The sequence below is a fragment of the Hemiscyllium ocellatum genome, chromosome 18, assembly GCF_020745735.1.
Source record: "Hemiscyllium ocellatum isolate sHemOce1 chromosome 18, sHemOce1.pat.X.cur, whole genome shotgun sequence".
Taxonomy (NCBI): Eukaryota; Metazoa; Chordata; class Chondrichthyes; order Orectolobiformes; family Hemiscylliidae; genus Hemiscyllium; species Hemiscyllium ocellatum.
Window position 1 is genome coordinate 30,482,784 of NC_083418.1, and position 1,126,755 is coordinate 31,609,538.

The 1,126,755-nt window shown below is 41.0% G+C and overlaps 15 protein-coding genes across 24 annotated transcripts; 6 read left to right on the forward strand and 9 right to left on the reverse strand.

Moving 5' to 3' along the window:
* Nucleotides 1-5,397: 5,397 nt before the first annotated feature.
* On the reverse strand, nucleotides 5,398-34,532 carry LOC132824170 (tryptophan 5-hydroxylase 1). 2 transcript variants are annotated; one of them, XM_060838448.1, is made up of 12 exons: nucleotides 34,246-34,532; nucleotides 25,691-25,837; nucleotides 19,978-20,161; nucleotides 19,511-19,540; nucleotides 17,041-17,138; nucleotides 15,772-15,839; nucleotides 13,302-13,498; nucleotides 11,866-12,001; nucleotides 10,573-10,699; nucleotides 10,374-10,469; nucleotides 8,871-9,004; nucleotides 5,398-7,752 (listed from the first exon to the last, which is right to left on the reverse strand). In XM_060838448.1, the coding sequence occupies exons 1-12, from the start codon at nucleotides 34,333-34,335 to the stop codon at nucleotides 7,578-7,580; spliced, it is 1,482 nt and encodes a 493-aa protein (XP_060694431.1). In that variant the 5' UTR covers nucleotides 34,336-34,532; the 3' UTR covers nucleotides 5,398-7,577. The 2 variants fall into 2 exon arrangements, with proteins under 2 accessions (XP_060694431.1, XP_060694433.1); XM_060838450.1 differs by lacking the exon at nucleotides 19,511-19,540.
* Nucleotides 34,533-144,044: 109,512 nt separating this feature from the next.
* On the reverse strand, nucleotides 144,045-171,077 carry saal1 (serum amyloid A-like 1). Of its 2 annotated transcripts, none has more exons than XM_060838814.1 (13): nucleotides 170,906-171,077; nucleotides 169,835-169,987; nucleotides 169,190-169,303; nucleotides 168,436-168,519; nucleotides 165,258-165,337; nucleotides 162,451-162,510; nucleotides 161,416-161,531; nucleotides 157,186-157,363; nucleotides 154,142-154,224; nucleotides 151,887-152,075; nucleotides 150,647-150,870; nucleotides 149,650-149,742; nucleotides 144,045-147,321 (listed from the first exon to the last, which is right to left on the reverse strand). In XM_060838814.1, the coding sequence occupies exons 1-13, from the start codon at nucleotides 170,948-170,950 to the stop codon at nucleotides 147,235-147,237; spliced, it is 1,506 nt and encodes a 501-aa protein (XP_060694797.1). In that variant the 5' UTR covers nucleotides 170,951-171,077; the 3' UTR covers nucleotides 144,045-147,234. The 2 variants fall into 2 exon arrangements, with proteins under 2 accessions (XP_060694797.1, XP_060694798.1); XM_060838815.1 differs by having other exon boundaries at nucleotides 169,835-169,990.
* A 15,398-nt stretch (nucleotides 171,078-186,475) lies between these two features.
* On the reverse strand, nucleotides 186,476-246,707 carry hps5 (HPS5 biogenesis of lysosomal organelles complex 2 subunit 2). Of its 2 annotated transcripts, XM_060838816.1 has the most exons (23): nucleotides 246,619-246,707; nucleotides 236,823-237,031; nucleotides 234,793-234,903; nucleotides 232,867-232,931; nucleotides 229,307-229,499; nucleotides 226,398-226,528; nucleotides 222,963-223,178; nucleotides 218,335-218,406; nucleotides 218,151-218,239; nucleotides 216,033-216,211; nucleotides 215,233-215,391; nucleotides 213,622-213,769; nucleotides 213,178-213,301; nucleotides 209,537-209,665; nucleotides 207,499-207,570; nucleotides 205,631-206,454; nucleotides 204,110-204,230; nucleotides 196,831-196,986; nucleotides 196,017-196,136; nucleotides 192,450-192,563; nucleotides 190,324-190,430; nucleotides 188,696-188,978; nucleotides 186,476-186,973 (listed from the first exon to the last, which is right to left on the reverse strand). In XM_060838816.1, the coding sequence occupies exons 2-23, from the start codon at nucleotides 236,925-236,927 to the stop codon at nucleotides 186,913-186,915; spliced, it is 3,579 nt and encodes a 1,192-aa protein (XP_060694799.1). In that variant the 5' UTR covers nucleotides 236,928-237,031; nucleotides 246,619-246,707; the 3' UTR covers nucleotides 186,476-186,912. The 2 variants fall into 2 exon arrangements, with proteins under 2 accessions (XP_060694799.1, XP_060694800.1); XM_060838817.1 differs by lacking the exon at nucleotides 196,831-196,986.
* A 4,651-nt stretch (nucleotides 246,708-251,358) lies between these two features.
* Nucleotides 251,359-317,776, reverse strand: gtf2h1 (general transcription factor IIH, polypeptide 1). Its single transcript, XM_060838451.1, has 16 exons — nucleotides 317,624-317,776; nucleotides 310,133-310,207; nucleotides 308,091-308,267; nucleotides 304,573-304,774; nucleotides 300,880-301,042; nucleotides 299,256-299,349; nucleotides 298,986-299,135; nucleotides 290,303-290,382; nucleotides 286,258-286,376; nucleotides 283,902-283,989; nucleotides 278,544-278,632; nucleotides 271,072-271,189; nucleotides 260,464-260,554; nucleotides 259,295-259,410; nucleotides 254,471-254,563; nucleotides 251,359-251,926 (listed from the first exon to the last, which is right to left on the reverse strand). Exons 3-16 carry the CDS (start codon nucleotides 308,242-308,244, stop codon nucleotides 251,840-251,842), a joined length of 1,644 nt encoding a protein of 547 aa, XP_060694434.1. The 5' UTR covers nucleotides 308,245-308,267; nucleotides 310,133-310,207; nucleotides 317,624-317,776; the 3' UTR covers nucleotides 251,359-251,839.
* Nucleotides 317,777-342,172: 24,396 nt separating this feature from the next.
* Nucleotides 342,173-356,982, forward strand: LOC132824394 (L-lactate dehydrogenase A chain). The gene is made up of 8 exons (XM_060838818.1): nucleotides 342,173-342,243; nucleotides 348,717-348,853; nucleotides 351,268-351,385; nucleotides 351,895-352,068; nucleotides 353,812-353,985; nucleotides 355,266-355,383; nucleotides 356,274-356,397; nucleotides 356,564-356,982. Exons 2-8 carry the CDS (start codon nucleotides 348,725-348,727, stop codon nucleotides 356,726-356,728), a joined length of 1,002 nt encoding a protein of 333 aa, XP_060694801.1. The 5' UTR covers nucleotides 342,173-342,243; nucleotides 348,717-348,724; the 3' UTR covers nucleotides 356,729-356,982.
* Nucleotides 356,983-357,515: 533 nt separating this feature from the next.
* tsg101a (tumor susceptibility 101a) lies at nucleotides 357,516-410,660 on the reverse strand. Of its 3 annotated transcripts, none has more exons than XM_060838454.1 (10): nucleotides 410,584-410,660; nucleotides 409,331-409,415; nucleotides 398,364-398,429; nucleotides 397,564-397,727; nucleotides 396,004-396,130; nucleotides 380,971-381,034; nucleotides 374,607-374,710; nucleotides 362,973-363,175; nucleotides 362,144-362,383; nucleotides 357,516-357,755 (listed from the first exon to the last, which is right to left on the reverse strand). In XM_060838454.1, exons 3-10 carry the CDS (start codon nucleotides 398,398-398,400, stop codon nucleotides 357,666-357,668), a joined length of 1,029 nt encoding a protein of 342 aa, XP_060694437.1. In that variant the 5' UTR covers nucleotides 398,401-398,429; nucleotides 409,331-409,415; nucleotides 410,584-410,660; the 3' UTR covers nucleotides 357,516-357,665. The 3 variants fall into 3 exon arrangements, with proteins under 3 accessions (XP_060694437.1, XP_060694435.1, XP_060694436.1); XM_060838452.1 differs by having other exon boundaries at nucleotides 410,513-410,653; XM_060838453.1 differs by lacking the exon at nucleotides 410,584-410,660 and adding an exon at nucleotides 410,484-410,571.
* A 1,917-nt stretch (nucleotides 410,661-412,577) lies between these two features.
* Nucleotides 412,578-439,152, reverse strand: uevld (UEV and lactate/malate dehyrogenase domains). Its single transcript, XM_060838819.1, has 12 exons — nucleotides 438,873-439,152; nucleotides 438,631-438,715; nucleotides 433,499-433,564; nucleotides 429,401-429,564; nucleotides 428,586-428,721; nucleotides 425,945-426,063; nucleotides 421,757-421,862; nucleotides 420,955-421,125; nucleotides 420,362-420,532; nucleotides 419,101-419,194; nucleotides 415,540-415,663; nucleotides 412,578-413,827 (listed from the first exon to the last, which is right to left on the reverse strand). Exons 1-12 carry the CDS (start codon nucleotides 438,912-438,914, stop codon nucleotides 413,663-413,665), a joined length of 1,443 nt encoding a protein of 480 aa, XP_060694802.1. The 5' UTR covers nucleotides 438,915-439,152; the 3' UTR covers nucleotides 412,578-413,662.
* Nucleotides 439,153-440,619: 1,467 nt separating this feature from the next.
* Nucleotides 440,620-834,326, reverse strand: LOC132824173 (sodium/hydrogen exchanger 10-like). Its single transcript, XM_060838455.1, has 25 exons — nucleotides 834,258-834,326; nucleotides 811,165-811,330; nucleotides 804,423-804,539; nucleotides 777,771-777,932; nucleotides 773,086-773,185; nucleotides 765,404-765,547; nucleotides 759,030-759,201; nucleotides 742,212-742,293; nucleotides 733,571-733,752; nucleotides 729,249-729,389; nucleotides 728,980-729,074; nucleotides 715,301-715,420; nucleotides 711,597-711,792; nucleotides 699,530-699,709; nucleotides 693,335-693,484; nucleotides 663,716-663,767; nucleotides 599,573-599,721; nucleotides 589,933-590,058; nucleotides 581,213-581,311; nucleotides 516,200-516,391; nucleotides 504,426-504,563; nucleotides 490,205-490,393; nucleotides 467,218-467,329; nucleotides 456,124-456,182; nucleotides 440,620-440,767 (listed from the first exon to the last, which is right to left on the reverse strand). The coding sequence occupies exons 1-25, from the start codon at nucleotides 834,324-834,326 to the stop codon at nucleotides 440,645-440,647; spliced, it is 3,315 nt and encodes a 1,104-aa protein (XP_060694438.1). The 3' UTR covers nucleotides 440,620-440,644.
* A 21,074-nt stretch (nucleotides 834,327-855,400) lies between these two features.
* LOC132824544 (galanin peptides-like) lies at nucleotides 855,401-868,672 on the forward strand. The gene is made up of 5 exons (XM_060839177.1): nucleotides 855,401-855,481; nucleotides 858,024-858,078; nucleotides 861,496-861,582; nucleotides 861,981-862,058; nucleotides 868,614-868,672. Exons 1-5 carry the CDS (start codon nucleotides 855,401-855,403, stop codon nucleotides 868,670-868,672), a joined length of 360 nt encoding a protein of 119 aa, XP_060695160.1.
* Nucleotides 868,673-874,400: 5,728 nt separating this feature from the next.
* Nucleotides 874,401-882,081, forward strand: LOC132824545 (cytochrome c oxidase subunit 6A1, mitochondrial-like). Its single transcript, XM_060839179.1, has 3 exons — nucleotides 874,401-874,485; nucleotides 878,639-878,772; nucleotides 882,001-882,081. Exons 1-3 carry the CDS (start codon nucleotides 874,401-874,403, stop codon nucleotides 882,079-882,081), a joined length of 300 nt encoding a protein of 99 aa, XP_060695162.1.
* A 24,428-nt stretch (nucleotides 882,082-906,509) lies between these two features.
* ddb1 (damage-specific DNA binding protein 1) lies at nucleotides 906,510-993,786 on the reverse strand. Of its 2 annotated transcripts, XM_060838821.1 has the most exons (28): nucleotides 993,689-993,786; nucleotides 984,821-984,969; nucleotides 977,328-977,444; nucleotides 975,848-976,069; nucleotides 971,856-971,970; nucleotides 969,298-969,395; nucleotides 966,469-966,627; nucleotides 965,847-965,930; nucleotides 964,801-964,917; nucleotides 963,695-963,797; nucleotides 962,490-962,565; nucleotides 959,891-959,999; nucleotides 957,367-957,545; nucleotides 954,484-954,647; nucleotides 953,455-953,562; nucleotides 950,747-950,954; nucleotides 950,504-950,599; nucleotides 944,445-944,556; nucleotides 940,973-941,096; nucleotides 937,184-937,348; nucleotides 936,464-936,558; nucleotides 935,175-935,345; nucleotides 931,504-931,613; nucleotides 928,531-928,700; nucleotides 921,706-921,808; nucleotides 917,784-917,907; nucleotides 917,582-917,630; nucleotides 908,647-908,709 (listed from the first exon to the last, which is right to left on the reverse strand). In XM_060838821.1, the coding sequence occupies exons 1-28, from the start codon at nucleotides 993,747-993,749 to the stop codon at nucleotides 908,705-908,707; spliced, it is 3,393 nt and encodes a 1,130-aa protein (XP_060694804.1). In that variant the 5' UTR covers nucleotides 993,750-993,786; the 3' UTR covers nucleotides 908,647-908,704. The 2 variants fall into 2 exon arrangements, with proteins under 2 accessions (XP_060694803.1, XP_060694804.1); XM_060838820.1 differs by lacking the exon at nucleotides 917,582-917,630 and having other exon boundaries at nucleotides 906,510-908,709.
* A 9,889-nt stretch (nucleotides 993,787-1,003,675) lies between these two features.
* Nucleotides 1,003,676-1,020,785, reverse strand: LOC132824397 (lysosomal membrane ascorbate-dependent ferrireductase CYB561A3-like). 3 transcript variants are annotated; one of them, XM_060838823.1, is made up of 7 exons: nucleotides 1,020,714-1,020,762; nucleotides 1,020,564-1,020,633; nucleotides 1,017,903-1,018,096; nucleotides 1,013,804-1,014,012; nucleotides 1,008,626-1,008,780; nucleotides 1,007,463-1,007,634; nucleotides 1,003,676-1,005,985 (listed from the first exon to the last, which is right to left on the reverse strand). In XM_060838823.1, the coding sequence occupies exons 3-7, from the start codon at nucleotides 1,018,087-1,018,089 to the stop codon at nucleotides 1,005,965-1,005,967; spliced, it is 744 nt and encodes a 247-aa protein (XP_060694806.1). In that variant the 5' UTR covers nucleotides 1,018,090-1,018,096; nucleotides 1,020,564-1,020,633; nucleotides 1,020,714-1,020,762; the 3' UTR covers nucleotides 1,003,676-1,005,964. The 3 variants fall into 3 exon arrangements, with proteins under 3 accessions (XP_060694806.1, XP_060694807.1, XP_060694805.1); XM_060838824.1 differs by lacking the exon at nucleotides 1,020,564-1,020,633 and having other exon boundaries at nucleotides 1,020,714-1,020,785; XM_060838822.1 differs by having other exon boundaries at nucleotides 1,020,564-1,020,781.
* A 22,632-nt stretch (nucleotides 1,020,786-1,043,417) lies between these two features.
* armc7 (armadillo repeat containing 7) lies at nucleotides 1,043,418-1,059,905 on the forward strand. Of its 2 annotated transcripts, XM_060838456.1 has the most exons (5): nucleotides 1,043,418-1,043,508; nucleotides 1,048,415-1,048,519; nucleotides 1,054,594-1,054,710; nucleotides 1,055,097-1,055,240; nucleotides 1,056,823-1,059,905. In XM_060838456.1, the coding sequence occupies exons 3-5, from the start codon at nucleotides 1,054,614-1,054,616 to the stop codon at nucleotides 1,057,158-1,057,160; spliced, it is 579 nt and encodes a 192-aa protein (XP_060694439.1). In that variant the 5' UTR covers nucleotides 1,043,418-1,043,508; nucleotides 1,048,415-1,048,519; nucleotides 1,054,594-1,054,613; the 3' UTR covers nucleotides 1,057,161-1,059,905. The 2 variants fall into 2 exon arrangements, with proteins under 2 accessions (XP_060694439.1, XP_060694440.1); XM_060838457.1 differs by lacking the exons at nucleotides 1,043,418-1,043,508; nucleotides 1,048,415-1,048,519 and adding an exon at nucleotides 1,052,339-1,052,373.
* Nucleotides 1,059,906-1,068,195: 8,290 nt separating this feature from the next.
* tmem138 (transmembrane protein 138) lies at nucleotides 1,068,196-1,089,695 on the forward strand. Its single transcript, XM_060838458.1, has 5 exons — nucleotides 1,068,196-1,068,322; nucleotides 1,073,214-1,073,416; nucleotides 1,081,224-1,081,395; nucleotides 1,083,891-1,083,966; nucleotides 1,087,798-1,089,695. The coding sequence occupies exons 2-5, from the start codon at nucleotides 1,073,289-1,073,291 to the stop codon at nucleotides 1,087,908-1,087,910; spliced, it is 489 nt and encodes a 162-aa protein (XP_060694441.1). The 5' UTR covers nucleotides 1,068,196-1,068,322; nucleotides 1,073,214-1,073,288; the 3' UTR covers nucleotides 1,087,911-1,089,695.
* A 7,603-nt stretch (nucleotides 1,089,696-1,097,298) lies between these two features.
* LOC132824177 (transmembrane protein 216-like) lies at nucleotides 1,097,299-1,119,516 on the forward strand. Its single transcript, XM_060838459.1, has 6 exons — nucleotides 1,097,299-1,097,329; nucleotides 1,099,240-1,099,256; nucleotides 1,099,668-1,099,761; nucleotides 1,104,835-1,104,927; nucleotides 1,117,409-1,117,610; nucleotides 1,119,368-1,119,516. The coding sequence occupies exons 1-6, from the start codon at nucleotides 1,097,320-1,097,322 to the stop codon at nucleotides 1,119,384-1,119,386; spliced, it is 435 nt and encodes a 144-aa protein (XP_060694442.1). The 5' UTR covers nucleotides 1,097,299-1,097,319; the 3' UTR covers nucleotides 1,119,387-1,119,516.
* The last annotated feature ends 7,239 nt before the right edge of the window (nucleotides 1,119,517-1,126,755 follow it).

Here is a 1,126,755-nt window from a genome sequence, read left to right on the forward strand (position 1 = left end):
GACACGTTCTAGTGCCAGTATGTCCTTCCTGAGGTGTGGGGACCAAAACTGGACACAGTACTCCAAATGGGGCCTAACCAGAGCTTTATAAAGTCTCAGTAGCACATCTCTGCTTCTATATTCCAACTCTCTTGAGATAAGAGACAACATTGCATTCGCTTTCTTAATCATGGACTCAACCACATGTTTACCTTTAGAGAATCCTCGACTAGCACTCCCAGATCCCTTTGTACTTTGGCTTTACTAATTTTCTCACCATTTAGAAAGTAGTCTATGCTTTTATTCTTTTTGCCAAAGTGCAAGACCTCATACTTGCTCACGTTAAATTCCATCAGCCATTTCCTGGACCACTCTCCCAAACTGTCTAGATCCTTCTGTAGCCTCCCCACTTCCTCAGTATTACCTGCCTGTCCACCTAACTTCGTATCGTCTGCAAACTTCACTAGAATGCCCCCAGTCCCCTCATCCAAATCATTAATATATAATGCGAATAGCTGTGGCCCCAACACTGAACCCTGCGGGACACCGCTCGTCACCGGCTGCCATTCTGAAAAAGAACCTTTTATCCCAACTCTCTGCCTTCTGTTAGACAGCCAATCCTCAATCCATCCCAGCAGCTCACCTCGAACACCATGGGCCCTCACCTTGCTCAGCAGCCTCCCGTGTGGCAGCTTATCAAAGGCCTTTTGAAAGTCTAGATAGACCACATCCACTGGGTTTCCCTGTTCTAACCTACTTGGCACCTCTTCAAAGAATTCCAACAGGTTTGTCAGGCATGACCTCCCCTTACTAAATCCATGTTGACTTGTTCTAATCAGACTCTGCTCTTCCAAGAATTTAGAAACCTCCTCCTTAATGATGGATTCTAGAATTTTACCAACAACTGAGGTTAAGCTAATTGGCCTATAATTTTCCATCTTTTGTCTTGATCCTTTCTTGAACAAGGGGGTTACAACAGCCATCTTCCAATCATCCGGGATCTTTCCTGACTCCAGTGACTCTTGAAAGATCTCAACCAATGCCTCCGCTATTTCCTCAGCCACCTCTCTCAGAACTCTAGGGTGTATCCCATCGGGGCCAGGAGATTCAACAATTTTAAGACTTTTTAACTCTTCTAGCACCATCTCTTTCGTAATGGCAACCATACTCAACTCAGCCCCGTGACTCTCTTTAATTTTTGGGATATTACTCATGTCTTCCACTGTGAAAACTGACGCAAAGTACTTGTTAAGTTCTCCTGCTATTTCCTTATCTCCCATCACTAGGCTTCCTGCATCAGTTTGAAGTGGCCCAATGTCTTCTTTTGCCTGTCGTTTGTTTCTTATGTACTGAAAGAAACTTTCAGTATCATTTCTAATATTACTGGCTAGCTTATTTGATCCTCTCATTTCTTATTACATTCTTTGTTATCCTCTGTTTGTTTTTGTATCCTTCCCAATCTTCTGACTTCCCACTGTTCTTAGCCACTTTATAGGATCTCTCTTTTTCTTTAATACATTTCCTGACTTCCTTTGTCAGCCATGGTTGTCTAATCCCTCCCCGGATAATCTTTCTTTTCTTGGGGATGAACCTCTGTATAGTGTCCTCAATTATACCCACAAACTCCTGCCATTTTTGCTCTACTGTCTTCCCCGCTAGCCTCTGCTTCCAGTCTATTTTTGTCAGTTCCTCTCTCATGCCCTCATAATTACCTTTATTTAACTGTAACACCATTACATCTGATTTTGCCTTCTCTCTTTCAAACTCCAAACTGAACTCTACCATATTATGATCGCTACTTCCTCAGGGTTCCCTTACTTTAAGATCTTTTATAGAGTCTGGTTCGTTGCAAAGCACTAGGTCCAAAATAGCCTGCTCCCTTGTGGGCTCCATGACAAGCTGTTCCAAAAAGCCATCCTGTAAACATTCCATGAATTCCCTTTCTTTGGATCCACTAGCAACATTATTTACCCAGTCCACCTGCATATTGAAGTCTCCCATGATCAATGTGACCTTGCCTTTCTGACATGCCTTCTCTATTTCCCGGTACATGTTGCGTCCCTGGTCCTGACCACTGTTAGGAGGTCTATACACAACTCCAATTATGGTTTTTTGCCTTTGTGGTTCCTCAATTCCACCCACACAGACTCCACATCATCCAACGCTATGTCATTCAATGCCATAGATTTAATTTTGTTCTTAACTAACAAGGCAACCCCACCCCCTCTGCCCACCTCCCTGTCTTTTCGATAAGTTGAAAAACCATGGAGGTTTAACTGCCAGTCCTGACCCCCCTGTAACCAAGTCTCTGTGATGCCTACCACATCATAATCATTCACTATTATCTGTGCCATTAGTTTATCTGCTTTGTTATGAATGCTACGAGCATTCAAGTAAAGTGCCTTAATGCTAACTTCCTTATCATTAGAGATGTTGGAAGTCATATGATGTCCTAAGTTATCCTTGCTTTTTTTCTGCATTCTCAGTCTGCCTCAATTTTAAATCCGCCTGGACACATGCTATCCTGCTGCTTATCTTTCCATTTAACGCCATACTCCTGTCGCTTTCACTTTCCCTTCCCCCCAACTCAGAAGTTTAAAGTCCTACTGACCACCCTGTTTATCCTCTTCGTTAGAACATTGGTACCTGATCGGTTCAGGTGGAGACCGTCCCAACGGTACAGATCTCCCCTGTTCCAAAACTGATGCCAATGCCCCATGAAGTGGAATCCCTCTTTCCCACACCAATCCCTTAGCCACGTGTTTACTTGCCTAATTTTCTTGTCCCTATGCCAATTAGCACGTGGCTCGGGCAGTAATCCGGAGATTATGACCCTTGAGGACCTGTGCTTCAATTTCCTGCCTAGTGCTTCGTAATCCCCAAACAGGTCCTCCACCCTAGCTTTGCCTATGTTGTTAGTACCAACGTGGACCACAACAACTGGATCCTCCCCCTCCCACTCCAATATCCTTTCAAGCCGGTCGGAGATGTCCCGCACCCTGGCACTGGGCAGGCAACACACCATGCAAGACTCCCAATCCAGCTTACAAAGGATACTATCTGTCCCCCTAGTTATAGAATCCCCTATAACCACTACTTGTCTATTAGCTCCCCCCTCTCGAATGGCCTTCTGCACCATGGTGCCTTGGTCAGTTGGCTCATCCTGTCCAGAGCCCTTTTCCTCATCCGAACAGGGAGCAAGAATCTCGTACCTGTTGGACAAGGTCAAGGGCTGAGGCTCCTCCACTCCTGAACTCAGGTTCCCCTTACCTGCCTCACTTACAGTCACACTCTGATGTGCCTGATCACTAGCTGAACGTGAATTACTTAATCTCCCAGGTGTGATTGCCTCCTAAAACAAAGCGTCCAGGTAACTCTCCCCCTCCCAGATGTGCCGCAGTGTTTAAAGCTCAGATTCCAGATCATTAACTCTGATCCGGAGTTCTTCCAGCAACCGACACTTGCTGCAGATGTGGTCACTGCCGTACACAATGGGATCAGCTAGCTCCCACATCATACAGCTACAGGGATCAGTGCTGGGATCACAGCTTTTTACAATATATATTAATGATATAGAAGATGGTATTAGTAATAACATTAGCAAATTTGCTGATGATACTAAGCTGGGTGGCAGGGTGAAATGTGAGGAGGATGTTAGGAGATTACAGGGTGACTTGGACAGGTTAGGTGAGTGGTCAGATGCATGGCAGATGCAGTTTAATGTGGATAAATGTATGGTTATCCACTTTAGTGGCAAGAACAGGAAGGCAGATTACTACCTAAATGGAATCAATTTAGGTAAAGGAGCAGTGCAAAGAGATCTGGGTGTTCTTGTACACCAGTCAATGAAGGTAAGCATGCAGGTACAGCAGGTAGTGAAGAAGGCTAATAGCATGCTGTCCTTCATAACAAGAGGGATTGAGTATAGAAGCAAAGATGTTCTTCTGCAGCTGTACAAGGCCCTGGTGAGACCTCACCTGGAATATTGTGTGCAGTTCTGGTCTCCAAATTTGAGGAAAGACATTCTGGCTATTGAGGGAGTGCAGCATAGGTACACAAGGTCAATTCCTGGAATGGCGGGACTACCTTACGCTGAAAGACTGGAGCAACTGGGCTTGTATACCCTTGAGTTTAGAAGACTGAGAGGGGATCTGATTGAGACATATAAGATTACTAAAGGATTGGACACTCTGGAGGCAGGAAACATGTTTCCGCTGATGGGTGAGTGCTGAACCAGAGGACACAGCTTAAAAATACGGGGTAGACCATTTAGGACAGAGATGAGGAGAAACTTCTTCACCCAGAGAGTGGTGGCTGTGTGGAATGCTCTGCCCCAGAGGGCAGTGGAGGCCTAGTCTCTGGATTCATTTAAGAAAGAGTTGGATAGAGCTCTCAAGAATAGTGGAATCAAGGGTTATGGTGATAAAGCAGGAACAGGATACTGATTAAGGATGATCAGCCATGATCATATTGAATGATGGTGCAGGCTCGAAGGGCAGAATGGCCTACTCCTGCACCTATTTTCTATTGCTTATTGTCCCTCAGGTAATTTGCAAAGAGTGTTTTGTTTTAACAGAGCTATTCTTGTCACTGAGGCCCCTCTTGTTTATTATATTATATATTTGAGTAAAAGTAAAGATACCATATTCTTACCATACCACAGGACTGAGAGAGAGAGAGAGAGACCAGTGGTGTTGATTTAACCTGAGTGTCATCATATCTCAGGCAACTGGAGAGGTTGAGATGAAGAATCCTTCATGGTAACTTTAGTCAGTGACAGAATTGAATCCACAATTTCCACGTACATTGAAAACCAGCCATCTGGTCAATTGAGCTAAACCAACCCCCACCACTTGCCATGAAGGTAAATATGCCAGAGTCCTACCAAACCATAGGGATGGTAATTAGAGAGATGACCAGTGGTGGTTTAACCTGAGTGTCACCACGCCTCAGGCAAACGGAATGGTTGAGAAGGAAAGTCATTCATGATAACATCAGCCATCACTCTGGCCATCCAGCCAACTGAGCTCACCAACCTCCTGTAGCTGGATGATGTATTGAATTTGTGGATGATACGGTGATATGCTGAAGTACTGTCCTTAATACATATCAAATGGAAGATTAAGGTATAACGATTCAGCCATAATTATTCAAAAAAGTTGTGTTTATCAAACAGAATTTTGGTTGTACCATGTACATGTGACCACTCCTGAGAAGTGGAAACAAAACTCCATTGCACTACCATTGAGAGTTAGGCTCAGTCATTGCACACAACAATCTTATTGAGTAAATCTGTCCTTTATTAGTGAAACACAAGCGCATTGGGCAAATAATTTGGCACAAGGACAAGCACATGTAAAATCTAGAGTTACCATCTAGAATTAGATCCAGCAAGCATTTTAAAATTGAAAACTGTGTCTACATGAGATGAAACATAATTTGTCCTTGTTAGGCTATTAATATCTATTACACATAAACTGAAAGTACAGTCTCTTCCTGCACAATCCCAGTTTCATTTTAATACATACACATTTAATCCCAAATTCTATGCATAGTACTAGATTAAAGTAGCAGGACTCATTAGAAACCCTCTTCCCTTCCATCTGGATCTTAATTCAAAAGCACTTTCACATTGTGAATGTTAACCAAGTTGGGGTTCAATGTTGTACTCGTTTTTGCTGTTCAATTACAATTATCTCAGCTTCCATCCAGCTACCAAATGGACTTGCTTAGAACTGAACACTTACTCCAATATTGCTTTTTCACTGTTCCACCCCCAAGACAGGAACTGAAAGCTTGGTTACTTTAAAACAATGATTTTCTGAGCAAAAAGCATTACTGGTGACTGTGAATGCATGTACAAACACAACAATCAATATGCAAATACTACAGCTGACAGTCAGGGAATATGAAAATCATTCACACAACAACTTCCAAATCTTCAGAGTGACAACTATTGCAAGACAGTGGGATTTCAGCGAACATTCTACTCTAGTCAGCAACTGCCAACATTAACCTGCAAAACTGAGTGGGCATGCAGAGGGTACACCATTGTCCCAGAGGCATAACAGTCATGCATGATCATTATACCAGCTAATGAAGCCAGATACTGGATTATATTCTGCACCTTCAACCATCATCAGATAATACTCCAATTGTAAACTATTGCAAGATTAAATCCTTCAGAATATATGAAGCCTGCCACCAATGCTCTAATATTCCAAGTTTCAGAGCCCAGTGTATCCCCACTGGATACTTCATGTGACATCTTAGAGATTCTAACCTAGATATTCTGCTCCATTGGTTCCCTGTTTGACCACTCCCAACAATGTAATTGGGTGTAATCTATACCTTCCCCATCATTTCACACAAATGACAGGAATTTATCATCTGAGATTTCCTCAATTGTTCTTAGCAGCTCCTGAAGACACCAATGCCTGCTTGTTCCTGAGTGACTGCCAAGGAATGGAAACCCTGTGCATTCCAATAGGATAGATCATTACACCAAATAAATAACCCACCAATGGCCTGGAAGCTGAATTAAACCCTTCACCCCCAAAAACTGTCCTGACAGGAACTTGTGGAGGTCAGAATTTTCACTCTGTTGTTGATATTTCTGATTCAGCAAAAATGGGAAATCCAAATTTCTCTCTCTTCTGGCTGATTATCTCAAATAAAAACTTTCACAGAGGAATCCCTTCTGGATCGTCTTCATGAATTTATATTTCTGCTCTCTGGCAGTACCAGCCCAACTTATTTTAAAGAAAAGTCAGGATCTAAATCATCCAAACCTTGTAATAGTTAATTTATTTCAATGAAGACTACCTGTCAGTGCAGCAGGCTCCAATATTGGACTAAACCTCAATTGATTTTTAATTTCGAATTCATTTTCTTGGAGCTGCGGGTATGCTGGTTTTTCTTCTGACAGGCAGTGCATATCCATTTACTCTATTTATTTCTATTCATGGAACTTTCAATGAGCAATGCTCCTCAGGAATTCTGTCATGTTCACAAAGGAGACAATTTATTCACATTTTTTTAAAATCGCAGCCAATGAATAAATGAAGAATGTGGTATTTTTATTTTGTAAAAGGCTCTCTCCAATGGTCCTGCAGGTCCAACAATGTGAATAATGGAAACTGTTGAATGCGTATTTGAGAATTGTAACTGCCTACTCTGAACCTTGCGAGGAAATGGAGAATTGCCTGACAGAACACAGAACTACAATACTGAAATAATCAATGGAACATGTTGAGAACACTCAGACACTCTGGCAATACCTATGCAGAGAGGAACAGAGCACATGTTTTAATATGACGGCCTGGATGCCTGATTCAGTTTTGATATTTCGTAATGATAAGAACTTGAACAAGGATTGGTGTTTACATGAATGGGATGCTTGTTTTCCAAATACAGATTACTTCAAAACCAGGGCATTCTGATACAGTCTGTTTTTTTTAAGATGCTATCACAAGCTGTAATTTTGCAGGTTAATGGTTAGTTAATTGGTCAAGGTATTATCTAATCATGCCTTAAGAATAACAACCAGGTATGAGCTTGCAACAGGGGTAAGGGATCGAGGCAGCGACAGGGTAGGGTTAGATGCCAAATTGCTTGTTGATCCTGCTGAGGGCATCTGAAACAATATCAAGCTCCTGTCGAAGTTCCCTCACAACGTTTGTGATGCTCTTGGTGTCCTTCAGAACGTCCACAGTCTGTGTGTATGGATTGTACCTCACACCGAATGGGCGCTTGATGGTCTTTGCAAATTCCCTTCAAAAACAGAATTGATAAAATTCGGGTTGAAAAGGTTTCTGTATCAACATACCAAAATAGAGTTTCTTAAGCTAAACTGATCAAAAGATCCCAGGATCTAAGCCTGGTCTGTGTTAAGCCAGCTGGTCTCATTAGTGGGAACAATTTGGCTTCAGTGGCATTGGATGAAAAAAGAAAAGCAGCCTGGGGTTGCCACTCCTTCTTACTCTCCATTAACTTGCTCTCCTAAGTGTACTGAATGAGTTATGTCAAACAGTTACGTTGTGGTCCATTGGCTGGTTAAAAGAGCCTGCGTGTTTTGATCGAAAAGGCTGAAATATGAAAGGTGACCACTTGTGCAAGGTACCAAAGGGCTTATAAGAGTCAGTGTCTTCTGGAAAAGTGGATAGGAAAAAAAAAGGAGCATGTTCTTAGCCTACAATTTGTTGCCACATGTGTATTTACCAGGACAAGTAACTGAATTGGAATCAGGTTGATTTTCACTTCTATCATTAGAGAAAAGTTTGAAATTATAAAGGGTTTCTCAGCCCCAAGCTGATCAGTTAAATCAAACAGCAATCGTTCTTGGGCCTTCTTGATAAGCAGGGTTCAACTGGGTGTCTCTTCAATGGAACTCTTCACTTAATGTTAGTCTCATTACTTTTCAAATAGCTTATATAGATTCATTGCACTTATCAGATAGTCTAATTCTACAAGATAGTGAGCTAAATAGATGTCTAAATGTTTTCCTGAGAAGAGTGGAGTTAATTACCTGTCTTTTTTTGTAATCTGTAGCCAAAGTAAGGTACATAAGAGCTGGAGAAGACATAACTTGACATTTTTCAGGATCTATTGTCAACATATGATGGAAATTAAAGTTCCTTTTGCTCCACTTGACATTTTTTTGTTGTCGATTTTGCAGAATCATTCAAGTTTATAATTAAGATGCCAATTAGTTGTCAATTAATGTTGAATAAGATGAATGTTGCTAGGATCCAGTTTGACAACTACCCCAACTCATTTCACAGGTAACATATTTTTACCATAATAGCTTAAAGTGGATTTAAATTCAGATCATGGCATTGAAAGTTCAGTGTTTAATTCACTATCTTCCTCATACCAGCACTTCTGCTTACCTCATCTTCTCTTTGGCATCTTCAAAACTTTCTGAAACAAAGTAGACATCTTGGAATGTAGTGATGAGACACTCCTGCTTGCAAGTGACTTTTGGATCGAAAGGCTTCACTTTGGAATTTCCTGAGAGTGAGTACTACAAAATTCACAAAGAGCAGATTAGTGTTCCTCAAAAGTAAGAAGTGCAGTTGCTGTCTTGCCACTTAGTCGAAACAAACAAATGCAAATGAAACAACGTGACAGAAGTTGCAAGGAATAGGAGAGATTCAGAGTTAATACCAAACCTATAACTTGTTGCTGTCTGTGGATGTTAAGAGAGGAGAATTGGGAGAAGATATAGAGTTTCAGAATTTGTGGACCTGGCAACAAATACTTTGCAGTAGAATCTGGTGCAATGAGTATCAAAGTCAATTCAGTGAAGAGGATGGATTAACCTGGAGGATGTTTATTTGGATTTTAGAATGAACAAGAGAAGAGCAATGCCCACTGGCACTGTGATAAAATAAAAAAAATGGTCAAGTTACAATGGTGAAAGTGAGGTTGGAGATGAGGAGAAAGTTACAATGACAGTTTCTTCAATCTTTGGATAATTTCAAGTGTAGCACTGCACAAAGGAAAGCAGTAACAATAGAATGGGTAATCCCTTGGGTGAATTTTACAGACCCATCTGGCTATGTGTATAATGAAGCACTGCTACCAACCACCAATCCCCCATATCACAGGAGGTGCAGTTATCCTATGCACCCTTAAACCTATTGAGGCCCTTAAGTGGCCAATTAAGCACTTCATTCCTCCTCTGCTGTTACAACACAGATTGCTGGGGAAGGCAGAAAGGAGGCGAACAGCCCAACAGACTTCATTGCTTGGACTAATGATGAGCAAGACATAAATATTTCTTCAGGGGGTTACTAGAGACAAAGCAGAAGCACCTATGAGCAGGATTGTAACCGCAGTCTCCATCCCTGATCTCCAAAATCCTCCACATCATCCACACAATCCACCACTCCCTGACAAGGATCTCCTATCTCTACCCAATTTAAATACCTGGATTTTTACTGAGTCCAGGAGTCACAGCTATTCTTCTCAGAACTCCTCTTGGACTTGGCAATGGGTGCTACAGTGCACTGGCTCTGCTGGGGTGACAAAGCAACTGCACCATTCAGGTTGCCTGGCAGCTCTCAGAATGGGAATTCCTACTTAGTGAAGTCTGAAGTCATAAAGGCCGTCCCCAGCGTATTATCACTGTGGATTAGAGTAGTGCTGGAAAAGCACAGTAGTTCAGGCAGCATCCGAGAAGCAGGAAAATCAACCTTTTTGGGCAAAAGCCCTTCATCAGGAATTACCTTTTATCACTGTGGGGAAGACAAATTTCAAGTTGGCAAGGTGTCAACCAACCTTTTGACTGGAGAAACTGACAAATATGTCCCTCTTGTAACATTCACCTCACCTCATTGAAATGTTAATTATATGAAATCACTGTACTGTCCATACAGGGTGACACTAACCTTCAGTTCACTGACAGAAGACAGCAGACCAGCTCCATAGACTCTGAGTTGGCCATCTTGCTTACACAAACCAAATTCCACAGTAAAAAAGTAGCACTGTAAAATTAATCAACAGTGAACAGTCATAAACAAAGCACAATCAACAGCTCATATCATATCGTTGTAGTTTCCAAATGAATCACAATTTACTGTAGCTTACTGTGGCTAGTTTCTGAACTGCTTCATCAGAAGCTCCCAGAGAAGCCAAGCCAATCTCCTGGGAAAACTGAGCAAAACTCGGTTCAGCCAGAAGAGGAACGTGTCCCATCAGCTCATGGCATGTGTCACTGAAAAAGAAGCACAAGAGAAAGGAATTGCTATAAATTATTGTGGTAGGTCTATTTGACATTTCACAAGCATATGAGCTGAAGAAATAGCAGGAGACCATTCATCATTTTGATGGTGCACTGTAATTTAATATGATAATATCTGATCTACTATTTAACTGTCCCTTCCTGTAGGATCCACATCTTCCTCAACAACTAAAACTAATCCATTTCATTTTGAAAAAACTTAACAGCTGAACATCCACTATGTTTTGGAATGCAGAATTTCAAGGATTCACAAGCATTTGTGTGAAGAAATTTTCTCCCATCTTAAAATTCGATTGCTGTCTTTTATGATGAGACTGTGTCCCTTCATTCTAGATTCCCAATCAGGACGTATAGGTAGATGTATCAAGCACTGAGGATGTCACCTAGACAGGGGATGAAACATCTGCAACACAAATTCCCAGCTCGGCGAACAGAACCAGAACAACGAGCACCCGAGCTACAAATCTTCTCCCAAACTTTGATCATTTAAAATAAAATGGAACAAAACCAACTGGCTCCAGTTCTATCCTTCATGAACTTTAAGGGCGGCACGGTGGCTCAGTGATTAGCACTGCAGCCTCACAACATCAGGGTCCCAGGTTCGATTCCAGCCTCGGGCAACTGTCTGTGTGGTTTTTGCACATTCTCCCTGTGCCTGCCTGGGTTTCCTCCGGGTGCTCCAGTTTCCTCCCACAGTCCAAAGGTGTGCAGGCCAGGTGAATTGGCAATGCTAAATTGTCCATAGCGTTATTTGCATTAGTCAGAGGGAAATGGGTCTGGGTGGGTTACTCTTCGGAGGGTCGGTGTGGACTGGTTGGGCTGAAGGGCTTGTTTCCACACTGTAGGGAATCTAATCTAATCTAAAAAAACTATCTTCTCGAATAGAAGACTCACATAATTTTATAAGCCATTCTTCCTGGGCTTCCATTGCACATTGGTAATGGAAAGCAGAGACACTTGTTATTCTGATGCCTTCATCAGAAAAGTATCTGAGTATTAGGATTGATCCAGAAATCTTATTAGAGATGCTAACATTCTGTTTACTTTCAGCAGTTCAATTATTACAAATGTACTGGAAGTAGCTCTAATAGCTCTGATTACTTAGTCTCACACCCAGCCACTGCCAATAAAAGACTCACGGTTCAGGGGTGTAGAGGGGATCTGAGCTGTGTCTCACATACTGAGTACAGTGGAACACCCGAAATGCCAGACCAGCCAGGAAATCTCGGGGAGACAGATAACCAGCTACTGGTCGTATAGTGAACCCAGTCCTTTCTGAAAGATAAGAGACAGGTGTTATCATGGTAATAGTAATAATAAAATCTATAACTTGAGCAATTAAATAAGTTACATGAGTAAAAAATATCATAGTTTTATTCCACATTGATAGATAATTTGGTAATAAAGAAAATAAAGCCTCATTATGCATTCTTGGCTCAAAACAAAGATTTCTGTTAATCTAGCTGCAACTAAGCCACAGAAATTGCTTGATTACAGCTCTTCCCCTGTAATCTTGTGTTTATTGCACAATTTTTATTTACATAAGATAAGTAAAATCCACTTCCACCACCACCGATGCTCAGTGTTTAGAATATACAAATGTGTTACAGAAATTTGTAAAGATGCAAAGACAGTACTTTCCAAACCCAAGACAACTTCCATCTAAAAGGTCGAGGGCACCAGATTTATGGAAACACCACCACCTACAAGCTCCCCTCCAAGTCACACACCAGCCTGACTTGGAAATAGATCACTGTTTCTTCACTGTCATTGGTCAAAATTGTGTTTTCCCTTCCCTAAGGGCATTGCAGGTCTATCTACAGCACATAGGCTCTAGCGGTTGAAAAATGCAGCTCACCAAGGGCAACTGGGGATGGAAAATAAATCTGACCAGCCAGCAATGCCCACAACCCACAAATGAATAAAGAAAAGTGCTTGTAATTTCTGTCATTGCAACATAAAGGTCTAAATGATAGATATGTTAATACAGCCTTATAAAAGTAAGTTTCTTTTAAGAAAGTAAAAAGTTATGAATGAATGACTATCAATTTCCAGATGTTCCATGCATGCTATTGTTACTATTGGATTCATTGGTTCTATACAGGTGAATGAACATTAAAAAAACCATACACTGGCATGAACAGCGTAAGGGGCCATTGGGGATGGGTACAAGGGAATACTTTGGAATTGAGGGTATACAGAGCATTGGGAGTGAGTGAATGTGCATGGCTTGGTATCCTAGGTCTGAGGGGCACTGGTTGGGGAGGAGGGGTGGTGGGGGTGGGTGAGACAGAGGACCATAACTTGGGAAGTGAACATGGTGACTATAAAAGTTTAGTTCATAAATGTCATAGCATCTAAATCTCAGATGGTGTTGTATGAGTTACCAAACCACAGAGAACGTGATTTACAGCACACAACATTAGAAAAGTATAAAATACAGCATTTAGAGGGCAATACTGTGTCCTCTTGTGATTATAATGCACTGTTCTTACAAATCATTTAATGGCTCTACAATTTTCTTACCAAAAAGTAGACTGGGATAAATAATTTTCCCATGGTTGCTGTGACTCACCTTTTAGGAACCTGGATACATCCTCCAACTGCGGAATATTATCCTCCCTATAGCCACAATACTTTGTCAGCAGAGGCAAGTTCTTCAAATATTCTCTGCAGGCATGGGTTGGATACAGCTTGGTCAGCTCTCGAAAAACTGTGCCCCAAGTCTTCACTTCTTCCTCTGTGAATTCCACCCGTGGAATAGGCTCACCACTGCAGAGACAGGTCATGGTCAATCAAGGACAGTCTAGCTCCTTGGCAGGCAACAGTTACAAACCATCTGAATCCATCGCAACACCTAGTGTCCGACTGCAACTATTTCATTAATATGTACCCAAAATGGTTGTACTCCAATTACCAGATATTTAGGAAAAGCTTTGCAATTTATACTTGTAATGTCAGTGTAAAATATTTCCTAGGTCAGGTACAGCATTGCTGAAGCATTTTCTGTTTTTTCTCAACTTTAAATGCAGCATCTGTGATCACTAATGGTAGGTCAAATGAATACCAACTAATGGAAAATTAGGAATAGATCAAACTTGATTCCTACTATTCCAAATTTATTCTGTGAGAAATTTTTCTATCCAATAGTTGAAAACAGAGTTTTAAATTATTAAAATAGTAAGTCTGTCATAGAGTCATAGCACTGTACAGCAATGGAAACAGACCCTTCAGCCCAACTCATCCATGCTGACCAGATATCCTAAATTAATCTAGTCTCACTTGCCAGCATTTGGCCCATACACCTCTAGCACCAATTAATCTGCATGTCCATCCACACCATCCAATTTGGAACTATGTAGCAAAGCTGGCTCAAACTCCTGGAATTCCTTCCCTAAGGGTCTACATGGATTGTAGCACATGGATTGTAATGGTTCAAGAAGGCAGCTCAACACCACCTTCTCAAGGACAAATATGGACAGTCAACAATGCCCACTTGCCATGATAGAACAAAGAAAGATGCTTGTAGTTTCTGCTATTGCTTCACTGTCAATCAAAATCCTCAAACAGCATTCTAGGTGTGGTTTCACCATGTGAACAGTTGCAGCTCAAGACAGCACTGCACCATCATCTTCTCAAGGGAAGGTGGAGATGGAAAACAAATGCTATCCCAGCCCTTTTAACTCACATCTGAAATAAGTCCCAAGGCCGCTATCGCATCGACAAGTCACCCTTTATTTACACATGGAGAGTCCTTGACACTGTTCCAGCTTCCTCAGGGCCAGCTCTCAGAGCCAGCAGAACCTTTGACACTCCTATTTATATCTGTCAGCCAAGGCTCCCTGACTGGACCAGATTAATAGCCCCAGTCTAGGAACTCATATTCTAGAGGTTCACCTTGCTGACCATGTTGTAACCACTACAACATCCTGTGAGCAAATTTTTTAAAACTCAACTTGTAGCCAGCTCAGCCCAACAATTACTCCTTTTTTTTCAACATGCTGTTACAATTCCAAAACAACCAGTGTCAAATTTGCTTTTACACGTTCCCCCTTTTGTCCAGTCTTGGACCCAATTTCCAAAGGTAAATTCCAAGACACAGACAGGATTAAGTGCATTGGCCTTTGATCTCTGCTGCATTGGTGGGTTTCAATCCAGCATAGACAGATTAGATGAAAGCTCCCCTTCTCCTGTTGTCTGTCAGGTATCTATATAAATTAGTCTGTCTTGTCTCAATCCAGTTCGTAAATGGATACAAGCCAGAATTAGATTTTGCACTAAATATTTAATTTTAGTCAGGAAGCCTCAGAATGATCAACTTGGAAAATGGGAATCTGTCATACTATTGTTCTGAGACCTTAACAGTAGAATAGGTAGGAGGGATTTTACTGTGTCTAAAAAACATAATTCCTAACATTATGGAACAATGCAAAGGAGTTTAAGCTTTTGCTTGATGCTATGTGGGATGTGGAACTGCTTGAGACTGATCCAAAATCAGTGAAATGATAAATGATCCAATGCTCAGCCTCAACATTTATATTGATAATTACAAAATTCAATATGAGAAAAAAGATTTAAAATTATTTCTGGTTGAGTCTGTCACACAATGTGAGTTGTCTAAAACCCACTGCAAACACTCCAACAGTTGTCTATTATCCTGATTCAAAATTCTGGAACTCTCTCCTTAAATGGTACTGTGGATGAACTTATGTGAGATGGATTGCAGTGGTCCAAGATGGCAGCTCACTACCACCTTCTCAACAGTAATGAGGATGTACAGTGGATGCTGGTCCAGCCAGTGATGTCCACATCCTATGAGTGAATAAAAAGATTCCCACCTCTGCCAATTGCCACAGTTCCCTCAACTTGCCCCAACTTGACCTGCATTAGCTTCAGCAGATGACAGAGTAACAGTGCAAAATGCAACACTGCCAGACACTAAATTGTAAGTCAGCATTTTGATATAGTAATATCAAATAATTTCACTATGAATGGGTGAAAAAGGGAGATGGTATAAATTTCAAGACCGCTGTCAACACACTTACTGTTTGTAGGCCATGGCCAGATCTGCAAAGTATTTTCTCCGTTTTCGGTAGACATTGTCTTTGAATCCCTGTCAATATCAAGGCAAACAGATAAGAAACCAGTCAGTTAGTGTCGGAGTCATTGCGAAACTTAGTTAAGAAAGTAATTGTGAAAGAGACTTTAAATAGTAATAACAGTATCAAAATGCACCTCAATGAACCTAGGAGGTAAAAAAAAAATCAGGCACAGTACCAAACCCTTCAGACCCAGAAGGTCTCACATTCAGTCACTAGCCTGTTCTGAATTAGCCAGTGTTATTCCAGGCAGTAGGGTTATTACTATTAGTCCCAGTACCCCAGCCCAGTCTCAGTCTCCATCTAACAGCAGCACCCACAACCATTCATCCGTCTCAAATGGAAACTTGGTCCCTAGTCAAGAGGAATTGGTTCAAGTAATCCACATACTAACACTGATATAGCTCAAGTGTGGAGGATGCAATTTTAATTCTGTGTAAATGGATAGTTTTTGAATGAGTTAGAATCTCGTGTGAAAAGTGGATTGCAGGAGATCTAGCCAGGAACGGTCACAGTCCCGAAGAGGAGAGAAAACAAGAGCAAAAAGAATCAGAAGCACAGCAAAAGAAATAGCAACTCTCAGTTCAGTTCATCGTCTAAATTGTGCTACAGAATATCATGGCATGACCAGCTCCTGACACTGGAAGCATGCAACTTGTGGTAATAAATACAAGAAAAAGATCACTTAGGAGAGATTTGGGGCTATTCCACAACTGTGAGGGAAAATCGGTAAGTGAAATGTTCCCAGTTCACTATAAGATGGTTCACAACACTGTCAATTTTGTGTTTTTATTTCCCCCTGAGGTTTATTAGGTGCAGTGGTGGAAATTCTATTATTTAATTATTATTTTGTGGTCATAGGTGCCTGCTGCTGACACCATCCAAAATACAGCATTCTATTTCCAACACTGACATTACTGACCATAGATATTCACGCTAAATTTCAAAGTTAGCAGGGAGTAGCTTTCAACTGCAGCATGGCAGACTGGGGAAAGGTGGGCTTATGCCCACAGTATGCCATTACACTTTTACCTGAAAGTCAGTGGTGTTTCTGTAGGTACAGAAGCGATAACATTGACCCACAGATAACAGATCTCAAGTAAAGAATGACATGAACATCATCATGATGATATTTTAAGAAAAATCTGCAAACAAAGCTGACAGGAATAACTAGAAGAAGGAAGTGAGAGTGGAGTGCACCAAAGAATTTCATACCGGATGATCTGCATCCAGGTCTGAGCCATACATTAGCACCCGGTTCGCACATTTGTCCAGATCAGAAATCTTCTTTGGAAACCAAGGAGTTTCCATTTCTGTAAAGACAGACAAATAACTAAACTACACACAGAACCATATCACCAGGAGCAAATAAATAAGATGAGCAAACAGCACCCTCCCATCATTTGCACATTTCACCAAGAGGAGCTACATTTGCACCAAGAAACAAAACGTTTAGAAAATGGATGAGAATTGTAGAACTCTTCAGGATACAGCAATGAAGACTGGAGAAAAGGTTAGAGAATCTTATTCTGTCATGGAATGACAGACAAATAGAACACGCTGTACAGAGAATATCAATTGGAAACAGGCTTGCATTTCGATGTATAAGCACAAAGATTTCAACGTGGACAGTGTCAACAACTGTGTCTGTCAGATCAAACTCAAATCCAATAATATACGACACCAACTTGCAGATCGTTTCAGAGAACATCTCTGGAACACCCGCATCAACCAACCCCACCCCCTCGTGGGTGAACATTTCAATTCTCCTCCCACTCCACCAAGGACATGCAGGTCCTGGACCTCCTCCATCACCAAGCCCTAACCACCAGACACCTAGAGGAAGAATGCCTCATCTTCCACCTCGGGATTCTGCAACCACACGGGATTAATGTGATTTCACCAGTTTCCTCATTTCCCCTCCCCCCACCTTTTTCCAGTCCTAAGCCTCCAACTCAGTACCGCCCTCTTGACCTGTCCATCATCTTTCCCATCTATCCATTCCACCCTCCTCTCCCCCACCTTCGTCTACCTATTGCATTCTCAGCAACCTTCCCCCTCAGCCCCACTCCCCTCCCATTTACCTGTCAGCACCCCGGCCCACAAGCCTCATTCCTGATGAAGGGCTTATGCCCAAAACATCGAGTCTCCTGATCTTTGGATGCTGCCTGACCTGCAGTGCTTTTCCAGCACCACACTCTTGACTGATCTGCAGCATTTGCAATCCTCACTTTCTACTAATACATCACGTATATCTGAAGTCTACCTCAGAGTCTTAAATATAATTTTCCATGTATTTTGAGATGAACAAATTTTCAATTAATATCACACATCTGTATCGAAATATTAATATGTTCAGAAATTATATCCAAAGAGCAATACTGAGCTTATGTTCTATTCTTAGGTTGAAAAACAAAGTTATTATCAAGAGATAATGCTCTATATTTATATAGGAACAATTATTTATAACAGAAATACTCTACATTCTGAAGATGAGGGCACAGTTATTACAATGAAATAATATTCAATATTTATGACAGAAAGAGGGAACACAGGTGGATAATATTCCATTTTGTATTGAGAAGCAAACATATCATAGACGGGTGACATTCAATATTCATTGAGAGAGAGAGCAAAAGAGAGGACAACATATATTATCATTGATAATATTTCATAATTACAGATAATATCCTATTATTATAGAGGGTAAAAAAGCTTGTTATCTTGGATAATGCATATCTTTAATGAGAAGGATGCTTATTAGAGCTGAATAATGTGCCATGCATATAAAGAGAAATGGACATATGATAGATAAGTAATATTCACATGTGTAAAAACCATAACACACAAGTTATAAAGGAGTAATATCCTCATGCATAAAGAGGAAAACACAGTTATAAATGAGTAATATGTTATTAAAGGAAGGCACATTATTTTTCAGTAATGCAGATTGTTGTAATGTATTTTTTATTATTCTTTTGTACAAATTCCCCACATTTGTCATTCTTATTTACACATTCCTCCTTAATATAATTGAATCTTTTCATCTTCCTGTATAAGCAGTTTTGTTTACAATTCCCCTATTGGGTTATAATTTCTATTGGTACATTTACCTTGTAACAATTATATTCTCTATTCATGGATTTCATCATTGTATTTGTTGTGTTTATTTAAACATTCATTTGTGTTCTTTTAATTATATTTTTGCATGGAAAAGCTATGTTATATTCATCTATTTCCCTACAAGACTTACAATTTCTATTTGTATGTTTCCCAGATTATGAATCATTTATTTTTATACATTTAGTTACACCACAAAATGTCTATTATCTTTACAATTTCTATTTGTGACATTATTCAATTTATAATTTCTATTCAGACATTTTACACATTATAATTACAAAAACAAATTATGAATTAAATTAATAAAATGAGAAAACTGAAGTATACCACCATTTGTGCTTCTTATCACTGTTCCTCTATTGTCTTACCCATTATAATATTGACTACATGCAATCATTTCTTAGTTTATATTATTGCATATTTTTTGATAATATGTTTTAGACTCCAGAATGCCTTATATGATCACTTTCTGTACTCATTAACTTTTCGAATACACTGTGACATTTATTTGAACAGATAGATAGTATTTTGGAACAAAAATGGAATGTCCAACTATACATACCATCAGCATTAAGGGAATAAATTTGTACATCTGTGTGATAAACAAAATAATGATTTTAACTATTTTAATTTATTGACATCCCTCAAAGTATAAGCTTTATTCATGGAATTCTATTCTACGGATGACATATTATCTTATTCAGAGTTTATGATTGTATTTCTTTGTGCAAACAACTCAAGAGACACATTAGGGATAATTAGACAATAACACAAATGCACAAGAAGCATTATCACAAAGTGGCACACCCATAGGTTGACACTGACATATTCATTTGCTCAGCAAGCGTGATCCAGCTGCAGCAACAAATTACATGCTCAAGCTGTCATACACTGACATACCAACAGTACAATGACACACATGCAGCTATGCCCATTGCTAATGGTGCATCTTCGTATATCAGGCCCATTGCAAAGCAGACACCATTTCAGCATGACACTCTGACGGTGATGCATTGACATGTTTCTTACCACCACCATGTGCATAGGAGTTGTCAGGTGGATTCAGGGTGACCACATTAACATGACTTTTCAAAATTTGGATGATTTCATTGAGTTGTTCCCGGTTACTGTCACAATCCAAGAAAATCTCAAACTCAGAATTCCTTCGCTTAGATTTTCTAGACTCGATGTGAACTAGATTCACATGTTTTTCCTGGAGAGTCAATACAAGCAATATAGAAAATTGTAATGTTCAAATGCAAATTATTGAAAAATATACAACAGGACATTAATTGTTTAGAATGCTTTCTTTTATCTCAAACATGGGCAAAAATACATGCTACACTCAACCAGCCTCAACCCAGAATCCAAAACAAAACATCTGTCAAGTACAATTCTGTGATTGGGCAGCATTCAATGAATAAGCCAGAGTATGTTATATTAACAACCAATTTAAGATCATAATGAGCTTGTAACATTGCTTATTTATCAATTACTTTGATACGCAGGAATCTGCCTTTGAAAACAAAAGTTACATGTTCAAGCTTTGCACTGTTTTCAATTACCCATGAATGGGAGCCTAGTATTATCCATTGCTTTCTCCATGGCAATGCCTCTGCCAGAGTGGACTTGCAAACCAATCAGCACCCTTTTCCCGGTCGTAAAAATCATTGAAATCATTGGAAATTGAGCATCATAATATTTGTCCTGTTCTATGTGAGATTAAAAGCTTCTGCAATATATATCTTTTTGCTCTTTGACGTTCTGTACTACACTGTAACTGGAAATATAAAATATTTCATTAACTTTAACTGTGAAATAATTCATAAAACAATCTCAAGTCAGTTAAAGTGCAATTGAAGAAAGCAGATGTGATTACAAGTAAACACAAATATGGTGCTTGCCTAACGTATCCCTGTGCAAAGGTTTGGTTTGGAGTTGGGATCTACCCAGGGCACCAGTAAAGCCCTGAAACTGGGACAATAGCCCAAACACTGTCCCTAACAGAGAAGATCCATACAGAACTGTCCAACAGAAACAGAGATCATTAGGCTGAGAGTTCAGCCCGCCTAAATCAACTGCTGCAGCCACAAATAGGTGAATTACTGGGATTAAATCCATTCAGACTTGACAGTGAAACAACACTGGATTGCAAGCCCTAAGTGACTACACTGGCTATACTAAAGCAGGCTGAGTTACTTCTATTTCACTGCTTTGCAAAATCTTACCCTGTTCTTAAATAACTTTAGTATACCCAGCAGCAAAAGCACTATTTCTTAGTTTAAAGCTTTTAGAGAAATGAAGTACTCAGCAGGTCTGGGCAGAGGAGATAAACTAGACTTAACATTTCAGATTGATAATCTTTCATCCAAACTGGATTGCTTTCTCCTGCTGTACGGGTCCAATAATTTATATCCTTAATTCAGGTTGCATTAGTACATTGCCTGTGCTATTTGTTAATTGTTCACTAAGTGCTCTTAAAACGTTCTAAAGCCAATCAAGATAAATTCGTGAACTTTTGTTTGGGGTGAAATAAGTAGGAAGATTAGGTTAATGACTAATACTGAGGAGATTTAGAGAAAGTGCTAAGGAGTTCAACACATCCATTAATTAACCTGGTTTAAACAGGCAGTCCTTTCATGACTCATCCAGACTTTACAGGTGACAAGTCAATAACTTAATTTATTTAGTGTGTAATTTACTTGAATAATTCAATTGTTTAAAAAGAAACATATTTATAGTGATTGTAACAAGGGCATCCAGTGGACCTCAGAATATGAATTTCCTGATTGGACCAGATTAACAACCCCAATCAGGGAGCCCTGGCTAACAGATAAGAACAGTTCACTCAGAGTTGGCTCTGAAAGAGCTGGATCATTGTCAAGTACTATACATGCATAAATAAAGGGTGACTTGTGACAGGATACCAGACTGTGTGGAGTTATGTCAGTGGCAACAAGAGAGGAAAAAATGCTCCTGAAGAAATTCACCGACATCAGTCAGCTTTGAGTTGGGGTAAGCATTTTTGGCATCATGCCGTTATTTGGGATGTTTGGCTCATTCGATCCTGCTATTGAATACGGGGCCCAGTATGTGAAAAGTATGTGTTATTTGTAACAGGCACATGACAGTGGGGCAGATGAAAAGCAATGAGTAGCTCACCTGACAGCTTGTGGACCTGCAGCCTTTTTGATTATTATGAGCTTAACATCTCCTGAGGCACCAGGTACTAATATCTTTCAAGAGTTAATGGATTTAGTTAAGGAATATTATGACACCAAGTCTCCTCTAATTCAGAGATGCTATTGGTTTTACTCAGCAAATTGAAAACCAGGGGAATCTATATTGGGATTTTTTATGAGGTTAAGATGACTGGCAGAGGCATGTGACTTTGGTTTAACCTTTCATGAGATGCTGAGAGACTGTTTGCTATGTGAAATTAATGAAGTAACCATGAAAAAGCATCTATTGCTGAAGCCCAGTTGGACTTCCAATAGGCACTACAACTGGATTTTCCATTAGAAAATGTGGTAAGTGGAGCGTATGAGTTGGAGGGTACTCTGATGGAAGTGAACACCCTCACTATTCTGACTGACGCAACCAGGAAAGTGCATACCCTGGTAAGCCCACCTACAGCTGGTTTGGAACAGTTAAGTTGCTTAGCGACATCCAAAGCAAAACCAATCAAAATAAATGTCTGGTTAAATGATTACCATTTCTAATGCAGGGTGAAATTGACACTGCTCTATCAGTGATTGCAGAACTAGTCTTTAACAAAATTTGCTCTGGACTCCAACCCTTAAGTTTGCGTGAGACCTTGGATAGACCTAGAACTTATAATAGGAACTCCAACCATTTAAAAGGTACAACCTTGGTTCCAGACTCCATATGAGAAGCAGCAGGTTCAGTTATCACTGTTTGTAGTAAAAGACTCAGGCCCAAGCTTGATGGGGCGAAATTGATTGAGGAAGATTCACCTTGATTAGTTCAACATTTTTTGATTAGAAAATGGCTGCCCAAGTGAAGTTCTAATTAAATACCCTTTCAGGAATGCCTAGGGACTATCAAAGGCATTAAGACTAACTTGTATATTGACTAGGAAGCAATTCCATGGATCTGCAAGGTCTGTCTAGTACCGGTTGCCTTACGTGCAAAAGTAGAGACAGAATCAGGAGGCTGGGAAGTGAAGGAATGATTAAACCAGTCTGGTTTGTGAAATGGGCAACACCAGTCATATTGACTGAAACCTGATGGGTCGGTTCACCTTTGTGGGATTTAAAAAGCTGGATAAATACCCAATACCTCACACTGAGGATTGATATGCAAAGCTGTCAGAACAGCTGTCCTTCACGAAGCTGGACATGGACCATGTATACCTGCAACTGCAGTTTGATGAGGATTCCCAGAAGTATGTTACAATTAATACCCATTGGTGTATTAATTATTGTACCAATATATGAGATTGGGGTATTACCAGCTTGTGCCATTTTTCAGCAGTGATGGACAATATTTTACAAGGTCTACCCCAGGTTGTGATTTATCTGGATGACATGCGGATAATAGGGAAGAACAACAAAGATCACTTAAGAGAACTCAGACATTCCCCCTTAGAGATTTCTCCAAGGTGGGCAGACACATTAGAAGGGAAGAATATGTATTCCAGGCACCCTAAATGACCAGGTGGTACTCGTTGTAAGTTAAAGTGAGGGTGATCAAAGGTGCCCCAGCCCCCATATCTGTACCGGAGTGTAGGTCTTTACTTGGATTGGTGAATTAATTCAGAAAGTTCATACATAACCTGACCTCTATCCTGGCACATCTGCTTTTGAAAAAAGATCAGCCTTGGAAATAGTCTCATAGCCAAGACATAGCCTTTAGGAAAGTGAAGAAGCAACTATCATCTAAGGGCTTGAGGAGATGAATACCCAATAGCATATTCTTCCCAGAATTTGGTTGATGCAGAGCGCAAATATGCCCAGATAGAGGGGGTCATCTTTGGTGTAAGAAAGTTCCACTAATACCTTTATGGACATAAATTTGTAACAGTAACAGACCACAAACCCATGCTAGAATTACTCAAAACGGTCAAAACCATGTCAGCCATTGCTTCAGGTTGAATTCGGCAGTGGACTCTCATTGTAAGTGCGTACAATTGTAACACTGTCCGGGAGCCAAATACCAAATGCAGATGCTTTGAGCTGCCTCTAACTGACAGATGCAGCCCCTGGAAGAATCCATTTTGGATTCTGGACACCCTTTTGGTAACAATTGACAGCGTCAAACTATGGACTCAAAAGGATCCAGTTTTGACAAAACTAAAACAGCTGAGAGTGATAGGGGAAACAAAAGGGCAGTCACAACTAGAATCAAAACCTTTCTGGACCAAGTGAGACTTGATCCCAGTAGAGGACAGTATTTTAATATGAGGAGCGAGAATGATTGTCCCAAGCAAAGGTCACGGCTAGATACTGGCTGAACTCCACCAGGAGAAAGTGAGGACTGCAGATGCTGGAGATCAGAGCTGAAAAATGTGTTGCTAGAAAAGCGCAGCAGGTCAGGCAGCATCCAAGGAGCAGGAGAATCAACGTTTCGGACATAAGCCTGAAGAAGGGCTTATGCCCGAAACGTCGATTCTCCTGCTCCTTGAATGCTGCCTAACCTGCTGCGCTTTTCCAGCAACACATTTTCCAACTCTGAGCTCCACCAGGGTCATACAGGGGTCACCAGGGTCATGCAGGGGTGTTCAAAAGGATGATGTTGGCGACAAGTGATGTTTGGTGGCCAGGATTAGATGCAGACATAGTTGTATTGGTGGGGCAGTGTCTAGAGTGCCAACAGGACACAAATTACTCCATGCAGCTCCCTCACATTTGTGGGAATGGCCAGGTAAACCCTGGGCTTGGTTCCATGTCGACTATGCCAGGCCTTTCATGGTCTCAATGTTCTTAATCATTGTGAACACCCACTCAAAGTGGTTAGATATGCATAGTGTTCATTCATCAAACACATGGATGACAACAGAATAACTGTGAGCATCTTTTGCAATACAAGGACTCCTAGAAGCGTTGATCACAGACAACTAGCTATCATTTACCAATAGGGAATTTGAGTGTTTCCTAAAGTTGCAAGGCATTTAAGGATAGGTCCATGCCATTCATTGTCCAATGCTCGAGTGGAAAGAGCAGTCCAAACTTTGAAGGCAAATTTAATGAAGCAAGACAATTTTGACCATGTGATGGCTCTCGGACTTTTCATCTAATTCTCCGATACAACACACAACACACAACAATCTACATTGCTCAGAATCCTACAAGACCCTGCCCATTGTTTTATATCATACAAGGTGCTATAAGCTTTAATCTTGAAATAAGGAAAATATACTCCTTCAAAATTTAGAACTGCAGAAATTGCAGATGGCATCCAAGAGACATGGGGCTGCAGTTTGGTATTAATGAAAATCTGTAAATACCTAAAGAATGCATCTCCTTATGTGTATATAAAGTGCTCCTAGATGTGAGATTCCCAGGCTCAAGATTTAGTGATAATATGCACTTGGCACCTACACAAGATCAGAATGTGGGAGTTACAGTGCTGCAAACCAGATATTCACAGAGATTAAAGTCTCAGAACTGCTTGCAGTGCATGTTTGTGTAAGGTGATTGTCAAAGGTGTGAACATGAATGAGTAACAGTGACAAAAAGACAGAGAGAAAGAGCATGATGTTTTCTTTGAGTTGCGTTACCTGGAAGAGTTTCAGTGCTTTCGCAAGCCCACCGACTTCATTTTTGAGTGAGAAGACCACAGCAACTCGTCCCCGTTCTACAGACACATTGCAATTCTCTTTATTCTCCTTATTCTCTTCAATTTTATTGAAATTCGATTTGTTGATCTGTTGAATATAAAAAGACAACAATAAAGATGAGAGAGTAACAGCAGCAAGGATTGGACTGTGTTGGGGGCTGTATACTCAGGAGATAGCAGGCTATAGGAAAAGACTGGGACTGTAGGTTCAAGGGAACTCATGTGGCCTAAGAATAGAATAACTAATAATGAGACTGTTAGCACAGATAAGGTCAAGAAGCAAAGTTAATATTAATAGTTTAAACAAGGTAGAAGGAAGTATATGTCAGGTATAAACAGAATAGATCAAGTGAATCCTTAGAAGAGTATAAAGACAGTAGGAGTATACTTAAGAGGGAAATCAGGAGGGCAAAATGAGGACATGATAGCTTTGGCAAATAGAATTAAGGAGAATCCAAAGGGTTTTTACAAATATATTAGGACAAAAGGATAACTAGGGGGAGAATAGGACCCCTCAAAGATCATCAAAGTGGCCTTTGTGTGGAGCCACAGAAAATGGGGGAGATATTAAATGAATATTTTGCATCAGTATTTACCGTGGAAAAGGATATGGAAGATATAGTCTGTAGGGAAATAGATGGTGACATCTTGCAAAATGTCCAGATTACTGAGGAGGAAGTGCTGAATGTCTTGAAATGGTTAAAGGTGGATAAATCCCCAGGACCTGATTAGGTGTATCGAGAACTCTGTGGGAAGCCAGAGGACTAATTGCTGGGCCTCTTGCTGAGATATCTATATCATCGATAGTCACAGGTGAGGTGCCGGAAGAATGGAGGTTGGCAAATGTGGTGCCACTGTTTAAGAAGGACAGTAAAGACAAGCCAGGGAGCTACAGACCAGTGAGCCTGACCTCGGTGGTGGGCAAATTGTTGGAGGGAATCCTGAGGGGCAGGTTGTACATGTATTTGGAAAGGCAAGGACTGATTCGGGATAGTCAACATGGCTTTATGCATGGGAAATCATGTCTCACAAACTTGTTTGAGTTTTTTTAAGTAACAAAGAAGATTGATGAGGGCAGAGCAGTAGATGTGACCTATGTGGACTTCAGTAAGGCATTCAACAAGGTTCCCCATGGGAGACTGATTAGCAAGTTTAGATCTCAGGAATACAGGGAGAACTAGCCATTTGGATATGGAACTGGCTCAAAGGTAGAAGACAGAGGGTGGTGGTGGAGGGTTGTTTTTCAGACTGGAGGCCTGTGACCAGTGGAGTGCCACAAGGATCGGTACTGGGCCCTCTACTTTTTGTCATTTACATGAAATTATTTGGATGTGAGCATAAGAGGTACAATTAGTCATTTTGCAGATGACACCAAAATTGGAGGTGTAGTGGACAGCGAAGAGGATTACCTCAGATTACAACAGGATCTGGACCAGATGGGCCAATGGGATGAGAAGTAGCAGATGGAGTTTAATTCAGATAAATGCAAGGTGCTGCATTTTGGGAAAGCAAATCTTAGCAGGACTTATACACTTAATGATAAGGTCCTAGGGAGTTTTGCTGAACAAAGAGACCTTGGAGTGCAGGTTCACTGCTCCTTGAAAGTGGAGTCACAGGTAGATAGAATAGTGAAGAAGGGGTTTGGTGTACTTTCCTTTATTGGTCAGAGTATTGAGTACTGGAGTTGGGAGGTCATGTTGCAGCTGTACAGGACATTGGTTAGGCCACTATTGGAATACTGCGTGCAATTTTGGTCTCCTTCCTATTGGAAAGATGTTGAGAAACTTGAAAGGGTTCAGAATAGATTTACAAGGACATTGCCATTGTTGGAGGAGCTGAGCTACAGGGAGAGGTTGAACAGGCTGGGGCTGTTTTCCCTGGAGCGTCGGAGGCTGAGGGGTGACCTTATAGAGGTTTGCAAAATTATGAGGGGTATGGATAGGATAAATAGACAAAGTTTTTTCCCTGGGGAGTCCAAGACTAGAGGGCATAGGTTTAGGGTGAGAGACCTAAGGGGCAACTTTTTCACGCAGAGGGTGGTATGTGTATGGAATGACCTGCCAGAGGATGTGGTGGAGGCTGGTACAATTGCAACATTTAAGAGGCATTTGGATTGATATATGAATAGGAAGGGTTTGGAGGGATATGGGCCGGGTGCTGGCAGGTGGGACTAGATTGGGTTGGGATATCAGGTCGGCATGGACGGGTTGGACTGAAGGGTCTGTATCCATGCTGTACATCTCTATGACTCTATGACTCTAAGGTATTAACAGCATTCTAAAAGTAGAGGCAGAGATTTTTTTTTCAATTTTTCAAATCACATACGGAGAACTGAGATGTACTGCTTACAATTCCTGTGCCATGTGAATACTTAAGGGCAGTTTGCATGGCCTGGTAGCTCAGTGGTTAACACTGCTGCCTCACAGCACCAGGGACCCAGTTCGATTCCAATCTTGGATGACTGACCAGGTGCTCCGGTTTCCTCCCACAATACAAAGATGTGCAGGTTAGGTGAATTGGCATGTTAAAGTGCCCAGTGTTCAGGGATGTGTAGGTTAGATGCATTAGTCAGGGGTAAATAGGGTAGGGGAATGGGTTTGGGTGGGATACTCTTCGAGAGTCGCTGTGGACCTGTTAGGCCGAGGGGCCTGTTTCCATATTGCAGGGTTTGTATGATTCTAGATTCTACGACAATTCATGTCTCCAGCTGCTTCAGCTCAAGCCCAGGGCTGTCAAGCTTGAAGAACAACTGAAGTCAGTGCAGAGCATCAGAGGGGCTGGACTGTACTTTACAGGAGGTGACCACCTGACAGGCAGGGAGGGGGAGAGAGGAGAGGTGTGAGATAAAGAGAATGCACATAGCCAGCCAGGAGAATAAGAAGACTTGGGCAGTACAGATGACCTCAGGGTGTGTGCACTCAACATTGGAGACTGTTGACAGGAATGGTGACATTTTGAGAAAGCTCAGTCCAGATCATGGCAGCAACTGGGAAGGAACAGGAAAATGTGAACATGCAGTTATTAATGCAGATTCCATAGAGGGTGTAGAGAGGGAAACAGCAGCTGTCACTACCCATAATACAGAGAGAATGTTAAAATCCTATGGTTAGCTTTTCAGAAGCTAGGGGGAAGTAGTTATACCTTAAAAAGTAGTAATCTCTGGATTACACTCAAAGCCATGGTGTAGAAGGCAGGCAATTGTTGGGGCAAGAGGTATCTATTTAACAAGGTTGAGTTGCATATCAACAGTACCAGATCCAATATCCCCACAGGGAGGTTCAGTATTTTGGTTCGCAAGGGTTTAAAACTAAATTGCGACACGGCTGAACACCAGTATATAAAAATAAAAAAGTGGAATTAAGTGCATGGAGGACTGAGAATGTTGGATAGTAATAGAGATGGAAGTAATATGTTAATACGTATGAGCATATTAAGGACTACAAGAAGTACAAAGCTAGTTTAGAATGCATGTATGTAAGTGCACAAATTGCAGAAGAAGGTTGATGAATTAGAAGAATGGCATAGTGTCAATAATGGAAATTAATCACAGAATTGTGCAAGAACATGAGAATGGTGATAATGGGGAACTTCAATATTTGGGATTTTTTTTAACACATTCATGGGATGTGGGGCTGACCTAGCTAGCAATGACCAAATTATCTGAACAAACAATAAAAAACAAACAGTGATTGGGATAATATCAGAATAAAGTGAAAGGTGGTGGTGGAGTGGGATAGAATTTATGAAATTGTTCAGGAGAACTTTCTTGACCAATATATCCTTTGTCCAACTACAAAGAAAGCATTCTAGGATCTAGGGCTAGGAAATGAGGCAGCCAAAGCGGACTAGGGGCTGAATCTTCCAAGATATCAGTTCCGTGTCATTTCTGATGCATTTCATGAAGGGTTTCTCTGCATGACTGCAAGGGAGATTTCTCGTGCTATCTTCCCAAACTTGCTTCTTTAAATACACACCATGTCCCAGTGGCACCCTGCTCATTGTATTCTCCCACTTGCCACAGGCTGAAGTACTGACCACTGTTGGGACTTTAATAGCAGCACATTTTAATTTCAGCTGTGCAACTAGTCAAGTACTAGGCATCCACAGATCATAGAATTGTAGCATCCCTACAGTATAGAAAAAGGCTATTCAGCCCATTGAGTCCACATCAACTCTCTGAAAACCATCCCACCCTGACCCAGCCCCCACTCTTTCTCAAAAACCCCACATTACCATGGCTAATCCACCTAACCTGCACAGCCCTGGAGACTATGGGGTAATTTTAAGTGTAGCCAATCCACAAATCTGCACATCTTTGGACTGTGAGAGGAAACCCACACAGACATAGGGAGAATGTGTAAACTTCTGAGAGACACAGTTACATAAGGCTGAAATTGAACTCGAATCCCTGGCACTACCCACTCAGTACTCACCACATGAACCACTACAAGGTTCCTGTCAATTGCCCCAGACAGATTAGACAAAGGGATATTGGCACCACGCTTTGCCAACAGGTACTTGGAGGTCCTGGTAGACAGGAAGCATGTCCCTCACTGCCTGTGGAGCATGCCTTGATATCCTGGTGATGGTGACTGACAGCGGAGCAGAGGAGCGAGCATTCTGCTGGTGTGCCAACTTAGTAATAACTTTCACGTCAGAAATTGTGACCATCAAGTTTCTACCTTGTGAGTGGGAGAAACTGTTCAACAATGAGGTAAGATTGTGGCTTCTCACCACTCACCAGTGAAAATCTCATTGCACTATTCAACAATGACACACTTTGCTACTACCGCGGATAGTTCCTGATTGACAATCTCATATGATTCTCTGAACATTCTCGCCAATGCACACATCATTCAGAACCTGGGAAATTTCCATCCCAAGGGTCTGAGGCGATGGGGAGGGGACCTAGTATCAAAATTTAGATTAGTGATTGAAAATAAGCAAGGAACAAATTAAAGCAGAATTGGAAGAGAGCTAACTTCAATGGCAAGAGGAAATCCAGTCAGGGTAAAGTGAAGTGAAAGCTATAAGGGGACAATAGGTGATTTTTAAGAAAAAGATGTTTTAAGTGGAGATTTAATACATTTCAAGAAGAGAAAATGGAGAGGAACCAAAGTTGAGGATACCATGAAAGACATGACATACCTGGGCAATTTTCCACATTGTCACATAAATGTCAGTATTCTAACTGTACTGGAACAGCTTGTCTAAGAGAGTGGTAAGTTCTAGAGCATGCATCTTTAGTACAATGCCAGAATATTGTCAAGGTCCATGGCCTTTGTTGTATCCAGTGCCTCCAGACATTTCTTGATATCACGTGGAATGAATAAGGTTGGCTGAAGACTGACATCTGTGATGATGGAAAGTTCTTGGAAAGGCTGAGACTAATCATCCATTTCTCACTTCTGGCTGACAGTTGTTGCCCATTCTTTAGCCTTATCTTTTGCACCGATGTGCTGGGCTCTCCCATCATTCAGAATGAGGATATTTGTGGAGCCTCTTCCTATAGTGCATTAATTGTGCCCTAACTGTTCACGATTGGATGCAGCAGAACTGCAGAGCTTAGACCTGATCTATTAGTGTGGAATCGCTTCGTTCTGTCTGTCATTGCTGCTTATGCTGTTTGACACCTAAATAGTCCTGTTCTGTACCTTCACCAGGTTGACACCTCATTTTTAAGTAAGGTTGGTGCTGCTTCTGGCGTCCCCGCCCGCACTCTTCATTGATCAAGGGTTGATCCCCTTGCTTGAGGGTAATGGTTGAGTTGGGGAAATGCTGGGCCATGAGGTTACAGATTGCATTGGTGCTGCTGCTGCTGATGGGCTATAACACCTCAGGGATGCCCAGTTTTAAATTGTCTATCTCATTTAGCATCGTGATAGTGCCACACAACCCAATGGTGGGTATCCTAACGTGAAGACGGGACTTTGTTTCCATATAGGACTGTCTGGTTGTCACTGTCACCTTTGCTGTATGGACAGATGCATCTGCAGTAGTAAGGATGAGGTCAAGTATTATTTTCCCTCTTGTTGGTTCACTCACCACTTGCCACAGACCGAGTCTAGCAGTAATGTCCTTTAGGACTCAACTAGCTCAATCAGTAGTGCTGCTATTGAGCCACATTCAGTGAGGTCTTCCACCAGAATACATTCTGCACCCTTATCATGCTCAGTGTTTCTTCCATGTGCTGTTCAATATAGAAGAGTACTGATTCACCAGCTGAGGACAGAGTGGTGCATGGTAATCAGCAGGAGGTACCTCGCCCATATTTACTGATACTATGAGACTTCGCAGGGTCCAGGATCAATGTTGAGGACTTCTAAAGCAGATCCTGGCTAAAGAATTTTATGTAGGCCAGACCAGGTAGGGACAACAGTTTTCCTTCCCGAAAGAGCATTATTGAATCTGATGGGTTTTTCTAACAATCAATAATTGTGATCATTAAGACTTTTAATTCCATGGTGGAATTTGAACCCAGTTAAATGTAAAATCATTGTGAGGAAGATCATATTTTCTAATATGTATGTCCAGAAGCCAAGTTATTGATCCGTGGTTCTGGATCACCCATAGGTTGAGTTGTTCTAGTTCAGTGCTGGCTATTAAAAGGGAAGTGAATAAACTGAAAATTCTGATAAGGGAGCACAAAAGGGGGAACCACTTGCGCCAATTAGTGATTATCTGTTAATTAGTTAGTACATTCATATTATGGACCTCTTTTCATTCATTTCAGTCATAAGGTGCTGAAAGTGCAATTTGATCACAGGAAACTGAAGATCCAAGAGCCCAGTCCCTACGCAAATAACTGTCTTTCCATAACCAGCTTGAAGGATTGTGGAACTAACAGTGTAAGGTTTGAGAAGGAAGTGGATGCATGAATTCAATGTCAAATCAGGGCCAGAGAGGTAAAAGAAGGCAGCAGAGATACAGATTAAGTGGGGTGGGGTGGACAGAAAGGAAAAATATGCTTTTAAAAAATACATTTTTAATTCTCCAATGCTTGTAACTGTAATGACTCTACACACTTGCAAATGACTATGTTGTTCGGAGTCATAGGTTAATAATCATAGGGTAGCTGTGAATACTTAGGTTGAAACAGACAGGACCTCTCTCTGGGAAATTTAGTTCTTATTTACCAAGCAAATACACAGAATTCTGAGGACGGCTCATTGGACCCGAAACGTTAATTCTGATTTCTCTTCACAGATGCTGCCAGATCTTTTCCAGCAACCTTGTGCTTTTGTGACACAGAATTCAATGGACTTCCAAATGTTGAGGCAAAAAGCTGCTGTCTGGGCAGAAGGTAGGGGTGTGACAGCATCTCCGACAGTAAATGGCTGGATTTCCTGTTGTAACATTGAGGCTGCTGTAACACTTGCTCAGAAATAACGGTGGGATGCCATTATTATCTCGGCTATGGCGCCGTCAAAAAAGGCATCAGCATTTTTACACAACCACATTTGTTGTGGTCAGGACTACTGTCACTTTAGTTTCAAATCGGTTAGACAGTCCTTCCTCAATGCGCTTACCTGAGTAGCGGGGGAGGGTGTAGTTTGAAGGTCAACCAGTCTCCAAACTTTCAAACAGGTTTGACCTACAATCCTACTTAATTTCACAAGGGTTGACCAGGGGTCAGCTATGTATAGCCGGCTTTAGTTAATGCGCAATAAACAGGTCTCTAAACGCTGGATTACCTCCGAGCGGCTCCAGTGGCAGGAGAAGCTAAAAGTGAGTTTGGGGATGAGCAAAGTGGTTATTAGTGAACATCACAAATCTACCTCTGCCCAGGCTCACCGTTCGCCCATTCCCAGCTCTCCACTATAGGCTTGGGCCAGACAACCAGCGACCATCAACAATCCTGACCGCTGCTAACAATGACAGGGGCCTGCAGGCAGCAACAACATCTGTATGGGAGCAATTGGGTGGAGTGCTGTGACCTTCGAAGGAAACGGGCAGTCTGTGATTGATTGACACAAATCTCTGTTGCACACACAGATCCCTCACACATTAAATCCAGCAAAGCCGCCGAGGCACTGGGTCAGAGGCAGAGCATCTCAAACTGATGCAGATTTGGATGTCTGTGAGTCCACACTCACAGCCTGCACACAGGATACATCAGATTTGGATGGACTTTCTGACCCGTTCTGGCTCTGCAACAATATTGATGTAATCAGAGAAACTACACAATACCGTTTCTGTTAGTGAAAGTCTCTCTGTAGAAGTGTTTCTGTGCTGGCTACCTCATGTCCTGTGGAGATACTGTACCGTCCAACATCCAGCCTCCCACTTCTTGAGGGTCTCTCGGCGACGATTTCCCTTCAACATTCACGACCATTTTGACCAACTGAAGCTCTAGAACATCAGCCAGTGGTCATGTACCTTTAGTGGTGAAGGGATTCATCAGTTGCCCCCCACCCCAGCAAACCCTTCGTCCCCGATCGCCCCCCGAGCTTCCCCAGAAATAACCCCCGAAACAGTCGCAGCAACTCGACTAACCTCGTTGTTCAGGTGCTTCTCGTCCATCCCGGAGTTCACAGACTCAAAGGATCGCCCTCTCCTGGGACCCTCGAACCTGTTGGAGTACATGGCGCTGCTACTTGTCTGCCCGCCTCCTGCTCTCTGTCCACTCGGTCTCCTGTCCCTGCGCTGCCTGGCAATGATACCCTGTCCTGCCTGCTCTCCTGCCTGCTCTCCTGCCCAGTGCACCTGCCCTGTCCTGCCCTGGTACCGTGCCCTGCGCTCTGTCCTCTCTCTGCTGTTGTACCTGCTCTGCCCGAGTTATCTTGTTGTAGTCTGGCGCCTTCTGCTCTCCTCTCGCCTGCTGCGCTCAACTATTTATAGCTGGCTTGGGACCGTCCCACCCCCCCCCCCCCCCCGAGAGCCTTTTAATCCCCCTCCCCTCCTCCGGCAAGTTACTCAAAAGCAAACATGAAAATGAACACAGTCACGTCATTCTGGCCACCATCCTGAGTTACTGCTCAGGCAGCAGGGGGTTGTGTGTGCAGGGGGTTGTGTGTGCAGGGGGCTCTGTGTGTGCAGGGGGCTGTGTGTGCAGGGGGCTGTGTGTGCAGGGCGCTGTGTGTGCAGGGGGTTGTGTGTGGAGGGGGCTGTGGGCAGTAGGTTGTGGGCAAGGGGCTGTGTGTAGAGGGCTTGTGCAGGTGGCTGGGGGCACGTGGGGTGTGTGTCGGGGGCTATGTGTGCAGGGCGCTGTGTGTGCAGGGCGCTGTGTGTGCAGGGCGCTGTGTGTGCAGGGGTCTGTGTGTGCGGGGGTCTGTGTGTGCGGGGGCCTGTGTGTGCGGGATTTATGTGCAGGAGGCTGTGAGCAGAGGGCTGTGTGAGCAGGGGGCTGTGTGAGCAGGGGGCTGTGTGAGCAGGGGGCTGTGTGTGCAGGGAGCAGTGTGTGCAGGGATTAGTGTGTGTAGTGGACTGTGTGCAGGAGGCTGTGTGCAAGGAGCTGTGGGCAGGGGACTGTGTTCAGGGGGCTGTGTGTGCAGGTGGCTCTGTGTGCAGGGGGCTGTGGACAGGTGCTGTGGGCAGGGGCCTGTGGGTGCAGGGGCCTGTGGGTGCAGGGTGCTGTGGGTGCAGGGTGCTGTGTGTGCAGGGGGCAGTGTGTGCAGGGGGCAGTGTGTGCAGGGCGCTATGTGCGCAAGGGACATGTGTGCGCAGGGGGCTGTGTGCACAGCGGTCTGTGTGCAGGAGGCTGTGGGCAAAGGGCTGTGTGTGCAGGGTGCTGTGTGTAGTGGGCCATCTGCAGAAGGCTGTGGGCAGGGGGCTGTGGAGGATGTGTGCAGTAGGATGTGTGCAGTAGGATGTGGGCAGGAGGCTGTGTGTGCAGGGTGCTGTGTGTAGTGTGCTGGAGGCTGTGTGTGCGGGAGGCTGTGTGTGCGGGAGGCTGTGTGTGCAGGGGGCTGTGTGTGCAGGGGGCTGTGTGTGCAGAGGGCTGTGTGCAGGGGGCTGGGGGCACGGGGGTGTGTGTAGAGGGCTGTGGGCAGGAGGCTTTCTGTGTGCAGGGGGCTGTGTGCAGGGCGCTGTGTGTGCAGGGCGCTGTGTGTGCAGGGCGCTGTGTGTAGTGAGCTGTGTGCAGAGGGCTGTGTGTGCGGGGTGCTGTGTGTAGTGGGCCGTGTGCTGGAGGCTGTGTGGGCAGGAGGCTGTGTGGGCAGGAGGCTGTGTGTGCAGAGGGCTGTGTGTGCAGAGGGCTATGTGTGCAGAGGGCTGTGTGTGCAGGGTGGTGTGTGTGCAGGGTGGTGTGTGTGCAGGGTGGTGTGTGTGCAGGGGGCAGTGTGTGCAGGGTGGTGTGTGTGCAGGGGGCAGTGTGTGCGGGGGGCTGTATGCAGGGAGCTGTGTACAGAGGGCTGAGGGCGGGGCGCTGTGTGCAGGGGTCAGTGTGTGCAGGGGGCAGTGTGTGCAGGGGGCATTGTGCAAGGAGCTGTGGGCAGGGGGCTGTGTATAGAGAGCTGTGGGCAGGAGGCTCTTTGTAGGGTGCTGTGTGCAGGAGGCAGTGTGCAGGGGGCTGTGTGTAAGGGGTGTGTGTGCAGGAGGCTGTGTGCAGGGCGCTGTGTGCAGGGCGCTGTGTGCAGGAGGTTGTGGGCAGGGGGCTGTGGGCAGGGGGCTCTTTGTAAGGTGCTGTGTGCAGGAGACAGTGTGCAGGGGGCTGTGTGTAACGGGGGTGTGTGCAGGAGGCTGTGTGTGCGGGGGCAGTGTGTGCAGGGGGCAGTTTGTAGAGGGCTGTGTGCAGGGGGCTGTGTGTGCAGGGGGCAGTGTGTAGAGGGCTGTGTGCAGGGGGCTGGGGGCACGGGTGTATGTGCAGAGGGTTGTGGGCAGGGGGCTATGGGCAGGGAGCTGTGTCAGAGGCTGTGTGTAAGGGGCTGTGGGAAGGGGTCTGTAGGCTGGGGGCTGTGTGTGCAGGGGGCTGTGTGTGCAGGGGGCTGTGTGTGCAGGGGGCTGTGTTGGGCGCTGTGTGCTGGGCGCTGTGGGCTGGGGCAGTGTGTCGGAGGCTGTAAGGGTCTGTGTGCAGGGGGCTGTGTGCAGGGTGCTGTGTGCAGGGTGCTGTGTGCAGGGGGCTGTGTGCAGGGTGCTGTGTGCAGGGGGCTGTGTGCAGGGGGCTGTGTGCAGGGGGCTGTGTGTGCAGGGGGCAGTGTGTGCAGGGGGCAGTGTGCAGGGGGCAGTGTGTGCAGGGGGCTGTGTGTGCAGGGGGCTGTGTGCAATGGGGCTGTGTGTGCAGGAGGCTGTGTGTGCAGGGGGCTGTGTGTGCAGGGTGGTGTGTGCAGGGTGGTGTGTGCAGGGTGGTGTGTGCAGGGGGCAGTGTTTGCAGGGGGCAGTGTGTGCAGGGGGCAGTGTGTAGAGGGCTGTATGCAGGGAGCTGTGTACAGAGGGCTGAGGGCGGGGCGCTGTGTGCAGGGGGCAGTGTGTGCAGGGGGCAGTGTGTGCAGGGGGCTTTGTGCAGGGCGCTGTGTATAGAGAGCTGTGGGCAGGAGGCTGTGGGCAGGAGGCTCTTTGTAGGGTGCTGTGTGCAGGAGGCAGTGTGCAGGGGGCTGTGTGTAAGGGGTGTGTGTGCAGGGGGCTGTGTGTGCAGGGGGCTGTGTGTGCAGGGGGCTGTGTGTGCAGGGCGCTGTGTGCAGGGCGCTGTGGGTAACGGGGGTGTGTGCAGGAGGCTGTGTGTGCGGGGGCAGTGTGTGCAGGGGGCAGTTTGTAGAGGGCTGTGTGCAGGGGGCTGTGTGTGCAGGGGGCAGTGTGTAGAGGGCTGTGTGCAGGGGGCTGGGGGCACGGGTGTATGTGCAGAGGGTTGTGGGCAGGGGGCTATGGGCAGGGAGCTGTGTCGGAGGCTGTGTGTAAGGGGCTGTGGGAAGGGGTCTGTAGGCTGGGGGCAGTGTGTAGGGGGGCTGTGTGTGCAGGGGGCTGTGTGTGTAGGGGGCTGTGCTGGGCGCTGTGTGCTGGGCGCTGTGGGCTGGGGCAGTGTGTCGGAGGCTGTAAGGGTCTGTGGGCTGGGGCTGTGTGCAGGGGGCTGTGTGCAGGGGGCTGTGTGCAGGGGGCTGTGTGCGCAGGGGGCTGTGTGTGCAGGGGGCTGTGTGTGCAGGGGGTGTGTGTGCAGGAGGCTGTGTGTGCAGGGTGGTGTGTGCAGGGGGCAGTGTGTGCAGGGGGCAGTGTGTGCAGGGGGCAGTGTGTGCAGGGGGCTTTGTGCAAGGAGCTGTGTATAGAGAGCTCTTTGCAGGAGGCAGTGTGCAGGAGGCAGTGTGCAGGGGGCTGTGTGTAAGGGGTGTGTGTGCAGGGCGCTGTGTGCAGGGCGCTGTGTGCAGGGCGCTGTGTGCAGGAGGTTGTGGGCAGGGGGCTGTGGGCAGGTGGCTCTTTGTAGGGTGCTGTGTGCAGGAGACAGTGTGCAGGGGGCTGTGTGTAACGGGGGGGGTGTGCAGGAGGCTGTGTGTGCGGGGGCAGTGTGTGCAGGGGGCAGTTTGTAGAGGGCTGTGTGCAGGGGGCTGTGTGTGCAGGGGGCAGTGTGTAGAGGGCTGTGTGCAGGGGGCTGGGGGCACGGGTGTATGTGCAGAGGGTTGTGGGCAGGGGGCTATGGGCAGGGAGCTGTGTCGGAGGCTGTGTGTAAGGGGCTGTGGGAAGGGGTCTGTAGGCTGGGGGCTGTGTGTGTAGGGGGGCTGTGTGTGCAGGGGGCTGTGTGTGCAGGGGGCTGTGTGCTGGGCGCTGTGTGCTGGGCGCTGTGGGCTGGGGCAGTGTGTCGGAGGCTGTAAGGGTCTGTGGGCTGGGGCAGTGTGTCGGGGGCTGTGGGCAGGGGGCTGTGGGCAGGGGGCTGTGGGCAGGGGGCTGTGGGCAGGGGCTCTTTGTAGGGGGCTGTGTGCAGGGGGCTGTGTGCAGGGGGCTCTTTGTAGGGTGCTGTGTGCGCAAGGTGGTGTGCGCAAGGTGGTGTGTGCAGGGGGCTGTGTGTGCAGGGGGCTGTGTGTGCAGGGGGCTGTGTGTGCAGGGGGCTCTTTGTAAGGTGCTGTGTGCAGGAGGCATTGTGCAGGGGGTTGTGTGTAAGGGGTGTGTGCAGGAGGCTGTGTGCGCAAGGTGGTGTGCGCAGGGGGCAGTGTGTAGAGGGCTGTATGCAGGGAGCTGTGTGCAGGGGGCTGTGTGTGCAGGGGGCTGTGTGTGCAGGGGGCTGTGTGTGCAAGGAGGCTCTTTGTAGGGTGCTGTGTGTAAGGGGTGTGTGTGCAGGGCGCTGTGTGCAGGGCGCTGTGTGCAGGGCGCTCTTTGTAGGGTGCTGTGTGCAGGAGGCAGTGTGCAGGGGGCTGTGTATAAGGGGTGTGTGTGCAGGGCGCTGTGTGTAGGGCGCTGTGTGCAGGAGGTTGTGGGCAGGGGGCTGTGGGCAGGGGGCTCTTTGTAGGGTGCTGTGTGCAGGAGACAGTGTGCAGGGGGCTGTGTGTAACGGCGGTGTGTGCAGGAGGCTGTGTGTGCGGGGGCAGTGTGTGCAGGGGGCAGTTTGTAGAGGGCTGTGTGCAGGGGGCTGTGTGTGCAGGGGGCAGTGTGTAGAGGGCTGTGTGCAGGGGGCTGGGGGCACGGGTGTATGTGCAGAGGGTTGTGGGCAGGGGGCTATGGGCAGGGAGCTGTGTCGGAGGCTGTGTGTAAGGGGCTGTGGGAAGGGGTCTGTAGGCTGGGGGCTGTGTGTGTAGGGGGGCTGTGTGTGTAGGGGGCTGTGCTGGGCGCTGTGTGCTGGGCGCTGTGGGCTGGGGCAGTGTGTCGGAGGCTGTAAGGGTCTGTGGGCTGGGGCAGTGTGTCGGGGGCTGTGGGCTGTGGGCTGGGGGCGGTGTGGGGATGTGCTGGGGGCTGTCTAGAGGGGGCAGTGTGTTTAGGGCAGGAACACAAGTAGTTGCACAACAAGCAACGTCAGTATTTCATACTTTCCCATTGAATACACACCCCCAGGAAAGAATAACAAACTATTTTTACTAAAGTGACGTGGGAACCCAAAGGGGAAAGAAAAACCGGAAAGCAAACATTGTGATGCAGTGAAAAGGTGAAAATAAAAGGAGTTTGAGTGGTTGGAAGTTACAAAGTACACAGATTGTGGAAGTCACAAAGTGTCCCCCATCAAACACAAAGCGGCCCACCAAGGGCTCCAGGAAGTGACAACTGTGCTTTTCCGAAACAACTCGTTCTTGGGGGTTACTGGGATGTTGCTCATGTCAGTGCTCAGGCACGGGAGCAGCTGTTGGTCCAACCTCGCACCGACAGTTTAATGCCAACAGTCTCTGGCTGGGCATGTTCATCCCGCCCGCCGAACGGAACCATCGCATATTCCCCGCCGAGTCGGTAGCGCTTGCAGCTTCTCGCCTCCGGACAACATCTGAGTGACCATCCCTCATACCCTCAGTCCTCTTCCGCTGGTTTTATCTCCATCATTCAATCTTTCACACTCTCTCCTTCCACCTTTCTCTATTGCTACTTGACCCTGTAATTCTCCTGTTTACATCTTTATCTGTTTCCCTCCGATCTCTGTCTTTTATTTTCTATTTTTCCCTATCCTTATATACTCGTTTACTTTTATTTCAACTATCCGTTTTCCAATCGGTTTTGTTTGGATCCTATGGGAATAACGTTTGTTATGACTTGTTCCCCCGGTCTCCCCGTCTCTCACTAGTCCCATCCATGTCTCTTTTGTTTCCAAGTCGCTCTGTTTCCACCCTGCCCTGCCTTATTTCTCTGAACATTCCTTCCAGTCCAGTCATTGATTTATTGTTCTACCTTCTCGTGTTTATCTGTGTCTGTTTTCACTGTCGTTATAGTGTTTACCTGTCGTTGCCTGTACTCGGTTTATCAACACCTCCCTATGTCTGTGTTTCTGTCTTTGCCTGGCTCTGTACAGTTCGCTCATTCCTGCTTTGCTATCTACACTCATCTATTTAACTTAAACTCTCTTCCTCTGTTTCTTTACGTTCTGCCGGGGTTCTCTTCCTCTTTGTCAAACTTTAATATTAAACTCCCAACATAACGGAAAACACTGCCCGCGTTTCGATTACACCACACTCAGTATAGAATTGTTCCCAATCTTTCTTCCAGCGTCGATAGGACCTTGCGGAAATCATATGATAGCAAGACCCTTGAGGGAAATGCTGGGCGAGGCAGTGTGGTTAGAGAGAGAATTGAATTTTTCTCTGTCCCTGTGACAGCCGGATCACACAAGTTTATCAGTGGGCAGATGTCACAAGTCTCTTAGATACAGTTTGAACATGTAAGGGCACTGAGAAAGAATGGGGGAACGGGACTAACCAGGTTACTTGTCAGAGAAACGACTCTTGAGGCTCCTCATGATGGAGTGGTGGTATGGCTACCTCCGAACCAGGAGGCCCAGGTTATAGCTCCCTTATCTGGAGATGTGAAATAACATCTCTGAGCAGGTTGATTAAAAAGGTATTTTGACACGACTCTTCTACATTGGAAACATCCGATGATTGTCTGTATCGATGTAAATGTAAGCCTTGGTAATCACAGAGCCTGGAGTTTGGTCTGGTAAAAATGTGTGTGCAGTCCATTTCGAAGGAAAGGCGAATCATGTTGGAGCATTTGAAGTAGTCAGTGTCAACTCTGTCTGAACTAACTGAGTTAAGATATATTGCAGGAAATAGGAGCATGAAGGCCACTGACAAAAATAGCCATTCTTAAGGTATTGGATAAAATATCCAGTTTTAAAACTCAAACTTATGACAGTCACCAGCAAATTCTTTTGTTTTTGGAGTATGCTTCTTCACCAACTTGGGTCCTGGAAATGAAGATGACTGCAACCCTCACCTCAGTCACAAGAATTATTTGCTCATTTACTTCCAGAACCTATACATGATAATGTGCAGTAAGCGCAGCAGGAAGTGCTTTTTCCTGGAGGCTTTCTCCCTGCCCCACAAAATTGTTACTTTATAGCTTTTTTTATAGCTTATGGTTCCCTCTATGTATGGAAAGAAAATTGTTGATTTCCTAGAACAGTATGGCATTCCAAATTCTGTCTCTCTCAGCCACTTAAATGTCAGCTAAAACTAAATGAAGAGAATGTGAAGGTTTAAGGGCACAGATAAAAGCACAGATAAAAGAATGTGCAAATGACCTGATCCTGCAGTATCTATCTTTTAATTATTCCTCCCGGCTTCAAACTTCATGCGAATTACCCCCCGATAAAACTTCATGTTCCTTGAAGGTATAGCAGAATAAAGAATATTAAGATCAATAATTCTCTAACTCAAATAGAGCTGTCAATTAGATATAAACATCAAAAAGATCAACAGAATTCCAAATGGAAAGAATACTTCCCAATCAGGATAACCTTTTGTCATTTTTTTAAAACCACTACCTTCCATTAACAGGTCATGCATATCTGCTAAGTATGTATATTTGAGGGATGTTGCTGGACAGATTAATATTAACATCCGAGGTATTAATATATTCTGACGTTTTTCTTCCATGTGAACAACTTACAGTTAGAAAATTAATACATCACTTGGAAGCGGGTAATCATCAGTTTTTGGCAAAGCAGACTGCATTATAGATTTCCCGAGATTTGTAGAAGCTAACAATAATGTACCTTTCAGGCACATCTTACCACACCCCCATACAAAGATTCCAAAATATACAGATTTTTATTTTAAAATGACAACACTTTCTATTCAATCAAGCATCAATGCTACAAACATCATCATGCAACACCAAGTGCCAACCATTCAGAGTAACTCCCCTTTAGCAGAGACTTTCTCTCAAGTAATTCAAATAAGAAATCATTAATTGAAAAACCAAGGCTCCAAAATTTCAGTGAAACTAGATGGGTAGAAATATCACAAGGATTTGCTGATTGAATGATGCTATAAATAAATCTGTGCCATAAACTGATGTACATGACTTTAGCCTTAATGTCAGACATATGCAGTTAACTTAAAGTAGATTACTGTAGGATATTGTAGTATAATGGAAAATAAACATGTCAATGGTGATGATGTAAATTATGATGTTATTGGGATTAGAGAGACATGTGACTGAGACTCAAAGGATCAAGAGCTGTATTTAGCATAACATATATTATTGGGGAAGCAAAGTGTTTATAGGACTTACTGAGAGTGAGGGAAAGCTACTCTTGGTTACAGTTAAAACAACAATGCAACAGGTTCAAAGTAGTAGCAGTCCAGCCAGATATTGCAGTCCAAAGAGTGCAGTATAGACACCCAATGATAGATAGAATCTGTGAAGGGACAACTATGCAGGCTTATGTCTGTATTTTTTTCTTTACTTTTTCATGGCATGCAGGCATCAATGCTGAGACCAGCATCTGTTACCCATTCCTAAAAGTTCCCTGAACCAAATAACTTGCTTAGTACCATTTCAAAAGCAACTGCATTCCTGGGTCAGGAGTTGCATATAAGCCAGACAGGATAAATAGGCTTAATTCCTTTCCTAAATGACTTTTAAAAATCTGATGGACTTTTACGACATCAATGATAGTTGATGGTCACTATTCTCTAGACTAGCTTGCGATGCTTGATTTTATGGATTGAAATTCCACCAGCTGCCATGCTGGGATTTAAACTCATTCTCCCGGAGCATTAGCGTGAATCTTTGAGTTATTGATCAATGACATTATCACAACAGTGTCATCTCCCCAAGATTTGAATGCCAACAAAACACCCCATAACTGAGTTGTAAATGTGATGATTTATTCAGGAACTCATTCTTATTCAAGCAGGAAAAGCTTGATTTCACACACATGATTTGTGACAGTTAAACACTACAGACCAGTACTAAATGGAGAAGCACAGTCCAGAGATATAGCTGGTCCAGTATATGCTCACAGTAGGGTATTCTCAAACCAGATATCATATAAAACTTGTACCCCATTGGCCAATTCAAGTACCGTGTTAGTGGCTGAGATATACAAGACAAACATTCAAACTCGCACTGCATTGAACAGAGAAACCAAAAGTCTAGATTAGATTGGTGCTAGAAAAGCACAGCAGGTCAGGCAGCATCTGAGGAGCAGGAAAATCGACGTTTCGGGCAAAAGCCCTTCATAAAGAATGATGAAACGTCGATGTCCGAAACTTCGATTTTTCTGTTCCTCAGATGCTGCCTGACCTGCTGTGCTTTTCCAGCACCACTCTAATCTAGACTCTGATTTCCAGCATCTGCAGTCCTCACTTTTGCCTCAAGAAACCAAAAGGCTGACTGCTGGATTCAGAGAACTGAGATGTAAAACAATGCCTTGAATGAAGGCCAAAAGGTGATTTTATAGAACCTACAATAATAATCAAAAATGTAAAAATAATCCCAGGACACTTTAAGCTAAATTTTATGAAGCACAAGGGAGCAGGATTCAGAAGGTAAAGTTGAGAAAAGGTATAGTTTCTTTAAAGTGTGATCAACATCCAGAATCCTAGAATAGAGTTCCAAATAGTTTAATAACATTATTATAGAGCTAGTCATTAACAATGCAAGAACATTGTGTTTTCAATATGAGATACTAAATACTAAATGGTAATTTCTCAACTATATCTGTGTTAGGATCCTATAATTGGTCCTATAACATCATAAACACATGCGATTCTGATCTCTGGTGACCAAGTGTATGGGACTAAATCATTGAATGTAACATATTTTTCACAGTCTGAATAAGAATGAACTCTTGAGTAAACAGTAACATTTGTGGTTCAGATCTGAGGCAATTCTGCAGCATTATTTAATGGCCTCCCTTTATTTCTTGCCTTGTGTTTAAAAACATGCAGAAAGTCTAGTTGCACCTCCCATAGCCTTCTCATGAGCTGATCAATTGATTGTGCCTTTTTATGATTTGAACATATATGTGAAAAGGAAAACAAGAGAATGCTTACCCTGTTCATTAGATGATGCACCTCATGCGCCATCTGCTGAAATTGTAGGAATTGTCAATTCTTGGGAATTGGCAATGAGGAAAAATTACTTGGGGAAATCCCTCCCAACCACCTCAGAGCGCTCCAAATGATTGTGGCTACCCAGGATGAATCACTAGATGTAATTATCTAAAGTTCCACATCCCCTCCACCACATCCCCCATTCCCCAACACCAGCGTTATGGCATTCTTACAATAGGGCAGAACACAAGCAGAAAATACAATTTCTTTCCAGGCAGCCAGGGTCACAATCATAAGCTACATACACCTTTCACATCATTCAATATCCATCTTCTTCTTGAAGTTCATATTATTCTACTGCCCCCTGGCTAACACATCTACATTATTGCTTGTGTTCAGAAATTACATTTCCTCATTTCTGGTTGAGTTTGTTGTGTGTGCTGCCATCTGTATCTTCAAACTGTATGGATTATTTAGGGGCTTACAAGAGTCTAGTGTGTGAGTTGGAGATGCCAGACTGGCTACCTAAGGATGCCCGGAGGCATGGTACATTGGGGAAATCGAGCAAAGGCTATGACAACCGATGAATGGGCACCGCACAACAATCAACAGACAGGAGGGTTCCCTCCCAGTTGGGGAACACTTCAGTGGTCCAGGACATTCAGCCTTGGACCTTCGAGTGACCATTCTCAAAGGTGGACTTCGGGACAGGCAGCAGAGAAAAGTGGCCGAGCAGAGGCTGAAAGCTAAGTTCGGTACCCATAGGGAGGGCCTCAACCGGGACCTTGGGTTCATGTCGCATTACAGGTGACCACCATTGCACTATACACACACACACAGATACTCCTACACACACACACTCTCTCACACACACAGGCACTCCTATACACACATACACACGACCACACAAACACACAGACGCACACACAGACACCCACACACAGACTTAAGACACTCTGCACTCACTACACACACACACACATACACTTTCTCACACTCACAACCCCCAACCCAGACAGACACACACACACATACACACACACACACACACACACACACACACACAGACAAACAAAGACCCACATGCACACATATATTTTGTGGGGTGAATTTGTACTTGCAGGGTTACATCGTACTTTGCTCAAAAACTGCATGCATTCATGCAGAAATCTGAGCTCAAAAACTGCATAAATTTATGTAAAACTCCGTTATCTCACTTTTTAGGTTAGAACCAATCTAAACATCAGGTCATAGACAGAGAACACAGGGGGCCAACACCTTCAACATATTGTCTAGCTATCACCATTGTTAACAGCTAACCTGAGAATGCAACTTTTTTAAAAAAAGGTTTTGTGATTTACACATAAAAGAAGTGAAATTATCACTGTATTCTAACAGATGAAAGGCTTAACAGAAAATCAATTTTTCAATGCATAATTTCAGTTATATCACACTGTAAATTTTTGCTATAAATTCTGTGTGTTAGGATTGAGCCCTCCACTACCACCTGATGAAGGAGTGTCACTCCGAAAGCTAGTGTGCTTCCAATTAAACCTGTTGGACTATAACCTGGTGTTGTGTGATTTTTAACTAGTGTGTGAGGGTAGCCAACTTTTGGCCTAATAAGAAGTCTTGTAGAGTAAACAAGATTGTTTTTATTGAATCTCTGCAACAATGGATTATAAGAATAGGGTCTATATGATGACAAAGATTATTGAGAGGACCATGGCTTAGATCCATTTCCCCTTAAATCCTGCATAACAGTACTAGCGAGTCTGTATGATATCATCACAGTGCTTATTGTCCACAAATAAGTTTTGACCCTTTCTGACCCTTTCACACCCATGGATAACACAGTCTGTGTTCTGGTCCTCCAGAAGCATGAGTTTATCCATTCCTTTTCAGATTTTAAGTATCCCAAAGCTTCAATTTGAACCACATTAGCTCAGGAATCTAGTCATAATTATCAACCTAATCACTTTATGAAAGTTTCAAGGCCAGATGTGACCACCCCCAACCACCCAGCTTGCTCTCCCCAATGGCACAGCATCCTTATTCAAGGTGGGCAAAACATTGCTGGCACAAATTAATCATCACCACCTGCCATTTGGTCTTGATTGCATAAACTTTCAATGTGTACGTTCTTACCTCTATCATTGTACCTAGAGCTTTGTATTAAAAATAAATCTATGGAAAGCCATATGTTTTGCTTGTGTCATTTTGATCAAATTATTTTATATTGTATTCTCACTGTTTGTTTCACCACATTCATGACTTTATCAGTTTCTATATTAATCTGATATGTCCATTGCCACTGACCCAAATGCCTTTACAATGGGTTCATTTGTTCCAAGTAGTTTACAATCCCTTCAAAATTGGGATTATTAAACAAGTTAGAGACCTTTTCGTAGTTGTGTATCAAACCAGTTCAAACATAATTGGCTTCAGAGCCCAACCCTGTAGAATCAAGGTATTGCTCTCTATATTTGGATGCTGCTTTGTTAACAAATAGCGTTTGTTTATTCTCAGTCAACTACTTAGATATCCATCACAAAGCTTACTTCCTGCTCTATACATTTCTATTTCTGTGTCAAAGGTTTGCTAAATTCTAGGCATGCTTAGTTTTCCAGATATCTCATTAATGAACAATTGTATTCTAAAATGTAGTTGGAGATTTGTCAAGTAAAACGTCTATGTGCATGAATCACAGAAAATGGGTATGTAGGTTCAGCATATAATAAGAAAGGCGAATGGAATCTTGGCACTTATTATAAAAGGACTGAATAATAAAAGTAAAGAAGTGTTGTTACAATTACTTAAGGAGTTGGTGAGAGTATTGTGTCTAGTTTTGATCTTCTTACATGAGGATGGATGTGGTGGCACCGGAGGCAGTTCAGAGGAGGTTCACCACATTGATTCCAGGGCTGAAAGGGCTGTTGTGCAAGGACTGGTTGAATAGCTTAGCCTTATACCTGCTGGAGTTCAGAAGATTGACGGGAGATCTGATAGAGATATATAGAATGCTAAATAGATAGATAAGATGGACATTGAACAGATGCACCCCCTTGTGGCATTGTCTCAAACAAGTGGTCAGAGATATTGAGTGAGAGATTGATTTGGAGATAGTGGTGTTGGACTGGGGTGTACAAAGTTAAAAATCACACAACACCAGGTTATAGTCCAACAGGTTTAATTGGAAGCACTAGCTTTCGGAACACCGCTCTTTCATCAAGTGGTTGTGAGAGAAGGTAGGTTCAAAACTGAGATCAGGAGAAACTACTTCTTTCAGAGGGTTGTGAATCAATAGAACACACTGCTCCAAAGTACACTGGAGGCAGACTCAATCAACAGATTCAAGAAAGAAATAGATATGTTTTTATGAAAAACGGGATAAAGGGCTCTGGGGACCAGGCAGGAAAGTGGAATTGAGGCCATGATAAGATTAGTCATGATCATGTTAAATGGTGGAGCTGACTTGAAGGGCTGAATTGTCTACTCCCACTCCTAATTCCCATTAATCTACAAAACCTCCCATATTACCAGTAACCATATTACCAGTAACCATATTACCATAGCATAATAATTTTATTTAGAGTAATTGGCAACAAAAAAAATTGTGACCTGAGGAAAAAATATTCTTTACATGGCGAGTAGTTAAAACACACTTTCTGACAGTGTGTTGAAGATAGCTTCAACATATACATTCAAAAGGAACTGAATCATTATCTGGAAAGGAACAGGGAAGGAAATGGCACTCATTGCATTGCTCCTGCAGAAGGTCAGCAGCCACAGTGGGCTGAAGGGCCTCCTTCTGCACTGCAACCTATGTTTCTATTTGTTGTCCCAATCAATGCAGTGGTTTACAGTTTTGCATAATCTCTAGGAGAAGATGGCTCTTTTAGAATATACTAACAATATTTACAGCCTTATTAAAGACTGAAATAATCCTACTCTTCAATATGGTTGCTTACCTTCAAAGCCTCCCCATTCCAAGTTTTGTCAACTGCTGACATGCAAATTCTTCCCATCTCCCACAACCTCTCCACTTCTGATGAGCAGCTCACAGCAGCCTGACATAGACTGACATGACAGTTCACTGGCCTTGTTAATCTAAGGCTTAATAATAAGCCTGCCCCTGAAGCTCAAGTTGTATCAGTACTCTTGTAAACAAGTGACTACTAGTTCTGCTATGCATGTATCCCTCACGATTCATTTTTGGATATAGAAGTTGGTGCTGTAGTGTTCGTGGAGGAATGTAATAGGAGCTTTTCCTCCATCAGGTCTTCTTGTCACTATGTCGGCCTCAACTCAATGGCTGGAGTATTCCAAGTAGTTATTTCTCTACTGTTGTGAAGGAACTGTGTCCCCCATACTGATAGAAGTGCAACATGCTGTACCACCCTGAACTCACCCATTCGAAGTAGCATGGTGATTAAATCCTTCTTGTCTTATGTCACTCCATTCAAGCAGCAATGCTCTGCATTCAATACCCACAGCATTAATTTTCTCCAGGCAATAATAAACTTAGGTGTTAAATTTAACCCTCAAAATCTGTGTTCTCAGTCACAGATTAGTGTCTATAAATACTGACAGCTGTCAGAGTCTCCTGCATGGAGAGTGATCAACTTAACAAAACCATGCCACAGCAATTGGAATTGTAGCCCAGCATAAGTCACCACTCAAGGGACAGGAGATGGAAGAAGGTGAGAGAAGTGTGAAAAAAGATGGGGGGGGTGGGCACCTGGCGAGTCTTTCTCTGTCTACATTAAATAACATACTAATATATAACACATCAGACAATACAAATAAATAAATACAGTACAACTTACCCCTACTCAGAAGGTTGGATGGTGTTTGACAATAACACTGCAACCAGAACACATGCTGTCAGGCAATTTAACGTAATGCATTAAATAAATTGCTGTAGAACATTAAGAAGGTAAACCCTCTCACAGACAGGATTAAATGAAGCTAATTCCAACCCTACCTAATGATTGCTGATGTAAGCTTGTGCCAGAGATTTAATCTGTTTCAGAGAAAAACCAACCTTGAGCATACCAAACCAATCCAGGTGAAATCTCAAAATTTGTTACAGAACTAAGATACCCTCTTTATACAATGGTTCCAAACTCACTGCAAAGTGCTGATGTTAGAGTGACGCTGTGATGGTATGTTGCTTTCCTTTTCCATTTTGGTGGCCATGTGATTCTGTTTTCCATCAAGTGTCCCAGTGTCCTGACAATTTACTCAAAATGGCACAAAAGTCCCAGTTTGCAGCTTTTGCCTCTCTCCATGAGCTACATCAGAGATTTCACATTCTTGCACAGCATCAACATTCCTTCTCTTTTTCTTTCCATTACCTTTTGCTCCATTTCTGTTGACAAACCCAAAGAAAGCCCCACTTTGGCTGCACACTGCACCTATTCAGAGACCAGGAGGTGGCTGGAGCAGGACAATCCTATATCAGTAGAAAGTGGTCTCTCTGGTAACTCGGAAACAGTGCAGACAATCTTATTCCTCAGAGTGGATCAGTTCTGAGCAGATTGATTCACCTTTCAGTGCTCTAATTGACTATTCTATCAGAACACTCAACTTGGTCAACAAGGAATTCCATGGATGAGGCTAATGGGAGAGAATGAGGGAGAGCCAGTGGGAGAGTGACTGAGAGGGAGAGGGACAGCCAGTGGGAGAGATTGAGAGAGAGGGTAAGTCAGTGAGAGAGTGAGTGAAAAAGAGAGAGAGAGAGAGAGAATGGCCAGAGGGAGAGTAAGAGAGAGGAATAGCTAATGAGGACGAGAGAGGAAGAACCAGTGGGAGAGAGTGAGGAGAAGGAGAGCCAGTGGGGGTGAATGAGGGAGAGTCAGTGGTGAATGTGAGAGAGTGACAGAGAGCAGAGATATTGGGAGAAAGTGAGGGAGAAGAGAACCAGTGGCCAGTGGGAGACAGTGAGGGAGAGCCAGAGGCCAGTGGGGAATAGCCAGAGGTCAGTACTAGGGATGTAGGGAGAGAGTTAGAGGCTATGGCAGACAGACAGAGGCCAATATGGGGGAAGAATGAGCAAGCATACCCTCCCTATAATGTGTGCCACTACCACCATGCTAAATTGGGAGAAATTAAACAGAATCCCTGACACAAAATCTATTACCCAATAGTCCAAAATATCTCCACTTTAGCTTTACCATCAAGTCAATATTTAAAAATAAATCATCAACCTAACAAAGCTACAACATTGAAAGAAGTGCATACCAAATAGTGGAAGAATAATGTGACAGACAATGCCAAGCAATCCCAAAGCTAACAGATCAGATCTATGATCTGTAGACTTTTTAGTCACCTGGTCATGAATGGTGGTGAATAATGAACAAAAAGAACAATGAGAAAGCTTCACATATATCCTTACCCTCAATAACGGGGGACCCTCACATATCAATGCAAAAACAGGCTAAAATATTTGCAACCATTCTCAGCCTGAAATGATGAGTGCATGATTCATTTTGACCTCCTCCTGATATTTTGGGCATCACAGAAGCAAGTCTTCAGACAATTTGTTTCACACCATAAAATCAGAAACAAAAACCTGAAGACTCTGGATACTATAAAGGCAATGGGCCCTGGCAATAGCCTCGTATTGATGGCTTGTGCTCTAGAATAAGCCAAGCCCCTAGCCAAGCTTTTCCTGTTCAGCTATAAGGCTGAAGTCATTTTGATAATGTGAAAAATTGCTCAGAAATTACTTGTCCACAAAATGCATGACAAATCCATTTCAGCTAGTTACTACTCCATTAACCTCTCTTGATTACCAGTAGAGTGATGAAAGTTGTTATCAATAGAGCTACCACACAACACCTACACAGCATAAATCTGCTTACTAAGGCTGAGGTTGGGTTTTATCAGGACCACTCAGCTCCTAACCTCATTACAGCTTCAGTTAAATCATGGACAAAAGAGCTGAACTCAAGAGAATAAGGGAATGCTTTTCACAACCTATCTGTATGGAGTTTGCACATTCTCCCCGTGTCTGCGTGGGTTTCCTCCGGGTGCTCCGGTTTCCTCCCACAGAACACCGATACAATATATTCGCCAAAAACGGATAACCCCGCAATTTCATCAACAGATGCCTAAGGGAAAAACTATGGAATGAGGACATGCCACAACCCAAAGGACTAGCCACACTACCATACATCAAAAACATTTCTGAACTGACAGCCAGACTACTGCGACCACTAGGACTCATAACAGCACACAAACCAACAGCCACTCTCAGATAACAACTCACCAGGACGAAGGACCAGATACCCAGCATGAGCAAAACCAATGTAGTGTACAAAATCCCATGCAAGGACTGCACAAAACACTACATAGGACAAACAGGAAGACAGCTAACGATCCGCATCCATGAACACCAACTAGCCACGAAACGACACGACCAGCTATCCTTAGTAGCCACACACTCAGATGACAAGCATCATGAGTTCAACTGGGACAACACCACTATTATAGGACAAGCCAAACAGAGAACAGTCAGGGAATTCCTAGAGGCATGGCACTCATCCACAGATTCAATCAATAAGCACATCGACCTGGACCCAATATACCGACCACCGCAGCGGACAGCTGGAACTGACAACCGGAAGCGGCAGGTACAAATCACTATAAATGTTGGAGGAAACATCACAGAAGCGCTTCGCAGGAGGCTCCCAAGCACTGAGGATGTCACCTAGACAGGGGACGAAACATCTGCAACACAAATTCCCAGCTCGGCGAATAGAACAACAACAACGAACACACGAGCTACAAATCTTCTCCTAAACTTCCTCCTACAGTCCAAAGATGTGAATTGGCTAAATTGCCCCATAGTGTTAGGTGCATTAGTCAGAAGTAAATGGGTCTGGGTGGGTTACTTTTTGGAGGGTCAGTGTGGACTTGTTGGGTCGAAGGGCCTGTTTCCACACTGTAGGGAGTCTAATCTATAAACTGTGGCATCAAGGAGCCCTAAAAATATGAAGAAAATGAGAAGAGATGGGAACTCTGCACTGATTGAATCAATGCATAGCACAAAGGAAGATGTATGTGGTTTGTTGGAGTTCAATCATCTCAGTTCCAAAGCATTGCTGATTTCCTCATGGTAATATCCTAGGCTCAATTACCTTCAGCTACTTCCATCAATTACCTTCCACCATCAGAAAACCAAAAGTGGGGAATTATGCAATTATCAACACAATGTTCAGAGTCATCTGCAACTTCTCAGGTACTGAAGCAGTCCATGTCCAAATGAAACAATATATGGATAACATCCGGACATGGGCAGATAAGTGACAAATGACATTCACAAACAAATGCCAAAGAATGAATATCTCCAACAGAATCTAACCATCACCTCTTGACATTCAATGGCATTACCATCACTAAATTCCCACTATCAACATCCCGAGGGTGACCATTGGTGACCAGAAGGTGACTAACCAGTAACTGTGGATACTGGCAAATCTAAATAAAACCAGAAAATGTTGGAGAAACTCAGCAGGTCTGGCAGCGTCAATGGAGACAAAGAAAGAGGTTTAACATATTGAGTCCAGTGACCATTTGCAAACCATGTAAATACTTTGGCTACAAGATGTCCCAGGTCAGAGGCTAGGAATTCTGGGGCAAGCAACTCGCCTCCTGACAATCCAAAGTATGTCCACTAACTACAAGGCGTAAGTCAGGAGTGTATTGGAAAACCCTCCACTTACCTTGATGAGTGCAACTCTAACAAAACTTAAGAAGATCCAGAACAAAGCAACCCATTTGATTGGCACCCATTCGTTGCTCAAAATGTTCACTTCCTCCCCGATTAATTCACAGTAGCAGCAGTATGTACCATCTACTGGATCCACTGTAGTAATTCACAAGTACTTATCCAGCAGCTCCTTCCAAAAACATAGCTTTCAGCAAATAGGAGCACCGTTACCTTCTGCAATTTCCCATCCAAACTTCCTGACTTGGAATTCCATCAGGAAGCATGTCTCGTATTCCACCTGGGAACCCTGCAACCAGACAGGATAAATGTGGATTTCAACAGCTTCCTAATTTTCCCTCCCCAACATTATTCCAGTCCCAAACTCGGCACCGCCCTCTGGACATCACTTCCCCCCCTCTGACCTATCACCTTCTCTCTCACCTTCATCCACCTATCGTTTTCTCAGCTACGTTCCCTCCAACCCACCACCCCCCTCCCATTTATCTGTCAGCCCCGGCCCACAAGCCTCATTCCTGATGAAGGGCTTATGCCCAAAACATTGATTCTCCTGCTTCTCGGATGCTGCCTGACCTGCTGTGCTTTTCCAGCACCACTTTCTCGACTTGGAATTCCGTCACTATTCTTTCTTTATGGGATCCTGGAACAGTCTCCTTAACTGGTCTGTGGGAATACCTACACCATATGGACTGCAATAGTTCCAGAAGGCAGCACACTACCATCTTCTCAAGGAACATTCGATGTGGTCAACAAATTATGACTTTGCCAACAATGCTCAAATCCAATGAATAAACATAATAAATTAGCAACAAAATCCGACAAAAATCCTCATTCTGTGTTCCATTTGATGTGGGGCTTTGTTGTATATGATGTACAATGTATAGTTACTGCATTCATTGTATATATGGTTCTTATGTTTATGTAGTTTCATAATATGTGGTACCTCACCATACATACCCCTTCAATGTAAATAGTGTCTCATTACATTATTTAAATGTTTTTGTGTGAACTCAAGCCATAATGCCTTTTAGTACGTGGTGTTTGTGTATTTTTGATTTAGTCATGTCCAATGACATTCTGACTTGAAGCAAAGTACTTCTGTACAGTTTAAGGGGCAATCTAATAAGGGAAGATCACTAGTGAATGAGCCGTCTCCCATCACCCAGTTCATTCTCTTGCAACACTAGCTTGCTTGCTAGCCATGCTCAATAATCTTTATATCCTTACGTAACTGATTTGGCTGTGTCACATTCAAAGAGCAACATCTGCCCTTCATGCATTTGCTCTTGTTTGCCGTTGTAATCTTACACATTTAGATGGCAATAAACAATTTCTTTGTAGCTTTTAATAGGCACCTGTTTGTCTCAGTTCCATTGCAAAGTCAACACTATGGAGTTCAAGTAAATTAATACCGATTGAGAAACATTCTGGGAATTTGAGGAGAGAAGAGCTAGAGTGAAAAAGAACTGTTGTAAATTACTTCCAATCAAAGGTTCAGCTAAATTTCCCTATTTAAAACAGATTATTCAAATAATCCTTGCTATGTTTTGCAAATCCAGATGTTTAACAATATCCCAAACCACTTTCAATAATAATTAACAATCTTTGCATATTGTATTAAACCTGAGCACTGTTCCCCAGTCAGGTTCTGTTTTTATTACTGTATTCATTATACTAATCCATTTGTTACACATATCAGGTCAATCAATGTCACAAACATCCTTTGTACTGTACCAGGATGGATCTCAATCACTAAAGCTTAAACAAACACAAGATATTGTGACTGCTATCGTAAATTAAAAAGTCAAAAAAATGTGTTTAGACAGGATTGATTCTAGTTTCAAAGGTCTATGCAACGAAACTACTCTTAACCTGGCTTCACAATCGTATTCTTCCTCTTAGACACAAGGCTACAGATTGTGTGGAAAATGGAAAAACTAAATGCTGAATTAAAGGATGAGCAGCAAAGTAAGCACTCTGCATGGAAGCTGATGCTGGAAATCTATGATGCAGCACAGTAGGGAGTAGCTCAATCTTTCAAGAATTCTCAGATTTCGCAAAAGTCCTAAAGGGTGGCAAAACTGCCAATGTTACACCCTTATTCAAAAAGGAAGACAGAAAACAGCAACTATAAGCCAGTTGGCTTCACATCTGTCATTGGGAAAATGTTAGAAACTATTATAATGGATGTAATAGTGGAGCTTTTCATCAATACTTATTTGGAAGGAACAAGTGACAGTTGAGTCCAACAAAAGCCGCTGTGAAACCATTTTCTTCAGACTGCTACCATCCTTGCCAAACCATCTGCAAAGAATGTTACTCTGGTTACAGAGGTATCAGCTCAATGTGACATACAAAAAAATGAAGCAATCATGAGAAGCACTCTCAATGAAGAAAGTGGAGGATGTTGCACAGAGTGTGAAATCTTCCAGAGTCAAAATGAATCAGTGGCTTGTCATATTCTACAAGCTACCAACCCAACAAAGACACTGGATATAACAGATAAGAACCTTACTCAAGTCAAATAAACTATTCAACACTATTCAAATCTTCAATTCTTGCAAGAAGTACTATTAAGAGAATGGGCAGAGAGCATCACATTACCTGCTGTTATAAAGCATATTGGGCATGCAGAGAATAATTGAGAGTCCAAATGGCATATTGCATAAAGGAAAATGAATAATTTACTGAAGGAGTTGAGAGAAGAGGTATTAAAACGCATGCATACAAGCTATCGAGGAATTGAATCAGATCTGAAGAAGACAAGAGATGTGCTCTATTAACCAAGCATGAGTGATAAAATCTTTGACCACATCAACGTGCAATACTTGTAACGAGTACAAAATTGAGCTATGATTTGGAGATGCCGGTGTTGGACTGGGGTGTACAAAGTTAAAAATCACACAACACCAGGTTATAGTCCAACAGGTTTGATTGGAAACACACTAGCTTTCGGAGTGCTGCTCCTTCATCAGGTGATTGTGGAGGACACAAATCTAAGGCACAGAATTTATAGCAAAAATTTACAGTGTGATGTAACTGAAATTATACATTGAAAAATACCTTGATTGTCTGTTGAGTCTTTCATCTGTTCGAATATCATGATAGTTTCACTTCTAGTGAGCTAGTGAGAGAGCTCTGCTAACACATGATTTCCCAGACAAATGATAGATGAAGATCTCATCACATTCGCAGAGACTAGTTATCTTGTCACAGCAGACTACTATTCTGACAACTTGGATCAGCTGACTTCAATGACTACCACAAGGATTGTCAAATGCCTAAAAACACACTGTTGTGTTCTTTCAGTGTCCTGCTCATCTACCTTGGATTCCAGCATCTGCAATTTATTTGTCTCTAAAAGCACGCTTCAGCTATTATGGTATAAATGTCGTCCCAGTCCCACACAGACATGGGGAGAATGTGCAAACTCCACACAGACAGTTGCCCAAGGGTGGAATCAAACCCAGGTCCCCAGTGCCATAGTCTTGTGACCTCTATCAAGAAGCTTGGACCTTGTAGGTAGACATTTTATGCATCATTTCAAAAAGGTCTTCAAGTTGAACACAACGTTGTGTGTACAGAGAACAGCCGGCTTTCCAATTATAATCCCTATCACGTTTGTAAGTGTTTGTCTATTGGGAGTTATTGTTGGTGATGGTGAGGGTGTGTTGAGAGATGAGGAGGAGATGAATCTTGCACTACCACAAAAACTGGGGATGACTGGGAAGCAAAGAAGGCAGGGCAATGTAAATACACAGAAGGCCAAAATTCAGAACCCCCATGGCAAGATAAACCTTTGCAATTAAGTTTTCAGATCTTTAAAGTTGATTTGAGCTTTTTGACAACAAGTGTCAGGAACTTCTATTGCATGCATTTGTATTTCATGCATGCTCAATGAGAGGCCATCTCAACAGACTAAATTTGTTTTCCTAATTAAGTTCTGTGCACGTGAGAAATACATGCCTTCAAGATTCACAACTGTGTCGCAGAGATGTTCAGCAGGTGACATATTCTATGACTTTGGAATGTGTAGCTGGTGCTTTGTCCTCTTTGGGGAAGGTTTGTCTAAGTTCTGCAATGATTGAGATCATGTGTTAGTAGTCTAACAGGGCATCAAGATGACCAAGGTAAAGCTGTTGGAGTATGATGAGCATGGAGCAACAAGACTGGCCAGTGGTTGGAAGGGTCTCCTCAGTGGAGCTTCCTTTAATACATACTCTTTTACTTTATTTAGCTCAACAAGTAGGTCCTCAGTAATAGTGGTCAGTTGAGTCGGGAGGAGGGTCATTGAAAGTGAGGTGGAGTTTCTGCAGTGCTCCATGAGCTGATTAAAAGCAAACCAGGTAATAATGAGTCAACTGTATGAGAGCCATCCTCAAGTGTGTTCTGTCACAGGGCAACATCTCCATTCCATAATTCAGGGTCTTCGTGACACTGAGATCCTAGAGAGATTGGGGCTACATTTAAGTTTGAAAGAAAAGACATCTACCATTGTCCAAGGCAGGGCTGAAGGGAAATCTGCAAAGAAAATGCTGAACATATTAATACACACCATTTATATCAACTATATAGTTTACATCAACTATAGAACCTCAACAGTGTGGAAACTGGCCATTCAGCCCACCAACCCCCCGAAGAGCAGCCCACCCGGTCCCATCCCCCTACCCTGTTGTTGTTACCTGGTATTTCCCATGGCTAATACACCTAACTTACACATCCCTGAACTCTAGCATGGCCAATCTACCTAAGTTGCATATCTTTGGACTGTGGGAGTAAACCAGAGCACCTGGTGGAAACCCACACAGACATGGGGAGAATGTGCAAACTCCACACAGACAGTCGCCTGAGGGTGGAATTGAACTCAGGTCCCTGGTGCTGTGAGGCATCAGTGCTAACCACTGAGCCACTGTGCTGCCCCCTCAGGCATACATGAGACTGAAATCAATGAAACCTGCACTTACACTGGCCTTAGTGCAGCTAAGCACTGCTGAACCACAAAGTCATTTTTTGTCCTAACTGTGAGCATTTGAGTTGGGGATGGTCAGCATCACAGACTGAACTAATGCTCCTGGATAACAGTGAGTCAATAGCCCTTTATATGTGTGCCAGGACTTTGATTCTAAAAGGTAATGATGGGCAAGGATCTCCTCTCTGGCCCTGTTATAAAATTTGCCAACCTGTTGATGAAATGATATGTAATGAGCTGAGGACCAGTAATCACATGGGAAATGGTGACCCACCCCTCAGCTGAAGTAGCATTCAATCCATGCCCAATATCAAACTTAGTCCTGCAGAATTGAAGTGCCGGCAGAACTAGTGTCTGCACCTGCATTTGTTACATTAGAATAAAAGTAATGTGCAATACTTGTCAAACTTAAGTGTCTAGACCCACAAGTGATCAGTGTCCTCAGAAGAACAGTACTGACCTTCAAATTCACCTTTTGTTTGTTGTACACAAATACCAGCCAAAAGGCTTTTAGCTTTTATGTTCATCGTATTGGCTATATGTGGGAAAAAGCTTTGTGTGATATCCAGAGATTCAGCCAGCTCCCACACCATCTTTGACAAGGAAGATTGGCAGTAACTCTGAAGCAGTTTATTTGGCCCTCCATTTGGATGGAGATGCTAAGTGGTACATGTTGTGTAACTCCTGCCTCATTTCCACACTCCTGGCGTACTTCAGCCTGTTATAGATGACAACCAATTCTCCTTCTCCTCTGCCAAGTAAATTCAAAGAACCAGGGACTGGGGACTGATGCTTCCCTCTGACCCGGACCCAGAAAATAAATGTAACACACAAAACACCGGCTCCTTCATCTCCAGTGGATAATAAGATGCATAAATACAGAAATGCCTGCTAATGGCATTATCATACTGATCAGTAAAGCAGCAGGAAAGCTGAACAGCACTTTGCATCAGAAAAGTGTGTGAATAAACAATTCCATGCAGGCTTTGTGCTTTTAATAAGATGTGTAAGTACAGCTTTCGCTGAGTCATCCACAGCCCGACCCTCTCCAGGGTGCAGCTGAAAGCACTTCAAATGATTCCAGCTAAACAGGCTCTATTTTCTCCTCACACGCCAATTCAGGACCCATCTCTTTGATATTCAAGGCACTACGGAGTTACGCCCATAGTTGTCGTGATAGGCTGCTTCCACATCCACCCACTTTCTAAATAACAACACCTTTTGGGAAATTTCCCCTGAGTCACACTCTCTTACCTTGTAGCATCTTACTCCTAATAATTTTAAATTAATTTTCTCCATTTATTTCCTCCTCCTTTCCCAAAGGGTCCAGCTGGATGCTATTGCAACTTCCTCCCAGTTCCTTCAATGAATGATGATCTTTCATCATGTGTTGTAAATCAATAAAACTGGTAATTGACTATATTGATGCAACTCATCCTGTATACGTCAAAGTGGATCTCCAGTATGTCCATTGCACACATTTCCAGGTATTACTGTTTATTCACTGTGCTTATTTTCTCCCTCAGAGTGGATGGGCTATGTCAGGATATTCTCCCTGATTTTAATCCTGTCGTAATGCCTATACATGCTTAGCAAACTTACACTCTCAATATTTCTCAAAATGTGAAGTGTTCATAGAGTAGAATTTAAGGCTTCAGGTCTAATGACCAAGATACTTTATTCAATATGGCCATTTTTCATATGTAAGCCTAGATGAAGCAGAGTAAGCAAGTTTTACCATCATGAAGATATGAGCACAAAAGTCAGTACAGAATATTTTCCAGCCATTAGCAAGTAGGACACAGGGTAGATAAGGATGACGTAGGAGAAGTAATATATCTAATATATGTTTTGAAAAGGCTGACAATAAAAAATATACTGTAGATTCATTACTAATTAAAGAATATGTGAAGTCAAAGGACAAGTACAAGAATGGGCAGCATAGAGACTTGGAGATGTCAAGCACAGAAACAGACTCTTCGGTCCACCTCATCATGCTAAATTCTTCACAAAACAGAAAACAAAGAGTAGACTGAAAAATAATTAGTTAAAAATCAATGAGGTAAAAACTTGCAAAAGGAAAGCAGTGTTCAAGATAGTAACCAGTGGTAAGAATTCCCCAAGTTGTCTCATTACTATCAAATGCTTGGTATCACAGGCAAATTCATTGGGCTGCTTCCATACTGCTGTGTGAAATTCTAGACAGTGAAAAGCTTCTCAAATATGTTCAGTCATTACACATAAAGACTAGAGAGAATCAATCATGAAGAAGGTTCCTGAAGAAGGGCTTATGCCCGAAACGTCGATTCTCTTGCTCCTTGGATGCTGCCTGGCCTGCTGTGTTTTTCCAGCACCACATTTTTCAACTCCAGAATCAATCATGAAACAAACTGGGTCCTCTGCTGTTCATGATCTACAGAAATGATTTTGAGGAAAACGTAGCTGGTTGAATTAGTAAGTTTGTGGATAATACAAAGATTGATGGAGTTGCAGATAGTGAGGAAGATTGTCAGAGGATACAGCAGGATATATATCAATGACAGCCATGGACACAAAAATGGCAGATGGAGTTTAATCTGGACAAATGTGAGGTGATGCACTTTGGAAGGTCAAGTACAGGTGGAAATTATACAGTGAATGGCAGAACCCTTAGCAGTATTGATAAGCAGAGGGATCTAGTGTGCAGGTCCAAAGATCACTGAAGGTGGCAACGCCAGTAAATAAGATAATAAACAAAGCTTATGGCATGCTTGACTTCATTTGAAGGGTCATTGAATATAAGAATAGGCAAGTTATGCTGCAGCTTTATAGAACTTTAGTTAGGCCACAGTTGGAACATTGCTTACAGTTCTGGTCACCACACTACCAGAAGAATGTGAATGCTCTGGAGGCAGAAAAGGTTTACCAGGATGTTGCCTGGTATGTGGGATTTTAGCTATGAAGAAACATTGGATAGATTGGGTTTGTTTTCACTGGAATGGGGGAGGTTGACGGGCGAGCTAATAGAAGTTCATAAGATTGTGAATAGCATGGATAGAGCTGAAAGTATGAGGCTTTTTCCCAGGGTGAAAGGGTCAATTACGAGAGGACACAGGTTCAAGGTGCGAGGGGGAATTTTAAAAAGGATATGCGAGGCAAGTTTTTCACACAAAGGGGATGGTGAGTCCAGACTGCGTTGCTAGAGAAGGTGATGGAAGCAGACATAATAGCAGCATTCAAGAAACACTTGGATGAATACATGAATAGGAAGGGAATAGAGGGACATGGATCATGTAAGTGAAGACAGTTTTAGTATGGAAGGACAAAATGGAAAATGCAGGCTTGGAGGGCTAAAGACCCTGTTCCTGTTCTGTATTGTTCTTTATTCTTTGTTCTTTGATCTTAACTCTGGCTGATTTTCACCTTTCTTACTCAGGTGAGTTTAATTTAGTTGTCATGATTTGGAGATGCCAGTACTGGACTGGGGTGTCCAAAGTTAAAAATCACACAACACCAGGTTATAGTCCAACGGGTTTAATTGGAAGCACAATAGCTTTCGGAGCGACGCTCCTTCATCAGGTGATAGTCAACCTGATGAAGGAGCGTCACTCCGAAAGCTAGTGTGCGTCCAATTAAACCTGTTGGACTATAACCTGGTGTTGTGTGATTTGTAATTTAATTTAGTTGGACTGTGATATCCGACTGTCTGTGTGGAGTTTGCACATTTTCCTTGTGTCTGCGTGGTTTTCATTTGGGTGCTCCCATGATCCAAACGTGTGCACATCAGGTGAATTAGCCATGCTAAATTGCCCATAGTATTAGGTGCATTAGTCAGATGGGAATAGGTCTGGGTGGGTTACTCTTCAATGGGTCGGTATGGACTGGTTGGGCCAAAGGGCCTGTTTCCACACTGTAGGGAATCTAATCTAATCTGAGATCTGGAGTTTGGGGTTGGGGAGCAAGGTTAGTGAATTTAGCTTTGGAAATAGGTTTAATTTTAAATAACACATAATCTTTTGAGGAAAGCTACATTAAGAGAAAAAAAGACGTTTTACTCATCTCCAAAGAAAAGGCCTATTGCCGTATTTTTGAACAAAAGGTGGAGCAATTGTTCAATATTATTGAATCAGGTTCTTTATTTATAATTTCAGAATTAACTACTTGTATTTTCAAACTCCATCTAGTTGGCAGAAAATGATATACTGTTGAAGATTTTCTTAATTTGCCTCATAGCCAATTGACTGATAGAGACTACAGGATGTCACAAGGCATGAATAATGCTCCTACTGAATTCATTAGGGTCTTTGCAGCACTGCTTATGGGCCAAGATGAGCAGAATTGTTTCCTCCACACCTAACAGATTCTCCACACAATCTGTAAGTAACCATCCAATGCAATCATATATGAGGCCCTCAAACAACTAGCCCTCTCACCAGCATCTGTGGCCTCTAACCCTGGATTGAACGCCCCAATAATCATTACCCCCTCCAAGATCATAATCGCCACCGCCCACCCCCCCACCCCCCACCTGCCCCCCACCCCCACCACCACCCCATATACAACAAAACCAACCCTCTTCTAATACAGTTCTATTGCATGCTTTCTCACCTGATAGAGAGATATCTTGTAAGTTGGGCTTGGCAATGTTTGAGAAGCCTACAAATACATCTTGCTGAGCCTGTACTTGCAGATATTCTAACTTACTAACCCTAACCTAACCCTATCACTCAAATCTTTTTTCCCAAACTCTACCCTCCACTCCCACCCCCTTCCCCAACCCCACCCCCAATCAAACCTCATATCCAAAGTTGTCACGACTGCTGCCATCTTAGCATATGAACTGTTATAGAGCAGGCCATTCGGCTCCTAAAGATGTGGACTCAGTGCCTTTACCAGTTGGGAAGAGCTCACTAGTCCACTCTCTCAAGGGATTCTCATATTGGTCTTCTCAATCCAACAACATAAAAATTTGTTGACTTTGTAAATGAAGTTGTGGAGGAGGAAGATATGATGGAATATGGCAATTCTGTCCTGCAAGGACATCTGAATACGCAGCTGAGCTGACAAACCATTAACTGGGACAACGGGGGAACCCAAATTCCAGATTCAGATAAGGAAGGATTAGCTCAATACTGAATTGCCTGGTATTCGGCGCAGTACATACACCTTCTACAGCCAAAGAAAAACCTGCTGTGAAGAGCCATTTTCTCCATTATGCCTGGATTACACAGTGTCCCTTAATCCTCTGACTCCAACATTAACTTCAAAATGATGGCTCTCTAATGCTCTCAAAATGGAGGATCATACAGCTCATGATTCTGCGGTGAACCATTTAGTTACATCGAGGTTTATTCAGGGAACAGGAACATTACAAATCTCACCAAAGTGAGCCCCAAATTGAAATTATTGAAACAACACTATTCTCGTGTGGCTGTTTCAACAGGACATTTACCCCTGTGACTGAGGATAAAAAAAAGGAAACATGGTCCTTGCTTTTCTATACATACAGCTTTATGTCCTCAATGCCTGAGTGTCAGTGCAAGTACCACCACATGCTATCACATTGTCAGGGATGGAAAGACAGCCTCAATCACAGGGGCAGCCTCAGTTCCAGGGACATTTTGATAGACAGTATCTCAGTCAGAGGGAACAAGACATTGGCTGATAATGGATATACCCCAGAAGGCTACTACTTTGAAATCATTGAATTGAATAAGCTTTATTGTCACATGTACTCACATGGATATAGTGAAAAATTTACAAGTCACCACATCCTTGATTACCTCAGCCCATTCATGGTGCACCTGAGGGAGCCAATACTGGATTATGTCTAGCTGTCTGTTCATGCACCTTCACACTATCAGAACCACTCTCAGGTCAATGCTACAGAATATGGTATAAATTCTGTACATATCAGCATGACACCCTTGCATCCACTCAGTGTGTTGGCCTGTACAGTTCTCTTGTGCACGACCATTATTGTAGCGAGATGCACTACCCCAATACTGGAGGGATTCCTCTCTCACACATGTTCGTTTTCTTTTCTTATCAGTTTGGATGTGAGGCTTTGAGACTGCTGTGCTCTTTGTTACTATGTGAGGTCCAGTGTCACCAGCTCCTCAAATTCCAGGGGTGAGAGTATTGTACATGACTCAGGGGTGCACCAGGGCAGGGATATCCTCACTGTTCTCAAGAATTATCTGCTCTCAGGCTGCTCTGCTCACGGGAGCAAAAGCAAAACACCGTAGATGCTAGAAATCTGAAATTAAATCAAATAATGCTGGAACAACTCGATAGGTCAAGGTTCTCCAAGATAAAAGCAGAACATCCTACAGAAACATGTTCAGTTGAGCAGCTTACAGTCCTTCTTATTCTTTTGTCCTGTTGTATGAGCTCTGAGGTCCATGCACAGTAGCAAGTTCTGAAACTAGAAGTCAATGATGAGAATGGTGTGTATGTGTACACAAAATCTCAGAGTGGCTGCACTGCTTAAGGTGAACATTGCAAGCATCATCTGCGGAGGAAGAAACAACAACTAAAATTGCTGGAGAAGCTCAGCAGGTCCGGCAGCATCTGTGGGAAGAAAGCAGAGTTAATGGTTTGGGCCCAGCAACTCTTCAGGCCTGATGGAGGGGTGGCTATGCAAGGGATTACACACCCATGATGAAGAGGAGGTAGATAGGGCTAATTAACTGGAAATGTAGAACCAATATAAAGTGTCAGAAGAATATTGAATGTCTGTGTGAAGAGACGGAACAAGGTGAGGGCAAAGATAGAATTAAGAAAGAATGAAAAGTGTTCAGAGATTGAAATAGATTTAGTTTTCTGAGAACCTGCTGGAAGGTCATTGATGTGAAACATTAACTGTTTCGTCCTGGGATGATATCTGACCTGTTCAAAGATGTCTTGATTCCCCTCGAACTGGAAGTTCATCACCTCATTTTATCAGCCCTCAGAGGATTGTTGGTGTGGTTCCCACACTGCAGCCATGTCAAGCTCACTATGGCTGCCCTTTGCATATCCAGCAGTGATAGAAAGCCAGCTTAGTATCTGAAAATGGTCCTGGCATTGAAATCCCAACTCCACAATTAATAGAGTCAACTGGTACATTTCTTATTTGTTTTCCAGGACCCCAAGACATTGAAACCCACATCCAGCCCTTCCAAACCCTTTGAAACCTTGTTTCATCATTTCCTGCACGAAGGCCCTTCAACATTGCTTTGAAAATGCGTTTGCGTTCTTAGCTTTCAGGGCAGCTCCCACCAGAGGAGGGATAGCACCTGGGCTCAATGCAACTGTAATTAACTTTCATTCAGCACACAACAAAAGCACTTTGCTTGTTACCCGTGTCTCTGAAGTCTTTCAAGCCTGAGTTGAGACTCAGGCACTCTTCAACACAGAACAGTTTGATTAATGGTGTCTCTTTCATCTCTGAACAAACTATGGAACAGCAGCGAAGTTAATTGCATCTGGGTAATCCTCACTGGCAGCTGAAGGAGTGTACATTTAGAGTTGGAATAGAGGAAAATCAGCTCTAACCTACTCACACTGCTGGTTTATTTATAAATGATTGAGGCGATTCGTTCAAGAACATAGACCCTGGACTTGCCTTAATTACACCAGCAGGTATAAGGCAGATTGTACCATTTGCAAGATTCAAATTGTATGCTAAAAGTCTGCAAAGGATTTGTGGTGAGGGTAGGGATAATGTTAATAATGATGTGGTATTACAATACAGTAGTGCAGTTATTATATTAGTAATCCAAAAAATTAGAGATTATTTGCTGCTGTGTGAAAACTAGCTACTGCCCTAAGTGTTTTGTTACATGTGATGACATCAGAAGTCACAGTGTGGTAGGTCACAGTGTACAAAGATATTTATTCCAACATCCCCTTTTCATGTAAAAGGTGCATGCACTGTTCCTCCTTATACACAGACTATAAAGAAAGTTATCACACATGAACAAAGTACTGTTTATTCTTTCTAATGTTTTCTAATTTCTTTTGTTTCTACAGGTACGTTGCACACATAATGTTTAAAGGATTCCAGTCTTTTTATTATTAGTGGGTATTGACTTGTCATCTGGCATCTGCTGATTTCTGGGGTAATGCAGAAAATTGTTACTATGAGTCTTGCTTCTGTGCTAACTGCTGCTGATTTGTTGAATTTGTTGGAGAATGGTTGACCTCTGGGACTGATGGTCATTCAGTTCCTTGTTCAGTTGATCTGTCTCATTGCCTGTGTGGTGTGAAGGAGCAACTTCTCAAATTGAGTGTAAATTTGTTGTGACAGTAGATCTGGTCAAGCACTTTTTGCAGTGTAAGGTCATGGTGACAACTTCACAGATGGCAAGTTGTCAAGTGGACCTTCAATTGTTGAATGTTTGTATTCTGGCTGGCTCACAACTCTCAGTTAAGGCAAATTTGGCAGCTTTATCAAAGTGAAATTCGGTCTTGTGTGATTTCACTTAAACCTTGTAATGTACTCTTATTCCTGTTTCTCGTTTCAATGGATTTCTAGTTATTGGGAGAGTAGTGTGGTGCAATGTGACATTAGTCACTTGATCAGACAATTTCCCATGCAGGAGTGTTTCTCCATAGAGTCAGTGATGTACAGCATAGAAACAGACCCTTCGATCCAACTCATCCATGCCAACCCTAAGATAATCAGTTGGCCTGCAGTTGGCCCATATCCCTCTAAATCCTTCCTATTCATATACCCATCCAGATGCACTTTAAATGTAATCATACCAGCCTCCACTATTTCTTCTCGCAGCTCATTCCTTACACACACCATCCTCTGCATGAAAAAGTTGCCCCTTAGGTCCCTTTTAAATATTTCCCCTCTCACCCTAAACCTATGCCCTCTAGTTCTGGACTTCCCCCACCCCATGAAGAATACCTTGTATAAATACCTATCCATGCCACTCATGATTTTATAAACCTTTATAAGGTCACCCCTCAGCCTCTGACATTCCAGGGAAAACAGCTCTAGCCTATTCAGCCTCTCCCTTTAGTTCAAATCCTCCAGCCCTGGCAATATCCTTGTAAATCTTTTCTGAACCCTTTCAAGTTTCACAACAATGTTCCAATAGGAGAGAGAGAGAGACCAGAAATGCACACAATATTCCAAAAGTGATCTAACCAATGTCCTGTACAGTCACAACATGACCTCCTAACTCCTATACTCAATGTTCCTATCAATAAAGGAAAGCATGTCAAACACCTTTTTCACTATCCTGCCTACCTGCACTTTCAAAGAGCTATGAACTGCACTCAAAGGTCTCTTTGTTTAACAACACTTTCCAGGACATTTCCATTAAGCGTATAAGGCCTACTCTGATTTGCCTTTCCAAAATGAAGCACCTGACATTCATCTAAATTAAACTCCATTTGCCACTCCTCAACCAATTGGGCCCATCTGATCAAAATCCCATTGTATTAGAGTCATAGAGTCATAGAGATGTACAGCGTGGAAACAGACCCTTCTGTCCAACCTGTCCATGCCGACCAGATATCCCAACCCAATCTAGTCCCACCTGCCAGCACCTGGCCCATATCCCTACAAACCTTTCCTATTCATATACCCATCCAAATGCCTCTTAAATGTTGCAATTGTACCAGCCTCCACCACATCCTCTGGCAGCTCATTCCATACACGTACCACCCTCTGTGTGAAAAAGTTGCCCCTTAGGTCTCTTTTATATCTTTCCCCTCTCACCCTAAATCTATGCCCTCTAGTTCAGAACTCCCCAACCCCAGGGAAAAGACTTTGTTTATTTATCCTATCCATGCCTCTCATAATTTTGTAAACCTCTAAGATCACCCCTCAGCCTCCAATGCTCCAGGGAAAACAGCCCCAGTCTCCCCATAGCTCAAATCCTCCAACCCTGGCAACATCCTTGTAAATTTTTTCTGAACCCTTTCAAGTTTCTCAACATCTTTCCGATAGGAAGGAGACCAGAATTGCACGCAATATTCCAACAGTGGCCTAACCAATATCCTGTACAGCCACAACATGACCTCCCAACTCCTGCACTCAATACTCTGACCAATAAAGAAAAGCATACCAAATGCCTTCTTCACTATCCTATCTACCTGCGACTCCATTTTCAAGGAGCTATGAACCTGCACTCCAAGGTCTCTTTGTTCAGCAACATCCCCAGGACCTTACCATTAAGTGTATAAGTCCTGCTAAGATTTGCTTTCCCAAAATGCAGCACCTCGCATTTATCTGAATTAAACTCCATCTGCCACTTCTCAGCCCATTGGCCCATCTGGTCCAGATCCTGTTGTAATCTGAGGTAACCCTCTTCGCTATACACTAAACCTCCAATTTTGGTGTCATCTGCAAACTTACGAAATAGTTAGTAAGTTCCTATGTTTACATCAAATCATCTATATAACTGATGAAAAGCAGAGGACCCAGCAACGATCCTTGAGGCACACCACTGGTCACAGGCCTCCAGTCTGAAAGGCAAACCTCCACCACCACGTCTCTCTGTCTTCTATGTTCGAGCCATTTTATATCCAAATGGCTAGTTCTCCCTGTATTCCATGAGATCAAACCTTGCTAACCAGTCTACCGGAAGGAACCTTGTCGATCTGAAGTCCATATAGGTCATGTCCACCGCTCTGCCCTCATCAATCCTCTTTGTTATTTAGAGTCATACAGTCATAGAGATGTACAGCACAGAAACAGACCCTTCGGTCCAACTCATCCACTCCGACCAGCTATCCCAACCCAATCTAGTCTTAGCTTGCCTTCTTTAGACCACGGTGTGGAGGAGCCAGTGTTGGACTGGGGTGGACAAAGTTAAAAATCACACAACACCAGGTTATAGTCCAACATGCTTATTTGGAAACACTAGCTTTCGAATGCTGCCTCTTCATCAGGCCTGATGAAGGAGCAGTGCTCCGACAGCTAGTGCTTCCAAATAAACCTGTTGGACTATAACCTGGTGTTATGTGATTTTTTTAAACTTTTTTTAGACCAGATTCAATTCCTTACATGGAAATGGTCAAAAGTCACATGACAGCAAGCTATAATCCAATGAGTTTATTTGAAATGCAAGCTTCCGAAGTGCTGCCCCAAAAATGCTTTAACTGGTTTTATATAATCTCTTTAGCGATAATGACTGTTGTGTCTTTGTGCAAAATGTTACCTTGTGTGATCCAAATCCCCAGTACTCTTCTACTGCTCCAGTTGTGTCCTTGATTATTTCAGACCATCCTTGCATCACAATTTTCTGTAGCGATTGGAGCGTGCATTTGATGCGTTGTTTGCTTCGTCATGCCCTTGTACATAATTTTCAGTCAATAGAAGCTGCTAGGATGGCTGTTGAAGATCATGTGATCTTTGGTATTTGAGCTACACACAATATCACGTCTCAGATGAGCGCTTAATTAAATATGAACATAGCCATTCAGGAAGTTCACACGTCTCATTGTATAATGATAGAACAAGACAAAAGCACTGTAGAATTTCCATTCTGCCTAGCTCTCATTCCGGATACAAATAACAGAAGTGAATGGATCCTAACATTGTAATAGGATGACTTAGTTATCCAAACTAGACTGAGTAAATTTCAAAGGTGCAAAACCACAACACAGGATGTTGGAATCAACCTAAATACTAACATGTTGTCTGCTTTTAAATCAGCTAGAAGTTATTTACAAACAGTTCAACTAAAAGCCATCAAAACTTGCTTTAATTAATTCAAACAGTCAAGGTAATTAACAGCAATACCTTGTGAGCAGGCAATCCTAACAAAGAGATCTCCCACAATATATTTGATTTAAAATTCACCGAAGAACAAACCTCCCAGAAATTCAATTACAAGAATCCTCACACTCTTCCCTTAAAAGATTCTACCTTCAACTTCAAAGCATCATCTTCATTCAAAAAAGCAGGTTCACAGAGAGGGAGGTGGAGATCGTAAACCAAAGACTGAATTAATCATAACTTGTCAAAATGTACTACCTTGTCTTTATATGTGAGTGTACAAGATGTTTTTGATTCAGGGTAAATGTGTGAGGATAAATAATCCTTTTATTTTTAAATTCATAGAAATACGGATCTTAAATAATTTAATTTAAATTGAATTCATTAAATACTCACACCAAGGTTAAAATACACTCACCTCTTTTACACTGACCATGGTAGTGAGGAACAATACTCTCACACACAACGTCATTTTGTTTTCTCTCCCACTTTATTAATGGTAAGGAACATCCATACATTATCCACTGATGCTGTCAGGGAACCCATTGAATTTCTGATTTGATAGAATGGATAATTGACAATTTGACTTAAATGTTTATTTTAGTTATGTTTACTTTGATATCTCAAAACTGCCACAAGCCTTTCATGGTGTTAGCTTATTAAGGGGAGGTTTTATTGGCATCAAGATTTAAGCTTCCCTTAAGATCATACCCAGAAGACACTGGGAGAAGGTGACCAAAATGTCCAATTCCTAGAGACATGACAGCAGTATTTCATGTGGGGTGTCAAAGTCAGTGAATTGCACCTTTATATGAGGCTTCATATTCACCATAACACTACTCTCCCCATTTGGGTCAAGTCACCATGTCTCCATTACTCACCCAACAATACCTTCTGACATTTAGAATTCATACCTAACATCCAAATATTCCACCATATCCTCCACACTTTTCAGTGATGTCAGTTTCATGTTCCCAGCTACCCGGCTATGTCAGGCAGATCATTCAAACACAGCATTACACAATCATAGATAGTTCACCCTTTTTTTTGAAAGGTAGGTGGCACACAATAGAAGGGAAAAGAACAGAACCAGTCAGTGACAAGGATGTTTGCAACTCCTGAGCTCTGTGAAGAATTTGGTCTCTGTGTCATGAGGTTGTAATTGACAGACCCTGTGGTTTCCATCATCACTGAGAATATTGTGGGTGGCAGTATTCCACTCCTCAGCATCCAGCTCACTCTTAGACAAACTCTGATGGTCAACGCCAATACTTGAAATCCAGCAGCAGAACAGTCAGCTGTGCAGATTCACTGCAGAGTCAGATAGCAGTGTAGGTTTGTTTCTCCATTTGATTCACTTCACATGTGGTCACTGCCTTTGTCTGTCTGTCTACTTTTTAAAGTGCCATTGTTTTGACCTTTTTCTTTTCCTAAAGTTCAAAAACAGTGCAACACCTTATAATATAATAATTTTCTGCTCCTGCATTTCAAGGAAATCAGCGCTAACATTGAAAATACCTCAAAAAAAAGGAGCAGATCTTATAGCCATGATTCTTTCCCATTCACTATCTTATCCAGCTAACTGAGATGAGGAGCAAGCTGTAGCTGGTGTAACCATGTCTTATGGACTAGGCGAGACCACTCAAAACATTCTTAAGCAGGAAGCCCAGACCATAACTTTGCAATTTGTTTCCGTAAGTGTATAGTGAAAATTACCCAGAGTAAGTTAGCGAGGTTGACGATTAGATTTTAAAATAGAAAAAGTTTATTCACAAAATTACAGCAATGAAATACAAAGAACAGAATAAAGAAACCCCTACAGAATTCAGTCTATTCAAACTAGACTGAAGTATGCTATTCTGAATATACGCAACAGTCCCAATGAACAAACTCCCTTTAAAATCCAGTATAAATGGAACACATGCTTACAGGTTGAAGTTGAAAGGCAGAAAGAGAGAGAGAGTTTCCACACAACTCAATGTTGAACTCCTCACCGTTTCAAAACTGAACTAAAGAGAGCTGACTGTTCCCCTTTCATTATGCAGGTCACTTCTAAAACATTCGAGGAGAAAGTGAGGTCTGCAGATGCTGGAGATCAGAGCTGAAAATGTGTTGCTGGAAAAGCGCAGCAGGTCAGGCAGCATCCAAGGAACAGGAAATTCGACATTTCGGGCATAAGCCCTTCATCAGGAATGAGGAAAGTGTGTCCAGCAGGCTAAGATAAAAGGTAGGGAGGAGGGGCGATGGAGATGTGATGGGGGAAGGAGGTCAAGGTGAGGGTGATAGGCCGGAGTGGGGTGGGGGCGGAGAGGTCAGGAAGAAGATTGCAGGTTAGGAGGGCGGTGCTGAGTTCGAGGGATTCGACTGAGACAAGGTGGGGGGAGGGGAAATGAGGAAACTGGAGAAATCTGAGTTCATCCCTTGTGGTTGGAGGATTCCCAGGCGGAAGATGAGGCACTCTTCCTCCTACCGTCATGTTGTTATGGTCTGGCGATGGAGGAGTCCAAGGACCTGCATGTCCTTGGTGGAGTGGGAGGGGGAGTTAAAGTGTTGAGCCACGGGGTGGTTGGGTTGGTTGGTCCGGGTGTCCCAGAAGTGTTCTCTGAAACGTTCCACAAGTAGGCGGCCTGTCTCCCCAATATAGAGGAGGCCACATCGGGTGCAGCGGATGCAATAGATGATGTGTGTGGAGGTACAGGTGAACTTGTGGCGGATATGGAAGGAACTCTTGGGGCCTTGGAGAGAAGTGAGGGAGGAGGTGTGGGCGCAAGTTTTGCATTTCTTGCGGTTGCAGGGGAAGGTGCCGGGAGTGGAGGTTGGGTTGGTGGGGGGTGTGGACCTGACAAGGGAGTCACGAAGGGAGTGGTCCTTGCGGAACGCTGATAGGGGAGGGGAGGGAAATATATCCCTGGTGGTGGGGTCCGTTTGGAGGTGGCGGAAATGACGGCGGATGATACGCTGTATATGGAGGTTGGTGGGGTGGTAGGTGAGAACCAGTGGGGTTCTGTCCTGGTGGCGGTTGGAGGGGTGGGGCTCAAGGGCGGAGGAGCGGGAAGTGGAGGAGATGCGGTGGAGGGCATCATCAATCGCGTCAGGGGGGAATCTGCGGTCTTTGAATAAGGAGGCCATCTGGGCTGTATGGTATTGGAACTCGTCCTCCTGGGAGCAGATGCGGCGGAGACGAAGGAATTGGGAATATAGGATAGCATTTTTACAGGGGGCAGGGTGGGAGGAGGTGTAGTCCAGGTAGCTGTGGGAGTCAGTCGGTTTATAGTAGATGTCTGTGTTGATTCGGTCGCCAGAGATAGAAATGGAAAGGTCTAGGAAGGGGAGGGAGGAGTCTGAGATGGTCCAGGTGAATTTGAGGTCGGGATGGAAGGTGTTGGTAAAGTAGATGAACTGTTCAACCTCCTCGTGGGAGCACGAGGCAGCGCTGATACAGTCATCGATGTAGCGGAGGAAAAGGTGGGGGGTGGTGCCAGTGTAGTTGCAGAAGATGGACTGTTCCATACATCCCACGAAGAGACAGGCATAGCTGGGGCCCATGTGGGTGCCCATGGCAACTCCTTTAGTTTGGAGGAAGTGGGAGGATTGGAAAGAGAAGTTGTTCAGGGTGAGGACCAGTTCAGTCAGTTGAAGGAGGGTGTCAGTGGAAGGGTACTGGTTGGTACGGCTCAGTGGAAGGGTACTGGTTGGTACGGCCAACCAGTCTCCTCATAGGATATGTGGAACAGTCCATCTTCCGCAACTACACTGGCACCACCCCCCACCTTCTCCTCCGCTATATCGATGACTGTATCGGCGCTGCCTCGTGCTCCCACGAGGAGGTTGAACAGTTCATCCACTTTACCAACACCTTCCACCCCGACCTCACATTCACCTGGACCATCTCAGACTCCTCCCTCCCTTTCCTAGACCTTTTCATTTCTATCTCGGGCGACCGAATCAACACAGATATCTACTATAAACCGACTGACTCCCACAGCTACCTAAACTACACCTCCTCCCACCCTGCCCCCTGTAAAAACGCCGTCCCATATTTCCAATTCCTTCGTCTCCGCCGCATCTGCTCCCAGGAGGACCAGTTCCACTACCATACAGCCCAGATGGCCTCCTTATTCAAAGACTGCAGATTCCCCCCAGACATGATCGCGATGCCCTCCACCGCATCTCCTCCACTTCCCGCTCCTCCGCCCTTGAGCCCCACCCCTCCAACCGCCACCAGGACAGAACCCCACTGGTTCTCACCTACCACCCCACCAACCTCCATATACAGCGTATCATCCGCCGTCATTTCCGCCACCTCCAAACGGACCCCACCACCAGAGATATATTTCCCTCCCCTCCCCCTATCAGCATTCCGAAAAGACCACTCCCTCCGTGACTCCCTTGTCAGGTCCACACCTCCCACCAACCCAACCTCCACTCCCGGCACCTTCCCCTGCAACCGCAAGAAATGCAAAACTTGCACCCACACCTCCTCAATTACTTCCCTCCAAGGCCCCAAGGGATCCTTCCATATCTGCCACAAATTCACCTGCACCTCCACACACATCATCTATTGCATCCGTTGCACCCGATGTGGCCTCCTCTATATTGGGGAGACAGGCCGCCTACTTGTGGAACGTTTCAGAGAACACCTCTGGGACACCCGGACCAACCAACCCAACCACCCCGTGGCTCAACACTTTAACTCCCCTTCCCACTCCACCAAGGACATGCAGGTCCTTGGACTCCTCCAGACCATAACAACATGACGGTTGGAGGAAGAGTGCCTCATCTTCCGCCTGGGAATCCTCCAACCACAAGGGATGAACTCAGATTTCTCCAGTTTCCTCATTTCCCCTCCCCCCACCTTGTCTCAGTCGAATCCCTCGAACTCAGCACCGCCCTCCTAACCTGCAATCTTCTTCCTGACCTCTCCGCCCCCACCCCACTCCGGCCTATCACCCTCACCTTGACCTCCTTCCACCTATCACATCTCCATCTCCCCTCCCCAAGTCCCTCCTCCCTACCTTTTATCTTAGCCTGCTGGACACACTTTCCTCATTCCTGATGACGGGCTTATGCCAGAAACATCGAATTTCCTGTTCTTTGGATGCTGCCTGACCTGCTGCGCTTTTCCAGCAACACATTTTCAGCACTTCTAAAACATGACCACTTTGGCCTGAAGTCCCATCTGTTTACATATAAACAAAAGACCTCTCAAAATCCCTTTCATCTCTATATCAGACCAGACTGATTGGAGCCCAGCCTGGTTTATTACCCCGCTAAAAAAAATCATGGACAGAGTTTCCTTGAGCCAAGGAACAACTTTTAGAAAAAAAGGGACAAACTTTGTGACATACAAAACTTTCATTTCCCACCCCATTCCCCCTTCCCTCACATGAACATTGCCATTCTGAATTCCTGCTTTCAGGAATGCTACCTTTCCATTTACACCAGCCCCGGGTGCAGCACAGCATTGATGGAAAGGCTTGTTACTTTATCTCACACATAAAGCCAGATAACGGCACTGCAAAATCTGGAGACAGGCACAGAGTTGGGGTCAACCATGGCAAGTGACCTTAGTCTAAGTGGGCTCTAAGCTATAGTAAAACTAAGTAGTTTATAATTTAATGGTTTTTTTTACCTATTCTCTGGACAGCAAGATGGCAGGCAATCACTTCCTCTAACCTTAAACATCAGGGACACATCAGGTCAGCTTCTCTTCTTCTTAACTTTCTGATAAGGGAACTAGCAGGGATGGCAGTGCAGGGAGAGGAATGTTCCTCCTGCATGATGTTTGAGGTGATGGATGCCAAGTGTCCCAAACAAGTACATCTGCAGGAAATCCACCAAATCTTCGTTCCTCCAAGACTACATTAGGGAACTAGAACGGGAGCTGGATGAACCTTGGATCATTTGGGAGACAGAGGCTGTGATAGATAAGAGTTACAGGGAAGTAGTTACTCCTAGGCACAAAGAAAGCTGGGTAACTGTTCAAAGGAGGAAATAACAGTCAGTGCAGGGATCCCCTGTGGTCGTTGCCCTGAACAACAAGTATACTGTTTTGGATACTGTTGGGGGAAATGACTTACCAGGGGCATGCATTGGGGTGCAGATGTCTGGCACATAGCCTGTCCTTGTTGCACAGAAGGGAAGGAGGGAAAGGAGGAGAGTGTTAGTCATTGTGGACTCAATAGTTAGAGGGTCAGATGGAAGGTTTGTTGGGAACAAACGAGACTCATGGTTGATGTATTGCCTCCCGGGTGCCAGTGACTGTGATGTTTTGGATTGTGTCTTTGGGGTCCTGGAGAGAAAGGGTGACCAGCCTCACATCGTGATCCACTTAGGTATCAACGACATAGGTAGAAAGAGGGATAGGGATTTAAGGCAGGATTTCAGGGCGAGCGTGGAATCTTAGGGCTAGAACAAACAGAGTTGTTACCTCTGGTTTGTTACCCGTGCCATGTGATTGCAAGACAAAGAATAGAGAGAGATATCAGCTGAACACGTGGCTGCAGGGATGGTGCAAGAGGGAGGGTTTCAGGTATATGGATAATTGGGGCTCATTCTGGGGAAGGTAGGACCTCTACAAACAGGATGGTCTTCACTTGAACCAGAAGGGTACTAATATCATGGGTGGGAAATTTGCTGGTGCTATTCGGGTGGGTTTAAACTAGCTCAGCAGGGGAATGGGAACCTGTGGTGTAGTTCCAGTACACAGGAGGATGTGAGTAGGGAGGACAGGGACAGGATTTCACGGTCACAGGAATGTGCTGACAGACAGCAAGCTGGTTTGAAGTGCGCCTACTTCAACGCCAGATGTATTTGAAGTAAGGTAGGTGAGCTTGCAGCATGGGACATTGATGTTCTGGCCATTTCGGAGACATGCATAGAGCAGGGTCAGGAATGGATGTTGCAGGTTCCAGGAATCAGATCTTTCATTAAGAACAGGGAAGGTGGTAAAAGACGGGGAGGTGTGGCCTTGTTAGTCAAGGACAGTATAACAGTATAAAAGAACTTTTGACGATGACTCGTCTATTGAGATGGTATGGGCTAAGGTTAGAAACAGAAGAGGAGAGGTCACGCTGCTGGGAGTTTTTATAGGCCTCCGCAGAGTTTCAGGGATGTGGAGGAGAGGATTAGCAAAAGGATTCTGGGTAGGAGTGAAAAAAACAACATGGTCATTATAGGGGACTTTAACTTCCCCAACATTGACTGGAAATGCTATAACTCTAGTACTTCGGATGGATCAGTTTTTGTCTAATATGTGCAGGAGGGTTTCCTGACACAGTATGTCAAAGGGCCAACAAGAGGGGAGGCCACACTGGATCTGGTGCTTGGTAATGAACCAGGCCAGGTGTTTGATTTAGAGGTATGTGAGCACTTTGGAGAGAGTGACCATAATTCAGTTACGTTTAGTTTAGCGATGTAAAGGGATAGGCACATTCTACAGGGCAAGAGTTATAGATAGGACCATAAGACATAGGAGTGGAAGTAAGGCCATTCGGCCCATCGAGTCCACTCCGCTATTCAATCATGGCTGATGGGTATTTCAACTCCACTTACCCGCATTCTCCCCGTAGCCCTTAATTCCTCGTGACATCAAGAATCTATCAATCTCTGCCTTGAAGACATTTAGTGTCCTGGCTTCCACTGCACTCTGCGGCAATGAATTCCACAGGCCCACCACTCTCTGGCTGAAGAAATGTCCCCGCATTTCTGTTCTGAATTGACCCCCTCTAATTCTAAAGCTGTGTCCACAGGTCCTAGTCTCCTCGCCTAACGGAAACAATTTCCTAGTGTCCACTCATTCCAAGCAATGTATTATCTTGTAAGTTTCTATTAAGTCTCCCCTTAATCTTCTAAACTCCAATGAATACAATCCCAGGATCCTCAGCCATTCCTCATATGTTAGACCAACCATTCCAGGGATCATCCGTGTGAATCTCCACTGGACACATTCCAGTGCCAGTATGTCCTTCCTGAGGTGATGGGGGAAGGGCAATTATCATGTCAATTAGGCAAGACTTAGGATGCCTGGAATGGGGAAGCAAAATGCAGGGGATGGGGTCAATTGAAATGCGGGGCTGGTTTAAGGAACAGATATTACGTGTCCTAGTAGGTATGCCCCTGTCAGCCTAGGAGGAAGTAATAAGGTAAGGGAACCATAGCTTACGAAAGAAATTGCATCTCTTGTTAAGCAGAACATTGAGACTTATGTGACATTGAGACAAGATGATTCTGAGGCGAAGGAGTGTTACAGATTAGCTAGGAAGGATTTAAAGAGAGAGTTAAGAAGAACAACGAGAGGACATGAGTAGTCTTTAGCAGGTAGAATAAAGGAGAACCCTAAGGCTTTTCATAAATATGTGAGGAATAAAAGGATGACTAGGATAGGAATAGGGCCAGTCAAAGACAGAATGGGAAGTTGTGTGTGGACCTTGTGGAGATCGAAGAGGTGCTAAACAAATATTACTCATCTGTTTTCAGTCAGGAAAAGGAGAATACTGTAGAGGAGAAAAATGAGATATGAGATATTAGACTAGAAAGGATCAAAGTTAGTTACAAAGAGGTGTTATCAATTCTAGAAGGAATGAAAGTAGACAAGTCCCCTGGGCTAGATGGGATTTATCCGAGGATTCTCTGGGAAGCTAGGGAGGAAATGTTGGAGCCTTTGGCCTTGATCTTTGAGTCGTTATGGTCTACAGGTTTAGTACCAGAGGACTGGAGGATTGCAAATGTTTTGCCCTTGTTCAAGAAGGGCAGTAGAGATAACCCAGGTAATTATAGACCAGTGAGTGTTACATTTGTTGTAGGAACAGTTTGGAAAGGATTATAAGAGATAGGATTTATAATCATCTAACAAGCAACAATTTGATTGCAGATAGTATACATGGTTTTGTCAAGGGCAGGTCATGTCTCACAAACCTCATTGAGTTTTTTGAGAGGGTGACCAAGCATGTAGATGAGGGTATGGCAGTTGACATGGTATACATGGACTTCAGTAAAGTCTTTGATAAAGCTCCACATGGTAGGCTGTTGGCCTTATTCCTTATGAAGGGTTTTTGCCCGAAACATCGATTTTCCTGCTCCTCGATTGCTGCCTGACCTGCTGTGCTTTTCAGGCACCACTCTAATCTTGACTCTAATCTCCAGCATCTGCAGTACCCACTTCTGCCCTGTTGGAGAAAATGCAGAGGCATGGGATTGAGGATGATTCAGCAGTTTGGTGGTTGATGGAAAATATTCAGCCTGCAGTTCAGTTACTAGTGGTGTGCCACAAGGATGTGTTTTGGAACCACTGCGTTTGTCATTTTCATAAATGACTTGGGCGCAGGCATAGGTGGATGGGTTAGTAAGTTTGCAGAAGACATTAAAGTTGGTGGAGTGATGGACAGTGTGGAAGAATGTTGCAGGTTGCTGGGTGACTTGGATAAACTGCAGAAATGGGCTGAGAGGTGGCAAATGGAGTTCAAAGCAGATAAATGTGAGGTGATTCACTTTGGGAAGAATAACAGGAAGGCAGAATACTAGGTCAATGGAAAGATTTGTGGTGGTGTGGATGTGCGGAGGGAGTTTGGAGTTCATGTACATAGATCCCTGACAGTTGCCATTCAGGTTGATGGTGTGGTTAAGAAGGCAAGAAAGTTTGTTAGGTTTTATTGGTAGAGGGATTGAGTTCCGGAACCATAATGTTATGCTGCAACTATACAAAACACCAGTGTGGCCACACTCGGAATATTGTGTACAGTTCTGGTCACCCCATTACAGGAAGGATGTGCAAGCATTGGAAAAGATGCAGAAGAGATTTACTAGAATGTTGCCTGATCTAGAGGGCAGGTCTTATGAGGAAAGGCTGAAAGACATAGGTCTGTTCTTATTGGAGAGAAGAAGGCTAAGAGGGGATTTGATAGAGACATACAAGATGATCAGAGGATTAGATAGGGTAGACAGTGAAAGTCTTTTTCCCAGGATGATGACATCAGCTTGTACAAGGGAGCATAGCTACAAATTGAGGGGTGATAGCTTTAAGACAGATGTCAGAGGCAGGTTCTTTACTCAGAGAGTGGTAGGGCATGGAATGCCCAGCCTGCCAATATAGTTACCTCAACCACATTAGGGGCATTGAAACAATCCTTGGATAAGCACATAGATGATGATAGGATAGTGTAGTGGGATGGGCTTAGATTAGTTCACAGGTCAGCACAACATTGAGGGCCGAAGGGCCTGTTCTGCGCTGTATTGTTCTATGTGCTATGTTCTCACTACTGCTGCAAAGGGCGCAGATAAGGACATTGATGGGACATAACACCGAACAGCACTAAATGGACGTGCATAATGAGCTCGTGGGTACACTGACTGATTCTTCTCACTGTTAGGCAGCAGGGAAGAGCACAGCTCCAATTTGGCAGGAGGAATAACAAGGAGTATTCCTCCCTTGAACCATTTCTCCATCTCCCCGTCATACTGAAGAGACATTAGCACCTACCCCTATAGCTGCTTCAGCGTTTGTGGGCAGAAGTCACCTATCCCTCTGCCACCCGGTGAGGATACAACAACAATCTCTGAAATATACAGAACTTCACACTAACATCCCCCAAAAACCACTCCAGAGTATGTCCAGATGCTTTACATTCAAAAAACTTCCAGAAATTTATGTTATTTATAAACATGGTACCTGGCTCTTTAAATGACATGGTTCTTTTTTATGAGTGGACAACACAGACTTTGCCCAAAGAACCTGCATTGTCCCATTTTAGGATCTCAGTGATTTAACTATTTAATGTCAGGATGGCCCCAAATCAATGTGTTTCAGCACAGGTGGCACATTGGCATGTGTTCATTTCCTCAGAGAATGCCAAGTTGTAAACGTAGGCACAGCCTGACACTTGGGAAACGCAGGTGGGGATTTATAGAGGTATTGGAGCACTATCACACATACACATTTTAGTCCCTAAGAACTTCTGGAGTTTAGTTGTTGTTGGGTCAAGGAACTTTGATTGGCTTTCAGGCTGAACACATTAAGATTATAAATTGTGAATACAACATGAGCTGACCTAACGTTTTTATCTTGCAAGAAGTTCGCCTATAGTGTTTCTCAGGGGAATATGTTATTTTATAACAACAATGTATCATCATTGGGCCATTTATGTACAGTAACTAAATCATCAAATTCCAGGTTTTTTGCAATATATTAAAGTTCTTTTATATTTTGGGGATCGAATGCTATGATTCTGTTTATTTTAGTGTGAAAACAATAAATGAGTGCTTATTATATTATTACAAACTTAAAAGCACAAAGAATAGCAACATTTCACAGAATTCATATTAGTGTTTTGGGGTTGATGTTGCGAGGAGGGGTAGGTGAAGATGCTTAGCAGGAGTGTGGATGCAAAAGAACTAACAGACTTTTCTTTTGCTAATTAGTCAATTGCTTCTGTTGTTTTTGTGAGAGCTCAGAAAGAGTCAATACTAATTTAATTTGGCTCCTTTTTGCAACATGTAAAGATACATATTCTGATTGAGAAAACCAAAATCATTTAATGTGTGCCTGAGATTTAATTCCTGTCAAACAAAGTGGAGCCTTAATATGCAAATATTTATTAAATACAGAATAATTAGTGACAATCTGTTGACAATTGGATTAGTTGAGCCAGAATTTAATCTAAGGCCTAATACGTTTATTGGTTTAAAGCATAGTTTGATATTATGACAGCATTCATTACTTTTATAGTGACAGGCCTTTATAAAAAGATTTTAAAACAGTTTGATCAAGTCATTTAGTCTAGGATAAAGAATCAAACCATCCTAAGAGAGTGAATTTGATTTACAGCCATGTCTGAGGCCTCCCAGAGCAACATGGTCACTAAATCTGCAATCTGTGTTGAAAAGCTGTGCTGTAGCTTGACATTTTTAATGGTGGTGAGTACTGAAATCACCAGGCTATAGCAAACTGTGTTAGTCCAGTTCCATCTTGGCTCACCACAATGATGATTAATTCATGTTAATAGGTAATGCAAAAGAGGTCTCTTTATAGCTTCTGATATGTCAACTAGTGTAGCAAATTTTGAAGACAACCACAAATAAACTCTTTAGATTGAATATGACTCAGTCTGCTGTTAAACAAAGTACCCATTCATCCATGCCATTAGTCAGGTGGAACCACCTATCAACAACAAGGAGAGTCGTTAGAAAACCAGAGCTCAGGGAAAGTCATGGATGCAGATGGTGGAGTGGAACCTAGTGTGGGTGAGGGTGATTTTACAACTACCTTAACCTCTAACTATGGAGCAAATGGAAGATAGAATCCTGTTATGAAATGTAGGAGGTCAGCATAGCCTCTCCAAAGACTTACAACAGATGACTGGACTAAGTGGTGGCCTTTATGCCAACATCGAAGCGATTAGAGGGAAGTTTGATCACAAGTGGTATGTGCAGTTAATAAACAAAACTTAAGTAAATCACTAGTATTAATGATGGAATTACTGGTGCTGTTCAGTTTGGATAGTGAGGTATATGTGCAGGCTCATGGGTATTATCTGACAACCAGCGGTGATGAGTAAAATCTTCCTGAAAACTATACGCATATTGGTGACAGGATGTTGATCTTTGGTAAGCAAAAACTTTGAAAAATGTTAGCCTTGGCTTCTGAGAGAATGTTCCATCTAAGTTTCCATCTCAGCTATTTGGGAAACTAACAATTGTATCAACAGCCCATCTACTGCTAAAGCCTTCATCCATTCCTTTATTACTCAACTTTTCCAGAATTCTCCTGGCCTCCCATTTGACATTCTGTGTGAACTTCAGCTGTCTATACCCTGCTCACTCCAAGTCCTGCTCACCATCATACCTGTCCTCATTACAACTATGTTGGGTTTCTACTTCCCCAACATCTTTAAAACTCTCTTTTTTGTATGTGAGACTATGTGGCCTCACCCTTCCCTGACCTCCTTCAATGGTACAACATCACTCAAAATGCTCCATACCTCTGACTATTGCCTTTGTTGACCATCATTGACTGCAGTACTTTTAGCTGTCATGGGTACACATTCTGGAGATTTTCCTTTGAACCTATTTTGACTGCTCAGTTTTATCTCAACCTTTAAACACATGACTTTGAAGATGCATTTGATTAAACTTGCTTGTATCTCCTTTTCGATAGTAGAGGTCGTGGATTTGGAAGATGTTGTCAGAGAAGCATTACTGTACTACTACAGTACATCTTGGAGATGGTGCATATTGTTGCATGATACATCAGTTGGGTAGGGAGTCAATACTGAAGTGGGGATGGGGTGTCAATTAAGTTTGCTGTTTTGTCCTACATTCTATCCAGCTTTCTAAGTATTGTTGGAGTTGCACTCATCCAGGCAAATGGAGGGTATTCCATCACAATCCTTACTGTGGAGTTAGGAGGTGAATAACTTGGCACAAAATTCCTAACCTCTGATCTGCACTTTTGCAGCCATATTACTTATATGGCTAGTTCAATTCAGATTCTGGTTAATGGTATTCCCCAGGAAGTTGATTATAGGGGATTCAGTGATGGCAATGACATTGAATAACAATAGTTAGACTCTCTCTTATTAGTGATAGTCATTGTCTCTCATATATATCATGTGAATATTACTTATCACTTATCAGCTCCAACTTCAATCTTGACCTGATCTTGTTGCATGTGGACATGAGCTGTGTCAGTACCTGAGGAGTTATGAACAATGCAATCATTGTGCAATCATCAGTGAACATTCCCACTTCTGACTTGATGAAGGAGGAATGATAGGGTTGCCTTATTGTCTAAATGGATTTTAAGAAAGTGTTTGATAAGCTAGCACATAAAACACTGATTCACAAAATTGAGACTTATGAAATAGGACAGTCAGTTTTGAATTGGAGAGAAAAATATTACATAACAGAAAGCAATGAGTCAGTGGTAAGACTACTCCTTTCTCCTTATACATAATTGACTTGGATCCTGAATCCTGAAATATGGAATAAAGTTTCAAATCATGGGACTGTTATCAACTTGGGGGAGTGACAAGCAATGAGGATAATAACATTTTGACTGGACATTGATGGGCTAGCAGCATGGGCAGGCAAGTTGCATTTAATCCAGGGAAGTGGAAGGTGTTACATTTTGGCACAAGAAATAAGAGAAAGCAACATAAACTTAATGGGACAAATCTAAAATGTTTGCAGGGACTAAATGACCTGCATAGACCTTTGAAGGTGTCAGGACATACTGAGAGAATAGCAAAGTGTATGAGAGCCTGGTCTTCATAAATAAAGGCATTGAATACAAAAGCAGTGAGGTTATGCTGAACTTTTATAAAGTTATGGTTAGGCATCAACTAGAATACCACATGAACTTTAGGAAAATCTGAAAGTCTTTGAGAGGGTGTAGAGAAGACTTACCAGACAGATTGCTTGGATGACAGCACCTCAAATGATCTGAAAAAATGTCTAGTTTGATTAATTTCTCAAATATAATGGTTGAGAATCAAATTAAAAGGCTATTATAAAGAAAGCCTGCTTCACTTTCCAAACTGTTTCAAAAGTCCCTGAATTACAAATCGGTGTTTTTATTTCAATCTTCCCAGAGTACTTTGTTTTTTTTTTCTGCTCCAATTGCATTTAGCAAGTAGATGGTTCTATTCCAAACCCAATCCTTAATTCAATTTCACGATCCTTCCAACCCATTGTCGGAACATAGTTCATTGGATTTGCAAATGGTTGGGCTACTAAATAAAATTTAACACAGATCTGTAAAAGGCAAATTGCATTAAATTACTTACAGTGTGGAAACAGGCCCTTCGGCCCAACAAGTCCACACCGACCCGCCGAAGCGCAACTGACCCATACCCCTACCCCTACATTACCCCTTGCCTAACACTACGGGCAATTTAGCATGGCCAATTCACCTGACCCGCACATCTTTGGGCTGTGGGAGGAAACCCACGCAGACACGGGGAGAATGTGCAAACTCCACACAGTCAATCGCCTGAGTCGGGAATTGAACCCGGGTCTCAGGCGCTGTGAGGCAGCAGTGCTAACCACTGTGCCACCGTGCTGCCCACGAATTGTTCTAATTGAATTAGTTGATGAAGTAGCCAATAAGGTTTATGAGGACAGTGTGGTTAATGTTGTGTGTATCAACTTCAAAAGGTGTTTGATAAAGTTCATAACAGGCTTGTTAGCAAAATTAAAAGCCATGGGAGGAAATAGCGACAATGCACGTATTATTGCCTCAGGGACAGAAACCCAAGAACACAATTTTACTTCTGATGGTATTTCCTGCCCTGCCAACTGAAAAGTTAACAATAATTACATCCCTACTGATACCGGTTGCCCTGCAGTCATTTAACAGTCTGGGGAGTATTAACTGGCTATAGGCAAGATTTTCATCCTTTATTCAGGAGTGAAGTCCAGTAACGGGTGCAATAGCCATTGTTGCAACTACAAGCAGTCCCCAGAATACCAGCCCCAGAACAAAGATGGAGGTCAGTATGGGGATCTCACAGCAGGAACAATAGCAGAGACCTCTGGAATGAGGAGATCCTGATGGCAAGTCTAGTCAGACTTTGGGAGATGGGCAGACAATGAAGGGGATGCTCAATGTTTAAAAGGGACCAGTCAGGGAGATGCCTCCCTACTTTCCCAACAAATCCACCAGGCATTCAAACCTTCACTAAATCCCCCCGATCAGTCATCAATATTGGCCACTAAATAGTCTAAACTGGGGAAGTCCAAAACTAGAGGACATAGGTCTAGGGTGTGAGGGGAAAGATTTAAAAGGGACCTAAGGGGCAAATTTTTCATGCAGAGAGGGTGTTGTGTGTATGGAATAAGCTGCCAGAGGAAGTGGTGGAGGCTGGTACAATTATAACATTTAAGAGGCATCTGGATGAGTATATGAATAGGAAAGGTTTAGAGGTATATGGGCCAAGTGCTGGCACATGGGACTAGATTAGGTCAGGATATCGCGTCAGCATGGACAAGTTAGACCGAAGAGTCTGTTTCTGTGCTGTACATCTCTATGACTGCATGCCCTTTATGGGAACTAAAAAATAACCGCCTCAAGAGTAGGGGAAGAACTACTTTTTCAGACTGGATAGAAGCATTAAGTAGTGCATCCTGGGGCATGTATTGGGACCAAAATTCCAAATGAAATCTGTCAGTGCTTTAGATTTGTATACACTTTATGGCTTAATCACTTTTGAAGTTCTAGACTGAGTCAACTCCAACAAGGAATAATAAATAAATAATAATATTTAATAATAAACTTAGTATATTTTAAACATACAAGGTCTCATGGCACAGTGTGTATCATCTACAAGTTGCACTGTAAAACTTCACCAGGGCTCCTTAGATAGCACCTTCCAAATCCATGATCTCCACCGCATAAAAGGACAAGGGCAGCAGATACATGCGAATATCACCAGCTGCAAGTTCCTTTCCAAACCACTCTCCATGTTGACTTGGAAATTAATCACTGAGGACATTCATCTTCAGTGTTGCTGGGTCAAATTCCCCCCTTAACATCATTCTCCCCCACAGCAAATGGACAGCAGCAGCTCAGGAGGGCAGCTCGCTACCACCTTCTCAGAGGCAGCTAGGGCAGGCAATAAATGCTACCAGGCCAGTGATTCCCACCTCCCATGAGTAAATAAAAAATAGTGTGTAGAGTTCCTGCTGCACGTGTGAGGTTCACATTTCACTCTGGAATGTGATGGCCGTTGTGTGTTCATACTGCAGTTAAACTTCCCAACATATGACAACAGGAGAGATTCCTGGTCATGTGCTAGATATAAACTGGAAGCTTTTCCATCATTAACATGTATGTAAACATTAATGGTACCACAGCACTCCTTTGAGAGGGCAAAACAGTCAGTTGGCTGGATGATCTGTGTGGATCATATTGCCACCAACAGTATAGGATACATTGATTCTGGATTAGTGGTGCTGGAAGAGCACAGCAGTTCAGGCAGCATCCAAGGAGCAGCAAAATCGACATTTCAGGCAAAAGCCCTTCATCAGGATACATTGAGTCTTACAGCTTAGAAACAGGCTCTTTGCCTACCATGTCTATGCTGACCAACAAACCATACTAATGCCATTTACCTGTGCTTTGTCCATAGCCTTCTATGCCCTGGCATTTTAAGTGCTTATCCAATCCTTCCAAAATCTTGTGAGAGTACCTGTCTCCTCCTCCACCCTCCCTGGCTGCATATTTCATACTTCTACCACCCTCTGGGTGAAAAGAAGTTTTTCACTCCCCATTCCAGATGGGTTTGAGACCGACCTGTTCACCCTATCCATGGTATTGTGAGACGGATCTGTCTGTGGACAGAGAACTCATGAAAAAAATATTTTTAAGAGGACTTGAGCAATACTTTAAGAAGCACCTGGCTAAAGGAGGAACTAAGATAAAAAAAATTCCAAAACCTACTTAACCAGAATTCAAGTACATTGTTTTCATTTCTAATTAAATTATTTAGAGACATATTCAGGAACTTGATTAGTCTGATTAATAACAAATTCATACCAATTGGATCTGGACCAAGCTTTTACATGATCACCATCTAATTAATACAGTTGTTAGAAATGGACCTTTGAGATAAACTAAATCAAATGATCTGTCTTACTTCTACATGATCCTCTAAGGCCCAAGTTAGAATCGACTAAAAGTAAGTACCTGAAACAAATTATTCTGAAATTTAACAGCCTCAGCTACCAGGTTTCCTTCAGCAGCTGCAAATGAAATGTGACATTTTGTTTGCTGGAACAATAACACAGTTTGGGGAAAGCCTGGGTCTGAAAAAGATTTTATGTAAATTCTGCTGTAATTACTCGCATCTTACAATGATGTACACAATACGGTCAATGTACATGCATCTTTGGACCAAGTATATCTCCTGACAGATATCTTAGACATAACTGACAGCATTTTATCAAACCATCAGATGTGGATTTGGAAGCGAGGAGGAGAGGGGGCAGGCAAAGTTTAAAAAATGCAATCCTGCCTCTAGCCATTTTCCCCAGGACCAGACTGAGTCTGTTGTTAGCAAGCTGCATGGCTGCAAAGGGATGCCAATTGAGGTGGATAATTAGAAAATTAACCACCATCTTCCATTAATAATGCAAGTGCCCAGCATCCGACTTTGGCAATTTACAGAAGTCTGTTACACCAGATGGTCATTTTGGGATAAGAACTTTGCATTTTCTAATCTTCAACAACAAAAAATAGTAGGGCTTATGTCTTCTGCTGTCCATTTGCTGTAGGGAAGAATGATATTCGGGTGGGAACTCCCAGGAACACTGAAGAAACAGTGCTATATTTCCAAGTCAGGATGGCAAGTGGTTTGGAAAGGAACTTGCAGCTGGTTCATATGTATCTGGTGCCTTTGTCACTGTGTAAAGAGCTCCTGGAGGCTGACATTTCTGATAGCACTGAAGATAATGCCAAGGCAGCTGAGACTCCAATCACATTGATTTTGCCCCCATCAAGTTCCTCCAGGATTTCTTTATGCAGTATTCCTCCACAATTTCTTTGTCTCATTGCAGGCACAGTGAAAGCTGCTAGCTTCCCTCGCAATGGGACACAATAAGTTGATGAACCACTTCCTAAGGCCATCTTTTGAAAGACTAAACAACCAGATGCACTGCTACTGCATTTGGTTTGGAATTCAAAATCGGCAGCTAAAAATGTTCTACTGCTCCCTGCATCATTGGTAGTTGTAACTGAGCAAAATCTACTTCCTGTTCTGCTTTAAGTGAAAGGTAGGGTGCTTTTAAAATTATATTTGACAATATTTCACTCAGTGTTTAGTTTTTACGATGACAAACTGCTGTTAAAATTTAGTTGACTCATTGGTCACAACTTTATTGCTTTGCATTAGACTAATTGGAAAAAGAGTTTGAGGTTTTACATTAGTCATATTGCAAATCACAGTAATTGGTGCCACGCAAGGTAAATAAACAAGCCTGCTATAAAAGAGATAAACTTGATAACTTTTCACTCTGGACTTGATGAACTTACCCCATAATAAATCTTCACTTATTCAAAAACATCATATATGCAGAGATCAATGAGACACAATGTTTTTGAGCCAATTTAAGATCTCAAGGAAAAGGAGGTTATTTGGGACACTGAATGGTGCAAATCAAAAAGCAACTATTGTCAACAACTATGCATTCCATTCAGCAATGCATTCCACTGCAGCACTCCACTGATATCAACGAGATTAAACTTTTACTGACTGACAGCAAACATTGGATGCAGTTAACAGAAGGAGTGAGTCTTTCCCTGGTATTCAAGCAACAGTGTTTAAGCTGATGTATAAATAATCACAGTTCAGTGCTGTACACTTGGTTATTTCTTGGGGCATTGTTAAAGGATGCTGAAAACTAAGCAAAGTCTGGAAACTGGAAGAAAGGCAGTCTGCTCACAGCAACAAAGAAAGCCCATTTGGTCCAAACAAGCACTTATTTTTTGTAAATCAAGTTTTCTATCACTTTCTCATCATATCAATGTATCATTCTTTTCAGAAATGAATCTTGTTATGTCCTGAACTCTCTAATTCTATTTACCCCATGGATAGGTTTCTATGGATTTTTTCTCATATTATATATCAGCTCAAAATCTTATTCTCCCTTCTGTTTAAAGCCTATACTTATCTAAAAATATAATACTGAAATTTTCCCAATTCATAAAATTCCTGGTACGTGAATCATATTTGTCAATCAAATGCCCATTAAGGGGTATGCCCTGATCACTAACTGATTATACATTGTGTCTGAAAAACTTGATTCTTCGCTTGGGGAATTGGAGGAGGAGGCAAACCAGGTGCTTTATAAAATAAAACTACCCTAGTGTTAACACTTGACTGGGAAGATGAACTAACCTTGGCTTTAGGAAATACTTATTACCATACCTGATAATCCATTTCCTATCTGCCCAGGGATGACAGATGGTTGTTCAACCTATTAACTGTTATTTAAAGATATGATATAAATACTTGGCTCTTGGTGCACAGCAACTGAAAAGCTGTCAGTAATCACAGGAAAATCCCATCACAAATAAAGCCAATGGTACATGATTTAATAACTACAGCATCTGATAACTCCAGCTCAAATATTAAATTACCAATACACCACATCCAGCATTTCCCTATGTGATTCATCGACCATCCATTGATTCAGTTCTTTGTTTCCTCAATGAATGAGCTAGTAAAGGAAATGCGTAACTTCCCTGTATATGCCTAATCAATGACCTCGGTCAGAGTCACAGTAGTCACAGTGCATTTTGTGGTTTGGTTCCTAGGTTGCAATGGGGAGCATCAGCAAAAGATCCTGCTCCTCATCATCATCCAGTAAGCCTTACTGAAAAAAGAACACGTGTAGATTTTGGGTGAGGAAATGACTATGTCCATTAGAGTTGTTGGCTGGAGGCAGTGGCTTGGATTCAAATCTGACTCAAATCAATTTTTGTTTGACTTGTGACTTGACTTGGTAAATACCCTCATAATCCCTGATCCAACCCGTTTCTATCAATGTTTGGTTACTTTGCAGTCTGAGCTGCAGATCCACAACAGCTGTGATTAGCCAAGCAGCTTGTTGAGCTGGATATTGTTAATCAAGCTGTACCCTGATGTTATTACACACCTCTGGGAGCAAGTAGCATTTGAACTCATACCTCCTGTCTTTGAGGTTGGGGCCAGTGCACCAGAAGCCCCTTCCAGATTCCCTACTCCCACCTTTCTTGTTGACCTCATGTGAGGAAGGTACTTTGTTGTCATCAGAGGAACCATCTGGAGGTGGGCAATGCAATTCCAATTTGTGAGTTAAATAAAGGTTTTCTCTGTTGTCCTGAAGCCTGAACACAAAAGCTTTCCATGACCTCTCACAATCTGATCCTTCTCTGGCAATATGTCAGGAGAGAGATTTGTATATTTTAATGTAGAGATGACACCAGTTTCTGTGTGTGTAACAGGTTTTATTTACAATGCTTTAGAACCCTGTGCTTCAACTCTAGCTGCTATCTCTTTCTACAGTCTGTATCCTTTTTCCCCCCAAGTCCACATCCACGCTTAACCAATCAAGCATAGTGAGCATCAATGATGAAAAGTCTCATATTATCAAACAAAGAAAATGTGAACACTACACAGAGGAAAAGGATATGGGAGAGGGATGAGGGAGAAGATTATCAGCACACAAAAGCAAAACCAGAACTATGTTATATTTATTACAGAAACTTTGCAAACTGCATTGAATGTTGAGAATCTGAGGTCATTGTTGTTAATTGCTTTGGACATAATATGTGCATTGCTCTTGCAAGCTATGAAACAAACACACCATCACCAAAAGTTGTATACTCAGTTCTAAAAGTTAGGGAATTTCAGTCACACAAAGATCTGCTGTAAATCGTGTGAAATAAAGGTGATTGAAATCTGAAATGGCATTAAATTTTATTTACCACCTGAAAAATCAAGCTGAAAGGAAAGTTTTAACATTTTCTTGTGCAATAAACACAAATTTTACATTCACTTACATTTGACGAAACAGTTCTTCATAGAATTTATCATTTTGAATAACTTCAGACATTATATTAGTCCTAATATTATAAGTGAAATCTTCATCATGAATAGTGTAGTTCCTTGGGACATGTTGACAACTATTAGATTCATAATCAATTAGCCTGTCAGAAAATGCGTGATTGGAAAATCAGCAAAATTCATCAATCAATAGAAATAGGCCTCAGTCTAACCCTAGAATTATTATTGGTCAGTCAAGAATTGGAACAAAGCAAAGGCTTCTTCAGCTTCCATGTTTTCATTTTAATCCTCATCAGATTTACAGAGTATGGTGGAGGCATGCAAAAACTGTAACAGGACATGTTATTCACATTCAAATGCCTTGTGGCTTGACTTAGCTCCATACTAACTGACTGGGTGCTTGTGGAAATATAACTAAACAAGAACGTTTGACTTCAAGAGAGGAAAGTAAGGAATTGGATGTTTAATTCCCTCATAGCACACTATCTCTTTCACTGGTTCTATGTGTAAATGAATGGCCATTTCCTTTAATTTAAAAAAAAGTCTATTTTTCTAACCAACCTGTTCAGAGATATTATTACATACCTGTGGAGCAGGTGAGACTTGAACTGAGCCCTCCCACACCAGGGGTGGGGACACTACTACTGCACGACAAGAGAACTTTCATTTATTCCTAATTATGCTTTGTATAATTCTGTGGAATAATCAGTCTAATCATTAATAACTTGCATTTATTAATTGTTCTTAACAAGTTAAAACATCCAAGACAGTTGTTCCTGTCCTGTCACATGCCCATAAAGTCAATGGGAAATAGACCATTTAGTTTTAATAAGTGGCTTGAAATTTGGACACCTTCATAAAATAAACTCCAGTGAATTCAGTTACTCCTTTTGTAGATTCTCTACAGACAGGGGCTAACTGAAAAATTAATAAATTGTAAATGGCCTTGCCAGATATTGATGACTACCATTCTCATTTCAGTTAAAGAGACTTAAAGTTACAATACTTGTTTAATTTACTGGCTCTGTGAAGATGGATTTTCTGGTAAAATAAATTAGGAGACCTATCGTAGCTGGAATGTTAATAGGATTTCAACATTTCCCGTGATATGTCAATCACATCTGTCATAAATCAATTAGGTGGACAATGAAATACATCAAGATGACTTTAACTGGGAGGAGATAGTCAATATCTTATCAATCCAAAAGGACATTGAGGGAGTCAGTCTGGGATATGAAAACTAGAAGAAAACCATTTCTCTACTGGCACAAGGGAGTATCCTGTCTCAAAGGTCACCATAGGCACAGAATGTAGACCAATTAATTTTATCTGTTGGAGTATAGCTCCTCACCACAACAGTTCAACAGCTTCGAGTGGAAAACCACAAGCCTGCTATTGATTGGGGTAAACCATTGTGAGTTTATCACCAGAAACCTCTGACCACCATTTTTCTTCAGTACAACAAGCAAAGATCCTTCAGACATGCAACATTTCAACTTCCAATGAAGGACAAATTAAAATAGTCCCTTTAATGTTTTAAATCATTATGTTCATGTTTCATCTTTTGAAATCATCTTGCCTTGTGTGTATATTCAGAGTGAGAGGAGTTAATGTTTTTTATAGACACATTTTGGGAGCTGTAAGAAAGAAGCATTTATACTTAAATATAAACCTGCCTAAAGCTTGTCTTTAAAGTCGCAGTATCAAGGTGTTAAAACAGTCTCTGTTGCAGTCAGCAAAGTGATAAATAAAGGGGAAATTTGTTCATTATCTTGCCCCACCCCCATAACACACTTTACAGGAGCATTGCAAACAATATTTAATACCAAAATACATAGGGCAACTTTAGAAGGAGAGAAAAGTGGAGAGGTTTGGGGATGAAGCTCCTGAGCTATGAGTCTACGAAGCTGAAAGCAGAGTTGCCCTTAGTGCAATGATTACAATCAGAGATACAGAAGAGGCCAGAGCTGCAGGTTTGCAGGTAACTCAGACAGTTGCTGGATTAGAGATAGTTACAGAGGCAGGGAGGGCCGTTAACAATATCAGCTACAGCAGTTGAACCAGGGAAGCTGGGTAGTCAAGAGTTTGGCAGAAATAAGGTCAAGAAAGCAGGAGGTGCAACAGAGAGAGGAAATAAATTTGGAGAAGGCATATGGAGAGACAAAGGAGGAACAAGAGAGAGTCTGTGAATTTGGGGCTAAGGTAGGGTGAAATGGCAGGCTAAATCTTCAGGGGATTAAGAGAAGGGAAGCCGTTTTTCTTAGTTACAGTGAAAACGTCAACATGATCAGGACTAAACTGGAGAAAGAGGTTTAAAAAGACAGTTCATAGTAGAGAAGCCACATTAGAGATAGTTAAAACTTTTGTCTCTATTTCCTTCTTGTAGCTCTCCAATAAGGTCTAACAGCCTCTGTCGTATTCCCAAACATGGGAGAAGAAAAGGCTTGTTGAATTGACCACATCTCATTCTCATTCTCATTTTTGAATGTTTCTTTCTTGTTCTCCTAAGGGTCAAGTGCAGCTCCTTCTGTACTTTTCCTTTTCACGATCTTCATTATGTTCAAATCAAGCTTGTCATGTTGTTGCCTATTCCAATTCATTCTTTCACAGGATGTCAAAAATCGCTCAAGCAATCTGTAACCTACACTTCATATTATCTATATTCTGATTTATTTTGTAATCCTCTCCCACTCTTTCCTCTGTTGGTCTTGATCTGCTGTATGGCCTTTGCCTTTTCAGGTTGGTTTCTTAATTTAAAAGGATGCTTGATTTGAACTGGCTTTTGTTTGAGGCCCTGGTTTTGTCTGACTGTCAAATGTAATGTTGTTCCAGTACCAACAGTAAACAGTATCTCCCAGCAATTTACAAGTGTTGTTGGATCAGTTTATATTGCAGAACATTTAATAAATCACCATGCATACAATAAGTTTGAACGTTCCAGCCTATCAATAAGAGGTTTCACGTGCAAACAGTAACACTAATTTCACCCTATATGCTTGCCCAATACATTTAGTATCTGTTTTCTCGCTGTTGACAGTGATTTCAATAAAAGCTCTTGATAGATTGGGATGTTATGTTGTGTATCACGTATGTCATCTAGTGAAACAGTTAATGTTTACTGAAACTTCTTCCCCAGGAGGTGCACCTTAACAAACAAACCTAAAAATACAGAGAGGAGTAGTGCTTGTTTATATAAGGCTGAATCAGATATATTCTTGATTTATAGAGGAATCAAGGGTTATAGAGAAAGGGCAAAAATGTGTACACAAGGAGTGTCTGATGAACCTCAATCTTTTTGAATGGTGGAGTAGGTTCAAGGGGCCTATTTCTTCTGGTCTTATAATGCAAGGCATTTCTATTAGCACTTGGATCCATTTCTAGTACATTTTCAAGCCCTGAACAGACACATTTTATTTAGAATTTCATTGTTTACTGTTCTGAAAGGATTCAGGACATCTTCTGGAGCATTGACAGACATCTTTGTATCCTCTTTGGCCACAGGTTAGGTCCCAGAGGACTAGAGAATAGCTAATGCTGTCCCATCATTTACAAAAGAATATCCAGGTAATTACAGACACGTAAGCACCACATCAGTGGTAGGGAAAGTTTTGGGAAAGATTCTCAGGGACAAGATCAATAAGCACTTCAAAACAAATGGACTGATTAGCAATAGACAGCATGGTTTTGTGCGGGGATGGTCTTGGCTCAGTAACTTGATAGAGTTTTCTGAGGAGATGACAAAGATGGTTGATGAGGGAAAAGTGGTTCATTGTTGTCTACATGGACTTCAGTAAAACCTTTGACAAGGCCCCTCATGGCAGACTGGTTCAAAAGGTGAAGTCACATGGTATCGGGGTGGGTGAGCTGGCAAGATGAATACAGAACTGGCGTAGCCATAGACGACAGAGAGTGACGGTGGAAGGATGCTTTTCAGAATGAAGGTCTGTGACTAGTGATGTTCCACAGGGATCAGTGCTGTGCCCTCTGCTGTTCGTGCTCTATATAAAATGATTTGGAGGAAAATGTGGCTGATCTAATTAGCAAGTTTGCGGACGATACAAAGATTGGTAGAGTTGGGGATAGTGAGGAGGATTGTCAGAGATACTGAGGGATATAGATCAGTTGGAGGCATGGGCAGAAAAATGGCAGGTGGAGCTTAATCTGGACAAATGTGAGGTGATGCATTTTGAAAGGTCAAGTGCAGGTGAAAATTGTACAGTGAATGGCAGAACGCTTAGGAGTATTGATATACTGAGAGATCTGGATGTGCAGGTCCACAGATCTCTGAAGGTTGAAGAGCAGGTAGCTAAGGTTGTAAAAAGGCTTTATGGCATGCTTGCCTTCTGTGGAAGGGGCATTGAGTATAAGGATGGACAAGTTATGCTGCAGCTTTATAGAACTTTAGTTAGGCCACACTTGGAATATTGCATATATTTCTGGTCACTGCACTACCAGAAGGATGTGGATGCTTTGGAGAGGGTACAGAAAATGTTTACCAGGATATTGTCTAGTATGGGGGGGTTTTAACTATGATAAATGACTGGATAGACTAGGTTTGTTTCCTTGGAATGCAGGAGGTTGAGGGTGAACCTGATAGATGTTTATAAGATTGTGAACGGCATAGAGAGAGTGGAAAGTATGAGGCTTTTTCCCAGGATTGAGAGGTCACATTACCAGGGGACACATGTTCAAGGTACAGCGGGGATGTTTAAAAGAGATGGGCTAGGCATATGCTTTACACAAAGGGGGATGATGCTTGGAATGTGTAGCCAGAGGAGGTGATGGAAACAGATACAATAGCAGCTTTCATGAAGCACCTGGATGAATACATGAATAGGAAAGGAATAGAGGGATCTGGATCCTGTAAGTGAAGACAGTTTTAGTATGGAAGGGCACAATGTGTTAGCGCAGGCTTGGAGGGCCGAAGAGCCGTTTCCTGTGCTGTGTTGCTCATTATTCTTTGTTCTTTGTTCTGTAGCCTTATCAGAATCAAAAAGGGTGGCGCTGGAAAGGCACAGAACATTGGGCGGCATCTGAAGAGCAGTAAAGTCGACGTTTCAGGAATAAGCCTTTCATCAGGAATTTCAGTTTAGCTCTTCCACAAAAACCAGGAAGACAGCAATTGTGAATCTTACCATTAGCTTGTATCACCCTGACCTAAGGTGATTGTAATGCTGCAAATGTCCCTAACATTCCAATTAGCTTCCAATCCTGACTAATCTCCAGTGGATCATGCATGGTAGTTCCCAACAGACACAATCACAATAGACACTCTCTCTCACTCATTCACACAGATATACACACACAGACACCAACTCCCTCCCACACACACACACACATGCACACAGACACACGCACACACGCATACAGACACACGCACACACACACACACATGCACACAGGCACATACACATGCACACACACACATGCACACAGACACACGCACACACACACACACAGACACCCCCCCAAACACATACACATGCACACAGACACACGCACACACACACACACACATGCACAGAGACACACGCACACACACACACACAAGCCAGTTTCAGTGATGCAAAAGTCAAAAAATAATAAACCATTGCACTGAACTTTGGTCATTTTATTGGAAGCAAAATAAAGAGCTGATGGTTCTGAAGGACTGGAACAAACAGAACCAGAATATGTTTAAGAAACTCAGCAGATCCAGCAGCATTTGTTGGAGAAAAAAGAAGATTCAACAATTCCAGCCCAGTAACCCTTAAATTATCCTGCCTTCACCTGTACTTCTTCAAGTGCCCAGTGAAGGTGATTGAGCCTACACCTGTACAGGGTGCATCCTCATTGCCAGTGACCTGATCGACCTCATCTCACTTCCTTATCTTGGAGCAACTAGTGTGTGCAGAAACCTTGAAATGAGAACCTGCTGATTAGCTGACCTGCCTTCTCTGGATCTTTCCAGCAGATATTCACTAAACTGACATTGAAACTCTAACCAATTACACTGTCACTCAGCAGTACAGCAAGGGGCAAGATATTAGACAGGCTAGTTCTGGGCTAAATAATATGTGTGCACAGCACAAAAAAAATGAAGGAATCGTATACCAAAATAATCTGGCAACAGACAGGAGCGAGAATTTTGTTTCATGTAGGACTTTAACCTGCAGCTGCAGTTGAAACTATATTGGTCACTATGTTACATTTTAAACCAACCCTATTTGGTTCAGGTGCACCTGAGACCACTGATGTACAGTGCCTGTGACACAGGAATTCTAATTCTTCAAATGCCTTAGGATGTTCACATTGGCCGGGAGGAATAAATGTTTTGGAAATTACGCAAGAGGATGTATGTAGGAAGACTGACAGGAGACAGAAAGGGAAATAGGACCGGACTTGAAACATAGAAAAAGTAAAATCTCGGTAGGCAAAAAAAGATCAGTTGGGGACAATAAAGGAGTTGTTCTTATGAACAGTGAAAATTTTGGAAGAGAAGTGAGAGCCTAGAAATTCCATAGACCAAGTTACAGGTATACGGGTCAGAAAGCTTGGTAAAGGATGGAACAGGAGCTAATCTTTGCATAGTTTTAGAAGCATTTATTTTTACATAGATGCATATTACAAAGGTAACTCCTAAAATAAAAACCACAGTCTCAACCTGTTTGCATTTTTGCTACTGACCTGTCTAACAAAATCAAACCAAACTCCTAAGTAAATTTACTCATTTAAATTAAAATTTAATTTCTGGGTGTGACAATGAGGTCCAGCCTTTCCCTGCCCTGCGCTCATCAGTCACGGGAGGTCTCAACTGTATTTGTGGAATTGACATGATCCCCGGCAGAGATATCAGGGCATGGATGTAACTACAGAGGGAGGGTGGGCAGTCAAACCTGCGCCTAGGCAGACCGCTGGACCAGTTAATAACCATCTTGGACAGGCTTAAGTGCACTCTAAGGACAGACTCTAGGTCTGTGTGGCTAAAGGTCAGGAGTGTGAGATTGAAGTACAACCAGGAATTAAGGAGCAGCCAAATCCCCCTAGATATTAACAGGAGGGTATTCGTTTGGTCCTATGGGAATTTAGGATCCTGCTACACTTCATGCACCATACTGCATGAAGTGTCAGGCAAAGGTGTTCCCAATGACTGAATACCCCTCCCCAAAGGCCGTAATGTAATGTTCTGACTGAATTCTCAACCAGTTTGAACAGGTTCCAGGTGATACTAGCGTGTGACAGCACGGTCTCAGCCTCACCTTTGGTCTCCAGGATAAGCCTGGACTTAGGATGTACAAATTCCACAAAAATTCCATCAAGTACAGTCCTATCCTCACAATTAATATCACTTGCATGTTTAATCACAGGTCACTCTGGCCAGAGGTGGTGGTGGGTGGGTGGTGGTGGGATTTGCTCATTTTGATGCTCTGGGCTTTGTTTTGCCTGAATGTTTCCCCACCACTCCCTGACATCCTGCCACATTTGTGGTGCATTTGCTGCCAATGAGTTCTACATGCCTAATTGCTCAGATGACAGTGTGAGGGGAAAGTGCAAGCCACAAGGAAGGGCAGTTCTCCTTCTAGCATACAGTATGCTGTCCAGAAGATACATTAGCCAGCCACCCTGCTGTGCAAAATAAAGGACCCCACACCCACCATGATTTCACCCACATCACAGAGGGCAATACTTTTCCTCTCACTTCCTCAGATGAAGGGCTCTGGCCCGAAACATCGAATTTCCTGTTCCTTGGATGCTGCCTAACCTGCTGTGCTTTAACCAGCAACACATTTTCAGCTCTCACTTTCTCACCCTGTTTCCCTCTCTCCCTTTCTATCTCTCCCTCCCATTCTATCTTTCCCTTCCTCTCCATGTTCCACCCCTCCCCTCCCCTTTTCATTCTCCCTCATTCCCTCCTCTTCTCTTTCCTCCCTCCACCTTCTTCCTCCCCTCTCTCCCTCCCAACTCTCTCACTTTTCCCTCCTTTTCAGAAGGTCAGTGACAGACAGAATGATTTCTTCAAAATTATTCACTACCTTAACCTTCTGGTACTTGTATTGTTAAAACCTAGACTTACCCTGGGAGATGTGAATGGGGAACCTGCAGACATAGAAATGCAGAAGGTGCTGGGATATTTAAATTTCTGGCTGGCTGATCCCACTGACCTGGAGCCCTCTGTGACTGCCTTAGACCCAGAACTCAGTGTCAGTGATATGCAGGACTTGCCTGAATATTTATTGTTAATCTGGATGATACCTGATCGCACTCAATGATTAACAAGCTGAACTGAGCACTGGAGTCACACCCACTTCCATCATCCGAAACTCAACCTAACCACCCTTTCTGACCTGGCAATACTCTTCCATCCAACTATCCAATACTCAATCAGATTCCTCACCCCACAACTAACTATTCCCTCTTGGCCTGACAACCCCTTCCAACCTGATCCCTGACGTGATTACCCCTCACCCAACTTATCCCTCACCCACTCCCAAGTCAGCCACTGCAAGACTCGAGACCTTTAAAAGCTTACCAGAATGTGGCAGCTCTTGATGTGAGAAAGGAATGTCTTCATCCACTATGCTTGCTGGCCTTTTGCCAAGACAGCTGTGCTGATCTCTTGTTTCTTCAACTAGGATCAATGTCCTAGCTGAAAATATAAACAAGGTCAGGTTGCAGAAATCTCCTCGGGCACTAACAATGTGCACAGCATCAACAACGTCTGGATCAACACAACAGGAGGTTAGAGGAGTAAACAATTAATTGATCAAGAGGGCATTGTCAACAATTAATGGTGTCTTGCTTAAACTGGAATAACAACAAGTATAACAGAGCTAGAGTTTACAGTTCAATTTCCACTTGGTCCCAGTGATGCCCCATTGGGCATTGTTATGTTCTCAATACCCATATCCATCATCTTACCCACATCTGTCTTCTTAAACCCCAGAGTGTGTGCCAAACGGATATCATAGCAGTGATCCATGAATAATTCACCACATCAGTGAACAGTTCCTTAGACCAAAAGGCAATCATTTCAGTTTCAAAGCATTGAGACCTGCGTTCAATTGTTTAATAAACAATTGGTCAATGTGAATACCAAAAGTCCTCGTCCAAACGGAGGAGTGTCAGGACGAATGATTGACTGCATCACTGCTTCACTGTGGTTCAGTTGGTTTCAATCTCTATATGGGCTCAAGCCCCACCCTGCAGACATGAGTTCAAACTTAGGTTTACACTCCTGTGAAACTCTGATTTAATGATGAATTGTCAGAAGTTCATCTTTCTGGTGAAGTGCTAACTCAAGGTCTCATCTGGCCCATCAGGTGAATGTTAAAGATCCCATGGCACTTTGCTGAAGAACAGGTCAATCCTGCCAGTGTCCTGGATATAGTTATTTCTCAACCAACTTCAATAATAATAAAAGGAGTATTCCATTATCAGATTGTGTGTTGTGGGAGTTGGTTGTCCATGAATGAACAGTCGTGCTTCTAACATGACAACAGTGACTACACTTCAAAAACTGACTGCAAAGAACTTTGGGACGTCCTGAGGTCAAGATGGTTGGGCCGAGGACATAACCTGAGGAACTCCTGCAGAGATGTCCTGGAATTGAGATGGACTCCAAAAACAATAACCATCATCCTTTATGGTGGGTATGACTCCAATTAGGGGACAGCTTTCCCCAATTCCCATTGCTAGTTTTGCTGACACTCAGCATTACTCCGTCAAATATAGCCTTGATGTGGAAGTACAGTCACTCTCACTTCACTTCTGGAATTCAGCTCTTTTATCCATGTTTGAACCAAGGCTGTAATGAATTCAGGAGCTGAGTGACCCTGGTGAACCCAAACTCAATGTCAGTCAGTAGGTTATTGCTAATCAAGAGCTGCTGATAGCATTGTTGATGTTACCTCTGTCAATAATTGAGAGTAGGTTTACAGGGCAGTAACTGGTTGGATTGGATTTGTTCTGCTTTCTGTGTACTGGACACACTTGGTCAGCTTTCCACCACATTGTTGGGTACTGTGGTCAGTAATTCATCTCCTCTCTCTCCAAACCCTGCTCACTATCTACAAGACATAAGTGAGGAGTGTGATAGAATACTTTTAACTTGCCTGGATAGTTACAGCTGCAACAATACTCAAGAAGCTTGACATCATCCAGGACACAACAGAACATATGATCGGTCTTTCATCATATGTTTTTAAGCACACATCTATCAGTGTAGTTTCAATTCAATCTTGTCAAGTCCTACAGCCCTTACACAACATACAGTGCCATGTGTTCTCCCCTTGTCATTTGTTGATTAACATTTATTTTACATTCTCAAAAAAGTTACCTCTATTACTTCCTTTTACAACATATATTATTCATTTTTTCTTTATATGTCATACCCTTCCCCAGTCTTTGACTTGCTTCTTTGGTGATGATAAGTAGGTGAAGAAAGTCTATGACAAATCATAGTCACACTTAAAGTAAAGTTGGTGAGCTTTCTTTTTCCTCAACTGGCTCTGTTAGGTCAGAGATTTAATTGACCTGACAGCCTGACCGCACCCCGAATGGGTAGTATTTGCTGAAGGATCTTGCTTTACTGCCGCTGCAGGAATGTGTAGGGAGGTTGGACTGTTTCTTTTTCTCCATTAGTCTCATTTGGATTTGGTGATGTTGTACATCCAAAAGTAGTTTCCTCATGAAAGGAAATTTGCTTAATCATAGTATTATTCTGTTCTACAAGGTTCTGTTCCAAGCCTTCAATATGTTTGTTGGCTTGGAACTGATTTGGTTTGATGTTTGGTTTGTTGTTTAGATTGTAATTCATCTTCAAGAAGCGACCTCTTTTCCTACACTTTAATTTATTGGTGGAGTACAGCTGGACAGTTTTACTAACGTGGAGGTTTGGAACCATACCTGTGACAAGATCCTATGTTCCTATGCACTAGACTGTTTATGATATTGTGTTGAATTTGTCAGATTGGATATATTTTATCTGTGGTCAGTCTCCTCTGATCGAATGCTGTATGTTGCTTTAAGTACTTAACACTCTCTGTAAAGTGTTCTGCTTAAATGGAACTTTTGCAGCATGATGCTGCTTGAATAGTTGGCTGTATCAACTACTACTTTGAATGCTCAATCTAAAATTAGAACCTCTATTGATTGAAGAAGTTCAGTGGCTGTTGTATCTAAAAGACCAATGATGATTCTGTCACAAGTGAACTTTTGTTTTAAGCTTCTATAATAATTGAAATGGCTTCATTAATACCCTGAAAAGATATCAACAGGCTGTCCTTGGTTTTGATATCTGCGATTGAAGCATGATTTTGCCAATGTCTTACTTATTCTTGAACTGAAACATTGATCAAAAACTATTAGAAGGTTTTTTCTTGTTGATCTGTTGTCTATGTAGCCCATGACCTGATGCTCTTCCCTGTGGTAGAGAAGTGTGCTAATCTGCTTTTGATTTGGTTTAGTATCCAATGCTGAAGCTATTTAAAATCTTAGGAATTGTGCTTTCTACATTTACTATTATGCTGACCTTTCAAATGAATTTGATAAACTAGATTATTTCTGAAAAGTGTTAAATTTTCTGCTGTTCTAAATGTTGCTTTCAATGTAAAGTTTGGTTTTCCTTTGCTATTCATAAAGTTATCAAATAATAGACTATTATGATACTGAAGGAGGCCATTCAACCCATCTTATTTGCACTGGCTATCTGAGCATTTTGACTTCATGACTATCCCCTGCCTTCTCCCTGCAATCATGTAGAGTATTTCTAATTAAAAAATTACCTAATGCCTTCTTGAATCCCTCAAGTGAACCTACCTCCACTATTACACTACCAGGCAATTCCACACCCCAACCACTCACTGAGTGAAAATGCTTTCTCTCATTTTGCATTTACTTCTTTTACAAAACAACTTTAAAATTGTGGCTTCTGGTACTTGATCCTATTATGAGCAGGAAATCTGGATCTACTTTCCTATATAACAGCACTATAAATGTCCTTCCACTTCAGGAGTTACAGCAGTTCAAAAACCTGGCTCACCATAGCCTTCTCAATGGCGATTAGTGATGTGTAATAAATTTTGGCTTAGCCAGCCACAATCAATGAAGAATAAAATAAAGTCGAGCACTGAAAAGCAGTGACAGCTTTCTTTACCATCAACAGTTAAACATTAAAATAAACAGCATCACTATTACCAACTTACTTTCTCTGGGGGGATTGCTCAAGTTTAATAATAATCGGAAATGTCAGCCCATATTATGCATCACTGTCTTCATAAGCATCTGTCATTCTCTCTGCACCTGAGGTATTGTATCCTACAGTAAGCTTTTCACACAAGAATGACAGAGGATCCTCTCTTGATTTGAATGAAATGATGGCCAATATGTTCTAAATGAACATCCAATGCCTGAAGAGACCCCACAAGGACCTGTCTCTTCAGATAGCAGTTCACACTTCAACTCTGACTGACAGAAGATTCACAAGGAGCAGCTTTTGAAATTCATTGAGCATTATTGCTCACCCATCCAATGTGGACTTCTTCCCCAAATTCCCTCACATTTTTATGGTTCCAATCCACGTTGAAAAGTTTTTGTGGGAGTTTATTAGCAAGAGTAAAAGTCTGCTTTCTACTTTTTTTGTCATAATAAGCAAATTCAAAAGGCGTTGTTATTGGAGTCAAGAGATAAAGCCTACAAAACTATAGCCTAAATTCTCTGACTTGTGGTCCCATACAGCAAGATTCTCTTCCACTGGTTCTGAGCTCATCAAATTGTGGTGACTTGAACTGTAATATGAGGCTATTAATTTACATAAATAAGATAGTAATGTTGAAAAGTAAGTGTCAAACTCAGTCAATGATCTTAATTTATCCAATCCCTGCTATCTTTATCATCTTTTCGTTTTGCCAGAGCTCCTCAGACTGCACCTTCCAAACCTACGGCTACTTCCTTCTAGAAGGACATTGGGGGCAGATCCATAGAGGCTGCACCCCCTGCAAGTTTACTCCAAGCCACTCACCATCCTGATTTGGAAATATATTGCCATCCCTTCAGTGTTGTCGAATGAATATCCTGGACTTCCCTCCCTAACAGCAGTATGGGTCTACCTACAGCAGATGAATTACAGCTGTTCAAGGCAGCAGCTCACCAGCATTTTCTCAAGCATAACTAGGGAAGACAATGAGCTGCGGACCCAGCCAATGACACCCACCTCCCACCAGTGACCAAAAGAGATAAAATGTCTGAACATCTTCTGCACTCCCTCCAAGACAAGTATGACATTCTACTGGTTTAAAGCTATTTCTGGATTTGGTTTTGTTTCCTCTATCATGAAGACACAAGGAAAATGTTTGTTCATCTTATCCTGAAGAGTTATAAAGTCATAGAGATGTACAGTACAAAAACAGACTGTTTGGTCCAACTCATCCATGCCAACCACATATCCTAAATTAATCTAGTTCCATTTGCCAGCACTTGGGCCATATCCCTCTAAACCCTCCTTATTCATACACCTATTCAGAACCTTTCAAATGTTGTAATTGTACCAGCCTTTACCATTTCCTCTGGCAGCTCATTCCATATATGCACCACCTTCTGCATGAAAAGATTGCCTCCAAGGTCCCTTTTTAATTTTTCCCACTCTCACCCTAAACTATGGCCTCTAGTTCTGGACTCCCCCCATACCAGAGAAAAAAACCTTGTGTATTTGCCCTATCCGTGCCCCTCACGATTTTATGACCTCTACAAGGTCACCCTTCAGCCTCCAACATTCCAGGGAAAACAGCCCCAGCCTATTCAGCCTCTCCCCATAGCTCAAACCCTCCAACTCTGGTGACATTCTTGCAAACCTTTACTGAACTCTTTCAAGTTTTACAACATCCTTTCGATAGGAGGGAGACCAGAATTGCACATAATATTCTAAAAGTGTCCAAACCAATTTCCCGTACAGCTGTAAACATGACTTCCCAACTCCTATACTAAATGCTCTGACTAATAAAGGTAAGCATATCAAACGCATCCTTCACTATCCTACCTACCTGGGAGTTCATTTACAAGGAACTATGAACCTGTACTCCAAGGTCCCTTTGTTCAGCAGCACTCCCCAAGACCTTCCCATTAAGTATAAGGGCTGCCCTTTACAAAATGTAGCACCTTGCATTTATCTTCGAGTAAAAAATGAGGTCTGCAGATGCTGGAGATCACAGCTGCAAATGTGTTGCTGGTCAAAGCACAGCAGGTTAGGCAGCATCTCAGGAATAGAGAATTCGACGTTTCGAGCATAAGCCCTTCATCAGGAATAAGAGAGAGAGAGCCAAGCCGGCTGAGATAAAAGGTAGGGAGGAGGGACTAGGGGGAGGGGCGATGGAGGTGGGATAGGCGGAAGGAGGTCAAGGCGAGGGTGATAGGCCGGAGTGGGGTGGGGGCGGAGAGGTCAGGAAGAGGATTGCAGGCTAGGAGGGCGGTGCTGAGCTGAGGGAACCGACTGAGACAAGGTGGGGGGAGGGGAAATGAGGAAGCTGGAGAAATCCGAATTCATACCTTGTGGTTGGAGGGTTCCCAGGCGGAAGATGAGGCGCTCCTCCTCCAGCCGTCGTGTAGTTGTGTTCTGCCGGTGGAGGAGTCCAAGGACCTGCATGTCCTCGGTGGAGTGGGAGGGGGAGTTAAAGTGTTGAGCCACGGGGTGATTGGGTTGGTTGGTTCGGGCGGCCCAGAGGTGTTCTCTGAAGCGTTCCGCAAGTAAGCGGCCTGTCTCACCAATATAGAGGAGGCCACATCGGGTGCAGCGGATGCAATAGATGATGTGTGTGGAGGTACAGGTGAACTTGTGGCGGATATGGAAGGATCCCTTGGGGCCTTGGAGGGAAGTGAGTGTGGAGGTGTGGGCGCAAGTTTTACATTTCCTGCGGTTGCAGGGGAAGGTGCCGGGGGTGGAGGTTGGGTTGGTGGGGGGTGTGGATCTGACAAGGGAGTCACGAAGGGAGTGGTCCTTGCGGAACGCTGATAGGGGAGGGGAGGGAAATATATCCTTGGTGGTGGGGTCCGTTTGGAGGTGGCGGAAATGGCGGCGGATAATACGTTGTATGCGCAGGTTGGTGGGGTGGTAGGTGAGAACCAGTGGGGTTCTGTCTTGGTGGCGGTTGGAGGAGCGGGGCTCAAGGGCGGAGGAGCGGGAAGTGGAGGAGATGCGGTGGAGGGCATCGTCGATCACGTCTGGGGGGAATCTGCGGTCCTTGAAGAAGGAGGCCATCTGGGTTGTGCGGTGTTGGAATTGGTCCTCCTGGGAGCAGATGCGGCGGAGACGAAGGAATTGGGAATATGGGATGGCGTTTTTACAGGGGGCAGGGTGGGAGGAGGTGTAGTCCAGGTAGCTGTGGGAGTCAGTCGGTTTATAATAGATGTCTGTGTTGAGTCGGTCGCCCGAGATAGAAATGGAAAGGTCTAGGAAGGGGAGGGAGGAGTCTGAGACAGTCCAGGTGAATTTCAGGTCGGGATGGAAGGTGTTAGTAAAGTTGATGAACTGTTCAACCTCCTCGTGGGAGCACGAGGCAGCGCCGATACAGTCATCGATGTAGCGGAGGAAAAGGTGGGGGGTGGTGCCAGTGTAGTTGCGGAAGATGGACTGTTCCACATATCCTACGAAGAGGCAGGCATAGCTGGGGCCCATGCGGGTGCCCATGGCAACTCCTTTAGTTTGGAGGAAGTGGGAGGATTGAAAAGAGAAGTTATTCAGGGTGAGGACCAGTTCAGTCAGTCGAAGGAGGGTGTCAGTGGAAGGGTACTGGTTAGTGCGGCGGGAAAGGAAGAAGCGGAGGGCTTTGAGTCCTTCGTGATGGGGGATGGAGGTGTACAGGGACTGGATGTCCATAGTGAAAATAAGGCGTTGGGGACCGGGGAAGCGAAAATCCTGGAGGAGGTGGAGGGCGTGGGTGGTGTCCCGAACGTAGGTGGGGAGTTCTTGGACTAAAGGGGACAGGACCGTGTCGAGGTATTGGGAGATGAGTTCGGTGGGGCAGGAGCAGGCTGAGACAATGGGTCGGCCGGGGCAGGCAGGTTTGTGGATTTTGGGCAGGAGGTAGAAACGGGCGGTGCGGGGTTGTGGGACTATGAGGTTGGAGGCGGTGGATGGGAGATCCCCTGAGGTGATGAGGTCCTGGATGGGATGGGAGATCCCCTTTATCTCAATTAACCTCCATCTGCCCATTGGCCCATCTGATCAAGATCCCATTATACTCTGAGGTAACCTTCTTCACTGTTCACTACACCTCCAATTTTGCTGTCATCTGAAAACTTACTAACGATGCCTCCTATGTTCACATCCAAATCATTTATATAAATGACAAAAAGCAGTGGACTCAGCACCAATCCCTGTGACACACCACTGGTCACAGGCCTCCAGTCTAAAAGGCAACCCTCCATCACCACCCGCTGTGTTCTACCTTCCAGCCAGTTCTGTATCCAAATAGTTAGTTTTCTCTGTGCTCCATGTGATCTGACCTTGCTAACCAGTGTACCATGAGGAACCTTGTTGAATGCCTTACTGAAGTTCATATAGATCATGCCCACCACTATGAAGCATATGTTTACATAACCTGCAACGTTCACCAATCATGCAGCACTTTTAAAATTGTACAATCCTAATTTTGATTGTTTCTCCTCATTGTGTCCCCGTCAAGCTCCTGTCATCCACCTCACATGGTCAGGCAGAACAGACCTCATGAGTATCTCCTAACCAGAGTACGTTTGCAATATGTAAATGGTTTATTACCAGCTACAAAACCACAGAGAGAATATCTTCTATTGTTTGGTCAGGTGCTTAAAAGGTGCATGTGTGGGGATGGGGTTCCTGGGAGGGTCTACTGGGTGGCCAGTCAAAGCTGGAGAAAGAATATTCAATACATGTGGTACCATGAGGATCAGAATTAATCTATAATAAAGGTAAAAATGCTGAATAAAGAATGGATACCATATTTGATGTTGTGTCCACAGATAAAAAATGGCCACAGTGGAGATGACAGAAGAAAGGAGAAATGAGAAACAGATTTATAGATAACAGAGGCGGAATAAACAATGCAATGTTTCCTGCAAAAACATTATTGAAACAAAAGATCAATACAACAGAATTTGAAAAAAATAAACCCACCTGTTCAACTAAACTAACTAATCCCTGTGCCAATGGACTGAATGTAATAGAATCAGAAAATGTATGCTATAATAACATGGACTGGTTATGCTTAAATATATATTTGATTAGATTAGATTCAGGCCCTTCAGCCCCACAAGTCCACACCGACGAGCAACCCACCCATTCCCCAACATTTACCCATAACTAATCCACCTAACACTATGGGCAATTTAGCATGGCCAATTCACCTGGCCTGCACATCTTTGGACTGTGGAAGGAAAACAGAGCACCTGGAGGAAACCCACTCAAACACAGGGAGAACGTGCAAACTCCACACAGGCAGTTGCCTGAGCCTGGAATCAAACACAGGTCCCTGGTGCAGTGAGGCAGCAGTGCTAACCACCGTGCCGCCCCTGATTCTATTACATTCAGTCCATTGGCACAGGGATTAATTAGTTTAGTTGAACAGGTGGGTTAATTTTTTTCAAATTCTGTTGTATTATTCTTTGGTTTCAATAATGTCAACAGAATGATATCAGTGGAGTCATTCATATTAATAGACAAAATGATAGGAGCATTGGTAAAAGGATTACCAGTGATAGATCAGAAATAAGAAGATTAGAATGAGGAGGATGAATTGCAAAAGAAATGAAATTTGACAGAATGGTTAGGAATAGGAGCTACAAAAGGCTTGGCCAGAGCAAATAAGAAGGATATAGAAAACATGGGAGGATGATGAGGTAATGAATTGTCAAAAGTAAACCAACAAGAGGAAACAACCTGAGGGAGAATTAGGACATGCTATTGTTCATTGAGGGAGAAAAAAAATTGAAAGATTGAAGAAATGACAAAAGAAATAATGTAGATGAACAACAAGGTCAACCAGAAACAAAATCTTATTAGAGACATCATGTGCAGTGTGCATACCCTTGGTGACAAGTAGAACCCAAAAAGGACCAGATGATATGGAAAATAACCATATCCCCTTCTTTATGTATGAATACAATTAAAGAAGATATTGGATGGAATGGGATGGGAACACTAGTTACAATATAACATGTCAAATGGGAACATCCTTTCTTGGTCCCACAGAATGAGGACAAACACAGGACCATCTTTCTGGTTGCACTGACATTACTCTCGAATTGAGAATTGAATTCAACTTTGAAAAGCATACTGGGAAGAATTTATTAGAGTTATGAAAGACTCGACATTAGAGTCTGAAACTCAAACAATGTGATGAATGACAACGTCATTTGAGAAGTACAATGGAATGTGAACAACTTTTGGGTCTGGAAGTGTGCTGTGGTACAGAAACAAATAGTCCCAAGCCTGCAGCAACCTCATTTATTTATGAGCTACCAGCTAATGATGAGAGAAATCTCAGATTCTAGGAGAATAAACCAACGCATAGAAGTTACAATTGGAAGGGAAGTTATTATGCCACCACCAGAGGCACCTTTCTGCTTGTTGGATTAATGCCCCATTTCAAAACATTCACTCTATGTTTCTCCAACTGAACAAAAATAAGAGATACAACTTATTGGTATCAGTCCACCATTATAATGCAACTCATCCCAAGTCAAACTGTTCTTGGAGAATGAAGTGATACAAATAATCCCAGAGGGTGGCACAGTGGTTAGCACTGCTGCCTTACAGCGCCAGAGAGTGGGGTTCAATTCCCACCTCCGGCAACTGTCTGTGTGGAGTTTGCACATTCTCCCTGTGTCTGTGCGGGTTTGCTCCGGTTTCCTCCCACAGTCCAAAAATTTGCAGGTTAGGTGAATTGGCCATGCCAAATTGCCCATAGTGTGAAGTGTAGGGAATGGGTCTGGGTGGGTTGCTCTTCAGAGGGTCGGTGCAGACTTGTTGAGGCCAAAGGGCCTGTTTCCACACTGTAAGAAATCTGTTAGACATTATCGACATTTTCTAATAATCTAGCAGAAATGTCATGACACGTTTCTGGAGCATCTAGGTCAAAGGTATGGAAAGTACCTTAGTGCCACAAAAGCTTTATTAACCAAACATTATAAGCATACTCCAGCCCTCTGTCTGAAATATATAATCCACAAATTAGACATACATACCTGGTGATTATATCCCTAGGCTTGAAATGGATGAGCAGACATACCCCATAAAGGCAGAGCAGTAATAAGATGCATCACCTTACATTGACACTTGGATAAGTGACAAAAGTGGACAGAAAATTGATGAAGAATTGCACAGCAAGTAAAGGCTCAGTGGGCTCTTATGGCACAATAGTCGTGACTTGACCCCTGGACAAGTCCCCCGGCCCCAGGGATCAGTTTTATCACATCTAAAGACTTTCATTTAACAGATGTAGAAAGTGAAGGGTTGCCAGAAATTGAGTCAGTGTGACATGATGCAGATTGCTTGGGAAAGATAGAATGAAAGGAGGCAACACTTAAACCACAGGATTAGTCAAACAAACATTTCCTGACCTGGTTAGGTCATTAAACAGGTTCCTATACTACATCCGGGAAGTGAGACCAATGCTCCTGCCTCAGCTACCTCAAACCATATTTTCTAACAGAAACCTATAAGATAATTCTTCACACTGCTGAGTGAAATGTGTCCTCCTCCTCCTGAATGCATCCAGCAGTAATTCCAGTGATATGTTATGGTTTTCTCCCTTGATTTATGTGTGTCTCCATCATGAACACTTCTAATTTCCATTTATATGTTGTCCCTTTAAATATAACTAAGATTGCTGCACGGTTTTGAAATGCTAAGTCTGGGGGTCAAAGTTAACTGATTTGATTTGGTTTCAATATCAGATTCTGACCCACACTGGACTTCCAAAGTTGACCCATGAAATTCAGCCACCTTCAGGTAAATATCAGAAACATCTTATTTCCAGAACTTTTTGTTTACTGTTTTATCTCTTTTGCAATATTTCTTCAATTTTGTAACTTTGAGGTATGTGTCACATCAGGTAGAAATCTAGTTCCATCCACATTCATTTCAATATCATTCTTTTTAATAATATATTTTTATGAAGAAAAAATAGATTTTTAAATATTACAACAAATACAAAACAATGCAATTCAAAACAGTACAAATATAGTACAAAACTAAACCCAAATAATAAAAAAAATTCCCCAACCCACCCTCCTATACGGATGTATTAACATATATAGAGAAGTATAAAATTTTAAAAAAACCTAAACTAGCTATTTAACTAAATAAATACTGAACAACAAACAAATAAATAGTAATAACTCAGCCCAGCCAAACAAAACACTCATACATTCACAGTTCCTCCACCTTGGATATTGGACTCATGAAACACAATCGTTACGGCTATATAAAAGCCCTTGTTAGTGTGGCAGATAAACCTGTGTACAGGTATTTCAAAAAGGGTTGCCATGTCTTGTAAAAATTCTTAGTTTTGTGCTGTACCATATTTGTGAGAAAATCCAGGGGAATATGCTCCATGACAATCTTCCGCCAACCTAACAGGCCTGGGGGGTTTTCTGATATCCAACCTAGCAAGATATTCTTCCTTGCACAGGATGTAAGAATATTGAAAAGTTTTGCATTATGCGAGTCTGCAGGAAATACAATGGGTAGGCCCAAAAGGAGCGAAATAGGATCCTTCTCCACCCTACACCTAAACTCCTCTCCATTGCACCCACCACAGCGCTCCAATAGGTTTGAAGCCTGTCACAAGACCAAAGACAATGGGTAAGAGTACCTGTACAGACCTTGCACTTGGGACATGCTGAAGATAACCCTGGTTTAAATTTTGACAAACGGTCTGGGGCTAAGTGGACCCTGTGGAGAATCTTCAACTGTAAAGCATGGGTCCTATTGCAAATTAATATCTTCCTTGCATTCTCCCAAATATCCTCTCATGCCTCTGAAGAAACTTCAACACCCAGCTCTCTTTCCCCCATCCTGCAGAGTCGATCAGACTCATTTGAGGTGGCACCTCCCATTGGTGATATAGCTTCCTGACAGAGAGTGTACTCTTAGCCCTTAGTACCTCTCTTTCTATGTCAGATTTGTAGGGATCAGTCAAAAGTGTGGTTTTTTTTGAATAAAATCCCTAACTTGAAAATAACGAAAGAGGTCTCTATTAGGTAACTCGTACTTCCATACTAACTGATCGAAGGACATCATTACGTCTCCCTCAAATAAATCACCCATGCAAGATATACCCCTAGCTCCCCACAATCTGTGAGGCAACTGCAGTTTGGCTAATTTAATGAGGGGCCGTTTACGGTGCCAGATAAAGGAACTGAACCAACTGTTCAGTCTCCTGAGTGTTTGTTTATTGAAAATCAGGGGGAGCATCCATATAGGGTATAGCAAATGAGGGAGAATATTCATCTTAATAAACACTATCCGACCCAACCATGAGACTGGAAGTGCTTCCCATCGTTGGAGATCTTGTTTAATTTTTTCAAATAATTGAGTAAAATTGGCTTTGAACAGCCAATCCAGAACTGGAGTAATGAATATGCCCAAATACACAAAACTCCCCCTGTGACCACCTAAATGGGAATCTATAGTCACTCTCAAGAGCTAACTCTTTCATAAGAACACCCACAGACATTGCCTCTGATTTAGCAAAATTAATCTTGTATCCTGAAAAAGCACCAAACATGTGAATGCATTGTATCAGGCAAGGCACTGAAACTGCTGGATTTGTCAAGAAAATTAGAACATCATCTGCATACAGCGAGATCTTATGTAATTTTGACCCGTCTTCTGGAGCTGATATATTGAAATCCCCACGAATGGCCTCTGCCAATGCTTCAATCACCAATGTAAAAAGTAATGGTGAAAGGGGACAGCCCTGCCGGCTGCCCCTAGAAATATTAAAATTGTTTGATCGTACCCCGTTGGTAATGACTGCAGCGAGAGGTACACTGTAGAGAACCTTTATCCATCTTATGAAAACTTCGCCCAGACCAAACCGATCTAGAGTATAGAGAAGGTACGGCCACTCAACTCGGTCAAATGCCTTCTCTGCATCTAAAGAAATCACCAATCCCTGTATTGATTGCTGTTGGCATGCTTGAATTACGTTAAGCAGCCTCCCTACGTTATTGGAGGATCTGTGACCCTTTATGAAGCCCGTCTGATCCTCTTTAATAATAGACGGTTACACAGTCTCCAGCATTAACGCAAGAGCCTTAGAGAGGATCTTAAAGTCCACATTTAAGAGCGAAATGTGCCTGTATGAAGCACAGTCTTCTGGATCCTTCCTTATTTAAGGATAACTGAAATATTGGCCTCTCTCAGAGATGGTGGGAGACAATCATGACTGTGTGAATCATTAAACATATTCAGCATCGGGCCTGACAATATACTCATAAATTCCTTAGAATTCACTGGGAAGTCCATCAGGACCGGGTGCCTTTCCACTCTGAAGCTGCCTCACAGCTTCCTGCACTGTTTGCTCTGATAATGGGGCATTGAGAAAGGACTGTTGTTCGGGACTAACACCCAGGAGCTTCAGATCTCTAAAAAAGGATTCCATTTTGGCCTGCCCCTCCTCACAATTCTCAGACTAACATAACTTAGAGTAAAATCTCTGGAACGCCACATTAATCTTTTTAGGATCACATGTTAGGTTTCCAGACCCTTCCCTAATCGCTGTAATGGTTTGTGGGGCACTTCTCTTTCTGGCAAGGTATGCTAAGTATTTGCCTGGCTTGTCACCATGTTCATATAACCTTTGCTTTGCAAAAGCCAGCTCCTTCTTTGCCATTTACATGAGCACGGAATTTAGTGTAGACCGCAGTGCCGTAATCCTCTGCAGTTTCACCGAGGGTCTGTCAAAATATGCCTTCTCGGCTGCCTTCAACCATGCTTCAAGGAGATGTTGCTGCTCACCCTTCTGCCACTTCCTACTGGTGGAATATGAAATAACTAACCCCTGGCATAAGCTTTGGCAGTTTCCCAGAGAACAGATGAGCCTATGTTGATGTTTAGGAATGCCCGAAATTCCCTAGAGAAACACTCCACAAACTTACTGTCCATTAGAATAAAGGGGTCCATTCGCCAGTACCTTGAATCCACTGTAACATCCTTAATCTTAACCATGAGGTACACTGGAGCATGATCAGAGATGGCAATATTACCAATCGTACAGGATGCCACCAGATCCAGGGTTACTGCAGGGGTCAAAAAAAATCAATCCTTGTGTGACATCTGTGCAGATTGGAGAAAAATGTGAAATCCCTACCTGTAGGGTGGAGATACCTCCAGACGTACACCAACCCTAATTCCCCACACAAACCCAATAAATGTTTAGTTTGTGCAAAGGGTATTGAGGGACCTTTAGGCAACCTGTCTACTGTGGGGTCCATGAGGCAGTTAAAATCTCCCCCTATAATGATGTGCCAAGACTTGAGACTTATCAGTTTAGAAAAAGCATGTACCAAGAATTTAAGAGGATGAGCTGGTGGACAATAAAAATTTAAAATGTCATATTCTTCCCCAATTATCAAGGCTTTAAGAATTACAAACCTCCCGTATGTGTCTTTAACACATTCCAACAATTTAAATGAGAGATTTACCCTAACCAATATAGCCACTCCCCTACTTCTGGTATTAAATGATGAAAAATAAATTCTGTCAAAGCCATTCTGCTGTAATTTCAGATGCTCCTTGTCATCCAAATGTGTCTCCTGTAACAAAACAATATCCACCTTCTCCTTTCTAAGACTCAAGAGTACCTTTTTCCTCTTAATTGGTGAGTGACTTCCCTTGATATTCCAGGTACACCATTTAATCAAATCATTAGCCATAATCTTCTGCAATTACATTTAAAAACCAGAGAAGAGGAACCCGAACCACAAATTGCTGAGCCTTAGTGTCGCATACCTATGCCCGAAACGTCGAATTTCCTATTCCTTGGATGCTGCCTAACCTGCTGTGCTTTAACCAGCAACACATTTTCAACTGTCGCATAGTCCACCAAATATAAAAAACTACTTAAACTAAAACCATTACATTTAACAAACATAGCAAATTATTAAAGAAAGACAAAAACCAGAAAACAAACCAACATATAAAGCACCAATAGCGCTGAGTAGGGGAACTCACCACCTGCCCGGAGGGGGCAACTACCCATCCCGAACTGCCCATAAATAGGCATCTAACGATCTCAACCACCTTCACTTCTCCCAGCTAGAGCCGCATCGCAAGCACAAGCTAAAAAGAATAAACACCCCATAGAATATCAATTTGAATAAAAAAACATTCTTTTATAAAATAAAGGTAACATTTGGTATGTCCTAACTTAGAAATTTAAAATGTACATCTTAACCACCACCAGACATAGTTTGAACCAAATTATTATCAATAGCGGGAAAAAAAGGGGAAAAAACAAAGCTCCAACCGGATTTTCTCCATTTCTTTTACAGAATGATAAACACATACCCAAGCAACAATATTTATACATACTACAATTGTTTAAATTAGGTTAGTTTGTCCACAAAGTCTCTTGCCTTCTCCGATGTGTCAAAGAGATGCATGGATCCATCTAAGGTGACCCGAAGCACTGCCGGATATCTCAGGGAGTACTGGATCCCAAGCTCCTTCAATCTTCTCTTGACACCATCATACGATTTTTGTTTCTGGATCACCACCGCTGAAAAGTCCTGAAAAAACATGATCTTAGACCCCTCGTAAATTAGGACCTTTGGATCCTTCCCCTGGAGTCTAGAAGCCTTTATGACTCTCTCTTGATCCTGGTGATGATGGAACCGCACCAGGAAAGGACGAGGGCGTTGACCCAGACCCGACCTCCGTGCTGCGACCCATGAGCCCTCTCTACCTTCAATCCTCTCATGCCAGTCTCCAAGTCAAGGAATTTCGGAAGCCAATCTTCAACAAATTCCGCAGGCCGTTCACCTTCCTTACCCTCAGGCAGACTGATGATCCAAATGTTTTTTCTCCTGCCCCTGTTTTCAAGATCATCCACTTGGTCACGCAAATTACGAACCTGCATCTTCAGGGCTTGGATCTCTTCCTTGAATGAACTGGCATCAGCTTCCACCACTGTGACCCTGTGCTCCACCTCATCCGTCCTCTTCTCCAGGTCTCCCAGCTGCTGTTCATGCTTCTGCAGCATGAGAGAGACTGGAGCCAGCTTCTCTTCAATATGTTTCCCCAACATCTCACGAGATTTCGAGAGCTGGTTCACCAGGTCCTGGAGAGTAATCGGCTCCAAGGCTGCTGCAGGCTGAGCTGCAGGCCCAGCCTCAGATGCTCCTCCTCCCTTTTTAGGCATTTCTGGACAGCTGAAAATACAGGTAAGTCAATTTTTAAATGTTGCTTGGGGCTCCACAATTTTTCCAACGCCCCAAGAAATCCCGATGACTTGGGTTGGGTGGGTTAAAGGACCGTCCTGCTCCTGCTGCGATGTGAAGCTCTGCAGTGTGATCTTCTCAAATCGCCGCCATCTTAGATCTCCCATTTCAATATCATTTTAATCTTCCATGATCTGTTTAATCTAAGATCAATAGAGGAATATCCTTTTACATATCACTTATGATTTTGGAAATGTAATTATTCCAGAACTATGCTCATCACCATTTCACAATATCGACCTTAAGATTTTATCCTTGCTTTGCTGCTTTTTTTTCTGAAGAGTTGCAAAAATCCATTGACCGAACTGAATTGATCTAGTTTTGTGACTGAGGGGTGTTCAAAATAATTGACTACATGAAATATACGAGATAGGAAAATCCCTGAAAGAATATAAATGTTGTTAGCTCAACTGAACTCTGGGCAATTCAACTCCACAGGATGAAGATAATGCCTTTCTAAGTCAATGTAATTATCCAAAGCCAACACAACATAACTCTGCATAACTCTCAGTTTAAGACTTCCTCTGTACAATGTGTGGAATGCAATGTAACTGACTATACCATCAATGTGAACAGCCTAAGAGAGTAAACTAAATTTAGGGAAGCCATTTAATTGGAATCTTATCTACCTTTTGACTCCAGAAATCTGGCTTTTTTTCTATTATTTGAGGCACACAATGGCTGTTTCCTGGAGAGAACCTGGATATTTCTTTATCTTTGCAGGCTATTGACCAAGTTTTGCATAAGCAGCTGTAAGGTTGGGCCATTTCAAACGATGCTCGGCTTTAATTGAAGTCATGGAAAATATGAGATGTTTAATTAAAGATGAATTGATAGACTGGCTCTTTTATGATGCAGATAAACAAGGTGGATGCTGAAAGATTAATGAAATGGAAAGCTCAGTGGACGATAAAGAATTTCAACAACAGGGTCTGGATTGTTATTGAAGTACGTGAGGAGGCAGGAGGAAGAGACCCATCATTCCAAACTGACAGCAGCTAAATATTACAAGAGGGATTTCTAAATTAGAATGGCTAATCTGAGCAGAGGCCCATTGTAGATTGGGAGAGGCTGAAAGTGAGGGGAGGAAGCATTTTGAACAAATACTAGCTGATAGAGACAGCTCTTAAAACTTAAAGGGTCTGACAATAAAAAGATGGGGTTCTCTGAATTAAGGCATTTGATTCCAAGATAATGTGGCGTAGATCAGGACCTGGTGGTGGTGGTGCACGGCTTGAGATTTGAACTTTTGAACTTTGAAATTATTATTGTCAACTAATTGAAAATATATCAGGTTGTGAGAGTACTTTTAGCAGTAATACTGACATCCTTGTCTCTCAGTATGGTTTAACAAACAATGAATGCTATCTGCTCGTTATATGATGTACTCAGTTATGATAACTGGTCTTTGGCTACAGTTAGTCTGGAAATTACCAGTTTAAATTTGTTGTTAAAATTTGTTGCTTATTCCTACTTGCCTAGAGAAAGCTCGGGGTAAGCAAGTTTTTTGAACTGCTGCAGTCCTTTTGGTGTAGTTGTATTGACTGTGGTGTTTGAAAAGGAGTTCCAGATTTTAATCCAGCAACAGTGCTGTTAGAGTTCAAAAATCAGGATAGTATGCAGCTTAAGGGGAACTTGCAGATAATGATGATCCTCGGCCTCTTCTCCCCTTCTTCCTATGTCTCTGCTACCCTTTTCCTTTAAAATAATAGAGGTTTGGAAGATGCTGCCAAAGGAGGGTTGATTTGCTCTGGTGTATCAAGGGACACACTGTGGTAGGAAATCAATTTGAACAACTTGATAGAAGTATACAGCTTTGGCATATCATGGGGTCACAAACAGCAATGAGATTATGGCCGGTTCATTTAATTTTGCCATGTTCCCACTGTTCTTCAAATTGTGCAATAGAATCTTTAATATCCATTTGTTGGAAATCTGTTGGAAACTGTTCTTTGTAAGTTGACATGCTTTGCAAGGGAATGTTGGAAATTATTCTTTACAAGCTCACCTGTTTTGCAAAACATGGCTGAAAGCAGAAGTGGCTTTTGACCAAAATAGCAGATCTTTAGCATAAAGCTACTATCCAAAATCTCGAGGATTCAGTAGAAAACAAAGAAAACAGAAGTAGTGCTAAACTATGACCCAGAAAGCAGAAAATAGGCACAATTTACTAGGAACTATTGAGAAACCATTGCTTCAGCTGCAGTTAACTGTAAATTACTGAGAAATATGATGCTCTTTGTAAAGTCATGTAGGCTGTGTTAGATGACTATCTTGTGGTTTTAAAGCATATAATGTTGCTGTAACTCTGTACTGCTTTGGAAAAAGAACTGTCTGTTCTTGAGGAGTGGAGTGGTCTTTTCCCCATGGTTCCATGTCAATAAACTATGTCAATACTCAAGCCTGAATTTGGAGAATTCCTTCAGCAAGTGGCCACAAATAGCAACAAAATTATGGCCAGTTCATTTAATTTTGACATGTTCCTGTTCTTCTTCAAATTGTGCAATAGAAGCTTTAATATCCAAGTGAACCATGAAAACAGGCAGAGCAGTATTTCCAAACTGCATGAAAAGCATTGCGCCTTCAGTGGTGCAGCATTCCTTCCATACTGCATTGGAATATTAACTTAAATGTTGAATACGGGGATAAAATTTACGATCTTCCAACTTAGGTGTGATGCTACAATGCTACAATGAGATAAACTGCAATGTGCTGGAGGATAACTTGTGATTTAGTGTTGGATTGAGTTGTACTGTGCCGCAGTATGTGGCGAAGTGTTAACTTTAGTTGGGATACAATATCGCAGTGTTTTGAATCAGTTAACCTCAAGACACTGAATTGGGTTGCGTTATGTATCATAATTTTGGATTGGATTGGATTGGTTGGACAAGCTAGGCTCGTTTCCACTGGAGTTTAGAAGAGTGAGGGATGACTTGATGGAAGTAGGTAAGATCCTGACAATGTGGATTTGGAAAGGATGTCCCTTATTGTTGCTGAGTCCAGGGCAATTTTAAAATTAGAGGTCCCTCTTTTAGCACAAAGTTGGGGAGAATTTTTTTTCTCTCTCTAAGAAGAACTTTAGATCTCTCTGCCTCAGAAGGCAGGGGAAGTGGGGTCTTTGAATATTTTAAGAGAAAGGTAGATAAATTCCTGTTAGGCAAGAGAATCAAAGGTCATCAGCAGTAGATGGAAATATAGAATTCAAAACACAATGGATTAGCCATGATCTTAATGCATGATGGAGCAAGCCTAAGGAACCAAATAGCCTAACTTTCCTATTTTGCAGATTCATATGATTAGAATTGTTTTTCAGTTTGCACCATTGGAATTTTTACTGATGATGTTACTCATTAATAGCCTTGTGCACCTCATGCAAACCAATGGAGAATTGCAGATTGAGAACACTGTCAGCAAGAACAGGACTTATATGAATTTCATTCCAGGGTCTCTTTCAGTCTCTTACCCCTATACATTTACTGGGTAAAAGCAATTGCATCAATTTCATGTACTATTGTCATTAAGGCACCATCTTTGATGTAAGAAACTGTAATAATAGCAATGCAACAGTTGTATTGTTGAATTAAATATCCAAGTATTCCCGACTATTTGGAAGGTAAGGGAGTAGTCTGATATTCAAGGATGACATCAGGGTGGTGCTGAGAGATGATATAGGTTCTATGGAGAATAAGGTTGAATACATTTGGATGGAAATTAAAAATTCTAAGAAGAAAAAAAGTCACTATAGGAGCAGTCTATTGACCACCAATTAATAACATCACATTGGGGCAGACAATAAACAAAAAGAAGACTAACTCCTGTAAAAATGGTATGGCAATTATCATGGGGGATTTTAATCAAGTCATTTGATTGAACCATCTCAGTCAGGGTAGCCTTGAGAAGGAGTTCATTGAGTGTATCCGCGATAGTTTTCTTGAACAGTATAATAAGGATCTAACAAGGGAGCGAGCTATCCTATATCTGGTCCTATCCAATGAGACAGGAATAATTAATGACCTCATAGTCAGGGATCCTCTTGGAAGAAGCAATCATAGTATGGTTGAATTTAGAATACAGATGGAGAGTGTCCTGTGCTTAAACAAGGGAAACTACAATAGGATAGGGGAAGACTGGCTAAAGTAGACTGGAAACAAAGGCTTAATGGTGGGACAGTTGAGGAGTGTGGAGGACTTTCAAAGCAATTTTTCAAAGTGCTCAGCAAAAGTATATTCCAGTGAAAAGGAAGGACTGTAAGAAAAGAGATAAGCTGCCATGGGTGTTTAAAGAGGCTATCAAATTGAAAGAGAAGGCATACAAAGTGGTCAAGACTAGCAGGAAATGAGAAGATTGAGAAAGCTTTAAAGGTCAACAGAAATCCACAAGAAGAGGTATAACAAAAAGTGCAATAGAACATGAGAAAAAACTAGCAAAGATTATAAATACAGATCGCAAAAGTTTCTATAGATAAAATGAAAAAGAGTGACTAAAGTAAACATTGGTCCTTTAGACGATGAGAAGGAGCATTTAGTTATGGGATATGATGAAATGGCTGAGGCATTGAACAGGTGTTTTGTGTTGGTCTTCACGGTGGAGGACACTAATAACATGCCAGTAATTGACAAAGAGACAAAGATATGCGAGGACCCGGAAACAATCATTATTACAGAAGGGGTAGTGTTGGGCAAGCTAATGGAGTTAAGGATAAACAAGTCTCCTGGCCCTGATGGAATGCATCCCAGGGTACTAAAAGAGATGGCCGGAGAAATAGCAAATGCACTTGTGGTAATTTTCCAAAATTCACTGGACTCTAGGGCAGTTCCAGCAGATTGGAAAACAACAAATGTGACACCACTGTTTAAAAAGGTAGGTAGACAAAAGATGTGGAATTACAGACCAGTTAGTTTAACTTCTATAATGGAGAAAATGCTTGAGTTTATTATCAACGAAGAAATAGCAAAGCATCTAGATAAAACTTGTCTCATTGGGCATTCGCAGCATGCGTTCATGAAGGGCAGGTGATGCTTAACGAATCTTTTGAGATTCTATGAAGCCATTACAAGCACAATGAACAATGGAGACCCAGTAGATGTAGTGTACCTAGATTTCCGGAAGGCTTTTGACAAGATGGTGCACAGAGGCTGTTGCATAAGATAAAGATGCATTGCATTAGGGATTATGTTTTAGCATGAATAGAAGACTATTGACTAACAGGAAGCAAAGAGTGGGGATAAATATGTGCTATTTTGGTTGGCATTAGTAACTAGTGGTGTGCCTCAGGGATCAGTGTTGGGACCACAATTATTTCCAATTTATATAGATGATTTGGAGTTGGGGAACATGTGTAGTGTGTCAAGGTTTGCAGATGATACTAAGATGAGTGGGAGAGCAAAGTGTGCAAAGGACTGAAATTTTGCAGAGGAACATAGATACTTTAAGTGAGTGGGCAAAGGTCTGGCAGATGGAATATAATAAATGTGAATAAATTGTAAATAAAATGTTAATAAATGTGAAGTCATCCATTTTGGTAGGAGTAACAGTAAAAGAGATTGTTACTTAAATGGTAAAAAGTTGCAGCATGCTGCTATGCAGAGGGACCTGGGTGACCTTGTGCATGAATCACAGAAGGTTGGTCTGCAGGTGCAACAGGTAATTAGGAATGCAAATGGAATTTTGTCCTTCATTGCTAAAGGGATTGAAGCAGGGAGGTTATGTTGCAGTACAGGGTGCTGGTGAGGTCACACCTGGAGTACTGCATGCAGTTTTGTACTGGCACTAGAAGGTGTGCAGAGGAGGTTCACTAGGTTGATTCTAGAGTTGAGGGGGTTGGCTTATGAGGAGAGACTGAGTAGACTTGGATTATGTTCATTGGAATTTAGAAAATTGGGGGGGGATCTTATAGAAATATATACAATTATGAAGGGAATAGATAAGATAGAAATCAAGAGGATGTTTCCACTGGCGTTTCCACTGGCAGGTGAAGCTGGGACAAGAGGACATTGCCTCAAAATTATGCGAAGCAGATTTAGGACTGAATTGAGAAGGAACTTCTTCACTCAGAATGTTGTGAATCTAGTTGATGCAACTTGAGTAAATGTTTTTAAAATTTAGACAGATAATTTTTTGAACAGTAAAGGAATTAAGGGTTATGGTGTGAGGGCGAGTAAGTATAGCTGAGGTCATGAAAAGATCAGCCATGATCTTATTGAATGGTGGACCAGGCTCGAAGGACCAGATGGCCTATTCCTGCTCCTAGTCTTTATGTTTTGTTGTGTTAAATTTTAACTTTAAAAAATCATTATCTGCATGCATTCAGCTTGTTCTTTTTACATTGCGTCAGGCTGGGAGCAAAGAAAACTCCATATGTAATGAGTTGGCAAACTGACTGTGTATATTATTTCATAACATGTATAACATTTTTAGTCCAAGTTTTTTGGAAGTTTTTGCTAATATTTCTAATAATTATATTTATTTAATATATAATTTTCTCCTCAAAAAGTGAGGCTTCCTTTTAAGCACTGTTTGAGGTTAAGTTGACCTTCAAAGTGCACTTCAGACTTGACATTAAAAAAATTAAAGGAAGTAGGCCAAGAGAGATCAGCAGGCTTTACACCACAACTTGGCACAATGACCTACTAATGGCTGGAGACATCTACTTCAGTTTGCTCTATAGGGTAAAAGACTGCAGATGTCGGAATCCAAAGTAGACAGGCAGGAGGCTGGAAGAACACAACAAGCCAGGCAGCATCAAGAGGTGCAGAAGTCGACACTCCAGGTGTAACCCTTTTCCAGGAATGGGGATGGGTATGGGGGAAGCTGCAGATAAAGAGGGAGGCAGGGGCGGGGTGGTGAAGTGGGAAAAGGTGAGAATAGGTAGAGGGTACGATCCGTTTGGTGGCAGGGAGGGGTCAAATGTTTTTGGCACCTGTAGCAAAGGCACTTGCAGCTTACACGCAATACTGTTATTATAAAGTCTGAGGTTGAAACTCCCCTCAGAAGTCATGAACTTTTATGACTTGTTTCTTGCTAATATCAACAAATGTGTTGTCCAAACAGCAGACAAGTAGATGGTTAAGTTATCAGTTAGAACTTTGTTTCCCTTTCCTACTGATTAGTATAATACTACTGCTCCATTCCACTATATTGGTCCATTTTCAAACTTATAGGAGGACACTGATAACTGCTAAATACTCATAATATATCTATAGTGTCACTAAATCTACATGTGTGTAAAATTTGTTTAAGTTTAGATTAGATTAGATTCCCTACAGTGTGGAAACAGGCCCTTCTGCCCAACCAGTCCACACCGACCCTCCGAAGAGTAACCCACCCAGACCCACTTCCCTCTGACTAATGCACCTAACATTATGGGCAATTTAGCATGGCCAATTCACCTGTAGCAAGATTTTCAATTACAGCTACTTTTTCAGCTCAGTCAACATTATTTTCATTACCAATGACACAATAGCTTTGGATTAAATTCTCTTAAACGTACATCAGCATATGGAAATGATAGTCCTGTTCAGATATTAAATGCGTAGGATGCAATGAAAAATCTGTAAGATGACATGAAAGCTTTGCATAGTTGATGGGTGCTCAATAAATTTGAACGGAACATTGGGCCGCCTTTCAGATACATGGTATTGTTAGTTACCCTCACCTGGTCAGACTTCTCAAAACATCATTTTCTGCAGGTTTTTCCTCCAGTACTGAGTGCAAATTTTAGTTCTAGTTGGGTGGCACAATAGTTCAGTGGTTGGCACTGTTGCCTCACAGTGTCGAGAACCCGGGTTTGATTCCAGCCTTGGGTTTGCATGTTTGCATATTGTCTCCATGTCTGTGTGGGTTTCCACCAGATGATCCGGTCTCCTCCCCCTGCCTAAAGATGTACAGGATAGGTGGATTGGCCATGTTCCATTGTCTGTCATGTCCAGATAAGGTGGATTAGCTATGGTAAAAAGATAGGGTTACAGGGATAGGGTAGGAGGCTGGGTCTGGGTGGGATGCTCTTCGAAGAGTTGGTGCAGACTCGATGGGCTGAATGGTCTCTTTCCACACTGCATGGATTTTACAATTCAATGATTTGGGAATATCGAACAAAGCAATCTTTCTTACACCCACATCATGTGGCAGCACAACCACTTGACGTTCCATCAAGCTACAAGATGAGAGAATTATTCGTTGCCATTCGTATATGTTCTACATTTTTTATTGCTTTTATATTGGATTCTTCATCCTTTCAGTCTCATGGGTCATTTGTTTTCTCCTTACTGCAATGGCTAGAAACTTTATACAATAGCTTTTCATTCAGAATATGTGATCACACCCTCAATTTTGAGCAGGACACTTTTAAAAAGTGCATCTAGCTAACATTTTGCACAGCCCATCTCCATTTTGTATTTTTTGTATCATAACTTTCTCTAGTGGACCTCAGTTCCCATTCAAATCAGCTCATCAATCTGCTGTTACTAAATTTGGACATGAGGGCAGATCAAAGTCATTATTTACATTTTTGTTCTCTGTACATGACTGGTATATTTGTGCTTTCAGTGGCTTCTTTATGTGACTGGCAGTACCAATTATTCAAATCTATTTTTATCTCTATTTTACACACCACCTGGGTAGGAGAGTTGACCTATTAGTACAACAACTACAGCTCTCAGTTAGAAGGCATAAGATTACATCTTTAGCCCATAGGGAAGAACCATCTCTTGCCAAGCAGCTCAAACTGCCAGCACAAACTTATGACAGATTCCAATGGCACACCAAATCATTTCCGCTTATAGCTAAGCTTCTCCTCTACATCAGTATAACAGGTTTTGAGGAGCTGCAGCATGGCGTGTGAATCATCAGTATTTGCTGAAGTGTTTGTCAATGCTGCTTTCATTTCAGCTTCATGGGTGCTTTGTCTGGGTTATCAAGGTAACAAAGCAACAAGTCTGACAGGATCCATGGTCCTACTATCTGACTGTACTGCACAAATTAAAAAAAAAGATCCATATATTATTACCAGACCATCCTGTTATAGGCTTCGTCCAGGAGGACAAGATGGTTTATTAAGGCAGGCCAACAGCTTAGCCAGCAATATAGCAGCTCCAATCTATTTAAAGTGCCAGTGAAAAATTGTATTGAATTTGTGCGATCGTGTTCAGACAATGACCGAAATTGGTAAGTGACGAAAATAGCCTCTTTATTCAGCATTCACAGAGGGAATCCTGAGGGAAAGGATGTACATGTATTTGGAAAGGCAAGAACTGATTAGAGGTAGTCAACATGGGTTTGTGCATGGGAAATCGTGTCTCACAAACTTGATTGAGTTTTTTGAAGAAGTAACAAAGAAGATTGATGAGGGCAGAACAGTAGATGTGATCTATATGGACTTCAGAAAGGTGTTCAACAAGGTTCCCCATGGGAGACTGATTAGCAAGGTTAGATCTCATGGAATACAGGGAGAATGAGCCATTTGGATACAGAACTGGCTCAAAAGTAGAAGACAGAGGGTAATGGTGGAGGGTTGTTTTTCAGACTGGAGGCCTGTGACCAGTGGAGTGCCACAAGGCACAAGCGTGCTGGGTCCTCTACTTTTTGTCATTTACATAAATGATTTGGATGTGAGCATAAGAGGTACAGTTAGTAAGTTTGCAGATGACACCAAAATTGGAGGTGTAGTGGACAACGAAGAGGGTTACCTCAGATTACAACAGGATCTGGACCAGATGGGCCAATGTGCTAAGACGTGGCAGATGGAGTTTAATTCAGATAAATGTGAGGTGCTGCATTTTGGGAAAGCAAATCTTAGCAGGACTTATACACTTAATGGTAAGGTCCTAGGGAGTGTTGCTGAACAAAGAGACCTTGGAGTGCAGGTTCATTGCTCCTTGAAAGTGGAGTCACAGGTAGGTAGGATAGTGAAGAAGGAGTTTGGTATGCTCTCCTTTATTGGTCAGAGTATTGAGTACAGGAGTTGGGAGGTCACGTTGCGGCTGTACAGGACATTGGTTAGGCCACTGTTGGAATATTGCGTGCAATTCTGGTCTCCTTTCTATCGGAAAGATGTTGTGAAACTTGAAAGGGTTCAGAAAAGATTTACAAGGATGTTGCCAGGGTTGGAGGATTTGAACTATAGGGAGCGGCTGAACAGGCTGTGGGACTGTTTTCCCTGGAACGTCGGAGGCTGAGGGGTGACCTTATAGAGGTTTACAAAATTATGAGGGGCATGGATAGGATAAATAGGCAAAGTCTTTTCCCTGGGGTTGGGGAGTCTAGAACTAGAGGGCAGAGGTTTAGGGTGATAGGGGAAAGATATAAAAGAGACCTAAGGGGCAACTTTTTCACGCAGAGGGTAGTACGGGTGTGGAATGAGCTGCCAGAGGATGTGGTGGAGGCTGGTACAATTGCAACATTTATGAGGCATTTGGGTGGGTATATGATTAGGAAGGGTTTGGAGGGATATGGGTCGGGTGCTGGCAGGTGGGACTAGACTGGGTTGGGATATCTGGTCAGCATGGACGGGTTGGACCGAAGGGTCTGTCTCCATGCTGTACATCTCTATGACTGTAAGCACAGTTCGGGGCGGTGATGGAATCTCAAAATACAGTTCTTACAGTAGCTTCTTTATACACATTCCTCCATACATTAAAATTCCATCATTATGGTGTTGCTTAGTTTCATCCATAGTCTTCAAAAGTGGCATGTGTCCTGGGGAAGCGGGAGATTGCTTAAATCCTTGCTAAGTGCTGACAGCTACTCGGATCAGAGGATCTGTCCAGTCTGCTTGCATTATTCAGAGGTATTCGTCCCTTTTTTCTTTTAAGTTAGTAAATATTAGTAAAAATACTATACCAATATGACCTAAATAAGTTAGAAATTATACATATTCTTTATAAAAGGATAGTGAATATTAAACTGATTACTGCAGCTGGGTCGTGAGATTTTGTTTACTATTTGCCAGAGTGAGTTTCATTTATTCATGCAGTTTCATGAAAGCGCTATTTTGATAGTTTTAGGGGTTAGCAGCCTTATTTAATGTACTTAACAAGTACATGCTAGTTGGAGAACTTGTTTAATGTTCTGAAATCTGTTCAGGTCCTGAGAGACGGTTGGCAAGGGCTGATTAATATTATAATGTTTTCAAAGTTTCGGCTGAGCCGTGGTGTCGCGATGTTGGGTGGGTATTGTGTCTGAATAGGTTATGATATTGGCATTTATTCAGAGGTAGCTTTTGATGTAGAAATAGGCCTAAACACTGTTTGCAGCATGGAGCTGACAAGGATTGAAGGTATGAAGAAGCAGTAATACGTTGGAAGGAATGTTTTAATTTAGTCTTGTAATAGTAAAATATACAACAAAATCGTGGTTTTATGAATTAATGAATGAAAATGCATTGTCGTAGACAGTGAGTTATTAAAAGAGTATGAAGGAATGAATGGGAATTCCGTATTATACAGCGAGCTGGTGAATGAGTGAGTAAAGAGATCTATAAAACAATATCTCACAATTGTCCATATTGCAGAGGAGGAAGTGCTGGATGTCTTAAACGCATAAAAGTAGATAAATCCTCAGGACCTAATCAAGTGTACCCTAGAACTTTGTGGGAAGCTAAGGAGGTGATGGCTGGGTCCCTTGCAGAGATATTTGTATCATTGAGGTGCTGGAAGACTGGAGGTTGGCTAATGTGATGACATTATTTAAAAGAAGTGGTAAGGACAAACCAGGGCACTATAGACCAGTGAGCCTGATGTCGGTGGGGGCAAGTTGATGAAGGGAACCCTGAGAGACAGGATGTACAAGTATTTGGAAAGGCAAGGACTGACTATAGATAGTCAACGTGGCTTTGTGCATGGGAAATCATGTCCCACAAACTTGATTGAGTTTTTTGAAGAAGTAACAAAGAGGATTGATGACGGCAGATCAGTGGACGTGATCTATATGGACTTCAGTAAGGTGTTTGACAAGGTTCTCCATGAGAGACTGGTTAGCAAGGTTAGATCTCATGGAATACAGGGAGAACTAACCATTTGGATACAGAACTGGCTCCAAGGTAGAAGACAGAGGGTGGCGGTGGAGGGTTGTTTTTTCAGACTGGAGACCTGTGACCAGTGGAGTGTCACAAGGATCGGCGCTGGGCCCATTACTTTTCATCATTTATATAAATGATTTGGATGTGAATATAAGAGGTATAGTTAGTAAGTTTGCAGATAACACTAAAATGGGAGGTGTAGCGGACAGTGAAAAAGGTTATCTCAGATTACAATGGGATCGTGATCAGATGGGCCAATGGTCTGAAAAGTGGCAGATGGAGTTTAATTTAGATAAATGTGAGGTGCTGCATTTTGGGAAAGCAAATCTTAGCAGGACTTATTCACTTAATGGTAAGGTCCTAGGGAGTATTGCTGAACAAAGACACCTTGGAGTGTAGGTTCATAACTCCTTGAAAGTAGAGTAGCAGGTAGATAGGATAGTGAAGAAGGCATTTAGTATGCTTTCATTTATTGATCAGAGTATTGAGTACAAGAGTTGGAAGGTCATGTTGTGGTTGTACAGGACATTGGTTCGGCCACTTTTGGAATATTGTGTGAAATTCTGGTCTCCTTCCTATTGAAAGGGTTCAGAAAAGATTTACAGGGATGTTCCCAGGGTTGGGGGATTTGAGCCAAAGGGAACGGCTGAACAGGCTAGGGCTGTTTTCCCTGGAACGTCGGAGGCTGAGGGGTGACCTTATAGAGGTCTATAAAATCATGAGGGGCATGGATTGGATAAATAGACAAAGTATTTTTCCTGTGGTGGGGGAGTCCAGAACTAGAGGGTGTAGGTTTAGGTTGAGAGGACAAAGACATAAAAGAGACCTAAGGGGCAACTTTTTCATGGGTATGGAAAGAGCTGCCAGAGGAAGTGGTGGAGGCTGGTACAATTGCAATATTTAAAAGGAATCTAGGTGAGTATATGAATAGGAAGGGTTTGGACGGATATGGGCCTCGTGCTGGCAAGTGGGACTAGATTGGGTTGGCATATCCGGTTGGCTGGACAAGTTGGACCAAAGAGTCTGATTCCATGCTGTACATCATTATGACTCTAAATTAAAAACTGAAATTGGAGATACTAATATTTGAGTTGCTGAAATTTTTTAAATTAGATTGCTTACAGTGTGCAAACAGGCCCTTTGGCCCAACAAGTCCACACCGACCCGCCAAATGCAACCCACCCAGACCCATTCCTCTACATTTACCCCTTCACCCAACACTACGGGCAATTTAGCATGGCCAATTCACCTAACCTGCACATCTTTGGACTGTGGGAGGAAACTGGAGCACTCGGAGGAAACCCACGCAGACAACGGGGAGAGTGTGCAAACACCACACAGTCAGTCGCCTGAGGCGAGAATTGAACCCAGGTCTCTGGTGCTGTGAGGCAGCAGTACGAACCACTGTGCCACCGTGCCACCCATAAAACCTATTCTGAGTTACTTGCTCAGTTCAGTCATCATTTTTTACAGCATGAAGGATGCAACAGCATCAGATTAATTTCTCTTAAACACACATCAGCATCTTGGCATAATGTTCTCTCATTTACACCATTATCTTCTCTAATGGGAGCAGCTTTCATTGTTTAAGCCAATTTCCCTAACACTGCAGAAGCCCAAGGAATTAATTCCAGTTGTTAATTACGTAACAATTGTTGAGGACTGTGCCATTTGACCAAACCTGGCTAACCTTCAACAAAGTGTTCTGGAGACAGGAATTAGAAGCAAGATGTTAACCAAGTATTCCATGGTTGTAAAACAAAGCTTTGTCACTCAACATCCACTTTTTAGCAAGAGCTTATTGCAACAAGGAGCATGAACACCCAACTGATTTCTTTCTTTCTAGTACAGAATGAATTATCCACTCAAGGCAGTTTGAGGCATTTTACTGCCAAACTGCCCGGGGTCAGTTCATTCGTGAGACTGGGATTACCCTTGGAAACCTCCTGCCTGTGTGGTTCAGTATTATAACAAGCTATGTGTTAAACCAATGAACCCATCAGAGAAAGTGGATTTCTGGCCTCAGAGAGTAAACTAGTTGAACCAGTTTAACTCTTGCTTTACATGGTGATGGTAGAGCCAGACAGAGCTTTCCAAAGGCAGGAGGAGACAAACCAGGCAGCACTGTTTTTTGTAATTGTTTACATAGCTTAATCAATGACACTGGTTTATGCACAGCAATGGCCCTGGCAGGTATTATGGAAGAACTAATGTAGAGTGCAATAAATATCATATTAAATGTTTTTGCAGAATGTTTTATCTACGCAGTGTGTAAAATACACATAAATACAATCATAATAGACGAAATTGGAATAAGCTATCATTTGGGATTTTACAAATATTTTAGCAACAGCTCATTCCATTTGACAACTATTTTAAAGCTGTCCGCACGGAAACTATGTAAATTCCCACCAAGCTGCTAACAACATTGAATTGTGGACATTTTTTTTAGTCAATGTTTTGCTGGAGATTCAATAACTCTCACATCTTACCAAAGAACCACTGTGAAATGACAAATCTCTTTAGTAGTCAGTACTATTGAAATCCTGCTGGTACGCTGTACACCACGAGGATAGTGCCTCCATTTCTCGATACACATTCCACTAATTACTTTCACAAATAGCATTGCAACATCCACAACCATTGTATCCTCTATTAACTGCAAGCAAAATTACCCATTTCTGAGTTGAACTGATGGGCAGATGACTGTTGGAGGGATAAATGTAATTATTTGGAAAGGAATTAGTTAAGTTTTGGAAAAGGAAGGACAGAAAGAGATAAAGATAAAAAGAGTCGATATCAGAATAGATTGAGAGATGGTTCAATGGAGGAGCTCAAAATTTGAGGTCATAGAGTCATAGAGATGTACAGCACAGAAACAAATCCTTTGGTCCAACTCGTCCATATCGACCAGATATCCTAACCCAATCCAATCCCATCTGCTGGCACCTGGCCCATATCCCTCCAAACCCTTCCTGTTCATGATTTGGAAATGCCGATGTTGGACTGGGGTGTACAAAGTTTTTTTAAAAATCACACAACATCAGGTTATAGTCCAACAGGTTTAATTGGAAGCACTAGCTTTCAGAGCGCTGCTCCTTTATCAGGTGATTGTCCTGGTGAAGGCAATCACCTGATGAAGGAGCAGCGCTCTGAAAGCTAGTGCTTCCAATTAAACCTGTTGGACTATAACCTGGCGTTGTGTGATTTTTAACTTCCTGTTCATATTCCCGTCCTGATGCCTTTTAAATATTGCAATTGTACCAGCCTCCACCACTTCCTTTGGCAGCTCATTCCATACACATACCACCCTCCGCGTGAAAATGTTGCTCCTTAGGTCTCTTTTATATCTTTCCCCTTTCACCCTAAACCGATGCCCTCTAGTTCTGAACACCCCCATCCTAGGGAAAAGACTTTGTCTATTTATCCTATCCATGCCCCTCATGATTTTATAAACTTCTATAAAGTCACCCCTCAGCCTCTGATGCTCCAGGGAAAACAGCCCTAGCCTATTCAATCTCTCCCTATAGCTTAAATCTTCCAACGCTGGCAACATCCTTGTAAATCTTTACTGAACCCTTTCAAGTTTCACAACATCTTATCGATAGGAAGGAGACCAGAATTGCATGCAATATTCCAACAGTGGCCTAACCAATGTCCTGTACAGCTGCAACATGACCTCCCAACTCCTGTACTCAATACTCTGACCAATAAAGGAGAACATACCAAACACCTTCTTCACTATCCTATCTACTTGCAACTCTACTTTCAAGGAGCTATAACCTGTACTCCAAGGTCTCTTTGTTCAGCCACACTCCCTAGGACCTTACCATTAAATGCATAAGTCCTGCTAAGATTTGCTTTCCCAAAATGCAGCACCTCACATTTATCTAAATTAAACTCCATCTGCCACTTCTCAACCCATTGGCCCATCTGATCAAGATTGTAATCTGAGGTAACTTTCATCGTTGTCCACTACACCTCCAATTTTAGCATCATCTGCAAACTTACTAACGGTACCTCTTTTGCTCGCATCCAAATAATTTATATACATGATGAAAAGTAGTGGACCCAGCACCGATCCTTGTGGCACTCCACTGGTCACAGGCCTCCAGTCTGAAAAACAACCCCCCACCACCACCCTCTGTCTTCTACCTTTTGAGCCAGTTCTGTATCCAAATGGTTAGTTCTCCCTGTATTCCGTGAGATCTAACCTTGCCACTCAGTCTCCCATGTGAAACCTTATCGAATGCCTTACTGAAGTACATATAGATCACATCTACCGCTCTGCCGTCATCAATCCTCTTTGTTACTTCTTCAAAAAACTCAATCAAGTTTGTGGGACATGATTTCCCACGCACAAAGCCATGTTGACTATCCCGAATCAGTTCTTGCCTTTGCAAAAAATGTACATCCTGTCCCTCAGGATTCCCTCTAACAAGTTGCCCACCATTGACGTCAGGCTCACTGGTGTATAGTTCCCTGGCTTGTCCTTACCACCTTTCTTAAACAGTGGCACTACATTAGCCAACTTTCAGTCTTCTGGTACCTCACCTGTGACTATCGTTGATAAAAAATATCTCAGTAAGAGGCCCAGCAATCACTTACCTAGCTTCCCATAGAGTTCTAGGGTACACCTGATCAGGGCCTGGGGATTTATCCACTTTTATCCGTTTCAAGACATCCAGCACTTCCTCCTCTGTAATATGGACATTTTTCAAGATATCACCATCTATTTCCCTACATTCTATATCTTTCATGTTCTTTTCCACAGTAAATACTGATGCAAAATACTCGTTTATTATCTCCCCCATCTCCTGCGACTCCACATGAAGGCCTCCTTGCTGATCTTCGAGAGGCCCTATTCTCTCCCTAGTTACCCTTTTGTCCTTAATGTATTTGTAAAAACCCTTTGGATCATCCTTAACTCTATTTGCCAAAGCTATCTCATGTCCCCTTTTTTATTCTCCTGATTTCCTTCTTAAGTATACTCCTACTGCCTTTATACTCTTCTAAGGATTCACTCGATCGATCCTGTCTGTACCTGACATATGCTTCCTTCTTCTTCTTAACCAAATCCTCAATTTCTTTAGTCATCCAGCATTCCCTATACCTACTAGCCTTTCCTTTCACCTTGACAGGAATATACTTTCCCTGGACGTTCATTATCTCATTTCTGAAGGCTTCCCATTTTCCAGCCGTCCCTTTACCTGTGAACATCTGCCCCCAATCAGCTTTTGAAAGTTCTTGCCTAATACCATCAAAATTGGCCTTTCTCCAATTTAGAACTTCAACTTTTAGATCTGCTCCATCCTTTTCCATCATTATTTTAAAACTAGTAGAATTATGGTCGCTGACCCCAAAGTGCTCCCCTACTGACTCCTCAGTCACCTGTCCTGCCTTATTTCCCAAGAGTAGGTCAAGGTTTGCACCTTCTCCAGTAGGTACATCCACAGACTGAATCAGAAAATTGTCTTGTACACACTTAACAAGTTCCTCTCCATCTAAACCCTTAACACTATGGCAGTCCCTGTCTATGTTTGGCAAGTTAAAATCCCCTACAATAACCACCCTACTATTCTTACAGATAACTGAGATCTCCTTACAAATGTGTTTCTCAATTTCTGTCTGACTATTAGGGGGTTTATAATACAATCCCAATAAGGTGATTATCCCTTTCTTATTTCTCAGTTCCACCCAAGTAACCTCCTTGGATGTATTTCCAGGAATATCTTCCCTCAGTACAGCTGTAATTCTATCCCTTGTCAAAAATGCCACTTCCCCTACTCTCTTGTCTCCCTTTCTCTCCTTCCTGCAGCATTTGTATACTGGAACATTAAGCTGCCAGTCCTGTCCATTCCTGAGCCATGTTTCTGTAATTGCTATGATATCCCAGTCCCATGTTTCTAACCATGCCCTGAATTCATCTGCCTTCCCTGTTAGGCCTCTTGCAGTGAAATAAATGCAGTTAAATTTTTCAGTCCTACCTTGTTATCTGGTTTGTCCCTGCCTGCCCTGTTTGACTCGCCTTTGTTCGCAACTGTACCAGTCTCAGATTAATCTCTTTCTTCACTATCTCCCTGGGTCCCACCCACACCTTACTGGTTTAAATCCTCTTGAGCAGCTCTTGCAAATTTCCATGCCTGTATGTTATTCCCCTTCCAATTTAGGTGCAATGCGTCCTTCTTGTACAGGTCACTTCTACCCAAAACCTCTTCCAATGATCCAAAAATGTGAATCCTTCTCCCATACACCAGCTCCTCAGCCATGCATTCATTTGTCCTATCCTCCTATTCCTGCCCTCATTAGCTTGTATCACTGGGAGTAATCCAGATATTACTACTCTCGAGGACCTCCTTTTTAAATTCCTGTCTAACTCTCTAATCTCCCTTCAGAATCTCAACCTTTTCCTTTCCTATGTCATTAGTTCCAATGTATACAATGACATCCTGCTGGCCCCTCTCCCCCTTGAGAACATTCTGCACCTTCTCTGAGACATCCTTGATCCTGGAACCACGGAAGCAACACAATATTCTGATTTTTCACTGCTGGCCACAGAAATGTCTGTCTGTACCTCGGACTAGAGAGTCATCTAACACACTTGATGTCTTGGAACCCGACGTACCCCTCATCGCATTAGAGCCAGTCTTGATACCAGAAACTTGGCTGTTTGTGCTACATTTCCCTGAGAATCCATCACCCCCTACATCTTCCAAAGCAGCATACTTGTTTGAAATGGGAATAGCCACAGAAGACTCCTGAACTAACTACCCACCTCTCTTACCTTTCCTGGAGTTGACCCATCTATGTTACTGTGACTTTTCCCCCTTCCTATAACTGCCATCCATCACAACCCCTTGCTCTTGTAAATTCCTCATTGCCTCTAACTGTATCCCCAACCAATCCATTCGATCTGATAGGATTCACAACCAATGGCATTTATTGCAGAATTAATCCTCAGTAACCTGTAAACACTCCCTAAACTCCCACATCCGACAAGAAGAGCATATCACTCTACTCACGGCCATTTTTGATTCTTTCAATCCCCAGATCCTGAAAATAGCACTGTCTTATTCCTCTACAAAACTGCTCCAGGTTAAATTAATACTTCTGGCTTATATTTTAAGTTTAAGAGACATACCTCAATAAAGCATATAATCAAGAAAGAACCCATTCTATTTACTACTGCGTGTAAGGACATGCTTAAAATATCCACTTATCTGTGACTGTGCTGTGACCTCTCCCTAACAGGTTCTTCCAAGATTAGTTGTGAATTTCACTTTTTGTTAATTTTCCCAGACGCAGTCCAATGTCCAGCCATACATGAATTCAAACAGCAAAGGCAGTAACCGTGCAGGTTCAGGTAGCAATGTGGGTTTCTTTCTCTCTCTCTCCTGCACTGACTTCACCATGTGCTTCCCTTTGTCTGTTCTTCTCCCTTTTAAAAGTGCTGTTGTTTTGACTTTTTTTCTCCGAAGCTCCAAAACAATGTAACAGCATGTAAAACAGTAATTGCTGCTCCTGCAGTTCAAGGAAATCACCTCCAACTCCTAAAATACTCAAAAAAGGAGCACCTGTTACAGCCAGAAATTTTTCCCGTCCTCCATCTTGGATTACCCACAATGGACAGAGTAGATAGAAACCGTTCCAATTGGCAGAAGGGTTGAGAAACAAATGATGCAAATATACAGTGATTGGCAAAACTCACTGGCATGAGGAAAAAGCATTTTTATGCAGTTAATAGTTGTGAATCTGGAATGCACTGTCTGATAAGGTGCTGGAGGCCTTTCAAAAGGCAATCAGACAGGTCCTTGAAGAGAAGAAATATGCGGAACTAAAAGGAAAGGGCTAGGAAGTGGGACCAGCTATGTTGCTCTTTCAGAGAAGCAGTTCTGAACTGCTTTTCCAGTGTTGCACATTATGGGCAGAAATCTCCCCTCCCTTATATGGCATGAGTAGTGTTGGGAAAACAGTCAGAATGAAATATTTTCCCAACTTTCCCATTGAGGCTTAAATCAAATTTCAGAATCTTGTCATTGAGCACTAACTACCGTATTCCCATGTATTTTTTGGGGGGCCCAATTTACCTTTTTTTTTAAGCCACTTCCAAATCTCTTTTGCTTCCCCAAGAAACTAGGTGGTGCAAATTCCTGACATATCAGTCAGAGTTGGTAACTGGCAGCTATAGCTCAATGAAGCCATGTCCTGGCCATTATGCAACTGCTTCTTTAGTACAGTGACCCCACATGCTTCATGGCCACATCCTTCTCGACCCTCCAACCAAGTAACGCAGCATTGACCTCACCGTGTCACGGACAACTCAGACACCACCTCAGCCCTTTAACGCTTTGAGTGGGATCTTCCACACCCCTGAACAATTGGGTAACCAGCTGGAAAAACATGATGAGGTTGGAAAAATTAGATTCTTGACATTGAGAGAAGAAAGGTCTGATTCTGCAACCGGCTTTTAAATAATGAGACAAGACGCTCACTGAGTGGTGAAAGGCCAATTTGGTTTAGTTTGCATGTCAGTCAGCATGCTGTTGGTATCTCATCTCACTCACCGATATTCAGTTTCCTATTTTCCCAAGCTCTGTAGAGAAACTAGACAGCAACAATCCCCAACATGAAAGTCAGCGAAGCTATCTGGCAACTCCAGCTTCCCATTTATTCCTCTAGGATCAATCTTAGACAGTGATCCCCAACATCTCAGGGCATGCTCTGTCCACAGTCACTGTCCATGGAAGTAAGCATCAGACATTTACTAGTCCCTCTATACCCTTATCATATATCTCCAACCCATTTACAACACTGTTCTACATTTCGATGCTGCGCTTTGGAGTACACTGTAACTTTCAATGTAATGCAGCTGCCAGGGCACTCTGCACACAGGGACAGGCACCCACCTCCTGGATTCAACCAGGAAGTATCTCAGGGCTCCTCATTTCCTCTCCTAGTACTCACATTCTTTGCCTCGACTTGATGCTTTGTTTTGCATTGCCTTTTTGTTCTTTGGCCCCTCAGAGCTTTACGAGTCACAGTACTTCTGTCTTGCACTGTCTTTCAGCTCACATATAAAGGTTTATCATAGTTGTCATGGTTTTCAGCACTGATCAGTCAAAGGATGGGCACTGTACTATGTCAATGTGGCACCTGCAACGTGTACAGAAAACTTTGCTTTAACTGGCACCTTGAATGAATAGGCTCGCTTGATAAACTGGCAAAAGTTATATACTTCAAATATCAGAAGTTACATTGTTATTTAAATGATTTATGCTGTAAATAAAGTATAACAGTGATGAGTATATGCTCTGTATTACTTAGTCTGTGTTTTTACATTGATTATATGGACTTCTTGATCAACCAACACACTCCTGCACCCATTGGTGCCAACAGTACTTGTGGTAAAAATACTATATATAATCCAAGCAAATGGCCAGGTCTCAAAGACTAAGGGGAACAGTCTTCAGTCAAGCCAAAGGAGTCAGCCTTCTACAAGTCGACCTGGTACAGTAACAATGGTAGGAGGTCTCTTTATTATCAGGCTGAGCCTGTGACTCACTGTGCCATGCACAACTTGCCTTGTCTTCAATACTCATGCAAATCATTCATGTACAATGGAAATGGAAAACAGTTGTGACCATACCCAGAATGGACAAAGTAAGTTTTGCATGATCGTGCAGGCTACACTTTTCTAAATAATTAAGAGGTGAAAGGAGGAGAGGAAGTAAATGCAATAACTATCACTGAAGAAAAAGTGGCATGGCAACTATTTGGACATTAGAACAACAAGTCCTCTGAAGCTTTTGAGATGCACTCTAGGATATTAAACAAAGTAGTTGCAGAGATAATGGATACACTGGTGTTAAGCTTCCATGAAACCCTTAGATTCTGGGAAAAGTCCCAGAGGATTGGAAAATTGCCAGTGTAATACTTCTATTTAAAAGGAGAATGAGACAAAAGAAAACCAACTATAGGCCAGTTAGCTAACATTAAATTGCAAAAATGTTAGAGGCTGTTATAAAGAATGCAATAGTAGCGCATTTAGAAATACATTACACAATTAAGCAGGGTAAGCATGGCTTCATGAAGGGAAAACCATGCCTGACAAATGTATTAGAATGTTTTGAGAAGATAACAAGCAAGATAGATAAAGGAGAAGCAGTAGATGTAGTATATGAGTAGTCCTGATATAATGCACATTTCTGTAGCATGATTTGGCTATAATGTCGCTGGAGAATTAGGGAACAGTATTTTGGAGAATGCTTACCTTGGTTGGCAAAACCACAATTCCAGTTGAGATTGATTTGCGCTGATGTGCACGCTGAAATCTCTGCGCCATTCTGGGCATGCGCTGGTGTCCCACATGTGCACTGTCAATGATGGTCTCCATGCTGCTCTGCACATGCACTGAAATCTGTGTCATTGCATGCATGTGAGATGTGACCTCTGGTCTTGGTGACATTGCGACAGAGCAGCTTTCTGTAAGAGGTACTGTACAGAGAGCAGCTTTCTTACATTTTTAAAAACGTACTGTGTTAAATTTACTTTTGGTTTTGTTAATAAATATGATTTCAACCTTCATTCAGGCTGTGCTATACTTTGCATTTGATTTTTGGGTAATTTTTGAGCAATTGTGAATGGTTTTTTTTGTCTGTCCTAACCCCACTTTTCCCATAGGCCCCATTATTTCTATTAAGCCATTCTCTATTTAGTGAGGTTTTGCTGGAGCACAACTATGGCATTATAGGAGAACTACCTGTATTTGGATTTTCAGAAGGCATTTGATAAAGTATCACACATTAATATACTTAATACTTTAAGACCACATTACATTGGAGGTCGTGTATTGGCATGGATGGGGAATTGGTTAACAGAAAACAGAGAGTTGGGATAAGGGAACATTTTCAGGATGACAACATGTAACAAGTGGAGTGCCACAGGGGTCAGTTCTGAGGCCATAGTTATTTACCAAATATATTAATGACTTGGATGAGGAAGGTGGATGCACACAGCAAAGTTTGTGGGTGACACAAAAATTGATGGGAAGGCAAATGGTGAGTTTGACACATGGAATCTAGAGAGATATTGACAGGTGTAAAAACTTTGTAGATAGAATATAATTTGGGAAAATATAATGTTATGCACTGTGACAAGAATAATATTATTACTGAATATTATTTAAATGGAGAAAGACTGCAGAAAGCTACAGCACAAAGGTATTTGAGATATATCTCAAAAAGTTAGCATACAAGTTCGGTAGGAAATAGGGAAGGCAAATTGAATGTGGCCGTTATTTGAAAGGAAATAGAGTCTTGAGACACTTGTCAGATCACAGCTGCAATACTCTGAATAATTTTGTTCCCTTTATCTGAGCAAAGACATACTTGCATTGGAGGCAGTCCAGAGAGGGATCACTGGGCTGATCCTGGTTATAAAGGGACTGCCAAATAAGGAGGTTGAGTAAGCTGGGCCTGTACTTATTGGAGCTTATAAGAAAGAGATGCCTGTAGACTGAATCATTAAGTATATTCAAGGCTGAGATAGACATTTTTAATCAGTAAGGGAGTCAATGGGATTATGTGAAAAAGGCAGGAAAGTAAAATTGAGGAATATCAAATCAGACATAATCTCAGTGAATGCTGGAGCAAACCTGATGACCTACTTCTGCTCCTATATCTTAGGATCTTATGTCAGTGATGTGAGGCCCTTCAAGAAGCAATTGCATTAATGAAGCACTTCCACAGTATAGGCTGAAGTCATGTATAATCATAGCACCCTGCATGTGAATGGCATGTAGCGTACAACTGTCCAAATCCTGGTCACAACCAATCTTGAACCATGTCATTGATCACTGCAAATTGAAGATAGTCATTTCTGTGAAGCAGAAATAATCACAAATTCCCTTATAAGTGGCACCTGCTGGTCACAATTCACAGATTATCTAAACTCTCATAGGCTGCACAATGGACACGGAGCTGTCTTTGTCTCACCTTGAACTATACGCATACACCATCATGCTTTTGTATACTATGTTGCCTTTCTTTGGTGATAAAGGGAGTAGGGGTAGTGTTGAGGACCAAGGAATAGGTATTCAAACACTACTTCCAATCTCCTGCTCTACTGGCATAACATGGATTGCGCTGCATACATCAAAATAAAGTCCCTATATCACAACAATCCAGAGGCATTTGATGGGAGTTCTTCATTTCCCACTCTATGGAGGAGTAAGTTAAATATTTTGTATGAGATGCAAATGCTGGCTGCTCACATTACTAAGGATCTGTTTTGCTTCTTAAAGCCCCCATGCGGGTTTATCGGAAGAGTGACAATGAATCCAGCTGTGGGAGGGGTTATCATCACTGGCCACAGTGCAACAAAGGTACAGAGAAATTGAGCAGCAACATGCACCAGCAAGCCAATGGACCAGTAGGAACTGAACGACGAGTACAGGAATCATTCTGACTGCAAATTTGTTGCTACCCAAAAGGCAAGAAGTCTTTTTCTCCTGAAGCAAACATAGATTTTGTCTGTGTTTTCCTTCACCTTTGGTGTGATGAATGGAAGTGAACTTCTCCAATAGTTTGAAGGCTTCCTGCAAGTGATGCTCCCATATTGAACAAAGATATTGTTAGTTGCACAGTGTGAAGAAAACGTAGCACATCCTAAACAGGGTTCTAAAAGGGGATGATGCTAAGCACAGGCAAATGTGTGTATATTGATTCTTATGTAGCAGTTCACTGATTAATATGTACTTGTATTTGCTGTGGTGTCAGCCATTTCACTCACTGACTACAGCACTGACCAATGGGCTGCAAGCTTCTATGTGGCTAGCATTACTTTTTAGTGCAGAGGTAGGTGGTTTGACATACTGGACAGCACCAATACTTAACCTTGATCAGTAAGGGGATGGACGTGTCACACTGTATGGCATTGTGTTAGGCCAACATCAGACCTGCAGCATTGGCTAGTAGCTTATGTTGCAAACACATTGCAGGTAATTCAAACAAATGGTCATATGTGCAAGTTGAAAGAGAGCATAGTGGAGTGAAGGAGGCCTACAGTCAGACAAGAAATATCACCACAGTCAGTCAAGGGGCTCAGCAGTCCAGGAGATTGGCTAGTCTTGGTGCTATCAGAATCCACGGATTTGCATCCTTCCAGCATGGGGATTAGACTAGCCAATCTGCAGGTCAAATTTAGGATATCTGGTTGACATGGATGAGTTGAAGAGTCTGTTTCAATGCTTAACATTTTTACAACTTTAAATGCAACAGCCTGGGGATTATAGGTAAGTCAGATGATAGAGTTATCAATTCAGGGAGGTGTGTCAATTTTTCCTGTAATGATACAAAGGGATGGATTCAGTCAAGGCAAATATTGCCAATGCTGAAAATCCAAAAGAAAGACTAAGTTCTGGAGAAATGTGACGTACAACACCCAGAGGAAAGTAAAGCTCGCTTCCTATTTGATGAAAAGGGGTCTGGATGTAATGATTAAACAGGGTGGTAGAATAGAGCCTGTGGTCATCTTCTTCCTCGCAAGCTCAGCAGTATTTGTGAAGAAAAACAAAAGTTAACAGTTCAAGTATAATATGATCGTTTCGGAGCTGGCTGAGAACTGAAGTTATATCAGAATCAAAATGTTCACTGTTTCTCTCTCCACAGATGCTGCCAAACCCAAGTTTCTCCAGCACTTTGAGTTTGTATATGAGGAATCGAGAATGCTGAAAGTGGAATGCAAGAACATTTGGTGTGATGCATGAACAGAGACTTTGGTGAGATATCCCCAAAGGAATATTTACATTCCTCGTATCCTCTTTCGTCTTTTTCCCATAACTCATGATGCCCCTACTGATGAAGAATCAAACAATCTCAGCTATAAGTAATGACTGAATAAGAAGTGCAGAGTTCAAGAGGGGTTAATAGTTTCAAAGAAACACATAGGTGAGAGCTTTTGAGTGGACATAATGCATTCAAAGCTGAGGGGTTTTATCCATGAGGCTTGGTGAGATGAATGTGCAGAGACAATATTAGAGTGGTGCTGGAAAAGCACAGCAGGTCAGACAGCATCCGAGGAGCAGGAAAATTTGCTCCTCGAATGCTGCCTGACCTGCTGTGCTTTTCCAGCACCACTCTAATCTAAACTCTGGTTTCCAGCATCTGCAGTCCTTGTTTTTACTGAGATGAATGTGCAGTTAAACACAGTGCTAGCCCTGCGAATGTGAGATACAGAAAGAAGACGATGTCACTTATGCTTGAGAAGTTCAGAAGGTCATTGACTTTCCTGCAGTTAAGTATCCTACTTGACTCAGTATGCAGCACTGAACTGAGTTGCAATTTGTATCCAGACTGGCTGGCTATGGTAGCTTAGCCTCCTGTGATGGCCAGCAAAAAACAGGACTGCCCTTCTCTCCACCACCATGCCCATCAAGACCCCTTGCATGAAACAGTTCTTATTTTTCTGTGGGTCATTTGTTGAATGTTGAGGTTTGAACAGCAGTGGGGAGAATCTGCAGTATATGTAAGGGTGTACAGCTAGGCACAACACTGAAAATTGGAAAACTCTGCCCTATGATCTGGAAAGCACTAATTGACAGAAACAGACTCAATAATAGTTTCTAAAAGCAAATTGGGTATATACCTGAAATTTATTGTTGTCAACAGGGATTTGGGAATCATGCAAGTGAGTGGGGCTAATAGATAGCTCTTTCAAAGAGCACAATTGCACACTGGGCCAAAGAATTGCCTTCTATGAAAAGTAAAAATTTACATTTATAATGATTTGGAGGAGCTGGTGTTGGATTGGAGTGGACCAAGTAAAAAATCACAACACTACGTTGTAGTTGTCAACCACCTGATGAAGTAACACTTTGAAAACCAGTGCCTCCAAATAAACCTGTTGGACAATAACCTGATCTTGTGATTTTTATTTATAATGGTTTTCATGACCAGATATGACAAAGCACTTTATAAGCAATGGAGTACTTTTATTTGAAGAAAGTATTATGACAATCAAATTCCTACAAACAATAATGTGATAATGACCAGATAATCTGTTTCTTTGTAATATTAGTTGAGGGTTAAATATTGTCAGAACATTGGGAATGAAACCTCTGCTGTACTTAATAGTACCATGGGATCTTTTATATCAACTTAGAAGAATGGGGCCTTGCTTTAAAATCTCAGTTGAAAGATGCACTGGGACAGAAATCCAATTTTACAGCCCACCTGAGTGGAAAACCATAGGTGTAGACCATTCAGCTTTTCATTTCTACTCTGCTATTCAATATAATCACACTGACCGCGTATCTCAATACCATATTCCTGCACTTTCTTCATGGCCCCTAAATGCTTTAAAAAGACCTTATAAAGACTCAGTGTCTCTGTTGATTGCAATATGATGTCTGCAATGAAAGTAGCGCTGAGTTCAGGACAAGAACTACAAGTGTTACAAGAAACGTTCTTGACAAATCAGACGTATACAGGGAAAAACAGAATTACTTGATAAGAATATTTTGAAGACTAGAATATTGGAAGACTTGATTATGCGGGTTGCATCTCTAATCCCTGGGCTCATACTGCTGTCTAAAAGACTAATTAGCATAAACATATAGATTTACAGTCTTAAAAACATTTTTATTCAATTCTCTTCCCTCATTTTCTGAAGGTAATGACTCTTGCTGGAATGTAAATCCACCAAATGTTGGCAGCCATCTATCTTACTCAATTAATTACTTTAAAATCACAAGCATCACAGTGTGCAGAATATTTGAATATTAAGATATACTCAATTCTTTTCTCACACTTTACAGAATGCGTAATTGAATGATAATTTAGGTTGAATCCCTGCCTAATATTTCTTCATCTGAATGCAGAGGTCATGAACACCCCAACTGCCTCTCAAAGAGGAGTTAATTCAGCACTAATAAGATCTGTTGTAAGCTTATTTCCATTAAATATTTTCTTTATTTGTGAAGTCTTCATAAGATATTTTTCTAATTCATTACAAGTATTTCCTATTCTGTTTTATTTTATTCCTATTTAAACAATACAGTGATGCAAAGGGTAATGTGGCTAGCCTAACGTTTGCACTTTGCATCAAATGGCTTATGTCGTACTTTGGTGTTGTGCGTTTATGGCATATTTTAATATTTCCATTGAACTCTAATTATAGCCTCTGGAGAATAGTGACATTGTTACCACTAGAGGGGGAGTACAGGGAAAAGCATCTTCACTCAGTTGGGAGAATGTAGAAACTGTTACTGTAGTATTAAGGTGGAATATGTAATGACTGTGTGGCAAATTTGCACACACAAATTTCTTTATAATAATAGACACTAAAATTTACAATGGGGAGAACTTCAGAAACACAGAGATTAGAATTAATTATACATAGATATACTCAGTCCCCAGTTCTTATCCCACCTATTTAATTTCTCCACAAAGTTTAAATACGGTCACAATTTGGCATTGACACTGAACTTACCTCATTAACTTCTTCTAAAAATATAAATGCAAATGGTAAAATGTTACACTAGTGCAAGAGAATCTGTTCTTCTGAAGTTGGGAATGAAGCACGTAAAGAAGAAATATAAAGGAAGCTTTAGATCTCACTTCTGTGGTACATGATAAGCAAATTTTCTGTCTGCCTGCCTCACTATTATAATAATAATTCCCAAATACAGATTATACCATGTATACAGAGTATATTCTTTTCACTTCTTTCCTGAATGCACTTGCATTATTTTAATTCAAGGTTACTGTTTGGTCTGGTTAGCCATTGTTCATAAACAAAAACTAAAGAAGGTTCAGAAAAGATTTACAAGGATGTTGCCAGGGTTGGAGGATTTAAGCTACGGAGAGAGGTTGAACTGGCTGGGGCTGTTTTCCCTGAAGCGTCGGAGGCTGAGGGGTGACCTTTTAAAGGTTTACAAAATTATGAGGGGCATGGATAGGATAAATAGACAGTGGTAAGTGTATGGAATGGGCTGCCAGAGGATGTGGTGGAGGCTGGTACAATTGCAATATTTAAGAGGCATTTGGATGGGTATATGAATGGGAAGATTTGGAGGGATATGGGCCGGGTGCTGGCAGGTGGGACTAGATTGTGTTGGGATATCTGGTCAGCATGGACGGGTTGGACCGAAGGGTCTGTTTCCATGCTGTACATCTCTGTGACCCTCTTAAAAAAAATGTAAACAGGCTATTCAGTTGTGGGTGCTAAATTCAATCCTGTTTTCATTTGATATTCAAATACATTTTCTAGCAGAATGATTGGAATACCATTAGGAGAAGCATCCTTAGCTAATTTCTGGCCTACTCAAACAAGGGGTGGTAGACCAATTGTAAAACTAACTGTTGTCCTGGCCAAACTCAGCTTACTCAAATTACCAGGGATGGTCACTGGAACCTTTGGATCACTAAGTTTTGGATCTAGACAATGGTTCTTCACCGACTGCACCATCAGTACAATGTGTCTAAAAGTATTTTTCCACAAAGAGGCTGCTATTCCATGAACATTACTGTGCCAGGGGACATTAATCACTAAAATTAGCCAAGGGATTTGTGAAAACATCTCATTGAAAAGCTTCAAATCAGCTAAATATTCTTTATTCACTGACCGCTGATTGAGATAGAAAAGCAAACATTTATTGAAGAAAAATACGCAGTGTGTTGAATATTATGTTTTTCAGCCTAAGTAACATAGTAAACAGATTAGTGCTGATAAAGCACATTTATAGTTCAACACATCATAGCTTCAGCAGGGTAAACATAAAGATAAAGGCTGCAGCTTTAGGTGTCAACTTTTAGCCCTGAAACTGTGACATGTCCTTGGATGGTTCAAGATGAAACTGCTCCTGAGATGTCACATTCTCAGGGTGCTCTAAACAGAGCAGAAGTTTGTCGGTAACTTTAGAAATCCTGAAACTTCCCACAACTGCTAGTCTCTTTCACATTTACATCAAGAGAAAGAAACCTCACATGTACTGCATAAATACTCAAACAAACACTGTATAAGGACATTAATCCAATTATGAACATGCGATTCTGTGTTCCTCACAAATCCAAATTCAGTTGTGCTGATGTGATACGTCTGTGATTGACAACGTTGTTGTTGCCAGGTAATGTCTGGCAGAGATATGTGCATTTAGACAATTAAGAGTTTTCTGTCTTGCGGCCATCTGCTCCACACAACATAGCACCCTGTCAGTGGCAGCAACAACTCCCAGTCAGGATCTTAGATTGGGAAATTCCAGTAGTAATTGTTCCGCAGTGTCCGGTTGTACTTCCAATAACATGGTGTGGAATTTTTCAACCTAGCAGACATTACAGGTAATGATCAGCAAAGATAACTGAGAACTGGATGAAATGTACAATAATTTTATTAAAACCTTTATCAGTACAAATTTTTATGCTCATCTTGTTGAAAGATGTCAGTGCTAGGGAAAGGAATACTTCTCCTGTTAGGCATCACATAACCCACAAGCACTCCGAGGGAAGGTACAAATGAATGCAGATTAAAGCTTGATCTGAAATACTCTATTAAGTATTACAAAGTTATGTGCATCACAGATTTGATGCCCAGCAAAGCTTCCTTTACAATGTTCCATCAAGATTATTCAAATCATATGGTGCACAACTGGGCAAAGACTAAAGTTGTTTTAACTTGCTCCAACAATGCTCATCAGCACCAGCTTTAAAAGAACATTGCTCATTTCCCAATCTCAGATGGGGCATTGAAGGGAACACAGCAATTTGTCTGAGCATTACTGGTCGTGGGTAGTAGGAAACAAATTCAATGAGTTTCTACTCCTAATCATTGATTTTAACTGAGGAGTGAAGTTGGACAAAATGATGCATCAGGGCGAAAGTGAGGATTGCAGATGCTGGAGATTAGAGTCGAGTGTGTGGTGCTGGAAATGCACAGCAGGGTCAGGCAGCTTCCGAGGAGCAGGAGAGTCGATGTATCAGGCAAAAGCCCTTCATCAGGAATATCTTCCTGACGAAGGGCTTTTGCCTGAAACATCGACTCTCCTGCTCCTCGGATGCTGCCTGACCTGATGTGCTTTTCCAGCACCACACTCTCGAAAATGAAGTATCAGGTTCATTGTACTGCCCACTATGTAGAAATTGCCTCCTAACAATTAGTGACTAGGCTCTGCAGTGATGTCACAAATTATTAGTATCCATAAAACCAAGACCCAGCAAGAAGTCTACCATTTCTTATGAGATGGTTCAAATGCAGAAACTCAGTGATAAGAAATCAAAACTGCCCAGCAGTTTTACACTGAAATCAGCTCTTCTAAAGACATGCATAGTCTTGCAAAATCAGCACCTATTTTTCATTTTTTTCCCTTCTGTAGCAACAACCCACAAATTGTTGCACAATTTCAGAGAAAACTTTTAAATGCAGGAAATACATGGCAGACATGAAGAGATTGAGAGAGATTAATGCATGCAACAACATCCTTAAACTTGATGAGCATAAAAATTTATATCAAAAATATTTAATAAACTCTGGATAAATGCAAGACAGATCCTGTAACATCTAAAAAAGATGAAAGCTCTCCATTGAAAAATTAACCCTTGATTTTCACATCCTGATGAGCCCATGATCTGATTCCAGCATTTTCCATTTTAATGCCTGATCACTTTGAAGGAGAGATATTGCTGAAAGTTTAACACACTTTTCTCTCATAGTTAATGACTTGCTGACTTGTGCTGAAGAACTGAGGGTAAGGATTTGCTAAACTTTCAGCAGTGCATACTAGGCCACTCCTGTGCTGTAATTTTACTATGGTTCAAAGAATCAAGGATGATATTGAGAAAAAGGACCAAAATGCTTTTGGGACAAAGCAAGATGCAATTAATATTCTCTGTATTTTATGATTTGCAGCAAATGCAAATGTTTTTGCACCACTGCAAATTAATGGAATTACTATACTTTATAAGCATAGAAATATCATTGTTCCCTTTGCTCATCTTTTGTAAATAAGGACTAATGCATTTGTATAAAATTACCAAAGTGACCTCAGCATTTGAACATTTCAGCACTTCGCACTTCATACAGAATGAAGTAAATTCTTGCAGCAGAATACAATCTTGAAAGCTAATTCATAAATCTGCAAAGTTTTCCAAACGCTTTTAACTGACTGATTTGGTCTTCCCTTTAACTGATAAATATAGAGCTGTAACATGGAGCTTCCTGGTAGTCTCTCTCTATTTCAATACTCTTCGGCATTTCCATTTTTCCTACCAAATTGAATAATCTCAGATTTCCCCCACATTATACTCTTTCTGTTAGTCTCTGCAGCCTATTTACACCATCCTCACAGGTTATTCCCCCAATAGCATGGCATCTACAAGAAAATTGGATTTTGTGCTCAGTCCTTTCAACTAAGTTATGGTGCAGATAACACATCAATTTCAACAAGCTCCAGTCCTGCCTTCAATCTGTTCTGACAACTGTAGCAGTGAGTGAAAAATCATGCTATTTCTAGTGAAGTCTCAACAAGTTGGAACAGTCAGAGGGGGACGTCAGAAAAATAATTAAGAACGGCAGAATTCCATAATCCCAGAGTCAGAATTCTACCAAATGGCTGAAATCTCTCATCCCTGAAGACAAGTCATGCAAATATACTCACAGCTGTATGATACTGAGGGAGGAGGTGGCGAAAAGCAGAAGTACACATTTCTTGGCTCAGGAATCCTTCTTTAAAGCTTTTTGATACAATCTCCTATAAGTACAACAGAGAGAACCATAGTTACCACAATGCACCGTAATGATGCCAAACCAAAACCTGAGCAGTCACATGAACTGAGGAATTGTCAATCACACTGTGGCTAGTGATTGGTTTATAAGCAGCAGATTCAAGAAGCAACATTTTCAGAAGAGGTAATCTAAGTAAAAGTGCTCACAGTGATTTCTATATCCTCAGCCTCATCTTTTCTTTCCCATTACCAATTGCAACATCCATCCTCCCTCTGTTTATCTCCTCAATTCCCACTCAATCTTCTTTAGTTTCCTTTCACCCAACCCACTGTTACCTCTATCGCCAGTTTCTTACGTTTCAGAGATGGTTGTGACAATGTCACTGAACTAATAATTCAGAGGTCCAGGGCATTACTGCAGTGACGCAGCTTCAAATTCTACAACGGCAGCTGGTGGAATTTAAAGTCAATGAATAAATTGGAAATATAAAGCTCAGCTATGGTAACCATAAAACTACCAGCAACTGTTGGAAAAGGCCATCTTTTTTTAAGGAAGAAAATCTGCCATCCTTTTCTGATGTGACTCCAGATCCACAGCATCATGGATAAATTTTAATTGCCCTTTGAAATGGCCTTAGAAAGCAATTAGAGCATTTGTGTGTGACAAATACTGACCTTATATGCAAAGACCATATCTCACAACAGAATAAATTTTAGAAAAACCGAAAGCCATTTATGGAGAACAGAACTTTACATTTTTATAAATTGTTAATTAAAGATTACAACCATGCATTTTCTAACACCAAAACCAGAGTCTCTATTTTTAAGGGCTCCAGAGTGAATTCTCAGTTAACACCTAGAATTTCCAGATATTTAAACACAATTAGCATACACTGTTAATCTTCTAATATTTCCAGTATACATCCATACCTTTCCAATGTTCATGAAGATTTCAGAGAGAAATTCACAACAGATATCTAGGAGAATTTTCAAGTGAAAGTCTCCTTCCCGCTGTTTCCCTTTCTGGGTACCAGATATCGGAGATGGCACAGACCACTTGTCTGTGCTGGGTCTCCTTGTTCTCTCTGATGGTCTCTTTTGAGATTCCTCTGCATAGAACAAAACTCGCAGCAGCGTATCAAGCAAAGGAAGGTCTGCACCAGACATAACACACAGGTGAAGAATACTGCAACTGAATGAACCAAATTGAGCAAAGTACACAGTGGGAGTTTAAACCACCCATTCACTTCATGAATATTTAGCCTAATCTCCAATTTTTTTTTTTGTTAATTACCTCTGGTTACTGACCTTCTCACCAAAGACTAGTTTATAATATTCTTCATTTTGATAACTTCTCTGAACCTTCAATACTCTAAGGAGAATAATTACAATTGCTTCAATCCCTCTCTGTAACCACAGTATATACCTGTGATATCATTCCGAGGTGGTGGTGTGGTAGTAGAAATATTACTGGAGTAGTAACCCAGAGATCTAACCTAATGCTCTGGAAACATGCATTCAAATCCACCATGGTAGCTGATAGAATTAATAATTGCTAATAATGCTCAGCATGAAACCATTGTTAACAGTTAACAATAGTTCATTATTAACCTATATGGTTGGCTAATGTCCTTTAGGGAAGGAACATATTCTGGCCTCTGTCTGGCCTCAGACCCATTGAAATGTGATTAACTCTTAAATGGCCTATTAAGTCATTCTGTTATACCAAAACGCTATAACGTCTAAAGGAAAAAGGAATGAATCAAGTGTTGATTTAGGAATGATTGTTCAGCCTCATTTTCCCCCAGTCTCAATTCATTAAGCTGACAATAACCAATTTTGCTTTCACTTATATATAGGTTGAGTGTTTATCGATAACAAGACAAACATAATAGAAATAATTGTAAGGAATAAAAGATTGTAAGAAGTCAGCAGTTGAATAGAGCTACAGAGAACTGACTACCACTCAGATTATGATTCCACTCAAGAAGAGAACTACGTAATAATGATCTGCTCTTAGAACAATTGTTTGAGATTGTAATTCTCTCCATTTGTACTTAGTTTGATCACCTCATTAAAGAAACTCATTACCGCCCACAAGATGTCAGAATCAGATTAATTATGCCATTTTCTCCCACCAACTCTCCCAGTACACATTGAACTCACTCACTTCGCTCAATCTTGATGTAATTCTCCTCCATGCATGATGCAAATATTGCTGAAAGGACAGCCAGAGTGGAGGACAACACACTTGCCTGCTCCTCTACAATGATAGCTGGGTCATCATCCTGACAAAGATCAGTGCGAACTATGTCATACAGTAAAGTCCAGGTTGTCTCAGCCTTGTCTGGAGTTCTTACTACGAGAAAGGAGATTCATTGTGATGTAATCAGCAAACACAACTATACCTGAGGCAGAGTTAAAGACACAGGAAGTCAGAATGGTATATATTGTTCAAAGTGCCTCTCTGTTGCATAGTGAAAACCCCTGCACGGACAGAATTCTTGTTTTTACATTTTCTTAAAAAAAAGTAAATTTTATGAGTTCCATCAAAATCAAGTTAAGGTATCTTGACTTGTGATGGGAATTATCCCAGTATTTTTCTACTAAGGGGTTAGTTCCTCTGGGACTAATCCTGAGTCACCGCATGCCAATGCTACAGCACGTTACATACTGCTGCTCCTGTTCCATAGGGCAGCCTCTGATAACGCCCATCCCATTCACATTATGATCTTCTATGCTCATTAATCCTGTAAAACAATGAATGGGATTAAAGGAATCCAATTTCTACATATATACTTAACATTACCGATATCATCTGGCATATTCTAATGGGACTGCTGTAGGTGCAAATGCAAAATAACTTGATCCCAGATACCCCTAATTTGCCTTTTGCTATTGTTTTTTTTTAACTTAGTGAACCTATACTGCAGTCAGCCAGAAGTGCAACCAACAGAAGTATTTAAAAATATCTTTCAAAAGATCAATTAAAGTGGAACAGGATAACTAGAATTGTTTAATTATCACAAAAGAAAGAGAAGCTGCTAATGAAGACACCTTGCATTTCATATTGCTTCGAGGATTTGAAGGATAATTGTCATGGAATTTATTGCAAGTTTTGCAGACAAAGCTGGAGTAGTTTCGATAAAGGAGGGTTCACTGTGAACACTGGATCTTATTTTTAAACGAGACTTTTCACATGATGGACGATAACCGCTGGCTTTGCTATCGATGCTGCTGAAACTGTTTTATCTAGCTGAATAGGAGGAAAAGATGCTAAGGACAAGCTGAGTTGAAGAGAAACTGCTAAGATCAAACAGCTCATTTCTCTCATTTCTAAGATGAAGTCCTCTACATAGATTCATGGTGTTCTGAAGTATTCAAATGCGCACTTGCGATGCCAAGGCTATGGACCACATGTCTGAAAATGGCTTTAGAAACTCAGGCAGTTGTTTTTGACTGGCACAGACACAATGGTCGAAAGGCCTTTTTCTGTGCTGTAGATCTCTATGACTATGGCTATGACTCTGAGGGTGTAACCTTTTGAAAGAACATCAGAAAATGGCATTTTCTGAGCAAACTGCATCTTGCATGACATCAGAAACAACTGTGCATGATGAGTGACTTAACCATACATGCCAAAACATCACAGCAACAGACTCTGACACACTACGCTTTATCCTTTTGCCTTCAAGAATAACCCATTGGCCAGAGTTTGTTTTTCAGAAGATTATACAGGCTGAATGCTCACGTTTTTGCAGAGAAATGTGTTTTTCTTTTTCTTGAAATGTGGGTGCATGTTTTCAACTATGTTTTGTGACATTTAGAGAGAAAATCAATTGTATTTCTGTAGTAGCGTATATTAATTAACTATTACATTTTTACTGATGATAAATCTGTAACTGTGTTTATTAAGAAGCTGAGTTTCTAGATTTTTTGTCTAAAACCTAATATATCATATATGGTATTCGATTATCTTGGGTAATGAAATATATTTATTTCGGTTTTATATTGTGACTCGAGGAGTTGCAGGACTAGAGTAATGGTGTACTCCTCCAATCTTAGTTGCAACAATGCTCAATAGGAAGACTCTCAAATGTTTTAAATACTTAAATGGACCTAAAATGATCATGTAAAATCACTTTTACAAAGCTGATTGGTTCAGCTTTTTTTTTAAAAATCAGTGGGTTTTCATGGTGAAAGTTGATTTGTCAAACAAATTTCAGCTTAAAAGCAGGCATGTTTGCATAATGAACACATGACACACAGATTAATAGCAGGAAGTACGTACGCTATTTTAATGTTGGCAAGTAATATTGATGCAATTTGAACAAAAAGTAGAATTTCACCATTTGTAAACATTAAGAACAATGGGAGAGATATGAAAGAATTGCAGATATGAAATGTTGAAAATAAGAAAATTACCTATTGCCTGCATTCCTCCATCTGTTGTAGTGAGCAGCTGTAGTATATGCATGTAAACTTCTAACCCTTCAATACTGTCTGACCTAAAAACAGCAAATAGCAGAGATCAAAATACACTGACCACCACCCTATGCAAACAGCAGCAATTACAGGTCTCTATAAAGGACAGAAATGATCTCAGGAATACTGGTTGTTTAGCACACAAACTACACATCCACACATATACCAATTTTACCTGCATGTTATTATGTGTGTCAAATCTCTCAGATTATCCATTATCTGGATTAGAGTGGTGCTGGAAAAGCACAGCAGTTCAGAGAGCATCCAAGGAGCAGTAAGTTCTCCAACCTGTGATCCCTACTATCTATAAGATCCTCTCCAAGTCACTAATACTCTGGACTTGGAACTAAACCACTGATGTTTTGCCCACATTGGGTCAAAATCCTGGAACCTAACAGCACTGCAGGTACCCACCCCTCATGGGCTGCATTATTTCAAGAGGACTACTCACCAGCGCCATCGCAAGGACAATTCAGGATTGGTAATAATTGGCCAGCAACACTCATTCCAAGAATGAGTTAAAAAGAACCTAAATTACTGATGTTTTAGCATCTCACAAAACTGTCCAGGAAGTGCCCAGGTGAGTTGCATTTCATTATTTGCTATCAGGGTCTTCTATGAACTGGGGCCTCTTGGCTTCTTTGTATTAGTTTTTGTGTTCAGCAACTTTTTTTGTAGTGCACTCCATTTACATTACCCGTTATGAGCATCAAGCACACTGAGGTCAAGTGTAAATTAATACTAGTTCAAAAAGTGTGCCTCAGCAACAAACTGAGGTCAATTCTCAACAATGCAATGATATGATCTTTCACCATTTTCTAACACCAACTACTTTGTGGTTTCTTAGTGGCACCGCCTATTCAAGATTACGTAAGGCAGAATTTTGTGCTGTGATTTCCTAAATCATTTACAGTCAAGTTAGGAAACATTCATACCACACTTTGGCAAATTGAAATGCCAAAAGTCATCAAGAGACTCATATAGTTATAGATTTAGACAGCTCAGTTTTCTTTAATAACTTCAACTCTTAATTTAGCTTTGTGCAAATTAGAATTTCTATGATTTTAAATAAATTTGATTAGTTGTTTTAGCTTGCGTTACTATGCAATATTTTCAGTTAATGATGTAATTTGGAAATGTAATTAGCATTCTACATAATTTGGCTGGGATAACAGTCTGTAGTACAAAGCAAAATGTAAAGTAATACACATTGCTGATAATTAACCAAACTAAACTACATTCAACAGAAAAACAGCAAAATATTCCAAGAGTGTAACAGCACATTTTACACTGTTTGATTAAGAGTTTGTGAAAATTTTATACATCCATTACTGAAAAGGCAGACACGACCTTGCTTTATGATCTCATCTGAAAGATGGCTCCTCCAACATTAGGCAACTCCTTTAGATTCTACAGTTTCAGGCTAGATTTTCTGCTGAGAAATATGGACTGGGTTAAAAACACAGACTTCTAGCAATAAGAGTACTCCCATTAACAAAGACTGAGAAGCTCCCACAGTTCAATGTAACACTGTACGCTTGTCTTTCAAAAATGCATCAGTCCACATGTCACCTTGTTTCAAATTCACATGTGCAACCAAGTGACAACAGCCCCCACTACCTAAATTCTATTCCCACAGTATATAATTCATCAATTACTGGGTGGGGGAGAATCTGAAAAAGAGAAGGAAAGTTTAATAAAATAAAGAACTGTGTGTGCTGAAGATCTGAAACAAAACCAGAAATTGCCTGAGAAACTTAGCAGGTCTGGCAGGATTTGTGGAGAGAAAGCAGAGTTAATGTTTTGAGTCTAATTACCCTTTTATCAGAACTGAAGGCAGCTATGAAAACGTAGTAATTATGCTGATGCATAGGGGTTGGGAAGAGATAAAGGAGTGAACAGATAGGTCTGTAAGGAGCCCAGAGACAAGAAAGTTAGGCAGACAAAGGGATGGATGAAAGTACGCCACAGAGTAAGAAAAGCAGATCCTAAGGTCTATAAGTAGATGAAAATGAGCTGCCTGTGCTGAAAGCAGTGCTTGACGCAACCTGGGATGTGGGGGTGGGTGAAGGACATGGAAGGAGGTGCTCAGACTCTTCAAGCATAGAACTTGATATTGAGTCCTAAAGGCTGCAGGGTCACCAAGTGGAAAACGACATGATGATCTTCCAGCCTGTGCTCAGCAGTCTTAGCAGGCCCAAGACAGAAATGTTGCCCAGAGGCCTGGTGATGTGTTGAAGTGGTAGGTGACTGCAGGTTTGGGGTCATTTTTTATGGACAGAACATAGGTGTTCTGCAAAGCGGTCATCCAGTCTGCGTTTTGTCTCCCCATTGTACTGGACACCACGTTGTGAGTAGCGAATACAGTAGAGCAGATTAAGTGAAGTGCAGGTAAATCACTGCTTCACCTGAAAGGTGTGCTTGAAATCTTGGATAGTGGAGAAAGGGGAAGTAAACAGGCAGGTTCTACACCTTCTGCACTTCACAAAGTCCCACGGGGTATAAAGAGATGTTGACAGTAGAGAAGGGTGTCCTGCAAAATGCTGACAATGGAGGGGAGTGGAATGTGTGTCTTGTGGTGGCATCTCTCTGGAGTTAGCAGAAATGGTGGCTTATGAGCCTTCAGATTCAGATGCTAGTGGGGTGGAAAGTGAGGACTGGGGAATGTGATCAGTGTTGTAGGAGGGAAGGGAAGTGGTGATGGCAGTAATGAACTTCAAAACAGCATCATCAGAACAAATGCGATGGTCACAGAGATATGGGCGAACGGGATGGAGTCCTTACAGAAAGCTGGGTGTGAGGATGTATAGTCCAGGTAGCTGAGGAGTCACTGAGTTTACAATGGCCAGTGGCCAGCCTATCCCTAGAAATGGAAACAATGTCAAGGAAGGCAAGAAAAATATGCAAGAAAATTTCACTGGGTTTATATTCACCATACAAAAACTATGAAAACAGTAGCTAAAACCCTCTTCCCCAAAACTTACCTGAGTTGTCTGGCTGCTTCCAATAAGCAAGGGACAAATGCAGTTTCAGCTGAGTTTTCTTTTTCTATAGTTGATGCATTAGCCAACCCCTTTGACTCCACGACCCAGCTTAGCATTAGTTCCTTGTCCAAATCAAAGAGTTTATCGACCACCTCACCAATCTTCCCCAACAAATCAGCTGAATCAGAGAAAAGAAATTACCACCAATCTCAAAGCAGTGCTGTCTAGCCTGATTCTGACACTCAGACATCATCAGCACATGCTACAAATAGGATTGCAGTACTTATAGATCAGGGCAACACATACCAAAGACAATACATTGATAACACCACTGTCCAAAAAAAACTTGCATTTATGTGATGCTTTCAATTATCTTAGTACATCCCACAGTGCTTCATAGCTAACTGAAGAGTAACCGCAGTTTTAATATAGGAAATGCAGCAGACAATTTATGTTTACTAATGTCTCTCAAACACTGATGACAAAGACCAGATGATTTGTTTTTATGAGTGTTGGTGAGGAATACATATTAGCCAGAAAACAGGGATAAGTCTCCAACTTGTTTTTAAAACAGTACCTTGGGATTGTTTAGAATAACCTGAAAGACAGACGTGGCCTTGATTTACAATCTCATCTAAAGGTCTGTATCTTGAAAAATGGGGGATACATCTACATACTGCTTTTAGATGCTAAGAGAGTCATACAGCATGGAAACAAACCCTTTACTCCAATTCAACTGCACCAACCAAAGTATCCTAAACTGATCTAGACTCATTTGCTAGCATTTGGTCCATATCCTTCTAAACCCTTTCTATTCATATACCCATCCAGGTGTCTTTTAAATGCTGTAATTGTACCGGCCTTCACCATTTCCTCTGGCAGTTCATTCCATATGTATCACCCTCTGCTTTGAAAACGTTACCCCTCAGATCTCTTCGAAATCTTTCCCCTCTCACCTTAAAACCTATGCCCTCTAACTTTAGACTCCTCTACCTTGGGAACAAGACTTTGGCTATTCACCCTATTCCTGCCCATCATGATTTTACAAACCTCTGTCAGGTCATCCCTCAGCCTCTGAGGGCCTATTCAGCCTCTCCCCATAGCTCAAACCCTCCAATTCAGGCAACATCCTTGTAAATCTTTTCTGAACCCTTTCATGTTTAACAACATCTATCCTGTAGGGGAAACTAGAACTGAATGCAATATTCTAAAGATGGCCTCACCAATGTCCTCTACAGCCTCAACATGATGTCCCAACTCCTATACTCATTGTTACGACCAATGCCTTCTTCACAACCTTATCCACCTGAGACTCCACTTTCAAGGAACTATGCCCCTGCACCCCTAGATCTCTTTGTTTGGCAACACTGCCCACGGAATTAACTGTATAAGTCCTACCCTGGTTTGCCTTACCAGCATGCAACACAATTACTTATATTAAACTCCATCTATCACTCCTCAGTCTATTGTACTATGAGATAATCTTCATTGCTGTACACTACACCATTAATTTTTGCATAATCTGCAAACTTACTGATCATACGTCTATACTCACATCCAAATCATTTATATAAATGACAAAAAGCAATGGAATCAACATTGATCCTTGCAACACATCTCTGGTCACAGGTCTCCAGTCTGAAAAATAACCCTCTACTGCCATACTCTGTCTCCTACCTTCAAGCCAATTTTGCATCCAATTGGCGAGCTTCCCCTGGATTCTACGTGATCTAACTTTGCTAACCAGTCTATCATGGGGAACCTTGTCAAATGCCTTGCTGAAGTCCATGTAGACAATGTCCACTGCTCTGCCTTCATCAATCTTCTTCGTTACCTCTTCAAAAAAAACTCAATCAAGTTAGTGAGACATGATTTCTCACAAGTAAAGGGTTGACTATCCCCAATCAGTCCTCGTCTTTCCAAATACAAGTAAGTTCTGTACCTCAGAATCCCCTCCAACAATTTACCCACCACTGACAAAAGGCTCACTAGTTTATAGTACCCAGTCTTTTCACTGCCATTTTTAAAAAATGATAAGACAATATTAGCAGCCCTCCAGTCTTCCAGTACCTCACCTGTAGCTGCCAATGATACAAATATTTCTGCAAAGGGCCCAGACTGTCAGCCCAGTGGCTCAGTGGTTAGCACAGTTGTCTCAGAGCACCTTCAACCTGGGTTCAACTCCACCCTCAGTTAACTGTCTGTGGAATTTACACATTCTCCCCGTGCCTGCATGGGTTTCCTCTGGGTGCTCCGGTTTCTTCAAACAGTCCAAATATGTACAGGTTATGTAAATTGCCTATAGTGTCTAGTGGATTAACCATAGGAAATGCAGAGTGACAGGGATAAGATAGAGGGTTGAGTCTGGGTGAGATGCTCTTTGGAGGGTTGGTATACATTTGATGGGCCAAATGGCCTGTTTCATACTGTAGGGATGCTATGATTCCATCTCCTCCCTAGCTCCCCCAAAGGTCTGGAAACACCTTATTAGGTCCTGGGGATTCATTAACACTTATGCATTTTATGCACCAACACCTTCACTTCTGTAATATGGACACTTTTCAAGACATCACTATTTATTTCCCCAAGTTCCCTAGCTTCCATGTCCTTTTCCACAATAAATAGTGATGCAAAATATTGTTTACTATCTCACCCATCTCCTGAGGTTCCACACACAGGCAGCCTCTTTGATCTTTAAGAGGCCCTATACACTCCCTAGTTACTCTTTTGCTCTTATGTGTTTATAGAATCTCTTTGGACTCTCCTTAACCCTATTTGCCAAAGCTTTCTCATGCCCCCTTTTTGCCCTCCTGATTTCCCTCTCGAGTATACTTTTACTGCCCTTATACTTCTCTGTGGGTTTCGCTCAATCCCAACTGACATATACCTCCTCCTTCTTCCTTAATAGTCATCTAGGATTTCCTACACCTACAAGTCTTGCACACTTAGGAATATACTCTCTCTGAATTCTCATTACGTCATTTTTGAAGGCATCCCACTTTTCAACTGTCTCTTCACCTACAAACAGCCTCTCCCAATCAGCTTTTGAAAGTTCCTGTTTTAATACCTTTAAAATTGGCCTTACTCCAATTTAGAACTTTAACTTTTAGATCTGGTTGATCCTTTTCCATCACTATTTTAAAACAAAAAGAATTATGATCACTTGCCCTAAAGCACTCCCTACTGACATCTCAGTCACTTGCCCTGCCTTATTTCCCAAGAGAAAGTCAGGTTTTGTTCCTTTTCTAGTCAGCACATCCACATATTGAATAAAAAAATTTTGTTGCACACACTTAACAAATTCCTCTCCATCCAAGCCCTTAACACTATGGCAGTCTCAGTCTATGTTTGGAAAGTTAAAATCCCCTGCCATTATAACACTATCATTTTTACAGGTATTTGAGATCGTCTCACAAATTGTTTCTCAATTTCCTGCTGTTATTGGGCGACTTATAGTACAACCTCAATAAGGTGATCGTCCCTTTCTTAATTCAGTTCTACCCATATAACATTACTGGACATTCTCCCAGGAATATCCTCCCGATGTACAACCAGTATGTTATCCTTAACAAAAATGCCACTTGCCCATCTTTCTTGCCTTCCTTTCTATCACTCATAAAGCATTTGTACCCTGGAACATTAACCTGCCAGTTTTGTTCCTCTGAGCCATATTTCTGTAATAGCCTGATATCCCAATCAAATGTTCCTAACCATGCTCTAAGTTCATCTTATGCTTCAGCTAAGATTTCCTGCTGAAATCCCCAGAGTGGGTTTGAATTCCCAAACATCTAACAGTGAGAGCACTTCCACTAACTCAGGACTGAGAAACTCCCACAGGTCGATGTATCACTGCAAGCTTGTCATTCAAAGAATACATCAGACTCTGCACTGTTTCAAATGCACAGGCATGCACACTTACGCAGCCTCCTCTCCTAGCTTCCAATCTTCCACCCAAACATCCCAAAAAGCCAGGCAGACACATCTCAAATAAAAATTAGATTAGATTATATCAGATTAGATTAGATTACTTACAGTGTGGAAACAGGCCCTTTGGCCCAACAAGTCCACACCGACCCACCGAAGCGCAGCCCACCCATACCCCTACATTTACGCCTTATCTAACACTACGGGCAATTTATCATGGCCAATTCACCTGACCAATCAAGAGAATGAAAACAAAGGCAGACTTTGCCACCACATGGGTATTGAAGAAAAGAGTAAACCACTTACCATTTGTGGAGCTCTGCATTATGAAACATACATTCTCCCGAACAGAGTGTTGCTTGTGGATTTGATCAACCCAAATGCTGGACACATCTGGCTGAGAAAGACAGCCCAGTATTAACCTGCAAAATTGAAGCATTAACCAGAAAAGGGATCATTATCAAGATGCCACAAGTGGCATTAATGTAGCCTCGTATTCTTAGAATATCAACATCTCAAGTGACAGACCTACGTTCATTCTACAGCACACAATGCCCCCTCCAGGCACATTCCATGCTTGGGTGGATGACGGTTAATTCTATTTTTAGTTATTTCTCATAGTTCAAGTCAACAGATAGCAAACACTTTTATATCTTATTGAAACCGTTTATGTTCATATCAGTTATGTGCAATGAAGAATCATGCCCAGGTCCATGATCAGGATCAGATGTTCTGTTACGACTGACAACCAATTCCACACCAGTAAATATATTGCCAATTCAGATCAGATCATGCACCTCATCCAAACTGAGGAATGGCTCGTTTCAGAGTTATCGAGCACAGCAGAAGTATGGAAAAGGTTAAATAAAAATAAATAAATCAGTCAGCATCTGATAAAGAAAGATAGGTGCTGTCCTAATACAAGTGTTAACCTTTCTACCAGCTTTGCGGACATGCCCCATGCAAAACACTGACCACACTTGGATGCACGTTTCCATAGATCAGACTTCATACCACATCCAGGAATATAACAGCAACATTAGCTCCAACTTCTCAAGTAAGTCCCTCACTATGTTAACTTGATTCTATATAGTTGTTCCTTCATCATTACTGAGTCCAAAACTTAGCATTCCTTGCCTAACAGAATTATGGGAGCACTTTCACTGTAAGCACTACAGCAGTTTCCAGAGAAGATCCATTACCAACATAATAAAGTTCCATATTAAATTTTCCTTATATGTACAGTTAATTCATGAAGTCATTTAGCTAGAAAGTAATCAAGTATTATGTGACCTTTATAAATTGAGTGTGCACGGTATTCAAAAATATTCAAAACACTACCTGCTAGTCTCCAAAAGAGTAGGCGGGTCAGAATCTCCTAGTAGCAACAGCAAAACGTTACTGTGGAAAAGGAAAGAAACAGATAATCAACAAAATAGCCAATTATTCTAAGACCCATCTCAAAATCCAACAAACCTAATGACATTTTCTCCCTAAATTCTTCCCTCTTCTCCTGTAGGTGTCATCTTTTGCCAATATACAATCGTAGAACTGTTACAGGAAGCAGGCCATTCAGCCTATCAACTCCACACTGACCCTCGTGAGCATCACACCCAGACCCATCCTCCTCTCCCTGTAACCTTGTATTTCCCATGGCCAATCCATCTAACCTACATATCTCTGAACACGATGGACGATTCAGCATAGTAAATCCACCAAACCTGCACATCTTCAGAGTGGGAGGAAACTGGAGCACCCGGGGACAACCCATGTAAATAAGGGGAGATTGAGCAAACTCCACACACAGTCAGTTGCCCAAGAGGAGAATCGAACCCAGGTCCTGTGAGGCAACAGTGCTAACCACTGAACACACCATGCCACCCACCACAATTTACATTCCTAGAACAACTAGAATAATTATAATGTTTTTAAAGAACCACAGAAACAATAAAAAGCAGGGAATAAACTCCCAAATAAAAGCAAATTACTGCGGATGCTGGAATCTGAAACCAAAAGAGATTTTCCAGCATTTTCTCTTTTGGAATAAAATCCAAAATTCTTCTCCCACAGGTTTTAGATTCAATAAATTATGCTGCTTCCTTTCTTAATCAATACCTTATACTCTGCCGCTATAAAGAGCACCTTCTTGCTGAAAAACACCTTCAAATAAAATTAGAATTTCTAACAAAAGTTGGCAAACAACGTGATTCTGAAACATCAATCACTGATCGCATGGAATATTTAGTTTGACACATCAAATCCAAGACAACAATCCAAACTAAATCCTAAAACGTTTAAATTCTGAAACTCCAGCTTCAAAAAACTCACATTGTTCATCCTAGGTCAAAATCATTCTGTCGTTATCCAGCTGCTTCACTGATGGAAATGTTGTTAGCAGGTGTAGATATTTATGACTTACAATATAATGATTTGGATGAGGTAACAAAATGTAACATCGCAAAGTTTGCAAATGATACCAAGTTGGATGGGAGGGTGAACTGTGATGGTGAAATGAGGCAGAGATCCTTCGGCATGATCTGGGCAGGTTGGCTGAGTGGGCAAATCAATGGCAGATGCAGTATAATTTAGGTAAGTGGAAATCTATTCACTTTGGAAGCAAAAACAAGAAGATAGACTACTACCTGAATGGCTATAAATTGGGAGAGGGGAGTGTGTAGCGGGATTAGGGCGTCCTTGTGGACAAGTTGTGGAAGGTAGGTATGCAGGTGCAGCAGGCGGTAAAGAAAGCAAATAATATGTTGGCCTTCAGTGCAAAAGGTTTTGAGTACAAGAACAGGGATATGTTGTTGTAGTTGTACAGGGCCTTGGTGAGGCCACACCTAGAATACTGCATGCATTTTGGTTACCTTTTCTGAGGAAGGATGCGCTTGCTCCCGAAGGAGTGCAGCAAAGGTTTACCAGGCTGATACTGGGAATGGCGGGACCGATGTATGAGGAGAGATTGATCAGGTTAGGATTGTTTTTGTTGGAGTTCAGAAGAGTGAGGGGGGGTCTCATAGAGACATAGAATTCTAACAGGATTAGACAGGGTAGGTGCAGAGAAGATGTTTCTGATGGTGGGTGCATACAGAACCAGGAGTCACAGTCTAAGGATTCGTGGTGGAGGGAGATGAGGAGACATTGTGGTGAGCCTGTGGAATTCATCACCAGAGGAAGTAGTTGATGCCAAAACAGTGAATATATTCAAGAGGCGGCTAGAGACAGCACTAGGGGAAAATGGGATCAAAGATCATGGGGAGAAATTAGGGTGAGACTGTTCAGTTGGACAATCAGCCATGAAGGTGACAATGGTAAGCAGGCTCAAGAGGGCTGAATGGCCTCCTCCTGCTCTTACCTTCTCTGTTTCTATGTAACAGCAAAGTAGATGCCACAAGTATCTCAGGGGATCTGTAGCTGAAGTAAAATTGCAATACAGTCTCGGGACAAATGCTGCCTCTGCCTATTTGAGTACCTCAGATGTTTCTACACATGTATCACAAACATCATGCACTGAAACAGCTGCCAATTTTTAATACTGGGAGTCTTCATACATCTGATCACTTCAGGTGTTTCATACTACACTGGCAAACTTTGTGCTATTAATCACAGTACCAAGTAACACTAGCACAGCATAGTAAGATTCAGATTTAAGTTCATTTTTTGCTGGATTTATTTCTTATATCCGACTGGCCTGAGTAAAGCATTTTCTACTTGGTGTTTCAAATAAAGAAGTAGCCAAGTTTACTGGTTAATTGATTCTATGCAGAAAGTAGGAGGGGGCCTTTTTGATGATAAACTGAACACAGGAAGTAGATTTACAGAGTTCCTATATGTCACTTCTAAAATTTCATTAACTTTGGTGCCGTTACCAGAGGTTACAGAGGGGATTGCCTCTCTGGTGTACAATGAAGACTCTAGTAACTGAAAATTTCAATTATGATTTGTCCAGCTCATGCCCCACGTACAGGAGAGCTGGAGAGAACGACAAAAGAGAAATATTCTATGCTACGGGCTTATCTTCAATTCAATTTTTATGCCAGATTTTCCAAAAGCCTACTGCACCAACAACACTCTCTAAGGATGGGAGTTAATGTTCTTACTAGTTATTTATGGAAGAATATATACCATAGCTTGTATACAATACTCACACAAGATTATCATTGTTACTGATTGCCTGACAGGTCTCCTTGTAACAAGCCATATTTCCCAGGATACCAACGCAAATCTCCTAACCTCGAAAAAGAAGAGACTTTATTAAGCAATAACACATCACTGTTGCAGAAACAAAATGGAATGAGAAATGAGCAATTAGCTGAAGGTCCGTCCTCAGACCGTTTACACACTATCCCAGCATGAATTCAGTCCCAACATTTAATTTCTTACAGGTAAGTACTATTTAAATGCTCTCTTGTCCTCAACATCATACAATCTTGAACCAAAACCTACCCCACCTCCAGCAGCACACAGAACAGTATTCTGTGCAAAATGTAAACATAACCATTTAGCTCATTCATTAAGTGACTTAACTATACATTTAACACAGTACCACAGCTTTTTCTGATAGTTGTATTTCCATGGTGAAGACTTTGATTCATACATGTTAAGTTTAAACCCTTCTTTTAGTTAACTATCTACAAACCTTCACCTCTCTTTATTTTGAAGTGGATCATTAAAACAATGAAAAAAAACTTCTATCCCAAGGTGTTTCACATGGGCATTACAAACCAAAATATGGAACCAAGCCACGTAAGGAAATACTATGTCAGAGCTTTGTCAAAGAGGTAGGTCTTAAGGACTGTCTCAATAATGAAGAAGAGGTAAGGAAATAAAGAGGTGAAGATCAGTGAACTCGGGGTGGTAGAGGAATATAACTTGAGGTAAGTGAAGACATAAACAACAGTTTTGAGAAACCTCAAATTTATTGAAGGTAGAATGTGGGAGGACAGCCTGGAATGCATTGGAATAATTAAGTCCAGAGGTAAAAAACTGATGACAGGGGGTTTTGGCAGCAGAGGCTACATAGGCAATGCTAAGGACATGGAAGTAGGAGGCCTCAGTGGTGGCATATGTAGTCAGAAACTCATCTCAGTCAAAAAAAGACATCAAGATTGTAAATGGTCTGGTTTACTCTCAACCATTCACCGATGAGAGAGGTAGAATTTGTAGTTTGGAAATGGTTTTTGCTGAGGGATCAAAATCATGGTCTGTCCAATATTCAATTGGTGGGCATTCCTGCATCTAATATTCAATACCGATGAACAGTCTGATAATTTAGCAACGGTGGCAGAGTTGAGAGAGATGATGCTAAGGAAGAGTTCAGTGTTGTAGTGTACAAGCGAATGAAGAATTTTGGTTCCTGGAAATGTTACTGAGTGACAGCAGCGTTGGGTGGCCATGCCAGAAGTAATGTTGCACGAGCAGGAACAAGGACCAATCTAATTGATACCCCAGATATGCGCAACTTCCAACAGATCAGAATGGAATCAGATGTATGCACCAGTTGGGTGACAGTCAACAGGTATCAGAGAAGGATGCTGTAGTTAACTCCACTGAAGACTTCAGACAACTCAAGACCAATGAGAAGGAATAATTTAATGTTGTTATAGTTACTTAGAATGTCATTGTGAATATTGATCAAACTGATTTATGACAGCAGCAAAGATACAAGGCTGATTGGAAGGATTGAGGAATTCAAATATGGAGCTCTGGGAATGCTGGGTACCAATTTAAGAAGCAATAACATACTGACATATTTTAGGAAACTAAAGGTCGGCTGGAGATTGGACTGTAGCTTGAGAGGACAGTTGGGACAAGAATTTTGCTTTTAAGGATGATGATAGCAGATCTAGAGGAGAGAAGGAGATTACTTGAAAGAGAAAGAACAATTTTCATTGTTGATTAATATAAGGATCTGGAGGAGAAGTTGGGTAGTCAGCAGCTTAGGGAGAATAAGGAAGCAAGAGATGGGTTGTATAGTTAAGATAAACTTGGAGAAGACCTGAAGGGATATATGAGAGAGAAAGGAGAAATGTGTAAATTCAAGGTGGGGGCAAAAGGGAATTTTAAGGAAGTTTGCCTGGGTGAAATGGAAGGTGACAGAAGCAGCTGTTCAGATGGTTTTAAAATCATTGACAAAAGAATCATAGAATCCCGACAGCATGGAAACAGGCTATTCAGCCCAACAAGTCCACATCAACATTCCAAAGAGTAACCCAGACCCATTCGCTGACATTTACCCCTGAGTAATATACCTAACCTACACATCCCTGAACACTGTGGGCAATTTAGCACAGCTAATTCATCTAACTTGCACATTTTTGGACCATGGGAGGAAACCAGAGCACCCAGAGGAAACCCACGCAGACACGGGAGAATGTGCAAATCCCACACAGACCGAGGGTGGACTCAAACCTGAGTCCCTGGCGCTATGAGGCAGTAGTGCTAACCATTGAACCAGTGTGCTGCCCCCCCATGAACTCCCTGCACTTATTGCTGGAATCAAGGAAATGGGGAGAAGGGTTTAAAAAGATAGTTTGTTGTGGAAACAAGAAGTCAAGAAATAGACCTTCACTCTATGATGATCCTGGAATTGTGAGAAGCCCAATAATGCTTTAGGTGATCCAGCCATACCTCACCATAACTAGCTAAATTAGTTGTGCATTTTACCCATTCAAGTCTACATCCCTTAGACTTTTGAAGGGTGGTGGACATCTACTATGGGGACCAGGGTAACAGACAGTAACTTTTTTTTTGGAGGCTAGGATATCACAGGTGGAGGGGAGAGTGCAGGTGATTAGATCGGTAGTTGCAGATATGTGGTGAGAAAAACTATTTTCAGAGTGTAATGCACTTCCTTTTAACCAATATTCTAAAGTTGCTGTCCTGTGTAGCTATTTCCAGAACTCCAGATTAAATAACTAGGAAAGACACTCAGCTTATGTCTGCAGAAACCATCCAGACAGTTATCTCCTCATAAAGGTACAACCAGGTTGCTTTTTGATCCTGATTATTTAAAAAATGGTGGTTGGCATCAGCTAATTACCCAGACATAGGATAGTAAGAGGAGAACCATGTCTCATTAATAACCAGATGTGTATCATGTCCAATAGTTAAAAGATATTGCAAAATGGATATCATGAAATTGCTGCAAACTACACATAAATTGTCTACGTCTAAAATTAGATTGTCTATGTTTATGCTGGAGAAGTTTGATTGCCAGGTCTCTCACTCTCCCAAAAACTATAAGTATTGAGGCTATCATACAATAAACTAGACAGGAACACATTATGTTGCAAGTAACCCTCACTTACTGCAAGCTTCACCCACCGTTAGTCGGGGACACTTGGATTTACCAATGATCCCCAGCAAGATGTCTGTAGCATTGAATTCCTGAAGAAACACAGCAACATCCTGCAGCACAAAACACAAAGCTTAGTGAGTAAGCAATAGTGACATGTGTCTGAGTCAGTAGACAGTAGCCAAACATCTGATATTGACAGCAACAGCCATCATGCATGTCCTAAGGTTAAGAACAGTGCAGTGAAGACCTAGCCCTTTAAGCTGTATGGTCAATGACTATAAAATGGCTGCATTTCAAAAAAACACCAACCACCTAACAACTCAGCAAACACGATCTTACCTATATCAATCTTTTCTACAATACAGACTACAAAGCTATGACTGGAAAACAAAATGTTCACATTATCATTTGATCACACAGTGTCTTTTTAGTCAAGAGTTGGTTTGGCAGTTCAATGTACTGCGCTATAGTAAAAGAGAAAAATTAATTGGTTGATGAATTCACCAAAAGTCACCCATTTCATTTAAAGCTCTCTCAGTGAAATGAAGCAACAGTGAAGCAGAAAAAGTCAAAGCTAGAGATTAGTTCATCTTTCTTTCTCACTGCAGAGATTGATTTTTGAGCCAGCAAAAGGAATTTAAAGACAGAATAGTGAATAGCAAAGAGATTTTGAGACTTGAGATATAGGTAGAATATTCTTTCCAGATATACCAATCACCTACATTCAAACAGATTACATTAACCATCACATTGAAGGATCTGATGGAGATCCATGATTACCTCATCCATTGACATGTCCCACATTTTACAGATCTCATTCTCCAGATCTTCATCCAGTTCTGTCTCTGTTCTGGAATCTGATCTGTCTGCCTCTTCACCTTCTGGACAGACAAGCTGAGAAAGTGAAACAGTTTATACATTTAGCATGTCACCTGCCATCCGGTACTGTGTTGTTGTGCACACTTTTTCTTGCTAGATACCCCAGTAAAATCTGTAATTGCAATACAAGTTCTGTGCTCGGTGTCACAAAGGTCATGATATTTTATTGATATAGATAGGAGTGTGAGTGTATGACCTTGACATGCTTCCCATTAATAGGCTGCTCAAATAATGTCAGGGATCAGCATGAAGCCAATACAGTCAAACATGCACATCATGGTCTACTTGATAGTGCACTCTACTGGCTTGCTCCCCTTACCATAACCCCACTTCATTTTAAGTGGAATCAGGTGACTCAGCACAGATCAGTTATAACTGTCTTACAATTTATGCAATTGAGTCAACTTTGTTCAATATACTTGCCATCTGAGTCTTCTGTGGAGCGAGGAAGCCCTAATGAAATTGATCAAATCCGCATTCCTACCATTTCAAAATAGGAACTGGGTTTTAATATACAGTGGCAAAAGTACAGAATGTAAATGTTACCTCAATCAGCTTCATGAGTGTGCTGAACAACCAGTGCTTGCTGTACACTGTGTTCCCAATTGCATCAACTCTGGTTGTCTCATCAGTGCTTTCATCATTTGGTGGTGGAGATGGGTTGCGATCCATCCCAGCATTCAGAATCTTTGAACAGTGCTACTGTGGGAAGCATAAGTATACTGCATTAATGCAAGAGGAGGGTACTCCATGGATGAGAACAGAATCTGGCAGTAGACCTATACAACTTTGCAGACATCAGGAAAGAATATCCATAGGTATGCACACTGACTATATAGGAAATGTAATTACACCACACTGCAGTTGAACCAATTAAAACTGTACTGTTTAACAAAGCAGGTTCCAGGGTAGATAAGGGCTTGACACCATCCAAGAAAGAGCAGCTAACTTGACTGACATGCTATCCACAAACATCCACTCCCTCCACCACTAATTCAGCAATATGTGTGTTATTTACTAAGTGTATTGCAGAAACTCCTTGAGACTCCTTAAGCACCTTCCAAACTCTCCACCACTACAAGATCTGTGCTTGGAGTCAAAAGTCATAATATTTTATTGATACAAATATGACTGAGAGTGTATGCACTCCATGGTCTTGTCATGCTTCCCATTAATAGGCTGCTCAAATAGTGTCAGGGATCAGCACGAAGCCAATAGTCAAAATTAGATTGGGATAGTTGCACTAAAAGATTATATAGGCAAAAGTCAGAGATCTTAGGTATGCAACAGCATGTCAAAGTTTTGGATGTAAAGGAACAAAGTCTTAACATTTCAGGTGTGTAGCTATTTATCATCCTCCAAACCTGAAACATTTAGTCTGTCCCTCTCTGCTGACGCTGCCTGAGTTGCTGAGCACGTCCAGAATTTTTTTTCCCAAACTCCAGCATCCATAGTTTTTTTTCGCGCTCAGTACGAGGACTCGGATACAGACCGAGGTGACTGTGATAAATAATTTGAGTGAAGGTATGGACTGCTGTGCTCTCACACTAAAGTATACAGGGTCACCCATGACCATATTAACCAAGGAAGTGCAGGAATGAACTCCAACAGACTCACTTTTTGCAGCAACTGCTCTTCTCTCACAGGTTCAGGTTCTTTCATTCATCAAAGCAAAGAGGAAACTCCAATTCATCACCAATCAACCACCCAATCCTGATCCCATTCCTCTGCTCAGCAAAACAGAAACAGCACAGGCCTTGGCAGCCGCTTCATCCTCCCCTCACAGCGCCGCCCTCCGGCTGGAAGTCTCTTCATCCCCTGATCCCCCTCACAGCGCCGCCCTCCGGCTGGGAGTCTCTTCATCCCCTGATCCCCCTCACAGCGCCGCCCTCCGGCTGGAAGTCTCTTCATCCCCTGATCCCCCTCACAGCGCCGCCCTCCGGCTGGAAGTCTCTTCATCCCCTGATCCCCCTCACAGCGCCGCCCTCCGGCTGGAAGTCTCTTCATCCCCTGATCCCCCTCACAGCGCCGCCCTCCGGCTGGGAGTCTCTTCATCCCCTGATCCCCCTCACAGCGCCGCCCTCCGGCTGGAAGTCTCTTCATCCCCTGATCCCCCTCACAGCGCCGCCCTCCGGCTGGGAGTCTCTTCATCCCCTGATCCCCCTCACAGCGCCGCCCTCCGGCTGGGAGTCTCTTCATCCCCTGATCCCCCTCACAGCGCCGCCCTTCGGCTGGGAGTCTCTTCATCCCCTGATCCCCCTCACAGCGCCGCCCTCCGGCTGGAAGTCTCTTCATCCCCTGATCCCCCTCACAGCGCCGCCCTCCGGCTGGAAGTCTCTTCATCCCCTGATCCCCCTCACAGCGCCGCCCTTCGGCTGGGAGTCTCTTCATCCCCTGATCCCCCTCACAGCGCCGCCCTTCGGCTGGGAGTCTCTTCATCCCCTGATCCCCCTCACAGCGCCGCCCTTCGGCTGGGAGTCTCTTCATCCCCTGATCCCCCTCACAGCGCCGCCCTCCGGCTGGAAGTCTCTTCATCCCCTGATACCCCTCACAGCGCCGCCCTCCGCCTGGGAGTCTCTTCATCCCCTGATCCCCCTCACAGCGCCGCCCTCCGGCTGGAAGTCTCTTCATCCCCTGATCCCCCTCACAGCGCCGCCCTCCGGCTTGGAGTCTCTTCATCCCCTGATCCCCCTCACAGCGCCGCCCTCCGGCTTGGAGTCTCTTCATCCCCTGATCCCCCTCACAGCGCCGCCCTCCGGCTGGGAGTCTCTTCATCCCCGATCCCCTTCACAGCGCCGCCCTTCGACTGGGAGTCTGTTCATACCCTCCCCCTCACAGCGCCGCCCTTCGACTGGGAGTCTGTTCATACCCTCCCCTTCACAGCGCCACCTCCGGCTGGGAGTCTGTTCATACCCTCCCCTTCACAGCGCCGCCCTTCGACTGGGAGTCTGTTCATACCCTCCCCTTCACAGCGCCACCCTCCGGCTGGGAGTCTGTTCATACCCTCCCCTCACAGCGCCACCCTCCGGCTGGGAGTCTGTCATACCCTCCTCCTCGCAGCGCCACCCTCCGGCTGGGAGTCTATTCATACCCTCCCCCTCACAGCGCCACCCTCCGGCTGGGAGTCTGTTCATACCCTCCCCCTCACAGCGCCACCCTCCGGCTGGGAGTCTATTCATACCCTCCCCTCACAGCGCCACCCTCCAGCTCACAGTCAGTTCACACCTGTGCATGCAGTCGCGGCAACACGTGTAACTTTGCAATTCTTTCCTTACTCCTTCTTCAGTCACAATTTGCTGGTGCTGCAAATCTCACAATTCTGTGCAGTTACTTATTAAATGAGGACTGGTGTCCAGCCTCTTGTTGACGCTGTTATGCATGATTTTGTTCAAAACACAGCAGGATCTTATTGTAATTTTTGCGGCATTTTCCAAGGCAGAACAAATACAAACTGTATTCTGTAGCAACCTGCGCAGTACAGATCCAGATTGTACCTGTTTGGAGTAAAGCAGCTTTCCCACTTCTGAGCAGTTGTCCCCCTCTTTTGTCCAAGCACAATGTAATCAGTTTGTACTGAATTCCACATTCAAAACAAATTTTTAATTGAGACCAGGTTCAAAATCTGCACAATTGAAAACGTGTTGCTGGTTAAAGCACAGCAGGTTAGGCAGCATCCAAGGAACAGGAAATTCGACGTTTCGGGCATAAGCCCTTCAGCAGGAATCTTGTCCTGAGCTGGGGTAGGGCTGATTGCAGGGAATGTAGGTAGCGACGCATGGCTGCAAAGGTGGAGCGGAGGATCTGGAGGGAGGTCCGTTGCTGGAGGCTTCGGATTTGTTGTAGGTACAGGTTGTCCTGGTTGGGTCCAAATTTTGTTGGTTGGAATGTAGTTCGGAGTCCGTGTGGGATCAGTCGGTTCCGTAGGCAGGTGCTGAGGAAGGAGATGTGGCTGTGGTAACGAGTGTTTGAGAACGTGGCTGAAGAGTTTCTGTGCACAGGAGATGACCTGGGGGGTGCGGTGAGAGAGAGACTCACTGAAATCCTTGTAGAGGGAGGAAGAGAGCTTCTTCAAGGAAGGCATCCTTGTAAGAGGATTCGCAGTAGGTTAAAATCTTCGGGTAAAAAATGAGGTCTGCAGATGCTGGAGATCACAGTTGAAAATGTGTTGCTGGTTAAAGCACAGCAGGTTAGGCAGCATCCAAGGAATAGGAAATTCATCAGCCCTTCATCAAAATCTGCACAATTGCGTAGGATTTCCTGCTCTCCGTTTCTTCGATTCGATTCTGTTATAAGTGAATTCTGTCTAGGTATTCTAAATCTCCGGAGAATAGTCCCTGACACTCGGCTAACTATTCTACACTAGGGCTATGGTTCAGATCAACCGAGTTCTGCCTCCACACTCTGCCGACCGCGGACTGTCCTTTAACCCTTGACTTCAAGGGAGACTGTCCACAAGGTCCCGTCCTAGGAGGCGAACTCCAAGTTGTCAGCACCAGCCCTCATCCCCTCCGGCTACCGCTTTTCCCGTGGCAAATCGAAATGCTGCGAGACACACAAATGAGCAATTGATGTTTATTTCAAACTTGCAAGTTTGGGCGGCTTCCAAAAGGAGCTTCGGAAGAATCGCGCCGGAAGATTTTACAGCACTAATATTTATACATTATTTTTACATGTAAAAACATTAGTGATAATTCCATTGGTTAAAACATCTCACGCTATACATTTTTCTTACATTCAAAATCATTAATGACAATTCCATTGGTTAAAACATTTCACGCTTTTCTCTGCCAATTCTTTAATTAAATGTTATATTGTTTTTAACAATTCTGCTGGTTAAAGCATTTATCTGCTAAAGCATTCCTTGGTCTCTTGCCCAAGGTTACCATGTTCCTGACATAACAGAGGTGACTTCTGGTTCATGTTCTCATATGGCCTAGTTGCTCATAATTAGCCTTTACTTATTAAACCTCAGTTTTAATACAGAAATTACCTTACCCATACCAAAAGAATGTGTGTGGTGTGAGTGTGTGTGTGTGTGTGTATGTGAGAATGTGTGACTCCTGTGTGAGAGAGAGAGAGTGTGTGAAAATGCAGAAATTACATTACCCATATCAATTCCCCCAGACTTTTTATATAGTCTGTAATTTCTGCAGCATAATCATGGCCTCTCTATCCCAATCAGCCTCAGGATCATCAGCATCAGTCTGGAGGTGAATGCTCACTACTGTACGCGGGTCGCCCTTTATCAGGGCCGTTTCAATAAGGCGGGTAATCAGGCTCCGTAAACAGGGATTATACAACAGCCCAAAGCGATTAAGACCCCTGTTACCACTAGAAGAGTAATCATTACTGAGACCATCACCCCCTTCCATTTACCGAACCACTGCGCTAGCCAGCCAGTCCAATCAGTATTAACTCCTGAATTTTCAGCTATTTTCTCTGCCAGTGACTTAAGTCCCTCCAAGGCACGGGTGACCGAGCCATCAGGGGCTGTATTGTTAGGAATAAAAGTACAACATTGAGAGCCGATCATGGCACAAACACCCCCCTTTTCAGCTAGGAGCATATCTAAGGCCAATCTATTTTCCCAAGTCATACGACTGGTAGCATCCAGTTGTTCCGCCAGCCCCTTGACTGCATCTCTAGTATGGTTAATAAATCGTGCCTGGTTATAATAAATGTAGTTTATCCAATCGACATTCTTATTTATAGTGACCCACCAGAACAGGGACGACTCAAAGCCTGCTGCAATTTGGTTACGAGCTTTGAACTCATCAGGCACCCCCCTAGGGACCCCTATTGAGTCAAGATAAATCTTATCATCAAAAGAAGTGGGCAACAGCGATCTCCTATCCCTTCCCTTTGTTCCGACTATCTGTTCTCCCTCAAATGCCAAGGTGAATGGAATTGCCAATTGTACAATCGCACATATCCCCTTCCAATCTGGGGGTAGGGTGGGTCTCAGTAGTTTGCCTCCACAGTACCACCACAGATCCGCTCGGGGAACATTTAAAGCTGAGTAGTTTCTTCCTTCTTCTGCTTCAGTAACGTTTTTAATTGCTGAACACAATCTCAGCTCCCCCAAATCGATAGATCGACCTTGTCTATGCACACACGACGTGTGTTTTCCAACAGCAGCAGAAAATACAGGGGGAGCTTGTGTCTGCCGTTTCTTCAAAGGAGGGAACATCAAAGACAGGGAGGTACAATTCGGATTATTCCATGCAGTCTCATCCTGAAATAGGGCTATCATACATTCCATGCCCTGTTTGTTTCGCTCCCACCCGAGCGGAAAGGGAACTACCTGAGACACTGTCCTACCGGAGGCACATGCATAGCAATTGCTTTTGTTCAGGCTTTTTACAGTATATTTAACCCATTCAATCCAGGCATTTGTATCTCCGTATCCAACTTCTATTTCAAGAGTCTGTCTCAAGTCTTTAACCTCTATAATTTTTAGTGAATTCGGATCAGTGGAAGGGGTTAAAATTTGCAATTTAGAATGAAGGAATTCCAAAGGCTGTCTTCGTCCGACGCCAATTCGTAAACAGCAGCCCACAAAACGCTTCCCATACCCTGTCATCACTATCTTTAAATCATTACTAAGGAGCTGGGACCCATTTTTATGGGGAAATGAGTCTTCAGAGGAAGCATTTTTAATGGTGATATATATCGGATGACACTTCCTGTCAAAACAATTTAGGGCTGGGCTAAAGGGGGCTCTATGAATAGTAATGCCAGGCGGTAGTTCTTCCGACCCAAACCTTACATCTGGAACAGTGTGAAGAGATATTTTTGAGGAAAGATATTCTCTTTGAAATTTTACATCTGGGCATTCTACTATGCTGCAAACATCGACCTTTATAACTTGTGGAAATTCCGAAACAGAAATCATTAACACATCAAAGGAAAAAGATATATGAGCAAATCTTAGAAGTAACAGGAATAACAGCATAATTCTGACTAGTGCTAGGAACTTAGACATTATATTAAAACGCAAAACAAAGTTAACATACAGTTCTGAAGAAACAGTCCCCGCACTCGCGTCTCCACAGTAATCAAAGTTTCTTCAGTCTAAGTTTCAGCGGGTCCCGCGCTGGTTCGACAGTCCAGACCTTTTTCTCAGCTGGAGAGGGAACCGGACCTTTGACACGCGTGTAGTGAGTCCACCCCTTCTCTGCCGTGCGGATAGCGGTTTCGGTGGTAAGTAACACCAGGAACGGGCCGTCCCACACAGGTTCAAGAGTGCGCTGCTGCCAGTGCTTGATTAAAACCAAATGGCCAGGCTTAATGGTGTGTACAGCGAAGTCCAAAGGTGGTGTTTGCAGCAGCAGACCCTGGTGGCGTAAACGAGAAAAAGCGGAGCCCAGGGTCTCAACATATTTACGAACAAATATATCCCGTGATTCAAAAACAGGCAGATCCCCTTTTGGCCCAGGAAAGGGTAGCCCAAACATCATTTCATAAGGGGATATACCCAAATCTGTCCGGGGCTGTGTTCAAATTTGGAGTAAAGCCATGTGGAGACATTTTGTCCAGGGCAAACCTAATTCTGAGATTAATTTAGTAAGCTGCTTTTTAAGTGTTTGATTCATACGTTCTACTCTGCCGGATGAGGACGGATGCCATGGTGTGTGAAAATCCCACTGTATACCTAATGCTTGTACTAAGTGTTGAAGAACTGTTGCGGTGAAGTGGCTACCTTGATCAGAATCAATAGCTCGTGGGAGGCCAAAACGGGGTATTAATTGCTCTAGTAAGGTCTTGCTAACCTGAGAGGCTGTGGCAGTGGCTGTCGGAAAAGCCTCGACCCATCCTGTCAAGTGATCCACCATAACCAAAAGATATTTAAGACGCCCTACTGGGGAAAACTCAGTATAATCCACCTGAATAAATTCAAATGGCCGATATGCTGGACTCCGACCCCCTTTGGTTGCGTTCTGTCTCACTCCCTTTTTATTGACTCGTCTACATAATAAACAGTCCCTGGTGACCTGATTGGCCACTGTGTGTATTCCAGGGTGAGCATAGACCCTAAGAAAGGTATCGCACAAGGCTTGGGTTCCCCAATGACCACACTGGTGAAGGTGAGTAATGACCCCTCTTGATATGGGCCGATTGAGTAACTGCCTGCCATCAGGAAGGAACCATTTGCCCATTTCATTCTTAGTTCCCCCTATTGACTTTAATTCTTCCTCCTCCTTCTCTGAAAATACCGGGGTTTCTATGACCTCTGGTAACTGGGGAACCCATAACACACAAATTAATTCTTCCTTATCCATACCCGCCGTGTGGGCCTGCTCGTCTGCCAACTGGTTGCCTTTTACTTCCACCTCCATTCCCTTTTGATGCCCCCGTATATGAACTACTGCTATCTCCTGAGGTTTCAGAAGATCTTCCAGTATTTTGACTACTAAATTTTCATGTACTAATTCCTTCCCCCTACTATTAATCATTCCCCTTTCGTGCCAAATTTTCCCAAAAGTATGCACCATACCGTATGCATATTTGGAATCTGTGTATATCGTCCCCACTTGACCTTCTAAACCGTCTAATGCCCGGTGCAGAGCATACAACTCACACGTCTGTGCTGACCAGGCATTGGGCAATCGTCCACTTTCTACCAACCTCCATCCTTCCTCATCAATAATGGCATACCCATTGAATCTTTTACTGTCCACTACCCGGGAGGACCCATCTATATACCATCGTTTCCCCAGATGGAGGGGTTGATCCCTCAAATCCTCCCGAACTTTACTTTGTAACTCGACAATGTCTGTACACTGGTGCTGTAGCGGCTGTTCCGATTCCCCTTTCCACAAGAATTCAGCAGGATTTGAACAGGCGCCCACCTCTATTCTAAGATCCTCTCTATCTAAGAGGACTGCCTCATATTTGAGGATTCGGGAGTCTGTGAGCCATCGTCCTGCCTTTTGATTCAGGATAGTGCGAACTTGGTGAGGAGTAACCACAGTCAGTGGTGCACCAAACGTCAGTTTCCGACTTTCTTCCACTAGCTTAGCAGTGGCTGCTACTGCCTGGACACATTCAGGCCAACCCCGTGAAACGGGGTCTAGAATTCGGGAGAGAAAAGCTACGGGTTTTCTATGTCCACCCCATTCCTGAGTTAAGACCCCAAAAGCTGTCCCCTGTTTGGCGTTAACAAAGAGTCGGAAATCCTTATTAAAATCAGGTAGGCTCAAAACCGGTGCTGTAACTAATTTTTCTTTTAAAGTTTCAATCAGCATCTTTCCTTCAGGATCCCATTTAACCCTGTCCGGAGCCTCTTCTGTTAGCTGCAGATATAACTTTTTCGTAAGAGTAGCATAATTATCTATCCAGAGTCTACAATAACCCAGCAAACCCAGGAACTTCCGGAGTTCCCTCTTGGTTCGGGGTAGTCTTAATTCTACAATTCCCTTTATTCTTTCGGGACTTATTCTCTTTTGCCCTTGACTGATCAAATGTCCTAAATATCTAACTTCCCGTTCCACATACTGTAATTTGTTCTGACTGACTCGCAACCCCTTTGCTGCAAGGTAGTTTAATAAATCATTAGTTCCCTGCTGTGTGTCAATTTGGGTGGGACCGGATAACAGAAGGTCGTCCACATACTGAATTAATTTTAAAGTTGGCCTCAAAGTCAAGCCCTCAAGAACTTGTTCTAGGATCTGTCCAAACAAGTTCGGTGACTCAGTAAACCCTTGAGGCAAGACAGTCCATCTATACTGCTGTTTTCTCCCAGTATCAGGGTCTTCCCATTCAAAAGCGAAAAGATCCCTACTAGAGGGGTGGAGAGGGCATGCCCAGAAGGCATCTTTTAAATCCACCACACTAAACCAAACATGATCTGAGGGAACTCTTCCCAAAATGGTGTAGGGATTAGGTACAACAGGATGTCGGGCTTGTACGATTTTATTTACTTCCCTTAAGTCCTGTACCAATCGATATGTACCGTCTGATTTTCTGACAGGAAGGATGGGGGAGTTAAAACTGGACATGCAGGGCTCTACCAGCCCGTTGGTAATCAGGTCTGTCATAACTTGTTTTAAACCTTGCCTTCCTTCTAAGGATATAGGGTACTGTCTAATGTGTACAGCGGGGCTCCCAGGTTTTAATTCTACTTGGACTGGGGAAATGTCCAGTCACCCCCTATTTCCTTTAGCTGTCCACACCCGGGGGTCTATTTCTGCTAGACTTTCCTCATTCAAAAGAGCCATTACTATCAATTGCTCATCTTCCCCCACTCCTATTTGTAATCCAAATGGTATAATAAGATTTCTCCCCATCAGTCCATAGGGTAAGTGAGGGAGATATAAGAGTTCTGTTAGAACAATTTCATCTCCCCTTTTAACTTGTACTTCCTTGAAAATTTTTGCCTCTGATGTTCCCTCTCTAACCCCTGTTATTCCCAAGGTCCGAGTCAGAAAAACTGCTCCTTTTGGATGGATTGGAACAGAAGATCTCCCCGCACCGGTATCTATTAAAAATATTACTGGTTTCTCATCTGGGCCCACCTTCAAAGTTATCAGGGGTTCGTGGTAGGCCCGCCTTTCGACTCGCCCCTGACTCCCCTATTCACAATCCATCACATGGATGCCCTCTCTTTCTTTTTGTAACTCCGGGCATTCACTTTTGAAATGTCCTTTCTTTCCACAGTGATAGCATCCTGCAGGCGTAATTCTACCCTGTTCGTAGTCCTTCCCTTGGGCATCCCCCTTCCTCTCAGCACTATCCTGCCAACTTCCTCTGCCCCTTCCACGATTTCTCTTCTTTCTTTTATCCACCATTCTCGATGATTTACATACCTCTCTCACTGTTGCAACCATTATCCTAGCCTTTTGTTTTTCAGCAATCTCTTCCCTCCAAATAAAAACTTTCTGTGCTTCTTGCAATAATTCTGATACATCCTTTTCATTCCAACCGTCTATTTTTTGTAACTTTTTCTGAATATCAGGCCATGCCTTTGTCACAAAATGCACTTTTATCATGCCACATCCTATTTCCCCGTCTGGGTCTATAGTTGAGTATTTCCTAACTGATTCTCTCAGGCGGTCTAAAAACGCACAGGGTGATTCATCCTTGCCCTGTCTTATCTCAAAAGCCTTTGCTAGATTCTGCTGTTTAGGGACACAAGTCTGAATGCCCCTAACAATCAAACTTCTTAAATCAGACATATTAGTTCACCCCTCTACAGTATTGTGATCCCAATCAGGATTATTTAGGGGAAACTTTATTTCAGGTCTAACGCCCCCTTCTGGATGATCCCGTTCCCATATTTCCATAGCCCTTTTTCGGATTGCAGTTCTCTCATTATGAGTAAATAAAATACTCATTATTGACTGTAATTCCTGCCAAGTGTATAAATTAGGACCCAGGAACTGGTCCAACTGGGTAGAGACCGCAGTTGGGTCTTCCATGACAGAGGGCATCTCTTTCTTAAGTTGCCTTATGTCATTTGAGTTTAATGGGGCTACGACAAATCCCGTAGTCCGTTCCCCAAATGGGACCTCCCGCAAGGGACACAGTCTTGTTACATTTTCATTATCCCTTTCCCTTATTTCTTTCTCCTTCAGACGTGCAGACTTCCTAACTCCCTCAGCCCCTGCGGCTGTGGATCCCAAGTCCCTTTCGTCTGACTCTTCAGATCTCCCTTCCTGACTGTCCTGATTCCCCTGCGGCTGCTGCCGTTGTTCATTCTGAAGATTATATGGCGGGGGTGCCACAGGCGGGGGTAAATTTTCTAAAACTTCCCACTTACTCTCTTTCTCTTCCCGTGGGATTAGGGGATATAAGGGTACTGGGGTTGGGGCGGTTGCTGTCAGGTTCCCTACCCAACATACAGCGTACTCGCTCTCCTTTAAACCTGGATTCTGTTTATTCTTTACATAAACATTTAAAATTTGACAAACCCAATCCTCGTCCGATCCGAATTTTGGCCAAAACACTGATGGCGGACGAATGGGTTCTTTTACCCAAACAAAACAACAGTATTTTATCATTTCCTTTTTCTTTAAGCCCTGACTTTCGTAGGGACCCCAATTCTCCAATTTTCGTCCCAGCGGACTATCGGAGGAAATTTTCGGGGTTTCGTCTTCCCGTTCCTTTTTCGACCTGGAACAATGGCCACCCATGGTTGGTCTTCAGGCTAACCTGTTTTCTATACTCCGGTTACTTAGTCAACCCTTTTATCCCGGTTACCAAGTTAACCCTTAATTTCCCGGTTACCTGTCACAACCACAGAGTCGACAAGGCAGCGTACACTTCTCAATTCCGCGAAAACCTCAAATACCAGAGAAGGTTCTTATCTTGATCCGTGCACGGAGTTGTCCGACTCAAGATAACACTTCAACCTGTTACCTTACTAAAACTTCAACCTTTTACTTTATTATAAGCGCTTCCTATTCACATCGTTTGCTCAAATATGTGTGTGTGTCACAGTGTCCCGGAATCATTCAGAGCCTCCCGTGGGAGTTCTTTTTAGTATCCCGGACACGAGCCCCCAAATTTGTTATAAGTGAATTCTGTCTAGGTATTCTAAATCTCCGGAGAATAGTCCCTGACACTCGGCTAACTATTCTACACTAGGGCTATGGTTCAGATCAACCGAGTTCTGCCTCCACACGCTGCCGACCGCGGACTGTCCTTTAACCCTTGACTTCAAGGGAGACTGTCCACAAGGTCCCATCCTAGGAGGCGAACTCCAAGCTGTCAGCACCAGCCCTCATCCCCTCCGGCTACCGCTTTTCCCGTGGCAAATCGAAATGCTGCGAGACACACAAATGAGCAATTGATGTTTATTTCAAACTTGCAAGTTTGGGCGGCTTCCAAAGGGAGCTTCGGAAGAATCGCGCCGGAAGATTTTACAGCACTAATATTTATACATTATTTTTACATGTAAAAAACATTAGTGATAATTCCATTGGTTAAAACATCTCACGCTATACATTTTTCTTACATTCAAAATCATTAATGACAATTCCATTGGTTAAAACATTTCACGCTTTTCTCTGCCAATTCTTTAATTAAATGTTATATTGTTTTTAACAATTCTGCTGGTTAAAGCATTTATCTGCTAAAGCATTCCTTGGTCTCTTGCCCAAGGTTACCATGTTCCTGACATAACAGAGGTGACTTCTGGTTCATGTTCTCATATGGCCTAGTTGCTCATAATTAGCCTTTACTTATTAAACCTCAGTTTTAATACAGAAATTACCTTACCCATACCAAAAGAATGTGTGTGGTGTGAGTGTGTGTGTATGTGTGTGAGAATGTGTGACTCCTGTGTGAGAGAGAGAGAGTGTGTGAAAATGCAGAAATTACATTACCCATATCAATTCCTCGTTTTATTTTTACACATCTGATTTGTAAAAAATAATTTATTAATTTCAATTATTGTTTTTTTGGCAGAGAATTCCACGTCTCTATTTATTTTCTAGCCTTCCTATTAATTATTTCCCGGCTGACCTGTGTTTTATTATCATCTCACCGTCATTTTTAATTTCACTACTCCTCCAATGTCCCATGCAATGCATAGTGGCTCAAATGGTTGTCGCTATAAATGGAAATAGCACCTCCAGCCCTGCTCTGGACAAACAATCTCATTACAGCATGTGCTTTGAACTCAAAAGCATGGCATAAGTAAGACAAAAAAGATTAATGGGATGAGGGAAAGAATGAAATCAGACAGTTACTATAGGATTGGGTGTGGAATAGGGAGGTAGGGGATGAGAATAGTGGTGTAACTGGAACAATTGGTGTTTTTGAGGTGAAAATAATAAAGGCAAGATTGAGATGGAGAAGCAGCCAGCTACAATATTAGTTAGTACAGGGGTAAGGCTAATCAGTAAAAAACCAATTGAAGTAGAAAAAGTTACGGAAGGAAGTATGAGAAAACAGATATGGCTTTTAGTGGTGCAGAGGGTGGTGTTTGAAGCAATAAGAATGATACAGACATCATGTACATGGGGCAGACTTGATTAACCACCTGTTCTTTACCTGCTCATCAATGAGGTCAGTGCTGAGGGCTTAGCCTCCAATGAATACAAAAATCCCAAACAACACAATCACTCCTTATAGATCAGTCCTGTCATCCCAGAAATCAATCTGGCAAACCTTTGTTGCACTCGATAGCAAGAGCATCCTTTCTCAGATAAGGAGACCAAAACTGTATATAATATTCCAGTGAGGCCTCACCATTACACTGTATCGTTGCAGCAAAACATTTTTGTTCCTGTACTCAAATCCTCTCAATTTGAAGGCCAACACATAGTTTGCTAGTTTTTCTGACCGTTGCACCTGCATGCCTACTTTCAGCAACTGGTGCATGAGGACTCTCAGATCTCTCAATTTACAGCCAAATAATTATCTGCCTTCCTACTTTTGTTCCTAAAGTAGATATCACTGTATTAGCCAGTATTACAGACTTCTCATGTATTGAAAGATGATGTTAAGATTGTCAACTTGCTTTAAGCAAGAGATCTTCAGCCACTGGTTATTTAAAAGTGAACTAATCTTCCAAGCTGATGATCAAGGGAAGGACCTGCAAAGATTTTTTGATCTGATGTCTGAAACTATGACTTGTACTTAAACCGAGGAATGAAATGTGCAGACATTGTAGGGTTGCTCAACTTCACAATCCTTACAATGCCACAACTGAGCAAGCTGAACTGTGATCTTCAGGGAAAGGATAAATCAGTGCTGTGAATATATTCACATTGGGTCTGTGATCCTCCCATTTAAAGAACAAAACGGTGCAATACTTTCTAAATGTGAAGAAAATACTAAAAAAATCAAAGTCAATGAAAAATGATTCTACCAGAAAATGTCTGTACATACCTGAGGAATATAAAAAAAAAACTCAACAGATGATTTCAGGAGTTATATATAGAGTCATACAGCATGGAAACACACCCTTCAGTCTAACCAGGAGGAATTGAGGACTGTAGGTGCTGGAGATCAGAATAAAAATGTGTGGTGCTGGAAAAGCACAGCCAGTCAGGCAGTATCCAAGAAGCAGGGGACTCAAAGTTTCAAGCATAAGTTCTTCTTCATTCCTGATGAAAAGTGCAGCTCGAAACATCGACTCTCCTGTTCCTCGGATGCTGCCTAACCAGTTGTGCTTTTCCAGCGCCACACATTTTGACCCTTCAGTCCAACCAGTTCATGCTAATCATAATCCCAAACTGAACTTGTCCCACCTGCCTGCTCCTGGCCCATATCCCTCCAAACTTTCCCTATTCATATATCTATCCAAAATGTATTTTAAACATTGTAATGGCACCCACATCCCTCATTTCCTTAAGATGTTCATTCCACACTCAAACCACCCACTGTACAAAAAGAATTGCCACTCACATCTTCTTAAAATCTCTGTCCTCTCACTTTAAAAACATATTCCCTAGTCTTTATAACCCCTATCCTTGGAAAAAGATAATTACCATAAACTCTAACTATACCCATCATTATTTTATAAACTTCTTTAAAGTCGCCTCTCAACTTCCTACGTTATAGGGAAAAATGTCCCAGCCTATACTTTTAACTCAAATCTTCCATACCCAGCAACATCCTAGTGAATCTCTTCAGAACCCTCTCCAGCTTGATCACATCATTCCCATAACTGGGCAACCAGAACTGGACACAGTATTCCAGAAGAGGCCTCACAATGTCCTATACAAGTTCAACATGAACTCTCAACTCCTATACTCAAAGGACTGAGCAATGAAGGCAAGCGTGCCAAACACCTTTTTAAACCACCTGTCCATATGTGATGCAAACTTCAAAGAATTAGGTATCTAAATCTCTAGACGCCTATTCTACAACACTACAAAGACCCAATGATCGAACAAATCATCATGTTTGTCTCACATCTATTCCTTCAAGTGAACTGGCTATCATGTTCCACCAGGTATTTGATTTACAAAGCAGTGGAGTCGGATGCGGAGGTAATTGTAATGAAAAATTTATTAATATGAAATTCAGATCAAGGAAGACATTTTTGGGATTTTGAAAACAGAAAAATATTCATTCTTACCATTCAGTGCTTTTGAAATAAAGGCTTACTTTTACTGCATACGTCTGAGAGATAGCACTCTACAAACTAAAGATGATCAAGTTGATATATTGCACAAATACTCATTGGATGAGCTGTGTATGACTAGCAATCCCAGACCTCAAGGGTCTGGCAGATAACGTGCGGTCACGGGTGTCACACTGCGTCTGGTAAGTAGAAGGTAAGAAGAATAATTTATGCACATGGTTTTACATTTATGTAGCATTAAAAATAAAATGTTTACATTTTCTTAGAGGTAGATCGTTATTTTCAAACACGATCTTCTGCTTTAAAAGGTTAGCGAAAACTGAATTAGATCATGGATGACCTGCCATTGAAGTCCACTTATCTACTTCTGCTCTCTAAAATCTATCAGTCTTGAAAATTCAAATCAAACTGGAACCAGAGTCTTTTAGGAAAGAGAAAGAACCAGGTTACTCTGTAAAGTAATGCCTGATCACACTCCTAACTGCCCCAGCTCTACGTATTAAGACTATATCCTCTTGCTTCAGATTTTCTCACCAGTGGGAACAGCATTGGGATGAAATCTATCAAATCACAATTTTGGAAATATCCCCAACTAGATCATCCATCAACCTTTGAAAATTTGGACAATACAATCTAAGTGTGTGCAAACTGTTCTTGAAATGTAACTGTGCCATCTGTTGAATTTATACATCAAGCTTTTCAAAGCTCATATTTCTTTCCAGGGGCGTATTTCATAAAACTGAACGCAGTATTCTAGATATTCCAACCAAGTTTCTCAAAGACAATTAGTGAAGGGTGGCATGGTGGTTCAGTGGTTAGCACTGCTGCTTCACAAGGGCACAGATCTGGGTTCGATTCCATCCTCAGTCAACTGCGTGGAGTTTGCATATTCTCCCCTCGTCTGTGTGGGTTTCTTCTTGGTGCTCCAGTTTCCTCCACAATCCAAAATTGTGTAGGCCAGGTGGATTAGCCATGGGAATTTCCTGGTTATGGGGATAGGATGGGTTGCCTCTTTGCTGTGTTGGTGTGGACCCACTGGGCCAAATGGCCTGCTCCCACACTGTAGGGATTCTGTTCTATGGAAATACTCATCTTGCCAACAATACTCTCATCCCACGAATGAAAAAAGCACACACGGCTTCAAAACATAGGTTATAAGGTTTATTCAAAAGTCTGACACCTTTTCTCTCCTCAGATGAAGAAAGCATACTTGTGATATTTGCAATTAGTCAGCGCTCACGGCAACTGGTGTCCCAACATACAATATACCCGACACACAAGGACAAGATGTTCAATCCAATGAACAGATTGTCTAGTCCTCAGCTAGTTATTAAGTAGAAGGCACAGGTAAACTGTAATAGTCTTGTTACAAGTCCCTTTAACAGGCAAGCATCAAGGAGTAAACCAGCCATTGTGCCAAATTTCTTGGAAATTAGCATTTCCAAACTAGCAATGGGATTGGGAAACCAGAATCAGTAGATTATTGCACATTGGAGATGAGCAGGAAGCAAAGTTTGTACAAAAAGGGCAGTTTTTCTCAAGAAGGTAGCTGAACGCGTCCACAGTATCATTTATTTTGGCTCCTCTATGCATGTTGAGACAACAGGAAACGATCACATCGCTCCAGCATGGACTGGACAAGAGCCCTGAAACAGAAAACAGGGCAGTCAGTCACAACAGAGTGGATAATGACACAATTTTTATTTTGGCCTTTGCTTTGAAACCTTTTGAGCAAATGGCAAATAAAACCAGTCTTCTCATCCAACATACAGAGATATGCAATTTTTCAGGTGGAAGTCTTTAATACTCTAAGACAAATTGCATGTACAGAAACATCACAATGATCTTCACAGAGAAACAGAACAAATGTCGGGTCAGTATTGAAGAGTTAGGACAGATGATCAAGTTTGGTCAAAGCACTGGTTCAGGGAGGCTTCTACAGTTAAGAGTAAGGGGCACACTACAGGGTTTGATGGAAAGAAAGTAGGGGTGAAATAGCCAAGTACTTCTGGATACCTGTAGGGAAAGTGAGGCAGGAAGAATGGCAAGGAAATCGAGATTGGTCAGACAAACTAATACAATTGCAGAGGTGTGGTGTAAAGAAGTCAAACATACAAGTTGGGTTCAGAAATATCCCCATGCATCTGCTCAGCCATTCAATTAAGTTACAGCTGATCTGTTTGCAATAAGAATTCCATCATCCTATTTGTGATAACAGGCTCAATAGATTAGGATTTTAGATTCAATGCACTGGGTAACAAAGACCCAATTGCTAAGTTTTGCTTTAACATTTGTAACTACAAATAGTAGAGATTAGAAAGCCAGTATTAAAGATTTTAAGAAAATCTACTTAACAAAGACCTGAATAATGGTTCTAGAAAGTTACAGTGAATGAACTAGAGAGGTTTGGTGATAGATGAGACATTCGAGAGCAAGCTTAGCTCCAAGTCACAAGTTGTTCCAGTCTGACCAGACAGCCAGGGAGAGTACTGAGAATCTGTGACAAGATGCAGAGAGATTGCAAACAATGATTTTGGTTTCTTTGATTTTCAATGAAAATTTCTAAGACAAGTAAAATGACAAAATCAAACCAGTTATGGGAACTGAAAGAGTAATAGAGCTAGGTGCCATCTGAAGAAGTCATCAGGACTTGAAACAATAACTGTGTTTATCCCTTCACAGATGCTGCCAGACCAGAGTTTCTCTAGCTTTTTCTGTACATCAGATTTCCAGCATCTGCTGTATTTTATTGTATTGGAGCTGACGCTTCATCTGCGGATGACACTAATGAAGGGAGGTCACCAACAATGAATCCTTAGTCAACTAAAAACTTACTATAAGGCACAGGATGCAGACTGGTATAGGCACTATGGGCTGAATGGCCTCCTGTGATGTATGGTACCCAGGCTTGCTGAGGTTGCTACACAGAAGTCAGCCTCAGAAGAGATATGCCAGGAAGACAGTGTAGTTATGAATGCTAGGGCAGATTTGAAAAGCATTAAAAGGACTATGGCTGTAACCGCAGAGGATATTAACAGTAACTTTGAGCAGAGCGGATTAGCTGCTGAAGGGCAGAAATCAGACTGAAGAGATAAATTCGTTGAACTATGGGGTAAGTGAGCAGAGTTGAAAAACGTCAACACATGCAATAATTTGAGAAAGGGAAATAAGGTTGTAGTTGGAGATGATTCATGGGCAATTCCAAATGATATTCCCTCATCAACCCAGAGGCAGAATGGCCAATTGTCTGAGCACTCCAGTTTACACATCACAGAGTAGAAATCTGCACCTTCAGCTGTGTGCTACATTGGAAATATCTTAGTTTATTAGGATGACAAATTGAAAACTGGGCTTGGTGCCCTTCTCACCTCTGCCTTTTCTCTGCAATTCTTAGGATGTCACATACTCTGCTGAATCTCTCAGACATGTTCCTGTGCAGGCCACAGTCCTGTAAGACTGAGTGTGCTCGGTCTGGGCCAATTGCCTTTGCAAGGAGCACAGCTACATTCTCTAGGGTGATACTATTTGACCAATCAGCATCACCATTGACACCGTCTCCATTCTCCAGAGCAGGACAGAGATTGATGTGTTGATGATTCCGAACCAGCTCCAGAATGAATTTCCACTCTTCCAGAGTCTCAGGAATCAGACCTAAACAAGGGAGAACCATCACTTTTAAAACTTTCCCAAAACCAATTCAAATAGTTGAATGGGACAGTACAACAGGCATTCTCACTCTGACCAGCCTATAACACAAGACAGTGTGGTTTCAACACACTCAATCCAACCAGATTTATTCAAGATAACACGATTTGTGCAGATTGATTCAAATACAGTTACTCAGGCCAATGCACGAGGGGCAGACTGAATCCAGATAGAGTTACCCTGACAGGGCAGTAGTTTAGACAGATTCCTGCCCAGATTTATACAGATTCCAAGACAAAAATGAATTTGTCCAGAGAAACACAATACAGTATTGCTAGCAATCTTAACACAAAGTGGCAACATTTAGTACTTGGCATACCTCTCAACCGAGTCAACAAGGCTCCTGGTTAAAGTCCAGTTTCGAAAATCAAGGTTGACATTCCAAAGCAGTACTGAGGTTGGGAGAGAATGCAGGGTGTACTACATTGTCAGAGGTGCTGTTTTTGGACGAGACATTAGACAGAGTTTCCATCTACTTGTTGGACGCAAAAGATCCAATGCACCTTTTAAAAAGAGCAGCAAAGCCATCCACACAATTTGGAGATGCCGGTGTTGGACTGGGGTGTACAACGTTAAAAATCACACAACACCAGCTTATAGTCCAACAGGTTTAATTGAAAGCACTAGCTTTCGGAGCGCTGCTCCTTCATCAGATGGTACAACCACAAGGAGCAGCGCTGTGAAAGCTAATGCTTCCAATTAAACCTGTTTGGACTATAACCTGGTGTTGTGTGGATGTACAAAGTTAAAAATCACACAATGTCCTGCTCAACATTTAATGCTAAATCAACATCACAAAGACAGATTATCTGGTCTTCATCCCATGGCTGGTTGTGGGAATTTCACTGTACAAGTTGGCTACTTGTTACAACTTACAAACTGACTACGCTTTAAAAGTATTTCTTAGATTCTGTAAAGTGTTTCAAGACATCTAGTGGTCAGGAAACTGGCTACATAAATGCAAGTCTGCCTTTCTTCTCTTCTTTCTCTACTATTTAACTCAATTGTCTAAATAGAATTCCTTCAGCCTCAAACAGTACCAGATTCTGGATCAGTGGTGCTGGAAGAGCACAGCAGTTCAGGCAGCATCCGAGGAGCAGTAAAATCGACGTTTCGGGCAAAAGCCCTTCATCAGGAATCAGTACCAGCCTAGCAAATCTACTGGGGAATCAAAATAGATGTCCAGAACCTTCAATGAGGACTTGAAACAACTGAAGACTTTGGGAAGTGAGTCCAAAGAAACAAAACTTAAATAAATGTAAGCAATTTGATTAGACAATGAAATACAAACCATTCTGTTCATCAAGTAGACTGATATCATCCAGGTAAACAATGACAGTGAAAGCTTCAACTCTGTGGCCTAACTGCAGACAAAGTGACAGATACGCAGGCCAGAACCTGTGAATGCAAAGCAGCCCATGTTAAATAATAGCCATTTCTCTATCTAGCCTTATGGAAATAAGCTAATTGTAAACTTCTCAACATGTCTCATTTTCCACAAATTAATCATTACCTCAGGATAGAGACAGCGTCCTTACTTAGAGATGTCTTTTCTCTACATGACCAAGACTCTCCACTTCTTTCACTATCTTACTTGCAAATTACTCACCTCTCCTTATTGATCCCACTTCTCCTGCCCATCCCAACATTTGGACTTCTCCCCTTATTTGCCCTGCAATCTCAATATCTCTGCTCCTCCATCCATGGATTCTAGTTTTTTCCTTTTACATAGTTTATCTCCTACACTGCCCTCTCAAGTTTATGGCACTTACCTTGTTCTCTCCAATATCCTCCCTATGTAACTCCCCACTTCCTTCCAATTCCTAGCTATAGTGCTTCCCCTCAATTTCCACCCTATAGTTCACCCGGCTTGCAGTCCCCTCACTACTCGTACTTTTAATTGAGGCCATTCTTACTCCAGATTATGATACACCACCTACTGACATCAGCATTGGTAATTATATGGCTAAACAAGGAATCAGATGAGATTTATCCACGCCTTCAAACTATCAGCCATTTCTCCTCCAATGCACTGTGAAGTATCCATCTTTTATGGCATAATGCAGTTCACCTTTCCCTCATTTCTCCCTTCATTGACAACTTGATCTCATTTATGACATTTTCAATTAAGCATTTTCTATTCAAAAGGTGAACTATTTTTAAACATTTTTCAAAATTTCCATGTGAACTTTACAGAATTTACAATAATATTCAATTTATTCCAGTGCAGCATGTTTCACTCTATGACTTAATATTTACAAAATTCACACCATGTTAGATATACAGCCCAAGGATTGAAAACTCAATAGGAAATTAAGAAACTGCAAGATAAGTGAACGTGTAATCTGTAAAGGAATCAAGGATGATGGGGAAAAAGCAGGAAAGTGGAGTTGAGGATGACCAGATCAGCTATGACCTCGTTGTGATAAATGGGCTTCTCCTGCTCCTACACTTCATGGTCTTGCTTTCGTTTACACACCATGTGATACTCTGACATGTCTCAAGGTATTTTCATATTCTTAGTTTTAAAAGATACATTCTCTGTAAGGCACACATCCCAAAGAGCTCGGCAGCTTCTAGCCCTTTGGAACATTATGACTGAAAAGCTGAGGCTTAACTTAATGGGCATTTGCAAAAGATTCTCATTTGCAGAAAGCAGTAAACACTCACTATCTCTCAACATTGCAGACACCTGCTGGGACACAGGTCCACAGGTAAAGACAAATTTTCTGCAGTTCTGACAATTAGTGATTCTTTACACATGTTCAGACAGTGAGTTAGCAGGAGCAATTCAACAACTTGTTGAATGAAGGGGGTAGCATGGTGGCTCAGTAGCTAGCACTGCTGCCTCACAGCACCAGGGACCCGGGATCGATTCCAACCTTGGGCGACTGTCTGTGTGGAGTTTGCACATTCTCCCAGAGTCTGCATGGGTCTCCTCTGGGTGTTCCAGTTTCCTCCCACAATCCAAAGATGTGTCGGTTAGGTGAATTGGCCATGCTAAATTGCCCATAGTATTCAAGGGTGTGTATTAGTCAGAGGTAAATAGAGGACAACAGGGTCGGGGAATGGGTCTGGGTGGGTTAAGCTTCAGAGGGTCAGTATGGATTTGTTAGGCCGAAGGGCCTGTTTCCACAATGTAGGGATTCTATGAACTGCGACATCACAGTGAACACCCATATTCTAATGGCATGCAAAACACACAGAAATGATGGGCCAAGTATTTGGTGGAAAAAAAATTCCTACTCCAGAACTAATCCTGTAAACAAGTTAATTACAGTGCCCCAAAGGCCATGAATAAATCAACTGAGCACATAATGGAACTGGAATTCTCTGAACCTTATAGTTTAACACTACTCGCTACACCTCTGACAGAGATACAGCAGGCGGTATCAACGACGTTGCTAGTGAACTTACCCATAGGATTTACAGATGTCTAACATTTTCTTTTTTGTCTCAAGATCTCCTGGAAGCCGAATGAAGTAACTGATCAGCTGAGCATAGCCCCATGTAAAACGATGGGAGTGAGGCCTGAGAGAGTAAACCAAGAGCACAATTTATTTAAACTTCAAATGAACATTGCAAATCCAAATCAAACATTCTCCTATCTCCTCAGCCCAGCAGAAGCACTTTGGCCTCAGAGAGAGATGGCTGAGAGTTCATGTCCCACTTCAGCAAAACATTTAGACCGACACTCCAGGGTGGGATGCACAGTCAGAAATGCCAACTTTCAGATGCACTACCTGACCAAGGCTCTGTGCATGCTCTCAGGTGAATGTAAAGGATCCCATGGGACTATTTTGAACAGCAAGGGAATTGTGGTTAACATTTATCAGTAGGAAATACTACACCCAATTATGTACAGCAAAGTCTCCATATTGCAAAAGGTACAGCTGAAAATTACATATTTTGGGAGCCCAGATAATACAATCCAAATAAGACAAATTTTTCTTTTTAACTTTGTGACTTTTTTTCTCTCCTTTTTGCTCTGCAAAGTCAAAAGATGATGTGTCAAATTGCATGTAATTTTTTAAACCAATCACACACACACATTCATCTTGCCCCTGGGAATTGTGAAATGCAGAGAACGACAGGACTGTAACAAACATATTTTAATAAAGATTTTTGAGAATGAAATATTAGAAATGGCTAAGCTACTAGGAAATCCAGAGAGTTTGAATACGATTATTTATTCATTCATGAAAACTGGATGTTGTCAGCTGGGGCTGGGACAGGGTCTATTGGCCATTTGCAGTTTCCCAGGAAGAAACAATGGTGAACAGCCTTTTTGAACTCCTGCAGTCCTTGGATGTAGGGAGACCCACAGTATGGTAGGGAGGGCGTTCCATGATTTTTGATCCAGAGACAGTGAAGAAACAACAGTATAATTCCAAGCCAGGGTGACGTGTGGTTTGATGGGAACTTGCAGATGGTGGTGTTTCCATGCATCTGCTGCCTTTGTCCCTGTAGGTGGTAGGATGCACAGGTTTGAAAGGTGCTCTAAGAAGAGCCTTGTTGAACCTTGCAATGCATAGTGCAGATGGGAATGCTAACACATACAGTTGAGATAGATTGAGATTTAAGTTCTTTGGCATGAAACCAAATCTCAACAAAATATGTTTAAAATTTCAAGCTAGTCTTAAATTTAGCAATCTGATTAAGAAATTATCTGACAAAACATAAATTACACGTCCATGTAAGTTAGCTCGCTGAGCTTGAAGGTTTGTTATCAGATGTTTCGTCGCCATACTAGATAACTTCAGAGAGAGTCTCCAGTGAAGCACTGGTGGTATGTCCCACCTCGCTGTATATAGGTCTTGCTCTCTTAAGGTGGGTGATGTAATTTCAGGTTCTTTTTAAGGGAAAGTAGAAAGGATAATAATCAATGTGTTTACTGATGGAGTTCTGGTTAGAATGCCATTCCTCTAAGAATTCTCGTGCATGTCGTTGTTTCGTCCCAGTCAAAGTGGTGTCCTTTTGTGTCTGTATGTATAGAAACTAGTGATAATGGGTCGTGTCTTTTGGCGGCCAGTTGGTATTCATGTATCCTGGTGGCATGTTTCCTGCTAGTTTTTCCGATGTCGTGTTTTTTTTATAGTTCTTGCATGGTAGCTTGTAAATGCCGTTAGTTTTGCTGGTCGTATCTAATGGATCCTTTAGGTTCGTTAGTCGCTGTTTAAGCGTGTTGGTAGGTTTGTAGCTACCATGATGCCAAGGGGTCTGAACAGTCTGAAAGTCAATTCTGATATGTCTTTGATGTAAGGTAATGTGGCTATAGTTTTTGGTTCTGTTGTGTCTGCTTGTTGGGTTTATTTCTGGAGGAATTGGCAGATTGTGTTTATTAGATACCTGTTTTTCTTGAAACTTTGTATAGATATTTTTCTTCTGCTTTTTGTAGTTCTTGGGTGCCGCAGTGTGAATGCAGCTCATTGAAATAACGTCTTGATGCAGCTCCATGAAATAAAGAGGCAGGACATACCACCAGCGCTTCACCAGAGACACTCACTGATGATGTTACATAGTACAGTGACAAAACATCTGAAAACAAACCTTCAAGCTCAGCAAGCTAGCTTACATACTTATCATCAACCTGAGCTACAAATTACATGTACAAAAGAAGAAGGGCTCATGCCCGAAACGTCGATTCTCCTGCTCCTTGGATGCTGCCTGACCTGCTGCACATTTCCAGCAACACATTTTCAGCTCTGATCTCTAGCATCTGAAGTCCTCACTTTCTCCTCATTATAAATTATCCAGGGATACTCTTCTTCATCATTCTTATTTGTGACTATTAACATACTTTTGGACACAAGGCTGTGAAAAATGCCATATAAAAGCATTTCTTTCTTTCAAGCCTCTTGTGTAATGCTGAGGATAAAAATCCAAATTCTCTCTCATAGCAGAACAGTAAAGTCAGTGTTTCTGATAATTAGCCAATATGAGATACCAAGACAAAGGGCATCTTCTGCTTCTATGCATTACTTCAGCTGTAAGTAAATCAGACTACATTGTTTAGTTTGTACTGCATGGTTTTACTCTGAGTAAAAAAAAACCTCATGCAGACATCTCTTACCATCTATTTCCCAGTAAGTGATTAGTTACAAATTATACTGTTAAACCTAGGCTTTGCTAACCTATTTCCAATAGAGAATATAGATAGACATTTCAGTTCCCAGCAGTGTTTGCTGCAAGTATAATCTAAACGGGAATAAAACAAAAGCTCTGGAGGAAAGAATGCCAATTTGCAGTGAGAACCCAAATCTTCTGCTCTGCACCAATTATATAAATCAGGTGTCTGACACATCTTGACGGAACAATCAAACACATCCTCAGCAATCCTTTCCTATAATTGTGCCAATTGGAAGTCACACATTCTTTAATGAGAATGAAATATTACAGGATTTTATCTGGATGATAAATGACAAGTTAATTGTTGTGTCAAATTACTTGTTACCACTCGATGTTTAACTTTCAGAACTTTAAAGGATATTGACAAAATTTGGGAAAATAAGTCACATTCACATGATAAGCACAGATAGACACTAACACATAATATTGGTCACCATGCACTAGACCATTTACTCTAATCACATACCTAGTGCGCTATAAATTATATATTTTTTTGATTAGATTACTTACAGTGTGGAAACAGGCCCTTCAGTCCAACAAGTCCAGACCGACCCACCAAAGAGCATCCCATCCAGACCCATTCCCTTACATTTACCCCTTCACCTAACACTACGGGCAATTTAGCATGGCCAATTCATCTAACCTGCACATTCTTGTGACTCTGGGGGGAAACCGGAGCACCCGGAGGAAACCCACACAGACACGGGGAGAATGTGCAAACTCCGCACAGACAATTGCCCGAGGCGGGAATAGAACCCAGGTCTCTGGCGCTGTGAGGCAACAGTGCTAACCACTTATAAAAAGGACAGCATCATGTAACTGTGCCCACAGCAAGTACTTGTGTTTCCTTCTTACCTGGGATTTCCATCTATATCAGTGGTATCAATCCTTTGGGGCGCATCATGAGAGACAGCGAGTTGCAGCCAATCTAATTTCCTTGTTTTAGGCTGAAGAATGGTCTCCAACAGATGCAATCTGCTCACACAAAAACAGACAGAAAAGCTTCAGTTCAGGATCAGCCAATTATTTGCACAGGACACTGCACATACCGAAATGAAGACCACTTTCACTTTTTTCACAAAAGGAATTTCCTCTAATTCTGCACCTCTTCTTTAAAAGCAGAAACTCTTGCTGGATATTTTACCAAGTATTGTGCTACAATGTTCACAGTCAAAATGATACAGCCTTACCCCTAAGATGGAGAGGCATATCTACCCCAGGGGTGAATTGGATAGCTTTGAGGAACTCAAAACACTTTTCAATTCTGGCTCTATTACTTGAGGTTAAGAATCCAAATTCAACAGATGCAATATCACCAATATAGGTTAAATTAGGAACTGAACTCTGAACAGAGGGATTTCATTGATTTTGGAAGTGGATATTTCTAATGGTCCTTCAGTTTGTTACAACACTTAAATGTTTGAAATTGGAAAATAATGAAAAAGGAAAGGGGTTAAATTTTGCTCTCCTCAATGTATACTGAATTCACGTTATGGAATAGCTGTACCATTGAACAGGAACTCATCTGTAAAGCTTTCAGTGATTCACAGAGCAGTACCTGCATAAAATGGAAATGATAATAAACAGCATCTACTCTGTCTGTGTTCCTCTACGAGATGTGCAGTACGGTTACAGTTATAAATCAAGAGAACCAGCTGATCATACTAACCTTTGGTCCTCCGGCTTGGATTTAAGCAGGTCATCCACATATGCTAAGAAGTGAGCTGGTTGTATCTGACATAATTCCTTGATGTCAGATGGGAGAATGTGAGGATAGAACTGGACAAAGGACCTCAGTGCAATTTCACCAAATTTCTCATACATTCTGCAGAGATCACATACACAATTCAGTCAGAAGATATGGCTACTAACAAGCCTTAAACTGGGGCTTCAATAGAGGGCCACAATCTCAATCAGGAATGCACTAAAGGGCTAATGTCTGAATTATTGTTAAAATGTTACTATTTGCAGACTCATAGATGTAAGTCCAACAAAGACAAATCATTGGGGTCAAAGACCAAGTTGGTCAACTCTTCCAAAGAGCTAGCATCAGTACGATAGGATGAAGAGCCTTCCTTGTGAGGTAAAAGTTTCCAAGATGCAACTGGGTTTCAGATGGGTTTCGTGTGCCACGGGGGATATGCCAATCTGGTGCAGTTGACATGCGTTACATCCGCCAAGTTTCCATTCTGCTGGCTAGCAACTGGTGCAAGACCTGGAGATTGGCAGCATTAAAACCCCAATATCATGGCATCCACAGAGCTGTATTGCTGAGGCAGAGTATCAGAAGCTGCATTACTGCAGCTGAAGATCTGATTAGGATTGGGGAACAATGGAGTGAGCAAATCATGTGGCCTGATTTTTTAGCCAATATACAACAAAGTATCACGTTCAAGTACAAAAATGGTATCTCCATTCTGGATGGACTGTCCTTATTCCAAACAGACCAGCATCTGATTCTTCTACATGCCAGTTCTAACTTGCATCACTGTATCTTAAATTGGTCAACAAATCAAGTTAATTCTCTGTAAGGTTATACAATATCTTGTATATAGGATTCATATTTCTAGACTGTTCTATTGAAATCCACGTGGCCCCAAGATCCATTTGTTGCTGCATTCCATTTTTAAAAAAAAATCAAATTGTAAATTCATGGCAGAGAAGCTGTCTGTTCAGCCCATCATGCCTACAAAGGAATATTTTCTAATCAACGTGTTCAGAGATATTATTGTAGAACTCTGGGGCGAGTGGGATTTGACCCAGGATCTACTGGCTCAGAGGTATGAGCACTACCACTGTGCCACAAGAGCCCTCCAGTTTCCAGCTGTAGGTCTCAACAGCCTCATTTCTTAAGTTAAATTAGCCTCTCTCATTCGTTCAGATATTGAGTTCCAGAGCCCCACCTTCCGGAAGAAACAATTCTCCTCAACTTCTGCAATCCTGCTGCCAGTTACTTTAAATCTGTTCACCCCGACTATTGAACTCTCTCCTAAAAGGAAATGGATCCTTCCTATCTGCTCTGCCTCGGTGCCTTCATAATTTTATGCACGCCAATTAACTCTCCTCTCAGTATTCTCCTGTCTCCATTATACTCTTGATAGCCAGTTGGTGAAGGAGGAAACCTTACTTGGAATTGATTTATTTGCAGAGTGAAGTCTCACTGGTAAATATCTCCTGCTCCCATATCTGTGTCCTTAAGTGTCTTTTTTTACAGGTTTGGAGTAATCAAGTAAACTTTTCGTGCTCAGGTAACAAACCACTGGTGTGTGCTTAACCTCAATTGACTCAATTAAAGCTCAGCTCCAAAGTTTCAGAAATGCCTCCAGAATGTTTGCTTTCACTGTTCTACTGGAGAATCGATTTCAAGCTTATTCATTTCTGAGAGAAAAACTTTTCACTAACAGTCCGAAATGTACCTTGTACTGGTTTGAGTGCCTGGCCCCTTGTCTTATTCTGATTGAAATGAATTTTATGGATTAACATCTTTGAGAACATTTGCTGCCTTCAATATCTCTTTACATTTGTTTCCCTGGCTCTGCTTTTACTAACCAGGAAGGAACCTTGATTATTTCCAGTGTACTCTCGCAGCTCAGGGCGCTGGATAAAAACATTGTCAGCATTTCTTTGGAAATGTGTTGCTGCTTTAAAACTCAGACTTGCACAGCACAGTATATCATCCTCTCAGGTATCACGGGCCATTTTACCCAGAAGCTGCTTTGGAATTGCTATGAGAAATTTTTAGCATAACAATAGTTGTAAAAAGAAACTTTTCAGGTTCTGCATCAATCTGCACTGAGTGCAAATGTGTTCAGGTCACCTTAACTGCAAATTTCACTGGCTGTGAAAATGTGGCTGCGGCTGGTTTTTATTTCAGTTTGTTTTATTAACTCCCATGTTTAAATAATGAACTACACAATGAAATGTACGGAGGGATTCACCATGTTAGCCATGCAGGGAGATTTTTGCCCCTGGCTCCCTACCCCTGTGGCTCTCTTTTGTACTAAGACACACAAGATGCTAGCAATGTAGCCCCAATCCTTCAGCATCTGGAAAAGGAGAAGGTGGGCTACAGACCCTTTGTTAGGACACATTCATTATGGAGGTTTGCAAATGGGTTTTTCTCAAGCCCAAGATATGACCTAGGGGACCACATGAAGGCACGACGCCTAAATGGCAGAATGCGGTTTGTGTTGGCTGTTTGCTAGCTTTCCCCTGTTTAAATTGCACTGATTATCAAGTCTGGAAATGGCAGCTTTTGTTGCTGTTGTTATATAATGAGGATTGTGGAACCCACAACACAGAAAGAGTCATTCAGCAACTTGAAATTCATATATGGTTTAATTCCACTAATATTTTTCTTTAACATGACTTGCAAGACCCTTTGGATGGAATCTCTGCTATCTCCCTTCAGGAATAGAAAAGAGGAAAAAGCTGCAATGCACGATGCATTCTCACCCTCCTCAAATCTCATCCATAGACTGAGATAAACACAGAACTTCGTTCCCAATATTTCACTTTCAATTAATTTGTTCCAATGTCTGCGACGAAGTCCAAAGATTTGCAGGATAGGTGAATTGGCCATGCTTCATTGGCTGCAGTGTTCAGGGGTATGCAGGTTAAGTTGACCAGCAATGATAAATGTAGTGTGTTGTGAGGAGATGTCTGGGTGGGATGCTTTTTGGGTATATGAATAGGAAGGGTTTGGAGGGATGTGGGCCAGGTGCTGGCAGGTGGGACTAGATTGGGATCGGATATTTGGTTGGCATGGACGAGTTGGACCGAAGGGTCTGTTTCCATACTGTACATCTCTATGACTCTAATTCAACAGTCTCTCTTCAATGCAAGAAAAAGAATAATAAGTTCATCTTGTTAGGGCCTTTTACTTTCCTCAAAGGAAGCTGGTTCTTAACAGGATTCACTTTTCCCTATTAGACCGGATACAAGAAAAGGGTTGCAAACACCAGAGAAACATAGCTTAGGCAATATATTTAAGAGGTTGACGGTGGAGAGACAATGGCAGACATTTAAAGAACACATGAATGAATTTCAACAATTGGACATCCTTATGTGGCATAACAGTAAAACAGGGAAGGTGGCTCATCCATGGCTAATGGGGTAGTGTTAAAGCCAAACAAGAGGTCTATAAGTTGGCTAGAAAAAGCAGCAAACCTGAGGACTGGGAGAAATTTAAAATTCGGTAGTGGAGAACAAAGGGTTTAATTCGTAAGGGGAAAATATATATGAAAGCAAGCTTGCAGAAAACAAAAACAAACGGCAAAGGCTTCTATAGATACGTGAAGAGAAAAAGACTGGTGAAGACAAATGTAGGACCCCTGCAGTTAGAATCAGGTAAATTCATAATAGATAACAAAGAGATGGCAGACCAGTTGAACAAATACTTTGAATCTGTCTTCACTAAGGAGGATACAAATAATCTTCAGAAAATGCCAAGGGATAGAGGTCAAGCATGAAGGATAAAATGGAATTGTGCAAATTGATGGGATTAAAACCGAATAAGATTTTTTTAGGACCTAATGCTCTGCATCCCAGAGAACTTAAGGAAATGGCCCTAGAAATAGTGGATGCATTGGTGATCATTTTCCAACATTCTGTAGATTGGTCATCATTTTCCAACAGTCTGTACATTCTGGAAAAGTTCCAACGGATTGGAAGGTAGCTAATGTAACCCCACAAAGGGAGAAAGAGAGAAATTGGGGAATTATATACCAGTTAATCTGACAGCTGTGGCAGGGAAAATGCTGGAGCCAATTATTAAAGATGTAAGAACTGAAAGCTTGGAAAGTGGGGACAGAATCGGTCCAAGTTAGCAATTCTTCAACCATGCTTGAAAAATCTTCTGGAATTTATTTGAGGATGTAACCAGCAAAATAGACAAGGGTGAATCAGTAGATGTTGTCAAAAGCCTTTTCAAAGTCCAGATACACAAGGTTCCACACAAGATGTTAGTAAGGAAAATTAAAGCTTATAATTTTGGAATTAAAAATCACACAACACCAGGTTAAAGTTCAACAGGTTTAATTGGAAGCACTAGCTTTCAGGGCACTGCTTCTTCATCAGGTGGTTGTGGAGTACACAATTATAAGACACAGAATTTATAACAAAAGTTTAGTGTGATGAAACTGAAATTATACATTGAAAAATATCTTGATTGTTTGTTGAGTCTCTCATCTGTTAGAATGACCATGATAGTTTCACTTCTTTCATAAGTAAATCACAAAACTTATTTTAAAAGTTGCATTCTTCGGTTAACTTTTTTCTCAGGAACCACCTGATGAAGGGGCAGTGCCCTGAAAGCTAGTGCTTCCAATTAAACCTGTTGGACTTTAACCTGACGCTGTGTGATTTTGAACTTTGTACACCCCAGTCCAATACCAGCTCCTCCAAATTATGGAATTGGAGGTAGTGTCTTGACATGGATAGAGAACCGGTTGGCACAGGGGAAGCAGAGAGTTGGAATAAGCAGGCCTTTTTCAGAGTGGCAGGCAGTGGTGAGTGGGGTGTTGCAGGGTTCAGAGCTGGAACCCTAGCTGTTCACAATATAAGTTAATGATTTGGATGAAGAAATTGCATGCAATATCTCCAAATTTGCAGATGACACTGAGCTGAGTGGCAGTGCGTTTTGTGAAGAGGATGCCAAAAGGTGACTTGGATAGACTGGCTGAGTGGGCAAATACTTGGTAAATGCAATATATAGAGGAACCTCGATTATCTGAATGAGATAGGCAGGCACTATCATTTGGAAATTTGACTATTCGGTTAATTGATTCAATGCCTCTCCTCTGGGGCTCAGAGTTTTCGGAAGTTTCCTTTTTCCTTGCTCTGCCTGCCTTGCTCCCTCTCTCTGTCTCAGGGTTTGTTTCTGAGTACACACACACACACAGACACACTTGTGTGTAAGGGACCTGCAGCATTGCTGAAGCTTCCTGCTACCCTGTCCAAACTCACCTCCCCCGCCCCCTCCTATCCATCGTCCAAACACGCCAAGGCAGCTGGACTGGACACCAACAGTAAGACTGCTGCCACCTTTGGGGGACTGAGTCCCAAAGTAACACACACACACAGACCTTTTTACTACAACTTTTTGACAAGTTCCATCTTTGCCCTGATCAGGAGATTGCTGGAGAGATTATTGTCTGGTGAAGGAGGGCTTAGGATACACCCGTGTAAACTTCAGGGAAAGTATGGAGAGACAGAGAGCACGGGAAGTCAATCATTTGGAAACTGTCCCTGGGCTCCCATCAATGACCAGGACCGTTCTTAGCAGCGTTTCAGTCGGCCAGGTTCGTTTTTAATCATTGTAAATAAAAGACGCGATCAGTGTTGGAAACACCTCTTTGATGTAATGTTTCTATCGGGACCTTGAGATCTTCTTCAGATAATCTGAAATTCGGTAATCGAGGTTCCTCTCGAATGTGGATACATGTGAATGTATCCACTTTAGTTGCAAAAACAAGAAGGCAGATTATTATCCAAATGGTGACAGTTTAGGAAAAGGTGAGGTGCAACGAGACCGGAGTGTCACGGTAGAACAATTGCTAAGGGTTAGTATGCAGGTGCAGCAGGCAGTGAGGAAAGTTAATGGCATACCAGCCTTCATAGCAAGGGGATTTGAGTATCAGAGTAGGGATGTCTTGCCGCAGTTATTTGGGGTCTTGGTGAGGCCACATCTTGAATATTCAATACAGTTTTGGTCTCCTAGTCTGAGGAAGGTCATTCTCGCTATTGAGGGAGTCCAGCGAAGGTTCACCAGACTGATTCCTGAAATGGCAGAACTGACAAATGGGGAATGATTGGGCCTGTACTCGCTGGAATTTAGAAGATTGAGGGGAATCTCATGGAAACTTATAAAAACCTGATGGGACTGGGCAGGTTAGATGCAACAACAATGCTCCCAATGTTGGGCAAGTCCAGAACTAGGGATCATAGTCCAATAATAAGGGGTAGGCCATTCAGGACTGAGATGAGGAAGAATTTCTTCCCTCAGATTTGTGAACCTGTGGAATTCTCTCCCATAGGAAGCTGTAGGGGCCAGTTCATTAGATATATTCAAGGGGGAACTAGATGTGGTCCTTGCAGCTAACAAGGTCAAGGGGTATGAAGAGAAAATAGGAATGGGATACTGAGATTGCATAATCAGCCACGATCATATTGAATGGTGGTGCAGGGTTGAAGGGCCAAATAGCCTACTCCTACATCTATTTTCTATATTTCTACGCTTCACTGTTAATACATAGAAGCAACAGTGTGTACCATTTACAAGATGCGCTGCAGTAATTATTAGATAGTACCATTAACATCTAAGAAGGTTAAGGGCTGCAGACACCTGGAAACAATACCACCTGCAAGTTCCCTTCCAAGTCATTCACTATCCTGAATTGGAAATAGCAGCACTGAAGGAGCAGTGATATGTGTCAAAATTCTGAATGTCCCACTTTAATAGCATTGATGATATACCTGCACTGACTGAACTGCAGCGGTTCAAGAAGTCAGCTCACCACCACTTTCTTGAGGGCAATTAGGAATGAGCAATAAATACTGGCCCAACCAGCAATATTCACATCCCAGAATGAACAAAAAGCAACTCTTGTCAATCAAGTCCTGGAGGAGGAAATTTGGAGGCAACAAAGCTTGGAAATATTGGACAAAGGCCAACAGTACCAAATTACAGTCAGAGTTGGACAGAGCAATATTCTAAAATTGAAAAGGTGGCTGATTAATAGCTTTGTAATAGTGTCGTAATGGTGACATAATACAGTGCAAACAAAGAAAGTGCGAGAGCGAGAGAAAGAGAGAGAGAGCGCGCGAATATTGTTTCGATGCAAAGATCCCACTAGAGGAGTGAAGGCTTTTAGGAACAAGATTCCTGACAGGAAGTGAAACATCCTATTAAAATATATTGTTTTTATAACATAATAAAACAGGTTTACCTGGCTGCATGTGCTAATAGGAAAGGACTCTGTAACTGCTTCTCACCACTGAGAAACTTCAGCACTTTTGGCAGATCTCCATCCTTAATGGTATTGGAGATGGAGTGAAACTGTGTTCTCTCTGTAAGCAAAAGGATTAAGTTTGAGTTATTCAGGCTTTGAGTCTGCCCTTGTCCCAATATCTGATTTTGCAAAACCAGAACTAAACCAGTTCATCAAGGACGGCACTTCATATCTGTCACTACTCTAACTACTCCCAGCTGCAACTAGCTAGTTTCAAATTAGTCTCGGTGCCCTTGGTTTCTCCAATTATAGTCTCGACCCCAAGTAATCACAGATATTCCTGATGCACAGTGACTGGTGACAAGGTGAAGTCCTCCTCCCACCACAAAGTTGCAATGCTACAGACAGATATTCCCACCATAACTTATCATCACAACATGTCAGTCCTCTTCCCAGCAGTGGCATTTGTGAACATTTACATTCACAGGTGTAGGTAATGTAGACATACAACAGTCCAAAACTTAAAAGCAGACTGTTTAAACTGCATCTCATTCAACTCTTCCCATTGCTAGCACTTTGTTTTTGCTTTTTTCTCTCTGGTGAGAAATCAATGTTTTTTTTCTGCTCTGCACAGCCCATTTGTCACTTTCCATAGCGTACTTTCATGGGAATGAGACAGAGACAGCATAGGTTAGGATGTCAACTGTGTACAACTGTCTTTGTTAAACATATACAACCAAACATTTCTATCACTTATCTGGAAACAATAATCAAAAGGAACTTTCAGTGATTTTCCTTTCCCTAACCCAGTGCAAAGTTTACTGTAGCACCAGGTAACATCAGCAAATATAACAAACATACATGTTCCAACAAAGATTCTGAGTTCTCCTTGTCTGTATGTCTTAATCACATTGAGGATAGGTCTGCTGAAATTCTACTGGTATTTCAATGACACCTGAATTGGGCAATAGCCTCAGGAAATCAATGTAGAGATTACTAGTGAGCCTTTCATCTTCACAGAATTCAAACTGCAATCAGGTCAGAAGACAGAAAATGGAAGCGGGACAGTGCAATCCTTAATCAGAGAAAAACTGTTGGATGTCAAATAAAGAGACATCATTAAGGCAGTTTTCCTGGTGTGTGTATGATCACACAACATGGATCAACAGATAGCTAGGAGCACATAGGGGGTCAATTTAGAACAGAAATGAGGCGGCATTTCATCAGCCAGAGCCTGTGGAATGCACTGCCACGGAGCGCAGTATTTGCCGGTACGTTAAATGTCTTCAGGACAGAGATTGATAAATTCGCAAGAAATTATGGGCTATAGAGAGAGTGCAGGTAAGTCGAGTTGAAATGCCCATCATCCATGATTAAATGGCAGAATGGACTTGATGGGCCGAATGGCCGTACTTCCACTCCTATGTCTTATGGTCTTACTGTTTATGATAAAGAATGGAGAAAGAGAGGCGGGGGTTCAGAATATGCAGAGGTATGAAATCAATGTTAGAAACTTACCTTGCAAACCCAGGATGAGTGTCTGCCACACCCAAGGAGTGGACCAGTTACGAGCTGTGATGCTGCGCTTCACTCTCATCAAGTCTAACAGAAAGAAATAATTTCGCAAATACAGACAGGCCTGAGTTGCAGTGCCATCTTCGGGCAATTCCATTGTTGTGGATTTATCCTTCTTCATACTTTCAAATATTCCTAACTCAAAACATAAAGTGCTCAGTTCTGTCATGTCCTTAAAGAGATCTGCTGGTATGTTGCAGGGAGGGGCTGTGACAAAGGGCACACTGGATAATTCAGATGAAAAAGGATCATTATCTACCACTGCATCCTTGGGTGCAACTGCCTTCTCCATTGCTCCTTTTCCATGTTTTAGGATTGCTCTGTCCTCCTGGTCTTGATTGTTGAACATTAGTGACTCTTCTCTTTCCTCTTGATGGTGAAGCAAGTCAGAATATACCTCTGGTTCTTCATGGCTAGAATGAGATGTTGGTTGCTCCTCCTCTTCTTGAGAACGTAATGGTGTTGAGTCTTCCCCCTCTTTTTGAAGGAATGTTGCTGGTTCCTCTTTATTCTCTTGGTGGCTAATTGCTGTTAACTTGTTTTCTTCTCCTTGGTGATCGAGTACTGCTGGCATCTCCGTCTCTCTACAGGTAAATATCGCTGAATCTGGATGACTGAATACTGTTGACTCCACCTCTGAGGAGTCATTTAGAGTTTGACTTTTTACTTCAAATCGAAATATTTTTTCCAAATGAGGGAGCCAACATTGGAGTGTTTCCTTCAGAAGCGAAGTTTCAAACAAAACCAGGGGATTTTGTAGTTTAATCCTATGAAAAAAAACACAAGCCACAAGTAAATCTAGTTACAGACCAGCCAGCCAACTCTCAGTTTTAAATATTGCTGATCCAAGCAATCTCACATCTCATTAAATTTGAAACACAAGTGATCCTAAATCTTTAAATCAGACTTATTAATCTACATGTTTAACAGCATTTACTAGTAATCAATACAGAAGAAAAAAATATCTATGGTACAAATGTTGTGGTTCTGTTCGCCGAGCTGGGAGTTTTTGTTGCAAACGTTTCGTCCCCTTTCTAGGTGACATCTTCAGTGCTTGGGAGATGTCACCTAGAAAGGGGACGAAACGTTTGCAACAAAAACTCCCAGCTCGGCGAACAGAACCACAACAACGAGCACCCGAGCTACAAATCTCCTCACAAACTTTGAACACCTATAGTACAAATAGTGGACATTGTGGTCAGTTAATTTGCCAATGTCCACTATTTGTACTATAGGTGTTCAAAGTTTGTGAGGAGATTTGTAGCTCGGGTGCTCGTTGTTGTGGTTCTGTTCGCCGAGCTGGGAGTTTTTGTTGCAAACGTTTCGTCCCCTTTCTAGGTGACATCTTCAGTGCTTGGGAGATGTCACCTAGAAAGGGGACGAAACGTTTGCAACAAAAACTCCCAGCTCGGCGAACAGAACCACAACAACGAGCACCCGAGCTACAAATCTCCTCACAAACTTTGAACACCTATAGTACAAATAGTGGACATTGGCAAATTAACTGACCACAGTCAAGGCAGCAGTAGGGTGTTGCATTGGCATCAGAATCTTTGAGCTAGTGAGGGTATCTATTCAAGGACTGACTATTGAGGCAGGGCAATAGGGGTTTTATCCCACTTCTAACAATTATGCTTTAGTCCTGCGAGTTACACAAAAGTGTGGAGGAAGGCCTGATTTTGCAAAACTTGTGCTTTAAACTTACTTGAAGGATGCTCGATACAGACAATGAGTGTTCAAAATCAGAACAGTGTTTAATTTGTCGGCACTTATTAAACATGTAACAAAAAAAAACCCGTATTCACACTCACACAGCCTCTGCTGTTGCCAGTTTCAGCTCCTGCAGTTGGTCCTCCTCCTGAGGCTTGTTATCAATGCTCAGGCTGTAATGAGTCAGCATATTACAGTTATAGAACATAGAACATTGAAAAATACAGCACAGAAAGGGCCCTTTGACCCACGATGTTGTGCCGAGGTTTAATCCTAATGTGAAATATCGTAATTTAATTACACACTCCTCAACTCACTGCTATCCATGTGCATGTGCAGCAGTCGCTTAAATGTCCCCGATGACTTTGCTTCCACCATCACCGCTGGCAATGCATTCCATGCATTCACAACTCTCCGTGTAAAGAACCTACCTTGACATCTCATTTATACCTTCCTCCTAATATCTTCAAAGTATGACTCCTTATACGAGTCAAACCTGCCCTGGGGAAAAGTCTCTGGCTATTGACTATTTATTCCACTCATTATCTTGTATTCCTCAATCAGGTCTCCTCTCTTCCTCCTTCTCTCCAGAGAGAAAAGTCTGGAGCTTATTCAACCTTTCTTCATAAGGCAAGCCCTCCAGTCCAGGCAGCATCTTGGTAAACCTTCTTTGCACCCTCTCCAAAGCCTCTGTATCTTTCCTATAGTAGGGCGACCAGAATTAGGCACAATATTCCAAGTGTGGTCTCACCAGGGACTTGTAGAGCTGTAGCAAAGCCTCGCGGCTCTTAAACTCGATCCCCCTGTTAATGAAAGCCAAATCACCATATGCTTTCTTAACAACCCTATCCACTTGGGTGGCAATTTTGTGGGATCTACGTACTTGCACACCCAGGTCCCACTGGTCTTCCACACATGCTAAGATTCCTGTCTTTAATCCTATATTCAGCATTCTTGTTTGACCTTCCAAAATGCATCATTTCGCATTTATCCAGGTTGAACTCCATCTGCCACTTCTCAGCCTAGGCCTGCATCCTGTCTATGTCGCGCTGCATCCTGGTGTAGCCCTCTATACTATCAACGACACCTCCAACCTTTGTGTCATCTGCAAATTTACTAACCCACCCCTCAACCAAGTCATTTATAAAAACTACAAAGAGCAGAGGTCCACTCAACACTGACCTCCAGGCAGAATACTTTCCATCTACAATCACTCTCTGCCTTCTGTTAGCCAGCCAATTCTGAATCCAGATAATCAAATCTTCCTGTATCCCATACTTCCTGACTTTATGAATGAACCTATTATAATAAGTTATAATTAACATCCATCACTACATGCAGACTGATTTAACCCTCACACTTGTGTTTTCATGCATTCTGCTCTCTATCCCCACTTCTGGTTTCTGAGCTTTTTTCAATAACAATTCTTCAATCTAAATAATATTTCCTAAACTGAACAGTTAAAAGACTAGAGCAAACTGTTGCCCTTTGGGTCTTTGCAAATAACATTCAGGATCCTGGACAGATCTGAACGTGGATGTCAGTTACTGAGGGTCAACAGATAGAGAGAGATGTCAGAGGTTTCTTCCCTGATGACGTGGTGGATAAAAGCATCATTTACTGTAAAACAAGCAACAGAGACCTGCGATGAAAAAGTTGATCACATTTTATTCACCACACTAGTTTGTGTAGCTGGGAAGCAAATCAGAAAGGAAATCAGTCATAATGATAGTTATTGCAGATTCATGTTGGAAAATGATCATACAAAATTAATGAACAAGTAGCTTATCTCCAATGTTTCTAAAAGGAAAGAATTCTGCCAACCTTCATGGTCTACGTTCACACAAAGAACAAATAATGGAACTGACCAACCAGGAAATGTGCTCCTGGAATAAATTGTTGCCTCCAGTTTAGGAATGGTTAAAAAATACAGGAGAAAATAAATACTGACTTATAGTAAGTACACAACTAGGAATGTCTCCCATGCTAATTTAGCTGAGAGCAAGAGAATTAACTAACTTAGGGTACAAAATGAGTCCAAAAAGGATAAGGTTCTGGTTTTAGATAAATATTAGTATGTATTATTATTATTTCATGATAACAGTGGCTAAATTGCTTGAGATAAATGATTTTTCTTACCTGCGCTCCAGGTCCTCCATTTGTGCCTGGAGTGGCTCACTATCTTTAATGTCTGATTTGAATCGAAAGTCAGAGTTGGGATGAAATGTACTGATAGTTTCTTTTGTTTTCCTGACAAAGCTGGAGACACTGTAAAACAGGTCAAAAGGTTCAAGAGAAACATGTCAGGTGTTGCTTCTTCAGAGATACAGGACGTCTTATCTGACATGCTTTTAGGTTTAAACAGGCAAGAAATAATTATCTTGCTGACCCTCATTGCATCAATCACAGGATATGCTTGGATGAAGATGATTCCTCACCCTATCTGATCTCGACCTTCCCAAATGCAATGTTACCTATCCTTCCCATGACAGATGCCAGTTAGTTTTCTCTATGTTTGAAATCTTGTAGTACTGGGCACCCTTGCCAGCAGGATATCCCAGCCAATGCCACCCTTTAGATAAAAAGGAATGCTTTGACATTTGTTCTAAGCTTGCTGCTCATAATCCTTGTGCCCCCTCTTTCTGCTGCCTGACACAAATGAAATTGTTCTGGGTTTGTATATGTGCCAAGTTCCCTCAAGACATTCCTAGATACTTACTGCCTTCTGAAAACAGACATGCAAGAGATTATTTACATTTGTGCAGCTGTTCCATCAGAAGCGTGATAGCTCACCATGTGGAGACAGACCTCCAGAACCTGACCAGTGGAGTTTTACTACTCCTTGGCAAGTAAAATCAGCAAGGCTACAATTAGTTACATTAATGCTGCTTCTAGTTAGCCTTATATTTGTGGCAGGGAAACTGTTGGATTCTGTTTTAAAGGACACCGTAACTGATCACCTCAAAAATTAAAGTTAATCACAAAGTCAGCATTGATTCATAAGGGTAGGTCATGCCTGACAAACCTCAGTTTTTTGAGAGGTGATAAAGGTGGTGGATAGAGGATGCTGTTTGTAGAAGGTGGAAGCCCATAGAATTGAGAGTAAATTACCGAAATGGATAGGAAAATTGTTTGAGTGGCAGAAAACAGTTGAATTATTGGTAAGTACTCAAATTAGCAGGTTATGTCCAGTAGTGCCCTTCTGGGATCTGTGTTGGGGTGTGAATTATTCACAATATTCATTAACGACTTGAATAAAGGCATTAAAAAGTTAAACATCCAAATTTGTTTATGAACAAAAATTTGGGCAGTGTTGTGGACAATGTTGACAACAGGATATCTATAGTTTAGGTGAATGGGCAAAGTTTTACCAGATGGATTCTGATATAAGTAAGGTTATCCATTCCAGACTGACAGAAGGATAGATCAGGATATTTTTTAGACAGCACAAAGTTAAATAGAGAGGATGCCCAACGAGATAGTTCTTTAAAATGCCACAAACAAGTGCAGAAAATAGTGAAGAATGGAATGCTGGCCTTTATATCTGAAGGGCTGGAATAATATGATGCAGATGCGCACAACACTGGTTAGACCCCATTGAGAGTACTGAGAGCAGATTCAAATCATACATCGAGATATTTTGGCACGGGGAGAGTTCAACACAGATTTACAAAGATGACACCTGGATTTCAGGGTTAAATTATGAGGAGAGATCAGACAAATTATCTTTAAGATAGTTTATCTTTACCTACCCTGACTTTCCCTGTTAATATCCTGGAAACCTTGATTGGGTCACCCTTCATTCTTCTAAATGCTCGAGAATAAGAGGCTAATTTGTCTAATTCTAGAATGAAGGGAGTGTTGCTGAAGAATTAGGGCCAAGTCATTGAGGAGAGCTGTTAGAAAGCACTTTAACATGCAGAGTAGTGGAGGTTTGGAACGCTCTTCCTCAAACGGCAGTCAATGCTAATGCAATTGTTAAATTTAAATTTGACATAGACAAATTTTTATTAAGCAAGGATATGAAAGGAAATGGGCCAAGGCAGGCAGATGGAGCTAGGCCACAGATCAGCCATGATCTTAATGAGTGGTGGAGCAGGCTCGAGGGGCAGAATGGTCTACTCCTTTTCCAATGTTCCTATGTTTATTGGGATCTTCATAAGTGCATCAGAACAGGAGCTAGACTGGGTGATGTGGCTTTTTGACCTATACCTCAACACCTTCTTGTACTGTACCCACATTCCTTTCAGTCTTTAAGGACACTCATTATGAAGATATTCAATAATGGAGCATCCACAACTCTCTATGGTAGAGAATTTCAAAAATACACAACCACTTAAATGGAGACCAGGAATGCAGGCTTATTCTATGCAATCTCATTTCACAGCTGAAAAAAAACTTAAGGAGAATAATAAATATATTGATTGTATGAAAAATTAAGTGAACACGAAACAAAGACTAATTTATTTTTAGGTCAATGTTTTCCCCCTCCTGCTCATGCCTGAGGGGTCTTGCTTCACAGGTACCAATCATCCCTGATGTGCTACATCAAGTATAAATTTTTCAATTTAATCAGCTGGACTTACACGGAAAGACTTTTTTTTTAGAAAAGAAAAGACACTTACCCCACATTTCAGAACTAGAGGGATATATGGATGCTATATTTCATGGCTGCCAATTTGCCTCATTGAGTAAGTCACATTCTAACATATGGAGACATATAAACATCCTCTTTGCTACCTTATCAAAATGGACATTTTAAATCTGTACCAGTACATTGAATCTAAACTGTCTTGGGATATGAAAGTTAAAATGACTGCTGACATGAGCTAACCCAAACTAATTTTTGAACTTCTAAATGCAGTTAGAGAGAAGTCATGTGACTAACCAAGCTGTACATATGTATATGGTCTTGGGTTGGGAGAGAGATACCAGCAGGAGGGAGATGCTGCTTTCTCCTCCCCTGCCCTTCAGTCTACTGTCTGCAGGCCTAGAGTCAGGTAAAGCTTTTGAGTTTCTGCAGTAACAACTAGAGGAGAACGAGCCTCGATGACCAATTTTTGAAACATCACCTCAGTTAATAATCAAAAGCTGGCGAAGTACAAGCAGACCAGTATACAAGCCATACACAGTGACCAGTTTTTTGACTTTGTATTTAGTCAAATTTGTCTTCCTCTACATTGTAAGTATCATCGTGTGCATGGATTACAAGCATGTGTGTTACGTTTTGAAATTTATATTAATCCATTTAATGTTTTTATCTGGGTAATTCTCAGAATAGCAACTCTGACCTCTTTGTTAAAAGCTCAAGAAAACCTAACTGGCTAATCCTGTACGAGAAGTCGATGGACTAGACTGGTAGGTCCATCTTCCAAATTTTAACACCTTTTACAAGCAATTCAGGATTAAAAATGTATGGGAAATTCAATCCATTCCTCCTTACCTAATCATAACAAAACTCCCACTGTTCACATCCGATGAAATAGCAAGTGCTAGCAAGCTATTTGACCATTGGCACACAACAGTAAAACCTAATACTGTCCTCACCTAATTTCTTCGCACATTCCAGAAGTAGTCAGTAGCCGATGTTCTTTCCCCTTTTCGGAGAGTTGCACCAAAATAAAATTCCTTAAATTTTGTCTACCTTGCCCAGCAGGTACATATGAGGAATCAATTTCAGATTCCTCTGCTTCAGTTACACACTGTCATTGCCGGTCAGTGTTCATTGGGGTCACATGTCAAAAATTTTAATTGTGTCAGTAGTAAATAATTAAGGTTACCTTTCCTTCATTGCCTGTAAAGAGACTCGTGAAGATGTGGAACGGAGTGATAATGGAAGATGAAATGGAATCAGTGTCTCACTCCGATCACCTTCAATATTCAAGGATGAATGGGAGACATTGTCTAACAAATGGAAACAAAAACAAAAGATCAATGGAAAACCGCACTCCTCCCAATTGGTACAGGTCAAACCACAGGTCAGATGATGTGCTACAACATTAGATGTAGTAAGGAATGTAACAAATAAATGCTCTGAGCAGTATTTTCAATCTTCAGTGTTGTAAAGATGAATTTCGTAGTATGTTTCTTTTGAATTGACAAATGAGCTAAATTTCTGTATGGCATTTCTCAATGGCACTGTCCTCATTTAAGTAAATCAAGCTGAGTTAGAGCAAAGCACAGATTTAGCCCCAGTTTAATTGCCCTCCCTAAGGAGGACATACCTTGCTCTTCCTCCTGTACTGAAGTAAATTCCCTCAGCCTCTCCTCCTCAGATAGATGGCTGTGCAATGAACCAGAGTCCTCATCTGATTGGCTGCCTCGACGACTAATCACACGATAAATACCTGAATCTAGGACATTAAAACTCTCCTGAAAAACAATCAAAATGTAAAACCTTGAGAAGCTGCAAAAAAAAAGCACAAACTTTTAAAATGTGTATTGGCTCTAATACAATTACAGCGGCAACACTAAGCACTGTTATAAAGTGCAAATATTCTATAACGTGGGGTTGCACAGGAACACAACCACCATGTTATAGAAGAACTACTTGTAGTTCATTTGTTGGGTTCCTTATAATTAACAAGCTGAAAAATCAACTTAATGAAACAATAAACATCACCCACTGTTTGTTACCTTGTCTCACTCTGTTCTGTACCTGTCCCTAAATGAGGACTCAGAACCGTGAGACTGCTGAGTGAAGCACAATGAAAGTATGCTAACCTTTCAAAGGACAGCAGTCCAACTTGTCCTCATGAGTTACTTCAGAAACCCTGATATGCTAACTGGAAAAATTGGTTTTGATTAGCTTATATTTGGCTGTTTTCACAAAATAGTCCCTGTGCACGAGCCTCTGAAAGTACTACATGGCAGCAAATGAGAGTTGAAATGTGCCATTCTGGCAAGTTAGTCAGCAACATGCAGATGAGCTCAGCTTTCACCTTAATAGATTTGTTGCAAAGAGTAATTGAAAGGAAGAGTACTTTGTGTAATAGGAAAAGATCTATTAATTATCCACGTTAGGTTCGAAAGTAGCAAGTGGCATAGTAAATCAAGCATGGGAATAGAGATGCAAATATACAGATAGAAATTTGGTGACTCTTTAATCCTCCCAGTCTCCTAGTACAAATTCCAATAAAATGATATAAAGCGAGACACACTATTAGAAACAAAACACAATTAACAGATTGTCACCATTCTTTGAGAGTATGTACAGTTGGCTTGCTTTATGGAATAGTTGGATTGCAAAGTTCGATCGATACCCTTCTCCTGGGTAAATTGATCTCGATTGCTGAAGGTTTAAAATCTCAAACCTGTTTTCAAAACAGGTACATTTGTTTGAATTGTATTGCACACATTTTACATCATGTGGTGAATATCTGTATGGAGACATGATCACCACATAAATGGTGAGCACAGAAATCCTGTGGACAACACTTGGACAATGTGTGCCAATATGTGGCTCAACTCTTAGCAGCACCAGCAAAACCAAAAATCTTAGTTGCTTTCCAATGAAAGTCACTTGGCAATAAATTATCAGGCAGAAGCCAAGCTGATTGCTTCTCTCATCATGTCAGGAGATCAGCCTACTCAACACAGACCTGACAGTTAAACAAACAACACACTGAGTAGCATACTTATCCACCAAGTCTGTTCTGAAATGGACAGATATTTTCTCAAGAGCTAAAGCTGACTAACAACAGGATATGTTCAAGTTCAACACATATGACAATCATTGTCACGCACCATAAAACCCCCGCTCTAAACTAAAAGCCAGTGATCTGGGCAGAACTTCAAGACTGCATTACAGTGGAAGACCATTACAAACCACACACATGAGAAGAAAAGCTGCTCCGGCGGCTGCTGCAGGCTGAGTCAAAGGGTTCCAACTTCAACAAAATCTCCTCCAACCGGGCAATAAAGTGGCTTTGTGTGGCAGTATCCAGTTGTGTCTTCAGGTGTTCCAGTTTGTCCACAGGCAGCAGCTTACGGGCCTGAAAAGATGAGCACCAACGATAAAGCCATTGTCACAAGACAACAAAGCTCATTATCAAAACTGCAATTTGGAGGCCATTTCTACATAGGAGTATTCAATGCTCAATTCCTCAAATGTCACCATTCATAGATCTCTTTTATTAAATAAATATTTTCAAAGCAGGACTAACCATTTAAAAGTGACTATATTGTACCACTTCCCACAATGACTATTATTATTTATCGTCATTATCCATCGCACGCTGCTCACTTCAACTTTACAACAATTGCTGGATCATACAGAGACCACTATGCAACAGGGACGCATATAATTACATCCTTACACAATCTACACATAGTAGGGATACGTTACCTTATATTTCTAACATTGCAGGGAAGTCACGTATTAACCCAAGTATATGATCACTGAGACTCTAACCATGCAGATGAACATCTGAATGTGCACAGTATAAAATCCCTCCCACATACCAACCCTTAAAATGTATTCTTGGAATTTTTAGTAGAAGGATTTCTACTTTAGTCTTTCATTAAAATGGATCTTTAATATTGCTTTAGGGAGGCCAGAAGTAACAAATACCAAAAACCTATTGTTAGCCCAAGGTGCCCAAATTCAACTGTCACCCTGGCAGCAGATCCTCACCCTGCTTGCAGTAACGCAGTGTTGGAAGAGACAACAGACTTGTGCAGAGAGAGTCCACATGTCTCGCCGAAGCAGACGTTCTACACATCGCTCTCCTGACAACAAACACAGGTGAGTTACCCGCCCATCACCATGGAGACAGAAGAGTTCATTCTTGTAAACAGCAATATTCTGCACATCTGAAAATAGAGTGGGGAGATAAATGAAGCCAAATCAGTGACCAGAGAGTCAGGACTTAAAGGAAACATGCTAAAGTTTGCACAACAGTGCACCTTCAGGTGTATTACACAGACAAACCAAATTAAGTATGTTGTTCCTTCTCTTGGGGAAAAAAAAAATCATATTCCATCCTCAAAGCAGGCAGAGTTTGAGAGGGGTTTTCCATCTTTTGGCTCATGATTCCTATCGACTTAAACAAGAATTTGTTTTTCTACTGAGGAAAGGAACTCTGATTATCTCTGTACAAGTAAATGACTACGGGGGGTCATCTCATCAATAGGTTACTATGCTGGGTAGGAAAGATTTAAGGTGAGTACGTGGTTGATTCAATATCAGGTGGGTGGAGACTCCACTCAAGAAATAACTGACTCTTAATATTATCTTTCCTGAACATATTCAGTAATTTGGCCTCCATAGCTTTCTGGGGTATGGAATTCCACAGGTTCACCACCCATTGAGTAAGAACATTTTCATTATCTCAGTCTAAAATGGCCTACCCTGTCACCTGTGACTGTGATCCTGGCCCTAAGTATAACTCTAGAATTGGATGCAGCCTTCTTGGTGCCAAGGTCAAGAATATCACCGACAAACTGCAGTTCATAATTTTGGAGAAGGGTGAACAGTCAGATGTCATGGTTCACATTGGTACCAACAGCATAAATAGAATGAGGGATGAGACGCAAAGTGTAGTTTAGAGTGTTAGAAAAGAGATTGAAAAGCAGGATCTCTAAGAACACCATCTCAATTTCAAGATCCTTTCCAGTATTTCATGCTAGTGAGCATAGAAATGAAATGATTAAACAAATTAACATGTGGCAGGAAAAAAACATGGTGTAGTGGAAGGGCTTGAGAACGGCCTACTTGTGCTCACCCTCAACCCCCATAAATCCAGCTCTATGACCCCGTAACACCTGAAGGTCAAGGTCAGCAGATGCACAGGAACATCACCAATTGCAATCTCCTTTCAGATCAGACATCCTAACTTTGAGCTACACCACAGCTCCTTCTCTCCGGCTGGGCAAAAAAAAACCTCAAACCCCCTCCCAACAGCATTGCAAATACTGAGCAGATTGAACAGTAATGAATATTATGAAAAATATATGTTCACAGTTTGGAGACATTTTTCTAGCAGCCATTTTCTTGTATATAGTGGAAACTCATTGTTTCAGCTGATGTAATCCAAGTGTAGCAGATATTTCATGACTGTTGCCCCCAGAAATGGCTTTTATCTTTGTCCGAATTGTCTGAGTTGCCTCAAATGGTATGTTTGACTGTAAAGTACATAAGATACTTATGAGGCATTTCAAGAATGCGGTTTACTGTTCCCCCTCTCAAGAACAATTGGGAAATGCTGAGCTCTTCAACATTACTTGTTATTGGAAATCGGAAGCAAAAAAACAATTAGGGACAACAACAGAAGAGACTACACATCACTAAAATCCAAATAATCAACAAACCGCAAAGGATATTGCTCTGCAAGGCAGCAAACAGGTTACGTCTGAAAGTATATTGCTGAAGATGAAGAAAAGGTTACGCAAAAGTGATCAAATGCACCCTGGAGTCTCGGAAGTGGGATTGTTGAATAGTACAGCATAACTGGACCCCATTCTACCCAATGGGTTTGTACCGGCTTTTTCAATGTTTAGTTCAGTTAGTCCTACTCCTTGATGGCAGGACTGTCTAAGCTATGCAACCCTCACAGTTGAATGACTTGTCACAGTAACTGCCTAAGACATATCTGAAGAATTCCTTTCCCCACTCCTCCAGTAAAACAGAGTCCAACAAGCAAATGACATTGGCAGAGCAGGGGGAAATAGTATGAATCTATTTCAAAGACAAAAGAAATAAAACACAACTCCATCACAACACAATGAAAGTGCAACCACTTCAATTTCTCACCTTTCAGCTCACTCCAGAGCAAGACTTGAACACTCTGTGGAACAAACACATAGATCCCTCGGTCTGTCCAGCTCAAAACATAATTCTCACTGCAGGAGGGGAAAAAATAGAAATATATAATGTTAATATTGTTTTGTAATAATTATTCAGCATCTTGTGCACCTTCCATTTTCCTGCTTCTTACCTCAAACACACAAGCCTGGGAAAAGAGATGGATTGTGGCGAACTGGAAGTCATGTTGTAGTGTAACTCTGATCTGAAAAAGTAATGGAAAATTTTGTTGAATGAGTCCAACTGTTAAATGCAAGCAAAAAAAAGTATAGGTTGAGAGTTGTGCCTATTGTACTTGACACATCAAAACATCCCACTGGAGGCAACTCAGACAACTGCAAACAACCCAAAGAAAAAAATCCAATCCTGGCAACAATTGTCAAAAAGCATCTCCTTCACTTGGGTCAGATTCACCACAATTATACAAAAAAAAATCTATGCTAGAAAAATGTCAACAACTATGAACATACATATTTCACACTATCCATGACACTGAAGCGACTCCACAGCAAAAATGGGACAAATTGAGTACCAAGAGAATTAGATATTATGAATTGCTTTCAGTAGAAATAGCTCTAGGATATAAATGGAATGATGGGCCTACTAGCCAAGGGGAATTCGGGACAAGTTATATATTTAGATTTTAACAAGAATCTGACATCATGGTGCACGTGAGAATGATTCAAAGTTAAAGGTTTTGCAGAGTCAAAGCACAGCTTGTGGACTGCATCAAAAATTAGCTCAATGTACACAGAGTTGCAAAAGACATAGCTAAAGAATAACACTTCAGCCACAGAAGTCACCTGCGAGCATCTTGTGTTTTTTTTAAACAAGGCAGAGGATGGGGGAGGGCTGTTTTTCAGACTGAATGCCTGTGACCAGTGGAGTGCCACAAGGATCGGTGTTGGGTTCTCGACTTTTTGTCACTTATAGAAATGATTTGGATGTGATCATAAGAGGTATAGATGGTGAGTTTGTAGATGACACCAAAATTGGCAGTGGCGTGGACAGCAAAGAAGGTTACGTCAAATTACAACAGGATCTTGAACAGATGGGCCAACTGGCTGAGGAGTGGCAGATGCAGTTTAATTTAGATAAATGTGAGGTGCTGCATTTTGGGAAAGCAAATTTTAGCAGGACTTTTACACTTAATGGTAAGGTTCTACAGAGTGTTGCTGAACAAAGAGACCTTGGATGCAGGTTCTTACCTCCTTGCAAGTGGCGTCGCAGGTAGATAGGATAGTGAAGGCGGCATTTGTTATGCTTTCCTTTATTGTTCAGAGTATTGAGTACAGGAGTTGGGAGGTCATGTTGTAGCTGTACAGGGCATTGGTTCGGCCACTGTTGGAATATTGCATGCAATTCTGGCCTCCTTCCTATCAGAAGGATGTTATGAAACTTGAAAGAGCTCAGCAAAGATTTACAAGGATGTTGTCAGGGTTGGAGGATTTGAACTATAGAAAATGGCTGACCAGGCTGGAGCTTCGGAGGTGGAGGGGTAATTTATAGAGGTTTATAAAATAATCAGTGGCATGGATAGGATGAATAGAGGTCTTTTCTCTGGGGTGGGGGAGTCCAGAAGGAGTCCAGAACTAGAGGGCATAGGTTTCATGATGTACATCTCTCTGACTCTATGAACTTGAATTTCATCAAATATAACAGAGCGATGGTCAACAAATAGCAAGGAACAAGTAAATGGTCATAAAATCAGGCAATGCGACATAGGACAGATAACCCAAGGCTACTGGCAGATAGCTTAGAAGATGATTGGAGCAACTGACTGGGGTATAGGAAACATAAGGGTAATAACTTGTGAACAGCAATTCTTCACCTTATCTGCAGTTTGATGCATTGAGAGTAAAGATGATCTGCCACAGAATGATACCAGGATACCAAAAATAAGAACATTTTTAAGAAAAGCTGGGAATAATTAAATTTGGTGATACTTTAGCAAAGTTTCCAATATTTTAGGTGTGTTAATCAACTGAACCCAAATAATCATTTGACAACCATAAACCAGGAGTTTGCATTTAATGTTCAAAACAGGCATTTGGACTTAAATACATTATCAGAGGGAAAAATGCATATAACAAGCTCCAACAGGAAACCATGGAGCCAAAGAGTTGTCCTTTTCTGGAGGGGGAATGGGGGAAAAAAAACAGAGATGAAAATGCATCTAGGTGTTTCACTTAAATGAGAGGTTTAAAGGCTAGTTTACGGGACAGAGAGTTTTTTGAATTTTATAGTCATCAGTAATGAACCGATACAAATTACAGGCAGAACTCAAAGAAGTGAGCAGGACCAGTGAAGACTGCAGTTCAGTATCAAGAGTATAAGAAGGAACATGCATGAAATGAATAATGAAAACATTGTTATCTTAATTACATGAATATAGTGAATACATGTTAAAAGGAATAGCTGAGGAAATTGCAAATGTATTAGTTATAATTTTGTATAGCACTCTAGATTCAGGTATGGTCTGTGCATTAAAAAAACATTTGAAATTTTCTGAGAAGCGAAAACAGGAAGCTTGTCAGTTTATCGACAACAGTTGTGAAGTTAAATTAACTATTTCAGAGACAGAGGCACAAAAAGAATAGATAAGGTGAATGGCAAGTGTCTTTTCCATCGGATGGGGGAGGCATATTTTTAAGGTGAGAGAAGGATTTAAAAAAAGACATGAAGGGCAATTTTTTTAAAAAAAAAGTGTGAGGAATGAACTTCTACAGGAAGTAGTGGATGCGGGTACAGTTATAAAATTTAAAAGACATTTAGGTAAGTATGTGAATAAGAAATGTTTGGAGGGATTAGGTCCAAGCGAGGCAGATGAAACTAGTTTAGTTTGGGGTTATGGTTGGACCAAAGGGTCTGTTTAAATTAGATTCTCTAGTGTGGAAACAGGTCCTTCCGCCCAACAAGTCCACGCCGACGCTCTGAAGAGTAACCCACCCAGATCCATTTCCCTCTAACTGATGCACCTAACACTACGGGCAATTTAGCATGGCCAATTCACCTGACCTGCACATCTTTGGACAGAGAAAACCCACGCAGACACTGGGAGGATGTGCAAACCCTATACAGTCGGTCGCCCAAGGCTGGAATTGAACCTGAGACCCTGGTGCTGTGAGGCAGCAGTGCTAACCACTGAGCCACCATGCCACCCTATTTCCATGTTGTATGACTTTATGATTTTACGATTGAATCTGTGGGCAAATATCAGTTCAAATAAAGAGACTAATCATAGATTTGTGATGAGTGGATTATTTCTGATTAATGAACTTGAATTGTTTTGAAGAGATCACCTACATGAAGGTTAAGGGTTTTTCTAATACCCTTCCAGAAAAAGGTGCTGCACAGGAGCTCATTACCAAATATTCTGAACTTGAGGTGACAATTGTTGCTAATTGATGGGAGGTAGGAGTCAGAGAGGAGGATCAAGGGTTAGTTCTCCAATTGGTGAGATGCTAAGTTGTATTCCTCTCGAAATTGTACTGGAACCTCAATGTTTTTTTTAACCGTACGCACTAATGATTTGGATGAAGACAGAGACAGTTGTCTATTCAGGTTTACTAATGACACCAAGTTAGGTGGTAGAAGAAATTAAAGGGACAGACAAACCAAGAGAAAAGACAGATGTGAGTAAGTTTGACATTCCCCACTTCAGTTTTGTGAAAGACAAAATTAAGTAGCCTTCTCTCCATTGGGAAACTAAGGACAATAGTGCCAAAAATGTCAAATGGAGTGCTTGCCTTTTTATAGAGGGGATCAGAATGCAAAAGTGAGGAAGTGATTCTTATGTTATTCATCGAGCTTTTTCAGACTTCATCTCAAATACAGTATCCATTTTTAGACATCAAACTTAAGAGAAATTATACTTTATTTGGAAGGTAGACCGTGCAAATTCTTCACACCACAACTGAAAGGGTTAAATTATGAGGTTACATAAATTTGGTTTGTATTTTCCGGAGTTTGAATGGGGGATTTCAGTTGAGAATGATTATGAGTTTTGAAACAGGAAGAATAATGAATTTTTTTTTGTTGTTGGAGAAATCTAGAACATGAAGTCATTGTCTGAAACAGTTTTCAGGAAACATTTTAGCAGGAATGGGAACCTAAAACTTCTAAAAGGCCGAGGATTCCAGATCAACTGAAATTTCAAGACCTATACCAACAGATTTCAAAATATTTTCTAATCAACCTATTCAGAGATGTTATTACACATTTCTGGAGTAGATGAATATTGAACCCAGCTCTTCGTGACTCAGAAGTTGGGACATTACCACTGTGTTATCATAACCTATCATCAGATTTTAATTAAAGAAGGGTGTTAAGACGTCAAGAGGAAAGAGGAAAGTTGGTACCAAAGGGTCATGATTTAAATTAATGGCCTGCACCTGCTCCGATTGGGAATAACTGAAAGACGTAACAAATATTTAAGGAGATTAAAAAAAAACGTGGCCATGAGAATGACAGAAGTTTCACAGTGGCAGTCAGCAAATGAAACAAACACTGTTTGACAACCAGTGATGAAAAGCGTAAAAAATACAACAAGAAGGTGGCAGAAATGTGCAAAATAAATCAGAGTCTGTCATGGCACAGATTTCAAAGGCATTCAAAACTCAGCTGGAAGCCTGATTTCAAATGTTAAAATACAAGAAAAAGGTGTTTGATGACTTTTTTTCTCATCCTTGACATTTTTTTCATTCTGATGAGCAATTTTAGTAAATGAATGTGATACTTAACAGTTCCGCAACTGAATACCTGTGAGAAATAATGGGAAGTGAAGGTGATCCCAATAACTGTTTGAACTGATGTGTGCTCAGCACCTCTCCCTCAAAGTTCACCTCCCACATTCGTGAACCAGGCCGTGCACAGAATATCAGTGGCTGTGAGAATCCAGCGTTCTTTGATCCTGGTAAGAAACAGGCTCCAAATTCTCCATCTCGCTCCTTGTTCCCAATTTTCCAGAACTTCTCTCTGTCATCCAAGAAGAATCGAAAATGAATGTGTTTGCAAACCTCTTCAATTTTACATTTCATAAAAAAAAACTTGTTCAGAGATGTTATGACACACCTCTGAAGCAGGTAACGGCCTTGAACCCAGGACTCCTGGCTCACTAGTCAGGGACACTACCAATGCACCACAAGGCCTTTCTTCTTCTTTAGTTTTATCAAATTGTAGATATCATAAATCCATGAAAGTTAAAATTCCTCCATTGGTGTACAATCACTTCTAATCAATATATTTCAGAACTGCTCTTGCTCAAATTCTCTCACATTGAAAATCTGTTAGTGCTTCTCTTTTTTTTCAACTTGTTGAGTGCAATAGAATATTTCAGAGACAAAGCCACCCTAGTTACCAGCTTTGGCAAAAGCCTAAAGATCAGCAAAAGAAAACTGGAGCCAGACCCTAACCCTGAATTGGCGAATTATAGGAAATTTGCGATGCCAGTGTCCATCTGACAATGTAAAATGTCAGCATTATCAGAATGTAAGGTAATACCTAACGTCATTCAAACCATTTCAGTCTCACTGCTTATGAAAAATATCTTTAGATTTGTTATAACATGAAAAGGTCTTTTACTCTTGGTTGAGGCAATAAATTCTAAATATGAAGTGCAATTTCAATTGTAAAGATTACATTTTCTTTTTCTCTTTATTTTGAGGAAATAAAAGGAATGTACTTCTTTAAACCAAGGAGATAGCAAAACGTAAAACCATGTTTACTGAAGTGCTTTGTGAGTTGTATATAATATTGCACGCTTCCTGGGACAGCCAGTGCAGTAGTGACCACTCGGCTAATGGAATCTGAATTTTGCTTGGCAACAATATTGTGATTGGCTCCTGACTAGGCAACTATGGTGTGTGGTGCCAATGCCTGCAAAGAGAGAGCATCATAAATGGGTGTTGCTCACTTGTATGGGAGTATCAGAAAGTCTCCAGTAACAGCTAACTCATTATTCATTGCAAATCCTGACTGCCACTGGTTAAAGACAATTTATCCACAATAAACAGTTATTTTCTTATTAAGTACAGAAACCTGGTGATTGTTTTCTTTCACCCTAAGTTCATCATTCTGGTAAACTGGGGTTATTAACTAATATTTATGACACTCCAGGAACCATGGAGCTTGATTTCCAGTGCGTTATCTCAGTGTTGTGACAGTTTACCTTCTACATTAAGCAACTGGCAACACGAGTGACTATGCATATAAAGGTTGATTAAATACATGGTCTGCTTTAGCACTGAAGGCATGCACACATGGAAGGCCCTTCACTTAATTTATAATCTGTTATGAGCTAGTTAATAAATTTACAAGTGGCTTCAGTGACTTGGGATCGTGGATGAGGAAGAGAACATTGGTTAGTGCTCAACAGTAAAGCTTGACCAATGAATTTTATTGTATAGTCACCTAAATATCACCAAGCAAGAACAAGCTCAGATTCTAGTAGCCAAATAACATCTAAAAATAACTCAAATCCACCATGGGTTCACACATCAAAAATGACCTCAGCAAAATTCAGAAACCTGGATGGTGCTCAAAAAAACTATACCTATTAGGAATTGTGACCTCTTAGAGCAAAAGTTGAGTGATTGAATATAGATGACAAAAACCTGTTTTTTTTTTGCAAAGACCGACCCTATAAAGTGACCAGAATGATTGAAAGTCGAGATCCTCCAAGCTAAAGCACATCATCAATCTTCACTCCTTTGATACATTTTGGTTTTATTCATTCATGAGACGTGGGCAACAGTGGCTGGGCCAGGACTTAGTACTCATCCTTATTTTTGCCCTTAAGTAGGTAGTGAGGGCGTCCTTGAGCCATTACACTCCATTTGATGCAGGAGGATCCACAATAACTTTAGGAAGGGATTCCTAAGGTATTGACCCAACAACACGGAAGAAATGATGAAAATTTTCAAGTCACGATGGTGACTTGCTTCAAGAAGAACTTGCAGGCGGTGGTGGTGTTTCCATATATCTGCTGCACACATCCTACTAGATGGTAGTGGCCATGGGTTTACTCCCCCTAGCAAGATCAACAAATGCAATAAGGGTTTATTAATCAGATAACAAGCTTACCTATTTACTTATCTCATCATTAATTGTGTAGGTTAGTGATGACATCAACCTGAGACTCATTACAGCCTCTCAATAGATACTGATTTTAAATCGTGGTTGTTAAAATTAGGGGATCCTTGGTAGTAATCTGTAACTGCAAAACTAAAGGCTTGTACAGCTGCACAAAGACTGATTTCAGTTGTATCTTTCACCAAATGGTTTTCTATAACAAAACACGCAACTCCTGTTACAGTCCAGACCAAACCCCCTTCAAATATATCATGGAGATAGCTTACACCTTAGCTTTTCCTTATTTTAAAGGCAAGTGTAAAGTGCTATGTTCCAGATGTAATTTGATTGGTTACACTACTCAAATTTAAGTAAAACACACTTTATTCTTACCCTATAGTTAAAACACAAGCGAAAGAAGGAAGAATTCGAATAACTTAATTCAATTGGAAAACTTGACAGAATAATAGATTATTTAACTACTAAACAACAACTGTTCCAATATAGTAACTTTTCATAAATATACCATTGGCAAAGGCAAGTTCAGTAAAACAGATTGCCTCAGATGCAATTCAGCAGCGGGAGGAGCATCTAAACTTTTAAATGTAACAGAGAGAACAATGTAGCAGCTTCGAAAACCAGCTTTAAAACCCAGCATCTGCTGAAAGCTAAAACCCTGGGATCCAGACTCCAACCATTGATGCTGCTTATATTATTCCAACGTTTTAAAAAAGACCAAAGCTTCACAAATGGTTTTATTATTAGCTTGGAGGAGATAGCTTATCATTTATAGCTCAAAACCTCTTTAAAAAAAGGACAAAATACACCTCAAAACCATAGTATTGTCACACCCTTGCTAATTCAGCAAGCAGGCTTGCCACATTCTATAGTAAGACAGGGAAAACTGCAATACCCAGTTTGAGATGAATGAGGTGATAGCATTGGCTGACCTCCAGCAATCTCAGCCCACCTTCTATGGCACAAATCTCAATGAAATCAACACCTTAAAAATTAATAAAGCTAATAAGCAGATATATTCCACTTTAAAAACATGAAAAATGCTTCAAAACCAAAATTGCAATGCAGCAGTTAAAGTCTTAATATATTTGGAATACTGGCACATACTTGTCAGTGTCACACAGATAGCAACGAGTGAGAGATGAGACCAACAATCTACCCTCCTGATAGTCAAGTTGCACCACTCTTGAGTCCACTATTGTGATCACTTGAACTGGAAACATCACAAATGCAGCAGCCTAAGACAGAATAAGAAAACAATCAATAAGTTGTCTCTACATAGATCGTGCAACACCAATTCTTACATATTTAACCACCTTCCCGAATATAAAGTGCAGAATCAATTAATTGACCAATAACATTTTCTTTTGCCATTTCTCACCTCTCTCCAGCAAAATCTATATTCTTTGTTACTAACGCACTTAGAACACCAGAATACTGATTACTAATACTTGACACGTTCTATTTATCAAACTACATATTTCAAGAAAGAATGGAAAGAACTGCAGATGCTGTAAATCAGAAACAAAAACAGAAATTGCTGGAAAAGTTCAGGTTTGGCAGCATCAGTGAAGAGAAATCAGAATCACCAGACCTGAAGCTTGAACTCTGATTTCTCTTCACAGATGTCGACAGATCTGCTAGCTTTTCCAGCAATTTGTTTTTGTTGCCTATTTCGAGTCTTTTCTTCTGACTGACTTAAGCTTGGCAGCGCTTAGTCATTTAGGTTAGTTAACTTTTTAATTATCTTTACTTTAACCTTTGCAACATCTTACAATGCATTGTCCTTTATCTAGGTTTCTCAATTTAAAAATAGAATGCAGCTCAAGTAGGGAAATAACAGCAATACAATAAAGCAGAATGAACACAATCTGCACTCCAACAATAATTTTATGTAATCATACAACTTTACAAATGTCTTTCACATGTACTAATACACATTCAACTCCTAGGTTTACCACATAAAACCGTCATACGTACCTCAATCAGGAAGACCACAAATTTTCACGTGCCAATCATTATCACATTAATTTAATCATGGTACAGCTTAAACAAAATCCAATACGTTTAGCCAGAACACAACGAGCCTCATCCAGTAAACTGCACAGCTGCACTGATCCCCAGCATATTAGCACCCATCTGAAGAAATAGTGACATACCACCTTCTACCCAGCTCCTCTAATACAATCCAACCCAACCACTGACCACCACTTACCCCCGCCCCCCAACACACACACACACACACACACACACCTTCATCTCTTGAATGTATCAATGCCCTGAGGGGCACTATTTGGCAAACTGGTATCCTCCAAATCCTTAATCAAATGACTTTTGTTCAGTGACCCTCAACATCAAGATGACAAGCTCTTCAAACCAGAGCTGTCACACAATCACATCCTGCACCATATACATACATATGAACATTTCAGCTGAAATCACTGGATAAAATAGATTTGGTCCCTCTGACTTGGGCATTATAATATAGGCATTCCCATCATTTTAGATCATGGCTGATCATCAAGCTCAATGTCACTTTCTCAAACTATCCCTAATAGTCTTGATGTAATTTTTCATTATAATCTATCAAACTCTATCTCAAATTTTATTAATAACTATATAATTATTAATAATTCCAGAGCCCTCCAGTGTCAGAAATTCCAAAAGGTTTACAATCCTCTGAAGAAAGAAGATCATCTTTAGCTCAGTCACAAATGGCTCACCTTTTATTCTGAGACTGAGTACCTGGTTCTAGACTCAACCAACAGAATAAAACATTCTTTCTGCATCCATCCTCTCTATCCTTTGACAAATTTTGTATGTTTCTATGAGATCGCCTCTCATTCTTCTGGGATTCCCCTCCTCAAAAGGGCAATCCCACCATTTTAGGAGTTAGTCTGGTATCCTTTGCAGCACTCCCTCCGCAAATCCATCCTTTCTTAGGCAAGAGCACCATAACAAAATGCCATTTATCAGTAATACTCAACTTCTGAATGACCAAACAACAATCTGTCAGGTTTGTCAAACATGCTTTTCCTTCCCAAATCCATGATAACTCTTCTCTAAACGTCCAGTAATCACATCCTTTAAAATAGACTTCAGTATTTTCTTTACTAACATCAGACCAACAGATATTCCCACTTTTGTTCTCTCCCTCCTTTCTTAAACTATGGGGTTACATTTGCAACTACAGGCACCATTACAGAAATAAAAGAATTTGGAAAAAATGATCACCTATACATTTAACATCTCTGTAGCCATTTCTTTCAACACTTTAACAGTGAAAATCATGAGATCCTGCAGACTTGTCAACTTACAGTCTCATTAATTTCTCCAATATTACTTTGCTTACTAACAAATTTCTTTCAGTTCCACCTTTTCACTACAGACTGGATCTTAATTACTTCTTGAGTCTTCCCCTGCAAAGACAGAGGCAAAGCATTTGTTTAGATTCCCTGCCATTCTTCTATTCCCTATTTTAAATTCAGTTCTGTTAATCATTTCCTTTTCATATAATATATATTTATAGAAGCTTTCAAATTCTCTTTTTGCGTTTCATGCCATTTTATCTTCAAACTGTTCCTTCTTTATCAATTTCTTGATCCTTCTTTGCTAAATTCAAAAATTCTCATGCTTTATTTGGTAACTTTATAAGCACTGTTGCTTTTCATGTTGGGTATTTTTGAAAACTAAGCATTTATTCTTCCCATTTCAGCCATTGTCTACTTACTGTCAAACTTGTTCATGTTCTGAGTCAACTGCAGCATTTCCACTATTGCATCAGTTAAGCACACAGCACACATTAAACGTTAACTTTATGGCCTCATGGTCCATATGATCAGCTGCATCATGCATTTATCAATGAGTCCTTTACAATGTGAGGAATAATTTCATGCAGTAATATTATGCTATATGATTAGGATAGAATGAATACAATGGTATGATTTGCTCACCCTACTTCATTGCGACAGTTTGTAGATAGATAAGAGCATATTGCATACTAAGAAATCACAGACCTTTCCTTGTTTGGAGGAGTTGACTTTCAGGCCAGAAACCTTTCCTAGATTGTCTCCCACAAAGACACGGAGAGCAGTAGTATCCCAGCAGAGGGCTGTGACTTGTCGGCCTTTGTGTTCTGACGACACATAAATACGCTCAGGTTTCCCGCGCCGCTCATGATGCAGCTCCCACACAATCACATGTCCCTGGCTGAACAATGGAAAACACCAACAAAATAATGAGGGCTTGGACATCCAAGGAACTTGTTTAATGGAAAGCCAACATCTCTATTCTTCTCTAGAGTGAAGATTTTTCAGTGCTCTGAATATTTGTCTCTATAGCATGCAACATACATTCTCATCATCACTTGCCAGAGATTTAACATCTTTCCTGAAACATTTCTCTCTATCTCACTCATCCTGCAACATGCATCATTCAACACATTGACTGTCCTGTTGTTTTATGCCCTCTTAAATAGGGCATCATCTTGTACACAACTCATGATAGGCAAATCATCCAGTTAAACAGAGTCATATCATTTAATCAATACATGTGAAAACATGGTATTGTTGCCAGTGGACATGATTCAATAAAATCTTGATTTTACGAGTTCACCCTTCACTGTTGTTTAACATTAAGCCCTCCCTGATTAAAACAGGACAACAGGATATATATAAATCTCTTTCCATATCAAGGACAAAATTAGTTTTTACTTGGAGAAGTCTGAATTAGTAAGAAACAACTAAAGACTTGCTAAAGGCAACGCATATCCAATAATTTGAAGAAATAGAGCTGAAAGAAGTTTGAGCAGTAATTGAATTAGAACATAATTTCACTATGTTCCATGGGAACGTTCAAATGGCCAATTATCATATATTTGCAGAGTACAAGTTTTGCCAGGCAACGAAGTAAAGTTGAAATGTCAGACTGTATTAAATTGTTCTTTCAAAGACACAGGAACCCAAACAGATTTTTGTGCTGCAAAATGTTATAATTTAACTGAGCTTTTATTCAGCTAACCCAAGAAAGAAGGGTTAAACTACTTAATTCAAATTCAGACAAACAGTTCAAACAATTGAGTGGTTGTTCACTTATTTTTGATTGGGATAAATTGGCTAAGTGTCAGTCACTGTTCTTAAAGACTATTTTTGTTTAAGCAAGGTCATTGTGTATGACATTAAACGTTTAAGTTAGACAGAAAGATCAGGCAACTTTTGTCACTGTTGAAAGAGAAGAAAGCCTACCAACATGAGAAAACTACCTGTTTCTTAACCGTGGGGTGAGAGAGTTGTCCTATAAAGAGAGGCTGAATAAATTGGACAACTATTCTCTAGATTTTACAATGGTGCGCTGTAATATCATTGAAAACATACAAAATTATTCAGGGTTTGACAAGATAGATACAGGTAATTCCTAATGGCTGGGAATATTCAACATAGTTGCATAGTCTTATGATCGGGGAGAATCACTGAGATGAAGAGAAATGTCTACACTTGAAGAGTTGAGAATTGTTGGAATTCTTTACCTCAGAGGATCATGGCTGTTCCACTGTTGACTAGATTTAAAGCTGTGGCAGACAGATTTTTGTGTGTTGGGGAATCAGAGATATGGGAGTGGGCAGCAATATGGAGTCGCAAGATCAGCCACACTCAGGTTGAATGGCAGAGTACGCTCACAGACCGTTTTTTAAAGTGTAAGTATCACTGGCTGGCTAGCCTTAATTACCCATTCCTAGCTGCCCTTGAAAAGGTAGTGGTGAGTTGACTTCTTGAACCGCTACAGCCCATATTCTGTAAGTTGACCGATTATAGCCTTAGGAAGGGTACTTCAGAATTTTGACGCAGTGGCACTGAAGGAGCAATAAAATATTTTCAAGTCAGAAGGTGAGTGGCATGGAGGGTAACTTGCAGGTGGTGGTGTTTCCATATATCTGCAGTCCTTGAGTTTCTAGATAGAAGTGATCATGGATTTGAAAAGTGCTGTCTAAGGATCTTCGATGAATTTCTGCAGTGCATCTTGTAGATAGTGCACATTGCACTTGTGTATTGTATGAACAGATAACTGAACATCTACTTTATGACCCATGCTCTTACTACTGCTGGCTCTTTCTAGCACCTTTACCTATTTATTTCTGATTTAAAGCTCCAAGGAAAGCTTAATATAGCTCTATTCTGCAGGTGGTTCTCACATAAAGTATGTTTTAGCAGCACAATTTGGCTAGAAAGTCGCTGAAGAATTATGGAACGGTAGTTTTGAAATCGCTTACCTCTGTTCACAATAGTGCGATTCTAGTGGCGATCGTTTTGCACGCTTCATTCTGCACATGTACTTATGTCAGCTGCCGTCAGAGCATGCGAGAGGTACAGTACTAAACATTGTGCACGTTCATCTCAAAGATTAAACTAATGACTGTTCATTGTTCTCCCTTGGAGCCAAGAATATTCTTGTATAATTCTTGTGTAAGCACTGTATAAGTCCTGCAGAACTGCATTACTCTTTTTATATACCATTTGCTTTTCTAATTTGCTTTTGTACCTGCATATCACACACTCCAAACCAATCCCCAAGAAACAGTCAGAAGACAATCAACCACAACTACCCACTTCTCCAACACAACTGCACTCGAAGATGTTGATGATAACGACCCTCTGTCCCTGCATTAACAATAATTTTTTAATGTAATGTGTTAGATTTGCTTTTATGTTAATAAATATAATTTAAACCTTCATTCAGACAGTGCTATGCTTTGGGTGATTTTTGAGCGGCATGAGTATTATTTTTTGCTGATTTGCCCCAAACCCCACTTTTCCCATCAGCTCCATTATTTCTCTTAAGTGATTTTCTATTAAGCAGGGTATTGTTGGAATGCAACTACAGCATTATAGGAGAACAACCTGTATTGCTTTCTGAACAAAATGTGAATTCAGTGGTGGCACAGGTTACAGCCCTCAACTTAACTAATCAAAAGTGATTTCTTAGGGTCATAGACACATACAGCATGGAAACATATCCTTCGGTCCAACCTCTCCATGCCCATTCTTATTTGCCATAATGGCCCATTATCCTCTAAATCCTTCTTATTCATATAGCCATTCAGGTGCCTTTTAAATGCTGTAATTGTACCAGCCTCTACCACTTCCCAAGCAGCTCATCACATACATGCACCACCTTCTGCATGAAAACATTGCCCTTGGGTCCCTTTTATATCTTGTCCCTCTCACCTTAAACCTATATACTCTAGTTTTGGACTCTACCAGCCTGGAGAAAAAATCTTGCCTATTTAAAGGATCCATGCCCCTCATGATTTTATAAACCTCAATAAGGTCACCCTCTCAGCTTGGGCACAATTGAATATCAGTGAAGGTCGTGAAACCATTTTCTTAGATATGGGAAATGATGCTCACTTACAAAAGTGGTTAAAATTTGGAAGGTCAATCCTTTATTTTTCAATTTGGACTTAAAGAAAAGAGAGTAACCGTATCTATTAGTATTTTTGTAAATCGTGTGAACTAAGAGAGGCTGCTACAGGGCACTGGAAGAATCCAGAATTGAAATTCTAATAATAAAATATACTTGCCTGGTTGCCACAGCAACATAGTCTTCATCGTGCTGACAGCAAGCAACATGAGTAAGAGCTCCTTCCTGCAGTACAAAAAAACCTTTACAAATTCACATCATTCTAAAATCAAATACATAGCTTCACAAAATAAGTTTTGTTTATAATTAAAATAATTTGAACTTCTCTGCTGAGCCCTCATGTAGTTTTCCTGCAGACAGGGCAAAAATTCTGCTTTTAAGTCATTGAGAGGGAAACACTGCAGTGCTTGTACTACCAAAAATTTCAGCATGCAAGACAGTACGGTTGATCAAGGCATTAGAATGGTGGAGCTAAGAGACTAAATATGTTAAAATTACCAACTAGTCATGTTTAATTTTTCTTAAACTTGTCACTTGCCCTAACTCTTCCTCTGCTTAAATGAATATTTTGCATTTATACAAACGCTATACCAAGTGCTCAATGTTCCAAATCAATAGTTTTGAACACATTGGATGCTGGTTTTGCAAGTAAAAAAAAGGCCTCCAAATATAAATAAGTCACCAGTAGTTGAGGAAAGAATGTTGACCAGGGCACGAAAACAATCTTCACTCTTTGAATAATGCCAATGTTTTACATTAATGAGGACAAGCAGTTTAACATCACCTCAGAAAAAGAGTGCCAAATACAGCAGAATCGTGGCATGGCACTAAAGTATCAGCCCAGATTATCTGCTCAAGTCTTATGGGTGGAGTCTGAACCTATAGATTTCTTCACTTAAAGGAGTCTGCCAAAAGGGACTGTAGTGGGTAGTTGCTGGCTACAATAAGGTAGCAATACTTCACCAGTGGTCATTCATTATGTCTGAACCTACAGGAGAAACATTTGCAAGTTATTCAGTCATGGAGGGCACTATATTCATGCCTGATCCTGACTTTACGTATCTGCAAGAGAATGTTTTCTAGCAGGTTACTTCAGTGATGAAAAACAAGGGAACTCAATGTTATTTTTCTCTCACTAGGTTAGTCAGGACAATTGCAGCAGCCCTAATGCTGACCCACTTAAAAAAAAGCAAATGTAGTACAGTATACTGAGAAAAAGAACTGGGTTCAGGTCTGTCTTACTCATTTAAAAGGCAGGACATAACTGAGTTATCAAAGAGGTAAAGTCAGTGAAATTATTACCATATCACAAAATACTTCAGCATTCAGTATCAATTCTCCCTTGGCTGTGTTAGAATACATTGTATAAGATTATAGAGAAACAATTAATAATTTTCTATTTTTGACTTCTCACATACAAGTGATGAGCAATATTGCAAGAGGAACTGAATACAGAAGTTGAGAAGTTATGCTTCAGGTAAAAAAGACATTGGTGAGACTACATCTGAATTACGGCATCTGAAGTACTAGCCTCCTTATTTAAGGAAAAATAAATAAATTTAAAACAGTTCAGTGGTGATTTACTGTAATAAACTGGCAGGTTGAATTATTAGGAAAGGACAGGTTAGACTTGCACTTACTGAAGTTTAGAACAATAACAAGCAACCTGAGTGCACAAACCATATCCTGAGGGTATCTTGACAGGGTAGATGTGGAAAGGTTGCTTCCTCTTGTGGGAGAATCTAGAACTAAGGGACACTATTACAAATTAGGGGTCACCCACTTAAAGACAGAGATAAGGAGAAATCTTTTGCACAGAGGGGCATAAATCCTTGTAACTCTTCTTAAAGGGTGGAAGCAGAGTCTTTGAATATTTTAAAATGCAGAGGTAGATAGGTTCTTGATAAGCAAAGGAGGTGAAAGATTACTCGGGCAAGTAAGAATGTGGAGTGAGATCTCACTGGCAGAGTGGGAATGATAGGCCATGTGGCCTATTCCTACTCTTAATTCAAAAGTTCACATTTTCATCCTAAGAAAACAGGTCTATATAACATAATTTCTATGCTGATCCAATTCAATTTCTTACCTTGTGGGTTAACATTAGTCTTTGCTTCCAGCCATCCTTTTGAATTAGATGCAGGCCACCAGCTGAGCTTCCCACAGCTAGCCACTTCCGAGACACTGACAAGCACGTACACTAAGAGAAAAAAGATCCTTCAAACGTGCACTGTAATATTTTCACAGATATAATATCAAAGTTATCTTTCCACCTTCTGAACTCCCGCCCTCCCCCCCCAATCAATCCTTACTAGAATCTCACACCAGTCACTATATGAATCTGTCCTTACTCAGTGGTCAGTTTCCGTCAGTTCAGAAGAACAAAATATTCGGATGACATAAAGCTGTTTGGGAATGGGAGAGTAAGGAAGATGTAAAACTTTTTTCAGGAGGATTGGGAAAGACTTAGTGATTTGACAAGAACTTGGTAGATGGAATATGATGTGGAAAAATGTGACATTTACCATTCCTGTAGGAATAACAGGTAGGCCATGTATTTCTTTGATGGTCAGGTGTTGGGAAATGTAGATGTACAAAGAAACTTTAATGCCCTTATCAATAAGTCACTGAAAGGTCACATGCCATGGCATAAAGTTACCAGAAAGGCTAATGGAATGGTAGCCTTTTCGCAAGGGGGTTTCAGTACAGAAGTGAAGTATTGACCAATTGTATAGGAGCTTAGTGAGGCAGTACCTAGAGTACTGTACACAGTTTTGGTTTACTTATCTGGAGAGAGACATTGTTGCTACAGAGGGAGTGCTATAAAGAGTTACCAGACTTCCTCCCATTGGTGGGACTGTCCTGTAAAGAAAGATTGGGAAAACCGGGCATGTATTGGCTCGTTTCAAAAAATGAAGTGCTCTCAAAGTAAGGGATAGAGGATTTTGAGAAAAATGTTTGGAAAAATTTTTTTAGGAATCTGCAACACTGCGCCTGTAAAAGTGGAACAGGCAGAAATCTCACAACATTTAAGATGTATTTAGATGTTCATCTACAATGCTAAGGCATAAACAGCTATAGGCAAAGTGCTGAAAAATGGGATTAGGTTCGGTGGCTGTTTTTGACTGGCATGGGGGCTCCTCTTCTGTGCTATAGATCTTTATGATGATTTATTAAATCCTGCAAAATTCTCAAAGGAATAGACAGGGTAGATACAAGCAAGATGTCTTCTGCGATCGGGGTGTCTAGATCCAATGGTTCAATTTAAAATAAGGGGGTTGCTATTTATGAAAGCGTGAGAAGAATTTCTTTATTCAAAGGGTGGTGAGTCTTTGGAATTCACTACTCCAGAGGGCTGTGGAAGGTATCTTTGAGTATATTTAAAGTAATAGTTGATAACTTTTTGATATTTTTGGCATAAATGGTTAGGGAGATAAGTGTTGGTAAGAGACATTGAAGTGCTTGATCAGCTACGATCATATTAAATGGCAGAGCAAGCTTTACAGGCTAAATGCTCCTATGGATACACAACCTCCTAATCCTTCATTCAAATTATTAACATAAATGATGAACAGTTCAGGCTGCAGTATTGCTCCTCAGGAAATACCACTTCTCACATCCCACCAATGAAAGTTTGGCCTTCATCTCTCCTCTTCATGTCATAACAGAAAGGACATGGCAAATGTCATACCTTTGTCTTTAACATCCCATAGTTCCATTTTAACAGAAGAGTTTACATTTCCCTTAATTTGTAACAGGAACACTGTGCTGTTTTCCTACCATATTTCTTTTTCCCTACGATCAGTGCAAGTGAGTTACTGTGCAGACCAAGACGACAGGACTTAAAGGAAAGTTGCCTGAAAACTATTGCACCTGTAGTGTTCATCAAAATATTGTCATTATCCATCTCACAGGAAAGGTCTACAATTCCCATAGGTTCCTGACAGTTGTAAGCGACAAAAACCCAGAACTAACACAAAATAGATCATTGGTGCATAGTACGATCTGATGATTGGATCAACTTGGATCAATATAATCACTCAGTTTCCCTCCAATAAAAATATAAACTTCAATTGATGAAAGCACTGTGATTTGCGGCCTTCCCACACCTCCACTCACCTTCAATCTGCTTGAATCTAACCGCAGAGCGGATAAAAGGGGATCCAGGGAGTCCAACTCTGTGAGGACATGGCTGCATGACTCTGGGAGCACTGGCAATGACATTGCAATGGTATGTGAATGTGTTTCGATGGAAACGAGAAAACTGACAGAAGATATGATTCGGAAATGTTGTTCACAGTCTGTCTTACAGATTCTCCATGTCTGTGCTGTGGAAAGTAATTGGATAAAAATCACTGGGAAGCAATTTAACTTCAGTCAAAAGACTTACTCATCCACCAGAACAGTACAATTTAACATTATCGCAGACACCATCATTTCAAAAACATAGCCATTGCTAGCTAAAGGTCAGAGAAAATAGGAAAGTTGAAGCCAAGTGTGAATGCATTTATTCCAGCTCTCTAAACAACTGGGGTCCAGGATAACAAACTACTTCTATTTCAACTTATGAGTATATAAATAAATAAGTGCATAATCATAAGCACACCACAATAAACATACACAGGATGTCAGGAGTATATGGGAGATGTCTCTGAGGGCTCAGACCCTTGAGCACCAGTTAAGCTACACACCCATGTCAGAAGGGGTGTCTGTAGGGGAAAGTGGTGTCCCACAACTCTCCCTGATATCTCCAAGCAATTGGTTGTGCACAACAGTAACATCTTAATCTGCAATCGTGCAATACTTGAGAGGGGTTTATTAGTTTCAGCCAGTGCATGTAGGGGTATGAAACAAGTGATATTGGATAATGCAGTTCTTTCATCTTCCCTTCCATTAAAGTATACTATCATAACATGAAAATAACCTCCAATAATGCAACTGAAGCACAAGAAAGGCTTGGTTTACGTGTAACACCCAACCCCAGCGCCATTAATAAAGCAGAGTCAGGCATGAATCAGATAGTCCATCTATAAATTCCTGGCTACCCTCCCTCACAGAGATGAGGCTACTTAATGAGGTGAAATATTTTGGATCCATATCTTGTATCGATAAGGAATTATTTATATTAAATGAAGTAGAGGATTGTTATTAATGGTAGCGGCTGTGTGCAGTCACAAATAGATTGCCACAGGGCTCAGTATTAGGTTTACTGCTCTTCACAATCTTTATTCATCATCTAAACAAAGGTATTCTGAAAACCATTCACAAAACAGTATCTGAATGAGAGACAAGTGCTACAATCCGATAGCATACACCTGGCAGGTGACATTCAGCCAGGTGTTGTGTATTATGCACATGGATAGGGCTAACACCAAACACGTATATAACACTGTACAAGCATCTGAACAAAAACTGAATAGGAAAGAGACTCATGTATAATACGGCATAAATCTCTACTGAATCATGATCAGTGCCAGTGGCATAGAAAAAACTAAGCGGACAATTCTTAAATCTTGTGAGGACAACCATGAGGTAGTCAGGTCAGTAACAGTCAAAGTGCTCAGATAATATATGTAATTTCTGCATCATAAGTATGTATAGATGCTAGGATTTTGTTTTCTAGCAAGTCAGAGAGCATGGAACAGACCCTGTCCCTGACTGACAACCCGTTCACACATACCACATTCCCAAATTAAACTTGTCCCAACTGCTTGCGCTTGGCCCATTTCCTTCCAAACCTTTCCTATTCACGAACGTATCCAAATGTAAAGTTGTAAAAGTAACGAACCACAAACCCCTGCTAAGGATACCTAAAAAGGACAGGGAAGTACCACCCACAGCTTCGGGCTGAATTCATCGGTGGGCTCTTCGTCTGAGTGCAGGACACCATCCAGGAGCAAAGTGGTGAACATGGATGTCATGACACATGCCACTGGTGGACACACCGCTGGTGGTGTTGCCACCTGAAGAGTCCATTCTGGTTTTACACTTTCTGGACACCCTTCCGGTCATTGCTGACAATATCTGATAGACCAATGGACCAAGGAGTGGCAGATGTAGTTTAATTTAGATAAATGTAAGGTGTTGCAATTTGGTAAGACTAAAAACAGGGCAGGACATATACACTAAACGGTGAGTTCTAGGGAGTGTTGCCAAATAAAGACAGCTTGGGTTCAGGTTCAAAGTTCCTTGACAATGGAGTTGCTGGTAGACAGGGTAATGAAGAATCTGCCACACTTGCCTTTATTGATCAGTGCACTGAGTAAAAGAGTCGGGATGTCATGCTGCAGCCGTACAGGACATTGGTGAAGCCACTTTTCCAATTTTGCTTTCAATTCTGGTTATAGAAACGACATTGCTAAACTTGAAAGGATTCAAGTTAGATTTACAAGCATGTTTCCAGGGTTGGAGATTTTGCGCGATGGGCAGAAGTTGAATGGGCTGGACTGGGGCTATTTTCTCTGGAGCATCAGAGGCTGAGGGGTGACCTCGTAGAGGTTTATGAAATCATGAAGCGAATGGATAAGGTGAATAGCCCAGGTCTTTATCCCAGGGTAGGCGAGTTCAAAACTAGAGGGCATAGTTTTATAATGAGAGGGGAAAGGTTTCAAAGGGATCTAAGGGGCAATGTTTTCATGCAGAGGGCAGTGTGCATATGGAATAAGCTGCCAGAGGAAGTGTTGGAGGCTGGTACAATTACAACATTTAAAAGGTACCAGAATGGGTATATGAATAGGAAGGGTGTAGAGGGATACAGACCAAATGCTGGAAAATGGGAGTAGATTCGTTTAGGATTACTAGTTGGCATGGACGAATTGGATCGAAGAGTCTTGTTTCCATTCTGTACATCTCTATAACTTTATGTAAAAACGATGATATCAAGTTGTTCGATCACCATAGTCTTATCAAATTACAAGGGCTGCTCTCTCACTAGACAGAAGCGACTGGTAGTGTTTTAACCTGAAGGCCACCGAACCTCAGGCGAGGGAAGATGTTGAGAAGGAGAGTCCTTCATGGTAACCTCAAACAGCAATGGGAATTGAACCCACGCTATTGGCATCATTCTGCTCTGTGTGGATGCATCCCCAGGACCTGATCAGGTGTACCCTAGAACTCTGAGAAGCTAGGGAAGTGATTGCTGGGCCTCTTGCTGAGATTTTTGTATCACTGATAGTCACAAGTGAGGTGACAGAAGACTTGAGGTTGGTTAACGTGGTGCCATTGTTTAAGAAAGGTGGTAAGGACTAGCCAGGGAACTATAGATCAGTGAGCCTGACATTGATGGTGGGCAAGTTGTTGGAGGGAATCCTGAGGGTCAGGATGTACATGTATTTGGAAAGGCAAGGACTGATTAGGGATAGTCAATATAGCTTTGTGCATGGGAAATCATGTCTCACAAACTTGATAGAGTTTTTTTGAAGAAATAACAAAGAGGATTGATGACAGCAGAACAGTGGACGTGATCTATATGGACTTCAGTAAGTCATTCGACAAGGTTCACCATGGGAGATTGGTTATCAAGGTTAGATCTCATGGAATACAGGGAGAACTAGCAATTTGAATACAGAACTGGCTCAAAGGTAGAAGACAACGGGTGGTGGTGGAAGGTTGTTTTTCAGACTGGAGGCCTGTGACCAGTGGACTGCCACAAGGATCGGTGCTGGGCCTACTATGAAGAGTGTTATCTCAGATTCCAAAGAGATCTTGATCAGATGGGCCAGTGGGTTGAGAAGTGGCAGATGGAGTTTAATTTAGATAAATGTGAGGTGCTGCATTTTGGGAAAGCAAGTCTTAGCAGGACTTGTACACTTAAAGGTAAGGTCCTTGGGAGTGTTGCTGAACAAGAGAACTTGGAGTGCAGGTTCATAGCTCATTGAAAGTGGAGTCGCAGGCAGACAGGACAGTAAAGGCAGCGTTTGGTATGCTTTCCTTTATTGGTCAGAGTATTGAGTACAGGAGTTGGAAGGTCATGTTGCAGCTGTACAATACATTGGTTAGGCCACTGTTGGAATACTGCATGCAATTCTGGTCTCAAGTTGTGAAACTTGAAAGGGTTCAGAAAAGATTTACAAGGCTGTTCCCGGGGTTGGAGGATTTGAGCTATAGGGAGAGGGTGGATAGGCTTGGGCTGTTTTCCCTGGAGCGTCGGAGGCTGAGAGGTGACCTTATAGAGGTCTACAAAATCACGAGGGGCATGGATAGGATAAATAGACAAAGTCTTTTCCCTGGGGTTGGGGAGTCCAAAACTAGAGGACATAGATTTAGAGTGAGAGGGGAAAGACATAAAAGAGATCTAAGGGGCAACTTTTTCACACAGAGGGTGGTACATGTATGGAATGAGCTGCCAGAGGAAGTGGTGGAGGCTGGTATAATTGCAACATTTAAAAGGCATCTGGATGGGTACATGAATAGGAGGGGTTTGGAGGGATATGGGCCAGGTGCTGGCAGGTGGGACTAAATTGAGTTGGGATATCTGGTCGGCATGAACGAGTTGGATCAAAGGGTCTGTTTCCGTGCTGTACACCTCTATGACTCTATATCTGAGCTAAACCAATTCCAGATATATCAAGTACTCACAGTGGAACTTTCAAATATGGTTAATTGGTATTGGAGCTTAACAAGGGAATTCCAAATTTCTTTTTCCCTAAATTGGTCTATCCTTTTACCTTTCCCAGATTATTAGATGCTACACTGGAGTCCTGATGCTCACTTTCCTGTCCATCACATTCACATGACTTCCAGCCCTGGGTAACAGGGTTTTATGATTTGACTTTAGAAGAATAATTGGTGGCTGAGAGAAGTCCTTTGAGGCTTTGCAATCTTGGCTCCTATTGCAGCTGCATGTGACATCAATTTTTTTTCCTCGTCCCAGTTACAGAGCTTACATTCTCATAGCTTTGCAATGGTGTAGGAGAGTGAAACAATATCGCACTGTAAAATCTGGCTAATACATGACAACGCATACCAACTCAGACCAACGCAGGCCTACAGAAACTGAGCCAACATTGTCCTAAGCTGCCCAACAATCTGAAACAGCAGAAAGTAATAAACCATTCAAATCTACCAATTGCTCCGGAAAATAATATGACACATCTCCTAACTGGGGAGGTGGTGGCATATGGGTCATGATACTGGACTAATAATCCAGAAACCCAGACTCATGATCTGGAGATAACAGCCTGAATTCCATCATGGCAGATGGTAGAATTTGAATTCAATAAAGCCGTATTTTTTAAAATTCCAATGGTCAACTGTTATAAAATCCATCTCATTAACTAATTTTCACCATGAAGGGAATCTGCTGTCTTTACCTGATCTGACCTACACGATTCTAGATCCACAGAAATATAACTGTCTCTGAACTGACCTCCAAGTAGCCCTAGCAAGCCACAGTTCAAAGACAGTTAGAAATGGGGAATAAATGGCAACAGTGCCATCCTGTGTAAAAATAAAAATAAATCAAAATCATCTGCAAGCACTATACAGGCAGCAACAGTAGGGTGTGACAACTGATACATTAAACACATTTCAGTTTCAGATAGTTCAGAAGGCCGGCTTTAGACCAACACAGACATAGCAGTTGGTAATGGCAAACGGATAGACATCCTACCTTCCTTCAGTACAAAATACAAGCAAGCCAGTACAGGGAACCCAATTATGCCCATAAGAAATGTCAGAAGACCATATAGCAAGTGCATATTCCATAATCAGCTAATGTGAAAATTAATATTCCACACAAAAACAATGTAGGTGAGGCTGTACATGTTGCAACAGTATGGGAAAGTGCAGGGAATATTTCCACACATGGCAGAGAAAATGTGGACAGAATATTTCGCAGATCACTGACAGGTGGGTAACACATGTCACAGCTAAGCATCAAGACTGCATAGGATTGTTCAGTTGGAGAGTGTGGGAATATACAGAATAAGTAACGGAATATGGTACACTTGCAGTTGAGTGAGGGATAAAACTCAAAGTCAGAGTCATACAAACCGAAAACAGACACCCTTTGATCCAACTCATCCATGTCAACCAAGTTTTCAAAACTAATCTAATCCCACTTGGCCCATATCCCTCTAAACCTTTCCTATTCATGTATCTGTCTTTTAAATGTTCTAACTGTATCTGCATCTACCACTTCCTCTGGAAGTTCATTCCACAAATGAACCACTCGCTGTGGGAAAAAGTTGCCCCTCAGGTCCCTTTTCAATCGTTCTCCACTCACCTTAAAAACATGCTCCTGGTTTTGAACTCACCCACCTTAGGGAAAAGACCTTTGCTACTCACTTTATAAACCTCTATAACGTCACTCTCAACTTCCTATGTTCCAGTGAAAATGTCTCAGCATATCCTTATCCTTAGCCAAACCCTCCAGTCCTGGCAACATCCAGATAAATCTTTTCAGAACTCTCTTCAATTAATAATATCCTTCTTGTAGCAGGGCGACCAGAACCGTACAAAGTACTCCAAAAGTGGCCTCACCACCATGCTGTACAATCTCAACATGATGGCCCAACTCCTATACTCAATAGTCTAAGCAATGAAGGCAAGTGTGCCAAACACCTTCTTCACCACTCTGTCTACCTCTGATGCATCTTTTCAAGAATATGTAAATGAACCCCTAGTTCTCTCTGTTCTACAACATTACCCAGGACCCTCCCATTAATTGTACATGTCCTGCCTTTACCTGTTTTACCAAAATGCAATTCCTCGCATTTATCTAAATTAAACTTCATCTGCTGCTCCTCAGCCCATTGGCGTAATTAATCAAGATCTCTTAATAATCTCAAATAACCTTCTTGACTGTTGACCATACCATCAAATTTTGGTATCATCTGCAAACTTACTAATCGTGTCTCCCAAATTCTCATCCGAATCATATAAATTCTCATAAATTACAAACATAAGAGGTCCTAGCAGTAATCCCTGTGGAACACTGCTGGTCACGGGTCTCAAAAACAACCCTCCATCATCACCCTGTCTCCTAACATCAAGTCAATTTTGTATCCAATTGGCAAGCTCTCCCTGAATCCTATGTGATCTAACTTTACTAATTTGTCTACCATGCAGAACCTTGTCAAAGGCTTTACTAAGGTCCATGAAAACATCTACAGCACTCCCTCATTTTTGTTACATCCTCAAAAAACTTAATCAAGTTTGAGAGACAATTTCCCCATATACAAAGTCAAGCTTGGTATCCTTAATCAGTCCTTGCTTGTCCAAATGCTTATAAATCCTATCTCTCAGAATTGTCTCCAACAATTTACCCACCACTGAATGTCAAACTTACAGGTCAATAGTTGTCAGGCTTCTCCTTACAGCCTTTGTTAAATAAAGACACAACACTAGTGACTGTCCAGTCCTCCGGAACCTCACTTGTGGCTATAGATGACATAAATATCTCTGCTAGGGACCTCATTATTTCTTCCCTAACTTCCCCACGATGATCTGGGATACTCTCGATCAGGTTCAGGAAACTTATCCATCGTTATGTTTTCTAAGACTTCCAGCATTTCCTCTTCTGTAATGTGAACAGTTTCCCTGAGTTCTCCAGCTTCCATTTCTTACCCCACAGTAAAAACAGACACAAAATATTCTTTTAGTATCTTTCCCATCTCCTGAGGTCCAGCACATAGATGACCTTGTTGATCTTTAAAGGGCACTATTCTCTCTCTAGTTGCTGTTAATATACTTGTAGAATCTCTTTGGATTAACTTTAGCTTTGGTAGACCAAGTTATGTCATATTCCCTTTCTGCTCTCCTGATTTTCCTCTTAAGAATGCCTCACACTATGTACTCTTCGAGAGATTCACTTGATCCCAGTTGTTTCTATCCAACACATGATTCCTTATTCTGGACCAGAGCCTCAATATCTTTATTCATCAACTGTTCCCTACTCTTACCAACCTCACTCGCCACACTAACTGGAGCATAATGCCTCTGAACTCTCGTTATTTCATTTCTGAAAGCCTCCCACTTGCCAGTCGTTGCTTTACCTGCAAACAGTCTACTCTAATCAACTGTTGGAAGTTCCTGTCTCATACCAACACAATTTCCTTATTTAAATTAAGAACTTTAACTTTTACACAAGGCCTATCCTTTTCCATAACTATTTTAAAACTAACAGAATTATGATCACTGGTCCCAAAGCGCTCCACTGCTAACAATTCAGTTACTTGCCCTGCCTTATTTCCCAAGCGAAGATGAAGTTTTGCTCCTTTCCTAAGAGATATGTCTACAGATTGATAAGGAAAATTTTCTTGAACACATTTAACAAACTCCTTACCATCTAAGCTCTTAACACTATGGCAGTCTAGTCTATGTTTGTGAAGTTAATATCCTGTACTATTACAATCCTATTATTCTTACATGTACTTGAAATCTCTTTCCATATTTGTTCCTCAATTTCCTTCTCATTATTGGGGGGCCTATAGTACAATCCCATCAAGGTAATCATCCCCTTATTTGAGTTCCACCCATGCAGCTTCACTGGACGATCCATCAGAAACATCTGAAGTACAGTATTAATGTTTTCCTTAATCAAAAACACCATTCCTCCTCCTCCCCTCTTGCCTCCCTGAATATCCTTCCTGGGACATCTAAACTCAGAAACTTCGAGTTACCAGTCCTGTCCCTCCATCAGCCATGTTTCCATAATAGCTGTGATGTCCCAGTTCCATGTTCCCATACATGCCCTGAGTTTATCTGCTTTATCTGTAAGACCCCTTGCATTGAAGTAATTCTTCAGAGTTACCTCCTTCTCTGACTTGCTCTTGCCAGGCTTTTTTAAGTAACTTGCTGTTTTTTTAAAATTCAGAACCATCGATATCTGTCTTTCTATTCTCACTGCTACTTAGGGTTGGTATGTCAAACCTCCAGGTAACTTCCCCTCCAAAATGCAAAACCTACTTGCACACTATCCCCCTCACCTTCATTCAGGGCCCCAAAGAGTCCTTCCGGGTGAGACAGAGGTTCACCTGCCTCTCCTCAATCTAGTTTACTGCATCTGGTACTCCCAAAGTGGTCTTGGGAAGACCAAACATAAACTCAGGGGACACTTTGCCGAGCATCTCAGCTGGGCCCGCAGGGGCCGACCAGACCTCCCAGTCACTACCCATTTTAATTCCCCTTCCCACTGCCTTATTGACATGACCATCCTTAGCCTCCTCCATTCCCACAGCGAATCACACCGCAGATTGGAGGAGGAACACCTCATCTTCTGCTTGGGCCACCTGCAGCCCAGAGGACTCAACTCTGAGTTCTCCAATTCCAAATAACCTCCCTTTCCAGCCGCACCCCCCCCCCCTTCACTTTCAGCTACCAACCGGATTCATTCCTCCCCATCGATCAACAAGTTGGTCTACCTGTGTCCACTGATACCCACCTCACCAACACCCACCCTCCCTTCATCGGCAGCTCCCCTTACACCCCCACCCCCCTAGTGCTGAAGAAGGGTTTCGCTTGAAATGTTGACTTCTCCAGCCCCTGATGCTGCCTGGATTGCTGTCTTCCCCCCCAGCCTCCTTGCTTATATACCTAAAAGGTACAGCAGGGCAAAAAAAAATCTGACAACAGTAGAGAAAGCACAGCTAGAAAGGAGAGACAGTCAGCTTCCCAGAGACAGTGCAGGGGGAAGGGAGGGAAGGCAGTGTGCCTGGGGAGGGGAGGGGAAGGGAAGGGAATGGGGCAGTCAGGCTTGGTTCTCAGTCCTGTTACTCTCAGTTCCTGGGTTTGCAGGTCAGAGTGGACAGGCTGCGAGCCCGGCCCAGAGGCTGAGATTCCTGGTAACGGTTTCAGGGGATTACCCGGCCCCGGGGGACAGGTAAGATTTCCCCCCCCACCCCCCACGTTACCCCGTGGCCAAGTCCCACAGACACCCCCCGCCCACCGCTCTCCACCCGGACCCAGCTTCTACCTGAGTGCAGAGCGCTGACCTGCCCCGACTCCAATCGACCACTGAACCCGGCCAAAGGTCCAGCCCCCCCCGCCGCGGACTTCCCCAAATAGGCCCCGCCCTGTGGGGGAGGGAGGGCCCGGTCCCGGGAACCGCCCACCCTCCCCACGCTGGGCCCGGGAACCTCAACCTCACCCCCCCCCCCCCACCAACCGGCAGTTGGCTCAACCCGGGATCTCGCGCCCCCTCCCCGGGCAGGCCGCGGCCTGCACCATCCCCGCCCCCGGGGGGAGGCAGGCTACAGGAGCTGCCTTGTAGTCCCTGGCATCGAGGTTGGAACCATAGCATGACTCTTTAAACTCCGTGATGAGAGGGAGCATCCCTTCTGGAGTTATGGCGACTTACCTTAAAATAATAACAATGAACTGCAGACGTTGGAGATTTGAAACAAAAATCGAAAGTGCTGATGAAACCCCAGTGATCTGGACTCGAAAGATCAACTGATTTTTTTTCCCCCCTGTATAGATGCAGCCAGTTTCTCCAGCACTTTCAAAGACACCTTGGAGTGCAGGTTCATAGCTACTTGAAAGTAGCTAGGATAGTGAAGAAGGTGTTTGCTATGTTTTCCTTTATTGGTCAGAGTATTGAGAATAGGAGTTAGGATGTCATGTTCCAGCTGTACAGGATGTTGGTTATGTCACTTTTGGAATATTGTGTGCAATTCTGGTTACCTTCCTATCGGAAGGATGTTATTAAAACTTGAAAAGGTTCAGAAAGGATTTATAAGGATGTTGACAGGATTGGGGGATTTGAGCTATAGGGAGAGGCTGAATAGGCTGGGGCTGTTTTCCCTGGAGTGTCAGAGGCTGAGGGCTGACCTTATAGAGGTGTATAAAATCATGAGGGGCATGTATAGCATAAATAGACAACATCTTTTCGGGGGGAGGGGCGGAAAAGAGTCCAGGCAAGAGAGGCTTATAGGGTGAGAGGGGAAAAATATAAAAGGGACCTTAGGGGCAACCTTTTCACACAGAGTGATGCCTGTATGGAATGAGCTTCCAGAGGAAGTGGAGGAGGGCTGGTACAATTACAGTATTTTAAAGCCTTCTGGATGGGTATATGAATAAGAAGGGTTTAGAGGAATATGGGCCAAGTGCTAGATTAGGTTAGGATATCTGGTCAGCATAGTCAAGTTGGACTGAAGGGTCAGTTTCCATGCTGTACATCTCTATGACTCTACGCACAAATTTGAATACCACTTGTTCGTTCACGACTTTAAATTCTCTCCTTTTGTCACTAACTTCATATATTTCTATGGTCATTCCCTCAAACCAAAACAATCTGAATTCCATTCAAACCTGATCTAAGACTTAAATATTATCCCACCTTTCACAAAGATGTTTGTCTCCTACAAAATTGATCGATTCTCCCCTATATCAGCCATTTCACTTCAGTAATTTAGCCTAAACATCTCTATCTTTAAAAACTTCATTGAAACTATTTATTTGATCAGTCCAACCATACCTCCGCCTTAACTATGAAACTTAAAATAACTCATTCTTAACCTCTCTCCTTGCCTGAAGCTTAGTGATTTAACCTGAGAGTCACTATCAGTCATCTCTTTCTAATAAGAGAGCAGCCTACAGTTCTCAGACAATAGTGACTTTACTTTTACATTATTCTCCAGTCCTGAAATATAATTGTTAATTTATGTTCAAATATTTTCCTGTGGAAAAACAAAATCCAGATAGCAACTTCTGACAAGTGCGTACATGTAGTTAAACAACAAGAAGCTGCTGGCCAAAATGACTTGTGACTAACCAACCACCCTCTCAGTTGTAGGAGCATTGTACTGTCTGGTTCCCCATTCAACTGTATTCAGTGGTATCGAGTTTCTGTACTAAGTGTGAATTTAGACATGGCTTACCACAAAAAAAGTGAAGTGGTCTTCTCACTGTAAACACTACCGAACAACCTGTTTGATATCGAAAATAAATGTTAGCAACGTTCTTCAAACTGTAATTCTGTCAGAGTTCCAAACAACATTTTTTAAATTGACTCTTAGTTTTCACCTTTTTTCATACTGCTTTGGCAAAATTCAACCTGTAATGTAGAATCAAGTTGTTAGAAATGGCTGACACTGAAAACTATATACTTGTTGTAAAATGGCTGTGGGAATCATACTATAGTGAAAGCAGTAACAGAGTTGGTCATCATTGGGTAAAATGTTTGAAATTTTGATACTGCACACAATTATTTCAAGTGATTGCCATAAGCAACACGTATTTGCTAACACATCTATAACAAACTAAATAAACTTAAAGATTATAAAAGCTAAATAGTTAAAACATACTCATTAATTAAATATACAAAATTTAGTCTGAGGATGACAGGATAGATTGTATGCCACAGATGCAGCATTTGGGAGTTTATGGAGAGTAGCATGATCCTGCTCTTATTCAACTGGAGTCCAAGATACAATATTATTGTGCAATTGCTGGATTGTGGTGGACAAGTAAAGTTAACTGGACATTTTAAATCAAGTTTAAGCAATCACTCGCAAGTCCAGTTAGTGGTTTGGCTGGGAATGGAGGATTCGAGTTAAAAAAAAAGACTGGGACTCTTTTCACTGAAGCACAGGAGTTGAGAAGTGACCTTAAAGAGATTTATAAAATCATGAGGATTTTAGATAAGGTAAATGGCAGGTGTCTTTTCCCTTGGGTGTGGGATTTCAAGACGAGGCAGCATACTTTTAAGGTGAGAAGAGAACGATTTTAAAAAGACATGAGGGATAATTTTTATTTTAAACAGAGTGGTTCGTGTGGAATGAACCTCCTGAGGAAGTGGTGGATGTTACAATGTTTAAAAGAGATTTGGATAGATACATGAATAGGAAAGATTTGGAGGGATATGGGCCAAGCTCATGCAGGTGAGACTAATTTTTTTTTTGAGATTATAGTCAGCACGGACTGGTTGGACCAAAGAGTCCATCTTTGATCTGTTTAACTCTATAACAGGTAATTGAGGTATTCCAGGTGCAGTGCTGGAGGAGCTTTCCTCTTTGCTATTACTGCACTGTAGATCAGCAAATGCTTCATGACAGTATGGTACAAGTGACCATTTAAAATGAAGGAAAGAAATGTGACCAGGATCAAGGTTAAAAATCTCACAATAACAGGTTATAGTCACAACAGGTTTATTTGGAAGCAATAGCTTTCAAAGCACTGCTTCTTCATCAGGTGGTTGAGCAGCATTTCAAAAGCCAGTGCTTCCAGATAAACCTGTTGGACGATAACCTAGTGTTGTGTGATTTTTAAAAATTTTGTCCACCGCAATACCAGCTCCCCCAAATCATGGCTACCAGGATCAACAACATTTTGTGGCTGGAGAAGAAACTGGAATGAAAGGGGAAAATCCAGTTATCATGGCCCACACTGGAATCAATGACATAGGTAAAGTTAGTTCTGCTCAGAGTGAGAGATAACCACAGGTGAAAATTAATAATCTCTGAATTGTTATTCAAGCTATGCCCAAATTGGCACAGAAACAAAAAAAAAAGGTTTAATAGATGGCTGAGAGAGTGGTATAGGTAACAAATTTCAATTTATGGATTGCTGGTACTAATACTAGCGAAAAATAGCACTGTTCCATACAAACGACGGTTGGAGGAAGAGCGCCTCATCTTCCGCCTGGGAACCCTCCAGCCACAAGGGATGAATTCAGATTTCAACAGTTTCCTCATTTCCCCTCCCGCCACCTTGTCTCAGTCGATTCCCTTGAACGCAGCACCGCCCTCCTAACCTGTAATCCTCTTCCTGACCTCTCCGCCCCCACCCCACTCCGGCCTATCACCCTCACCTTGACCTCCTTCCACCTATCACATCTCCATCGCCCCTCCCCCAAGTCCCTCCTCCCTACCTTTTATCTTAGCCTGCCTGGCACCCTCTCCTCATTCCTGATGAAGGGCTCTGGCCCGAAACGTCGAATTTGCTGTTCCTTGGATGCTGCCTAACCTGCTGTGCTTTAACCAGCAACACATTTTCAGCTCCAATTCAATATACCCTGGCAATTCGGATACCAGGGCCATGGAAAGGATAAATTTTGGCCAGGACATTGGTAATAACTCCCTTGTTCTTCTTTAAAATAATGCCATGAAATCCTTTACAGTCAAGCAAGCAGACAGAGCCTCAACTCAATATCTCATCAGAAGACTGAACTTCCAAAAATGCAATGCTCTTTCAGTACTGGAACTATCAGTCTTCAGTTTTGAACTTATGATTAACAAGTGAATGTGCTCCTGACTGTGCCAAGTCTATCTCAATACAACCTAAGGTAATGTAGGATGTAGTTTGTAACAGGCAAAGTAACTGCTTACCAACTTGCCAGCAATCTGACTAAAAAAAATCCAGCACAGAAAATGAAATTATTTCAAGGGAAATGTTGTATGAAAAAAAATTGATGTACTCAGACAAATCCTATATTTGGTATAGTTGTGGAAATTTTGGAATCACATATTTCTAGATACAAGATACACAATATATATTTGAATAAGACTCTGGGTAGGTTACTATGAATGTGCAAAGGTAATTAGTAAGCATCATATAAAATTATAAGTAAAGCAACGTGTGTAATGCAAGGCTTTTCAGTTATAATGGGTAAGCAACCTCTCATTCCAGCATGTATACATTTCCAGAAATCAAGATATGTCTCAGTATAAAAGATAAACCATTTGAGAAACTTCAAATTAATTTCACATTTATTCTTTATTTAAAATATCCACATCTTTACTCCCCCCCACTTACAAACAGGATCCAAAAACAGAGGGCTACACTTTGAAAAAGTTTCACATTTACATTGTGCCATTCTTGTTTAAAACTGTACCCAAAAATGAAAAAAAGTTTATGCTAGAAAGACCATTTCTAAATATACTCAGTTATCATTTGACAGAATCTTTGTGCAGAGAAGAAGCACTGCCTCCACAAGCTGTGTTACACAGGAATTTATCCTGGTAGCTCTCTTCTGCTTTGGTCAGTCAGTGAGAGTCACTCACGAGTGGTCCATCTTATTGAATTGCTTTCTCCCAATATGCAGCTCTGCAAATTGAGTCTCTTCGAGTCTCTTCAATGTCACAGGGCTCTCACCTCCCTGTCCAGCATAGCAGGTTGGTGAACTTGTAGCATGTTCTGCTGGGACTTTGCAGGTAACACATTCTGGCTCTCAAACATCTCAGAAAAATTCAACATCACGTCTTTTTTAGCATTCTTTTTGATTGCCAAGCATGAAATTTACTGAAAGCTACCTGTAGCATATCTTCTAAATGGCCAGTCAACTGTAAGAAAACCAAAAAATATTAACATTGAACAGAACTTACAGTCTGAGCCAGGGTAGAATTAAATTATATTACTTTCATCACACAGTACACCTGTTCAGGAAAAATTAGTATAATGTGAAATGTTCATGATAAACTTTCCAAGCTTGAAAGACACAAGCAGTACTAAAGCCCACTTTAAGTATCAAGAATTCATAATTTCATCTCCAGATCCCTTTCATATGTTTTCCAATTCTCTTTTCAAAATTACTTCATCTGTTTTCACCACCCTTTCCAGCAGTGCATTCTGGATCATAATTCTGTAATTTTATTTCCTATTTCACCTAATTATCTGATTAAATATCCTCCGCATGCTGAACCTTTGCTTTTTTTTCTTACTATATTTAACTTTTGAACACCTTTTTCAAGTCTCTTCTTAGCCCTTTTTGATTTAAGAAAAGCTGCCCAGTTTCTTTGGGCTCTCCTGGTAACTGAAACCTTTCATCATTGGTACGAACCCATCTCCTCAGCACCTTTGCTAAGGTCTCAATTTCTAAACTAAAGTACGATCTCAAAATAGAACATAATATTCCATCTGAGACCTAACCAGTGTCTTGATTACTATATCAGCACTAACCATGTCTTCAGCTGTCCCAGTCATGTTCAAACAGTTTGATTCAAAACAGATTGAAAACTCAGCTCTTTAGTTTTCGCTCCATTGACTTATCACAATTTTTCTGCAGGTATTTTCTAATCAACCTGCTCAGAGACGTTATGACACATTTCTAGAATAGATGGGGCTTAAACTTGGACTTCCTAGCTCAGAGATAGCAACTCTGGAACTGATCTGCTTGAGCCATAAAGGACTTCTAAGTCTGAAAAAATCTAGCAACTAAAGACTGGGTCAAAGTTTCTCTCATTTCAACAGTGCTAGTGCCACACAACACAATAGAGGGTATCCTCAAAGTTAAAACAGGATTTTGTCTCCACAAGGTTGTGAGGTGGTCACTCCTACTTAAATATCTGATATAGATGCAGTTCGGCTGGTGAGAAGGTCAGATACATTATTCCTTCTTGGTGGTTCCCTCATGACTAGCCGCAGAATCAGTCCAGCAGCTATGTCTTTTAGCACGCTACAGCTTAGTAACTAGTGCTTCTACTTAGTCACTCTTTGGTGATCAGAATACTTTCTATGTTCTTATCACGCTCAGCATGTATTTCAAGTGATGTTCAGTTATGGAAGAATATGGATTCATCAGCTGAGATGGCAGAAGTTATCAAAACAGGAAGTTTCTTTGCCCATGTTTCACCTGCTGCCATGAAATTTCATCAGGTCAAAGTGAATATTGAGGATTCCAAAGCAACTTCTTCCTGACTGCATATCACTCTTGTCATTTCTGACAGGTCTGACCTTGAATCAGAGAAAGTAAGTACTGATTTGATAGAAGTGTTATAAATCATAAACAGTCTTGATAGAGTAAATAAAGAGCAACGGTTTTTATTGGTAGAAGGATCAGTAACACAAAGATACAGTTTAAATTAAGTGGCAAAAGAATAAATGGTAACAAAGAATAATTTTTATGTGGTGAGTTAAGATCTTGTGGAATACATTGCCTGAAAGAGCAAGGGGAGATGATTCAACAGCTTTGGAAGAGAAATTGAATAAATACTTTTACATCTTTTTGTGTGGGGTGGCACAGTGGTTGAATAATTAGCACTGCTGCCTCACTGCGCCAGGGACCCAGGTTCAATTCCAGTCTCAGACTACTGACTGTGTGCAGTTTGCAAATTTTCTGTGTGTCTGCGGGAGTTTTATTTGGGTGCTTCGGTTTCTTTCCACAGACCAAAGACGTGCACGTTAGGTGGATTGGCCATGGGAAATGCATGGTTATGGGGATAAGAGGGTTAGGTCTGGATGGGATGTTCTTCAGAGGGTTGGTGTGGACTTGATGGGCCAAATCGCCTGCTTCCACACTAGGGATTCTGTGATTATGTCATAACTCATAACACTAGAGTCACAAGGAAGAAGGTTGCTTCAATCGCAAGGTGCTTAGAATGTCAAAAAATGCAGAATTGGAGGAATCCACGGCAAATGGGAGCTATTCTGTCCCCTTTCTGTTGTGTTATGATGGTCCAAATAGACCCTTTATAGAGTTAATAAAATGGAGGCCTGCATTTTATACTAGCTCAGGAAACTTAAGAAAACCAGGAATGTAGATAACACTGATGACACAACAGCTCTCATGATATTTAAAGGTAGCCCTGATGTTAGGTTTAGCTTGTATATGTTGCTGGTGTAACATTAAATTAAAATCACTTCTGTAACAACTGAAACCACAGAAAGGCACTATGAGCAAACAGTACTCAAAGATCTAATAGACCAGTGCCACTGAATCTTTTGATCAAAGCTGCCTGTAATAATAAAGTTGAAACATCGTCCTTGACCATATGAGGCAACTTATGAACCAAATGTGCAACATGTTTATCGCTTTCCCTTCAGAATTCGTACAGTCCTCTCTCCCACCAGCATAACCATGTCTTGTGTGCATAATTGCCAACACTCACGTTTGTACTGATGTATAGCTTCTGCAGCTTCTCTCGGAATGGCCGTAGTTTTGTCATCTGAAATCTTTCCAGGTTATTCATCATCTTCCCAACCTACCACAGCAGACAAAAAAATTACAAAAGAAATTACTGAACTCCTGCTAAAAACCAGCAAACATTATGCAAACACTAGGAATCCTCTAAGAATTAATATAAGAAAGGGGCACTGGAGAAGGTCATCCTGCCCTTAAAGTCTTCTGTATTTTTCAAAAGATCATTGTTGATCATCTCACTCAGGTAGGTCTTCACACACCATCATAATGGCTTTATTTTTTTTTAAATTAGACTTACAGTGTGGAAACAGGCCCTTCGGCCCAACAAGTCCACACCGACCCGCCGAAGCGAAACCCACCCATACCCCTACATTACCCCTTACCTAACACTACGGGCAATTTAGCATAGCCAATTCACCTGACCCGCACATCTTTGGACTGTGGGAGGAAACCGGAGCACCCGGAGGAAACCCACGCAGACACGGGGAGAACGTGCAAACTCCACACAGTCAGTCGCCTGAGTCGGGAATTGAACCCGGGTCTTCAGGCGCTGTGAGGCAGCAGTGCTAACCACTGTGCCACCGTGCCGCCCACTATGCCACCGTGCCGCCCACGGTGATTATATTTAATCATTTCTGTCAACTTGAGTTTGCAGGATTTTTTCTTTTAAAGGAGGCCAAAGAAAAAGAACAATGGAACTACTTTTTATATATTAAACAAAATTCATTTTTGAAACCACAGTTCCAGATAATTGATGATCTTAGTTGCTTGAAAATCCATTCAAGGAAAGCACCCAATTGTTTGTGTAACTGTGTTTTATGGCTGTTGTGTTTGAATAATGTTTTGCAGGCTTGGAGTTTCAGGTGAGAGAAACCTGCTAAAGAACAGGCTGCTCAGCTTGTGTATCTTGTCACCTTGTGAAACTCGATTGTCCTCTTGAAAGACAACTGGAAGCTTTATTGAAACTGTATTTCCTTAGCAAATTGCAACTGCTAAGATCCTAAAGACAACTGCCTATGTTTGGTGACACACATTTATACAAGCCAGTACGTCAGACCAACAACTTCTAAATATTTTAAACCTCCATCTTCTTATGTTTTGGGTTATTTATCATTGTAAATATTGAGAGTCATATTCCAAACTAAGTTTGTTAACCAGTTTTACATGTTCACTGAATAAATTTTCTTTCATGACAAATCAATAGTTTTGTACTTAAAGCATTCCAATCGATTGATTCTTATTGTCCAAGTCTAATATAGTCTAAGCATATGATTAGCCATATTGAACCATTTTAACATGATCAGTTGGGCTTAGAGTGTGGCACACTTAAGCTGCATATATTAACACCTTGCAGAGAGAAAGAATAGGTCTTTGCACTGTGCCTGTTTCAACTCAACAAAATAGGTAACAACCATTTGTTTGTTAACTTCTCAGGATAATGCCCTGACCAATCAAATCAGTCAAGGGCTAGATTAGAGTAGTGTTGGAAAAGACAGCAGGTCAGGCAGCATCCGAGAAGCAGGAAAATTGACGTTTTGGGCAAAAGCCCTTCATCAGGAATAAATCAGTCAACCTGTCTAGTTTAAATTGTAAACAAAATCCTGGCTGTTAAAAGGGTCAAATGGTATTAATGGGAATACAGTATTCTCCACTGGTAATACCTCTGCTAATCAGAGTCCACTTGCCAATCAATCATCATTCTCCTCTCATGCAATATAAACATTGGTTTCTCCTGATGAGTGCAAGACAAATAATTTCAACAAAATGTGTAGTTTTTAAGCAATACCCAAAGCCAAGTTATTAGAATTAGCAAATAAGTTGAAGTTAGAATTAAAAGCAGAGGCTAGGAAAGCAAAGATAATTGCATAACATTTTAAACTGGCTGCAGGACAATGTAAACCAGTCAGTAATTTGAGTGAGTTAGCTAAAATGCTGCAAATGAAGCAGTTTGATGTAGAAAAGGAAATGAAAATACATTAACTTCAAGAAGAAGAAAGAGAAAAATAATAAAAACTTCAGAGGGATAAAAAGCAAAAGGAAAGAGCTTTTTTAGATTAAGGACCTCTCTGAAGTTGAATGTCTTTGGAATTCTCTTCCTGAAAAAGTGGTGACTGCACAGTCCTTTAATATTTTTAATGCAGAGAGAAAGAGAGAGAGATTCTTGCTAAGCAGTGGGATGAAGGTAATCAGGGATATGCAGACTTGAAGTTACAATCAGATTAGTTGTGATTATACAGAACAGCCAAGCAGTCTTGGGGATTGAATAGCTTACTCCTGATCTTTGTATCTATGTCCTACAGGCAGAACAGACCCAGCAGTGGTGGTGACATAGTGGTACCATCCTGAACCATTACAGTGTAGGAACACCCTTAAAACTGTTATGAAAGGAGTTCCAGAAATTTGACCCAGTGACATTAATGGAATAATGATGATACAATTCCACATTAAAATGGTGTATGGCTTCGAGAAGAATTTGCAGGTGTTTAGACTCCCGTGCATTTAAGGCTGTCAGGTTTGAAGGCTGAGTTACTGCAATGCATCTTGCAGATGGTACACACTGCAGTCACCAAATGGAAGGTCAACATAGTGAATGTGATCCCAATCAAGCGGATTGCTTTGTTTGTCTGGATACTGTCAAGCGTCTCGAGTGTTGATGTACCTGCATCCATCAAGGCAAATGGAGAGTATTCCACCATACTTTTGACTTCTGTCTTGTAAATGGTGGACAACAACTGGGGAATCAGGAGGCATCACATAATTTCTAGCCTCTGACCTGCAATTATAGCCGTTATGAATTATTTGACTGGTCCATTCAGTTTCAGGTCAATTGTAAACCCCTCCACTTTGATATTGATTGAAGGGGATCTAGAAATAGTTTTGCCATTGAATTGGATAAATGTGAGGTATTGCATTTTAACAAAACAAACAAGGGCAAGACCTATATGATTAATAGAGGGCCCTGGGTCATGTTGTCGAACAGAGAGATCTAGGGGTTCAAGTAAATTGTTCTTTGAAAGTTGCATCACAGGTAGACAGATTGGTTCAGGCTGCATTTAGCATGCATGCTTTCATTGCTCAGACCACTGAGAAGAGGAGTTGGAATATGAAGTTAAGGTTCTACAGGATGCTAGACGGGCCTCTTCTGGATTACTGTGCATAGTTCTATTTGCACAGCTACAGGAGAAGTATTTTTAAATTGTAGATGGTTCAGAAAAAAATTACCAGAATGCTGCCAAGACCGGAGGGTTTGAGTTATAAGGATAGGCTGGGATTTTTAATCACTGCAGCATAGAAGGTTTAGGGGTGACCTTATAGAGATTTATAAAATCATGAGGGGTAATGATAAAGGGAATAGCAAAGATCTTTTCCCGCATGTGGGCAAACTTAAAACTAGGGGGCATATTTTTAAGGTGAGAGGAGAAATGAGGGGCAACCTTTTCAGAGAGGGTGGTTCATGTGTGGAATGAACTGCCAGAGGAAATGGCAGATACAAATACGGTTACAATATCTAAAAGACACTTGAATAGGTACATGAATAGGAAAGGATTAGAGGGATGTGGGCCAAACGCAGGCAAGTTGGACTAGTTTAACTTGGTCAGCATGAACGGGTTGGACAGAGGGTCTATTTTCATGCTCTATGACAAGGATTGATGCTCAGATTTATGCATGTTGAAGATGGTCATTGTCTGGAACTTGCATGGCACGAATTTTACTTGCCATTTGTCAGCACAAGCATGATTGCTGCTAGAAGGATGCCTGTGGTGGGTGTGATAACATCCCTACCTCTAGACTACGAGGCCCAGATTCAAGTCCCATGTGTTCATGAGGTTTGTAATAATCAGACTGATTTGAAAATATCTAATAGCTCAATGTTGCTCATGTCCATCAAGCTATGCCATATCTTTAGGCGAGGGAAGAAATTAAAGAGATGCACAGCAAAAAACTCTTGCAATAGTTATGAAATAATTACCAATTTGAGAAGTTAAATTGCTTGGGCTTAACCACATTCATAATAGTATTAAGTATAATCTATACTATCCATTTATTCTCTTCCTAGCCACATTGTTATAGCAGACAAAGGTATGTTCCCAATGTCCGGAAAACTGGTATACGTTTCCTTTTAGTATCAATGTCTAGTATTTCTACTGATCAGTAACAGCACGACTTGATATATAACTAAACTCTATTTTAGCTCAATCATAAGACTTGGTCCCACCTCATACCTTAAAACACCATCTTTTATAATCATTATGCAAATTTTATCTTTTTACCCCCTAGCCATCTTGTGGCCTTTCCGCACAAGACTGCATATTTAATATCAAGTAAAAGTAGTTTTAAAATCTGGCCCATGCTAAAAAGGAGAATGACTTGATACTGCTCATAATTAAAACAGATTGGTTTAATGGAGAGTACACAGAGAGGTAATTATGTAATAATGCAGGAAGTTGAGATGTAAAATAAATATGGAAAATGAAACTTGAAACATGATTAGAATTTAAAAACAAAGGTTGGGTCCAGGCAAATATTTTGTCAAAATGAAAAACATCAACCAAAGTGTTTTTCAGATGAGTAAATATTTGAATTTAGTTATGAACTAGTAATAGCGTAGAAAGTCTGATTGGCTTTGTTCCAATTTCAGAGTTTGATAATTTAACAACTTTGAAGTTCATACAGATTTTAAAACCCTGTGACATTTTAAGTTTCCATAACAATGCAAAGGCTAAATGGAGTTTAAAGTTAGTAGCTTTAACCATTTCTAACAAGATGATCTGATCTAGATTCAATTGCTTACCTTCTCCTCAAGGAATGGTGTATTGACAGGAAAACAGGACCAGAAATGTCTCAGTAACTCCGCCACTGCTACATACAAATGTTTGAGTTCGATCTGGACATCACTTGGCATAATCTCTACAATAAAAACAACAAAAAATGTGCTTAAAAAAACACCTGATGTTTTCAGATTCACACACCTTTCGCAAGCATGATTGTTGGGAGGCTTGCTGAACTGTGGACCAATCTCCTAACACCACTGCTAGAAACATATAGTGCAATGATGCTTCTGATGAAACAGAGATGGAAATTTATTTTAAGATTATTTAAGTGTAGGTTCTTGGAATTCTAAGTTAATCATACAAATTTGTCTGTGTATTTAGGATTAATAATTAGCTTATAAAAATCTACATAATTCAAAGCAATAGCAAGTTACCCTAAATTCTTTGGTAGCTACTCAGCTAGCTAGCTTACTAATACTTAAATTGTTCTGGGCTCAATATGAAAATTTTAAAGCAGTATTTTAATTCTCCCTGCAATGTAGAAGAAGTAAGACTGTTGTCATGGTTACATTGTATCATGATTCCTAAAATTCTAAGATTGGTATAGTTACTTACTTTAGACGGCAATAATAATTTCAGTTTTATTTTTTTGACTTTTTGAGGTTCCCCTTTGCCTGTAGTGTCTTTCCATCATGTCCTCCCTTGCTATGCTCAACACAGAACAATGATGAAACCTGTGACTTCCTAATCAAGACTGCACAATTGTGGGTGTCACATCTCTGAATCATTGGAGGAGATATACCTCTGTGGCCAGAAAACACTAAGGAACCATGGTTTTACAGACCCATGTAGTGGGAACAAATGTAATGACTTCAACACAAGCAAAAAACATAAGTTGCTGGAGAAACTCAGCAGGTCTGACATCGTTAGTGGGGAGAAAACAAAGTTAATATTTCAAGTCCAGTGACTCTTCATCAGAATGTTCTGATGAAGAGTCACAAGATGCGAATCATTAACTTTGTTTTCTCTCCAGATGCTGAAAGACCTACTGGGTTTCTCCAGCAATTTCTGTTGTTGTTTCAGATCTCCAGCTTCTGCAGTTCTTTGGCTATGACTTTAATATAGTTACACAAAAATGCAACATTGGTGACACTGCACAAACATTCTGTGTATCAGGACAGATACTCACGGTTTACAGTTTGGGATGTTCCTCCCTGCATGAGCACGCCACCAGGTGACAAGTCAGTAATTGCACTACTAGCCATGCTGCTGGACAGAACCTGAACAAAGGGTTTGGAAGAAAAATGACATTGATTTTGAACTATGCTTTAGAGTCAGTGGAGTAAGGAGAAAATATGCACAGTTATAAGGTTGACCTGCCACATTAATCCAAGCTTGAATGTTTTCCAGGTCTTGCTGCATATCGATACAGATTGCTTGGGTATGTAAGGAGCTACAAACGATGCTGAACATTGTGTTATCATCAGCAAACATCTCCATTTCTGACCTTAGGATGGAGGCAAGGTCAGTGATAAAGCAGGGGAACAGAGTTGAGTTGATGGACCTTACCAGGAGGAACTCTTTCAGCGATGTCCTGGTGCTCAGGCTCCAACCACCACAACCAACTTCTTTATACTATGTTTGTCTCCAAAAAAGTAGTGTCAGTATACGAGGAGGTCAAAATTATGTGCTACATGGTGACTTTACAATTGGAAGCATTGTAAACCATGAGGAAGATAGTGTAAAATTTCAAAATGACATGGGCAAGATGGTGGAATGGACAGATGGGTTGCAGATAAATATGAATGCAGAGAAATGGAAAGTATTTCATTTTTGCAGGAAGAATGTGGAGAGACAACATAAACCACACATAAATACTAATTAATGGAAGTAGCATGCTACAGAGCGACATAAACAATCCCATAATTAATGAATCAGATGAAAGACCTGCAGAGTAGCTACATCCTGTTGCAAATGGCAAGCTTTTAAATAACTGGTAGAGGCTCCATAAACATCACCAGCCTCAACATGGGAGAAATCCAGCATACCAACACAAAAGACAATGTTGAAGCATTTGCCATTATTTTCAGTAGCTAACCAATCTTGGGCTTCTCCGGAGGTAACCAGCATCACAGATGTTAACCTTCAGGCAATTCGATCAATTCATGCGTTATCAAGAAATAGCTGAACAACAGGATTTGGAAAAAGCTGGGTTATAGACAACATCCAAAATGTAGTGAAGGTTTGTGCTTAACAACTTGCACTGCCGCTAGCAGTGAAGAAGATTGTCCACATTTGTTCTTCCACAAAAAGTAGGGCACATCCCATTTGGGTTTGCCAAAAACACACCAGTGTACTCTTAATCATCAGCAAAGTGAGACAAGCTGTCACTGATAGCGCTAACAAGGAGATTTATCTCAGAAATAATCTGCCCAGGGACGTGCAGTTTGAGTTCCACCAGAGCCACTGGCTCAAGGCATTACTATGGCTTTGATCCAGACACCATCAAGAGTACTGGATTCCAGATGTGAAGTGATTGCCCTTGACTTCAACGCAGCAATTGACTGAGTATGACTTCAAGGAGTCCCAGCAAAATTTAAATCAACGGGAATCATGGGGAAAAGTCTCCACTGGCTGAAGTCATATCAAGCACAAAGTTGTGGTAGCCAATGTCTCAGGGCATCTTGATGAGAGGTCTTCAACATGCTTTGCCCAACTATCTTCAACTGTTTCAACTAACCTTTCCTCTATCATACGGTCTGATGTGGGGATGTTTGCTGACAACTATGGTTTTTGATACCATTCACAACTCCTCAGATACCAAAAGAGACACACAGCAACAACAGGACAACTTTCAGTTTTGGTTCAACAGGTGGGAGTCAACATCTGTCCCACATTCACAACAAGCAATGACCATGCACCAATGCGAGAGAATCCACTATTTTTCCCCTGATATTCAAAAGAGCATTACTGAATCCTCCACCACCAATATCCCAGGGATTACAATTGCCCAGGAATTTAATGGTGGCTATAAAAGCAAGCCATAAGGTTTTGAATCACTGGAATCTCTTCCTGGGTAGAATTAACCTGTATAAGAAGGACAGATTGCACCTGAATTAGAAGTATTATACAGGTGGGGAGATTTGCTAGAGCTGCTTGGGAGGATTTAAACTAATCAGGCAGTGTGTGGGACCCCGGAAGATAGGGAGGAAAGAGATCAGTCTGAGACTGGTACAGCGGGAAAAGCAGTAAGTGCAGACGAGAATAAAGTCGAGAATGATGTAGGACCAATAAATTAAACTGCATTTATTTCAATGCAAGAGGCCTAACAGGTAAGGCAGATGAACTTAGGGTATGGTTGGGAACATGGAACTGGGATATCATAGCAATTACAGAGACATGACTCATGGACGGACAGGACTGGCAGCTTAATGTTGCTGGGTATAAATGCAATAGGAAGCATAGAAAGGGAGGCAAGCAAGGAGGGGAAGTGGCATTTTTGGATAGGGATAACATTATGGCTGTACTTAGACTCTCAGTTTTAGAGAGATGTAGAGCATGCAAACAGACCCCTCAGTCCAACTCATCCATGCCATCCAGATATCCTAAATTGATCTAGTCCCATTTGCCTGCACTTGACCTATTTCCCTCCTAACCCTACCTATTCATATACCTATCCAGATGCATTTTAAATGCTGTAATTATACCAGCCTCCACCATTTCCTCTGGCAGCTCATTCCATACATGCACCGCCCTGTGTGAAAAAGTTGCCCCTTAAGTCTTTTAAATCTTTCCCCTCTCACCCTAAATCTATGTCCTCTAGTTCTGGGCTAACCCATCCCAGGGGAAAGACCATGTCTATGTGCCCTATCCGTGCCCCTCAAGATTTTATAAACCTCCATAAGGTCACCTCTCAGTCTCTAATGCTCCAGGGAGAACAGCCCCAGCCCTGTTCAGCCTCTCCCTATAGCTCAAATCTTCCAACCCTAGCAACATCCTTGTAAATCTTTTCTGAACCTTTTCAAGTTTCACAATATCCTTCCTATAGGAGGGAAACCAGAATTGCACACAATATTCCAAAAGTGGCCTAACAAATGTTCTGTATAGGCACTAAGTGATCATGACCTCCTGACTGCTATACTCAATGCTCTGACTAATAAAGGAAAACATACCCAACACCTTCTTCACTATCCTATCTACCTGCCACTCCACTTTCAAGGAACAATGAATCTGCACTCCAAGGTCTCTTTGTTCAGCAACACTCTCCAGGACCTTACTATTGAGTGTGCATGCTCTGCTGATTTGCCTTTCCAAAACGCAGCACCTCACATTTATCCAAATTAAACTCCATCTGCCACTCCTCGGCCTAGGGAGGATATTTCTGGGTATAAGTCCAGGGACGTTATTTGGGTGGAACTAAGAAATAAGAAAGGGATGGTCACCTTATTGGGATTGTTTTATAGACCCCTCAGTAGCCAGCAGGAAACTGAGCAACAAATTTGTAAGGAAATCTTAGGGTGGTTATGGTAGGGGATTTTAACTTTCCAAACATAGACTGGGACTGCTATAGTGTTTAGAGCTTGGATACTCAGGGATGTTTTTAAGTGTGTAAAAGAAAACTTTCTTACGCAGTATGTCGATGTAGCTACTAGAGAAGGTGCGAAATTTGACCTACTCTTGGGAAATTAAACAGGGCAGGTGACTGAGGTATCAGTGGCAGAGCACTTTGGGGCCAGCGACCATAACTCTTAGTTTTAAAATGGAAAAGGACAGACCACATATAAAAGTTACAGTTCTAAATTGGAGAATTGCCAATATGTATGGTATCAGGCAAGAACTTTCAAAAGTTGATTGGAGCGGATGTTTGCAGGTAAAGGGATGGCTGGAAAGCGGGAAGCTTTCAAAAACCAGATAATGGGAGTCCAGAGACAGTATTTCCTGTTAGAGTGAAGGGCAATACTGGCAGGGAATGCAGGATGACTAGGGAAATTGAGATTTTGTTTAAGAATAAGAAGGAAGCATATGTTAGGTGTAGATTAGAAATCATGGGGCAACCGGTTATAGTCCAACAATTTTATTATGCACCACCTTAAATATTCACATCTCCGCCTCCAGCACATCAAATTGCAACAGTACCATAGTTTGTATTATCTAAAAGATGTACGACTGCAATTTGTTGACACTTCTTTGACATCACCTTTCAAACCTGTGATCTCTACCACCTAGAAGGGAAGGAGCAGCCAGCATATGGAAACACCAATACCCGCAACATCACCTTTAAATCGCTCACCATTACAACGTTGTAATGTCAAAATCATCAAACGCCCTTCCCAGCAGCAAGTGTAGGTGTGCTTATGCCACATGAACTACAAACAATTCAAGAAGACAACTGACAAATAACTTCTGTTAAGGACAATTTAGGATGGGCAATAAATACTGTCCCTGCTAGTTATGGCCAGACCTCGTGATTTTTTTTTTAAAAAGTTAATACATCGGAAAGGTAATGTCATTGGATGTCAAGGGAAAAGTAGTAATTTCTCTCATATTGAAGATGGCCACTGCCTATTTAATTGTAAGGATCATAAATAAGATTGATCAGATCAGAAATGATAAGATATTCTATAGGAGGTACACATAACATGTAATAGTGTGGCAAATAAGTTTGTTGAATTGCAGCTAGAAGTTGTCTTATGGGAGTCTGATATAACTGTCTGACACCATTGGGAGGGGATGCCCCTGGCTATAAGGAAAAGTATTGAGGAAATATTCAGGAGAGTGAAAAGAAGTGGGGAAGTTGGAGGTGACAGTACTGATCAAAGTAACTATTATATCAATGGACAGGATTAATGTCATTGAGGGAAAAAAAACTCAACATGCACAAATAACTTCTTTATGTAAATTTACCAGTGTCATAGGGCCATAGGGCTGCTTTTTCATGACAGTGAGAGCGACAGCTGGTGGTGGTTTAACTTGAGAGTTCACTGTGCCTCTGGCAAGGGGAGAAGATGAGAAGGTGGAACCTCATGGTAAATTCAGTCAATATGGAAAGTGAATATGTGCCAATCTACATCACAAATTCGCTGTCCAACCAACTGAGCTAACTGACTGAAGGGCATTCAAGTCTAGACAACAACAGAAAGGGCTAGATATTGGGATGCCAGTAACGGAGATGGTTTCAGTGTTTGATACTCCATTGCAGAGAGGGCACACAACTCATGGAATGCATGAACTGGAAGTTGTGATGAACCAATCTGCATTAGTCATACGAGTGTGGTCACTACTTCAAACAGTTTAAGGCAAATCAGCTGGTAATTCTAAATTAATTAGAATTTAAATTTTTTTAGTAGCATAAACTTGCAAATATCAATGAGAAGGCTCACAACACGTCTCACTTTAAAAAATAAATCACATTGATCGTTTATACATGAAATCTTTTAAAAGTCTGATAAATCTTCTTAATAAATAAAATTTATAACTTTTTAAGATAATTTATTGGAATTAATATCACTTTCTAAAATGATGCTTCTGATCAAAATTATTGTAGTTTGAAATGTTTACATTTTTAATGTTGTAGTTATGTCCCCAAAAATTGACATTGCAATTCCTTTTTTAAGAAGATTTCCCCAATTATATTGAGGTACCTTTTTGCTGCTGCAGCCTGCTTTATAACTTATGATGTCATTGGTTAAATATTGTATCCACAGCTGCCTCCCATTTTACCCTATAATAGACTACTCTGCTTGAACTTACTGTATTCCATGCATGGAGGAAATCCACCATCAAGGGCAGCCAAAACTCATACTGCTGGAATTGCCTTGAGCTCATGAGACAACTTATTTGATGTCAGTCATAACATCCTGCCAATAAATTAAAATGAGACAGGCGAAGGACGCTTACGACAAAAAGAGGATAAATAATAGTGAAGAACAAATCTAGAAAGTCTAAAAAGAAGTTAGGGGGCAAACAGTGTGCGAATAGTTTGGCTTGCGAAAAAGGAAGCCAAAAGCTGCTTACAAATATTGCAAGAAAGGGACGTCAAAGGAAGAATGGGGCTATTACCAAAAAGGAAATAATTTTGTGGGGGCCGGGATAGTAATAAATACTTTGACACTGTCGTCATTAGTGAAGCCTGATGCAATGTGACAATAAAGATGTGGAGAGTAGGGAAATTGGATAGGATGAAAGTAAATAACAAGAAGTTCATAAAAAGGTGAAAGCCCTCAAAGTGGAAAAGTCACCCAATCAGGGTGGAATGCATCCTTCAAGGAATAAAGGGTGAACAGACATTGGCCACAATGTTCCAATCCTTCTCAGATTATGAGGCTGGTGTCAGAGGACTGTAAATGCTACATCAATTTTAAAAACAAAAGAGGGACAAAACTCTCAAATGCAATATAGTCAGCTTACTACCTATCATGGGAGCTTTTAGAGATGAGAAATTGGGATCTGGGAAAAGTATGGTTAATAAACGGTGGTCATTGGCGAATTGTTGAAGGAAAATCATACTTGACTAACATGATTGAATTATTTGATGAAGCAGGTGAGGATCCTAATGATACTGCAGTTGGTAATGTGTATATGAACTTTCAAAAGACATTAGAGTTCCACAATAAAGCCTTAACAGCTTAATTAGATACCATGGGACAAAAGGTACAATGCATAGGAGTTAAGGGATTATTTAGGAACAAAAACCAAAGAACATGAATATTGCTGTGAGAGACATGCTGCTGAAGCTTACACCTTGCATTCATCAGAAGAATGCCAAATTGCAAATGATCATAACAACTTATACCATAAAAGATAAGGAATGCTGGTAGATTGGCAAGTTGGCTCTGTTGTTCTAGATACTGCCAAAGAAAGCAACAGGGAATTACATGCCTCCACATGCTTCCAGGTAATTCTACAGAAAAGGTGCAAAACCTGTACATTTTTCATTTGTTTGGAGAGAACAGTTCCCTGCGTTTGAATGTTCTAACAAGTGTAAAAGTGCAATGTTACAAACTCAACTAATTTTATCAAATTAGTTATTCTTATAACGATTAGCACGCTCAAGGTTTATTCAGCAAGAACTACCTGGTTGTGGGATGATGTGTACGAACTGTTATTTTGATTTGGTTTTTGTAATTACAGGTTCATTGAATACAGCTTCTACTCTGTCTACTATGAACAGCTGGAGGAACTTGTGGCCAAAAGAGAAAATGCTGGAAAATCTCAGCAGGTCTAGCAGCATCTGTAAGGAGAGAAAAGAGCCGATGTTTCAAGTCTAACTGACCTTTGACAAGGGTCAGTTAGACTCGAAACGTCAACTCTTTTCTCTCCTTACAGATGCTGCCAGACCTGCTGAGATTTTCCAGCATTTTCTCTTTTGGCTTCACATTCCAACATCTGCAGTAATTTGCTTTTGTTTATGGAGGACCGTGGTGGTTTGATTCAGCTAACTAATTGATGGGACACCTGGTTTACGTAACTTGGCTAATTTGGTTGGAAGAATAGGAAGGCAGAATATTTTTTATTTGTCAACATTTTTTTTAAAATGTTGGTTTCAAAAGAGATTTTGCTGATAAACTTACAAAGTTATCATACAGATATAGCAAGCAATTAGGAAGATAAATGGTATGTTGATGTTTCTTGTAAGGGAACTAGAATACAGAAAATTACATCTTGCCACAATTATACAAGACCTTGATGAAACTATGCATTGGGTACTATGCAGCTTTATCTCCTTATCAAAGGCAAAAATATTTCTGTGGAGGCAGTGCCACAAAAGTTCACTAGATCAATCCTGGAATGAGATATTGAGTAGGCTTGGCCCACACAAGCTAAAGTCGAAATGAAATGAGTGGAATCTTATTGAAACTTCTGAGAAGCCTTATTGGAGTAAATGCTGAGAGGTTATTTCCCCTGGCTACAGTGTGTAAAACTAGGGACATCTCAGGTTAAGGGGTCAATAACTCAAGAAGAATTTCATCACACGTTGAACTGGAAATCTTAGCATTTTCCATCACAGAAGACTATGGATGTTCAATTATAAGAGTACACTCAAGGCTGAGATTGATAGAGTTTTGGCCTTGAGGAGATCAAGAAGTATGGGGTCTGGTGACAAATTGTAACAGAGGTCAAAATCAGTTTTAATCCCATTGAATGGCAATGGATGCACAACCTATTTCTACTCCCAGTTCCTAGTTTAGATTTTAGTTGATTTAACTGGCTTCCAATTCCCATACCTTAATTTAAAATACTTGCCTTCGTGTTTAGTTCCCTTCTTCGCCTCAATTCTCCAGTTTCCTCTTGACTTATCCTATCTCCCACAACCAATCTCTAAAATCAGTTTCACGAACTATAACCTGCTATAGCTATAACCCTCTTCTCTCTTCACTTTGTCTCACCATTGGTGCTTAGGCACTATATTCTAAAACTTACGCCTAAATCTCTTTGTCTTTACATGAAGACCATCTTTAAAGCCTACTTCTTTCTTCAAACTCTTGGGAATGTCACTGAAGCTTTCACACACATTTTCTATCATGCACTGAGGGGTTTGGTTTTTTGTAAAATTGCTATGTACGCACAAGTTCACTATTAATGAAGTAGCTATTATTTCTAGTATTTTCTGCTTTTAACATGAGTTCCAGCTTGTTATTTTTTTGTTTATAAGTTATCAGGTTTAATGCACATGTTCTCTCTCTCTCTCTGCCTTCACACAATGAGATCTATGTCCCAGTTCTGACAAAAGCAGAGCCAGAATCATTCCAGAATGTTGAAACAGTTTATTGATAGTATTCTCCATATGGATTGAATAACACAAAATATAATCCATTATAACAATTTTTCATGTAGAGCACCAGGTTTCCTTTAAATGGAGAGGGAAAAATAGGAAATTATCCCTTTAAGACAACAGCTTCAGATCACAATCAATTTGATCTCATGCTCTTTTACCAATCTCTCAAACTATAGGGCTATGTTCTCGATACCAGTCTTAGTACTTCTTTTGTTTTCTAAATTTTATCCTAATATTAACTCATACTGTAGTTATGTTCCACAGTTTCTGGTAATGTTCTGCCCAACTGATCAATTTTAAAAATAAAAAATTCTTTCAGGGATTGTGAGCGTATCTGTCAAGGGCAGCATTTGTTAGCCACCCCAGCTACCCTTGAGCAGGTAGTACTGAGCTACAGTTTGGAACAGCTGCAGTCTATGTGGTCAAAGCACCTATATAGTGCTATTAGAAAAGTGCTGTTACAAGCAGCAGGTTGTGTATTCTCAATCCTCGTCATTTGGTATGAACTGTCCAATTTGGCAATACAGAGGGAAGAAGAAATTTCAGATGAGGCATGGAAGATCACCAGGTATCTTCAGATGAGTCTATTAATGACTCACAGGAGGAATCTGAGGGTGCACATGACTTAGACCACATCTGGAATACAATGTACAGTTCTGTTTTCTGCACTGTAAGAGGGCAATGATTACTCTGGAGAGGGTAAAGAACAAACTCATTAGGATGTTGCCGGGGATAGAGCACTTTAGCTATGAAGGGAGACTGGGTAGGCTGGGGTTGTTTGCTTTGGAGTAGAGAACGTTGAGGGTGATGTGTTGGAGATAGAGTGTCATGGACAAGATGAATAGAAAGCAGTCTTCCCCTTAGTCAAAGGGACAATAACAAGGGGGCATAATTTTAAGGTGAAAGGCAAGAGGCTTAAAATGGATTTGAGGAAAGACCTTTTCATCCAGAGGGTGGTGTGGGCCTGGAATGCACTGTTTGGGAGGGCAGCTGAGGCAGGACACCTCACAATCTTTAAAAATTACTCAGATGCGCATTTGAAATGTCATTACATTCAAGGTTATTGGCCTAATTCTGGAAGGAGGGTTAGTGGAGATTTAGTGGCACAGACTTGATGGAGCAAAGAGCCTCTTCTGCACTGTATGATTCTGTGATCCTATAAAGCTGGTTCAAGAAATTTGACCCATTAACTGTGAAAGAATTGTGCTTTTGTTTCAAGTCAGGATGATATGCAACTTGGAAGACAACTTGAAGGTAATGGTACATCTATGTATCAGTTACCTTTGTGGGTTTTATTCCTGAGTTTGGATAGGGAGTATTTGTAGGATAGTTTAGTTGTGTGATGCATCACAACAGAGTGCAGGCCTGGCCGTTTACATCTAGAAACCTTTCTTCAGAGGTCTTCAGACAGCAATCAGGAGCAAAACATCAGGTTTCTTTTTTTTTTTATCTCTAGCTCCCTGGTCCTGAGATCAGTTTTTGCATTCCAAGTGCACTCTCACTTCTGATACTGGTCAGGAATACAGTAGATAAGTTCTGATTTTACAGATTAACCAAGTAACAAGTGACGCCTTCAACCAACATACTAAATAAAAAGCCCAACTTTCACCAGGCCAGGAAGCTGATTGGAAAGCATTATAAATCAAGAATTAAGAAGTTTAAGACCTATAATGGTGCATCTAATATCCTGAGGAATTCAATCTCTAGTTTGGCTCTTCAGTAGAAGGATAACAAAGATAATCTGTGAAATGCCTCAGAAGAAAGCTCTTGTACCTTCTGACATTGGTTCACACTTTCTGGGTACTATATATTGCCCTTTGAATGAATGGGAGGTTGTCATAAGGTTGAGCAAGAATATTAGAACATTCAGGATGGGTCATTTTCCTGCCTCATTTTCTCCACATAGTTGTTTTCTTACAAAGTTTAATTCTACTTTGATCCACTTTCTGGCTGTTTGAAAATGGTAAACAGTCAAGACGATTCCAGGAACAAAATATTATTGCTTATTTTAATTGATCATACCTGAGCAAGATTAGGATTGTAATTTGCCATTTCTTGTCGAATACAGTGCACTGAATTAATGATATCCTGGCTAGATGTGTAATGTTGAGACTGAACAGGCGTTGGACCATGGAAATATCTAAAAGAAAAATAGAAAGATGATTGAAACTCACCAAACATGAAGCTGTACTTTATTTTAGTTGCATAAGAAGGAGCTGTTGTCAGAACACTAAGAAACATGATACCGAAGTCTCTAGGATTTGTGGTATCCCTAATTTTTTCAAACTTCAATCCAATGCAGCTCACTTAGAGTTTCAAAGAATTACACAAAGAGGTTCCACACATTTGTCCTTTTTTACAAAATTAACATCTGCAAACAAGATGGAATGCACTTATTACAGAATAAATTGCAATGGCTCTAATTATAGGGACACACCATATTGTGCAAGATAGACCATTTTTGCTGCTTGATTTGCTTACAATTTCTAGTTAAATTTTTGTTTAGATATGGCATCAGAGAAAATTTTGTTCACTAAAATAGTTTGAATTAGTTACTGCCCTCAAAGATTTTATTGTTATTCGAGTAATTCTACACCATCAGGAGAGATTTGTTATTAAGATGATGCAAATAGTCCAGAGAGCAAAGCCGTCAATTTTCAATTTAACTGCAACAATTACATTCCCTCCACAAATGAAAAGAATATTAATACTTATGATTTTACACTATTGGTAATTAGCCTGATAACTCAAACAACAATTGCTATTCACCCAAGAAACAAAGAAAACCTAAATCCAGGCCCAAGCAGCAAATCAAATAAATTAATAGGTTCATGAGGAAAAATACAAATTTTAAATGATTACATATAAGCAGCTTTTTTCCACTGCACAATCTCAAATTCAGAATGTCAGATCATTTTTTGGAGGCTAAACGTAGTCTAATGCTGGAGTTACTACAGGGAATGATACTATTAATTTTCACTCTTTGGGAAGCGCACACATTCAATCCTGCCTCATGTGCCCACTCTCCAGTATTGTTCATCTTTTGCAGTTTTCTCGTCTTCAGCTCATTCTCTTTAGATTCTCATTTTACCAACATCCCCCCCCTCAAACTTGGAAAGATCCTCAGCATTTTTTAAAATGGACTGTCTTATGGAGATCTTTTTCATGGATTTCACGTCTTCCAGCCCAATGGTACAAGTGTGAGGTTTAGAAGACAATTATGTTTTAGGACTACATCTTTTGTTTTGTAGGAGTTTTATAGTTTGGGACTATGTCTTTAAATTTCAGATAAATAAAACATGTCATATGATATTTTGGAATCACTGACAGTTAATCTGTGCACATCAATTGTTAAAAATCAAGATGAGGGGTGTCAGATTTTTCTTGAGATGGAGATACTGTATAGTTACCTCTGAAGGCAATGACAGCTGTTTCTAAGTCCACAATAAGACATCTCCTAGAACCCAGAAAGATGCCATTAATGTCACATTGGAAACATTTGTGTCGGAGCCTGCTTCTTTATTTCTAACATGAAAGATGGCTGTGATCAGAGATAGCTCATTGGCATTTCAACTTGAATATAAAGTTAGTGCTCCTCTTGTCACAGAGGATGGGGTGAAGGAAGACATTTTAATATCAGATTGCAAGCTTTCCCTAAAAACCCTGAAAATTTCACAAAGAGAGGGGACTTTCAGGTCATGTGGTATAGATGGGCAGCACAAAGAGACAGATGTCAGCCAGGACTGCAATTTAAGCAACTAAAATGCTGATTCTATTGTTCACTGTGTGGAATATGGGTGGGAACTCTTATCAACTGACAGATCAAATTTGTGCAGAGCTAAAATAATATTTAAAGGTTTGCTTTGCTGAAGATGAAGTGAGAGTCCCCAGAAACCACTTGTGATGGAAAACAGAATAGCAAAGAAAAAGAACAGAAGTTAATGTCACTGGACTAGTAACCAGGAGACCAAGGCAATACTGATTAGGTTAGATTCCCTCCAGTGTGGAAACAGGCCCATCAGCCCAACAAGTCCACACCAATCCTCTGAAGAGTAACCCATCCAGACCCATTTTCCTCTGACTAATGCACCTAATACTATGGGCAAGTCAGCATGGCCAATTTACCTAACCTGCACATCGTTGGACTGCGGGAGGAAACCCACACAGATGTGGGGAGAATGTGCAAACTCCACACAGCCAGTCACCCAAGGCTGGAATCAAACCTGGTTCCCTGGTGCTGTGAGGCTGTCATGCTAACCACTGAGCCACCATGCCGCCCCACTCTGGGGAGGTGGGTTTGAATCCCACCATGATAGATAGTAAAATCTAAATTCAATCACTGATCTGTGATTGATAAAAACTATTCTCATGGTGCTCATTGTCATGAAGCAATTGTCATGAAAACATATCCAGTTCCAGTTCACAAATGTCCTTTAGGTAATGAAAATCAGTCATCCTCATCTGGTCTGGCCTTTATGTGACTCAAACTCCCAGCAATATGGCTGACTATTAACAACCCTCTGAGGTAAGCTAGTGAGCCACTGCCAAAACATTGGATAAAAATACTGAAACTGGACAGACTGACCTGGCATCAACCAAGGCTCTGGAAACAACAATGGCACACAAAATGGAATACAGTACAAAAGCAAGGAGGTTATGCTAGAACTTGGTGGGTGGTAGAAATCTGTTAATCAGTACCTGAAAAGGTGGTCGAATCAGAAACTCCCATAACATTTGGATCATCAGTCCACAAGACATAGAAGTAGAAGTTTAATGTCAGAAAATTGTCTGATTCAGAATGTGGATGTACCTACTAGTGAAGGTGCAAAACTTGACCTACTCTTGGGAAATAAGCAGGGCAGTGACTGAGGTGTCAGTGCAGGAGCACTTTGGGGCTAACGACCATAATTCTATTAGCTTTAAAATAGAGATGGAACAAGATAGACCAGATCTGAAAGTTGAGGTTCTTAAGCGGTAATTTTGACGGTATTAGGCAAGAACTTTCAAAAGCTGACTGAAAGCAGATGTTCACAGGTAAAGGGACTGCTGGAAAATGGGAAGCCTTCAGAAATGAGATAACAAGAGTGCAGGGAAGTATATTCCTGTTAAAATAAAAGGAAAGGCTGGTAGGTGTAGGGAATGCTGGATGACTATAGAAATTGAGGTTTTGATTGAGAAAAAGAAGGAAGCATATGTCAGGTATAGACAGGATAGATCAAGTGAATCCTTGGAAGAGTATAAAGGCAATAGGAGTATACTTAAGAGAGAAATCAGGAGGGCAAAAAAAGGGACATTAGATAGCTTTGGCAAACAGAGTTAAAGAGAATCCAAAGGGTTTTTACAATTAAGGACAAAAGGGTAACTAGGGTGAGAATAGGGCCCCTCAAAGATCAGCCTTTGTGTGGAGCCGCAGGAGATGGGGGAAGACACTAAATGAGTATTTTGCATGTGGAAAAGGACATGGAAGATATAGGATGTAGGGAAATAGATGGTGACATCTTGAAAAATGTCCATATTACAGAGGAGGAAGTGCTGGATGTCTTGAAATGCATAAAGGTGGATAAATACCTAGGACATGATCAAGTGTACCCTAGAACTCTGTGTGAAGCTAGGGAAGTGATTGCTGGGCCCCTTGCTGAGATAGTTATATCATCAACAGTCACAGGCGGGCTGCCGGAAGACTGGAGGTTGGCTGATATGGTACTACAATTTAAGAAAGGTGGTAAAGACAAGCCAAAGAATTATAGATTGGTGAGTCTGACATCAGTGGTGGGCAAGTTGTTGGAGGGAATCCTGAGGGACAAGATTTACATGTATTTGGAAAGGCAAGGACTGATCAGGGATAGTCAATATGGCTTTGTGCGTGGGAAATCATGCCTCACAAACTTAATTGTTTTTTTTGAAGACGAAACAGAGTATTGGTGAGGGCAGAGCAGTGGACGTGATCTATATGGACTTCAGTAAGGCATTCAACAATGGAAGACTGGTTAGCAAGGTTAGATCTAATGGAATACGGGGACAACTACCCATTTGGATACAGAATTGGCTTAAAGTTGGAAGACTTTAAAGGTGGAGGGTTGTTTTTCAGATTGGAGGCCTGTGACCAATTGAGTGCCACAAGGATAGTTGTGCTGGATCCACTACCTTCCGTCATTTGTACAAATGATTTAGATGTGGACCTAAGTTTGCAGATGACTGCAAAATTGGAGGTGTAATGGACAGTGAAGAATGTCACCTCAGATTACAATGGGATCTCAATCAGATGGGTCAATGGGCTGAAGAGTGACAGATGGAATTTAATTTAGACAAATGCGAGGGGTTGCATTTTGGGAAAGCAAATCTTAGCAGGACTTGTACACTTAATGGTAAGGTCCAAGGGAGTGTTGCTGAACAAAGAGATGTTGGAATGTAGGTTCATAGCTCCTTGAAAGTAGAGTTGCAGGTAGATAGGATAGTGAAGGCGGCATTTGATATGCTTTCCTTTATTGGTCAGAGTTTTGAGTATCGGAGTTGGGAGGTCGTGTTGCCGCTCTACAGGACGTTGGTTAGGCCACCTTTAGAATATTGTGTGAAATTCTGGTCACCTTCCTATCAGAAGGATGTTGTGAAACTTGAAAGGGTTCAGAAAAGATTTACAAGCATGTTGCCAGGATTGGAGGATTTGAGCTATCGGGAGAGGTTGAATAGGCTAGGGCTGTTTTCCCTGGAGAATCAGAGGCTGAGGGGTGACCTTATAAAGGTTTATACAACTATGAAGGGCATGGACAGGATAAATAGACAGTCTTTTCCCTGGGGTGTAGGAAAACTAGAACTAGAGGGCATAGGTTTAGAGTGAGAAGGGAAAGATATAAAAGAGCAACAATATATAAAGGACAACTTTTTCACGCAGAGGGTGGTGCGTGTATGGAATGAACTGCCAGAGGAAGTGGTGAAGGCTGGTTCAATTGCAAAATTTAAAAGCCATCTGGATGGGTATATGAATAAGAAGAGTTTAGAGGGATATGGGCCAGGTGCTGGCAGTTGGGACTAGATTAGGTTGGGATATCTGGTCGGCATGGACAGGTTGGACTGAAGGGTCTGTTTCTGTGCTGTATATCTCTACGACTCTATGACTCTAAATTGGACATACAGTCCATCAAGTCTATTCCACCATTCAATGAGATCACGGCTGATCCGTTAATCCTCAATTCCACTCTCCTGCCTTTTTCTCATAACCCTTAAATCCTTTACTGATTAAAAAAATCTAGTAAAAGCTTTTGACCGAAACGTCGATTTCGCTGCACTTTGGATGTTGCCTGAACTGCTGTGGTCTTCCAGCACCACTGATCCAGAATCTGATTAAAAAGTCTGTAAATCTCAACCTTGAATATACTTAACCACCCAGCCTCTACAGTACTCTGCAGTAAAGAATTCCATAGATTCATGATTTTCTGAGAGAGGAAATCCATCTTCATCTCTGTCTTAAATGTGTGGCCATTACTGTGTGATTATGGCCTCTGGTCCTCAACTCTCCCATGAGGGGAAACAACCAATGCTCTCTTTAAACTGCACGGCTGCTTCAAGGTCCTTGCAAGCTGATCGTTATGCCGAAGAATGGATTCCCGGTTTTGGGAGTCGACTGCACACCAATAAAATAATTAAAGGACAATTAGAAACAACATTTCTGCATCTACCCTGTCAAGTGTCTAAGAATCCTGCATGTTTCAATAAAGTCACTCTTCTAAATTCCAATAAGTACAGGTCCAAGTTACTCAACTTCTCTTTATGAGGTAATCCCTCAATACCCAGGTTCTACTGAGTGAACTTCTTTACACTGCAGTTAATGTCAGTATATCTTTCCTTTGATGAGGGGACCAAAACTGTTCACAGCGGTATTTAAATACTGAATTATATTGCCATATATTTGAAGGACCAAAAGATTGAAAATGGGATTAGTGTGGTCATAGGTTTCACAGAACACCATAGAATCCCTACAGTATGGACAATTTGGCCCATTAAATCCACATTGACCCTCCAAACAGCATCCCACCCAAATGCGCCCTTACCTATCACTATAACCCTGCATCTCCCATAGCTAACTCACCAAGCCTGCACATCCTTGGACACTATGGACAATTTAGCATGGCCAATCCACGTAACCCACACATCTTTGGGCTGTGGGAGGAAACTGGAGCACCCGGAGGATATCCACGGAGACACCGGGAGAATGTGCAAACTCCACCAAGACAGTCTTATGAGAGTGGAATCGAACTGTGAGGCAGCAGTGCTTACCACTAAGCCACCATACAATCTCCTTTATTGACCAATGATAATGATAGACTGAATGGGCTCTTTCTGTGTTATAAATATCTAAGAGCCTGACAGAGTCATAGAGATGTATAGCACGGAAATAGACCCTTCGGTCCAACCTGTCCATGCCGACCAGGTATCTTAAATTAATCTCATCTCATTTGCCAGCATTTGGCCTATGTCTCTCTAAACCCTGCTTATTCACATACCAATCCAAATGAGTTTTAAATGTTGTAATTGTACCAGCCTCCTCCACTTCCTCTAGCATCTCAGTCCATACACGCACCATTGTGACAGAATTGGGAATATTGCTCCACAGACTGTTCAACCAACAACCTGAATTAGACATACTGATAGAATCACACGATACAGATAAGGTCCCAAACAGCACCATTACTGTCCCACCTCACTGTACCTGCCCCAGTTACAGGACAGGCCCATCAGAGGTGGCGGCACAGTGGTATACAGGTGGGAGGGAGAAGCCCTGGGAGCCCTCAATATTAACTCCAGACTTCAGGAATGCCATGGCATCAAGTCAAACATGGCAAAGAAAGCTCCTGCTGATTACCACCACTGTCATCCTTCAATTGATGAATCAGTACTCCCCCATGTTGAACATGACTAAGAAGTGAGGATAGCAAAGTCACAGAATATATGCAGGTGGGGGATTTCAATTTCTACCATCAAGAATTGCACTACTCTGTGCTGTGCCAGCCAATTTCTAAAGAGCATAGACTGGGTCTGCAGCCTGTGAAGGAACCAACAAGAGGCAAAAATATACTTGTCCTCACCAACCTACCTCAAGCAGATTAATTTGTCCATGACAGTATTGGTAGGAGAAAGACTGCATAGCTTTTGTAGGAATACCCCTTCCTTTGCATTGAAGCTACCCTCTGCCATGTTATGTGGCACTACAAGTGCTGACTGAGTTAGATTTCCAATAGAACTAGCACCTCACGACTGAACATCCATGAGGCACTGTGAACTGTTAGCTGTAGCAGAACTATATTCAACCACAATCTGAAACCTCATAGCCTGGCCTATCCCCTAATCCATGATTACCATCAGGTGAAAAAAAGACATTGCTGTTTAAATGTTGCCTGATATGGAAGGTTGCTGAATCAGTTTAAATTACAGCATGCATGTTTGTGCCATGTATAATTTATTTATCAGTGTGGGGTCTCAGTGCCTTTCTATGAACCTACCTGTCTGCTTTCTTCAAATTTAGTGCAACTGTCTTCTTTGAGTTCTTCTCTCCCAAATCTTCATACTCTATTGCTTCCTGCAGCTTCACCTTTCAACAAAAAAGCAAGAAACAAATTTTATTACAAACAGTAACATATATGCTCATATCCAATTGCTGCTCTCTCCTACACCACCAACCACCCCATCTGATTTAGGCATTCTGATCCATCTCAGCTAATGTATAATGATACATTGTTTTCTAATTTTTTTGATTCTTTTCAGACAATTTCTAGTTGAATCAAACTCCAGTTGACTAATTTCAATTATCAGTTCACCAGCTGGGAAATGTAACATGTTTCTCTATTAGTTTTAATGAAAGTTCAGCCTTTGAACCAGACCAGTGCTTTTCAAATTTTCTCCCATTCTCGCTTTTTGATGTTCAAAGCTGGTTGTGACCCCAGATCTAAAAGGTTATCTGTGAGAGTCTCGGTGCATTGCCAGAAGAGATGTCTGTAAGAATGGAGTGGGTCCTGGTTTGAATGCCCGCTCGAGTAGGTATGTGTACACGTGCATGAGCGTGTATGTGTGTCTATCATGCCTGTAGGAACAGTGGAGGTTTCAGGGTTGCAAGTATCTATTACCAGGTATGAGGGAGTATTGCGTGTGAGAGGAAGGGTAAAGGGAGGTGCAGGAAGAATGACTGTATCTGCATGTGAATGGGTGAGTGCTTGGTGATTGCCACTGGGGAATGCCTGAAAAAGGATTATTTGGGGCATGGCTGAAAGGGGAGAGAAGAGGGGAGGGGTGGGGGGGGAAGAAATACCTACGAAGAGGGAGAAGAAATACCTGCGAAGTGAATAGGGAAGAAATGCCTGTAAATGGAGAGGGGAGGGAGCCAGTAACAATAGCTGAGATACACGAGGGAGAAGTACCTTGAGGGTGGTAGTGAAGACAATACCTGTGAAGGTGAAATGGAAATGTTTTGGAAATGAGGAGGGGTTGTCTGTGATAAGAGTTGGGGAGTGGAAAAAGAGAGAACACTTATGACAAGAGAGTGAGAGGAGGAGGGGGAAAGAGAATGCGTATGACAAGGTGAGGGACAGTGGAATGCCTGTATGGGGAGGTGGCGGAGAGATGCGGGAATATCAGTGGGAGAGTGCAGGGAGAATGAAAGACCTATGCTACTGGCATAAAGAAAGCTCCGGAATTTACGAGATGTTTAAGTAAACAACACCTCCCTTTCCATGAAAGGACTCTGGCCTACAACTTCACTATTAAAAATAAGATTTAAAGGCGTCTTACAGCTGTTAGAATACAGTTGGAACTCCACACACAGCCTTGGAGCTTTGCACCCCCATTCCAACAACTTGAGAAGGCCATAAATAGGTCATTTCAGCAATAACATTTTAACTTCTTGGCCACTACCTCAGTCATTGAAGCTTCAAAAAGGTGACAAGGGAGGTCAGGGATAGCATAAAAGCAAAAGAGAAAGCATATAATGTGGTGAAGGGCAACCAGAGGATTAGGAAGCTTACAACCAAAGGGAGAAGATGAAATAAATAAGCTCGCCAGTAATATAAAGGAAAACTCTAAGAGTTTCTTTAGACATATAAAAGGTGAGAAAGGAACACAAATGGACATTGGACTGCTGGAAAATGACGCTGGATAGACAGTAGTGGGAAACAAGGAAATGCTTGAGGAACTGAATTATTTTGCGTCAATCTTCCCACTAGAGACACAAGTAATATCCCAAAAATTCAAGAGAGTCAGGGGCAGACTTGAGTATGGTGGCATTCACCAAAGAGAAGGTGCTAGAAAAACTGAATGATCTGAAGGTCAATAAACCACCTGGATCAGATGGACTACACCCCAGAGTTCTAAGAGAGATAGCTGAAGAGAGAGTGAAGGCATTAGTGGTGATCTTTCAGGAATTTCCAGAGTCAGGAAGGATCCAGAGGACTAAAAAATCATGACTGTGACACCCATGTTACAAAGGGAGTAAGGCAAAAGACAGAAAATTACAGGCTGATTAGTCTGACCTCAGTCATGGGTAAGATTTTGAAATCCATTGTGAAGGATGGGACTTTGAATACTTGGAATTGTATGGTAAAATAGGGCAAAGTCAGCATGGATTCATCAAAGGGAGGTCATGCCTCACAAATCTGCTGGAATTCTTTGAGGAATTAATGAGCAGACCAAGGAGAGCCGATGGATGTTATCTATCTGAATATCAAGAAGACCTTTGATAAGGTGCTGCACAGGATGCTGCTGAATAAGGTAAGGGCCCATATGTTAGAGGCAAGGTGCCAGCATGGAAAGAAGATTGGCTGTCTGGCAGAAAGAAAGAATGGGGATAACAGGGTCTTTTTCAGGATGACAGCTGGTGACAAGTGGTGTTCCACAAAGCTTTTCACTTAATACATTAATGACCTAGATGATGGCTAGGTTTGCATACAATACAAAGATAGCTAGAGGGACAGATATTGAGGAAGTGGGGAGGCCGCAGAAAGATTTGGACAGATTAGGAGCGTGGGCAAAGAAGTGGCAGATGGAGGACAACATGGGAAAGTGTGAGATCGTGCACTTTGTTAAGAAGTATAGAAGCATAGACTATTTTCTAAATGGAGAGAAAATTCAGAATTCTGAAGTGCAAAGACACTTGGGAGCTCTTGTCCAAGATTCTCTTAAGGTAAACTTGCAGGATGAGTCAGTAGTTAGGAAGGCAAATGCAATACTGGCATTTATTTTGAGTGGACTTGAATATAAAAGCAGGGATGTACTTCGGAGGTTCTTTCAAGCTCTGGTCAGACCACATTTCGAGTATTGCATGCAGTTTTGGGCCCTCTTCTCACAAAGGATTAGATTAGATTAGACTAGACTTACAGTGTGGAAACAGGCCCTTCGGCCCAACAAGTCCACACCGACCCGCCGAAGCGAAACCCACCCATACCCCTACATTTACCCCTTACCTAACACTACGGGCAATTTAGATTAGAAATTGTACTGGCCCTGGAGCGTGTTCAGAGGTGGTTCACAAGAATGGTCCCAGGAATTAATAGCTTAACATATATGAGGAATGTTTGAAGACTTTGGGTCTATACTCAATGGAGTTTAGAAGGATATGGGGGGATCTAATTGAAACTTACACAATACTGAATGGCCTGGACAGAGTGGATGTTGGAAAGGAGGCTCCATTAGTAGGTGAAACCAGGACCCAAGAGCACAGCCTTAGAGTAAAGGGAAGACCTTTTGGAACGGAGATAAAGATAAACTTCTTCAGCCAGAGAGTGGTGAACCTATGGAATTCACTGCCACAGAAGGCTGTGGAGGCCAGCTCATTGAGTATATTTAAGATGGAAATAGATAGGTTCTTGATTTTCAAGGGGATCAAGGATTACGGAGAGAAAGTGGGAGAATGGGGTTGAGAAACTTATCAGCCATGATTGAATGGTAGAGCAGACTCAATGTGCTGAATGGCCTAATTTCTGCTCCTATGTCTTATGGTCTTAAATAACTGGACTGCAAAAGCAAGATCAGAAATCAATGTTCTCACAGAACATAAATTTCTATAGGAGAAAGCGACACTGTAGTGTCAAAATGAGTAAAAGGTGATTTTTCCAGAGTATGAAGAGAAAACACAATTTGAACAGGATCAAGAGCATGGTGCTGGAAAAGCACAGCAGGTCAGGCAGCATCCGAGATGCGTGAGATTGATGTTTCGGGCATAAGCCCTTCATCAAGAATGAGGCTTGTTGGCAGGGGGTGCTGAAATATAAATAGGAGGGGGAATGGGGCTAGAATATGATTGCTGGGAATGTGATTGGTAGATGAAGGCGTGGATGGAAGTGATAGGTTGGAAGGGAGGGTGGAGCGGATGGGTGGGAAGGAAGGAAGGTAGACAGATAGGACCAGTCAAGGGGGTGGTGCGGAGTTGGAGGCTTGGGACTGGGATAAGGTGGGGGGAGGAGAAATGAGGAAACACGTGAAGTCCACATTGATCCACATGTCAGCAAGATGCCTAGTTCAGGTAAGTCCTATTTTCAACAAAGTTGGGGAAAAAAGACATGGGCAAAATGACCCCACATTAAGCCACTCTTTAGAGTTGAGTTCATTGAACCATAGAATATTCATTGCATATATTTAAGACACAGGTGGATAAATTATTTTTAGGCAGAGGAAATAAGTGTCGTCAGGGAGAGAATTCAAAACAAATCAGCTATGATCTTACTGAATGGCAGAACAGGTTCAATGAGCCAAAAGATTTACTTCTGCTTCTTTATCATATATTTGCTTGTAAATATTTTGTTCCATTGCCAATAGTGTGGAAGGAGGGAGGGATTTGGAAATGCAGCCTCATAGGATATAAAGACTGCACCTAAAGGTATAAGATAGGCTAATAAAATTCTCAATATAAACAGAAGATATTGGAAATAGCCAGTAAGTCAAGCAGCATCGATTGCGAGGGAAAGAGTCAATGTTTCAGGTGATTGCCAGCATGGAATTCTGGATTTTCCCCCTGAGATATAAAATATAAAAGCCAAGAGGTAATGCTAAAATCTTTACAAAATCTTAAGATTTGTTAGAGTAGTGACAGAAGAGTTCGGTTTTACATTAATGGAGATTATTTGAAGACCTGAAGATGATACACCAGATTCACTGCTCCCTAGTCTGTGGAAGCACCAATAGGAAGACAAGTTAAAAAGATTACATTTTTTTCATTCAAATAAGATGGATGATGGAAATATTTAAATTTCTGAAAAGATGGGCTAGTATAAAATACAGAACATTACACGGATTGAGATATAAAGGAGGAAGGACCATACAAACAAACAAGGGAGAGGTTTAAAACAGAGACAGGATAAATTTCTTTAGAATTGTGAAATTCACCTGCAGGGTAAGTTGTGAGATAGAAACAATGACAAAATTCAATATTAGATCAGACAGGTGGAGAAAGAAAGGGACTGAAGGAATTTTGCTAAGTGGAGCTGACAAGGCTGCTTCAGCAGGATGACCTACAAACTCAGGAGCAGGAGCCCTATGCAAAGTAAAGAAACTAATTGTAGTGTCTTGGCCACTATCCCAGCTGAATCACCTAACACAGCTGAATAGTAATCAAACACAGGAGCTTTAATGTTTGCCTAACTCAGTTTGTCTTTGTGTAAATCATTGCAGACCCTTGACAAATGCAACTGGGATTTATTTTGCAACCGATCATGCTGAAACAAAATCTTCAAATGAAATGCAAGTAAGTCTTGGATAGATCATTTTATTAATTTAAGGTTTTATTCTGAGCTTGTATTTTTACTTGTTGTTGATTGTCATCTTGACTATAGTTCACTACACACAAATCTGACACCAGAACGGTACCATAGTTTTACCTTCTTGACCGGTGGCTGGAAGCAGTCTGAATCACGGGAATTACCATCAGTGCTGTTGTTCTCATTGCTCTGATCGTTTTGAGTTTCTCTGAAGGGGACACACAGAATTACGTTACATAATTGCCCTCCACATACATAATTCCTCCAACTCTGGTCTCTTTTCATCCCTTGTTTCTCTAATCACATCAGTAGAATCGGTAACTACAAATACCTGGGTGCCATCCTGGAATTTCCTTTCAAAGCCACACTGCTTCCTCACTTATCTTTCAAGATTCTCCTTAAAATGAATCTCTGGCTAATCTTTTAATCAACTCCTTCTGCTCTCACCTGCCCCTTATACACATATACATACATATATATACACACACACACACACACACACACACACACACACACACACACACACACACAGTCTCTTATGGTACGTTTGAGGGTACACTGTTTGAGAATGTTATGTTATCAACAAATTGTGACAAGGAATATGTGATGGGGAGTCGTACAAGATTTGAAATACTCACAGGAAATGAAAGTCTTCATACAAGTCACTAGTGTAATATGGACAATGGAATCAAAGTGTGCAGATGTAACTTAATTACATATCAAATGCATTCTTTTAGTCATAAATTCTTTATGCCCACACACAATGAAACTTAACTTTGTAAAGTTGTCACGTTATTATGCCCTCCTGCTGGTGGTTGGTTTAAGAAAAAGACTTTCCTTATCAATTCCAACTTTAAGAACCAGAAATCCAATTGAATTTAGGCAACTCATCTTCTACTCTGTATTTGCCAATTAACCCCCATATCTTTGACTGACCCATTCAGTGTTAGAAATTAGAATGTTTTTCTCATGTTTATGTCATTAACCTCAAACAATTTTGTCAAAAAACACATGATATAGTTAATTTGCTTATTTTGTTTGAAAACTTAACATTATCTGATATTATCTTTTATCTCTCCCTATTTGCAACTTTATAATGAGTAATTTTCACACACTTGGGCATACATATCCTGTTCTGTTCTGAAAATCATGATATAACTGTTACCTCAACAGATCCTTCAAAATGTGCTCTCATTCTTCAAAGTTATTTTGAAAGCGAGTGAACTGCAAGTGCATATTACTGAATAAAATTGATAGCCTAGAAAATTAGGTAAATTGTATCTATTCATGGAATCAGCTCTGGAAGAAAATATCAGGTTATAATTGAGATTTATGGGAGATGCAGAGACCTTTGAATTTTAATGCAGGTACTAAAAGATTTTTTTTTAAAATGAGCCAATAAATAAAAGCAAATGTTGTTTTAAATTTTGCCAAAAATATTTCACTAAATGAGGTAAAATGACAGACAATTCATTTTAGAAAGCATTTTGAGTAACGTTTTGTGGTATTGCGAGAAGCAGCACTGCTACAAGGTCAATGAATGATCAAATTCACATTGGAATTTCCCCTCAATGTATCAGCTAGTGGCATGACAGAAAACAGCAATAGGAATTTCCCATTAAGTCATCATCCAGTTCTGACTGTGAACAGGAAAGTGTTGACGCATTATATTGAATGTCATATACACAAGGAAGTAATGTTCTGATGGATTTGACAGTTGGTGGTAAAGAAACTGCTCGTGTGGGGGTAGGCCAGAAGGACTGGCAAGTACTAGAGAAAGTTTCCAGCCCATGCTCAGTTATCCCAAATAGTAACTTAGTTGAAGGCCCTGTGATTATAAAGGTAAAACTTAGCCTGAGATCCAGCTACTGATCATTATCTAAAACCTCCATTAGAAAATGTACGAAGGTGACTGGTGGTCAAACCTGACTGTGATCTCAACCACAACAGGTTTATTGCAGGAGTTGCCATGTGTCTGTGCAAAGGGGAGTGGAGGGGAGTTTGTGTTGAACTGATCACTTCCTGAATTAACTTGTTGTCAATTCATCATAAAATAATTATGACTCCTGTGGTTATGTTAGTGGGTTAAAGATTCTGAGAAGCAAGTTCAAATCTCACCACACAGGAAGAAATTTAAATTCAGTTAATTAAAATAAATCTAGAAAGAAAAACTGGTAAATAATAATGATTTCATAATTATCTGATTTGCACCTTTCTGGGAATATACAATGTATTTCCACAGTCTGGCTGATGCAATTCCACAGCAATGTGGATGACTTAACTGTCTACTGAAATGGCCTAACAAGGCATTCACTTATATTCAAGATGACCACTCAACACTATTTTCTCAAGGGAATTCAGGAAAAGCCCTGCCAGTAAGGCCCACGTTCCTTGGATTTTTTTTATATAAAAAAATGAACTAAAAGCTATGAATAAACTTGCAAAGGAAACCAGAGGAAATTGCATTGATACGTACTGTTTGCGAAGGACGGCTGCCAGAACCATGGCACTATGATGATTGAAGCGACGGATAATAGCAGCATTGCTGCTTTCCTTGTTAGGTTTGGAGGATGTAGGTGCTGAGGATCCATAACCCTGTGAACAATTTTTTTTTTGCTTCAGTAAGACTGTTAGATTAACAAGTGAATACAAATCCTTAAATTTAAAACTAAGTTTTTTACCAATCCATTTTTTTCTCTACATTACACATGTCTGAGAAGAAACATCATAGGTCATGAAAATAAACATTTGCCCTTTATTGAGCGCTCTATTTCCAGTCCAAATACATGCATTGGGCTCTAACTGAATAGATGCAGCCCACTAAATAACAACATAATTAATAAATAATCACAATAGATTATATCTGGTCTACAATTATGTTGCGCCTCATAATATCCAGCATATCACATTAATTTACTTTTGAAATGCAGGTCATAATGTTATATAAATAATCTATGCAACTTACACAAGATTTCAAAATAAATTGGATTCTAGGTTAATCAGCTTTTTAGGATGGTGATTAAAAGAAGAATTTTACCCAGAACTGGGAGAATGTCTGTTCTTCTTCAAAGTAGAGATGTTGTTCAAGGTTTGTGTAAAGATTTATAGCTCAGGTGCTGGTTGTCATAGTTGTGGCTATATTCACCAGGTTGGGAAGTTGATTTGCAGACATTTTGTCTCCTGTCTAGGTGATATCTTTGGTGCTTTGGAGCTTCTTGTGAAGTGCTGCTGTCCTGTCTCTTCTGGAATTTATTTGGTTCCATTCCTGCTGCGTCCGGCTGCCAGTTCCATTTGTACTGGCCAGTATATTGGGTCTCGGTCTATGTGTTTGTTAGTGGAGTCCATGGATGAGTACCATGCTTCTAGAATTTCTCTAGCTGTCCTCTGTTTAGCTTGTCCTATGATCGTTGTGTTGTCCCAATCGATTTTGTGGTCCTTGTCATTTGTGTGCATGGCTACTAAGGACAGCTGGTCATGGCATTTAGAGGCTAATTGATGTTCATGGATGTGGATTGCTAGTTGTCTGCTTTTTGTCCAAAATAGTATTTTGTGCAGTCTTTGCATGGAATCTTGTAAATTATGTTTGTCTTGCACATGATGGGCATAGGGTCTTTTGCGGGGATATCTGTTCTTGTCTCTAGAGTCTTCTGGCTGTACTAACCAAGGGACTCAACTACAACAACCACAGGGATGCAAAAACAAGAGACTTCCTAGCTGCACCGGAATGTTTGCTCAGATCTAACGGACTAACCAAAGAGATACAGCAAGTAGTCAGACAAATCATTGAAAAGCCAAATGAACAATCTTAACACCAAAGAGAGAGAAGCCCTAAAACACTCAAAATGACAAGAACATAAATCATAGTACTAGTGGACAAGGACAGAATGACAGTTATAAGGGACAAGACTGGATATATTCAGAAGCAGAGAAACCACTTCCAGATACCGACACCTACCTACAGAGGGAATGTGACCCCCCCCATCACAGCTAACCAATAGAATAAACAACACACCATAGAACTAACAAAAAAAAAATAGGCTGATAACTGGGATTGACCTACCAAGGATGAAATCGGAAAGGAACAACTCCAAGACTTTACTGATTACCCAAGGTACACAAAGCAGACAAACCAATTAGACCCATTATGGCACTCCCAGGAACTCCATCACATAAACTGGCAAAAGAACTTCAACAAAAGCTGAAACATTTTATCAGTGGATCCAAACATTCTATACAATCAGCATAGGAATTCCTAGGCAACATCAAGAAGATAGACAAAGATGGTCTCATTTATTGTAAAGGCACTGTTCATTTCAATTGACAAAACTCTAGCCACAGAGACAGTAGCCAACCTTCTGGACAAACAGAACAGACGACACAACGGGGAATCGATCAACAAGGACTGCATACTCTAACTACTAAACCTGTGCTTGACGATGCACTTCACATTCAACGACCAAATATGAACAGATCAATGGAACACCTATGGGCTCACCCATTTCTGGGCTCATACCAGAAGTAGTGATGCAAAGATTGGAACAAACATCCCTCCCACAAGTCCAACCTAAACTGTGGATCAGATATGTATATAACACTTTTGTTATTATTGAGACGACAGAAATTGAGAACACACGCTACAGTATCAACACTATGCTCACAGGGATCAGACTCACAAGAGAAGAGGAAATCAACAATCAACTCCTATTCCTGGATGTGATGTTAGAAAGGTGAATACATTACAAAGGAATACAGAAATGCCACACACACACACACACACACCGACAAGATCCTGAGCTACAATAACCACCCAAACACACACAAGAGAAGCTGCCTTAGGACGCTGTTCAAAAGGACTACAACACACTGCAGCACTTCCGACCTGCGAAGAGAAGAACACTTCTACAGAGTCTTTGCCAAGAATGGATATATCCGAAATTTCATCTGCAGATGCCTGGCAGACAAACAACACAATAAGGAATTGTCACGACCTAACTCACTAGCCATGCTACCTTATATAAGTAAAGCCTCGGAACTGATAGCCAGATTTCTCTGACCACTCGGATTCATGACAGCCCATAAACAGACAATAACTCCCCAGAACAAAAGGCCCAATACCCATCATGTGCAAGCCTAACGTAATTTATTAGATTCCTTGCAAAGACTGCACAAAACACTATTTTGGACAACAGGCACACAACTAGCAATCTGCATTCATGAATACAACTTGCCACTAAATGCCACGACCAGCTGTCCCTAGTAGTCATACACGCAGATGGAAAGGACCACAACTTTGACTGGGCAACACAATAATCACAGGACAAGCTAAACAGAGGACAGCCAGAGAATTTCTAGAAGCATGGCACTCATCCACAGACCCCATCAACAAAAACATAGACCTAGAACCAACATACAGGCCACTACAACGAACCACCGGAACCGGAGCCGGAAGCAGCAGGAATGGAACCAAATAAATTCCAGAAGGCAGTACTGCAGCACTTCATAGGAGGCTCCAAAGCACCGAAGATATCACCAAGACACGGGACAAAATGCTTGCAAATCAACTTCCCAGCTGGGCGAACATACCCACAACTACAACAATGATGTTGGTCCTTTTGTATCCACCTCAACAGATAGTGCCATATCTATAGAATGAAGAATAATAGGAAGAGGCACAGAGGTAGGCCTTTGGATCCATCATGTCTGTGCCATCCATGATGCTGCTCTAAACAAATTTCATCTGACCGTTCACATCCTTCTCTTCCCTGCCTGTTCATGTGTCTGTCTAAATGCCTCTTAAACTTGGCTATCATATCTGTTGTTCCACTTGGCTGGCAGTGTGTTCGAGACACCTACCTTGCTTGGCCAAAACCCTGGAATTCTCTACATAACACTATGCAAGTATCTACATAACAAATACTGTAGATTGGTTCAAGATGTCAGCTTAACAATACTTTCTTAAGGCAATTAGAGATCAGCATTACTGCATGAATGAATAAAAAAGTGCATTGATACAATGCCTTTAATTAAGTCCTGGGGTGGTGATGGCCTGGTGGTATTATTGCTGGTTTGTTAATCCACAGGCCCAGGTAAAGTTCTGGGGACCCAGGTTCGATTCCCACTAATTAAGAGTTTAATGGTGGCCATGAATCCATTGCTAATTGTTGGAAAAACCTATCTGGTTCACTAATGTCCTTTAGGGAAGTAAACTGCCATCCTTACTTACTCTGGCCTACATGTGACTCCAGACCCACAGCAATGTGGATGACTTTTAATTTGCCCTGTGGGCAATTAGGAATGGACAATAAATGCTGGTCTGGTGAGCAATGTCCTCATGCTATGAATAAATAAAACAAGACTCACTATCTCCAACCTCTTTAACGGTGCCCATTGCCTTCCCGTACTTGATGCACTGTACCCTGGCAAACTGCTTAAAAACAGAAGTACCTGCTATAATTGTAACTTCATGGTACTGTACACATTATTCACATGACCACTCTCACCTTTGAAAATGTAATGCTCACCTCACCCAATGATTTGTCCTCCAGCGATGTCAAATCCACCAGAGGGTTCTTCACTCCCTGACTAACCAGAGTCTTCAAACCTGTTCAAAAAGAAAATACCAGAGTATTTGTTATCTGATACAGCATAAATAGCACAAAAGAGGTTCTATTGCAGAACCACTCAAATAACAAAAATGAGAGATCAGGTGGATGCCCTGAATCTCAGATACAGTCATATCGATGGGTTAACTCCAGGAAAGGTAGGTGAGGTAGGCAAGTAGTGCAGGAGTCTTCTGTGGCTATCCCCATTTCAAATAAGTATGCTGTTTTGGAAAATGTAGGGGATGATGGACTCACAGGGGAATGTAGCACAAACAGCCAGGTTTTTGGTATTGAGACTGGCTCTAATGCGATGAGGGTTACATCGGATTCCAAGCGATCTAATGTGTTAAGGGACTCTCTGGTCCGAGGTACAGACAGACATTTCTGTGGCCAGCAGTGAAAAATCAAAATGGTGTGTTGCTTCCCTGGTGCCATGATCAAAGATGTCTCAGAGAGGGTGTAGAATGTTCTCAAGGGGGAGCGGGGCCAGCAGGAGGTCATTTTATACATTGGAACCTATTGACATAGGAAGGGAAAAGATTGAGACTCTGAAGGGAGATTAGAGAGTTAGGCAGGAATTTAAAAAGAAGGTGCTCAAAGTAATATCTGGATTACTCCCGGTGCTACAAGCTAGTGAGAGCAGGAATAGGAAGATAGAGCAGATGAATGCATAGCTGAGGACCTGGTGTACAGGAGGATTCACATCTTTGGATCATTGGAAGCTATTTTGGGAAAGAAGTGACCTGTACAAGGAGGACGGATTACACCTAAACTGGCAGGGAGATTTGCTGGAGATTCTCGGGAGGATTTAAATTGGTACGGTAGGGGGGGGAACCCAGGGAAGATAGTGAGAAAAGATTTCAATCTGAGACTGGTACAGTTGAGAACAAAGGTGAGCCAGACAGTCAGGGCAGGCAGGGACAAAGCAGAGAACGAGGTAGGACTGATAAATTAAACTGCATTTATTTCAATGCAAGAGGCCAAACAGGGAAGGCAGATGAACTCAGGGCATGGCTAGGAACATGGGACTGCGATGTCATAGCAATTACAGAAACATGGCTCAGGGATGGGCAGGACTGGCAGTTTCATGTTCCAGGATACAAATGCTACAGGAAGGATAGAAAGGGAGGCAAGAGAGGAGGGGGAGTGGCATTTTTGATAAGGGATAGCATTACAGCTGTTCTGAGGGAGGATATTCCTGGACAGACATCCAGGGAAATTATTTGGGTGGAACGGAGAAATAAGCAAGGGATGATCACCTTATTGAGATTATATTATAGACCCCCTAATAGTCAGGGGGAAATTGAGAAACAAATTTGTAAGGAGATCTCATTTATCTGTAAGAATAATAGGATGGTTATGGCATGGGATTTTAACTTTCCAACATAGACTGGGACTGCCATAGTGTTAAGGGCTCAAATGGAGAGGAATTTGTTAAGTGTGTACAAGAAAATTCTCTAATTCGTTATGTGGATGTACTTACTCGAGAAGGTGCAAAAATTGATCTACTCTTGGGAAATAAGGCAGGGTAGGTGACTGAGGTGTCAGTGGGGGAGCACTTTGGGGCCAGCGACCATAATTCCATTAGATTTAAAATAGTGACGGAAAAGGATAAACCAGATTTAAAAATTGAAATTCTAAATTGGAGAAAGACCAATTTTGACAGTATTAGGCAAGAACTTTCAAAAGCTGATTGGGTGCAGATGTTCACAGGTAAAGGGACGGCTGGAAAATGAGAAGCCTTCAGAAATGAGATAACAAGAGACCAGAGAAAGTATATTCCTGTTAGGGTGAAAGGAAAGGCTGGTAAGTATAGGGAATGCTGGATGACTAAAGAAATTGAGGGTTTGGTTAAGAAAAAGAAGGAAGCATATGTCAGGTATAGACAGGATAGATCAAGGTGAATTCTTGGAAGAGTATAAAGGCAGTAGCAGTATACTTAAGAGAGAAATCAGAAGGGCAAGAAAGGGGACATGAGATAGCTTTGGCAAACAGAGTTAAAGAGAATCCAAAGGGTTTTTACAATTAAGGACAAAAGGGTAACTAGGGAGAGAATAGGGCCTCCCAAAGATCAGCAAGGCAGCCTTTGGATGGAGCCACAGGAGATGGGGGAGATACTAAACGAGTATGTTGCATCAGTGTTTTCTGTGGAAAAAGACATGGAAAGTATAGAATGTAGGGAAATAGACGGTGACATCTTAAAAAAATGTCTATATTACAGGAGGAAGCAGCACTGGATGTCTTGACATGTATAAAAGTGGATAAGTCCCCACAACCTGATCAAGTGTACCCTAGAACTCTGAGAAGCTAGGGAAGTGATTGCTGGGCCTCTTACTGAGATATTTGTATCATCGGTACTCACAGGTGAGGTGCCGGAAGATTGGAGGTTGGCTAACGTGATACCGTTGTTTAAGAAAGGTGGTAAGGACAAGCCAGGGAACTATAGACCAGTGAGTCTGGTGTTGGTGGTGGGCAATTTGTTGGAGGGAATCCAGAGGGACAGGATGTACATGTATTTGGAAAGGCAAGGACTGACTAGGGATAGTCAACATGGCTTTATAAGTGGGAAATCATGTCTCACAAACTTGTTTGAGTTTTTTGAAGTAACAAAGAGGATTGATGAGGGCAGAACGGTAGATGTGATCTCTATGTACTTCAGTAAGGTGTTCGAGGAGGTTCCCCATGAGAGACTGACTAGCAAGATTAGATCTCATGGAACACACGGAGAACTCTTTTGGATATAGAACTGGCTCAAAGATAGAAGACAGAGGGTGGTGGTGGAGGGTTGTTTTTCAGACTGGAGACCTGTGACCAGAGGAGTGCCACAAGGATCGGTGCTGGGTCCACTTCTTATCATCATTTATATAAATGATTTGGTTGTGAGCATAAGAGGTATATTTAGTAAGTTTGAAAATGACACCAAAATTGGAGATGTAGTGGGCAGCGAAGAAGGTTGCCTCAGATTACAACGGGATCTTGATCAGATGGGCCAATGGTCTGAGCAGTGGGAGATGGATAAATGTGAGGTGCTGCATTTTGGGAAGCAAATCTTAGCAGGACTTAAACACTTAATGGAAAGGTCTTAGAGTGTTGCTTAACAAAGAGACCTTGGAGTGCAGGTTAAAAGCTCCTTGAAAGTGGAGTCATGGGTAGATAGGATAGTGAAGGCAGCATTTGGTATTCTTTCCTTTATTGGTCAGAGCATTGAGTACAGGAGTTGGGGCATCATGTTGCGGTTATACAGGATATTGGTCAGGCCATGGTTGGAATATTGCATTCAATTCTGCTCTCCTTCTTATCGGAAAGATGTTGTGAGACGTGAAAGGGTTCAGAAAAGACTTACAAGGATGTTGCCAGAGCTGGAGGATTTGAGCTATAGGGAGAGGTTGAATAGGCTTGGGCTGTTTTCCCTGGAGCGTCGGAGACTGAGGGGTGACCTTATAGAGGTTTATAAAATCATGAGGGGCATGGATAGGATAAATAGACAAAATCTTTTCCCTGGGGTGGGGCAACTACAGGGCATTGGTTTAGGGTGAGGGGGAAAGATATAAAAGAGACCTAAGGGGCAACTTTGTCACTCAAGAGTGTGGTACATGTATGGAATGAGCTGCGAGAGGAAGTAGTGGAGGCTAGTACAATTCCAACATTTAAAAGGCATCTGGATGGGTGTATGAATACGAAGAGTTTGGAGAGATATGGGCCAGGTGCTGGCAAGTGGGATTAGATTGTGTTGGGATATCTGATCGGCATGGACGACTTGGACCGAAGGGTCTGTTTCTGTGCTGCACATCTCTATGACTCTATACTGGAATCATGCATTTGCAGCTCCTCTACATGATCAATATCCAACAATCATAACTTTATCAACAGAATAAGTAAGGGCAGAGAAAAATCATTTGTGATGCCTTCATAGTTAAGAAACAGGTGGAAGCCCTGAATGCAGCAAAAGCTAGGTGGTCCAAACATTAAAAGTAGTGTTGAAAACTTGTGTTCCAGAATATGCTGCACCCTGAACTAACTTGTTTCAATACAGCTATCTCACTATCAACTAACTAACAATGAAAAATTATGCATATGTCCTATCCACAGAAAAGCAGGACAAATTCTATCTGGCCAATTGTGGCCCCATCAGTAAGGATTCACCAAGGCCACTCACTTCCAGACCTCATTCTAAGTCTTAGCCGAACATAAACAAAACAGCTCAAATTAAAATTGAGGTTAGAGTGTGACTGAGTGAAACCCTAACAAAACTGAAATCAACGGAATTGAGGAGGAAAGTTCTCCATTTTTGGAGTTATATCTAGCATTGGAATGTTGTGGTTGTTGGAGACCAATCATCTCAGTCCAAGGAGATATCTGCAGGAGTTTCTTCGGGGAGACTCCTATGTCCCATGCTCTTCAGCTGCTTCAATCACCTATCATCCATCTCACAGAAGATCATAAAACTCCTACAATGCAGAAAGAGGCCAGACACCCCATCAAGTCTGCAGCTACCCTCCGAAGAGCAATTCCTCCCAGACCTAGCCCTGCCATGCTATCCCTGTAGCCCTGCATATGCCTTTGCCAATCCACCTGGCCTGCAAATCCTGGACACAATGAGGCAACTTAGCATAGTCAATCCTCCAAACCTACACATCTTTGGACTGAAGGGGGAAACTGGAACACCCAGTTGAAACCCATGCAGACATAGGGAGAACGTGCAAGTTCCACATGGACAGTCACCCAAGGCTGGAATCGAACCCATCTCCATGGCATTGAGAGGCAGCAGTGGTAACCACTGAGTCACAATGGCAACCTTTCTCTCATTATTGCAGGGTGCTCAGTTAATGTCCTTAAATGATGAAACAGTCCATGCCATCTCACAGTAGGCTGTGGACAAAATTTAGATTTGAGCTCAATAGTGAAAAAATAGCTTTTGCTCTAAAAGAAACATCTCCAATAAGAGAGAATCTAACCATTTCCCCTTGACATTCAATAGTGTTACATTATCATCACTAAATCCTGGGTTAAGAACATTCTGCGACATGCCTTTAACCAGAAACAGAAACGGACCAAACATGTAAACATGTGATGACAAAAGGCTAGGATTCCTGTACAACCAACTCCCCCAAGCCTGTCCAGCCTCCAAAAGGCACTAGTCAGAAGTGTGACAGAATATATCCCAAAGTAGGAAGCACAGTGGTTAACACTGCTGCCTCACAGCAACAGGGACCCAGGTTTGATTTCACCCTTGGGTGACTGTCTGTGTATATTTTGCACATTCTCCCAGTGTCTCGGAGGATTTCCTCCCACAGTCCCAACGCTGTGCAGGGTAAGTGGATTGGCCATGGGAAATGTAGGGTTACAGGAATAGGTGGGTCTCGGTGGGATGCTCTTCGGAGGGTTGGTTTGGGCTCAATGAGCGAAATGGCCCCCTCCCTCGCTGTTAAGATTCTACATATCCTCACTCCAATACCGTCCTCATTCCAATTAAAAGGGCTTTAACTTAATTGGGAGGAGTCACTTGGGAGGGAGGAAACATAGGTTTACAAAATAAAGTATATGGTGGCATTGCATGCAACTATTTTGATAATGATGCCCAGAATGGGACAGGAAAGGACAGAGTGTACAAGCATAAGAAAACAGGAGCCTACAGGGTGAAAGGGGAGAAAAATGATAAGGCAAAATTAATAGCTCTTTACCTAAATAGATGTCGTATCCAAACACAAACAAGTGAATTTACTGTACAAAGAGTGTAATGGGTATAATTCTATAGTCATTACAGGGAGATCAAAGTTATGATCTAAACTTTCGGAGATACATGAATTTTCAGAAGGACAGGCATAAAAGGAAGGATGTTGGGGTAGCTTTGCTAGTATAACATGGAACAAGTATGATAACAAGAAATTGTCTTAGATTGGATGATGCCAAAAACAAGAAATAAGGAATCTCACCTCCCCCCCCAAAACCCACACCCACCCCAAACACACAACAGGAGCTTTTCTGTAGATTAGATTACTTACAGTGTGGAAACAGGCCCTTCAGCCCATCAAGTCCACACCGACCCGTCGAAGCGCAACCCACCCAGACCCATTCCCCTACATTTACCCCTTCACCTAACACTACGGGCAATTTAGCATGGCCAATTCACCTAACCTACACATTTTTTGGAGTGTGGGAGGAAACCGGAGCACCCGGAGGAAACCCACGCAGATACGGGGAGAATGTGCAAACTCCACACAGTCGGTCGCCTGAGGCGGGAATTGAACCCAAGTCTCTGGCGCTGTGAGGCAGCAGTGCTAACCACTGTGCCGCCCACAGGACAGAGAATAAATTATGAGATAATGACAGCATGTAAAACAAGGTAGCTTTCTAATCATGATGACTTTAATCTTCATGTTGATCAGTAAAATCAAATTGGCAAAGGTAGCCAGAGCAAAATATTAAAAGGCAGCTTTTGGGACAACTTCCTGAAACAATAGCTTATGGATCCAACCAAAGATCAGATTATTTTGAATCTGATAGTGTGTAAGAAAGCAAATTTAATAAATAATCTCAGAGCAAGAGATCCATTAGGGAACAGTGACCACGTTAAAACTTCTTAATACAGTAACAGCCAATAGTGTTGGATGTAGTCTATTAGCATGGGCAGAAGAATGCTAACTGATAAAAGATAGAGTTGGGATGAGAGGGACATTTTTCTGAAGGCAACTTGTAACTAGTGGAATGCCACAGGGATCCGTGCTAGGTCCACAATTATTTACAAAATATATTTTGTTTTAGTCATTTGTGGGAGGTGGACATTGTTGGCTGGCCAGTATTTATTGCCTGTCCCTACTTGCCTATGAGAAAGTGGTGGTGAACTGCCTTCTTGAACTACAGCAGTTCACATACTGTAGGTTGAGACACAATACCCTTAGGGATGGAATTCCAGGAATTTGAACCAGTGACAGTGAAAGAAAGGCAATATAATTTCAAGTGAGGATAGTAAATGACTTGGAGGTGAACTTGCTGGTGGTGATGTTCCCACGTATCTGCTGCCCTGTCCTTCCAGATTGAAGTGGTCATGGGTTTGCAAGATGCTGTCTAAGGTTTGGTGAATATCTGCAGTGCATCTTGTGGTTAGCACACACTGCTGTTACTGAGCAATGGTGGTAAAACGAGTGAATGCTGACAACACATCTGTAAATCAAACAGGCTGCTTTGTCCAAGATGGTGTCAAGCTTTTTGAGTGTTATTAGAGCTGCACCCATCCAGGCAAGTGGAGAGTATTCCATCACACTGACTTGTGCCTTGTAGGTGGTGGACAGGCTGGGGGGAGTTAGAAGGTGAGTTACTCACCGCAGTATTCCCAGCCTCTGAGCTGCTCTTGTAGCTGCTGTGTTTATGTGGCCAGTCCAGTTGAATTGGATGACAGAATTGCCAAGTTTTCAGGTGGCAAAAATGGATAAGAAGACGACCCCGTAGAGGAACATATACAGATTGAAAGAGCATGCAATTACTTGGCAAGAAGAATATAATGTTGGAAAATGTGAGATTAAGCACTTTGACAGGAAGAATAAAACAGCTGAATATCATTTAAATGGGGAAGGAGTGTAGAAAATTTCAGCATCGAGGGTTTCGAAGTCCTTGTGCATTCAAGTCCGGTGGGTAATAGGGAAGGCAAACGGATAGTTGGCCTTCATTTCAAAAGGAATGAAGTATAAAAATGGGGAAGTCATGTTAAAAATATAAAAGGCACTAGTTGGACCACAGCTGGGCCACAGAACTACTACGAAAAGTTCTGGTCCCTTTATTGAAAGAATATTGGAGGCAAGCCAGAGAAAGTTCATTAGGTTGCTTCTGGGTACACAGCGAATATGTTAAGAGGAAAGGTTCATTAGGTTGGGCCTATTCAAAGTTTAGAAGAATGAATGGAGACCTTATTGAAGCATAGAAAATTCTTCAGGGGCTTGATAAAATAGATGCAGAGATGTGATATCCCCTTGTAGGACAGACTCGGTCCAGAAGGCATAATCTGAGTAAGGGGTTGCAAATTTAAGACAGAGATGAGGAGGAACTTTTTCTCTCAGAGGGTATTGAGTCTATGGAATTCTTTACTAAAGAAAATTGTCAAGGCTGAGACAGACACATTTTAGATCATTAAGGCAATCAAGAGTTATGGAGATAAGACAGGTAAGTAGAGTTGAGGATTATCAAATCAGCCATGATCTCATCCAATGGCAGAGCAAACTTGATGGGCCAAATGACCTAACTGCACTCCTATATCTTTTGGTCACCTTGAACATTCGCTCCTTTTGAGATCAGCAGATATTGGCAGTAGAGCAAGATACATTGCAACAACTCACCGGCATCTTCCAAATCCAGGAGCTTGAACAAGCGCAGCAGGCACACGGTAGGTGCTTGGAAACATCACCAGATTCAATTTACCCTCAAAGTCAGACATCTTGACTTCCTCAGGGTAACTGGAGATGGGAAATAAATGCTAACCTGACCAGCAAAGTCCACACCCCATGTGCAAATGAGAAAAATAAACTTGCACCATTTTATTTATATGCAAAAATATACACTCGGGCCCATGTATACAGCTTTGGGAAGTTTCTGCTTTGAGTTTAAGGCTCACCTTTCTCATCGATCCTGGCACATTCAGAGAAGAGATCCTTTGAACCAGCATTGATCCTATCCCTGTGGAAGTAGTGAGACTGAAAAAAGCGGGTCCAGAATTCTTTCTCAGTCATGTTGTGAGGAACGTTCTCTGCATACTTCTGTTTCACTGTCAAACAAAGTAAGTAGTTGGCACAACTGTTGAGATCAGATACAAAGACTGCTCTGCCCCTCCCACAGCCCAATTTGTCCAATTCAAATTTACATACTTCTGTTATGTTGTACTCACCAGCAGGATAAGTCCGAAAAATGGATTCAATGATGTCAGAGGTCAGATTATACCTGAGGCCATTACAGCCATCAGTCTGAGGTCTGATGTCTGCCTGTGAGCAAAGTAGGACAGAATATATCAGATATTGCAGTACACCATCAAGCGGTTATTATAAAACTTGATTGAAATGTTCAGAATTATGCAAATAAATTTCTGCAAAAAACATAGCCAGAACAGTACTCCAGTCTGTTCTGAAATCTCACCCAGTCTCCCATCCTAACAATCCCTAGACAATTTCACAGCCCTGTCTCATCTTCTCTGACCAGAGTCTTATACAGCCTCAACAACACATTTCAGCTCTTCTTTTCTAGCTCTCTTGAAAGCCTATATAGCCCTGCATTTCCCATAGCTAATCCACCTAGCCTGTACATCCCTAGATGCTATTGGCAATTCAGCATGGCCAATCCACATAACCTGCACATCTTTGAACTGTGGGAGGAAACTGGAGCAACTCCACGCAGATAAAGAGCAAACTCCACACAGTTGCCCAAGGGTGGTATTGAACCAGGGTCCCTGGTGCTGTGAGGCAGCAGTACTAACCAATGAGCCGCTCATTTTTTTTTTGAACCTCTATAAGGCGACCCTCAGTCTCCAACCCTCCAGGGTAAAATGCCTCAGCCTATTCAGCGTCTTCCTATAGCTCAAACCCTATAAACTTGACAACATCGCCTACCTGGTCTGGGTGATTGATCCACCTTCAGACCTTTTAGCTTCTCCAGCACCTCTCCTTAATGATGGCAACCACAGTCACCACTGCCCCCTGACTCTTGAGATTCTGGCATGCTGTTGGTGTCTTCCAATCTGAAAACTGATGCAAGATACCTGTTCAGTTCCTCTGTCATTTATTTGTTCTTCATTACTATTTCTCCAGCTTTATTTTCCAGTGATCCAATGTCCACTCTTGCCTCACTCTTACCTCTTGCAATCTTCTTTTATATGACAAGCGAGTTTAAACTCCTGCTTCATTTTCTCCCTGCCTTATTATTTTTAAGGTTATCCTCTGTTGGTTTTTAAAGGTGTCTCAATCTTCTGGCTTCTCACTAACCTTCACCACATTGTATATTTTTTTTGCTGCTTTTATGATGTGCCTGACTTTTCTTGTCTGCCATAGTTGCCTCGTCCTCCCCTTAATATACATAATTTTCCTTGGGATGAATTTCTGCTGTGCCTCCTGAATTACCCCCAGTAACTTCTGCCATTGTTGTTCCACCATCTTCTTTACTGGTTCCCCTTCCAATCAATTCTGGCCAGCTTCCCCCTTATATTACTGTAGTTACCCTTATTCAATTGTAATACTGGTACATCTGATTCCAGCTTCTCCCTCTCAAACTGCAGGGCAAATTCTGTCGAATTATAGTCACTGCCCACTAATAGTTTCTTCACCTTATGCTCCCTAATCAAGTCTGTCTTAGTACATCTAATTCAATTCTGCCACAAATCTCGCCAAGGCCATATCCCTTAGACCCATACAATGTACCATCCCAAATTGAAAATAAACTTTGAGACCAGCAAATACAATAACAAATATGCAAAGAAAACAGACATGAAGTTTGAAATAGGCTGCCTCACATTAAACCCTCACCAGGAAAGCAGCAGAAACTCCAATATCCTGCTTGTTACCAGATACAGAGTTATCCACGGAATTTCCAGCCAGCCGGTTGGCCCAAAACTCTTCAGCACTGATCACCTGGCTCACAACCAAGTCTTTATAGAGTTGAAAGAGAACTGGGTCCTCCTGAAGCATTCTAATATACAGAAAGACATGGGTCTGAGTTACAAATGGATGAAACACTGGAAGATTGCTCCTTTTTTGTGCTTATTACTTAGTGCTGAGATAGAAATGTAACACTTATCACAGGAGATTCCCAAATTCTCGAAATGAAGCCTTAACTGTCTGAGTCTATCAGATAAGAGGATGAGAAAAGAACTTTAATTCGGTCATCACTACCTCAGAGTACAGATATTTTATGCTTAAAGGATAGTGTTGTGCAACTTAGATTCTCTTGAATTGAAAGAGTATATTAATGGCATCTGTACACAAACTATTACTTAAGGGACCAAGTAATAATATACAATGCAGTTATTTACTAATCTATACACGGTATTTTTTCCCCCTCATCGTTCACAATATCAAAAGTAAGCTAACTGTAGGTTACAGGGCTGTGTATGAAGGTTCCTTTTAATTAATTCACGGGATGTGGGTGTTGTTGGCTGGGCCAGCATTTATTGCCCACCCCTAGTTGCCTTTGAGGAGGAGGTAATGAGATGCGTTCTTGAACTGCTACAGCCCATTTGCTGTAAGTACACGCACACAGAGAGGGAATTCTAGCAACATATTCCAAGGCAGGATGGCATCCCATATATCTACATCCCATGTCCTTCTAGATGGTAGATGTCATGGGTTTGTAAGGTGCTGTCAAAGGAGCCTTGGAGAATTTCTGCAGTGCATCTTGTAGATGTTAGATGTGGCTGCTACTGATTATTGGTGGCAGAGGTAGTAAATGTTTGTAGCCATAGTGCCAATCAGGCAGGTTGCTTTGCCCTGGATGGCAACAGGTTTCTTGTGTACTGCTGGACCTACACCCAAGTGAGCAGTGCTTTTATCACATTTCTGACTTATGCTTTGTACATAGTGAACAAGCTTTGAAGAATCAGATGATGATTTACTTGCTGCAAGATTACTTGCCTCTGACCTAAGTTTATTGACTAAGTACTTATATGGCTAATTCGGTTCAATTTCAAATCAATGGTTAAACCAGCATCTCTCCCCACATCCTTTTCCAGGAAGTCGATAGTGGATGATTCAATGATGCTAATACTATTTAATGTAATGGGGCTATGATTAAATTCTCTCTTGGTTGAGGATGGTTATTGCCTGGCCCTTGTGGACTACTTGCCACCACAGCCCAAACTTAGAAACTAGGTAAAAACAATGACTGCAGATGCTGGAAACCAGATTCTGGATCAGTGCTGCTGGAAGAGCACAGCAGTTCAGGCAGCATCCAAAGTGCAGCGAAATCGACGCTTTGGGCAAAAGCCCTTCATCAGGAATGATGAAGGACTTTTGCCAGAAGCATCGATTTCGCTGCACTTTGGATGCTGCCTGAACTGCTGTGCTCTTCCAGCAGCACTGATCCAGAATCTGGTTTCCAGCATCTGCAATCATTGTTTTTATCTCGTTGATTTTAACCCTACTGCGAATCCTCTTGCAAGGATGCCTGCCTTGAAGTTTTCCTCCTCTCTCTACAAGAATCTCAGGGAATCCCTCTCCCACTGCAACTCCCAGATCATTTCCTCTGCCCTGAAGCTCTTCAACCATGTCGTGGATTCCTGATGAAGGGCTTTTGCTCGAAACGTCAATTTTGCTGCACTTTGGACGCTGTCTGAACTGCTGTGCTCTTCCAGCATCACTGATCCAAACTTAGAAACTGTCCAGGTCTTGCTGCATTTCAACAAAGATAACTGTACCTCCTTTACAAGGTCAGAAGTGGATATGTTCACTGACGTTCAGCACCACTGTGACTTCTCAGATACTGTTTCTGTATTTGAGGATTCACAAATGGTGCTGACATTGTACAGTCAGTAAATATATCCACTTCTGACCTGTAATGGGAGGACAGTAATGTATGAAGCAGCTGAAGACAGTTGGACTAGCCTGAGGAACTCCATGGATTTCCTGGAGTTGAGATGAATGATCTTCAACAACCACGGCCATCTTCCTTTGTAACAGGTATGACTCCAACCAATTCTCTCCTCCAATTCTCAGTGACTCCAGCTTTGCCAGAGGTCCTTAATGCCACATTCAGTCAAATGCAGCCTTTTATGTCAAGGTCAGTCACTCTCACCTCACCTCTGGAATTCAGTTCTCATGTTCATGCTTGCTTAAAGGCCATAATGAATTAATGAGCTGAGTGGCCTTGGTGGAATGCAAACTGAAATGTCAATGAGTAAGTTATTGCTGAACAAGATGACCATCATATCAGATTGGACTGATGAGATAGTAATTGGCTGGGTTTGATTTGTCCTTTGTGTTTTGGACATACCATGGCAACTTTCCACATCATCAGACATATGCCAATCATGAAGCTGTACTGAAATAGCTTGGCTAGAGGATTGGCAAGTTCCGGAACACAAGTTGTCAGTACTATTGCTGTAATGTTACCGGGGCTCATATCCTTTGCAGATTTTAATGTAGTTCTACAGATGGTAACTACTCTTTGGTGTATCACTTACACTATCCTGTATTGTGAAAAGCCCAACAATTGTGACGACACTGCCACTTTAAAAAGGTTACTTTGTCCTTGTTTTTCTTTAATGAGAGGTTGTAAAGGCAGAGGTGCCAAAGAGCCCAGGGAGTAACAACTAAACAATGGAAGGAGAATGGCCAATTCTCCCAATTCAGGTTTTTTTATAGTCTATTTTGCTGCAGCAGTCACAAGATGAGAGAGTTCAGAAGTGTTACTAGCTTCAGTAAAGGATTTCTCTGACTTTCTCTTAAATCTCTCTCTGGATGTTGTTCCCTCCTGCCTGCGAGAATCTGAGTTTGAATATACCTTTTTGCCAAGGGGTGTGTTTGTGAGATGTTACTGTATTGAAACAGTTAATTAGTAATAGTTACTGTATCGGGTCGGTTAAGTTATCCATAGTTAAGATATTCTAAATTCCGCTTTCTTTTGTTGGTGTTTCAACAAATTCTGTTTTGCTTAAAGCAGAATGGTTTGACCAGTTGCATCACACTTCGAACACAAACACGAACACACACACGCACACACACACATCACATCTGCCTTTAAAATAAGAAAAAAGTTAGGGTCTTGAAAATTTTGAGGGGGGTGCGGCCTGGTCCATAACACAATACATTTATGTATGCTCACTTCCCACCAAGTATCACCAGATAGCCATTAAGGAGAAAGACCGTTGGACAGTATTCCTTACTTACTCTAATGAAAATGAAAGCAACTACAAAAATTGCTTAATTGACTAAGAACTGAACCTGGGACCAAGTGACATTTCACCTTAAAAACCACTGTACCAATCATCAGGCAGACATGCATAGCAAGACAGTTCATTTATTGGAACCAACAGGATCTCTTCTCAACAAGCTTTATGTAGGTTCAGACAACTACAATAAATTATTTAAGATCAAACCAATCTTCTATGAATTCTCAACCACATCAGAGCAATTAAATTAATTGAGTGTTGCCATGCTGAACACCTGAAACTGCACCTTTGCTAGAATGTTTGAGAAATATTCTACATTTTTCCCTCCCTGTACCTGTTTTTCTCTTCCAGTTCCTTGTTGGCTTTTTTCTTGAACTTAGGGAGCAGCTGTTGGAGCAAGTCCTTCGCAGCATCACGGTCTTTGGCTGCTGCACTAGCACTGTTATCATTAGTGAAATGGAAGATTGTAGTGTCACCTGTATGTAAAATCAGCTGAAGCTGAACTTTTGCCTTCCCTTCAGGGCTAATCTTCTGACCTGAAATTCAACCAACACCATGAAATTAGATGAAATTATAACAGAAAATTTCAATTTATTAACCTCAAAGTAGAATGCATAAAGGGATTAAAGATTGATTGCTATTTAGAAACTTCTACAGACCCATTTAATGACTGTACAATAAAAGGAATTTTAAAAGTTGAGGAATGAAACATTCCATCAGATGATCAATCAAGCATTCTCAAGCAAGTTAAGACATCTTCAAGTGCAGCAATGTGCAAATTTCCATTTCCTCTACCAGTTCCACCGAGAACTAAGTAAAAGTGCCACTCTAGCACTAATTGGTGCTTAAATACAGACAGTGTTACCCAATATTCACCAGACATGTTTTGACATGTTATGACACACCTCTGTGGCCATCACATCCTGAGGTGCAGCTTGAATTCAAACCTCTGGCCCAGTAGTGCATCACTATCAGTGTTCCACAAGACCCCAGGAATGATATTATAATTAATTTGGGCATTAGAGAAGCTAAAATGAACCCTCAATCTTGGATGGTTTTCAAATCACAGGATTGGAAAACAATATATTTGTAACATATTAGTAATATATGATAACAATTATATATAACAATTTAATTACATAGTTGGTATAGCTTAGCCAGATGCAAAGTGAAGCTCTTTTTTCTTTGCCCAATCTTAGAAGTGCAATGATCAATGGCAAGTTGTTCCATTTCCCACTCCTTCCACAGGCATGGAACCCTCATCATTTGATGCTATACTAGATATTGTTCTGTGCTGCATGTTCATTAGGATTTGAGTGAGCGGCCCAAACATAGTTCTATGGGGCAGCCAACAGCCAGGAGATTTTTCAACTCTTGAACACAGTTTAAGCTAGATTTGAATCTAGGTTTTGAGAATGTGTCTAACATATTCCATTGCCCAATTCTCTTATACTTCTGCATTAACACTTCATCTAATGACAGACAGAACTTTTGAAAAAATCTCATTGATTCAATGTAATATATTCTTCAATACTTAATTTGAGTCTCTGTTCCCAAGGGCACTGCCATCCCCACCCTATTTGCATACTACTGATCTTGTGGGGCTCTGTCCTCTCCCATACCCACCTGGAAACTTACCAGATAATTCCTGGAACTTCAACATTTATCTTGGACCCTTATGACATGATGGACAAATTATTTGCAATATTATACTACAGATACTGAAGCTCTTTTTAAATACAGAAATGTAGGCAACAAATGAAAGCTACATCAGTACTATAAGCTGGATCAGAAAAATAAACTGAGGAGACAGGATAGTATTGCTACTAAGGAAAATTGAGCCAATTTCTTTTCACCTCATATAAAAACCAAGTCATTCTGGATAGAGATTTATAATACAAATAACGTGAAATTAAAATACATTGAATTTATAAGTGGAAGAGGTGATTTAATTGAAACATATAAGATACTGAGGAGACTTGATTGGGTAGGCGTCGTAATGATGTTTCCTCTTAAGGGAGAATCTAGAACAAGGATCACAACTTAAAATCAAGAGTTCATCATTAAGCAGAGATGAAGCAAAAAATAATGTCTTTGCAACTTTCTTCCTGAACAGGTGGAAGCAGGGGGTTTGAATATTTTTAAGGTAGCAGTAGAGAGATTCTTATTATGCAAAGGGGTCAAAGTGTAGATAGGAATATGCATTTGAAGTTATAAATACTTCAGTCACAACCTTAAAGAATGGCAGAGCAGAGATCAGGTCCCGAATGGCCTATACCTGGTCTTATTTCGTATGTTTGTACAAAAGGATACAAAAACAATTTGCCCATCTCATTGTTCAATAAAAATGCAATATTGTCATCATCACACAGCAATGTTCCTTAAGAATGTTGTCCCTTGCAAAGCCCCTTTGGCATTGTTTCTATCAGGTCCAATGTGACATGCTTAACATATTTTAGATTAGACTTACAGTGTGGAAACAGGCCCTTCGGCCCAACAAGTCCACACCGACCCGCCGAAGCGCAACCCACCCATACCCCTACATTTACCCCTTACCTAACACTACGGGCAATTTTAGCTTGGCCAATTCACCTGACCCGCACATCTTTGATTCCATACTTCTCCATCCTATAGTTTCTCCAAGAGAGATTGTCAGTTTAGCAATTGCTACACGTTCAGGGCAAATCAGTACACGCACCAGTACTGTTGGGAACTAGACTCATCATACAATATTGATGTTACTTTTGCTGTAAGGATCTTGGGCATCAGGTGACTATCACCTGATGAAGGAGCGTCGCTCCGAAAGCTAGTGTGCTTCCAATTAAACCTGTTGGATTATAACCTGGTGTTGTGTGATTTTTAACTTTGGGCAAAAGAAGCTTGTTGTATATTATCAGCTTAGACTGGATTTATGAAAGTTAGTGGCATAGCAGTAATATCACAGGAGTTTTAATCTAATGGTTTGGAAGCAGGGTTTGAATCTCACCATAGTACATGTTGAAGCTTGAATTTAGTTATTAAGTTGGGACTTAAAAGTTAATACAATAGTAACCATGAGACCACTCTGGATTGTTGTGAAATCCAATCTGGTTCAGGAATGTCACACAGCAATGTTCCTTAAGAAGTCTGCCATCCCTCTATGTGACTCCAGACTTACAGTAATGTGGTCAACTCTTAAATGTCCTTTGAAATGGCTGCAAGAACCTTAAAACATCAACATGCTGAGAATTATCATTGACCAGAAATTGAACTGGGCCACAAATTCTGCAATGAGTAACTGATCTCCCACTTCCTACAATGGACAAATCAGGAGTATGATGGAATAATCTCCAACTGCCTGGCTGGCACTAACACCACCACAAGCTTGATACCATCCATCAAAAAGTAGCCTGTATGACTGGCATCCCATCCACCAACGTCATCGTTCATTCTTTTCATCACCAATGCACAGGCAACAGTGCTGTACCATCCATAAGACATAATGTAACAGCTCACCAAAGTTGTTTCAACAGCACCTTCCAAAACCACACTCTCTATCACTTAGAAGGACAAGAACAGCAGACACGCATAATTTCCTTTCCAAGCTACATGTTACATTATCATTCCATTCCTCCCATACTACCCAGTCAAAATCTTGGAACTCCCTGCCTAATAGCGCGATTCAGCACCTATATCCCAAAGGCCATTGTGCTTCAAGGCGGCAACTCACCAGGGTATTTAGGGTTGGGAAACAAATGCTAGTTTTGCCAGTGTCCCATACTCAATGAAAAAATATTTTTAAAAATTTACAATCAAATCACAATCACAATATGAATGCACTGGCTAGATTCTTCCCCTGATCAAAATACTTACAGCGGATATCTGCATACATGTGACTAATGACAAAACGATCCTTTCCCTCCGGTGTCCATGCTACACGCTCTGCCATCAGATATAACGCCCCATCCTGTTTTTTATGCCGTACTTTCTTCACAATGAGCAGAACCTCCTCTGATGAAGTGGCCATGATGAACAACTTGTGAGCAGATTCTGCAGAGTATGCAAAATAATTGCATTCAGTTTATATGGTCCATTCAAGTCTATAAGACAACAAAGTCCAGACTTCAATTCATTCCAGTGCTTTCATTAGCTAATGTAAGAAGGGTCCAATTCAGGATACCAATTGCCACGGAATTATTTAACCCGTCCTAAGGGCACGACAAACACTTTTTCTAACTTTTCTAAAAAAGAACATTACAAGGAAAAACAAGTATTTACTCCAGAATAGCCAGTTATAATGAGAATTCTGCTAGGAAAAGTGGTTAAAGCTAGATTACTGGGCCTATTTAAGAAACAGCTAGATATGACAACGGAAAGTCGGTGAGCTTTGTAATTTGAAAGAATATCATTAAATCGGCCAAAGAGCTTCCTCATCCAAAATTGTATCTAGAATCCCTACAGTTTTAGAATCCCTACAGGCTCAAAACAGCTATTTGGCCCAACAAGTCCACACCGACCGATCATAGAGTATCCCACCCAGACCCATTCCCCTACTTTATTAGTTTACATTGCCCCTGACTAATGCACCTAACCTACACATCCCTGAACACTATGGGCAATTTAGCATGGTCAATTCACCAAACATGCACATCTTTGGACTGCGGGAGGGGACTGGACACCCAGAGGAAACCCACGCAGACACTGGGAGAACGTGCAAACTCCACACAGACAGTTGCCCAAGGCTGGAGTCGAACCTGTGGTGGTGTGAGGCAGCAGTGTCAGCCACTGAGTCACCATGCCACCCTGAGAATAAAATCTTGTGCCTGAAGCAGTTCTTTTAAAATACAGCAAATAACTATTAACATCACTGCACTTTCATTTTTCTGATATTGTCTTTGCTTAAAACAAATTATATTTTTCAGTAAATTTTGACAATATAAAAGGTCCAGTTTGGTTTAATTGAGCAAAGGCCTGAATTCTTTTTTTAAAAAGACACAAATGAAATGGCATAAATGCTGTTCATGAACTGCGTTTATGACCAACAGAAAAAGATTTACTCTGAAATCAGCAATCCTGCTCATACCAACTTCCAAACACATTTTATCTATTTGCATGTGAAGCAAGGATAATGTGAGAAAAATCTTTTTCACTCAACAAGTAGTCAGAGGAATGAACGCACAGACTGGAAATGTGGAGGAGCCAGGTTCAGTTGAGGCATTCAAGACGACGCTGGATGATAATTTGAATATAAATATTTTGCAGGGATATGGGAAAAAGGCAGGAGGTAATGGAACTAGTGCAGGTACAATGGCAACATGGCCATCCTCTGTGCTGTAACAATTGTGATCCTGTAATTTACTTCTCAGATCATTGCTTATCAGACCCTTTTCCTATTTCCATCATAATTTGTACATGCCCTCTTCCACATGCCTGCATGGAAACCAGAATATGTAATGTTGTTTCCTACAGTAACTCACTTTTCTTAGTAATTCTACTGTTTTGAATACTTAAGCTTCCAATCTTCCTTCCCTCCCTCCTATAATTTTCAAGCTTATGAATCAAAAGCTTTAAATGATCCAAATACTACTTAATGTTCAAAGATTTTTTTTTCTCCCTTTCTAATTTTGTTGGTGTCCTCTACTTTGTCATGTACACATTGAGCACCAACATGCAGCAATCCCTGCACATACCATCTCCCAATAAAGGGAGTCGCTAATGCTCCCTGAACTGGATGAAGTTCAATCAAGTAAATACAATTAAGTCCAATTGGTCTCCAAACTAGAGACAAAAAGAATACTTATGGAGAGCAAGGGTGGAAGAGATTGCTATTCGTGTACTTTTGCTTGAAAATAAATGCGTACACTACAGGCTTAGCTGAGCTAACTGCCTAAATAATGTAAATTACGGACATTTACCAGAAGTGGGATTCCAAAGGGCAGACAAACATTGAACTTCAGCATGAGCAATATCTTCAGCAGCGATGAAGGGAACTGGAAAGAGAAAAAAAATTGTTCCATGAGGAAAAGATTTTAAGTACTTCCACAAGAAAACCCAAATGAGACAATGTCACTTGTATATAATGCTTTCAGTGAAATCTGCTAAGGTTCTAAAGTCTGAACCAGTAGAAAGACCAGTCAAGTTTTACAAGACATTGACAACTAGAAAAAAACTTCATTAGCTGGTACACAGAACATAGGAGCAAGGAAGTTTTGTTGCAACTTTACAGAACACTGGTTAAGCCACAGGTGATTGTGTTTGCTGTTGTGGTCACCACATTGTTGGCAGGATGTGATTGCACTGGGAAGGTGCAGAGGAAATTCATCAGGATGTTGCCTGGGATGAAAAGTCTCAGTTACGAGGAAAGACTGGATAGGCTAGGTTTGTTTTTCTTGAAACAGAGAAGGCTAAAGGTGGAGTGAGAGATATGAGGAAGTGATTAAAATATACAAAATTATGGATAACAGAGACAGAAGATTGTGAGCATCCTTTCTCCATGGCAGATCTGTCTAAGATCAGAGGGCACAGTTTAAGGTGAGGTGTAAGTGGTTTAGAGGAAATCTGAGGAATCTTTTTATCCACCAAGAGGTTATAGAAAAATGGAAAGCGCTGTCTGAGAGGGCAGTGGAGGCAGGTACTGTCACAATATTTAAGCAGCTTCTGGACAAGTACTTAAAATGCTAGGGCACAGTAGAACAAGTACAGGTAAATGGGATGAGTGTAATTTATATTTGTTGGTCAGCATAGACATGGGAGGCCCAAAGGCTTGTTTCTATGCTGTATGACTACAAATATAACAGTGATGGTTATTGGACAGTATCTGTGAGGTACAAATGAGGCAAGATAAATACAGGACAATCTCATAACATATAGTGGGGAATAGATATAGGACATGTTGAGTGGTTTGAGCAAATGACAAGAGTAGTCCAGATAATGAATATTACCGCTCTATTTTTAGAACTCAATACATCTTCAAGTGCTCAGGAGTCTCTTCTAAACCAAGGAATAATTTCAGGCAATGATCTTAAACTAGCAAGCTAATTGTTGACCAAGGAGGAAATGAGGACTGCAGATACTCAAAATCGGAGTGTAAACGTGGGGTGCTGGAAAAGCACAGCTGAGTAGCAAGAGCGTCAATGTTCTGAGTATACGCTCTTCATCTGGAATCCAGGTAGTTTAACATAATGGTAACATTATACAAATTATACAAAGAAAACATATTTTAAAGCACATGATATAGTTCTTATGTACTGCACTGGCCCAGAAATACTTTAATTTTCAAATTCTCAACTTTACTTTCAGGTCCTTCATGATCCATTCCCTACTTCTGTACACTCTTCCAGCCTTGCATCATTCAGGGATTGATTTGCTCCTCGCATTCTGGCCTCTTGTTCATCCCCAATTTTTTTTTACCTGCTACCTTTATAGGCAACTTATACTTTAAACCACAGAATAGATGAGCCCCCTTTTTATTTTTAGCACAATTGAAAACTCTCACTTCACTGGGTATATGTCACACTATTCTTTAAGTAGACACTCAATTCTACCAGAATCAGAAAAAGTTCTTAGCTCCTCAGGATTTACTTCTGCACTTTTCCTTTATCAACCTGGTTAAGCTCTAACCCCAGAACTGTCCTTCACATTGAGTGTACTACTAGAGATCTTTAGCAAATGTTAGGCGAATCTTTCAGCTTTAGTTTAACTCATAAATTTGGCCTTTTCAATCGGAGTGCAAATTTCCACCCCATTCTGGCACAGGGAACCAGAGACTTTTAGCCTCCATCCTTCTTGGTCCCAGATCCCAACCCTGATTTCTGTGATATTTTTGGAATATCACTTATAAACAGGGAGCTATAGAAGGACAACTTGCACTTTATTTGTGCTACTCCATAGCAGAACATACCAAAATGCTTCATAGGCATGTTATCAAACAAACTTTGAAGTTAAGTCACTTAAAAGAGCTATTAAGTCAGATGATTGCTGCATCCATCTCTTGTCAGAATTTGTCTTATCTTGAAAAGTAACTTCTAAAATTATGAAAGGCTCTGATAGAATGAATGAGGAAAGGCTACTTTGTTCATCGGCAGCCCTCTACGAGTTTGAGTCAATTTATAGCTGACATTAAGAGAATAAGGAAAGAGGTCTTTCCACAGTTCATGGGCATCAAACTTGAGTCACAGTAAGTGTCATGAGCAAATTCATGCATGATATATGACTCAGTCCAGTGAGATTCTGTTCTCAAATGTCAGCATCAAAAGCAGGACATCTAGAATATTTACCCCTGCACACCGTTCCTTCACTATCCATCATCTAGGGAATGATGGACAATCGTAACAACGGAACATAAATAAAACATTCTAGCATTTCAAATTTATCAGGCTTGTTACCCAGATTTATCTGATACATGCAGCAATAAACTCCCTCACAAGAAACCTTCAGCAGCAGATGCTCAAAGATTGCACACAACAACATATACTTAGCTGCCAATATAATTGAAAGTGATATCTGAAATAGGATAGGATGTGATGTCTGCTATGATTTTACATGCTCATTGTCAAGGTTAATGTGTGAAGACTGATCACCTGGGTGAGATACTGAAGAATAGTAGGACATACCAGGGAACCCTTAACCCAAAGAGAAATAGGGGTAATATAGGCAAAAAAAAAGGCACAGTTGTATTTGCACTTGTCTGTCAAAATAATCAAGGGATGATTCCAGAGAAGAAGCCAAGGTGAAAAGTCTGTTGTGGGTTGCAAATATTGCAAAGTCGAAACATTCAATTTTATGAAAAGGTTACAGATGGTGCATGCCTGGTTCCTTTATGGTGCTTTAACAATTAAGAGTTTGACTGTCATCACCTATTCACGAAAGCTGGTGCCCAATATTATTTGGCGGAGGACACCAAGAGAGAGCTGTGATGAAAAAGAAACAAAAAATATTGCCAAAGGAAAATTCTACAGCAAAGCAAGGCAGCACAAGAACTGAGGTGCTAAGTAAAAAGAACTGTCACATATAAAATAAAAACGAAAGACAGAAAATTGATTCTAAACCAGAAGTGAAAGGATAAAAAAGAACAAAGATGAAAAATTGAAGCCTTGTTAAAGAGAAAGGGTAACAGAAGCAAATTCAGTGAATATAACAACAGTTGTGCCAGAATTGCTTGAAAATCAGTGATGTTCTTATAAAAGTCCTTTGTCCTCACATCAGGCAGTCCCAACTTCTCACCAATCATCTATCAATCAATCTAAAAGAACACAAGAAGTAGAAGTAAGCCATTTGGCCCCTTGATTCCTGTTCTCCCTTTCAATAGTATCAGCGCAGATGTTTTACGCTAACCTCACCTATTCACATTATCTGTCTATCAATCAATGCCTTGAAAATACTCTATGGCTTTGCATCCATTGAACTCTGGGAGTTTATAGTACTTTGTGTGAAGAAATGTCTTCTGATCACAACCTTAGATGTTTAAGCCCTTCATTCAGAAGCTGAAATCAGGAAATACCATCAAGTGTCTTAAATAATTTTATGTTTCAATCAGATCTCCTCTCATTATTCTAAACGTCAGGAAATATAGGTCTCATCAACTCAATTTCTCCTAATAGGGCATACCTCTAGTTTGTTGCTGAGTATACTAATTTAGAAAACTATTTATTATATATTCCACAAACCCATCACCACCTTGCTATTGTCCTAGTAAACCTTCAATATACATTTACAGTCTTGCCTTTTTTTGCTGCTAAATTCTTAATTGCCCTCAATGTTAGTTCATGTCGCCAAAGTTTTGTTTTGCTTACTTTTTTGATTCTCCCAGATATATTCTACTCAAGCTCCTGCCCATTTTTAATTTTGATATGACCAGGACCTGGCAAGGGGCCCCAGTTCATTATGACCCCAGATGTGGAGGGGTGAATTGGTACTACTTCTTTACTCAACCTCCCTTACGTGGTCATTACATGGTTAATTTTAAAAGGATTCCTTCCCTTATAGATATCGTTTCTAGTTAAAAGCATTATGTTTTAACAAGACCCAATTTAACTAGGCTTTAAATAAAAGAAAAAGTGAGTTCATCAGCTACTTAATGCAAAAAAAAAAGACACAGTGATTAGAAATGAGGGGTGAATCCAAAAAGTAAATGTTGAAAAATATTTCGTACAGCCTTTGACTTATCCATTACAATAGACTGTGAAATGTTGCAACTGTTAAGGTGGGTAGTTCTGGTAGCAGAGACTTCAGCAGTTGTTTGACTACTGGTTAAGCTGAATTGCCTAGTTCCATACTAATTTCTACAGAATCCTATACGTGTATGTTTTCAATTCTCTGATGCTAATCTCTTCCTTCCTTCTCACTATCAAATGCTCCTTCCATCATTGCTCTCTAATATTCTATATAAATCTTCTCCCTTACCATTTCTCTATCTGCTTTTAAAAGTCTCCTTTCAAAAAGTGTCTCTCATTTTGTTTGGTCTAATCCCCTAACCAGCTGCACAAACCTTCCTCCTGGCTCAGTGTGCATTTTCTTTTCCGTCTTTACACTTTATCATTATTATTAAATGTGGGACATTACATAAATATAAGCTGTTATTAATGGCAATGTCACTGCTTGGATCCTATTATATTCAGTCATGTACTGCAGTAAAGTTACAAAAATCTGTAATAGCTACTGCTTTTCTATTTTAGGCACTTACCTTAATTTTCAATTTCCTTTTACACTAAACATGAGGTATGCTGATGCTGGAAAACTGATCTCATTCTTTACAGTGACTGTGCATCTTTGATGCAATCAGATACATAAAGTTAGCCCTGGCCTACTATCAATGCATACCTCTTTCCAAATCTCAAGAGTACCCGGTACTGCATCATTGTGACATTCCTCCTATTATTGTCAATACCAACATCTTGTGGCCTCAATGTATGAGATTGTCAATTAGCATATGTTCTGCACTGTAGATTTACACTTGCTGGGAATGCAACTGAAGTGATCCCAGTTAATTTCACACAGAACCCTAATGACCAGCAGAAAGAATATATTTTAATCTCATAATTCTGGACTGGATTTGAGTCCGGATTCAAGGCTGAAAGATCGGCCAGCAATGATCAGTTTCACATAAACTCACTTAACTATGAAGTCTCAACATTCACTATGACTACAAGGCCCGAGACCCACAAAGCCATCTAGTCTATTACTATGGCGGGTAACCAAATCATAGTGCTGACAAAAGGTAGATATAGTCAAAGTACAGATCATACTTAAACTTTTATAATTCCACAACAAGCATCCTGAGAATATAGGATCAAATGACAGAATCTAGATCTGTAAACTTATATATTTTCTTTCTCCTTTTGTTGCTTATTGCATTACATTGTCACATATGGACACTGTAATCTTCTTGTACTATATATTAGATGTATACTCTATTGAAGATATACCAGCAAAACATTAATTGAGTGCACCACAATAATGTATAGTTAATTTTAAATTCTTTCCCATTATAAAATGAAATGTTATGTATACAAATGTTATACACTAGATACGTCTATTACATGACACTCATCTGAAGTTTATCAGCATACTCACACGTTGTATGTTCTGTCCAGAATATGGTGCTACACCAGACAGACTCTTGGGATAGCAGGAGGAGTTGAATTGACTAAGAGAATGAGGTGTAATCTCATAGAAACCTATAAAATTTTAATAGGACTAGACAGGGTAGGTTAAGGAAAAATGTTCCTGATAGTCGGGAAGTCCAGAACTGGGAATCTAAGTTTAAGGATGCAGGGTAAACCATTTAGGACTAAGATGAGAAATTTCTTCATCCAGAGCGGTGAGCCTGTGAAATTCACTACAACATAAAGCAGTCAAGGCTAAAACATTAGATTAAAAAACCTAAAGAACAGCAGATGCCAAGAAAAAAGAACAGAAGATGCTCGAAAATCTCAGGGGACTGGCAGCATCTGTTCAGTGAAATCAAGGTTAACTTTTCAGGTCCAGTGACCTTTCTACAAAACTGATGGCAGGTAGGAAAAGATTTTTTTTAAATATACAGAAGATGGAGTGGAAGAAGGAGGAGAGTAAACAACAGGGAAAGATAGAGCCCGAAGACAGAGAAAGATAGTTGGACAGACACGAGTGGTTAAAGGTCAGTCTGGGAAATTGAATAGCTGTGGAATGAGGACTATTAGTTGCTGACAATAGGCAGTGTGGTTACAGCCCATATAATCTCGCGTGTGCGGGAAAAGCATGGGGAAAGGTCTTCAAACTCTAATATTGTTGAACTTAATATTAAGTGCGTAAGGTTGTGGGGTTCCCAAGCAGAATATGAGGTGCTGTTCTTTCAGCTTGCGCTGAGCTTTGCTGGAGCATTGCAGCCAACCTGAGTCAGAGATGATGACAAGGAAAGAAGACAGGGAAGACAGTGGCATGTTGAAGTGGCAGTACATTGAACACAGTATGATTTCAAGAAAAAAAATCACATACAGCACTTGAGGCTAGTGGGATCAATGAATGAGGGAAAAGCAGGAACAGGCTATTGAGTAGGATGATCATCTATGATCATAATGAATTTTGTGTTTCAATTAGATGTACATGACATCAGATGTGTTTGCAAATACTGGATGCAAACTCTACTCCTAACGTAGATCATAAAATATAGGAGCAGATTAGGTCATTTGGTCCATCTGATCTGCTACAGCATTCAATCATGGCAGTTATGTTTATCAACACTATTCTCCTGACTACTCCCCATAACCTTTGATCCCCCAACTAATCAAGAACATCTCTCTGACTTAAAGACACTCAATGAGTTGGTCCACAGCCTCCTGCAGCAATGCAGTCCATAGATTCATCACCCACTGGCGGAAAAAAATCCTTCTCGACTCAGTTCTAACGGCTCATCCTTCACTCTGAGGCGGTGCCCTTGAGTCCTAGTTTCTCCTACTAGCAGAACCATCTTCTCCATGTCCCCTTTATCCAGGCCTCTCAGTATTCAATGAGATGCCCACTCTTCCTTCTAAATTCCATAGAGTTTAAATTGGCACACTGCTGGGTGCAAACTTTGCTCAGGGTATACTGGCACATTCCTACATCCATACTGTACCCCGAGTGAATTGAGACATTCACACATGTGTCTGTATAATATCTTTTTGGATATAATAGAACATTAAGTATACACTAGAATAATCTCAGGTGCATATTCCAAACAAGCATGTTGTTAAATGCACTCCAGGTAAAAGGCACGCAATATGCAACACAGGATCTGGGCACAGTGTCAATCAAGCTCGCTAACCCAGACACATTAGCAGGTCTATAACCTATTGCGGATATAGAGGCACGCTTTATGTAACATACATGCATACACTATTCCGGGTGCACTGTTGAACATGCGCCTTACATGTGATTTATTCTTGCCATACCTGTCCTTGTCCCGTTCCTAAATACGTCCTAACTCTTGCTTCTACCAGATTCAAGCCCCAGCTCCTAACTCGTCTCCAACTTCTTTGACATCTCCCGTCAACAGCACCCTCCGCCTCTCCCGACCCCCCGGAACTCTGTGCCCGCACAAAGAGGCCCGCCGACAAAGGTTCCGAGTGGAGGAAGCCGGCGGACAACACGTGACCGGCAGTGACGTTTGCAACCTCCTCTCTGACTACAGGGAAACTGCGCGTGCGGTGAGCTTTAGTTCTCACCCACCAACCCCCATCACTTCCCCTCCATCCTCCTCCTCACACACCTACTCCTTCCTCTCAACCCAACCCGTCTCCTTCACAACCACTATCCCACCCTGTCCAGAACCCCTAACCCCATCCCCCAGCCAGCCTGTTCACGCCCCCCCCTTCTCCACCACCATCACTACTACAACAACCTCTACACACATTCTCCTTCACCATCACTCCCCCTCCTCCATATCAACCTGCTCCCGCTCCCTTCACTAATCCCTATGTCTGCTTGGGCTTCCTCTGAGTGCCCCAGGTTTCCTTCCACAGTCCAAAGATGTGTGGGTTAGATAGGCTGACTTAGCAAATGTTGGTTTACACGAATAGGTTAGGGGGCTGGGTTTTTTATTTCAAAAATATACTTTGTTCATAGAAATCATTGGTACATGTACAGTTGGTGATGCTATTCAGATGTTTCCAGTCTTTACATTCAGAGAACACATTGAGTCGTTGACCTTTACGATTTTTTACGTTAACCGTCCAATCTCTTGGCATTTGGCTGAGGTGTCAGTGGGGCCCAATTATTGAATGGGCCCCCATTATTCTTTGGCCAAAGGACCTTACACGGTGGTCTTTCCCTATTGCCCCTTGGCAGCAGGTACCCAAAGCTTCAGCATGTAACCCTGGACCTTGGAATGTGCTGGTCTGCAACACTCAGTCGAGGTTAACTCCTTCAACTAGAAGACCAGCAAATTTAAGGCAGACCAAAGAACGTCTTTCACCGAATTGATGGTTCTCCAAGCACAGTTGATGTTCATCTCTGTGTACGTCCCGAGGAACAGACCTTAGAGCGTGGACTCCTGTGTCACAGAGCTGCTGGGGACGAACCTCAACAAACATCACTGCATTCCTTTTCAGACTTCCTTTGCATAGGCACATTCCAGAAGAAGCTGTATGACAGTCTTGGTCCCCTCTACAGATGATTCGAGGGCAGCATGCATAAAGGATCTCACAGGCAGAGCCCTTCTCACCACCAGCCAAGCCATGTCCTGGTGCTTGTTTGAAAGTTCTAGTGATTAAGCTTTCTGCAGAATGACTTTGACAGTGTACTCAGGGAACTGCTCAAGAGGATGCACCCTCTCCTTTTCCCAAAGGTCTCAAGGACACTTTGTGCTGACCACTTCCTGATTGGCTTGTGGTCAAGGGTGTTTTTCTTCACAAATTTTTCCATGGAGGACAGGTGATACGGAATGGTCCAACTATTTGGAGCGTTCCATGGCAGCAAGGTCAGGCCCATCCTTCGCAACACTGGGAACAGGTGGATTGGCCATGCTGACATACCCACAGTGTCCAGGGAGGTGTAGGCTAGGTGGATTAGCCATGGGAGTTATCACATAGTTTGCTCTTTGATGGGGCGGTGTGAACTTGATGGGTTGAATGGCCTGCGTCCACACTTAGTGATTCTATGATTCTGAAGTGGAACCTCAGTATGCAGTGACATATGGTGTTTGCGTACTGGAGATGCACGCACAATTTGATGCAGCCACACACACAGGTGGCCGTCAGGGTTAGGGTAGCATTGGGTGTGTTTTTTTCCCCTTCTTTTCTAGATGTTTATACATTGTGTCCCTTTGGACACAGTCCATTGTTGATCACCACATGAATTGAAAGATGGCCTGGGTGACTGCAGCAGCGCAGATTCAGGGAGTAGGCCAGACCTGCATCATGTATAACAACACAGAGTACCACATAACTGATGACCAGGTTTTTTCCTGTGATGGAGAGCAATCATTGCTCCCATCTGCTCAGTGTCTCCCTGTCCTTAGTGACACAGCCTTCCAAGACTTGGTGCATGTCCCAGCCCTTCCGAACCAAATACCCAGCATCTTCAGGTGGTCTGTCGTGATGGTGATGGGGATAGAAGATTGGTCAGCCCATTTCCAAAGACCGTGGCCTCGCTCTTGCCTCGATTTACCTTGGCCCCTGAGGCTCATTCAAACTGGTCACGGATGCATGTGAGTCTGTGCCTTGACAGCAGATCCAAGCAGGAAACGGCGACCTCATCCATGTACAGGGTGGTCATAACCTGTAGGGTCCTGCTGCCAGGAGTAGTCACTCCTCAAAGGCTCGCATCCTACCTGATGGATTCAGCAAATCGCTGTATACAGCACACAAACAAGGCAGATGAGAGTGGGCAGCCCTGCCTCAATGACAATGTTATTGTAGAGCAGTTGGATACAACTGCAGATTCCCTCCCCAAAGCCCATTTTGGAGAGAACATCTCACATGCACGTGTGCAATATCCTGTCAAAGGCTTTCTCCTGATCCAGGCTGATGAGGCAAGTCTCCACCACTGCCACCACCCTCCTCAGCGATCTTCCTGCCCAGTACAGGACAGGTTTGGTCGGGAAGAATCACCGATTTCAGAGTACACCTGACCCGATTGGCAGTGGCCCTCAACAAGATTTTGTAGTCCACATTTAGCAGTGAGATTGGTCTCCAATTTCTAATTTCCTCCTTCTCCCCCTTCAGCTTGTAGTTGAGGGTGATGATAGCTTTCCTCAAGGATTCGCCCATGATTCCTGCCAGAATCATACTGTCACACACCTCCAGCGGATCCTGAGCAAAAAAGAACTGTACGTGAAACATGGGCACAAATATCCTGGATGGTAGATTTGCTCGTGTGATTCGAGAGGGTTTAAACTAGTTTGGCAGGGAGGGTGGGAATCAGAGACACATATCTGAGAGGGGGACAGTTGCAGATGGGGCAGTGACAGGATATAGTGAATCTATTGGGAAGGTTTCTCACGCGATGAAACAAAGGGATCAGTTAAAGTGTGTCTGCTTTAACGCAAGGAGTGTCAGAAATAAGAATGACAAACTTAGAGCATGGATCAGTACTTGGGGCTACAATGTTGTGGCCATAATAGAAATGTGCATTTCACAGGGGCAGGAGTGGTTGCTTGATGATCCAAGGTTTAGAACGTTTAAAAAGAACAGGGAGGGTGGAAAAAGAGGAGGGGGTGTAGCATTGCTAATCAGAGAGTGCATCACAGCTACAGAAACGAAGATTGTTGAAGACGGTTTGTCTACTGAGTCAGTATGGGTGGAAGTTAGGAGCAGCCACTGCATTAGGGGTTTTCTACAGACCACCTAATAGCAGTAAAGCGATGAAGAACTCATAGGCGGGCAGATTCTGGAAAAATGCAAATGTAGCAGGGTTGTTGTTATGGATGATTTCAACTTTCTCAATATTGACTGGAACCTCCTAAATGCAGATGGTTTGGATGGAGCCGTTGTTTTCAGGTGTGTTCAGGAGGATTTCCTTAGTTGCTCTGTAGACAGACCGACAAGTGGAGAGGCCATTTTGGATTTAGTGCTCGGCAATGAGCCAGGACAGGTGTCAGAACTCACAGTGGGAGAACACTTTGGTGACAGTAATCACAATTGCCCCACATTTACTATAGCCTTGGAGAGGGAAAGGAGCAGTTACTGAGAGAAGATATTTAATTGGGGAAAAGGAAATTATGACACTATCAGGCAGCAGTTGGGAAGTACAGACTGGGAGAAATTGTTCCACAGAAAGGGCACAACAGACATGTGGAGACTATTAAGGAGCAGATGTTGTGAGTGATGCATGAATTTGTTCCTCTGAGACTGGTAAGACTAAGGAACCTTGGATGACGAGAACAGAGGACCTTCTCGTTAAAAGGAAGAAGGTAGCTTATGTAAGGTGGAGGAAGCAAGGATCTAGCACAGCTTTAGAAGACTACAGGCTTGCTAGAAAGAAGCTCAGAAATGGACTGAGGACAGCCAGGAGGGGACACGAAAGGCTTAGCAAGAAGGATTAGAGAGAACCCAAAGTCATTTTACTCATATGTGAGGATTAAGAGAATGATCAGGAGAAAGTAGGGCCGATCAGGGAGAAAGTAGGGCCAATCAGGGATAGCGGTGAGAACTTGTGTGTGGAGTCTCAGCAGATAGGGGAAGCCCTAAATAAGTTTTTTGCTTCGGTTTTCACAAAGGAAAGGGACCTTATTGTGAATGAAAATTTTGAGGAGCTGGGATACAGGCTTGACCAGATCATGATTGATGGTTGATGTGCTGGAAATTTTGGAAAACATTAAGATTGATAAGTCCTCAGGGCCAGACCAGATTTAACCTGGGCTGCTCTGGGAAGCGAGAAAGGAGGTTGCTAAGCCGCTGGTGAGGATCTTTGCCTCCTCACTCTCCACAGGGGTCGTACAGGAGGATTGGAAGGAGGCGAATGTTATTCCTCTTTTCATGAAGGGTAATAGGGAAATCCCTGGCAATTACAGACCAGTCAGTCTTAACATCTGTGGTCAGCAGGTTTTTGGGAAAAAATTCTGAGGGATAGGATTTTTTACTATTTGGCAAAGACTAGAGTGATTAAAGGCAGTCTGCATGGCTTTGTGAGGGGCAAGTCATGCCTCACAAATCTTATTGAGTTCTTTGAGGAGATGACAAGACAGGTTGACGAAGGTTGAGCAGTGGATGTGGTGGTCATGGACTTCAGCTAGGCATTTGATAAAGTTCCCCATAAAGGCTCATTCATAAAGTCAGGAAGTATGGGATACAGGAAGATTTAGCTATCTGGATTCAGAATTGGTTGGCTGACAGAAGGCAGAAAGTGGTTGTCGATGGAAAGTATTCTACCTGGAGGTCAGTGTTGAGTGAGGTCCTGCAGGGTTTTGTTCTTGGTCTCTGCTCTTTAAATGACTTGAATGAGGAGGTTGAGGGGTGGGTTAGTAAATTTACAGACGCAAAGGTTGGAGGTGCCATTGATAGTATCAAGGGCTACTGCAGGCTGCAGCGCGACATAGACAGGATGCAGAGCTGGGCTGAGAAATGGCAGATGGAGTTCAACCTGGATAAGTGCAAAGTGATGCATTTTGGAAGGTCGAATTCAAATGCTGAATATAGGATTAAAGACAGGATTCTTGGCAGTTTGGAGGAACAGAGGGATCTGGGTGTGCAAGTACATAGATCCTTCAAAATTGCCACCCAAGTGGATAGGGTTGTTAAGAAAGCATATGATGTTTTGGCTTTCATTAACACGGGGATCGAGTTAAGAGCAGCAAGGTTTTGCTACAGCTCTACAAGGCCCTGGTGAGACCACACTTGGAATATTGTGTCCAGTTCTGGTCGCCCTACTGTAGGAAAGATACAGAGGCTTTGGAGAGGGTGCAAAGAAGGTTTACCAGGATGCTGCCTGGACTGGAGGGCTTGCCTTATGAAGAAAGGCTGAACAAGCTTGGACTTTTCTCTCTGGAGAGAAGGAGGAAGAGAGAAGACCTGATCGAGGTATACAAGATAATGAGAGGAATAGATAGAGTCAATAGCCAGAGACTTTTCCCCAGGGCAGAATTGAATGGTACGAGGAGTCATAGTTTTAAGATGTTAGGAGAAAGGTATAGAGGAGACGTCAATGACGGATTCTTTACGCAGAGAGTTGTGAATGCATGGAATGCATTGCCAGTGGTGGTGGTGGAAGCAGAGTTATGAGGGACATTTAAGCGACTGCTGGACATGCACATGGATAGTAGTGAGTTGAGGGATATGTAGGGCCTGTTCTGTGCTATACTTTTCTATGTTCTATGTTCTGTCTGCCCATGGCCAGGTGTATCTACACTGCCCTCCATCTGCAGGGGTACTGAAGGCATCTTTGACCATTTCCATCAGAACTCTGGCCGCGGTGTCCAGTTTACTGGCTAGAATGACAGTCTGGACATAGCCAGCAACAGTAGAAACTACTGCAGGATGGCCAACTGCTTACTCTTTCCCACTAGTGTATACACATTAATTTGTCTCAGGGGAGCATTTTTGTACGTAAAGTTAGTGATGAGGAGGCGCCCGCCCACCACCACCTTAACCTCTGAGATGAAGTTGCCTCTTCGCAGCAGGATACCCAGGCCAGAGGAGCTGTTATCATTGCTACCTTACCAAATTGATGTCCCATGGGCCCCCAAGCTCGGCCATCTCCTGTAGTTGCTGAGGTGTGGTATCCCACACTCTGACAGAAATGATATATTTGCTTTAACATCAGCTAGGAAAGTTAATGCTGACAATTTTAACACCCATTTAAAGTTTGAGGTTACCAGTGTCCATTCACCAATGGTCCTGTCCCTGGGGTAGCTGTCTGCATCCTTGTGATGTGGGTGAACTGTTGGACCCTCACACGGCTGAGGTAACTGTTCAGATCCTGCCCGGGATAATTTCCCAACTCTGATGTCATCGGAGTAAGCCCAGGGTCCGCAGAGTTCAGTTCTGTGTCTGACAGTGGGATTGTCAGAGGATTGCGGCTCCCAGTTACCTGGAGTAGTGGGGCAGTGGGTACCCCCTGGTTCTCACCAGGTGGGGGCTGGGCTTTACCAGTCCTCTCGGGGAGCCATTATTTTTGAGGTGAGGGGGGTACTCCTCTCCTTTTCCCCTGTGGTGTTCTGCCTCTTCTTTTGGTGATGACCGTCCTTCCACCCCTCTTTGCCATCTGAATAGCTACTAGTGTCGTCATCATGTAGTTGTCATTTCCCACTTTGCTTTGGGTGCCTGGTGGATTTTCCTCTTTCTGTGTTTACTGGTATCCACTCCCCCACCTCTTTAGTTTCCTCCTCCTCCATTGCCTCTGTCTGTACAGCTGGAGCTTGGGTCAGTTTTTGTGCCTCGACACTGGCTGCCGTCTGTTCCACTCCAGCTTGTCCTTCTTTCTGGGTGCTATTTGACTCTGGATATTCTGGATAGTGGTGCCTTGTTGATCCGTGGGGGTCCACGGCTGACATTGCCACCTCCAGCCAACTGAGCGTACATTGTGCCGCCCCCCCCCCCCCTTCCTGGGCATGCCTAATACATGTGGCCTGCCTCCCCACACAGGTTACATTTTTTGGACTCCTTGCAGTCCTTGGTCAGGTGACCTTCCTGTTTGCAGTTCCTACAGATCGTTACCTTACAGTCCGCTGCCATGTGTCCTGCACTCCTGCAAGTTTGGCACACTCTAGGCTGCCCTTGCGTACATCAGGTAGCCTCTGCTCCCTCCAATCATGAAGCTGTTGGGTGGATGGAAGATGTTCTCACTGGCGTCCACCTTCAGGGTCACCTTGACCGGCTGCTTACTGGTCCAAATTCTGAATGGGTCCACAGCATCAGTGCTGTCTCCTTCCAGCTGCACACACCTTCCCAGGAAGGTCAGGACATCTGCTGCTGGAACGTGTGGGTTGTACATATTGATTGCAATGTAAAATGAGATGATTTGGCTCATTGTGCCAGCTCTTTAGGAAAAAGTAATTCAGTCACTTGCATTCCCTGTCACCTTCCCACAGCAACAGTAGGGGGAGCACCTCTTGCACATTTCAGTACCAGATCCTCTCTTTAATTTAGGCCCAATTATATTATAGAATCGCTACATTCTACATGATAATTCAGGTGCCAATCTTCCAGGATTGTCCTGAATTCTCCAAAAATAAATGTAATCTCCTGGGCACTGCGAGGCACAGACCTAGACAATTCCTGGAGGAAGACATGTGCCGAAGAAAAACATGTGTACTGTACCTTATTATGATTGCAACAAATGGTAATTAATACTGGACAAGGCATCGGGCACAAAAAGTTAACTGTTTTCTCTCTGCCGATGCTGCCAAACCTGTTGAATTTTTCCAGCAATTTCTGTTTTTGTGCATTTCAGATCTCCAGCATCCACAATTCTTGATTTATCCCAGACTAAGATATGGTTGACAAACCGTAAGTTTCATACTTCTTTTGTTTCCTGTGGAGTTCAGTCAGTGAACATATTCAGAGGAGGCTGCCGAAGTATTTATAACAACAGAGCACAAAGATTATTACACAAAATAAATGAACTATATTACATTGTAACAATGATGTGGAAGTGCCAGTGTTGGACTGAGGTGTACAAAGTTAAAAATCACACACCAGGTTATAGTCCAACAGGTTTATTTGGAAGTACTAGCTTTCAGAGTGTTACTCCTCCATCAGGTAGCTGTGGAGCTGTTATCTAGGTTTGTTCAATACATCGTTTCAGTTGCATGACACTGTGATCTTTTTCTGTAAGTTCTGTGTCTTACGATCTTGCTCCACAGTTACAATAGACAATAGGTGCAGGAGTAGGCCATTCTGCCCTTCGAGCCTGCGCCACCATTCAATATAATCATGGCTGATCATCATTAATCAGTATCCTGTGCCTGCCTTATCTCCATAACCCTTGATTCCACTATCTTTGAGAGCTCTATCCAACTCTTTCTTAAATGAATCCAGAGACTGGGCCTCCACTGCCCTCTGGGGCAGAGCATTCCACACAGCCACCACTCTCTGGGTGAAGAAGTTTCTCTTCATCTCTGTCCTAAATGGTCTACCCCGTATTTTTAAGCTGTGTCCTCTGGTTCGGCACTCACCCAGCAGCGGAAACATGTTTCCTGCCTCCAGAGTGTCCAATCCTTTAATAATCTTATATGTCTCAATCAGATCCCCTCTCAGTTTTCTAAACTCAAGGGTATACAAGCCCAGTCGCTCCAGTCTTTCAGTGTAAGGTAGTCCCACCATTCCAGGAATTGACCTCGTGAACCTACGCTGCACTCCCTCAATAGCCAGAATGTCTTTCCTCAAATTTGGAGACCAGAACTGCACACAGTACTCCAGGTGTGGTCTCACCAGGGCCCTGTACAGCTGCAGAAGAACCTCTTTGCTTCTATACTCAATCCCTCTTGTTATGAAGGCCAGCATGCTATTAGCCTTCTTCACTGCCTGCTGTTCCTGCATGCTTACCTTCATTGACTGGTGCACAAGAACACCCAGATCTCTTTGTACTGCCCCTTTACCTAAATTGATTCCATTTAGGTAGTAATCTGCCTTTCTGTTCTTGCCACCAAAGTGATAACCATACATTTATCCACATTAAACTGCATCTGACCACTCACCTAACCTGTCCAGGTCACCTTGTAATCTCCTAACATCCTCCTCACATTTCACCCAGCTTAGTATCATCAGCAAATTTGCTAATGTTATTACTAATACCATCTTTTATATCATTAACATATATTGTAAAAAGCTGCGGTCCCAGCACGGATCCCTGCGGCACCCCACTGGTCACTGCCTGCCATTCCGAAATGGAACCGTTTATCACTACTCTTTGTTTCCTATCAGCCAACCAACTTTCAATCCAAGTTAGTACTTTGCCCCCAATACCATTGCGGTGGGGGCGGCACGGTGGCACAGTGGTTAGCACTGCTGCCTCACAGCACCAGGGACCCGGGTTCAATTCCGGCCTCGGGCGACTGTCTGTGTGGAGTTTGCACATTCTCCCCGTGTCTGCGTGGGTTTCCTCCGGGTGCTCCGGTTTCCTCCCACAGTCACAAAGATGTGCGGTTCAGGTGAATTGGCTATGCTAAATTGCCCGTAGTGTTAGGTAGGGGGTAAATGTATGGGTATGGGTGGGTTGCGCTTCGGCGGGTCGGTGTGGACTTGTTGGGCCGAAGGGCCTGTTTCCACACTGTAAGTAATCTAAAGTAATCTAAAAAACCATGTGCCCTAATTCTGCTCACTAATCTCCTATGTGGGACTTTATCAAAAGCTTTCTGAAAGTGTGGGACTTTATCAAAAGCTTTCTGAAAGCTTACCTGATGAAGGAGCAACTGTAAAAGCAGTTTTTACAGTCTCATTATGTATATCAGAAAGATTATTTCAATCCTTATACCCCAATTTTATAGACACACTATTGAGGGCCATCCCTATCTCCATGCTGAAGCTCATGACTCAGTTGACATGTCTTATAATTGGTTCAGCCATGATCATGTTGAATGGTAGAGAATGCTTGAAGCATTTTGGGTACTGTTTAATGGGATAGTCTCTCAGAGGAAAATAGAAGTGGCAGTCAGATTTTGGATACTGAGAATGAATCTGACAGTAAACAGGATTTGTCAAGATTTAAAGGAATAATTGTCATAGAGTCCTCTCCTGTCAGGGACAGAGACAGGAGATTATGTAACCATGAGAATGAATCTAGTGTTGCCTTCCAGGTGCCAGGATTAAGGATGTCTCAAAACGGTTGAAGCATATTGTTGAAGGAGAGTCCGAGCTGGAAGTTGTTGTACACATTGATAGGAATGACGTAGTTAGGAAAAGGGTTAAGGCTTTGCAGAGTGTATATAAAAGGTTAGGTAGAAGGCTAAAGAGCAGAATCTCAGGTAGTATTCTCTGGTTTACTCCCAGTGCCATGTTCTAATGAAAGTAGGAATAAAAAGGTAGGACAGGTAAATCAATGCTTGCTAAGATAAATCAATGACTGAAGAGATAGTATAATGAGCAAGAGTTTAGATTTTAGGATCCTTGGAATCTCTTCTGGGCAGAAAAGATCTTTTCAAAAGGGATGAATTTCACCTGAACTGGAAAGGGACTAATATCCTGGCAGGGAGATATTTCGGGAGCCTTTAAACTGGTAGAGAGAGGTGGTGGAGGGTTTCCTAAGTAGCAGTAAAAATAGAAATAAAGATGAGAATGGTTCTGGATTGGAAAAGAGTAATTTAATTAGAAAAGGCAGACAAAAGCAAGTCAGAGAGTGAGGTGACTCTGAAGAATTAGACTGCATTTATTTCAATGCAAGGGGTCTTACAGATAAGGCAGATAAACTCAGGCCGTGTATATACAAACATGGGACTGGGATGTCATAGCCATTACAGAAACATGACTGAGGAAAGAACAGGACTGGCAGTTCAATGTTCTGTGTTTTAGATATTAAAGGAAGGATAGAAAGGGAGGCAAGAGAGGACAGGCAGTAGCATTTTGATTTAGGTAAACATTACCACTGTAGGTAGAATATTTCTGAGGAATCATCCAGTGAAAATGAAATGGGTAGAAATAAGAAAAGGATGATCACTTGATGAGATTGATTTGATTTATTATTGTCACATGTTTAGATATGATGAAGAGTTTTGTTTTGTGTGCAGAACAGGCAGATCATTCCATACAAAGATCATAAAGTGATTGTACAGAGCAAGGAATACACGGTTATGGTTGCACAGAAGGTGCAGAAAAGCAAGATCAACATGAGAAGTCCATTCAGAAGTTAATACAGCAGGGAAGAAGGTGTTCTTGAACCTGTTGGTATATGTGTTTAAGCTTTTATATCTTCTGCCCGATGGAAGAGGTTGGAAGAGATTATAACTGGAGTGGGAAGAATCTTGGAAGATGTTGGCTGCCTTTCTGAAGCATCGAGAAGTGTAGACGGAGTCAATGGATGGAAGGTTGAACTGCGTGATGGACTGGGCTGTGTTCATACCTCTCTTTAGTTTCTTATGGACCTGGGCAGAGCAGTTGCTGTTTCAAGCCGTGATGCATCCATTTGGAATATTTTCAATGGTGCATCTATGAAAGTTGATGAGAGTTTTTTTTTTAGATTAGACTTACAGTGTGGAAACAGGCCCTTCGGCCCAACAAGTCCACACCGACCCGCCGAAGCGCAACCCACCCTTACCCCTACATTTACCCCTTACCTAACACTACGGGCAATTTAGCTTGGCCAATTCACCTGACCCGCACATCTTTGGACTGTGGGAGGAAACCGGAGCACCCGGAGGAAACCCACGCAGACACGGGGAGAACGTGCAAACTCCACACAGTCAGTCGCCTGAGTCGGGAATTGAACCCGGGTCTACAGGCGCTGTGAGGCAGCAGTGCTAACCACTGTGCCACCGTGCCGCCCACAAAGGCCAAATGTCCTTAGCCTCCTGAGGAAGAAGAGACATTGTTGTGCCCTCTTGACCATCACATCAACTTAGGTGGATCCAGAACAGATTGTTGGTGATGGTCACTACTAGGAACTTGATGTTCTCGACTATTTCAACCTCAGTTCCATTGATGTAGATAGTGGTATGCCCTCCCCCTTGCTTCCTGAGGTTGATGATCAGCTCTTTAGTTTTGCTGATGTTGAGGGAGAGATTGTTACCTTTTCACCATGCCACCAAGCACTCTACCTCTTCCTGTATTGCTATTGTTTCAGATCCGGCCTACAATGATGGTGTCATCAGTGAACTTGCAGATGGAGTTCAGACAAAATTTAGCCACACAGTCGTGAGTGTATAGGGATACAGTAAGGGGCTAAGTACGCAGCCGTGCAAGGCGCTAGTTTTGAGGATTATCGTGGAGGACGTGCTGTCGCCTATCTTCACTGATTGCGGTCTGTCTGTCAGGAAGTCAAGGATCCATTTGCAGAGGGCAGAGCAGAGACCTAGGTCTCAGAATTTGGAGATTAGTTTGGTTGGGATTATAATGTTGAAGGTGGAGCTGTAGCTGATAAGTAGAAGCCTGACTTAGATATTGTTATTATTCAGATGTTCTAGGGATGAGAGAAGGACAAAGTAGATGGCATTTGCCATGGTCCTGTAGTGCCGTTAGGCAAATTTCAAGGGATCAAGGTAGGTTGGGAGGCTAGAATTGATGTGAGTTGAGGGTGAGGTGTTGGAAAAGCACAGCAGGTCAGGCAGCATCCGCGGAGCAGGAGAATCGATGTTTTGGGCAAGAGCCCTTCCTCATTCCTGATGAAGGGTTCTTGCCTGAAACATTGATTCTCCTGCTCATCGGATGCTGCCTGACTTGCTATGCATTTCCAGCACCACACTCCCGACTCTGATCGCCAGCATTCTCAGTCTTCACTTTATCCAAGAATTGATGTGAGCCATGACTAACCTTTCAAAGCACCTCAGAGTCACCTGGAGTTCAGAGTCACCAGGTGGTAGTCAGTGAGGCATGTTACATGTGTTTAGGATGATGGTGGTCTTCTTGAAGCAGATGGGGACTTCAGATTGAAGCAAGGAGAAGTTGAAGATGTCAGCAAATACTCCCACCAGCTGGTCCGCACAGGATCTGAGTGCCTAGCTGGTAACTCCATCTGGGCCAGTTGCTTTCTCTAGGTTCACTCTCAAGAAGGCTGATTTGACATCTGCAGCAGCCTCTGGGGGATCAGGTACAATGAAGCTGTTTACTATAGCACCCCAGTAGTCAAAGGAAAATTGGAGAGCAAATATGTCTGAATAATAAGTTTGTAATAATAGGGGATTTTAATTTTCCAAACATTGACTGGAACTGCTGTAGTGTAAAAGTTTTGGATGGTGAGGAATTTATTAAATATGTTGAAGAAAATTCTCATGTCAATATGTAAATGTACCTACTGGAGAAGGAGCAAAACTTTGACCTCTTGGAAAATAAGGCAGGGCAAGTGATTGAAGTGTTAATAGGGGATCACTTTGAGACTAGTTATCATAATTCTATTTGTAGTAAAATAGTTATGGAGCCCAACAAGTTCATATTGAGCCTCCGAAGAGTAACCCACCCAGACCTATTCCTCATATGTACTCTTGACTAATGCACCTAACACTATGGGCAATCTAGCATGGCCAATTCGCCTAACTTGCACATTGGAAGAGGACATTTTTGTTCCAAAACTATGCACTCTGTAAAACCTCAAATAAGTCTGAACAAACTTGAAGGCATTAGTGGAACTCTCTAGTGTCACAAGATTCATCTCTTAAACAGTGACTTTCAAACATAACATACACTAACTGTAATACATAAAACCAACTACTTAGAAGGATAACAGCAACAAGATTAGATTCCCCTAAGTGTGCAAACAGGCCTTTTGGCCCAACAAGAGTAACCCACCCAGACTAATTTCCCTCTGACTAATGCAACTAACACTGAGAGATTTAGCATGGCCAATTCGCCTGACTTGCACATCTTTGGACTGTGGGAGGAAACCGGAGCACCCAGAGGAAACACATGCAGACACGGGGAGCATGTGCAAGCTCCCAAGGCTCGGTCCCTGGCGCTGTGAGGCAACAGTGCTAAGCACTGAGCCACCATGCCACAAATACAAGGAAGCACCACCACCTGCAAGTTCCTGTCTGCATCACAGCATCCTGACTTGGAACTGTATTAGGAGATAGTGAGGACTGCATTACTTCACCATTTCTGGGTCACAATCCTGGAACACCCTTCCTAACAGGGAGAAAATGAGAACTGCAGATGCTGGGGATCAGAGCTTAAAAATGTGTTGCTGGAAAAGCGCAGCAGGCCAGACAGCATCAAAGGAGAAGGAGAACCAATGCCTCGGGCACAAGCCCTCCCCCCCCGCCCAGGAACGAGGAGGGTGCGCCAAGCAGGCCAAGACAAAAAAGCAGGGAGGAGGGACCCGGAGGAGGGGTGCCTGGAATGCAACAGGCATTATGTTCTGAGGCATTATGTTCATGTTAGAGTGAAGGGTAAAGCTGGTAACTGGAGGGAACAATGGATGAATGAAGATATTGAAGTTATCGTCAAGAATAAGAACGAATAATTGATTCTTTGGAATCAAATTAATCTCTTGAAGAGAATAAAGTAGTGCGCAAGGGAATCCTTAAGAGGGAAATCAGGAGAGAAAGAGGGCATATGAGATAGTCTTGACAGATCAGGTCAAGGATAATTTGGAGAGATTCTGCAAAACATTAAGAGCAAAGAACAACTAGAGAGAGAATAGGCCCCTTAAAAATCAACAAGGTCATCTATGTATTGGACTTCAGGAGATGAGAGAGATTCTAAAAGAATATTTGTATCTGAAGAAAGAAATAGAGGTTAGAGAACCCAAGGAAATAAATATTGATATGTTAAAAATAGTTCACAGTAGAGGAAGTGCTAGAGGTCTTAGAAAACATAAAGGGGGATGAATCTCCAGGACCTGATCAAGAGTATCCCAGGATGTTGTGGGAAGTTAGCGAAGAAATTGCGGGGCACTTAGCAGAAATATTTGTATTATCTATAACCACAGGTGAGATGCCAGAAGACTGGTTGTTAATCAAAGAATCCCTACAGTGTGGGAACAGGCCATTCAGCCCAATGAGTCCTCACTGACTCTCTGAAGTGCATCCCACACAGAATATCCCCCTACCCTATACCTGTAATGCTGCATTTCCCATGGTTATAGCCACCCATCCCTGGGCATGGCCAACTTACTAACTTGCACATATTTGGACTGTGGGAGGAAACTGAAGCACCTGGAGGAAACACTGGGAGAATGTGCAAACTCCACACAGACATTTGCCAGATGGTGAAATTGAATCCAGGTCCCTGCTGCTATGAGGCTAACCATTGAGCCACCATACTGCCATGGTCCATCTCTGACACTTCCCCTACCTTTCTCGACCTCTATGTCTCCACCTCAGGTAACAAACACTCCACTACCATCCACTAACTTTCACAGCCATTCTGACCACACCACATTCCCTGCAAGGAATCCATACCACCCTCCAAGCTCCCCTGCCCATGTCCCACCTGTTCGAATGATGCTAGCCTCGCAGACACAACCCACTTCCTCCACAATCACGGATCCCCACTCACTGTGACAGGGCCCTCAAGCATATCTCACCACCATCCGAACCTCCACCCCTACACACACTTGGACCTCCTTCAGTCTGGTCCAGTGCGTCTGCTGAACCTAATGTGGCCCACTCCACACTAGAGTATCCAAATTCAAACCCTGCGTCTGGCCATCCCAACACAGCATCCTGCTCACATAGTCATAGAAATGTATAGCAAGGAATCAGATTCACTTGTCCATCCTCGGCACAGAGCATGCCACAGTGGACCACAACGTAAACCTTTGAGAAACTCTGTTTGTTGTGCCTTTATTTAAGAAAGGCTGTAAGGAGATGCCTGAGAACTATAAACCTGCGAGCCTGACATCAGTGGTGGGCAAGTTATTGGAGTTGATTCTGAAAGATAGAATTTACATGCATTTGGAGAGACAAAGACTGATAAAGGATAGTCACCATGGCTTTATACAAGAGACATTGTGTATCACAAACTTGATTGAGTTTTTTGAGGAAGTAATCAAAAGGACTGATGAGGGCTGAGCGGTAGACATTATTTACATGAACTTTAGTAAAGCCTTTGACAAGGTAAACTAATTAGTAAAGTTAGATCACACAGGAATCAGGGTGATTTGCCAATTGGATACAAAATTAGCTTGATTGTAGGAGATAGAAGATAGTGGTGGAGGGTTGTTCTTTGGACTGGAGGCCTGTTACCAATGGTATTCTACAGTTATCAGTCATGGGCTCACATTTATTTGTCACTTATATAAACTATTTGAATGAGGATATAAAGGCATGATTAGTTAGTTTGTGCATGACACAAAAATTGGTGTATAGGTGATAGTGAAAAAAGTTATCTAAAGTTACCAAGAGATCTTGATCAATTGGATCAATGGGCTGAGGGATGGCAGATGCAGTTTAATTTGGATAAATGTGAGGTATTGCATTTTGTTAAAACAAACGTGGGGAAAATTTACACAATTAGTGGTAGGGCCCTGTGAAATGTTATAGAACATAGAGACTTAGGGGTTCAGGTATATAATTCTTTGAAATTTGCATCACAGGTGGACAAGGTGATGAAGAAAGCATTTAGCACACTTCATTGCTCAGACCTTTGAGTATAGGAGTTAGAATTTCATGTTGAGGTTGTACAGGACATTGATGAGGCCTCTTTGAGAGTACTGTGTGCAGGTCCTGGTTGCACTGCTGCAGGAAAAATATTATTAAATTGAAGAGGGTTCAGAACATCTTTATTTTTTAGACAGAGTGTGGGTCGTGTGTGGAATGAACTGCCAGAGAAAGTGGTGGCTGCAGGTATAGTTATAGCATTTAAAAGACATTTGGATAAGTACATGAATAGGAAAGGTTTGGAGGGATATGGGCCAGTTGCAGGCAAGTGGGAATAATTTAGTTTGGAACATGGTTGGCACGGATGAGTTGGACAGAAGGGACTGTTTTCATGTTGAATAACTATAAGATTGAATGGCCTACTCCTGCTCTTATTTTCGATATCTTCTATGTTTTATTTTCAGCAAAGTTCTGTACATACACTCAGTGCTTTATTCTCAGTTGCTATCCCTTCCAGAGACCCTAAAGCAGCCTTTAACAGCTTTCTGTTTCTGGAGATTATTCCAAGCAACTGAGGAAATTCCCTTTTTTTAGAGACTACTAAAATAAGAGCACCTCTGCTGTTTGTACCTTTTCTCTTTGAATTAATCTGTGTTTGGACCTCTCTCTCCCTGATTCAAACTCAAGTCAACAAACAGTTTAACAGTTATCTGTCAGGATCTTGCTGCACTAGCTAAAACTGCATGTTTTTTCTTGTAAATGCTATCTTTAGCTCTCCGTTTAAATTGTTCTTCTAATCTTTTAAAAAACACATCGAACCTCAGTAGAATTGTAAGCTAAAATTAATTTTTCTTCCACCTTAACCTAAGATTCAAAATAATATTATATGAACTTTCATCACAAAACTTTTTATCAACGACTATATTTATTAATTCTGAAAATATCAGGGATGTGGAAAAAGGTAGGTTGACCAGGCCATGGTCAGACGTAGAACATCTTATGTTTTGACTTCCAGGAGTATGGTCACTGAGAGTTGACAACCCTTGGCAATACCTTCACAAAAGTCATGTTGCCAACCATTTGGCAGCACCTTTATGTATACATTGTTGGTCCCTTTAAAATTTAACAGTTTGTATCTATTCTGATGAATACAAGATGAAAAATGTCAAGAAGTATATAATTTAAACTTGGAATTGCTCAAATTCTGTACTTTCAAGTAACTTTTCATCGTTTCATTTTTAGACAAGAAATGATTGCAGCTGGTTAGTTTAGTTTGATTTATTGTTGTCATATATACCAATATACAGTGAGAAGTTTTACTTTGCATCTATATAGGCAGATCATACCATATAAAGTGCAGAAGAGTAGCAGGATCCCTGGACCCAGGTGAGGGGAGGGTGTGGGTGGAGGTTTTGCACTTCCTGTGGTGGCAGGGAAAGGTACCAGGTGTGGGGTGTGGGCTGGTGGGGAGGGGGTGGGGAAGGGGAAGGGGGAGGGGTGGGGGGTGGGTGGGCATGAACTTGACGTGGGAGTTGCGGAGGAAATGTTGTATACATCGCATCATCCTTCGCCACTTCCGCCATCTCCAAACTGACCTCACCACCAGCGTTCCGGAGAGACCATTCTCTCTGCAAAACCTTTGTCAGGTCCAACCCCACCCACCAGCCCACACCCACTCCTGGCGCCTTTCCCTGCCACTGCAGGAAGTGCAAAACCACGTCAACACCACTCCTCTCACCTCTGTCCAAGGCCCCAAGGGATCCTTCCACATCCATCAGAAATTTACCTGTACCTGTACCAATGTTATCTACTGTACTCGTTGCACCCGATGTAGTCTCCTCTACATTGGGAAGACAGGATGTCTTCTTGCGGATCGTTTCAGAGAACATCTCTGGGACTCCCACACCCACCAACCCCACCACGCCGTGCCTGAACACTTCAACTCCCCCTCCCACTCCATCAAGGACATGCAGGTCCTGGGCCTCCTCCACCCCAAACCATTACCACCCGTTGCCTGGAGGAAGAACGCCTCATATTCTGCCTTGCGACCCTGCAACCACATGGGATAAATGTGGATTTCACTGGCTTCCTCATTTTCCCTCCCCCCACATTATTCCAGTTCCAAGCCTCCAACTTGGTACTGCCCTCCTGACCTGTCCATCACTCTCCCCTCTGACCTATCACCTTCTCCCTCACCTTCATCTACCTATCGCTTTCTCAGCTACCTTCCTCCCCAATCCCATCACCCCCCTCCCATTTATCTCTCAGTCCTCAGCCCACAAGCCTCATTCCTGATGAAGGGCTTATGCCCAAAACATCGATTCTCCTGTTCCTCGGTTGCTGCCTGACCTGCTGTGCTTTTCCAGCACCATACTCTCGACTCTGATCTCCAGCATCTGCAATCCTCACTTTCTCCTAACATTTAAAAGGCATCTGAATGGTTATATGAATAGGAAGGGTTTGGAGGGATAGGGGCCAAATGCTGGCAAATTGGACTAGATTCATTTACTCAGCGTGGATGACTTGGACCAAAGGTTCTGTTTCTATGCTGTACATACCAAAGACACTTCTTTGTCAGAAAATAAATGAAATTTTCCCATAGAGCCAATTTTCACAAAATTTTAGACAATATGTAAACAAAAATTCAACCAACTAAAGAGTTGAGGGTGAAGCGTCTAAAGGGAAGATGGTGCCACAGTAGACTAGTAAAACAACTGAACGCTAATGTTCTGTGGACACTGGTTTAAATCCCACCATGGCAGATGATTAAGTAATTCAAATTCAGTTAGTGATTAGGGACAACAGGGTGTGATTGTAAGTGAGGCAGATAGGGGGATCCTGAGTTCAGGAATGCAGGACCCTTAGCTTTTGACCTTAACTAACAAGTTGTGTGGATGAGGAAAAGGGCTGCAAGGAGGATTAACATGGTGTACGATGGTGCAGAAGGCCATTCAGGAGGGGAGAACACAAAGCCAAGTGGGTAGTTGTAGCTGAATTCTATAATTAAGGGATAGATAGTGTCATTTGCAAGCCGGATCAGGAATCCTGCATGGTATGTTGCCTGCCTGGTGCCAGGGTGCAGGACATCTCTAACTGGCTTGAAAGGATGTTGGAGCAGTTGGGGAAGGATGCCATTGTTATGGTCCACGTTGGGACAAACAACATAGGCAAGGCTAGGATGGGGACTATCAAGCACTAGGAATGAAATTAAGGGACAGTTCCTCAAGAGTTATAAAATCTCCGGATAACTGCCCAAGCAAATTGGGTTCGGGATAAGAAAATAAGAAAACATGTGCCTCAGGGACAGGTGGGGGGGTGGGGGGGGGGGTTCCATTTCATGGGGCATTGGCATCAGTTTTGGAACTGGGGGGAATTTGTACTGATGGTATGGTCTCCACCTGAACCAATTTGGAACCAGTGTTCTACCGAAAAGGATAAATAGGCTGATCACTAGGACTTTAAACTAGTGAGTTGAGGGTAAGGGAGAGGGAAAACAACCGCAAGTACGATGGTAAACAAAAAGGTAAGCATGTGTGCAGCAGGGTTTAAGTTCAAGGCAGACTATGACAGAAGTAAAAAGGAAGAATAACTCAGGAGATATTATTAGAGATGTTGGAAATCATGTGTAAGAAAGTTAGCTGAATGCTTGTAGCATTTGTAACAAGGTTGATAAGTTAACGGCACAAGTCATTGCGAATGAATATGATTTAGTAGCCATTACAAAGACATGGTTACAGGATGGTCACGACTGGGAGTTATATATCCAGGGGTATCAGATTATTCAGAAGGACAGACTAGAAGGTAAGGGAGGTGGTGTAGCTCTGATATTCGAGGATGACATCAGGGCAGTGTTGGGAAATGATATCGGTTCTGTGGAGAATAACCTTGAATCTGTCTGGGTGGAAATTAGAAATTCTAAGAAGAAAATGTCACTGATAGGTATAGTCTATAGGCCACCAAATAACATTGGGGTGAGCAATAAACTAAGAAATAACTAATTCCTGTAAAAATGGTATGGCAATTTTCATGGGGGATTTTAATCCACGTGTCGATTGGTTGAACCAGCTTGGTCAGGGTAGCTCTGAGGAGGTGTTCGTTGAGTGTATCCGTGATAGTTTTCTTGAACAGTATGTAAAGGAACTGATAAGGGAGCAAGCTATCGTAGATCTGGTCCTGTGTAATGAGACACAAATAATTAATAACCTCATAGTCAGGGATCCTCTTGAAGGAGCGATCACAGTTTGGTTGAATTTAGAATACAAATAGAGCGTGAAGATAAAATCTAATTCCAGGGTCCAGTGCTTAAACAAGGGAAATCAAAATAGAATGGTTGAGGACTTGGCTAAAGCACACTGGAAACAAAGATTTTATGATGGGACAATTGATGAGCAGTGGAGGACTTTCAAAGCCATTTTTCAAAGTACTCAGCAAAAGTATATTCCAGTGAAAAGAAAGGACTGTAGGAAAAGGAGTAATCTGCCATGTGTGTCTAAGGAAATAAGGGAGGCTATCAAATTGAAAGAGAAGGCATACAAAGTGGCCAAAAACAGCATGAAACTAGAAGATTGGGAAAACTTCAAAGGTCAACACAAAGCCACAAAAAGAACTATAAAGAAAAGTAAGATAGATCATGAGAAGAAACAAGCACAGAATATAAAGACAGATAGCAAAAGTTTCTATAAATATATAAAATGAAAAAGAGTGGCTAAAGTAAACATTGGTCCCTTCAAGGATGAGAAAGGGCATTTATGGGATATGATGAAATGGCTGAGGCATTGAACACCTATTTTGTATTGGGCTACACAGTGGAGGACACTAATAACATGCCAGTAATTGTCCAAAGAGATAAAGGTAGGTGAGGACCTGGAAACAATCATTATTATGGAAGAGGTAGTGTTGGACCTAAGGATAGACAAGTCTCCTGGCCCTGATGGAATGCATCCTAGGGTACTAAGAGAGATGGCAGGAGAAATAGCAAGTACACTGGTGATAATTTTCCAAACTTCACTGGATTCTGGGACAGTCCCAACAGATTTGAAAACAGCAAATGTGATGCCACTGTTTAAAAAGTGAGGTAGACAAACGATGGGGAATTATAGACAGGTTAGCTTAACCTCTGTAGTGGGGAAATACTTGAGTTTATTATCATGAAAGAAATAGCAAGGCATCCCGATAGATATTGTCCCATTGGGCAGACGCATCATGGGTTCATAAGGACAGGTCATGCTTAACAAATCTTTTGGAATTCCACGAGGACATTGTGAGCAAGGTGGATAACAGGGACGCATTGGATGTGGTGTACCTAGATTTCCAAAAGGCCTTTGACAAGATGCTGCACAAGAGGCTGCTACATAAGATAAGGATGCATGGCGTTACGGACAAAGTATTAGCATGGATCGAAGATTGGTTGACTAACAGGAAGCAAAGAGTGGGGATAAATGAGTGCTATTCTGGCTGGCAATCGTGGACTAGTCAAAAGTGAGGACTGCAGACACTGGAGATTAGAGTTGAGAGTGTGGTGCTGGAAAAGCACCGCAAATCAGGCCACATCCGAAGAGCAGGAGAATCGACATTTCGGGCAAAAACCTGATTCTTGATGAAGGGCTTTTGCCTGAAATATCGATCAGTGACTAGTGGTGTGCCTCAGGATCGGTGTTGGGACCGCAATTATTCCCAATTTATATAGATGATTTGGAGTTGGGGACCGTGAATAGTGTGTCAAAGTTTGCAGATGACACTAAGATGAGTGGAAGAGCAAAGTGTGCCAGAGGACTGTAAAACTTTGCAGAGGAACATAGACACTTGAGTGAGTGGGCAAAAGGTCTGACAGATGGAATACAATGTTAATAAATGTGAAGTCATCCATATTGGTAGGAGTAACAGTAAAAAGGATTATTACTTGAATGATAAAGAAATTGCAGCATTCTGCTATGCAGAGGGACCTGGATGTCCTTGTGCATGAATCACAGAGGGCTGGTCTGCAGGTACAACAGGTAATTGAGAAGGCAAATGGTATTTTGTCCTTCATTGCTAATGGGATTGAGTTTAAAAGCAGGGGGGTTATGTTGCAGCTGTACAGGGTGCTGGTGAGACCACAACTGGAATACTGCATGCATTTTTGGTCCTCTTTTTTGAAAAGGAAGGGGGGGGGGCTGCAAAGGAGTTTGACTAGGTTGATTTCAGAATTGAGGGGGTTGGCTTATGAAGAGAGACTGAGTAGACTGAGATTATATTCATTAGAATTCAGCAGAATAAGGGAGGATCTTATAGAAACATATAAAATTAAGAAGCGAATAGATAAGATAGACGTTGAGAGGATGTTTCCACTGGCAGGTGAAACCAGGGCAAGAGGGCATAGCCTCAAAATTAGAGGGAGCAGATTTAGGACTGAATTGAGGAGGAACTTCTTCACCCAGAGGGTTGTAATTCTATGGAATTCCTTACCCAGTGAGTAGTTGATGCTACTTCAGTAAAAGGTTTAAAAGCTAAGGTAGATTTTTTTTAACAATAACGGAATTAAAGGATATGCTGAGAGTGCGTGTAAGTGGATCTGAAAAGATCAGCCATGATCTTATTGATAGGCGGAGCAGGCTCAAAGAGTCAGTCGGCCTACTCCTGCTCCTAGTTCTTATGGTGTAATCTGAAATCAGTTTAAAAAAACTAGCCTAATGATAACCATGTCATAAAATCTCATCTGGTTCACTAGTTCACTTACTAGGAGGGAAATCTGCTGTCCTTACCTGGTCTGACCAAGATGTGACTGCAGATCCACAGTAAAGTGGTCAATTTTAATTGGCCTCTGGAACTCTCACCTATGACACCCACATCACACAAATTAAAAAAGAAACCTCCCCATTAAAGAAGCTTCCAGCACTTACCCCATATTAGTGTGGCTTTTATCACCAAATCATATTTTTCTACATTCTTCTGACACCCTTCCTCTCAGAATCTTGTTCTATTCATTTTGCCTTTCACCTACAACCCTAATTGCCTACTATAAATGTACCATGCAAACTTTCTTAGCGAGAGATCTCTGTGCTTTTCTCAGCTTCTGCTTGTGTAACTGGCTTATCATAGTTGGTTAACATCAATCTCCATCTTAACTAATCACACTCTACATTTTTGAGTTCACTAAGTTCCTCAATCCTTTAATTTGAGTGCGACGTATTGTCACATCGGTGAAACGCCTTTAGACATGTTACTGTGTTAAAAGCATTTTGTAAATGCAGGTTGCTGTTGAATAAGTGCTGAAGTGCAATGGCAAAAAGTGAAAAGTTTGGAACTCGACTGATGATTTGATCCGGGGTAAAAACAATGACTGCAGATGCTGGAAACCAGATTCTGAAGGGCTTTTGCCCGAAACATCGATTTTACTGCTCCTCAGATGCTGTGCCCTTCCAGCACCACTAATCCAGAATCTGGTTTCCAGCATCTGCAGTCATTGTTTTTACCCCACTAAACCAGATGATGATTTGATCCGTTTCAAAGTATATCTGAAGAAAAGCATGTCCATTAGATATGCAACTTCATTAATTCTCTATCAGGAACTCATCTGCCTACTACTTAGCAAGTTATATCTGTTCGAGAATTACGCAGATGGGTGTGAATGGGTTGCGACACAACACTTTTCATTCACAATTCATTTGGACGTGCGTTCAACGGAAGGGTGAGCATCTGTAATGGTTTCCAGGGAGGTTCATCATGACCACGCGATGACACATACGTTTAATTTCCCCCTGGAATCCTCTCCTGTGACCACTTGCTCGCTTTATAGTACGTGCATACAGACACGATCCAATATCTTGTCAATCATTGTCTGGTTTGACCCGCCTTCGCGGCATCATATGTAGATAAGCACGTGACGCATTATGACGCAGCCTATAAATAGAGGCTGTCAGGGGTAGGCGTGGCCTACTGCAGATCTTGGTCAGAGGAGACATTAACGAAGGGGTAAGTTGTAGCGAGACATGTAGCAATTTAGAATTACAGCCACTGAGCAATTATATTTGATCAACCAGTATGTTTGCGACATAGTAAATGTTGCACCCCTGTTTAACACAAAACGTTATACTTGCATCACATTTAATGTAATACATAAAGTGCTGTATCACGTCATGTATAAAATTGAATGTAAGTGTGTATTGGTATCGTGATACAAAGGGATACATTTTACTCTGTTGCATTACTGCTAAAGTGATTGTGTCACTCTTTTAGCAGCATTCTAAGTCTTATCCAATTGCATTTGTCTATCGGTAGTGCAGCTTTTTAAAATGCTAAATTGATGTAATTATTGTGTAGCGTGTTGTTCTTGGTGAGATGGCGGAGCCGGGGCTGTCCTTTCCTGTAAATCGAAACAGCGCTGATAATCTCCACTGCAGTTTGGAAGTCGCGTTGGGAGGAAAGGGTTCAGAAATAGATGCGATCGAGTCCTCTCCGTGATCTTGCTGCTGACAGGCGACGATCGCGTTTTTCCCTCGCCTCGGGTCCTGCCTTTCTTGCGTTTGGTAACATCTGCGGAATGCGAACGCTGCCCTCTGCCGTGTAGCGCGGTACACGTGCATGTTGTAAGATGCTGCGGCAAATGCAGCCGAGGTGGGCTCTCTTGCATGGGTTGGATACCTACCTACTGTAGTTCGGAATCATACAGTAAATTGCGATGTTTGAGCTCTGACGAAGAGTCATGTAGACTCGAAACATTAGGTTGCTGTCTCTCCATGGATGTTGCCTGACCCGCTGTGATGTAGATTCATACAGCACGAAAATAGATCCTTCCGTCCAACCAGCCCATGCTGAGCATAAATCTCAAACTGAACTAGTCCCACCTGCCCGCTTCTGGCCCATACCTCTCCAAACTTTTCCTATTCATGTACTTATCAAATGTTACTTGTCCAAATGTCTTTAAACATTATATTTGTATCCACATCCGCCACTTCCTCAGGAAGTTCATTCCACGTGCAAACTACCCTCTGTTTTAAAAAAAAGCCCCTCATGTCTTTTTAAAATTTTTTGCCTCTCGCCTTTAAAAATATGCCCTCTTGTCTCAAAATCCCCCATCGGGGAAAAAAATCTACCATTAACTCTACCTATACCCCTCATTACTTTATAAACTTCTATAAGGTCTCCTCTCAACCTCCTACGCTTCAGTGGAAAAAAGACCTAGCCTTTCTTTAAAACTTAAGTCTCCCAAGCCCAATGACATCCTTTTTGTTTTCAGTGCAGTTTCTAGCAGCTGCAGTAGTTTGCTCTTCCAGTGCTTGAATTTGTTTCAAAAACTGTGAATTAGCAAGTTTTGAGAAGGTTTGTAGTTCAGGTTGAGGTTCTGAATGTAGGTTTTGCTCACCGAGCTGGAAGGTTTGTTTTCAGATGTTTCGTCGCTATACTAGGTAGCATCATCAGTAAGCCTCTGGATGAAGCACTGGTTTTATGGCTTGCTTTCTTTGTGTTTAGGTTTCCTTGGGTTGTTGGTGACATAATTTCCTGTTTTTTCTGAGGGGATGGGAAATGGGATCCAAGTCAATGTGTGTTGACCTGATCAATGCCCAAAGAGTCCCACTCCTAATGAATTACACTGGCACTCATTTTGTAAGATTCCACAAACACAAGTGAGATGAATAATCAACTGTACTTTATTTGGTGACACAAAACAAAATTAACAAACACATTGACTTGGATCTCATTTACCACCCCCCAAGAAAAAACAGGAAATGACACCACCAACTTAAGGAAACCTAAACACATAAATAGAAAGCAGGCCATACCACCAGTGCTTCATCCGGAGACATACTGCTGATGTTACCTAGTATGGTGATGAAATGTCTGAAAACGAACCTTCCAGCTCAGTGAGCAAACCTACATCCAGAACTGTGAAGTAATTTGATATTATCCCAGGAGACACAATGAAATTAGGAAAATGGTTTTGTGCAGTTTTGACCATTTTGAGGCAACTAACGAGGACTACAGAGATCTGTCTAGATTGAATATGAGTGACTAAGCATTATTTTTTAAAAGCTAAGTATAACTAGCATTTACTGCTGTATCCTTATTTTCATGAGGAATTCAAGATCACTGAACTGATAGAAATCACAAGTGTATTACTTTGAGGAATTTAGTAGATTTTTTTGGTTTTTTAACTTCCAAGGCATTAGCCTTGGTGGTGATCAGGGCAACAATTAACACAGATAGTAAATTTTTATTTCTACACAATAGTGATGCTGGATTTATATTTCTGAAAACTCAGGATTAATGCAAAGTTTCCCTCAAGTGAAATGATTATGGAATGGATTTTTGAGACACAAGCTTGAAGCAAAAAGTGAACTTAGTTAACTACTATTATGGCTTCTTTATGAATACAAATGCTACTATCTTTTGGATTTTTTTTAACTGCCCTGTGAATTACTGACTATTGAAAATTTTCCTTGTCAAATCTTGGGATTCTTCCTGCTTCTGCTTGCTGTCTCACTGGGCCTGGTTTTCAAAGTAAAAGTTTGAATCGACAATTTTATTGTATGTTTGTACTCCTAATTAGATAGAGCCAAGATTTCTGTGATTTTCTTTTGAGTAAATGAAAGCCTGCTGAGTCAATATCTTTGGTTAGAGTTGCCCAATGGGGTCAGGTAACTCTTATGATGGCAAGAAAATTATATCACAGAAGGGAACTGATTGGCCCACTGAAGGTATTCATGCTGTAAGCTTATTTCCTTTCATTGCGTGAATTCTTTTTATGTTGGCTTTGTCTTCAAATAAGAGCTGAAAATGTGTTGCTGGAAAAGCGCAGCAGGTCAGGCAGCATCCAAAGAGCAAGAGAAACGATGTTTCGGCCATGAGCCCTTCTTCAGGAATTAGCAGGAGAATCGACATTTCGAGCATGAGCCCTTCTTCAGGAATGGCAAATATTCATGCAATCGTATTATTAAAAAAAAATAAAAAATACAATAGATGTCCAAAAAAAATCCAACATTTTTAAATTACATTTTCTTTTTCAATCTCATTCATTTGTCATGCTGCATGGAGCATTCTACAAAAGCAGGCTATACAAGAAAATTTAAGATATGATCAAAATTGCCTCCCTGTTTAGTAACATCAAACTGCTCTTTTCCTTTAGTCTTGTTCTACACTTAAGTAAGCAAAATGTTGCAGAATCTGGAAACCTGCAATAAGTCAGTGTTGGTAATACACAGTGGATCTGCCTGCATCTGTGGAACAAGAAACAGTTTCCAGTTGTGTATATCCAGTTTTTAAAACCCTTCTGTCACCTTTTAGTTTAGCGAAGCTGTTAACTACAGCAGGATGTAAGGCTGCATTTTGAGCCCTAATCATTTGCTGACAAAATAAAATTCATGATTCTGTTGATGTGCAATTCACCCTTAAAAGATTGGTGATAATATCAATGTAAAACATCACAAGATTTATTACAAGGTGTTGATGAGTCACCTTCCACTGTTCTTTACGGCTTTCCCTGCCAATGTGCCAATGACAATGGCAGAATGTTAATTATTTTAAGTATAACAGTTAGATTTTAACTGGCAGTTAGTGTTACAGTGCTTAGCTTCATGTATTGCTGTCTTGGGAACAGGAAAATGGCAGAATGGACATTTAAATGAAATCTTTGATTATTCCTGGACATCTGGTTCACTGCTTATTTCAGAAGACTGTAGGTGACACCTCAGCCAATTTATCTGTTAACTGTGTTTGCAAAAGCAACTTAGTTGAGCGAAATGGTGTTTATGCAATAATGACTGTGCTTTTTTTGGTCTTGTGTAACTGTCTGTTGAAATTTCTTCTTCCTTTCTCAGTGGACTGATGTCAATTGGCAACTGTGCAATGTTACCAAATTATGTAGATTCCATAACCACCACCCTCCAGAAATGATTCTGTTTAGCTGGCTTACTTTTTTTTCTCCCATTTCCTTCCTATTTTATCTCCACTCCCTCCCTTCCCTGCCATGCAAGTACAACTAACCTAGAGTTACACATGCATAATCAAAAATTGTACTTTGCTACTGCTTATCCCATAGTTATTTTTTGAGTGAAGATAATAAAGGAGTTTTCATGAAAGTTATTGTTCATTGTATCTTTTATGATATGGTATTTCAACAGTTTAATGGAGGTGAGCATTAACTACAGAGGCACTGTTTCTTACGAATAACTTATATAATTCGTGAGATTCCAGAATTTCTGAACAGCTACAACTTGTCTCTATGTTGCAAAGTGATTGGTTAGTTTAGTTGAATGGATGGCTGATTGACAATGTAGGGAAAAGATGAGAAGAACTAAACACCAGATCTGGGTTGGAAGATCCGTGTGATTGTAAAATGGTGATTGGGTGGTTTCTCGGATACCTAACAGTGAAGGATATGTAGGATAGGCTGAAGATTTTTAAAACCGAGTGGAGGGTTACGTGATCCAAAATAGATGATGGATAAAAGGAACTAAAGTGCCAGTTTTTGATAAAGTTATATAATTTAAACATTAGCATTTATCAATGGAACATTAGGGAAGTTGTACCCGGAAATGGTCAAGGCATAATCATGGGGTATGGGATTGCTGGTAGAGATGAGATGGAATTGGGCAGTCTTGGAAATCTGTTAATTCTGAAATTTGAAACCCAAATTGGAGCAAAATACCATTTCCACTGAGTATTGCTAAGCAGTTGGGAAGAACCGTGTCACTATGGTTGGGGGTGTGGAAATGTTGGAGTGGGGAAGTATTTTGAAGTGGTTGGCATTGTGGAAAATAATTAGACCATTGAGCTGGAGAAAGTTTTGCATCTATGAATTGATATTATTTAACGTTGCTAACCACTGAATTCAGTGTGGTGATAGAAGTACAGCTGAATATCGGCTGACATATGAAACCTGATTTTCATCCAGTGGATGGTATGTGCAAAAGCAGCATAAAGAGGAGGACTGTTTTGAATTGGACGAAATATTGTAGGGCAACCAAGCTGTAGTTTATGCTGGTTATGTTGGATTATGAGAATAGAACTGTTAGTGAGGGTTGGTGCATAAATGACCAGGCTCGAGTGGTCTCCCTAATAGATCCTTCAGGCATATGGAATGTACTATTCCAAGCTGCACTTCCCCCACTGTAACCTTCATACGTTCTCCGGTTCTGGAGTCTGTGGCAATTGAACAGTAATTAGAGGGTCAGTAATTAGAGCACAGATTTAAGATCATTGACAAAAATTTGGAGAGGAGTTAAGGAAAGAAAATGTAACTATTGCTCCCAAATAAATACAATGTACCCCATGAAGTCACAGACACCTGGAAATGATGAATTGTGAACAGCCTTCAATTCGCTAAATCCACATATAACATAAAACACTGGAGATGTAAGCACGTGCAGGGTGGCTGCCAGGAACATAAAACATTCTCCCCATAATAACAGGTGAATGTCTGGAGTTTCAGAATGTGACGTGAGAAGCCAAAAATAAAATGGATCTAAATAGATTGGGAAAATGATTGCAAATAATAATCAATGTGGACAAATGCAATTTAATGAGATGAGGTAAGTGGAATGAGCAGTATAATATAAATTACATTACCCTAACCTGCAGAATATCATTGGAGAGGGATTGAATGCTGTTGACGGAAAGCTTATTGAAACCAGCAGTACTGTGTGGCAGTAGCAGTGAGGGTGGGTCAGATTTTGGAATGCATTACCAGCCTGAGTTAAAACAAATCTTAAGTGGCAAGTCCATAGGGAAACAAAACTTGTACTGCCACACCTAAACTCTGCAAATAATTTTGGTCATTGATTGTAAAGATATCCAGGTACTGAATAAATATCTGATTTAAGAGACCAGAGTTAAAGTATAGTGAAGAAGGTTCAGAAAATATTGTTCAAGAAGTGAACAGATGGCTGGAATGCTAGTGCTTGTAGAAGCGATTGAAACCCTCTTCCTAGAAATTCAAGGACAACCACTTTTGGCAAACTTTCTGTTCATTTTGGGAGCACCTTTTCTTATTTTGGGAGCTAATAGCTTTTGACATACTTTCAGCAAGGCTTTGAAATTATTATCATGAGGAATGCTGGAAAGATGAGCTTGAATGCTGGAAAGATGAAAGTGCAATATGAGCTTGGTATTCTTTCTAAAAACAATTTCTAAGGCAACCATATCAAGGTATATACAATTCAAATGGAGTAAATTAATTAATTGAATCATTCAGACTGTGATGTTTCATCAAGCAATCTGGACAGGCGTACCAGAGAATGTATCTTTTAAATTGAAGTTTGCAGCTTGTTACAAACTTGTTTTATTTAATTTGTTATATAATTAAATAAAATAATGGCGTATTCACATACATTGCAGAGATCGTTAGATTTCAATATTTAACAATTCTCCTTCCTGATTTGTAATAGTGTGCTTCTTGGAATGTTTATAAAGTGTATGTTAGACTGATGTGAATATCTTTTCTCCTTTAGCAGCAAAAATGGCATCCCTCAAGGAGAAGCTGATTGGGCATTTGGCGACAACACAGCCCAGTCAGTCACACAACAAAATAACAATCGTTGGTGTGGGTGCAGTAGGAATGGCATGTGCTATAAGCATCTTGTTAAAGGTATGATGGAATTTGGATGTGGTAGATCATTTGGAGTGGCTAGTTTTTCTTATTTAGATGGGACTGCTCTTGGAAAGCAATGTGGGATTTCTGCAGTTCTGAGATCCTCCAAGGATGGATGATCTTGTGTGCCATGGAATGTTATCACATAGTCATACAGCATGGAAACAGTCTCTTTGGTTCAACCAGTCCATGCCGAATATAATCCCAAAGTAAACTAAACTCCCCTGCCTGCTGTTGGCACATATCCCTCCAAACCTTTCCTATTCATTTACTTATTCAAATACCTCTTAAACACTAATTGTACCCATATCCACCACTTGCTCAGAAAGTTCATTCCACATATTGAACCAGTGTTTTGTTTTTAAAAATCACCCTTCATGTTTTTATTAAATCTCTCTCCTCTCGCCTTTAAAAAAAATATGCCCCTTACTGGATGTACTCTTGAAATGGATGTATCCACTACTCTTGAAATCCCCCCATACTGGGGGAAAGCCAACTAGCATGAACTCTATCTGTGATTCTCATTATTTTATAAACTTCTAGAAGGTCACCTCTGTACTTCCTATACTCCAGTGGAAAAAGTCCCAACCTGTCCAGTCTTTCTTTACAACTCAAATGTGCCATACCCAACAACATCCTGGTAAAGCTCTTCAGAACCCTCTCTAGCTTAATATTGTTTCTGTAATTGGCTGACTAGAACTGGACACAGTATTCCAAAAGAGGCCTCACCAATGTTCTGTACAACCTCAACATGACTTCCCGACTCCTATACTCAAGAGACTGAGCAATGAAGGCAAGCATGCTAAATGCCTTTTAACCATCCTGTCTATATGAATGGTTTTGAGTACTTTGATTTTCCATAAATATCACCTTGTGTTGACTAAAGATGTAGTCCAGCCTTTTCCCTTGCCTCAGTTGTCATCTTGAGGCCTTTGAGTATTGAGTATTTTGCTAGTTTATAGAATCATAGAGATGAACAGCACAGAAACAGACCCCTCTGTCCAACTCATCCATGCTGACCAGATTTCCTAACGTAATCTAGTCCCATTTGCTAGCACTTGGCCCATTTCCCTCTAAACGCTTCCTAATCATAAATCCAAATGCCTTTTAAATGTTGTCATTGTACCAGCCTCCATCACTTCCTCTGGTATCTCATTCCATACACACACCACCCTTTGTATGAAAAAGTTGCCCCTTAGATCCCTTTTAAATCTCCCCCCCCCCCCCCCAACCTTAAAGACTCCCCCCACCCCAGGGAAAAGGCCTTGTCTATTTACCGTATCCATGCCCCTCATGATTTTATAAATCTCTATAAGGTCACCCCTCCACCTCCGATGTTCCGGGAAAATAGCCCCAGCCTACTCAGCCTCTCCCTATAGCTCAAATCCTCCAACCCTGGCAACATCCTTGTAAATCTTTTCCGAACCCTTTCAAGTTTCACAACATCCATCCTATAAGCGACCAGAGTTGCGCACACTATTTCAAAAGTGGCCTAACTAGTGTCCTGTATAGTCACAATTTGACCTCCCAACTCCTTTACTCAATGCTCTGTCCGATAAAGGAAAGCATACCAAATGCTACCTTCACCATCCTATCTATCTGCGACTCCACTTCCGAGGAAAAAGTACTTCCCTGACCGGAAATTGAACCCAGGCCACGGCAGTGAGAGTGCTGAATCTTAAGAGTGAACGTGATAATCACTAAACTACAGAAACAATTGTGTAACCTCATGTTTTTGCTGAGAGAATTTGCAGAAGCATCAGTTTCAGCTAATATATCCCACTTTAATTTCCAGGGAAATTGCGACATGTTGTAGTGCTTATGCTACTCTTTTGCATTTGTATAGTATCTTTCACACCTCCAAGATCCCGAGTGCCTTACTGAGAACAAGTACTTTTGAAGCATAAGCACTGTAATAGTATAGGAAATTCAGTAGTCAATTTGGACACAGCCTCCAGAATATCAATATGCTAAGAGGTGCATAGTCCGTCTTTTGATGTTGACTTGAGGGATAAATATTGACTAGGACCCCCACTGTTAACTCTCTGGAGTTTCTTTGAAATGATAGCAAAGGATTTTCATGTGCATCTGAGAGCAGGCAGGCCCTTGGTGTAACCTCTCCTGTACAAGAATGAATATCTAACAGTGAAATACTGAGGTAGAATATGGGCCCAGACTTCTGTGCTCCATTCTGTACAATAAAACTTAAATCTGCAATCTTCTGAGTTTGAGACTGGGTGTAACCTGACAGACAGCTTAAACCCCTAGCTTTCTGCAAGAGAACTAGTTGGCTAGGATTCACCTACTTGAGATTTAATCTGCCATTTGTTTCAAGAATATTAAACTTTGCAGTTTATGGAATTAGGTATTGCCTTCAAGATAGCTGTAACCAATATTGTTGTTTGTTTCAGGACCTAGCAGATGAGGTGGCTCTGGTGGATGTAATGGAGGATAAGTTAAAGGGTGAGATGATGGATTTGCAACATGGTAGCCTCTTCCTTCGCACTCACAAGATTGTGTCTGGCAAGGGTGAGTACAAGATCAGTGGGAAGACAAAGTACATAATTATTGAGTGCACACGGAAATAATGTGTTAAACATGTAACCAGGCTTTAGTTATGCCAACAACAAAAAGCAGTGCATGCACAAACATCCGGGGTGGGAAGGTGGAGAAATGGGTTAAAGGAAGGAGTAATGATGCTCATTTGAAGAGCGTGTGCAGGCACGAAGGGCTGAGTGGCTGCCTCTTGAGTCTTCACAATTATGATTGAGTGGTAGAAGACTCCAAATGTGAAGCATAGACTGGTCTGTTTCTGTTCTGTGGTTTGTGTAAAGGCTTTGAAGTCTGTCAGCCTTCTAATGATGAAATAGGAACTTGTTTATGGGCCTAAGGCCTGGGGTTTAGGGCCATAATGTTGATGCATATGCAACTATTGTATAATAGGGAACTAAAATATGGTGCTGTTGTTTACCTTGATAGTTTGCAACAATGAGGTGTGTAACACCACTAAATATTAATGTAACTTATTAATTTGGCAGATTACAGCGTGTCCGCAGGATCCAAGCTGGTTGTGGTCACAGCTGGTGCTCGGCAGCAGGAGGGTGAGAGCCGCTTGAATCTTGTTCAACGTAATGTGAATATCTTCAAACATATAATTCCTGACATCGTCAAGAACAGCCCAGATTGCATCATACTGGTTGTATCCAATCCAGGTGAGCATTTTGTAACAGTACACAAAGTTTGACCATAATTGTGCTTCATCAGAGTTAGTAAAATGACTGCATTTTCTCCATCTTGTTGGGGTTGGATAATTGTTTAAGTTCTACTTTGCTGTGATATAATTTCCTTTCTGAAGTTGTCTCCTATATCTTAAGGACAAATTATTTTTATGATCTACTATGAAATGGTTTGCTTAAAATTGAATTTTTAAAGTTAATAACTAGAGGGCATTAACAGCTTCAGTTGGAGCCATTCTTGACCCAGTAATCCTCACTATTCCAGATTTAATCTCTTTGGTTTGTTAATATTTCACTGCCAGCTAATTCCACGTTTTACTTTCATTGGTTTTAAAATCCTTGAGTCAGGTTTGGCTTGGTTTACATCATTGACATACTTTGTGACCAAACTACTTCACTGTCTTTATTTGTCTTCCTTTATTTGATATGACAGCCCAACTCTACTTTGACATGCCTCCTAGTAGTTGTTTTTAACGTTTCACTCCTCCATGTTTTAGATTAGATTACTTAGTGTGGAAACAGGCCCTTCGGCCCAACAAGTCCACACCGAACTGCCGAAGCACAACCCACCCATTCCCCTACATTTACCCCTTTACCTAACACTATGGATAATTTAGCATGGCCAATTCACCTAACCTGCACACCTTTGGACTGTGGGAGGAAACTGGAGCACCCAGAGGAAACCCACGCAGACACGGAGAATGTGCAAACTCCACACAGTCAGTTAGTATCGACAGACAAAGCTACCTTCATCAGAACACAAGTGTTCTATCTTCCCTTCCCTGAGTACTTTGGTAGATTGAATCTGATGATTTTTGGACACTGCCTGAGTTTGAAGAGTTTCATTTCTGTCTGTAGTGTACTTGATTCAAGATTTTGTCTATAGGTGCTGCCTTGCATGTACACCACCTTCAGGTGTACTTGTTACAGGTGCTTCTTCAATTTTGGCCTTTCAATTTTACTCACACTTTGACTTCAGTAGCAGTCTCTTCAGCCTGCAATATGTATTGTAGCCCAACATGGACGTCAAGCTGTTGGTTGGCAATTTGGAGACTGAGTAAATAGGGTGGCTCAATCTGAATGTGGGTATTTACTTTCATTTTTAAATGGGCTCTCACTGAGGAATCTGAATGAAGAGATTGAGAGTAAAAATGAGCTGGTGGGGTACAGGAGAAGACCGAAAAATAATTTCCCTGATGGAATGTGCAGAGCCAGCTTTTCACAGTAAAGACCACTACCACTGGAAACTGCAAACTATCCATGGTAAAGCTGCCTCCACAACAAAAGCTACTCCAGGTTCAGTCATGTGCTAAAATGAGATTAAAGGGATCAATCTCTAATGGAGGCAAATGAACCTTTTCAGTAATCCCATGAAATAGTTCAGCTATTAACTGTTTATGTGCTGGAATTAACAGGAAGTTTAGTGGCAGTGAGAAATGGTAGTAGACCATTGGCCTTTTGAATAATGGAGCAACTCAGTCATTCATAGTGAACATATCTCCTTCAGACAACCTAGGTGAAACGAATGAGCGAATTTATCCCAATGTCATCTGCTAGCATTGTTTTATCAAAGTTATGCATTTTCTAGAGAAATGCAGACTGCTTATTTAGCTACAGACTGAGGATAAGTTTCTCTGTATGGTTTGGGATAGAGCTAGGGTAAGAAGTTGCTTTTGAGAGTTATTCTATGCAAGTACATGTTTCTTTCTTTTCCACTAGTGGACATTCTGACCTATGTGGCGTGGAAGCTGAGTGGTCTTCCCATGCATCGCGTTATTGGCAGTGGCTGTAACCTGGACTCGGCTCGGTTCCGATACCTAATGGGAGAGAGATTAGGAATCCACAGCTCCAGCTGTCATGGCTGGGTTATTGGTGAACATGGAGACTCGAGTGGTATGTGTGTAAGAGGCAGTCCAATTTATACTTAAGGTTACAGTTGAAATTGAAGTAGGTCAAATGTCATTTGGCTGTTTAACATGGAAACAAATAGCTCTATCACTGATTCACTTAGTTTGTTTCCAAAAATGTCTGCAGCCTGATATTCGGTCACTTTGAATAATACCAGCAAACACTTGGCAGCTTTCACTAATGAGCATAACCTGTGAACAACACTTATTTGGCTGACAAACTACTTGGCTATACTCTCAGGACAAGGGGTTGCTCTGTCCCATCCCATGAACCAGTGTAATTTTTTTCAACTGCAATAACTGGAAATGTTGAAGTAATATAATCTAGTTGTTTTATCTGGAATTTTCGACTAGGATCTCTCAGCCAAGATAAAATTAGAAATCGTGTATGAGATTACAAATCTGGTGGAGGATAATCTTTAGAAGTAGAGGATTGATTGCAATCAGTTTAAAAAAAAATGCAATGTCTACTTTAGAACAATGTTTGTAGTTCCATATTGCTGAGGGTCATCAGATCACTGTTTTAGACTGCATTGTTAAATTACTTCAGGAGCAAAAGGTTGTTTTGCAGAGCTCTGTACACTATATAACAAAAAGACCAGATCGCCTATCAAGTCAGTTCTATTTGGTTATGTTGGCGAAGCATCATGACTCCTAGTGCTCCTCTCCTACCAGTTATGTAATCTCAAAAGTAAATGCTACAAATACTCAGTTGCTCTGGTACCGTGTTGAGATAGAAAAACTCAGTTCCAGGTCAATGATGTTTCATCAGACTCCCACAGATCCTACCAATCTGCACTTTTTTTTTTGAGGGGGAGGTTGTTATTTCATTGAAAATAAATTAATATCTAAGCCAATTCTAAACGACATATTTCTGGGTAATTTTTTTGTTGAAAGTGAACCAAATTGAATTTCAGCTCATGACCCCCATCATTACTATAGTACTCCAACAACTCATCTGTCCTTTCCATGCAGTAATATTTTTTATATGGTGAAATCATACTGGTACTTCAAATGCCCTTGGGAACCACTTTGAAAAGAGTTTGGATAATGATGTAACACAGCTGGAAGAAGGAGCAGCCATGTTTGGTCATTTGTCCTTTCCTGTAATTCTGGAATCCTTTCAAATGAGTTGCACAGTGTAAATTCCATTCCATCTCAAAAGAACAGTTTTCCAAACTTCATTTGGACCTATCAAGAGTACTTTTTGTTGCATGACAGAATATGACAACTGTTGGATTATATTGGTGTTTTGTTTTATCATAGTGCCTGTGTGGAGTGGTATGAATGTTGCAGGTGTGAACTTGAAGGAACTCCATCCTGAGCTAGGAACTGACAAAGACAAAGAGAATTGGAAGAAGGTGCACAGGGATGTGGTGGACAGGTAAGAGTTGGAGAGATCTGACAAACTTGTATTGTGGCTATTAACTGGCATGTTAATGAAGTCTCCAAATAGCATGCGCGCACACAACTTAGTGTAACTTTTTGACAGGTTCCACTTCTGCCCTGTACAGGACATCGTTGAAGAGGTTATCTGGGTAAAGGGGGTTTAGGGTACACTCCAGGGAAAAAGTGTGTGGGGGTAGAGAGAGTGTGTGAGATCAGTCATTTGGAGATGGTGCCTGAGCTCCCATCAGTCTAGGACTGTTCTTGGCAGCATTTCAGTAAGCAGAATTCACTTTTAATCACTAAACAAAAGATTTGATCAGTGTTAGAAGCATTACATCAATGACGTGTTTCCATCAGGACTGCGAGATCTCCTTCAGATAATCTATATTCCTCACCAATATCACAAACAAAGCTCACATCCTGTGAAAGAAGAGAGGTTGAGAGGAGGATGACCTTCCAAAAGTGAATTAGTTGGAATACAATTGAACTGAACTGGAAAATATTGCTGCAATGCCTTCGCTAGATTGTTAAATGATTGGAAATTTGCATTTCTCAGCAGGAAACTGCACAAACAGGCTTCATATTTGATAACGTACAAATAAAAACAGTCCATTTTGTGTGTACTTCAGCTTGGTAAATACTTTACAAAGGGTATTCCTCCATCTTAGCTAAAGCATCCAGCTCTCTGATTATATACAGAATGCATATTTAAATTGTATATTTTAAAATAATATCCCAATGTTTCCTGGGTCTGAAGCAGTACCTGTTGGATACAGGAGGAAGGGGGGGGTGGGTAGGGGAAGAAACCTCTCATTACTTCCAGCTATTAATGAAAACCACTGAACTGTTGATTGGGGAGTTCACTTTTTATTGCTTCTTCCACAGTGCTTATGAGGTGATAAAATTGAAAGGATACACTTCCTGGGCTATTGGGATGTCTGTGGCAGATATGGTAGAGACTATTATGAAAAATCTGAATAAAGTGCACCCTGTATCCACAATGGTTAAGGTAAGAAGCATGTTTTGAATTTGGCAAGCAATCAGACTATCAACTGAACTGTTTGTGTCATTCTGCCTGCCTTTGTAGGAAGAAGGCATGAGATCCTAGAAGAGGAAAGTTGAAATGACCTTAACTGAGTAGCAGCAATATTCTGATCATCCTGTTCTTTCTCTAGGATTTACACGGTATTAAAGACGAAGTTTTCCTGAGCCTTCCATGTATTCTGGGTAACCATGGAATTTCTAATATTGTGAAGATGGTGCTGAAACCAGATGAAGAAGCACAGCTGCAAAAGAGTGCTACAACCTTGTGGGATATTCAGAAAGATCTGAAATTCTGAACCTCTCCCCTCTAGCCTTCCTCGACAGTAACAAAAGCAAACTTGCTGCATGTACCCCTTTGTAGGAAATGGGCAGTATCCTTGTTTACTGTCTTTTGTGATCACTTCTGACCATGAATTGCCAGACTTGCAGAGAATCTTTCATGTAATGACTGTCTTCCTCACCTCACTGCTGTTAATGTCTTAAGTATTTATGTAGAGCAGGCAGCTATGTATTGAATAAAACCATCAGATTAAAAAAAAGTTTGATCAACTACCTTTGTCATGAGTTTAATGCTGCAAACTTAAACACAAGTTCTAGTTTGAAGGGAACAAGGAGGATCATTATGTACGTGACAAGAATTTTATAGATGGATGGAAGGCTTTGACAAGAGTTAGACATAAATAAATGCTGGTGCAGAGTGTAAGTAGTTCTGAATTTTTCTTTAACTCAATTGTGCTATGAAACACTGGATCCAAGATTTAGAGTAACCAGGAAAGTGGACATAGCAAAGGCCTGAAATTACTTTGCTTAAAATGCAACTGGAAGACATTTCAACTTTTTGACAACAATGGGCCCTGCCTCTGACTGTAGATCATACAGAAAGTCTAGAGGGATATTGCAAGGACAGAAGAGCTGTTGCCAGTGCATGACATAGCAACATGAAATTGAAGTTCATGCATGTACCTTGTCCTGGAACTGTAAAAACCTGAAGGGACCTTCTGGTTATCTATGATCTTGGATAAGCAGTTTAGTTTAAATGTTATTAAATCAGTTAAGTAGACCACCATTTCTCCAACCCAACTGTCAATAAGTTTAAAGCTTTATTCCAATTTAAGGTTACAGGTAAATACAAACTAAATAATTTAGTGGAATATGCAATAGTTTTCTATGAAACTGGTTAATTGCAGACAAACTAATAAGTTGTTAGATCTGACAAGTCAAAGAAAGAATTACTTAGTATAAGTCACTAAGACCTGCTGTTTTCCTTGCTTTCTGCATCAATGCTCGAAGCTGGAACTGTTTACGAGACAACAGCCTTACATGCTGCAGAGAGAGAACAAAACATTAACGCTTGCGGTGACCACAAAATACAAATTTACAAACAGTACTGTTTCAAAAGCAGGGTTTTTGATATTTTTTTTAAAAATCCCAGAATTGTAACAACTCAAATGACACTTGTGCCTGAGATGAACATTTATCCTAGTTCCAATGAAGGCTCTTAACCTTGAGTAACAAAGCATGGCCTCCAAACACAAAATATTGGGCACTTAAGTTACACAGTGTCAGATATCTTTCATTGTAAAATAGCATTGACACATTAGATTAATTAACGTAACATTAAACAGTTCACATCTGTTGTGATCAAATAAACACCAGGTTCTCAAATTCTGTGGCAGGTTGATCATCATCATTCATGGATCTATTGCTTTGAATGGATTTCTCAATTTGGTGTGACTATTAAGCTGCCAACTGATGGACTTCCTAACTTGGACAAGAGAAGTCTATCATTCTGTAAATATTAAGTACCAAACCATTAATATAAGGGTTACTAAGTCAATTTTCCCATTTGCTACTGCAAAAAGATTTTTATCACAATCTTATTTTTTGCCCACTTATTTGCTTTGTGGTTCTATCTATTTGTTTTCACTTACATTGACCAAGCTTTCACATTTACAGTTTGATATTCTGGGGTTCAACATTAAGTTCTCATTAAACCCTTGTTAATTTTTGTTAGAACATTAATCAAGCTGCACAAGTCTAGTATTTCATGTTTTATACAGTGCAGGAATTTATAGTATTTTCTTAAGGAACAAAAAGGATTAAGTTCTTCACAAAAGCTCCATTGATATTATCTGTTACCTTACCCCTGGATATGTACCTCTAATCAAAAGAAAAATGTGGGCTGCAGAGAAGCCAAGTTAATTCAATAAACAAATTAGACAACACATTTGCAACTTTGAGGGCTGAATTATTGATGGAAAAACGAGACCATGCCTCTACCAGCAATCTAATAGTCCATCTTTATCTAAAGAACGGACCTATTCCAAATAAGAACAAACATTGCAGATAGCTAGCAGGTCAGGCTGTAAGATAAGAAATAGGAGTATGCCATTTGACTTAAGGCACTTCTGCCAATTACATGATACAGCTGATAGGATTATGACATCATCTCCATCCTAAATGGAAGATGCCTTACTTTTCAATTGTCCCCTAATTATAAATTCCTTTACAATGGGAAACATTCTCTCAATTTACCCCCTCAATCTTGTGCTTTAATAAAAATTCGCAATAGCCTACTATAGGCCACTCCTTCTCAACATTCTCTCTTAAGACAACCCCTGAAATCCTGATGAAGGGCTCTGGCCCGAAACGTCGAATTTCCTGTTCCTTGGATGCTGCCTGACCTGCTGTGCTTTAACCAGCAACACATTTTCAGCTCTGATCTCCAGCATCTGCAGACCTCACTTTTTGCTCGAAAACCCCTGAAATCAATCTAGTTACCTTCTCTAAATGGTTTTCAATGCAAGCATAGCCCTACTGAAGGCAGCAAAACAGCATACAGTATTGTGGTGCACTCACATCAATGCCCTATATGGTTTACCAATTCCCAACATTACATATCATTTGCCTTACAATAAAGACAGACAAATATTCTCTGCCTTCCTTGCATCAGACCTGGAAAAATTACTGAGGGAGTTTGAGTTAGGAACAAAAGGAAGATGGCAAAGAGAAGATTAACAGAAGATGACAGCACTAAGCAAAATGGGGACAAATAAAGAAACAAAAGACTGGTCATCACCAACACCTGCTGTACAACAGTATACCTCAATGTGGAGACGAGAAGTTTGTAAAGTAACAAATGAAAAATGAGATGTGGTTCCTCAAGCTAATATTGGGTTTCATTGATGGAAACCAAAGAGAGAGATCAGAGGGGGAACAGGCAGAGAATTAGAACAGGTAGCCTGAGCTCTGAGTCATACTTGCAGAATGAATGGATATGTTTAACAAAACGATCATCCAATCCAATTTTGACCTCTTCAATATGTCCACATCGCTCTCTTCCGTGCTTGCTTAAGTTACAGCTCTAACCTGATTTCAAGTTCTGATATGCCAGCATTTTCTGTTTCATATTTCTGACTTGTTTTGGTTGCATATAAATGATGAGAGTAAGTAAGAAGCTCCAATTTCAACCTCCCCCTGAAAACCGGAGAAGCAGCATGCAATTAAGCAATCCCACAACCAACACACCAGAGGTCTGCAGTCCTGCCACACAGCTGAGATTATAGTGAAGGACAGTTTAACAATTAACCAGAGGTGAAAAATCACCATCGTCCCGGAGGACTATATGGCTCCACTCTCATTAGTGAGGGACACGGGGTGTTGGTTAAACTGGAAGGTCGCCATGCTTCAGATAGGGGTAAGACCTTCATGGTAACCTCATCTTATGTGGAAATTGAACCTGCATTGCTGGCATCGCTCCATAATCAAACCAGCCAATTGAGCTGACCTTCAAAGCAGCTCCTCAAATGATGGGGGAACCCAACATATCAGTGCAAAAGACAAGACTGGAACATTGGTAACTATCCTTAGCCAGAGTGCCAAGTTAACTATCCACCTTGGCCCCTCTGAGGTACCCATCACTACAGGACAGTCTTCAGCCAATCTGGTTCACTTCACGTAATATCAAGAAATGTCTGAAGACATTGCATATTGCAAAAGGTTTGGACCCTGACAACTGTAGTACTGAAGACCTCTGTTCCAGAAACCTCTGTGCACCTAGCTAAACTGTTACACTGCATCTGGCATCTTTGTAACAATGTGGAAAGTTGCTCAGGAATGTCCTGAATTTTTTTTTTTAAAAAAAAAAGGACAAATTCACTCTGGCTAGCAACAGCCCCAGGCTACTTTCAAATTATTAGCAAAGCAATGGAAAGTGTAGTTGACAGTACCATTAAACAACATTTACACAGCAATAAACTACTCACTGATGCTCAGCGAAGGTTCCACTAGGGTATTTCAACTCCTAACTTCAACAATCTTGGACCAAGAAAGGTTAAACTTTAAAACAGAGGTGAGAATGATTGCCTTTGACATCAAGACAGCATTTAACTCAGGCCACTCTGGCAAAGCTGAAAACAATGGGAATTGGGAGAGGAGCAGCAGCTCCTTGCTGTTTGGAGTCATGATAACCACATTTGGTGTTGTAACGTAATGGTGGTTGGAGGTCAATCATGACAGATCCAGGACATTCCTCTGAGGAGCTTCTGCAGCAATGTCCTCAGCCAAAGCAGCTTCAGCAGTTCAATGGCTCTCCTTCACTCAAGATTAGAAGTGGGAACGTTTACTAATGATTTCACACTGTTTCGTGCCTTCAGCAGCTCCTCAGATATGAACATACTCTACATCCAAATGCAGAAAGATTGTACAACATTTTTGGAGGAAGAGGGTGTTGATGAGTGGCAAATAACACATACATTGCACAAGTGCCAGCCAAAGCCCATCTCAAACAAGACAGAATCAAGCTATTGTTCAATGGCATTATTATTCCTGACTTCCCTACCAACATCCTAGGGGCTTACCAGAAGTTGAATTGGGCCAGCTGTTCATCAGTTGCTGACACTCTTCATTCAAAACAGAATTTAATTATTTCAATAGGAAAATTGCAAAGATGTGGAGAAAGAGCAAAGAGTAGGACAAATTGAATAATTCAACTAAACCGTCAATACAGACACAATAGGCCAAATGCTACCTGCGATGAGTCGATTCAGCCAAGATCATTTGCCATTCCATTTGCTTTGGAACAAATATAACTTAATAACAACTTCAACCAAATCTAGTTGTATAGTTTTCCCTAAAGTAATTTAAAGAAAACCTACAAAAGCTTGGATAAAAATACAGCCAGAGAGGCAGAAGTATTTTGGGATGGAATTATAAAGCTTAGGCAAGGGCAGGTGAAGGTACAGCAACCAGTGGTGACCCCAAATAGGTGCTCATAGGGACAATATTAGATTTGTTGAATTCAAAGAGATTGCAGTAATAGGGAGTGACCAGGCTATGAAGTGATTTGAAAACAAAAATAGGTATTTTAACAATTGCGTGGCATTGCCTAACCAAAAGCTAAATATAGATCAGTAATGTCAGGTAAGTCATCCGTCAATTTGAAAAGTAAAAGGACAAGAGAGGTGTTGGTCAGGTAAAGCTCGATGCCAGAGTGCAAGCAGAAACGGATATATTTAGCAGGTACTGTTGTGAGGCAGTATGCACCTGCTCTGTAGTTTCAGATTCAAACTAAATTTATTGAGAACAATAACCACCACATCATTTGAACAATCATTGTCAGGACTCCTCTGCATAATTTTCTTATGTTAAACACGGTCAGATGCAGTAGTTGAAGAAATAAATAATTCCCAAGTCAGTATGGTTTTAATTACCTTCAAAAAGACCTCCAGATCAATGACATCACGTCGCAGTGCTTCACCTAGGTAGAAAATGGTGTCCTCAATGGCATTCTCCTCAGCATAAAGATTAAGGATCTGTTTGTAGAGGGGAGCTGTTGGTACAACCACCTCATCAATGTCGTTATTTTCAGACTGGCTTTCCATTTTCTCCAGTGCAATGCTCAGCTCATCATCCTTTTTCCTCAGTACTTCAATATTCTTCTCTACATCAGCCTAGGAAAGTGACAGTTTTGAGTCACTGAAACCTCAAACGGTGTAAACAGTTACAGCAATCAGACTTTTATAAAATATTGCAGAGCTGACATGATAAAAACCAGGTATATAACTGAATCCAGGTGGCAATTTACGGGACTGATTTCAAAAATATGTGAATATAAGTCAGAACTGCACTTGGACACTGTTCATGTTAGTCCAACTGAAAAAAAACTCAAGACTAGGTATGTCGAATGAAAAAAAAAGGTCATTAGACTGCCTTACACTTCTGGAAAAGGAATGAAAAGGGAAAGAAATTTGCAGGTCTCTTGTAGCCAAGGTATTTTGCTGGTGCCAGCATCAGCAAACATGTATGTAAATTAGCTGAGATAATTGACGTGCTAAATTGTAGGTCATATTGCAGCTATTAAGTATTGTACATGCTAAATCCAAGATCTATGTGGCGTCTCAGTTCAAAGGAGAAGGTTCATCATTCACATTCACTGATAAAACCCAAATTTTGAACTGGGCTATGTTTTACTGTGTTAGTGTGAGACCTACCATGTTAAATTACTGGTTTGGAAAAACAGTAATCCTCTTCTGGACTCACCATTTCTTGGTCCAAGTTACTGACCATCATCTCCAGCTTCTGATGGCCTTTTTTCAAGTCTTCTTCTGTTCGTTTAAGTGCATCAAGTTCAGCCTGAGCACGATCCATTTCTTCTTTCATCCTCCAGCGCAGTTTATCACTAACTGCAGAGATCAATGATGCACGAATCATGTCTTCAGTGATGGTTCCATCTCTGGCAGGACCTGTAACACAACGATATGTGGGTCCAAATACCATAGCATCTGAAAATTATTCAAGGAACTATCTATAAAAACAGACATTACTGCAAACTTAAGGATTCTGGGTAATCCTAGATGGAGGATGGGAAAATGTTGTGGCTGTAGGAGCTATTCCTTTTAGTTTTGGAGCTGATTTCCTCAAGTTCTAGAAACACTAATTACGGTTTTAAGCCATTGCATTATTTTGGAACTTTAGGGGAAAAAGGATCAAAACAACAGTACTTGAAAAAGGAGAGACACAAAGGCAGTGACCACGTGGGAAGCGAATCAAACAGAAATAATCCTGCACTACTGTCTGACCCAGCAAAGACTTTGCACAGCTGACTGTTCTGTTTGATTTCAAGTATCTCTGGACATCAGAGCTTGTTCGAAGAAAAATTAACACACACACACACACATTCACAGCTAAACTCGGAAAAACCCATGTGAGAGCTCACAGGGGGCAACTAAGTGGCTTGTGCAATCTTATTGTTTTTCTAAATCTATAATTGAGAGTAGAGTGGGTTCCTTTTTGATTATATGTTTTTTTGAGATCTGTCTCTTGATTAAACTTCAAAACCATATAAAATAGGTACTAAGTTAGCCTGGAGCAGTTTTTTTGAAAGAGCATAGTCATAGAAACGTACAGCATGGAAACAGACCCTTGGGTCCAACCCATCCATGCCAACCAGATATCCCAACCCAATTTAGTCCCGCCTGTCAGCATCCAGACCAAATCCCTCCAAACCCTTCTTATTCATATACCTATCCAAATGCCTCTTAAATGTTGCAGTTGTACCAGCTTCCACCACTTCCTCCGGCAGCTCATTCCATACATGTACCACCCTCTGCGTGAAAAAGTTGCCCCTTAGGTCTCTTTTATATCTTTCCCCTCACCCTAAGTCCCTAGTTCTGGATTCTTCGACCCCAGGGAAAAGACTTTGTCAATTTATCTTATCCATGCCCCTTATAATTTTGTAAACCTATAAGGTCACACCTCAGCCTCCGACGCTCCAGGGAAAACAGCTCCAGCTTGTTCAGCCTCTCCCAATAGCTCGAATCCTCCAACTCTGGCAACACCCTTGTAAATCTTTTCTGAACCCTTTCAAGTTTCACAACATCTTTCCGATAGAAAGGAGACCAGAATTGCACGTAATATTCCAACAGAGGCCTAACCAATGTCCTATACGGCGGCAACATGACCTCCCAAGTCCTGTACTCAATACTCTGACCAATAAAGGAAAGTTTGCCAAACACCTTCTTCACTATCCTATCTACCTGAAACTCCACTTTCAAGGAGCTATGAACCTGCACTCCAAAGTCTCTTTGTTCAGCAACACTCCCTAGGACTTGACCATTAAGTACATAAGTCCTGCTAAGATTTGCTTTCCCAGAATGCAGCACCTCTATTTATCTGAATTAAACTCCTTCTGCCACTTCTCAGCCCATTGGCCCATCTGATCAAGATCCTGTTGTAATCTGAGGTAACCTTCTTCGCTGTCCACTACACCTCCAATTTTGGAGTCATCTGCAAACTTACTAACTATACCTCTTATGTTCGCACCCAAATCATTTATGTAAATGACAAAAAGTAGAGGACCAATGACACTCCACTGGTCACAGGTCTCCAGTTTGAAAAACAACCCTCCACCACCATCCCCTGCCTTCTACCTTTGAGCCAGTTCTGTATCCCTGTAGTCCATGAGATCTAACCTTGCTAATCAGTGTCTCATGGGGAACCTTGTCGAATGCCTTACTGAAGTCCATATAGATCACATCTACCACTCTGCTATCAATAATCTTCTATTACTTTTTCAAAAAACTCAATCAAGTTTGAGAGACATGACTTCCCACACAAAAGCCATCTTGACTATCCCTAAACAGTCCTTGCCTTTGCAAAAACATGTACATCCAGTCCCTGAGGATTCCCTCCAACAACTTGCCCACCATTGACATCAGGCTCACTGGTCTATAGTTCCCTGGCTTGTCCTTACCGCCCTTCTTAAACAGTGGCACCACGTTTGCAAATCTCCAGTCTTCCAGCACCTCACCTGTGACTATCGATGATACAAGTATCTCAGCAAGAGCAGTAAGACAGTGTTATTTTCTGAATCCGTGGAATGTTAGGGAGCAAAGATGGCCTTTAGTAGAGCGATGTGCTCTTCCTGTAGGGTGTGGGAGGTAGGCAGTTTCCATGTTACTGACTACTATTTCTGCTGGAAGTGCATTTGGTTACAAATCCTACTGGATCACATGGATCAGTTGGAGTGGCAATTAGAGGCAATGAGGAATTTACAGGAGCTGGGGGTGCAATGGATAGTAGTTGCAGAAAGGGAGATAAACTTAAGATACAGTCCTAGGTAGATGGGTTACCTCCAGGAAAGGTAGGAGGGGGAGGCAGGTCGTGCAGAATCTCCTGTGGCTATCCTCATCTCAAACAATATACTACTTTGGGAAATGTAGGGAGTGATGGTTTCTCAGGGGAATGTAGCACTGGTTTCTGGTACCGAGACTAGTTCTAAATGTAATGAAGGGCCGTCAGGTTCCAAGCAATGGATTGGGATAGAGGACTCTCTTGTCGGAGGCAAAGACAGACAGACATTTCTGCAGCCAATGAGACATAAGAATGGTGTGTTTTCTCCCTGGTGCCAGGATCAAGGTTATCTCAGAGGGTGTAGAATATTCCCAAAGAGGAGCGGGGTCAGGAGGACATTATACACATTGAAACTATTGACACAGGACAAGAAAACGATGAGATTCTGCAGAGAGAATATAGGGAGTTGGACAGGAATTTAAAAGCGAGATCCTTGAGGGTGGTCATATCAGGAGGTGGTGGGGGAGGATGAGGTGGTGTGTGCGCGCACGTGCAAGAGAGAAGGGCAGTGGCATGTTTGGTTAGGAATAACATTATGACTGTACTTAGGGAGGATATTCCTGAGAATAGTCCAGAGAAATTTGGTGGAACCGAGATATAAGCAAAAGATTTTCACCTTATTGGGATTGTACTATAGACCCATGCCAATAGTCAGTGGGAAATTGAAAAACAAATTTGTAAGGAAATGTCAGTCATCTGTAAGAATAATAGGGTGGTTATAGCAGAAGATTTTAACTTTACAAACACAGACTGGGACTGTCAGTGTTAAGGGCTTAGATGGAGATGGATTTGTAAAGTGTGTACAAGAAAATTTTCTGATTCAGTGTTTGGATGTACCTAGTAGAGAAGGTGTAAAACTTGACCTGCGCTTGAGAAATAAGGCAGGGCAGGTGATTGAGGTGTTAATGGGGGCACACTTTAAGGCCAGTGACCGTAATTCTACTAGTTTTAAAATAATTATGGAAAAGGATAGACCGGGTTTAAAATTTAAAGTTCTAAATTGGAGTAAAGCCAACTTTATAGATGGTTTTAGGCAAAAACTTTCAAATGTTGATTGAACCATTTGTTTACAGGAAAAGGACAGCTAGAAAATGGGAAGTCTTCAAACATGAAATAACGAGAGTCCAGAGACAGAATGCTCTTGTTTAGATGAAGGGCAAGGCTGATAAGTGTAGGGAATGCTGGATGACTGGAGAGAGGGGTCTTGGTCAAGGAAAAGGAGGAAGCGTATGTCAGATAGAGAGAGCAGAGATCAAGTGAAACCCTAGAACAGTATAAAGGCAGTAGGAATATACTTAAAGAGGGAATTCAGAAGGGCAGAAAGGGAACATGAGATAACTTTGGCAAATTGGGATAAGGAGAATCCAAAGGAATTCTACAAATACATTAAGGACACAAGACAGAATAGGGCCCCTTAAAAATCAACAAGACTGCCTGTGTGTGGAACGACAGGAGATGGGGGGAAGATACTAAATGAGTATTTTGCATCAGTGTTTACGGTGGAGGAGGACATGGAAGGTATAGAAGATGGGAAAATAAATAGCGACATCTTGAAAAATGTCCATATTAGAGATGGTGGTGCTGGACAGCTTAAGATGCACAAAGATGGATAAATCCCCAGAACTTGATCAAGCATACCCTTGGAATTCTGTGGGAAACTAGGGAAGAGGCTGCTGCGCCCCTTGCTGAGATATCTGTATCAATGGTAGCCACAGGTGAGGGGCCAGAAGACTGAAGATTGGCTAAGGAAAAGCCAGGGAGTGAAAGACCAGTGAGCCTGACATTGTTGGTGGGCAAGTTATCGGAGGGAATTGAAGGACAGGATTGACTTGTAGTTGGAAAGGCAAGGACTGATTAGGGATAGTCAACATGACTATGTACTTGGGAAATCGTGTCTCATTGACGTGATTAAATTTTTTTTGAAGTAACAGAGGATTGATGAGGGCAGATGGACCTCAGTAACTCATTCAAAAGGTTCCTCATGGTAGATTTGTCAGTAAGATTAGATCAGCTGGAATACGGGGAGAACCAGTGATTTGGATACAAAACTGGCTTGAAGGAAGAAAACAGAGGGCGATTGGAGAGGGTTGCTGTTCAGACTAGAGGCCTGTGACCAGTGTGCCACAAAACTTGATGCTCGGTCCAGTGCTTTTTATCATTTACATAAATGATTTGGGTGTGAACATAAAGTGGTATGGTTAATAAGTTTGCAGATGACACCAAAATTGGAGGTATAGTGGACAGCGAGGGAAGTTACATCAGAGTACAACAGGATCAGATGGGCCCATGGGCTGAGTGGCGGCAGATGGAGTTCGATTTAGATAAACATGAGGTGCTGCATTTTGGAAAGGCAAATTAGGGCAGGACTTATATACTTAATGGTAAGAACCTCGGGAGTGTTGCTGAACAAAGAGACTTTGGAGTGTAGGTTCATAGCTTCTTGAAAGTAGAATCGCAGGTAGATAGTATAGGGAAGGATGCATTTGGTATGCTTGCCTTTATTGGTCAATGCATTGAGTATAGGAGTTGAGAGGTCATGTTGCAGCTGTACAGGACATTCGTTAGGTGACTTTTGGAATACCGCAAACAATTTTGGTCTCCCTGATATCAGAAGGACGTTGTGAAGCTTGAAAGGGTTCAGAAAAGATTTACAAGCATGTTGCCAAGCTTGGTGGGTTTGAGCTACGGGGAAAGGCTAAATAGGCTGGGGCTATTTTCCCTGGAGAATTAGAGGCTGAGGGGTGACCTTATAAAAACCATAAGGGGCACGGATAGGATAAATAAACATTTTCCCTGGGGTGAGGAGAGACAATAGTCCAGAACTGGACGACATATGTTTAAGGTGAGAGGGGAAAGGTTTAAAAAAGGACCTCAGGGTCAACTTTTCCATGCAGAGAGTGGTGTGTTTATGGAAATGAGCTGCCAGAGAAAGTGGAGAGGCTGGTAAAACTGCAACATTTAAAAGGCACCTGGATGGGTATATGAATAAGAAGGGTTTAGAGGGATATGGGCCAAATACTGGCAAATGGGACTTGATTTAGAGACAGGACGTACAGCACGGAAACAGACCCTTCGGTCCAACTTATCCATGCTGACCAGATACCCCAACCAATCTAGTCCCACCTGCCAGCACCTGGCCCATATCCCTCCAAACCCTTCCTATTAATTTATTTAGAATATCTGGTTGGCATGGATGAGGTAGGCCGAAGGGTCTGTTTTCATGCTGGACATATCTACAATTGTGACTCTATTGTCTGTTAGAATCTGCCCCAATTCTCAAATGATCATTTGGACACCTTTTCCCTGGTCATTTCAAGAGTGAAGAGACAGGTAGATATAAAGCTCATTGTTTATTCCAAATTACACTCATTCTCAATAAACACTTCAGAGAAGCAAAGAATCAAACATTTTAAGGCAGGGACTCTACGAAAAGCAATGCAGTCACTTTGAAAGACGACCTGCTGTTAAAAACAGCACAGTGCAGGAACTTACAACTTGGACAAATATCAATACACAGAAAAATACACATTGACCAGGTTCAAAAGTTACAGGATAAAAATTAAAATTAAATTTAATAATAAAATTCCCACTTCTCACCTTATGACTGAAGCAAGGTTATTGATAAAGCAGCTGAAGGTGGTTTGGCTGAGGACACTACCCGAAAGGAACATTCGCAGAAACGTCCTGGAGCTGAAATGACTGACCTCTAACCACCAAAATCAATTTTTCCTAGTCAGGTATGACTGCAATCAGTGGAGAGCTCCTCTGCCGCTCAGATTTTCATTGACCCCAGTTTGGCTGGGCTCATTGATGCCACTTTGTCAAATGCAGCTTTACACACCAAGGGCTGTTACTCACACCACACCTCTGAAATTCAGTCCTTTTGTCTATTTTTGAACTAAGGCTGTAATGAGGTCTAGAGCTGAGTGGCTATGGCAGAACCCAAACTGGCCATCAATAAGCAGGCTAATGCTAAGCAAATGCTGGTAAATAGCATTGTTAATAACCCCTTCTACCACTTAGAGTCATAACCATAGAGATGTAAAGCACAGAAACAGAACCTTCAGTCCAACTTGTCCATGACGACCAGATATCCCAACCTAATCTAGTCTTATTTGCTAGCACTTGGCCCAGATTCCTCTAAACCCTTCCTATTCATATACCCATCCAGATGTCTTTCAAATAACGTAATTTACCAGCCTCTACCATATTCTCTGCCAACTCATTCCATACACACACCACCCTCTGCATGAAAACATTGCCCCTTAGGTCTCTTTTATATCTTTCCCCTCTCACCCTAAACTTATGCCCTCTAGTTCTGGACTCCCCCACCTCAAGGAAAAGACCTTGTCTATTTATCCTATTCATGCCCCTCATGATTTTATAAACGTCTATAAGGTCACCCACCTCAGCCTCCGTCGCTCCAGGGAAAACAGCCCCAGCCTGAAGCCATGGGCAGCACTGCCTTATCCTCTTTAAGTAGGCCCAGTTGTGAACTATTACTATAAATATACATTGTAAGATGTATTGGTGGAACTTTCTGACTCCAAATTTGACTGCTAAACCTTCCTAGTCTATCTGGGCATATTTACACTCCACATTCGCCAATGTCCTGAATGCATACACTACTGGGTATTTCTCTCTATTGGGCCTCCTATGAACCAATTCTACCCAGATGCCATATGGGGAGGCATCGCATGTCAATACCTGATCTCGCTTGGGATCATAGTGTGCCAACACCTTACAGCACGATAGCGGTTTCTTCACTTTTCTGAAAGCTACAGCTTGGCTATGAAAGCATTTCCAAGGCAAACCACTTTTTTAAAAAAAAAGAGTTGATGCAAAAGATACCAGGATGGAGGCCAGGGCACCTTCGACTGCCCTTGCTTTATCTTCCAATGAGTGTAACCTGGTCTTGTCAGTTTGTAGCCCAAGCAGGTCATTTGAGGTGCCTGGAACAAACATTTTTCCCTATAGATGTTTCTTTCAGACAGTGTACATCTATGTCCAAATTCTTTAAGTGTTCCTTATTGGTCTTCCCTGTTATTAGTACATCATTGAGATAAATAACAACCTAGGATAGACAGCGTACAATGTTTTCAGTCATCACCTGAAAAATTGCAAACAACAGTCTCGTATACCACTACAAACCCTTATGGGTATTAATTGTGGCATACTTCTGGGAATCCTCACCTAACGGCAATCATATGGCTTACATCCAGCTTTCTGAAGGACAGCCTCCCAGCCAGCTTTGTGTATAAATCCTCATTAAGAGGGATTGAATATTAAACAAACTGCTTTTACAGCTGGATAAAAATCTCTACAAAGGTGAACTGATTTATTGAGAATCCCAATAGGTGCAACTGGTGCTGCCCATTCCATAAACTGGAGGAGTTTGATGATTCCTTTGCTTTCCAGCCTTCTAATTTCTGCCTCTACTTTTGCCCATAAGGCAAGTGGTAATGGTGGGCCTTGCACTGTGTGGAAGCGCTTCCTGGTCAACATGCAAAGTGACCGTGGCTACTTTGATAGTTCCTAGACCTTCCTGAAAAACATCTGGTTATTTAATTGGGACTTCACTCAGACAGCCATTTTCTAAGTGAAAAATGTTGAGCTAATCCAGATTAAACTTTCTCAACTAATTTCACCCCATCAAACTTGGGTCCGTACCTTTTACTAAATTCAGTGGGAACTGAACCAGCTGCATCTCGTAAGAGCCCAGAAACAAAGTTGTACCCTTAATGTGTAATGGTTCCCTGGGACAGGTTTTAGATCTAGCCAAGATCTTGTGCAAACTTAAGGGTTGGAGTACAGAGTGAATTTTGTTAAAGACTGGTTCTGTGATTACTGAAACAGCTACGCCAGTATTGAACTCTATCAGAACCAGGTGACCACTTCACCAGATGTTTATTTTGATTGGTTCTGATTTGGACATTGCTAAACAATTTAATATTCCAAACAGCTGAAGGTGGACTTTCTAAGGTTTGCACCGTCTTGGATACAACTCTAGGAGTTCTTTCTCAATTTAGGTCTGGTGGGATTTTTGTTGCTGACACGAAACCACATACTAGCAGCAACTACAATGGCTTGCCAGCTCAGATCCTCAAGAAAACATAACCCATTCGGTTGAGGCTTGACTTTGTTTTGGGGCTTCGCTGTGGACTGACCTAGAGTCAGTCTGTTCAGGACATGCCCTGAGTGACACTATGCAATTGCCTTCCCCCAAGCTCAACTGGACTGCTGAGTGTGTCCACTTCCATTGGAATACACTGCAACTCATTTGCTCCACTAACCGATGATCAAGAGTAGACTGACAGAACAGTAATTGGATGGGTTGGATTTATCCGGGTTACTGTGTACATAACATACTTGGGTAATTTTCTAAATTGTTGGGTCAATGTCAGAGTTGTGGCCGTACTGGAATAGCTTGGCTAGGTGTGCAGCAAATTCTAGAGCATGTCTTCAGTACTAGTGCCAGACAGTTGTCAGGGCTCATAGCCTTTGCAGAATCTAATACCTCCAGCTGTTTCATGATATGACATGGGAGTGAATGGAGTTCGATGAAGACTGCTGCAAATGCATCAGCCTCATCCCCTGCACTAGTGCTGGGCCCCCCAATCATTGAGGATGGGGTTATTTGTGAAACCTCCTCTTCCAATTAGTTGTTTAATTGCTCTCCATCATTCATGACTGGATGCGGCAGGACTAGGTTTGATCCAGTGGTTGTGTGATCACTTAGCTCTATCACTTGTGGCTTGTGCTATTTAGCATGCGAGTAGCCCTGTCTTGTAAATCCATCATGCTCACAGCTCATTTTTAAGTATGCCTGATGCTGCTCCTGACATGCTCTCTTGCACTCCTCATTGAGCGAGGGTTGTTCCTTGGGCTTGATGGCAATGATAGAGTGGGAGAATATGCTGGGCCATGTGGTTGCAGATTATGGAGTACAATTCGGCTACTGATGGTCCACAGTGTCTCAGATGCCCAATATCAAGTGGCTAGATCTGATTAAAGTCTTTCCCATTTAGTAGGGTGATAGTGTCACATAACACAAGGGAGAGTATCCTTAATGTGAAGATGGGACTCCATCACTACAAGAACAGTATGGTGTTCAGTTTCACCCATCCTATCATGGATGATGCATTTGGAGGCAGCAGATTGGTGAGGATGAGATCAAGTATGTTTTCCCCAAATTTATTGTTTTTTACCAATTACCACAGACCCAGTCGAGCAGCTATGTTATTTAGGACCCAACTAGCTTGGTCATTGGTGGTGTTGTGCCACTGTTGGTGATGGACATTAAAGTCACCCACCCAGAGTATATTCTGTGCCTTTGAAATCATCACTATTTCATCCACTTGGTGACCAAAGCAGAGAAATACTGATTCAGCAGCTGAGGGAGGACAGTACATGGTAATCAGCAGGTGGTTTCCTTGCCCATGTTTGACCTGATGCAGTGACACTTTATGGGATCCAGATTCAAAATTGAGAAATCCCAGAACACTTCCCTCCTGAATGTCTACCAGCATGCTGCCACCTCAGATGGGTCTGTCCTACCGGTGAGACAGGATGTTCCTGGAAATGACAACTGTGTTTGGAACACTGTCTGCAAGAAATTATTCCAGGGGTATGAATGGGTCAGGCTGTGACTGTTTTTAAAAAAATCCATCACAAGATGTGGGCATCATTGGTTAGGCTTGACTAGTCCGAGACATCTCTCCAGATTTTTGCATTAATTCCCAGATATTGATAAAGACGACATTACAGGACCGACAGGGTTGTTGTGCTGCTGTGTTTACCGGAGCTTTGATGCTGGTGGTCTGTTTGGTTTAACGTATTTTTTTGCAGTTGATATGACTAACTGGTTCAATAGAGTGCTTCAGATGACAGTTAACAGTCAATCACATTGCTTGGGTTTGAAGTCACACGTACACAAGAACAGGTAAGGGTGGCAATTTTTTTGTTTCTTAAAGGACCGGCTGGATGTTTATAATGATCAACAATAGTTTCACTTGGCTTTTAATTTCCAATATCTTTGAATTCAAATTATACGTCACACCAGAGCAAGGATGGCATAAGGAGGGTAGGAATAAGAACGTATTTCTAAAGTTAGTTTTTAATATAAAAAGATCTTTCCAATTTTTTTTTCAAATAGAAAATAGTACTCATACTAACAAATACACGCACAATAAAAAGTAATTTAGACATGCTGGTTTTATAACCCAAGAAATCTCAATTGCTTACTACAAGAATGAGAGACAGGTTTTTCAATGCAGAACTGTTGCTGGTGGCTGATTGAAGTATCAAGTTGTTTTTTAAGAGTCAGCAAATTTAGAAGATTCCTCTCTGTTAAACTTAATAAGGCTTGTCGTGCAAATCTGTTAGATGCCAGAGGTCAGCTAAGGTTTCTGTTCCTGATATAGCACAGTGACATTAAGAAGTGCTCTCAATAGTCTCATGTTCAAATGCTGCACTATTTAAATCAGTACGTGTGGACTCGATCCCCAGTCTGTACTGAGATGGATGAGTTTCAGTCAGTGTACTAATTAGAATATTACAATAGGTCTTTGCACCTTGCACTCAGAGGGTGATGAAGTTGAATCAAACAGGGTTCTTGTTCTTGATGACCTATGTTTATTGGAAAATGCATACAAGGCCATTAAGCAGTGCACAGGGACACATTTTGCTGTGATGCCTCAGTTTGGGCTCATGAATGTAAAATGCCCACTTGCCAAGATATCCAAAGGTATTGTACCAATGGACTCTCAATGAACGTGTTCAAGTGAGAAGGTTGGTGGAAAAACTGACACCTGACAGCACGACTGTCTTGACTGCGTTCAGCGCCAGCACTTACAAAACAGACTGCAGCTGCAGACCCTTTCCTCTGCACAATGATCAACAGTACCAAGCCAACCTTTGCATGAGCATCTTTTTTTAAAAGAACTAAACCACGAACCAAAAACTAAGATTTAATCACATTTTTTGCTTAGTTATTACAATTATTTTCGGGTAACTAAAATGCAAAATGAATGGTTCCCTTACCGACAGCTGCAGCAGGTGACTGGCTGGGATATGGAGTATGTTGTGCAGTGCCTGTGGTTGGAGGATATGAGGTTGAATGCGGATAAGGATACGCAGGAAAACCACTGGAAACAGGAAGGAGAAAAGGAAGGTATGAAGTTATCATTGCACCATAAAAACTGACAAAAGACAACGACAGTATCAGTAAAGTGCACGAGCAACACGCTGACACTGACTATCAAAAAAAAATCCAAGGTTTTGTTAGAAATAAGGAAACATAATAATAGGCCGAATAATAAAACATAGACTGTTTTTATTGTAGCTTCCAACTATATAATCAGAATGAGTATTTAGTAACCAGAAAACAACAGGCACAGATTTCAGCTATTATAAATAAATTTATTTGATAAGCTGGCTATCACCACAAGTAATACCCACATCTCAAACTATTAATTTAATTGCAGCAGCTACAGAACCTGCCCCCAAATAGCATCTGTGTACCATCAAAATTAAAATGCATCAATTCAGTCAAACTGCAAACTTGCCCTCCTCTCAAGTCTCAACTGTGAACCATCTTGGTTCAGATGGTTTCCAACCAACCCGTTCAGAGATGTTATTACATACTCCTGGAGCAGGTTTGTTTTGAACCAGGGCCTCCTGACTCAGAGGTAGAGACACTAGAGCCCTCTGAGCGTTTTACATAAGAGCCAGCAGGAAACAATTCCTCACTAAAACGAAACAATGATCGTCATAACCATGAGCAGCACATCTTGAAATTTGTTGCATTTTGATATATCTTTTGGAAACTACTCAATTAAACTTCTATACCTCAAGAAACATGTGTCACTATTCAAGGGCATTGCTTCAGGGGAATGCAATTCTTGCTGGGCCAATCCTCATGCTTTTCAATTGTTTATTTTCATACTGTTTATTGACACCAACGATCCACTGATAATTTCTAAGTACACATACTCATCGCTAATTTATTGTGCAATAAAAGCTGACTTTTAATAACTAACTAAAACTACTTAAAAGCTTTTAAAAAATGTACTAAAAATAATTTTATTCAATTCTTTACATGTATTTGATAGCTAGAAATATGCTTGACCCATTTTGCCTTTCACCATCATCCCTTGAAGTAATTTTGCTCTCTCCTTCCAGGCTATCATGGATAAAAAATGGACTGCTTTTTTCCCTCTTTCACCTCTGGACTTGGTGAGATATCATAACTTAATCTTTCCAGTTCATCAAAAAGGATGCTGACCTGAAACAGTAACTGTTTCCCTCTCCGCAGATACTACCAAAGTTCAGTATACAAAGTGTTTTCAGTTTTAATTGGGCCTGAAGCTAAGCCTAAATGAGTTGTAACCATAACTCTTCTAGAGTCTGATTTACATAGTTCCCAATGTTACCTTATACAGCTATTCTATCAATCAACCTTCTGACAAAATTACAACAGTTTACAACATTTAAGTGATACAAGTCTTAAGCAATAACCATTTTTAAAAATAATGACTAAGTACTTTCCTATGACATTACCAAATCCCCATCATCTAGAGGCTCACCTTGATTAGAAATACAACTAGGTCAGCCATTGAAGCTGCTCGACTACAACAGCAGTCGGTGGGTATTCTGCAACTCACCTCTGACGCCCCAAAGAAACATTCCCACATACAAGACACACCAAAGCTACATTAGAATATTCCCAGCTTGCCTTGGTTAGGCATGGTTCACACACTAAATGATTAAGAAAAATACAGTAAAAATATTATTCAGCACAATACAATCAACATGACTGACATCTCATCTGCTAGCTTAAACATTTACTCCTTGTACAACCAATGTCCCACAGCTTCACTGTATATCTTCACCAAGGTGCATGACAGAAAATCATAAAGCCTTAGTTTGCAACTCTCAACATCATCATCTTGAAGGACAAGAGCTGCAACTATATGGAAGCAGCTTTACTCCAAGTTCCCCAAAGTTGCACACACCAACTTTACTTTGATGTACATCTGTTTCTTTGTTCTCTCTGGGTCAAAATCCTGCAGCAGTCAACATTACAGTCTTATTAAAGCACCTTCAGCACAGAAGATGCACAGGTAGTGGCAAGGATTAGCAGTGACCACCATCCAGTTGGCGTGGAGCTGAAGCTCCGTCTTCATACAGGTTGTGGTAGTAACACTGGGCTCAAATGGTAAAGACAAACTGATTTCGCGACTTGGAAACTGAGCATCCATGATGCACTGTGGGTCATCACAGGAGCAGAGCTGTATTCAACCCTGTAACCTCACGACCATTTACATATCCCACTGTACCATTACCATCAAGTTGAGAGATCAGCCCAGCTCAAGGGCATACCAGGAGACACACCCAGCATAGCTAAAAATGAAGTGTCAACATGGTGAAGCCACAACTTAGAAGCAGCATGCAATAGACAGTGTTTTAAAAAATCCCACCACTAACAAATCAAATCTTAAGCTCTGCAAGTCCTACCATTTCAAGTTGTGGATTTTGGTGAAAGCAAGACAATTAATAGAAGGTAGGAAGTATCACAAATATGGAGAAAGTGAGGACCCCAGATGCTGGAGATCAGAGTCGAGTGTGTGGTGCTGGAAAAGCACAGCAGGTCAGGCAGCATCCAAGGAGCAGGAGAATCGATGTTTCGGGCATTAGCCCTTCATCAGGAATGAGGCTCATGGGCTGAGAGATAAACAGCAAGGGGGGATAGCTGAAAATATGATAGGTAGATGAAGGTAAGGGAGAATGTGATAGGTCAGAGGGGAGGGTGGAGCGGATAAATGGGAAATGAGATGGACAGGTCATGGAGGTGGTGCTGAGCAGGAGGCTTGGGACTGGGATAATGTAGGGGGAGAAGAAATGAGGAAACTTTTGAAATCCACTTGAATCTCGTGTGGTTGCAGGGTCCCAAGACGGAATACGAAGCGTTCTTCCTCCAAGTGTCGGGTGGTAGGGTTTGGCAATGGAGGCTGCCCAGGACCTGCATGTCCTTGACAGAGTGGGAGGGGAGTTGAAGCGTACAGCTACAGGGTGGTGGGGTTGGTTGATGCGGGTGTCCCAGAGATATCCTCTGAAACGATCCACAAATAGGCGTCCTGTCCCCCCAATGGAGAGGAGACAATATCAGGTGCAACGGACATAAATGACATTGATGGAGATGCAGTTAAATTTCTGTACCACAAATGCCCCCATTTTCAATAATAGGGAATTTCAGATGTAAAAAACAAAGCTGAGGTATTTACATCCATTTTCTCCTGGAACTGTTACGTAGATGATTAACTTCAGGTTCCAACACCCTCAGCATCACAGATGCCCGTCTTCAACCAGTGTGATTCATTTCGTGTGATGCCAAGAAATGGCTGAGAGCACTGAATACTGTAAAGCCTATGGGATCTGACAGCATTCTGGCAAAGATGCTGAAGACCTGTGCTCCAGACCACTGAACCCCTAGCCAAGCTATTCCAGAACACTTAAAACATCAATCCAACAATGTGGAAATTGCCCAGGTGTATCTTGTACACAAAGTAGTAAAACAAACTGCTCAACAAGTGTTGAAAAGGGGTCATCAACAGTGCTATCAAGCAACACTCCCAAACAAATACTGACTCAGTTTAGATCCTGCCACGGCAGTCCACTCCTGATCTCATTATAGCCCTGGAACATACATGGAAAAAAACAGCTGAATTCCATGATGAGATGAGTGTGATTGACCTTCATATCAAGGCATTATTCAACTGAATATGACTTCAAGATGCCCTACCAATGACAATGATAGGGATTCTCCCCACTGGTGTGATTCACACACAAAAAAATGAGGATTGTGGTTGTTGTTGGTCAATCATCCAATGACCTTCTCTCCATCATGGGGTCAGAAGTAGGGATGTTCACCAATAATTGCACAATTTTCAGCACAATTGATGACTCCTCAGATACTGAAGCAGTTTATGCTCAAATATAAGATCTGGACAATATCCAAGCTTGGGCTGAAAAGTGGCAAGTAACATTCACACCACACAATTTGGGGCCGCGATCTATCTACAATAAATGGCCATCTAACCACCAAGCCTTGACATTCAATGAATGACTTTTATGATCATGTGTATTTTATAGTGAGAAAAACAGTAAAATACACTGAAAAGCTCTTCAAGCAGAAACTGTTTCCATAGAATCCCTACAGTGTGGAAACAGTCCCTTCAGCCCACTAGTCCACAATGACCCTCCAAACAGTAACCCACCCAGACCCATTCCCCTACCCTATTTACTCTACATTTACCCCTGACTAATGCATCTAACCTCTACATCCCTGGACACAATGGGCAATTTAACATGGCGATTCACCTAGCCTGCATATGTTTGGACTGTGAGAGAAAAGCAGAGCACCCAGAAACCCACGCAGACATAGTGAGAATGTGCAAACTCCACAGTCACCCAAGGCTGGAATTGAACTCTGGTCCCTAGAGCTGTGAGGCAGCAGTGCTAACCACTGAACCACCGTGCCACCCTTCCATTGTTACCACAAACCAGTGCCATTTTGAATAGTGTTAAGAATAAGATAAAATACAAAGAGATAGCTTTGAAAGAGTCCATCTGTCCTGAACCAGCTCAATTATCATCTCACTATCTGCACTGGACTCAACCAAAGCCACCACACTTTAAGCGCCATCTTTCACTGCTGGGTCAATTCTCCACTGCCACCTGCGTGGACCTGCCAATATTAGAGTCGCATTTCTTGCCAATGGGCCCACCTCGATGGTGCTGTAATGCCCGTCTGGATGGAGCAGCCACCAATTCAGTTGCCAGGCCCCGTGCTCACCCTGCAAAAGTAGGGGCTCGTGCTGGGCCCGCTCACCACGAGTTTATGCTGCGCTTATGGTGCTACCAACACTAACTCTCACACTAATAACATCCTGGAGGTTACCAGTGACCAAAAACACAACTACATTATCCACATAGGCAGTGGCTACAACAGTATGCTAGGAATGTCAGAGCAAATACCATACCTCCTGACTCCCCAGAGCCTGTCCATCATCTACAAGACAAGTAGATGTCAAGACAAGACAAGTCTGAAGTTTGATGGAATACTCCCCACTTGCATGGATGGGTTCAACTCTAATAGCACAAGAAGCTGGACATCATTGAGACAAGTTAACCTGCTTAATTGGGACCACATTCACAAGCATCCACTCCCTCCACCACCCATGCTCAAAAAGAGCAGTGTGCACTATCGAGAAGATGCATTGCAGAAATTTACCAAAGATCTTAAGACCGCACCTGACAAACTCACATCCATATTCAATTAAAAGGACAAGGACACAGATATGTGGGAACACTACCAACAGCAATTCCCCCATCAAGCTGCTCAGCAGCCTGACTTGGAAATATGTCACACTACTTCAGTGTCACTAGATCAAAATCCTGAAATTCCTTCCCTCAAAGCATTGTGAGTTAACCTACAGCACGTTAACTTCAGCAGCTCACCACTACCTTGTACCAACTCTTCTAGAGATGAGGATGCCACAAATCCTGGCATGCCAGCGAAGTCCATGTTCCAAGAGTGAATTAAAGGAAAAAATGTCACCATTCATGTTTGATAGTAGCAACATATATCATTGACGAGATGCACTCCAATATCTCACCAAGACTCCTCCAAATGAACGGTTCAAATTCCCCCTTCAAGGGCAAGGATAGCAAATGAATGTAAACACTAGAATCTGCCACAGTTGCCCTTGAAACCACAGACTATCCTTACTTGGAACTACATCACCGTTGCTAGAATTTCTTTGTAGCAGCATTGAGGGGGTCCCTATGCAGCCTATGGACTGCAAAGGTTCGTGAATGCAACTCACCACTACCATCTCCAGAAAAATTAGAGTTGAATATTAACTGCTTGTCTACCCAGCAATGTCACGTCAAATAAACAAATTGAGTAGTAGCAGCAACCATACAACTCCATCTTAGTGTTGGTCAGAGGATATAATATTTTGAATTTGTTTTCATTTATCCTGGTTTCAAAACACAACATGCTGTTAAAATTTGCTCATATAATCAGGTTGAATTATTTGAAACACAAATACTATTTGGGTTTTACACTGGTTTATTACTCATCTTGCTCAAAGCATGGTGGACCAAGCATTCATTGGAGGATAGACTGCTTAATCCTTGATCCATCAGTGCGATGAATCTTTCATAGCCACTCAAACAGGTAGAAAGGACTTTAGTTTACCAACTAACAATGTCATAGTCTGGAGTATGCTGCTGAAGAGTATCAGCCAGAATTATGTGACCAAATATAGCATACAAATAAATATCTAAATAGCTTTTGAATGCAAATCTCTTTTGAAGCTCTTGCAAATATAAATCATACCCAGCATTGGTGTGGCCAGATGGATATGGTGTAACTCCAGCTGGCATTCCAGGCATATAGGAAGCTGAAACAAAGAAAAAGAAAAATCAGAACACATTAATACAGAACACTTCAGAACACAGTCATGCTAAAACAGCACATAATAGTTTGCATATCTATATCTTTCCAATGGTTACTTTGTAAAAATGGTACGTGCTTTACATTAAACATTTACCCAGTGTGTATAATTCACACCATGAAATTATGTCAAATTTGACCCAGTTATATAATCTACCCCATCTAATTACGAGCATAGAATGGCTGTAGTGCAGATGGTCTTTCAACTTACGTCTACACCAGTTCACTGCAAGAGCTCCTCAGCTAATCCTACATCTCTGCCTTTTCTCAACAGCCTTGTAACAAATCTGATTCGAATGATTGGACAATTTATTTATTTTGGACCAGCACGAAATTCTATTTGAAACAACTTCCTTTCTTTTATCCTTTTGCAGGTTTCCTTCACATTACATATTTCATTACAGGTCTCCATCAGAAAAGATGAATTCCTCAGGCACACTGTTTCATTTCTACTTTTGTATAGGAAATGTTTAGTTTCTGCAAATAGCTCTTTCTGTGGATACTGAGCTACAAACATGCACATTACTCCATAGCACACAACATTACAAACACTTGTCTAGGTGCTATTAGAAATACAGGCAACTTATTTATCTTCACATTAAATGCCTTTGAGCATTTGAGTACTGTTAAAGAACCAAAAACCTGTTCCAACCAAAAAAAGCAATGTAACCAGGGCTTACAGAAATCAGTAAAAGCAGGTTCAACTGGATTATTATATTGATGCTGTGATTCCGTATTTAATTGTACTACTTCTTAATTTTAAAAGGCTCTCAGAAATATTAAAACTAAACTGAGAACTTTTCATGGATTAAGTATGTTGCCTCAAGTACAAATTACTATAGAAACTAAAACTAAAGAGCAGCTAATGAATTAATATTTTGATTGTGACAAACTACATCCACTTAGACTAATGGCGATAAATATATACTTCAAACTGAAACAATTACAAATGAAAACCCACTTGGTTGCAGTTGGTTTCTCTACAATTTAAAAAAAAAACTGACTGGGACTAAGTGACTTTAATGAGACTAACTGTACTATCCTTTTATTCACACTGAAGTAACCAGAATTCGATGCACTAAAGATGCTGCTGATTGACAATCCTCACAGAACACTGCAGACAGCCATTTTGGAATTCTTTTCCTTTGTAATTGGTCAATGTGGTGGAAATTGGGCAGGCACTGCTTCTGGTTCTCACCCTTAAGAAATCAAAGAACTGCACGTTGATACAAATGGACAAATATAATAAAACAAAACATTTAATCTTCACCTAGCTACGCCAGATCCAGAACCGAGAAGATATCCATGGAAGGGACACTTATGAAACTAAATCATGCAAAGAGTAACTTGTACGAATTAAATATTTGTGAGGAGCAACATTTGTTCAACACACCTGTGCGGATTTGTTTTTAACTAATTTATCAGGTTAAATGCCAGTTACATGGCAAGGACAGATTTATTACCTAGCCCTAATTTCTCTTGAAAAAACTTATAATGAACGGTCTTCTTGAAAAGCTAGTCTACTTGCTGTAGCTACCACCACAGCACTTTCAGGTAAGGCGTCCCAGGATTGAGCTAGAGACAATGAAGGGTTAAGTCAGAATTGTGCGCAAGATCATAAGGAACAGAAGTAGACCAAATGACCCCTTGGGACTATTCTGCCATGTAAATACAATCATGGATAACTTGCTGCCTCAATTTCACTTATCCACCTCCATCAAAAGCATTTCTATCTTTGCCTTGAACATACATCCATAAGCCAAACATTTCCAAACATTTTTGAAGAAACTTCTCAATTCAGTCCTAAATACTCAACCTTGATTCCAGACTTGCCCCCTCAGCGCACAGTAAGTCAAACCCTTCAGCATTTAAGTTTCTATTAGACGTCTTCACATTCTTCTGATCAGACAGTATAAACCCAAATTACTCAGCTGCTCATCACAGGGCACATGATGCAAGATGCGAGATTAACTTTTTTTTAAATCAATTATTTTATTGGTCAGACTTTTGAATTTGAACTGGTGACATACAAGTTTTGTCTGTCTGAAGGAATTTAATGGTTAACTTGTATTTCTGTAGACATGGTGATTTACTTCAAAATGGAGTGAGAAAGAGCTCCCAGAGTGCAATGGTTTTTTTGTTTACAGTTGGAGAATTTTATGAATACATCAGGGAAACAGTTGCGCATTAGGCTCTAGTTTAGAATGTTAGGGATTGATTCTTTTCCACTGTTTAAGGGAAGATAGCCATAGCTTGAAAAACGTTTTGGGCTTTAATCTTTCAGGAATGCAGAAATCATGATTGAAGCTGCCTGTTTAAAGCAGTTGCTCCTGAGAAAGGGCGAAGATAATTTAGAATTGTTAAAACTTATTTAGCTCATTGAAAGTTTAGTATAAATTCAGACCAGAAGGATTTGGTTAAAACCTTGAAAGGGTGATTTGAGACTGAGAAAATTTAAGCTTAGTTACATGAAGACTCCAAGAAGATGCTGGGATCTGAGGGTAAAGTTAAATGCAGACATATTAGAGTGATAGAGGAGAGAATTCTCTCTGGTGACTACCGAAAGTGGTTATTTTTGATTGATGGGATTATATTTTCAATTGCATATTTAGAAGCATTTATCTCAAAATCTTTAAACATGTACGTTGGAGTCAGTTGTGCCATACAAAAGCAGACCCTTCCGTCCAACTCGTCCATGCCAACCAGAGATCAGAAATTGATCTAGCCCTATACACCTGCATTTGACCCATATCTATCTAAACCTTTCCTATTCATGTACCTATCCAGATGTTTTTTAAATGTTGGAATTGTACCAGCCTTCACTACTTCCTCTGGCAACTCACGCCCATCATCCTCTCTGCAAAAAAATTGTCCCTCGGGTCCCTTTAGTACTTTTCCCTTTACACCTTAAACATAGGCCCTCTAGTTTTGGGCTCACCTGTGACAAAAAGACCTGGCTATTCATCCTACACATGCTCTTCATGATTATAAAAACTAAGGTCACCTCTCTGCCTTCAACACACCAGGGAAAACAATTAGTTTGGTTTATTATATTTTATCGCATTTTAATTTGTATAATAAACTTGCTTTTATGTTAAATTCAAATCTGCAACATTGTGTACTTACATTTCAGTAAGAGATCATGAGGTAAAACCAAAAAAAAATTCAGATTTCAATCTGAAGTTCAATAACGTAGTCAAAAGTATCATAACAGACATTGCTGTCATTCAAAGAACAAATGTAGCGAAATTTCTACTTTCCACCTCCAAAGCAAGTATATCCTTCTTTCAATGTGAAGGCCAAAAACTGTGCATAGAACTCAAAGGTTTAAAAAAAAAACTCCATAATTATAGCAAGATTCCCTTAGTCTACAGTCCAGTCCCCTTGTAATAATGATCAACATACAATTACCCTTCCGAAATTTCAATCCCAAACGCCGCAGCCTAGTTATGGAACTGTAGTCTAGCTGTAAACTCACAATAAATATTGAGGAGAAAGGTCAGCAAAATGACTAAATAATCAAGGAATTGTTATCAATAGCCTACACAATTAACTGAATGTATCATTATCATTCATTATCTATTTCTCTGAATTATGCAACTTTCAAACGTAATTATAAACATGCTGTAAAGAAGTAAGCAACCTTTGCCCAGCCTTGATTTATCTTGTTATCCCTGTCCTGTTATGAAATGAATCTCATTCTTTCAATAAATTACTTTTTTAAAAACAAAACATATAAAAGGTGCCTATTTTGGACACGAGCCAGATCATATCACAGGAAACAGCAAACAGAAAAATCGAGGGTTTTGCTCATATGGCCAATGTATTATCCAATCCAAAGTGTACTTTGATCTGAGGCCATTTCAACGTGCAGTTAAGAATTAACAGTAAGAGTCTACAGTTTATGTAACAGGTAGATTTCTTTCCCTAAAGCTCATTACAAAGCCAGATGGGAAATACAGAGCTGCAGAGCACAATGGGGACATTAAATAAAGAAGCTGACAGCAGAATCAGAGTGCAGGAGTTGCCTCATTTGAATATTACCTCGGCTTAGGGAAATCAAATGCAGGTTCATAAGACCCATGCGGCCATTAACTGAACAATGCACCCAGATTTGGGGATTAAACATGCAATCCCCAAACTCAGTCAACTAGGACCTTCAACATTTAGCAACGAGAATGAGAAATAACAATGAGAAACCAAAAACTACAGTAAAACAGCAGCAAACAAATATTGCCTCGAATGGTTGGAACACAGGCATAACTTTGGCCAAAAAACCAGGATGTGAATAATCTTGACAACATGACGGAAGTCACAATCTCAACTTTCACTGAAGTAGGCAGTCGAGACAATCACTTTCACAGGAACAATCCCATCAGATTTTAACCAAAGTAGATCTTGCCACGAAGTGAGTACCTTACACAAACCCAAAGCAAAATCAAAAAGGTTAAAGAAATTTTATTCCTGTCTTTTCACCTCATCTCACCTGAAAAGCAATATGAAACAAGTCCTCAATCAACATAAAGAAAAAATACATCTGTCACAGTTTCAAATCATGTGGGCCTGCTGTCTGAAATAATATGACCAACATACAATACTTGTATTCAGAATTGTCCTCAAAGAAAACATCCCAAAGTCTTGAAAATGGAGCCAGCACTCAGACCAAATGTTATGAATGAACATGCAGGTTAGGAATAGGCTATAGTGGTTCAGCCGAGCTGGAAGTTTTTGTTGCAAACATTTCGTCCCCTGGCTAGGAGACATCATCAGTGCTCTGGAGCCTCCTGCGAAGCGCTTCTTTGATGTTTCTTCCGGTATTTATAGTGGTCTGTCCTTGCCGCTTCCGGGTGTCAGTTTCAGCTGTGCGCTGTAGTGGTTGGTATATTGGGTCCAGGTCGATGTGTTTGTTGATGGAGTTTGTGGATGAATGCCATGCCTCTAGGAATTCCCTGGCTGTTCTCTGTCTGGCTTGCCCTATGATAGCAGTGCTTTCCCAGTCGAATTCATGTTGCTTGTTGTCTGAGTGTGTGGATACTAGGGATAGCTGGTCGTGTCGTTTCGTGGCTAGTTGGTGTTCATGTATGCGGATTGTTAGCTGTCTTCCTGTTTGTCCTATATAGTGTTTTGTGCAGTTCTTGCATGGCATTTTATAAACTACATTAGTTTTGCTCATGCGCATGCTCATTGAACTTAAAATACTTAAAAGGGATAGATAGGGTAGATGGAGATAAGATGCTTCATCTGGCTGGGTAGACTAGAGCTAGGGGTTCAAGAACATTTCTGATGAAGGGCTTATGCCTGAAACGTTGACTCTCCTGCTCCTTGGATGCTGCCAGACCTGCTGCGCTTTTCTAGTGCCACACTCTGACTACAACTGGGGGGGGAGGGGGAACTATTTAAACCGAAGTGGGATGCCACTCAGGTCCAAGATGGGGAGTAGGTTTTCAGAGGATTATGAACTTTAGCAATTCTCCACCACAGAGGGCTGCAGAAGCACGGTCTTTGAGACAGAGATTGATAGAAAGGGGCAGAATGTTTGAATGTTTCACACTGGAGCAAAGGAATCTAAAATTTTGGGGAAATTTGATCATGAAACAAACTTTAAGGATTTGTATCTTAATGCACAAAATATTTGGAAAATAGATGAACGAATGGCACAATTCAAATTTAATGGATGTGATCTTATAGCCATTATGGAAACACAGTCACAAGGGGGTCAAAATTGGGAACGCAAAATTCGGACATTTGACCTTTTCTGGAAGACAGGAGAAATGGCAAAATTGGTGGAGTAGCACTGACAGTAAGAGATAAAATGAAGACATTTGAGGCTGAGATAATGTAGTCCAATTGGAGAGAAGTAAAAAAGAAACAGCAAGGGAAAGATACCAGTAGCAAACCAGAAGTTCAAGAGTGTGACCAGAGGGCAGAGGTAAGTGTAATGGCCATCTTTAAGGAAAAGGTGCTGGAGCAGCTGAGAGGTGTGAAGATGGATAAATCACATGGACCAGATGGACTACACCCAGAGTTCTGAATGAGCTAGCTGAGAAGATTGTAGAGGCATTGGCGATGATCTTTTGGGAATCACTTAATTCAAAGAGGGTGCCAGAGGACTGGAAAATGGCTAATTTAATGCCCTTGTTGAAAAAGGAAGGCAGGCAGAAGACATGACATGACACCTAAACCGTGGATAAGATTTTAGACACAAAGTGTGATGCTGGAAAAGCACAGCAAACAGGCAGCATCTGAGGAGTGGGAGAATCGATGTTTTGAGAATAAGCTCTCCACCAGGAGTTATTTTAGAGTCCATTATTAAGGATGAGATTGCAGAGTATTTGGAAGTGCATGGTAAAATTGCTGAGACAGCAGGGTTTTATAAATGAGTGGTCATACCTGACAAGTCTGTTACAAGTCTTTGAGGTGGTAATGAGCAAATTAAACAAAGGAGAACCAGTTGACATGATCTATTTGGATTTCCATAAGGCCTTTGACAAGTGCTGCACAGGAGGCTGCTAAATAAGATCAGAGCGCACGTTACTGGGACAAAGTACTTTGGGATTGGCTGACTGGCAAAAAGCAGAGTGGGGATAAAAGGGTCTTTTTCAGGAAGGCAGTGCAGTAACTAGTGGAGTTCGAGGTCATCCATGTTGGAACAACTATTCACATTATACATTCATGATATGGACAAAGGAACTGAGGGCATTGTTGCTAAGTTTGCAGAATACAAAATACAAACTAAAAGAACTGCAGATGCTGTAAATCAGAAACAAAAACAGAAGTTTCAATGAGCGGTACTGTGGCTCAGCGCTTAGCACTGATGCCTCATAGCACCAGGATCCCCGGTTCAATTCCAGCCTTGGGCGACCGACTGTGTGGGGTTTGCACATCCTCCCTGTGTCTGCATGGGTTTCCTCTGGGTGCTCCGGTTTCCTCCCACAGTCCAAAGATGTGCAGGTTAGGTGAATTGGCCATGCTAAATTGTCCATAGGGTAAGGTGCATTAGTCAGAGAGAAATGGGTCTGGGTGGGCTACTCTTCGGAGGGTCAGTGTGGACTGGTTGGGCCGAAGGGCTTGCTTCCACACTGTAGGGAACCTAATCTAAAAAAAAGTTGCTGCAAAAGCTCAGCGCATCTGTGAAGAGAATCAAAGTTAAAAGTGTTAGGTCAGGTGACCCTTCCTCACACAGAAGTTGCAAAAGGATTAGAACATGGGAAAGTGTAAAGCTATGCACTTTGGTAGGAAGAAAAGAGGAAAAACTATTTTCTCAAGAGGAAAAGGGTTTGGAAATCGGAAGTACAAAGGGATTAGGAGTCCTAGGTCTGGACTCCTAAATGTTAAGATGTAGGTTCAGTTGGCAGTTAGGAAGGCAAATACAATCTTAGCATCCATTTCAAGATGGATGGAGTACAAGAGCAGAGACGTACTGTTGAGGTTGCTTAGGACTCTTGTCAAAACGTATTTGGAATACTGGGTGCAGTTTTGGGCCCTGTATCGAAGGAAAGATGTGCTCGTCTTGGAGAGGATCCACAGGAGGTTCACAGAATGATCCCTAGAAGGAAGGACTTGTTATACGAGGAACAGTTGAGGACTCCTGGTCTATACTCAAATGGAGTTGAGAATGATGATGGGAGATCTCATTGAAAAATACAGACAGAGGGGGGCCTGGATAGTGTGGATGTGGAGGTGATGTTTCCATTATTAGGCCTCAAAGTGAAGGGATAACCCTTTAGAACTGAGAGGAGAAGGAATTTCTTTAGCCAGACAGTGGTGAACCTGTGAATGCATTGCCACAACAGGCTATGGAGGCCATGTCATTGAGTGTATTTTAAGACTTTAAGAACTTTAATGGGTTCTTGATTAGTAAGGGGATCAAGGATTATGGGAAGACAGCAAGAAAATAGAATTGACAAACATATTAGTCATGATTGAATGAGAGCACAGACTTGATGGGCTGAATGGCCCAACTCTACTCCATATCTTAGGGAAAAGCTATACATCAACAAGTAATAGGAGCATGTAAACAGAATAGAGAAACATTGTGAATGACCTTGATCGTCATGGTGATAGGGTCAAATTTGAAAGGGTAGTTACGACACTTCGTCTGGGATAGTTTCCTAGAACAATATGCCATAGAGCTAACCAGGAAGCGGGCTATTTTAGATCTGGTAATAGGTAATGAGGCTGATTTAAATGACTTCAGTTAAAAGATTTCTTAGGAAGTAGTGATCAGAATATACTAGAATTTAATATTCAGTTTGAGAGAGAGAAACTATTTAACTTAAATAAAGGGAATTACAATGAGATGAGGATACAGTTAGCTAAAGTGAACTGGCTAGACAGTTTAGCAGGAATGACAGTAAGTAAACAATGGCAGACATTTAACGTACAATTCATGGCTCTCAGCAAAAACATAGCTCAAGAAGAGGAAAGATTCAAAGAGGGAGAGAAACGATGGCTAACCAAGGATGTTACTGAGAGTATCAAGTTCAAAGAATAAGCATATAAAAGAAGCAAAAGTGAACAATAGTCCTGAAGACTGGGAAAGATCAGAATTCAGCAAAGGAGGATTAAAAAAATATTAAAGGCAGTGAAAATAAACTCTGAAGGCAAACTACTGAGGAATATAAAAAACTGACAGTACGAGCTTCTTTAAATACATAAAAAGGAAGAGAGAGGTCAAAGTGAACAAATGCCCCTTTGAAGGAAAATGAGACGCGGTCATGGGAAAGGAGGAAATGGCAGAGGTGTTAAACAGATATCTTGCAACAGTCTTTACGGTGAAAGATACTCTGAACATCCCATCAATACTAAAGAGTACAGGAAGGAATTAAGTACCATCACCAACACTGGAGAAGTATTATTAGATAAACTAATGGGCTAAAGGCAGATACATTGCCTGGCCCTGACTGTTGCATTTTAGGATCCAAAAAGAGGTGCTACAGAGGTAGTGGATGCATTGGTAGTAATATTCTAAAAAATGCTTGGATTCTGGAGAAGTACCAGGGGACTGGAAAGTTGCCAATGTGACAGCTCTATTCAAAAAGGAAGGGAGACAAAACAAGAGTAACTATAGGCCAATTAGCCTAAAATCAATTGTTGAAAAAATATTGGAATAAATTATTAAGGAAGCAATAGAAGAATATTTGGAAATCCATAATCTAATCAAGCAGAGAAAACATAGCTTCACGAAAGGGAAATAGTGTCTAATTTATTAGTTTTGAGAAAGTATCGACCAGATTGGATAGAGAGAAACCAGTAGATATATTTGGGCTTTCAGAAGGCATTTGATAATATACCTCACAAAAAGTTACATCATACAAGAGCCCACGGTGTTGGAGGTAGTGTTTTGCATGGCTAGAGAACTGACTCATTGGAAGGAAACAGCAAGTGGGGATAAGGGGTTCTTTTTCAGGTTGGTGACCTGTGACCAGTGGGGTTCCACAGGGATCATGTTGGGACTGCAACTGTTTAAAATATATAAATTAGTGACTGAAAGGAAGGAAGTAAATGCAGTGTGGTCACATTTTCAGATGACAAAAACTGCAGGTTGTAAGAGGGATATAAACAGTTTACAGAGATATCGCTAGGTTAAGCGTGCAAAAAGTTGGTAAATGGAGCATAAGGTGAGAAAATGTGAAGTTGTTGCGTTTTGGAAGGTAGAACAATTGAACACAGCATTGTTTAAATTGAGAAAAACTGCAGAAAGTTGCAGGGGAAAAGGGCCTTGGGGATTAATAGTAATGTATTCATGAAAAATTATGCAGTAAAAAATTACTTTCTTAACAAACATATTGTAAGTGAGAATTACATTGATCTAAACAGTTAATCAAACAGTGAACTAACTGACACTTGGTGGAAACTGACTGCAGCTTAGACACAAGGTTTTCCTTTCTCTTTTCTTGCCATTAGAAACCCAGACATTACACCTCTTGGCCTCTACCTCATCCTGGTAATGTGCTGCTGGCTAGTGGCAACACAGGAACACAGATGCAGAAAAAGTGGATTGAGTATCAGACCAGCAGTCCAGTATTACCATCAGCTGGGGTCATAACAGTAAGATTGAGGCATTTATTTCTTATGTTCACTGGCCATAACACTAAACAAGCAGATTTTAAAATTTTTTTCAGATTGCGAGAGAAGTCCAAACACGCACCAACAGGAAACATAGCACAAAGTTGTGTAGAAGTAAAGTTTAATCATGAGCAATTTCACAAGGATTATCCAAAGTTAGGAAGAAATCTTGAGGAGTCAATGCAAACGGATATTGAACATACAAGGAAATTCTATCTCCTAATTCAGACTTATTAAAACTTCACTCATCTGCCGCCATGCATTCAGTTGAATATAAAAGATACATTGCAAATTGTTAGTCATCAGCAGATGGCAGCTCTGTAATAAAATAGAACTGAAGTGCTTAAAGGGCAATACATGTAATCTAAGACATTCAAATAGAGATAGTCAATTGAACTATATAAAATGAGAGCTAGGTTTATTATATCCATAAAGTCAGATAAAGCTATGTCTATGTCCCTTTAATCAGGTTTCTGCCCGACACTGCACTTAAACCCATTCTTATCAAAGCCATGAATGCCATCTCTGTAATTGTGACAAAAGCAAACTATCCCTCAGCAATCCTGACTGATCTGAAGCCTTTCAGACAGTTGACCAAATTATGGATTTCCTACACCTCCTAAATCTGTTAATCAGCTGGGTGGGGTTGTACTCATCTGGTTCCATTGTATTTTAAATTCACTTGTGAAATGTGGGTGACAAAGGTTGGCCAGCATTTATTGTCCTTCTCTAATTGCCCTTGAGAAGATGGTGGTGGTTAGATTGTCTCTCACCGGAGATAATCATTGCCTGGCATTTGAGTAGCACAAATGTTACTTCCACTTGACAGCCCAAGTTTGAATACTATTGAGATTTTGAACATGAATGGCTTCAGTATCCGCAAATGGCGCTGAACACTGTGCAATCATCAACAAACATCCCCACTGCTGACATTATGATGGAAAGGTTATTGGTGAAGCAAGTGAAGATGGTTGCGCCTAAGACATCACCCTGAGGAACTCCTGCAGCAATGTTCTGGAGTTGAGATGACTGACCTTGAACAACCTCATAATCATCTTATTTGCCAGATATAACTCCAAACAACCGTAATACCGATTGATTCGAGTTTTGATAAGGCTCCTTGATGCTACATTCAGTTGAAAGCAGCCTTGTTGCCAAGGGTTGTAACCTCATCTCTGGAATTCAGCTCTTTTGCCCATGCTTGAAGCAAGGCTGTGGTGAGGTCAAGAGCTGAGTAGCCCTGGTGGAACCCAAAATGGGCATCAGTGAGCAAGTTATTGCTGACCATGTGCTGCTTGATAACACTGCAGGTGACACCTTCCATCACTTTACTGATGATCGGGAATAGACTGATGAGGTGGTAATTGACTGGGTTGGATTTGCCCTGCATTTTATGTACATTTGGGCAATTTTCTACATTGTTGAGTAGATGCCAGTGCTGTAACCATACAGGAAGAGCTTGGCTGAGGAGTGGCAAGTCAAGAGCATAAGCCTTCAGTACTACTGCCAGAATGCTGCTACTGCTCATAGCTTTTTAACATTATCCAATGCCTCTACCCATTTCTTGATATCACGTGGAATGAACTGAATTTACTGAAGACTGGTATGTGATGCTGGGGACCCTTGGAGGAGACTGATTATCCTCTGGGCAACTCTGGTTGAAGATTGCCATAAGTGCATCAGTCTTATCTTTTGCACTGATACATTGGGCCCTTCCATCACTGAGATTGGGGATATTTGTGGAGCTACCTTATCAATGGGCTGTTTAACTGCCCACTACCGTTCAGCGTGGCAGGAGTGCAGACTTTAGATCTGATCATTCATTGATGGGCTCACTTAGCTCTATCACTGCCGTTTATGCAAAGTAGTCCTGCTTGGTAACTTCACTGGGGTGACACCATTTTTAGGTATGCCTGCTGCTGCTCCTGGCATGCCCATTGAACCAAGGTTGGATCTTAATTCTAACCAAAGTATCAACTGCAAATGGCTTCCCTTCCCACTTCTGCATCATTAATGTTTGTGTCCTCCAAAGAAATATCCTTGGCTCCCTTGTAAATCTCATTTGCATATTGCCTCTCAGCAACATTATTTGGAAACTGTTTTCACATACAGACTAGTGTCTTCAGCATTGTTCTCCCTCTCTGGATTCTTACACCATTATTAAATTATCAAACTGGATCAGTAGAAATTTGCTCTAATTAAATATTGGGAAGACTGAAGATGTCCTTGAATCTAGTTACAAATCTATTCCATAACCATCTTACCCCTCTCCCTTGCAACTTTGTCACAGACTACCTCAAGACGAGTTTCCAATCACATAAGACCATAAGTCATAGGAGTAAAAATTCGGCCATTCAGCCCATTGAATGGCAGAACAGACTCAAATATGGCTGATAGATTTTTCAACCCCATTTTTCCACTTTCTCCCCATAACTTTTGATCCACTTGGCAATCAAGAACTTATCCATCTGTTTTAAATATACTCAATGAACTGGCCCCTCAGACTTCTGTGGCAATGAATTCCACAGATTCACCACACTCTGGGGAAAGAAGTTTCTCCTTATCTCTGTTCCTTTACTTTAAGGTTTTGCCCTTGGGTCCTTGTCTCTCCTGCCAACAGAAACATCTTCCCAATGTTCGCTTTGTCCAGGCTGTTCAGTATTCTGACAGTTTCAATTCCCCCCCCCGCCATTATTTTCACTTTACACGTAGTCACCTAAAGGTGTAGGCTTTTCTAAAACACACCATTTCCTTTCCTTGCCAACCTGCTCGACAAAGCTCCCACTCTCAGATCTTCTCACTAGCTTCCACTCACCACCCCTCACCTGAACACCCACTCACGTCAAGACCCAGAGCAAGAATTGGTGAGTAGGACACTCTGAGTAGAAAGGGTCTGAAAGTGAAGCAGACAGTCAGAAGACAAGTGAGTTGTGACTGATAGTGAGTCAAGAAGGTAGAGGGAGGAAGTGGAGAGTCAGAGTTGTGAGAATTGGTGATCTAAATACTGGAAGCAACAGACAGGTAAAAGGTGAAAGTTAGTAGGAGTTAATAAGAGCTTTTGGGCCAGTCTGTTCAAGGCCAAGAGTTGAGAGAATTAAAAGTCAGAAACATAACACATCTGCTTTTCACATTTCTTATGGGAAACTGATTTTCATTTGGAATATTTTCATTTAGCATGCTATTTTTAAGAACACACAAGGGGATAGCTGTATTGTAATGCATTCCCATCCAGATTCCATATTGTACTCTCCTCAAATTTGAGATCATTCAAAGCTCTGCTGCCTATCTCTTTACTTGCACCAAATCCTATACAGTCATTACCCCTCTGCTCACTGACCTATCCTGACTTCTGGTTAAGCACTGTCTGGACTTGAAATTTTCACCCTTGTTTTCAGATCCCTCCATGATCTTGGGCCCTTCTGATGTTTGTAATATCCTCCAGTCACACATCCGTCCAAGACCACTGCACTGCTTTAATTCTCACCTTGAGAGTCCCCGATTTTAATTGTGCTGCCATTAGTGGCACAATTTCATCTGCCTAGCATCCTAGTTCAGATATTTTCTCTCTAAATTTCTTTCTCTTTTAATTTAAGAGATTCTTTCAAGCCCACCTCTTGAGGTTTTACTCATCTGTCTTAATACCTGCTTCCTGTAAAGTGCCTCAGGGGAATATCTTATTAGCTTATAGGCACTTTTCAGGTTCTTGTCCGTGTTGATGTAGCACCGAGTCATTATTGCAAGAGAGAGAACAATCAGTCAAGGTTTCTCCTGTCCAAAGATTCCACTGACTATGTTGCAAATGGCATATTGAAGTCAGCTAAACATGAATTAGATTTAGTTACAAAGATCCCTGTGAAAGTCCCTGCTGTCAAATAGTCTAATATTTACTGTCTAGGCAATACAACGAGATTTTGACAGGGCTTTGAAAGATAACTGTGGTATCACAACCGATTTTTTTTTGGGGGGGGGGGGGTGAGGAAGCGAATTAAACAAATGAGATGGCGCTATCAAAAGACACAGGAGAAAGTGAGGACTGCAGATACTAGAGATCAGAGCTGAAAAATGTGTTGCTGGAAAAGTGCAGCAGGTCAGGCAGCATCCAAGGTTTCCGAGGACGGCGGGCGCTGGAGGACGGCGGGCGCTGGAGAACAGCGTTCCGAGGACGGCGGGCGCTGGAGAACAGCGTTCCGAGGACGGCGGGCGCTGGAGAACAGCGTTCCGAGGACGGCGGGCGCTGGAGAACAGCGTTCCGAGGACGGCGGGCGCTGGAGAACAGCGTTCCGAGGACGGCGGGCGCTGGAGAACAGCGTTCCGAGGACGGCGGGCGCTGGAGAACAGCGTTCCGAGGACGGCGGGCGCTGGAGAACAGCGTTCCGAGGACGGCGGGCGCTGGAGAACAGCGTTCCGAGGACGGCGGGCGCTGGAGAACAGCGTTCCGAGGACGGCGGGCGCTGGAGAACAGCGTTCCGAGGACGGCGGGCGCTGGAGAACAGCGTTCCGAGGACGGCGGGCGCTGGAGAACAGCGTTCCGAGGACGGCGGGCGCTGGAGAACAGCGTTCCGAGGACGGCGGGCGCTGGAGAACAGCGTTCCGAGGACGGCGGGCGCTGGAGAACAGCGTTCCGAGGACGGCGGGCGCTGGAGAACAGCGTTCCGAGGACGGCGGGCGCTGGAGATCATTCCTGAAGAAGGGCTCATGCCCGAAACGTTGATTCTCCTGGTCCTTGGATGCTGCCTGACCTGCTGCGCTTTTCCAGCTATTAAGAGACAGTCTTAAGTACTCATGGCCTCAACTGAATAAAAGTTAAGGCCCCTGGTTTAATCACATTTTACTCAGAAAACAACTTACTGGTCGGAGGTCCTGTGGCTTGGTATTGTGGATACTGCGGAGTTGCAGCTGGTCTCGAAAAGACTGGAGGCTCCTCTCCAAACATGACTATCATCACCTGAATCAGCCCATACAGGTCAGAATGTGGCTAGAAGAAGGAAGAAAATGCACTCAAATAGTTTCATTAAGTTTCCATTTAAACATTTCACATTTCCACAATGGTACACAGTATGAGCTATATTTCCATTTCATTTGATTTATTATTGTCACGTCCCTAGTTAGAGTGAAAAGGTTTGCTTCACATGCAGTACAGGCAGATCATACCACATACAATGCAACAAAGAGTAACTGAACAGAGTAAGGAATATAACGTTCCAGTTGCAGAGAAGAGCTCAACACCAAATTTAAAATTTGAGAGGTCCATTCAGAAGTCTAATAACGTGGGAAATAAACTGTTGTTGAAACAGTCAGTAAGAGTGTTTCAGTTTTTACATCTTCTGCCTGGTGGCAGAGGTTGGAAGAGATTATAACTGGGGTGGGAGTGGTCTTTAATTATGTTGGATGCCTTTCAGAGGCAGTGAGAAGTGTAGATGGAGTCATGGATGGAAGAGTGGCCAATTTGCCTGATGCATTGAGCTGTGTTCACAACTCTCTAGTAAAAGGAACAGAGAATTGCACCCTAGATTTAGGTCAATTGTGACAGTTGAAAGAAATGCTGAAAATAAGAACTGCTCATCAAGTGTAGAACATATCATAAAAGCAATGAAATTCAATTAGCAATTCAAAGGAGTTGAAAATAATCATGTTCAATGTCTTGTGGATGTCCAATGAATAAATGCTTAAATACATAGTCACTACAGGGAGAAAAAGTTACCTTGCATTATTCTGGGACTGGGCACGACAATATTCAAGTTATTATACTGTAGCATGGAGATCAGAAGCATACATTGAAACAAAAAGCATCATTTTCATAATTGATACAGGCATAGCTTCCACACTTGCTCTTAAACGTCATAAGATTGCCAATAAAAATGCTAATTGGTTCCTCAAATGAGAATCAGGCAAAATTTCTGAGATCTTTTCTCCTTGATCCTCAGAACCCTGTGTTCTCAGCTGAAATGCAGCTCTGATTTCAGCCATATCACCAGGCCAGGTTCCTCTATCTCCAGATGTGAGAGCCAGCTACTTCTGCTTTGAAAACCATCGTAATCTCAGAAACTGACAATCTGATCTTCAGAGCCTGAGCATTTTAGAGGGTCTTCATATACTCTGGATGCATTGAAATACAGCTACACTACGGCAGAGCTGATACAGTATAGAGGTATGATTTAGTGAGTCATAAATAGGGGTCAGGTGGCACCTGCTTTCTCACTATATGGAAAAATTGCCTTGGCTGTATTCAGCAGGCCATTCTGGTCTTGCTACTATCCGACACACTCACTCCATCCCAAATCACATGACCTGTCAGTATCTGCATACTGACTGCCAAATGCAATCTCTTCCCAACTTTACAGGTGCCAGTATTTGCATGGAACAAGGAAGAACATACCAGTGTCTTGTTTAAAACAGCACAATACTTACATGTTTCCACTCATGCAGGTAGGGGAGATAGATCTTCCCATTAGCATCAACATGTTTTCCTGTTTTAATCATCATGGTGCTTGTGGGTTTTACAAAGCAGATAGGAGGGTTGTAAGGATAACTGTCCAATAACCAGAGACACACAGGGATGTTATACATATTGCCTGCAAAGACATGAAAGAAAAGATTGAAACAAAAGCAGAGTTATAAAATCATTTAACAAACAAATTTGTGGGGAAAGGGAGTCAATCATTCCAAATACTCCCACATTTTGTAGAAAAAAAGTTAAATTAAAATCAAATCAAATTTCTTACCAATTTCAAGAACTGGCATGCTGCTGGGTCAGAATGGTGACAATAAGCCCATGGTCAGTGAAGACAGAGACCCTGAGCTTAATTATCTCCTTCGTTCACCTCCAACCCTCACCTCTAGGATGCATGCAGCTTTCCCCTTCAGTAATAAAGTTAGAGCCCATGAGTTTATTGGTGTTGTCAAATTATATTTTGAAAGTAACTTTAATTTGTTAGACATGCTGCAGTTACCCAATCTCTCAGTCTTTTGATTGTTTTCTTTTCCCCAAACATTCTGAAACCCTCCCTTAAGAACACCTCTTACATAAAGCTTGCCCCTTTCATTACACACGCAGCACTCACATATGCCCATCCACTTATCATCCCCAGAAGACCTTTTGCACTGCCAATCCTACCAACCTCTTCCAGGAGGACTCATATGATGCAAAATCCAACAAACTACTCTTTACACCAAATTTGACACTTGTTTTGTAGTCATTCAGTTCTTACCTCTGTAGCTGACCGGGATAGTCCCGGTGAGACTCATCAGCTCTTGAGATGAACCATTGTTAAACACTGAAATCAGACAGGGAAAACAAATCAGCAATTTAGGCACATTAAAAAAGATCAATGGAAAACTCTGAACGATTCTGAAAGGGTTAAGCTTCACCAACACCATGTAGGTTAAACACGTCACTTAGTGTAGCATCTTAGAATATTAAAGGATGGAATGAAAACTCAACAAATGATTCAGCACACTCAGAGTAATGTAGAGTTGTAGTTGGGCAAGGAGGTAGTGGTTATTTCAGAGCTTTGAATAAGTTCTTACTCTGTTAACACATCATGTAAGCACTGGGAGCTGCACTACTATCCCTCTGGTCCAACAGTCACTAATGCTCAATGCATGGATGCACAAATGTCAAAAGGTAATTTTGGAAGAGGAAGAAGATATCCTCAAGTAGCATAATTCCATTTCTCAGTCATAGCCTGCCACTTAGAGCATCTCTTATAAGCCCAGATGGAAGCCAAGCACAAGCAGTGGAAGGTGCATGTGAAAACCTCAGCATTCAGAGCTCTGTGCCTCTTCCAACAGCACCTGCAGCAGGCTGCACAGGTTGAGCACTAGACTATTTAGCTACCTCAAGACCCACAATTCCAAGCAGAATAAAGTCTGCTTTGGTCTTATCAATCTTTTGACCCTCAGCAATTGATTCTTATTCTTTAAGTGGAGAAGTATCTAGTTACTTGGCAAGTGACTAGTATTTATTATATTTCTAAGGTTCAATATATCATAATAATTGGTGGCAAGGGTAAGAAAATACTACCAGTTTTGGTCAGTGTCAGGAACAGAAGTGAGACTGCTAATGAGGCAGTAATGGGACCCAGACGTCAACAGCCTCAGCCTTTGCAGCAGTTTAGCAGGTTTGAGGTTCTTTCAGCTTGTCGAGATGAGGTGAGAGCTGCAGGATTTGTCAGTTAACTAACCATTGCACCGTGAAAAAGGAAATCGTTCAATAGGGGAAGGCAGACTGATGTGGTGGCAGTAGGGGATAATGCCAGAGTGACTGACATTGTTCTTTTCAGCAAAGAGTAAGCGTCTAGTTGGCTATTCTGCCAAGACTCAGAACATCTGCTAGGGTTGAAGAGAATCTGCAATGGGAGGGTGAGGATCTAATCATTGTTGTCCATTTAATTAGCCAACAACATATGGAGATCAAAGGAGGTGGTTCTGCACAGTCAGTTTAAACAGCTCAGCACTTAATGCAGCAGAACATCAAAACATCTGCATTATAAGCTGGGCCACATGCACCCGGCACAGAAAAATCAGACAAGAAAGATGAATGCATGGCTCACACTGGTGGGTGAGGGGGGCGGGTAGTACTTCTCTGGTCCTTGCGGCACTGGCACAAGTCTGGGGAAAGTGGGATCTGAGTATTAGGATGATCTCCACCTGAAACGTGCGCTCATGTTTTTGTAGACCACATAGCTTGTGAAATAGGGAGGATTTTACATCAAATAGTGAGGAAAAGGGATTAAATTCAACAAGATCTGTAAATAAAGAGTAAAGTCAAGGCCAAAAAGAAAAGGTACTTGTGCAGAAAATGATAAATGTATGTGTCAGGAAGTGGACTTCAACAGGTTCCTCATTTCCCCTTCCCCCATCTCATCCTAGTTTCAAACTTCCAGCTCAGCACTGTCCCCGTGACTTGTCCAACCTGCCTAGCTCCTTTTCCACCTATCCACTCCACCCTCTCCTCCCTGACCTATCACCTTCATCTCCTCCCCCACTCACCCATTGTACTCTATGCTACTCTCTCCCCACCCCCACCTCCTCTAGCTTATCTCTCCACGCTTCAGTCTCTCTGCCTTTATTCCTGATGAAGGGCTTTTGCCCGAAACGTCAATTTCGCTGCTCGTTGGATGTTGCCTGAACTGCTGTGCTCTTCCAGCACCACTGATCCAGAATCCAAGAACCAACCAACACAAGCTTAGAAATTACAACAAGAGTAAAATAACAAATTAAAGGCTCTGTTTTTGAATGTATGTAGTATTCCAAAAAAAAGATGAATTGAGTGCGCAAACAGAAATAATTAAGTACAATCTGGTAGCAATTATAGAGACATGGCTGAAGAGGAACAGATTGGGACCTGAATTTTGAAGGACACTTAGGAAAGGTGGGAAACCAGCAAATGCTATAGTAGTGGCTCTGCTAATTAATGATGATATTAGCAACAAAAAGAGGTGGAAGTGACAAGTTCAGGAAATCAAATACTAAAGCAGTTTGGATAGAAATGAGAAATGATAAAGAGCCTGTACTCCAACAGTTTTCTTAATAGTAACCACACAGTAGGTGGAACATGAAGGATGAAATAATAAGAGCTTTTCAGAAAGGCACAATTATATGGATAATCTTAATCTACGTGCAGACTGGAAAAGTCAGATGGACAAAAGGTAGTCTAAACATACTCATTAAATGTTTTACAGATAGATTGTCAGAACAACAGGGTATGGAGCTGACCAGAAAGCAGGCTGTCCTAGCCCTGGTATTAGTCAGAGATGTAACAGACCCTTCAGTCCAACTCGTCCATTTGAGCAAATATCTTAAATTAATCTAGTCTCATTTGTCAGCACTTATACAGTCATAGAGATATGCAACACAGAAACAGACCCTTCGGTCCAACCTGTCCATGCCGACCAGATATCCCAACCCTATTTAGTCCCACCTGCCAGCACTGGACCCATATCCCTCCAAACTCTTCGTATTCATATACCCATCCAGATGCCTTTTACATGTTGCAACTGTACCACTTCCTCTGGCAGCTCATTCCATACAGGTACCACCCTCTGAGTGAAATTGTTGCTTCTTAGGTCTCATATCTTTTCCCTCTCACCCTAAACCTATGCCTTCTATTTCTGGACTCTCCCACTCTAGGGAAAAGATTTTGTCTATTTATCCTATCCATGCCCCTCATGATTTTATAAACCTCCAACACTCCAGGGAAAACAGCCCCAGCCTATTCAACCTCTCCCTAAAGCTCAAATCCTCCAATCCTGGCACATCCTTGAAAATCTTTTCTGAACCCTTTCAAGTTTCACAACATCTTTCCGATAGGAATTGCACACAATATTCCAACAGTGGCCTAACTAATGTCCTGTACAGCTGCAACATGACCTCCCAATTCCAGTACTCAATACTCTGACCAATAAAAGAACGCATACCAAACGCCTTCTTCACTATTCTATCTATCTGCGACTCCACTTTCAAGGAGCTATGAACCTGCACTCCAAGGTCTCTTTGTTCTTACGACCTTACCATTAAGTGTTTAAGTCCTGCTCAGATTTGCTTTCCCAAAATGCAACATCTCACACTGATCTAAATTAAACTCCATCTGCCACTTCTCAGCCCATTGGACCATCTGATCAAGATCCTGTTGTAATCTGAGGTAACCTTCTTTGCTGTCCACCACGTCTCCAATTTTGGTATCATCTGCAAACTTACTAACTATACCTATGTTCACATCCAAATCATTTGTATAAATAACGAAAAGCAGTGGATCTTGAACAGATCATTGTGGCACTCAATTGGTCACAAGCTTCCAGTCTGAAAAGCAACCCTCTACAGCCACCCTCTGTCTTATACCTTTAAGCCAGTTCTGTATCCAAATGGATAGTTCTCCCTTTAAAATCTGATTGAAGATTTGTAGCTCGGGTATCCGTTGTTGTGGTTCTGCTCGCCGAGCTGGAAGTTTTTGCTGCAAACGTTTCATTCCCTGGCTAGGGAACATCATCAGTGCTGTTGGGAGCCTCGTGTGAAGCGCTGCTTTGATGTTTCTTCCGGTATTTATATTGGTTTGTTCTTGCCGCTTCCGGGTGTCAGTTTCATCAAAGCAGAAACATCAAAGCGGAAGAAACATCAAAGCAGCGCTTCACACGAGGCTCCAACAGCACTGATGATGTTCCCTAGCCAGGGAACGAAACGTTTGCAGCAAAAACTTCCAGCTCGGCGAGCAGAACCACAACATAGTTCTCCCTGTATTCCTTGTCAAACACATTACTGAAGCCCATATGGATCATGTCTACTGCTCTGCCCTCAGCAATCCTCTTTGTTACTTCTTCAAAAAAACTCAATCAAGTTGTGAGACATGATTTCCCATGCATGAAGTCATGCTGACTATCCCCAATCAGTCCGTGCCTTTCCGAATACATGTACATCCTGTCCCTCAGGATTCCCTCCAACAACTTGCCCACCACTGACGTCAGGCTTACTGGTCTATAGTTCCCTGGCTTGTACTTCCCACTTTTCTTAAATAGTGGCACCACGTTAGCCAACCTCTAGTCTTTCAGCACCTCACTTGTGACTATCAATGATACAAATATCTCAGCAAGAGGCCCAGCAATCACTTACCTTGCTTCCCACAGAATTCTAGGGTACACTTGATCAGGCCATGGGGATTTATCTACTTTTATGTGTTTCACGACATCCAGCACTTCCTCCTCTGTAATATGGACATTTTTCAAGGTGTCACCATCTATTTCCCTACATTCTATATCACCCATGCCCTTTTCCACAGTAAATACCGATGCAAAATACTTGTTTAGTATCGCCCCCATCTCCTACGGCTCCACGCAAAGGCCGCCTTGCTGATCTTTGAGGGGTGCAATTCTCTCCCTAATTATCTTTTTGGCCTTAATGCATTTGTAAAACCCTTTTTGATTCTCCTTAATTCTATTTGCCAAAAGCTATCTCATGCACCCTTTTCTCCCCTCCTGATTTCCCTCTTATGTATACTCCTACTGCCTTTATAACAGACTAAGGATTCACTTAATCTGTCCTGTCTATACCTGACATGTGCTTCCTTTTTTAACCAAACCCTCAAGCATTCCCTATATCTACCTGCCTTTCTATTCACCCTAACAGGAATATACTGTCGCTGGACTCTCGTTATCTCATTTCTGAAGGCTTCCCATTTTCCAACCTTCCCTTTATCTGAAACATCTGCCTTTAATCAGCTTTGGAGAGTTCTTGCTTATTACCATCAAAATTACCCTTTCTCCAATTTAGAACTTCAACTTTTAGATCTGGCATATCCTTTTCTATTACTATTTTAAAACTAATAGAATTATGGTTGCCGGCCCCAAAGTGCTCCACCATTGAGACTTCAGTCATTTGCCCTGCCTTATTTCCCAAGAATAGGTTCCCTAGCTTCCCACAGAGTTCCAGGGTACCCCTGATTAGGTCCTGCCAAATTATCCATTTTTATGCATTTTAAGACATACAGTACCATCTCCTCTGTCATATGGAGATTTTTCAAGAAGTCACCATCTATTTCCCCACATTCTGTATCTTCCACGTCTTTCTCCACAGTAAACAGATGATTGTAATCAATATGATTTACTATTAATCTCATCATGATGGTACCCCTAGGTAGTAGGCACCATAACAAGACAGAATTTTACACAATAGGGAATGGGTCTGAGACAATGGTTAAAAATTTAACGAAGGGGAATTATACAGGACATGAAAGCACAGCTGACTAAATTGATTTGACAAATTGGATTGAAGGATAAGTTATTAAAAGGTACTGGGCAGACATTTAATGAGATATTTCAGAATATCTAAATGAGATACATTTCAACAAGTAAGAAAAATTCCAACAAACAGACTCACTGTTTGTGGTTAACTATGGCTATTAAAGGCAGCATCAAACCACAGGGAAAAAAAACCCCACATAATTGGGCAAAGATAGATGACATGTCAGAAGATAAGGAAAAATATTAGTATGAGTGAAAGTTAACCAGAAATGTTAAGCTAATTAGAGTTTCTCTGAATATTTAATAAATGAAAGTTAACATAGTGACTATTGGTCCTATAGAAAATGAGACTGAAGAATTAATAATCAAAAAATCAGGAAATAACATATGAACTGAAAAGATATTTTGTCTTTGTCTTCACTACGACCAATGTTCCCCTCCAAACCATTAGCATAAATGACAAAAAGCAGTGGAACCAGCACCGACTCTTGTGGCACAATGCTCCTTACAGGCCTCCAGTCTGAAAAGCAACCCTCCACCGCCACCCTCTGTCTTCTACTTTTGAGCCAGTTCTGTATCTAAATGGCGAGTTCTCCCTGTATTCTACATGAGGATACAGAAACAGCAACAAATGAAGAAATGAAAGGGAGTACAGGATTCAGGAAATTTACAATCACAAGAGAAGTAGTACTGACTAAATTTTCAGAGCTGCAGGCTGTCTAGGTCCTGATGGACATCATCCCAGAGTCTTTAAACAATTGGCTCATGAAATAGTGATGCACTAGTTTTAATTTTCAAAATTTAAATAAAACTTAAATTTCCAAATGTCTATTCGGGGAAAATCCTATTGGACTGGAGGTTAGCAAACCCAACACATGTTCAAAAAGATGACAGACCAATATAGGGAAAATATTAGAAACAATTATTAAAGAAATTATACAGGGCACTGGTCAGACTGTAACTGTAATGTACACAGTTTCTGGTCACCTTATTTAAGGAAGTATGTAAATACATTGGAGGTAGTTTGGAGAATATTTAGACTAATATTTGGATTGAGGGAGTTGACTTATGAGAAAAGACAAGCTAGGTTTGCATCTGAAGTTTAGAAAAGCAGAGATGATCAGTGAAACATATAACATGCTGAGGGGTTTTGAGAGGATGCTTCCTCATATGCAAAAATTTAAAACAGGGAATAACTGTTTAAAAATTAACTATTACCTATTTCAAATGGAAATTACGTGAATATTTTCTCCAAAGACCATCAATCTTTTAAACACTTTTCCTAAAAAGGTTAGATGAAGTAGAGTCCTTGAATATTTTTAAAGCAGAGTGGGAGAGATTCTCATCAAGCAAGGGGTTAAAAGTTTATCGGGGTAAATCAGGGAATGTGGAGTTGAGGTTACTAGCAAATCAGCCATGATTTTACTAAATGATGCAGCAAGTTGACCGGCTGAATGGCCTACTTCTGCCCTCATTCATGTTTGCATGCAGAATTTAGTTAGATTGATGCCTAGGAACACCAGTTTTGTTTTTGGTCTCCGTTACTCTGACCAACAAAGGAAGCTACACTGGAAGCAGAACGATTTTCAAAAACATTGGATAATGCAATGACAGACACACAATGTACATATGATCAGTCATCTTGGTCAGCTGCTTCACCAAAATATTTTAGCACTAGCTTGGGAGGAACTTTCAATAATTGGCACCTCTGTGGACAGGTAAATAATGCTTGTTTATGGAATATGGGTATCACTGGCAAGGCCAGTATTTATTGCCCATCCTTAATTATCTTTTACTCAATGGTTTGCTGGACCTTTCAGAGGACGGTTAAGAATCAGACTACAGTTGTTTATGATCCTTATTGGGTAAAGATGGCAAATTACTCGCCATTGAGACATCTGTGAAGCAGATGGAGTTTTACAACCAATTAGTAGTTTTACAGTCACCAATTCTGATACCAGCTTTCTATTCTTGATGTATTTATCAATAAACCCTTGTTGCCATGATGCGATTTGAATCCATCTCTGGACCAGTATTTCAGGCCTCTGGGTTTCTAACTCAGTAAGATAAGCACTGAAGTATATTCCCAAAATATAAGCAGTAGCACTGACACTAAACAGAATACTGACAGAGAGCAAACACGCACATGGGGTGAATATCAATGCAACATTAACAATATATCCCAGCGCATCACTAACACAATTGGTGAATTGTATAAAATCAGGCCATTCGAGCCGGCTGTTATCTAATATGTGAATATATTGTTCTGAAATTCGAATAGGTCCAACTAGGAAAAGTGTTTCTTCCCTCTTAGCTCTGATTTACTTTTTAAAAAGACATATTGGCTGAAATTTTCCAAGCATCTATGGCATCAAGAGACCTCACACAAAGCAGACTGTTTATCAGAAAGTTACCCTTTAGCCAATGAAATGGCATGGGAGAGATTACTCTATTCGGTTATTTGACAAAGTAACAAAGAGGATTAATGCAGCTAGTGTTGGTCCTGTTTTATAAGTACCTCATAATAGGCTTGGCAGCTCAAACCGAAGCCTTTGGATTAAATGGACAATGGTTCCAGAGACACTCAAGGACAGAAAGCAGATAGTAGTAACTGTGATGATACAATGACTGTAAGGTGTATTTTGTTCTTTTTATTAAACAAAGACAGGTTGAGACAGAGCAACCAAGCAGTCTGTTCCAAGCCAATGAAGTAAACAGCTTACGAAGCCTTGGGTTTTTTTTAAAAGAACAAAAATGTTAGAATAGAAGCAGTATGAATGTATGCAGTAGGGTTCCCAGAGGATCAGAGATTTTGATTAGATTTCAGTAGTTATTGAGGCTTGAAGTTGGGTGTGGAAACAGTTACATCTCTCTCGACGACAGCAGAAAGCATGGGAGACAATCTATTTTATTGAATGTGTCTATGCCAAGGGTGTGTTCATTGAATGTTACTAGATTGTAACAGTTGCTGTTTAGTAGTTAAATAAACTATTATCCTGTTAAGTTTTTCAAGAGAGTTAGAGAGATCAATTCTTCGCGTTTGTTTATTAACTGGGTTTAAGAACAAGTGTGTTTTGCGACCAATTGAATTACAAATCACATCCTATCTGCACAAACAGCCCTCTCAGCACTGAACAAGTACCCAATTCCTCAAATTTCACATTCTCAAACTTGTATTTAAATCATCTTCTCTATAACTGCATTGCATACTGCAAATGCCATAACCATTCCAAATCCCACATAACCTTCGGCAGTCTTCATTCCTGACCCTGCTCTGTTGCATATTCACCTAACTTCACCCTATTATTGGTAGCTGTCAATTCACCTATCTGGGCCCCACAATAAGAATTCCTTCTTTAAATCACTCCCTAAGTATATCTAATCAAGACTGTAGTTACCTCTCATAACCTCTCTTGGCATTTTTATCAATTACAGCTCCGCCTAGCACATTGGGGCGCTTTGGGACATTTTTCAATAGAAGGTCTGCATATGGATTGGTAGCTCGGTTGGCAGTTGCTGTAGTTGTGAGTTAATTCGTCAAGCTGGGAATTGCAGACGTTTCAAGATGTCTAGGTGACATCTTCAGTGCTATGGAGCCTCCTGTGAAGAGTTGCTAAACTGTGTCTTCTCGAATTTATTCAGTTCGGTTCCTGCTGGTTCCAGTTGTTCGTTGTAGTGGTCGGTATATTGGGCCGAGGTCTATGCGCTTGTTGACAGAGTCCGTGGATGAGTGCCATGCTTCTAGAAATTCTCTGGCTGTCCTGTTTAGCTTGTCCTATGATTGTTGTGTTCCTCCAGTCGAATTTGTGATCTTTGTCATCTGTGTGTATGGCTACTAGGGACAGCTGGTCACAATATTTAGTGGCTAGTTGGTGTTCATGGATGCGAATTGCTAGTTGTCCTACAGAGTGTTTTGTGTAGTCTTTGCATGGCATCGTGTAAATTACCTTGGTCTTGCACATGATGAGTATAGGTCTTTTGCTCTGGTGAGTTGTTGGCTGAGCGTGGCTGTCAGTTTATGGGCTGTCATGAATCCAAGTGGTCAGGGAAATATAGCTGTTAGTTTCGAGATGGCATTCATCCATGGACTCCATCAACAAATACTTTGACCTAGACCCAATATACTGAGCACTACAACGAACAACCGGAAGCAGCAGGAACGGAGCTAAATAAATTCCATAAGCCAGTAAAGCAGCGCTTCACAGGAGGCACCAAAGCACTGAGGTTTCATCTGGACAGGGGATGAAACATCTGTAAATCAACTTTCCAGCTCAGGGGCGAACATATCCACAATTATGACATTTCTCTGTCAAGAGAACATAAATGTTGCTACTTCACATTGCAGAACCTTTCTTTCTCAATCACAGTCACCACACTTCAACAGCACTTCGCTGACTATAAAGAGATTGAGACACCTTGAGGCACTATAAAAATACAAGATTAAAGTGGTGCTGGAAAAGCATAGCAGGTCAGGCAGCATCTGAGGAGCAGAAAACTACAAGTCTAAGGGATTTTGGAGTGCATTGTAGTGTGTCTACCACGGAGATCAGAGGCACAGGTTCAAATTCCACCTGCTTTAGAAGTGAATCATAACATCCCTGAACAGGTTGGTTAGAAAATATTGAAGCGTACAAATCTTTGCTTGCAACCACGAATCTGAGGCAAGATTCAACTGCAGCTGGAGAAGAGCTCGATACCATAGGGGCACAGCATGCCAAGGGGACAGATGGATGATTAACCACAACTCAAGCCTTTGTAATGAATACACCTGAAAGTGTAGCAAATTTATACCAGCATCTTACTAGGTTGGTGAAGAAGGCATTGTCACTTATGTAGTGACCAACTTTTATCGATTTCCATATTTCATCATTTAAAGTGCTGACACCTGGTTTGGGTTACAATTCCACAGGCTCTAGCTGCTCCTGGTAGCCTTGCCTAAGTATCAGCCCATACTGGCTATTTGATAATGTGGCATCAGTATTAAACACAACTGAGCCAAAATACAGTGGCTGGCCTCCAAGTACAAGATTTCTGTTGCTAACCCAGGGTAAAGGCTAGATGGATTTTAAAAATTTCACATTACCAAACCTGGCTTCTTCCTCTTATTCATTGATTACTGCCATAATCAAGCAATTCATCACAGGAGTCAAAATGCCTGTTCAAGGTAACTATACAAATTGGTTGTTGCATTGACTACAGCCAGACTAGTCTGAAAACACCTTCTGGAAACCAAGCAGACTTTGGCTGCATGAATAGGAGGTTGCCTGAGAATACCAGGTGCAAAAACACTTTTGAAGAGCTCATGTGGCATAATGGATGTGCCCTGACTTTTTGGCCAGCAGCCCAGATTCAAGTCCTGCTTGCTTCAGAAGTGTGTTTACATCTCTCGATAGGCGGATTCAAAACATGTACTGGCCATTTGTATAAATTTAAATATCACTCACCAAACGCATCCAATGCAGGCTTGAGGTCTTTGTAGGTAGAGGTAACATTCAGAATTTCCCTCACTGTCAGATCCCTGTATTTATACTTTAAAGAAAAGCAGTTTAATCCTAAGCAGTTTCCTCAAAATTTCACTGCCCCCTCAAAACGCTCTCACTTCCCACCACATTGACTTATTCAATCTCTCTCCACCCAATTACCCTCTTCCCTTTCACATCTCGCATTCCCCAATTCTTCCTCCCATGTTTTCTCTCTTCCCATTCCTTGTACTAGCACAATTTCACATCACATATTACTGTCAAACGTACACTCATTTTTGCTCCCACCTCCTGTTTCCTCCCTCACCATCACCCAAGCAACAGTTACCCTATTCCATTGCTGAGTTCCCTCACCCACCTTCCCTGCGCCACCTTCTCACACTCCCAGTCTCATGGTCCCACCATGTGCCATTCTCTATGCTCGACTACCCAGTGTAAGGTTCACTTTCAATCCCAGTGCAAGGTTCACTTTCAATCCCAGTGCAAGGTTCTTATCAAGCCATACCCATCTCAATCCCCTCCCACACACTCTCCCTCAATTCACTACCCCTATAAACTTATGGGCGGCACGGTGGCACAGTGGTTAGCACTGCTGCCTCACAGCGCCTGTAGACCCGGGTTCAATTCCCGACTCAGGCGACTGACTGTGTGGAGTTTGCACGTTCTCCCCGTGTCTGCGTGGGTTTCCTCCGGGTGCTCCGGTTTCCTCCCACAGTCACAAAGATGTGCGGGTCAGGTGAACTGGCCAAGCTAAATTGCCCGTAGTGTTAGGTAAGGGGTAAATGTAGGGGTATGGGTGGGTTGCGCTTCGGCGGGTCGGTGTGGACTTGTTGGGCCGAAGGGCCTGTTTCCACACTGTAAGTCTAATCTAAGTCTAATCTAACCTCTCTCCCTCCCATCCAGCCTTCCCAGCCCCTCTGTGCTGCCCATCTCCCTCCCTTCATCCCCTTTGCCACAGCCTACTCTCCACCCCAGTCAACCCCCTCTCTGTCCCCCCCCATGCTAGCTTCCCTCCCCTTTTGCACTCCCCACTCACTCTAATATTCCCTCAATCATTCCCCCAACTCCCACATTCCCCAACTCATACCCCTCCCATTCCCACCCTCTCCCAACTCACAATCCTCCCTGTAGTTATCTCTTCTCTACCTTTGATACCATTTTCTTCAGCATTCCTTCAGATACCGCCATTGTTTCAGCCTCTCCCCTCCCTTGCTCACTGTTTACTCTTCTCTGCTTCTAATCGACATCAACTTCCCCCTTCCGCCTGGCCTCAGCTGGACCGGAAACCATTCAGCATCAGTCTGAGCATGCGCACACCGCTCAATTGGTTCCGGAAACCAGGTTCAGTGGGCGAGGCCTTGCCCGTGAGCGGGGCGGGGCCATGGGCGGGGCCTTGGCTGTGGTCGGTGCAGTGTGTCGGGGACCCCAGATGTGAGCTCATTGCAGCGGACGGGCTGAGACGATGGATGAGGGGTCAATTGTTAGGTCATAGTAGTGGGCGGAGCTGTGACTATGGGCGGGGCTATGATAGTGTGGGTCTCACTGATTTGGAGATCTGGTGTTGGACTGGGATGAACAAAGTTGAAAATCACGCAACACTAGTTTATAGTCCAACAGGTTTATTTAGAAGCACTAGCTTTTTAACACTTCACCATGTTGTATTCTCCACCTCCTTCACAGCTTATAAACATTTCAGTACGCAACCTGTTGGCTGGAGGATTCAAAACTGAGCCCTTCCTTTTCGGGTCTACACCTTTCGAAGTGAGTCAATTTGGTCCTGAAGTTAAGGTTGGGGGTGTCTATCTCAACCACCCTCCGTGCAAAACTTGTCCTGCTCCAACGACCTTCTGAACACATTTATATTAAACCGCAGACCGTCTCAGGTCGAAGGAAAAATCGAACTAACGGTGAAAGGCTAACACCACCTGAGCGAGATGAGTCCAACGAGTTCCTGGATTCACGTCGTGGTTGCTTGTCCCAGCTTTTAAAAACTCCCCACCGATCCTCGCGGGGAGTGGACAACATTGATTGGCCAGTATTTGTTGCCGAACCCTAGTTGCCCTTGACTTTTAAATTGCAACATGATCTGTTCCGTAATATATCGAATTATAATGACAAGTGCAGTTAATGAATTAGTAATCTATAGCTGTAAATTCATAATCCCACAAAACATCAGGGTGATTTCAAATTCAGTTAACCAAGTCAATCTGAATTTTTTTTAAAAATCGGTAGTAGTGCCTATCAAATTATTAGTTATAGAAATCCCTCTGATTCACAGATTATATCGATATAGTCTGTATATAGTTATCATTAGCATATTTACGCTACATTGGGCACTTTATCATTTCTATTTTTGTCTGGCGATACCAGCGAGGTTTAATAGGTTCATCTATTTTCACTTTACCTGACTAGCAGTGTCTGTTCAACCAATTTTTATATTACATTAATTCCCTACAGTGCGGCCCAACACGTCCAGAAGAGTAACCCACCCAGACCTATTTCCTTCTAACTAACGCACCTAACACTATATGCAATTTAGCATGGTCAATTCACCTAACCTGCACATCTTTGGACTGTGGGAGGAAACCGGAGCCTTCAGAGGAAACCCACGCAGACACGGGGAGAATGTGCAAACTCCGCACTGTTGCCCGAAGCTGGAATCAAACCTGAGTCGCTTGTGCTGTGAGGCTGCAGTGCTCACCACTGAGCCACCATACTGCCCATTGGTTCACTGAATTTGAAATCACCCTGATGCTTTGTGGGATTATGAATTTATAGCTATAGATTACTAATTCGTTAACTGCACTTGTCATTATGCACCGTATTGATTTGCAGTATTTACACTGTCCAGCCTCGGCGAAGCCAGGGTAGGAATTCTACACCATCTTGAAGTCAAAGAGTCACAGAATTGTATCAGCTTCACATCCACAGTAATAATTATCATTAAAGATACTGTATTTGCTATGCAATTAGTTCCATGCATGACCTATGTTTTCTGATTCCCTCACATATTCTCTTTTGTTGAGGAAATAATTGCTGGTGTGGATGGTGGTCACAGTATGCACGTGAAGTCTTCAACTATCAGTCAATTAATCTCTTCCTGATGTATAACTAAACTGTATATCTTATGGAATCTGAAAATATTTCTCCACCTTTTGTGATTAAATGTAATACATTTACATGCATTTCTAAATTAAAGTAACACATCAGAAACAAGTAGATCTTTTCATTTTATAAATAATAACATTGCCAGATAATACATTTAGATTAGATTAGATTACTTACAGTGTGGAAACAGGCCCTTTGGCCCAACAAGTCCACACGGACCCGCTGGAGTGCAGCCCACCCAGACCCATTCACATAACCTGCACATCTTTGGACTGTGGGAGGAAACTGGAGCACCTGGAGGAAACCCATGCAGACATGGGGAAAATGTGCAAACTCCACACAGTCAGTCGCCTGAGGCAGGAATTGAACCTGGGTCTCTGGCGCTGAGAGGCAGTAGTGCTAACCACTGCCACCGTGCAAACATTGTTTGAAAATCATCACAGTCTGAGAAATTAATATTTCCTACAACTATATTATTGAAACAAAATGCATTATAAAGTATTATAAATCTTGGTTATAAAATTATACTGTTGTTTTCACTTGTTATGGTTCTTGGAAGTCGCTGTGGATGTGAGAGGTGGGTGGTTCTACTCTGTTCTCTTCTATGGCTTCAGCTGTGGCATTACATATCAGTGACTTGCAATTTGAAACTTTAGAGATCTATCTGGATCACTCCGCTACACTTTGAGAACCAGCGATATACATGACATATAACTGTGGGATGGAAATTTTCATGCATTTACACTTCATCTTCATTATAAAAGTAGTGAATGACTGTGTTAATTGGTAATTGCATTGGTCTGGACATTTTTAATTCATGAAGATACCACAAAGAGCCACGGTTTGCACATACCAGTTATTCTGTGTAGTGTGATAGCACTGTTATTAATGAATGCTGATCAGAATGCTCTGAGAACTTCTTTCTATAGAACTTCCTTTTTTTAAAATTTAACATGCACCTGAACAGGCAGTGCTACTACAAAGCCAAGCTAATACATTTATGTTGAACTAGTTGGAAGACACCAGTGGTTATATACAGAACGTGACTACATATAAATCAAGGTGTACAGCTGCCAGTCACAGGACTTGGACGTTCTGGATAGAAACAGGGCAATGTTAAATGCTGGAAGTTGATTGTAGGTTCCTCAGCTTTGCCGTCTGTCACTTACAATTGTTCCAATCAGCAACTTAAATTTTTAGCTGCTGAAGTAAGCTTTGAAGGGTTGCTGCACTGCTCCGCAGCTTTGCTTCCTCATCCTCAGATAGCATTGGTGTTGTTACATTCACCACTCCAGCCATGGTCAATATGCATGGTAGGCTGAGGAATACTTCAGCACTGATTTCATACCTGTCCTGTAGGAAAAACATAAATTGGGTTAGTTCTCATAGACACAGAGCACGGCTAGGCTAAACGATGAGAGAAAGGAAACTATCTTTTTCTCTTGGATTCACGTATTCTTACTCAACACTCCCACATTTTAAAACTAGGTCAGCCTGAAACCATTCACCAGTCTCGAGGAGATATTGGTTTCAAACAACTTCAACTACAGAACCAGAATACATTAAGTTAGCTGTTGCACCATTGACCTGTTTGTTCTGCAGGATAAATTTGCTTACATTGAAACCTGGAATGAGATTCACCCGATTGATGTTCTCATACATTAGCTCACCTAGTCCAGGATTTGATTGCTTCTTGAATATCTTTGACTTTACCATATTATTTGGTGCAATGTTCCAAACATCAAATGAAAACATACTTTCTAATAATGAAACATGGGAACAGCCATTTAACCCCTCCAGACTATTCCACCATTGAACATTTAGATTAAGTCAGGATAGATATATTTATCTACCTCTACTTCATAACACTTATTACCCTTGGGTAACAAAAGATCTATCAATTCCAAATGAATTTAATTTTTGAATTTGGCTGAATTAAGGAAAGAGCTCCAAATTGACATACCAATGACAAAGTTTTTCCCGTTATCAACATTCAACAGCCTAATGTTAATTTTAAGTTGCAGCCCCTTGTTTTGGATTTATCCATTCTACAGGAAATTGTATAATTCTATTTATCTAGTATCACACCATTATCTTCCATACTCAACAAGTTAAGTCTAGGCAAACCATCCACATCATTCAACTTACTTAGCCTTGAAACTATTCAGAAGAATTTGTATCGTAGCCCCTGGCAAGGACAACATACCCTTGTTAGGAGAGTGAGGGCAATGAGCTTCCTGAAGTGTCTGCAGCTTTAGTGTTCTTGTGACAAATTCAGTTTATGTCTTCTAATGAACAAGAATTGGCTTCAATCCTAATTTTGGATGACCTCCATCTCAAGCCAGTTGCTAAACAAATTTCTAGATTATATAGTTAGACATGTTATAATTATTCCTTATACCTCATTCCTTTCACACTGTCACTGGTTCTCCAAACCCCTTCCAACAAATTTGGGGCATATATATTTCATGTGACTTGATGAGCAACACAAGCCTTCGTATTGTTACCACTCCATTGTCCTTGTTTTATTTGCCAACATTCAATAGTTTTCATTATTTCTCAACATTGTCTACTCATTGAAAATAGTGAGCCATCATTAATTCAAGTTCTTTCTATCTGTTCTGGGTATTTTTCACCTGGCATGTTACACGTTACATTTCTAAACATTATGATTAATCAGAATTTTTGTAGATCCAATCAGTGGAAAGGATTTAACTTCAGTGATAGTGCACATCGTCAACACTCATAGGTTTAAATTCATCGATGAAAAAGACACCAGAGGGCACCTAAACTATAACAAAACATCCATACATAATCAATCTATTAAAAAGATAAAATTAAATTCAAACATCATATTCTTTTCTTAATAAATGCAACCAATGTTCAAAACAATCCATCAGCCAGCTCAAGCATTACTTTTGCACATTGCTTGGTTGCTCTCCTAACCTCCTGGATGTGCACATAGACCACAGCAGGAAGTCAGAGCCGTCTTGACTGAGGAAATGCTGCAGTCATCCAGACACATTGTCATTTCACTGTGGGCCTGGAAATTAATGGAAACTCACCTTCATTAGGGTGGAAACGGAATGTGAACGTCCCAGATTTCTCAGGATCGTCTCAGTTATATCAGCCACAGATAGACCAACTGACCATGACCTCTGACCTTTCTCCTTTAACCCTTTAAAAACCCTGAAATAATAAACAAAAACGAATCTGAATCTACAAAAACAGGTGAATTGCTTTTGATAGTCTTCTTTCAAACTATTCAAAAGGATAATTTCCAGACTTGTCTGAATACCACAAAACCTCACAGGACATTTATGCTGGTGAAACTGAATTATGCAAACTAGAAGGTTCAAGTCTTAGATGGTTAGTTTTTGCTGAGCTATCTGATTCAGCCACTGCTGCAGTCCAAGCACAAGTCTGCTTCAGTTTTCTCAATTACAACAATGACGACACTTTAAAACCACAGTATGACTGTGAAGTGCTGAGACATCTTAAAGGCATAAAAGACACCATATAAAGGGAAGACCATTTTCATTTCTCAGTTTATGGAGGAAAAGGTTCCTTGAACTCCCAATCATAATCATGATAACTACTGGAAGATCATCAGTGAAATTATCACGAGGTCTAGATCAGACTCAGCTGCATTTTGTTTCCATTGCAATTCCCAATGGCTAGACTGATAAATGGAGAATAAACACATTACGTATTCAATTAATATCCCATGGAAACTTTTTATTCTTTTGTGGGATGTGGGCATCACTGACTAGCCAGCATTTATTACTCATCCCAAATTGCCCTTGAAAAAGTGGTAGTGAATTGCTTTCTCCAACCACTACAGTCCACGTGGTGTTGGTTGAATCACAGTGCCCTTAGGGAGGAAATTCCAGAATTTTGACCTGGTGATTTATTTCCAAGTCAGGATGCTGAATGTTTTGGAGGGGAACATGCATGTAGTGGTTGTCCTATTGATCTGTTGCCCTTGTCCTTCTAAATTGAAGTGGCCATGGAGTCATATAGCTCAGAAACCGATCTTTCAGTCCAACCAGTCCGAGCTGACAATAATCCCAAAATAAATTCGTCCCATTTTAGCCCATATCCCTCCAAACATTTCTTATTCATGGACTTATCTAAATATCTTTTACAAATTGTAACTGTACCCACGTCCATTAATTCTTCTGAAAGTTCATTCCACATACAAACCATTCTGTGAAGAAAATTGCCCTCATGTCGTTTTTGCATCTTTCTCCTCTCACCTTAAAAATGTGACCCCCTGTCTTGAACTCCCCCACCCTAGGGAAAGGACAGCTACCATTCACCTTATCTATAACCCTCATCCTCTGGATTGTTACTCTCCTAGGACAGATTTTCAGAGTCTCTGTGTTTTTACCTCCATCAGTGAGATGTGAACTGAAGGAGGGATCGAGCTTCTCAGTGAATGTCCCACTGAAAGTGTAGATTTGTGTCTTGTTCTCTGACTTATAAAAGGACACCTCCAACCCTCACAGTCCAGACAGATTTGACCTTTCCTCAGATTCACCCTCAGCTCTAAGATTTGCAGAGATTTTCCCCTGGCTGTCAATGGACTCCTCAGCCACACACACACATCTTGTTTCCTACGTCCACCTCCTAGGAATGTTTCCTAGATGTGAATCCCGCTGAGCCCAGGATACAGGGACAGCGATCAAATCTCTCTGGATTGTTGGGAAGTTGCTGCCATTCCTCAGTGTTCCTCACAGTGCTCAGGTCCTCTGACAGAAGGGCAGGATGGGCTGTGTTAGGTACAAGCTGACTGGAGCTTCACATCCACAAATTCTTTCACTCTGATACAATAAGAGGTCCTGGGTTTTAAAGGTGTTGCCTTTGGTGAATAATCCAGTGCATCTTGTAGATCGTACAAACTGGTGCTACCTGAACATCAGTGGTGGAGGGAGTAGTTATGGTGCCAATCAAGTGGCCTGCTTTGTCCTGTATGGTGTCAAAGTATCTCGGGCGTTGTTGGAGCTACATTCATCCAAGCAAAGGAGTGTTTCTTGTATATTGTAGTTGGTGGACAGGCTTTACAGAGTCAGGAAGCGAGTTACTCAATACAGTATTCCTAGCCTGTGACTTGCTCTTGTAGCTACCACATTTAAATGGCAAGTGCCATTGAATGTCTGGTCAATGGTAACCCCAGTGTGTTCATTGTGGGGGCTTTCCATGATAGTAATATCATTGAATGTCATGGGGCAGTGGTTAGATTAACTGTGGTGATGGTCATAGCCAGGCATTTGTGTGGCACAAATGTTATTTTCCACATGTCCACCCAAGCCTAGATATTGCTGCATTTGAACATGGACTGCCTCAGTACCTGAGTAATTGCAAAAGGTGCTGAACATGGTGCAATCATTGGTGAACATCTCCACTTCTGACTTATGGAACAAAGAACAATACAGCACAGGATCAGGCTCTTTGGCCTCCAAGAATGCACGGACACATTTTGCCCTTCCATTCCAAAACTGTCTTCACTTAAAGGATTTGTATTTCCCTATTCCCTTCCTATTCATGTATTTGTCCAGGTGCTTCTTGAATGCTACTATTGCGTCTGCTTTCACAATCTCCTCTGGCAGTGTTTCCGGGTACTCAGCACCCTTGGCATGAAAAATTTGCCTCACACATCTCTTAAACCTCCCCCATCGCACCTTGAACCTGTGTCCCCCATTAATTGATCCCTCCACCCTGGGAAAAAGTCTCAATTTCCACTCTATCCACGCCATTCACAAACTTCTTTCAGGTCACCCCTCAACCTCCTGCGTTCCAGTGAAAACAAACCCAGTCTATTCAGTTTTGAAAGGGCAGCTCTTTTCTCTCCTTACAGATGCTGCCAGACCTGCTGAGATTTTCCAACACTTTCTCTTTTGGTTTCAGTCTTTTCAACCTTTCTTCATAGGTCATGTTGCTGTTGTACAAGACATTGGTTTGGCCACTTTTGGAATATTGCATGCAATTCTAGCCTCCATCCCTTATAAACCAATGCCTTCTCTAGAGTTCTGGACTCCCCCACCCCATGGAAAAGACTTTCTCTATTTATCCTATCCATGCTCCTCATGATTTTATAAACCTCTATAAAGTCACCCCTCAGCCTCCGACACTCCAGGGAAAACAGCCCTAGCCTATTCATCCTCTTCCTATAGCTCAAATCCACCAACCCTGGCAACATCCTTGTAAATCTTTTCTGAACCCTTTCAAGATTCACAGCATTCTTCCGATAGGAAGGACTCCAGAACTGCACACAATATTCCAAAAGTGGCCTAACTAAAGTCCTGTATAGCCACAACGTGACCACCCAATTCCTATACTCAATACTCCAACCAATAAAGGAAAGCATACAAAATGCCTTCTTCACTGTCCTATCTACCTGCAACTCCACTTTCAAGGAGCTATGACTCCAAGGTCTCTTTGTTCAGTAATACTCCAGAGGAACTTACCACTCAGTGTATAACGTGGTGGAGTACTGATTCATCAGCAGGAAGGAGGAGTGAGAGAAGAGAATGAAATTGAAAGGAGGAGTTAAAGGAGACGGAAATATTTCCCTGAAATAGTCTGAATTTCTACAAAGCTTCTGAATTACTTAGTCTTCCTACCTGTATGCCAACTGCTTATGGTTGTCATGGTCTGTAATTATGTCTGGGCTCCTATTTCGCCCACCACCCACCTCAGGGCGCTGCCACACGGCCACTGAAAAACAAATTTAAAAATCCAAAGTGTTAGCACAGTGTTGAGGATTTAAAAAAATTTGCTAACAGATGTGGGACTCACTGAGTAGATTAGCAATTATTATCCATCTTAATTGCTCTTCTCCAATTAGCTTTAAGATTAGGTCACTTCTGGATCTGTTATTGAATATTCTATTATTTTGCATCATAACATCAAATCAAACATTTCAATGTACAATAAAAGCCCAGCAGGTCTGGCAGCATTCCACAGATGCTACAAGGTCGGCTGAGTTTCTCCAGCATTCTGAGTTTGTTTCAGATTTCCAGCATTTTGCTTTTATGAAAAAAAGCTTGCAGTTCTTTCAGTTGAAATATGGGACACATGCTCAAGTGGGCCTAAAAATCAAAGTAATTGCTGCCCCTTTAATTTTCACAGAAAAGGTTCAACACTTTTGATCGAGGGAGAGAAAGGCAGCATCTGGAACTGAATTCTCAAGGAACATCAGAGCAAAAAATTCACTGGAAGCACAATGAATGATACTTTGCGTCAATAACTTATCATTAGTATCAACAATTGTGACAAGATCACCTGCCATTCTGTTTAAGACATAAAAGTTCATCTGGGTATATAATATCAATCTGGGTCAATTGTAATCCAGATTTCAAAAGGAGACTGGACAGTGCCAAAATCAAGGTAAAAGTCCAACTTTCATATTTCTATAGCTGCCCCAACAGGTGCAGTCATAGTTTGGCTTACTTATGAACATTTTATTCTACCTCAATCATAAAAGTACATGGATTGTAGCAACAATTACTGTGTCTGTTCATGAAGTACTACTAAGGCACAGTCTTTCTTAGATATTCTGAACAAGTAATCAGCAGCTCGAGCACCTCTTCTCTATTAATAATACACTATCAGGCAGTAACTTCACCCACATTACTTGAAGCATCAACTAAACAATTTTTTGGATTGTACATTTGGAGGAACCAGTCTGTTATTTTTATCAGATTCTGATCAGAACTTACTTGTTCTTTCATTCCACGTCATTGACAGCAATTCATTGCACTGCAGAGAATGCAAAGCAACAGCAGAAGGATTGGACGCAGTGATCAAAGTAGTGTTTTATTTCATCTTGCTACATCAGATCAAGGTGTACAGAGAGAACTAAATTGATTTGCAACATAATACCTTCATTGTCTCCATGTTCACCAATGATCCAGGCCTCCTTCTCAACGGATGATTTTAAGTATTTTCCCAGGATGGACTGGAAGCGTTGAGTATTCAAGTTACAGCCAGTCCCAATCACGCGGTGTGAAGGAAACCCGCTTAGCTTCCAGCCTATGTACGTCATCACATCAACTACCAGATCAGAGAGCAAACATTACACACTGAGGCATACTAATACACTGTAACAAAATGACCTATAGTCACTTGGAGTGTTCGTAACCAGCAAACAACAGGTAATTTGAAAAATTTTGCCTTCTATTGGGCACTTTGGATTTGTACTCCCAATGCTGTTAAATTTTCCAAGCAACGACCACTCTTTGGAACTAATAAACAGCTTATATCTCATTCTCTATCAGAGACTTTATTCAAGATCCAGGAAAATACTAGAGGCTTTTAAATCGTTGTGACCAGCATACTTTCTCTAACCATCTCCTTAAATCTATACCTCTATATGAACTCCTGAAGTATATCCTACACTGAAGGACATTCCTACTGCTAATAAATCCATGTTGTATTTCCCTGTGAATAATCTATTACATTGATGGGTTGCGTACCTGGCTGGGAAGCAATGATGAGTACACAGTTGGGACTGTATCGCACTGTATTGGGAATGATCTTCCTGAACAGATCCACGTTGCTTTGTAATGCTTTCAAATAGGACTCCTCACCACCCCAGGTATTCGCCGTAACAATTACCACATTTGAACCTGCTGAATTTGAAAAATCTAGAAAAAAGAGAAGATAAAATGCAGACAGATCAGAGAACAGTTATTTATTCAAAGGTTTGCAAAAGGGAAAAAGCCAAAAATAAAAACAATGACTTTCTAATCTACAACCCAAGCATATTTTTGCTCTAAATCATGCTGTTGGGCTGGTGTGAAGACTCTGACACTATTGCTTTTGTTATTGAGGCCCCAAAAATAAGAATCAAAGATCATCAATTAATACTGCCAGTTATGTCCAGCCAGACCCCACCTATGCTGCCTTTTCTGTCTCTGCACAATTAGAATATTACATAATGCAAATGAACCCTCAAAAATAATGAATGTTCATAAAGCTCATTGCTGTTCTTTTCATCTTTCATGGGATGTGGGCATCGTGAGCTAGGCCTTGGGCTCTGGTTTATTAGTTCAATGACATTGCCATGAAGCTAGAGCCTCTCCTATTGCCATTGGCAATCTGTTTATTCACAGAAGGTTGAGTTTAGATACATGAGATTTTGTTTCAACTTCTTCTTTGAAGTAGAGATAAACCTCTGGTTGTCAGTCATGTTTAGACAAATGCATTGTTTATATTTGATTTTTTAAAAAGAGTTGAAGTTTATGTGCTGTATTTGTTCAGTCAGGTGACACAAACCATTGCTGATTTCGACTCTAGGCAGACTGAAAATCTCCATGTCCAGTGATCCACCTTTCATAGCATTTTCGGAGGTTGAAATGAGTGCCAATTTTTCTGCAGCTTCCTAGAGATAAATAAAAATACACATTATTTTATCTAATATTCTTTTTCCCCCAAATTCTTGCCTCTTCTAAATACAACTATTGAGTCTGATAACCCTATAGAATTGTTCAAGTTGATGGTTAAGTTTAGATACTGAGTTTAAGCTAACCGTTTGGCTTCCATGTTGGTGGAGACTGACATTTTACAGCCTTAACCCAGTTAATCACATTAATCCAGTAGCCAGTCAAGGTGAAACTGAGTTTATTTAATCCACTTCAAAATCAAAGTTACAATACAATTGTAATAACTGAATGAGACTTAAAATCATGAAGGGTTTTGATAGATATAAAGGCTCCCAATTCTGGGGAATCCAAAACACAGTCCTGAAGATGGGTTACTCTTGAAATGTCGACTTCTCCACCTCCTGACATTGCCTGGCTTGCTGTGTTCTTCCAGCCTCCTGCCTGTCTATTCTCAATTCCAGCATCTGTAGATTTTTTTGTCTCAAATCCAAAACTAAAGCCCATAAGAATAAAATAGTCACCAATAAATGAAAAATTTAATTCAGGAGGAATTTATTTACCCAAAGAGTGGGTTAAAATGTATCATTTGCAAACATATGGTGTAATTGAGGAAAATAGCATAAAACACAGTTAATAGGAAACTGAGGGAGAAAGGAACAAAAGACAACACGAAATATCTGATGAAGCTAAATGACAAAAAAAAAGATTCTTCACTATTAAGGGTACTAGAGATTGATGAAGAAGATGGAGTTCAGACAATGATCAGATAAGCCATGAAATTACTGAAAAGTAGAGCAGGCTTAAGGAGCTGAATAGTCTGCACTGATTCTAATTTGTATGTTCACATAAGTAATGTAGGGGGATGTTCATGGGGAACATAAATCCTAGATGACTCTACACTTGTATGTAACTTTATTTCACGACTTTATAACTGCCTTAAGATATTTGTGACAAAAATGTTCAAAGAATGGCACTTACCAATTTTTCACCGGAGAGATTTTTGAAATTAATGCCAATTTGGACAGTAGTAAATCAGCCAATAAGGGAAGTGCTAACCTTTACTTAGCATAATCAGGTACTTCATGGTATTGCCACCAGCATTTTAACAGGATACCTTCTCAATGGATGTTTCAGACTTGGTCTTGGTTATGCTTGTTGAGCTAGGGCTTGGTCTCATTTCTCCTGCTGTCTGCAGGCTTCCCCTAGTCTCACTCACTCATTCTTATCACACATTGATTTCAGCCATGATCTTATTAATTTCAGAACTTTAAGGTTGATTTTCAAAAATGATGGGCAAAACCACATTTTGTTTGTTTTTGTGTTTTGAGTTGATATAAGAGTTAATCACGATTTTAATAAACTGAAGAGGAAGGTGGATGCATCAAATAGAAACAATACAGCTCAGTTAGTCTAACTAATTTAGTTATTTGGTGACTTAAAGGCAAGTTATCTTGGCATTTCCCATCTCTGAAATCTCCTGCAAACATTCAATGTCTGTTGTGCTTTAGTTCTGGCACATTGCACTTTAATCACTCCACCACTGGTAGCAGTGTTTCCAGCTGTTGGTCCCATGCGCTGGAATGCCCCCTTAAACCCCTATGTTTTTCTATCATACTTTTAAATTTTCCTAAAAACCTACTTCTCTACCAAATTTTTATAAAAACTTAAGAACTAGGAGCAGGAGTAGGCCATCTGGCCCTTCAAACCATCTCCGCCATTCAATAAGATCATGGCTGATCTTTTCATGGCCTCAGCTCCACTTAGCCACCTTCTCACTATAACCTTCATGTCCTTTACTGTTTAAAAAATTATCTATCTTAGCTTTGAAAGCATTTACTAAAGAAACCTCAACCCCTACACTGGGCAGGGAATTCCACAGATTCACAACCCTCTATGTGAAGAAGTTCCTCCTCAATTCAGATCTAAATCTGCTCCCCGTAATTTTATGGCTTTGCCCGCTTGTCCTAGCTTTATCTGCCAGTGGAAACATCCTCTCTACTTCTATCATATCTATTCCCTTCATAAATTTTATATGTTGCTATATGAGCCCCCCTCATTCTTCTAAGTTCCAATGAATACAATTCCAGTCTACTCAGTCTCTCCTCATAAGCCAAAACCCTCAAATCTGGCATCAACCTAGTGAATCTTCTCTACACCCCTTCTAGTGTCAGTACATCCTTTCTCCAGTAAGGAGACCTACATTGCACTCAAGCCTCCAGGTGTGGCCTCACCAGCACCCTGTACAGCTCAAACATAACCTCCTTGCTTTTAAACTCAATCCCTTTAGCAATGCAGGACAAAATTCCATCCACCTTCTTAATTACCTGTTGCACCTGCAGACCAACCTTCTGTGATTCATGCACAAGGACACAGAGATCTCGCTGCACAGCAGCATTCTGCAAGTTTTTACCATTCAAATAATAGTCCTTTTTACTGTTATTCCAACAAAATGGATGACTCCACATTTATTAACATTGTACTCCATCTGCCAGACCTTTGCCCACTCACTTAAACAATCTATGCCCTTTTGCAAAGTTTCATAGTCCTCTGCACACTTTTCTGTACCAGACATCTTAGTGTCATTCACAAACTTTGAGACACTACACATGGTTCTCAACACCAACTCATCTATGTAAATTGTGAATAATTGCGGTCCCAACATTGATCCCTGAGGCACAGCACTAGCTACTGATTGCCAACCAGAAAAGAGCTGATTTTTTTCCGACTCTTTGCTTCCTATTAGTTAAACAATTCTCTATCCATGTTAATACATTTACTCATCTGTCCGAATGTCTCTTTCAATGGTTTGGCATAAAATTTGCACTGTTAATACCCATGAAGCAACTACTAACTGATTTGCGTAATTGTACCTCCAAATTCCTCTGCTTCTCTATTGCACTTGGACACTAATTCCTGAGAAGTGCATGGCATCCTTGTTCTTAATCAAAAAAAAGTAATTGCTTTACATTTATCCAGATTGAGGTTAGAAATTTGCAAATCACATTGCCACATTTCAAGTCTATTAACATGTCCCTGTATTTTGTTGCACTCTCCTTCTGTATTAACTACGAAGTACACTTCACTCCATTTGTTGTTGTGTGCATAGTTTTAAATTGTACTTCCAGCTCCCAAGTCCAAACTGTTTATGTAAATGCTGATTAGAACGAACCCTAATGGAAAGCCATTTTCCAATTTTTGACAGACTGAGTAAACAGCTTTAATTTCTAACCCCACTGTTTTCTGCTTTATGGTCAGCTTGCTATCCATCTGATACTTATTGTCTGATACTACAAGTGCAGTTATGAGTTTACTATGCAGTACCTGATCAAAGGCCTTTTGGAAATTTTCATTTTTCACGATTTATTTTCCATTTCTTCAGAGAATTCAATAAAATTCATATTGATCACTCCATTATATGTTAAGTTCTAGATTTCTAAGATTATATGAGTGAAGTTTCTATTATCTTTCCCAGGACTAAATTCAAGGTAACTGGACTTGTTCTATCCTCCTTTTTAAACATAAGGAATAAACTCACAAGCTATCAGTCCCCTGGCAGTATTATACAAATTCATAAGAAAAGTAGAGTTATGAGATATTGTTTCAATTTATTTTCTAACCTTACTTTATTAGGAATAGCTGTAATTCTTCTGGATCTTCTCTAAGTTGGTTAGTTCATCAATTCTCTGCTCCCCTACCATCTTTCTACCGTTAGTACCTTTCTAACATTTTCAATTTCTTCTCTCGTCCCATTCTCACATTGTTTTGATATGAACCTGGAGGGTTACAAAGTAGTTATAATATTTATTCAAACTTTCTTCATTAGTGCCTCCAATTTAGCCTTCAGTGGCCCTATCTCTACTCTCTTTTTTTTTAACGTAATATTTCACTGTTTATTTTTATCTGCCCTTTATTGTTTCTCTTTGCCTTCCTTATCACTTTATCAAAATTCATTCCTACAACATCTTATATTCAGACCATAAATGTTTCAATGCTGTTAGTATTATCCAGTAAGAAAGACAGCTTAAATTCAATCTTGGGCAAACAATGTCGAGACATTGATATATTAGGTTAACTGCTTTACCTTTGCTAAGATGCTCATAGCACATGCCATTCCCAAATCACCATCACCAAGCACAGTAACTTTGCTGAAATGTTGCTCTCCAGCCTCCAGCTTTGACCGAAGACTGATGTCAGACAGACCTGTCAGACAAAACCACATCAGAGTTTCATTCTCACATTATGGTTTCTTAAAAACAGCAATTTTAAACATTTGCTCATTTTCTCTATTTAATCCCTTCTTTGTTGAAAATACTGAATTCCATGGAGATAAAAGTTTCGCAACTACTAGTAACCAAGTAACCAGTTCTCATGTCAAAGCAGATGATACTGAAGTAGATCTGATGAGCCATGTTGGCCAGCCTGGAGCTTCGCTGTTGGTTAGGGATTACACCTATATCGGCAAATCAAAACTATGATTCAGAAGTCCTATTTCCATACTTGTGAGCTGGACCTTTGTCATACAAAATCACCACCTGTGTTTTATTTAATACTGGGTGCTTTGAAAGATGGTCTGGTCCTTCGTAGCATTATATTCCATGCTCATATCATGGACTGTTATATTAATTCCTGAATTTAAAAAAGGAGGATGGAACAAGTTCAGGGAACGATAGACCAATTGTGGTAGAGCTGGTAACATCTTCATACTACTTCAGTCAGTCTGCTTATTGATCCCATACATTCCCTTTAAAACAATCATCCACACTGCAAAATTTTCACTTGCAAGGTCCTTATCACCTTTGGCCTCAGCTCTCTGGTTGTCTTCTTGCAGTCCTTACGCAGCCTCTTTATTCAGTGATTCTTTATCTTTCGTGACTTCAACAACATTGAACCATTTCCCTATGCCATTAACTTTTCCAAACCATATCCTTACACAACCTCTTAACAAATATAAACTTTCTTAAACACACCATGCATCTTTATTTCATTATCCCACTTTTAAAGTCAGGATTTCTTGTAGGGTACTTTTTGACTAGATCATCTTTACCATTCCTAGCTCCTTATGAACTTCTACACATTTATTCCTAAAATAAAGTACCATCCAGCCCCTCAATAAAAATGTTTGTAAATCTCAAAATCCTTGCCTTTGGTCTATTATAGAGACTTTCAAGCCATGAAAGTTTCTCCAGATATTTCTGACTGGCCAGTTGTCTGTCTTTGGGGACAGCCTCAGTTCTTCTATTGAGCCACATCCATGACTTGCATTTCTTGTTAATCAGAAATGGACACAAAGGCATGTGGTCCAAACTAAACTTTGTATGCTTGGGATTGTCCCAATTTGTAGTCACTAACTCAGCATTCTATTAGCTTTATAAACTGCAGTTTTACAGCAAATGGGCATTATACTTCCATAAATTGCATTCAGTTAACCCTCAGTAGTTCAGGGAACATTCATATCAGCAACTTGTTTTCCCTTTGTTCAGTAATTCACAACTGTCCAAGTTAAATTTCATCTGCTCACATAATTTCATATCTTGAAGCCTGCATTGTCTGACAGTATCTCCATTTTGTTTCTAAATCCAAAGCTATTAATACAAATTAGAAACAGTAAAGGCCCAAAAACTAATCCCTGGGGTAATTCCACATAGTTCTGCTAACAAACACATGCCACCTCCTACTTTTCTTAAGCAACGTTGAGGGCCAAAGGGTCCGTACTGTGCTGTAATATTCTATGTCTATTTTCAGTTTTTCACTGAATTGCCTCAGCTTTAAGTTTTAATTGTTTTTCATCCTTTACTTTATCAATTTTTCCTATACATCAGGATGCAACACATCATTTTTTGTTCATAGTCTACTTAGCAAGGCACTTCCTCAAAAAAAAATCAAGGATGTTGGATACTGGGGTTCACATTGACTATTGCTTATCGGGTTATCATTCAGGTAATCCTGAAAAGGTCACAGGTAAGCCTTACGCGGTGTATCTTGATGTGTAGAAAACTAACACTCTTTCATCCTCTACTTTGCAAAGTTAAGATTAAAACTGTGAGAACTCAGGTTGAACAACAGGAATAGATAAGAAATTGACTCAAGAATATTAAGTAGAAGGATTAATGAAGTGACAAGTAATACCCCATGATTAGCTCTGTATTTGGACCCATACAGTTTAGGGAAGGCATCCGGCTCATATCCTTCCTAGTGAACACTTGTCAGGAAGCAAATTAGCTATCTTACATTGATCTTCATTTTCAACTGAGTTCACACCTTTTAGACTTTGCCACTCCTCTATGGCTGTCTTCTTACTGTTAGAATAATGAAAGAAATTCTACTGGTTATAACTCTGATGCGTGTAGGTGAAAGTAGGAACTAGATCCAGTCTTTACTTGGAGTGAAAGATACTCCTAACTCGGCTCACATCCTAGGTCGTTAAATGTCTCTTTATGTTTGCTCAGGTAACCAATGTCCTTCTATAAAAATGCATCAATTAATAGATAACACCACTGTTAGCTCTGTTCTTTTCCAAATTTCTTTGACGCTCTGAACATTTAAAAAGATGCCTGGAAGACAACAGAATGAAAGTATCCACAAATTTGAAAGGAGACTGCATAAATTTATTTTTGAAAGAAATGACTGAACATTGTAAGTGTTGTGACTGGGCCAATGATATACATGGTTATATCATTTGGTTCTAAATACTTTAATGCCAGAGTAAAATAAAATTTACAAACCTGAAGAAATATCAGCCAAGTAGGTATTGAGCTCTGTCAGGGACATTCCATCAGTGGAAGGCTTTGCATATAAAGGTGGCACTTCCTCGAACTTTGTGATCATTTCATGTAACAAACCAACTACATTTGTTTTTGGCTATAGAATTTTTTTTAAAAAAAATCAATAAAAACATAGTTTTAGAGAAAAGTTGCCTAACTTATGTCTCTTCTTCACATTATATCATGTATTTAATACAGTGGAAGCAACTGAAAAATAACCTGGTCACTGAGAAAACAGGACCAATCTGTTTGCTACCAACTAATTTTCAGTCTGATGTTGGTAGGTGGGAGCTATGATAGGGTTGCATGATTTGCCATTTCATGTTCTACCTTAATGGGTAAAATCTTGAACAGGACAGTTAGGTTCAGGTTCTTCTCACTGTGACGCTACAGTATCAAACAGGACCTTGCCTAATCCAAGGCACTGCTTAGGTTTTCCTCAGAGGGCAAGCCTTCAGAATGAGTGCATAAGTACAACTGCTGATGATTAGCTTGTACAAATTTCCCAGAGCCCACAATCAACACTAAATGCCATTAGTGCAGTCCTGCACCTGTCTCTCAAACCAAATGACACACAAACCAAATGTACTCCTGCATCATGGGTCTCTGTATGCTCAACTGTTCCCCACACTAAGCCACATGGAGTACTATATTGCCAGACTGAAGACTAGTGCTATATATCCTTGCCACTACAGCCCTGTGACTGACACTGTTCATGTGCCAAAGTTTCCCAGTTTTACTTCATTATAATGTTGCCACTGTCTCAGATTTCTTACATGACTCCAGTGTTGTAGGTATGGTAAATAAATGCGTCCTTGCAAATCTACATGCTTGCCCTCACGAATAATCATGTTTGAGGTTGGTTGCAGGAAGCACAAAGGTGGACCAAAAGGATGAGAGTCAAGAATCCATATTCGAATAGGAATATTATAGGATGATCCTGGATAATATAGCAAAGAAAAACACATTTTAAAGTTACTTCAGTACATAAAGTGTCCATAGATTTATAAAGTTTGTTTGTATTTGTTCAAAGGATTTTCTTAACAGTCAAAACTATGCTGAGGAATGGAAACCAAACTAGAAAATCAATAAATCTAGATTCTGCCATTTCTAATACAGGCAAACATCACAATCACAGGAAGCTGTAACAAGTTGAGACACAGAATCTGTTAGTAATCCAAAGTCAATTTAAGATAAATAACATTTATAAATCATTCTACTTCAAAAGCACATGAAAAAAGGTTGCAGCTGAATCATGCAGTTTAACAGAAAGATCTACCAATTCAGGGTCAGAATCTAATAACCACTTTTTAAAAAAAGTGAGGAGTCAGATTTTATTCAACTTCCAGAGATAAACGTTTGGCCACTTTTGTGGGTCTGAAGATGGGGAATGGAAGTTTTCCATCTGGAAATCCTCCTGGCCTAGTTCCCTTCTCTACAATTTTTAAGGGAGAGGAGAAAGTTTTAAAAAGAACATGAAGGGCAACATTTTTTTTTGGTAACACAGAGTATAATTCATGTGTGGAATGATCTGCCAGAAGAAGTGATAGATGCAATAAAAAGACATTTGGATAAGTACATGAATAGGAAAGGTTTGGAGGGATATGGACCAAAAGCAGGCAGTTGGGACTAGTTTAGTTTGGGAATATGGTTGGCGTGGACTAGTTGGATCGAAGGGTCTGTTTCTATGCTGTATAAATGTCAAATTGTTTGTAGACCCTGTACAATCCAGAGTATAGGCTGGAGTGCTGATGTTGTTATTCACTAACCCCTAATAACTGAACTAAACCAGTCAGATTCATGTCTACAAGACTAATAGCATGTCTTTTGTTAACAAAGTCCTGCAATCAAAGTGGCCTCCTTTAACTTACTGGAGAAGATTATCTACATAATCAGTTCCACGTAAGATGATAATTGTCATCATGTGAAATTATGTTGTACCAAAATACCTACAACAGAGGGCATGATTTGGAGATGCCAGTATTGGACTGGGGTGTACAAAGTTAAAAATCACACAACACCAGGTTATAGTCCAACAAGTTTAAAAAAGCAGACTTATGAGATGACAGGAATGTTGGGAAGAAAGAAACAACTGGTGTTCTTATTTCAAGACTAGGCTGCTGCTGCATGTACCTTTTCTGAACATATGAACAGACAAATTAAAAGCAGGGATAGACCAGTCAGTCCCTCAAGAGTGTTCCACCATTCAATAAGATCGTGGCTGTATATCACTCAAAATTCATGTCTCTTCCTGGTAATCTTTCTTCTGCTCACTTATCAAGGATCTATCCACTCCTTGTTTTTAAAAAGATCAAGGGAGGTAGACAAAAGGTGGGGAAGATGCTTGAGTCTATTATCAAGGAAGAAATAGCAAGGAATCTAGGTAGAAATTGTCCAATTGGGAAGACGCAGCATGGGTTCATGAATGGCATTTGGAATTCAATGAAGACGTTATGAACACGGTGGACCACGGGTACCCAGTAGATGTGGTGTATCTAGATTTCCAACAGGCATTCGACAAGGTGCCCCCACACAAAAGGCTGCTGCATTAGACAAAGATGCAAGACGTTGCAGGCAATGTATTAGCATGCACGGAAGATTGGTTAACCAGCAGCAAGCAATGAATGGGAATAAATGAGTGTTATTCTGCTTGGCAATCAGTGACTAGTGGTATACCTCAGGGATCACTGCTGGGACCGCAATTATTCACAATTTACATTGATGATTTGGAGCTGGGAACCACGTGTTGCGTATCAAAGTTTGTGGATATCAGCAAGATGAGTGGTAAAGCAAAGTGTGCAGAGAACTGTGAAACTTTGCAAACGGGCATAGATAGTTTAAGTGAGTGGGCAAAGGTCAGGCAGATGGAGTACAATTTTAATAAATGTGAATGCTCCAGTACTCCAAGCCCAATCATCTCCAACTACTTAAATTAGATTAGATTACTTACAGTGTGGAAACAGGCCGTTCGGCCCAACAAGTCCACACCGAACCGCCTAAGCGCAACCCACCCAGACCCATTCCCCTACATTTACCCCTGCCCCAACACCATGGGCAATTTAGCAATTCACCTAACCTACACATTTTTGGACTGTGGGAGGAAACCGGAGCACCCGGAGGGTGCCCATGCAGACAAGGGGAGAATGTGCAAACTCCACACAGTCAGTCCCCCAAGGCTGGAATTGAACCCGGGTCTCTGGCGCTGTGAGGCAGCAGTGCTAACCACGTGCCGCCCACAATGACGTTTCCTCCAACTTAAGACTAGAAGCAAAGGTATTTCTGGTTGATTGTACAACATTCAGGACCAAATTACGTCTCCTAAGATATGTTCATAACCCAATAAATCTGGACGACATCCAGACTTGGACTAATAAGTGTCAAGTAATAATTATTCCATTCTAAGTACCAGTTAATGACCATTTCCGTATAATAATCAACATCTCTTGACCATAGATGCTATTGCCATCACTAAATATTCCATTATCAATATCCTGGGGAGCTTATCATTGATCAGAAACTGAACCAGAACTGCTGTGCAAAAAACGCCAGGGGATGGCACTAGGTAAATTGCTCATTCACTGGCACAATTGGGAAAATGGCCTCCTTTTCTGCTGTAACCATTCTGTGAATTCCAGCCAAGTAAATTTCAGAAGATTTTGTGTCTATATAATGTAGACATGGCATCACAAGCAATCAGAATTTCTGCACAAAATATGTGGCATAATCCAAATTCTCACTGACTGGAAAAAGACTTCTCACATTGAACTTGACTAAGGAAGTGAACCCTTAAGTAAAATTCTGAAAAAAACATGTGATACATTACATAGTCATCTCTCACATTGTAATAGTGAAACATTTTACGGTAGGTGGATGTACTGGCAAGGTTGGCATTTATCACCCATTCCTAACTACACCGAGTGGCTTGCTAAGTTGTTTCAGACTGCAATTAAGAGTGACTGTGGTGGGTGACTTACTGGTGCTGGTTAATAAATAGAGAAAATACCACAGGTGATTTGGTGATGGAATAAAAGTGTCCAGTTGTGTATAACAGCACTTCCTAACACACAAAAAAAACTTGAAAAGTGACTGTGGGTCTGAAATAAGTCATTCACCAGATCCAATAAGGATGGCAAATTTTCTCCCTTAAAAGTCATTGGTAAACCAAAGGGGCCTTTATATCAATATTACACAAACAAAAAGGACACAAACCCACTTTAGGCTGCAGGATAAATCCAAATCACACAACAATGCTTTGGCTTTGTGATAAAATGGTTACAATCTCAATTCAAAATATTGTCATTAAATATTTGTTCTTCACGAACATGTGATGTACCTCTCCCTTTTGAAATTTCTTCTGAATGTAATTTTTGCGAGGTATGGTTCATGGGATCAGCAGTCTCTCTAACACTGCTACCATCAACTCACTCTCACAGCACCTTGCCCAGGTGGTTACTGCGTTAGGACTTCAATAATACTACGACAGCAATGTGAAATGTTCATTCTGAATCTATATATGGAAGATCAGCTAGTGGTAAATATTATCTTAATCCAAATTTGGGCTTTGAAGAGAACATTTTAAGCAGTAGAATACTGGTTCAATCCAAGTTTGTCACCAAAGATTGGAGAAATATAATGAATGGAATTAGAATGTTAAAAATCATTGCTAATGAACCGCTTAAAGTATGTCTGTTTGAAGTACATTCTTATTTTTCAGCACATAGCACTATATATCTAGTAACAATACTGGATTCTTCAACTGATAGGATAAGGCTTACCTTCATAGCAAAAAGAATTATCCTGCACTGACAGACTGAGGCTTACTTTGATATCTAATGGGAATTGTTCTCACCTCTAACATGAGGAGAAGAGTTTACCTTGATATCTAACAGGAATGGTACCAGTTAAATTCAGCAGATCTTTCTGGGAGCCATCGCTGAAAGCTGTAATTAAATAGAAAACGTTTTTAGTCCATTCAGCTGCTGGAATCTGATGGGATTGGTGTATTGAGTGAAGAGTTGTTTGCGCTTCTATGGCTACTTATTCATAAAATATTTTAAAGAGACTCAATGCCTTGGCCACAGCCTTCTGTGGAAATGAGTTCCACAGATTTACCACCTTCTGGCTGAAGAAAATCCTCATCTCAATTCTAAAGGGTCACTCCTTCACTCATGTCCCCAGGTCAGAGTCTGTAATACTAGTGGAAACATCTTCCCTACATCCACTCTACCCAGACCTCTCAGCATTCTATAAGTTTTAGTGAGGTATTCCCTATCCTTCTAAACTCCATTGAATACAAACCCAGAGTTCTCAACCACTCCTTGTATAATAAGCTCTCATCCCTGGGATAATTCTTGTAAACCTTGTCTGCACCCTCTCCCACACCAGCACATCTTTCCTTAGATATAGGGCTTAAAACTGTTCACAATATTCCAAACATAGTCTGACCACATCATTATATAGCCTCAGAAATACATCTCTGCTCTTGTATTCTACCCCTCTTGAAATGAATGGCAACATTGCATATGCTTTTCTAAGTGCCAAATGAACCTGCATGTTAACCTTAAGAGAATCCTGAACTAGGACTCCCAAGTCCCTTCTGCTTCAGATTTCCAAAGCCTTTCCCCATTTATAAAATAGTCTCCACCTCTATTCTTTCTACCTACTGTTCCTATACTTTCACACATTGTAACCCATCTGCTACTCCTTTGCTCACTCTCTTAGCCTTGCAGCTTTCCCATTTGCTCAATTCTACCTGTCCCTCCACTTATCTTTGTTGCTAAGTTTGCAGATCAGACCATGCCCTCAGTTCCTTCATTCAGATGGGTAATGTATAATGTGAATAGCTGTGGTCCCAACACTGATCCCTGCAGAATTCCACCAGTCATCGGTTGCCAAGCTGAAAAGACACCTTTATCCTTATTCTCTGCCAGTCAACCAATTCTCTATCCATGCCAGTTTCTTCTCCTAATGCTATGGGCTCTTATATTACTTTGCAGCTTCCTTTTTAAACGCCTTCCAGAAATCTCAATATATCACGTCCATTGGCTCTCGTTTGTCCAATATGCTCATTTCCACCTCAAAAAATTCTAATAGATTTGTCAGACATAACTGCCCCTTGATGAAGGTGTACTGACTCAACCTTATTTTACCATGCACTTCCAAGTGTTCCTCAATCTCACCCTTAACAATGGACTCTAGAATCTAACCAAAAACGGGTGTCAGGCTAATCAACCTATAATTTCATGTCTTTTGTCTCCCTTCCTTCTTATAAAGGGGTGTTACAGGATGCATTTTTCAGTTCCCATGGACCCTCCCTGACTCCAGTGATTCCTGAAAGATCACTACCAATGCCTCCAAAATCTCCTCAGCCATCTCTTTCAGAACTGTGGGGTTTAGTTCATCTGGTCTGGGTGACTTAGCCACCTTCAGACTTTTTAGTCTCCCCTTCTCCGGACCTTCTCACTACACTCATCTCTGCCCCCTGACTTTCTTCTGATGTGCCACTGGTGTCTTCTACCTTGAAGTCTGATACAATGTGGGAGATGATGGCCTAGGGTATTATTGTTAGACTATTAATCCAAAGACATGGATAATTCCCAAGGATCCAGGTTTGAATTCCTGAGCTTTCCCACACTCTGTCCTATAACCTGTTCAGGAAACTTTAATAATCTCTGCTGAGCCCTCCCAGCAGCCTTTGACTTTTTCCATCATTTTCCATGTAATTGAACTCACCCCCTACTATTTAGTTTAAAGCCCTATCCACAGTTAAGTCTTTTGCCAAGACTCTGGTCTCAGCATGATTTAGGTGGATCCCATCCCATCACAACAGTTCCCTCCTTCCTCAGAATTGATGCTAATGTCCCATGAATTTGAACCTGTATCTCCCACACCAATCTTTGAGCCCAACATTTACCTCTTTAAATCTTGTTCACCCTGAGCCAATTAGCTCGTGGCTCAGGTACTAATCCAAAGATTATTACTCTTTCATGACTTATTACGTCTGTCTTTTAATTGAGCCCCTAGCTGCTCATATTCTCTCAGCAGAATCCCTCACCCCAAACCTTGAATGCCTCCCTCTAGTATGATGTTATGGTCAGTTTGCTCATCCTCCCTACAACCCTGCTCTCATCTACACAGAGAGTAAGAATCTCAAAGCTGTCAGATAGCTCAAGGGCCGAGGCTCCTTCAGCACTACCTCCTGGATCTCTCTACCTGCCTTGCTGGTAGTCACACCCTCCTGTCCCTGACCACCGAGTGAATTTGAGGCCATCTAAGGGGTGTGATTGCCTCCTGAAACACAGGTCCAGGTAACTCTCCCCTTTCTGATGTGTCGCAGTGTTCAAAGCTTAGACTCCCGCTCATCTGAGCTCGAGTTCCTTTAGCAATCAACACTTACCACAGATGGGGTCACTACAAATCACAATGGGGTTCACCAGCTTCCACATCATGTCGATACAACACATCGCCTATTGTGGCATTTTCTTCCCCACATCTCACTTAAATTCTATAATTCAGAATAACTTGAGCTGCCAGTCCTGTCTCTGCTTCAACCACATCTCCATATCAGCAATGATGTCACACCCCATGACTTAATCAACAGACTCAACTCTTATGCCTTATTCAGAAAACCTCTTACATTAAAATAAATACCATCCAACCTTGCCATGCCCCTGTGCCTTAACTGATTACATTCACACTGCTTTCCAGATTGACTCAATTCTTCTTCTATATTCATTTGTGCATCATCGTTTGTGTATCTCCACTTCATATCTCATTCCACTGCCAAATTAGTTAAAACCCCCACACACCCACAGTTGAGAAAACACCAAAGTAAAATGCAAGTCTTATTCTTATTGGACATCCACACACACGTATTTTTTCCAGCAGAGATCAGGAGAGAAGAACCTAATCTAATTTTTTCTCTTTTCTTTACCAGTGGCATGGACCTCAGCACTTACCAGCTAACTCTGCATAAACTGATCCACAGGCGTAAAATATAATTTGCTTCCATTTCATTCTCCTAATTCTCATCCACATTGTCCCTCAGCAACACTACCCGAAAGTACAGATTTAATTTCCACATGGACACTACTGACACACATCTCCACCTCACCTCCATTGTTGCCAAATTATCTAACATACGCTACTGAAATTTCTTCCAATTACATATTGCATAGACTGGAGACATTGCTTTGGGCCCCTTCTCAAAACTCCATTCCCCAAATTTTGATTCCATCTATCTTCCCAGGCAACTTGGTCAACTTGGGTTTGTTCATAAACTTGATGTCACATTTGATCTCAGGAGGAGCTTCCAAAATCATTTGTGCCTTCATTAAGACTACTTATCTCCACCTCCATAGCATCACCCAACTTTGTCCATCCATGAAATCACTTGCTGCTGAAGTCCTCGTTCATGAGTTTGGTAACTTGACTATTCCAATGCATTACTGGTTGGTCTCCTATCTTCTGTAAATTTTACGTTGTTCAAACCTCTGGTGCAGTTTTAGCTCAAATATCCTGTTCCCTCTGTACAACTGTGATTGCTGACTCACAATGGATCCCAAACAAATAACATACTGACTTTAAAAATTCTTGTCTTTTCTTACAAACTGCTTCATAACTTTGCTCCTTTTGATCTCTAACCTCCTCCAGACCATAATCCTCAAAGAGAGCCTGGGAGGGTAGCAGAAATAGGCAACTTCTTTAAAAATTTTAAAAATGTATGTGGGTGTGCATTTGAAATGTCATATCATTCAAAGTTATGGGTTAAATGCTGGAAAGTAGGGTCAGTGTAGGTAAATTGTTGCAGACTTGATAAACCGAAGGACCTCTTCGATGTTAAACAAAAACTGAAAGAACTGCGGATGCTGGAAATCAGAAATAAAACAGACATTTCTGGCAAAAGCTCAGCAGTTCTGGCAGCATCTGTAGAGAGAAATCAGAGTTAATGGTTGGGGCCCAGTAATCCTTCTGGAGAACAACTGACCCAAAACATTAACTTTGATTTGTCTCTACAGATGCTGCCGGACCTGCTGAGCTTTTCCAGCAAATTCTATTTTGTTTCTGACTTCTTCAGCGCTGTATGATTCTATAACTCTATACAGGGCTCAGCTAGCTAGACGGCTGGTTTGCAGTGCACAGTAACACCAACAGCATGCTCAATTTGCACACTGGTTGAGGTTGCCATGAAAGACTCTCCTTCTCAAATTCCCCCCTCTCCTGAGTTGTGGTAACCCTCACATTAAACCACACCTTTTGTCTCTCTCTAATGAAAGAAGAGTCCTATGGTCCAGCAGGACAATAGCAACTCTTTAAAAAATGACAATATCTGTTCTCAGATTCTAGCTATTTGTAATCCCTCATTTAAATTACTGCACAACTGGTATCTACGCCCAAAGGTCTGGAAATCCTCCCACTTCACCTCACCCCTATGTTGGATTTGTTCTTTAGACCCCTTAAAATTGACCTCTTTACAGAGTCATAGAGATGTACAGCACAGAAATAGACCCTTCAGTCCAACTTGTCTATGCTGACCAGATATCCCAACCCAATCGAGTCACACCTGCCAGCACCCAGTCCATATCCCTCCAAACCCTTCCTATTCATATACTGACCCAGACGCTTGTTAAATGTTGCAATTGTACTAGCCTCCACCACTTACTCTGGCAGCTCATTCCATACATGTACCACACTTTGACCAAGCTTATGATCTGATCTAACATCTAATCTGTGGCTGTCATTTTGTGTCACACATTTCGGTGTCACACTCCTGTGAAGTGCTTTGGGTGTTAAAACCATTATATGGCTAATGATATGTACACCACTACTGGTTTGTTACTCTCTAACCTACTGCTTGGAGTTAATGTTGGGCTGCCCTGCTAATATTACCTCCGAATCACACTGATCACATCCTTCAAATTCGTCACACAGGCACAACACTGTCATGTTTAATTATAGATGGCTATGCAATCCACCTTTTTTGAGGAATTTGATTTGAAAAGCTTACTGTATGTGTCCATTGACGATTTAAGTTCAGGAAATACTTTATGCACATTCTTCAGCTCTTCTATGGTTAGATCCCGAAATTTATACTGAAAAGAAAACACAAGATGAGACCAGTAAAGATGAAATTTTATCTACCCAATATTTCTCCCCCATCGTATTTCAATTTATTTAATAGGTACCTCCTATTTTCCTTCGCCCCTCAATAGTTATCATCTCTCCCCTCTTCACCCCACCGTATCTCACCTTGCTTAGCTGTTTTATCAGCGCTTTTTCATTAAACTCCATTTCTTAACAGAGTATTGCAATCTTTCGCTTCCCCGGTTACCACTTCCGCTTCCAACTCCTCAAACAAATAATGTGAGCGGGGACTGGAATCTTGCGTGAGGCGTGCCTGGTGGAGATGGGCGGCTCTATCAGTGTCAGAGTGAAACGAAATGTTTCCTTAAGCTCGTGCTTGAACTGTGTGGCTGTGAGTCAGCAGCACTGCTCCGTTACGGGTCTGGTAACAGAAAGCAGGGTGAACATTATAAAGTGAATATTGTCAATAACATTGACCGACTTTAGTAAACATCATAATATTTCTATCTGCGCGACCTTCGCTCTGAGACGGTTAGTGTCACTAACACCCTGTAAATAAGTAAATATAAAAAAGACGTTATCTCTTCATTCTTGTGAATAAAGTTGAGCAGTATGATTTAATCACTAAACAATTCCGCTCTCCTGTTCGTGGGGATGGATGCAAGCAGCAGGAAAAGATTGGGCCAAGGGCACGCATTCCCCAATAACAATTTCCAGGGCATGTGATGACTTTCCGTCAGCAAATGTTTTCCTTAGTGTCAGTTTCAACTCCATTATTTGTAGAGTATCCTTTTGACCCCCGATTAAGTTAAATTTTGGTGGAACGTTTTGGTTTCCAATATGGTCAAATGCTGCTTTAATGTCATGCAGTAGTTAACTTTAGAGGGTGGGACTGAGCTAGCCCCTCCCCCTCAGGCGCAGAGACTACTGCTAATAGACCCCGATTTTCTAAGTTTGCATCGTTTGTTCTTATTCATCCCTATTTCTGATAGGGGTGAATAAGAACAAACAATGCAAACTTTCCAGGACAGTTTTAATTGTCTCTTCTGTTAAGATTTGCTAACTCACCACAGACAGGGGAATTAAAGGTGGTACATTCGAGCCCATGGAGGTCAGTTCCAGGGACGACCAGGTATCCGCAGAATTGTTTTCCGCGGTTATCAGTTACCCGCGGTCCAAACATATTATAGGGAACATTCCAGGAAGTTGCAGGGAAGGTACATTTCCCATTGAAATGAATAGGTTCGCTCCAACCAGCGGTTTTGGGCTTCTACTTCAGGTCCTGGAACGTATTCCCCGCGGGAGGAGAGGGGTTAATGTACAACAAACATTGTTTCATATTTTCTGTGGATGTGGTCATCACTGCTAATGCCAGCATTCATTGCTCATCCATAAATGCCCTTTGAAATATGGCAATCAGTTGCCTTCCGGAACCCCTCCAATCCATGAAGTCAAATTACTCTCGCAATGCTCTTATGGTATTCCAAGAATTTCAAGGATTCAGGTCAATGAAGGAACAATGGTAGGATGGCGCGGGGAGACAACAGGTATGCAACTCGCAGGCAAAGTTGGAAGTGATGAAGTTCCTATGAAATTGACTAAGAAAAAATAATTAAAAGGCAAAATATTTTTATTTTTCATTTTTACAAATTGGAAAGAGCAATGCAATGACTCAACATAAAATATTTAACACACATATATACCATAAGTACATATACTTCAAACAAATATATTAGACAATTCAACATACACTGAATCACCACACAAAGATAAAATGGTCAGACATGTCTTCGTAAACAACTTAAATGTTTTATATAAGACTGTAAATATTTTGTTTTTCCAAAATTCATTTTATGCACCTGAGACAGTAACATAATAAAATAACATAACCATAAAAACTTATTATGCAGAATCAGAATGAAAAAGACTTTGTTCAATCAAAACAACTTTTTCACATTAGCAATTGATGTAGAAGCTTGAAGACGACCTTCGATTCGGGAAGATGGAGTCAATGAGCGAAACAGCATTGATGGTTGACCTGTCAGCTTGTTAGTGCCTTCCTATTGGGATTAGAACAAAAATAAATGTACAGCATACAGTTATATAGTCACACTGTGTTAGTTTATCCGATGCAACAAAAAGAATATTAAAGTGGGCGGCACGGTGGCACAGTGGTTAGCACTGCTGCCTCACAGCGCCTGAGACCCGGATTCAATTCCCGACTCAGGCGACTGACTGTGTGGAGTTTGCACTTTCTCCCCGTGTCTGCGTGGGTTTCCTCCGGGTGCTCTGGTTTCCTCCCACAGTCCAAAGATGTGCGGGTCAGGTGAATTGGCCATGCTAAATTGCCCATAGTGTTAGGTAGGGGTAAATGTAGGGGTATGGGTGGGTTGCGCTTTGGCGGGTCGGTGTGGACTTGTTGGGCCAAAGGGCCTGTTTCCACACTGTAAGTCTAATCTAATCTAAAGTAAATATCTCCTAAAAATATTTGTTTAATCTAGACTGATACTTAAGTGCTGAGGCATCTGGTCCTTCATAGCCATCCTTTGGATGAGATGTTAAATCAAGGCCTGCGTTTAAAGTTCCCATAGTAATAAACAAATTTGAGCATGGAATTCTCCTAGGAGCTTATCAACATCAACTGACACCGGAAAAACAAATCAACCAGTTATTTGAAGAAAGTCATCAACCTGAAACATTAACTCTGTTTTTCTCTTTCCACCACCAGTGTGTTCTGACACAGTGGTGAACCCCTCTGTTAATTAAACCAAACACCCAGAAAAACTCTCCTCGTAATCTGTTAAAATATAGGTGACAGAGATCTGCCAAATTCTGCTATTTAAAGAAAATAATATCAATTTATTCCTTAACTCTAAAAGTGAACATTAAACAACAGCTATTCACAACTTTAAGCTCCCTTTCTCTCAAGTTCTTATTATCTGCCTCCAACTGTATAATATACTGTTACAATAAAGACACTCACTAAAATTACATCAACTTAATTTCAAAACCATACAATGGCTGTCATCGTCGGTGCCTCTCTTTTGGCTGAAGATCTCCTTGGGTCTTCTTTCTTTACTGCAAATATTTTTATATCAAAAAGGTATCTTTGATAGAGACTGTTTTTGAATGGCAGTCTTACTTGAAGGCAGTTAATCTTTCTAACTTTCAAACTGCCTGTTTTTAATACCTCCAGCATTGGATCATCTCATTGGTTTGATGTTGGCAAAATAATAAATTTAAACTCAATTGGGTTTTAGTATCCTGGGGCATAATTTAAACTGATTGGCTAAATTTGACTTGTCAGAACAGCAACCAAATCAGGTATCTATTTCACAGCCAAATGTTACATATTTTCAATTTTCCAGTTCATTCTGAGACTGCGAGTTAGTCATATGACAAATACTTATAAGCTCACATAGCATGTACAGTATACAACTTCAACTTCATAACACCTCCCCCCAAGAAAAAAATGAACCATCAAAATGAAAATATAGCTTTATGTGTTTTTCCCAATTCTTAATCCCATGACAATGAAATAAATAGGAGATCTAAGTTCGTATTAATTTCTGGACACACGTTTATAACATTGGTACCTGTTCAATCTTATCTATACTTTATTTGTTAAATCTGTGATAATGCATTTGCTATCACATTTTTATGACCCGCAACATATACAATTTGTAAATTAAAAGTCTGTAATATCAGACTCCAATGAAATAGTCTCATATTCTTAAACCATTCCAAGAATGTAAGAGCATTGTGATCTGCGTACACAACTGTCTCCAACACATTGTTTGTCACATAAATATTAAAATGTTGTAAGACCAGAACCAAATTCAATAATTCCTTTTCAATCGTAGAGTATTTTCTCTGGTGGGTGTTGAGGTTCTAACTAACCTATCCCACTCCTCAAGGACTTCCTCATTGTTTAACATATTTTAAATCACGTCAAACTCCACGACATCCAGTTTTGATTCCTCACGCTGCGGGGCAGTAACTAAAACCTGTTTCTTCAGTTCCCTGTCTCTTGCTAACTGAAAAACCCCCACTGCTAACTGACACAGCAGTGAACCTGCATAGTTACTGCCTTTGTTGTTTGAATTCATGTATCGCTGGACATCCGAGTGCAACTGGGGAAATTAACAAACAGTGAAATTCACAACTAATCTGAGAGGAACATGTTTGGGAGAGGTCACAGCACAGAAACAAACAAGTGAATATTTGAAGTGTGGCCTTACAGTAAGTCTGTAATAGTGAGTAGAGTCAATCTTTTCTTAATTATATGTTACATTGAGCTCTGCCTCTTGATTAAACTTAAAAATATGCCTAGAAGTTAGCCTGGAGCAGTGTTTTGTACAGGAATACAACTGTGCTATTTTCTGCGTATGTAGACTGAGAGAAGCAAAAATGGCCTTTCAAGTAGATTGATATGATCTTCTTGTCGGTTGTGAGAGTTTCGGGAGAGTTTACATGTGACTGAGAATTGTATCTGTAACAAATGCCATTGGTTGTGAATCCTACGAGATCGAATGGATGGTTGGAAAGACAGTTAGAGACAATGAGGAATTTACAAGAACAAGGAGATGTGATGTATGGCAGTTATAGGAAGGGAGAAAAGTTGCAGATACAGTCATATAGATGCATTAACTCCAAGAAAGGTAAGCGAAGTAGGCAGGTAGTGCAGGAGTCTTCTGTGGCTATCCCCATTTCAAATCAGTATGCTGTTTTGGAAAGTGTAGGGGGTGATGCAATCTCAGGGGAATGTAGCCAAGTTTCTGGTATCGAGTCTGGCTCTAACGCAATGAGGGATATGTTGGGTTCCAAGAGATCAATTGTGTTAGGGGACTCTCTAGTCCGAAGGCACAGACAGACGTTTCTGTGGCCAGCAGCGAAAGATCAGAATGGTGTGTTGCCTCCCTGGTGCCAGGATCAATGATGTCTCAGAGAGGGTGCAGAATGATCTCAAGGGGGAGAGGGACCAGCAGGAGGTCATTGTATACATTGGAACCAGTGACATGGGAAGGGAAAAGGTTGAGATTCTGAAGGAAGATTACAGAGAGTTAGGTCGGAAATTAAAAAGGTCTTCAAGAGTTATAATATCTGGATTACTCCCACTGTTGTGAGCTAGTGAGGCTAGGAATAGGAGGATAGAGCAAATAAACACATTGCTGAAGAGTGGTGTATGGGAGAAGGATTCACATTTTTGGATCATTGGAATCTCTTCTGGGGTAGTAGTGACCTTAATTGCACCTGAATTGGAAGGGGACTAATATACTGGCTGGGAGATTTGCTAGAGCTGCTCAGGAGGATTTAAACTAGTAAGGTGGGTGGGTGGGTGAGGGGGCGTGGGGTGTGGTGTTGGTGGTGGACCCAGGGGTTTAGTGAGGAAAGAGATCAATCTGAGACTGGTACAGTTGAGTACAAAGGCGAGTCAAACAGTCAGGGCAGGCAAGGACAAAACAGAGAACAAAGTAGGACTGATAAATTAAATTTCATTTACATCAATGCAAGAGGCCTAACAGGGAAGGCAGATGAACTCAGGGCACGGTTAGGAACATGGGACTGGGATATTATGGCAATTATGGAAATGTGGCTCAGGGATGGACAGGACTGGCAGCTTAATGATCCAGGATACAAATGCTGCAGGAAGGACAGAAAGGGAAGCAAAAGAGGAGGGGGAGTGGCGTTTTTGATAAGGGATAGCATTACAGCTGCACTGAGGGAGGATATTCCCGGAATTACATCCAGGGAAGGATTTTGGGGGGGTCTGAGAAATAAAAAAGGGATGATCACCTTATTGGGATTGTATTATAGACTCCCTACTAGTCAGAGAGAAATTGAGAGACAAATTTGTAAGGAGATCTCAGTTATCTGTAAGAATAATAGGGTGGTTATGGTAGGGGATTTTAAATTTCCAAACATAGACTGGGACTGCCATAGTGTTAAGGGTTTAGATGGAGAGGAATTTGTTAAGTGTGTACAAGAAAATTTTCTGATTCAATATGTGCTTGTACCTGCTAGAGACGTGCAAAACTAGACCTACTCTTGGGAAATAAGACAGGGCAGGTAGCCAAGGTGTCAGTGGGGGAGCATTTTGGGGCCAGCGACCATAATTCTATTAGTTTTAAAGTAGTGGTGGAAAAGGATAGTCCAGATCTAAAGGTTGAAGTTCTAAATTGGATGAAGGCTAATTTTGATGGTATTAGGCAAGAACTTTCAAAAGCTCTCTGGGGGCAGATGTTGGAGATCAGAGTGAAAATGTGTTGCTGGAAAAGCGCAGCAGGTCAGGCAGCATCCAAGGAGCAGGAGAATCGACGTTTCGGGCATGAGCCCTTCTTCAGCAATGAGGAGAGTATGCCAAGCAGGCTAAGATAAAAGATAGGTCATCTCCTCTGACCTATCGCACTTCCAATGCCCTTCCCCAAGTCCCTCCTCCCTACCTTCTATCTTAGCCTGCTTGGCACACTCTCCTCATTCCTGAAGAAGGGCTCATGCCCGAAACATCGATTCTCCTGCTCCTGGGATGCTGCCTGACCTGCTCCGCTTTTTCAGCGACACATTTTCAGCTGGGGCAGATGTTCACGGGTAAAGGGACAGCTAGAAAATGGGTAGCCTTCAGAAATGAGGTAATGAGAGTCCAGAGAAAGTATATTCCTGTTAGAGTGAAAGAGAAGGCTGGTAGGTGAAGGGAAGGCTGGATAACTAGAGAAATTGAGGATTTGGAAGAAGGAAGCACATGTCAGGTATAGACAAGATAGATAGAGTAAATCCTTAGAAGAGTATGAAGGCAGTAGCATAGTTAAAAGGGAAATCAGGAAGGCGAAAAGGGGACATGAGATAACTTTGGCAAATAGAGTTAAGGAGAATCCAAAGGGTTTTTACAAATATATTAAGGGCAAAAGGGTAACTAGGGAGAGAATAGGGCCCCTTAAAGATCAACAAGGCGGCCTTTGTGTGGAGCCACAGGAGATGGGGGAGATACTAAACGAATATTTAGCATCAGTGTTTATTGTGGAAAAGGACATGGAAGATATAGAATGTGAGAAATACATAGTGACATCTTGAAAACATGTCCATATTACAGAGGAGGAAGTACTGCTAGGGAAGTGATTGCTGGGCCTCTTACTGAGATATTTGTATCATCGATAGTCACAGGTGAGGTGCTGGAAGACAGGAGGTTGGCTAATGTGGTGCCACTGTTTAAGAAGTGTGGTAAGGACAAGCCAGGGAACTATAGACCAGTGAGCCTGACGTTAGTTGAGGGCAAGTTGTTGGAGGAAATCCTGAGGGACAGGATATACACATATTTGGAAAGGCAAGGACTGATTAGGGATAGTCAACATGGCTTTGTGCGTGGGAAATCATGGCTGTCAAACTTGATTGAGTTTTTTGAACAAGTAACAAAAGGGATTGATGAAGAGTGTGATCTATATGGACTTCAGTAAGGCATTCGACAAGGTTCCCCATGGGAGATTGGTTAGCAAGGTTAGATCTCACGGAAAAAGGTAGCCATTTGGATACAGAACTGGCTCAAAGGTAGAAGACAGAGGATGATGATGAGGGTTGTTTTTCAGATTGGAGGCCTGTGACCAGTGGAGTGCCACAAGGATCGGTGCTGGGTACTCTATGTTTTGTCATTTCCATAAATGATTTGGATGCAAGCATAAGAGGTACAGTTAGTAAGTTTGCAAATGATGCCAAAATTGGAGGTGTAGTGGACAGTGAAGAAGATTACAACAGGATCTTGATCAGATGGGCCAATGGGCTGAGAAGTGGCAGATGGCGTTTAATTCAGATAAATGCGAGGTGCTGCATTTTGGGAAAGCAAATATTAGCGGACACTATACACTTAATGATAAGATCGAAAGGAATGTTGCTGAACAAAGAGACCTTGGAGTGCAGGTTCATAGCTCCTTCAAAGTGGAGGCACAGGTAGATAAGATAGTGAAGGAGGCATTTGGTATGCTTTCCTTTATTGGTCAGAGTATTGAGTACAGGAATTGGGAGGTCATGTACAGGACATTGGTTAGGCAACTTTTGGAATATTGTGTGCAATTCTCATCTCCTTCCTATTGGAAAAATGTTGTGAAACTTGAAAGGATTCAGAAAAGATTTATAAGGATGTTGTCATGGTTGGAGGTTTTCAGCTATCGGGAGTGGCTGAATGGGCTGGGGCTGTTTTCCTGGAGCATCTGAGGCTGAGGGGTGACCTTATAGAGGTTTATAAAATCATGAGGGACATGGATAGGATAAGCTTTTCCAGCACCACTCTAATCTAAATAGACAAAGTCTCTTCCCTGGGGTGGGGCAGTCCAGAACTAGAAGGTATAGGTTTAGGGTCAGAGGGGAAAGAAATAAAAGAGACCTAAGGACAAATTTTTCACGCATAGGGTGATACGTGTATAGAATGAGCTGCCAGAGGATGTGGTGGAGGCTAGTACAATTGCAAAATTTAAAAGGGATCTGGATGGGTATATGAGTAGGAAGAATATGGAGGGATATGGGCTGGGTGCTGCAGGTGGGACTAGATTGGGTTGGGACATCTGGTTGGCATGGACAAGTTGGACTGAAGGGTCTGTTTCTGTGCTGTACATCTCTATGACTCTATACTCACATGACATACCTGATACAGTTTCTTCCTATCCAGCATCTTTACCACCTGACTCAACTATTTCTCAATTTGAAAGGGACCACTACACCTAGCTTTGAAGGGTTATCCTATCACTGGTAACAATACTAATAATGTCATCCCCATGGGAAATGTCCCAGTCTCAGAGTTTTTATCTACCACCTGTTTCATTCTATGCTGTGCCCTCTTCAGGTGCTGTTTAGCTAACTCACCTACCCGAGTTAATCTCTCCGTCACCTCAGATACATAATCCAAATGTGAGATTTCTGACTTTGGTCCGGTCAATTTCTCTTTAATTAATTTCAAAGGTCCTCTCATGTTATTTCCAAATATTAATTCAAAGGGAGTAAACTGAGTAGATTCATTTGGGGCATCTCTAACGGCAAACAATACGAGTGATACCTGTATTCCAATCATTCAGGTAATCCTGACAGTATATTCTTAAAATGGTCTTCAGGGTCTGGTGCCACCTTTCTAAAGCTCCCTGGAATTCAGGATGATACGCACTGGATTTAAAGTGCTGTATGCCTAAGCTATCCATGACTTCCTCAAACAGCCTAGCGGTAAAATTAGACACTTGGTCTGATTGAATCTCTGTGGGTAGCCCATACCACATGAAGAAAGCTACTAACTCCTCTACCACCCTTTTTTCTTTAATACTTCGTTTGGAAATTGCCTCCAGAAATCTGGTGGACACATCCATTATGGTTAGCAAGTACTGGTTCCCACTTTTAGTTTTAGGAAGGGGACCTACACAGTCAATCATAATCTGTGTGAAAGGTTCTTCAAATGTGGGAATTGGCAGCCAAGGTGCTGGTTAGCACTTACTATGATTGTGGGATCGTGTTACTTCACAGTCTGGAAAAATTCCAGGGTACTTTTCTTTTCACTCCTCAGTTCCCTGGTCTTTCTTTGGCTTCTCCACAATAAGAGGTCTCACTCCCACGTGGATCCTGCTAAGTTGTTTCCAAAAACAAACCGGATTCCTGGAACTGACTCTGTGAATCACTCTCACTATTTTTCCCCCTGTCTTGAGCTGGCACTCCAACCTGATCTTACATAGGGGAATGCTAAATTTCTGTCCATCTTTCCCACAAGTTATTACTCTCTCAGGTAACAGGTCAGAAAGTGTGCACATATGTTCACCTCTTAATATCAGAGGCTCATTAGATCCTGTATCTCTCAAAATTATAACTTCTTTCCCTTCTCTCCCTATTATTTGAGTAAACTTTACCCACAAAGATCAGGCACTAACTCCATACCCAGCCCCTGTCTAGCCTGTGCATTCGATAAAAGCAAATTACTGCAGATGCTGGAATCTGAAACCAAAAGAAAAAAATGCTGGAAAATCTCAGCAGGTCTGGCAGCATCTGTAAGGAGAGAAAAGAGCCGACGTTTCGAGTCTAACTGACCCTTTGTCAAAGCCTGTGCATTCTCCTGCAGCTCCTTGACTTTTCTTCACTACTTTCACTAATGCCACTGTCTTATCCTCTTTAACCACATCTTTTCCTATAGTGCCTTTCTTTAACGACCAACACTGTGACTTTACATGTCGAACTTTACAACAGTGGAAACATCTGAGGCTTTCATCTCCATTTCACCATCTTGGGCTTTTTTTTTATCCTGTGATAAACAATTACCGTGTGCTATATTCTGTTTTGAATTTAGGATCTCCACCTCTCCCAATTTCTATCCCTCACAGGAAGAAATTCTTGCCAGAAGCTAAATTCTGCCTTATGCAGCAATACATAATCATCTGCCATCTCAGTTGCTCCCCTTACTTCTTGAGTTTTCTGTTCATCGACGTGAATTCTTATCTCTAGAAGTGAGTTTTTAAACTCTTCCAGCATAATAATCTCTCTTAGAGACTCATATGTCTTTTCTAATTTTAAGGCCTGCACCCATCTATCAAAATTACTATGTTTAAATTTTTTTAACTCAACTTAGATCTGACCTGGTTCCTTCTTTGTGTTTCTGAACCACTGCCTATACGTTTCTGGTACCAATTCATAAGCACTCAAAATAGTCTGTTTGACCTCTGCATAATCTCTGGATCCCTCATCTGATAGCACTCCTAATATCTCACCAGCTCTGTCTACCAGCTTAGTCTGAACTGGCATTACCCACAAGTTCTCTGACCACTCCACCTGTCTAACTAACTTTTCAAATGGAATAAAGAAGGCTTTGACATCTTTCTCATCAAAATGTGGCCACCCCTGACTAATTTAAACCTGCAACACAGAAATGATTTAAACTGTGCTGCAATCTATTAAAATTCGAGAGGCAAAGAACTATCCCAAAAGTCACTATTTAAAGTAAAATTTAACAACTTTAATTTTTTTTAAAAGTCAAACAGAGAATAATTAACTAACAACTATTTACAACTCACTAATCTAAACCTATCTTTTACCTTACCCCTACAATACTGGTCCAATAAAACCCCCGATTAAGATTTACTGAAAAATTCAAATTTCAAAACCAGCCAGCTGTCGAATCTTCACTGGGTATCTTCCTCTGTAGATCTGCTCTCCCAGAAAAGGGGTGTTGTTTCATTGGAGCAGTATTCCCTGCGTCTACCTCATAAACAATAGCATTAGTCCTCCCCATTTGATTCTTACATATGTCTTTATACTGCAGTCACTAATCTTTCAACTGTGTTCTATGCTTATGAGACAGACAGCTTATTAACCTAAACCACTCCTCAAGGACTTCTTCATTTTTTAATCTATTTTGAAGCACATCAAAATCCACATCATCTGGATTTGATTCCTCATTCTGAGGAGCAGTAACTAACAACTATTTCTCCAGTTCTTTCTCTCTAGTATAATACGGTTTCAACATGTTCACATAACATACCTGATACTTTTTTTTCTGTCCAGCATCTTTACTAGATAGTTCACCTGACTCAACTTCTTCTCAATTTGATAGGGACCACTAAACCTGGCTTTGAAAGGATCTGCTATCACTGTTAACAGTACTAGCATGTAATCCACTTGGGAAAACGTCCCAGTCTCAGAGCTTTTATCTGCCTTCATTCTATACTGTGCCCTCTTTAGGTGCTGTTTAGCTAACCTACTTACTCAATTTAGTCTCTCCTTCACCTCCAATACATAATCTAAGTGTGAGATCTCTGACTTTGGTCCTGTCAATTTTTCTGTAATTAATTTCGAAGGGCCTCTCACTTCATGCCTGAATATTAACTCAAAGGGAGTAAACTTAGTAGATTCATTTGGGGCATCTCTACTGGCAAGCAATACAAATGGGATAGCTCTATCCAAATCATTGAGGTAATCCTGATAGTATGCTGTCAACGTGGTCTGCAAGATTTGATGCCATCTTTCTCAAGCTGTATATCTCAGCTATCCATAACGTCCTTAAATAATAGGGCAGTAAAATTTGACCCTTGGTCCGAGTGAATCTCTCTGGGTAGCCCATACCATGTGAAGAAAGCTCCTAACTCCTCTACTATCCTTTTTTGCCTTGATGCTCCATAATTGAATGGCCTCCAGAAATCTGGTAAATACATCCATTATGGTTAACAAGTACTGGTTCCCACTTTTAGGTCTCAGGAGGGGAGCTACATAATCAATTATAACCCATGTGAAAGGTTCTTCAAATGTGGAAATTGTCAACAAAGGTGCTGGTTTTATTACCGCATGTGGCTAACCCACCATTTGATGTGTGTGACACGTAAGGCAAAGGTTAACCACGTCCTTGTGCATTCCAGGCCAATAAGAATGATTTTGTCCCTTAGTCTGAGTCTTTCGTACCCCTAGGTGACCTCCTACATGTAGTCCATGTGCTACCTATAACACCTCCTGTCAGTATGCTACCGGCAAACACAATCTGGTAAAGTTCAATCCATTTCATCTTTGCATTAGCCTGCCATGGTCTCCATTTATGTTTTAGGATTCCATCTTTCAGATAATAACCCTCCGGAATATTCTCTGTCTCCTTTTCAGATTGTGCATCCATATATATATCTTTTATCGTTTTGTCTTGCTGTTGCAAGACCCTTAGCCTTTCAGCACCAAACACTTCTGTCTGACCCTCTGCCTGTTCAGGCTTTATTCCACTATTATGTCAAACAGGGTGTCTGCTAACTGAACCTCAACTCCTTCATCTTTCTCTTTAATTTTTACTTCGCGCTGTGAATTATGTTGGTGGGATTTGGTCACTGCACAGTCTGGGAAAATACTAGGATATTTCTGTTTTAATTCCTCAGTTTCTTCCTTGGGCGTCTCCACAACAAGAGGTCCCACCTTGGACCCTGCTAAATCATTCCCAAGAACAAACTGAATCCCTCGAAGTGACACTCTGTCAATCATTCCAACTATTACTTCCCCAGTCCCCAGGCACTCCAACCTGATCTTACATAGAAGAATGCTAAATTTCTGTCCATCTATCCCACAAATAACCAAACTCTTGAGTAAGAGATCAGAAAGAGTACATATTTGCTCATGTCTTACTCTCAGCGACTGGTTAGATCCTATATCTCTCAAAATTATAACTTCTTATCCTTCTTCCCCTGTTCTTACTGAGTAAACTTTATGCGCAGAGGCAAATTCTTTGTAGAGATCAGATACTAACTTCATACCCAGCTGCTGCCTAGACTGTGCAGTCTCCTGCAGCTCCTCGCCTCTTCTTAGGGTCTCCTTTAGTACCTTCACTAATGCCACTGGCTTAGCTTCTTTTACCACATCTTTTACCACAGTGCCTTTCTTTAATGACCAGCACTGTGACTTTACGTGTCCCACTTTACTACAATGGAAACGCTTGAGATCTTTCACCTCCTTTCCTCTCTCTTGGGCTTCTTTTTAAATCTGTGGTAAACTGTTAACACTGTTCTCTTCTCTTGGTTTGGAAGTGGAGGATCTCCTCTCCTCCCAAATCCTATCCCTCACAGGACGACATTCTGGCCGGAAGCTTGTCTTATGCACCAACATGTATTCATCTGCTAGTTCTGCTGCCTTTCTCACTTCCTGAGCTTTCTGTTCCTCCACATGAATTCTTACCAACTCTGGAAGTGAGCTTTTAAACTCCTCCAGCAAAATAATCTCTTGTACAGTCTCAAAAATCCTACCTATTTTTAAAGCACACACACATCTATCAAAATGACAATGTTTAATCCTTTCAAACTCAGCGTAAGTCTGACCTGGTTCCTTCTTTATGTTTCTGAACTGCTGTTTATATGCTTCTGGTACTAATTCATAATCACATAAAATAGCTTGTTTAACCTCTTCATAATCTTTTGACCCCTCATCTGACAGTGTGGCAAATACCTCACTAGCTCTGCCTACGTTTAGTCTGAACTAGCATTAATCATAAATCCTCAGACCATTCCATTTACCCAGCCAATATTTCAAATGAAATAAAGAAGGCTTCAACATCTTCCTCATCAAAATGTGGCAGAGTTTTGACATATTTCCATATATCACTATCTTCTCTTTTAATCTCCATCCTGTTAACTTGACTTTGCTAAGTCACAACTTCTCAAGTTCAAATTCTCTTTTTGTCTCTCCTTTTCTTCTCTTTTTCTCTCTTCCTTTCTTCTCTGTCTCTTTGCTCAGGTCAGAACCTTCTCTCTCTCTCCTCTCTTGCTCTCTTTGTTTATCTTCCCAAGCAAAGATGAAGTTTTGCTCCTTCTCTAATAGATATGTCTACATATTGATGAGGAAAATTTTCTTGAACAAACTCCTCACCATCTAAGCTCTTAAAACTATGGCAGTTCCAGTCTATGTTTGTGAAGTTAAAATCCTGTACTATTACAATCCTATTATTCTTACATGTACTTGAAATCTCTTTCCATATTTGTTCCTCAATTTCCTTCTCATTATTGGGGGGCCTATAGCACAATCCCATCATGGTAATCATCCCCTTATTTGAGTTCCACCCATGCAGCTTCACTGGACAATCCACCAGAAACATCTGAAGTACAGTATTAATGTTTTCCTTAATCAAAAACACCATTCCTCCTCCTTCTCTCTTGCCTCCATCTATCCTTCCTAGGGCATCTACACTCAGGAACTTTGAGTTACCAGTCCTGTCCCTCCGTCAGCCATGTTTCCATAACAGCTGCGATGTCCCAATTCCATGTTCCCATACAAGCCCTGAGTTCATCTGCTTTATCTGTAAGACCCCTTGCATTGAAATATTTCTTCAGAGTTACCTCCTTCTCTGACTTGTTCTTGCCATGCTTTTGTAATTAACTTGCTGTTTTTTTAAAAATTCAGAACCATCCTCATCTGTGTTTCTATTCTCACTGCTACTCAAGGTTGGTATGTCAAACCTCCAGGTATTTTCCCCTGTAAAAGATGCTAAACCTGCTGGTACACCCCCCCCCCCCCCCCCCCCCCCCCCACCTCACCTCCATCCAGGGCCCCAAACAGTCCTTCCGGATGAAACAGAGGTTCACCAGCCTCTTCTCCAACCTAGTTTACTGCATCCAATGCTCTCAATGTGGTTTTCTCTACATCGGTGAGACCAAACTCAAGGAATGTTTCGTCGAGCAAGTTGACTGGGCCTGTAAGGGCTAGCCTGACCTCCCAGTCACCACCTATTTCAATTTCCCTTTCCTCTGCCTCTCTGACATTATTATCCTTGGCCTCCTCCATTGCCACAGTGAATCAGATCGCAAATTGGAAGAATAACACCTTACCTTCCAACTGGGCAGCCTCCTGCCAGGTGGACTTAATATTGAGTTCTCCAACTTCAAATAACCTTCCCACTCATCCTTCGACTCCCTTTGCAGCCAAGACTCCTCCTTTCCATTCCACCTACCGACTCTTCCTTCCATCAAACAACCAGGTCGTACCCACGACTTGTGTTCACCTGTCACAACTTCACCATTCTACCCCCTCCCCATCCAAAACCCTCCTCCTATTCTTTATCTGAAAAATCCCACTACGCCCACCTCCTTTCCTGAAGAAGGGTTATACCTGAGGAGTCAAGACAGCAACTTAGCTGCTGCAAAGACAGTACGGCTGTAAACTGGATGCCCATACGAACATATGAATTAAGAGCAGAACTAGGCCTTTTGGCATATCTATGCTGCTCCACTGTTCAATAAGATCATGGCTTTTTGTGTTTCAAATTTTACATTCCCAATCTACTTCTAATAACCTTTGATTTCCTTGTCTAACCAAAACCTATCTATCTCCAGCTTTAAAATATTCAATGTTCCACCTGCATAGCCTACTGTGGTAGAAAATTGTAAAGTTGCACAATTGTCTGAAAGGTGTTAACTTTGCTACTTCAGTCTGATCGAAATTTTCCAGAACCTAGCGAATTTTGGAAAATTAATGTATCTAACTACCTCATTAGCTACTTCTTTTAAGACCCTAGAATGAATCCATCAGGATACAGGGACTTTGTCAGCCTGTGTTTGCTCAGTATCACTTCCCTCTTTTCCCTTTACCTCTTGATCTACAGCTATTACTGGAATTTTTAAAAATCATTTATTTATTCATCCTATCTGCCATTTTCTTATTTTTCATTATTAACTTCAATTCTCAGTCTATGGAGGACCAAAACTCACTTTATTTACTTTTCTTGTTTTTTGATATATATATATAGACATGCCTGCTATCCATTTTTACATTTCTATCTAACTTACTCTGATACTCCAATTTCTTTCTCACGAATAACCTTTCCATCATTCTCTGCTATACGATTTATTGTCATCAATCATCTGATTTGTCACTCATCTTTGTGCTTTTTCCTTAAGTTCGATGCTTACATTAGCTTCTTTAGTTAATGACAAATGGTGGGTTGTCCTCTTGAAAATTTCATTTATTAGGAATGTATTTATTTTTAATAATCTGAAATGTCTCCATAAATGTCTGTCACTGCTTCTCTATTCCAGATCCATCTCCTAACTTAGTGTACCAGTTCACTTCACATTGCTCAGTTTTCATGCCCAGTTGTTGTCCTTAATTACATATAAAATAGAAGTCTTAACTCCAATCTTGTAATGGAATGTAGGAACACAGGAACAGGACTAGGCCATTCAGCCCCTTCAGCTTGTTCTGGTATCTAATGAGATCATGGCTAATCTCTGGCTAAACTCCATATACTTGCTAAGTCCCATATCTCTTAATATCTTTGTTTAACAGAAAATTATCTATCTTAGATTTAAAACTAACAACTGATTTAGCATCAATTGCCATTTGTGGAAGATAGTTCCTTACCTCTCCCACCCTTTAATTGGTTCCTAAATCTCTACCAGATGGTCTGGCCCTAATTTTTAGACTATGCCTCCTAATTCTATCATCAGCAGAAACAGTTTATTGTTATCTACCCTGTCTTTTCCAGTTAATACCTTGAGGTCTTTGATCAGATTACCCCTTAATCTTTTAAATTCTAGAGAAAACAGGCCTAATATATATAAAATATCTCCTCATAACTTAATCCCTGAAGTCCAGGTATCATTCTTGTAAACCTACATTGCACTCCTTCCTAAGGCATGGTGCACAGAGCTGCTCTCAGTTCAGGCATTCCATACACTTAATTTTTTAACTTCTCTGACTCTGTCTCTCATATTAATATTAAGGGAGATAATATTAAGGTCCACGTGTCCAGCATGACTCATAATGTAAAGTTGCTGTTAGGTTCATATAATAAAGCCTAGAACTGGGATTTTCACTTCTCACCTTGGCCAACCCATGATTTTCCTGTCCATTGAAACCAATGGAAGGAAGATTATGGATTGTAATGCCAAGTCACCTCAAGTAAAGCTAAACTGTACTTCACAAATAAAGTTTAGATTTGCATTTGACACTGTACCATATTGTAGAGTTCTACTTGACTGGGACTGAAGGTTTCTAAACGACTTCCCTTTATCCCTGAAACACAATTAAAGAAAAAAAATACCATCAATCCCTTAAGAACATGCTTCCATATAGATACGTGTAATTACCAGAACACTTCAAAACAAAACTGCACCAAAGTTATTACTCTAAATTTAAATATTGCTGAAAAGTTGAACATGTCCACGTTGGGAATATTGTGTTCAATTTTGGGCAGTTTCTTTATGGAAAAATGTTAAAGTCTGAGATAGAGTGCAAAGAAAATTTATGTGAATGATACCAGATTTGAAGGGTTATAGATACAAGGGAAAATTAGAGAAACTGGGTTTATCCTCCTTGGAGGAGAGAAAATTAAGAGGTGACCTGATTAAGATGTTCAAAATTATGAACAATTTGGACAGGGTAAAGAAGGATATTCTGTTCCCACTAGTTAGTCAGTAACTTGGGGTCACAATTTCAAGACTGTCAGCAGAGAGTTCAGAGTGAGTCAAGGAGAAACCTTTTTTACTCAGAGCTGGTAGGATTTGGAATGCACTGTCTGGTGGAGGCGCATTCCATAGGAGGTTTCAAAAAAGAGGTGGACATTTCTTTGAAAGTGATGAATTTGAAGGCCTACAGAGATAGGGCTAGAGAATAGGACTAGCTGGTAGCTCCTTCAGAAACTGGAACCGACATGATGAGCAGAATACTCTCCTTCTTTACTGTAAAAGTCTATGATTCTGTTTTGTCAAAGCTATTCATCTTTCATCAATCAGGGCAAATGTGAAAATACCAAATTTCAAATGATCATGTCAATTTATAAGCAAAGGAGAATAACTGGCTCTGATCTCCCAGCTGACTCATTAAAGGACAAAGGCTCAAACATATTTCTTTTCTTTCAGAGAAAAAGTCCATATTTATGAATATAAGTCACATCTAGCAAGTGTATATGAACCAAGCTACGAGTTTGACTAAAAATAAAAAGGTCTCAAGGAACTTAGCAAGTCTGGCAGCATTTGTAAAGAGAGAAAAACAGTTAATGTTTCAAGTCCAATAGCATGACTTAGAGGCATGGAGATTTACAGCACAGAAACAAACTCTACGGTCCAACTCGTCCATGCAGACCAGATATACTAACCTAATTTAGTCCCATTTGTCAGCACTTGGCCCATATTCCCCCTAAACCTTTCCTATTCATATACCCATCCAGATGACTTTTAAATGTTGTAATTGTACCAACCTCCGCCACATGCTCTGGCAGCTCATTCCATACATGCACCACCCTCTGCATGAAAAAGTTGCTCCTTAGGTCCTTTTTATATCTTTCCCTTCTCAGCCTGAACCTATGCCTTCTAGTTCTGGACTCACCCACTCCAGGGAAAGGAACTTGTGAATTTACCCTATCCATGCTCCTCATGATTTTATAAACCTCTATAAGGTCACCCCTCAGCCTACGACACTCTAGGGTAAAAAATGGCCCCAGCCTATTCAGCCTATCCCAATAGATTAAACCCTTCAACTCTGGCAACATCCTTATAAATCTTTTCTGAACCTTTCAAGTTTCATAACAACCTTATGATAGGAAGGAGACCAGAACTGTGCACAATATTCCATAAGTGGCCATTATATGAACCAATGCACTGTACAGCCGCAACATGACCTCCCAGCTCCTGTACTCAATATTCTGACGAATAAAGGAATGCATACCAAATGCCTTTTTCACTATCTGCGACTCTACTTTCAAGGAACTATAAACCTGCACCCCAAGGTCTATTTGTTCAGCAACACTCCCGAGGACCTTACCATTACGTTATAAGTCCTGCTAAGATTTGCTTTCCCAAAATGCATCACCTCTCATTTAGCTGAATTAAACTCCATCTGCCACTTTTGGCCAATTGGCCCATCTGATCAAGATCCTGTTGTAATCCGAGGTAACCTTCTTCGCTGTCCACTATACCTCCAATTTTGGTGTCATCTGCAAACTGAGTAACTACCCCTCCTATGTTCACATCTAAATCATTTATATAAATGACAAAAAATAGTGGACCCAGCACCACTGGTCACAGGCCTCCAATTTGAAAAGCAACCCTCCATCACCACCCTCCGTCTTCTACCTTCAAGCCAATTCTGTATCAAAATGGCTAGTTCTCCCAGTATTCCATGAGGTCTAACCTTGCTGACCAGTCTCCCATGAGGAACCTTGTTGAACGTCTTATTGAAGTCCATATAGATCACGTCTCCCGCTCCGCCCTCATCAATTTTCTTTGTTACTTCTTCAAAAAACTCAATCAAGTTCTCTTCAGAACTTGATTGATTATCTTAAATTATTTGCTAGTGTAACTGTTTGCATATTCAGAATTGGTAACAAAGTTGCTGTCTCCATGGCAATTCCTCAGCTAATAAGAGGCAAATTACTAACCAATCAGCACTATAAATTATGATAATCTGAAATTTGACACTGAGTGCAAGACAAATAGCTTCACAACATGCCTCTCTTTTCAACAATATTCAATTTCTGTACCACTCAATGAGTACTTTAAGCTTTCAATATTAAGACACATTATGATAATCCAAATAAACATCAGCATATTCCAGTTGAATAATCAGAACATTAGCACCGTGGTAATGTTACTGAATAAAGAATACAGAAATCTAGTTTAATGCTCTAGAACATAAATACAAATTCCACTATGGTAGCAGAGAAATATATGGAAGTTTTAAAAAAAAGCTGGCATCACTAATGATGACCATGAAGACATGGGATTGTGAATATGGATATGAATGATTTTATTGTCATGAATATTTTACACTGAGAACATCAGTAAAATACAGAGAAAAGATTTCCATTGTCACAAATTTGAATGGCTTAAGAATAAGAAATAAATAGAAAGATATAGCTTAGGGAGAGTCCATCAGTCCTGAGTCAGCTCATCATCAATGACACTGCACTGTCATCCCTCCTCTACTGCCTCGCCACCATCAATATTGACATTGAAATTGCCACCCTTCAGGTGCCATCTTTCATTGCTGGGCCAATTCTCCTCCATCACCACCTTGCCACTGCCTGCACTATACGTTCCAACATCAGAGTCACATCTCTCACCACTGGACCCACCTTGATGTCACCGTGATGCCCTTCTGCGACCGTGTCACCACTGCCAGCAACGGAACCAAATGACAAAGTCACCTATCCTCAGGTGCCATCTTTAGCCCCTGGGCCGACATTGCCTCTACTGATAGAGCAACCGCTGATTACAATACCATGTCCTTTGCTTGTCCCGGAGAAGTTATTTCTCAAGTTATTCCCTTGAGAAATCAAGGGCTCATTTGAATCTGCTCTAGGCTCATTCGCTGTTGCCACCGCAAGGTCTGCACTGGGATCCCTCACCACCGTCGATAGCATCAAGCTCAGGACAAGAGGAAAGTAAAGCAAAGGAGAAGAAAAAGAATAGGAGGAAATAAAAAGAAAAGAAAGTGGTTGGAGTGGATGAGCCCTGGCAGGAGCCCTGTCTGCTGCCAGCTTAATTGTTATTAAAACCCAACTGTTTCACAAATTTTCTTTCGGGAATAACTTTGCTGTCTTTATTTGGTTTGGCCCAAACGAGACTCCAAACCCATAGCAATATGTTCAACTCCTAAATTCTTACTGAAACCAGTGAAACTAATCAAGCCACTTACCAAATCTAACTTATATAAAAAAGTAGAATAATATTAAAACTGCAAGGATCATCTAAGTCCAAGATGCTACAAAAGGCTTAACAAGTTCACTCAGCCCAACAGTCATCCAGACTAATATCTTGAGACTTGTGCCAAAAATAACAGTGTAGTCCAACAGACCAGTTAAGTAACAGACTGATGTAGTTATACTCATTAAATAAAACCTTTCAGTAAAGTCCTAAATGCCTCCAATGCCAGCTCTGGTTATGTCTTGCACCACCATCATCATCCCTGGATATGTCCTGTAAATGTGATGACCAGTGGTATAGTCATTGAACTGATATTGTTCTGGGAGGCGGTAATGTTCAGTAGTGGCACTTGAACTGAATAAAAATCTGGAATTAAAAATCAAGTTGTTGGAACAAAATCCCATCTGGTTCACTAATCTCCTTTAGAGAAGGAAACTGCCATCCTTACCTGGTCTGGCTGACATGTGACTCCAGATCAACAGCATTGTGTTGACTTTTACCTACCCTCTGAAATGGCCTAGCTAACCATCCAGTTGTATCAACTATGAAAAAGGAACAAAGGAATGAAACTGGACAAACACCATTTGGCATCAACTAAGGCACCAATGACAATGGCAAAACCCTGGTGACCTGCAAAGTTCTCTTTACTAATTTTTAGTGGCTAGTGCCAAAATGGGGAAGAGCTGTCTCAGAGATTAGCCAAGCAACAGCCTGATATATTCATACTCATCTTACACATGTTCCAGAGAGTGGCATCACTATACCTGGGACCTCCTGCACCACCAGTAGGACAGATACTGCAGAGATGGCAGCACAGTTAAAGATACAGTAAGTTCTGCTATAACATGTGTTTTCTCGATGCGAATTGGCATTAACGTGATTGAAGAATTCAGATCTTGTAGAATTGTAGAATGTCAACTTTCCTAACCTTCATTGACTATAATGCGATACCGGCCCCTTTATTTTAAACGGCATGGCCATTGTGCAATTTTCTTATAACATGAGATCGCATGAGAACGGAACTATCGTATTATATCAGAACCAACTGTACTGTCAGGAGGTAGCTGCACTAGGAATCCTTAAAATTAGCTCTAGACCCTGTGAATTCTCATGGTATCAGGTTAATAATGGGAAAGGAAACATTCTGCTGATTACCCTGCACTTCCCCCTTTAGTTGATGATCAATTTTCATCCATGTTGACCAGCACTTGGAAGATTACTGAGCATGGCAAAAGTGAAGTATGTTGGGAACTTCAACCACAAAGAGCGTTTAGCAGCAGCACGACTGATCAAGCTGGTTGAGTCTTAAAGGACGTAGCCACTGGGTTTGTGACGGGTGGTGAGAGAACCAACAAGCAGGAAAAACTTGTTCTCATTCTTGCCAATCCACCTGCCACAGATGCATGGTAGAAGAATCAGTAGAAGAGACCGTTACAGAGTCCTCCTGGAAAGCAAGTCCCATCCTCACGTGAAGAATATTTTTCATTGTCTTGTGTGGCACCATGCTAAGTGGGATACACTTAAAACAGATCCAGCAACTCAAGATTGGGCACCTGTGAAGCGCTGATGGCCATAAGCAGCAACCAAATTGTACTTTAACACAATCTATAATCACATGGCATGGCACATTCCCCATTCTATCATTGCCATCAAGCCAAGGTATCAACTCTAGTTCAATGAAGAGTTGTGGGAGGGCATATCAGGAGCAGCTGTACTTAAAAATGAAAGTGGGAAAACAATAGACATTATATTATTCCTGAAGAAGGGCTTATGCTCGAAACGTGGATTCTCCTGTTCCTTGGATGCTGCCTGGCCGCTGCGGTTTTCCAGCAACACATTTTTAAGCTCTGATCTCCAGCATCTGCAGTCCTCACTTTCATATTTGTGTTGTAATTATTTGTACAAAATGTGGGTGTTTGTAAACCACTAGAGTTAGTTTTACACTTCACAGTGATAAGACTGACTCTCCCTCTACATACAAGAAATTAATATTTATTGACCAGATTTCTGGAAGCTCTTATCAATTTGTCCAATAACACTGAACAAAATAGAAAAGTTAATTAAGAAAGACACAAAGTCATTTATCAGGAATATACTGAGGTGAAGTTGAAGACTGGGAAGACTCAATGAAGATGGAGCTACCTGTACCTATGAGGAACACTAGCACTCATGCAGAGGAAAAATACATCTGTCACAGCACAACTCAAGTGACCATCGAGCAGGTCTGACAGCGACTGATCATACGATTCAGATGCCTAGATAGATCTTGTGGAACAATACAATATGTTCAAATAAATACTTTCAAATTATTGTAATGTGCTGTGTTCTTGTCAGACAGTCAATCCATAGTGGACAGTAACTGAACAATGAAGATATTGGCTCTTCTGCTGATAAGGCAATTGAGGAAAATTGATGATAAGGCAAAAGATGTTGCAGAGCATCAGGACAACAGGCTGTATGCTCAAAGGTGTGCGCATTCATATACAAACAGTTCTAAAATGACTGATCCTTGCATTCAAGATTCAGCACTCGCCAGCTTTCATGGCATCCCTTTTATTAACCTGACCACTTAACTGGTTACAGTAAGAATGGCCACATTAACCTGGAAGATGTGTTGACCTCAAGGATTGTGGTCCCACTTATTAAACTGGAGAATGCAAAGTGAACTCCTGGTTTGCCATATCAGAAATTTAGTAGCATTACAAATAATCCCAACTGACGTCATGATTGCAAAAAAAAGTAATCTCTGGGCACCTGCATACTGTGTTGTTCTCAAATCCACTGTATGTACCCTACACTTTCAGCTGAGGTGAAGGTAGGTGGTTGATCTTGCAACCCCTCCCTCCCTCCCCTCAACACACATTCTCTTGGCTTGGGATGACCTTGGCCATGATGCACAAGTAGAGGGGTTTCTGTGGGTGTTGCAATTGATTGAAGAGCTGATGTGTTTCTGGGTGCTTCAGGCAGCTGCCTTTCCACCCTTTCAGGTAGACTGATATTTTCCACCTATCTCATGTGTCCAAGAAGAGGTGCACACTTTAAAAAAGCTGTTGTTTTATGAATCTGACAGAGGTGGGTTATGATGTGTAGCTCCACACATACATATAATATTCATATAATGATCTGCACAAATAGTTGTCCACACAACAAGAAACAGAAAGTCATTACTAAGCGTACTGCCTCGGCCATCATGCAGTGTGAAAGATATGGGGGATCAAATGTGTTGTTAAGTTGCAGAGAGAAGAAGAACTATACAATGGATATAGTGGGGGCATTTAATTATGCTAATATAAACTGAGAAGAATGTAAAAGGGGCAGAGAGGAGGAAAAGTTTATCATTCAGAAGAATTTTCTTGATCAGTATGTTTCTACGCCATCAAGGAAGGAGGCACTACTGATCTTAGAGCATGAGATGGACAAGTAGAACAACTGTCAGTTGGGGAATATATAGGGAAAGGTTATTATAGCATCTTAATGTTTCAACTAGAGATGGAAAATGAACAAGTTGAGAAACAAAGTAAAAATAATTGTTTGAGGGACAGCAACTTGAGTGTGGTGAGAACAAATCTGGCAAGTTGGAATCAAAGCTTTCGCAAGCATAACTTTTGTAGCAGTTGTCTTCAAATAAGTGATTGTTTGGGTACAATAGAGTACATCCTTACAGGAGGAAAGATAGGTCAAACAAATCCAGAGCTCCCTAGATGATGGAAATAGTAAGCTTAATATGAAGCATAGCAACGATACCTATCCTTCATGGGAAATGATTGTCATTGGTAAGGCTAGTATTTGTTGTCCATCCCTAATTAGCCTTGGAAAGATGGCACTGAGTTGTCTTCAATCAGCACAGTACATTTAGAGTAGATAGAGTTGTTAGCTAGGTAATTCCAGGATTGGATAAAGTGACAATGAAAGAAGTGGCTTGGAGAGAAACTTATCGATGGTGTTTGCCACCCTCCTGCTACGATTGTACTTCTAGGTAATAGAAGTTGCAGGTTTGGAAAATGTCGAAGGAGGCTTAGTGCATTGTTACAATATATTTATTATATGGTACACATTGCAGGCACTTTGTATCAGTGGTGGAGGGAGAGAATGTTTAAGGTGGTTAATGGTGAGCTGATCAAATTGTCTTCTTTATCCTGATAAATCTTTTCCTACATTTATAGGATATGGCCTTCATTACCTGCGTCAGCATTTATTACCCTTCTCTAAATGCCCTTGAGAAGGTGGAAATGAGCTACATTCTTGAAAGCTGCAGTCCTTTTGGGACTCCTTCCATTGAAGGTATAGCAATATGTTTCCATAGCGAGTATCTCAAAGGGAACTTGCAGGTGGTGCCCTTGTCCTTTAGATGGTAATGGGTTTGGGTCTGGAAATTTCCACCTAAGGAATCTTGATGAATTACTGCAGTATATCTTGTAGATCACTCACTGCTACTGTGCACTGGTGGTGAGGGAGTGAATGTTTCTGGATGTGGTACCAATTATGTGAGCTGCTCTGTCCGCGATACTGTCAAGCTTCTTCAGTATTATTGTAACTCATCCTTGCCTCATCCAGGCAAATGGTGAATGTTGCATCCCACTGCTGATTTGTGTCTTGTCGATAGTGGACAGGTTTGGGAAATCAGGAGGTGAATTACTTGTTGCAGAATTCCTGGCCTCTGACCTGCTCTTGCAGCAACAGTACTTATATGGAAGCCTTGTTTAGTTTCTTGTCAATAGTAACACTCAAGCTGTTGATAGGGGTATATTTTAATGTATTTGAACATCATGGGCAATGGTTAGATTTTCTCTTATTGAAGATGGTTATTGTTTGGTACTTATTTGCATTGATGTTGCTTGTTGTTTGTCAGCCCAAATCTGGATACAATCCTTGTCTTGCTACATCTGGACATGAATTGACTCCATATTTAAGGAGTTAAAAAATGGTGCTAAATATTGTGCAAGACCAGCAAACATCCATGTTTTTGGTCTTATGTTGGAGAGATCGTCATTGATGATGAAGCTGAAAAGACTGAACTCTGCGACAGCCCGAAGGATCAGTGGTCTCAATTGTCACTGCCCCCATTTGCTTCTCATGTGTCTGTGTTGTGTTCACTGGACTATGATTCCAGACCTACATATGAATACCACCACTAATCTGCCCTGTGAAATTTGTGTGGGAATGATGTGTGATGTGTCGTCTGTAGTTCTCTGCTCCTCCTCAGAAGTGGATGGCTGACCAACAGTCTATGCAGCCATCTTCTCACCTTTGACCTGAGTGAGAAAGAAGAGTAATTAGAAGATGACAAGTGTGTCATCCTGTCCTTCAGCGCACTCCTAGTTTGCAGCTCAACCTGACAGATGGTGGATAATTAAGTATTATCTCTCATACTTGCCAGGGCAGTGGTTAGCTCAGTTGGCTTGAGAGGCGGTTTACAATGCAGAGTAACGCCAGAATTACCATGAAGGATTCTCCTTCTCAACCTTTCCGCTGACCTGAGGCATAGCCATCAGCAGTCATCTCTCTCTCTCTCTCCCTCTCTCTCTCGCTACTGAGAGCAGCCCTAGTTCAGTTAAGAGTATGGAAAAATGACGACTTTCGCGACGAAAGGGAAAAAGTAGAGATGTAGGACTGGTTGAGCTGCCCTTGAAGAGAGCTGGCATGGACATAATGAGTTGAATACTTTCCTTTGATGCTGTAACAATGAGCCAAATGGCCCAGTGAGTCTGCTTGACCACTTGATCATTCCTGATATGTTTTTCAACTCCATTTTCCTGCCTTTAACCTTTGATCCCCTTAATAATCAAGGACCTTCTGTCTCTGTCTCAAATAGACTTAATGTTTGGCCTCTGCAGCCTTCTGAGGCAATAAGTTCCACAGATTCACCACCCTCTGACTGAAGAAATTCCTCATCTCAATTCTAAAACGTTGTCTTTTTACTCTAAAGCTTTGCCTTCAGGTCCTAGTCTCTTCTACTAGTAGAAACATTGTCTCCATAAGCACTCTATCTAGGCCTCACAGTACTCTACGTTTTAATTACAGCACCCTCAATTCCACTGAGCACAGACCAGAGTCCTCAAATGCTCAAATGAAAAGCCCTTCAGTCCTGGAATCATTCTTGTGAACCTTCTGTGGACCCCTCCAAGGCCAGCATATCCTTCCTTAATACAGGGCCCTATACTGCTCACAATATTCCAAATGTGGTCTGACCAGAGCCTTATATAGCCTCATCAGTACATGCCTGCTCATGTATTTTACTCGTCTCAAAATGAATGCCACCATTGCAATTGCCTTCCTAAATGCGAACTAAACCTATTTTAACCTTAAGAAAATCCCGAAAGAGGACTCCCAAGTTCCTTTGTGCTTCAGATTTCCAAAGCCTTTTCTCATTTATAAAATAGTCTACACCTCTGTTGTTCTTACTGAAGTGCATAACCTTACACTTCCCACACTACATTCCATCTGCCATTTCTTTGCCTTGTCTCCCAGCCTGGCCAGGTCCTCTGGAGACTTCCTATGTGTTCAACACAACCTATCTCTCCACTTATCTTTGTTATCTGCAAACTTAGCCACAATTCCCTCAGTTCTTTTGTCCAGGCCCCAATACTGATCCCTGCAGACCTCCAGTAATGACTGGCTCCCATCCTGAAAAATACTCTTGAACCATTCTCTCTGCCTTCTACCAGTTAGCCAATCCTCTCTCTAAGCCAGTACCTTACCCCTAACACCATGGGTTCTTATTCTATTTAGCAGTCCCTTGGATAGCACCTTGTCAAAGGCTTTCTGGAAATCCAAATAGATCACATCCAATGCCTCTTGTTTGTCTAATCATTCTATGATTCTATGATAATTGGAAATAATATGCAACATGGTTTGGTATTTGGCTTGGAGTTAGGGATAAAGGATATTTACTCTATTTGGCAAGCTGTGACAACCGATATTCATCTGTAAATCTGTACTGGGGCATTAGATTGTCATATATAGATTAGTGACTTAGATACATAATTAGATTTGTTTATCCATGTTTTTGGGAGGTGAATTGTATCATTGGGACCATCGAATTGACTGGACAACATTATGGCAGATGCAGTTGAAGTATGAAACTGTAAAGACATCCATTGTGGAACCAAGAAAAATGTATTAGAATATTTTCTAAATATTGAAACCTTTACCGAAATAAAGAGCAATGGAGGGAAAGGAATTAAGAATCCATGCATACAGGTACAAAAAGTAATATTTCAGAGAGATGGATGGGTTCAAAGCTTATCCTATTTTTGGATCAAAATCCAGACTCAGCTGTTTGCTTATTCTCAACCCCTGTGGAGAGAAATGATCATTTAGAATGATTAGGTTTCTTAGAAAGGACATCATGATTTAACTGATAGACAGATTTAACTCTGATTACAAGCACTGAATCAGTTGCTTACCAGATTTCCGGGACTGTGGATGCCGAAGGCATGGACCACCATTGCATTCTTCTAAATGTTTTATGTTAGGACCAACAATCAGTATTTTATTTATGTTAGATAATCCCAATATCTAAAATATTGTAGAGAACAAAATGTGTTAGTCACTGCGAAAGAAGGCCTCTTCAGAGAAATTCTGAACTGAAATATACAAACTACAAATAGAGAGAAAAAAAAAATTGCATTTCTTTCAATTTTGACCAAACATATTTTGAGATTGTATATAGTGAACAGTGATCCAAGATAACTGAATTAGTTACAAAAACAAATTTACTGCTGATGATTTATTCCAGTTTGTCTACAGGTGGACAGGTCGGTTCACTGAATAAGTTGCAGAAGGTCACTTAAATGTATCTGTTCATGAGTGTTCCTTGATTCATAAGTTCCTGCAATTCTTAGACAGTAACTTATTTTACTAGCAACAATGAAGTTCCAACACACAGAGCAGTGGAGTGGCTTCATGGGGCAGGTTAAAAGATGGGAGAACAATGTTTTTGAAGTTGTCAAATTGACTACCGCCAACGCAGGCAGTATGTGTATCTTTGATGGGTGAGTAACAAAGAAAATTTATGTGTTTGCAGAGAGAGCTTACAGTTAGAGAAAAAGCTCAAGTATTGGAGGTGGCATCATTCATTCTCATGTCAATGGAAGAAAAGACTTCAGAGTTAATAAAGTATGGAGGGTGAGCAGACAATTGCTGATGATGAGACAAGTATGATGTATGAGAAAGTGAGTGGCCCTTTGGATGGGCAAAAGGGCACAAAGTATAATCTAGTACTGGTTATGTACAGGTGCAGATAATAGGTAATCAGAGGGATCTGCCCTTCATCACTCTTTTCTCTTTTGCAGGTTTACAGCATCTGCAGTCCTCACTTTTGCCTAGTTGTTTTTAACCTGACTGCGAATCGTCTTGCAAGGAAGTCTTGAAGGGCTTTTGCCTGAAATGTCGATTTTCCTGCTCCTCGGATGCTGCCTGATCTGCTGTGCTTTTCCAGCACCACTCTAATTTAGACTGTGAGAGTAACAACATCATCTTCGCTTTGGGACAAACAGTAAAAATAAATCAGAATAGCATACACTGTGCAAGAAATAGATGCTAATGAAAACCAAGTGTATTTTTTTCTGACAGATGTCACAGATCCTCAAGATGACTTCTGGTATGCTGATGTTTCTGATAATGGCAAGAATTTGTTTTAAATTAGATACCAGGGTCGGTGGGTCATTCTTTCTGATATTGTAGAGTGGCTTAAGCTTCCCCTTTTCAACACTACTGTCCAACTGCAAGGTGCAGGATGTATTTCAATAACAATCAATTACAGCTGCGTGCCACATAGCACTGTAACAGACATGAGTTTGCAGAAATTCTGCCTATCATTTCTAATCAACATCATTCCTCACTGAATAGAGAAGTTTGTCTTGTCTTTTTTCAGCAGCAGATAAGTATGACCTACCCTTCTTTGATGACACTCCATCCCAAGAGAACAGCAGATATTTTTTATCGCTCCACTCCCTTTTTAGGTCAGGCTCAATGCAGCAGAACATGAGTGTGTCCTACATGAAAGCGACCAGGCACAGGAGGTCAGGTTTCACTTACATTTGATCTCTGATCACAGACTCATAGGTTCCCTGGTTGAAGGAGACCATTTGATCTATCAAGTCCAACTGATTCTCTGAACAGCATTCCACCCAGACCCATCTCCCTACCCTACCCCTGTAACCCTGCATTTCCCATGACTAATCCACCTAGCCTGCACATCCCTGGGTTTAGGCAAATTAGCGTCACCAATACATCTAACCTGCGTATCTTTGTGTCCAGGGGAAGGAAACTCATGCAGACATGGGGAGAATGTGTAAACTCTCTACAAACAGTCGTCAGGGCCTGCAGTTGACCCTGGGTCCCAGGCGCTGTGAGGCATAATAGAGTTCTCAAGAAAGAAGCTATTGCCATTGCTGATGATTTGATGGAGGATCTAGTGCTGGATCCAGCCATGCTCTTTGAGCACACTTCAGAAATCAACAATTCTTGGACAGCCTCTGTCCATGCAGTATCTGTTATCTGTTCTGACCTGCACTGACTACACTGATGCAGCTGTGCCTTTATTTCACAGTTCCACTGAGCATTTCATTAACAAATCTTAGCAGCCACAGTTGGAAGCTTCACTCTTTTCACCTCAAGTGACACTGCAGCTCAATATCCTTCAGCAGCCAGAATGGCCCATGTGGCAGCAATCTTTCCTGATAATGTAGGGGTGCTCACTGTGGATGTCCTTCCCACCATCCTGTCTGCCTGCTGCCAGACTGTAGAGTGGAATGATCTGGCTTTTCCATTATGTCTTCAAGTCAGTATAGCCAGTACTTTTCTCCAATGAGACACCACTGAATTCTCAAATTCTACAAGTTAGCCTGCAGAACTGTAGTGACTGTTTTTTTAAAACAAAGTGCTTATTTTTATCTGAAACCTTCTTTATCTTCAGGGATGTAAACATATCAGTTTGTTTTAGAGTCTCTTTGTGCAGATGACATGTTACATTGTCATGTTGAGTGTTTGGAATTTTTTGATGGAGCAGCTGAAGTGCTTCATCATTCTAATTTACCTTGACCTCCTTTGACTTCGAGCAAGCCTACATCTCAAAATCATATGCTTCATAATAATGCTCTTAAATCCTCAGTGCTTTTACCTTAACTTTCAACTTGGAGTACAGTATAAGTCCCCTACTTAGATAATACTCCTGTTTAGGAATTCACAGAAGACCCATCTTCTTCAGATTTTTTTTAATAATATATTTTTATTAAGAAAAAAGAGATTTTTAAATATTACAACAAATACAAAACAATGCAATTCAAAACAGTACAAAAATAGTACAAAACTAAACCCAAATAATAAAAAACATTCCCCAACCCACCCTCCTATACAAATTGTTGGGATCCATTATTAAGGTTAGGCAGTGTAAGAAACTTTATTGTTAGGTAGTGCTCACGTAAGGTAGTATTAGCAAGTCTGGAACTTGTTAGCTTCACTAGACAACAGTAAGCCATTATGTTACACTAAGAACAGACTGAAAAGCTGATGGCATAGCCTGAAGAGGCCCCAGGGAGGGTGAGAGATAACAGGACATTAGAACCGTGTCTAGATACACGTAGCTCAAACTGAGGTAATAGAACGTTATCAGGCGAGACCCAATCACATATGAAAATTCTGAGTTTTACCAAATAAGAATGTAACTCTGGAATGTGAGAGAACAAAAGGATAGACAAATTTAAAAAATAGTCAGAAGGCGCTTTCTCCAGTGAGCTGAAAACACCTCACTGTATTTTGTGTACGGCTCTCTCTCAGTAAACAGCTTATATTTTGAATCAGATCCAGTGTTTCTCTCCTTCAAACGAACACGGGGACGGTAGCCCGTCCTAACAGATTGGTGACCCCGAACGTGTGGAGGGAGTGGAGACACGCCTGTTGGCAGGGATTGAGAGGTCGCCGAACGGCCGGCCACTTCTAATCAGGCTCGGAGGCGCCTTTTTCAAAAAAGATCTCCAGTAGGGATTTGAATACACTAAATTCTTATTTGCTCGGTGTCTCACAACTCTTTGCCAACCAAAATTGTGGGCTTGGCAGCCCGAGAGAGAGTCGGACCGTTTATTTATGAAGAAAAGCCCCCTAGGTGAAGGGTCAACCCGGCCACGCGGTTTCTGAAATTCCTAGGGGTGGTGAGTATTAGTGTTTTGAAGAGAAAAAGTCCTCTAGGTGGGCACTAAAAGTCCTAGAGGTGGGTAGTGTTTTGAAGAGAAAAAGTCCTCTAGGTGGGCACTGAAAGTCCTAGAGGTGGGTAGTGTTTTGTAGAGAAAAAGTCCTCTAGGTGGGCGCTGAAAGTCCTAGAGGTGGGTAGTGTTTTGTAGAGAAAAAGTCCTCTAGGTGGGCGCTGAAAGTCCTAGAGGTGGGTAGTGTTTTAAAGAGAAAAAGTCCTCTAGGTGGGCACTAAAAGTCCTAGAGGTGGGTAGTGTGTTGAAGAGAAAAAGTCCTCTAGGTGGGCGCTGAAAGTCCTAGAGGTGGGTAGTGTGTTGAAGAAGAAAAAAAGTGCTCTAGGTGGGCGCTGAAAGTATTGTTAGGGGTAAAACGTATAATCCCCCGCGCAAGACGATCTCGGGTAAAGCTTAAGCTTCCCTCCGCGCAAGACGATCTCGGGTAAAGCTTAAGCTTCCCTCCGCGCAAGACGATCTCGGGTAAAGCTTAAGCTTCCCTCCGCGCAAGACGATGTCGGGTAAAGCTTAAGCTTCCCTCCTGCACTAATGACTGGGGAGTAAAGTATATACTTCCCTTGACCAGAGGACAGCGCTGATCGGGACAGGCTTTGTGAGGAGTCGAGGTGGTGCATTCGTGCGCCCGACACCCAGGAGTGCCGTGGTGGAGAGAGAGACAAAAGACAGAGGACCAGGGACAGAGACAGGCACAGAGTTACGGACAGAGCGACTGTGTGTGTGTGTGTATGTGTGTGTGAGAGGGACTTTGTTTGTGAGAAAGATAGAGTCTCTGGGTGTGTAAACGTCTGTATGTGTGTATAAGTATTTCTGTGTTTGTAAAAGTTTGTGAGAGAAGATGAGTTTGTGTGTGGAAGTCTGTGAGAGAAGTTTGCATGGTTGCCCTAGAGAGAGTGAATGCTGCGTGCGCCGGCAGTGTGTATGTTTGAAAGAGAGAGACTGGCTGAAGGCATTCTCAGCTAACAAGCAGTTTAACACTTTGTGCTTTGGCTTGAATTCATCTGTTTGTTAATAGTTTTATGTTTAAAACTTGTTGTCTGTCATTTGATTCAGTGTGCTATTTTTGATTATAATTTCATGAATGCTTAACATGATTTTCTTTCAGGATAGAATTTTAATAGATATTGAGAGAGGGAGAAAAGATTAGGTGGTATCTGATAAGGTTGATCCCCATTTTTTTTTGGGAGAAATTTTTATGTTTAAATGAAAGTATTAAAAGGTGGACAGCAGGAAAATTTATTTTTGACAACAGCTTACAGTGAGAAACGACAGAGATAGTGACAAAGAAAGATAGAAACAGAAACAAGGGGGGGGGGCAGGCTTTTAAATCACCTATGCAAGTGAAAGAGGAATGAGGTGTTATGAAAGAAGATCCCAGAGGGCAGGAGAGGCAGAAAAGAGTGTTTGGATCTCAGCAAAGAATATAAAAAATGTAAGGAATACTAGATTTATTGTACTCCGAGGAGTACAGGTGGGGAATGCGAGGAATCTCTCATTTCCATGACCCTAAGATTATGCATTTTTTGAAAAAGCCTCCTGTGTTCCGGGCACACAGGGGCGTTTGCTAAATTACCAGAGGGCTTTCTCTTCTCAGGGAGGGTATTGAGAGCTGTGTGATTCTCGGGGATGATTGAGAAACAGCCATATACACAGCCCACTGTAATAACGATTGAGCAACATAAAATCACTCTACCCCAACTCCTTGCTCTGAAGTGTCCAGTGAACCTATTAGCGAGGGATGCATTCTCGAAGCTTGGAGTGCGCATTCGTTGCTTGACTGATGAGATGCGGTTTATGCACTTTGTATAAACCTTCTTGTAAATACAGATATACATAATGTACATATTTAGAATAACAAATCATGTAAATACCAAGTAAAACTTATTACTATTTGTATTGGCAATGTTTGTGAATTTGAATATGTTCTAGTAGAAAAAAGAGTTTTCCATCCAACTCTTCCAATGTTCTTATAAATGTAGAAGAGACAGCAGGTAATCGTGCTCAAAATTTATCACACCAGGTAACACGTCGCAAAACAAATTAATATTCAAAAAAAAAATCTTGTTTAGAGTGCATCTTATTGGATAGGGTCCAAAAAGCTTGAAATATCTATATTGTAGGAATAAAGACAATAATGCAACTAAATTAATATGGAATTTAGTAATCTGTGATGAAATACAAACTGATTTTAATAATTAATGTTCTAAATTACTAATTGTTGATTCATTTTCAAAATAAAATATTAAAGCTGCAGACACTGCAGATAAGGATTATAAGCGAAGCAATTTCTAGTCCAGAGATTAGAGTATTTGTATTGTGGGATTTGGCTATAGCTCAGACGCTCTATTTTGCGTGAGTAAAGTTTTTAAAACATTACAAGACCAAAAAAAAACCTTTGAACTTTGGTATAATTCCTGAACCTATAAAGTTCCCTTTTATGTCCTCCCTGTGTCAGTTCATAGCAAGTACAACTTCCAAATAAATTGTGAATATGTTTTAATGTATAAATACTGCATGGTCTGGGCAGTCATTGACTTCCAATTTTTTTTTCTCTCTGGTTTCCATTGCCACCGGGGTGGAATTGCTTGTGGTTTATAATGATTTTTTTCAAGGGGTTTCTGTTTGCACTGCCGGCAGTTTCATTGCTTTTCTCAAGTGGGTGTGAATTTCTGTGATTTTTGTTCCCATAGACTGGGGCAGCCAGGTGTGTGTGTGTGTTTTTCTATTGGACGAGGAACTCCCATTCAGCAATGGAGGGTTCTGATTGGCTAGGGAACTCCCATTGAATTTAATTCACAGTTGTATAAGCGACATTGGGATATTTTTAAAATTAAAACAATAAAGAGCCAAAATAGGTAGCGCCCTGGACCCAGTATTATGTTGACAGTGGCTTCAGGGCCAAGTTGCAGACAGAGTTCTTTTTCTTTTAACCAAAATAACAAACTCATGTTTCAGAACAAACAGAGACAGATAAAGAAAAATGGAAGGTGAAAAAAGACAAAGGGAAGAGAAACCAAGAGAGAAGGATAGATAGAAGGATTGCGAGGAATAAGGGTTAGGGGTAAGGAGATTCACAAAGGACTGTGCAAACAGAGAGAGAGCGCGTGTATAGCTAGCAAAACATTTAACCCTTTGTGATTTGGTTTGAATGCACATTTGTTTGTTGGTGATTGAATGAGTAAGTTTTGTTTCTAGGGCTTGAGTTCCAGGACTGCTGTTTAAAGTGATTTCGTTTTATGTTAACTTAACATGATTTAGATGCATCTGTTTGCTTGGTGATTGAATTCTTGTTTTTTGTTTCTAGAGCTTGAGTTCCGGGACTGCTGTTTAAAGTGATTTCTTTTTATGTGAACTTAACATGATTTTTTAAGGCTAATAACTTCTGTTCTTTTATGAGTCATGACTCCCTAACTACTTTTCTTAATAACCTCTTTTATTTTTACATAAAAGCAATATATGAAGGACAGTCGAAGTTTCGTTCGACAGTGGGTAGTTGTAAAAACAAAAACTTCCATGGTTATTATCTGTGACCTTGGATTCGACCATTGTGCATGCGTTAGAAGTTTTTAACTTGAATTGACAAATTGTTGTAAGACAGCTCTGATTATTTTTACGACCTAAAGTATTGCAATTGAGAAATGATTGGTCAGGAGTACATAAGAAAACTAATTTTGGATCTAAATTAGGGTACTAAATCTGGACGATTACAGTGGATTTCAAAATTGGGAACTGTATGCATTTTACATTTTAAATATTAAACACTGAATAAATGGACGTAAATATATAAATATGTTTACAAGTTAGGAACAGGCCTTAAAGTTAGTCAAGCATGAATTGATAAATTGGTGTTTGAGCATATGGGAAGATTGGAACATTGGAAAATTTCTTAAAAGAAAGAAACAGGGAAGAACATAACGACTTGTCCCCTTTGGGAAGTGTTGATAGGGGACAAGGAGATTGGGTTTGTGTGTGACCCCCTCACCAGTGGGGAGGTCGGAACATTTAAAGGGAAATGACGGTCCTGGTTGAGAATCCGATAGGATTGTCAGAACAAATTAATTTATTTTTGAGGCCCAGTCTGTATTTGTGGGCTGAGTTAATGTCTATTTTGAATATACTATTTACTGCGGGAGAAAGGAGACTTATATGGGGATGCTGGATAGGGAAAGATACGGAAGATAGAAGGGTGAAGTGGGATAAATCCATTAAATGAATTGTTAGGAGGGGCACAGAAAGTGTTTGTAAAGAGAGAAAGGGCGAGTGACAGGAGCAGAATGTGTAAATGATGGTAGCTGCAGTTGATGAGGTAATTAGGAGAAGAATGCAGCCAAAAGTGAGCAACCGGAACAGCGAGTGATAGCATGTAGGGCAGAGAAGAAAGGGAGTAGGGAGAGACATGGAGGAGCATTTGATAGAGAGTTTGAGCGACAGGGGCAGAGACGAAGGTCTCCACAGGCAGGATGCCATTATTGTGGAAGGATAGGGCATTTTGGGCGGGAGTGTCCTGATCTATAAAGGGAAGAAAGAGCCATTCCGTTTATGATTTTGATAACGACAGGGAAGGGAACAACAACTGGCATCATTTCTGAGCAGTCAGGGGTTAAAAAAACCCAGTCATAGATTGGCTGAATAGCACATTCGGTAGATGGGGAACTGTGCTGGGACAGCTGGCCCTTGGTTTATGCATCTCTGTTGCTATCTTTATTACCTGTGGTTGTTGTTGTATACCATGTATCAGGACGCTTGTGACACGAACGATCGACCATGCCCTGACGGGAAAGGATAACCCCCCACCCACATACCAGGCAGCGGTGCTGGAGGAGCCTGTGATGGGGGCACCCCAAGGAAAGATTGCGGGATCGGTATCAGAGGGAATGGAGGAGATATGCCTGAGAGAGAAGCGCGGGACAACTTATGATTTTACTTTATAACTGTATCTCTCATTTCTAATCCTTCCCATTTAGGGCCTCAGAATGTGAGGGCTGAGGTGCAGAGACCCCCTAGTTGTGTATTTTTTTCTTTCCCGTTCAAATTGACACCATGTAAATTTGTGCTTTTATGCTGCAGTTAGAGATTGTGAAGTGCTATATGCCTCGAGACTCAAGAGACTATTGTTCACTCAAGAGATTCCTAGCCATCATCTGGTATTCCTAAATGGCTTCGATTGGTCTCGACGGCCACTGTTCACAATGATAAGCCAGTTACCACTGCCCGTGTCCGTACTTGACAGCTGTAAAATGGATGTGGGTTTTTATTGGTCAAGTGAAGGTGACTGGTTAGCCAATGACGGGTAAGATTCCTCGAGCGAGGGACAACCTAAGACAGGCACAGTCGTGCATTGACCTTCAGAATAATGGCCTGTGGTCATGTGGTTTTAACAGATGCCTGGCTTTTGTATCCGTGTCGGGAATCTGGTCAAGTTTCTGGCTTGCAAAGCAGCTTGATATAAGGAAAATCGTGGACCCAGCAGTTTGACATTGTATTCACTGTATTTTTGACAAAGGAAAATGCCAGTTTTGTGTCATCTTCCAGAACCGACTTAACAACAAACCTTTGGGAAGGAAGGAGAGCTCATTGAATCCTATTGCAAAAAAGATTTGACACTATGTCAGTAGTTTGAAAATTTATTTTAAGATGTCATGGTATAATACGACCGATTTTACTGGGAGGTTGTACAATTGGGTGTTCTTTGGACAGCAGACCTTCATTCTGCAGGCGTCCTAACTCATCCACTTTGTGTTTTCCTCTGGTTCTCTTCGCTTTTGTTATCATACTCAGTAATCGTTTTGTTGGTTTTGAGATAGCTTTTTGTGTATGTTTACGACTTTTGAGTGCTTATGTCTGTTATGTATTATTTCACTGCTTCTCGTGCCTTAACGATTGTATGCGAACTGGAGAGGTGCCTAGAGTAGGGATTTTTGGCGACACGGATTGCTTTGTGAGGTTGTATGCTGCTTAGGGACTCCTATCCCCTATAACTATGTCTCCCTAGAGTCAGACAAGCCGGGTTTAGCTAATTGGTCGGTCTTGCAAAGGAGCGATGGAGGGGCGCTCACCGACCGTCCGGGTCCTGACTGCTGTGTGCGAACTGCTGTATTTTGTGTGGCCTCTTTCGAGGCCAAGGGAGGGAGTGTTGGGATCCATTATTAAGGTTAGGCAGTGTAAGAAACTTTATTGTTAGGTAGTGCTCACGTAAGGTAGTATTAGCAAGTCTGGAACTTGTTAGCTTCACTAGACAACAGTAAGCCATTATGTTACACTAAGAACAGACTGAAAAGCTGATGGCATAGCCTGAAGAGGCCCCAGGGAGGGTGAGAGATAACAGGACATTAGAGCCGTGTCTAGATACACGTAGCTCAAACTGAGGTAATAGAACGTTATCAGGCGAGACCCAATCACATATGAAAATTCTGAGTTTTACCAAATAAGGGTGTAACTCTGGAATGTGAGAGAACAAAAGGATAGACAAATTTAAAAAATAGTCAGAAGGCGCTTTCTCCAGTGAGCTGAAAACACCTCACTGTATTTTGTGTACGGCTCTCTCTCAGTAAACAGCTTATATTTTGAATCAGATCCAGTGTTTCTCTCCTTCAAACGAACACGGGGACGGTAGCCCGTCCTAACAAAATGTATAAACATATATAAAGAAGTATAAAATTTTAAAAAAACCTAAACTAGCTATTTAATTAACTAAATAAATAACTAACAACAAACAAATAAAATAGTAATAACTCAGCCCAGTCAAACAAAACACTCATACATTCACAGTTCCTCCTCCCTGGATATTGGACTCATGAAACACAATCGTTATGGCTATATAAAAGCCCTTGTTAGTGTGGCAGATAAATCTGTGTCCAGGTATTTCAAAAAGGGTTGCCATGCCTTGTAAAAATTCTCAGTTTTGTGGTGTACCATATTTGTGAGAAAATCCAGGGGATTATGCTCCATAACAATCTTCTGCCAACCCGACAGGCCTGGGGGGTATGCTCCATAACAATCTTCTGACAACCCAACAGGCCTGGGGGGTTTTCTGATATCCAACCTAGCAAGATATTCTTCCTTGCACAGAAATTAAGAATATTAAAATGTTTTGCCAAATGCGAGTCTGCAGGAAATACAATGGGTAGGCCCAAAAGGAGCGAAATAGGATCCTTCTCCACCCTTACACCTAAAATCCTCTCCATTGCACCCACCACAGCGCTCCAATAGGTTTGAAGCCTGTCACAAGACCAAAGACAATGGGTAAAAGTGCCCGTACAGACCTTGCACTTGGGACATACCCCTGATACCCCTGGTTTAAATTTTGACAAACGGTCTGGGGCTAAGTGGACCCTGTGGAGAATCTTCAACTGTAAAGCATGGGTCCTATTGCAAATTGATATCTTCCTTGCATTCTCCCAAATATCATCCCATGCCTCTGAAGAAACTTCAACACCCAGCTCTCTTTCCCACATCCTGCAGAATTGATCAGACTCATCTGAGGTGGCACCCCCCCCCCCAATTGGTGATATAGAGTACTAACAGAGAGTATACTCTTAGCCCTTAGTACCCCACTTTCTATGTCAGATTTGTAGGGATCACTCAAAAGTGTGGTCTTTTTTTGAATAAAATCCCTAACTTGAAAAAAACGAAAGAGGTCTCTATTAGGTAACTCGTTCTTCCGTACTAACTGATCCAAAGACATCATTACATCTCCCTCAAATAAATCACCCATGCAAGATATACCCCTAGCTGTCCAAAGTTTAAATCCTGAATCTATCATACCTGGTTGAAAACTCGGCATATCCACTAAAGGTATAAACAAAGATGTTTTGCCAATATTACCTTCCCTCTGCTGAATGCCCTCCATGCTTTGACAATATTGATGACTATTGGGTTATGGCAATATTCCCTAAATGTCCTCACCTTGTCCAAAAACAGCAAACTGGTAAGGGGGCATCTTGCCATATTAAAAGAGGGTCCCCACAAACCCAGTCACTTACGTAGGTCAAAAGTGAGCTTAATTGGTAATTTTTAATGGCCAGAAGGTCTACTCCCCCCAATCTGTGAGGCAACCGCAGTTTGGCTAATTTAATGAGGGGCCGTTTACAGTACCAGATAAAGGAGCTTAATCAACTGTTCAGTCTCCTGAGTGTTTGTTTATTGAAAGTCAGGGGAAGCATCCGTACAGGGAATAGCAAACTAGGGAGAATATTCATCTTAATAAGCGCTATCCGAGCCAGCCATGAGACTGGAAGTGCCTCCCATCTTTGGAGATCTTGTTTAATTTTTTCAAATAATTGAGTAAAATTGGCTTTGAACAGCCAATCCAGAACTGGAGCTGAAAATGTGTTGCTGGAAAAGCGCAGCAGGTCAGGCAGCATCCAAGGAACAGGAGAATCAACGTTTCGGGCATAAGCTCTTTTTCAGGAATGAGGAAAGTGTGTCCAGCAGGCTAAGATAAAAGGTAGGGAGGAGGGACTTGGGGGAGGGGCATTGGTCCTCACCCTTAAACTGACTGAACTGGTCCTCACCCTGAACAACTTCTCTTTCCAATCCTCCCACTTCCTCCAAACGAAAGGAGTAGCCATGGGCACCGGCATGGGCCACAGCTATGCCTGTCTCTTCGTAGGATATGTGGAACAGTCCATCTTCCGCAGTTACACTGGCACCATCCTCCACCTTTTCCTCCGCTACATCGATGACTGTATCGGTGCTGCCTTGTGCTCCCACGAGGAGGTTGAACAGTTCATCCACTTTACCAACACCTTCCACCCCGATCTCAAATTCACCTGGACCGTCTCAGACTCCTCCCTCCCCTTCCTAGACCTTTCCATTTCTATCTCGGGTGAGCGAATCAACATGGACATTTACTATAAACCGACTGACTCCCACAGCTACCTAGACTACACCTCCTCCCACCCTGCCCCCTGTAAAAACGCTATCCCATATTCCCAATTCCTTCGTCTCCGCTGCATCTGCTCCCAGGAGGACCAGTTCCAATACCATACAACCCAGATGGCCTCCTTCTTCAAAGACCGCAATTTCCCCCCAGACGTGATCGACGATGCCCTCCGCCGCATCTCCTCCACTTCCCACTCCTCCGCCGTTGAGCCCTGCCCCTCCCACCGCCACCAGGACAGAACCCCACTGGTTTTCACCTACCACCTCACCAACCTCCATATACAGCGTATCATCTGCCGTCATTTCCGCCACCTCCAAACAGACCCCACCACCAGGGATATATTTCCCTCCCCTCCCCTATCAGCGTTCCGAAAATACCACTCCCTCTGTGACTCCCTCGTCAGGTCCACACCCCCCACCAACCCAACCTCCACTCCCGGCACCTTCCCCTGCAACCGCAGGAAATGCAAACTTGCGCCCACACCTCCTCCCTTACTTCTCTCCAAGGCTCCAAGGGATCCTTCCATATCCGCCACAAATTTACCTGCACCTCCACACACATCATTTATTGCATCCGCTGCACCCGATGTGGCCTCCTCTATATTGGGGAGACAGACCGCCTACTTGCGGAACGTTTCAGAGAACACCTCTGCGACACCCGGACCAACCAACCCAACCACCCCGTGGCTCAACACTTCAACTCCCCCTCCCACTCCACCAAGGACATGCAGGTCCTTGGACTCCTCCATCGCCAGACCATAGGAACATGACGATTGGAGGAAGAGCGCCTCATCTTCCACCTAGGAACCCTCCAACCACAAGGGATGAACTCAGATTTCTCCAGTTTCCTCATTTCCCCTCCCCCCACCTTGTCTCAGTCGGTTCCCTCAACTCAGCACCGCCCTCCTAACCTGCAATCTTCTTCCTGACCTCTCCGCCCCCACCCCACTCCGGCCTATCACCGTCACCTTGACCTCCTTCCACCTATCGCATCTCCAACGCCCCTCCCCAATGTCCCTCCTCCCAACCTTTTATCTTAGCCTGCTGGACACACTTTCCTCATTCCTGAAGAAGGGCTTATGCCCAAAACGTCAATTCTCCAGTTCCTTGGATGCTGTCTGACCTGCTGCGCTTTTCCAGCAACACATTTTCAGCTCTGATCTCCAGCATCTGCAGTCCTCACTGCCCAAATACACAAAACCCCCTTGTGACCACCTAGATGGAAATCTATAGTCACTCTCAAGAGCCAACTCTTTCTTAAGACCACCCATAGGCATAGTCTCTGATTTAGCAAAATTAATCTTATACCCTGAAAAAGCGCCCAACACGTGAATGCATTGTATCAGGCAAGGCACTACGACTGCTGGATTTGTCAAGAAAATTAGAACATCATCTGCATACAGCGAGATCTTATGTAATTTTGGCCTCTGCCGACGGTTCAATCACCAATGTAAAAAGTAATGGTGAAAGGGGACAGCCCTGCCGGCTGCCCCTAGAAATATTAAAATTGCTTGATCGTATCCCGTTGGTAATGACTGCAGCGAGAGGTACACTGTAGAGAACCTTTATCCATCTTATGAAAACTTCGCCCAGACCAAACTGGTCTAGAGTGTAGAAAAGGTACGGCCACTCAACTCGGTCAAATGCCTTCTCTGCATCTAAAGAAATCACCAATCCCTGTATTGATTGCTGTTGGCATGCTTGAATTACATTAAGCAGCCTCCCTACGTTGTTGGAGGATCTGTGACCTTTTATGAAGCCCGTGTGATCCTTTAATAATAGAGGGTAACACAGTCTCCAGCCTTAAAGCAAGAGCCTTAGAGAGGATCTTAAAGTCCACATTTAAGAGTGAGATGGGCTTGTATCAAGCACAGTCTTCCGGATCCTTCCCTTTTTTAAGTATAAGTGAAATATTGGCCTCTCTCAGAGATGGTGGGAGACAAACATGACTGTATGAATCATTAAACATACTCAGCATCAGGCCTGACAGTATACTTCTAAACTTCTTATAGAATTCACTGGGAAGTCCATCAGGATCGGGTGCCTTTCCACTCTGAAGCTGCCTCACAGCTTCCTGCACTTCTTGCTCTGATAATGGGGCATTGAGAAAAGACTGTTGTTCGGGAGTCACACCCGGGAGCTTCAGATCTCTAAAAAAGGATTCCATTTTGGCCTGCCCCTCCTCACAATTCTCAGACTGATATAACTTAGAGTAAAATCTCTGGAACGCCACATTAATCTGTTTAGAATCACATGTTAAGTTCCCAGACCCTTCCCTAATCGCTGTAATGGTTTGTGGGGCACTTCTCTTTCTGGCAAGGTATGCTAAGTATTTGCCTGGCTTGTCACCATGTTCATATAACCTTTGCTTTGCAAAAGCCAGCTCCTTCTTTGCCGTCTACATGAGCACGGAGTTTAGTGCAGACCGCAGTGCCGTAATCCTCTGCAGTTTGACCGAGGGTCTGTCAAAATTCTTTGAAGAGGTGACAAGTAGGTTAGACCAGGGAAACCCAGTGGATGTGGTCTATCTAGACTTTCAAAAGGCATTTGATAAGGTGCCACATGGGAGGCTGCTGAGCAAGGTGAGGGGCAATGGTGTTCGAGGTGAGCTACTGGGATGGATTGAGGATTGGCCGTCTGACAGAAGGCAGAGAGTTGGGATAAAAGGTTCTTTGTCGAGGGAGATCCAAGATGGCGGCGACTCAGCAAGTCTGAGTTTACAGTGCTCTTCCCAAAACCTGGGTAAAGTGGGTTACTCACCCCCACCACACTTACCAAAAAAATTTTCTAACCTTAATTAGCTGTTTACTATTATATTTAAGCAGTTTAATATTAAGTGGATAATGAGTAAACCAAAGGGATCCCGCAGCTCTCAGAAAACAAAGACCCCTCCCCCACCCTCCTCTCCTCCTCAGGCTGCAGCTGATGTAAAAACAGGCCTTGAAGAGATGATTGCCAGGCTGGAATCGACACTCGTCAATTTCATCGCAGAATCCAGACAGAGATGGAACTCATTCGAAGAAAAGCTACAAAAGCACAGCCAGGCTATTGAGGAATTACAGGGCCGAGTGGAGGGGGCGGAGCTAAAGGCCACGACCTCCGAGGCTGCAGCACAAACAGCTGCAGAACAGGTGCGAGCTCTGGAGCAGAGAGTCCGGGCCTTTGAAATCTACATGGATGACCTGGATAATAGAAATCGGAGAAAGAATATCCGTCTTCTGGGCCTCCCTGAACAAGAAGAGAAGGGACAGTTAGCAGTATTTCTGGAGCGATGGTTGCCCCAGCTTTTAAACCTGGGGGCTGAAACTGACCGGGTAAGGGTGGAGTGGGCCTACCGGGTCGCAGTACGCGGATCTGGCCCAAACCAGCGCCCACGCCCGGTCCTGTTCCGGCTGCAGAGTTATAGGGAGAGGCAGATACTCCTGGATGCCTCCAGAAATCTTGGAAAGGATCCTAAAGCTATGATTCATGAAGGATCCAAGATTATGTTATTTCAGGACTTCTCCCCGGCTTTGGCACGAAGGAGGAAGGCGTTTGATGAGGTGAAGAAATGTCTAAGGAACTTAAATATTCAATACACCTTACGCTACCCAGCGACGTTATGCTTTACCCACGAAGGATCCGAGTATAATTTTAGATCACCAGAAGAGGCTAAGGAACTTTTAGACTCGTTTAAATAAATCGTAAGAGACAATTTATGTTGGCTTGCCTCTTCCACACTCCGTGGGGAGAAATGGATACTTTACTCTACTTTACTTTTGCTTCTGGGAGCAGGGTTGTCTTCTCTTGCTATTTTATGTTATTATACTTAATTGTAATTTGTTGGAGTTGTAATTTTATAGTTATGTGTGTTTGTACATGGCATTGATGCTATCAGATATACTCAGGTATGGGTGGGGAGGGGTGGGGGTGGGGCGCTCACTGTCAATTCTAGCTCGGTATTATATCTAAATCCTATTAAGGAGCGCCCGGGTCAAGGGTGGGACACTGTTTGGGAGAGGATATGGTGGACCTTTAGAAAGGAAGTAAGGCCCCCTGAGAACAAGGGGGAGGATCTCCATTCAAACATGTTTTATTTTTTTTGTTCTTATTGTTTGGAAATAGTTTCCTTTTTATTATACTGTTATGAGTGTATTAGAGAACATTTTCTCTTGTTTGAAGGATGTAAGTGACTCAACTATACACTCTGGATAATTGTGGATTAGATTAGTAGTTAACTGAGTTTCACTGTTTTTCTTTCTTCTTTAGTATCATTCCTTTGAATTTTGATGATTAATATAAAAATAGATCTTAAATATATAATGTTTGTGCTTGAAAGTTCTGTTTATTTTTGTAACTCTGTCAAAATATTAAATTTCTAATAAAAATATCTTTAAAAAAAAAGGTTCTTTGTCGGAATGGCAGCCGGTGACGAGCGGTGTCCCACAGGGTTCAGTGTTGAGGCCACAGCTGTTCGCATTATATATTAATGATTTGGATGAAGGGACTGGGGGCATTCTAGCGAAGTTTGCAGATGATACGAAGTTAGGTAGACAGGCAGGTAGTACTGAGGAAGTGGGGAGGCTACAGAAGGATCTAGACAGTTTGGGAGAGTGGTCCAGGAAATGGCTGATGGAATTCAACGTGAGCAAATGCGAGGTCTTGCACTTTGGCAAAAAGAATAAAAGCATAGACTACTTTCTAAACGGTGAGAAAATTCGTAAAGCCAAAGTATAAAGGGATCTGGGAGTGCTAGTCGAGGATTCTCTAAAGGTAAACATGCAGGTTGAGTCCGTGATTAAGAAAGCGAATGCAATGTTGTCACTTATCTCAAAAGGGTTGGAATATAAAAGCAGCGATGTGCTACTGAGACTTTATAAAGCTCTGGTTAGGCCCCATTTGGAGTACTGTGTCCAGTTTTGGTCCCCACACCTCAGGAAGGACATACTGGCACTGGAATGTGTCCAGCAGAGATTCACACGGATGATCCCTGGAATGGTAGGTCTAATATATGAGGAATGGCTGAGGATCCTGGGATTGTATTCATTGGAGTTTAGAAGATTAAGGGGAGACTTAATAGAGACGTACAAGATAATACATGGCTTGGAAAGGGTGGACGCTAGGAAATTGTTTCCATTAGGCTAGGAGACTAGGACCTGTGGACACAGCCTTAGAATTAGAGGGGGTAAATTCAGAACAGAAATGCGGAGACATTTCTTCAGCCAGAGAGTGGTGGGCCTGTGGAATTCATTGCCACAGGGTGCAGTGGAGGCTGGGATGCTAAATGTCTTCAAGGCAGAGATTGATAGATTCTTGTTGTCTCGAGGAATTAAGGGCTAGGGGGAGAACGCTGGTAAGTGGAGTTGAAATGTCCATCAACCATGATTGAATGGCGGAGTGGACTTGATGGGCCGAATGGCCTTACTTCCACTCCTATGTCTTATGGTCTTGTGGTCTTATGATCTTAGGCGTTCTCAGCTGCCTTCAACCGTGCTTCAAGAAGACATTGCTGCTCACCCTTCTGCCACTTCCTACTTGTGGAATATGAAATAACTAACCCTCTGGCATAAGCTTTGGCAGTTTCCCAGAGAACAAATGAGCTATCAACCGAGACTATGTTGATGTCTAGGAATGCCCGAAATTCCCGAGAGAAATACTCCACAAACTTGCTGTCCATGAGAATAAAAGGTTCCATTCGCCAGTACCTTGAATCCACTGTAATATCCTTAATTTTAACCATGAGGTACACTGGAGCATGATCAGAGATGGCAATTTTACCAATCGTACAGGATGCCACCAGATCCAGAGTTACTGCAGGGATCAGAAAAAAATCAATCCTCGTGTGACATCTATACAGATTAGAGAAAAACGTGAAATCCCTACCTGTAGGGTGGAGACATCTCCAGACGTCCACCAATCATAATTCCCACACAAACCCAATAACTGTTTAGTTTGTGCAGAGGATATTGAGGGACCTTTAGGTAACCTGTCTACTGTGAGGCAGTTAAAATCTCCCCCTATAATGTTGTGTCGAGACTTGAGACTTATCAGTTTAGAAAGAGCATCTACCAAGAATTCAAGAGGATGAGCTGGGGGACAATAAACATTAAAATGCCATATTCTTCCCCATTTATCAAGGCTTTAAGAATTACAAACCTCCTGTATGTGTCTTTAACACATTCCAACAATTTAAATGAGAGATTTTTCCTTATCAATATAGCCACTCCCCTACTTTTGGTCTTAAATGATGAAAAATAAACTCGGTCAAAGCCATTCTGCTGTAATTTCAGATGCTCATTGTCATCCAAATGTGTCTCCTGTAACAAAGCAATATCCACCTTCTTCTTTCTAAGACTCAAGAGTACCTTCTTCCTCTTAATTGGTGAGTGACTTCCCTTCATATTCCAGGTACACCATTTAATCAAATCATTAGCCATAATCTTCTGCAATTACATTTAAATTCCAGAGAGGAGGAACCCGAACCACAAATTGCTGAGCCTTAGTGTCGCATGGTCCACCAAATATAAAAAAACAACATAAACTAAAACCACTACTTTTAACAAACATACAAAATTATTCAAAATAAAAAACAACAAAAACCAGAAAACAAACCAACATATAAAGCACCAATAGCGCTGAGTAGGGGAACTCACCCCGTGCCCGGAAGGGACAACTACTGTCCCAAACTGCCCATAAATAGGCATCTAACGATCTCAACCACCTTCACTTCTCCCAGCTAGAGCCGCATCGCAAGCACAAGCTAAAAAGAATAAACACCCCACAGAATATCAATATGAATAAAAAAAATTCTTTTATAAAAAAAAGGGAATAAATACCCCACCCATCCTTTGGTATATCCTAACTTAGAAATTTAAAATGTACATCTTAACCACCGCCAGACATAGTTTGAACCAAATTATTATCAATAGAGGGAAAAAAAGGGGAAAAACAAAGCTCCAACCGGATTTCCTCCATTTCTTTTACAGAATGATAAACGCATACCCAAGCAACAATATTTATACATACTACAATTGTTTAAATTAGGTTAGTTTGTCCACAAAGTCTCTTGCCTTCTCCGATGTGTCAAAGAGATGCATGGAACCATCTAAGGTGACCTGAAGCACTGCCGGATATCTCAGGTAGTAACTGAATCCCAAGCTCCTTCAATCTTCTCTTGACACCATCATACGATTTTCGTTTCTGGATCACCGCCGCTGAAAAGTCCTGAAAAAACATGATCTTAGACTCCTCGTAAATTAGGGCCTTTGTATCCTTCCCCTGGAGTCTGGAAGCCTCCATGACTCTCTCCTTATCCCGGTAATGATAGAACCGCACCAGGAAAGGACGAGGGCGTTGACCCAGACCCAACCTCCGTGGTGTGACCCGGTGAGCCCTCTCTATCTTCAATCCTCTCATGCCAGTTTCCAAGTCAAGGAATTTTGGAAGCCAATCTTTAACAAATTCCGCATGCTGCTCACCTTCCTTACCCTCAGGCAGACCGATGATCCGAATGTTTTTTCTCCTGCCCCTGTTTTCAAGATCATCCACTTGGTCACGCAAATTACAAACCTGCGAATTCAGGACTTGGATCTGTTCCTTGATTGAACTGGCATCAGCTTCCACCACTGTGACCCTGTGCTCCACCTCATCCATCCTCTTCTCCAGGTCTCCCAGCTGCTGTTCATGCTTCTGCAGCATTAGAGAGACTGGAGCCAGCTTCTCTTCAATCTGTTTCCCCAACATCTCGTGAGATTTCGAGAGCTGGTTCACCAGGTCCTGGAGAGTAATCAGCTCCGAGGCTACTGCAGGCTGAGCTGCAGGCCCAGCCTCAGATGCTCCTCCTCCCTTTTTAGGCATTTCTGGACAGCTGAAGATACAGTTAAGTCAATTTTTAAATGTTTCTTGGGGCTCCACAATCTTTCCAATGCCCCAAGAAATCCTGATGACCTGGGTTGGGTGGGTTAAAGGACCGTCCTGCTCCTGCTGCGATGCAAAGCTCTGCCGTGTGATCTTCTCAGATCGCCGCCATCTTAGATCCCTCTTCTTCAGATTTTAATGATGAAAAAGAAAATTACTGGGATCTTGCACAGTTTCTTACATTCCAGATTCTAGAAATTTTGTCTTTTCAAGATACAACCAGAGATTCAAGAGTGGCAGCCCTCACACCATCTGCTGACCAGCCAATCCTTCCTAAGGATTCAGTCTTGCTTTTGTCCATAGCACTCCAAAGACAATGTTGCCATTGTCAAGGCAAGGAGAAACCTCTGTTTGAGAACCAAAAGGACTACAGAGCAGTCCAAGATTCCTGAATATTAACAAGCTATCCTAGTACTGACAAAAACTGACATATTCACCCTAACAGTCCCATGGAATAGCCCAAAGGAGGGTCTTATTTTGCTTGCCTCGTGTTCCTCTTTGTTTCTAGAGGTGGAGTTCAGTTCATCCTCCATAATTAATCATATGAGTTAGACAGCTGGAGTGGTAGGTGATATATTTCCCAGGTGCTGAAGATTCTCCCAGAGGTTCAGGACAGAGCATGGACAACAAATTGAACAAAGCACTTGGGGAAGATATAGGATAATGAATTAGATTCTATTGTGCTAATGAATGGTATCAGGCATCAATGATGCTGATATGAGATAAACTTGGAAAAAGTGCCACTCCAGCATGGTTCCAGAAATGCTCTATCATACCTATTTATGTGTATACACTAAATAGTTAATAAAGGTTCTTATTCGGTAATATGAAAATAGGCTTGCCTCTCTTTACATCCTCAGTATCATCTCATAACTCCAAAGTATGCACCAAGGAATGGTGTCACCCTGACAAAGCCCCATCCAGTTCTCTCCAATCCACAATATATTCCCCTCTCCTGGCATAAACAGTGTCATTTATGTATCTTATGCAGCAGCAGGTAGTGAACTGCAGTTATATATAGCATTTGAACCAACCTGGAGAAGCCCAATGTAAAGGGATGACTGGAAGTTTACAACCATAAACAATGTTATCCATGCCCTGCTTTGACCCTACAGGTCTGACTGCAAAAGCTTGCAGAACACCATGAATACCTCCTGCATAAAATTGAGATGACATCCAGAGGTCAGAGATTTGCTCCCAGAAAACTGAGGTGAACAACGTCTCCTGCTGAGGACTTTCCCACCCCTTCTCCCTATGTGTTCTTTTGTGCAGCTTCTGCTCAACAAGGTCAACAAGGTTGGTAACTGCAGCATTCACATCTAGAAGCAAGTGTTATGTACAGAACCCAAAGAAAAACCAGCAAAATTATGAATGACACATGCTAATCTGACTCATCTTGCTTATTTCAAACAGTTTTATTCCAACAGTATGTTCAATTCCAAGTATTACTGTTTTTTTAACCTCCCAAGTCAGAATCAAGCCCTTCGACATTTATGGCATCACTTCCAATTGACTTTCTCAACTTAAAACAACTCTGGAAACCAACAAGCATCACTACAGATACACACAGAGATAGGAGAACTTAATCAGCAACTAACATCAGAGTGGCTTAGGATCCATTTAAATAGCAATGATGGGTTACTTCTGCCATTGAACATGTGCTTAGTTATGTGTTTAAGAAAGGGCAGTAAATGAATTGATGAGATTGAAACCAGTAGCACTGGGTCAAATCAGTTTGACACAATGATTGACACCATGATCTTGCATACTTGTACTTTTTAATCAATCTGTTCAGAGATGTTATGATAGGTCTCTGAAGCCGATAGGACTTTAACTTGGGTCTGCTGGCCCAGATGTATGGACCTTACTACTGCATCACAAGATGCTTCTCTAATATATTTTGTAAATTTAAAAAATATTAGCCTATTTTTCCTAATCAAACTTTCAGAGATGTTATTACACACCCCTGGAGACTTTAACCCAGGCCTCCCGCTCCAGGGGTAGGGGGCTTTATCACTGTGCCACAAGAAGGCCCTTTGTGTACTTTGTATAATTATGGCAAACACTTGTACCACCTGTACTAAGACCTTTATCAATTAAGTCACACTTGAGTCTGTATTCCCAGTGTGGCCAATAATGCGGAGCCATAAATGGCAACCATACAATGGGTATTATGAGGCTGAATTTTGCAACCAAAATGTCTTACTTAGCAATAGTAATTGTTACAAAAAGTAAGAATCATCAGGAGTGTCTAGATTGTGCTCCTCCTTGTCACTCTCTGATTAATATATGAAAGTGAAGCATTAAAATTAAAGGTGCTTCTTATGCATTTCCAAAAATATAATATATATATATATATATATGCACTGTTTTTTTTATAACTGATTTAATAACTATTTGAAGATAGATTTCATACCTGGTGAGTAGTTTTTGAAATATAACAAGGAGCATCATATTGTCGCTGTGACTGTACATCCTCAGCACTTCCATAAACAAGAAACGCATCCTCTACTGTCCCATCATAAAGATCAAATCTGTTGTTTTTTTCTATATCCACCACATAAGATCGAGCCAGATAAGCACAGATGCTATTATATGACCAGCCCTAGAATAAAATTAGTCATTAGATTCAGGAAGAAGTAGATGAATAATTTTGTACAGTTTTCATTTTTTTTTCACATTAAAACATCCTACATTTAAAGAATAACCATCAGTCGGGAAATTCAAGCTGTCAACATACAAATGACATAGAATAAATATTGAAACACGGAAAGATTTATAGCACAGAAGGAAAGCATTCAGCCAACAGCGTTCATTCCAGAAGAAAAAGAATAATCCAGTTCAAACTCATCTTTCATCTTTTGGTCTGTAGCCCTGTATGTTATGGCATCTCAAATGTATATCCAAGTGTTTTAAAAATGTAATTAGGGGTTCTGCCTGTTATGCTTCAATCTTCCCTCTAAATTGTTTGACAGTTTTGTTATTAAAATGGCTCATGTTTTCTGCTTATGCAGTACACTAAATTCAATTAGTTAGATTTCGATATTTCGTGATAAGGGAATTTAGAATGAAGGAGCATAATCTTAAAATGAGCACTCAGCTAATTAAGTGAGACATCAGGCAGCACTTTTCACTCAAAGGGTAGTAGATATCAAGAATTCTCTCCCTAAAACTGATAGAAAATAACTTTAAAATAAAAATTAACAAAAACTAAAGAGGGAAAAGTCTCAGAAGACAGTTGTAAAACAGTGCAACAGTAAGTAATTCCGTAGATCAGTATCAGAGGCATTATCTAAAACCTGTGGCAGGAGCAATGAAAAATTCAATTTTTCTAACATAATGGGTGAAAAAGGATGTTGTATCATTGGCACTTACTTGTAGTACATAAAGTATTGTTTTCATGAGATTATACAATTTTCACTATGAATTCCTTTACTTGCTTATGGAAGCCCATTATGTTTATTTTGCAATTTTTAGCACCACATCTCCTTAGGTATGTGAATGTCTGGGACAATCTACCACCAGTTCTGGTGCAAGTAGTCAGTCTTGGATTTAACTCAGCACCTGTGTTACATATAGCAAACTTTATAGAATAATAATGGAGAATAATTATATATAATAATGAAATAAAGAATGAGATTAACAAATACGATATCATGGTAAAAGCTGTAAGTCAGGAGGTGGAAGGGAGAGAGCAACATAGTGAGATTCCAATCAGTAGGGAAGCATTATTAAGCAAACTGATGGAACTGCAGGTGTACAAGCCTCTAGATCGAGATGGACTTCATCTTAAAATAGTTGCTAATGAGATGTTTCAAGAGGAGATTAAACTGATTTATACTTTGGACTGACTGAATTGTCTTATAACGATAGATTGGACAGGCTGGACTAGTTTTCATTTGAGTTTAGAATAATAAGTAGTGATTTAAAAAAGTGACTTAAATAACAATGCTGAATGGTCTTAATAAAGTAGATGTCAAAAGAATATTTCCTCGAATGGATGAGACCAGATTTAGGAGGCATTGTTTTAAAATTAGCAGTCACCCTCTTAGCACAGAAATTAGTAAAAATATTTTTCTCTTGTAAGATGGTGTGACTTTGGAATTCTGCCTCAGAAAGTATTGGAAATGTGATCATTGAATATTTTTAAGGCACAAAGGTTTTTGTTGGACAAGGAAATCAAAGGTTATCAAAGGTAGATGGGAATGTAGAGTTTGGAACACAACAAATTAGCCAGAATCCTATTGAATGGCAGAGTAGATTAAGTGGCTGTGATACCTATGTCTGTTCCTATTTTGTATGTTCATTTGTAAAAGTTCTCTTAGCAGAAGGCATTGACCTACTCTTTGCAATTCTCCTGAATATTTAGACTGTTGTTATAAAGGTTTTGAGCTATTATGTTGTGTGGTAACATTGCAATAAATTCCAGCAATAATAAACCTTCAAGTCCAGGTATTTCACAAGTCGACAAAACTCCCATTAAGGATCACTAATAACTTTGAGTCTTGTGACTTCACAAGAACTTGTTCAATTCTTTAAACCGTTCCTTGTGAGTGATAACTTTATTGGTTCCCAGTTGCCAAGTATAAAAGCAAAGGGAAAACAGCAGGGAGCTGCATCATGATGGTTTCCTGTTGCAGCATGCTGCTGGGGAAGTATCCCACAGGCATACAAGAGGCTGGCTACAATGTAGATTGGCAGTAGAAAATTTCCAAAGTTGATTAATGAGGCTCCAGGTGCAGATAGGAGGCAACAAGTACAAAAGGAAGTGCTGAGACCCCAACAATCTCTCCAATGAGGTTTCACTTTTGTCATGTGATGCCTACACCTTCAGCCCTTTAAATTTTGAGTTTCAAATATCCACTGTTTGGGTACACCTCCATTTTTAGGTATTGACCTGCCTCACAGGACAAGCCAAACAGAGGTATGCACGAGAATTCCTAGAAGCATGGCATTCCAACCAGAACTCTATCAACAAACACATTGATTTGAATCCCATTTACCACCACCTGAGAAAAAGAACAAGACATGACATCATCACAGAAAATGACATCACCAACCCAAGGAAACCTAACACATAAATAGAAAGCAGGCCATGCCACCAGTGCTTCATTCAGAGGCTCATTGATGATATTACCTAGTATGATGATGAAACATCTGAAAACAAACCTTACAGCTCAGCTAGCAAAGCTACGTTCAACTGTTATGAAGACTGGCTGCCACAGTTTCTTCATATTGCTCATGAGGAGAGGGTGCGGTTATTTGACTCCTCAGAACAAGTGAAAAATTTCTTGAACAGTTTAAAATAATTTGGATAGATTTATAGACATGGGTGTTATGAAGATGTGAGTTTACTTTAAGAAAGTTAAAAGCAGCAGAACTACTGGATACAGCAGCAAGTGCACTCAAAAAGATAACAATGTAACAATGGGTCGAAGAACTTGATTTCATTGCTTAGAGACAAAAACAAATTGGAATCCAGCCAGTTTAAATTATACCCAAAACATATCAAATTCCAATCAAGTTTGAATTAAGTATATTGTCAATCTTGAGGGGCAATGACTTAAGCCAATGCTCTGGAGCATAAGACCGGGGAAAACTGAACAGTTGAGAGGAGAACTACCACACCTTAGCATGTATAAAGATTGCCTGAAAAATAGCTCTCTTAAAAAGGCACATTTTCAATCAATAACCTGGAAAACAGAAATTCCTAACCAGAAGAAAAGAAGACACAGGAAGATCTGAAGACAAGAACCGAAGGCTGTCTGGTTTTGAGATAAGAAGTGTTGTTTTCTAAATGTTTATTGGGAGTTTTATCAGACTTGTCTTTTAGAAGGGAAGGTAAAAGATAAGTTTAAGAAAGAAATTGTAAATAGTGCTTAGTTAATTATACTCTGTTATACTTTAAGAAATAAAGGAGTTAAATTTTACTTTAAATAGTTCTTGTCCACTTGATTTTTACATATTACTGCACAGAAAAAAAATCTTTTCTGTGTTGCTGGTTTTAAATTAAGCAGGAGAGTTTACCCTGTGTCATAACAGTTTGGGGGCTCAGGTCTGTGATTTGAACTGGTTGAGACAAATTTGAATAGATTTGAGTGTACAAAAAAATCACAGAAAATGAAACACTTGCAGATTAGTGTCCTAGATCTTTAAATAAAATGCAGGTGAGACATTTGTTTAGTTTTGGTGACTTGTGGTTGATTACATTAAAAGTCAGAGAAATGGCTCTTAAAATTGCTAAAGAGGTTCTGAGATTGGAAGATGATTCTCAAATTTGCCAAGAAAGTTTCGAAGGAAAGAAAAAGGCCATACTTTTAGAATGAGCAAATAAGTTAGATTTGAGTTTAACCAAGGACAAAAGTAAAACTGAAATTGAATAGTTTAGTGTTTTGGTTTTTCATAAATAGACTCCATGAGTCTTCTTTTGTATATGGCCAGCATTCAGTAAGTTGAATTCTTCCTCTCGGCAGGTGGTTGTAAAGGAACATGGCTAGTAGTGTTCTTCAATGATGCACCTGGAATATTAGAGGGATCCATTCACCAATTAAAAGGAAAAAGGTGTTGTCGAGTCTTAAAAAGGAGAAGGTGGATGTTGCCCTGTTGCAGGAGACTCACCTTAATGACAAGGAACACTTGTTGTTATAGCAGGGCGGGTTTCATCGGGTGTTTTACTCGTCCTTTAACACTAAGAGCAGGAGGGTGGTCATACTCGTCCAAAAGAATCTTCTGTTTAATTTAGCAGATTGTGTGAAAGATGAATAAGGCCCCATACATGGTGAGGAATATAGTATTTTGAATGTCTATTGTCCTCCAGCCTGATCCTTTAATCTTGACTGATACACTATGTAGGCTGATGGCCTTTGTGTAGCGGGATATTATTATAGAGGGAACTTTAATTGCCTTATGGAATCTGTGCTGGATAGAATGCCCAAAGACCCCCAGAGCTTTTTTTTAAAGATTAGATTACTTACAGTGTGGAGACAGACCCTTCGGCCCAACAAATCCACACCATCCTCAGAAGAGCAACCCTCCCAGATGTATTCCCCTACATTTACCCATTCATCTAAAACTATGGGCAATTTAGCATCACCAATTCACCTAACCTGCACATTTTTGGACTGTGGAAGGAAACCCACGCAAACACGGGGAGAATGTGCAAACTACACACAGACAGTTGCCTGAGGCAGGAACTGAACCCAGTCTCTGGCACTGTGAGGCAGCAGTGCTAACTACTGTGCCACCCATCTCCACAATCTACATAGTTGGGACTTTACATTCTTTTCCAATCCTCATAATGCCATACAAGGATTGATTTTTTTCCTAACTCCCGCAGCTCGTCTAGATTCAGTGGTATCTTATTTAAATGGGAATTTAGTGGTTGAAATTAAGGGTAATGCAATGAGCTCACAGTACTGGTGAATGGATCCCTTCATCCTCAAGGATAGCATGTTCATTGAATACTTTTCTCGGGAATTTGAAGCATTCTTGGTCACCAACTCAGGCACAGCTAGTAATCCGTACATTCTTTGGGAGACTGCTAAGGCCTACGTTAGAGGGATGATTATCTCATACTCAGCCACAAAAGGGAGAGCAGCAACGTCTGCTCGAACACGATTGAAGGCAGCTGAGACGGCATATTACAGTAGACCATCAGTGGCTAAGCTGCAGCGGATCACAGCCCTTCGATCCACCTTAAACTCCATGCTTACGCATACAGCCGGGAAGGATGGTGATAGGCTGGATAAATATTTGGCAAGAGCTGAAAATGTGTTGCTAGAAAAGCGCAACAGGTCAGGCAGCATCCAAGGAGCAGGAGAATCAACGTTTCGGGCATGAGCCCTTCGTCAAGAATGATTCCTGAAGAAGGACTCATGCCTGAAACGTCGATTCTCCTGCTCCATGGATGCTGCCTGACCTGCTGCGCTTTTCCAGCAACAACATTTTCAGCTCTGATCTCCAGCATCTGCAGTTCTCACCTTCTCCTAACTATTTGGCACATCTGATTAGGAGGAAGAATGCCTCCCAATCTATTGCTTCTATTAGGGAAGGGAATGGGACTCTTACTTGTAATGCTAAAAAGATCACTGTGGCGTTTCGGAGGTTCTATTCTGAACTGTATCAGTTTGAATGTTGTGAAGATAGACAGGATAAAATGGAGTCTTTTTTTTAGGAACTTGGATCTTCCAGGGGTGCATGCTGAGCAGGCATCTCTCCTTAGTGCTCTTTTAAAAGCACAAGAGATACAGGAGGCAGTGAGGCAACTTCAAAGTGGAAAGGCGCCTGGTCTTCTCAGTGAGTTTTATAAAGAATTTGTAAAGGTACTGTCAGGACTGATGCTAGACATGTATAGCTATTTATATAGTCGCGATTGCCTCCTGCCATCCTTGAGAGAGGCTAATATCTCTCTTATCCTCAAGAAAGGGAGGCCCCAGAGGACTGTGCTTCTTACAGACCCATCTCGCTTTTAAACTCTGATTCTAAACTTTTGACAAAGCCTTTGGCATTGAGGTTGGAAGGCGTGTTGCCCTCTATTGTTACAGAAGATCAGACAGGCATTATAAAAGGTCGCAGATCCTCTATTAATGTTAGGAGGTTTCTTAACATAATTCAAGTACGCCAGCAGCGATCGGTTCAAAGGTTGATGGTCTTTCTGGATGCGGAGAAGGTAACTGATCGGGAGGAATGGTGTACCTTTTTTATATCCTGCAGCGGTTTGGCCTGGGTGAAATGTTTACTAGATGGGTAAGGGACCTTTAAAGTGATCTTCTGGTGGCGGTTCTCACCAATGTTATAAGTTCTGATCATTTTAGCAGCGGTAGGGGCAGTCAGCAAGTCCCCTTTCAACTTTGCTTTTCACTTTGGTGATTCAGGTGTTAGCAGAGGCCATTAATGGGGACTGTAATATAGCTGCCCCAAAGATAGGGTTGAAAACACATAAGATTACGTGACATGTGGATGATGTCTTATTTTTCATACGAACCCCGCAGTCTCTGTGCCTTGTTTGATTCCGTGTATTAATTCATTAGGTTCTTTCTTAGGTTGCAACTTCAATTTTTCAAAATTGGAGGCTATGGCTATGGGTGGGTCTTAAGAGGAATACCTGATGTTGAAGGTGGGTTCCTCTTTAAGTGGGCACAGGGAGTTTTTTTCAACTTGGGCCTCTCTGTTAGCCCCAGCTTTGATCAGTTATTCAAGGCTAATTTTGTTCATTTATTTGACAAGATTAAATAAGACCTTTGAAGATGAGGGGCCCTTCCAATATCATGGTTGGGTCGAGTTGCTCTTATCAAAATGAATGTTCTTCCTTGCTTATTGTACACTTTGCTGATGCTCCCTTTGCTCTTTCCTAGGCAAACATTTTGGAAATTGAATGACTGGCTTAATTCTTTTATTTGGTGCTATAAATGGCCCCTTGTTAAGCTTGCAAAGTTGCAATTGGCCCAAGGATTGGGGGAGTGGTCCTCCCAGATATTAGATGATATCAACTGAGTTCCTTTCTATCTTTTGTAAATGACTGGGCCTGTGGGGACTTGGTGTCAACATGGTTAGACATTGTCTAGACGAAGTGTCCTCTTATCAACCTGTTGATTTTAGACAAAATGAGGAGAGTTGCAGAATATTGCAGTAATCTAATAGTTACTAACATGGTCAAAGCATGGAGGGCAATGAGACAGATGGAGGGTAATATATCCATATCATCTTTTCTTACTCCCATAGTTGGCATGCCGGGTTTTCGGCCAGGGACAATGGATCCCAGGTTTAAACTTTGGGTGGATAGGGGAGTCTCTTGTTTGGGTGATCTGTTTGAGGGTGAAATGTTAATATCATTTTATCAAATAACTCGGAAATATGGATTGTTGAGTAGGGACCTCTTCTGTTTTTCTCAGATTAGAGATTTTATCCAAAAGGAGACTACGGTCTTGACTGAGTGTTATAGATCTGATACGGAAAAGAGGATGCTACAGGCTAACAGCATTCTTTCAGTGAGTATTCTCTGTCATTTGTTGGAGGGCAGGTTCCTTGAGTGACATCGAGCTTCTATGTGAGGCCTGGGAGAGAGAGTTATGAATTGAGATCACTCAGAAATATGGGAGGACATTTGTGAGAATGCGAGGAGGATTTCAATTTGTAGTAGGACCCAGGCTATGCAGTTAAAGATTCTTCATAGGGCGTATCTGGCCTCAGGTTGGCTTACAAAATTTAAGCAGGGAGCATCTTCAATGCGTCCCAAAAGTAAAATAAATGTGGGTACCCTCACTCATTGTCTGCGGTCCTACCACAGGCTGCGTGCATGTTGGAGTGCTATTTCAGGAGTAATACAGAGGGTCTTGGTAGGGAACGAGGTCAAGGTAGGCCTGGTCTATTTGCTCCTGGGTTTCCTGAATTTACCTCCCTTACATGTATATGGAAAAAAGCTTTTCAACATTCTCACTTTTTGTGTGAGGAAGAACATTCTGATATGCCGGGTGTCTGTAAACTCCACCCTTCCCCCAAACCACTACCCCCTCAAACCCCCCCGACTAGCCGGGTCTGTCAGAGTGGCATAAGTTCATTATGGAACACATTCCGTTAAACTTTCTTATAAATATGGTGCACCAGAAAACAGACAATGTTTATACGACATGGCAGCCTCTTTTGAATTCTTTGGAAACAGATATGTCTGCCATTTTGATTAGGGCTTTTGTTTAGCCATGATGGTTTGGTCCGATAAACTTAATATTAGGAGAGGAAGAATTTCGAACAAATATGAGTTTACTAATTGATGCTCTGGAAGGTTGACAGCTATGGGCTTGTTGTGGTGAGCAGTGTTATTTATTTATTTATTGATTTGTTATAAGTGTCATGTTGATTTGTTTTGTTGAGTAGTATAGTAGTTGGTTTATTATTGTTTTTGGTGTTATGATGCTATATTTTCATATTTTTGGAACTTGCTAATTTTGTAAAGAAAAATTTTTCAAGTATTTTTTAAAAATCAATTTCAATGTCTTTTTTCGTTTTGAAACAGCTAAAGGCTAATATTTCAAATACAGATGGAGGATGGGAAAAATTTCTGGCTGTAACAGTTGCTCCTTTTTTGAGGTATTTTAGGTGTTGGAGGTGATTTCTTCAAATTCCAGCAGTAGCAATTACTGTTTTTCATGCTGTTGCATTGTTTTTGAACTTTGGAAAAAAAAGTTAAAACACCACTGTTAAAAGGGAAGAAGCACATGGCGAATTAGTGCAGGAGAGAGAGAGAGAGACAGAGAAAGAAACCTACACTGCTAATTGACACAGCAGTGAACCTGCACAGTTACTGCCTTTGCTGTTTGAATTCATGTATTGCTGGACATTAGAGTGCGTGTGGGAAAATTGAGAAACAGTGAAATTCACAACTGATCTTGGAGGAACCTGTTTGGGAGAGGTCACATCATAGAAACAGAGAAGTGGATATTTAAGCGTGGCCTTACACTACGTCAGCAGTAGTGTGTAGAGTGGGTTCTTCCTTGATTACATGTTTTACTGAGATATGTCTCTTGATTAAACTTAAAATATAAGCCATAAGTATTAATTTAACCTGGAGCAGTGTTTTGTGAAGGAATAAGACAGTGCTATTTTCTGGGTCTGGAGATTGAAAAAGCAAAAATGACCTTTAGTAGAGTGATGTGCTCTTCTTGTCTGAAGTGGGAGTTTAGGGAGAGTTTACGGGTTACTGAGGATTATATCTGCAATAAATGCCATTGGTTGCGAATCCTATCAAATCGAACGGATCATTGGAGAGACAGTTAGAGGCAATGAAGAATTTACAAGTGCAAGGGGGGTGATGGATTGCAGTTATAGGAAGAAGGAAAAGTTGCAGATACAGTCACATAGGTTGGTTAACTCCAGGAAAGGTAAGAGAGGTAGGCAGTTAGTGATGGAGTCTTCTGTGGCTATCCCCATTTCAAACAAGTATGCTATTTTGGAAAATGTAGGGGGTGATGGATTCTCAGGGGAACGTAGCATGAACAGCCAAATATTTGGTATTGAGACTGGCTCTAACACAATGAGGGGTATGTCGGGTTTCAAGAGATTGATTGTGTAGGGGACTCTCTGGTCCGAGGTACAGACAGATGTTTCTGTGGCCAGCAGCGAAAAATCAGAATGTTGTGTTGCTTCCCTGGTGCCAGGCTCAAGGATCTCAAAGAAGTTGCAGTATGTTCTCAAGGGGGAGATGGACAGCAGGAGGTCATTGTACACATTAGAATCAACGACATAGGAAGGGAAAAGGTTGAGATTCTGAAGGGAGATAACAGAGAGTTAAGTAGGAATTCAAAAAGGAGGTCCTCGAGAGTAGTAATATCTGGATTACTCCCGGTGCTACGAGGGCAGGAATAGGAGGATAGAGCAGACGAATGCATGGCTGAGGAGCTGGTGAACGGGAGAAGGATTCACATTTTTTGATCATTGGAAGCTCTTTTGGGGTAGAAGTGACCTGTACAAGAAGGACAAATTGCATCTAAATTGAAAGGGGACTAATATACTGGCAAGGAGCTTTGCTAGAACTGCTAGTGAGGATTTAAACCAGTAAGGTCGGGGAGGAGCCCAGGGAGATAGTGAGGAAAGAGACTTGGTACAGTTGACAACAAAGTGAGCCAAACAGTCAGGGCAGGCAGGGACAAAGCAGAGAACAAGGTAAGACCGATAAATTAAACTGCATTTATTTCAATGCAAGAGGCCAAAAAGGGAAGGCAGATGAACTCAGGGCATGGTTAGGAATATGGGACTGGGATATCATAGCAATTATAGAAATATGGCTCAGGATGGACAGGACAGGCAGCTTAATGTTCCAGGATACAAATGCTACAGGAAGGACAGAAAGGGAGGCAAGAGAGGAGAGGGAGTGACGTTTTTGATAAGGGATAGCATTACAGCTGTATTGAAGGAAGATTTTCCCAGAAATACATCTAGGGAAGTTATTTGGGTGGAACTGCGAAATAAGAAAGGAATGATCACCTTACTGGGATTGTAATTTAGACTCCATAATAGTCAGAGGGAAATTGAGAAACAAATTGTAAGGAGATCTCAGTTATCTGTAAGAATAATAGGGTGAGACCTTAACTTTTCAAACATAAACAGGGAATACCATAGCGTTAAGGGTTTAGATGGAGAGGAATTTGTAAGTGTGCACAAGAAAAATTTCTGATTCAGTATGTGGATGTACCCACTAGAGAAGTTGCAAAACCTGATCTACTCTTGGGAAATAAGGCAGGGTAGGTGACTGAGGTGTCAGTGCGGGAGCACTTTGGGGCCAGAGACCATAATTCTATTAGTTTTAAAATAGTGATGGAAAAGGATGGAGCAGATCTAAAAGCTGAAGTTCTAAATTGGAGAAAGGCCAATTTTGACGGTATTAGGCAAGAACTTTCAAAAAGGCAAAAGTGAGGACTGCAGTTGCTGGAGATCAGAGTCGAGATTACAGTGGTGCTGGAAAAGCACAGGCTTTTCAGGCTGCATCCGAGGAGCAGGAAAATCGATGTTTCGGGCAAATGCCCTTCATCAGGAATGAAGGCAGGGAGCCTCCGGGATGGAGAGATAACTGGGAGGGGGGTGCAGCTGGTGTGAAGGTAGCCAAGAGTACAATAGATGGATGGAGGTAGGGATGAAGGTGATAGGTCAGAGAGGAAGGTGGAGTGGATGGGTGGGAAGGAAGATTGGTAGGTAGGACAGGTCATGAGGATGGTGCTGAGCTGGAAGGTTGGAACTGGGGAAGGTGGGGGGAGGGGAAATGAGGAAACTGGTGAAGTCCACATTGATGCCCTGGGGTTGAAGTGTTCCGAGGCGGAAGAGGAGGCGTTCTTGCTCCAGGCATCAGGTGGTGAGGGAGTGGCGGTGGAGGAGGCCGAGGACCTGCATGTCTTTGGCAGAGTGGGACGGGGAGTTGAAATGTTGGGCCACGGGGTGGTGGGATTGATTGGTGTGGGTGTCCCAGATATGTTCCCTAAAGCGCTCTGCGAGAAGGCGTCCAGTCTCCCCAATGTAAAGGAGACCACTTTGGGAGCAACAGGTACAATAAATGACATTGGTGGAGGTGCAGGTGAAATTTTGATGGATGTGGAAGGCTCCTTTGGAGCCCTGGATGGAGTTGAGGGGGGAGATATGGGCGCAGGTTTTACAATTCCTGTGGTGGCAGGGGAAGGTGCAGGGAGGGGAGGGTGGATTGTGTGGATCTGACCAGGTAGTCACAGAGGAAACAGTCTTTGCGAAACGCAGAAAGGGGTGGGGAGGTAAATATATCCCTGGTGGTGGGGCCTGTTTGGAGATGACGGAAATGTCAGCGGATGATGTGGTTTATGCAAAGGTTGGTAAGGTGGAAGGTGCAGACCAGGGAATTCTGCCCTTGTTGCGGTTGGAGGGGTGGGATTTGAGGGCGGAGGTGTGGGACGTGGATGAGATGCGTTGGAGGGCATCTTCAACAATGTGGGAAGGGAAATTGCGGTCTTTAAAGAAGAACACACCAGATGGCCTCCTTCTTTTGCTGTTTCTATTGAACCAATGACCTACAGGGTGCTAGATTAACGTGCTACCAACTGGGCGAAGCTAACAGTAAAGTATGATAGGGAAGTCTTGTAAAGTATTTAGAGTCATAGAGTCATAGAGATGTACAGCACGGAAAGAGACCCTTCGGTCCAACCTGTCATGCTGACCAGATATCCCAACCCAATCTTGTCGCGGATATAGGTGGGAAGTGCCTGAACAAAGAGGGAGAGGCTGGAAGTTGAGGTATGACAAGATGAGTTCAGTAGGGTGGGAGCATGCCGAGACAATGGGTCGGCCAGGGTAACTGGGCTTGTGGATCTTGGTGAGCAGGTGGAACCAGCAGTTTGGTGGACTGTACGTTTGAAAGCAGTGGAGGGGAGATCACCAAAGGCAATAAGGACACTGACGGTGTCTTGGATTTGGGCATGATAGGTCCTGGTGGGATTGTGGCAAGGAGGAGGTAGGATGTGGTGGTGGAGAGTTGGTGTTGGGCCTCTGTGACATAGAGGCCCGTCCTCCAGATTGCCACCGCCCCATCTTTGTCAGCGGGTTTGCCTCTGCATTGCCGAACTGGTCCCCACCCTCAATAACTTTTCCTTCAACTCCTCCCATTTCTTCCAAATCAAAGGGGTGGCCATGGATACCTGGATGTGCCCCAACTAGGCCTGCTTCTTTGAAGGTCATATCTTCAGCACCTACACAGGTACTGTACCCCAATTTTTCTGCTGTTACATTGATGACTGCATTGGTGCAGCATCCTACACCCAGGGGAAATGGAGCAGTTCATCGACACTGCCCACAACTTCCACCCTGCCCTCAAATTCACTTATACCATCTTAGACACCTCCCTCCCCTTTCTCGATCTCACTATTTCCATCTCCGGCGACAGTCTCCAGATGGATGTCTATTAAAAAACCTACAGACTTCCATAACTACCTGCACTACATTTCCTCCCACCCAGTATCTTGCAAAAACTCCATCCCTTTCTCCCAATTCCTCCACCTCTGCCGCATCTGCTTGGATGAGGAGACATTCCACTTGTGAACATCCCAGATGTCCATCTATTTTGAGCAATGTGTTTTTCCTCCCTCCGTCATCCAGATAGCCCTCCACCACACCACCCTCATTCCCCGTTCCACCACTCCAAAACCTCCACCCCCAACACAATAAGGACAGAGACTCCCTCATCCTCACCTACCACCTCACTAGTCTCCACATCCAATGCATCATCTTCAAACACTTGCGCCAATATCGTCCCCTCCCCACCCCTCTCAGCCTTCTGCAAGGACCATTCCTCTGACAGTCCTTGGTTACACCACCCTCTCCAATGAACTCCCAGGTACCTTCCCTTTCACCAGAAAAATGCAAAACCTGCCAGTACACGAACTCCCCATACCCCTCTCCAGGACCCCAAACAGTCCTTCCAGGTGAGACAGAGGTTCACCTGCCTTTCTTCCAACCTAGTTTATTGCATCAGGTGCTCCCGATGTGGTCTTCTCTACATCTGGTAGACGGTACCTAAACTTGGGGAATGGCTCACTGAGCATCACAGCTGGATCCATAGGGGCCAACTGGACGTCCCAGTTAGTGCCCATTTCAATTCCCCCAACCACTGCCTTTCCAACATGACCATCCTTGGCCTCCTCCATTGCAAAACCAAACCATCACATCTACTGGAGGAACAACATCTCATCTTCCGCCTGGGTACCCTGCCTTGAGTTCTCCAATTTCAAACCTCCCTCTCCATCCTCTGACTCCCTTCCCAGCCCCTCCCCCTCACTGCCACTGCTCCCTGCCACCAACCAGATCCGTTCCTCCCATTGACCAACCTCTATCCCCACTTCACCACCCTGCCCTGCCTCCCCCCTTATCTGCAGCTACCCCCCAAACCCACCCCCAGTCCTGAAGAAGGGTTACACCCTTCTACACCAACTGGTGCTTTCTTCCAGCATCCTATTTGTCTACTTTGGATTCCAGCATCTGCAGATTTTTATCTGTATACATGTAAGGCAGCCAGATTAGAGAATGAATGCTAATTTCATTGCTCCAGCTCTCATTTTCCTTTTAAGGGAAGTTCCTTGCTGAAGATGCAGTATCTGAAAATTTACCTTACAATACCAGAACAAGAACATAATTACCTGATATGTTATATCTTCCATCATGATTGTAATAGCAATGCGAATCCCTAGTGCTAGCCAGATTTTATACTCAAGAGAAGGAAATTCAGAAAAGACATCAAAAGCTTCAAAGAGGTCATCAATTGAGATGTAACAAGTCTGAAAAGGGGAAAAAAAAGACATAACATGACTAAAGTATTGGAACAAAGAAAAATTTTCTGTTGTTTTTCTGAGAACTAGGTCTACAACGAGAACAAAGTGAATAGTATATAATCTTAACGGTCAATTTCATTGTTACCTTTTCAATTTTGTGTCGAATAATAAATCAAAGGAACTGAGACCACTGAAAACGGTTCTTTAATTCCAACATTTTAATATGATAGATTGCACAGATTTTAATCAACACCAATTCTATTTCTGTCTGTTTTATCTTTTTGTAAATACAGTACCTGATTTGCTCAAGAACATGGCAGAAGTCACAAGAAGAAATACTCCACACTAGCTATAATAAAATCATAAATTTTTAAAAATATATGTACACAAAGGACTATATAAAAGTATCTGTATGACATATTTGCTGTTCATCAATTTTGGTGTCTACATGACTGTAATAGGGATGGCATTAGGGATGGGCTATTGGTTTGGTGCAATAATAATACAGGAGATCCTGATTTACAAATGTCTGACTTACAAATGCTTGATCTAATGAATGAGATCCAATATTAATACTAATTTTGAAGAACTGATAGGTGAACATTGGTGCATACTTATGAGCGGTTTTCTTTTGCTACTGAATTGTATCATATTGTGACCCGACTTACGTATAAACTGACTTATGAACATACTCAAGAACAGAACCCATTTGTAACCCGGGACTGCCTGTATTCAGAATTAAACTTGGTAGTTTAAAATGCTCTTTTTCTGTTCCTTTTCTATTCACACTTCCACTAATTTTATATCAGAACAGGCAACAATGTTTAGGGATGTAGTCAGTGCAGTGTTTGTATGACTTCAGTTCTATGAGCTAAGTCATAATGACAAATTAATTAGAACATACAGCAACACTATTGCTGAATCAAATTCCCGGAGTTCATTATCTCACAGGATTGTGGGAATACTAGCATCAAATGGATAGTAGCAAATTAAGAAAATTTGCAGTTACTTCTTCTGTGGCAAACCTTCCTGGGGACACAAATGGACTGCTTTAGAAACTGACTATAGATTGTATGAGTCAAAAGTGTGGCGCTGGAAAAGCACAGCAGGTCAGGCAGCTGAGCAGCAGGAGAGTTGACATTTTGAGCATAATCCCTTCATCAGGGATGTGGGGTGGAGCAAGGGGGCTGAAAGATAAATAGGAGGGGTGTGGACCTGGGAGGAAGGTAGCTAGGAAGGCGAAAGGTAGATAAAGGTGGAGGGTGATGCTGATAGGTCAGAGGGGAGGGTGGAGCAGATAGGTGGGAAGGAAGATGGACAGGTAGGACAAGAGGGCTGTGCCAATTTGGAGGGTTAGACCTGGGATAAGGTGGGGAAAGGGTAAAATGGAGGAAGAACACCTCATCTTTCGCCTTGGGAGTTCACCTGGGTGAATGTGGAGAAATGATGGGTTGAATCCCACTAGAAATTGGCTAAGTGACAATTTTGTTGAGTTTCATGGTTTCCCTCTGTAAGCTTTTGTGAGCTTTCTCATGCTAGCTTTCGAAATTCATCTCATCACCAAATGCCAATTTCCTATGGCACTCCACTGGTTATATTCTCCATCCACTACAGACAGAAGTAATGGCCATTGCTAGAACTTTCAGAAATTCCTGGTGCTGACAACATTTTTAAAACCAAGCCATGCATTCAGTAAAGCCCTGGCAGTCTGCAGTTGCCCAGCGCAGTTTGTTTTATTTAACCCAGACATGCAAGACAGAGAGCTATCGGCACCCTGCTTTGCTGGCAGGGACCTGGAGGTCCTGCTGGAGGTCACTGTATGTGGCCACTGCTGATGGAGCATATCCTGTTGGTGACTAATTGAGGTTGGAGGAGCGAGTGGTGGCTATAGGCAAGACTAGGGTGGTGCACCTGTTTGGGGATTACAAAGCACTAGGCAGGAAATTGAAGCACAGGTCCTCAAGGGCCATAATCTCCGGATTACTGCCCGAGCCACGTGCTAATTGGCATAGGGACAAGAAAATTAGGCAAGTAAACACGTGGCTAAGGGATTGGTGTGGGAAAGAGGGATTCCACTTCATGGGGCATTGGCATCAGTTTTGGAACAGGGGAGATCTGTACCGTTGGGACAGTCTCCACCTGAACCGATCAGGTACCAATGTTCTAGCGAAGAGGATAAATAGGGTGGTCAGTAGGACTTTAAACTTCTGAGTTGGGGGGAAGGGAAAGTGAAAGCGACAGGGAGTATGGCGTTAAGTGGAAAGATAAGCAGCAGGATAGCATGTGTCCAGACGAATTTAAAATTGAGGCAGACTGAGAATGCAGAAAAAAGCAAGGATAACTTAGGACATCATATGACTTCCAACATCTCTAATGATAAGGAAGTTAGCATTAAGGCACTTTACCTGAATGCTCGTAGCATTCATAACAAAGCCGATGAACTAATGGCACAGATAATAGTGAATGATTATGATGTGGTAGGCATCACAGAGACTTGGTTACAGGGGGGTCAGGACTGGCAGTTAAACCTCCATGGTTTTTCAACTTATCGAAAAGACAGAGAGGTGGGTAGAGGGGTGGGGTTGCCTTGTTAGTTAAGAACAAAATTAAATCAATGGTATTGAATGACATAGCGTCGGATGATGTGGAGTCTGTGTGGGTGGAATTGAGGAACCACAAAGGCAAAAAAACCATAATTGGAGTTGTTATAGACCTCCTAACAGTAGTCAGGACCAGGGACGCAACATGTACCGGGAAATAGAGAAGGCATGTCAGCAAGGCAAAGTCACATTGATCATGGGAGACTTCAATATGCAGGTGGACTGCATAAATAATGTTGCTAGTGGATCCAAAGAAAGGGAATTCATGGAATGCTTACAGGATGGCTTTTTGGAACAGCTTGTCATGGAGCCCACAAGGGAGCAGGCTATTCTGGACCTAGTGCTCTGCAATGAACCAGACTCTATAAAAGATCTTAAAGTAAGGGAACCCTTAGGAAGTAGCGATCATAATATGGTAGAGTCCAGTCTGGAGTTTGAAACAGAGAAGGCAAAATCGGATGTAATGGTGTTACAGTTAAATAAAGGTAATTATGAGGGCATGAGAGAGGAACTGACAAAAATAGACTGGAAACAGAGGCTAACCGGGAAGACAGTACAGCAAAAATGGCAGGAGTTTGTTGGTATAATTGAGGACACTGTACAGAGGTTCATCCCCAAGAAAAGAAAGATTATCTGGGGAGGGATTAGACAACCATGGCTGACAAAGGAAGTCAGGAAATGTATTAAAGAAAAAGAGAGATCCTATAAAGTGGCCAAGAACAGTGGGAAATCAGAAGATTGGGAAGGATACAAAAACAAACAGAGGATAACAAAGAGTGTAATAAGAAATGAGAAGATCAAATATGAAGGTAGGCTAGCCAGTAATATTAGAAATGATAGTAAAAGTTTCTTTCAGTACATAAGAAACAAACGACAGGCAAAAGTAGACATTGGGCCACTTCAAACTGATGCAGGAAGCCTAGTGATGGGAGATAAGGAAATAGCAGGAGAACTTAACAAGTACTTTGCGTCAGTTTTCACAGTGGAAGACATGAGTAATATCCCAAAAATTAAAGGGAGTCACGGGGCTGAGTTGAGTATGGTTGCCGTTACGAAAGAGATAGTGCTAGAAAAGTTAAAAAGTCTAAAATTGATAAATCTCCTGGCTCCGATGGGATACACCCTAGAGTTCTGAGAGAGGTGGCTGAGGAAATAGCAGAGGCATTGGTTGAGATCTTTCAAGAGTCACTGGAGTCAGGAAAGGTCCCGGATGATTGGAAGATGGCTGTTGTAACCCCCTTGTTCAAGAAAGGATCAAGACAAAAGATGGAAAATTATAGGCCAATCAGCTTAACCTCGGTTGTTGGTAAAATTCTAGAGTCCATCATTAAGGATGAGGTTTCTAAATTCTTAGAAGAGCAGAGTCTGATTAGAACAAGTCAACATGGATTTAGAAAGGGGAGGTCATGCCTGACAAACCTGTTGGAATTTTTTGAAGAGCTAACAAGTAGGTTAGACCACGGAAACCCAATGGATGTGGTCTATCTAGACTTTCAAAAGGCCTTTGATAAGGTGCCTCACGGGAGGCTGCTGAGCAAGGTGAGGACCCATGGTGTTCGAGGTGAGCTGCTGGGATGGATTGAGGATTGGCTGTCTAACAGAAGGCAGAGAGTTGGGATAAAAGGTGACGAGTGGTATCCCGCAGGATTCAGTGTTGGGGCCACAGCTATTCACATTATATATTAATGATTTGGATGAGGGGACTGGGGGCATTCTAGCGAAGTTTGCAGATGATACAAAGTTAGGTGGACAAGCAGGTAGTACTGAGGAAGTGGGGAGGCTGCAGAAGGATCTAGACAGGTTGGGAGAGTGGTCCAGGAAATGGCTGATGGAATTTAACGTGAGCAAGTGCGAGGTCTTGCACTTTGGCAAAAAGAATAAAAGCATAGACTACTTTCTAAATGGTGAGAAAATTAGTAAAGCCAAAGTACAAAGGGATCTGGGAGTGCTAGTCGAGGATTCTCTAAAGGTAAACATGCAGGTTGATTAAGAAAGCGAATGCAATGTTGTCTCTTATCTCAAGAGGGTTGGAATATAAAAGCAGCGATGTGCTACTGAGACTTTATAAAGCTCTGGTTAGGCCCCATTTGGAGTACAGTGTCCAGTTTTGGTCCCCACACCTCAGGAAGGACATACTGGCACTAGAACGTGTCCAGCGGAGTTTCACACGGATGATCCCTGGAATGGTAGGTCTAATATATGAGGAACGGCTGAGGATCCTGGGATTGTATTCGTTGGAGTTTAGAAGATTAAGGGGAGACTTAATAGAGACGTACAAGATAATACATGGCTTGGAAAGGGTGGACGCTAGGAAATTGTTTCCGTTAGGCGAGGAGACTAGGACCCGTGGACACAGCCTTAGAATTAGAGGGGGTAAATTCAGAACAGAAATGCGGAGACATTTCTTCAGCCAGAGAGTGGTGGGCCTGTGGAATTCATTGCCACAGAGTGCAGTGGAGGCCGGGACGCTAAATGTCTTCAAGGCAGAGATTGATAGATTCTTGTTGTCTCGAGGAATTAAGGGCTACGGGGAGAACGCTGGTAAGTGGAGTCGAAATGCCCATCAGCCATGATTGAATGGCGGAGTGGACTCGATGGGCCGAATGGCCTTACTTCCACTCCTATGTCTTATGGTCTATAGACAGCAGGTCACCATTCTGACTTTCATGTTTGGAACTGTAGCCAACTAGTTTCTATCCAACAAGTGGGAGAATGGGAAAGTGCATGACAACGAGAGGAGATTCGTCACGATGACCATGTTAATACATTCAAATAGGCCTCTCATGCTCAATAGTGAGAATCCTGTGTCACTACTCAGCGCTTGGCTGGAGAATGGGACATCCTGCTTTCAATAGTAGGAAGCTGCTCATTGCCAATCTAATGCAATTCTGACAGCTTTATCACCTTTGCCTGCATCGTTCAGTGCCTGTCAAGATTCTGATCAATATTTCCTCTGATGAGTCTAACATCTGCTGACACTTTGGTATTGCTTGCAACTTCGCATGCACACAATTCCAGGAACACTGTCATCACGTAGAATTCTGATGGTGTCACATGTAAAGAACTGTGCATGTGCAAAAAAAAAACTCACTACTGAAATGGAGTTCAGCAGGAGATATGAGGGTGAGGGAGAGGGAATGAGGGTGGTGGGGTAAAGAGGAAAGTGGGTGAGGAGAGTGAGGTCAGTGGTGGTGAGTGAAGATGATGGTGGGGCATAAGGATGTTGTGGGAGTGAGGATGGTGGGAGGGGAAATGTGAGAACAGTGCGGGGGGAGGTGAGGATGCAGTCAGAATGCAGGGTGGGGTTGTGAAGATAGTGAGTGAGGGAGGTATTGAGAAGAGGTTAGGGAAGAGTGAGGGAGAGGAGGCAAGTGGGGGGAACTGGGAGGCCTCCTCTCACTTCCCTCTCTCCCTTTCCTCTCCATTCACAATCCCCTTCTTACCACCCCTGTCCCTCACCCCATTCATAGCCAGAATCTACTCTATTGACAGCCGTACCAAGTTTAAAGGCAAAGCTGCTTCAATGCACATGCACACATTTACGCTGTGAATAGCACACATGGGTGTGGTGTCAATATAATTAAGGATTGCCTTTTTAGTACAGAAATGATAGTTTTTTTCCCCTCACAGGGTTGAGTGACTTTGGAATTTTCTACCAAAGAAGACAATGGAGACAGGATCACTGGATATTATTAGGAAGAGATATATTTCTGTTAGTTAATGGAATCAAAAGCTTATTGGGGCTAGAGGGAAATATAGAAATTGAAGTGCAAACAAATCAGTCATGGAAAGTAGGCTCGTGAGGTCAAATGGTTTACGTCTACTTTAGGTTCATTCATATGTACTGTATCTGGGAAAATCTATTGCTAAAATATCGAATACTCAGAGTGAGTGTTCTGACCAGACAACCCAGGGTATTTTAGAAGTAGACAAAGTATGGTGTTTTTAAAACTTAAATTAACTCACTCCCTCAGGATGATCAAAAGCTATTAGGAGGTCCCAATTTGATGGATGTTGAGAGATATAGACTGCAATGTAATTTTCTCCCTTTTGAAGCAGGTGGTTTGCCAGTGAGGCAGAAGGCTCGATTTGGGATATTTACTGACTGGACAAATGGTTTAAAGTTCCAGTTAAGAGCAACCATGATTCTGGGAGGGTGGTTTGGGAGACATAGTCAGATTGGCCGACCCTGGGGAAGTACATATTAGACAGTAATAAGGTGGGTGAGTGCCAAGGTGGGCTCGTTAGAATGCTTGCCTTTGATATTTCAAACTTCAGCTGGATTATATTTAAAGCATTTTGTCTCTCTTTCCATCACCCTCTCGGCCTCCTCTCCCTCCACCATCTCCCCCCCCCAACCCCCCCAATCACTCTCTTCAACCCCTACCCACTCCCAATGCCTTAAGGGCTCCATGCCCATTTACTCAGGAAGCACAGAACCAATCTGCCATACAGACCATATTACAACAACGGCAATCATTGAAATTATAATGAAAATAATACTCGGAATTCTACTCGGAATAAAAACTGTTCTATAGCCCTCCAAAACGTTCATTCAGAGAGACCCATTAGAATCACTAACAGTAGTTTTACCCAAGTGACACCTCTTAATCTGATCCAGATAAACATACACATATTGATAAAACAAATCATAGAAAGAATAATTTATTTTATCCTCAAAAAGATGATAATTAAAGAAAGTAAACACTACACTTTACTTTGTTTAAACATAACCCCTAGCTAATCTATTTGTAATTCTTGGAGCTTAGCCAAATATGCATAACAGAGGAAGATGGAATACCAGATATCTGGTCATCTGTTTGTACTGATACAGTTCATATCTGGATTCATTTGTTGCCTATCCATAAGTGTCTTTATGAAGGTAATGCTGAGCTTCTTTCACAGTCCTGTTAGAAATTCCATGATATTTTAACCAACTTTGTCTTGATAGTGCAGAGTTCACTGAGTGATGCTGGAACTGCACTCATTCAGTTAAGAGTATTCCATCATGCTCCAGATATGCATGTAGATAGTGGACAGACATTCTGAGGAGATAGCATGTTTGCTGCAGAATTCCTAGCCTCTAACCTGCACTTGCAGGCAACGTATTTACAGGAACAATATAAATGTATACAACTTTGGTAATAAGAGAACATGAGCATTGTGCAGAGGTTTGTTCTCCATATCTAAAAAACAATATATCTGTCATGGAGGCAATATAAGGAAAGTTCACTAGTTTGGTTCCTGTGTTCAAGGGATTGTTTTGTGATGAGAGGCTGAGTAAATTACTCTTCTACACATTGGAGTTTAGAAGAAAGAAAGATGATTTCATCAAAGAATATAAGATTCCAAAGGGTCTTGGCAGGATAGACACCAAGAGGTTTCTTCTAATGTGGAAATCTAAAATATAAAGCGTGGTATCAGGATAAGACATCAATCATTTTGACTGAGATGAAGAGAGATTTGTTCATGCAGAGTATTATGAATCTTTGAGAATTCTCTACTCTAGAGCTTTGTGGATGCTCCATTATTGAGGACATTCAAGGCTGAGATAAATAGATTTTTGGACACTAAGGAAATCAAGAGATCTGGGAATAAGGGGGGAAAGTTTATGTTAATCAGCCATGATCATATTAAAGATGGAGCAAGTTTGAGGGGCCATATGGTCTAATGCTGTTCCTATTTCTTATGTTCCAATACCTGGAATTCTGTGGGACCATAGATGTCAAACAAACAATGATAAACTTATCATCTATTGTAATTAATAAAATAGTTTCCTTTCTCACTTCTGTACTTGCACACCTGCAAGCTTTCATTTTTTACTTAAATTTAAGGTTTGCAGAAAGATTTGTAGCTCGGGTGGCAGTTGCAGTAGTTGTGGGTATGTTCGCAAGCTGGGATGGTGACATTCTCAGTGTTTTGGAGCCTCCTGTGAAGCGCTGCTATGCTGTGTCTTCTGGAATTTATTTGGTTTTGTTCCTGCTGCTTCCGTTTGCTGGTTCCAGTTGTCCATTGCAGTAATTGGTATACCAGGTCTAGGTCAATGTGTTTATTGATGGAGTCCGTGGATGACTGCCATGCCTCTAGAAATTTGCTGGATGTCCTCCATTTAGGCTTGCCCTATTATTGCGTTGTCCAGTCGAATTTGTGGTCCTTGTCATCTGTGTGTATGGCTACCAGGGACAGCTGGTTGTGGCATTTAGTGACTAGTTGATGTTCATGGATGTGGATTGCTAACTGTCAGCCTGTTTATCCTATATAAGGTTTCATGCAGTTTTTGCATGGAATCTTGTAAATTATGTCTGTCTTGCACATGATGGGTATTGTGTCTTTTGTTCTGGTGAGATGTTGTCTGAGTGTGGCTGTCGGTTTATGGGCTATCATGAATCCTAGTGGTTGGAGAAGTCTGGCTGTGGCTAGTGTGTTGGGTCCTGGCATGTCCTTGTTGTGTTGTTTATCTGCTAGGCACCTGTGGATGAAGATGCGGAGATATCTGTTCTTGGCAAAGACTTTGTTAGGGTGTTCTTCTTCTCTTCGCAGGTCAGGAGTGCTGCAGTGTGTTGTAGCCCTTTTAAACAGAGTCCTTAATGCAGCTTCTCTTGTGTGTGTTTGCGTGGTTGCTGTTGTAGTTCAGGATCTGATCCGTGTGTGGCTTTTCTATATACGTTTATTGTGCATTCATTGTTCTGTGCTCTTTCTACTACCACATCCAGGAATGATTGTTAGTTTCCTCCTCTCTCATAAATTTGGCCCCTGTGAGCATGGCATTGATAAAGCAGTGTGTGTTCTCGATCTCTGTTCTCTTAATGATAACAGAAGTGTCGTTCACGTATCTGATCCAGAGTTTGGGTCAGATTTGGGGAAGACTGTTTGTTTCAGACTTTGCATTACTGCTTCTGCTGTGAGCCCAGAGATGGGTAAGCCCATAGGCGTTTCATTGCTCTGTTCATATATCTGGCTGTTGAATATGAAGTGTGTTGTCAAGCACAGGTCTAGTCGTTTGAGTATGCAGTCCTTGTTGATTGCTTCATTGTCATGTCATCAGTTCTGTTTGTCCAGGAATTTGGCTATTGTCTCTCTGGCTAAGGTTTATGTCAATTGAAGTAAATAGTACCATTACATCTCATTCGATGCAACATCCAGATATATGAACATATCGATAGGACACCTATGGCTCACCCATCTCAGGGCTCACAGCAGAAGCATGATGCAATTACGTAAACAAACAGCTCTCCCACAAATCCAAACCAAACTCTGGATCAGCTTCGTGAATTATACTTTTGTTATAATTAAAAGAAGAGGTCGAGAACACACAGCACATTATCAACACCATGCTCAAAGGGATTAAATTTACGAGAGGAGGATGTGACAGTAGAAAGAATACAGAATGGTGAGTGCACAACAAAAGTATATAGAAAAGCCACACATGCGGACCAGATCCTGAACTACAACAGCAACCACCCAAATGCACACAAGAGAAGCCGCATTAGAACATAGAACATAGAAAAATACAGCGCAGTACAGGCCCTTCGGCCCTCGATGTTGCGCCGACCAAAGCCTACCTAACCTACACTAGCCCAATAACCTCCATATGCTTATCCAATGCCCGCTTAAATGACCATAAAGAGGGAGAGTCCACCACTGCTACTGGCAGAGCATTCCATGAACTCACAACCCACTGAGTAAAGAATCTACCCCTAACATCTGTCCTATACCTACCACCCCTTAATTTAAAGCTGTGTCCCCTAGTAATAGCTGACTCCATTAGCGGAAAAAGGTTCTCACTGTCAACCCTATCTAAACCCCTAATCATCTTGTAATCCTAATCTTAGGATTCTGTTCAAAAGGACAACACACTGCAGCACTCCTGACCTGCGAAGCAAAGAAGAAGAACACCTTCACAAAGTCAAGGACATGCCATGACCTAATTCACTAGCCAAGCTACCTTATCGAGGAACTGACAGTCAGACTTTTCATGACATCCCATAAACTGACAGCCACGCTCAGACAATAACTCGTCAGAACAAAAGACCCCATTTCCATTATGTGCAAGACAAACTTATTGTACAAGATTCCATGCAAAGACTGCATGAAACATTATATGGGACAAACAGGTAGATAACTAGCAATCCACATCCATGAACACCAACTAGCCATGAAACGCAGTCCCTGGTAGCCATACACACAGATGACAAGGACCACAAATTTGACTGGGACAACACAATGATAATAAGGCAAGCTAAACAGAGGACAGACGGAGAATTTCCATAGGCATGGCACTCATCCACGGACTCCATTAATAAACACATTCACCCAGGCCTAGTATACCGACCACAGCAATGAACAACTGGAACTGACAACCAGAACCAGCAGAAATGAAACCAAATAAATTCCAGAAGACACAGTACAGCAGCGCTTCACAGGACATGCCAAATCACTGAGGATGTTACCTAGAAAAGAGAGAAAACATCTGCAAATCAACTTACCAGCTCAGTGAACATGCCCACAACTACAGTATTTACTTAAATGGATGGAAAACCCATGCAGCAAACTGCTGAAGCTGAAAATCTCACCCATGGTCAACATTGTGAAGTCTTCCTAGGACTCTTATTTCTTCTGAAGATTAAGAAACAATGTATATATTATGTTTCTAGAAACAACCGATCTAGAAAATCTTGCTGGCAGATCTAGAAAACCTTGCTAACATTTAAGATGTCAGAAAAGATTGGCGGAAAGTAGCTTCATTTCCTGTAAAGGTACTAACTTCAAGATCACCTAATTTTTCAAATGAAGATACCTAAAATGTTTTACAGTAAAATTTCTCTGACAACTTCACTTTTACTTGATGTGAACATCAAAAATTATGTTACTGAAGAGAATATTGTGCAAGTTTTTGAATAAAATAATTCCAAAAACAGCTTTTGGGTTGCCATTTGCTCAAGAGTGTGTTCACTCAAATTGAAAATCTTTGTTAGTTTAAATATTTAAAATTGGCAATATAAATAACTGTTATCATTAACAGTGAAAGAAGTTTGTCCTGACCTGTGCTACAGTTTCACAGGTAACTGTTACTTCCATTCTTTGCTGAGTTAGGCAATTTAGTTCTCCAATAATCGCACCACTGCTCCTGTAGTCAGTGAAGGTGGGTCTGATTTTGTCTGATGGTAATTCATCATCTTCATCCATATCCATGCCTTTACTGCTGATTCCAAGTAATGGTTTGACACCATGTAGCTATTAAACATAGGGAAGATGATCATATTTATAATTTTTTGACAGTAAAAACAAACTAAACCAAGAACAAGCAAAACTTCTGAAAATCCACGAGATGTCTGAATGCTTTGCTAAAACTAATTTGACATAAGGTGCAAATCTCAATGTTTCATGACACAGTAACACACTTCATCAATTATGTAAAATATCAATTCAGACACCATTAGATGCACAACACTTGTCTCCATGGAACAGCATAAGCTTCAGAATCACTTGCTTCTGCTTTAAAGAACACTGAAAGGTAGTCAGATAAATTGAAGTCAGTATATTCAAAAATATCAGAGTAGAATTAATTATAGGTGGTAACAATTGAAAATGAAATATTCCTATCTTAGAATTACTGGCAATGTTTACCACATGAAATAATCTAATTTCTCACTACAATGAGAAATACTTATCTTTTAAAAAGCTGGATCAAACTGGGTTTCAAACATTTCTCTTTGATAATGGCTTTAATTTTAAAAACAGTCTCTTGACAGTGCAGAACTTGAAATGTTGCTGAAAAGGGATGAGGGTAATTCCAAGAATACCAAATTTGAAACACACAATTTATACTACACGATTAATTCTCAGGCTGTGGATGTTGCTGGTAAGGTTATAATAGTGCCCAGCTCTGGATGATGTAAGATGGTCGAGTAGAATTTCTTCTTGAAATATTGCTTACAGAAATTGATGTGTTACAGTTTCCCAAGTAACTGTTACTTCCATCCTTTGCTGAGGTAGGCAGTTTAGGTCTCCAATAATTGTGCCACTGCTCAATTAATCGATGAAGGAGGGCCTGAGTGTCTTGCTGAGCCACTTCTAATGGGACTTAAGGGTCAACCAATTGGAGTGAGGTTGGATTCACATACAGCCCAGACTAAGGAAAGACAGCAGTTTTCTTTTTCCAAAGGGCATGAGAAACAAACTGATAATAATTGAGAGACATACTGTAAGGAACTGTGTCCTATAGCTTGCAGGAAATTCAGACATATGTTCAGTGCTTCTAGTTAGTAGCTTTTCAATTCAGACACGGCATTATTATTTAATTAAGGATACACTATCCAAAAAATGGCAGTATGTGTGATAAAGAAAAATTCAATATTTAAAAGGGCTAATTCACAGATGCAATTTCAAACAGTTGGAATTAGGAAGGATTAATGGAGTTGAAAATGTATTCATGATGGCAAAGGCAGCTCCCTGTGATGTCCTGTGAAGGGCTTTAAGAAGCTAATAGGAGTAGGAAACTTGCAGCGGAAAGATTGCCTGGAGGGACAGCAAGCTGGAGCCCAGTGCCATGGTCCTGGATGCAGCACACTAACTGTTTTAATGACTTAAGCAAGTTAGAAGTGGTGGGAACAGTGGCAGAATTACCTACATCTTGCAACTAGTATTGTCCAAACCCCTCACTCTGCCTTTTCAAGACGATGTCATCACATCACTTCTCATGCTCATTTAACTTGCGGGTGCATTCATCCTTCTCTCTCAATGCAGTTCTTTGTACCCCAACTATCTATCCGCCAATGACCCATCACTACTATTCACAATCACGCTTATACAATTTCATTTCTCTCACAAATACTCACACTTACCATATGAACATCAACCATTGGTTCAACAGATGCCTTTACTTTCAGCCATAGGTTTTATCTTTTCCTCATCCTGAGAACAGCATGGAGTGAGAGATAATTGAAGATCCCCTTCTAGCCATCTCACATCTAATAAGTGCAAAGGAGGAAGTCAGAGTGTTTTGGAATCGCTGCGTGTCAGAGAAAGGGAGATGAGAAACATCAAGATATTTGGTGACGCAATTCAATTATTGCCACCTCCATTGTTTATGGCAATTAGTCACGTTGGGTAGAATCTTACAGGGGTCTGAGCAAGATGGACGATACCAAGATGTATGGCAGAATTGGGCAACAAGCATGGTGAAGACCATCTTGATGTTTGGAGAAGCTCGCACCATCTTTCATGCTTTTCCAAAATGACATGGTGAGATCTCAACAGGCAGTGGTGAATTGCCAACTGATGGGATGATTGATTGTTAAACACATTGTACATTGACGAGGTGAGTTGGGCTGTTAACAGTCTCCCATCTTAGCAAATCTGGCAAACAAGTTCGATGTTGTGAAAACTAAACAAGGAAACTTAGGTTGGGACCTGGCTACTTCAGCTTGCTGCTTTCTCTGAACAACCTCCTTGTTGGACACCAGGCACCAACATTTCAGTGCATGTTCAATGAGTACTATCAATGGCATTTTACATGTGCAAGTCTCATGGTACATCTCTTGCAGGGTGCTTCTGCACTTCAATAGTGCACCTTAGGCTACATTGGCAATTGTTATTATCATTGCACTTAAGGACACGTAACCAGCTCATGGACTAGCCCAGACTGTATCTCTGGGTTCTTCATTTGGTCTCACAGACACACAGTGAGTGGGCTCTATCTGCATGCTGACAGCAACCCTGCCTTGTCTTGCATTGCTATGCAATTGTGCAGACATATAACTAGGCACCTTGCCTTGCTGCATAGCAGTCGTCAGACAAAGTGGTGAACATCTTGTTGAAGGCAAGGGTATTGCATCAAATTCACACATGCTCCATGGACCAGCAGCTAGGCAGCAAACATACTGAAGATGCAGTATGCAAGCAGCATGTTTCAAAATCTTCAAGAAGTAGACCGCGCCACAGCCAGAGGGACCCATCAGTTCAGGGATACCTGTACAGCAAGTCAGGACTTTAGGATGTGGAATGAGGTCAGCCAGTGGATCTGATAGAATATGAGTTCCCTGATTGGATCAGGTTAACAGCCTCAATCAAGGAGTCCTGGCTCACAGATATGAAGAGGGATGTCAGAGGACATTCAGTCTAGGAACCAGCTTGGGGCTAGCTGGGTCAGTGTCAGGTACTATACACATGTAAATAAAGAATGACTCAGTTACAGGATACTGGCCTTTGTGGAGTTATTTCAGTGGCGATGAGAGAAAAACATGCCATTGAAGAGGTTCGCTCGCAACAATCATCTTTGAATTGGGGTAAGCATTTCTGGCATCATGCTGCTAGTTAGGAGGGTTGACTCATTCAATCCTGCTGAAGATTGGGCCCAGCACGTGGAAGGAATGCATTATTTTTTCCAGACAAATTGGAGCAGATGAAAAGCAAGGAGTTATTCCCCTGACAGATTTTAGGCCCACAGCTTTATCAGTTATTAGAAACTTAACTTTCACTGAGGCACCAGATACTAAAACTTTAAGAGTTGATAGATTGAGACAAGTCTCTTCTAATTCTGAGACGCTATTGGTTTTACTTGGCAGTTCGTTAACTAGACGAATCTATATCGGGATTTTTGACAAGGTTATAACAAATGGCAGTGGCACATAATTTTGGTCTTACCGTGAGATGCTGAGAGAACGTGTGGTATATGAGATTAATGATGTGATCATGCAAAAGCGCCAATTAGCTGAAGCCCAACGGGACTTCAAACAGGCAGTACATCTGGCTTTTTATTAGAAAACGTGGCAAGTAGAGCATATAAGTTACAGGGTATGCCAATGGAAGTGGACACTGTCACCAGGCTGACTGAGTCGAGTGAAAGCAATTGCATAGCCTCACTCAGGACATATTTTGAACAGAGGGACTCTAGGTCAGCCCACAACAAAACCCCAAAACAAAGACAAGCCTCAACAAAACCTTAAAATTTTCTCAAGAACATGGGCCATCAGGCCATTGTAGTTGATACCAAGATTCAATCCGAGACAGGAAAAGAGTCCCACTGGGCCTGAATTGAGCAAGTGAACTCATAGGCCGGTATCCAGGACAGTGCGCACCCCAGAAGGTCCACTTGCAACTTCAATCAAAATCAGAATCAATCAAAATAAATGTCTGGTTAAATGGTCACCCAGTTCTAATGCAGGTTGATACACCATGGCTGTATCAGAGATTGCGGAACCAGTCTTTACCAAAAATTTGGTCTGATCTTCAACCCTTAAGTTTGCATAAGACCTCAGCCAGGTGGACCCCCTACAGATTAAGGTACAACTTTAGTCATAATCTCTTATGAGAAGCAGCAGGTTCAGTTATCACTAATTGTAGTAAAAGACTCAGGCCCAAGCCTGATGGAGTGAAATTTGTTGAAAAAGATTCAACTTGATTGGCAGTCCTGCAGGAACTATATAGGGCTTACACAAGAATTATTCAAGAATATCCTTGTCTCAGAGGGAAAGAAATGAACATTCATTAGTTTAATTTTGGAGATGAAGCTGCTCAATATTTAGTACTGTACCTCTCACACGCTCTGATGGCAGCTGACATTGGTGCATGTGCAAAACGGTGCAGAAACTTCAGTGCATCCGTAGAAAGGCATGGAGACTTCAGCAGATGAGCAGAATGGCCCAAAAACTTCAGCGCATGTGCAAAACAGTGTGGAGACTTCAGCGCTGGCAATGGTGCACGTGCAGAACAAAGCATGCAAAATAACTGCTGCTAGAATTGCACTATTGTGAACAGAGGTAAGCATTCTCGAAAATAATCCTTCAGCGATGTTATAGCCAAATACGCTTTATATAAGGACTAACTGTACACCACTGGAAATGTACCACCACTGGAAGAATCTGTAATGGTTTTAAATTTTCTGGACGCACTTTCAGTCACAGCTGACAATATTAGACTTTGGATGCAGAACCATCTATTTCTGGCAAAACTAAACAGCTGGTGGTGATGGGGGAAACTAAAGGGCTGTCACAACGAGAACTGAAACCTATTTGGATCTGGAGAAACCCAATCACAGTAGAGGATGGAATCCTATTATAGGCAGCAAGAGTGATTGTCCGAAACAAAACTCACTCCAGATACCCCTCATCACGGTCATCCAAAAGTTCCCAAAATGAAGTTGTTGGTAACAAGTTATGTCTGGTGGCCAGGATTGAATGGAGACTTATCTGCGTTGGTGGGGCCGTTGTGAAGCCCAGATTGCCAACAAGGACAAAAGTTATCACCAGCAGCTCCCCCACATTTGTGCGAATGGACAAGTAAATACTGGACTCAATTGCACATGCAATATGCAGGTCCTTTCATGGGTTCAATGTTTTATTCAATGTGGACGCCCACTCAAAATGGCTGGACATGCAAAGAGTTCGGTCATCAAACATGATGACGACGAAAGAAAAATTGCATCTTTTGCAATACACCGATACCCAGAAATGTTGGTTACAGATAATGGGCAATCATTTACCAGCAGAGAATTTGAGTCCTTCCTAAAGTCGAATAGCATTTGACATATAAGGACAGCTCCATACCATCTATCATCCAATGGTGTGGCAGAAAGACCAATCCAAACTTTGAAGGCAGGCTTAAAGAAACAGCCTACAGCTTCACCAGATACCAAGTATTTGATTAGAGAATCACCCCCTCATGCAACTACAGGGATAGCTCCAGCAAAATTGCTAATGGGGAGAAGACGACATACCACGTTAAATCTGATCTTTACAGCCTTTGAGGGATGGTTGTGTATGAAACAGCATCAGGAATGTCAATGCCAGACATAAGATTCCGCTAAGTGAGGGAGACAGTTTACTTCAGGGGACAAAGTTTGATGTAAGAACCAAGGGAATGGGTAACAGGTAGTGTCGATACGAGGTCAGGTCCAGTGACGCATAAAGTTCAGGTAATTGTGATGGCCCTGAACAAGCATGTGGACCATATGAAAGCTGTGAACTTGCAAACGGTGTAGAAGTAAAACGTGCCCAGCTCCATGACTGCCTTTCTGACTGTTTCAGAATCTGTGGATTTTCCCTTTCCGTCAAGCACTAAAGATACCTTGGAGTCTGAGGAGGACACTGCCCCCTTGATGCTTTTGCTGCCTGAAGAGGAGAATGTATTTCTTCCAAAATGAAGTTGTTGGTGACAAGTTATGTCTGGTGGCCAGGATTGAATGGAGACTTAGCTGCGTTGGTGGGGCAGTTGTGAAGCCCAGATTGCCAACAAGGACAAACATTATCACCAGCAGCTCCCCCACATTTGTGCGAATGGACAAATAAATACTGGACTCAATTGCACATGCAATATGCAGGTCCTTTCATGGGTTCAATGTTTTATTCAATGCGGACGTCCACATTGCAAGGGGCGAGCTACTGCACATTACACTCTGCCCATGTAAGAGACAGAGTGGGAGGAACCAGACCCGGTGCTAAAATGTCCCAAAAAAAAAGCTGAACTATGATCTTGGACACAAGGCTGGGGAGGTAGGTGGAAGGTAGTGACTATAACAAGCTCATAGAATATGAGTTCCCTGAATACAGCTGTTACTTTAGTCTAATCAGGGAGTCCTGGCTGATGTAAACAGATGTGTCAGAGGTTATATTCACTTTTAAGAGCTGGCTCAAGGAAGCTGGATCAATGTCAAGGATTCTCCATGTGTAAATAAAGGATGACTTGGTGATGGGATGCCAGTTTCTGTGGAATTATTTCACTCCTGATTCAAAATTATGCAACCTATCATGAAACTTAATTGAATCTCTTTGATCTGCATTGCCCCATTCCAATTTCAACATATCTTTTCAGAGAACTAGTACCCAGACTGAGGAAAGTACTCTAGGTAGAATCCAACTGATGCCATATACAGCAGAAACATAACTTACTCGTCTTTATATGTCTGTCCTTTAAAGATAATAGATAACATTTCATTAACCATTTTTGATTTCCTTTGTATCTGTTCACTAGCTTTTAGTGATTTGAATACATGGGCAGTTTAATTTCTTTACTTCTCCATAGTTCCTATGTTCTCACCATTGGCTGACCAAGATAAAAATGTTCTAGCACTGCCTTTTTAGTGTCATTGCAGGCCTGGGGGAACTTTTCATCTCCACAATACAGAGTAAAAAGATAGTTGAGTTTGATTTTGTTATGCAATAAATCCACATTGGGAAATGTTTGTGCCTACTCAGCTCTCTAAACTCTTTTCCTTTACCTTTTACAGCAGCTTTTAGTATGGACTAAAACCCTTTGTGTCACCAAGAGCATTCAAAACCATTCTGATGATTTTATAATTCCACACAATAAAAATCTTTCATTTAATCTATATACATTGTATTCCAGCCCCATATGTACTATTGACTATGTCATTTGACTTAGAATCATCTGCAAACTTTGATGCAAAATTTTTCCTGCAGCTGAGTCACTGAGAAAAAGAGCACCTTTCAATGAAAATTACAATCACAACAGGATGAATAGGGTAGCTAAAAAAATCAATACAGTCTCACCTGTGTACTATTTCTGACAGCAGCCTAGGAAAACATTTAGTGGTCTCTGAGGAGTAACCAAAGTAATAACATTCACATTTTAAAATTTAAAAAACAGAAAATGATGGAAATATTCAGTGGGTCTGGCTGCATCTGTGGAGAGAGAAACAGAGTTATGATCCAGGTTGATGACCTTTCATTAGGAATGGGAACCGAAACAGATTTTGAGGAAGTGGGAAGATGTGAAGTCCATGATTGGGAGAAATACAAGAGAGATTAAATAATGACAGAATAGTTAGCTGCGCAGCATCAAAGACAGTGATACTGGGCCAATAAAAGGAACAAGGAGACAAAGGTGTGCTTAGAGCAAATGTGCTGCTGTTAAAAGCAAACACAGTATAAAAACTGAATATGCAAAGTGAGTAAACCAGATGGGTGCAAAGGTTATTGAAACTATTGAACTCAAAATTTAAAGATGATGTTCAGTTCCTCAAGCTTTGAGCTTCATTGTGGAAAATTAAAATGTCAAGCATCCAGTTGGTCAGGTCATGTTTGTGGTCTGAATAAAGGTGTTTTATAAAGTTGTCACCCAATCTATTTTTGATTTCCCCAATGTAAAGCAGAGAGTATCGTGAGCAGTGATTACAGTCTACCAAATTGAAAGAAATGTATATTTCAACTTAATATACTTTATTTAGTATTCACATTACAGCCTGCTTTACACCAGGGATACCAAAGAATGATTTGTGCAACACCTCTGCAAGCATGACCCTAGTTACAGGTTACCTGCCCTTTTAATTAATCATCTTGTTTTCACATTGGCCTTTCTGTACTCAACCTACTGCAGTGCTTCAATGAAACTCAATGGAGGAACTGCACCCAACTGTTGAGTGGTACGTTCCAGACTTCTGGACTCAACATTGAGTTTAATAATTTTAAACTATAATTTTTGTCTCCATTTCATTTCCTTTTTTTTGCATTTTTTTCTCTCCTTGCTTTTGCTTCTCTGGGTACACCTCTAGTTTCTTCCAATCACCACTAACTTTAGCCTGCGCAATGAACTCTTCTGTCATGTCCCTTGCCTACAATATTATAGAACATAAACCTGCCCTTTAGTTCATTTTCTCATTTATCCCCTGCTCAGAAACTATTACATATCTGACTTTTCAGAGTTCTTCTGAAAGGCCACAGAACTAATTAATAATCTTGTTGTAAAAGAACATCTAGAAGCGAGTGACCAGAATATGATAGCATTTTATATAAAAGCAAAATAGTGTGGGTTCTGGAAATATGAAATAAGAAGAGTTACACTGGACTTGAAAAGTTAACTTTGTTTTTCTCTCTCTCCACAGATTCTGCTAAAGCTGTTGAGTTTCTCCAGCATTCTCTGTGTTTGTTTCTAGTCAGCTTTTTGGTGGGTTGGATTAAGCGAAATGATAGGTACTGGATTTTTTGTGTCTAATATAATGGAGGGAATTAGGGACTGATCTGAAGCCTCACCTTAAATTTTAGTTGATATGTTTAACCACTTATTTCTTCTTACAGAGGTATGTGACCCAGAAACATTACACAAAAGATTGTCTTGCAGTGTCAGCACTGTTTGGCTATGGTCAAATGCAACTTAATGTCAGGGGCACTCACTCTTTAAGTCAGTATTTTATCCATTTATTGAACTGGGGCCATAGTAAGGACTAGAATGTGTGCCTCTGATAAAATCCAAACTGAGCACTGGTGAATACATTTTGCTGACTGTTACTTGACAGCCCTGTCATCAATCGAAATGCATCATTCTGCTGATGTTTTAGAGTAGACTGATGGGTCGGTACTTAGTCAGATTGAATGTCTTTTACTTTGTGTGGATAAATATACTGTTGCAATTTTCAATATTCTCAGATTGATGTCAATATTGTAGCTACATGGGAGAAGTTCAACAAGAGTTGGTTAATTCTAGAGCTCAAGTCTTGAGGAATGTAGCCACAATTCAGCTGAAGTCAAAGTCTTTGCTGAATCTAGTGTTTTCAACTGTTCCTTGACATCACATGAATTTAATCAAATGAACTGAAGAATGGCCTGCATGAAACTAAGACCCACAGGAGAACTTACTGGAGATGGTTTCAAATATTTTAGCCTTATCTTTTTCTATGATGTACTGGAGTCTTCCATAATTGAGAATGTAGATGCTTTTGGAGCTTCCATTTTGGTTGTTTAATTACACACTATGCTGAAAATGTGCTGCTGGTTAAAGCGCAGCAGGTCAGGCAGCATCCAAGGAACAGGAAATTTGACGTTTCGAGCATTAGTCCTTCATCAGGAATGAGGTAAGTGTGTCCAGCAGGCTAAGATAAAAGGTAGGGAGGAGGGACTTGGGGGAGGGGCGATGGAGATGTGATAGGTGAAAGGAGGTCAAGGTGAGGGTGATAGGCCGGAGTGGGGTGGGGGCGGAGAGGTCAGGAAGAAAATTGCAGGTTAGGAGGGCGGTGCTGAGTTGGAAGGAATCGACTGAGACAAGGTGGGGGGAGGGGAAATGAGGAAACTGGAGAAATCAGAGTTCATCCCTTGTGGTTGGAGGGTTCCCAGGCGGAAGATGAGGCGCTCTTCCTCCAACCGTCATGTTGTTATGTTCTGGCAATGGAGGAGTCCAAGGACCTGCATGTCCTTGGTGGAGTGGGAGGGAGAGTTAAAGTGTTGAGCCACGGGGTGGTTGGGTTGGTTGGTCCGGGCGTCCCAGAGGTGTTCCCTGAAGCGTTCCGCAAGTAGGCGGCCCGTCTCCCCAATATAGAGGAGGCCACATCGGGTGTAGCGAATGCAATAGATGATGTGTGTGGAGGTGCAGGTGAATTTGTGGCGGATATGGAAGGATCCCTTGGGGCCTTGGAGAGAGGTAAGGGAGGAGGTGTGGGCGCAAGTTTTGAATTTCCTGCGGTTGCAGGGGAAGGTGCCAGGATTGGAGGTTGGGTTGGTGGGGGGTGTGGACCCGACGAGGGAGTCACAAAGGGAGTGGTCTTTGCGGAACGCTGATAGGGGAGGGGAGGGAAATAAATCCCTGGTGGTGGGGTCCGTTTGGAGGTGGCGGAAATGACGGCGGATGATACGCTGTATACGGAGGTTGGTGGGGTGGTAGGTGAGAACCAGTGGGGTTCTGTCCTGGTGGCGATTGGAGGGTGGGGCTCAAGGGCGGAGGAGCGGGAAGTGGAGGAGATGCGGCGGAGGGCATCGTCGATCACGTCTGGGGGGAATCTGCAGTCTTTGAAGAAGGAGGCCATCTGGGCTGTACGGTATTGGAACTGGTCCTCCTGGGAGCAGATGTGGCGGAGATGAAGGAATTGGGAATATGGGATGGCGTTTTTCCAGGGGGCAGGGTTGGAGGAGGTGTAGTCCAGATAGCTGTGGGAGTCAGTCGGTTTATAGTAGATATCTGTGTTGATTCGGTCACCCGAAATAGAAATGGAAAGGTCTAGGAAGGGGAGGGAGGAGTCTGAGACAGTCCAGGTGAATTTGAGGTCGGGATGGAAGGTGTTGGTAAAGTTGATGAACTGTTCAACCTCCTCATGGGAGCACGAGGCAGCGCTGATACAGTCATTGATGTAGCGGAGGAAAAGGTGGGGGGTGGTGCCAGTGTAGTTGCGGAAGATGGACTGTTCCACATATCCTACGAAGAGACAGACATAGCTGGGGCCCATGCGGGTGCCCATGGCAACTCCTTTAGTTTGGAGGAAGTGGGAGGATTGGAAAGAGAAGTTGTTCAGGGTGAGGACCAGTTCAGTCAGTCGAAGGAGGGTGTCAGTGTAAGGGTACTAGTTGGTACGGCGGAAAAGGAAGAAGCGGAGGGCTTTGAGTCCTTCGTGATGGGGGATGGAGGTGTACAGGGACTGGATGTCCATCGTGAAGATAAGGCGTTGGGGACCGGGGAAGCGAAAATCATGGAGGAGGTGGAGGGCGTGGGTGGTGTCCCGAACGTAGGTGGGGAGTTCTTGGACTAAGGGAGACAGAACCGTGTCGAGGTACGCGGAGATGAGTTCGGTGGGGCAGGAGCAGGCTGAGACAATGGGTCGGCCGGGGCAATCAGGTTTGTGGATTTTGGGCAGGAGGTAGAAACGGGCAGTACCGGGTTTGGGACTATGAGGTTGGAGGCGGTGGATGGGAGATCCCCTGAGGTGATGAGGTTATGGATGGTCTGGGAGATGATGGTTTGGTGGTGGGAGGTGGGGTCATGGTCAAGGGGGCAATAGGAGGAGGCGTCCGCGAGCTGGTATTTGGCCTCAGTGGTATAAAGGTCAGTGCGCCAAACTACTACCGCGCCTCCTTTGTCTGCCGATTTGATGGTGAGGTTGGGGTTGGAGCGGAGGGCTGCATGTTCTGTGGGTGAGAGGTTGGAGTGGGTAAGAGGGGTTGACAAGTTGAGTCGGTTAATGTCGCGGCGGCAGTTGGCTATAAATAGATCGAGGGCGGGTAAGAGGCCAGCGCGGGGTGTCCAGGTGGATGGGGTGTGTTGGAGGCGGGAGAAGGGGTCATCAGAGGTTGGGCGGGAGTCTTGGTTGAAAAAGTAGGCACGGAGGCGAAGGCGGCGGAAGAATTGTTCAATATCTCGCTGCGTGTTGAACTCATTAATCCGAGGGTGTAGGGGAATGAAGGTGAGGTCTCTGCTGAGGACTGATCTTTCATCCTCAGAGAGGGTTTTTACTCACTAATTACACACTATTCATGATGGTACAGCTTTGATCTGATTTATTAGTGTGGGATCATTTTGCTCTGTCAATCACATGCTGTTTCTGCTGTTTAACATTCAGTTAGACTCATGTCGTATCTATATCAAGTTGGCATGAACTTTTTTAAAGTATGCTTGGGTAAATAAAGAAGAACCAGGAGAGGTAATATTCTTGTATTTTCCAAGGACATTCAATAGAGTGCCACATAAAATGTTAACATGTGAGAGCACATAAAGCGGTATCTAATATATTAGCTTGCATCAGGAGTGGTTGAAAGCTAACAGTGAAAATAAATAAGGTGTTTTTAATTTGATAGGGAATAACTAGAGAGCTTCAAGGATCAGTTCTGAGATTTCAGCTATTTATTTATAATCCACATCAATAGCATTAAAAAATAAGAAATGGCTTTAATTTTTGTTACAAAGCTAGATGGGAACATAAGCTGTGAAAGACAGAAGTGCTGCAAGAAGATATCAACAGAGTAAATGAGTAGGCAATAAGGTAATAAATACATATAATGTAATGAATATTCACTTTGGTGATAAGAACATAAGAGCCCATCTGTGGTGCAGGGCTAATATCCCTACTCTTGGACCAGAAGGCCAGGGTTCAAGTCCCACCTGCCCCAGGGATGCGTAATAACATGTCTGAACACATTAATTAGAAAAATAGAAGAAATGGCAGTTTTTTTTTCAAAAGATGTGGAACTTCAGGTCCACAGTTCCCTAAAAGTGGCAACACAAGAGTGTAAGATGGTCAAGAAGGCAAAGACCATGCTTGTCTTCATCAGTTGGGGCATAGAATATAAAAATTGGCAAATCATGTTGCAGCTGTTTAGAACTTTAGTTAGGTTACATTTGAAATATTGAATACAATCCTGGTGCCACATGACAAGAAGCATGTAGAGGCTTTGGAGAGATTCCAGAAACAGTTTACCAGGATGTTGCCTGATTTGGAGGGTATTAGCAATGAAGATAGATTGAACGAATTGGGTTTCTTGGCACTTGAATGTCATAGGATGTGGGACGATAGGAGTTCATGAGAGGTATGGATAGAATGGATAGTCAGTTTATTTTTCCAAGGGTAGAAATATCAATTACTAGGGGACTTAAGTTTACGAATAAAGGAGTAAGTTTAAAAGCTTTGTGCGAGGCAAGTTTTTCTACACGTAGAGTGATAAGTGCCTGGAATGCATTTCCAGACAAGGTGGCGGAGGTTGATAGAATAGCAACATTTAAGATACACCTTGATACATATACGAATAGACAGGGAATGGAGGGACATGGATAATGTTTAGTTTAGATAATGGTCTACCCCATAATCTTAGACTTTGATTCCTGATTCAGGATTCATCTGTCATTAGTTTAGAAAGGGGTCATATCTTGGTACAGTCTTGCTGAGCTGAAAGGCCTGCTCCTGTGCTATACTGGTCTTTCTTCTTTGAATACAGAATGGTTGCATGCAGAGCCTGCAAACAATTATGAAGGCAAAGAGCAGGCATGCTTTTATTGCAAGGGAATTGGATGACAAGAATAAACAAATCTTGTTGCAGTCATATAGAGCTTTGGTGAGGCCACAACTGGAAACTATGCATAGAAACTAAGAAAACAGGAACTGGAGAAGGCCATTTGACCCTTTTTTACTGGTTCATGGAATGTGATAATGTTGGTCTGGCTAGCATTTGTTGCCCGTGCCCAGGACTGAATGTTTTATGCTAGGCAATTTTAGAGAGCATTTGACAGTCATCCATGTCTGTGTGGAGTTTGCACATTCTCCCCATGTCTGGGTGGGTTTCCTCTGGGTGCTCCGGTTTCCTCCCACAGTCCAAAGATGTGCAGGTCAGCTGAACTGGCCATGCTAAATTGTCCATAGTGTTAGGTGCATTAGTCAGAGAGGGATGAGTCTGGGTGGGTTGCTCTTTGGAGGGTTGGTGTGGACTGGTTGGGCCGAAGGGCCTGTTTCCACACTGTAGGGAATCTAATGTAATCTAATGTTGCTGTGAGTCTAGTGCCACACAGGGCTGATCATGTTAGGATAGCAAATCTCTTTTCCTATTTGTGACTTCAGACCCACAGAAATGTTAACTTAACTGCCCTCTGAAATGAAACTCAGATGTATAAAACCATTGAAAAGCATCATAAAAGGAGCAAACCTGGATGGAACATTCAGTAATGAACTAGGCACCAGAAATTACAATGGCAAATTTAGCTCTGTTAAATTTGCAAAGTCATTCTTACCAATATCTGGGGCTAGTGCAATAATTAAGCCAGCCATCACACAGACAAGCAACAGCCTGACACTATCATGCTCATGGAATCGTATCTTAAAAACCATGTTCCAGACAACATGATTACCATCCCTGAACAGCATCACAATTACCACAGCACAGGAAGCAATGGGATGCATGAGGTGGGAGATGCCTGGGAGTTCTCAGCATTTACTCTCAACCTTATCAATTCTCATGGCATCAGGTCCAACATGGGCAATAAGCTGCCTGATTTCCATATTCCCCTCTCTCCCGACTGATGTATCAGTGCATAGAGACATATGTGGATATACACAAAATGGGAGTAAAACTAAGTCATTCAGCTCATATCTGCTCCACAATTAAATATGATCATCCAATGGAGTACCCTGTTTTCACTTTCTCCTGTACCCTTTGATCCCTTTTGCTGTAAGAATTATTTCAAAGTCCTTCTTGAAAACATTGAACATTTTGGCCTCAACTACCTTCTTTGGCAGTGAATTCCACAAGTTCATCAATCTCTAAGTGAAGAAATTTCTCCTCATCCCAGATTTAAATGGTCTACCCCATAATCTTAGACTTTGATTCCTGATTCAGGATTCATCTGTCATTAAGAACATTCATCCTCCATTTATCCTGTCCAGACTTGTCAGATTTTACAGAGTTCTAAGAGATCCCCCCACCATCCCCCCATTCTTCTAAATTTCAATCACTACAGCCTGATTGATACAGTCTCTTTATACTTCAGTCATGCCATCCCAGGAATCAGTCTGGTAAATCCTCATTGCACTCTGTCCACACCCAGAACATCATTCCCTCAGATAGCCACTCATCCTTCTGATTTGGAAATATTTCACCACTCCTTCACTGTTGCTGGGTAAAAATGCAGTAATTCCCTCCCTTATGGCATTGGTAGGTAAACCCACAACAGATGGACTGCAGCGGTTCAAGAAGGCAGCTCACGACCACCTTCTCAAGGGCAGCCAGGGATAAGCAATAATTGCTGGTCAGCCAACGACGTTCACATCCCATAAAAAAAAATAAATAGACACCAAACCTACACAGAATACTCGAGGTGTGGTCTCACCAAGGCCTTGCAGAATTGCCGCAAGTATTCATGATCCTCTACGCAAATCATCTCACTGTGAAGGCCAACATACCAAGAAACCAGAGCTTCAGCAACAGATGAGCTGAGGTAGGGATGGAGGCATGCAATGTTACACAGCTATAATTAAATGGCACAGAAGTGAATATGCAATTGAGAGGCAAGGTGGCTCAGTGGTTAGCACTGCTGCCTCACAGCACCAAGGACTTTGGTTTGATTCCAGCTTCGGGTGACTGCCTGTGTGGAATTTGCACATTCTCCCCGTGTCTGCATGGGTTTGCTCTGGTTTCCTCCCACAATCCAAAGAAGTGCAGGTTGAGTGAATTGGCCATGCCAAATTGCCCCATAGTATTCAGGGATATGTAGGTTAAATGCATTAATCAGGGGAAATGTAGAGGGAATGGGTCTGGATAGGATATTCTTCAAAGGATCAGTGTGGATTTGTTGGGCTGAAGGGCCTGTTTCCATACTGTAGGGATTCTATTCCATTTTTAAAAATCAAATAAAACACAATGGTGTGAATTTCTGATTCATTCTCAGACAGTGAGTAAGCAGAAGGATTCCGCTGAGGGTGTGGAAGTGGATTTTATGATAGCTTCCTAATGATTTCTGCAGTTAAAACAATTTTATTGCGGAGACCTAATTGCATCTTTGTACAAAGCCAACCCCAAACAAATAAGGTGATTTATTAGGGTTCAAGTTGATACCTCAGCAATCATTAAAATTAATTTGCCTTTATATAGCACCTTTGATGACCTCAGATTATTCTTAAAGAAATTATAGTCTCTTAATGTGACAATGAGATGGGTGCATCTTTCATCCAATTTACACCCATTTAAATAGGTAGCCTGAAATTAAGCTTTCTCAGTCCTTTTTAAAGTATTCACACCATATGGTAGCCATGATGTGGAGGTGCTGGCGTTGGACAAAGTCAAAAATCACACAATGCTGGGTTATAGTCCAACAGATTTATTTGAAACTGCAAGCTTTCAGAGCTCACTCCTTCCTCAGGTAGCTAGAGCATGGCTCAGAAAGCTTGTGGTTTCAAATGAACTTGTTGGACTATGACCTGATGTATGATTTTTGACTTTGTACACACTAGATGGCAGCAGAGCTCCATTACTGGATAATTAAACTTCAGCACAAAAACGTGGGAATTTAAGGAGTCCTCTCAGGAAACTTTTTCCAAGAGAGCATTTCAGATAACAAAGACAAAACAACACAAAGAAATGAATTAAATATAACATCTTAGGTCCACCTGGAGTCTCCATTATTGGTCCTGACAAAGTTTGAAAGCTGGGACATTTAGGTCTGGGACAGATTGTAGTTTTTCTAAAGAGCCCTCATTTTAAAGAAGCTAGAAATACAGTCTCAGTGTGAATAGATCAAAATTGTGGAAAATATGATAGCCTTCTCTGGAGAGTAAGTAAGCTCACAGGTCACCCTGCTTGAGTGTTGGGCACAAAGCCAATTCCATTCCTGGCCCCTGTTGAGATTGAGCATTCAGACAACCATCCCCGAAAACTGTCTTCTCTCAAAAGTGCCTAGACTCTTGGGTGTTCCTTCCCTATCTGTCCTTCAAGTCATGACCTTTAAACTCTGACTACTTGGGGTTCAGAGACTCCAGTACTTTGACTCCAAACACTGGTTGCAGTCCCAGAGGTGACCAACCACTCTCTAGCAGACATCAACGAAAGGGACAGAAGGTCTATCCATACTCAATTTATACTGATCGAGGAGGAAAGGTGATAGTGGAGAAAATGAAACCTGCCATCAGAAAAGTTCCATTAACCATTAAAAGCTTTCAGAAAAAAATAAACTGCAAATCATTATTTTTATTGGATATCAATAAAATGGTTCAATTTACATCATAAAATTTATATGCCATAGAGCAGCCATTTGACTCATTGCACTTGCATCACATTTTCCACGTACCTGAACAGCTTTTCCAAAAATCACAAAATCTTAAATAACTAATTTCAGCTGGAGTATCACTTGTAATGGCACTATTATCTCTGGTGACTCCCCATGCTCCCCCCACCCCAGCCCTCCCCAAAGGATCTGTCCTTATCCACCCTCGTACTTTTCATTAACAAATAAACCATTGGCAACATCATCCAAACGTATGGTGTAAGTTTTTCACAACAGCCAGATTTACCTCAGCACGACCACTCTCAACTCTTCCACTATTGCTAAATTATTTGACTGCTTATCTAATGTTCAGTATAGTGAAGTAGAAAATTCCTCCAATTAAATAGAATCATAGAATCCCTACAGTGTGGAAACAGGCCATTAGGTCCAACAAGTCCATACTGACCCTCCAAAGAGTAACCCACCCAGACCTGTTCCCCTACCCTATTACTCTATATTTACCCCTAACTAATTCCTGATGAAGGGCTTATGCCCAAAACATGGATTCTCCTGCTCCTCAGATGTTGCCTGATTGGCTATGCTTTTCCACCACCACACTCTCGACTTTGATCTCCAGTCCTCACTTTCCCCTAACTAATACATCCTTGATTACTATGGGAATTTAACAAGGGCAACTCAACTAACCTGCACATCTTTGGATTGTGGGAGGAAACCAGAGCACCCGGAGGAAACTCACACAGACACGGGAAGAATGTGCAAACTCTATACAGACAGTCACCTGAGGCTAGAACTGAACCCGGGTCCCTAGGGCTGTGAGACTGCAGTGGTAACCACTGAGCCACTTGTTGGAAAGACTAATGTCATTGTTTTCACTATCTGCACCAAACTCCATTCCCTAGCTACTGATTTCATTCTTGACACCTAATTTAATGGTTTATGATCAAGCAGCATGTTCATTTTTAAATGTTCATGTTGTTTTCAATGCCCCTATGTCTTCACCCCTCCCTTTCACTGTAATCGACTCCAGTCACAGAAACCTTCAAGGCTTCTGAACTATTCCAATTATTAAGCATTCCTGATTTTAATTGCCTTGTCAATGATGGCAAGCCACTTAAACCCTAAATTCTAGAATCCCCTTCTGACATCTCTCGGTTCCTCAATCTTATTTCCATCTTTTAAGACACCCTACTGCTTTGATTAAGCTTTTCTTAATCTGATTTAATATCAATTTATATGGCTTTATATCATTTTTTTTATTCGATAATGCTTCTGTGTAACACCTTAGAACATTATATTAAAGGTGCTATATAAATTCACATTAATACATTTTATTTCACTGACAAGTCTATATAAGTTATTATTGTTTACAGCTTTGAAAGTACTTTCACATTAGGCCATTCTTTATCCATACTCCAACAATTTTAATTTATTTCTATATATCGCATTGAAAAATTAGTATCAAATCAACTGCTAATACCCTTTCAGGCAGTGCATTCAAGATCATAAAAACTCAGCTTGAAAACAATTTTCAAATCCTGTTGGGTTCTTCAGCCAATTATCTTAATGTGTGCCCACTGCTTACCAAGCCATTTGCTAGTGGAATTATAATTTCATTGACTTGTACGCTGGACCAGACTGCCTCAACTGCAACTGTGGTGTTGCAAGCGAAAAGCATGAGTGGGGCTTAAGTCCATTCCCATTATTGCCGGGATTCTATTATTTCCATTGGGCAAAAATAAGGTGGAATCTATGATTCGTCCAACAAGGAAGGAAATTCTTTTGGTCCTGTTTCCTTTTACTTTAAAGGGCTTTTGTGGGACAGACTCTTTTGCTTTAATCTCAGTGGTGGTCAGATGCCAATCCTCTTCTGATCAAGATTCTGAGATTTAAATGATATTCTTTTCCTCCACTATGATCCACGTTGTCAGTACTGTGCCCCAGAACTCCAGGTATCCTGAGTGATTTATCACACTAATTAAAATTGAGTAGTTATAACTTTCAAAGTATTCTATCCAAAGGTCACAGGAAATTTACAAAGATGTGCAAGTCAGGTGGATTGGCCATGATAAATTACCCAGAGTGTTCAATGATGTGTAGGTTAGATGCTTTAGCCATGAAAAATGCAGCCTATAGGATAAGGGGATGAGTCTGGATGGGATGTTCTTCAGAGGGTTGGTTTGGGCTTGCTGGGCTGAACGGCCTGTTTCCACACTATGGGGTTTCTGTATAAAAAAATAGAAAATGGAGTCACAGATAAACAGGTGATGAAGAAGGCGTATATCATGTTTGCCTTAAATGGTCAGTGCATTGAGCATAGGAGTTGGGACAGCATGTTGGGGATGTACAGGACATTGATAAGACCAATTTTAAAATACTGCATTTATTTCTGGTCTCGCTGCCATAGGAAAGGTTTTATTAAACTTGAAAGGGCTCAGAAATGATTCATAGGGAGGTTGCTGGGATTGGAGAGCTTGAGCCATAGGGAGAGGCTGAATAGGCTGTGTTTCTTTTCCCTGGAGCATCGGAGGCTGAGGGGTGACCTTACAGAGGTTTATAAAATTATGAGGGTGATAGATCAGGCGGATAGCAAGGGTTCTTTCCCTAGGGAGAAGGAGTTCAAAACTAGGGGGCTTATATTTTAAGGTGAGAGAAGAAACTTTTAAAAGGACACCAGGGGCTACTTTTGCTTGTACATAGTGTGGTTCATGTGTGGAATAAACTGTCAGAGGATGTGGTAGGTGCAAGTACAGTTACAACATTTTGGATAAGTACATGACTAGGGAAGGTATGGAGAGATATGGACCAAACGCAGGAAGGTGGGACTCGTTTAGTTTGGGAACATGGTTGGTGTGGACTATTTGAATCGAAGGGCCTGTTTCGGTGTTGTGTGACAATGAAATGGGACGAGATCAGATTAGGATATGTGGTCAGCATAGATGAGTTGGATTGAACGGTCTGTGATTGAAAGGTAAAACTCTATGACTCAAAGCTTTATCAGTGGAAAGATATTCCCATAGATTAAAAATGAACACATTGTTCCAGTAAAATGAAACTCTTGCTTTGCTGAAGAGATATGGCCAAAACATGAATCTGTCAATTCTGTTAACAGTTGTTACATCAGTGTTTCCAGCATTTTCAGCTGATGTTATTCCTGTGTAAGAAGAATTCTTAACTCAAGGCAATGACTTACAACGATATGAAATGATTAGGATGTAGCACAGAATAAGAGCACACTGTTCCTTTCAAAACAACTCATCCTGACAGCAGCACCTGAAAGCAGTCTTGGTAGTACACAACATAGTTGCTAATGTTTTGATGACTAACAATAACTAAACTGTTTTAGTCAATTAGCCTTATTATCTCAAACAATGCAAGCACAGAATGAGATACACATAACTAAAAACAGCTGGTTTATATGATCAAACCAACTGCAGTTTTGGGGTCCTCTTGTGGTATAGTGGTAGTTTCCTTAACCCTTCACAGGGATCCTTGGTTCAAGTCCTACCTGCTCTAGGGGTGTGTAATAACATCTCTGAACAGGTCAATAGGAAAAATAAATTAAATTTAGGACTCTCCTGGGATGCAGTAGTAATGTCCCTAAGCCTTTCACAGGTAGACCTGGGTTCAAATCCCTCCTGGTCCACAGGTGTGTAATAACATCCCTGAACAGGTTAATTAGAAAAAATAGGTTAAATGAAAAAAAACCTAATACACGACTGGCAAGAAAATCTGGATTAGTAATGCTTACTGTTCGGCGTCAAAACAGTATTTTTGGTGAACCATAGAAATGCTGGACACTACTGAATCCAGTCAGTCGCATTCCCTTGCTCTATCCACATAGAGCAGAGTCCTTCAAATTTACTTTGCTCAAACATCTAACTAATTTCCTTTTGAAATTATTAATCATCTCTGGACAGGAATCCCCAGGTCCCTCTGTATCTGGCAGTTATTAGAATACTATGAGGTTTTGCTTATGCCTGAAACGTCGAATCTCCTGTTCCTTGGATGCTGCCTGACCTGCTGCGCTTTTCCAGCAACACATTTTCAGCTACTGGCATTATAGTTTATATTGCCTCTTCCTATTCTTTCTGCCAAAATGAATCACATCATACTTCTCTGCATTACATTTCATCTGCTATTCATCTGCCTATACTGCTAGTCTAAGTTCTATTCACCTGATTTGTATGACCCTCAATGTTTGCTGCACACCTAAGTTTGTTTAAATCTAAAGCAAGCAAAGTAAGATGTTACCATGGGGCAAGTTACATATGAGGATATTGTCTTCTTTAATAGTTGCAGGTTCACTACTGGCCATAGTAAAGACCATCCAAATAACTGTTTGGAGCATATTAATGAGCCTGTTCCCCTCAGGTTAGCTACTGCTGCCTCCAGATATGTCACACATTTTCCTGCAAGAGAGTAGTAAATATGCCATGTAATCTGCTTTGCTAACTTAATATATTTGAATATCTGGACGCTGTAGCAAACTTTTGAGATATAAGTGTGAGGCTTGAAACACTGTTATGTGCTGGAGAGGGTATTTTACGAACATGAATGTATATGGATGTCAGAAAAGAGCAGTGATTGATAAAGACAGTTGGTAGTCAAGGACAATGTAAGCATTCTGGCAATAGTACTGATGTTCTACAACCAGCAGCATCCCTAGTCAATGTGTTCCATTGCGGCTACAACATTTGGATCCATCTAACAATGCCAAAAATTGGACAGGAGACCGTCCACAAAAAGCAGGACAAATCCAACCCTGTCACTTAAAATCCCATCAACACCCTCTCGAGCACTGGCAAAGTGATACAAGGTAACAATGTTATCAAGAATCACTAAGCAATAATGTAGTCACTGATGCTCAGTTGGGATTCTGTAAGGACTATTCAGCTCCTGACCTCACTACAACCAAACATGGACAAAAGAACTGAACTCAAGAGGTGAGATCAGAGTGACTGCACTTGGCATTCAAGCAGCATTTGACTGAATCTTGCACCTAGGGGCTCTTGCAAAACTCAAGTAATTGGGAATCAGCAGGAAAACTCTCCACGGGCCAGGTTCATTCACAGCAAAAAGGAAGGTGATTGGGGTTGTTGGAGGTCATTTATCTTGGAGTTATGCCCGAGACTGAAAATCTTCAGCTGCTTCTTCAATGTGCAATTTCAACCTCCTGGGATCACAAAGTAAGAAATGGGGATGTTTACGAATTATTGCACAATGTTCAGTACAATTTGTGACTCCTCAAACACTTAAGTAGTCCATATGTAATGCAATATGACAAGGATAACATTAAGACTTAGGTTGATAACTTTCAAGTTAGATTCATGCTACATATGCCAAGCAATGACTATCTTCAACAAGAAAGAATGTAAATGTCTTTCCTTGAACTCTCATTCATAAGCACTGTAGATACCAGATGAACTTCATACCTTCTCAAGGTATTAAGGGATTCTAGCCAAAAAGGCCTATACTCGCTAAGGGTCTTGAATTATGACCATAAGATGTCTGCTTGACTAAAAAGCAATAAAAGCATTCCACAAACAAATACATTTTTAAAAAAAGGCTCATATAGAGTTGGCAAGATATGCCAAGAAACCATGTATTCGCCGACCTTGATTGCTCGTGTGAGATAATTAAATTTCTCACGTCACCACATCCTGCTCCCAGGTCTGGACTTCCTCCTTTGCTTGTTGAATAGCGCATCCTATGTATTACCATTCTTCAATGTTTTCAAAATTACATTCAATTCAACAAAGACTCCTTGCACCTGTTCTGGACAATGCACTTGTCCTTTACCAGTTGCACGATGGCTTTAGTCAGAGCTGGCTCGATTTAGTACTTGCTGGATGCTGAAACCATTTAAAGAAGAGTGTTGCAATCAACAGATGTGAGTTAATTCCATATTATGCCCTCATGCCTGTTTTCAGTGGTTATCAAAATTAGCCCCAAATACATTTACAGAAAAAAGATATCCACTGTGCCAGTAATATTTTACGCAATTATTTACATCCATCATTTTCAAAGGTAATTCGGAAGAATAATGAATCATTTTGCATGCAAAACATGATCGCCTCTATTACGTTTGAAGTTTTATGTTTTGGGATGCTTAATTGTAATTGCTAACTCTTTTTTTCCCCAATATTTACAGCCTTTGGTCAGCTTTAGTATTTAACAATATCTATTGGAATATGTGTCACTTTCTGAATTAACATGTTTGAGGAAAATTAATTAAAATAATTCCCAAAGCAGTATCTCATTCCCAATATTCTGTCAGTTATGAATCCAATTTGCACTCTCTTACAAAGTACAGAAAGCTATTATGCAATTAGATTAGAAGAGAACATGTTCATTCTGGTTGCAAACTGACACCAATGTTAAATGATATTGCTGAAGTACAGTGCAATGAAAAGACTGAAGATCTGGAGTTTTGTCAAAGTTTTTATTGACCCGAAACAAGACTCAGACAAATGATTTCATTGTCCAAAACCAAGTTTTTATTAATCATGCAAGGGACAAGTCCTTAAAATATAGGAAGCATCCCTGAAGAGTTATTCAAATTACAGTCTTTTATAACAAAATCCGCGGGAAAGTCTATACATGACGTATTCATTTTAGCAACAAGTACAGTTATGATAAAATGCCATGCTGATAACAAATGAATGCAGCTACAGTTTTATAGTTTCAGTTAGTATAGTATAGGTCACAGCTTGTTCACGTCACAGGAACGTGTGTTCCTTCCCAGGGATTCTAGCCAAAAACGCCTATACTCGCTAAGGGTCTTGAATTATGACCATAAGATGTCTGCTTGACTAACAAGCTGCCTGCTTCAAAATGATTATTGCTTTATACTTATGGCTAAATGTCTTTGTTGTTAGTAATAATATTGTTATGAAGGTATAGGTGTACTGTACCTTAAAGAGAGCGAGGAAACTGGCAAGGACTGAAAGCACTGAGTGTGTTAAACAATTTAAAAATGTAACATTTGATTGAAACAAATAGCTTCTGTGTTGCCATGGTCCAAAAACAAGTTCAAATTTGGCTAATCAATTTAAATTATGCCCCAGATACCAAAATCCAATCAAATTTGAACTTAATGTTTTGATGTCATCGAACCAATGAAATGATCTAATGTTTTGAGGTCTAATACTGAGCATTTTGAACAGTTAGGGAGGACAGGAAAGAGTTGCCAAGCAAGCACCAATATAAGACCAGCCAGATAACTCTCTGAAAGATACTGTCCATGATAAATTTGTGGAGCAGAACATGGAAGCTGAACTAGAGACACCTACAGAGAAAGTTTGACATCTGAAGACGACAATTGGGTTTGAAATTGATCTGCCGTAAATTTAAGAGGGAATTTATTGGATCAGTATTGTAGAGTGGGAAGTAGAAATAGGTTTAAGAGAAAGGAGTTATAAATAGTTGTTGTTTAATGTTCTCTTTTGGACTTATAGACTAAATTAAGTTATGATATTTGGGATAGTTCTCAGCCATTCATAATTTAACAGATTACAGCGCGAGGTGAGCTTTTCTGTGTGTCTGGTTTAAATTAGCAGAGGGGTTTACTCCATGTCACAACAATACATTTTAATCCCGAAACTACTTCGTCTTTTATATAATCATTAAGCTATTCTACCTTTCATGTTGGTCTAGTAAGCAGTTTTATTTTTCACAGTTCCAGATCATAGATGGCAAGCAAAAACCATTCTTCTCAGCTGCAGCAAGTCTATAGCTTCGAGTGGTAACTGTCAAAATGCTAAAATAGATTTGTAAGATGTCACTGTACACTAAACCACTCAGTGAAGAACAGATCCTAAAGGTATACAATGATGTTTTTGCAGGTTTGGCAAATCTTCATGGAGAACATGTCTTGAAATAGATGAGAGGTTAGGATCAATTCTGCATCTGCCAAGAAAAGGCCAGTCTGAAAGGCAAGAGCTGGAAAAAAAAGGGAGTAATCTATAAAGTGACGACTCCTACAGAATGGATCAGTAGTATAGTTGTAGACTAATAACCTGGAAAACGGTGGATACGTACTGACCCGAATATCTAAATAAAGCTCTATACAGACCTCACTGCCTCAAGCCAATCATTGAAGGAACTTATCCACAACTTGCAAGTGCAAAAATATTCACTTCTCTACATGTGAAGGATGGGCACTGGCAAGTGAAGCTGGATGAAAACAACAGTTTTTTAATCTCCTCAAGAGATAGATGGTTGGGCATGCTGTTTGGTATTTCCACAGTTGAAGTGTATCAACACAAGCAGCATGAGATAGTTAGTAACTTTCCTGGAGTAGAAGTTATAGCGTATGATCTGCTAGTATATTGATGTAGAGAGACAATGGAAGAAGCCATTTCTGTTCACAATCAACATCTAAGGTAAGTACTAGCTAGAATTTGTCAAGTGGGCCTGAATTGAACAAGAAAAAATTATATTAAAGATGTCCAAAATTAAATATTGTACAAGGCTTGAAGTCATTCACCTGGATCCCAAAACGTTGACAATTGTAGTAATGATGTGGCAACCAACAGAGGTAATGATTTGTTGGATTTGTCTACAACTTAACAAATTCATTGCTCATCAGAGGGTGAACTATTATGCCAACACACTGCCAAGGGTGTGGAGTGGTATTAGGGCACAGAATACAAAGCAGTGTTCAATAAAATCAAATAACGATTGTGAGTAATGACAGCTGAAAACCTATGAGATAAATGATGAAATCACCCTTAAGTGTGACACCACTGAGACAGGATTTGGAATTACTCTAATACTGCAGGGGCAACTTGTAAGATTTGCATCCAAGGCAGCAACAGATAGATGCTATATTTAAATTGAGGAAGAGTGCCTGCAATGTGAACATTTCCATCAATACCTATTTGGAAGAGACAAATTTACAGTTGAATTTGACAATAAGGCATTTCAAAGCATTTTCCTACAGCAATTAGTTTCTGCTCCAAAGCATCTGCAAATAAGGTTACTCCATTTGCAAGGATATCATCTGGATGTGACATAATACAAGTATGGGAAACAGACGTTCTTTGACGATACGTTGTCATGAGGAACATGTCCTGTGAAGAAAGTAAAGATCCTACAACAGACTGTGAAATCTTGCAGACCTGATGTGAAGGAGCAGGTTGACGAGCTCTGGAACTGATCTACAAAGCAGAGATATTGCACCTTTCAGACAGAGGCCTTACTCAAATCAAATGAATTCCCTAACAAAATACAATTTTTCAACCTTTGCAGAAAATGAAAGGATGACCTGAAAGCATCCATGACAGTCCTATGGTCACAAGAGAATATTATTCACACTGAGATGAACTGACAGCCCAAGATGGTACAATGTAGAAGGGAAATAGTGTAATTATCCTCAAGGAGATGAAAGGAGAGATGCTAAAGTCTATCCTTGCAAGCCACTATTAAATTCAGTCAAGTCTGGGGAAAGCAAGAGAAATGAATGTCCACATTGGCAAACATATAAAATGAAATCAAGGACCACATCCACCAGTGAAGTGTTTGAAATGAGCATCCAGCTAAGTAAACTAAATTCAACACCCTAGATCATCTTCACACTATTCCCAGTCAAATGCAAAAGCTGAGGCAGCATGGTCAAATGGCAAAAGGAATCATAAAGAAATTAAGCAAATCCAAGTGAAGTAAATTCAAGAAATCCAAAACAAGTAATCCTTGAGTGGAGAAAAATGCTACTGAAAGGATGGGAAGTCGTGAAGTACAAAGACTAATGCCAGACTGCATCCAAACTATCTTTCTAATAGCTAAAAATAAAATAAATGAAACCAGAAGTAATAACAGGTCTGAGTGACAAAATCAATGTAAAACAGCTGACAGGCAAATTTCACTTTGACATGTGAAAAGAGATATTAAGGATAGAAATGCAGCGCTCTATTAACCAAAAAAGAGAAAATGCTGGAAAATCTCAGCAAATCTGGCAGCATCTGTAAGGAGAGAAAACTGACCTTCTCCTTACAGATGCTGCCAGACTTGCTGAGATTTTCCAGCATTTTCTCTTTTTTGGTTTCAGTTTCCAGCATCTGCAGTACTTTGTTTTTATCCAGTACTCTATTAATGTGGCTTCTGCCTTGCCATACACATGAAACATAAACTGCAGGCATCAAACCTACAGCTGAATCAGTAAAGGTACAGTACAAGCCAAATTGTAGTCCTGTGCTCTTGTAACACTACTGAATGTACCTTGTTACTAGAATTCAAAAATTTGATTTTGCTCAAAAGATTGAATGAAGAGAATGTTATTGAAAAGAATCCTGTAAGAATCTTCCTCATGGATCAGGAAATGCAGAAAGTTAGAAGGAGCTTGGGAATTTTAAACAGAATACACCATTTTTGCTGAAGGTGATATAATATAGAAACATGGTGTTTTAATTTGGGTTTTCAGTTGTGTTAAGTAAACAAGCAATCCTTTCTGTATGGAGAAAGTGAGGGCTGCAGATACTGGAGATCAGAGTCAAAAAGTGTGGTGCTGGAAAAGCACAGCAGGTCAGGCAGCATCCAAGGAGCAGGCAGGTTGACGTTTTGGGCATAAGCCCTTCATCAGGAATGTGGGGGGAGGGACAGTTAGCTGAGAGTAAATAAGAGGGGTGTGGGGCTGGAGGTTGGGGGGAAGGTAGCTAGGAAGGTGATAAGTGAATGCAAGTGGGGGTTAATGGTGATAGGTCGGAGTGGACAGGTGGGAGAAGTTCAACAGGGTGGTGCCAAGTTGGAGGTTTGATCTGTGATAAGGTGGGGGGAGGGGAGATGAGGAAACTGGTGAAATGATGTTGATGCTGTGGTTGGAGGGTCCCTAGACGGACGATGAGGCATTCTTCCTCCAGGTGTCGGGTGGCTAAGAATTGGCAGTGGAAGAGGCCCAGGACTTGCAGGTCCTTGGCAGAGTGGGAGGGAGAGTTGAAGTGATTGGCCACAGGTTGGTAGAATTGTTTAGTGAGTGTGTCCCGGAGATGTTCTCTGAAACATTCTGCAAGTTGGCATCCTGTCTGTCCAGTGTAGAGGAGATCACATCGAAAGCAACTGACACAGCAGATGAGGTGTTTGAATGTGCAGGGAAATCTCTGCTGGATGGGGGAGGATCCTTTGGGGCCTTAGATAGAGGTGATGGGAAGGTGTGGGCGCAGTTTTACACCTCTTGCGGTGGCAAAGCAACATGCCAGGAGTGGAGGGTAGATTGGTGGGCGCTGTGAACCTAACGAGGAAATGGTCTCTTCGGAATACTGATAATTGTGGGGAGGGAAATACATCTCTGGTGGTGGGGTCCGACTGTAGGTGGCTGAATTGGTGGAGGATGATGCATTGCATCTGGAGATTGGTGGGGTGGAAAGTGAGTTGAAGCGCCACCACACTCTTTGATTCTGATCACCAATATCTGCAGTCCTCACTTTCTCTGGGGTGGAAAGTGAGGGCCAGGAGGTTCTATCCTTGTTGCGATTAGAGGAGTGGGATTCAATGGTGGAGATGCAGGAAGTGGAGAAGATGCGCTGGAGGGCATTGTTGACCATGTGGGAGGGGAAATTGCAAACCTTGGAAGTAAGAGGCCATCTGGGCTGTTCTGGAGTGGAATTGCTCCTCCCGGGAGCAGATGCCGTGGTGGTGGAGAAATTGGGAGTAAGCAATAGCATTTTTACAGGAGTACAGTGGGGGTATGGGGGGTAGGAGAAGATGTAGTCCAGGTAGCTGTGGGAGTCAAAGGGTTTGAAGTAGATGTCCGTGTTGAGTCGGTTACCAGAAGTGGAGGTGGAGTGGTCCAGGAAGGAGAGGGAGGTGTCTGCAAATGTCCAGGTGAAGCTGAGGTCAGGATGGAAGGTGTTCATGAAGTTGATAACTGTTCAACCTCCTCGTGGGAGTATGAGGTGGTGCCAATACAGTGCCCGTGTAACTACGGAAGACTAGGCTTTGTTATGTACTCGACAAAGAAGCAGGTATAGCTGGGGCCCATGTGGGTGCCCATGGCTACCTGTTTGGTCTGAAGGAAACGGGAGGATTCAAAGGAGAAGTTGTTAAGGGTGAGGACCAGCTCAGCTAATCAAATGAGTGTGTCGGTGGAGGGGTACTGGTTGGATTGGTGGGAAAATAAGAAACAGAGGGCTTGGAGGCCTTCGTCATGGCAGATCCTTTATGTATTACTAGCCTACTCATTAATGTTTAGTCGATAGCATTATTAGTATGTTTGTTACAGTAGAAGACATTAAACTGAAATCTTGTGCAATTCTTTGCATAGGATACTGAGAAATTCCTATCTCTTTTTAACATTAGAACATAAGAAATGTTCTAATTTAAAACTTAAGTTGTGTCCACTAATCCTCTTGTAATATGGCCAATGTGTCATTGCTTTCCAAATTGCTTACTGTACTGCCACTTTACCTTGTGGGAGGAAATTGAGCACCAGGCAGAAACCCACATAGACAAGGGAGGAACGTACAAATTCCACTCAGTCACCCAAGATCGAACTCAGGTCCCTAGCATTGTGAGGTAGCAGTGCTAGCCACTGAGCCACCACGCTGTTCCAATATATAAGGAATTATGCTGACAACCAATTTAACTTGTTAGTCAGGCTCTCAATGTGGTGCACCTGGTTGTACTGGAAGCTACAAATATTAATACACAAGGTATTGGTCTTTGAAATTACTCCCCTTGGATTTCCCGCTTGAATGTCCTAATGGATGCATAATTAAAAGTTTCAACAAAACTATTCAGCAACATTCAATTACTGCAATCAAAAACTGAAACAAATCTGCAGATGCTGTAAATCAGAAACAAAAACAGAAATTGCTGGAAAAGCTCAGTAGATCTGGTAGCATCTGTGGTAACAACTGAGAAAGGATCACTTGACCTGAAATGTTAACTCTGATTTCTCTGCACAGATGCTACCTGACCTGCTGAGCTTTTCCAACAAATTCTGTTTTTGATTGAAATAATGTTTCTATATTCTTGCAACCAAGGCAAATAACTTCATAATCCCTCTCATTATAAACCATCTGTCAACTTTTTGAATACTCACTTAACCTGTCTACATCTCTTCACATTCTCATCTAGCTTTGTATCAGACTCAATGGGGATAATAAGTGTGAGAAACTATCCTAAATATCTCATGTTGTATTATTGAACGCTTGAAACCATGGAAAAGTATAAAAATATGGTTTGTATCTGCTAGAAGGGCATGAAACCAGTCATTTTACTGAGTTTGATAGAGTATGGGCAGTTAGAAGAATCCAAATGGACATTTCTACAATACCAAAAGAGGCAAGAGATCTTAAAGGTCATCAGATGTGTGACTGGTCTGACTTAGAGCGAGAGAAAATCATTGTGAACTCTTCTCCCTCCATGAGAAACCACAAATGTAATTTTAAGTTGTGTAGTGCCAAGGAGGCCTGCAGAATGTGCTGCTCCCTACACAGTCCATTTGGTATTGTTGTATTAGAATGACACTCAGGCATTGACATGAACTCAAAGACCTTCAATACATGCTCAATTAGCATCAGTCAGCTAAGCAGACTGATACTAGTGCAGGATACCAAATTTGGTCAAAAAGTGCAGGCAGTGTCTTTGGTAGTTGATCCTTGATCAAGTGTCATGAAGCATGATGGGCCCAATACTGGAGCTCATAAAGGACCACTTAATAAGCTGTAGGTGAAGAGTTTTTGAGGTGTGGTGACCCTCAAGTTAAACCACTTCCAGTTGAGCTCTAATGAGAGTGCAGGACGATACTGACTGCACCTTCGGATCTCTCTTGTGGTGCAGTGGTATATCTCTACCCTGGACAACGGGGGGGGGGGGTTCAAGTGCCACTGATTCCAGAGGTCTGCAATAACATCTCTGAACAGGTTGATTAGAAAAATAGGTTAAGTTTTAAAAAAGTGTTTTTGAATTTTTTTATGCTGAGACAAATTGTGTAGAAACACCATTTTAGTTGTTGGAGGATTTGAGCTATAGGGAGAGGTTGAAAAGGCTAGGGCTGTTTTCCCTGGAGCGTCGGAGGCGGAGGGTGACCTTATAGAGGTTTATAAAATCATGAGGGGCGAGGGGCATGGATAGGATAAATAGAGAAAGTTTTTTCTCTGTGGTGTTGGAGTCTAGAACTAGAGGGCATAGGTTTAGGGTGAGAGGGGAAAGATATAAAAGAGACCTAAGGGTCAACTTTTTCATGCAGAGGATGATACGTGTATGGAATGAGCTGCCAGAGGAAATACAATTGCAACATTTAAAAGGCATCTGGATGGGTATATGAATAGGAAGGGTTTGGAAGGATATGGGTCAGGTTCTGGCAGGTTGGACTAGATTGGATTGGGATAGCTGGTCGGTATGGATGAGTTGGACTGAAGGGTCTGTTTCCGTGCTGTACATCTCTATGATTCTATAAGTTATTGGGTGTTATTTATAGGCATTTGCCAGTCAATGCAAAGGAGGAATCTACCATGCACAAGTGTAGAAGAAGTTATTGCAGTACTACTTGGCTTACTACATGACAAAGGCATGTAGGTAAGGATGCACAAGTGGAGGGGAAAATAAAGGGCTCTTCAGATAACTCTACTCAGAAATTATGTTCCAGGCGTAAAACGCCTAATTAGCCAAAAGTCAGGTAATGGTCCAGGAAAATTACACTTCACCAAGGAGGTAATTGTAGAGTTGCAAAAGCTCCTCTGTATTGACCTTACATTTATAACAGACTCTATATCACGAAGACTCATTGACCGATCCAGGAATAAAAGCCCAACAGCAAAATCCCTCACTTAACAATTTCTTTCAGAAATTTCCTTCAGAAACAATTTCTTTCATTGGAATTTGGGGCAGGAGTAGGCAATTCAGCCCTTCAAACCTGTTCTGCCATTTAACATGATCATGGCTACTCTTATTCCAGTCCCAACTCCATTTTCCTGCCAGCTCCCAAAAGACCTTTATCCCACTTTTCATCAGAAACATCTATTTCTTTCTTGAATCATTGATTGATTAATTCTATCTCCAATACATGGTAGGACAGTGAGTTCTACAGATTCACAACCCTGTGAGAGAAATAGTTTCTCCTCATCTCAGTTTTGAACTTACTTCTTCTCACTCTATATCTATGATCTCTTGTTTCAGACTGACCCACAAGGAGGAACATCTGTTCAATGTCCACCTCAACAATCCCCTGTAGCATTTTATACATCTCTATCAAACACCCCTTCGTTCTTCTACGCTCTCACCAGCACCTTATATAGTTGTAACAACAGTTCTCTGTTTTTATAATCCAGCCTTTGCAATAAGTGCCAAGATTCCATTTGCCTTTCTTATAGATTGCACCTACATATGCACTTTCTGTGATTCATGCACAAGGACTCCCAGATACCTCTGCACTGACTCATTTTGAATCTGCTTCACATTTAATGAATAATTTTCCCTTTGATTTTAAAATGGATAACCTCGCACTTATCCGTGTATCCAGCTCTGTCTGCCAGATTCCGACCCATTCTCCTAGCCTATCAACATTCACCTGGAAACTCTATTTCCTCATCACAGCCTGCTTTCCCACCTATTTCAGTATCATATGAACATACAATGCCAACCACTGCCAACATGTTATTAGATTCTGTGCCGTTATCCCCTTATCCTGACTGGTTTTAGAGGATCTACTTGATCTAAAGTAGCAGGGGAGAATCACTACATAGCCTAATGAGAAGAGGCTCCTGTCTTGAACATATGCAGTTTATTACATGATAGCAATCCAGTACGAGTTACCCAAGGTAAGATAGAAGTTTTTACAAAAACTATGAGGAGAACTGGATGATAGGTCTGTTTAGTTCAGGATCTAGAGCTATTCTGCTTTTCTTCATCAAAAGTACTTATTTACATCAGTAGATTGGGTGGAGCTTAATGCAGAGGCAAGAGTGTGGTGCTAGAAAAGCACAGCAGGTCAGGCAATATCCAAGGAGCAGGAGAATCGATGTTCGGGTATAAGCCCTTCATAAGGAATGACGGAGCTTAATGCAGTCTTCATCAATGATCCTTTCAGAACCATCATCTTTTAAAAAAAAACTCCCAAGGTATTTTTCCTATAATTTATGTAGATTAGCGTGTATAATTACATTTACCATGATCCTATTTCTCCTCAAGTCTCTGACTTCACAATACAGGCAGTCTGAAGATTTCATAATTCTTCCAAAACATATTCTCTGAGAGTTAGAAAATTGCTCAATCATTAGCTAAAGGACTGTTGACCTTGGTTCTGGTCTGTAAATTCTTTTTCATTGGAGGGCCTTGTATCTCTTAGATGTCTTTGAAGAGGCCTTTAGTCCTGCTGAATCAAGGAATCAGTCCATTACCCCATCTGGTGGACTCTTAATCTTCTGAATCTCCTTCATAGATAAACTGCTTCCCGCTGAAACATGCAACTGCTTCCTAACATCATCTGAAGGACCTTCAATCTGATGAATATTCTTCAAGGAAGACAGCAGCCCTGATGAAAGAGGCATTTCCTTTTTTGCAGTATGCTGAATTTTTGAACAAGGCAATTTCTTCTTGAATATGTTCTGAATCTGTAGATGTCAGTTACCACACCTCAGAAGTGACTTCCTTGGAATCTTATGCAGGTGATCTTCAATTAGTATAAAGAAATCTTCATTCTCAATCCTCTGGCCAATTTGTGCTGAATTAGGTAAACATTGCACTTCAACTTGTTGACAAGTTGGATGCTTGCTCTCACGCCTTGGTTGCATTATGATTTACCTCCTCAGTCATGCTACTTGAGAACTGTTGCTTAACTATGGAGGCATACAGTTGGAAGTATCTAAATGTTACAATTTGGAATTTTATTTCTGCTTCACCTTTTTAAAAAAATCTATTTGTAAAACCGAACTGAATTCTTCCTTTGTAAGCACTGATTTAATCCTAAGAATGACTGTACTCTGATAAAGCCAGGATTAATGTAATCAATAGCAATTTGTTTTGAACCAGAGATTTTGGCCTTTTTCCCAAGGATATCATATCTACAGTTGATGTTTTGACTGGATACTGTCTTCTCAGAGCTGTTTTACTGTTGCTTAGAGTAACTGACCCAAATGAACCTTGAAGTATGCCTTGGAATAAAGATTATCCATACATGGGTCATCAATTAAATTAATTGCAACTGATGGACAGTATACATTTGATAGACATTATCAAGGACAGTCAACAATCTGAGATTGAGAGAGATAGGACCCATGCTTTGTTTAGATCCTTTGAGAAATTCTAGATAGAGGGTTTGAAAAAATTGGAATGGAACCTGAAATTTGGCTAAAGGGTGCACTGCTCCAAGAACATGCTGCATCTGCAGGTGGTCAACAATCAATCACTGAAGGCTACTGATGGAAGGTACATCAAAAGAGTGACTACTTGGAAGTTTACCCCTGCGTAAAGCCAAATCCAATGTAATTTTGACTGTGGGCTGCACCCAATGTGGCCTCCTCTATATTGGGGAGACAGGCCGCCTACTTGCAGAACGTTTCAGAGAACACCTCTGGGACACCCGGACCAACCAACCCAACCACTCCGTGGCTCAACACTTCAACTCCCCCTCCCACTCTGCCAAGGACATGCAGATCCTTGGACTCCTCCATCGCCAGACCATAGCAACATGACGATTGGAGGAAGAGCGCTTCATCTTCCACCTAGGAACGCTCCAACCACAAGGGATGAACTCCGATTTCTCCAGTTTCCTCATTTCCCCTCCCCCCACCTTGTCTCAGTCAAATCCCTCAACTCAGCACCACCTTCCTAACCTGCAATCTTCTTCCTGACCTCTCCGCTCCCACCCCCACTCCGGCCTATCACCCTCACCTTGACATCCTTCCACCTATCGCATTTCCAACGCCCCTCCCCCAAGTCCCTCCTCTCTACCTTTTATCTTAGCTTGCTGGACACACTTTTCTCATTCCTGAAGAAGGGCTCATGCCCGAAACGTTGACTCTCCTGATCCTTGGATGCTGCCTGACCTGCTGTGCTTTTCCAGCAACACATTTTCAGCTCTGATCTCCAGCATCTGCAGTCCTCACTTTCTCTTTGTGGGCTGTTCTGAGTTTATTGGAGGGATTATCACTGAGAGGTCTGGCAAAATTTCTCAACATAGCTGATAAAATGGGCCTTACTAATTACGTGCCCAGCCCCTATGGCATCTCTTTTATACAATTCTACTCCAATCTTACAACATGCCATTCCCAAAACAACTGGCCATTCAGTGGAAATCCACCCAGTAACAATTCTGTCTCTTGTATATTCTGATTTCAAAACCCATGGTCACATTTTTCACTAATCTAGAGAGATCATTAGTGAAATTATCAATGGATTCCCGTGAAATGCTCTGCTTTATCTTACTCTTTCAACAACTTTATTTGTTCTCATATTGAGGTAATTGTCAAAAGCTTGCAGATTTCATCAAGATCATCTGCACCTTGAATACAAAAATGGCTTCACTTGGTCAGGTTCTGATTTAGTATCCTGCTTGGAAACAATGCTGTGTCTTAAGATCAGTTATATTCCGAGTCATCCAATTTTGTGTTCTACATGGCCCATCTCTGAAGTTAAACCTTCCTGGTAATATTAGTTTTCTTGCCATTACTTCCTAATTTATGTATTTATTCTTCGCATTTTAAAGCTTTTTAATTTGCAGATCCAGAAATGTTCAGCCTTTCCATATTTAAGTCATGATGACAGCATCAGATTGGGTACAACTAAATGTAATCTTCAACAATAATTCTTTCACAACCATTATTTTATACAACATAAAATACAAAAATTACGTTCTTGTGCATCTTCCAAAGTAAGATCGTAGGAGACTTTTGTTCGTGCTGTAGAAGAAGCTCAGACATTAATTGGGTTGACAACTGGTAGGTTCATATTATTTAAATACCAACCACGGTGGGAGGAGGCCCTGAACACATTCAATTGATCCATGTGCAGAAAGACCCTTGACACTTCCTCACTGCTGATAAAAATGCAGTGGAGCATGGGCTGGTGGGTAAATGCTGGCAACACACCCAATTTTACAGACTTCCACATGCAGGGCAACTGTTCCCAGAGAGCTACACGATTCTCAGATATAATGATAAATACACACAACCTCTGTGCGGAAAAGAGAAGACATCAATTGTGTAGCTCTGATTCTCCAACTTATTGTCACTTTCAATAGGGTTTCCTATTCCTGGGAGCACAAGGTCTCTAAATTTACCCATTAATTTGCTTTTTGCTTATATTGTTTTCTAAGTACAAATTTTGTCTTGAAATCATTGATATCATCAGGTTTATTAATCACAGAAATATTCTTAAAGTCACTCCATGTGATTTTTTTGAGTGACACAAATACCACAGTCTGAAAGCAAAACAATTTCAGTGATTCATGATATGGGATAATTTTCCAATTTCTCATTTCCAGTAAATAATTTCACTGTCCAAGAGTTCAAATTGAAAACCATCACTATAATGTATTTAATGGCCATGTTTTGTTACTTGCCAGGCATAGGCATATTTATTAATATAGAAGACATGTAACTCAGACATTTAGCCTCCATAACTAAGCGAACATTATTAAACAGCAAAGGCTCCAGTTCTTCTGGAGCTTATGTCAGTCAAATTTATCATGAAGTCTCATAAGATTAAGTATTCATTATTAGTAAATTTTCAACAAATAAACTCCAGCTATAAGCACAATAGAGAAAAAGCTGTGCCCAGTGTTGTTACTTGAGCAGCATTTCTCAATAATACCACTGAGGAAAGCTGCTACGGCCAAAAACTAAAGGTTTGATCAATTGGTCTGAGATTTTTAGAACTCCTTTCTGCCAGAATCAACGTAAGAAAGCATAATTCCTCTCTGCCCAAAAACACATCACAAACTTCTGGGACAAGAATATTCTTTTATGGCAATTTCATTACAGTGATTCTGACATGCATAATGATCATCTGAAAATCCATGATATCAACCAATGGGTTATGGCAAAACTGTCAGCATTGGGTAAATGTTAAGCATGCATTTTGGCATCATATGGGGCTGAATTTTTTCCCTTTATAGTTGTGTAATTTTCAGGGAGATTCATGGAGGTTTTTCCCGCAATGTTTTATTTTCTTCCACAATCTTCTAAGGTACACTTTACTAATTATGCATTGGGATCCATGGTGCCCTTCTCGATCAGTTGTATGGTCACAGAATCAGAAGTGTTTGCCACTTGCGCGACTTTAAAGCGTTCCACCAAAGTGCTTTATTTAGCTTCTATCTCCGGATGTTCTACAAACAAGGAACTGGCCATCACACTCTGCTGCACTAATGTCATTTACTGAGAACATGGCTAATAAAGATAAGCTGGTACCCTGCTTTGCTAACAGGAACCTGAAGGTCCTGGTGGATGGGGTGGGTGGTGGGGATGAAGTCTGTCATCTTTCCTCCCAGCTGCCAGAAAAGGCCTTGGGACTTGACACTAGCTGCTTGGATGGAGATAGCCACCTGGGTCCAATTTAAAAAGTTATGCTCAGCAATGCAGAAAAAAAATCAATGACCTCCTTCTTCACTCCAATAGGTTAAATGCCATCAACTTCTCTTTGTTATCTCCCACTCACTCTTACTCTGCCATTGTGGACACAATCAACCAAGACCAAGTATGTACTACTACTGCTATTGCATGAAGCATCTCCACTCAATGCATCTTACCCACCTAATCCTTCCAAGGACTAACCCTTCCTGCACTTTGTAGTCACTCACTGGGGACACTGTACCACCTGTACTGCTGTTGCATCGCCACACACTGCTCTTCTTTTAACTCACTAAATTCCTCACTTTGTCTTATTGTAGGAAAATGTGGCATAACAGGGTGGAGAGGACAGAGGGAGGTGATGACGTAGCCAACATTTGTGTCCTCATCCTTATGAGGAGAAGATCCTCAAAATGGCTGGAATGAATCAAGATCGCCCTTGAGAGGCCACCATGTACCCTGCTTTCCGACCACTGTGAATATATTTTTAACAAACTCAAGCTTCCACAACTAATGTGCAACTAATGTCATCTCTGCTCTTATGCAGGCACCAGCAGCACCCACGCACTTCTGCCACAAAGGGGCCACCAAAGCTAGTTCTCTTTCTTGATTGCGGCATTGGCATAGTGACAATGCCAGTGGACTAGAAATTCAGAATCTCAGGCTAATGGTCTGGGGACACAGATTCCAATCCCACCACGGCAGGTGTTGAAATGAATTCAGTAAAAATCTGGAATTAAAAGCTAGTCAAATGGCATCATGTAGCCATTGCTGATTGTTTAAAAAAAAGTATCTAGTTCGCTGACATTCTTTAGAGTAGGAAATCTGTCATCCTTTCCTGGTTTGGTCTAACTGAGACACTAGATCCATGGAATGTTGTTGACACTTAACTGTCTCCTAAAATGGCCCTAGCAAGCCACTCAGTCCAAAGGGTAGTTAGGTACGGGTAATAAATGTTGAACCAGTTAGCGATGTTCACATCCCATGAGTTAAAAAAATTGGGATCATAATCTGGTGAGCAAATCAGCATAATGACTCCAGAGCTATTTAAGGAAGAAATGCCCAGGGTGATGGCACTCAGTAGAATGCTGGAGATCAGGCCTCTCATCATGTTCAGGAGATGATGATCCCAAGGTATGATTCAGTGCAAATGCATAATTAGTCACAGAAGCAGCAGGCAGACCTGTTGGAGAGATTCAGTAGACTTAGATTGAAGCCTGAAGGAGTCCATCAAGTTCAGTTGTACTATACTGGCTCTGGGTTGCATGCATTTGGCTGTCTCCATCAACAAGTTGGTGGGCCAGTTCCAGCAAAACACTCAGTGGCTACCAAAATGCATATCACTTTAGTCATAGGTACTCAGCGTCAGCAGTAACGTGAGAGAGGATTGAGATACTCAGCCTCACTCAAGGCGGCCTTTACTCTCAGTGAGACAGGTGCCTCCCCCTGTTCCTGTCAGGATACTCTAGAAATACCAAGCCATTCCATCTCTCCCTTATTGTGAACCACAATCCTGTGGAAGCAAAATCGACATTTGGGCAGGATCTTCTCATCCTCCCAAAACATCCAGGTCAAAAGGCTCTGCTCCAGCACAGGCTTCCTTCACACAAAATGTGGAACCCAGCACTACATCCAAACAGAGTGGGAAGGCAAGGAAAAATAAATGCTCTGAGGGCACATAACTGGCATGGGTACACTTCATTATAAATACTCTCACATGTATAAATATATATGCAATTTATATTGATTGCCATTTCAACTGCAGCACCTGAGTATGCGGATATCATAAGCAGCCTTGACATAAGGAGTACAGCAGTTAGAGCACACTCATCATTATGAAGCATCTTGGATAACAACAGATTTCAGACAACTTTTAATACTTATTTTTATTAGTGCCAAGACTTAGCACTTCCGTGAGGATATCATGGAGTCCAATGCTAGTGTGAACACTATGTCTTTGCCTCCACTCATGTTCCACATTTACAGTTTCTTTGTGTATGACTTTATGATCTCTCATGACTGTACACTTCTCTGGGGACAAAGGTTCATTCTACCTGTGTGTCTTACAGTGGAAGATAAATTTATTTAAGATTGGCTGAACTGAAATACTCGAGTAACATTCAAATTCTGTCTCAAAGTATAAACATGTCAACCCTGTCTCTGCAGACAAAATAAATAATTTTGTTAACTGTAAATGCACTGGCAGCCATTTTTCAAAATTTATTGCACACTTGAGATTTGGTGGAATTTGGCATTCTAACCAGTTTGCACTCTGAGAGCAGGTTCCAGTCTCTGACTGATAGTTAAGACACACAGCCACCTGCGTGATCCCTTATGTGTAGCTATCCATGTTCTCTTTAAAGTCAAAAACTGTGGTATTGGAAAGGCATAGTTGATTAGGCAGCATCCGAAGAGCAGGAGAATCGATATTTCAAGCATATGTTCTCTTCCAAACCCATTATTTGATGTTCACAATCCCCAATGCTCCCCATGCTTACTGCATTGCTATGCTCACTATTGTTATCTGCTATCCCCAGTTGAAGCCAGAGTGATGGTCTTTCACCAAACTCCCTTCCATAGTACTCCATGACTTACTATGTGATATCAACTTATATTTGGATTTATTTTCTCCCCATTCAAGCATAATGGCATCAATCCCCACATGAGTTTTCCATTTTCCCCAACACAGCATCACTGTCCTCTGACAGTACTCCTTGAATATTTACTGCCCCAGGATTGAGATGAGGAGGAATTCCTTCAGCCACAGCATAGTTAACCTGTGGAGGCCAGTCATTCAGTATATTTAGCATATAGATAGGTTCCTGATTAGTGAGAGGATCAAAGGTTACAGGGCAAAGGCTGGGGAATGGGGTTCAGAAACATATCAGGCATGATCAAATGGCGGAGCAGATTAGGTGGGTCAAATGCCCTAATTCTGCTCCTATATTTTATGGTCTTATGGACTATACATAGACTACCCCTCAACTGAGATTAGGTGATGCCCTTGGCTGGATCACACACCATAAGTGACCTTAGGCATTCTTCACTCAATTCAGCCCTACTCCCCTGAGACTTCAGACATGGACTTTTGGTTGAAGCGCATGTCGAACATGTAAGCTGCTGGCTCATGCTATAAATGCGAAATTGGCATTGCATGGAGCCAAACAGCAACATGTTCACACCCTTCAATTTTCAGTGCTGGAAACCATGACAAGGTTTCCATTTGCCCTACGAAACAAGGCAAGACAGAGATGCCGTGAGACTGTTAAGTTCTGACTGAAGCAGAAACATGCTAAAAGTCAAGGCAAACATGCTGTGAACCTATACCTTCTAAACAAAGCAGCAAAGTGCAAGCTAGCAATGCTATGAGTTGTCCAAGCAAGCATAAAGTAAGTAAGGGCTAAGAGCCTTGAATGCATTCTCTTCAGATGCATTTGATGATTCTGTCTCCATGCACAGAGAGCGGCCTGGTCAGAGCATTATGACATAAGGTTGAAATGCTGAAGTGTCTTCTCAGTTAGTGCAGAACTGGCCATGATGATGTGGTGTCGCTGATGTTTCAGCGATGACGACTTCCACTGATGAAAGATGGAAGTGGTTGCTGTCCATGAAGTTAACCATGAGACATTGGGAAATGGAGGTGAACGTGGAGGCTCAGAGAAGCAACTGACAAAGTTCATCTACGAGGTAACTGCTCTGATCTTTCAACCTGTGAATTGGTGCCGAACAATTTCTCAACAGTGCCTGAGAGAATTGCAAACTGGATTAAAAAATTAGTTTAGTTTAGGTAATAATGAGACATAAAAACATGGAAATAAATTCCTTGCTGCTAACAAATCTGATTCTCATCTGGTTTTTAAAACCTTTAAGGAAAAATCATACTTATTTTTCTTGATATCAACTATCTGATTTTTTTCATTCTTGCCATATTAGTTATCATCTAATATGGGCTGAAAGGACATCTCAGTTGTAATGAAACATTGGAACAGGTGATAGATATATTGATTCATGGTTAATTGGGTGTTGATATATAAAGTTGTGAGCAATAAATCAGTGAGTTTTGTTGAGTAAAGTTAGCTGAAATAAAGCGTTCTGTCGAAGTTCCTGGAAAGTTGTTCAAAAAAGTTGTCTTCTTTTTATAATGTTGGTACCAGAGAACGTTTGAGTCAAAAGTTAAAGTTTTAGATTCTGATTTCCCAACGTTGTTTTCTGAAAGTGAACCTTATAACCAAGGGAAGAATGAAGTAACCATGTGGATCTAAGCTACTTCTTTAGCAAAGGGAAAACAAGGAATGGCCTTGGGACTTTGTTGCCATACAGCAGCAATATAAGAAACATACTTTTCAGAACTGGACAGTGATGATTTGAACACAGATGAAAATTTGGAATAATTGATATCTGTTATGATTAAAATTTATCAAAAAGATTATTTATTGACTACTTATGTTTATGACTGTCAGGTTTGACAAATTTAGAAAGACAGGATAGTACCTGTAAAGGTACATAAAGTAATTTAATAGACTGAATGCAAGACTGCAGAAGTCTTAATTATATATGCCATAGTCTGCGCTGTTACTTATCAGGCTGTGCCAATGTGTGGATAAACATACACTGAGAGAGCAGATGTCAGAAGAACAAAAAATTCTGAGGCAAATATTCCTTTCCAACAGTGTTTGTAGCACTAGAGGGGCAATTGACAGAAAAGGAGGACATAATGTTAACAAATTGGTGAAATGATTTCGATGCAGGTCACAGGTGACAGTATGAAAAAAGAAACATAACTAAGAAGTGAGGACAGAAATGGTATTGGTGATTTTGAGAACTGAAGAAAGTTTTTGATTTTCAACAAGAGAACAAACTCTAGGAATGCTCTACGTAGACAATTATGTTTCATTTTGGTGACAGTGATCACTACTCCTTGACCTTTACTGTACTCATGGAGAGGGATAGGACCAAATGGTATGGAAAAATATTTAATTCAGGGAGGGGGAATTACAATACTATTAGACAGGAACTAGGACACCTAAATTGGGAACAGATGTCCTCAGGTAACTGCACAACAGAAACGTGGAAGTTGTTTAGGAAGCACCTGCTGATAGTGCTGGACAGGTTTGTCCCACTGAGGCAAGGAAGGTTTGGTAGGTTGAAAGAACCTTGGGTGACAAGGGATGTGGAACATCTAGTTAAGAGGAAGAAGGAAGCTTACTTAAGGTTATGGAGGTAAGGATCAGGCAGCGCGATAGAGGGTTACAAGGTAACCAGGAAGGAACTGAAGAATGGGTGTAGGAGAGCTAGAAGGGGGTAAGAAAAAGCTTTAGCAGTAGGATTAAAGAAAATCCTAAGGCATTCTACACATATTTGAGGAACAAGAGGGTGGTCAGAGTGAGAGTAGGGCCGATCAGGGATAGTAGAGGGAACTTGCACCTGGAGTCGGACGAAGTAGAAGAGGTCCTTAATGAATACTTTGCTTCAGTATTCACTACTGAGAGGCACCTTGACGTTTCTGAGAACAGCGTTAAACAGACTGATATGCTAGAACAGGTTGATGTTAGGAAGGAGGAAAATTTTGGAAAACATAACAGATAAATTCTGGGCCAGATGGGATATACCTTAGGTTACTAAAGGAAGTGAGGCAAGAGATTGCTGCGTCTTTGGCAATGATCTTTGTGTCCTCACTGTCCACTGGAGTAGTGCCAGATAATTGAAGGATGGCAATTATTCCCTTGTTCAAGAAAGGGAATAGGAAAATTCCTGGGGATTACATACCAGCCAGTCTTATGCAGTGGTGGGCAAAGTATTGGAGATGTTTTGAAAAACCATACTTTGATAGGAAATAGTCAGCATGGCTTTGTGAGTGTCAGGTCATGCCACATAAACCTTCCTGAATTCTTTGAGGATGTGACAAAAACACGCAGGTGAAGGTAGAGCAATGATTTTGGCAAGGCATTTGATAAGGTTCTCCATGGTAGGCTCTTTCAGAAAGTAAGGAGGCATGGGATAGAGGGAAATCTGGCCGTCTGGATACAGAATTGGCTGGCCCACAGAAGACAGAGGGTTGTGGTACATGCAATGTATTCGGCCTGGAGCTCGGTGACCAGAGGTGTTCCACAGGGATTGGTACTGGGCTCTCTGCTCTTTGCGATATTTAGAAATGACTTGGATAAGGAAGTGGAAGGGTGGCTTAGTAAGTTTGCCAATGACACGAAGGTTGGTGCAAAGGGACATTGACAGGATGCAGAACTGGGCTGACAAGTGGCAGATGGGGTTCAACCTGAAAAAGTATGAAGTCATTCATTGTGGAAAGTCAAATTTGAATGCAGAATACAGGGTAAAAGGCAGGATTCTTAGCAGTGTGAAGGAACAGAGGGATCTTGAGGTCCACGTCCGTAGATCCCTCAAAGTTGCCACCAGGTTTATAGGGTTGTTAAGAAGGCATATAGTGTATTGGCTTTCATTAGCGGGGGATTGACGTTAAGATCCGCGAGCTCATGCTGCAGCTCTTCAGAGTCCTGGTTGGACCACACTTGGAATATTGTGTTCAGTTCTGGTTGTCTCATTTTAGGAAAAATGTGGAAGCTTTAGAGAGGCGCGGCGGAGATTTACCAGGATACTGCCTGGACTGGAGGACATGTCTTATGAAGAAACGGTGAGGGAGCTAGGGCTTTACTCATTAGAGCGAAGGATGAGAGGTGACTTGATTAGAAGTTTACAGATGTTGAGAGGCATAGACAGAGTGGTTAGACAGGGTATTTTTCCCATGGCGGTGATATCTATCATGAGAGAGCAGAAGGTTTAGGGGAGATGTTAGAGTAGGTTCTTTACACAGAGAGTGGTGGGTGCATGGAATGCACTGCCAGCAGTGGTAGTAGAATCAGACACATTAGGGACATTTAAGCAACTCTTGGATAGCACATGAAAGTTAGTACAATGAAGGGTACGCAGGTTTGTCTGATCTTAGAATAGGATAAAAGGCTGGCACAACATTGAGGGCCAAAGGGCCTGTACTATGCTGTTCTCTTCTTTGTTCTGTGTTTCTGCTGATTCAAAGTAGCATTACATCATAGACTGTCCCAAATGATGTAACAGAGTATTTGAAACTAAACATGAAAGAAAAAATTTGGAGGAAGAAAATAGATGTACAGATTAAAGAGAGGGGCATTGTATTGGTCACAAGATATTGCAGCCCAGTTACAAAAGTGTTAGCGGCAGCTTTCAACTGTGCATTTTAGACAGTGCGTGGAAGAGATGCGTAAAAATGTTACCTAATTTGAGTAATAAGGATCAGGACAAGGCTAAGTAATTTGTGATTTCACCAGTGTTAGATTTTTGAGTGATAACACACTAAAATGTTAAGAAGTGGTCATTCTTTGCAAAATATCTTGAATTAATCATTTTATTAGCACAGATGTAGTGTATAGTAAAATACTGCTGTAATTAAATAGGCTATCATTGAAGAAAGGGCTTATGCCCGAAACGTCGAATTTCCTGTTCCTTGGATGCTGCCTGACCTGCTGCGCTTTTCCAGCAACACATTTTCAGCTCTGATCTCCAGCATCTGCAGACCTCACTTTTTCCTCTATCATTGAAGAAAGCTCAGATGAATCTGAACATGGAAAATGACAAAGCTACTATATTTGGGGAGATCTGTGAATTTGCAATTTACACAATTGGGACGCTATTCTCTTCTTTTCATGAAACATAACCTCTCCACTAAAGAAATTACAGAAGTGCTATTGATGTGTGGATAGAAATTTAGAAGAAAACGTCAGTTGTGTTAAAATTACGTAGGCAATTTGCCTACTCATCTTCCAAAGGGTTAAACATTTTGGTGAATGATGCAGGAATAAGGGATGGGAAGTAAAATAAGCTCATGGATGGGTTAGAGGTGAGGTCTGGAAGAAATACAGAAGGACAGTCATGGCCGATAGATTGTTTGCCCCCTTTGCAAGATGTTTCAAAACTACAGATTTAAAGATAAATGAGATAGACACATTTTCACTTTTGCATTTTGCAGATTTAGCAACCAGATTTAGCTAGGCAACAATAACACATCATACAAGATGAGAAAATAATTGTGGATAAGATCATTAGGGTCAGAACAATGACGGAGAATTTGCTTATGTTGAAATTACAGATGTGTGTAAATGAACATAATAGCTATTAACACAGCACAGAAATCCCTTTCTAGCAATGTGGTATGTGAGGAGAAACACACAGTAATATACAAAACGTTTCAGAATATTTTGGCAGATCAGCCAGACTGGAAGCTATCATCTACAGTAGTGTGGGCTGTCCATGCTAAGGATTCATTGCAGATGGCAGGAGAATATAGTCCACAGGTTTTATACAAGAATCCTGAAGTTCCATCAGTATTTATGGCCCTAAATTGGAAAGGGGAAACAATTACTCTTACATTCTTTAATGGAGCATTTGAATGCATTAAAGGCAGAAAGGCTCTAATTAGACCGAAGTCTCAAAAATATGGTGAGCCTTAAGATATAAGGTACAAGTTTCAATCAGGAATTTTCTTTTATAGTAGACTGAGGGGCATAAATAATGGAAAGACCTGGGGAAGGTTATAGGCAGGTTGAAAAATAATAATGTACAGCATGGGAACCAAATTATTGGTGCTGTCTTTCAAGGTTCTTTTGGTATGGATTATAAGCAGGAACCAGGAATTTCTCCCACTGCAAATGGTGTACATCTATGAAATTCAAAGTTCCACAAATAACAAGTTTGTTTGATGGATGCCTCAGTTTCATTGGTCAATATGAGGCAATTAGTCCCAATTGGCTGCTCATAGCAGTTACTAAAGTTTACCAGGAGAGAAAGTCAATGGAGAAATGCAACAAATTGTATTAGTAAGATGACTTAATTAAACTGTGGGTTTTCTGTGTGACTGAAGTTAATTAACTTGTAATACAGTGAATGGGTTTTATGCACCTCTAATGGATTTCTGTTCATTTTAGTTTGCCTGGAGACCCAGAAAGATAAATAATAGGGCCTCAAGGTTTGTTAGAGACTTATGGAACTTTTTTTTTAAGCTTAAGGGAAAAACCCACAGCAGAGAACTTTTCTGGGTTGTAGTTTCTGCTTTATGCTTTTGGGTAGTCCTTGGAATAGGATGGCTGTATAGAAAAGGGAATGATATAAAACAAATTAGGTTACTCTTAAAGTGAAGAGTTAGTTTTCACCCAGACTGGTTGTGTTAGGATAAAAACCTGAAGCTGAGCACACTTTAACCAGGTGTATAACAGCTCCAGGGAAACATCCACATTCCCAGTCTAAACGCTGAGTCACAAGTGATTTAAACCTACCAAATTGTTAGATATAGAGACTCAAATGCGAGTATTGTATGAGTAGTGTTCTGGGTGTTATACCAAAGCTGTTCTGTCTACTATACAAAAGTAATTTTGTTTCTTTTCAATTTCAGTGGGAGAGTTTTTTAAATTAATGGGATTATACTTGTACTGTGTTTAAAAATCTTTGAATTTGTATCATAAAACAGAATAAACCAAAACTTTTCCTTAATTTCTTTTGGTAAGAAACTGTTAGGGCAAAACTTATATCATTTTCTGCTTATGTTTCAGAGAGATCCCACTTTGTTAGGCCAAATTTTGATTTGTTTCTGTTCTATCAAGCCAGGATCCTGACTGGGACCTCCATAACCAGCGCAACAAACTTTTATCTACCCACCTCCATAACCAGTGCTCCTCAAACATTCCAGAAGATTCCCCCAGCCTCTGGAACTGCTCAGACGCCATTAGCCATGCGGCTGGTGCAGCTGCCATCCCCACGCTGATTGATTATGTCACTTCCGCCCCCATCATGGGCACTCCCACAGCCACTTCCACCCCTCACAATTCCTCATGCATCACACGTGGCATCACTTCTGTCCCTCACATCATCGTTGATGTCACACGCTCAGTGACTTCTGCCACCCCTACTGCCGTGTCTGCCACCACTTCCGCCCCCACCAACACCACTCACCTGCATTCTGCTGACACGCCCCCCACAGATCCCACTGTCACCATTCCCGGCCCCCAGAGCCCTGAGGGGAACACCACCCCTGCTCATGACTCCACCCCCATTCTCCCCACATTCACATCCACTCCAGTTACCGGCTCCACCCCCACTCCCAGCTCCACACCCACACCAGATCCCAGCTCCCAGCCCTGCCGAGTTTTCACCATCCCTCCAGACCTCCCCCTCACTGAGGACGAACGATCAGTCCTCAGCAAAGGACTAACCTTCATTCTCCTCGGTCCACGCATCAATGAATTTAATACATGCCGTGACGTCGAACACTTCTTCCGCCACCTCCGCCTCCGAGCTTACTTTCACAATCAGGACTTCCGAGGACCCCTTCGCCCACCTCCAACACACTGCATCCACCTGGACACACCGCGCTGGCCTATTACCTGCCCTCGACCTCTTCATTTCCAACTGCCGCCGGGACATTAACTGCCTCAACCTGTCTACCTCCCTCCCCCACTTCAACCTCTCACCCTCACAACGCGCGGCCCTCCAATTCCTCTGCTCCAATTTCGACCTCACCATCAAGCCAGCAGATAAAGGGGGCGCAGTGGTAGTCTGGCACACTGACCTCTACACCGCTGAAGCCAAATGCCATCTCGAGGACACCTCTTCCTACCATCCCCTCGACCATGACCCCATCCCCCCATTACCAAACCATCATCTCCCAGACCATACAGAACCTCATCACCTCAGGAGATCTCCCACCCACAGCTTCCAACCTCATAGTCCGGGAACCCCACACTGCCCGGTTCTACCTCCTTCCCAAGATCCACAAGCCTGACCACCCTGGCCGACCCATTGTCTCAGCATGGTCCTGCCCCACTGAACTCATTTCTACCTATCTCGACACTGTCCTATTCCCCCCAGTCCAGGAACTCCCCACATACGTTTGAGACACCACCTACGCCCTCCACCTCCTCCAAGACTTCCATTTCCCCGGCCTCCAACGCCTCATCTTCACCATGGATATCCAATCCCTCTATACCTCCATCCGCCATGACCAGGGCCTACAAGCCCTCCGTTTTATCCTCTCCCGACGTCCCCAACAGCACTCTTCCACCGACACTCTCATTCGTTTGGCTGAATTGGTCCTCACTCTTAACAATTTCTCCTTCGAATCCTCCCACTTCCTCCAGACCAAAGGGGTAGCCATGGGCACACGTATGGGCCCAGCTATGCCTGTCTCTTTGTTGGCTATGTAGAACAGTTGATCTTCCATAATTACACCGGCACCACTCCCCACCTCTTCCTCCGCTACACAGATGACTGCATTGGCGCCACCTTGTGCTCCCGCGAGGAGGTTGAGCAATTCATCAACTTCACCAACACATTCCTCCCTGACCTTAAATTTACCTGGACCATCTCTGACACCTCCCTCCCCTTCCTGGACCTCTCCATTAAAGACGACCGACTTGACACTGACATTTTTTACAAACCTACCGACTCCCACAGCTACCTGGATTACACCTCTTCCCACCCTACCTCTTGCAAAAATGCCGTCCCGTATTCTCAATTCCTCTGCCTCCGCGTATTTCCTCCCAGGAGGACCAGTTCCATCACAGAACACACCAGATGGTCTCCTTCTTTAGAGACCGCAATTTCCCTTCCCACATGGTTAAAGATGCCCTCCAACGCATCTCACCTACATCCCGCACCTCTGCCCTCAGACCCCACCCCTCCAACTGTAACAAGGACAGAACGCCCCTAGTGCTCACCTTCCACCCTACAAACCTTCACATAAACGAAATCATCCGCCGACATTTCTGCCACCTCCAAAAAGACCCCACCACCAGAGATATATTTCCCTCCCCATCCCTTTCCGCCTTCCGCAAAGACCATTCCCTCCGTGACTACCACGCCCCCCTACAACTCACCCTCCCATCCTGGCACCTTCCCCTGCCACCGCAGGGATTGCAAAACCTGCGCCCACACCTCCTCCCTCACCTCCATCCAAGGCCCTAAAGGAGCCTTCCACATCCATCAAAGTTTTACCTGCACATCCACTAATATCATTTATTGTATCCGTTGCTCCTGATGCAGTCTCCTCTACATTGGGGAGACTGGACGCCTCCAAGCACAGCGTTTTAGGGAACATCTCCGGGACACTCGCACCAAACAACCACACCGCCCTATGCCCAACATTTCAACTCCCCCTCCCACTCTGCCAAGGACATGGAGGTCCTGGGCCTCCTTCACCGCTGCTCCCTCACCACCAGACGCCTGGAGGAAGAATGCCTCATCTTCTGCCTCGGAACACTTCAGCCCCAGGACATCAATGTGGACAGCAGTTTCCTCATTTCCCCTTCCCCCAGCTCACCCTAGTTCCAAACTTCCAGCTCAGCACTGTCTCCATGACTTGTCCTACCTGCCTATCTTCTTTTCCACCTATCCACTCCACCCTTCCCCTGCCCCCGACCTATCACCTTCATCCCCTCCCCCACTCACCTATTGTACTCTATGCTATTTTCTCCCCACCCCCACCCTCCTCTAGCTTATCTCTCCACCCTTCAGGGTCTCTGCCTTTATTCCTGATGAAGGGCTTTTGCCCGAAACATCGATCTTACTGCTTCTCGGATGCTGCCTGAACTGCTGTGCTCTTCCAGCACCACTAATCCAGAATCTGGTTTCCAGCATCTGCAGTCATTGTTTTTACCTAGTGTGGTAATAACATAATCTAGGATCACAACAAACTTCAAATAGTGGCTCTGGGAGTGAACATATCCCTCGAAAGAGATCACAAATAATTGAAAGGAATCCTATTATTTGGAGTGGGAGGTCAAATACTCCAGAACCAGAGATGGCTAGACAGAGGGCACAGTCTAACAAGGTCAAAAAATACACTACAAACTAGCAATAATACCAGGGGCTAAATTCCACGTGGCTGGGAAGTCTTAGTGGCCATGAACAAATCAGACAAGTTAACCAAAGATGGCAAACAACAAGAATTACAAAGCTGGTGGGAATTGAGTATACACATATGTGTGAGATAGGGGACAGCCAGCCTTATCACAGTGGAGGTTATTCACAGAAATCGTGTTTAATGATACGACTTATGGCAAAAGTAAGGCTAGTGGCAATGGTTTTGAAGATCTTGAGATATCTTTGTTTTTTAGCATCTGTTTTAAAATTGTTGAGGAAGAGATCTCAATTTGAATGAGTGGATAATACCAGTCAGTTTTCAGTTTTTTTTAAACAAAGAAAGCTTTAAGAAAATGTGCAAAGAAATCAAGGAATATATCATTTTGTATATTGCTTGTTTTATCATTCTCATAATATTTTGATTTATTTCAAATGTAAGAAGAGAACCTGTTATATCTGCAGGAATACCTGAGACCCGATGGAATGATGGAATAGATTATGGATATATTAAGGAAGAGTAATTGGGACTGAATTACTTGCTTAAGTATGTGGAGCTAGTAATCATATTCTGTTTTATGGAATATGGTTAATTGAAATAAAGTTCTCTTTGAGTGAGTGAGGACTCTGTTCAGAAACCAGTTATCTTGTGAATAATATCATCCCAAATTTCTCACCATTGTATGTGCCAATCAGGGCTGAGAAAGTTCTGCTATGAGTGCTGAACTTCTTCAGCATTTCTGCCTTAAGTCTGCCTGAAGTGTGACAGAGCAATGCAGTGGAGGCCCAGTCTCTGGATTCATTTAAGAAAGAGTTGGATAGAGCTCTCAAAGATAGTGGAATCAAGGGTTATGGAGATAAGGCAGGAAGAGGATACTAATTAGGAATGATCAGCCATGATCATATTGAATGGTGGTGCAGGTTCGAAGGGCTGAATGGCCTACTCCTGCACTTATTGTCCATTGTCTAAATTACGTTAGAATTCCAACATACTAGATCCTTGCCTGTAATCAAGTTTAGAAAGGTTCCATTTGATATAGAAAAAAATTCATCCACCTCACACATGGTCTTTCACAGTAGTAACATTACAAAGGACAGCCAGTGCTTAAGCTGAGATGTTTACTTGGAACCAATTTTGATTATGCTAGACAACTAGTATAACAATAAATTCCTGATGGATGGAACCAACGGCTTATAGATTTCAGGTTTTGCCTGAAATAAACGATATGACAAAAATCGATTTTTTTGTTGTTCTTAAATTCATAAGCAACTTCTGACAGGTCTTCAAACTAGAAAATAGATAAATGCAGAAAAATAGCAGCTACAAGCATATTTGGTCAAGAGTATGATCGAGACAAAAAAAACAGCAGTGACACTGAAAACATAGTAACTTATGAAGTAAAAATAACCACATGTTCTATATTACTGCTTATACTATTGTCACTGGCTCAAAATCCAGAATGTACTGGATTTGCGTTCCGTGCTTAAACCCTACACTCAGCAGACGGAAGTGGTTCAAGAAGGTAGCTCACCAGCACCTTATCAATGAATACTGACCTTGCCAGCAGGTCAGCTATGGCTGAACTATATTTGTTAAATGATTGAATATTGCCCATATAACCTGGTTTCTTTGCAAACACAGGAGGAAATAGTCTTCCAGCCAAAAACAGTGAGAATGAATATTATTTAAAGCTATTGTTAAAGTATGAAGTGAAAAAAGTACAAATCATTTCTATCCTCTGCATTCTAAGTAATACTTGTGTCAATACATATTTTATCTCCAGCAGAAATAGATGCAGTGTAAGTTAATGAGAATTGAAAAACTGAATATAATATCACTGAGGGTAGGTTTTAATATTGAGGTAGTGCACTTACGTATGCAATTTTAGAACATTATAAAACTTGCCACTGTCGTCTGAATTTCAGATTGTAGAAGCCACCAAACATAGTTCCTTAGCACCAAGCTTTCTGGCGCTCCAAGTGCAGTTTTGTCTCCAAAATGGAGTCATTTTGGTGCTGGTTGCCATTCCAGTAAGGATATATGCACACATCGATGTTCAGAAAAACTGTGCAAAGTGAGCAGATTATCATGGTAGTCGGTTTTCAGTGCTGATTTGACACCAATGTTGCCATTTCAGAGCTCAACACAACAGCTAGAACTGTCTACTCAAAATGGACAACTGGACACATGCTTAACAACACAAGACTGCTCACTACTACTATTTAAAGGTTATCAACTAGTTCCAGTGTAATAGCAGACTACAAGTAGAAGTATTTGGTTATTTCTGAAGTTGTTTATTTTGCAACATATTATGCATTCCATTCAAACTGCAGTGTGACCAGGAGACTGAAAAGTGACATAGACCTGGTCAAATTGATGGAAGCAGGAGAAGGAGGACCACGAGGAGAAGGGCTCTTAGCAGTTGGTCATAATCAGTTTAGGTGTTCAGGGAGCAACTATTTCTAACTGAGCCATAGTGACAAACAGTGTGACATATATGAAATCGATCACCTGCTGTAGCACAATTGAAATCTCAAGATGGTGAGGATAACAATATCAGTGGCTATAAAGGTGATGTTTTTCAGGCTATTTTTAGACTGAGCATGCATCATTCTCATGTCCTAATTTATTGTCCACAAGGGAAATCATTGATATTCTGCAATCCAGTTCACTTTTTTCTTGCCTGGCAGAGTGAACACATAGTTTCAAGAGGAGTACAAATTGTCATCGATTCGATGCATATCACTTTGAGATGTACCACAACCAAAAGGGATCTCAACATCCAACTGAAGTTGCCATTCAGCAGAGCATGCAAATCAATGGCAAGTACCCTGACAGCAGTCACAATGCCTTAATTTTGTGGCACTTTGCTGTTATCTGTATTTGGTTCACAGACAAGTCAGAATGTATCCATAAGGCAACAAGGATCACACTTTGAAATGGCTCATGACTTTAATGTGCATACTGGGCAAACATAGATAGGGTGTATGCCGTAAAAGACAAGTTGCCGTACAAAATGTAATTGACCACTGGGTGCTAAAACAACGCTTGTTCTATATGGACTTCTGTCGAGGAATTCTACAGTACTCTGTGCTGCACAACTTCATCAACAAGAGGAGGAAGACCTTGCCAGGGCCCATACGCAACCTGTTGAGGAGGAACAGTCAACACAACTACTTTCTGGAGAGACTATCTGAGAATAATTCATTCACCTGCAATATAAGTGACACTACTTATATAGAACAAACCCTACAGATTGCATATAAATGGCAACTATTAACACTTGTACATTCCCATAACATCTGTCTTATGGGCATTGTCATCTTTCCTGATGCTCTGACCCAGTGGTGTCTTTGAAGCAGCAACATTGCTGGTAGAAAATTGAATTGTCAGTGGGAAGGATTGCAGATAGCCTTGTAAGCTGATACCAAACAGCTCCAGTCCTTGATCCTACTTTCAGATTGCATAGATAGCAGCAATCTGGAGGCTAGCTGACAGGTCACAGCAAGTGTAATGCTAGCAATAGGACAAATTCTCTGTTCCTTTAAAGCAAAACAGGTTTGTATGCTATGGTGACATTACCATTCCTCAAGGTTGGGACATCATTAACACTAATTTTCAGTTGCAGCACCTGCAGGCATCTAGAATACAGGTACCTGCAGCCATGAGTTAAGCAGTCTGATGAACTGTAAGATAAACTTACATGAAAGCAGTTTGCTTTCATGGGTAGGTTCACAAGTGTTTTCTCAGAGGTGTGCACGACTTCCACATAGAAAGGAGTGGACTCCAAACTCTAGGCAAGGACTTGTACCAAGTTAGTGTTGCAATGTTTTTTGAAAACACTTTTATCAAACAACCTCCACTCTTGAACCCCACCCTTCCAACTGCAACAAGAATAGAACCCATCCCCATGTCTTCACTTCCACCCCTGCAATCTCCGGATACAATGCATCATCCTCTGGCATTTCTACGACCTACAGTTAGGCGCCACTACCAGAGATATATTTCCCTCCCCATTCTTATCAGCCTTCCATAGAGACCATTCCCTCCGCAACTGCCTTGTTAAGTCCACACCCACCAACCCATCTTCCACTCCCAGCACATTCCCTTACCACCACAAGAGGTGCAAAACTTGCAACCACATCTCCCCCTCACCTCCATTCAAGGCTCCAAAGGATCCTTCCACATCTGGCAGAGATTTTCCTGAACATCCAAACATCTCATCTACTGTGTCCATTGCTCTCCATGTGGTCTCCTCTACATTGGGGAGACAGGATGCCAACCTGAGACCACTTCAGAGAATATCTCTGGGATGCACACAACAAATAACCCTATCACCTTGTGGCCAACCACTTCAACTTCCCCTCTGGTAAGGACATGCAAGTCTTGGGCCTCCTCCACCGCCAAATCTTAGCCACCTGACGCCTGGAGGAAGAACACTCATCTTCCAACTAGGGACTCTCCAATCACATGGCAACAATGTCAATTTGGTCAGTTTCCTCATCTCCCCTTCCCCCACCTTATCCCAGATCCAACGCTCAAACTCGGCACTGCCTTCTTGAACTTCTCCCACCTGTCCATCTTCCTTCCCACCTATCCACTCCACCCATCCGCTCCAACCTATCACCCAACACCCCTCATCTGCATCCATCTATTGCCTTCCTCCAGCCCCACCCCCTCCTATTTATTGCTCAGTTCCCTTTGGCCCTGCCCCCAACCCCACCCCCACATTCCTGATGAAGGGCTTACATGTCTGAAACGCTGACTGTCCGGCTCCTTGGATGCTGCCTGACCTGCTGTGCTTTTCCAGCACCACACTTTTTTAACTCATTTGTATGTACCTTCTTTAGTGAGACACCAGAAGTAGGAAAATAAGAAACTATTGTGAGTGAAAAGCATTAAGTTAATTACGTAATTACTTTATTAAACTAAGACACAAAGAAGACAGGGTCAGCTGATGTGTTGCAAACGTGGGGTTTACTGGATGCTGTTGTGATCCACTCAGTGTCTGCGTCTTGAAGAACTTCAACTCTGTATATGAACTGGAGGCTGAACTGCAAATACTGACACAAAAAGAAGGGGGAAAGTTACCCAGACACATTGTTCCAGAAGTGATTATACCTTTTAAGAGAGGGTTTTTTCATTTGGTCAGTAGTTGGCAACTGGAGAATGTGGCTGCAAGCCAGGCATGTACAAAGGGAGAAGCCTTAGCCTTTGCAATTATCAAACAGGTTCAAGGTTGGTGAATGCCACTGGCAAGGCTAAAACCAGTGGCTATGGGATGAATGAGCAGATTACAGGACCATGGTACAAGAAGTCTTGGGGATATGGTAGTCATCAAAGAGAACAGTCAGGAGGATGAACACTGTTCTCTGCAGCCAACAGCAATAATCCAAATGATTGTGTTGCCTGTCTGATGTCAAAATTCACAACATCACTGGTAACTGAGAACTCAGCCAACCAGTGTTGATACCAATGACATGGATAAATCTAGGAAAGAAGTAGTGTTAAGGGAGTCTGAGTCACAAAGAACTAATTTAAAAGCAGCTCAATAAAGATAGTCTCAAGATTACTACCTGAGCATTAGGAAATTGCATAAGGTAAATAAGATGAACAATAAAAGTTACTGAAAGATTGGTGTGGGAGAAATGGTTTTAATTCATGGGATACTGTATCGATACCAGGGAAAGTGGGGCTTGTATTTTTGAGGTGCTCGCCATCGGAACTCAGATGGGCCAAATGTTCTGGTGAGCCATATATCTAGGTCAGTGGAGAGAATTTTAAACTAAATAGTGGCAGTCACAGAAGTTTGGGAAGGTGGGATCAACTGATTAGAGAAGACACAACAGGATAGCGATGTTGCAATAAATAATGATGTAGCAGGAAGAGGCAGCATAAAAACCGAAGTGTACTAGTAGATAAGACTAGAAATTACAAAAGTAATGAACGACAAAACTAATGGATCTGTTTCTGAATGCACACAGGATGCATAACAGATGATCCTATAGCACAAACAGAAATAAAATTTTTTATCTGGCAGCCATTACACAGACATGGCTGCAAAATGACAAAGACCGAGGTCTGAATACTTAAAAGTACATGATGCTTAGGAAGTATAATAAGCTATGGTGAAGACATAGCTCTGTTAATGTGGAATACTGTTGTATAGCAGAAAGAGATGATCTTGGTACTTGAGACCAACTATGGAATCGGTTTGGGTTGAAATAGAAACAAAGTTAAAATGTGGCTTGCAGCGTATGACCTCCTGGGCAATAATAAGGTCATGTGAGAAAGGTGTAGTGATAATCCTGGGTGATTTAATATCCGTATAAACTAATCTCCATTGATAATTTGATATCACAGATTGATCAGGAGACCTGAAAGTGGGTTGAGTTATGGCTGAGCACAGCCAAGGCAAAGCTCACTACAGCAATAATAGCTTTCAACATGCTGCCAGACCTCTGTTGAGAGTGTATAAACACTTTTTAATAAGCAAAAACCAATGCTACTTACTAGTGGCATACATGATACAAACGTAACAATGGTAGGTTGGAACTGAGCAAAGCTATATATTTAATTAAGGAATTCAAATAAAATAAACCAATAGTGCAAATAAATTAGATTCAATCTCCTGAATTTATAATTTTTAATAACCTGCCTCATTCAAGAAAATGAAACAGTACTATTTTCTAATAATAGAACTAAAAAATACAATGAGTGAAGACCGAGAGATTGTTGTGACATTATCACTGCAGAAGTGAATTTTAGGATTATAAAGAGTCATGCCTTATAAAAGCTTTATTTTGTACAATTTTTACCATAAACTTTTGAGGCATAAAACTTGCTGTCATGTTTAAGTATCATAATATTTCTTACTTGCAAATATAATTTATTAGTGGAGTACTTAAATTCATAATTTGTAAAATGCTGACAAATCAGATCCCTGACACTGACCAGTAGCTAATAATAAAGCTAAGAGCACCAAAAAAGTCATTCAAAATCCTTCCAATTCATCCTTTGTCCTTTCTCACTGATTCAAAATTAAAGTTTCGAATAAAAATTCCTCTAGTCAAGTCCTGAAACAAGGATAGAACCCCCCTGGTCCTCACCTTCCACCTCGCCTATCTCCAAATACAGTGCTTTATGCTCTGCCATTCCCACCACCTACAACCTACACAGGTTCCACCACCAGATATATATTTCCCTCCCCATCCCTATTGGCACACTGCAGACACCATTCTCTCTGTGATTCTCTTGTTAGATCTACGCCTCCCCAACAACACACCCTCACCACTGCAAGAGTGTAAAACCTCACACCTCACCCCTGTCCAAGGACTCAATGGATCCTTCCACGTCCAACAGAGATTTTCCTGCACATCCAAACACCTCATCTACTCTGTCTATGCTCTACATTGGGGAAACAGGACTCCATCTCGCAGAATGTTTCAGGGAACATCTCTAGGACACATGCACCAAACAAACCCACTGCCCTGTGGCCGACCACTTCAATTCCTCCTTCCACTCCACCAAGAAAGTCCTGCGCCTCCTTCACCGTCAAATCCAAGCCACTCGAGAAGTGGAGGAAGAATGCCTCATCTTCTGCCTTGGGACCCTCCAACCACATGGCATCAACGTCAACTTCACCAGTTTCCTCATCTCCCCTCCCCCATCTCATTCCAGATCCAATGCTCCAACTCAGCACTGCCCTCTTGAACTGTCCTACTTGTCCATCCTCCTTCCCATCTATCTGCTCCACCCTCCACTCCAACCTATCACCATCAAACCCCACCTGCATCTATTTATGGCATTCCCAGCTACCTCACCCCATTCTCCTATTTATCATTGTAGGATATAGGTAACTTAATGCTACTTCTGCAATTATAATTGCTTATACAAAGTAAATGAACTCACACCAGTGTGTAATTGTTTCAGCCAAGAGCTGAGTCAACAAGAATGGAAACTATGTGGAGGAAATGCATAATTTTTTTGTATTAGCTAAAAATGTATGCAAGAAAGAAACGGGACTGCAAAACAATGGTAGAAATACAGGCACTAGATAAGATGCTGTGAAGAGAGGCAGTTAAGCTAGATACGACCGTATAAACAATAGGTATAAACATCTGCTTCCCACTTTTACAGAAACACAGGAACAAACCCCAATTAAAAGGCATAGTGATAAGATGCTGTGAGGGCAGCACAGATGGAGGGAGTAGATAATGGTAAGCAAAGGATGTGCCTAACAATAACCTACAGCAGGATGAGGTCAAACGGCCTTGTGAGGCCAGGAATAAGCATTTTGTCACAGACAAGGCCGGATAAGATGAGATAAACAGGAGTAATGGGTACCGGTCGTAGGGAAGCGGAGGATATAAACAGGGAGGGGAGCAATGAAATTAAAAAAATATATAGAGAACCAAATTATATAAATATCGAGTATTCGTTGAATTCGGTATGTGAGTGCCTTGCCTTGTGAGAAGAGACAGTGGACTTCACACCCTCTGGCAAGAGTTAAATAAAGGATACTACTGATTCAGATTTTGTCTCGGACTGAAATTATTGAAGTGAGTGAGCTTTGTTTCTCACAATCATCCAGCCCCCTTCCCTCCCCCGACATTTCTGATGAAGGGCCTATGCCTGAAACGTTGATTCTCCCACTCCTTGGATGCTGCCTGACCCTGCTGTGCTTTTCCAGTGCCACACTTTTGATTATTGCTCACAGGCCTAAGCCCAGAATATAACAGAACTTTCTTTCTGTTACCAAGTTGCCTACAACTCTCAGAATGAAACATTTGCAACATGGAGAAACATCCACTTGAGGACGAGTAATGACTATTACATTTTAACAAATAGAACAGTGAAGAACTGATGCTTTTGTTTAACAAAGTTTTGATCTGACTCCATATTGAGTATTCTATTCAACTTTGAGCACCATATGTCAGGATAGATGTTATAGCCTCAGAAGGTAGTGCACAGACTCACCAGAATTATACCAAGGTTTAAAGAACTAAATTATGAGGACAAATTGCAAACTTCTGCTAGTATTCCACTGACTTTAAAAAGTTCCAGAGCAATCTCAAAGATGTACATTTCAGGGTCAATACAGAGAAACTATTTCCTCTGGATTATGCAGAACAAGGTGGCATGATTTTTAAATTAGAGGTTTATGAAGAGCAGAAAAGCGCTTTTCCACATGCAGCATAAAGCGAGTCAAGACACGTAAAAGGATAAGGACACCATTTGACTTACAATTTTCAAAACTGAGAATGATAGATTGGTTTGGTAAGGGTATTAAAAATATGGAGTAAAGATGGGTATTTTAACTGTTAAAGGGAAATGGAAACATAGGAGCAAGAGTAAGTCATTCAGATGCTCATGCCTGCTCTGCCACTCCAGGTCATGGCTGACATCTTCCTCATTTCTATATTCCTGCACCATCTCCATATCCTTTTCATACATTTTTAAACACTAATGACAATCTGTCCACTAGGTACATTTTGGACTGGGTTTCCACAGCCCTCTGGGGTAGAAAATTCCAAAGATCGATGAGTGATGAAATTCCTTCTCTCAGGCCTAAATGGCTTGTTAGATAGCAGGGATTATAGCTTGTTAAATGCCTTATTAATGCCACAACTCACGTCATTAATATTTATTTTCCTGAGCTACCAAATGCACTGTATAGCTAGATGTCAAGAAATCTCGATGTGGAAATCAGAGCAGGTACCTGGTGACTTCAGCTCACAGCTAGCTGAGAGGAGCTTCCATTTTTCTCAGCACCAAATAGTATCTGAGGGCATGATCAACACTTTCCAGCCCCACACAATGTTCATCAACAAACATGAGCATCTGATATTTGTTGTTCCCTCATGACCATCATGGCATTCTCTAATCCACTTGCAGGCTGTTTAGGAAATATAGACCTTTACTGCAGGGTGCACTGGCAACTAGTGTTAAAAGACTGCAGCAGGGAAGCTATGCACACAAGGGCAGGCATCGGATTACAGTTTAGACCAGGCTGCATTTCAGGGCTGTTCACTTGCTGCCTTAGCATTGTTCTATCTGCCTTCTATCTGCACGCTTGTAACATCCTTGTCTTGCCATGTCATACCTGTTGGCATGTTGCCACTTTAGCCAGAGTCAAAGGCAATCTGCACTAACAGTTTTGCTGTTTTGAGCAGACATATAGGCTGTTTGTCAGTAGGGAAACTATTTGGGGGGAGGGGAACATTTTGCTGCATAGCACACTGAAATGTCAGTTTACACCATAGCATGTGCCAGCTGCCTGCAGAGTGAGCACACTACAAGTGTATTAAACTAAATACATGTCCAAAACGGTGTTAGATTTTGATAGGGTTTGTCCAGCCAAAGGAGGGCTGTTATCAGACTGGAAATCTGTCGGGGCACAGTCCATGGGTTTGGCCCCTTAACCTGTATCACTTGCAGCCATACTCCCCTGTGCCTGACCAGTGACCAAATCAGAAGATCTTATCCAAAGGGGAGTGATCGCCTCCTGGAATAGTGTCTGATAATTTGATGTACCTCTCCCTGATGTGTCAGGGTTTGCAGATCAACTTGCAACTCAATTATTCGGAGTTGATGTACCAGCAGGGGCAAATAGTTGCTGCAGGTATGTTTCCCCTTGATCTCACAGGCATTTAAAGCTGTCATATTCTGTAATCACAGCACATCACTTTCTCTGCCATCTTTAATGTATGTTAATTAATTATGAATTGTTAATTTATAATGAATACAGCCCATACCTCTCATTAAGTTTCAGCACTGCCAGTAAACGTTTTTTACAACAATGATAAACCTTACAGTTTCTAATAACATCAAATGTTGATTTTTATCTGCTCCTTCTGTTACACCGAATTGGACATCAAATACCAAAGTCTGAAAAAAGAGCAAAAAATAAAGCACTTGTCCCTCCCTTCACCAAATTCCTCATTCAGGACAGTTTATTTCTTGCAGTAAACCTACTTAAAGTTTATCTTTCTCCTATGCACTAAATTCCCACTTTGCAACAAATTCCCAAATATACTTGCTTGGCCTCTGTCTCACTCACACTAAATGTGTGCCCTTAGTCCTGACAATCTATATGGCCTTCACAAATGTAAACTATCCCTTCCCATTCTCCCCAACGTTTAATAACACAATGGATCACCCCATCTTCCTCCAAATCTCTCCACCATTATCCACCTATTGGGACTTCATTCAGCTGGCTTCATTGTTATCTATTTAATCCCAGGAGAAAGTGAGGACTGCAGATGCTGGAGAGGCAGTGTCAAAAAGTGCGGCAGTGGAAAAGCACAGCAGGTCAGACAGCATCCAAGAAGCAGGAGAGTTGAAATTTCAGGCATAAACCCTTTATAGGAATTGTGGAGGTGGAAGGGGACTGAGAGATAATAGGGGTTGGGGGTGGGGCTGGGGGGAAGGTAGGTGGGAGTTGATAGGTGGATCTAGGTGGGAGGTAATTCTGATAGGTTGGTAGGGAGGGTGGATGGATAGGTGGGAAGGAAGATGGTCAGGGAAGACAGGTCAAGAGGGCAGTGCTGAGTTGGAGGGTTGAAGCTGGGATAAGATGGGAAGAGTGGAGATTTGGAAACTAGGTAAGGTCGATGTTGATGCCGTGTGGTTGACAGTCCCTAGGTAGAAGATGTGTCGTTCTTCCTGCTATTGTCGGGCGGCTTTGATTTGGCAGTGAAGGAGACACAGGACTTGCATGTCCTTGGTTGATTGGGAGGGTGAGTTGAAGTGGATGTTTGGGCGGTGGGGTTGTTTGGTGCATGCATCCCAGAGATGTTCCTTGAAATATTCCATGGATTGGCGTTTTGTCTTCACAATGTAGAGAATACCACATCGAGAACAACAGACACAGTAGATGAGGTAGGTGGATATGCAGGAAAATCTCTGTCAGATTTGAAATGATCCTTTAGTGCCTTGGTCAGAGATGAGTGGTCAGATGTGCTCTGAGGTCTTTTTACACCTCGTGCAGTGGCAAGGGAAGAGGCTGGGTATGGAGGGTGGGGTGGTGGGGAACATGGACTTAACGGGAGAGTCATGGAGGGAATGGCCTCTGTGGAATGCAGATAGGGGTGGGGAGGGAAATATATATTTGGTGGTGGGGTGTGACTGTAGGTGGTGAAAATGGCAGAGGATAATGCACTGTATCCAGAGATTCGTGGTGTGGAAGGTGAGGACCAGAGGGGTTCTACCCTTGTTGTGGTTGGGATTTAAGGACAGAGGTGAGGGAAGTGGAGGAGATGCACTGATGGGCATTGTTGATCACCTGGGAGGGGAAATTGCAGATTAAAATAAGAGGACATCTGGGATGCCCTGGAGTGGAATTGCTCATCCTTGGCGGAGGCAGAGGAGTTGGGAATAAGGGATCACATTTTTACAGTATGGGGATTGGGAGGAGGTGTAATCAAGGTAGCTGTGGGAGTCGGCAGGTTTGAAATTGATGTCCGTGTTGAGTCGGTCACCAGAGACAGAGACGGAGAGGTTCAGGAAGTGGAGAGAGGTGTCGGAGATGGTGAACTTGAGGTCAGCTTGGAAGGTGTTGGTGAAGTTGATAAACTGTTCAATCTCCTTGTGGGAGCATGAGGCAGTCTGATACAGTAACCAATGTAGCTGAGGAAAAGGTGGGGGACAGTGCTGGTGTAACTGTGGAAGAGGGACTGTTCCATGTATCCAACAAAGAGGCAGGCAAAACTAGGGTTCACGTGGGTGCCCATGGTGACCCCTCTGGTAGTACAAAGTGGAAAAATTCAAAGGAAAAGTTGTTGAGGTTAAGGACCAATTCTGCCAATTGAATGAGTGTGTCGGTGGAGATGGACTGCTGTGTTGGAAGGAGAGGAAGAAACGGAGTGCTTGTAGGCCTTGGTCATGTGGGAGGGACATGTATAGGGACTGGATGTCCATGGTGAAGATGAGGTGTTGGAGGCCGGGGAATTTAAAGACATGGAGGAGGTGGAGGGTGTGGGTGGTGTCCCGAACATATGTGGAGAGTTCATGGAGTAAGGGGGACAGGAGGAGTCAAGATATGAGGAGATGAGTTCAGTGGGGCAATAGCAGGCAGAGACAATCGGTCAAACGGGCAGTTAGGTTTGTGGATTTTGGGTAAGAGGTAGAATTAGGAGGTGTGGGGTTAGGGAACTATAAGATGGCGTACTTCAGCTCCTTAATGTCTGATAAGCCGGAGAAATATCATTGGTTAAGAGTGTGGATCCTTCTGAGGATGAAGAACAGCAGCATACTTATGTTCTTTAATGGCTGATAAGCCAGAGAAAAAGCATTGGTTAAGGGTGTGGATCTTTCTGAGGAAGAAGAACAGCAGTATATATACGTTCCTTAATGGCTGATAAGCCAGAGAAAAGCATTAATTGATTCTCGCCAAAGAATCACAATTATGGTTCCTCTTCCTTTCATGGACAAGTAGTTCTGGGGTCCCCTTAGGTTCTGTCCTTCATACCTCCTCTTTCTCATCTACCAATTTCCCCTCAGTGACATCCAAATACACGTCAGTTTCCAAAATGCATCACTTCACATTTCTCTGCACTGAACTTCATCTGGCATCTATCCACCCACTCCAATATTACTATGTCCTTTTGAAGTTCTACATCATCCTCCTCACAATTTCTAATTCTCCCAAGTTGTGTGTCATCCACAAACTTTGAAATTGCTCTCCGTACACCAGCATTTAGGTCATATATAATTTGGGGAACCTCATTATAAACATTCCTTCAGCCATAATATGCCCATTTGCCATAACTCTGGCTTTCTATCTCTCAGCCAATTTTCCTTTCGTGTTGAAAGTTTACATTTTATTTCATTACCTATAAGTTTCTTCTCTGATTCTGTTGTTCGGCTCTGTATTGAATGTCTCCTGGAAGTTCATCTACACCACATCAACAGTCTTTCCCACGTCAATCCTGTCTGTGACCACTTCAAAAATCTCCAGCAAATTAGTTGTGAAGCCAACTTTGGAAATCAGGCTCACTACTACATTGTATTATATATTTACTCAATGAATAATAGGGAGAAAGGGAGGGATAGGCTGATTATTCCTTTTTTTTGATGAGGTCCACAACATCATACCTATATTAAGGAAAAGAAGTATTGCCAATCCAAGTTTATTAGGCAATAAGCCAAACAATAAGCAAGTGAGTTATAAATTAATTGTTTCAATTGGGATGAAAATATTCTTATTAGTCTGGATGATTGTTTTCATATAAGACTCACCCGAACCATTCCTGATACAATGAGATGAATTCCTCGTGGCTGTTCACCCTGGTGCACAACAATGTCACCGTAGTCAAAATAAAGTAGCTTTGCTTTATACTGAAACAAAAAAGTAAACTTCAAATGAATGAGAGTGCCAAAAAAGTAAGAACAAGTGAAATATACCAACTAGGCTACATTATGAGTCCCAAAAGTAATAAACCCCAATATAGCATGAAATATAAATGCATTTAAACATGGCATAGAAATAATTTGGCCTTTAATATTGATTGCATCAACCTTATTGAGAGTCATATGAAGCAAAGTCATGGAACTTGGAACACTGAGGCCAATCCGATGACTGGTAAAGCCTATTTTGAATATGGTATTAGTATACTGGAATATTTTCCTGGGCCTACACTCAAGTTGGGCTATTCTCAATCATTAGGAAAGGAGGTGAGCCTGAGCCCACAACTAAAGAAACATATCCAATTCTGCCCCAAAAACTTAACCTACTGCTTTATCTTATAATCCAACTGCAGAAGAAGACTCTCAATTAAAAACTGTTAGCATCTGTTAAAGATAACGTAAAACTTGTTTTATAAATTTACCCTTGGTGAATACTGCATGAATACTCAGGTGGTTGGGTTTTCAATTCGACTCCATGCCTCTTCAATGTCACTGATCAGTTATGTGCAAAGAGAATTGAGTTTGGGTTGACGACCACTGTGCAATATCAACAGCAGCTTGGAGGGCAGACAAAGCCTTTGAGAGACCTTTTAAAAGAGCAGCAACTGACATGACAGGGCCTGTCACTCACTGTAGAACTGGCTGGCCAGCGAGGTGAATAAGATTGGGCAAAAATTACCTGCGGCATAGGGCACAGAGTTTTTCCAGATTTTCTGATGACTACCTGAGGTTGTGACTGAGAGGCTATTGGTTTTCTCTCCAATTGGTTTGGTCCAGGAGACAAAAGCTGGAGGGAGATGAGGAGTTATGAAGACACCATGAGGACATGAGTCCGATACCACAAGTGCTTCAAAACCCTTATGAGATCTGGGAAGATGAATAACAAGTGGCATTCAACTGCCAGACCTCCAACTCTGTATAGAGCAGCATGCACATTGTGCTCCCTAACATCATTACAAGTGTCCAGTTGTATCATGTGAATGTCAGTCCACCTTCACGTGGGGCCAAAATGAGAAGGGGACATAATTATAGCAACACAACAGTTCATGTAGGTGTCATAATCTGAGTGTTGAAGGATGGTCACCTACTCATGCATCATTTTCCCTTCTTCCTGCAGGCAAAGTGCATACTAATATTTAGGAGATGATACAGAAAAAGATGGGATGCCATTCCTGCACCAACTGCCAACCCTGCACCAACTAATGGCCATTAAGGAAATGGCACTGGATATTGTGAAGGTGCTGTTATGGTAAGTCATTAATGCTGGCAAGGATGAAAACTAGCAAGAGCAGGATCATTTGATATTCTGTCCTCAGATGAAGGGCACAGGGGAGATTCCTGGCAAATATCTACTGTAGCTCCTTGACATCTATAGCCTATGGAGTTGGTTGTGCTGAAAAATCTGTTCAGTTGTCTCAGTTCTCTTCAACATTTTCCTGTTTCGCCTGCAACGTGGGTTGCACAAAGAAACCGAACATGAACAGTGTCTGTTTCCTCAGTAGAGGAAGATTCCAGCACCATACAATCCTATATCCACCACAGACACAGCCACTGCCCACTGCAGTGGAGTATCAACCTACTTTTCTTTTTTGGAATGGGCCACTGAGTAAGCATCACATTACAAGTGAGGAAGAAGAACAAAGTGAAGTTGCCAGTTGTGGGAAGTCACCTTCTGAGGATTGACAGCGAAGACGTATATGGCAAAGATGTTGAGCGTCAGGTATCACAGAATAGGAAGGTCTTCTTGGGCAATGAATTTCAAGAATTTTCGGAGGCATTGCCTGAGGCAGACAGTAGAGGAGACCAAGAAGTTGTTGTTTACAATCTGGCAATAATCTGACACTTAAACATGAGCTTCTCTTTGAGAGAATACTCACCTTCTTAGATAGCCAATTGTAGCACCACTTTAAGTGGGAGCAGGAGCAGTGCACTGACATACAAAAGAAAATGAGATTCAGTCTTGTGGAACACTCAGTGTTGTTAATGGCATAGAGATTTAAGATACGGATGCCAATTGTGACCTGGGGATGACCTCAACCAGCTACCAATGCTACTGTTAAGGGATTGAAACAGGTGAAAAGGCTCCAAAGGGGAAGAGAGCACGTCTCGGTGAACTGTTGTCATCTTCTGTCCTCAGACTCTCCAACAAGAACCATTCATGCTCTCAGATCCTTTGAAAAGGCTGGCCCTGCAATGATGCAAGCATGAAGACTGTGGAAGAGCCCCCAAGAACATTTCCAAGGTGAGGATGAGAGCCAGGAGCAACTCAGCCAGATGTAGATATCATGGAGCAGCTTGCATTCAACTCATCCTCAACTTAAACGGAGCACAGTATGGACGTGGCCACTATCACAGGCCCCATAAATTCACACCATAGGTAGGCTGTGTGATGTTTGCTGTGTGTCTGTTTTCATTTATTTATACAGTTATAAAAATGGAAAAGGGTTCAGAAAAGATTTACAAGGATGTTGCCAGGGTTGGAGGATTTGAGCTATAGGGAGAGGCTGAACAGGCTGGAGCTGTTTTCCCAGGAGCATCGGAGGCTGAGGTGTGACCTTATAGAGGTTTACAAAATTATAAGGGGCATGGATAGGATAAAAATGGTAAAGGGATAATCCAGATATGTGTACTGGCTGGAAAATTGGTCTCAATGGTTCAGTTACAGTGTGGAAATCATAAGCCTGGAAATGATATCTTCAAGGGATAAGCTGCACCCTCACCAGTCACCAATGGAGTCTGAATGTTGGTCTGAAGTGGTATGATACCTGGGACTCTTGCGGGTGAAGGAATCATGATAACTGCCAAGGAACTAAGTGCAGACTTGCAAGATTCCTGTGGTCACAGATCAGTTGCAAATTTGACACGAGAAATCCTTTTCTGCTGCTGAATCTGGTTGGTTGGTACTCAAATGGAAATGTGGGTATAATCGATGAGCTGCTGGACCTGGGGGAATCCATTGCCAGAAAAATAGGCCAATGTCTTCTGTGTAGCTAGTTCCATTTGTCACACTTGTAATAAACCACCACAGGGGCCATAAGACTTCAGGTTGCTATGTACTAAAATGAATAGGATTGTCGAACTGTACAGGGTGCAAACAATCTTGATGATGTCACTCATTGCAGATGAAAGATGCTCATCTCCCTGCAGCAGGGGTAATTACAGGTTATCTTAAAAGTGGGCAACAAAGCACAAAGATAATGCAAGATTTCATAGACTGCATGGGCAATGAACTGCCTCCCTTTCACACTGAACTGCATCATGCTCTGATGTACAATGATGCCTTTCTTAGGTGATTTTGTTGGGAGGCAATTTCTCAGTACTCAAGCAGCAGCTATACTCTCTTACCATTTTTCTTTAACAGGACTAATGCTGCCAAAGTACCAAATTGAAGCATTCTATGGTCCTATTTGTTGGAGTGATTCATATCCCACCGACTCCCCTACCCCAGGGAAAAAAACTTTGTCAATTTATCTTATCCATGCCCCTTATAATTTTGTAAACCTCTATAAGGTCACACCTCAGCCTCCAACGCTCCAGGGAAAACAGCTCCAGCCTGTTCAGCCTCTCCCAATAGCTCAAATTCTCCAACCCTGGCAACACCCTTGTAAATCTTTTCTGAACCCTTTCAAGTTACACAACATCTTTCCGATAGAAAGGAGACCAGAATTGCACGTAATATTCCAACAGAGGCCTAACCAGTGTCCTATACAGCCGCAACATGACCTCCCAAGTCATGTACTCAATACTCTGACCAATAAAGGAAATTTTACCAAACACCTTCTTCACTATCCTATTTACCTGCAACTCCACTTTCAAGGAGCTATGAACCTGCACTCCAAAGTCTCTTGTTCAGCAACACTCCCTAGGACTTGACCATTAAGTACATAAGTCCTGCTAAGATTTGCTTTCCCGGAATGCAGCACCTCATATTTATCTGAATTAAACTCCTTCTGCCACTTCTCAGCCCATTGGCCCATCTGATCAAGATCCTGTTGTAATCTGAGGTAACCTTCTTCGCTGTCCACTACACCTGCAATTTTGGTGTCATCTGCAAACTTACTAACTATACCTCTTATGTTCGCACCCAAATCATTTATGTAAATGACAAAAAGTAGAGGACCCAGTACCGATCCTTGTGGCACTCCACTAGTCACAGGCCTCCAGTCTGAAAAACAGCCCTCTACCACCACCCTGTCTTCTACCTTTGAGCCAGTTCTGTATCCAAACAGCTAGTTCTCCCTGTATTTTGTGAGATCTAACTTTGCTAACCAGTCTCCCATGGGGAACCTTGTCGAACGTTTTACTGAAGTCCATACACATCATATCTACCGCTCTACCCTCATCCATCCTCTGTTACTTCTTCAAAAAACTCAGTCAAGTTTGTGAGACATGATTTCCCACGGACAAAGGCATGTTGACTATCCCTAATCAGTCCTTGCCTTTCCAAATACATGTACATCCTGTCCCTCAGGATTCCCTCCAACAAATTGACCACTACCGACGTCAGGCTCACTGGTCAATAGTTCCCTGGCTTGTCCTTACCTCCCTTCTTAAACAGTGGCACAACGTTAGCCAACTCCCTGTCTTCCGGCACATCACCTGTGACTATCAATGATACAAATATCTCAGCAAGAGGCCCCGCAATCACTTCCCTAGTTTTCCACAGAGTTCTAGGGTACACCTGATCAGGTCCTGGGGATTTATCCACCTTTATGCGTTTCAAGACATCCAGCACTTCCTCCTCTGTAATGTGGACACTTTTCAAGGTGTCATCATCTATTTCCCTACATTCTATATCTTCCATGTCCCTTGCCATAGTAAATACTGATGCAAAATACTTGTTTATTATCTCCCCCATCTCCTGAGGCTCCATACAAAGGCCGCCTTGCTGATTTTTGAGGAGCTTTATTCTCTCTCTCGTTACCCTTTTGTCCTTAATGTATTTGTAAAAACCCTTTGGATTCTCCTTAACTCTGTTTGCCAAAGCTGTCTCATGTCCCCTTTTTGCCCTCATGATTTCCCTCTTAAATATACTGCTACTGCCTTTAAACTCTTCTAAGGATTCACTTGATCTATTCTGTCTATACCTTACATATGCTTCCTTCTTTTTCTTAACCAAACCCTCAATTTCTTTCATCATCCAGCATTCCCTATATCTACCAGCCTTTCCTTTCACCCTAACAGGAATATCCTTTCTCTGGATTTTCGTTATCTCATTTCTGATGGCTTCCTATTTTCCAGCCATCCCTTTACCTACAAACATCTGCCCCCCCCCCCCCCCCCCCCCCCCCCCCCAAAATCAGCCCTTACCTAATACTGTCAAAATTGGCCTTTCTCCAATTTAGAACTTCAACTTTTAGATCTGGTCTATCCTTTTCCATCTAATTTTAAAACTAATAGAATTATGGTCTCTGGCCCCAAAGTGCTCCTGCACTGACACCTCAGTCACCTGCCTTACCTTATTTCCCAAGAATAGGTCAAGCTTTGCACCTTCTCTCATGGATACATCCACATATGAATTAGAAACTTTTCTTGTACACACTTAACAAATTCCTCTCCATCTAAACCCTTAACATTACGGCAGTCCCTGTCTATGTTTGGAAAGTTAAAATCTCATAGCATAACTACCCTATTATTCTTACAGGTAACTGAGATCTCCTTACAAATTTGTTTCTCAATTTCCCTCTGACTATTAGGGGATCTATAATACAATCCCAATAAGGTGATAATCTCTTTCCTATTTCTCAGTTACACCCAAATAACTTCCCTGGATGTATTTCTGGGAATATCCTTCCTTAGTAATGCTATCTCAGTAACGGCACTCTCCCTCCTCTCTTGCCTCCTTTTCTATCCTTCCTGTAGCATTTGCATCCTGGAACATTAAGCTGCCAGTCCTGCCCATACCTGAGCCAGGTTTCTGTAATTGTTATGATATTCCCGTCCCATGTTCCTAACCTTGCCCTGAGTTCATCTGCCTTCCCTGTTAGGCCCCTTGCATTGAAATAAATGAAGTTTAATTTATTAGTCCTACCTTGTCCCTGCCTGCCCTGACTTTTTGACTCAACTGTACCTGTCTCAGATTGATCTCTTTCCTCACTATCTCCCTGGGTCCCACACCACCACCTTACTAGTTTAAATCCTCCTGAGTAGCTTGAGCAAATCTTCCTGCCAGTATATTAGTCCCCTTCCAATTTAGGTCCAGAACTAGAGGGCATAGGTTTAGAGTTAGAGGGGAAAGATATAAAAGAGACCTAAGGGGCAACGTTTTCTTGCAGAGGGTGGTACAGTATGGAATGAGCTGCCAGAGGAAGTGGTGAGGCTGGTACAATTACAATATTTAAAAGGCATTTGGATGGGTATATGAATAGGAAGGGTTTGGAGGAATATGGACCGAGTGCTGGCAGGTGGGACTAAGATTGGGTTGGGATATCTGGTCGGCATGGACGAGTTGGACCGAAGGGTCTGTTTCCATGCTGTACATCTCTATGACTCTATGAATGTAGGAGTTTATTAAGCTGTCATTTTTAAGTGATGCAAATGCCAAGTGCTCACTTTACCAAAGACCATTCTGTTTGTGATATTCCCCACAAGGTTTATTGCAAGTGTGACAAATATTTTTGGATACAATCACACCAGGGGTTATTGTTGTTGCTGTTATGATTAAATGAAAATGCAGAAACATACCGTTACTGAACTCGCGTCATCACATTTTTAAAGGCCCCCCCCCCATTCTTCCCAACCATCCCTTCACTTGTGAATAGTGTCCCCAATTCAACTTTTGGTAGTTCCTGTCTCATACCATTAAAACTGGCCTTACTCCAATTTAGAACTTTAACGTTTTGATCTGTTCTATCCTTTACCATAATTATTTAAAAAATAATAGAGTTATGATCAGTTGCTCCAAAGTGCTCCTCCACTGATACTTCAGTCACTTGCCCTGCCTTATTTCCCAACAGTAGTTCAAGAATTCCTCCTTCTCTAGTAGATATAGCTATTAAATAAGAAGATTTCCTTTTACACTCTTAACAAATTCCTCCCCATCCAAACCCTTAACACTATGACAGTCTCAGTTTATTTTTGGAAAGTTAGCATCCCCTATCATTCTTACATATATCTGAGATCTCCTTAAATATTTGCTTTTCAATTTGACTCTTGGTTGAACAGCCCTTCGGGATGTGCAGGAGATACGGAGGTCTTTTGCCCTGTATGCCATTTCCTCCAGATAAGTGACGCATAGCTTTGCTGCAGGCTCAGGATGTCCTGGACATTATCATAGAATGTCCTTGAGTATGGCTTGCAACACAAAGGATTGGGTGCCTGTGCAGCCCCAACAGCCAACCAGATGACAGGTGTGCTGAATTTCTGTGCATTTGGTTTCTCCCAAGAAACCACTATGTGGGATCCCACCTGTATGGGATTGCTCTGTCCTCAACACACAAAATGAATTAAGTTTAATACCAATACAAGCTGCACCTGATCACACCACTTACATCTCGTTTCCCCAAGACAAAGTCAATGCTATAGCTTCTGCAGTTGGCTTTAGCAACATAGTTGACTTCCCCATGTGCAGGTACAATCGATTCTACATAAGGGTTGTGGAGAGGGCCATATCATAACCAAAATAAGTTAATTAATAAAAAATCATTCCATTCAATCAATATGCAAACAGTCTGTGACCATTAGCACCACATCTTAAAATCTGCAGCAGGTACCCTGGGAGCTGTCAAGATGCCTATATCCTTGAGAACTCTCTTGTTCCTGGGCATTTCAGGGGGGAGACATCTTTTGAGGATGATTACTGTTGGCAAATAGGCCTCCTGAAAATAAGGTTCCACTTCATGGATTGGTCTAGGTGGGTCTTGCAGTACACCTAACAGTGTGTGGCTTAATCCCTTGCATGTTGTGCTGGAAGCTGAAGAGTTGGAAGAACAGCAGTAGTCTTCCAAGGAAGAAAATGAGCACATTGAACAAGCAGGGCATCATTGTGGGTCTGGAATCACACGCAGGCCAGACCACGCAAGGATTCCTTCCCTAAAGGAATGTATGAAATAAACTGGATAGATTTTTGTGACAATCAATACTGATTTACTAACAGCATTACTGAGATTGTTTTAAATTGCCGATTTAATAATTGAATTGGCTACTGTGGTAGATATGAACCCATGTATGCAGAACAATAGTCCAAACCTCTGGGTTACTAATTCTGTGACATTGCCACCACAACATAATCTCCTGGTAAATTAAGACTATTACAAATCAAAAGGCTAACAACACTATTTTGGTTTGACCTCATTTTTTTTTTGAAAATCAAGATTTATTAACTAATCTATCCCATTAATATAGTGTGCTGATTACACCCAGGCTGATGTAAATATTGGATTCACTCCAACAATTTAATGTCTACCAGACATTTATATTCTGGTATATGTGTAAAGAACTGTCCACAATGCATATTTCGGACAATACTCCACAGATATATTTCCATATTTTGCAGAGTTTTGCTATGTTTGATACCCGTCTTGATATTAACAAAGAATCAATAAAAAAAATACCTTGATGAATTCAATTTGTTTCTCTGAATTTTGCAGCCATGGTAAATTTTTTAACAATTCTTCTGCAGTTGGAGGTTGTATGGAAGGGGGGAATTTCAGAAGACGCTTCATCTTTACTTCAATCATCTATTTCCAAAAGTAAGGAATAAAAGTTTGGTCAAACTTCATGCAGAATGACAACTATATAAGTTTATTGCTTTTCACATTGTATACTGGCTGGGGAATAAAAGTGTGATGACAGTGTTAATTCTTCAAGGGTAGTAGCTATTCAATAAGTTAAGCCAGTATCAAAATTACATTTGTGACTAGTCAACATAGCGAAGACTTTTATAGATGAATAAACTGCTACCCTTGGGTTTGTATGGGTAATGAGCTATGCAGCAATTAATAGTTCACATAAAACTTTAAAATTAATTGTCATGATATTACAGTTACAACTTACAAACAAATATCATCAGACATTCTAACATCTCATTCATTTTCAAAGGGTGTCATGAATGACAAATATAAGTACTGGAAAAATTATAGAAATAATTGATGACACAGTAAGATTTATGAATGACTTTGAAAATGAAGACAGATAAAATAGCAAAATGTTAAGGCAGAAAACTCCAGAATAGAGATTTGGTGGATGAAGACTGATATCAGAAAAGAGACAAAAGTTGCTGAATGGGACAGGCATAACTACTCTTCTTTATTTCATACAGAATATTTACAAATATCCAGGTTTCAAATGCAATCTGCTCCATCTTTAAGAAATTTCAACATGGAACCAAAGTTGATAGAACACTGACTGATTTAATGGCATTTTGATAATTGGCTCAACTGAGATTAACTTTGTGATACATTGACATAAATGTAGTTTATTTAACACTTTAAAGATTACCAATTAACTGCTGCATTTAGATACTGAGCAACGAGCAATTGTAAATTCATAATGATTTACCGTTGCACAGGAAGACATCATTCTTGCGCTAGTATATCTATGTATACAGCAACATATGTCTGCTGAAGGATTATTGCTAAACATGGCCAAAGGTCACTTCTGTGCTGTCTCTTTGCAGTTACATTTCTAAAACTGACACTCTTACCCAATACATTAATCGTTACTTAAAATTATTATCATGTTCCTGAAAATTGTGACTTTAAGTGAAACTTGGGTTCCTACATGAATCAATGTTAAATTGGAGTTAAGTTCTGTATGATCTTCCTTATCAGAAAAGTATTAAAATATTATACACTGCAAGTTAAGATATTTTAAATTTCTACATTGTGAAATGAAATAATGTATAAAACAAATGTGAAAAATAAAGTAATATATTTTTTAAAAATCAGAAACCTGAGCTTCAGGGCAAAAACCAAAGAAATTTTAAAGTGCTTTTCACACCTCAGCACCTCCATTCCTTTACAAGTTCTAGTTGTGAAAATGCAAGTCCTGATGCGGTAGAAGTATTGGGGCTGTTCTCTGCTTATTTCTTGTTTCTGGAATCAAATTGCTTCAAATAATTTTCTATCTTCAAATATCTTACTCACACTAACTCTCAGAAGATGGAAGATAAACTGACACCTACTCTATTCCACAAAAACAGCAGTTTCTGACGTCATCTCAAATGCATTGTTTCACTGGTGACATAGCAACTTTTTCCATGTTCAGTTTGGTCAGCATTGGAATAATGCAACTACTGACACTGACAGGAGCACCAGCCACATGGTGGGAACTTCACTGTCATTAGGCTATTGTAAAATACCGCATTTAGTTGTAACCTGACCAATTTATCCATTGAAGAAAAATTCCAAAGAAGGGTAAAGGTTCCTGATTCACAAGTGTTTGTTTCAAAGTTCAATTAATACTGAAACTGAACAACTTCAAAGATTGTGGCTTTGTAGAGATACATGTCAAAGAGTTGGGCAAGAGGAGGGGCTGCAAGTCATGCAGAAAATAATGTAAAATGAATTTCATTGTGTTCATCATGATTACAGAACCTATTAACTTAGTCCTGTGTGATAGCACTGTTGATGACATCTTATATCACATTACTGATTCAAGTCCACACCAACCCTCAGAAGAGCATCTCACCCAGACCTATCCCCCAATTCCTGCATTTCTCATGGATAATCCACCTAGCCAGCACATCCCTGACACGATGGGCAAGCTAGCATGGCCAATCCACCTAGTCTGCACATCCTTGGACAGTGGGACGTTACTGGAGCACCTGGCAGAAATGCACACAGACATGGGAAGAATGTGAAAACTCCACACTGACAGTTGCCTGAGACTGGAATCGAACCAGGGGTCCCTGGTGCTGTGAGCCGCAGTGCGAGCCACTGCGACACCCCAAGTCAGTCAGCTCAGCTCCAGAGCATTTCAGTGGGAGTTCCTTCGGGTAGTGTCCTTAGCTTAACCATCATCAGCTGCTTCATCAATGAAATTTCCCTCCAAAATGTAATAAGTGGGGATGTTTGCTGATGACTGTGCAATGTTCATCACCATACGTGACATGTGGAGACTATTTAAGATGCAGTTGTTGCGAGTGATGCATGAATTTGTTCCTCTGAGACGGGTAAGAAGGGGTAAGATTAAGGAACCTTGGATGACGACAACAGATGAACTTCTCGACATAAGGAAGAAGGCAGCTTACGTAAGGTAGGGAAAGCAAGGATCTAGCACAGCTTTCGAGGATTACAGGCTCGCTAGAAAGGAGCTCAGAAATGTACTGAGGAGAGCCAGGAGGGGCCACGAAAAAGGCTTGGAAAGAAGGATGAGGGAGAACCCAAAGGCAATGTACTCATACGTGAGGAATTAAAGGATGATCAGGGAGAAGGTAGGGCCACTCAGGGATAGCGAAGGGAACTTGTGCGTGGAGTCTGAGCAGATAGGAGATGCCCTAAATGAGTTTTTGTTTCGGTTTTCACCAAGGAAAGGGAACTTGTTGGAAATGAAAACTTTGAGGAGCTGGGATACAGGCTTGACCAGATCAAGATTGATGAAGTTGATCTGCTGGAAATTTTGGAAAATATTCAGATTGATAAGTCCCCAGGGCCAGACCAGATTTATCCTAGGCTGCTCTGGGAAGTGAGAAAGGAGGTTGCTAAGCCACTGGCGAGGATATTTGCCTCCTCACTCTCCATGCGAGTCATACTGGAGGATTGGAAGGAGGTGAATGTTATTCCTCTTTCCAAGAAGGGTAATAGGGAAATCCCTGGCAATTACAGACCAGTCAGTCTTACGTCTTGGTCAGCAAAGTTTTGGAAAAAAGTCTGAGGGATAGGATTTATGACTATTGGGCAAAGCATAGTGTGATTAAAGGCAGTCAACATGGCTTTGTGAGGGGCAGGTCATGCCTCACAAATCTTACTGAGTTCTTTGAGGAGGTGTCAAGACAGGTTGACAAAGGTTGAACAGTGGATGTGGTGTATATGGACTTCAGCATGGCATTTAATAAGGTTACCCATGGTAGGCTCATTCATAAAGTCAGGAAATATGGGATACAGGGAGATTTGGCTATCTGGATTCAGAATTGGCAGGCTGACAGAAGGCAGAGAGTGGTTGTAGATGGAAAGTATTCTGCCTGGAGGACAGTGCTGAGTGGGGTCCTGCAGGGCTCTGTTCTTGGGCCTCTGCTCTTTGTAGATTTTATAAATTACTTGGATGAGGAGGTTGACGGGTGGGTTAGTAAATTTGCAGATGACACAAAGATTGGATGTGTCGTAGATAGTATAGAGAGCTACTGCAGGCTGCAGCGCGACATAGACAGGATGCAGAGCTGGGCTGAGAAATGGCAGATGGAGTTCAACCTGGATAAATGCAAAGTGATGCATTTTCGAAGATCGAACTCAAATGCTGAATATAGGATTAAAGACAGGATTCTTGGCAGTATGGAGGAACAGAGGGATCTGGGTGTGCAAGTACATAGATCCCTCAAAGTTGCCACCCAAGTGGATAGAGTTGTGAAGAAAACATATGGTGTTTTGGCTTTCATTAACAGGGGGTTCGAGTTTAAGAGTGGCGAGGTTTTGCTGTAGCTCTACAAGTCCCTGGTGAGACCATATTTGGAATATTGTGTCCAGTTCTGGTTGCCCTACTATAGGAAAGATAGAGAGGCTTTGGAAAGGATGCAAAGAAGGTTTACCAGGATGCTGTCTGGACTGGAGGGCTTGCCTTATGAAGAAAGGTTGGATAAGCTCGGATTTTTCTCTCTGGAGAGAAGGAAGAAGAGAGGAGACCTGATCGAGGTATACAAAATAATGAGAGGAATAGATAGAGTCAATAGCCAGAGACTTCTCCCCAGGACAGGACTTTTTGGTACAAGGAGTCATAGTTTGAAGATATTATGAGAAAGGTAGAAAGGAGATGTCAGAGGTAGATTCTTTGCGGAGAGAGTTGTGAATGCATGGAATGTGATGCCAATTGTGGTGGTGGAAGCAGAGTCATTGGGGACACTTAGGTGACTGCTGGACATGCACATGGATAGCAGTGAGTTGAGGGGTGAGTAGGTTAAGTTACTATATTTTACATTAGAATTAAACCTTGGCACAACATCGTGGGCCAAAGGGCCTGTTCTGTGCTGTACTTTTCTATGTTCAATAAATCCTCAGACAATGAGTCACTTCATGTCCAAATGCAGCAGGACATGGACAGTATGCAGGACTGGCTGACAAGTGGCAAGTAACATTTGCACCACACAAGAGCTGAGCAATGGCCATCTCTAACAAGACAGAATCTAAGCATTGTCCTTTGATATTCACTGGTATTATCAGCATTGAATCCTCTCCAATTAACATTCTGAAGGTTACCGAACTGGACTAGTTAGCTAAGTACTAAAGGTATAAGAAAAGGTCATAGGCGAGGAATTTTTTTTTCAGCTGCTGGCTCCCTAAAGCCTCTTCACAATTTACAAGAACACAAGTGTGATGGAATACTTGTCTGCATGAGTATAGTTCCCACAACACTCAAGAAACTTGACACACACCAGAATAAAGCAACCCTCTTGGTTGGCATCACTTCCTCAAATATTCAATCTCTCCACCACTGACACTCCGTAGCAAGGGTATGTACTATCTACAAGATGTACTGCAGAATTTCATCAAGGCCCGTTTAACAGTACCTTCCAAATCCATGAAAACTACCATTTAGGACTTGAGAATACCATACCTGCAAGTTATACCTAAACCACCAACTTGGAAATAAACTGCTTTCCTTGAGAGTCACTAGTCAAAATTCTATAATTTCCTCCCTATTCACATTGTGGATGTTGTTACACCAAATGGAATGCAGCAATTCAAGAATGTTGCGAACCACCATCTTCTCACAGCCAACTATGCTGCGCCATATAAGAACAATTCTCAAATATACTTAAACAGCATTGAACTCCTTTCCTCTTGCAAGATGGAGCGGAGTAGGACACTCCAGCCAGAGCTCGTCCTCTGTGTGCTCTTCTCCTTTTCTTCTTTGTCTTCTCTTTTCCTTCCTCCTAGAGATTTTTTTCATTGTTTTCTCCTTCTTCCCTTCCATTCCTGGCCTTCAACAACGATCCCCAGTCTCTGGCAAGCGATGATTCTCAGCCTATCCAAGAGTCGCTTAACAGTCCCTAATGTATCTAACTGTACTACCACTGCTGGCAGTGCATTCCACGTACCCACCACTCTCTGTGTAAAGAACCTACTTCTGACATTGTCCCAAACCTTCCTCTAATCATCTTAAAATTATGCCCCCTCAGGATAGACATTTTTGTCATGGGAAAAGGTCTCTGTCTATCCACTCTATCTATGCCTCTCATCATCTTGCACACCTCTATCAAGTCACCTTTCATCTTTCTTCACTCCAATGAGAAAAGCCCTAGCTCCCTCTATCTTTCTTCATAAGATATGCCCTCCAGTACAGGACAGCATCCTGTTTAATCTCCTCTGCACCCTCTGTGAAGCTTCCACATCCTTCCTATAACCAGAACTGAACACAATATTTTCAGCATGGTCTACCAGCACTCTACAGAGCTGCAGCATAACCTCTCGGCTTTAAACTCAATTCCTCTGCTAATGAAAGCCAACACCTCATACACCCTCTTAACAACTACATCAACATTGGTAGCAACTTTGAGGAATCTATGGACATGGACTCCAAGATCCCTCTGTTTCTCCACACTGCCAAGAATCCTGCCTTTAACCCTGTACTCTGCATTCAAATTTGACCTTTCAATGTCAATCTCTTCACAGGTTGAACTCCACCTGCCACTTATCAGCTCAGTTCTGCTTCCTGTCAATGTCATGTTGCAACCTAGAGCAGCCCTCCAAACTATCCACAATTCCACCAACCTTTGTGTCATTGACAAACTTATGAAGCCACCCTTCCACTTCCTCATCCAAGTCATTTATAAAAATCACAAAGAGCAGAGGTCCCAGAACTCATCTCTGTGGAATACCACTGGTCCCCGAGCTCCAGGCTGAATACTTTCCACCAACCACCACCCTGTTTTCAGTGGGTCAGCCAATTTTGTATCCGGACAGCCAAGTTTCCCTGTATCCCATGCCTTCTTGCTTTCTGAAGTGAGCTACAAGTACAAAAGCATCCTGTAAGTGAATCAGAGATGTGTCATGGAAGTTCTGAGAAATGTCAAATCTCAGATATCAATGTTTGAAAATGTAGGATGCATGCAGCCAATTTCCTGAAATGTAGGTGCCAGGTGTCCAAGACAGAGGTACAGAGGAGCAAACAGCGAGCTGGAGTCACAGGGTACCTGCTCAGACTTCCATGCCATGAATTTTTGGTGTCTATTTTCCTCGCAGTGTGTGGCGAATTAAGAATTCCACACCAATGATGTAAGATCTGCAGTTAATGAGGATGAAAATACAGCCTAATCCCTGTTAGTAGGCATCTTGCCACTACTTAATGAGAATCTTTTCTCAATTGGTACTCTGCTGGAAAATGCAACTAGTTGGTCCTGATGTCGAAAAAGGCATTAATGGATTTCACATGTGATTCTCCCAGATTTCTTGTCCACCACACACATCACTCACACCCCTGTAAGATTCCGCCCAGAGCAACTGAAATAGCGGATCGGAATAAGAACAGATCTATGATAGGATATAAGGCAAAAGAGATTAAATAGCAAAATGTTTTATACTGGAACGCCAAATGGCAGTAACAAATTGTGTGATGATCACTGTGTTTTAGAGGTAAGCTTACATTTACATGGGAAACAACATGTGTGCTTTTAACCAAATATATTTGTTGTATCAACTATTTAATGCCAGATCTATCTTGTTATCTGAATTAGCGTGCACTTTATAATTCTATTTGAATTACTTCAATTTTAATTGGTTTGTTGCAGAAGAAGTTTAAAATGTAAAATTTTGTCCATCAGCTTTCTTTCTGTAGGTGTCATGCAAATCCCTCTCCTAAGATTTCATCAGCCTCTCTGAGTATTGTTTACATTGGAGAGTAAATAAAAGAAAATCTGTATCTAGGAGGCTGGAATGGAAGAATTATGAAGACCTACCATCTGAAAGCCAAAGAAAAAAATGGAAAGAAAGATTAAAAACAACGAGAAAAAAATTAAACCCAGCAAAATAAAAAGAAACGAAAGGAGACAGAGGATTTGCTCTAAAATTATTGAATATAATGTTAAGCATGGAAGGGTGAAATGTACTATTCTGGACATGAGGCACTCTTCTTTTGAGTTTATCTTGAACTTACTTGGAACAGTATAGGAGGCTGAGAACAATGGACACACTCACAACAAGGTAGCAAATTAAAATGGTAGTGACTGGAAGCTAGGGTGCACTTTCAGACTAAACGTAAGTATTCCTCAAAGTAGACCCTAACGTGTGTTTGCATCCCCAAAGCAGATGAGACTGCATTGTGATTAGTGAATATCTTATATTAAATTGAAAAAAATAAAAATTATAACTTTGGAACTGGGAAGGAAGTTTTTGGCATTGGACAGTAATAAGGGAAAAATAGGAGTTGCAACTTCTGTATTTGCATGTGGGATGATTGAACAGTGAACTAACGTGTCACAAAATGATCGGCCATTTCAAAATTATGCAAGGGGAATGTGTATTTGGTGGTGAAATCATCCAGCAGTTGGTGCAAATGGTCGAGGATGATCAATTGAATATTGTGTGATGGAAGTTTGTAATGCATTGTTGTTTGGAACCTTGCATTCCAAAGTGGAAAAAGCAATAGATTTTAGTTTTCAGTTCTGTCAAGTTTTGTGATTCGTTGTTTAACAAAAGTCAGAATGTCATTCGAGCAGTGAACTAAAGACAGCTTTTCTAAGAAAGCATACAACTTAAGATAATACCTAAAATGGCTACCTGTGAAGTTAATTACTAAATGTTTACAAAATTGAGTTTATAATATAGAAACAAATGGTCAGAGATTACTAGGACGTTGAATTCAGAAGAAGTTTCCAAGCAAAAGAACAGCTTTTAGAATCCAGTTTGAATCTTTTGGCCGTGAAAACTTTGTTTGTAAATGTCTCTAAGCTATGACAGTTGGCAGAAAATCTCCAAACTGTTATAGTTGGAAAGGAGTAGTCATTTGTCAGAGCTGGAAAGAAGTCTTCAGATCATCACAGTGGTACAAGGAAAAGGGCTGGAAAGAGTCATTTGAGCAAGAACATAAAGTTAGGAGAGGAGTAATGCTTCTCTGGAATTGTGCGACTGTAAAACACATCGCTGGGAAAAGGGTTGAATGTTTCTTTTTGATGTTTATATTGAGATCTTTCTAAATTGTCAGGTAAGTTTTTTTTTCTTTCATATAATAAACTTGAGTGAGCTTGTTTAAAGAACACTACCGGACACATGTGATTATGTTCAATGATCACCATGGTAACCAAAATGTTAAAATGAAATTTATGATCCATCAAACCAGGTGTCAATCTGAGATCTGATTTACCTAGCATTACAATCAGCCAAGATCATAACGATGGAGCTTAAATGGCAAAAAAATTATTTCTTGATGAAAAGCCAAGAGGTATAATTTTGGGTCAGGTAAAGGTATGATGGATGGTAATGCTAAGGGAAACAAAGTTCGGGAAAGATGGAAAACAGTGAAAGCAAAATGTGTGAATTAGGATGGACCCAGTCAAAGACCCTACCAAACATACTGGAGGCAAATTTTTGATTGAAGAAAATAAAGACATCTTGGAAAAACCAGCGTTTTGAGGATTACCTCAAAGGAACCATTTTGTCATAATCATGGATCATTTCCTTGCTTCCCGTTTCAGCATTCTAAAGGGCCGCTATGCAATATATTCATCATTTTACCATTCACACACATTTGCTAGACTCAACTTTTGTTTTTTTTAACTTTCCCAATATTACTTCCTTTGGCTTTTCATCATGTATCAATAGTTTTACCACTTAATCTCCCATACTTCTTACCTATCAGATTTTTTTTCTCTCATTTTACTCTCCTAAATTATTTAAAACATTTTACATTTCTCAAGATCTGAAGAAAAGTTACTCTGTTTAGCTTTTGACAGTTTCAGCTAGATTTACTGAGTATTTCCAGCATTTCTGTTTATGGTCCAGGTTTCCAGAAATTACATTATGCTTCTATAGAGGACGTATTTTAGCCAGTTTATTCTAAAAAAATTAGCTTATGATCTACCATTTTATATCGGTAAGCAATCAGTACCGTTTCTAATTTTAACGCTTCTGCATCATCAAGAAGACCTCCAGCCATTAAAGCATGAATTGTGTCCCGGGCACTGTTAAGCACAGTTCGGACTGCCTGTCTGGTCTTTACTGATATTGCTATCTCTGGGTGGTCACGTTGCAGAAGACCTAAACAAATAACAAAACTATTATTTGCACACAGTTTTACAAAACCTGTAGCCATTAGGAAGGAAGATTTGTATTTATACTGTGTCTTTCATTGTCTCAAGAATGTTGCAAAGCACTTAACAGAACAAAGTACATTTTTATGTAATGTAATGTAGGAAGCATGGCAGCCAGTTGGCACACACAGCAAACTGATGTCTAGGTGATCTTTTCTTTAATGATGTTGGTTGACAGTTAAATATTGGCCAGACAAAGAGAAATAAATGTGTTGTTCAAATAGTCTGAAATAAATTGCACATTGGTTAGCACTGCTGCCTCACAATGCCAGAGACCTGGGTTCAATTCCCGCCTCACGCACATTCTCCCCGTGTCTGCATGAGTTTCCTCCCGATGCTCAGGTTTCCTCCCACAGTTCAAAAACGTGCAGGTTAGGTGAATTGGCCATGCTAAATTGCCCATAGTGTTAGATGTAGGGGAATGGGTCTGGGTAGGTTGCACTTCGGCGGATCGGTGTGGACTTGTTGGGCTGAAGGGCCTGTTTCCACACTGTCAGTAATCTAACCTAAAATTCTGTCATTGAATCTTCTACATCTACCAGATAGACAGGTCTCAGCTTAATATCTTATCCAAAAACAGCATCTGCCTCAATTGTGCATTATAGTGTCAGCTTAGGTTTGTATATTCATGTTTTTGTCGTGAAACTTGCATTCAAAAACCTCCTCCCTCAGAGACAAGAGAACTTACAATTGAGGCATAGCTTACATTATCACATTGGTACATTTTATCTTTCACATTTGGAATGCTATACAGGGAAACTGACAATTCTGCAGCAAAAGAAATCCTTATTAGAGTTAATAAAATGCACTGAACAATAATTTGAAAATTGAATTAGATCAAATTAGAATTGTGATATTTGAAGAGATGGGGTGAAAACAAAATGGCTTCATTTTCTGAAGACAGTGCATGAAAAGGCATTTGCTTTTCTAGAAAACAAACAGAGAATGATGATTTCAGTTAGTCTGAAAGCATCTGTAGAGAGTGAAACAGAGTTAAAATTTCAAGTGTGGTGTGAATCTTCTTCAGGCTCTGAAGACGTCATACTGGCCCCTGAAATGTTAACTCTGTTTCTTTTTCCACAGATTATACTTAACCTGCTGAGTTACTCCAGCATTCTCTATATTCATTTTAGATTTCTAGCATCCACAGTATTTTGATTTTATATAAACTTCTACTTAGTTACATGAAAATGTAGATTAATTATGTAGATTTGATGCATACTTTTTATTAAACTCTCAGTACACTCTTAAAATGTTAAGTTTATTTTTAATGTGACATCTTTATAAGATCACCATTGGAAGTTAATTTGTATCCTTGACTTGCATTGTTTTCACATTAGAAATAAATGGATAACTAACACTACAACTTACAGGCCTTGAAAGATTCAAACCTATTCATGATAAACTCAGAGAATCCTGCCATTCTACTCATGTACTAATACCTTGTACTTTCTCCCCAATAAAACTACCAAACCTTCCTTTTACCACTAACAATAAAATCACCCAGACTTACTGTGTAACAGACCGCAAAAACAGTCACATGGCTCCTTACACTTACCCTAAATTTAACGTACAGTTCCAAATATATCTCGCATGGGATCACAGTATTTCTACACTTTAGAGGATGATAGCTGTTTCTTCACTTGCCTGAAAACTATGTCTTGGCTACATAACCATTTCCAAGGCTGAATCTTTTTTTTAAAAAACAGTTGATGCAAAGGTGCCAGGATGGAGGTCAGGTTATGTTTGAACTTTCCAAAATAATTCATCAGCCCAAGGCAAAACCTTCGATACAGATGGGAGAGCTGGGGGTACCTTTGATCACTCACTTTATTTTCCAATGGGTGTAATCCTGTCTTGTCACCTCTGTAGCACAACTAGATTACTTGGGATGCCTGGAAGACATCTTTCCTTTCTAAGGCATACACCTGACTGGGAGAAATGTCTAAGCACTATGTCCAAGTTTTCTAAGTGCTCCTTATTTGTGTTCCCTGTTATTAGCATGTCATCTTAAATGGCGATCTGGGGTAGACCTTTTAAAATGTTCTCCGTCTTCCACTAAAAAATTGCACTCGCTTACAATACTCAAAATGGCAGTCTCATAAATTGGTACCAATTGTAACATACTTCAAGGAATCCTCATCTAACCACCATTACAAGTGCGCATGGCTCATGACCAGTTTCATGAAGGACAGCAAACACGCCTCCGCTGCCAGCTTTACATACAAATTCTCTATGTGAGTGATTGGTATTTATCCAGCTGCGAATGGCAAACCGACCAGTCAGATTTCACAATTGGTACGACTGGTGCTGCACATTCTGTAAACTGGAAGGTTCGCTGCACACTCCATAAACGGGACTGGTTTGATGATTACTTTGTTTTCCAGCCTCCTGATTTCAGCTGTAATTAAATGGGGTTGGCAGGCCTTGCAGAATTGTTGAATTGCTTCCTGGTCAACATGCAAGGTACCTTAGATAGTCCTTAGATCTTACTGATAGACTTATGGACATTTAATTAGGACTCCACTCTGGCAGCCATTTTCTAATTGAGAAATGTTGAGCCAATCTAGGTGAATCTTTCTCAACTAATTTTGCCCCATCAAGCTTAGACCTGAGCTTTTTACTTCAATCTGCGGTAATTAAACCAGCTGCTTCTCATGAGACCAGAACTGAAGTTGTTTCATTAATTTGTAAATGTTCTTGTATAGGTTTTGAGTCTAGCCAAGGTCTTGCACAAACATAAGGTTGGAGTCCAGTGTAAATTTTGATAAAGACTGATTCTGCAATTATTGAAGTGGTCACGCCAGTATCTACCTCCATTAGAAATGGGTGACCATTTAATCAGACATTTATTTTATCTGTTTCTGATCTGGATGTTGCCAAGAAATTTAACTGCTTTAAACCAGCTATATGTAGACTTTTCAGGATGTGCACTCTCCTGGATACCAGATTCCACAAACTGACAGCAACTACAATGGCTTGCCAGCCCGGATCCTGAAGAACGATTTGACTGTTTAGCTGAGGCTTGGTTTTGTTTTGGGGTTTTGCTGTGGGTTCACCTAGAGTCTCTCTGTTCAGGAGATGTCCTGAGTGAGGCTATGCAATTGCCTTCACTCAAGTGATGTTCCCCAAGGTCAGTTGGACTGGTGAGGGTGTCCACTTCCTTCGGAATACCCTGCAACCCATATATCCATTTGCTCAGTTTCCAATGATAAAACCAGCTGTAATGCCTGGTTGAGCCCAGTTGTGATTCAGCTAGTTGGCACTTTTGCATGGTTAAATTATTAATCCCACATAGCAAATAGTCTCTCAGCACCTCATTAAGGGTTAAAACAAAGTCACATGCCTCTGCTGGTCATTTTAACCTTGTCAAAAATTCCGATATGGATTCCCCTGGTCCTCGAATTGCCAAGTAAAACCTATAACATCTCAGTATTAGGGGAGACTTTGGGTCATAATATTCCATAATTAAATCTGTCAAGTCTTGGAAGGTTTTGATATCTGATGCTGAATGGAAAGCTAGGGTCCTAATAACCGAAAAGGTGGGCTCACAATCTGTCGGGAGAATTACTCATTGCTTCTCATCTGCCCCATTCTAATTTGCCCAAAAAAAAAATTCTTTCCACTTTCTGGGCCCAGTCTTCGATGGCAGGATCAAACAATTCAAGCTTTCCAAATAACAACGCTATCCCAGAAATACCTACTCCAATTCAAAGGTGACTGCTGTGAGCAAACTACTTCAGGAGCATGCTTTTATTTCATCGTCACTGAAATTCTCCAGAGGCCAGTTTCTTGTTACCAAATCACTCTTTATTTACACATGGAGAGTCCATGACACTGATTCAGCTCCCTCAGAATCAGCGCTCGGTGTGAACAGGATGTCTGACATTCCTATTCTCATATGTCAGCTAGGGTTCCCTGAATGGATCAGATTAATAGCTCCCATCAGGGAACTCAAATTCTATGACGTTCACCTAGCTGACTTTGTGAAAATCACTACAAAGTCATTATAATTCCATAATTAGGGGGGCATTTAGTATCCAATGCAAGCCGGAACAGGAGTCCTGGATGGCGTGTTGCCTGCTCAATGCCAGGCTGCAGAACATCTCCAACCAGCTTAAAGGATATTGGAGTGGGAGGGGGTGGATCCAGTTGTTGTGGTCCACAGTGGAACTAACAACATGGCCAAAGTGAGGGTGGAGGACATGTTTGGGGATTATCAAGTACTAGGTACGAAATTCAAGTACAGGTCCTCAAGGGTCATAATCTCCAGATTTCTACTTGAGCCATGTGCCAATTGGCATAGGGATAAGAAAATTAGGGAAATAAACACAAAGCGAAGCTGTTGGTGGGGAAAGAGGGATTCCATTTCATGGGACATTGGCATCGGTTTTGGAAGCGGGGGGGGGGGGGGAGATCTGTACCAATGGGATGGTCCCCACCTGAACTGATCTGGAACCAGTGTTCTAGCAAAGACAATAAATAGGGTGGTCAGTAGGACGTTAAACTTCTGAGTCAGGAGAAAGAAAAGCGAAAGTGATTAGGAGTATGGGAGTTAAATGGAAAGATAAGCAGCAGGATGTCATGTGTGCAGGTGAGTTTAAGCTCGAGGCAGATTAAGAATAAAGCAAAAAAAGGATAACTTAGGACATCTTACGGTTTCAAACATCTCTAATAAGAAAGTTAGCATTAAGGCACTTTACCTGAATGCTCTTCGTACTTGTAATAAAATAGATGAATTAATGGCACAGCCCATGGTGAATGGTTATGATGTGGTAGGCATCACAGAGACATGGTTTCAGGAGGTCAGGACAGGCAGTTAAACATCCAAGGATTTACAACTTTTCGAAAAGACAGGGAGGTGGGCAGAGGGGGCAGGATTGCTTTATTAGTTAAGAATAAATTTAAATCAATGGCAGTGAATGACATAGGGTCAGATGATATGGAGTCTGTGTCGGTGAAGTTGAGGAACCACAAAGGCAAAAAAACCATAATGGAAGTAATGTACAGACCTCCTAACAGTGGTCAGGACCAGAGGTGCAAGATGTATAGGGAAATAGATAGAATATGTCAATATGGCAAGGTCATGGTGATCATTGGAGACTTCAAATGCAGGTGGAGTGGGTGAATAATGTTGCTGGTGGATCCAAAGAAAGGGAATTTGTGGAATGCTTACAGGATGGCGTTTTGGAACAGCTTGTGATGGAGCCCACAGGGAGCAGGCTGTTCTGGACTTAGTGCTATGTGATGAGTCATAGTGTATAAAAGATCTTAAAGTAACAGAATACTTAGGAGGCAGCAATCTTAACATGGTAGAGTTCAGTCTGTAGTTTGAAAGAGAGAAGACAATATCAGATGTAATGGTGTTACAGTTAAACGAAGGTAATTACAGGGGCATGAGAGAGGAACTGACAAAAATCGACTGGAAGCAGAGCCTAGCAGGGAAGACGGTAGAGCAACAATGGCAGGAGTTTCTGGGTATAATTGAGGACACAGTACAGAGGTTCATCCCAAAGAAAAGAAAGATTATCTGGAAGGGGAATCAGACAGCCAGAGCAACAAAGGAAGTCAGGAAATGTATCAAAGAAGAAGAGTCTATAAAGTGGCCAAGAGCTCTGGGAAATCAGGAGATTGGGAAGGCTACAAAAACAGAGGAGACAAAGAGAGAAATCAGGAAGGAGAGTATCAAGTTGGAATATTGTGTGTAATTCTGGTCTCCTTCCTATCTGAAACTTTAAAGGGTTCAGAAAACATTTATAAGGATGTTGCCAGGGTTGGAGGATTTGAGCTACAGGGAGAGGCTTAATAGGCTGGGGCTGTTTTCCCTGGAGCTTTGGAGGCTGAGGGATGACCTTATAGAGTTTACAAAATTATGAGGGGCACGGATAAGATAAATAGACAAAGTCTTTTCCTTGGGACCGGGGAGTCCAGAACTAGAGGGTATAGGTTTAGGTTGAGACGGGAAAGATATAAAAGAGACCTAAGGGGCAACTTTTTCACAGAGGGTGGTACGTGTATGGAATGAGCTGCCAGAGGACGTGGTGGAGGCTGGTACGATTGCAACATTTAAGAGGCATTTGGATGGGTATATAAATAGGAAGGGTTTGGAGGGATATGGGCCAGGTGAGGGCAGGTGGGACTAGATTGGGTTGGGATATCTGGTCGGCATGGGCAGGTTGGACCAAAGGGTCTGTTTCCATGCTGTACATCTCTATGACTCTAAGTATGAAGGTAGGCTAGCCAGTAATATTAGAAATGATAATAAGAGTTTCTTTCAATACATAAGAAACAAACAAGAGGCAAAAGTAGACATTGGGCCGCTCCAAATTGATGCTGGAAGGCTAGAGATAAGGAAATAGCTGAAGAACTTAATAAATATTTTGCGTCAGTCTTCACAGTGGAAGACATTAGTAACATCCCAACAATTAAGGAGAGTCAAAGGGTAGAGTTGAGTATGGTAGCCATTACAAAAGAGAAAGTGTGAGAAAAGCTAAAAGGTTTAAAAATTGATAATTCTCCTGGCCCTGATGGGCTGCATCCTAGAGTTCTGAGGGAGGTGGCTGAGGAAATAGTGGAGGCATGCGTTGTGATCTTTCAGAAGTTACTGAAGTCAGGAAAAGTCCCAGATGATTGGAAAATCACTGTTGTAAAACCCTTGCTCAAGAAAGGATCAAGACAAATGATGTAAAATTATAGGTCTATCAGCCTCACCTCAGTTCCAGAATCCATCGTTAAGGTTGAGATTTCTAAATTCTTGGAAGTGCAGGGTCAGATCAGAACAAGTCAGCCTGGATTTAGTAAGGGTAGGTTGTGCCTGACAAACCTGTTAGAATTGTTTGAAGAGGTAACAAGTAGTTGAGATCAGGGAAACCTAGTGGATGTATCTATACTTCCAAAATGCCTTTGATAAGGTGCCTCACAGGAGGCTGCTGAGTAAGGTGAGAGCCTTTGGTGTTCGAGGTGAGTTACTGTCATGGATTGAGGATTGGCTGTCTGACAGAAGGCAGAGAGTTGGGATAATAAGTTCTTTTTTGGAATGGCAATCAATGGCAAGTGGTGTCCCACAGGATTTAGTCTTGGGGCCACAGCTGTTCACTGTATATATTAATGATCTGGATGAAGGGACTGGGGGCATTCTGGTGAAGTTTGCCGATGGTACGAAGTTAGGTGGACAAGCAGGTAGCACTGAGGAGGTGGGAAGGCTGCAGAAAGATTTAGACACTTTAGGGGAGCGGTCCAGGAAATGCTTGATGAAATTCAACGTGAGCAAATGCAAGGTCTTGCACTTTGGAAAAAAGAATACAAGTATGGATTATTTTCTAAACGGCAAGAAAATTCATAAAGCCAAAGTACAAAGAGATCTGGAAGTGCTAGTCCAGGATTCTCTAAAGGTTAACTTGCAGGTTGAGTCCGTGATTAAGAAAGTGAATATAATGTTGTCACTTATCTCAAGAGGGTTGGAATATAAAAGCAGCAATGTGCTTCTGAGACTTTATAAAGCTCTAGTTAGGCCCTATTTGGAATACTGTGTCCAATTTTGAGTCCCACACCTCAGGAAGGACATATTGGGACTGGAGCATGCCCAGCGGAGAATCACACAGATGATCCCTGGAATGGCTGAGGATCCTGGGTTTGTATTCATTAGAGTTTAGAAGGTTGAGGAGAAATCTAATAAACTTACAAGATAATGCATGGTTTAAAAAGGATGGACACTGAGAAATTGTTTCCTTTAGGCGGGGAGACTAGGACCCATGGGAACAACCTTAAAATTACAGGGGGTCAATTTAGAACGGAAATGAGGAGACATTTCTTCAGCCAGAGAGTGGTGGGTCTGTGGAATTCATTGCCACAGAGCACAATGGAGGCCAGAGTATTAAATGTCTTCAAGGCAGAGATTCAAGGAATTAAGGGCTATGGGGAGAGTGCGGGTAAGTAGAATTGAAATGCCCATCAGAGCTGAAAATGTGTTGCTGGAAGAGCACAGCAGGTCAGGCAGCATCCAAGGAACAGGAGATTCGACATTTCGGGCATAAGCCCTTCTAAGGGCTTATGCCCGAAATGTCAAATCTCCTGCTCCTTGGATGCTGCCTGACCTGCTGCGCTTTTCCAGCAACACATTTTCAGCTCTGATCTCCAGCATCTGCAGTCCTCACTTTCTCCTTGAAATGCCTATCAGCCATGATTAAATGGCGGAGTGGATCAATGGGCCGAATGGCCTTACTTTCACTCCTATGTCTTATGGTCTTATTACATCCTTCATATTTACATACTTAACATCAACTTTGAAAGTTGCAGACTTCAGTGTTGGTGGTGCTTTGACCAACCTCCATGAGTGTTTATGTATTCAGTACTCATCCTTTTAACACTGTTAAGTATTGCTTTTCTGAATGGTTGCTGATCCTTCTCATTCCTCTTCTCAGAAAGTTCAAAATTTCCACTGGTTTTCTTATTTAATGTTTTCAAATCTTTATTATTTCTCACTGTAATCCTACAGTCTGTTCCAACTATATATAATCTTGTTTGTGGTGTTTTTGCTGTAACCATTGTTTCTCTTTGTTGATCTCTTAGCCATATTCTTCCTCTTGTCTGTAGTTTTGACATTCATGTTCTCTATCTTTTACTGAAGTTGTCCCTTTGCTTCTCCTCACATTGTTTCAATCAATTGTGGCCACTGTCAGCAATGTTGGCTATAACTTCTGACACAGAGATGGAAGTTATGATCTCAATCTCCTCACCATCAGTGATTCTGATGGCAATAATCCATTACATAGTGTTGGAAATTGATAACTTAATAGGGTTAGGTTTAAATTCTATTCATCACTAATTCTTCTATCACTTGCACTTAGTGGCCAGCTTCCCAATTTGCTTGAAGAGAGATGAATTCGTAACATGAATGAAATCATATCCATGTGTGAAACACTGACTCTGCTGATTTGCACACTATCGACCATAGTCTAAAACTTCAAACTCTAGATTCTGTAGTTCCTGTATTACTGCCTTTGCTGCAATTCTACCAGGTCTTGATGAGATCACATCTGGAGTACTGTGTGCAATTTTGGTCCCCTTATGTGAAGATGTTGTAGCAATGGAATGCAATGAAGGTGTACTGGACTGATTTTTGGGATGGTAGCTCTGCATAAGAAGACAGGCTAGATCATGGACTGTAATCAGTAAACTTCAGAAGAATGGATGGGGGTGGAGAACCAAGGATCACAGTTTAAGGTTTGACGATAAGCCATTTAGAACTGAGATGAGATGTAATTTCTTCACTCAGACTGCTGAACCTGTTGAATTTTCTGCCACAGAGAGTGGTTGATACCAAAACATTGAATATTTTCAAGGAGTTAGATGTAGCTTTTCGGGCTATAGGGATCAAAGGATTGGATGTCAGCATGAACATAGTGAATGGCAAAGCATGCTCAAAGGGTCAAAAGGCCCACTCCTGCTATGTTTTTATACTGTGCAGCTGGTTGACTTCAATTTACCTTGATGAATGGTTTGTAAAGGTGAAGAAGGTCTTCCCTTTGAATGTGAATAAATCCATACACAAGTGGTCTCACGTCCTTGGTGGAAAAGATGAAACTAAGTTTACTGAATATGAGATGTGATTCTGTATAAAGTGATAGGGACCAAAAGATTGTTTTTCATGCTCTCACATGACACTTCATACATCCTTTTGGAAAAATCTGAAGTTCACGAGTTCTTGTTATCACTAATATTTCATTGAAGATGAGCAAGTTGTCAATGAATGAGGTGTTTGCACTGGTATTTTGAAAAGGTCACACATGGGAAACTGATAAAGAAGCTAAAAGCATATGAGATCTAGGGTAACTTACCAAGTTGAATCAAATTTTGGCTTATTGGCATGATACGGAAGGTGGCGGTGGAAGGCTTTTTGTGTGACTGGAGTCCAATAATGCAGTGATGTACTACAGGAATCAGTGTTGGGACTCTTATTGCTTGTGATATACATAAACAATGTAGATCAGAATGTGGGTTGGGGGGAGAGGGGTAATACATAAGTTTGTGGATGACACAAAAATTAACCAGACAGCTGATACTGAGAAGCAAAGTCTTAGGTTACAGGAGGATATAAATGGATTAGTCAGATTGGTCGATCCGTGACACATGGTATGCAACATTTGCGAAATGTGAAATGATGCACTTTGGAAGACGTATCATGACAAAGATGTAAAGGTGAAGTTGCCCATAGTCTTACCAGACCACAGGGCCACTCTCTTATTACTAACTGGTGGTTTAACCTGAGGGTCACACATCTCAGATATGGGAACAGATTGAGCAACAAAACTCCTCAATGTTAGGTTCCCAGACCCTTCCCTAATCGCTGTAATGGTCTGTGGGGCACTTCTCTTTCTGGCAAGGTATGCTAAGTATTTGCCTGGCTTGTCACCAGCTTTAAGAATTACAGCTTAATTATGCTTTGCAAAAGCCAGCTCCTTCTTTGCTGTCTGCGTGAGCACAGAATTTAGTGTAGACTGCAGTGCCGTAATCCTCTGTAGTTTGACCAACGAGGGTCTGTCAAAATAGGCCTTCTCAGTTGCCTTCAACCGTCCTTCAAGGAGACGTTGCTCACTCTTCTGCCGCTTCCTACTTGTGGGATATGAAATAACTAACCCTCTGGCATAAGCTTTGGCAGTTTCCCAGAGAACAGATGAGCTATCAACCGAGCCTATGTTGATGTCTAGGAATGCCGAAATTCCCGAGAGAAATACTCCACAAACTTGCTGTCCATAAGGATAAAGGGGTCCATTCACCAGTGCCTTGAATCCACTGTAACATCCTTAATTTTAACCATGGGGTACACTGGAGCATGATCAGAGATGGCAATATTACCAATCATACAGGATGCCACCAGATCCAGGGTTACCGCAGGGGTCAGAAAAAAAATCAATCCTCGTGTGACATCTATGCGGATTGGAGAAAAACATGAAATCCCTACCTGTAGGGTGGAGACACTTCCAGACGTACACCAACCCTAATTCCCATATAAACCCAATAACTGTTTAGTTCGTGCCGAGGTATTAAGGGACCTTTAGGCAACCTGTCTCCCCCGAAAATGATGTGCCAAGACTTGAGACTTATCAGTTTAGAAAAAGTATCCACCAAGAATTTAAGAGGATGAGCTGGGGGACAATAAATATTAAAATGCCACATTCTTCTCCATTTATCAAGGCTTTAAGAATTACAAACCTCCTGTATGTGTCTTTAACACATTCCAACAATTTAAATGAGAGATTTTTCCTTATCAATATAGCCACTCCCCTACTTCTGGTATTAAATGATGAAAATAAACTCGGTCAAAGCCATTCTGTTGTAATTTCAGATGCTCATTGTCATCCAAATGTGTCTCCTGTAACAAAGCAATATCCACCTTCTCCTTTCTAAGACTCAAGAGTACCTTCTTCCTCTTAATTGGTGAGTGACTTCCCTTGATATTCCAGGTACACCATTTAATCAAATCATTAGCCATAATCTTCTGCAATTACATTTAAATTCCAGAGAGGAAGAACCTGAACCACAAATTGCTGAGCTTTAGTGTTGCATGGTCCACCAAATATAAAAACTATATAAACTAAAACCACTACATTTAACAAACATACAAAATTATTCAAAATAAAAAAACAACAAAAACCAGAAAACAAACCAACATATAAAGCGCCAATAGCGCTGAGTAGGGGAACTCATCCCCTGCCCGGAGGGGGCAACTACCCGTCCTGAACTGCCCATAAATAGGCATTGAACCATCTTCACTTCTCCCAGCTAGAGCCGCATCGCAAGCACAAGCTAAAAAGAATAAACATCCCATAGAATAGCAATATGAATAAAAAAAAATCTTCTATTTAAAAAAAGGGAATAATTACCACACCCATCCTTTGGTATGTCCTAACTTAGAAATTTAAAATGTACATCTTAACCACCGCCAGACATATTTTGAACCAAATTATTATCAATAGAGGGAAAAAAAGGGGAAAAAACAAAGCTCCAACCGTATTTCCTCCATTTCTTTTACAGAATGACAAACGCATACCAATCAACAATATTTATACATACTACAATTGTTTAAATTAGGTTAGTTTGTCCACAAAGTCTCTTGCCTTCTCTGATGTGTCAAAGAGATGCATGGATCCATCTAAGGTGATCCGAAGCACTGCCAGTTTGTCTCATGCTGCAGAGCATAATATCTCAGGGAGTACTGAATCTCAAGCTCCTTCAGTCTTCTCTTGACACCATCATACGATTTTTGTTTCTGGATCACCGCCGCTGAAAAGTCCTGGAAAAACATGATCTTAGACCCCTTGTAAATTAGGGCCTTTGGATCCTTCCCCTGGAGTCTGGAAGCCTCCATGACTCTCTCCTGATCCTGGTAATGATGGAGCCGCACCAGGAAAGGATGGGGGCGTTGACCCAGACCCGACCTCCGTGCTGCAATCCGGTGAGCCCTCTCTATCTTCAATCCTCTCACGCCAGTCTCCAAGTCAAGGAATTTCGGAAGCCAATTTTCAACAAATTCTGCAGGCCACTCACGTTCCTTATCCTCAGGCAGACCGATGATCCAAATGCTTTTTCTCCTGCCCCTGTTTTCAAGATCATCCACTTGGTCATGCAAATTACGAACCTGCGAATTCAGGACTTGGATCTGTTCCTTGATTGAACTGGCATCAGCTTCCACCACTGTGACCCTGTGCTCCACCTCATCCGTCCTCTTCTCCAGGTCTCCCAGCTGCTGCTCATGCATCTGCAGCATGAGAGAAACTGGAGCCAGTTTCTCTTCAATCTGTTTCCCCAACATCTTGCGAAATTTCGAGAGCTGATTCACCAGGTCCTGGAGAGTAATCGGCTCCGAGGCTGCTGCAGGCTGAGCTGCAGACGCGGCCTCAGATGCTCCTCCTCCCTTTTTTGGCATTCCTGGACAGCTGAAAATATAGGTGTCAATTTTTAAATGTTTCTTGGGGCTCCACAATCTTTCCAATGCCCCCCAAAATCCTGATGACCTGGGTTGGGTGGGTTAAAGGACTGTCCTGCTCCTGCTGCGATGTGAAGCTCTGCAGTGTGATCTTCTCAGATCGCCACCATCTTAGATCCCCCCGATATGTGATTATTAACTTTGACCAATTTTGGTGTCAATTGCAAACTTACTAACCATGCTTCTGGGTTTTGCATCCAAGTTGTTTATATTAATGACAAATAAAAGTAGACCCTATGCCGATCCCTAGGGTACCCCGCTGGTCACAGGCCTCCAGTCACTCTGCATTACAAAACAGCCATCCAACCAACTGCACTAACCAATCCCACATTACTAAGGAGTATTCAATCAATGGAAGAACACTAGGAATCTCAGAGGAACAGAAGGATCTTGTGGTGGTTGTCCATAGATCCCTTAATGTGGCTGGACAGGTGAATAGTGTACTGAAGGAGGAATATGGGATGCTTGCCTTTATCAGTCAAGGGATAAATATAAGAGCAAAGATGCAGTGTTAGAGTTGTATAAACTTTTGTTAGGCTGCAGCATGACTACTGTGCAGAGTTCTGGCCATCACACTATAAGAAATTTGTGATTGCACTGGAGACGATGAACAGAAGATTCACCAGGATGTTGCTTGGGATTAAGCATTTCAGCTATGAAGAGAGGCTAGATAAGCTTGGATTGTCTTCTTTGGTGCAGAGAAGGTTGGGGGGGGGGGATTCTGATAGAGATGTATAAGATTATGCGGTGCATGGATAGAATAGATAGAAAACAGCTGTTCTTCTTAGTTGAAGGGTCATGAATAAGTGGGCACACTTTTAGTTGGTTTAGAGGGGAATTGAGGAAAGGCTTTTTCACACAGAGGGTGGTGAGTGTCTGAAATGCATTGCCTTAAAAGGTGATTCAGGCATGTGACTTTATAATCTTTAAAAACTACTGAAAGAACATTTGAATTGTCATAACATTCAAGGCTATGAGTCTAGTATACGTAATAGTGTAATCTTGGCATACAGACTCGATGGGACAAAGAGTCTCTTCTGTACTATATGATTCTGCTTGTACAGTATTGGATTGTTAGGTATATAGTCTGGCTACCCTTCCAGCAATATTCCTAAATTTGGTTACATTTTTCATTCCATTCTTGTGCCTCTTGCTTTCTCATTTTAGTAATTGGTAAGTGTTTGGGAACTTCTGCCTAATCAGCCTCAATCTCTTCAATATAGTCGGAATATTTTTGCTCTGGTCTTTTCAATGCTATCTTTGAGAGTGTGCTTACTGTTCATTTGATATTTCAGATTGTATATATTTAGAAGTTGAGGTATACATACTAATAGCCAATGTGAACTTTGGATGGCATTTTGGCAATTTATTTATTTTGTTAAGAGCAGTGATCATTGACCTGTAATAGGTTTTGATGTTGATGTATAACCCCATCACATAAATTGAAGTATTTTCACATGCCCTCATTAATGGTGAAGATTCTACATCAATTGTTCTGTTCTATCCCTATTAGTGATGTAGTTGCAAAATGGGCTGCTCTACACTTTGTCTTCTTGCACCTAAAAGGGTATTGCACTCCAAACCTTTTTGAAAATACATCAGCTGCTATGATAGTCGGTAAATGTGAATCAAAGTATGCTAAAAACTTCTGAAGTAATCTAGTGTTGGTTAATATTGCTGAAAGCTTTTACCTGGTTGATGTTCAAGAATAATTGTGGACCCACAATAAATTAGAAATTTATCCACTTGTTCCACCATCCTATGAAGTCTTTGATGTTCTATGATGTTCAAAGATAGTGGGAGATTTTCTAATTACCTTTTTTTTTGATCAACTATAATTTCAGTAGTTTTGAATGCACAGACTTGTCATTCAGAGTTAGATCTGAATTCTGAAGGACTTGCATCACTGTTCTAACTGTTTGGACATGTTGTTCTCTTGTAAATTTACAGATTTGTATGTCTTGCACCATCAGTATCTTCTATTGTGTTTGACCTTGTTCTCAAACATTTCTGAGTAAATATGATTCAAAATGATAAAATAATTAAACAATAATGCCAAAAAGTATTTAAATTTCTGATGTCTTCATGCCAAAATCAGTTAGTATCCAGTTTTGTGAATAGGGTACACTTGGCTAGTTTTGGTAAATTTTCATCGAAAGGGTGAACCTCAGCATTATTTGACTGAATTAAACCACAGAGATTCTTATACAACTATTTGGTTTCAGCACTGTAACCAAACCTGACATCATTTTGTTGACATTGTAGGTGGTGAAATCATTCTTTGCAGTGAGAGTCTCTATTTCTTAACTTTATCTGAGCCATTTTTCTCAGCTTGTAGAAGATTGGTTTGGCATCACCTTGCAGGTAATGCAATACTCCGACTTATCATTTTCAATCTTGAGAACAAATTTGACAACTCACTTTGAAATTTATTTACTTGCTCTGTATTTGCAATCTTATCAATATTACAGGTTAATCACAGCAATAAGCTAGTCTTTCTACCTAACTGAGATTCCAATACTTCCCTTCCCTTATACGAGAGCTTTGCCAGTGAATTAACCTTTTACTTTTAATTATATCCATCCGGATTTTTCACTTTTGTAAAGGATGGTCACAATTTATTTTTAAATCATTTAAGTTAATCAGATAACATCAGTCCTGTTCTGAATTTAAACTTTATGGGATATCCATTCCGTCGCATTTTGACACGTTTTGATTTTTTTCAGAATTGTTGATGTCTCCCAAAAAAGTTTTTTTTCTGGTGTTGCGGTTTTTCATACAAATGTGAGATGCCATATTAATGGTTAATAAACTTCCAGGTTCTTTTCTTAAATGTATCTAACTCTGTTTGGCAAGTATTATGTGGGCTAACATATAGAAAATCACAAACAGATGAGCTCTGTACCTGATAAGCCTTTTCCTCCAATTTTCCCTAGATCTAAAATGGTTCCTTGATTGCCTGGAGCTCTTCTAGGTGTGGTAGTTTAAATTTTATGCTCCCTTTGAGAGTGGGAGCTGTTCCTGCATTTACTGCAGGGTCTGTCACATTGTTGATTGCTTCTGGACTTTCATCATTGCTGTCTGATCTCTGGGTTCGTTTTCCAACTGTCTGCTGCTCCTGCAGTGCCAGTGACATCCCGGTAAGTTTAAACAAAATCTATTTTCATGTAGACCATGATATCCGGAGAAACATAAAGACTAAGAGCAGGTATAGGCCATTCAACTTTTGAGCATGCTCTATTATTCAATTTGATCACGGTTGATCACCCAACCCAGTACCCTGTTCCTGCTTTCTCAACTGTTGGCATGGGTAATTCTTTTTCTCTTTTCAGAGCCCGTATGTTTTGTTGTATGTTTGCTGCTGAACCAGAAATGCTGCTAGAACTCGCGGAACTTGATTTATGTGTGCAATGTCAGACAAAGTGCCATGGTGTGTCCTGAGGAAAGGGAGAAACATTCATTTAAAGACAGATGGGGTTTTCTTGCATGATTATATTCTTTAAAGTTCATTAAATATGTATGCACAGGTAAAATTCCAAATTTTATTGTCAGATAGCAAGTTCAGGCTCCTGCCAGGACCATCCATACTCCAACTTCTGGGTGTTACATTTAAAAGGCTACTGAACAGCATTTCACTCACTGCAACTGAGGACCATCAGTGGAGTTTGTACTTGGTCCCCAGTCAAGCTTGGAGATGGCAAAGAGGCAGGAGATAACTCCAAACTTTAATAACCAACATTCCTTATAAGCAGCATGGCTGCTTCAAAATTCTGCACACGATGTTTGGGGCACTCCGTTCCAGATCCCAAAGTTTGCTGCTACTTGTGGCAATTAAGTTGTGTGCACAAGCACTCGAGGGGAGTAAGTGTTTTCTGCACAGCTCATGAGAGTCCTTATTTTCTTTTAGAACAACATGTTCAGAGGTGTTATTACACACTTCTACAGTAGGCTGGACTTGAACCTGGGCCTCCTTGCTCAGCAATAGGGACACCATCACTGTCATAAGTGTCCCATGAAGAATCTTTATTAATTATACTTGGTGAATTAATATAAGCATTTCTATCATGCAATAAATTACCTTGTTATCTAAGACATATGTCTCTTCTGTTTAGTCTCATCAGTGGTCTATCATATACCTAGACAGGCCTGAGACTCTGCATTGTGGAAGAAAGAATGACAGTGAAGTACCCAAACCAGAACATCATCCACTGGCAGCAAAAGTAGCATCTGATAATGCAAAAAGATAAATCCCAACTCATGACAAAGAAGTCAAGGAATAAGAGAAACTGGACCCAGATACCTGTTGACAGCAGCAAGATTATCACTAACTTCTTCCAAATCAGGACTATTCCATATGGGATAAAACACTTCCCTCAAACAATATTCAGCTAATCTGTACAATTTAAAAATATTCTTCCTGTTTGTCATCCAGTGGGAATTTTAGAGGAAAACTGTTTCTCATTTTTGTTTTTCCCATACATCTGCTGCAAGGTGATAATGTAGAACAATCATAATCTTAAGTTAAAAGTCCATCTATTCAAGTTAGATTAATTGTAAACATGCATAGGTATATTCATTTTTCATTGCTAGTTTAGGGCAAACCCCCTTAGATCAATCAGGAGTTATTAACACACTAGCATTTAGTACAATTCAAGTGTCTTGTCACACTCAGTGTACTCTATCACTATATTTCAATCAGTGAACATTTGAAATAATGGAATTTAATCTACATCACAATGAAAAAAATGAGTAAGCGTGGCTGCTTTAATCACAGGACCATTAGATGTACGATTAATGATAGAAACCTTGTTTTGAGAAAAGACAACAATATTTCCTATAATTAAAAGTAAAAATTATATTGGCGAAGTTTATATCTGTAAAATTTTGGAAAACTATCACGTTTTTTGATTAATACATTTATTTGTAAAATTCTGATTATGACAGCCATGATTGGTGTTCAGAATTCATTATTAGCCAATTCGTACCACTCACCATGAGGGATCATGCTGTATAGCTGCTACTAGTTATAATGTTCACAGCAGTTTGGCAGGTCTGATTACATTTGGTGTTTCACATATGTTCTGAGCTCAAATGGTCTCTGACCTGCTTGGAGGAAAATGTGCTCAAAGAGTCCCATTTTATCTATGTAACCAGCTCATTTGTCCAGCTTTAATGGACAAAAATAGCTCAATTACGAAACTAGGCCTTATTACTGCGGTATGTGCCACATCTGTGCTTCGTAGTGATAGTACAATAGCACAGTTCCATTTAGTGCTATTATCTAACTTCAATCTCAGTTCCCTCAGATCTAATTGTTAGCTTTTAGCAATCAGTACCCTACTTTCTATGTTAGGTGGTTAGAGATTATTATTTTAAAAGCTGCAAAATGCACTTTTTTTAACATTGCTGAACTAGCTACTGAAGTAATAGATGAACTAAGTGAATAAAAATATGTTTCAAATTGAGCAATAATCTAACAGTCTGACAGTTAAATTGTGGTCTGAAAATCGAATCCTACATGTACTTTTATCTTATTAGAGAAATCAAAGCAACAAGGTTTCAAAAGCCGAAAGATTCTAACACCAACAAAATAATTAAGCCTCCATGTTGGTTGTAGTTGTTGAATTGGGCTCTTTTATGAAGTATTTCTATCCATGTGTGATGTTCATTTTATTAAAAGCCAATATTTATAACCTAATTTCTTAATGTACTAATGGCATAAATAGAGAAAAAAGATTGTTCAAATAGTTTTCATTATTTTCCCTTTGTAAATACAACATTCAAACAAAAACAAGTTACAAAAGAATTTTAAAATGTCATAAAAAGTTTATTTGCATCAAGATACAACTTGAGCCTAGAACCCTTTGCCCAGTTTAAGTCCCACCTAACCCAGAGGTGTGTCAATAACATGTCCAAGCAGGTTTTAAAAATAACTACAAAGATTTAAATTATTCAGATTGGATGTACCAATTGGAAGAAGGGGCTGGAGAACTGGGTAAATGGGTTTGTTTTTGCTAAATTTGTAAAAACCTGCAATGTCTTGGTGGCAAAAATGTTTGTGACACCAAGGCTGTCATGCAAATCCATGTAACTATGATATGCCATTTTTTCTAACTGTACACACTGTACATGAATTGTACATGAAACTGATCAGTGGAGGTAAAGCATATTCTTATACGAATCAATCAAACCAGTGAACCATCAAAAATGATATTTAATAGGCTCTATCAGGTGACACAAATCTGCACAACTGGATTCCATACTTGGAACTTCCAGGCCATTCTACTCTCTGGAATCTGGTGTTAGTATACCAAACAAGCTCTGCTGTTCTTTCTCATGCTAGTTTAGGCACTAATGACCCGGATTGTAGCCTTTGCAGTAGATAGGAACTTGCTCATACACAAGAAAGTTACCGTTAAACATCCTGTCACTATTGTTGGCTGAAGAGAACAGGAACAGAGGAAAGGTCGAAGGTCATTTAGTTAGAGTCTACTTCACCAGAAAATGTCAAGGCTGGCCTGCAACCTAACTCCACATACTCACCTATGCTCCATAGACCTTAATACCTTTGGTTAACAGAATTTATTCATCTCAGATTTAAAATTAATAATGGATGTAGAATCAATTCTCATTTGAAGAAGATAGTTTCAAACTTCTACCATCCTTTAAATGTTTTGTAAATTCACTTCTCAAAGATTGGTTGCATTTTTTTTGACAATACCTCAAACCCTAGACCTCAGTTCCTCTCTATCTCCGTATAACAATAAAATTATAATCAAGTTTAGCCTTTTACCTTCTAAGTTCCAGGCAGCAAATTTTAGTCTGTGCAATATCTCTTCATATTTTGACCCTTGGGGTCAAGGCATCATGCTAAGAAATCATTGTTGCTCTCTATACCCAGATAATATTCTGTTTCTATGGTGTAGGGTTTAGAACAGCTCATGGTAGTCCAAGTATGATCTAATCAAGATTTTCAACAGCTGAGACATGTTCATTAACTCTCTACCTATAAAGGTCACCCTTACATTTGAGTGTTTTCTGTACCTACTCATTGCATTCCATAGAGTCATAGAGATGTACAGCATGGAAACAGACCTTTCGGTCCAACCCGTCCATACCGAACAGATATCCCAACCCAATCTAGTCCCACCTACCAGCACCCAGCCCATATCCCTCCAAACCCTTCCTATTCATATACCCATCCAAATGCCTCTTAAATGTTGCATTAATAATTACAAACAATACTTACGACCCCAATATTGATCCTAGTAGGGCAATATACTAACTTCAGTAAATGCCAATCAGCCATTCTGTCTTGCCTCTTTCAAATATCTTTGACTTCATCAAATGCCTTCTGGTACCCCAAATAAATAACATTCATATAAGTCCTCGATCTATTTATTCAAATATGGATGATGTTGTAACAATGGAAATTAATAATGAGTTACAACCAGAAGGCCTACTCTCTTTTGTATTTATCTACAAAGATCAATGTAAGTGTAGTCCGAACCACTCACCCGTTGCATTCGTCCAGTAGATGTTATGACTACCATTGTCATCCATCTTAACTCATCCAGGAACATTTCCCATCTGCTTTATACTTTATTCTTTCCAATTAAAAAAAAAGAGTTGTTTTGGACAAAGTTAAAATAATGTGATTCTCCATGCAGTGCTCAGAGAAGGCAGCAGGAATTACATTTTCTGAAATTGCAGAACCATTCTATTTCACACCTCAACACACCTCAACAGGTCAAATTCCCTTCTGAAGTAGTGAATTATGACTTCTCTCTAAAATAGTATAGTTTTATTTTGCAAGGTTCGTGAAGATTTGTAGCTCAGGTTGAGGTTTAGGGTGTAGGTTTGCTCGCTGAGCTGTAGGTTTGATATCCAGACATTTTATTACCTGGCTAGGTAACATCATCAGTGGCGACCTCCAAGTAAAACGAAGCTGTTGTCTCTTGCTTTCTATTTATATCTTTCTCCTGGATGGGGTTCCTGGGTTTTTTTTGGAGTTTTACTTTCTGACAAGTAGGTTGCGTATATGCCAATGGCCTCCTCACCCCCAATGCTTTATTTTGGAAGCATATATGTGAAATAGGCTTCTTTATCCAATTCACAATCAGCATGCCTAATCAAAGCTAGTTAAGCTTTTTATCATGATATCTTTACTTATTATGGTTTTTATAATTCTTCAGTAGTATCCATTTTGTTAGTATGATAAGATCAAATAATAAATATGCTACAACCTAAAGCAGGGTTCTTCTAAGTGCTTCTACAGCAGGTAGAACAAGACTTTTTGAGCTAGTCTATGAAATTATCTGCTTATACAACACCTGAATTTATATGCACCAAAAGAATCCAAACTTTAAAACAAATTAAATCAAATACCTTTATTCTGTGCAAAAAATTGCATTATGACACATCTTTCTCTAACTTAGGCAGTCTGGTGGAATGTGCGCATTTATGGCATATAAAATCCATGCTGAGCTTAATAAATTATACATTTTAGGAAGAAAATTTGCAATATTCAAAAATGACCAGAATTCTGGGGGGCTCCAGGAGTGCAGGGACCTGAACATATATGTGGACAAGTTGTTGAAACTGAAGAAGGCATTTAGTATCCTGGGCTTTACAAGTAAAAGTTAACAAGTACAAAAAAAGTTATGCTGACCCTTTTCATGACATTAGGCCGCTACTATTGATATGTCCTGTTCTAGACACTGCATTTTCAGAAAGATGCGTAGGTTTTGGAGAAAATGCAGAGAAAATTGAGAATGATTTTGGGAATGAGAAATCTCAGTTATAAAAATAGATTAGCAAAGCCAGGGCTGTTCTTTATAACATAGTGAAGAGGAGATTTGATAGAGTTCCTCAAAATCCTAAAGAATCTGAACAGACTTGAACAGAAAAACTTCTCCCAGCATGGTGGAGTTGAGAACCAGAGGACACTGATTTAAGGTGAATGGCAAAAGAATCAGACACAATATGAGCAAAAACCCTTTTTTGAATATCAACATGTGTTTGAATTCTGAAATGCACTGCCTGAGAATGTATGGAGCCAGATTCAATTCTTGCTTTCAAAAAAAAGTTGGATGATTATCTAAAAAGAACAACTTTGCATGGTCACAGAGAATAGTTGTAGCATGATACAAGCTCGGTTGCTCTTGCAAGAGCCAGTAAGAACAGGATAAGCCAAATAGATTCTTTTTTGTAAGTGTTCTGTGATTTAATGACAGACAGGAGGAGTCTGAACAATGTTTAACAAGACGAACTTGCAGTATATGTCTACAGATCCATGAAGGTAGCAAGACATGGATAAATAAAAAGCCAAGAAGGAATACTTAATGTCTTCCTTTAGTGGCAGATGATTCATGTATAAGAGCAGGGAAGTTATGTTAAAACTGAACAAACTACCGATTAGTTGTTGTTAGTGTTACAGAAAGATTGTGATCGGGCTGAAAATAGTTCAGAGAAGATTTACAAAGCTTTTATCATAGGTAGATACAGTTATGAGGATTGATTAGATGGTTTGGATTTTGATTCTTTGGAAGAGAACAAGCTGAGGGAGAATAAAATAATGTGATTTTATTTTAAATTGTGAGGTGGCAGTATTAAAGATGAGTTAAGGAAGAAGGATTCTATCAGGAGGTCATGGTAATCTGGAGCTCACAGGAATAGCAAAAACTCTCATCACATGAAAAATTACCTAGATATGCATTTGGAGTTGGTAACATACTGGACTGGAAGGTGATTTTTGATTGAATGCCTCGTAATTACGTAGGCAAACACCACGGGTCAAATTGCCACTTTCTAGGCTCTACATCCTTATTAGATTTATTTCGAAAAAATATGGTAGTTCCTCAGCAGTGAATTAGAACATATAACATAGATATACAACGCAGGAACGGGCTCTTCAACCCACGATGTTGTGCCTAATATGACACCAAATTAAACTAATCCCTTCTGCCTGCCCTTGGTCCATATCCCTCTATTCCTTGCATATTCCTGTGCTTATCTAAAAGGCCCTTAAATGCCCCTACCCTATCTGCCTTCCACCACGACCCCCAGCAGCGTGTTCTGCCACTTTCTGTATAAAAACAAAATGCCCCTTATATCTCCTTTGAACTTTCCCCCTCTCACCTTAAGTGCATGTCCCCTAGTTTTAAACATTTCAACTCAGGGGAAAAGATTCTAACTGTCAACCCTATCTATGCATCTCATAATTTTATAAACGTCTATCAAGTCTCCCCTCAGAGTCCACTGTTTTAGAGAAAATGATGAGTTTTTCTAGCCACTCCTTATAGTTCATACCGTCTAATCCAGGCAGCAACCTGGTAAACCTCATCTGCACCCTCTCCAAAACATCCACATCCTTCCTGTAATGTGGTGACCAGAATTAAACAGTACTCTAAGTGTGGCCTAACCGAAGTCTTATAGATCTGCAACAAGACATCCTGACTCTTGCACTCAACTCACTGACCAATAAAGGCAAACATGCCATACACCTTCTTTACCATCCTATCTGCTTGTATGGCCACTTTCAGAGAGCTATGACATGAACTCCAAGATCCCTCTGTGTATCAATGCTGTTCAGCGTCCTGCCATTACAGGATTCTATGGGCATTTGGAAGTAGGATGTACAGTGAATATTATGTGAACAAACATTTCTTGTGTGATACACTTTACGAAAAAAGTAAAAGAAGTTACAGATTGATCTTTATGGCTTGAGAGAACAGAAACCTCAAATTACCTGGGTAATTACATTGGAAGTTTTAAAACAAAATAACAAAATCATTCACCAGGGGGAGAGGTTTTCTGATCAAGTCTGTCCAGATCCTTTAGGATTTTCAGCAACTCTATCAAATCTCCGTCCAACTATATTTTAAAGAAGAGCCCCAGCTTTGCTAATCTATCTTTACAGATGAAGTTCCTCATTCCCAAAATCATCCTCTTAAATTATCTCTGCATCCTCTCCAATACCTTTACATTCCTCTGTAAGTGTGGTGTCTAGAACAGGACATATTAGTTGAAGAAGTCAAATATCTTGAAAAGGGTCACCATAACTTCCCTAGTTTTATACTCCATGCTTTTTCTTTTAAAGCCAAGGATCCTCAATGCCTTCTTCATGTTTAACAATTTGACAACATTTACATTCAATTGTCTATGCTCTTCGAATTCCACCCTATTTTTGTACAGCAAATCCTCATACCAAAATATATAATTTGACTGCATGGCCAAATTTCGTCCTAACTCAATTGACAAGTTTGCTGATGACACCACCATTGTAGGCTGAATCTCAAACAATGATGAGACAGATTACAGGAAAGAGATAGAGTGCTTCATGGCGTGGTGTAAAGATAACAATCTGTCCCTCAACATCAGCAAAACAAAAGTGTTGGTCATTGACTTCAGGATGCAAGGTGGAGGGTACATCCTGACTACATCAATTGTGCTGAGGTGAAGATGGTCAAGAGCAACAACTTCCTGGGAGTGGGTGATCATAATCTGTCCTGGTCCACCCATGCTAATGCAGTAGTCAAGATGGCACAGCACCTCTACTTCCTCAGAAGACTAAGGAAATTCCTCATTTCTGTAAAGAGACTTACCAATTTTCATAGATGCACCACTGAATCATAGAATCATACAGCACAGCAACAGACCCTTTTGTCCCACAAGTCCATGCTAAATATAATTCCAAACTAAACTAGTCCCACTACCTGCTCCTGGCCCATATCCCTTCAAATCTTCCCTATTCATGTATCAATCCAAATGTCTTTTAAACGTAACTGCACCACATCCACCACTTCCTCAGCAAGTTCATTCCACACGCGAACCACTGAGTAAAAAAATCTGCCCCTCATGTCTTTTTAAAATCCTTCTCCTCTCACCTTAAAATTGTGCCCTTTAGTCTTGAAATTCCCGATCTTAGGGAAAAGACAATTACCATTAACTCGATCTCTACCCCTCATTATTGTATAAACGTCTGTAAGGTTGCCTCTCAACCTCCTATGCTCCAGTGAAAATAGTCCCAGCCTTTCTTTATAACTCAAACCTTCCATCCTAGTAATTTTCTTCTGAACCTTCTTTCCTTAATATCTTACCACAAATGGGAGACCAGAACTGGACACAGAATCCAGAAGAGGCCACATCAATGCCCTGTACAATCTCAAAATGAATTCCCAGCTTCTGCATTCAAAGGACTGAGCAATGAAGGCAAGAGTGCCAAACATCTTTTTAACCACCCTGTCTATATGTGACACAAACTTCAAAGAATTATATACCTGTATGCCTAGGTTCCTCTGTTTTACAACACTACCCAGGGCCCTATCATTAACTGTATAAGTCCTAACCTTGTTTGTTGTACCAAAATACAATTCCTCACATTTATTGAGACAGAACTCCATCTGCCATTTTTCAGCCCATTGACCCATTTGACCAAGATCCCTTTGTAATCTTAGAAAACTTTCTTCATTGACTACTAAGCCACCAATTTTAGTGTCATGCACAAACTTACTAACCATGCCTATTATATTCTCATCCAAATCATTTATATAAATGACAAATGAAAGAGGACCCACAACTATTGACAGAGTCTACAGAGTCCCAGAAAGCACAAAGAGGTATGAACACAGCCCAGTCCATCTCTCAATACAATCTTCCATCCACTAACTCCATCTACACTTCTCGCTGCCTTGGAAAGGCGTAACATAATCAAAGACCTCTCCCATTTCAGTTGTAATCTCTTCCAACCTCTTCCGTCAAGTAGAACATATAAAAGTTTAAACACACACACACACACACACCAACAGATTCAAGAACAGATTCTTACCCACTGTTATTAGACTTTTGAACAGGCCTTTCAAATTTTAAACTTAACGTTGATCTCGCTTTTTGTGCATATTCTCTACAGCCGTAACATTGTATTCCTCGCTCTGTTCTATTACCTTTATGCATTTTGTATACAGAGGGACCTCTTTTAATTGAAGGCCACGGGCGGGGAGTATTTCATTCAGTTAATCGAATGCCAGATAATATAGTATAGCATGCATCGGAACCATGCGATCTTGTTCGGATAATCAAATGCTGAATAATCAAGGTTCCTCTGTATGTATTGCCTGTATGATCTGCCTGTACTGTACGCAAAGCAAAACTTTTCACTTGTGATAATCATAAATCATATCAAAAATATTTTCTAAATTTTTCAACTCTCAACATTAATTTCATTTGCCATAAAACTGCACACTCCACCAGATTGCCTAAGTCATGTTGGAGTTTATGATTAACCTACTCTCAGTTCACAATACTAGTAAAATTTGTATCATCTGCAAACTTTGAAATTATGGTTAACAGAAATGCAAATCATTAACATAGATCAAGAAAAGCTGAAGTTCTAATACCGATCTTAGGGGAGCCTTACTTTAGTGCAAAAAACAACTACTCAGTTTTCTGTTAATCAGTGAACTTGCATCCATATTGCTTGTTACTGTGATTGTTTTAATCAATTGTACTCATTATAATACACTTTTCGGGCAGTAAAACTTGAATCCCAGACCTTTTGGCCCGGAGGCAGGAATACTATCATTGCACCACCAGAGTCCTTGTGTGCCATTGTACCTTGTATTCAATTGGCTTCAACTTTAACAACAAGCTAATTTTGTAGCACTTCATCAAATGCTTTTGCAAGTGTACGTACATCACATAACTGCTCTACCCTTAACCACATTCATTGTTAACTTATCAAAAAGCTCCAACAAATCATTTAAACATAATATATCTTCAATGAATCCATGCTAGCTTTATTTAATTAATTCACATTCATCTATTGATGACTCCACATAACTATTGACTTTATTCTGGTTTATCTTTTTGAACAGCTTTCTCATCACCAAGGTGAAAGTGACTGATCTGTTGCTGGATATAACCTCACTGCATTGTTTTTCTCAACAGGGGTTTAATGTTTTGCTGTCTAAGAAAGACTGAAAGACAATAGTTTGTTTGGTAATTGTTTCAATCTCTACTTGCCTCAGTATCCCATGATGCATTTGATCAGTTTCCAGTGACCTCGCAAATTTCAACCAACCTTTTGGGTGTTTCAGCTGCCTTTTCTTTGACTATGACTTTGGCAGCATCTTCTTTCTTGGTAAAATTAAGTGTAAAGTATTCATTTGGTTCTAATGGCATGCCCTTAGTTTTCTTGTTTGAATTGCTATTTCACTCCCTGTTTGATTCACTGCCTTTTACCATCCCTTTGTTATTTGAATGCACACAGAAGATCCTGTTACACTGGCTGTTCATTCTTGTCATACTTTCTCTTTGCTGATTTTGTTTCTTTGTAAATTTACTTTGTTGGTGATCTACATTTCTAGGTTCCCAATAACATTATTAACCTAACATTTATGATGTGGATCCACTACTGCTTCATCTTACTATCACCATTATTCTTGACACTGGCTGTATTTGAAATCTTACTCCCTTGTAAGAATGCAGCTTGACTATGCCAGAACTATCTAATCTTAAATTCAATTATATTTGTTCTGTCATCTTAGATTCCAAAGTACTGAGGTCAAATCCATTCTCTTTGAAACTTCCTTTCATTAATTTTTTTCTCTCTATACCATTTCTTTTCCATTTCCATACCTAGTGAAAACATTATGATTGGATCATTCAGCCTTGTACACTACACAGAGGATTTCCTGCAAAGATGTCCTGAGACCGAGGTGATTGACCTTCAATAAAAATAACTATATCCTTTTGTTCTAGTATGATTCCAATCAATGGAATGTTTATCCTGATTTCAAGTTTCCTTTTTGCTGCGGCTCAATGATGCCATAATCAGGCAAGCTATAGCTTCATGTCAAGGTCAGTCATTCCCACATTATCAATTTCAGCACTTTTGTCCATGTTTGTATCAGGTCTGTAATGAGATCAGAAGCTGAATGGTTTTAGCTGAACAATGAATTTTGGTTTGATGTTTACGTGCCACTTGAAAGCACTGTTCACGCTATCTTGTATCACTTTATTAATGAACAATAGCAGATTAATTGGATGATAACTGATTGGGTTGAACTTATCTTGTTGGTTATAGACAGGTCAGGAGATAGACAGTAAGACATTCTAAGAATCAATAATCTTTGAATTAAAACATCAAAATGGCACCAATGCTCTGTTGAAATCAGGTCCACAATTGAACAAACCTGCTTCAGTCTATACAACCCGAGGCCACTAAATGGCCACAAAACCCTGTGAAAATTGGAACCAATGAATGTATCCCCAGCACCATGTTTGGAACCAAGAAGTAATATTCTGTCCAAAAAAAAAGAAGATGCAATGATTATCAGATATCAAAATACTTTAGATGCTGGATGCACATAACAATACAATAGAACAATTAAAGACAATGAGGTTATCAATGAAAGCACCTTTAGCAGATCTGGGTATTACAGCAGAAAAAAATATTCAAACAGAAATAATAGACAGATCTGCTGCTGATGGCCCACAGCACCAGATGGATGCCCAGTTTTGCGTTCCTGGATCTGTTTAAACTCTATCTCATTTTACATAGTGGATGACACACAATGTAATGAAAGCAAATAAAGGTACCATAGACCTGGAGACCACAGGGTTTCTCTCTCATTAGGGAATGACAACTGGTGGTGCTTTAACCTTAGAATCACCACACTCAGGCGAGGAGTGGGTTGAGAAGATGTGACTTTCAATTGGCTGGACAGCTGGTTTGCAAAGCAGTGATGCTAAGAGCACAGGTTCAATTCCCATTTCAGTTGAGGCTATCATGTTGTGTCTCCTCAATGTGAAGGCAGGACATCATTCTTACAAGGCTTATGAGGTAATCACTCCTATCAATAGCATCATAGCCAAATAGTGAACGTGACAGCAAATCAATTTTTCTTTTTTGTTGGTTTCATCACCACCCTGCCAGAGACCCAGTCTAGCAGCTATGTTTAGCGAATCATTAGAAGTGTTACCCGTCCACCCTTGTAATCGGAGACCGGCCTGGTTTATTGCCCCTCTGAAAAAAAATCAAGGACAGAGTATCCTTGAGCCAAGGAACAGCTTTTAGAGAAAAAAAGGACTAGCTTTGTGACACTATGTACAAATAGTTTGGTTCATTCAATTTTGTCTTCAGTTCTTCAGTGTAATAAACTTGGTAAACCCAAATCTGCAACATTGCATGTTTGTGTCTCTGAGAGAGCACCTTATTAAAAACAAAAAAAAGTAAAATGCGATCTGCCAAACCAAGTTTCAGTCTGCGATCTCACGTGTCCAATTGTAACATCAGCTGGGATAAAAGTTTAAAGAGTTGAGATAGGGGTGGGGCAATGAGTGGAGGTGCTGGGTTGAATTGACTGGGAGAGGAGTTGAGCAGGAAATACAGTGGAACAGCAATAGCAGGAGTTTCTAGGAGTAATTCAGAAGACACAACAAAGATTCACCCTGAGGAGAAAGAACCAGGGTACAGGGAGGATGAGGCAACCATACTGACGAGGGAAGTCAGGGGTAGCATAAAAGCAAAAGAGAAAGCATATAATGTGGCAAAGGACTTTGGGAGGCCAGAGGGTTGGACAGCTTAAAAAAAAACCAACAGAGGGTACCAAAAAAAAGAAATTTGGGGGATGATTAAGTATGAGGATAAGCTAGCCAGTAATATAAAGGAAGACTGTAAGAAAGTCATTCCTCATTCCTGAAGAATGGTTCATGCCCGAAACGTCGATTCTCCTGCTCCTTGGATGCTGCCTGACCTGCTGCGCTTTTCCAGCAACACATTTTCAGAGCTGAATAATTACCCCACGTTAGTCTTCATGGTGGAAGACAAGTGTAATATCCTAAAATTTCAGGAGAGTGAGAGGACAGAGCTGAATATGTTGGCCAGCACCAAGGATAAAGTGCTGGAAAAACTGAATGGCCTGAAGATGGATAAATCACCTGGACCTGATGGGCTACACCCCAGAGTTCTTAAGGGAGATAGCTGAAGAGATAGTGGTGGCATTAGTGGCAAACTTTCAGGAATTGATAGAGTTAGAGAAGGTCCTAGATGACTGGAAACCTTGGTCATGTGTAAGATCCTGGAATCAATTGTAAACAATGAGATTTCTGAATGCTTGGAGATGTATGGTAAAATAAGGCAAAGTAAGCATGGTTTCATCAAGGGGAGGTCATGCCTGACAATTCTGCTGGAAGTCTTTGAAGAGGTGATGAGCAGGTTAGACCAAAGGAAGTCAATGAACTTTATCTATCTGGACTTCAAGAAAGCCTTTGACTAAGTGCTGCACAGGAGGCTGCTGAGTAAGATAAGAGCCCATGGTTTTGGAGGCAAGGTGCTAGCATGGATAAAAGTTTGGCTGTCTGGCAGACAGCAAAAAGCATGGATAAAAGGTTCTTTCTCGAGATGGCAGTTGATGACAAGTGGTGCTCCACAAGGCTCAGTGTTGGGATCACAACTTTTCACTTTATAAATTAATAATCTCAATGAAGGAACTGGGAGCATTCTGGCTAAGTTTGCAGATGATACAAGGTAGGTAGAGGGACAGGCAGCATGGCGGAGCTGAGGAGACTGCAGAAAGATTTGGACAATATGGGAAAGTGTGAGGTCATGCACTTTAGTAGGAAAAATAGAGGCAAGGCCTATTTTCTAAATGGGGAGAGAATTCAGAAGCCTAAAGTACAGAGAGCTGGAAGTTTTAGTCCAGAATTCTCTCAAGGTATGCTTTCCTTTATTGGTCAGAGTATTGAGTACAGGAGTTGGGAAGTCATGTTGCGACTGTACAGGACATTGGTTAAGCCACTTTTTAAATATTGTGTGCAGTTCTGGTCTCTTTCCTATCGGAAGGATGTTGTAAAACCTGAAAGGGTTCAGAAAAGATGTACAAGGATATTGCCAGGGTTGGAGGATTTGAGCTATAGGGAGAGGTTGAATAGGGGTTGTTTTCCCTGGAATATCAAAGGCTGAGGGGTGACCTTATAGAGGTTTATAAAATCATCAGAGGCATGGATAGGATAAATAGACAAAGTCTTTTCCCTGGGGTGGGGGAATCCAGAACTAGAGGGCATAGGTTTAGGGTGAGAGGGAAAGACATAACAGAGATCTAAGGGGCAACATTTTTCACACAGAGTGTGGTACATGTATTCAAAATGATCATCTTTGGCGTCCTCCATTGCCGCAACGAATCAAACCACAAATTGGAGGTACAAACCTCATCTTCTGCTTGGGCAACCTACCACCCGGAGGACTCCTTTCCCAGCCCCTCCTGCTCACATCCATTCCTCTCAGCCACCTACCCGGATTCATCCTTCCCACTGACAAACCAGGTTGTACCCTCTACCTGTCTCCACCTATCCTCAACTCACCACCCCTCCCCCCTCCCCTTTATCTGCAGCTCCCCTTACACCTACCCCGAATCCTGAAGATGAACTACACCTTAAATGTCAATTTCTCCACCTTCTGATGCTGATTGGCTTGCTGTGTTCTTCCAGCCACCTGCTTGTCTACCTTCTGATTATGAGGCAGCAAAAAAGGTCTATTCAGTGAGATGGTCCTTGAGATTAACAGCCTGGAAGTTAAGCAGCTTGGGTAGACTAATACAGAATTTGAGGGTAAATCAAAATAATTTTGACTGCTGGATGAGGGAAATAGAAGTGTGATTCTTAGAGACATAATTCCCTTCGAAGAATCAAATATTCACTCCTTATATGAAGAATACAAATATCAGATTATTGCAAAAGCACGTACCTGCCGAAGTATAAAATGGAAGTATAACCTAAACCCTTTTTCCATCACCCCACAAAGCCAAGAAAGATAGAAAGTAGGAGGGTAAAACAAAGGAATGTAACCAGGAGTGAGAAGCAAGAAATGCCCCAGAATATTCTGCACAGGGCAGAAAGGAAAATGCTAAGGGTTGGAAGTAATGCCCCAGAACATAAACATTTACATTGTCACAAGGTGGGACACCACTGGGCTGAATGCCACACAGTGTAGGATAAAACCATGGGACTATTGTGGCACACAGAGTTAATTCAGAGAAAGGGTTCTGACTGAGAATACAACAATGTTGTTGCTCTGACTCCAACTGACAGGGCATGTACAAATAGTGTTGTGAATATAAAGAAAGTAAGCAAGATATCTGAAAGTTACAGGTAATTCTTGTCAAGACTACGTATCCATGTTTCAAGAGCGGCTGAAACTCCAATGTAGCTCTTTGGAGCATTAGAAACAACCATGAAATAGTGAGCTAACAAGCATGAAACAGTGGGGGAACAAGCATGCAAAGCATGTGGCAAATAACTGCTGTCATCCTGAGAAATGACAACATATGCCTTTATCATTGCACAACTATTACTCTAACTGGGTTGCACTTCAACACTACGATGACACTTTATTAGAAGAGATGTAGAACTGAGTGATATTGGAACCCAGGTCAAAATAGCAATACTGTGAGCTTTCACAAAATCTCCAGGAGATCCGACTAAAAGTTCCAATAATGAAGGAATTGATGCACTGTTTAAATGGCTGTCCTCATGTTGCATAGTCAGACCTTTTCTCCACATTGTTACAGGGTAAACCCTCCTGCCTAATTTAAACCAGCAACACAGAAAAGATTTATCCCATGCAGTAAAATTTGAGTGGCCAAGGACTATTAAAGTACAAAATAACAACTTTATTTCTTAACGAATAACAGAATAATTAACTAACAACTATTTATAACTCCTTCCTCTAACCTACCTTTCACTTTCCCGTCTGTAATACCAGTCTGATCAAACCCCCAAGCCAGCTGTCATATCTTGCTCTGTAGATTTACTCTCCAGGTCAGTGTCAATGTATTTTCTCTGTGCAAACTCCTTCTCTAGACAGATACCATTCAGAGTTCTTACTAGCAGCCTACATCAGTTGGTCTTTTGGCAGTTCTCCCTCAACTGTTCATTTTTTCCCGGTCTTATACCCCAAATCATTGGATTGTTTCATTGGTTTTTAATATTGTCAATATACTAAATTCAAGCTTGATTGGAGTTTGGTTTTTTTGTTGAGGTATACTTTAAACTGATTGGCCTAATTCAAATTTACTTCTGGGTCCAGGCAACTGACTATCCTAGCTGCTGGACCACATGTTACAATGTATCTTATTCAGAACACTTGGTGCTGTCATGTAGTTCTGCTAGCTTTTAACTCTTTTAAAGGTACAGTCCACCCACAGCTTCATAACACCTCCCCCTTAAGAAAAAATGAACTATCATAATGAAAAGATGGTTTCTTTTTTTTCTATTCTTTAAACACATGACCCTAATATACTGATAACTTTAATCTAAGTTCACCTTAACTTCTTCCCATATAATTATATACATAAAGCATTAAATAAGTACAAATCTTATCTAAACTTTATCAGGTAAATCCGCTATAATGCATCTGCGATTACATTCTTATGACCCACAACATGTACAATTTTTAAATTAAAAGTCTGTAACATACGACTCCAAAGGTACTGGTTTCATTACCGCCTGTGGTTTACCTACCATTTGGCATGTATGACACGTACGGCAAAGGTTAACCACATCCTTGTGCATTCCAAGCCAATAACAATGTTTTTGTACCTTACCCTGAGACTTTCGTATCCCTAGGTGACCTCCTACAGGTGGTTCAGGTGCTACCTGTAACACCTCCAGTCTGTACGCTGCCGGCAACACAATCTGGTGCAATTTGGCCCATTTCTCCTCTGCACTAACCTGCCGTGGTCTCCATTTCTGCCTTAGGATTCTATCTTTCAGATAATAACTCTCTGGAATATTCTCTGCCTCATGTTCGGAGTATGCATCCACATATATATCTTTTATCGTCTTGGCTTGCTATTGCAAGTCTCTTAGCCTTTCAGGACTAAACACTTCTGTCTGACCCTCTGCCAGTTCAGATTTTTCCTGCACCATTACATCAAACAGGGTGTTCACTAACTGAACCTTAACTCCTTCATCTTTCTCTTTACTTCCCAGTTCGTGCTGTAACTTATAATGGTAGGATCTAGTTACCACACAGACTGGGAAAATACCAAGATATTTCTGTTTTAACTCCTCAGTTTCTTGGTCTTCCTTGGGCCTTTCCACAACAAGGGGTGTCACTTCTATCTTGGATCCTGCCCAATCATGCCAAAGAACAAACTGAATTCCTAGAATTGACACTCTGTCAATCATTCCTACTGTTATTTCTCCAGTATTGAGTTGGCACTCCAACCTAATCTCACATAGGGGATTGCTAAATTTCTGTCCATCTATCCCACAAATTACCACACTCTCGGGTAACAGATCAGAAAGAGTGCATTTTCGCTCACCCCTTACTCAGCGACTAGTTAGATCCTGTATCTCTCAAAATTATAACTTTTTATCCTTCTCCCCCTGTTCTTTATGAGTAAACTTTACCCACCGAGGCAAATTCTCTGTAGAGATGAGGCACTAACTCCATACCCAGCTACTGCCTAGGCTGTGCACTCTCATACAGCTCCTCAGTTCTTCTTGGGGTCTCCTTTATTACTTTCACTAATGCCATTGACTTAGCTTCTTTTACCACATCGTTTCCCAAAGAGCCTTTCTTTAATGACCAGCACTGTGACTTTATGTGTCCCACCTTCTGACAGTGAAACACCTTTCCCAGTGCCCTTCTGAAATCACCAGCACTGTAATTTTCTGACCCTACTCCATTAGAGTGAAAACACCTGAGCCTTTCACCTCCTTTCCGCCCTCTTGGGCTTCTTTTTCATCCCGTGGTAAATTTTTACCAGTGCTCTCTAGTGGTTTTATAGTGTAGGATCTCCCATTCTCCCAACTTCTATCCCTCATGGGACGAAATTCTGGTTGGAAGCTTGTCTTCCAGAATTAGCAGATGAATACCAACTAATTCTGTCGCCCTTCTCACTTCCTGAACTTTATGTTCTTTCATTTGGGAAGTGAGTTTTTAAACTCCTCCAGCAGAATAATCTCTTGCAGAGCCTCAAAGATCCTACCTATTTTTGAAGCATGCACCCATCTATCAAAATGACTATGTTTAATTCTTTCAAACTCAACACAAGCCTGAACTGGTTCCTTCTTTGTGTTTCTGAACTGTTGTCTGTATGCTTCTGGTACCAATTCATAAGCACTTATATTAGCCATTTTAATCTCTTCATAATCTCTTGACCCCTCATCTGACAGCGTGGCAAATACCTCACTAGCTCTGCCTACCAGTTTAGTCTGAACTAGCATTACCCATAAATCCACTCCATCTGCTGAGCCAATGTTAAAAATGAAATAAAGAAGGCTTCAACAACTTTCTCATCAGAATGTGGAAGAGTTTTGACATATTTGTATATATCACTATCTTCTCTTTTAATATCCATCCTGTTAACTTGACTTTGCTGGCTAAATTGCAACTTCTCAAGATCAAATTCTCTCTCTTTTTGTCTCTCCCTTTCTTCTCTCTCTTTTTCCTCTCTCTTTTTCCTCTCTCTTTTCCTCTCTCTTTTCCTCTCTCTTTTTCCTCTCCTTCTTTCTCCCCCTCTCTATCTTCTAACTCCATTTTCCTGAATTGTAATTTAAGTTTTTTTTTTTACCTCTACTGCGCTTGTCTGTTTTTCTGACACACCTAAGTGTTTGAGTAATTCCCTTAGAATTTCAGCATTACTTACACCCTTGGTTAATCCAATTTATTTGCTAATTCTAAAAGTATAGCCCTTTTCTTTCCTTCTAAACATTCTTGACAAATTTGAGAATCATCTTCAAATTCCAAAAGGTCTTTAGCAATTTTAAGAGCCATTTCTCTCACTTTTAATTTCATCAACCACAAGTCACCGAAAGTAAACAAATTGTCTCACCTACGTTTTTGGACACCAATGATCTTGGACACTAACCTGCAAGTTTTTAAATCTGCTGGGATTGTTCATACCCCCAAAGCTATACAAATCTGTCTAAATCAATTCAAATCCCAAATCCAAGACCCAAACTGTTCAAATCATGGACAAAAGCGCCCCCCCCCCCCCCCACAAACCATTCAAATTCTAGCGCAAGCCTCCAAATTGTTATGACACAGGGTAAACCCTCCTGCTTAATTTAAACCAACAACACAGAAAAGATTTATCCCATGCAGTAATCTGTGAAAATTTGAAGGGCCAAGGACTATTTAAAGTAAAAATTAACAACTTTATTTCTTAAAGCATAATACAAAATAATTAACTCACAACTATTTATAACTCCTTCCTCTAACCTGTCTTTTACGTTCCCTTCTATAATACTATAATACAAAACCCCCGAGTAAGATTTACCAAAAAATTCAAATTTCAAAACCAGCCAGTTGTCGTATCTTTCTCGAAAGATTTGTTCTCCAGGTTGGTGTCAATGTTTTTTCTCTGTGCAAACTCCTTCTCTAGACAGGTACCTCTCAGAGAGTTCTTACTAGCAGCCTACAGCTGTTGGTCTTTTGGCAGTTCTCCCTCAACTGTTCAATTTTTCCAGGTCTTATATCCCCAAAGCATCGGATTGTGTCATTGGTTTTTAATATTGTCAATATACCAAATTCAAACTTGATTGGAGTTTGGTCTTTTTTTGGAGGTATATTTTTAACTGATTGGCCGAATTCAAAGTTATTTTTGGCTCCAGGCAACCGGCTACCCTAGCTGCTGGACCACATGTTACATTGTATCTTATTCAGAACACTTGGCGCTGTCAGGTAGTTCTACTAGCTTTTAACTCTCTTAAAGGTACAGTACAGCCACATCTTCATAACACACTATATGCTTAACCATAGAAGCTGAAAGTAATATAGAGATGTACAGCATAGAAACAAACCCTTCGGCCCAACTCATCCATGGTGACTAGATATCCCAACCCAATCAAGTCCTATTCATATACCTATCCAAATTCCGCTTAGATATTGCAACCATTTCCTGTGGCAGCTCATTCCATACACAAACATCAAGAGCTTAATGCATTGTAAAATTTGGATGAAGTTCATAAACTGCTCAAATTTTAATCCAATGTTTCTAGATCAGGTCACTAATTAAAATCCTATTACTCATTATATATTTCTCAGCAAAACAAAAACAGTTAAATTATTTCTGAAGCAGTTCGTTTCTTGTTTATATCATAACTTACTAAGCATTTACCTCAATTTGTACAGCCATGCAAATGGCTAAATATAAAACAATATAATAAGGATCTTGTTTATCTTGCATAAACTCTGACACTAGGTTCAGGTTTCTTGGCAGACCATACAATGAAATGAACAATTAGTGTTGTACGACCATTAATCTTCTACGAACTAAGCACTTGCAGTCAGCCCCATTGCTTTCTCTGGTAAGACACAAACTTGTAAATTGGTTCCATGGAACGTAGGTTCCTAGACCATGCCATTTTCCTGATTTTGCTTATGCTTTGTCTTATTCATTCATGGCAAATTGTGCTGGATGCCCATGCCTAATTGGTCTTAAGAAGTTGAGTTGCCACATATGGGGATACACTATTTCAGTATATGAAGTCTTGATTGTACAAACATTAGTGGCCAACCCCATTTTTGATCTTATAATGAAGACAAAGTTATTTCATGGGGCAGCTGAAGATGGTTGGCTCTCAGACAATACCCTGGAACTGCTAGCACAACATCCTGGGCTGAGATGATTGGTCTCCAACATCCACAGCAATCTCTTTGGTCAAAGCAACTCAACCACGAGCAATTTTTCCAAATTCCCATTAACTTCAATTTTGTGATGGCTCCACAGTGCAATATGCACTGAAATGCCACAATGGTGTCAAAGTCAGTCACTTTCACTTCATCTTTGGAATTCAGCTCATTCACCCATATCCGATATTTCTAACCAACCTGTTCAGAGATTTTAAAAACATTTTCCAATCAAGCTGTTCAGAGATATTATTACACTCCTAGGAGTAAGTAGAACTTGAAGATGGACCTTCTGGCTCAGGGCTTGGAACACTATCATTGTGCCACAAGAGCTCCCAGTCAGATATTTCTTTTCCTCTGTGAAAGAGCTATCGCATTCAACCGAACAGCTTTTTCCAGCAACAAATCACCTGTGGCAATTTTCATCTATTAACCACCTCCATTAATTCACCCATGTCCCATTCACAGATGTTGACATTTTCTTCATCAACTTTTCAGAGATGGTATTACACAGATCTGGAGCAGGTAGGAGTTGAAATGGGGTCTCCTGCACAAAGGGTAGAGGCATACCACCTGCACCACAAGAGCCTAGATATTCAGAGCTATTCAGAGATGTTATTACATAGTTGATATACAATTCAAGTGCCAAATGGTATTCGTGGAACCCAAAATGAACATCAATGAGCACATAATTGCTGAGCAAGTGGCACATAGAATCACTGGTAATGACAGATTCCACCACCTGGCTGTTACACCGATTGTCCGGATTGGATTTGTTCTGTCCTGTGTTTCAAAAATATGACCTACTTAAGCAGGTTTCCGCATTTTGAGTAGGTATATAGATTATAGCTGACTGTGATAGTCCTGTAGCTTTAAAAGATATATTTTGTCCTCGTTTCTTTTAAGAGAGAGATTGAACGAGAGGTACTGATCAGTCTGTAGAAATGTACACAGCTTGCAGGATCTTGGGATTTTCTTTTTATAAGTTGGAACAACAGAAGCAGTCTGGATGGGTGTGGCTAGCTCACACGGACCATGACATCTAGTTTTTTTAAGTTTTTAGGTTCAGTAGAAGCTGCTGGAGTCTTGAAGCAATGAAGCTATTTTTTCCACTTTCTCGGTTACAAAGAGAAGCTGGGGTTTCTCTTGCTACTGTAGGTATTGTACATGAGAAAATGTGTTTTCTGAATGTGCCTTTTTTGCCAAGGGGTATATTCATAGGATGTTACTACATTGGAACAGTTAATTCATAAAAGTTACTGTATCCCATTACTGTGTTAGATTTCCCAATGGAGTTAAGTTATTCAAGTTCTTCTTTTGTTGTGCTTTAATAGTGTTTGAATAAATTATGTTTTGCTTAACTTCGAGTAAGTTGACCAATTGAATTGTATCTGAAACGCACCACCTCACATTTGCCTTTAAAATAAGAAAAAGTTAAGGTCTAGACTACCTTCTTCAAATATTTTCAGGGATCTGGCCTGGTCCATAACACTGTCTTAAACAGGTTGATAAAGGCACAGCTAATCCTGGGCATCAAGTCTCCAGTGCGAAGTTGTCAGGGCCCATGAGTAGTTGTTGTTCAAATATATCTATGCCATAACTGACTCTGATGTCTTCTGTGTGTCTGACAAAGGCTTGAGGGGCCTGGATTAGGAAGCTTCACAGGATCAGGAAGGAAAAATTATATCCTGAGTGAGACAAAGCCTGAGTATATAGCTTGGGAATTTTGGAGCAGCTTGGGAATTTGGTGGAGAAGAAGGGGTTTTTTTTGTTTGCTTGTCTGGTTCGTAGTTTGTGAAGTGCCTGTAACAGGATAAATTGAAGGCCAGGATTAGCAGCCCAGCAGAAAGCAAAAATGTCATCGCAGGAAAACGATAAGTTCACTGGTTCGTAACAGCTGCTAATTTGACCATTATTATAGGTTACTTTCTGATGAAGGGCGTTTGCCCGAAACATCAATTTTCCTGCTCCTCGGATGCTGCCTGACCTGTTGTGCTTTTCCAGCATCACTCTAATCTAGACTCTACTTTCAAATTAAAGCTAAGAGAAATACTTGCAGATTACAAACTAAAAGACCAGTAGGATTTAAAAGAAAAAAAATAAAATGATGCAGCACCAGGGGATGTTTTGCACTGTGTGATGGGGGAGCTGATGGATCCCACTGTAGCTCATAGTGACCACATCTGTAGTAAGTTTTGGTTGCTTGGGGAAAACTGGTTCAGAGTTGATGAACTGGAGACTGAGCTTTGAATATTGTGACATATTAGGGAGGGGGAGAGTTACCTGGACACTGCGTTTCAGGAGGCAGTCACACCCTTTAGATTAACTACCTCAACTTCGAGTGTGTAACAGCAAGTGAGGCAGGTATGGGAATTCAGAAACAGTACTGAAGGAGCCTCTGTCCTTGAGCTATCTAAAAGGTTTAAGATTCTTTCTCCATGTGGATGAGAGAAGGGCTATAGGGAGGTTGAGCAAACTGACAATAGCGTCATGGTGCAGGGAGCAATTCAAGAGGGAGGAGAAAAGAGAAATGTAGCTGTAATCAGAGATAGTATAGTTAGGGGAGTAGTGACTGTTCTCTGTGGCCAAGATGAAGAGTCCAGAAGGCAGTGTTGCCTGCCTCATGCATGGGTTAAGAATATCGCATCTGGGTTATATAGGAACTTGGAGGGGTGGAAGAAATATCCAGTTGTTGTAGCCAAGGAAATAGACAGAAAGAGAAAAGAAGTCCTGCTGAGCGAACATGAGCAGTTGGTGCTAAATTTAAAAGTAAAACCATGCCTGCACCTCTTCTGTGGTTATGTCAGAGCCTGGGTGTCCCTGGAGAAGGAGTACGCGATGTCCACCAACACCCTGGAGATTTTCAGGGTAAGGTGGCACCACCTCCAACTCTTATTATGATTTAATCCCTGCCCTCCCCTTCACTGTTTGATCAGGCAGCATTGCCCTTTGAGAAGGGCACTGCTTGTCACTGGCCACTCGGGTGTCTCCTTTCTTCCTGGTGGTGGAATATAAATAAAGATTTACACAAGGATAAAAAAGCAAAACCAAAATGGTAATAAGCTCCAGATAGCTAAATGACTCACAAGCTAATTGGCACAGAGTCAACAAGATTAAAGAAGTAAACACATGGCTCAAAGATTGGTACAGGAAAAATTGCTTGAATTCATGGGACACTGGTATTCATATTAGGGAAGGAGCTACCTGTTCCGACGGTACAGGTTCCACCCGAACCATTCTGTGGGCAGAGTCCTGGAGAATCACAAAACTAAGGCTATGATAGGGCTTTAAACTAAATAGTTAAAGAGTCATAGAGATGTACAGCATGGAAACAGACTCTTTGGTCCAACTCATCCATACTGACCAGATACTGGATTAGTGGTGCTGGAAGAGCACAGCAGTTCAGGCAGCATCCAAGGAGCAGCGAAATCGACATTTCGGACAAACGCCCTTCATCAGGAATAAAGGCAGTGAGCCTGAAGCGTGGAGAGATAAGCTAGAGGAGGGTGGGGGTGGGGAGAAAGTAGCATAGAGTACAATGATGATAGGTCATCCCAACCCAATCTAATCCCATCTTCCAGCACCCAGCCCATATCCTCCAAACCCATTCTATTCATATACCCATCCAAATGCCTTTTAAATGTTGCCATTGTACTAGCCTAGAGCACTTCCTCTGGTAGCTCATTCCATACACGTTCCACATTCTGCGTGAAAAACGTTGCCCCTTAGGTCTCTTTTATATCTTTCCTCTCTCATCCTAAACCTGTGCCCTCTAATTCTGGACTCACCCACCCCAGCAAAAAGACTTTGTCTATTTATCCTATCCATACCCCTCATAATTTTGTAAATCTTTATAAGGTCACCCCTCAGCTTCCGACACTCCAGGGAAAACAGCCCCAACCTGTTCAGCCTCTCCCTATAGCTCAAATCCTCCAATCCTGGCAACTGCCTTGTAAATCTTTTCTGAACCCTTTCAAGTTTCACAACATCTTTCTGATAGGAAGGAGACCAGAATTGCACACAATATTCCAACAGTGGTCTAACCAATGTCCTGTACTTCGCAACTTGACCTCCCAACTCCAGTACTCAATACTCTGACTGATAAAGGAAAGCATACCAAACACCTTCTTCACTATCCTATCTACCTGCGACTCTACTTTCAAGAACCTATGAACATGCACGCCAAGGTCTCTTTGTTCAGTAACACTCCCTCAAACCTGACCATTAAGTGCATAGGTCCTGCTCAGCTTTGCTTTCCCAAAATGCAGCACCTCTCATTTATCTAAATTAAACTTCATCTGCCACTTCTCAGCCCACTGGCCCATCTGATCAAGAAGATCCTGTTCTAATCTGAGGTAACCCGCTTCGCTGTCCACTACACCTCCAATTTTGGTGTCACCTGCAACTTACTAACTATACCTCTTATGCTCACATCCAAGTCATATATGTAAATGACAAAAAGTAGAGGACCCAGCACCAATCCTTGTGGCACTCCACTGGTCACAGGCCTCCAGTCTGAAAAACAACCCTGCACTTCTACCCTCTGTCTTCTATCTTTGAGCCAATTCTGTATCCAAATGGCTTGTCCTCCCTGTATTCCATGAGATCTAACCTTGCTAACCAGTATCCCATGGAGAACCTTGTCGAACACCTTACTGAAGTCCATATAGATCACAGCTACTGCTCTGCCCTCATCAATCCTCTTTGTTACTTCTTCAAAACGGTGGCACAGTGATTAGCACTGCTGCCTCACCGCAGCAGGGTCCCAGGCTCACTTCCAGCCTCGGGCGACTGTCTGTGTGGAGTTTGCACGTTCTTCCTATGTCTGCGTGCGTTTCCTCCGGGTGCTCCGGTTTCCTCCCACAATCCAAAGATGTGCAGGTCAGGTGAATTGGCCATGCTAAACTGCCGGTAGTGATAGGTGCATTAGTTAGAGGGAAGTGGGTCTGGGTGGGTTACTCTTTGGAGGGGCGGTGTGGACTGGTTGGGCCGAAGGACCTGTTTCCACACTGTAGGGGATCTAATCAAATCTAATCTAATCTAATCAAAACACTCAATCAAGTTTGTGAGACATGATTTCCCACGCATAAAGCCATGTTGACTATCCCTAATCAGTCCTTGCCTTTCCAAATACATGTACATCCTGTCTCTCAGGATTCCCTCAAACAACTTGCCCACCACTGACGTCAGGCTCACTGGTCTATAGTTCCCTGGCTTGTCCTTACCACCATTCTTAAACAGTGGCACCATGTCAGCCAACCTCCCGGCACTTCATCGGTGACTATCGATGATACAAATATCTCAGCAAGAGGCCCAGCAGTCACTTCCCTAGCTTCCCACAGAGTTCTAGGGTACACCTGATCAGATCCTGGGGATTTATCCACCTTTATGTGTTTTAAGACATCCTTCTTTGTAATATGGACTTTTTCAAGATGTCGCCATCTATTTCCCTACATTCTATATCTTCCATGTCCCTTTCCACAGTAAGTACTGGTGCAAAATACTCATTTAGTATCTCCCCCATTTTCTGCAGTTCCACATAAAGGATGCCTTTGCTGATCTTTGAGGGACCTATTCTCTCCTTAGTTTCCCTTTTGTCCTTAATGTATTTGTAAAAACCCTTTGGATTCTCCTTAATTCTATTTGCCAAAGCTATCTCATTTCGCCTTTTTGCCCTCCTGATTGCCCTCTAAAGTATACTCCTACTGCCTTTATACTTTTCTAAGGATTCACTCGATCTATCCTGTCAATATTTGACACGTTTCCTTCTTTTTCTTAACCAAACCCTCAATTTCTTCAGTTATCCAGCATTCCCTACACCTACCAGCCTTTTCTTTCACCTTAACAGGAATACACTTTCTCTGCTTGGAAAATTTCAAAATCAAAGGTAAAGAAGAGGGTAGGACTGCAGGTTAGTATGGATTGATTGTTACCAGAAAGTAAAAGAGACAGCATGTAAGAATGACGTATTTTACCAAGGAATCATAAGTGTAGGAAAATTTAATAACAGAATAAACTCAAAGACTTTGTATCTTAATGCATGAACCATTGAGAATAAGGTAGATAAATTGATGGCACAAATTAAGATATATGAATATGATCTCATAGCTATTACAGAAACATAGTTACAAGGAGATCAAAACTGGAACTTAACATTCATGGTTTTTTGATCTTTTGGAGAGAGTAGAGGGATGGAAAAGGTGGTGGGCTATCACTGAATGAGAAATAAAATGAGAACAGTTGAGAGATCACCTAGGCTTGGATGATGTAGAGTCCATTTGGACAGAGGTAAGAAAAAGCAAGGGAACAAGGACATTGGTATGAATAGTGTAAAGATCTCCAAACAGAGGCTAAGCAGGAAAAGCTATAAATCTACAAATGATAGGAGCATTTAAATAGAATGCATCATTCAATATGGCTGACTTTCATCTCCTTGTTGATTGGGTTAATCAGATTGGAAAGGGTATCTACAACAATAAATACATAAGAGTGCATTAGGGATAGTTTGCTAATGCAATATGGCATGGAGGTAACCAGGGAGCAGGCTATCTTCGATCTGATAATAGATAATGAGGCAAGTTTAATAAATCATCTGAGTAAAAGATCCTCTCTGAATTAGCTATCAGAACATGACAGAATATAATATTTGCTTTGAGATTAAGAACTTTGAGTCAAAAATAATTGTGTTTAAGTTAAATAAGGGAATTATAATGAAATAAGGCTAGGCTTAGCTGAAGTGAAATGGACAGGTTAGTAAGAAAGACAATAGGCAAGCAGTGGCAGACATTTAAGGAGGTAATTCGTAACTCCAAGCAAAAATGCATCCCAGTTAGGAGGCAAGATTCTGAAATGGACAGACGAACCACAGCTATCCAAGGAAGTTATAGAATCATACAGCATGGAAACAAACCTTTCATCCAGCTAGTTCATGCTGACTATGTTCGCAAACTAAACTAATACCATCTGCCTCTGCTTGGCCCATATCCCTCCAAACCTTTCCTATTCATTTAAATGTCTTTTAAACATTGTAACTGTGCTTGTATCCACCACTTCCTCAAGCAGTTCATTCTACACACTAACCATTCTCTCCGTGAAAAAGTTGCCACTCATGTCTTTTATAAATATTTCTCCTCTCACCTTAAAAATATGCCCACTAGTTTTGAACTCCCCCACCTTAGGGGAAAGATTATTGCTATTCACTTTATCTATGCCTTTCATGATTTTAATAAGGTCACCCCTCAACCTCCTACATTCCAGTGAAAAAATCCCAGTCTATCCAGCCTATTTTTATAACTCAAACCCTCCATTCCCAGCAACATCTTGGGAAATCTTTTCTGAACTCTCTCCAGTTTAGTAATATCCTGCCTAAACAGGGGGATCAGAACTATACACAATACTCCCCAGAAGTGGCGTCACCAACTTCATATACAACCTCAACATGATATCCCAACTTCTGTACAGTACTCTAAAGTCTGAGCAATGGAAGCAAGCTAAAAAAAACCCTGTGTACCGTGACAAAGGATGATTATTAAGTGGAAAGAAAAAGCATATAAGGAGGCCAAAGTCAATGACAGCCCCAAATTATCAAGGGAATAATGAACGTTTGGAAAATCATAATTTAATCAAACAGAGTCAGTATGGCTTCATGAAAGGGAAATTAAATCTGACTAATACATTAAAGGTTTTTGAGCAAGTCTCAACCAGAGTGGATAGAGGGCAACTAGTAGACGTGTCGTGTTGGACTTTCACAAAAAATTAAATAAAATACCTCACAAAAGGTTAAGTCATAACAGACCACAATATTGGTGATAGTATATTGGCATGGGTAGAGGATTGGATAATGGGTAGGAAACATTGAGTGGGGATAAAGGGTTCTTTTTCAAGTTGGCAACCTCTGACCAATGGGGTTTCACAGGAATCAGTGCTGGGACTTTAAATGATTACAATATATATCAATGGTTTGGAGGAAGGAAGCAAAGGTACTGTCAATCACTTCAACTTCCCATCCTATTCCCCCAAAAGCATGCAAGTCTTTGGCTCCCTCCACTGGTAAATCAAAGCCATCCGCCACTGGAAGACAAACGCTTCATCTTCTGCCACGTGACCCTCCAATCACACGGCATCAACTTCAACTTCACCAGTTTCCAAAGCTCCCCTTCCCACATCTCATCCCAGATCCAACCCTCCAAGTCGACACCATCCTCTTGACCTGCCCTACCTGTCCATCTTCTTTCCCACCTATCCACTCCACTCTCCCCACCGATCTATCACAATTAACTCCCACCTGCATCCGCCCATCGCCTTCCCACCTACCTCCCCCACACCCCCCCACCACACTCCGCAGTCCCATCCTCACTCCCCTATTCACTCCTCAGCCTCTTCCTCCTCCACATTCATGATGAAGGGCTTATGCCTGAAACATTAACTCTCCTGCTCTTCAGATGCTGCCTGAGGTGCTGTGCTTTTTTGACACTGATTCTCCAGTATCTGCAATCCTGCTTTCTCCTAGCAAATGTATGTTGCCAAATTTGCAAAGAATACAAACATAGGGAGAAAGATAAGTTTTGAGAGGGATATAAACAGGTTAGAGAAATATTGATAAGTCAGCAAAAAACTGGCAAATGTAGTATAACGTGGTAAAGTGTGAAGTTGGGCGAACCACAGAACAGAGTATTATTTAAATGGGGAAAAGTTGCAGAAAACTGAAACACAGGGACTTTGGGGTACTTGTGCACAAAACCCAGAAAGCTAGCACACAGATGCAGCAGGTAATTAGCAAAGCCCAGTGGAATGTTGGCCCTTATTGGAGTAATAAGAGTACGGACATCTGACTGCAGCTGAATAAGACGTTGGTGAGACTATATATGGTCTCGACTCACTGGAACTTAGAAGAAGAGGCGATTTCATTATAGGTTTATAGGAACAGATAGGATTCTTTAGGGGCTTGACAGGGTAAATGTTCGGCGGATGTTTCCCTTCATTGAACAGTCTAGGACCTGAGTATATAATCACAGAATTAGGAGGCATCAATTTAACACTCTTCTTTCAGGGGGTTGATAGTGTTTGGAAATTATACCAAGGGAGCTACGGATGACGCATCCTTGTGTTTATTTAAGGATGAGACAGTTACTTACTTGATCAGTTGGGGAATCAAGGATAGGGGAAAAATGCAAGAAAATCAGCCATAATCCTAATGAATGGAGCAACAGGCTCAAGAAGCCAAAGTGTTTACTACTGTTCCTATTTCTTATTATCTCATTGATGGACTAGATAGGGAGAAAATATCTTATCTAAAAGATCAAGTCTGTGAGGGCACAAACTTCAAGCGATTTGCAAAAGAAGAAAATAGCTGAAAAAAACATTTTCATACAAATACTTTTAAACAGCTTACTGAGTTGGATGATCTGCCATGATCATATTGATGGCAAAGCAGACTCAAAGGGTGAATGGTCTTTTTCTCCTCCTATTTTGAGTTTCTCACAACAATGGTTTAGGTCTGGAATGTACTTTGTGTAACATGTCCTGTTTAGTTCCATGAATGGTGTAGGAGTAACATCCATCCTGGCAGCTGAGTGCTGTAGATGGCAGGCAGAATCTAGGGAGTCAGGCGAGATTTACTAGCTGTAGAACTCTCAGCATCAAACTGGCTCTTTGAATTGAGTTTGTTTCAGTCTTCAGTTGGGGAGAACAGCACAAAAGGATGAAACAGTCTAGTTGATCATTCTTCTTTCTCTCCTCCCACCAATACTGCCATCGATAGATGCACATGTGCTAAATGGTCCAGTAAGAGTGAGATGAAATAGGTTTTTTCCCACCTGTTGGTTCCCTCAGGATTGCATGATGCATCAAGACAGGACAGCGTTGATGCAATGTGACAGATGGCGCAAATTTGGATTAATGAACCAATACATGGAGAAGTTACCAGTAACAATGTTAGAAGGTTCAAGTAAAGTGTGTCGCTGTGAATGGAGCAGATTGTTGTGCACCAAGAAATGAAATATTATGAATCAGTAGTTGCAAAGGGGCAAAGAGCGAAGCAAACAATGGTGTTGTGATCAACAATTTTAATCATACAGCTAAGCCACATCCTTCAGTCAATTCCACACGTGATACATCTTGCATTGATAGATATAGCCACTTCAACACCCTTCTGCCACCCATTGGAAACAGTACCTATTTCTTCCTTTTCATCTCAAATTAGAACAATTACAGTATTATCCAATAACTAGGGAGAGGGCTTGCTACATTTGCTTTAGCTTTCTCTTGTCTTCTTTGTATTGATACAATTGAATAAACATGAAGTATATCTCTTCAAATGTTATAAAGTTTGTAACTTTTCATTTTTCTGTATTTTTGACTGCGGTAAGAAAAAGGGAAAATGACTGTTTTCAAAGCCAGGGATGGTTGAGGGACTGCTGCACTTCTAAAAAATTAAGTTGCCTGACACTTACAAAGTCATTGTAAGTGCAGTTTACATAGCTGTTTGTTCAAACAGTAAGGGGAGTCTAGTTACATACGAGCTGGTGTCAAGAAGACTGTGTATGAACGGTGAATTTTACATTTTGCTGGTCTGTGAAATGGTGACTAGTTTTAATGACAAAGACTTCCTTTCTGCAATTAATGCTATGATTTACTCCCAGTTAGCTAAACAAACTGGGGGTGTGAATGTTCAGGCCCAAAGATATTAGGTCTCTGAAAGAGACGCAACAAAAGGCAGTTCAACCCTGAAGTTTGCCAGCTTATTTGCCTTCACCAGCTAATTGTAAGCTATGACTTGTAAGCAGTAAGTCAGAGACTTTTGTAAGCGTAAATGAGTCATCCAGTGCCTTTTTCAAATAAGTAAAGCTATCTGGAGAAGGAAGATCAAGCAGGCTTCTGATCAGTTAAGTATTTCATCGGCAACCATTGTGAACAGGGACCATTGAACTGTCTTCTTCATTTTCCCTCCACCAACATCACTAATTTTTTTACATCATTCTGGGGAAGGTGGGACCTCTACAACAAGACGATCTTCACTTGAACCAGAGGAGTAATAATATCCTGGGTGGGAAATTTGCTGGTGCTATTCGGGTGGGTTTAAACTAGCTCAGCAGGGGTATGGGAATCTGTGGTGTAGTTCCAGTGCACAGGAGGATGTGAGTAGCGAGGACATAGACAGATTTCACAGTCACAGGAGTATGTTGGTAGACAGCAAGCTGGTTTGAAGTGTGTCTACTTCAATGCCAGGTGTATCCAGAATAAGGTAGGTAAGCTTACAGTATGGATAGGTACCAGGGACTTCGATGTTATGGCCATTTCGGAAACATGGTAGAGCAGGGTCAGGAATGGATGTTGCAGGTTCCACGGTTGAGATCTTTCATTAAGATCAGGGAAGGTTGAAAAAGAGGGGGAGGTGTGGACTTGGTTAGTCAAGGCAGTGGCTGAAGAACTCTTGACAAGGATTCGTCTACTGAGGTGGTATGGGCTGAGGTTAGAAACAGGAGAGGAGCGGTCACACTGCTGGAGGTTTTTTATATGCCTCTGCAAATTTCCAGGGTTCTGGAAGAGAGGACTATAGAACAATTCTGGAAAGGAGTGAAGGAGTGAAAGGAACAGGGTGGTCATTATGGGGGACTTTAACTTCCCCAACATTGACTGGAAATGATATAACTCTAGTACGTCAGGTGGATCAGGTTTTGTCCAATGTGTGCAGGAGGGTTTCTGGACACAGTTTTCTTTAGCGATGGAAAGGGATAGGTACATGCCACAGGGCAAGAGTCATAGATGGAGGAAGGGCAATTATAATGCAATTAGGCAAGACTTAGGAAGCATAGAATGTGGTAGCAAAATGCAGGGGATGGGGACAATCGAAATGTGGAGCTGGTTTAAGGAATGGGTATTACGTGTCCTTGAGAGGTATGTCCCTGTCAGGTAGGAAGGAAGTGATAAGGTAAGGGAACTGTGGTTTACTAAGTAAAGTGCATCTCTTGTGAAGCGGAAGAGGGAGGCTTATATGAAATTGAGATGAGATAGTTCAGATGAGTCAATGGAAAGTTACAGATTAGCTAGGAAGGATTTAAAGAGAGAGTTAAGAAGAGAAAGGAGGGGACATGAGCAGTCTTCAACAGGTAGAATAAAGGAGAATCCTAAAGCTTTCTAGAGGTATGTGAGGAATAAAATGATGACTAGGATAGGAATAAGGCCAGTCAAAGACAGACGTGGGAAGTTGTGTGTGGAAATCGGAGAGGTGCTAAACGAATATTTCTCATCGGTTTGCACTTAGGAAAAGGAGGATATTGGAGAAAAAAAGACTGAGATACGGGTATTAGGCTAGAAAGGATCGAGGTTAGTTAAGTAAGAGGTGTTATCAAATCTAGAAGGTGTGAAAATCGAAAAGTCCCCAGGGTTGGATGGGATTTATCTGAGGATTCCCTAGGAAGCTAGGGAGGAGATGGCAGAGCCTTTGGCCTTGATCTTGTCCACAGGTTTAATACCAGAGGACTGGAGGATTGCAAATGTTCAACATGGGCAGTAGAGATGACCCAGGTAATTATAGACCAGTGAGCTTCACATCTGTTGAAGGAAAAGTTTTGCAACGGAATATGAGAGAGAGGATTTATAATCATCTAGCAAGCAAAAACTTGATTGGAGATATTCAATATGGTTTCATCAAGGGCAGGTCATGTCTCACAAACCTCATTGCGTTTTTTGAGAAAGTGACCAAGCATGTTGATGAGGGTAGGGCAGTTGACATGATGTACATGGACTTCAATAAAGCCTTTGACAAGGTTCCACATAGTAGGCTTTTGGAGAGAATGCGGAGGTATGGGATGAGGGTGATTTAGCAGTTTGGATTTGAAACTGGCTTTCTGTAAGAAGGGAGAGAGTGGTGGTTGAGTCCGGTTACTAGTGGTGCGCGGCAAGGATCTGTTTTGGGACCACTGATGTTTGTCATTTTTATTAACGACTTGGATGCAGGCATAGATGGATAGGTTAGTAAGTTTGCAGAAGACATTAAAGTTGGTGGAGTGGTGGACAGTTAGAAGAATGTTGCAGGGGGACTTGGATAAATTCGGCTGAGAAGTGGCAAATGGAGATCAATGCAGATAAATGTGAGGTGATTCACTTTGGGAAGAATAACAGGAAGGCAGAATACTGGGTCATTGGAAAACTTCTTGGTGGTGTGGATGTACAGAGGGACCTTGGTGTCCATATACATAGATCCCTGAAAGTTGGCACCCAGGTTGATAGTGCTGTTAAGAAGGCATACGGTGTGTTAGGTTTTATTGGTAGAGGGATTGAGTTCTGGAGCTGTCATGTCATGCTGCAACTGTACAAAACACTTGTGCAGCCGCACTTAGAATATTGTGTATAGTTCTGGTTGCTCCATTACAGGAAGGATGTGGAAGCATTGGAAAAGATGCTGAGGAGATTTACCATGATGTTGCCTGGTCTGGAGCAAAGGTCTTTTGAGGAAAGGCTGAGGGACTGGCTGTTCTTGTTGGAGAGAAGAAGGCTGAGGGGATTTAATGGAGACATACAAGATGATCAGAGGATTAGATAGGGTGGACAGTGAGAGTCTTTTTCTTAGGATGATGATGTCGGCTTGTATGAGGAGGCATAGCTGCAAGTTGAGGGGTGATAGATTTAAAACAGATGTCGGAGGCAGGTTCTTACTCAGAGAGTGGCAGGCGGGGCATTCCAAGCCCTTATCAATTTAGTTAACTCAGCCACATTACGGGCATTTAAACAGTCCTTGGATAAGCATATGAATGATGATGAGATAGTGTAGGGGGATGGGCTTAAATTAGTTCACAGGTCGGGGCAACATAGAGGGCTGAAGGGCCTGTTCTCCACTGCACTGTTCTATGTTGCATCTGTCTGCGTGTGTATGTGTGTCTGTGTGTGGGGTAAGTTCTACAAAAAGGTTAGAGCAGGACTAGTAGAGTAATACATCCATGGTTCATAATTATTTACCTGTAGCTAGAATACATTCATAATAAATAGTCATTCTTGTTAACTACAGATACCTGTTCAAGTTTTCTGCTAACTTGGGTCTAAAAGATAAATAAACTGGAGAATTCCATGTACTTTTATAAATCATAGAGTCATGACTTGGAGGTGCCAGTGTTGTCTGGGGTTGGCAAAGTTAAAAATCACATAACACCAGATTATAATCCAAAAGGTTTATTTGAAAGCACTAGTTTTCCTCCACAACCATTTTATAAAAGAACGGCGCTCCAAAAGCTAGTGCTTTCAAATAAACCTGTTGGACTGTGTGATTTTTAACTGAAATCATAGAGTCACAGAGATATATAGCACAGAAACAAACCCTTCGGTCAATGCTGACCAGATATCACAAATTAATCAAGTCTCATTTGCTACAATATTTGCCACATCCCTCTAAACTCTTCCTATTCATATACCCATCCAGATGCCTTTTAAATGTTTTAATTGTACCTGACTCCATCACTTCTTCTGGCAGCTCATTCCATACACCCACCATTATTTGCATGAAAAAATTGCCCCTTAGGCCCCTTTTAAATCTTTCCCCTCTCACCCTAAACTTATGCCCTCTAATTCTGGACTGCCCTCTCGTTTTGGACTCCCCCACCGCAGGGAAAAGACCTTGCCTATTTATGCTATCTATGCCCTTCATGATTTTATAAACCTCAGCCTCTGACACTCCTGGGAAAAGAGGCCCAGCCTATTCAGCCTGTCTCTATAGCTCAAACCCTCCAACCCTGGGAAGATCTTTGTAAATATTTTCTGAACCCTTTCAAGTTTCACAGCATCTTTCCTTTGGAGGGAGACGAGAATTGCACACAATATTCCAAAAATTGCCTAACCAATGTCCCGAACAGCCGTAACATGATCTCCCAATGTCTGTACTCAATACTCTGACCAATAAAGGAAAGCATACCAAGCACCTTCTTCACTATCCTATTTACCTGCGACTCCACATTCAAGGAACTATGAATCTGTACTCCAAGTTCTCTTTACTCAGCATCATCCCCAGGACCTTACCATTTAAGCAAATCCTGCCGTGATTTGCCTTTCCAAAATGTAGTACCTCATTTATCTAAATTAAACTCCATCTGCCACACCTCAGGCTATTGGCCCATCTGATCAAGATCCTGTTGTACTCTGAAGTGATGTTCTTTGCTGCCCACTAACAACTCCAATGTTGGTATTATCTGCAAACTCTTTAACTTTTGTGATAAATCTGGAAAACGTGAAACTTGATTTCCAATGCATTACTCCACTGACACTTAATAAAGTGTATCCTGCCTTTAAAAGACATCACCAATTTTTGACTCTCTACATCAACCCGCCAAATAGAGTCATAGAGATGTACAGCACAGAAACAGACCCTTTAGTCCAACTCATCCGTGCCGACCAGATATCCCAACCCAATCCAGTCCCACCTGCCAGCACCCGGTCCATATCTGTCCAAACCCTTCCTATTTACCCATCCAGATGCCTTCTAAATGTTGCAATTGTATCTAAATGTTGCAATTGTAACTCAACTCTGTACTCAATACTCTGACCAATAAAGGAGAGCATATCAAACACTTTCTTCACAATCATATCCACCTGCAACTCTACTTTCAAGGAGCTATGAACCTGCACTCCAAAGTCTACATCCCAATAAATTATATAGGTAACATATGCAACTTGCCAATCTTAACCAAAAATATATAACTACCAATTTGGCATGTGCTGACATTATTGATGCAATTCCCAATTACGCTGTCCATTCTGCCCCTTCCTGCGCTAGTTGAATTTCTCCCCATTGTTTTACAAGCATAGAACTATTATACTGCGTATAATGCAATATATTATTCAGCTGAAAAGTAGAACTGTGTTTAAGCTTGTCAGTCACTTTAAGGTCGGAAAGCTTTTCTACTACAAGTAAGTACGTGTAAGGACATTCAGGGCTGGTTTTTCTTTAGGTAACTTGTAAGTTGGACCCTGCTTGTTAATTTTAGGTTAACTGAGGAGCACTCAACATATTAAGATCTTTCTGCATCTAATAAACTGTGACATCTAGATTGGGAGATCTTTTTCACAGTAGAATAGCTTTACTCACTAGAAAGCGTCCAACGAAATTGTCCATAGTAACTTCGATGATGTGCCACATATGCACTTATAATACAGTAAAGACAGCTTTATTTTTCTTTTAATTTGGAAGTCTGTTTGAGTCACTTGAACCATCTTTTCTTAAAAGGTACAAAAGCTTGGCAGGTAAAGTGAATCAACCAGGCTAACAAAAGTAAGTTAAGAATAGTATTGGATCAACAGAGGAGGTTTATAAAATTTCCAAATAAAAGTAGTAAGCCAGAGAATTGGAAGCATTTTTGAATTCAGCAAAGGAGGACCAAGATACTGGTAAAGAGAGAATATGAGTGTAAAATAGCAAGGAAACTAAAAGCTTCTGTAGATATATAAAAAGAAAAGGATTTGCAAAGACAAACAGGACAATTGCAGGGATAGACCAAAGTAAAGTGGGATACTGTGGAAAAAATTAGCTAAACAATTACATTGTGTCTGCCTTCATGGAGGAGGATCCAAGAAATCTGCCAGAAATACGAGCAATTTAACGTTTAGTGAAAACGAGGAACTGAAAGAAATTAGTAAAAAAAATGTTTTGGAGAAATTAAAGGGACTGAAAGTTAACAAATAACTAGGAACAATACATCCCAGAAATGTGAAAGAGATAGCTATAGATGTAGCAGATCATCTTTCAAAATTTCATAGATCCTGGAAAAACATCTGCGGATTAAAGGTTAGAAATGTACATTTAAAAAAGGCAGGAGAGAGGAAAACATAGGACTATACACTTATTAGTCTAATGTTGGTGGTAGGAAAAATACCAGTATTATAAAACGTGTGATAATGGGATTTTAAAAAATGATTGACTAGAGAGAGCCTGCATGCTTTCATGAAAGGGAGATCATGTTTGACAAACTTGTGGAGTTCTTTGAAGATGGTACTAGCAGAGTAAATGAGGTAAAATAGTGGATTTGGTGCATTGGATTTTTAGAAAGTGATCAATTGGGTTCCACGCAGGTAGTTAGAAAATAAACTTAGGTAGGGGATAATATATTGTCATGAAATGAGCAATGATTAACGCAACGAAAGCAGCAATTAGGAAGAAATGGATAATTTTCAATTTGGCAAATTGTGGTGAGTGGGGAATCACTACGTGGGCAAAAACTTGGGAAATGGAATCTAATATATACAACTGCGAGGTGTGATGATGCTGCTCCTTTAACCAGGTTTCTATGTCCTGGGTTTTCTTTCGGGGGGTCTTAAAGGCAAAGGTTCTGATACGTCTGGAAATATCCACTAGTAAAAGCTTTTAAGGGTTTTGTTTTTAAAAACACTTGCATAATGAAAGGGGAGTGAGTTCTCCCAGTTCAAGGCTTGGTTTGGTTTGGTTTTACCAAGCTGTTTTATTTACAGCTGCTGGTCAAGGTTTTAGCTGGAAACCCAGAGAAGCTACTGGGGACCCAACAAAGCAGTTCCAAGATGATCCTTTCTCTCTGTGACATCTCTCCTGTAAGAACCTGTGTTTGATTTTACCGTTTTTTGCCAACTGGGTGCTTATGTGAATGTTGCAAGTATTTGGAACAGCATCATTAAGTTGCGATAGAGCTGATTTGATTTTCAGATACGAAAACCAACTCGGTTCTCTTTTGTTCGTGTTTCATTCAGTTGTCTGTTAATAAATCCTGTTATTTTTAAACAGGGGGCCAGCTGCAGGACTCTTGGAATACCTGCCTTATACCTGCCTGCAATAACCAGAAAAGTTAGGGTCTTGGCTACCTTCTTGAAACGTTTTCAGAGGGTCTGGCCTGGTCCACAACAGAGGGTGGTATTCACTTTCGTAGGAGGAACAGAGCTACAGAGTATATTTAAATGTTGAGAGATTGAGAAGTATTTATTGCAATGGGACTTAGGTCCCTTTTTTTCATAAGTAACTGAAAGTAGCATGCAGGTGCAGCAAGGAACTTGGAAGTATAATTTTATGTCAGACTTGATTGTAAGAGGATTTGAGTACGCTAAGTAAGATGCCTTGCTGCAATTATACTAAATTGGAATAATGTGTGCAACTTTGATCTACTTACCTAAGCACCAACAAACTTGTCAAAAACAGACTTCTGTGGAAGTTCACAAGGCTAATTCCTGGGATGGCAGGACTGTCTTATAAGTTGGTACTGATGAGACTGGGCAGGCATTCTCTGGAGTTTAGAAGAAGAATAGGTGATATTTTTGATAGTTATAACATCATAAGAAGGTTAGACAGGATGGATGCAGAAAACATGTTCCCTCTGATTGATGATCTAGTACTTGGGGGACACATTCTCAGAATAAGAGGCATGCCATTCTGGAGTGGTATAAGAATTTCTTCACTTGGGAGTCTTTAGAAATCTCTACCTGAAGGCAATGGAAGTTCAGTCATTATGTTCAAGAGAGGGATCAATAGATTTCTAGACATAAATGACTTGAAGGTATTTGAAAATAGTGCATGAATGTCCTATGTCCCATATCCAATGTTTAAGAAAATAGCATTGAGTGGATGATTAGCTACTATCGGGAATGTCAGAGCAAACTCAAGGGTACAACTGATGGTCTATTGCTACTCTTATGTTGTCTTTATGACCAGGAAGTGTTATTGTAAAAATAAATGTAACCTAAGGTCACTCAGAACTTCCTCAGAACAGTTCCGAGGAAGAGTCACTGGACCTTCAGGTATGACCACCGGTCCAACAGATGTGAAATGCTTGCTCCCTGTACGGATGAGGGAAAGTTCTGTGGAGGGGATGAATCAGCTGACCATGGCACCATGGTGCAGAAGGCCATTCAAGAGGGAGGAGCAAAAAGATTAGTAGTTGTTATAGGGGATTCTGTAGTTAGGGGGACAGATAGTATCCTTTGCAAGCTGGATCGGGAGTCCCAGTGCCAGGGTGCAAGAGATCTCGTACCGGCTTGAAAGGATATTGGAGCACGAGGGAGAAGACCCAGTTGTTGTTGTCCACATTGGCACTAACCACATAAGCAAGGCTAGGGAGGAAGACGCACGGTGGCACAGTGGTTAGCACTGCTGCCTCACAGCGCCTGTAGACCCGGGTTCAATTCCCGACTCAGGCGACTGACTATGTGGAGTTTGCACGTTCTCCCCGTGTCTGCGTGGGTTTCCTCCGGGTGCTCCGGTTTCCTCCCACAGTCCAAAGATGTGCAGGTCAGGTGAATTGGCCAAGCTAAATTGCCCGTAGTGTTAGGTAAGGGGTAAATGTAGGGGTAGGGGTATGGGTGGGTTGCGCTTCGGCGGGTCGGTGTGGACTTGTTGGGCCGAAGGGCCTGTTTCCACACTGTAAGTCTAATCTTACCTGTTATCAAGCACTAGAAAGGAAATTGAAGAACAGGTCCTCAAGGGTCATAATCTCTGGATTACTGCCCGAGCCATGTGCTAACTGGCAGAGGGATAAGAAAATTAGGGAAATAAACATGTGGCTAAGAAATTGGTGTGAGAAAGAGGGATTCCATTTCATGGGACATTGGCATCAGTTTTGGGGTGGTGGTGGGGGGATTCGTACCAATGGGACGGTATCCACCTGAACCGATCTGGAACCACAGTTCTAGTGAAAAGGATAAATAGGTTGGTCACTAGGACTTTAAACTTATGAGTTGGGGGGAAGGGAAAGGGAAAGCAACAGGGAGTATGGAGTCAAGTAGAAAGATAAGCAACAGGATAGCATTTGTGCAGGATTTAAGTTCAAGGTAGATTAGGAATGAAGCAAAAAGGAAGGATAATTTGGGATATATCACTAGAGATGTTGGAAATAGTGAAGATAAGAAACTTAGCATTAAGGCACTTTTCCTGAATGCTCATAGTATTCGGAACAAAGTAGATGAATTAATGGCACAAATCATTGTGAATGACTATGATGTGGTAAGCATCACAGAGACATGGTTGCAGGGGGTTCAGGACTGGCAGTTAAACATCCAAGGATTTCCAACTTATCGAAAAGACAGGGAGGTGGGCAGAGGGGGTGGGGTAACCTTGCTAGTTAAGAATGAAATTAAATCTATGCCACTGAACGACATAGGGTCAGAGGATGTGAAGTCTATGTGAGTGCAGCAGAGGAAACACAAAGGCTAATAAAATCATAATGGGAGTTAGGTACAGACCTCCTAACAGTGGTCAGGACCAGACGTGCAAGATGTATCGAGAAATAGATAGGGCATGTCAAAGGCAAGGTCACGGTAATCATGGGGGAACTTCAGTATGCGGGTGGATTGGGTGAATAATGTTGTCGGTGGATCCAAAGAAAGGAATTCATGGAATGCTTACAGGATGCATTTTTGGAACAGCTTGTGATGGAGCCCACAAGGGAGCAGGCTATTCTGGATTTAGTGTTATGTATTGAGCCAAACTTTATAAATGATCTTAAAGTAAGAGAACACTTAGGAGGCAGCAATCTTAATATGGTAGAGTTCAGTCTGCAGTTTGAAAGAGAGAGGCAAAATCAGATGTAATGGCGTTACAGTTAAATAAAGGTAATTACAGGGGCATGAGAGAGGAACTGACAAAAATCAACTGGAAACAGAGCAACAATGGCAGGAGTTTCTGGGTGTAATTGAAGCCACAGTACAGAGGTTCATCCCAAAGAAAAGAAAGATTATCTGGGGGGGGGGGGGAAGGATTAGACATTCATGGCTGACAAAGGAAATCAGGAAATGTATCAAAGAAAAAGAGAGAGCCTGTAAAGTGGCCAAGAGCACTGGGAAATCAGAAGATTGGGAAGGCAACAAAAACAAACAGAGGACAACAAAGAGAGAAATGAGGAAGGAGAGGATCAAATATGAAGGTACACTAGTCAGTAATATTAGAAATGATAGTAAAAGTTTCTTTCAATACATAAGAAACAAACAAGAGGCAAAAGTAGACATTGGGCCGTTCAAAACTGATGCTGGAAGGCTAGTGATGGGAAATAAGGAAACAGCTGAAGAACTTAATAAATACTTTGCGTCAGTCTTCACAATGGAAGACATGAGTAATATCCCAACAATTAAGGAGAGTCATGGGGCAGAGTTGAGTATGGCAGTCATTACAAAAAAGAAAGTGCGAGAAAAGCTAAAAGGTCTAAAAATTGATAAATCTCCTGGCCCCGATGGCTTACATCCTAGAGTTCTGAGGGAGGTGGCTGAGGAAAAAGCATAGGCGTTGGTTGTGATCTTTCAAAGGTTACTGGAGTCAGGGAAAGTCCAAGATGATTGGAAAATCGCTGTTGTAACGCCCTTGTCCAAGAAAGGATCAAGACAAATGATGTAAAATTATAGGCCGATTAGCCTAACCTCAGTTGTTGGTAAAATTCTAGAATCCATTGTTAATGATGAGATTTCTAAATTCTTGCAAGTGCAGGGTCAGATGAGAGCAAGTTAGCGTGGATTTAGTAAAAGAAGGTTGTGCCTGACAAACCTGTTAGAATTCTATCTAGAGGTAATAAGTAGATTAGAGCAGGAAACCCAGTGGATGTCATTTATCTAGATTTCCAAAAGGCCTTTAATAAGGCGTTTTACCTGAATGCTCATGGTATTCGTAACAAAGGAAGGGAGGCTGCTAAGTAAGGTGAGGACCCATGGTGTTCGAGGTGAGCTACTGGCATGGATTGAGGATTGGCTGTCTAATAGAAGGCAGAGATTTGGGATAAAAGGTTCTTTTTTGGAATGGCAGCTGATGACAAGTGATGTCCCACAGGGTTCAGTGTTGGGGTTGCTGATCACTTTATGTATCCATGATCTGGATGAAGGGATTGGGGGCATTCTGGCAAAGTTTGCTGATGGTATGAAGTTAGGTGGACAGGCAGGTAGTACCGAGGAGGTGGGGAGGCTGCAGAAAGATTCAGACAGTTTAGGAGAGTGGTCCAGAAAATGGCTGATGAAATTCAATGTGAGCAAATGCGAGGTGTTGCACTTTGGGAAAAAGAATACAGGCATGGATTACTTTCTAAACGAGAAGAAAATTCATAAAGCCAAAGTACAAAGGGATCTGGGAGTGCTAGTCCAGGATTCTTTAAAGGTTAACTTGCAGGTTGACTCCGTGATAAAGAAAGTGAATGTAATGTTTCATTTATCTCAAGAGGGTTGGAATATAAAAACAGCAATGTGCTTCTGAGACTTTATACAGCTCTCGTTAGGCCCCATTTAGAATATTGTGTCCATACCTCTGGAAGGACATACTGGCACTGGAGTGTGTCCAGTGGAGATTCACAATGATGATCCCTGGAATGATAGATCCAACATATGACGAACGGCTGAGGATCTTCGGTTTGCATTCATTAAAGTTTAGAAGGTTGAGGAGTGTAAATATATATATATAAACACACTTAACTTACCTGGAAAACTAACTTGTCGGGCCGGGGGGGGGGCGTGTCCTCGGTTCGGAGGTCACGTGGTCCTCTGATAGTCGGGCATGAGGGCGTGTCCGCGGCTCGGAGGTCACGTGGTCCTCTGATTGTCTGGCTTGGGGGCATGTCCTCGACTCGGAGGTCACGTGGTCCTCTGATTGTCTGGCTTGGGGGCGTGTCCTCGACTCGGAGGTCACGTGATCAGCCGTTTCGCGCCCCGGAAGTGGGCGAGACTGCCGTTTCGTGCTCGAAAAGAGGCCGCATGGTGGTCCTTTGTCTTCGAAAAAGGGAAGGTCCCGTGAGGTCAAACAGCCGGAAATGCGAGGAGGCGGGGAATGGAATCGGAGCAACGGCCAATGAGAAGACAGTTGCACTTGAGTGATGGTATGATGTTTTGTATAGTATAAAAGACTGTGTTAGGGAGAGAGAGGGGTCTTTGTCTTTGTGAACTGACTGACTTAGTAGTTTGTCAGGGACGGAAAGGTTTAGACCCAGAGCTCTGTATACTTTATCCACTTATTGTTAGAATAAAACTAAAAGTGCAAGATCAAATATTTTTCCTTATTGCTTTATTTTAAAGAGCACGCAGGACTTGGCTCATACATAAAAGATAATAAGTTTGTAGGTTGAGCCAGAAAAGTCCACAGGAGAGATCTAATAGAAACTTACAAGATAATGCATGGCTTAGAAAGGGTGGACGCTGAGAAGTTGTTTCCGTTAGGCGGGGAGATTAGGGCCTGTGGGCACAGCCTTAAAATTAGAGGGAGACAATTTAGAACAGAAATGAGGAGACATTTCTTCAGCCAGAGAATGGTGGGCCTGTGGAATTCATTGCCACAGAGCGCAATGGAAGCCGGGAAATGAAATGTCTTCAAGGCAGAAATTGACAAATTCCTGATCTCACAAGGAATTAAGGGCTATGGGGAGAGTGCAGGTAAGTGGAGTTGAAATGTCCATCAGCCATGATTAAATCGCGGAGTGGACTTGGTGGGCTGAATGGCCTTACTTCCACTCCTATGTCTTATGGACCTGAAATGTTACCTATGATTTCTCTCCACAGATGCTGCCAGATCACATTTATTCAATCATTTATTTATTTTGTGGGATGTGGGTGTCACTCGCTGGCCAAGATTTATTGCCCATCCCTCGTTGTCCTTAAGAAGGTGGTGGTAAGCTGTCGCCTTGAATTGCTGCAATCCACCTGCTATGGGTAGACCTCCAATGCCATTCGGGAGGGAATACCAGGATTTTGACCCAGTGACAATGAAGGAATGGCAATATTTTTCCAAGTTAGGATGGTGAGTGTCTTGGAGGGGAACTTGAAGGTAAAGGTGTTCCCATATGTCCTTCTAGATGGAAGTGGTCATGGGTTTGGAAGATGCTCTCTGAGGACCTTTGGTGAGTTTCTGCAAGGCATCTTGTAGACAGTACATACTGCTGCTACTGAGAAATGGTGGAGGGAATGGCTGCTTACAGATGTGGTGCCAAGCTGGCTGCTTTGTCTTGGCTGCTGTGAAGCTTGAGTGTTGTTGAGGCTGTACTCATCCAGGCAAGTGGGGAGAATTTCATCACATTCCTGACGTGCCTTGTAAAGAGGGGATAGCCTCTGGGGAGTCAGGAGGTGAGTTACTCGCTGTAGTATTCCAAGCTTCTGACATTATCTCGTAGCCACTGAATATATATGGTGAGTCCAGTTGAGTTTCTTATTAATGATGACTTCCAGAATGTTGATAGTGGGGGATTCAGTGATGGTAACGCCATTGAATGTCAATGGGTGGTGACTAGATTATGTCTTGTTTGATGGCCATTGCCTGGCATTTGTGTGCCGCAAATGTTACTTGCCTTTTGTCAGCCCAAGCCTGGATACTGTCCAGATCTTGTTGCATTTGGACATGGACTGCTTCAGTGTCTGAAGAATCGCGAATGGGCTGAACATCATGCAATCATCAGCGAACATCCTCACTTCTGACCTTATAATGGAGGGAAAGTCATTAATGAAGCAGCTTAAGATGGTTGGGTCTAGGATACTACCCTGAGGAACTCTTGTAGAGATGTCCTGGAGCTGAGAGGACTGACCTCCAACAACTACGACCATCTTCATATGTATCAGGTATACATCTAACCAATGGAGAGTTTACCCCTTATACCCATTGATTCCAATTTTGCTAGGGCTCCTTGAAGCCACACTTGGTCGAACGCAGCCTTGATGTCAAAGGCTGTCACTCTCATCCCGCCTCTGGAATTTGTTCATGTTTGAGCCAAGGCTGTAATGAGGTCAGAAACTGAGTGGCCCTGGAGGAACCCAAACTGGGCATCACTGACCAGGTTACTGCTGAGCAAGTGCTGCTTGATAGCATTGTTGATCACTTTCCTGATGATCTAGAGTACACTGATGGGGTGGTAATTGGCTGGGTTGGATTTGCCCTGCTTTTTACGTGCGGGACATACTTGGGCCATTCTTTACATTGACGGGTAAATGCCAGCATAATAACTGTATAGGAACAGCTTGGCTAGGGAATCGACAAGTTCTGGAGCACAAGTCTTCATTACTATTGCCGGAATGTTGTCAGGGCCATAGTCTTTGCAGTATCCAGTGCTTCCAAATATTTCTTGATATCATGTGAAGTGAATCAATTTGCCTGAAGACTGCTATCTGTAATGCTGGGGTTCAGTGGAGGAAGCCAAAATGGATCATCTAGTCGGCATTTCTGCCGGAAGATTTCTGCAAAAGCTTCAGCCCTATCTTTTGCACTGATGTGCTGGGCTCTTCCATCATTGAGAATGGGGATTCTTGTGGAGCCCCTTCCCTCAGTGAGTTGTTTAATCTTCCACTACCATTCACAAGATGTGGCAGGACTGCAGAGCTTGAATCGGATCCATTGGTTATGGGATCGCTAAGCTCTATCATCTGCAGAGCTTTCCCAGAAATTTCAGCGTTTTTGTTCACTCAGAACTTACTCATAATCATAGCATTTTTAGAACTGGAACATATCTGTCAGTTAATAACTCAGTAGCATCTCATATTCCAATGATTATTGTATTGGGTACGTAACTTGGGAGTCTGCACACACAGACAAAAAAACATAGCAAAATGCAAAGTAACTTCTGCCCAAATTCACTATCAAAAAATTCCAACAATTGTGATTGAAAGACTTTGCTCTTCCTAAACTTCCCTTCCCAATATTTGGGTTCAACTCAACAGTAAGAACTATTGTGAATTTGTGGCCTGATATTCAATATTATCGAACTACTCAGTAAACACGTTGGCTCAGTGGTTAGTACTGCTGCCTCAGTGCCGAGGACCTGGTGGAGTTTGCACATTCTCTCTGTGTCTGTGTGGGTTTCCTCCCACATGCCAAAGATGTGCACGTCAGGTGAATTGGCCATGCTAAATTGCCTATAGTGTTTAGTGCATTAATCAGGGGTACTTTTAGGGAAGGGAAACGAGTCTGGGTGGGTTGGAGGGTCGGTGTAGTCTTGTTGGACCATATAGCCTGTTTCCACCCTATCGGCAATCTAATCTAAACACAAATTTTATAATATCCTCGTTTCCACTGGGGAAAAAAGGAGAAATTGGATAACGTTTGTGTATGAAAAGAAACTATGGCTCTTAACATAAGGAGATAGATCAGGTGAATGATTAAGCCATAAGTAGCTAATCCAATTGAAAATTTTGGTTAAAGATATAAGATCTAATTTTGCAGGTGGTACGTTTTCTCACCTACTATTAGTAAAAATGACCAAGTTCAAATGTATTAAATTAGCCTTTTCCTAACTTAGTAAATTACTATTTAATTTCCTTTCAGTTTCTTCTTTTACTTTATGTGACTCTGTCTCATTGAATATTAACTGATTGTAATCTATTGTAATGCATTTTTATCCATTACCATTATAATTTTACAACTGTCTGCTTACTCACCCAGTTCCTTAATCGCTTCTTGATGATTCCGCTCGACAATACTCCTCAGTTGCTTAAAAAAAAATTGTGGATTCAGTATGTCACAGTTAATGACTTCATGATTTTTTCTTCAATTTTCTCACATCTCTCTTCACAGTAAACACTCTAGCTGAGGTACAAGTATTTGGACATAGGAAGTTGGAGTGCCCCATGACCCACCTCATACCTTGTCCCCTTTACCAATTTGCCAAACAACCCCACTTACTGTACATATTTACCTTCTCTCATTATTTGCCAAGAGATTTTAGGACCTTCAAATTAAGTTTATTACTGAAAAATGGCAGATTGCATCATAAAAAGGGCATGTAGCTGCTGTGAAAATTTACTCTGCTGCTCCCTACATGATTTGCCAAACTGCATCTTCTGCAGTGAATTCTATATCAGAATTCAGACCCAAAAGGTCATAGGAAAGTAAGTAAGTAATGTTTTGTCTGATTTAATTCAAAAATAGGGATTTTCACCTATGGAAGATTTGTATCAATCCTTTCATCACAACTGGAACAAAATAGAAATTAAATGTTTTGAGCAAAGGGTGGATAGGACAAAGACAAAAAGGAAGGTCAGTGATAAGGTGAAAATCAGAAGAAATTGAATGACAGAAGAGTTAATGTTCGAGGCCAATGCAAATGATGATATGCCCAGAAATTAAAGAAAAAAAAAGGGATGGAGCATACGTACCTATGACCAAAAGAGAAATAAAATCAACAGGTGGAGAAAAGGAAACAAAATGGGGCAGTGGTTATAGCCTGCTATGTAAAATACAGCAGAAATTATAGACTGAAATTGCTGAACTCAATGTTGAGTCCAGAAGCTTTAAAATGTTTAATCAAAAGATGCGTTGTTCCTCAAGTTAATGTTGAGCTTCAGTGGAACGACACAGTCGCCTGCGGACAGAAATGTTAAGTGTTACAGCAAAGTGGAGAATTAACTTCAAAATTGATTTATTAGAGATCAGGAATCAATGTAGCTCCATGAGTGTAGAACTAACTGGAGAACGGGAATTGTTGGGTGCTAGAATAGTAACAGCAGGGTTACACGTGAGTTAAAGTTTATGGAGGGTAGAAAAACAGGACGCCATGGGAGGAGTCTGGAAATCACAAAAGCATGGGTGATAAATTCAGTCATAGATAGGCTAAAGCAGAAGCGGAAAAGAATGAAAATACGAAGTCTGAAGAATGCAGTCTTAAGGATTGAGAGATCATGAGAAAGGAGCACAGGAAAAGAAACACAGTAAAATAGCAGAAAAGGCTGTATGCACTGTTTCAGTCCAAGACTCATCAAGGACATAACAGAATCAATCAGAGTTGCAAACGAAAGCAGCCAATGTATGGCTTTGGAAAGCTGAATAAAAGTGGAGAAAATGAAGAAAAGTAACACTCTAGTCTAAAAACTGAAACATCCTCTATATGCAACAGACTTAATTCATGTAGTCAAGATATAAATTAAATTAAATTAAATCAGGATTCTGAATGAGAAAGTTGTCTTTGCAAAGCAATAGTGCCCTTAAGAGGAAAAAAGTCTCATTTTCTACATAACTGTCACAAATATCAGACTGCTTAGACAGAGAACAATGGATGGTGCCACTGGAGTTTGACAAACTGTAGATTTTTTACTTGAATGTTATCTCTAACTAAACATTATTCGCTATAAAATTTTCCTCTGGTTAGTTTTACACCAAGTTAAAATAAATACACTATATTCTATGAGGATTAAATATAAAAGATAAAGTCACCATCGATCCACGCTTGCGTTGCAGAAAGACAACAGTTGTGTTTTAACCTGAAAGTCACAACACTGTAAGCATGTGGTCAGATTGAGAAGGCAAGTCCTTCATGGTAGCTTCAGCAGGAGCAGAAATTGAACCCATATTATGGGTATTGCTCTCCAACCATCCAGCTAAATGAGCTAACCACCCTCAATGCACTAAATGTAACAAATGCAGGATTTTCTACACTTCAGTTAAAATATGCAAATTACTCCAAGTCACAAACCATTCAGTCTTTGGTTTGGCTTATGAAGGCCTCAAGAATGTGGATGTGGGGTGTTTATTTGTTTTAGAGGAGCTGAGTAAATGAACCTGCTCAATCTCCTCCCAAGTTCCCCACAAACACACCAGAAGCCAATCCTTAGCTGCTGAAATAAAGGACGCATTAAGTGCACTGGACACAGAATAACATCCCAGTTTTAGTCCTTTGGATTTCAATTCCAAAATTGAATCACACCTCTAGTCAAGCTCCTACAGCAGAACTCAAAAGGATGTCGCATAAAATATTGGTCAATCTGGGTACGTGCTGTCTTAGTGTGCATCAGTACAACAGAGGTGAAGGCAGGCCTCCCATGAGAGGATGGTAATGCTGCCAGGGATCTTTCTGTGTTGTGCCCTCCCTCCAGCACTGTATCTACGTCATGTCTCGTGGACCAGTGTCTTCAATAATTTTTAACTCCGATATCTAACTGCCCACTATTACATTAATTTTGGTATCCACAAACTTACTAACAATGACGCCTGTATTCTGAATCACATCGTTCAAATAAATGTTTAACAATGGTTCCATCACTGGCCACAGGCCTCCAGTCTGAAGAGCACTTCTACCACTCCCTCTGTCTCTACTGTCAAGCCAATTTTGTATCCATTTGGCTGGCTCTCCCTGATCCCATGTGATCAAACCTTACTAACTAAACAAATGTCAAAGGCCTTGCTGAAGTCACTATAGTCCACGTCTATTGCTCTGCCTTCATCTGTCTTCTTGGTCACCTCTTCAACAAACTCAAATCAAGTTTGAGAGACACTACTTTGTACACACAAAGCTGTGCTGACTATCCCTAATCAATCCTTGCCTTTCCAAATGCATGTAACTCCTGTCCCGCAGAATCCCTTCCAACAACATAACCACCACTGACATCAAGCTAATTGGTTTTGAGGTCTCTGGCTTTCCCTCGCAGCCTTTCTTAAATACCGGCACAACATTAACCACCTTCCATGCTCCTAGCTCATCACCCGTGGCTGTCAGTGATATAAATACCTCTAAGGGACCTGCAATTTCTTTACTAACTTCCCCCAATGTCCTGGGAGATACTTGATTAGTTCCCAGGGGTTTGTCCATCTTTTACACATTTTAAAACCTCCAGCACCTCCTGTTCTGTAATATGGTCCTTTTTGAAGACATCACTGTTTATTTTCCTGACTTCCCCAGAGTTTCTCCACAGTAAGTTCTGACATGAAATTTTCATTTAGGATCTCGCCCATCTCCTGTGGTTCCACACATGGATGGTCCCATTGATCTTTAAGGAGCCACACTGTGTCACCAGTTAATTTGTTGTTGTTAATATACTTGTAGAATCTCTTTGGATTTTCCTGAACCTTATCTGCCAAAGCTTTCTCAGATCCCCCTGTTTGCTTTTCAGTGTATTATGGCACCAGCAATGTTCTTCAAGTGATTGACTTAATCCAGCTGGCAATAAATGACATGTGCCCCCTTTTTCTTGACTAGAACCTCAATACCCCCAGTCATCCAGTGTTTCCTACTTGTGTTTGCATCGTCCTTCACAATAACACTAATTATGCTTCCCTCATGTCAGATGTCCGTTTACCTGCAGCTGGCTTCCACAAATCAACTTTTGAAAGGTCTTGACTAATACCTTCTGGATTGGGGCAAGGCCAATTTTGATCTTTAACTTGTAGACAAGGCCTATCCTTTTCCATAGCTATTTTCAAACTAATAGCATTGTGGTCACTTTGCAAAAGTGCTCCCCCACTAGCACCTCAGTCCCTTTCCCTACCTTGTTTCCAAGGGGAGGTCAGGTTTTGTCCCTTTCTCCAGTGGGGCCATTTACATATTGATTGAGGCAGTTTTCTTGAACACACTTCACAAATTTCTTCCATCCAAGCTCTGAACACTAGGGCAATCCCAGCCTAAGTTTGGAAAGTTAAAATCCCCGACCATTACATCCCTATCATTCCTACAAATATTGAGATCTCCCGACATATTTGCTGTTTAATTTCCTGCTGACTATTAGGGCCTGTAGTACAGTCATATCAAAGTGGTGACCATCCTAATTTCTCAGTTCTATTAATACAGCTTCACTGGGCAATCCCCAGGAATACCCTCTCTAAGTGCTGCAGCTATGTTTTCACGAATCAAAAACTCCACTCCCCCTCCTCTCTCACCTCCCCTTCCATCTTTCCTATAGCCTCTGTACCCTGGAACATTGAGCTGCCAGTCTTGTCCCTCCCTCAGCTGTGTTTCTGTAATACCTGTGGTATCCCAGTCCCATGTTCCCATCCTCTGCCATGAGTTCATCTGCCTTACCTGTCAGGCCGTTTACATGGAAATAAATGGAGCTTAATTGATCAGTTTTCCCTCACTGCCTGCTTTTGCACTTGCCTGCCTTGTCTATTTAAATTACTTTCTTCAAATTTTGTCCCAGCCTAAATGATCAGACTGTAGCCTGAGACCATCCACCTCACTGTGGACAACACCTTCACGTTTCATGTCATCTGCAAATCTACTAATGATACCATCTGCTTTCACATCTAGACATCAATGTACACGATAAACAACAATGGTTCCTGCACAGATCCCTGTGGTACACCCACTGGTGACAGACTTTCAATCATCAAAACAACCCTCCACCAACTGTGGATCCAATTTACCAACTTGCCTTGGATCCCATGGGTTCTTCCCTTCTGGACCAGCCTTCCATGTGGGACCTTGTCAAAGGCCTTAATAAAGTCCATGTAACCCACAGCATCTGCACTGCCATCATCAATATTTTTAGACATTTCAAAAACTCGAATGAATTCATCAGACAGGATCTCCCTCCACCAAATCCCTATTTGATTCCTGCCTTTCCAAATGTTGATTCATCCTGTCCCTCAGAATTGTTTTCAATAATTTCCCTCCCACTGCTGTCAGACTATCTGCTCTGTAATTACCTGGCCTATCACTCCTGCCCTTCTTGAACAAAGGAACCACATTAGCTATCCTCCAGTCATTCAGCACTTCACTTGTGACCAACAAAGTATTAAATATATCCACCAGGGCCCCAGCAATCTCCTCCCTTACCTCCCACAGCAGCCTAGGATACATTTTACTGGGCACTAGGGATTTTTCCACCTTTGTGCTTGTAAAAACATTTAATGTCTCCTCCTTATTATCTTAACATGATCTAGAACCTCACCATCCCAACTGAAATCCCCAGCTACAATGTCTTTTTCCTGTGTGAATACAGACAAGAAGTATTCATTTAAGACCTCACCTACTTCCTCTGGCTCCATACACAAATTGTCCCTTTGGTTTCTAATAGGCCCCTCACTTTAGCTGGGAATCCTCTTACTCTAACTATACTTATAAAATACCTTTTGTCTTTTTCTTAACATTATTTGCCAAGGATATCTCATGTTCGCCAAGGATATTTCATGGCCATTGTTTACCCTTCATTTTAAAGGACGCTGTTGCGCACTCTATACTTTTGAAGGGCTTTGCCTGGTTCTACTGCACTGTAGTTTCTTCATCAAACTCATGATATTGCTTGATTTCATCACTAGTATGCTGCCTTTACTATTCCCTTGTCATAAACATACTGGCCTTGAATTCTCACTGTATTTAAAATATTCCCACTTTCCAAATACAGACACAACTGCAGGTAGTTCCTCCCAGTCTATGTTTGCCAGATCCTGTCTCATGATAGCAGTACTGATATGAGACTTAGTTGTGAGGGGGACAGATAGAAGTGTCTGTGGCTGCAGAAGTGACCCCGGGATGGTGTGCTGCCTCTCGGATGCCAGGGTCAAGGATGTCTCTGAGCGGTTGCAGAACATTTTGAAGGGGGAGGGTGAACAGCCAGAGGTCATTGTGCATAATTCACATAGGTAGGCAAAGGGATGGGGCCCTGTGAAATGCGTAGAGCGAGTTTGGTAACAATTAAGAAGCAGGACTTCAAGGGTAGTGATCTCCAGATTATTACCAGTGCCTCGTGCCAGTGAGAATAGAAATAGCAAGATAGGCCTGACGAATGCATGGCTGAGGAGCTGGTGTAGGGGGCAGGATTTTTGGTTCTTTGATCATTGGGATCTCTTCTGGGATACAGGTGACCTAGACAAAGGCGACGGGTTGGACTTGCACCAGAGTGGCATCAGTATCTCTGTGGAGGAGAGTTTCTGATGTTACCCAGGAGGGTTTAAACTATTTTGGCAGGGGGCTGTGACTCTGAATAAGAGAGGGACCATGGACCAATCAGGGAAAAATACATCTACCATTGAGACCAAGTTTACTATTCAGGATATCCAGGGTCACATAAAGGAGGGGAAAAGGCCTCTGGTTTAAAGTGTATTTATTTCAACGCACGAGGCCTGACTGGTAAGGCAGATGAGCTCACAGCATGGATTGGCTGTGGGGACTGGGATACTATAGCCAGAACAGAAACACAGCTGAGAAAACGACAAGACTGATAGCTCAGCGTTCCAGGATACAGAACGTAGAGGTGTGACAGAAGGACAAGTAAGTGAGGAGAGGGAGTTATCTTTTTGATCAGAGAGGACATAACAGTGCTTAGAAAGGATTCTCTTAAGGGGTCATCAAATGAGGCCACAGAAACAAAAAGGGATGGTCACTTTGGAACTGTATTATAGGCCTCCAAATAGTCAACAGGTACAAGAGAACAGATGTGTAGCGAGATTGCAGATACCTACATGAATAATAAAGTGGTATGGATTGGAAATTTCAATTTTCCCTTTATTGACTGGGCCACCCAGAGCGTAAAAGGCCCTTACGGATGGGATCTGTCAAATGTGTCCAAGAAGGTTTCCTCAATCAATATGTAGAGGGCCCTATTCTACTCAGGTGGGTGCAACACTGGACATCCCCGTAAAAAAACAAAGTCAGGCAAGTGACTTAAGTGTCAGTCGGAGAGCACTTTGGGTCCAGTGACCATACCTGTCTTGGTTTTAACATTATCTATAGTTAAAGATCGGACAGGTCCACAGGTTAAGGTGCGGAACTGGAGCAGGGCCAATTTTGGGGCCATTAGGCAGGATCGAGCAGAGTTTGATTGGGTGAAGTTAAAAATCACAAAACACCAAGTTGTAGTTCAACAGGTTAATTTGGAAGCGCTGGTGATCACTCCAAAAGTTGAAAGACTTAATCTAAGTTTGTTTAATACAACATTCCATGACACTGCATTCCTGTTGCTATAAATTCTGTGTCTTATGTGTTTCACAGGGAGAGAGGACCATAGAGCCACAGGAGGTTGCAGAAATATGGAGAGCTGTAGGGCCTACAGGAGTTCATGGAGATGGGGAGGTTGGGAGGGATGGCACAGTTTGCAGGGATAAAGATGATCATAGGATGGGGTGGTTTACACAGACAGGGAGTGTTTTAGGTGAATGGAGCAGATTACAGAGATAAAGTGGGTTGAATAGACTGGAAGAACAAACAGATATATGGAGGGTAGTTGTGACTGAAGTTGTTTATAGATATAGAAAGGCTTAGGTTCTGTAGGTTATTTTGATATGGAGGATGTGTAGTCTGACAGATTTTCCAGGAGATAAGGACAGCAATTTTGGTTGGAGACAGTTTCACAGATAAGGAAGCATTCGTAACCTCCTCCAGTTTGGTCAAAGTGGGAAGGGCTGTAGGGGAGGGTGACGTTTACACAGAAGGAGGTAAGAGCTGGAGAAGGTTATGGAGGTGAGTAGATCGACAGAGAGATTGGTGAAGCTTACACTGACAGAGTAAGTGATTGTGACAGGAAGATGTTACACAGACAGTGAGTCTGGTAGGAACTGGATCGGCATTGAGTGGGTTCCATAGATCGGGAGTGCTGGAGAGACCTGAGAGGCTTGTCGGGGCTCAAAAGACTGATCGTGTCTTTTGGGCTGGAAGAGGTTAAGTAGATATGGATAGCATAAAGCCTACTTGCTTTTCCCTTCACCCTAACAGGGACATATGGCTTGGATTCTTGATATCGCACTTTTAAAAGTCTCCCATTTGCCAGTCATTTATTTTCCTTCAAACAGACTCACCCAATCAATGGTAGTCATGATTTGGAGGAGCCAGTGTTTTACTGGGGTTGGCAAAGTTAAAAATCACACAACACCAGGTTATAGTCCAACAGGTTTACTTGGAAGCACCAGCTTTCGAAGCGCTGAATCTTTATCATAAGACACAATATTCCAAGTGTGGTCTAACCAGGCCCCTGTGGAGCTGCAGCATAGCTTCACAGCTCTTAAACTCAATTACCCTGCTAATAAAAGCCAAAATATCATCCACCTTCTTAACAACCTGATCAACTTGGGTGGCAACTTTGAGGTGTCTATGGACATGGACCCCAAGATCCCCCTCTTCCTCCACATTGCCAAGAATCCTGCCTTTAACTCTGAAAAGGTTTTCTGCAGAATCCTTCAATCTTAAACGCTCCCTATCTTGGTAATTTCCTCCAGTCGCAATCTCCCGCAGATTGTCTGGACTGGCACCTCACTCTCTTTACACCACCTAGCTTTACATCAGCCCAAAGAGATTGGTTAAAGGTAGAAATTTGCTTCTGAGCCTTTGACATTCCAGTGAGTAACTCTGCTTTGATCTTCCTGATGTGGCCCTAGCGGTTTCCAAGAGGGGTGTGGGATATGTTTACTTTCCTAGCTATAAAAGGGGGCTTTCCCCAAACCTGTTCCACTTTTCCTGGAACATTATAGTCCTCAGATGGATATTCAGCTTCTGCACCATTTCCACTCAGTGAGCATGTGGTCCTTCTTCAAATTTGCTGGTAAGTAGATTTCTAGCTCTACCTGTTATCTGTCATCACTTCCTGTTTTTTCCTCGCCATGTTATATGACTATTGGTCCAACTCCAGAATTCGTTTTAAACTCTTTGGGTTCTGTTTTGATTCTGCGCCACAACAGGATCGCTCTCTGACTGTTAACTATTTTTTTTCACATCAATCTGTTCAAAGATATTATTACACATCTCAAGAACAGGTAGGGCTTGAACCCACATCTTCTTGTTTAGAGGTAGGGATACTATCACTGCACTGTGAAAACTCCTTGGGTCTACACTGTTATCTTGATCAACCTGCTCAGGTATGTTATTACAATTCTATGGTGCAGGTGGGCTTGAATCTGGGCAATATCCAGCTTGACTGACAAGAGGCAAGTGACATTCATACAAGAAAATGGCAGGTAATGACCATCTCCAATATAGACAATCTAACCACTGTCCCTTGACATTCAACAGTGTTACCATCGGTGAATCACTCACTATCAACATCTTGGGGGCTACCATTGACCAGAAACTCAAATGGACTTGCACATACAAATGCAGTGGCTACAAGAGCAGGTCAGAGACTAGGAATACTGTGGCAAGTATGTCGCTTCTGAATCCCCATAGCTTGTCCATTGCCTACTAGGCATGTTAGGAGTGTGGTGAAATACTCCCCACTTGCCTGGACAGGTACATGGGAACACATTCACTTTCAAGTTCCCCTCCAAGCCACTCACTCAATATCAAATGGTGATGGTTAAATTCTCTGTTGTTGGAAATCGTTATTACCTGGAACTTAGGTGGTGAAAATATTGTTTAGTATTTGTCACTCTAAATCTAGATATTGACCAGGTTTTGCTGCATTTGAACATGGACTGTTAAAAGGAGCTTCTTAATAATAAGTACATTCAAATGTGACCTTCATTCTTCATTGAACCAGTTATTACTGGAAGGTTATTCTGTATTTTCCATCGTGAAGACAGCAAAATACGTGTTCATTTTATGCATTATTTCTTTTTTATCGACTAGTTATTTCTCACTTTGACCCTAAAGGTCAAATGCTGACTTTGTACACACCTTTTCTTTTTAAATACCTGTAGAAATTCTTGTTGTCTGTTTTTACATGTATAGCTAGCTTCTTCTCAAACCCTAATTCTCCTCCATTCTTTAGATTCTGTCCAATCATCCAATCCATAAGTTATCCTTGCATCATTTTAGGATTTTCATTGTTGGATGTTTTTCTAAACTACTTTGTAAACTGCAAATGGAGGTGCTCCCCTCAATATACTCAATGCATTTATTTTGAGTATTCTGAAATGTTCCCTTAAATATCTGCCACTACTTCTGTATTCATCAATTCTTTGGCTGAGTATCCTAGTTCATATTAGCTAGTTTAGCTTTTCTGCTGATATAGTTGTCTTTATGTCATTTTAGAAAACTAGTCCTAGATCCATTTTTCTCCTTTCTAAACTGGATGTAAAATTCACTAATATTATGGTTGTTGATAGCTAGGGGAGCCTTTGTTCAGAGCTCATTATTTAATGTTGCGCCGACCTGTCATACCAATCTGAAGCCCATCTAATCTACTTTATTCCATGTACGTCCATATGCTTGTCCAATGATGACTTAAATGTACTTAAAGTTGGCTTATCTACTACCATTGCAGACAAAGCATTCCATACCCTTACTACTCACTGAGTAAAGAAACTACCTCTGACATCTGTCCGATGTCTATCACCCCTCAATTTAAAGCTTTGCCCCCTCGTGCTTGCTGTCACCATTCTTGGAAAAAGGCTTTCCCTGCCCACCCTATATAACCCTCTGATTATCTTATATGTCTCTATTAAGTCACCTCTCAACCTTCTTCTCTCTAACGAAAACAGCCTCAAGTCCCTCAGCCTTTCCTCGTAAGACCTTTCCTTCATACCAGGCAACGTCCTAGTAAATCTCCTCTGCACCCTTTCCATAGCTTCCACATCCTTCTTATAATGCAGTGACCAGAACTGTACACAAAACCCCAAGTGCGGCCTCACCAGAGTTTTGTACAGCTGCAGCATAACCTCATGATTCCAGAACTCAATCCCTCTATTAATAAAAGCTGAAACACTGTATCCTTTAACAACCCTGTCAACCTGGGTGGCAACTTTCAGGGATCTGTGTACATGGACACCGAGATCTCTCTGCTCATCGACATTACCAAGAATCTTACCATTAGCCCGGTACTTTGCATTCCGGTTACTCTAACCAAAGTGAATCACCTCACACTTGTCCGCATTAAACTCCATTTGTCACCTCTCAGCCCAGGCTCTGCAGCTTATCTATGTCTCTCTATAACCTACAACATCCTTTCTCACTATCCACAACTCCATCGACCTTCGTGTCGTCTGCAAATTTACTGCCGCACCCTTCTACACCCTCATCCAGATTGTTTATAAAAATGACGATCAGCAGTGGACCCAACATCAACCCTTGCAGTACACCACTAATAACTGGACTCCAGGATGAACATTTCCCATCAACCACCACCCTCTGTCTTCTTTCAGCAAACTCCTATATCTCCCACAATCCCATTCCTCCGCATTTTGTACAATAGCCTACTGTGGGGAACCTTATTGAATGCCTTGCTGAAATCCATATACACCACATCAACCGGTTTACTCTCATCTACCTGTTTGGTCACCTTCTCAAAAGAACTCAATAAGGTTTGTGAGGTACGACCTACCCTTCACAAAACCGTGCTGACTATCCCTAATCAAATTATTCTTTTCTAGATGACTATAAATCCTACCTCTTATAACCTTTTCCAACACTTTACCAACAACTGAAGTAAGGCTCATTGGTCTATAATTACCAGGATTGTCTCTACTCCCCTTCTTGAACAGGGGAACCACATTTGCTATCCTCCAGTCTTCTGGCACTATTCCTGTAGACAATGACGATTTAAAGATCAATGCCAAAGACTCAGCAATCTCCTCCCTGGCTTCCCAGAGGATCCTAGGATAAATCCCATCCGGCCTAGGGGACTTACCTCATTTTCACACTCTGCAGGATTTCTAATACTTCTTCCTTGTGAACCTCAATCCCACCTAGTCTAGTAGCCTGTATCTCAGTATTCTCCTCAGTATCTTGCTATACATATTCTTTTCTTCCCAGCCTCATTTTCAAGTATTCATCATTCCAACAGCAATAACGCTCACCAGCAACCTAGATCCTTTTGGATCCCCTTTGTCAATCACCCTTCCTTTAGAGACCTTCCCTACAGCTTCAGCAATCAGTCAATTCCTCACACTAATGCTCTGCCCTCTCTCAATATGGAAAGAGAAATAATGCAAAAAAAGGGAGACATGTCGGTGCTGTAATTGACCATTATGGAGGAGGGAGTTTTAGAGTGGCAGAATGTCACCATTACAGGTCAGTGTCAATGCAGAGTGGAGTTGTCCAGAGTTAAAGGGGAGGTGATGGACTAATGGTATTATTGCTAGACTCTTAGTCTGGAGTCCCAGGCAATGTTCTGGGGACCCAGGTTCAAATCCTGCGATGACAGTGTAATGTGAATTCAAAAATCATGAAACAATTGTCAGGAAAAACCCTCTGGTTCACTAATGTCCTTTCAGGAAGGAAACTGCCACCTTTACTTGGTCAAGTCTACATGTGACTCCAAACCCACAGCAATGTATTTTTGACACATAACTGCCCTCTAGGCAATCAGGGATGGCTAATAAATGCTGGCCTGGACAGGGATGCCCACATATCATGCATGAAAAGAAGTCCTCAAGGGGTGCATCTTTCTGAAGAGACACTGTCTGTCGTATGATCTGATACCACACAGAGTGTGGATTCAATGCAGATTGGTTGTGAGATAGGAATACCTCAAACTGGACTTTCTGAAGAAAGTAAAATAAAACAAATCCTACAGACAATAACAGCCAAGCCTCAATACAAAACATAAAGAGGGAGGCAACAGAGCAAGGACTTAATTTCAAACATTGCAACATCACAACAGAACTAATACCATTAAAAGGATTGGAATTTGGGACATTATCATAGCAGTGATGCAGAATAATTGCTGTCATATAATCCAATTAGAAAATTAAGGAGGCACACATATCAGCTTTAGAGCTATTGTTCCTTGCCTGTGGGCTTGTTTTTCACTGGGGAAATAACATCAACACTAAGTGGGTATGTCTGGAGCTGGGCATGTAATGGACTAAAAGGACTGAGAAACAGACTAAAAGCACTGAAAAGGGTAGGATGGCCTCAGGAAATGTTTGGGGTATTGGAAATGTTTGAGGCGCTCCTCCAACCGCCACCAAGACAGAACCCCACTGGTTCTCACCTACCACCCCACCAACCTGCACATACAACGTATCATCCGCCGCCATTTCCGCCACCTCCAAACGGACCCCACCACCAAGGATATATTTCCCTCCCCTCCCCTATCAGCGTTCCGCAAGGACCACTCCCTTCGTGACTCCCTTGTCAGATCCACACCCCCCACCAACCCAACCTCCACCCCCGGCACCATCCCCTGCAACCGCAGGAAATGTAAAACTTGCACCCACACCTCCACACTCACTTCCCTCCAAGGCCCCAAGGGATCCTTCCATATCCGCCACAAGTTCACCTGTACCTCCACACACATCATCTATTGCATCCGCTGCACCCGATGTGGCCTCCTCTATATTGGGGAGACAGGCCGCTTACTTGCGGAACGCTTCAGAGAACACCTCTGGGCCGCCCGAACCAACCAACCCAATCACCCCGTGGCTCAACACTTTAACTCCCCCTCCCACTCCACCGAGGACATGCAAGTCCTTGGACTCCTCCACCGGCAGAACACAACTACACGACGGCTGGAGGAGGAGCGCCTCATCTTCCGCCTGGGAACCCTCCAACCACAAGGTATGAATTCAGATTTCTCCAGCTTCCTCATTTCCCCTCCCCCCACCTTGTCTCAGTCGGTTCCCTCAACTCAGCACCGCCCTCCTAACCTGCAATCCTCTTCCTGACCTCTCCGCCCCCACCCCACTCCGGCCTATCACCCTCACCTTGACCTCCTTCCACCTATCCCACCTCCATCGCCCCTCCCCCTAGTCCCTCCTCCCTACCTTTTATCTCAGCCTGCTTGGCTCTCTCTCTCTTATTCCTGATGAAGGGCTTATGCTCGAAACGTCGAATTCTCTATTCCTGAGATGCTGCCTAACCTGCTGTGCTTTGACCAGCAACACATTTGCAGCTGTGATCTCCAGCATCTGCAGACCTCATTTTTTACTCGTATTTCAGTAAACACAGTCATAAATGGGATAAGATTGAAGAGTTTCTCATGGCAGCCAAGGAGGGAGAGGTCAGAAGTGGTCAGCCTGGCTTGCAGACCTACAGATCCCACAGACAAAGTGCACAGAGAATTATGATCAGCCAAATCAGAGGGGTATAAGCGCAGAGAGCTTAAAGTGATTTAAAGTATAACAACTAAATCTGGCAAAGATGGTTAGACCTGAATCAAGTCAGATTTGAGGCAGAAACTTGGTCTTTTGCTTGATTTTTTTCAAAGATTTTCATCATAAATCATAGATTGTGTATGGTTTGGGCGAGAACCACAGTTATTCAAGCAGGGACTTAAGTCAGTCAAACCAATCTAGATGATGTGTGGTGTCATTTATACAAACTTAGAGGCGTTTGTACCAAGGTGTTATGTAGTTTGTGTCAATATAACTTGGACCTTCATAAAATCCTGAAGTTGAAAACCATCCGTTAGGGGAGAAGGGAGCAGGACCTCTTACAATATGAGTTTAAAACAATGCCTTCAAACTGAGACTGCAAAGTAAAACTATTGATTTTACATACTAAATATTGCTAAATGTGATAGTCATAGATACACCAGCCACTGATTCCTTAGTTATATCAGGCAAGAATTAATTTATCTTCTGTGTGTTCATTTCCACATGTTGTTAAGACTTTCTCATTCTCGAGTATTGTCACTCCACACTGTTCTATTTATGCTTAGTGATGTGCAGCTGTGACATCATCACAATGTTTTTCCAGGGTTCTGAAGTTCTTTCAAACACATTCTACCAGCATAAATACCTAGCTTAGTAGGTCCAAATTCGCAACTAGATAGGGTTTACATGGTGAGGAACACATTACATGAACAAGGGGTAGAGATTGGGACAGCAGTGTAAACCCCTTTATGAAGCATATCTCCATCTTTAGTTTTAGTCTGTAACGGCAGCTCTACCTTAGCTTCAGACCCTCTGGTACAGCCATATTTTTCCTTCCTGCTCCCAAGATCGAGTCTGCCCCACACAGATACTTCAAAAACTCCAAAATCTGGTGGAAGTCCACAATGGATATCTCATGTTGCAGAGCAGGAGAAGGAACCACCACCTCATTGACAGTAAGGTAAACTGGCCCAAGTAGTGTCTGAGGCACTTGAAACATTTATCACAACATTGCTGTTCAAATCAGTGAGTTCGGACTGAAAGAACTGTGGCTGTCAATGCAACTTTCATTGTGTCAGGCCATAGACTTGCTATTTTAACCCATTGTATAACTGACATCAAGATAGTTTCAACCTTTAATGCACTTCTGCTGTATATTAGCCTTCTCTAACTTGTTGAGTTTCATACAGAGCACATCTTTGAAGAAGTTTCAGGGTTTATATTCGCAGTGTATTAGTTTGTTTATTCCACAATGTGAACTTTTCGGAAAGAGAGATTTCCTGCTCTTTACTGCTTTTTAAAAATTATTTCAACTTGTCACCATGGGGTTTCTCACTGGAGATAAACAAAGACGTTAACTGTGATGGGGGAGCTTTGGTTATGAGGAGAGTTTGGAAATGTTCTGACTTTTTCTTCAACAGAGGAGGAAAGCTCAGTGGTAACCTAATAAAAGGTTTTTTACAATATAAGGTTTTGATCGAGTAGATAAAGGTTATTCCTGTTGGAAAGTTCATTAATTAACACAAGATCACCATAGATTTAACAAAACAGATCAGTGGCAAAAGATCCATAAGATAGGTGAGTATCACATTAATCTCACACCATTGGCACAAACCTGTTGCCTGTATGACAAACAGACTACATGTGCATCATCAAATGGCTGTGTCTGAAAGCAGAAGGGGCCCTTACTTTAGTCAAGGAAGGTTACTGTTAGTCAGGGAGTGCTGGTACAGTAAGTGGTGGGCAATGTCCAATCTCAGTCTAGAGAGTGGAGCAAGGTCAGTCCTTCAGTGCAAAACACTCATGGATTTCCACATTATCATTCAGATGCAGGAAGATTGGTCAAGGGTCTAGTCAGTTGTCAGTCACGGCTCTCTCTATGTTGGTTAACGGGGTAGTGCATGGTCAATCCTGTGGGTTAGTGAATTAGTGTCATAGGTAGGTACCAGAGACGCTTCAGCAGTAGGAAGGTTGGGGGCGCACAAAACTGAGAATTGCAGGCAGCTGCCTGGAATATAGAGGGTACAAGGACAGTGAAGGGGGTAAATCTGATATACAAGGAGGGAAGCATGATTTGACATGAAGTGCTAATGGTGGTGGGGTGGGGGAATGATAGACAGCCACTATCAAGGATTACTTCAATGGGGTGCATGTGACCAAGCTGCAGCGAAGGGGCTCAAATGGTATCGAAGAAAATATGGGTGTCAGTTGGATGTGGAGAGTTCAATAGAACTGACACTATGCAGATAGCTAATGCAAGACATCCCAGGGTGTTCAGGGGCATGGAACCGATTGTCCACCTGAACTGTTAGTATAATGTAAAGATCCTTATATGCGATGATGTCTTGCATCTGTAATGTGGGGCTGGGAAGGGATCAGCGTTGATGCAACAATTATTCTTGTTTTTAGCTGCTGCTTTACCAGCGATGAATTCATCATCATCAAAGTGTCAAATTGAATCAACAGATAGTCCTCCCTGTCAAAATGCACCATGTGCCACTGAATGAAGGAGTATGTTCTGCCTTCGGTCTTTAGTAATGCAACTGCTGACTGTTTTCATTGTTTTGTTTGTTCCACATCCCATACAGGGACACTGCCAATGTGGCTGTTGGATTCAACCGCAGCAGATGTGATCATTGCTGTTGCTGCAACACCAAATTTGTGCAAAAAAATGGGATGGCATGGTGGCTCAGTGCTTAGCACTGCTGCCACACAGCATCAAGGACCCAGGTCCGATTCCACCCTCGGGCAACAGTCTGTGTGAGTGTGCACATTCTCCCAGTGTCTGTGGGTGCTCTGGTTTCCTCCCACAGGCAAAATATATGCAGATTGTGTGGAATGGCCGTGCTAAATTGTCCAGGGAGGTGCAGGCCAGGTGGGTTAGCCATGGGAAATGAAAAGTTTACACGGATGGGGTGGGTCTGGGTGGAATGTTCCTCGATGGGTTGGTATGGACTCGAATGGCCTGCTTTAAACTGTAAGGATTCTACGAAATGAAAGAGGAATAGATGTGCCAGGAAGCTGAAGAGCAGCAGCAGCAACCTTCAGTGGAACCTGAACAGCCTCCACATGAAGAGCTCACTGCAAAAGGATGTATCAGAGACATGTAGGGCCAGAGTCTTTCATCTTTAATATCATGTTGTCTAGATGAGCAAGGCATGTATCAACACAGGCTGAGAATATCCCATGTTGAACCATGCCTTCCTGTTGAAGCAAGATCTGTGACCTAAAGGAGTACCTTAACCCAGTGGCCATCAAGGTGACAGCTGTCTTTAATTTTCATATGACTGACTTATTCCAAGAACCTACTGGGGATCTCTTATCATTTTGACAACATATCTGGGTGCATGCCTATTATGCTGAGAAAGCCATACCATAATGCAACTCAGTTCATCAATAAAAAAGGATCCTATTCCTTTAAGTGCAAGTGATCTGTGATCACCAGAATAATTTCTTAAAGATTTAGTACATTCTTAATATACTGGGAGCTGCCACAATTCCTACAACTTTGAGAATGCTGATGCTCCTGCTGCATCATGAGGATGATCACTATGTGACTTTACTGTTTTCTTTAAAATCTAGATACGTTTGCCCTTCTACCTCATTCAGTTTATTTTCTAGGATGCAGATGACATATTTTTCCTCTCAGTGTATCACTACACATGATTCTATGCTGAATTTTATTTGCTATTTAACTGCCTGGTCTACAGGTTTTCGAATCTCTTTTCCTCATATGTTTCATTCTTAGTATCAGATTTTTAGACTTTGTAAGGTACTTAGCAGATACCATGAGCTGAATTTTGATGTGCAGCTATATATGGGTTTGTGAGCAGGTTAAAATCTAGGAATTGACAGCATGTTGGAAAACTTACTTCCACATATAACTGCAGGGCATTATGACGCATAGAAGCGAACATTTTGGAAGATTCAGAATGTCAGTTTCAATGTGTTAATTCAGATTTACACCAAGAATATAACTTTTACAATTTATCTTTGGATCCATAGGTTTCCAAGACTTTCTAGAACTTGCCAAAGGAATGTGTGGACACTGGAGCAACTGAGATGTGTAAAGTCATGAAAGGGAAATATTGGAAGAAAATTTCAGAGCTGCTTTCTTGCCTGCTTGTGTTAAAGATATTGTTCACAGATTGTTTTGACACTGTGGAGATTTTAAGTATGACATGCATTTGAAAACTCTGATCTAGCATATCAGCATAGGTGTCACATATGCGATTTTACTTTAAACTTCAGATGAAAACCAAAATATTCAGCAGCTACAACACCAGAAAGTGCAGCAGAAAAAGCTGAAGCAGCAACAACAGTAACCTGCATCTCAAATGGGCACAGATAAATTCATCAGGAAGCTGTTACCAAGGTGTACAAGCAGAGGATAAACTTCTTCAACTTGACATATCTCAAAGGTTCAGAAGTCTTAAGTCAATAGGGAGCAGTGATTTGTAGCCTGCTGGAAGAACTGTTGCCAATAGAGTACTTTAATAATGACTGTCAAATGTCACCACCATCCTCAACTTCTTTGCCTCTAGATCCTTCCACAGTTCTGCTATAGACACTTGAAGGATATCACACTGAGCAGCCTATGCATAAGACAGGACGACAGGACTTTCTGGAGTTGACGCTGGGACTCCAAGTTGGGGACTGAAATATTGGGGTCATGAACTCTGAGGGAGCAACTACCACCAACTTTGTCCCTTTGCCTGTAAACCATGCTCTCATAGATCTTCTCCCTTCCAATTCTGCTCTCATAGTGGGGAAAAAAAATTGAAAAGCACTTGGCATAAGACAAATGACTATGGCTTTGAGGAATAGAGAGAGAATGAGGGTGGCACGATGACACAGTGGTTAGCACTACTGCTTCACAGCGCCAGAGACCTGGGTTTACTTCCCGCCTCAGGCAACTGTCTGTGTGGAGTTTGCACATTTACCCACCCACGTGTCTGCGTGGGTTTCCTCCGGGTGCTCCGGTTTCCTCCCACCATCCAAACTGTGCAGGTTAGGTGAGCTGGCGATGCTAAATTGCCCGAAGTGTTAGGTGAAGGGGTAAATGTAGGGGAATGGGTCTGGGTGGACTTATTAGGCTGAAGGGCCTGTTTCCACACTGTAACTAATCTAATCTAATCTAATTGTGTCAACTGTTTCATCAAGAATGCCAATTAGAACTGGTGAGTACTTGGGTTTTCATGTATTTCATTCTGTTTTGTAAACGTGCAGGCTATTGTCAGCCAGCTGGAATTTACGGGCCTGCTACATTACCTTGGGGACACAAGGATGGGAATGGCTGTTGACGCCAGCAGCAGCTGATCAGATGCATTTAAATTAATTACAATTGGCTGCTGAGCAGATGGGCTGTCCTCCACGTTCCCTGTTGCTGGGAGAATGCCAGGACAGCTGAAAGGCAAACTCCGCTTCACCATACAGCTTCCTATCTCACTCCCCCAGTCCCCTTAAAATTCATTCTTTAATATAGAGGCTATTGGGGAAGCCCTGCATGGCTCATTTTATTGTACTGGATGTTCCATGAGGTGGTCATTCTTTTGATGGACAATCCTGATGTTGTAAACATATGCAACATTGTGTCACTCACATTTGAGATGGTCTCCACTAATCTCCACAATTGGAATCAATGGAACTGGAATGCATACGAGTATCTCAGTAAACCTTTGTTGCTCTTCCAAATACATTCTGTCATTGTACCCAGAGATATAAATTTGCATCTGAGCCGTCAAGTATGCACTGTCTGAGGATGAAACATTTTGTGGCTTTTGTGGACCCTTTACTGCTTTTCCTGAGTCTGGCAGCTGCTCTTGTTCGCTTTTTACATATGAGTCACTAGGTGAAGGTCAATCCATTGCCTTACTGGACCAGTAAAGTACTATCATCTGAGCTGATAATAATATCTGCACTGTGGTGCACTCCCAGTGTAAATGATCTTAACTGAGGAGACACGGTTGTTTTCCTGGACTGCTGCCTTCAAGCCATTACTTTTTTAAATTCATTCATGGGATGTGGGTGGCACTGTTGGACTAGTATTTATTGTGCAGAGGGCTGTTGAGAGTTGACCCTATACATGCAGGCCAAACCAGGCGAGCATAGCAGATTGTCTTCCTTAAAAGTCATTAGTGAAGCAGATGGGTTTTTCCCACAATCGACAATATATCCATAGTCATCATTAAACTTTTATTTCCAGATTATTATCGAATTCAATTTCCAACAGCTCCTGTGGTGAAATTCAAACCCAGGTTTCTGGATTAATAGTCTAGCAATAATACTACCAGGCTGTCACCTACACACAAAGTGCTTTGATGGGCCTATGACAGATTGAAGACAATTAGAACTGGAAAATAAGTATGTTTGAGTACTCGTGACTCGTCAGTGCAAGCCGGGAAGTTATCCAGATCATACTGTTGTTCATCCTTTGAAGGCATTTTCATCATCTGGAGCGTTGAAAAGGTTCCAATGGGCATGTAGGTGACCACTGAAATTGACCTGAGACCAGAGGTTTATGCTGTAAATATGACAGGATTTCGCAGATGACTGAGATATGAAGGAGTTGCATGCTATGGATTTCTTCTCTTTACATAATCTCACTACTGCTGGAATTAGCTTGATTTCAAAACAGGCTGCTCTATTTCTTATTTAGCCACAGAGCCATACAGCATGGAAATAGACCCTTCTGTTCAACTAGTACATGCCAAACATGTTCCCAGACCAAACTAGCCCACTTGCCTGCACTTGGTCAGTATCCTTCCAAACCTTTCCTATTCATGCATTTAGCCAATGTCTTTTAAACACTGCATCCATCACTTCAGCTGGCAGTTCATTCCACACACTAACCACTCTATGTAAACCTATCACTCCATCATGTCCTTTTATATCTTTCTCCTCTCAGCTTAAAACCATGTCCCCTAGTTTTGAACTCTCCCAACCTAGGTAACTAACGCTTGCTTTTCATCCTTTCTATACCTCTCACAATTTTATAAATCTCTCTAAGTTCACTCCTCGACCCCCTATACTCCATTGAAAAGAGTACCAGCCTATCCAGTATATTTTTATAACTCAAATACTCCATTCCTGGCAATATCCTAATAAATCTTTGTTGAACCTTCTCCAGTTTAATAATATCCTTCCCATAGTAGGGTGACCAGAACTGCACACAGTACTCCAAAAGAGGCCTCACAACATCCTGTACAACCTCAACATGACTTCACAACTCTTATAGACAAAGGTCTGAGCAATGAAAGTTTGTGTTTGCTAATCCTGCAGGAATAGAGAACATTATGGCTTTTATAATCAATGTTGAATACACTGAGTTTTCCTAAATTGTTTTTGTTCTAATAAAAAAGGCATAGAGGTTTTACAAAGGAGTTTAAAGCTGAAGCTAAGTACAACAATGATGCAGTGATTACAACCAGGGATGTGGAGGGGGGCAAAACTAGAGGAGCACAGAGACTTCAGAACGTTATTGGGCTGGAGAAGACAAATAAGCTGAAAACGCCCAATGTTGGAAGGGATCTGAATACAAGGATGAAGCCTTGTCAAATATTAGCCAGTGGTGATTAGCAAACATGGGATGATATGTTCGGAGCAAAATAAAGGAGTAATAGACACTTGGATAAACAGATTAGAAGCTGAGAGGTCACCTGGAGAGTAGTCCCTCAATAGTCAGTCATAAAAGTATAGGTAAGAATTTAAAAACAGATAAGGTGAGATCAGAGGCAAGTAATTATGGAGGTGGAAGTAGACAGTCTTAGTGATGGTGCAGATATGTAACTAAAAACGCAACTCGGGGATAAACACAAAAGCAAAACTGCAAAGAGTCTTGATCAGTGTAAGAAGGATGGAAACAGCAGATAGAGTGTTAGCTCACTCTCTCTCTATGGATGCTACCTAACCCACTATGATTTCCAACAATCATCATTTTCAGATAAAATGGTCTGCTGTGGGTACCAGAGACGATGGCTTTGGTGCTTCCAATGTTTAGGGAAATTTTTGCTAACCTAGTATTGAACATCAGGCAAGCTGTGACCAGAGATAGTTGAGGGGTTCAAGGAGGTCATGATGAGATAGTGATGAATGTAATCAACGCAGATGTCCAATCTAATATTCTGTTTTCAATAGTATTGCTGAGTAGCTGCATGTCATTGAGAAATAGCAAGGAGCCAATAATAATTCCTTGGGAAACTCAACAAATGCACAAATTGGGAAGAGAAGCCATCATGGGTGGTTCTCTGACTATGATTACATCAAGAAGAATGAAAGGTTGGAGGGTTTGAGCTATAGGGAGAGGCTGAATACTCTGGAAGGGTTTTCCCTGGAGCATCAGAGGCTGAGGGGCATGGATAGGGTAAATAGACAAGATTCTTTCCCTGGGATGGGGGAGTCCAGAACAAGACAGCATAGGTTTAGGGTGAGAGAGAGGGGAAAGATTTAAAAGGGACTAAAGAGGCTACCTTTTCATGCAGAGAGTGGTGTGTGTATGGGATAAGGTGCTGGAGGAAATGGTGGAGGCTGGTACAATGACAACATTTAAAAGGCATCTCTATGGCTGCATGAAGAGGAAGGGTTTAGAGGTATATGGGCCAAGTGCTGGAAAATGGGACTAGCTTAATTTAGGATATCTGGACGGCATGGACGAGTTGAACAGAAGGATTGGTTTCCATGCTGTACATCGCTATGACTCTTATGGAATCAAGTTAGAAGCAAGGAAGGGTAACCCAATAAGATAGTCTAAAGAAGAAAAAAGGTGAGTATTATTGCATTCTTTGCTTACTTCTGAATGGTGATCCATTTTAGTGAAGTATAACATTGTCCAATAATGCTTCTAATTGTTTAGCAACATCTGCCAATAAATCATTAAACCAATTGTTTGTTAAAGTATTCTGGTCCACATCCCTTGCCCTTAAGAAAACAGAGGTGTCCAGGTAATGATTTTGGGCGATAAAGAGTATTAGTTCTACTTCAGATTATAATAACAACAGTGGTAGAAAGACCAAAATTTTGTAAATTACAATTTACAATCTGTGATGAATGGAAGTTTATCAACTTGCTTTCAATATATTAATTCATGGGATGCAGCATTGCTGGCTGGGCATGTGTTTATTATCCATCCCTAGCTGTCAGTGAGAAGGTGGGGTAAGCTGCATCCTTGAACTGCTTTAGTCGTTTTAGTGTAAGTCAATGTTTCTGGTGGGATGGTTGTTCCATGATTTTATCCCAACAACATTGAAGGAAAGGTGATATATTTCCAAGTCAAGATGGCGAGTGGGAAACAAATTAGATGGTTGGGTGTTTAAAACATAAATGGTAAGTGATGAGTGAGAGACATTTTTCCAGATAAGCTGTTCTGTATCCAGATAAGCTCTGTCAGTCTGGGGGGTTACCCTGCATGTTTCCAGATATCTGCCCTGGATGAGGCAGAGAAACATCGGTACCCTAGCACGTTTTGAGAAGATTTGTAGCTCAGGTTGAGGTTTTGGGTGTAGATTTGCTCGCTGAAGGTTCATTTCCAGATGTTTCGTCACCCTACTAGATAACATCTTCAGTGGGCCTCAGGCGAAGCACTGCTGATAATTCCTGCTTTCTATTTATATGTTTGGGTTTCTTTGGGTTGGTGATGTCATTTCCTGTGGTGAAGTCACTTCCTGTTCCTTTTCTCAGGGGGTGGTAGATGGGGTCTAACTCGATATGTTTGTTGATAGAGTTCCGGTTGGAATGTCATGCTTCCAGGAATGCCAGACAACTCAGACCATTTAGCATCATGGTAGCCCACAAACTCACCAACATACTAAAACAGGAGCAACTGAACTTGAAACCCTATACAGACCACAAACTAAACTAATGTCATTTACAAATACCATGCAATGGCTGTAACAAATACTACATTGGACAAACAGGCAGAAAACGAGCTACCAGGATACATGAACACCAACTAGACACAAAAAGACATAACCCTCTCTCACTGGTATCCTTAGATACGGATGAGGAAGGACACCACTTCGACTGGGAGAACACATCCATCATAGGACAAACCAAACAAAGACATGCACAAGAATTCCCAGAAGCATGGCATTCCAACTGGAACTCTATCAACAACCACATCAGGTTAGACCCCATCTACCACCCCCTGAGAAAAGGAACAGGAAGTGACTTCACCACAGGAAATGACATAACCACAGGAAATAACATCATCAACCAAAGGAACCCAAACATATAAATAGAAAGCAGGAATTATCAGTATTGCTTCTCCTGAGGCCCACTGAAGATTCTACTTAGTAGGGTGACGAAATGTCTGGAAATGAACCTTCCAACTCAGCGAGCAAACCTACATCCAAAATCGGTACCCTGTTTCACAAACATGGTCCTGGAGCTCCTTCTGAAGAGCATTCCACTGAGATTCAGCACTTCCCATATATCTATTCCATAATTCAACATTTACCATAGCACATCCATTGAGCCTACCCATGTCTGGACACTATGGTCAAGCCTCCAAACCTGCACATCTTTTGACTGTGGAAGAAATCCAGAGCATCCAGCAGAAATCCATGCAGATGCAGGGAGAATGTGCAGTTACCCAACGCTGGAATCGAACTCTGGTCCCTGGTGTAGTGAGGCAACAGTACTAACCACTGAGCTATCCAAAGAACTCTTACCAAACAAGGCAGTGCATAGACCAGACTCCCTCTTCTCCCAGACGAAAGTGAGGACTGCAGATGCTGGAGATCAGAGTCTACATTAGAGTCGTGCTGGAACAGCACAGCTGGTCAGGCAACATCTGAGGAGCAAGAAAATCGACGTTTCGGGCAAAAGCCCTTCATCAGAAATTCCTGATTCCTGATGAAGGGCTTTTGCCTGAAATGTTGATTTTCCTGCTCCTCAAATGCTGCCTGACCTGCTGTGCTTTTCCAACACCATTCCCTCTTCTCCGAAGACAAGCAGTGGATGCCAGGACACCAAACCATGTCAAACCAGTATTCCAAGGTTTCCCCCTGGACTGAAGCAGTCACAACAGCCTGGAGGAATGCCCAGATTTGAGAGAGGGAGGTCAATGTTCTTCTTCATTCTACCAGCCTAAGTGCTACCATTTCTCTCCAATACTGCACACTCATTGTATCATTGATGATACAACTTCCACTAAGGCTCATGGTCTACTATTCTCAGTAATCCTACCCCTTCCAAACCCACCTCATCCACACAAAACTGCAATATCATTAAAACTGCACACTCTACGCTGTCCGTTTACTCACTCAGGAAATCTTCCTACCTGCACTAACAGTAATAGCAGTGCCACCTACTTTTATCTTCTGTAATATCTGCCCTCTCTCATTCCAGGATCAGGACAGAAAAAGTGAAGACAGTGAGGTACAGTTCCTCATTCAGCTCCTCACCACTTATGAACAAAGGATTCTTACTATGACTCTTCCAAACAGGCACCAGACCAGTATCAGAGGCTGCTCTTGACTTAGTAGTGGGGATGACATGGCCTGACAATAATAATATTAATCAGGTATCTCTGATAGAGTGGACATTGCGCAAAAAGGCAAGGCAATTCAATTCAGGAATGCTGCACGCAACCAGTTTGGTTCAGAGTGAGCGAGAGCTGTGACAGCGAGTGAGTAACCCCCGGGATGTAGCCTGGTCCAGAATTACAGGCTGGGTGCATGTCCTTGAGCATAAAGTATCCTTGCTGCAACATTATGATGCTAGCTTGCATTGCAGTCCAAGATTCAACAGTGCAGTGCAGAAATGTCCTGCAAATGGATTGGAGCTGTGCCATAAGAGTGTATAGAGGCTAACATATGTCAGATGCCAATGTCTGTGAATGTGGGTTGTGTATAAACAGTGATATAGAAACTTCCTCAGATTTTGGTGTTTGGTGTCCAACATGATGATGTTTTGGAGCAAGCAGTGCATTGACTCTGCCAAGAACCAGTTCTGGTTTCCATGTTGAGTTTTCCCAATAGTTATTGTTGGTAAGATTGCAACCCATGGTGAGATAACCATGCTGTTTAGCAAGCAATGACAAATGTCAGTTAGGAACTCTCTACTGTCTTGGGAGAAGCTCATCACGCCATGTGAGAAAAGCGAACAAGATGCAGTAAGACAATCTCAATGTCAAGATCAGCCTAGTCAAATATCTAATCCGATTTTACCACTCATCTCGTCACATTGTTCAGAGCTTGATAAGATTCCACATCAAGAATTTACCTTTAGAGATAAGGATTACATCACCACCATGGTTAGAGAATGGCAACTGGTGAAAGGTAGAGGAAGCTTCATGAAGTGTAATGGTGTCATTAATCATTTCTCCATCAAAGGTATAATGTCAACGTGGTCATCCACAAAAATCTCATGGCTAGCAGGGGTTAAATTCTCAAGTGAATGTACATACTGGAGGATGATGTGGAAAGGAGCAGTTAAAGCAATCTACTGGAATCACAACTGTGCACAATGAGAAGAATGGGGTGGATGCAGGAAGATCAGTTGCACTTATATGTGCAGCTTAGGAAGGGCAACAAGAGTTGCTACTTATTGAGAGAGAGCATAAGTACTTAGGTGGGCCTTTATGATAATTTCAACACAGTCGCAGAAGGTAGCCCTGCAAACCATTAAGAGCAAGTGAAGCCTGGGATAATAGAGTCAGAAGAGAAAAGATGAGGAGAACTGAGAATTTGAGCTGTTGGATAGTTTTCCTGTGGGCAATGGGAAAAGGTGTAATGGCAGAAGTAGAGAAAAGGTGCAATGGCAGGAGAGAAAAAGAAAATGAGAAAAGGTAAAACAGAAGTGCTGAGCTCAGGTATACAACAGCCAAGGTATGCAGGAAAAAAGACTAAAACAAGCTACATAGGTAGCTTGGTCCCCATTTGATCAAAATAACAGTTTTTTTCATGGAGAGTAGATAGGGGCTAGGCAAAACTATATTCAAAGTCAGATGTTGGTAAAGTTTATGTTCTGATTTTGATGACAAATTGATCAAGAAAAAGGTCAAATTTCAAGGGGGCAGAAAAAGTTAAAGCATTTTGCCTACTGAGATGAGAGCTGGCAGGAGACCCACACTGCCTCTTCCAAGGAAGGTGTGCTGAATCACATGTGTCCACTACAGTGGCAAGGCCATCAGGTTTTTCCCAAGAGTCAAGACATTTGGAGCAAAATTTTGCCCAGTGTGAGTTTCCATCCAATCATAATCTGGCAGCTCTTGTACTAACATAAGGGACTGTAGTTGCTGCCAGAAGGATACCCCAAAAGTCCCATGATTATGGAAGACCTAGGATAATGGTCTAGGGTTTCCCAGGTTAATGGTTGTGGAGTGAAGGTGTTATGGAATCCTTGCCTGATGTCCAGTCCCACAATCAGAAACAGAATGCCTTAATTGAAGGACTTTTCTTCACAAGGCGACTAGCTGCAGGAATGTAGATAGCAACAACTGTGCACACCATGTGGCAAGAGGCCTGTCTACAGCTGGGTTAATCCCAGCAGTCCAGTTGATGCCCTTAAGTGGTCCTTAATTGGCCATTTAAGGGCTTCACCTTGCAGCAGGGAAGTATAAGATTGGTTGTGGACCTTTCAATCCAAAACTGAATGTTGGCAAGAACAGGAAGGCAGTGGGGTTTGGGTACAACACGCACTTCGTCTAATTAAGTGCCATTTCTGCCTGTAAGTTTGCAGCTTCTACAATCACAAGATTTCACCATGAAGTATTTACAAATATGTTTGAAGTCGTAGTGTAGGATTTGAAAAATGAAATATAGGTAATATTCCAAATGAAATTAAGGAAATGTCAGACCTATTGAATAATTACTTTGTATTAATCCTCACAATAGAGGAATAGCTTGGCAAACACAACTGAAATCCTATTTCCAAGCTTGCTGATAACAGAACTTAGTGGGATAAGAAGTCATGTGGATTGGGGTATAAAATTCCTCAATGCAATTGAGTAAAATTGGCACCTGGCAGACAGATTTCAACAAAGCTGGGAATCTGAACATCAATTCTGGCCCATAGCTAGGACAGCAAATGTCCAAAAGATATGAGGGTCCATGTACACAAATCACTAAAATATAGTATTCAAATGTAAAAACCATCAAAAAGGCCTATGGAACATAGGCTTTTATAATGAGATAACTGAAAAATAAAGAAAAGGAGGTTTTGCTGCAGATAAAAGAATCCCTGATAACAATGCACGCATCCTAGAAGGGATACTCCAACCTTGGAAGCAGTGCTGTACAGTTTCACTGTATAGTACCAGGACACCAAGATTTTAAACTGAGAAGCGATTACATAAGCTAGACTTTTATTTTTTAGAACATAGAAGGTTAAGGGATTATTTAACGGAGGTTTTTTGGAATTTTGGAAATAATTGATAGGCTAATTAGAAATAAGTCATATGGCAATGTGTGGTTATAGCACAGAAATGAGCTATTCAGCCCTTCATGACTATTATGCTGGCTCTCCACAGGAACAATTCACAAAGCACCATTTGCCTTTCTTCTTCCTGTAGCCCTGTGCATTTTCCTTTTCAAATAATGATCAAAGTCCCTGTCTCCACCACTCTCTCAGGCAGTGTTTTCCAGATGCTAAACACTTGCTATGTGGGAAAAGTCTTGTTTTTCCCAATGCTGCTCTTGCTTCTTTTGCCAATTACCTTAAATCTGTGCCCTCTGGTTCTTGATCCTTCCACCAATGGGAACAGTTTCTCCATCAATGTTTTCTGCTGGTGGGGGAATCTAGGACCAGGGGACAAAAAAGTTAGGCAAAAGTCATTCATGTTAAAAATGGTAGAAGCGGCCACAAAACAGCAGTAGCTCCTTGCTCCATCAATAATTTAAAATCTAAGATCAACAGATAGAACAAAAAGAGTAAGAAGGGATCTGGAACCAAGGCTGATGCATGAAGTTAGAATATAGATGAACCATTATACTACAGAATGCTGAAATATAATTGAGGGGCTGAATGACCTTCTCAAGTTCCTGGGTTCTAACAATTCTAGTAGAAGAGAAAGACAAAAGGAAATCAGAGCACTGTATTTTACTTGCCTTGGTATTTTCTTCCTTCTACAATCAAAAGGTTTAAGTACTAGTCTTGGAATCACCAATTTGCTACTTCCAAGTTTACCCTATTTTATTTTATAACCTTCGCATCTTGAGTGCTCGGTCATATCCTTTTATCTTGACTTATGAATATGAAACTGATATTTTAATGTCTGTCAATCCAACTCCAGCACTCAATCTAGGATATCTCTTTGTCAGCAATTCTTAACTGTGCAAGATAATATCATATAAGGTAGATATTGTGTAAGACTATTGCATTTTTGTTAGTTTTTGACCCAATACTTCAAAGTAATTTCACATCTTTGTTTTTCCATACTGCATTACCTCAGAGATCACTTTTTGGTCAGAAATGTGATCAATAAGATTACTAACATCCTCTTCGCCTACTACATATCCTTTTCCAATATCATATCCAAAGCTTAGTTGTTTATTAATCTGCTTATTGAGAAGATGTATGAAGGTTGGTATCATAATCTGTAAAGCAAACACATAAATCGTGCATGATAGATACTTTCTGAGGTGAATAATATGTCCTATGATGCCTGATGAATTGCAGTTCATCACAACATTATATTCAGGTGTAGAGGTTTGGGCTTACTCCTTATTGATGCATTAACCAAGCAATGCCAGCGTAAAGTGCTTAGAGCTACATATCAAACATGCTTATGGTTCATGTAATTTAAGGTGTTTACCAATAATACAGCTCGAGAGCACAAACAACTGTATAATTACTAAACACCCATTTCAAAGGAATGTCCACTTTAAAATAAAATCTCATTTTACAATGGAGTAGCCCTCATTATTGGACCGTCCTTAAATATCCATATTTCAGGAATCTTTGGATAGACAATTAATCATGAAAATTCATGCCACAGTATATCAAGAAAAATGCCTCCTGGTTTGACAGAAATGCCTAACTATTCAAGACAGTTCTCAAGACAGTGCCAGCATTTGTGTACCACATATCTACAGCATCTTCTAAATATTTCAATGGCTTGGCTTCAGGTTAACATTTGCTATAGATATACACAGAGACTTTGGAACCAAAAATATGCTGGCATTGCCCTCAATTACATGCTCCTTTATCTTATCTACATCAGAAATAAATGTCATTTTAAGAATATATGTATAATCCCTGGGTCATTTTTCTTGTTGATTAACTATTACTGGGCAACACTAGTATGAGTCAATGAATGGAACATAATATGGGCAAAATACTACTACAAACACTGGAAATCCAAGAACAAAATTAGCATGTCTCGCATCCCACATCCTCCTCCCTTCCCCCATCAGATAGTTTAATCAGACAAAGATAGTATTAGGCAGGCAGCCTTCCTTCATATACTTGGACATGAGTACAGAAATTTAGATTATCTTGCTAGAAATATGACCTGCCTCATTTAGTACCCTGTTAGCCAGAATCCTATCACAATGTTGAGATCTACAAGAGAGTGGAATAAAGCTCTGAATTATCCAGTTTTGAGAGAACTTCTTTCACAGCCTAATGAGGAATAGCCTGTGCACTTCAGTAAACGTCAGACCTTCTAACTTGAACGTTCCTTGGATATTAAAATGGAATTCTCTCTGATGCTGGTCATCTTTACACATATTTGAAACTGTTACAACTTACTAAAGGTAAGGTAGGTGCCACTTAAATCAGATTTGATTCTACAGCAGGACAAAACAGTGTTGTGTTCAATCCAGCCAAAAAAGCAGGGACAATAGGACAATAGACAATCTGCTCATCCCCCAAATGCTAATTTCCATTCTGGCACACAAAATGCAATCAAGGATACTTTTCTGAATTTGGGATTAAGTCATATTTTTCATTAGACTGGTAGAGATTTTACTGCTTATAGCACAGTACATCTCCACCAACACAATAATATAACATATATCGCAGGAAAAAAGGTGTTGACTGGTTGGCAAGTCAGTTCTGATCAGGTCAGTCATTGTCACTTAGAAAGAAGGAGTAAACCATGTCTGAAATTCCCTGGTAATTCAGAAAAGTTGCAAGGATTGAACATATTCCTTTGACTGCAGAGAATTGGTCCCTGATTATTGAAGTATGTTGCTTCAATCATAAATCACCCATGTTATAATCTCAGCTGGTTATCTTAAATTGGTTGCTGGTTTTCAGTGTAATCAAAATTATTCAGCAAATGCTGTCCCAATAACAGTCACATCTAACAGTAGAAGTTTTGAGTTCTACAAGCTTAGACTGGTTGAGTACAATCTATACTTTATTATGAATAACTAAAGTAACAGTCCATTTGATTTCATCATCCAATAATGTTCATATACTGACTATGTACCTAGCATCACACTAGCACTGAAATTTAAACACATGCATAATTGCAAGGTTGACAAAATGCATTTTGTTTGAGAGAACAAGCAGCCTTATAAAAGATTCTTTTTCACGACTCACTGCTAAAGGAATCCATTGATATTTGTGCCCAGCCATTTTATAAACCAATCAACAATCTTTTCAACTGCACTATAAACTGGTGCTCTTGTTTGTTTTTTGGGAATCTTATAGTTGTACATATAATTGCAAGATACAAAACTTCAGCAAAATTTTCTCCCCTTCAAGAATATTCAACTTCTGTTCTGTATTATGAAAGGAAGAAAATATATAGTAGGCAATTCAGTCTTTTGAGCCTGCTCTAAGATTTAATACGATCAAGACTTATCTCATCTCGGCCTCAACTCTGCTTTCCTGCCAACTCTCCATAACCCTTTAACCTGTTACTAATTAATAATTTTTTTCTTTTCAAACTTATTTTGTGATCAGGCTTCTACCACGGGGTAGTGAATTCCACAGCTTCACCACCCTTTGAGAGAAGCAATTCCTCCTCAGTTGTTTTAGATCTGACACTCCTTAGCCAAAGGCTATAACCTCTCATTCTAGATTGCCTCACAAGGGGAAACACCCACAATACATTTACTTTGTCAAATCCCTTTCGCAAGTTATATATGTCAATTATATCTCCACTCACTCTTTTAAACTCTAGTGAGTACAAGTCTGAATGATCAATCTCTCCTTGTAAAACAAGCCTTTCATCTCTGGAATTAATCCAGTAAACCTCCTCTGAACTGCCTGCAATGCAATTACATTCTTCCTCAATAAGGCAACCGAAGCTGTACACAGTGATCTCGCCATGGCTTGTACAGTTGCAACAACACTTCTACTTTTATTCTCCATTCCTTTAGCAATACATGCCAAAATTCAATTTGCCTTCCTTATTACCTGCCATATTAACCTACATCTATTTTTCTGTGATTCATGCCTGAGGACACCCAGGTCTCTCTGCACTGAAGTATTCTGAGGTTTCCCTCCATTTAGATAATAAGATGCTTTTTCATTTTTCTGCTTAAAATATATAATCTCACACTTATCTACATTAAATTCCTTCACCAAATTTTGCTGATTCACCTGACCTTATCTACAAGACTTCCATTATATACATTGCTTGTTAGATATTCTAAGAAAACTAGCAAATTAGCCAAACATAATTTGGTGGAGGCGGTTGAATAAAGATGGACTCTACCAGCAATATATTTTTATTCTTAAAGTACTCAAAACGGCACCGGATTGTTGTGACACTTGAAGATTTTCACTATGTTTTACTATAGAATGAAGACCAGAATTGCACACAATATTCCAAAAGTGGCCTCACCAATACCCTGTACAGCCGCAACATGACCTCCCAACTCCTATACTCAATGTACTGACCAATAAAGGCAAGCATACCAAACACCTTCTTCACTATCCTATCTACCTGTGACTCCACTTTCAAGGAACTAATGAACTTGCACTCCAAGGTCTCTTTGTTCAGCAACACTCCCCAGGACCTTACCATCCTGTCCTAATTTGCCTTTCCAAAATGCAGCACCACAAATTTATGTAAATTAAACTCCATTTGCCACTCCTCAGCCCATTGGCTCATCGGATCAAGATCATGGTGTACTATGAGGTAAGCTTGTTCGCTGTCCATTACACCTCCAATTTTGGTGTCATCGGCAAACTGATGAGCTATACCTCCGATGTTCGCATCGAAAACATTTATATAAATAACAAAAAGCAGTGGACTGAGCACCAAGCTTTGTGGCATATCACTGGTCACAGGCCTCCAGGATGAAAAGCAACCCTCCACCACCTGCATTCCACATTCAAGCCAGTTCTGCATCCAAATGGTTAGCTGTTGTTCTATACCATGTGATCTAACCTTGCTAACCAGTCAATCATGAGGAACCTTGTCAAATGGTTTATTGAAGTCCATATAGATCACAATAGTTTATTCATAATTTATCTCAATTCATTTTATTACTTTTTTCGTAACTCTTTGTTGGTCTTTAAAAGTTGCCCAATCCTCCAGCCTGCCACTGACCTATGCATTTTGTTGTGCCTTAGCTTTTGCTTTTATGCTATCTTTAACTTTCTTGCTTAGCTATGGAATCTATTTTCTTTCTTACAATTTTTCTTCTGTTCTGAAATATATTTGAGTTGGGAGGAACTGAATATCTCCTTAAACGTCTGCCACTGTTCATCAGCTGTCCTTTCTCTTTGTCTATCTGTCCAGTGCACCTATGTGCATGTCTTTGTTTAACAACAAAATGCTCATGTGGGACTTGAGATTCTTATCTTCAAACAGAATATGAAATTCCAGCAAGCTATAAACACTTTTCTCGAGGATACTTCACTATAAAATTATTAATTAATCCCATCTCATTACACAATACTAAATCCAAAATAGCTTGCTCCCTGGTTGTTTTGGAGCAGTGTGAGAACCAATCTTAAATGAGATTAATTATTGTCACATGAATACAAATATTGAAAACTATTTAGTGTCACCATGCTCCCATGCCATCTTGAAACAAAGAAAACAATCAAAGTTATTAATGCAATAGCGCTCATCTTTACATTTCCTTCAAAGGATGGCCTCCCTCTTCTAATGATAGGCTCTGGGATCTCTGGAACCGATGCCAAGGTCTTGATTACAAGCTTTGCTTCTGCTAGCGCTTTCTGCAAATGCCACGTCCAAGCTGGAGCCATGGGCTTGACTTCAGGCTCCTCCACCCCTGAGCTAAAGTCTTTGCAACCACTGCACCCAAACCAGAGCTAACCATGGGCCTGGAGCTAAACTCTGTGCCCACGCCATGGTCCACCAGCACGAAGCAGTCGGCAAGCCTGCCCATGCTCGAGTCACTGCTACACATCGGCCAACCCTACTACTCCTTCAGTCACCCATGTCCAGCTGCAGTTCAGCCTATGGAGACTTTCTAATACATTCGAAGAATTTTCCCTTAAGGCTACCCTTGCAAATTTGATTTATTTATTTGTGTGCACTTTAAAATCGCCAAAGAATATTGTTGTACCTTTCTTACCAGTCCCCAGCATTTCCTAGTTTACATCATGTCCCACTGTGGAATTACCATTCGAGGACCATCATGGAGTTATTTCCCTTACTGTTTCTTATTTCTCCCCAAACTGATTCTATGCCATGACTTCCAATGCCAAAATGATTGCTCACTACAGCAGTGATCATTTTCTTTACTCACACAGCTACACCAGCTCCTTTTCCTCTTTGTCCATACCTCTGAAATATTGAATATCTTTGGAGATTGAACTCTCAGAAATGGTGTCCTTCTATCCGCATCTCAGTAATCTCAACTAGTTCATACCAAATTGTCCCTATTTGCTTTAATTTTATTCCAACTGCTATACACATTCAGATACAAAGCTTCTAAGTTTGTCCTATTATCCATTTTCCCTACTGTTGTATGATTCATTGGTGCAATGTGATATTCCTTTCATTTGCTGGTAACAATCAGCCTCACTAACCCATATTCCTACCTCTCCTCAGAGTTCGATTTTTAAAAATTTACCATGCAACAGAACCTCCCCCAACCCAACTCTACCCCATGATTTAGTAAAATTTAATTTCCCAAATGGGGAGGCAATGGGCTGGTGGTATTGAACTTTCATTGGATTTTTAATCCAGAGACCCAGATAATGTTCTGGGGACCTGGGTTCAAATCTTGCCACGGTGGATGGAGGAATTTGAATTCAATTTTTAAAAATCTGGAAATAAGAGTCTAATGATGACTGTGAATCCACTATGTATTGTCAGGGAAAAACCTATCTGGTTCTCTAATATCCTTTAGTTAGGGAAATTGCCATCCTTCCCTGATCTGGCCTACATGTGTCTCTAGACTCACAGCGATGTGGCTGACTCTTAACTGTCCTGTGGGCAATTAGGAATGGGAAATACATAATAGCCTAGCTCGCGCACATCTCATGATCAAATAATAAAAAAGAATAATATCTATAGACCTATTTATGCTAGTCATGAGTCTATTAAGTATTTCAGCAAATCAGAATGTGACTGCACCAAGGCCAATCTCATCTGATATCAGTTGTGAAATATAAAAACTACACCTTCTTCTTTTTGATCCCCACAACTCTATCTCACAACAATCACCTCCATTTTACCTATGCAATGGAATTTTCCTTACCTTTAAAAGTCGGAGTACTCTAGCAAGTCGCACCAATCTGAAGATTCGGACAGTACGGATCTTATGCACGCTGCGCTCAAATAACTGGTCTATGATAATATCAGCTGCTGCTAATGTGATAATGAATACATCAAACTGATTCCAGTGATCAAAGATATAGGCTTTCCGCACAGCAAGGGCCTGAAATTCATAAAGGAAATACCTGTAAATTTTCAGCTATCAACCAAATTATGACCTTGATGAAGGATCGTATTTCATTGAAAATTCATTAACAAGGTCAAGTCAGTCTTATCCTCACTGTTGAGCAAACTCTGTATATAACATACTATAAAATGTGCAATTTCCTTCTATCCCTCTTAAATTTATTCATGTACTGGTTTCTCAATAAAATGCTCTTTGTACCTCTGACTGGCAGCATAGTTATTTAGCTCTCTTGATACATGCATCGATGTAACAAACTATATTTTCTCGGCAGAGCATTGACAAGTGCCATGACACCAAGAGCAAATGGCAGCTGACACTGGGATCCAAATGTGCTATCTCACTACTACTCACACTGTAGTGAATTATTCTGAGATGAAATGGCATCACTAGCTTCGGCCAAACAAATTGAAAATTTCATATTCAAGCCAAATGCAGTTTGAAAAATTAAAGAGTTGCAAATATCTTGTTTCTAAAGCAAGTTTTCTAAAACACTAATACATCATATATTTTCAGCAACAAATGAGAACGCCTGTCCCTAGGAAACTTGATTCAAACACCCACTGGTCTAACATCTGTCCCCCATTTGCTTGAACAAAATAACATTGTCGATACAATGCAAAAAGAGTTCTAGTATCTTGTTTTTTAAAAACTGTAGCATCATCTTCCACAGTTCCTTGATTTAAAGGAGTGTTTTTTCTTCCTTTTAAATTCACAAAAATAATAGCGCTCTTTCCATGCTTCCATCTTTAGGAACAATGAAATGACATTTCAAAAATACTTTTCATCATTTCACAGAAGCAAACTCAAGTCCTTCACTAAATCATCCCAGGATAAATTTTAACTCCACTTCTAATCTTATGTTGTTAGTGTTCTGAAATCTCAGATGAGTCACCAACTTTTGTCACAACTCACTGGGGTAGTACACTGCAGGTGCACCCCCCTCGCACTCTCCCCCCCACCCCACCACGATTCTTGTACTCATCATGAATTTGAAAGATAATTATCCAAAATCCCCACTTTACATGACTCTCATAAATAGGTTCAAAGAAAACACTCAGCAGATTTCTGCACTTAACAAGAAAACAGCCAGCTGTGGCAAACAATTGTTTTTTAAAAACTGCACAAAAGAAACATAAATCGCTAAATTATAACTCTCTGCAACCTAACTCTATTCTTTCCATAAAAAGAAAATCCATTCACATACTGAAGAACATATGGAGAAAAGACATGGTACAAATATTACAAAAAAAAACAAAGAACTGCAGATGCTGGAAATCTGAAACAATCACAGAAATTGCTGGTGAAACTCAGCAGGTCTGGCAGCATCAATGGCGACTATTCATCAGATGAAGAGTCTTCAGCTTTGATAAATAATCATTGATTGATGAAGTTACCGCACTCAAAAATATTACAGGTGGGAAAGTCAGTTATCCACAGATCTGGCACCAGTCTAGAATACAGTCTTCAATAAGACATTACCCTTCAATTCCGATCCAGATCTTTTGGTTCTTTGATGAGGACAAATCGCTGTGGACACACAGATTCACAATCTTTCATTCACCAGTCAAGGATTCATCTTTACAATACCTCTGAAGTTCCTCTAAAGTTGCAGAGAAAGAAAGTAACTATCTGCTTGGAATTTTCTTCTACTTCTTCAACCTCAGAAGGCAGAGACAGGGCAAGAGAGGGAGAGAGGGAAGGAGGGAGGGAGAAAATGACAGCGAGAGAGAAAGCAAGAGCCAGAGCGAGAGGGAAAAATAATATTTTCTTTTTCACAGTCTGATTATTTCTATTGTATTATTCAAACACAAAGCTGCAGCCACCAACCCAGGAATGAAAAAAGAAACTTTTACAATGCTGAACACATTCAATTAGTCCTGGTTGAAAATCCAATCAAAAGTCTGTCACTGGACAAAATTGTCCCTGAACATTTTTCCAGGGAGCCAAGGTGTCTTGCATCCTCCCCCAAAGCAACATAGCTGATACAACATACAATGAGTTCCAAAAACTTGTGTTATTTTTAAAAACTGCAACATCATCTTCTACATTCCCTTGGTTTCAAGGAACACCTTTTAACATTTGTAAGGCCAGAGTCCAAAACAAAAGTGGTTTTTACACATACAATACATACTGGATATAAAATTTCATGAAATGACATAAGGCCTGAGAATATTGGCTCCATGGATTCACAGAATCCCTACAGTACGCAGAAAGGTCACTTGATCTATTGAGTCTGCACCAACCCTCTGAACAGCAACCCATCCAGACCTACACCCCCACCCAATCACTGTAAGCCACATTACAATGGCTAATCCACATAGCATGTATATCCCTGGACACTACGGGACAATTTAGCAAAGCCAATCTATCTAACCTACAAACCTTTGGACTGTGGGAGGAAACCGGAGAACCTGGCAGAAATACATGAACACACGTGGAGAGTGTGCAAATTCCACAAACAGAGTCACCCAAGGCTGCAACTGAACCTGGTTCCCTGATGCTATGAAACAGCAGTGCTAACCATTCTGTTATGGATCAGTCCAGACCCCCTCAAAACATTTCAACAAAGTAGCTAGACCCTAACTTTACAAGTTGTTTTAAACAGATACTCCAGGAGGGATGCAGTTAGTCAAACCTCGTAGTTTTAAGCCAAACAGAATTTATTTACAAGATTACCAAATGATACACAAACGAGAACAGAACACTGAATAACTTAACCAATCTGAAAACTCAACAGATCATCCCAACTTAATGATGCTGTTAGAAATACTTGTAACAATCCCCATAAATACCCCCTGGCACAAAAGGTAAAATCAAACATAGGACATTACAAGAGAGGATCAGCCTGGACCTGCTTCTTTGGGTGTAGCAGTTTTTACAACTGCCTGACTGCTTTCGGCGAATAGCCAGTCTGCCAAAAACCAAATCAAACCAGACAAAAACTGAGTTGGATGAATTGGCCACGCCTATCATTGTGCAAGTGTATGTTCTAAACCTTGAAATCTTTTTGCCTGAGGCAGTATCTGTTAGCTATAATCAAACTGATCGTGAAACCCTTCAACCTTAGACTTTTCAGTATCTGTGTCTTCTACAACCTCTCTGAAGAACAGCCAAGGACAACATAACCTTGTTAAAAGAGCAGCATCATCACATCTTCCCTGCTTAAAAAAAGTAATCATCAATATCCAAAGATGGGTTCATTTTAAAACCCCATAATATTAAACTGTCAGTACTCCACAACACACATATACATTACACTGACAATAATCATGCAAATACACATGACTACATTTTGTTTCAGTCTGTTTTACTCCTGCCATAAAAGCCTCCATTTCTCATTCAAGTTTTGACAATGCTTTGGCAATCACATTTTCTCATCCTGCAACATGCACAATTTTCAAATTGAATGGTTGTAAAAACAAGCTCCATTTAGACAGTCTGGCATTTCTGTCCTTAAATTTCTCTACAAACTTCAATGGGTTATGATCAGTGTATATGATTGTCTCAGATATGTTACTGGTAATGCAAACATTGAAATGTTGTAAAGCAAACATCAAGCTCAACGGTATTTCCTTCTCAACTGTAGAATATTTCTGCTGGTGACTGTTCAATTTCCTGGAGAAATACCTGATAGGTCTTTCTATCTTCTCGTCGTCTTCCTGCAAGAGTACAACAGTGATACCTACATCATTTGCTTCGAGAGCCAACTAAAATGGCTTTGCATAATTAGATGTGGCTAATATTGGAGCAGTGGTTAACACAGCTTTCAGGCTGTCAAATGCCTTCTGACATTCCACTGTTCACTGAAACCTCTTGTCTTTCTTCAACAATTCAGTGAGTGAAGCAGCCACACTGCTAAAGTCTGGTATAAATTTTCGATAAAATTCACTCAATCTCAAAAACCGTAGTACTGCTCTTTTCGTTGATGGTTTGGGAAACTCCCCAATTACCGTTGTTTTTGCAATATTAAAATAAGGTTTATCGGAGGAAGCGGTTTTACGAATATGTAAAAAAACTAACATTAAGGCAGACAGATTGCAGAAAGGGCTTGGAACCTGCATTCTGCAATATAAAAATTCACTGCAGTTGGATGAACAGTTGTCTTCAGCGTAAGTATTTGGATACAGAACAGGAGAAACCATTCTAGTGTTTTGTATAATGCAATTTCATATATATCTATGCAGAAAGAAATTTATTGTGGAAACACACAAAACCCTTGAAATGATTTGTCGAAAAATCTCTAACGTGTACAGCCTAGATTAGAATGATTACTGATCATAATTCAGGCATACAATTGCAAACAGTGCTACCAGTCAAGCAACTTGATGGTTACTTCAGATAATTGAAGCAGATTGCCAAATATAATGAAATTGAGGCATGTGACTGGATCTGCAACCTGATTCATCGGATAAAGAAGTGAAAGATGTGCTGCCATTTGACTTAATTAGTTTTGAGCAACACAAATGTCAACAATTGCACAAAGAGGCACACAAAGATCTAGTATTCCTTGGAAAACTATAATTGCAGGCTGACCTAATGTACCTCAAGAGGTCCAGGAATCCTTGTGATCATTTTAGGACCACCAATTTTTAAACAGAAGTGTCTAGAGGTATAGCACACAAAGGTAGGAAAATTCTAATATCCGGATCACTCCAAGAAGACATTCTAACAAAACTGCACCATGATCATATTGCCTTTCAGCATACTAGGCATCTGGCAACTGAAACCAAATGATGACTAGAGTTCAATAGTGATGAAGAGAAGGCTGTGAAGATGTGTAAACCATATGAGCCACAACAAACAAGCCACCTTAAGCAGTCTTTGATACCCCATAAGCTTGTATCACACTATTGAAACAAAATTGTGACAGACTTATTTGATGTCTGATGAGTTTCTTCTAGGTGGCATGTTATTTTGACCAATATTCAATAATAAGTACATGATAGGTCAAGTGTCATTGTTAATACACAGAGTACCAATTTGCTTGTTCGGGATGCCACAAAAAAAAACTGACAATCGTCCTCAGTATGCAGACGAGCAAATTTGGTACTTTGCGAGATGACACCATTGACACATTATCAAAAATTAAAGTAGAATACATCATTTCTAGTGTTAAATTCTTAATTTTAAGAACTGGGGAAAAAACAGGATATACAGGATCCTCTAAGGACAACACAAATGAGTGCAAGTTTACCTTCACCAACTGAATTCATGATTCTGGGGCAAATTCGAATGACTGTTCCAACCCATCACCGAACCAAGTTTCCACTTGAACAGGTTATTCTGTGATAAACGCGCGTTTCGTTCATGCAAATTCACTATAACGCAACTGACAAACTGGGGACACTGTTTCTATAATGCAAACTTTTAAAGTGTCTACTGGTTATACTGCAATTCCAACCCTATTTAGTTTAGACGGTGCTGCTATTACGTGATCTTCTTATAATGTAAGATTGTACAAGAACAGAACAGCCGTGTTATAGCAGAATTGACTGTACAAGCTACTGAACTAATAGCACAAAGTCATAGAGATGTACAGCACGGAAACAGACCCTTTGGTTCAACTCGTCCATGCCGACCAGATATCCCAACCCAAACTAGTCCCACCTGCCAGCACCCAGCCCATACCCCTCCAAACCCTTCCTATTCATATTCATTTACCAATCCAGAGGCCCTTTAAATGTTGCAATTGTACCAGCCTCCACGACTTCCTCTGGCAGCTCACTCCATACACGTACCACCCTCTGCATGAAAACGTTGCCCCTTAGGTCTCTTTTATATCTTTCCTCTCTCAACCTAAACCTATGCCCTCTAGTTCTGGACTCACCCACCCCAGCAAAAAGAATTTGTCTATTTATCCTATCCATGCCTCTCATGATTTTATAAACCTCTATAAGATCACCCCTCAGACTCAGACACTCGAGGGAAAACAACCCCTGCCTATTCCACCTCTCCTTATAGCTCAAATCCTCCAACCATGGCAACATCCTTGTAAATCTTTTCTGAACCCTTTCAAGTTTCACAACAGGAGACCAGAACTGATTGTAATATTCCAAAAGTGGCCAAACCAATGTCCTGTACAGCCGCAACATGACCTCCCAACTCCTGTACTCAATACTCTGACCAAAAAAGGAAAGCATACCAAATGCCTTCTTCATTATCCTACCTACCTGCGACTCCACTTTCAAGGAGCTATGAACCTGCACTCCAAGTTCTCTTGTTCAGCCACACTCCCAAGGACCTTACCATTAAGTGTATAAGTCCTGCTAAGATTTGCTTTCCCAAAATGCAGCACCTCGCATTTATCTCAATTAAAATCCATCTGCCACTTCTCAGCCCAGTGGCCCATCTGATCAAGATCCTGTTGTAATCTGAGGTAACCTTCTTCCCTGTCCACTACACCTCTAATTTTGGTGTCATCTGCAAACTCACTAATTAGACCTCATATGCTTACATCCAAATCATTTATATAAATGACAAAAAAATAGAGGACCCAGCACCGATCCTTGTTGCACTCCACTGGTCACAGGCCTCCAGTCTGAAAAACAACCCTCCACCACCACCCTGTCTTCTACCTTCAAGCCAGTTCTGTACCCAAATGGTTATTTCTCCCTGTATTCTGTGAGATCTAACCTTGCTAACCAGTCTCCTGTGGGAAACCTTGTTGAATGCCTTACTGAAGTCCATATAGATCATGTCCACTGCTCTGCCCTCATCAATCCTCTTTGTTACTTCTTCAAAAAACTCAATCAAGTTTGTGAGGCATGATTTCCCACATACAAAGCCATGTTGACTATCCCTAAGCAGTCCTTGCCTTTCCAAATACATGTACATCCTGTCCCTCAGGATTCCCTCCAACAAATTACCCACCGCCGACGTCAGGCTCACTGGTCTATAGTTCCCTGGCTTGTCCTTACCATCCTTCTTAAACAGTGGCACCACATTAGCCAACCTCCAATCTTCCATCACCTCACCTTTGACTATCGACGATACAAATATCTCAACAATGGGTCCAGCAATCACTTCCCTAGCTTCCCACAGAGGTCTAGGGTAGAGGACTTTTTAAAAAATGCATTACCAACTGTTAAAACTGGGTGAGGTCGGGTCATGGCTCCGGTCTTTCTCAATCATCTCTTCAGTCAGTTGCAACAAATATTTTTATTTTCAACTCATAGGTATCACCCTTCAACTAGCACCTTGCTTATCTGTTATCTTTGGGATGTTCATCAAACCTCCACCAGAAAAAGCAATGCATAATATTAGTTTAAATCACTTACTTTTTCCTTGTTTCCTATTACTAATTCCCAGTTGCATTCTCCAAGGATTCCACACTTGATTTACTTTCTTTTTATGGACCTGCAGAAGTTCTTGTAGTTTGATTTTATATTTCTTGCCAAGTTACCTTATAATCAATTTTATCCCTTTCTATTAGCTTTTTTAGTTGTCTGCTGCTGGTTCCCACAAAAAAAATTCCCAATCCTCTATTCTACTACAAGTGTTTGCCAGTTCGCATTCATTAGAGTTTGATTGAGCGGTGTGCTAAACGAACTTTGTTAATGAGTGGTTCATTCTTCTTATCAGTCCTTCTTTTTGAGTGGGATAAATTTTTACTAAGAGTTATGAAATATATGCTTAAATGTGTACCATTGCTCATCCATTGACCCCTTAGATTGTTCTACCCGTCCACTTTCAACAATATTTCTTCATGCCTCCATAATTCCCCTTAAGTTGAAGAACATGGTTTGAGACATGAGTTGCTCATCGATAAATTGAGTGTGAAATTTCACCATGTGGTGATCCCTATTCCCTGGAAGATCCTTTACTACAGGTCATTCTGCTGTAACACATGCATCGCTACAGCCAATTCGCTATAACACAATTTTGGCCCCATTATTTTAAATGGTGTTGGTACTACATGATTTTCTTATAACACAGAATTACACAAGAACAGAGCTTCCGCATTATAGCAGAATTGACTGTACAATATTTTTTATTAATCCTACCTCATTACACATTACCAGATCAAAAATAGCTTGTTTCTGAGTAGTTTCGGTAATTACTGCTCTGAGGAATAATCCCTTTTGCACTCTACAAATTTGTCTTTCATGTTACCCTCTCTAATCTGATTTGTCCAGTCAATATGCAGATTAACTCCGCCTATGTCAATTGAAGGGCCCTTCTTAAGGCCTCGATTATTTCTCAATGTAAATTATGTCTCACAGTTAGCCAACGTTTTTAGGACATACACATGATTCCCACCCATGACTTCTTTCCCTTCTTATGCCTTATTTCCAACCAAACAGATCCCACTTAACGATCTATTACACCTATATCACTATTCACCACCACAATTACACCTTCACTTACTAACAATGCTATCCCATCTCCTTTTCCTTAATACCTACTCTTCCAGAATGTTGAATACCCCTCAACATTGAGTTCTTGATTACCTTACAACCACATATCCTTAACAGCAATCAAGTCATATTTGTTTATTTCCATTTTGCAATTAATTAATCTTGTTCCAAATCCTGTGTGCATCCAGATAAAGAGCCTCACGCTAGAACATTTCACCACTGGTTCTAATTTCTGCTGCACTCTTCTAATTATATTTTCTACGCTTTTCTATCATACTTTGCTTCATCACTAAGCTGCACCTCTGCTTTCTATGTTTCTTACTGTTTCTTAAACAAGTCTTCAAATGAAACTTTGCCTCTCTTTAATTAGTTTAAAGCCCTATCTACAACCCTATTTAAGTCACCTGGACACTGATACTTGCATGATTCAACTGAAGTCTGACCCAATGGAATAACTTTCTTGCCCGAGTATTGATGCCAGTGTCCCCTGAAATTGGAACCTATTTTTCTCACACCAATTTTTGAGTCCCACATTTACTCTCAAATCTTATCTACTCTGTGCCAATTTGCACCTGTTTCAGATAATAACCCTGAGATTATTACCTGTGTGGTTCTACTTTGTAGTTTAGCCCTGAGATGTTCATAGACTCTCAGCAGAGTCCCTTTCCCTAGGTTTGTTATCTTCATGTAGCACAACTGGATTCTTCCCCTCTCACTTCAAGTTCTTCTCCAGCCAAGAAGATACATCTTAACCTTAGCATCAGTTAGACGATACAGCCTTCAGGACTCTGTCTTTCCTGCAGAGAACTATATTTATTCACCTAACTTTACTATCTCCTATTATTAATACATTTCTCTTTTCTTCCCACACTTGAGTTCTGGAATCTTTCTCCATTTGGATAATAAGCTGCCATTCTGTTTCTTCTGTTATGGACCAGACCAAACCCCCTCAAAATATATTAAGAAGATAGCCTGGACCTTTTCTTTCATGTTAAAGATAAGTGTAAGGTGTTGCGTTCCAGACACAGTTCAACTTCTCAAACTATTTCATGTTAAGCAAAACACACTTTATTCAAATACTTGTAGGCAAAATATAGTAAGAGAAAAAAAAAGAATTGGCTTAACTGTAACTCTATTGAAATGTCTAAATAATAGACAGTAAATATTACTAATTAACTGTTCCAATACAGTACATCACAATAACATAGTCTTGACAAAGGCAAATTCAGAAAAAAAAAATTCTCACATACAACTCCAGCAGCAGGAAAATACCAAGAGAAAAATCAGAGTGTAGCAGGAAGAGATGTACTGCAACCTCCAAATCCTGCTAAGACCCCAGCAACAATTACTGCACTGAAAAGCTGAAAAAAAATTTAAAATCCTGGTTTGTCAGAGAATTCACACCCATTTAGGCTGCTTCTATTGTCCCAATTTCCTTTAAAAAAACCCCAAGGCATCAAAAACTATTTAATCTAGTGGCTCTGCACAGACTGTTGGCACCTCCACCTTCAAACCATTCTTCAAAAAAACCCAGGACAGAATATATCTCTTAAAGACACAGCATGTTCACACTGTCCAAGTGGACAAGTTCACATATTCTCACATTATACTCCATCTAGATTATTTTTGCCCACTCACTTAAACTAACTACATTCCTTTGCAGATTCTATGTCCTTTTCACAGCTTATTTTCCTATCTATATTTTTATTATCAGCAAATGTGATAACCATTCATTCAGTAATAGATACAAATTGTAAACAACGGAGGTCAAAACATTGATCTCTGTGGAACATCCTTCTACCATCCTGCCAACCCAAACACGAACCATTTATACCTATTCACGGCATTCAATTAGTCAAACAATCCTCAATCTAAACCAATATGTTGCCCACACACTGATAATTTTTATGTTATATAATAATCTTTGATGTCGAATTTTCTCAAATGTCTTCTGAAAATCTAAACATCCAACTGGTTCTCCTTTATCTACCATACTTGTTACTTTCTCAAGGAATATTAAGAAATTAATCAACCATGCTGATCCTTTAACAAAACCATAGAATCACAGAACTTACACAGTGTGGAAGCAAGCCGTTTGGACCATTGAGTCCACACCAACTAATTCAGGCCTATCCCTCTAACCTTGCATTTCCAATTGCCAATCCACCTAACCTGCACATCTTTGCATTGCGGGAGGACACTGGAGCACTCAGAGACTGACATGGGGAAAATGTGCAAACTCCTTACAGATAGGTGCCCAAGGGTTGAAACTGGGTCCCCAGCACTGTCAGGTAGCAGTGCCAATCACTGTGCCACCCAAAACCATGTTGATTCCGATTGCATTAAGATTTTCTAACTGCTGTACTATAAATTCTTTAATAATAGATTGATATATGATGTTATTAAGCAAACTGGCCCATAAATTTCTCTTCCTGTTTCCCTCCTGTCTTGATTACAGGAATCATATTCACTATTCATGTAACCTGATGGGACCATTACAAAATTTTGGAAAATTAAAGAAAAATCAACCAAACTATATCCACAGTTATTTCTTCTTATATCCTGGGATGAAGCTAGTCAGGATCAGGGAACATGTCAAGTTTTAGTTCTAATAGCTTTCTCAGCAGCCAGTCCCTGATTTTGGTGATTGCTTTAAGTTCCTTGCTTATTTTCATCTTCTGATTCAGAATTATTTTTGGGATATGGTTTATAAATCCTCTGTAATGAAAAATACAGATTTAAAACATCTGTTGAATTCATGTGCTTCTTCTCTGACATTGAGAGAATGTCAGAGAAGCACAGAACTATTTGAAACAGGTATAAATTGCACCCCAACTGGAGTACCCCTCCTGTACGGTTGCTTTGCAAACTCTTCAGTTGTCTGACCTATATTCAGTTCCATTGAACATGGTTTGGGAATGCATATTCCACACAGTCAAAGCCCAAAATTGCATCAAAATTTTTCATAAGATCAGAATTTACACATATCCCTGTGGTTGTCAACCATTTTTGACAGCAAAGCTGACCAGCTAAACATCGAGACAATTCAAAATTAATGCAGGTGTGGGTTTCTTATAATTAATTACCATCACAAAATTGAAACATTAATCTTGAAACAATAGAAGAAGTTACCTGCCCTATCCATCTACCATCACCTGCAATTATCCCATTTCCTTTACTCCAATTCCAATCTTACTATTTAAAACGTATACCCAGGCTCTGCCCAATTAATTTCTCAACCACCATTTAAAATTAGAATACATTACATAAAATGACCAGCTCATTTTCCTAAATAACAAACACTGCACATAAAACACTAAGTTTAAAAACATATCAAAACATTGTGTGAATGTAACTTTCTGATTTTGACAATAAGGAAATAGAACACATGAACAAAGGTGCAAAACAGCTAGTTGGAAAAATACGTTCAATATAAGAATTAAACTAGATCACATTGTTCTCTGTAAAGATGTAGACAATGTACAACATAATACGATTTTACCTACCTTCATAAGTGCCTGTACTACATACACGACAAAGAAAATATAATTAATCGTTCGCAGCTCTATCTCAAGCTCTACATTCACATTGGGAATATATTCCAGAATGAGTGGAAAGACGTTAAGTAGAATAGCCATGTAAACAAAAACTTCAAACGCATTGGTGAATACCATGCGGTAGCAAAACTTTGAAATCCTGTTTCTGTAAAAAAAAATTTAATATAATTTAACAATTTTACAATTTGCACACCTCCTGCAGAAACATCCTTAATCTGAGCATATTAAGAAAATCTCACATATTGAGTCCATTAATTTAAACAGTTGAAAATCACAAATTGAAGTATAATTTCCCTATGTATTTTAAAGCATCACCAAAGTAGAACATCACCAAAGCAGAACATTACCTAAAATATTCTGCTCAGTAGTAATACTATCTTGAGCAGGGAATCTCATCATCTTGCTAGCTTTCCCGAAACTGATTAAATGATTCGTCCCAAATTGAACTACAAGAGATCTATGGAAATAATTTTGAATAAATGAACATGGCAATGGGAGTGCTATTTTGCATGTGTGCTTCCCAACGTTAAATGAAACAGCCAATTCAAAAGTGCCTTTAACTCTAACAAATGTTGCCCCAAGTCTGCTTTAAATATTAATATACCATGAACGCAATGCTACACAATTGTTATAAAAGATCTTGAAATGTGTATTAACAATAATAGTCATCTACAATTAAGAGCAAGAGCTTTAACAGTTTGCAAAATTGCACTATTTCAGATGAATCGCAAAAAAAAAGTGATTTAAGAACGAAATAGCAGACTAACGTGCTGTGATTAAGTTCTGATAGTTGATACTCTTTGGAATCTTCATGTTGTGAGACTTGAAAGGGTTCAGAAAAGATTGACAAGGATTTGCCAGGATTGGGGGATGTGAGCTAAAGAGAGAGGTTGAATAGACTGGGGCTGTTTTCCCTGAAGCGTCGGAAGCTGAGGGGTGACCTTATAGAGGTTTATAAAATCACGAGGGGCATGGATAGGACAAATAGGCAAAGTCTTTTCCCTGGGGTGGGCGAGTCCAGAACTCGAGAGCATAGATTTAGGGTGAGAGGGGAAAGATATAAAAGAGACCTAAGGGGCAACTTTTTCACGCAGCATGGTATAAGCTGCCAGAGGAAGTGGTGGAGGCAAGTAAAGTAGTAACACTTACAAAGGATCTAAATGGGTATACGAATAGGAAGGGTTTGGAGGGATATGGGCCGGGTGCTGGCAGGTGGCAAGTGGGACTAGATTGCGTTGGGATATCCGGTCGGCATGGATAAGTTGGACCAAAGGGTCTGTTTCCATGCTGCACACCTCCCTCTCTCTCGCTCTCAAATATATAAGTACGGGCCAAGCAAATACAATTGAGGTGGCATATAAACAATATACCTCCAATAATGAAAAGTATTAATAAAATTGGTCAGAAATTGTGGAAAGCAGCTCCTTCACTAGGTGATTCGGAGCGTTGCTCCAAAAGCTCGTGTGCTTCCTATTAAACCTGTTGGACCATAACCTGGTGTTGTGTGATTTTTAACTGTGTACAGCGGCATCTCCAAATCAAGATTTCTCATATTATCTTACCAAGCTCACCTCATTAACTACCTAACCCATTCTATGACAGCACTCACGTGTGATGTTATTACCATCATTCAAAACACAGATCACAGAAAAACTCACCACTAAGCAGATATCCACTGAAAAATCAGCATCCCTTGCACCTGCACCATTCTTAAAAGGGCGCTCTGTACTTAGACAAGCACTGGCAATCTAGTGTTGCCCCTCACTGGCAATGTAATGTTGCAGCAGCTATAAATCGCACCACTCACAGCACATGGTTATCACTCCTTGCACATATAAGTCCATTCTCTCATCGCAGTCACTGTCTAGCTACTAGCCATAAAGCTTAACTGTCCTTGGCTACATCCCATTTAAACACCCTCGTTAAGTAACCACTTCCCCAACCCAATAACCACTGGTTACCCACATATTGTTGTTGTCCAAAAGAAGAACATCACATACAGTAAGCTATCAGACAAATCCAAACATGAGCTGTTACTTACAGCCACTAAAAGCACACACAAGTAAAACCAGTAGAGGCTGTAGTTCCACCCACAATGTCAACCAAATACTGGCATGATGACCAATAACTATTCTACTAGAACTGGGTGTCAATACTTCTTACTTGGCTTGTAGTGCCTAACTCAGCTAAGCTCTGTCACGCATAAGGTCAGCTTCTTCCAGTTCAATGCACTGGCTACAAGTACAGGTCAGAAGCTGGGAGTTCTGTAATTAATAACTCACCTCCTGATTCCTCAAAGCCTGTTCATCATCCACCAGGCACAAATCACTCTCAACTTGCCCAGATTATCACCGCTCCAACAATACTCAAGAAGCTCAACAAAATTCCAGAACAAATTAGCCCTCCTAACTGGCACCCCTTCCACCACTTTCAAAATTCAATTCCTCTGTCACCAATAAACAGTGACAGCAGTAAATGCCATCCGCAAGATGCTCTTCAAGAAATCACCATGGCTCCTCATATATCTGTTTCTTTAGGTAGAACACTATTATCTGCAAGTTGCCCTCCGTGCCACAAACCATTCTGACGAGAAATTGTGTTGTTGTTACTTCACTATCACTGGTTGTAATTCCTGGAACTCCCTTCCTAACAGCATTGTGGGTGCATATACCTTAAATGGATGGCGACATTTCAAAAAAAAGGTATCACACACTATCTTCTCAAAAGCAGCAGCTGGTGATGGGGAACAAATGCTAGCCTGTCCAGATTACCCAAATTCTGCGAATGAATTTAAAGCAAAACATGAGTAAGAGTAAAAAAGAACACAAATAATAAGAATAAAGAACTGCAGATGCTGGAAATCAGAAAAAGAGAAGAGAAATTGCATGAATAAACTCAGCAGGTCTAATAGTAGCTGTGGAGAGGATTCAGAGTTAACATTTCAGGTCCAGTGACCTTTCTTTAGATCAGAATACATAAGAATGAGAACTGAATGAATAAAAATGAGTTTTTTATATCAAAAAACTTTTTAAAATAAATTTAACGGGATTTCAGCACACAAGGTATGTTACAACTTTTCAGCTGGCAGAAAAGAAATCACACTTAAAGACAAATTCACAAAAGCTTTTTGTACAGTTTTCTAGATTGTTTTCTATGCAATATCAGTTGAGGTTTCTTGGTTTATCCGAGTGAATAACTTGATCCTTCAATTTCCTGTTGCAAATTTATGCCTCATTGGTACTTACAAATTGAATAAAAATACTTTAAATTTATTCACAAGAAATCAATTGGATATTAAATTGATTATTAAAATGTGTCAGTCCTCACTTCAGATGATTGCTAATATTTATTCCCATGAATTTAAAATATTTTGGTTGGCCAACCTCTCTACATTGATTCTATCATTTATGAGTCAAACTATAATGAACTTTTATCCTCCAGATCAAGATAAAATCTTTTGACTTCAATCAAAATGTTGATGCACTTAGAAGCATTTATTTGTATATGAATGCATACATGCAGGCACTTCATTATTTATGTCTATTCAAAGGCATGATTCAGTAATGAAGACAATGTCCCATGATGTACAGCAGTAGGCACAAAAATCAGGCACAGTTACATGATAAACATTAAGAAAAAATAATTCTACTTGCTTGGATGGTTTATATTTGTCCCCTTTGACATTGTACATCCAGTCTTCCAGCTTTTTCCTTATGATGACAAAAATGCCTCCAATTTCCCACTCTTTCTTGACATCTACTACAGTCATAAATCTAAACACAGTAAAGAGACTAACCATTAAAAGTATTTTTCAATCATAGCTACTGGAATAAACTTAACTGAATAAACAAAATATTTACCTCCTTTGTGACATCTAGTTATGAACAAAAGTTAAGACACAAAAAGATGTACTTAGCATACCATGGGTCAGGCAAGTAGAATGCTTTTAAGATTAGTATTTTGGCTGCCATCCATGTAATAATTCCCAAAGACTGTGTCGATCAAGACAATATATTCCTCAGACAAGGTGAGATGTTTCTCTGAAATGCACCTATTTGGACAATGCCAAAGAGGAAATTGAACCAATTAGGCTTGCCCCAAATAAATGCTCCCAAATCATTTTAAATGGGATATTTCCAAAGACTCCATCAGTTGCTGAAACCATGTCCCATCAAATAGCCAATGGAGAAAACTCTCCAGAAGGGCATGGCAGACCAGAAGCTTTCAAAGGACCCAATGAAATCTCAAGACACGTATAATTTTCTATACATTAAAGTTATTGCAAATTATTTTAACTTAAGAGAACTATATTGCTCAAGCTTTCCATCTTGTACTCAGCAGTACAAACATCAGAATGTCAAATTTGAAAAGGTTTAATTAACCTGTTGTTCAAATTTGTAAGTTCCTTTGCCAGGTCAATTTGAAGTAGACTGCTCACTTTGCAGGTCTTAAATTAATGGTCTTTGGTACATTTGCAAGTTTAATTAATTGTTTGAATAAACAATAAACATTGATCTTGATCACCATAGTCCCACAGACTAGCTCTGATGTATTCAGTATTTGCATCAAGCTTGCAAGGTGTGCAAAGGTCAAGCCATTTCAATGATACTATGCAATGTCTATGAGAGTTACATCTTCTAATTAACAAGACATTGCTATCAGTCCAAAAATATATTCTGCCTACCACATAATTGAGGTATATCATGTATAAGCTTCACTGCCACAGCAATTCCAGATGCATAGGCCATACTTCTAAAAAAAATTGGCTTATCAAGCTAAACACAATATTCCTCCAGTTATAATTACAGGTGGAACCTCATGCTTGCAAAACTCAATAAACACTGTTAGAATGGAGTCCATTATTGGACAGCACTTGCCAAATAATTGAAAGTGCACAAATAGCTGCAACAACAACCAATTTAAATTAGTCATATTGAAATTGTGACTCATTTAAAATTGCTAGAAGTGACTTACGTTCTTCTCTGTAAGCAAAAGGAATAGGTTTGAACACATTTTTAAATTGCATAACAACAAATAAGAACTGGAATACGGCTCTTATGGCACAAATCCCACCTGCTCCAAAGTTATATCATTAACATTTCTGAACAAGCTGATTAGAAAAATATTTAGAAACAGTCTATTCAGCTCTTCCAGCCTGCTGGAACTTTCAATAAAAACCCAGATAGCCTGTAGTGTCCCATTGCTTTTCTAATAGAAATGCCTCAGCCAACAAAAAACAACTTACTGACCAATCAGTGCCCTTCTTACCTGTAGTACAAACTGTTGTGGTCAGTTGAAATTTTCCATTCTTGTGTTTATCCTGATGAGTGTAATACATACTATCAGTATCATTCTTATTCAAAATATTTTGCATCCTTGTGTTTGTCCAGATGCACGCAACACTGTTATGCATCATTCAAGGTGGATTTGAAAAATTAAGCTCCACTATTCTTGGAGTCATCACAGAAGTTAAGACTTTTAAAAGCGCACAGAATTCACCAATTTACCTGACTTTAGATCCAGGGTGACAAAGTGTGGGCCAGGTTCTGTACTCTACAAGAATTACTATTGACTACAAATAAAGAGATTCAAACTACAAATAAACAATACAAACTATCGACATAAAAATCTACCAGTTAAGATTCTAACCCAGTTATAAACTCGCTCTGTACATACATAAATACACAAAAATGAAACATAGGTGTTCTGGGTGAAGGGAAAAACTGGGAAGGCAGTTCTGTGGTTCCTGACCATAGCGTTTGATGAGATAGTTCTTTTGTTGATCATAATGCTGCTTTTCAATCTTCCTTCTGCAAAGTATTTTAAACTGTTTGCAGGAGGCACAGGATGATTGGTTCATACTTACAAAACTCATTAAAGTTCACAACTACAGCAGAGGAAATAACCGACTTTCTTCAGGTGCAAGGTGTTTATAACTGCAGAGAATAACTACAGCTTCTGCTTCTTGAGAGATCCGATGGCATTTCCCAAACATTCACATCCCCAACCTGTTTAACTATCTGGAAACCAAACACATTGCTGCTGGTAAGCAGAAGATCTCAGTCATCGATAACTAATCATTGGTACACGCATAAATCAAATACTTATGGTCGGCCAAAGATCTATGCATATGCACTCCGCAGCTCCAGCTCATTCTACAAACCTGAACGCACAACAGTGTTTACTTTATAATGAGTGTCATGTTACATGCTTTCAAACAAGTGCAGCAATCTTTGTTTTTAAAATCACTTTTTTCCCCATTCCAGTTCACAATCAAAAATACTGAAAATAAATGATATGGTCTTCATAACACAATGTTTTGGCGGCCTTCTCTCTGGAACACTGCATACAATTTTGATTCTTAGCACATGTTCTCTCGACTGATAGTGGGGATGGCAGAACTGATCTATGATGAAAGATTAGTTTGAATAGGCCTCTATTCAGTAGAGTTTAGAAAGATGACAGAGGATCTGATTGAAACCCAAAAAATTTGAACAGCGCTGGAGAGACTAGATGCAAGGAAAATATTTTCCATGGTTGATAAGTCTAAAACTAGTGATCACAGTCTCAGGGTAAGAGGCTGGCCATTTGGACAGAGATGAAGACTTTCTTTACTTGTGGAATTCTCAACCTGTGGAATGTAGTAGTTAATTTTTAGACATGAAAGGCATCAAAGGACATGGGTGAAAGCAGCAATCTGGTAATGAAGTTGAGGATCAGCCATGAACAGACTGAATGGTGGAACAGGCTCAAAGGGGCAAATAGCCTACTCCTGCACCTAATTTCTATGTTTCTAAATTATTATTTTAGCAGACATACAATTCATTTCTTCCTGCCTGCCCCTCATCACTAGCAGTGGGTTCCTTCTCTTGAACACACTTGGATTCCCTTGCTGTGGTGAGTCATCAGAAAAGTGGAAGAAAAGTGAGTAATCACCTTCTTGCCTTCAATTATGCAGTTAAAATGAAGGGCGATCTTAGCTGTTACTGCTTCAAAAGGATACTGTAGACTGAACCAACTAAGGCACAGCCTGCACTGTTCCACAATACTTAGCATTTGCCAAGCTAAAGTAGTATATTACTTGTTCCTCAAGAGGGAAATCCCTCTAGCATTGGTAGAGACAAGAAAAAAACTGCAGATGCTGGAATCCAAAGTAGACAAACAGGAGACGAGAAGAACACAGCAAGCCAGGTATCATCAGAAGGTGGAGGTCAACGTTTCAGGTCAAGACCCTTGATCAGGATTGGGTTGAGGGGAGGAAGCTCAGAAATAAACAGAGGAAGGGAGGTGGAAGAGCAATAGGTGGATGCAGCTGGTGTTTATTCTAATACATTAGTGGGAACGATGAAGTGGATAAGTGGGAAGAAAGATGGGAAGGTAAAGTAAGGTCAAGAAAGCAGGGAGGAGAGTAAGGACTGGACATGGGTTGAGGTTGGAGGTGGGGAGATAGTGAAGTTAGTGAGGCAGGAGGTGAAATGGAGGAGGAGGGACTAGAAATGGAGCTGGGAGATAGGTGGAAAGGTTTTTGAAATTGGGTGGGAATTGTGGTGTGAACCAAGGAGTGGGGAGGTCCTTCTGGAAGGCAGTGGAGGTGGGGAAGGGAAGATGTTCTGCATGGCATGGTCTAATTGGAGTTGGCGGAAGTATCTGAGGATGATATGTTGAATGCGGAGTCAAGCGGGGTGGAAAATGAGAACAAGGCAGAACCCTATCTTTATTTGGTTTGGCTGGGGGGGGGGGGGGTGCAGTCTAGAGCAGTGGAGTGGGGAATGGAATTGGATGAGATGGAATTTTTGGCAGGCTAGAGGATGGGAGATATAGTCCAGGTAGCTATGCGAGTCTGTGGGTTTACAGTGAAGGTCAGTACGTTTACTGTCACCAGGGATGGAAACAGAGAGGTCAAGAATGGGGTGGGAGGTGCTTAAGACGGACCAAGTGAATTTGAGGGTGGGATGGAAGTTGTTAGCGAATTCCATGAACTGCTTCTTGGTGAGTCAGAGGTTGCCCTGCATCTTCTCCAACCTAGTCTACTGCATCCAGCACTCCTGATGTGGTCTTCTCTACATCTGTGACACCATACATAGATGGGTGACCATTTCACCCAACATCATTGCCAGGACCTAAACAGTCAGCCTGACCTCCTGGTCATTGCCCATTTCAATTCCCCCTCTTACTTCCCCTCTAAGATGATCATCCTTGGCATCCTCCATTGCCACAGTGGATCAAACCACAAATTGGAGGAACCTCACCTCATCTTCCACTTGAGCAGCCTACAGCCTAGAAAACGTAACATTGAGTTCTCCAATTTCAAAAAACCTAACCACCCATCCCCGGCTCCTTTTCTAGCCCCACCTCCTCCCTTCTATTCCACTTCCCGCCTCACTATCTCCCCATCCCCAACTTCATCCCATGTCCAGCCCTTATTCTCCTCCATCTCCTTGATCTGACCTTACCTATCTTCATTACTAGCTATCCATTCCACCCTTCCCATTGACCTATCACAATAAACCCATCTGCGTCCACCTTTTGCTACCCCACCTACCTTTCCCCAGCCCTACCTCTTCCCTCTATTTATTTGAGCTCCCTTCCCCCTCCCCAATCCTAATGAGAGTTTTGACCCAAAATGTAAACTCCTAATGCTGCCTGGTTTGCTGAGTTCTTCCAGCCTCCTATATCTCTATCCCTCCAGTATTGGGTGGATTTAACGCCTCCTCAACCCGGCATATTTTCAGCCCTGAGTTGGCTGGTAGGTAAATGCGTCTGGTGCCGAAACCCTCATGCCCTTGACATTCACTCAAGCTGAATTCCTCAACAATATGTTAAGTGGGCACCAAATCGGCAATCCACGTGCCATATTTAAATTGATAATTAATGATCAATGAAACTTGTTAGCAATCTTATTGACTTGGATACATTGCCAACAGTATAAAATATTTGATGTGTGTGGGCAGATGGGAGTGGGTTGACATAAATCAGAAGAGTGTAAGGAGAGGGATATGTCATTCTGGGGCACTTCCTGGGTTCAGGGGTACCATCCAAAGATATCAGTCTTCCCCTCACCCCATGTCCTTTGCTAAGCCTGACATCCACACAGTAGCGTTCTAGGGCAGCCATCCCCTCCTTGCAATCACTGCTCTACCTAGCAGCAGATTGGCTAGCAGGTTATGAAGGACCTCCTCTCACTGAGTGGGAGAAATTCTGATCAAACAATTCAGTCTGCTCACAGCATCCAAACGTCTTGTGCGATACGTCTTCCAGAGTGTCTGCTATTGGCTGGCCTTCCTTTGTAGAATAGTCATCCCCCACACCCTCAAAATGTGCACAAACTCCATTAACAGGCACATGGACCTGGACCCCATATACAAACCACTACAGCTGAAAATGACACCCGGAAACGGCAAGAACATCCATCAACAGACACATCGACCTGGACCCCACATACAAACTACTACAGCTGAAACTGACACCCGAAAGCGGCAAGAACAAACCACTATAAATACCAGAAGAAACATCAAAGCAGCGCTTCACATGAGGCTCCAATAGCACTGATGATGTTCCCTAGCCAGGGAACGAAACGTTTGCAGCAAAAACTTCCAGCTCGGCGAACAGAACCACAACAATGTGCACAACCTCTCTGGTTACCTGTTCACACTTCCTTGAAACAAGATTGAGTTTGTTAGGTAACCACTTGTGGTTACACCATGTCAGAATGACTTTTAACTCTCTCAATATATTGTAAACACAGTGTAAATGTTCTCAACATTTTTGGTGTATCAATAGAGATGAAATCATTACTAAATATATTTAACGAGAAAATACAGATTTAACACATTTGCATCACTTATTGTCTCGTTTCTCTCTGAACCTTTCATTTTTTCAATCAGACCATCCTCTTCAGGATCATTAGCATGAATGCACTTGGTCATCAGTAGGTTTGAGTTTGCTGAATCTTGTATTATACCTTGGGTAAGTTGCACTCAAATATTGAAACACGGTTGGTTACCTATGTCATCAAAACAGCAAAATTGGGTTTTGAGAACTTTGAAGAGTTATTCAGACGTGGCTTAGTGTCTTCTGCTGTTTGTAAATTATTCTTCAAACCCTTTTTTTGCTTTTTTCATGTTGAATTCTGCACTTGACTTTCAATACCAGTTAATGAATCAATCAAAAAATTATTGGACATGGACACATCCCCACCATCATAATCACTTAAACCTTCCCCCCCTCTCTCTCTCACACACACCCAGACATACAAGGAAAAATAACTGTATGGTGGAAGAAAGTTTGGAAGGCAGTTCAGTGTTCTTAGTCAGGCGCTACTGAGATGATTCTGATGATTCTGACATTGGTCAGCAGACTTCTTCTCAGTCACTTTTCTCCAGATGCTTCAGTTTGCATGAGATACAAGATGGTTAGTTTGATTATAAAAGGTCTCTGACTAACCAATGAAAAGTCACAGCTTACAACAACTGAATGAAGGATGAACCAGTTTTCTTCAGGTTAACTATGGGTTTTATGCAGTCCAGAAACCAATCAATTTATCACCACCCAGCTACATCTATGCAGAGGATCCCTCAGTTCCAGTTTGTCTACAACCACTACAATTTCTGCTTGTTCTAACAGCTATTTATGAAATGTTTGCCATCGTGCTATAATTACCTCCACCCCTTTTGTTGAAGACGAGTAATTTATTTGTTAAAGCTGATGATTTAAAGTTGAAGTGAGAGACTTGTAAGGTGAAAGGTTCCCAACAGGTTGATTGGCAGATTGAAAACGTTCTTCTGTCTGATGTATCGGTGTATCAATTTCTCATAATGGAATTTCTAGAAGGTGAGATCTCTGGTGAACTCAACGTTCAAAAGGCTGCAAAAATCCTTCTCTGAATTGAAACATCCCATTTCTAAAGGTATTTCTGTTAGCTGCTCGATGACTTCTGGTAGAACACATCGTAAAACAGCTTGTTATTGATTTAAAAAGCAGATCTTTCACAAAGTCAAAGTATTTTCCAAATTAGATGTTTGCTGCAGTTGATAATGCATCTTGTGTTGTCGTTTTGTCTGATTAACTCATTCAACTTGGCAATATTTTTTGGATTAGTTTCACTGCAAATTGCATTAAGTCATCACCATTTGTTCCTTCCATTGCTTTTTTTAAAAACATAAATAATGGCTGCATTTCATATACCAGGGCATAACATCGGGAATAGTTGGGCAATGCCAGCTGGTGCATGCAAAATTGTTTCTCATGCCAAAGACAGAAGCAGTAGTTTTAAAACAGAAACATAGAAAACAGGAACAGAAGTAAGCCATTCAGTCTGTTCTGCCAATAATCATGGCTAATCATGCAACTCTGTTCCTATTTTCTCCCCATACTGTTGAGCACCTTATCCCTAAGAACTATATCTAACTTAATGTTTTGGCCTCAACCACTTTCCGTACCAGAGAAATCCCCAGCTCACCACTCTCTGGGTGAAGACATTTCTCCTCAATTTAATTCTAAATGGCCTAGCCCATATCTTAACCAGTTTCACTTCATGTTAGTCCTGCCATCCCAGGGATCTGTTTGGTAAATCTTTGTTACACTCTGCCCATAGCCAGAGCATCATTCCAGATGTGATTTCACCAAGGCCCTAGATAATTGCAGCAGAAATCCTTGCTGCTTTACTTGATGCCCTCACAATGAAGGCCATCATGCCATTTACCTTGCACACCACTTGCAGATCATGACCTACTTACTTACTTTCAACAATAGTATATTAAGGATACTCAGGTATCTCTGAATCTTCCCCTTTCCCAATCTGTCACTATTCAGACAATAGTCTGCCTTCCTATTTATGCCATCAAAATGGATAACTTCACATTTACTTACATTACATTTCATCTGTCATATATTTTCTCTCTCACTCAACTTGTTCATTTCACATTGAAGCATGTCAACAACCGCCTTACAGTTCACCCTCCCATCGCTTTATATTAGATTTTGAGATTTTTTTTAAGTTCGATTGTTGTTGTCACGTGTACCAAGATATAGTGAAGTGTGCTTGCTCTACAGGCACATCATAGCATACAAAGTGCGTCACTGTAGCAGAACAGAGTGCAGAATACAGCCATCGAGAAGGTGCAGGGAGCAAAAGCAAGAGTGAGAAGAGAGATCATGATTAATATTTGAGAGGTCCGTTCAAAAGTCTGATATCCCCAAGGAAGAAGCTGTTCTTGAATCTGTTCATACACGTATTTAAACTTTTATACCTTCTGTTTGACCAAAGAATGTGGCTATAATTGAGGTGGGAGGAGTCTTTGATTATGTTGGTCGCTTTCCCAAAGCAACAGGAAGTATCGATGGAGTTAATGGAGGGAAGACTGGTTTCCATCATGGACTGGGCTGTGCTCATGACTTTGTGGTTTCTTGCATTTTTGAGAAGAGCAGTTGCCATACCACACTGTGGTGCATCCACATAACATGGTTTCTACGGTGCATCTATAAAAATTGCTAAGAGTCCTTACAGCTGATGAAGGGCTTATGCCCGAAACGTCGATTCTCCTGTTCCTTGGATGCTGCCTGACCTGCTGCGCTTGTCCAGCAGCACATTTTCAGCTCTGATACTCTAGCATCTGCAGACCTCACTTTCTCCTCTAAGAGTCCTTGCAGACATGCCAAATGTCCTTAGCCTCTGAGGAAGTAGAAGTGTTGTTGTGCTTTTTGACCATTACATAGACATGGATGTGATCACAGGTCAGACTGTTGATGATCATCACTTCCAAGAACTTGACACTCTCGACCATCCCCAACTCAGCACTGATGCAGACCAGGGTGTGCTGTCTACTCCACTTCCTGAAATCAATGACCAGCTCTTTTGTTGTACTAATGCTGATGGAGAGATTGTTATCTTTGTATCATGCTGCTAAGCACTGAATACATTTAGTTCCCTCAGTTAAATAATTTATTTTGCAAATAGCTGGGGTCCAAGCACCGATTCCTCCTGGACCCCACCAGTTACTGCCTGTAACTCAGAAAATGATCCATTTAATCATATTTTGTTGTCTATCTGCCAACCAGTTCTTATCCAGGTCAATTCCATATGGTTTAATTTTACAATCTAATCTCTTATAAACGGCCTTATTGCAAGCCTTCTGAAAGATCCAAGTAAACCACATCAACTGGCTCCCTCTGACTGACTCAATGAGTTACATCCTTGAAACATTCCTGGAGATTGGTCAAACATGATTTCATAAATGCTTGTTGATTCTGAATAATCTTGCCACTTTTTTTAAAAATTCCTGCTTTTATATCTTTTATAATAGAATCAAGTGTTTTCCGCACGATCAATGTCAGGCTTAGCAGACTATAATCAGTTTCCTCTCTCATTTTTAAAATAATAGGGTTATATTAGCAAACCTCCAATCCAAAAGGACCCGTTCCAAAGTTGAATCTTGGAAAAGGATTTCATCAATGTATCTACTGTTTCTAGGATCACTTCCTTAAGTACTGTGTGACATAGATTACTGGGTCTTGGGACTTTATCAGATTTTAATCTTATCAATTTCCCCAACATCCTTTCCCTATCAAAGGCGGACTTCATATTGTTGCAGACTGGATAATGAAAACATAAAAATTTATATTAGAAGTTAAATGACATGGATCAATTTCAGAATACATTTCAACTTCAGCTGGAAAAATAGGTGGGAGGAGGACCCCTAGACAGGCACTCATCAACACCTAGACAGTGGGCAAGAGGATGATCCTAAGACAGGTAATAAGGATCTAGATGATCAAGATATAGGCAGCACCTTGAAACAAGCAATCAGCCCAGTCCAGTCTCTGGATCCAGACAGATCAACTTTATTTTAAGAAAACCCAAGTGTGATGCCACAGCTAATTGACTGGTTGGTGAGTATTTTTCTAACTCATCATTCAAGTCTCAATACATTTAGTAATTGTAACATTTTATTGGGAGAAGATTTAATACAAGTACTAAACATATAAAGTAAAGAAACTGAGCAAATCTGGCAGCATCTGTGGAGAGAGAAACAGAATTAATACTGTGAGCTCAGTGTGACTCCTCTGAAAGAAATGTTAACACATTTCTCTTTCCAGAGATATTGCTAGATGTGTTGAGCTTCTCCAGAATTTAATTTTTATTTTAGAATTCCAGTATCCATAGCATTTTGCATTTACTAATTATAATAAGTTAATAATATACCAGAAGGGAGAAGTTATCTAGATGTTTTATTCCAGGTGGCAACTCTTAGGATTAGGTCTTCTAATTTGGTCTGTGGTTGGAAATAGGAGGATTTGATTGTGAGGGACATAAATGATAGGAGAGGAAAAGCCTCATTTTTTTCAACAGGTTGAAAGCTCTTGCACTTCATATGGGTCTACAATTAGATTAGATTTGCTTATCTATTGTGAGGAAATAGACCCTTCGGCCCAACAAGTCCACACTGATCCTCCGAAGAGTAACCCATCCAGACCCATTCACCTACTCCCTACTAATGCACCTATCACTATGGACAATTTAGCATGGCCAATTCACCTGACCTGCACATCTTTGGACTATGGGAGGAAACTGGAGCACCCGGAGGAAACCCACGCAGACACAGGGAGAATGTGCAAACATCACACAGACAGTCACCTGAGGCTGGAATCGAACCCAGGTCCCTGGTGCTGCAAGGCAGCAGTGCTAACCACTGAGCCACTGTGCCTCCCTCACCGAAGGGGAGTTTCCTGACCTCCCCTACCCCCACCTTATCCCAGATCCAATCCTCCGACTCGGCACCGCCTTCTTGAATTGTCCTACCTGTCCATCTCCCTTCCCACCTATCAGCTCCACCCTCCGCTCTGACCTATCACCATCACTCCCCACCTTCACCTACCTATTGCATTCTAAGCTACCTTCCCCTCAGCCCCAAACCCTCCCATTTATCTCTCAGGCCCCACCCTGCTCCCCCTTCCCCTTCCACATTCCAGTAGCTTATGCTCAAAACGGCAACTCTCCTGCTCCTCAGACGCTGCCTGACCTGCTGTGCTTTTCCATCACCGCAATTTTTGACTTTGATCTCCAGTATCTGAACAATAACTACTCCTGTCTTTTCTTCCAGTCTTATTTTCAATAGTTGGGCTATGGACCTCCACTGGATTGATTCAAGGACATGGACAATTACTGCAGTGGTCTGCCATTATCTTCTGCAGAATGGCTGACCAGAAGACTGCCTCACTCTAAACTGCCTTTCATTAAGCTTACTGGAAGAATTTACAACCTAATAGTCAACCTGTTTAGCCATATTGCAAACATACCTTTCATGGCCAACAAGATCTGACGTGGGATTCAAACCAGCAGCTTCTAACCCAGTTATTTTTATTACTGCATTATAAAATCTACTTAACATTAACTAGCAGATATAATGGATGCATAGGTTTTATGGTAACTTAGCCAATCATAGAACTATTGATCTAAGTGACTTCTTGTAGCTTTCAGACAATGAGGATATTTGAGTTAATTCTAAGAATATCTCACCGCTGTGATGAAATTGATTTCTCTGTGGCACTTATAAAGCCAAGCAGTTTTCATTCAGTGCACTAAGCACGTAACGTTTTTTAACAAAAGCTCAGGGCAAAAACAAACATACATCATAAAGTCACACAGAATAGAAACAGGCCCTTTGGTCCAACCAGTCCATAACGAATATCATCCCAAACTAAAGTAATCCCACCTGGCCCATATCCCTCCAAATCTTTCCTATTCACGTATCCAGCCAAATGTCTTTTAAATGTTGCAATTGTACCCACATCCACCACTTCCTCAAAATGTTCATTCCATGCGCGAACCACCCTGTGTAAACAATTTGCCTCTTACCTTATATACTTGAGCAATAGTCGAATTTTTTGACAACTGTTTAAGGTTAAATTTATGGGGTTGACTATTACATTGATGCTACTTTTGAGGGGTTGAAATTCATGCCCGTCAAAATTCATACAGCATCATTAGTAGAATCCCAATTGATCTCTAACTGAATAAAGAAGAAAAAAGAATTACGGTAATTCTGTAAACCTAGAGCAGAACACGATGGTTGGCAGACTGGAAGAGTGGCAGTCTGAAAAGCTGCAGTGGAGCCCAACAGCCAGCACACTGACTATCTGCAAAGAACTAGGATCGACTTATGAGGTATACGGAAAATTCCAGATATTTTTGCCAAAAATAGGGAGTCGACGTTTACATGAGATCGACTATTACTCGGTATGTCTTTAAAACCTCTCTCCTCTCACTTAATAACGTGCCTCCGAGTTTTGAAATCCCCCATCTAGGGAAAAAGACAACTACCATGAACTATATCTATACCCCTCATCATTTTTTAAACTTCTATCAGGTCACCTTTCAACCTCCTACACTCTTCTGAAAAGAGTCCCAGCCTACCCAGCCTTTCTTTATAACTCAAACCTTCCATACAAGGCAACATCCTGGTAAATCTCTTGAATACTCTACAGCTTGATAATATCCTTCCTATAACTGATGACCCAGAACTGGACACAATATTCCAGAAGAAGCCTTACCAATATCCTGTACAACCTCAACATAACATCACAACTCCTATAATCAAAGGACTGAGCAATGAAGGCAAGTGTGCTAAATGCCTTTTTAACCATCCTGTCTTTATGTGATGTAAAGTTTAAAGAATTATATACCTGCACATCTGGGTCATTTTGTTCTACAACACTACCCTAGGCCCTAGCCTTGTTTATTGCACCAAAATGCAATACCTAGCATTTATCCAGATTGAACTACATCTTCCATTTTTCAGCCCATTTGATGAACCATTTCATCAAGATCCTTTTGTAATCTTAGAAAACCATCTTCATGGTCTCCTACGCCACCAATTTTGGTGCCATGCGCAAACTTACTAATCATGCCTTCCATATTCTCATCTATATCATTTATATAAATGGCAAACAAAAAAAGAGGACCTAGAACTGATCACTGTGGAACATCACTGGTCACAGGCCTCCAGTCCGAAAACCATTACTCTGTCTCCTGCCGTTAAGCCAATTATGTATCAAACATAATACGATTCTAACTAGTTCTCAATGTCGCCCGATAGATGAGGCAAAAATCATCAGAAAATCCTTTGAAAGCACTGGTATGTATCACAGCCCATTTAACTTTCCAGCTCGTTGTTATACCTTGACCATGGTATGTAGAGTACAGCTAAAGTGAAAAGGTACATGGCAGCTTCTGCTTTTATTAATCATCATGCATGTATGCTCAAGTCTGCCTCTTAAAAAAAAACAAAACTAAAGATTTAACCAGTAATTACAATTTCCAGCATGATACTCTTACCTTCCAGAATCAATCATGTTTTCAGTGATACTAATCAAAGTCCGAGCTGCCTGGCGATTAAGCATTCCAGCACTATACTGCCGCCAGTAACTGGTCTAAATGCAATAACAATTCAGAATAGAGAAGTTATTATAATAGCTGTAGGCCAATAGTCTGCCTGAAAAGATAATTATTCAAATAACAATGCTGGGTTTTCTTTTTACTGCTAATGGAGAAAAGTGAGCACAGAAAGATACTAAACAAAGTAATATATAATTCAAAGATGTAACCTTCTGTGCTTTTAATACACGTATCCTGGCTTCTTCCATCATGTCATCTATCTCACGAAGAGAAGGTTCCCATGGTATGTTCTTCTCACAGTCAGGGCAACGGGCTGTTCTTGTAGTTTGTAAAAGATCATCAACATGAACCTGAGAAGTACAGTACATATGGTTTGGTAATACCTTCATGCAGGTTATTTACTTCTTGCACAATAAAATAAATAGCAGACATTGTTTAAGTTATTTGTTTGAAAATCTTTGCCGTTCCTGAAATATCTCCCAGGCAGGAACTTACACCGGAATTTTATTAAAAATGCTCATCAGGATTCAAACACTGCTGGCAAGTTCCTCATATATTGCCCACCTCTTACTGCCCTTAAGAAAACAATAATTGCATTCTCACATCAGGATATCAATATAGGGAAGGTGCTTTCAAAAATTCTTTTAAGGTTGTTCAGTAGTTTGACCCAATAATCAACTCCATATGACCAATTCAGATACTCATTCCACTCCTAGTTTTAGGTAGGAGTCTTACTGAACCTATTCAGACCCTGCGAGAGTTTCAAAAGCTGGTATCAGAACTAAAGACATATGTTTAATTGACAATTGAGTTTCATCAGCTATTCTCATGTATGTGACGTCTAGCAAAAATGTGTACTCCATGTCAAGAGAAATGTTTTACTATTATAGTCTATGTCTTCCTAACAACCCAACATTTTCTAAGCCATAATTCCATTATATTACTCAGAAGGAACAATCACATGATGAATTACTGTCCAGTCCTCATCAGCTGGTATTTGATGTGGTCACTATTTCCTCATTAATACGTTGTCTCTTAAATAACAATATTCAGGTATTGATTCAGATTATGTTGTTTGATACACTTTTCTCAATTCAGAATATGTTTCTTGAATTTCTATTAAACAACATGGATTAAACAGGTCAGCCTCATTCTCTTTGCTCTAATACTCTGTATACTCTGATATTCATAGGCTCTTCTTCTTCCTATCGAGTTCTATGAGCCTGAGATCTAATCACAACCCAGTCAGGAAATAAGCCATCTTAGCTTTCTTTATCTCTACTGATTGTGCCACCATTCTCAGTGATGCCAATATTTTGTGAACTAGCCAGGTTATTTCCACAAGATAAACCAATTTTTTAAATAGAGATTTGTTGTACAGCTTCAAGTAAAATTTCTCCATTTACTAAGTCACCTCCAACTAACATTTTCTCTTTCATTAACCCCTCTCAAAATAAATGGTATCACCAGCCAGCACCAGTTATTGACCTGTTCCACTATCCCTCAATAACTTTATTGGTTTGCCTCCTCAATTTAAAGAATAATGAAATAACTCTCCTTTTGAAATACAACATTCACAACTTTCAGTGGTCTGATTCTTTTATCAATAGTCAAGGAAAACAATGTGCAGCTGTCCTGAGTCATCCCTTCCTTTATCGTAGACTCTAAATAAACATGTTGCCTTTGTATTACAGTTTAACTATCCATTCCCTTTTTCATGCAAACTTTCTCAGGATTCCTTAGAAACTCCTACTATTACAATCAGTCTTCTAATTAACTTATAGCAGGTAGTTTTAGTATGTGCAGTCTAATCATAACAGAAACATGTTATTTTCTTTATATCAAATTGTGAGTCTAGATTATCTCCGTTATTACTTTGGCATCCTTCTGTTTGGTCCCTAAAGCTAATTCCTCTTCCATTCACTGATTTTCTAATCCTTCATTTTCCTTGTGTGTACCCATACGACCATCACCACACCTGTAACTATCTCTAAAAGGTATCATGCTGTGGCGTAAAGGACATTGGCAAAGCCACTTTTAAAATACTGCAAACATTTTTGGTTGTCGTTCTGTTGCTAAACTTGAGAGGGTGCAGAAAAGAGTTACAACAATGTTGCGGGAATTGGAGGGCTTGAATAAAACAGATAGGCTGAATAGCCAGGGGCTATTTTCGGTGCAGCATCGGAGGCTGAGGGGTGACTTTATATAGAGGTTTATAAAATTGGTTCTGATAACATTGGAGAGGAGAGGTCAAGAAGAAATCTGATAAACACTTTCAAAACCATAAGGGAACTGGATAGAATAGATGGGGAGAAACTGTTCCTGCAGTGTGGAGCCTGCAATTCTTCAGCTGAAGTCTAACTAGTGTCCTATATAACATCAGCATATCCTCCCTGCTCTTGTACACAAAGCTATTATGATCTAGAAAATTGTATGCTTTACTACCTCTTTACCTCTAGAGTCACCCTTAATGAATTACGCACATAAATCCAAGGTATTTTTGCTCACATAACCTGTATCTTCTACTATCTCGCCATAATCTTTGTACCAAAATGTATCAGCTCACACTGCTCCCCACTGAACTTGATCTGCCACCTATCTGCCCATTCCACCAACTTGTCAATGTCCCTTTGAAGTTCTAGTAATATACATAGCTACCTATATGGGATCCAGTATTGTGCCACACAAATGATTAATGGATAAAATGAGTGTTCTTGGAGCTGGGGTTAATATGTTTGCATGGGGAGAGGCTAGATTAACAATGTCAAGTGGACATAGATAGGTCTTTTTCAAATTGGCAGGCCACAATCAGTGGAGGGCTACAAGAATCAGTTCTAGGATAGAAAATATTTACAATCTATTTTAATAATCTTGATGAAAAGAGGGAGTAATATATCTAAGCTTGATGGCAATACAAAGTGAGTTGGAAAAGTGAATTGTGAGGGAAGCACAAAGAGGCTGCAAAGAGAGACAGGTATTTTAACTAAGTTCATCACAGAATCGTAGAATTCCTACAGCATGGAAACAGGCTATTCAGCCCATTGAGTCCATACCAAAACTCCAAAGAGCATCACACCCAAAGCCATGCCCCCTACCCTAACCCTCCATTTCCCTTGACTAATCCATCTAGCCTGCATATCCCTGGACACTAGAGGTAATTTAGCATGGTCAATCCACCTAATCTGCACATCTTCAGACTCTGGAAGGAAATCCATACAGACACAGGGAGAATATGCAAACTCCACATAGACAGTCACCCGAGTATGGAACTGGACCTGGGTCCCTGGCACTGTGAAGCAGCAGTGCTAATCACTGAGCAACTGTGCTGCCCAAAGATAACAAAAAGCCAGATACAGTATTTTGTGGGGAAGTGAGAGGTAACTCACTTCAATCAAGAGAATAGAAAACCAAAATACTTATAAATTTAAATTTGTAGACGTTGAGGTTCAGAGAGACTTGAGTAAGCTCATACAAAAGCTTTGGTGAAAACTACACTTGGTTGGAGTATCCATATTTCTGAAAGTATATACAGTCGGTTCTGATATAACACGATAGTTCCATTCTTGTGCGATCTTGCATTATAAGTTAATCACTCAATAGCTACACCATGTAAATTAATGGGACCAAAATCACATTATAGCCAATACAGGTGAGGAAAGTTCGTATTCTACAAAAAACAGTCTAAATTCTTCAACCATGTTAAAGCCAATTTGCATTGAACAAATATATGTGATAACAGAACTGACTGTACTTGCACTGGTCAAAGTGCCTAATTTCAGAACAATGGAGTGAGCATCAAACAAACTGATATGAGAAATTTCTTCACTCAAGAGGTTGGAATTTTTGAAATTCTTTCCCTTAGAGGGCTGTGAATGCTCCAGCATCCCACATCTCTCTATGGTTGGAACAGACAGCATTTTGGTCTCCAATGAAATGAAGAGATAAAGTGAATACATGGGAAAGTGACAGTGAAATCCAGGGTCAGCAATGATCACATTAAACTACAGATTTAGCCCTAGTAGCTGCATGGAGATAGTGAGGACTGCAGATACTGGAAAGTCAGAGTTGATAAATTGCGGAGGTGGAAAAAGCACAGAGACCACTCCTCTGATGCTGCTTGATGTACTGTGCTTTTTCCAGCTCTATTAGTTACATGCCTTACTATTCCTACTTTTGTATTTGTGTCAAAATTTAAAATTGATGAAGGATGCAGCTATTGGTGTATAAACTCCTACTAGGTTTAAGATGCATCCCAATTCCATAAAAGCAGTAGTGTAAGTTCTGATACCCAGTGATGACGAGTGAAATAAAGCACTATGGTTAAAATACATAAAGCAAAACAAAATATACTTATGCAAAGGATATCTGAAATAGAAAAAAAACTACATTTTCATTGAGAAAAACTGTTGTACAGATTTAGTAATCTTTATGAGATTTCAATGACTTTGTGCAATCACTGAAAGCAATAGCTGGATCAACAATCTGAACATTTTTCAAGTTATTCAAGATATATGATTAAGGGATTGCTCACATTTCTTTGGTGACTCTTGTAAGGGTCTTCAATTTGCACTAATTTTTCTGCCATTACCCAGTTTGCATCAGCAAGGAATCTATCCATTTTCAGCAATGAAAAGGTGTTGGCCTCACTTTCCCTGATACGTTGAAGTGCACTATACATAGCCATCCGTTTAGGGGCTGGAATATCACTAAGACCTTGAAAAGAAATTTAAATTTTAAAAATATTAAATCTTACATAGATATATAAATTCTTACAGCATAGAAAACCGTTTGGTTTACCACAGTTGTACTAACTCTGTGAAAGTGTTGTTCAAATTTAACCTACGTGCTAGTTTTGTCTTAATAACTGTAATTAATCCTCTGCAAGTTTATGAACAACAGCTTTTTAAAAAATTATTACTAATTCTGGTTCTAACATTTTTTTCCCAGATTTCAGTACATTCCAGACTCAGATCCAAAGGTGGGGAGAAATTCCTTCACTCAGAAGTGGTGAGCCTATGGTATTCTCTGCCACAGAAAACAGTTCAGGCCAAAACACTGAATGTTTTCAGAAACGGGTAAGGGGATCTAAGGGTACGTGGAGAAAGTGGAAAAACAGTATCAAGTGGGATGATAAACCACGATAACTTTGAATGACAGAGCTTGCTTGAAGGGCCGAATGATCTACTCCAGCTCTTAATTTCTATTTTTCTCTTTTTGTTTCTCTTGAACAACACAAAGAAATTTCTCCCCAAATCCCTTTGAATTTTATGATCATTGGTTAGCAACCCAACTACCAGAGGAAATCCTTTTATTCCAGACCTGCTTTATCAAAATTGAATATCATTCTGATTGTTTCTTTAGTTTCTCTGAAACATTCACTGCTGCAAAGAGATAGCTTCTTCAGTCTGTACAGATAACTAATACTGCTGAACCTTGCTACTTATTAAACTCATTTGTACCATTTCAAACACCTTGACATTCTTCCTAAAGTGTAGCTGTCACACCTCACTGAGATAGCGTGGTAGAAATCAAGTCCTGCTATTCCGAGACACATTAAAGTCAAAAATTTCAAAACAACCCCAGAATTCTCCAATTTACCTGTCTTTCATACCCAAGTTAACAGAAATCATGGACCAGGTTTCTGTACTTAGCAAGGATCACTACTTATTACAAGGAATTAACTCAAGCTACAGGTAAGCTTGAGTTACACAAAAAAAAATGAGCCTCTGCTTATGGAACAACTCCACAGCAATGTTGGTGTAATCAGAAACTTTCTAAACTCTTGAAAAAGGTTGCCAAATTCAGCAACTTGTGCTTCCTGAATAGAGGCATCACAAGTAGACAGCGTGGTGAACAGGAAATTACATTTTTGCCTTCATCAGAGAGAGTACGGACTACAAGACATGGGATGTCATGTTATGGCTGTACAAGACATTGGTAAGACTGCTTTTGGGATACTGCATATAATTCTGCTGCAGGAAAGAAGTCGTTAAGCTGGAAAAGGTACAAAAAAGATTTACAAGGATGTTACCAAGACTGGAAGGAGAGGTTAGATATGCTGGGACATTTTCCCTGGAGCTGAGGGGTGACCTTACAAAGGTTTATAAAACTATAAGGGGCATAGATAAGGTGAACAGCCAAGGGCGGCACGGTGGCACAGTGGAGGGTGGTACGGTGGCACAGTAGTTAGCACTGTTGCCTCACAGCGCCAGAGACCTGGGTTCAATTCCCGCCTCAGGCAACTGTCTGTGTGGAGTTTGTACATTCTCCCCGTGTCTGCGTGGGCTTCCTCCAGGTGCTTCGGTTTCTTCCCACAGTCCAAAAATGTGCAGGTTAGGTGAATTGGCCATGCTAAATTGCCCGTAGTATTAGGTGAAAGGGTAAATCTAGAGGAATGGGTCTGGGTGGGTTGCTCTTCGGAGGGTCAGTGTAGACTTGTTGGGCCAAAGGACCTGTTTCCACATTGTAGGTAAACTTGGGGCGGCACGGTGGCTCAGTGGTTAGCACAGCACCAGGGTCCCAGGTTCGATTCCAGCCTTGGGCAACTGTCTGTGTGGAGTTTGCACATTCTCCCCTTATCTGCGTGGGTTTTCTCTGGGAACTCCGGTTTCCTCCCACAGTCCAAAGATGTGCAGGTCAGGTGAATTTGCCATGCTAAATTGCCCAAAGTGTTAGGTGCATTACTCAGAGGGAAATAGGACTGGGTGGGTTACTCTTCAGAGGGTCGGTGTAGACTTGTTGGGCCGAAGGGCTGTTTCCACACTGTAGGGAATCTATCTATCTATCTTTTGCCCAGGGTAGGAGAATTCAAACTAGAGGGCACAGGTTCAAAGTAAGACGGGAAAAATTTAAACGGGACCTTAGGGGCAACGTTTTCACACAGAGGGTGGTGCATAATGGAACACGCTGCCCAAGGAAGTGGTAGAGTCGAGTACAATTACAACATTTAAAAGACATTTAGACACCTACATGGATAAGAAAGGTTTAGCGGGGTATGGACCAAATGCTGGTAAATGGCAGTAACTGAGTTTAGGAAACCTGGCTGGCATGGACAAGTTGGGCCGAAAGGTCAGTTTCTGTGCTGTTCAATCTATGACACTACAGTAAGCTGTGCAGGGAGGGGGAAGTCCATGTAGTCATAAACTATACAGGTAGAAAGAGGAAAGGAGGTTCTTCTGAGGGAATATGAGCAGCTAAAGCAAAAGCAGAATCAAAAACATAATAATCTCTGATGTACTGAGCCACAAGCTAATTGGCACAGGGTCAACAAGGTTAAAGTTCTAGGGAAGGAGGAAGCTGTTCTGATAGAATGGGTTCCACCTGTGATGGATTGGGACCAGAGTCCTGGGAAATTGCATAACTAGAGCTGTGGAAAGGGCTTTAAAATAAATAGTGGATTCAGTTGCATGGAAAGTTATGGAAAAAGTTAAAAGGTGGATTAGGCTGAGCACAGGTTATTAAAGTTTCCAGGACAAGTAATACGACAGGGTACATGGGGAAAGCTCAGGAATCTAACTTCAGGCACAACAGAAAAGGGGACAACTAGGAGAAGGAGGGCAGTCAATGCAGGACAAAGGGTACGACATTTAAATGCATGCACTACATAAAACAAGGAAAGTGAACTTGTAGCGCAGATTGAAATGGATGGATACAACGTTGTGGGTATTACCAGAGACGTGGCTGCAAGGGGATCAGGACAGGGACCAGAATATCCAAGGATACATGTCCGAACAAAAGGACAGGCTAATGGAATGGGACAGGGCTGGGGATACGGGGGAACGGTGGTGTTGTTGTCTTGCTAGTAAGAAATTAAATTAAATCTCTAGCAAGAAGTGATATAGATTTGGAAGGCATGGAATCTGTGTGGGTAGAGCTAAGGAACCACAGAAGGTTAAAAACATTGAGAATTATATATAGACCTCCAAACAGTAGTAAGAATGACAGGCACAAAATAAATCACAAGATAGGTAAGGCATGTACCAAAGAGAGTATTGCAATAATCATGGGGCACTTGAAAAGCAGGTGGACTGGGAAAATCAGTTGGTAGCAGATCCTAAAAGAAATTTGTTGAATGTCTTTGAGATGGTTTTTTGGGGCAGTGGCTTTTAGTGGGTGGTAGGACCAACTAGGAAAAGGAAATTCTAGATTTGGTGACAGATAATCAGGCAGACTTGATTAGGGAACTTAAGGTGAAGGAATCCTGAGTGGGCAGTGACTATAATACGATAAAATTCATCCTGCAGTTTGAAAGGGAGGACCTCGAATCAGGTGGAGAAGCATTACAACTGAGTAAAAGTAGTGACAAAGATATGCAGGCGGAGCCGGTCACTGTTGATTGGAAGTTGCTCCACCACCTTCCCACCAAGCTTGGACGGTGGTGGAGCAGCATTGGCAGGTGTTTCTAGAGGGTAATTCGGGAGGCACTGAAATTAATCCCAAGAAAGAAGAAACAAACTAAGGAGACAATATTGCAACCATTGGCTGACGGCGGAAGTCAGGGACAGCATAAAAGCAAAAGTTAAAGCATAAAATGTGGTGACAATTAGTGGGAAGCCAAAGGATTAGGAAGCCTCTAAAATCCAGCAGCTGACAACAAGAAAAGCAATAATGGGCCAGAAGATGAAATACGAGTGCAAGCTTGTTCTTAACATAAAAGAAGACTGTAAGAAAATTTCTAAACATATCTAAAGGTAAGAGAGAGGAATGGAAATTGGACAACTCGAAAATCAGCCTGGAGAGGTTGTAATGGGGAGAGTGGCAGAGGAATTTAATAAGTACTTCACAACAGTGTTCACAGTAGAAGACACCAATAGCACAACAGAACTTCAAGAGACTCAGGAGGGAAGAGATGAGCATAGCAACTACCACTAAGGAAGTGTTGGGGAAGCTGAAGGTCTGAAATGGATGCATCACCAGGACAAGACGATCTACATCCCAGAGTTCTGAACAAGATAGTTGAGGAGACTGTGAAGACATTGGTAGTGATCTTTCAGGAATCACTGCAGTCAGGAAGGGTCAAAGAGGACTGGAACACAGCTAACATAACACTTGTGTTTAAGAAGAAAGGGAAGCAGAAGACATGAAATTATAGACCAATTAACTTGGCCTTATATATAGTACTGCAGAAATTCACTAAAGATCCTTTGCTAGCCTCTTCCAAACACAAAACCACTTCCACCCAGAAGGAGAAGGTTAGAAGATACATGTGAACATCACCACCTTCCAGTTTCCCTCAAAGCCACTCACCATCCTGACTTGGAAATATATCACTGTTCTTTCACTCTTGCTGGGTCCAAATCTTGGAATTCCCTTTGAGGGCAATGTTGATCAAGCTACAGCACGTAGATTGCAGTGAGTCAAAAAGGTAGCTCACTATTAACTTCTCTTTGGATTTCCAGAAGTCTTTTGACAAGCTGCCACTCAAGAGACTGCTTAATAAGAGCCCGTTGTGTTAGCAGCATGGATAGAGGATTAGCTGATTGGCACAAGGCAGAGAATGGAGATAAAGGGGTCTTTTTCAGGAATAAAGCCAGTGTCTAGTGTAGTTCCACAGGATCAATGTTGGGACCACAATTATTCACATCATAACATTAACAAACTGGACGAAGGAACTGAGGGCATCATTGTTAAGTTTGCAGATGACACCAAAATAGGTGCAGGAACAGATAATGTTGAGCAAGTGGGTGGCTGCAGAATTCTAGAATAGCTACAGTGCAAATAAAAGCATTTGGCCCATCAGGTCTACACTGACCATACAAAGAACATTCCACCCTATTCCGGTAACCCCACAGTTACTGTAGCTAAGCCCGCAGCCTGCACAATCTTGGACACAATGGGGCAATTCAGCATGACCAATCCATCTCACCTGCGTATCTTTGGATTTTGGGAGAAAACTATCGCATCCTTAGGAAACCCATGCAGACTGAGGGAGAGCAATCAAACTCCACACAAACACACAGTCACCCAAGGCTGAAATTGAACCCAGGTCCCTGGCAGTGTAAGCCACTGTGCCATCCTGAAGAACTTGGACAGGTTAGGAGTATCTCCCTGCCCTAGGGAGGATGCTGTGAAATTTGAAATGTTACTAGGATTGGAGGGCTTAAGCTATAGGGAGAGGCTGAATAGGCTGGGATTATTTTCCCTGGAGGATCAGAGGCTGATGGGTTACCTTATAGAGGTTTATAAAATCATGAGGGGCATAGATAGGGTGAATAGACAAGGTCTTTTCCCAGGGGTGGGGCAGTCCAAAACTAGAGGGCATAATTTGAGTGTAAGAGGGGCAAAATTTAAAAGGGACCTGAGGGGCAACCTTTTCATACAGAATGCAATGAGCTGCCAGAGATGTGGTGGATGCTGGTACAATTACAACATTTAAAAGGCATCAGAAAAGGTATATAATAGGAAGGCTTTAGAGGTGTATGGGCCAAATGCTGGCAAATGGGACTAGATTTATTTACGATATCTGGTTGGCATGAATGAGGTGGACTGAAGGGTCTGTGTCCGTGCTGTACAACTCTATGACTCTAGTAGCAAATGGAATACAGTGTGGTAAAGTGTGAGGTTATGCAGTTTGGTCGGAAAAATAGAGAGAGAGACTATTTTCTAAATGGGGAAAACTTCAGAAATCTGAAGCAGAAATGGACTTGAGTGTTACTTCAGGTTAATATGCAGGTTCAGTTGATGATTAGGAAGACAAATGCAATGTTATCATAAATTTCAAGAGAGCTAGAGTACACGATCATTGATGTGCTGCTTAGGCTGTATGAGGCCTGTGAGTTCATATTTGGAAAACGGTGAGTAACGTTTGGCCCCATATCTAAAGAAGAACGTGCTGGCACTGGAGGGGATCCAGAGGAGGTTTACAAGTATAATCCCAGGATGAAGGGCTTGTCGTGTGTGGAATGGTTGAGGTCTCTGTGTCTGTGCTCAATGAAGTTTAGAAGGATGAGGGGGGATCTCAATGAAATTAATGAATACTGAAAGCCCTGGAAAGAGTCAATGTGATGATGGTGTTTCTACCAGTAGGACTGACCATTATCCGAGGGCACAACCTCATAGTGAAAAATTGAGTTTAGAAATTAACTAGAGCAGGAATGTTTTTCAGCCAGAGGGTAGTGAATCTCTGGAACTCACCAACACAGATGACTGTGAAGGCAAAGTCATTGAGTATATTTAAGATAGATGTTGATTCCTTCTAGATTAAGAAGGGGACCAAGAGTTACGAGGAGAAGACAGGAGAATGGATTGATAAACGAATTAGCGAAAATCAAATGGCAGACTCAATGGGCCGAATAGTCTAATTCTGCTCCTATATCTAAGGTCTTATAGGCTGTCTCTTGATGTATCTATGTACAGTTAAATTATCTATTAGGGTTTAGTGATTCTGCATGTGGATCTCTAAACCCCTCCTTTATCCCTTAGCTCCATTTAAAACATACTTCAAATTATCTTCCCAACTATGAACTCCCTTTGCTAGTTTTACTCACTAATATAACCTTTAGGTGCAAAGCGTTAAGAACTCACATTTCCCCAACAATAAACTTCCTCTGCTACACTTTTACTCAATTCTTCCTCCAATCTACCTGCAAAAAGCATCATCCTGGTCATTGAGCTCATGTCCCTGGAATGGACCTGAACCCAGGACTTTTTGATTTGGAGGTTGAAATGTTAACATTGAGTAAAGACTGAAGTTTTTAAAGAGAACTTATTTTTTGAATAGATACCTCAGCAAAATGACAGAAATATGAATATATGAATATTGAAAGAATACATAAGTAAGAATTTTACTGTTTCTATACTCGATGGATCTCTAAATGGCTCCCTTTCCTACTCAGCTCCATGTAAAACTGTATGTAAGTCAGCTCGCTGAGCTGGAAGGTTTGTTTTCAGATGTTTCGTCACCATGACTAGGTGACATCATCAGTGAGAGTCTCCAGTAAAGCGCTGTGGTATGTTCCACCTCTCTATTTATAGTTCTTGGTTTCTTAAGGTAGGTGATGTCTTTTCTGGTTCTTTTTTTCAAGAGAAGATAGATGTGATCTAAGTTGATGTGTTTATTGATGGAGTTCTGGTTAGAATGCCACATCTCTAAGAATTCTCATGCATGTCTTTGTTTTGCCTGATACTACATGGGACAAACAAGAGGAAATTTGCCACCAGGCTACATGAACACTAACTCGCAACCAAAAGACACGACCCACTATCACTAGTTTCCATACATACAAACAAAGGACACCACGATGACTGGGATAATACACACATTCTAGGACAGGAGAAATAAAGACATGCACAAGAATTCGTCAAGGCATGGCACTCTAACCAGAACTCCATTAATAAAGACATCAACTTAAATTCCATCTACCTTCCCTTGTAAAAAAGAACCAGAAATGACATCACTTACCTTAAGAAACCAAGACCTATAAATAGAGAAACGGGACACACCCCAGCAGACTTAACCAGAGACTCTCACTGATGATGTTACCTAGGCATGGTGACGAAACATCTGAAAACAAACCTTCCAGCTCATCGAGCCAACTTGCATACTTATCATTAACCTGAGCTACAAATCTGCTCAAAAATCGCTAAAACTCTGATTTACCTTTCTTAGGCACAAAATATAAGAACTCTCATGTTTCAATAATGAACTCTCTCTGCTACAATTTTACTCATTCAATCTCTCAACTCTTCCTCCAGTCTACCTGCAATTAAATGTCAGCCTGAACATTGAGCTATGTCTCTCAAGTGCGAACCAGGCCATTTGGTTTAGAATCTAATTTTGCAGGGAGAAAGTGAGGACTGCAGATGCTGGAGATCAGAGCTGAAAAATGTGTTGCTGGAAAAGTGCAGCAGATCAGGCAGCATCCAAGGAGCAGAAGAATCGATGTTTCGGGCATAAGCCCTTCTTCAGGAATCTAATTTTGCAGCAGACCAAACTTAGCAACTCTTCCATTTAGCTTTACTTTTGTGATCAATACTCACAGTGAAAAAGTAAAAGGAATAAAAAGCCACCTATTAAGAAACAAAGTGTGTTAAAACTCAAAAATTATTTAAATTGTGAGAGCAAAAACAGAGCTGAACAGGATTCCAGGTTCATACATCAAAGCTGCCTTGCTATCTAGATTAACAAGCTATTATTTATTATATAGTATTAAAGCCAACTGATGTTTGTTTACCCAAGGTATTGACGATCCATCCCATTGTGGTACCATTGATTAGGAGTGACAGTACCACTGTCCCTGATACATGCAGCAGTATCTGAAAATTGAAATTAAACTAATCAAATTCAATATTTGTTAACTTTGTCACCCTGAGGGACCAGCCCTTAAATAAACTTGGTGTAAACAAATCAGAAGTAATAACAAGGAGGAACAGCAGGGAAAGGATTAACCAAGATAGTCCCAAGCTTTTAAAGCTTTCAAAGAGCAGCTCATCACAGAGCACTTCACTTAAAACATCCCATCCATCCCTAATATACTAGTAGTCCCATCTTCCTTACTACCATCCCGACAGTTACAATCGGATTTGTTCCTCCAGCCACTTGTACATAATGTCGTTAAGTATTAACATAAAACGATAAACAGACATCTCTATACAGTAGTTAACAGAAATACTGAACATCAACCCTTTGTAATGTTTTCACTTGACTTCCCTAGAGCTCCCACAATGTGTTTCCTTTGTGGTTATGTTAGAAGGCTGCTGCTGCACTTCTGCAGAAGGCCCTTCAGATAAGACCATAAGACAGAGTAGAAGTTAGCCATTCAGCTCAAGTCTGCACCATATCAACTTATGATTCCGAGTTTGCTCTGCCATTCAATGATAACATGACTGATTTAGTCATTGATAATCCTCAACTCAACTTTCCTACCTTGTCCTAATAACCTTCAATTTCCTTACTAATTAAAAATTTGTGAATGTCAGCCTTGAATATATTAATGACCCAGCCTTAACAATCACCTACATTAAAGCCACACCAGAGTTTGACAACCCTGCAAGAAAAATAATCCTCATCTTTGCCTTTAGTGCGTGACCTCTTGCTCTGAGGTTACGCCCTCTGGTCCAGACTCTCCCACAAAGAGAAATAAGTTCTCTGCATCTACCCAGTTTAACTTGCTTGGTATCTTCTGTTTCAATAAGGAGGTCTTTCACTCTCCTAAGCTTCAATGATTAAAAGCCCAACATACACAACCTTGTCTCTTAAGAAAACCCCTTCATACACAGAATCAACTTGGTAAATCTTTTCTCATCTTTTCTGATGCCAAAATATCTTTACTTAGATAAGGGGAGTATGTCAAAATGGCCATCTAACCTGCCAGATTACCACCAAGAAAATGAAAACTAAACGTATATCCCAAACAATTGCAGGTCAACTACTTACTATATGCTCCCACCAGTCCTGTGCCTGGTAACTTCAAATTTCCTTTTCAAAAGAACACTATTAAATTCTGAATGGAATTGTTTAGCATGAGAGGAGAACAGAGGAGTGTATGTATGTGTATATGTGCTTGTATGTGTAGACCCAAATGTGAAATCCATCCCTTCATATATCCAAGATCAAATAAGAGGCACGCACTCAACAACTTCAATGTTTTCATGGAACTCAGCGCAGGTATTTGCTACATTCTCCTTACAGCAATATAGCTTTAAATGATGGTTACAGTGATTTGCAGAACTCATTTCCAAATATAGTTAAAGTGGCTGAGGGGAGGGGAGTGGCTATATTTGTGGGTGGGGGCTGGAACTAATGCAGCTAAGGGGAGGGAGAGTTGTTGCGGCTGAGGGCAGACTGGAGATAATGCAGCTAACGTGAGAAAGGGTCAGTAAAACAACAGTGGAGCAGTGTCTAAGACGGAAAGACAAATTTCTCAGTAGCTTGTTTTGTCCTTGGGCAGTGGCTGGCAAGGGAGAGTGAGAGTGCTGGATGTCCAGTGTTCTTGCAACCTTTAATACTTTAGTTTTGATTGGATAGTCTCCATGACTGATCTTGTTAACCACGGGTTGTTCATTCTTCACATCAAGCCATTTTTAAATGGAACAAATTTGTTGCAGAGTGTTATGAAATGTCTGCCATTAGCCACCCACTAGCCTATTCACTAATCCATTCTTCCAGCCCATTTTAGACAATTTTCCTTCATACCTCTGATTGCCTTTGATCAAGTGGAAGGCATGGTTTGAGACATAAATCATAAAATCAGATTCCCTACAATGTGGAAAGAGGCCATTTGGTTCATTGCTTTTTGCACCAACCACTGAATAGCATCCCACCCAGACCCAGACCCCTATCCCCATACTTACCATGGTCAACCCACCTACCCTGCACATTCCTAGACACTATGGGGCAATTTACGTGGACAGATAACATAACCTAGTCATTTCTGGACTATGGAAGGAAACTGGAGCACCAGGAAGAACCAACCCAGACACAAGAACATGCAAACTCTACACAGGCAGTGACCGAAGGTTGGAATCAAACCAAGTCCCTGGCATTATGAAGCAGCAGTGCTAACCACTGAGTTAAAGTGCTGCAGCAGTCGCTCACACTCAAACTGAATTTGAAATTCTACCACATTGAGTCCATATCACCAGAGGATCCTTAACTACAAGATGTCTTCTTAATCTTACCTCCTTATTAGATCTAAACTAACCAGTTCCAGGTCGATATTTCTCTGAGAAACAATAACTGATGCACTCTATAAATTAATCTTCCTTATCAATCTGATTTTTCCAGTCAATACATAGATAAAAATAACACAAATCAATTGTAGGTCTGTCATTACTCACCTCTATTCTTTCCAAATTAGTATTTTATCTTATGATAAGGCAATTCTTTAGTGGTATACAAACAGCTTCCACCAGTGACTTTGTTTCATTGCTATTCCTGATTTCCTCCAAACTGATTGCACAGCGCAATCCAATGCAACTATCACACAACTCACACCACCACCGATACTTTCTTCTATTAACAAAGCTAACCCATCTCCTTTCACATTTTACCTATTCCTTTAGGTACATTGAATATTAAGTTCCCAGTCTTGGTCACCCAGTTACCATGTCTCTTTAATAGCTGTCAAGTCATATTAAGTTATCTCAATTGTCTATGCCAAGAATTCTTGTGTCTAACTAATTTGGTGCATTTATAAAAAAAAGTGAATATTAATAAGGTGAGTTGCAGTGTTGGTAAGAAGTTTAACAAGGTATGCTTCCCCTAACTTGTCAACTTCCGCTAAGTGGCAAGAAACTATAACAAGACCTGGGTGTCATGGCAGAACAGTCGCTGCAGGTTGGCATGCAGGTGCAGCAGGCAGTGAGGAAAACTGATAGCATCTGGCCTTCATAGCGAGAGGATTTGAGTATTGGAGGAAGGATGTCTTGCTGCAGTTGTACAGTGCCTCGACGAGGCCACACCTGGGAGTATTGTGTGCACCTTTGGTCTCCTAGTCTGAGGAAGAACATTCTTGCTATTGTGAGAGCCCAGTGAAGATTCACCAGACTGATTCCCTACTGGACTACTGAAACGTTATTTTCTGTACTTTTAATTGTGCACTGAAATGAGAAATTAACTGTTTTAAAACTAAGGATTTCTTGTAGATTATTAGATCGCGTTCGACAAATCTTCTGGAACATTTTGAGGATGTGACCAGTAGAGTGGATAAGATTGAATCAGTAGATGTTGTGTATTTGGACTTTCAAAAAGGCTTTTGACAAGGTTAGTCAAAAGGTTAGTCAGGAATGTTCAAGCTTATGGTATTAGAGGCAACATATTGACATGGATATAGAACTGGTTGGCAGAGAAAGCAGAGAGTTAGAATAAATGGATCCTTTTCAGAGTGGTAGGCAGTGATGACTGAGGTTATGTAGGGTTCAGTGCTGGGACCTCAGCTGTTCACAATTTCAATTAACGATTTGGGCAAAGGAATTGAATGCAATATTTCCAAATTTGCAGATGACACTAAGCTGTGAGGAGGCTGCTAAGGGGCTGCAGGGTGACTTGGACAGACTGGCTGAGTGGGCAAATACTTGGTAAATGCAATATATTGTGGACAAATGTAAGGTTATCCACTTTGGTCTCAAAAACAGGAAGGCAGATTATTATTTGAATGGTGACAGCTGAGAAAAAGATGAGGTGAAACAAGACTTGGGTGTCATGGCAGAACAGTTGCTGCAGGCTGGGATGCAGGTTCAGCAGGCAGCGAGGAAAACTAATAGCATGCTGGCCTTCACAGCGAGAGGATTTGAAAATTGGAGGAAGAATGTCTTGCTGCAGTTATACACCGCCTAGATAAGGCCACATCTGGAGTATTGTGTGCATGTTTGGTCTCTTAGTCTGAGGAAGGACATTCTTGCTATTATGCAAATCCAGCGAAGATTCACCAGACTGATTCCCGGGATGGCAGGAATGACATACGAGGAAAGACTGGATCGACTGGGCTTGTATTCAATGAAACTTAGAAAAATGAGGGGGGATCTCATACAAACATATAAAATCCTGATGGACTGGACAGGTTAGATGCAGGAAGAATGCTCCCAATGCTGGGGAAGTCCAGAACTAGAGGTCACAGTCTAAGAATAAGGAATAAGCCATTCCGACTGAAATGAGGAAGAATTTCCTCACTCAAGAATTATGAACCTGTGGAATTCTCACCCACAGGAAGTGAGGCCAATTCATTAGCTACATTCAAGAGGGAGCTGGACGTTGTCCCTTGGGGCTAAAGGAATCTAGGGGCATGGGGAAAGGGAATGGAATACTGGGATTATATGATCAGCCATGATCATATTGAATGATGGCACAGGCTTGAAGGGCCAACTGGCGTACTACTGTACCAATCTTCCAAGTTTCTATGCTTCTAAGCTTTTGAAAGTAAGTAACCTGACATTTAGTATACAAAATACTTACACAATTGCTGGTTCCAGCATGTTCTGAAGTGTAATAACACAAGAGTTGCAGCCCGTAAGTTGCGTACAATGGATCTTTGGTTGGCAACAAGTAGATGATTGCTGTGTAAACTAGTCAGCAGTTACTGATGAGAAAGGCCTTTTGTCAACCAATAATCATGATTGGTTCAGAGATCGCTTTACATATTGGGGTCGTGAACAGGTTAGTGAAAAATCATCAGATACCACCAGCCCAGCAGCTGTGACTGTGCTCTGCAGTAAAATTGACTTTAGAGTGAATAAAAGCAGCTTATTTTTCTTTCAGCAGCTGCTATAAAATATGAATTGTAATGAAAGTCTTTTTGAAATGTGCAGACTGGTGACAGCATCCAGAGGAGCAAGATCATGAAGCAGTATTTTGATCAGCAAAAGAAGCATCTCAACAGATCATGTGAACTTCTTTCCCAATTTTCCTCGGATCTATAACACTCATTTTCTTTTCTTATCCATATGTATGTGATAGGGAGGAATGTATAAGGGGATTGAGTTCATCTAGTAAGTTGCATGCTGATGATTTACAATTGTTAACTCATAGCTACAGTCTATAGTAATAAATAGTTATTCTTGTTAAGTACAGAAGCTGATCGATGTTTTCAGTCAATCTGGGTCTAAAAAAGCAGGTAAATTGGGGAATTTTGACTACATTTTAAGATCTTTAACTTTTGTTTCAAGGAATAGAGGGGCGTGATTTCCAGCGCACTGCCCCAGTGAAGTGTGTCACTTGGCAGATGAACAAAAGATGCAGGTAGATGCTACCAACCAGGAGATAAGCCTTGCAAAATTTCTCATTATGCCACAAATATAGCCATTGCTCATGTCAATTAAGGTTCCTAAAAAATTCCACCCAGAGCCTTTGAATATAGGGATAGATTTGTGCTAAACAAGTTATCAAAAGTTATCAGGGATAGGTAGCAATGTAGACTAATCAGCCATGATGTTACTGAACAGCTTAGCAGGTTCTAGCTGATCAGTGGCCTTGTCCGATTCCTAATTCATAAGTTTGTATAGCTCTCTTACAATGTTATACACAGAGCATAACTGACTTGAAAATAAACCCCCCTTAACTGTCTAGTTCAGACAGAATTGACTTTTCTATAATTTTTTTCCCATGCTAAAGAAAGTGGTTCTATGGTAATACATATATTCTATACACTGCATGACTCCATTATCTCACTCATTCTGGTAATCATCAAGCTTACATTTTCTCCACTAAAATTGCTGGATATATAACTGTCCTAGTTGCCCTCACCAATCCTGGAATTGTTAAAATGGCTAACCAGACCTGACAGTAGATGCTTCCTAACATTGATGAGTCTGCTGCTTTATTGGATTGCTCACAGCATAAATATTTTATGTAGGTTTACCATACGTTAGTAAAGCACAACATGGTAGTTGAAATACACTTAATGATCAACAATATTGCAATGGAATCTGTGGCAGAATTTGCATTTGTTTAGGCAGATCATAATTGAAAAAGGGAAATGGAGGACTTTTGGAAATCAAAGCCTTCTGGTTTATAGAATATAAAAGAAAACTGAGTAATCAGAAGTCAGTAGATGGCAGTTCACTTGCAGGCAAACTGAAGGACGTGAGATCCATTGGAGGAGATGCAGTTGCTGCAGCTTTTCAGTACTTTAAGATAACATTGGTGGTTCAAGGCCAGCTGAACTATCTTAAGCAGAGCTGAGATTCTGCAAACAAGTAAGTTTTCAAGACCATGCCCAAGGACTTCCACTTGATTGTCCACTGTCAGCTGGAGATCAAGCTAAATCCTAGTAGGGATGCTGAAGTTCTTCACATGGAAGACAGAATTTTGTGAATTTTGTGACTGAGACTGACAACATATATGCTGACATTATAATAAGCTGCAAGTTGTTTACTAATCCATGCTTAACTATTGTTGATTCTCAGGTTGAGAGTAGATTTAGTGCTTGCTTTGTTTGATGTTTGTCAAAGTACTGTTGTTTTAAGTTATGGAATCTGATAGTTGCCTTCTTTTGGTAAACAATTATGTTTTCAAATTTAATTACTGATAAGCAAACTCTGAAAATGGTATAAACTAATTTCTTTCTGGGCTTCCTAGTTATTTTCTTTGAAGGTTTATCATCTTAATTCAGATATTCTTTATATAAAAAAAATTACCAAGTAATCTGATTGAGGATAATAAATATTACACTTCATATGTTACTTCAAGAACATTCTATTCACTACAGACAAATTTCCATTCACTGTAAACTTCACTCACTACATCCTGTCACATAAATTGTCCTTGCTCATATCAACCCTATTCTAACTGATATCTATAGGCTTCCTATCTTCCAATTCACTGAAGTCAAAAACCTGAGAACTTTAAGTTTATGAATCTCATTCCAGCCTCACTCCACCCTAGATTTCAAAATGAGTACCAACCCATCCCAAATCATCCTCCTCCCCTGGTATTATATGATTTTTGCATTCCCCAGTATTCCTTAACTGGTAGAGCCTAACCATATTGGCCATTCCCTCTGCAAAACATTTTCCAAAGTCCTTCATATTACCATAAATTCCTCCAACCTTTTGATAATCTACCCAAAACCAGGCTCTTTTTTTTTAAACTCTGCCTCGAAACAATCTTCCCCAAACTTGACTTACATTTGGAGCATTTGTCCTAAAAAATGGTAGCTCATGATATCATAACTTTTAAGTTTAAGTAATCACTGTTAACAGTCACTAGATCACTAGTCTTTGTTGAAAGCTTATTCATTCCTGTGTCTTTCGTTTATTTATCTTTCATTTTATCTTTTGGTTTATTTATGTGAGGTGAGAGCAAGAACAGAGGCACTCAGTTGGATGATTATATTGAAAAGTGGTGCAGACTTGAAGCACCAAATGGCCTCCTCCTGTTACTAGTTTTTGATGTTTTTATATTTCTATTCTTCTTTCCTGTTAGTCAAGATCTCTGCAAAGGTTGATCAATCTACAACACCATTATCTCCCTCCATAATACTATCATCTCCCTCATGTTCAAGCATGAAATTCAAATTCCACCCTAGCTGCGATGAGGATTGATGTGCATTTAAGGAGTCAGAGCTGCTGGGCAACATAGATTTTTACATGCATACTTTTATTAGCTGTAATTGACATATGTTGGAAAGATTTAATCTGTTTGACCAGATTATGAATGCACCTTTTTTGGCCATCAACGTCTGCAGTAAAACTTGAACTTTAAACTTCTGGCTCAGAGTCACAGAAGTCCACAGCACAGAAGAAGGTCCATTGACCCATTGAGTCTGTGCCGGTCAAAACAACCACTAACAATTCTAATCTCATTTTCCAGCACTGGTATGCCTTGGCATCACAAGTATACAGCTAAATATCTCTCAAATGTTATGAGTGTTCCTGCCTCTACCATCATTACAGAGAATGATTTCCAGATTCCCATCGCTCTGGGTGAAAACATTTTTCTTCTCATCTCCTCTCAACCCCCTACCCATTACCTGAAATCTGTGCACTGGTCATTGATCCCTCCACCAGAAAAGTTTCTGTGTATGCCCCTCATAATTTTAGAATTCAATCATGTCCCTCCTTAATCTTCTCTGCTCTAAGGAAAACAACTCTAGTCTACCTAATCTCTTCATAACTAGTCTCCTCCAGATCAGTCAGCATTCTTCGCTGCACCCTCTCCAGTGCAATCATTTCCCTCCTATAACATGGATTCCAGAACTGCACATATTACTCTACCTGTGGCTCAACCAATGTTTTATACAGTTGCAGCATCACCTCCCTACTCTTTCTTATACCTTGGCTAATAAAGGCAAGTATTCCATATGCCTTCTTAACTACTTGATCTATCTGTCCCGCTTCCTCAGGTGGACTTGCATACCATCTGATTCTTGGTGCTTGCCAGGGTCCTACCATTCATCATGTATCCCCTTCCCTGGTTTGTCCTGCCCAAGTGCATTACCTCACACTTATCTAGTATGAGTACCATTTCCATTAATCAGTCCATCTATTCCTCCCATAATCAATTATTAACCATTCCACCACTTTTCACATTATCTACAAACATATTGATAAACCCTGTTACATACAAGTCTGACTCATTTATATACACCACAAACAGCAAGGGCCCCATCGTTGATTCTTGCAGAATCCCACTGGACACAGGCTTTCAGTCAGAAAAAACACCTATTGACCATCACCTTCTGCTTTCTGCCTCTCAGTCAATTCTGTATTCAATTTAGAAAATTTCTTGGATTCCATGGGCTTTCACCTTTGCTATCAATATCCTATACAGGACCTTATCGAAAGCCTTGTTGAAGGCCAGGTTAACTGTCAAACACATTGCCCTCATCTACGTACCTGCTCACCACTTTGAAAAATTCAATCAAGTTGGTCAGACATGACCTCTCTTTAACAAAACCATGCTGACTATTCTTGATTCATTCAGTGCAAATTAATTCTGTCCATTAGAGTTTGTTCTAATAATTTCTCCAACACTGAGATCAGGACTGACCGGCCTGTAGCTTCCTGGCTTATCACTTGCTCCCTTCTTGAATAATGGTACCACATCGGTTGTCCTCCATTCTTCTGGCACCTCTCAGCCACTAGGGAGGAATTGAAAATTGCTGCCAACATCCCTCCTATTTTCTCCCTTTCCCGTCTCAACAGTTTGGAATGCATTTCACCTGACCCTATTTATCTACTTTTAAGTTTACCAGTCTATTCTGCCTAGGCTAACTTCTTTAGTTATATCACAAACCCTTTCTGCAATTTCTATTCACACATCATTGCTTTCACTAGTGGACACCAACACAAAATATTCATGTAGAACACTTTCTGGTCCTCTAGCTCCTTGCACAAATTACCACAAATTGTCCTTAATGGGCCCTATGCATTGCCTTCTTTACCATTTATCCTTCAATGTACGCATGATTTAACTTAGGACTTTCCATTGTAAACTGGGGGAAGGTCAATTTTAACACAGTTTAGCCAGAGTGGATTGAATGCCAAAACCTTTAGGTGAATCTGAGTCCGAGCAGTAGATACATTCAAGAAGGAGATAGGAGAGTACAGGGCCAATATCTTCCAATAAAGACAAACAAACAACTAATCTTGTGAACCCTGGATATCAAAGGATTCACAGGATGAAGTAAAGAGAAAAAGGGAGGTGTCGGGGGATACTGAGGGCTTAAAACAGCAGAAGCTTTAGAAGAATACAGAATATGCAAGGGGAAACTTAAAAAGGCAATCAGGAGAAGCAAAAGGGGACATTAAAGAATAATGGCAGGTGAAACAATGGAAAATCCTAAGTTAAATCATGCTGACTGTGTTAAAATTGATGTTCCCCCAGTTTAGAATTTTATTATGGAAAAGGACAAGGATTTGAAATCAATCTTAAATCCCAGTCTGCAAAATTCTCCCTGACTAATACTTACAACCATCTACCCAACTTCATTACCTAAAATTAAGTCCAGGACAGCGCACACCCTCACTTGTAGGGTCTTCTAAATACAGACTTTAGAAAACTCTCTTGGACACATTTTAAGAATTTCACTACCTCTAAACCTTTCACATTATGACTATTTCAATTAATGTTGGGCAAGATGAAATCCCCTACTATCATTATCCTATTACATTTATACTTCACGGAAATGTGCTAATACAGCTGCTGTTCTGTTTTCTTCAAATTGATGGAGGGCATATAGTATATTCCCAGCAATGTGAATGTTCCTTTTTTGAGTCAGAGTCATACAGCACAGAAACAGACCCTTCGGTCCAAACAAACCATACCAAATAAAACAGCCAAACCAAACTAGTCAAACCTGCCTGCTCGTGGCCCATATTCCTCCAAACTTTTTCTATTCATGTATTTTAAACATTATAACTGTACCCACATTTAGCACTTCCTCACGAAGTTCATCCACACGCGAAGCACCCTGTGTAAAAAAAATTGCCCTTGTCATTTTTAAAGCTCTTTCCTCTCACCTTAAAAATATGCCCCCTTGTCCTGAAATCCCCATCTTAGGAAAAAGACACCAACCATTAACTCTGTAAACAGTCCTCATTATTTTATAAACTTTGATAAGGTTGCTTCTCAACCTCCTTTACTCCAGTGAAAAAAATCCCAGCCTTTCTTTCTAACTTACACTTTCATCTCTGGCAACATCCTGGTAGATCTTTTCTGAATCCTCTCCAGCTTAATAATACCATTCCTATAACCAGGCAACCAGAACTGGGCACAGTATTCCCAAACAGACCTCATCAAAGAACAAGAACAAGCAGGAAAAGGAGGGGAGGTGGTCTGAAATGCAGTGCTTCAATGCGAGAAGAATAATCGGCAAGGTAGATGAACTTCAAGCTTTGTTCAGTACTTGGGATATTGATGTTATTGCAATTACAGAGACTCGGCTAAAAGAGGGACAGGACTGACAACTGAAATGTCCCTGGAATTAAATGTTTCAGGTGTGACAGAAAGGGATATAAAAAGGTTGGGGAGGGTCGGTGGGGGAAAGCTATGTTGCATTACTGGTAAAGGAGAATCTCACAGCTGTATGGAGGGAGGATACATCATAAGGCTTGTGCAGTGAGGTAATATGGGTAGGACTCAGGAATAGGAAAGGTGAAATCACAATGCTGTGGTTTATACCGCAGGCCTCTCCAGCCAGAAGGAGATAGGGTACAGAATATGTCGACAGGTTTTGGAAAGATGCAAAAACAGCAGAGTTGTTGTGGTGGGTGATTTTAACTTCCTAAATATTGACTGGGACTCACTTTGTGCTAAGGGATTGGAGGGAACAGAATTTCTAAAGACCATTCTAGAGAGTTTCTTGACACAGTATGTAAAAAGTCTAACCAGGGAAGAGACTGCACTGGACCTGGTTTTGGGAAATGAGCCCGGCCAGGTAAGTGAAGCTTCAGTGGGGGAGCATTTAGGAAGTAGTGACCATAATATTGAGAGTTTTAAGATACTCATGGATAGGGATAATAGCAGTCCTCAGGTGAACATGTTAAATTGGGGGAAAGCAAATTACAACAATATTGGGTAGGAACTAGGGAATGTTGATTGGAGGCAGCTGTTTGAGGGTAAATCCACATAGGACATGTGGGAGTATTTCAAACAGCAGCTGATAAGAGTTTAGGAGTGGAACTTTTCTGCGAGAATGATGGATAGGTATGGCAAGGTACATGAACCTTGGATGACCAAGGAAGGTATGACCTTGGTAAAAACATAAAAAGGAAGCTTACGCAAGGCCTAGGAAGATGGAAACTGACGAAGTCTTTGAAGTATATAAGGAAAGTAGGAAAGAACTTAAACAAGGAATTAGAAGGGATAAAAAAGCATCATGAAAAGTCATAAGCAAACAGGATTGAGGAGATCCCCAAGGCTTTTTATACCACTATACAAAGAGGGTAGAGAGGGAAAGAATTGGCCCACTCAAGGACAAAGGAGGGAATCTATGTGTGGAGCAATAAGAGGTACGTTAAGGTCCTAAACTATCTTTGTGTCAGTATTCACCAAAGAGAATGGTGGAGGATAATCTCAAGCAAGGGAGGGCCAAATATTTAAGGAAAGTTGCTATTAAAAACCAAGAATTGTTGTGCATCTTAAAAAGTATTAAGGTCCTGATGGGAATCTATCCCAGAACGTCATGGTGGCTCAGTGGTTAGCACTGCTGCCTCACAGTGCCAAGGACCTGGGCTCAACTAAAGCCTCGGGCGACTGTCTGAGTGGAGTTTTCACATTCTCCCCATGTTAGTGTGGGTTTCCTCCAGGTGCTCAGGTCTCCCCCCAGAATCTAAAGATGTGCAGGTTAGATGAATTAGCCATGCTAAATTGCCCACAGTATTCAGGGATGTGTAAGTTAGGTGCATTAGCCAGGGTTAAATGTCGAATAATAGGGTAGGGGAATGGGACTGGGTAGGTTGATCTTCAGAGGATCGGTGGAGACTTGTTGGGCCAAAAGGCCTGTTTCCATACTGTACGGATTCTATGATTTCTCTGAATATTGAGTGATGCAAGAGAACAAATTGCTGGAACATTGACAGACATCTTTGTATCCCCTTTGGTCACAAATGAGGTACCAGAGAACTGGAGAATAGCCAATGCTGTACCATCAATTAACGGTAACGAGGATAATCCAGGAAATTACAGGCCTGTGAGCCTCACACCAGTGATAGGGAAATTATTGAAAAAGATTCTCAGGGACAAGGTCAATACACATTTAGAAACAAATGGCCTTATTAGCAATAGACAGCCTGATTTTGTGTGGGAAGATCATGCCTCACTAACTCGATTGAGATTTTTCAGGAGGTCTAAAAGATGGTTGATGAGGGAAAAACAGTTGATGCTCTCCACATTGATGTCAGTAAAGCTTTTGACAAGGTCCTTTATGGCAGACTGGTACAAAAGGTGAAGTCACGTAGTATCAGGGATGAGCTGGCAAGATGGATTCAGAACTGGCTTTGTCATAGGAGACCGAGAGTAGTAGTGGAAAGATGCTTTTCAGAATGGAGATTGACATTAATGGTGTTTCACGGGGATCAGTGCTGGGACCTCTGCTGTTTGCAACCTACATAAATTACTTGGAGGAAATCGTAACTCATCTAATTAGAAAATTTGCAGATGATACAAGATTGGTAGAGTTATGAATAGTGAGGAGAATTGTCAAAGGATACAGCAGGATATACATCAATTGGAGGTATGGGCATAAACATGGCAGATGGAGTTTAATCCAAACGTGAGGTGATGCATTCTGGAAGGTTATGTTCAGGTGGAAATTATACAGTGAATGGCAGAACTCTTAGGAGCATTGATATGCAGAGGTATCTGGATATGTAGGTCTACAGATCACTGAAGGTAGCATCACTGATAGATAAGATAGTAAAAAAGGCTTATGACATGCTTGCCTTCATTGGAAGGAGCATTTACTATAAGGATAGGCGAGTAATGCTGCAGCTTTATAGAATTTTAGTTAGGGTACACGGAATATTGCGTAGAGTTCTGGTCACCGCACTACCAGAAGGATGTGGATGCTTTGGAGAGGGTACAGAAAAGGTTTTGCAGGATGTTGCCTGGTGTGGAGCATTTTAGTTATGAAGAAAGGTTGGACAGACTGGGTGTGCTTTCACTGGAATGCAGGAGGTTGAGGGGTGACTTGATAGAAGTTTAGAACATTGTGAATGGCATGGATAGAATGGAAAGTATGGGGCCAGGGTGGAGAGATCAATTACTAGGGTACACAGGTTCAATGTTCGGCAGTAGGGGAGTAGGGAGCTTAAAAAAGATGTGTGAGGGAGTGTTTCACACAAACAGTGGTGAGTGTCTGGAATGCGCTACCAGAGGTGGTGGTGGAAGCAAACACAGTAGCAGCATTCAATAACTACCTGAAAAAATACATGAATAGGAACGGAATAGAGGAATACATATCCTGAAAGTGAAGAGAGCTTTAGTACGAAAGGGTAAAATGTGGCAACGCAGACTTGGAAGGCCAAAGGGCCTCTTCCTGTGATATATTGTTCAATGTCCTGAAAAACTCAACATGACTTCCCAATTACTATACTCAAAGGACTGAGCAATGAAGGCAAGCGTGCCAAATGCCTTTTTAACCGCCCTGTATGTGACACGAACTTCAAAGAATTATGTACCTGTATCCCAAAGTCCCTCTTCTCCACAACACTACACAAGGCCCTAGCATTAATTGTAGAAGCCCTACCCTTGTGTATTATACCAAACACAATACCTCACATTTATCCAGATTGAGCTCCATCTGCCATTTTTAGCTAATTGCCCCATTTGATCTACCTATAAGGCTTAATTTGATCCGTCTTCTAAGATATCATCCCTCCTTACTGCTGTAATTGATTCCCTATTCAATACTGTGACACCTCCTCCTCTTTACCTCCTTCCCTGAAGACTGTATATCCAAGAACATTAAGCTGCCAACTGCTCATGTGAAGCATGGTGATGAAATTATTCAGATACAGGTGTGCTATCCACCGCACCACAAGACCTACCTAGGGTATATAAAATGCTCCACATTCTGTCACTGAACCAATATATGTTCATTTGTACAGCAAACATTTCATTAACCAACACCTATGGAATGAGGAGTGTGCCAATTGATCAAATATCCCAGTCAGAGGTCCACATAATCAATGTAAAAACACACACCAAGTAATAGAAACGTAGCGCAGCAGATTTACGCATTACTTATATTTTACTCACAACATAAATCATTTAAATAATGAAGCAAATTTGCTTGAAATAAAACTGACTGGCAGAGAACCCTTTCACTCTCAACTGATTACTCAGACCACTGAGATCGCAATAATACTGTAAACGTCCATTATTTGAGGTATATATTTTTGCCACTTTAGCAAGAGTGGCACTTAAAACAAAGCTTGCCGTACTCTTAAACTGCAGCTCAATTCTATTAAAACAGATACTGAACTTAAGAAAAGCCTTTTGTCATATGAATTATATTTTTTTTATAGATATTTTTATTGGGAATTTAACATTTTGACAAATTTACAAAAATAAGCAGAATTTTCAAGCACAAACATTAATATAAAAATAGATCTTAAATATATAATCATCAAAATTCAACTAATCCACAATCATCCAGAGTGTATAGTTGAGTCGCTTGATCCTCCCCCTTGTTCTCAGGGGGCCTTACTACCTTTCCAACGTTCCACCATATCCTCTCCCAAACAGTGTCCCACCCTCAACCCGGGCGCTCCTTAATAGGATTTAGATATAATACCGAGCTAGAGTTAACAGTGAGCGCCGCACCCCCACCCCTCCCCACCCATATCTGAGTATATCTGCTAGCATCAATGCCACGTACAAACACACATAACTATAAAATTACAACTCCAACAGATTACAGTTAAGTATAATAACATAGCAAGGAAGACAACCCCGCTCCCAGAGGCAAAAGTAAAGTAGAATAAAGTATCCATTTCTCCCCACGGAGTGTGGGAGAGGCAAGCCAACATAAATTGTCTCTTACGATTTATTTAACCGAGTCTAAAAGTTTCTTGGCCTCTTCAGATGATCTAAAATTATACTCGGATCCTTCGTGGGTAAAGCATAACGTCGCTGGGTAGCGTAAGGTGTATTGAATATCTAAGTCCCTTAAACATTTCTTCACCTCATCAAACGCCTTCCTTCTTCGTGCCAAAGCCGGGGAGAAGTCCTGAAATAACATAATCTTGGATCCTTCATGAATCATAGCTTTAGGATCCTTTCCAAGCTTTCTGGAGGCATCCAGGAGTATCTGCCTCTCCCTATAACTCTGCAGCCGGAACAGAACCGGGCGTGGGCGCTGGTTTGGGCCAGATCCGCGTACTGCGACCCGGTAGGCCCACTCCACCCTTACCCGGTCAGTTTCAGCCCCAAGGTTTAAAAGCTGGGGCAGCCATCGTTCCAGAAATGCTGCTAACTGTCCTTTCCCTTCTTGTTCTTGAAGGCCCAGCAACCGAATATTCTTTCTCCGATTTCTGTTGTCAATATCATCCATGTAGATTTCAAAGGCCAGGACTCTCTGCTCCAGAGCTCGCACCTGTTCTGCAGCTGTTTGAGCTGCAGCCTCGGAGGTCGTGGCCTTTAGTTCCGCCCCCTCCACTCGGCCCTGCAATTCTCCGATAGAGTGATTCTGTTTCTGCAGCTTTTCTTCGAATGCATTCCATCTCTGTCGGGATTCTGCGATGAAATTGACGAGTGTCGATTCCAATCTAGCAATCATCTCTATAAGGCCTGTTTTTACATCAGCTGCAGCCGGAGGAGAGGAGGGTGGGGGAGGGGTCTTTGTTTTCTGAGAGCTGCGGGGTCCCTTTGATTTACTCATTATCCACTCAGTATTAGACTGTTTAAATATAATATTCAGCAGCTAATTAAGATTAAAGAAATTTTTTGGGTGGTTTGGCAAGTGTGGTGGGGGCAGGAAACCCACTTTTCCCAGGTTTTGGGAAGGGCTCTGTAGACTCAGACTTGCTGAGTCGCCGCCATCTTGGATCTCCCATATGAATTATATTTAATCTGTCAGAAATCATATATTTTTGATTTCTGCAAGCCTTACCTTGTTTCTGACATTCACTTCATCAAGTCCTTCCAACTGATAAGCCATCAGAGCCAAACTCAAAGTGAAAGCTCCTTTTGTGCCACTCCAGATGCAAACAGCTGCCCAACGCCAATTGAAGCCATAGCCCAAGCGTGACAGTAGTGGCGATAAGCCAACAATAAGCACTAGCCTACAGAGAAACAAAATAAAGTGGTTCAACGCTCATCACTCTTTGGAGACAGGAGTTAGTAACAAATATACACAATCTATTTAACATAACCAGTCCATTGGGAGAACCTGGGTGCAACACAGGTTTTTATTTTCTGCCCTAATTTTGATTTTCCATTTAAACCATTATTGAGTGATATTGGGGTGGGTTGCATAACCAGCATTTGACCCTTTTCCATGGATTTCAACTAAGTACATCAGGTTCAGGAGGTTGAATGGAGGTGATGGCCTAGTTATGTCAATAGCCAGTTTATTAATCCAAAAGCTCAGGTAATGTTCCGGAGACCCAGGTTCAAATCCCGCCATGGTGAATGGAGGAATTTGAATTCAATGTCTAGAGTTAAAAGTCTAATGATGACCATGAATTGATTGGTTGATTGTCAGAAAATCCAGTTAGGTGAAAGTGAGAGTTGTAGATGCTGGAGATTAGAGTGTGTGGTGCTGGAAAAGCACAGCAGGTCAGGCAGCATGCGAGGAGCAGGAAAGTTGATGTTTAGAGCAAAAGCCCTTCATCAGGAACATTCCTGATGAAAGGTTTTTGCCCGAAACGTTGAATCTCTTGTTCCTTGAAAATCTAGCTGGTTCACTACTGTCTGTCAGGGAAGGAAATGTGCCATCCTTATCTAATTTGGTACACATGTGACTTCAGACTCAGTTCTAACAACTGCTAGAAAGTTTTAACAGACACAAAACCTAAATGGACCATCTGCACTGAGCAAGATACCAGAAATGGCAAAGGCAAAAACTGCCCTCTCAACACTGCTAACACCTGGGGGTGAATGCCAAACCTGAGAGAGCTGTCTCATTGATTTTTTTCAAGTAACAGCCTGATATAACTCAAACTCAAAGAATCATAACTCACAGTCAACATCCCAGACATAATCATCATCACTGTCCCTAGATGTATCCTGTCCCACTGGCAGGACAGGCACAGCAGAGGTGGCAGAAAATAGTATACAGACAGGAGGGAGTTGTCCTGAAAGTCCTCAACAATGGACCTGGACACCATGAAGTGCCATGGCAATAGGTAGCAGTATCAGGTCAAAGAAACCACCTGCCTATTATAATGTACTGTCCTTCCTCATTTGATGACTCCGTGCTCCCCCTGTTGAATGATACTTGGAGGAAGCATGGAGGGTGGCAAGGTCACAGAATGTACCATGGGTGGCCACATGACTGATCAAGCTGGTGAAATCCTAAAAGACAAAGCTCCCAGTTAAGGCTGTGGCAGGTGGTGAGGGAACAAAAAAGAGGGAAGAGTATACTTGACTTCATCCTCACTAATTGGCAAACCACTGATGCATTTGTCCACAATAGTATCAGTAAGAGTAGCCACACACAGATCTTGTGGAGACCTAAGTACCACCTCTACACTGAGGACACATTATATTGTGTACTATGATTTCATCACAGTGTTGATTGAGACAAACTTCGAACAGATACAGTAACTCAAGGCTCGGCGTCCATGAGGCACTGTAGCCATCAACAACTACAGAATCATACAGCAACGCAATCTGCAACCACATGGATCAGCATATCCCTCACTCAACCACTACCATCAAGCCAGGGATTCAATCCTTGTTCAATGAGGAGCGCAGAAGGACGTTTTAGGAGCAGCACCAGGCACGTCTAACAATGATGTGTCAACTTGATGAAGTTACAAATCAGGGTAATTGGCGTACCAAATAGCATAAGCATAAAGTGATAGACAGAAGTAAGCATGCCCACGTGAATGGTGGTTGACAACTGAACCGCTCACTACAGGAGGAAGTTCCACAAACATTCACATCTTCATGGATGAGAGAGCCCAGCACATCAGTGCAAAAGATAAGGCTGAAACATTCACAATAATCTTCAGCCAGAAGTGCCTGGTTTATGATCCACTTTGCCCTCATCCAGAGGTTCCCTGCATCACAGATACTAGTCTTCAACTTGACATCACTTAGATATCAAGAAATGGTGGAAGTACTGGAAACTGCAAACACAATGGGACATGTCAACATCCCAGCATCAGTACTGAAGAGCTATGCAGCAAAACTTGTCGCACCTCTTGTTCCTCATTTATGTCTGTGTTTTAAATTTAATATAAAATGGAGGAATGAAAGGGGTCACATGATATAGTAATTGAAATGAGGTTAGCCAGGTGAATCTCAGAATACGATTTCCCTGATTGGGGCTGTTAACCTGGTCTAATCAGGGAGTCAAGGCTGACAGATGTAAACAGAGGTACTGTTCATTCAGAGCTGGCTCTGAGGAAGGTGGATCAATGTCAAGTACGCTTAGGCATGTAAATAAAGGCTGACTTGGTGACAGAATACCAACCTTCATGCAGTTATTTCAGTGGCAATGGGAGTGGGACTAATGATGCAACATTCAAAAGCGCCAACTGAACAAAGCCTAACTGGACTTCAAACAGACACTGCAACGGGCTTTGTTAGAAAACGCAGCAAGGGAAGCTTATGAGTTAAAGGGTATGCCAATGAAGCGGACACCCTCGTCAGGCTAACTGAGCTTGGCGAACACCACTTGAGTGAAGGCAATTGCATAGCCTCAGTCAGGACATATCCTGAATAGAGGGACTCATTCTGAAAAAGGATCACCAGACCCAAAACATTAACACGGATTTCTCCTCACAGATGCTGCCAGACCTGCTGAGCTTTTCCAGCAGCTTTTATTTTTATAGAGGCACCCTTCGTCAGTCCACAGCAAAACTCAAAAAAAAAGCCACTCCTCAGCCAAACAGTTACATTCCCTCAAGAATCCAGGAGGCAAGAAATTGTAGCTGCTACTGTATGTGGGCTCAAGACAGCAGAAGAGTCCAATTAGGCTTGAACTGAGTAAGAGAACTCAAAGGCCAGTATCCAGAAGAGTGCACATCCTGGAAAGTTCATCTACAGCTGGTTTGGAATAGTTAGATTGCTTAGCAACATCCAAGCGAAATAAACGTCTGGTTAAATAGACACCCACTTTTAATAGAGGTCAATACAGGTGCGGCTGCATCAGTGACTGCAGAACCAACCTTAAAGAAAATTTGCTCTGAACTCCAACCCTTAAGTTTGTGTAAGGCCTTGGCTAAACTGAGAACCTATACCAGGAAGCTATTTCAGATTAAGGGTACAACGTTGTTTTTGGTTTCCTATGAGAAGCATCTGGTTCATTTAAAACTGGTTGTGGTAAAAGGTTTGAGCCCAAGCCTAATGGAGCAAAATTGGTTGAAATTCATTTTGATTGGCTTAACATTTCTCAGTTAGAAAATGACTACCTGAGTGAAGTCCTAATTAAATGCCCTGAAGCTTTTCAGGAATGTCTAGAGAACAATCAAAAGAGCCAAGGCCACCTTGCACGTTGACCAGAAAACAATTCCATGCTTCTGCAAGGTCCACGTAGTGCCAATTGCCTCACATGCAAAAGCAGAGACAGAATTCAGAAGGCTGGAAAGTGAAGGAATCATCAAACTAGTGTAATTTGCAGCACCAGTTATACCATTTGTGAAGACCAATGCCTTTGTGGGGATTTTAAACAAATGGTGTACCACTTCTTGCAGATGGATAAATACCCAGTGCCCTGCACAGTGGACTTCTCTGCAAAGTTGGGAGAGGGGGGGCACGCAGTGGCAGAGAACTTTCCTTCATGGAAGGGCCTGAGCCAATGCATAACTGCAGTTGCGGTTAGACGAAGGATTCTCAGAAGTATGTTGCAATTGATACCCAGAAGGATTTGTACCAATAAACGAAATTCCCCTTTGGTTATCAGCCTGTGCCATTTTTCAGTGGACAAAAGTGAACATTTGACAAGGTCTAACCCAGGTCACCATTTATCTGGATGATGTGCTAATAACAGGGAAGAATAATAAAGAGCATTTCCAGACCTTGGACATGGTTCTTAGATGTTTCTCCAGGTGGGCAAATGCCTTAGAAGGGAAAAAAACGTGTGCTCCGGACACTTCAAACGACCATAATTGGTCTACAAAGTCATCAAGACATTGGAAGATAAAGTGAATGCAATCAAAGGTACCCCAGCTCCCACATATGTATTGGAGTTTAGGTCTTTCCTTGGACTTGTGAATTTGTATGCAAGCTCTTACGTAACCTGGCCTGCATCTCAGCACCGTTACACCTGCTATTGAAAAAGGGTCAGCCTTGGAAATGGTCATGTTGCCATGACATAATCTTTGGGGAAGTGAAGAAGTAGGTATCATTGTCCAAGATGCTGTCACACTATCATCCCAAGCGATGCCTCTCCATGGAGTATTGGGGTAGTGTTGGCTCACAGATGGACCAGTGGGAAGGAATGCCCATAGATGGATCAATGGAGAAGATGTGCATGTTTCCTGGACTTTGGCTGATGCAGAGCGTAAATACATCCAGATAGAAAAGGTAGGTTTGGCGGTCAAATTTGGTGTAATAAAGTTCTACCAATACATTTATGGATATTTGGTCATAGTCACAGACCACAAGCCCCCACTAGGGCTACTCAAAGAGAACAAGGCTGTGCCACCTATAGTTTCAGGTCAAATTTGGTGGTGGGCTCTCGTTCTAAGTGCGCACAATTCCAAATTGGAACACTGTCCGACTAGCAAATGTAAATGCCTTAAGCTGCCTCCCACTGGCAGATCCATTACTGGTGGTGCTGCCACTGGGAAAAGTCTGTTTTGGTTTTAAACTTTCTGATTTTAAGCTGCTGACAATGTCACACTGAATACAAAAAGATCGATCCTGGCAAAACTAAAACAAGCTGGTGGTGGTGGGGGAAAACAAAACGGCTACCACAACCAGAACTGAAACTTTTGAGTCCAGCGAGACCAGATCACCGTAGAGGACAGCATTTTATTATGGAAAGCAAGAGTGATTGTCCCAAGCAAAGGTCACCTGGCTGAACTCCATCAGAGTCATCCAGGGGTGTTCAAGACAAAGATATCAGTGAGAAGTTATGTCTAGTAGCCAGGACTGGATGCAGAAATAGCCACATTGGCTAGGCAGCGCCCAGAGTGCCAACAAGGACAAAAATTACCACTAGCCATTCCCCCACATTCATGGGAACGGACAGGTAAACCCTAGACTCGGTTATACGTCGACTATGCTGGCCCTTTCATGGGCTCAATCAAAGTGGTTGGACATGCATAGAGATTCTTCATCAAACATGGAGATGACGACAGAAAAACCGTGGGGTGAGTGCAAGATCAGGTCCCATGACTTATGAAGTTTGGGTAGGTGAGGGGTCTTGAACAAGCATTCAGGCCCTTCAAGCATGCTTTGCCATTTGATAACATTGCTAACATTATACCAGTAATAGCTCCTCAGAATATTTTAAAAATTTGGGAACTGGGTCGCTGCCATTAAAAATATTTCCAGTGATCCATCTACAAAAGCACTCTGTCTCTTGAAATTAATACCATTTTAATTGCCACTGCTGCTTACAGTGTTGCAAAATGGTATCCAATGGACCTGGTGTTTTTATTGCAATTAATAATCACCACAGTTGATTTGCGAAATAGCAGGTGAATAGGTAGTTAAAGGAAGTCTGTGTTACACATGCTCGTGCAGTGTTCCACCTAGGAGTAATCCAACACAAAACATCTCCAGAAGCAGTTTAAATTATGGTATTAATGTTTTTATGCAGTAAGTGCCCTTTGTCCTGTTTCTTTGGTGTTTCAATTGATTTATTTTGTCAAACTCTCACTAGAAGAAACCTCTCCTTCAAACAAAATTTTGTCCCACCCTATGATCACATTCTGCTAGATTTTAATCAGGTTAGAATGAATCTCGGATGGAGATCTATAAAAACTATTCTAGGAGCAGTCTCCAAGTTTTGCAATGCCCTGTTCTAGATCATCCCTGTTTTTTTCAATAACGTATGAATGATGCCTGAGAGAAAAGAGACTGTGATAAGTTTCGAAGGAAGTAAGTCACACTGAAATTAAATGCTGAAACAAATATATTCCAAATTAAAAGTGATGTCTCAATTTTACTATATGAAGTAAGGAAACATAGAAATTATATCATGAGAAAACATGGAAAAAACTGGAGAAACATACCAAGTTTGCTCATAAGATGAGTTATTGAAGACATTCAAGCATTCACTGATTTATATAACTTTAACTCACATAAAGCAATATTTATTAGTTATTTAGTAATGAAAATTGGTCATATTAAAAGAAAACTTACCGTATCGTATTTAGTCCAAAGTAAAGCACAATGATGAAAAATCCATCACTGATAGACATGTATTCCAATGACCTCTGTGATATCACCACTCCAACGATCATGAAGATAAGAGTATTACCCAGATATGTTAGCATTTCCCAGAAGCTACAAGTCAGATATTTGAAATTCAAATAATTCACATTAGAACCATATTGTTGAAGCAAACCATAACTAAATTAATGATGAATAAGTACTGAGTCTAAGGTACTATTCTTTTGGTAACATTTCTTCTACAGTTGATTGTTTCAACCATCAGGATCATGGCATATCCCTGCCTTGTGCATTTTTTCAAATCTCACTTTGCCCTCATTCTGTTACCAAGCATGAATTATAAACTGATGGTGGCCTCCTACTTTGCCTCATCCCAACCCTCTCCTTGAGTCACCAGGCACAAGTAGGCTTCTGCAAACCAAGAGAAAAAGACAGCATTTGTATATATAAGGTGCACAAAAGACAAGGTCAGAAACCAGCTCTACCAGAGGAATAAAATAGGGTAGCACACTAGAAAACTATGATGGGCATGAATAACCCAATATCATGCTCAAATAGCATGGAAGAGTCCAGCTTCAATCTGTCAAAGGGCTTTGTATAGAAATGGCGACCAGCTCAAATCAGAAACAGGAGCAGGCCATTCAACCCCTTAAGACTATTCCTTCAGCCATAATAACCTTTCATCTCCTTGCTTAAGGGGTCCATTTTCACCATATTTACAGGAAAAGAATTCCAAAGACTCATGACCTTCAGTGAAAAGATTCACTCATCACTGTTTCAAATTGATGAGTCATGGTTTTTAAATTGTGATCCCTAATTCTTGCACTTGAGGGAACATTCCCTCCACATCAACTTAACCAACAACCTTCTCAGTTCTGCGAAAGGGACGCTTGACCCAAAACATTAACTCTGATTTCTCTTCACAGAGGCTGCCAGACCCGCTGAGCCTTTCCAGCAATTTCTGTTTTTGACCCTCAAGATTTTGTTTTCAATGGAGTCACCTCTTACTCTTTTAAATTCCAGCACATGCAAGCCCATCCTGTCCCATCTTTCCTAAGTCAACAGACCATTCCAGGTATTAATCTAGTAAACCTTCCCTACATAGTATCCAATGCATTTACATCCTATCTTAAAAATAGTGATCAATTCTGTGCACAGGTGCAGTCTCCCCTGTGCTCTGCACAACTGAAGCATAACCTGCTTATTTTGTAAGTAATTCCCCTTGTGATAATTGATCATGTTAACGTTCCTGTTTATTTGCTATACATGCATACTGACCTTTTGCGATTCCTGCACAAAGACACCCAAATCTCTCTGCATTCTCGAGCTCTGAAACCTCTTACCATTTCAATAATATACTTCTTTTTCATTTTTCCTGCCAAAATGGACGAGTTCACATTTTCCCACATTATACTCCATTTGCCACATTTTTATCCACTCAACCTACTTTTTTTCTGACCTCCTTGCTTCCTTTTCACAAAACCTTTTTCACTGTATATCCCTGGATATATGTGACAGTAAGTCATTTGTTCACAACTTACTTTCCTGCCTATGCATTGTCAGCAAAATTGACAACAACACCTTCCATCCCCTTGTCCAAGTCATTTACGTAAATTGTAAACACTTGAGGTCCCACAAGTCTCACAAGATCTGTGACCACAAGGGTGGATTCACATCAAAGTGACAAGTGCTGGACTTTTACGGAACTCACTATTTCTAATGATCTATTGTGGACATGCGTAGGTTCTCACAACCCTCTACCTGCAAACATATCAAGGCTGTCACTAATGTAATTTGTGCCAGATTTCACTGCTTCATCTCCTTTCTCTGGAGAGAGGTCAGTATTGTAGTCCACGTATATCAAGGGCCAAAGGGCCTGCAATGCACTGTAATGTTCTGTGTTCTACATGTAGTATATGTTACCAACATAGCTGGCTTATCCAAGGTGCAGGGTACTATAGACTGTACACAGATTACATTGAGTGTGCCATGAATTCATCAACAGAAAACAATGCCATGCCATCAACGCGTAAGTCACCGGTGATCAGTAGTACCATAATTTTAGAAGTCTGCACCATAATGCCTATATCCTCAAGAACTCACATGTTCCAACTTTGTTTCAAGGGTTTAAGGTCTATAAGGATGGTTTTGGAGACAGAAAGGTTAACCTCTGTAAGCATGTCTGACGACTCCATTATGCAACCTCTGACTAAGGACAAGTGTAGATAAAATGCCGTCCATTCTCTGACCAGGGCCATCATGAAGTAGATGATAAGCCTGCTGTAGATGAGATTCAGATGTCTGTATCAGTCTGGGTGACCTTTGCAGTACGTATCAGACAAGGTGATCCAAATAATTGTAGCATGTACTCTGCACAAAGAGTGGCAAAGAGGGCATGCAATGGATGCTGAAGAGCTGGGGGAGCAGCGGTTTTCCAGGAAGGACAATATGGACACTGAGCAGGAGGAACATGATAGAACAATGTAGCATCAGGCGTAACAAACCAGACAGGTCTTAAATCCTCGAGTAAAAAATGAGGTCTGCAGATGCTGGAGATCACAGCTGCAAATGTGTTGCTGGTCAAAGCACAGCAGGTTAGGCAGCATCTCAGGAATAGAGAATTCGACGTTTCGAGCATAAGCCTCCTGATGAAGGGCTTATGCTCGAAACGTCGAATTCTCTATTCCTGAGATGCTGCCTAACCTGCTGTGCTTTGACCAGCAACACATTTGCAGCGGTCTTAAATCCAACAGATGTGAGCATGGTGCAGTGATCACTCATTGTAAATTAATTGCCTGATTGTTGATTGAAAAGCAAGCAGTCCCTGTACATTTCCCAGAAGTAAATGCAGCTTTTGATAATTTTTTTTGCTTTTACTATTGTTGAATAAAAATGAATTTTTTCAACCATTTGAAAAAATTTTACAATATGTGATGCTCCCACATTGAATAATGAGATTTATGCTTTGCAGGGCATTAGGAAAAGAACAGCACTCCATTAAACAGGATTTCAAGATGAAACAGTGCAAAGGATAAGTAACCTGTGCAGCTTAACTATTATAGCTGCTGTTAACAATGATCAATCAGTCAGGCAATGACATAAAATTTCAAAGCATTTACAAATGTGAACTTTTATTTGCAATGAAGTATCAATATGCCACTTATTGAATTGAATTGAATTTATTGTCATGTGTACACAAAAGCTCACATTGTCATTGCTCACAAGACAATGAGTTTGGCTTGTGAGCAATGCAGGCAGATCACATAATTAAAGTAGCATAGATAAGAAAATAATAGGTAAACAGTGGTAAAAACAAAAACATAGGTACAAGTGAATATTAAAGAGTTTCACAGTCCATTTAGTATTCTAACAACAGTAGTGTAGAAACTGTTACAAAAACGGCTGGTACATGTGTTCAGGCTTCTGTACCTTCTGTGGAGGTTGTAGAAAAACATTGCCAGGGTGGGATGGATCTTTGAGAATGCTGGCGACCTTTCCTTGAAAGCAGGCCTGGTCGATGGATTCTATAGATGGGAGGTTAGCCTTTGTGATTGCCCAGGCTGAGTTCACCACTCTCTGTAACTGTCTCCAATCTTGAATAGTACAGTTGCCAAACCAGGTAGTGATACATCCAGATAGAATGCTCTCGACGGCACACCTATAAATGTTGGCAAGGGTATTCGAAGTCATGCCAAATTTCCTCAGCTGCCTAAGAAATTATGTGCTCTCAGAGTTTTGGTTTTCATTCACCTCCCACCATGTACTGTGAAGGACAGCTCATGGGTGGCAAGACTTGACCTTGTGTATAGTTAAGCTTAAAGATAAAAATAGCGCACACAGACTACATTAGAAGTATGATGCATAAGCAATGAGACAAATTGTGGAGGACAGTGTGACAAAACCTACTTGGTGCTCATGGACAGAGATCTTCCATTAAACTCTCCAAAATTCCTTGTAAAATTCAGCCCACAGTATTTCTTACATGGTGAGAGGCTAGGAAGCTTTGATTTTCAAAGGTTCCCTTTATCATGAATCACTAAAAGTTAACATACAGATGCAAAACTCAAAGAGGAAAGCAAGTGGTAAGTATGACATTTCAGTACAAGAGTAAATATGTCTTGAAGAAGTTTTAGAATCTTAGTGAGACTGCACCCAGAATATCATGCAGAATTTTCATCTACCTATCTAAGGAACAATACACACGCCATAAAGGAAGAGCAACAAAGGTTCACCAGAATAATCCCTGGGACATGGAATTTTCAAAATCAAAGATATTGAAGAGATCAGTCCATATACTCTACAGTTTCAAAGAATAAGGGGTGATCCCAATGAAGCTTACAAAATTCCAAAAGGCATGACAGGATGAATGCAGGTATGATGTTTCTCCTGGCTGGTGTACACTATCTTGTATGTGGCAAGGTGGCTCAGTGATTAGCACTGCGGCCTTACACTGTCAGGAACCCAGGTTCAATTCCAACCTAGGGTGACTGTGTGTGGGATTTACAAATTCTCCCTGTATCTGCGTGAGTTTCTTCTGGGTGCTCCGGTTTCCTGCCACAGTCTAAAGTTATGCAGGTTAAGTGAATTGGCAATGCTAAGTTGCCCATAGTGTTCAGGGATGTGTAGGTTAGGAGCATTAGTCAGCGGAAATGTAGAGTAATAGAGTAGGAGCGGGTCTGGGTGGGATACTCTTCAGAGAGTTGGTGTGGACTAGTTGGGCCAAATGGCCTGTTTCCACACTGTAAGGATTCGATTTGATGATTTGACGGTGAACCTAAAGCAAAGGCCAGTAGAGGAGATGAAGAATTTCTTCATTCAGAGTGTGGTGACTTTAGAAATTTTTCCCCAGAAGATTGTGGAAGCTTAAATATTGGGCAATATTTAAGACAGTAATCAATGCCTCTCTGGGCAATAACACTGAGGAATCGGAGTGATAATGCAGCAAAGTGCCATCAAAATAGACAATATGCCTGATCTCAATGAATGGTGTAGCAGACTGAATGTTATACTCCTGTGTTCAACATCTGACATGGTTAGTCATATAATGTTAAAGTCGTCATCACTGTTGTGGAGCTTTTTGTAATCAATCACTTAGGTTGGACCAATAACTTCATGAAAAATATTGACCCACATTACCAAATGCAAAACTCGGGTTGTAGATTTCAATTTTGTTTCGATAATCTTTACATGTTCTGAATCTCCTTTAAAGGGCCTCAACAGTTTTGAAAGAAAAAAACCTGCACAAGTCAATATTAAACTCACCATTTCGTTTATGCTAATTAAACAGCACAAACAAAAAGTATCAATCCTCATTGAATATTAAGTATTAAAAGTTTGAAAGAATTTGTACATATTATTTAATATGCAAGGAGACTGCATTTTATATTATGTTGTTTTGTTGGAAAAGTTATTGAGGTCTGAAATCTTGTTGAACGCTGCAAGATTAGTTTTAATGCTGTTTATTGTAATACCTGATCTGATTGGCATAATTTTGGTTCAACTTTTCCTTATCTCAGAATGGAGCCCATTCCTGACTTGCAACCTTGCTTTGTGGCACAATGGAGGTTCAACCCATCAGGCATCAGAACTACAGCTAACCCCTGCCTCTCATCCCAAAAGATAATGACACTGACCCCAAAATATCACCTCTCAGAACATAATATTGCACAACAGTCACCTCTCCCAATTGTGAATGCATCATCTTTTCCCTCCTGGGTCAACAGGGCACAAGCTACAGCCAATTTGGTGCCTGCCAACAACCAGCACAATAACACAGCATCCACAAAACTCAGCGGACCAGAGCTGCCATCACTCTCTGCTATTCAACACAAACAAAATGCAACAGCTTCCTACTTAACAGCCTACACGCTGTGAGCCATAGTCCACTTCAGCAATGCCACTGCATCAGCAGAGCTCAAGAAAAAAGGGGCGGAACTCATTTTATTGATTTACCCTTTTGAGTTGCTGTAGTCCACAGTGAATGAGTGCATCCAGAGTTCTGCTAGGAAGGAAGTTTCAAGATTTTGTCGTAGCAACACAGTTAAGAAATAGCAATACCGCATCAAATCAGTATAGTGCTTTGCTTAAACAGACACTTACAAGTGATATTTCTTCCATGCCTCTAATATACTTATCCTTTTAGAGTCAAGAGGTTGTGGACTTTGAAGATGCTTTAAAAAGGAGTGAGTCACTGCAATGCAACTTGAAAATGTGGCAATAGTGGAGGGACTGAATGTTGAAGACAGTGGATGGGCTGTTAATCAAGTAGACAGCTTTGTCCTGGACAGTATCAATTCTCTTGAGTGTTGTTAGAGTTGCAATCATCTTGGCAAGTGGAAGGTATTTCATGACATTTGTCTTGTAGATCACTGCTACTTATTTTAAGTGGATTGAAACCTTGGAATTCTTTTGGCAATAACACTATGGGTGCCCCAACACCTTAGGATTGCAGTAGTTCAAGAAGGCAGCACATCACTATTTTCTTCAGAGTAACGAGTGATAGAAAATAAATGCTGGCCTAGCCAGCGATGCCCACAATGCATAACAATATTTAAAAGGTTGGCCCAGTTCAGTTTCTGGTCAATGATAATTGTCAGTATCTTAGCAGTTAGGGATTCAGGGATAATAATATCATTATATAGTAGGTGCAAATGGTTAGATTCTCTCTTGTTGGAGAGGTCATTTCTGGTATTTCTGTGGCACGAATGTTATTTACCATTTAAGCCTGATTGTTATCCAGGTCTCATTGCATATGGAAACAGATGAAGCATCTGAAACTAATTGGGTTTAGGACACAACCTGAAGGAACTTGAGCTCCTATGGAGCAGCAGTAGTATTCCAACCTCAAGAGTCAAGAGACCCAGTTTCAAGTGTCATCTTCTTCAGAGGTACCCAAAACATATTTGCAAAGGTTGATTAAACAATACCGAGAAACTTCTGCAGTGATGTCCTGGCACTGAAATGACTGACCTTCCACAAAGTTCAGGTACAACTTCAGCCAGTGGAGAGATTGGTTTTCCCTCAATTCCAATTTTACCAGGGCTCCTTGATGCCATACTTGGTCAAATGCTGCCTTAGTATCACATTTCTAATTCTTTAATATATTCTTTGAATCACAGAATCTCCTACAATGCAGGTAGAAGCCACTCAGCCCATTGAGTCTACACCAAAGAGCTCTAGAACATTCAAAAGAGCATTCTACCCAGACCCACTCTCATAAGCCTGTATTTACAAAGGAGGTTAATCAATTTAGGAATATCAGCCTCAAATTTCTCTTGATCATTTTACACTTTGCTAAATGTGGCAAGGCAGAATCTCCATCTTCCAATAAATCCCATCTCTGACTCAATTCCATTTCCTGTGGCTTGATGCTCACACTTATCTTTAGACAGGGAGAAGAAAACTCAAGCATCTTGTCAGAGAAGAAATGGGTCAAGATGTCACACAATGGATTATCATTGAGTCACTCAACTAGTTGCGTTTTGATTATAGTAGGGAAATTGACCTCTCTCAATGAATGACATTTATCATCGTCCCAAAAGCCTGAAAAAGTGAACTATCATATTCAAAACAATGTTGCAAAAGTTTAAATAATTCAGTCAATGTCGTTCCTATTATACTTCATATACGTAACAATAAAAATCAATACTCACCGCAAAAGAAATACCTCAATCTCTGGGCTAAAACTCACTGTATCCATAAATAGCCCCATAAAGGTCACAGCTATTACACCCGACGTCCCAACCCACTCACCTAAAAATAAATCAGGACTGCAATCAGATAGTTTAAATTATATATTTTCATTTTCAGATATAGAACAATGGTTTTTCAATGTTAATTTAAATAGCACAAGATAACTGAGAAAACCATCTGTTCATAATATATCTTTAGTGAATTATAATTGACATGCTGATTATAAAATTATATAGCATAAATGCGAGGAAAGTAAATCATAACACAGCTGAGCCAAATACCTCTAATTCAACTTCAGTACTACGTTTTAAATAATCCCAAAATAGACTCATAAATGCTGGCCCAATAACTCCTGTATAAAACTGAAACTAGCAACAGCACTCGCAAATCTGAAATGTGCTGTGATATACAAACATCATGGTGTTGCCCACACAGGTTCAACCTTACAAGAAATAAAATTCCAACATGTGCTCAGAGTGGAATTTGCTGCAAATATCAGGATGCTAAAAATTTATCCCAAACATCACAATTATTATGCTACAGAAGGCGATTCAACAAAATTTGCCTGTACCAATTCTATTTCCTACTGCTAATCTCCTGTCATTTCCTCATATCCCTGGGCAGCAGTTCTATTCAAGTCATCATTCAGTCCCCTCTTGAATGCCTTAACTTAACCTGCCTCCACAACATTTTCAGACACTGCATTCTAATAGTGCTACATTTGACTTTCAAAATGTTAGCTACATGGAATTCTGCCTACAATAGGAGCAGGTCCTGCTGAAAAGATTTCAACTGTTCACTAAAGATAGTTGGGGGTTTGGCAATCTAAAAAGAAGTTCAAATTTGATGGCTGTGAGAGAAGAGTGTTTAAGATATCAAACACGACAGTGTGAACCACACTCCATATTTAACAGGTGCTACTTCTGCTGCTATATTACTATTCATTCACAGGATGAGGTTGCCAGTAGGTGGCCCTGCCTTTATTGTGCACATGTACAGGTTTGGGGAGTAGCGGAGGTGGGAGGGGCGGGGAGTTTGGAGTTAAGAGTCAACTCCATTGCTGTGGGACTGGAGTGGCATGTATGCCAGATTAGGTAAGGACAGCTGATTCTTCCCTAAAGGATAAAGTCAGAAATCACAACATCAGGTTATATTCCAACAGTTTTAATTAAAACCACATGCTTTCAGAGTGCTGCTCCTTCATCTGACTTCGTCCACTCTAGTCCCACACTGGTATCTCTACATCATGGCTTTCCGAAAGTGAACCAGATAGGTTGATCAGATAATTGACAGAGCATTTGTGGTCATCATTAGATTCTTAATTCAGATATTTTATTGAATTTTATCAAGTTCAAATTCTACCAAGTGCCGTGGTGAGATTTGAACCCAGGTCTCTGGATTAAAAATGATAATACCACTGGGCTGTCATGTCCCCTACATGCAACTAATCTACCAATGCCACTCACTCTCTATAAATAAAGGGATCCAAAACTGTTCATAGAATATAACTACTGCCTCCTACAGTTTTAGCGAAACCACCTTACTTTTATACTCCATTGCCTCTGATGCTAACTTTTTGTGATTCGTGGTCATGGACTCCCAAATCCATCAATTCCATAGCTTTCTACAGTCTTTCTCCACTTAAGTAATATTCAGTTTCTGAATTCTTCCTGTCAAAGCACATAACCTCACAATTCCCCACAATATATTCTATCAGCCAAGTACTTGGGGACATACTTGAATAAAGGCAATTGCATAGCCTCACTCATGACATATGCTGAACAAAGGGTCTTGGAGTCAGCCCACAGCAAAACTCCAAAATAAAGCCAAGCCGTAGCCAAATAGTGAAAATTTTCTTCAGGATCCGGGCTGGTAAGCCATTGTAGTTGCTGCAGTATGTTGGCTCAAGACAGCAAAAAAAAGAGTTCCACTAGACCTAAATTGAGCAGGAGAATGCATTAGCTAGTATCTAGGAAACTGCACACCCTGGAAATTGCACTTACATCTGGTTTGGAACAGTTAAAATCAAAACCGATCGAAATAAATGTTAAATAGTCACCCATTTCTAATGGAGGTTAATACTGGCCTGGCCATTTCAGGCGATCACAGAACCACTCTAACAAAATTTACTTTGGACTCCAAACCTTAAGTCTGCAAACCTTAAGTCTGCTGGACTGAGAACCTATACCAGGAAATCTTTACAGATTAAGAATACAACCTAGGTTCTGGTTTCCAGTGAAAAGCAGCTGGTTCAGTTACAACTGATTGTAGTAAAAGATTCAGGCCCAAGCTTGAAATTGGTTGAGAGATTCACTCAGATTGGCTCAACAATTTACGATTAGAAAATGGTTAACTGAGTGAAGTCCTAATTAAATACCCAAAAACTTTTCAGTTAAGACTAGGGACTGTCAAATGAACCTAGGCCACAATTTTGCAAGGCTCACCCTGTGCCATTTGCCTCATGTGCAAAAGTAGACACAGAAGAAGGCTGGAATGCGAAAGAAACATCAAACCAGTGCAGTTTGCAGAATGGGCAGTATCAGTCGTACAGAGTGTGAGCCCAACCTGTCAGTTCACCTTTGTGAGGATTTTAAACAAATGGTAAACTGCTTTCCACAGTTGGATAAATATCCAAACCCTCACATGGTGCATTTATACATAAGGCTGGCAGGGAAGCTGCCCTTCGTGAAGCTGGACACAAGCCATGCGTACTTGCTGTTGCAGTTAGATGAAGATTCCTAGAAATACACTATAATTAATATCAAGAGGGTTTGTGCCAATATACAAAACTGCCATTTTGCATATCAACCTGTACAATTTTTCAACAGAAAATGGAGAACATTTTACAAGGCCTATCTCAGGTCGCCTAGATGATGTGCTCATATTAGGAAAGACTAATAAGAAGCACTTACAGATGCTGGACATAGTCCTTAGATGTTTCTCCCAGGCAGGTGTATGCCTTAGAAGGGAAAACTGTGTCTTCCAGGCACCCCAAGAGACCTGCTTGGGCTACAGAGTTGACAAGACTGAGTGATACCCGTTGGATGATAAAGTGAGGACCGGTGGTTTCACCACTGGAAGACTCAGTAAAGGTTTTAAATTTTCTGGACGCAGTTCCATTCACAGCTGACAATATCAGATTTTGGATGCAGGAAGAGTCAGTCCTAGCAAAACTAAAACAGCTGGTGGTGATGGTGGAAACCAAACAGCCATCAGAACCAAAATGGAAACTTATTGGAACTGGAGAGACCAGATACAGTAGAAGATGGCATATTATTATGGGGAGCAAGAGTGATTGGACCAAGCAGAAGTCACTGCCAACACTGGCTGAACTCTGTCAGAGTCATCAATGCATTTCCAAAATGAAGATATTGGTGATAAGCTATGTCTAGCTGCTAGGATTAGATGAAGACATAATTGCCCAAGAACAGAGTGCCAACAAAAACAAAAGTTATTGCCAGCAGCTCCCCCATATTCATGGGAATGGCCAGGTAAACACCCCTACATGTCGACTATGCAGATCCTTTCATGGGCTCAATGTTCTTCATCATTGTAAATGTCCATTTAAAGTGGCTACACATGCATTATGATCATTCAAACATGGGGACAATGATACACAACTGAGTGCATCTTTTGCAAAACAATCACTCCTAGCAGTGTTGGTCACAAATGATGCGTCATTGTGTACAAGCAGGGAAATTGAGTGTTTCCTAAATATAAATATTTCCTGAATGTAACGACAGCCCCATATCTTCCATCATCCAACTGTGTGACAGGAAGAGCAGTCCAGACTTTGAAGGCAGGCTAAAAGAAACAACCTACAGCTTCACTAGATACCAAACTAGTATCTGGCCTCTGTGGAGTGATTTCAGTGACAATACAGTTGCACTTTTTATACAAGGCTGTGGTGTTTCCCAAGCTCTTACAAAGAAATTAATTGTTAATAACTATTCATTTGTAGCAAGGGTTCAAATCAGCACTATGCAGTAATCTTTTCACCAAACAGTGGGCACTTGCCCTCCCTTTCTGGAAAAGTTATTCTGGGTCAAATAAAGCAAGATTTTATGATTAAGAACTTAACTGTCTTCAGCAGACCCAGTAATATCTGGGCCATTCATCTCACAATATTACAGGATGACTGACTGATAATCTGACTCAATGGCAAGTCTCGAAGACATAGATGTGTATTTAGAGCCCTGCATTCTTCCCACTCAGCTATAGATAACACCAAAAGCCAAAACTTAAACAAATAAGATGGCCCTGCTGAGACAAGGTCAGTACTGTGTCATGATTATAGAATGAAATCAAATTAAATTCCAACAATTCTTAAATGTAAATTCTTATACCTTCAATTTTTGTTGACAAAAACCTAAGCTCTCAGTGTGTGGCCTGATAGGGACTGATAGTAGAGTCTCATTTGGACAAATACTTCACTTGTATGGATTTTTTTCTGCTGAATTTGGATTCAGAGTCATTTTGTTTGTGTCTGCACATCAGATACCTAACTAAAAAAATAAACATGCTGTTCCTAACATTAGTCCATTAGTTACATTAAGTACAGGAAGAGATAAAAACAGTAACAAATATCAAATGTGATGGTCATGACCATATCAAAATTGGTATAATAAATAAATACTATGCTTACCAACAAAGAATGTGATGTATGTGATAGCCAAACTCATTGTTATCTCTGTCAAACCATCATTAAAAATATAGGATAGGCAAAACATGGTGATTTTGGCCATTGCGTATCCAAATATTGGACTGACGAGCACCTTCAGTATCAATCTTATAGCAAGCTCAGTAGCTAAACAAAACAAAGAGAAATGTACAAAAAGTGTTGCATGAAATAGAAAACAAGGACTTCCTGAAAAATTGAAATTTAAAACATTTCAAAAGTATTGATTTGAAAAGCTTTAAATGATTGTGCCCAATCATGACATATATAGCCACTTCATTACAATAGCCATTTTTCACAGAATCCCTACAGTGTGGAAGCAGGCTGTTTGGCCCATTAAATGCACACTGACCCTCTGAAAAGCAGCCCACCCAATCCCTGTAATGCTGCCAAATGACCAACCAGTAGTTTTTTGTTTTGTTTTTCTCCCTCTAATGACATTACATTTGCGAATTAATTTGAACAAAAATTTCCAAAGAAAGACAAAGCAAGAAACTACTGATTGTTAATTTGTCATTGGGATTATGTTAGAAATGAAAATCAAAGGCATGATAGCAAGGTATTTAGGAAAATTCAAGGCAACACTATTGCAGATCTTAACTCTTTACCACCCTGAAGGTGGACAAAGTGCTATTTTCATTCTAACAGGACGTTCCAAATCTAGTAAAGATCCAGCCCACAGCTTCGACAATTTGTTCAATACAATTTCTCCAGTGATTGTAATTTTCTTAACTTCCCTTCCATTTCTCGATTTACATCAATGTACTGGTATCTTATATCTTTTACAGAGAATACATTTCCAAAATATCTATTCCGTTCATTATAATCTTCTGATTTTCCATTATTAATTCTGCAGATTGACATTAAAAAGGACTAACATTAATTTTGTTGACCCCTCCTTTTTAAACATGTGAAGAAACTCTTACTATCTTTTTATATTTCTAGCTACTTTCTCTGAAGCTCTAGCTCGTTCATCACAATAATCATTCATTCGGCCTTTGCTGTTCTTATTTAAGATTCTAAACAACCTCCTGGCCTCCCACCCATCTTTGAGCAATTATATGATTCTTCTTGAAGCTTGATACTATCTTTAAGCATTTTTTAGGGTAAACCCAGATGGTGAGTCTGCCCTTTAGAAAGAATCCATGTGATGTATTCTGAAATATTAGTTCAAAATTTGTGCCACTACATTACTATTGACCTGTCCTTTAACCGACGTTTTGGGCAAAAGCCCTTCATCAGGAATAAAGGCAGAGACCCTGAAGGGAGGAGAGATAAGCTAGAGGCGGGTGGGGGTGGGGAGAAAGTAGCATACATGAGTGGAGGAGGGAATGAAGGTGATAGGTCAGGGAGGAGGGTGGAGTGAATAGGTGGAAAAGAAGATGGGGACAGTGCTGAGCTGGAAGTTTGGAACTAGGGTGAGGTATGGGAAGGGGAAATGAGGAAACTGTTGAAGTCCATATTGATGCCCTGGGGCTGAAGTGTTCCGAGGCGGAAGATGAGGCGTTCTTCCTCCAGGCGTCTGGTGGTGAGGGAGCGGCGGTGAAGGAGGCCTAGGATCTCCATGTCCTTGGCAGAATGGGAGGGGGAGTTGAAATGTTGGGCCACAGGGCAGTGTGGTTCATTGGTGCGGGTGTCCTGGAGATGTTCCCTAAAGCGCTCTGCTAGGAGGCATCCAGTCTCCCCAATGTAGAGGAGACCGCATCGGGAGCAACGGATACAATAAATGATATTGGTGGATGTGCAGGTAAAACTTTGATGGATTTGGAAGGCTCCTTTAGATCTTGGATAGAGGTGAGGGAGGAGGTGTGGGTGCAGGTTTTGCAATTCCTGCGGTGGCAGGGCAAAGTACCAGGATGGGAGGGTGGGTTGTGGAGGTGGAGCGACGGCATTCACTTCAGCTAACTCTGCTTTCATGTCATAATTCCATTCACTCAAGTTTAAAAAACTAGTCTTGGACCCACTCCTCTCTGAGTGTAAAATATAATAATAACATTATCTCTGCTATCTAAGGGTATTTCACCATAAAATTAATTAGTCAATCCTATTTCAGTGCACATACTGTTCTCCATTTGCTAATCATGAAGTCAATATCAAAAACATTCCATGGTCATCTTTTCTAGGTTACCTTTGCCCATCTGACTTCTCTATTCTAGATTTAGATTTTAAAAACCCATGATGATTGCCATACTTTACGGTCTAGCTTTCATTATGTCTTCTTTTAATACGAGGGACCTATCCACCACTCCTACAAGTGGTAGATATTTCCCTCATGTCACTGTACCTGAATTCACCATACCTGTATCTTTCCAAATTTGATCCCCTGCCCCCTCTATTTAATTTAAAGCCCTTTCTACTTGCCTCGTTGTGTGGATCACTTGAACACTAGTCCCAGCATGGTTCAGGTATAACCCATGTGGACAATACAGATACACTTTTCCCAGTACTGTTGTCAATATCCCATCAACAAGAACCCACTTCTCCCACAATGGTCTTGAAATCACGTATTCGCTTTTCTCCTTTTATTTTGGTAATATTTTGGTGGCTCAGGTAATAATGCAGAGGTTATCAGCTTTGAGTTTTTTTTTAATTTGATGTTTAGCTCCCCTTACTGGACATGCAGAATCTGTGATCTCATCCAGCCTATGTAACTACTTCCTCCACGAAACGTGACTGGCTCCTGTGCCTCACAACAAGTTCTTCTCTAGCCTTGATCATGCGTCCCAAGCATCGGCAACAGGTAGGCAATACATCATTCTTGACTCTCACTCTTTGCTGGCAAGAACAGTGTCAATCCATCACATTATATTGTCCCCGAGTACCATTTTTTTCGCCCAACTTGAATGGCTTCCTGCAGCAGGGTAAAACAATCACTTAGCTCATCTGCCCTGCATCCTTCATCTCATCCAAACAAGCCTGATAACCTTTGCATAGGCTGAGGTTCCTCCACCTCCTGGGTCCCCACCCTGCCTCAGTCACAGGTTCCTAAGTCTGACCACTGACCAAACTGGAAAGTCCCCATGACAACTTCCAAGAATACAGTGTCTAGGTAACTTTCACTCACCTCAATGCATTGCAGCATCTGCGGTTTAACTTCCAGCTCAAACTCTGAGATGAAGTTCTCATGCCACAGAACAATTACCTTTGTTCTACATCGCACTGGTATCCAGAAGGGTCTCTCAACCTGCAGTTGCAAACATCACCTGCCCTGTCTTTCTTAATTCATTTTCAACAATAAACCCTACTATTCCCAATAAGATTTATTGCCATTCATAAACTTTACTGACATTGATGAAACCTCAAAATTAAGAGATAAAGCTAAATGAACGAAATATACACTACTTACCTATTATCCAGGGAGGTCACCTTTTATTTTATCTGAATGGTGCACCACTGCCTCTCTGTGCCAAGTTATGCAGCTTTTAACTCTTGGTCTCCTAAAGACTGACAGTTAGAAAATGAAGGAGCACCTCCCTCCTAAACTCCCTTTTTGCTAAGCTCACAGGTTTACACTCTGTTCCAGCTATATTCCAGCTTTCCTTATTTATATTATTGAGACTACTGAGCTCTCTGGCAGTTATAGAACTAAATTAAACCAGTGACTTCCTCAACTACATTTTATCTGTTGTCCAGCAAAGAGCTGGTTTGGCCCTGTGCAAGCCTGGGAAAAAAAGTTAAAGCTTAATTAGTTAAATTTAAGTTCAATGTTGATTCCAAGCAATACTAAATGTTATTAGAAGTGATTGACCCTGATGATTCACTCTTCTAATCACCAAATGCTCAGGTTTACGCTCTGCCCCAGTTACACACTAGTCTCCCTTATTTATACAAGTAGCAGGAGAATCAAGGTTTCGGGCAGGTGCCCTTCATCAGGAATGACGTTTCTGCCCGAAACATCGATTCTGCTGCTCCTCGGAAGCTACATGACCTGCTGTGCTTTTCCAGCACCACACACTCTCGACTCTGACACACACTCCAACATCTGCAGTCATACAGTCATAGAGATGTACAGTATGGAAACGGACCCTTCGGTCCAACTCGTCCATGCCGACCAGATATTTCAACCCGATCGAGTCCCACCTGCCAGCACCCGACCCATATCTTTCCAAGCCCTTCCTATTTATATTCCCATCCAGATGCCTTTTAAATGTTGCAATTGTACTAGCTTCCACCACTTCCTCTGGCAGCTCATTCCATTCACATAGCACACTCTTTCTTGAGTGACAAAGTTGCCCCTTAGGTCTCTTTTATATCTTTCCCCTCTCACTCTAAACTTATACCCTCTAGTTCTAGACTCCAACACCACAGAGAAAAGACTTTGTCTATTTATCCTATCCATGCCCCTCATGATTTTATAAACCTCTAAAAGGTCACCCCTCAGACTCCAGGGAAAACAGCCCTAGCCAATTCAATCTCTCCCTATAGCTAAAATCCTCCAACTCTGCAACATTCTTGTAAATCCTTTCTGAACCCTTTCAAGTTTCACAACATCTTTCCGATAGGAAGGAGACCAGAATTGCACGCAATATTCCAACAGTAGCCCAAACAATGTCCTGTACAATCGCAATATGACCTCCCAACTCCTGTACTCAATACTCTGACCAATAAGGGAAAGCATACCAAACGCCTTCTTCACTATCCTATCTACCTGCGATTCCACTTTCAAGGAGTTATGAACCTGCAGTCCCAGGTCTCTACGTTCAGCAACACTCCCTAGGACCTTAATATTAAGCATATAAGTCCTGCTCAGATTTGCTTTCCCATAATGCAGGACTTCACATTTATCTAAATTAAACTCCACCTGCCACTTCTCAGCCCATTGGCCCATCTGATCAAGATCCCGTTGTAATTCTTCGCTGTACACGACACCTCCAATTTTGGTGCCATCTGCAAACTTACTAACTAACTATACCACTTATACTTACAATCAAATCCACTGGTCACAGTTCTCCAATCTGAAAAACAACCCTCCACCACCACCCTCTGTCTTCTACCTTTAAGCCAGTTCTGTATCCAAAAGGCGAGTTCTCCCTGCATTCCATGAGATCTAACTTTGCTCACCAGTCTCCCAAGGGGAACCTTGTCAAATGACTTACTGAAGTACATATAGATCACATCTACCGTTCTGCCCTCATCAATCCTCTTGTTGCTTCTTCAAAACATGATTTCCCATGCATAAAGCCATGTTGACTATCCCTAATCAGTCCCTGCCTTTCCAAATACATGTACATTCTGTCCCTTAGAATTCCCTCCAACAACTTGCCCACCACCGACGTCATGCTCACTGGTCTATAGTTCTCTGCCTTGTCCTTACCACTCTTCATCAAACAGCAGAATCACATCAGTCAACCTCCAGTCTTCAGGCACCTCACCTGTGACTATCGATGATACAAATACCTCAGTCAGAGGCCCAGCAATCACTTCCCTAGCTTCCCACAGTGTTCTAGGGTACACCAGATCAGGTCCTGGGGATTTATCCACTGTTATGCGTTTCAAGACATCCAGCACTTCCTTCTCTGTAATCTGGACATTTTTCAAGATGTCACCATCTATTTCCCCACATTCTATATCTTCCATGTCCTTTTCCACAGTAAATACTGATGCAAAATATTCGTTTAGTATCTCCCCCATCTCTTGCGGCTCGACACAAAGGCCACCTTTTTGATCTTTGAGGGGCCTTATTCTCTCCCTAGTTACCCTTTTGTCCTTAATATATTTGTAAAAACCCTTTGGATTCTCCTTAACTCTATTTGCCAAAGCTGTCTCACGTCCCTTTTTTGCCCTCCTGATTTCTCTCTTAAGTATACTCCTCCTGCCTTTATACTTCTCTAAGGATTCACTCAATTTATCCTGTCAATACCTAACATATGCTTCCTTCTTTTTGTTAACCAAACCCTCAATTGCTTTTGTCATCCAGCATTCCCTATCTATCTACTAGCCTTGCCCTTCACCCTAACAGGAATATACTTTGTCTGGACTCTCGCTACCTTATTTCTGAAGACACACACACACACACACACACACACACACTTAAATCCTCCCGAGCAGCTCTAGCAAATCTCCCTACCTGTATATTAGTCCCCTTCCAGTTTAGGTGCAATCCATCCTTCTTGTACAGGTCACTTCTATCCAATACTGCTTCCAAAGATCCAAAAATGTGAATCCTTCTCCCATACACCAGCTCCTCAGCCATGCATTCATCTGCTCTATCCTCCTATTCCTGCCCTCACTAGCTCTTAGCACCGGGAGTAATCCACATATTACAACTCTCAAGGACCTCCTTTTTAAATTCCTGCCTAACTCTCTGTAATCTCCCTTTCAGAATCTCAACCTTTTCCCTTCCTATGTCATTGGTTCCAATGTGAACAATGACCTCCTGCTGATCCCTCTCCCCCATGAGATCATTCTGCACCCTCTGAGACAACCTTGATCTTGGCACCAGGGAAGCAACACACCACTCTGATGTTTCACTGATGGCCACAGAAACGCCGGTCTGTACCTCAGACTAGACAGTCCTCTAACACAATCAACCGTTTGGAACTCGATGTACCTCTCATTACAGCAGAGCCAATCTCAATAACAAAAGCTTGACTGTTCATGCTACATTCCCCTGAGAATCCATCATCCCCTACATTTTCCAAAACAGCATACTTGTTTGAAATGGGGATCACCACAGAAGACTCCTGCACTACCTGCTTACCTTTCCTGGAATTAACCCATCTATGTGACTGTATCTAAAGACTTCCCCCCCCCCTTCCTATAACTGCCATCCATCACATCTCCTTGCTCTTGTAAATTAGTCATTGCCTCTAACTGCCTCTCCAACCGATCTATTCGATCTGATCGGATTCGCAACCAACGTCATTTATTGCATATATAATCCTTAATAACCGTAAACTGCCCCTAAACTCCCAGATGCAACAAGAAGAGCATATCACTCTACTAAAGGCCATTTTTGCTTCTTTCAATCTAGCACTGTCTTATTCCTCTACAAAACACTGCTCCAGGTTAAATTTATACTTATGGCTTATATTTTAAGTGTAATCAAGAGACATAGCTCAATAAAACAGCTAATCAAGAATGAACCCACTCTGTTCACTAGCGCAGGCTTATTTTAAGGAAACGCTTAAAATCCACTTAACTGCTTCTGCTGTGACCTCTCCCAGACAGGTTCCTCCAAGATCAGATGTGAATTTCACTGTGTTTTTAATTTTCCCAGATGCACTCCGATATCCAGTGATAAATTAATTTAATAGCAGCAACCGCTAACTCTGCCAGTTAGCAATGTGGATTTCTTTCTCTCTCTCTCTCTCTCTCCTGCACTGACCTCACCATGTGCTTCCTTTGTCTGTTCTTCTTCTCCCTTTTAAAAGTGCCGTTGTTTTGACTTTTTTTCTCTCCAAAGTTCCAAAACAATGCAAAGCAAATAAAACAGTGCTCCTAGAATTCGAGGAAATTACCTCCAACACCTAAAATATCTCAAAAAAGGAGCAGCAGTTACAGCCAGAAATTTTTTCCAGTCCTCCATCTTGGATTACCAGAATCCCCCTCATTTTCCCCCTTATTAATACTACTGAGATTTGGCTGAGTGTGCTCTCTAGCAGAAACAGAACTGAACTAGAACAGTTAATTAATTTACCAATCTCATCTGATTACCAGCAGCAAGTTCAAGCTAACCTCAAGAGTGTATTACCAAGGTACCATCAACACATTTCCTGTCCCACCAGAGGCCCCATTGCTACACAACCAAGGACATCCACCCTTCAAACCCAGTCTACATTTTGGTATATCAGACCATAAGGCTGTGCTCCTTCTCATGCAAAAACTGAAGCGTGAGAATCCAGTACAGAAGTCAGACAGTGCTGGTCTGAGGTAACAGATGACCTCCTATGTGACTGCTTGGAGTCAGTGGGCAGGTCCGCATTCAAGATCTCACTGGCCAACCTAAATGATTATGCCACCACCAGCACAACCTTCATCAGTAGGTGTGTAGGAGACTGTGTGACAAAGAAATTATTCTGAGTGTTCCCTAGCCGGAGGCCATGGATGGAGCGGGAGATCCACTCCCTACTGAAGTCCAGGTCTAAGGCATTCAAGTCGAGTGACCCTAATCTATGTGGAAAATCTAGGAACGATCTTCACAAAGCCAGAGACACCAAGACATAATGCCAGACCAAGCTAGGTGTCCCAAACTAATCCCAAACAAATGTCAACTTGTTGCAAAGTTTACACAATATTACTTGCTACAAAGCCAAGTTGAGTAAAATCATAGACAATTACATCAACTTCAGGAAGCAGAGTGGAGGACATGCCCCTGTCTGAAACAATGGTGCTGAGATGGAGGTGGTCAATAAGTAAGTATCACTAATGTTCTATCCTAGTCCATCCCCATCGACACTATAGGTAAGAAAGCACACCAATGTATCTATTTCCTCAGAAGGCTAAGGAATTTTGGCATGTCCACAATGACTCTTAACAATCTTTATGGATGCACCATAGAAAGCATCCAATATGGGTCCATCAAAGCTTGATATGGCAATTGCTCTGCCCAAAGCCGCAAGAAATTACAGAAATTTGTGAACACAGCACAGTCCATCATGAAAACCTGTCTCCTTTCCATTGACTCCATCTATACTTTCCTGCTGCCTTAGGAAAGCAACCAACATAATCAAGACCCCTCCCACTCTGGTTATACTCTCTTCCACCCTCTACCATCAGGCAGAAGATATAAAAGTTTGAAAACACATACCAACAAATTTAAGAAAAACTTCTTGCCCACCGTTATCAGACTTATGAATGCAACTCTCATATTAGAGTTGATATTTCTCTGCATCTGTAGCTGTAACAGTATATTCTGCATTCTGTTCTGTTATCCTGTGTACTTATGTAAGGTATGATTTGTCTGGATAGCATGCAAAACAATACTTCTCACTGTAACTCTGTACATAGGATAATAAGGAATCCAATAAGAAATCAAATCAAAAGTTTAGTTCTGCTCAAGCCTAGAAGAATGTTAAGATTTGGATCAGTAAGTTGGCATAGAGGGATATGGACCAAACACAGGCGAATGGGACTAGTTTCATTGCAAAAACTGGGCAGCATGGGCAAATTAGGCCAAAGGGCCTACTTCCATGCGGTTGACCTCTATGCCTATAAGTTAAATGCCAACTGGAACACTACCTGTACTCCTATCTGATCTGGTATGCACAGTCAAAGAATTCAATTAGAAGGTCTGCCATGTCTGGATTACTTGTATTGCTGAAAAGGAGGCTGATTCTTCTTCCAACAACATATGTATGCTGGACAGTATTATTTGGAATGGTCTTTGACTGCTTATAGGTCATTCTGCAAAAGCTACTGAATGTCAAGACTATGGAGATATTTTGGTTAAAAATCACACAACACCAGGTTATAGTCCAACAGGTTCAATTGGAAGCACACTAGCTTTCGGAGCAATGCTCCTTCATCAGCCAGTGTGCTTCCAATTAAACCTATTGGACTATAACCTGGTGTTGTGCGATTTTTAACTTTGTACACCCCAGTCCAAAATCGGCATCTCCAAATAGAGATATTTTGGAGTAGCATAATTGTAACACTATTCCAAAATCTTGTTATATCCCTCCTGAATGGACTCTGGGAGCAGTACAGCTTGATTACTAAAATAGGAGAAATGAAAAACAGAGCTGCTGTCACTGTTTTTTACACAACTACATGAGACCAAGCCAATTCTTTCCTGCTACTTCTACAATTTGATTCTACAGATCTAACTGTCTTTCATGTCAAAACAAAATTACATTTACTACTTTTTTGTTGAAATACATTCAGTGTTAAAGGCATCTTTGAGGGGGAGGTCCTTCACTTGTTAATTGGGTTTCTTGAGTTTAATTTGTAATCTCACTTCTTTTTTTAAATGCCAGAATGCTACAGTCTCCAGGACAATTAGAGAGGAAGACATTTTTCAATCAACCTATTCAGACATGTTTTGACACACCTTTGGAGCACATGGACTTAGCCTGGATGAGGGCACTACCACAGGGCCAAAACAGTCCTTACAGTTAGGAGATATATGCTGGCCTGACAGTGACATATACACAGCACGAACAAATTTTTAAAAATCAGATATACTGACTTCAACTGAGATTGCCAAATATTATTAGATTCTACATGTAAAATTTCCATCAAGTGCTAAAGATCTTTCATATCATCCAATTTATATCTTCCATGATCATATAACTTTCAAAGTATGAAAACAGATTTTATACAAGGCGTCAAAAGTAGAACGCATCAACTTAACCGCAATGAGTTTTAAACATTATTTCTTACACTTAATTTTGTTTGATTTCGATATTAGAAGACAGCCAATGAACATCAACTATAAATTAAATACAAGAGACTTTTTAAAAAATGAACAAAAGTACTGGATGTAGGTTTGCTCACGAGCTGGAAGGTTTGCTTTCAGACATTTCGTCACCATATTAGGTAACATCAGTGAGCCTCTAGACGAAGCACTGGTGACACGGCCCTCTCTAATTAAGTGTTTGGGTTTCCTTGGGTTGGTGATGTCATTTCCTGTGATTATGTCATTTGCCATGATGTCATTTCCTGTTCTTTTTCTCAGGGATGGTAATGAGATCCAAGTCAATGTGTTTGTTGATACAGTTCTGGTGAGAATGCCATGCTTTGAGAAATTTTCATGTTTGTCTCTATTTGGCTTGTCCTAGGATAGATGTGTTGTCCCAGTCGAAGTGGAATCCTTCCTCATCTGTATATAAGGACACTAGTGAGAGTTGGTCACTTTTTTTGTGGCGAGTTGATGTTCATTTATCCTGGTGGCTAGTTTTCTGCCTGTTTGTTCAATGTCCATTGTCCAATGAAAGCAGGCCATGCCACCAGTGCTTCATCTGGAGGCTCACTGATGATGTTACTAGTATGGTGACAAAACATCTGAAAACGAACCTTCCAGCTCAGTGAGCAAAACTATATCCAGAACCTCAACCAGAGCTACAAAGCTTTTCAAACCCACTGAACAAAAGTATAGACACCATGGACTCAAACAGCTTCTATTGTAACAAGTTTAAAAAAGGAATTTTAAATGAAAGGAAACATGTTAGCTTAACACCACTATTTGAATTTGGAATAATTTGGGGATATTAAATATCGAAAGGAAATTAGCAAGTTACTGCTGAAAACCAAAAATGATACCCAAGTGCACTGAAGTGTAAAGAATGGATATGCAGAAGGCATTAGTGCCTCTCATCAAATATTGGTTTCCTGTTTTAAAAATACTGTAAGAATATTTTATTGAAAAATAAAAGTTCTTGAAGACAAATGAATGAGTTGGAATAGTAATAATGAAAGGTCTCAGTTAGAAGATGAGATAGAAACGCTGAATATGTTTTGGTTTGACTATTTGGAACACTTCATCAAAGTGGAACTTGATTGAATATTTCAATTAGGTTTTTATATAGATAATAGTGAAAGCTAACAGCAGATTAAATGAATTAATTGGATTAAAACAATTGAAAATTTGCGAACTAGATTGCAAGTATAAGGAATTCACACAAGTTTAAGAAAAAGTTAATTTAAGTTAATTTAATTTGATAGCTCAAACATTTATACCAAACACCAATAATCAATTATTAGCAATAATTTTGTAAAAGCATGTTACTATATGAGTTTGAGATAATCTGTAGGTGGGCAATATCATCACAGATAGATAGTGACCTCCAGAAAGAAGAAATAGCAGTTTGGAAGCAAACTGAACTGTTGGGTATAGATTATCATATTCAAAATGACACCACACTCAATGAGCTCACTGACAGTATATATGCCTTTGGGGTGCTGCATGATCATATGACAAGATGGTGTTGAAAAGGGTATATCACCTCAGGATGGGGTATAAACTGTATAAGAAGGTAGTAAGAATTTAGTGGAAATTAGTAAACTACCATTGGAGGAGACATTGATAAAGGTTAAAGCATATCAGAAGGGAGGAGACTTCAACCAATTTAGTAGTCGATGGAAAGGTTAGTCAGCTAACAAAGCAGGTGCAACTAGTGACAGCAGCAGCAATTGAGATATATTAGAGTCCTTGCTGATTTTTTCATTTTATTCTTTTATCAATTTTAGTTTGGAGCTATGAACTGTGAATTGTGCGCTAAAGATGAATTTTGGACTGCGAGTAACAACTTGTGTTGAAAGGAAATGAGACCCAACAAGTTTGTTTATTTAAGAGACCAGGCCTGGAAGTTGATTTCAGTTAGTCTCTGAATAAAAGAGGGTTTGGAAAAGGTTAATGAGAATGTTGTCTGGTATGGGGGATTTTAGCTATGAAGAAAGGCTGGAAAGACTGGGTTTGTTTTCACAGGAATGTAGGAGGTTGAGGGGTGATCTGACAAACGTTTATAAGATTGTGAATGGCATGGAGAGAGTGAGAAGTATGAGGCTTTCTCTCCAAGATGGAGGGGTTAATTACTAAAGGACACAGGCGCAAGGTAGGCGGGGAAAGGGGGGTATAAACAGCTAAGCGAAGCAAGTTTTCCACACAAAGATGGTAAGAACCTGGAACACATTGCCAAAGGTGGTGGTGGAAGCAGGTACAATTGTAGGATGCAAGGAACACCTGGACAAATACATGAAAGGGAAGGGAAGGAGGATACAGATCCTGCAAGTGAAGACAGTTTTAGTATGGAAACATGATGTTTAAGCTGATTGCAGAAACTGCCTATTAACAGGGTCAGTAGCTGGAAACTTGGTTCCAGCAAGTCTGGAAAAGACTTTATGGTTAAGTAGATGGCAATAATGAATGGTAACTAGGACCTGAGGGAGTGATCAGTATTTTATTGGGTTTTTGACTGTGTTTTCAGTCCCTGAAAAGATCCCTGCTAGCCTCTCATGAACAGTTCTTAGAAGTTCAGAGAATAGTAAATGTAAGCTTTTATCTGAATGAACTGTAAAGGTAGCCTCGATTGGAAACTTCAGAAAATTAACCAAGAAACCACTATCTATGCTGGTGGAACAATGCATTGTGAAAACCACTTAAGTACCCTGGCCAGTTTTATTATTTTCTTTTATTTATCCCTTAACAATATTTGTTTGTATGGCCATCTTGTATGTGAATACAGCTGAAAACGACGGTTTTTGAATTTAAAGCATGGGCCAATTAAAACTTTTACTCTGCTAAAGCTACTAATTTGTTGACAAATTGCTAAGTCTTTTGTTTAAGATATAAATCAGTGTCTAGAATTGATTATTGCCAGTGTCTGGGACTGCTTATTCAAAAGCCTGGTTAGGAATCACTGGGGTAAATTTTGAGGGTCTTTGAAGATTTTAATTTTACTGTGTTGTAAAGGCTGATGTGGTTCGGTTTCTTGTCTCCTTGCCATGACAGCTGGAGGCGAACGTGGTACATTTACACAGGAATGGTTATAATTGCAGCAAAGCATTGTCAGCAATGGGTGATATATGCCCAACATAACCTGAGAAGTCAAAGTTCATACGTCGCTCTAGCACTAAGGATCCATGGGGCAGATACAAGTAGAATCCCTCCAGTGAGGCAGGAAAAAACCTATTCTTCAGTCGTTATTGACCAACTTATGAGGTGGGTAGAAGCTTATCCCAAACAAGACTGTCCGGCTCCAAATGTTGGTTTAGTAACAGTAGAAGAGTATTTGATCAAAAACACATTTTATAGGACAAGTGATTCAGGAAGTTTGTAATATTTCATATTCTTCTAACATCCACAGAATTCAGACGTAATGATACAAAAGAATAGGACATTAAACAGCCCACTAGCTAAAGCAATCCAGCAAACAGGGAGGGGATGTCGTACAGATCTACTGCATAATCATCCAAAGGAATTTAGAAAACACCCTTTAGAACAAGTAGATCAACTCCATATTAACTAATGCCAGAAAGGGTGATGAGACTGCAAGGATACATAGTGACGAGTAGCAAATAAGTAAGACCTGTGAGAGAAAGTTAAATATTTTGAAAAATATGCTATCCAAACAGCTTCATGAATTAGAGTCATAGAGTCACAAAGATGTACAGCATGGAAACAGAGCCTTCAGTCCTACTCGTCCATGCCGACCAGATATCCCAACCCAATCTTGTCCCACCTGCCAGCACCTGGCCCATATCCCTCCAAACCCTTCCTATTCATATACCCATCCAAATGCCTCTTAAATGTTGCAATTGTACTAGCCTCCACCACATCCTCCAACAGCTCATTCCATACATCTAACACCCTCTGTGTGAAAAAGTTGCTCCTGAGGTCTCTTTTATATCTTTCCCCTCTCACCCTAAACTTATGCCTTCTAGTTCTGGACTCCCCGACCCCAGAGAAGAGACTGTCTATTTATCCTATCCATGCCCCTCATAATTTTGCAAGTCTCTATAAGGTCACCCCTCAGCCTCCGATACTCCAGGGAAAACAGCCCCAGCCTGTTCAGCCTCTCCCTGTAGCTCAAATCCTCCAACCCTGGCAACATCCTTGTAAATCTTTTCTGAATCCTTTCAAGTTTCAGAACATCTTTCCGACAGGAAGGAGACCAGAATTGCATGCAATATTCAAACAGTGGCCTAACCAATGTCCTGTACAGCTGCAACATGACCTCCCAACTCCTGTACTCAATACTCTGACCAATAAAGGAAAGCATACCAAATGCCTTCTTCACTATCCTATCTACCTACACTTTCAAGGAGCTATGTACCTGCACTCCAAGGTCTCTTTGTTCAGCAACACTCCCTAGGACCTTACCATTAAGTGTATAAGTTCTGCTAAGATTTGCTTTCCCAAAATGCAGCACCTTGCATTTATCTGAATTAAACTCTATCTGCCACTTCTCAGCACATTGGCCCATCTGGTCCAGATCCTTTTGTAATCTGAGGTAACCCTCTTCGCTGTCCACACCACCTCCAATTTTGGTGACATCTGCGAACTTACTAACTGTACCTCTTATGCTCGCATCCAAATCATTTATGTAAATGACAAAAAGTAGAAGACCCAGAATATACTTTGTCTGGATTTTATTCCTGTCAGGGTGAAAGGGAAGGCTGGCAGGTATAAGGAATGCTGGATAATGAAAGAAATTGAGGGTTTGGTTAAGAAAAAGAAGGAAGCATATGTCAGGTATAGACAGGATAGATCGAGTGAATCCTGAGAAGAGTATAAAGAAAGTAGAAGTATACTTGAGAGGGAAATCAGGAGGGCAAAACAGGGACATGAGATAGCATTGGCAAATAGAATGAAGGAGAATCCAAAGGGTTTTTGCAAATATATTAAGGACAAAAGAGTAACTAGGGAGAGAATATGGCCCCTCAAAGATCAGCAAGGTGGCCTTTGTGTGCAGCCACAGAAAATGGGGGAGATACTAAATGAATATTTTGCATCAGTATTTACTATGGAAAAGGATATGGAAGATATAGACTGTAGAGAAATAGATGGTGACATCTTGCAAAATGTCCAGATTACAGAGGAGGAAGTGCTGGATGTCTTGAAACGGTTAAAGGTGGATAAATCCCCAGAACCTGATCAAGTGTACCCGAGAACTCTGAGGGAAGCTGGGGAAGTGATTGCTGGGCCTCTTACTGAGATATTTGTATCATCGATAGTCACAGGTGAGGTGCTGGAAGACTGGAGGTTGGCTAACGTGGTGCCACTGTTTAAGAAGTGTGGTAAGGACAAGCCAGGGAACTATAGACCAGTGAGCCTGACCTCAGTGGTGGGCAAGTTCTTGGAGGGAATCCTGAGGGACAGGATGTACATGTATTTGGAAAGGCAAGGACTGATTAGGGATAGTCAACATGGCTTTGTGCATGGGAAATCATGTCTTATAAACTTCATTGAGTTTTTTGAAGAAGTAACAAAGAAGATTGATGAGGGCCGAGCAGTAGATGTGATCTATAAGACAATAAGTTAATGTAAAGACCATATCTTATTATTTTCCTGTATTTTTGATGATGGACTGAAATGAGTTAAGGACTGTTTAACAAATAACATGGATTGTGGAATGGATTACTGGACTTTATTAGAATAGATTTCCAATACCCCTTATAAGTGCACTTTATGCTGCCGTTAATGAGATTCAACTGGAAACACATAGTTGATCAGTATGTGGAGTGATGACAGTTGTTGATGACAAAGGCCTGACAATTATCTGACTGGCTCTCAGGCAGCTGAATGATTAGTTGAGAACCAATAGATCTTCAGAAAGGAAAGCACAGTCCTTCTGTCTCTGCAGTAGAAAAAAAAACCTGAAGTTTGAAGAAAACTAGTTTCTTTCCCCTCACCATTTGTTATAAGTATGGGTTTTAATGAATAGATCAGAGACTTTGTCATTTACAAACATGCCACTTTGTGCTTTCTGCAACGAAGTTGAAATATCTAATGTGAAAGAGATCCCTGAACAGCTGGCCCTGGTTAGTTCCAAGGATCTTCTTAGCAAACCCAAGGATATGAACCACTGAAGTACCTTCCCAGTTTTCCCCTCCACCCACTACACCAATGATTTTGTTTGTCAGAAAAGATTTATAAGGAAGTTATAGTTTTGACCAGTGGTTCATAACTGCCAGGCACAAATACCAGGTTCACATCTTCTGTCAACCTGAGTCATTGTAATGCTGATAGCAAAATACCCTGTGCACAGGGACAAGCATCCTAGTCTTAGATTTAACAAAGGCGCATTTCAGGACTCCTTGCTTGTCTCTTCATGCTGGTGCATTTTGCAACTGCTTAGTAGTCACAGCATGTTGTGGTTCTGTTTGCCGAGCTGGGAATTTGTCTTGCAGACGTTTCGTCCCCTGTCTAGGTGACATCCTCAGTGCTTGGGAGCCTCTTGTGAAGCGCTTCTGTGATCTTTCCTCCGGCATTTGTAGTGGTTTGAATCTGCTGCTTCCGGTTGTCAGTTCCAGCTGTCCAGGTCGATGTGCTTGTTGATTGAATCAGTGGATGAGTGTCATGCCTCTAGGAATTCCCTGGCTGTTCTCTGTTTGGCTTGTCCTCTAATAGTAGTGTTGTCCCAGTCAAACTCATGTTGCTTGTCAAAGCAACAAAGGTATACAGGAGAGCCTCACACACAGACCAAGTCCTCAACTATGAAAGCAACCACCCCAACACACACAAAAGAAGCTGCATCAAGACACTGTTCAAAAGGGCCACAACACACTGCAGCACACCAGAACTGCAAAAAGAGGAAGAACACCTCTACAATGTATTCGCCAAAAATGGATACCCCCGTAATTTCATTAACAAATGCCGAAGGGAAAGACAACGGAATGAGGACATGCCTGAACCCAAAGGACTAGCCACACTGCCATACATCAAAAGCATTTCTGAACTGACAGCCAGATTACTGCGACCACTAGGACTCATAACAGCACACAAACCAGCAGCCTCTCTCAGACAACAAGTCACTAGGACAAAGGACCCAATACCCAGCATGAGCAAAACCAACGTAGTGTACAAAATCCCATGCAAGGACTGCACAAAACACTACTTAGGACAAACAGGAAGATAGCTAACGATCCGCATCCATGAACACCAACTAGCCAAGAAACGACATGACCAGTTATCCTTAGTAGCCACACAATCAGATGACAAGGAACATGAGTTTGACTGGGACAACACTATTATTATAGGACAAGCCAAACAGAGAACAGCCAGGGAATTCCTAGAGGCATGGCACTCATCCACAGATTCTATCAACAAACACATCGACCTGGACCCAATATACCGGCCACTGCAGCAGACAGCTGGAACCGATAGCCGGAAGTGGCAGATTCAAACCACTACAAATGCCGGAGGAAAGATCATAGAAGCGCTTCACAGGAGGCTCCCAAGCACTGAGGATGTTACCTAAACAGGGGATGAAACGTCTGCAACTCAAATTCCCAGCTCGGTGAACAGAACCACAACAACGAGCACCCAAGTTACAAATCTTCACACAAACTTTAGTCACAGTATCTCCGGTCTTTTTGCATTTTGCCTCCTCAGCTACAGCAGACACAAAAACAGACAGCTTTTCATGAATGTCAGTAGTGATCAGAAAAGGGTATGAATTGCATTATGCTAATGTGGGTGATGTGGTGGGGCTAGTGAGGGGATGAAGATGGGAATATGGTTTCAGTAATCATAGAACATTTACAATTACTACTGTATTTTCACAATATGGATTGTGCTGCATTCATCAGAATCAGATCCCTCTGTCAAGCATTGAATGGTTCTCCTCGTCAAAGTTCTCCATGTGCCATTGTACAGAGGAATATGCTAAACCATCACCTGAATAATGTGAACACTGACTGCGCACATTATTAAGCATCTATTCTGTTTTGTATATTTCCAAGCAGATCTATTAGAAGTTTGACCAGTGAATCCAGCATGAGTCATCTGTTGTGCCAGTGCAGTGAAGACACAGAGAAACTGAGGAGGAATAGATGCACCATCAAGCCCAGGATCAGCAGCAATCTCTAGCGGGTACCAAATAGCCTCCACATAGATATTACGGTTGAAGGTCCCTTCAGGAAACACTAAAGGTACAGTAGGCTGAGAGAGTCTATCATGCTTGTTGCTATTTCCTACAGATGTGCAAGGTACAACATCATCACAAACACAGAATGCCCAGGGACACTGTCAGAAAAGTATGTCATCTGCTGAAGCGGGACCTGCAACCTGCAGTAATGGATGGCCATTCTATCCCAGTGGCCATCAAGGTGACAACTGGGATAAACTTTCACACAACTGGCTGCTGCCAAGGCTCTACCATGTGCTTGTGTTGGATCTCTTAATCAAAAGATGTATCAAGGTTGCTATACTGATGCAGTTTCTAGCAGGTCACACTGCTTCATCTCATTTCTCCATTATGTCATTTGTACTGTAGGTGAGCAATAGGTTTTGCTAAAAGAGCAGGCCACCTCCAGATGCAGGGCCACAGATACTATGCAGGTCACATCGACAATAACACTTTATAACACAGCTGACTCCATCCCATCAGCATGCAAGTCATCTGTGATCATCAGTATCACAATTTTAAGTCTGTTCCAGCTCCCTTGGAACTGCCATGACGCTTTTATCCGAGTGAACTCTCAAGATCCTGCTTCATTTCAAGAGCTTGATGCCTTACACGGATGGTTACTGGAAGACAAACACTACCCCAGAATCATGGCTAATAACTCCATTGCACAACCCCCTGAAAGCTGAACATAGACACAATGCCATCCAGTCTACACTATAGACTGCTGGACATCTGTCTTCAATTCAGTTAAGCAAAACATAATAGTCCTCTCATCATCCAATTCTGACGTCAACTGATGAAGGACTGCTAAAGAACATTCTGATTGGAAATGTAGAGTTGTAGAGATATACAATGCAGAAGTTGCAGGGTCAGGTCATTCCAAAAAGGAAGAAAGATCCTCGGAGGAGGCATGGGTGGCTGTGGCTGACAAGGGAAGTTAAGAAACATATAAAGTTAAAAGAGAAAAAGTATAACATAGCAAAGATAAGTGGGAAAACGGAGGACTGGGAAGCTTTTAAAGAACAACAGAGGATTACTAAGAAGGAAATACACAGAGAAAAAATGAGGTACAAAGGTAAATTGGCCAATAATATAAAGGAGGATAGTCAAAGTTTTTTTAGGTATGTGAAAGGCAAAAAAATGGTTAAGACTAAAATTGGGCCCTTGAAAACAGAAGTAGGGGAATATATTACGGGGAACAAAGAAATGGCAGAAGAATTTGTGGGTGGCACGGTGGCACAGTGGTTAACACTGCTGCCTCACAGCGCCTGAGACTCGGGTTCAATTCCCGACTCAGGCGACTGACTGTGTGGAGTTTGCACGTTCTCCCCGTGTCTGCGTGGATTTCCTCCGGGTGCTCCGGTTTCCTCCCACAGTCCAAAGATGAGCGGGTCAGGTGAATTGGCCATGCTAAATTGCCCGTAGTGTTAGGTAAGGGGTAAATGTAGGGGTTTGGGTGGGTTGCGCTTCGGCGGGTCAGTGTGGACTTGTTGGGCTGAAGGGCCTGTTTCCACACTAAGTAATCTAATCTAATTGAATTGGTACTTCAGATCTGTGTTCACTGGAGAAGATACAAGCAATCTCCCTGAGGTAACAATGGCTGAAGGACTGAACTGAAGGGAATTTATATTTGCCAGGAATTGGTGTTGGAGAGACTGTTAGGTCTGAAGGTTGATAAGTTCCCGGGGCCTGATGGTCTACATCCCAAGGTACTGAAGGAGGTGGCTCGAGAAATCATGGATGCGTTGGTGATTATCTTCCAGAGTTCGATAGATTCAGAATCAGTTCCTGCGGACTGGAGGGTGGCTAATGTTGTACCACTTTTTAAAAAAAGGTGGGAGAGAGAAAGCAGGAAATTATAGACCAGTTAGTCTGACCTCAGTGGTGGGAAAGATGCTGGAGTCTATTATAAAGGATGAAATTATGACACATCTGGATAGTAGTAACAGGATAGGTCAGAGTCAGCATGGATTTATGAAGGTGAAATCATGCTTGACTAATCTTCTGGAATTTTTTGAGGATGTAACTCTGAAGATGGACGAGGGAGATCCAATAGATGTAGTGTACCTGGACTTTCAGAAAGCTTTTGATAAATCCCACATAGGAGGTTAGAGTGCAAAATTAGGGCACATGGTATTGGGGGCAAAGTACTAACTTGGGTTGAAGGTTAGTTGGCTGACAGGAAACAGAGTAGTGATAAACGGCTCCATTTCGGAATGGCAGGCAATGACCAATGGGGTACCGCAGGGATCAGTGCTGGGACCGCAGCTTTTTACAATATATGTCAATGATATAGAAGATGGTATCAGCAATAACATTAGCAAATTTGCTAATGATAGTAAGCTGGGTGGCAGGGTGAAATGTGATGAGGATGTTAGGAGATTACAGAGTGACCTGGACAGGTTAGGTGAGTGGTCAGATGCATGGCAGCTGCAGTTTAATGTGGATAAATGTATGGTATTCCATTTTGGTGGCAAGAACAGGAAGGCAGATTACTACCTAAATGGAATCAATTTAGGTAAAGGGGCAGTATAGAGAGATCTGGGTGTTCTTGTATACCAGTCAATGAAGGTAAGCATGCAGGTAGAGCAGGTAGTGAAGAAGGCAAATAGCATGCTGTCCTTCATAACAAGAGGGATTGAGTATAGAAGCAAAGAGGTTCTTCTGCAGCTGTACAGGGCCCTGGTGAGACCACACCTGGAGTACTGTGCGCAGTTCTGGTCTCCAAATTTGAGGAAAGACATTCTGGCTATTGAGGGAGTGCAGCGTAGGTTCACGAGATCAATTTCTGGAATGGCGGGATTACCTTACACTGAAAGACTGGAGCGACTGGGCCTGTATACCCTTGAGTTTAGAAGACTGAGAGGGGATCTGATTGAGACATATAAGATTATGAAAGGACTGAACAGTCTGGAGGCAGGAAACATGTTTCCGCTGATGGGTGAGTGCCGAACCAGAGGACACAGTTTAAAAATACAGGGTAGACCATTTAGGACAGAGATGAGGAGAAACTTTTTCACCCAGAGAGTGTGGCTGTGTGGAATGCTCTGCCCCAGAGGGCAGTGGAGGCCCAGTCTCTGGATTCATTTAAGAAAGAGTTGGATAGAGCCCTCAAAGATAGTGGAATCAAGGGTTATGGAGATAAGGCAGGAACAGGATACTGATTAAGGATGATCAGCCATGATTATATTGAATGGTGATGCAGGCTTGAAGGGCAGAATGGCCTACTCCTGCATCTATTGTTTATAGGAAAAGAGATACTTCAGTCCAAAATGTCATGCCAACAGTAATCTAGTCCCATTTGACAGCATTTGAACCATATACCTCTAATCCCATCCTATTCACATTCCCATCCCCATCACGTTTAAATATTGTAATTGTATTTGCCTTCATACCTCCTTTGGCAGCTCATTTTTACTCATGCACTGCCCTCTGCTTGAAAAAGTTTACTCTTAGGTGCCTTTTAAATCTTTCCCATCTCACCCTAAACCTTTAGTTTTGGACTCCTCATCCCAGAGAAAAGATCCTGTCTCTTCACCCTCTCCATGCCCCTCATGATTTTATAAACATCTATAACGTCACACCTCATTCTCCATGACCTAGGAAAAAAAGCCCCACCCTATTCAACCTCTCCCTGTAGCTCAAACCCTCTAACCCAGCAACATCCTTGTAAATCTTTTTTGAATCCTTAGAAATTTCATGACATCCTTCTTATAGCAGGGAGACCAGAATTGCATGCAGTATTCCAAAAGTGGCCTAACCAATGTCCTGTACAACCACATATCTCTGAATTCCCATATTCAATGCACTGATCAACAAAGGCAAGCGTACCAAATGCATTCTTCACTATCCTGTCTACACGTAACTTCACTTTTGAAGAACTATGATCTTTTTGTGTGGCAACATTCCCCAGGACCTTACCATTAAGTGTATGTCCTGCCCTGATTTGCCTTTCCAAAAGATAGCTCACATATAGCTCAATTAAACTCAATCTGCCATTCCTCGACACGTTTGCCCATTAGATCAAGGTCTTGTTATACTCTGAGGTAACTTTCTGTCCACTACACCAATTTTGGGGTCATCAGAAAACTTACTGACCATACTTCCAATATTCACATCCAAATCATTTGTATAAAATGTCAAAACACAGTGGATCCAGCACCAATCCTTGCAGCACACCACTAATCAGAGGCCCCCAGTCTGAAAAGCAACACTTCACCATCATTTTCTGTCTCCTACCTTCAAGCCAATTTTGTATTCAAATGGCTAGTTCTTCCTATATTCCATGCGATCCAAACTTGCTCACCAGTCTACCATGCAGAACCTTGCCAAACAACTTATTGACAACATCTACCACACTGTCTTCATCAATCTTCTTCAACACTTCAAAAACTCAAACCAGTTAGTGAGACTCGATGATGCAAGGCACATTCACTCAATTGCTCACCTTCCCTGATGGCCAAAGCACAATCTATGGAACTGCAAGCCACGATGCTGCGGTTGTCAAATCCTCAGAGACTAGATGATGGCTAATAGGATAGCACTCCTGTGGTAGGTTTGGAGAGAAGGGAAGTGATGGAGGAGACCACTTCTCAGTTGCATCACTCAAGGCTACATGGAAACTTCTTTCAACTGCATTACAGGAGGTCAGGATTAGTAATGCATATGGGAGGAAGTAACATCAGGCTTGAATACAACTCCCCAGTAGTACATACCTCCAAACTCCTGTGAGATTGGTGGTGAGGAACTGTCCTCTAAACAACCACAGCAATGTAGAATCAAATGGAGCTCATGCTGCTTGGGATCTTGACTAGGTGTGACATTACCCTCTATGAGGACTTAACCAAGAGCTTAATAGGAAGGGTGACAATTGTGAAATACGCCTTAAAAAAGAGACTGTGTTCTTGCTCTGACTATTCTCTCAGATCTGCTGCTAGTTGAGGAATCATAGCAGAAGTTAATCCAACAATTACTTGTGCAAATTGCAAAGGAATGATTGAAGAAGACAGTACTCCATCTGCAAAAACAACAGCAGCTGCCATTGGGATGAGGGCAGCCCTTGGCTATAGGCTTAGGTTCTGCTATTTGCAAATGACAGAGCACATGAAGAAGATAACTGAGGATAATCCAAGCCATAATGTCACACCTACGTCATCTTCTGGAAGAGAAGCAGAGGTCAGTCATGCATGGCAATCCTACCTGTAGCCTTAATTTCTTCACCAGCAGATTATTTCAGGGAGCTAAACCAGACTTCTGCGGCATCTCACACTCCTCAATATAGAATACATTCGGAATGCCTCTTGATCCTCTTTGGATCAATGACCAATTCAACTCTTTCTCCCTTGATGCACAAAGTCAGATAGCTAGGGAATTAGGATTCTCAGCCATCAACAGTTTCCCCACAGGTACATTTGATTATATCCACAGTCATAAAACTCTAGAATAAGAACTTCTTGCATATGGAAATGAAGTCCACCCACCTCCAGTTCAAATAATTTGAGACCACAACAGATATCGCTGGTGCTACATATCCAGGGAGTTGACGTAACTCTTACACCTTGGATTACTGATAGGTAGATGCATGGCCAAGGTTATAAGAGGAAACTAAATGCTTAAAATACTGTGTTTTGCAGAGTCAGACAAATTTTTAGTTAGCTATTTAATTCTGGACAATATTTATCCCATAAACATCATAATAGCCGAGTATCTGACCAGTATCATATTACTGTCCATTGTAACTTTTAGCTGAAAATGTGTTGCTGGTTAAAGCACAGCAGGTCAGGCAGCATCCAAGGAACAGGAAATTCGACGTTTCGGGCCAGAGCCCTTCATCATTGCGCCGACCAAAGCCTACCTAATCTACACTAGCCCAATAACCTCCATATGCTTATCCAATGCCCGCTTAAATGACCATAAAGAGGGAGAGTCCACCACTGCTACTGGCAGGGCATTCCATGAACTCACAACCCGCTGAGTAAAGAATCTACCCCTAACATCTGTCCTATACTTACCACCCCTTAATTTAAAGCTGTGTCCCCGAGTAACAGCTGACTCCATTAGCGGAAAAAGGTTCTCACTGTCAACCCTATCTAAACCCCTAATCATCTTATACACCTCTATCAAATCTCCCCTAAACCTTCTCTTCTCCAATGAGAACAGCCCCAAGTGCCTCAGCCTTTCCTCATACGATCTTCCTACCATGCCAGGCAACATCCTGGTAAACCTCCCCTGCACTCGTTCCAATGCCTCCAAATCCTTCCTATAGTATGGCGACCAAAACTGCACACAATACTCCAGATGAGGCCGCACCAGAGTCTTATATAACTGCAACATGACCTCAGGACTCCGGAACTCAATTCCTCTACCAATAAAGCCCAGTACACCATATGCCTTCTTCACAGCACTATTTATCTCGGTGGCAACTTTCAGAGATCTGTGTACATGGACACCAAGATCACTCTGCTCATCCACACTACCAAGTAGCCTACCATTAGCCCAGTAATCCATCTTCTTGTTACTCCTACCAAAGTGAATCACTTCACACTTGGCTACATTGAACTCCATATGCCACCTTTCTGCCCAGCTCTGCAACTTATCTATATCCCGCTGTAACCTGCCACATCCTTCTTCGCTGTCCACAACTCCACCGACTTTCGTGTCATCCACAAACTTGCTCACCCAGCTTTCAAGCCCCTCCTCTAGGTCATTTATAAAAATGACAAACAGCAATGGTCCCAAAACAGATCCTTGTGGAACACCGCTCATAACTGCACTCCAAGATGAACCTATACCATCAACTACTACCCTCTGTCTCCTTCCAGCCAGCCAATTCCTAATCCAAACCTCTAATTCACCCTCAATGCCATACCTCCGTAGTTTTTGCAGTAGCCTACCATGCGGAACCTTATCAAACGCCTTGCTAAAATCCATATACACCACATCTACTGCTTTACCCTCGTCCACTTCCTTGGTCACCTTCTCAAAGAACTCAATAAGGTTTATGAGGCACGATCTGCCCTTCACAAAACCATGCTGACTATCCTTGATCACGTTATTCCTATCCAGATGTTCATAAATCCTATCCCTTACAATTCTCTCTAAGGCTTTGCTCACAACAGAAGTGAGACTCACTGGCCTATAGTTACTAGGACTATCCCTACTCCCCTTCTTGAACAAGGGGACCACATTCGCTATCCTCCAGTCTTCTGGCACTATTCCCGTAGACAACGACGACATAAAAATCAAGGCCAATGGCTCCGCTATCTCCTCCCTAGCTTCCCAGAGGATCCTAGGATAAATGCCATCAGGCCCAGGGGACTTATCTATTTTCATCCTTTCCAGTATTCCCCAGACCTCTTCCCTACATACCTCAAGGTCATCCATTCTAATCACTTGTGACTCAATATTCGCATCAGCAACAGTGTCCCGTTCCTGAGTGAATACTGACGAAAAGTATTGATTTAGTGTCTCTCCAATCTCCTCCGCCTCCACGCACAACTTCCCACTACTATCCTTGACTGGACCGATACCTACCCTAGTCATCCTTTTATTCCTGACATACCTATAGAAAGCCTTTGGGTTTTCCCTAATCCTGCCAACTAAGGACTTTTCATGTCCCCTTCTCGCTGCTCTTAGCTCTCTCTTTAGGTCCTTCCTGGCTACCTTATAACTCTCAATCGCCCCAATTGAACCTTCACGCCTCATCTTTACATAGGCCGCCCTCTTCCCTTTCACAAGGGATTCCAATTCCTTATTAAACCACGGCTCCCTCACAAGACCCTTTACTCCCTGCCTGACTGGTACACACTTATCAAGGACACCCAATAGCTGTTCCTTGGACAATCTCCACATATCATTTGTGTTCTTCCCTTGAAGCCTATTTTTCCAATCCACGCATCCTAAGTCATGCCTCACCGCATCATAATTTCCCTGCCCCCAGCTATAACTCTTGCCCTGCAGTGCATACTTACGCCTCTCCATCACTAGAGTAAAAGTCACCGTCCCCGAAGTGCTCACCTAATCAAGTATTTCTTTTCAGATCTTATTTCTGTTTAGTTATAAAACAAATGATAAAAATAAAATTGTTTGAAAAAGTGAATATTCTTACCGTCAACATTATGTGGATGAAGAGAAAGATCTCGAAAGACTTCAAACACAACGATAGAGGTGCCATCATTCAGCAATGATTCTCCTTCAATTATCAGAGTAAGAGCTTTAGATGCACCTATACAGAATTTACAGGATGTATATTAATAATTTTGAATTTCCTATCACTATTTCAGTTAAACTGGATCAGCATCTATTGCTCAAATATATTAATACAGTGAAATCTTAAGATCAATATGGATCTTTAAAGAGTAAGCAAAAATCTAGGGGGACTTTATCCATTAAATGACATTTTGCAAACTGCTCTGCCACTCAATAAGATCACAGCTGATCAGGTTGTAGTTTCAATGTCACTTTCTTGGCCTGTCCCTTACCTTCCCATAACTTGACTCACTTCACCAAACATCTATCTAATTTAATCTTGAATAAATCCAATAACTTAGGTTCACTGCTTTCTATGGAAGGACATAGGTGGTGATGGACCAATTGCAGGTAAATGGGATTAATGCAGTTTGGTGTTTCTTGGTCAGCATAGACACAGTGAGCCGAAGGGCCTCTTTCAATGCTATATGATTCGATGACATTAACAACACTCTGAATGAGGTACCTATTTGTCTCATGGGGTAACTGGATTTAGCCAACCCCAAACCAAAATCAGCTAAAATGGCAGAATGGCCAATGTCAGGACAGACTAGTGAAGCATCTCCATGACTGACCAGAAAGGGAAGGGGGACCTCAGTTCAGCCTACAAAAAATGTTTCCCTAGACTTTGCTTCCTCTTTAAGAGACTGCTACAATTTGGACTGGGCCTTTTGTTGCTCACTTTGTGTGAAATCTATGCCATCCAATGCAACAACCTGTTAAATATAACCAGGAAGGGCTTGGGACTTGGTCACACTTCAGACATTCAATGTCATATTCTTAAATGTTATTGCTGAAGTATTTTCAGTAGTTTAATATTTTTTAAAAGAATATTTGACAATCATTTCCTAAGTCTTCCTGTACTAGTAATGATTCTTAGCTGCAAAGCGAAGATAACGCGGATTTTTTTTTCTCTAGTTTGTTGCTGTAGGTGGACATACAATGTCCTTAGGAAGAGAATTCACATGACCCAATGACAATGAAGGAATGGTGATATATTTTCAAAGCGGAGTGGCTTGGAGAGGAATATGCAGGCAGTCGTATTCCATGTATCTGCTGCCCTTATCTTTCTAGACAGAAGTAGTCACGAGCTTGGATGGTGCTACCTAAGGATTTTGGTGAATCTTTGCAGTGCATCGCATAGATGGTATACACTGTAGCTACTAAGTGTCAATGGCAGAGCAAGTGGATCCTTGTTGGTGCGGTGCTAATCACCATGGCGGCAGGGTGTCTGAGTGGTTAGCACTGCTGCTTCACAGCGTCAGGGACTAGGTTCGGTTCCACCCTCAGGCAACTAGCTGTGTAGAACATAGAACATAGAAAAATACAGCGCAGTACAGGTCCTTCAGCCCTCGATGATGCGCTGATCCAAGCCCACCTAACCTACACTAGCCCACTTTCCTCCGTATGCCTATCCAAAGCCCGTTTAAATGCCCATAAAGAGGGAGAGTCCACCACTGTTACTGGCAGGGCATTCCATGAACTCACAACCCGCTGAGTAAAGAATCTACCCCTAACATCTGTCCTATACCTACCACCCCTTAATTTAAAGCTATGTCCCTTCGTAATATCTGACTCCATACGTGGAAAAAGGTTCTCATGGTCAACCCTATCTAAACCCCTAATCATCTTGTACACCTCTATCAAGTCACCCCAAACCTTCTTTTCTCCAATGAAAACAGCCCCAAGTGCCTCAGCCTTTCCTCATACGATCTTCCTACCATACCAGGCAACATCCTGGTAAACCTCCTTTGCACCCGTTCCATTGTCTCCACATCCCTCCTATCGTATGGCGACCAAAACTGCACACAATATTCCAGATGCGGCCGCACCAGAGTCTTATACAACTGCAACATGACCTCACGACTCCGGAACTCAATTCCTCTACCAATGAAAGTCAGTACGCCATATGCCTTCTTCACAGCACTATTTACCTGGGTGGCAACTTTCAGAGATCTGTGTACATGTATACCAAGATCCCTCTGCTCATCCACACTACCAGTATCTGACCATTAGCCCAGGACTCCATCTTCTTGTTATTCTTACCAAAGTGAATCACTTCACACTTAGCGACATTGAACTCCATTTGGAACCTTTCTGCCCAGCTCTGCAGCTTATCTATATCCTGCTGTAACCTGCCACATCCTTCCTCACTGTCAACAACTCCACTGACTTTCATATCATCCACAAACTTGCTCACCCAACCTTCTAGCCCCTCCTCCAGGTCATTTATAAAAATGACAAACAGCAATGGTCTCAAAACAGACCCTTGCGAAACACCGCTGGTAACTGCACCCCAAGATGAATCTTTACCATCAACTACTACCCTCTGTCTTCTTCCAGCCAGCCAATTCCTAATCCAAGCCTCCAACTCACCCTCAATGCCAATACCTACTGCCAGGATTTTTTGCAGTAGCCTACCATGGGGAACCTTATCAAATGCCTTACTAAAATCCATATACACCACATCTACTGCTTTACCCTCATCCACCTCCTTAGTCACCTTCTCAAAGAATTCAATAAGGTTTGTGAGGCACGAGCTGCCCTTCACAAAACCATGCTGACTAGAGTTTACACATTCTCCTTTGTCTGCATGGGTTTCCTCTGGGTGCTCCGGTTTCCTCCCACAGTCCAAAGATAAGTGGGCGGCATGGTGGCAGTGGTTAGCACTGCTGCCTCACAGTGCCAGAGACCTGGGTTCAATTCCCGCCTCAGGCGACTGACTGTGTGGAGTCTGCACATTCTCCCCGTGTCTGCGTGTGTTTCCTACGGGTGCTACGGTTTCCTCCCACAATCCAAAAATGTGCAGGTTAGGTGAATTGGTCATGCTAAATTGCCCTTAGTGTTAGGTGAAGGGGTAAGTGTAGGGGAATGGGTCTGGGTGGGTTGCACTTCGGCGGGTTGGTGTGGACTTGTTGGGCCGAAGGGCCTGTTTCCACACTATAAGTAATCTCATCTAATCTAATGTGCAAGTTAGATGATGTGGTCATGCTAAATTGCCTATTGTGTCCAGAGGTGTGTAGGTTAGATGCAGGGTGTCAGGGACAGGGTGGGATGCTCTTCAGAGAGTCAGTGTGGATTTAATGGGCCCAATAGCCTGTTTCTACACTGTAGGGATTCTATGATTCTATAATTAAGTGGCTTGTTTGGCCTGGATAGTGTCAAGTATTTTGAATATTGTTGGAGCTGCACCCAAACAGACAAAAAGGAAGCATTCCTTCACACTCCTGACTTGTGCCTTGTAGATGGCAGATGTCAGGACGTTAGTTACTCACCACGGTATTCCTAGCCTTTGGTCTTGTAACCACTGCATTTACATAGCAAGTCCATTTGAGATTCTCCTGCTCCTCGGATGCTGCCTGACCTGTGCTTTTCCATCACCCCACTCTCAACTCTGATCTCCAGCATCTGCAATCCTCACTTTCTCCCACTTGAGTTTTTGGTCAATGGTGGTGGTTGGGGGGGGGGGGGGGGGGGGGGGGAGATTCAGTGATGGTAACACCATTGGCGGCAGTTATATTATCTCTTATAGGAAATCGATATTGCCTGACAATTGAGCGGTGCACGAATGTTACTTTCCACTTGTCAGCCCAAGTCTGGACATTATGATGGCATGAAGGTCATGAATGAAGCAATTAAAGATGGCTGGGCCAAAGGCACTACCTGGAGGAACTCCTGTAGAAATGTCTTGGAGCTGAGAAAACAATCACAACCATCTTTCTACGAGCCACATATGACTTCAATCAGCAGAGAGTTTGCCCTCTGATTCCCATCGATTCCAGTTTTGCTAGAGTTTCTTGATGCTACCCTCCATCAAATGTGATCTGGATGTCAGGAGCTGTCACTCTCACCTCACCGCTGGAATTCAGTGCTTTTGAAACAAGACTATGATGAGTGGCCCTAGTGGAACCCAAACTGGGTGTCAGTGAGCAGATTACTGCTTAGAAGCTGCTACTTGATTGCACTGTTGATAAAACCTTCCATCATTTTACTGATGATGGAGTAGTGATTAGCATAGTTGGATTTGTCCTGCTTTGTGTGTAAAGAACAACCAGGGCAATTTTCTACATTGGTGGGTAGATGGCAGTATTGCAAATGCACTGGAACATCTTGGCAATAAGTGCGGAAGCATATGTTCTGAGAAGGCCTGAAATGTTAACTCTGCTTTCTCTCCACATATGCTGCCAGACCTCCTGAAATTTACTAGCAATTTTTGATTTTGTTGAAGCACATGCCTTGAGTACTATTGCTAGAATGTAGTCAGGGCCCACAGCCTTTGCAGTATCCAGTGCCTCCAACCATTTATTAATGTCACAGGAGTGAATTGAATTGGCTGACAACTGCCTCCTATGACACTGGAGGATACTGCAGGAGGCGAAGATGGATCATCCACTTGGCACTTCTGGCTAGGGAAGCTTCAGCCCTATCTTTTGCACTGACATATTTGGCTCTTTGATCACTGAGGACGGAGATATTTGTACAGCCTCCTCCTCCAATGCGTTGTACAATTGTCCATCACCATTCACAACTGAATGGGGCATGACTGCTGGGGTTAGATCTGACTTGCTCGTTCTGGGATCACTTGCTGCTTTTGCTATTTGGCATGCAAGTAGTCTTGCTTGGTATCAGGTAGACACCTAATTTTTTAAAATGCCTGCAGCTACTCCTGGCATGCCCTCAAACACTCTCCACTGAACCAGGGTTGATCACCTGACATGATGCGAGGGCACTCCTGGGACATGAGGTTTTAGATTGTGGAGTACAAGTTTTCTGTTGCTATTGATGGCCCACTGTACCTCACGGATACCCAGTCTTGAATTACGAGATCTATTTGAAGTCTGTCTCATTTAGCACAGATAGTGCCGTACAACACAGTGAAGAGTGTTCTCAATGTGAAAATGGAACTTTGTCTCTACAAGGACTGTTTGGCAGTCACTGTTATTGACAGATGCATCTGCAACTGGTAGATTGGTAAGGATGTGGGTCAGGTCTGTTCGTCCCCTCTTGTTGGTATCTTCACCATCTGCCATAGATCCAGTCTAACAGCTCTGTCATTTTGGACTCAACTAACTCAATCAGTAGTGCTGCTGCTGGTGGACATTAAAATCCCCCACCCAGAGTATATTTGAACCCTTGTCATCCTTGGTGTTTCTTCCAAATGTTTTCCAGCATGGAAAATAAGTTGACGGAAGTTTTAGCATGCAATAATGAGAGTGGTAGTCCACAAAGTGGTCCACCAATTTCTCCTTTTATGTCAAGTCCAGGACAAACATCATGAACTGTGCAGGACAGTCTGACCCAGCAATTTTAAAATTTAGGTTGATGCCAAGCATGATGCTCTATTCTGGGATATCCTGGCAGTGATGATTTGTTGAGGCTACAGCCACTGGTAGAATTCAGTTAGCTTTGGACAAGGAGGGTTAGGAAAGAGCTGGTAGTTAATAAAAAACATTTCCTTGAAGCTAAGCAATTTTAGTTAGCTGCTCAGTTGGACTGCAAAGCTCCATCTGCACAGTTTGAGCCACAATATTGACTGGCAATGTATAAGTGAAGCATGGCTGCCACCAGACAGAGACTTCCAGTCACAAAAAACATTCTCTGACCATCACCCCTGCTTCTTGCCACAAAGCCAATTTTGAATCATATTTGCCAAATTGCCCTGGATTCCATGATCTTTTAGCTTCTTAACCAGTCTGCCATACATGACCTTGTAAAAACCTTACTGAAGTCATACATACTGCATCAATTGCAGTACCTTCATCTTCACACCTAGGCACTTCCTCGAAAATTCAATCAAATTTGTTAGGTGTGATCTTTCCCTTAAAGCCATGCTGACTATCTTTGATAATCCTTGTTTCTCCAAGCAGAGATTAAATCCATCCCTCAGAATTTTTCCATAGTTTCTCGACTGCAAATCTTAGACTCATGACCTTTAATTTGCTGGTTTATACTAACGTCCTTCTCGGATAATGGCCTTGGTATCTAGGTTAGTTTCAATGCATATTACAGGATTCAGTGAAAGCCTCCTCTGTGAAGCAAGAGGCAGCCACAATATTTCTCCGCCATGACATTTTGGCACAGATATCCTGAAGATCTACTGTGGACACACTGTTTTGCACAGAACCTATTTCCCCCCACTCCCTTCTGCTTCTTTGCTGCTCCTCCTAACTCACCCAACTTAGTATTTATCAGATCAACACTAAAACATGTTATTTTTATTTAATCCTTAAAAAATAACTATGTTGCAGATAAATAAATGATTTGCCAAGCTATCAGAGAAGAGCAGAGATGGGCTGAATTAGATATTTGTTTTTAAGCAGCCAACATGTGCACAATGAAACAAATGGCATTCTTCTGAACTTTACAATTTTATACTTTTCCCTTTATAATTTCCCTTTAGAAATTGCTCTTAAGTGCAAACCCAAAGCTTAACTGTAAAGATCCTACATTCTACATTTTAAATGAGTGTAGAAGAATAATAAAAGTTAGGTCGCATATAGAATAGTTCAGTAATCTTATGAGATATTTAAAACTAAAAGATGATTGCATATAGTTCTCACATCAGACAAATCAACAACTAATAAGAAGAACTCTTACTATACCTAGATTCCGAAGTAGAGCGACAGCTGTAATAGGGTCAGTGCAGCCAAGAATTGACCCAAACATCATGCCAATGTACCAGTCCCAGTTGAATGTGTAAACTTTAACAGCCATAAGAGCAATCATTGCACTACTCAGGATCAAACCAGGACCGGCCAAAATCACCACCTGTTAAAATTCAGCCAGTGGGACATTAAATATTAGAGACTGATTTCATTATGCAGTATTTTTCAGTCTTAAAACATAGTTTTTGGCATTCTTATTTAAAATGCAACATATAAATCCTGATGGCTCACTGGATTTATCTGGTGAAAAGCTGAACCTAATTTGAGCAATCACATGCTGAATTAACAAGCCTCAATCTGCAAGTAGCAGCAACTATAATTTGCTTCAAAATTCTTGTTTGTTTTAATCATCAGCCAACAGTCATCGAGAGAACAAACATGCATGACACTCAGGCAATTATAATTGAGCTTGGCTTGGTGTTTTATTTATTCCTCCTCTTTATTGATGACTCACTTGTCAAAACTCTCGATGATCAGCTAAGTGTAACTCACACACGAAAGTGTAACAGATTTCTGTTGAGCCATAATAGCATAGAGCGAACACATTTGGGGCAGGAAGGACATGAATTTAGCTGAGTAAATAGACAAGGCTCTCTCCATTTTAGCCAAGGACATTAACTTCCAACAGTATTGTCTAAACCTGAAGATATTTAACATTGAGAAGGACAACAACTTAAATCAGAATATTTTCTTCATGCATGTGAGCAAATCACTAAGAGAGTTAGTGATAAGGTACAAAAGGTAATCAAAAGTTCCAATGAAGTTTTGGTTTTTTATCTGAAAGGGATGGGAACGCAAATAAGAAAATTACGCATTTTTAAAACCTTGTACATTAGTGCTGCATTAAGTTTTAAAAATCAAGCCTCACTAAATATACACTGCTGCGTAAGGGGATTAGATAAAATTCAGCAGGACTTAAATGCATAAAAATCAGTCCTGGTAATCTTGGAAATTGGAGTGGAAATTTAATCCAGTTGTTCTCAAACTAGGGTCTGCAAAATAACAAAAGAATGAGCTGGGAAATGCAAGCAGTGTGCAGCTATATAACAACACAGTGTGGGTTGGCCATCTAACCTCAGAGGAATGTGAAATGGAGCAATCAAACAACATGAGTGAATGTGATTATCTATTTTCTTAAAAGCATTATTAAATCATTCCTTACATATATTTATATTCTTTAATTGAACATTTATTGCCCATCCTTAATTTCAATTCAACTCAGTCAATAAATCTGGACTAAAATCTTAATATCAGTGACGGTGACCACGAAACTACCAGATTGTGCAAAATCCATCTTGTTAGCTACAGTTCTACAGGAAGGAATCTGTTATCCTTACACTTCTGGTCTATAGATGAGTCCAGATTCTCAGAAACGTAGTTATCTCTCAATTGCTCTCTTCAATAGCCATTTAGTTATACTCAAAAGATGGTTCCTGGCGTGATGGAACAAAGTGGACTTTGTTGACTAATAGGTCCTTGTTTGGCCCAGGTTAACACCCCAATGAGAAAGCCCTGGCTGATCAATATCAACGGGGATTCTAAATCTATAATATTGTAATTCTGTATCACTGACCTCTGGATCCAGACCCCTCAATAGCTAGAAGCATTTTAACATTACAATCATTTTATAGGGACTGGGCGCCCTATGATTTTACAGATTGTCAACACAGGGTTAATCCTCAGAGGAAAATACAACAAAATCAACCAGTACTGGTTCAGACTACAAGAGAGCAATCATTCCAAAGAATAAGTTTTTTTAAAAAGTATAAACGGGGGTTTTCTCCTTGCAGGTCTGTTCTTAGGCTTGGCTATTAACAGGTCCATGCAGGGGGCCGTGAAGGGGATCACGATGGCTGACTGCCCGCCCCTCTTCCACGGTTATGTTAGGGTCCAGGAGAGTCTGGAGAAACAGCATGCAGTATCCATCAACACTCTCAAGGTCTTCAGGGAGAGGTGGGCACCACGGGACATAGAGTGTTTTATTTCCCCCTCCAATTCCATTTTGATTTAATCACTACCCACCCCTCCATTCCTTTGTTCAAGTAGACAAAAAAAGTATATAAATGGGGATCTTCTCCTTGCAGGTCTGCTCCTGGGCCTGGCCATTAACAGGTCCATGCAGGGGGCTGTGGAGGTGGTCATAACGGCCAACTGCCTGCCCTCTTCCGCATTTATGTCAGGGTCCAGGTGACTCTGGAGAAACAGCATGCAGTATCCACCAACACTCAAGGTCTTCAGGGAGAGGTGGACACCGCAGGACATGGAATGCATTGTTTCCTCAGTCAACTCAATTTTGATTTAACCCCTGCTCTCCCCTTCAATTTTTCATTCATGCAGGCTTTGCCCTTAAGGAGCAGAGCACTACTTGTTACTGACCACTCAGGTGTTTTACCTTCTTGGTGGTGGAATACGAAAAAAGTTTTCTGCACTCTAAGTTTCTTCACTGTCTCCTTTATTCGTGTAAGATTGACCAACAACTTTCTATCTGCCCTTGCCAGAAGGTGACTCTTGAAACTGTGTGCTAAGATGACAAGTGCCTGTTATCTTCAGAACAGTTGAGCTGCTAGATCACAAGGTGAAATCAGTGGGCACAATATTCTCCCTTGAGTCCTTCACAGATGCATGAGGGAATTAGATTACCACAGAATGATGATTTCCAGATTAACTGTGAATTGAAAGCAAATTTCTAAGCAGTGTTTAATCTCTGACCAATCCCTAAGAGACCCAACACAATAACACCAATCCCTAGACTTGTGGTGCCTGCAGCCTCAACTAAGCCTGACCTCTGAAAAGCCCAAATTACGTGCAATACATGCCCCAACCCCCTAAGCGTGGTCCATCCTATGAACGGACTTCGAGGACAACTGCAATCCACCCTCCAGATTGATTTTGCAATGCAACCCCAATGCAGCAATAAGTCCCTGATTGTTTCTACTCGACTGGGATTGATCATGGCCCAATTCCCAAAGTGCAATGGCATACACACCTGACTGTGCTGGATCAAGTGCCTGACTGATTGCAGCCTTCCCCCCAATTTTTGAATGGTTCAGCCTTGAATTGACCACGCTGTAACTTCCAAATAGACTGGAATCTATTCTAATCCCACTAAATAGACTACTGTTGACTTTCACATATTACCATTCTCTTTAACACTGACTTGGACAGCAACATGACCATCATCTTTAGGATTTTTACAAGTATACTTTACAGCTTCCTAGCATCAGATGCTTCCTGCCCCTCCATCTGTGCAAAACTACGATGTGCAATCCAGAGATTCATGACTCCCCATTTGTGCTAGAGCAACAGCTAAAAGGTCAAAGATGCCTATCTCTGTCTGCTTTGACATAATTACTAAAAGCCACGAAGATGCCTGGCTCCCCATGCCCGCAAATGCTAATTCTAAGGCAACAAGCGCCAAAGAACCTTGTTCACAAATGTTATCTCCATGCATAATCCAAGATGGAGGGCAGGAAAACATTTTGGATGTAAGAGATGCTCCTTTTTTGAGGCATTTTAGGTTTTGGAGGGGATTTCCTTGAATTCCAGGAGCATTAATTACTGTTTTATATACTGTTGCATTCTTTTGGAACTTTTAGGACAAAAGATCAAAACAATGGACCTTTAAAACTGAGGAAGACACATACAAACACAGTGACCCCCATGGTCAGAGAAAAAAAACCTATACTGCTGTCTGACACAGCTGAGAATCTGCACATTTATTGCCTTTGCTGTTTGAATTCAAGTATCGCTGGACATCGCCGGCATCAAAGAAAATTTTAAGGAAGAGAAGTTCACAGCTGACCTTGGAGGAACCAAAGTGAGAGAGCTCACACCACAGAAACAGATAAGGGCATAGTTTAAGTGTAGGAGAAGAAAGTGAGGTCTGCAGATGCTGGAGATCAGAGCTGAAAATGTGTTGCTGGAAAAGCGCAGCAGGTCAGGCAGCATCCAAGGAACAGGAGATTCGATGTTTCGGGCATAAGAAGAAGGGCTTATGCCCGAAACATCGAATCTCCTGTTCCTTGGATGCTGCCTGACCTGCTGTGCATAGTTTAAGTGAAGCCTTGCTGTAAATCTACAGTAGTGAGTAGAGTGGGTTCTTTCTTGATTATATGTTTTATTGAAACCTGTCTCTTAATTAAAATTTTAAAAATATAAGCCATAAGTATTAAGTTAGCCTGAAGCAGTGTTTTTTTTAAAAGCAATAAAGCACTGCTATTTTCTGGGGCTGTCAATGTGAAGGAGCAAAGATTGTCTTCAGTAGAGTGATGTGCTCTTCCTGTCGGAGGTAGAAGTTTATGGAGAGTTTCCATGTTACTGATGATTATGTCTGCAGAAAGTGTGCTTGGTTGGCAATCCTATCAGATCGCATGGATCAGTTGAAGCAGCAGTTAGAGGCAATAAGGTGATTACAGGGGGTGTGATGGGTGGTAGTTATAGGAATGGAGAAAAGCTGCAGATATTCAGATAGATGAGTTAACTCAGGAAAGGTAGAAGGGGTAGTAGGCAGTGCAGGAGTCTCCTGTCTCAAACAAGAAAGCAGTTTTGGAAAATGTAGGGAGTGATGGTCTCTCAGGGAATGTAGCATGAACAGCCAAGTTTCTGGTGTGGAGAATGGCTCTAATGTAAATGTACTTTGGGTTCCAAACAATCAATTGTGGTAGGGGACTCTCTAGTCAGAGGTACAGACAGACATTTGCCCGTAAAGGGACAGCTGGAAAATAGGAAACCAGAGACAGTACCATTTATATCAGTGTATAGGTCAAAGTCAAACCATTATTTTTGGCCAAAAAAAATTTTACATATATCTTGTATATAAGTCAACCCTACTATTTCGCATTATAAACCTCTTACAAAGGAAATGTATGTTCCCATTAATGTACTTTGCTGAAATTTCACAGATTTTTCAGGAAGTATCAACTTAATGAAGAAAATAAGTCAATGTTCCCATTAACCCACTTAAGCAAAATTGCTTTCATTTATACATACCGGTAATATTACTCATCGCTCATTGTTTACTACCAGTATATTGCATCTCTAGTCACTCATAACTCTACTTACCACACTTGGTTTACTACAGCATGTTTTGATTCATTCAATCATTCAACCTTGTACTAAGTCTATCTGTACTTATTGAATTTTCTTCACTATACATCCAAAAGTTAATATCGTTAAAAAGTTAATCATTTTAATTGCGCTATCATATCTGAATAAAAGTGACATATAGTAGCTACATTCGATTTATCTTTAATTCTTTGACATTTCATTACACTGCTTTGTTCAGTTCCAAAACAAAATGAGGAATAATATTAAATCCACCCATGTAGAGGATTTTTACAGGATACACTGTTCCTTTTAAAAGCCAATTTTGTAATAATCTTGTTAATTATTCTAAGTTAATTTACAATTAGTGCTCTCTTTAGAATAATAGTTTAAGTTTCATTTCTTTAATTCAAGCACAGTTTGTTGAAAGAGTCGCTGTGTGACAGGGCCTTCCCCCTACTCTCCGAGGCTACCCACTCACTCTCCTCCTCTCTGTTCTACTATTCGGCGCTCGGCTACGAACTTCCAGTGCGTTCCATCAGCACCGCCCCGCACCGGTGCATGGCTGGGAGGCAGTGCCGGTCACCTATCTTCAATGTCATCACTGCCTGCCAATCAGAACACTTATTTGCTTGATAGGCATGTCACAAACCAATCAGAGCTGCAGCCTATGGACAAGAAACCCACCCACCCGACCATCACAGAAAGATTGGTACTCTATGCACTGTATCAGGGAATGTAGCAAATTAAGGAAAGTTTGTGTTCCTGATTCAGACCCAGCAAGACGATGGAGAGTAGAAGCTTAGGATTCAGTAACTATTTAGGATTTTTCTTTACCTGGGAATAGTTGTGGGGTCAAATCAACTTCTGCTAATAATACGGTATTTCGAACTAAAGCATGAATTTCAGCCCCTCAAAAACAATATCTCATGTCTAAGTAGACCCCCTAATTTCAACTGAAAAAATCTTCAAAATTCGACCTAAACACAAGTATATATGGTTTATCCCTGTTAGGGTGAAAGGCAAGGCTGGTAGGTGTAGGGAAATCTGGATGACTAGAGAAATTGAGGTTTTAGTTAAAAAAAAGAAAGAAGCATATGTAAGGTATAGACAGCAGAGATCGACTGAATCCTCAGAAGAGTGTAAAGGCAGTAGGAGTATACTTAAGAGAGAAATCAGCAGGGCACAAAGGAGACATGAGATAGTTTTGGCAAATAGGATTAAGGTGAATCCCAGAAGGGATTTTGTAAATAAGCACAAAAGGATAACTAGAGAGAGAATAGGGCTTCTCTAAGATCAGCAAGGCAGCCTATGTGTGAAACCGCAGGAGAATTGGGTCATACTAAAGGTGTATTTTGCATCGGTGTTTACGGTGGAGAAGGACATGGAAGATATCGAATGTGGGGAAATAGATGGTGACATCTTGAAAAACGTCCATATTACACAGGAGGTGGCACTGGGTGTCTTAAAACACATAAAAGTGGATTCCCCATGGTTGAATGGTTGGCAAAGTTAGATCTCATGGAATACAGGGAAAACATGCCATTTGGATACAGAACTGGCTCAGAAGGTAGAAGACAGAGGGTGGTGGTGGAGGGTTGCTTTTCAACTGGAGGCCTGTGACCACAAGGCTACAAGAATCGTTTCTGGGTCCACTGCTTTTTGTCATTTATATAAATGATTTGGATGTGAACATAGGAGATATAGTTAGTAAGTTTGCAGATGACACCAAAATTGGAGGTGCAGTGGACAGCAAAGAAGGCTATCTCAAATTACAATGGAATCTTGATCAACTAGGCTAATGGGCTGAGGAGTGGCATAAAGAGCTAAATTTAGATAAATGTGAGGTGCTGCATTTTGGAATGACAAAGACAAATTAGGGCAGGATTTATGTACTTAATGGTAAGGTCCAGGGGAGTATTACTCAACAGAGACACCCTGGAGTGCAGGTTCCTAGTTCCTTGAAAGTGGAGTTGCAGGTAGATAGAATAGAGAAGGTGCTTGGAATGCTTTCCTTCATTGGACAGAACACTGCAACTAGGAGTTTGGAGGTCATGTTGCAGCTGTACAGGATGTTGGTTAGGCCACTGTTGGAAACTGCATGTAATTCTGGTCACCCTTGTTTCGGAAGGATGTAGTGAAACTCGAAAGAGTTCAGAAAAGATTTACGCGGATGTTGCAGGGTTGGAGGGTTTGAGCTACAGAGAAAGGCTGAATAGGCTGGGGCTATTTTCCCTGGAACATCGGAAGCTGAGGGGTGACCTTATAGAGGTCTATAAAAATCATGAGGGGCATGGATAGGGTAAACAGACAAGGTCTTTTCCCTAGGGTGGGGGAGTCCAGAACTCGAGGGCATAGGTTGAGGTGAGAGGGTAAAAATTTAAAAGGGACCCAAGGGGTAACTTCTTCATGCGGAGGGTGGTGCATGTATGGAATGAGATGGCAGAGGAAGTGGTGGAAGGTGGTACAATTACAACATTTTAAAAGGCATCTGGATGGGAATGGTTAGAGGGATATGGGCCAAATGCTGGCAAAGGGGATTAGATTAGGTTAGGATATTGGGTTGGCAGGGACAAAGGGTTTGTTTCCATGCTGTACATCTCTGTGACTCTACTGATTTAGCTTGTCAGAAGTCACATGACACCAGGTTATAGTCCAACAGGTTGATTTCAAATCACAAGCTTTCAGTATACTTCTCCTTTCAGAGCGCTGCCCACTTCACCTGACAAAGGAGCAGCACTCTAATAGCTTGTGATTTCAAAAAACCTGTTGGACTTTAACCTGATGCTGTGTAACTTCTGACTTTGTCCATCCCAGTCCATCACTGGCACCTCCACACCTTGATTTATCTGTCCACAATTGCTCGCTCTAAGAAAACAACGAGCTGCCACTGTCCACGAATAGATGTTTTAAGCCAGCAAGTGATGCATGAGCCTGCCCAATGAAAGTGACCAGATGCACTGAGGCTGGTGTAGAGCCATCGCACAGCTGAATAAATGGTGGGACCATCCTATTCAACACGGAGACACCTGCTGCAGTTGAAGCAATTCCACGTAAAGGAAACTAGCCAGCACAGAGATGAATTCATCAAGACTCGGCAATGAGGACCCAGTTCGTTAGGTATCAACATAGTGCTCAGCATTGAATTTTAGGAAGGCAAATGCAATGATAGCATTTATTTTGAGAGTACTCAAATATCAAAGCAGGGATGTACTTCTGATGCTCTATAAGAGCTCTGGTCAAACCACATTTGGAGTACTGTGTGAAGGTTTGGGCTCCATATCTCAGGAAGAATGTACTGACCTTGGAGTGTGTTCCAAGGAGGTTTACGAGAATGGTCCCAGAAAGAAAAAGGTTAATGTATGAGCAACATTTCAGGAATTGGGTCTATACTCAATAGAGTTTGGAAAGATTGGGTGGTGGTGGTAGTGGTGGGGGTCTAACTGAAATATAGAGACTTCTGAATGGCCTGGACAGAGTAGATGTTGGGAAGATGCTTCCATTAGTAGGAGAGACTAGGACCCAAGGACACAGCCTTACAGTAAAGGAAAGACCTTTTAAAACAGAGGTAAGGAGAAACTTTTCAGCCGGACTGTGGTGAATCTATGGAATTCATTGCCAAAGAAGGCTATGGAGACAGGTCATTGAGTATATTTAAGACTAAGATAGAAAGGTTCTTGAGTATCAAGGGTTAAGGAGAGAAAGCATGAGATTAGGTTTGAGAAATGTATCAGTCATAATCGAATGGCAGAGCAAACTCGGTGGGTTGAATAGCCTAATTTCTGCTCCTAGGTCTTATGGTACTTTTGAGGCAGAGAGTTTCTCATTTGGAGATGGGGGATATAACCAGGAAGAAGTTTATCACATGAGTTGGGATCTTACTGAGATCCAAATGCACTGTAATAGCCTTCTCATCAACTGTGGTGAGATCTGGTGATCTCACTATCTCAGGAGTGAGAACTTAATTGAGGTTTAGCATTGAGGGTCCAAAAATAAAATCTTCACCAATCACATACGTTAGTATTCTCAAAAATTGGAGAAAATTGTACGTTTAGTTTGTATTCTAGAACTCATTTCCCCAAAGCCCTGAGGATATTGGGCCATTGAAAAAGATATCATGACTCAGATTAACAAACTTTAGCATTGGAAGCATGTTAATGGATACTAAACAAGGTGAATGAATGGAACTCATTAGTTCATGGTACATTATCTAATTGAATGGCAAAGCTTTGGTGGATTAACAGAATACACCTGTCACTACAAAGGCATTGAAAATCATGCAGAATGCAGGACAGGCCTGAAAAAACAAACAAATAAAGGTCATGTAACTAACAGCCATACGAATGTTTCACAGTTCTAGCTACAAAAAATATGATATACGGAATATAACAAGTGATGATTTCCTCTGAAGCCAAATCAAGGATCAAATAGAGAATGAATAGTAATCCCTTTTAAAAATTTATTTCACTTCATCTGTTATAATTCATGTATTCAATTAAATCTTCTTTGCAAGGAATAGAATTACACAAGTTTGTATATCTAAAAGTTTGTAAATGTAAATTGGAGAATAAAATTAGAAGCAATTAGTAACATTATTATCGCAAAAACAGTCAATTTTCCCAGCAATAAGACCGTCAAAGTCCTTGACTGTAAACCTCATATTTTCAGTACAGAGAAATATGGACAAAGACCCATAATACTGGATCTTCAGTTTCTGTGCTTCCAACTGCATTTTTAAGGCAAGTATCACTTTATTGGCAGCAAGCACTGGTACTGAAATCACAGATGTATCGATCACACTTATGACACAATAAGCTGTGGCAATTGTGGATCATATGCAAGCTATTCCAAATCAAGAAGGTTCACAGAAAATGAAAAGAATACTTCAGCATTGAAAGTTCATATTCAGCAAGACTTTTAAGATGTAATAACTTCACAGTTACATGGCGTTTTTTTTTGCAAGAACATTTCATAGAGCTACGTCATTGGGATTTCATTTTGAAACTTTATAGAAAACTGTTGGATGTGGGTCAATCAGTTCATATAGCACCAAACAAAATTAATAATTTAAAAGGTTGAGTAGCTGAACAAGTACACAGATCCAAACATACCGAAATCTAATTCCTTCTAAATAGTTATGAGATAGGTAACATCTGCATTTGTCACCAAAATAAATACAAAAATTGCTGGACAAAGTCAACAGGTCTGGCAGCACCTGTGGAGAGAAAGCAGAGTCAACATTTTGGGTAACTGAACTTGAATTGTTTGAAGAACTAAAGGGGGGGGTTATTGGACTTTAAATATTAACTCTCTTTCAAACCATAGATGCTCTCACACCTGCTGCGTTTCTCCAATATTTCGGTTTTTGCTTCAGATTTCCAGTATCCACAGTTCTTTGTTTTATATTAGACTCCTGTCTTGGAAGGAATCTGCAACCTTCTTAAAGATCCTCCATTCCACTCACTGTACCAGTCAAGATCAGAGCCACATACAATTTCAATGCCAGCTAAGGTTTTCAGGAGGCCAGGAAGTCAGCCAGTGAATATGGACTTTCTTCTAAGGCACAGTACCTTATTTACAGACACAAATCAACATATAGCCTTCTTTATAAATGCCAGAGCATAGCTAGCATATGCTTTTGGTTTATACTAATTTTCTAGTTTTCCTAAGAAGATGATAATTGTCAACAAGAGCCATATTGGCCAATGAGCTTCTATTCAAAGCATGAAACATGAAAACTTTACATGGGTCAAAACACTGCCACTAAATACATTTGAATGTCATGGTTCAGGATAGCTCAATTTCTTAAGTCTTTAAGCTATCCATTATTCAGGACTATTTGAGAAACAAACACCCAAGGACTGGTAGCCTGGGGACATTAACCACAGTAAATATCAGTAGTCAACGACAACCTTGCAGAAAATTCTAATGCAACCGAGCAATAACAATAATCAATCCTCAAAATAATAACCCTCAAAAAAATGGCATTTTTAAAAGGAGAAAGACAGACAAAAGGCAGTGACCACATGGTCAGTGAAGGAGACAGAGAAAGAACCCTAACTGCTAACTGACACAGCAGTGAATCTGCACAGTTACTGCCTTTGAGTTCATGTATCTCTGCACGTCAGAGTGCGTCTAGGAAAAATTAACAAACAGCAAAAGTCACAGCTGATCTTGGAGGAACCTGTGTGGGAGAACACACAGCATGGGAGCAGATACGTGCATAGTTTTTAAGTGTAGCCTTGGTGTAGGTCTAGAATAGTGAGTAGAGTGGGTTCTTTCTTGACCGTATGATTTATTGAGATCTAAGCATAAGTACTAAGTTAGCCTGGAATAGTGTCTTTTTAGAGCAAACAACGGTGCTATTTTCTAGGGGCTATAGATTGTGAAGGAGCAAAGATAGCCTTTTAGTAGAATGATAGGCTCTTCCTGTCAGATGTGAGAGTTGAGAGAGAGTTTCCATGTTACTGATGATTATGTCTGCAGGAAGTGTCTTTGGTTGTCAATCCTATCAAATCATATGGATCAGGTGGAGCGGCAGTTAGAGGCAATAAGGAATTTACAAGAGCTAGGGGCAGTGATGGATGGCAGGGTTAACTCCAGGAAAGGTAGGCAGGTAGTGCAGGAGTCTCCTGTGGCTATTCCCATTTCAAACAAGTATGCTGATTTGGAAAATATCAGGTGTGATGGACTCTCAGAATGTAGCATGACCTGCCAAGTTTCTAGTATGAAGACTGACTTGAATGTAATGAGGGGTACTTCGGGTTCCAAGCGATCAATTGTGATAGGGGACTCTCAAGTCAGAGGCACAGGTAGATGTTTATTCGACCAGCAGCGAAACATCAGAATGGTGTGTTGCCTTCCTGGTGCCAGGATCAAGGATATCTCAGATAGGGTGCAAAATGTTCTCAAAGGGGAGAGGGACCAGCAAGAGATCAGTGTACACATTTGAACGAACATAGGAAGGGAAAAGGATGAAATTTTGAAGGGAGAACATAGAAAGGCAAGAATTTGAAAAGGAGGTCCTTGAGGCTAGTAATATCTGCATTACTCCTGGTGCTACAAGCTAGTGAGGGTAGGAATAGAATGATAGAGCAGATTAATATGTGGCTTAGGGGCTGGTGCAGGGGAGAGGGGTTCACATTTTTAGATCATTGGAATCTCTTCTGGGCTATAAATGACCTGTCCAAGAAGTGGGGCGGGGGGTTTGGACCCCAGGAAAATAGTGAGAAAAGAAATCAATCTGAGACTGGTACAGTTGGGACTTAGGGCAAACACTCAGGGCAGGCAGGAACAAAGTAGAGAACAAGATAAAGTAAACTCCATTTACTTCAATGCAAGAGGCCTAACAGGGAAGGCAGATGAACTCAGGGCATGGTTAGGAACATGGGACTATGATATCATAGTAATTACAGGAGGGGGATGGTGTTTTTGATGAGGGATAGCATTACTGCTGTACTTGGGGAGGATATTCCTGGGAATACATCCAGGAAAGTTATTTGGGTGGAACTGAGAAATAAAAGGATGATCATCTTATTGGGATTGTATTATAGACCATGGAAAATTAACAAATAAATTTGTACAGAGATTTTCAGGGTGGTTATGGTCGGGGATTTTAACTTTCCAAACATTAACTGGGACTGCCATAGTGTTAAGGATTTAGATGGAGAGGAATTTGTTAAGTGTACAAGAAAATTTTCTGATTCAGTATGTGCATGTACCCACATAAGAAACTGCAAAATTTGACCTACTATTGGGAAATAAGGAAAGGCAGGTACTGAGGTATCTGTGGGAGAGCACTTTGGGGCCAGCAACCATAATTCTATTAGTTTTAAATTGTGATGGAAAAGGATAGACTGGATTGAAAAGTTGAAGTTCTAAATTGGAGGAAGGCTAAATTTGATCGTATTAGGCAAGAACATTCAAAAAGATGTTCGCAGGTAAAGGGAAGGCTGGAAAATGGGAAGCCTTCAAAAATGAGATAATGAGAGTCCAAAGAAAGTACTTTCCTGTTAGGGTGAAAGGAAAGGCTGGTCGGTGTAGGGAATGCCAGATGACTAGAGAAATTGAGGTTTTGGTTAAGGAAAAGAAAGAAGCATCTGTCAGGTATAAACAGCAAAGATCGAGTGAATCCTTACAATATAAAGGCAGTAGGAGTACTTAAGAGAATACTTAAGAGACATCAGGAAGGCAAAAAGCAAAAAGGCATGAGATAGTTTTAGCAAATAAGGTTAAGGAGAATCCAAAATGGATTTTATAAATACATTAAGAACAAAGAGTAACTAGAGAAAGAATAGGGCCTCTCAAAGATCAGAGCTGAAAATGTGTTGCTGGAAAAGCGCAGCAGGTCAGGCAGCATCCAAGAAACAGGAAATTCGACGTTTCGGGCATAAGCCCTTCCGAAACGTCGAATTTCCTGTTCCTTGGATGCTGCCTGACCTGCTGCGCTTTTCCAGCAACACATTTTCAGCTCTGATCTCCAGCATCTGCAGACCTCACTTTCTCCTCTCAAAGATCAGCAAGGCAACCTGTTTGTGGAGCCACAGGAGATAGAGGAAGAGACTAAATAAGTATTTACTATGGAGGTGGACATGGAAGATAGAGAATGTGGGGAAATAGATGGTGACATCTTGGAAAATGTCCATATTACTGAGGAGGTGGTGCTGACTGTCTTAAAATGCATAAAAGTGTTTTCTCGAGAATCGAGTCCAGAACCTAGAAAACCACATTGATGACCTCGAAAATCGATGTCATAGAAAAAATATTCGGTTGTTGGGCCTGCCCGAGCAGGAAGAGGGAGGTCAGCTGACAGCATTCTTAGAGCATTGGCTGCCACAACTTTTAAATCTGCATAATGGATCAGGCCAGGTAAGGGTAGAATGGGCCTACCGGGTCACAGTACGTGGGCCCGGCTCAACCCAGCGCCCACGCCCGGTCCTGTTCCAGCTGCAGAGCTATAGGGAGAGGCAGATGCTCCTGGAAGCCTCAAGAAATCTGGGAAAAGATCCCCAAGCTATGACCCACAAAGGATCCAGGATCATGCTGTTCCAGGACTTCTCCCCAGCTTTGGTCCGAAAGAGGAAGGCATTCGATGAGGCGAGGAAGCGTTTAAGGGACTTAAATATTCAGTACTCCTTACGATATCCAGCGACGCTACGCCTTAGCCACGAAGGATCCATATATAACTTCGGATCACCGGAGAAGGCTAAGGAATTCTTGGACTCTCTTAAATAAACTGTAAGAGATTGTGGACGCTGGTCTGCCTTTCCCATTATTTTGGTTTACATCCCTTCATCTTTTCTTATCTTTCCCCCTATGTGTGTATGTATATATATATATATATATATATATATGTTGGGGCGTTTGGCCAATGTTGATGGGGAGAGGTGGTTACCTTATTCTATTTTACTTCTGTTTTTAGGAGCGGGGTTGTTTTTCTTTCCCCTGTTATTTTGTGGTATTATATTTAAGTATTACATGTTGAGATTGTAATCTTATAGTTATATATGGTATTAATATTCCCAAATATATTTAGATGTGGGTGTGGGTGGGGTGTTCACTGTTAACTCTAGCTTTATATTATATTTGAATTCTCCTCATTTTATTGAGGAACACCTGGGTCAAGGGTGGGGCACTGGTTGGAAGAGGGTAAGATGGACTGTGGGAGAGGAAGTGACGCTCCCTGGGAACAAGGGAGAAAATCTCCAATTCGGAATGTTTTATATCTTTTATACTTAGAAAGAGTTTTTTGTTATATTGTTTTGAGTGTATCAGAGAGTCTTTACTTTTGTAAATCTTGTATGCTCCATGCTCGGGATGTTCTAGATAGGGTTTCCCCTCCCGAGGGGTCTCGGATCTGTCCAGATGATTATGGCTGAACAGTCGGTTAAGTGGTGCACCTGGAATGTCAGGGGGAGTAATTCGCCAGTTAAAAGGAAGAAAATATTATCAAATCTTAAGGAGAGTTGATATAGCTCTCCTACAGGAGACACACCTGTCGGATAAAGAACACTTAAAATTACGACAGGGCGGATTTGATCAGGCCTTTTTTTCCTCTTTTAATTCAAAAAGCAGGGGAGTCGTTATCCTTGTCCGGAAGAACTTCCCTTTGAAAATTCTAAATCAGATAAAAGACGAATCTGGACGATATATTTTGATAAAGCCCTCATAAATGGAGAGGAATATGGGATCTTAAATGTGTACTGCCCCCCGGCACACCCCTTTAAATTCATAACGGAAGCTTTTTCAAAACTGATGGCCTTTGGTGCCCGTCATACAATTATAGGGGGAGACTTTAATTGTATTATGGATCCGGAAATAGACAGGATTCCCAAGAGTGCCGCTGGAGTATCTCCCAGATCTAGACAACTGGCGGACCTGAATAAAGAATTAGGATTGGTAGATGTATGGAGATGTCTCCATCCACAGGGTAGAGATTTTTCTTTCTACTCTAATCCACATAAATGTCACACAAGAATTGATATGTTTTTTGCCCCATCGATTTTTCTAAATTCTATAGCAACCTGTAAAATAGGTACTATAGCAATCTCTGACCATGCCGCTGTATACATGGAAACTAAGGTAAAGAACAATGGGACATCCGCTCGGCATTGGCGTATGGACCCCTTCCTGATAAAAGATAGCAAATTTTTAAAGTACTTCTCCCAAGAACTTAAAACTTTTTTAGAAATTAATACTGGTACGGCTAGCAATCCGTCAATGATGTGGGAGACCATCAAAGCTTATGCACGAGGTTTGATCATCTCCTATTCAGCGACCCAGAGGAAAATGAAGGGAGAGCAACAGCGTCTGCTCGAAGCTCGCCTAAAAGCAGCCGAAACAGCATACGCTGATAGACCTTCTATCACAAAATTGCAGAGGATTACAGCTCTTAGGACAGCTTTAAACACCGCGCTTACTCAAACGGCTAAAAGGGAAATATTATTTGCGAAACAAAGATTATATGAATATGGCGACAAACCGGTTAGATACTTAGCATTTCTTGCAAAGAAAAAGAAAGCCCCTCAAACTATTCCGACCATCAAGGAAAGTACAGGTACCCTGACTCATGATCATAAAAAGATCAATGCGACCTTTAAAGAATTTTATTCTGAACTATATAGATCGCAGGATTGTGAAGATAGGATTAGGAGGATGCAGTCATTTTTTAAAAATTTGACCTTCCCGGGCCTGACTCCGGAACAGGTGTCGGCCCTAAATACCCCTTTAACAGTCCAAGAAATACTTGAGGCAATTAGGCAACTTCAGAGCGGAAAAGCACCGGGCCCGGATGGTTTTCAAGCTGAATTCTATCAAGAATTTACAGGAATATTGGTTGACCCACTTATGGATATGTATAATTTTGCACATAGTCAGGTCTGTCTCCCGCCCACGCTGAAAGAAGCAAATATTTCTCTTATCCTCAAAAAAGGAAAAGACCCAGAAGATTATGCATCTTACAGACCAATATCCTTACTAAATGTAGACTTTAAAATTCTCTCAAAAATGTTAGCACTAAGACTAGAAAGGGTACTGCCATATATTATAAAGGAGGACCAGACGGGATTTATTAAGGGCCGCAGGTCATCCAATAATATCAGAAGGGTCTTGAATATGATCCAAGCCTGTCATCAGGGAAAGATACCAGGAGTAGTAATTTCATTGGATGCGGAAAAAGCATTTGATAGGGTTGAATGGTCATATTTATTTTACACATTGGAAAGGTTTGGCGTTGGACAGGTGTTTACCAAATGGGTTTCAACATTGTATAATGACCCCAAAGCAGCTGTTATTACTAATGGGTTAAGATCAGATGGCTTTAGTGTGGGTAGGGGCTGCCGTCAAGGATGTCCTCTCTCACCATTGTTGTTTACACTGATAATCGAACCATTAGCAGAAGCCATCCGGACTGATCCTAATATAACGGCCCCGAGGATTGGTACAGGTAAACACAAAATTACCCTCTATGCAGATGACGTTCTCTTATTCCTCAGTAATCCTTTAATGTCAGTGCCTCGTCTAATTCAAGTTATTAATACATTTAGTGCATTCTCAGGCTATAAAATTAATTTTTCAAAATCGGAAGCCATGCCAATGGGTGGTCTGGCTATGATACCCCACTTAACGGACGGATCCCCTTTTCCCTTCCGTTGGTCCCTGGAGGGCTTCTTATATTTAGGTATTTTTATCACGCCAGTATTTGATCAGCTGTATAGGGCTAATTTTGTACAATTAATGGAAAGGATAAGGCAGGACCTCCAGCGATGGAGAGACCTTCCGACTTCCTGGCTAGGGAGAATAGCATTAATTAAAATGAATGTTCTGCCCCGTCTCTTATATCCTATGAGAATGCTCCCGCTGATGCTGCCAAGGCTAGCCCTACGTAAATTATATGGCTGGTTGGGCTCCTTTATTTGGAACCATAGACGGCCCCTTATTAAGCTGAAGAAGCTACAGCTTCCACAGGCAAGGGGAGGACTGGACTTCCCAGACTTTAGGAAATATCAGTTAAGCTCCCTACTAAGTTACATAGCTGATTGGGTTTCATCTGATCCACAATCAATTTGACTGGATATCGAAGCCTCCCAAGTAAAATACCCACTTATTAACCTTTTATTTTCAGATAAGAGGAAAATCATTACAGACCACTGTAAAAATCCCATAATATTAAACACAATTAAGGCCTGGAATATAATGCGGCAAAATGAGGGTAACTCACATAAAACATCCCCCCATGCACCAATAGTAGGCGCATGGGGATTCCAACCGGGGATTACAGATGCCACCTTTAAACTCTGGAGATCCAGGGGCATCTCATGCTTAGGGGACCTATTTAAAGATGGGATCCTGATGTCCTTTGAGCAGCTGTGTCTGAAATTCGGAATACCTAATGGGGATCTCTTTCGATACTTCCAAGTTCGAGATTATATACAGAGGAAGACTACATTAATAGATAGTCTTTATAAATCAGACAGAGAACGTAATGTCTTACGACCAGCGGGGGCATCCTCCGTTAGTACTATATACCATTTGCTACATGATGGAGTCTCAGGAGACATGGATGACCTGCTTAAAACATGGGAGCAGGACTTGGGGCTAGAAATCTCTGAGGATATGTGGAATGACATTTGGGAAAATGCTAGAAGAATTGCTATCTGTAACAGAACTCAGGCTATCCAACTAAAGATACTTCATAGGGCCCATATAGCTCCAGCTCGACTGGCAAAATTTAAGGCAGGAGCATCTCCAATGTGTCCCAAATGCAAAATAGAGGTGGGTACTCTTGCACATTGTCTGTGGACTTGTCAGAAAATCCGCAGATACTGGACTAAAGTGGCAAATACCCTGACAGAAATTTTAGGAACGGAAATTAGGGTGGACCCTGTATCTCTCCTTTTGGGCTTTTCGAACCTCTCATCTCTGGATATGCATGGGAAGAGACTATTTTCTATTCTCTCTTTCTGTGCAAGGAAAAATATTTTGGTGAACTGGGTGGCTGAGGGCCCCCCTGGACTTTCAAATTGGCACAGATTAATTATGGAATATATCCCCCTTGACTTCCTCACAAATATGGTGCACCGAAAGACTGAATTATTTTATAAAATATGGCAGCCCTTTTTGAATTATATAAATGCAGATATTTCGGCTATCCTAACAAGGGCTTTTATTTAGTGAAGATTTCAGACCGGGCTGCTCCGGGGCCCCTTGGGAGAGGAATCCTGCGCGAATACGGGTTTTATTATATTTGATGTTTATACATTCCGAGCATGTAAGAGACTTAGGTATACACTCTGGTTAGTTATAGGTTAGATTAGTAGAAAGTTGAGGTTTTTTTTTCCTTTCTTTTTTTTTCTCTTTTTGTTTTCTTTCTTTCTCTTTTCTTTGTTAAATTATGACTATTGTATATATGATTTAATTGTACATCAATGTTTGTATTTGAGAGTTTTGTTTATTTTTGTAAATTTGCAAAAATGTTAAATTTCAATAAAAATATCTACAAAAAAAATGCATAAAAGTGGATAAATCTCCAGGACATGACCAGGCGTATCCTAGAACTCTGTGGGAAGCTACGGAAGTGATTGCTGGGCCCCTTGCTGAGATATTTGGTTCATCAATAGTCACAGGTGAAGTGTCAGAAGATTAGAGGTTGGCTAACATGGGGCCACTATTTTGAAAAGGTGGTAAGGAAATGCCAGGGAATTATAGACCGGTGAGCCTGACATCGGTGTTGGGCAAATTGTTGGAGGGATTCCTGAGGGACAGGATTTACATATGTTTGGAAAAGCAAAAGCTGATTAGGGATAGTCAGCATGGCGTTTTGCGTGGGAAGTCATGCCTCACAAACTTGATTGAGCTTTTAGAAGAATTAACAAAGAGGATTGATGAGGGCAGTACGGTAGACGTGAACTATATAGACTTCAGTTAGGTATTTGACAAGGATCCTCATGGGAGACTGGTTAGCAAGATTAGATCTCATGGAATACAGGGAAAACCCGCCATTTGGATACAGAACTGGCTCAAAAGGTAGAAGACAGAGGGTAGTGGTGGAGGGTTGCTTTTCAGATTGGAGGCCTGTGACCAGTGGAGTGCCATAAGAATCGGTGCTGGGTCTACTACTTTTCAGCATTTATATAAACATTTTGGACATAAGCATAGGAGGCATAGCTAATAAGTTTGCAGTTGACACCAAAATAGGAGGTGTAGTGGATAACGAAGAAGGTTACTTCAGATTACAATGGGATCTTGATCAGATGGGCCAGTGGGTTAAGGAGTGGCAGATAGAGTTTAATTTAGATAAATGTGAGGTCCTGCATTTTGGAAAAAGCAAATCAGAGCAGGACTTATGTACTTAATGGTAAGGTCCTAGGAAGTATTGTTGACAAAGAGACTTTGGAGTGCAAGTTCGTAGTTCATTGCAAGTAAAGTCGCAGGTGGACAGATAGTGAAGAAAGCATTTGGTATGCTTTCCTTTATTGGTCAGAGTATTGAGTATAGGAATTCAGAGGTCATTTGTGGCTGTACAGCACAATGGTTCAGCCACTTTTGGAATATTGCGTACAATTCTCGTCTCTTTCCTATCGGAAGGATGTTGAGAAACTTCAAAGGGTTCAGAAAAGATTTACATGGGATGTTGCCAAGGTTGGAGGAATAGGCTGTGGTTGTTTTCCCTGGAGTGTCAGAGGCTTAAGGGTGAGTTATAGAGGTTTATAAAATCATAAGGGTCTTGGATAGGATAAATAGACAAGGTCTTTCCTCCTGGTGTGGGCAAGTCCAGAAGTAGAGGGCATAGATTTAGGGTGAGAGGGGATAGATAAAATGGGACCTAAGGGGCAATATTTTCACACAGAGGGTGGAATGCGCTGCTAATGGAAATGGTGGAGGCTGGTACAATTACAGCACTTAAAAGGCATCTGGATGGGTACATCAATAAGAAGGGTTTAAGAGGGATATGGACCAAGTGCTGGCAAATGGGATTAGATTAGGTTAGGATATCTGGTCAGCATGGACTAGTTAGACCGAAGGGTCTGTACTGTACATCTCTGACTACGACTTGTAAATTCATGAGTGCAACCACTGAAACCCCATCAGCATTTGAAAGGAATAGCTGCAATTAATGGATCATTTCACAGATGTCCTGAAAAATAATTCAGGAAGAATCCTCCTTCAAGATATACTGGTTAGAGCAAGACCTTGGTCATCTGCCGTTATGTATAGTGCTGTGTAAAATTGGTAAAACTCCTCTGAAGCACCATGGGACATTTCACTACTTTAAAGGAAGCTATATAAATGCCAGTTGTTGTTGTCATAAGATCCTCTTCTACTCTATCCAATCCAGCTGAAAGCCTAAAGTGCAGCCCAAGAGTTCAGCAGCCTAAACTTTATGACAGATAGTAAGAAAGGCAAACAAAGTCACTGCATGGCCAATGGGTTTGAATTTTCCATCTGTTCCAAGAATGTTTACAATGTGGAAGTAGGCCATTTGGCCCATCTAGTCCACATCACCCTTCCAAAGGACAAATCACCCAGATCGCCCCAACCCCCCAACCTCCCTATCCCTGTCACCCTGCATTTTCCATTTCCTGGTGTGGGCAAGTCCAGAAGTAGAGGGCATAGATTTAGGGTGAGAGGGGATAGATAAAATGGGACCCAAGGGGCAATATTTTCACACAGAGGGTGGTGAGTGTATGGAATGCGCTGCTAATGGAAATGGTGGAGGCTGGTACAATTACAGCATTTAAAAGGCATCTGGATGGGTACATCAATAAGAAGGGTTTAAGAGGGATATGGACCAAGTGCACATCTAACCTGACCACACATCCCTGGACACTATGGCAATTTAGCGTTATCATTCCATCTAACCTGCACATCTTTGGACTGTGTGAGGAAACCAGGGCACTCGGAGGAAACCCATGCAAACACTGGGAGAATTTACAATTCCCATACATACAACTTTGGCTAGAACCAAATCCAGGTCCTTGGTGCACTAAGGCAGCAGTGCTAACCACTAACCCACCATCCTGCCCGTTTTTTTCTTCCTTGCAAAAGAACTCAAAGTGTACAAGGCAATAATTATTTGCATGTTGGGGAAGGTACGACCAGCGAGTGCAAATGTCTATCAGACTGACAGAACGTCCTACCTTTGAAAGGATGCTATTAATCTAGTGTACAGCTCTTGCATCACTCTCCTCTTAGGAGTCTCTTCTCCTAGCTGCTGCAGCTTTTGCTCATCTTCTCATGTTCAGGAAGTCCACCTCTGTGTTTATCCCATACCTGCCACTCATGGGCTTTTTTCAAAATACGATCATAGGATTTAAGCTTCACTGGCAAGGCCAGCACTTATTACTCATCCCAAATACCACTGATGAGGTGACTGCGAGCTGCTATTTTTTTAACTATATCCATTTGGAGCTGCACTGTTAGGAAAGGAGCTCTGGGACTTTAAACTCACCAACAGCAAAGAGTGATAATATTAGGACAAATCAGGATGTCATATGCTTAGATGCTAACTTGCAGGTAATGGTGTTCCCTTGCATCTACTGGCCTAGTCCTTGTAGGTTTTAGATGTCGTAGGTTGGAAGGTGTTGTCACAGGGACATTTGGGAAGTTACTGCAATGCTTGTAGCTGACACTCACTGCTGTCACTGTGCCAGTGGTGGAGGGAGTGATGTTTAAAATGGGAATGGTATGCCAATCAAGCTGACTACTTTGTCCTGAACAGTATAGAGTTTCTTGATTATTGCTGGAGCTGCAGTATTCGGGCAAGCAAAAGGTATTCCATTACATCCCAACGTGACTTGTATAGGTTTTTTGGAACCAGGAGGAATTACTGATTATAGAATTCCTAGCCTTCAAACCACTGTTCTTGAACACTGCCTCAATATTGATATGGCTGGTCCAGTTAAGATTCCAGTCAATGGCAACAGCAAAGATACTTACAACAAAAAATATTCCATGATGGTAATGCTATTGAAAGTAGATTGAGTTGGTTAGTGTCTCTAATGTATGAGATGGTCATTGCCTAATGCCTGTGTAATTCAAATTTTACTCACCATATATCAGCCCTGGCATTAATGCTGTTTGAGTCTTGCTACACATGGGCAAGGAGTAGTTCAGTATTTGAGCAGCTACAAATAGCATAAAACATGGCAATGGTCAATAAACATCCCAATTTTGACATTCTGGGAGAGGAAAGGCCATTGGGCAGCTGAAAATGGTAGGGCTCATGACATTTCCCTGAAGACCTCCTGCAACAATGTCTTTGAGTTGAGATGGCTGTCCACCTTTCTTTGTGTGAGATACGATTAAAATCAATGGAGAGGTTTCTATTTAATTCCCATTGGCTTCAACTATAATCAGGTTCCTTGATGCCATACTCAGGCAAATGCTACCTTTGTATCAAAAGCAAAAACTGATGGTATCGTCAGCTGAGGAATTTGGCATTTTGACCAAGGCTGCATTGAAGTCAAGTGTCCCTAGTCAAGACTTACCTGTGATAATGATTTCAAAAATATATGAGATTCAATTTCAAAAGCACTGCTGAATATCAGCACTGGCATGAATGCATGAATAAGCAATAATGGATTGATGTTTGCCAAAGTCTCACTGTATTGGCGAACCTAAAAATATCAGAAAGAAACATTATCTAGTCATCCATTATATACTTAAGTCAAAATAATAGATTTAATACAACAGTGGCAGACTATTCTACAGAACAATCTCAAACTCTAAGTAGAGAGTATCAAATTAGCAAAAATATCATTACAAATAATGTTAATTTCTAAACAGCATATATGACACAACATCTACTTTTTTAATTCACTTAAGGGATATGGGTAGCTTGCCAGTACTTATTGCCCATCCCTAGTTGCCTTTGAAAAGATGATGGGGAGCTGCCTTCTTGAACCACTGCAGTCTATGTGCTGTACCTAGATCCACAATGACTTTAGGTAGGGAATTCTAGGATTTTAACCCAGTGATAATGATGAACAGTAATATCAAATCAGGATGGTGAGTGGCTTGGAGGGGAACTTGCAAATGGTGGTGTTTCCATGTATCTGCTGCCCCAGTTCTTCCAGACTAAAGTGGGTTGTGCGTTTGGAAGATGCTGTGAAAGGATATCTGATGAATTTCTACAGTGCATCTTGTCGATAGCATATACTGCTGCTGAGCATCAGTACATTCAGGAAGTGGATGTGACGCTAATCAAATGGGCTGCTTCGTTGTGGATGGTGTAAAGCTTCAAGTGTTGTTGAAGCTGTACCTATCCAGGCAAGTGAGGAGTATTCCATCACAACTCTGGACAAGTGACTTGTAGATGCCGGACAGTCTTTGGGCAGCTAGGTGGTGAGTACCCCTAGCCTCAGACCTGTTCTTGTGGCCTTGCAATTAATATTTTATGATAAAATGGTCACAGAGCTGAAACTTTTTAAATCAGGTTTAGGCTTCCAAGCCAGATAGTTCAAATTGGGAAATCTCCTAGCTTGTGCACACTCCTAGGGAGGAAGTACATTGTGCAGAGCAATTGTTGTCCCTGGACAGGGTTCGGGAAGGGATACAATCAGGTCTGCTATCAGTGTGGAGGCATGCTGGTTAAAAGGCCTCCCTCAATCATCTAGGACTTCAGGTCAGTTGTTTAAATTAAATATTAGGCTTTCTAGCCATGACACTACAATCTCTCTGAAATCCTCATGCATGCCAACTCATGTGAACACGAGACTGTCACCCATCCTACTTCCATTCACAGTTGTCATAGTAACTCATGACAAATCATGACCCTTCCCCACGCACTACATTTTGTCTTTACTCCCTCCACATCAACTCAACGATTTGACCACAGGTGGGCCCTCCTGAACTATGAGAAAATATGTTCTAGACATGGATCATAGAGATCATATTATGAAAACAAATCTATTTAATGAAAGCCCATTCAATTCATTTCAATCTCCACAAATATCTAATGTTTTAAAACAAACATTTATACTTATAACCCCATATTGAAGATGACTAATCTTTTAACAGCCTGAGCTGTCAATCAAGTTGCGAACTCTCAGCCTTCCCGCTGTAGTGATAGGTGGAGCAAATCAGTCAAATCATAATTATGCATATATAGAGCATATAGAGCAAACTGTTACTGAAATTAGTAAAATAACTTCTTATTTTACCAACAAGGTGGCTGTTTTGTTTTACATAACGCACAGTTCTACATAACGCACCCAACTTTTATGTACGTCTATATTTCCAACATAAATTTATTAACACACAATGCAGATTGAGGCCTTTCCTGGAGAATCTACTTGTCTTGTGCACGGAGTTTAAATGATGCAGACAATTTGTAATTCATACTTCTGCACTTCCAGGTTTGTCCTTTCTCCTTTATCACTGACAACAAGATCGACCAGGAGACAGTGGAGTAAGGCTCCCTAGCTTAGCAAAAATCCAGGCCTTTAACTCTGCTCTTTTCTCCACAAATGCTACTTGATCAGTTTAATCTTTTCAGCTTTGCCTGATTTGATTTCATTTCATTTAAGTAATTTCAACTAATGCTGAATTTGGGTTCTGCAGGTCCCCACTTTATCTTCGTCCAAACATGGATAAAAGGGCCCAACTCAAGGCAATTGACATCAAATGAACATTTGGCCAAGAATGACATAAAGGAACCCTAACAAATTTAAATTAATAAAAATCTCTCTCCTGGTTGGAATCATATCTAGCAAGTGTTCTGCTTGTTGGAGGTCAACCATTTCTGTATCAGAATATCACCACAGGAGTTTCTCAGTGTAGGTACTTTTAAACAACCTGCTTAGAGATGTTATGACACATCTCTGGAACAGGTGAGAGTTGAACCGCGCCTCCTGGCTAAGAGTTAGGGAGTCTACCACTGTGCCACAACAGCCCTTCAAAACTAATGTTCATATTTTCTAATTAACCTATTCAGAGACATTACATACCCCTAAAGGTGGCTGCTGAATCCTCCACTAGGAAGTTGAACAGTTCATCAACTTCATGAAAACCTTCCATCCTGACCTCAAGTTCATCTGGACCATCTCAGACACCTTGCTCCCCTTCCTGGACTTGTCCATCTCTATTTCTGGAGACCGAATCAGCACAAACATCTACTTCAAACCCACAGACTCCCACAGCTACCATGGACAACATGAGTGGCACGGTGGCATAATGCTTAGCACTGCTGCCTCACAGTGCCAGAGACCCGGGTTCAATTCCCGACTCAGGCGACTGACTGTGTGGAGTTTGCACACTCTCCCCGTGTCTGCGAGGGTTTCCTCCGGGTGCTCCGATTTCCTCCCACAGTCCAAAGATGTGCAGGTCAGGTGAATTGGCCAGGCTAAATTGCCCAAAGTGTTAGGTGAAGGGATAAATGTAGGGGAATGGGTGGGTTGCGCTTCGGCGAGTCGGTGTGGACTTGTTGGGCCGAAGGGCCTGTTTCCATATTGTAAGTCTAATTTTAAAAAAAACACCTCCTCCTATCCTCCCTCCTGTAAAAACACTATTCCTTACTACTAATTCCTCTGCCTCTACCACATCTGCTCCCAGGAGGAGCAACTCCACTCCAGAACATCCCAGATGGCCTCCTACTTCAAGGACCGCAATTTCCCCTCCCACATGGTCAACAATGCCCTTCAGTGCATCTCCTACACTTCCCACAACTCCAACTTTGAACCGCACACCTCTAACAGCAACAAAAGTAAAACCATCATGGTCCTCACCTTCCACTCCACCAATATCTGGATACAACACATCATCCTCCACCATTTCAGTCACCTACAGTCAGAACCAACCACCTCAGACATATTTCCCTCCCCACTCCTCTCAGCATTCCACAGAGACCATTCCCTCTGTGACTCCCTTGTTAGGTCCGCACACGCACACCAACCCATCCTCCACCTTCCCCTGCCACCGCAAGAGGTGTAAAACCTGTGTGTACACCTCCCCCCTCACCTCCATTCAAGGCCCCGAAGGATCCTTCCACATCCAGTAAAGCTTTTCGTGCATATCCAAACACCTCATCTACTATGTCCATTGCTCTCGAAGTGGTCTCCTCTACACTGGGGAGACAGGACACCAACTTGTGGAACGTTTCAGAGAACATCTCCAGGTTACGTGCAACAAACAAACCCAAAGCCCTATGGCCAACCACTTCAACTTCCCTTCCCACTCCAGGGAGAAAGTGAGGACTGCAGATGCTGGAGATCAGAGCTGAAAATGTGTTGCTAGAAAAGCGCAGCAGGTCAGGCAGCATCCAAAGAGCAGGAGAATCGACGTTTTGGGCATGAGCCCTTCTTCAGGAAGGCTCCTGCCCGAAACGTCGATTCTCCTGCTCTTTGGATGCTGCCTGACCTGCTGCGCTTTTCCAGCAACACATTTTCAGCTCCCTTCCCACTCTGCCAAAGACATGCAAGTCCTGTGCATCCTCCACCGAAAAATCCAAGCCACCCAATACCTGGAGGAAGAACGCCTCACCTTCCACCTTGGGAACCTCCAACCACTCAGCATCAATGTCAATTTCACTAGTTTCCTCATCTGCCCTCCCCTCACCTTGTCCCAGATCCAACCCTCCAACTTCGCACAGCCCTGTTGAACTGTTCTACCTGTCCATCTTCCTTCCTAGCTATCCGTTACACCCCTATCACCATCACTACCCAATCTTCATCAACCTATCGCCTTCAAAGCTACCTTCCCCCCCTCCCATTTATCTCTCGGCCCCCTTCACATTCCTGATGAAGGACTTATGCCAGAGACATCAACTCTCCTGCCACTCGGATGGTGCCTGATCTGCTGTGCTTTTCCAGAACCACAATTTCTGACTCTGATCTCCAGCATCTGCAGTCCTCACTTTCTCCTTGACAGCTGAAACTAGGTCTCCTGTCTCAAGGATAGGGGCCCTATTTCTGTGTCACAAGTGCCCTTGGTTTCTCAATATAATATCCCACACCAAAATAATTTTCTCCTGCTCCAATGACTTTTCCTCCATCATACAGGTTAGATGTAAGGGTTTTCATTAATGATTCCACCATGTTCAGTACCATTCAGACCTCTTATAACTGAAGACAACAGTGTCCATATGTTATAAGATCTAAACAAAAGACACAGGTTGACATAAGCAAGTAACATTGACTCCACCTTAGTGCCATGTAGGACTACATGCCAGAGGACTAAATCATATAATCTGTTGTTGTTTAACGATATTGCCATTACTGAATCCTCCATTTCCAACATCTAATCTGGCCAATTATCACCTCATCAGTCAACTCTTGATTATCAGTTAATGTTGGAAGGTGTCATTCAACAGTGCTATTAAGCAACATGTGCTTAGCAACAACCTGCTCACTTACACGCAGTACAGGTTGCACCAGGACCACTCAGTTGCTGACCTCATTTCATTCTCTCGTTCAAATATGAATGTAAGTGCCAAATTTCAGAAGTGACAGCCTTTGACATCAAGGTACATCTGACTGTAAGAGTGGCATCAAGGATTCTCAGCAATACTGAAATCAATGAGAATCATTGGCAAAAACTCTCCACCATCTTCAAGGCACAAGTCAGGATTGAGATGGAATACTTGTCACTTGCCTGGAAAAGTGCAATTCTAACAGCACTCAAGCAGCTTGACACCATCCTAGACAAAGCAGTCAACTTGACTGACACCACATCAACAAGCATCCACTCCACACGATGCACTGCAGAAATTTGCCAAAGATTCTTGGACAATACCTTCCAAACCCATGATCACTTTCATCTAGAAAGACAAGGGCAACATATAGAGTGTGTTGCTGAACAAAGAGACCATGGAGTGCAAGTTCTTAACTCTTTAAAATGTAGAGTCACAGGTAGTTAGGATAGTGAAGGAGGGGTTTGGTATGCTTTCCTTTATTGATCAGAGCATTCAGTAGGTCATTGCAGCTGTACAGGACATTGGTTAGGCCGCTCTTGGAATATTGTGTGCAATTCTGGTCTCCTTCTTATCAGAAGGATGTTCTGAAACTTGAAAAGGTTCAGAAAAGATCTACAAGGGATGTTGCCAGGTTTGGAGGATTTGAGTTATAGGGAAAGGCTGAATAGGCTGGGTCCATTTTCCCTAGAGCATTGGAAGCTGAGGGGAAACCTTTTAGAGGTTATTAAAATCATGAGGGGCATGGATAGGATGAACAGACAAGGTCTTTTCCCTGGGGTGGGGCATTCAGAGCTAGATGGCATAGGTTTAGGGTGAGAGGGGAAAGATATAAAAGAGACCCAAGTGGCAATGTTTTCACACAGAGGTGGGTGCATGTGTGGAACGGATGCCAGAGGAAGTGGTGGAGGCTGGTACAATTGCAACGTTTAAATGACATCTGGATGGGTATATGAATAGGAAGGGTTTAGAGGGATATGGACTAAGTGGTGGCAAATAGGACTCGATTAGGTTAGGATATCTGGTCGGCATGGACGAGTTGGACCGAAGAGTTTGTTTCTGTGCTGTATATCTCTATGACTCCATATTCATAGGAACACCATCACCTGCACGTTCCCCTCCAAGGCGCTCACTATCCTCACTTGGAAATATATTGCTGTTCTTTAATTGTTGCTGGGTTAAATTCCTAGAATTTCCTCCCTAACTGTATTGTGGGTCTACTGACAGCACATGAAATGCAGCAGTCAAGAAGGCAGCTCATCATCATCTTCTCAAACGCAACTTGGGACAGCCAATAAATGTTGCCCAGGTACTGAAGTCCACTGCAGCATAGTAGGAGCTGCAGCAGGCTGATGACTAGCATTGTGAAACCGATGCAAATAACATATATTTATCTCTCAGAAGAAATATAAAAAAAACAAATTCTCAGAAGACTGCAAAATGTCTGGCTAGAAATAATTCATGTCTCTTAATCAGACAATAGACAATAGGTGCAGGAGTAGGCCATTCTGCCCTTCGATCCTGCACCATTCAATATGATCATGGCTGATCATCATTAATCAGTATCCTGTTGCTGCCTTATCTCCATAATCTTTGATTCCATAATCCTCGAGAGCTCTATCCAACTCTTTCTTAAATGAATCCAGAGACTGGGCCTCCACTGCCTTCTGGGGCAGAGCATTCCACACAGTCACCACTCTCTGGGTGAAAAAGTTTCTCCTTATCTCTGTCCTAAATGGTCTACCCCGTATTTTTAAGCTGTGTCCTCTGGTTCGGCACTCAGCCATCAGCGGAAACATGATTCCTGCCTCCAGACTGTCCAATCCTTTAGTAAAATTATATGTCTCAATCAGATCCCCTCTCAGTTTTCTAAACTCAAGGGTATACAAGCCCAGTCGCTCCAGTCTTTCAGTGTAAGGTAATCCCGCCATTCCAGAAATTGATCTCGTGTACCTACACTGCACTCCCTCAATAGCCAGAATGTCTTTCCTCAAATTTGGAGACCAGAACTGCACACAGTACTCCAGGTCTGGTCTCACCAGGGCCCTGTACAGCTGCAGAAGAACCTCTTTGCTTCTATACTCAATCCCTCTTGTTATGAAGGCCAGCATGCTATTAGCCTTCTTCACTACCTGCTGCACCTGCATGCTTACCTTCATTGACTGGTGTACAAGAACACCCAGATCTCTCTGTACTGCGTCATTACCTAAATTGATTCCATTTAGGTGGTAATCTGCCTTCCTGTTCTTGCCACCAAAATGGATAACCGTACGTTTATCCACATTAAACTGCAGCTGCTATGCCACTGCCCACTCACCTAAACTGTCCAGGTCACTCTAATCTCCTAACATCCTCATCACATTTCACCATGCCACCCAGCTTAGTATCATCAGCAAATTTGCTAATGTTATTACTAATACCATCTTCTTTTATATCATTAACATATATTGTAAAAAGCTGAGGTCCCAGTACTGATCCCTGTGGTACCCACTGGTCACTGCCTGCCAATCCGAAATGGAGCCATTTATCACTACTCTTTGTTTCCTGTCAGCCAACCAATTTTCAATCCAAGTTAGTATTTTGACCCCAATACCATGCGCCCTAATTTTGCACTCTAACTTCCTATGTGGGACTTTATCAAAAGCTTTCTGAAAGTCCAGGTACACTACATCTACTGGATCTCCCTTGTCCATCTTCAGAGTTATATCCTCAAAAAATTCCAGAAGATTAGTCAAGCATGATTTCCCCTTCATAAATCCATGCTGACTCTGACCTATCCTGTTACTACTATCCAGATGTGTCATAATTTCATCCTTTATAATAGACTCCAGCATCTTTCCCACCACTGAAGTCAGACTAACTGGTCTATAATTTCCTGCTTCCTCTCTCCCACCTTTTTAAAAAGTGGTATAACATTAGCCACCCTCCAATCCGCAGGAACTGATTCTGAATCTATTGAACTCTGGAAGATAATCACCAACGCATCCACGATTTTTCGAGCCACCTCCTTCAGTACCTTGGGATGTAGACCATCAGGCCCCAGGGACTTATCAACCTTCAGACCTAACAGTCTCTCCAACACCAATTCCTGGCAAATATAAATTCCCTTCAGTTCAGGTCCTTCAGCCACTGTTACCTCAGGGAGATTGCTTGTATCTTCCCCAGTGAACACAGATCTGAAGTACCAATTCAATTCTTCTGCCATTTCTTTGTTCCCTGTAATATATTCCCCTGTTTCTGTCTTCAAGGGCCCAATTTTAGTTTTAACTATTTTTTTGCCTTTCACATACCTAAAAAAAACTTTTCTATCCTCCTTTATATTATTGGCCAGTTTACCTTCATACCTCATTTTTTCTCTGCATATTTCCTTCTTAGTAATCCTCTGTTGTTCTTTAAAAGCTTCCCAGTCCTTCGTTTTCCCACTTATCTTTGCTATGTTATACTTTTTTTCGTTTAACTTTATAATGTTTCTTAACTTCCCTCGTCAGCCACGGCCACCCATGCCTCCTCCGAGGATCTTTCTTCCTTTTTGGAGTGAACTGATCCTGCAACTTCTGCATTATACACCAAAATATCCGCCATTGTTCCTCCACTGTCATCCCTGCTAAGGTATTGCACCCTTGAACTTTGGCTAGCTCCTCTCTCATAGCTCCCTTTATTCCACAGAAATATTGTCACTTCCGATTTTACCCTCTCCCTCTCAAATTGCAGATTGACGCTTATTGTATTATGATCAATACTTCCCAATGGCTCCTTCACTTCGAGGTCCCTGACCAATTCTGGTTCGTTGCACAATACCAGATCCAGAATTGCCTTCTCCCTGGTAAGCTCCACCATCAGCTGTTCTAAGAATCTATCTCTGAGGCACTCCACAAAGTCTCTTTCTTGAGGTCCAATACCATCCTGATTCTCCCAGTCTACCTGAATGTTGAAATCCCCCATAACAACTGTAGTAATATCTTTGCGACAGGCCAACTTCAGCTCCTGATTTAACTTACATACGACATCCAGACTACTGTTTGGGGGCCTGTAGATAACTCCCAAGAGGGTCTTTTTACCCTTAGTATTTCTCAGCTCTATCCACACTGACTCTACATCCCCTGATTCTAGGTACCCCCGCACAAGGGACAGAATATCATCCCTTACCAACATGGCCACTCCCACCCCCTCTGCCCGTCTGTCTGTCCTTACGATAGCACATGTAGTCTTGAATATTCATTTCCCAGGCCCTATCCACTTGAAGCCACGTCTCAGTTATCCCTACAATATTGTATCTGCCAATTTCCAAAAGAGCCTCAAGCTCATCCATCTTATTTCTAATGCTTCGTGCATTCATGTATAGTATTTTTAATTTGTTACTGCCCTCACCCTTCCCATCAACTCCTATTTCACTCAACCTTACAGCATGATCCCATTCTGAGTTTTCTGCCTCATTGATACAATTGTCTTTCTGGACTTCCCTTGTTCTAACTTTCAATCCAATTTCCTTCTTAAACATCCAGTTTGTCCCCTTCCCTCGCTACTTAGTTTAAACGTACCTGTGTTGCAGTAGCAAACCTGCCTGCCAGAATGCTGGTCCATAACCTATTAAGGTGCAAACCGTCTCTCTTGTAGAATTTATGCTTAGCACAAAATACATCCCAGTGATCCAAGAATTTGAATCCTTGCTTCCTGCACCAGTTCCCCAGCCACACGTTCAAGTCCATTATCTCCGTGTTTCTGGCCTCACCAGCCCGAGGAACTGGAAGCAAACCAGAGATAACCACCTTGGATGTCCTGCTTTTCAGCCTTCTCCAGAGTACTCCGAAGTCCCGCTGTAGTATGTTCTTCCTCTTCTTCTCGACATCATTTGTGCCGACATGTACCACCATCTCTGGCTCTTCACCTTCGTCCTTGAGGATTTCCTGCACTCTGTCAGTGATGTCTTTCACCCTGGCACCAGGAAGGCAACACACCATCCTTTAGTCCCATCTGCTGCCACAAAAACCCCGGTCAGTTCCTCTCACTATGGAGTCCCCTATTACCACGGCTCTGTGCGATGTCCGACTCTTCCGCTCTGTCTCTACGCCAACTTTTGACTGGCAGATCTGGCCGCCTCGCGGACTGGCAGTGTCATCTGAATATACTGTTTCCAAAAGATTCAACTTGTTCCTGACAGGTACTTCCCCGGGGTCTCTTGCACCTGTCTCCTCTCTGCCTTCCTCATCGTCTGCTCTCTTCTGCTCTTTTTTTTTTAAGATTACTTACAGTGTGGAAACAGGCCCTTCGGCCCAACAAGTTCACACCAACCCACCGAAGCGACAACCCACCCATACCCCTACATATACCCCTTACCTAACACTACGGGCAATTTAGCATGGCCAATTCACCTGACCCGCACATCTTTGGACTGTGGGAGGAAACCGGAGCACCCGGAGGAAACCCACGCAGACACGGGGAGAACGTGCAAACTCCACACAGTCAGTCGCCTGAGGCGGGAATTGAACCCAGGTCCCTGGCGCTGTGAGGCAGCAGTGCTAACCACTGTGCCACCGTGCCACCCCCTGGTACCGCTCTTCTGGTACAATTGGTGTAATAACCTCACTGAAGGTCTTGTCCAGAAAGATCTTGTTCTCTCGGACGAGCCTTAGGTCCTCGAGTTCTTTCATTAGTGCTGCAATATGCTTTGTCAGTAGCTGAACGTGCACACACTTTCCACACTAATACGAGCCAGACACACCAGAGTCGTTGACCTCCCACATCAAGCACGTAGCACACTGAACCAGCTTGGCAGTCACGTCTTCACCCTCTTCACCCGTGGCGTAATCACTTCACTCAACCTCCTTGTCAAAGACTCTTGAGCTAAAGCCTCACTCTTCAATCCACAAGAACTTCCTTGGACCCTCTTTTTGGGGCAAGTCTGTGGACTTTTAATTTAGGTTAGAGGAGGAGGCCCTACTTTGTAGGACTGGGGTCTAGAACACACCCACTCAAATAACAATCAGTTACCTTCCTGACCGGCTTTGCGCTCTGCCTTCACTTCCGCCCAGCTCCCGCCACACTCGGATGCGAAAATTGGCTTTTATATGACCATTTTGATGTTTACTTAACAACAATTAGAATTTGCAGCCTTAAATAGATAGCTAAACATGCTCAACCAAATTGTTCCTCATGTTACAAAAAAGCACAGCTTTGAACTTATTGCAAGCAGCACAATAGGGCATTTGCTAAGTATTAGAGAAATGGCTACACAAAATATTTTCTATAATATGGTTGGTTGTTTTTGAATTTTGTTGTAGGACGCACATTGAGCTTCAAACTCTATATTCTATTCATCAACAAGATTGAATATTTGCATCCCCATATCATCACTCTCCTATATATAACCATTCAAACCTCTTCCACATCACTGCCGTAAGGCACATATTTCTGTAAAGCTTTCAATTTTCTCAACCTCTACTATAGCGACACAGTTGTCTGCATCTTATTCTTCACCAAATTCTGTTTTCAACAACAATTCCTATTTGCATCGCACCTTTAAAAGAACAAATATTTCCAAGGTCAACAGACACACTGCTGATATTCTCATCCCAAAGGTGACTGCCTTTCCATATCTTTCACTACCTTAAGGATCCCCAGCCCATTCATCAACTCCTATTACTGCCAGAGCTCTTATTCTTAAGCATGCTTTATGTTCATCAACCATTTATCAAGCAGAGAATTTTCTAAATAAAAATCTCTAAGATAAATGATAATTATCGTACAATCAATCAATCAGAAGAAAACCTTTTAATTATTCTGGAGATGTAATTGGTTCCCAAGTCCAGAATTTCATTTCTCAAAAAGACCAATGAGCTACTAGCCAAAGATGTGAAAACAGATTTGTTTCCACAATTATCAAAGGAACTTTGAAATATAACAATATGACACTCACAAGACAAGAATATTTTAAAACTTGAAACCAAATGAACTGATTATCTTTTTTAAAAAGTTAAGATGGTATTTCAGTAAGCCTAAGATGCATACCTGTGGATACTTAACACTTAATGCTCCAAAAGCAATACCAGCCATGCAAACAATTACAGTGTATGGAAGCTTTATTCTCTTTAGCAAAGTTCTGGTCACAGCTGAAAAATAAAGCCCAAATGGGTTTTAGTTTTCTTAATACAAGAGCTAAGAAAATTAAAACACATTAACTTGATACAAGGAAACAACGCAAATCAGAAGCAACTTTAAAAAATTAATTACATAAAACATTTCCTGTCTTGTAGTTATTCTAACCAAATCAATACCAGAACTATAAAAGTTAAATTTTAAAATGTACTATAAAAGTTTCTTAAGGAAGGAACTAAAGCATATTAAATTAAGTAATTTGCATGTTCCACCCCACGATGGCTAAAATGAAGGAGTAGCAGATGGCTGATTAAACTGTATGGCAGCTCATTTCAATTCTCTGATACCACAATCAATTTCAGGGTGCATGACCAGATAGCACTGTTTTAAATTTGATTATCTCTAAATCTTCCAAAGAAATTTTAACAGCACTCATATTTTTCTCCATCACCACTAACAGCATCCCTGCACACCTGGCTTTTTGTTCATAACTCTGAAGACTCTTCAGCCTCAAGTATTTGCTGAATTTCCCTTCAAAATTATTTTTAGAATTAGTTTCCAATACATTTTCAGTTAGTGTATTCCTATTCATGATAATTATGCAAAAAGATGATTTCTCGAGTACAACTCCATTCTAATCTTTTGCCACTGATTTGGAATTTATGATCTCTGCCTGTTGACCCCATCCTTAGATTTTTTTCCACATACTCTATCAAAACATCTCATCATCTTATTAGTTCACCTCCGAATCTTCTCTGTTCCAAGGAAAATAATCTTAACATTTTCAACCTCGTTATAACTGAATGTCTCATCTTTATTAATAGCTGAAAAACCTTTTCTGTGCACTTTGTCTTTATATCTTCTCTGAAGTGAAGACTCTGAAGCTTTCCAGTTAAACCCAGCTAAGCCCTAATCTGCTTGAATTGATATAAAAGAGCTCATGATATTAGTTTGAAGTAAGGAGTTACTCCAGTGCTCTAATTCTGACAATGCTCCAGTAACTACACTTCAGAAGTGCTTAAATTTGCTGTAAAGCACTTTGAGCAATCCAACGTTCATGAAACTTGCTATAAAAATGCAAGTCTTCTCTTTTAATATACATTCCTCTATACATGAACCCTAGTGCCCACTTTTTAAACTTATAGCCATTCTGAAAGTTGAATGGATAGGTGTACAGCAAGCTCTTTTTGTTTATTTACAAAATCATGTAATTTATTGAATATGTATCAGAACTACCAAGATGATCAAGTGACACTCTGCTAATAACTCCACCATCCAGGATTCCAACTACTTTACCAACCTGCAACATATAGTTATCATCACTGTCTAATACATTGCCAAGTTTCACATCCTTTGCAATCTGAGGAACAACGCAACTCCAAAGCTTTACATGGTGGGCCAAAGTGCCTGTTCCTTTGCTGTACTGTTTTATGTTCAATGACATTCTAGCTCTGACCCTCTTCCAGTTCAACCACATGAAGAAATATAAGAACCATATGAGGTTTCAGACAATCAGACCCCAGGTGAAGTTCCTCAATATACACCCATTCCAGGCAGGATACATCAAACAATTAATTTTCCAGGGAAGGTCAAACTCCCCTTCGTTATTCATCCATCCTCACCTTCAGTAAGTTACAACAATGTTTATTTAAAAGGGAATAAAACAGAGAACTGCAGATGCTGGAAACAAAAACATAAATTGCTTGAGTATTTCAGCAGATTAGCACGATTTTCTCTCCAAAGATGCTGAAAGCTCGCTGAGTTTCTACAGTAATTTTAATTTTGTTGATTTATAAAAGCATTCCTTTCCTATTGGATGCTGCTCACCCACACCACATGAAACCTATGTTTCAGAAGAAGCTATTTTAAAACAGGCTTTCTTGAGTTAACAAGAGAGAGTTTATTACTAAACTTGAGCAGAATTAGCAACACAAAGACAGATCTAAAACAAAGAAGAAATTAATTCTCTTAAATGGTTGTAAATTGTGGAATTCACTAGCCCACAATGCAGTGGACAACAGAACACTGAATAAATGTAAAAGAAAGAGATAGACAGGAGTTGAGGTCAAGGTGAGTTGAGCCACAGTCATATTAAATGAGGTATAGATAGAGGGCTGAATTGCCTGTTCCTGCACCTAATTTTAATGTTTGTACTTCTAGTGTGTGAGTGCACGTGAGAGAGAGAGGGGGGGGGGGGGGGGGGGAGAGGAGGAGGAGGAGAGAGGAAGGGATGGAGAGAGAGAGAGACAGAAAGAAAGACAGAAAGACAGAAAGGGAGGGGGAAAGAGAGAGGGAGAGAGAAAGAAAGAAAGAAAGGGGGAAGATAGAGGGAAAGGGAGAGAGACAGAAAGGGAGCGAGAGAGGGGGAGGGGGGAGTGAGAGAGGGAGGGGGAGAGAAAGGGGAGGGAAGAGGGGAAGAGGGGGAGAGAGAAAAAGAGAAAGACAGAAAGAGAGAGAGAGAAAGAAAGAGAGAAAGAAAGAGAGAGAAAGTAAGAGAGAAAGAAAGAGGGAAAAAAACAAAAGAACGAATGGAAGAGAAAAAGAAAGAAAGAATTATAAGAGGCAAGTCCAAAAGGTTAAAAAAAAACACAATCAACCAAGAGTGGATTGTGATTGTTTCAGTGGAGTTTCCTGATAGCACTGACATTTATATTTGAACAGTCGATTTCACAATTCTTAGTTTTACAGATTGGTTGAGATTCTACCATTCCTATTCCCTTTAAGTATAATTGAATTCCAACATTCACGAACATAGAGAGAGTTGGCTTGTAATCCTATCTCCTTTTTAACTAGTTTTCAGCACACTGAGTGAAATACAGTCTTTATCTGTAACACAAGGATAACTGAGAATTAATTGTTTGGCTGTGACCTTCACAGCAAACTAATGTGCAAACTCAGGCTGGCATGTGTACCTACATGAACTTTCAGTCCAATTAACACACTATAGTTGAGTTGAAACTGATTTTGTTAATCTCTGTGTATTCTTCAAAGGGAAAAACACAATGTGTCTGCAGTTTGGCATATAATCTATTGGGGAGTCGCCCCCTCATCATCTTTACGGTCACAAGAAATCACCATCCAGACTATATTTGCTTGTCTCTCCTCTCATTTTTTTAAAAATTTAATGTGCATCCATTGGTGTGACCTTCAGTGGGTATTTTCTCCAAACAGCCACTTAATTTATATTGCAGTCATTTTTGGCTGCACCAGCTTTCTTCTAATAAGTACATTTGAGAATCTGAAGTTAAGTAAGTCCACAATAGTTCTCAGCAGTCCAGAGTCATGACTGCTGACAAGGTCTACGCATGATGATGCACTTTACATTTTCAAATTATTTTAAACAAAACATGCCATCATGCTTAAAATAATTCGGTTTGAATGTATATACATACAATTAGTATTGAGATGATTTGTAGCTCAGGTTGAGGTTCTGCATGTAGGTTTGCTCACTGAGCTGGAAGGTTAATTTCCACATGTTTCATTACCCTACTAGGTAACATCTTCAGTGGGACTCCAGGTGAAGCACTGTTGATAATTCCTGCTTTCTATTTATATGTTTGGGTTTCTTTAGATTAGTGATGGCATTTCCTGTGGTGACATCATTTCCTGTAGTGATGTTATTTTTCTCAGGGGTTGGTAGATGGGGTCTAACTCAATGTGTCTGTTGATAGAGTTCCAGTTGAAATGCCATGCTTCTAGGAATTCTCGTGCATTTCTCTGTTTTGCTTGTCCTCGGATGGATGTGTTGTCCTAGTCGAAGTGGTGTCCTTCCTCATCTGTACGTAAGAATACTAGTGAGAGAGGGTCATATTGTTTTGTGGCTAGTTGATGTTCATGTATCCTGGTGGCTAGTTTTCTGCCTGCTTATACAATGTAGTGTTTGTTACAGTCCTTGCACAGTATTTTGTAAATAACATTAGTTTTGCTTGTAGTCTGTATAGGGTCTTTCAAGTTCATTAGCTGTTGTTTTAGTGTGTTGGTGGGTTTGTGGGCTACCCTGATGCCAAGGGGTCTGAGTAGTCTGGCAGTCATTTACACAATGTTTTTGATGTAGGGGATTTCTCAGCAGCAAACCCAAACAAGAAGACAAAATACGTCCAGAAACTCTAGCCACTCCCCCCTACACCAAAGACATCTCGGAAATGACTGCCAGGCTACTCAGACCCCTTGACATCAGGGTAGCCCACAAACCCACCAACACATTAAAACAACAGCTAATGAACTTGAAAGACCCTATACAGACTACAAGCAAAACTAATGTTATTTACAAAATACCGTGCAAGGACTGTAACAAACACTACATTATTTAAGCAGGCAGAAAACTAGCCACCAGGATACATGAACATCAACTAGCCACAAAACAATATGACCCTCTCTCACTAGTATTCTTACGTACAGATGAGGAAGGACACCACTTCGACTAGGACAACACATCCATCCGAGGACAAGCAAAACAGAGACACGCACAAGAATTCCTAGAAGCATGGCATTTCAACTGGAACTCTCAACAAACACACTGAGTTAGACCCCATCTACCAACGCCAGAGAAAAATAACAGGAAATGACATTACCACAGGAAATGATGTCACCACAGGAAATGACATCACCGATTCAAGGAAACCCAAACATATAAATAGAAATCAGGAATTATCAACAGTGCTTCGCCTGGAGTCCCACTGAAGATGTTACCTAGTAAGGTGACAAAACATCTGGAAATTAACCTTCCAGCTCAGTGAGCAAACCTACATCCATAGATACACATGGTTAGAGATAATGCCTTTGGTTCAAGAAACAGGTTTTATGGTTGCAACCATTATTATTTGTTGTGCTTCATAATTTAAATTATTCTGAATATGAATTGAGTTTTTTTTTAAAACTATGAATCCATAACCTACAAAATGCATTTAATTATATGCACCTTAATCCAAGGTGATTATAAAAGGAACATTATGATATTAAAAAATAAACAAACACAGTACAAATGCAATGATGAAGAGTTAGATTATTTTGTAACGATACATTTAAAATGTAGCATTGAACTAAAGATGCAGATAATGCATTCTACAAGACATTTGACAAGTTGCCAAACATTTGGTTCAGGAATGTCAAATTTTTAACTTGAGATTCCTATAGTGCTCATTTTAGGCATTTTTAAAAAGAATAACCTTCAGATAAAAATGGTTGCTGACACCTGGTCTTGGTCATTAATAAGAATTGAAAAGTTACTGACTTAGAAATGAATCTTGAGAAATACTTATGGAAACCATGTGCCAGTCTCAAAAGCATCAATCTGGTACTCTTCACAACCTGTCAATGAGCCAACTGCAAATCCATACCGCCAAACTGCCTTTAATTCCATGAGTTTCTAACTTCTTGGTAAGCCTTTAGCAAATGCCTTCCTGAAGTTCACCTATAATCAGCACTATGAAACCCTTCATGACTTTTCTGGATAAATCAACCCAAAACAGATGGGTGTATCCTCTCAGCTCTGATATCATCCTTGTATATGCATTTTTAGAATTTTTTCAAACTTCTTTTCCTTTTGTACAACAGAGATTTAAACTTGGCACAGTATTTTAAGTATGATGTTACTCAGGGCCTACATCACAGTTTAATGTAACTTGACAATTTCAAATTCTATTATTCCAGAAATGAAGTCAACAGTTCTTGCATTTTGATTTGATTTAATATTTCATGATTTGCTAATGTAAACCCTCAGATCCATTTACTCTTCTGCACATTTAATTTCTTATTTTCTAAGTAATAGGCAGCTTCCTTATTTTTCCTACCAAAATGCACCCTCACACTATAAGGATGTTAATTATATAAACTTATAAACCTCTCCATGGATTTTGTCACAGTAGTTCAGATTCTGGAGTCCAAATTATTTCTTTTAAAATCATGAATTGTCGTTCCAATAATGATCCCTATGCAGTACCACATCCCACCTTCCGCCAGTCTCGGCAACCAACCTTTAAACCTACTCCTTTCTGTTTCATAGCCAGGTTTACAGCCATTCTGTGCTCAGCTCTTAATTCAATATACATGAATTTATCTAAAAGTCTAGTGGGTGCAATATTGAAGATCTAAAAGTACATATATATCAGTCATTTCTTCAAATTCCATTATCGAACTTTTCCAATCAGATATCCACCCTTGACGCGGCACTGAATCATCCCCTACCAAAATCACCGTGACTATGGTGCACAAACTCGACTCATCCATCTCCATCTCTCGTTGATGTAAATTGTGACCAACAAAACGACGTGACTTTACCTCCGAATAGAAAGGTTCCAAAGATGAACAGAATGACATGCGGAAGATTTTCACCCAAGATTTTGGCGACGTCTCTTCTGAAATGCATATTCTTCTTCAAACTGTTCCTTGGAAATTCTTCAAAGTCCCAGCTGGTCATGTTCAACAGGTCGTCGCCTTTAGTAACAACGCGCCACGATAAGTCCCACGTTCCGTTGAGCGCCACCCCCATGACTACCGCAACCCCGGTAAGGGCTCCCGTGCCGGCAGTTCACTTAAACCCACGCGCTCCGAATTCCAACTACGTTTGAACGAAGTGCGGGACTGCACGTGCGGCTCGGCTGCAGAACACGCGCTCGCCTCGCTGTCACATGGTCTCGAACATCACATGGGATTTTCTTCAAGGTTCAGACTCATCACGGAAACAGACTCTTCGGTCCAACTCGTCCATGCCAACCGGATATCCCACTCCAATCTAGTTCCCCTGAATATCTGAAATAATTTCAGAAAATATTGGAAGTAAACATTCAGCACCTATGAAGAGAAACATTGCCATGTTAACGCTTGCGCAGTCTGACCCGCCCCCATCAACTTGTGCAGATATATAATTACACACCTCTCCAGCAGGTGGGACTTGACCCCGGCTCTCATTCGACACACGGTGAGAAGGGATGATCTGCTTCTCTCAGTTTATCCTCCTCTAGGATGGTGATAACACTTTTTTTTAAAGAACACTGTCATTATCCTTTAAACAAAAGGTAATTAATTAGATCAAAATTAGGGAGTCAAATTGCGAGATTTTCTTGAGCGAAAGAGAACGATTAAAAAGAAGTGACATCAAACACACAGGCACAGATAATAAGTGCAACCAGGAAACTAAAGACAGTTTAAGTGCCATACAATTTATCTCCAAGAAGTTCCCATGAAGAGCCACAGAGCCACATGCCTTTGGTGTAGCTGTTTTAAGAATAATGTCGGTCAGGTCACTGGGAGAAATCTTCGGATGTAAAGCTGCATTCTCTGTCTATATTCAGTCTCACGCAATTCTCCTTTTCTGTCCCTTTATTAAATTTGCGCCAGGATGTGTATGGTTAAACTGTTGTAGCCGAAAAAGAATATTCCTTCACTCAAGAAAACCTTGCATTTTACTCCTTAATTTTGATCTAATTAATTACACTGTATTCTTTAAAAAAATGTTATGGCTAATCAAGAAGAAAATAAACTGAGAGAAGCAGATCATCACTCCTCACCTGATCATTACACAATTGAATTGGATGTAAATGACTTCAAGACACTCTGAGGACATGAACAACTATACCAAAACAAATTCTTACTGTAATATGGATGAATTCTGTACAGCTGCTTTAAGCTTTACATTTTTAATACGACTGGATCCCTAGTGGAAATTTTGTGGTACAATGGACAGGGTCTCTGCCATTGAGTCAGAGTTCCATTTGATGGTCAAAAGCCAGCCAAATAAGTTGTTGTCAACCTCCGAATTTTTCCAATACAAGAGTGAGAATGATTCCTTCTCAGCCGTGTGGTGGAAAAGGAGTTGGAGCTACTGTCATCATTATCTATAACTACAATAAACAACGTGCAGCAAGGTGAACTCCCTGGGTGATCTTCAACACACAAACTCCTACTATGCTGAACTCCAGGATGATTGCACATTCATTTTTTTTTCAGAACCTTAAGAGTGAAGTTTCACATCTTCTTCAGTAGTTCCTTTTACCTAAAACTTTCAAAAGTTTTGAGTCCATAAATTTGGTGTCATCTAAATAACTACTGCTTTGTAGACCTAATTTACTGCGGACTATGAGCCTGGGTTGTACACGGCCATCATTCAAATTTTAAAATTGCTCAACCCCGCAAACGAATGAAAAGGTGTTTCTGAGGCCTGTAAACCTTCATTACAACAGAAATTGTGACTAGCTTAAGATAACGGCCTGTATTTACAACTCTGAAATAAGTAATGACATGGAACAACGTGCTTTTATATCTAATTATATCCAGGGTTACAAGTATTGAAATCACATATTTTGAGCTGCAATGTCGGTTCACCCGTCATGGGGAAGAGAAAAAAAATTATGATAATCTAATTCTGAGAAAGGAGAGTTAACATTTTTGTAATGTTTAGAAAGTGTACATGTCACGCGCGGCAAATATAAAGTTCTGAAGAGGATAGATAATAATTTTAATACTCGTGGAAACAAAGTGATTCAAAGTCAGATGTGGTAATTCGTAGCTAACGGACACCAGGCAATTTACGCGTTGGGCAGCCAGCCTTTGGGACAGTGCACTCGTCAAATGTAATTATCTGCTTCGTGTCTATCAGCAGCCAAATTACCTAAAAGTATATTTCATTTAATTGGTGTAATTTTGGATCTAATGGGGGTGACATACAGAGAAAATAGAGCTCGTGACGCTGAAGGAAGATTGATGATCCGATTGGTTTCGTATATAAATACACAGCCCGCTGCACTCTCTGCAATAACTTCTGCGATGATAGACATTGCTCTTGTCAAGAGACAAAATTGTTATTTCAGCAATACTCGGGGCTTCAACCAATAGAAGCAGTAACATCACATCGTCGAATTTAGAAGAAAACACTCAGAGGAAAAACAGGGTAAGATCACAATAGCTGAAAAATGTGCTGCTGGAAAAGCGCAGCAGGTTAGGCAGCATCCAAGGAGCAGGAGAATCGACGTTTCAGGCATAAGCCCTTCTTCATCTGCAGTCCTCACTTTCTCCGAAGATCACAATAGTCAGACCAATAATTTTCAATTTACGTTGTTGTCTTCAAATGATGTTCTCTTTTTCTCTGGGATATGTCTGTAGGAATTGTGCTGTTTCTTTCTTCCCCTCTGCTTTCAGATGCCGCGATTCGCCAGTGTCCTCTGTCTGTCTCTAGTCTTGTGTGCCGCCGTTTCCCATTCTTTCGGGCTCGTCCTTTCGGTGAGTTGTTTATGAAGTTCCTACTTTCTTATTTCGGATGCTTCCTGTATCGTTTAATTCAACGTCCTCCTGTGTAAGTCCGGACCTTACGCTGCCCATTTAGCGGCATTTCCCTTTTCTACTTAAATGCAGGATTGGCTTTTAAAAATTGTTGAAGAGTGTGCTGCTGGAAAAGCACAGCCGGTCAGGCAACATCCGAGGAGCACAGAGGATAAAGCCCTCTGCCCCAAAACGTCGCCTCTTCTACTCCTCGGATGCTGCCTGACCGGCTGTGCTTTTCCAGCACTATACTCCGGGACGCTGATCTCCAGTATCTGCAGTGCTCACTCCCTCATTAAAAAATGTAACTGAGTATAATCATACTGACGACTATGTTAATACTGATTGAATACCAGTAAATGCGAAACGAAAGTAGTGTTTTAAACGCATACCAGATGTTACTTTAACACATAAGAGAAAAATAAATGCTCAAAATTACAAAGAGGAGAATTACAGTAGGTTGCAGACAGCTGCTTATTAATTAAGGATAAGTTGAAACGTTACTATTGACAATGTCATACTGCGTATCTATCTATGACTTGGAAACTACACGATAATTATGAAGGTAGGGTCTTTGACTTTACCGTGCAATAAGCGTCACTGAAACGTATATTTGAGACAGTGTTCAGGGAATATTCGGAGATGGTGAAGGCGGAAAGAGAGCGAGAGAGGCAGATAGTTCGGTAAGAACTGTTCAGAACAAACCTACCGTGTAGGTTCGATTCTCCTAAAAGGTGAATTTTTTACTACCCAAAGGATTTGTGCCGGTGTCAGATAACAACCAAAAGTGAATATCTCAACACTTTAACTCCACAGACTTTAGTAGCTGCTTGCCCAAAGTGGACAAAAGGTGACAGCAGGCAAATATACGCGAGTGCAGGTAAACAGGAAGACAATATTAGCCTCCATAAAGAAAAGGTTCTTAAACAAGATACGTCATAAGCAAGTTTGGGAGAGGGTCCTGTGAGGGAAGAGATCAACTCCAACTCCAGAACAGAGGTGACCTAAACATTCTCCCAGGTCTAGGGAAAAGCACCTCTTCTGGCTTGATAAGGAAAATAAAGAAAAGTGGCTTCCTTTAGTCCCAGATCATATTCTCATTGCCTTTTTCTATGCCAAGAAAGCTGTAGCAGTTATTCATTCAAGTTATGGTTAAACAATACAGTTGAGACCTCATTGCACCCAGTTAGCTTTGGACAGTGTCTTTGCCACCTGCTCAGGAGAGCACATTCAAATCAGAATTTTCACAAAACAGATCAATATATCACCAGGTTATGTTTAACTAACTACAAGATGTGTGTTTAAAATTGCTCACCAGGTCCTATTGTTTTGGGTCAGTTTTCCCATCAGGACACTGATGAAATATTGTTATGAGTGCTAGCTATCCTGCAATTGTTTTGATCATATTTTTCTTTTATTTTTGCAAACATTATTTTACTCAATGCACATCTACTACTTTTTACCCAATCAGTCATAGAGTCATAGAGATGGCTTCGGTCCAACCAGATATCCCAAACAAACCTGCCAGCACCCAGCCATATCCCTCCAAACCCTTCCTATTCATATACCCATCTAAATGCCTCTTAAATGTTGCAATTGTACCAGCCTCCACCACATCCCCTGGCAGCTCATTCCATACACGTACCACCCTCTGTGTGAAAAAGTTGCCCCGCATATTTTTCCCCTCTCATCCTAAACCTATGCCCTCTAGTTCTGGACTCCCCAACCCCAGGGAAAACACTTTGCCTATTTATCCTAGTCCATGCCTCTCATAATTTTGTAAACCTCTAGAAGATCACCCCTCAGCTTCCGACACTCCAGGGAAAACAGCCCCAGCCTGTTCAGCCTCTCCCTAAAGTTCAAATCGTCTAACCCTGGCAACATCAATGTAAATCTTTTCTGAACCCTTTCAAGTTTCACAACATCTTTCTGATAGGAAGGAGACCAGAATTGCACGCAATAATCCAACAGTGGCCTAACCAATGTCCTGTACAGCCGCAACATGACCTCCCAACTCCTGTACTCAATACTCTGACCAATAAAGGAAAGCATACCAAATGCCTTCTTCACTATCCTGTCTACCTGTGACTCCATTTTCAAGGAGTCAAACCCATGTTTTTACAAATCATGTCAGTTTGAAATTTCCACTGCATCTTGCTGAATATCTCACCAACTATTCTTTTCTTTTATTCAAAGTTGTATTCTGAAATTCTCAGTCCTCAAGTTCTAAATTAAACATTTTGTATGGCATTTTTTTCTTTTATTAGTTGTAAATGAGGACCAGAAAACTATTGATACGTCAATTCATAGAAAATGACATGTTATTAAATAGTAGCTTGTTTCTATATTGTTCTATTTTATTCACCATTTTAAATGAGAACCAGTACAATGTAAGCTTTCCTGTTGGTAATAGTTGCTAAGTTTTAAAATATACATGGATGTTTTGTTATTCTAGTAGATTGCAGGGTACCGAAAAGGTAATAACGAAATATTTGTGTAGCAGGCAAAGGATAAACGGGGGTGGACATTAAACAGTGCAGGATACCTACTAGGACCACGTGAGTATTCTTTTAGCAAGTGCTAAATAATATTGTAAATGTGTAATACATTGAAGATATGTCAATCTTTTATCTCAATTCCTAAACTGTAATGTTCCCTGTCAATTAAATATCTTAACAGTATTTCAGTTGGTGGCATATTGTACTTATCAGCATTGTGTGAATATCTTTTACCATAATGGTGATAGTTCCAGTAAGTAGCCCATTATCACCTTCTCCAAGTCAACTAGGACTTGGCCATAAATGTTCGCCTTCCGAGAAATGTCCGTATCCTTAATTTTATTTTTTAGGAAACTGTTCTCTGGCTATATCTTAATGTAATGTGTGGCATAACAGATTATTGGTGGAATCCTATCTACAGGAAAAAAAATCTGAAATATCTCAATCATTTTTTTAAAGACTTTGACCTTTTATGAATTATTTTGTGATAAGTCAGCTCTGCAAGTGATCTACCCTAGTATCTTCCTTAGTTTTATGCACTTTCCATCAGGAAACAGTAATTAATAATCAGTTGTGGATGTGCCAAACATTATTGTCTATACATGACCAAGGTAATTGTCCATACACTTTTCTTAGCTGAAATCAGCTCAGGCTGCATGAAATGTAGGTCTAACTTGGGTGTTTGCTGCACTATAAGGTCATACAGTGCAGAAACAGACCCTTCAGCCCAACTTACCCATGTTGATTAGGTTTCCTAAACTGAATTAGTCCCATTTGTCCGCATTTGGCTCATATCCTTCTAAACCTTCCTATTCATATATCCATTCTCTTAAATGTTGCAACTGTATCAGCCTCCACCACTTCCTCTGGCAGTTCATTCCATACATGCACCATTCTCTGCAGGAAAAAAATTACTCCTCAGCTCCCTTTAAATCTTTCCCTTTTCATCTTAAACCTATGCCCACGACTTTTGACTCTAGAGAAAAGGCCATGGCTATACATCTTATCTATGCCCCACCTGGTTTTATAAAACTCTATAAAGGTTGCCCCTCAGCCTCCTATGCTGTCATTTTTGACAGTGTATTTACCAATTGAGTTGTTGAAGCAGCTAGATTTTTTTATTACAGGTAAGATACAACAGTGGTTATTCTGATGGAATAGGCACTGGCTAAAAAGCCAAGGATAATAAACCACGTTCCTCCAATATAAAAAGATAAAACATTGCAAATGCTGAGCATTCTAAATGAATAGCAGATGTTGGTGGTCATGCAGCATCCATGGAGTGAGAAACAAAGTTAAATATTTGGGTCGAAGCTAGAAAACATTAGAAGTAATGAGCTTCAAACTATTATTGAGGTGAGGAGGAAGAAAAGAACAGAACCCTAGTTCTTTGGTGGGCAGGAGAGATGATTAGAGTCATAGCGATGTACAGCATGAAAACTGATCCTTTGGTCCAACTCGTCCAAGCCGACCAGATTTCCTCACTTCCCCTAATCCCATTTGCCAGCACTTGGCCAATATCCTTCTAAACACTTCCTATTCATATACCCATTCAGAGTCCTCTTACATGTTGTAGTTGTACTAGCCTCCATCACTTCCTCTGGCAGCTCATTTCATACATGCACCAACCTTTGTGTGAAAAATCTTCCCCTTAGGTCCCTTTTATATTTTTCCCTTCTCACCCTAACCCTATGCCCTCTAGCTCTGGACTCCCCCAAATCAGGGAAAAGACCTTGTCTATTTACCCTATCCATGCCCCTCATGATTTGATAAATCTCTATCAGGACACCCCTCAGTCTCCAACACTCCAGGGAAAACTGTCCCAGCCTATTCAGCCTTTCCCATCAGCACAAATCATCCAACTCTGGCAACAAGCCTGTAAATCTTTTCTGAATCCTTTTCAAGTTTCACAATATTCTTCTAATAGGAGGGAGACCAGAAATACACACAATATTCCAAAAATGGCCTAACGAATGACCTGTACAGCCGCAACATTATGTCCCAACTCCGACACTCAATGTTCTGACCAATAAAGAAAAGCATTGTAAACTCCTTCTTCACTATCCTACCTGAGATTCCACTTTCAAGGAACTATGAAGCTGCACTCCAAGATCTCTTTGTTCAGCAACACTCCCCAGGGCCTTACCATTAAGTGTATAAGTCCTAACCTGATTTGCCTTTCCACCTCACATTTATCTAAACTAAACTCCATCTGCCACTCCTCAGCCCATTGGCCCATCTGATCAAGATCCCATTGTACTCTGAATCAACCTTCTTCACATCCACCACACCTCCACTTTTAGTGTCATCTGCAAACTTACAAACTATACATCCTATGTTAAAATTCAAATCATTTATATAAAAGATGAAAAGCAGGGGACCCAGCACTGAACCTTGTGGCACATCACTGGTCAATTAAATGACAATATCTCATTGCAGTGCATGTACAAATTCTTTTTGATCTGTTATATTGATATTTGTTTGACCTAGTAGTTCTTACTGTGAACTTCAGACAGCATGTGCAGATATATCTCATTACAAAATAGTTACAATTTTGCTATGTTCATAGAATAAATCTAAAATGGATTAAGGAATGGACAAAATAGCTATGATTCATGTCACTGTTGGTATCCAGACTACTGCTGGAAATTTTACATTGTTCATTGATGCCAAGGTCAGAAATGTATCGAAGTGTATGACCTATCTCCAATCATTTAAAAAGAGCATTTAAATGAAGTTTTAAAATGCTTGAAGAAATATGTATACTCAAATCCTCTCAGTGAAGGTGAAAATACCACTTGCCTTTGCCACCTGAAGCACCTGCATGCATATTTTCAGAGACAAGTGTACACGGTCATGCTGGTCTCATTGCACCTTGCCCCTTTCCCAACCTATCACCATTTAATAATAATTTGGCTTTTTTTTGCTTCCAATGTGAATGATTTCACATTTATTCACATTATGCTGCATATGTCATGTATTTGTCCATTCACTTTACTTGTCCAAATCACATTGTAGCATCTTTGTATCTTCCTTATAATTCACAATCTTACCTGGTTTTGTTGTCTGCGGACATGGAGATGCTGCATTTAATTTCTTCATTGAAATTGTAATGTATGGTATTAGTAGCTGGGGTCAGGCACTGATTCCTCCAGTATCTCACTAATTACTGCCTGCCATTTGGAAAAAGGCCTGTTTATTATTCCTTTGTTTACTGTCTGCAAACCAGTTTTCTATTCATGGCCATACAATATCCTCAATCCCATGTACTTTAATTTTATATGTTGTGTGAGAACTTATTGAAAATGGATGGATATTGAACTGTTAAGTTACATCAAGCAACATGAAATTAAATTTAAACACTAAATTATTCTGAAAAGTGTAAACATTACACTTCTGCAATTTAGTTGAACAGTTTTGGTATTGCAGATTAATAAAAGTTCTTAACGTTGCTTTTGGTAACTGTCCTAATCACAGATGCTGTGGACAATCACCGATCCTTAAGTGACAAGAATGGCCTGGCTGGCAAACGTGAACTGCAGCTTGAAGATGAAATTAAGCGTGGTAAGAGAAAGTAGTCAATTAGTTCATCCCTACTTTGCAGACCAAAACCAATGCCCCAAATTAGTTTTACAATCTGTGAATGTACTTCCTAAATCAGAAGGAATAAATCTCTCAATCAAAACAGAATAACATATTCAATTGCAATGAAAAGCATAGTATGTAGGATGAGTTAGGGCAAAAGTGTCTGACTTTCTGATAATTAAGAATTTAAAAAATGGTTGGTGTAACAAATTGATTACATATCAGTTGTCCTTTGTGAACTATTGTTGGGGTTTTATTTACACTATCTGGTTCATCAATCTAGATTGGAAATGTTTAATGATAGAATGTTAGCAATCTTTATTGAACAAAAAAATTTCTAGATTAAATATGATAAATCTTAATTTGCAATTTTTCAGGTAACTTGCTACAAAACCTTGCTGATGAAAGTGCTGCTCGCATAGCCATTGAATTTCTTGTATACTTGCATCTAAAAGGTAGGACTAATTGATAGCGAAAGCAGATTCTATACTAAGTGTAAAAGGAGAATTTGGAACCAAAGGAAGTGAAGTAACATTCTGGTCTGCCATAATCTAATTAAAATGTGAGCGGTATGCTCTTCTCCTGTTATGTTCCTATTTATTTTGCGTCAACTGTTCACTGACTCTTTTGGACTCTTAATTTCCAAGCTTGTACTCAAATGTACATCATCCATTCATGTAAGTGTGACAAAATAAATGACTGCAAGTTCAGGAAACGTTTCGATTAAATAAGATAGTCAAGATTGGCAGATTTGAGATTCATGAATTAATGAATGTTTTTTATAGCAGTAGCATTAAAGTTTTTTTTGTTAGATATTGCATATGTAAGATAACTATGGTAATTGTGGATAAAATAAAAATGTGATTTATGTTAAATTAGCAAATTTTGTAATTATCATTGAATTGGACAAAGGCAAGTGAGAGGTATTTAAACAGAAACATGGCCATAGCATAGAATCTACAAGAAACAACTGGGGTTGGTGACTAAAAAAGGTTAATCTAGTTGATTATGGCTATCAGTAGGTGGGATGGGTTTCCAATTGGGTACAAATTGGTTGAAAAAAGTTGAATGTAAAATTTTATATTTGCAATTTGCTACACATAATTAAAATCAAAAACTCCTTTGGGTGGTAAACTTTCAACTAGATGCAAAGTGAGTGAAATAAGAACTATAAGATAGTAAGATTGACCAGGTTGGATGTTGATATCTTTAATCAATCTGTTCAGACTTGTTATGATACATATTTAGAGCAGGTGGGACAATGAGGCAGGGAGACCAGTTCTGTGCCACAAGAGCCCCAACTTAACCTGGACATAAAATTAGGAATATTTGCATACATGATAACTAATTATACTATAAGGACTTTTCATTACTTCCCTACTGTGTTTGAACTAAACATTGACTACTTTGTCTGGTGAAGTAACTTGACCATTTTGAGCAAAAGTTAGTGATGTTTATTTTAAATTACACTTTCTGTTTTCAAATTATAGTCCTACTAGCCTTCTGTATATATTGAACATTACATGTTATGCGTTTACAAATATCGGATCATTAAATCCAAATGGTCTGAGGCAATCACATCACCTTTGCTTTGACAATTGTAGAAATTACCAAACTTCGGTTTGTTTTTAGACTTTTTAAAAAAAATCTGCCAATAAACATGTTACTGTTGATCACACCTGCAGCTAAAATTACACCAAATATCCCACTGTGCATTCTTTCTAACTCATTTTTCATGTGACAGCCAATATTCAGTACTTTTTTTAAAAAACAGTTGGTCTACATGATATTTTGAAGGCATGCTGTCAGATGAGTGAATTCAGCAAAAGAACTGCACTGCTTTTAATGCACAGGATTGGTTTTGAGCTTGTGATTGAATCCATGATAATCCAACAATTTTTTTAATTCAAAGGTGAATTGTGACTTGATAAGGTTTGTTGAAGTTGAAAGAATATGATTTGCTTCACATTGGAGGTTTGGATGAGAGTGACTTTGAAATGAAAGAATAACATCAAATTAGCATGTAATTCAGATGGATGTGATCGACAATTGGATGCAAGATTTCCAAAATAGCATTGAAACTATTAAATAAATTGACCAAAAGGGTTGGATTTGAGTTGAGTAAAATAGTAACCGCTGACTCAGAGATAAGCTTAGCCACACAGAATATGCTTCAAAAGCAGAATGATGACAAAGATTAAATTTTAAGGGAACAATACCTTGAATGCATGCGTCACTCTCTCAAAGTGATGATCTGAAGGCACAAATACAGATACCTGGGTATAATTTAATTGCTATTACAGATATATGACTGCATGGTGACCAGAACAAGGAAATGAATGTTGAAGGCTATTTAACATTTTAGGAAGAATGATGAAAAGGAGGTGGAGATGTGCCAGTGATAAGAGATGGGATCACTACATTAGTAAGGTAGGCTCTCTGATTCGAAGAACAAAGAACTCCTGTTGTTGGGGATCTGAAAGAAAAAAAATTGAAAGAAAGAAACAGAGGCGGGACATACCACCAGCGTTTCACCGGAGACTCTCACTGATGATGTTACCTAGTATGGTGATGTGAAATCTGAAAACAAACCTTCAAGCTCAGCTTACATACTTAGAAACAAATTCTCTGGAGAGTCCAGGGAGTCAGAAAAGACAGGCAGACAAAGGAATTATCGATAGCAAGCAAGGGAAGAAAACTAGACAGGTGAAAATGGGTTGGCTTTGCTTAAAGCAACCCCTGTTATCAGAGGACCTGGATGTGGTGTGGGTAACAGGCATGGAAGGAAGTAATCATGCTCTAAAATTGTTAAACTTTTGAACCCTGAAGGCTCTAAGATTCCCTGTATGAAATCTTTTGAGTATAGCTAAGACACAGAATTAGTTGAAATTATTTATAGGCATCAAAGAAAATGGTAGTTTAGCGCTTTAATATTTATCATGAGAAGAGAGGAAAATGTGGCATGGGCAACACAATTATCAAAGATAACTTTTGTGTGCACTAAGACTTGGCAAACCAACTGTGCTCAAACTACAGAAAATGAATTTCTGGAGTACGAGGAAGGGATTTTCAAAGCAGTATGTTGAGGGCTAGAGGACACAGTCTTTTACATATAGGGTTATGTAATGAATAGGATTAACTAACAGTGACCACAGCAAAATTTTACATTATTATTTCAGAATTATTTCACTCTGAAGCAAGGGTATTAAATTTGAATAAAGAAAACTATGAAGGCATGAGGCAAAAAATGCCGGAGGTGGATTTGAAAAACACATTAACACATATGACTGTAATAGCCAGTGGTAGTCTTTAAAGAACTATTGTGACTTGTAGCAACTCTGTATCCCTTTGAGGTACAAAAACTCAAGGTCAGTCATCCATGGCTAACAAATGAAATTTGGGATTGTAAAACATTAAAAGAAAAATAGAGAGTGAGGACTGCAGATGCTAGAGAGTCAAAGTCAATAAGGTGTGGCGCCAGAAAAAGCACAGCAAGTCAGGCAGCATCCGAGGAGCAAGAGTTGACGTTTCGGTCAGGACTCTTCATTAGGATTGGGGAGGAGGAAGGGTACTGAGAAATAAATAGGGGTGTGGGGTTGGAGAAACGTTAGGTGGAATGGTGATAGGTGAATGCAGGTAGGTTATTGTGATAGATCGGTGTGAAGGATGGAGTGGATAGATAGGAAGGAAGATAGACCGGTTGATCAGGTAAAGAGGGCCATGCTGATTCAGAGGGTTGGATCTGAGAAAAAGCCCAAACTTGCCAAAAAAAAGCAATAAATCTGAGAATTTAGAGACATTTAAAATACACGAAGAAACTGGTAAGGATGGAAAGAAGAGAATAGGAATGCAATCTAGCAAAAAAACAAAAATGGGCTATCAACGCTTCTACAAATACACGAAAAGGAAACAATTATCTAATTTAGATCCAGTACAGGCACCATCAGGAGATTTTATAACGGGGAATAGAGAAATGGCAGAGAAGCTAATCAATTACTCTGTTTCTCACAGAAGATTCAAGAAATCTCTCAGAAATAGAGATCAACGAATAGGGAGAATGAGCTTAAGAAAATTAGAATTAATAAGAATGTACTGGAGAAATTTAATAGGGCTGAGAAGTGCCTGTGACTTAACAGACTGAATGCCAGAGTGCTGAAGGAGGTGATTATAGAGATAGTGGATGCGTTGGTAATCTTGGAGCCTATATGTTTTGAAGATTGGAAGGTAGAAAATGTCATTCCACTATTTGAGAAGGGAGCGAGGGCAGCGCTGGTGGGGGGGGAAGGGGACATGGGAACCAAAGACCTGTTGGTCTTGCATCAGCAGTCAGAAAAATGTGAGAATGTATTTTAAAGAATGTATTTAATAGAAGTTTAGATAATCTGTACATAGATTCGGTGGATTTGCAAACAGCAAATTATGTTGATGAACTTGGAGTTCTGTTCTGTTTTTGAAAGATGTTACTAACAATTGATACAGGAGGGCTGATGGATGCAGTATACTTAGACTTCTATAAAGTTTTTGATTAAAATACCCACAATAAGCTGGTTAGAAAAATTAAAGCATGTGGGATGGGAACTGACATACTAGCATGGATTAATAATTGGTTCACAGACTGAAAACAGTAGGAATAAATAGGTAATTCTCATGTTGGCTGTGACTAATGGAGTACCACAGAATCAAGACTTGGACTCCAGCTGTTCTCATTTATTTATCAATGATTTTAGAGGTGGGGACCTCTAAAATTTAATATTTTAATTTTTGGATGATACAAAGCTGAGTGGGAATGTGCATTGTGAGGAAGGTGTAAAGCAGCTTCAGGAGAATTTGGACAGGTTTAGTGCATTAGCATGAACATAGGCGATGGAATAAAATGTTTACAACAAAGTGTTATTCACTTTTGCAAGACGAACAGATGCACAGAGTATTTCTTAAATGGTAACAGATTGATAGCATACGTATGCAAAGAGACATGTTCCTGTCAATAAATCGATGAAGGCTAATATGGAAAAACAGCAATTATCTGCAAGACTAATGGAATGTTAGCCTGTATTGCAAGAGTATTTGATTATGGGCATAGTGAAGTCTCACTGCAGTTGCATAAGAGCTTGATTCTGCAGTTGCATAAGAGCCTGAAGTACTATGCCCAATTTTGGTGTCTTTGTCTCAGGAAAGATAATATTGCTGTGGAGTGAGTGTAATAAAGTTTCACCAGACTTGTTCCCAGGATGGCTGGGTTCTTTTGTGGAAAGATTGGCAAACTGTCCTGTATTCCCTAGAGTTTATAAGAACGAGAGGTTATATTTTTGAATCCTACAAAATGTCGAAAAGGATAGACAGGCTAAATGCTGTCTAGAACCAGGGGACACAATTTAAAAATAAGTGGATGCCACTTAAGTCCAGGATGAGAATTTTGTTTTTACTGAACTGTGAACATTTGTAATTCTCCACCAAAGGGCTGTCGAAGCTCAGTCTGAGTATCACTAAGGAAGTGATTGATGTATTTTCTAATTAATAGCCTACAGATTTATAGGGATGGGATGGGTAGAAAGCATTGAAGTATTTGATTAGTCATGATCATGGCTGAATGGCAGACTCAATTGAATGCCCTTCTCATGTTGCAGTTCCAATGTTCTACTGAAAATAATGAATAGTTAAGGTGAGATGAGCGAGACTGAATAGCTACGTTGTACGTTGGAGATCTCCGACTCTTTATTTTACAAAATGCTTGTACTTACAAACATAAACCGTAAAAAGATGTAACTTTAAAGACCCAATATTCAAACGTTTCCTGTACTTACCAACAACTGCTTTGTATTGTCCGGCATTGTATTACAACTTCTGTACAAAGACTCACAAATAGACTCCAGAACAAAATCCATTCGCAACCCAGGGACTGACTATCTTTTGTTTATAAATGATGATGGATTAGACAATTGACTAGAATCAATTATAGTTAATACAATTGGATGTTTTACATCCTGTCCAACATAAATATTTAAGGTACATGATTAGAAATTACAAAATATAGGAAAGTGAGATGAACACAATACTGGATGCAAGTTGTGTGATTCAGGCTTGAATTGATTGAGCAAAGTCTAATTAGAAGTTGGGTTGGTGAGTGGCAACCTAAAATTTGTGAAAGACTGAGGATGAATTAATAGGGTTAATACCTTGAAAATATACATTTTTTTCTGGGATTACAATATAAGATGAGTTATTGTTTTTGCCATCGAATAGTTAGAGTCAATGTTATGAGCTAAATTAGAGACGCTACAATTTTTTTTTCTTTAGACTTTGTATCATTTAAAAATCTTTAGACTGTTGGATTTTGACAGTAATTTCATCACCACAAGGTGGTCACATGTAAGCAGGGTGGGTAAGAAGGTGTTTAGCACGCTTGCCTTCATATAGGAGTTGGGACATCATGTTGATATTGTACCAGTCATTGGTGAGGCATCTTCTGGATTACCATGACCACTTCTGGTCGCCCAGCTATGGGAAGGAGATAATTAAGCTGGAGAAGGGAGAAGGCTCAGAAAAGGTTCACCAAGATTTTACCAGGAATGAAAGGTTTGAAATGGGATTTAGAATAAGGGGCAACGTTTTTACACAGTGGTTCACGTGTGGAATGAACTTCCAGAGGAAGTGGTGGACGAGGGTACAGTTACAACATTTAAGAGTTTTGATGAGTACATGAATAAGTAATGTTTGGAGGGATACGGACCAAGTGCACATGGGACTAGTTTAGTTTAGGATTATGATGGGTATGGACTGATTGGACCAGAGGGTCTGTTTCTATGCTTATGGCTTAAAATATTTTTTTAAAAATTGGCCTCTGGCCTCTGGCTTTCGTGTGAAATATTTAAAGATAACTATGTTCCCAGAACAATATTACAATTTTACACAATGGAAACTGCAAAAGAGTTTAAGATTGTATTCAGCTTTGCTTCACTAATAAAATTTTTCCATGTTGTGAACTTGACTGTACTGAACATTATTTGTTTCAGAGATTGGGGCCCTTGACAATCTGCCATCACTGTTATCATCTGAAGTTCCCCAACCGTAGTTGGAACAACTCGTCTGGAATGTGAACTGTGGAATCAGTGACTGCAGCCCAATCTCTGCAGTGAACAAATCAAATATAACTGATATCAGAAATCTCAATCGACTTCCAGTATCTTTGACTTAGTATTAAAATCAATACTTTGTGAAATTAATTGCATTCCCAAACTGAAAAGGTGAAAACTAATAAAATTAGCAGCTGCAACAATTGTATTTCACAGCTTAGAATTTATTTTCTCAATTAATTTTCCTGTGCAAAACAGCACTAATGTCACTGAGAAGTCCATAAGTATCTAATTATTGCTGTTATTCTCTTAGCCCATCAGTGTACCTTCAACTACAACAAGAAATGCTAACAGGTCCCTTCATGCCTCAGTAAGAAGGACTTGCTGTAGCAACTAACCTATATTCCCCTATTAAATGGGCCTTTCATTACAACAGTTACATAACTTCAAAGGGTTATATGTGGAGTAGCATAATAGAAACATTAGTCAGGGACATGGTACAATCCCTTTATATTGACACATTATTCAATCTTTCACCGGAGGGGTAATCAAATGTCTTTCAGAATAATATTGTGCTTTAAATACACAGGCAAAATGTACAGTTGATCTCAACACAGTCTCTTTGGTCAATTTTCCCAAGTTTTTGCACTGTCTCCTCCCACCTTGTGACCACCCAACAACCAATCACAACAAAATGAATGTTCCTTCAGTTGAGTGAAAAACATTTCTGAAGACAAGACTGAATAAATGCATTGTTTAATCTTCTAATGTGCTCTTAATTATCTGAAGCTACTATATCCAATAATTAATAATCTCCGTTGCTCTCAGCATAGTGGGTGATTTATGTCTTTTTTTAATTCTTCGCTGTTTCCTAATTTGCCTTACCTATGTAATATTAATATAACATACCTATATAATTGTGGGAAAAGATCTGCTAACCCACAATAGGCCCACAAAAGCAAAATTGGTCAAACTGTACCTAAAAGACTCAGAATTCCCAAGCAGGCTCACAAGCCAAATCAGACAGCCCATGCAGACAAGAGGATGCATTTTAAGCCCGTTAGCAATGACTGAGTTCCACAGATATCTCAAAGATCCAAGGGCAGTTTCACAACCCTGCAATACCAATGCCACCCAAAGAGCAGGTCAGACAGCGAGGCACCAGCAAGGACATGATCCAGGAACAGGACAATGGAAGCACCTCACCACTTCAGAGGAGACATTAATACCTACCTGTGAAGAGGAATGGAACCATCGATACTGTCAGGATGTTGCACTGTGTGAAAGAACAGGACATTCATCTGATAACTGTTTTCCAATTAGCATCCTCGTAATTAGATTACTCCATTTCCAGATACATTGTAGTTTCCCATTTCTTAATCAGCCTCATTGTGCACATTACTATAAAACTGGTCTCATCCTCAGCTCTGGCAAGAGAAATCTGATCTACCTGTACTGACTGTCAGTTCTGCGTCAGCCTAGTCAATTTCTCTTCCAGTGACATTGCTTGCATAAACTGTTTGTCAATTTCACTTCAAGCTATGTTTTGTGATCTCTAACCTATTGGGCAAATTTCCCTGACAGTCCATTACAAGGTCCTTGACGCACTCTAGATATACTAAAGCAATTTTTACAGACAAACTTTAAAGCTTGAACAATCCAACCTGCAACAAGGGAATAACTTGAACACAACTCTTAGTAGTTGAATATTGCATTGTGCGTCATTAAAGTGTAATGTTCTATTCATTGTATAACAGTACATGTCATGGTAAAGATTTTCTTTCCTTTCTGGCAGACTTACCAAACTATCTAGTGATGACATAATTAGCTCCAAAGTGCTGGCTGATCACAATTGCCTGAGTGCTACCAAATCTGAACCCTGCCCCAAATCTTCCACCAGGTTTTCTTCTATACAACAGTTAAACCCCACATACCCTCCCCACAATGCTCCAATAATCAGTACCCACATCACCATGTCAGTGTTGCAAAGCTTCTGGATGCTACTCTAGTGCTAAATGCCTCTCCCATATGTTGCCAAATGCCAAGTGACAAGCAATTCACTCCTTGAAAAAAATGATGAATCTATTAGAATAGTTTCAGAGTATAATAGTCAGGATAATTTCAGCTTTCAGGGAATTAATGGATCTAATTACTTGAGGCTTGCTTAAATACAAACATTTCTAAGAAACAGGACAGATCTTTTAACATTATTGTCGGAGAAATTTGCCCAATAGGTTAGAGATCACAAAACATAGCTTGAAGCGAAATTACAAACAGTTTATCGCAAGAGATATTGCTAGAAAAAGAAATTGACTAGGCTGACACAGAACTGACTGTCTGTACAGATAGATTAGATTTCTCTTCCCAGAGCTGAGGATGAGACCAGTTTTATAGTAATGCACACAATGAGGCTGATTGAGAAACTATAATGTATCTGAAAATGGAGTAATCTAATTACAAGGGTGCTAATTGTTAAACAGTTATAGGATGAAAGTCCTGCTCCTTCACACAATGCAACATCCTGACAGTCATTGGTTCCATTCCTCTTCACAGGTAGGTGTTAATGTCTCCTCTGAAGTGGTGAGGTGCTTCCATTGTCCTGTTCCTGGATCATGTCCTTGCTGGTGCCTCGCTGTCTGACCTGCTCTTTGTGTGGCTTTGGTATTGCTGGGATGTGAAACTGCCCTTGGGGCTTTGAGATATCTGTGGTGCTCTGTCATTGTTAAGCTTAAAGTGTATCCTCTTGTCTGCGTGGGCTATCTGATTTGGCTTGTGAGCCTTTGGTGTTTTTGGTAGTTTGGCCAATTTTGCTTTTGTGGGCCTATTGTGGGTTAGCAGATCTTTTCCCACAATGGACATTAGTGTCTTATATATTTCTAGTTGCCAATACTAGTAGATCATGTGATCCAGTTTCTTAATAATTAATGATACTATAAATAAGCTGTCTTACAACTCCAGGCCTACAAAATTCAAACCAAACAAGCTATTTAAATAAGAATCTATGTATAGCTATGTCTCCATGCTTTGAAGGACCGGATTATTAAGAAGATGGGTAATTTTATGAATCTTATTTTAAGTACAAAATCTAATAGTAAAAGTAAACATTCTATGTTTAATAGGTATGTGATTAGAAAACCTTATTCATTAGAATAATTGGCTAGTTTTAGGTTGCGGGAGAAAAATCTGCTAGCCTGCCCACCCACGGCACGACCACATAAAAAAAACACAGAAGCAGGTCAGCGAAACACAGAAATCAAGCCTGCCAACACACACAGAACACACCCACAAGTCCCCAGTCTTGGCCAAATGAGCTAACATAGAAACCAGACATGGCCAAGCTATTCCCTGACCAGAGAATACACTTCCCAAATAACCTCCACAGTCGGCTCCCAACCCTGGATAGAAGCAAATTACTGCGGATGCTGGAATCTGAAACCCAAAAGAGAAAATGCTGGAAAATCTCAGCAGACAAAGAGTCAGTTAGACTCAAAACATCAGCTCTTTTCTCTCCATACAGATGCTGCCAGAACTGCTGAGATTTTCCAGCATATTCTCTTTGGTTTCAGGCTTCCAGTCCTGACTAGTACTGCAGTCCCAATACCCTAAGGGCAGGCTCATTTCCCATTGAAACCGATACCGCATGAACAAAGAGGCAGACCGAGAGACCCCGAAAGATTTTGCTCGCAAGAGGAACACAATGGACAGACCCGGATGCCAGGAGAAGGAACATTTACACATATTCACACGAATGGAAAATACAATTAAGAATTTTCTAGAAGACATTCTCACCACTCACATTAACACCTACCTGTGAAGAGGAATGGAACCAATGACACTGTCAGGATGTTGCATTGTGTGAAGGAGCAGGACTTTCATCCTATAACTGTTTAACAATTAGCACCCTTGTAATTAGATTACTCCCTTTTCAGATACATTATAGTTTCTCAATCAGCCTCATTGTGCACATTACTATAAAACTGGTCTCATCCTCAGCTCTGGGAAGAGAAATCTAATCTACCTGTACAGACAGTCAGTTCTGTGTCAGCCTAGTCAATTTCTTTTTCTAGCAATATCTCTTGCAATAAACTGTTTGTAATTTCGCTTCAAGCTATGTTTTGTGATCTCTAACCTATTGGGCAAATTTCTCCAACAAAAATCTCCTGTGTAAAGTACAAATGAATTGCTGCTGCTGGATGCTTGATTAATTTCCATTCAGTTTATTCTTGTTTTAATCAATTTACAATTTTCACAATTGTACTGTAACTGCTTTACAATAATCACGTTTATGTTGTAACCCTATAAAGCATGCCTGCACCTTCAGTTCTGGGAAGAGCAATCTGGCCACCTGCGCAGAGAATCAATTCTGTGTCAGCCTGGCCAATTTCTCTTCCGTGATATCGCCTTGTTTAGTAAACTGCCTGTCAATTTCACCACGATCCTCATTTGTGGTCTCTGATTCATTAGGCTGAATTTCTTCAACATAGGCTACAATTCAGAAGCTCCCAACATTTAAGATTCTTAGTTCTGCAAAAAAACATGATTAGGTGTATTTAAATGTGTAATTTATAAATAGTAAAAGAGAAATTAATGTGTATATACAGGGATGTTATAATAGATGCTACTATTATAATATCCTGTATCAAATTCAACTAGTAAAATAGAGATATTCTGACTAGATCAATTATATAGGATCATGTCCAGGATCATCTTAAGGTGATTGTAATTTTTACACGAGTTTAAAAATATCAAATGATCTTTTTGACTTTAAGTTGCTAACTCTGGTCAGTAATTTGGGGCCATTGGGAATTAACAAAGCAATCTACATCCACGTATCCTCTATTCATGATGAGGAGATCAAATTGACAACTTACATAACACACTGAATAGTTCAGGACGTGGCAATGCATCTTAAAGGTAACCATCAACTCTGGGGCAAGACTAAGAATTTTAAAGTATCTTCCTGTTTCATATTGACTACACAGTATTCCATTCATTCCGTTCTCCAATAACTGTCTCCATCTTCCACTTTGTCCTCTCCTCTTTTAACTACACATGTTCCATGCTTTTGCTAGGTGAAAGTGAGGACTGCAGATACTGGAGATCAGAGTCCAGTGTGTGGTGCTGGAAAAACAGGTCAGGCAGCATTCGAGGAGCAAGAGAATCGACCATGCTTTTGCTGTAAATAATGGCTCCGTTTGTAACACTTGTCTGTAGATCACAAGATTCTAGGTTCAAGACTGCAGGGATCCCAGTACAGTATTTTGAAGAACAACACAACCAACTCTACAAAGTCCAAGCCAATGTTCACCCTTCACGATATTATCACGTTGCTGTTTGTGAACGTGTGCTCTGTGCAAAGTTGGCCTCCATGTTTCTTACATCACATCAAAGTGGACATTTTAAAAGGACAATTGGCTGGAGTGGTTTGTGACGTGCTGCAGCCGTAAAAAGTGCGATATAAATGGAAGTTTTAACTGACTGGCTCTAGCCAAACTTCTGTCTTGTCGCCTCCGCTATCTCATGGCATTCTTCTCGATGCGGCGTTTCTTATTTTCCTCCAACTCACCTCTATCATCCTTTCAATTGTCATTTCTCTAACTCCAGAGACCATTCCTCACAAGCCGACTGCCCCATTTTGTTGCACGCTCCAAATGACGTTGTTTGTGACGTTGTCGATGGTGCAGCTCGTGGCATTGTGAAGAGTGTGGAAGTTCACTCAAGTTGAAAATGGCGCAAAGGTTAGGTGCGAGTGCAGTGAAGATCAGCAGAGGTTTGGCGACAGCCAGCCAAGCACATGGACAAGCAACAACAAGTAAAACAAAACCCCGCAGTAATATGTGATCAGTAATCACCACATTAAAGCTGAAATGTTCTGGTTCGTTGATATGAAATATGAAGAGCTGACACTGGGTCAGAGAGGTGTAAAAGTATTTGAAAAAGCAACCGTTAGCGGTAGCAGCTCGTGCTCCAGTGACGGCGCCAAGACGCCAATGAAACAAATGGTGGCTGGGGTAGAAGCAGAGACATACTGATTGAATGAGAAAAGTGTTGCGGTGACACCCGAGATTAGGAAATTATGACTTCAAACTTCCTTTATGTGCTTCAGAGCTGTATTTGATTGATCCTAATGAAAATTATTTCAATCCCACCAATCACGTACGCCTAAAATTTGCAAGCTCTGAACACTGTCAAGAGGAAAGATCACACATGCAAGAGGTGCAGCAAGGGTGTTCAATGAGTGGGGATAGATGACGAGATTGTAACTAGCATCTAGCAAAATTTTGCTTTTGTTTTTTTCAGATTGAATTCCTAAGATTTCTCGCTTGTACTATAATATAAATGTACTATAATATAAAGCGCTCTCTATCCTTCCAATGATATTACTTCGAGTCAAAAGGTTGAGTTCAGGCTCAATTCAAATAAAAATTCATCCTGACCAATATTTATATCTCAACGAATATCATTAAATTTTTTTTTGCTTTAAGGAGTTTGATGTTCCTCAATTTAATCAACTCCAAATCCACAACCACTACAATCTAGAAGATTATGGGCAGCAGGCAAGGAGACACCAGCACCTGTAGTTTCGCTCCAAGCTCGTCAAGATGATGATTTGGAAATATATTGCTGTTCCATCGCTGTCAGTTAAGCAAAGTCCTGCAACACTAACGGCCCTATGGGTGTAGCACACGAAACGGACTGTAGAGATTCAATAAAGCATCTTACCGCCACCTTATCAAGAGCAACTAGAAATGGGCAATAAATGCTGGCCAAGACAGCGAAGTCCATATCCTATGATTTCTTTAAAAAAATGCTTGCAACATTTTCTTCCATTTCTTTTCATGTTTACACCTTTCCTCTGCACCTAATATCATTCAATTTATCTTCTACTGTAGTTTTGTCTCCTTTTCTCTTTTGTAATCCCCAAGATTTGATATGTTTTATTCCCTTCTTCTAGTCTTAAAAATATTTTAAAATCTGCTTCTTTGACCAAGCACCTCATCTAATATGTCCATTTGTGACTTGTCTTACTTCATTTCATGTGCTTTTGTGCACATTTCATTATATTAAAAGTGTTGTGTTAGTTGTTGGTAATGCCTAGTCAATAGAGGGCAGATCTTGATATGAAATTTGTTTTGCAAAAACAGCTATCATGTATTGGAAGAAAGCTTGCTTTATTATTTCTGCATGAGTGGGTTAATAAAATAACCATGAAAATTAGTGAAGTTCTGTGTTATTATATGCTGTTATGTAGCAAGGTCACTATTTATTATCAGTTGATGATGTACTGCAGTTAGATTTTAGCTAGTATCTGGTTAATAATGCTATCTAAAGTTGAGGCTGCAACTAAGAAAGTACTTAGATGGCAGTCTACTATTTTAAGCAAAATATTCTAACAAGTAAAACAATACTACAGAGTACAATATAGAAATTGGAAGTTTTCCCCCCACAGATTAAATAAAAGGGGGAAATGATGGTAAATAGGTTTCAATGTAGGCACTTGTGAGGCTGTCTTCTTTGGAAGGATTTGGCTTTTGGTCTCTGGACAAAGACCATTAAAATGTCGTAGAGGTATGAAATGATTAAAAAAAAATAGCCAGTGCAACAGTGGTGTTTATAGAAGATGGGAATACAAGGTGTTTGAAATTATTCTGCAGCTATCCTCAGACTACTGCATTCAGTTCTAGGAGGTACACTCTAGGATGAATATATTGACTTGGGAGTGCAATGTAAATGTATTGGAATAAATCTGATGGGATTTAAATTATAAGAGAGATTGCACAAACTAGAATTCCCCAAAATTGAGAAGATTAAAGGAATAATTTTAGTTGAAGTCTTCTAGATATCAAAGAGAGGACATTGATGGAAAATTAGAACCAGACCTTTCAATCAGGTTGTAAGTTTGCTCACTGAGATGGTGAATTTGTTCTCAAACATTTTGTCACCATCATCAGTGAGCATCCAATGAAGCGTTGATGTTCCATCCTGCTTGCTATTTATCTATCTCAGTTTGTTGTGGTAGCTGGTATCGTTTCTGGTTCTGTTTCTGAGAGGTTAGTAAATGGGGTCCAAATCTATATGTTTGTTTATGGACTTCCAGTTTGAATGCCAGGCCTCTAGGAATTGTCGTGCGTGTGTTTGCTTGACCGGAGGCTCACTGATGATGTTACCTAGCATGGTGACAAAACATCTGAGAGCAAATCCACCAGCTTAGCGAGCAAACTTACAACCTAAGCTACAAATTTTCACCAAAATCTCAGACCTCTTAACATTGAAGTTAGAAAACACTTATATGTTGAATGTGGTAGAAGTATGAAATTTTTCCAGTTAAAGCTATTGATAATGAGTCATTTATATTGATTGTAAATAGGTGAGGCATGTGGCATCCCACTTGTCACCCCTACCAACCTGAAAATGATCCATTTTTGCTCAACTTCTGCTTACTATTAGCCAACCAGATTTCTATACATGTTTATATGCAATTTCCACACCATGAGCCCGTATTTTGCATATTAACCTTTGATGCAGCACTTTGTCGAAAGCCTTTTGGAAGTCTAAATAGAGTACATGCATTGGTTCCTTTTATCTCCACTGCTTGCTACTTCATCAAAGAATTTGTCAAACAAAATTTCCCTTTCAGAAAATCATGTTGACTGATTGCATTAAGATTTTCTAAATGTGCTGTTATAACCTCCTCAATTATAAATTTTAGCATTTTGTCTATGACAGATGTCAGTCTAACTGACTGTATTTTCCAACTTTCTGACTATCTGATTTCTTCAGTGAATGAGTTAAGTTTGATATTTTCCAATCTGATAGAACTTTTCCAGATTACAGGTCTGTGTCAAAGTATCAAGTCCAAACCAAGCTTCAGCTGAGCTAACTTTAGTATTGGAATTTTCTGAAAATATGTTGATATACTAGGTTTTAATGACATATCAATCAGTGTAAGAATTTTAAAATGTTATACATATTAATGGATTTCTTGTTTGTGATAAGGAAGATTTTACTTCACTTTTTGTAGTGTTTGAAATATACCACAGAATGCATTTGGCTAAAGATAGTGAGGTTCACAGGTTTGAGTTGAGCAGAAAGTTAGTAACATTGGAACTGACATGTCCAACTGAAGTTTGTTTCATATGACGTATAGTCAGTTGTTTTATAGCATGGTGGTAGTTCCATTCTCTTGCAATCCTGTGTTATAGGAAAATCATGCAATAGCAGCACCATTTAAGCTAATAGGGCTTAGATCATGTTATAACCAATGCATACTTTAAAACTTTGCGCTTTAGAAATAGTGGCCCCAATCATCAATTGTGTTATAGCAAATTTGTGTTAACGAAATGTGCATTATAGCAGAACAATCTGTATATGTATAATCGTTAATAGCAAATACTCACTGGCTTTTAAAAGTTTCGCTTATGCTTCTTTAAAAAAAAACAAAACTGTTTGTGACTGATTTTATGATGAACACTTCTGTTGGACATGTCAGTTCCAATGTTAGTAACTTTCTGTTCAACTCAATGCTTATCAGATAATATTAGGAACCCATTCTCACTCAATCCTGCAGTGACTGTGTATTAAAGTTACATGATGCCATACCAACTGCATTTGTGCAGAGATCCAAACATGAAGCATATTAGATGTTTGTATCGCTTAGAATGATGGAAATCTAAGCTATATTTAAATATTAGCAAATTCAGTTGAGCATAACTACTTTCAGATTTTTGGCGATTAAAAAGTCTGTTGTAAAATTGATGATTAAGTTGAATATAGCTTGGTTAAAAAATAAGTTTAAAAGCAGGTTGCCAACTACACTGGTCTGTAGTGAATATGTCTTTGTTTTATTTGATTCATCCCATGCAGCAGTAAATACTAAATACATTTTGCTATATGGTCATTATTGTATATTGCTAATGCTACACATGGATTCTATTTAATCTACATCTGATTTTTCTGTTCTTTAGCTCGTACATGGAAGTTAATGACTTTTATAGTCGCTTTACCAGCAGTTGCTGTCCTCATGCTGAATGCTTTTCTGAAGCCAGGTCATGGACGTCCTGAATTTGTGCCTTATGAACATCTCCGCATCCGCAACAAGGTACAAGATTAAGTAAATGACTTATAAGAGATATTCTAGTAAATACTAAAACAATAACTTAATGATAAACCAATTTTGTCTTCACAAATAATAAATGTATATCGAGCTTTGAATTCTTGCATTGACAAACATTTAAAAAATTTTAAAAACATTAAAAATTTAGTCATGAAGTTTCAAGTACCACACTGTGAACTTTCATAATTTTCAACAGTAGAAATATAACTTTTGACTATTCAACAGAATGCCTCCCCATCCCCATTTCATCTTTTGTATTTCCATGCATTCCAACAGCACGTCTATTTTCTTTAAAAGCATATTACTGTCTTCAGTATTTTATGTCATCTGTAAATTTTGAAATTTTACTCTGCACTTTCTTTTCCCAAGTCAGAGTCATTGATGTACATTAAACAGCAGTGAACATTGGAGAATTCAAAGGTATACATCCCTCCATCCTAAAAACAGGCTTTCCTCAACGTAATTTTTTTTAATCCAATAACCAACTCTGTATTTGCTTGAATCCCAATTTTGTCAACAAATCTAAAATCTAATACTTTATGGAACAACTTTTAAAAGTCAGTGTACAAAAATATCACTATTCTGCCTTACTCCACCTTCTGTTACTGAATCACAAACCTGTTTAAAGATAATTAAACACAATTCTCCTGAACAGATTGGTGTTGGCTCTCTTGTATCCGTACATAACTTTTGCACAAGCAACTGTTAATATTATTCCATGTCATGGTTTCTAAAATTTGTCACCAATCTTAAACTGATTGACTTGTAATTGAGGTTTATGTTTCCCCCCTCAAAAACGTATCATTTTCAATCCTCAATATCTTCATTTCAAGGGCAAAGTGAAAACTGTGGCCTGAATTTGGAGCATCGGAGGCTGAAGGCTGACCTAATAGAGGTTTACAAAATTATGAGGGGCATGGATAGGATAAATAGACAAAGTCTTTTCCCTGGGATCGGGGAGTCCAGAACTAGAGGGCATAGGTTTAGGGTGAGGGGGAACGATATAAAAGAGACCTAAAGGGCAACGTTTTCACGCAGAGGGTGGTACGTGTATGGAATAAGCTGCCAGAGGATGTGGTGGAGGCTAGTACAATTGCAACATTTAAGAGCCATTTGGATGGGTGTATGAATAGGAAGGGTTTGGAGGGATATGGACCGGGTGCTGGCAGGTGGACTAGATTGGGTTGGGATATCTGGTCGGCATGGACAGGTTGGACCGAAGGGTCTGTTTCCATGCTGTACATCTCTATGACTCTATAATTATCACAATTTCTTACTTAATTCCTATGCAGAGCTAGGACACAGCGATGCTCAGTGTTCTGGCATAGAGGGCCCTTTGATCTCACAAATTTAATTATTTTTATTCATTTGTGTGAGTTGGTATTGCTGACTAGACATTTATTTCCTGTCCCTAACTGCCCTGGAGAAGATGGCGGTGAGCTACCTCCTTTTGAACCCTACTGTCCCTAGAATGCAAGGACACTGTCAGTACTGTGAGGTAGGAAATTCCAGGATTTTGTGAAAGACCAGAGATAAAGTTCCAAGTCAGGATGATGTGGTTTGCAGCGGACCATGCAGATGGTGCCTTTGTCCTTCAAATCGAGGTTATAGATTTGGAAGCTTTCAGAGGAGCTTCTCTCAATTACTGTAGTGTGTCTTAAATATGGATACACTGCTGCCTCTCTATATCACTCGTGAATGGAATGAATATTGAAGGTCGTCTAGTTGGTCGTGGATGTCAAACTTTGAAATTGTCACCTGTAAACCAAGATCCAGATCATTTACCTATATCAGGAAAAACAAGGATTACAATATCAACCCCTGCAGAACAATCTTCCAATCTGATAAATATCTATTAACCATTAATGTATAACAAAACAGAGAATGTTGGAGAAACTCTGCACGTCTTGTCGGCATCTGTGGAAAGAGAAATATTTCAAATCTGGTATGATTTCTTTGGAAATAGTCTGTTTCCTATCCCCCAACATCTGCGTTTTATTCCATAACTTGTATCTTCCTTTGCAAGAGTGTTATGTGGTGCAATGTTGAATGACTTTAAGAAGTTCATGACCCCCTCATTAACCTTTCTCTTACCTTTCCAAAAAATAAGTTAGACAAGATTTTCCTTTCACAGATCCATGCTGACTCATCTGAATCAATCCACATTTTTCCATATGATTATTCATTTTATCCCAAATGAGGCAATACAGTGGCTCAGTGGCTAGCACTGCTGCCTCACAGTGCCAGGAACCCAAGTTTGATTCCAGCTTCTGGTGACTGGCTGTGTAAAGTTGGCACATTCTCTGTGTGGGTTTCCTCTTGCTGCTCTGGTTTTCTTCCACAACCCAAAGATGTGCAGGGTAGGTGGATTAGCCATTGGAAATGGAGGGTTACAGGTATAGGGTAGGGGGATTGGTCTGGGTGGGATACTCTGCAGAGGGTCAGTGTTGATTCGATGGGCTGAATGGCCTGCTTTCACACTGTAGGGATTCTGTCATTGTTTCTAGAAGATCCCCCACCACTCAGGCTAAAATACTAGATTATAATTGCCAGCCACCTTGACTATATTTTTTTTTTAAAAAAGGACATGATTACAATTCTCCAGTCCTTTGGCACTAACTCAAATCCAGAAAACCATTTGAAAGATAATTGCCAATGCCTCTTCAATTTCAACTCTTTTCTTCAGTGGTCTTGGATGCATCTTGTGCAGTCGTGGTGTCTTATTAATTTTACTTGCTTACAGCTTATTAATTTAACTGGTCTAGTGATCGTTTCCTCCTCATTTACCATGGGCTTGACAGATGCAATGTCTTCATTTAACAACTCAACCATGCTTCTTGCCTCTAAACATAAACATAAAATTGGTAAGGCATCAGGACTGAGAAACATGCATCCAAGAATACCAAAAGGAAGTGAGAGTGGAAATTGCAGAGAAGACAATTCAAATCCCACCTGCTTCAGAGGTATTTCTTAACAGATCTGAACAGGTTATTTAAAAACAAAATCTAAGTCCCCAATCAATATGATGCATTTATAACTGGTTTGTGTAAATTAAGGAAAATAGTTTTGTGTGCTGGTCCTTTACTCATAGATTATGCCATATCTATTTCACACAAGATCCTTGCAACACACTGATATATAAAGAATGCAATCATTTTGGATTATTTTGCTATGGTACTGCAATTTAAATACAATTTTGTTTCTCTTCTACAGCCTTTTCCTTGGGGAGATGGAAATCATACCTTATTCCACAACTCACACATGAACCCATTACCCACTGGCTATGAGAAATAATACATTAATTAGTGGGAATTATAGCCTCACAATGGATTCATCATTATGGTGCATAATTCATATTTACTGTTATAATTTTTATGTTATACTGAAAAAACAATAAAAGACCTTGGATGACAATTAAACACAATACTGAGCCATTTAATTCTTGAGAAAAGCACTTCTTTGAACACGAAAACAAAACTTCAGTTTAAGATTAGTCAGCTTGCAATTGGTTGTGTAACATTCAAGAATAGGGTGGAATAGAGAAAAAACCCATAACCCTACAGTTACTTTGATTTATGAGTTCAATCTATCCAAATAATGTGAACATAAGGTTGAAGCAGTTACACAGGAAGCAACATAACAAATTACCTTGCACCATGTTTGGGTATTGAACAGTGACATTGTGCCACATATTTCTTGCACAATAATGACCTAAAATGTTTATTGAGATAAGTAAATCAGCAACCATAACTTTGCAGCAGGTATTTAATATACAAGAAAAGTCTTATACCACATGAAGGGTTAATAGCAACAGACCTGAACCCAATTTGCACAGACAGATGTAAAGAAAAAGTGTCATAACCACCTCCTGCATGTGTATTAAACCTACTCAACTTCATAATTGAAAGTGTAATTTAACTGTGTGACTGTAACTTTGGTATAATATTAGGACCACTTGAATGTCAAAGACATATGTGTTTAAAGAATAGTAATCTTTCAATTGGGATTATATGAACCATACATTTTACAGTTAATATTAGGGTGTATCACAATTTATAAGGACACTGATATACAACAGAAAATTAATCCATCTTGTAAACTCACTTGATACTTTTCATACAAAAATAAAGAGAAAATCATCAAAAGAACATGAGATTTGCTGCAAGAATTTTGCTGTACAATGTATTCTTCCACAGAAAAGTTTTTACTACACATGAGGAAATTAGAGCTGCTCATGCGATGGAATACAGATAATGAAAGACTTATTATTCCAGTGTACAGTAGGACAAGAGAGGAAGAAAAGCATGAACAGAGAAGTTTTAAAGAACATGATTTCACTCCAGTGAGGAAGGAGACATTAACAGTTATGTTTCTGGGGAATGAGGTGGATTAAATGATGTGAAAATTTAGGGAATGGTGATCCTGGTAAGATTTAAATTTAGCTGTGGAGAAAAATGAGGAGCAGCATGGTTTATAAGTACTTAATGGACCAATTCATTTAGTAGAAAGATATGGCCACAATAAATTCTAACTAAAAATTGGGAAGCAAAATAAACAATGGACTGCCTTTGAAAAGATATTGTGGGAATAGTCAAATACATTCTTACGATGGAAAAGACTTGACAATCAAAGCCAGACCTCTCTGGATGATGGAAAGAGAGTCAGATGCAAGGAAAGACACATGACATTTGTGAGGCTATTCAGTGAGAACCATGCTCAAAATAGGATGTTCAGAGAGAAATTTGAAAAATAAATATGAGTAACTAATAGATTGAGAAAAGATTGGCAGTTAACATAAATAAGTATCCAGGCTTCGAGAAGTATAAAAATGGTAAAAGAGTAGCAAGAGGAGGGTTGGGGACTAATTATATACTAAAAAGGGGTCCTACTATGGATAGGGTGATAGCGAGTTTTGAGAAGATTTGTAGCTCAGGTTGAGGTTCTGGATGTAGGTTTGCTCGCTGAGCTGGAAGGTTCATTTTCAGATGTTTCATCATCATACTAGGTAACATTTTCAGTGAGCCTCTGGACGAAGCACTACTGATGCTTCCTGCTTTCTATTGATATGTTTGGGTTTCTTTGGATGGACAATATCATGACTAAACATATGAATGGTGATGTCAAACCCAAACATATCAATAGAAAGCAGGAATCATCAGCAGTACTTCGTCCAGAGTCTCACTGAAGATGTTACCTAGTATGGTGATGAAACGTCTGAAAATGAACCTTCCAGTTCAGCGAGCAAACTTACATCCATGGATAGGGTGAGGATAGCTGAGTCACTAAATGAGGTCTATGGCAGCAACTCCTATCTTGGCAAGGACAGATGCAAAGTCAAAGCTAAAGAGGAGATAGTGTGATGTTGGATGAGCTAAAAATTGATAGTATTTGGAGTTGACTGATGCTGAATATCTCAGACCCAAGACTTTCCAGGTTAGTCTCTTAAGTCATCTTCAGATGCTTCTGAAATGACCTTCCCTTCATCATGTCATGAAGAGGGTATGTTTGTCAATAATTGTAGAGTGTTCGGCCATGTTCATGATTCCTCAGATTCTGAAGCAGTCTGTTCACATCCAGGAAGATGTGGACAATGCAAAATACTAGACAATGGCCATTGTTATGACACAGGATAACCCCCTCTGCTAATTTAAACTGATACACAGAGAAGCTCACTTCGCACCACAATCTGTTGAATTTTGAGAGATAAAAGACTATCCCAGAGGTCACTATTTAAAATAAAAATTAACAATTTTATTCTTTAAGTCCAACAGTTTACAACTCCTTTCTCTTACATCTATCTTTTTCCTCACACTCTACAATATTGGTCTGATAAATTCCCTCTTAAATTTACGGCAAAATCAATTTCAAAGCTAGCTATAGTCTTCGGATGTCGAACTTTCTTTGTAGATTCCTCTAGGTTGACTTTGGTGTTCTGCTGTACAAATCTCTTATAGACTGGTACCTTTCAAGGCGCTATTCGACTAGCAGTCTGTTTGTTGGTGCTCATTGCTGTTCTCCCCTAACTATTCAAAATATCCGGTTTTGTACCCCAAAACATGGGATCATTTCATTGGTTTGATGTCATCCCAAGAGTAAAATTCAAATTTGATTGGTTTTGGTGTCTATGACATAATTTAAACTGATTGGCTAAATTTGAATTTGTTGTTGTACCATGGCAACTCAACACCAGCTATTTGTGCCAACCAAATGTTACATTTTTAAATCTTTTAGCACACTCTGTGCCTCTTTAAGTTTGTGCCAATTTCCAGTCTCTCTTAAAGGTACAGTATGCACCTACACCATCACACCATCTCCAACAAAAGAGAATCTAATCATCTACCTATGGCATTTAATGGTATTGAAAGCACTGAATTCTTCACCATAAATACCCTGGGAGTTACTTAACTGCACCAGCCATATGAATATTTAGCTACAAGAGCAAGTCAGAGGTTGGTAATGTGTGGCGAGTAATTCGCAAGGCACAAGTCAGGAGTTTTATGTAAGCCTGTCCCAGGTGTATGGATGAGTACAGTTCCAACCACACTTAAGAAGTTCAACACAATCCATGGCATGCAAACCACTCAATTCATTTATTCATTGCCATGTTTACCTGAGTACAGTGAAAAGCTTTATTTATGAGCAGGACAGGCAGATCAGAGTAAGCAAGAACATAACAGGTGAAAAAAAACTTAAGAGAAATACAGGTTACATTGCACAGGGTGTGTGTTAGGCAAGATCAACATTAGCAGGATCAGCATTATTTGAATTCAGAGAGTCCTTTCATCGGTCTAATAATGGCCAGGAAGAAGCTTTTCCTGAATTTGCTGGTTCGTAAGTTCAAGCTTTTGTATATTCTGCCTGAAAGAAGAGGTTGTAGGAGAGCATTACTGGGGTGTGATAGGGCTTTGATGATGTTGGCAGCCTTTTCCATGGCAATATGCCATAGAATGGAGTCCATGGATGGAAGGTTGGCTTCTGTGATGGTCTGGGCTATGCACACAAACTCCTATAGTTTCTTATAGTCCTGGGCAGAGCAGTTGCCATACGAGCCCACTATGCACCTGGATAGCACGCTTTCAATGGTGCATCTGTAAAGATTGGTGAGGGTCCTTACGGATATGCCAAATTTTCTGAGCACCCGAGGAAAAAGGGATGTTGTTGTGCCTTCTTGATGTTGCATCAACAGGAAATCCAGGACAGGTTGTTGGTTATCGTCATTCCTAGGAACTTGATGTTCTCCACCTTCTCAACCTCAGTTCCGTTTATGTAGATGAGGGTGTGTTCTCCTTTCTTTCTGAAGTCAATGATCTTTAGGTTTGCCGACATTGAGAGAGCTACTCTATCCACCGCCCTAAATATTGACTTCTTCCACCACTGCGACACAGTGGTGGCAGTACACACCATCTACAGGATTCACTGCTGCAACTCACCAAAGCACTTTCCAAACTGTCAAACTACCACCAAGAACAAGAGCAGAATGAAATTTCCCCCCAAGGCCACACAATCTTGACATGTCATTATATCATTGATGTTTCACTGTCACTAGGTCAAAAATCTGGAAATCCTGCCTCAGGTGCCTAGGCGACTGACTGTGTGGAGTTTGCACGTTCTCCCCGTGTCTGTGTGGGTTTCCTCCGGGTGCTCTGGTTTCCTCCCACGGTCCAAAGATGTGCAGGTCAGGTGAATTGGCCATGCTAAATTGCCCGTAGTGTTAGGTAAGGGGTATATTGAGGGGTATGGGTGGGTTGCGCTTCGGCGGGTCAGTGTGGACTTGTTGGGCCGAAGGGCCTGTTTCCACACTGTAAGTAATCTAATCTAATCTAATCCCTTCCTAACACCACTGCAGGAGTACATACACCAGAAGGAATGCAAAGTTTCAAAAAGGCAGCTAAATACTAGTTTCTCAAGGGAAATTAAAATGGACAATAAATGCCTACTTTACTGTCAATGCTCATATCCCATTAATTAATTTTAAAAAGCAAGAAAGGCTAGCTGTACTTAAAATTGAAAAGTCATCATAATTGTAATGGTTGCATTGAAGTATGCCAAGTGAAATGAGGGTAAAAATTGTGGCTGTACTGAGCATCCTCCTTAGACATGGGGAGCTGATGCCAGAACATTGAAAATTACAGATATTACACCCTTGCTCGACAGAGGTGTGCAAGCATAAAGCAGCAATTACAGGTCAACCTTTTAACTTTAGCAGTGGAAAAACTTTTAGATATTGTTGGTTGGGATGCAATTACAAAATAAAATGTACTGTTAGATGTGATTCTATGATTGTTCTGCAAACGCTGCCTAATCTTGCACACAAACAGTTACAATAATAACCAATTTAGGATAATCAATAAAGCTCCTAACTTAGCTCATTTATACTTGCTAAAAATGATAGGGAATACAATCATGTCTTGTGCCTTCTTGAAGCACCAAGAAACTTAGGAACCCCATAAGTCCTTGTTGCTTTCTCCATGGCAATGTTTTGGCCAGTCAGCACCCCTTTCTCCTATTGTAAATCTTGTGACCTTTTTAGGAATTTAAAATTAAGTTGCATTTGAATAAATGTGGATAAGTTAAAGAATGCTAAAATTGACTTGTTAAAAACAAGTTGTGCTTAGCACCCAATTTAGATTTTTTTGATGAGGTCACAGAGTGCTTTGATGTGTACATGGACTTCAAAGACATTTGATAAAGTTCCACATCGTAGGTTTATGACAAAATTAAAGATCCTAGTGACAGTAAACAGTATCAATGAAAGGTCATTTATTCAGATTAGACTGGAGCTAAGTATATATTGGTGACCGCTGGGATATGCTTTTCTTGATGCTTATTAGTGACTAGAACAAATAAAAAATTTGATGGAGACATAGATCTGGTAGAATTGTGAACTGCAAGGACAGAGAAAGACTGATAGAAGCCATCATTATATGCCAGGTTAAATAGAACACAGAATAGAGAGTTCATAAATAGACCAGAGAGGATACATAAACAAATTATTGGAGAATGGGAGGTTGTGAAAATAGAAGGTATATGGAACTGCAACTTTTATACTAGAAGGCATGGAGTATGTAGCAAAGAAGCTATGGAAGTTGCGATGAACCTTGGTCCTTCCTCAGCAGCACTACCGCTTCCAATTCTGGGCACTATACTTTAGGATGTAAGTGATTTAGAGAGAAACAGTGAAAATTAATAAAAATTGTTCTAGGGAGGGGATAACTTTAGTTAGATTTAGATTTTATTGTCACATGCAGCTGAGTACAGGAATACAAGATACAGTGAAAAGTGCACAGTTGCCATTCTCCAGTGCCGTCTTAGTATACAAAAGACAGAATTAGAACAGAAGCAGAAATTAAAGAAACAGCCAAAAGAAATGCCCAGATCATTCCCCTGCCTCTGCCATGAATCCTCACCACCAGAAAAACAAAGCCACAAAGTCCATCCCTCAGTCTGCGAATACTCAGGTGCCCCAGGTCCACGCATGCTGCCTCCATGCCACCGCCTTTGCCATCAGATACCTGGGCCCAGCCATGTCCTGGAGCCATGCTGCCGCTACTGGAACCATGTCACCATTCTTCAGCACTATCCTGCCTCCACTGACATTGCCACCATAAGCCTGCGCTGGGCTGACCTCAGTAATGCAACCACTGCTGAAGCTGCTGGGTCCCAGACTGGGCTCAAATTTGACGCTGGGCCAACTTGCCAAAGCAGTCTGTGCCTCATTCTGGCTTATGTTGCTCCCACTGCCACCTTCTGGGACTGTCATTTCAGCAAAGGAATCTGCCACTGTAGAACTGTGGTGGTTAACCTCCCTACAAAAGAGAAGATTATGCGAAGATTTGACATGTTTTCAAGCATGAGAAATCAAGAGAGTAGGGAAAAACTGCTCTAATTTGTGGAAAGGTCGAAAACCAGGGAATACAGATGCAAGATTGGCAAATAAAAGAAAACCACCATGAGGAAAATATTTTACACAACAAGTGTTTAGGGTCTGAATCTACCAAATCCATTTCATCATATCTTTAAAAAGAGAATTGGACACAAAGAAGGGAACTGGATAAGTACTTGAAGAAAAAATAATTGCATGGCTACACAGAAAAAGGGTTATACCCGAAACGTCAACTTCTCCACCTCCTGATGCTGCCTGGCTTGCTGTGTTTTACACAGAAAAAGTAGCAAGACTGACTAAATTGCTCTTGCATGGAGCCAGTTTGGGTTTAAAAGGCTAAGTGATATTCATTATCTAATGCTAACGAAATCAGTAGTACCAGTTAATGGGAGTCACTCAGGACATTATGGACACACTTATTAGTTTTTATGACATGGGAAATTCTCTATTTCTATTCCCTCAGTGAAATAATTTCAAGAATGCCTGAGGGAAAAGTTTTACTGCATAATAAAATTATCAGTCAGATTAAATAAAGTATATGTCAGGTCATAGTATAACCACTTACCCTTATGATCCAGGCTAAATTGAAGAAAACAATTTTGTATTGAGATTAACAAACTGTTTTACTCCGTTACAGATCTCCTTCATAATATTGTGAGAAGGGTCATGCTGTTGCAGTCAACGTGGAGTTGGTCTGATTCTTCAATTTTCAATTTAAAACTTGACATCTATCAGAAAAAGTGCATGCCACTCCACAAATACAATATTTTCATAAACCGTACTGGCCAGTAGATTGCTTATAATGCTATTCCAGCATATGATAAATTAATCCATCAGCAACCAAAGAAAAAACTGATTAATTTAAATAGCATTAGTTACAGGAACAGCTCATCCTCTCCATCTGTGCCGGGTTTAAACTTTAATTTTAGATGCTTGAGATGCACATTAATACATAGTCTGTTGTAAGTCTTGGCTATATTAATACCAAATGGACATCCAAAACAGAAAGAAAAAGTCACATGAATACCGATTTTAATAGGAGAAAGTTAAAGATGTTTCCCATTTCATTAATTAAACTTACTTCAAGAGAAATTTTCAGACCTTTAATTTTGCAAATGAGAGTCAGCAATCCACAAACACTTACAAACATCAATCTGGTTAGAAAAACATAAATCAGTAACTGTGTGTGTATTTTTATGAACAGGCAAACATATAAATTAGGAAAAAAAAGTAGGTCATTCGGCCCCACAAGTTTGCTACGTACCTTAATAAGATATCTGCTAATCTGTTTGAGTTTTGAATTCGATATTTGTATCTGCCCAGATAACCTCTGAGCCCCTTGCCTAACACGCATCTGTCTACTTTCATCTTATAAATATTCAATAATCCCACTTCCGTCAACTTGAGGCGGAGTTCTAACGTTGCATTAGCAGCGAGGGAAACAATTTCTCTTCTGCCCTAAAATGTCAACCTCTATTTTCTAAATATCGTCTCATAGTTTTGAATTTAACCACGAGATGGAACATAGTTACCATACATCCACCTTGTCAAGACTACAAAGGATCTGACAAAATTCAATCAAATTACCTTCACTCTTGTAAACATTAGAGCGGTGCTTGAAAAGCACAGTAGATCAGGCAGCATCTGAGGAGCAGGAAAATCAATGGTTTTGGCAAAAGCCCTTCATCAGGAACTCCTGAAGAGCTTTTGCCTGAAACATCAATTTTCCTGCTCCCGAGATGCTGCCTGACCTGCTGTGCTTTTCCAGCATCTGCAGTACCCACTTTTGCCTAGTTCACTCTTGTAAACTCCAGTGGGAAATAAGACCAGTATATCCAACCTTTCCTTGTAAGACAACCCGCTCAATTCAACCAATTTAGTATACCTGAACAAGCTTCAATGCATTTATTCTTTTTTCCTTAAATAAGGAGACCAAAACTCCACACTGATCTCGATATGGTCTCTCTAATGTCCTACATAACTGAAGAATTAGATCCTTACTTTTATTCTCATTTCTTCTTATAATAAAGGATATCATTCCAGTAGTCTTATTAATTAATTTCTCTACCTGCATACTAATGTCTTAAATCTCATACCAGAACACCTAGATCTCTCTGTACCTTAAAACTTTGCAGTCATTCTCCATTTAAGTAATTTGCCGATTTTTGAATAACTTTACATTATACTTAATCTGCCATGTTTTTGCCCACTCAGTCAACCAATCTGTTTGCAACCCCCATGTCCTCTTTCACAATGTGCTTTCCTATTTATCTATGTGTCATCTACAAATTTAGCTGCCATGTTTTTGATCCACTCATCTAAGTCATTGACATGAATTGTAGAAAACCATGGCTGCAGAACAGATCCTTGAAGATCCCACTTGTTATAAACTGTCAGTCAGGAAAAGACACATTTAAGCATATTATGTTTTCTGCCAGCCAGCCAATCATTTATCGTTAATTCCTAATGTTATTTCTTGTCCTGTAATTCCTATAAACTCTGACTTTGAACAATAATGTTTTATTTGGCACCTTGTCAGATGTCTTTTGGAAATCCAAGTACATGTATTGGTCCCACTTTCGCAACAGTATCTGGTAGTCATTCAAAGAACTCAAATAAATTTGTTAAAGATGTTATTCTTCCACACAACCATGCTGACTCTTCCTAATTACCTTGAGTGTTTCTCAATACCCAGCTATAATTTTCTCAATGACTGATTCAGATACTTTGCCCACACCTGGCATGAGGTGGCTGGCTCTCATTTCCTGTTTTCTGTCTCTCTCCTTTCTTGATTAAAGTACTTTCCAGTCTGGTTGAACCTTTCCAGTATCCAGCGAATTTTGGAAAATTAACACCAATGTATCCACCAAATCATTAGCCATCTCTTTTAATACTGAAGGATGAGTCCATCATAATCCAGGGGTTTAATCATTGCACCTCCAACACATAATACTTATTACTGCAATTTTACCAAGCATCTCTTCTTTCACCTCCTCATTTTCAGCTATTATTGGAATCTTGCAATCTATATAAAGCCCTGTAATGTTGACATTTAGAAATAAAATTGGGAATTATGCATCTCATAGTAAGTAAAATCATAGTGTTCTAGTTAATTCAAATAATCCAGAACCTTTCCACATTAAGCATATTTTTTCCTGCCTGTGTCACCATTTGTATGATAGACGAAAACTGAGGTAAGGCACTGAAATGTGTTCTACTATATTTACCTTATTGTCTATTATTTTATATCTTTAAAAACAAATCTATAAACAGAAAAAATAACTCTTGATAAAACACAAAAGGTGCATAATGAAAAAAAAGAGGAAATGGCATGAAACAATTACGATTTTCAAAAAACATATTGTACAAAGGGATGGTCAGAAATTAAACTAGTAGCACAATTGTAATTGTAGAGCTGGGGAACAATGAAGGAAGAAGAAATCTCCTTCTCAAGCTCTTTCCTTGCCTAAGGCATGGTGACCCTTAGGTTAAACCACTAGTAGTCATCTCTCTTTAATGACAGTGAAGCCTTATGGCCTTCTGGGTCTGTGGCAACTTTACATGTAAGTAAATAAGTATTAAAGGAAATAATCTAGCCATAATTTTACTTTAGATTAACACCTCACAACATTAACTAAAACTCAAACCCAACAACGAGATTGATTGAGGATTCTAAAGGGGAAGTAGAGAAAGATAGTGTTCGTTATGACATGGAGATGGAAAGCCAAATCAATTTCGCCTCTCTATCCCTCCATTCGCAACACAATAAAATTAAAATACTCACTGACCCATTGTTCCTGAACAGACTTTTCAAATAACCAAGATCAGACTTTGTGAACAACCTCCACCAGACACCGAGTTTATAGCTTAAACAAAATAATGTATTAATTACACAGCAGCTTTAGAAAGTAAAGTCAAACAACTATGTAATCTAATGTTTATGATTTAAACCCAATCTTCTTTGATTCTATATTCCACTCACACTAAAACAGACAATCATAGGTAAGGGATAAATCAAAAATAAATAAGTTGGTCAGTTTACTTAAGCAGTTTTCCCAATCCATAGTATCACGGGCACTTAGGATTGTATCTTGCCTGGTTTCTGAAGACATGGTCAATGTAAATAGCTTTCAGTCAGCTCCAAGGAAAGTTCACTTAGTTCATATTACAGATTTGATTCTCTAAACATTCAATAAGTTGACAAAGGGAGGATAATCGGTGAGCACTTAAACTCCATCTTGTAACTATGGTAGCCATAATCCTGCCATCTTCTCACAGTTCAAAACCTGTGCTAATTTTGGTTTGTCAATCTTTTTTTTTCCCAACATTCTCTTGGCAGTAACCTGCTTGTGAGGGCCCTGTTAACATTCAATCATCTGTCACCTGTCTGAGCATAATGCCTCTCCTGAGTCAAAAATTCAACCTGCAATCAACTTCCTAGCTTCATCAACCAGTATCAGTTTGTTTGTTTTCTCTGTTTGAAAAAAATATAAGCTACTGCTCACAGTCCAAAGCACACTTTCAACTCCTAGCTTATCGTTCACAGCTCCAAACCAAAATTAATTTTAAGAAGTAATAAAGGGGCAACAAATGCACAACAGAAGTATAGAGATTGTTTAGGAAGCACTTGCTGATAGTGCTGGGCAAGTTTGTCCCACTGAAACAAGGAAGGGATGGCAGGTTGAAAGAACCTTGGATGACAAGGAATATGTAACATCTCGTTAAGAGGAAGAAGGAAGCTTTCTTAAGGTTGAGGAGGCAAGGATCAGACAGGGCTTTAGAAGGTTACATTATAGCCTGAAGGGTACTGAAGAATGGACTTATGTGAGCTAGAAGAGGGCATGAGAATGTTTTAGCGTGTAGGATTAAAGAAAACTTGAAGGCATTCTACACATATGTGAGGAACAAGAGGATAGCCAGAGTGAGGGTAGGGCCAATCAGGGACAGTGAAGGGAACTTGTGCCTGGAATCAGAGGAAGTACAGGAGGTCCTTTATGAATACTTTGCTTTAGTATTCACTCCTGAGAGGGACCTTGGCGTTTCTGAGGACAGTGTGAAACAGACTGATGTGCTAGAGCAGTTTGATGTTAAAAAGGAGGTTGTGTTGGAAATTTTGAAAAAGATAAGGATAGTTAAATTCCTGGACCAGACGGGATATATCCTAGATTACCACAGGAAGCAAGGGAAAAGATTGCTGCGCCTTTGCTGATGATATTTGCATCCTCACTATCCACTGGAGTAGTGCCAGATGAATGGAGGGTGGCAAATGTCATTCCCTTGTTCAAGAAAGGGAATTATAGACCAGTTAGTCTTACGTCAGTGGTGGGCAAAGTATTGGAGAGGACTCTGAGAGACAGGATGTATGATTACGGGAAAACCATAGGTTGTTTAGAGATAGTCAGCATGGCTTTGTGAGGGGCAGGGCATGCCTCACAAACATTACTGAATTCTTTGAGGATATGACAAAACACATTGATGAAGGTAGAGCAGTGGATGTGGTGTACGTGGATTTTAGCAAGGATTTTTCCCCATGGAAACCTTATTCAGAAAGTAAGGAGGCATAGGATACAGGGAAACCTATCTGTCTGGATACAGAATTGGCTGGCCCACAGAAGACAGAGGGTGGTGGTAGATGGAAAGTATTCAACTTGGAGCTCGGTGACTAGTGATCTTCCACAGGGATTGGTTCTGGGACCTCTGCTGTTTGTGATTTTTATAAATGACTTGGATGAGGAATGGAAGAGTGGCTTAGTAAGTTTGCTGATGCCATGAAGGTTGGTGGAGTTGCAGATAGTTGGAGGACTGTTGTAGGTTGCAATGGGACATCGAGAGGATGCAGAACTGGGCTGATAAGTGGCAGACGGCGTTCAACCTGGAAAAGTGTGAAGTGATTCATTTTGGAAGGTCAAATTTGAATGCAGAATACAGGGTTAAAGGCAGGATTAATGGCAGTGTGGAGGAACAGAGGGATATTGGGGTCTACGTCCATAGATCACTCAAAGTTGCCACCCAAGTTGATAGGGTTGTTAAAAAGGCATATGGTGTGTTGGCTTTCATTAGCAGGGGAATTGAGCTTAAGAGCAGTGAGGTTAAGCTGCAGCTCTATAGAGACCTGGTCAAACCATATTTGGAATATTGTGTTTAGTTCTGGTCGCCTCATTGTAGGAAAGATACATTTAGAGAGGGTACTGAGGAAATTTACCAGTATGCTGCCTGGACTGTTGTTATGAATGTTGAAGGTGTGTACTGTACCTTTAACAGAGAGGGAATATTGTTTTGCACCAAGTTGATAAGCACCTGTCATATGACGAACAAGCAGTCCTAGAGAATGCTGGAAAATTGAAAATATGTAACATTTGGCTGTGAAATTGATACCGGAGTTGGTTGTTGTTTTGACAACAATTTAAATTTAACCAATTTAAATTACGTCCCAGGATACTAAAACCCAATTGAGTTTGAATTTATTGTGCTGCCAACATCGAACCAATGAGATGATCCAATGTTGGGCGTGTAAAAAAGGCAGGCAGCTTGAAAGTCAGACAGAGTAACTGTCATTTGAAACACTCTATCAAAGGTATCTTTCTATATGAAACATCTTCAAAGTAAAAAGAAAGATGACCCCGGGAGATCTTCAGCTGGAAGAAAAAAGCCACTAGAGATGACAGCCACTGTGTGGGTTTTGAAATTAAGTTGATGTAATTTTAGTGAGGGTTTTATTGGAACAGTATATTGCTATTGAGTTGGGGGCAGGTAATAAGCAGTTAAGAGAAAGAGGGGTCTTAGAGTTGTGAATAGTTGTTGTTTAATGTTCACTTTTAAAGAATAAATTGATATTATTTTCTTTAGATACTGGAATTTGTGACTTCTCTGTCACTCATACATTGGCAGATTACGAGGTGAGGTGAGCTTTTCTGGTGTTTGGTTTAATGAACTGTGGGGTTCATTGCTATGTCGTAACAGTTCGGGAACTCATCATGACATGGCTGTGAACCCTTCTGTCAATTAAACCAAACACCCAGAAAAGTTCACCTCGTCTCGTAATGTTAAAATGTAAGTGACAGAGAACTCTCAAATTCCACCATAGTCTGGGCAACTGATTTTTAATACAGTGACATGACCACTATGTCATCACAGCTTTGATTCCTTTTCTTACCTGTGATGGAGATCAAGGTGCTGTAGGCCAAGCTCTTGCCTGAAGGAAGGTCCAAAGCGAATCACTGTTGTATTAAAGGAAACATGGCAGACATAATGCAGACAGCAATGTGACAAATAGCCCAATGATCTATTTCAGTGGTGCTGGTTCACCTAGCAGTGACCTGAATTCTTTTTGAAATAGCCCTATGACATTTTATACTTTTTAAAAAATGAATTGTAACAATTTAACTTGAGGGCTTTGGTAAAGACAGATAGCAAAAGTTTCTATAAAATATGAAATTAAAGAGTAAATGTTGTAACATGTCTAAATAAACATTGATCCTTTACAGGACGAGAAGGGGGATTTATCAATTGGATATGAGGAAATGGCTGAGGCATTGAACAGATATTTTGTGTTGATCTTCACAGTGGAGGACACTAATAACATGCTAGTAATTGACAAAGAGACAAAGGTAGGTGAGGACCTGGAAACAATCATTATCAGAAAAGAGATAGTGTTGGACAAGTTAATGGTAGATAAGTCTCCTGTCCCTGATGGAATGCATCCCAGGGTACTAGAACATATGGTAGGAGAAATAGCAAATGCACTTGTGACTATTTTCCAAAATTCATTGGACGCTAGGGCAGTTCCAGCAGATTGGAAAACAACAAATTTGACACCACTGTTTAAAAAAGGAGGTATACAAAAGATGGGGAACTATAGGCCGGTTAGCTTAACTTCAATAATGGGAAAAATGCTTAAGTCTATTATCAAGGAAGGAATAGCGAGGCATCTAGATAAAACTTGCTCCGTTGGGCAGATGCAGCATGGGTTGTTCATGAAGGTCAGGTCATGCTTAATTAATCTTCTGGAATTCTATGAAGATGTTATGAGCACAGTGGACAACGGGAACCCTGTAGATGTGGTGTATCTAGATTTCCAAAAGGCATTTGACAAGGTGCTGCACAAAAGGCTGCTACATAAAATAAGGATGCAAGGGGTTGTGGGCAATGTATTAGCATGGATAGAGGATTGGTTAACTAATAGGAAACAAAGAATGGGGATAAATGAGTGCTTTTGTGGTTGGCAATCAGTGACTTGCGGTATGCCTCAGGGATCAGTGTTGGGACTGCAATTATTCACAATTTACATCGATGATTTGGAGTTGGGGACCACATGTAGTGTGTCAAAGTTTGTGGGTGACACTAAGATAAGTGGTAGAGCAAAGTGTGCAGAGGAGTGTGAAACTTTGCAATGGGACATAGACAGTTTAAGTGAGCGGACAGGGTCTGGCAGATGGAGTACAATGTTAATAAATGAAAAGTCATTCATCTTGATAGGAGTAACAGTAAAAAAGACTTGAATGGTAAAAAATAATTGTAGCATGCTGCTGTGCAGAAGGACCTGGATGTCCTTGTGCATGAATCACAGAGGGTTAGTCTGTAGGTACAACAGGTAATTAAGAAGGCAAATGGGATTTTGTCCTTCATTGCTAAAGGGAATGAGTTTAAAAGTAGGAAGGTTATGTTGCAGTGTATAGGATGCTAGTGAGGCTGGAGTACTGCATGCAATTTTGGTCTCCTTACTTGAAAATGATGTACTGGCCCTGGAGGGGGTGCAGAGGAGGTTCACTGGGTTGATTCTGGAGTTAAGGGTGTTGGCTTATGAGGAGTGACTGAGTAGATTGGGATTATACTCAACGCAATTTTAAAAAATGCGGGAGGATCTTATAGAAACATCTAAAATTATGAAGGGAATAGATAAGATAGAAGTTGAGAGGATGTTTCCACCAGCAGATGAAACTAGGACAAGAGGACATAGCCTCAAAACTAGGGGGAGCAGATTTAGGATTGAATTGAGAAGGAACATCTTCGCCCAGAGGGTTGTCAGTCTATGGAATTCCCTGCCCAGTGAAGTGTTGAGGCTTCCTCAGTAAATGCTTTCAAAGCTAAGATAGATAATTTTTTGAACAGTAAAGGATTTAAGGGGTATGGTGAGCTGGTGGGTAACTGGAACAGAGGCCATGTAAAGATCAGCCATGATTTTACTGAATGCGAAGCAGATTTGAAGGGCCAGGTGGCCTACTCCTGTTCCTAGCTCTTTTGTTCTTATATTAGCAGAGTCAGCAGATTTATAAGAGGCACATACATATTTGACTCATCTCATTTTTAATTAAATAACAAACCAGGTAAAGGGACACGTAAATGTTGTGTATATGGATATTTGAAAGGTATTTGATGAAGGATGACCACATTGAAAGCTGTAGAAAACGTAAGCTCTTGGAATAGTCAACGTCAACTTGGAATTAAAACAAAACAGTACTTAAAGGCAGAAAACAGCAACAGCTTTTCAGAGGACAGGATAGTAGATAGTCTCTAGCCCCACTCAATATATAAATGACTTGCTCTTGGAATACAGTTACATTTCAAAATGTGCAGATAATACCAAACTTGGAAGTGTTACCAATTACCAGTAACAAGACATAGACTATCAAAAAAATGATGGAACTTCATAACAGAGAAATATGGGGTGAAGTATTTTGGCATAAGAGATTATGATTAGTGATATATATTTAATGGCTTGATCCTAATGAATGAGCGAAGGGATCTGGGAGCTTATGTACACCACTTCAACAAGCATCCACTCTCCACCACCAACACTCAATAGCAACAGTGTTTGCTATCGACAATATATACTTCAGAAATTCATCGGAGATCCTTTGACAGCATTTTCCAAATCCATGACCACTTATATCTAGAGGGATAAGGGAAGCAGATACATGGGAACACCATCACCTGTAAATTCTCCTTTAAGCCACTCACAATACAGACTTGGAAATGTATCATCGCTAGGTCATTGTCGCTAGGTCAAAATCATTGAATTCCCTCTAACTGCATTGTGGGTCTACCTACAGCAACAGTTCAAGGTAGCTTCTCAACAGTAAGTAAGGATGTACAATAATTGCTGGCCAGCAAGCAATACTTGCATCCTGCAAGAGAACAAAAACATTTAAAAGAAGCATCCAATGATTTTGGGTTTCATAAAGATATTAAGTACAAAAGCAAGGAATATTTTCTGAAGCTTGATATAGACTTCGGAGCAACGCACAACCCTCCACCCCCTCCAACTGCAACATCAGTATCAAACCAGCAGAGAATGGGGTCGCTGTGGTAGTTTGGCACACTGACCGCTATACCACTGAAGCCAGGCGCCAACTTGCTGATACCTCCTCCTACTGCCCCCTCAACCATGACCTCACCTTCCATCACTAAACCGTCATCTCCCAAACCATCCACAACCTCATCACCTCAGGGGATCTCCCAGCCAAAGCTTCCAACCTCATAGTCTAGGAACTCTGCACTCCACATTCTACCTCCCCAAAATTCACAAACCTGACTGCCCCAGTTGACCCAATGTCTCAGCTTGCTCCTGCCCCACCCAAACTTATCTCTGCATACCTTCACAGTCCTGCCCCCTTTAGTCCAGGACACCACTCACACCCTCCACCTCCTCCTCCATGACTTTTGTTTTCCCAGCCCCAAACGTCTTAGCTTCACCATGGACATGCAGTCCCCTGTATACAACTATCTGCCATGATGACGGCCTCCCATCCCTCCGTTTCTTCCTCTCACATTGACCTAACCAGTATCCTTTCACTGACACTGTCATTCGACTGGGTGAACTGGTCCTCACCCTCAACGATTTCTCTTTCCAATCTTCCCACTTCCTCTAGACCAAAGGGGTAGCCATGGGCACCCGCATGGGCCCCAGCTCTGCCTGCCTGTTCACTGAGTATGTGGAACAGTTTGTCTTCTGCAGCTACACTGGAACCATTCCCCACTTTTCCTCTGCTACATGACTGCATTGGCGCTACCTCGTGCTCCTGTGAGGAAGTTGAACAGTTCCTCAACCTCACTAACACCTTACAACCTCACATTTTCCTGGATCATCTGGACACATCTATCCTCTTACCTGGCCTCTCCATCTCTGTTTCCAGCGATTGACTCAATACAGACATTTACTACAAACCCACCGACTCCCACAGCTATCTGGACTACACCTCCTCTCACCCTGCGTCTTGTAAAAACGCTATCCCTTATTCCCAATTCCTCTGCCCCAGCCGCATCTGCTCCAGGAAGACAAATTCCACCAAAGAATATCCAAGATAGCCTCCTTCTTCAAAGACTACAATGTCCCCTCCCCTCAATGATGCCCTCCAGCACATCTCATCCACTTCCCACACCTCCGCCCTTAAACTCTATCCCTCCAAACACAAGGACAGAACCCTCCTGGTCCTCATCTTTCACTCCACAAACCTCTGGATATATCACATCATCCTCTGCCATTTCTGCCGCCTACAAACAGACCCCACCACCGGAGGTATATTTCCCTCCAACCCAATCCAGAGAGACGATTCCCTTCGCGACTCCCTTGTCAAGTCCACCTCCCACTTCAACCCACCCTCCACTCCCAGCACCTTCCCCTGCACCGTAAGAAGTGCAAAAACCTGCGCCCAGACCTCCCCCCTCACCTCTGTCCAAGGCCCCAAAGGATTCTTCCATGTCTGACAGACCTACTGTACTTCTATACACATCATCTACTGGTGGAGGATCTGTTGCACCTGATGTGGTCTCCTTTTCATTGAGAGACTGGGCACCAACTTGCGGATCATTTCAGAGAACATCTCTGGGACACTCACACTAAACCACCCCACCACCCTGTGGCTGAACACTTTAACTCCCCCTCCCATTCCACCAAGGACATGCACGTACTAGGTTTTCTCCACCACCAAACCCTAACCACCCGATACCTGGAAGAAGAAAGCTTCATCTTCCGTCTTGGGACCCTCCAACCACATGGGAATCAATGTGGATTTCCTTATTTCTCCTCCCCCACCCCCCCCCATCTTATCCAAGTTCCAACCTTTCAACTCTGCACCACCCCCTTGAACTGTCCTACCTGCCCATCTTCCTTCCTGCCTATCTGCTCCACCCTCCTCTCTGACCTATCACTTTCACCCCACCTTCATCCACCTCCACATAACAGCTACCTTCGTCCCACCCCCTCCCATTTATCTCTCAGCCCCCTTGGCCCACAAGCCTCATTCCTGATGAAGGGCTTGTGCCCGAAATGTTGATTCGTCTGGTCCTCAGATGCTTCCTGACCAGCTGTGCCTTTCCAAGACCACACTCTTTGACTCTAATCTCCAGCATCTACAGTCCTCACTTTCTCCTACAGACTTCAGAATCTTTGTGAAGGCTACAACTAGGGTACTGTATCCGGTTCTGGTCACTATACTTCCCTAAGAACGTATGATTTCTTGAGAGGATACAAACAAAATAACCAGAATGGTTCCTGGGATGAGAGATTTCACACACAAGATTAATTCGGAGGATTGGGTTTTCTTCTTGAGCACAGGCAGTTGACATATGGATGTATAATATTGACAGGTTTAAACATGTTAGGCAAAGAAAATATGTTGTTATTAGCTTGTGATATAAACCAAGGACACAGATTTAAGGTTTGGGTAAGAGATGTAAGGAAAGAATGTGAGAAAGAACCTTCTTCTTAGTGAATGTTAAATAATTTGGAATGCTCATTCCACCACTCTTGTAGGCAAAGACAACAATGACTTCAAAGGGAACCTGAATGGATGCTTGTGCAAAAATAAATCTGCAGACTGTGGGGAGAGAATCGGACTACTCTACAGAGTCTGCATATTCTCCACCAGCCATATAAGCTTTGTTTGTCTTCTAATGAGTCTATGGATAGACAATCATTATCAACTGGGCTTTCTCAATTTTATCATGTAACACAATCACAGTAGGTAATGGGGTGGCATTGGCATAGTGCTAATATAAAAGCTGGTAATATAGAAGCCCAGATTAATGCTCTGATTCAGATCTCACCATAGCAGATGCTGAAATGGAACTCAAAAACAAAACCCTGTCAATTGTTTTAAAGACTTATCTGGTTACTGATGTCCTTCAGGGAAAAAGACATGCCATACTGATCTCATCTAGATTTGACTCCACAACCACAACAACATGGTTGATCCAACTGCCTCAGCTACTGCTTAACAAACCACACAGTGGTATTCAGCTGGTATAAAGTCTAAGAAAACAAATCAAACCAAATGAACTACTCAGCATTAACCCAGGCATCAGACACAATGGCAGATCCAGGCCCTCTGATTCTGCAAAGACTTTCTGGCTAACATCTGGGGAGCTGTGGTCATACCTTACACATACACAGCCCCAAACAACATCATTAGCATCATTGGTATGTCCTGTTCCACCAGAAGGACTCACCCACTTGAAGTAGTGACAGAGTGGTATACAGAAGGGATGAAGTTACTCTGGGAATGTTCAACATTAACTCAAGACCCCAAGGAGATGTCATGTTGCAGCTGTACAGGACATTGGTGAAGCCATTTTTAGAATACTGCATTCAATTTGTTTTAATGGTAGAATTCTCGGCTGCCACACGGGAGGCCCAGGTTCAATTCCCGTACAATGCATTGTGGCATCCTTTAAAGTGGGCAGCATGATGGCACAGCGGTTAGCACTGCTGTCTCACCGCGCCAGAGAGCCGGATTCAATTCCCACCTCAGGTGACTGGCTACGTGGAGTTTGCACATTCTCCCTGTGTCTGCGTGGGTTTCCTCCCACAGTCCAAAAACATGCAGGTTAGGTGAATTGGTTATGCTAAATTGCCCATAATGTTAGGCAAAGGGATAAATGTAGGGGAATGGGTCTGGGTGGTTGCGCGTCGGTGTGGACTTGTTGGGCCGAAGGGCCTGTTTCCACACTGTAAGTAATCTAAAATTCTTGTCTCTTTACTCTGGGAAAGATGTGCTTAAACTTGAAAGGATACAGAAAAGATTTAGCTAGTTTTGAGAAGATTTGTAGCTCAGGTTGGGTTCTAGATGTAGGTTTGCTTGTTGAATTGGAAGGTTCATTTTCAGATGTTTTCACACTAGATTAGGCAACATCATCAGTGAGCCTCTGGATAAAGCACTAATGGCATGGCCCACTTTTTATTTGTGTGTTTAGGTTTCCTTGGATTGGTGATGCAATTTCCTGTTCTGTTTCTCAGGAAAAGCCTGAGTAGGGCTTAGTAGAAGACTCACGCTACTCCATCCAAGAATTCCTGAAGACCAAAGACACCAAGCTAGAATGGGACAACACATCTATCTTCAGACAAACCAAACAGAGACATGCATGACAGTTCCGAGAAGCATGGCATTCCAACTGGAAGTCTATCAATAAACATATTGACTTGGATCCCATTTACCACCCCTGAGAAAAAGAACAAAAAATGACATCACCAACTCAAGGAAACTTAAATACAAATAGAAAGCAGGCTATGCAACCTGTTCCTCATTGATGATGTTACCTAGTATGGCAATGAAAGGTCTGAAAATGAACCTTCCAGCTTAGTGAGCAAAAATACATACACATTTGTAAGGATATTGCTGAGATTGCAGAGTTTGAACGATAGAAAGAGGCTGAATAGGCTGTGATTTTTTTTTCCTTTGGAGCATTGGAAACAGAGGGGTGACTTTTGAGGTTTATAAAATCACGAGAGGCATGGATAGGGTGAATAGCCAAGGTATTTTCCCCCAGGGTAGGAGAGTCCAAAACTAGACAGCATATATTTAAAGTAAAGGAAAAGATCTAAAAGGAACTTGAAGAGCAACATTTTCATGCAGAATGCCTATCTGGAATGAGCTGCCAGAGGGTGTGGTAGGGGTGGGTACAATTACAGCATTTAAAAGGCATCTGCTTGGGTACATGAATAGGAAGGGTTTGGAGGGATATGGGCCAGGCGTTGACAAATGAGACTAGGTAAGTTTAGGATACATGGTTGGCATGGGTGAGTGGGACCATATTATATGACTATGAGTCTTATGAATAGAGACTTGAGCAAAGCTTCCTGTTGATGACCTTCCTGATGGATGAATCCGCACTACATGATTGAAGGAAGCATCGAGTATGTGTTAGATTTGGGACTTAAATATCGATCACCAAGATTGGTTAAGTGGCACTAGCACTGACCGTGCTGCCAGATCCAAAAGGACACAACTGCTAGACTCATCTGCAGGTGACAAGGGAACAAACAAGGAAAGATGCACTTGACCTCATCATCACCAATCTACATTTTGCAGTTGCATCTGTTTACAATAATTTTGATACGACTGACCAGCACAGTCCTTGTGCTGTCTTCACTTTGAGGATACCCTCCACTTCTGCTACAGCATTATTCCACTGTGCAAAGTGGAAGAGGTTTCAAAACAGTCTAGCAACTCAAGAAACAATATGCTAATGACAGTTCGGCCCTGGCAGAACCTGTAATCTCAGCTCCCATTAAAGCCTTCTATGAAAACGGGCAGAAGAGCTGATAGGAAGTGATAGTGACAACCCTCGACATTAAGGCAGCATTTGAGTGAATATTGCATTGAGTCCAAGCAAAACTGGAGCCAATGGGAATCAGGAGAAAGCTCTGGCTGGAGTCAAAACGAGCAAAAAGGAAGATAGAGGTCAAGGAGGGTCAATCATTCACGGATGTAGGCGTTTTTCTGGTATGGCCTATACACAACTCTCCTCAGCTGCTTCATTCACAACTTTTCCTCCAGATTTTCTGAATTCAAATTCCAGCATTTGCTATGAGAGATTTGAATCTGAGATCCCAGAGTATTGATGGGATCACTGGATTACTCACCCAGAAAATACCATTACATGCTGTCTCACCTCAAGGTCAGAAGTGGGGATGTTCACTGATGATCACATTGTTCTGTTTTATTTGCAACTCTTCAAATACTAAAGTATCCCACATCCAAATGCAGCAAACCCTAGACAACACTCAGGCTTGGTCTGATAAGTCGTAGATAACACTTATGCCACACAAGTTTTATCCAATGACTATCTCAAACAGAAGAGAATCTAATCAACTCCCCTTAATATTAAGTGGCATTATCTTCACTGCAACCCCTGTATCAACATTTTGGGAGTTGGCAAACATGGACCACCCATGTCAGTACTTTGATTGCAAGAACAAGTCTTAGGATTGGAATTATCTGGCAAGCAACTCATACCCTGACTCCTCAAACTCTGCCTATCTCCTACGAGGCACAAGTCAGGAGTATGATGGGATACTGTCCACATGCCAAGAGAAGTGCAGTTGCCACAATACTCATCAACATTCAGATAAAGCAGTCTCTTTGATGAGCATTCCATCTCGTAACGTCAATATTCACTTTCCCCAATGCACAGTTGCAGAAGTGTACAATCTAAAAGATGCATTGTAGCAATGTAGACAGGTTCATATGAATATTATCTTCCAAATCTGTAACCTCTATCACCTGGAAAGTCAAGCATGTCAGACGAATGGAAACACCATCACCTGCAGGTTTCCTTTTATGGACATCCTGATTTGGAACTATATCATTGGGTGGCATGGTGGCACAGTGGTTAGCATTGCTGCCTCACAGCACCAGAGACCCAGGTTCAATTCTCACCTCAGGCAACTGTCTGTGTGGAGTTTCCTCCGGGTGCTCCGGTTCCCTCCCGCAGTCCAAAAATGTGCAGGTTAGGTGAATTGGCTATGCTAAATTGCCTGTAGTGTTAGGTGAATGGGTAAATCTAAAGAAATTATTACGCACCCAAAATTCTGGAACTTTTGTAGCAGCACTGAGTGCTCCTCAGCTACTGTATTTCAAGGCTCCAGCTCATAAGCACCTTCTAAAGAGAAATTTAAGATGGGCAATAAACAATGGCTTCACCAGTGAAACCCACATCTCCCAAATGACTAGAAAAAGACAGTAATGAGAATATCGCTGCAATAAATGCGAATTTCCTCAAGGAGAGCAGTCTTTAAGGAATGCAAACAAAATAAAGGAATAGCAGCTCTTTCATTCCAGTTAGAGAACAAGTCTGTAGGTTTTCAAAACTAAAACTGGAGGCAGCAAGTACAGGTCTGCACGATTGAAAATGCTAAGGTAAGTGATGTTTCCTTGCTTAACACACCCTGGTAAGTCTGGAATTTTTCAAGATTTGGGACATTTGCAAGCTTGAAAACTTCCTATCAAACTGTTAGGAATCCCTACCCCCGGGCATTGAAAACAATGCCCATTTAGGAAAACTCTTCCAATTATCCCCTAGCATACATGCAGAATGTGCTGAAATGTGATATATTAATTAATCAAATCTGAGTTAGTGTTTTAACTCCATTATCATATTCAATGGCGATTTAGAAACAAATTCTGTGTCTATAAAGATAGCAAGCATAAAGTTTGAGGGTATTGAACAAATTCAATTCTGGACACCTAGGTTCATTTGGCATTGTTAGAAGCTCAGAGTTTCCTCAGTTCAATCTCAAAGTGTTCTTCATGCATCAGTGACATCTTTTCATCTCCCACAGTACTGAACCCAGTGCTACTCTGATGTCAAGTTAGTGCTATTAAGAGCAGTTTGTGATGCACATCCATTCCTATCAACATGATTAAGATCAACGCTGCTGCACAGGATCTTTGATTCTAAAGTGAGTATCTTTTCATCCGATTTGAGTCAGCATTGAACTCTCGCATCTACCAATTCAGATGCATCAAGTCCCCCTTGGAGACAAAATAAAAATGCACTTTATACACTTTTAAACTGAAATTTATTGAAGAAAATAACAAATATTCATTAAAACATTCGAGCACTTTGCACATCTGTTCATTATTTATAAAGCAGTTTTATTTTCAGCCTACAAAAGGACACGTTTCTTTTTCAACAGCCACAATGGAAAGAATTAAAATTTTCTTCCAAGTAATAAGGGGACTCTTCCTATAAACCAAAGTAAATAGGTACATAACACTATACCACTGCCCACATTCTATCTTCACAGTGATTCCCTTTCAAGAGATGAAGCCCAGTTCACGTTAAGCCTGAGAAACAGCTGCAAATAAGAGCAACCATTAGATCATCTTCCAGTTGAATGTACCACAGTTCTTTTCATATTAACCAAAATATTAACCCACATGAAATGATATGCCCTCGTCAGTGCTGTCATATTAAACAGTGTTTTTATTCAATGGGGAAGAGAGTATATTTCAACTTAACATTCTACAATGTTTGGAAACCAATTAAATCCTAAAACATACTCTGATAAATACAATCTCTTGGATGAAGGGAGATCAAAATTAAAAGTACCAGAATATGGCCTAAAAGAGAATTCGACTTATGTTTATTAACTTTTGTTTCCCAAGATATTGAAACACCTGTGTATATCTCCAGCATTAATATTTTCCTCAGGTTTGGAGTATGAAGTTGGGTTTTTTTTTGACCATAAAGGAAATACATGCAGATAGTTGATACTAGTCAACCATATAAATCTAAATTCTGAAATTCAACTGTAGCAACAAATCTCTGAATGCCAATACTTTCAAAGACTGATACAGCAATGCAAAAGTTATCCCTCACAATGTAGAAAATTGACCAAACCTATTTTCAGATATTCAATGGAGATTGCACATCACCAGTAACCAAGCTTAGTCCGCCAGATCTTTTCGGGGGAGGGGGGGGATCGTTATTGAGGCCTATAATTACACTGTCATATTAAGGCATATGTGATAGCTCTTGCATTCACCACAATTCTTTACGAAATACTTTCACACTATCCAGTGCTCAGAAATATCATAAATAGGTCTTTGATAACCCCAGGAGTGCTAACATTTTGTTTTCCAACAGCTGTCTTTGATCGCCACATGCTCAGCATTAAAGCACCAAAAATGACCTGCCAATGTCCAGTGCTGGGCATATGTGTAGCAAAATAGGCCAACAAGAGCACTGCGTGCAAATAACTTATTTATATTTTTACCTATTATGTTGGTTAATGCACAGGAACTATTTTCCATTTTTAGCAGTGTCCACATCAGGTATACTTTGACTAGGTATAGCACAGGTTAAATTCAAAGAAAATATACTCTACACTTTCCCAAACATGTGTCAGAATAATACCGCCCATTGCACTGTACTTTTAATTTCCCATTTCAGTTATCTCAATGAGACTATCATCTTAATGAATTCACAGTATTAAGCAGCCCACGGTTTAACAAGAACAGCACTAAGCACTGACTGCAGACCTGCTCAAATCAATATCTAGTCTGAAATTTACAGCCAACAGCAAGAACCACCTTCAATGTAAAATGAATTCAAACTCAAGTACAAGAAGTGAAAACTCAGCGAGTGCTAAACCTAATATCCCATTTCTTTCTACATTAGACTGCAAGATTTCCCCACAGAATTTTTTTTTTACATTTTTTCATCACAAAGTTTAAGAGAACAGTCACTGGGAGCACAGCAGACTCAATGTAAATTTATTTGCACTGTGAGCACTTAGCTAAGGGTTAAAGTTAAAAAGCCTTTGACTGAATGCCCAACAGTCCCACATCATTACTTGTCATTTCTGCCTACTCCATCACTCCAAAAAGTAGAATGCATTACACTCATCCTGTTGAATAGGACAACAGTCAGAATTATCATATTTTCAGTAGGCAATTTTACATTTAATATTTGGCCATTTTTAAAAACCAGACACGAGGGAGAAAATGTCATTTTTGTCAGCCTTCCCTGGAATTCCCTTCCACGTAAACAAAGTATCCTAACTCAACAGCTCAGAATATAGTGATGAAACAGCTGCAAGTGAAAAGGCTTCCAGGCATCATTGGTTAATTTCATGGATGCTCTGTAGTTGTTTTACTGTTTATAAAGGATTCACTGCAACCCTCTGATAATACCAGCAATCCCACTGTTGAATTCATAGTACTGCCCAGCACTCAATGTATTCTGGTCAATTCTTCAACAATTTTTATCAGATCATCTACAGTTGCTTCTCTTTTCATTCCACTTCCATCATCAATCTGAAAATAAAACAAAGTCACGTGAGTGTCTGCAACGAACAATCCAAGCAGCATCCAAGGTTCTTCCCTGAGAAGAAGATGCAACTACAGGATAATTAAGAAAGGAGTGTCGACTGCAAGGCAAGGGATACTGCAGAGCAAAAGATCTTAAGCAAACAGAGCAAATCCTCAATAAACTGTAATGTCATCTTGCTGAAACTTCTTCAAAAGGGATTAACTAACTACTTGGCTGCAGATGGGATCGTATTGCAATTGTGTAACTGCAGGCTGCAAATGCATCCAAATAAAACACTCAATTGAGTGCATAACCTTACATTGAAATGATACATCTTAAATCTGTGAACTGTCATTTTTCTTCATTTTTAATCATTATGTTTACATTGGGAGTTTGACAAATGTGAACTTATGTTGCAATTTCACTCTCCCACTAGTGATTGCACTGCAGTACTTTTTCCAATGAAAGTATTATATCATGAGATTATATAATAATTTTGCATTATAAAATGTGCACTAAGGGCATTTTGCTGTTCTGGGAAACTGCAAGTTAACATGCCATTTCAGAGGTAGCCAGAATAAGTTGACTATCCTCAGAAATCTGGTGTCTAACAAATGCGTTCCTTTATGTACCAGAAGTGATGGGAAACACAAGGTTTAGTGAGGGGAAGGAACTGAAGTAAATCTGTACAAATCGAGAAAAGGTGTGGGGAAAAATGGGTGGATTTGAAGACTGGTAAATCCGCAGGGCTTGATAATCTAATACCAAGAATACTTATGGAAGCGTCCAGAAATAGTGGCTGCATTAGTGGTCACCTTCCAAGATTCCTAAGATTGAAGAACAGTTCCTGTAGCTTGGAGGTTAGCTCATGTAATCCCATTACTGAAAAAGAGAGGTGGACAGAAAACAAGGAATTGTAGACCAATGAGTGACATTTGTACTGGGCAAGATGCTAAAGTCCATTCTCAAGGATTTTATAACAGAGCACTTAAAGTGGTAGAATGAGACACAGTCAGTAGGGAGTTACAAAAGGGAGATCATGCTCGATAAATCTACTGGAATTCGAGGATGTAACTGGTAGAATTGATTGGGGAGTCAGTGGATGTGGACTTGCAACAAATGTAAGAGATTATGTGTAAAATTAAAGCACGTGGGATTGGGAGTAGTTTATGGAGATGAATAGAAACAGAGTGGGAGTAAATGGGTCTTTTTCTGAATGGCAAGCAATGATTAGTGGGGTACATAACAGGGATTGGTACTCAGACCCCAGCTATCCACAATAGATGTTAATGATTTAGATGAGGAAGCTGGATGGAAGGGTGAGCTGTAAAGATGCAGCAGACAGGCTTGGATGTGAGATTTGGACAGGCTGAGAAGTCAAATGCGTGGCAGATGCAGTATATTGTGAAAAAATGTGAGGTTATCCACTTTAATAACAAAAGTAGGGGGCAGATTATTGTTTGGTTGGCTGTAAATTGAGAGGAGGAAATGTTCAATGAGACCTGGGTGTTCTTGTGCACTAGTTGCTGAAAGTAATATAGATGCAGCAAGCAATGAAGACAAACCGTATGTTAGCCTTCATAGTGAAAAGCTTTGAGTACAGGAGCAAGGATGTTTTGCTGCAATTATACTGGGCACTGGTGAGGCCACACCTTGAATTTTGTGTCAGTTTTGAACTCTTTATTTGAGGAAAAATACAGAAGGAATGTAGCAAAAGTTTACCAAATGGATTCATGGGATGCCAGAACTGATGTATCAGGAGAGATTGAATTGGTTTGGATAATATTCACTCGAGTTTAAAGTATGAGCGATGGCGTCTCATAAAAAAGCATAAAATTCTAACAAGACCAGACAGGGTAAATGCAAGGTGTATGTTCTTTATGGTGGGAGACTCCAGAACCAGAGGTCATAGTTTAATGATAAGCGTAAACCTTGTAGAACTGAATGAATAAATGAACTGAATGAAAAGAATTCTTAAGTTCACCACCACAGAAGGTGGGTAAGGCCAAATCATTACATTTCCAGGGAGGCAGATATAGCTCTTGGGGCTAAAAGGATTTGGTGGTATTGGGGATTAGGATAATGAGCTCAATGATCAGCCAAGATCATACATAATGGCAGAGCAGATTCAAATCGGTTGAATGGCCTACTCCTGCTCCTGTTTTGGTTCTAATTTATTTGCTCGTGCTTTCTAAGTGGCACTAGTGTTTATGCTATCATATAGAAAAGGCATTCACAGTAATATTCTACACACACCAGTAATTTTCCTTGTATGTTCGTATACTGTGGACTAATCTTGCAATAGCTGAAAAGTGAAATATAATGAAAATCTAAACCAAAATGCTGGAAATCAAAAATAAAAGCAAAATGTTGTAAACGCTCAACAGGTCAGACAGCATCTGCAGAGAGAATCTGTTCTTAACAAAAGGACATGAACCAGCAACATTTTGTCACCCAATATATCCTCCCCAGGATAGTGCCCTAAGCTCAACCATCTTCAGCTGCTTCAATAACCTTCCTTTATCTTAAGGTCAGAGGTAGGGATGTTTGGCAATGACAGACAATGTTTAGCATCATTTGCAACTCTTCAGATACTGAAGCAGTCTATTTTCAAATGCAGCTACACCTGGACAATACCCAGGCCTAGGCTGAAAAGTGACAAGTAACATTCATACCTCGACCATCTCCAATAAGAGATCATAAAACCACCATCCTTTGTCATTCACTGGCTTTACCATCACTGAATCCACAACTAATAGCATCCTGGGGCTTACCATTAACCAGAAACTTAACCAATTCTCAAGGACAACTAATGGCAAACAATAAACTATGATCCAGACAGCAATGCCCAGGTACTATGAGTGAATTTTTTAAAATGCACAAACAGTCATTGCAATAATGGCAGCAAATAACACCACCTGACTCCCCAACATGTCCACCATTTACATAGCACAAGTCAGGAGTGTGATGGAATACTCCCCACGTACAGCCACAGAGTCAGAGTCAGAGAGATGTTCAGTGTGAAATCAGACACTATGGTCCAATCGGTCCAACTTGTCCATGCTGACCAAATATCCTATTTGCCAGCATTTGATCCATACCCCTTTGAACCTTTCCTATTCATGAACCCATCAAGATGACTGTTAAGTGTTGTAATTTTACCAGCCTTCATCACTTCCTCTGGCAGCTCATTACATACAAGCACCACACTCTGCTTGAAAAAGGTGCCCCTTAGGTCCCTTTTAAATCTTTCCTCTCTTGCCCTCCAGATTTAGATTCCCCTACCCCAGGAAAAACACCTCTGATATTTACCATATCCACACCCCTCATGATTTTGTAAACCTCGATAAGATTACCCCTCAGTTTCTGACACTCCAGGAAAAACAGACCCAACCTATTCATAGAACATAGAAAAATACAGCGCAGTACAGGCCCTTCGGCCCTCGATGTTGCGCCAACCAAAGCCTACCTAACCTACACTAGCCCAATAACCTCCATATGCTTATCCAATGCCCGCTTAAATGACCATAAAGAGGGAGAGTCCACCACTGCTACTGGCAGAGCATTCCATGAACACTCAACCCGCTGAGTAAAGAAGCTACCCCTAACATCTGTCCTATACTTACCAACCCTTAATTTAAAGTTGTGTCCCCTAGTAACAGCTGACTCCATTAGCGGAAAAAGGTTCTCACTGTCAACCCTATCTAAACCCCTAATCATCTTGTACACCTCTATCAAATCTCCCCTAAACCTTCTTTTCTCCAATGAGAACAGCCCCAGGTGCCTCAGCCTTTCCTCATACGATCTTCCTACCATACCAGGCAACATCCTGGTAAACCTCCCCTGCACTCGTTCCAATGCCTCCATGTCCTTCCTATAGTATGGCGACCAAAACTGCACACAATACTCCAGATGAGGCTGCACCAGAGTCTTATACAACTGCAACATGACCTCAGGACTCCGGAACTCAATTCCTCTACCAATAAAGCCCAGTACACCATATGCCTTCTTCACAGCACTATTTATCTGGGTAGCAACTTTCAGAGATCTGTGTACATGGAAACCAAGATCCCTCTGCTCATCCACACTACCAAGTAGCCTACCATTAGCCCAGTAATCCATCTTCTTGTTACTCCTACCAAATGACTTCACACTTAGCTATATTGAACTCCATTTGCCACCTTTCTGCCCAGCTCTGCAACTTATCTATATCCCGCTGTAACCTGCCACATCCTCCTTCGCTGTCCACAACTCCACCGACTTTCGTGTCATCCGCAAACTTGCTCACCCAGCTTTCAAGCCCCTCCTCTAGGTTATTTATAAAAATGACAAACAGCAATGGTCCCAAAACAGATCCTTGTGGAACACCGCTAGTAACTGCACTCCAAGATGAACATCAACTACTACCCTCTGTCTCCTTCCAGCCAGCCAATTCCTCATCCAAACCTCTAATGCACCCTCAATGCCATACCTCCGTAGTTTTTGCATTAGCCTACCATGGGGTACCTTATCGAACGCCTTGCTAAAATCCATATACACCACATCTACTGCTTTACCCTCGTCCACTTCCTTGGTCACCTTCTCAAAGAACTCAATAAGGTTTGTGAGGCACGACCTGCCCTTCACAAAACCATGCTGACTATCCTTGATCACGTTATTGCCCACAACAGAAGTGAGACTCACTGGCCTATAGTTACTCGGGCTATCCCTACTCCCCTTCTTGAACAAGGGGACCACATTCGCTATCCTCCAGTCTTCTGGCACTATTCCCGTAGACAACGACTACATAAAAATCAAGGCCAATGGCTCCGTTATCTCCTCCCTAGCTTCCCAGAGGATCCTAGGATAAATGCCATCAGGCCCAGGGGACTTATCTATATTCATCCTTTCCAGTATTCCCCAGACCTCTTCCCTACATACCTCAAGGTCATCCATTCTAATCACTTGTGACTCAATATTCGCATCAGCAACAGTGTCCCGTTCCTGAGTGAATACTGACGAAAAGTATTGATTTAGTGTCTCTCCAATCTCCTCCGCCTCCACGCACAACTTCCCACTACTATCCTTGACTGGACCGATACCTACCCTAGTCATCCTTTTATTCTTGACATACCTATAGAAAGCCTTTGGGTTTTCCCTAATCCTACCAACTAAGGACTTTTCATGTCCCCTTCTCGCTGCTCTTAGCTCTCTCTTTAGATCCTTCCTGGCTACCTTATAACTCTCAATCGCCCCAACTGAACCTTCACGCCTCAGCTTTACATAGGCCGCCCTCTTCCCTTTCACAAGGGATTCCAATTCCTTATTAAACCACGGCTCCCTCACAAGACCCTCTACTCCCTGCCTGACTGGTACATACTTATCAAGGACACCCAATAGCTGTTCCTTGAACAATCTCCACATATCATTTGTGTTCTTCCCTTGAAGCCTATTTTTCCAATCCACGCATCCCAAGTCATGCCTCACCGCATCATAATTTCCCTGCCCCCAGCTATAACTCTTGCCCTGCAGTGCACACTTATCCCTCTCCATCACTAGAGTAAAAGTCACCAAGTTGTGGTCACTGTCCCCGAAGTGCTCACCTACCTCCAAGTCTAACACCTGGCCTGGTTCATTACCTAGAACCAAATCCAGTATAGCCTCACCTCTTGTTGGCCTATCTACATATTCTGTCAGGAAACCCTCCTGCACACACTGGACAAACACCAACCCATCTAACGAACTCGAGCTATAGCTTTCCCAGTCAATATCTGGGAAGTTAAAGTCCCCCATAACAACCACCCTGCTACTTTCACTCTTCTCCTGAATCATCCTCGCAATACTTTCCTCTACTTCTCTCGGACTATTAGGAGGCCTGTAGAAAACTCCTAACAGGGTGACCTCACCTTTCCTATTTCTAACCTCAGCCCAAACTACCTTAGATGGCAAGTCTTCCTCCATCGTCCTTTCCACCCCTGTAATACTATCCTTGACAAGCAATGCCACACCTCCCCCTCTTTTACCCCCATCTCTGACCCTGCTAAAACATTTAAACCCTGGAACCTGCAACAGCCATTCCTGTCCCTGTTCTACCCACGTCTCTGTAATGGCCACAACATCGAAGTCCCAGGTACCAACCCACGTTGCAAGTTCACCTACCTTATTTCTTATACTTCTGGCATTGAAGTATACACACTTCAAGCCACCTTCCTGTTTACAGGCACCCTCCTTCGAGATCGATGCCTTGTTCTTAACCTCCCTACACTCAAGGTCCTGTATCCTAAAGCTACAGTCCAGGTTCCCATGCCCCTGCAGAGTTAGTTTAAACCCTCCCAAAGAGCACTAGCAAACCTCCCCCCAAGGTGCCCCTCAGGTTCAGGTGTAGACCATCCTGTTTATAGAGGTCCCACCTTCCCCAGAAAGAACCCCAGTTGTCCAGAAACCGGAATCCCTCCCTCCTGCACCATCCCTGTAACCACGCATTTAACTGTTCTCTCTCCCTATTCCTCGACTCTCTATCACGTGGCCCGGGTAACAAACCAGAGACAACAACTCTGTTCGTTCTAGCTCTGAGCTTCCAACCTAGCTCCCTGAAAGCGTGCCTAACATCCTCACCCCTCTTCCTACCTATGTCGTTGGTTCCAACGTGGACCACGATCTGGGGCTGCTCCCCCTCCCCCTTAAGGACCCGGAAAACACGATCACAGACATCACGTACCCTTGCACCTGGGAGGCAACATACCAATCGTGAGTCTCTGTCGCCCCCGCAAAACCGCCTATCTGTGCCCCTCACTATTGAGTCCCCAATAACTATTGCTCTACCTTTCTCCACCCTTCCCTTCTGAGCAACGGGGACAGGCTCCGTGCCAGAGGCCTGAACCTTGTTGCTTACCCCTGGTAAGTCATTTCCCCCCCCCCCCCCCCACAAGTATCCAAAACAGTATACTTGTTCTTGAGGGGAATGACCGCAGGGGGTCCCTGCACTGGCTGTTTCCTCCCACTCCCCCTCGCTGTCACCCATCTCTCTATAACTTTCGGAGTAACTACTTCCCTAAAGCTCTGATCTATGACCACTTCTGCCTCCCGAATGATCCGCAGTTCATCCAACTCCAGCTCCAGTTCCCTAACACGGTCTTGGAGGAGCTGGAGATGGGTGCACTTCTTGCAAGTGTAATCAGCAGGGACGCTAATGGCTTCCCTCACCTCATACATGTTGCAAGAGGAACATTGCACTGCCTTCGCTGCCATCCCTCTAAAAGGTAAACTTTAAAAAACTAGATCTAAAGAAACAAACAAGCAAAATGCAGCACTTACCTGCTTACCACAACGGGACTTATTATTAGGTTAGAGGAGGAGGGCGGGTGGGAGGCTCTACTCCTGTAGTGCCTCGGGTTCTTCGCCTGCGCGCTTATAAGAAAAAAAAACCTTCCCAGGTAAGCTAGCACGACACCAGCTTCTGGGTCTGCTAGGCGCTTAAAAAAACTTCAAATTTTAGCCATTAAAAAACAAAAATTGGACTATACCCGCGACTTAAAAAAAACACCACCAGACAGCCATTACCTGCTCCGCCGAGAGAGTGAGGCCGAAGGCTTGAAGCTGCGCGCTTATATAAGAAGAAAAACCTTCCCAGGTAAGCTAGCGCGACACCAGCTTCCAGGTCTGCTAGGCGCTTAAAAAAACTTTAAATTTTAGCCGTTAAAAAACAAAAACTGGACTATTCAACCTCTCCCTGTAGCTCAAACCCTCCACCACGGCCATGATTTAGAGGTGCCAGCGTTGGACTGGGGTGGGCAAAGTTAAAAATCACAACACCAGTTACAGTCCACCAAATTTATTTGGAACATTAGCTTTTGGAGCACTGCTCCCCAATCACCTGATGATGGAGCAGCACTCTGAATGCCTGTGCTCCCAAGTAAACCTGTTGGACTATAACCTGCTGTTGAGAGTTTTTTTAAAAACTTTGTCCAATCCTGGCAACATCCTTGTAAATGGATATCGGTTTGCTCACCAAACTGGAAGTTTTGGTTTTGGTTCCAGCTCAGCGAGCAAACCTACATCCAGAACCTCAACCTGAGCTACAAATCTTCTCAAAACTCGCTTATCCTTGTAAATCTTTTCTGAACCCTTTCAAGTTTCACAACATTTTCTGACAGCAGGAAGATCAGAATTGAAAGCAGTATTCTAGAAGTAGCCAAACTAATGTTTTGTAGAGCCACAACATGACCTCCCAACTCCTATACTTAATGACTTGCCTGGATAAGGGCAGTTCCAGTAACACAAGCTTGACACCATCCAATACAAAGCAGCCCATAGGACTTGAACCACATCCGCAAAAATCCACCATCAACATTCAATAGCAACAGTGTGCATTACATACAAGTTGCACTGTAGAAAGTCAAAGACTTTTAGACAGCACATTCCAAACCAATATCATTTCCATCTAGAAGGACAAGCAGCAGGTATATGGAAATACCACCACTTGCAAGTTCAACTCCAAGCCATTCATCACCCTGATTTGGCAAGGTATCACCATTCCTTCACTTCTGTTGAGTCACTAAATTGGAATTAGCTCATTAGTGACATTTTGGGTTGACCCACAGTACATGGACTGCAGTGGTTCAAAGAGGCCATCATCACCACTTCTCAAAAGCAAATAACTAGCGGTGAGCAACAAATACTGGCCAAGACAGCAATGCCCATTCCCAGGAGTGAATTAAAAAGAAACAATCCTACCCATCCTGTTGAGCATTTCCAGCATTCCCCATTTTGGATTGTGATACTTCCTTTGTGCATGTGTGGGGAACTTCACGTTACATGCAGGCACTTTTGAAGACTGGATTGTTGAGAAGTTTCTATTTGATATTTTCTAATCACCCTCTTCAGAGATGCTATTCATACCTGTAGAGCAGATGGGACTTGGATCCAGGCCTCCTTGCTCAGACGTATACTGCGAGTGTAACACTAGAGCCATTAAGTTTCTATTTGATGACAGGCTTTTCGAGCAGATGAAATTATTATGATGACATTATATTTAGGCTAAAAAGCTTTTTAATCATTTGTCGTTCACAAAGTGATGTTTACAATTAGTTACATTCATTACCTGTAAGCCTGCAGCCACTTCCTGCATTTTAGGTCGACTGAGATCTAAGAAGCTCTCGATAAGGTCTCCATCTATGAAACCTGCAGCAGGTTCAGTTTTTCTCTCTGAGTGAAACGATCTCCAGGTACAGAGAAGTTATGGAAGACTTATTTAAAACAGCAGTTTGTTAACATAAAACAGCAAAGGCACTCCATATTAGAACTGCTTTACACAAACAACATAGATTGGATTAGAGTCAGAGTCAATGAGATGTACAGTGTGGAAACAGACCTTTCGGTCCAACTTGTCCATGCCGACCAGACATCCCCACCCAATCTAGTCCCACCTGCCAGCACCTGGCCCATCCAAACCCTTCCTATTCATACACCCATTCAGATGCCTTTTAAATGTTGCAATTGTACCAGCCTCCACCACTTCATTCCTGTGTGTGAAGAAGTTGCCCCTTAAGGTTTCTTTTATATCTTTCCCCCCCTCACCCTGAACCTATACCTTCGAGTTCTGGACTCCCCCCCCCAACGTCGTGGAAAAGACTATTTACCCTATCCATGCCCCTCATGATTTTGTAAACCTCGAAAAGGTCACACCTCAGCCTCCGACACTCCAGGGAAAACAGACCCAGCCTATTCAACCTCTCCCATAGCTCAAATCCTCCAACCCTGGCAACATCCTTGTAAACCTTTTCTGAACCCTTTCAAGTTTCACAACATCTTTCCGATAGGAAGGAGACCAGAACTGCACGCAATATTCCAACAGAGGCGTAACCAACATCCTGTACAGCCGCAACATGACCTCCCAACTCCTGTATTCAATACTCTGACCAAAGGAAAGCATACCAAATGCCTTCTTCACTATCCTTCCTCTTCCATCTCATGTGCTGCCAGATTCCTCAATCCTGATAGTCCCCAGTGCACAATTTGATACAGGCTCTTTAAGAGCAATAAAAGTGCAAAAACTGTTTGAGTTCACAAACACCACAGAATAATTTAATGGGAAATTAACAGGTTAGGTGAATTAGCCATGCGAAATTGCCCATAGTGTTAGGTGGATTAGTCAGGGGTAAATCTAGGGGGGGGGGGGGGGTTTCTCTTCGGAGGGCCAACGTGGACTTGTTGGGCCGAAGGGCCTGTTTCCACAATGTAGGTAATCTCATCTAATCTAACATTTATGAGATGCTCACAAGGGGTGTTGGTTGAGGTACAACATGTTCATACTGTTTTGCTAGATAGACTGTGGAATTTCTCTTTCAAATCTGTCTAAAAAGCTTTGGTGGAAAAGAAAATTCCTTAGTAAAAGCACATGCCAGCCACTGTAAATTAGATTTGTAATTAATGGACTTTTTAAAAAAACATTTTCTAATTAATACCCAAGTCTATGATTCCACAAATAGTTAGATAAAAATCCTCTCGGTCTTAAATACATTTAATGAGCCAGCCTCAAAAGCCCTTTCTGGTAAAGAATTCCACAGAATCAGAACCCTCAAAAAAAAACCTCACCTCTGTCTTAAGTGTGTGGTGCCCTTTTGGAGATTTTGCCACTGATATTAGACTCAAGGGACAAACCACTTGTCCACATCTATCCTGTCAAGTCCCCTATTAACGTAACTTGCAATATGGCTGCTCCTCATTCTTCTAAATTCTAATCGTCATCAACCTAGTGAACCTTCTCTGGACTGCCTCCAATGCCAATATATCTTTTCTTACTTAAAGGGCCCAAAACCGTACATAACATTCCAATTGTGGTCTAACTAGTGCTATGTACAGTTTTAGCAATTTCTCCCTATTTTTATACTCCATTTCCTTTAAAATAAAGGCTAACATTCCACTTCTCATCCTTATTACCTGCTGAATTTGGATGCTCGCCTGATGATTTCTGCATTCCTCCACTCTGTAGTTACTTTTTGCAATCTTTCTCCATTTAAAGATATTCAGTTCCTCTATTCTTCTTGCCAAAGTGCACAATCTTCAACTAATTTTCCCCACATTATATTCCATCTGCCAATTTTTGCACCACTCACTCCATCTGCAGACTGAATCATCCGCACCAGCTGCCTTCTCACCTAGTTGCGTTATCAGCATACTTGCATATAGTCATTCACCTTCCTCATCCAAATCAGTAAGGCACATGACAAATAAATTGTGCCCTGAGCACTGATCCTTGTGGTACTCCACAAGTTAAAATATTTCCTTACCTCAACTCTGTCTTCTATCAGTTAGACAATCCTCCAACCATTTTTAATATACTACCTCCAACACCATGCATTCTTATCTTAAATGGCCTAACCGGTGGTATCTTACCAAATGCCAACCTTATGAAATCCAAATTATATCATATCCATTGCTTGCCTGTCCTCAATTCCAATTGCTACCTCCTGAAAGTACTGTAATAAGTTTGTCAGGTATGACTTCCTCTTTGTGAAGCAATGCTTACTCTGCTTGATCACTACCTATTTCTAAATGTTCCATTATGTAATCCTTTATAATAGATTCTAACATTTTCTCAATAACAAGACATGTGAGGCATTGTTAGGACAAAATGTTTGCACTAGAGGTTGGTAGATATTGGGAAGTTGTCACCTACAGGATGGTAGATTCAGGAACCACTATAATATTTTAGAAGTATGTACAGAAATACTGGAAGCACCACAGCATAAAAGGCTACAGACCAAATGCTGGAAAATGAAACCTGAGTAGATAAGTACTTGATGCCTAGAAATGGACATGATGGGCTGAAGGCAAAAGTGAGTACTGCAGATGCTGGAGATCAGAGTCAAGATTAGTGGCGGTGCTGGAAAAGCAAAGCAGGTCAGGCAGCATTTGAGGAGCAGGAAAATCGATGTTTCGCGCAAAAGCCCTTTATCAGGAATGAGACTGGGAGCCTCAGGGATGGAGAGATAAATGGGAGGGGGTGGGGGTAGGTAGCTGAAGGTGCAATCGGTGGATGGAGGTGGGGGTGAAGATGATAGGTCAGAGAGAAGGGTGGAGCAGATAGATGAGAACGAAGATTGACCGACGGGACAGGTCACAAGGATGGTGCTGAGCTGGAAGATTGGAACTGGGGAAAGGTGGGGGGAGGGGAAAATGAGGAAACTAGTGAAGTACACATTGATGCCATGGGGTTGGAGGGTCTCAAGGTGGAAGATGAGGCTTTCTTCCTCCAGGCCTCAGGTGGTAACGGAGGCGGCCCAGGACACGGTCCTCAACAAAGTGGGAGAAGGAGTTGAAATGTTCAGCCACGGGGCGGTGGGGTTGATTGGTGCGTGTGTTCCAGAGATGTTCTCGGAAGCACTCTGCGAGGACGGCTAAAGTACAACTCTATCATAAAGACGAGAAAATGTGCCTTTGATGGGTGTCAGGCAATGTACCTGCTCCATGGTTCCATGTACGGCAACTTCTCCTGAGCTTTGGGTAGTGTCAGAGGACTGCAGAATTGCAGGTGTAACACATGTTCAAAAGAAGAGCTGCATGGATAAATCCAGAAATTAGTCAAATTCAATGGTGGGGAAACCTTTAGGATAGAATTAAACAGTCATGTGGAAATATGTGGGTTAACGAGTAACAGCTAACAGTGAGAGCTGATGAGGGTAATGTTGTTCATGTGGTAGATGTGGACTTCCAAAATAGAATACCATGCAACAGACAGTCTGGGGGTACTTAGACAGAACAATCTGCAGTTGTTCAAGAAAGCTCAACGGCAATGAATGATGCAGAATAAATACTGACCTTGTTAACAATACCAACATCCTGAGAAAGAATAAATTCAAGCACCCTGGGAATCCTGAATCGCTGAGTTGGAACAATTTCCACGAGAGTGAGTGAATGCGCGAAACAGATTCTGGGGACAAATGGGGAGCTGAATATCCATTCTTGACCATTTGATAACATCAACAATCTAAAATGACCAACTGACTTCATGGAAAGGATATAATGAATGTTCAATCTTGCCCACACTTTTGATAACTTTATTCAGTCGATTTTGAACTTCCAAAAGGAAGTTATACCAGCTCTCAGACAACGAGGTAACCAGGCCTGTAAAACAATTAATAAGATAACCAAACTTGTGAAATAACATTGCATACATTTGAAGTTTGGTTTTAAACAAATGAGATTGTTATGTTGAACTTACTCAAACAAAGTGGGATTATTTTTCACTGTTTCTGACTCATCTGTCCATTTCCACTTGGATTTTTAAAAATACTTTCAGTTTATATACTTTTGGCCCCCTGATCTCGAGTCAGGCACAGTGACTTTCCATTTGGGAAATGACTTATACCCAGCTATTACTAAGCACGTCAGGCAATTTTTAATTCTTTTGTAGAAAAGGACTGCTGACATATCCTTGGTTGTCAATAGCACTGTAACCACAGGAATCATTGATGAGATTCTAAAGTTACATATCCAGACAGTGCCCCTTCTTTCCAAAAAAAAAAGTACCAGATTGTTTCAAGACCCTGCTTGTGGGCAGTATCACATATTGTAAGTGAATACCTGTACACTAAACTTTCTTTTTATATGTGCAGGACTTGTCACTGAGTTTGTACTGCAGATAGAAACTTTGATAAATCCTATTTCAGAACTAGCCAACTTGTTACACCAGATGGAGGGCCATTTTTAAACAAATTGTTGTGCATTTAATTAAGACTTCCAATAGTGATTTGGAAAGAAGAGAAAATATTTTCCAGGTTATGGGAAAAAACAGAAGAGGTTCAAACTGAGTTGCTCTCAAAATGAGCCCTGCCAAACACGACGTGGTTTCCTTCTGTGCTCTAACTTTACCATTCTGTAGCCATCTCAAGAACAGGAAAAGGGACTCACTTAGCTAGAAACTGAGTGGTTAGATTTGTCACATCAGCACTGATGCTGCCTGCTGCGATCTAATCAGTATCCACACAAAACAAAATTATAGAAGTAAAAGGTCTGTACAAATATTACAAGTTATATCCCATAAAATATTACAACTCATATCCCACAATGCACTATCAACATATCGCTGACCTGGGAACTCTTTGCTAACAAGGATAGCTGGAACAGAAATGATCAATGATTTCAAAAAGAAATTAAGAGAAACAAACTTCAAGAGTACAAGGATAAAGCAATGAGATTAATGTTATTGGACTGTTCAACAGAAAACCACGTGAACTCAGATCAAATGGCTTACTTCTCTGACAATGAGTCTATGACCCTATAGCATTCAATTGCATACTATCTTCAGTACTTCTATTAGAATATAGAATCCCTTATTCAATGTGTCCAAACAGCCATGATTCAGAAGCAATAGTAGTATAACCCTTTTTAATTTCCTTAGCTGCCCAAGATAAAGAACATATACCTTTCACCATTACCCATAGGAAATATTATTAAACTAACTGCACATCAATAGGAAAGCAAGCAGGTAAATCATTGCTAAAAATGAACTAGCTTTCATGTTCTTTGGGAAACTTAAAAATAAGAATTTAAGTAAGCATTTCTGACTTTTAATTCATTCAACGTTTCATATGCACTTAAAAAATTGGCTACTTTAGAGGATAAAATTTACTATCAATTGCTACAAGGCAAGGAAACAAGACTTGTTTGACAAGAATGGCCACATCATCCATGACTTAATTGCAAATAAGACAAAAACTCTTTGTACCTGGCATCACCAATGAGGCAAAGAGGACAACTCAAACAGCAGAAGTGGAGTTGCAAAGAACAACAAGGAAAATAAAGAACCAATGGCGAATTGAGAAAACTAAGGAGCTGCAATTACTTGCTGATGAGCACAACATCCAGGATTTCTTCGGTGCCACAGAGGTAATGTACAAGCCCAACACTTTTGGTCTTAGACTGCAGAGTAAAGTTGTCACCCTTGAGTGATAGATAATACATCCATCTCTGATGGAGACAATATTTCAAAAACTAAGTGATAATTGTGGGCGGCACGGTGGCACAGTGGTTAGCACTGCTGCCTCACAGTGCCAGAGACCCGGGTTCAATTCCCACCTCAGGCGACTAACTGTGTGAAGTTTGCATGTTCTCCCCATGTCTGTGTGGGTTTCCTCCGGGTGCTCTGGTTTCCTCCCACAGTCACAAAGATGTGCTAAATTGCCCGTTGTGTTAGGTAAGGGGTAAATGTAGGGGTACGGGTAGGTTGCACTTCAGTGGTTCGGTGTGGACTTGTTGGGCCAAAGGGCCTGTTTCCACACTACGTAATCTAATCAACAAGGATGTGTATGAGGCAATTCTCTAATGGCAGATGTTGAAACCTCATCCATGAGGAACAGGAAGAATAAAAAGGCTGCAAACATGCTAAAAGTGCCTTCACAAAAGAAGACAAGGAGGGAACTACTGAGATCTCCCTACTGTTCCAACACTGGGAAGACCATCAACCAAATCCTCGCTAGTCCTTCTTCTAGTCTTGGAGGAAATTGTCCTAAAAGCCAGTGTGGCTTCTGAACAAACCATGGAATTACGGACATGATTTTCATTGCTCAGCAACGCCAAGAGAAATGCAGGGCCAACATCAACCACTAAATTCAAGGATTGCGGCACGGTTGAAAGCAAGTAACTTAATGCTCATTGTGTGCATTGTTTGCAGAGCTGTGGGTTACAGCTTTTGTGCAGAAAAAACTGCAGCCTGTTATGTCCAAATGGAACTTTAGTTAGTAACAAGAAATAGACTGCCATTGATTTATAGACTAATAGTCAATAACCAAAGATGTGACTCTTAATTAATAAGTCAGAGACCTTTTATAAGTGTACTAGCCACTGTACGCCATGCAAGCTAGAATTGTCCAGAATCATGACAATGTAATACAAATATACACCACCTAATCAAACAACCACAGTTTCAGTCTGTATCTAATTATAGGGAATCAAGTGAATTGCAAGTTAATGCCCATTATTTGCATGCAATTGATATAACTAAGAGTCAACATTTCTCTGCATTTCAATAAAATTGCAACTTTCCAATCACATTGCTAGTTACTTCTTTGCAAATTTCAAATCAGTATTCGGAGCAGTGAATGACTATGCAAAGCATTTCCTCGAAGAAAATGGAAACAGCACCAACTTTTCTTCATTTTCTGCATCAACTTTTAACCATTCAGAATTAAATTATGACACTAGGTGAAATCAATTTTAAAAGGTTCATACTGTAAAGTTCATCCTGTGTTATCCCTCAAAATCTAAGTAAAAAGCACTATTCGATCAGACTTTCACTTTATTAGGGAGTAAAAGTTACTTTCTACTCTAATACTGCAAGTCTGACCTCCTGTCTATTTGGTTTTACCATTGTTACAACATGGCTAAACCCTTCTGCTAATTTAAACCCAACACACAGAGAAGCTCACCTCGTGCCACAATCTGTTAAATTTTGTGAGGTCAAGAACTATCCCAAAAGTCACTATTTAAAGAATAAAATAGTTAAATTTTACTTTAAGTCCAACAGAGAACATTAGAACCACTATTTACAACTCCTTTCTCTTTTACCTCCCACTCGACAATATTAGTCCAACAGTATTACAGATAAGTACCTTTCAGAGGGCTATTTGGTTAGCAGTCTATACTTATTAGTGTTACATAGAACATAGAAGGATACAGCGCAGTACAGGCCCTTCGGCCCTCGATGTTGCGCCGACCGAATCCTACCTAACCTATACTAGCCCAATAACTTCCAAATGCCTATCCAATGCCCGCTTAAATGACCATAAAGAAGGAGAGTTCACCACTGATACGGGCAGGGCATTCCATGAACTCACAACCCGCTGTGTGAAGAATCTACCCCTAACATCTGTCCTATACCTACCACCCCTTAATTTAAAGCTATGTCCCCTAGTAACACCTGACTCCATTAGCGGTAAAAGGTTCTTAGTATCTACCCTATCTAAACCCCTAATCATCTTATACACTTCTATCAGATCTCCCCTAAACCTTCTCTTCTCCAATGAGAACAGCCCCAAGTGCCTCAGCCTTTCCTCATAAGATTTTCCTACCATTCCAGGCAACATCCTGGTAAACCTCCTCTGCACTCGTTCTAAAGCTTCCACATCCTTCCTATAGTATGGCGACCAAAACTGCACACAATACTCCAGATGAGGCCTCACCAGAGTCTTATACAACTGCAACATGACCTCAGGACTCCGGAACTCAATTCCTCTGCCAATAAAGCCCAGTACACCATATGCCTTCCTCACAGCACTATTTACCTGGGTGGCAACTTTCAGAGATCTGTGTACATGGACACCAAGATCCCTCTGCTCATCCACACTACCAAGTAGCCTACCATTAGCCCAGTAATCCATCATCTTGTTATTCCTACCAAAGTGAACGACTTCGCACTTAGCTACATTGAATTCCATTTGCCACATTTCCGCCCAGCTCTGCAACTTATCTATATCCCGCTGTAACCTACCACTTCCTTCCTCACTATCCACAACTCCACCGACTTTTGTGTCATCCGCAAACTTGCTTACCCAGCTTTCAAGTCCTTCCTCTAGATCATTTATAAAGATAACAAAAAGCAATGGTCCCAAAACAGATCCTTGTGGTACACCGCTAGTAACTGCACTCCAAGATGAACATAATCCATCAACTACTACCCTGTCTCCTTCCAGCCAGCCAATTCCTAATCCAAACCTCTAATGTATCCTCAATGCCATACCTCCGAAGTTTTAGCATTAGCCTACCATGGGGAACCTTATCGAACGCCTTACTAAAATCCATATACACAACATCTACTGCTTTACCCTCGTCCACTTCCTTAGTCACCTTCTCAAAGAACTCAATAAGGTTTGTGAGGCACGACCTGCCCTTCACAAAACCATGCTGGCTATCCCTGATCACGTTATTCCTACCCAGATGTTCATATATCTTATCTAAGACTTTGCCCACCACTGAAGTCAGACTCACCGGCCTATAGTTACTAGGGCTATCCCTACCCCCTTCTCGCTTCTCTTAGCTCCCTCTTTAGCTCCTTCCTGGCTACCTTATAACTCTCAATCGCCCCTACTGAACCTTCACGCCTCATCTTTACATATGCCGCCTTCTTCCCTTTCACAAGGGACTCCAATTCCTTACTAAACCACGGCTGCCTCACAAGGCCCTTTACACCATGCATGGGACCACATTCGCTATCTTCCAGTCCTCTGGTACTATTCCCGTTGACAATGACGACATAAAAATCCAGGCCAATGGTTCTGCTATCTCCTCCCTAGCTTCCCATAGGATCCTGGGGTAAATGCCATCAGGCCCAGGAGACTTATCTATATTCATCCTTTCCAATATTCCCAAAACCTCTTCCCTGCATATTTCCAGGGCATCCATTCTAATTATTTGTGATTCCATATTCACATCAGCAACAGTGTCCTGTTCCTGAGTGAATACTGATGAAAAGTACTGATTTAATGTCTCTCCAATCTCCTCCGCCTCCACACACAACTTCCCACTACTATCCTTGACTGGACCGATACCTACCCTAGTCATCCTTTTATTCTTGACATACCTATAGAAAGCCTTTGTGTTTTCCCTAATCCTACCAGCTAAAGACTTTTCATGTCCCCTTCTCGCTTCTCTTAGCTCCCTCTTTAGCTCCTTCCTGGCTACCTTATAACTCTCAATCGCCCCTACTGAACCTTCACGCCTCATCTTTACATATGCCGCCTTCTTCCCTTTCACAAGGGACTCCAATTCCTTACTAAACCACGGCTGCCTCACAAGGCCCTTTACACCATGCCTGACTGGTACATACCTATTGAGGACACGCAGTAGCTGCTCCTTGAACAATCCCCACATCTCATTAGTGTTCTTCTCTTGAAGCCTGTTTTTCCAATCCACACATCCTAAGTCATGCCTCACTGCATCATAATTTCCCTGCCCCCAGCTATAGCTCTTGCCCTGCGGTGCACGATTATCCCTCTCCATCACTAAAGTAAAAGTCACCGAGTTGTGGTCACTGTCCCCGAAGTGCTCACCTACCTCCAAGTCTAACACCTGGCCTGGTTCATTACCTAGAACCAAATCCAATATAGCCTCCCCTCTTGTTGGCCTGTCGACATATTGTGTCAGGAAACCCTCCTGCACACATTGTACAAACACCGACCCATCTAATGAACTCGAGCTATAGCTCTCCCAGTCAATATCTGGGAAGTTAAAGTCCCCCATAACAACCACCCTGCTACCTTCACTCTTTTCCTGAATCATCCTCGCAATCAAATACCTTGTTCTTGGCAGTCTTCCTGTAACTGTTCAAAAATGTTTGGTCTGATACCCCAAAAGATCTGATATTTAATTGATTTGATGTCATCAAAATACCAAATTCAAATTAGATTGGATTTTGGTAACTTGGGGCATAATTTAAACTGATTGGCCAAATTTGAATTTGTGGTGTACCATGGCATCTCAGCTGCACTATTGGTTTTAGTCAAATGTTACATTTTAAATTCTTTCAGCATACTGTGCCTCTCTACATCCATGCCAGCTTCCAGTCTCTCAGAAAGGTACAGTCCACGCCTACACCTTCACAACAACCAATGGTCATTCATCAAATACCTTGGCCTAAACTCTTGATGCTGCTTTAACAAGCCTCTATTTGTTCTATTAACTCCATATTTTGCTCAAATGATTTGCTAAATAATTTGTGAAGCACTTTGGAATATTTAATTCCCTGAAACAAGTTACATAAGTACAAGCTTTTGTTGCTGTTGTTGGATTAAGCAGTCTGTGCCAGAGTTTGATCTTTTCAAGCAGCCTTCAATATTCCTGTGTAAACTCACCAATCATGCCGTTGACTGTACCAAACAATACCGAACCCAGTGTAGGTGTGGAAGTCTCACCAAGATTCTGCATTACCAGAGATCCATGACAGAACACATTAACAAACTCGCCAAGGTGGAACAACCCCACTTCTTGGAGGTGTTGCCTTTCTTCATCTGTTGTAGCCGCACTGAAAACAGAAACAGAACTATTGCTGCATGTACAATTGTATTAGCTCTCGCTTTATGGTTGAAGGTGGCAGAACTCACTGCAGATTCAGTATTCAATTGGTATTTCTGCTCTGTCCCTCAGAGAAAACATTCTCTCAGAACACTCTACATGGTGAGGAAAATATTCAACATTCAGCTGGAAGAAAAATAGGAAAGGGAAGTGCCTATTGAGTACTTGTAGGTTAGAAACAAAACAGGCAACCAAATAAAGGAATTTTATTGAAGGATAGGATATAGTGGCAAGTGGAATAGTTATTAATATGCAATTGAGGCAGAAGGGAACATAACCTGGCTGAAACACTAAACTCAGGTTAACCAGAAAAAGTAGCTGAGCTAAATCATCCAACTATGAGAAGCCAGTGGAAAATACTGTGACAGAGGCAAGGGGAAGCAAGAGTATGGGAGATGGTGTAAAGGTTCATAATTTGAGAAAGGTAAAAGTTGGGAAGACTGGCTAGAAAAAGCAGATTGAAAGGTTTAATCCCATAATGGTACAGTACAAGCTCAAATTAGAGTATTAAGCAGAAATAATACAAGCTGTTAAATTTCTGACAGCCAATTGGAGAAAGCCATAATTCAATCTTGACTTAGTTTTAGATTTTTTTCCACAAAATAAAACTGAACATATATGTAACTAACTTGACAAGCCAAATGTCAATAAGTGGCCCTTCATTATGTTTCCACCCTTGAATCAAGTGGGAGGCGGGGTGGGGAGGGTGTCCCTCATTCTTAATTTGAGGGAAAGAGGGATGTTTCTATTATAATTGATCTCAGTTCCCCAAAGCATGTAACATGGAAACATGTTTTTCAGGTTTATTGTCAGCTTGAAGTCAGCTGAGTACAAAGAAGCATACAAGAACGTACGCTATTTTGTGGAAAAAACCTATGTGAAACTATGTTTATAATTCTCCGAAATAAAAATTTCATTCTGTTCCTATGTGGCAATGTAAAAATACAAAAATATAACAAACTTACACAAAATAGATAATTTAGAATAAAATATGAAACTAAAAAGTATGATCAAGAAATTGACACACAAAATAGATGAACATTTTCAAGAACTGAAAAAAATCTATAGTCTTAATGAATGACAGTCGCTTGATTAGTCTTTGGCCCCAAAGCTAAGCATCAGGTGTAGGTTCTACTACCAACTGCTAACCCTTTCAAATTCCAATCAAACAGTTGAAGTTGAATGAGGGTTGAGTTGGAAATTCTGCCAGGTATTGGTGGAATTTCAGTGCTGGTTATACCTGCGATAAAGTGAGGACTGCAGAAGCTGGAGTGTGGTGCTGGAAAACACAGGTCAGGCAGTATCTGAGGAGTAGGAGAATCGGCGTTTTGAGCATAAGCCCTTCACCACGAATAATGCCTGATGAAGGGCTTAAGCCCGAAATGTTGATCCTCCTGCTCCTTGGCTACTGCCTGACCTGCTGTACTTTTCCAGCACTACACTCTTTACTCTGGTTATTATTATGCACGTGTACATGCACAAGTCAGCTCTTGCACCTGAACATGAAACAAGCCTGAATGACCTTTCTAAATGGAGCAGCCAAAACTACATGTTTAAATTTAACGTCCACATTTTCAAATTTGCCAAAAACACATCCTCAAATGGGTCTGAACGTTTTCAAGCTGGTTGGGGATTCATCCTGCAATTGTTTACAATCTATAATGATGATTTGGATGAGGAAAATGAATGTCCTACTGCCAGGTTTGTGGATGACAAAAATAGGTGGGAAGGCAAACGGTGAGGATTAGTCTCCAGGAGGATAAAACAGGTTAAGTGAGCGGGTAAGAAACTTTACAAATTGGAAAACATGAGGTAATACGTTTTGACAGCAAAAGGAAGATCAAACTATTTAAATGGTTAAAGACTGCATAGGGATTTAGAAGTTCTTGTACATGAATCACAAAACTCTAGCATCCAAGTTCAGCAGGTAATTGAGAAAGTGAACAGAATTTGGCCTTTATTGAAAAGGGAATGGAACATAAAAGTAGGGAGGGTTTGCTAAAACTGTACAAGGCACTAGGTCAGATTACATCTGGAATACCAAGAACAGTTCTGGGTCCATTCTCAAAGATAAACTGACCCTGGAGGCAGTCCAAAGGAGGTTTGTTAGACCAATACCAAGATTTGAAGGAGTGTCTTATGAGGAAAGGTGGAGTGGATTGGGCATGTACTCGTTGAAATAACAGAGGATGAGGGGTGACCTACTTGACAATTCTAACAGGACTTGACAGGTTAGATGTGGAAAAGTCATATCCACATTGTGGGATAGTCTAAGACCAGAGAGTATAATCTCAGAATAATGGTTTGCATATTTGAGACAGAGGGGAGGGGGGAATTTAATCTCCTCAAAGGTTGTGAATCTGTGGAATACTTTACCACAAAGGGTTATTGAGGCTGGATTAGTGTATACAAGGCTGAGACAAACAGATTTTAAGTTTTTAAAATCAGTGAGGGAATTGATGGTTATGGGGAAAGGCAGGAAAGTGGAGGAGGATTATCAGGTCAGGTATGATCTCACTGAATATGCCAAGTATCGTTGGAATTTCAGTGCTGATTATCAATGAGAGAAAGTGAGGACTGCAGATGCTGACTTAAGTGGGCTGAATGGCCTATTTCTATCAGTGTCTTCTCATCTTAAGGGTACTCATACTTGCTGTGATCATGCACCCCTTGCCTGAGATTTGAGCATACTCAGCATACAACAGGCTGAATACATGCAACGATATATGGACGGTCTCTCAGAATCTGCTCACCTGTCTTTCTGACACACAAATAAGTTGAAAGAGTTTTCAGCACCCAGGAAGTTGTCATCATCTAGTATTTCAACAGCACTCATCCAATTAGGGTTGAAATCTCGGGCAATCTTATATAGAAAAAGCAAAACATATTTTAACAGGTCTTTTATTAATATATTAAGACCGAAAGGCAGACAGATACTTGTGCTGTACAATGAGATGCTAAACTCAGCCAATGCTCATTTGATGCAATCCACTATTTAATCTACTTGCAATACCATGGACAAGATTTTAGATTAAAACAATTACACCAACTAAGACATATATACTGGTGGTTTAACTTCCTGCTACTTCTGGAAATTCCTTATGTACAAACTGGTCATCATATTTACCTAGAAACCACAAGTATTCACATAAAGTGCTTTAAGTTAGCTGAAGTATGTTTGAATATCTTAGAAACACGCGATAAAAATCATTTGCAATGGTGAAGGCCTGTTTTGGAATTTTTTTTGTTGAAAGAGAAAAAGACATTCAGAGCAATATCAGTTCAATATCTATGACCCTCTTGTATATGAGTCACATTTTTCAAAACAATATTTTGTTTTCCACTTGGAGGACAAAAGGGAAAGGGTACAAATGATAAATATCTAAGTAGATACAAAACGCTTATTTGGTTTGAGTCAAAACTTCATGATCATGAAGGTTCAGTCAGTCATAAATGATGGGCAATTATGGGTTCAAAGTTTCAAATATAACACAAGAGAGGGGACTCACTTACAGCTGACCGCAAAAAATTTTCATTGGAAATGGGTCCTTCCTATCCTCTCTGGTGTAGGCACCTCAAATTTTATATTTCAATTATATCTCCCAAACGTCCTTGGTTACAAAATAAGACAGTCTCAACCTACTTCTTCCTTGAAGCTGAAGTTTCCCACTCCTAGCAATATCCTGAAGAATCTCCTTTGCACTCACTCTAGTGTGATCACATTGTTCCTGTAAATGTGCTAACAGAACTAAACTGCAACACGTTATAGAGGCACTGTATTGTAACATCCCTATTCTAACCTAGCCTTGATCAATATAGTACACTGATGTTTTTGTAAACATCTCCATCTGTCCTGCTACCTTCAGGGATCTGTAGGCATGCACACCCAGATTCATACTGTTCCCTTGCACTATTATTGCATTCACTGTGTAGACTAGACTTTTTTTTGGCCAAAAAATCTGGAATTTACCAAATATCTCATGTAAAAGTTCATCCTAGTTCTTCTCAGATAACAGATCAACATTTGAGCATCAAGGCATCATCCTGTACATAAATATTACAATGAGAATTTTTTTTTCCATGCTATTGTGTTCTGATGTACAATTCACACCAAATGTTTAAGATGAATCAGGTCAGAGTCAGGTAATAACCTGTGTGTGCAGCTCAGCTGCCCTATCACACTCATGGAACAGTCATATACATTGTTAAACAGTGCAATTTTTCAGGATTTTAATGAACTTTTGTATTTAACATGTTTAAGATGTCTATGTAATTTAAAGGAGAAAGTGAGGACTGCAGATGTTGGAGAGTTACAGTCAAAAAGTGTGGTGCTGGAAAAGCACAGTAGGTAAAGGCAGCGTCAAAAGAGCAAACAGTCAACATTTCAGACATAAACCCTTCATCAGCGATGTGATGTAAATTGTAATTTAAAGCAATATTATATTTCTACTTCATTTTTTCTATGTATAAATAAAAGTTTACTAATTCATTTTTGTTTCTATTGACTTTGCTTGCTCTCTCCAAATACATAACTAGCCAAGCAAAGCCTGAGGTAATGTTCAGCTTTATTTCTTATCATCAAGCACATGGCCTATTTTTGTTTCATGTGCAAACTTGCACATCATTCCCCTAGATTTAGGGCAAATTTTGTTACATATAGTATAATGCAAAAAACAAAGGATCTAATACTGAATCTCAAAGAAAGTAACCCTGCCACCAAAACCCTTACCCTTTAGCGACCTGACAACCCAACTTTGGATGTAACCTGCTGCCACTACTACTTATATCCTATGAGTTTACACCTTTACAGCCTGCCAGTGTGATCTTGCTAGCCAGCAATGGCGGTGTCCCACAAGCAAAAAAAAAGCTAAATCATGTGGGCTACATCAGCCAGAGAGTGGTGAATCTATGGAATTCAGTGCCACAGAAGGCTGTGGAGGCCAAATCACTGAGTACAGGGCAATCCCCGTAACTGCAGAATCATTTTCTGATGTTTCGGTTTACCCTGGGCCAAACACATTATAGAGAACCTTCCAGAACCAGGGACCAGCAGGCTGCCGGAAAAGATCAATTTACTATTTAAACGAATGGTTTTGTTCCAATTCACTGTATCGGGCTTCCGTGGTAGGTCTTAGAACATATCCCATCCGGGTATGGGAGGACTATCGTCTATTTAAGACTGATAGATAGAAAGCAGGAGAATGGGCAGACTCGATGGGCTGAATGGTCTAATTTATGCTCCTATGTCTGATCAAAAGCACTATCTTTCATTCAGCAATCTTGATACTTTCTCAGAAATGCCAAACATTATTCAGGCATGATGTTCCCTTAAGTTCGTGTCAGGTAATCTTAATTATCCTAAATTGATGACATCGTACTGTTCAGTTTTTTTTGCAGTAATTCACCTAGCATTGAAATTAGGCTGATTGCTTAGACTATCCATTGCCCAATTAATAAAAAAGGTACAAAATCAGCAGTCATCTTACAACACACCTGTGGTCAAAAAGGACAATCGGAATTTCTTTTATACCCTAAGATAATTTAATCTGGGCATGGTAATGTACCAATACTCAAATCAGATGACTACACATGAGACTTTTGAGGCACGCCCAGTTAGTTCGTTACAATGAAATCAAATCAAACCTTGAAAAGGGTTCAGAAACGATTTATAAAAATGTTGTCAGGGTTGGAGGGTTTGAGCGACAGAGGGGGGCTGGGGCTATTCTCCCTGGAGCATCAGAGTTTTACAAAATCATGAGGGGCACGGATAGGGTGAATAGTCAAAATCTTGTCCCCAGAGTAGGGGAGTCCAAAACTAGACAGGATAGGTTTAAAGTGAGGCGAAAGTCTCAAAAGGAATCGAAGGTGCAATTTTTTCCTTGCAGAGCATGGTGCGTATACGGAATGAGCTGCCAGAGGAAGTGGAGGTAGCTGCTACAATTATATTTAAAAGGCATCTCGACGTCGACTCTCCTGCTCCTCAGATGCTGGTGGACCAGATGTACCTTTCCAGCACCACACTCTTCAACTGGGTATGTGAATAGGAAGGGTTTAGAGGTATATGGGCCAAATGGTGGGAAGTGGGGCTAGATTAGTTCTGGATATCTGGTCAGCATAGATGAGTTGGACAGGAGGATCTGTTTCCATGCCGTACATCTCTATAACAGAATCAAAAGTTGTTTTAGCATTCTTGGATTAGGGAAGGTGGACAAAAATAATTTTAGCAAATCATCCCACCTTTTATCAATGACCTTTCATTCAAAAGTGTGAATACAGACTTTAAGTGAGGATAAGTCCATTTGCTAATAGAGGAGTGCACACCACAATATTTCTGGACCTGTACATTATTGACTAACATGTGTTAGCTCTTTCTCAGCAGAAAACTGGAAAAAAAAATGTAATATAAACTCAAGCTGCACTATACCTCTTCAAAATTCCCTTCCATTGGTTTATAGGCAAGCAGCAGCACTGAACGCATTAAGTCTCCTACTAAGATAAAGTCTCCTTTTGTTTTCAGATAGAGGGCCATGATATTATTGTAGTGATTGCACTCTGTGCGTAGCTCTTTTTCGGCTGTCCATTCATACAATCGCACCTATAGTGAAAATAATCCTGTTACTTTTTCATATCTCGCATACAATTCAGTGTGAATACATCAAGATTTGGTCCCATCTACCTGATACAAAAAAGCATCGAGACAAATGATGAGAAAAAGCAGTTACTGGGATTTTAGTATGTGATAACGAATGTGAATTTTTACTCAACATCTACTTGTATTAAAAACATCCAGCTAATCTGTGAAGAACATTAATTACACGAAGTACATAAACTTACTATCAGCACTGACCTTTCTTATTATATTGGTACTGTCAAAAAGTTAAGGTTCAATACTTGAAGTTTTCATGCAGGATTTAAACATTTTTGCCACCACTTAGAGGTAAAAAATTCTGTCAAGGTCCTGCACTACATTTTTCAGTCAGCCAATTGCAACAACAGGTCATTCATCCACTGCTGTTTGGTAAGTGCTACTGGTGCAGATACTTGTCGCATTTACCTAGTCATTGCACTCAGTTGTACAGAAGGAATTACGGAACAATGCCCCTGCCAGTGACTAGAGTTGTTTCAGCATACAACAAGTGATAAATGCAAGAATGTATTTTTATTTACTCAGGTGCACTGAGCTGCCTAATTCCTAACCTATATATGTACAAGTGTTATGAACTTTGAGAGATACATAACAATTTTAGAAAACCAATTTCTAATAGTTGCACACTTAGACTCAAAAGGTTAAATTATTGACTCCATTCTCATAGTGAAATGTAAGTGGGGTGGCAGAATTGGCTGTGACTGGTTAGTATGCAGTCAGAAACCAAGTGGAATGGAGGTTTTAAACCTTCCTCCAGCCCAAGGAGAAAGATTTAAACAAAATATTAAAAAATACAGACAGCAACTCAAAGTTGTAGACCTTCCTGCATCAAAGAAAAATGGCTACTGAGAGATTATGTGCAGCTACAGAAGCCCCATTTGAAGCTGAAGAACAAAAAGAAATTTTGAACCAATTTATATGCCAATTTTTAACAGGGAAAAAGGTCTGTTTTTCCACTAGAACAACATCACTGACCAATTTACATTCAACGAAAGACCATTTTGAACAGTCAGACTTCATGCTACCCCAGCAAAGAAATATTCTAAAAATCTTATGGACTCAAGTACCGTGCTATTGATGCTTGCTAGCAACTTGCCATTGAACTCCACCATAGAATACACGGCACCTTTTACTTCTTTCTCTGCTATTGTCTGAAGCTTGCCTGTTGAATGAAACAATATGTTAGCTAAAATATCATCTCTGGTCTTTTAAAATGAAGTGCATTCATAAGAGTGTAGGGTATCCTGGAAAAGTAGTGATTGGTAAATACCCTGAACTAATCGGCTGAACAAATAATCTTCTAACTGTTCCAGCTGTATCACATCTATTCTAATTGTATTTGAGAAAGGATGGAAGAAACAGGCAATAATATAAAATCTACTGCTGTGTCAAAAATAGGGATTAAAAAATACAGTTCCACAAAAACCTGGAAAGAGATCCAGATTAGTTCTGCATTATTCCGAAATCTGCATAGTTGAAAGCATGGGAAAATAGTTATAGGCCATTATTTCTCAGGAACAGGTCAGGAAGGAGGATAAGTTAGTATTATTTAGTAGTATTACAACAGGAACTCTACAGATTTCACTGCCATAGAAGTTGATAGTTCAGGAGCATTTAGTCATGATGTAGGAAGAATACTTGGGTCAGAAGCAATCCCATTGCTTCTCACAGACTAACGCCATAATCTTCATATTTCGGAGATAAGGGGCTTGGGAACCTGAAGAAAAATACAAGTAGTGGAACTAGTCAGAAACTACACAACAGAAAGAAACCAATACTTGACTTACCATCAGAGTATTGGAATACTATAATACGTCCTTGTTTTGGTTCTGCTTCTTCAGGATATACCATTGCTGTACCTACAATGAAGTAAGTATTGGGATCTTTGCCCAACTTGCAGGACACAATACTTAGGGCATATTCATTCTGCAGGAACTGATGAGCATGAAGAACTGGAAAGGGGAACAAAGTAAGTGTCATAGTCTCGAAGGCAATCTGAACACAACCTGGCTAAACAAAAGTCTATGCAGATTAAAACACCTGAGATTTTTTTTAAAAAGCTTGTGCAAGACAGAATAAAGATTCTTGCTACTATAATTGGCATAAATTGCTGGTGTACAGAGAAAATAAAATTCATGTTTCCAGTGACTATGCACTGATGCCTGCTGAAAAGTCTAAATGTAGTTCAGTGGCAACTGGAGCAACGTTTGCTGCCAACAGCCTTCCTCAGTGCCGTTTAACTAACATGTCTAGAATAAAGATAGCAGGACAATGTGCACAATTCTTTTATTTTGTCTTTGTCTCCCCATTCTACATTTTCAGAGGAAAGCATGACTTTGACATAGTAGACTCAGTCACAGAAGTCTCCTGCACAGAAAAGTCATTCAGCCCATTGAGTCTGTGGCAATCAAAACACCTACTGAACTATCCTAATTCCACTTTGTACTTGGCCCTTAGACTTCAATGCGTATCAAAATAAACAAACATTGAGGGTTTCTGCCTCAACCACTCTTACTATCCATCAGTTCCAGATTCCTGATTCCCTCAGTGAAAACAACAATGTTTCCTTGTAACCTCTCTAACCTTCTGCCACACACTGAAACCTATGCTCCCTGGTCACCATGGAGAGAAGTTCTTTCCTGCTTACAATATCTATGCTGTTCAATTTTGTATCCATCTCAATCGTATCCCACCTCAGTCTTGTCTGTTCTAAGGAAACAACCCTATCCAATCTCTTCATATTTAAAACTCTCCAGCCAACCAGTTGTAACTGTGCAACAAATTCACCTGACCACAATATCTCCAAGAGATATACTTGTATAAAATTCCAAGCAAACAAACCTTAAATTAACAAGTCAATGTGCGAAAATAAATTCTACATGAAACATCAAGACCAAATGAGTTTCACCTTGACACACTCATACACCAATATTATTAGAGGTTAGGCAAGTAAGGTGTTCGACAAGGTTCCCCATGGGACACTGGTTAGCAAGGTTAGATCTCATGGAATACAGGGAGAACTAGTTATTTGGATACAGAACTAGTTCAAAGATAGAAGACAGAAGGTGGTAGTGGTGGTGGTGGGGGGTTGTTTTTCAGACTAGAGGCCTGTGACCAATGGAGTGCCACAAGGAGCAGTGCTGGGTCCTCTACCTTTCGTCATTTATATAAATAATTTGGATGTGAGCATAAAAGGTACGGTTAGCAAGTTTGCAGATGACACCAAAACTGGAGGTGTAGTGGACCACAAAGAAGGTTACCTCCGATTATAATTGGATCTTGATCAGATGGGCCAATGGGCTGAGAAGTGGCAGATGGAGTATAATTCAGATAAATGCACGGTGCTGCATTTTGGGAGAGCAAATCTCAGCAGGACTCATACCCTTAATGGTAAGGTCCTAGGGAGTCTTGCTGAACAAAGAGACCTTGGAGTGCAGGTTCATAGCTCCCTGAAAGTGGAGTCACAGGTAGATAGTATAATGAAGGCGGTGTTTGGTATGCTTTTCTTTATTGGTCAGAGTATTGAGTACAGGAGTTGGGAGGTCATGTTGCAGTTGTACAGGACATTGGTTAGGCCACTTTTGGAATATTGCATGCAATTCTGGCCTCCTTCTTATTGGAAAAATGTTGTGAAACTTGAAAGGGTTCAGAAAACATTTACAAGGATTTTGCCAGGGTTGGAGGATTTGAGCTATAGGGAGAGACTGAACAGGCTGGGGCTGTTTTCCCTGGAGCGTCTGAGGCTAAGGGGTGACCTTCTAGAGGTTTACAAAATTATGAGAGGCATGGATAGGATAAATAGTCTCTTTCCTGGGGTGGGGAGTCCAGAACTAGAGGGCATAGGTTTAGGGTGAGAGGGAAAAGATATAAAAGGGACCCGTGGGGCAACTTTTTCACGCAGAGGGTGGTACGGGTATGGAATGAGCTGCCAGAGGAAATGGTGGAGGCTGATATGGTACAATTGCAACATTTAAAAGGTATTTGAATGACAATATGATAGGAAGGGTTTGGAGGGATATGGGCTGGGTGATTCTAGATTGGGTTGGGATATCTGGTCGGCCTGGACCGAAGGATCTGTTTCCGTGCTATACATCTCTATGACCAAGTAATTTTCTAGCTATTGTATTATCTATGGCAAAGTAGGATTTTCTCAGGCTTTCTGCCATCCTGCAGGAAAGAAGAAATTCTTTACTGTGGTTCCCAAACAGCTGTAGAAAGATAGCTTTCAAAAAACATGACCAAAACAATTTTCCAAACTTGAATTAGTCCACTTGAATTAGTGGACTGAGCTAAATGGAATATTGGCAAGCAGGCTAATAAGTCAGACTTGGCAGTACAAATGCAAAATGTATTTCTCTGATCAATGGCACTCCAGAATGCCAAGCAAGTATCAACTCCCTGAAATAAATCTACCAAAGTTTCATTACTAAGGTTCTAGACAAAGAAATATAGAAAAAAACCCAGCAAAACAAAGACATTTGGTGGGTAATAGATAAGTTCTAGACACATTCAAAATTTATAAAGAGAAGCAATATGTCATAATAAAATTCAATGAAGTTATGTCACAGTTTGATAGATACCTACACCCAAGCAAGCATTTGCCACTTTTGGGAAAGGGGTAACTTAGATTGTTATGGCCTTTAGAATTAAATGTTACTGCATTACAACAGTGATAACACTGAAAATAAGCTAACCGGTTAGGAACTGACAATATCAGGTAATCTGAAAGCAAGACTGCTATAGAAATTTTCCTTTCTTTCTTTTGGTGACCACATTAACAGAGTAGCAAGACAAGGTTAATTCAACTATCTTAGCTGATATCTGAGCAGCAGAGTGGGTAGTACTGCTGCCTTACAGCCACTTGGGTTCAATTCCACCCTCGTGCGACTGTGGGGAGCTTGCACCGGTTTCCTCCGGGTGCTCCAGTTCAAAAATGCGCAGGTTAGCTGGATTGGCTATGCTAAATTGCCACAGTGCCCAGGGACACGTAGGTTTAGTGGATTAGCCATAGTAAATGTAGAATTATATGGGTCTGGGTGGGATGTTCTTTGAAGGGTCAATGTAGACTTAATGGTTCAAATGGCCTGCTTACACACTATGATCCATTCATCAACACTAACTTTTTTTTTAATCTGTTCATTCATATTTAAACAGTGCAAATTCAAAATAAATACTCTGCTAGAAATATAAAACAAAAAAAAACTAGAAATACTTGGTAAGTTACTCAACATGTGAAAAGCAGTAAAGTTAAGAAATTTTACAGTTGAAACAGCAAATCAGTTTTCCTCACGTTTTATTTCAAATCCAATTTCTTAAAAATACTTTTTATTCCTACCAAATGCCAAATCATGAAACACAAGAAATAACTGGCTCTACAAGATGTTACAGTATAGTTAATGAAGAAATAGTCTATTGGAATTGCCAGTAATTCATGCTTGTATCAGCAGCTTGAAATGAAGCTAAAGACAACAGGAGTGGTAAAGCATTTGTTGATTTGTTGGCTGGTGGAAAGATGCTTGGTGAAACCTGGTGAATCTCTAGATAATTGCTAACACTATTTGAGAGATAATTTTTACCTTCAAATGTATGTTGATCTATGATTAGTAGATTGTGGACCTCCACTTCATCCCCAAATGAGCTCTCATGCTGTGAAGTACTACTTGGAAAAAGCTTACTGGAACTAACACTGGTAGAAAGAGCCTAGGAAGAGTTCAATAAAACAATGAAGCAGCAACACAGGGCATAGACAGCATAGAGATCTTTGTTATCTGTAATATAATCATTATACATTTATATGAGTGCTTTTTAATGGTGGCATTCATTATACCCTATGACGACTATGGTTTACGACCCACTTGGCACCTTTGGGTATTAAACATGCTTTCATATTTCTCTTTTTCTTGCTCTACAGTTAATGGAAGTAAGAAAAGTTAATTAACAGATGATGGCTACCTCAGTCTCTATTAAGTAAGGCTACTTAAACAAACATGTAATGCATCCATTAGTCCAACATTTTTATTTTTCACATTCCTCCAGGGATATCACCTGACAGTGGTTCAATGATTATACAATGGGTGTTCTTCTTTGGAGAACCACGGGATTAGACCTGTGTTTCAGGTTTGATCCCCTTGCAACCATGTTTTCATAATGGCTCTGAGATGACTAATTTACCTTGACTTGCACCGTCCGTTGTCTTCCTTATTCCGAATGCTTCATGCATTAAGATGCAAAGGTTTGTTCTATCATCAAATTCCCCTACATTTTTAATAGATCCTTGGTACAATATGACATAGATGCATTCTATCTCTTTCTATTTTATGATAACAATCAATCAATCTATCACAAACCTACAACAGTACCTTATCCTTTAGCTTAATTTTCTAAGGGTACATTGAATCTAGCACCCCACAATTTAGTTTGAAGCCTAATGTACACCTCTAGTTAGGCAATTTGCCTGGACCCTGGTCCAACCATGATTCAAATGGGGCCTGTCTCATTAGAATAGTTCTCTCTTTTAAGGAGCACTGGTACCAACGTCCTATCAATTTGTCCTAGTTTCTCCCATCAATCTTTGACTAAATTTCTTTTAATTTTTGTTGACAATTAACTCATGGCTCACTAAAATAGAGATCATCTTTTGGATTTTGCTTTATAATTCAACCCCCATATGCTCATAGTTCCTCAGAAGAACCTCCTTCCTTGTTTTATCTATATCACTGATAGCTATGTGAGCACAATAAATGGATCTTTCCTTCCTATTCCTTTGCAATCCAGATTAAATATCCTGAAACTATGCACCAAACAGGAAACATGGCCTTCAGCAATCTCGATCCTGGCCACAAGAGTCTCTACTCCCTTGACTATACTAACCCGGATTACAACTATATTTCTCCTTTCTCCCCATTTTGAATGGCTTACTGTACCATGGCACTATGGTTGGTTTGCTCATCATTCATATTGCCTCTGCTGCCATCCACACAGGGAGCGAGAATCTCAAACCTGTTAGATAGGTTCAGGACAGAGCTCCTGCAGTACTACCCCTTGGATCCCTCTACTTGCCCCACCAACAGTAACATTCCCCTGCTCCTGACTACTGACCAAATTCAAGATACTTAATCTGAGAGGTGTGACTGCCTCCTGAAACACAGCAGCCAGGTAACCCAGCACTCTGATGTGTCTGATCGAAGCTCACACTCCAGCTCAACAACTCTGAGCCAAACTTCCACAAGTAACTAACACTTGCTACAGATGTGGTCACTGTGAGCTGCAATGGGATCCACCAGCTCCCACATAATGCAGCTACAACAGATTTCCTAGCCTGCACCTCTACTTAGTCCTTCATTTTTTAAAGACCAGTAAGAAATTCTTTTTAAGTTTGTAACCTGTAATATTTCTCCTATTTACATTCAATCTGAAAGTTTGCCTATAATTGATTATCATATTCGCAGCGATTACCAATGAACTTATGGTTTTCCTGTGACATCACTCTTGGCTTTGTGTTGGGCCCCTGATACTGGCCTTCAAATTATCCTGTTAAAAAGACCTTACAAACTATGAACCAAAAAAAAAAGCATCTCTTCCTCTCTGCACTGAATTCCCACATTGCTCCAAAATCTGAATGATTTAGATTGGTGAAAAATGTTTAGGTTCAGCTTCTAGCTGTCACAACACAGCTAACATATTCCCAGAAATGGTGTTGTCTTGCAACATTTGAATCCATGCTTGGTCCTTTCTCTTACTCACACATAATTTCATGCACATACAATTCCATATAAATATGCAGATACAAAACTCAAAGATCAGTAGCACAGACAGAGACTGCAAATAAATTACATCGCTCCCTTAAACCACTTCCATGCTTTTTGCTTGCCACTTTGACACCAACTTGTGACTGGGACATAACGTTCACAGTTTGAACACTGGGAAGATCACAGCCTTTGTCAGAAAGCATCTTACTTCCACAGTTAGAATCATAGAACCCCGACAATGTGGAATTGAGTATACACCAACCCTCCAAACAGCATCCCACCCAGACCCATTGTCCTCTCACCCCCACTTCATCCTTATTCCCTGTAATTCTGCATTTCCCAAGACTAATCTATGCAATCTATACATCTGCAAACACTATAGACAATTTAGCATGGCCATTCCGCCTAATCTACACATCTTTGGACTGTTGGAAGAAACCACAGCACCCAAAGGTAACCTATGCAGACTCGGGGAGAACGTGCAAACTCCATGTAGACAGTCACCCAAGGGTGGAATCAAACCCCTGTCGCTGGTGCTTTCAGGCTAACCACTGAGCCACCGTGCTGCCCATCATTGCTGCCTCTATCATTTTTCCTGGGTGTTCATCTGGCTAAACCAAATGCACACAAATTGTAGCATTCACTTTGTTCCAGTGTCTTGTGTCAAAGCCTGTGCCATTTCAAATACTTAGAATCATTATTTCCAGCTCCGCAACATTCTATTGCCCCATAACCCCCATGTTACTTCCTTTAAACATAAAAACTTTTACCAATACTGTTCAAACTCATGCCCTTATCCCTCCAATGTTCTGTCAATCTTTATACAAACTGCTAATCTTGCCTATACGAAACACGAATCAACCATCTTCTGGGTAGGTTGTGCTTCGGTGGGTCGGTGTGGACTTGTTGGGCCGAAGGGCCTGTTTCCACACTAAAGTAATCTAATCTAATCTTCCTAACCTTAATTGATTGAGAATACACCTTGGTCTTGTCCAATAGAAACCTCTGAGCACAAGTGCATAAAGTTGTACATATTTCATTTTCTAGTATTGCAACTCTAACTGCTTGCATGTCTTCCACTCCTACTTTAGTGAATAACCTTCATCTGTTTTGATTCTCTTCTTTGGAATCCCATCTGCAGTTTTAATTTAATAGAACTTAACGTTGATTTTGCCAGACCCTTTTCTAAATGATATCTCTTTGCTCCTTGGCTCGTTTCCATCTCTGAACAACAGATTCATTTCTTTGCATTAAATATTTCAATGCATATCCGTTTTGCAAAGAATGTACATGATATTACCTGAGTGCTAGCACTTGGTCTCAGGACAGTGGTACCTCCACTGGGGTCCAACACTTCTATTCTGCTGCTAACCAGACCAAAGCACTGAGAGGCCTCTTGGTAACAAATTCTTCTGCAGAACAAGAAAACAAAAGATAAAGACAAAGCACCAAATAAACATCAAAGAAAATTTCAGTGCAAACCTTATTTAAATGCCTCTTTCCACCTCTGCTCATGACATCCCTTAAATACAGTTAATACAGAACAGCAATATAAGGCTATTTCCATCTTTTTTGGTCAATTTTATTTTTACAATATTTTCTTTGACAACACCTTCACCACCACACTCAGTATAAGCAAAGCAGAACAAAATCATAACCAACTCTTTCTTTTAAAATGAAAGTAACCATAATCATAGACCAGACAATCTAAAACATGGGTAAGCAAAACAAAGTTGCCAGAGGTGTGGGAACCAAAACTAGACATAGTACTCCAAATGGGGCCTAACCAGAGCTTTATAAAGTCTCAGTAGCACAACGGTGCTTTTATATTCCAACCCTTGAGATAAATGACAACATTGCATTCGCTTTCTTAATCACGGACTCAATCTGCATGTTTACCTTTAGAGAATCCTCGACTAGCACTCCCAGATCCCTTTGTACTTTGACATCTGGTACTGCATCATAAATACTCAATTTTTGTTCTGATAAATTAAATTAATTACATTACCAGTGTTTAACTGAATTGCTTTGTAACTGGTCAGCTGTGCTCCTGCATCAACAAGTTACAAACTTGATTATTCTTTTAGTTACACAGGCTTTTCTCAAGTACATAAAACAAAATACTGTGGATGCTGGAAATCTGAAATGATGGCAAAAAATGCTGGAGAAATTCAGCTGGGCTGGTTGCGGTGTCGAGAGAAACAGAGTTTATATTTCAAGTCCATGATCTCTCTTCTTCCAAACTATCCACAATCATAGCCTACTAGACTGGCACTTGTACTGCAGTGGTGGTGGCCCTACTCTGGGTGAGAGGGTCAGCATCAAGTTTCATCTTGTTCAGAAATTTATAACAACATTGCTAAACAGGTTAATTACAAAAATTTCCACTAGATAAAAACAAAAAAAATTATGAAATGCGACTGAGAAAAAAATCTGAAAACATCAGAAGTATTTTAGCAGAAGTGTAAACCTTTTTTCTGAAGTGCTGGTGCATTTTTAATCTTTTGTCTTTATTCTGCAAATGTGCATCAAAATGGTTTGAATACATATTGCTAGAGTAAAGATCTTTCTATTCCCATTAATCCGGAGAACGTTCTATTGAATCTGTAGATTTTTTTTCCTGCTTGCAAAGGCTATGAATCCAGACAGTATGTTGTCTGGATTTGACTTGTTAGATTTCAGTTTAAAAAAATCCTAAGTATACATTGCTGCAAATTTGGCCTTAACAACAAATCAAAAGCTGATTACACAACAGAAACAAAGATAAAATAGAATAAATCAAACTATTAACATATAACACAATGATTAAAGATTTCAAATCACATGGTAAAATGCAAAATTGCATCTGTTCCATCAGTACCCTTCACAGCACTCAACTCCAGAGAGAATTCTCTATGATCAATTTAATTTGCTTTCAATTCCTGGTCTTGAGAATCTGACAAATCCTTCCTTGAATGTTTGCACAACTGAGGTTACACTTCAGTTTCAAACTGACATTTCTGGTCTGGAAAATTCAAATTAAATTCCTGACAGTAAAGCAACCCATTTCTAAATCAGTTTGAACCTTTCTTCGTGAGAAACTGTCAAACACATTAACTTCCATTAAGATGACTGAAAAATTGCAAAAGGCTTTCCAAATAATGAGCATTTTACTTGAGCCAAAAAAAAGCTGATCAAGCTAACTCAAAGTTGAATACACTTCATATATTTACAACTAATCCATAATCCTAACTCAAATCGAATTATGTTAAAAATATATACAAAATCACACTTATTACAATTGATACATTATCTTCAGTTCAGTGCCTGCCATTTGTGTGTCACTTTTCTCTCCTCTGCTTTTAGCCAGGCTGTTTTTTGCTGGAGGCAGAGCCAGAGGCATCACCTGCTTCTCACTTCATAGAAGAATGAATGATAATTAATGTGTGATAGCAGAAAATTGCAAAGCAGCCTTCATACATTTAGCAGGCCATTCCGACACACAGTAGAGTTTGCAGCACAAATCAAACCTGTCCCACTCTTTCACAGAAGCCACTAAATAGCAAAAACAAAATCAAATTCTGGGTGAATTTTATCTCCCTAGCCTGAGATGTTGAAATCAACTGTCGCAGACTGCAACTAAATGCAATACTCCAAGTACTGTTCAAGTACAGTGAGGTAAAGGCAAAGAAATTGGGCAAGCAAACAAGAAAAAATTAGCTGCATAGATGAAGGATAGTGCCAAATACCAATACATTAAGAACATGAGGATGACATGCGTAGATACAGATGATGTAGCCAGGGTTCTGAATGAATATCTTATCTCTTGGCTTTACAAAAGGAGAATTTAACATTCCAGTTCAAGACGAATGTGGAATATTGGATAAAACAAGCACAATGACAATGGGTTTACTTGGGGAATGAAGTTTCAGGAATGAGGCTGTTAAAACGAATCCAGGAAGAAATAAAGGGTGCTCTGAAGATCACTTTACAGGCAAGGTACCAGAGGACTAAAGGTTTATGACTGTTGTACTACTACTCAGAAGGATGCAAGGGATCATCTAACTAACTATAGATTAGTCAGTTTGACCTCAGTAGTCAGAAAATTACAAGAATCAAAGTTAACTGCTAATTGGAAAGACATGGATTAATGGAAGTATGGTTTTGCCAAGGGGTGATCACATGTCACTAACAAATGAATTTTTTGAGGCAGTAATGAGCATTGATCAGAGTAGAACAGTGATGTTTTCTATTTTCATCTTTCTAGAGCATTTGCCAAGGTCCTGCATGACTTAGCTAACATTTCAAATCTGGTGCATCTTCATCAAAACTGGACTCAAAATGTGAGAAGAACGCATATGCTGCCAGACTTAAACTTCACAGAAATTTGTGTTTTTGTTTCAGATCTTGTTTTCAAAAATCCTATAATGACAGATTGGTCAAGAAAAGTAAAACCCATGGGTTACAGAGCCATGTGGCAAGTTGGCTTCAAAATTGGCTCAGGTGACAGGAGACAAAGGATCCTGGTAGAAAAATTTTTATGCAAAAACAACAGTTTTCAACAGTATCACACATAGATGAGTCTTTTTTTGCTGTTTGAGGCATATATTACTGATTGATACTTAAAAATAGGAAGCAGGATTGGGGAATAGATTGACAATACAAAACTTGGTCTTATCACTGATGGTGAAGAGGATGGCTGTCAAGTGCATGATAATATCAATGGTTTGGTGTTCTTGATGGAAAAATGGCAAAAGAGAATTCAACTTAGAGTAGTGCAAGTAGTGGATTTGGGGATGGCAAACAACGCAAGGAAATACATAACAGGAAAATATTGAGAGAAAAAGGGAGCAAATGAGAGACATTAGAATGCATGTCCGAAGTTCCCTACAGCTGGCAAGACAAATAGATAAAGAAAAGAAACGTGGATCATCGAATGACACATTTTTTAAAAAAAAACGTGCAATCCTGGAATTAAACAAGGTACTGGCTACACCACAGCTCGTGTTGCATACAAATTCGTGATCCCTACATAATATAAAAAGCACATAATTGTACAAAGATGTGAGGAAAGAATGCATAGCCACTGAATTGGCATTAAAAGTCGGTGGCTAGTTTATTCAGCCATTGCACAATTGTTTGAATGTTTTCTGTGTTGTAACATTTATCGCATCTTTTGTTTACAAGGAGTAAAAATGAACCTGGCTTACTGAACTGCTGCCGAGAGCAGTCCTGTACATCAATGGGAGCCCAGGTACCGTCTCCAAATGACTGACCACCCGCCCTCCCTCTCTCTCTCCTCACACTTTCCCTGGAGTTCTACACAGGGGTGTATCCTAAACACCCCCTTCCTCAGATAATCTCTCCAATGTTGTCCTGTACAGGGCAAGGGGAAACTGGTCAAAAAGTTGCAGTAAAAAATTATGTGCATGCCGCATGTGTTATTTGGAGACTCACCCCACAAAGGCAGCAGCAGTCTTACGGTTGGTGTCCAGTTTGGCTGCCCCTGAGAGGGGGTGGGGGCAGATGGGGACTCAAGGGGGCTGGGGGACTGGCCAGTTTGAACAGGGAGCGGGCACAGGGTTGGTGGGATGGACAGGAGGACGGGGCTGGAGGGCAGACAGTGGGGGGGGGGGGGGGGGGAAGAATAAAAATCGGGGGCTCGCACACAGTGTGCTGCTGCCTAGTCTCCTGAATGGGGACCAGACTTAACAGAAAACCCCAAGCCCCAGAGGAGGGGCATTGAATCAAGTGACCAAATCAATTATCTGAAATAAATAGTGCCCACCCTTCTCATTCAGATAGTCGAGGTTCCTTTGTATATAGTGTTTGCATAGTGAACTGATTAGAGAAAACATTTTAGCTACTATATTCTTTGAAAGACTTTGTCAAAACTGAGGTCAGGTGAAGGAATTAACCTTACGTGCAGGCATTGGTTGAGATTTCCATATTTCCATACTAAATACAGCTGTACACAGCACTATGCCGTTTATTTCTCCAAAAGAGAAGTATCAACCTCAATGCTTCTACACTTTACTACTTTATGAAAGCCTTTTAATCTCTTCAAATCTAGGTCAACATCTTTATGTAGATCATTCAAAGCAAAGTTCTTCCAATGAATTGTGTAGATAAAACAATGGTCACTTTCAAATACATTTTGTAACTGACTTGTTCATTGAAACATAAATGAACAAACTGAGTGACACACAGATTGATAACACTTAAGACTACAACTAACTAAACAATTTATAACAATGTTGAGAGTGGATAGTAGCTGACAACACAAATAGGAGCCATTTCTTGTGAACAGTTTGATTATGAGTAACAGAATCACATACTCACATTCAGTTGGAAACCAACATAGCCATAGGTTTTAATCATACCATGGCTTGATTAGTGGCTTCTGACTTTTTACTCAAACCACATCAGTACAATTTATAAAAGGTATTACAAACAGCACCTGGATTAGATACTTCAGACAAATCTTCTCAACAACAGACTGGTAGAACTCCCTGTAACATTAGGACTTAGGACCAAAAAATGTAGTTTGGGATCCTGTTGTGCTGAGTTGGGAGTTACAACATAATTGAAGCAGAGATCAGAGATCTCCAAGTACATATGCCAAAGGCCCTCAGCAAAAATAATAGTTGGCCCTTTTGTGCAACAGCCTAAATTGGCTCGAGTGCCATTAGTAACTATTACCAGAGGAAACCAGGTGATGGAACCGCCATTTGCCAACTAAAATGCTTTAACTGAAACAATCTGCAACCATCCAATTTGCATATCACTTGACAATTTGCATCAATATTTTGAGTATCAAAAACAAATAGCTAAACAAAAGATAAATCACAAACAAATTGAAATTTTTGCATAATATCCCACTAATGTGTGCAGATGTCAAAGAAAAGGGAAACCAGAGCTATATGCACAAAGATGCGCCACAGTTATGATTGAACTCCGGACACATAATCCAAAGTTTAATTTAAAAAAGGTATAAATGCTGGAAATCCAAACATTAAAGGATCAAGCTCTCAAACTGACTCCATGGTATAAAAATTGTATGAGTTGGGAGAATGTGTTTTATCCACTCACCCCAAATTCAATTGAGGGATTTTCAAGGCTTAATTTAACATCAATTGAGACAGAGAATCTATTCATGCAGTTGAGTACTCAGCATGGTCTTAGTGGATCCACTCTACTAAGAGACACAACTGGTTTGTAAGCTAGCTTAGTGCTAAAACAGGATTTTTCAGTTATGCCCTGCAGCGCAATCTGCACAATTGCATACACATACAATATTTGATACAAGACACAAGCAACATCTTGGAATGCTTTCATATATGACTCCAATGACAAACATTATAAATGAGGAACACTTACTTTGGAGATTCATTAAGGGGAACTGTTCGGATGTGTAGTTTCTGAATTTCATCAATAGTTCCTATGGTTAAAGTGCTGTTGTTGGCCAAGGCCAAGCTGTTAGATAGAGGAACAAAACAAAAACCGACAGCAGTTAGTGCTTTAATGAAAATGAAAGAGACCATAATTTGTAAATTGATGCAAGGAAAGGAATAAATCTTTTTAGTGTCTCCAACCTCTGGAGACTGTAAAGTCACCACCAACCTGTCAGGGTATCCCTCAGAGTTAAGAGGACACATGTAGTTCACTTCCTTGAGGTTAACATTTGAGAAAACAAGCTTGTGATTGCTGCTGTAAATGACAGTGGGGCGGTCTGAACAAGCAAAAACATTCGTGGTAGACAAAGATCTGAAAGTTCGTAAGACTGTTGGCTGGGTCCCCAGCGTAACTTTCTTACGGTCACTCAGCAAACCTAATTTAAAAATACAAGGGAAAACAATTAGATTATTGCCATCAGTTATAGATATATAATTAAAATAAATTGTACTCTTAGTTCTCCCTCTTCCAATTTTTCTTCCTCTGCTGAATTCAGTTTATGATTGAGTACAGTTGCTGAGGCTTATGATACTCTTTGGCATTATTCAAACAATCATTCTTCATTGGCGAACCAAAATATGAAGATGTGGGTGTACTTAGAGTTAAAAGCAGCAAAACTACCGGACACTGCACCAAGTGTTCTCAATAAGGCAACAATGTAACACTTGGTCGAACAACTCTATTAGCTTCTTGCTTGGAGACAAAAACAAATTCGAATTCAGCCAATCAGTTTAAATTATACTCAAAAATATCAAACTCCAAATCAGTTTGAATTGAATATATTGACATCTCAAAAGCCAATGACATAATCCAATGCGTTTTTTTTGGGGGGTGGGGGGGGGGGGGGGGGGGGTGGTGTAAGACTGAGGAAAATTGACCAGTTGAGAGGAGATCTGCCAAGCCCAGCATGTAAACAGACTTCCTGAAAAATGGCTCTCTTAAAAGGTACCTTTTTGACCAGTAAACTTTGACGAAGAAATTCCTAAGAAGATGAAAAGACGACAGGAAAATCAGAATAGAAGAACGAAAGCTGCCTGGCTTTGAGATAAGTGTGGCTTTGTAAACCTTAATTGGGAGTTTTATCGGATTACTATTATAGAAGGGAAGGTAACAGATAGGTTAGCGTAAGGAATGCTAAACAGTTGTTATTTATTCTCTATTATACTTTCAGAAATAAAGTTATTAATTTTTACTTAGAGTACTCCTTGGCCATTCTAATTTTTACATATTACTGCATGGGATAAATCTTTTCTGTGTTGCTGGTTTTAAATGAAGCAGTAAGGTTTACCCTGTGTCAGAACAGCTAGTAGACTACTTGGTTGTGGAATGGTTGCTATCAAATCTGATCACATCTGTGCTTTTTAGCAGAGATCCAAATAGCATGATCAGAATTCATTCTGATCCAAAACAATTTCTATCCTTAGATGCTGCCAGGCCTGCCGAGCTGACCCAGCAATTTGTTTTTTGATCAAAAACCAGACTTTTTTCCTCAGTTGTCCACTCTCAGTAACTTAATTTAGCATACCTATTATGCTATGGAGCTCAGTTCAGCCAAGTCAGAGATCAGAAGTAAAACCAGAGACTTTCCAAACGTGCATCAGAAGTTCCAACATTTAGTTATGTGTCCAAGCATTGAGTCTGTGGTATTTTGACTAGTTTACGTGACACATACTCAAATGAAGATGATGATCACTGCAGGAAACTGACCACTTAGAAACTTCTTCCATTATACAAACAGAAATTGCTGAAGAAATTTTGCATGTTTGGCAGCATTTGTGAAAAGAGAAACAGCTGACACTGATTGCAACATGGTTCCTGAATTTTGTTTGGCAGCTGTCAAGGAGGAGAAAGGCACAAAAGAGGAGAAGGTGCAAGAGGAATAAAGATAATTGCATCTCAATATGTTAGTGAAATAGGATTCTAAATGTGCACATGAACAGAAATGCACCTACATTGCTTAATTTGGCTGCTAACAGGAAAATGGGATAAATAATATTGTGACTGCTGCATTACAAAAACGGAGGTGATTCGAAAAAGGCTCAATGACCATAAACACTAGGTATGTGCCTAGGCAGAGAACCAGGACAAATGGCAGATGGTGATCATGATGTTACCTGAAAGGTGAAATTAAGCATTTGGAGACACAAAGACTTGCTGTGAGAGCCAAGTTAACGAACAAGCGACAAAGTCTCAGAGTCATCAGATACCATTCAGGATGGGTAACAAAAGTTGGTGCATCAGTGATGAAATTTAGGTAGGAGTCAGTCATCCAGTCTAGGGTGGGTGGGCAAATAAAATTCAAAAACAATTTCAAAACTACAAATATCTGAGACCTACCTAATCCACACAGCTGTTGTCAAAAACAAAGTGAGGACACTTCGCAATGTTGCTCATAAAATAGAGCCAATATAATAAAATTAACCTTTTATTTGTTCTCAAGTTATATTGATAACTTACCATTTGTTTGATGTATTAAACAGTAACACAGATGTTAAACAGTGGATAAAATAATTGCAACTCTAATTACAGACACGTACACTTGAGGCAAACTTTGACACTTTTTTCTCTGAGGAGTCCAACACCAAAATTTTCAATGCACTTTGAAATGGGTACATTATAGCTGGTGAAATGAAAGTTGAGCTTCCAGCATCAATGCGGCAAGCACAACTTAAAATTGGGTTTTTCAATTTTGCGCAACTTTATGGGCTGAATGGCCTAATTTCTGTTTCTATGTCTGATGGTCTTCACCCAACTCAGTTCAAGTTTGCTAATGAATGCTTCAACCCAAGTAGACACTTCACTCTGAACAATACTATCACACCTTGGTAAAACAAGATTAGGATCCCAAGATACAACAAAACCTATTATTACTATACCTGTTTCGATTTCAAGTCCAAAATAAAAGAGAGCACCATCACCGAGAGCGCACAGCAAGTAATGGCTGCCTTCAAACGTTGTCATTAAAATGGAACGTGGAATTATCTCTGCAAAAATGATCATGGCAGAAAATTGAGAAGGAGGGTATGACATTTTAAAAGACAACCAACAGTAGGTGACAACCATTTATAAGTACACCAAGCAGAAAAACAAAGATTTTAACATTAAACCAAAAATGAAGTTTAACATACAGTTCTCGCATACCACTCTACTCCACTCCCCAAAGTCGGGACTTTGTTTACTACTTCACTTATTTTCAATACTATAACAGCAATATACTATGCAGAAATGAAATGAAAGGCAGATGAACAATAGAGACATTACTTGTATTCTTGAATGGAAAGACAGGATATTTCTGCATGTACCAAAGCCAAATCAATACTACAAAGTTTTATTTTGACCTTTCTCATAGGCAGAAATCCAAGAACAAAAATGCATTCAAAGATAATATACAAGATTATCCAAGACTTTATTGCTACAATCATATTTTAGAAATAGACTGCATAGAGTTCCCTCAAGAAACGATTTCTATTAAGCATGAGACTATTATCACTATCCATTCAGCAAAACTCAATAATGGGCAGTTAATTTTCTGAGTAGTTATAAATCTCTTATGGCATTCTTCCCATCCATGAAAGTTAAAGGTTTTGTTGATGTCTCTCTTCCCAAACCTTCTCACAACTAGGTACGTGAATCAGCATGATTAAAATAAATATTTCCACTCAACTAAAGCACTGGTTTCATAAAGATTGACCTTGCCAAATAGTAAGGTAGTCTTAATTTAAAAGACAGCAAAGTTTCAAATATTGCCACTTTCCCTTGATTTCTCTTCATGAGGTATCAAAATGCAACAATTCATTTCAATGAATTTTGACTTATAATGAACAAATAATTAAGTCTTTAAGACCATAGACTATTAAAAGCTCAACAATCCAGCTGTACTGCAAACTATACTGCTGCTCTCTTACCTCCACCAAGCATTTCTTTATGCAGGGTTTCAAATGATGGTAGCTTGAGGATCCGAGCTGAAATATCTGTCCAAAGTCCAACAGAGCATAGGGGTGACATACTAGTACCCTCAGCCAATGGAGTGATGTCTAGGCAAGCAACCTCATGCTCCATCTCTATAAAGCTAGGTGGGATTTTAAAATGGCAGTTAGTCAATTTCTACTGTTGTCTCTCACAGAGTGCTCTAAACTTAAGATATAGTCAGAAAAACTATATATTTTTTAAAATGAAGATAAATTGTATTTTGACAAATTGAGCTCTCATTTCAAGAGCCCCTTTGTTCTTCCACACAGATTTATCTTGACACTAACGAGGATCACCAGAACACATGAAACTGCAAATTCCAAATCAAAGCAGACCACCCATCTCACCCAAATGAGCTACATTAACCACAGAAGAGCAAGGAGTGCCATTCTGCTCATACTTTCCCTTCACAGTTATACCATTAAAGCACATAATGAAATTCTACTTTCTTCCTTAAAGTTGGATGCTTAAAGTTAATATAACTCAATCCATAACATGATACTGAATGGAAGTGGAGAGGGTTACTGAGTTTTGGGAATTGAAGCAGTGTGAAATTGGACTACACGATGTGCTTATAACAATTGGGCTTATAACTTGAAATGTTGATTTAAATTAAGATTAGAGTTAAAGAATGAAAGTCTGTACTTATTGTCAGTAATTTATACAAGAAACAAGTTTGCACAATTCCAATTAAGTTTACTTTCCTGGCCAGAAAAATCCAATGCTGAAGAGACACTCCAAGCTTTGTCTGTTAAGTGCTTTATAACAGCCTCAGACTGTTATAAAGGGCTCTGTAATGTCAGTAAATTCTTTAACGGGTATGGGATATAGTACAAAACTATCCTCTACAATAATCTGCCACTAACTGGCAACTTTTGAGAAGATTTGTAGCTCAGGTGGAAGTTCAGGTTGTAAGTTTGCTCGCTGAGCTGGAAGGTTTGTTTTCAGACATTTCATCACCAGGCTAGGTAACATCAGTGAGCCTCCGTTGAAGTGTGGTGTTCTGTCCCACTTTCTATTTGTGTCTTTGTCTATCAAGGTGGGTGATATCATTTCTGGTTCTTTTTCGCAGAGGTTTGCAAATCCAAATTGATGCGTTTATTGATGGACTTTGAGCTTGAATGCCAGGCCTCGAGAAATTCCCGCTCGCAGAAACCAATATTTACCAACAGGTGGCAATAGACCCAACTCCACAGCTAGAAAACTGTGCCACAACCTCATTGAAAAAAATTCGTCCTGATATACAAAGTTAACAAAACAGATCTCCAAAAAAATGAAACTGCATGGAGACAACACACCCCACTTCCACAAACTAGACCCCCTCCACTCCACCCCCCCACTGCCGACCCATGGTTACGTTACCAGGAACACCGACACAGACTAGCTAAGGAGCTCCGCCGAAAACTGAAATACCTAGCAAAAGATTCATGACACTCCATTCATTCCACCCAAGAATTCCTGGACACCAAGATAGAAGAGGACGAAATAATGGTCTCCTTTGACCTAACAGCCCTATTCACATCAATTACCGTCAGCCCGGCCAAAGAAACTCTGACCACATTATTAGAGGAACCAATGATACAAAACACCAGACAGCACTAATTTCATCAGCAAGGACAATATCCTCAATCTAGTAGATCTGTGCCCCACTACCCACTTCACCTTCAATGCCAACATCTAAAAGCAAATGGAACACCAATATCAGGATTCTTAGCAGAAGCAGGAATGCAGAGACTCAAACCAACAGCCCTCCTCACGAACCAACGCAAATTTTGGGTCTGCTATGTGGATGACACCTTTGTCATCACAAAATGGAACAAATTAGAGGAAATCTACATCATGAAGAATATCCTTACTGGCATAAAATTCACAAAAGACAACAGACTCCCCTTTATCACAGTGGAGCAAACAGCTAATGGAGAACTTCAAATCAATGTTTACAGGGAAGCAACACACATACTCATCTAGAGGAGCAATCATCCCAACACCCACAAATGGAGCAGCATCAGGACACTATTAAAATGGGCAACAACACACTATAGCACCCAGGAACTACGAGTAATGTATTCAAGAAGAACAGGTACTCAATAAATATAAATCTGCCGATTCCTAAAGAACAAACCCAAACAAGCAGACAATGCACCAAGAAACTCTAGCCACATTACCATACAAAGATATCTCTGAAATGACTACCAGACTGCTTCAATACCTTGGCATCATGGCAGCTCACAAACCTACCAACACAGCAACTGATGGACCTAAAGGATCCTATACAAACAGCCAACAAAACAAAGGTTATTTACAAAATACCATGCAAGGACTATAACAAACACTACATCAGACAAGCAGAAAACCGGCCACCAGGATACATGAAACCAACTAGCCACCAAACAACATGACCAACTACCATGATTATCCTTACATACAGACGAAGAAGGGCCACTTTGACTGGGACAACACATCCATCCTAGGGCAGCCTAAACAGAGAGAGACACAGAAATTCCTAGAAGCCTCATGGAACTCTATCAATAAACACATCGATTTGGACCCCATTTATCAACCTCCGAGAAAAAGAGCCAGAAATAATATCACCCACCTTAAGAGACCAAGACACAAACAGAAAGAAGGACACCAGCACTTCACCAAAGGCTCACTGATGTTACCTAGCATGGTGACGAAACATCTGAAAACAAACCTTCCAGCTCATCGAGCAAACTTACAACCTCAATTAACTGGCAAATTTAAATTGATGCGTTACAGAACAGCTGGTGCGCAAAAGAAAAGAAAGTCGATACAAACCATTACAACGGGTTGATTACCTGATTTGTCTGAGCTCTTTCGGGTGAATCTCCAGGTAGTACAATACCCGGCCCACTGCTACCACAACTTGGCTGTTATTACAGGATGCAACACTGATATTCTTTCCGTTTGGCTCCTTCCACTCACTAACCAGTGATTTAGGTTCTTGGCTGACCAGTCGCACCGAACCAGATGTTATCTGCATAGTTTTAACAACTATTAGCACGAGAAAGGCACTAAACTTCACTTAAAATGCTAGAACTTCATTTTGAAAATAATATGTGGACCGTACATATGGGATACAAGTCAATAAGACCACCTCAGATACAATATAACTATCATTCATAATACAAAAGATTTTGAAGATGAAGAAAGATCCAAAGAGCAAAGTTTTGTCACAAAGCACTGGATTGGAATAATATTTGCATTACACAAGTGTTTTAAATTTCCAAGTCAAAAGTCACAACACCCAGGTTATAGCCCAACAGGTTTATTTGAAACCACTCGCTTTCGGAGTGCTACTCCTTCATCAGGTGATTGTGGAGAAGAGATTGTAAGACACAGAATTTATAGCAAAAGTTTACAATGCGATCTAACTGAAATTATATATTGAAAAAGACCTGGATTATTTGTCAAATCTCTCATCTTTTACAATGACCATGTTTGTTTCGGTTCTTTCATATGTAAACCACAAAACTTTTTAAATAAAAAAGTTACATTCTCAAGTACATTTTAACAGTGGGCTGCACAGTGGCTAACACTGATGCCTTTCAGTGCAAGAGACATGGGTTCAATTCCCGCCTCAGGCGACTGTCTGTGTGGAGTTTGCACATTCTCCCAGTGTCTGCGTGGGTTTCCTCCCACAGACCAAAAATGTGCAGGTTAGGAGAACAGACCATGCTAAATTGCCCGTAGTTTTAGGTGAAAGGGTAAATATAGGGGAATGGGCCTGGGTGGGTTGCGCTTCAACGGGTCGGTGTGGACTTGTTGGGCCGAAGGGCCTGTTTCCACACTAAGTAATCTAATCAATCTAATTGGTGTCACATCGACCCAGGTAAGATATTAAAGGTGTTAATTCCCTGTCAGGCTGTCTATGCCACAATGGTCAGACTGATTCTAATCTAAAAAACAGATTTACAGAATTTTACATGGATTCATGCAGTTTTTGAGCAAAGCAAAAAGCAATTCTGCACGTGCAAATTCACCCCACAAACTTATGTGTTTGTGTGCACATATGAGTTTCTAAGCATTTAATTTCCCAATGGTGTTTCAGCATTAATGGCAAACCTACAGATGGAATTTTGAACATTTATAATTTACTGTTTTCTAATAAAAGAGTTAAAGAAGAGGTGTATTGATATTGATTTAGGTCTTAGTAATAACGCTTTGTAGTATCAAACTTTGTACAATCAAACAGCCAACAACAGATTGACAACACTAGATGCAATCAAACTGACAAAATTTCACATTTTAAAAACTGCCAAAATAACATTATATTCAGGCCAACTGGACAACTTTATTAAGCAGGGCTATCAATTAGGCAAAAGAAAAATTAAGTACCTTATAAGCTAATCTGATGAAAAGGAAGCCAACTTGTCTAAGTCTTGCTGCATTCAAGTACTGCTTCTTCAGCAGTAATTTCAAATGGAGTCAAAAATTACACAATTATCAAACAGTACACTTAATTCCTGCGGTTAAGGAAAAGTAATTAAGTGTCTGAGTGTAACTGGGCTTAGGTAGCAATTGGCAAATTCTTGTAATGATTGGCTTCAACGAATCACAACCATTTTATTTGGTGTTGGTGTGATTCCAATCAGATTTCACCTGATCTGAGGAAGGGTCACTGAACCTGAAATATTATCTGATTCCTCTCCAGATGCTGCAAGACCTGCTGAGCCTTTCCAACAATTTCTGTTTATCCTTTCACCTGATCACCAATGCCTTTAGCTTTACTAGTGCACCGTCTTGCTACACATTGGTCAAATACTACCTTGACTCATACTTCTCTAATATAAGACTATGCTCATATTAAGGTTGATGAGGACTGTAGTTGAGCAAGATGGCAAAAATCAAGCTATGCAGTGAGTATATAATTGGTGGCTAAGGTACATTTGTTAGCATTGTTGAACGTGCCCCCTCATTTTGTTCATAGCAGGGAATAGGCTTATTGGACAATTATTGGCTGGTTTAAATTTGTCCTGCTCATGGGGCAGCAGAGATCTCTCAAGTTTTCGATATGCTCTCTTTTTGTGAAAACAGTTATTCTGAGAAGGCCTCATTCAAATTAGGATTAGGAAAACAAATTAGAATAAGATAGAAAGAAATTCTAACTGTATGGCAGATTTAATGTTTAATTATATTTATTTACTTGTTAACACAATCTGTTACATGAATAACAGAATTCAAATGCTGAATGACAACACTTCTTCCTTTAGATGTCTGATAGCGTTCACTGCAAGTTAGAAAATGGGGGCACAGGTGTACAGGAACCAAAGATATATGTTCCCCTACTTGAGAGAAGGTCACATCAAACATATCTCTCACCTGAATGAGCTGCTGATGAGCCACGTTTCCACAATAGAAGGTTTGTTGGTCATCAACGAAGCCTGGCATTTCAGTCTCTTCTACCTCCTCCCCATTGAGCATCAGCACACTACAATAACAATACACAGCAGTTAATGAAAACTTATGCTGAATCAGCTTCAGCCAAATTTGTTTAGGAGTTTTTCTTTATTCAGTTGGCTTACTACTACTCAGGTTCCAGGATAGGCTGGTGATCATTTTCAGTGGAACCCTCCATTCAAGCACACCAAATCAGAAAAGATGTTTGTGAAATGCATAAGAAACATCCACTGCCATCCCAAAACAATGAAAGAGAGCATGGACCCACTGATCACACAAATTTAACTCAAATACAGGACATCTTAATTTTTACTAAAATATGGTCTAACTCAGCCACCCAGTAGCTATAAACTTCCAGTTAATTTATCAGACAGTTGTAATCCCATTTGTCCTGTTCCAAAAAATTATTTGCACAGTAGGCGTTCATGGGAGAATGGCTAGCAAGGTGAGATCACATGGAATACAGGGAGGGCTAGCCAGCTGGGTACAGAACTGGCTCCTATAGGATAGATGTTGTGAAACTGAAAGGGTTCAGAAAAGATTTACAAGAATGTTGCCAGGGTTAGAGAGTTTGAGCTACAGGGCTATTTTCCCTGTGTCTTTGTGGCCAAGGGGTGACCTTATAGAGGTTTATAAAATCATGAGGGGCATGGATAGGGTAAATAGGTAAGGTGTTTTCCCTGGGGTGAGGAAGTGCAGAACTAAAGGGCATAGGTTTAGGGTGAGAGGGGAAAGATATAAAAGAGACCTAAGGGGCAACTTTTTCCACGCAGAGTGCGTTCCATATATGGAATGAACTGCCAGAGGAAGTGATGGAGGCTGCTACAAGTACACTATTTAAAAGGCATTGGGTGGGTATATAAATAGCAAAGGTTTAGAGGGCTATGGGCCAAGTCCTGGCAAATGGGACTAGATTAACTCTGGATATCTGGTCAGCGTGGATGAGTTAGACCAAAGGGTCTGTTTCTGTATTGTACATCTCTATGACTTTAAATAGGTAGAAAAGTGGAAGGCAAGAGAGGAGCTAATCTATTTTAGCCATGTGCTTTCAGCAACCGGAGGACCAGCTAAAGTGCTTTTTCACCACACGAAGTGCAAAAGAATGTGGACAAAATGGATAATTAAAAAGGGCAATTATAAAATATATTAACTTATGAAAATTAATGCAATTCCCATAAGGATTGATAACTTCTAAACTGATATTTGAATTCTTAATCACAGATTTGAAGAAACCGCTTTCAATTTTTGAAGTGCTAAGGCTTTTAATAAAGCAGACTAAGAGCGATGTTAACTCAACGTTGAGCAGAAGGCAATTAAGACTGTAAATGCCAAAAAAGATAAGCCTTATTACTATCATAAAACAATTGGCAATCTAGTGTTGAATACACCATTTCTAAAATGCTCTTTACAGAATTACATTGGTTAAAAGGGCACAGTCCAAATTTACACGCTGCTTTCAACTTGTTTACATGTCACCATTGCATTGGTTTGTAAACAACCATTCAAAGGCATTTAGTTTTTGGCTTCATCTGGCAAGAACATGGATAATTTCTCTACCTTGGCCTTTAGATAAATCTACTCGAGTCCTGAGAAAAATAGGGTCAACTGCTTCAACCAAAAACTGTCCTTGCTTCTGCACTCTGCCTGGTAGTTTAAAGTCAGCAAGCTCCTGTCAGTTGACTACTCTAGCTGCAGTCTTTTGTCCTTCGGAGGAAATCTCTCCTTTTCCTCTCCCAAAGAATACGTAGAGGCTGAAAGTCTGTCCAGTTAGTTCTGCTGCTCTTCCAGGTGTGTGCTGCAAATTGCTTTTGGACAGTGCCATGCTACTGTCGCCACACTGACAGAACCGCACCAAGCCATCTAAGATTTGTTGTTGGACAGAAATTAAATTAAATCTCCTATTTCACATGACACCATCTTCCCTTGAATAAAACAGACAGCCTAAAACAATCAACTTATAAAACCTTGCACTAGTCACTCAATATAGACACCAATTATTCTGAGGAAAAAGAAACTCAACAGGCCAATAAGTATTTTTTTTTCTTTCATATCTTAGTAGAATTACAACCAATTTTTAACCTTTGAAACATCAAATTTAAAAAATAATTTTGCCCACATTTTAAGAGAGTCATAAGAGTACGAGGAATTTTCAAAATGTATGTTTGATTACTGTTTTGCTTCTGTACAAAACGTAAAAAACATTGAGAAATAAACTGGAGCTTGACTGACATTAAGTTGTTATTCAACCCTTTAAGCTTCTTTGAATATTTGTGCAGCACTGGCGAGTGTCAATTACATTCAATAAATTACCACTAATGAGACAGACTCAAAGTAACGATTCATCTCAATTACAGCATGTGACATTGGATCAAACCTTCCACTCTCAAATTCCCGAAAGATAAACATCATTTTTGTGACTAACCACCATCACGTTTTACATTATTTGTAAGTGTTAAAAATTTGAAAGCAGAAGTCACTGAGCAAAATAAGAAAGCACAACAGTTAGAAAACAGCACCTTACCGAGTCTGTCCAACAAATGAGAGAACCAACATATCATCAGTGTCACGAGTGGAATCAGAACGCAATGGCCACAGACCTAAGGACAGAACAACCAGGAAATGAAGAAAAACTTGCACTGTACAATGCATGTCAAAAATGCCTCCCAAACAATAAATAGAACATTAAGTTTGCACACAGCCTACCTAGTCTGTTTATGCAATAGGTAATCAGCTATAAGATAGATCACAATCAGTCTTTGGACATCGTTTCAATGATCAGAGTTTGAAAATCATTTTGAGTGTTTCAGTACTCAAACTTGAAGTTGCAAAGGTACTTGTTTTTCCATTTTGTAATTAAACCAAGACAAGATGGTGCCCATACCATCCTGAAATAATACCATGAGATCTTTCATGCTTACTGAACAACCAAAACATGAAGACCAAGCTTCAACTCAACATCTAATATGACAAACAGCACTTCCAAAAACACAACACTTCCTCTGACTCATCTAGAATCAACAAAGTACAATTGTCAAAAATTTATGCAATCTGGAAAATAGGAGGACAAATCCACTTTTACTAATTTTCACTCAAATAAATTACTACCTGATATATGCAAATAAGCTTTGGTACCTTAAACATCCATCTTCATGCGTGAACCTCAGCATGATTTTACAACTGGTAACAGGAATTGTATCATTGAACATTACCTAACTTTGGCAATGCACATTGCAAAATCTTTAAAAATTTGGTTTCAAAACTCCTAAATGATCACTTAAAGCTAAGTGGAGAATGAGATCTTCTCTATTTAATCAGTTAAAGAACTTCCCTGCAAACTGTTTCAAAGGAAAAAGTGCATCAGATGTTGTGGTACTATGCCTGACAGAGCAAAGTACTGGACCCTCAACTTTGATCCCTACAATCTGCAAAATGAGCAGGTACAATAGTTGAGTGAAAATGTTGGCCTGAAATGTACTTCAGAAAGTGATGGAAAGTATCCAAGCCAATCGTTTACAATATAAATCTTATAAGTAATCATAGGTATGTCAGACCATGTGAAGCCACAATCTAATCTGACTCTGCACCTTCTGAGAAGAGGAAAAAAAAACTTCAAAATTATCAAACACCTCCAAGTCATGTGCCACCAAGCTGTTCATAAAGCTTGAACAGTCTCAGTTAAAACAAGTGGTGGCTGATGACTTGATAGTTCATAATCTGAGTACGTACCTTTAATACCAGGAAGATCAATGCTAGCATGCTCATGGATCCCAATTCCATTCCGAATTATTCTCAGAGAGCCTTCCTTAAATGCTCCTGAACAAGTAACCAGCTATAAGAAAGATCACAATCAATCTTAGGACATCATTTCAATAACCAGAGTTTGAAAATCATGTTGAGTGTTTCAGTACTCAAGTTTGAAGTTGCAAAGATACTTGTTTTCCCATTTTCCAATTAAAAAGTGATACATTTTAAAATAAAAATGTTTTTCTCCCCCTCCTCACCTGGCTGTGGAGTACTCCCATGGACACTTCCTACATTCTTATCACATTGTGGTCACGCTTCATATTTGAATCTGGGTAGTGATCTCTAAGTTATTTAATCATGAACTATATAAACCCTTGCCTTCATCTGATGTCCACATATATATATGCATGGATCAGAAATTATTTTCTCAAATATTTAAATCACATTTAGCTGACTAACTAGCCGCTTAAAAATAACTTCACTTCCACAGAAGTATGTCTTCTTTTAAGTCTTTAGAGAAACAACAACTATCTCCCTCTCTATTCCAGGGCAGAGATCAATTGTTGTTGCCTGCCTACCAATCCTGTTCCAGCATGACCTACATGTGCCTGTTACCAGTGAGGTCAGCTGCTTCACTGTGTCTAATAACTTAGTACAATGGATTCCAGCTGCAGGAAAAATAAATTATTGCAGAACTTGGAGCTGCATAGCAAATGATCTTCTCAGGGTTCAGTGTTCAACTCCATTGAATCACAAGGAGCAATTAACTAAAACCAACACATCACTAAAAACACAACAGCTGATACAAGTAGTTTTGGGCCCCATAGCTATAGTGACCCAACCAAACAGCAGCCAGGAAAAGGTAAGCCAGCTTTTAGTGTTTTACCATCTCCTCTGCCACATTCTGTGCCTTAAAAGCTTGTAAACTCACTGTACCAACAGAGATAAACAGTGACAAATTCTTACATTAATGTACATTCTTTGTAAATGCCATGCCAAAACATTATATATTAACAACCTTGCCCTTAAATAAAATACACAAAATTGTCAAGAGTTGTAAAGAACAGTGGTCAAACCTTCTGCCTTACCTGGCCCTGTCCTTGCCTTTCCAGATCCACTACACACATATCCACAATAGGACCTAAATTGGTGAAGGTTTCCATGCCAGCAACATAGGACCCCTGTTCATTGCTGTCCACATTTAACTGCAAAGACAACATTGAAACTGAATATTTTTCTGCCAAGATATTGTGCACATTCATTATACTCAAGTTATCCTTAGTAACCACATCATTGTCTTGAATTTCTACTTCTGAAATACACGAAAGTGAAACAATTGGACATTTGTACAATTTCAGGAAGAAAATTGGTATGTTTCAGCACTTGAAGGTTCCCACATGTATAGAACAATGGCTTCTATACAAATCTAATATAGTTCAACCTACTACAAATCAGTGTAGCCCCCTGAAGCCACAATGTTTCAGAAAATACGTGTGAAGCATTCTACAATACCAAAATTAGTGAAAGGAGTACTTGGATTCCACACGAGTATATCCCCAACTTCAGTCACCCCCATGGTTAGGTGCCAGTGTCACAGGAACAGCCCATTTATAAGCAAGTTAAAATCAAAAGGTCAATCATCCTTGGTTAGTATTTTTGTGTGTCTCAGTCAACGAGGCCTAGGAGCCAGTGTATTCATCAGGGAAACCAAAGAGGTCAGAAATAACCATCAGGAAAGCAGGATGTTATACATGACAATTTTAGATATTGAAAAATAAACTTGATATTGAAAAAAATCCAATTTATTAGACAGATTTTTATGTCCATGAATATAATTATATCTATTATGTTTTGCTTTCCCATCACTCTATATAAAATTCCCAGACAGTGGGGAGGCAATTTTGCAGTACATCTTTCTCATATTCACTTTGAACTAGATATAGGGAGTATATGAAGGCAGCACATTTAATGTTCTTCTTACACGAGATGAAAAGACCACAAACTCACTACATTGAAACATCCACTAAAGCCACAGTTATTAGTTCAAGGGCATGCTTTGCCAAATTAATAAAATGATAGCCTATCACTGCTGAATCTGGTATATGGGTAAGAGAAGCTAATATGGTGAAATGACCTTGACAAGCTGAGAATCTCCAAGACGGGATCCAACGAATACAACTCCATTATCCAAATATGTCAAGCATTCTGCAATGGATGTCTGTGAAGGACAAGTGAGATTTAACATATTATGTATAGCACATTATGAGGCTATTCATTCTGACCGCATGCAATGCTCCCAATAAGATTACTAACTAGAAAGGTCCAAGATTTTTCAAATAGCAACATGAGTTAGCGTTGGAGCCACCATCAAATCTGGATTGATACTTGTACTATCACAATTTCTGTTAATGCAATATACCGTATAATAAATGCCAGAACAAAAACCTACCAATTTGCCTTAAAAAGATTAAAATGAAAATTTAGCATCTGCAAATATTGGTAGATGAATGCTCATTATGTTCCTAACAGACTTTTTCATTCACGATTTTAACATATCTATTTTAAATGCACTTTTGTGCTAAAATAGCACAATAACATCATTAGACCATATAATGTACACAATTCAGCCAATTGAGTCCACTGTGCTACTCAATGAGATCATGATCTGATAATCCTCAATATACTTGGCTTTAGTATCGAACAAAGTTACACACCTACAAAAGGATCATTAAAAGGAGTAATGTTACATTGCTGACCTCTCCCAACAGTTCTACACGGAGGTCTCTGACGGTGACATTTCCGTCCATTTGTTCTTCCCTCTCCAGTAACAGCATGAACAGACGACCTTCCATATCTCCCAGAAGGTATCGGGAACCATTGGGATCCACACGGTTGTGGCAAACAATTGTGCTTTGCTAGCAAGAGAAAACAGAAAGACAATTAGGCCTAATTCACATTCAAAGTAACAACTAACAATTGAATAGTGTTCTCTAAATCAATAGATTTTTCAGCAGCAATTCATTTCGAAGTGAATTCAACAGGAACCCACCTCAATTAAAGAATAATGGTGAGAAACAATGACACTTCGTCAGTACACGGATTAATTAAATTTTTTGAATCTAACTTCACTGCTTATTTCTCTATTTTCCTATGCCCACATTCCATAATTACATCAATTAAAAATTCATTATAAAAACAAGCTAATAACTCAAAGAAACTATAAATGAGTTGAATGTCTCATTAACAAACTTTTGTTGTCAACAGGATGGGTGTACCTCCTTAACTTTGCCATCTTATGCAGTTCTGTCATGCTGCATCAACCAAACAAGTAGCCTCAAAAGACAATGAATACATTGGTGATGAGCTTCCAAAATTCCCGAGATTCTGGGAAGGCCCCAGAAAATTGAGCATGTAATACTACTTTTTAAGAAAGGATACAGAAAGCAGGCAAGTGTCAGTCAGTTAGCCTACTGTGTATCATAAAGGAAAATGAGAGAATCAATCTTTAAGGCCATCACAGCAGGGCATTTAGAAAATCATAACAATCAGGAAGGATGATCATGGTTTTGTGAAAGGATCAGTTGAATCACAGTTGATCAGTGTCTAAAGTTAATTTATCTACTTGATTTTCATATCTCTCATATGTGCGTTGCCAAACAAAAGTGTATCAATTCAAGCTTTATGATTTTCAGTTGACTAAGAGTCAGAGATGTACAGCATGGAAACAGACCCTTCGGCCCAACCCGTCCATGCCGACCAGATATCTCAACCCAATCTAGTCCCACCTGCCAGCACCCAGCCCATATCCCTCCAAACCCTTACTATTCATATACCCTTTAGATTTTGTTGAAGGAAGGTTCAAAACTTCCATGTGCCTTTCTGCAAAGAAGTATTTCACAACTCCACCCTCAAAAGCCAAGATATGTAATAAATTCACCTTTTTACTGTTGACATTAAGAACAGTCAGATGAATAAAAGACTAGCACTTTATTGAAATAACAGAAGGAACCATTGCTTGCTGTCTATATGGATATTTCTAAAATGTGTTTAATAAGGTATGACCACATTGAAAGCTGAACAAAACTAAAGCTCATGAAGTAGTCAATGTCAACCTGAAATTTTAAAAAATGGCTCCAAGACAGCAAATAACAGTTTTTCCAGAGGGGAGGTTAGTAGATAGTGCTACACCACTTTAACATCATGTATGATGCACAGAAAAAAAAACAGAATTCCATTTCTAAATTTGCAGATGCCAAACTTGAAAGTGTGGCAAGCAGCAGGTATGTTACCAATTAAGTTCAACAAGACAGACAGCTATCAGAAGGGCTGAAAATGTGTTGCTGGAAAAGCGCAGCAGGTCAGGCAACATCCAAGGAACAGGAGAATGGACGTTTCAGGCATAAGCCCTTTGTCAGGAATGAGGAAAGTGTGTCCAGCAGGCTAAGATAAAAGGTACGGGGGAGGGGCGATGGAGATGCGATAGGTGGAAGGAGGTCAAGGGGAGGGTGATAAGCCGGAGTGGGGTGGGGGCGGAGAGGTCAGGAAGGCGGTGCTGAGTTCGAGGGATTTGACTGAGACAAATTGGGGGGAGGGAAAATGAGGAAACTGGAGAAATCGGAGTTCATCCCTTGTGGTTGGAGGGTTCCCAGGCGGAAGATGAGGCGCTCTTCCTCCAACCGTCGTGTTGTTATGGTCTGGCGATGTCCTCGGTGGGAGGGGGAGTTAAAGTCTTGAGCCACGGGGTGGTTGGGTTGGTTGGTCTGGGTGTCCCAGAGGTGTTCTCTGAAACGTTCTGCAAGTAGGCGGGTAGTAGGCAGCCTGTCTCCCCAATATAGAGGCGATCAGAAGGGGCAGACAACTGATGATGGAACTTTACATAGAGAAATGGAGCAGCAATACACATTTCATTGCATGCTCGAATGAGTGAACGAAAGGATCTGGGAGCTCGTGCTGCACCATATCCACGCCCTTCACTAACAGCAGATACCACCTACAAACTGTACTGCTGAAATTGACCAAAAATTGTCAGACAGCACCTTCCAATTCCACAACCACTTCTTCTCAAAGAATAAAAGCAGCAGATACAGGAGAACATCACCACCTGCAAGTTCCTCCCCAAGATATTCACTATCCTGACTTGGAAATACATAAAACAGCATTGTGAGTCTACCTAAAGCACATGGACTGCAGCAGTACAAGGCAGCAGGTCACCACCGCCACCTTTTCAAGGGCAACAGGAAATGGCTAGCCAGTGATGCCCATGTCACATAAAGGAATTTTAAAAAAACAAGATAGATTATAGAAAACTTGAAAAGGGAACTTGTAGATATTGTATACTTACAATTTCTAAAGAGACATTTTCTGTCACAAAGTTTGCAAAACTAAAAAAAAGTCAGTGTATGGACTAACATTGGCATTGATAAAGAATTGCCTGATAGCTAACTAAAGCTCTAAAATACATTGAAGTGGAAATAAAAAGAGTAGATGTGATAACCAAGTGATGTTCCAGTGACATTATTACTGGCTAAAGTTTTAAAGGTTTTCTACTATTTCTGAATTACTGACGGTCATGCTGATTTTCCTACCTTGATAGCTGGTGGTGCAATTGCAAGATACTTGTCGCCATTGTGGTATGTAATTGACTCCTGGCCTATGATTAGCGCTCCTCCAAATGGTTCTGGAACTGAAAGCAAAACATATCTGCATCAATTTAGAGTACAAAGCAATTATTCTTTGCATTTAAGCTTTTATTCAATAGGGTCCAGTTTTACTTAATCATTTAGGGATTCTTGGCAGTTAGGCTAATTAACCTCAGCAGCACATTTCACAAACATAGAAATTAGAAGTAGGCCAACTGATCTCATACATGTTTGATCATTCACTAACATCACGGCTGATGAATTTATGTTTCAAATTTCCATTTATTTTGAATTCATTCATGTGGGGTGGGCATCACTAACTGGACCAGCATTTACTGAACATTCCTAGCTGTCCTTCCTGAAACCCTGTAATCCATACTTTTTGAATTCTTATCTAGCCCTGATAACCTTGAAATCCCTTGCCTAAGAACGTATTCACCTCCACCACCTTCTGGATAGAAAGTTCCAAAATTCCACAAACATAAAGCCTCATGTCCTGAAAAAAAAAGAACCTGTCCCAACACCCCCTCCACACACAACTGATAGTCATTGTGCTGTTGAACAAACTATAAAAGGGAGCATCAGCCTCTAAGTCATGAAATGTAGGGATCACTGAGGAAGAATAAAATATCAGTACCATACTTAAGCAGATAGCTGAGACAGCTACTGGTGGTTGAGTAGTCAAATTCACTGTCAGATTAGATTCGAAGCACACCAGCTGGGAGATACTTGGCTGAACAGGATGTTGCAAGTAATTCAAAGAGAAAGTGAAAATTAACCAGGATTGCCGTTCCTGATTTCAATTTAGTGGCCTCTGCCAGAAAGTCTATGAGCACCTTCATCAGTTGAGAATACAATTAAGCATTTTTGTTATGCCATCTGTGGGTAACCATGCTCACAATTAATACTTCCTCCAAACTTTTCCTTACTGTGTGCAATCTATATATTTTGGCAAACAGTAACTTCAAACTTTGCTTAATTGGAGCACCTTGTGAGCAGCCAGTTTGGTACCTCCACAAATGTTGTACAGCCACACTCAGAAGAAACATTTCTCAACAAACTTTGACTCGAATTCAACAAAGAATGATCATTTGCCTTGGGCATCTGGTGAATGCCTGCATCTTGAAACCAAAGAACAGAATTAGAGACTATTTTTGTAAAATGTCTCTTAAAAAGGTGGAAACAAACTCTAATGTGGATGTCGGCTTGCTCACCAAACTAGAAAGTTCGTTTTCAGATGTTTCGTCACCATACTAGGTAGCACCTTCAGGGAGCCTCCGGATGAAGCACTGGTGGCGTAGCCTGTTTTCTATTTGTGATTGGGTTTCCTTGGATTGGTGATGTCATCTCCTGTACTGACATAGTTTCCTGTTCTTTTTCTCAGGTGTAAATGGGGTCTAACTCAATGTGTTTGTTGATAAAGTTCTGGTTGGAATACCATGCTTCTAGGAATTCTCATGCATGTCTTTGTTTGGCTTGTCCTCAGATGGACATGTTGACCCAGTCGACGTAGTGCCCTTCCTCATCCGTATGTAAGAATACTAGTGAGAGTCGGTCATGTCTTTCTGTAGCTAGCTGACGTTCATGTATCCTGGTGGCTAGTTTTCTGCCCGTTTGTCCAATGTAATGTTTGTTACAATCCTTGCAAGGTATTTTGCAAGTGACATTAGTTTTGCTTCTCGTCTATACAGGGTCTTTCAAGTTCATTAGCTGCTGTTTTACTGTGTTGGTGGGTTTGGGGGCTACCATGATGCCAACAGATCTGAGTAGTCTGGCAGTCAGGTCAGAGATGTCTTTGATGTAGGGGAGAGTGGCTAGGATTTCTGAGCATGTTTAGTCTGCTTGTTTGGGTTTGTTGATGAGAAATCAGCAAACTGTGTTCATTGGGTAACCGTTCTTTTTCAATGCACTGGATTCCTCTGCTCTTCGTAGATCCTCTGTGCTGCAATGCGAGGTAGCTCATTGAAATAAAGTTCTAGTGCAGCTTCATGTGCGGATGTTGGGATGATTGTTTCTGTATTCAATATCTGGTCCGTACGTGTTGTTTTTCCCATTTACAAACTGTGTGTGTGTGTGTGTGTGTGTGTGTGTGTGTTTTTGGGGGTGGGGGGTGGGGAGAGACCAGGAAATTACATCACCATGAAATGATGTCACAGGAAATGACATCACCAACCCAAGGAAACACAAACACAAATAGAAAGTGAGCTCCACCACCAGTATTTCATCCGGGGGCTCACTGAAGGTGATGGCGACGTACCCTTCCAGTTTAGCGCACAAACTTATATCCAGAACCTCAACCCGAGCTACAAATCTTGTCAAAACTCACAAACTCAAATTGTTTTAGTACATCTGGTGTTAACTGTACAAAGATGTCCTGACAAAGTTATGTACCCTATTTATGAAATAGAGGACGATCACCTGCATTTCCTTCACTTATTAACATGCAAAGCATAAATAACTGAAACAGAATAGTCCCAAGTACTATTTTTAATAACAATATCAACCTGCAATAACCATTGATGCTTCAGCCTCAACATTTTCCTGTTTCCAGGGTCCCTTGTTAAATTCTTTTTCTCTTAAGGATACTTCATAGGTCTTCACATGACGGCCCTGCGGATCCTGAAAAACAAAAGTACAAAAGGTTTAGAGTAGAATCTTCAAGGATATGAATCACGCTACTATGAGACAAATTCCCGATTCTGGTCATAATCAGAAAGAAACAAAAGTGAAAGCAAAGCAGCTACCCACCTTAAAGAGAGGAAAAAGATAATACAAGGTTGCTCATCTGCATGTTACTGCAGTGAGTTCTGAAAACCCAGATGTCTCAGGATGACATTACTTGCTTGCTTCAATAATGATGCATGGTATCTGCAAAATGTCTCCAAAGGAGAGTTGGAACCTCAGCAAATAAAACTAAACCTGCAAGGCTGGACTTACACTGGAACCAAATGGATGAGACTGTTGTCCATTAATTTATAATAGAATATTGGACCGAGAAAAAGAGTAAATACAAGCTTTTGGATTATTTTATGCTTATCAAAATGTCTGGTTCAAGAATCCACCATTTTCAAGAACTCAATGTCATATAGAGCATAGAACAGAAGTAACATTCACTCTACTTTGTCAGTATACCTTCAATCTCAGCACCTCCAAATGTGTCAAAGACAACCTCCAACCACTTCCTACCTGGTAGGTCTTTCAAAAAGACTGCCAATTAGTCTTAAAATAAGGGCATTTCTATACATATATAAAGACATGTACTGAGCACATGGATAAAAGAGCATGACAGGGACAATACAAAAGAAACCAAATGAAGAGGGTGAACAGTTACCAGGGAAAATAAAATAGTAATTATATTACACTAACATAATATACATGGGACATAATAAATTGAAAACTAGAATCCTGACCAGAGTAAGGCGATAATGATTAAATAACTCCTCTACTTCAGTGTTTATCAGGGAAACCATTCAAGTATTACATGACAACAAATGAAATCATAGAGTCACAGATATACAGCACAAAAACTGACCCTTTGGTCCAACTGATCCATGCCAACTAGATATCCTAACCTAATCTCTTCCCAATTGCCAGCACTTGGCCCATATTCCCCCTAACGCCTCCCTATTCATATACTCATCCAGATGCCTCTTAAATGTTGTGATTGTACTAGCCCCCACCACTTTCTCTGGCAGCTCACTCCATACATGCATTATTGTAACTGCACTTCAAGAAAAAATTGAAATCAACTAATCCAACTTAATAGGAAAAAGCCCCCAGTCAAGATGAATCACATTTTAGAGTAATTTATGGAAGAGATATCAAAGGTATGATGACGTACTTATTAATTCATTAGAGAATGCTGTCATTAGACTGGCGGATAGCAAACATTATACCTATAATTTATGAAGGGCGATAGAACACACCAGACCAATCAACTTAACATTCATAATCAACAAACAAAACGTTGTTCGACGAAACAGGAAAACATCTTGGCCCAAATCTTCATAGTGGCAGTGATGAATGGATTGTCACTGCACTCAAGATCCATTGGTTCAAAGGGTGCAGTGTATCTATTCTGGAATTCCAGATCCCGGCTGTCAGGGAAATACATGGCATTCACCTGGGAAACTCTGGAGCAAAGCAGAATCTGGGAAAACATGTCCTCGTTTTACAGCACTAGCTGCTGTGTGTTAAGTTTAAAGGTTCAGTGTTTGAAATGATTAGGGTGTTGAGACTGAGTAGGTAGGGAAAGTAATCAATGGAAGATGGGAGATTCAAACCAGGTTGACTCAGAGAGGTGATTTCACCCAGATGTCAGGTTAGGCTTCATCCTGGGTATCTATTCAGGCAAGGTATCGTAAAACTATCAAAAGTCTCCAAATTTAAGTCAAAGTCAGAAACATTATAGCAGAAGGGTCGAAGAGAGCAGGCAAATTGCCCAACAGCAATCTCAATATCGAGGGCAATTCCCATTTAAGTCTGCAAGTCAGGATTTTACATAGTCCTTATTCCCATTTACAGTTGTATGTCTAGTGTCAAGCATTCTAAAATATAAATGAACAGACATGAATTTCAAAAGGAGAATGTCTTGCTTGCCCAACCTTGTTAAATTTTTTTGAAGATTAAGAGTGTAGATAAGTTAACAGTAACGTATCTAGACTTTCATCGGGTATTAGACAAGGTATCATAGGAGAGACTAAATGAATAAGGTCCAAAAAGTGTAAGACAAGAGATTCATACCAAGGAGGACAGCAGCAAATATCTACAATAAACTTTAGAAGTGGATATATAAATGGCAAATTAATTTCAACTAGGATGAAAGTGGCAAGAAAAGTAAGGTTACATATTCCTGAGAAAGAACACAAATGGGGTAGAGGGAGCATTGGTGCATAAATTACTCAAATTAGCAGCACAGGTTAACCAGACCTTATAAAACACAAAATCGAGTACAATGGAATTATCCAGAAGAACAATATTGAAAAGCTATTTTAAAATTTGCAGCAAATCTTAGACTATTTTGGTTTGCTGCATAAAATTCTAGTCATCGCATTATTAAAACAAAAACTTAAGATACCAGAAATGTGATGGTAAATCTAACAATGAATGAATGCTGGATTTTTTGTGTTTTGAAAACAAAGTGGTCAATGGGCAATCAAAATCCTGAAAATTATTGAAGACTTTGGTATACCAAAAACAGGGAGAGAAAACCAAAAACTAAGTGCCATCAGTATGAGATAATCACCAACCAGCAAAAGGAGGAAGAAATCAAGATGTTTTTCTTAACCTACAGTTAATTTAGGACCTACAGAGGGAGTGACAGGAGCAAATTCTATTGATTCATTAAGAGGCGGCTACAAATACTAAAAAAACAAATTGATTGAAGGTCACACAGATGACAAAATCTGGAAAGAGGATAGAGTGGAAGATAGAAGCTAGCACAAATTAGTTGAAAATTATGATTTTCTTTTATCTATTCTGTATGTTATTTATGTATTATTAGGAAGTAAGCATCAATATAAGACCAGCATTTGCTGCTCATTCTCAATTGCCCTTGAGCAAGTACTCGACAGCTTCTACTCCTGATAAATGTTTCCTCTTTAGCTGTGCAAGCAACTGCCCCGAAGTTCCATACTTTGTGAATGGCCTGCCTATGCAGATCACAATATTAACTTCTTGTTCCAGACTCCGTGCCCTGGGGGTTCGCACAAGAAAATTATAGGGAAAGTGACCCTGATAGACTTGCTTGGTCATTTCAGAAGAGTCAACCATATTGATATGGATCTGAAAGTCACATGGCAGCCTGACCTGTTAAGATTTGTAGATTGCAATCACTGAACAACATTAATCAATTAGGTGGGTTTTTATGATAATTCAGCAGTTTTGTTATAATTAATGGCACTAGTATTTTATTCCAGATTTATTAAGTCAGTGAATTTAATGTTTTTCAGCTTCAAATTAAGACTTGAACTCATGACTCTGCAATACTATTCCCGTAACATGCACATTCTGTCCAAATGCTCCTTTTTTAATGAAGCTTTCCGACATCGTGGCAGCATGGAGTCTCAGTGGTTAGCCTCACAGTGCCAGGGTCCTGCGTTCAATACCAGCCTTGGGCGGCTGTCTATGTGGAGTTTGCACATTCTCCCCATGTCTGTGAGAGTTTCCTCCAGGTGTTCCAGTTTCCTCCCACAACATGTGCAGCTTAGGTGAATTGGCCATGCTAAAGTGCCCATAGCGTTCAGGGATATGTAGATTAGGTGCATCAGTGAAGGGTAAATGTAGTGAAGGGGAATGGGTCTAGTTGGGTTACCCTTCAGAGGGTTGGTGTGGACTTGTTGGGCTGAAGGGCCTGTTTCCACACTGTAGGGATTCTATGACCGTGCATACCTACCTTTGTTTCTATTGTGCTACACTTATTTTTTGAAACAGAAATAAATGTGTTATATCTGACTCACTGCATGTTTTGGTCACCTCCTACACTCTTGACTCTTACCTGATAGACAAAGCAAATGGTTGGGACCTGACAGCCATACAAGAATTTCACATCAATCACATGCAGTTCTTCCAGTCGGATATTGAATGCTTTTAGCTCTTTGTTGTCTCTATCCAATGGAATCACTTTAAAGAGCCCATCATACAGCCTGAGACCGATCATACGGCACTCAGGGTCCACAATACCGATGATTCCAGTCTCAGAGGGACGGCCTATACGATCCTGAAAAGAAGAAAAAAAAGTCACAATTTGCAGAATGACAAGCAGATGTCTGAGGGTAGGTAAAACAATTGAAGAGGATGATCAACATTAAATACACAGAGAAAGCTGGAGACACTCAGCAGGTCTAGAATCATTTGTGGAGACAGATTTCATATTGATTCCAGTAGTGGCCCTCTACTTTGCTTGTTCACTCCTGAAGGGTTGTAGATTCTAACCAGAATCAGTAGGGTCTACAGATGGTGATGAAAACATGTTCTATTTTGGTCTACATTTTGATATTAAAACTAGGTTCCAGTATCTGAAATCATAAAATAGTCTACAGCAAACTTTGGCTTTCCCAGTATCTAGTTTGTTTGTAGGCATCCAGGGATCAAAGAGAAAACTGTTCTTGCATTTTAGTTTATTGGATAGCTAATGTGCACTCATCTGATCCTTCTTTACTTACAACAGCAATGGAATATCTACTTCACTTGATTGTGATAAAGTTCTAAGTGCCAACTAGACCTATTAAATAGTAAAAAAAAGTGATTAAGGACATGGATTTTAAAATTTGCTCAATTTGCCATGAACTTGAAGAAAATTGTGCCCAAAGTACTATATTGTAACACAAATAGTCTTCCTTGCATCAGTCTAGTTTGCTAATTTGCCACCAAGTGTTCCTAGCTCATTTATTAAGCTTCAAAGGTTTCAAACTGACACCTTAATGTAGTAATAATAATAATACACTGAGAAATACATTGAAATAAAGCACATTTAAACATACGTTTGTAAAATCAACTCCGGACCAGATTACCAGAATAGATTACCAAGATTGTGTGCCACTGATTCAGCATGAAAAATTGAGCCTGCCATGTCTAATTAGTGTCAAGTGGTTTGGGTATCAGAAAATCCAAAAAGGCAGGCCTCAGTTTTGTTGGCACATAGCTGAAAAAAAACTTTCAATCTCAAACAAATAATCAAGTAATAGAACCACAATCCTGAGCTCACTGTTGGCAGTTAAGTGTCACTGTTGTACATGTAGAAGCTGACTTGTATTTGCTGATATTACAGAAGACAGCAAATGGACAGCGCACTTATACAGATTTAAATACACGCTGCTTTACAGTCATTAGCACTCATCTAATCAGTCCACGTGAATCCTGCATCAACTTTAATCGCTAAAATAAATCCTAATCCCACAGAGATTGAGGTTATTTTATTACTCCAAATAACTCTAATGCATCAAGCCATTTAAAGTTGCAAAAATAAAACGTTCTACCTGTACATTTCCATGTGCTCGTGTGATGATATCGATGTTTTCTCCATTTTGTTTGTACTCCAGAATACAGGCATTGTATTTTGCAGTCAGAATGAAAAGCAAGTCCTTGCCTTCTCCCTGTTTGAATATAGGTATGAAATTCTCAACCATGGATAGAACTCTCATTAAAGATTCTTCAGTCTCGTCACAAAAATACTATCCATTTTTAGTTAATTTGAAGTTATCTAGCAATAAATCTCAGCACACGAAGACATATTTACATTCCTTCCATTAACAATTGATGTTGGAAAACAAGGTTGGTTCCCAGGAAATATCATTGGGCGAAGTTGCTGTCAATAAAGTCATTTCATCGTAATTGTTTGAATGTGCTCTGTGATTATAGCCTATACTTCTCTCAAAAAAGGTATAAAAGTGTCTGTCTTAAGTCATGTCCGCAGTTTCTCTGAGGAATGCCGAAGTGTTTAACCTCTGTTACTGGACAATCTGTGCCCGGCAGAGATTGAATAGAGTGTGAAATCTTGCAGAACCAGACCGAATTGCCAGTGTTTATTGACTGATCACAGAACAGAGAGACTCCCGCCACACCCACCCCGCGAGTCCAGATTTTCACAAGGATTAGAAGGGAAATTAAAGATAGTATTAGACCAAAGGAGGTGGTCTATGAAGTTTCGGAAAAAATGTTGTAAGTCTCAGGAGATAAAGAGAGAATAGAATATGAATGCAAAATTGCAAGAAGCAAAAAGAGATTACAGAACTCCTGTAGATATGTAAAAATAAAAAGATAAGCAAAGTCAAATAGCAAGATTGGCTGCCAGGCAGAAGGCAGAGTTTGGGGATAAAAGGATCTTCTCAGGATGGAAGCCGGTGACTAGTGGTGTTCCACAAGGGTCAATGGTGGGACCAAAGCTTTTCACTTTACACATCCATGATCTGGATGAAGGAACTGAGGGCATTCTGGTAAAGTTTGCAGATGATACAAAGATAGTTGGAGGGGCAAGTAGTACTGAGGCAACAGGGAGACCGCAGAAAGATTTAGACAGGTTAGGAGAGTAGGCAAAGTGGCAGATGAAATACATAGCAAAGTGAGTGGCCATGCATTTTGGTACAAAGAATAGAACATAGAACAATACAGTGCAAAACAGGCCCTTCGGCCCTCGATGTTGCGCCGACCTGTGAACTATCATCAGCTCGTCCCCCTATACTATCCCTAAATCATCCACGTGCTTATCTAAGGATTGTTTAAATCTCCCTAATGTGGCTGAGTTGACTACATTAGCAGGTAGTGCATTCCACGCCCTTACCACTCTGTGGAAAGAACCTGCTTCTGACATCTGTTTTAAATCGATCATCCCTCAATTTGTAGTTATGCCCCCTCATACATGCTGACAGTCTTTTTCCTAGGAAAAAGACTTTCACTGTCTACCCTATCTAATCCTCTGAATAGAGGCAGAGACGGTTTTCTAAATGAAGAGAAAATTCAGAAATCTGAAGTGCAAAGGGACTTGGGAGTTCTAGTCCAGGATTCTCTCAAGGTAAACTTGCAAGTTGAGTTGGTAGTCAGGAAGGCAAATAAAATTTTAGCATTTATTTCAAAGGGGACTAGAATATAAAAGCAAGAATGTACTTCTGAGGCATTATAAAGTTCTAGTCAGACCACATTTAGAGTATTGCGGGCAATTTTGGGCTCCATACATCAGGAAGGATGTACTGCCCTGCAGCAGGTCCAGAGGAGGTTCACAAGAATGATCCCAGGAATGAAAGGTTTAACATATGAGGGACTACACTCAATGGATTTTAGAAGAAAGAGGGGAGATTTAATTGAAACCTGCAGAATAGAATCATAGAATCCTTAAATGTAGAAACAGGTCATTTGGTCCAACAAGTCCACACCAACTCTCACCCAGACCCACACCCTACTCTATCCCTGTAACCCTGCATTTCCCATGGCCAATCCACTTAACCTGCACATCTTTGGACTGTGGGAGGAAACCGGAACACCCAGAGGAAACCCACGCAGACACAGGGAGAATGTGCAATTCCTCACAACAGTCGCTCGATGCTGGCATTTTTGGCTCCCTGGCACTGTGAGGCAGCAATGCTAATCACTGAGCCATGACACTTTCTGGACAGTAACAGCATTTGTTTACATTAGGTGAGTTTAAAGCAGACATAGTGAAATGTGTTGTGTACTGCAGTTAGATGATTACGCAAATCATTTATTTTTTGACTAAGAAAAACACCAATTGCTAGAAGGAACTGACAGACCTTTAAAAGAAACCCTTCTGGTTTCAGAAGGTTTTGTAGAAATCTGGTCTGAAACTTGTGTAAAACAATTGTCCCTGAAGAAGGGAGATTAGAATTGTTAAGAAATAGGTTACCTCAGTGCAAAGAGACTATTTTAAAGTTTCAAAGCAGAAGTCATTGGTTAAAACCTTGAAGCACGAAAAGTTTAAACTCAATTGTATGAATACTTGAGGACAAGGCTATCATATTCTCAAGACAGGAAATTAAAGGCTCAATTACACTAACCCTTGTACCAGGATGGAGAATGGCCTTCTACCGCTGTGAATACTTTACATTGCGATTTTAAATCTTTAAATTGTCAAATGTAAATAATTTGATTTATGATACTTAAGTTTTTGTTCATTTATTTTACATAGTAAACTTGAGCTTTGTTGTTAAAACAAAACCTGTAATAAAGCATGCTCACGTTTTAGTGGAAGATGATTTGTTTAAAACAACTAAGAAAAACATTATAGTTCATCAAGACAGATTTCATTCTATGACTTTACTTGTCCAATAATAACATTAATTAGAATGATAATAATTCGAACCATTTGAAACCAGAGCCCATATTTTCACTAAGCACAAGTGAAGTATATCAGGGTTGGATAGGGAGGTGGCATCACTAAATAAAGTCCAATCTACTTAAACTCCTGGATCTTTTACCAGTGTAGAGTATAGATGTTCAACCCATCATGGCAAGAATGATGGGCAAAAATCACAGAAATAAAAGTCATGGCAAGAGTCTCAGTAACCTTATTCAGTTCAACAATTATTGTTGAATTGCTGTCTGAAGCAGACATTTCTATCACAGGCAAAAACCTACAGCTAAACTAGCAAGGGGTACTGATGTGTCAAGATTGCCTCAAGTGATGCTTATCTGTCATTTTAACTAATCAGCTCTCCTTCCCAGGCAAGAAATGAGTGTTAATTGGAAAACTGCATTAAATTATAGCAGGTCATCTCAGTGGCTTTTGAAGGAAAGAATTGGTTTATTCACGCCAACTGATAGTCACCTTGTTGAATCAAAAGTAGCACCGTTCCCCATGCTTCCACTAAACAAATTCATCGATGATTTTGAGGCACAGCCTATGATCTCTCCTAACCCCTACTCCACCAGTCATTGCCCAGTTATTTCTTCTATCCATTGACTTTTTAAAAAAAATCAAAACATTCTCCTCAGGGAAAGAGGTTAGAGACATTGTCAAATGCAGTCCACTACTTAATAGAGTGGATTTATTTGGCATCTTTAAATGGTGCAAAAGATCCAAGATAATTCACATGAGCAATATCCAACAAAATGGACACAAGGTCAATATTAGAAGAGCTTTTCAAAAACTATGTAAAAATGGTAAGGAGTAAAGCAGGAGAGCAAGGTGGCAAATTTGACAGAGGAAATTCTTGAAAACATGAGTACTAACAGTGAAGTGATTAAAACTGGGGAGGAGTCAAGAGGAAGAAAATTTGAGGAGCTCATACATGTTCTGGAGTGTTGGTGGACCAGTGCAATTTACAGAGATAGGTTGGGCTGAGCTCTTCAACAACACTGACAGCAATGATTAAAATTTTAAAATCCAATCTAAGCACTGCCTCGACAGCAAGTACAGGAGAAATACAATTTGGTGAGATGGAGTGTAGGGCTTTAGACGAGTTCAAGTTTGTAACGTGGAACATGTACGATTGTTCAGGAGAAATCTGGAAAAATAAGCTTACAGCTAAAAATATGTTGAAGGCTTCAGCAGCGGTTTTGTCAAACCAGTCATGAAGATGGATGAGGTAAACTTCAAGTTATCCTTGATGACATGGCTCCAAGGTATTGCATTATCCAGTCTTACTGCCTGACTACCATGAACTGAGGTTGGCAATACAGAAGGCACATAACATGGCCTGGACAAAGTGGACATTGGCAAAAGGTTTCCACTGGCAGGAGAGACGAGGATCAGAGGGCACAGCCTTAGAGTAAAGGGAAGACTTTTGGAACTGAGAGGAGAAACTTCTTTAGCCAGAGAGGGGTGAATCTGTGGAATTCATTACCACAGAAGGCTGTGGAGCTAGGTCATTGAACATATTTAAAACAGAGACATATAGGTTCTTGATTGCCAAGGGGATCAAAGGTTACAGTGAGAAAGCGGGAAAACAAGGTTGAAAAACCTAACAGCCATGATTGAGGAAGCATAGCCAGAGTTCACCAGACTGGTTCCTAGAATGATAGCATTGCCCTGAGCAAATGGACCTGTGTTCTCTCTAGTTCAGAAGAGAAGTGACTTCACAGAAACTAAAAACTCAAAAGAGATAGACAAGAGTAAATAAATAATCCTTCCACTAGCTGTGAGGTCTGGCATTAAAGATAGAGCCTCAATAAAAGGCAAACCATGTGGGATTGAGATGAGAAAGAACTTCTTCACTCAATTGGTGACAGACCTTTGGAATCTCCACTCGAGAGGGCTATCAAACGTTCAGTCATTAACAATATGTCTTGAACATAACTGAATTTCTTGTTATGAACGACACCAAGGCATACAGAGATAACTTAGAATATTGATGTATGGCATAATGTTGAATGATGGAGAAGACTTGAGTGACAGAGCCTACTCCTACACTTATCAAAGAATCATTCAATACAGAAAGGCATATACTTCATTTCAAAGTCAATTTTTTTCACTGAGGGGCAACCTGATAAACATTTATAAAATAATGAGAGATATACAGAGTTGATGATTTTAAGATGAGGGGTGACATCTTTAAGGAGAGAGGAAGAGATTTCAAAAAGACAAGGCAAATCCTTTTACAGAGTGGCTTGCATATGGAATGAACTTCTTCAGAAAGTGGTCGAAGTGGGCACAATTACAAAGTTTAAAAGACATTTGGATAAGTACATGCATTGTAAAGGTTTGGAGGAATATGAGCCAGGAGCAGGTAGATAAGACTAGTTTTGTTTGGGATTATGATCAGCATTGAGAAAATCTCATGTTGCAAAAGCAGAGCAGGTCAGGCAGCATCCAAGAGGCAGGAGAATCAACATTTCAGGCATTAGTACTTACGTGTAATGGATTGAATTGAATTTTGGGACTTTATGATGATATTGAGTAGCCATTACTGGTTATTAAATACAAACTCTGTAAAAAGTAATATTAGTGAAGCTTTAAGTTACTTGCCGTTCTTGCAGACCACTCTACAGACCTAACACACTGCCCCATTGTCAATTCTAACTAATCAAATCTTATGTCTGATTTGAATTTGAATCACAACCTATTATTGTGGTCAGCATGGATTGGTTGGACCAAAGGGTCTGTTTCCATGCTGTATGACTCTATGATAGGAGATGCACTTTGACCAATCTGCATTGACAAAAGCCTCTCTAAATCCACATTAATCTCAATATTCAACACTTGTCATAGATTCTGGGCCATTTCAACTGCTCATCCTAGCACTTGTTAAACAGTTGTGAGGTTTCCTGCCTCCAAAGCACACCTAGGCAATGTATTCCAAATTCCAACCATCCTCTGAGTGAAAAGGTTTTTCCTCACATGCTCTCTAAACTTCCTGCCTTTCACCTTAAAAATTATGCACCCACGTATTAACCCTTCATCTCAGGGAACAGCTGTTTTTCTATCCACTTTGACCATGCTCATCAACTTATGTACCTTAATTAGATTTTGTTTCAGCCTTCTCTGCTTTAAGCAACCCAAGCTTATCCAGCTTCTCTTCGAGAAGCTGCTCCATCCTAGGCAACATCCTGGTCAATCCTCTGCACCCACTCCACTGCATTCATGTCTTTCTTATAGTGCAATGACCAGAACTACACACAATTCTCCATCTGTGAACTAACAAAAGTTTTGTGCAGCTCCAACACTGCTCTTGTAATTTTTGCCGCAACTGTTAAAGGCAAGTTTCCTGCATGCCTTTATCATCATATTTACTCGAAGGTGGCAGGGCAGATTTTGTGGACAAGCATTACCTGTTCCTCTGAGCTCCCTAGTGTCGAGTCATTCACTGAGTACTCTCTTGTCTTCTAACTTCTGTCAAATTGCATCACTCCACGCCAGAGCTAAATTTCATCTACCACTGACCAATCCATCTGACCATGCCATCTATGTTTTCCTATAACCTAAGATCTTCTATCTCATTGTCAACTACCCAGCCAACCTTCGAATCTTCCGCAATCTTAGCAGCACCCAAAAAATTTTCCTCTATTTCACTTAACCACATGCTTACATGTTTAACAGAACATAGTGGCTCTGTAAATAAATCCCCAAATATACACCCTGTGCACTGCTTCAATCAAGAGCAACTTCTATTCAAGTCCAAACCATTTGCATTCCACAACTTTGGCTTCATCAGTTATCCTCCAATGTGAGCTGATTGGTTTTCAGAGTCAGGTGACCTCAATTTTTCTCAGTTCTTGCTCATTGCTACATTGGGGGAAAAATATATTCCCATTTTCTCTCCTCTTGTAAAGGCACAGACATTTGGAGTATGGTTCCATAGGCACTGGCGATTATACACAAAATTGAGTAAATAAGCTCTGAAGTTAGGAAACAAAATTACAAAATAACTGAAAAAGTTTTTAAAATCATCCCCGTGACAAGCATGTAAGAAAGACACAGGATCCATACAAGACAATCACAACCTCCTTGTATAACACACAAAAAAATTTTCATTTCCCTTTCCTTCAATTCAAAAAATAATCAAAAAAACAATTTGATCTACCCAATAGGTATCTGAGCTGCCTCCAATGCCAAAGTATCATTTCTTAAATATGGGGACCAAGGCTGTATATAGTTTTCCAAGTGTTGCCTCATGCTGTACAGGTTCCAGGATCACTTCCATTCCTTGGCTGAACTAGCTGACTTAACTGAGAGCACTAAATCGATTGTGCCAGTTCTTTCAGCACCAAAGCTTTAAGGTAAAAAAAAAGAAGGAAATTGAACTAGTACTCCCACTACTGATGATTATTCAATGACTTCAACTTAGAGTGTATACAGACATGAGTGAGGACCAAAGTGGATTCCATTTTGATTTACAACAACCATTAAATAACCTAACGTTTCACAGTTTAGAATCTCTAAAAATGCTAATTTATCTAAGAAAGTAGAGCGCAACTTCATCAAGGGGGAGACAAAAGGGGAAACAATGGCAGAATATATGGGAATAAAACATAGTCCCACATATCTGAGTAAATAATTGCCAATGTCTAACACATATCTTACCTTTGGGCGGAAGAGTTCCATTACAGCAATCTTGCCATACATGCCCACTTCCTTGACAGGGCGCAAACCCTCCGGTGTCACTACATAGATCTCCAACCTGGTGTTCTTGGCAATCAGCAGGTTCAAATCATCTGCTGAGGTGAAGTGACCTAGAACAAACAAACATAAGCCAGTGTTTTGAGATACGCCATTACATTCTGTGAACCCAATAAGCAAGCCATGGCAAGTATCAAATAACCTTTTTATTTCAATCTTCATTTCATTTTATAGGATTATAAATTTTGAAGAAAAAATTAAGTATTACGTCTTCAAATCGCATTAGACAAAGAATAATCCAGACTTGAAGTTTAATTTGAACTCAATACAGTTGAGTCACTGTGAATGGAATCTACACAACTAAACAAACAGAAGGTAAATAAGATCAGAAATAGGAGTTGGAGTAGCCAGTCAAGATTTCCTTGCTTTTCCACAAAGTCATGGCTAATCTGCCGCAAGCCTCAAATTTCTCTAATGCCAGCTCTTGATTAGTTTTTGCTAAGAGAGTTGACCTGCTCTTTAAACAATTTCAATAAGTTTGCCTCCACACTTTTTGGGGGAGAGAATTCTAGTTCATTTGCTCACGACATACCTCCAGTAGAGTAACTCATGTCCCCCAGTTCAAGACTTCACCACCCCACATTGGAAGCATCTTCTTAACATCTACTCTGCAAAGGCCCCTCAAAATTGCATACGTTTCAGTAAGATCACACCTCGTTCTTCCAAACTAATGAGTAAAGGCCTAACCTGTTCAGCCATTAATCTGGTAAGTCGCATCTGAGCTGTCTCCAATGCCAAAGTATCATTTCGTAAATATGGGAACCAATGGGTACACTGTGCTCCATGTTCAGCCTCACCCTGCACAGTTGCAACAAGACTCAAGAAATGCTAAAAATCCACTTGCCTTAATTACTTGGTGGACCTGCATAGAAACTAAATTTTCATGCCAACACTTGGGTCCCTCGATTCTGCTCCTTTTTGCAGACTGTCTTTATTTAAATAATTGTCTTCCTTTTGAATCTTCCTACCCAAGTGCATTACATCTTACTTTGCATCGTTTTGAGGGCTCCATAGTGGCTCAGCAGTTAGCATTGCTGCCTCATAGTGCCAGTGACCCAGGTTCAATTCCAGACTCAGGTGATTGTCTATTTTATATTTGCATGTTCTCCTCATGCCTGCATGGATTATCTCCGGGTGCTCCGGTTTCCCCTCAGTTGCAAAAATGTGCAGGTTAGATGGATTGGCATTGGTAAAAAGTTCATAGTGTCTAGGGATGGGCAGCTTAAGTAATTAGTCACTGTAAATGCAGAATAGTGAGGATAGGGTAGGATGCTGGGTTTGGTTGGGATGCTCTTTGGAGGGTCGGTGTCGACTTATGGGCCAAATGGCCTTTATCCACACTGCAGGGATTCTACGATTCCCACATTAAACTCCAATGACCAAACATTTGCTCTCACAAATCATACTCCTTTAAAGATTCCTTGTATCCTCATCGCAAAATGCTCTCCCTCTTGTTTTTATATTAGCAGCAAATATACTTACATAACAATCTGCCCCTCTGCAAAATCATTCATGGCATATAACTGAGCCTCTCCACTAGTTACATCTTTCCAATTTAAAAAAGTTAATCCCGACTCTCTGTCTACTGTGTTAACCAGTCTTCAATTCATGTTAATCCTTTACCCCGAATAACATGTGTTCCTATCTGTGCAATGACCATCTGACCTTTTTGAATGAGTTCTGGAAATCCAAATACAATGCATATACCTATTCCCTTTATCAACTGTTTGTTATATCCTCAGAACTCTGGCAAATATGTTGAATGTAATTCTCTTTTCACAAGACCATGCTAACTCTGCTTGATGGTGTTAAGTTTTCCTAAGTATCTTATTTCCTCCCAAGTAATGGACTCCAGCCTGAATTGAACTGAATGATTTGTCATTTGCACTTTACAGTGAGTTACAGCAAAATACAGTGAAAAGCTTGAACTGTTACCACAATCTGGCACCATTTTGACTAAAATTAAAAAGGAAAACGATAAAACTAAAAGAAAGTCTATCTTTGCTCCACCACGAGCCCTGAGTTTGTTCACCAGCGATACCTGTGTCGCCACCCACACTGCCTGCGCTGGACTCTTCACTCTTCAGCCATTATTTTATCTCTACTGGGCCCACCTCCCCCGACAACCAGGAGTCCCAACGTTCTGCAACCGCCTTTGCCTCTCCAATAACCAGAAGACCCCACTCTGGGCCTACTGCAATTGCAATCAGGAGTCTGTGACTCCGCTTCGATAGCGCCAGAGTTCCTGCACCAGGCATATGACGCTACCGCTGCTACAACCTTGCCAATGCCAGAAGTCCCCAGCTCCTGTCAGGCCAGGGTGCTACGCCAACAGCTCCACCTGCCCTCCTCAGTTGTCACCGTACCAATGCCACCACCTCCAGTCACTGGAAAAGCTTTGCCAATTCTGCTGAGGCCCTGAATGAGGACATCTTTGCTGCTGCTGCCGCACGTCCAAATGCCAGCAGATGCCATGACTGCCACTGCCTCCAATCACCAAGAGGATGCATCCACTCCATCCACAGCCCTATCTTGCTGCTTACTGATGCCACTGACTAACCCAAAGAAAAACTATAGAAAAATAGTTAAAAGAAAGCAGGTGGGAGAAGATGAGCCCCAGGCAAGAGCCCACCAGCACTCAACCCTGCTACTCTGCTGCCATCTTGGATGCCATCAGCCTTTTCCGAACAATATGTTAGGCTAACTAGCCTATAATTTGCTGATTTGTCTCCACCTCTTCTTGAGCAATATGAGACATTAATAATTTTCCAATCCAATGGAACCCTCTTGAAATCTAGTTAGTTCAGGAATACATCATCTCTCCAAACCTTCCTTTAAAACCCACGGATGCAAGTTATCAAGTCCTGGTGGCTTATCTGCCTTTAGTAGTATTAGTTTGTCAAATACTTTGTCACTCATGATATGGACTGTTACAAGATTGCTCCTCCCATTAGCATCTTGCATGGCTATTATCCATGCGATATTTATCGTGTTCTTTGCAGTGAAGTCTTATCCAAAAATATTGGTTTCAATTATGCGTCATTTCCCACTTCCTTTTTAATTCTCCTCCAAGAATTCCACACTTTAGTTACTTTTTTTAAACTTGTTGCAGCTTTTGCTGTTTTAATATTTGTAAATTTACTTTCATAACCTGTTTTCTCACTTATTATCATCTTTATAGTCACTGGCACAAAGATCCTAAAATATTTCTAACCCCCTAGCCAAGCATTAGCTTACACTGCACTACATACCTTATTTTTGGATAAGATAGTCCCCTTGACTGCCTTTGTTAAACACAAGTGTTTAACTTCTAGAATAGCTCTTTGCTGAGCATTATGAAATACCTACTTAAAATGTCTGCCATTGCTCATATATTTAAAAAAGTGGAGGAGGCTGGTACAATTGCAACATTTAAGAGGCATTTGGATGGGCATATGAATAGGAAGGGTTTGGAGGGATATGGGTCAGGTGCTGACAGGTGGGACTAGATTGGGTTGGGATATCTGGTCAGCATGGATGGATTGGACCAAAGGGTTCAGGATTGTTCAGGATAAAGTCTCTTATTAATCCAAGCTCATTACAAATTTCTAGACCTAAAACAGCCAGCTAGGTTGTATAATGAACTGCCCAAAGAAGCAATATGTGATGCACTCCACAAATTCATCACCAATGTTATCCTGCTCATCTTGATTTGACTAATTCATATGCTGATTAAAATCACCAATTGTATAGCTCTTCTTGCGCATCTCTATTATCTCCAGATTTACACTATCTCAGCGAAGGAACTTTGCAGCAGCCAATAAATGGCTTCCATCTGTGATTTTGTTCCCTTGTTATTCCTTATTTCCATCCAAACTGATTCCACTTTCACGATGTTTTAAAAACTTCCCTTCAACTGAACCTTGTGCCCACTAAAGAGCAGCCAAAAGAAAATCAAGTGAAAATATCAAAGCCACCAGTAAAACAGCCACAACAAAACAGCTTATTCCCACAAACTTCAGAAGCCCTATCTTAATTAAGAAATGCACTGCCCAACTTGCTCCCTTCGTTATCTTTCCCAATCAGCATACTCTTCTCTTTATTTCTGCTTCATATGCTTACCTAGCACATCTACATTTAATTGTACGTTCTCTCACTCAAGTTATCCCTTCTCCTTAATATCCTATTGGATTTATTAGGGATAGCCTTAGATTTTCTCCTTCCTGATCTCATACTAGAAAGGTGTGCCTTTGAAGACAAGAATAAGATTTCGAATCAGCCATGATGCAACTCAGTAAAATAACTTGCCAACGTTTATTATGAATGACGTTCTAGAATGCTGTGAACTGTAGAAGAGTGTCTTCATATCCTACAGGACTTTCAGAAGAGGAAATAAACATTTCGTTCTGATCCCTCTACAAAAGGGGATTCTCGATTGGACTCTTCTGTGAATCACAGAGTTAGATATACAGCACGGAAACAGACACTCCAGTTCAATCATCCATGTCACCTAGATATCCCAACCCAATCTAGTCCCACCTGCCAGCAACTGGTCCAGATCCCTCCAAACCCTTCCTATTCATGTACCCATCCAGAAGCCTTTTAAATGTTGCTATTGTACTAGCCTCCACCACTTCCTCTAACCAATCATTCCACACACGTACCACCCTCTGCGTGAAAAGGTTGCCCCTTAGATCCCTTTTATATCTTTCTCCCTCACCTAAATCTATGCCCTCTAGTTCCGGTCGCCCCACTCCAGGGAAAAGACTTTGTCTGTTTATCCTATTCCATGCCCCTCATGATTTTGTAAACCTCTGTAAAGTCACCCCTCAGCCTCCGACACTCCAGGGAAAACAGCCCCAGCCTGTTCAACCTCTCCTTCCAGCTCAAATCCTCCAACCCTGGCAACATCCTTGTCAATCTTTTTTGAAACCTTTCAAGTTTCACAACATTCTTCCGACAGGAAGGAGACCAGAAATGCACACAATATTCCTACAGTGGCCTAACCAATGTCCTGTACAGCTGCAGCATGACCTCCCAACTCCTGTACTCAATACTCTGACCAATAAAGGAAAGCATACCATCGCCTTCTTCATTATCCTATCTACCTGCAACTCCACTTTCAAGGAGCTATGAACCTGCCCTCCAAGGTCTCTTTGTTCAGCAACACTCCCTAGGACGTTACCATTAAGTACACAAGTCCTGCTAAGATTTGCTTTCCCAAAATGCAGCACCTCGCACCTCTAAATTAAACTCCATCAGACATTTCTCAGCCCATTGGCCAATCCGATCAAGATCTCATTTAATGAGGTAACCTTCTTCACTGTCCACTACACCTCCAATTTTGCTATCATCTGCAACTAACTATACCTCTTATGCTCACATCCAAATCAAATTAGGAAATTCTAGAGTCCATTAGGAAATTTATATAAATGATGAAAAGTAGTGGACCCAGCGTGGATCCTTGTGGCACTCCACTGGTCACAGACTTTCCATCTGAAAGACAACCTTCCACCACCATCCTCTGTCTTCGACCTTTCAGCTAGTTCTGTATCCAAATGGTGAGTACTCCCTGTATTCCATGAGATCTGACCTTACTCACCAGCCTTCCATGGGGAACTTTGTCGAATGCCTAACTGAAGTCCACATAGATCACATCTACCACTCTGCCCTCATCAATCCTCTCCGTTACTTCTTTAGCTGTGCCTGAAGTCTGAATGCCCATTTCCTAATTATGATTTTTTTAAATCATAAATTAGAAAGTGGGCATTATTAGTAATTATCACATCAACTGGGTTTTCACAGCTGATCTACCATCCTCTAGAAGATATGTGGTTATAGCGCCAGTGCTATTAGGTAGTGAGCTCCAGGATTTTGACCCAACAATAATTGTAGATACCATTCATCTCAACTGAAATATATCTGTTGAAGGTTTTCATAAGAATTTGGCCTTTGGAGAAATAAATTGATATACATTTCATGACTGTGCATGAACAGTCCATAACATGCCCTCCTTCGCTTCCACCAAGTGTTATAACTTTCAATGACTCACGAACAAGGACACCCAAATTGCTTGTTAAGTTGAATCCTTCCCAGTCTCTCACCATTTAAGAAACATTGTTTTGCCCAGTGGAAAACCTCACCTTTTTCCAACTGGATTCAATCTGTCAAAATATTGCCCATTTTTCCCATCCAAATCCTCAAAGTCATAGAGATGTACAGCAAGGAAACAGACCCTTCGGTCCAACTCGCCCATACCAACCCAATTTAGTCCCACTGGCTCATATTCTTCCAGACCCTTCCTATTCATATGCCTTTTAAGTGTTGCAATTATACCAGCTTCCATCACTTCCTCTGGCATACATATACCACTCTCTGCGTGAAAAGTTGCCCTTTAGGTCTCTTTTATATCTTTCCCCTCTCACCATAAACCTTTGCCCTCTAGTTCTGACTGGCCCACCCCAGGGAAAAGACTTTGTCTATTTGTCCTATCCATGCCCCTTATGATTTTATAAACCTCTACAGTCACACTTCAGCCTCAAGCGGTACAGGAAAGGACTGATTAGGGATATATGTCTACCTTAGAGAGGTTCTCCTCCTCTCTCTACAAAGATCTCAGTGAGTGTCTATCACCTTGCAACCTTTTGCGATGATTAGCTACCTTCTCCCCAGCCCCAACCCCCCCGCCTGCCCCGCCCCCAGCCTCATTCCTGATGAAGGGCTCCTGCCTGAAATGTCAATTTTCCTACTCCTCGGATGCTGCCTGACCTGCTGTGCTTTTCCAGCGCTTCTCTAATCTTAACTGCTTGGAAAATCATGTCTCCTGAACTTGATTGAGTTTTGTGAAGAAGTAACAAAGAGAATTGATGAGGGCAGAGCAGTAGACGTGATCTATATGGACTTCAGTAAAGCATTCGACAAGGTTCCTCCACGAGAACTTCAAAAAACTCAATCAAGTTTGTGAGACATCATTTACCATGCACAAAGCAATGTTGACTATCCCTAATTAGTTTCTGCCTTTCCAAATAAGTGTAGTTCTGTCCCTCAGAATTCCCTCCAACAACTTGCCCACCACTGACGTCAGGCTCACCGGTATCTAGTTCCCTGGGTTGTCCTTATTACCTGAAGTAGTAGTACCACATTAGCCTACCTCCACTCTTCCAGCACCTCAAATATCTCATCAAGTGGCCCAGCAATCACTTCCCTAGCTTCCTACCAAGTTCTCGGGGGCACTTAATCAGGTCCTGGGGATTTATCCACCTTTATGCATTTCAAGACATCCAGCACTTCTTCCTCTGTAATACTGACATTTTTCAAGATGTTACCATCTATTTCCCTACAGTCTATTCCTCTTGCAGCATTTTTGCATCTTTCCACTACAATTCACACTTCCACTCTGGTGTTGGATAATCTCAAATCTTTCATTTTATCCCTACATCTAAACTTGTTACAGATTGTCAACAGATGGGGCAAAAACACTTATCCTTGCCATATCTTACTAATCACAGCTTGTCAACCTGAAAAATGACCCATTAGATCTCCTACTCTGCATGCTGTCTGTTAACCAGTAAACCATTCTAAAGGTAGTATCCTACTTAGAACTGTAACAAATTATCTTACGATGGGAAATATCACAATTAACATGAAATTTGTACTAGGCTGGATCAAAGGGCAGCACCTTTCAGGAAAAGAAAATCGACAAAACCATTTTATTTTTTTTTTAAAATGGCAAAACACAAAGCCAGAAACTACCTTTTGGATTTAAGCATTATGCAGAAACAACATGACAAAGTTCTTCAAGGAATCACTCAGTACATGTATTAATTTAGCATCACAGAGTCCTACAGCAGAGACAGGCCCTTCAGTCCATATTGGTCCATGCCAATTTGAAGATCATGTTAATGAAACTCAAATAGACCGTCAAGCCCCAGACCACCTGATGGAGGAGAAATTATGCAACACAAGAATATAAGGTTAGCATCCAAAAGCTAAGGAAAATATCAGTTCTCACTTTCCAGCATTCCCTACTTAAAAGTCTTACATGGGTGGAAAATTGAATCTAATCTACATGAAATACGATTGTCTGACTGCCTACAGACATCCACAGTATAGATTCAATTCCCACCTGTTTACAGATGTGCAATAACATATCTGAATCTGGTTAGAAAATATCTAAGGTCATAAAGTATGGATGTCCACTTTAAACATAAAAGGGTTACTGGCATTCATAGATTAATGCAGCATGCTGAACACATTCAAGAAAAAAAATTGAGATACGTTGTGTGATTTCAGATCCTCCTACCCTGTTCTTTGTACAATTAACTATTCAAACAGTGCACAACTATGAGCAAATAACGGAAATGCCTAAACAAAAATTTCGTGTTCAGATAATGAATATTAAAAAGGAATAATATTTTCAAGTAACTTCATTTAGCTTTTATCTGGGGAGAATGCTCCCACAAGCTTCATGTACCAATATTTTAATAGAAGTTATTAATAGACAAAGAGTTGTCACATCTTTTTATACAGCGAATGCTCATTTAATATTAACATCTTGCACCAATTATTAAGCCGAATAAGTACCAAGAGGAACCAACTATGCACCTCCAAAGCGTGCTGCAGCATTTACCTGCTAACACACTACATTGAATGTTATGACTAAGCCTTAATTAAGGCCTGACCCTACCAGCCCGATCCCACCACACTTCCTTCCCCAAAACCCAAACTTCTTTCACGGCGGGAGAAGTGAGCAGAAGAGGAATTGGCGATTCTTTCCCTGTCGAGAATATTTACCGGTAACGCAAGCGTTCACGGCCGTCGGTTTTTGCGCTGTCACTACATAGTTGTAAGACATGGTTGCAACCCGCGCACTTGGACGAAAGCAGCTCAGCTTCCTCGCGCTCGCACCGTCTATCACGTGATCAAGAATGGCGCAACGGCGGCCATCGTTGATCGAGGCAAATGTAGGCGCCTGGTTCGCGCAGATGGCAATCCAGTCGAGTGGTTCAGCTTCTCTGTAGAAATTGCACTGTGAAAAGAAAAGACAAAACTAACAGAAGGTTAAAAACAGAATCTGTATAGCTTGATATAAAAGGTAGGAAAGGACCAATGAAACGAATAGTGCGGATCACCCAGTAGCAGAAAGGAGATGGATGAACAAATATGTTAATGAATGAATATAAAAATAAATCATGAGATATTTTAACTATCTCCAAAAAAATTACGAGGGATACACGGAATAAAAACAGAAATTGTTGGAAAAGCCTCTAAAGCAGTTCTTTGGATTTTCTGAAGAAGGGTCACTGGACTTGAAACATTAACTATATTTTCTCCACTGGTACTGCAGATCTGTTTGTTCACCGATTTCAAGCTCTGCAGTTCTTTGTTTTAGTTTTGGGATAGAAGGGATGTGCCTTTTAGTTTTATGGAATATAATGGTTGAATTTAATGTTCTCACTCAAGACAAGTTTTGGGACAGAAGTATTTAAACAATAAGGGGTCACATCTAAACAATAATAATTGCAACAAAATTATGTAATAATATATAATAAGCTTTAAGAAAAGGGATGAGGATGAGAGAGAAAGAATTTGGCAAGCATAGTGTATTGACCCCCAAAACATTGATAATCCTTGATTCACGTTACTGTCCCTGCCAACTCCCAGCGAACCCACAGGTACCTTCCCCTGCAACCAAAAATGATGCAAAACCTGTCGGCACACCAGCCCCCTCACCTCCATCCAGGGCCCCAAACAGTCCCAAGTGAGACAGAGATTCACCTGCCTCTCCTCCAACCTAGTTTCCTATATCCAGTGCTCCTGATGTGGTCTTCTCTACATTGGAGAGACCAAACGTAAACTAAGGGAATGTTTCATCAAGCATCTCAACTGTGCCTGCAGGGGCTGACCTGACCTACCAGTCACTGCCCATTTTAATTCCCTTCCCACTCCCCTTCCATCGTGACCATCCTTGGTCTCCTCCATTGCCACAACGAATCAGACCGCAAATTGGACGAACGACACCACATCTTCATCCTGGGCAACTTACATTGAGTTCTCCAATTTCAAATAACCTCTCTTCCCATCATCCGACTCCGTTCCCAGGCCCTGTCCCTCCTTTCCATTCTTCTCATCAACTCTTCCTTCCAACTATTAACTGGATTCATTCCTCCCATCAACCAACCAGGACGTACCCTCTACCTGTGTTCACCTATACCCACCTCACCACCTGCCCCCAACCCCTTCATCTGCAGCTCCCCTTATGCCCACCCCCAGTCCTGAAGAAGGGTTATTCTCCACCTCCCAATGCTGCCTGGCTTGCTGTGTTCTTTCAGTCTTCTATTTGTCTACCTTTGATTCCAGCATCTGCAGTTTTTTTGTCTCTAAGTAAGCAGGCAGTGGCAAACATTTAAGGAGCTAATTCATAACTTTAAGCAAAAATACATCCTAGTAAGGAGGAAAGATTTTGAGAGAGGTTAAAAAAAACTATGATTCAAACCTTCCATACCCAGAATCCTTCTAAACCCTCTCCAGTTTGATAATATCCTTCCTACAACTGGGCGACCAGAACTGGACACAGTTTTCTGGAAAAGGCCTCACCAATGTCCTGTACAACCACAATATGACTTCTCAACTCCTATGCTCAAATGACTGAGCAATGGAGGCAAGTGTGCCAAATGACTTTTTAACCACCCTATCTATATGTGATGCAAACTTCAAAGAATTATGTACCTGTATACCTGGGTCCCTCTGTTCTCCAACATTACCCAAGGCCCTACCATTAATTGTATAAGCCCACCCTTGTTTGTGCTGCTAAGGTGCAATACCTCACATTTATCCAGATTGAACTCCATCTGCCATTTTTCAGCCCATTGACCTATTTGATTAAGATCCCTTTGCAATGTAAGAAAACCTTCTTCACTGTCTACCATGCCACCAAATTTGGTGTCTTTCACAAACTTACTAACCATGCCTCCTATATTCTCATCCAAATCATTTCTATAAATGGCAAACAAAAGAGGATCCAGAACTGATCACTGTGGAAAACCGTTGGTTACAGGCCTCCAATCTGAAAAGCAACCCTCCATTATTACTGTCTCCTGCTTTTAAGCCAATTATGTATCCAATTTGCAAGCTCACCGTGAATCCCATGTGACCTAACTCTACTAATTAGTCTACCATGCGGAACATTATCAAAGGCTTTACTAAAATCCAAATAAACAACGTTTCCTGCTCTGCCATCATCAATCTTTTTATAACTTCCTCACACAAAACCATACTGACTAATCAATTTTTGCCTCTCTAAATGTCCAAAAATGCCTCTCTAAATGTCACCTCCAACAACGTACCCACAACCAAAGTCAGACACAAAAGTCTTTAGTTCCCCAGTTTCTCCTTCCGGCCTTTCTTAAACAAAGTTACGACATTAGCCAACCTCCAGTCTTCAGGTACCTCACCCATAGTTATAGATGATGCAAATATTTCTGCAAGGGGTCTCATAATTTCCTTCCTTACTTTTCACAACATTCTGGGATACATTAGATCAGGTCCTGGAGATTTATCGACTTTATTTCTCTGCATTCTGTGCACTCCATTTCGTTTTTCAGCTGCAGAAGGTTCAGAAGAGGTTTACCAAGATGTTGTCGGGTATTGAAAATTTGAGTTATAAAGAAAAGCTAGATAGGTTGAGACTTGTTTCACTGGAGCATAAGAGGTTGAGAGGCAACCTAAGGGAAGTTTATGAAATAATAAGAGGTATAAATAGAGTTAATGGTAGTTGTCTTTCCCTAGAATGAGGGATTTCAAGACCAGGGGGCACATTTGTAAGGGGACAGAAGGGAGATTCAAAAAAGACATGAGAAGCAAATATTTTTACACAGAGGATGGTCTGCATGTGGAATGAATTTCTTCAGGAAGTTGTGGATGCAGGTGCAACTACAACTACAATGTTTAAAAGACATTTGGACAAAAGACAAAAGACATACGTGAATAGGAAAGGTTTGGAAACATATGGGCCAGGATCAGGCTGATGAAATAAGTTTAGTGTGGATGATGTTCGGCATGGACTGGTTAGACCAAAGGATCTGTTTCCATGCTGTATGACTCGATGACTCAGTAAGAAAGGAAAGTATTATGTTGAAAGAAAAGGCATATAAGGAGCCAAAAGGTAGTGATATCTCTGAAAACTAGCTAATTCAAAGTCCAATAGAGAGAAAACCAAATTAGCAATGGATATAAAATCTGACAATAACAGTGTCTTTAAATATATGACAATGAAGAGAGAGGTCAAAGTGAACAAACACCTTTTAGAAAATGAATCTGGGTAGATGTTTATGGAGCAAAAGAATTTAACAGATACTTTGCATCAGTCTTTATGGTGGAAGATACTTAGCATATCCATTAATCCTAAGAATATAGAGCAGGAATTACGTACCATGATCATCAGTATTTGACAAGATTACTTGCCCTGATGGCTTGCATCTTAGGATCCTAAAAAGAAGTTTCTACACCTATAGTGATTGCATTGGTTATAATTTTCCAAAGGTCCTTGGATTCTAGAGAAATACTGGAGAATTGGAAAATTGCCAATGTGAAACCCCTATTCAAAAAGCAAGAGAGGCAATGTCAGATAACTCTAGGCATTTGATACAGTAGGAGAAAGTGAGGTCTGCAGATGTTGGAGATCAGAGCTGAAAATGTGTTGCTGGAAAAGCACAGCAGGTCAGGCAGCATCCAAGGAACAGGAGATTCGACGTTTCGGGCATAAGCCCTTATTCCTGAAGAAGGGCTTATGCCCGAAACGTCGAATCTCCTGTTCCTTGGATGCTGCCTGACCTGCTGCGCTTTTCCAGCAACACATTTGATACAGTAGCTTATAAAAGGTTAGTCACAAGAGCCCATAGTGTTGAAGGTGGTATTTTGGCATGAATAGTGAATTGGCTACTGGGCAGGAAACAGCAAGTGGGGATTAAAGGTTCTTCTTTGGTTGGAACCTGTAACTGGTGGCTTTCCATAGTGATCAAAACTGGGACTGAAACTGTTTACAATATATATGAATGACTTGGTCAAAAAAAGTGAATATACTGACACCAAATTTGTAGATGGCACAACAGTAGATGGAAAGGCAAGTTGCAACAGGGGTACAAAGTTTATAGAGAGATAGTGATAGGTTAAGTGGGCAAAATGGAGTACAGTCCAATATAAGAAAATTTGAAGTTCATTTTGGAAGGAGAACTAAAGAATAATGTTATTTAATTGAAGAAAAACTGCACAAAGCTACAACACAAAAGGGGCTTGGAGGTACTTGTGCACAAAAGACTGAAAGCTAACACACTGGTGCAGTAAAAAGTGAGGTCTGCAGATGCTGGAGATCACAGTTGAAAATGTGTTGCTGGTTAAAGCACAGCAGGTTAGGCAGCATCCAAGGAATAGGAAATTCGACGTTTCGGGCATAAGCCCTTCATCAGGAATGAGGAGAGTGTGCCAAGCAGGCTAAGATAAAAGGTAGGGAGGAGGGACTTGGGGGAGGGGCGATGGAGATGTGATAGGTGGAAGGAGGTCAAGGTGAGGGTGATAGGCCGGAGTGGGGTGGGGGCGGAGAGGTCAGGAAGAAGATTGTAGGTTAGGAGGGCGGTGCTGAGTTGAGGGAACCGACTGAGACAAGGTGGGGGGAGGGGAAATGAGGAAACTGGAGAAATCTGAGTTCATCCCTTGTGGTTGGAGGGTTCCCAGGCGGAAGATGAGGCGTTCCTCCTCCAGCCGTCGTGTTGTTATGTTCTGCCGGTGGAGGAGTCCAAGGACCTGCATGTCTTCGGTGGAGTGGGAGGGAGAGTTAAAGTGTTGAGCCACGGGGTGGTTGGGTTGGTTGGTCCGGGCGTCCCTGAGGTGTTCTCTGAAGCGTTCCGCAAGTAAGCGGCCCGTCTCCCCAAAATAGAGGAGGCCACATCGGGTGCAGCGGATGCAATAGATGATGTGTGTGGAGGTACAGGTGAACTTGTGGCGGATATGGAAGGATCCCTTGGGACCTTGGAGGGAAGTGAGGGTGGAGGTGTGGACGCAAGTTTTACATTTCCTGCGGTTGCAGGGGATGGTGCCGGGAGTGGAGGTTGGGTTGGTGGGGGGTGTGGACCTGACGAGGGAGTCACGAAGGGAGTGGTCTTTGCGGAACGTTGATAGGGGAGGGGAGGGAAATATATCCCTGGTGGTGGGGTCCGTTTGGAGGTGGCGGAAATGATGGTGGATGATACGTTGTATACGGAGGTTGGTGGGGTGGTAGGTGAGAACCAGTGGGGTTCTGTCTTGGTGGCGGTTGGAGGAGCGGGTCTCAAGGGCAGAGGAGCGGGAAGTGGAGGAGATACAGTGAAGGGCATCGTCGATCACGTTTGGGGGGAATCTGCGGTCCTTGAAGAAGGACGCCATCTGGGCTGTGCGGTGTTGGAACTGGTCCTCCTGGGAGCAGATGCGGCGGAGACGAAGGAATTGGGAATATGGGATGGAGTTTTTACAGGGGGCAGGGTGGGAGGAGGTGTAGTCCAGATAGCTGTGGGAGTCAGTCGGTTTATAGTAGATGTCTGTGTTGAGTCGGTCGCCTGAGATAGAAATGGAAAGGTCTAGGAAGGGGAGGGAGGAGTCTGAGACAGTCCAGGTGAATTTGAGGTCGGGATGGAAGGTGTTAGTAAAGTTGATGAACTGTTCAACCTCCTCATGGGAGCACGAGGCAGCACCGATACAGTCATCGATGTAGCGGAGGAAAAGGTGGGGGGTGGTGCCAGTGTAGTTGCGGAAGATGGACTGTTCCACATATCCTACGAAGAGACAGGCATAGCTGGGGCCCATGCAGGTGCCCATGGCAACTCCTTTAGTTTGGAGGAAGTGGGAGGATTGAAAAGAGAAGTTATTCAGGGTGAGGACCAGTTCAGTCAGTCGAAGGAGGGTGTCAGTGGAAGGGTACTGGTTGGTGCGGCGGGAAAGGAAGAAGCGGAGGGCTTTGAGTCCTTCGTGATGGGGAAAGGAGGTGTACAGGGACTGGATGTCCATCGTGAAAATAAGGCGTTGGGGACCGGGGAAGCGAAAATCCTGGAGGAGGTGGAGGGCGTGGGTGGTGTCCCGAACGTAGGTGGGGAGTTCTTGGACTAAAGGGGACAGAACCGTGTCAAGGTATGCGGAGATGAGTTCAGTGGGGCAGGAGCAGGCTGAGACAATGGGTTGGCCGGGGCATTCAGGTTTGTGGATTTTGGGCAGGAGGTAGAAACGGGCGGTGCGGGGTTGTGGGACTATGAGGTTGGAGGCGGTGGATGGGAGATCCCCTGAGGTGATGAGGTTATGGATGGTCTGGGAAATGATGGTTTGGTGGTGGGAGGTGGGGTCGTGGTCGAGGGGGCGATAAGAGGAGGTGTCCGCGAGCTGGCGTTTGGCCTCAGCGGTATAAAGGTCGGTGCGCCAAACTACTACCGCGCCTCGCTTGTCTGCCGGTTTGATGGTGAGGTTGGGATTGGAGCAGAGGGAGTGGAGGGCTGCACGTTCTGAGGGTGAGAGGTTGGAGTGGGTGAGAGGGGTGGACAGATTGAGTCGGTTAATGTCACGGCGGCAGTTGGCTATAAATAGATCAAGGGCGGATAAGAGGCCAGCACGGGGTGTCCAGGTGGATGGGGTGCGTTGGAGGCGGGAGAAGGGATCGTCAGAGGGTGGGCAGGAGTCTTGGTTATGAAAGTAGGCATGGAGGCGAAGGTGGCGGAAGAATTGTTCAATATCTCACCGCGTGTTGAACCCATTGATTCGAGGGCGTAGGGGAATGAAGGTGAGGCCTCTGCTGAGGACTGATCTTTCATCCTCAGAGAGGGGGAGGTCTGGAGGGATGGTGAAGATCCGGCAAGGCTGGGAGCTAGGACCTGGTGTGGGACTGGAGCTGGGGGTGGGGACAGAGATCGATGTAGGGGCGGGGTTAGATGTGGTGACGTTGCTCGGCGTGGGGGCGGGGTCATGCGTCGTGACGGAAATAAGCGTGGGGGCGGGGGTCGGCGTGGGGGCGGGGTCATGCGTCGTGACGGAAATAAGCGTGGGGGGTTATGCGTGATGACGAAGTTTGCGTGAGGGCAGGGTTACGTGTATTGACGAAAGACGGCGTGGGGGCGGAGAAACCTGAGGCGTTATGGTCCTGCAGGTTAGTGATGTCAGTGGGGGCGGAAGTGGCTGCGGCGACGGCAACCGAAGGGGCGGAAATCGTTGTGGCGACGAAAGAACCGTAGTCATTCCCGGTAGCCGCGGGGGTCGCGAGTCCGTCGGCGATCTTCCTGGCGATCGTGGAAGCGGTTATCACCGGGGCGGTTGTTTGGGCGCGTTTCCACATTTGATAATAAATCTTTGTAGCGATTCTTCTGAGAAAGTGGTAAATAAAACCCAGTGCAAGTAATAATTGTAATTTCAGTGTGGTAGTATTGAAATAGTGGATGTTTGGAATCACAATTATTCCAGAATTTAGTGATAGGAGAGAAAACGGAATGTGATTTGTCTTGTCTTTTTATCTAATTACATTGACATGCAGATGAGGCTGTGTTGTCATTTAATTATTTTCATAGAGATTGTTCCATACAGATCATTAACCTGCTAATAACAGCAAGTTAAATTGTTGATGACAAGAGTTAAAAAAATTTACTTTATTAAAACTTCTTGCATAGTGATACATGTAAAGTCTGTTTCCCCCTGCAAACTGTTGCCAGATTGAGGTATACAGGATCATAGGCCATCAAGTTTTAATTATAAAGCAAATAAAAGTTTGAAGTTGCTGCCTTTGTCCCCATCACCACTGATATGTTTATCATTAAGGCCAACTAGTTTCACTACCTATTTCAAAAACAATTCATTGTATGGATTAATACAAAATGTCACATATACAATAATCCAACAAAAGATGCCATTCATTCAAATCAGGCTAAACAAAGTTTAAAAATGCCACAGTAGAGGGATGATTCTCTTTCACTAAAGCACATACTCATTTGTGACCATCTCATCATCAACTGTTTTGGGAAGAAAATTGACGCATAAAAATTCAGCTATCTAAAACGCAACCACTTGGCAGTGACAACTTCAGAGAATTTTGATTTTACTTACCACACACCTGGGACTTCCTTTAAATTTTTTTCTGATTTTAAGCTTAAATATTAAGATGTACCCTTTCGTGCAGGCTGAAAATGCAAAATTGCCTAACTTTATCTTATCTTAATCTGTTGTTAATTGTGATAATTACTAATGTAGTCCTAATTAATTATGAAAGCTTTAAAAAATGTAGTTGACAGTGATTTACTGGTTTGCTTTGTAACATCTACAAAGATCCACATTGTCACACATGCAACTACATCACCAGCACAAAGAAAATATTTACATGAGTGCATATATTAAACAGTGAAATTCTAACATGTTTGTGGTCATTTGTTTTAGCAAACAAACAATGGTAAACAAGTTTGACATGATCCCTAGTTATATTCAATTTTAGTACACTTTACAACATACCTGTTCTGTATGCCTGGTGGTTTAGGTGAGAAAATTTAGTTATTAAAGAGATGTAAGAGATACACATCTGGTGAAGTTGAAACAATTGATAGTCAGTTTGGGACAGGGATGACAAAACCTCTTGCTATTTTACAAATAGTGCCTCAACATTTACAACCAAATCTGAAGTCCTGCACCTCAGATTTGACATAATTTGTGCCTACTTTAAACTAGGATGGCAATATTTTCGGTTGAAAAGCTTTAAGTTACTTAACTTTGTGCTGATGAAGTTTATATTCAAGCTTTATGTAACCTTTAATAAATTAAAGACTTTAGAGGAACAAATTAAGTCTTCCACTTCCTTGCACAATGGTTGCCTCTTTCCACCAAATTCAAAGTTTTCCTACTTCCAAATCTTTATCTTCTGTTGGAAGACAGCTGCATTCTTTCACTCACTAGCATGAACAGTAATGTGACAACAAAATACCACACAATGTTAAACAGAAATTTGTTTTTAAAAAAAAAGTGCAACTCCAAAAGAAAAGTACAGGTGGTTATATAAAAAAAACATCAAACAAACATTCTCTAGGAAAAGCAAATGCTTCACTTGTGTTCATAGTTGGATTATTAGTTGGAGTTTAGGCATAGTCAGATCAGCAACGAGGTTGAGAGATTAAGTAAAATAATTTGAAGACTTGATAAGTATGTATGCAGTAACAGGAAGGAACTTGAATACTGTTGAGGCCAAGGAAAGCTTTAAACAACAAAAAAAAATGCAACAGATTGCAGTTTCTAAAATTTGGGAACAGGTTTAAAAGTTTACAAAGTAAAAACTAACACCCCACTACAGCTTAAAAAAAAAGAAAAAAAAAAAAGAGTTATGCAACTACTGTTAAAAGTAGAGATTTGAGATGGCCCAGGAAATCCCTTATGAACTCAACCTGTAAGCCTCTCTCATGGTTTGTCCCAGAAATCATACTCTTTGGTGGTCCGGAATGTTTTTTGAAAAAACTAAGTCTTACAGACAGATTAGTTCAACTTTAATCATTCCCTTCATTTACTAATAGCATCACTGTTACAACATAACACTGATACCTATAAGTCAGTCAAGCTAACTGGATTCTATTAATCCCAGAGAGTAGAAATCACTCTTCTTTCAAAAGCCCTAGCCAGCTACTCTGTCATACTATCAAAAAAAGACTTTTTATACACAGGCTTACAAAAGCATTACTGTCACAAACACAAAAGTTAATGAAAGCACTGCATGTTCTGAACTAGACAGATAATAGCAAAGGACAATAATTCAGGAAAGAATTTAGTTTGACAGAGTTTTATTCCGAGGTCAGAATTAAACATTGTGAAGTTAATTTCACAGAATAGCTGTGAATGTTATCACTTGGTGTCATTTATACAGATTCACTGATGTTATGGCAAAAAAAAAAGTTCTCTTGCCATATTAGTTTTAGTGTGCAGCAAATGTGTTCTATAATTCTAAACTACATTTTAGTTGTCCTTTTTTAAACATTTAAGGCTATTAACTTTCTCATTACCTCTTCAATTAAGTTGATGTTCATGCTATTACTGGACAGCATTACTAATTAAAATCTCTGTAGAAGCAGCTGAGGAGTTGAGTTTTGCTCCTTTTGGTGATTTTCATTTTCCTCAATTCTGCACCTGTTAGGAGGTGCAGTCTGACAGAAGGCATATTTAACTGAAGTCATATCTGTAAGACACCCTAGCAGTATTTTTAAAACCAGGGATTTTCTTATGATGTACTGGTCAATAGTTTTCCTGTAACCCACATAGCTTAGATAAAGAGTTATTGTTGGATTTGATTGTGTGCACACTATACAGCAATCAATCAAATCAATCATTTAACTGGTAATAAAACTTTTTTTTTCTAAAAAATCCTGCTCTTGAAGAGTCAGGATGCAAGACCAAATTTTCTTCAGAGGAAACAATAGCAATATGGATTAGCCCTGCAGTTTCCATTTAAGCCAAAATTTAAATATCTGCACAGATTCACTTTCCCCAGAATGGAAAATGAAATTACAATTTGAAATGCTGAATATTCAAAACAGTAGCTGAAAATGTGTTGCTGGAAAAGCACAGCAGGTCAGGCAGCATCCAAGGAACAGGAGATTCGACATTTCGGGCATAAGCCCTTCTTCAGGAATGAGGAAAGTGTATCCAGCAGGCTAAAATAAAAAAAAAGGTAGGGAGGAGAGACTTGGGGAAGGGGCGATGGAGATGCGATAGGTGGAAGGAGGTCAAGGTGAGGGTGATAGGCCGGAGTGGGGTGGGGGGTGGAGAGGTCAGGAAGAAGATTGCAGGTTAGGAAGGCGGTGCTGAGTTCGAGGGATTTGACTGAGACAAGGTGGGGGGCGGGAAAATAATACAATTGTACTTCTAAACTTGAAACTGGTACCCTTTAAAACTAGCTGAATTGTAGTGTCCTAGTCCACTTAAAAATTACACTTCAGACGAGCAAAACAAATTTCAACCCAATCCAAGTCATATATTAAAAGGTTGACAGTATCTACAAGTGTTAAATACATTTAAAAATTTTTCATATCTTGACAGAATCTTAGTGATTACATTTAAAAAACAGCAAATAAATAATTTATCAATTTCCTTATCAAAAGTGTAGAATCTTTTTGTGAAAGAGTACATTTAAAAAAAAATGGAACAGGCCAGTGAGCAACAGACAAGAAAATAAATCTGTAAAAGTGCAAATATACAATAAAGCTTTTGCTGGAAGGAATAAAAACTTAAATTCTGGCAGAATGTCATTCATCATTAAGTCTCAAGTACCCACCTTGTGCAAAACTTTTTGAACTGTAATCATGCGCCAGTTTTGGACATATGAGATTCCTCAAATTTCAAATCCAAAGACTAAGCATCATGAGAAGCCTCCAACAAGTGAAGCTGGATTCAAGCCTTGTCTGAACATGAAAGTAAAATTCTCAGCTTTGTGGTGCAAAGATTTAAAAAGCCAAAAGGTTACATGTGTCTTAGCATGTGACAAAATGCAGTTCTTTTCCACAAGTTAGATTCTACATGATCAGTTCTTTTCCTTAAGAGGGGTTACTCTGAAGTAAGTGCATGTGAGTGTTCCACAAAAGTAAAAACAAAACACTCAAATTTGGAAAACAACAGAAAGGTTTCAAATGACAACTGGTCAACATTTTAAGCCTATAACTCTTTCTCCCTCTTCCTCCAATATTAAAAATGGGTCAACAGTTTCCTAAGTGCATTAATCATGTTAATTGAGTTTCTGGCTTCAAATGAAAATAGTATTATACAACATTTAATTTAAGTTGTCTACTTACAGTCTGTCCTTGAAACAGACTAGCTAAAATCTGAAATGTAAAGCAGATACAGGAGAAGGTCTATTCCACCCTCTTATTCAAATTTAGATCCAGTCTACTTTTAGACTTCAAACTGTAATACTAAAGTTTCTTCAAATCATTGCTCTAGGGAAAGACCATAATTGAGGAGTCATAATTCCATACAGCATAACAGCAACACTTTACAAATCTCAACTGCTCCTCCAACTGCATCCGAAAAGCTTCAGCTATTCATCATTTAGTCTTCAGTCAGAAGTGGCTTAAGAAAAAAAAAGACAAACAACCAGTTAGTTAGGAAGCATATGGTAGCTATATGTAGAGATGCATTTGCCATTGACTGTAGTTATTGCAGATAACAAGGTGATGCTTTATTAAACTGGCTGCCACATGGGAAGTAATTACATGCGTAAAAGACAGTGTTCAACCCAAAAATCAAAACTTGTTCTTCATCTTCCTAAACCCAAATAATATCCCAACATCAAAGCAAAAGCAGAACTAGAGATTGGAGTAACTTGACAAACTTGGCTGTCAGATTTGATGTTTCACATTCAGTCTAATACAAGTCTATTCAACAAACCCTTATTGGATTTGAAAAGTCAGTCAGTCAGTCAGTCAGTCAGTCAGTCAGTCAGTCAGTCAGTCAGTCAGTCAGTCAGTCAGTCAGTCAGTCAGTCAGTCAGTCAGTCTCACACCACAGTTGCTGCTTGACCTACTGGATTTCTCAAAAAAAAATCAGAAATCTCCAGCATGCTCACAAATTTTGCTTTCATGCTTTTTTCAGTACTCTTCATCCTCAAGATAGAGAATAGCCAAAATTATTTAGTTAAAAATCACAACACCAGGTTATAGTCCAACAGGTTTAATTGGAAGCACACTAGCTTTCGGAGCTTCCGATTAAAACTGTTGGACTATAACCTGTTGTTGTGACTTTTAAATTTAAACTTTGTACACCCCAGTCCAACATCAGCATCTCCAAATCAAAAATTATTTAAGTCACAAGACAAGAGAATGTACCCTTCAACTGTGTTTTGGCTATCAGCTTGTACTGGAATATAGTTCCACAGAAGATGACAGCCTCTTAAATTCACCTGATTAGTCACTCAGGACTACAGATGAATACTGGCTGGATATCCTTATCCAAATACAATCCTTTTGTGAAATACACGTAAACATACCATTTGATGGCAATTACTCAGATTGACAACAAAGCAAAAATTAAATCAAACTTGGCACCTTCTGGTCACTAGTCCTGCAGGATGGTGGCAGGCATGTTCCCCACTAGACACAATCAGGTAGATGATATGATATTATTTTAAAAAAAAAAGGAGTGCCAAAAAAAAATGTACCAAATTCAAAAAAGAACAATGTACACGTGTTCATTTCCTTTTTAAGCCAAAGGATGTGAAATCATTTCACATTTAGTTGTATCTGTTGACACATTCTTTGAACCTCAAAAAAAGAAGAAGATGGGGCAGCTACAAATTTAGCATCACTGAAAACTGGTTGTGTACAAAAGGTGGGAGTGGGAAGTGAAATTTCTCAGTAAGTGCAAACAAAGATATAAAAAAGTCAGCTATATTACATGGATTTGTCTACAAAACAATTTTGTTTGCCATATAAAAAGTTTTAATAAAACATTTCATCTGGTCACTATTGAAAATAACGACAAATAGTCACTGTAAATCAAATGGGGCAAAGACCTAACTGGATGTATTGCATCTGTGTACACAACATACCTCTGTGGCATCACCAAGTACAGATTCATGTGCATTTGGACGCTGCCAATCACGCTTAAGGAGCATCCAGGCAACAGTCATTGAGAAACACAACAGAATCACTCCCAAAACGTTGGTCAGACATGCTTCAGGTGGCAGATTCTTGTAGGGACTAGTTGAATTTGGAGCATTACTGAAGGGAAAGACAATAGCATTAAATATTTACTGGTTTTATAGTATATACTGGTAATTAGGTTTTGAACAGTTCAAACAGCAGATCAAATTCTCCCCTATCACAAGATGAAATGGTCCTCAACCCATGTGTAATTTAGAGCAGGGAAGTGAATAAACAAGAGACTGAAATGATAAGAAGTTTGAGGAAATTGATATGCCAGTCAATGCAACCCTTGAGCCACAATTTACAATGAGATTCAGTTAGATTAAATGCTTTGTTATATTCTACAAAACCTTTGCAGACTTCTCACTGTGTTTATGCTATGAAGTCATGTCAAAACATGTATTTAATTTTTGTGCTTAATGTATTAAGACGTGCTTTATAATTTGAGCATAAAGCCAGAGCTGAGGATAGCTGACCTTAAATTTGGTCAGAAGTAGATCTTAAACGTGGGCCCTTTAGAATCAAGGCAACTGAAGCTTTAATTACCATTAATAGCAATTAAATTCCAAACATATCCAAAACTATAATTTTATGCAGAATTTTTTTTCCCAAAATAATCGAGGGACAAGTTCATAGTCCCTCACATTCCACTTACATATTCTTGGTTGGAACCAGTCTTTTTCCCTAAAAACCTTCACTTTTCCCCAGGGAATCTTACATTTGCACTTTAGTTGTCTGAATAGTAGCCACCTGGATGAAAAGCCTGCTTAGAATTCTGGTGAAGCTTTGACCGTGCAGGATATCAAAGCCAGAACACAGTAAAGTTGCAGATACCTCTAATGGAGGTCAAAAATTTGGAAACTTGGATGACTTCACCTCAATCTTCTGGATAGTCCTAATGTAATTTAGCTTCACTAAATCTGTTTTGTGAATCACTGAATTAATATATTTTTCGTCTCTTTTCAGATCCTGAAAAATGTCAGTTTCCAAAAGAAAAAGTTTCAAAGCAATTATTAATTGAGAGTTAACTGGAGAAGGACTTTTGTCCTTTCAATCATAAACTTACAGCACAAATATTAACTTTTCATTAATTCCAGACAGAGAAGCAGCAATGGCCATTACTAAGATGCAGAGTCCAAAGAAGGCATGCAGATCTTTGTAAGCAGCTCGAATCCAGAGGGGTGTGCAGGGCAGTAAGAAGGCCAGGAATCCCAGCAGCCACTGTAGATTGAAGAACAAAAAATTAGAATGTTCCAAAATTAAACTTACACTAGCAGGAACAGTCCTACATACATGGATGCATGACAAGCCTCTCAGAGGGTCAAGTAGGGCATAAATGAACTTCATGAGGTGATACAGTTGAAGAATCATGCTGGCAAAGACAAAAAACACATCATTCTGCAACTGCCAACAAAATCTTACAGTAAAATCTCATTTGAGCACTTCAAACAATATATAAAATTGAGACTAAGTCTTGTTATCAGGTTCTATTTGAAACCTGCATTCCAAATGGAGGCAATGTTTGTACAGAAGCAGCAAAAATCCAACTGGTCTGCTCATTTAAAAAAAAAGCAGCAACACATAAAAGACAATTTAATTCAAAAGTCTTATCCAAAGTACTTCTTTCACTGTTCCCTCATCACTTATTACTGAAGTGATTTCCAAAAACAAAAACTTGAAGACAAAAGTTCTTTGCCTCTAAAGAGTGCCATCTTCTCTGGAATAGGTTCACCTTATGAGTGATTCGTCACTTAACTGTTAATCATTCACACTTACCTTGAGGAAGCCACCAAAACATCACCACCAAGATAGTGGCATAACACTTTTGAACGGAAGCCTTGTTGTGGTTGATATTCATTATGAAAGCATAAAACTTGTATCAAGGAAGTTGGAAGGGATGTCAAGTTGTTTTTCAGAATCATCATGGTCAACTAGCTTGGAATTTTACAGTTGTAAAGTTTCAGGCTTTTTGAAGTCCCCCCGAAAAAAGGGCAGATGGAGATGTATGAAAATTAAGGTTCTACGCAGTTACATCTTGCAAGCATAGATGGATGAAAAAGGTAACAGTTCAAGGATAAAGAATAGAGAAACCAAGAGAAATGACAAGATAAGATTCATGACTATTGTGATTATACTACATGAACCATTGAAACAGAACTTGTCCTAATTAAAGAATGCTACACTATATACAAACTGAATACACAATCAAAACTATTGGTCTTAAATTGTAAAGACTGTTTTATTTTCTGGATTGTTAATTGTGGACTGAAATGGGATAACTGTTTAAAAAGAAACTCAGGATTGTGAAAAGGATTGCTACATTTTTCTTTAAAAACTAGTTACCTGATATTTATTGCAAGTGTTACTGGAACAAGCAACAGTGACATGGAAAAGGACTGCTAACAGGCTGTACAACTAGATTTGTGGCGAAAAAGTAGCCAACTGGTCACCATTCCTCAGCTCAAATGACAAAGACGCTTTGCTTACAAGCAACTGTGTGATTGGATTTCAAGTAACCAAACAGCTATGTTTGTCAGAAGCCAAGTCTATAGAAGAGGTACTGTCCTTCACCCTATAGTTTTAACCAAATTAAAACAAAGCCACTTTATTTCCCCCACAGTTGTCAGAGGCTGTAGGTTTGAAATGGAAAGTCAGGCAGAGTTTCCAGACAAAAAATAAAAAAGAACTACTGATGCTAGATATCTGAAAAACTTAAAAACAAATTGATGGAGAAACTGAATAGATCTGGCAGCATCTGGAGACAGAAATCAGAGGCAGAGGCAATGTTTTGAGTCCTACATCCCTCATTCAGAACTGGAACATTACTGGACTTGTAATATCAACTCTGCTTTCTCTCCACTCATGCTGACACACCTACTGAACTCAAGTTATTTCTGGTTTTTAGTTTTAGAATCAGATGCCTTCCCCAAATCTTTCCATCCACCCATACCCTTACACAGACAATGTATATGGGATTAGAGTTTTGAGGGGGGAGAGAGTTTTAAAAAACAAAGAAAAATCATATGTCAAAGATTGACAATCTTTACCCGTACCTCATATCCATTTAACAAACAAACATTAAATATGGAAACTGGTCTGTACGTTTAAAATCAACATGTGCCAGAAAAAAAAAGGACAGTAAACTGGGGAATTGTGTACTTATAGGCACTCTAACCTTTTATTGATTCCAGAATTGCAGGACCGGATTTCCGGTGTGCTCTCTCATGGAGGTGTAACATAATCACTTTCCGTGATTCTGCATTCTAACTGATCTCAAGAAAAGAAGTTCCTTTACATGTCCCACTGGAGATTTATTAGTAACTTATTACACAGCTCAGTTTTAAAGACCAATCCACAAGTGAAAAGGTTTTCCATAACCAGTTAACTCAATATTAAAAGATAGGAGGAAAAAAAAAGATAATTCTAAATTTTAACTGTCATGTGAACCTGTGTGCCAAGGTATGGTGGAAAGGGTTGTCATACATGGTTTACAGGCAGATTGCTCTGATGCACTTGTACAGAATGCAAGATCCAATGTTACAGCTGCCCAAGAAAAAAAAAATTGCAGAGATCAATATTAAAAGGTCCATTCAAAGTCTGATAAGTGGGGAATAAGCTGTTCATAATTCAGTCAAGGTCTAATATTCTGGTAGCTCAGTCCTTTTTTAAAAATAGGATTATGGAGACCTAAACTGTGCAGTATGGTTTGACTAAATTCCTTCACAAACAGCAACGTAAAGGAAGGGTTTAATGATGGATATGGGCCAAGTGCTGGCAAATGGGACTAGATTAGGTTAGGATATCTAGTAGACATGGACAAGTTGGACCAAAGGGTCTGTTGCTGTGCTGTACATACAAATTCCATGTCTAAATTAAAGTCTCAGAATTCACCTTGTAGATTTGCTGAAATTGTGACTATTTGGTGGTCTACAGTATATCCATTTTAGTAGACTGCATCTTTTGATTATAATCCAGATTGATTCTGCATCTCATTGCTAGTTACATCTCGCTAGTACCCTTTACTCACCACTGTTTTACCATCATTCCTTTCCAAAAATGTTACATCAAACAATAATTCTCCTTTGGTGGTCGTTTAGGTTATCCCCATTATATCCCATGAAGAGGAGATAGAGGACTGGTAGTCAATTAATTCCAAAGGAGGCAAGGAGAGCCACAGTAGCAGCATTCCCAAATCTGATTTCAGTTCTTGTCTGTTCCAGAGGGGTCACATATGTCTGACCAAGTTGATTACAATAAGTTGGATGGAAGTAAAGTGGCCATGGCATATTAAAGAACTGCGAGTGGCACTAGCAATACAACTGAATGTGAATGAACAAAATTAAAAAGACGCATGGCTGACATTAGGAGAGAGAGAAAATGACAAGTGTTCGTGTCCAGGAGGCCATTCAACCTATTGGCACGAGGTAATAGAACTTGTGAAAGTACAATCTCCTGCCTTCTCTCCATATAAATGTCATGCAGGAATACTTCTATAGTCATCCAAATGACCTGAAACCAGTGTTTCCACCATATTTCCAGACAGTGATAAATGAGTCACCCTTTCTACATTTGAGCATTATTTAATAGAGAGCATTGATTTGATGAGGGGGCAGAGTTTCTCTTACCTATTCTATCCAACCTGCTCATGACTTTGAAACTTGCGATCAATCTCCTCTTATCCTCCTCCTCACAAAGAACAGCAGTCCCAACTTAAGTGTATCCTCATACCTGAAGCTGCTCATTCTTTGAACTATTCCAAGACTCTTCTGCACTCTCGCCAATGCATGCACACCTTTCCAATAGTGAGATGGCCACAGCTAGACATGATACATGTTAGACCTTACCTGGAGTATCATGTACCATATCAACATCACCTCCTTGCACCAGATGTCCCAATGGTCTCCTCTCTATTCCAGTAAATCAGAAGCCAAAGAAAAATTGGGAATACTATCTTTCTCAAGGTTCAGAAGTTGTCACACAATTAGAAATGGTTTCTGTAAAAATTCAGTAGCTCAGGAAAATAACCCTTCATGGTTGCCATGGTTTAGGTGTTAGGCTATTTCAGTCATGTGGAGTCAGATGTATAGCATGGAAACAGACCCTTCAGTCCAAATCATCCATACTAAATCAGATTTCCTCACCCAAAATCATCCCACCTGTCAGCACCCAGCCCATATCCTTCCTATTCATATATCTATCCAGATGCCTTTTAAAATGTTGCAAATGTACTAGCTTCTACCACTTCCTCTGGCAGCTCATTCCATACACCTAGCACCTCAGCGTGAAGACATTGCCCTTAGATCTCTGTTAGATCTTTCCCCGTTCATCCTTAACCTATGCCCTCTAGTTGTGGACTTCCCCCACCCTAGGGAAAAGACTTCCATATCCATCATAGTTTTGTAAACCTCTAAAAAAGGTCACCCCTCAGCCATTCCAGGGAAAATAGGCCCAGCCTATTCAGCCTCTCCCTATAGCTCAAATCCTCCAACTGAGCAATATTCTTGAAAATTTTTGAACCCTTTCACAACATCTTTCCGATAGGAAAGAGACCAGAATTGTATGCAATATTCCAACAGTGGCATAACCAACATCCTGTACAGCTGCAACATGACCTCCCAACTCCTATACTCACTGCTCTGACCAATAAAGAAAAGCATACCAAATACATTCTTCACTGTCCTATTTACCTGTGACTGTACATTCAAGGAGCAATGAACTTGCACTCCAAGGTCTTTGTTCAGCCACACTCCCTAGGACCTTAAGGGTCTAAGTTCTGCTAAGGTTGCTTTCCCTAAATGTGAAGTGCTGCATTTATCGAAATTAAACTCCACCTGCCACTCATCAGCCCATTGGCTGACCTGATCAAGATTCCAAGTAGTAAATGTTTTACAAAGTACTCCTACAAGCCTAAATGTGTCAACATATTGACACATGTAGATTTCAGAAACTAATATTAATAAAATTGGCAAGATTTTTTCCCCTTCAAGAGCACCAGACTAAGTGTAGCAGCTTTGTTAGAGCCTAAGTGAGTCAGAACTCCAGCACCAATACATTCAATGAAATTCTGGTCTATATAGCCAGTTGCATCTATTCAGAAATAAAGACAAAAACCAAAAATTGTTCAGGCATTACACAAGTTAACTTTGTCATAGAAGTGGAAGCTTTGTTATTTCTTCCTTTCACAATTATGAGCAGTCAGATTTATATGAAGAAAGGTCTAAAATTAAAGAAAAAAAACACTTACCTGAAAGCCAAAAAGAATAATGGCTGCAAATCCCACCCAGCTGTGTATGGAATACAAGTTGGGGATGTGCATCTTATTGTGGAACCCAAATGCTGCCACCATCCCAATAATGGCAAGAGAAAATGCACCAAGGTTCAATGTAGCATGAACTAACTTTACAAGCAACTTGCTCCTCGACTGGGTGAAGGGCAATCTGTATACAAGAATGGCTGAAATAAAATGTAATTGTTTATATACATGCAAAAATCCATCAGGAAACAAATTTGTAAATTCAAATCATTTACCAAAGTTTCAAAATACAGGCTGGGGTTTTCTACTTAGATCACTAGCTTGCAATTTACTAAAGAGTTGGTGAACAGTTGAAAACTTGAACTATTGTGTGCAGTTGGTAGGTTATTCTCTTTAGAAGTCTAACCTGAACCTGTCTGGGCAGACAGAATGGTCAAAGGTCACCTCAATACCACTGGTAGCTTAGGAAAGTTAGGTGCTGCTGGGTTTTTTTTTAAAAAAAAAACAAAGAAAGACAATACTTAGAAGAACTACACCAGTTTTGAAATTCATTTGTGTTTTTTGATGATAAATTCTACCTGTTGGTAATATTACCAGTTGGCCCCTAGAGTGAAACATTAGGCAATATCACTCAAAACCCCTCCTGTTTTAGGATTGCGGCTTCTCTCAGCTTGCAACAATCCCTTAATCTGGTTTGTGAATAGACTTAATATCTTCCAAAGTGTTGTGACAGAGGAGCTTCAGTTTTGTACTGATGAACCAGAAGTTCTATGTTTCACACTTGAAACAGTACATGGGGACCAGAAGCAGCACAGCCAGTCAAGCAGCATCTCCAAGAGCAAAGAGCCAATGTTTCAAGCTTAACCCTTCAGTCCTGATGAAGGGGGTAACATCCATGACTAAGCAAGAATAAAACAAAAACTACTTAAAAAAGGTCACATTTAAAAAAAGGTCAGGGGCAGCCTAAAACAAAGATTGTGAAACTTTTTTTTATTTTAAATGAAATAACAAAGTAAGGTAACTTTTGAAAAAAGTGCTAGCATAATACTGAAGCTCTTGTTATTTATTTTGTAACTATAAACTGTTCACTTAAAGTTAAGGTGAATGTTTGTATCTTGGAGGGAGAGACTGGAAATTAATAGTTGGGCAAATGATAGAGACATTAAAATCATGACTTTGCCTCAGTTTTCAGCGGAAGACACAAGTATCATCCCAATATTGACATCTAATGCAGAGGTTATTGTCAGAGAAAGAATTTAAACAACTGTCATCATTGGGATGGGAAGGGGTGGAGAGAGTGGAGTGAGCAAGAGCCTCAGTTTTCAGATTGAAGGCATATAAAATTTACCCAGGGTCTTGAAGTGGTAGACAGTGGATCCATTGATTATAATATTCTAAACTTCATTGCTGGAAAGGTTCCAGTGGATTAGAAAGGAAAGAGGTTGACATAAAACATGCTTATTTTAAAACAAAAAAAGGGTAGGAAATTATGGATCAATTAGTTAAATTGGTATCATTAGGAAATTAAAGCAGATTATTTGAAAAGTCAAAACAATTCAGAGTCAGCATGGTTTTATGAAGGGCAAATCACATTTGACCAATTTGCTAGTTTCATTTTTGAACAACTGTAGCGAAGTGGATAATGGGGATCATGGCAATGTTCGAAATCTGAATTTTCAGGAGGCATTCAATAAGAGGTTGCACACAAAAGGTTAATACACAGAAAGTAACATCAAATGAAGTTAGGGTTTTTTTTTAAAAGCTTAGATTGAAGATTGACTAACCACCAGAAAGCAGAGTCTGGATAAAGTGAGCCTTTTTCTGATTGGGAAGACACAACTAATGGGGTGCCACAGGGATCAGTGTTCAGGCACCAACTATTTAGAATATATATTAGTGACTTGGACACAAGAGAATGTACTACAGCCAAATTTGACAAGTAATACTAAAAATAGGAGAGAAAACAACAAAAATCCAAAAGTCGATATGGATAGCTTAGGGGAATGGACCAAATGTTTGTCAGATGGGAGTTTAGTGTGGCTAAGTAACATTATCCATTTTTGTCAGAAAAATAAAAAAAAAGGCAAAGTTATCTGAATGGAGAGAAACTTTAGTGTGTCCAATGCAGAGGGATCTGGGTGTCCTTGTGCATGAAATCACAAAGTACTATGCAAGTAATAAGAGGTGGCAAATGGAATTTAAACTTGAAACTAAAATGAGACATGACCTCAAAATGTATGAGAGTGTTCTCACAAGTGCCTTCTGCAGTTGCAGCAACACTGACTTTGTTTGTTTATTCTTTTAGCAAGAGTGCAATTCCAGAGGCATTCATGAGACCATACCCAGCATATTGCTGACAGATTTGGTCCCCTTGAGTACTCGCACTGGAGGCAAATCAGGATGTTCACTAGATTAATTCCAGAAATAGGTGGAGTTTCTTTTAAGAAGAGAGTGTGTTTGGAAAGTGTAGGCCTACACTCCAGAGTATTTAAAAAGGAGATAATTGAAATTTATGGAGAAATTAAAAAGATCAACAAAGACAACATAGAAAGGTTGTTTCTAGATGTAGGGTGATCTAGAATGAGAGGTCATTGTTTTTAAAAACAATGACATCTTTTCCTAAAACTGATTTGAAGAGGAATTACTGCTTTCAAAAATGGTTGAGAATCTGTGGAATTCATTGTCTCAGCATCCACTATATCCTGGGGTAGTCAATTGAAGAAAATAGACAGATTTTTAATTTGTAATGGGATGAAGGGTTTTGAAGAATGGGCAGGGTTATGGAGTAGAGGCCAAGGAGGAAATTAGTCATGATTGTCTTGAATGCTGGATCAGGCTCAAGAGGCTGTGTTGCTTTCTCCTGGTGATTTTGTCCAGAGAGTTTCACAGTTAAAATAATGTAAATCTCAATAGACAACAGCTTCTGTCATCTCTTCACTGGTACATTAAAGTCATGTGTCTCATATTTTGTTTCAAGTTTGAAATCTGGAAGCAGAGTTCAGTGCTGTGCAAGGAAATGAAACTTAGGCAATTTTCACAAAATTGTTTTTTCCCCCCCCCCCACTGCAGTCAACTAAAAAAGATCAGCTTCCTTCAAGTTGAGTGTGTTCTTAATCTAAGACTGCCTAATGTCACAACATACACATGGATAAATTCACTTTTGAAAGAATGCAGAGACAAGTTTAAACAGAGGATTTGTACTTTCTACTGTTTCAGGTGTCAGTGTTCACACAAACCACATCGTCCAACTCTGATCAGTCCATACCAGTCAAGAACGTGGTGGCCATTATGATCAATACTGCCAAGGAAAAATGCAATCGACAATTGCTAGATTGACAAGGATGATGTCAAGTAGTTTTGTGAATTCTAGCAGTTATCTAGGTAGACACTATCTTAGCAAAGGTGCTAAAGAAATCTTCGAATAGGGTCTTCAAGGTCCATCAAAGTACATTGAATGCATTTTCTATCCACTGCTTCTCCCAAGTCGAGCTCAACATAGAACATCCTCAAACCATCAGTTGGGGGACTCTGTTTGGTCTGCTCGGCAAGAGGTTTCCTAGTCTGTGTTTAATCTGACAGACTTCTTTGGGTCCAGAATCAATTGACTCACAGGACTGCACCCTCTTGATTGCATATCACTGGGCACCAACACTGATGAAATGGAGTAATCTCAGACATTTTACTGAAAGGCATGATTATTTCATATTTCTTGACTGATCCACAGGACAGCACTCCCAATACTGGCACAAGTTTCCACATTGGTGAAGGTGATTTTGCAGGGTGACCTGGCAAAGTTTGCCTTGATATCTGCTGCCTCATTGATGGCATTGGATTGATTTCAATTTAGCTTTGCTGCAGAACTTTGGTGTGACAATGTATAGTGAAGCTGCATGGAAAGTGTAGACTAAAATAATTTTCAGATGCTAAGTATGATACAAGCATGATCAAAAAATTACACACTCAGAAGTATTGTTTGAAAAGATGGCCAAATGTCACTAGTGCAGTGCAGCACCTAAATTTTAAAAGAGGAAATTGGGGCAAATATAAACAACCAGCAAGCCAATTTAAAAAAAACACATTCCAAGCTTACCATTGCCATAAAGGACAACAAGCCCAGTCACCATGCAGACAGGATGCCAATTAAACATCTTCGCCGAGCCATCCCAGGCAAAGCCTCCCCTGTAGACCTTACTCCAAGTCGTCACAATTATCATACAAATTAGACCCAAGAGGAGAGACAAGATGTAGATAAGATAGAACACATGGCAGCTCTTCATTTTTGTCCTGCACAGCAAAAAATAGAGAGAAGGTGGAAAATTGAACATTATACTTCATGCCAAGGTAATGTCCGGGGGGCATGAAATTTGCAGACATAGTTGAAACCAATTTTACAGATCAATAATAATCCAAATATTACTTTCTCGTGTGACTTGATTTTTTTCAATCCCATTCAGATGAAAGTTTAACATGCAGAAAGTTCTTCCATTTGGCAAGCATACTAACCCTTACTGCAATAAGGATAGCTAAAATATGGTAGCCCCAAATGTCCATCAAGGGATTGCATAAACTGAGTCAACAGGTGTTGATATCGAGTATGGGAGTTGTGGGAGAAGGAAAATGCCTAATATCCATGTGCAGACCACCAAAAATGAAAAGACTGATTGTAGAATTAATATGCACACAGACATTTACTTTTCTAGTTGGAGGAGTCAAAAACCAGGTGGGAGAGGGTTATTCTAGAATCAAGGCTTCCTAAAGGAGTAGCAAAATCTTAATTTGTAAATACAGAGATTATATCAGAGTATTAAATGCTACAGGACAAAAAGCAGGTAAGTAAAATATAGATCAAAGAGTAGTACCCAGCTATAAGCAACTGAACAATTAGACATTGTTGCAAAGGTGTTTTGTGGTAGATGTGATTTAGTACAAAACTATTCCCAAAACTAAGTGAAACAACAAAAAAAGCATAGTTGCAACTGAAGTTTAGTGGATTTTTGATTATGAATCATGTTGCTTTCAGAGGTTATTTATATTTGTTTAATTAGGTCAGAATAGAAAAGCCAGTCATGAAAACAGTATATGGTTTACATATAGTTAGAGACCTGGGAGAGTGTGTGTTTTGGAGAGTTAAAAAAAACAAATTAATTTAAAAGCATGCTGTGAACTCTGAAAGGCCATTAAATTCATCATCAACTCAGTACAATTTGTGATCAAGTTGTGTGGAACTCAGGAATGCTTTTCTGCATAAGGGGTGCTTGCTGAGAGAAATTAGTTGCAGTTTGGAATGAAGATTGTTAAAGCAAAGAAGTGGCTTTTGACAGCACTCATGTTGCTGTTAACTTCTCCTGCCCTAACTGCAGGGTGACTGTTATTGGGAGCCAGAGATAATTCAGCACATCTGAGAATGGGTGAAATAAACCCAATGTAGTATTTGCTTGGTGGAGCTCAGAACACCAAAGGAAATCTCACATTGGTAAAGTGGTTTGTTGGCAAAAGAGCTAAAATGGTGCCTATGTGTACATGCTGGAGTGCAATCTCTGGAACCTAGACTCCAGGGAGGAGATTGAACTACTAAAAAACTTTGAGTAGTTGGTCAAGTTAGAGAGACTTGAGTGCTGAAACCAAATCTTCCAAAACAAAATGGAATCCTTGAAAAGTTGACCAAAAAAAGTTAAATGTCCTAGACCAGGTGAAACTAATCTTTTTTGAGAGTAGAGTTGCTGAGAAATCCAAGGGGTGTTTTGGTCACATTTACTATTCCATGCATTCTGCAGAATGTTCAACAAGTTCGTGGGTTTTCCATTTTTAATTCTAGAGTTTAAAAATGCAAGATTGTTCCAAAAAGTAGATTATTTTGCTCTTCAAACTTCATATTATAAAGCTCAGGTTGTTTTTTTTTTAAAAAAGTGTAAACTTAGGGCTTCAAATGTTGCCACTATGAGTAATATAAATCTTGATCTCCAAACAAAACAGAGGAGTTATTAGTCCCGGCCCACTACATAAATCTGGAGAGGAATATAACAACGCTAACTTTTTGATCCAATAGACCAACTCTTATAGCCTTTACAGCAGCCAATCATTTAGGCAGAATCACTTGATGAAATTTAAATACGCAAAAATGCTTCATTGCCCCAAAGACAAAAATACACAATTAGATTTGTTTTGTTTATAAAAAAAAGTTAGGAAAGAACAAAAACATGATTTATAAACCAAAACAGTAAAAAAAAAGTTAGATAGTTGCCCAGAACTGCGGGGAAAGTTTTGATGCAGTCTTGAAGTTGGTCAGACAAGAAAGCCTTGGAGTTAAAGTGTTAAGTTCGGGTGCTGGAACTGTATAGCTCTTAACTTTTGAAAGTTGCATAGATAGAAGTATCACCGCTTGTGTCAATCCAAAGGTATTATGATTGAGAGATAATACTTACAATTCTAGAAGCGAATCACTAATTGGCATTTTACAGTTTCCCGTGTAACGCAAGTTATAGGCATTAATCATGGAATTTGTACAGTATAACTTTAAAAAGAAACGTATGAATCGCATTCAATTTGTTAACATTTTACAGTTAACATGCATTTATGAATTAGTGTTGATGCCAACTATGATAGTGTTACCGTTTACAAGTAATTAAATGCTTTGTTGCGGAAATAAATGGTTAAGACGACTTTTGGGACCTTTCCCTAACAGTACATAAAATAACACATTTAGCTTCAGTTAAACAGTGAAATAGATTGTTAAAATATTCAACTTGCTCACCAGATCAATTTGGACCAATGCTACTTGCGGAATTTAAACAGAAACCACAAACTCCACCAACGACAAAGACCTGCAAAATTTCCAGACGCAAAAGGATAGAGCCAGCTTTACCTAATAAAATTAATACGCCTCAAAGTTACAATTTCTTACCATACACCTTTACTATTTACAACTACAGGTCACGCTGGCAGCCCTTTTAGTTAGGACCTGACTGCACATCCTCCAATCGTCTGAGGTTCCGCATTGGACGCGCGTGCGTACTAAGTATGTTGCAATATGGGTATTGTAGTCTTTGGTAACTAACTGGACTACAACTCGCTCCGTGCAATGTCTTTCTATGGAGGACATAGAAAGTGAAAGTTGAGAATTTATGACATTGTTTCTTGGTAGTTCGGTATTTGTGATAATGAGGATGATATAAAAAGGTTTTCAGCCATTAAAACGGAGCTATAAAGATCTAACTTAATGTATTTATATTTCTGTGCAAAAAAAGCTTATCAGTATTTTGTTGTCATCTTGAAGAAGAAGAAAGTATGTTCTATTCAATTTTCATATGTTAACCAAGGGTTCCAAACTAAATCATCATATGATGCTTGCAGTGATTGTAACAAGGTCAAACAGGTGAACCGCATAGAATGTGAGTTCCCAGATTAGAGCCCTGGCTTACCGTTTAGGTCAGGAACATCAGACATTCTGTTTACTCTGAGAGAGCTGGATCACCTTTTATTTCCACATGGAAATAAAAGGTGATTTTCTGATGGAATACAAGCGTCTGTGGAGTTATTTCACTGGTGACAAGAATAGGATTAATGATGTAACCATGCGAAAGTGCCTACTGGTTGAAGCCAAACTGAACTTCAAACAGGCACTACAACTGGCTTTATCATTGGAAAATGTGGCAAGTGGAGTATATGAGTTGTAGGGCATTCCAAAGCAGACACCCTCTCCCGTCTGACTGAGCTTGGGAACACTACTTGAGTGAAGGCAATTGCACAGCCTCACTCAGAACACATCCTGAACAGAGTAACACTAGGTCAGCCCACAGCAAAACCCCAAAACAAAGCCAAGCCTCGGTCAAATGGTGAAAATTGTCTTCAGGATCCAGACTGGATCCAGTTGTGCTTGCTGCTAGTGTGAGGACTCAAGGCAGCAAAAGAGTTCCACCGGACCGAAATTGAGTAAAATAACTCATAGGCCTGTATCCAGGTGAGTGCCCTGGAAAGTTCATCTGTATCTGGTTTCACAAAAAACAAATCTAAATCAATCAAAATAAATGGTCACCTGGTTATAATGGAGGTTGATACTGAGGGAGACAGTTCAGTGATTGCAGACCCAGTCTTTAATGAAATTTGGTCTGGACTTTAATCCTTCAGTTTGCACAAGACCTTGACGAGACTGAGAACCTAGACCAGGAAATCCCGACATTACAGGTGCAACTTTAGTTCTGGTCTTTTATGAGAAGCAGCTGGTTCAGTTACCATTGATTGTAGTAAAAGGCACAAGCTAATGCTCAATGAGGTGGAATTGTTTTGAGAAAGATTCACCTAGATTGGTTCAACATTTCTGGATTAGAAAATGGCTGCCTGAGTGAAGTCTTAATTAACTTAATGGAATTTTGTTGGAAAGGTCTAGGGATTATCAAAGGAGCCAAGGCCATCATGCATATTGACCAAGAAGCCATTCCAAAGTTCTGTAAAACCAACCCTTACTGGCACAAATAAAGGCAGAAATCAGAGGTCTGGAAAGTGACAGAATCTTCAAACCAGTTCAGTTTGCAGAATGGGCAGCACTGATTGATTAACCAATGGATCAGGTCACCTTTGTGGGGATTGTAAACAAACAAACTAATTTTCACAGCTCGATAAATACCCGCTCCCTTTCATAGAGGATTTATATGCAAAGCTGGCATTGAGGATGTCCTTCATGAAGCAGGACATATTTGCATTCCACAGACCATTCCCTCTGGAACTCCCTTGTTAGATCCACACCCACCTTCAACCCAGCCTCCACACTTGGCACCTTCCCTTACCACCACAAGAGGTTTAAAACCACGCACACACCTCCCCTCTCACCTCTGTCCAAGGCCCCAAAGGATCCTTTCACATGTGGCAGAGATTTTCCTGCATGTCCAAACAGCTTATCTACTGTGTCCGTTGCTCTTGATATGGTCTCCTCCACACTGAGAAGACAGAATGGCAACCTGTAGAAGTTTTCAGGGAAAATCTTTGGGACACACTTACCAAAGAATCCCCTGCCCTGTGGCTGACCACTTCAACTCCCCTACCCCTCCATCAAGGACATGCAAGTCCTGGGCCTCCTTCATCGCCAAATTGAAGCCATTCAATGACTGGATGAAGATTGCTTCATCTTCTGCCTTGTGAACCTTCAACCACATGGCATCATCATCAACTTCACTAGTTTCCAAATCTCCCTTCTCTCCACCTCATCCCAGATCCAATCCTCCAACTTGGCACCGTACTCTTGACCTGTCCCATCTGTCCAACTTTCTTGCCACCTATCTGCTCCACCCTTCTCCATTGACCTATCATAATCATCCCCCCCCCACCTGCATCCACCTATCACCTTCCCAGCTACCTTCTCCCAACCCCACCCCAACCTTCCTATTTAACTTTCAGCACCTTTCCCCCCAACATTCCTGATAAAACCTTTATACATGAAATTCTTCTGATCCTCGGATGTTGCCTGACCTGGTGTGCTTTTCCGGTACCACACTTTTCAACTATGAGCCATACATACTTGCATTTGCAGTTAGATGAAGATTCCCTGAAGTATGCTACAATTAATAGCCATAAGTGTTTGTATCAAAATACAAGACTACCATTTGGGGTACTATCAGCCTGTGCAATTTTTCGGTGGACAACGAAAAACATTTTACAAGGTTTACCTAGGTCACTATTAGATGATATGCTAATAACAAGGAAGATCAAGAAGGAACATTTAGAGAATTTGGACATAGTCCTTAGATGTTTTGCCCATCTGGGTATATGCCTTTCAAGGGAAAAACATGTGTTCCAGGCACCCCAGGTGACCTACTTGGGCTACAGAGTTGACAGGACCAGGTAACACCATTGGAAGATAAAGTGAGGGCGATCAAAAATGCCCAACTTCCACGTTTGTACCAGAGCTTGGATCTTTCTTTGGGCTGATGAACTATTACAGAAAGTTCATACATAACGTGGCATCCATCCTGGCACCTTTGCATCAACTCTTTAAAAAGGGTCAGCCTTGGAAATGGTCACATAGCCAAGCCATATCTTTCTGGAAAGTGAAGAAACAATGATCATCCTCTAAGATGTTGGAATACTGTGATCCCAATTAGATGTGGTATTTACATGTGATGCCTCCCTATAATAGCTCATACATGGCTCAATGGACAGGATCATCCAATAGTGTATGCATCCAGAACTTTGGCTACTGCAGAGTGTAAATATGCCCAGATAGAAAAGGAAAGTTTGATGGTTATATTTGGAGTAGGAAGTTCCACCAATTCCTTTATGGATGTAGATTTGTAATAATAATGGACCATATATTCCTTCTGGGAGTACAGTACTTGAAAAGGAGAAGGTGGGTGTCGCTCTTAGCTTCAGACCAAATTCAGCAGTGGGCTCTAATTTTAAGTGTGTATAATTACAAGGTGGAATACTGTCTGGGAGGCCAAGTAGTAAATTTGAAAGCATTGAGCCATCTCCCACTGGCAGATACACCACTGTTGTACCACCACTGGCAAAGTCTGTCATGGTTTTAAACTTTCTGGACACATGTCCAGTCACAGCTGACAATATCAGACTTTGGATGCAGAAAGATTCAGCTCTGGCAAAACTGAAACAGTGGTAATGAAGCTGTCACACACTGAATTGAAAGGCTTTTGGATCCAGAGAGACCAGATTACTATAGAGGATGGCATGTTATGATGGAGAGCAAAAGTGATTGTCTCAAGCAAAGGTCACTGCCAGATACTGGCTGAACTCCACCAGGGTTTCAAAAATGAAGATGTTGGCAAGATGTCATGTCTGTTGGCTAGGATTGGATGACGATATAGCCGCATTGGTATGGCAGTGCCCAGAGTGTCAACAAAGACAAAAATTACCACCAGCAGGTACCACATTCATGGGAATGCCTGGTTAACTGCTTATCTCAGTTACATGTCAATAATGTAGGTCCTTTCATGGGCTTAATGTTCTTAGTTATTGTGGATGCTCACTCAAAGTGGTTGGATGTGCATAGAGTTCATTTGTCAAACACAGAAACGACAATAGAAAAACTGCATGCATCTTTTGCAATGCACAGACTCCTGGAAGTGTTGGACACAGATAACAGGCCATCCTTTACCAGCAGAGAATTTGAGTATTTCCTAAAGTTGAATGGTATTTGAAATATAAGGATAGCTCTATATCATCCATCTGGCAGAGAGAGCAGTCCAAACTTTGAAGGTAGACTTTAAATGATAGCTTCACTGGATATCAAACAGTCCCAGTTCCTATTTGATTACAGGACCACCCATCATACAACTACAGAGATAGCTCTAGCAGAGTTGCTAATGGGGAGAAGACTCTGCACCAGATTAAATCAAATCTTCCCGGACCTGGAGACAGAGGTGAAACAGCTTCAGGAATGCCAATGCCAGACCATTATGACACGTGGTAACCCCTCTGCTTAATTTAAACCAACAACACAGAAAATATTTATCCCGTGCAGTAATCTGTTAAAATTCGAGAGGCCAAGAACTAGTTAAAATAAAAAGGAACAATTTTATTTCTTAAAGTATAACAGAGAATAATTAACTAATAACTATTTACAATGCCTATCTTTACTTTCCCTTCTATAATACTAGTATGATAAAACCCCTGATTAAAATTTACCAAAATTCAAATTTCAAAACCAGCCAGCTATCAAATCTTCTCTTGGTATCTTTCTCTGTAGATTTTCTTCTTAGGGATTTCTGTTTCACAGGTCACTGATCAATAAAGGTACCTTTGAAGAAAGCTAATTTTCCAGGCAGTCTGCAGATGTTGGAGGCTTGGCAGTTCCCTCCCAACTGTTCGTTTTCTCAGTTTTATCTCCTCAAAGAATTGAATTGTGTCATTGGTTTTTGGTATTGTCAATATACTAAATTCAAACGATTGGAGGTATAATTTAAACTGTTTGGCCGAATTCAAACTTGTTTTTATCCCCAGGCAACCAGCTACACTAGCTGCTGGACCAAAAGCTTACATTCTATCTTGTTCAGAATACTTGATGCTTTCAGATAGCTCTGCCAGCTTTTAAATTTCTTGAAGGTATAGTATGCTTCTACACCTTCATTACACCTCCCCTCCTCCAAGAAAAACGATCCATCGTAATGAAAAGATGGTTTCATTTTTTTCCTATTCTTTAAACACAAAATCTATCCCACTCCACGAAGATTTCTTACTTTTTTCATCTATTTTGAGGCACATCAAAATCCACATCACCTGGATTTGATTCCTCACTCTGTGGGGCAGTAATAATACCTGTTTCTCCAGTTCTTTCTCTCTAGTATAATGTGGTTTCAATATGTTCGCATGACATACACAATACCTATTTCTCTATACCTGGCATTTTTACTAGACAGTTTACTTGAGTCAACATTTTCTCAATTTGATAGGGACCACTAAATCTGGCTCCTATCACTGGTTCACTGGTAACCGTGCTAACACATCATCCCCTCAGGAAAACGTCTGAGTCTCAGAGCTTTTATCTACCACCTGCTTCATTCGATACTGTGCTCTTTTTAGGTGCTGTTTAGCTAACTCACCTTCTCGGTTTAGTCTCTCCCTCACCTCCAATACATGATCTAAGTGTGAGATCTCAGATCTTGGTCCTGTCAATTTTTTGTTGAATTAATTTCAAAGGACCTCTCACTTCAGGCCTGAATATTAACTCAAAGGGAGTTAACTGAGTAGATTCATTTGGAGCATTTCTACTGGCAAGCAATACAAATGGGATACCTGTATCCCAATCATTTGAATAATCCTGACAGTACACTCTCAACATGGTCTTCAAGGTCTGATGCTACCTTTCTAAAGCTCCCTGGGATTCAGGATGATACACACTAGATTTAAAGTGCTGTATACCTAAGCTATCCATAACCTCCTTAAACAGCCTCACAGTAAAATTAGACTCTTGGTCCAACTGAACCTCTCTGGGTAGCCCAAACCATGTGAAAAAAGCTACTAACTCCTCTATCACCCTTTTTGCCTTGATACTCTATAATGAAATTGCCTCCGGAAATCTGGTAGATGCATTCAATATGGTTAACAAGTACTGGTTCCCACTGTTAGTTCTTGGGAGGGGATCTACACAATCAATTATAACCTGCGTGAAAGGTTCTACAATGCAGGAATGAGCAACAAAGGTGCTGGTTACCATCAGTGACTAGTTAGATCCTGTATTTCTCAAAATTATTATTTCTTGACCTTCTTACCATGTTCTTTTTATGTAAACTTTACCCACAGAGACAAATTCTTTGTAGAGATGAGGTATTAACTCCATACCCATCCCCTGCCTAGGCTGTGCACTCTCCTGCAGCTCCTCGGCTCTTCTTGGGGTCTCCTTTACTAACTTCACGAATGCCACTGGCTTAGCTTCTTTTACCACGTCTTTTCCCACAGTGACTTTACGTGTCCTACCTTCTGACGGTGAAAACACCTTTTCCCAGTGCCCTTCTGAAATCACCAGCACTGTAATTTTCTGTATCCCACTGCATTACAGTGAAAACACCTGAGACCTTTCACCTCCTTTGACTTCTTTAACATGTGATAAATTCTTACCAGTGTTCTCTACTCTTGGTTTAGTAGTGTAGGATCTCCCCTTCTCCCAACTTCTATCCCTCACAGGATGAAGTTCTGGCTGGAAGCTTGACTTATGCACCAACATGTATTCATCTGCTAATTCTGCTGCCCTTCTCACTTTCTGAACTTTCTGTACCTTCACTTGAATTCTTACCATCTCTGGCAATGAGTTTTTAAACTCGTCTAGCAGAATAATCTCTCTTAGAGCCTCAAATGTCCTATCTATCTTTCAAGCACGCACCCATCTATCAAAATGACTATATTGAATTCTTTCAACTTCAACACAAGTCTGACCTGGTTCCTTCTTTGTGTTTCTGAACCACTGCCTATACGCTTCTGGTGCCAATTCATAAACACCTAAAATAGCCTGTTTAACCTCTTCATAATCTCTTGACCCCTCATCTGACAATGCAGCAAATACCTCACTCGCTCTGCCTACCTGTTTTGCCTGAACTAGCATGACCCATAAATCCTTGGACCACTCCATCTGCCTAGCCAATTTTTCAAATGAAATAAAGAAGACATCAACATCTTTCTCATCAAAATGTAGTAGTTTCGACATATTTGAACATAACGCTACCTTTTCTTTTAATCTCCATGATGTTAACTTGACTTTAATGACTAATTTGCAGCTTCTCAAGTTCAAATTCTTTCTCTTTTTGTCTCTCCCTTTCTTCCCTGTCTCTTTCCTTCTCTCCTTCTCTCTCTTTGCTCAGCTAAAAATCTTCTCTCTCTCTCTCTCTCCTCTTGCTTTCTCTCTCCCTCTCTCTCTCTTTCTCTTTCTCTCTCCCTTTGTTTATCTTCTAACTCCATTTTCCTCAATAGTAATTTAAGTTTTCTTACCTCTACTGCACTTGTCTGTTTCTCTGATACACAAGTGTTTGAGTAATTCTCTTACAATTTCAGCTTTACTTTTGTCCTTGGTTAAACCCAAATCTGACTTATTTGCTAATTCTAAAGTGTGGTCTTTTTCTTTCCTTCAAAACCTTCTTGGCAAATTTGAGAATTATCTTCAAATCCTAGAGTCTCTTTAGCAATTTTAAGAGCCATTTCTTTCACTTTTAATTTAATCAACCACAAATTAAGAAATTAAGCAAATTGCCTTGCCTACATTTTATTAAAAGATCGAGGACACTGATCAGCAAGTGTTTAGATCTGCTGGGATTTTCGTACCCCCAATTCTATTCAAATCTGTCTAAACCAGTTCAAGTCACAAATCCAAGAACTAAACTGTTCAAATCGCAGACAAAAGCCCTGAAACCTTTCAAATCCTGGAGGAGTCACTAAACTCTTACAACACAGGCTAAACCCCCCTGCTCAATTTAAACCAGCAACACAGAAAAGATTTATTCCATGCAGTAATCTGTGAAAATTTGAGAGGCCAAGAACTAGTCACCAAGTCATAGAGATATACAGCATGGAAACAGACCCTTCGGCCCAACAATCTATGGTGACCAGATTCCCAACCTAATCTAGCCCATGTCTCTCTAAAAATTTCCTATTCATACACCCATCCAGATGCCTCTTAAATGTTGCAATTATACTAGCCTCCACTACTTCCTCTGGCAATTCATTCCATACATGTACCACCCTCTGCATGAAAAAGTTGCCCCTTAGGTCCCTTTTATATCTTTCCCCTCTCACCCTAAACCTATGTCCTCTAGTTCTGGACTCCCCCACCCCAGGGAAAAGACTTTGTCTATTTATCCTATCCATGCTCCTCATGATTTTGTAAACCTCTGTAAAGTCACCCCTCAGACTCTGATGCTCCAGAAAAAACAGCCCCAGCCTATTCAACCTCTCTCTGTAGCTCAAATCCTCCAACCCTGGCAACATCCTTGTAAATCTTTACTGAACTCTTTCAAGTTTCATGTATGTCTGATAGGAAGGAAACCAGAATTGTATGCAATATTCCAAAGTGGCCTAACCAATGTCCTATATTGCTGCAACATGACCTGTACTCCTGTACTCAAAACTCTGACCAATAAAGGAAAGCACACTAAACATCATCTTGACTCAGTAAAAAGTGACAACTTTATTTGTTTAAGTATAACAAGAGAATAATTTACTAGTAGCTATTCACAACTCCTATCTTTACTTTCCCTTCTATATTACTAGTGTGATTAAAAACCCCGATTAAGATTTACCAAAATTCAAATTTCAAAACCAGCCAGTGTCAAATCTTCTCTTGGTATCTTTCTCTGTAGATTTTCTTCTTAGGGATTTCTGTTTCACAAGTCACTGATTGATAAAGGTACTTTTAAGAAAGCTAATTTTCTGCACAGTCTGCAGATGATGGAGGCTTGGCAGTTTTGTCTAAACTGTTCTCATTTTCCCGGGCTTATACCCCTAAAGCATCAGATTGTATCATTGGTTTTTAATATTGTCAATATACTAAATTCAAACTTGATTGAAGTTTGGTATTTTTTGGGGTATAATTTAAACTGATTGGCCTAATTCGAATTTGTTTTTGTCTCCAGGCAACCAGCTACACTAGCTGCTGGACCAAAAGGTTACATTGTATCTTGTTCAGAACACTTGGTGCTGTTAGGTAGTTCTGTTAGCTTTTAACTTTCTTAAAGGTACAGTACACTTCTATACCTTCATAACACAGACACAAGACTCCATTAAATGAGAGAGACAGTGTACTTCAGGGCATAAAATTTGTTGTCAGAACCACTCACTGGGGAAGACAGTCCTAATAGTTGAGAAGTTTCTGAGAGAAAAAATGTCCTCTTCATATCCATTTTAAATTGGTGATCCTTTATTTTTAAAGTGCATCATCCAGTTATAGCCTCTCCCAATAAGGGAAGACCGTTTTTTTGTTAACACATTCGGATCTTATGTTTCAACAGATCACCTCTTATTCATCTAAACTCCAATGGATACATGCCAGGCTTGTTATATAACCTTTCCTCATAACAAATAAATAAAACATAATTTTCCATTTCCCAAACTATGTTGGTTTTCCTGATTGTACTTTATTTTTACTATAACCTTAATAGTAGATTCCAGCATTTTCCCTGTGACAAATGTGAGGTTAACTGACTCATAGTTTCCTTTTTCTGTTACCCTCCTTTTCTGAAGATAGGAGTCATATTTGCTGATTTCCGACTGATTGAACTTCTCCAGAATCTAAGAAATTTTGGAAAATTATAACTACTGCATCTACTATCTCAACAGTCAGCTCGTTTAAGAATTTTGGATGAAGTCCAACAGGACTGGAGATTTGTTTGATTTTAGTTGTAATAATTTTTTTCAGTATCCTTTCCCTGACTGTGATTGTTTGAAGTTCCTTGCTCCTTACACATTCTTATTCACAGTTATTTCTGGGATGTTTCTGATACCTTTCACATTGAAGACAGACGCAAAATATCTGTTCAATTCATCCTTATTTTCCATTATTAATTCCACACACACTTGGTCTCAGAGACCAGCGCTTGCTTTGTTCCTTTTTTAAATATCGAGGACAAAGTGAGACTGCACATCCTGGAGATCACTTTCGTGAGTGTTGTGCTGGAAAAGCACAATTGGTTTGGTAGCATCTGAGGAGCAGGAGAATCGACCTTTCTGGCGTAAGCCTTTCATCAGGAAACTTAAATCATATTATGGGCAGCATGGTACTTAGTGGTTAGCACTGCTGCCTCACAATGTCAGAGACCTGGGTTTGATTCTAGCCTCAGGCAAACTTCTGAGTGGAGTTTCCACATTCTCCCCGTGTCTGTGTGGGTTTCCTCTGGGTGCACCAGTTTCCCCCCCACAATTCAAAGATGTGCAGGTTAGGTGAATTGGCCATGCTAAATTGCCCATAGTACACAGGGATTTGTAGGAGAGGAGCAATATAGAATAATAGGGTAGGGATATGGGTGGGTTACTCTTCAGAGGGTCGGTGTGGACTTGTTGGGCCGAAGGGCCTGTTTCGACACTGTAGAGAATCATTGAATTGAATTATGAATTATCATTGCTGTCTAGGGGTGCCTTAGTATCAGGTCACTAATTAACCATGTTTCATTGCATGTTGTCAGATCTAGTATCATCTGATTGGCTACAGAACACGCTAGTCACAGGAACTGTATGGACTTGTCATCTGAGTTTTACTTGCTAATCCATTTCATCCAAACTATATGCAGATTAAGTCACCAATTTTTAATGCCATACCTTTTTCACAACCACCATTATTTCTTCCTGTATACCCAATCCTATTGTATGGTTGGTCTTTTGGAGGTTTACAAATCTTTGCTATTTCTCCGCTGTATCCCCATCCTCCATTCTAATCTCCAGGACGAAAGTCATGCCCTTCTATTGCACCAGTGCCATCCGTAATTGTTGAACTTGTTTGAAATTGTGCACTTTTGTACCTTGCTTTTATGCTCTGATCGCCATTCCCAGCACAGACATGGGGCCATTCTTGAAACATTTCATCACTCTGTTAGCATTTAACGCTTCTACATCTTCCTCGCCAGCTATTTCTTTCCGAGGTTGGTGTCTCTCCCAATTCTGACACTGAACTGAAATGACCACTGTTCCACAAAACCTATATAAGGTATTTCTTATAAATTATTTTTAATATGTTTGTTTGGACATATTTCAATAGGATTCCTGATGAAGGGCTCTTGCCCTAAACATTGATTCTCCTGCTCTTTGGATGCGGCCTGACCCGCTGTGCTTTTCCAGCACCACACTTTCAACTCTGATCTCAGGCATCTGCAGTCCTCACTTTCTCCAATATTACAATAGACCTCCATGTAAGTTGAATTTGAAGAGGAGCCTTCTGTCCCAGAGGCTGGAGATGCCTCAAAATACTTTTAAGTCAACCTGTTCAAACTTGTCATGACACAACTTTATGACGGGTGGGACTTGAACCCAGGTCTTTTGGCCAAAAAGAAATCAGGAAACTACCATTATATGGTAAGACCCATTCACCTTATGGATTTTAATTACATGATGTGTCAAATGCCTGGGGCAGCTGGGAATTGAAATTAGAACTTCTGGTCATCCCAGAGGTACATATTTTAAAATAAAAATCAACTTATTTAGGTATGTTGTGACACCTCTGAAGCAGGGGATACTTTAACCTAGCACATTGTTCGAAACATTATTCCCACACCATAAGGACGCTTCAGCCCAAAGATGTCTTTTGGATTTTAGGTATTTTCTAATCAAACTGTTGAGTGATGTTATTACACAAATGTGGAGCAGATGGGACTCAGAGACAGGGATACTAACATTGCACACAAGAGTCCCTGACTCTTGGAATTCATATATGTGTCCTAACCCTTCTGTAATTAATCTAAGCTTCTCTTAATCACAGTTCGAGCATGCATGTAGACATACTAAATTAACATAACATTTGGTATATTAACACAGACCTCCCTTCACGCTGACGAAGATCAAGGTAGCTTGGTGGTGCCAAATTGCCTGTAATCAGAACAAAACTGAATATAAGCAAGGTTGGCAGCTGCTAATTATGTTTGCCTCCAGTGGGATGACTGCCCTTGTAGGAATGGAGAAAAACAAGCACCTGAAGATGTTTGCTACATTTCACGAGGTAGCAATGTGACCCAATTAATGATAGCATGTTGATATATGGAAGAGGCATCATTTGCTTGTATGTTGTCATTTAAATGGAATAATATTGTGATCCATCCAGTTTGCTTGACTGTTGCATTAACTTGTCTCTTTTAAATATGATTAGAAAGTGATGAGGCTGGTGATGCAGTTTTTCTCTCCACAAGAGAATAATTGTTGCATTTTTGTTGTGAATGCTGCAAGACAGTGAGCAGTTCACATGGTCATCAGACCTAGTTAAAGTGACTTACAACCACTGTGCACAATAACTAACTCTAATCATCAGTGTAGGAAATTGTGTATCTGCCTCAGATGTTTGAGCACATGCATCTGTCTCATCTAGATTACCTTCCTCACAGTGACTCTTGAATTCAAAAATGAAGTTCCACTGAACATTTTTCTATAGATATCTTACAAACCAGGCAATCCTGAGTTGATTTTTGGTGTGTGCTTCCTGTTGGTATGGAGCTTCTTTTACTGGACAAGTGGGAAACTGTTCAATCTGTTTCATCTCCAGTCCAGGAGCAAGAATACCCAACCTCTTGTTATCGAATTGCAGTATGCAAATGAGGCTTGCACATCCATGCCATCAGAGGCCCAGCTGCAAACTCTCAACGTGCCTAGGCTAAACATCGGAAAGACAAATGTGTTCGACCAACCTACTCCCAAGGCACTGCATCCCAATTATCAAGATCCATGGTGAGCTACTGGACAATATAGATCAACCGTCATACTTTGGGAGCCTCCTGTTAGTAAGGGTAGACATCAATGATGAAGTTCAACGTTATTTCCAGTGCGCTGGTGCAGTCCTTGGCCCTTGGAGGTCAAGAGTTTTAGGTGTTAAAGACCACAAATCTGATGCCAAGCTCATGATCTACAGGGCAGCAATGTTATCAATGTATGCATCTGTGTTGCCTTTTCTTGATTTCTGTATATTTCCATTGGCATATGTATACCAGACACATAATTATACTCTACTGACCAAATATAAAACGAAATAAAGGACCACATCAGTTAATGCAGTAGTTGGAATGGATACCAAGCTAAGTAAATTAAAGAGCTCCTGACATGACATCCCTAACAAATCATGGATAAAGTTGGTAATGGACGTCTTCACTCTTGCAAGAATTGATTGTCTTGGCATCATAGATTATTAGATAGTTTTAATCCATCTGTTCAATATGTTATGACCCATGGCTGGGGCAAGTGGTACTTGAACCAAGCCTTCCAATCCAGGGGTAGCAATGCTACCTCAACATCACAATAGCCCTATCATAAACTACTGTATGTTTTATAATAAACCTGTTCAGAAATGTTATTACACACCTCTGCAACTGATGAAACATTGAATCTGTGCCGCAAAAGCCCTTTATCATAGACTACCATTCTAACAATGGTGAGGTGGACCAGTTGATTTCAATATATACCAGTGAGATTATAGAATGCACACTTCAGCCATAATGAAATTCCAAATACTATTGGACCCTTATTTCACAAGTGAAGAATTCAGTTGCCTCATAAATGATTGGAAAATTCAACAGCATACATCAGGTCCCTGTTGAATATAGAGGTTGAGATGCCAAAAGCAAGTACCAATGGAAACGTACAGAAATCAAGAAAAGGCAACACAGATGTATACAGGCAATCCTCGTGTGGCATGGAAAGTAGCCAGAAGTAGTAACCAACATGAGTGACAAGATCAAGGCAAATGGATAGAAAGACAGATTTTATTTTGCCAAAGTTGAACATTGGAGAGCTACTTGGGGTAAAAACCCTCAACACTCTCAATAAAAGCTAGCTTAAGTGGCAACTTGGAACCTGTGTGGAACCGTTGTCACCTTAATCATATGTAGTGGAAATAAGCAACTAAAAACACTGTCACAACCGCAGTCTCATTCACTGGAGAGGCTATTATTCAATTGCAGGGGACTGATCCAGAAGTTGTAAAATTGATAGCTGCACAACTCAGACATCAACCATCCATTCCGAAGGTCGACAGCACCCCAAGAATTAAAATGGAACAGCCTCAACAAGAAATGAACAGAAAAGACTCTCTCCAGGGAAAGAACATCATGTGAGATGAATAGCCAGTGCATAAATACCATTAACCGAGACATAATTTATAGACTATGGCTTGAATTTTCCAATGACCCAGACAGATGTTATCCAGTGTAAATCGGAGGTGTCCATGGAGACCCTGTAAAATTCCTAATATAGCACACTCTGAAGGAATTCCCTGGGAAAGTAACTTTTTCACTGGGCAATTCCTCTCACGTGGAAACCTCCAACAGTCTCCATTTATTTCTTGGCTCCAAGAAAAGTTAAAATATTAAATACATCTTCAGAGTACTAACTGTTATTGGCCAAAATGTTTTGTGTTTAAAATTAATCTCTGCAGAGAAAGTTATTTTTATCTTTCTTTTAATTGGTGTTGTGTTGAATTATTTAGAAGGCTAAGTATTAGTAATTTTCTGTTTCAGACGATTGTTAATCAGCTTTGCATCTTTACCAATGACCTGTTTTCACAATAAATCAATAACTTTGATGTTTTGTTTGTTTCATTCTAAATCTAATTTGGTACATATGTAATTAGCTTTGTCAATTGTTGAGTAGAGCATACAAATTTACTTATGACCAGTGAAATTGTGGCATTAGAGAATGACAAAGTAAGCTTCAATCTCAGACAAGGAAAAGAAGGAAGGGAAAGATTTATTCATTGACAATCCCTTGCAGATGAAGATGACTCTCTTCCACTCTCGGAGCGAGTCCATTGGCTGTCCAGACCAATGCAGCTACTGCAGGCTCTGTTACCCTTGAGACAGAAGGTGGTCACAGGCAGTGTTGGGTTGGGTGTTGATGTGGCAATGTGCTCCTTTCATTGTTTTCACCTGGCTTCTGCTTTTTTCTGATGGGAATTCTCAAACTGCTCAACACCTTCCAGGATGATCCTCCCCCACTTTATGTGGTCTTGGGCCAATTATTCCTAGGTATCAGTGGGAATACCACATTCCACCAGTGAGGCCTTGAATGTATCGCTTCCTCTGTCCACCTCGGGCTTACCTGCTCTTTCAAAGCTGGGAGTAGAGCACCTTCTTCGGGAGTCCTGTGTCAGTCATGCAGTTGATGTGCACAGCCCATCATAGCTGATCAAGGGACATCAGTGCCTCGATGCTGGGAATGTTGACCTGGTCGAGGATGCTGGTGTTGATGCATGTTTCTTCCCAGAGGATTTACAGGATCTTGTGTAGGCAGTGTAGGTGGTCCTGCTCCAGCACCTTGAGGTGTCTGCTGCAGACTGTCCACATCTCAGACGCAGATAGGAGGACGGAAATGACCACAGCTCTGTAAACCATAATTTTGATGACAAATCTAATGTTGTCCTCGAACATCCTTTTCCTCAGGCAGCTGGTGCTGGATTGCTTCATCAATAGCTGCTTTGACTGACAGGACACTCCCAAGGTATTGGAAATGGTCAACACTCTGTAGGGCCTCTCCATGGATTTTGATGATCAAGTGTTTGCTCTACAATGCCAGACAGCACATTCGTCTTGCCATTGTTCATAGTGAGACCAATGTTCTCTCATATGCCTCTGTAAAGTGCTGACATTGGCCTGGAGTATATCCTCTGAGATTGCACACACACAAGCATCATCTCCGTATTGCAGCTCAATGACACTGGTTGGGGTGACTTTGATTTTGGTTTGAAGGCAACAAAGATTGAATAATTTCTCGCAAGTTCTGTAAGTTATCTCTACTTCAGCAGTGAGGTTGTCAGCAGTGAAATGAAGCATTGCAGCAAGGTAGATTGAGAACAGTGTTGGGGTGATAATGCAGCCCAGCTTGATACCAGTCCGAATGGGGAATGAGTTGATGATGGAGCCATTTGTCATGACCATGATATAAGTGAGACAAGCTAGATTGCTCTTTGAAAAAGCCAGCATAAATTAAATGAACTGAATGGCTGCACTATCCTTTGATTATCTAATTATAATGACAATTAGATCTCACATAGTGAAATCTCACAATCTGGAATGTACTACCTACATGTGATGAAAAGTGCTGACTTATGTGTTTAGGTACTTTTTTTTTCAAGAATGCGTGATTTCAATTTAATGGCATAACAACATTGGTTTATTTTCACAAAGAGCTTTCCAACTAACCAGGTCAATCTGTCCAAAACCATGTTTTTAAACTAGAGAGTGGGTGATTGCAAGGACCTCTGTCTTAGTAAAAAAAGCTGTTTATATTGTGGGCGTAAACAACAGGAGAGAGAAAACATTAAGCCGTTATCTGTAATAGAATCGAGGATGAGCAGGTTTCTTTAAATCTATTTCAGAAGCTTTTGCGTTCAATTTGAAGGAGAATTGATTAGGGTCAGAAGCAAGTATCATCCGTCCTAGAAAAGGGGATTGTTCAGAGCAGTCAAGGGAGAAAGTTATCTTGGTGAAAGAGTTTAGTTCATGGAACTTCCACACGAAATATATTTACTTAGAAACCTGGAGTGGTTATTGAAATCTGAGGAAGTCTAAGATGTCAATTATGTAAGTAATCAAGGCAAAAGGCCCATAGACCCACAGGACAGTCACTGGGAAAAAGTAGTTTTTCCATCCCTACAGACCAGGAGGGGAAAATTTCTCTGGGCTAAAAATAGAAAGAGGTGGAGAAACAGAGCAAGTCTGCCAGCACCTATGGAGAGAGAAACAAATTTAATGTTTCAAGTCTGATATGATTCCTACAGTACTCAGTTCTGAAAAAGAGTCAAATCAGACTCAAAACATAAATGGTTTTTCTGTCTCCATAGATGCTGCCAGACATGCTGCGTTTCTCCAACTCTTCTGTTTTTACTTCAGATCTCCAGCATTAACAATAATTGGCTTTTAAATTTCTCTGGATTGTGATTAACTGAAGTGATGGCGTTGGGAATAGATAGAAGTTTGTTTTGCTGTGTTTTGAAATTTTTAAAAATGTGTTAGATTTAGAAAGCTTGATTTGTTAGCTTTTTATTTATTTTGTGAATTAACTTATGTCCCACTGTTAAAACCAAACTTGCAGAGCTCTGTGTGCTATGTTTCAGTGAATGTATGCCACATTAAATTAAAAGAAAATCTACCAAGCCAAATTTAATTTCAGCATATAACTTCTACAGTAGTAATATCAGCTAGGATCATAATACAGGGAACAGACCTCGTCTAAACAAGGTTACCTTTAAAAAGGAATTGTGCAGTGTGAAAAGCAGGTCATGTGCAGAAAACAAATGAGAGGAATCATTGACATTTCATACTGGAGATTTGTTAAATATCTTTATGCTACTGAAGTAAAGTTACATGTCTGAACAATTAGACCATGCTGTTTTATTGTTTAAATTAATCTTTATCTTGTTCATAAGTCACATTGATGAAGTTTTATATTGTTTGTTGCAAACAGCAGACATTTTGGCTCCAGAATTAAATGAGACACATAAATTTGAGTTAGACTGTATGGCGTCTACAATGTGACATCTGGAGTTTTGATACATTCTTTTAAAAATGTTTTACTGTAAAGTAGGAAAAAAAATTATCAAACTTTAGTAAAATAAGTAATTGGAGTTCAATTTTTGAATAGCAGTCCATGCTACAGCTGGTGCTGGCACTGTCATAAGATCGCATATGGACGTGACCTTAGGTATCTATTGTGCCTTCCTTTTTGCACTCTTTCTCCTTCCACCACCTCTGATCTGTATTTTTTTGGTTCTTTGATTCAGCAAAGCCTCCATTAAGACCTATTGTTAGCCATTTCTCCCTGTTTGCTGTATTGATGTTAAACTTTTTCAAGTCCTTTTTATTCAGTCTGTTTTCAACTTTTGTCAAGATTATCCTTGAAATCTTGAATCATCTGAATAATTCTCTATTCAAGAGATCCTTTAGAATATACTCATCTTAACAAATTAGTTTTCTTGAGTATTTTAGTGTCAGGAAACGTTTTTTCCTCTGAATACTTAAAGTACACTGAATACAGAAGTCTGGGAAGAGTTTTATCTTCCATACCAGCCATAAGTGGTAGCCAGAGGAATGTGATGTTTGCATGTAATAATTATTTGTAATAAATGTCTGTTGAATTCTCCATAGTATCCATGCTCAGTTTCTAATGTCACATGAGATAACATAAGCACTGCCCCATCAGGTAAAACACCCTTTTGGAGGTAGTGGTGACAGTCTAAATAGGACTCCAATATTTGCTAATAGATATTTGGAAAACTAATCAAAGACCAACCGGACAATGCAGAATTCAGACAAAAGGGACAGTTCATCATCTTTGAGCAGCATTGGCACCTGTGGGTACAGACAGTTGTACAAATCTGGCATTAAACACCAAGAAATAAAGCTAATTTATTTTTGATGAGAATGTAGTCATTTCAAGGAATTTTCTAAATGACAATAAAAAGGCTGAAGTGCACTCTTGAGTTGCAACACAAAGTCAGTGCAGTGCAACACAAAAAAACTTGACAGCTACAATGCTCTGTGCTTGATGGTTGATACATAAGTCACATTTTATTGTAACCAGGGCTGCTCTCTCATTGGAGAGAGATGACTGGTGATGCTTTAACCTGAGGGTCACCATCCCTCAGGGGAAGGGCAAGATTGAGAAGATGGGAACCAACTGGGCATCCAGTGACACCCTTGCTAAATGAAAATTGTTCAAACAACATTTGAAATTCTATTTTACAGACAAAACAATACTTTACCCTGAGAAAAGAGCTCAAGAAATCTTGTTTGCCATTGGCAATTATGGGCTTTGCAGGATTAACACAGTCAATCACTCAATGGACAGTCAGAAAGATGCAGAAAAAATCTGGAAAATTTCCAAAAACTAACTCAAAGTAAGAACTGACTTAAGAATTATTATGACTCCAATGTATGTCACACAGAAGGCAACCCAAGAGTGTATTGACCAGTTGGACAGAAATGCTGCAGCAAAGGGCATGATTGTGACTTTCTGAAGAAAAACTGATAGGCACATTGAATTTGTCATCACTTCTACACCATGTAAAATCTTTAGAAAGTATCTTTTGGGCAACAAAAAGAGCCATGCATTAATGCATTACTTGAGGATGGATCTAAGAATATGACATGCCAACAACAATTACATGCAATGGTGCACTTAGCACATTTGCTATAGTCAGTAACTCACACCTAATTATTAAACTCTGAAACAGATGGAGGTTTTTGCATATAAATCTAAAAACTGTCCAACTTTTGATATCTGTAAAACATTTGGTTCTTTAGAGATTGTCACAAGGTCAGCCAGACCTTATAGAATATGAGTTCCATGACTGGGGCTGTTCATCAGGTCCAATCAGGGAGCTCTCAATGATATGGTGGCTCAGTGGTTAGCACTGTTGCCCCACAGCGCCAGGGACCAGGGTTCAATGCCAGCCTCAGTTGACTGTCTGTGTGCAGTTTGCAAATTCTCCCCATGTCTATGTGCTCCACTTTCCTCCCACGTTCCAAAGATTTGTAGGATAGGTGGATTGGCAATGCTAAATTATCCATAGTGTTCAGGAATATGCAGGCTAGGTGAATTAGCCATGGAAATTGCAGCGTTTCAGGGGTAGGGAGATGGGTCTTGGTGGGATGCTCTTTGGAGGGTTGGTGTGGACTTGTTGGGCTGAATGACCGGTTTCCACATGGTGGGATTCTATAAATAGCAGGGTTAGATGTTCTATTTACTCTGAGATCTGTCTCTGAGGGAGTTGGATCAATGTCAAGGACTCTCCATGTGTAAATAAAAGGTGATGGGATGCCAGACTCTGTGGAGGTATCAAAGGTCACTGGATAAAAACGTGCTGAAAGGACAAGATATATCCCAGAACAAAGTATAGATGACTAACAAGATGATGCAATACCATTACATTGGCAGCAAGGAAAGTGTTAATGTACACAAATGTGAACACATTGATGAGGTTCAAAGTCAACTGCACAAATGGCAAATTTCAGAAAATGCCTAAGCTTTCCATGTTGTTAACGTCATACATCATGAAAATGATCTTAGGTGATCAGAAACTTTTAGAACATATTATATGGCCTGAAAAGGTAGGACAGCACACAATAAAGACTAAATTGATATGGGAACCAGTGCCAACATACAACCATGACACATCCTGATAAATAAACCACAACATGTGTAATTCCATGGTACAGACTACAAGAGACTGACAAACAGCATGAAAGAGATCACCTGTTCCATGCATTGGAGGAATGACAGTGCAGTGCTAATATGCAAGTTCATCTGGCTTCCCAGAATCTTCTATCTGGTAAATGTCAATGGTCCAACAGTGGCAGGAGTATGAGTAAGGACATATCTCTGGATGATACTTTGAGATTCAAACCATATTCACTGTAGCAGACCAAACCACACATGGTGCAATCAAATTAGTCAACTATCTTCAAGGATATGGCATTGAGATATAAGCCAGATATCAAGCTGATTAAAACTGTCACATTGAGAAGAGTAGCCAACCCACACAAAGACCAAGATATTCTAACTGATCTATGGATTGATGTTCTAAACAATGAAGTTGATGATCTTCTCAAAATTGATCTGTTACACTTCATTGAACACCAGTGTGAACAATTGCAGTGGATAACTGGCAAAGTTGATCAACTATGAGAGTTGTAAAAAAAATATCCAGGGATGGTCTAGCATTATTAAAGAAATACCTGAGAAGACTAGTTCATTTTGGCCAAATAGAGGCTGACTTGGTATATCATAAATTATCAAGAGCCAACTTGTTCTAATAGCAAAAGCATTGCACCAAAATATGAAACCTCGTCACACCAAGGACACATGGGCATTGAACACACAAGATTGTAAGTATGCAATTCTGTGTACTTGCCGGGGGTTAATCCAAATATTAAATTACTTGTGAATAGATGGGAGGCATGCCAAACATATCAATCCGAGTAGTGGAAGGACCTCTATAACTACACAATATGTAGTTTGAAAGTAGTAAGAGACTTATTCATAGTCCATGGAGAAATTTGCATCGTTGTGATGGATTATCTCTCTAAATCTCCCACTGTTCAATGATTTAGCAACACAATGAGTGTGACCATTGCTGACATGCTGTTATTTTCTGATACTTTCAGTTGATAATATCTTGTATCAGATAGGTCTGACAAACCACTGCAATACACCAGCAAACCATTTCAAAATGTGTGCTAAGTGGAGAGTGACCCATTTAATTTCATTATCCCATTTCAGGCACAATTTTTACATTGCATTACTGCATTTTCACACAACATCAATGAAGAAGGGATTACCATCCCTGACACAATTTATATTTGAAAGGCAAGAATGAATGGTCTTGCCCAAATAGCAGTTCAACAGCATTCCTGATCATAGTGGTAGATAACACACTCCAGACCAATACATGGCATATCTATCGTGTACGAAGAAAATGAAGAAGATCACTCAGATGATGATTGTGGTGATTTTCAATGTCATCTTCATGACAACTTTGTTTCCTACTTAGCTTGTCAGCAAACTTGGAACGACTACAGGCAGCCCACACACGCTGAATCAATTATACGGATTACAGATCGTGGAGGTCTAAACATGAATTTTTGCGTTACAGATGAATTAAACAGCCAACCTAAACATTTTATTCTATTTTGATATCCTACTCATGGATGAATTTTGGTACTCAAACACAAACAATCGTGAACATTTTCAAAGAGAACAGGAAATTAGGAAGTAGCCAGCAAGAACAAATGCTGAATTTATCTCCTCGTTACCTCGGTGTGAAAAGTACACACTAAAACTTTCCACGCACATAGTTATGGGCTACACTGAAACATTTGACTCAGATTGACTTGCAAAGCACAGAAATAGTGTGTTACATAATAGATGTTCCATACATTGGTCTATCCTGGCTTCTGTTACTTTGCAATATACCACCATACTTTTTGAAAGAATTGTGCAGTTGTCAGCCATGGTTTGACCGACACTCACTCTTCTCTGTATCACAGGGACCCCATTCCAGGATTGAGGTCAATACACCGAACCCCAGTACAGTACTGAGGGTTGCTGTCCTGTCAAGGGGCACCGTTCTGATCTTAAAACCAAAGATCCTGTCTGCTCTCTCAGGTGCCTCGAAAAGATCTCACTTCCCCATTTCAAACAGGTGCCCACCAATCCTTAGATTGATTGTTCATTATCGCGTTATTGTGTTTGGAGAGTGTTGTGCTCAAATTGATCGCGGTGCGAACACTTTAAATCATGTCAGAACTCCTGTGTGGTGAAAGACACTGAATAAAACGAAACGATTGAAATGGCCCTTTAAATAGAAACTCATCCCGGCCGCCAGATGGCGCTATTTGGGAGACTGAGCGGTGTTCCGTGTCCAATGCGCATGCTCTGCAACGGTTCTCGTTTCCCAGGAAATAACGTCAATGTTTTTGTACAACTTCCGACTTGGGGTCCAATTGGTGTGTGGTTAATGTTTTGAGTTAAGCGGATTGAGTCAGGCTTCTGTGTCTTGCTGCAGTTCTTTCAATATACTGGATCTGGTCAGTGTATTTTATATTATGGAGCAGCTGGTTTACAATTCTACTGTGCTTTGCTAATGTTTCAGAGAATAAAGTTCCTTCAAGTAATTAGATATCTGGTAACAAGCTTTCAATCAAACCGGATTTACTCCAGAAATATTACTATCTGGAAATGTCCTCGATGGTAGTTGCTGTGCCAACGCAGACGTTTCAAATTCAACCTGCCCCAATTTGTCCCACAGGCACCTTGTACAAATAAAAGCAAAACATTGGCATATTTTAAATCAGAAACAAACAAGAAAGTGTTGGGGAAACAGTAGCTCTGGGAGCATCTGTCGACAGAGAAACAAAGTTAATGTTTTCACTCCAAGTATAAACGCTGGAATATGCGACCTATGTGCTGTTGATTATGGGGAGGAGGAGCAAGTGAGGCAGGTGGTGGGAGTGCCCAGGCAAAAAAATAAAGGGTCTGCTTTGGAAGTAAAACGTACGTCTAGACGGTGGTAGGTGTTTCCAGCAGAAAATAGGTCAGCTCTGCTGAGTTGGAGGTGCCGGTGTTGGACTAGGGTGTACAAAGTTAAAAATCACACGACACCATATAGCAAAAAAAAATTCTGTATCTTACAATTGTGTATTTCACAACCACTTGATGAAGGAGCAACGCTGCAAAAGCTAGTGCTTCCAATTAATCCTGTTAGGCTATAACCTGGTGTCGTGATTTTTAGCTCTCCTGAGAGCTTGGTAGGGGTGGGTAATGGTGGCCAGAGTGGAGAACGGGGTGTAATCAAAATGTGGAGGCAGTGTTTGTGGTCTGAAGCTGTTTATCTCAATGTTGTGTTCTAAAGGCTGTAAAGTGCATCAGTGAAAAATGAGGTGCTGTTCCTCTAGTTTGCACTGGACTTGACTGGACCATTGCAACAGGCCAAAGCCAGAAATGTTAATATGAGAGCAAAATGATGTGTTGAAATAGCAAGCAACTGACAGATTGGGGTTATTCTTACTATCAGAGCAAAGGTGTTCAACAAAGTCTGCATTTGATCTCTATTAATAATGGTAATTATTTTATATTTAATAATGCATATGTGGCTCAGCATAGTATTTTGCTTTCTGAAACCGCTATGAGTTAATGTATGTGTTATTATGTCAAAGGTCCTTTTTGTTTCTTTTGAAGTGCAAGTAAAATGCTTAGCCTAGTCCACAATTTGTCATCTTACCATTCCATTCTACATAGATAGACATACAGTATAGGATTCTGCTGCATGCCTTTTACCTCCTTGCTCTCGTGGATTATTTGACATGCCAGGACACTCTGTCCTAAGAAACAAAAAACCTGCAGATGTTGGAATCCAAAATAGACAGGCAGGAGACTGGAATAACACAGCAGGCCAGGCAGTTTTAGGAGGTGGAAAAGTTGCCATTTCGGGTGTAACTTTTGAGTCCTTAAGAAAGGGCATTCTGTCATGCCGTTCAGAGGTAACAGAGGTTCTGTGGGAGGCTTAGAGTCTTCTGCTTCACCATCAGGGATTTGACATGCAGAGTGTTGCAGGCAGGATTCCCATGCAACTGAGGTTAAGGTGGTTCATGGCCTCCCAGAGAGCTTCTGGATTTTGTTACCTTGAATTTGTTGTAGTGTGCATGTTACAGCCCCAACTGTATTTTTGATGGGGTTGCTTCTTAATTTTTGTCTGCACTTCTGCCCTGTTATTTGGTCAGCTGGTGGGATGTGGTGGGACAGGGGAGTATTAGCAGCCATGTCAGATGAACCTTGTCTGTGTCCTTGGGCTTGGCGAAGTCTATCAGTTGAATTGAATTTATTGTCACATGCACCAAAGCACAGCGAAAAGCTTTGTCTTGCAAGCCGTATAAGCAGATCACATAGTTAAGTAGCATAGATAAGTAAATATTAGGTAAACAGCGGCAAAAACAAAAAAGCACAGGTACAGGCAAATGCTATGAGTTTGTGAGTCCATTCAGTATTCTAACAACAGTAGGGTAGAAACTGTTTCAAAACTGGCTGGTGCGTGTGTTCAGGCCTCCGTACTTTCTCCTCGATGCCAGAGATTGTAGAAAAGCATTGCCAGGGTGGGATGGACCTTTGAGAATGCTGGTGGTCTTTCCTTGACAGTAGGCCTGGTAGATGGATTCTACAGATGGAAGGTTGGCCTTTGTGATTGTCCAGGCCAAGTTCACCACTTTCTATAACCATCTCTGATCTTGAATGGTACAGTTACCATCCTAGGTACTGATACATCCAGAGAGTGCTCTCTATGGCGCACCTATAAATGTTGGCAAGGGTATTCGCAATGCCAAATTTTCTCAGCTGCCTGAGGAAGAAGAGATGTTGTTGGGCTTTTGTAACCAGTGTATCCAGATGAAGAGAGCAAGAAAGCTTGTTTTTGATGACCACTCCCAGGAGCTTGACACTCTCCACTTGTTCCACCTCTATGCTGTTAATGTGTAGGGGGCATGAGTAACATCTCACCAAAAGTCAATAATGAGTTCTTTGGTTTTGTCAGCATGAGAGCTAGGTTCTCAGTGCACCATTTTTCCAGGTCTTTCATCTCCCCAATGTAGTCTGTTTTGTTGCCATTGATTATGGCGGTGTCATCAGCAAACCTGAAAATGGCATTAGTCTGGTATTTGACAAAGCAGTCATGGGTATACAGTGAGTACAGGAGGGGGCTAAGTATGCACCCCTGGTGGGTTCCAGTGTTGAGTGTTAGTGAGAATGAAATATTGTCCCCAGTCTTCACTGATTTTGGCCTGTGGGTCGGGAAACTGAGGATCCAGTTGCGGAGAGTGGGACTTAATCTGAGATCACCAAGTTTAGTAATTGGTCTCGAGGTGATTATACTGTCGAAGGCTGAACTGTAGTCAATGAGTAGGATTCTTACGTAGCTGTTCTTGGTGTCAAGATGTTCTCGGGAGGAGTGAAGGGCAAGTGATATGGCATCTGACATGGATCTGTTGGTCCAGTGGGCAAATTGGAGTGGGTCAAGAGTAGTGGGGAGGCTGGAGTTGATTAATGCCATGACCAGCCTTTCAAAGCACTTCATAACCACCAGAGTTAGGGCCACTGGGCGGTGGTCATTGAGACATGCTGCATGAGTCTTCTTTGGCACGGAGATGATGTTGGCCCTCTTGAAACAGGCAGGGACAGTGGCCTGCTGCATGGAGAGGTTGAAGATGTTCGAGAAGATCTCTGCCTGTTGATCTGCGCATGCACGGCCTGGTCATTCGTCTGGTCCCACCGCTTTCTTTGGATTCACATGAAGGAAATCTGATCTGATCTCTGATGCAGTGTCTGTTGGGATATGTTTGTCAGGACTTGTCTGAATAGGTGTAACCTCTCCACCGAAATTCTGCTCAAAGTGAGCATAGAAGGCGTTGAGACGATCTGTGTCATCGTCTGCTATCTTGCACAGTCTCTTTTTGGAACCTGTGATGTCATTCAGACCTTGCCATAGTTACGGGTGTCTGTCTGGGGCTGTAGTCTGGATCGGCATTGGTCCTTGGCTGTCTTTGGCTCTGCGAAGCTCATACTCAGATTCTTTATATTTGAGTGGGGCTTCTGATCTGAAGGCCTCATGCTGGTTTTTCGCAGGTTCTGTATGTCCTGGTTCATCCAGGGTTTCATGTTGGGGAACACCCGGATTGACTTCCTCGATATGCAGTCCTCCACACACTTGCTGATAAAGCCTGTGACAGTGGTGGTATATTCATTCAAGGTACCTGCGGACTATTTGAACATGGCCCAATCCAGACAGCACCGGAATCGATCCTCTGCCTCCACCAACCAGCAGTGCTTGAGTTGTGTCCTGCTTGAGTTTTTGCCTGTAAGCCAGGAGAAGAAACACGGCGTTGTAGTTGGAGTTCCTGAAATGAGGGTGGGGGATAGGGCGGGGGATGGAGCAGTAGGCATTTTTCACAGTGGTGTAGCAGGGGTCTAAAATGTTCGGGCCCCTAGTGGGGCAGATAATATTCTGGTGGTGTTTGGGGCAACACCTTTCTTAGATTGGCCTAACTGAAGTCGTCAGTCACAATAAACAGGGCCTCGGGGTGTTCCATCTCCAGGTTGATTCTATTCCAGATGAAGGGCTTTTGCCCGATACGTCGATTTTCCTGCTCATTGGATGCTGCCTGAACTGCTGTGCTTTTCCAGCACCACTCTAATCCAGAACCAGGGTGTTAGTGGTGGAGTACACCACATCCAGAGCTTCCTCAACCTTTGCTTGTGACATTATGTAGACAGCCGCTAGTATAGCAGCAGTAAATTCCCATGGTAGATAGAAGGGACGGCATTTGACAAAGAGGAATTCAAGGTTTGGGGAGCAATGGCTGCCCAGGGTTGCAATGCCTGTGCACCACAACTTGTTGATTAAAAAGCAAAACCCCCACCCTTTTGTCTTCCCGAGGACGCAGTACAGTCCATGCGATGGATAGAAAAACCATCAACCTGAAGTGTGCAGTCGGGAATGGGATGGGTTAAGCTAGGTTTCTGTGAATTAGAGGGCGCAGCAGTCACACAGTTCACGCTGGAAGCTGAGCCATGATCTGATTTCATCCATCTTGTTCTCCAGAGATTGTACATTTACGAGGTTGATTGTGAAATGGGTTGTTTGACCTAACTGCCTGCTTATTTTCAGTAGTTACATCCATGTTCATGTGCTTCTGGCAAGGGAGCATGTGGTGCTTGCTGGTAGGCTGGAGGACTTAATGGTCATTGTGCGCCACTGGGTCTGGTGCTAACCTGTCTCTGCCATCACCACCACCAAGCGCGCATGCACACACACACAAAAGGTCGTATTTTAATATAACTATCCTTTCATGAGTTGAGTTTTGTCGCAGTGTCTATGTATGGTTTGGTCCTTTCATTTTTTTTTAGTTAATTTGATTTATTGATTTTTTTAATTGGTTTTCAACATAGAATGTACGGCTCATGGCAATAGAAAACCATATGCTGAGGGTGATCATATTCAAAGAAGAAAGTCAGTCCAATCATCCACCAAACTTGCTCGTTTGAAATTTGCAGGTAAGGAATGTTACAGTGGACGTCGGAGGAATGAACTGAAACATTTTTTTCATCCTACTGTGCACTGCCAATACAAAATTGAATTTTAAGGAGAACAGTGATAATACTGATTGTATAGGTGTCAGACTGTAATTAGTTCAGTATCAGAAATAAGTCAACGAAGTTTCTTTCATTAACAATTAATTTATTGCTAACAAAACTTTCTCAAGCAATGATTATTAACAATATAAGATTTAGATTGTGCATATAATATATGTATATAGATTTATTTATTTATATATTTCCTTGAAAAGTCACACACATCTGAGAAAAATGTAAAACTCTGCAGATTGTTGTCTTAAAGCACTTTGACCAAGTGACAGGTAAACTCGAAAACTGTCTTGCCCCACATATTGATCTATAGTGGAGGACATGTAATACACACAAGCTATTGGCACTGGAGTTGTGGATCAGTTTTAGCTGGCTGATTTTTCAATGTTAAAGACAATGAAATAGATTCCAAAATATGAGTGGAGATGACCTAGTAAATGTTTAATTTAAGAGGATTTTCAGAGAATGGGAGCACACGTGGATAGTTGCTCCTCATGCAAGTCAGACTGCAACTCAATGAAACTGACTGTCCAATCATCCTTGAACTGTTCTGTGTAAACTCTTGAAAGCATTGCAACCACTCTTCCTGACCGTATTACTACGCAAAATTTAATGTTATGACAATAATGTAATCGTCAAACACACTGTTCCTTGCATTCTAACTATTCATAGATTGTTGGCTTATTCAATACAAATGGGTTAACTTTTTTAAAAAAAAATGGATTTCATAACTGGAAGTACTGTGATAGGAACATGCAGGCTTGCTAGCTGGTAGACTATTCTACAACTAAATTCATGATATGAATAGTTGTTTAACCAACCAGACCTCCCAGTCACCACCCATTTCAATTCCCCGTTCCTGACATGAACATCCTTGGCCTCCTCCATTGCCAAAACAAACCACAGCGCACATTTAAGGAACTACACCTCATCTTCCACATGGGCAGCCTAAAGCCCGGAGGACTCGACGTTGAGTTCTCCAATTTCAAATAACCTCCCTCTCCATCCTCCAACTCCCTTCCCTGCCCCTCTTCTTCCCTTCCACTGCTCTCTGCCTCCAACCAGATTCATTCCTCCCACTGACTAACCAAATTGTGTCCTCTGCCTGTCTTCATCTATCTCCACTTCACCACCCTGCCCCCTCCACCCCTTTTATATGCAGCTCCCTCTGCACCCACCCCCAGTCCTGAAGAAGGGTTCCACCCAAAAAGTCGACTTCTCCACATCCTAATGCTGCCTGGCTTGCTGTGTTCTCCCAGCCTCCTGCCTGTATATTTTTGATAATCTGCTACCTGCCATGTATGAATTCTACATAGAACTCTCACTGTTTGATCTTTGATTTGCTGGCAGCTAAGAAAGCAAAGAGTACTGTCCCACAGTCCTGGCCACCCGCCCCCGCCCGTTCTCATCCTCAACAACTTATCCTTCAACTTCTCCCACTTCCTTCAGATCAAAGGAGTAACGATGGGAACTCACATGGGCCCCAGCTCTGCCTGCCTCTTCGTAGGATATGTGATACAGTACATCTTCCACAGTTAGATTGGCACCATCCCCCACCTTTTCCTCCGATGACTGTATTGGTGCCCCCTTGTGCTCCCACAAGGAGATTGAACAGTTCATCAGCTTTACGAACACCTTCCACCCTGACCTTAAGTTCACCTGGACCATCTTGGATATCTCCCTCCCCTTCCTGGATCTCTCCACCCCAATTTCTAGCGACCAACTTAACACAGGCGTCTATTTCAAACCCACCAACTCCCACTGTTACCTGGACTACAACTCCTCCCAAGTACCCCTCCTGTGCGATCCCTTACTCCCAATTCTTTTGCCTCTGCTGTATCTGCTCCCAGGAGGAGCAATTTCACTGCAAGACGTCCCAGATGGCCTCCTATTTCAAGGATCACAATTTTGTTTCTCACATGATCAACAGTGCCCCCCAGCGTATCACCTCCACTTCCTGCATCTCTGCCCTGGTACCACACCCCTCCAACTGCATCAAGGACATATCATCCCTGGTCCTTGCTTTCCTCACCATTAACCTCCAAATATATTGCATTATCCTCCACGATTTCTGCCACCTACCATCAGATCCCACCACCACAGAGATGTTTCCCTCCCCACCTCTATCTGCGTTCCACAGAGACCATTCCCTCCGCCACTCTTGTTCGGTGCACGCCCACCACCAACACAGCCTCCACTTCCAGCATCTTCCCTTCCCCCGCAAAATGTTTAAGTCCTGCGTCAACACCAGCCCCCCCCCACCTCTGTCCAAGGCCCCAAAGGATCCTTTCATATCCAGCAGAGGTTTTTTTTTCATATCTAAGCACCTTATCTACTGTCAGTTGCTCTCAATGTGGTCTCCTCTACGTTGGGGAGACAAGATGCCAACTCGGAGCATTTCAGGGAACATCTCTGGGACACACTTATCCAACAACCCCACCGCCTTGTGGCCGGACACTTCAACTCCCCCTCCCACTCTGCCAAGGATGTGCAAGTCCTAGCCACCTCCACTGCCAAATCCAAACCACATGACGACTGGAGGAAGAATGTCTCATCTTCCACCTTAGGACCCTTCAACCACACCGCTTCATTGTCAACTTCACCAGTTTACTTATGTCCCCTTCCCCTACCTCGTTCAGATTCAACCCTCCAACTCGTAACTGCCATCTTGAACTGTCCTACCTGTCCATCTTCCTTCCCACCTACCTGCTCCACCCTTCCCTCCAACCTATCACTCCCCACATGCACCTGCCTATTGCCTTCCCAGCTACCTTGCCCCCCACCCTCCTCCTTATCTCAAACCGCTCCTCCCCCCCACCAAAAAAAAATTCGTGATGAAGGGCATATGCTCAAAATGTTGATTCTCCTGCTTATCGGTGCTGCCTGACCTGTGCTTTTCCAGCAGCACACACTGATCTCCAGCATTTGCAGTCCTCACTTTCTCATATGCTTTATCTGCTGACTTGGAAGGAGTACACTTCCCACCAAACAAGCCTATAAACCTTGACAAGGGTGCAGCATATCCTAATCAGAGCACTTCTATATGTTGATGATACAAAATAGTTCCCAGCAAGAAGACCAGCTCCAAAGGCTCATAGATCTGTCTCACACCAGTATAGTTTTCTCTCTAATCTAAGTGTTAAAGAAATTATAGTTATATGACAAGGTGTCTTTGGTTAGGTGTCTCTGGTTGTGATGTGATTCAGCACACCATTGGCAGTAGTCAGCAAATTCTGCCATGGTGAAATTACATTGACAGCCTACCCTTTGATGAAGAGCTGAGCACACATATTGGAATGGCTGCTGCCATCTTTGATTGATTAACAAAATTAGATTAGAAAAACAACAAACTGATCTGAAGCACCAAAACCTACAAAGCTTGTATCCTCAGTACGTTACCAAATGGTGCCTAAATCTGGACAACTTGCACTGAGCAAGAACAAAAGCTTCTAATCCTCTATTGTCTTTTTCAATGTGAACCCAAGGATATGTCATCAGTGAAGAAGCAATCCTTTCGAGGGCAAGCATTTCAATCAAGAAAAGCTTAATCAGTTTGTCCATATGGACCAGATGAAAGATGGTAGGCTGCTATCAAATGAAAGATGAAAATTATTAACGTCAATCATGAGAAGCGGAAAGCTCTTGTCGCAATTGATTCTGTGGGCAGTTCTCCAATATAAAAGGCATCTATTCAGAAGCTCCAAATTAGACACCAAGTCTTGCAAACAAAACAGCAGCAGAGCTTATCCCACTCCATCATCAAGGTATAATTTTCCACGTGGCATTTATGATTGAACTTGCCTTTTCTGAATCAATTTGTTCAACCATCAAAACTTGGGCAGCAAATAATCTCATCTGATCTCACAAAAGCTCTGAGGCTGTGTTCCCATCATATCTTGCACATGGAAGAATGCAAATCACAACCAAACAACTGCTGAGTATTCCTAGCACTTATTACAAAGAAATTAAAGTTAGATTGAAGCAGATTTATAAAGCTGTTGTTGTGAAATAACAGCCTCTGAACAATGTGGGCATTGGTAAGCAATTTGGGAGTATCGCACAAGGAGCTTCTTGTCATCAAGAGCAAAAATATCCATTTTTCAAAGAAGTGTTGTTTGACAACATGAGATTCTAGGTGGTTCACAGCAAGAGCATATTTGTATGCATTGCCTAGCATTAACATCCTCATTATTACATAACCCATCTGATATGATATTCAGTTTCCCATTATCCCACCTGCCACATTGAAACTAGACAGTGAGAATTCTGGACATGAAAATCAAAGTAGTAAACTGTTTGAGTGCATCTTGCCATTTGCTCCTCCAGATCTTCATCAGTTATCAACATCTCAACATACTCCACGGGTAGCATTCACGTGCAGTCCACATTGACAAAGCAGGATGCCCATTACCCTCTGTCCAACATGTCTGGGGCACATGAAATGAATAGTTTAGGGCAGATGCCCCCTGTCAGTGCTTGATCAGGTGCAAAGCTGGGCTTTAAAGATGGCACCAATGCCAGGAATCCTGGGATACCCTGGCAATGGCAAGTGTTTTGGTCTGTGACAAGCAGGAGAATATGATAGGTGCGTGGGTACTGTGGCAAGTTTGGGAAAATAACGTGAAAAGATTCATTAGGATTCAAGGAGAAAGATCTTCCATGAATATTGACAGTTAAATGAATTGTGGTAAAATTCAGTCCATAGATGCTGACGACACAGTGGGTATTTATGTATTTTTGAAAGAAAATTGATCTCCCAGTGTCACAAAAATATAGTGAATTTCCAGGAGTTTTACGGGGACAGTGTTTGTGAGCACAGGAGGCACTTCTTTAGGAGGAGATACAGTAGGAGCAGTGGTAGATTAGGAAGTTGTTGAATTCGGGTGGGGTTTGTGATCACAGTTACCTAATTTAGGCAGTAGCAAAGTTTGCAGCAATTTTCTGATGTTTTATTGAGTTTATTAAGCAATGGTTTAGAAATGATACATCAGTTATTTAAACAAAAAAATTATGCAACCGTGACATAATTGCACTACTGCCCCCAAAGCTGTGCAGTAGAGGAACAATGGTTTTGAAGTGGTTGAGTATTTGTCCCTGATATTGTACAGTCTTTGTTCTTCCCTCAAGCTGAAGTTGGGGAATTCGTGGTGTTTTCTCAAGTAGGTGGTAGTTGGTTCCCCTGGATCCCCTCACTCCTCTCCTTCTTGTTGTTGATTTGTTTATTTTGGGGACTGGCTATCTATGCAATGGCAATCACCTGTCTAAACCCTCTTGGCCAATGACCACAGTCAGCTACTGATGCTAGGATGACTGCCCCTTGCCTATCTCCATTTGAAAGTTAGTTTTCATTCCTTTCAAGAACAAAAAACTTATTTTTCAAACCATTGCATTAATGAGTGTAATGCTAATAAATCTTTGTAAGTTATGACTACTGATTCTTGCATCCTTTCCTTTGATTTCATGTGCTAGAAATCTACTTAGTGCTGTAACCCTCAGGCTATACAAAATGAATCTGAAGTACTCAAAGAATTTCAGTTTTAAAGAGGACTCCAACTTCCAGCTAAGTTTCAGGAAAGGCCAAACATCATCTTTCATCAAGTTGATCCTCTAGTCGTAATCGATATTTATTGCTGTTTATCTCTGGGAACAGCCTTGATTGAGATATGGAAGTATTTAATCAGTGGTGTAGTGAACTGTATAGCCATGTGTGACTGTCATTTTCAAATGGCTGCAGCTGGACTGACTTCCTCTTTCAGTAGTATATAGAAACATGAATGCTCCAGTGATCCATTGTACTGTAATTTTGTTAACAGTAGAACATATAAATATGAGTAGACTCAAGTTTCTGATGAAGACTGAGTAATTTCTTATTTTTAATGTAATTTTTCTCTCCTTACATCAGCTGATATTAGGTTATGTCAAGCATAATTTCCTTACTGTAGTCATGCCACGTTTCTAATCAGTTTTCTCTTTTGTCTGTGCAGCTAACTGGATTTCGGATGAAATGGCAAGTTCAGGTCAGTTGAGAGAAAGTAAATCCCAAGATCGGTTTGATTACCTACAGGCCCTTGTTACTGAATTTCAGGATACCGATAGTCAAGGTAAGAAGATAAAAGTGTAGAATGGTGATCCATGTCTATTTGTTGCAGTCTGGAATTGGGGCTATCGTATTCTCACCAATAACTATTCAGAAAGGACAAGGACATTTGGAATTGAACCATAGGTGCAAATATTTTTCGTTGTGCTCATGTTTGTTACCACAAAGGATTCCTAGAGTCTTGAATGCTATAGTTATTTTTTAATTGGTTGTATTCTAGGGAATTTATTGTAGCACTTCAGAGGGTGGGATTTTCTGCAAATATTACCAAAAAATGCTTTGCATTGTCTTTGTTCTGCCGTAAGTGTGATTGTGTCCATTACCCCCAATGACAATGACTGCCAGTGTTGGTCTTCTATGATTAAAATCTAACTTCTATTTACTTCTCAGAGGCAAAGGAACAAGTCCTGGCAAACCTAGCTAATTTTGCATATGACCCCAGTAACTATCAGTATCTTCGACAGCTGCAGGTCATTGACCTGTTCCTGGATATGCTTACAGAAGATAATGAACGATTTGTAGAATTTGGAATAGGTAAAATCTAAGTTTTGTATATGTATTTTGTCAATTTCTTTAGTTGGGTAATATAGATTATCCAAACTTTGCTCAATTATGACCCTTTTGACATAATCATTAATAATTAAGTATTTTAAGGAAATATGATAAAATTAAACATTGAACGAGTGCAACTTCAGAAATGTTGGAGGTAAACTTTAAAGGTTTTTTTTAATATTTAAGTACTTATTTTCTGTAAGGGATTCTGGAACATGATTGCTATATTTAATTGCTAACCTGACCTTTCCCTTTAAGATCACGGCTTGGATAGATCCCTGAGGCGGGTGGGGAGGGAATGGGGGAGGGAAATAACTCAAAGAACTGCAGATTAGATTAGATTCCGTACAGTATGGAAACAGGCCGTTCAGCTCAACAAGTCCACACCGACCCTTCGAAGAGTAACCCTTCCAGACCTAAACCCTAGCCCTATCTCTAATTAATGCACATAACACTATGGGCAGTTTAGCACGGCCAATTCACCTGACCTGCACGTCTCTAGATTGTGAGAAGAAACCAGAGCAAACCCACGCAGACTCGGGGAGAATGTGCAAACTCCCTGCAGACAGTTGCCCGAGACTGGAATCAAACCCGGGTCCCTGGTGCTGTGAGGCAGCAGTGCTAACCACTGAGCCATCGTGCCGTCCAATACTGGAAATCTGAAAGAAAAATAGAAATTGCTGGAAAATCTCAACAGGTCTGGCTGCAAAAATCAGAGTTAACATTTCAGGTCCAGTGACCCTTCTTCAAAACAATCCTGATGAAGAGCTTATGCTCGAAACGTAGACTCTCCTGCTCCTCAGATGCTGCCTGACCGGCTGTGCTTTTTCAGCACCATACTTTTTGACTCTGATCTCGAGCATCTGCAGTCCTGTCTTTGTCTTAGTAATTCAGAACCCCAAGCTAATGTTGTTGGGATGTGAGTTTGAAACCCACCATGGCAGATGGTCAAATTTGAATTCAGAAAATAAAATTGAAGCTAGTTTAGTGGTAACCATGTAACTGCTGTCAATTGTTGTAAAAACCTGCTGCACTAATATCCTTTCAGGAAGAAAATCCTTACCTTACTGCCATCCTTACCTTGTTTGGCCTACATGAAACTTCAGGCCCACAGCAATGTGGTTGACTCTTAACTGCTCCCTGGGCAATTTGGTCAGACCAGTGACACTAATATCTCATGAATGAATTTTTAAATCTGTAATCAACTTGCATGTGAAGTGAAGTACTTGCTTTCTGCGATGCTCTTCACATTTACTCATATTTAGTCAATCTTCTGACAATCTTTTTCATGAGATGTTGGGAACAAGTTATATATAATGTGCCTATAGAATAGAATTTTTTTGTTTCAGAATATTATGGGAGTCTTAGTATTCTCAGGTTAAGATGATTTCTTTTGCAGCAATTGTAAATAAATGATCTTGTTTGTCTTAAATGGGAAGAAAATTGTCAGGTCATTAACAATAAAATTAATACTTAATGAGGGTGATCATTGTAATTTTTGTTCATGATTTTCTTCTTTAAGTTTTCATTGACCTAAGTGTTGACAATGCTTTTATTTCCACAGGTGGTCTCTGTAACCTCTGTTTAGACAAAGAGAACAAGGAATACATTTTACAGAACAATGGGGTTCAGGCAGTGCTGAACTGTTTATCCAACCCGAATGAGGACACCGTACTGTCTGCAATTACCACATTAATGTACTTGATGACTCCTTTGTCCCAGAAGGAAATCACAGCAATGCCAGTTATTGAGTGCATGCTCCGGTTCTCCATGTCTAAAAATAAGCGTCTAAGTAATTTAGCAACAGTGTTTCTGGAAGACCTCTGCTCATCTGAAGAGGTAGAAAAAGCTCGTAACTTGCATAATCACACAGCCCTGGGAATACCACTTCCAAAAGAATAGCTCAGAGAATTCTTAATATTCTGTAGCATTGGAACAATTTCTGAATATGCTCCACTAAGTATAACATTTGGGCATATACATAATTATTATCAATTTGTAACTCTATCCAATTGCCAGTTTGGTTGAGTCAATAGCACTCTTGTCTTTCATGTATATTCAGCTGACGCTGAGGAACTCTGCATTGATGGAAGTGTGCTACATGTCACACAAAGCAAAATCTTGTTCAGGAGGATATTAAACATTGCACAATTTTGTTCAAAATTGAGCCTATTTCTGGAGTTTCAGTGAACCTTCCTGCTTCAAGAAAGAGACTCAAAAATTAGTTGGTCATTCATATCTCTTACATTTGTTGTACAGATGGCTGCTGCATTTCCTAGATAACTTGTTACATTTCACAGGTATTTCATATATATTTACAATATGACAAATATAGTATTATAAAACAAAATATTGCAGATGCTAGAGATCTGAAATACACAAAAGCAGAAATTGCTGGAGAAACTCAGCAGGCTTGGCAGCATCAGTTCATCTTTTAAATGGTTCTAAGGAATGGTCACTGGACTCAACTCTCCACAGATGCTGCCAGACCTCCCCTTTTTCTTCAGCAATTTCCATTTTCTAGTGTTACATAATGTTGCGAGTAAATCACCACAAGTTACCTTTAATTCGGCGACTTAAATCTCATAGACAGTCAAATATTGAAACAATAATTAAATTTTTATTGCATATACCAACTAAAATAATACCCCTCAAGTAAGCCTCAAAACCCAACTTGGCTTGGTGGAACTTGGCCATGTTTCTTTCAACAGTGTCTTGTCTCTGGAAGTGCCCACGGTTCAATCTTAATCCAGTGTTGTTCTGCTGTGTGTGTGTGTTGGTTGGGGGGGGGGGAACTGGTTCTGGTGTTTGATTCTGATCCAGATTTTTGTCTTTAAGATCTATGATGAGATATATTGATGATTCTTTTAAAGCCCTTTTATCTAAATTACTGCAAGTCTGCAGCCTGCTGCCTTCCCAGAAGTAGCTTCTTTGTTACAAGGGCCGGCACGGTGGCTCAGTGGTTTGTACGTCTTCTCACAGCACCAGGGACCTGGGTTCGATCCCACCTCGGGTGACTCTGTGTGGAGTTTGCACATTCTCCCTGTGTCTGCGTGGGTTTCCTCCGGATGCTCCAAAGATGTGCAGGTTAGGTGAATTGGCTATGCTAAATTGCCCATAGTGTTAGGTGCATTAGTCAGGGGTAAATACAGGGTAGGGGAATGGGTCTGAGTGGGTTTCTCTTCGGAGGGTCGGTGTGGACTTGTTGGGCCGAAGGACCTGTCTCCAAACTGTAGAGAATCTAATCAATCTAAATTTGACCTTAACTGTCTGTTTAAAGAAAACTTTTCTGTGATTAAATTCTTCTGCAGGGCAATCAGACATAAAGTATTCAGTTAATCAAGCAAATGTCAAAGCAGTTTTGTTGGTTTTAGACTCCACTCCTCCTTTTGCCAGGCATAGCTAATTGCTTTCAATTCCTGTATACATTTGTCCTTGTCTTTAATAGTTTTTTTTCTCTCTAGATAGTTATTGCTGCTTCTTTCCATGTGTAAGTTTATCTTTAGGTGATTAATTCAATCAATCCATGAACAGTTATTCAAGTTCTAAAGTTTATAATACCACAAATTCAATTTTTAAAAATAATTTCTTTTGTTTCAAAAATGCTTATTTTGGAACCAATTGGATCTTCAAACTGAGGAATGAGAAGATTATGTTTGTTTTGTAGATAGGGAATTAGTGACTTTTTCCCCATTCAATGAAAACCTAATTGAAGTTGGAACTGTTAATGTCTTTTTGTGTTAATTTACCTAATTTACGCGTTGTAAGTAACATTTGCACATTAAACCAAATCTCTCTGTCCTCTAATCAGTATTACCCTTTGATGCTCAAAATCTTTAGACTGAGTTAAAAATCACAACACCGGGTTATAGTCCAACAGGTTCAATTGGAAGCACACTAGCTTTCGGAGCAATGCTTCTTCATCAGGCTCCAAAAGCTGGTGTGCTTCCAATTAAACCTATTGGACTATAGCCTGGTATTGTGTGATTTTTAACTTTGAACATCCTAGTCCAACACCGGCATCTCCAAATCAATCTTTAGACTGTGTGGTTTGCTTTAGTTGTCTAATGACATTAACTTTTACTGAAGTGGAGTTTTATAGGTGCCAGTGTCCCCTCCATTCCTAACATCATGCAAATGCATGTGAGTTTGAACCAAGTACCTGTATACAGTAATTGTGAATCTGAGCTTAATCCTGTCCTTACCTGAGAATTCTGTGTCCCTCATGTTAGGAATGAACTTAATTAATTTCATAGGCAAAAGTGAGGACTGCAGATGCTGGAAATCAGAGTCTAGATTAGAGTGGTGCTGGAAAAGCACAGCAGTTCAAGCAGCATCCAAGGAGCAGGAAAATCGATGTTTTGGGCAAAAGCCCTTCATCAAGAATGATTTTTTTCATACATGTTCAACTATCAACTGATTACTGGTTGTTTTGTTCAGATATTTGGTTGTTTAAACTTGGCAAAACTTGACATTGTAACAATTGTTGTCTTTATTCATCACTTAATGTCCTTAGAATTGAATTCCCAATTAACTTTTTTCCATGTGTTATATATTGAATATATTTGTAACCTTTTAAATAAATGTTATTTATTAAAAGTTTGAGTTGGAATGCTTGAAAAAACTTAAATAAACCATCAAGTGCAACATCGTGGAATTGTGCTTTGTGTACATTTCTGATTCCCCTTGCTTCCCCAAACAGTTTAGATGATGCTGAGATTGCACAACAAGGGTGCAGTGAACTATTAGGAATCTACAAAGTGATTTTAAATAAGATTTAATACAAGTATAAAATGTTTAAGATATCAATTAGAAGTATTCACATGGTACATGTTCTCCAGCATCACAGGTGGCCTACTTAGGATGTTTAATAGTACATAAAGCTCATTGTTGAATATACAACAGTTTTGGAATGCTGGTTTTACCAAAGAACACATGATCAAGTTAAAAACATTCAAATAAGCACTGAAATTGATCTTGGGTAACAGGTACCAATACTACTCTAAGACAATAAAAGAGTGTTGAAACGGATAGGATTGAGCTTAAGATTAGTACATTAAACCTAAATGAGGGCAACATTTGGGCATAAAAACTGAGCTAGTTAAAATTAACTGTCATATTAGGCTTGAGGATAGATTAATAAAGACAAAATTATAGACATTTAAGGGATATTTCATGATAAGAATCTTTTAAAATCAGAATATATTTAATGAAGGACCGACCATCCGTAATTAACTAAAAGAAAAGTGAGGGAAAGCATCAAACTTAAAGAATAGGCACATACCTGCTACATGTCTGCACAGATCAGACGATTGATTAGGAGATAAAGAATAGCAGACATGTCTAGGGTTATTCAGGACTAAGAAATTAGACAGAAGAAGCAAGCTGAGAATGTACAGAGTTTCTCTCTGTATTTGAAAAGGAAAATAACAAGTACATGCTGGTCCTCCAGAGAATGAGAAGTGCGGGTTAATAGTAGACAATAAGCAAATGATGAATGAAATAAACAAATATTGTTTCTGTCTTCACAATCAAGGGCATAAAACCATTCCGGTAAATCAAAAATGGAAGGGAGAAACTTATGAAATTACAGCCACCAGAGAAGCAGTATAAACAGCTGTAGTTTCAAGACCGGGTAAAATGAACTTCATTCTAGTGTAGTATTGTGGGCAACATTTAACATTGCATGATGGGAAAAAAAGTTGGGCAATTAGAGTTTATAATTCATAAGTTAAAAAACTGAAAAAAAAGGTCAGAAACAGTAAGCATGACTCAGTCTGCATTCTTAACCTGGTAACAGCTCCTTGTAGATCTTAGTCTAAACAAAAGGTCCGCATAATTGAAACAGTTATGGAATGATGCAAATGAATAATTGTTTTTAGACTAAGGTTCAGTGTTACAGGTGACACATTTCATGATAATCTGTAATTGCTCATCATATTTTAAAGTATATAATGTGTTCCTTTTGTGAAGGTGTGAAACTTGGAAGGGAAACAGGGAATTTCTTGATCCCTCCTCTTTCCAAGTCTCAGCCAAACTGTTGCAGTATTTACAATAAAGGTTGATTATTATCAGTTCAATTGATTTGAGTATTGTTGATTTATTTTGCTCGCACAGATCCCTGCTAATTAAACTCTGCTTTGACACTAGGATTTCAAAAGATGTGTTAATATGTTGGTGTTAATTTTTCAAAATTCCTTCGATTCTGGAAAGGTTCCAACAGACCAAAGTAAGAACATAATTTCTTTGCTGAAGAAGAGAGGAAAACAAAGCTATAGACCAGTTAGCTTGACGTCAGACCCAGCCATAAACTAAATCGTTATTTTTGCTGCACACTTAGGAAAAATTCAAGGTTGCCAGAAAGTCACCATGGTTTAAAAGGGAAATTACGTTACAGTAATAAAGGTTTAAGGCATGGAAGCAGGCCCTTTGGCCCAACTTGTCTGTGCTGACCAGGCATCCTAAACTAAAATGGTCTTATTTGCCTGTGTTTGACCCATATCCATCTAAGCTGAAAATGTTGATGGAAAAGCGCAGTAGGTCAGGCAGCATCCAAAGAGCAGGAGAATCGACGTTTCGGGCATGAGCCCTGACCTGCAGCACTTTTCCAGCAACACATTTTCAGCTCTGATCTCCAGCATCTGCAGCCCTCACTTTCTCCATATCTATCTAAACCTTTCTTTGCCATGTACCTATCCAAATATCTTTTAACTAGTTATTTGAAGGAGTAACACGTACTGTCAATAAAAAGGAATCCTGTGGACAGAAGGCAGCTGATAAGGTGCCATCTCAAAAGGTTAATGAAGAAAATCAAAGCCCATAGTATAGTGCTAACACATGGGCATGCATTACAAAATTAGCTGGCCTGGAGAAAATTGAGGCTATGCATAAATGGGTCTTTATCTGATTGGCAGGATTTAAATGAGTGATTGGGCAAAAATCTTTTGTAGTGGCAGGGAGATTTGCTCGAGCTGCTCGGGAGTATTTAAACTAGTAAGATGGTGGTGGAGAGGGGTGGGGGTGTGGCGGTGGGACCCAGGGAAATAAATAGTGAGGAAAGAGATCAATCTGAGACTGGTGCAGTTGCAAAAAGGGAGTGAATCAAACATTCTGGGTAGGAAGGAACAAAGCAAAGAACAAGGTGGGACTGAAACTGCATTTACTTCAATGCAAGAAGCCTAATGGGGAAGGCAGATGAATTCAGGGCATGGTGAGGAACATGGGACTGGGATGTCATAGAAATGTGGCTCAAGGATGGCAGCTTAATATTCCAGGATACAAATGCAAAAGGAAGGATTGAAAGGGAGGCGAGAGAGGAGGGGAGTAGTGTTTTTGATCAGGGATAGTACTACTGCTGTACTTAGGGAGGTTAATTCTGGGAATACATCCAGTGAAGTTATTTGGGTGGAACTGAGAAATAAGAAAGGGATGGTCACCTTATTGGGATTGCATTACAGACCCCCTAAAAACAGGAAATTGAGAAACATATTTGAAGGAGATTTCAGTTATTTGTAAGAATACTAGGGTGGTTATGGTCAGGGATTTCAACTTTACAAAAATAGACTGGGATTGCCATAGTGTTAGGGGTTTAGATGGAGAAGAAGGGAACATGAGATAGTTTTGGCAAATAGAGTTAAGGAGAATCCAAAGAGTTTTTACAAATGCATTAAGGACAAAAGGGTAACGAGGGAGAGAATAGGCCCCTCAAAGATCAGCGTACAAGATAATTTTCTAATTCAGTATGTTGATGATCCTACTGGAGAAGGTGCAAACCCTGACCTCCTCTTGGGAAATAAGGCAGTGCAGGTGACTGAGGTGTCAGTGGGAGGGCACTTTCAGGCCAGCGACCATAATTCTATTAGTTTTAAAATAGTGATGGAAAAGGATAGACCAGAATTAAAAGTTGAAGTTCTAAATTGAATTAGGCTAATTTTGACAGTATTAGGCAAGAGCTTTCAAAAACTGATGGGGGCAGACATTTGCAGGTAAAGGGAAGGCTGGAAAATGGGAAGCCTTCAAAAATGAGATGAGAGTCCAGACAGTATATTCCTGTTAGGGTGAAAGGAAAGACTGATACGTGTAGGAAAAGTTGGATGATGAGAGAAATTGAGGTTTTGGTTAAAAAGAAGGAAGCATATGTCAGGTATAGACAGGATAGATCAAATGAACCTTTAAGAGTGTAAAGGCAGGAGGAGTATACTTAAGAGAGAAATCAGGAGAGCAAAAAGGGGACATGAGATAGCTTTGGCAAATAGAGTTAAAGAGAATCCAAAGGGTTTTTACAAATACATTAGGGACAAAAGAGTAACGAGGGAGAGAATAGGGTCCCTCAAAGATCAGCAAGGCAGCTGATGTGTGAAGCTACATGAGATGGGGAGATACTAAATGAGTATTTTACACCAGTGTTTACTGTGGAGAAGGACATCAAAGATATAGAATGTAGGGAAATAACTGGTGACATCTTGAAAAATGTCCATAATACAGAAGTGGTGGTGCTGGATGTCTTGAAAAGCATAAAAGTGGATGAATCCCCAGAAACTGATCAGAGGTAGACCTCTGTGGGAAGCTAGGGAAGTGATTGCTGGGCCCCTTGCTGAGATAATTGTACCACTGATATTCACAGATGAGCTGCCAGAAGACTGGAGGTTGGCTAACGTAGTGCCACTATTTAAGAAAGGTGGTAAGGACAAGCCAGGGAACTATAGACTGGTGAGCCTGACATTGGTGGTGGGCAAGTTGTTGGAGGGAATCCTGTGGGGCAGGATTTACATATATTGGAAGGCAAGGACTGATTAGGGATGGTCAGCATAGCTTTGTGCATGGGAAATCATGTCTCACGAACTTGATTGAGTTTTTTGAAGAAGTAAAGAGGATTGATGAGGGCAGAAAGGTGGACGTGATCAATATGGACCAGTTAGGTGTTCGAAAAGGTTACTCATGGGAGACTGGTTAGCAAGGTTATATCACATGGAATACTGGGAGAACTAGCCATTTGGATACAGAACTGGCTCAAAGGTAGAAGACAGAGGATGGTGGTGGAGGGTTGTTTTTCAAACTGGAGGCCTGTGACCAGTGGAGTGCCACAAGGATCGGTGCTGGGTCCTGTACTTTTTGTCATTTACATAAATGATTTGGATGTGAGCACAAGAGGTACAGTTAGTGCAGATGACACCAAAATTGGAGGTGTAGTGGACAACAAAGAGGGTTACCTCAGATTACAACAGGATCTGGATCAGATGGGCCAGTGGGCTGAGGAGTGGCAGATGGAGTTTAATTTCAATAAATGTGAGGTGCTGCAATTTGGAAAAGCAAATCACAGCAGGACTTATACACTTAATGGTAAGGTCCTGGGGAGTGTTCCTGAACAAAGAGACCTTGGAGTGCAAGTTCATAGTTCCTTGGTAGTAGAGTCACAGGCAGATAGAATAGTGAAGAAGGCATTTAGTATACTTTCCTTTATTGGTCAGAGCATTGCTTATAGGAGTTGGGAGGTCACGTTGTGGTTGTACAGGACATTGGTTAGGCCACTGTTGGAATATTGCTTGCAATTCTGGTCTCCTTCATATTGAAGGGATTTTGTGAAACTTGAAAGGGTTCAGAAAAGATTTATGAGGATATTGCCAGGGTTGGAGGGTTTGAGCGAAAGGGAGAGGCTGAATAGGCTGGGACTGTTTTCCCTGGAGCATCAGAGGCTGAGGGATGACCTTACAGCGATTTATAAAATCATCAGGGGCATGGATAGGTGAAACAGACAAGGTCTTTTCCCTGGGGTGGGGGAGTCCAGAACTAGAGGGCATAAGTTTCGGGTGAGAAGGGAAAGATATAAAAGAGACCTAAGGGGCAACTTTTCATACAGAGGATGGTACGTGTATGGAATGAGCTGCCAGAGGAAGTGGTGGAGGCTGGTACAATTACAGCATTTAAAAGGCATCTGGATGGGTACATCAATTGAAAGGTTTTAAGAGAGATATAGGCTAAGTGCTGGCAAACGGGACTAGATTAAGTTAGGATATCGGCACGGATGAGTTGGACTGTTTCTGGCTGTACCTGTCTATGACACTGTGACATTATTTTTCAAACTAGCTTGTGAGGGAGAATCAAAGAACAACACAGCCTGACCAGCCAAAAAGCAACATTTCAGTGAACCCTGTGAACAAGGACTATTGAACTGCCTTCCCAGTCTTTCCCTCTGTTTATCACAACTTTTTTTTCTGTTTATGTCTGTGTGTGGGACTGGTCAGGCAGTATCTGAGGAGCAGGAGAATCAATGTTTCAGGCATAAGCCCTTCATCAGAAATTAGGCTTGTGGGCTAACAGGGCTGAGAGACAAATGGGAGGGAGTGGGGCTGGGGGAAGGTAGCTAGGAATTTGATAGGTACGTGAAGGTAGGAGTGAAAATGATAAATCAGAGAGGAGGGTGGAGCAGATACGCGGGAAGGAAGATGGACAGGTAGGACTATTCAAGAGGGCAGTGCCGAGTTGGAAGGTTGGGACTGGGATAAGATGGGGAGAGGGGAAATAGAGAAACTGGTGAAATCCACATTGATCCCATGTGGCTGGAGGGTCCAAGGTGGAAGATGAGACGTTCTTCCTCCAGACGTCAGGTGGTTAGGGTTTGGCAATGGAGGACCTTGGTCCTTGGCAGAGTGAGAAGGGGAGTTAAAGTGTTCAGCCACAGGCAGTGGAGTTGGTCAGTGCAGGTGTTCCAGAGATGTTCTCTGAAACAATCTGCAAGTTGGCATCCTGTCTCCCCAACGTAGAGGAGACCACATTGTGTGCAACGGATGCAGTAACTCGATATTAAAAATGGCAATTAAAAATCATACATTTGATGGCTGGCACATAAATGTACACAGGTTAGAGGTGTTTCAGTTGTATCCTTTTATAAGTACTTTTCCTTGAAATCTGTTTCTCACTTCAAGATACTGCCAGTCCAACTGAGTATTTCCATCACTTGCTGCTTTTGTTTCATATTTCAAACACTGGACTTTATATTTTTGTATTTGTGCAGGCAATTTCTTGATAAGTGTTAGGGAAGTTGTAGAGTGAGCAAACCAACTCTTTAACAGAGTCATTTCAATTTCAAATAATTTCACAGCATGTAGAAACTGTGAAAGTTAAAATTTAATTAAAATAACATTTGCCTTGATTTGTGTGACAACTTCTGTATGATGGCTGCTTAAATGCAGAGTTTGCACATTCTCCCTGCGTCTGCTTGGTATGCCTCCCACAGTCCAAACATGTGCAGGTAAGGTTGATTGGCAATGCTAAATTGCCCAGAGCTTCCAGGGATTTGCAGGCTAAATGGATTAGCCATGAGGAATAGAGGGTTACAGAAATAGGGTTGAGGGGGGTCAGGTCTGGGTGGGATGCATTTTACAGAGTCAGTAAGGAAGCCTGGTACAAACTTGGGGTCTCTTGTGGGAAATTGCATGTTAATTTATTCAACACAAGTACAATTCAATCCACTTTAATTGATCCATACAGAGGGTCGGTGGCCTGCTTCCACACTGTGGGGAAATTTATGATTCTCAGTCACTTCTTGGCTTCTTTGTCAGTTGTTCCACTTCCCAAATTAGGTTGGGACTCTTAAGTTTCAGGTCTTTCTCACATTCCGCTGGGCACAATAACCACTGAATTTCACAAAAGCATTCTGGACTACATGTAATTAGTTTTTACAATGCTACTTCAGATTCCAATCGATGCATTCAGCACAGAAGGCAAGGCCAGAAATTGAGACAAGTGATGCTTTCAACATCTAACATAGTTCATGAGTCTCATGAATTTACTGCTGATTTGGAGATGCTGGTGTTGAACTGGGGTCTACAAAGTTAAAAATCACACAACACCAGGTTATAGACCAACAGGTTTAATTGGAAACACAAGCTTTCAGAGTGCTGCTCCTCTGTCAGATGGTTGTGGAATACACAATTTTAAGACACAGAATTTAAAGCAAAAGTTTATACTGTGATGTAACTGAAATTATACCTTGATTGTTTAAGTCTCTCATCAGTTAGAATGATCATGTTAGTTTCACTTCTTTCATATATAAATCACAAAAATGTTTTTTAAAGGTTACATTCTCAAGTTAACTTTAACAATTGGTGTTCACCTCTTGTGTGCTGTTGTCTGTTCCATACTATTTAGACTAATTCTAATCTAAAAAAAATAGTTAACAGAGTCTTCTTGGATTCATGCAATTTTTGTGCAAAGTACGATGTAACTCTGTCAGTACAAATTCACCCCACAAATGTATGTGTTTGTGTGTGTGTCTGGGGTGGGGAGTTGTGAGTGTCTGTGTGTGTGAGAGAGAACGTATATGTGTGCGTGTAAATAGGTGTAAGTCTGAGAGGGTGCATGTGGGACTGTGTGTGTGTATACCGCTTCCTGGATCAGCTGCCTGAACTGCTGTGCTCTTCCAGCACCTCTGATCCAGAATCTGGTTTCCAGCATCTGCAGTCATTGTTTTTACCGTGTGTATACCGCTGCCCTACGCTGACTTTAAGATAAAACTCCGGTTTTTACCTTCGGCAGGTGACGCTGTTTCACCGGAGATGGGGAGCGACCCCTGATACTTCTCCAGTCCGGCAGGTGACGCTGTTTCACCGGAGATGGGGAGCGACCCCTGATACTTCTCCAGTCCGGCAGGTGACGCTGTTTCACCGGAGATGGGGAGCGACCCCTGATACTTCTCCAGTCCGGCAGGTGACGCTGTTTCACCGGAGATGGGGAGCGACCCCTGATACTTCTCCAGTCCGGCAGGTGACGCTGTTTCACCGGAGATGGGGAGCGACCCCTGATACTTCTCCAGTCCGGCAGGTGACGCTGTTTCACCGGAGATGGGGAGCGACCCCTGATACTTCTCCAGTCCGGCAGGTGACGCTGTTTCACCGGAGATGGGGAGCGACCCCTGATACTTCTCCAGTCCGGCAGGTGACGCTGCGGAAGGTTCGGGCATGCTCGATGATTGGCGTCTCGGTTTCCATGATCGCCGGCCATGGCCTTGGTAATTGTCGAGGCTCCAGCCGCACTGGGGCCTGGGCGGTGTGTCGGTGTTTTAAAGGGTGAGCAGCCTCTTCGCATTCCGTTTCACCCGTGCTCTCGGCTTTTGGAAAATTCTAGTCACTTTAAACACGTTGAGTTACTGCTGGGGTAGTGAGGATCGAATTGGGAATGAATGAGAATTAGGGCAGTTGGAGATTTGTGTTCATTGGGTGGAGGGTTGTGTTAGGGGGGGTGGAGATGGGGATGGGGATGGGGATGGGGGGGATGCCTGCTCAAGTCTGGGGTCTCTTGTGGGAAATTTCATGTTAACTTATCCAACCAACACAATTCAATCCACTTTAATTGATCCATTCAGAGACCTCGATCCAATTATTTCTTAATTTATCCCAGGACAGCGATCATTTGATGAAGAATTTCCTGACATCTGCCTTAAAAATGTTTGTCTCTAATTTAAAATTCTGACCTTTAACTTCATTCTGTAATGTCAAATAATATCACTTCTATTCCCTTAAGCATTCATAGATTTTGAATGGCTTTTTGATGGCCTGTATGCCAGTTTGAAAGACCCAAGTATGTTTGCTGACCAAAAGCCTGTTGCCTCCGTCACTGGAGGTGAACATCTTCTCACCTGCATCGACTTTGTTAATCAAATTACCAAGGGAACTGAAAATTTTAAATCAAAACAGACCAGTAACTGCTGAAGAAACTTTGCAGGAGAGAAAAGCAAAGTTAACGTTTAAACACTTATGTGACTCTTCACTAGCAATCAAAGGTCTTTTTCCCTCTTGGTGATCAGCATTTTAGATTAGATTAGACTTACAGTGTGGAAACAGGTCCTTCGGCCCAACAAGTCCACACCGACCCGCCGAAGCGCAACCCACCCATACCCCTACATTTACCCCTTACCTAACACTACGGGCAATTTAGCATGGTCAATTCACCTGACCCGCACATCTTTGGACTGTGGGAGGAAACCGGAGCACCCGGAGGAAATCCACGCAGACACGGGGAGAACGTGCAAACTCCACACAGTCAGTCGCCTGAGTCGGGAATTGAAGCCGCGTCTCAGGTGCTGTGAGGCAACAGTGCTAACCACTGTGCCACCGTGCCGCCCACACAGTGTAGGCTAACTAGAGCATTAATTATTATTGGTTGTTACCTTCTCTGAATAGGAAATATTTTAATCAATCTGTTAAACACATCTCCAGGGCAAGTGAGATTTGAACCTGAACTTTCAGGCCAAAGGCCTGAAATAAAAGCCAGTTTCTGTCAACTATGTCACAAGGCCCTCTCTGACTGGTGTTCTACCTTTAAAAATGTTTCAGTGGCCTGATTGATTTGATCATTGTTTTGCCTTAAGAATATTTAATTTGAGATTATTAAGATTCTTCTAACTTTTTCAACTTCATAATTAGCTATTGTTCACAAGTCTTTCCTTGACCAGTGCACATGACAAGCTTTTAGTATATACTGGATGTGGGTTCAATGGCATGAAGGTTTATTGCACACCTTTTGGAGTTGCACCTAAATCCCCAGGCCTACATGAAGCCAGATGGAGGGGGAAAAAAGCAGAGGCGCTGACCATAATGTTTCAATTGTAGGTGCGATTCCAGATGATCAGAAAACAGGTAATGCACCATTTTTAGGAGAGGCATAGGGAGGAAGTGAACTGAGTAATTACAGTCAGGTTAACCATAGTGGTAGGAAAATTATTGAGGAAATATTCTGAGGGACAAAATTAATCTTCATTTAAAAATACATCTGTTAATCAAAGATAGTTACAGGTTTGTTGATAGCTTGATATTGAATTTTTCTGAAGAGATAACTAGGTTTGATGGAATTATGCAATTAATGTAGTCTTTATGGATTTTGGCAAAGGTTTGAAAAGATCTTGCATGTAGAATGATCACCAGTCAACACCAACTGGATCCAAGGCCAAGTTGCATTCAGGGAGAGTGGAAGCAAATGGTAACGTTTCTGTGTCTTAATAGCTGTAAGGACCTTTCCAGATGAGTTCCACAGGGCTCAGTACTAGCTCCCTTGATTTTTATGGCATATGGGAATGACTAGAATTTAAATGGGGGGGAGGTGTATAGTTAAGTTTGCAAAGATATAAAATTTGGGTGTGTGTTTGGTGATGAAGCTGTATACTGTAAGAAGATATCAACGGACTAATTAGGTGGACACAACAATGGAAAATCGAGTTCTCCTTGGTGAAGTATGAGGCAATGTATTCAGGGAAGGCGAACAAGGCAAGGGAATGCACAATAAATGGTTAGTTAATGAGAAATGTGGAAGAGCAGTGGGCCTTGGGAGTGCTTGTCTAAGATTCCTGAAGGTAATAGGGTGGGTAGTTAAGGTGGATAACAAAGCTACTGGGATACTTGTCTTTAATTAGCAGAAGCATCAGAAATAATGGAGGTTATGCTCCTACAATAAAAACTAGCAGTCTGCAATTCATGCGCGAGGACATCCAGATCCCTATGCACTGAAGCATACTGGAATTTCTCTCCATTTAGATAATTTGTCTTTCCATTCTCCTGACCAAAATGACTAACCTCATTTATCCACGTTAAGCTGCATACATCAGATTGGTATTCCTGAGAGTCAACCCAATGAAAGCAACAGGTCTGGACGGAATCCCCAGCTGTGCAGATCAACTGGTGCAGGTAGTCACTGACATCTTCCTACAAGCCAAAGGCGCCACCTGCTTCAAGAAGACCACAACCATCCCTGTACGTAAGAAAGCACATGCAATGTGCTACACTGCCCAGTGGCTCTGACCTCCATGGTAATGTAGCACTTTGAGATGCTGGTCATGGCCCACAACAACTGTAGCTCCCAGGCTGCTTCAATCCCTTGCAATTTGCCAGCCAGTGGATGCCATTTCCCTCGCCCTGCACTCATCCCTGGAACATCTGGACAATAAAGACACCTATGTCAGACTCCTGCTCATTGACTACAGCTCCTTCAACACCGTTAGCCCCTCCAGACTGATCTGAAATCTCTGAGAACCAGGTCTCGGTTCTACCCTCTGCAACTGGATTCTCAGATTCCTTATCCACCGCAATCAGTGAAGATAGACAACTGCTCATCCTCCACAAAAACACACAACACTGCAGCCCCACAAAGATGTGTTTTCTGCTCCCTACAGTACTCCCTATACACCCACAACTGTATAGCCAAACTCCGAATGAACGCCATCTACAAGTTCGCTGATGACACCACAGTGGTAGGACGGATAGCGAACAACAATGAGTTAGAATATAGAAAGGTGGCATGATGCAGTGATAACAACTTCTCTGTCAACATCAGCAAAGCAAAAGAACTGATCATTGACTTCAGAAAGAAAAAAGGAGAACATGCCTCTCTTTAAGTCAGTGGAGCTAATGTTGAAAGGGTTGAGAGCGTCAAGTTCCCCGGAGTAATGATAACTGACAAATAGTCCTGGACTTCCCATGTAGATGCGATGGTCAAGAAGTACAACAATGCCTCTTCTTCAGATGGCTCAGGAAATTCAGCACGTCAATAAGGATCCTCACTGTCCGGAAGCGTAATGCCTTGATATGGCAACTGTTTTGCCTGGGGCCGTAAGAAACTACAGAACCTTCCATCCATGTACTCCATTTACACTTCTCATTGTCATGGAAAGGTTGCCAGTTTCAGCAAAGACCCCTCCTACGCTGGTAATGCTCTCCTACAGTCACTTCCATCAGGCAGAACATACAGAAGCTTGAACACACACGAACAGTTTCAAGAAAAGCTTTTTCCTGCCATTATTAGACTGATGAATGGACTCTTTAACTTCAAATGATCTTGTTAATGTTGATCTTGCTTTGCACACCTCCTGTGCAGTGTAACCTGTATAGTTTTCTTATCAAGCACCCTATGATTTGTATCTCCTTGCTAACTATGATCTGCCTGTACTGCTCGCAAACAAAGCTTTTCACTGCATTTAGGTAAACATGACAATAAATCAAATCAGGTAGAAGATCCTTTATCCGAACATCCAAAAACCGAAAAGCTCCAAAGTTTTTTTTCTCATTAACAAGGTTGTTTGGTGAGCAAACAGTTAACCCAAGTCAATACCCACTTGATGCATGTCATTCAAATGGATGTGGGGGTGGGGGGGTGGAAGAGGCGTGGCCAAGCACCGACAGGCCTGGGGTTTCTCTGTGAATATCCCCAAGTCAACACCCACTTGATGCATGTCACTCAGATGCGACATGGGGGGTCGTGGCCAAGCAATAGCGCACTGCTTGATCAAAACGTTTCAAGATTCATCTTCATATATCAAAATTTTTTTTAGCCTTCTTTCCTCCAGGGAGGGTAACTTCAGCTTCCACATACTGGGCATGTAACTGCTGTATTCTATATCCCTGCAGCCATTCTAATGTTACCTTCTAAACTCTCTGTCAAGCCATAATAGCTGTATAACTTCTGTATACAATTTTTGAAAGAAAGAACCAAAAAGCAACAGCTGCTTTGAGGGTGTGGATTTTATATAGTACTTTGTTAGGATCCAGGAATAGGGATTCTAATTAGATAGGTGATTAATTGATGCAGCAAGGTTGAAATTATAATCATAACCAGTGAACTAAGTTGACCTCTTCTTGAGTTTGACTTGAATACACATCCTTATTAGATATCTTTACAGTTCGATGTGGAATTGGATCATGTAGACTACATAATGGCTTAGTGGATAAAGACATCACAAGATATAAACTAAAGACTGGCATGTATATTAAGTTAGCTGACCTGTAATAGGATAACATTTTGGCTGTGATGATTGAGGCACAATATATCTATCTTTCCAGATGCAATCCTCAGTAATCTTCTATTATAATGTGTGGAAAAGGATGGGAATTGTTATGATGTATAGATTCTCATAGTGCTATTTTATGTGTGCTGTCTTAAATTCTGATGTTGAAATGCATCTTTGTATTCCAGATAATTGAACAGACCATGTGTTCACATTGCTGTAACACTGATTTTCTGTGCTGTTGAAACTGACTTCTCTGGGGAATGCTGCAGACATCAAACTACAGCCTTGTGCTGACAATACAGTTCACACTCATGCTCTACGACTTGATGTCCAATTCCTTTTCTGAGCTTATATTCACAGAGCCAGTCATCCCACTGATAATGTTCATGTGAGTATGTCCGCATGAGAATATATTTATATTGAGTCTAATAGATTACTAAGATGTTAAACAATTATCTTTAAAAATCACACAACACCAGGTTATAGTCCAAAAGGTTTAATTGGAAACACACTAGCTTTCGGAGCGACGCTCCTTCATCAGGTGATAGTGGAGAGCTCAATCCTAACACAGAATTTACAGCAAAAATTTACGGTGTGATGTAACTGAAATTATACATTGAAAAACTGATTGTCTGTTAAGCCTTTCATCTGTTGGAATACAGTGATAGTTTCACTTCTTTCATGTGTAAATCACAAAACCTATTTTTTAAAACTTGCATTCTCAGGTTAGCTGTTAACATTGGTGATAGCTGGACAATGTGTTGAAGGTGTTGGCCCCCTGTGTTCTCTGTCTATTGTACTTTGCTCAAAAACTGCATGCATTCATGTAGAACTCTGAGCTCAAAACTGTATGAATTTATGTAAAACTCCATTATCTCACTTTTTAGAATAGAATCAATCTAAACATCATGGCATAGACAGATAACACAGGGAGCCAACACCTTCAACATGTTGTCTAGCTATCACCATTGTTAACAGCTAACCCGAGAATGAAATTTTTTAAAAAAGTTTTGTGATTTACACATGAAAGAAGTGAAACTATCACTGTATTCTAACAGATGAAAGGCTTAACAGACAATCAATATTTCAATGTATAATTTCAGTTACATCACACTGTAAATTTTTGCTATTTAATTCTGTGTTAGGATTGAGCTCTCCACTATGACTTGATGAAGGAGCGTCGCTCCGAAAGCTAGTGTGCTTCCAATTAAACCTGTTGGACTATAACCTGGTGTTGTGTGATTTTTAACTTTGTACATCCCAGTCAAACACCAGCATCTCCAAATCATAACAATTATTGTGAATGTGTAGAGTTGAGGGATAAAATTGAACCGGCTAAAATTGAGACTTTTGTTTCATCCACTGGACCACAAACTTTTCCATTCTTCTTCATCTTCTCCCCTTTCCTAATCCTAAATGCTCCACTTTGAGTTATCCTTCCACTTCAGACTATAGGCTTTTAAAGTTCAAATTTGTCAGCTGCACATTGTTACTTGTTTTGTTTCCTTACATTATTTAGACCTGACTAGACATTGTTGTGGTCAGTGCTAAAAGTCTCTTCCCCTCCAAATCAGAATGTGACTTTCTGTGCACACTACTTGCTAATTTTACAAATGCAAAACTTTTGGATTGTCCAAAAGTTCAGCAGGGAAGCTTTTCAATTCAGTGAACTAATTGCTGTAAGGTGAACATACTTGTTATTAGATTAGATTACTTACAGTGTGGAAACAGGCCCTTCGGCCCAACAAGTCCACACCGACCCGCCGAAGCGCAACCCACCCATACCCCTACCCCTACATATACCCCTTGCCTAACACTATGGGCAATTTAGCATGGCCAATTCACCTGACCCGCACATCTTTGGATTGTGGGAGGAAACCGGAGCACCCGGAGGAAACCCACGCAGACACGGGGAGAACGTGCAAACTCCACACAGTCAGTCGCCTGAGGTGGGAATTGAACCCAGGTCCCTGGCGCTGTGGATCCTAGCTTTTGGATAGCAGAAGGACAAATGAAGTGTTGGAAGTACATTCAAGGCTACGAACTATAAGTCACTCGCAAGGTTTTGAAGGTTTGTAGCTCAGGTTGAGGTTTAAGGAGTAGGTCACTTGGAGGTCGCCACTGATGGTGTTACCTAGCCAGGTAGTGAAATGTCTGGATATCAAACCTACAGCTCAGCGAGCAAACCTACACCCTATAAGTCACTGCTTTAAATTTAAAAGTAGGTAGCAGAAAATCAATACGAGATTACAGAAATGGACAGTACTGTCCTACAGTGGCTAATGTGATCATCTGACAAACCTAGACAACCTACATCGACAAAACCAGCTGTGTCAGATTTCTCGTTTTCAAGAGACACAAACAGTGAGGCATCGAGAAAGTTGCATCACTTGTTTTACTCATTTGCATGACAACTTCACATATTTGAAATGAAATATTACTAGCAGAGTGTTCAGCTTGAAATATACAAACAAACCATATTTTAGCTTGCTTTGAGCAATAAAGGAAGGAGAAAGCAACATGGACTGAAAAAAAGGAAAACTGTTCTCTCCCTCTCCCAACTCCCATAAAGAAGCAAATTGAGAACATCACTGTTTACCAAAAGTTCAAGGTTATTTGTAGGCTTTGCCTTTGTTAAGGAAACAGGAGAACACTTAAACTGTTGAGACTTAAGTTTCACTTTCATACCTTGAGGACTCTTTAAAAAAATTTAAACTGCAGCTGTTTGTACCTTCGAGTCTGCATAGACGTCCTCCTCCCATCCCTTCTCTTAAATTTATTAAGTTGTGTGTATATGCTAGATTTCGCATTTTCGTTATTTTTCTCAGGTTTAATAGTGAATTAAACTCCACTGCATTTCACTCAAGAATACCTCAGAGTTGGCTCTCCTTCATTCTTTATTTGGTGAACTCATTGAATTTAAGTGTGAGAGCCACCTGCTTTAAAGAAAATTGTTGTGACTTACCATCCGAGTTTAAACAAAAGGATCTGATCACGCCACTTCAGTTGCAATAAAACATTTGGAGGCTACATCCAGGGTGTTGTCCAGTAAGATGAAGTGCTGAAAAAAATGCAAAAAGGTTTGCTTGAGTCTTTAATGTTGATTGATGTTGATGCATGCATGGGGTAGGATGAAGTAGATTATGTATGAAAAGCTAAAAGCTTTTTACTTTGAGGAATTATTATTGAATTAGGTATATTGTCACAAGTGTACTGAAAAGTTTACAAGTCGCCACTTACAATACCATCTTGGGTCCAAAGGTACCTCAGTACAGTAACTTGGTACAAAGCAGAAAAATAAAGAAAACAAAGCTTAAGATAAATATTACAGTCCTTCTTACTAAAAAGTAGAAAAACAAAGAAACACAACTAACAGTTCAATACCACAGTCCATAAACGGCTCACCATGCTGGGCTCGCATTCCTCACAAGGGTTCGACCTTGCCCCGCTCCAGTCACCATGGGCTGCCTGCTCTCACTTTTGCCACCAGCTGCCTCGATGTAGCTCAACATCTGAAGGTGGAGTTCTGCCAGAAATGCAGGGAAATAGAAATTGCAAAATGGGCAGCAAAAATACCTTGAGCTAGAACCTTGAGAACAGTGAATCAGGTAGAATAAAATTGGAGCAGTTAAGATTAGAATTAGAATCAAGGTAGAAAAGAGAAGAAAGAGAGAGACACAGGAATGGAAAAGACAGTGAGTTTAAAGGAGAACAAAAGAGAAAGGGAATTTAAATTGAAACAACTTAAATTACGATGGAAGACTGGAAACAACCCTGGTGAACCTACAAAAGCCACCTTAAGCGGCTCAAGACCTCTATCTTTTCTCATTTGGACTCATGTCAGAGAACAGAAGGTAGTAGGATCCAGAAGGCAGCAATTCTGGCTGATGACACAAGTAACAAGCAGTCCTCTGACTCAGAGAAGCTGGTGTCTCAAAACTGCCACAGACCCAAGAGAGAGAGAGAAGGGTGAGGCAGATAATCCTGAGACGAGCCGGAGAGGAAAGAGAAGCCAGACAGAGAAATGCTCCAAATCATTAAAAGGAATGAATCTGATGAAGGTGGACAGGAAACCACCAAGTATTTTCATTGCAAGAAACCAAGCATGTTTGAAAAACTCAAACTGCAAGCCCAGTGTCTGTAGCCTTAAAGGTGGTCACTAACTGCTCAGGCATAACTGTTGATTCGACTAGCTGTAGGAGCTTGTGTAAAAAGAAATGGTGATCGCTGCTTAAAACAGCAAGGGATAAAGAGATACTGGATTCTTTGAGAAAGTGCAATATTTTACAGCTGGAGCAACATAAATTTCAATTTACTGATTTAAAGGACCCATGGGAAATTGTATTGAGGTGCCATTAGACAGTGAAAGTATTATGGGTCTGATAACAATTGGTGTCATGCCAAGCTTGCAGATGCTTGGAATAGATACTTTTTCTCCCCAAATAATAAAGGACAACAGGAAGGCTAGGGAAGCCAGCAAGAGCACGTGGGAACCAAGAGAAGTTCGGAAGCCTAAAGAGGACAGCAAAATTCATGAGGGTTGAAGTGGCTAAAGAAAGGTTGATCAAATTTAAAAAAAAAGGAAGCAAAGAGATCGGCAATCAGGAAGGGTTTGAAAGTGCTGCAGAAGGCAGTAAAACCTGAGAGGTTTGATGTAGCCCAGGAAATGTCACCTGATTTTACAGTAGCCACGCCAGGAAAGGGTTAGGGCTTCACCAGATGGAGTTACTGTTGGAGCTAGGTAGTCGCCATGAAATAAATTTAAAAAGGTCAGGAGAGAAAGAAGGCGAAGCCTTACTGAGAGAAAGAGTCAGAGGAGGCTATAGCAGCAGCTGAACATCCACCTGGTGGCAGTATCAATCCAGGGAAAGTGAAACTGGTTAAGGGAAAACCAAAATAAAGGGAAGGAAACATATTGCACAGCGAACAAACCAGGGGCATACCAATAACTTAAACAAGCGATTACCTATTGGGAGATCCAACAAACTGACTTCAACTAGTCAAATCCGTTTTTGTGAATGAAGTATTTTGAGAGCAAAGTGCAAGATACAAGTCCACATAACTTACAGGAACTAAACCTTGGATAATTTACCACCTAATCTTTTGGAAATCAAATTCACATAAAAAAAAATCTGAATCCAGTACCTGGATTCTGGAATTGGGCAGTGAAGGGTTAAGAGTTGGGAATGTGGCACAGCTCAGCAAATAAGTCTGACTGTCAGTCTGAAGCAGATTTTGAACCCAGGTTAGGATTAAGAGAGTAAGTGTGGAATATGTGGGTAATTTCATCCCAATTTTTGTTATGTTCTTCCATATTGACCTGGTAATGAATGCTCTCCATAAACAAAAAGGAGAATTATTGTTTGCTTCTGTTATTCATGCTGGGGAGGTGTTAAAACCTTTGTGAAAATAGGCTGTCAATATTAAACTTTCATCATTCTTTAACACATGAGACTTCAATGGACAAAACTAGTTTCTAAAAGGACACAACTGACCAAGAATGGCAGCGATGCTGACCTGACAAGCCCCTACGCAACCCACTTGGACTGTATAAAACCGACCGCATCAGAACTGCAATTTTACTCAAGATCTTTTGAAACTCTGTGAGATGTGAAGAATTTTATGTCACTTGTTTTACTCAAAGTTGTGTGGTAACTTCGCAAATTGGAGATGCAGGATTACTGGCAGAGGTATTATTTGATAAAAATAATGGAGCTAGACTTAAATATTAAACAAAACATATTTCAGTCACTTACTTTGAGCAACAAAGGAAAGATAAAGCTCTTCTCTCCCTCTTTCAATATCAGAAATCAAAGCTGGTGAAAAAGCAACTTTGGAAAATCACCACTCACTGAGAAATCAATTACCTTCACATTTCACTACAGCTGATGAAACAGATCCAAACGTTTTGGGATTCTGATTTTATACTTAAAACTGAAGGATTTAAAATTTTTAATTGCAGCAGCCTGGACTTAGTTTCTTGCACATTATAGAACCCCTCAACTGACCATGTGTATGTATGAGATGTTGCTTTTTCCTTAGTAAGTAATAAAACTCTTTTACCGAAGGAAAGCTTGGCATAGGCTCTCCCTTGCTTTTAATCTGTTTACATAAGTTAGATTAAATTGTTATTGTTGTAACTACTTAACTGATCTGTTGTGTTCATCTTTCTATCTCTGTCCTTTCTGAATGATTACATTTTTAGTTACAACTGACCAACAGCGGGTGATAAAAGAGAGTCATAGAGATGTACAGTATGGAAACCGACCCTTCGGTCCAACCTGTCCATGCTGACCAGGTATCCCAACCCAGTCTAGTCCCACCTGCCAGCACCCGGCCCATATCCCTCCAAACCCTTCCTATTCATATACTCATCCAAATGCTTCTTAAATGTTGCAATTGTACCAGCCTCCACCACTTCCTCTGGCAACTCATTCCATTAAGGAGCCAATCACTCGTCCATCTCACCAGAATAACTTACTATCTTGGCAAATTACCAAATTTTCTGTCTCCTCATCCAAGTCATTGCTTTCGATTGTAAATGATTGAGGCCCTGTGGCTATTTGCAACTTGCAAATTCAAAATTGACCCATTTATCCCTACTCTCTGCTTTATGAGTCATAGAGTCATACAACACCGAATCAAGCCCTTTGTCCCAACTCGTTCATGCTGACCAGGTTTCCTAAACTGAACTAGTTCCGTTAACCTGCGTTTGACTTAAATCCCTCTGATAAGTTACCAGTCACCTGTCCAGGTTAATATATTTACCCCTGAACTGTGGGATCATACATTGTTTAGCAATCTTTGGTGTGGCACCTTATCAGATGCCTTTGTGAAATTCAAGTGCAGCACCCCTTTTCCATCTAATTTATTACTTCCTCAAATAATTCTAATAAATTAGTTAAACACAATTTCCCCTTCTCAAAACCATGTTGACTCCAGTTGATTTTCATTATGATTTTTAAAGTTTTGAGCTATCACCTTAATGGATTCTATCAGTTTCCTAATGTTAGGTATTAGGTTAGCTGGTCTATTGTATTCCTCTCTCTGTCTCTCTCCTTTCTGAATAATTACATTTACTGTTTTTGACTCTACTAGGATCTTTTCAGAATCTAAAGCTGTATAACTAAAGCAGCCACCACTTCCAACTATCTCTGCAGCCACCACTTTTAAAACCTGAAGATGCAGACCATCCAACCTTCTGGTTAACCTTCTGGTTTAATAGTTTTTCCCATATTTTTCCAGTTTCTCTGATGATAGTGATTGTTTTAAGTTCCCCTCTTCTTTTCACCTCTTGATTTTCAAATATTGATGGCAAGCCTTCACATCGGCTTTGTTATTTAAAAAAACTCAACAGTGCAAACATGATAGTAAGTGGAAAATGCACCAACTGCCTTGGAAAGTAAAGAGCTAAACTTTACATTTTTCTCCAACCCAAAAGAACATGGAGGGAAACAAACAGCTCGGTAATGAAAGTGATAATCTTGGATTTTTCAGTTAAAAAATACTTTGTCCTCTTAAAGTTCCTTCATTTGCTTGTAGCTAGCACTTGTAGTATTAGAGAGTTCAAACCTTGATTAATTTCAATACAACTGTAGTGGGAGAACCTGCACAGGTTAACACAATACTATTCACAAACTTAAAATTTACATATTTATACATCTCTTCTTAAAGAATACATTGCAATCTGTGTTTAAATAATTTTACATTTACTAATTTCTTAAAGATACTAATTAGTTTCATTATTGCTTCCTGTTTCTCATCTGAATGGCTATCCATCTTGCATGAACCTAAGTAATTAGTATTATCAGATTATTCTTTCGGAGATTGCATCACAGTTAACCCAATTCTATTATAACTGCATTCTTCTTCCTAGTCTGGTGGAAGTTAGCTGAACTATAAAGCATCTTGGATATAACCCTAGTTGGGATTAGCACAGATTAGTAAGCGAACCTGGAATCTGTTTTAAGTGGCTCATTATTATATGAGGCACTGTATTTACCCAGTTGATTGCACTCAAATGTAGTGTTTGCTGAAAGAAAACCAAATTGCTGAAGAAACTCCAGCAACATCTGTGAGATACTGCTGATTTGTTTTCAAATGAATAGTATGCATTCATTGGCTTTGTTATTATGGAACTGCTATAATTAGTTTGGGAACTTTAAACCAAATCTCTCTTGTTTTTTTTCTCTCAGTATTCAGGATATTGGAATCCTCTTCAATATCATCATCATCTTCCTAATGTTTTTTAACACATTCATCTTTCAAGCTGGCTTGGTCAAATTGCTGATTCATAGATTTACTGGAACCATTGCTGTTACTGGCATTTACTTTGTTTTAAGTGTCAGTTTTCATGTTTGGATTCAGGTATGCAAACTTTAAGTGATGAAGTTCCAGATATTGCATTTAAGTGAATAACAAATTACTGCACTTGAGTAATTAATTGCAAGTGTAATTTCAGATGTGATAAATTATTATTCTGTGCAACATTTCATTGTTTCTTGGAGAGAGTGGGGAGAGAAATTCCATCCTATTTTTGTAGTTGAATAGGGTTACCTTTTGTAGTACAGTGAGGGTATTAAAATAAAATATTTAATCTAAAAGAAATATTTGAAATTCTTGAGTAAGTCAATGCCTAAAATGAAACAAAAGTATTCGATGAGTTGGCTATTCTGAACCAAGTTGGTGTTACAGTTCCTTTCAGGGTCCTTGACAGGGACATTTGCCAAGGTTCGAGTAATTAATAACAAAAGCTAAAACATCTATATGTGTAGATATCTGGCCAGGCATAATCATCCAATCATCAGCCAAAATCATATCCAGGTTTCTTCAGAGGAAAAATTAATCAATATTTCTGACATTTGAGATATAGAAACAAACAAAAAAACCCTTCCTTTTCTGCTCTGGTCACAATAACCCACAATTAAAGGAGCAAAAGGCCAACCTGCTGTCATCTGATCTGTGCTGACTAGTTGGTAACAATAACTTAATGTTTTGAACTTTCGCCCTGTGAATCATGCTTCTACTTAATTGCTTCTACTTCTCCTGTCAATTTTCGAAACTGTTTTTCCTTGAGCAGGTTAATTCTCTGCTTGGTTACAGATCCATGGATCCTCAAAATGTTTGGTCTCAGATAGGATTTGAAGTTGTTAGGCTACTGTATCGTGCAGGGAATCATGACAGGATTCAGTGGCATTTTCAAGCAACTCCACTTCCAGCTGTTGCTAGACGACAATCACAAAAGAAACATTGATTAGCTTTGTGCTCCTGAACAGTGTGCTGAAAATAGTTAATTTAGCATTGATTTTGGGTTCAAAACAGGGACATTCCTGATTTGTCATGGATCAGTTATTCATTAAATAAAGAAAGTATGTATTTTATTGAGAAGCTCTTCTGAACTACCAAGGTAGCTAGCACAGAACGCTACTGAAATTGTAAAAAAAAAATCTTTGACAGAAGGTGAGATCCATCACAAAGAAGTGATTAAATGCTAGCTGGGTTTTAAATCCTTTTAGGTAGTAAGATAAAAGAATGATTAAAGTGTTTCATAATTTTGCAGTCCAGGTAAATTATGAGAAATAACAATGTGTCTTCATTTCAGTATAGCGTAACTATAAATGTAGCAATAAAATGGAATAAGAAAGTGCATCGTACAATAGTAATGCAAGTTATATATGCCTCAGTTTTTTTTATCTAAAGAATTTTTTTTTAGTAACAGTGATTTGGTAGGTTACTGAAATCCATCTTAATCATTTGAATGCTTGAGATTAGGCTGGATTTTTGTTGCCAGTGATTCTGTAGAAACAGGGACACTGTTAATTAAGGCATTTTAAAGAAGGTGCTGCATGTTTCAGATGGAATTTATAATAATTCTATCATGCATGGCTAAACCTCAGGAGGCAAAGAAAAGTAGATAAATTTGGAAAGTGCAACAAAAGAGACTACTCAGCCATTGAACACATCCTAGCTCTTTTGAAGAACAATCCAGTTACTCCCCTGCTCTTTCCCCATATCCTGAAAACATGAAAGTTGTATCCACCACGCTAAGGAAATTAGAAGAGGAGATGTGTTTGGAGAAGCAGAGAGCCATGATGATGGGAAACAGAATCAGAGAAGAGGCACTGCTTCCTATATTTAAACTTATTAGCTCAGGTCACATATATAAATGATATAAATGGACTTTGTACAAAAAGAGGAATGTTTTTAGAACAATCATTCATGGGGCTGAGGGAATCAAAAAGAGCAAATTTGGGAGTATAGCTGCAGCTCATCCATGAACATCCTTTTAATTTCTGATGTTGCATTAGTAAGCCATTGAATCGTGCTGATTCTATTTATTTTAATTGTAAAGAAATCTGACATTTAGTTTTAACCTATTTGCATTGATCTTCTAAGCTTTATGTCTTTGGACAACATAGTAGAAGAACACTGTCTCTCTCAATTTCTGTTTGAAAGTATAATCATGAAAAGAATAATTGTTGACCAAGGCCATGCAGTTTCATATTTCAGATGTAGAAGGTGGAGGCTTTGGTTGATAGGAAACTTAATTTGCTAACAAATGAGATGTAGTGTTACAAAAAATTCTGAACAAAAGCAATTTCATTGGACTTTATTTGAGTATCACAGATGTTGGCGATGTTCCTATTTTTGTTACGTATGTGATGAGAAAGAAGGTCAAAGGGATTTGGTTTGCTTATCTTGTTAATCTCATTAGGTGATACATGGGTGTCAGGCTGTTTAAAAGCATTACTAAACCTGTTGCAAGTGGTTAAAATTGGTTGTGTGTGTTGCTAGAAACAGTTTCTATGGGCTGTTTAATCTTACTCATCTTTAATATCCACTTCAATTCTTATTCCTATCAGAATCTGCGTTGGTTTAACATGCGTGGGTATGTGTGGACAAATGGACTTCAAGCACTTTTCGTTTTCCATCGGTTAGGTATGTTACCGTTCAAATATTATCAACGAGCACACCCATGCCCACACATGCCCAAAGATTCCCACATACACACACACAGCTGGGGGAAGTTTACAAACAATCCAGAAAATAAAAATAGAATGCGTTGAAGGAACTCCAGAGGCCTGAGATCACCTGTGGAGAGAGAAACAATGTTAATGTTTTGAGTCCAGTATGACGCTTCATGAAAACTGAAGAGAGGTGGAAATGTGATGGGTTTTATGCTGTTGGAAAAGGGGGAGCAGTAAGAATGGAAAGTCAGAGCGAGGTAAGGGTGAGTTCAGAAATCAAGGGTGTCCTAGAGGAAAAACACAAAGACAGTGGTAATAATTTTGGAGAAGTGTCAAACCTAAGTCCAGAGTAGGTGTTATTAACAGAATAAATGTCAGTTCTGACTGAAAGCAAAATAAAGACAAACTACACAAGACACTTGTGTGGGTGGGGGAAGTAAAAAAAAACATTATGAAGGACAGTTAATGGTCTGAAGTTTAGATTAGTCCAGGTTATCTTAGCAAATAATGAGGTGTTGCTCTTGCAGCTTGCGTTGGTCTTCATTGGAAAACTGTAGTATGCCTCGAATTAATGTGAGTATGAGGGCAAGGTGGACTTCACTGTTGCTCAGGCCAAGTCCAGCTGCTTGAAAACACATAATTTGACATCAACTACTATTTAATTCCAAGGCTTTCTGCAAAATTCACTGCGACATCATGTGCAGAAGATCATTTGAGGAGAGGAAAGAAAAAGAATATGAACTCATTGTGGATCTAAATAAATAGAGCATTGTGGAAAGTGCTAATTTACTAATGCATGAAGAGATACGATATAATGGTCAGCCATAACATGGCTCATTTAGCAGTTTTTCAACTTTACTTTTGCTGTCAGGAGAGTGGTGGAGTCATAAAATGGAGTAAGATAAACATATATGGAAATAAAGAAAAGTTTACTTCCAAATGATTAGCATTAAGAAATGTGTTTCGGGAAGTATCTGTAGCAGGTAAGTATGTGTAATTTTTAATCAATCTGTTCAATCATGTTATTGGCAAACCACTGGAGCTGGTGGGCATGAGCCAGGTGCTTCTGGCCCAGACATAGGGACAGCCACAACTGTGCCCTAAGGCCTCTTAACAGTCAGGTACACATTGATTTGGCATTGCTAACACTTCTTAATTTGCATTAAAGATTGAAAAAGATGGCACCTGCAAGTAGCTGATTTTTGGATTTTGCATCTGTGGAGTACCACACTGAAAACTTCATTTGTTTGAAACTGAAATTGAAGAAATTGCTATATAAAGTAATGCAGGGTATCGACAAGTATATACTATATATGGTTTCCAAAATATTCCTTACAAAAATTCCTTCAGAAATCTAAATAGTCTGCAGAATTTCTAAGAAAGTATTACAGGAATTGATTCATTCTGGTAATTCTTTCTTATCTTCTTAAAACCTTCAATTTTATCAATCTTAGAGCCAAATGCATGTTTTAAAACCAGTGGGTGGGCTATATTTTGTTTATGCAAAAACAAAATTGTATATACCAAAATAGACCCTCCACACACCCTTTTGTCCTCCAACTGTTCTGAGCTTTTTTTCCCATCATCAGCTATTTCTAGTTCTTTCCCTGTTCTCATCCTTTTTCTTCCTTCCTCATTGTTTGGTCCCCTGTTACTGATTGTATCTCTTTCTCTTTTCTTTGGCCCTGCCTGTTTGTCCCTTTCCTTTTGTTCTCTGTCCACCCACTCCATCCTTTAGACTGTGATACATCCTTCGAAATCTTCACTTGAAAAGATGTTTGCTGTGTGAGCAGGGAAGCATGAGAATACTTCACTCCACTCCCTCCACCACTTACAATCAGTACCAGCAGTGTGTATCTACAAGATGCAGCACCTTAGACAGCACCTTCCAAACCCATGACCACTTCTATTTAGAAGGACAAGGGGCAGCAGATGCATGGGAACATGACTGCCTGCAAGTTCTCCACCAAGCTACTCACCGTCCTGATTTGGAAATGTATCACCATTCCTTCACTGTTGCTGTGTCTAAATCCTGGAATTCACTCTCAAACAGTGTTATGGGTCTACCTACAGCACATGAACAGCTCCTCATCACCTTCTCAAGAGCAATTAGAAATAGACACCAAATGCAGGCCCAGCTACCAACACCCACAAATAAATTTTAAAAAGCCTGCTGCTGCTTAGTAACAAAGAATAGGAAATTGAATAAGGTGCTGGATAGCACCACAAAGGATTGGAAAATAGAGCAGGGGCTAACTTTATTTTTAGAAATCCTTTCAAGTTATACTTCATTCAATTTTTATGATTTCCTGCTCCCTGGCAGCGAGTAACACATTTACTGATTTGAGGAAGAGTTTTTATAAAGTCAATGTAGGTTATTATTTGTCTTTTGAATTCAGCGGTCTTAATAATACCATTTTTTAAAAAATGTATTTTCTCTTGTTGCATAGAAGATCTAGTCCAGAACATGACATTGTGCTCCTAATGCTCCCTCTGCCTGTCCCATAAATGATTAGCTGCAGTAACCCTCTTCTTCTCCTTCACTTCCTCCTTTCTTCCCCAATTCTGCCAGTTGCTAGCCAAAACACATCTTGCCACAATGACAACTCAAATTCATCTTCAAAAGTTTGAAATTATATTATAATTCATTTCTATTAATAACATTTACAACTGTTACTGCACAAAAGTACATTACTTCCACTCCTGGTCAGCCCTGATAGTGATTTCTTTTTTTCATCGCAGAAGTTCTCACTCCTACTTTGGCCGAGTTGCAAAATCACTGATCAACTTTGTAATAGTAGCTTGGAATAATAGTCTTGAATCTAGTCAGTGATTATTTAAAATATTTAATGTTGGAGGACATCATAGTTGAAGACAGATTTAGATTCGATTCGATTCCCTACAGTGTGGAAACAGGCCCTTCAGCCCAACCAGTTCACACCGAACCTCCGAAGAGTAACCCACTCAGACCTATCTCCCTCATGCACCCAGCACTATGGGCAATTTAACATGGCCAATTCACTTAAAATGCACATCTTTGGACTGTGGGAGGAAACCGGAGCACCCTGAGGAAACCCACGTAGACACGGGGAGAATGTGTAAACTCCACACAGACAATTGCCCAAGGCTGGAAACGAACCTGGGACCCTGGTGCTGTGAGGCAGCAGTGCTAACCACTGAGCCACCGTGCCACCCCTTAAAGATTAAATTCCCTACAGTGTAGGGACAGGCCATTTGGCCCAACAAGTCCACACCGACCCTCCAAAGAGAAACCCACCCAAACTCATATCTCTACCCTATATTTACCACTGACTTATGCATCTAACACCATGGACAATTTAGCAAGGCCAATTCACCTGATCTGCCCCTGTGGGAGGAAACCCACGCAGACACGGGAAGAATGTGCAAACTCCACACTGACAGTGGCCCGACGTGGAAATCGAACCCCGGTCCCTGGCGCTGTGAGGCAGCAGTGCTAACCACTGAGCCATCATGCCACCTTTTAATTTTGCCTTTCCTGATACATGCATTGGCACTTTATAATGACAGTAATTAATTTGGCCTCAGCACTCATGGGGTAAATAGAGAGTATTGAGGCTATAATCAGTAGTCTAAACCAACTTGTATCAATTAATTTAGTGTAGATCAGAAACTGAATCTGGGGCTTCCTAGTACTGCATATAAAATTTTGTGTTACATGTATATGAAAAAAAAACTTTGATCTGTTTCTATAGATGCCATGATCTTGTAGAAACTTTCATATAATTTCATCAAGCACTAACCTGATTTTACCACCCTCCAGCTTCTGTTTTATACTATTATTTCTACAAAAGAACTACCCTCTGCCTTGGTGACCCTCGATTGTATGAGGACTCAGAATGGCTCCGAAATGAATTCTTCCGTGTCCGAAAATAAAAAGGCAGAATGACAAATGTCGTGATGCATTGCATTACAAATGGACAGTTACGTGTACAGATTTGTATCTGAGTAAAAAGACATTTTTAATATACTAAGAATTTTCTAGCGATATTTTTGAAAAAGTACTCTGGGGCTGCACTCGACTAAAACTTGCATATTCTTTCTGAACTTGAGCAGTATGAGGTGGAAATTCTTTGAGCACTTTTAGTGCTGAATCATTCAGTTGCCATTTGAATCTTTGTGTCAAACAATTATTAATTTTGATCAAATCTCACTAAATGTATATATTTCTTTACAAAAGCAAGGCGTAACAGATGCTGAAAATCTGAAATAACATCAGGTAATAGTGGATTAGGCAGTATCTGTAGAGAGAAGTGAATTAATGTTTCAGGACACTGACCTTCCATCAAAATTCAATGAGCATTAGAACACTTTGGATATTTTGTCATCTCCCGTTTTATACGACTTCTCCCTGAAAAATCTGCTACTGCAAGGATGAAGTTCTGTGGCATGAGTAGTTCTCCCAGTTGACTTATTCATGTGTGATCTAGATGAGTAGATGTCATCACTATTTGATTATGGAGAGCATGGTAATAGGTGCTATTTGTGATTACATCTTTAAGAGGTGAATTTATAGTTTGATATTTATGGTTAATAGTAAATACGAATTACAGTACATCATGATATGCCCATTAGTTCTGAATAGTTATCAGAATGGCAGTTACTTTTCTTTTACTAGACCAAAGACAGCAACCTATAATTTGATTAATCAGCACAAATAAAGTTTAACCTCCAGTTGGACCAAGCTAGCTCAGTGTTACATTGTGTTGTGAATAGTACATTGATTTTAAATTGAAAATTGAGAAGGTTGTATTTTAATTAGTGTATGGAATGTATCAATAAACAATGAGTATTAAAGATGAATAAACAGTATATTTGATCATATAAAGCTTTAATATAACTGGAGATAAATGTCCATGGTTTTGCTAAATTGTGATGTGGAGAAACTGGTGTTGGGCTGGGGTGGACAAAGTTAAAATTTTTTTTTTAGTTACTCAAACAGCTTTTTAAAAATACATGTTACTGTGTCCCCATTTGATTTTAATTTTCCCACAAGACTTTGAGGTATCAGGAAGCAGATTTTGAAAGGGTCCAGGAGGAAATAACGTGAAGTTTGCACCATACCCCACAAGAAAAAAAACAATAGATTGATGGGAGGTCTGAACGTCTGTAATGATTCAGACTTGGTATAAAGAGCTGTACTTTCAGGAATGAGTTAAAAGTGTGGTGCTGGAAAAGCACAGCAGTTCAGGCAGCATCCAAGGAGCAGGAGAATCAATGTTTCAGGCATAAGTCCTTTGTAAGGAAGGGCTTTTGCCCGAAATATCAATTGTCCTGTTCCTCGGATACTGCCTGAACTGTTGTGCTTTTCTAGCACCACACTTTTGACTCAGATCTCCAGCATCAGCAGTCCTCACTTTCTCCTTTTGGAGTGAGTTTCCAACAGTAGCCCTACAAGAGAGGAGGAGATGGTATCAAAAATTCATTAACACTATATGGCACAAAGGTGTCCACAATTCTCTGAATTAGCAGAAAAATCTGTAGTTGTTTTGACATTTGTTCTATATTTTACTTGTTATATTTACATTTTTAGATGTTTAATTTTTGAAATATTTTTACTTTTCTTTTATCTTAATCATAAAATAGTGTTTGGATGTGCTGTGACATATGATTCTAACTTTGACTTTGTATTTTATATCTGAAAGGTATTTTGGAGGAATATTAAATTCTATACATATTTCTGAAAAACTTGATTGCCCTTTATTGAATATCTAATAATCTGTTTGTTACTTCGCACTTTGCAAACTTTTAAAACTTTTAAAATAGATTCTGTTTTGAGCAAATGTAAAATGTTTTTTATATGGTGTACAGGAAGAAAATATTCAAAAGTTTGACTTGGATTTTTTAGCATTAATTTCCTTCCAGTGAATATTCTGGCTTAATGCTATTCATTACTTTTGTTCAGACTGCCCAACAAATAAAACCTGTATTGTTTGTATTCTGTCTCATTTCAGCAGCAGATTTAATCATTACAATTTGAGCTTTTTAAAAAGCCGAATACACTTCTTCCCTAAGTAGGCTACAGTTTGAGTCAAATCGAACAAAGAACAGTAAATGCTAGAAATCTGAAACAAACACACATGAAGATTGCTGGAGAAACCCAATAGGTTGGTAGCATCTATGGAAAGAAAACAGAGTTAATATTTTTGAGTCCAGTGACCTTCCTAAAGGAAGGTGATTGGATTTGAAACATTAACTCTGTTTTCTTTCCATAAGTGCTGCCAGACTTGCTGAGTTTCTCCAGCAATTTGTTTTATTTGTTTCAATCTGAATATGTCTCTTTTAGGGTACTGGACTGAATGAACTGTTGTGCTATCAGTAGTAACAGTGGAATCTGTAAATCTTATTTAATGTCAAGAAAAAGTCAAATATTAAACATTGCTTCGGTTTCAAGTTAATTCAGTGGGATTTAATTTGGTTATTATCAATAAACATCAGCAAGTTTTCCAGTTGAGCTATTGCATGTGAGGTATGCAAGTGCAAATGTTCTCAGTTCAGTGCACCAAAATGTACTTTGACTGCTATAAAAGTAATTTGTCAAGAATGCGGTCCACAGGTAGCTTTTCAGTTTACAAATACACTAATTAACATGGTAGATAGTTGCAACGAATGAAGAAGCTTTAGAAAAATACTCCATACAGGTATTCTTCAGCTTGTTCAAGAGCTTTCATACAGAAGCCAGGATACGGAAATAAGGAGGTCGACAAGGAATTATTTGGGTGGGAAACTTGCGTTTGAAACTCGTAAAACTAAATAAAAGCAATTAAAAGTTGAAGTTTTCCAAATTGCTTGTTTTGGTTGCATGCTAACTTTGTTTGTTGTGTAAGCACAACCAAGTCTTTTGACAATACCTACAAGTTTCACACACTTAAGAAATGTATTCTGCTTTTCTAATTTTTAAAGAATGCTTTTCACTGGTCATAAAAAAAAGTCAAATGGGATTTCCCTTTGATTAAACCATGTGGGCTTGTTCTAATTATACTATCCTTATCTAAGTGCACTGTAAGGTGACATTAATAATGGATTCTAGCATTTTGTAATGTCTAATATTAGGGGCTTACTGGTCCATAATCATATTTTAATTCTCTCCTTTTTCTTGAAAGCAATTTAACATTTGTGAGCATGAAATTGATGGGTTCACTTCCAAATATATGGAAGTTTGGAAAATTCTAGCGATTGTATCCAATATCTCACGGCTATCAATTTTTGAACAGTAGGGTCAAAACCATCATGTCTTTGGAATTTGACAGACTTTAGTCTCTTAATTTTCTTTATTACTTTTTTTCTGCAAATGTTAATTTTCTTAATTTACTCATGTATTTTCTACCCTGAATTGCCATCTATTTTTGGTATGAAACTTGTATCTTGCACAGTGAAGACACGAAAGACAATTAAATGCCTTTGTCATGCTATCATTTCTCATAATTTCTCCTATCTCTTCTAAGAGACCAATATTTAGAAACTCTTTCATTTTATATACTTAAAGATCTTACAATCTGCTTTTATGTTCCTGATGAGTTTACACTTTAACCTTTTTCCCAACTTGTTGATGATCCTTTGCTGATATCTTAAAACACCTAAATTCTCAGATTTGCTACTGCTCTTTTGCAACATTGTAAGCCTTTCCTTTTAATTTAGTATTGTCCTTAATTCTGTGAGTGGACCGGAATGGATCTTCTTGCTGAACTGTTTGTTGTACACTTTTTTTTTAATGTTTTGAATTTCTTTAAATGTTTTCTGCTGTTGATTTACCGCCATACTTTTAGACAATGTATCCATTAATCTCTCATGCCTAGCGATTGTTTAGGTTTAAGATATTTAAATGTGATTGAAATATGAACTTTCAACATTAAGATGAAATTAAATTGTGTTAAATCATTATTTCTTAGTGGATGCTTTACTACTTAAATTTGTATCATTGTGCAATTTTGAAGCTTGAAATACCATACCAGCAATACTAGTTAGAACAGCACAGCTGTGGGCTTATGGCTTGACTGCGATCAGCTCACATAGATTGCACTGAGGAACGAAAGCAGTCACTTTTCATCTTGCACTGGCAAACAATTGCAGTTTCTCTGGTATATTACAGCTGCCTCTCTGCAGCCCTCTGTTTCTTTTGGGGAGCTGTAAATAAAGTTATGACAATAATGGCTGTATTTTGAGAGTCCACTTGGTGTGTCTTTGCTGAATGAAGGTCAAAGACTCCCTGTACATGGATGACGTTACTGCTTTCTGCTTGAATCCACTCAGTACACTGACTCATGAGCATCTGTGACTAGCTTGTACTGGCCTCAGGAGCCAAGATAAATCGAGACACAAGCAAGGCCAAATTCTTTAGAAACTGGGGCAACTGATATTCTATCCCCTTCACATTCGGAGCAGATTATCTGAAAGTGCTGGATATATGGTTCAGAGGGGCTGGTGCATGCGCAATAATTTTGGAGTGTATTGCCAAGGTGAGACAAACTGGACTTATGAGAGCATTGCTGTCTTTCCAATGCAGGTAGAAACCTGGTTATCAGGTTTGAGGTATTGTCTTTGGAAAATTTCCGGTCCATTCCCCTAACCTGTGCCTGAGCAGTCACCTGAGCTATCTTCCACTTCACTTGGGATCATCTGCAGGGACACAATGTACAAAGCTCTGGATAAGGGGGTGAAGGTTGTACCCAATGCTGCCCTCATCCTGTTAGCCGCCTTTGTCTGTACCTGCATCAAGCTATGCATAGACCCTTGGTACACAAACACCAAGTATCACTACATTCTGGGTTTCTACCTGTCCCTGGTGTTATAAAAGATGAGTCTGGCCTTTTGCTGCAGAATGCTCCAAGTAGTTGGACAATTCCATATCACCCATTTTTCATGAAAGGATTTGCAAATGAACACACTTGAGCAGACTGTCACAGTTGTTTGGCAGAATATCTTATCACCAGTACTTTCCAGCAAGTATCGAGATGTAGCTTGGCTGTTGGTGAGAAGAACACTACCCATCAGATCCTTCAGGTACCCCGGACTCTCTCTACCACTGTATGCTGCTCTCGAAGTAGCTGAAGTGGTGGCAAGTGTTGGGGAAGAGACTGTTACACATGTCTTTCTGGAATGTACCTGTAAAGTGAAGGTCTGGCGAGAGTTTCAGTGGTTTCTGTTGGGGTTTGATGTGGACAACTCCATGATGCAGGACGCAGTACTCTCCAGTCTGTTCCCTAGGATGTACACCAAGTGTGCTGAAGCTGCTCCTTTAACAAGGCAATGCTGTTCCTGGCTTTTTTATCCCCAGAAAGGTCATAAATAACAGACTCCAAAAGGTTTGGGGTTGAAGTGTTTTAGGACCAATTTGAAAACAGCTAACAAATACTCCCTCAGCCAGAAAGCTTTCAAGTTTTAAAAAAGAACACTTGTATAATGAAAGGGGAGTGGCCAGTTTTTCCAGCTCAGCTTTTCTCTGATTTGGTTTGGTTTTTAGCAGTAGTGGAAAATGCTGCGGGACTCAAAGAAGCAGGTCCATGCTGGTCTCTCTCTGACTTCTTTCCTGTTTTTGATTTTACCTTTTGTGTCAAGAGATGTTTTTGGGGATTGTCGCAAGTATTTGGAACAGCAGCATCATTAAGTTGGGATAGTCTGTTGGATTTTCAGACAAGATAACTTATTTGGTATTCTGTTCTCTTTTGTTTGTATTTAATTCAGTAATCTTGTAAATAAATTCTGTTTTGTTTAAAACTAAGTGGTTTGAACAGCTGCATCATTCCTGTTTAAAACATCTAGTAAAGTTAGAGTCTGGGCCACTTTCGTGAAATGTTTGAGGGGGTCGGGCCTGGTCCATAACACCAAGGCAAACATCGGTTATGCCTGGAAGACCATCAACTCCATGATGCAGGATGCTCAAACCTGTTGGTCTTCCAGCGTAAAGAGACCTTGACTGAGTGTTTCAGATGGGCACATTTCAAGGTTCCAGGACTACATGCTGACGGATGCACTCAAGCTTGACAGCTTTAGTGTAGTGTGGTAAGACTACTGTCTAAGGTCTTTCTGCCGAAGTATAATGGGGAATTTCAATTGTCAGACCCCTTCATTGCCTGATAATGCAATTGTTTTTTTTCCCTGTAGGAGTTAAAAATGCCCTTGTTATTTGCAACTGCATGGTAGGTTTGTGGGATATAAAATTTCAACATATTGTTTAGTGCTTAATTTTCCTCGTTGGAACGGTTGTACACTACAGAATAAGAAGCCTTTTGTATGTACTTATAGATTTTTTTTAAACAAATAAAGTATATTTTTACAAACAAAAAAGGTTCTGAGCACACACAAAGTATTCTCAGAGGGAGAAAATGTTTCTCAAAAAAATACATTATAAACAATTGGAAAGAAGCATCGTGACCCAGAAACCAATGGATGACTGCAATATTCTCGACAGTTGATTGTCCAAGACATCAACTAACCACCCACAGGTTTAAACCTTATGCCTCAAGGCTCAAAAGGTAGAAGACAGAGGGTGGTGGTGGAGGGTTTTTTCAGACTGGAGGCCTGTCACAAGTGGAATGCCATAAAGAACGATGCTGGGTCTACTACTTTTCATCATTTATATTAATGATTTGGATGTGACCATAAGAGGTCTGGTCAATAAGTTTGCAGGAGACACCAAAATTGGAGGTGTAGTGGACAACAGAGAAGGTTACCTCAGATTACAACGGGATCTTGATCAGATGGGCCAATGGGCTGAGAAGTGGCAGATGGAGTTTAATTTAGATAAATGTGAGGTGCTGCATTTTGGGAAAGCAAATCTTAGTAGAACTTATACATTTAATAGTAAGGTCCTGGGGAGTGTTGTTGAACAAAGAAACCTTGGAGTGCACTTTCATAGCTCCTTGAAAGTGGAATTGCAGGTAGACAGGATATTGAAGAAGGCGTTTGGTATTCTTTCCTTTACTGGTCAGAATACTGAGTACTGGTGTTGAGAGGTTATGTTGTAGCTGTACAGCACATTGGTTAGGCCACTGTTGGAATATTACATGCAATTCTGGTCTCCTTCCTGTCTGAAGGATGTTACGAAACTTGAAAAGGTTCAGAAAAGATTTACAAGGATGTTGCCAGGGTTGAAGGATTTGAGCTATAAGGAGAGGTTGAACAGGCTGGGGCTGTTTTCCCTGGAGTCTAGGAGGCTGAGGGGTGACCTTATAGAGGTTTACAAAATTACGAGGGGCATGGATAGGATAAATAGATAAAGTCTTTTCCCTGGGGTGGGGGAGTCCAGAACTAGAGGGCATAGGTTTAGGGTGAGAGAGGAAAGACATAAAAGAGACCTAAGGGGCAACCTTTTCACACAGAGGGTGGGACATGTATGGAATGAGTTGCCAGAGGACATGGTGGAGGCTGGTACAATTGCAACATTTAAAAGGTATCTGGATGGGTATATGGATAGGAAGGGTTTGGAGGGATATGGACTGGGTGCTGGCAGGTGGGACTAGATTGAGTTGGAATGTCTGGTCAGCATGGCTAAGTTGGTCCGTAGGGTCTATTTCTGTGCTGTACATCTCTAAGACTCTATGACAGCCAAAAGACTCTGAACTCTGTATTCCTTTATACCATTTTAAAGTTTGTCCCTGAGTCTGTGTGAAGGGAACATGATTTTACAGAGGTTGTATGCTTCTTGTTGCATCTTTATTATTTTTTGTGGGGTTGGCTTTTAGTAAAAATATTATTTCCTTTAAGAAAACCTTGCATTTTGGTTCCTTGCTGTTTCTGGTGAATACAGCTAGTTATGTTTTAACTGGAGAAAGTTATAGCTGCGTGATAAAAGTGACTTAAAAATCTACGTTGTGACCAATTGGACAGGTTGAGAATGGAGCTGATTTACCCTTCCTCATCTGGTCATAAAATTGGTATATGTCAATTTCTTTGAAGCAGAAGGGGAAGACTAGTTTGCTTTGGTTGATGGCTATGGCAAGTGAATAAATGTTGAATCTGTGCTTTACACCACAAGTGTCCAAACAATTGAGGTTTTGAGAAGTTGGTTTGCAATTTATGGGTTTGTCAGACAGTAGTCCATGAAATACATATCAGTATTATGGCATCATCCAGCATCAAGTTTTGCTGCAGAAGGTAGTGTATATGGGAAGAGGTCTTCACAGAGCCACTAGCTCAGTGCCAAGTTTGGCTGTAATTCCCATGTTTCCAGATGACACAAGATAAACAAATTTCTATTCTCTGAAAAAATAACTTCAGAATCTGCAATCAGTTGCTTAACTTCCAAATTAGAGTTTAAACTCCTGGACAAGATTTAATTTGCTTAAATCTCATGTCAATTGCAAATCAAGATAAAATGAAGATGAGACACAACAAATCTTGCATAAAATTCAGAGAGCTCAGTGCATGTCAAGGTTGAAAACCACCAAAGGCATAAGGATAAGTATGTTGTAAAGACTCTATCCGCATTCATTCAGCGTGGTTTGGAGAAACAGTTTACTTGAAAGACAAAATTTGATGAAAAGATACCGTGGTGGACTTCCCATAATCCGAATTCCACCTTCAGACCAAAGTAAAAGTCAGGGATAACGTAGTCAGAAAGAAAATGAAAGTTTGTCAGTACAGAATAAACAAATCAGGATTAATATGAGTCAATCAATGTCAGTCTCAAAATCATTAAGTGAAGTTGGTAATTAAATTCAAAGTTCGGAGTTGGCATAGTCGAATGTGTTAAAACTGAAGCCAAGGAAAATGGAATAAGATACTTCAAGAATTCAGATTGGTTAATTTAACTTATTCAGGAAAGAAGAAGAAAATAATTGTATTACTTGTCAAGTGATGATATGTTGTCAACCACATATTGGTTAAGAAAAAAGTTAGTTTGCGTGTAGATAACTTTGGAAATATTGGTCATGTATGTGTTTCAGTTGTGAATGTAGTAAAAGCAAATATTCAACCTACCCGTTACATTTTAGGTACTGTTGATATTGGTCTAGTCATATTATAATATGGCAAATGGTGGTAATGTGCCATTTTGTATTATTCAGTGGGGGGTTGTACATTACAGTTGCTTTGTTTCATTTGGGAAGATCTTACACTAGAGACACTCATTGAATATCAAAGTGCAAGACACAGTAATATCGCTATCTCGCAGGTGGCAGGAAGAGCGGGTCCTACACTTTACCCAGTATGATTTTTAAAAGACCACCTTCTGGTGTATTCCGCAGATAAACAAAACGCTCCGTCTGGCACGAGCTGGTGACCGTTTGGGATTCGTTACCAGGAAGTGACGGAAAGACGCTGGGAGCTGTTGCTGTGGCAACGTAAAATGGCGAGAGGTGGGTGAGCAGATTGATGGCGGCGGTGGAGGAGGAGAAAAGAAAAGAGATTCGGGGGTTTCAGGGAGAGGTCCAGGCAGCTTTGAGGAAAGGGAGAAGAATGAGTAATTAACAAACCCAATCTAACAGTACTTATACCATGAGCAGAGTACCGCTGCCTGCATTTTGTTCACGTGGCACTTTTAAAAGTGGTGCTTGTTCAGAATAATTTTCCTAATTACTTACTCAACCTGCGTACTAAACTTTTGCGATTCATATAGAAGGACAACCAGATTCCTCTGCATCTTCCAGACCCCGAATTTCTTATTCTTTAGATAACTAGCTTTTTTATTTTACAAACAAAAACAGAAATTGTTGTAAAAGCTCAGCAGGTTTGGCAGCATCTGTGGAGAGAAATCAGATTTGACGTCTTAGGTCGAGTGACCCTTTCTTGATCATTTCATATTTTCCCACTATATATTCCATTGCCATATTTTTCCTCCACATACTCAACCTCACTATGCAATAGGAAATTGGTTGGTTCATTTAGCCGGACAGAGTGTTTGTTTTTACCTAGTTTTTCACAATGACTGCAGATGCTGGAAACCAGATTCTGGATTAGTGGTACTGGGAGAGCACAGCAGTTCAGACAGCATCCGAGGAGCAGTAAATGCAGAGTCATGCAGTTTGGGTTTAGTTTCTGCACTAGCTGAAATTTCTATGAAGGTCTCTCCTCACTCTCTCCCCTTGCCTGAGGTGTGGTGAGCTTCAGTTTATACCACTACTATGTCTGGTAACACTATGGTGACTTTACTTTTAGTGCAATAACATTCTTTGTTTTAATGAGTTAACCAGAACCGATCAGTGTGCTCATGATGGCCTAAATTGTTCTTGCATAAATTCCCTACTCATGTATCATCTATATCGACTAATAAAACAATGCTACCTTAACCACCTTACTGACCTATCCTGCTGCCACCAAGGAATTGTCAACTTTCACTTCCAAGATCACTCACTTCCTTTACACCTCTCTGTATTCTCTCATCAATTGTCTATTCCTTTGTGTTATTATCTCCCCAGATGTATCACCTCATATTTCTGCCTACCTAACCATTCTATTGATATCTTCCTGTGGTTTTATAGCTATTCTCCTTACTATCCGGTGCAGTCAATTTTTGTGACGTCTGTGCATTTCTTAATGACACTCCCAATGTTTACATCCAAATAATTAATAAATATCACACAAGTACAGCGCTCTACAAAGTCCCACTTGAGACATCCAGTCTCAAAAACTCCCATCAACACACCCTTTGCTACCTGCTACTGTGCCAATCTTGTATCTGGGTTGCTACATTCTCTTTGATTCCATGGACTTTAAATATTTTAACCAATCTACCTTTTTAAACAAAGTTATTAGTAGTCTTTCAATCCTCTGGCACCACACCTGTATCCAGAGAGGACTGGAAAATTATGGTCACATCTTCTGTCACATTTAACAGTCTGGGATATGTTTGAAATGGCCCTGGTCATATTCAGTTTCATTAATTTTATTAACACTTTTATTCAAAACTACAATATCAGCATTATCACCCTCTTTTGTGAAGTTGGATACGAAGCATTTATTAAGAACCATACCAACACCTTTTATCTCTATACCTAAATTTTCTTTTTGATCTTTTATGATCTTTAGTCCTTTATTAGTTATCCTTTTACTCTTAATATGTTGATAAAAAATTCGTCATTAGGAACAGCTGCTTTCTTCCTCTCTATATATTGATTGGAGCATCCTTAGAGCTGTTGGCTTGATCTGCTCTGGACCTTTGTGGTCTGTCTGACTCAGTGCTAGGTCAAAAGGTGTATTTTCAAATTAAATGGTTCCAGGAACAAATTTGCAACCGTTCCTTTTTAATAATTTGTGTCTTTTATTGCAGGAAAGCCTCCTCCTGTTGTATCCTTTGTAAATTAAAGTTGTGTAAAATTTACTCCTTTGAGAATGCATGTAGAAGACAAAATTGAGGATTTGAATAATGGCTGATAGTTCTTGACTAGGACAGTGTGTGGAGGGGAGCAGGAGTTGAGTGAGGGAAAGTTATAAAAAGGCAGGCTTTCCACACAAAAAAACCTACCTCTTGATAGATTTTGATTTGCAAAGCAAAAGCTTTAATTTCTTTGATCCTGGTTGACATAAGACTACGCAGCACAAACAACCCATACCTGAATTGTTAGTCTTGCAATCAGAAATCTTATCAGCTATAATCTTTGGGTTATTAGATCAATATTGAATGTCTTATGAAATTTTTAAAAATGCTGCAATAATGAAGATTTGTATGCGTATTGATTCCTTAATATTTTGCATCAGCTCTCCTTAACTCCACTGGAAGTTCTGCTATTCCTGAACACCTGGTACTATGCAGTGTACTTTGTGGCAGAGATCCTTCTTTTCATCTACAAAAGTAGGTTTTGAGTTCTGTTTTGAGAATGCATATGGCTGTGGCGCTGTTGCAATTGACCTGAAACTTTTACAGGAAGTAAAAATTTGATATACTATCAGGATGAGATATTAGTGCACATTATTCTAGGCCTGTCAAATCAATAGCTTTAGGAAAAAAGGGATAGAAAATTTACATGGATAAGGTTGTCTCACCCAAGTGGTGTACCAGGTTTTAAGACTAACCTGTCAGGATAGTAAATGATGAGGGCGTCACAATGGCTCAGTGGTTAGCTCTGCTGCTTCACAACACTAGGGACCCAGGTTTGATTCCACCCTTGGATGACTGTCTGTGTGGAGTTTGCACATTCTCTCCATACCTGTGTGGGTTTGCTATGGATACTCTTGTTTCCTTCTAAAGTCCAAAGATGTGCAGGGTAGGTGGATTGACTATGCTAAATTGGCCCCATTGTGTCCAGGGATGTGTAGGTTAGGTGGGTTCACCAAAAGAAGTGCAGTGTTACAGGGGTATAGTAGAGGGCTGGGTCTGCGTGGGATGCTCATTGGAGGGATGGTGAGCACTCAATGGGCTGAATGGCCTACTTTGAAAATTCTGAAAAGAAACCCATTCATGGGAACAGACAGGAATGAGATCTTTATTTGTTTAAATGTTTCATGAACTGGCAGAAAGCCTCTTTTTCTCAACTGACCTCAAAACTGAATTACTAATTAGTTCCATGAGTAACATTTGTAAAACTGTCTGACTGAAACTGATCATCTCCTGAAATGATGTTTGCATTTATCCAGAGGTGATTAATTGGTGTATGGCATGCCCTGGACATGTTTTCCCAGATAGTATTTCAAAACATTTATGTTCCAACAAAGCTGGAAAAACATGAACATAGATCTTGCAGTCTCCAGAGAGCTGGGGACTGGATGTACCGTAGAAGATGCATGTCTGAACTCTTTGGAAATCCTGAGACAGTCTATTGGTTGCATAGAATAGTACAGTACAGATCCTTCGGCCCTTGATGTTGAGCCGACCTTTTATCCCACTCTAAGATCAAATTGACCTGCATACCTTTCATTGTACTATCATCCATGTGCCAATCCAAGAGTCACTTAAATGTCCCTAATGTATCTGTCTCTACTACCACTGCTGGCAGTGCATTCCATGTACCCACCACTTTTTGTGTCAATAAACTACCTCTGACATCTCAATGATGCATGAATTTGCATTTGTGGAATTGGATTTGCAGATACATTTTGTTTTGTTCAAAAAGCACACCATCTGTAGGCAGTCAATCCATGTTACATTTTACACATTCCTATTTTGGAAATAGAACCAGTCTGACTTAAGATTGGGATACATACAGACTCTAACCTCATACATTTAATGCATTGTCTGAGCTGAGATGTCACTTTTTTTTCAATAAAACCATAAGTTATCTCAAGAATGTGACTTGAAAGAAGTTCTGGGATTTACATATTAATGAATCGAAACCTACAACTCATTAGACGAGATTACTTACCGTGTGGAAACAGGCCCTTCGGCCCAACAAGTCCACACCAACCCGCCGAAGCACTACCCACCCAGACCCATTCCCCTACACCTAACACTACAGGCAATTTAGCATAGCCAGCTCACCTAACCTGCACATCTTTGGACTGTGGGAGGGAACCGGAGCACCTGGAGGAAACCCACGTAGACACGGGGAGAATGTGCAAACTCCACACAGTCAGACGCCAGAGGTGGGAACTGAACCTGGGTCTCTGACGCTGTGAGGCAGCAGTGCTGACCACTGTGCCACCGTGTTGCCCATCTAAAAGATGAAAGACCTTTCAGCAATCTAGGTTTGTTCAAATATATCACATCAATTGTCTGACACCATGATCTTTTGCTATAAATTTTGTGTCCCATGATCCTGCCCCACTAGTTACCTGATGAAGGAGCAGTGCTCCAAAAGCTAGTACTTTTAAATAAAACTGTTAGCCTATAACCTGGTATTGTGTGATTTTTAACTTAGCTTATTGCATCGGTGAACCTTCTTCAGGACTGAATGTAGCTAGAAAAAGTATTTAGAGGGATTAAAACCTATTCTAATGCCTGGATAATTATGCGACTAAGACCCACCCGTCCCCTACCTGCCAACCCAGCACCTTACCTAACTGCCTCACTTATTTGCCACCTGAGGGCCTCTGTTGCCTTTCAAAGAGGTTTTTAACCTCTGAACTATATGGTCCTGTCTGCTGTGCTTAAGTAAATAAAAAGGAGGCATAGCTTCCAGTAGGATTTCCTGTACTCTCCTCTGAGATGATTTCTGTGCTTGGAGATTTCTGCACAGGCCTAAGATTGCATAGTTTCTTATCTGCAACATTCCATCTGATTTGATACTGAAATATAGATTCTGGTTCAGATATAAAGAATAGGGCTCTTATAACAAATGCATTTCCCATTCTCATGGATATTTTCTCAACAATGTGTTCAACAATATTATTGCACACCTCTGGAGCAGGTGGACCTTGAATCCAGGCCTCCTGGCTCAAAGGTGAGGACCATTGCACCGAAGACAGACTGCCTATATTGATAACTGCTGTTCGACATTTGATATCTCTGTACATCATTACTGTGCGACAGAGTTCTTGTGGTGCAGTGCAAGTATCCCTACTCTGAGCCAGAGGGTCTGGGAGAAAGTGAGGACTGCAGATGCTGGAGATCAGAGTTGAGAGTGTGGTGCTGGAAAAGCACAGCAGGTCAGGCAGCATCCGAGGAGCAGGAGGATCGACGTTTTGAGCATAAGCCCTTCATAGGTTCAAGTCTCACATGCTTTCAAGGTGTGTAATAATATATTTGAACAGGTATCTGGAGGTTCACAAGGACATATCCTTTGGTGGAAAAATATCATTAATGTGCTACGGGGCTGTTGTGCAGTGGTAGTCTCCTTATCTCCAGGCCAAGAGATCAGGGTTCAAGTCCCACCTGCGACAGAGATGCATAATCTCTGAACAGGTTCATTAGAAACTTTTTTTTAAAAAAAGCACTGGTTAGAAACATAAGAACTATAGTAGTCATTCTTGAGCCTGTTTGCCATTCAATGAGATCACGGCTGGTCATGGCCTGAATTTATATAGATTAAGATTCCCTACAGTATGGAAAACAGGCCCTTCAGCCCAACAAGTCCACACCGACCCTCCAAAGAGTAACCCACCCAGACCCATTCCCCTATCCTATATTTACCCCTGACTAATGCACTTAACACTATAGGCAATTTAGCATAGCCGATTCACCTGGCCTACACATGTTTGGACTGTGGGAGGAAACTGGAGCACCCAGAGTAAACCCACGCAGACACAGGGAGAATGTGCAAGCTCCGTACAGACAGTCGCTCGAAGCTGGAATTGAATTCAGGTCCCTGGTGTGAGGCAGTAGTGCTAACCACTGAGCCATCGTGCCACCCACTTGCCTAACAAAAATAAACTAACTCATTTAATATTAACATAGATCTAGCAGCCACTGTCATTTGTGAAAGAGAGTTCCAAACATCTATCACCCTTCATGTGTAGACATGAATGGTCTAGCCCTGATTTTTTAGACACTGAGCCCTAATTCTAGGATCCCCAATCATTGGAAATAGTTCATCTATCCTGTCTTTTCCTGTTAATATCTTGAAGACTTCAACCCTGAATCTTCTAAACTCTGGAGAAAACAGGCCTAAGCTCTCATCATCAGTTAACCCCTGAAGTCCAGGAATTATTCTTGTAAATCTATCTTGTATGCTCTCCTAGGCCAATATCACATCCCTAAGGTATGATGCCTAGATCTGCTTACTGTATTCCAAACAGGGTCTAACCAGGGTTTTAGAAGGACTGAGGCCTGAAGAAGGGCTCATGTCCGAAACGTCGATTCTCCTGCTCTTTGGATGCTTCCTGACCTGCTGCGCTTTTCCAGCAACACATTTTCAGCTCTGATCTCCATCTGCAGTCCTCACTTTCTCCCCTAACCAGGGTTTTGTACAACTGCAGCATAACTTTTACATCTTTATACTGAAGTCGTCCAGATATAAAGGCCAGTATTCTGTTAGCTTTCTTGATTATTTTCTTCACGTGTTTGTGACCTTTTAAAATGTCACAGTGCACTTGAATCCCCATATTCCTTTGGTCTTCACTTTATGTAACTTCATATCATCTTGAAAGTATCTGTCCTTTTTTGGTCCAAGGTGGAGAACCACACACTTTCTTAAACTGAACTCCATCTGCCACTAAGGATACTAAAGGCTCTGCACAGCAAGAGGTTTAGGTTCAAATCTCATCTGCTCTGGAGATCAACATGAAGCTCTTTAACTTACTTATCACATACTTGCTATTGGATTCTGGTGGTACAGTGGTAGTATCTCTGTCTCTTGGGCAGGAGGCCTTGGTTAAAGTCCTACCTGCTCAGAAGTATGTAATAACTTCTCTCAGTGGATTGATTAGAAATTATCATTGCTAATATGCAAGGGGGCTGGTGGTGCAGCAGTGGTGTCCCTGCCCTGAGCCATGAGGCCTAGGGTCAAGCCCAACTTTCCCAGAGGGATGTTACACGTCTGAGGAGGTTGATTAAAATAATGAAGAGCTGAGTTCTCTTTAAATCTAAGGGCTCTTGTGGTGCATTGGTAGAGTCCTATCTCTGGACTAGAAGGTCTGGGTTTGTGTCCTCCATTCTCTGGAGGTGTGTCATAACATCTGAGCAGGTTATTAAAAAAACTACAAATCTTCCTAATACTCCAGGATTATTATAGAGGGTGAGGACAATTCATGATATCCCCTCCATAAACACCCTTTCTCTGTTCTATCTGTCTTTACCCGTAACACCAAAAGTGTATATCACTGAAATGCTAGGCTGTTTTGGTATAGTGGTAGTATACCCACCTCTGGAAGCATGGGTTCAAACCTCATCTGCTCCAGAAATGTGTAATAATATGACTGAACAGCTTGTTTGCAAAATATCTATCACTGATATGTTTTCACTGTGGCAGTGTCTAGGCTTATCCTATGCAAATAATGTGCATTTGTTATTATTTTCCACTGCCTGTAATATTTTCTGCTCTGTATATTGTAGGTCAGCTCTTACCATATACTTCTGCAAATCTGACTTTGGACCTAGTGATGCTGTTTCTCTACCTTGGAGTTGAAATAATGAGAATATTTTTTGGTAAGTGACTACACAATGGGCACTGTCATTCTCACCACAAAGACACAGTTTGATCTATCCACACCTCTTCTGGTACTTTCCACTTCTTGGAATATCACACCTTTTTTTTAAACTCCCTCATCTTTATGATCTGACATTCAAAATTCTCATTCTTTATTGTCCACCTGAATACCGTGGTGGCTCAGTGGTTAGCACTGCTGCCTCACAGCATCAGGCACCCAGATTTGATTCCAGCCTTGGGTGACTGTGTGGAGTTTGTACATTCTCCCCGTGTCTGCGTGGGTTTCTTCTGGGTGCTCCGGTTTCCTCCCACAGTGGAAAGATATGCAGATCAGGTGAATTGGCCATGTAAAATTGCCCATAGTGTTAGGTGCATTAGTCAGAGGAAATGGGTCTGGGTGGGTGACTCTTTGGAGGGTTGGTGCAGACTAGTTGGGTCAAATGGCCTGTTTCCACACGATAGGGAATCTGTCTAATCTAAACTACAGTTCTTTTCCCAGTCTGGATTTCTTCAATGCTGTTCTTCTCAGCCTCTGCACAAAATAACTTCTCATCCTTGATGAATTATTTTCATTTCATTTTATAGTGTCTCTGAGTTACGTGCCCTCCTATCCTTCCGTCGTCTCTCCCTCCACTTGTTCATGGCTATCTCCTTGACCTTAATGTCACATGTGCCCTGATGAAGGGCTTATGCCCGAAACGTTGAATTTCCTGTTCCTTGGATGCTGCCTGACCTGCTGCGCTTTTCCAGCAACACATTTTCAACTCTTAACGTCACATGTGTCTTGCTACTTGCAGTATGCCAGTCACAGATAAGGCCATTGCTGATCACTATGCTTAATGCAAATGTCCGTCCTCCACCCACCCATCCAGCCATACTTCCTTCTTCGGCTGGTCCTGGGAAGATTTACCCCCCCAATTCATTTCCAACAGCATTTTGAAAATCCCACTGCCTAGCGTTTGACTCTCTGTTATATAATAATTCTGCAATTACCGATCTGCTTAAACAAACACTTGACTACCTTTGATGTCCCAGTTTCCTTAAATTCTCTCGCTGGACAATCCTGGTTAATTTTCTTGACTAAAAAATGAGGTCTGCAGATGCTGGAGATCACAGCTGAAAATGTGTTGCTGGTCAAAGCACAGCAGGCCAGGCAGCATCTCAGGAATAGGGAATTCGAAGTTTCGAGCATAAGCCCTTCATCAGGAATGAGAGAGAGTAGCCAAGCAGGCTAAGATAAAAGGTAGGGAGGAGGGACTTGGGGGAGGGGCGATGGAGGTGGGATAGGTGGAAGGAGGTCAAGGTGAGGGTGATAGGCCGGAGTGGGGTGGGGGCGGAGAGGTCAGGAAGGAGATTGCAGGTTAGGAGGGCGGTGCTGAGTTGAGGGAACCAACTGAGACAAGGTGGGGGGAGGGGAAATGAGGAAACTGGAGAAATCTGAATTCATACCTTGTGGTTGGAGGGTTCCCAGGCGGAAGATGAGACGCTCCTCCTTCAGCCGTCGTGTTGTTATGTTCTGCCGGTGGAGGAGTCCAAGGACCTGCATGTCCTCGGTGGAGTGGGAGGGAGAGTTAAAGTGTTGAGCCACGGGATGGTTGGGTTGGTTGGTCCGGGCGGCCCAGACGTGTTCTCTGAAGCGTTCCGCAAGTAAGCGACCTGTCTCCCCAATATAGAGGAGGCCACATCGGGGCTTTCCCCTGCGACCGCAGGAAATGTAAAACTTGCTCCCACACCTCCACACTCACTTCCCTCCAAGGCCCCAAGGGATCCTTCCATATCCGCCACAAGTTCACCTGTACCTCCACACACATCATCTATTGCATCCGCTGCACCCGATGTGGCCTCCTCTATATTGGGGAGACAGGCCGCTTACTTGCGGAACGCTTCAGAGAACACGTCTGGGCCGCCCGGACCAACCAACCCAACCACCCCGTGGCTCAACACTTTAACTCTCCCTCCCACTCCACCGAGGACGTGCAGGTCCTTGGACTCCTCCACCAGCAGAACATAACAACACGACGGCTGGAGGAGGAGCGCCTCATCTTCCGCCTGGGAACCCTCCAACCACAAGATATGAATTCAGATTTCTCCAGTTTCCTCATTTCCCCTCCCCCCACCTTGTCTCAGTCGGTTCCCTCAACTCAGCACCGCCCTCCTAACCTGCAATCTCCTTCCTGACCTCTCCGCCCCCACCCCACTCCGGCCTATCACCCTCACCTTGACCTCCTTCCACCTATCCCACCTCCATCGCCCCTCCCCCAAGTCCCTCCTCCCTACCTTTTATCTTAGCCTGCTTGGCTACTCTCTCTCATTCCTGATGAAGGGCTTATGCTCGAAACGTCGAATTCCCTATTCCTGAGATGCTGCCTGGCCTGCTGTGCTTTGACCAGCAACACATTTTCAGCTAATTTTCTTGACTGCAAATCTTAAACTGTTCTTTCCTGTCCCTTCATCCTCCTTTACGTCCTATAACAAGTGCAACAAGGTCATGGATTTCTTTGCTACTGTGTTTGAGACCATCCGATGGGCTTCTCTGTTAAAACTAAACCCCCCATCCACCCACCAACCACCACCTTTCCCTACCGTATGAGGGCAAACATCCTCAATGGTTCTCTCCACCCTAGCCCTAAGTTTGCATTTCCTATATTTACTCCTCCATTCTCCATGTTGCTTTTACTCTTGCATTCTCCAAGTTCACTTTTTGAATATATCCTGCTCTTGTCCCCATCTCTTGTCACTTAGGCCTAAATCCCTGAAACTGCTAAACACCCTAACTTCCTTCTTGATCCCTATGATTGCTGATATTGTTACAGTTTTCTCATGTCAAGTTCTGCCCCCTCCTTCAAATTTGTCATCACTCTACACACAGAAAAAAAAATCCTTGCTTCCTCTGTTCTTCCATCTCCAAGCTTTCTTCTGTCCCCAAAATCCATGAAACTATTGTTGCCTCCTAAATCCTGGTGCATATATATTTCAACCCTTGCTAGATTTCCACTCCCTGCCACAATATAAAGTGGGTTTTTACGAAAGCCTCAATGACAGCCCATGTGACTAGACAAAGGTTAAACTACCTTTTCTCATCTTCTTAAACATGGATCTTTGCCAAGTCTGACTTGATTTCACACATCCTCTTCCAATGCTTCTTCAACAAACAATCCTGTTTGATGTGACTATATTAACTCACTGTTTACCGATCCAACGGTAGCCAGCATATCATTTGCAACGAATGGTTCCATTCCTACTTCTGTACATTTACCTTTGGTGCTTTCGTGTTCTCCCAAGGATCTATTGTTGGACTTCCCTTTCTTATCTACATGCTGCCTCTCAGTAACATCCAGAAACAGAGTGTCACTTTCCTCACTACCACTTGATGTGGGTTTTGACTCCAGTAGTATTGTTACCTGGTACAGTACAGGTCATCTCTTCTGCACAGAAACTCTTCAGCCACGTTCTCAAACACTCGTTACCACAGCCACATTTCCTTCCTCAGCACCTGCCTACGGAACCGACTGATCCCACACGGACTCCGAACTACATTCCAACCAACAAAATTTGGACCCAACCAGGACAACCTGTACCTACAACAAATCCGAAGCCTCCAGCAACAGACCTCCTTCCGGATCCTCCGCTCCACCCTTGCAGCCATGCGTCGCTACCTACATTCCCTGCAATCAGCCCTACCCCAGCTCAGGACAACACTCTCACAAACCTGCAAAGGACCCCTGCTGTTCTTCATCTACAGAAGAATCCACACACTAAACAAACAGTTCTTCCTAGCCATATCAGAAATTAAAGACAGTAAGTACCGAAAACTTTCATGTACTTACCCCCACACTCGTGGTTCCTCAACTATTCCAGAATCTTCTATCGGCCTGTCGGACGCCATTACACATGTGGCCGCTACAGCGCCCGCGGCACCAACGGCCGCTGCCGACCGTGACGTCACTTCCGCCCCCACCGACCTCGGAGCCTCCGCGATCGCCGCCCAAACAACCGCCCAGGCGATCACCGCACAGACAACCGCTTCCACGATCACCAGGAAGATCACCGACGGACTCGCGACCCCCGCGGCTACCGGGAATGACTATGGTTCTTTCGTCGCCACAACCATTTCTGCCCCTTCGGTTGCCGTCGCTGCAGCCACTTCCGCCCCCACTGACATCACTAACCTGCAGGACCACAACGCCTCAGGTTTCTCCGCCCCCACGCCATCTTTCGTCACTTCACGTAACCCCGCCCTCACGCAAACCTTCGTCACCACGCATAACCCCGCCCCCACGCCGACTTTCGCCACCACACGTAACCCCGCCCCCACGCTTATTTCCGTCACGACGCATGACCCTGCCCCCACGCCTGACCCCGCCCCCACACCGAGCAACGTCACCACATCTAACCCCGCCCCACGTCGATCTCTGTCCCTGCCCCTAACCCCGCCCCCACCCCCAGCTCCAGTCCCACACCAGGTCCTAGCTCCCAGCCATGCCGTGTTTTCACCATCCCTCCAGACCTCCCCCTCTCTGAGGATGAAAGATCAGTCCTCAGCAGGGGCCTCACCTTCATTCCCCTATGCCCTTGGATTAATGAGTTCAACACGCGGCGCGATATTGAACAATTCTTCCGCCGCCTTTGCCTCCGTGCCTACTTTCACAACCAAGACTCCCGCCCACCCTCTGACGACCCCTTCTCCCGCCTCCAACACACCCCATCCACCTGGACACCCCGTGCTGGCCTCTTACCCGCCCTCGAACTATTTATAGCCAACTGCCGCCGCGACATTAACCGACTCAACCTGTCCACCCCTCTCACCCACTCCAACCTCTCACCCTCAGAACGTGCAGCCCTCCACTCCCTCTGCTCCAATCCCAACCTCACCATCAAACCTGCAGACAAGGGAGGCGCAGTAGTAGTTTGGCGCACCGACCTTTATACTGCTGAGGCCAAACACCAGCTCGCGGACGCCTCCTCTTATCGCCCCCTTGACCACGACCCCACCTCCCACCACCAAACCATCATCTCCCAGACCATCCATAACCTCATCACCTCAGGGGATCTCCCATCCACCGCCTCCAACCTCATAGTCCCACAACCCCGCACCGCCCGCTTCTACCTCCTGCCCAAAATCCACAAACCTGACTGCCCCGGCCGACCCATTGTCTCAGCCTGCTCCTGCCCCACCGAACTCATCTCCGCATACCTTGACACGGTTCTGTCCCCTTTAGTCCAAGAACTCCCCACCTACGTTCGGGACACCACCCACGCCCTCCACCTCCTCCAGGATTTTCGCTTCCCCGGTCCCCAACGCCTTATTTTCACGATGGACATCCAGTCCCTGTACACCTCCGTCCCCCATCACGAAGGACTCAAAGCCCTCCGCTTCTTCCTTTCCCGCCGCACCAACCAGTACCCTTCCACTGACACCCTCCTCCGACTGACTGAACTGGTCCTCACCCTGAATAACTTCTCTTTTCAATCCTCCCACTTCCTCCAAACTAAAGGAGTTGCCATGGGCACCCGCATGGGCCCGAGCTATGCCTGTCCCTTCGTAGGATATGTGGAACAGTCCATCTTCCGCAACTACACTGGCACCACCCCCCACCTTTTCCTCCGCTACATCGATGACTGTATCGGCGCTGCCTCGTGCTCCCACGAGGAGGTTGAACAGTTCATCAACTTTACTAACACCTTCCATCCCGACCTCAAATTCACTTGGACTGTCTCAGACTCCTCCCTCCCCTTCCTAGACCTTTCCATTTCTATCTCGGGCGTCCGACTCAACACAGACATCTACTATAAACCGACTGACTCCCACAGCTACCTGGACTACACCCTCTCCCACCCTACCCCCTGTAAAAACTCCGTCCCATATTCCCAATTCCTTCGTCTCCGCCGCATCTGCTCCCAGGAGGACCAGTTCCAACACCGCACAGCCCAGATGGCCTTCAAGGACCGCAGATTCCCCCCAGACGTGATCGACGATGCCCTCCACCGCATCTCCTCCACTTCCCGCTCCTCCGCCCTTGAGCCCCGCTCCTCCAACCGCCACCAAGACAGAACCCCACTGGTTCTCACCTACCACGCCACCAACCTCCGTATACAACGTATCATCCACCGTCATTTCCGCCACCTCCAAACGACCCCACCACCAGAGATATATTTCCCTCCCCTCCCCTATCAGCGTTCCACAAAGACCACTCCCTTCGTGACTCCCTCGTCAGGTCCACACCCCCCACCAACCCAACCTCCACTCCCGGCACCTTCCCCTGCAACCGCAGGAAATGTAAAACTTGCGCCCACTCCTCCTCCCTCACTTCCCTCCAAGGCCCCAAGGGATCATTCCATATCCGCCACAAGTTCACCTGTACCTCCACACACATCATCTATTGCATCCGCTGCACCCGATGTGGCCTCCTCTATGTTGGGGAGACGGGCTGCTTACTTGTGGAACGCTTCAGAGAACACCTCAGGGACGCCCGGACCAACCAACCCAACCACCCTGTGGCTCAACACTTTAACTCTCCCTCCCACTCCACCGAGGACATGCAGGTCCTTGGACTCCTCCACCGGTAGAACATAACAACACGACGGCTGGAGGAGGAGCGCCTCATCTTCCGCCTGGGAACCCTCCAACCACAAGGAGTGAACTCAGATTTCTCCAGTTTCCTCATTTCCCCTCCCCCCACCTTGTCTCAGTCGGTTCCCTCAACTCAGCACCGCCCTCCTAACCTGCAATTTTCTTCCTGACCTCTCCGCCCCCACCCCACTCCGGCCTATCACCCTCACCTTGACCTCCTTCCACCTATCACATCTCCATCGCCCCTCCCCCAAGTCCCTCCTCCCTACCTTTTATCTTAGCCTGCTTGGCACACTCTCCTCATTCCTGATGAAGGGCTTATGCCCGAAACGTCGAATTTCCTATTCCTTGGATGCTGCCTGACCTGCTGTGCTTTATCCAGCAACACATTTTCAGCTGCGATCTCCAGCATCTGCAGACCTCATATATTACCTGGTACAGTAATGCTAATTTATCCCTTCTAATATAAGAACCTAGGCACGGATAATGTAGCATTCAAAGATTCACCAGATGTTTATTATGGCAGGCTTTTGTGTATGATCATTATATTCACAGACACTTAGGTGGCTGTGATAGTAATAGGCCACTTACTTCCAGCAGAAGAGCATGCTTCATTCAAGTGAACACAGTTAACATGGAATCTGAGATTATCATACCATCAGATTGCATGCTCTGATAATATGATTATATCATGAGTGTGTATCTTGATGGTTTGCTGAACATGTGACATAACACATCTCCTTTCTCAAACCTTCCACTGTTTCTAAGCTGTCAGACTACTTGCTTGACATTCAGTACCGGATTTCTCTCTACTTAAATATCATGAAGACCATTGTCTTTAGTCATTGCTACTAACTGCATTCCCTTGCTACCAATTCCCCTTCTCCCTGGCAATTTTCAAGGTTGCAAACTACCTGCAAACCAGGTAGTTTGCAACCTTGCTGAATTATTGACCCCAAGATGAGCTTCTGTCTTCATAATTCATAATCAATAAGATTTTCTATTTCTGTCTCCATAGTCTTGTCCCTCTCAGCTCATTTGTTGAAATCTATCTCCACACTTTTTTTTTTACTTTCAGAAATGCCTGTCCAAAAGAGCTCCTGGCTGGTCCCACTTATTCTACGTCCAAAAACAAAGAGCCATCCAAAACTCCTCCATACGTTCAAACGCTAATCAATTTCCTTTTAGCCAACATTTATGCTCGCTGATCTAAATTGGCTTCTGTTAAGCAACATTTGCATTTTAATTTCCTCATGTTTTCAGAGTACCTCTAATGTTTCACCCTTCCTCTTGGTGCAATTTCCTTCATCCTTCAGTATATCTGAGTCTCCCAATTCTATTTTCTTGATCATCTCCAATTTTAATTGTTCCACTACTGACTGCCATATCTTCACCTGTTAAGACCTTAAGTTCTTTAATTTCTTTCTAAACCTCTCCACCTCTCTGCCTGTCCCCTCATTTAAGATGCTTCTTAAAGTCTGTTTCTCAAGCTGAATGACCAAAAGCAAAATATTTCCTAATGGTGATATCGTAGTTTGTTTATAACATTCTTGTGAAGCCAGTTTGGACTGTTTTACAATATTAAAGATTCTTTATAAATACAAGTTATTACAAGTGAATTCTGAAATTTTATACAAAGAACAATTTGCATTTATATGGTACTATTAACATAATAAAATGTCTCAAGGTGCTTCACAAGCATTATAAAGCAAAGTTAGGCACTGAGTCACATGAGATAATCATGTCTGGAAGTAACAAAGAAATGTGTGTATACTCAGCAACAGCTGAGACAGGATAGAATTGGATCATATTATGGAATTGGAATTAGTTGGTCTTATTTGTAATGTGGATGTGTTACGAACAGAAAGTTATCTGTGGATAAAATATGAACCATGGTTGTGAACAGTCTGGTTTAACCAGACCTCCTTCAGGGAGAAAGACGATGTCAGTCATGAGGAAAAGGAGTTTATCAAGAGGAGCGAAAACAATGGTCTCTGAGTTCACAAAATTGAGTTGGAGAAAAGTTCTGCATAGGGAGTGTTAGGAGTAGTGATAGCAAAGTAGAAAGAGGAAATGGTGAGGTTGAGCTATAAATTGTCGACATACATGGAGCCGTTCCATAAAGCAAAGAACAGGAAAATATTTTTTTTTTCTTATATACAATATTGCTTTTTCATTGTGTGTTTGTGTCTAATGTAGGATCTTCCTCCTCTGTGAAAATAAAATTTTAAAGTGAACATGTAATCAATTTTTAATATGCCGAAAGCTCTCACCAGATAGGTCAGTAGGTGAAGGTACTATCTGCAGTAGCAATTTTGCTTCTGTAGTAGAAACATCTTGGGGCAATTTACATAGCAGTAGCAAGAAAAGTGAATACAAAGCATGAAGAGAAGAGCAGGGTTGGGAGCGCAATTGCTTTGTCAAAAGTTGTCAAGCCTTTTGAAAACTGAAAATGAAGGTATATTAAGGAGGATAAGAGTTCATTAAGACAAGGACAATAATGATTGGAAGACTGGAGATTATTGACAGAGATAACATGGCACAAGGAAAAGGGGAATGCTGACTTCAGAGAATTAGCAGCTGCACACAAGGATGTTCATCTGGAGGAGATAGCTGAGATGTAGCATCTTGAAACTATTTATGAATTTGAGCTTGGCTATCCAGTTAAATTTGAATATAATTGCCCTCCCAACTACCCATTCCCTACCCAGTCAACTTACTTATCTCGTTATCTCGTTTCCTAATATTGACCTTTTAACTGTTGTGTGCCCGGGCTTTGGTTTATCCCAAATTGGGCCAAGTTAAGAACAGTTTAATCCTGCGATACTACTCTCTCACTGCATCTGAGTCATGCCATGGTTTTTGTACACATTCTAGCTTTTGGGAAGAAGGTTAATGGTTCAGTTCCTATACCAGAAACTTGGCCTCGGTAATCCAGTTCAAAATTTCAGTGCAGTGCTTTATGTTAAATTGCATGTCCTCTTGTGTGAATATAAAAGATGCTGTATCATCTATTGTAAAGATAAACAGAGGAGCTCCCCTCAATTTTCAACCAGGATCTTCTAAAAATCTGACTGTTCATGTATTGCAATTTGAGGATTCTGGCTGTAAGCTGATTGCTTGCTGTGTTTTCTACATTATAATAATGATTACTCTAAAAGACCACTTAAATTGGCTATAGGTTACTTTGGATTGTATTAAAATTGTTTAGAATGCTAGAGAAATGCTAATTTTTATATTCTTTCCATAACAAAGCTAAAAATTGACTTACCTTAGCATCCTCAATGCAGTCATATGTTTCAGATAATGAAAGTTATTTTGGAACTTTGCGAATTTTTTCATCTCTATACTGGTTGAGATGATGAGTTATGTTTCAGTCATAGAATCATACAATCCCTACAATGCAGAAAGACTCCATTCAACCCATCAATTGTACACCAGCCTGAAGAGCATCCCACCTAGACCTCACCCTATTCTCGTAACCTCACATTTACTACGGCTAACCCATCTAGCCTGCACTTCCCTGGACACTATGGGCAATTTAGAATTGCCACTCCACCTAATCTGCACATCTTTGGACTATTGGAGGAAACTGGAGCATCCGGAGGAAATCCACGCTGACATGGGAGCTTGTGCAGACTCCACACAGACAATCACTCAAGATTGGAATTGAACTCTGGTCCCTGGCACCGTGAGGCAGCAGTGCTAGTCAGTCAGTCGTGGTTACCAAGATTATCTGGTTGGATTCCATATTCTGGGATCAGAATGAACAAATTCAAGTGATAAATTTATGTTCAGGACTGTCATATCTAATAAGGGTTATGTCAAAGCAATGATGGAAAATAATTGGATAAGTCTGGTGAGCCCAGATGGTGGTCAGCAGCAGTTGGCAGTCTAGTGTCTAGCAAGCCTGGGCACATTTTCACACAGCACAGGTGAAAGGTTACTCAGTCAGGGGAAAGCCCAGTGTGATGAGTGTGTAGACCCATGGCTTAAGGAAGGACTGTAATGTTTAATTTTTAACTTTATTTCTTTATTTTTCTACTTACACTCAGAAGAACAGTAGCGTTGAACATTTTAACTTATATCTTTATTTTTCTATTTTTGTACCTCGGTACCTTTGTAGCTAAGATGGCATTGGGAATGGCGACATCGTATTCCTGTGCCTCTGTACTTGAGTATACGTGACAATAAAACCTAAATCTAAAGTAAACAAAAACAGAAAATGCTGGAGAAACCTGGCAGTTCAGGCAGTATCTGTGGAAAGAGACCAGTTAACAGTGCAGGCCAATATCATTTGATTAGAGTTGATTAATTATGGAAATAATTGCTGTCCTTGAACATGAAAAGGTTTCTGATGACCATAAATATAGATTTTCAGTTGGCTGAAATCTTCTCGTTGAAGTGCCTTATATCTTGCCTTGGTCTCTGTATCTATGGAAGAATCTGATGAAGGTGCCTGTGAGAAAGAAATGAAAAGTATTTTCAAAGTCGGTGAGGAATTGATATGTAGAGAAGGAACCAGAAGAATAGGGAAGTTTTGTGTTAGAATAAAATAAGAAGAGCTTTGTTAAGGACCAGACAAACCCTCTCAAAATATGTTAAGAAGACAGCCTAAGCCTGAACTTTTTCTTAATTTAAAGGTAAGGGACAGGTGTTGCATTCCAGATTCAAACTCCAAGTCTTGAAGTAAAACACACTTTATTTATACACTATAGGTAAAATACAGTAAAAGAAAAGAATAATGAGGGGTATGGATAGGATAAATAGACAAGGTATTTTCCTTCGAGTAGGGGAGTCCAGAACTAGAGGGCATAGGTTTAGGGTGAGAGGGGAAAAATTTAAAAGGGACTTGAGGGGCAAACTGTTCACTCAGAGGAATATGGAATGAGCTGCCAGAGGAACTGGTGGAGGCTGGTATAATTACAACATTTAAAAGGCATCTGGATAGGTACATCAATAGGAAGGGTTTAAAGGGATATGGGCCAAGTGCTGGCAAATGGGACTAGGTTAGGTTAGAATATCTGGTTGGCATGGGCGAGTTGGACCAAAGGGTCTGTTTCTGTGCTGTACATTTCTATGACTCTAAATTGGAATAGCTTAACTCCATTGGAAAACTTAACACAAAATTGAATTATTTAACTACTCAACAGTACCTGTTCCAAAAGAATAACACTTCATAAAAATACTCTTGGCAAAGGCAAATTCAGTAAAATAGATTGTCTCACATTTAACTTTCAAGTCCAGAGGAGGAAAAAAAAATCAAGACAAAATTCTGTGCATGAGAGAGAGAGAAAGAGAGAAAGAGAAAGAATAGCAGGGAGTGATGTACCACAGCTTCCAAACCTGGCTTCAAGATCCCAGCAACTGCTTTGGAAATATTAAAACTAAAATTCCTGGCTCTGGGGGAATTTCACCCCACCCATTCAGGCTCCTTCTATTGTTTCAACTTAAAAAAAATCCCAAGGCCTCTCAAGCTGTTTACTTTTATTGGATTCAAATGGACAGCTCTTCACATCAGTCTTAAAACCTCTCTCCACAGAGCAAGGACAAAATAAACCTCTTAAAACCACAGTGTTGTCACAGTATGAACTAAGTAACTCGTTTTGGTGGGAAAGAAGCAGTTTATCAGCAGAGAGGTGAGAGATAAGATTCTGTTTGTGGTCTTATATGGAACACTTTGGATTGGGAAGGTAGCAGCATAGAGAATTAAGGTGACATGGACTGAAACTGCTGAGAGAGTGCTTATCAGATGAGAATTGATTACTTCTGTAGCTCAAAAATCAAGCAGCTTTAATTTTTCAGGATCATATGATGTATCAGAGATGTTATAGCAATAATTTGTACTTTTAAGAAAATGCGTAACTTTTTTAAAGTTTCAGCTAACATTTTTGTTAATTCCTCCTTAGGTTCCAAGGGGAATCTGTGCCAGCGTAAGGTACCTCTCACCATTAGCCTGGTGCTTCTTGGACCATCTACAATAATGGCTGTTTATTATATGCTGCTCCAGACCTATGTTCTGAGATTGGAAGTGACCATCAATGCAATATTATTGGTGTTTTACGTTTTTGAGCTGGTTCTGTACACAGTGGGTTTGATAAGTTTCTCAAGGTGAGGGAGAACAATGTGTCATAGAGTCATAGAGATGAACAGCATGGAAATAGACCCTTCGGTCCTATCCCAACCCAATCTAGTCCCACCTGCCTGCACCCGGCCCATATCCCTCCAAACCCTTCCTAGTCGTATACCTATCCAAATGCCTCTTAAAGTTAAATGGTTGTGCACCATTGTTAGTTATTCTTAAATGCTTGCATTTAATTATGTAAATTTCACAAATATATATTTTGATACAGGTTTCAGACTTACATTTAAGTTTTGAAGTATCTCCTGCCAAATTGAATCTAATCCACCCTGCCTCCATATAAAAGTATTGATTCTTTCAGGTTTCACAATTTTGTTCAATGCATGCTTCTAGCAACTTAGTTAGTAACCAGTCTTCATATGAAAGATCAAAAGCTCATATAAGCAGGCTTTGACAGTATTGTTATAGTCTAACATTCAGTGGATAGTCATGAGGAATGGGAATCTTAACTCCTTGTTTATCCTCTTCTTGATTCTACTTACTTCCCCAGTTGTGATAAACTAACTTGAAATTGACAAAGTGTGAGTTGTTATCTTTCAAGTCTATGTTACTCAGATCTCCCGTTATGGAGAAACCATCGTTAAAGGCAAGACATAGTGCAACACCAAGGCTAGTAACAATATGAGGGAAGATTGCATATGTCAAGTGGTTGTTAGGTGACATTGATTTTTGAGAGACCTATATGTTGTGAGAAAAGAATGAATGAAGAAAGCTAATTGTCCTACAGCTTTGAGGCCTTGAGAAGACATTTGAAATTAGGACACTGAAATAAATTTTGATTTCAAAACTAAGAATGCATGAGGAAAGTTATATTTGTAAAATGGCTATATTTTAATGGAATTTATAAATTATTAAGAGTCTGAATTAATTGAAAAATTCTGAAAAACTACGCCATTATGTGATCAGATACAGGGATAAAATTAATTGACTCCACAAATGGAATGGAACAAGCCTATTTAACCCATTAAGATTTGATCTAACAGTGCACACTAAATATTTGTCCCGTAATGACAGCGTTGTCATCTCGAAGGCAACACAAAAAATGGTGGGGGAGAAAAAACCTGAAACCAATTTGCACAGACCTTAAGGATTATTCCATTGCCTTATACAGTCAGGTAAATTCAAGCAGTTCAGAGTTACTCAATATGATTCAACATTTCATTCAATTAAACATTTTACTCGCCGATAGCTGACAACGTTTTATTCTCTCAGGAACAGGTATAGTGTCCTTTTAAAAGGATTTTAACGATTCCATGATTCTATCACTCACTAAAAATGTCATGGAAATTTGAAACAGAAACAGAAATTACTGGAGAAATTCAGCAGGGCTGGCAGCATCTGTGGAAAGAAAGCAGAGATAACATTTTGAGTCTTTTGTGGAGAAACAATTCTGTGATTCCTGTGTTCTGAAGAAGAGTCACTGGACTTGAAATGTTAACCCTGCTTTCTCTCCACAATGCTGTCAGACCTGCTGAGGTTCTCCATCAATCTCTGTTTTCAGATCTGTTTCAAATCTTCAACATCTGCTGTTCTTTGTTTTATTATCATGGAAATTGGGTTCAGAGCAATAACTGATAATCGAACCCAGCTCCTTTATCTATATATTTTTATTGATGATTACCTCTCCTTCTGTATGCTATCTAAAATATTAAAACCATTTCCATGAGTAAATATCTATAGTAGGTTAAGGATGATTTCAATTTCTTATTTTATTTTGTTTCTTTAGCGTAATCATCAGCGACTGAGAATCTAAAGAGGTGGATTGCATCCATAACAGATGAGCTATTTCTCTACTCTGGCCGCAAAACAATTATAACAGTTCTAACGCTGTTTTTGTAAGTGGTTGTAAGTGTTAAGGATAATTTTCCAATATTTTGTACAGCTATATGGTCACTGAGTTTTCCATTTTGCTCAATTTATTTTGTATGCTTTTTTTTCCTCTCTTGTCAGTGAAATAATGGTATAGATGTCAAATATACTGTTGAACGATCCGTTTTTTAGGCATATAAGAGCACCGTATAGATGACCTTCTCTCTTGTTCCTTCTTGTACAGCAATATAATATTTACTGAAGTTGTGTCAACTTCAATCCAATTGTGCTTTCATCCTTATTTACTTCCTTTTCTATCATATCTTATGACAACATTGAATTGTTTGACTCACTTGAGAGAATATAAGCAGTCTCCACATTTTCATCTCATCAATTCAAGTCAATTGACATCATTCATGACAAAGCAGCTTTCATAATTGACACTGTCTTCCGCATTGACATACTGTGACAGATGTGTGTACCATGTATAAGATTCAATGACAACACCTCCCAAACTTGCAATCTGTACCATCTAGACGGACAAACACAGCATTTGTATCAGAATGAATCTCTAAATTCCCCTCCAATCCACACACCATCTTAATTTGTAATAGTATCATTATTAATTCACTGTCACTGGGTCAAAATCCTGGAACTCCCTTCCTAATACCTTTGCGGTGCTCTACATAACCTGTGGACTGCAGTGATTCAAGAAAGTGGCTTACTGCCAATTTCTGAAGTGCAATTAGAGATGGGCAGTAATTGATTGTGTATTTAGTGATGCCCACTTCCCCTGAATGAGTTTAAAATTTTTTTAAAATTAGTTAATATAGTAGTGGATATTTCTCCCCATTGCTCACAGTAAGTCATATGTTACAAATGTTTGACGAAGAATCTTATATTAGCTGATATATAACGTAATATCCAACACCTGGGAAATGTGTAATTTAGTTTTTCCCTTGAGCAAAGCAAATACCAAGTGACTTTATTCTGCTCGTTATGTCTCAGTTGTTTCATGAATTCATTCAATGGCATGTTTTGTCTCTATCGAAGGAAGGATATACTTGTCAAAGAGGTAATGTGCTCGGAGAAAGTGAGGACTGCAGATGCTGGAGACCAGAGTTGAAAAATGTGGTGCTGGAAAAACACAGCAGGCCAGGCAGCATCTGAGGAGCAGGAGAATCGACGTTTCGGGCATAAGCCCTTCTTCAGGAATGTTCCTGAAGAAGGGCTTATGCCCGAAACGTTGATTCTCCTGCTCCTCGGATGCTGCTTGGCCTGCTGTGTTTTTTCCAGCACCACGTTTTTCATCAAAAGAGGTAATGTGCAAAAGGATACCATGTTTGTTCAACAAGATGAGAATGTGGACACTGTGCATATAATCTCTCATGATAAGAAGATAATTTCATCAAAATGTACTAAATTTTCTCAAAGTTTTATCAGTTATTGTAGCCTTAAAGTTTTGGTTAAGGTGAAATTTGATTAAATTATTTAGATAAAGTTATGGTTCTATCAACTGAACTCTCATTCCCTAGTGATTGAGACTTACTCCACCAACTTGAGCACACACTACTGTTTATCCTTTTTTCCTGGTTTTGCCTGTACTTTTGCTAAGTTTAAGCCTCATCACATTCTTGTTGCACCAGTGTGATTAATTTTCTTCCTCCTTGTCAGCCTATGCATTTCAAATTTATACCACTATTAGTTTTTCTCCACTGATGAGACTTTTTAAAACTTATTCATGGGATGTGGGCATCATTGACTGGGCCAGCATTTGTTGCCCATCCCCAATTGCCCTTGAAATCATAGAGATGAATAGCCTTCTTGAACTCCTGTCATCTGTATGGTCTGCTGTTAAGAAGAGTGTTAAGCTTTTGACCCAATTCTAATGTGGTCAACATCTTCGTGAATTTATGTGTACCTGGTAAATTATGCATGCTGGTAAATTATGCGTGCTACTGATAACTTGCTCAACATGAAATATATACATCCATTTGGTCTGTGGATGATATTTAATTCTACTTTGGTTTCCACCAGTTGACAAAATTTGGCTTTTTCTCAGTAGTTTAACTTGTATTCATAGCAAGTAGCAATAAGGAGAATAAGGAAGAGTTAGTGGATCTATAAGAATTACTGTTTTAATTGTGATATTAGCCAACATGAATTAAATGATACAGACAGATTTACTTTGTTTGTGTGAAAGCATTAAAATTATAATGCAGAAATTCTTATCTCAGACACATTGTGTCTATAGAGAGCATCATTTGTTAATGTTCTAAGATTGTCTAAAGATTTTTTTCTTGTACTGGAAAGTTTCTTTGAAACCAGAAAATGTTTTTTAAATCTTTTTTAGAGGGTGAGAGAATTTTATTTGTATGTATATGTGTATAATATTTATATGCATATACAACTTTCTAATTGTGCTGATTTTCTTAATCACAGAAACATCCTCATTGTATTTCTGGAAAAAATATAATGTTTTTTAAAAGATTATCTTGAAACTTAATTTGTACCAATTATGTATTTTTTAAAGTTGTATTAGTTTTTGAAAACAATCCACACTTTAAAACAGCTTGCTTTCCAGCAAAATTAAAGTTCATTTTGTTTTACAAATTCTATGCTCGTGTATTAAAATACATTATTAAAAATCTTTTAATTTGGATACCAAACTGGACCTCCTGCTCATCCACTGTCCTAGAAGCAGAACTAGGCCATTCATTGAGATCATTGCTTTGTAAGGAGATCTCAGTTATCTGTAAGAACAATAGGGTGGTAATGGTAGGGTATTTTAACTTTCCAAACATAGACTGGGACTGCCATAGTGTTAAGGGTTTAAATGGAAAGGAATTTGTTAAGTGTGTCCAGAAAAAAATTCTGATTCGGTGTGTTGGTGTACCTACTAGAGAAAGTGCAAATCTTGACCTAGTCTTGGGAAATAAGGCACGACAAGTGACTGAGGTGTCAGTGGAGGGAGCATTTCAGGGCCAGAGCCCATTATTGTATTGGTTTTAAAATAATGATGGAAAAGGTTAGACAGGATCTAAAAGTTAAAGTTCTAAATTGGAGGAAGGCCAATTTTAGATGGTATTAGGCAAGAACTTTCAAAAGCTGATTGGGCATGGATGTTTGCAGGTAAAAGGATGGCTGGAAAATGGGAAGCCTTCAAAAATGAGACACAAGAGTCGAGAGACAGTATGTTCCAATTCCGGTGAAAGGTAAGGCTCGTAGTTGTAGGGAATGATAGATGACGAGAGAAATTGAGGTTTTGGTCAAGAAAAAGAAGGAAGCATATATAGACAGCAGAAATCAAGTGAATCCTTAGAAGAGCATAAAGGCAGTAGAATATTCTTAAGAGGGAAATCAGGGAAGTAGAAAGGGGATGTGAGATAATTTTAGCAAATAGGGTTAAGGAGAAACCAAAGGGATTTTATAAATACATTAAGTACAAAAAGGTAACCAGGGAGATAATAGAAGCTCTCAAAGATCAGCAATGCAGCCTATGTGTACAACTGCAGGAGATTGGGGAGATATGAAACAAGCATTTTGTATTAGTGTTTAATGTGGAAAAGGACATGGGGAAATAGAATGGCGACGTCTTGAAAAATGTCCATATTACAGAGGAAGAGGTTCTGGCTGTCTTAAAATGCATAAGGATGGATAAATGCCCAGGATCTGATCAGGTGTACCCTATAACTCTGTGGGAAGCTGGGGATGTGAGTTCTGGACCCTTTGCTGAGATATTTGGATCATCAATAGTCACAGGTGAGATGCCAGAAGACTAGAGGTTGTCTAAAGTGGTGCCACTATTTTGAAAGGTGGTAAGGAAAAGCCAGGGAACTATAAACCGGTTAGCTTGATATCGGTGGTGGGAAAGTTTTTGGAGGGAATCCTGTGGGACAGAATTTACATGTATTTGGGCAGGCAAGGACTGATTGGGGATAGTCAGCATGGTTTTGTGCGTGGGAAAGCACATCTCATGAACTTGGTTGAGTGTTTTGAAGAAATAACGAAGAGGATTGACAAGGGCAGAGCAGCGGACGTGAACTATATGGACTTCAGTAAGGCATTTGACAAGGTTTCACATGGTAGACTGTTTAGCAAAGTTCGATCTCATGGAATATAGAGAGAACTAGCCATTTGGATACAGAACTGACAAGAAGATAGAAGACGGCAGGTGGTGGTGGAGACATGTCACCAGTGGTGTCCCACAAGGATTGGTTCTGGGTCCAATGATTTTCATCATATATGTAAATGATTTGGATGTGAGCATAGGTGGTATAGTTAGTAAGTTTGCAGATGACACCAAACTTGGAGGTATAGTGGACAGCGAAGGTTACCTCAGATTACAACGGGATCTTGATCAGATGGGCCATTGCGCCGAGGAGTGGCAGATGGAGTTTAATTTAGATAAATGCGAAGTGCTGAAGTTTGGAAAGGAAAATCAGGGCAGGACCTATACATTTAATGGTACGATCCTGGGGACTGTTGCTGAACAAAGAGAGCTTGGAGTGCAAGTTCATAGTTCCTTGAAAGTAGGGTCTCTGGATAGTGAAGAAGACGATTAGTATGCTTTGGTCAGAGCAATGAGTATACGAGTTGGGAGGTCATATTCCTGCTGTACAAGACATTGGTTAGGCCACTTTTGGAATATTGTTTGCAATTCTGGTCTCCCCGTGTAGGAAGAATGTTGTGAAACTTGAAAGGGTTCAGAAAAGATTTACAAGAATGTTGCCAGGCTTGGAGGGTTTGAACTATCGGGAGAGGCTGAATAAGAGGGCTGATTTCCCTGGAGGATGAGGCGTGAAGGCTCAGTTAGGGGGCTTGAGAGTTATAAGTTAGTCAGAAAAGTTCTAAAGAGAGGGCTAAGAAGAGCCAGGAGGAGACATGAGAAGTTATTGGTGGTTAGGATCAAAGAAAACCTAAAGTCTTCTCTAGGTATATTAGGAATAAAAGAATGACTAGAGTAAGGTTAGGGCCAATCAAAGACAGTAGTGGAAAGTTATGTGTGGAATCTGAGGACATGGGGAAGTGCTTAATGAATACTTTTCGTCAGTATTCACATCGGAAAAGAGCAACGTTAGTGAGAATACGGAGATACAGGCTATAGGATTAGATGGGATTGAGGTTGACTAAGAGGAGGTTTTAGAATTTTGGAAAGTCTGAAAATAGATAAAACCCTGGGCCAGATGGGATTTATCCTTGGATCCTCTGGGAAGCCAAGGAGGGGATTGCAGAGCCTTTGGCTTTGAACTTTATATTATCATTCTCAACAGGAATAGTGCCAAAAGACTGGAAGATAGCAAATGTTGTTCCCTTGTTTAAAAAGGGGAGTCGGGACAATCTTGGTAATTATAGGCCAGTGAGTCTTAGATTAGATTAGATTACAGTGTGGAAACAGGCCTTTCGGCCCAACGAGTCCAGTCTGACCCGCTGAAGCGCAAATCACCCATACCCATTTCCCTACATTTATCCTTTCGCTACAGACAATTTAGCCTTGCCAATTCACCTAACCTGCACATTTTTGGATTGTGGGAGGAAACTGGAGCACCTGGAGGAAACCCACGCAGACACAGGGAGAATGTGCAAACTCCACAGAGGCGGGGATTGAACCCGGGTCTCTGTCACTATGAGGAAGCAGTGCTAACCACTGTGCCACCGTGCTGCCAGTCTTACTTCGGCTGTGGGTAAGATGTTGGAAAAGATTATAAGAGATAGGATTTATAATCATCTGGAAAGGAATAATTTGATTAGGGACAGTCAACATGGTTTTGTAAAGGGTAGGTTGTGCCTCACTAACCTTATTGAGTTCTTCTAAAAGGTGACAACAGGTGGATGAGGGTAAGGTGGTTGATGTGGTGTATATGGACTTCAGTAAGGCGTTTGATAAGGTTTTACAAGGTAGGCTATTGCACAAAATACGGAGTTTCGGGATTGAAGATGATTTTGTGGTCTGGATCAGAAATTGCCGAGCTGAGAGAAGACAGAGGTTGGTGGTTAATGGGAAATGTTCATCCTGGAGCTCAGTTACCAGTGATATGCCACAAGGATCGATTTTGGGTCCATTGCTATTTGTCATTTTTATAAATGATCTGGAGGTGCGCATAGAAGGATGGGTTAATAAATTTGCAGATGATACTAAGGTAGGCAGGGTTGTGGATAGTGCCGAAGGATGTTGTGGGTAACAGAGAGACATAGATAAGATGCAGAGCTGGGCTGAGAAGTGGCAAATGGAGCTTAATGAGGAAAAGTGTGAGGTTTTTCACTTCAGGAAGAAGGAACAGAGTTCTGGGCTAATGGTAAAATTCTAAGCAGTGTAGATAAGAGAGATCTTAGTATCCAGGTGCATAAATCCCTGAAAGTTGCCAGGGATTGATAGGGTTGTTCAGAAAGCATGTGGTGTATTGGCATTTATTGGGAGGGGTGTTGTGTTTGGAAGCCACAAGGTCATGCTTCAGCTGTACAAGACACTGGTAAGGTTGCACCTGGAGTATTGCGTGCAGTTCTGGTCACCGCATTATAGGAAGGATGTGGAAGCTTTGGAAAGGGTTCAGAGGAGATTTACTAGGATGTTGCCTGGTAGGGAAGGGGAAGGTATTACGAGGAAAGGCTGAGGGAACCAAAGGTATTTTTGTTGGAGAAAAGAATGTTGAGAGGTGACTTAATTGAGACGGCTCGAAGCATACTCCTGCACTTATTGTATTTGTATGAGGCAGTTAGATCGGGTGGGCAGTGAGAACCTTTTTCCTGATGGTGAAGGTTAACACGAGGGGACATAGCTTGAAATTTGATGGGTGACAGATTTAGGACAGATATCAGGGATAGTTTCTTTACTCAGAGAGTAGTAGGGTCATGGAACGGCCTGTCTGCAACAGTAGTAGAGTCGCTGATGTTAAGGGCATTTAAATGGGCATTGGACATACATATGGATAATAATGGAATGGTGTAGGATTAATTTCACAAGTCAGTGCAATATCGAGGACCAAAGGGCCTATGCTCTATGAAACTCACACAGACACGGGGAGAACATATAAACTCCATACAAACAGTTGCTCGAGGCTAGAATTGAACCCAGATCTCTGGTGTGGCTACTTAACATGCTTACTAACTTTTTTTCGGTTATGCCAACTGGTCTTTTTTTTTTGCTTTTGTTAAAAGTTTACTTTCCCAAGTGATTTGCAAAGTAAATGTGACACAACAGGCAAAGCTAGGTGGTATGTATTGGATACAGCAGAGGAACGAAGGAAACATGTCAGTTGGAAGTTACAGACCTAAGGAGAGGCCAGTCCAAGATATGAATGAAGTATG

Coding starts and splice junctions, on each gene's coding strand:
- LOC132824170 (XM_060838448.1), bottom strand. CDS start 34,335: ATGTACTCCAACAGGTTCGAGGGTCCCAGGAGAGGGCGATCCTTTGAG. Junction 15,840..17,040: donor ACCTGGATGCAGATCATCCG/GTATGAAATTCT, acceptor TGATATTGACAG/GGATTCAAAGACAATGTCTA. Junction 10,700..11,865: donor CCCCTCTACACCCCTGAACC/GTGAGTCTTTTA, acceptor CTTCTTTTTCAG/TGACACATGCCATGAGCTGA.
- saal1 (XM_060838814.1), bottom strand. CDS start 170,950: ATGAAAGAACCTGAACCTGTGAGAGAAGAGCAGTTGCTGCAAAAA. Junction 169,304..169,834: donor CACTCATGAAGCTGATTGAG/GTAACATTTACA, acceptor TCACTTTCTCAG/CTTGTCTGTCCAGAAGGTGA. Junction 149,743..150,646: donor TCTTCATGAACATTGGAAAG/GTATGGATGTAT, acceptor TTGTACTTATAG/GAGATTGTATCAAAAAGCTT.
- hps5 (XM_060838816.1), bottom strand. CDS start 236,927: ATGTCATTGCCAGTGCTCCCAGAGTCATGCAGCCATGTCCTCACAGAG. Junction 229,500..232,866: donor TATGTTGCTGTGGCAACCAG/GCAAGTATATTT, acceptor TCCATTGTTCAG/CCAGGGACATGTGATTGTGT. Junction 188,979..190,323: donor TCTACTTGATGAACAGAATG/GTTTGTATTTCA, acceptor TCCCTTGTTTAG/GTCTGATTCCTGAGACTCTG.
- gtf2h1 (XM_060838451.1), bottom strand. CDS start 308,244: ATGGCCACTTCATCAGAGGAGGTTCTGCTCATTGTGAAGAAAGTACGG. Junction 299,350..300,879: donor GAGTTTCTGCTGCTTTCCTG/GTGAGGGTTTAA, acceptor CTTTGCTCACAG/GCAGACATCAGACCTCAGAC. Junction 251,927..254,470: donor AGCTATACATCAGTACAAAC/GTGAGTGTTGGC, acceptor GTTTTCTTACAG/TTGACTGGCCATTTAGAAGA.
- LOC132824394 (XM_060838818.1), top strand. CDS start 348,725: ATGGCATCCCTCAAGGAGAAGCTGATTGGGCATTTGGCGACAACACAG. Junction 348,854..351,267: donor CTATAAGCATCTTGTTAAAG/GTATGATGGAAT, acceptor TGTTTGTTTCAG/GACCTAGCAGATGAGGTGGC. Junction 356,398..356,563: donor CTGTATCCACAATGGTTAAG/GTAAGAAGCATG, acceptor TTCTTTCTCTAG/GATTTACACGGTATTAAAGA.
- tsg101a (XM_060838452.1), bottom strand. CDS start 410,554: ATGGCGGTATCTGAAGGAATGCTGAAGAAAATGGTATCAAAG. Junction 396,131..397,563: donor ACCTGCATGAGTGGAAACAT/GTAAGTATTGTG, acceptor TCCTTCTTCTAG/CCACATTCTGACCTGTATGG. Junction 362,384..362,972: donor GTAACTTGGACCAAGAAATG/GTGAGTCCAGAA, acceptor TCACTTTCCTAG/GCTGATGTAGAGAAGAATAT.
- uevld (XM_060838819.1), bottom strand. CDS start 438,914: ATGGAGTTTAATGAAAAAGCGCTGATAAAACAGCTAAGCAAG. Junction 429,565..433,498: donor CATTCCTGTTAGATATCAAG/GTAAACTCTTCT, acceptor TATATTATCCAG/GATCATCCTATAATATTCCT. Junction 413,828..415,539: donor CCGTTTCCACCCTAATGAAG/GTGAGTTTCCAT, acceptor TTTTTCCTACAG/GACAGGTATGAAATCAGTGC.
- LOC132824173 (XM_060838455.1), bottom strand. CDS start 834,326: ATGCCAGTGCTGATATTCAGCAGTGCTTTTGAAATTGAATCTCATATA. Junction 773,186..777,770: donor ATACATCACATTCTTTGTTG/GTAAGCATAGTA, acceptor ATTTATTTTTAG/GTGAGTGGGTTGGGACGTCG. Junction 440,768..456,123: donor AAGTAGAACTCTACAATATG/GTACAGTGTCAA, acceptor TAATCCCAATAG/GAAGGCACTAACAAGCTGAC.
- LOC132824544 (XM_060839177.1), top strand. CDS start 855,401: ATGCCGCGATTCGCCAGTGTCCTCTGTCTGTCTCTAGTCTTGTGTGCC. Junction 858,079..861,495: donor AGGATACCTACTAGGACCAC/GTGAGTATTCTT, acceptor TCCTAATCACAG/ATGCTGTGGACAATCACCGA. Junction 862,059..868,613: donor TGTATACTTGCATCTAAAAG/GTAGGACTAATT, acceptor TATTTGTTTCAG/AGATTGGGGCCCTTGACAAT.
- LOC132824545 (XM_060839179.1), top strand. CDS start 874,401: ATGGCGCAAAGGTTAGGTGCGAGTGCAGTGAAGATCAGCAGAGGTTTG. Junction 874,486..878,638: donor ACATGGACAAGCAACAACAA/GTAAAACAAAAC, acceptor TCTGTTCTTTAG/CTCGTACATGGAAGTTAATG. Junction 878,773..882,000: donor ATCTCCGCATCCGCAACAAG/GTACAAGATTAA, acceptor TCTCTTCTACAG/CCTTTTCCTTGGGGAGATGG.
- ddb1 (XM_060838820.1), bottom strand. CDS start 993,749: ATGTCTTACAACTATGTAGTGACAGCGCAAAAACCGACGGCCGTGAAC. Junction 969,396..971,855: donor AGCATCAATGGTTATTGCAG/GTTGATATTGTT, acceptor TTTTGCTTTCAG/TTCCAGAACCATTTGGAGGA. Junction 936,559..937,183: donor AGTATTCCAATACTCTGATG/GTAAGTCAAGTA, acceptor TTCATTCAACAG/GCAAGCTTCAGACAATAGCA.
- LOC132824397 (XM_060838824.1), bottom strand. CDS start 1,018,089: ATGAAGAGCTGCCATGTGTTCTATCTTATCTACATCTTGTCTCTCCTC. Junction 1,008,781..1,013,803: donor TTATTCTTTTTGGCTTTCAG/GTAAGTGTTTTT, acceptor TTCAATCTACAG/TGGCTGCTGGGATTCCTGGC. Junction 1,005,986..1,007,462: donor TACTTGGTGATGCCACAGAG/GTATGTTGTGTA, acceptor TTTTTTCTTAAG/CCACTTCTGACTGAAGACTA.
- armc7 (XM_060838456.1), top strand. CDS start 1,054,614: ATGGCAAGTTCAGGTCAGTTGAGAGAAAGTAAATCCCAAGATCGGTTT. Junction 1,054,711..1,055,096: donor TCAGGATACCGATAGTCAAG/GTAAGAAGATAA, acceptor TTTACTTCTCAG/AGGCAAAGGAACAAGTCCTG. Junction 1,055,241..1,056,822: donor ATTTGTAGAATTTGGAATAG/GTAAAATCTAAG, acceptor TTATTTCCACAG/GTGGTCTCTGTAACCTCTGT.
- tmem138 (XM_060838458.1), top strand. CDS start 1,073,289: ATGCTGCAGACATCAAACTACAGCCTTGTGCTGACAATACAGTTCACA. Junction 1,073,417..1,081,223: donor ATCCCACTGATAATGTTCAT/GTGAGTATGTCC, acceptor TTTTTCTCTCAG/TATTCAGGATATTGGAATCC. Junction 1,083,967..1,087,797: donor TTTCGTTTTCCATCGGTTAG/GTATGTTACCGT, acceptor ACCACCCTCCAG/CTTCTGTTTTATACTATTAT.
- LOC132824177 (XM_060838459.1), top strand. Junction 1,099,762..1,104,834: donor CCTTCTTTTCATCTACAAAA/GTAGGTTTTGAG, acceptor TGTATATTGTAG/GTCAGCTCTTACCATATACT. Junction 1,104,928..1,117,408: donor AATAATGAGAATATTTTTTG/GTAAGTGACTAC, acceptor ATTCCTCCTTAG/GTTCCAAGGGGAATCTGTGC.